This window comes from Ranitomeya variabilis, chromosome 1, assembly GCF_051348905.1.
Source record: "Ranitomeya variabilis isolate aRanVar5 chromosome 1, aRanVar5.hap1, whole genome shotgun sequence".
Classification (NCBI taxonomy): Eukaryota; Metazoa; Chordata; class Amphibia; order Anura; family Dendrobatidae; genus Ranitomeya; species Ranitomeya variabilis.
Window position 1 is genome coordinate 890,225,380 of NC_135232.1, and position 1,024,198 is coordinate 891,249,577.

The 1,024,198-nt window shown below is 44.9% G+C and overlaps 5 protein-coding genes and 4 long non-coding RNA genes across 11 annotated transcripts; 6 read left to right on the plus strand and 3 right to left on the minus strand.

The window, feature by feature from the left end:
* Positions 1–17,619: 17,619 nt before the first annotated feature.
* On the plus strand, positions 17,620–516,155 carry PDE5A (phosphodiesterase 5A). Of its 2 annotated transcripts, none has more exons than XM_077278445.1 (21): positions 17,620–18,009; positions 92,505–93,078; positions 154,305–154,394; positions 230,385–230,456; positions 234,946–235,035; positions 296,995–297,132; positions 308,218–308,285; positions 335,395–335,503; positions 367,533–367,617; positions 370,221–370,396; positions 376,291–376,350; positions 391,677–391,823; positions 425,280–425,405; positions 433,002–433,096; positions 436,139–436,226; positions 441,149–441,249; positions 441,540–441,617; positions 449,904–449,967; positions 507,726–507,800; positions 510,379–510,462; positions 511,738–516,155. In XM_077278445.1, the coding sequence occupies exons 1-21, from the start codon at positions 17,903–17,905 to the stop codon at positions 511,885–511,887; spliced, it is 2,577 nt and encodes an 858-aa protein (XP_077134560.1). In that variant the 5' UTR covers positions 17,620–17,902; the 3' UTR covers positions 511,888–516,155. The 2 variants fall into 2 exon arrangements, with proteins under 2 accessions (XP_077134560.1, XP_077134567.1); XM_077278452.1 differs by having other exon boundaries at positions 376,291–376,341.
* LOC143775685 (uncharacterized) lies at positions 222,974–225,906 on the minus strand. Its single transcript, XR_013215689.1, has 2 exons — positions 225,798–225,906; positions 222,974–223,159 (listed from the first exon to the last, which is right to left on the minus strand). It is a non-coding gene; the product is annotated as an uncharacterized LOC143775685 (long non-coding RNA).
* Positions 516,156–628,069: 111,914 nt separating the features above from the next.
* LOC143788665 (fatty acid-binding protein, intestinal-like) lies at positions 628,070–632,460 on the plus strand. The gene is made up of 4 exons (XM_077278487.1): positions 628,070–628,225; positions 629,170–629,342; positions 631,489–631,596; positions 632,285–632,460. The coding sequence occupies exons 1-4, from the start codon at positions 628,159–628,161 to the stop codon at positions 632,333–632,335; spliced, it is 399 nt and encodes a 132-aa protein (XP_077134602.1). The 5' UTR covers positions 628,070–628,158; the 3' UTR covers positions 632,336–632,460.
* A 42,616-nt stretch (positions 632,461–675,076) lies between these two features.
* Positions 675,077–678,582, plus strand: LOC143788656 (fatty acid-binding protein, intestinal-like). The gene is made up of 4 exons (XM_077278477.1): positions 675,077–675,233; positions 675,454–675,626; positions 677,611–677,718; positions 678,407–678,582. Exons 1-4 carry the CDS (start codon positions 675,167–675,169, stop codon positions 678,455–678,457), a joined length of 399 nt encoding a protein of 132 aa, XP_077134592.1. The 5' UTR covers positions 675,077–675,166; the 3' UTR covers positions 678,458–678,582.
* An 86,965-nt stretch (positions 678,583–765,547) lies between these two features.
* Positions 765,548–778,513, plus strand: LOC143788674 (uncharacterized). Of its 2 annotated transcripts, XR_013218706.1 has the most exons (3): positions 765,918–766,046; positions 766,080–766,290; positions 777,765–778,513. It is a non-coding gene; the product is annotated as an uncharacterized LOC143788674 (long non-coding RNA). The 2 variants fall into 2 exon arrangements; XR_013218703.1 differs by having other exon boundaries at positions 765,548–766,290.
* Positions 778,514–805,786: 27,273 nt separating this feature from the next.
* Positions 805,787–808,347, minus strand: LOC143799417 (uncharacterized). The gene is made up of 2 exons (XM_077281152.1): positions 807,795–808,347; positions 805,787–807,552 (listed from the first exon to the last, which is right to left on the minus strand). Exons 1-2 carry the CDS (start codon positions 808,345–808,347, stop codon positions 805,787–805,789), a joined length of 2,319 nt encoding a protein of 772 aa, XP_077137267.1.
* Positions 808,348–822,475: 14,128 nt separating this feature from the next.
* Positions 822,476–863,002, minus strand: USP53 (ubiquitin specific peptidase 53). Its single transcript, XM_077278506.1, has 15 exons — positions 862,542–863,002; positions 852,928–853,020; positions 850,614–850,748; positions 848,013–848,126; positions 847,848–847,930; positions 841,496–841,601; positions 840,632–840,778; positions 840,313–840,462; positions 840,034–840,202; positions 839,490–839,645; positions 836,977–837,123; positions 835,834–836,551; positions 832,909–832,973; positions 825,125–825,224; positions 822,476–824,544 (listed from the first exon to the last, which is right to left on the minus strand). The coding sequence occupies exons 1-15, from the start codon at positions 862,686–862,688 to the stop codon at positions 823,671–823,673; spliced, it is 3,204 nt and encodes a 1,067-aa protein (XP_077134621.1). The 5' UTR covers positions 862,689–863,002; the 3' UTR covers positions 822,476–823,670.
* A 17,418-nt stretch (positions 863,003–880,420) lies between these two features.
* Positions 880,421–921,446, plus strand: LOC143775718 (uncharacterized). The gene is made up of 3 exons (XR_013215697.1): positions 880,421–880,655; positions 919,662–919,709; positions 920,597–921,446. It is a non-coding gene; the product is annotated as an uncharacterized LOC143775718 (long non-coding RNA).
* A 66,770-nt stretch (positions 921,447–988,216) lies between these two features.
* On the plus strand, positions 988,217–991,763 carry LOC143775762 (uncharacterized). Its single transcript, XR_013215705.1, has 2 exons — positions 988,217–990,049; positions 990,613–991,763. It is a non-coding gene; the product is annotated as an uncharacterized LOC143775762 (long non-coding RNA).
* Positions 991,764–1,024,198: the final 32,435 nt, after the last annotated feature.

The following is a 1,024,198-nucleotide window of genomic DNA, read 5'->3' on the forward strand; positions in this document are numbered from 1 at the left end:
GAAGAATGAAGGATGAATACTAACAAGATATATATATCGACTATTATTCGGCGTCTCTTTCTACAAATATATGTAATATTGGTATATATGAGCTGTTCGGGATTTTTTACATGTTTGTAACCATATATATTTATATTTTTAGGGCAATTGGATAAATATATCACTTTATTTATTATTTAGTCAATTAGATTTTTTCAAAATTTGTATCAATATCTATTAATATATTATATCCACCTCATATAAATCACAAAAAAAAAAAAAAAGGGATTTTATATTATTTCACTAATGTTTATATAGCGGTAAGCTAGTTATGCACTGCAATTCTGTGGCACATGATGTTAATTACATAGTCTTTATAACCATATTGTATCACTTATAGATGTTATTGTATAAATTTGCACCTTAATTAGGTAATTCATGGCGTTAGGTATAAGATCCTTATATATATCTTTAATAATTTTTTCTTTTTAATTTTTTTCTTTTTAATTTAATTAATTTTTTCCTTTTAAATTTTCCCTTTTCTTTTCTTTCTCTTGATTTATGTTGCCTAAATAGTAGGACACGTTCTGCATACATTATCTAAATGCATGGTGTGACAATCGCTATTTCAAAGCACTAGCTTTCATTTATTTTTCTGTCATCGCGGGCTGTCAGGTGGAGCGCGCTGACCCGTATCCACCCGACCGCAGACTCAGAAACCTTCAGTCTCTAGAGTCAGCTGATGGGCACGTGAGCTGTATAGCTCTAGTATGCTGCATCGGCGTCTCACCTGACCGAGGATGATGAATCATCAGATAGCGGCGGGGGAACGTCTCGGCGTGCCGGATCACCTCGGCAACCATCGATCACATGCACCATGCGATAGAATGGCTATTGGTTGCAGGGCGCTATAAGAGACCTCACTTCCCTCTTCCCCGACACGCCCCCTGAAGAAGTTGTGGCACGAAACGCGCGTCGGGGTAAGAGGGACCGGACACTCCCTGCACAGCAATGTAAGCACAATTATTTCTATTGTAAGATTACTTGTAGGATTTTGTCCATGGTACTTCACAAACCCTATGATTGTTTCAAGGGTATTTTGTAGTGGAGACATTGTATCTAGTGGCAAATATGTACAATATAATCAGCGGCTGCAGCACATAGGATCATACCCTCCATTCTGATAGCGAACCATTCATTACTGCAGGGATCTGTTGATTACTGGTGCCTAGCCTAGTTTGTGTATTTAGGGCTAGATATTTTTTGCTTATTTTGAGGAGTATTCTATCGGTCCCTTTTCTATTTGAGATATTCCGGTTTATTATTAATTGTATTGTATTTTAAAGTATCTATATGTGAAATAAAAAGAAAGTTTTAATATAAAAACATGTGTGCTTTCTGTGTCACTGCTCGAGTGAGGTTTTAGTGACACGGACGGAGATTTATTTAGTATCAGTATACACGAATATTGGATCACCCTTATTTGATTATGAACAGAGAACTAGTCTGAACTGGTGCATAACCAAAAACAACTTACATAGCAAATAGATCAATGCTGCTCTCAATTGTACTAAAGCAAGGGAATGTGTGATACATGAAATGTGAATAGCATAATGGCCTGTGAATAGTGTTGAGTGATACCTTCCGATATCCAGAAGTATCGGTATCGGATTGGATCGGCCGATATCCAAAAAATATCGGATATCGCCGATACCGATACCCGATACCAATGCAAGTCAAAGGGACAAAAATATCGGAATTAAAATAAACCCTTTCTTTCCTTGTAGGTTAATTCTACATGAAGGAAAACAACTAAGAATAATGTAGGATGTATTGGGGAGGTGGAGGAGACATTAAAGGCATACAGAGACACAGAGACTGTGCAGACAGCTGTGAACGGCGCTGCAAGGCCAAAAAAAGCTCCTCTATGTAATCCTATATAGTGTTTTTCCACAATCTAGCAGGATACGGATGAAAAGCCACTAAAAGGATAAATTTGAAAAAATGTGCAGCAGGCAGCACTAATTGAAAAAAGAACAATGGAACGGTATGAGGCAGTGACGCACCCTGAGCTGACTACAAGCAGCGGTGGCTGCAGACCAGACTACAGAGTGAGCTGCACTCACACAGAGACCGTGCAGACAGCCATGAACAGCGCTGCAAGGCAAAAACAAGGTTCTCACACAGCGGTGGCTAAATTAGCCTGGGTAAAGCACAATGAAGCAAATCACTATCTTAAAACTGGCCCTCAGTCAGAACACAGCGTCCTGTCCCTAACTGAATTCACATCAGAGTGAACCCAAAATGGCGGCGGCGACTTTTATAGTGCATCATGACATAATTTCAGCAGCCAATCACAGCCATGCCAGTAGTTACATGGCTGACATGCAGGACAGGATGTGCCCACACTTCTAATGATTCCTCATTGGCTGAATTCTGGCTCTTTGAATTATGGGAACTTCTGATTCCGTTATTTGATATACTGAAAGTATCGGAACTCACTATCGGAATTCCGATACCGCGAATATCGGCCGATACCCGATACTTGCGGTATCGGAATGCTCAACACTACTTGTGAAATCTATGAAAAAACACATGACATGCTTAGCACAAAATTTGGCCAAAAAATGTGAGCCCATCCACCAACGTCAAGGTAATCTCATGGATCGCATGGGTCCCTGACCTGACTGCCTAGTGTGAACACTTACCTCTGGCTATTATCATGATAAAGCCTGCATTTATAGGAAGGTCGGAACCAAATGTGTTTAGATGTAATAAGTCTACAAAAATAATGGAAGCAACGGAGAATATCCTCGTAAAGCAAATAGATGGGGATGCGACTCAAGAAGTCATTATCATTGGGGACTTCAACTACCCTGAAATAGATTGGGGAACAGAAACCTGCACTTCCAGCAAAGGAAATTGATTTTTGACAACTATGAGAGACAACTACCTTTCACAACTGGTTCAGGACCCAACAAGAAGGGGGGCACTGCTAGAGCTAATATTAACCAACAGGCCTGACCGAATATCAAATATAAGGGTTGGGGTCACTTGGGTAATAGTGATCACAAAATAATAAGTTTTCATGTATCCTTTAATAATATGTGTAGTAGAGGGGTTACAAGGACACTAAGCTTCAGGAAGGCAAATTTCCAATGGATGAGAGATGATCTTGGTGCAATTAACTGGGACGATATCCTGAGACATAAAAATACACAAAGAAAATGGGAGATGTTTATTAGCATCCTGGATAGGACCTGTGCACAATATATACCGTATGGGAATAAACATACTAGAAATAGGAGGAAACCAATATGGCTAAATAGAGCTGTAAAGGGCGCAATAAGTGACAAAAAGAAAGTATTTAGAGAATTAAAGGAAGTAGGTAGTGATGAGGCATTAAATAAATATAGAAAATTAAATAAATTCTGTGAAAAGCAAATCAAGGCAGCAAAAATTGAGACAGAGAGACTCATTGCCAGAGAGAGTAAAAATAATCCCAAAATATTCTTTAACAACATAAATAGTAAGAAACTAAAAAAATGATAGTGTTGGCCCCCTTAAAAATAGTCTGGGTGAAATGGTAGATGAGGATGAGGAAAAAGCCAATATGCCAAATTACTTTTTTTCAACAGTATTTACACAAGAAAATCCATGTCAGACAATATGATCAGTGACAAAAATTCCCCCTTAAGTGTCTCCTGCTCAACCCAGCAGGAAGTATGGCGGCGTCTAAAAATCACTAAAATTGACAAATCTCCGGGCCCAGATGGGATACATCCCCGAGTACTGCAGGAACTAAGTACTGTCATTGATAGACCATTATTTTTAATCTTTAAAGGCTCCATAATAACAGGGTCTGTACCACAGAACTGGGGTATAGCAAATGTGGTGCCAATATTCAAAAAGGGGACATAAACTGAACTAGGAAATTATAGACCAGTAAGCTTAACCTTTACTGTTGGTAAAATCCTGGAGGATATTCTATGAGATGCTATACTGGAATATCTGAAGAGGAATAACCTCATGACCCAGTATCAGCACGGGTTTACTAGGGACCGTTCCTGTCAGACTAATCTGATCGGCTACTATGAAGAGGTAACTTCTGGACTGCACCAAGAGAACCCAGTGGACGTAGTGTATATGGACTTTTAAAAAGCTTTTGATACGGTGCCACACAAAAGGTTGATACATAAAATGAGAATAATGGGGATAGGGGAAAATATGTGTAAGTGGGTTAAGAGCTGGCTCAGGGATAGGAAACAAAGGGTGGTAATTAATGGAGCACACTCCGACTGGGTCGCGGTTAGCAGTGGGGTACCACATGGGTCAGTATTGGGCCCTCTTCTTTTTAACATATTTATTAATGACCTTATAGGGGGCATACAGAGCAGAATTTCAATATTTGCAGATGACACTAAACTCTGAAGGGTAATCAATACAGAGGAGGACAATTTTATATTACAGGAGGATTTATGTAAACTAGAAGCTTGGGTTGATAAATGGCAAATAAGCTTTAATGGGGATAAATGTAAGGTCATGCACTTGAGCAGAAGTAATAAGATGTATAACTATGTGCTTATTTCTAAAACTCTTGGCAAATCCGTCAATGAAAAAGACCTGGGTGTATGGGTGGATGACAAACTCACATTTAGGTTCCAGTTTCAGGCAGCTGCTACAAAGGCAAATAGAATAATGGGATGCATTAAAAGAGGTATAGATGCTCATGAGGTGAACATAATTGTACCTCTATACAAGTCACTAGTGTGACCACACTTAGAATACTGTGTACAGTTCTGGTCTCCGGTGTATAAGAAAGACATAGCTGAACTAGAGCGGGTGCAGAGAAGGGCGACCAAGGTTATTAGAGGACTGGGGGGTCTGCTATACCAATATCAGTTATTACACTTGGGGCTATATAGTTTGGCTAAGGGGTGATCTTATTTTAATGTATCAATATATGAAGGAACAGTACAAAGACCTTTCTATTGATCTTTTTAATCATAGACCTGAGACAGGGACAAGAGGTCATCCTCTATGTCTGTAGGTAAGAAGGTTTAAGCATAATAACAGACTCAGATTCTTTACTGTAAGAGCAGTGAGACTATGGAACTCTCTGCTGCATAATGTTGTGATTTTAATTACATCTAAACACATTTGGTTCCAACCTTCCTAAAAATGCAAGCTTTATCATAATATTAGTGTCACGGGGAGACTAGGTGAGCGAGAGCTAATAACCCGGGCCCCTGCAGTTTCCCTCAGACTAGGGAAATCCTGACTGACCCTCTACCTGGAGTTTACACTGATGGTGTGTATGTCCAGGCCTCGAACCTCACCCTGTCTCCTGTTTTAACCCTAGGCTGATACCTCTGCCCTCCACCCAGTGAAGAGGTAATATTCCAATACCCACAGTTAGTACAGACAAGAATAAAGGAAAATATACACCACGCCACAGTCACTCAGGAATACACTATAAATGTGCAGGGCAAAATAAATACAAATATAGGAAGGAGTAAATAAGACAGAGCAAAATACACCACCAGCAACGAATCTCCAACAACCAGCTCTCCACTCCAGACCGAGATAACAACGCACAAGACAGAAGCTATAATCGGCGACATCCAATGATCAGGAGAACTATTTAAAGGCAATGGGAATGGCCCAGCTTCCAATCTGAGGATTAGGTAAATTAACCCCGGAACAGCTAAATAAAATCTAGCCGACGCCAATGAGCAAATAGTGGTCAAAAGCGGAATTACCGCTGTCTGTCGGACGACCTGGTCTGAACAGCATCCGACATGACAGTACCCCACCTTCTACGAGGGACCCCAGGGCCCTAACGTCTTATAGGACCCGGCTTGTCTGGATGGCGACGGTGAAAAAACCTGACCAGCCGATCCGCATGAATGTCCGAGGCTGGTACCCAGGACCTCTCCTCAGGCCCATAACCACGCCAGTGTACCAAGTACTGTAAAGTGTGACGCACTACACGAGAGTCAACCACCTTGGAGACTTCAAACTCCAAATTACCATCCACCAAGACTGGAGGTGGCATAGGCGCCGCGTCCACAGAACCTACCACCTTCTTTAGAAGAGACCTGTGGAACACATTGTGTATCTTATACACCATAGGGAGCTCCAATCGGTACGCTACTGGGTTAATGATGGCGGTGACTCTAAATGGACCAATAAACCGTGGACCCAATTTAAGGGACGGTATTTTGAGTCTTATGTTTTTTGTGGATAACCACACCCAGTCATCCACACTCAGGTCCGGACCTGGCACACGCCTACTGTCAGCCACACGTTTGTACCTAGCACCAACACTCAACAGGCGCTATTTAACTCTCCTCCAGACTGATGACAATTGTGTTCCTAACTGGTCCTCCTCCGGAATGCCAGAAGAGCCCCTCTGACTCAAGGTACAAAATTGAGGATGTAGCCCATAAACACAAAAAAACGGAGACTCCCCAGACGACTCCTGGTGGTGATTATTGATAGCAAACTCAGCCAAAGGAAGAAAGGTAGACCACTCCTCCTGGTTATCAGAGACAAAGCAGCGTAAGTACTGTTCCAAATTTTGGTTCATACGCTCAGTCTGACCATTTGACTGAGGATGAAACGCCGAAGAATGAGATAACTTGATCCCCAGTCGTGAGCAAAATGCTCTCCAAAATTTTGCCACAAACTGAGACCCCCTATCAGACACGATGTCAGACGGAACCCCATGAAGTCTGACCACCTCCTGCACAAATACCTGAGCCAGAGTCTTAGCGTTAGGCAACGAAGGCAAAGACACAAAGTGCGACATTTTAGAAAACCGATCAACAATCACCAAGATGACCGTGTTCCCAGCTGATGAGGGCAAATCAGTGATGAAATCCATGGAGATTTCCGTCCAAGGCTTACTAGGTACCTCAAGAGGAAGTAGTGTGCCAACAGGACAGGAGCGAGGCGTCTTAGCCCTAGCGCACGTGGTACAAGCTGACACGTATGAAACCACGTCCTGTCGGATCTTGGGCCACCAAAACCGACGTGACACCAACTCCAAGGTACCTCTAACCCCTGGGTGGCCAGCCAGGACAGCATCATGATGCTCCGCCAAAACCTTTAGGCGGAGATGAAGTGGTACAAAAGATTTGTTGACGGGAAGCTCAGATGGTACCTCCTCCTGAGCCTCGGCAATCTCAGCCTCAACCTCGGTAGTGAGAGCCGAAACCACAACACCCTTTTGGAGGATGGGTACTGGATCCTCCCGAGGTTCTCCCCCCGGAAAACACCTGGACAGAGCATCCGCCTTAGTGTTTTTAGACCCCGGTCTGTAAGTAACCACAAAATTGAACCGCGTGAAAAACAATGCCCAGCGAGCCTGCCTGGGGGACAGACGCTTGGCTGACTCCAAATACTGCAGATTCTTATGATCGGTAATAACAGTTACCTGATGTACCGACCCCTCCAAGAAGTGTCGCCATTCCTCAAAAGCCAACTTAATTGCCAACAACTCCCTGTTGCCGATATCGTAGTTACGTTCGGCCGACGACAGTTTCTTGGAGAAATAGGCACACGGACGTAAACCACTCAAAGATGAGCCTTGAGATAGTACCGCCCCCACACCAACCTCAGACGCATCGACTTCCACAACAAAGGGTTTAGATACGTCTGGCTGCACAAGAATGGGGGCTGAAACAAAACTGTTCTTAAGAAATTCAAATGCGCGCACAGCAGCCTCAGGCCAAACGGAGAAATTGGTACCCTTTTTAGTCATGTCAGTTAGCGGTTTAGCAATGATGGAAAAATCCTTGATAAATTTCCTATAGTAGTTAGAAAACCCAAGGAACCGCTGAAGTGCTTTCAGGTTATCAGGACGTTCCCAATGCAGTACCGCCTGCACCTTAGCGGCGTCCATTTTAAACCCAGAAGCAGACACAATATAACCCAAGAAAGGCAACTCTTGAACAGAAAATACACATTTCTCAAGTTTAGCATACAGCTTATTCTCTCTGAGAAGCTGTAACGCCTGCCTGACATGATCTAAATGAGCATCACGGTCGCAAGAATATATGAGAATGTCATCTAGGTACACGATAACGAATTTCCCCAAAACATGCGAGAACACATCATTGATGAAATGTTGGAACACTGCAGGTGCGTTAGTCAACCCAAACGGCATCACCAAATTTTCAAAATGACCCTCAGGGGTATTAAAAGCCGTCTTCCACTCATCACTTTGACGGACTCTTATGAGGTTGTACGCCCCCCTGAGGTCAAGCTTGGTAAACCACTTAGCACCTGCCACCTGGTTGAACAAATCTGGTATCAGAGGCATAGGGTATGGATCACGAACCGTAATCTGGTTCAACTCCCTGAAATCCAAACACGGGCGTAATCCGCCATCTTTCTTCTTCACGAAGAAGAACCCTGCTGCCGCCGACAAGGATGACGGCCTGATGTGCCCTTTGCTCAAGCTTTCAGCAATGTAATCTTTTAACGCTTGAAGTCACCACAGCCACACATGTGGCCAGGCAATTCTCCTGGCAGAACTCGCTCCACCGAATTATGTCCTGATTTTTCCAGTCAATAACCGGGTTGTGCATAGACAACCAACGAAAACCCAAAACCACCTGAGCAGGAAGATTCCTGAGCACCTTACATGTAACCCGCTCGGAATGTAGAACTCCTATGTGGAGTTTCACCTCAGCCACAAATTCAGTAATCTCCCCCTGAGAGAGAGGAGCAGCATTGATGGTGACCACGCGGAAAGGATGAGACAATTTTTCAATCCTAAAACCTGCTGTGCGCACAAACTCCTCATCAATGAGATTTGTGGCTGAACCACTATCCACAAAAACAGTAATTGGCAGCTCACTTCCAGCAATAAAAACCTTAGCAGGGAGCATGCATTGAGAAACCACCGTGGAGGATATAAATAAGCTCAGATTGGTCTCCTCCACACCCTCTGAGCTTAGAAGTTTTCTGCCGTTGCGTTTTTCTTAGACAGCAGAGGACAGATGTTAATAAAATGACCAGTTTTACCACAGTAAAAAACAGGCTCCCTGCTTCCTGAGCTCAGGGGCTTGACGCTTGACATGTGACACCCCTGCGATTTGCATAGGCTCCGTGGGCTCACCTGCAGCAACCTCACGTGAACCTAAACCCTCTCCCATAGGCGGTGTCTCATGCTCCCCCTGATGTAAACGGCGATCTATGCGGACAACCAGACTCATGGCGGAATCTAGAGAAGCTGGAGTCTCGTACATCAGAAGGGCTTTTTTAACCCTTCCAGAAATCCCATGTACAGTCATGGCCAAAAGTATTGACACCCCTGCAATTCTGTCAGATAATACTCAGTTTCTTCCTAAAAATGATTGCAAACACAAATTATTTGGTATTATTATCTTCATTTAATTTGTCTTAAATGAAAAAACACAAAAACAATTGTCCTAAAGCCAAATTGGATATAATTCCACACCAAACATAAAAAAGGGGGTGGGCAAAGGAATTGGCACTGTTAGAAAAATCATGTGATGCTTCTCTAATTTGTGTAATTAACAGCACCTGTAACTTACCTGTGGCACCTAACAGGTGTTGGCAATAACTAAATCACACTTGCAGCCAGTTGACATGGATTAAAGTTGACTCAACCTCTGTCCTGTGTCCTTGTGTGTACCACATTGAGCATGGAGAAAAGAAAGAAGACCAAAGAACTGTCTGAGGACTTGAGAAACCAAATTGTGAGGAAGCATGAGCAATCTCAAGGCTACAAGTCCATCTCCAAAGACTTGAATGTTCCTGTGTCTACCGTTCGCAGTGTCATCAAGAAGTTTAAAGCCCATGGCACTGTGGCTAACCTCCCGAGATGTGGAAGGAAAAGAAAAATTGACAAGAGATTTCAACACAAGATTGTGCGGATGTTGGATAAAGAACCTCGACTAACATCCAAACAAGTTCAAGCTGCCCTGCAGTCCGAGGGTACAACAGTGTCAACCCGTACTATCTGTCGGCGTCTGAATGAAAAGGGACTGTATGGTAGGAGACCCAGGAAGACCCCACTTCTTACCCCGAGACATAAAAAAGCCAGGCTGGAGTTTGCCAAAACTTACCTGAAAAGCCTAAAACATTTTGGAAGAATGTTCTCTGGTCAGATGAGACAAAAGTAGAGCTTTTTGGGCAAAGGCATCAACATAGAGTTTACATGAGAAAAAAAGAGGCATTCAAAGAAAAGAACACGGTCCCTACAGTCAAACATGGCGGAGGTTCACTGATGTTTTGGGGTTGCTTTGCTGCCTCTGGCACTGGACTGCTTGACCGTGTGCATGGCATTATGAAGTCTGAAGACTACCAACAAATTTTGCAGCATAATGTAGGGCCCAATGTGAGAAAGCTGAGTCTCCCTCAGAGGTCATGGGTCTTCCAGCAGGACAATGACCCAAAACACACTTCAAAAAGCACTAGAAAATGGTTTGAGAGAAAGCACTGGAGACTTCTAAGGTGGCCAGCAATGAGCCAAGACCTGAATCCCATAGAACACCTGTGGAGAGATCTAAAAATGGTAGTTTGGAGAAGGCACCCTTCAAATATCAGGGACCTGGAGCAGTTTGCCAAAGAAGAATGGTCTAAAATTCCAGCAGAGCATTGTAAGAAACTCATTGATGGTTACCGGAAGCGGTTGGTCGCAGTTACTTTGGCTAAAGGTTGTGCAACCAAGTATTAGGCTGAGGGTGCCAATACTTTTGTCTGGCCCATTTTTGGAGTTTTGTGTGAAATGATCAATGTTTTGCTTTTTGCTTTATTCTCTTTTGTGTTTTTTCATTTAAGACAAATTAAATGAAGATAATAATACCAAAGAATTTGTGATTGCAATCATTTTCAGGAAGAAACTGAGTATTATCTGACAGAATTGCAGGGGTGTCAATACTTTTGGCCATGACTGTATAAACTGACTCCGCAATGCTGGATCATTCCATTGTGTATCGATCGCCCAGCAACGAAATTCAGAACAGTAATCCTCTGCCACTCGCTCCCCCTGGTGAATAGTGCGTATCTTAGATTCTGCTAGAGCCATTCTGTAAGGTTCATCGTAGATTTTCCCAAGAGAAGAAAAAAAACTCTCCACAGAGTCAAATGCAACAGAATCAGATGGCAAAGAAAATGCCCATGCTTGGGGATCCCTGCTTAACAATGTCAACACCAGGCCCACACGCTGAGCCTCATTACCCGAGGAGATCGGGCGCATGCGGAAATATAGTTTGCAAGCTTCACGAAAAGAAACAAATTTACTGCGTTCCCCAGTAAATCTTTCAGGCAAAGGAAATTTAGGCTCAGCAACTCTTCCTGTCGCTCCAGCCTGCACATTAGATACTGCTAGTCCCTGTTGCTGCACTGCCCCCCTCAGCTCAGTGACCTGTAGGGACAGCGCCCTCAACTGGCGGGTTATGGAAGTCATGGGATCCATGACAAAACACAAAAAAAAGAACCCCCTTTTTTTTTTCTTTTTTTTTGTTGGGCCGATTATAATGTCACGGGGAGACTAGGTGAGCGAGAGCTAATAACCCGGGCCCCTGCAGTTTCCCTCAGACTAGGGAAATCCTGACTGACCCTCTACCTGGAGTTTACACTGATGGTGTGCATGTCCAGGCCTCGAACCTCACCCTGTCTCCTGTTTTAACCATAGGCTGATACCGTCGCCCTCCACCCAGTGAAGAGGTAATATTCCAATACCCACAGTTAGTACAGACAAGGATAAAGGAAAATATACACCACGCCGCAGTCACTCAGGAATACACTATAAATGTGCAGGGCAAAATAAATGCAAATATAGGAAGGAGTAAATAAGACAGAGGAAAATACACCACCAGCAACGAATCTCCAACAACCAGCTCTCCACTCCAGACCGAGATAACAACTCACAAGACAGAAGCTATAATCGGCGACACCCAATGATCAGGAGAACTATTTAAAGGCAATGGGAATGGCCCAGCTTCCAATCCGAGGATTAGGTAAATTAACCCCGGAACAGCTAGATAAAATCTAGCAGACGCCAATGAGCAAATAGTGGTCAAAAGCGGAATTACCGCTGTCTGTCGGACGACCTGGTCTGAACAGCGTCCGACATGACAATTAGCCAGAGGTAAGTGTTCACACTAGGCAGTCAGGTCAGGGACCCATCCGATCCATGAGATTACCTTGACGTTGGTGGATGGACTCACATTTTTTGGCCATATTTTGTGCTAAGCATCTCGTGTTTTTTCATAGATTTCACAAACCATTATGGTATTCACATTTCATGTATCACACATTCCCTTGCTTTAGCACAATTGAGTGCAGCCATTGATCTATTTAATGTAGGTACTGTGTTCCTTTCTCATTCCATTTAGAATGATGTGTTTTAACAAAAAGCTCTATCTTTGTCTCATCCTTTCCCAGAAGGATTTTGGTTTATGTACATTTTGGCAAACTGGAGTCTGGATTTTCTATGTCTCTGTTTCAGCAGTGGGGTCCTTCTGGCTCTCCTGCCATAGAGTTTAATTTCATTCAAATGTCGATGGATAGTTCGTGCTGACACTGATGCACCTTGAGCCTGCAGGATAGCTTGAACTTTTTTGGAACTTGTTTGGGGCTATTTATCCACCATCCAGATTATCCTGTGTTACAACCTTTCATCAATGATTCTACAGTGCCATTGGTTGTAAACTTTTTGATTATGTTGCGCACCATAGACAAAGGAACATCGAGATCTCTAATCTCTGGAGATGGACCTGTCACCTTGAGATTGCTGATATTGCTCAACAATTTTGGTTCTCAAGTGATCAGACAGTTGTTTTCTCCTCTTTCTTGTCACAATCCATTTTTGGATTTGTGACAGCTCTGGTTCCACTATGTTTTTTTCCTTTCAGGCCAGTGGGGGTTAATGTCAGTTTCCCCTGCTGGCAGCCTGCTGGAACTGCAGAGTTGCTAGGTCACTTGATGTGGGTGGTGACCACTCCCGCCATGCTTTAAATGGTCACCTGATGCATCAGCTGACTGTTGGTGATTGAGTTTATCTATGGAGACCAGCCTTGCAGTTGCAGCTCTCTGGTGTCAGCTACTTCTGGAGTTTGGAGTCCTGTTTCTGTGTCATCTGCAGTGTGGAGCTTGGCTGCGGAGTCTGGTAGCTAAGTGTTGCATTTATACCTTGTCTGTCTCGTGTTTGTCACCACCCCCTGTTTTGTACCATCTGCAGTGGTAAGGCTTGCCAGCCAGTGTGCTAGCCAGGACAGTGCGAGGTGACAGCGAGGGACGAGGTTCATGACAGCAGCGAGGGGAAGGACCCACTTAGGGCATTAGGGGAGTGCAGGAACAGACTCAGGTTGGAGCTCAGGAATTGTCCCATCCATCATTCCCTATTGGTAAGGCCTTCCTCTACCCTATACCATCCCGTTGTGTGTGTGTCATGCTGTCTGCTGACCGACCCCCTGGTGGGATCGTGACATTATCACCAACCCATATTTTTTCCGGTGAATGTATGGCGCAAGCAGAGGGTTTGGCTCACCTGATCCAGACTCTCACAGATCAGTTAACGGAGCTGCGATCTCAGGTGGTGCAGCAGCTCTAGCAGTTGTCTGGGTTCCTGGTCTCGGCCCATGTCTTGGCTCAACCGGAACCCAAGATAACTGTTCCTGATAGGTTCTCTGGAGGGAGAGATAAATTTGTTGTATTTAAAGAGGCATGTAAGCTATTTTTCAGGCTTTGCCCTCGTTCTTCAGGGAGTGAGGAACAGCATGTGGGGATTATAGTCTCCCTTCTCAAGGGTGATCCCCGATCCTGGGCCTTCTCCCTTCCGACCAATTCACCATCTTTGCGGTCGGTGGCCTAGTTTATTGTGGCATTGGTGCTTGTGTATGGTGATCCTTATGGTGGCTCCCTGGCTGAGTCAAGCAGGGTGGCCTGCCAGCTGAGGAGTACTGCTCAGAGTTTAGGAGATGGGCCACTTACACACAGTGGAACGACCCTGCTCTGAGGAGTAATTTCTATCAGGGTCTGTCAGTTAGGCTACAGAACACTATGGTGCAGTATGCTACTCCTGGGTCATTGGAAGCCACCATGGCCCTTGCTATCCGGGTGGATAGAAACCTCAGGGAGAGAAATACACCGAATCTGCCCCCTGTTGTTCATTCTAGGGAGGAGGACACAATGGTGCAGATGGACGAACCTATGCAGGTGGGAGGAGTCTATACTCAAACAGGGTTGCCTGTGGTTTGCCATTGGATTTGGGCATGTTTCTACTGGGGTCTTACGGGTCATTACATTAATGTCTGCCCATCTCGCGCCAAAGTTGATTCTTCATCTCGAAAGCTGCGTTTCCCTGGTGGTGTGGAGGGAGGAAACCTGGGTGTGTATATTTCCTACATCTTTTCATTTCAGTGTACCTTTCCTCCTGAAGTGGTGGTTGACAGGTTACTGAGACTATACCGGTGCTTGTGGATAGTGGACCTGGAGTCAATTTGGTGGACCCTCACTTTGTTCAGATCCATGGTCTGATGGGTAGGACGCTGGCGAGACCCATTAGTGTTCAGGCAATTGACTCTGTCTCACTCAGCCAAGGGAGGGTGACCCAAGTCATAGATAATATTAACCTGCGTATAGGGTCTCTTCATGAAGAGTCGCTTTTGTGATATGTCTTGGAGGGTATGCCAACTCCCATTGTCTTAGGCCTTCCTTGATTGAAGAGACACAACCTGGTCATAAATTGGCGGTCCAGGGAAGTAGTCACCTGTGACCAGTCATGTAAGGACTACTGCCTGGGAGCTACAATCACAACCGTCCTTCTCCAACCTACCCCTTCTTCTCCGGTGGGGGCAGCTGAGGTGCTGCCAGGGAGTAGGGACAAGACTCAGCCCTCACCACAAGTAAACCCTGATTCTCGGAGTCCTCTTAGGATGAGGGGTCAGGGGAGGGTGGTGGTTCCCTCTGTATGTAGTGAGAATATGAGTTTGGTGACACAGGGGGACGCCTCTGCTGTCGGCTCCTCAAAGAGTTCACCATCCTATGGCAAACACATGCATAGAAATAAACGTGCAGGTCCGGACCTGTGTGTGAATGAGTACATGTGGGTGTCCACCAAAAACATCAGGTGGAAGTATGCTTCTGGGACCTGGAGTTCTAGGGTGATCAGGCCATATCGGGTATTGGTCATTCTCAGCCCAGGGACTTTCCAGCTGGAGTTACCCCCAGTAATGCACATTCACAATGTATGACACAGGTCGGCGCTCTGGAGATTTGTTGCTCCTCCGGAGCCTACGTTATTGCCATCTCGATTGGGCTGTGTTTGCCGTAAACCTGAGGATCAGGTGACTGCAGAGGTGAATCTTTGTGGATCGAGGCTTCCTCACCATGCTTCATTTCTGGTGTGGTCCAGTGTTAAGGTTCCAGAGGCCCCTCATTGAAAGGGGGGTACTATCACGATCTATTTTTGGATTCATGGGAGGAGGGGGGGTGAGACGAGCCATGCATACAGGACCAGAGTGTGCTGCTGCATGTATTTTTATTCAGCTGAACGCTTTGGTCTGAGTGCCGGTGGCAGTGCCGGGTATTGAGGTGCGAGACTCGTGTGAGTTTCTCGCACGTGTGACTAGGCCTAAGGCAGATTTTGTGTGTCTTTATTTAACTCTTTAAGTACTATTTTATTATGTTTATTACTAAACATTGGGCTTGGTATTATCAATAGATCTATCTATCAATATATCTTTCCAGCTATCTATAGATATATCTATAGATAGATCTATAGATATATCTATAGATATATCTATCTATCCATCTATCTATAGATATATCTATCTATTAATGGCCACACATGAAGCTCCATACTGTATAATGACCCCGCATGATGCTCAATACTGTATAATGACCCCACATGATGCTCCATACTGTATAATGGCCACACATGATGCTCCATACTGTATAATGGCCACACATGATGCTCCATACTGTATAATGCCCCCCCTCCCATCCTGTATGCATGGCTCATCTCCCCCCCATCCTGTGTGCATGGCTCATCTCACCCCCCTCCCATCCTGTGTGCATGACTCATCTCACCCTCCCTCCCATCCTGTATGCATGGCTCATCTCCCCCCATCCTGTATGCATGGCTCATCTCACCCCCATCCTGTATGCATGGCTCATCTCACCCCCCTCCCTCCCATCTTGTATGCATGGCTCATCTCACCCCCCTCCCTCCCATCTTGTGTGCATGGCTCATCTCCCCTCCCCTCCCATCCTGTATGCATGGCTCATCTCACCCCCCCTCCTCCCATCCTGTATGCATGGCTCATCTCCCCTCCCCTCCTGTATGCATGGCTCATCTCACTCCCCCTCCCATCCTGTATGCATGGCTCATCTCCCCTCCCCTCCTGTATGCATGGCTCATCTCCCCTCCATCCTGTATGCATAGCTCATCTAACCCCCCCTCCCATCCTGTATGCATGGCTCATCTCATCCCCGAACATCCCTCCATCTCTGTCCCGGTGCAGCACCTTCTTCCTGCGTGAGCGGTCACGTGGTAATGCTCATTAAGGTCATGAATATGCATCCATATTCATCACCTTAATGAGCGGTACCACGTGACCGCTCACACAGGACGAGCTGCCTTCGCTGAGACCAGGCATCGCTGGAGTATGGTGAGTATGACGTCTTCAAGGAGGCAGGCGGGCAGGCGGGCGGCCGGGGGCGGGGGTATGTGGTCGTGAGGTGACCCCGGACTTTAATAAAAAAAAGACAAAAAACTTGCTCAGGTGCCGCCCCAGCTCATCATCCCGCCCTAGATACATGCCCTTAAGTGCCTAGTGGCAAATACAGCCCTGTATAGATCTATCTATCGATCTATCGATAGATATATCTAATCTATCTATCTGTGTGTGTAAACATTATTCTTCAATGGAGCATGTAATAGAAAAGGTTGGACAAGGAAATTACATCACAATTCTTTTTTTTTTGTTAAATAGTAGATCTTACAAAAATGCATACAAATCCGCTTGGAAAAAAAAGCGTGAAAATCCACATAAAAAATGCATCAAAAACGCATCAAATCTGCATGGACTTTCAAGTACGTTTTCTGACAAGAGAGGAAGAATCTGCGCAGAAAATTCCACAGGCAAATCTGCAATGTGTGCACATACCCTTATACATCAGCCATGAGAAAATACCAAGAAAGTACAATTGTAAGCCTCTACAAGTAAGGGGATACATTTGGCATCTAAGAATAAGAATAAGGGCAGCACGGTGGCGCAGTGGTTAGCACAGCAGCCTTGCAGCGCTGGAGTCCTGGGTTCAAGCCCCACTAAGGACAACATCTGCAAAGAGTTTGTATGTTCTCTCCGTGTTTGCGTGGGTTTCCTCCGGGCACTCCGGTTTCCTCCCACATTCCAAAGACATACTGATAGGGAATTTAGATTGTGAGCCCCAACGGGGACAGCGACAATAATGTGTGCAACCTGTAAAGCGCTGCGGAATATGTTAGCGCTATATAAAAATAAAGATTATTATCATTCTCCTAGAGGCAGTGCTGTAGTGTGGCCAGCAGTGGGCGCAGTGAGGTTGGTCTGAAACCTTGAGTTCTCACCTGGACGTCCCTGTCCTGACTATTAGCATCATTAGTGAAGGTACAGAGAGAACAGTGGAGGAGGAGGAGGGAGACCCACAAAGACAGCTGTCTCACTTCCAGCAGGCTGCTCCTGCCTGTCACTTGCCTTATGGAGATAAATGAAGCTCATCCCTGACATTGTGCTCTGAGGGGCTCATTCATTAGGTGCCAGTCCCAGAATTCTCCCAGCAGAGAACCCCAGAGCACTTCCTTTATAAAGACAGTGGCTTGGAGTGAGTTTTGCTCCTTGTGTGCACTGTATCCTCCTCCCACCTCCTCCTCCTCTTCAGGGATCAGCCACACACCATGGAGGACAGCTGCAGCCCGCAACCTCAGGATCATGAGGGCGTAGAGTCTTGGCTGGATGATCACTGGGACTTCACTCATTCCTACTTTGTTAGGAAAGCTACCAGGTAAGGAGGGGCAGGGGGCATCATTTGGGTGGCACTAAAGTAGAGGCGCATGGGCATGATTCATCCATAGGGGGCAACATTCACACTGCACATTGGACAGCACCACTAGTGTGTACTAAAACAAAGGTAATGAGGGGCGCCGCGCACATTGAAAGAAGGATTGTGATGCCAGGTGGGCGCAGAAACTTTACCTGACACAACAGGTGAGATGGGGAGGTATATGCGTAGCATGTGACATACATGCCCTATAATGTGCCTGAGTAATGATGGATGATGCCCAGAAGACATGTCAGTGCAGTGGGTAGTGGGGGACATATGAGCGCAGGACAGTGGGGGGCAGACAGCTCAGTGTAGTTACTTCCGTCTGTCTGGGTGGATGCCTTTAGGAAGTTGAGGGAAGCTTCAGCTGATACCAGAATTTTTCCATAAGAGATAACAGTTGTTGGTCTCACAAACTGTACTATCAAATTAAAAAAATTGGGAGAAAGGGTTAAGTAAGTGTAGAGAAAACCGTGATTTCACACCAAAAAATAACTTTCATTGATATATGTGTACGATATAGCTTCTGTAGAATTATTTACAAAACACCTCCTTTCCTGGGGTCTAGATGGGTGTGTCGAACCTGGGAAAATTGGCAGATGTGTCTCTATGACTTATATAAGACTCCTGCAACTTCTAGTTATTATTAGCTATTATATGACTTTTATTAAGAGTACTGTTATGTGGACGGGCGTATGTGTGCTTTATTATTTGCTCTTCATTAGGAGTAGTACACACATCCATGTCATGTGTCCGTGTGCTGTCCCATTTTGCATCGGACAGTACACGGACCCACTGAACAGAATGGATCTGTTCAGACATTCGTTAAAGTGACGTCTCGGAGAACAAGATCAGTGAAACTCTGAGCAAGTTCTATTCTGATCCCATTTTGAAGACCACAATAGGACATACTCAGTTGTGTGTGTTTGCTTTCCTATAAAAAAAATCAGCACACCGATACTTCACAGGGATGTGTGACTGCAGCCTTAATACAAGTTGTCCTGATTTCTTTATGTCAATGTTGTTGTGTGATATGTGGCAAATTTTGGCATCTTTCCTCCATTCATAACCATTGATGAGCGGCTCCCAACTTCAGTGTTTCTTCCTTCAGCTCATAGCGGAGCCCATTGTGCCGAGCACAGCAGAGAGGACTTTGTAACAATGTTATCGCGTAGCCTCACGTGTGTTAAGAGAACACCATGTGCCTGTGGCTGCTCTATAGCGAGCGAACAGCTCGCTCACAATCATTAACAGTACAGGCTGCAGGCACGCGGGGTGCCAAGTTCCCTTACACACCGAGCCATCCGCTGCGCTGTGCTCGTTGGTAGCACAGTGCTATAGATATTGTTGGACAATCTCTATTTCTGAGACTCTGTCTCTCCCTCAATAGAACTTTTCTTAATCTAGCAGTGTCCCAAAGCGAGTTTCACGCTCTGCTTCTTCTGGGGGGGCGAAGGGATTTTGAAGTCATGTGATTGACAGTTTCATTAGCCAATTACATTGATTCTGCATCCTGGCCTCTATTTACAGTTTTACCCACATAAATTGTAACCGTTTGGTTCATTAAGTGACAGAAAGAATAGTTTTTGGTCATTCAATGCCGATATTTGCAGCATTTATCACTCATTACGGTAATTCATATTGATAAATTTGATGATTGGGAGAGAAAGTTATTTTCATATGTATCAGAGATTGGATTTTATCACCTTTATTACTGGCTGCTGGGTAATGCATGAACTTGCAAAATAAATTGTAATAACAAAAACTAGGACTTTAGGGCATTTTATTTTCATATTTGTTATTGAGGCATGAAAATGCGATATTGACTAGTCCCTATGATAAATGTTACACAGAATGCACTCTAATTAGAAAATATCATAAATTGCATGTAAAGATGAAGTAAATAGTCTCATTCAATTCATTCAGTGACACATACGTTCACCTTTATGTAAGTTTTATGCCACTTTGTACCTTTTAATGTGATTACCACTTTATCATAAGAGACAGCCAAAATGAAAGGATTTGTTCAGCCTCTTTAGTGCAACTGAATCCATTTTAAAAATCCATTTGCTTCCTGGCATTTATAAAAGTTGCCCCCTAGTATCTGAGGATTAAGATGACGTATGGCCCACCCTTTTATGGCGTTTGGACCAGTTATGTCTGATTTCATATTGATTTACTACCTGAGATTGTTGAGATGTCTTAAGAAGTCTTTCACTGCCATTTTGTCATAATTCCTAATATACAGTATCTCACATGTTTGCCCATTCAGAGTACAAGTTCTCCGCATGTTTAACCCACATAAGACAGGCGACAGGTATATTCCACTCTACTCTTTTTGTGGAGCCTGTAATATGCTGTTCTTTCTATATACAGAATGGGCTCCACAGAGACCACATGGAAAGAAACCAGCAAATTAATTTTTTTTTCTTTCTTTCCCATTAATTCATCACAGCGCTGTTAATACCATACATTATGGTTTAAATTCTTATAAATGGTTTCTTTAAAGATGGAACATTTTTCCCGCCATGCTTAAAATAAATTTGCAAAGGTAGGCATGCAGGGAGAGCCCATCGCTGTTCCTTGTATTTGAAGGCAGAATCAGATGTCAAAAGTGAAATAATTCCTTATCAAGATCAATTCTTTGGCCTTAATTACAAAATAATTTCTAATGGAATTATAATTCTAGCTTTTTTAGTTAGTAAAATAAAATTCAACAGCCATGCAACTGTTCTTATGATCATTACTTGTATACAAGCTTTCCAAATCACAGAGAATTTCATTCTGGTCCAGACTCATACCATTCATTTCCTTCAAGATTCTCTCACATAACAATGCAGATCATACACATAATGTTGTAGATCGTGGTCTATTCAGTGACTACATCTCTCAGTCAGACTCCTTTTGCCTGACAAAATTGCCTATTGGTTGTGGTTTTGTGCACTTTGGGCAGGGTTTAAAATGTGGCAATTTTTAGGTGCCTGATTAAGGCTATGTTCACATGGTCAGTAATCATCCGGTGAAACGGATCCAGCAGCTATCTGCTGACAAAAAAGTTGTGCAGACACAACTTAATTGTCTGACTAGAAAAAAACGGATTTTAACTGATTCCTTATTTTGTAACATTGCAGTCTATGGAAAACAAATTCGTTAAATAGCCATCTGTTTTTCTTTCATTTGAAAAGAATCCATTTTTTGCTTATTGGATCAGTTTCAAATGGATGATTGCTTGAAGGGTCACATGTTCACTGGTATATGTTAAATACTTATTTTTCCACATCCAGCAAAAAATGAATCCTTTTCAAATGGCTATAACTTTTTTGAAGTCCCTCCATGTAGATATGTAGTGTACTAGTGTCTGTCCTGGCCCTGTAACTTTGACTCTGTGTGTACTTTCCGGCACATCTCTTTATCGGACTGAGCAGTTACTCCGGGGATAGTAGTGGTGGTGACTCATTTCCATCACCCAATTTCCCCCAGTATATGCCACCCTTACATGTCATCCCAGCAGTGTGGCAGGTCAGAGAACTCCTCGTAACACACTGATAATAAACCGATTATGGATCCCACACGCTCCTCGGGTATATTTGTATCATTCTCCTTTCATCAATGGAGATCTGCAGCTAAGAACAACAGTACAAGTTATAGGGTGGGGGATGGGAAGTAGAGACAGGAAGAATCACAGGCTGCTTTATACTATGTTCTGCAATCCTCAGATTATTGCTAGCTTTCTGTGAGGACAGTCTGCTTGTCTTTCCTAGGAAACAGTGGTAGTGGGGACAATGATCCTATTTGGGAGGGGGATGATTCTCCCCAGTACTTTCCCTAAACTGAGAGCTGCAGTAATTCTTTCCCACAGTGCTGGGGTGCAGTCATCACAATGCGGAGGTGGGTGGGGATGTCAGGGTGACCTGTGGAGCAGGAGGATGTGGCAATGATGCCTAGGACTGGCATGACTGAGGGGTGCTGTGTAGCCTCCGGCTATTTCTATGATCTGCACATGTTTTATAGACAACCACTACAAAAGCATGAATGACAAAGAGATATATAAAAAGCTAGTAGAAGGTGAAGAACATAACTAGCATCATTCAAGGCATGAAAATGACACATGAATTTAGACAAAATCAGCATAAGTCGTACTATAATAAAATAAATATATTCAAAACTTCAATATAATGCAAAAAAGACAGTGAACACTGACACCTGATAAGACTGAGTCACCGTAAATGTGACTAAACCAGCCCCATGCTAAATACTATGTCGGGATTCAAACATTCCCCCTTACATATCCATTGACCGTAATGAAGAGACTTTGGAATGTATTTGACCTATCTTCTGGCATTGTCTACCATGCTATTGTTTTTTAGTTTAAAAATGTGATTTTGATGGAATAGTTGTTCTTGAGTATTTTTCTACTGTGGATCCATCTTTACTTCGTGCGGTTTGTACGGTCATCTAGCTCCTTATCTTGGAAGCCATTCACATTGCTCCTTTTTGTCACTATCATCAGGTGTTATGCCTGAATCCATGAAATACGGGATTTAGACAGGACTTCTGATGGAGCCAAAGAGTACTATGAGACAAAGTGAATTTAAATGGACTCCGCTTGCGCTTTTTTTCCAGACATGCAGATGAAGCTATATAATTGGGGACAAAAAAATGTTTAAATTGGAGTCCAATTAAAAGGGTTGTCCACTACAGGACAACCACAGCTTAATTCATTCAGTTCTAAATAGAAAATAAAAACAATATATACTGGCAGAGGGTGACTTGAATTTGTTATGTACAAAGACCCAGAACCAAACTGGACGTCAAAACATTGCATCAGGAACAGTACAGGAGGTAAGTATAAGATTTTCTAAGTTTACTCAGGTGAATCTGTCAATTAAGAAGGGGTTATCCAAGTTGTGAACAACCCCTTTAAACTCTATTTGTCTCAGTGAAGTCTATGGCTCCATCTGAATCATGGCTGAATCCCTGAAAAATGGGATTTAGACATAATCTCTGATGGAGTAATAAACTAAAATGAGACAAAAAAATGTCAAGGAGAATACCCGGTGGAAGGGGCAAAATGCTTTGAGAATGACCCCTTTTCCAGATTTTGTAATAGGGATTAAGTAAAATAATATATTGATAACTAAGATAGTGCTCACAAATATTAGAGCGGACACCATATTGTACCCTATATTGTGTACACATAGAGCTCAGGTACACAAGTTACCTAAGTTTTAGAGGAGGAAAATAGAAAAAAAATGAAGAAAAAAATGTGGTCAATTCTGTACTAATATCCCCCATCCTGGTAAATATATGTCCCCAATTCAGGTACACATGGCCCCCTGATCACCATCCTGGTATGCATGGCCCTCTTATCCCCATCCTGGTATACATGGTCCCCTCATCCTCATTCTGGTATACATGGTCCCCTCATTCCTATCCTGGTATGCATGACCCCTCAAACCTATCCTGGTATGCATTGTCCCCTCATCCCCATCCTGGTATGCATAGCCCCCTCATCCCCATCCTGGTATGCATGACCCCCTCATCCCTAGCCTGGTATACATGGCCCCTCATTCCTATCCTGGTATGCATTGTTCCCTCATCCCTATCCTGGTATGCATGACCCCATCATTCCTAGCCTGGTATGCATGACCCCTCAAACCTATCTTGGTATGCATTGTTCCCTCGTCCCTATCCCGGTATGCACAGCCCCCTCATTCCTATCCTGGTATGCATTGTTCCCTCATCCCTATCCTGGTGTGCATGACCTCCTCATCCCTAGCCTGGTATGCACGGCCCCCTCATCCCTAGCCTGGTATGCACGGCCCCCTCATCCCTATCCTGGTATGCATGAGCCTCTCATCATCCACAGCCACAACAAGTACATCCAGACTATAAGACACGCCCCCCCATTTTTCTCGAAATTTTTGGAAGAAAAAAGTGTGTCTTATAGTCCGAAAAATACAGTACTTGCAAAAGATGCAACAGTGCAGACTTTGAGAAGACATTGGTAATCAACCAACACTATTTATTTGACTAATAAAGAAAGAAAATCTTTCTGTAAGTGTATAGAAGTAAGCACTAGATTATGGATAACAGTGACAAGGTCAATTCAATATGTTATAAGATGCTCAGAAAGCAGCACTGCGACTAAATATAATATGTATTCAAAGTTCTATTTATGTACACTGTCTTTATCTAGTAAGTAAACGACAGTTGATCAGTAATACTCACCCTTTCTGTTTCAGCTTAACAGGCGTCACTCTCACTACTAGGCCTGTCATCGACTTATTCTCTTTAAGCGACTTTGATCGCTATACTAACCCTGATGGGGGGGTCAATGGTATTTCCCGCTAGGCTGCAAGTCCTAGATGTGTGAGTCACTTGGTGCATACTGTGCTCGTCACAATGGCCATATTCTTTCCGTGAAGAAAGGGCACGGCCTACACCCTGTACCATACATCCACATTGGAAGTAAATGCCAACATGAAAAGTCCTCTGCTACAGCCGGATTGCCTCTCAAACCTGGTTTGACTCTGGTTACGGTCTTCTACTGGTGCAGGTCACGGTCTTCTACTGGAGCTCGTCACAGTCTTCTAGTTAGCTAAAGCCTTCTCCAGGATCTGACCACTCTTGGACTTTTGTGACGATGGTGGCTGTAAGCCAAATTAAATGGCCACACGATCTGCCTGATACAGGCTCTGGCACCAACTGCCCCCTTCTCTGCCTGTCCAGGCCTTTCATATTAAGTATCTGCGACACAACTGTAACCAGCGCCGTCTTCAAATTCTTCCCTGGTGGACCAGGTTTTCCACTCTGGGGTTCCTACTGCTGTAATCCTTTTTGCTTTCACTGTCTTTATAGCCCTCGACCAGCAGATTGTGGTGTTCGCTTGCAATTACTCCGGTAGGCACTAACTGTACTCATCTTTTATCTACCTCCTTACACTCCGACAAAGTGTGAATACTGCAGCAAATCAGCAACTGCTGGGGGATGAGGTTTGTGACCACCGGGGTATGCTGACTACAGTATCTTTTTCCACTGTATCAGATTTCTGTTAAAGCTGTGTTCCAAGTAATATGGTCGTACAGTTCAGAGGCCACATTCACACGTTGAATATTTGATTAATTTTAACGTCAGTATATGCCAAAATCAGAAGTGAAACAATCACAAGAAAAGTATAATAGAAACACGTCATCACTTCTGTATTTTTTACCCTCTCCTTGTTTTGGCTTACAAATACTGAGGTAAAAAACTCACCAAATACTGATGTAAAATATTGAATGTGTGCACGTGGCCTAACAGGCCAATTACCCAGCTTTGTCAGGTGACTGAAACTCTCTAGTTATTCTACTATACATCCTTTGTATCAAGTAGGCCTGCCATTCAGGACTCTAGGAAATCTGCGTGCCATGCAGCATTCTTAGCAAGGCCTATTTCACACATTCATGTATCATGGTCTGAGTAAGGAGAAATGTATTTATTGGTCACAGGTCTTATATCACCTGAACTCCACTCCCTCATAGACATATATGAGGCTGTTAATTTGGAATTAGGAGAGATGTGGCCAGTCTGTGCAATATAGTCTATACTCCTATGATGATACAGTGGGTACGGAAAGTATTCATACCCCTTTACATTTTTCACTCTTTGTTTCATTGCAGCCATTTGGTAAATTCAAAAAGTTCATTATTTTCACATTAATGTACACTCTACACCCCATCTTGACAGAAAAAAACAGAACTGTGGAATTTTTTGCAAATTTAATAAAAAAGAAAAACTGAAATATCACATGGTCATCATCAGTATTCAGACCCTTTGCTCAGACACTCATATTTAAGTCACATGCTGTCCATTTACTTGTGATCCTCATTGAGATGGTTCTACTCCTTCATTGGAGTCCAACTGTGTTTAATTAATCTGATAGGACTTGATTTGGGAAGGCACACACCTGTCTATATAAGACCTCACAGCTCACAGTGCATGTCAGACCAAATGAGAATCATAATGTCAAAGGAACTGGGCAAGGATCTCAAAGACAGAATGGTGGCAAGGCACAGGCCCGGCCAAGGTTACAACAGAATTTCTTCAGTACTCAAGGTTCCTAAGAGCAGAGTGGCCTCAATAATCCTTAAATGGAAGAAGTTTGGGACCAGCAGAAGTCTTCCTAGACCTGGCCGTCCAGCCAAACTGAGCAATCATGGGAGAAGAACCTTGGTGAGAGAGGTAAAGAATAACCCCAAGATCACTGTAGCTGAGCTCCAGAGATGTAGTAGGGAGATGGGAGAAAGTTGCACAAAGTCAACTATCACTTCAGCCCTCCACCAGTCAGGCCTTTATGGGAGAGTGGCCCGATGGAAGCCTCTCCTCAGTGCAAGACATATGAAAGCCCACATAGAATATGCTGAAAACACATGAAGGACTCCCAGACTATGAGAAATAAAATTCTCTGGTCTGATAAGATGAAGATAAGCCTTTTTGGTGATAATTCTAAGCGTTATGTGTGGAGAAAACCAGGTACAGCTCATCACCTGCCCAATACAATCCCAACAGTGAAAAATAGTGGTGGCAGCATCATGCTATGGGGGTGTTTTTCAGCTGCAGGTACAGGATGACTGGTTGTCATTGAAGGAAACATGAATGTGGCCAAGTACAGAGATATGTTGGATGAAAACCTCTTCCAAAGTGCTCTGGACCTCAGACTTGGCTGAAGGTTCACCTTCCAACAAGACAATGACCCTAAGCACACAGCTAAAATAACAAAGGAGTGGCTTCAGAACAACTCCGTGAGCATTCTTGACTGACTCAGCTAGAGCCCTGACCTAAACCCAATTGAGCATCTCTGGAGAGACCTGAAAATGGCTGCTCACTAACGTTCACCATCCAACATGACGGAACAGGAGAGGATCTGCAAGGAAGAATGGCAGAGGATCCCCAAATCCAGGTGTGAAAAACTTGTATCATTCTCAAGAAGACTCATGGCTGTAATAGCTTAAAAGGGGTCTTCTACTCAATACTGAGCAAAGGGTCTGAATACTTATGACTAGTGTTGAGCGATACCTTCCGCTACTTGAAAGTATCGGTATCGGATAGTATCGGCCGATACCCGAAAAATATCGGATATCGCCGATACCGATACCCAATACCAATACAAGTCAAGGGGACACAAGTATCGGAAGCTATCCTGGATGGTTCCCAGGGTCTGAAGGAGAGGAAACTCTCCTTCAGGCCCTGGGATCCATATTCATGTAAAAAATAAAGAATAAAAATAAAAAAATATGGATATACTCACCCCTCCGACGGACCCTGGCTCTCACAGGTGCACTGTACAATGGATGTCTGAAGTGGCCCAACATCATGGCTACATAGAAAAGTAACAGCTGCTGAGCTGCGGTTCACGGTAACGGCCACTGCACAGTAGAAGGAGCTGTGCTACTCCACTTCTTACATGATTTACACCCCCCAAAGGTCAGCTGATTGGTGGATGTGCCAGGTGTAAGACCCCCACCAATGTAATATTTTAGACCTATCCAGGGATCAATACCCTATGGCTACGTTCACACGATCAGGATTTACATCCTTTTTTTTTCCTGCCCGTTTTTGGAAAACGGCAGCTAAATTCCGCAGTGAATTTGAGCTGCGTTTTCTGATCCTTTTTCTTCAGCGTTTTCCACTGCGGGTTTCCAATAGCAGTTTCCTATTGGAGCTGCTGGAAAACCAGTGCGGAATCCGCTGAAAGAATTGACATGCTACTTCTTTTTTCCGCTGGAAAATCCGCGCGGATTTTCCAGCGGAAAAACGGATCGTTAGCACAGCGGTTTTGGTTTTCCATTGGGTTACATTGTACTGTAACCAACATGGAAAACTGATCCGGATCCGCAGCTGAAAATCCGCTACGGATCCGGATCAAAATCCGGATCGTGTGAACGTAGCCTAATAGTGAACAACGTCTTTAACAACGTTGAAATAAACTTGCCAGGGTAACTTGTGTGTAACTCAACTCAACATATAGTTTTCCTGGAGTGACACAATATATATAGGGCACCCATGTAGATGCCAGGAAAAGAGGTATTTAAAAAAAAATACATTACGTAGAAACAATATTTTGAAAATAAAGCAATGTTATTTTTAATGTGAAATCACACCCTAAGATTTCTCTACACTTATTTTTATACCTTTCTTCCCCTTTTTCTAATAGGAAGCTTCAGCTGAGCGCTGTCCTCCCCTATAGACACTGATATCACTGCATTGTATAGCTGTCTCCTGCCGGGTGCGGTGTCTGTCATGCGGCGGCGGGGGAAACTTGTGCATGAAGCTTCAGCTGCTGCTTTTACAGCCTCTCCTGCCCACGAACCAGGGGCTCAGGCTAAGAAAGTGGGCTCAGCTTTGGTTCCGCGTGGTACCTCCAGCGACAGCTCTGCACGTGTGCACTGCACCCTACAGTAAGTGCTCGGCCACTGTGACTCTGAGGGCTAAGGCAGGAAAACAAAGAGTGAGTGCAGTCTGTTCCACTCCTGTGGTGCGTCGCCTCATCATCCCGTCTTCTTCATCTCCTACTACAATACATATACATATATATATGTAATTTGGAAATTAGCTGTGTACTGGGAGTTCATGAGTGAAGTTCACTTACTTTCTCTATGGTGACACTGGAGTTTACATGATTGTGTCCTAATAAGGAGAGGAAAGAAGGAGCCTGGCTGCGCCTTGTCTCCGGGTTCCTCACATGAAGAGAGCTTGTGAGGAACTATGCAGAACATTAACCCATTCATGCAAGTGCTTTCTGCAGCGTAGTCTGAAGTAAAGCCGAAGCTTGGCATCTAGGTTCACTTTCTTCTCAAAAAAATGAAAGATCCAAACATATTTAGGCGTAATGGAATGACAAGGTTCAGTTGTTGAAAACTATTGTCTAACTACACAATGGTTGAAACCGTCGTTTAGGACATCAAAGGAACTTGTTTTCTGAAATGATTATTGCTTCATGTGCTTAAAACTTATATAGAGGAGAAAACTTGTCTGAGAATCCCCACTGTGGAACATCCATGCAGAAGTACCATAGTCACAGATCTTAGGCCTCATTCATACATATGTTTTTCACATACTTGTCCTATCCATGTTTTTCACAGATAGTAAACGTATTCATTGAAGTCTATGGTGCTTTTCACATGTCTGTTTTTTTGCAGACAAGCATCCTCAGAAAAATCACAGAGATGTGACTGTTTTCGATCAGAGTCAAGGATAAGAACTACGTAAACAAGTTTATGGCAATAGACGACAATACATACATGTGCTTTCTGTGATTAACATTGCAATGTTTGGATGTTTGGCAATTTGTTTATTTTTTATGTGTGAAATCACTGATGAAACACTGAAGGTAAAACCTGAAACATGGGGCAAGCATTGATGAGACTCAGATCCAGATCACTGTTGACGCTCGGACTGTTTATTTTGCGTAAAATATCAGGAATGTCTGAATGAGGCCTAACCGAGAGTCTCGTTCACACTGTAATGGTTAACGGTTAATGGTTTGTCTTTTTTGATCATAGACCAGATGCAAATTTAGTAGTACTTTCTTATCAAGTCTCCCCGAAAGCTTTTTTGTAACTTTTTCACAGGCGCTCCTCTTTGCGCTACACTGAAGTGATGCTGTTTTTTATTTATTTTAGACCTGTACATTATGTTACTGTTATGTGCTCTTGTCAGCACGCTTTCTTTTTGAGCACTCAGATTTCAGAGCAATCGATGAGGTACTAGGAGGCAGTGACAGGTTTGGGATAATGGTTTTTAAATTGTTTCCCTTGCACATCTGCAGCCATTGAGCATGCCCGGATCGGTTTGCATGCCTCCGTAGCATGCAGCCTGAAAGCACAGATGATCCAGAGAGATTGTTACAACAGATTAATTATTGACTAACATTAGTAAAGCAGTGCTCTTAACCACCTGCTTCCCTAAAACCATCTGTACCAGGCCACTGAGCTACCTCTAAAACATATGGAAAAACTCTTCTTGTGCATCACGGAGCTCAATCTTCTCTTGGAAAGAGTTGATTGTATTTGGAAATCCTGGTTTTATAGATAGAGCTAATAATATCAATCATATTTTATATAGTGCCTTATCTTCCTGTGCTGCAGTTCATAAACTGGGATAATACTTGAAAACATTTGGATAAGGCTGTGTTCACATGACCATTTAGCATCCATTCAGAACGTATCCAGTAGAGAAAAAAATGATTGTCATGTAGAAAATAAAAAGAAATGCAAATGGGTACCAAACTAAACTCAAAGTTCAGATAAAAAATATTGTGATTTCCATATTATAACCATTTTTTGTTCCATTTTGGAAAGATCTGTTTTTCAAAGTGGTTCTTCTGAATAACTAGTTTTCAGGTCATACTTAGTGCTTAGAAATGGATCCATTAACGGATGATCATGAGTTATGATACGTTTCTGATAGACTTTCATGTAAAGGAAGAAAATGGAAGTGTCTGATCCAACTGCTATCGGTTTTTAGATGAAAAAGAAAAGATGGCACTGATGAAAACTTAAGACAATTTTTGGAAAAATAAAACACATTCAAATGAATGGGTCCTTTCACTGAAAATGTTATTTTTATTTTTTTTAGCTCCCTAAATGGATCATAAAACTGGAAATATAAATGAATATGTGAGCATAGTCTAAATCTTCATTTAAAAAAGCAGCTGCGTAGTATTACTCTATGGTAGGAGAGATCTTTGGCTACGTTCACATTTGCGTTGTGCGCCGCAGCGTCGGCGCCGCAGCGCACAACGCAAACAAAAACGCGGCAAAACGCACGCTAAAACGCTGCGTTTTGCGCCGCATGCGTCGTTTTTGCCCGCAAGTTGGTTGCAAAAAAAATGCAACTTGAAGCGTTTCTTGCGTCCAACGCTTGCGGCCATGCGGCGCAAAACGCAGCACAACGCATGTCCATGCGCCCCCATGTTAAGTATAGGGGCGCATGACGCATGCGGCGCCGCTGCGGCGCCCGACGCTGCGGCGCTGACCGCAAATGTGAACGTAGCCTTACTCTGTCATGGAAGAACATACGGCCTCTACTGTACCTCTGCAAGCCTCCAATTTCATATAGAGACAAATGGCGCTTTTTTCCAAGTTAAAAAAAAATTGTGCCAAGTTGTAGTGCAGTCTGTATTTTTCCATAGAAGCACCTAGGGGAGAATATATCTCTGTACATACAGAGCCTGAACGCTAGCGCATGAAGGCTCCATACTTCATGCCCTTATTATGATCTCATGATATATAGAATTGCCGAAAAATTACTGTACATTTCTGGATTCATTTTGAATAAATGTACAAAATTCTAAAACATAGTGTCTTAAAAAGAAATACGTAAATCATTTTCAGAGTAGCAGTTTAATAATTGCTGATGTAAATTGGGGCTGACTGGAACGTTAATTTAATTTTGAGAGAAGAAAATTGCTGTTTTTCTATCAGGATTTCTGCATTTGTAAAGAATGTTGTAATGACGCTTATGTAATGCTATCATTGATTTCACAAGTTGGGTGTTTTGTCATGTAGGAATTCTATCCATGCTAGATGAAATGCATTTGCATCATTTTAGGTAAATGAATTAATATTTAAACTACTTGCATTGCATTGTTAGGCTCAGATGATAAGATGTGTAATCTGAAGTTTTCTAACTTTCCAATAATCTCTGTCATGTCCCATAATTTAGGAATCATACAGACAGTATTGCATTATCATTCTGTTGTTATATTGTGCTGTTTTGTTGCTACGCAATAAGGTTTGCACTCTTTAGAAGTTTGTCCTTCCTCTCTCCCTGTCGCTCTCAGATGTACCTCTGATACCATCTTAGAAGTCCGTGTGTTTGCAGCTCTGGTCAGAAACTTTTTTTTTACCTATTGTATATGTGCATATCTATAAGAATTCAAGTGGAAATAAACCTTCTGGAATCTTCATACGTGCCTCCTACAGTTGAGTTCAAGCTATCCGATGATATATCTACTTAATGAGTACTGGTACAAAGAGATAGCCTAGAAACAGTATCTCAAGCACCCTACTGTCTTGCGGGTACTGGGTAGACTACAGCTGATTACCCAGGCCCCTGCGATATCCCTCAGACTAGGGAAAACCCTGTCTGTCCCTCTCCCAGAATTTACACTAATGGTGTGCTTGTCTGGGCCGCCAGGCCTGACCCTGACTCCTGTTTCAGTCCTATGCTGAAACCTCCACCCGCCACCCAGTGATTGACCACACACCAACCCCTACAGAAAGCACAGACAGGGAAAACTAAAAACGCACCACGCCACAGACACACAGGAAAATACTATAAAGTGCAGAGGGCAAAACAAATACAAATATAGGAAGGAGAAATATGACAAAACGCGTTAACTAATAAATCGCTATATTGGATATTGTTCTTCTTTTCCAGCTTTTATACTGGCAACACAGAGTTAACCCTTTTATTCCTATTTTGATTTTTATTTTGGCATAGCTGTACATCATATGTTGAGGAAAAAAACAACGTACTCTATATCTCCTATGGCCAGTTGTTTAGACCAATAGTGTAATTTACTGAAAACAGAAGGGTCCTAGTTTTAGAAAACTAGGACATTTCCCATATTTTTATTTGGTGTTGGGGGGAGACCACCCCTCTGGAAGAATAATTTTCACTGCTCCTTGAGCTGTCATCTAAAAGAGGGATCATATTAGAAAATAGCTGAATTGTTAATTTTACATAGGCATCAATGGAAATAACGCTTTAAGCTTTCATGGCTGAGATGATAATAATTCCATAAAGTTCCAGCTACAGTAGGTAAAGTAATGACATCAGTCAAAAGCTTTTGTGCTACATTATCTCAGTAATTCTTAGTCATTTCTATGGCATTTCTATTTATTTCATATCTCCATCTCCAGTGATCAGTTAGATGGAATTATCCTAGTTTCAGCTATGAAAGTTTGCAATGGGAATAACACTCAACCTGTAAGCTTTGTTTGTAGGAAACTCGAACAGAGATCTGATAATAAATAAACAAATTTAAAGGTTTTTTCAGGCACGCAGATATAATATATATTTAAGCTTTGTAAAGCCTGTCAGACATGATAACATTTCTTAGCTGGATATTAAAATTTTGCTCTGTACCTGAGCTGAGACATCAGGTGATGAGACTCTCACCTTCTTACTTAGGGCTCATACCCATATTTTGGAAAAAAAAAAACGGTCGATAATCTGGACCAAAAAAATGGACAAGTGCCATGCGAGTGTCATGCGAGTACACTGTGATTTTTACACCTAGCATCTGATTTACATCTGAGTGCATTGTGATTGGTATCTGATTGCAATGCAATTTTCTCATGGTCCAGAGTTCACTGCAGTTCAGGCTGTGAGGGAGCGCAGCTTCACTGACATCGCCGCTAGTCACTGAAGCTCCGCTCCCAGCAGCACATTCACCAGTGGTTTCAGCCGGGATGGTCACATCTTGGCACCGTCCAGGTTGAAAACTGTATATCCCCCAGATATGGATTACTGCATGGGACGCAATGACGGACAGGTATGGGGATATTGTTGGTTTGTTATTTTACTTTTGTTACAGGAGATCAAGGGCTTCGTAGGAATTAGGTGTGATTGTAAGTATAATAGAAAAAATTGGAGTCTGGCTCAACAGGTGTGAGGCAGTGACCCCTGTTACAGCTACATGGAGACATGTGAAGTCCATAGGTGTGCATGGCAGTCACGGGCGCAGCGGTGACTGCAATGCACTTTAACAATGAAAATAAGTGTTAGCCTGGGATATGTTATTATCCAAGACATATTTAGGGAAAACCTTCTCTGGGTTTTGTGTTATGAAACTGACTGCAGTATGTTAATGATGCAGTCCGTTTCATTTCTGGTCCAGGTTTTCCATGTGGCAGGAAGCCACAGGTTTGTTTGTTAAAAACTCTGCCGTAAAGGGTATGGGTGTATCAGGATCAGAGTCAGGCCGGAGTCACACTACAGCAAGATATGGCCGAGTCTCGCAGGTTAAATAAAAGCTCTGGCACCGTCACTCCAGAGCGGAGCTTGCAGCTCCATGTATTGCTATGCGGCTGCACACTCCGCTCTGGAGTGCCAGTGCCAGAGCTTGCTTTTAACCTGCGAGACTCAGCCGTATCCCGCTGTGTGTGATCCCGGCCTTAGTGTCCGGCTGGTGTTTGGAGGAGGACAGAGCAAGAGGCTCTGCGGAGCTTTGTCAGTGTGCAGTGACGCAGGACAGAGCAAAGCCGAGCAGCCAGGGGAGCTGAGACGCCTGGCATCCACAGCTAACACAACTGGTCAGAGGAGGACCAGCGTGTTTAGTGGCCACAAACCAATTGAGTTGTGAGTAAAAGCTGTGTGAGTAAAGAGACTGTGATACAGCGGTGCAGGACACCCACGAGAACTAGTCAGAGGAGGACTGGCGTGTGCAGTGTTATGAAGCTGTGTGTGTAAGTGACTTGGTCACAACCTGCAGTTGCCCCACGGAAACTGGGCAAAGAGAAGTCCGGCGTGTGTAGGGACTGTGACTTGGAAGATAACGTGTATTATGTAGTGCAATGTTTATGTGAACTAAATATGAATTCTATGCCCTTGGAAGGAGTGGATTGTGTGAAGTAACACATTAAAGGAACGTTTTGTGTTTTAACTTTGTGGGTCACTGCCTCTTCACTGCGTACGGTGCTTGCAGTACACTACAAGGATCTGGATTTTCCTTTTCTTTTTCTTTTCTAAAAGAAAACATGGTGCTTACAAAAGAAAAATTTACATGGTCGACATGACCCAGTCGACGCATTTTGACTGCACTAGGCAGTCTTACTCATGATTCATTGTAAGTATGGTTTAATTAAGAATATTAAAGGAGTTGTGTCTTTATTTCAATTGAAGGACTTTTTACTGGGTGTCTGTGTTTTCTTAACAATTTGACTATGGGGTTAGTAATAGGGGAGTCTTATTGACTCCTCTCCATTACTAACATCGGGGCTTGATGTCACCTGATGTTGACATCAACCCCCACAATTATTACCCCACTTGCCACTGCTACAGGGCAAGTGGGAAGATCAAGGCTAAGTGCCAGAATTGGAGCATCTTAGAGATGAGCCTTTCCTGGGGCGGCTGAGTGCTGATGTTTTTATCTGGGGGGGGGCTAATATCCATGGCCCCTTCCTAGGCTATTAATATCAGCCTGCAGCTTTCTGCATAGCCTTTGCTGGTTATTAACTATGGGGGGACCCCACATAATTTTTTTGGGGGGTCCCCCATTTTAATAGCCAGTATTAATAGTCCGGAAAGCTCCATGGGTATTACTCCCTTCCCAGCCTATAAACATCTGCCCCAATTGTTTGCTTTCCCTCTGCTGGCTGCGAAAATTGCGTGGGAGCCCATGCCCTTTTTTCCATAAAAATAATATTTTATTAATTAAATACATGTCCAGTAATTTGCACACACACTATACTAATTGCATTTGTCACTGACATCACCATATATACCTATTCTATTTGTATTTACTGTATGTAATCCATCTCTTCTATTCTGTCGGCTCCTGCAGTGATTTTACAGAAGCCGGCAGATGAATTACCGACTTTTCCTCTACCTTTCTGTGCAATATAAATACACATATATATATGTGTGTGTTACTGATGTATATATGTATATGTATATATATATATATATATATATATATATATATATACATATATATAGAGAAAAAACTTTTTGTTTCTCCAGCGATCAGTCCAATGGTAGCGTAAAATATACCTTTTATTTATCCATTAAAAAGTTCCAGATTTCTTCAGTAACAATATTGCATACATTCAATCCCTTATGGACGACATGTTTCGACATCACATGTGAATTCCTCCAGGTCCACACCTGGAGGAAAGACACATTTGGTGTCGAAAAAGGTATATTTTACTCTACCATTGGACTGATCGCTGGAGAAACAAAAAGTTTTTTCTCTACATGTGTGGATTTATCCCAATCCGTTTTCCATGCGAACTGTAACCACAGGTTGGATGTATTCCTGTTTCTTCAAAGCGGTGAGCTGGCTTTGCCAAAAACTCTTTTTATTATTTATTTATATATATATATATATATATATATATATATATATATATATATATATATATATGTGTGTTCTCTGTGTATATTAACCTGTCAGTGTGATTTTACTGTACACCGCACATGAATTACCGGCTTTTCAAAGGACACCAGTGCGTACAAAACGGACATCACTCGCATGGTGCGAGAGCTGTGCGTTTTTTCTTGCATCCGTTGACTTGCATTGGCGAGTCTCATCCGAGATACGCAGCAAATCGCAGCATGCTGCACTTTTTTTCTCAGTCCGATTTCAGCTGAGAAAAAAAATCACAGATGAGATATAACCCATTGCATAACATTGGTCAGAGTGCAATCCGAATTTTTGAGAGGCATGGTCAGTCATCCTCAGTAAGTTGTGAGAGACTGGGGATGTGTACAGGGGTGGAGGGAGAGCAGGATGGGCACAGAGACATTGAAAGCTCCAAGTAGAACATGTAATTTGATCAACTTGTGACGAGAAAGGATGATGCTGGGTAATACAGAGTGCTAGATTACATTATAGTACATGAATACATGATATGACTCATTTCTCCCCTATCGTGTCATTACCTGTGTGGGACCTGTGGCAGCATCTGAAGCATTATTTCATGTAACATTATTTATTGCAAGAGTATTCAGAAAGAAAATTTATGTGGGCAGCAATTTATCCAGCTGGAGACTGTATAGGAGTCTCTAGATGGTGCTTTTTGGGTGCAGCTGGAGGGCACATAAGGTGTGACTGTGTGAGCTATGGGACAGGTACAGTTCTACCTCTTGTGAAATGTTATCTAGATGCACAGAAGTAGAGCTGGAATGAAATTCAATATGTAAGCATTAGCACACCACTGATGGCTGCAGGGGGCTGAAGGGGAGCTAAAAATTAAAGTAAAGGTAATGGGTGTGGGAAGGAGCAGGGGAGGGGTTTAGTGATTCATTACAGGGCCAGACAAATAGTTTTTATTTCTTTTTTGTGCCTTGAAAACCAATTTAAATCTATATTCAGCATTGCTACATCTGTATTGCAAGGATTTTAGACAACAGGGGCATAATTATTTTACATTACGGATCTCCTATCTCTAGTGTATATTCTAGGATCCCAATGGCAGTCACCAGATATGACATTAGGGTTAAAAGAATATTAAACTATCCTGTTCTCACAATTTGCTTGAAAATAGTGTGTTCTAGACCATACTTGCAGTTTTTTAATAGTACTTGTTAGCTTATTATTAAAACATCTAATGGCTTTTAAAATTCATGTAGTAGTGTATCTCGGTTTTTAATCTTAGATCTAATAATTAGTTAAAAAATGCTTTAAACTATTTTAGCCTAAACTTGTATTGTAAATTAAGTAATATGAAACAGATTTTCATAGTAATCCTACCAGTTTATATAAACAGCGAACAGCTTATCAGAGGTTTATTTAACAGAAGTAAAGTGTTCATCCAACATACAACGTTCTTCCTGTCAGTAATCCCACTAAAGGGCACTGCTATTAACAAAATGTGCTACAATAATACACTTCACCTTCATGTATTATACTTTGCTGAAGCTACAATAACGATGTAAGGTAGAATTATTGTAAAAATGTGTGTGTATGCATGGAAGGATTGAAGCAGGGTAGTGGATATCTATGGAGAGCCTATATGTGAACATGTTGGCCTTGATGCTTTGAAGTCACAACATTTTGGCGCAACTCGAGTTGCACAAAACTTTTATACCTTTTCGTGTTTTCACACCAGTTTCTCCCAACTCTGATAAAATGGGTGGTGTTAGGGCATAACAGGGGTGTGATGCCATAATTTGTCTAATTCATGATGAACTGTGGCATTTCTCATACCAGAAATATTACTCCAGTATGAGGCTGGAGTAAAATTTGTGGCGAGGCGCATGCCACTTGTCAGATGTTCCAAATTCATAAAGAAGCTTGTGAGTCGCCCTCCAGGGCCGTGGGGTACCCAGTACCGGGTCCAGGGTTCACAGGGAGATGTCACGGTGGCAACCCGGTCTGTGGCCCTGGGTGCTCATGTAAAAGGGGAAAGTCTTTAAAGGGATTTAGTGAATAGAGTTTGTGTTCGTGACGCCACCTGTGGTATTCAGTCAGTGTGGAACGACGCTGCTTTAAGGGGTCCTCTGGGGTGATGTTATGGCAGCCAGATGGTATAACTTCCCACAGGTGAAGTGTATCCCCAGGGCTCCCGGTGTGTAGATGGAAGATGGTGAATGGCACAGTAAAGAATGAGGACACAGGTTTGCAGTCTCTTTACCTGGTTTACTGAAGACTTCAGACAGCCACAGTCCAGGGTACCAGATAATAGGGTAGGCAGCTAAAAGACTTCCTCAAAGCTCAGTGGTGTTGTAGTCCCTTACTGCCTATGGCTTCACATAAGGTCCTCACAGGTGTTCTCTCTGTTCCCCATATAGGATAGGACATAACTCGTATGACTGGTGACTTGAGCCTTTTTACAGGGACTCTAGCACGCCCCGGGCTCTATAGGTGTCACTGTGTCTCCTGGGTATAAAGGCGGACAGGTAACTTGCAGTTCAGCTGTCCTGCCAGTCTCTGATGTAAGTCGTAGAGCCCTTACAACCTTGGTGGTCCGGCTACCGGTTATCTGCGCCTCAGAGGGAGGCAGCCTGTTCGTAGCTGGTCTCCTCTGATATTTTCTCTCCTGTGCTTTGCTCTCCTGCACGCTCACTGAACAATGTTCGGCTTCCTGTGTGTCTCTTTCTAGGAGCTGTGGTGCTTCAGACCACACGGCACCTTCAGACGTTCTAACCCTCTAGGTCCGTCTGCTCTCTTCTGTCTCTCTGACAACTCTCTTTCCCTCTTAACCACAATGTATATAGGGGAGTCACCTAGTAAATAGGATCAAAAGCTCCCCCTTGTGGCCTGGAGTGTGAACATGTTGTGTGTATGGTGGTTACTTGATAACAGTTGTCCTTCATCGCTTCCAAACGTAACATCACTCTCCCCGTGAGGAAAGCAATGCTACTGTGACGACTAGGGCGCCACACTTCCCCCTGTTAAATCCAGTACTCCCAGACTGGGAAAAGAAGAACAACAATACAGATTAGCAAAAAGACATACAAATTTTTGGAATGCTATAAACATGTAAAACAAGTTAATAACGGTAAACTGGAGCTTCCCTTTATGGGAGGTATATTTGGCTTGAACATTACAAGAACATATTTACATTTTAGGCCTACTTTTAACAATAGAGAACAGTATAATAACTAACTAACTAGGAAAGGCTATTACCCGCTATGGTTATACTACTTTAAGGCTTCATAGTGCAAAACTAACATTATATTACTTTATTTTATTCAAAGTGCAGAACTCTCCTTACAAACGGAAACTACCTCTACGGGTATACTGCTTCAGGTCTGTTTAATTCAAAAGTGCAACATTAGATATCTTCAATACTTCTTTCCATCCAATCCACAATGTATATAGGGCAGTCACCTAGTAAATAGGATCAAAAGCTCCCCCTTATGGCCCGGAGTGTGAACATGTTGTGTGTATGGTGGTTAACTGATAAGAGTTGTCCTTCATCGCTTCCAAACGTTACATCACTCTCCCTGTGAGGAAACCAATGCCACTGTGACGACCAGGACCCTGGGGCGCCACACATGCACTGCTTAATGAATCAGAAGTATTTGAAACCTCTTAAAATTGCTGATCTTGATGATCGAGGCCTGTGTAAATGTATTTGGAATAACAGTTTTTTATTTTGAAGGAGGGGGTCAATTTTGGGAACGGAAATGTTTTACATTTTTCAATATTTTTTTTAAATAAAGTAATCTTATATTGGAAATTATTTAGGTTATTTTGACATTCATTATGTGGATAAAAGTATTGGGATACAAGTCTTAACCATTAATCTTTGAATTCATGTTTTTAATTCAGCCCAATTACTACAGGGATATAAAATCCAGCTCCTAGTCATGCTATATGTCTTTTCAAACATTTGTGAAAAACTCTGTAATGCTGCAGACAAACAACAGAGACTAGGGCACCAGCAAGAGCTCTCTCTGGACTCGAGGAGGGCAAGTTTTTTTTAACAATTACTGCAACATATAGAAGAAAATTTTCCAAAACATGTCAACCTCTTTAAATTATTACCAGCTGGGACTACTTGAAAACTGGAGATAAGAAACCCCTCTAGAGGTCTTTAAGTCAGTGCTGTGAGGTCTCATTACTGTGACGCTTTATATGGTGGAGGGGGGTTGTTGTGAGAGCTGTGCTGGCTATGGTGAGGACCACTCATCTGGAAATTTGGATCCGAGCAGTTTGGGGAATTGGTTATTTGTATATTGTTCCTGACACATATAAAATAAGTTATATACATTTTAGTTAAAAAGAGGTATTTAAAACAGTTTTTGTTGGAGGGTTAGGAGTGGGGGGAGGCATCAGACTTAAAATTAAGCAGGTAGGATAATGTTGATAATAGATTCAATTTAAATAATATTTAAATAAGACAACATGTCAAAGAATTTATATCATTGATTATTTTGGACTCTCATGTTTTGGGGATTTTGAAATGGATTTAAGCCACTTGTACATGTTCAGTATTTGGTGATATTTTTTACATCAGTATTTGTAAGCCAAATCCACAAGTGGAACAATCAAAAGGAAAGTGTAATAGAAACACGTCACCACTTCTGGATTTATCACCCACTCCTGGTTTTGGCTTACAAATTCTGATGTAAAAAATACTCAACGTGTGCACGTGGCATTAGAGATTTCTTTATTAGTTTTTTCAATTAGTTTTATTTTGTTGCTACTCGCATTTACCCCTAAAAAACAATGGCATCATTATCAACAATAGCAATCTTAGCATTGATGTTTTAATACTTAATTAGCTGTAATATATTCAGTTTTTTTGCATTATAATATTTACTCTTTTACGCACGAAGGTGGTTTGCACGTTAATGACCAGGCCAATTTTTACAATTCTCACCACTGTCACTTTATGAGGTAATAACTCTGGAACGCTTCAATGGATCCCGGTGATTCTGAGATTGTTTTTTGTGACATATTGTACTTCATGCTAGTGGTAACATTTTGTTGATATGACTTGCGTTTAATTGTGAAAAAAACCTGAATTTTTGCAAAAACTTTTGAAAATTTCGCAATTTTCCAACTTTGAATTTTCATGCCCTTAAAATCACAGAGAAATGTCACAAAAAATGCTAAATAAGTAATATTTCCCACATGTCTACTTTACATCAGCGCAATTTTAGAATCAACATTTTTTTTTGTTAAGAAGTTATAAAGGTTGAAAGTTGACCAGTGATTTCTTATTTTTACAGCAAAATTTACAAAACCATATTTTTAGGTTCACATTTGAAGTCACTTTGAGGGATCTATATGATAGAAAATGCGAAAAGTGACCCCATTCTGAAAAACACAGCCCTCAAGGTGCTCAAAACCACATTCAAGAAGTTTATTAACTCTTCGGGTGCTTCACAGGATTTTTTGGAATGTGGAAAAAAAACATTTAACTTTTTTCACCAAAAATTTACTTCAGATCCAATTTTTTTTATTTTGACAAGGGTAACAGGAAAAAATTGGCCCCCAAAATTTGTTGTGAAATTTCTCCTGAGCATGCCGATAACCCAAATGAGGGAGAGAACTACTGCTTGGTAGCATGGCAGAGCTCAGAAGGGAAGGAGCGCTTTTGACTTTTCAAATGCAAAATTTTGCTGGAACAATTGGCGGACACCATGCTGTGTTTGGAGAGCCTCTGATGTGCCTAAACAGTGAAAATCCCCCACAAGTGACACTATTTTGGAAAATAGACCCCTCAAGGAACGTATTTAGATGCCTTATGAGCACCTTGAACCCCCAGGTGCTTTGCAGACATTTATAACATTAAGCCGTGAAAATAATAAAATCACATTTACCCCACAAAAATGTTATTTTGGCCCCAGATTTTGCATTTTCATAAGAGTGCAAATTTCTCCTGAGAATGCTGATATTACATATGTTGGAGAATACTACTTTTTACGAACAGTGCAAAGCTCAGAAGGGAAGAGTCGGCTATATTGGAGTTCAGATTTTGCTGGACTGGTTTGAGGGTGCCATGTCACATTGGCAGAGCCCCTGAGGTGCCAGAACAACAGAAACTCCCTATGTCTGAACTAATTTTACAAACTACACCCCCAATGAATTAAAGGGAACCTGTCACCCCCAAAATCGAGGGTGAAGTAAGGCCACGAGCATCAGGGGCTTATCTACAGCATTCTGGAATGCAAAGTACTGCAGTGTGCAGGCGCCGGGCCTCTCTGACCTCTCCCTTCACCTGTGCATTGCAGTACTTTGCTCTGCCCTCAACAGGGTAGACAAAGTACGCCTGCACCGGAGCCGCAGCGTGAAGACCAGAAGAGGACATCATCCTATGAAGATGGGAGGCACCGGACCGCGACGCCCATCGGATCAGACCGCCCGCCCAGTTGAGTATAATCTAACCTCTTTTTCTCATCTTTTAGGATACATCAGGAGCTTATCTACAGCATTACAGAATGCTGTAGATAAGCCCCTGATGCCGGTGGGCTTAGCTCATTGTCGATTTTGGGGGTGACAGATTCCCTTTAATCTGGGGATGCAGTGATGATATTGACACCACATGTGCCACACAGAATTTTATACCACTGAACGGGGAAGAAAGAATAAATTATATTGTTAGTACTAAAATGTTGTTTTAGCCCCATGTTTTTAATTTTTCTAAGGGCTAATAGGAATTTTTTTTTACAACAAACTGTCAGTCCTCTGCCTGCTCCCAGAATACTACGATCACAGCATTTCGGGGGTTGAACTGCCGTGAGTAGTGCGTGGCTGCTCTTGGCACTTAGTACCGGGTGTCAGCTGTCAGAATCAGCTGACAACTGATGGCGATCGCCCACTCAACCCCCAAGTGTAATAATCCCTCCCTGTTCAAATAGGCCTAGGGCACATGGACAGATTATTACATCTAATGTCAGAAAGGGGTAAAAGATCTAGAAGACATACATTGCATTTTTCTGTCATGATAAGGACTAGTGCACACGACCGTATTTTCGGGTGGAATGCTATCTGTCAAAAAACTGGATCGCATTCGGTTCAATTCGATGAGGCAGGGAAGATTAACTTTTTTTTTCACTGAACCTACATGTGAAGAAAAATCACAGCATGCACAATTTTCCTACAAAAATCGAATGAGACTCACCAACTCAAGTCTAAGGAACTGCAAGAAAAAAAAAGCAGATTCCATACAGAGTCACAGTCCAGCATCCGATTTTTACAGATACATTGTAATTAGTGTTGAGCGATACCTTCCGATACTTGAAAGTATCGGTATCGGATAGTATCGGTCGATACCCGAAAAATATCGGATATCGCCGATACCGATACCCGATACCAATACAAGTCAATGGGACACAAATATCGGAAGTGATCCTGGATGGTTCCCAGGGTCTGAAGGAGAGGAAACTCTCCTTCAGGCCCTGGGATCCATATTCATGTAAAAAATAAAGAATTAAAATAAAAAATATGGATATACTCACCCGTCCGGCGGCCCCTGGACCTTACCGATTGTAATTGTAATTGTAATTCTTTAACATAGGAAACAGTAAATGGTCTTGTAAATTATTAATAGCTGACTCTGTAAAGAAAACTGCTTGCATACCGACTATACACGAATGACGAAAGTCAGAAAAAAATGTTCTCACTTTTCTGGATGAAGCTGACTGATGTTTTATACACTTGTGTGAACCTAGCCTAAGGGTTACCTATACAGTTATTTATTTTCTGTAGCTACCGCTATCAAAATTTTCACCTTAGAGGAATTCAGTTTTGATGCTTGACTACACTATATCACAAAGGTCTTGAATTAGGTTTACTAAGGTTTTGGGTATGTGCCCAAGTTGTGTTTTTGCCTCCACAGTGTTTTAATGTCCCAGTAAAGAGAATGAGATTTCTGAAATCTCATGGACTGGGGTCCAAGGGGCAAAGTTTCTCCTAATGGAGAGTGACATACCAGCGCTGGCTTGTCAAGGTAAGGAGGCTTATTTGCCGTGCAATGCTCCTCTGGGAAATATAATATTGAGATACTGATTTGGCTTTTATCCTAAGTCATATTGCACGACTCGTTAAAGGGTTGATTGTGACTTGTAGGATCGCTATTTCCAACAGGTGGCGCTATAGAGTTTAAGTCCTCTTTTTCTCTGAAGAGGCAATTTGCATATGAAATCTCATGCACACTTTGATTATTTTCTTCCTTGCAGATTAGAAGCAGTTTCAAATCTGCACCATGTCAAATATTTCAAGTGTTTATGCAGCATTTTTCACCGATAATAATGAATGGTAGAGAACAACCGCAGCCACACAAATATGGCAAAATGCACTTTTTTAGTATGTTTTATGCCAAGAGAGACACTTTTGATGCAGAAATGTTAGTACAAATATTTAACATGTGCATACCCTTATACATACTTAATTCTACATACATTTTAAGGGTTTTTTTAGCTAAATATTATTGTTTCTTATTCTTTAGATATACATTTATATTTTCACATCACTATTTTTACTTGTTAAAGCTAAATAATTGTAAATTAAATTTTTTGTACTTCTGTAAGGATACACTGGGGTGCGGGTGTTCTGATAAATTTGCCCATATGTTCACTAACCAAGTCGTGTCTACAGAAGCCTGAAAACTGTACAATCTGTTTAAAAAGACTGCCAATGGGCTTCCTCGTTAGGAAAATATATATATTTTTAGAGTACAAGGATGTTCCTGGTGACACGGTTGCTTTTCCCTGTAACCAAAATGTGCTAACACCACTCATCCCAACATTTAAAAACAAAGGAACTTGGTTTTTTTAGTGATTGTAGGGATTGGATACTCTAAGGCTATGTGCACACGTTGCGGATTGGTGTACGGATTTTTCTGCACTGTTTTTGCAAAATCCGCAGGTAAATCGCACTGCGGATTACCTGTGGATTTACCGCATTTTTGTGCGGATTCCACCTGCGGTTTTACACCTGCGGATTCCTATTATGGAGCAGGTGTAAACCGCTGCAGAATCCGCACAAAGAATTGACATGCTGTGGAAAAACACCACTGCGTTTCCACACGTTTTTTTCCGCAGCATGTGCACTGCGGATTTTGTTTTCCATATGTTTACATGGTACTGTACAATGCATGGAAAACAGCTGCCGATCCACAGCATCAAATCCGCAACGTGTGCACATAGCCTAATAAATTTCTGCAAGAGATTGGACGCATAGCCATATGAAGTATTTAATCCATCAGTTGTTTGAACATGGCCCCTTATAGCTGGTGTAGCTCAGTAGTTGAGGATGCAGTTGCATTTATATACTCTGAGAACACGCCACATGCGTAGAAATCAATCTTTGTCCTGAGACTTTAATAGTGATAACAGTCTAGATGAAGAACATATGGAATCTCCCATATGCCTTTTGAGAAACTTGCCAAGTTGTTTGATACATGTCCACGATGACAAACTTTCCTAAAGCTTTGATGGGTGGAGCACCAGCATTTCAAGTGTTTATTTTTTTTTTACTTGTGCTAACCTCCTGTCAATGTATGGACAGATTGTAACACCGAAAAGTTGTCAGAAACCTCCCAAACTTTCCCTCAACCTTTACAGATTACCTGCTCTAGTCAAATTTATAGCTGCTCTATAATTGTGTAATTCTGATTTACCTGTATTCTGTACTTGACTGATATCTATTTAAAGGGTTTAATCTGGGACTTAGGGAATATCTCTCCCTGCTCAGGCAGCGATTCGCCTGCTTCTTTTGACCTCACATCCACAGAGCAGCTCTTTCTCTTCTGGTCTGCTCTGTCATTGGGACATCATTGTCAATGCTGTCCTGATTTACATCCTGCTCACAGAAATTAAGCAGCGGGGAACAAGCTGTCAATCAGTGTGACATCGGCAGTGATGACCTGTCACCAGAGCAGAGGGGGAGTAAAGGCGCTGCTCTGTTGATGTGACATCACCAGAAGTAGTATCATCAGCAGGAGTGGTCCATGACTGCTGTCACTGTGAAACAGGACAAATCATCAGACAGAATAGGGAGGTAGTTAAGTACTACCTGCTATTAAGTTCTTAGCCCTATAGGGGAAAAAAAGTACTAGATAACCCCTTTAAATGCGACTCCCACGTAGCTCATCAGACACAAATATAAATGTACTAGAGATCAATGAACATCCACTGGGATAGAGACCATGCTATCTTGTCACATGAAAGAATGCAAAAACTGCCTATCACTACTTTTTTAAATTTCTGTTTCACTCCATTTCATACGTCCCTTTCAAACTTCTGCAGAAATATTTTGCAAAGATGTGAATGATTTTCTCATGCAAAATAATTTACATTTAATGAAAATTCAGTTTACTTGATTGATTGTATTTTCAGACCCTTGTAGTACTCTAAGGCTGCGTTCACACTTGCGGCCAAGATTCAGTTTCTACTGTAATATTTTTTTCAAAAATCGCGGCACAGCGGAGCGTTTCTTGCCATGGTTAAGGCAAAAAAAAATAAATGCACCGTGGGCACAGTCTGTACACGCAGCATAAGCGTTATGTAAATTTAAGTTCCTAATGGGCTTTTGAGGATCGTGAATGTGGGGCTTCTGTATTGGTTTATGTATTGGTAGCTATAAGTATGATATCCAATGATTGTTTACTGGTTGTGTGTGGCATTGCAGCCCAGTCACATTCACTCCAATGGAGCATTGATGCAATATCTGAATGAACCTGTAGACAGGTGTGGTGTGTTTCTTTAAAAATACCTTTGATAGTGTAAGGCTGCCTTCACACTATCAGTATTTGGTCAGTATTTTACATCAGTATTTGTAAGCCAAAACCAGGAGTGGAACAATTAGAGGAAAAGTATAATAGAAACATATGCACCACTTCTGCATTTATCACCCACTCCTGGTTTTGGCTTACAAATACTGATGTAAAATACTGACCAAATACTGCTAGTGTGATGGCAGCCTAAGGAGAAGAACCCAGCTAGGCGTGCTTCATCTGTGATGGGTCCGGAACCGTTGGAGCTGTCACCTATGTTGCAGGGGGGAAAGCTTACGACCCTGGACTATTCCCAGCAGTTGAGAAAAGTGGGCTAAGCTAAGGGAATTGCAGCGTGCGAGTAATCTGACAGTTATAGCGAGTATGTGCAGTGCGCAAGAGGTCAGTGTAGGTGCTCCTAACACAGAGTATCGTGAGAGAGCAGGCCTAAGACTTGAAGGCTAGAGGGCGAGAAATGGAGACTGTCGTCAGAGCCATGTACCGATATCGCTGACACCGTTGACACCGCTGACTGTGAGACAAAGGGCCCGTGTATGGGACATAGCCTCGCACCCACGCAGACTGGAGAGTCGTACCACCCATTGTGAACTTTATCCTGTTAAGCTTCTAAACAGACCCCACATAGGGGAAACCACCGTGCAGGACAGAGACATTGCCTTGTATATTCCTTCTCCTTCCGGACCCAAAGCCGGCATCAGGGCCACAAGGAAACATCACCCACAACAGGACCCAAGATGCCATCCTCTCCAGGACAACGCCAAATTTCCACAGCGCCATTGCCTTGGCGCCACCGTTTGCACCCAGGCAATACACTGAGGACTGTGGATTTATAAGTCTGTTTCCTCTGAACGTATTGTCTCAGTTACTTGTTTTACTACCATGTCCCAAGTTGCAGTAATTTGTATTCAGAAAATTTCCCTCTACTTCTCCCTGTGTGGAGTATCCCCTGATAACCCTTGTCTGACTACGTTCCGTTACTGCATCCTACGTGCCTGCTGTATCCTTACAATAGCTTTGAAAATATGTTCCATTTCTTATTCTGAGTGACATCCTGTGTTATTCTCCAGAGCTGCACTCACTGTTCTGCTGGTGCAGTCACTGTGTACATACACTGCATACTTATCCTTTACTGATATTGAGTTGCATCGTAACACTTCTTTACAGTGTATTTGTCATTTAATGCCCAGGTCATGCAGACAGTGGGTGTCTGGGTCCTGAGACTCTCACCGCTCATTTATAAAACTGTTGAGAAGCACACAGCTCAGCAAGTAGAAGCGTTTACACAAGGCACTGTATGGGCCTGGTCATTGCTTCATAATTAGAGGTAGTTATTTTTTACCTGAAATTGGGGATCACTTGAAGGCAGAATATATAAAGCCTTAATATGTATTTTTTCTTACTTTAAAGTGGGTTTCCCAACATGGATATTTATCATGTATTCACAGGTAGGTGATTATTGCCTGATCTTTGCAGACCCCGCTATTGGAAGTTAAACTGATCACAAGATCAGAGGTCCTGCAGTGGAGCAGGGTCTGAAAGGATCAACAGCTGAGTACACCACCTGCCACTCCATTCCATTTTATGGGACTGATAGAAGCAATGGAGCACACTGTACTTGACTTTCAGACAAATAGACAGCACTTTACATGCTTGACTTCATTAAACATTCTTCTTACTTTGGTTAGGCAGTGGGGAGAAAGGGCTCAGGATCCAAATTCTGATAATATGTGGATAGGTGACTAATGTCCATATTGGCCAAACCTGTTTAAATTGGTTGTCTGATTTAGAAAATCCATTTTGGAAGTAGCCACTACAGTAAAGTCATTGTAGGTTAATAGAGGGAAGTCCCTCATTCATAGTGTCCATTAATTAGAGAACATCTACAAGATGTTCATCCCAAGAACAGCCTAATTATTTTAATTAATTGTTGCCAGGTTTCCTGCACATTACAGTGTACTGCTTGGGAGGACCCTCCTAAGAAAGAGGGATTTTCAACTGGACAATTCTTTTAAACTTCAATCCCCTGCTACTGGTTAAAGAATATACGTAAAACTTCAGAAAAGTGTGAACAGAGCCTAATGAAATTTGGATGTTTCTGAATAGTACCGTGTTATATATCGCCAGTCTGGTAATGGCACATTTTGCTATAGAAAAGCCTTTTTATTTTTTGTCATTTTTGTTGACAGCTAGAGGAAGTCACTTCACATGTACCATATATTCTTTTATCTGTGCCGACCTCCATGGAAATATTATTCCATTTTTAAATCCATCGTCCCACGGGTCCTTTTTTAATGCCTAATGTGCATGATAAAAGCTCCCTTGTTTGTGGACTAAACATTTATTGCCATGTTCATATTTTTTTTTCTATGTGTAAATAACTTTAAATAACCTTCTTCTATGTGTAACCACAGGGAACGTATTCTAAAAAAAGCTGACAAGCACAAACAACATATTATCGCAGCTTTAGCAAATGATCATTTATTTCCTGTCTTAGACAAATGTGACTTTTTATTTTGGTAGTTGGACAGAACAAAAAATGACAGTGACTGAACAGCTGTTACACAAATGGCTTCAACAAATAAACCAGCCGAAAATGATTCTCCAATGAAGCTTTGTTGTACTTGGAACAATTTTTTTTTTGCAATATTGGATTATGATTTGGTGTAAATATTTCCTCTGTTAATTATTTTAGACACATTTATAATAATAAAACTATTGTAATAAACACAACATACAATAGTGGAGATAGTGGAGATACGGAATATTGTAGCAAAATGAAAATTCTTGATATTCCTGCAGATTATTATTACACTTGTAGGTGTGATTTCATATAATTGTATTGTCTACTGTATAATTGTCTAAGGGGTACATCCGTCTTTCTGTCTGTCTGCAACTTCCGTCACGGAAATCCCGCGTCGCTGATTGGTCTCGCCAGCTGCCTGTCCTGGCTGCAGCGACAAATCAGCGACGGGCACATGAGAATTAGTCTCTCCCTACTCCCGTCCAGTCAGTGCCCGGCGCCTGCTCTATACTCCCCTCCAGTCAGAGCTGACAAAGGGTTAATGACAGCATTAACGGACCACGTTATGCCGCGGGTAACGCACTCCGTTAACGCTGCTATTAACCCTGTGTGACCAACTTTTTACTATTGATGCTGCCTATGCAGCATCAATAGTAAAAAGATCTAATGTTAAAAATAATAAAAAAAACAAAAAACCTGCTATTCTCACCTTCCGTCAAGGCGCGCGCGGCTGCCGCCAGCTTCCGTTCTCAGAGATGCATTGCGAAATTACCCAGAAGGACGTAGATCTGGGGATTTATTATGATGGAATATAGGAATATAGGCTGAACTGGATGGACAAATGTCTTTTTTCGGCCTTACTAACTATGTTACTATGTTACAATGTTACTATATACTGCGTGGCCACTGTTATATACTGCGTGGCCTGTATTTACGCATCGGGTATTCTACAATATGTCGTGGCCTGTGCTATATACTATGTGGCTGCTATATACATACATACATACATATTCTAGAATACCCGATGCGTTAGAATCAGGCCACCATCTAGTATTTTATAACTGTTATATATTGCAACTAGCCCAGCTTCAGGAGCCTCCTAAAATTGCTATTTTCCCGGGAAATGTAGAATTTCATATCAATTATTTAAATGAAAAAATGTCTATGTAATGAATTGAAAAGCCGTAGCAAAGTGAAGGCCTTGTTCACACATCACTATTGTTCATAAGTATTTGGAAGACAAAACCAGCAGTGGTCAACCTTTTTCCCTCCAAAACATTATGCAGCACTATTGTTTTAATACCCAGTTTTAGTTTTTTTCCAATTACTGCTAGGCAAAATCCATACATTATATTCCTTGTCTGGAGTGGGGAGCAGAGAGGCTGATACAGGGAAATTACTGGACACAGACTATTTAAATATAGTATATGGATCTCGCTGAGCAGCAGATAAAAGGAGTTTCAAAAGGTGCATGAACTTGGCAATGAAAAGTTTAGTTGCTCATTAAAACTAAAAGTCTGATTATCTTAAACTGCCTGTGTCTCTGTAGAGGTAACTTTCTATCATTAAAATAAGCCCTGTGAAGACAGCAGCATTGACACTGGTCAAACCATGCTATTTACCGTATTTTCCTGACTATAAGGTTATGGTCACACTAGCAGTATTTGGTCAGTATTTTACCTCAGGATTTGGAAGCCTAAATCAGGATTGGGTGATAAATACAGAATTGGTGATGTGTTTCCATTATACTTTTCCTCTGATTGTTCCACTCCTGGTTTTGGCTTACAAATACTGATGTAAAATACTGAACAAATACTGAATGTGTGACCACAGCCTAAGACTCACCGGACCAAAAGATGTACCATATATACTCGAGTATAAGCTGACCCGAATATAAGCCGAGGCACCTACTTTTGCCATGGAAAACTTGGTAAGCTTATTGACTTGAGTATAAGCCGGGTATGCATTGTCCCCTCATCCCTGTCCTGCTATGCATGGCTCCCCCTTCTTTGGCCTGGCATGAATGCCTCCCCATCCCTGTCCCTGTCTGCATGCCTCCCCTGTCCCTGTCATTGTATGCATGCCTCCCCCTTCCCAGTCCTGGTATGAATGCCTCCCTATCCCTGTCCCTGTCTGCATGCCCCCCGTCCCTGTCATTGTATGCATGCCTCCCTCTTCCCTGTCCTGGTATGAATGCCTCCCCCGTTCCTTCCCTGTATGCATGTCTCCACCATTCAGTCCCTGTATGCATGCCTCCCAGTTCCATCGCTGTATGCATGCCTCCTTATTACCTACCCCTGTGTACATGTTTCCTATTGAAAAAAAAAAACCATCATACTCACCTACCTGCTCGCCCTGGGTGCTGGCACTGCATCTTGTTCCGGCCGCCGGCGCCTGCCTGCAGCTCTTCCTGTGCTCAGCGCTAACGTGGTACCACTTATTAAGGTGATGAATATGCGCTCCACGCCTATGGGAGTGGAGACACGTCCATATTCATCACCTTAATTTGCGGTACCACGTGACCGCTGAGCACAGGAAGAGCTGCAGGCAGGCGCCAGCAGCCGGAACAAGATGCAGTGCCAGCACCGAGGGCGCACAGGTAGGTGAGTATGATGTGTGCACCGGCTCCTGGCACCCGCTGCTCCATCGCCCCCCCTCCCCCCACCGGCTTTCTGGATCGTGACTCGTGTATAAGCCAAGGGGCACAAAAAAATGTGTATATATATATATATATGAGTATAGGAGGAAAATAGAAACCAGAAATTGAAACAAAAAATGTGATCATGACACACTGTTATGGGTGGAGGATCTGCTGCTGACACTGTTATATTCATAATGTCCCCTAATTCTGTACTAATATCCCCCCATCCTGGTATATACAATGGAGTAAAAAAGTATTTAGTCAGCCACCAATTGTGCAAGTTCTCCCACTTAAAAAGATGGTATAGGCCTGTAATTGACATCATAGGTAGACCACAATTTTGAGAGTCAAAATGAGAAAATAAATCCAGAAAATCACCTTGTCTGATTTGGCAAGATTTATTATGGTGGAAAATAAGTATTTGGTCACCTAAAAACATTTAAGATTTCTGGCTCTCACAGACCTGTAACTTCTTCTTTAAGAGGCAGGCTTCTCTGTCGTCCACTCATTACTTGTAGTAATGGCACCTATTTGAACTTGTTATCTGTATAAAAGACACCTGTCCACAACCTGAAACAGTCACACTCCAAACTCCACTATGGTGAAGACCAAAGAGCTGTCAAAGGACACCAGAAACAAAATTGTAGCCCTGCACCAGGCTGGGAAGACTGAATCTGCAATAGGCGAGCAGCTTGGTGTGATAATATCATCTGTGGGAGCAATAATAAGAAAATGGAAGACATACAATACCACTGATAATCTCCCTCAATCTGAGGCTCCACGCAAGATCTCACCCCATGGGGTCAAAATGATCACAAGAATGGTGAGCAAAAATCTGAGAACCACACAGGGGGACCTAGTAAATGACCTGCATAGAGCTGGTACCATGTAACAAAGGCTACCATCAGTGACACACTATGCCGCCAGGGACTCAGTTCCTGCAGTGCCAGACGTGTGCCCCTGCTTAAGCCAGTACATGCCCCAGCACATCTGAAGTTTGTTAGAGAGCATTTGGATTATCCAGAAGAGTATTGGGAGAATGTCATATGGTCTGATGAAATCAAAGTAGAACTGTTTGGTAGAAACAAAACTCGTCGTGTTTGGAGGAGACAGAATGCTGAGTTGCATCCAAAGAACACCATACCTACTGTGAAGCATGGGGGTGGTAACATCATGCTTTGGGGCTGTTTCTCTGCAAATGGACCAGGACGACGTGTACATGAAAGAATGAATGGGGTCATGTATTGTGAGATTTTGAGTGCAAACCTCCTTCCATCAGCAAGGGCATTGAAGATGAAACGCAGATGGGTCTTTCAGCATGATAATGATCCCAAGCACACCGCCAGGGCAACGAAGGAGTGGCTTTGTAAGAAGCATATGAAAGTCCTGCAGTGTCCAGATCTCAACCCCATAGAAAACCTTTGGAGGGAGTTGAAAGTCTGTATTGCCCAGCAACAGGCCCAAAACATCACTGCTCTAGAGGAGATCTGCATGGAGGAATGGGCCAACATACCACCAACAGTGTGTGCCAACCTTGTGAAGACGTACAGAAAACGTTTGACCTCTGTCATTGCCAAAAAAGGATATATAACAAAATATTGAGATGAACTTTTGTTAATGACCAAATACTTATTTTCCACCATAATTTGCAAAATAAATCTTGCCAAATTAGATAAAGTGATTTTCTGGATTTGTTTTCTTATTTTCACTCTCATAGTAGTTCTACCTATGATATCAATTACAGGCCTCTCTCATCTTTTTAAGTGGGAGAACTTGCACAATTGGTGGCTGACTAATAACTTTTTTTCCACACTGTATATGTCCCCATACAGGTATATATGTCCACCCCCATCCTGATAAATATGATCTCCATCCTGGTATACATAGCCCCCAATCCAGGTATACATGGCCCTCAATCCAGGTATGTATACATGGCCCCCAATCCACACACACACGGCCCGACATCCAGTTATACGGCCCCCATCCTCGTATACATTCCCTCCATCTTGGTATATATGGCCCCCCATTCTGGTATACGTGGCCCCTCTTCCTTCTATGCATGGCACCCCATCCTGGTATACATTCCACCCATCCTGGTATATATGACCCCCCATTCTGGTATACAATGCTCCTCTTCCTGGGATATGTCACCCCATCCTGGTATACATTGCTGCCATTTCCATCCTGGTATATATGGTCCCCCATCCTGGTATACATGCCCCATATCCTGATATGCATGCCCCCATCCACATCATGGTATTCATTGCCCCATCCCCATCATGGTATACAGTGGGGGAAATAAGTATTTGATCCCTTGCTGATTTTGTGTGTTTGCCCACTGACAAAGACATGAAAAGTCTATAATTTTAAGGGTAGTTTAATTTTAACATTGAGAGATAGAATATCAAAAATAAAATCCAGAAAATCGCATTGTATAAATTATATAAATTTATTTGCATTTTGCAGTGAGAAATAAGTATTTGATCCCCTACCAACCATTAAGAGTTCTGTCTCCTACAGACCAGTTAGATGTTCCTAATCAACTCATTACCTGCATTAAAGACAGCTGTCTTACATAGTCACCTTTATAAAAGACTCCTGTCCACAGACTCAATTAATCAGTCAGACTCTAACCTCTACAACATGGGAAAGACCAAAGAGCTTTACAAGGATGTCAGGGTCAAGATCATAGACCTGCACAAAGCTGGAATGGGCTACAAAACCATAAATAAGATGCTGGGTGAGAAGGAGACAACTGTTGGTGCAATAGTAAGAAAATGGAAAAAATAAAAAATGACTGTCAATCAACATCGATCTGGGGCACCATGCAAAACCTCACCTCGTGGGGTATCCTTGATCATGAGGAAAGTGAGAGATCAGTCTAAAAATACACAGGGGGAACTTGTTAATGATCTCTAGGAAGCTGGGACCACAGTCACCAAGAAAACATTGGTAACACATTATGCCGTAAAGGTTTAAAATCCTACAGTGCCGCAAGATCCCACTGCTCAAGAAGGCACATGTGCAGGCCCATCTGAACTTTGCCAATGAACACCTGGATGATTCTGTGAGTGAGTGGGAGAACGTGCTGTGGTCAGATTAGACAAAAATTGAGCTTTTTGGCATTATCTCAATTCGTCATGTTTGGAGTAGGAGAAATGCTGCCTATGATCGAAAAAACACCATCCCCACTGTCAAGCATGGAGGTGGAAACATATTTTGGGGGTGTTTCTCTGCTAAGGGCACAGGACTATGTCACCGCATCAATAGGAGAATGGATGGAGCCATGTACGGTAAAATTCTGAGTGACAACCTCTTTCCCTTCACCAGGACATTAAAAATGAGTCATGGCTGGATCTTCCAGCAAGACAACGGCCCAAAGCATACAGCCAAGGCAATAAAGGAATGGCTCAAAAAGAAGCACATTAAGGACATGGAGTGGCCTAGCCAGTCTCCAAACCTTAATCTGATATAAAACTTGTTGAGGGAGTTGAAGCTCCCATTTGCCAAGTGACAGCATAAAAATCTTAATGATTTAGAGATGATCTGCATGGAGGAGTGGGCTAATATTCCTCCTGACATGTACGCAAACCTCATCATCAACTACAAAAAACATCTGACTGCTGTGCTTGTCAACAATGGTTTTGCATCCAAGTAGTTAAGTCTTGTTTGCCAGTGATATCAAATTCTTATTTCTCACTGCAGAATGCAAATAAATTTATATAATTTATACAATGTGATTTTCTGGATTTTATTTTTGATATTCTATCTCTCAATGTTAAAATTAACCTACCCTTAAAATTATAGACTGTTAATGTCTTTGTCAGGGGGCAAACTTACAAAATCAGCAAGGCATCAAATAATTATTTCCCCCACTGTATATTGCCCCCATCCCCATCATGGTATGCATTGCACACATTATTATGATTATTATTATTATTATTATACATTTTTATAGCGCCATTTATTCCATGGCGCTTTACATGTGAAAAAGGGGGCAAATATAGACATTTACAATAAACATGAGCAAAAAACAAGGCACACAGGTACATAAGGAGGGAGGACCCTGCCCGCGAGGGCTCACAATCTGCAGGGGATGGGTGAGGATACACTAGGAGAGGGTAGAGCTGGTTGTGTGGCGGTTCAGTAGGTTGAGGATCACTGCAGGCTGTAGGCTTGTCGGAAGAGGTGAGTCTTCAGGTTCTTCATCCCCTTCATGGTATACATGGTCCTCCATCCCTATCAATGTATACATGGCCCCCATTCCCCATCCAGGTACACATGGCCCACATCATTCTACACACACGAAAAATAAATGACACTACTCACCTTCCCTCAGTGTGGTATCCTGTTATGTTGCCAGCAGCTGATTTCAGCATGTAATCAGCACATGATATTACTGCCATGCACCTCCACATGCCAAAGTCAGCTGCTGGAATATTCACTGCTCCCCACACCTGGGACAATTGGAATGGAGAGCAGTGAATATTCATTTTCTTTAATAGCAGGCTCACATGATTGCCCAGCTACTTCAGGAAGCCAGTGGCTGCAGCTAACAGTGTGCGCACTATTAAAGAAAATGAATATTCACTGCTTTGCACTTTCATAGTCCCTCCCACCTCTCAGTGGTGGCTTCAGTGTATAGAGGTGGTAGGGACTATGGGCGAGGGAAGCAGTGAATAATCATCCTCTATAACAGCTGGCACACATGTTATCTGAAGCAGCTGGCTCTTGCCTCATGTGACCCGCTCCTCTGCTGCTCCCCCAATTCACAGCCATAGCCGAACTAAGGTGCATTCGAACTATAAGACGCCCCCCCCCCCACTTTCCTCCAACATTTTGGAGGAAAAAAGTGCTTCTTATAATCCGAAAAATACGGTACCTCTTTGAAGAGTGAGACTGGAAAAAAGGTAATATAAGAAAATGTAATGTTAGAAGGCATTTACCAGAGTGACTGGCATTTGTTTGTGTATGGAGCTTTGATTGGAGAGGCTTTACAAAAAAATATCATCTGATCTTAATACCACTGGAAATTTTTTCTGAAAGTGTATTTAAAATAAAGAGCAGTGATTAAGAAGATAGAAAAAAATGACTTTCTGTGCTCATGAAAGGGCAATTTTTGTCATAAAAAAGGTTCTTACAATATTTGTAACATTAAGGCCATGTGCACACGTTGCGGATTTCTTGCAGAAATTTCCTGAAGAAAACCGGAAATTTTCTGCAAGAAATCCGCATTTTTTTTTTTGCGTTTTTTTTCCGTTTTTTTCGCGTTTTTTTAGCATTCTGCAAGCGTAATTAGCTTGCAGAATGCTAAAGTTTTCCAAGCGTTCTGTAGCATCGCTTGGAAAACTGACTGACAAGTTGGTCACACTTGTCAAACATACTGTTTGACAAGTGTGACCAACTTTTTACTATAGATGCAGCTTATGCAGCATCTATAGTAAAAGATAGAATGTTTAAAAATAATAAAAAAAATAAAAAAATGCTTATACTCACCCAGACATCTCATAAGCGGCGTCCGTTCGTCTTCCAATAGCTGGTCTGTGCGCACAGGGCCTTCCGTGACGTCACGGTCACGTGAGCGGTCACATGACCGCTCACGACCAATCACAGGACAGTGACGTCATCGGCAAGGTCCTTCGCCGCACACCAGCTACAGGAACCGAACGGCAGCGTGCAGCGGTGAGGCGGGAACACTGCGCGGGACATCGAGGGTGAGTATAGGACTATTTTTTATTTTATTTCTTATTTTTTGACCAGTTATATGGTGCCCAGTGCGTGGAGGAGAGTCTCCTCTCCTCCACCCTGGGTACCAACCGCACATAATCTGCTTACTTCCCGCATGGTGTGCACAGCCCCGTGCGGGAAGTAAGCAGATCAATGGACTCCTAGGTGTGCGGAATCCCTGCAATTCCGCATTTTTAATGAACATGTTGCTTTTTTTTCCGCTATGCGATTTTTTCGCGGAAAAAATCGCAACATTTGCACAAAAAATGCGGAATACCTTGTAAATAATAGGAGGCATATGTTAGCGTTTTTTTCGCGTTTTTATCACGTTTTTATAGCGAAAAAACGCGAAAAAAACGCTAAAAATCCTGAACGTGTGCACATGGCCTTAGGCTATGTGCACACGTTCAGGATTTCTTGCAGAAAATTCTGGAGAATTCCGGACATTTTCTGCAAGAAATCCGCAAGAAAACCGCGTGCGTTTTTGCCGCGATTTTGCCGCGGTTTTGACGCGTTTTTGCTGCGGTTTTTTCCGGACACTTCCCAATGCATTTTAAGTGGGAAATCCGCAAAAAAACCGCAAAATTAATGAACATGCTGCGTTTTTTACCGCGATGCGTTTTTACCGCGGAAAAAAACGCATCATGTGTACAAAAAGTGCAGAATTCATTAAAAATGATAGGATGCATAATATAAGCAGATTATTTGCGGTTTTATAGCGTTTTTATAGGGAAAAAACGCTAAAAAACCGCGAATAATCTGCAACGTGTGAACACAGCCTAAAGGGAACCTGTCACCTGAATTTGGCGGGACCAGTTTTGGGTCATATGCGCTGGGTTTTCGGGTGTTTGATTCACCCTTTCCTTACCCGCTGGCTGCATGCTGGCCGCAATATTGGACTGAAGTTCATTCTCTGTCCTCCGGAGAACACGCCTGCGCAAGGCAACATTGAATCAAACACCCGAAAACCCCACCCATATGACCCAAAACTGGTCCCACCAAATTCAGATGACAGGTTCCCTTTAAAACCCTTTTGTCTGATTTGCCTGAAAGGGAAATAACAATTAACTTTATAAATGTCTTAGCCACTGTGAAGCAGTTACTCAACCAGTCAATGCGAGACACAGTGTTACATACAGCATTTCCTTAATTGTGGTCTGATTAGGAGTTATTTGCCAAATTAGCCAAAGCAATAGCTCCCACTAACTTACTGTGAATAAGTCCGAATTCTCATTACAGAGAACCTCCTTTTAGAACTGTGTAGGTTTACACAAGACCTATGAATACATGGCTTGTACATAAAGATAGATGACTTGATTCAAACCTTCTGAAGTTTTGGATTAAAATAATAAAATAATTCTTATACAACCTAAGATAATAAATAATGACTATTTATGATACTTATACTTTTTTCCTATTTATAATTTGCTTTTTTCTAAAACATAAATAAGCATAATACTGTATTTCACAGATGAAGAAGCCACAGTTTGCAAAGCCAACAAATTAAATGATGTCACTTTATCTCTGCACGTAATTTTCCTTCCACATAAACAGGCTGTACAGGATGAAATCATCTTTTAGGGAGAAGTCCAGATTTTTTATGATTACTGCATTTGTCCTTTCATATCCCCATGAGAAGTGGACAACCTGAAATAACACTGTCATTATGTAATCTAATTTGGACGCAATGGCCCTGGACACCAATGCAAGTCTCAGCAGTGCAGAGGAAAAAAATCAAATAAACTCAATAGAGTTTCTATATTTTGGTAAATATATTGATTAAATAAACTAGGTAAATGAGTTCATACACCACATTAAAGAAGTTGTCCAGTACTTGTCATACCCCATGCTTGGCCCCAATAAAATAAAAACGCTTGTTCTCTCCTCCAGTGCCAGCGCCGCTCCTTCGGTGTTGTCATTTGCTCTCCTCGGGGCTCGAATGTGGTTTTTGTGACATGTGACCCCGGCGCCCAGTCAGCACTGACATCACTGTCCCCACCTTCTGTCAAATTGAACATGAAGAGGATGTCAGAGATCAGCTGCTGCCTGCACATCCTTTTCATGTTCAATTTGTCCACAGGTAGGTACAGTGACAGTAACACTGATTGGGTGCCAGGGTCATGTGCCACAACACCCGCACGAGAGCCCCTGGGAGAATGAGTGCCGACACCATGGGAACGGTAGTGGCCAACTCCTTTTAAGATCGTCCAGTTAATTCTTGTTAAATCTATATATATAATTGTCTAAGGGGTACTTCCGTCTTTCTGTCTGCAACTTCCGTCACGGAAATCCGGCGTCGCTGATTGGTCTCGCCAGCTGCCTGTCATGGCTGCCGCGACCAATCAGCGACGGGCACAGTCCGACTAGTCCCTCCCTACTCCCCTGCAGTCAGTGCCCGGCGCCCGCTTCATACTCCCCACAGTCAGTGCCCGGCGCCCACTCCATACTCCCACAGTCAGTGCCCGGCGCCCACTCCATACTCCCCTCACCTCTCACACAGGGTTCATCCCAGCGATAGTGCTATCAACCCTGTGTGTCCCCAACTTTTTAATATTGATGCTGCCTATGCAGCATCAATAGTAAAAAAATCTAATGTTAAAAATAATAATAAAAAAGAAAACCTGCTATACTCACACTCCGTAGTCTGACGATGCACTCGCGCCTTCCACCAGCTTCTGGTCCCAGAGATGCATTGCAAAATTACCCAGATGACTTCTGGGTAATTTCGTAATGCAACCTGGGAACGGAAGATGGCGGCAGCCGCGCGCACATCGCCAGAGCGCCGTTGGATCCCAGTGGGTGAGTATGTAACTATTTTTTATTTTCATTCTTTTTTTTAACAGGGATATGGTGCCCACACTGCTAAATACTGCATGGGCTGCGTTATATACTACATGGCTGCTATATACTACGTGGGCAGTACTATATACTACATGGCTGCTATATACTACGTGGACAGTACTATATACAGTACTACATGGCTGCTATATACTACGTGAATAGTACTATATACTACATGGCTGCTATATACTACGTGGCCAGTGTTACATACTATGTGGCCTGTGTTTTGTAATGCGTGGGCTGTGCTATATATTGCGTGGCCTGTGTTATATACTACTTTGCCTGTGTTATATACTACGTGGCTGCTATATACTGCGTGGCCTGTGTTATATAGTACGTGGGCTGTGTTATATACTGTTTGGGCTGTGTTATATATTGCGTGGCCTGTATTAACGCATCGGGTATTCTACAATATGTATGTACAGTGGGGCAAAAAAGTATTTAGTCAGTCAGCAATAGTGCAAGTTCCATCACTTAAAAAGATGAGAGGCGTCTGTAATTTACATCATAGGTAGACCTCAACTATGGGAGACAAACTGAGAAAAAAAAATCCAGAAAATCACATTGTCTGTTTTTTTATCATTTTATTTGCATTTTATGGTGGAAAATAAGTATTTGGTCAGAAACAAAATTTCATCTCAATACTTTGTAATATAGCCTTTGTTGGCAATGACAGAGATCAAACGTTTTCTGTAAGTCTTCACAAGGTTGCCACACACTGTTGTTGGTATTTTGGCCCATTCCTCCATGCAGATCTCCTCTAGAGCAGTGATGTTTTTGGCTTTTCGCTTGGCAACACGGACTTTCAACTCCCTCCAAAGGTTTTCGATAAGGTTGAGATCTGGAGACTGGCTAGGCCACTCCAGGACCTTGAAATGCTTCTTACGAAGCCACTCCTTCGTTGCCCTGGCGGTGTGCTTTGGATCATTGTCATGTTGAAAGACCCAGCCACGTTTCAACTTCAATGCCCTTGCTGATAGAAGGAGGTTTGCACTCAAAATCTCACGATACATGGCCCCATTCATTCTTTCATGTACCCGGATCAGTCGTCCTGGCCCCTTTGCAGAGAAACAGCCCCAAAGCATGATGTTTCCACCACCATGCTTTACAGTAGGTATGGTGTTTGATGGATGCAACTCAGTATTCTTTTTTCTCCAAACACGACAAGTTGTGTTTCTACCAAACAGTTCCAGTTTGGTTTCATCAGACCATAGGACATTCTCCCAAAACTCCTCTGGATCATCCAAATGCTCTCTAGCAAACTTCAGACGGGCCCGGACATGTACTGGCTTAAGCAGTGGGACACGTCTGGCACTGCAGGATCTGAGTCCATGGTGGCGTAGTGTGTTACTTATGGTAGGCCTTGTTACATTGGTCCCAGCTCTCTGCAGTTCATTCACTAGGTCCCCCCGCGTGGTTCTGGGATTTTTGCTCACCGTTCTTGTGATCATTCTGACCCCACGGGGTGGGATTTTGCGTGGAGCCCCAGATCGAGGGAGATTATCAGTGGTCTTGTATGTCTTCCATTTTCTAATTATTGCTCCCACTGTTGATTTCTTCACTCCAAGCTGGTTGGCTATTGCAGATTCAGTCTTCCCAGCCTGGTGCAGGGCTACAATTTTGTTTCTGGTGTCCTTTGACAGCTCTTTGGTCTTCACCATAGTGGAGTTTGGAGTCAGACTGTTTGAGGGTGTGCACAGGTGTCTTTTTATACTGATAACAAGTTTAAACAGGTGCCATTACTACAGGTAATGAGTGGAGGAAAGAGGAGACTCTTAAAGAAGAAGTTACAGGTCTGTGAGAGCCAGAAATCTTGATTGTTTGTTTCTGACCAAATACTTATTTTCCACCATAAAATGCAAATAAAATGATAAAAAAAACAGACAATGTGATTTTCTGGATTTTTTTTCTCAGTTTGTCTCCCATAGTTGAGGTCTACCTATGATGTAAATTACAGACGCCTCTCATCTTTTTAAGTGGTGGAACTTGCACTATTGCTGACTGACTAAATACTTTTTTGCCCCACTGTATATATATAGCAGCCACATAGTATACAGCACAGGCCACGTACTATTTGTCTGCTATATACTACATGGCTCCTATATATTATGTGGCCTGTGCTATATACTATGTGGCTGCTATATACATATATATTCTAGAATACCCGATGCGTTAGAATCGGGCCACCATCTAGTCTACTATAATGGGCAAAAGATCTCAGAAGCAAAAAGTTTTTAGTTTCATTGTTTTTAGATCTTTTTAGATCTTTTAGTAAGATATTTCCTTGGTTACTTAAGTACAAGTATCAGCATTACATAAGTTTTTAACTTTTATTGACAAATACATCAAGTTTATTACAGTATTGACTTTAAAAAAAAAAAAAGTTTGCAATTCATTGTGGTATTCTGGATATCAATTTCTGAGCCAAATTCTGACTGATGGCAATCCATTCTTGCCAAATCAGTGCTTGGAGTTTATCACAATTTCTCTATTTGTGTTTGTCCACCCACTTTTGGAGGATTGAACACAGGTTTTCAGTGAGAATGAGATCTGAGGAATTTCTTGGACATGAAACAAAAATGTCAATGATTTGTTCAATGAATCACTTAGTTATTACCTTTGCCTTGTCACATGGTGCTCCAGCATGCTAGAAAAAGCATTGTCTTAACCAAAATACTCCCAGATTGTAGGGATAATTTGCTCTTGGAGGATGTTCAGATGCCATTCTTTATTTATGGCAGTGTTCTTTGTGAAGAAGCCTATTTTTTGGATGAAAAGAAGTTCTGTACATGCATGGTCTCAGGATGATTTACTGTTGGCATGATACAAGATCCAGGGTAGTGCTCTCATTTTCTATTCAGGACCATCATTCAGCTATTGTAAACAGTCTGAAAGAGGTTTCATCTAAGAAAATTACTACCGTATAGACTCGAGTATAAGCCGACCCGAGTATAAGCCGAAGCACCTACGTTTGCCACGAAAAACTGGGTAAGCTTATTGACTCAAGTATAAGCCGGGTATGTAATGTCCCCTTATCCCTATCGTGGTATACATGGCTCCCTCTTCCCTGTTTTTGTATGCATGGCTCCCCGTCCCTGTCATTGTATGCATGGCTCCCCAGTCCCTGTCCTGATATGCATGGCTCCCCAGTACCTGTCCTGATATGCATGGCTCCTCAGTCCCTGTCCTGATATGCATGGCTCCCCAGTCCTTGTCCTGATATTCATAGCTCCCCAGTCGTTGTCTTGGTGTGCATGGCTCCCCAGTCCCTGTCCTGATATGGATGGCTCCCCAGTCCATGTCCTGATATGCATGGCTTTGGATGAAAAGAAGTTCTGCACATGCATGGTCTCAGGATGATTTACTGTTGGCATGATACAAGATCCATGGTAGTGCTCTCATTTTCTACTCAGGACCATCATTCAGCTATTGTAAAACAGTCTGAAAGAGGCTTCATCTAAGAAAATAACTACCGTATATACTCGAGTATAAGCCGACCCAAGTATAAGCAGAAGCACCTACGTTTGCCACGAAAAACTGGGTAAGCTTATTGACTCAAGTATAAGCCGGGTATGCATTGTCCCCTTATCCCTATCGTGGTATACATGGCTCCCCCTTCCCTGTCCTTGTATGCATGGCTCCCCAGTCCCTTTCCTTGTATGCATGGCTCCCCAGACCTTGTCCTTGTATGCATGGCTCCCCAGTCCTTGTCCTGGTATTCATGGGTTCCCAGACCCTGTTCTGGTAGGCATGGCTCCCCAGTCCCTGTCATTGTATGCATGGCTCCCCAGTCCCTGTCATTGTATGCATGGCTCCCCAGTCCCTGTCATTGTATGCATGGCTCCCTAGTCCCTGTCCTGGTATGCATGGCTCCCCAGACCCTGTCCTGGTATGCATAGCTCCCCAGTCCCTGTCCTGGTGTGCATGGCTCCCCAGTCCCTGTCCTGGTATTCATGGCTCCCCGGTCCCTGTACTGGTGTGCTTGGCTCCCCAGTCCCTGTCATTGTATGCATGGCTCCCCAGTCCCTGTCCTGGTATGCATGGTTCCCCAGTCCTTGTCCTGGTGTGCATGGCTCCTCATTCCCTGTTAATGTATGCATGGCTCCCCAGTCCTTTTCCTAGTATGCATGGCTCCCCAGTCCCTGTCCTAGTATGCATGGCTACCCAGTCCCTGTCCTGGTATGTATGGCTCTCCAGTCCCTATCTTTGTATGCATGTCTCCCCAGTCCCTGTCCTAGTGTGAATGGTTCCCCAGTCCCTGCCCTGGTGTGCTTGGCTCCCCAGTCCCTGTCCTGATATGCATGGCTCCCCAGTCCCTGTCCTGATGAGCATGCTCCCCAGTCCCTGTCATGATATGCATGGCTCCCCAGTCCTTGTCCTGATATGCATAGTTCCCCAGTCCCTGTCTTGGTGTGCATGTCTCCCCAGTCCCTGTCCTGATATGGATGGCTCCCCAGTCCGTGTCCTGATATACATGGCTCCCCAGTCCCTGTCCTTATATGCATGGCTCCCCAGTCCCTGTCCTGATATGCATGGTTCCCCAGACCCTGTCCTGGTGTGCATGGCTCCCCAGTCCCTGTCCTGATATACATGGTTCCCCAGTCCTTGTCCTGGTATGCATGGCTTTATCCCCTCATCCCTATGTATGATTCCTGTTAAAAAAAACCCTCATCTTATTTACCTGCCTCTGCTCCCTCGTTGACATTGCAGCTTGTTCCGGCTTGCAGAGACTCTTCCTGCAGAGTGATCATGTGGCCCCACACATTAAGGTAATGAATATGCGTGCCGTGCCTATTGGAGTGGAGAGGCATGCATATTCATTACCTTAATGAGCGGGGCTGTGTGATCGCTCAGCTGGAAAAGCTGCAGGAGCCTGCGGCCAGAACAGAGATGCAGTGCCAGCACCGAGGGCACGCCGGTAGGTGAGAATGAGGAGTGCTGGAACACTATGAGCTATTACAGCAGTGTCACAGGCTTTAGCCACAGCCGCCAGCTCCGGCCTCTGTGACCCACCGCTCGCGAACCCCCAACGGCTTTCTGTGACAGTGACTCATGCATAGGCCGAGGAGGGCATTTTCAGCTTAAAAAAAGTGCTGAAAAACTCGAGTTATACATGAGTATATACGGTATATCTTGTTTCTATGCTGTCAAATCCCTATACATTGTGCTAAGATTTTTTTCTCTTATGAAGCCCCTTTGAGACTGTTTGGGACATCTGCAAGAATGGGCTAGGCTGACTTTCTCACTGTGGTTGCATAACTACAAAACATCTAATTGCCAGGAAAATCAGTACAGCACTCAGAATTCTCCTTGGAGTCTTCTGAACATATGTGTAAAATACGCAAAGTTCACCGATGGAGTCTGTTGTACCTGTTTTGAGCTCTGTAATGCAAACTGCCTTTTTAATATCCAATAACATCCTATCTGTCTAAATGGATGCCATGCAGTGGTAACCTGCAACCTATTTGACCACACACAGCAAGTTAAGGCTTTGTAAGCTACTTATATTGTATAAAAGATCAAAATTGATCCGTTTTTAGAGGTAGATGCCTGCCTTATTCGAGGATTTGACTGCCAATGCAAAAGTAAGAAGCTTAGGTATTTGCACACAGTTGGGTTGAGAAATTAGCTATGTTTCAGAAACAAAGAGTTTAGCATTTTCTAAATTAAGAAATTATCATTTCACAGGCCTACAAAAATTATTTTTTGTAATCATCGTAGGTGACTTTGTACTTTTCGAAATAATTTTTTTGTCCTGATTTCAAAAATGTATATAGTTTTTCTATAGCACGTATAGTTTCCATGGAGCATTCATCATTATTATAAGGTATAGGAAATATACTGGCGACATTAAGAAAACAGTAATCTACATATCAGAAAAAAATGCTTCTCCTTACAAAACAGTTTTTATTGAACCAAAATAATTTCACATGCAAAACAGAAACCAAAATATGAGCAGAAATTAAAAGTGCTTGACATTAGACTGTCACTGATACTATTTTTCAGGGTTGTTCCTATATAACATCCAACAGTAATTTGCCATTGAGTCATTCCTAAAAACCCTGGTAGCGGTGTTCTATTACTTTAATGTCTTGGTCAATCCGCTCGCCTTGTTCATCGCTTACATCCCCAAGAGTTTGAGGGAAGAAATCTAAATGTGAATGCAAAAAGTGCATTTTTAGAGACATGTGACATCCAAGACACTGGTATGTATTTAGCAGTTCCTCAACACCTTCAACATATTCTGGAGATTTTTTGTTTTCCTAAGAAGTTTTCACAGATCCACTTGAAGCTTTTCCAAGATCTCAATTCCTTATCATTTAGAGTTCCTTGAAACACATCATCTCTCATAAGCTCTCTGATCTGAGGACCAACAAATACCCCTTTCTTCGGTTTTGCCGTTAAAATGCTGGAGAATTTCTGCGAAATGTACTGGAACCCTTGTGAATTTGTCTTTGCCATGGCTTTCAAAAAGTTTTTAATCAATCCCAACTTCATATGAAGTGGAGGAAAAAAGATTTTTGTTGGAGCAACTAAAGGATTATGCTGAACATTGTCTCTACCTGGAGCATAGATGTTTCTCTGTCCCCAATAACGGCGAACATAGTGCTCTGCTGTATTTCTGCTGCCCCATAAACACAAGAAGCAACAATATTTTGTGAAACCTCCTTACATTCCCATTAGCAGACCAATTACTTTCAAATCTCCATAGATATTCTATTGATGATGCTAATATTGTATAGCATCCAAAACAACTGACAGATTTTCATAACTTTCCTTTAGATGGCATGAGTGAGCAATAGGGATTGTTGTTTTCATATTTTGATTGTGAAGCAACACTGCTTTCAAACTTCTCTGGGCTGAGTAAATAAACAATCACCAATCTGCAACAAAATACTCTTGATTCAGTTCTTCAAAGAGGCCATTCACATTGTTACAGTACACCATTAGTCCATCAACTGTGAAACATTGTGTTAAAGGGAATCTGTCACCTCAATACTTCGTATGCCACGAAGCCACCGCCACCGCCATCAGGGGCTTACCTACAGCATTCTGTAACCTGAAAGATAAGAAAAACAAGTTAGATTATACTCACCCAGGGGCGGTCCCGATCCGGTCCGATGGGCGTCACAGGTCCGGGTCCGGTGACTCCCATCTTCATATGATGACGTCCTCTTCTTTGATTCCTGCTGCGGCTCCTGCGCTGGCATACTTTATCTGCCCTGTTGAGGGCAGAGCAAAGTACTGCTGTGCGGTATTTGCCGGGAAAGGTTAGAGAGGCCCAGCATCTGCGCACTGCAGTACTTTACGCTGCCCTCAACAGGGCAGATAAGGTACCCCTGCGCAGGAGCTGCCGCAGGAAGCAAAGAAGAGGACGTCATCGTATGAAGATGGGTGGTGCCGGACCCGGACCTGCAACGCCCATCGGACCAGACAGAATGCTGTAGATAAGCCCCTGATGGCAGTGGCCACAGTTTATATGCGAAATAGGTGACCGTGTCATGATCTCCATGGCCAGAGAACTAGCATAAGCCTCAATAGGAACAAGCTCTTGGAAGATGTAACTGTACTGACCATGAACTAAACCTACCGCATCATCTAGAAGTAGCCAGGTAGCATGTCCTACTTTTTATCCCTATATGCCCAGCGCCGGCCGGAGAACTAAATAATGCTAGCAGAGGGAAATATAAGACCTGACTCACCTCTAGAGAAATGCCCAAAAAGGAGACAGAAGCCCCCCACATATATTGGCGGTGATATGAGATGAAACAACAAACGCAGCAGGAAAATAGTTTTAGCAAATTTGAGGTCCGCTTTCTAGATAGCAGAAGACAGAAAGCATACTTTCATGGTCAGTAGAAAACCCTAACAAAACACATCCAGAAATTACTTTAGGACTCTGGCATTAACTCATAATACCAGAGTGGCAATTCCTGATCAACAAGAGCTTTCCAGACACAGTAACGAAACTGCAGCTGTGAACTGGAACCAAAATACAAAAACAAAACATGGACGAATGTCCAACTTATCTAGTAGATGTCTGGGAGCAGGAACAAGCACAGAGAGGCTTCTGATAACATTGTTGACCGGCAAGCATCTAACAGAGAAGCCAGGTTATATAGCGACACCCAGATCTAATCAGAACAGGTGAACAGGGAAGATGATGTCACAAGTTCAATTCCACCAGTAGCCACCGGGGGAGCCCAGAATCCAAATTCACAACAGTACCCCCCCCTCAAGGAGGGGGCACCGAACCCTCACCAGAACCACCAGGGCGATCAGGATGGGCCCTATGAAAGGCACGAACCAGATCAGAGGCATGAACATCAGATGCAGTGACCCAAGAATTATCCTCCTGGCCGTATCCCTTCCACTTGACCAGATACTGGAGTCTCCGTCTGGAAACACGGGAGTCTAGGATTTTTTCCACAACGTACTCCAACTCACCCTCAACCAACACCGGAGCAGGAGGCTCAACGGAAGGCACAACCGGTGCCTCATACCTGCGCAATAACGACCGATGAAAAACGTTATGAATAGAAAAGGATGCAGGGAGGTCCAAACGGAAGGAAACAGGGTTAAGAATCTCCAATATTTTATACGGACCGATGAACCGAGGCTTAAACTTAGGAGATGAGACCCTCATAGGGACAAAACGAGAAGACAACCACACCAAATCTCCAACACAAAGCCGAGGACCAACACGACGGTGACGGTTGGCAAAAAGCTGAGTCTTCTCCTGGGACAACTTTAAATTGTCCATCACCTGCCCCCAGATATGATGCAATCTCTCCACCACCGCATCCACTCCAGGACAATCCGAGGATTCCATCTGACCGGAGGAAAATCGAGGGTGGAACCCCGAATTACAGAAAAACGGGGACACCAAAGTGGCAGAGCTGGCCCGATTATTGAGGGCGAACTCCGCCAATGGCAAAAAAGCAACCCAATCATCCTGGTCAGCAGACACAAAACACCTCAGATATGTCTCCAGGGTCTGATTAGTCCGCTCGGTCTGGCCATTAGTCTGAGGGTGAAAAGCAGACGAAAAAGACAAATCTATGCCCATCCTAGCACAGAATGCCCGCCAAAATCTAGACACAAATTGGGTTCCTCTGTCAGAAACGATATTCTCAGGAATACCATGCAAACGAACAACATTTTGAAAAAACAGGGGCACCAACTCAGAAGAAGAAGGCAATTTGGGCAGGGGAACCAAATGGACCATCTTAGAAAAACGGTCACACACCACCCAGATGACAGACATCTTCTGAGAAACAGGCAGATCTGAAATAAAATCCATCGAGATGTGTGTCCAAGGCCTCTTAGGAATAGGCAAGGGCAACAATAATCCACTAGCCCGAGAACAACAAGGCTTGGCCCGAGCACAAACGTCACAAGACTGCACAAAGCCTCGCACATCTCGTGACAGGGAAGGCCACCAGAAGGATCTTGCCACCAAATCCCTGGTACCAAAAATTCCAGGATGACCTGCCAATGCAGAAGAATGTACCTCAGAGATGACTCTACTGGTCCAATCATCAGGAACAAACAACCTATCAGGCGGACAACGATCCGGTCTATCCGCCTGAAACTCCTGCAAGGCCCGCCGCAGGTCTGGAGAAACGGCTGACAAGATAACTCCCTCCTTAAGAATACCTGTGGGGTCAGAGTTGCCGGGTGAATCAGGCTCAAAACTCCTAGAAAGGGCATCCGCCTTAACATTCTTAGAACCCGGTAGGTACGATACCACAAAATTAAACCGAGAGAAAAATAATGACCAGCGCGCCTGTCTAGGATTCAGGCGCCTGGCGGTCTCAAGATAGATCAAATTTTTGTGGTCAGTCAATACCACCACCTGATGTCTGGCCCCCTCGAGCCAATGGCGCCACTCCTCAAACGCCCACTTCATGGCCAAAAGCTCCCGATTCCCAACATCATAATTCCGCTCAGCGGGCGAAAATTTACGGGAAAAGAAGGCACAAGGCCTCATCACGGCGCAGTCAGAACTTTTCTGCGACAACACTGCCCCAGCCCCGATCTCAGAAGCGTCGACCTCAACCTGAAAAGGAAGAGTCACATCAGGCTGACGCAACACAGGGGCAGAAGAAAAACGGCACTTAAGCTCCTGAAAGGCCTCCACAGCATCAGGGGACCAATTAGCAACATCAGCACCCTGTCTAGTCAAATCGGTCAATGGCTTAACGACATCCGAAAAACCAGAAATAAATCGACGATAAAAGTTGGCAAAGCCCAAAAATTTCTGAAGACTTTTAAGAGAAGAGGGCTGCGTCCAATCACAAATAGCTTGAACCTTGACAGGATCCATCTCAATGGAAGAGGGAGAAAAAATATATCCCAAAAAGGAAATTCTCTGAACCCCAAAAACGCACTTAGAACCCTTGACACACAGAGAATTAGACCGCAAAACCTGAAAAACCCTCTTAACTTGCCGGACATGAGAGTCCCAATCATCCGAAAAAATCAGAATATCATCCAGATACACTATCATAAATTTATCCAAAAAATCGCGGAAAATATCATGCATAAAGGACTGGAAGACTGAAGGGGCATTAGAAAGACCAAAAGGCATCACCAAATACTCAAAGTGGCCCTCGGGCGTATTAAATGCGGTTTTCCACTCATCCCCCTGCCTGATCCGCACCAAATTATACGCCCCACGGAGATCAATCTTAGAGAACCACTTGGCCCCCTTTATGCGAGCAAACAAATCAGTCAGCAACGGCAATGGGTATTGATATTTAACCGTGATTTTATTCAAAAGCCGATAATCAATACATGGTCTCAAAGAGCCGTCTTTTTTTGACACAAAGAAAAAACCGGCTCCTAAGGGAGATGACGATGGACGAATATGTCCCTTTTCCAAGGACTCCTTTATATATTCTCGCATAGCAGTATGTTCAGGCACAGACAGATTAAATAAACGACCCTTTGGGTATTTACTACCCGGAATTAAATCTATAGCACAATCGCACTCACGGTGCGGAGGTAGCGAACCCAGCTTGGGTTCTTCAAAGACGTCACGATAATCAGACAGGAACTCAGGGATTTCAGAGGGAATAGATGATGAAATGGACACCAAAGGTACGTCCCCATGAGTCCCCTTACATCCCCAGCTCAACACAGACATAGCTCTCCAGTCAAGGACTGGGTTGTGAGACTGCAGCCATGGCAATCCTAGCACCAAATCATCATGTAGATTATACAGCACCAGAAAACGAATAGTCTCCTGGTGATCCGGATTAATACACATAGTCACTTGTGTCCAGTATTGTGGTTTATTATTAGCCAATGGGGTGGAGTCAATCCCCTTCAGAGGAATAAGAGTCTCCAAAGGCTCTAAATCATACCCACAACGATTGGCAAAGGACCAATCCATAAGACTCAAAGCGGCGCCAGAGTCGATATAGGCGTCCGTAGTAATAGATGACAAAGAGCAAATCAGGGTCACAGACAAAATAAATTTAGACTGTAAAGTGCCAATGGGAACGGATTTATCAAGCTTTTTAGTACGCTTAGAGCATGCTGATATAACATGAGTAGAATCCCCACAATAGAAACACAACCCATTTTTCCGTCTAAAATTCTGCCGCTCGCTTCTGGACAGAATTCTATCACACTGCATGTTTTCTGGCGTCTTCTCAGTGGACACCGCCAGATGGTGCACTGGTTTGCGCTCCCGCAGACGCCTATCGATCTGAATGGCCATTGTCATGGACTCATTCAGACTTGCAGGCACAGGGAACCCCACCATAACATCCTTAATGGCATCAGAAAGACCCTCTCTGAAAGTAGCCGCCAAGGCGCACTCATTCCACTGAGTAAGCACAGACCATTTACGGAATCTTTGGCAGTAAATTTCAGCTTCATCTTGCCCCTGCGATAGGGACATCAAAGTTTTTTCTGCCTGAAGTTCCAAATGAGGTTCCTCATAAAGCAAGCCCAAGGCCAGAAAAAACGCATCCACATTGCGCAACGCAGGATCCCCTGGTGCCAATGCAAAAGCCCAATCTTGAGGGTCGCCGCGGAGCAAGGAAATCACAATCCCAACCTGCTGTGCAGGGTCTCCAGCAGAACGAGATTTCAGGGACAAAAATAACTTACAATTATTTCTAAAATTCTGAAAGCTAGATCTATTCCCTGAGAAGAATTCCGGCAAAGGAATTCTCGGCTCTGATACCGGAGCATGAACAACAAAATCTTGCAAACTTTGTACTTTCGTGGCGAGATTATTCAAACCTGCAGTTACACTCTGTAGATCCATTATAGACAGGTGAACATAGAGCCATTCAAAGATTAGAAGGAGAGAGAAAAAAAAGAAAGACTGCAGCATAGACAGACTGGCAAGTGATCCAATTAAGAGCACACTAACTACTAGAGAAAAAAAAAAAAAAAAAAAATTTTCAGCAGACTTCTTATTTCTCTCCTTTCTCAGCCAAGGATTTTAACCCTTTAGTTGGCCGGTCAAACTGTCATGATCTCCATGGCCAGAGAACTAGCATAAGCCTCAATAGGAACAAGCTCTTGGAAGATGTAACTGTACTGACCATGAACTAAACCTACCGCATCATCTAGAAGTAGCCAGGTAGCATGTCCTACTTTTTATCCCTATATGCCCAGCGCCGGCCGGAGAACTAAATAATGCTAGCAGAGGGAAATATAAGACCTGACTCACCTCTAGAGAAATGCCCAAAAAGGAGACAGAAGCCCCCCACATATATTGGCGGTGATATGAGATGAAACAACAAACGCAGCAGGAAAATAGTTTTAGCAAATTTGAGGTCCGCTTTCTAGATAGCAGAAGACAGAAAGCATACTTTCATGGTCAGTAGAAAACCCTAACAAAACACATCCAGAAATTACTTTAGGACTCTGGCATTAACTCATAATACCAGAGTGGCAATTCCTGATCAACAAGAGCTTTCCAGACACAGTAACGAAACTGCAGCTGTGAACTGGAACCAAAATACAAAAACAAAACATGGACGAATGTCCAACTTATCTAGTAGATGTCTGGGAGCAGGAACAAGCACAGAGAGGCTTCTGATAACATTGTTGACCGGCAAGCATCTAACAGAGAAGCCAGGTTATATAGCGACACCCAGATCTAATCAGAACAGGTGAACAGGGAAGATGATGTCACAAGTTCAATTCCACCAGTAGCCACCGGGGGAGCCCAGAATCCAAATTCACAACATGACCGATTCCCTTTAAAGTGTTACTTTCTGTTTCAGTAATAACACACTTTGACATCATCATGAAGAAGATTCTTCTGTTTCAACCTAGATTCAAGAAGTTCAGCTTTATCTTTTGACAATGAAAGGTCTCTGATGAGATCATTTAATTTATGTTTAGTGAAGCATTCTGGGTGCTCAGCTGCTCCATCAGTTACATTCTGATCTTCACTTGAGGTCTCCATATCTTCGCCAATAGCTTCAGCTCCATAGTCTTCATATTCTACTTCATTTTCATCCAATCCAGGTGGTACAGGAACTGGCACGGTACCATCATGTGGAACTGGCCTAATCGCAGATTCAAGTTCAGGGTAATTAATGAATATAGCTAACACGTAATTGAATCAGAGGGATTATTAGTATTTGTCTCACAGAAATCCTCCCCTATTATTAAAAAATACTTATCTTTATTTAATCTCAATAAAACACCTTAATATATAAATAAATTATCAAAACACCAACACCACAGAAAGAAAAACAACCGGGGGGGGGCCTACCCCTAAACTGGCCTGTCTCAACCTGCCTACTTGCGGAGGTTGGCACCCTAAACCTGCGCAGTGGCGCCCCCGCTCCTCGATGGCTCGCCCTGCTCACCCTATTAGGCCCTGTAGTGGCAGGGGGTGAGGAAGATAATGAATAGGCAGGTGAGAAAGAAAGGTGTATATGTGCAATATTATATAAGTACTAAAAAGATTTCTCCTTGGCTCCGTTAGTTAGACAAATATTATGGTCTGCCAATAGAGATAATGATTCAAAATGTCCTCAATTGTATGGATATTACTAGTATATCTCTGTAAATTAGATATGTCTGTGATTTAGACTAAATATGATAAATAACGTTTTTCAATTTTTCTTCTCTATGCCCTCACAGATCTAGGCCTAGATAGAGCAACAGAGAGATTACACTGCACATATAGCTATTCCTCTATGTAGAGAAGCTATAGAGATGTGGCTTCCATTAATATGTATAGTATATGTATGTAGGCCCATGCAAGATAAAATGCCACATGTTTACTATCCTAGATTGTACATATATAAATGGCTGCGATATAAACAGACCAACAATTGAGGCCACAAGAGAACAATTGCACAAACATCGGCCAGAAAATTATAAACAACCAACCAAAAAAAAAACAAAAAAAACAAAAACAAAAAAAACACCACCTTAAAAGCAGTCAGACATATCATGAATCAAATGGCAACTCATAATGTAGATAGCCAATTGGCCATGTATTAGTAGTGTTGAGCGATACCTTCCCATATGCAAAGGTATTGGTATCGGATTGGATCGGCCGATATCCAAAAAATGACCGCTCACGTGACCAATCACAAGCCGCGACGTCATCAAAGGTCTTTCACTCCCTGCATTCTTAGGAACGGAGGCTGGCGGTTACACTGCTAAGGTCCAGGGTCCGCCGGACGGGTGAGTATATCCATATTTTTTATTTTTATTCTTTATTTTTTACATGAATATGGATCCCAGGGCCTGAAGGAGAGTCTCCTCTCCTCCAGACCCTGGGAACCATACGCACCGCACACTTCCGATTCCGATTTCCGATATCGCAAAAATATCGGAACTCGGTATCGGAATTCCGATACAGCAAATATCGGCCGATACCCGATATTTGCAGTATCGGAATGCTCAACACTAGTAATTAATCTTATGTTTGTTCTTTGTAGAAAAGCCCTTCAGTTTGACAAAACAAAAGTAGCAGTCATCACTATGATTTTTGGGCTCTTTCCAAATCATGGCAACAGCAAATGGCATAGCCACTTTCCTCATATTCAACCAGTCACGAAGACCATTTGAACAACTTGAGCATATCACATGAGGAGCCCAGCTTTTATCTTAATCACCAAGTGGACACTTAAGATACATCTGATACATCTTTTTAATATCATGAGTGATTGAACATACTTGGCCTTTTGGTTTAAAAGAACCACACACATAGCAGAATCTGTTCGGATGATTGATACACTGTCAGGGCATTTTTCTCTTTTAAATCAGATCAAACAGTAGAGTATAGCTCATTGCTATCTAATTAACGCTGCTGGTGATTAAGCTAAAGTAAATAATGACAACATTCAATAGCGCTTACGCAGGTGGTAAATTAACTTAAAATGAAGTTAATAACAATAATAATCATTAAAAATCTGAATAATACTAAAAATACATTTTATTCACAGTGTAAAATCAAAAACAAACTGGATTCAGTAAGATGTGCGTTTTTTATTCATTCCAGCATCTAAACAAATTTCATAACGAAACATAAATTGGTGGGGGGTGGGATTATGTGTGGTAATGGGGTGGGGGGTGGGATTATGTGTGGTAATGGGGTGGGGGGTGGGATTATGTGTGGTAATGGTATGGGGGCGGGATTATGTGTGGTAATGGGGTGGGGGGTGGGATTATGTGTGGTAATGGGGTGGGGGGGCAGGATTATGTGTGGTGATGTGGTGGGGGGCGGTATTATGTGTGATAATGTGCTGGGGGCGGGATTATGTGTGGTGATGTGGTGGGGGGCGGGATTATGTGAGGTAATGGGGTGGGGGGGTGGGATTATGTGTGGTAATGGGGTGGGAGGGGGGATTATGTGTGGTAATGGGGTGGGGGGGCGGGATTATGTGTGGTAATGTGGTGGGGGAGCAGCATCTAAACAAATTTCATAACGAAACATAAATTGGTGGGGAGCAGGATTATGTGTGGTAATGTGGTGGGGGATGGGATTATGTGTGGTAATGGGGTGGGGGGGCAGGATTATGTGTGGTGATGTGGTGGGGGGCGGGATTATGTGTGATAATGTGCTGGGGGCGGGATTATGTGTGGTGATGTGGTGGGGAGCGGGATTATGTGAGGTAATTCCGGTGCCCGGCGTCCGCTTCCCTGCACTCCTCCTGCATCCTGTGTCAGCGCCGAAGATCTCCGGCATCTGCTTTATGGCCGGCACTTACACAGAATGCAGGAGGAGTGCAGGGAAGCGGACGCCGGGCACCGGAATGTGAGTATGTGGGTTTTTTTTTTACGTTTACGCTGGTAACCAGGGTAAACATCGGGTTACTAAGCGCGGCCCTGCGCTTAGTAACCCGATGTTTACCCTGGTTACCAGTGAAGACATCGCTGGATCAGTGTCACACACACCAATCCAGCGATGTCTACGGGAGATCCAGCGACGAAATAAAGTTCTGGCCTTTCTTCTCCGACCAACGATGTCACAGCAGGATCCTGATCGCTGCTGCGTGTCAAACACAACGATATCGCTAGCCAGGACGCTGCAACATCACACATCGCTAGCGATATCGTTTAGTGTGAAGGTACCTTTAGAGTCTCACATACCAGTCCTTGCTGCCATCACCATCCTTTTCTGACTGACTCAAATCTTACCGCCTCATACTAGTTAGCTCTTCCCCATAACGTGACTTTCTGAGAAGCAGTCATTGGTTGATTGCACTGTCAATACTCCTTCCCATAAAACTCACTAAAACCTTTACTGATGTTGTCCCTGTAAGAAAATTCACAAGTAAGACAAGCAAAGAAATGGGAATAACATAGGAAAAACAACATACATTGAAATGCTGAAATACCGTAATAACAAAAATACTTCTATCTCAGAAACTTTATGTGATAGAGCAAAACTACGCATATTTTTGCAATCAGCACATCAAACTCCATAAAATAGACATATTACCTTTGCTGATGATTTTTTGTGTTGACCAGTGAGACGGCTTGAGAACAAAAAGTGTCTTGGGAGACAAAGAATGTACAGTGAAGAGCAAAAGGGTAACAATGTCTTGAACTTTTGAATTCCAGGCTCCATATCTCATCCACTTCTGCTTTGAACTTGAGACTGCCATAATTTTATGGACAATCATCTTGGATATATCATACTTAAATTTGACTTGCAACTATTTAGCTTATGATTAGTGTTGAGCGATACCGTCCGATACTTGAAAGTATCGGTATCGGAAAGTATCGGCCGATACCGGCAAAGTATCGGATCTAATCCGATACCGATACCCGATACCAATACAAGTCAATGGGACTCAAGTATCGGACGGTATCCCTGATGGTTCCCAGGGTCTGAAGGAGAGGAAACTCTCCTTCAGGCCCTGGGATCCATATTAATGTGTAAAAGAAAGAATTAAAATAAAAAATATTGCTATACTCACCTCTCCGACGCAGCCTGGACCTTACCGAGGGAACCGGCAGCGTTCTTTGCTTAAAATGCGCGCGTTTACTGCCTTCCGTGATGTCACGGCTTGTGATTGGTCGCGTGCCGCCCATGTGGCCGCGACGCGACCAATCACAGCAAGCCGTGACGTAATTTTCAGGTCCTGAATGCAGAATTAGGCATGCTGTGATTGGTCGCGTCGCGGTCACATGGGCGGCACGCAACCAATCACAAGCCGTGACGTAATTTTAAAATGCGCATGTTTCCTGCCTCCCGTGACGTCACGGCTTGTGATTGGTCGCGTCGCCCATGTGACCGCGACGCGACCAATCACAAGCCGTAACGTAATTTTCAAATCCTGAATGCCTAGAATTAGGCATTCAGGACCTGAAAATTACGTCACGGCTTGCTGTGATTGGTCGCGTCGCGGCCACATGGGCGGCACACGACCAATCACAAGCCGTGACATCACGGAAGGCAGTAAACGCGCGCATTTTAAGCAAAGAACGCTGCCGGTTCCCTCGGTAAGGTCCAGGCTGCGTCGGAGAGGTGAGTATAGCAATATTTTTTATTTTAATTCTTTCTTTTACACATTAATGTTGTTTCGATACCGATACCCGATACCACAAAAGTATCGGATCTCGGTATCGGAATTCCGATACCCGCAAGTATCGGCCGATACCCGATACTTGCGGTATCGGAATGCTCAACACTACTTATGATTAGTTATGCAGATTTGTGTCATGTCACTGCATCGTAGATAAACAGTTATATTTAGGTTTCAGAAGTATGGATATTTCTCTTTAACCCCTTAATCCCATATGACGTACTATACCGTCGAGGTGGGGTGGGCCTTAATTCCCACCGACGGTATAGTACGTCATAGCGATCGGCCGCGCTCACGGGGGGAGCGCGGCCGATCGCGGCCGGGTGTCGGCTGCATATCGCAGCTGACATCCGGCACTATGTGCCAGGAGCGGTCACGGACCGCCCCCGGCACATTAACCCCCGGCACACCGCGATCAAACATGATCGCGGTGTACCGGCGGTACAGGGAAGCATCGCGCAGGGAGGGGGCTCCCTGCGGGCTTCCCTGAGACGATCGATACAAGGTGATGTACTCACCTCGTACCGAACGTCTTCTCCCTGCAGGCCCCGGATCCAAAATGGCCGAGGGGCTGTATCCGGGTCCTGCAGGGAGCACTTCCGGGTCGGAGCAGGCTGCAGATGAAAGCTGCAGCCTGCTCCGATGAAAGTATGATCGCAGATATGATAGAGTGCTGTGCACACTATCAGATCTGCGATCTGTGATGTCCCCCCCTGGGACAAAGTAAAAAAGTAAAAAAAAAAATTTCCACATGTGTAAAAATAAATAAAAAAAATTCCTAAATAAATAATAATAAAAAAAAAAATATTATTCCCATAAATACATTTCTTTATCTAAAAAAACCAAACAAAAACAATAAAAGTACACATATTTAGTATCGCCGCGTCCGTAACGACCCAACCTATAAAACTGGCCCACTAGTTAACCCCTTCAGTAAACACCGTAAGAAAAAAAAAAAAAAAACGAGGCAAAAAACAACGCTTTATTACCATACCGCCGAACAAAAAGTGGAATAACACGCGATCAAAAAGACGGATATAAATAACCATGTTACCGCTGAAAACGTCATCTTGTCCCGCAAAAAACGAGCCGCCATACAGCATCATCAGCAAAAAAATAAAAAAGTTATAGTCCTCAGAATAAAGCGATGCCAAAATAATTATTTTTTCTATAAAATAGTTTTTATCGTATAAAAGCGTCAAAACATAAAAAAATGATATAAATGAGGTATCGCTGTAATCGTACTGACCCGACGAATAAAACTGCTTTATCAATTTTACCAAGCGCAGAACGGTATAAACGCCTCTCCCAAAAGAAATTCATGAATAGCTGGTTTTTGGTTATTCTGCCTCACAAAAATCGGAATAAAAAGTGATAAAAAATGGTCACGTGTCCGAAAATGTTACCAATAAAAACGTCAACTCGTCCCGCAAAAAACAAGACCTCACATGACTCTGTGGACCAAAATGTGGAAAAATTATAGGTCTCAAAATGTGGAGACGCAAAAACTTTTTTGCTATAAAAAGCGTCTTTTAGTCTGGTTTCACACTTGCGTTTTTATCTGCATGCGTTTTTTTAAAAAACCGCATGTGTGAAAAAATGCATGTAAACGCGGTAAAACGCATGCGTTTTTATAGAAAAACACAAGAAAACAAGAAAAAAACAAAAAACCCTAACCCTACCCCTAACCTGAAATACGTGGCACGGAAATACGTGGCACTGAAATATACGTTTATATACGTATATACGTATATAAGTGCCACGATATTTCAGTGGCCACGTATATAAGTGCCACGTATTTAAGTGCCACGTATTTAAGTGCCACGTATTTAAGTGCCACGTATTTAAGTGCCACGTATTTACGTGCCACGTATTTTTCAGTGCCTAAAATACGTGGCACTGAAATACGTGGCACTGAAATATCGTGGCACTGAAATATCGTGGCACTGAAGTATTTACGTGCCACGTATTTTTCAGTGCCTGAAATACGTGGCACTGAAATACGTGGCACTGAAATACGTGGCACTGAAATATCGTGGCACTGAAATATCGTGGCACTTAAATACGTGGCACTTAAATACGTGGCACTTAAATACGTGGCACTTAAATACGTGGCACTTAAATACGTGGCACTTATATACGTGGCACTTATATACGTGGCACTTATATACGTGGCACTTATGACTGTCAGAAAATGTTCAGTAAACGGTTAGGGGTGAGGTTAGGGGTAGGGTTTCAGGTAGAATTGGGCAGTTTCCACTGTTCAGGCACATCAGGGGCTCTCCAAACGCAACATGGCGTCCAATCTCAATTCCAGCCAATTCTGCGTTGAAAAAGTAAAACAGTGCTCCTTCCCTTCCGAGCTCTCCCGTGCGTCCAAAAAGGGGTTTACCCCAACATATGGGGTATCAGCGTACTAGGGACAAATTGAACAACAACTTCTGGGGTCCAAGTTCTCTTGTTATCCTTGGGAAAATAAAAATTTTGGGGGCTAAAAATCATTTTTGTGGGAAAAAAAATATGTTTTATTTTCACGGCTCTGCGTTGTAAACTGTAGTGAAACACTTGGGGGTTCAAAGTTCTCACAACACATCTAGATAAGTTCCTTGGGAGGTCTAGTTTCCAATATGGGGTCACTTGTGGGGGGTTTGTACTATTTGGGTACATCAGGGGCTCTGCAAATGCAACGTGACGCCTGCAGACCAATCCATTTAAGTCTGCATTCCAAATGGCGCTCCTTCCCTTCCGAGCTCTGTCATGCGCCCAAACAGTGGTTCCCCCCCACATAGGGGGTATCAGCGTACTCAGGACAAATTGGACAACAACTTTTAGGGTCCAATTTATCCTGATACCCTTGTGAAAATACAAAACTGGGGGCTAAAAAATCATTTTTGTGAAAAAGAAAAATAATTTTTATTTTCACGGCTCTGCGTTATAAACTGTAGTGAAACACTTGGGGGTTCAAAGTTCTCACAACACATCTAGATAAGTTCCTTGGGGGGTCTAGTTTCCAATATGGGGTCACTTGTGGGGGGTTTGTACTGTTTGGGTACATCAGGGGCTCTGCAAATGCAACGTGACGCCTGCAGACCAATCCATTTAAGTCTGAATTCCAAATGGCGCTCCTTCCCTTCCGAGCTCTGTCATGCGCCCAAACAGTGGTTCCCCCCCACATAGGGGGTATCAGCGTACTCAGGACAAATTGGACAACAACTTTTAGGGTCCAATTTATCCTGATACCCTTGTGAAAATACAAAACTGGGGGCTAAAAAATCATTTTTGTGAAAAAGAAAAATAATTTTTATTTTCACGGCTCTGCGTTATAAACTGTAGTGAAACACTTGGGGGTTCAAAGTTCTCACAACACATCTAGATAAGTTCCTTGGGGGGTCTAGTTTCCAATATGGGGTCACTTGTGGGGGGTTTGTACTGTTTGGGTACATCAGGGGCTCTGCAAATGCAACGTGACGCCTGCAGACCAATCCATTTAAGTCTGCATTCCAAATGGCGCTCCTTCCCTTCCGAGCTCTGTCATGCGCCCAAACAGTGGTTCCCCCCCACATAGGGGGTATCAGCGTACTCCAGACAAATTGGACAACAACTTTTGGGGTCCAATTTATCCTGATACCCTTGTGAAAATACAAAACTGGGGGCTAAAAAATCATTTTTGTGAAAAAAAAAATAATTTTTATTTTCACGGCTCTGCGTTATAAACTGTAGTGAAACACTTGGGGGTTCAAAGCTCTCAAAACACATCTAGATAAGTTCCTTAGGGGGTCTACTTTCCAAAATGGTGTCACTTGTGGGGGGGTTTAATGTTTAGGCACATCAGGGGCTCTCCAAACGCAACATGGCATCCCATCTTAATTCCAGTCAATTTTGCATTGAAAAGTAAAATAGCGCTTCTTCCCTTCTGAGCTCTGCTATGCGCCCAAACAATGGTTTACACCCACATATGGGGTATCGTCGTACTCAGGACAAATTGCACAACAACTTTTGTGGTCTAATTTCTTCTCTTACCCTTGGGGAAATAAAAAAATGGGGGTGAAAAGATCATTTTTGTGAAAAAATATGATTTTTTATTTTTACGGCTCTGCATTATAAACTTCTGTGAAGCACTTGTTGGGTCAAAGTGCTCAACACACATCTAGATAAGTTCCTTAAGGGGTCTACTTTCCAAAATGGTGTCACTCGTGGGGGGTTTCAATGTTTAGGCACATTAGGGGCTCTCCAAACGCAACATGGCGTCCCATCTCAATTCCAGTCAATTTTGCATTGAAAAGTCAAATGGCGCTCCTTCCCTTCTGAGCTCTGCCCTGCGCCCAAACAATGGTTTACACCCACATATGGGGTATCAGTGTACTCAGGACAAATTGCACAACAATTTTTGGGGTCCAATTTCTTCTCTTACCCTTGGGAAAATAAAAAATTGGGGGTGAAAAGATCATTTTTGTGAAAAAATATGATTTTTTATTTTTACGGCTCTGCATTATAAACTTCTGTAAAGCACTTGTTGGGTCAAAGTGCTCACCACACATCTAGATAAGTTCCTTAGGGGGTCTACTTTCCAAAATGGTGTCACTTGTTAGGGGTTTCAATGTTTAGGCACATCAAGGGCTCTCTAAATGCAACATGGCGTCCCATCTCAATTCCAGTCAATTTTGCATTGAAAAGTCAAATGGCGCTCCTTCCCTTCCGAGCTCTGCCATGCGCCCAAACTGTGGTTTACCCCCACATATGGGGTATCAGCGTACTCAGGACAAATTGTACAACAACTTTTGGGGTCTATTTTCTCCTGTTACCCTTGGTAAAATAAAACAAATTGGAGCTGAAATAAATTTTGTGTGAAAAAAAGTTAAATGTTCATTTTTATTTAAACATTCCAAAAATTCCTGTGAAACACCTGAAGGGTTAATAAACTTCTTGAAAGTGGTTTTGAGTACCTTGAGGGGTGCAGTTTTTAGAATGGTGTCACACTTGGGTATTTTCTATCATATAGACCCGTCAAAATGACTTCAAATGAGATGTGGTCCCTAAAAAAAAATGGTGTTGTAAAAATGAGAAATTGCTGGTCAACTTTTAACCCTTATAACTCCGTCACAAAAAAAAATTTTGGTTCCAAAATTGTGCTGATGTAAAGTAGACATGTGGGAAATGTTATTTATTAAGTATTTTGTGTGACATATGTCTGTGATTTAAGGGCATAAAAATTCAAAGTTGGAAAATTGCGAAATTTTCAAAATTTTCGCCAAATATTCGTTTTTTTCACAAATAAACGCAAGTTATATCGAAGAAATTTTACCACTAACATGAAGTACAATATGTCACGAGAAAACAATGTCAGAATCGCCAAGATCCGTTGAAGCGTTCCAGAGTTATAACCTCATAAAGGGACAGTGGTCAGAATTGTAAAAATTGGCCCGGTCATTAACGTGCAAACCACCCTCGGGGCTTAAGGGGTTAAAAAAATAAAAATAAATACAAAATTTGACCTGTACGTCTAAAAATACAGAAATCACACTTTCAGTGACATGCAGGATTTGACTTCAGATTTTGGTATTAGCTGCACATTTAGCAATGGGGGGCTTACTACAGATTGTCCTTGCTTTCACTTTGTGAAAAAAGTGAATCTTAGCCGCTATTACTGCTGAATATCACAGATCAATCACAGTGACACTGAGTGACTATTCAACTACGGTGATTACAGTGATATATACTTGAACCTTTTGGATTAGTGTTCACAGACTGAGACTATTATTCCCATTGTCAATCTGGTACATCAGCACTGAAAGACTATGTGCCCACGTTGCTGAAATGCTGCGAAATGTCTACAGCATTTCTGCAACTCCCTGCCGCGGGTAAAATGCATGCGGAACTCGCATGCGTTTTCCTGCAAAACACAAGCGTTTTGCAAGCGTTTTTAGCTTGCAGAATGCTTGCGTTTTCCAAGTGATTTGAATAGTGCATAGTGCATAGTGCTTGACAAATGTGACCAACTTTTTACTATTGATGCTGCCTATACAGCATCAATAGTAAAAGATAGAATTATTATTAAGAATAATAAAAACAATTAAATATATGGTTATTCTCACCTTCCGACGGCCCCCGATCTCCTCAGCGGCGCTCCCGATACATTCCGTTCCCAGGGATGCTTCGCGCGAAGGACTTTTGTGACATCACGGTCGCGTGACCATGACGTCATCTCAGGTGATTTGTGCAATGGATCCCTGGGAACGGAAGCGTTCACTGCTGAGAGTCGGGAGGACTCCGGGGGCCATCAGAAGGTAAGTATATCCCTATTTTTTATTTTAATTCTTTTTTTTTACAGGAATATTGTACCCAGGGCCTGAAGGAGAGTCTCCTCTCCTCCAAACCCTGGGTACCATCCGCACATGAAGCGCTCACTTTACGCATGGTGGGCATAGCCACATGTGTAAAGTGAGAGTTTCAATGCAATCCTATGGCTGAGGAATCGCCACAATTCCGCAGAAATAATGAACATGTTGCGGATTTTACCGCTCTGCGATTCCGCAGCGGGAAAATCTGCAGCATGGGCACAACAACTGTGGAATCCCATGGGATTGCATGGGAATGCATTTTTTAAGCGTTTCCGCTGAGGCAAAAAACGCGGCAGAAACGCATAAAAAACGCAATGTGGGCACACAGCCAAATAGTGCACAAGAACCACATTTGGCTTTTTTCTATCCCTATCCTGTCTGCTATTAGCTCCTACCCATACACAGTTCATGCATAAAATAATGCTTCTTCGCTGGCCCCTGTCTTTTATGCTTGATCGTATATTTCCTGTGATTTGCCAGGCAAGTCCATGTAAACTGATTTCTGAAGGGCATTGTTGTGTAGAAGCCCATGGGGCTGCACCTGATTCCAATAGCACCCCTACGGAGTCTTCAGCAGTGTGGGAAATGGCGCTGACCACATTTATTCTTTTAATTTTTTTTTACGATAATCACGAATCGAATTGTAGAGTGTTCAAAATCATGTTAAACCACAAATTTAAGGAAATTCAACTCAAACCAGATCCTCTGCGGATTGATCCTCTCATGTATTGTCCTGTGTCTTTCAAACAGTAAAGAATCCTGAGACCATTCATGTATGGGGTTGCCTTTCTTTCAAAGTAGTGGGGTCACTCACAATTTTTCCTAAGAACACTGCCATGGATAATTTGAGGATGAACAAAGCTTTTTCCAACATGATGGAGACCATGTCACAAGGCAAAAATGCTCACTAAGTAGCTTGGTGAACAAAACATTGAAATTTTCAGTGCATGACCAGGACACTCCTCAGATCTCAATCTTATTAAAAATCTGTGGTCAGTAGTGTTGAGCATTCCGATACCGCAAGTATCGGGTATCGGCCGATACTTGCGGTATCGGAATTCCGATACCGAGATCCGATACTTTTGTGGTATTGGGAATCGGAATCGGAAGTTCCCAGTGTATGGTTCCCAGGGTCTGAAGGAGAGGAAACTCTCCTTCAGGCCCTGGGATCCATATCCATGTAAAAAATAAAGAATTAAAATAAAAAAATAGGGATATACTCACCCTCTGACGCGCCCTGGTAGTAACCGGCAGCCTGCTTTGCTTAAAATGAGCGCGTTCAGCACCTTCCATTACGTCACGGCTTCTGATTGGTCGCGTGCCACTCATGTGACCGCCACGCGACCAATCACAAGCCGCGACGTCATCCCTCAGGTCCTAAATTCCCTTCTAGGAATTTAGGACCTGAGGGATGACGTCACGGCTTCTGATTGGTCGCGTGGCGGTCACATGAGCGGCACGCGACCAATCAGAAGCCGTGACGTCATGGAAGGTACTGAACGCGCTCATTTTAAGCAAAGAAGGCTGCCGGTTCACAGCGGTAAGGTCCAGGCTGCGTCGGAGAGGTGAGTATATCACTATTTTTTATTTTAATTCTTTATTTTACACATTCATATGGATCCCAGGGCCTGAAGGAGAGTTTCCTCTCCTTCAGACCCTGGGAACCATCAGGATACCTTCCGATACTTGAGTCCCATTGACTTGTATTGGTATCGGGTATCGGTATCGGCGAGATCCGATACTTTGCCGGTATCGGCCGATACTTTCCGATACCGATACTTTCAAGTATCGGACGGTATCGCTCAACACTAGTGGTCAGTCCTCAAAAAGCAATTGGACAAACAAAAACACTAAAATCCAAGCACAGATTAGATAAGCATGTGTTGTCATCAGACAGAATGTGGCCCAAGAGCTCATATCCAGCATGTCAGGGCAAATTGCAGAAGTCTTGATAAATATGGAACTGGAATATCAGAATTTTGGACACAGCGCACCTGCACTGCATCTAAAATGCTGCATTCTACAATACAAAATAATTCAAAAATTTAGTCCAAAAAGCATAATTTTAGGTGCTAGACACTCCAAATTTAGAACCCACACTTTCTAAAGTAGCGGTATTTTACCGCCTAAGGATACAAAGTGATTCCATAAATTGTTTTAAAATTAAAGCTTTATTAATATATACCGTATTTTTCACACCTGATTATAAGACGCACCCCCAAATTTGGCGAAGAAGAATAGAAAAAAATATTTTTTTATGTTAAATGGGGGGCTGTTTTATAATGTCAGAGTCCATCTTACAAATCATATATATGTCCCTTATCCTGGTATCTATATAACTCTCATCCTGGCACATGGCCCCCCTGTGCTTGCACATTGCCCTCACTGTGCTGCTGGCACTTTGCCCCCTGTGATGCTGGCACACTGCCCCTTGTGCTGGCACACTGCCCCCTTGTGCTTGCACATTGGCACATTGCCCCTTCTGGCACAATGCCTCCTTGTGCTGGTAAATTCCCCTCCTGTGCTGGTACATTGCCACCCTGTGCTGCTGGTACATTGGCACATTGCCCCCTTGTGCTGGCACATACCCCCCACCCCATCCTGTATATGGCACCCTGGCATGCACATGGCCCCCTCTATATGCCCCCCTGCTGGCACGCACATGATAAAATAACAAACACTTCACTCACCTTCTGATGATGGAAGGTTGCGCTTCCTGTTTCCTGGGCATCCAATCATGTGACCTTCGTTCACAGTGATGACATCACTGTGCTGTGCCGATCGGATGTCGGCACAGACACAGGAAGAGCCACAGGCCAGCTGGGAGCACGGAGCCATCATCGGGAGGTGTTTGTTACTTTATTATGTGCGTGCCAGCAGGGGGGCATATAGTGACTGGGGAGGCATGTGCATGCCAGCAGGGGGCATATAGAATGATGTGGGGGCATATTCATGATGGGAGGGGGGTAACAGCACTTTCAATATGCGCCGCTCCCCTGTCATCCAACTCAATGCGACTTCAGCACCGAGGTGATGGACAGCGAGTGGAGTGAATATTACATGAGGTTAATGATCGGGAGCACGTGACCTTCTGCTGTCTCTGCAGCCCACAGTAAGCCCACCCCAGCCCCTTGACACATCTCTAGAGCCGCCCCCCCTCCTCTGCAGCACAGCACACATTCGGATTGTAAGACGCACCCCCACTTTCCCCCAAAATTTAGGGGAACAAAAGTGCGTCTTATAATCCAAAAAAAAACGGTAATTAAAAATGCACAAAAAAGAAAAGAAAAAATTCCAAATAAAAAACGGTGGGAATAAACCTCCAAACAGGGTAAACAAACAAAGTAAGTCTAGGCCAGCCATGCAATTCCAAATCTCAAAACATAAAGCTCATGACATAAAGCTATGGTCTGATGCACAATTCATTAAAATGTATGTCAATGCATTCAGTTCTGTCTTACTGAAAAAAAGAATGTTAAAGTATAGAAATATATTGAAGGTTCCAAAAAAGTGCTTAGTGCAAAAAGGGAGATTAAACGTTACTCAAGGACAGACTGTAGCACCAGCATACATGAGGATACATTTTCACAGAAATAAATCAGCAATGTTCAATGCATATAATAAGTAACTTAATGCCATGAAAAAAGTAAATAGATTACTGAAGCAAAACAATACATCACCTGAATAGACTAGAAATGTCAGAATGCAGAAGGGGACCAGGACAGCCGCACATCCCCAACCCCTACGCCATTTCGCAATAGCTTCTTCCGGGGGTGTACTCATACCCCTCCCTGGAAGAATCCCAGCACTGACCTTACCACCAAAAAATACTTGCAATCTTATCTGGACCCCAGAATGCGAGTCAAGATTCCTCAAGTTGAAAACCCAGCTAGCCCAAAGCCCAGTCCTGAGTGCTCCTGACTTCCGCCGCTAGTTTATTGTCTATCTGCATCAGATAGCCAACCAAAAACAGAAAAACAGGTCCGCGCATTCCTAGGGACTGCAAACTATTATTGAAAGTTTATCCTCAATTACAGCACAGTAGCAAAGCCCCTCACTGACCTTACCACCAAAAGATATGCTCGCTATCTTATCTGGACCCCAGAATGCAAGTCCGCATTTCTCCAGTTGAGAACCCAGCTAACTCAAAGCCCTTTTTCCAAACAGACGAATCGAACACTGGATTGGGAGCTGTACTCATTCAAGTGGGGGATGATGGTCAGGAACACCCGATAGCCTATGTCTCCCTGAAGCTGTTGGACCTGGAAAGGGCATATGCCACAATAGAAAAAATAATGCTTGGCTATAGTTCCAATAGGTCCTTAAGAAAAATTGCCCTAAGTCCATGGCAAGGAATTAACGGTAATTACTTACCACAATTTTTTAAGTTGGCTAAATCAGACTGCTGAGGACAATGAACGTTTACTCAGATGAAGCCTGGCCTTACAGTCCTTTAATTTTTCGGTCTGCCATAGAAAGGGCAAAGATCATGGAAATGCCGATGGACTGTCCCGACAAGTGGATTAGGATGATCGGAAGCCTATCTCATCTGGCAGCCCCACTACAGGATCCAGCAGTCTTCGAGGCTAATTAAGAAGGAGGAATAATGTGACGACACAGCATTTCTTCTTAATTATGCCAGACGTAAATTCCATAGGCCCAAAATTATAGACTGTTGTCTGAATTATTGACTCTTCTTGTAGGTTGAATTGATATTTGTAAATTCATAAATGGTTGTTATTTACCTCCTACATCAGCTCCTACAGTTTATTGCACTGTTATCTTTGAAAAACAGGACCATAAGGTTACTGAACAATGTGTTTACTGATATGTTGATTACACATCATACAAGGCCATGCACTTCGTTGACTTGCAAACATTGAAGGATAAACTCTAAATAATCAAACATTACAGATTAACATCATCACCCCTTCCCCCTGTGAATGATGGCTTGAAGGACAGTTGTGAACTATATATGGAGACTTTGCCTCTGTTCAAAGTGACTCTACAGGATGTCAGCTTAGGGGACCTGTGTCCCCAGCTGGAAGAACATAGATCTGCTCCTTTCACCATCGCTGAACCCTCAGAGACATCTTGAAGAATCAAGGTTGGGACAATCAGGTCACCTGGCCACATACCTCACTGCTCTAGGTTAATTTCCTAAGATTATCGTTACCACCTCTCTGTGCATGCCACAGGTGGGGGTAGTTAGCCCTTGAAGCTCTGAAGTCACAGATGCTCTTATCCCGGCAAGTCGGTGGAAGGGTGAGACTCTGTAATTTGCGCCATCTTGGGTATTTTCCAGGGACTGTTCTATGTGTTATTTGCCTGTTTTGTGGTTTAATAAAGTATTGCCACACTGTTTTACCCTATCCCTGTGTTGTCTGAGTAGTATAGTATTATGCCTGCGATAAAACGAGAGTGGGCTTTCAGTGGGATGATTATTGTAGATTATAAGCTCTCATGAGCAGGGTCATTTATGTGGCTTTAATAATTGTTTTATTAACATTGTTACTTATGACTGTTGTGTTTGAAACTGTTAAACTGTAAAGCGCTGCGGAATATGTTGGCGCTATATAAATAAAGATTATTATTATTATTATTCCTGATCCTTGCGGTCTCAAGCCAGCAGACTAGCGCACCCGCAGGTTTTTTTAAGTTGTTGAGACCACAAAATCAAGTAGTAAGAAGTCTAGCAGATTTGGACTTCTAGTGATTAAAGTGTCATAAATGCATCGTGACCACATTTCCCATCCTTATGTTGTGTTCTAGCATTGCTATATTGCGATCTTCTGTGCTTTATCTGTTGCAGTGATAGTCGCCATATAGCTCCAACCAAGATCTAGATACTTGAGTTATTAGAAGCTGCAGTTTTATTTACTTTTTAAAAGTTATAAAGCATAAAACAAATTACATATAGGACATCGCATCATCATAATCTCATTGATCTGCAGAATTAACCACTATTAATAGGTCAAACCACTGCACTTGTAAACTGCCTGTGTTGTATGGAGTGTTTTGCTCTTCCTGTGCTGAACCCCTAGCTATTGCTCTCATAGTGATTTTATCTCTGATTCACCAAAACAATTTCGGTGGAATTCTGGCAACTCCAAGTTGTGCAAAAATGTCCCAACTTTTGGCATTTTTCAGGTACTGGAATAAGATTTCTGGCATGGCGTATGGTGGTGGACGCCACTCTTCTGGCACACCTGATTCATGAAGAGGTATGCACCTCTTAATGAATCAGGAGTGTCTGGCACCAACACTCGCTAGATTTTCTCGCTGGTCTTGAAAAATCAGGGCAATAGGGTATGGACTGAAGTTATGGGTACTGAATATGATTTTTTGTCCCCTTCTAAACATACAGTTGGTGTTATAATTTGGTATTTGTGTTTTCAATTTAATTTTTCCATTGTAGCCCAAAAACACATGTGACATTTACCAGTGACATATTTAGCTTGCAGTATTCAACATCAAGACAATAATCTAAGTACACAGCATGTAATAATATTTAATTGTATGAAAACAAAGGTCTGATGTAAAGCAATAAACAAGACAGAGGTTAAATGAAAGGAATCATTCACTTCCTTCTAATTTGGCTAAAACTATGTAAACAGAAAAGCAGCAGGCTAGGACATTCAATTTATACTAATGATAATTCCCTTAAATTAATCCTGATTCCTGAAATAACCGGTCTTTTTAAAGGGAACCTGTCAGCAGTTTTTTGCACTCCAAAATGATATAATCTATGTTAAGTTGCTGTAATGCAGAATAAATTCATACCTGTGGTTTATCAATCCCATGATTGTGTTGCAGAGAAATCAGTTGTCCTATTTTTATAATAATGAGCCACAATTGCAGTGCATGGCACTAAACTTACAGCACTTCGACCTCTCTTGCTTTCCATCCGCCACTTCCCCTGCCTTCCATTTCTCACTGACAGACCATTCTTAGACTTACTCCTTCTCCAAAGATCTTGTACAAGTGCCGTCATCTTGTACGCAGTAAGGACCTGATGGCAGTGTGAGAGCTGGACTCTCAATCTAAGCATGTGCTGCCCCTGAGAGTGACACTACTTGTGTGAGACCTAATGTGGGGGAACAGGTCACAGAGAAAAGTTACTTGTCGGTCATTGTAGAAGGCTAACTACGGATGGGGAATTTTCAGCAATGGAATGGAGGCTTGCTAAAACAAAGATATGGATTTATTCTGTTTTATAGCGACGTAAGATATTAGTTTGGGGTACAAAAAAAAAACATTGACAGGTTCCCTTAAATACAATACATTGGAAAAGAATGATTACAAGTATAAAAAGGTTAAGAAGGACATGGCCAGTGACCGTTGTAAATATTTAATGCTGCTCTCCTGCTGACACATTTCAGTGTTCATTTGTCATCACTCATCTGCTTTCCTTACTAAAATATTTATAACTTTATTTCCACTTTTTAGAGAAATGGTCAATGCATGGTTTGCTGAAAGAGTGCACACGATACCAGCAACAAAGGAAGGAGCGAAAAGCAATACAGAAAATAACCAGCAGGCCTCTTCTTCTGAGAACGCCATCCAAGGGGCACCAGTGAGAAAGATCTCTGCTTCCGAGTTTGATAGGCCTCTCAGGCCACTCGTAGTCAAGGATTCTGTGGGAACAGTGACATTTCTTGCAGATTCTGAAAAGAAGGAACAGATGCCTCTACAAGCTCCCAGTTTAAATAGTGCAAGTGATCAGTGTTCACGGCTTCTGGAACTGGTGAAAGATATTTCAAGCCATTTAGACGTTGCTGCCCTGTGTCATAAAATTTTTCTACACATCCACGAATTGATATCGGCTGACCGCTACTCACTTTTTTTAGTCTGTGAGGACAGTTCCAATGAGAAATTTTTGGTTAGTAGACTTTTTGATGTAGCAGAAGGCACAACATTGGAGCAGGCTTCAAATAATTGCATCCGTTTGGAATGGAACAAAGGAATTGTGGGCTACGTGGCAGAATATGGGCAACCCTTAAACATAAAGGATGCTTATAAGGTAATTAAAGAGAAGTCAACTACAAGTTACTATGCAGTATATGGTTTGGAATTTTGTATAATTATTACTATGTGTAAGAAATGTGAAGTGGAATTAGTCTGTGTATACTGTGAGGGGTTGACTCCCTCAGTTGCTTCTAAAAGTAGACACAGGAACGCTTCTTGTGGTAAATAACCTACTAGTTTATTATGGAACAGCATAAACTATAGCAGTGTTCAGCAAAGTAAATATGGCTTTTCTGGCATAACGGCAAAACAAAAAGATAACGTATAGCAAAGTCCATATGTCTGAAAGGTTCGACTGCTCAGACCACCATGTGTCTTCAGCTCCACCTGGAACCAAGTCTAGAGTCTCTCCTCTCCAAACCACAACACAGAGAAAAAAAACCAGTGGCTGTACATTTAACATCCCAGTCACACCCTTGAGGTGGAGACATGGTAAGTAGGCATCCCGTCCATCTCTTACCTACTTACCTGCAAATCATGGCTGATTAACTCCTTCAGCATATGACATGATGAAGAGAAACTTATGGGTTTCTAGATCACATAAAAAAGCAATCTCTCTGAACAAATCTCCCCTCACATGCAGCAGTGCCAGTGACCCTGTCACAGTGTATATATATATATATATATATATATATATATATATATACACTCACTGGCCACTTTATTAGGTACACCTGTCCAACTTCTTGTTAACACTTAATTTCTAATCAGCCAATCACATGGCGGCAACTCAGTGCATTTAGGCATGTAGACATGGTCAAGACAATCTCCTGCAGTTCAAACCGAGCATCAGTATGGGGAAGAAAGGTGATTTGAGTGCCTTTGAATGTGGCATGGTTGTTGGTGCCAGAAGGGCTGGTCTGAGTATTTCAGAAACTGCTCATCTACTGGGATTTTCACGCACAACCATCTCTAGGGTTTACAGAGAATGGTCCGAAAAAGAAAAAAAATCCAGTGAGCGGCAGTTCTGTGGGCGGAAATGCCTTGTTGATGCCAGAGGTCAGAGGAGAATGGGCAGACTGGTTCGAGCTGATAGAAAGGCAACAGTGACTCAAATCGCCACCCGTTACAACCAAGGTAAGCCTAAGAGCATCTCTGAACGCACAGTGCGTCGAACTTTGAGGCAGATGGGCTACAGCAGCAGAAGACCACACCGGGTACCACTCCTTTCAGCTAAGAACAGGAAACAGGCTACAATTTGTACAAGCTCATCGAAATTGGACAGTAGAAGATTGGATAAACGTTGCTTGGTCTGATGAGTCTCGATTTCTGCTGCGACATTCGGATGGTAGGGTCAGAATTTGGCGTAAACAATATGAAAGCATGGATCCATCCTGCCTTGTATGGAGCATCTTTGGGATGTGCAGCCGACAAATCTGCGGCAACTGTGTGATGCCATCATGTCAATATGGACCAAAATCTCTGAGGAATGCCTCCAGCACCTTGTTGAATCTATGCCACGAAGAATTGAGGCAGTTCTGAAGGCAAAAGGGGGTCCAACCCGTTACTAGCATGGTGTACCTAATAAAGTGGCCGGTGAGTGTATATACAGTATATATATATATATATATATATATATATATATATATATATATAAAATCAATTCCATTTCACATATTTCATATCCTCAATCTTAATTTAGTGGCATATATATACAGTCTGGTGTTGGCACATTTTAAATTGATCCAGAAAATGAAGTATTTCTCCCACAAGATTATTGAAATTACACTTTGTTTTGTTATACACATGTTTGTTTCCTTTGTATGTATTGGACAACACAAAAAAAACAGAAAAAAGACAAACTGGAAATAATTTTACACAAAACACCCAAAATGGGCAGGGCAAAATTGTCGGCATCCTCAACTTAACATTTGGTTCGAGACCCTTTGGAATAAATAACTGCAATCAATCGCTACCTATAACCATCAAAAAGCTTCTTACACCTCTCAACTGGAATTTTGGACAATTCTTCTTTTTGCAAACTGCTCCAGGTCTCTCATATTTGAAGGGTGCCTTTTCTCAATAGCAATTTTAAGATGTATCCATAATTTTTCAATGGGATTTAAATCCGGCCACTTCACAGCTCTCCAGCACTTTGTTGATATTTATTTCTTGGTGCTTCTTGAAGTGTGTTTGGGGTAATTATCCTGCTGTAAGACCCATGACCTAGAACATAAATGCAGCTTTCTGTCTCTGGGCACTACATTGCGACCCAAAATCCTTTAAATTTCATGATGCCTTACACATAGTCAAGGCAACAAGTGCCAGAGGCAGCAACACAATCCCAAAGCATCTTTGAACCTTCACCATATTTGACTGTAGGTACTGTGTTCTCTTTTTTGTAGGCCTCATTCCATTTTCCATAAACAGTAGAATGATGTGCTTTAACAGAAAGCTCCACAAGACGATTTCCGATAAGGATTTTGGCTTACTCATGTACATTTTGGCAAACTGCAGTCTAGGTCTTTTATGTCTCTGTATCAGCAGCCCTCCTGGATCTCCTGCCATAGCATTTTATTTAATTCAAATGTCAACAGATAGTTTTCACCAACACTGATGCACCCTGAAAACCTACAAAAGAGTGTCCCCACGGCCATAAGAGGACATACCCCTGAGCCAAAGCAATGAATACCGAAGAAAACCAAAAAGTATAAAAAACCGAAAGGGTATTTGATAGCTAATTAAATCCTATATAAAAGATCCATACAAGAAACAGGGGTTTGGTGCAAAAACTGATGCACCCTGAGCCTGCATGACAGCTTGAATTTCTTTGGAACTTGATTAGTTTGCTTGTCCACCATCCAGACTATCCTACATTGCAACCGGTCATCAATTTTTCTCTGTCCGTCCATGTCCAGGGAGATTAGCTACGGTGCCATGGTTTGTAAACTTCTTGAATACAATGAAGAACAAATGTAACAATGTTTTGAACTTTTGATTTTCAGGCTCCATATCTCACCATCCACTGCTTTGATTGTGAGACTACCATTATTTTATAGATAATCATCTTGGCTAATCCATACATAAATTTGACTTGCGACTATTTAGCATATGATTAGTTATTCAGATTCTTGTATGTCACTGCATTGTTACTGTTTTACTCCTGGGGGTGGAAAAATATTTTTCTTCCTTAATATTACAAAATACACCTTGTTCTCACATTCCCTAATAGCTCAGTGTATTACTAGGTTGATTCCCAAGTAAAAGGTCATTGGAGCAGCCATAAAGACGATTTCACAAGAAAAGAGAAACAGCATCATCCAGCCCATCGATAGCGGTCTCTTGGCCAAGAAAATTGCCAAACTGTATCATGTAAGTGCCATGACAGTTGGAAGAATACGAAATGAAGTCCATCCATCCATTCAGAAGCCAAAAGGTGGACATCCAGGCAAAATATTAGAGTCAATAAGTCGGCCCACCTCAAGACCTATAAGTTCTGGCTCGACAAACACGGCAGTGGAGGTTGCTCGTATGCTTCATAATATTGAGATCACAGACGTTGATGCAAACACCGTGTGATGCATATTACACAAGTCAGGAATGGTGGCCCGAAAAAAGGATGAAGAATCCTCAACCGTAATATTGTCATAAGAAGCGTTTTTTTCGAGTTTGCAAACAAGTATGAAAAATGCACATTTAAAGATTTGAAATCAGTGATTTGGAGGGATGACGCAAAAGTCAATATATTAGGCTTTGATAGGTGGATATGGGTCTGAAAGAAACAATGCACAAGGGGCTAATGGATTGAGAAATTGAAGGAAATGTCAAGTTTAACGTAGGAAGCCTGATGATATGGGGTTGTTTCATAGCATTGGATACTTGACCAGGATCGATGGTGGTCTCAATGCTGAGCTATATGTGAGTATCCTACAAGATGAGTTACTTCATACACTCAAGTACTATGGGTATGACGAGAACGACATAGTGTTCCAACAGGACAACAACATGAAGCATATGCTTAGACTGGAGAAGAAATGGTTCAAAGACAATGAATTAGAAGGACTGGAATGGCTCCCACAGTCCACAGACCTCAATGCAATCAAACACTTGTGGGTAGAATTGAAGAAAAAATGTATAGCTACCCAAGTGAGTTAACCAGTAGGCACCAACTTTGGGTCCGTGTAGAAGAGATCTGAGATCAAATTTCGGTCAACACATTTTGAATCTGATCGAGGGCATGTCCAGAAGGATTCAGACAGTGTTGAAAGTCAAAGGTGGATTTACAAAAGACTACTAAAATAAAATTTAGATCTTTAGGAGCAAAACAGGAACAATGCAGTGACATGACAAGAATCTGCATAACTAATCATTTGCTAAATAGTTGCAAGTCAAATTTAAGTATGAGATATCCAATATGATTGGCTATAAAATTATGGCAGTCTCAAGTTCAAATCAGAAGTGGATAATGAGATATGGAGACTAGGGTTGAGCGACTTTTATTTTTATAGGATCGGGTCGGGTTTCACGAAACCCGACTTTCTCAAAAGTCGGGTCGAGTGAAATCGGCCGATCCTATGAAAAAGTCGGGGTCGGGGTCGGCCGAAACACGAAACCCAATGCAGTGCAATGGGATACTATGTGTTACGATTCCACCCGCTGCGCCGCATTTATCTCATACTTACCTCGCTGCAGCATCCCGGCGCGTCCCTGCCTCCTTCCGGTCTTCTCTCCATGCGCGCTCTGCTCCCGCTCCTCCTCGGGTGCGCGCGCGCTCCAGAGTCCTCGGCGCAAGCGCATATTGAAACCTGGTCCGTGCCCTCTGCGCCGTCCCTCTGCTCCCTGACCCGGAAGGTATGCCTAGACCTTCCTTATCAGGCCGCCTCTTCCTATTGGCGGTGCCTGATTGTCATTTGTCTTTTCAAGTGCTTCTGGCCCCCCGGTGTATCTCCCTGTCTGGTTGCTCTCCGTTCTCTACCGTGCTTAATCTGGTTTCTCTCCTTATCCTCTTGCAGTGTCCTGTGTTCCTGGGTTTCCTGCCTTCAGTCCTCCTGTGCCTTCCTTCCTACCTACATTCCTGTTTTCCCAGCCTGCCAACCAGTTTGTCTTCCTGCTTGTTCCAGTCTCCAGCCTGTCCTCCGTGTTACCTCCTCCTGTCCTTGCTCTCGTGGTTAGTCCTCTTGTTGTCCTCCTCCGTTTACCTACTTCCTCCGGTTTTCCTTCTGCCCGTCCTTTTCCCTTCTACCAGCTTCCGTGGCGATAGTCTCCCTCGGGCCTGCCCCTAACGCTCCCTGTATAGGGGGTGGTATACTTGGTCAGCTCGCCCGTGGGGGGTTCGTCGTCACGGTCCAGTGGGTCCACTCCATAGTCCTCGTCTAGTCCTCACAGTACAATCAGGCCATGGACCTCGCTGGTACTCCTTTTTCCGCGCAGAAAGAACTTGGGGTTCTTCGTGAAAATCAGAATAGGATCATGGCCTTTTTAAAGACCATGGAGTCCCGCTTGTCCGCTTTGCAGCCCTCCGATCCTGGGAGCGCGTCCCAAATGGCGAGTCTCCAGCAGGAACTCGTTCAGCAACGCGACACCCAGGGTCATATTCTCAATTATATTGCTTCACTGGATAATCGACTACTTTCCATGCAGTCGACACCTGCTCCCGTCCCTCATCCACCTCCTCGCCTGGCCAAATCTCCACGTTATAGTGGGGATCCTAAATTGTGCCGGGGTTTTTTAAACCAGTGCCAATTACACTTTGAGCTCTTGCCGCAACTCTACCCCACGGATCGGGCCAAGGTGGCTTTTCTCGTGTCTCACTTGGAGGGAGAGGCTTTGGCCTGGATTAATCCACTTTGGGAGCGGGATGATCCCCTGGTCTCTCATCTCGCTAATTTTTTGGAGACGTTTTGCAAGGTCTTCGATGAACCTGGGCGCCTGGCCTCCACTACCGAGTCCCTCTTTAGTCTCCGCCAAGGTTCTCTTTCTGTCGGCCAGTACGCCATTCAGTTTCGTACTCTGTCATCAGAGTTAGGCTGGAATAATGAGGCCTTGGTGGGAGCTTTTTGGCGAGGTTTGTCGTCTCGAATTAAGGACGAGCTGGCAGGCCGAGATACTCCTACTACCTTGGAGGATCTCATATCCTTGGCTACCCGCATCGACCTTCGTTTCCAGGAACGGCTCCGCGAAACTACTAGAGAAAGAAGGCCTTCTCATCCATCTTCGATTTCTTTCAGCTCCTCATCTCGTTTGCCTTCCTCTCCTCCGGTGTCGTCTCCCGAACCCATGCAGGTGGACCGTCTTCACCCAGCCGAACTACGCCGCAAGGAGAGAATTGCCCAAGGTCTTTGTTTTTACTGCGGCAGTTCGTCTCACCTTCTGCGTTCCTGTCCTGTGAGACCGGGAAACGCCTCCGCCTAGGCCAGGTAAGAGAGGCCTCCCTAGGTATTTCTGAACCCTCTCTACCTTTAACTCTTTCTGTTTTAGTTTGTCTTGGTTCTACCCGTTCCTCTGAAGTGGCTTATATTGATTCTGGTGCTGCAGGAAACTTTATTCAGTTAGAGGCGGTCAAGAGACTTCTCATTCCTGTCAAATCTTTGGAGACTCCCCGGCACTTAGCTTCGGTCGATGGTAGGCCCTTGCTGGAAACTGTGACCCTCATCACCCATGAAGTGGAGTTACAGATCGGAGCCCTACATCGGGAGAAAATTGCCTTCTACGTGTTGCCCTCACTATCCCATACATTCTTATTGGGGCTTCCTTGGCTTAGGACTCATGAACCAGTCCTGGATTGGCGATCAGGGGACGTTCTTCGCTGGGGTCACGCCTGTCATTCCAGGTGTCTTCTTTCCGTGCAACCTGTTAGGTCTCTTCAGTCTAATCGGGCACCTACTGGTTTACCTTCTGCCTACTGGTCCTTCTCAGATGTCTTCGACAAAAAAGAGGCTGAGGTCTTGCCTCCACATCGTCCGTTTGATTGCCCGATCGACCTGATACCAGGAACAACTCCACCCAGGGGACGAATTTATCCTTTGAATCCTCTAGAGTCTCAAGCTATGACTGAGTATGTCCAGGAAAATCTTGCCAGAGGCTTTATCCGGAAGTCGTCCTCACCCGCAGGCGCGGGTTTCTTTTTCGTCAAGAAGAAGGACGGCTCTCTCCGTCCCTGCATCGATTACCGGGGTCTTAACAATATCACCGTTAAGAACAAATACCCCCTTCCTCTTATTCCGGAACTCTTTGATTGTCTTCGAGGAGCACGCATTTTCACTAAATTAGACCTTCGAGGGGCCTACAATTTGGTCCGTATTCGTTCAGGCGACGAATGGAAGACCGCCTTTAACACCAGAGACGGACACTACGAGTATTTAGTCATGCCCTTTGGTCTGTGCAATGCTCCTGCTGTGTTCCAGGAATTTGTAAACGAGATCTTCCGGGATCTTCTGTACACCTGCGTGGTAATTTACTTGGACGATATTCTGATTTTTTCTTCAGATTTGGTCGCCCACAGAAAGCATATTCGTCTGGTACTACTACGTTTGAGAGAGAATCACCTTTATGCCAAACTGGAGAAATGCGCCTTTGAACAGCCGTCTCTTCCCTTCTTAGGTTACATTATCTCTGATTCAGGTCTTCGCATGGATCCGGAGAAGGTGTCTGCCGTACTCAATTGGCCACAACCTAATGGTGTCAAGGCCATCCAGCGATTCCTTGGTTTCGCAAATTACTATCGTCAATTCATCCCTCATTTCTCCTCTTTGTCCGGTCCTATCACCGCTCTGATTCGAAAGGGATCCAATCCTCACATCTGGTCGTCTGAAGCCTTAGATACCTTCTCGTCTCTGAAACAAGCCTTTGCCTCTGCTCCAGTACTACATCGTCCTGAGTTGAACAAACCTTTTGTTCTAGAGGTTGATGCATCTGCCGCTGGAGCCGGAGCCGTACTCTCTCAAAGGTCCTCCTCCGGAAAGCTGGTTCCTTGCGGTTTTTTCTCCAAGACTTTCTCTTCTTCTGAACGAAACTATTCTATTGGCGACAGGGAACTCTTAGCCATCAAGTTGGCTTTTGAGGAGTGGAGGTACCTTTTGGAGGGAGCTGTTCATCCATTTAAAGTCTTCACGGATCACAAGAACCTGGCATACCTTCGCTCTGCTCAGAGACTTAATCCCCGGCAAGCTAGATGGTCTTTGTTTTTTGCCCGCTTTGATTTTGAGTTGCATTTTTGCCCAGGTAACAAGAATTTCAAGGCCGACGCTTTGTCCAGGTCCTTTTTGTCTTCTGATTCCGAGGAGGAGCCCTCCCTTATCTTGGATCCATCTAAGGTCATCATGGTGGCTCCTGTTACCTTTTCTTCTTTACCGCCCGGTAAGACTTTTGTTCCTGTGTGCAACAGAAAACGAGTTCTTCGGTGGGGTCATGCTTCCAAGCTGGCAGGCCATGTCGGCTTCAAGAAGACTCTCTCCCTTGTGTCCCGCTTTTATTGGTGGCCGACACTTCTGCAGGATATCCGAAGCTTCATTGTTTCCTGTCCTTCGTGTGCCAAGAATAAATCTCCAAGGCATTTACCCTCTGGTTTGCTTCATCCGCTTCCTGTTCCTTCCGCTCCTTGGCAACACATTGCAATGGATTTTATCACCGATCTACCTCGATCCTCCGGTTGCACCGTCATCCTCGTCATCGTAGACAGGTTCTCCAAGATGGCTCACTTCATATCTCTCCCTGGATTACCGTCTGCACCCGAATTGGCGAGAGTTTTTATTCGTCATATTTTTCGCATTTACGGCCTTCCCCAGCATATTGTTTCCGACAGAGGGGTACAGTTCACCTCCCGTTTTTGGAGGTCTCTCTGCAAGTCCATGGACATCTCACTAGATTTTTCTTCTGCCTACCATCCACAGACCAATGGACAAGTAGAACGTACCAATCAGACTCTGGTGTCTTATCTTCGTCACTTTTCTAATTCTCATCAGAATGACTGGGTAGATTTGCTTCCTTGGGCAGAATTTACTTACAACAATCATATCAGTGAATCTACTTCCAAGTCTCCTTTTTTCATCGTCTACGGGCAGCATCCTGGTGTTCCACTTCCGGTTCCCCCAGTCTCAGGTGTCCCAGCGGCCGATCTTTTGTCCGGGGAGTTCTCTAGGATTTGGCAGGAGACCAGGACGGCTCTTGAACTGGCCTGCGCCAGTATGAAGAAGCATGCGGACAAAAGACGCTTGGATTCTCCCCTCTTTCAGCCCGGTGATAAAGTGTGGTTATCTTCCAAGTTTGTCCGCTTAAAAATTCCTTCACACAAACTGGGTCCCCGCTATATTGGTCCCTTCGAGGTCTTGTCTCGTATCAATAATGTCTCTTATAAGTTAAAGCTTCCTGCTTCCCTCCGCATCCCCAATTCTTTCCATGTTTCCCTCCTGAAGCCTGTGGTCCTCAATCAGTTCCATTCCACATTCTATCATTCTCCTCAACCGAGTTTTTGTAATGATGTCTTTGAGGTTAAAGATATTCTTGCTATGAAAAGGGTTCGTGGGAGGCCCTTCTTTCTGGTGGATTGGAAGGGTTTTGGGCCCGAGGAGAGATCTTGGGAGCCTCGGGAGAACATTCAGGCTCCTCAAATTTTGGCTAAGTTCCTCTCGACTCTTAGGAGTGAGGGGCTTAAGGGGGGGGTACTGTTACGATTCCGCCCGCTGCGCCGCATTTATCTCATACTTACCTCGCTGCAGCATCCCGGCGCGTCCCTGCCTCCTTCCGGTCTTCTCTCCATGCGCGCTCTGCTCCCTAGTCCTCGGCGCAAGCGCATATTGAAACCTGGTCCGTGCCCTCTGCGCCGTCCCTCTGCTCCCTGACCCGGAAGGTATGCCTAGACCTTCCTTATCAGGCCGCCTCTTCCTATCGGCGGTGCCTGATTGTCATTTGTCTTTTCAAGTGCTTCTGGCCCCCCGGTGTATCTCCCTGTCTGGTTGCTCTCCGTTCTCTACCGTGCTTAATCTGGTTTCTCTCCTTATCCTCTTGCAGTGTCCTGTGTTCCTGGGTTTCCTGCCTTCAGTCCTCCTGTGCCTTCCTTCCTGCCTACGTTCCTGTTTTCCCAGCCTGCCAACCAGTTTGTCTTCCTGCTTGTTCCAGTCTCCAGCCTGTCCTCCGTGTTACCTCCTCCGGTCCTTGCTCTCGTGGTTAGTCCTCTTGTTGTCCTCCTCCGTTTACCTACTTCCTCCGGTTTTCCTTCTGCCCGTCCTTTTCCCTTCTACCAGCTTCCGTGGCGATAGTCTCCCTCGGGCCTGCCCCTAACGCTCCCTGTATAGGGGGTGGTATACTTGGTCAGCTCGCCCGTGGGGGGTTCGTCGTCACGGTCCAGTGGGTCCACTCCATAGTCCTCGTCTAGTCCTCACACTATGGTTCCCAGGGTCTGAAGGAGAGGAAACTCTCCTTCAGGCCCTGGGATCCATATTAATGTGTAAAATAAAGAATCAAAATAAAAAATATTGATATACTCACCCTCGGACGCACCCTGGTACTAACCGGCAGCCTTCCTTCCTAAGAATGAGCGCGTGAATGACCTGCGGTGACGTCGCGGCTTGTGATTGGTCGTGTGAGCGGTCACATGGGCGGTCACGCGACCAATCACAAGCCGCGACGTCATCTAAGGTCCTTAACGCGCTCATTCTTAGGAAGGAAGGCTGCCGGAAAGAAGCAGGGCGCGTCCGAGGGTGAGTATATTCCTATTAGGTATATACTCACCCTCGGACGCGCCCTGCTTCTTTCCGGCAGCCTTCCTTCCTAAGAATGAGCGAGTGAAGGACCTTAGATGATGTCGCGGCTTGTGATTGGTCGCGTGACCGCCCATGTGACCGCTCACGCGACCAATCACAAGCCGCTACGTCACCGCAGGTCATTCATGCGCTCATTCTTAGGAAGGAAGGCTGCCGGTTAGTACCAGGGCACGTCCGAGGGTGAGTATATCAATATTTTTTTTTTTTATTCTTTATTTTACACTTAAATATGGATTCCGATACCGATTCCCGATATCGCAAACATATCGGAACTCGGTATCGGAATTCCGATACCAGATTCAGAAGATCGCCAACCTCATGGCCGACCCCACACAGGGGTCGGGTCGAGTTTCATGAAACCCGACTTTGCCAAAAGTCGGCGACTTCTGAAAATGGCCGACCCATTTCGCTCAACCCTAATGGAGACTGAAAGTCAAAAGTTTAAAACATTGTTGCCCTTCTGCTCTTCACAGTATGTTGATCATCGTGGACTAAAGAACATGAATTTTGGTTCTCAAGTACTCAGACAGTTCTCTTTCCCCTTTTTCTGTTCTCGATGGTTAGTGTGGCATACATCAACATTGAAAGCAAATTTGCCCTTTTTTCTCTTTTCTTGTGTTGTTCCAGCACACACAAAGGAAACAAACATGTGTTTAGCAAAACATGTGTAATTACAATAATTTTCTAGGAGAAATACTTCATTTTCTGGAACAATTTCAAGGATGCCAACACTTTCTCCATGACTGTAAGTGACACAAAGGCTATATAATTATACATTTCTTATGGGGCTATTTGAGAGTTCATATAGTAGCATGTTAATGTTTGGGCACTCCTGGTCAAAATTACTGATATTGTGAACAGTTAAGCAAGTTGAAGTCAAAATTACCTCTGAAAGGCCTACCGTTAAAGATGACACATTTCCTTTATATTTTAAGCAAAAATATAGATATGTTTTCATGTTTTACATTTTACATTATAAAAATTATATAACGGAAAATGGGCCGAAGTTTGGGCATCCTGCATGGTTCGTAGCTAGCAGCATCCCGTTTTGAAGGTATCACAGCTTGTAAATGCTTTTTGTAGCCAGCTGAGAGTCTTTTAATTCTTGTTTGAAGGATTTACTTCCATTCTTACTAGGAAAATTCTTCCAGTTCTGTGAGATTCCTGAGTAGTCTTGCATCCATTGCTATTTTGAGGTCTAGCCACAGATTTTAAATGTGCAGATCAGGGGATTGTGAGGGTCATTGTAAAACCTTCAGCTTGCTCTTTTTGAGCTAGTTTATTGTGGATTTTGACTTGTTTTTATGATCATTATCCATTTGTAGAAGCCATCCTCTTTTCAACTTCAGCTTTTTTTACAGATGTTGTTATGTTTGCATCAATAATTTGTTGAAATTTCATTGAATCCATTCTTCCCTCTACCCGTGAAATGTTCCCTGTGCCATTGGCTGAAACACAACCCCAAAGCATGATTGATCCAACCCCATGCTTAGGGGTTGGCGAGATGTTCTTTTCCTAAAATTCTATGCCATTTTTTCTCCACACAAACATGATCAATGTGACCCATGAGTTTAATTTTAATCCCATCGGTCCACAGGACTACTTTTCAAAATGCATCAGGCTTGTTTAGATATTCTTTTGCATACTTCTGAAACTGAATTTTATGATGATAATGAAGAAGAGGTTTTCTTCTGATGACTCTTCCATGTAGGCCATATTTGTGCAGGTGTCTCTGAACACTAGAACAACGTATCACAACTTCAGAGTCTGCTAAATTTTTTGGAAAGTCTTTTGTAGTCGAGTAGAGTTCTGATTTGCCTCTCTAGCAATCTAACGAGCAGCTCGCACTGAAATTTTGCTTGATCTTCCAAACTTTATCTTGACCTCCACTGTTTCTGTTAATTCACATTTCTTAATTACATTTCAAACTAAGGAAAGGGCAACTTCAAAATACTTTGCTATCTTCTTATAGCTTTCTTCTGCTTTATAGGCCTCCACCATTTTCATTTTCAGAGTTCTAGGCAGCTGCTTAGAAGAACCCATGGCTGCTATTTTTTGGCAAAAGGTTAGACGAGGCTGGGGTTTTATAAAGCTGGGAAATTTGCATCAGCTGGCCTTTCCACATGCCCCTTTCTAAATGTAATGGTGGGTACTGGTGAGATGGCGTTTTTCAGATCTGGGTCAGAAAGTAGAATGCCCCTGTGTCTTCTCAGAATGTTATATACTTTTTAATTCTGTGTGATATCATCCAAGTCCTGTCTTCTTGTTTGTGTACTCATGAGTGATTATCTATTTTGTCTCTCCGCATGAGAATAGGCAGAGTATGAAACATGGTGTGGATACCCCATTTTCCTGAATCTGTTGGTCATAGCCAATTCTTGGGTTCTAATATCAGAGATTTTGAAGAAATTTCTCCTAAGCCACAGGAACTGGCTTTGTGCCTTTTTTTTAACCCCTTCACAACCTTGGCATTTTCCATTTTTGCGTTTTCTTTTTTTGCTCCCCTACTTCCCATAGCCAAAACTTTTTTTTCCCCCATCAATATGGCCGTATGAGGGCTTGTTTTGTGGCACGAGTTGTGCTTTTGAACAATTCCATTGATTTTGCCATATATTTTACTAGAAAATGGAAAAAAAAAATCCAAGTGTGGTGAAATTGCAGAAAAAGTGCAATTCGCTTCTGCAGAATGGAGATGAAGTAGCGTCTCCATGCTGCAAAAACTGTCAGCTCTGCACTGACAGAGAGACTTGCTGATCATGCACTGCGCATGATCCTCAAGTTTCCTAGCTGTAGTGACCCACATGTCGTCATCACCATGGCAGCGATTGGGACCCCGCGTCACACCGTGGGGTCTCCAATCCAAAGGCATAGGGGCTGTCAGTCCTCAGCCTGCTCCAAGAATGCTGCGATCGTGTTCAATTTCAGCATTTCAAGGGTTAAAGTGCCAGGAGCAGTCTGTGTCAGAATCAGCTGACACACGGTGGAGATCAGCTGCACACCCCCCATGTGCACAGGCGATCGCTCAGGTCAAATAGGGCCAGGACACATGGACGGATCATTACCATCCATTATGAGTCTCCAGAGCATTATGAGTTTTAGATACCAAACAGGTATAGTTTCTTTTTTATATAAAAGGTGAAAAAAAAATCCAAAGTTTGTAAGAAAAAAAAAATGCTGCCATTTTCTGAGACCCGTAGTGTCTCCATTTTTTAGGATCTGGGGTTGGGTGAGGGTTATTTTTTCTGTGCCAAGGTAATGTTTTTATTGATACTATTTTTGGGCATATATTATGTTTTGATCGCCTGTTATTGAATTTTATTGCAATGTTGTGGCAACTAAAAACCGTATTTCCGTCATTTTCATTTTTTTTCCTTCTAACGTCGTTCACCAATGTGATTAATTTAGTTTATATTTGATAGATCGAGCTTTTCTGAAGTCAGTGGTACAAAATATGAGTATTTTTTGTTGTTTTATTTTGAATTGGGCAAAAGGGGGTTGATTTGAACTTTTAGATTTTTTTAATATTTTTTTAAACATTTTTTTCTACTTTTTACTTGCTTCAATAGTCAATAGCTTCAGCCCTGCAATATGTAGCAACAATCATCTTCTCCTATGAACACCAGCCACAGCCACAGCAGTTAATCAGAGCCAGAAGGTGGAAGCTCAGCTTTATTCAGTTGAGGACAACACCAGGCAGGGGCAGACACCGTTAGTAGGCCGGAACAGCCAATTTAAAAAAAAACAGCAGTTAATCAGAGCCAGAAGGTGGAAGCTCAGCTTTATTCAGTTGAGGACAACACCAGGCAGGGGCAGACACCGTTAGTAGGCCGGAACAGCCAATTTTTTAAAAAACAGCAGTTAATCAGAGCCAGAAGGTGGAAGCTCAGCTTTATTCAGTTGAGGACAACACTAGGCAGGGGCAGACACCGTTAGTAGGCCGGAACAGCCAATTTTTAAAAAAACAGCAGTTAATAAGAGCCAGAAGGTGGAAGCTCAGCTTTATTCAGTTGAGGACAACACTAGGCAGGGGCAGACACCGTTAGTAGGCCGGAACAGCCAATTTTTAAAAAAACAGCAGTTAATAAGAGCCAGAAGGTGGAAGCTCAGCTTTATTCAGTTGAGGACAACACCAGGCAGGGGCAGACACCGTTAGTAGGCCGGAACAGCCAATTTCTTTTTTAAAAATCTTAATTTGGAACAGAAGGTTGAAGCACAGCTTTATTCAGTTGAGGACAACACCAGGCAGGGGCAGACACCGTTAGTAGGCCGGAACCAAAGTTGAAGGCCAAATGCAGTTTAATATCTGATACTATAGGCCGAAAGCCATAAGGTTGAAGCACAGCTTTATTCAGTTGCAGCTTCTTGGCAATAATATAAAGAAGACGCGACAGGACAACACTCGGTGGATGCCATATCTGTGTTTTCAACTGAAAAAAACCTTTCAGTTAACTACTTGCAGGAGAAAGTTTTTGTAGCTGGTGGCCAATTTTTGTACTGTACCAGTTTTTTGTTGTATGTGTTTTTGTTTTTAATGTTAAAATGTCTGCATTTGATATCTCTCCAGTATTTTCTTTTTTATAAGCAAAATACTTATTTTTATATTTTCTGATGTCTTATACCGGTGTAACAGGCCAGATTATACCCCCAGGCCAGACTATACCCGGGGTTAAAGTGGCCTAGGCTAGATTATACCCCGGGTATACTTTGGCCTAGGCCAAACTATACCCCGGGGTATAAAATAGCCTAGGCCAAAGTATACCCCTCCAGGCCAGATTATACCCCCCAGGGTAAGCTGAGGGAAAGCTGCTCATTCTTCTAGGTCACAGCTCCCCCTCCCATCGGGCACTGCTCCTTTTCAAGCTCCTCCACCTCTGGTGACGCCAGGGATCTCCCTTTCTAAGCCCCACCCCCTCCCTATAGTCACATGTGACATGAAATCTTCAGCCCTGCTCGTGCCAGCTCGTTGTCTTGGCGCCTTGGATATGCTTGGAAAAGGGCTTTGTATACCTAGGGGGCACTGACGAGCACTGAGGGGTGGGTGGGGAACCCCTTTACTGGTTGCTATGGGATATAGCATGATCACTCTATCCTAGCAACACCTTGGATACGCTTGGAAAAGGGGTTTATCTATCTTGGGGGCACCATTGCAGCACTGCGGGTGGGTGGGGAACCCTTTTACTGGTTGCTATGGGATTTTACATGATCACTCTATCCTAGCAACGCCTTGAATACGCTTGAAAAAGGGGTTTATCTACCTTGGGGGCACTCTCGCAGCACTTAAGGATAGGTGGTTAACCCCTTAGGTGGTTGCTATGGGATTTTACATGACCACTTTATCCTAGCAACGGCTTGTATACGCTTGGAAAAGGGGTTTATCTACCTTGGGGGCACCCTTGCAGCACTGTGGGGAAGCCGGGGAACCCTTTTACTGGTTGCTATGGGATTTTACATGACCAATTTATCCTAGCAACGCCTTGTATACGCTTGGAAAAGGGGTTAATCTACCTTGGGGGCACCCTCACAGCACTGCGGGGTGGGTGGGGAACCCTTTTACTGGTTGCTATGGGATTTTACATGGCCATTCTATCCTAGCAACGCCTTGGATACGCTTAAAAAATGGGTTTATCTACCATGGGGGCACCCTCGCAGCACTGCGGGGAAGCCGGGGAACCCTTTTACTGAGGAAGGAAACAGCACAAAAATTCAAAAGCTGACTTAGGCCATAGTATACCCCCGGGGGATAAACTTTATACCAGGGGGTATAAAATAGTTTTTATAGTATTTCTCTAGGCCATAATGTTATCACTTCACTGTTTTTCTCACCCTATTGCTTATTTGTTGAAAAGTGTGCAGATCTGAACTGACAGTAGATGGCGCTGTCCTGTCAGTGCATAGTTAATGATAACTTGTTTTGTATGTTCTCTATGACACCTCTCTGCTCTCTATGACACCAAATCTTTTCCAATTTTGACAACCATGGAAGATCAATTGTATGACCAGCTTTTGAGATTCTACACTGCAACAGAACAAAGGTACCCTCAGTATACCTACGATCTACCTCCTGAGAAACGTGCAAATGCCAAGTCCCAGTTTAGACAAACAGCAAAGCCATATCGAGCCCAAGGAGGAATTGTTTATCATAGGGAAAAGGAGGTTCTTACTAAAAGTCGACTGCCAAATATCCTGAAGGCCTGTCATGACAACCCAATATCTGGGGGCCATTTTGGCAGAGATAAAACTTTAGCCAAAATCTCTGACCGGTTTTACTGGAAGGGAATGAAAAATGACGTTCACCAGTATGTGAAAGCCTGTCAAAAATGTTTTGTTATAAATCCCAAAATCACAAAGGAAGCTCCACCACTCAACAGTATATCAGTGCCTGGAAAAGTATGGAGCTTAGTTGGGATTGATATGATTGGCCCTCTTCAGGAAACATCAAATGGCAACAAATATATAGTTGCTGCCACTGATCATTTCTCCAAATGGACTGAAGCAACAGCTGTCCCAGATAAGAGTGCCAAGTCAGTGGCAAATTTTTTGTACTCCGTTATCTGTCGCCTTGGCTGTATGGAGACTCTGATTAGCGACCAGGGACGAGAGTTTGTAAACTCGATCATTGACAACCTGATGGAACATTTTCAAACAGATCACCGTATTTCATCTGCATACCACCCACAAACAAATGGCCAGCGGGAACGTGATAATCGGACACTTAAAGAAGCTCTTAGTAAGCTTGTCAATGACCAAGGAAACAACTGGGATCAATTCATCCCTGGTGTTCTGTTTGCCTATCACACATCTGTGCATGCTTCAACCAAGGTTACTCCATTTGAGGTCATGTATGGACGGAAGGCCAAGCTTCCCATGGACCTTAATCCCTCAAAAGATGATACGGTGGATCCCATGCCCATTTCAGATCATGCCACCCCTGATGTGCTAAATACACTGTCAAGCATTCTTAAAAAGCTGCACTCAGACGTCAGTACCAACATCCAGTCTGCTCAAGAACACCAGAAGTGTGCCTTTGATCGCCGACACAAAAGCAACAAAGAAATCACTGCTGGTACCATAGTTTATATCAAGAATCAGCGCCGTATTCAACGCATAGGTTCAAAGATGGAACCACGCTGGATTGGACCTTATTTAGTTGTGGAATCCTTGACCAAGGGACGAGTAAAACTTAAGAACAACAAAACTGGCAAGATATTAAGCAACACATACCACACCAGCAACCTAAAGATTTACCAGGATAAAGAGGCTTCTCCACCATCCGATGATGATTATTCCAGTGACTCTGCCACACAGAAAAATAAGCAAACTAAGGCTTTCAACCTACTACCAAGTTCAAGAAGGAAGTATCTTAGCACCACTCTTGGCCTTACGTTTAGTAAGGTTGTATACTGTGGATGCAGACGAGACCTTGAACAACCACGGCGTACATATAAAACCAAAGGTGATGGAAACTGCTTCTTCCGGGCCATCAGCTACATCTTGACAGGAACAGAGGACAACCATTCCCTTCTCAGAGATAAAGTCATCCACCATATGAAAACTGACTTGACAAAAAAACTACAGGACTACTTGAACCAAAATGTGAATGAATATGTGAACATCTCTGGAATCTCTCGTGATGGAGTCTGGGCAACTGATGCAGAGATCATGACCACGGCGAATCTGTTGAGTTGCGACATAATAATCTACACAAACGTCGGTGACTCCATGGATTGGTTGACATATCCTGCAAGCTTCAATCTGCAGTCAACAACTGAACATGCACTGTATCTTGAAAATAAGCACGATCATTTCAATGTTGTTATCAGTGTTTAGCTTTAAACGTTAATTTGGTAGCAAGGACATGCTAGACTAAATGTCATAATACACAGAATGACTGTTGGGCGATTTGTTGCCCCAGATAATTGCATTGCATGATAAGTGACTTATAGCTAATGAGAAATTATTGCCCCCCCCTCCCACCGCTAGGTGGTGCTGGCTCTGCTTCTACAAGCTCCAACGGCACTAGCCAGGTGCCGCTCTCCTCTATGGCGCCTGGCTGTGACGTCGGCGCATGGAGAGGCAGCGCCACCTAGCGGCAGGAGGGGGACCCCGTCTACCAGGAGACGGGCAGCGGCGGTTAGCGAGGGGGGGTAATCGGGCAGCCCCCCTAAGGTAACTATAAAATGGGGGGGTATTTGTAATGCATATGCATTACAAATACCCCTCTTTACAACTACTTTTGCCATGGGCAAAAGTTTTGTATAGTGGGAGGTACTCTTTAAGAATTGTCAGTTTGGTTTCTCAATAAAATGTTGAAGCATTAAGTAATTCTTGTGTATATCACTCAATGCAAATGATTTCATTGGGGTATAATATGAGCTGAGAGGTATAAATTGGGCTAGGCAACTTTAACCCCAGATTAGTTACATAATCTGGCCTGGAGGGGTATAGTTTGGCCTAGGCTATTTTACACCCCGGGGTATAGTTTGGCCTAGGCCAGTTTATGCCCGGGTATACTCTGGCATAGACCAAATTATACCCGGGGTTAATCTGGGACAGGGTTACTTTGGCCTGTTACACCGAGGAACCCTTTTACTGGTTGCTATGGGATTTTACATGACCACTTTATCCTAGCAATGCCTTGTATATGCTTGGAAAAGGGGTTTATCTACCTTGGGGGCACCCTGCTTGCTATAGGGTTTTACATGGTGTAAGTACCTTAGATTGATCATTTGAAATCGCTTAGCAACCAGGAAAAGAGTTCCCCAGCCTCCATGCAATGCTGCGACAGTGCCCCCAAGGTAGATAAGCCCCTTTTCCAAGCGTATCCAAGGCGTTGCTAGGATAAAGTGGCCATGTAAAATCCCATAGCAACCAGTAAAAGGGTTCCCCGGCTTCCCCGCAGTGCTGTGAGGGTGCCCCCAAGGTAGATAAACCCCTTTTCCAACCGTATCCAGGGCGTTGCTAGGATAAAGTGGCCATGTAAAATCCCATAGCAACCAGTAAAAGGGATCCCCACCCACCCCGCAGTGCTGTGAGGGTGTCCTCCAAGGTAGATTAACCCCTTTTCCAAGCGTATACAAGGCGTTGCTAGGATAAATTGGTCATGTAAAATCCCATAGCAACCAGTAAAAGGGTTCCCCGGCTTCCCCGCAGTGCTGTGAGGGTGCCCCCAAGGTAGATAAACCCCTTTTCCAACCGTATCCAGGGCGTTGCTAGGATAAAGTGGCCATGTAAAATCCCATAGCAACCAGTAAAAGGGATCCCCACCCACCCCGCAGTGCTGTGAGGGTGTCCTCCAAGGTAGATTAACCCCTTTTCCAAGCGTATACAAGGCGTTGCTAGGATAAATTGGTCATGTAAAATCCCATAGCAACCAGTAAAAGGGTTCCCCGGCTTCCCCGCAGTGCTGTGAGGGTGCCCCCAAGGTAGATAAACCCCTTTTCCAACCGTATCCAGGGCGTTGCTAGGATAAAGTGGCCATGTAAAATCCCATAGCAACCAGTAAAAGGGATCCCCACCCACCCCGCAGTGCTGTGAGGGTGTCCTCCAAGGTAGATTAACCCCTTTTCCAAGCGTATACAAGGCGTTGCTAGGATAAATTGGTCATGTAAAATCCCATAGCAACCAGTAAAAGGGTTCCCCGGCTTCCCCGCAGTGCTGTGAGGGTGCCCCCAAGGTAGATAAACCCCTTTTCCAACCGTATCCAGGGCGTTGCTAGGATAAAGTGGCCATGTAAAATCCCATAGCAACCAGTAAAAGGGATCCCCACCCACCCCGCAGTGCTGTGAGGGTGTCCTCCAAGGTAGATTAACCCCTTTTCCAAGCGTATACAAGGCGTTGCTAGGATAAATTGGTCATGTAAAATCCCATAGCAACCAGTAAAAGGGTTCCCCGGCTTCCCCGCAGTGCTGTGAGGGTGCCCCCAAGGTAGATAAACCCCTTTTCCAACCGTATCCAGGGCGTTGCTAGGATAAAGTGGCCATGTAAAATCCCATAGCAACCAGTAAAAGGGATCCCCACCCACCCCGCAGTGCTGTGAGGGTGTCCTCCAAGGTAGATTAACCCCTTTTCCAAGCGTATACAAGGCGTTGCTAGGATAAATTGGTCATGTAAAATCCCATAGCAACCAGTAAAAGGGTTCCCCGGCTTCCCCGCAGTGCTGTGAGGGTGCCCCCAAGGTAGATAAACCCCTTTTCCAACCGTATCCAGGGCGTTGCTAGGATAAAGTGGCCATGTAAAATCCCATAGCAACCAGTAAAAGGGATCCCCACCCACCCCGCAGTGCTGTGAGGGTGTCCTCCAAGGTAGATTAACCCCTTTTCCAAGCGTATACAAGGCGTTGCTAGGATAAATTGGTCATGTAAAATCCCATAGCAACCAGTAAAAGGGTTCCCCGGCTTCCCCGCAGTGCTGTGAGGGTGCCCCCAAGGTAGATAAACCCCTTTTCCAACCGTATCCAGGGCGTTGCTAGGATAAAGTGGCCATGTAAAATCCCATAGCAACCAGTAAAAGGCTATAGTCTGGCCTGAGGGTATAGTGTGGCCTGTTATAGTTTGGCCTAGGCTGTTTTACATCCTTAGGTATAGTTTGGCCTAGGCCAAAATATACCCAGGGTTAAATGTAGCCTAGGCCACTTTAACCCTGGGGGGTATAATGTGGCCTGGAGGGGTATAGTTTGGCCTAGGCTATTTTACACCCCGGGGTATAGTTTGGCCTAGGCCATTTTATGCCTGGGTATAGTTTGGCCTAGGCCAGTTTATACCCCGGGGTATACTCTGGCCTAGGCCAAATTATACCCGGGGTTAATCTGGGACGGGGTTACTTTGGCCTGTTACACCGGGGTTAATCTGGGACAGGGTTACTTTGGCCTGTTACACCGAGGAACCCTTTTACTGGTTGCTATGGGATTTTACATGACCACTTTATCCTAGCAATGCCTTGTATATGCTTGGAAAAGGGGTTTATCTACCTTGGGGGCACCCTGCTTGCTATAGGGTTTTACATGGTGTAAGTACCTTAGATTGATCATTTGAAATCGCTTAGCAACCAGGAAAAGAGTTCCCCAGCCTCCATGCAATGCTGCGACAGTGCCCCCAAGGTAGATAAGCCCCTTTTCCAAGCGTATCCAAGGCGTTGCTAGGATAAAGTGGCCATGTAAAATCCCATAGCAACCAGTAAAAGGGTTCCCCGGCTTCCCCGCAGTGCTGTGAGGGTGCCCCCAAGGTAGATAAACCCCTTTTCCAACCGTATCCAGGGCGTTGCTAGGATAAAGTGGCCATGTAAAATCCCATAGCAACCAGTAAAAGGGATCCCCACCCACCCCGCAGTGCTGTGAGGGTGTCCTCCAAGGTAGATTAACCCCTTTTCCAAGCGTATACAAGGCGTTGCTAGGATAAATTGGTCATGTAAAATCCCATAGCAACCAGTAAAAGGGTTCCCCGGCTTCCCCGCAGTGCTGTGAGGGTGCCCCCAAGGTAGATAAACCCCTTTTCCAACCGTATCCAGGGCGTTGCTAGGATAAAGTGGCCATGTAAAATCCCATAGCAACCAGTAAAAGGGATCCCCACCCACCCCGCAGTGCTGTGAGGGTGTCCTCCAAGGTAGATTAACCCCTTTTCCAAGCGTATACAAGGCGTTGCTAGGATAAATTGGTCATGTAAAATCCCATAGCAACCAGTAAAAGGGTTCCCCGGCTTCCCCGCAGTGCTGTGAGGGTGCCCCCAAGGTAGATAAACCCCTTTTCCAACCGTATCCAGGGCGTTGCTAGGATAAAGTGGCCATGTAAAATCCCATAGCAACCAGTAAAAGGGATCCCCACCCACCCCGCAGTGCTGTGAGGGTGTCCTCCAAGGTAGATTAACCCCTTTTCCAAGCGTATACAAGGCGTTGCTAGGATAAATTGGTCATGTAAAATCCCATAGCAACCAGTAAAAGGGTTCCCCGGCTTCCCCGCAGTGCTGTGAGGGTGCCCCCAAGGTAGATAAACCCCTTTTCCAACCGTATCCAGGGCGTTGCTAGGATAAAGTGGCCATGTAAAATCCCATAGCAACCAGTAAAAGGCTATAGTCTGGCCTGAGGGTATAGTGTGGCCTGTTATAGTTTGGCCTAGGCTGTTTTACATCCTTAGGTATAGTTTGGCCTAGGCCAAAATATACCCAGGGTTAAATGTAGCCTAGGCCACTTTAACCCTGGGGGGTATAATGTGGCCTGGAGGGGTATAGTTTGGCCTAGGCTATTTTACACCCCGGGGTATAGTTTGGCCTAGGCCATTTTATGCCTGGGTATAGTTTGGCCTAGGCCAGTTTATACCCCGGGGTATACTCTGGCCTAGGCCAAATTATACCCGGGGTTAATCTGGGACGGGGTTACTTTGGCCTGTTACACCGGAGTGTTCCTCGGAACACGCTTATAAAGTGTCTTATATATGTGTTTCTAATGAGTCACATTATATATTTTTTGTAATTGTGGCTCTAAGAGATCTCAAAGATTTCATGGTTTGGAAATGATTGTTATGCCTTTACTGTTATATATAATAAAAACTGAATGGACACTTGTCAGCTCTTCTCAGGTGAAATGTTATCAAGTTCCGTCTGTTGGGCCATTATTCTAGGTCATACCCCCAGATCTGTGAACTGAGCAGTAAGGAAAATTAGCTGGTCTAAGAAGCATATCCATCTTTCCTACTTAAACACTTTCTTCATTGCTACTTAATGTGTTATATTTTAAAGCCATTGCAAGATTTTATAGAAGGAACTGATTGTAATTATCACCATAGGTATCATCACCTTTTAAGGACAGTGGGCAATCATTCAGCACTTTTTTGTAGGCATACATCCTCTCCCCAGCAACCTGTATGCATTTGACATGACATTATTTGTTCCTTTTATTGCATTACTTTCTTCATTGATTCCTTTTGTATAATTTATATGTAGTTTTAGTGCTGGTTTTGTACTCTGAGCTTGTTGCCCTGTGCACAATATTTTAAGACAGACTTAAATGTCAAGTTTGTTCTGTCAAAAGCAGTAGTGTTTCAAAATAGATAAAAAACAACATAAAGACAACATTCTAGAGCTGCTGTTATACTTATAAAGACAGTAAAATGTGATAACAACTATTAGCAGGTCATCTTTAGTATGTAGGTTTGATGAATCGGTGAGTGGTTGTATTGTATTGTGTGTGGTATTGTTATTAGTATTGTGAATTTTATTAAAATGTTTGCCTTCTGATTCAGTGTTTACTTTTCTTAATTTCCAAAATGCATGATTTCTTTGAAGGTTGTGTCTTCTGTCTTTACACACTTCTTTCTTAACCCCTTCCCAACATGCGCCATATATGTACAGTGCTGTGGGATCATATGAGCTCACACAAAGCACCGTCACGATCAAATATGGGTGTCAACTCAATATGAGAGGTGACGCCCTGCTAGCATTGATCGTGGGCGTTTAGCCCCTCTGATGCTGCTGTCAATATGGGGAGAACTACGTCCATGCATAGACTACTGGGGCATTAACGCCATCACTTAAGAATAAGTATCCTTTGCCCTTGATATCTGAGCTCTTTGATAGACTCTGTAATGCCCCAGCCGTTTTCCAAGACTTTGTGAACGACATCTTCCGGGTGATGCTCACCACCTCGGTCGTAGTCTATCTGGATGAAATTCTCATCTACTCTCCAGATATTGACTCCAATCAGAGAGAGGTTTGCAAAGTTTTTGACCTCTTACGGGCAAACTGAAGTGTGTGTTTGAGCAGGAGTCTTTGCCTTTCCTTGGCTATATCATCTCTGACCAGGGATTGGCTATGGATCCTGCCAAGCTACAGGCTGTAATGGACTGGCAAGAACCCCATTCTCTTAAAGCAGTGCAGCGCTTTATGGGGTTCATTAATTACTATTGCCAGTTCATCCCACACTTCTCATCTTTGGTAGCTCCCTTGGTTGCCCTCACCAAGAAGGGAGCAAATCCCAAGTTGTGGTCGGAGGAGGTCTCCAAGGCCCTACTCACTATTAAGTCACACTTCGCTAGCGCTCCCATCCTACATCGCCCCGATGTAGATAAGGCATTTATAATAGAGGTGGATGCCTCATCTGTTGGTGCTGGAGCAGTCCTCTTCCAAAAGGATGCTCAAGGTCGGAAGCATCCTTGCTTCTTCTCCAAGACCTTCTCACCAGCGGAGAGGAATTATTCCATCGTGGACAGGGAGTTGCTAGCCATGAAGTTGGCTTTCTCAGAGTGGAGACACCTCCTAAAGTTTTTACAGACCAAAAAAATTTTTTGTACTAACAGACAGCCCAGCGGCAAAATTCTCGCCAGGCCAGATGGTCCCTGTTCTTCTCCCGGTTCCATTTCACCCTAACTTTTTTCTCCAGGTTGAAGAACATTCGTGCCGACGCTCTCTCCCGCTCCGTAGTGTCATCAGAGGAGGAGGAGCCTTGGCTTATTGTCCCTTCTGAGAGCCTGAGAACCGTGGCTCCGGATTCACTAGAGTCTGTTCCCCCGGGTGTTATGACCCCAATGGCAGAGGGTCTCAAAAGTACATACCAAGTCTGCAAACACAAAAAAACAGCTCTTAGGGCAGTGGTAACTGGGCTGACCATATATCTAATCCTAGCACCCCAAATAGCAGCAGCCGGGGAACGTGCCTACGTTGGTTCTAGACGTCTCGCGCCAGCCGGAGAACTAACTAACCCTAGAAGGGAAAAGATAGACCTTTCTTGCCTCCAGAGAAAAGACCCCAAAAGTTAGATACAAGCCCCCAACAAATAATAACGGTGAGGTAAGGAGAAAAGACAAACGTAAGAATGAACTAGATATTTAGCAAAGAGAGGCCCACTGACTAATAGCAGAATATAGTAAGATGACTTATACGGTCAGCAAAAACCCTATCAAAATTTCCACGCTGGATATTCAAGAACCCCCGAACCGTCTAACGGCCCGGGGGGAGAACACCAGCCCCCTAGAGCTTCCAGCAAAATCAGGAATCACATTTAGTACAAGCTGGACAAAAAATAAGAGCTATGCAAATAACCAAAAAACAAGGAAGCAGGACTTAGCTTAATTTTACAAGATCCAGGACCAGCAGACAGGAGCAAACAGAAAGGAACTGATTACAACGATGCCAGGCACAGGACTGAGAATCCAGGAAGTTTATATAGCAACACCCCTGGACTAACGACCCAGGTGGGTGCCAAACTGAGGAAAGACAATCCCAGAGTCATATCACTAGTGACCACAAGAGGGAGCCAAAAAAGTCTAATTCACAACAGTACCCCCCCTTTAAGGAGGGGTAACCGAACCCTCACCAAGACCACCAGGGCGATCAGGATGAGCAGCGTGAAAGGCACGAACTAAATCGGCCGCATGCACATCAGAGGCAACCACCCAGGAATTATCCTCCTGACCATAGCCCTTCCACTTGACCAGATACTGAAGCCTCCGCCTGGAGAGACGAGAATCCAAGATCTTCTCCACCACGTACTCCAACTCGCCCTCAACCAACACCGGAGCAGGAGGCTCAACAGAAGGAACCACAGGTACAACGTACCGCCGCAACAAAGACCTATGGAACACGTTGTGAATGGCAAACGACACCGGAAGATCCAAGCGAAAGGACACAGGATTAAGGATTTCCAATATCTTGTAAGGACCGATGAAGCGAGGCTTAAATTTAGGAGAGGAGACCTTCATAGGAACAAATCGAGAAGACAGCCATACCAAATCCCCAACACGAAGTCGGGGACCCACACCGCGGCGGCGGTTGGCAAAACGCTGAGCCTTCTCCTGTGACAACTTTAAGTTGTCCACCACATGATTCCAGATCTGCTGCAACCTATCCACCACGGAATCTACCCCAGGACAGTCAGAAGGCTCCACATGTCCCGAGGAAAAACGAGGATGGAAACCAGAGTTGCAAACAAATGGCGAAACCAAAGTAGCGGAACTAGCCTGATTATTAAGGGCAAACTCAGCCAACGGCAAGAAGGTCACCCAATCATCCTGATCTGCAGAAACAAAACACCTCAAATAAGCCTCCAGAGTCTGATTAGTTCGCTCCGTTTGTCCATTAGTCTGAGGATGAAAGGCAGACGAAAATGACAAATCAATGCCCATCTTAGCACAAAAGGATCGCCAGAACCTGGAAACAAACTGGGATCCTCTGTCAGACACAATATTCTCAGGAATGCCGTGTAAACGAACCACATTCTGAAAGAACAAAGGAACCAGATCGGAAGAGGAAGGCAGCTTAGGCAAAGATACCAAATGGACCATCTTGGAAAAGCGATCACATACCACCCAGATGACAGACATGCCCTGAGACACCGGAAGATCTGAAATGAAATCCATGGAAATGTGTGTCCAAGGCCTCTTCAGGACAGGCAAGGGCAAGAGCAACCCGCTGGCACGAGAACAGCAAGGCTTAGCTCGAGCACAAGTCCCACAGGACTGCACAAATGACCGCACATCCCGTGACAAGGAAGGCCACCAAAAGGACCTAGCCACCAGATCTCTGGTGCCAAAAATTCCCGGATGCCCTGCCAACACCGAGGAATGAACCTCGGAAATGACTCTGCTGGTCCACTTATCAGGAACAAACAGTCTGTCAGGTGGACAAGAGTCAGGTCTACCAGCCTGAAATCTCTGCAACACACGTCGCAAATCCGGAGAAATGGCTGACAGGATAACTCCCTCTTTGAGAATACCAACTGGTTCTGCGACTCCAGGAGAGTCAGGCACAAAGCTCCTTGAAAGAGCATCAGCCTTCACATTCTTTGAACATGGTAAATACGAGACCACAAAGTCAAAACGGGAGAAAAACAATGACCAGCGGGCCTGTCTAGGATTCAGGCGTTTAGCAGACTCGAGATACATCAGATTTTTGTGATCAGTCAAGACCACCACACGATGCTTAGCACCCTCGAGCCAATGACGCCACTCCTCAAATGCCCACTTCATGGCTAACAACTCCCGATTGCCAACATCATAATTCCGCTCAGCAGGCGAAAACTTCCTAGAGAAAAAAGCACATGGTCTCATTACAGAGCAACCAGGGCCTCTCTGCGACAAAACGGCCCCTGCCCCAATCTCAGAAGCATCCACTTCAACCTGAAAGGGAAGTGAGACATCAGGCTGGCACAAAACAGGCGCCGAAGTAAACCGGCGCTTCAACTCTTGAAAAGCTTCCACGGCTGCAGGAGCCCAGTTAGCAACATCAGAACCTTTCTTGGTCATATCCGTCAAAGGTTTAACAACGCTAGAAAAATTAGCGATAAAACGACGGTAGAAGTTAGCAAAACCCAAGAACTTCTGAAGACTCTTAACTGACGTGGGTTGAGTCCAATCATGAATAGCTCGGACCTTGACTGGGTCCATCTCCACCGCAGAAGGGGAAAAAATAAAACCCAAAAAGGGAACCTTCTGTACTCCAAAGAGACACTTTGAGCCCTTAACAAACAAAGCATTCTCACGCAAAACCTGAAACACCATCCTGACCTGCTCTACATGCGAGTCCCAATCATCAGAAAAAAACAGAATATCATCCAGATAAACAATCATAAATTTATCCAGATACTTCCGGAAAATATCATGCATAAAGGACTGAAACACTGAAGGAGCATTAGAGAGCCCGGAAGGCATCACCAAGTACTCAAAATGACCTTCGGGCGTATTAAATGCAGTTTTCCATTCATCTCCCTGCTTAATGCGCACAAGATTGTACGCACCACGAAGATCTATCTTGGTGAACCACTTGGCACCTTTAATCCGGGCAAACAAGTCCGACAACAGAGGCAAAGGATACTGAAATTTAACAGTGATTTTATTCAGAAGCCGATAGTCAATACAAGGTCTCAAAGATCCGTCCTTCTTGGCCACAAAAAAAAATCCCGCACCAAGAGGGGAAGAGGATGGACGGATATGCCCCTTCTCCAGAGATTCCTTGATATACGAACGCATTGCGGTATGCTCAGGTACAGACAGATTAAATAATCTTCCCTTAGGAAATTTACTACCTGGAATCAAATCTATAGCGCAGTCACAGTCCCTATGAGGAGGAAGAGCACTGGACCTGGACTCGCTGAATACATCCTGGTAATCAGACAAATACTCAGGAACTTCTGAAGGAGTAGAGGAAGCAATAGGCACCGGCGGGGAATCACCATGAATTCCCCGACAGCCCCAACTTGACACAGACATTGCCTTCCAATCCAAGACTGGATTATGGGTCTGTAACCATGGCAGACCCAAAACGACCAAATCATGCATTTTATGCCGAACAAGAAAACGAATCACATCCCGATGTTCAGGAGTCATGCACATGGTTACCTGTGTCCAAAACTGCGGTTTATTTTCCGCCAATGGCGTAGCATCAATACCTCTAAGAGGGATAGGATTTACCAACGGCTCAAGAACAAAACCACAGCGCTTGGCAAACGACAGATCCATAAGACTCAGGGCAGCACCTGAATCCACAAACGCCATAACAGGGTAGGAGGACAATGAGCAAATTAAAGTCACAGACAAAATAAATTTAGGTTGCAAATTACCAATGGCGACAGGACTAACAACCCTAGTTAGGCGTTTAGAGCATGCTGATATAACATGTGTAGAATCACCACAGTAAAAACACAACCCATTCTGTCGTCTATGATTTTTCCGTTCATTTCTAGTCTGAATTCTACCACATTGCATTAAATCAGGTGTTTGTTCAGACAACACCACCAGAGGATTCGCGGCTTTGCGCTCCCGCAAACGCCGGTCAATTTGAATAGCCAGCGCCATGGAATCATTCAGACCTGTAGGAATGGAGAAACCCACCATCACATTCTTAATGGCTTCAGAAAGGCCATTTCTGAAATTTGCGGCCAGAGCACACTCATTCCACTGAGTAAGCACGGACCATTTCCGAAATTTTTGGCAATACACTTCAGCTTCATCCTGACCCTGAGAAATAGCCAGCAAGGCTTTTTCTGCCTGAATTTCAAGATTGGGTTCCTCGTAAAGCAATCCGAGCGCCAGAAAAAACGCATCAATATTTGCTAATGCCGGATCTCCTGGTGCTAGCGAGAAGGCCCAATCCTGAGGGTCGCCCCGTAAGAAAGAGATAACAATTTTTACTTGCTGAGCTGAGTCTCCAGATGAACGGGGTCTCAGAGATAGAAACAATTTACAATTATTCCTGAAATTCCTAAACTTAAATCGGTCTCCAGAGAACAGTTCAGGAATAGGTATTTTAGGTTCAGACATTGGACTACTGGTAACAAAATCTTGTATGCCCTGCACACGAGCAGCAAGCTGATCCACACTTGTAATCAAAGTCTGGACATTCATGTCTGCAGCAAGCACAAGCCACTCAGAGGTAAAGGGGAGGAAAAAAGAGAGGAAAGAAAAAAAAAAAAAACTCAGACTTTCCTTTCTTGTAATGCCACTTCTGCAATGCATTAAGCATTCAACCTTGGCCTGGCATACTATTATGACCCCAATGGCAGAGGGTCTCAAAAGTACATACCAAGTCTGCAAACACAAAAAACCAGCTCTTAGGGCAGTGGTAACTGGGCTGACCATATATCTAATGCTAGCACCCCAAATAGCAGCAGCCGGGGAACGTGCCTACGTTGGTTCTAGACGTCTCGCGCCAGCCGGAGAACTAACTAACCCTAGAAGGGAAAAGATAGACCTTTCTTGCCTCCAGAGAAAAGACCCCAAAAGTTAGATACAAGCCCCCAACAAATAATAACGGTGAGGTAAGGAGAAAAGACAAACGTAAGAATGAACTAGATATTTAGCAAAGAGAGGCCCACTGACTAATAGCAGAATATAGTAAGATGACTTATACGGTCAGCAAAAACCCTATCAAAATTTCCACGCTGGATATTCAAGAACCCCCGAACCGTCTAACGGCCCGGGGGGAGAACACCAGCCCCCTAGAGCTTCCAGCAAAATCAGGAATCACATTTAGTACAAGCTGGACAAAAAATAAGAGCTATGCAAATAACCAAAAAACAAGGAAGCAGGACTTAGCTTAATTTTACAAGATCCAGGACCAGCAGACAGGAGCAAATAGATAGGAACTGATTACAACGATGCCAGGCACAGGACTGAGAATCCAGGAAGTTTATATAGCAACACCCCTGGACTAACGACCCAGGTGGGTGCCAAACTGAGGAAAGACAATCCCAGAGTCATATCACTAGTGACCACAAGAGGGAGCCAAAAAAGTCTAATTCACAACACCCGGGCAAGCCTTTTGTACCATCAAATTTGCGACCGGAGTTTCTCTGTTGGGCTCCTTTGTCCAAGGAGGGTACACATTTCGGGATCAAGAGGACATTTGAGCTTCTGGCGAGAACATACTGGTGGCCGCATATGGCTCGTGACGTCGGGGATAATATTCGGGCATGTGTCTCCTGCGCCAAGAATCGGTCTACTCGGCAACGGCCTGCTGGGCTACTTTACCCCCTGCCAGTGGCAGACAGGCCCTGGGAGATGGTCGGGATGGACTTCGTGGTGGGCTTACTTAAGTGTCGTAGCTGCACCGTTATCTGGGTAGTCACCGATCAAAGTACAGCGGTGTGTTTGCACGGCGGGGGCGCCTCCCACCGGTAGCAACACTTTTGCGTACTATGAGGGGCCCTGTGGCAGTGACGTCGCCAACGAGTATTCCTCCCCCCACCTGATGAAGGAACCTGCACCTTCATCTGCACCTTCCTCTTTGTCCCCGTGTAAGGTGGTATTTTATGCGGGAAGGGGGACCTGACTTTCAGCAGGGTCACAATCTTGCAGTGTAGCGTGCACGGGGAATGTTGCATTATGGGTCAATGTACCAGCAGACTCATCTATCACTGGCTGGGCAATGGGCAGGATGAGGGGGAAACAGATATGGGCCCAAAGAATAAAGTGGGCTAAATGCAGTTCAAAATTGGTAACAGGACTAAACAGGCAGCATTGCTTTGTTCAGTGGAGTAGCAAACCCAGGAGCAGCAGACACTGTTTTAAGGGCCCAACCACACTAGTAGGCCACATGCAGTTTAATATCTGCTACTGTAGGCCAAAAGCCTAAAGACTGAAGCTCAGCTTTATACAGTTGAGGACAACACCAGGGAGCGGCAGAAACCGTTAGTAGGCCCTAACCACCATTTTGTTTTTTAAAAAACACTTAATGAGAGCCAGAAGGTTGAAGCTCAGCTGTATTCAGTTGAGGACAACACCAGGGAGGGGCAGAAACCGTTAGTAGGCCCTAACCACCATTTTGTTTTTTAAAAAACACTTAATGAGAGCCAGAAGGTTGAAGCTCAGCTGTATTCAGTTGAGGACAGCACCAGGGAGGGGCAGAAACCGTTAGTAGGCCCTAAACACCATTTTTTTTAAAAAAAAACAGCAGTTAATGAGAGGCAGAAGGTAGAAGCTCAGCTTTATTCATTTGAGGACAACTTGAATTAGGGACTGCAGACAGGCTTCCTAGGCCTAAAATACCTAAAAATAGGCTCAAGGCAGTTTTACATCGGTTACATGGATACACAGGCAGCTTGGTGGTCAGTGGAGGAGTATTTAAAGTAGGGACCGCAGACAGGCTATCAAAGGCCTAAAATAGCAAACAATAGGGTCATGGCAGTTTTACATCGGTTACATGGATACACAGGCAGCTTGGTGGTCAGTGGAGGAGTATTTAAAGTAGGGACCGCAGACAGGCTATCAAAGGCCTAAAATAACAAAACATAGGCACATGGCAGTTTTACGTCGGTTACATGGATACACAGGCAGCATTGTTGTCAATGGAGGAGTATTTAAAGTAGGGACCACAGACAGGCTATCAAAGGCCTAAAATAGCAAACAATAGGGTCATGGCAGTTTTACATCGGTTACATGAATACAGAGGCAGCTTGGTGGTCAGTGGAGGAGTATTTAAAGTAGGGACCGCAGACAGGCTATCAAAGGCCTAAAATAACAAAACATAGGCTCAAGGCAGTTTTACATCGGTTACATGGATACACAGGCAGCTTGGTGGTCAGTGGAGGAGTATTTAAAGTAGGGACCGCAGACAGGCTATCAAAGGCCTAAAATAACAAAACATAGGCTCATGGCAGTTTTACATCGGTTACATGGATACACAGGCAGCTTGGTGGTCAGTGGAGGAGTATTTAAAGTAGGGACCGCAGACAGGCTATCAAAGGCCTAAAATAGCAAACAATAGGGTCATGGCAGTTTTACATCGGTTACATGGATACACAGGCAGCTTGGTGGTCAGTGGAGGAGTATTTAAAGTAGGGACCGCAGACAGGCTATCAAAGGCCTAAAATAACAAAACATAGGCTCATGGCAGTTTTACGTCGGTTACATGGATACACAGGCAGCATTGTTGTCAATGGAGGAGTATTTAAAGTAGGGACCGCAGACAGGCTATCAAAGGCCTAAAATAGCAAACAATAGGGTCATGGCAGTTTTACATCGGTTACATGGATACACAGGCAGCTTGGTGGTCAGTGGAGGAGTATTTAAAGTAGGGACCGCAGACAGGCTATCAAAGGCCTAAAATAACAAAACGTAGGCTCAAGGCAGTTTTACATCGGTTACATGGATACACAGGCAGCTTGGTGGTCAGTGGAGGAGTATTTAAAGTAGGGACCGCAGACAGGCTATCAAAGGCCTAAAATGACAAAACATAGGCTCAAGGCAGTTTTATATCGGTTACATGGATACACAGGCAGCTTGGTGGTCAGTGGAGGAGTATTTAAAGTAGGGGCCGCAGACAGGCTATCAAAGGCCTAAAATAACAAAACATAGGCTCAAGGCAGTTTTACATCGGTTACATGGATACACAGGCAGCTTGATGGTCAGTGGAGGAGTATTTAAAGTAGGGACCGCAGACAGGCTATCAAAGGCCTAAAATAACAAAACATAGGCTCATGGCAGTTTTACGTCGGTTACATGGATACACAGGCAGCATTGTTGTCAATGGAGGAGTATTTAAAGTAGGGACCGCAGACAGGCTATCAAAGGCCTAAAATAGCAAACAATAGGGTCATGGCAGTTTTACATCGGTTACATGGATACACAGGCAGCTTGGTGGTCAGTGGAGGAGTATTTAAAGTAGGGACCGCAGACAGGCTATCAAAGGCCTAAAATAACAAAACATAGGCTCATGGCAGTTTTACATCGGTTACATGGATACACAGGCAGCTTGGTGGTCAGTGGAGGAGTATTTAAAGTAGGGACCGCAGACAGGCTATCAAAGGCCTAAAATAGCAAACAATAGGGTCATGGCAGTTTTACATCGGTTACATGGATACACAGGCAGCTTGGTGGTCAGTGGAGGAGTATTTAAAGTAGGGACCGCAGACAGGCTATCAAAGGCCTAAAATAACAAAACATAGGCTCATGGCAGTTTTACGTCGGTTACATGGATACACAGGCAGCATTGTTGTCAATGGAGGAGTATTTAAAGTAGGGACCGCAGACAGGCTATCAAAGGCCTAAAATAGCAAACAATAGGGTCATGGCAGTTTTACATCGGTTACATGGATACACAGGCAGCTTGGTGGTCAGTGGAGGAGTATTTAAAGTAGGGACCGCAGACAGGCTATCAAAGGCCTAAAATAACAAAACGTAGGCTCAAGGCAGTTTTACATCGGTTACATGGATACACAGGCAGCTTGGTGGTCAGTGGAGGAGTATTTAAAGTAGGGACCGCAGACAGGCTATCAAAGGCCTAAAATGACAAAACATAGGCTCAAGGCAGTTTTATATCGGTTACATGGATACACAGGCAGCTTGGTGGTCAGTGGAGGAGTATTTAAAGTAGGGGCCGCAGACAGGCTATCAAAGGCCTAAAATAACAAAACATAGGCTCAAGGCAGTTTTACATCGGTTACATGGATACACAGGCAGCTTGATGGTCAGTGGAGGAGTATTTAAAGTAGGGACCGCAGACAGGCTATCAAAGGCCTAAAATAACAAAACATAGGCTCATGGCAGTTTTACGTCGGTTACATGGATACACAGGCAGCATTGTTGTCAATGGAGGAGTATTTAAAGTAGGGACCGCAGACAGGCTATCAAAGGCCTAAAATAGCAAACAATAGGGTCATGGCAGTTTTACATCGGTTACATGGATACACAGGCAGCTTGGTGGTCAGTGGAGGAGTATTTAAAGTAGGGACCGCAGACAGGCTATCAAAGGCCTAAAATAACAAAACATAGGCTCAAGGCAGTTTTACATCGGTTACATGGATACACAGGCAGCTTGGTGGTCAGTGGAGGAGTATTTAAAGTAGGGACCGCAGACAGGCTATCAAAGGCCTAAAATAACAAAACATAGGCTCAAGGCAGTTTTGCATCAGTTACATGGATACACAGGCAGCTTGGTGGTCAGTGGAGGAGTATTTAAAGTAGGGACCGCAGACAGGCTATCAAAGGCCTAAAATAACAAAACATAGGCTCATGGCAGTTTTACGTCGGTTACATGGATACACAGGCAGCATTGTTGTCAATGGAGGAGTATTTAAAGTAGGGACCGCAGACAGGCTATCAAAGGCCTAAAATAGCAAACAATAGGGTCATGGCAGTTTTACATCGGTTACATGGATACACAGGCAGCTTGGTGGTCAGTGGAGGAGTATTTAAAGTAGGGACCGCAGACAGGCTATCAAAGGCCTAAAATAACAAAACGTAGGCTCAAGGCAGTTTTACATCGGTTACATGGATACACAGGCAGCTTGGTGGTCAGTGGAGGAGTATTTAAAGTAGGGACCGCAGACAGGCTATCAAAGGCCTAAAATAACAAAACATAGGCTCAAGGCAGTTTAAAATCGGTTACATGGATAGACAGGCAGGCAGCATTGTTGTCAGTGGAGGAGTATTGCAAGTAGGGACCGCAGACAGGCTATCAAAGGCCTAAGATAACAAAACATAGGCTCAAGGCAGTTTTACATCAGTTACATGGATACACAGGCAGGCAGCATTGTGGTCAGTGGAGGAGTATTGCAAGGAGTGTCTGTCCCAGTACTCCCAAAATATAAATAGATGTTAATGTCTCGCAAAACAACCCAAAAAAAAAAAAAAAAAAAGGTGGCATACTTAGGTACAGGGGTGGGCTCATCTGCTGAGTTTCTGACATAGTAATTTGGCAGTAACTATTTAATGGTGCCAATATAGGACACTGACACAGACTACTTTAAGTAGCATCATAGATGTCTACAAATTTGTATTGTCAGTGCCAGACATTGAATGATGTCAGCGAATAGACTAAACATTGGTGGAGCTGTGCGACATAATTTTGCACGTGGTAGAGCACAGTTTGAGCTGGGGGAGGGGGGAACTCTCTTGTGGCCGGCGGGACCGCCCCAGGGCCCCTCATGTTACAACGGTGTGTCTGACGTTGGGTGCGCACCACCACCGCCAGAGACACTACATTGTACTATGAGGGACCCAGTAACAATGCCGTCAACCAAAAGCGAGCACACCCACCTCTTCAGACAAACAGCAGTCTCACGGGTGCTTGCGCCAAGTCGCGATACCACGGCCCCGTGTGGTGAGTTTGGCCATTTATGAAGGTGTAAACATGTCGTATGCTGGACAATCAGCTGCAGCAAATTAGACATTAGAAAAGTAATTCACAGGCAAGAGCTTTTCATAGGAAAGCTAGGTGTCGGCCGGGCAAGGTGGGGCAAAAGATTTTGAAATCCAGTTGTGGTTCATTTTAATGAATGTTAGATCGTCAACATTTTGGGTAGCCAGACGAGTCCTTTTTTCGGTTAATATTGAACCTGCAGCACTGAATACTCTTTCTGATAGGGCACTTGCTGCCGGGCAAGCAAGCTCCTGCAATGCATATTCTGCCAATTCTGGCCAGGTGTCTAATTTTGATGCCCAGTAATCAAATGGGAATGACGGTTGAGGGAGAACATCGATAAGGGATGAAAAATAGTTAGTAACCATACTGGACAAATGTTGTCTCCTGTCACTTTCAATTGATGCAGCAGTACCTGTCCTGTCTGCGGTCATAGCAAAATCACTCCACAACCTGGTCAGAAAACCCCTCTGTCCAACGCCACTTCTGATGTGTGCACCCCTAACACTCCTAGTCTGCTGCCCCCTGGAGCTCGTGTGAGAACGATCAAGTGCGCTGTGTGCTGGGAATGCCTGAAGCAAACGGTCAACAAGAGTTGATTGTTTGGTTGCTAATATTAGTTCCAAGTTCTCATGTGGCATTATATTTTGCAATTTGCCTTTATAGCGTGGATCAAGGAGGCAGGCCAACCAGTAATCGTCATCGTTCATCATTTTCGTAATGCGTGTGTCCCTTTTTAGGATACGTAAGGCATAATCCGCCATGTGGGCCAAAGTTCCAGTTGCCAAATCTCCGGTTGTGATTGGTTGAGGGGCAGTTTCAGGCAAATCTACGTCACTTGTGTCCCTCAAAAAACCAGAACCCGGCCTTGCCACGCAACCAATTTCCAGTGCCCCCGGGAAAGCTTCCGCATTAAAAATATACTCATCCCCATCATCCTCCTCGTCCTCCACCTCCTCTTCGCCCGCTACCTCGTCCTGTACACTGCCCTGACCAGACAATGGCTGACTGTCATCAAGGCTTTCCTCTTCCTCTGGTGCAGACACCTGATCCTTTATGTGCGTCAAACTTTGCATCAGCAGACGCATTAGGGGGATGCTCATGCTTATTACGGCATTGTCTGCACTAACCAGCCGTGTGCATTCCTCAAAACACTCAAGGACTTGACACATGTCTTGTATCTTGGACCACTGCACACCTGACAACTCCATGTCTGCCATCCTACTGCCTGCCCGTGTATGTGTATCCTCCCACAAAAACATAACAGCCCGCCTCTGTTGGCACAGTCTCTGAAGCATGTGCAGTGTTGAGTTCCACCTTGTTGCAACGTCTATGATTAGGCGATGCTGGGGAAGGTTCAAAGACCGCTGATAGGTCTGCATTCGGCTGGAGTGTACAGGCGAACGTCGGATATGTGAGCAAAGTCCACGCACTTTGAGGAGCAGGTCGGAGAACCCAGGATAAGTTTTCAATAAGCACTGCACCACCAGGTTTAAGGTGTGAGCCAGGCAAGGAATGTGTTTCAGTTGGGAAAGGGAGATGGCAGCCATGAAATTCCTTCCGTTATCACTCACTACCTTGCCTGCCTCAAGATCTACTGTGCCCAGCCACGACTGCGTTTCTTGTTGCAAGAACTCGGACAGAACTTCCGCGGTGTGTCTGTTGTCGCCCAAACACTTCATAGCCAATACAGCCTGCTGACGCTTGCCAGTAGCTGGCCCATAATGGGACAACTGGTGTGCAACAGTGTCATCTGCCGATGGAGTGGTTGGCCGACTGCGGTCTGTGGAAGAGCTGTAGCTTCAGCAGGAGGACGAGGAGGAGGAGGGGGTGCGAACGCCTACAGCCAACTGTTTCCTAGACCGTGGGCTAGGCACAACTGTCCCGAAATTGATGTCCCCTGTGGACCCTGCATCCACCACATTCACCCAGTGTGCCGTGATGGACACATAACGTCCCTGGCCATGCCTACTGGTCCATGCATCTGTAGTCAGGTGCACCTTTGTACTCACAGATTGCCTGAGTGCATGGACGATGCGCTGTTTAACATGCTGGTGCAGGGCTGGGATGGCTTTTCTTGAAAAAAAGTGTCAACTGGGTAGCTCGTATCATGGTTCAGCGTACTCCATCAGGGCTTTGAAAGCTTCGCTTTCAACTAACCGGTAGGGCATCATCTCTAACGAGATTAGTCTTGCTATGTGGGCGTTAAAACCCTGTGTACGCGGATGCGAGGATAAGTACTTCCTTTTCCTAACCAGAGTCTCATGTAGTGTGAGCTGAACTGGAGAGATGGAGCACGTGGAACTTGCGGGTGTGCCGCTGGACATGGCAGACTGAGAGACGGTTGGAGACGGTATTGTTTCCGCCGGTGCCCTAGATGCAATATTTCCTCCTACAAAACTGGTGATTCCCTGACCCTGACTGCTTTTGGCTGGCAAAGAAACCTGCACAGATACTGCCGGTGGTGCGGAAAATGGTGGCCTTACAGTGACGGAAGGGATGTTGCGTTGCTGACTAGCTTCATTGGCCGAGGGTGCTACAACCTTAAGGGACGTTTGGTAGTTAGTCCAGGCTTGAAAATGCATGGTGGTTAAGTGTCTATGCATGCAACTAGTATTGAGACTTTTCAGATTCTGACCTCTGCTTAAGCTAGTTGAACATTTTTGACAGATGACTTTGCGCTGATCAATTGGATGTTGTTTAAAAAAATGCCAGACTGCACTCTTCCTAGCATCGGATCCCTTTTCAGGGATTGCAGACTGAGCTTTAACCGGATGGCCACGCTGTCCTCCAACAGGTTTTGGCTTTGACACGCGTTTTGGGCCAGATACGGGCCCGGCAGATGGAACCTGTTGCGATGTTGATGCCTGCTGCGGCCCCTCCTCCACCTCCACTTCTGAACTACTGCCGCCTGCACTCTGTTCCCCCAATGGCTGCCAATCGGGGTCAACAACTGGGTCATCTATTACCTCCTCTTCAAGCTCGTGTGCAACTTCGTCTGTGTCACCGTGTCGGTCGGTGGTATAGCGTTCGTGGCGGGGCAACATAGTCTCATCAGGGTCTGATTGCGGATCAGTACCCTGAGAGGGCAATGTTGTGGTCTGAGTCAAAGGAGCAGCATAGTACTCTGGCTGTGGCTGTGCATCAGTGCACTCCATGTCAGAATCTACTTGTAATGGGCATGGCCTGTTAAGTGTTTCACTTTCTAAGCCAGGGACGGTATGTGTAAAGAGCTCCATGGAGTAACCCGTTGTGTCGCCTGCTGCATCCTTCTCTCTTGTTGTTGTTTTTGCTGAAGAGGACAAGGAAGCGACTTGTCCCTGACCGTGAACATCCACAAGCGACGCGCTGCTTTTACATTTACCAGTTTCAGAAGAGGAGGCAAAAGAGCTAGAGGCTGAGTCTGCAATGTAAGCCAAAACTTGCTGTTGCTGCTCCGGCTTTAAAAGCGGTTTTCCTACTCCCAGAAAAGAGAGCTTTCGAGGCCTTGTGTAGCCAGACGACGAAACTGGCTCCACAGCTCCAGACTTAGGTGGAATATTTTTATCCCCACGCCCACCTGATGCTCCACTACCACTATCATCATTACCAGCTGACAATGAACGCCCACGGCCACGACCTCTTGCACCAGACTTCCTCATTGTTTTAAAAACGTAACCAAAGTAACTTTATTTGTTGCTGTCAAACAACTTACACGGTGAGCTATAACTTCAGTATGATTTCAATATCCCTTAACAGGTTGTTGAGACCACAAGGAAAATCAGGCACAATGTTACACACACTGTTTTCTGTGGCACAAAATCACAGAGATGCCACACACGCAGGACTGTCACTCAAGCCCAAATGTCAATATTAATCTCCCACCTATTTTTTTTTTTTTCTCAGGGAGACTTTAGAAACCAAATAAGATAAAAGGTTTTTTTCAGGGACAATTTAGAAACCAAATAATAAAAAAACAAACAAACGCTTTCTATGGCCCAGTGCCCACTGAGTGAGAGATGGCACACACAGGAGTCAAGACTGGCACACAAGCAGAAAGGGCAATATTAATCTCCCACTGTTTTTTTTATTTATTTTTTTTTTTCAGGGAGACTTTAGAAACCAAATAATAAAAAAAAAAAAAAAAAAAAAAAAAAAAAAAGGCTTTCTATGGCCCACTGAGTGAGAGATGGCACACACAGGAGTCAGGAGTGGCACACAAGCCCTGACTGAGGCCAATATTTTTCTACCACTGATTGATGTAGTGTTTTTTTTAAGGTAGATTTTAGAACCCAAATCAAGGAAAAAAATAAATAGGCTTTCTATGGCCCACAATTTGAGAGAGAGAGAGGTGGCACACCCAGGAGTCAAGACTGGCACACAAGCTGAAAGGGCAATATTAATCTCCCACTGTTTTTTTTTTTTTTTTTTTTTTTTCAGGGAGACTTTAGAAACCAAATAATAATAAAATAAAAAAAAGGCTTTCTATGGCCCACTGAGTGAGAGATGGCACACACAGGAGTCAGGAGTGGCACACAAGCCCTGACTGAGGCCAATATTTTTCTACCACTGATTGATGTAGTGTTTTTTTTTCAGGTAGATTTTAGAACCCAAATCATGGAAAAAAATAAATAGGCTTTCTATGGCCCACTCAGTGAGAGATGGCACACGCATGGATGGCACTCTAGCAGAAATGCCAATCTTAATCTCCAACAAAAAAAAAAAACAGGGACTGTCCTACAATTACTATCTCCCTGCAGTAATCTCAGCCAGGTATGGCAGGCAGCAATAGGAGTGGACTGATGCACAAATTAAATAAAAAGTGTGGACAAACAAAAAAGATAGCTGTGCAGAAAGGAAGGAACAAGAGGATATGTGCTTTGAAAAAAGCAGTTGGTTTCCACAGTGGCGTACACACAGCAATACAGCTATCAGGGAGCCTTCTAAGGCAGCCCAATGAGCTACAGCGCTGAGAGAAAAAATAAAAAAATGTAGCTTCCACTGTCCCTGCACACCGAAGGTGGTGTTGGACAGTGGAAATCGCTACAGCACAAGCGGTTTGGTGGTTTATGGACCCTGCCTAACGCTCTCCCTGCTTCTGACGAAGCGGCAGCAACCTCTCCCTAAGCTCAGATCAGCAGCAGTGAGATGGCGGTCGGCGGGAACGCCCTTTTATAGCCCCTGTGACGCCGCAGACAGCAAGCCAATCACTGCAATGCCCTTCTCTAAGATGGTGGGGACCAGGCACTATGTCATCACGCTGCCCACACTCTGCGTTCACCTTCATTGGCTGAGAAATGGCGCTTTTCGCGTCATTGAAACGCGACTTTGGCGCGAAAGTCGCGTACCGCATGGCCGATGCAACGCTGGGATCGGCTCAGTTTCATGAGACGCCGACTTTGCCAAAAGTCGGCGACTTTTGAAAATGAACGACCCGTTTCGCTCAACCCTACCAGCCATCATTCAACAGGGGCGCGGAGGGACAGGGTTTATGACTCACTTCTGGCACACTCGTGTTGAATGCCGCTTTCAGGGATTGACAGCGGCATTTAACATATTATTGCAATTTAACCTCCAGCTGTTAGGTGCTCATGACAGCTGATCAAATCAATGATAAAAGTTATGGCACTGGGAAGAAGGGTAGGAAAAAATGAAAACGTAAAACTCCAAGGTCATGAAGAGGTTAAATACCAGCCTCATGCAGTATACTGCTCTAGAGAGCCTCTACAGTAGTAGAGGAGAGCAGTCATCCACAGATATACCATCCAATTTTGTCAACAGGTCTGAAGTATCCCTGGTATAAGAGGGGAGGTATAAGAGAGGAGAGAGTTGCAGATGCAACTATTTTGTGTGACCGAATTGATTCCTGAGAAGATAGGGCATCCCTTCAGGGGTTCCCTTATGGATTTTCAGGATAGTATAGAATGTTAGCATGAGGGGAAAAATATCTAGGAGAAAATTATACTCATTAGTGGAGATGAGATGATCATCCCGATTCCTCACTAGCACTGTATATCATGCAAAATCTCAATGTATCTGATTGTAGGATCCAATGGTAAAATGTCTTAAATATCCCTATCCTTCAGGAATGAGTAGCACATTGTCAGATATTTGCAGTGATCCATCAGAACAAGATTGCTCGCTTTGTCAGAAGGCTTGATACTCAAATACTCATTTTTATCTAGACCTTCCAGAGCCATACTTTCACTTCTAGACAGATTAGACCCCATGGTTTGAATCAACTGGAGGATTCTAAGTAAACCTTTCTCTACTAGTGTAACAAAAATGTCTAATTTGAAGAGGTCATTGTATGGGGACATTTTCTTACTAATAATTTTGAGGTTTGTAAATGGGCCTGATCTTCTCTCTGTCTCATTTACTATTAGCAATCCCATCATTGTATGACAACCTTCCAAATCCTCATCAGTGCGACCTAATTTTTGGCATTGTTACTTGTCATTGTTTTTAAATAATTTTCTCCATTTCAATTTCCTCTCAAACAAAATGATATCTTTTACCCAGTTGAAGCAATTGAAACTATTAGTGGGATCGAAAGTGAGACCTTTTCTTAGAACATCATCTTCAATTATAGAGAGTGAATGACTGGAGAGGTTTATGATCTGTCCTCTATTCAATGGATTTGGGTTCCTTAGGGGATACCCTACGGGGGACTTGTTGTTCTAACAAAGAGGAAGTAGAGTATAGAGATGAAGAAGAGGGTGGGGACAGAGAGGTCATACCCATACCCTGTGATGTATTTAGATTTCTTAGCCCCGTTTGCAACCCTGTCATTTCTGTCTATAAGGTCTACCTCTATTCCTGAATTTCCCATTTCACTCCAGATTCAGATCTGAGCTATCAATGTCCGAGGAAGAGATAATGAACTGTTTTTCAGTGAGAAAATAATAAGCTTGGTTCTCCTTAAATTCCTTCAAGTCTCTGTGAAATTGAATATGCTTTCTTTCTATCATAAAGGATTGGTACCTTTTTACTGATCTAAAAGATGTTCACGTCTATTGAAATCGGGGAGTTAAGCTATGTAGTAATAGTCATTAAAGCACATTGTTGTAATCAAGACAGTAAAGATAAGATTAAATAACTTTTTCACGAATATTTAGAATCTTTATGTTTTTTACTCTGAATAAATTCTTTGGGTTTACATTTTCCTAAGCATTGTAAGGTAATTAATATAGAGAAAGGTCACTTTGTATATGTCAGCAACTTCAGTGTTACATAAGGAGGCTTATGGATAAATGCAAGCTTATTTGAAGACATATCGCTGTATGTTGCCCGGCATGTATGCAATGCAGAGATCAGCTCGTTAACTCAAGATTTTTGATTCAGACGTACTGTATCTAATTGGTCCATCAGGATTTACATCAAGCAGATTTCAGAGTGATTATGCCAGGTATTCTTCTTAGCGGCCTCAACCCCTAGGGTGCAGAAAGAGAGGAATGCTCCACACCTGGGCAGCGGGAGCTGAATCAGGTTTTCCACCTAAACAGTAAAGAAAATAATACTGAATTAATCTCAGTTGTCAAATATTTAACCTCTGTTCTCGGTTTGTTTTCCTCTTATTTCACTTATATGTTGTTCGTACATCTCCTCATTTAAAGTGGATTTCCCACAAAGTTCATTTTAATCAATAGATCTTGGAGTAAAAATAAATTTCTCAATTAGATGTGTGTTATGATCCTTAGTGGCTGAGGATCACAGAATGAACTAGCTAAGTTACTGAACATAGAACGAGCTCTAGGGAGGTGGTAACTGAACTGACGGCAAAACCTGATCATAACAAACACACTAAAGGTAGCCGGTGAACGTGCCTAAATTCCTGGACATCTCGACGCAGCCTGAGAAACTTGCTACCCCTATAGAGAAAGTAAGACCTCACTTGCCTCAGAGAAATGACCCCAAAGATATAGGAAGCCCCCAACAAATAATAACGGTGAGGTAAGGGGAAAATACAATACATAGAAATGAAAACAGATTCAGCAAATGAGGCCCACTAATACTAGATAGCAGAAGACAGGCAGGGAACTGTGCGGTCAGTAAAAAACCCTATACAAAATATCCACGCTGAGAATACAAGAACCCCCACACCAACTAACGGTGTGAGGGGAGAAACTCAGCCCCCTAGAGCTACCAGCAAGCAAGGAAATCACATATTAGCAAGCTGGACAAGGACAAATAAATAACCAAGAAACATATTGAACACTGATGAGCAAAAAATAACCAAACAGAAACTTAGCTTCTCTTGGCGAGACTGAAAACGAAGGGATTCAGGAGAGATCAAAATAGCACTGAATACATCGACAGCAGGCAACTACTGAAAGTCCAGGTGAGCTAAATAGGAAACCAGCTAACAGATAACGAGACAGCTGAACCAGCCTCAGACCTGCAGAATGACACAAAGAGCCACCAGAGGGAGCCCAAAGACAGCACTCACACAGTGCCACTTGTGACCACAAAAGGGAGCCCAAAAACAGAGTTCACAACAGTACCCCCACCTTGAGGAGGGGTCACCGAACCCTCATCAAAACCCCCAGGGCGATCAAGATGAGCCACATGGAAGGCACGAACCAAATCGGCCGCATGAACATCAGAGGCGACAACCCAGGAATTATCCTCCTGACCATAGCCCTTCCACTTAACCAAATACTGAAGCCTCCGTCTAGAAACACGAGAATCCAAGATCTTCTCCACCACGTACTCCAATTCGCCCTCAACCAGCACCGGGGCAGGGGGCTCAACAGAAGGAACCACAGGCACCACATACCTCCGCAACAAAGATCTATGGAACACGTTATGAATGGCAAACGACGCTGGGAGGTCCAAACGAAATGACACCGGGTTAAGGATTTCCAAAATCTTATAAGGACCGATGAAGCGAGGCTTGAATTTAGGAGAGGAGACCTTCATAGGAGCATACCGAGAAGACAGCCATACCAAATCCCCAACACGAAGTCGGGGACCCACACCGCAACGGCGGTTGGCAAAGCGCTGAGCCTTCTCCTGTGACAACTTCAAATTGTCCACCACATGGTTCCAAATCTGCTGCAACCTATCCACCACAGAATCCACCCCAGGACAGTCAGAAGGCTCGACCTGACCCGAGGAGAAACGAGGATGAAAACCAGAATTGCAGAAAAAAGGCGAAACCAAAGTAGCAGAACTAGCCCGATTATTAAGGGCAAACTCGGCCAATGGCAAAAAAGTCACCCAATCATCCTGATCAGCAGAAACAAAACATCTTAAATAAGTTTCCAAGGTCTGATTAGTTCGCTCGCTTTGGCCATTCGTCTGAGGATGGAAGGCCGACGAAAAAGACAAATCAATGCCCATCTTAGCACAAAAAATCCGCCAAAATCTGGACACAAACTGGGATCCTCTGTCAGACACAATATTTTCAGGGATGCCATGCAAGTGAACCACATTCTGAAAAAATAGAGGAACCAGATCAGAGGAGGAAGGCAACTTAGGCAAGGGCACCAAATGGACCATTTTGGAAAAACGATCACACACCACCCAAATGACAGACATTCTCTGAGAGACTGGAAGATCCGAAATAAAATCCATGGAAATGTGCGTCCAAGGCCTCTTCGGGACAGGCAAAGGCAAAAGCAAACCGCTGGCATGAGAACAGCAAGGCTTAGCCCGAGCACAAATCCCACAGGACTGCACAAAGGAACGCACATCCCGCGACAAGGAAGGCCACCAGAAGGACCTAGCCACCAAATCTCTGGTACCAAAAATCCCAGGATGGCCTGCCAACACCGAAGAATGAACCTCAGAAATAACTCTGCTGGTCCATCTATCTGGGACAAACAGTCTCTCTGGTGGGCAACGGTCAGGTCTATCCACCTGAAATTTCTGCAGCACTCGTCGCAAATCTGGGGAAATGGCAGACAAAATCACTCCCTCTCTGAGGATACCAGCCGGCTCTGGAACTCCCGGAGAGTCAGGCACAAAACTCTTAGAAAGAGCATCAGCCTTCACGTTCTTCGAACCAGGCAGGTACGAGACCACGAAATCGAAACGGGAGAAAAACAACGACCAACGAGCCTGTCTAGGATTCAGCCGCTTGGCAGACTCGAGATAAATCAGATTTTTGTGATCAGTCAAGACCACCACACGATGCTTAGCTCCCTCGAGCCAATGTCGCCACTCCTCAAATGCCCACTTCATAGCCAACAACTCCCGATTACCAACATCATAATTCCGCTCGGCAGGCGAAAACTTTCTTGAAAAGAAAGCACAAGGTTTCATCACAGAGCAATCAGAGCTTCTCTGCGACAAAACAGCCCCTGCTCCAATCTCAGAAGCATCAACCTCGACCTGAAAAGGAAGAGAGACATCAGGCTGACACAAAACTGGAGCCGAAGAAAACCGGCGCTTCAGCTCCCGAAAGGCTTCCACGGCCGCAGGAGACCAATTAGTCACATCAGAACCCTTCTTGGTCAAATCCGTCAAGGTTTTAACCACGCCAGAAAAATTAGCAATGAAGCGACGGTAAAAATTAGCAAAACCCAAGAACTTCTGAAGACTCTTAACAGATGTAGGCTGAGTCCAGTCATGAATAGCCTGGACCTTGACTGGGTCCATCTCAATAGTAGAAGGAGAAAAAATAAAACCCAAAAAGGAAACCTTCTGTACTCCGAAGAGACATTTTGAGCCCTTCACAAATAAGGCATTAGCATGCAGGACCTGAAATACCATCCTGACCTGCTTCACATGGGACTCCCAGTCCTCAGAAAAGACCAAAATGTCATCCAGATACACAATCATAAATTTATCCAGATATTCTCGGAAGATGTCATGCATGAAGGACTGGAACACAGAAGGAGCATTAGAGAGTCCAAAAGGCATCACCAAGTACTCAAAATGGCCTTCGGGCGTATTAAATGCTGTTTCCCATTCATCCCCCTGCTTAATACGCACAAGGTTATACGCACCACGAAGATCTATCTTGGTGAACCAACTGGACCCCTTAATCCGAGCAAACAGATCAGATAATAATGGCAAAGGATACTGAAATTTGACCGTGATTTTATTTAGAAGACTATAATCTATACAAGGTCTCAGAGAACCATCCTTCTTGGCCACAAAAAAGAATCCTGCACCAAGAGGGGAGGAGGACGGGCGAATATGTCCCTTCTCTAAAGACTCCTTTATATAACTCCGCATTGCGGCATGTTCTGGTACAGACAAATTAAAAAGTCGTCCCTTAGGGAACTTACTACCAGGAATCAAATTTATAGCACAATCACAATCCCTGTGAGGAGGCAGGGCACCGGATCTGGGCTCATCAAATACATTCTGGTAGTCCAACAAAAACTCAGGGACCTCAGAAGGAGTGGAAGAAGCAATTGACACCAAAGGAGCATCGCCATGAATCCCCTGGCAACCCCAACTTGAAACAGACATAGCTTTCCAATCCAAAACTGGATTATGAGCCTGCAGCACAAGAAAGCGAATCACCTCCTGATGTACAGGAGTCATGCACATGGTCACTTGAGTCCAATACTGAGGCTTATTCTCAGCCAATGGTGTAGCATCAATTCCCCTCAGTGGAATAGGGAATTCCAAAGGCTCCAGGACCAAACCACAGCGCCTGGCAACCGACAAATCCATCAGGTTCAGGGCAGCACCTGAATCTACAAAAGCCATAACCGAATAGGAAGACAAATAACAAATTAAAGTAACAGACAAAATGAATTTAGGCTGTATAGTACCAACGGTGACAGATTTAGCAATTTTTTTACGCGCTTAGAGCATGCTGAGATAACATGAGTTGAATCACCACAGTAAAAGCACAACCCATTTTGACGTCTATGATCTTGCCGCTCAATTCTGGTCAGAATTCGGTCACATTGCATAGACTCAGGTCTCTGTTCAGAAAACACCGCCAGATGGTGCGCAGATTTGAGCTCCCGCAAACGCCGATCAATCTGAATGGCCAAAGCCATTGAGTTATTCAGACTTGCAGGCGTGGGGAACCCCACCATAACATTCTTAATGGCTTCAGAAAGACCTTCTCTGAAATTTGCAGCCAGGGCACACTCATTCCATTGAGTAAGCACCGACCATTTCCGAAATTTTTGACAATACACCTCAGCTTCATCCTGGCCCTGAGAGAGAGCCAGCAAGGCCTTTTCTGCCTGGTTCTCAAGATTAGGTTCCTCATAAAGCAATCCAAGCGCCAGAAAAAACGCATCCACATTCAGCAATACAGGATCTCCTGGCGCCAGGGAGAAAGCCCAATCTTGAGGGTCGCCACGTAACAGGGAGATAACAATTCTAACTTGCTGAGTGGAATCACCAGAGGAATGAGGTCTCAAAGAAAGAAATAATTTACAATTATTCTTAAAATTCAGAAACCTAGATCTATCTCCAGAAAACAACTCAGGAATAGGTACTTTTGGCTCAGACATAGGACTGTGAACAACAAAATCCTGAATGCTTTGCACCCTTGCAGCAAGATGATCCACACTAGAAGTCAGACTCTGAATATCCATGTCTGCAGCTGAACTCAAAGCCACCCAGAGATTAAGGGGATGAGAGAAGCTGGACAGACTGCAGCAAAGGGAGAGGGTAAAAAAAAATTGTACTCAGGACTTCTCTTATCCCACTTCTGCGATGCATTAAACACTTTTTTGGCCTGCTGTACTGTTATGATCCTTAGTGGCTGAGGATCACAGAATGAACTAGCTAAGTTACTGAACATAGAACGAGCTCTAGGGAGGTGGTAACTGAACTGACCGCAAAACCTGATCCTAACAAACACACTAAAGGTAGCCGGTGAACGTGCCTAAATTCCTGGACGTCTCGACGCAGCCTGAGAAACTTGCTACCCCTATAGAGAAAGTAAGACCTCACTTGCCTCAGAGAAATGACCCCAAAGATATAGGAAGCCCCCAACAAATAATAACGGTGAGGTAAGGGGAAAATACAATACGTAGAAATGAAAACAGATTCAGCAAATGAGGCCCACTAATACTAGATAGCAGAAGACAGGCAGGGAACTGTGCGGTCAGTAAAAAACCCTATACAAAATATCCACGCTGAGAATACAAGAACCCCCACACCAACTAACGGTGTGAGGGGAGAAACTCAGCCCCCTAGAGCTACCAGCAAGCAAGGAAATCACATATTAGCAAGCTGGACAAGGACAAATAAATAACCAAGAAACATATTGAACACTGATGAGCAAAAAATAACCAAACAGAAACTTAGCTTCTCTTGGCGAGACTGAAAACGAAGGGATTCAGGAGAGATCAAAATAGCACTGAATACATCGACAGCAGGCAACTACTGAAAGTCCAGGTGAGCTAAATAGGAAACCAGCTAACAGATAACGAGACAGCTGAACCAGCCTCAGACCTGCAGAATGACACAAAGAGCCACCAGAGGGAGCCCAAAGACAGCACTCACACAGTGCCACTTGTGACCACAAGAGGGAGTCTAAAAACAGAGTTCACAACAGATGTGTTAAAAAATGTTTTCCTGTGCTGAGATAATCTTATAAATGTGCCCCTGCTGTGTACTGTGTAATGGCTGTGTCTGACCATGCAGGAATATGGTCTGCTCATACCACAGCTCCTGGGCAGGGGGGGATGCAAAAGAGAGTATACAGATAGCACCGCACACTCTCTTATGATCCTACATGCTTTGGAGAATCCCAGGAGCACTGAAGCCAGCACTGAATCCTGTGATATAGCTAGCTTCAGAGCAGCACTTGCAAGCTCTGAAAAGAGCTTGCCAGAACATGTTCCTTGTCAATTTATTCAACCACCTCTGATATCTACAGAGGTAGACAGTAAACTATAACATTAAAAAAAATATTTTGTTCTTTACAATGGGGAGTAATTTTAATAAGTCCAGTGCAAAGATGCTTGGTTTTACTTATGTATGATAATGAGAAAACACATTTTAAAGAAAAAGATTCAATGGATTAGTCTCCTCCATTTGCCGCCACTCTAACCCACCTCCCCTTTGTTACCATGGGTTTTTTCTGGGTAGTCCGGTTTCCTCTCACACTCTAAAGACATAAGAATAGGGAGTTTAGATTGTGGGGACAGTGATGTTAAAGGGACTCTGTCACCTGAATATGTAAATGCCCTCTGTCCGGTCCGATGGGCGGTGTTTTCTCTTACATACTGCGCGTGCACAAGGCAAGATTGTATTGCACACGCGTGAACTACGGAGGAAACCTACTCAAATTCAAGAAAATATTGCGGCCAGCGGGAAAGGAAGGGGTGAATGAAAGAAGAGAAAACACTGCCCATCGGACCAGACACAGGGCATTTACATAGCCCGCCAAATTCAGGTGACAGAGTCCCTTTAATGTCTATAGAGAACTGTGTAGTAAGAAGGTTCCATGTAAGTTAAGAATCAAATAATTTTTTCATCCTCGCAGTCATAGAGACAAAGAGACAACTGTTTTATTTTTCCATTGCTATTGATTTTTGGACTACATACAAGTTATTGGTTAGCTTTTGTTCATATTTTGAGGACTGAAAAAATAGCAGTGTCACCAACTACAGCATTTTATACAATACATAGTTTTAATAATTATAGTGGTACCAAATATGTATATTTTTATATTGTCTACTCCCACCAGTGATTTCCCATTCAGATGTGAATATTACGTAGTCTCTGTTTCTTGTCTTTGAGCTAGCATGTGTTTATCCAAAGGAATATAAATTATTTATGCCCTGATCTTTAAGCTAAGTAAGCTGTAAAAGTGTCACGATTTCATGGCTTCTCCCTGTATAAGCAACTGTAGCAGACTATTTCTCCCTGTAATTTCACTTTCATTATCTTTATATAAACTATCACAATTTGCTGCAATGCCAATTTCTAAAATGTGTTACTTTCCAAGCACAGAATCATACTTATGTCACTGTCTTTCGGAAAAATAAATAATGAAAAACTTGAACCCTAATCATTCTGCATCTTCTTTATAATATTTTAAATAATCTGTTGCTTTTGTATATTTCTTGGATTTATACATTAGTTTTTGTCTAAATAAAGATAGAAGACACAGCATTTATTCTTAATTAGGCCAGACACAGGGTGAAGAGACACAGGCCATTGTTCATATGAGCCTGAATGTTGACTCTTGAATTGATGTTTGTTGCAGCTTAATGTGTTGCTTTTCAAGATGGGCAGATCCCTGGATGTTCAGGTACCAGAAAAGTACCCGGTCTCGAATCCAAACTCGGACCTCATTCACTTGAATAGTGGGACCGAATATTCAGTGTTTGCCACGCTGCCATGTGCATGGCAAACACTGTTTCTGATTTGCGGTAAAATCATTATCACTGGTCAGACAGCTATGGTTACCACACTGTCAAACAAATTACATTGTGAGCCCGCAGCTGTGATCATAGGCATAAAGTTTACATCTGGTCACTGCGTCGGCTGATAGGACTTCTGCTCCCTTCAGCTGGCGCATGCTGCCACTAATAACACTGAGAGCAGGAGCGGCTGCTGGGAGTATTCGTCTGCTGGCGTCTGTGCTCTAACTAATAATTTAAAAACAGAACGGCGAGGGTTCCCCTGTATTTTTAATAACCAGCCAGGCAAAACCAACAGCTGGGGGCTGCAATCCTCAGCAAGGTTGGTTATCACAAATAGAGGGGTCCCCACGCTGTTTTTTAAAATTATTTAAATAATTTTAAAAACTACATGGGGTCTCCCCCATGTTTGGAAACCAGCCTTGCAAAAGTGGACAGCTGGGGGCTGGTATTCTCAGGCTGGTAAGGGGCCATTCATATTGCTCCTCCCCAATCCTAAAAACAGCAGCTAACAGACACCAAGAAAAACACATCTATTATTAGTTAACCGATGCACAATGACACCATCTGCAGCAAGTTGATGCTGCAGATCTCTGGAGGTGGCCTGAGGATTGTCCTTGACTGATCTCACCATTCTTCTTCTCTGCCTTTCTGATGTTTTTCTTGGCCTGCCACTTCTGACCTTAACAAGAACTGTACCTGTGTTCTTCCATTTCCTTACTATGTTCCTCACAGTGTAAATTGACAGGTTAAACCTCTGAGACAGCTTTTTGTATCCTTCCCCTGAACAACTATGTTGGATAATCTTTGTTTTCAGATCATTTGACAGTTGTTTTGAGGAGCCCATGATGCCACTCTTCGGAGGAGATTCAAACAGGAGAACAACTTGCAAGTGGCCACTTTAAGTAGCTTTTCTCATGATTGCATACACCTAGCTATGAAGTTCAAGGCTCAATGAGGTTACAAAACAAAAAAAAATACTTTAGTAAGTCAGTAAAAAGTAGGTAGGAGCATTTAAAACAAGAAAATGATAAGGGTGCCCATACTTATGCACCTGTCAAATATTGTTTGAATGCAGATTGCACATTTTCTGTTAGTACAATAAACCTCATTTCAAGGCAGAAACATTACTGTGTCCAACAGTTATTAGATATATGAAACTGAAATAGCTGTTGCAAAAAAAACAATTTTTATAAAACATTAAGCTTAAGATTAATAGGGGTGCCCAAACTTTTTCATATGACTGTACATGGCTAAGCTAATCCCAACATGGTCAAGCAAAACAGCAATCGTCTATATCAACCACTCGTGCTTGCAGTTCTCAGCACATGGCCAGTGCAGACTGTTCTCAGAGAGGGATTTTGGCCTGTCTTTAGCTCCAAGACTGTGTGTGTGCACACAGAGGCTGATGTTGTGGCCCAGTTGAAACTGCCTGCTGCAGGAGCACAACAAACATTCTCATCCACGAGACCTAGCTTCCTGTCCCACTTTGCAGGGGAGCGCAAGACACCTCTCTGGAAGACAGAACAGCGCAAACAGGTGGTCGGATGGATGGCAGATAATGATTCCATTCTGTTTCCCAGCACCACACCACACTTATTTCCACATGGTCCAGTCTTACTAGCCAAGAGTCTGGACCACATTATCATCAACCTGATCTTACTCTCACCATGGCTAGTGCCAGGAGACAAGTGTTCCTACATTTGGACACTCTGAGGAACTCTTTACATTTCCATTAATTGATTCTGAACTATCCCCATGCACGTTTCAAGAGGGACAAAAGTGATGCCCAAATATTTGAACAGAAATTAGTCAAGGCATCTTCTCTATGCTGTTCCCATTCCTTTTGAGAGCTGCTTCCATCCATTTCAGTGATTTTTCCTTCGTCTCCAGCCCTCCTGTTAGGGTCTTTACGTGTTCATAAACATGTTACTTGGTAGTTGACAACCTTATAGATATCCTAGAAACATCAGAATTTAGGTATAATTGTTTATTATGATATTTACTGGTCAATTGTTTGACCATTATGTAGACTAGAAGTTCACAGAGGTTAGTTGATCACAGGTCCTCTTTGGAGCCTACGTGACCATTCACATAAGTAGTGCAGATTTACTCTTTCTTTTCGTATGAAAGTGGTTAAAAGTCCTTGTTTTCAGTATGCTGAGATTCCATCTGGCTTTGGTCTCAGCTGCTGCTTATTGGTGCATCCCCCTTCACTATTTAAACTCACTTCTGGCTTCCTCCCATGTCAGCAATAGGTTTTACTATTCTGTGTCTTCTTTACCTGGAATAGCTGTTGTGTTCCTGGAGAAGCCAAAGTGTTCTTGGAGAAGTTGTTTGTGTTCCTTTTGATTCCTGTGAATATCCTTTGTCATGTATTTCCCCTGTCTATTCCTTTCCCTGTGTTGTCTTATTGTAGAAGTATGACTAGTGTCTTGCTGCCCAGCTCACTATCTAGGGCTAAGACCCAGGGTCAGCCAGGGCTTAAGCACGTGACGGCACACAGGGCAAAGACCGATCTAGGGTGATAGGGAGCACAGGTGTCAACAGTCATTATCTTACCTTTCTTCCTACTGTCAGGGCTCCCCTTTATCAGTTCTCTCACCCCCTCCCTTTGTGTCACCCGCCAGGCATCTCCCTGCCCTGGTGTCATATTAATATTATTGCTGGCCACTTTTTTTGCAAGATCCCAGCATCGATACAGTTGCGAGTCTTGCAAAATAAATGTAGACTCTGTCTTTGGAGGTGACAGTTAGTGATGCAACGCATGCCCTCCGTTCTACAAATGACCTAAGACTAACTTGTATTGAATTTGTCTGTACATGTCCCCTCTTAATTGTAAAGTGCTGCGGAATATGTTGGCGCTATATAAATAAAAAAATATTATTATTATTCCCAGTAGAATTCTCTAAGGGTAAAAGCTCTACCGAGTGTCTTAATGAACGCATGCATCTGGGGAGAGTCTATCTTTGGTCTGAGCCTCCTGCAGTTCGCCATAAAATGGGGATTTGTTTCTTTTGTGGTCAAAGGGGTTATTACATTGTGGTCTGTCCTTCCACACATAAGCTTAAATAAATAGGCAGAAAATTTCTGACCCCAAACTTGTGTGTAGGATTACAATCTGGGCGTGTATATTTCCTCCATACGTATATCTCAGTTTGTCATACCTGCATAGGTTGAGGTAGATTTGAAAATTGAGGCCGTTTCTATACTTTTCCAACATTTTGTTAATATCTTTCATCATCTGGTGGGTAAATTTGTGGTTGTATATCTCAATGGGAGACACATATAAATGTGTGGCTGATAAAAAGCGTATGCCAGATCTGGACCTTTGTGTGAATGACTATGTGTGGTTGTCCACCTAAAACATTAAGTTGAAAGTTCCTTCCTGGAATTTGGATCCCAGGTTCATTGGTCCATATAATGTGGTCGCTGTTATTAATCCTGTAACTTTTTGCCTTGAGTTACCACAAGCACTTAAGAATTACAATATTTTTCACAGATCATTGCTTAAAAAGTATGTTACATAGTCTGATCCTTCACCCTTGCCGTCGCCTCCAGTCATGGTGGACAGTAATCTAGAATTTCAAATGACAAGAATTGTTGATTCTCATTTTCTCCATTGTTCCATACAGTACCTGGTGCATTGAAAAGGTTATGGACCAGAAGAGACAATGTTGATGCCGGCGTCTGTAGTTAACGTCGATAGATTGGTTCATTGTTTTCATGTAGCTCATCCGGACAAACCTGGCCCTGAGTGTAGCCTCTCGTATGAAATAAGCATTGCCTTGTGTATGCACTAGGTTATTGCAAGGCTCACTTGGCAGTCTCCACGTACAGCTAATAGTGTAACACCGGACTGGAGAGAAGAGAAATGTTGTGTACTATGTTACTATAGCAATGGTATTTATTATTAGGTAATGCCTTTGCATAAAAGTAAATGGTCCCATAACTGAAAATGGCAACAATGAGAAAGGAATTTATCATGGCAGTGTAGGGTCACATAAGGTTCATATTCTTATTACATATTGATCTCTTCTCTGGGAAGCATGTACCTTGTGAATGAAAGACAACATCATCTTACTGCTATCATAATAACATTAGGTTTATTGTCATTTACTGTTTGTTCTTTCTACTGCAACAGAAATTAGTTAAGGGCCGAAACTTTTTTTAATATTTTTTAATTTTCATTATTTTATTTTTAAGGTGGTTGGGGGTGAAACCTGTGTCATTCTCTAGTTTTTATTGTAGACTTCACAGTAACTGTTATGCCAGATATTTGCTGTATAAAAGAAATACATTTATCAGATACAGCCAAGATGATAGTTAGTTAAACTCATCATTTACGTCACATCGCCACCAGGACCTGCTCCAGTGATGTCTGCTTCTGTCAACAAGCACCGCTGTATTTATTCTACAGTCAACGCTAGTGATAGAATAAATTATTGAACCAGAAGCTCTGGATGGTGCATACTCTGTGTAGCCAATAAGATTAGGGTGGCTGAGACTAGCAGTGCCATCTAGTCTGACTGTATTGGTGTATGTCCTCTGCAGCTGGACTTACCAGCTCCATGCTCCAGCCAATTAGGGAGCACCACAACCTACTTAAGATTCCATCTTCCTGATGGAAGCTGACAGATATAGCCTTGTGATCCTTTGATTTAAGCCTGTGTAGTAACATTGTTTCCTGTTATGGCATCGCCTTGTTGCACTGACTATCCTTGCACATTCTGATTTCCTGCCCTCATGGTTCTGACCCAGTTACCTGACCACTCGTGCCAGGCTGCAACATCGAATAGCAGCCCTAGCCAATGGGCCCCTGTTTAAGTCCAGATTCCTGTACAGGGGTTAAAATGTGAAGGCAAGGGCAACCCCTGGGATCTGGTAAGATTAGTGGCTTGTGCTAAGCCTGTCTGTGGTAGCCATTTTAGAGCTACCAGGCAACCACAGCCTCATTACAATTTATCTGTTGTCTTACATATGACTACCTGTAGATTTGCTCTACTCGTAAGTAACAAAGATTTCCACTTAAATTTTGAATACATTTTAAAATGTTAAAGCAGCAGCCAAATGTACAAAAATTATGATTTTATACTTACAGAGACATGGCAACTTAAAAGGAATCTGTGACCCCCTGGATGCTTTTAAGCTATTACTATGGGCATACAGGTAATAGAATGGCTAAAATATTATGACCTTTTATTACCTTTTATGCCTCATTGCTGCTGTCTAGTTGTGGAGAAGTAGAGTTTTAATGTTTTATGTTAATGATTTCATCCAGGCTCTGGGGCATGCGGTGCCTGGAAGAAAATCCCTGCCTCCCGACTTCAATATAATACCGTGCACTGTGCAGTAGCAGTGACATGCCTGCACAGAAGCAGGATGAAGACAGTGACAGTTCAGTGCCGACAGCTGTCAGTGACAGTTGAGCAGCACAGAAAGAGGTTTGGGGACCCATGCCATTGGCCCCCGCACTCAAATCATTATGATCGGTCAGTCAATCTAACTGACCTATCACAGCATACAGTGGGGCAAAAAAGTATTTAGTCAGTCAGCAATAGTGCAAGTTCCACCACTTAAAAAGATGAGAGGCGTCTGTAATTTACATCATAGGTAGACCTCAACTATGGGAGACAAACTGAGAAAAAAAATCCAGAAAATCACATTGTCTGTTTTTTTATCATTTTATTTGCATATTATGGTGGAAAATAAGTATTTGGTCAGAAACAAAATTTAATCTCAATACTTTGTAATATATCCTTTGTTGGCAATGACAGAGGTCAAACGTTTTCTGTAAGTCTTCACAAGGTTGCCACACACTGTTGTTGGTATGTTGGCCCATTCCTCCATGCAGATCTCCTCTAGAGCAGTGATGTTTTTGGCTTTTCACTTGGCAACACGGACTTTCAACTCCCTCCAAAGGTTTTCTATAGGGTTGAGATCTGGAGACTGGCTAGGCCACTCCAGGACCTTGAAATGCTTCTTCCGAAGCCACTCCTTCATTGCCCTGGCGGTGTGCTTTGGATCATTGTCATGTTGAAAGACCCAGCCACGTTTCATCTTCAATGCCCTTGCTGATGGAAGGAGGTTTGCACTCAAAATCTCACGATACATGGCCCCATTCATTCTTTCATGTACCCGGATCAGTCGTCCTGGCCCCTTTGCAGAGAAACAGCCCCAAAGCATGATGTTTCCACCACCATGCTTTACAGTAGGTATGGTGTTTGATGGATGCAACTCAGTATTCTTTTTCCTCCAAACACGACAAGTTGTGTTTCTACCAAACAGTTCCAGTTTGGTTTCATCAGACCATAGGACATTCTCCCAAAACTCCTCTGGATCATCCAAATGCTCTCTAGCAAACTTCAGATGGGCCCGGACATGTACTGGCTTAAGCAGTGGGACACGTCTGGCACTGCAGGATCTGAGTCCATGGTGGCGTAGTGTGTTACTTATGGTAGGCCTTGTTACATTGGTCCCAGCTCTCTGCAGTTCATTCACTAGGTCCCCCCGCGTGGTTCTGGGATTTTTGCTCACCGTTCTTGTGATCATTCTGACCCCACGGGGTGGGATTTTGCGTGGAGCCCCAGATCGAGGGAGATTATCAGTGGTCTTGAATGTCTTCCATTTTCTAATTATTGCTCCCACTGTTGATTTCTTCACTCCAAGCTGGTTGGCTATTGCAGATTCAGTCTTCCCAGCCTGGTGCAGGGCTACAATTTTGTTTCTGGTGTCCTTTGACAGCTCTTTGGTCTTCACCATAGTGGAGTTTGGAGTCAGACTGTTTGAGGGTGTGCACAGGTGTCTTTTTATACTGATAACAAGTTTAAACAGGTGCCATTACTACAGGTAATGGGTGGAGGAAAGAGGAGACTCTTAAAGAAGAAGTTACAGGTCTGTGAGAGCCGGAAATCTTGATTGTTTGTTTCTGACCAAATACTTATTTTCCACCATAATATGCAAATAAAATGATAAAAAAACAGACAATGTGATTTTCTGGATTTTTTTTCCTCAGTTTGTCTCCCATAGTTGAGGTCTAGCTATGATGTAAATTACAGACGCCTCTCATCTTTTTAAGTGGTGGAACTTGCACTTTTGCTGACTGACTAAATACTTTTTTGCCCCACTGTAAGCGCGCAGGACGTGCAGAAATATCAGCACCTCCTGCCTGATCAAAGCAGGAGCTCGGCGCTGCTAGTGGCCAAGCTCCTGCACTTACAGGCAGGGATGGTGTCAACACCACCCCTGGCTGTTTTACCTCCTAATTGGAGGGGAGCTCACTCTGGCTTCAGATTGGTGCCCCCAAGTCGTCATCGCTGGGGCACAATCGTTGTCATGGTGACCCGGGATCATCATGATGACCCCCCGGGTCACCAAGCTGCGGAAAGCTTCTGAGACCAAGCTCAAAGCATCGTAAGAAGCTTTGTGTACAGATATAATGAATTGCAATGCCCTCCCAAAAACGTTCTGGCCCTCCCAAGTCTCGCCATGTGGCTAAGCAGTACTGTACAGCCACATATGGGGTATTGCTACATTAAGCAGAAAATGTGTGACAATTTTTTTTTGCTTTTTTTATCCATCTCCCCATGTAAAAATGTGAAATCTGGAGCTAAAACTATTTTTTGTGATAAAAATGTAATTATTTCTTCTTCACTGCCCAACAACAGTGTAAAATTATGTGACATATTCGAGGTGTCAATATGATCACTGCACCCTTAGATGAATTCATTAAGAGGTTCTACTATTCTGGCACCGTCCCTCAGTGGGTCATGACACACGCAATCCATAACATTTTAGTTTGCACTATAATATTGCGCTCCTTCCTTTCTTAGCTTTGCAGTGTGCCTCAAAGGTTGTTCCCAAATTACATGCAGGGCATTGGTGCAATCAGGAGAAATTGCACAACCAACTGTGAGGTCCATTTTTTCCTATTAGCCCTTATAAAAATTAAAAATTTGGCGCTAAAACCTAATTTTAGCGGTAAAAGTGTAATTATTCTTTCTTCACCCCCAAATGGTATACATTTTTTGTGATTCACATGTGGTGTCAACCTTCTTACTACCCTCCTAGATGAATTAATTGAGAGATGTAGTTTGTAAAATTATGTCACTTACGGAGGGTTTCTGCTGCTCTGGCAACTCAGGGGCTCCGCCAATGTGACATGGCACCCTGAAACCATTCCAGTAAGATCTGAACTCCAATATGGCACTTTTTCCATTATGATCTTTGTACTGTGCCTCAAAAGTAGTTTGAGACTACATATGGAGTATTGGCACACACAATTTTGAGGTCCATTTTCTCCTGTTACCCTTGTGAAAATAAAAAAAAATTAGTCTAAAAGAAAATTTTTGTGGGACAAAGTTTCTACTTTAGAAACCTCATTGAAGAACCTGGGTGTTCAAGATGCTCACCACACCTCTAGATACATTTCTTACGGGGTCTAGTTTTCAAAATATGGTTATCTGTGGGGGGTTTCCACTGTTTAGGCACATCAGGAGCTCTCCAAACGCATATGGCATCCGCTCTCGATTTCAACCATTTTTGCGTTCAAAAAGTCAAACGGTGCTCCTTTTCTTCCAAGCCCTGCCATGTGCCCAAAGAGTAGTTTTCACTGACCTATGGGGTATCAATGTACTCAGAAGAAATCGCAAAATTGCATAACAAGTTTTCTGGTCTATTTTCTCCTGTTACACTTGTGAAAATAAAAAATTTGGAGCAAAAATTTTTGTGAAAAAAAGTTAAATGTTCATTTTTTCCTTCCACATTCCATTAATTTCCGTGAAGCACCTGAAGGGTAAATAAACTTCTTAAATATGTATTTGAGGAGTTTCAGTGGTGCAGTTTTTAGAATGGTTTCACATTTTGATATTCTCTGTCATATAGGCCAAACGTTGGGTATGAGAAGGAATTGTCCAAGTAGTGGACAACCTATTTAATAAAATAAAATAAATAAACATTTCAAATGCATCTTTGATCACTCGATCAAATCTATTCTTGGTTAAAAGCAACCAGATTGATTATCTTCATGAACAGCAAAACACATCACAATACGACATAAGCACCTTGCACATCTAGCCAATAGCTAAATATTATGTATAAAGACCAAGATAACACTCAGTCCACATAATTTCCTCATCTCCCTCTGCTACAATATACACAAAAGGGTTTTCCAGACACACAGATTATTATTTTTTTTGTACATTTTTTTTACAAGGATGCTTTTAGAAAACCAGTAAAATAATAATAATAAAAAAGTTAGCAGCAATATAAACAAACCTGCAAAATGAAGCTTCCTTGGCTCCATCAAACAAAAAGAAATGCCTCTAACAACATGGCTCTGTGAAAGGTATACATACTAGCTCTCTCTGTTTTAGCTACCAGAGCTTTAATGATTGGGGTTTGTTATACAGTATGGTATATTTAATTCTTTTTTATTTGCTTTTGATATATAATTTCTAATGTTTGTGCCTGATTCAGTCTTCCCTCTCTGGTGTGTCCACCTGTTGATGGGATTGACAAGTCGTTGTATAGCAGAGAGGATGTTCGTTTTCTGCAGTGCTTCTTTAATTAGCTGCTGCCATTAAGTATTTAGGCTGGAATGTCGGTCGTCTCATCAGATTTTCCAAATGATAAATCACTTCTAATCATTTATCTAATTAGACAATGTTGTTTTCTCTTTCTTTTCAGGATTCCAGATTCAATGCGGAAGTTGACCAAATTACTGGTTACAAAACACAAAGTATTCTTTGTATGCCAATAAAGAACCACAGAGAAGAGGTAAGCCAAGCATTTTTTCCTTTAAATCTTCCCATTTTCTGAGCACATAGGCTAAGAAGACTGACTTACACTACCCTCTGTTATATAGGATATAAAGAGTGTCTTTCACCAATGAATACATTTGAAGAGGAATTTTATTGTAGAAGTCCTTAAAGTACCAGAATTATTTGGAACACTGTCCTCCAAGTATGACGCAAAAATTACTGAATAACATTCCTCACTGTAATAGATAAAGCACCATAACACTGTCCTCTATGTGCGTATGGCACACATACACTGACGAGCAAAATGGTAATTCCGGACAATCTGTGGCATACCTTACCCCAGAAATCTTACTCCAGTCTCTGACTGGCTTAAGATTCATGGCAAAGCACACATAAGCATATGCCACTTTTCAAACGCACAGGATTTATTAAGAGAAATGCGCCCCTTAATGAATCAGACGGTTGACTCCAGCATGCTCCCTCATTAAGATAGTCACAAAGAACGCCAGTCTTGATAAATTGGGACTTAAATATTCATTAAATCAGACAAATAAAATAAAAAAACATGTTTAAAATAGGAAAACATAGCACAGGATTAAACATCTAACTGTCCAACATGCTGATATGTAAGAATAACACCTGCTATGGAGGAATTATATATTAGATCAATCAAAATGTAATATCCTGGGACACCTGTCAGCTTCTCTTGTCTTTTGTGTAGATAAATTAGTGAGTAGCTGACAATTGCCGAAAGGGCAAACTTTTACTGTGTACATCCTCGTTAAGAAAGAGATGCTAATTAATGTAAAGGGAGATAATTACCCCTGAGGCAGATGGTGCACCTCCAGTCCAGACCTCACATTGCACAAATGGAAATGGAACAAGATGCATCGAGGTCGCGCAGGGAAGGTAAGTAGGATGTGTGCTGCATGCCAGCGACTGCGGCTGTAACTGTGTGTGCTGTAAGAGAAATGAATATTCACTGCTAGCGCAGTGAATATTCATTTCTCTTTCTTTAGCAGCGGGAACAGGCTTTAGCCGCAGCCGCCGGCTCCATCCTCTGTGACCCGCTGCTCCGCCGCTCCCTTTCCCTCGCCGTCTTTCTAGGACAATGACTCGTGTATAAGCCAAGGGGGGCGTTTTCAGCATTCATCTTTTATAATAGTGGAGAATAAACTTTCTCTGCAATATCTATGAGAAATCATATTCTTAAAAATATGCTTTGTGTTATATAACTAGAAATAAATATATAAATTCTAATTTGTCACCCTTATACCGTTGCTGTCTGCTATGAGTTATTAAATGTTTACATATGGATTCTGAAAACCTGTACAGAATTATAACTTCCAAGAGCTTAGACTTTTCTTCAGTTAGGTCCAGTCTCCTCTCCTTGAGCTAAACAGATTAAAATAATACATCTTTCTCAGATAATATGGCAAAATCTGTATTTAGAATGTATCACTTTCAAGCTTCGGCTTTTAAAGCTCTTTACCCTCCAAGCTTGTTCTCGCCTTCATGACCAGGCCAAATTTTACCGTTCTGACCAGTGTCATATTGTGGTAATAACTCAGGAACACTTCAATGGATTCTGAGATTGTTTTCTCAAGACATATTGTACATCATGAGGTGGACGTGGCGGTACTGGTGGAAGAGGCTGGGTAGCACAGTGGCTCAGTGGTTAGCACTGTAACCTTGCAGTGCTGGGATCCTCTGTTCAAATCCCACCAAGGAGTTTGTATGCTCTCCCTTTGTTTGCGTGAGTTTCCTCCAGGTACTCCAGATTTCTCTCACATTCCAAAGACATACTGTACAAATAGAGAATCTAGATTGTGAGTCCCAATGGGGACATCGATGATAATGTATGTAAAGCACTGTGGAATATGATAGCCCTATATAAGCAAAACATAAAACTAAATAAATCAAGGGAGTGGTAAAATTTGTTCTATATGACTTGTATTTATTTGTGAAAATATTGTAAATTTGGTGAAAATTTTGAGCATTTTACAATTTTCAAACTTTGAATTTTTATGCCCTTAAACCAGAGACTTATATCACACAAATTAGTTAATAAATAACATTTACCACATAACTACTTCACAACTGCATCATTTTTGAGACATGATTTTTTTTGTTAGGAAGTGAGAAGGGGTAAAAGTTGATCAGCAATTTCTCATTTTTACAACAACATTTACAAAACCATTTTTTGGGGGACCACATCACATTTGAGATAACTTTTAGCGGTCTATATGACAGAAAATACCCAAAAGTTACACCATTATAAAAATGGCACGCTTCAAAGTCCTCAAACACATTCAAGAAGTTTTTTAACTCTTCAAGTGCTTTACAGGAATTAATGCAATGTGAAAGATAAAAATGAACATGTTATTTTTTTCATAAAAATTTTACTGCAGCCCCCATTTTTTTATTTTCACAAGCATAACAAAAGAAAATGGACCCCCAAAATCTGTTACCCAATTTCTTCTAAATACATCAATACCCTATATTTGGGGGAAAAGCCTTCCCAGCCTGGTGCAGGGCTACAATTTTGTTTCTGGTGTCCTTCGACAGCTCTTTGGTCTTCACCATAGTGGAGTTTGGAGTGTGACTGTTTGCCCATACAAGGTGATTTTCTGGATTTATTTTCTCATATTGACTCTCATAATTGTTGTCTACCTATGAGGTAAATTATAGGCCTCTCTCATCTTATTAAGTGGGAGAACTTGCACAATTGGTGGCTGACTAAATACTTTTTTTCCCCACTGTATTGCTCCATACAGTATAATGGGCTCCATATATTGTTCCATACAGTATAATGAGCCCCACATAGTGCTCCTTACAGTATATTGGCCCCCATTTATTGCTCTATACAATATAATGACCCCATATAATGCTCCATACAGTAAGATGGGCCCTACATAGTGCTCCATTCAGCATAATGGGCCCCATATATTGCTCTATACTGTATAATGAGCCCCATATAATGCTCCATTCATAAAAAAATTAATATTCAAATATTTACCTCTCCTCGCTGCTCTGTTCTCCGCTGCTTTGGTCACTGACTCTCTTCTGTAGTGAAAATCAGTGCACCTTTTGAATTGAGACGTCACAGAGAGTCAGAAGGCACTGAGGAGAACGGAGCAGCGGAGCAGGAGGCGCGGGGAGTGGGAAGTACTTAAAACAGTTTAAGGGACAGGCCTGACCCCAGCGCTGTCCCTGGGACCCCCCATCTCACAAGTCCCATAGTGTGCTGGTGTCCCCAATGGCGAATGGGTCCCCCATCTGTCGAGAGCCATGGCACTTGCCCAGGTGCACCGTGTGGTGACCTCGGCCCTGCCACCCTCCCAGCACATTCATTAGCTGTCTACGGGTTTTAACCACATCAGCTAAGATTTTACTTTAAACATGTGTTCACCTTATGAGTGAACATATGTTTAATAAGGATCCAGTTGGATCCAAAAGAAACAGTTCTTTTTGGTGATCGCAGCCAAATGATTGTGATCAACAATAAGAGATGATTTAGACATTCATTCTTAGTTTATTTCTCCACCCCCAAGGCCAGTATATGTGCCTCAAAATCTACTCTTATGTCTAAGGCTACTCACAAAAGTCACCATCTAGAGACCTGCTCTTCATAGCTGGTTGCTAAACCTAGTGCTAATGCATCTAAATGTAAGCCCGCAGCGAGCCATGCATCATGGGTTCACGAGCCACATGAGGCTTCTGAGCCACATGTTGGGGTCCTCTGCTCTAAAAACCAATGATCACAGTAATGATGGCTGTTCTCATAACCATGTGAAAAAATTCCATTAGAATATGGAAGCATATTAGAAAATAGTATGCATCACAAGTGATGTATTCCCTTTGACAGATTACTTTCTAGTTGGAAAAATGTAACAAGCACTGTGCTGTGAGAAGTAACTGATCTTTATTCAGGAGTTTCATGATGTAATAGTTTACCACTACTCATTGTTTTCCTAACATTGATTTATGAACGCTCAGGATAGTGATTCCATTTGTGTCTGACAGTTTATTTATGTCTTTACCCTTAGATGCACCATTATGGAGACCTTCACTCCTACCTTTTCTAACACAATTATGTGTTTCTCTTTTAAGTATGTCCTCTTCCTTTTGTCATATTCTTTGTTCCTGTATTTTTATCAGTGTATATTTGCTTTATGCTCCTGTGTATACACTATGGAAAGTGATAACCCTTTATAAATAAAAGATAAGGACAATCTTTGAATACATATTTATGTAAGCAGCAATAACATATGAGTTGTATGCCTCCCAATGGAGGATATTATTTATCTGACATAATGATTACTCAGTATTGTTCTTTAACAAGGAGTAGTCATAGATGTGATTATTTGCTGCTGATCATCTGAGCCAATCAATATCTTCAATATCAGAATATTTTTCTGATTACTCCACACATATGATTTACTACAGTCAAAATAGCTTATTTTCTCTTGCTTTATATTATTAGAGTAGAAGATAAAATTGCTAACAACAAGCAATTTGAAGCATTTCTGATAAATGCTGTAGAGCCAGGCGGATTGTGGCCCTTCACTCAAATATTGTGATTTATCTGATTAACTGAGCTATTACATATATATTATGCCGTAGTGCACTACAATGCAATTTTAACCTCTTTCTGCCATCGGACAGAATATTACCTCTGATGGCAGAACCCCCACTTTGATGCAGGCTCCAGCGGTGAGCCCACATCAAAGCTGGGACATGTCAGCTGTTTTGAACAGCTGACATATGCCTGCAACAGGCGCGGGTGGAATTGCGATCCACCCGCACCTATTAACTAGTTAAATGCCGCTGTCAAACTCTGACAGCGGCATTTAACAATCGCTTCCGTCCATTCAGCCGGAAATGCGCGCACCGGTGACCCCCGTCACGTCATCGGGGGTTATCGGCGCGTTGGCATGACAACCAGAGGTCTCCTCTATGGTTGTTGATGCTGTATTGCTATAAGCTCCACCCTGTGGACAGCGTACATAGCAATGCTGTAATTCTACTACATAGAGGTGATCTGAGCACCGCCTCTATGTAGCAGAGCCAATCGAGTAGTTCCAGTTTCTAGCCTCCCATGGAGGCTATTGAAGCATGGCAAAAGTAAAAAAAATGTTTTTAAAAATTTGAAAAAAATATGAAAAATATAAAAGTTCAAATCACCACCCTTTCGCCCCATTTAAAATAAAACAATTAAAAAAAATCAATCCTACACATATTTGGTATTGCCTCATTTAGAATCGCCCGATCTATCAATATAAAAAAAGGATTAACCTGATTGCTAAACAGCGTAACGATAAAAAAATTCAGAACGCCAGAATTAAGTTTTTTTGGTCACGCGGCATTGCATTAATATGCAATAATGGGCGATCTAAAGAACGCATCTGCACCAAAATGGTATCATTAAAAATATCAGCTCGGCACTCAAAAAATAAGCCTCATCCAACCCCAGATCACGAAAAAATGGAGACTCTGCGGGTATGGGAAAATTGTGCAATTTTGTTTCCTTTTTAGCAAAGTTTGGAATTTTTTTTCACCCCTTAGATAAAAAAGAACCTAGACATGTTTGGTGTCTATGAACTCGAATGACCTGGAGAATCAGGCCAGTTTTAGCATTTAGTGAACCTAGCAAAAAAGCCAAACAAAAAACAAGTGTGGGATTGCACTTTTTTTTGCAATTTCACCGCACTAGGAATTTTTTTCCCTCTTGCTAGTACACGACATGGTATAACCAATGGGGTCATTCAAAAGTACAATTTGTCCCACAAAAAATAAGCCATCACCTGCCATATTGACAGAAAAATATAAAAGTTATAGCTCTGTGAAGGAGGAGAGCAAAAAACAAAAACGCAAAAACAAAAATACCCCGGGTCATGAAGGGGGTAGGAATGGATTTTCATCTGCACCAGTTATACCTCTTAATGCCATGTTCTTGTAACACAATTTCTCTGTATTTTGGTAAAATCACCACTAGAGATGGGCGAACCCGAACAGTAAAGTTCAGTGCTCGTACCGAACACCTACTGTTCGGGCACGGATGCCGAACAAGGACCTCTTTAGGAAGTCCGTGTTACTGTTTGGATTCAGCCCCTCAAACACCAGGTGTTTCTTGTGCTGTCATCTGCATGACAGCTCGAGAAACACCGGCGGTTTTGATCAGCAGTAAGATTAATACCACCAGTCACATCACTGCGGTTCCCATTCTGCAGCTATTGTATGACCGGGGGTAAAAAGTTTACCTCCGATCATAGGCATTCGCTACTAGTCCCATTAGCCTACAGCTGGTGCTGCTAATAACAGTAAGAGCAGGCGGCAGCGGCGCTATAAATAAATAATTTTAAAAAACGACAATGGGTTCCCCCCATTTTTGACAACTAGCCAAGCTAAAGCTGGAGGCTGGTATTCTCAGGTTTGTAATTGACCATGGATATTGGCCCCCCAAGCCTAAAAATAGAAGCCCGCTACCACCCCAGAAAAGGTGTATCTATTAGATGAAGAGCTTTGCCTGGCTCTTCCCACTTGCCCTATGGCGGTGTCAAGTGGGGTTCATATTTCTGGGGTTCATATTTGTGGGGTTGATGTCACCTTTGTATTGTCAGGAAACCTCAAGCCCATGGGTTAGTAATAGAGAGGCATCTATAAGACACCTATCCATTACTAATTCTATAGCCATATTGTAAATAAACACACAGCCAGAATAAAGTCCTTTATTTAAAATAAAAAAACTTCTTTTTTAGTTTAAAAATAACAAACAGTTATACTCACTTAAAGCCCATTCCATTGAAGCCTTCGTTTCGTGTCAAAAAACAAAAATACAAAACAAGCCTATACCTCGCCTGTCCATCGTTCTGTTCCACACCGGATTCCATGTCTGGGATAAATAGTTTTCAACCTGGACAGTGCCAAGATCCATCCATGCAGTTTGAAAGCCACTGGAGAATGAACTGCTGCGAGTGCAGCCTCAGTGACTTTCATTGATGTCATCGAGTAAACTTTTTACCTCCCGTCACAGCTGTTGGTTCACACTGTCTTCTGACAGCGAGGAATCCACGGCTTTCTGACTGGCGGTAATGATCTTATTGCCAATTAGAGGCAGTGTTTGCCACTAATGACAGCATCACATCACAAACACTGGATGTTCGGAGCTATCATTCAAGTGAATGGGGTCCGAGATCAGGTACTGATCTGGTACCCAAACCAAACTTTTATGTAAGTGTTTGGCACCATCCACGGGTTCTGCCATTACTAATCATCACATTTTTCTTTAGGAAAATCACAGCAAACATACTTGTCAGGGTCACATGTGAACCTAGCCTAAATGTTGATACAGAGCAAATGAGCTGTTAGAACCGGGATTCTCCCGCTACACAAGGTAGATCCCAAGCCTTGCCTGTATCTGCAATCTCCCATTCAGCTTTGGCCACTGTGGGTGCTGCTGAGCATAGACATCGGTCCCAGCGTCTTGCTCAGGCTTTTGCTATTCATCTGGTTACTGCTGGCTCTTCAGCCAAGCCTATGGTAGCCAGCGGTAGGCAGCGACGAGCAAACGCTCTGGAGTCTAAGTCCAGAAATCACCCTCCTGAGCATGCTAGTGATGTGGCGACGTTTCATTGGTCAATCGTCAGCTGCTCTAGTGATGTGGCAGCTCCGGACTGGTCCACGGGCAAGGTCCTGTCCAACTGGCTCGAGATGCAAATGCCAGTGTGCTAGTATCAACCATTTTACATCTGTATTTGCGACATTGCAACAGTGTGGTCTATGTTAGCATGTGCTCAGGGTCGGCGGTAAGCCATTAGAATTCCAGCACCTCTGGAGAGGAGTTTGTCTGAGTGAATTCAGGGCTGGCGTTTAGCCATTAGAATTCCGGCACCTCCGGATAGGAATTGACTGAGTGTTGTTTGCTGGTTGTGTGACCACTGTTTGCTATCTACCCCTAGTGCGGGTTTCAATCTCCTGTGAGATTAACATGGATAATATCTAGCATCTTTTCTATTCCATTACTGTGTGCGACTGACACAGCTCTATAGCAGAGCATCTTTTCAATTACTGTGTGCAAGTGACACTGCTCTATAGTAGAGCAACTTTTCCGTTACTGTGTGCGAGTGACACAGCTTCGTGTGCTGATCACTTAGTGACGTATAACTCAGTGCGAGCTAGAAATCGCTCGTTGTGTGTTTTGCCATTGTTCACACTAGCTGCAGTTTAACATCTCTGCATGGTGGACCCCGTGTTGCGATTGCACTTCTCTATTACATTTATTTAGTGCAATCTGCCAACCCTAGCATGGGCTAAACCAGATTATTACAATATTATTCTCAAAAAAGTGTGAAACACAGAAACTACCTAATGGAAAAACATTTTGGTGAATAATAAAAATCAATGCCAGAAAAGACCAGTATCGTGCCTTGCAAAGCTTCTGAATATCCAACCATCAGCGATTTGTGGACCAGCTTAATCTATAGATAAAAAGAGAAAATGTATACACAAGAACAAAATTGTTGGTACCCTTCCGTCAAAAAAAAAGGAAAAACCACAATGATCACTAAAATAACTAGAAACTGACAAAAGTAATTTTCAATTTAAATTGACAAAATATCAATTAATGAATAACAGACCTTGCTTTTGAATTGTGGTTCAACAGAAAAATCAAAAGCAAACTACTGAAAATGGGCTGGACAAAATGATGGAACCCCTAGAAAAAAATTTAAAATAATTTCTCCTTAGGGACATGTTAAACTAAGGTGTGTCCTGTAATTAGCATGAAAGGTGTCTACAAACTTGTAATCAGGTAGTCTGCCTATTTAAGGGGTGAAAAGTAGTCATTGTGCTGCTTGGTATCAGGGTCTGTGTTGCATAATTTGGTTGCAGAAGAAACTTGTGAGACTAGGTTATATGGGGTAATTCAACTTTTATCTACACAGATCATGAGGTACATGCATCAGCTTCTTAATACAGCATAACAGGAAGTCTAAAGGACCTTTTAACCAGAGAGAAAGTGAAACCAACAACAAGTATATGCATCACATTCAACTAAACATATAACAGTAACAACATCGCCATCTACAGTCAGAAAGGTGTAAACTCCTCCTGCACACAAATAAGTCCGTATGTCTTGCATATCTGCCAACAGTCTGTACCACACTGAACATGGACCAAAGAAAGCTGAGGAGAGGGTTGTCTCAGGAGATTAGAAAGATTATTATAGACAAACATATTAAAGGTAAAGACTGTGTGACCATCTCCAAACAGCCTGATGCTCCTGTTACTACAGTTGCACGTATTATTTGGACTTTTTACGGTCTATGGGACTGTCAGGGCCTTGGACGAAATTCAAAGTGGGGCCCCCAATCATGAAATATTCTACCAAAAACACTGTAAGAGCCAAATAATAGTTTTTTTGTACATCTTACCTCACAAACAACAGAATAAAAGAAAAAGATCATATGTCCCCCTGACTACCCTGCTATTTCTCCTCTGGCTTAAGTGCTACTTTGCAGCTATAATATAAGGAACACCCATTAGATCACTGCAGCAAAGTGCCAAGACTGACATAGACTACAGCAGTGCTGGAACCTTGGGGGATTTACTATTTGTATGCTAATTTTTTCCGCATTCTCAGAAAACCTCTTTAGGGTATGTTCACATGCACCGTTTTGTCTGTGGATTGTTCTGCATCAAAAACCAGAGTGTTGGCAAGAAAAATACTGAGCGCAGTCTGCATATTTTTAATGTGTTTTTGTATATGTTTGTAGATGCATTTTTTGCAGAGTTTTTGTTTTTGAAAAGTGAAAAAATGGGACGTGGCCTGCCTGGGCATGTGGTAGGACGCACGCTTTGAATAGCTCCACCGGTATCCTGACTTTTATCCTGCTTACCGAGGGTTTTTCTTCTCCTGTACCAAGTGCAACATCAAAGGGAGTCTTCTGTTTATCCGGAGCCGGAGAGGACCTTATTCCGGCATGACGAGACAGGACAGGAAGCAGATGCAAGCAGCGGCCTAGGCGGGAACTGTGAGCCAAGATGGCACCGCAGCGGGCCCTGCCACAATGATGGAATACGCTGAGCAGGGTAAGCTACTGAACATCTTGGCACGACTGGAGCAGTATGCCAAGATGCCTAAGACCAGGAAAAGCCATGTGAATCCTGGTGCGACTTCCAGCCCTACCAGATGGCTGCACACTGAGGCTGCTCCACCACAAGATAGGAGCAGCACCATACTGATGGAGATCCCCTCCCCCGACACTACTATTGATTTTTCTAGTGAGATTGTGTGCATGGGGGCCTCTGATAAAGTGGGAGAAGCTGCAGAACTAACATTGAAAGATGTGTTTAAAGCTGTATGCTGCTTTGCCTTGACTGACATGAGTTGACATATGGGCTCCCTGAAGATGGATACGTCATGCATCAGACAAGATATGCAAAAAATGAGGGACTGCATGGCCGTGTGGGAGAGGTGGAGGAAATTTTGCTGCCCCTGTCTAATGAAGTTAAAATTGCTTCTGCTAACATTATTACTCTGCCAAATAAAACAGATGACCTGGAGAACACGCGCAACAATATAAGCTTTGTTGGTGTTCCAGAGAGAGCAGAGGGGAACGTTCCAGTAGAATTTTTTTGAGAATTTGCTGACTTCCACATTTGAAAAGGATAATTTATCTCATCTCTTTGCGCTAGAGAAAGAACAAAAGGGATCCCTCTTGACCTCTGCCATCGGGAGCGCCACCAAGGTCGACCTTAATTAAACTTCTACTTAAACTTTAAGGACAGAGAAAAGATTCTGAGTCTTGCTCATGCTTCCCAGGATCTCCATATTGCTGGATCAAAGGTGTCCATCTTCCCAGATTTCTCCTCTGAGATTCAGAAGAGGCATGTGGAGCACCCAGCCAGGGCCTAGGGATACTCAGTACCGGGTCCAGTGGTCATTAATGGGGAAGACACAGTGGCAGCGGCCTGGTCTGTGGCCCTGGGCATCCAAGTAAAAGGGACGGTCTTTAAAGGGGTTTGTAAAATAATAAATGTCCGTGACGCCACCTGTGGTATTCGGTCAGAGGTGACCGACGCTGCTAAAAGGAGTCCTCTGGGGAGTGATGGTACTGCAGCAAAGATGGTATGGCTTCCTACAGGTGAAGCTGGGGTCCCCAGGGCTCCTAGTATGTTTGGCAAAGATGGTGTGGTGCCAGAAATAATCAGAGGACACAAGTTGCAGCCTCTTTACCTGGTTTACTGATGGTGGACAGCTAGAGTCCAGGGTACCAGCAATGGGTGACGATGGAGTCCAGGCAGCCTGAGAATGAGTAGAATTCCCTTTGCCAGGTCAGATTGGGAGCCTTCCACTATGCATTGAATAATAGTCCCTTGCTGCCTATGGCTTCCTTCAAGGTCCTCTCTGTCCCTGCCCTCAGACAGTACCTGCATGGTAGGCAACGCGAGTCGTTTCATAGGGGTCTCTATCCACGGTGACTCCAGGCTCTGGATGTTGCTGTAGCTCAGGGTGTATATGTGGGCAAGTCCCTTTCCTCCCCTCCGGTTCTGCCATGGGACATGCAGTTCCACACAGCCTCAGGCTCCCGGTGCCCGGTATTCTGTGCTTCAGCTTGGAGGGAGCCCAATTGAAGCTCTCCTCCAGACTAACTAACTCCTCCTCCAGACCAGAATGTATACTTAACTAGGGAAGCTCCCCTGAAACCGGGTTCAGAGCTCCCCCTTCTGGCCTGGAGTCAGAACATGTTGCATGTACAGGTTACCTGTCAAAGGGATCCTCCTTGTCTCCAGGCATGGCATCACCCTCCCCGAGAGGAGGCAATACCATTGTGGTACCTGAACTCCTGGGGTGCCACACATGCACATTTTCAAGATATTAAGCTTCAAGTTCAGTATGCCATGTTATACCCTGCAAGATTAAGAGTTGCTGCACTTAATGAAACTCATTTCTTTGATGATCCTAAAGAAGCATTGAGATGGCTGGACCTTCATGAATGCCAACTGAGATCTCGTTGATGCTGGTGTATGATTCATTCTCATTAGCTCTAGGACATTATTGTTCCATACTAGATGGTGGCCCGATTCTAACGCATCGGGTATTCTAGAATATGTATGCGTAGTGTATAGCACAGCCCACATAGTATATTGCACAGCCACGCAGTACATTGCGCAGCCCACGCAGTGCATTGCGCAGCCCGTGCAGTACATTGCGCAGCCCACGCAGTACATTGGGCAGCCCACGTAGTACATTGCGCAGCCTACGTAGCATATTGCGCAGCCCACATAGTACATTGCGCAGCCTACGTAGTAAATTTGCAGCCCCTGTAGTACATTGCGCAGCCCACGTTGTACATTGCGCAGCCCACGTAGTATATTGCGCAGCCCACGTAGTAAATTGTGCAGCCCACGTAGTATATTGTGCAGCCCACGTTATATATTGCGCAGCCCACATAGTATATTGCGCAGCCCACGTTGTATATTGCGCAGCCCACGTACTATATTGCGCAGTCCACGTACTATATTGCGCAGCCCACGTAGTATATTGCGCAGCCCACATTGTACATTGCGCAGCCCACGTTGTATATTGCGCAGTCCACGTTGTATATTGCGCAGCCCACGTTGTATATTGTGCAGCCCACGTAGTATATTGCGCAGCCCACGTTGTATATTGCGCAGCCCACGTAGTATATTGCGCAGCCCACACTGTATATTGCGCAGCCCACGTATATAGCAATGTGGGCATGATATCCCTGTTAAAAAGAAAGAATTAAAATAAAAAATAGTTATATACTCACCTTCCGTTGGCGCCTGGATCCAGGTTACCGACGCTTGGGATCCACCGAAGCGAGACCGCTAAGTCTTCTGGGTAATTTTGCAATGCATCACCGGGAACGGAAGATGGCAGCCGGCGCGAGCGGCTCGGCGGACTACAGAGGGTGAGTATAGCAGGTTATTTGTTTTTTTTATTATTTTGAACATTACATTTTTTTACTATTGATGCCGCATAGGCAGCATCAATAGTAAAAAATTGGGGACACACAGGGTTAATAGCAGCGGTTACGGAGTGCGTTACCCGCCGCATAATGCAGTCCGTTACCGCCGGCATTAACCCTGTGTGAGCGGTGACCGGAGGGGAGTATGCGGGCGCCGGGAGTAAGGAGCAGCCATTTTCTTCTGAACTGTGCGTGTCGCTGATTGGTCGTGGCAATGGTCGTGGGCGTTTTGCCACGACCAATCAGCGACTTGGATTCCATGACAGACAGAGGACGTGACCAATGAATATCTGTGACAGACAGACAGACAGAAGGACAGAAGGACAGAAAGACGGAAGTGACCCTTAGACAATTATATAGTAGATTGCTGCACTTTCATGCTTTTTCCTTTCCCTCTATGACAGCCATGTTACATAGTTACATAGTTATTAAGGTTGAAGGAAGACTGTAAGTCCATCTAGTTCAACCCATAGCCTAACCTAACATGCCCTAACATGTTGATCCAGGGGAAGGCAAAAAAACCCCATGTGGCAAAGAGTAACTCCACCATGGGGAAAAAAATTCCTTCCCGACTCCACATACGGCAATCAGACTAGTTCCCTGGATCAACGCCTTATCAAGGAATCTAGTGTATATACCCTGTAACATTATACTTTTCCAGAAAGGTATCCAGTCCCCTCTTAAATTTAATTAATGAATCACTCATTACAACATCATACGGCAGAGAGTTCCATAGTCTCACTGCTCTTACAGTAAAGAATCCGCGTCTGTTATTATGCTTAAACCTTCTTTCCTCCAGACGTAGAGGATGCCCCCTTGTCCCTGTCTCAGGTCTATGATTAAAAAGATCATCAGAAAGGTCTTTGTACTGTCCCCTCATATATTTATACATTAAAATAAGATCACCCCTTAGTCTTCATTTTTCCAAACTAAATAGCCCCAAGTGTAATAACCTATCTTGGTATTGCAGACCCCCCAGTCCTCTAATAACCTTGGTCGCTCTTCTCTGCACCCGCTCCAGTTCAGCTATGTCTTTTTTATACACCGGAGACCAGAACTGTGCACAGTATTCTAAGTGTGGTCGAACTAGTGACTTGTATAGAGGTAAAATTATGTTCTCCTCATGAGCATCTATGCCTCTTTTGATACATCCCATTATTTTATTTGCCTTTGTAGCAGCTGCCTGACACTGGCCACTGAATATGAGTTTGTCATCCACCCATACACCCAGGTCTTTTTCATTGACGGTTTTGCCCAGAGTTTTAGAATTAAGCACATAGTTATACATCTTATTACTTCTACCCAAGTGCATGACCTTACATTTATCCCCATTAAAGCTCATTTGCCATTTATCAGCCCAAGCTTCTAGTTTACATAAATCATCCTGTAATATAAAATTGTCCTCCCCTGTATTGATTACCCTGCAGAGTTTAGTGTCATCTGCAAATATTGAAATTCTACTCTGAATGCCCCCTACAAGGTCATTAATAAATATGTTAAAAAGAAGAGGGCCCAATACTGACCCCTGTGGTACCCCACTGCTAACCGTGACCCAGTCCGAGTGTGCTCCATTAATAACCACCCTTTGTTTCCTATCCCTGAGCCAGCTCTCAACCCACTTACACATATTTTCCCCTATCCCCATTACTCTCATTTTATGTAACAACCTTTTGTGTGGCACCGTATCAAAAGCTTTGGAAAAGTCCATATATACTACGTCCACTGGGTTCCCTTGGTCCAGTCCGGAACTTACCTCTTCATAGAAGCTGATCAAATTAGTCTGACATGAACGGTCCCTAGTAAACCCGTGCTGATACTGGGTCATGAGGTTATTCCTCTTCAGATACTCCAGCATAGCATCCCTTAGAATGCCCTCCAGGATTTTACCCACAGTAGAGGTTAAGCTTACTGGCCTATAATTACCGAGTTCAGTTTTTGCCCCTTTTTTGAATATTGGCACCACATTTGCTATACGCCAGTCCTGTGGTACAGACCCTGTTATTATGGAGTCTTTAAAGATTAAAAATAATGGTCTATCAATGACTGTACTTAGTTCCTGCAGTACTCGGGGGTGTATCCCATCCGGGCCCGGAGATTTGTCAATTTTAGTTATTTTTAGACGCCGCTGTACTTCCTGCTGGGTTAAGCAGGTGACATTTAATGGGGAATTTTTATCACTAGTCATTTTGTCTGCCATGGGATTTTCTTTTGTAAATACTGATGAAAAAAAGTCATTTAGCATATTGGCTTTTTCCTCATCCTCATCCACCATTTCACCCAGACTATTTTTAAGGGGGCCAACACTGTCATTTTTTAGTTTCTTACTATTTATATAGTTAAAGAATATTTTGGGATTATTTTTACTCTCTCTGGCAATGAGTCTCTCTGTCTCAATCTTTGCTGCCTTGATTTGCTTTTTACAGAATTTATTTAATTTTCTGTATTTATTTAATGCCTCCTCATTACCTACTTCCTTTAATTCTCTAAATGCTTTCTTTTTGTCCCTTATTGCGCCCCTTACAGCTCTATTTAGCCATATTGGTTTCCTCCTATTTCTAGTATGTTTATTCCCATACGGTATATACTGTGCACAGGTCCTATCCAGGATGCTAATAAATGTCTCCCATTTTCTTTGTGTACTTTTATGTCTCAGGATATCGTCCCAGTTAATTGCACCAAGATCCTCTCTCATCCGTTGGAAATTTGCCCTCCTGAAGTTTAGTGTCCTTGTCACCCCCCCCCCTACTACCCATCTTATTAAAGGTTACATGAAAACTTATTATTTTGTGATCACTATTCCCCAAGTGACCCCCAACCCTTATATTTGATATGCTGTCTGGCCTGTTGGTTAATATTAGGTCTAGCAGTGCCCCCCTCCTTGTTGGGTCCTGAACCAGTTGTGAAAGGTAATTGTCTCTCATAGTTGTCAAAAACCGATTACCTTTGCTGGAACTGCAGGTTTCTGTTCCCCAATCTATTTCAGGGTAGTTGAAGTCCCCCATAATAATGACTTCTCCTTGAGTCGCAGCTTCATCTATTTGCTTTACGAGGATATTCTCCATTGCTTCCATTAGTTTTGGAGATTTATAACAAACCCCTATCAGTAATTTATTATTTTTTCCCCCTCCCCTTATCTCCACCCACAGGGACTCTACATTTTCATTAGATTCACCTATATTATCACGCAGGATGGGTTTTAAGGTCGATTTTACATACAGACACACCCCTCCCCCTCGCTTATCTGTACGGTCATTTCTGAACAGGCTATAGCCCTGCAAGTTAACAGCCCAGTCATGGCTCTCATCCAGCCACGTCTCAGATATCCCCACCATGTCATAATTATGCTCCAACAACATTAGTTCTAATTCATCCATTTTGTTGGCGAGGCTTCTGGCATTAGTATACATGCACTTGATGTTACTCTCTGTACCTCTATTCTTTCTTAAATTACTAACTGTTCTAACCCCACCCCCCATGCCACCGCCACCCCCAACTTCCTCATTTGTGCCCAGGTCTCTATCTGCACTATCTTCCCCTCCTATAAAATGAATACCCTCCCCCCCAATCCCTAGTTTAAACACTCCTCCAACCTTCTAACCATTTTCTCCCCCAGCACAGCTGCACCTTCCCCATTGAGGTGCAGCCCGTCCCTAGCGTAGAGCCTGTAGCCAACTGAGAAGTCGGCCCAGTTCTGCAGGAACCCAAACCCCTCCTTCCTACACCAATTCTTGAGCCACTTATTAACCTCCCTAATCTCCCGTTGCCTCTCTGGCGTGGCACGTGGTACAGGCAGTATTTCGGAAAATACCACGTTGGAGTTCCTTGCTTTCAGCTTGCAGCTTAATTCCCTGAAATCATCTTTAAGGACCTTCCACCTACCTCTGACTTTGTCATTTGTGCCAATGTGCACCATGACCGCTGGGTCCTCACCAGCCCCTCCCAGTAATCTGTCCACCCGATCAGCGATGTGTCGGACTCGAGCGCCAGGTAGGCAGCACACCGTCCGACGATCCCTGTCTTTGTGACAGATTGCCCTATCTGTTCCCCTAATAATTGAGTCCCCCACTACCAGCACCTGTCTGGCCTGCCCTGCTCTCCTTTTTCCCTCCTTACTGGAGCAGTCACTCCTCCGGCCTTCAGAGGACATGCCTGGCTGCAGCAGTGCTACCCCTGTACTGGCACCCCCCTCATCTGCCAACTTAGCAAACTTATTGGGGTGTGCCAGATCAGGACTAGCCTCCCTGGCACTCTTCCCTCTACCCCGCCTTCTATCTGTCACCCAGCTAACTGCCACACTGTCCTGCAGCTCCATCCTACCATCCCCCTCCTCATCTATCCCATTGAGCGTCTGCTCTGTGAGCAGAAGACTCCTCTCCATATTGTCTATGGATCTCAGTGTTGCCAGCTGCACATTTAGATCCAGTATCTGGGTTTCCAAATGCACAATGTGCTCACATCTCGCACAGCAGTATGCACCCTCGACCGGCTGGTCAAGGACTGCATACATGTGGCAAGATGTACACTGGATGGCATTAACAATTGTGGAGCACATTTCCTAATGGGGATTGCAGCACACAGAAACGTTAATTAAAAATAAATACAAAGTATTATTTAAACCAAAAAAAAAAATGTGTTCCATCGGTTTGCCTTTGTATAGATAGTTAGGAAAGGATATTATTATTATTATCATTATGATTAACATATGTTCCTACCTGAGTAAGCCTGACCATTATTTGTCTTAGGAGCTTCAAATCTCCTTGGTTGGGATCAGACCCACGCATCATGTTTGGTGCGGAGGGACTGAAGTTTATGTGGTGACTGCTGCTAGCCCTGATTACAGGTACTATTATTGCTCTAGTTATTTATTGCGGGGTAGAAGTTGTGGGGAGGTGGGCCAGGGAAAGTTGTTAATTGTTCAATGGGGAATCTCTGGAATTATATATAGTTGGCAAAATGTTGTGGGTTGAGATATACAATTGAACCCAACAAGTAAATCTGGTATCATGGAATGTACTGGGGTTGGGAGAGCCCAATAAGAGGCATGCTATCTTTAAAGCCTTTAAAGACTATTAGAATGTGATAATTTGTTTTCAGGAAACATATGCAACACCTGAAAATACTCAATTCCCAAGTAAATTTTGAGGAGGTTCGTCTTTCCACGCTACCTATACTTTCCACTCCATAGGCGTCAGCACATTTATTCACTGAAATATTTCCTTTACATGTGAAAAATCCTGGATAGTCCCAGAAGGTAGATTTGTCTGTTTGATGTGCTTACTATTTGGGGTCTGGGTGAGTATTGGTGAAATATAGTCCCACCGTCATTCCCAGTGAAAATTTTACAAACGTTCCTCCCATTTCTTATCAAGTTCCAATCTATTCTGATTGTTATGATGGGAGATTTCATTACCTATTTTAATCCGGCACTAGATAAATATCAGACTAAGTGAGTGGGGAGGGGAGAGAGGCAACCCTGTCTAAAATATTGGGGGAATTGCAATGGTATGATATTTGGCGCATTCAATTTCCATTATCTTGCCAATATTCATGTTTTTCATCCTCTCTCTCCTCCTTTTGAGAATAGGCTTGGCTATAGAGAATCAGTTCTTGCTGCCGTTAGTGGAAAGCATAGAATACCTTACAAGACAGCTCTTGGACCACTCCCCTTTGCAGTTAGGCCTTAATGTCCTTCCTGCAGCTAATAAACATAGGACAATGTGGAAGCTCAATCCTTACTGGTTGGCGGTATTCAGAGATAAGGCAGGTCTACCGGAAAAGCTAAACAACTTTTTCCAAGATAATAATGGCACAGCTTCCCCACTAATAGTCTGGGACACGATGAAAGCTTTTCTAAGGGGTATTTTTTATTAAGGAAATTTTTTGTATCAAATCAGCAGAACAAGCAGAATCAGAATCAGCACAAGCAGAAAATAAGAGGTTCTTTTTTAAACAAAATTATTAGACAGAAGGGAAAAGTGCGGGACATCTCCTTGCTATGGTGGCTGGGGCTCAGCAGGGTTCCAGGGTTATATACGCAATTAAAACGGTGGACGGGTCCTTGGTCACTGTCTAGGATGATATCGTGGGTGAATCCTTCCAATCCTGTAACCATCTACAGTATTCTCCTCTAAGCTTTTTAAGACACTAGAGGCTATTGATAGCCATATTGGCCATGTATCATTGCCACAGTTAGCAGCAGAACAAAGAGAGGCCCTGGATGCCTCACTTTTGGTGGAAGAACTAGAAGAGGCTCTGAGTACTTTTCAATCAGATAAGGCTCCAGGTACTGATGGCCTCCCAGTGGAACTATATAAGGATCTGAACTCAGTATTATTGACTGTTTGCTGTAGGTCTTCTGAATATCCTTGGAGATGGGTAGACTACCTAGCTCAATGTATGAAGCTGCAATAGTACTGATTCCAAAACAGGGGAAGGACCCACTCTATACTGATTCCAATAGGCTTATCTCATTGTTACAGGTTGATGTTCAGATTTTAGCTAAAGTACTGGCACTGAGGCTCATTAAAGTTATTGCATCTCTGGTTCATGAGGATCAGATGGGCTTTATGCCTGACAAGTCTACCTCTATAAATGTAAGACATATTTTTCTTAAATTACAGACACAGTCATTGAATGTTGGGGAGCGTGAAGTGCTCTTGCTTGATGCGGCAAAGGCGTTCGACAGTGTCGAGTGGAAATACCTCTGGACAGTAATGAGGTGCATGGGGTTTGGGGAAAACTTTCTGTCCTGGGCCAAGTTATTATATGCTAATCCGTGTGCACAGATTATAGCTAATGACTAATGAGGCTGTATCAAGTTCCTTTAAATTAGGAAAGGGAACATTGCGGGGTGTCCTTTGCCCCCTCTGTTATTTGTATTGACTATGGAGCCACTGGCTATTAGACTCCGAGCTAGCAGGGATATTGTGGGTTTTGTCTACCTGTCTTTTTATTGAAAAGTTTAAATACAATAACAATGAACAGAGATATGCTCTATGACATTAGTAAGAGCTATTAACATTTATAATAACAGTAAACAAGTGTATTTATTTTAGACATGTTTGAATTAAACTAGTGTAAAAGGGGGAAAAGAGACTTAGATACTTTAAGTCAAAAGAGCAATAACTCGCTCTAAAGAGAGAGTATCCTTGAACTATCAAAGAGGAAGGGGAAAGATTGGTAGGAAAGGAGAGGAGGGAGGTGGAGTGATTGTAGGTGAAAGAAGAATGAGGTTGTGGAGGTAGGGGTATGGGGGGGAAGAAAGATAGCACCCTGGGATCTGCATTTAATATTGAGTTATGACATTATTTTTGAATAAAAGGTCGGCTGAGTTCTGAAGCGGATCCAATGCTTCCAGAATTCTTGAATGGTATTGTGATTTACTTTTGCTGCTAGTTCTTCTATGTGGTAGATTTGATCAATTTTAGAATAAAGTTGTTGAGTACTGGGAATTTTTGATGATTTCCAGCAGGTGGGAATCAAGGATTTGCCTGCTGCAAGAATATATTGTGTTAGTTTAATAGAATCTTTATCATACTGCTCTAATGGGAAGTTTATTAGCACATTCGCTGGTTTTAAAATGATACGTTTGCCTAATATTTCTTTTATAGTTGTGGATACTTCCTCCCAAAAAGGTTGAAGGGATTGGCAGGACCACCACATATGGATGTAACTGCCTTCAGTTTTCCCACATCTCCGGCAAATATTTGTGTTGCCACCTTTGGATCTGGTTGGGAGTAATATACCATCTAGAGATAATTTTGAATGAATTCTCTTGAATTTGTACACAGTGTGAGGGGCCATTAGTGTTCCTATAGATATGTTTAATTTGAGTTTCAGATAAGGAGATTCCAATGTTTTTTTCCCAGTTAGATAAATATGCTCTTTTTAACGGAACATCGAACTTGAGTAAGGATTGGTATATTGTTGATAGAATTTTGGTGGGTGCTTTAGTCTTAGCACACAGAGTTTCATGGGGTGTTAGAGGTCTATTTAAATCTATTTGGTGTTTTTGTTGGCGGAAAAGGTAGGACAATCTTCCATGTTGTAAGAATGTGAGACTTGATAGCCCTTGTTTTTTTACGCAGGTCTTGTAGTGGAAGGAGGGTTCCCTCTTCAATGAGTTGTTTGATATGAATTTTATCAACTTGCTGTGAAGAAATTTCTAATAAGTCAGTGATTTTTGTTAGTGGGGAAAAGGGGGGTGCTAAAGCTTTATGTGTCTTTCCCAGATGTTAATAGTGGCACTTGTGTGGATATTATTACAACTAGATGATATTGGGTCATTGATTTGGCCCAACAAAATAGTTCGAAGAGGGATTGGAGACATTGCTTCTTCTATTTTCAACCAGTGTTTATCTGTTGAACCCCTGATCCAGGCTACTGTTCTGGCGATGTGTGCCACCTGATAATATTTTATAATATCTGGTGATCCCATCCCACCCATGTCTTTCGGTAAGGTAAGAGTTTTAGAATTTATACGAGGTTTACTTTTTTGCCAAATATATTTGAAAAATAGGGAGTGGACTTTTGCTAGATAAGATTTCGGAATTGTAATGGGGAGCATATTAACAGTATAAAGAAATTTTGGTAGAATTTGACTTTTTAAGATATTTTTCCTTCCTATCCAGGATATAAATGTGTCTTTCCATGATTGAATGCAGGCATTGGTAGAGATTAATAATGGCTTAAAATTAAGATCGAAGAGATCCCTTCAGTGGATTTGATAATACTAATAAAAGGTCATCAGCGAAAGCTGCTGTTTTATATTGAGTGTCTTGTATTTGTATACCTTCTGCCTCGGGGCACTGCTGAATAGCTTGTAAGAGAGTTTCCATTGCCATAACAAAGAGCAATGGATACAGTGGGCAGCCTTGTCTTGTACCGTTATAAATTTGAAACGAATCTGTAAGGGAACCATTTAATCTAATTTTTGCTGTGGGTATTGAATACATTGCCATAATTGCGGTTATTATTGAAGGGGGAAAATTGAATTTTGTTAATCTTTCTCTTAGGAACAGCCAGTCTACCCTGTCAAATGTTTTTTCTGCATCAACACTCATTAACATTAATGGGGTTTTACGAATTTTTGCATATTGTATTAAAGGCAATATTTTGTATGTATTATCCTTTCCCTCTCTCCCTTTTATGAGTCCAGATTGATTTTGAGAGATTATTAGTGGCAACACTTTCGCAATTCTGTTGGCCAATATCTTTTCATACAATTTTAGGTCCATATTAAGCAATGAAATTGGCCTATAACTGCCACACTGCTCTGGATCTTTTCCTTCTTTATATATCAATGAGATCCTGGCCTCCCGAAACTGACGTGGAGCCTCTTCACCCATTTGAAGAGAATTACAGATATTAAGAAGGTGAGGGAGTAGTGTTGTAGGGAAGGATTTGTAGTAATGAGTAGTAAGTCCATCTGGTCCAGGGGCTTTTCCTTTAGGGCAACTAGACAAGGCAGACTGGAGCTCCTCAAGAGAGAATGGTCTAGTGAGTTGTTGATATTGGGAATCATTTAAATTAGGGAGATTTAGACTGTTTAGAAAAGTTTTGATATCTTGGCTCATTTGTGTTTTTTGTTGTTTTGTTTCATTTGGGCGCAAGTGATAGAGGGATTTGTAGTATTCCAGAAATTCTGTTTCTCTCTGGGACTAATTCTGAGTTATGGAACCAGTTCTAGTTTTAATGGCATGGACAAAGTTACGTGCTTGTCTCTTCTTTATTAATGACATGGTCAATTTGAAGGCTTTGTCGCCATGAACGTATATACGGTTTCTCCATGATGCGTAAAATTTAGCCTATTGTGCTCTAAGTAGATCTTTTAGCTTTTGTCTTTTAGCTGTGAGTTCTAGAAGCGTTCGCGACAATAGAGATTTTTTGGGTGGAGATTCTAAATTCTTTATTTCTTGATGTAAGGTATTTAACTCTTGGTTTTTTATTTTATTTAAGTGAGATGCTACAGTTATATGAAAAAGTTTGGGCACCCCTATTAATCTTAAGCTTAGTGTTTTATAAAAATTGTTTTTTTTTGCAACAGCTATTTCAGTTTCATATATCTAATAACTGTTGGACACAGTAATGTTTCTGCCTTGAAATGAGGTTTATTGTACTAACAGAAAATGTGCAATCTGCATTCAAACAAAATTTGACAGGTGCATAGAGATGAATTCACCTCAAATTACAGCTTTGTGTGGCTCCCATATAATCGGGCATGAGGTACCCTTAATATAATTGATTTCAAAGTATGAAAAGATGGCTTTTCCAATGCGTGTCTTGATTTTAGAATTATCTAATAAAGATTCATTTAGTTGCCATGAGTTTCGGGGGGGAAAATTGTTTGGATAGAATTAGGTCGACTGATACAAGGGAGTGGTGAGAAAAAGGGGAGGGGGCGATTTCTGAATGTTGAATATTATGTAGTAGTGATCTGGGGGCAAATAGATAATCAATTTGATGGTACGAACTATGTGGGTGCGAATAGTATGTACTGTATAGTCTCTTTTGGTTGGGTGTAAATATCGCCATAAGTCTACTAGGTTCAAAGAGTGAAGTGCTGTTTTTATCCTTGACAAATCTTTTAATGATATTGCACTTTTTTTTTTGTTGTGTCAATGGTTGATTCTAAAGCTATATTAAGATCACCTCCTATGATTAATGCGCCTTCCCTAAATGCTTGGATTTTCTTCAGTACAGCAAATAACCATTTTAAGTGATTTTTGTTTGGTGCATAGACGCTACAGATGGTAACCATGACACCAGCCATCAATCCCTTAATCATTATGAAGCGTTCATTTGGATCCGCCTGCATATCATGTAAAAGAAAGGGGATACTCTTAGCTATGGCTATTGAGACTCCCCTTGACTTCACCTGAGGGGAGGTGGCGTGGAACTGTAGCGCCCCCACTGCCGCAGGGCCGAGGGGTACCGGGCCTCTGAGTCTCTGCTCTGGGGTTGTCACGGTGGCTAGACCCGGTCCGTGACCCTGCTGAGGGGCGCACAATGAAAGGTGGTGGTATGGGATGATAACGTTATGGTGCGGTGTAGTGCGGGTCGCAGTAAATAACGAGGACACCAAGTTGCAGTCTCTTTACCTCTTTACTGAAGGTTTTTAAAGTCCTCAGTCCAGAGCGCTGTTACCAGGGCTGTCAGAGACCGGCCGGTCTAAAGACACATCAGGAGTTCTCTTTACAGGTGGGAATCAGTATCTACCTTCTAGCGCTGGGTGTTGTAGTTCTTCCCTGCTGAGCTCCCGGGATAGTCCTCACAACTGGTTCTGTCTATCTCTGATGTTCGTTCTCTCCGTCCTCCAGGTGATATGGTAGGATGCACCCGTATGACGGGGTAGGCCTGGAGTTCTTCCGGGACCCTAGAGTCGCCCCTCTCCCACAGCTGCCTCCGTTGTCTGCTTAGGTGTTAAGTAAGACAGCCAACCTGTAATTGGCTGTCCTGACGTGGTTTGCAGTAGTACTTAAAGTCTCTTACTTGCTCGGCGTTCCGGCCACCGACTGTTTGCGCCTCAGAAGGATGTTGCCTCGGTCTAACAGCACGACTCCTTCTGGTCCCAATTCCTCTTTACTGTATTCCCGTTGTGCACTGGTTAGTTCTGCTCCGAGGAGTCTGTCAGGATCCCATCCCTGACAGGTCCTCTCACTAGCTCTTCCCAGCTACTTCTCTCCGTCTTCCTGTCCAACCCCCAGTTTTACCAGAGTGTGAGGAGTGGCCTACTAGATAGGACCACCCCCCCTGGTGGCCGGAGTGTGAGTGTAGTGAGGTGTTACCTGATCAGAGAAACTCCTTTAGTGCAATCAGACGTACCATAGCTCCCCATAGTGGCGGAGCCACAGTACTGCAACGACCAGGACTCTGGGGCGCTGCACTCCCCCCCGGTTAAATCCAGTACTCCGGGACTGGGAAAACAAGAACAACAATACATGTTAACAGGGAACACACAAAAATTTTTTAAATAGCATAAACAATTTAAACATAACAGTGCTTCCCTTTATGGGAGGTGAGAACTCTTGAACGTTGCGAAAATTAGGTCATGCACAGTTTATGACTCTCAGTTCAGTGGTTGAAACAGCGGGGACCCCGGGTAAACAAAGGGGTCCCCCCTTTTTGAAAGTTTTTGAGCAATTCACCGTCCATTACTCTATTGTCCATTTAAAACCTGTAACAAAAGATATGCACACAAACAATTTCAACTGAATAGCAGCCCTTATTAATACCTCCAAGTTTTGTAGTGGAGGGGAGTTTGATTTTGAATGCTGCGTGTGGACCTTCGCAGCGCAGGGGTTGCTATTGGCCTAACAGGGCCCGCTATGCTTGCTACCGCTGGTGTAGTGCACTGTCTTCTAGCTACACTTCTAGTGAGTCTGGGTAGCACTGGCAGGTTGGGGCTCTCAGAGCTGCTGCTATCAACAGTGGGTACAGCAGGTTCACCGACAGCAGAGGGAGGATTTGCCGGTTCAACGGTCGGCATGGCATCTTCAGGTAAGGCTTGTTGAGGTTGCGGGACCGGATGATCTGGTACCACCATTGTTTCAGGTGGGTCCGGCTGTTGAAACATTAGAACAGGTACCACGATGGCTTGATTTATCTGAGTCCAGGACTGGGGAAAGTCACCAAGGACGGTATGGATCATCTTCTCCTTTTCCACTGGCGGGGAGATTTCCGGGGCCATGTCCTTCTCTCTCAACTTATCGGGGCAGATCTTAAGGTGATCCCTGGATACCGCTGTCGAAGTCTCCCCTCTGTCCTTGCTGATGAGACAGACCTTCGTGTTATCGAAGTCGGATGGCAGGATGGTATACGGTTCCGCTTCCCATTGGTCATCGAGCTTGTGTAATCTCCTCTTTCGTTTAAGTACTTGTTCACCAGGGGACAGGGGAATCGCAGGAGTGTGTTGGTTGTAGTCCCTTTCTTGTTTTTGCCTAGCCTGGGCGAGACTTCTTTCTACACACTCCTGTACCTCGCGGTACCTTCGCTGCCTTTCTGCATCCCAGTCGGCATCCGGCGAGGTATCTTCGGGTACTAGGACCCCCATGTCCAAATCAACGGGTAACCGACTAGATCTTCCTCGCATCAGGTACGCTGGGGTACAGTTGGTGGAACTTACTGGGATGTGATTGTACATATCCACCAAGTCAGGCAACTTTATTGGCCACAGGTTCCGTTCCTCCACAGGCAAGGTCTTCAATAAATCGATTACCACTTGGTTCATCTTCTCACACATCCCGTTGGTTTGAGGATGGTACGGTGTGGTTCTGATCTTCTTACACCCGTACAGTTGACAGAATTCTTGGAACACTTCCGCTTCGAATGCAGGTCCCTGATCAGTCAGTACCTTCTCTGGGTAGCCATGGGGCCTACAAAAGTGCTGCTGGAAGGCCCTGGCTGCAGTCCTGGCCGTTAGATCCTTGACAGGTACAACCACCAAAAACCTGGAGTAGTGGTCCACGATGGTAAGGGCGTAGATATAGCCCGACCGGCTAGGTGTCAGCTTCACATGATCCAGCGCGACCAGTTCGAGCGGCCGTTTGGTGATGATAGGCCGCAGGGGAGCCCGTTGACTGTCACGGTCCTTCCTGCGCAGACTACATGGACCACACTCCCGACACCACTTCTCAATGGTTCTCTTCATGCCAATCCAATAGAACCTCCCTCGGAGTAGCCTTTCTAGCTTCCTCCATCCGAAGTGTCCGGCTCCATCATGGTAGGCTCCCAGAACCATGGGCGCATCCCGCCTTGGCACCACTATCTGCCACACCAATTCATGAGTACGTGGGTCGATGCTCCTCCTGCACAACTTGCCATCATGGATAAACAGTTTGCTTCTCCCCTTCCACAGCTGTTGGGTCTCTTGTGGGTCATCTGGGCCAGGGTGCGACCCTGCCTGCGTCAAGAGCTCTTTCACCCAACGGACCGCGGGGTCACCATCCTGGGTTTCCTCCCACCCGTGATGGGGCAGGGGATTCAGCGTGTCATCCGGTTGGTTCTTGTGCCTGTTCTTCACACGATGAGAGCTCTGAGTGGCTTTGGGGCGATGGAATGCAGGCAGCTCCACCTCTTCAAGTGCCTCCGGGTCTTCTCCCGCTTCTGGCAAATTGGGCATTCGGGACAAGGCATCGGCATTGGCATTCTCACGCCCTGCCCGGTACTTGATGGTGTAATCGTAGTTGGACAGCCGGGCCATCCATCGCTGTTCCAAAGCCCCGAGTTTGGCAGTATCCAGATGCGTTAGCGGATTGTTGTCCGTGAAGATGGTGAATTTCGCGGAGGCCAGGTAGTGTTTGAACCTCTCTGTCACTGCCCAGACAATGGCAAGGAATTCCAGCTTAAAGGAACTGTAGTTGTCGGGGTTCCTTTCCGTGGGACGGAGTTTCCTGCTGGCGTAAGCGATCACCCTTTCTTTGCCTTTCTGAACCTGAGACAGCACGGCCCCTAATCCCACATTACTGGCATCTGTGTACAGCACAAACGGTTGGTCGTATTCAGGGTAAGCCAGTACTTCTTCTCCCGTCAGTGCCGACTTCAAACAGGTGAAGGATTCCTCCAGCTCCTTGTTCCAATCAAAGGGGGTGTTTCTCCCCTTGGTCTTCTTTGGTTGGCCCACCAACAGGTTTTGCAAGGGTGCGGCCTTCTTGGTGAAGTCCTTAATGAACCTTCGGTAATAGCCTACCAGCCCGAGGAACTGCCGGACTTCGTGGAGGTCACTGGGCTTTGGCCAGTCCTTGATCACTGTGACCTTTTCGGGGTCTGGGGCCACTCCTTCAGCGCTCACCACATGGCCCAGGTACTGCACTTTAGGTTTCAGTAGATGACACTTGGACGGTTTCACCTTTAAGCCGAAGTTGGACAGGGCTTCAAACACCTTGGCCAGGTGCTTCAGATGGTCTTCGTAGGTCTTAGAGAAGACAATGACATCATCCAAATACAGCAGCACAGTTTCAAAGTTCATGTGTCCTAGGCAGCACTCCATCATCCTCTGGAACGTCCCGGGAGCATTGCACAATCCGAAGGGCATGTAGTTGAACTCGCAGAGACCCATTGGTGTCGTGAAGGCCGTCTTCTCTTTGTCCGCCTCCGCTACAGGAACCTGCCAGTACCCACTGGTGAGATCTAAGGTAGAGAAGTAGTTAGCAGATTTTAAGGCAGCCAGAGACTCCTCTATCCTGGGCAGTGGGTATGCGTCTTTATGTGTAATGCGATTCAACTGCCTATAATCAACACACATCCTCATTGTACCATCTTTTTTTTTAACAAGGACTAACGGAGCTGCCCAGGGGCTACAGCTGTCTCTCACCACCCCAGCCTCCTTCATTTCCTGCAACATGTCCTTGGCACACTGATAATGAGCTGGGGGTACAGGGCGATATCTCTCTTTTATGGGTCGGTGATCTCCCGTGGGGCTATGATGTTTGATCCCTTTCACCTGCCCAAAATCTAAGGGGTGTTTGCTGAATACCTGCTCGTACTCGTGTACCACCCTGTAGGCCCCCTGTTTTTGATGGGATGGGGTAGAGTCAGTGCCCACATGCAATTCCCGACACCAGTCTTTCGAGTGCTCCGCAGAACCTTTGTTCTCCGCCACGTTTGACGGGACCAAGGGTTCAGGTGTCTGTATCACACTATTATTGACAGTGAACAGTTTGGCGAGTGTGGTATACTTGGTGAGGTGAACCTCTTCCTCCCCACAATTGAGGACACGTACGGGCACTCTCCCCTGGCGGACGTCGACCACCCCCCGGGCTGTCAGAACAGTAGGCCTATTGTCTGAATATACGGGTTCTACCAAGGCCTGGTAGTCCTTACCCCTGAGGCCTATGGCTGCCCGACACCATATCAACATCTCACTCCTGGGGGGTATCGCGATGGGGTTTGAATCACTCACAGTGACACGACCAATCTCACCACCAGTCAGCTCTACCTGCTGTCTCTGCATCAGAGCTCTGATTTCCTTCTGCAGGGCACGTTGCTCGCTGTGGCCAGCGGTTTCTGCCACCTGTTGCAACAAAACAATAACTTCTGCAAGACAATTTTCTATAACATTAGTACCAAGAGTCATCATGGGATTACATTCTCGACGATCAATATCAACAATCACAATCCCTTGGGCTTTCAATTCCACCCGCCCCACCTTGATGGTGACCTCCTTATACCCCACTTGTGGCAACGGCTGACCATTACTGGCTATTATGGTGAAATCATCGTCAGGGCCACGAGTAATATCAGTGTCCTCCCAATACCGTTTATAAAGCACGTAAGGTATAGTCGTCACCTGAGAACCGGTGTCCAGCAGAGCGTTCAAGGGAATCCCATCAACCACTACAGGGAGAACTGGTCGTCCTCCAATATACTTGGTTCTCCAATGCTGCGGGCCTGACCGTCCTACTCCTGGGGGTTGGCCCTTTGCCCCAGGGGTTGCTCGTTTAAAGGACAGTACCTTGCAAGGTGGCCCACCTGGTGACAGCGGCGGCAGATGGGTCGTCCGTCCTGATGGAAGCGATCGCTGTCCCGGCCTCTGGTCGGTGGGGTCCTCTTCTGTCGCGTCCAGGGGACATCTTCTGGTCCGGAGGCTAGCTGGATCTTTTCCTTGGGGGCCTCCTGTAGGGACTGCACCGTCCGGGCTAGGGCAGCAACGCTCTTGGTTAGCTCTTGCATCTGGAGGCGAAGTCCTGCAGGTGAGTCATCCTCGAAGCTCTGGGCGTCGGCCTCCGCGGCAACTGGGGTATCCGATGCCACCTCCTGGTGGTATGTGAGAGCGGGGCGCCTGGGTGGTATTGCGCGGCTGGGCTGTCGCTCCTACAATGCCTGGATAGCTTTATCTTTGAATTGCGCAAAAGTCAAGTCTGGATTTTGCATGGCCAGGAAGTGCAATTGGCCCCGCTGGTGACTGCACAGGAGCCCCTCAATGAACCGCTCCTTCAGGAGTTTATCCTCATCCTGCATGCTGCCGGGGTCACTCTGCTTAATGGCCCGCATCGCCTCCTGGAGATTAAGGGCATAGTCCCGTAAGCTATCCTGCGGTCTCTGTTTGCATCCATAGAAAGTCAGTTTAATTTCTGTAGCAGTGCGAGTATCGAAGGTGGCTTTAAGCTTTGCAAAAATCTGTTGTGCAGTTCCCTTATCCTCGGCGGGCCAGGACTTCAATTCTCTCAGAGCCGCCCCAAAGAGTTGGCCGGTTATCATATGAACCTTCTGAGGCTCTGTCAGGGGATAGAACTCGAGCAGGCTGCAGAGTCCTTCTTTAAAGTCAGTGAATGTATGCGGCTCCCCAGAGTATCGTGGGAGCCAGGCCGCTCCGGGCAGGTACGGCATAGAGAAGGGCATTATGGCTTTTGTGTTAGCGGCAGCGTCCGACTGGCTGAGGGGGACAGCGGGTTCTGCGGCAACCGGTGGTGGTATTAGGGCCGCGGCTTCACTCGCTGCGGGGACCGGAGCTGCCCCTGCGTCCGCGGCTGCGGCCGCCACCTCCTCTCCTCCCGACTCGGACATGGCTGTCCCTTCCTCCCACTAACCTGCTGGAGGTCGTAGTTCCTCTTCCGGGATTGGCGCCTTACTGCGCTTTCCGTTCCGCGCTTCTTTTGGCTGGTTCCGCCCGCGAAGCTAAGGCTCCTCCCTCCGTGTGCGGCAATGGCGAATTTTTGGCGGTAAATGACAATACACAGTCCAAGCACAATAAATCACAGTTCCAAGGCACACATGACCTGATTCTTCAGGCTTAAGTAGATCCTGTTCGTGACGCCAAGTTGTAGCGCCCCCACTGCCGCAGGGCCGAGGGGTACCCGGTACCGGGCCTCTGAGTCTCTGCTCTGGGGTTGTCACGGTGGCTAGACCCGGTCCGTGACCCTGCTGAGGGGCGCACAATGAAAGGTGGTGGTATGGGATGATAACGTTATGGTGCGGTGTAGTGCGGGTCGCAGTAAATAACGAGGACACCAAGTTGCAGTCTCTTTACCTCTTTACTGAAGGTTTTTAAAGTCCTCAGTCCAGAGCGCTGTTACCAGGGCTGTCAGAGACCGGCCGGTCTAAAGACACATCAGGAGTTCTCTTTACAGGTGGGAATCAGTATCTACCTTCTAGCGCTGGGTGTTGTAGTCCTTCCCTGCTGAGCTCCCGGGATAGTCCTCACAACTGGTTCTGTCTATCTCTGATGTTCGTTCTCTCCGTCCTCCAGGTGATATGGTAGGATGCACCCGTATGACGGGGTAGGCCTGGAGTTCTTCCGGGACCCTAGAGTCGCCCCTCTCCCACAGCTGCCTCCGTTGTCTGCTTAGGTGTTAAGTAAGACAGCCAACCTGTAATTGGCTGTCCTGACGTGGTTTGCAGTAGTACTTAAAGTCTCTTACTTGCTCGGCGTTCCGGCCACCGACTGTTTGCGCCTCAGAAGGATGTTGCCTCGGTCTAACAGCACGACTCCTTCTGGTCCCAATTCCTCTTTACTGTATTCCCGTTGTGCACTGGTTAGTTCTGCTCCGAGGAGTCTGTCAGGATCCCATCCCTGACAGGTCCTCTCACTAGCTCTTCCCAGCTACTTCTCTCCGTCTTCCTGTCCAACCCCCAGTTTTACCAGAGTGTGAGGAGTGGCCTACTAGATAGGACCACCCCCCCTGGTGGCCGGAGTGTGAGTGTAGTGAGGTGTTACCTGATCAGAGAAACTCCTTTAGTGCAATCAGACGTACCATAGCTCCCCATAGTGGCGGAGCCACAGTACTGCAACGACCAGGACTCTGGGGCGCTGCAGAACCACCTGTCATAATATGTTATCCCAAAAGATGGTAGTTTGTTTGCATTAAAATGTGTTTCTTGAAGAAGTAGCAAATCTGTTCTTTTTTTTTTTTTTAAATGCGAAAGTGTTTGATTTCTGGGGGCGGGAGAGTTTAATCCATTAGTGTTTAATGTAGCTACTTTAAATACCTTTGGTGTGTCAGCCATTTGGAAATGTAGGTCTTTTTAGTCTTGTCCATTGGCAAAGCCTATCCCAAGGTGCTTGAGGGAAGAGGAGGAGGGGTGAGAGGAGAGATACAGATGGCGGTGTGGTAAGTGAAAAGGGACTAAAGAGAAAAAGCAAATAAACATTAGTCATTTTAACATGTTGCCTATTAATGCGTATCAGAGCAATAATTATTAAATTGGGAGGAGCCCATTACTGCCAGTCGGCAGGAGGGTAATTCTTATTTCAGGTTATCACCATAATAAGTAACTAAAACTTTAATAAGTAACTAAAACTATAAACAATCAATCTACATGTAATGTCCCAGTTAAGGGAGTAGGGTGCGCTACTTAGCAGTCCCACATGAGAGTTTCTGGATAAAAGTTGGTGTTCTGTTTCCGGCTCAAGTACAGTCTAATAGGATTTTTAATAGTTTTCAACAAATTGGAGATAAGTTTCCTCTTTCTAATAAATACTTTTGTCAATATCTCCAATTGCGTCATGTTTGGTCTGCACAGGAGGCTGTCTCTCCTCTCAGAATTAATATCACTTGGTGTTTTCTGTGGTCTCTAACCAGAACTCCATAGTTGGTGCCATCTCTTGACTATAAAAAATTGCTCCTGTCACAAGTTCTTTCTAATCATCCTCTAAAAATTAATGAGACATGGGAACAAGATATTGGGATAACTGATGCTGATCAATGGGAGGATATTATGTCATCGGTCTCACAGTTGTGCACTTGTGAGGCCCATAGGTTATCACAACTGTATTTATTACATTGGGTTTATAGAACCCTAAATTCCTGCTTAAAATAGGGATGAGACCGGACGACTTGTGTCCAAGATGTGGAGCGGGCCCAGTGGATGCTATGCATGTTCTGGAATTGTGGTGTAATTGGGGACTTTTGGAACCGGACTTTGAGCTATGTTGATAATGTGTTTAAACTTAGGTTTCCTAAACAACCTGTAGTGTGCATTCTGGGCTCAGTAGATGGTATAACGGAGGATGTGAATGTAAGGGTGGCACTTTAGAGGATTCTGTAGCTAATTAGAAAGATTATTGCGTCTCATTGGCTGTGTAACGCACCACCAAAATTCAGAGAATTCATGGATAAAATGTTTTTGCTTCTACGTTTGAAAGAAGGGGTTTTACAGAAATTGGAGAGCTATGCATAAATATCATAAAATAGGGGAGGCTTGGAGGAATTGCCATGGAATTTTTATATTATCCTTGTTGGGCTGAACTGTATGTATATTTCAATGTCTGTTTCTCCTCCTGTTGAGCCACATGGGTGTGCAAAAATACTTCACTATATACAATATATCTCTCTACAGATATGTATAATGGCATAATGAGGTTGACTTGACATAATTTGCTGTTGATCTCTAGTTCTCTATTCCTCGTATCTGCTGATTGTATTGATAGTCTGATTCATGTATGGTGGGATTGTATAATATCCAGAGAAGTGTAAGGAGGGGGTTACCTGTTTGTTTTTTTTGTATTGTAAAATCAAAATGTTTAATAAAACTGTATCTGATTTTTTTAAAAAAGTGAAAAAACACATTGATAAGCTGGGGATTTTTTTATTTTCTTTAAGTGTCATCTGGCCTGAGTTTGGCTCGTATACTGGGATAGTTTGATAGAGTAAGGTAGACTGTACTATTCCATACAATAGTATGTAAATACCTGTTCACACTGTTTCTGCAGTGCGTCCGGGGGTTTTGCTTGAATTCCCCTTAACCCCTTTACCCCCAAAGGTGGTTTGCACGAAAATGACCAGGCCAATTTTCACAATTCTGACCACTGTTACTTTATGAGGTAATAACTCTGGAACACTTCATTGGATCCTGGTGATTCTGAGATTGTTTTTTTCATGACATATTGTACTTCATGATAGTGGTAAAAAAAAGTTTAGATAAGACTTGCATTTATTTATTTATAAAATGGAATTTTGGCGAAAATTTTTAAAATTTTGCAATTTTCCAACTTTGGATTTTGATGCCCTTAAATCACACAGATATGTCACACAAAATTCTTAACCCCTTTCTGACATCCGACATACTATCCAGTCCATGTGGGCTAGACCCGTCTGACCATGGATGGGATAGTACGTCCTAGCCGATCGGCCGTGCCCACGGGTGGTGTGCGGCCAATTGGGGCTGGGTGTCAGCTGATTGTCTCAGCTGACACCTGGCACTAAGTGCCAGGAGCAGTCATGGACCGCTCCCAGCACTTTAACCACCAGAACACTGTGATCAAACATGATCGTAGAGTTCCGGAGCCGGCATGGGCTGACGGCCCCTTTGCCTTTGGATCGGAACGGAGACCCGTCCCAATCGCTGCCATGGAGACCCGATGTCATCTGTCTTCAGAGCTGAGAGACTTCCTGTCATGCGCAGTGCATGTCAGGAAGTCTCTCAGGTTAGTGTACAAAAGCTGCAGCGCTGACAGCTTCTATAGCAAGCAGATCTGCATGCTAAAGAAGCGATCAGCCTGCACAAAATGAGCGTCCCATAGTGGGACAAAGTGTAGAAGTTAGAATGAAATAAACATTTTTTTTAAATAATTGTACTTTTTTTTTAAATAATAAAAAACAATAATTAAAAAATCAATATTTATTCCATCAATAAATATTTGAATAAAAAAATCTAAACAATAAAAGTACACATATTTGGTATCACCACGTCCATAACGACCTGACCTATAAAACTGTCCCACTGGTTAACCCCTTTAGTGAACACCATTAAAAAAAGAACAAGACAAAAAAAATGCTTTATCATCATAACGCCAAACAAAAAGTGGAATAACACACTATCAAAATGATGAATATAAAAAAATGAAAAATGAAAACATCATCTTTTCCCCAAAAAAGTAAGCCACAATATAGCTCTATCACCAGAAAAATAAAAAAAGTTATAGCTCTTAGAATAAAGGGATGCAAAAATAATTATTTTTTATATAAAATAGTTTTTATTGTATAAAAGCGCCAAAACATAAGCAAATGATATAATTTAGGTATTGCTGTCATCGTACTGACCCGAATAATAAAATTGCTTTATCAATTTTAACACGAGCAGATCGGTGTAAACACTGCCAAAAAAGAAATTCATGAATTGCCGGTTTTTGTTCATTCTGACTCCCAAAAATCGGAATAAAAAGCGATGAAAAATTTCATGTGTCCAAAAATGGTACCAATAAAGACATCAACTCTTCCCACAAAAAACAAGACCTAATATGACTCTGTGGGCGAAAATATAGAAAAATAATCTCAAAATATGGTGATGCAAAAACTATTTTTTTGCAATAAAAAGCGTCTTTTAGTGTGTGACAGCTGCCAAATATTAAAACCCGCTATAAAAACTCGCTATAAATAGTAAATCAAACCCTCCTTTATCACCCCCTAACTTAGGGAAAAATTATCAAATAAAAAAATGTTTTTATTTTAATTTTCTCATTAGAGTTAGGGTTAGGGTTGGGGTTAGGGTTAGGGTTGGGGCTGGGGTTAGGGCTGGGGTTAGGGATAGGGTTGGGGATAGGATTAGGGTTGTGGCTAAAGTTAGGGTTAGGGTTGGGGCTAAAGTTAGGGTTAGGATTGGGGCTAATGTTAGGGTTAGGATTGAGTTTAGAGTTAGGATTGGGATTACGATTAGGGTTGGGATTAGGGTTAAGGGTGTGTTAGGGTTCAGTTTGTGGTTATTGTTATGGTTGAGATTAGGGTTAGGGGTGTGTTGGAGTTAGAGTTGGAGTTAGAATTGAGGTTTTTTCACTGTTTAGGCACATCAGGGGCTCTCCAAATGTGACATGGCATCTGATCTTAATTCCAGCCAATTTTGCATTGAAAAGTCAAAAGGCGCACTGTTTAGGCACATCAAGGGCTCTCCAAATAAGACATGGTGTCCGATCTCAATTCCAGCCAATTTTGCGTTGAAAAAGTCAAAAGGCGCTCCTTCCCTTCCGAGCTCTGCCATGCGCCCAAACAGTGGTTTACCCCCATATATGGGGTATCAGCATACTCAGAACAAATTACTCAATAACCTTTTGGGTCCTTCCTTTTACCCTTGGGAAAATTAATATTGGGGCAAAAAGATCATTTTTGTGGAAAAAATATGATTTTTTAATTTTACGGCACTACGTTATAAACTTCTGTGAAGCCCTTGGGGGTTCAAAGTTCTCACCACATATCCAGATAAGTTTCTTGGGGGGTCTAGTTTCTAAAATGGTGTCAATTTTCAGGGGTTTCCTCTGTTTAGGCACATCAGGGGCTCTCCAAACGCGTCATGGCGTCCGATCTCAATTCCAACCAATTTTGCATTGAAAAAGGCAAACGGCGCTCTTTCCCTTCTGAGCTCTGCCATGCACCCATACAGTGGTTCCCCCCCACATATAGGGTATCACCGTACTCAGGACCAATTTCTCCTGTTACACTTGGGAAAATAAAAAAATTGGGATCTGAAGTAATTTGTTGGTGAAAAAAAGTTATATGTTCATTTTTTTTAAACATTCCAAAAATTCCTGTGAAGCACCTGAAGGGTTAATAAACTTCTTGAATGTGGTTTTGCGCACCTTGAGGGGTGTAGTTTTTAGAATGGTGTCACTTTGGGGTATTTTCTATCATATAGAACCCTCAAAGTGACTTCAAATGTGATGTGGTCCCTAAAAAAAAATGGTGTTGTAAAAATGAGAAATCGCTGGTCAACTTTTAACCCTTATAACCCCCTAACAAAAAAAACAATTTGGTTACAAAATTGTGCTGTTGTAAAGCAGACATGTGGGAAATGTTACTTATTAAGTATTTTGTGTGACATATCTGTGTGATTTAAGGGCATGAAAATTCAAAGTTGGAAAATTGCGAAATTTTCTAAATCTTCACCATATGAGGGAGGGAAGGAGTGCCATTTGACTTTTTGAATGCAAAATTTGCTGGAACAATTAGCGAACGCCATGTCACGTTTGGAGAGCCTCTTTTGTGCCTAAATAGTAAAAATTCCCCACAAGTGACACCATTTTGGAAACTAGACCCCTCAGGAAACTGATCTAGATATGTGGGGAGTACATTGAACCCTCAGGTGCTACACAGAAGTTTATAACGTTGACTCGTAAAAATAACAAAAAATTTTAATTTTCCTCACAAATTAGTTATTAGCACAAAACATTGAATTTTCATAAAGGTAACAGGAGAAATTGCACATACAATTTACGTTGCTACCCAATATGAAGGAGAAATCTACTGTATGGGGGAACGGTAAGACTCGGAAGCGAAGGACTTTTTGAATGTAAAATTTTCTGGAATCATTAGCAGACGTCATGTCCCATTTGGAGAGGCCCTGATGTCCCTAAATAGTGGAAACCACCCACAAGTGACCTCATTTTGGAAACTAGACCCCTCAGGAAATGTATTTAGATGTGTGGTGAGCACCTTGAACCCCCAGGTGCTTCACAGAAGTTTATAACGTTGAGCCGTGAAAATAATAAAATCAAATGTTTTTCCCAAAAATGTTATTTTAGCAACAAAATTTAGCATTTTCATAAGGGTAAAATCAGAAATTGCACCATACAATTTGTACCGCAATTTCTCCTGAGTACGCTGATACCCCATATATGAAGGAATACTACTTTTGAGTCACAGTGAAAAGTTCGGAAGAGGAGCCATATTGGAGTTCAGATTTTAATGGAATGGTTTGAGGGTGCCATGTCACATTGGCCCCTGAGGTGCCAGAACAGAAACCCCCTATATATGAACTAATTTACAAACTACACTCCCTATTTAATTCATCTAGTTGTGCAGTGATCATATGGACATCACATGTGCCTGACAGAATTTTATACCACTAAGGGGTGAAGAAAGAATACAATTTTTACCACTAAAATGTTGTTTTAGCTTCAAGTTTTTAATTTTTCCAAGGGCTGATAGGAATTTTTTTTACAACAAACTGAGGTCCATTTTTCCTGTGTGCACCAATACCCTGCATGTAATCAGGAAATATTGTTCAGGCACGGAAGGCAAAGAGCGCCAAATTTTACTGTTATGGTTTGCACGTGCCATAACCCACTGGAGAGCCCCTGAGTTGCAAGAACAGCAGAACCCCCCATAAGGGACCCCATTTTACAAACTACACCTCTCAATAAATTCATCTATGGGTGCTGTGATCATATTGACACTACAGTGTCTTGGGGTCTTGGGGTCATATTCGACACCGAACTTTCCTTTACTCCCTATATCCGATCACTCACTCGCTCTTGTCACCTGCATCTTAAAAAATCTCTAAAATCCGACCTTTTCTCACCTTTGAAACTGCTAAGACTCTTACTGTCACTCTTATTCATTCTCGTCTGGACTACTGCAACTGTCTTCTGATCGGTCTCCCTATTACCAAACTTTTTCCTTTCCAGTCCATCTTGAATGCGGCAGCCAGGGTCATATTTTTGTCCAGCCACTTCACCGATGCCTCCATCTTGTGCCAATCATTACACTGGCTACCCATTCGCTAGAGGGTCCAGTATAAACTCATCTCTCTCACCCACAAAGCTCTCAACAGTTCTGCACCGCCTTATATTTCCTCTCGCTTCCTCTCTGTCTATCGCCCTACACGTGCCCTCCGTTCTACAAATGACCTAAGACCAACATCCCCCGTAATCCGAACCTCGCACCTCCGTCTCCAAGACTTCTCTCGTGCTGCGCCAGCTCTCTGGAATGCACTTCCCCAGACGATCAGACTGATACCTAGCCCCGACCTATTCAAGCGCGCTTTAAAAACCCATCTCTTCAAACAATCCTACCACATCAACCACTCAGTAAACTAACTTTGCCCTGTTTTCTCCTTCCAAATATTACTCTGAATCTGCACCCTACTATTCATCTGTCTCCACACCCTCCATGCACATGATAACTGCCCTCGATATTTGACTATTGCACTTAAACACACGGGCTGATGACCGGATCAAGCAGCTTTATATGAAAATCCCTATTTATTATAATTGCCAGACCTGAAATAACAAGCACTTTTCACCTATTGTGTCCCCCCAATTCCTTGTAGATTGTAAGCTTGCGAGCAGGGACCTCACTCCTAATGTCACTGTTTAAATTGTCTTAACTTGTATTGAATTTATTGTCTGTACATGTCCCCGCTTAATTGTAAAGTGCTGCGGAATATGTTGGCGCTATATAAATAAAAATTATTATTATTATTACAGTGTGTCACAGAATTTTATACCATGGGTAGTGTTGAGCGATACCGTCCGATACTTGAAAGTATCGGTATCGGAAAGTATCGGCCGATACCGGCAAAATATCGGATCCAATCCGATACCGATACCCGATACCAATACAAGTCAATGGGACTCAAGTATCGGACGGTATCCCTGATGGTTCCCAGGGTCTGAAGGAGAGGAAACTCTCCTTCAGGCCCTGGGAACCATATAAATGTGTAAAAGAAAGAATTAAAATAAAAAATATTGCTATACTCACCTGTCCGACGCAGCCGGGACTTCAGCGAGGGAACCGGCAGCGTTGTTTGTTTAAAAATCGCGCTATTACTTGGTTACGTGAATTCCCGGCTTGTGATTGGTCAGGTCGGCCATGTTGCCGGGACGCGGACCAATCACAGCAAGCCGTGACGAAATTACGTCACGGCTTGCTGTGATTGGTCCGCGTCCCGGCAATATGGCCGCCCTGACCAATCACAAGCCGGGACGTCACGGGAGGCTGGACACGCGCTCATTTTGAAATGGGCGCGTGTCCAGCCTCCCGTGACGTCACGGCTTGTGATTGGTTGCGCCGCGATCAACCAATCACAAGCCGGGAGGCTGGACGCGCTCATTTTGAAATGGGCGCGTGTCCAGCCTCCCGGCTTGTGATTGGTTGACCGCGACGCAACCAATCACAAGCCGTGACGTCACGGGAGGCTGGACACGCGCCCTTTTTAAAATGAGCGCGTTTCCAGCCTCCCGTGACGTCACGGCTTGTGATTGGTTAATGGCGGCCATGTTGCCGGGACGCGGACCAATCACAGCAAGCCGTGACGTATTTTCGTCACGGCTTGCTGTGATTGGTCCGCGGCCCGGCAACATGGCCGCCCTGACCAATCACAAGCCGGGACTTCGCGTAACCATGTAAAAGCGGGAATTTTAAACAAACAACGCTGCCGGTTCCTGCGCTGAGGTCCCGGCTGCGTCGGACAGGTGAGTATAGCGATATTTTTTATTTTAATTCTCTATTTTACACATTTTAACATTAATGTTGTTCCGATACCCGATACCCGATACCACAAGAGTATCGGAATCCCGGTATCGGAATTCCGATACAGCAAGTATCGGCCGATACCCGATACTTGCAGCATCGGAATGCTCAACACTAACCATGGGTAGTGAAGAAAAAATAACATTTTTACCAACAAAATTTTGTTTTAACCCCAGATTTTACATTTTTACACAAGAAGTGGGTAAAAATAGCAGCAAAATTTGTCCTCCAATTTCTATTGAATGTGGCAATACCCCATATGTGGCTGTACAGTACTACTTAGCCAATACGGACAGACTCAGGAGGAAAGGAGCGCTATTTGCCTCCTGGAGTGAAGATTTTCTTAGAACAGTTTGTGGATTCCATATACAGAGCCCCTACTTGCTAGAAGAGCAGAATCCTACCTCAATTGACCCCATTTTGGAAACTATATCCCTTTGGGAATTTATCTACAGATGTAGTGATTATTTTGACTCCATGGGTATTTTCCAGAAACTAGCAGCAATGAATGTTGCCAAGTGAAAATTGCAAACTGCCGTTGTAGTGACCAGTATGCAGTAGTGACCAGTACGTTAAGCCCAGCCCGTGCTTCTGGAGGCATGCACCCATAAGTTAGGTGAGCTCTCATCACTTCAGAAATGCCAAACATGGACACCATATGTGGTTTAGCTACACTGTGGGGCTCAGAAGGGAGGAGGGCTTTTGGATTTGAGAGCAGAGAAATTGCTGACTTTCTTTTGGTGGGTGAGGAGCCATTTCGCTTTTCCAAAGCCTTTGTGCTACCAGTAACGTGGGAGCCCCTACATTTTCATTAACAGATGACGGACTTGTGTGGGGACTTGCTTTTTTTTGTGGATTCAGTTGAAGCTTTTATTGGGAACATTTTACATAACATTTGGGATCACATTTATCAGGCGCTCTAAGCTGAGCACTTACTTTGGGGTTTCCATCTAAATCTCTGAATGACGTGATTCAGATGAAACCTCCGAGGGATCCATTCACTATAATGAGGCAGCAGAGTTACTCTGGACTCTGTCTGGCCTCTCTTCAGCATTGTCCTTCTTTTGAGAAGTGCACAAAACTGTGGCCAACAGCACTTTTATGCAATCCTGAAAAGATGGACACCACTGGATCACAGGTCAGACGGTGTCCACAGTGCCTCCATTTGCCTCATTATAGGGAATCTTCTACCAGAGGTTCTGTTTGAATCACGTATTTCAGAGATTTACACGGAATCCCCTATGCAAGCACTCAGCGCAGAGCGCGAGATAAATATGCGCCGAGCCTTTCTGAGATCTTTGGGAGGCAGAATGAAAAAATCTAGAGCAGGTGAAGAATTGGTTTTATTTATTTTTTACGCTGTTCCTTGTGCAGAATAAGTGATTAGGTGACATTATTCTTTGGATCAGTGCGATTACAGCAATACCAGATTTATATCAGGCTTTTATGCTTGGCTGCTGTCACACACTAAAAGATGCTTTGTATTGCAAAAAATAAAAAATAGTTTTTGCACCACATTTGGAGAGCTATAATTTTTTACATGTTTTGGCTGACAGAGTCATGTGAGTGCTTGTTTTTTGCGGGGTGAGTTGACGTTTTTATTGGTACCATTTTCGGGCACATGACATTTTTTGATCTCTTTCTATTCTGATTTTGGGGAGACAGAATGAACAAAAACTAGCAATTCAGGAATTTATTTTGGGGGGGTTTATGTCGTTCCGTGTGTGGTAAAATTGATAGTGCAATTTTACTCTACGGATCAGTGTGATTACAGCAATACCTCATTTATATCTTTGGTTATGTTTTGTCGCTTTTACACAATAAAAACTATTTAATAAAATAAATAATTATTTTTGCATCTGTTTATTCTGAGAGCTATAACTTTTTTATTTTTTCACTGATAGAGCTGTTTTGTGGCTTGTTTTTTGTGGGACAAGATGAGGTTTTCAATGGTACCTTATATCCGTCTTTTTGATCGCGTTTTATTCCACTTTTTATTCAGCGGTATGATGATAAAGCATTGTTTTTTGTCTTGTTTTTTATTTTTTGTGGTATTCACTAAAGGGGTTTGCTACTGGGACACTTTTATAGCTCAAGTTGTTGCGGACTTGGCGATACCAAATATGTGTACTTTTATTGTTTTTTTTTTCATAGAAATATTTATTTTATATACAATATCTTTTGATTTTTTTATTATTTTAATTTTTTAAAATATTTTTACAATTTTTTTTAAAAAAAGTTGTACTTTTTTTTACTTCTTTACTTTGTCCCACTATGGAGTAATCATTTTTTGCAGGCTGATTGCTTGTATAGTATGGGGATGCAGCAGCATCCCCATGCTGTGTAAACTGTCAGCTCTGCACTGACAGAGAAAGTTGCTGATCATACGCTGCACATGATCAGCAAGTTTCCTAGCTTTTGTGACCCGGATGTCGTCATGACAACATTGGGTCATCATGGCAACAATTGGGACCCCGCATCAAGCTGCGGGGTCTCCGATCCAAAGGCAGAGGGGCTGTCAGCCCTCTGCCAGCTCCCGGAATGCTTCAATCGCATTTGATTGCAGCATTTCGGGGGATTAATATTCCGGGAGTGGTGCGTGGCTGCTCCTGGCACTTAGTGGCGGGTGTCAGCTGTCAGAATGCGAACGATCCGTCAACATTTGAATGAAATGAAACGCTGTGGTAGGAGACCCAGGAGGACACCTTTGCTGAAACAGACACATAAAAAAGCTAAACTGGAGCTTGCTAACATGTATGTAAGTAAACCAAAATCCTTCTGGGAAAGTGTCTTGTGGACTTTTGGTAAAGCACATCATTTTACTGTTTACCGAAAATGGAATGAGTCCTACAGAGAACAGAACACAGTACCTAAAGTCAAATATGGTGAAGGTTCAAAGATGTTTTGGGGTTGTTTTGCTGCCTCTGGCACTGGGGGCCTTGACTGTGTGCAAGGCATCATGAAATCTGAAGATTACCAAAGTATTTTGGGTTGCAATGTAGTACCCAGTGTCAGAAAGCTGGGTAGGCGTCCTAGGTCAAAGGTCTTCCAGCAGGACCATGATCTCAACCATACTTAAGGAAACACCCAGAAATAAGTAGAAACAAAGTGCTGGAGAATTCTGAAGTGGTCAGCAATGAGTCCGGATCTAAATCCCATTGAACACCTGTGGAAAGATCTTTAAATTGTTGTTCAGAGAAGACACCCTAAGAATATGAGAGTGCATAGTGCTATATTGATTTATAATTAATATCATGTATTTTTGACTCACCCACTTAATATTAAACATTCTGTTGTGTGCAAGTGCCGAAAGTCGGCGTCTGGAACTGCGCTACTGCGCATGTCCGTTATGTCATAATCGTCTAGCCAATCCCTGCTTCCAGAGCTCCCAAAAGGATTCATGTATGCACAGAAGGCGCACTATCACCATATTTCTTCAGGAAAACCATTCCCACATGTTTATTTCAGTGATCCTCCAGCATTTTCGAGGCTAATTAGCCAAAATATGAGCCATAAAAATGGGTTTCCCCCGGGTACGCCGATTTCCTCCCACATTCCAAAGACATACCGATAGGGAATTTAGATTGTGAGCCCCATTGTCAACAGCAATGATAATGTATGCAAAGTGCTGCGGAATATGATTGCGCTATATAAGAAAAAGCATAATAATGAAAAATAAGATGACAATTTTCATTTAGCTTTAATAAAAAATCTGTGGTATATTTTAGGCTATGTGCATACGTTGCGGATTTGCCTGTGGAATTTTCTGTGCGGATTCTGCATCTCTTGGCAGAAAACGCAGGTCAAAATCTGCTCATTTTTTATGCGGATTTTGTGTGTTTTTACTGTGGATTTACTGCGGATTCTGTGCGGATTTCATGCGTTTTAACCCCTGCGTTTTCCTATAATGGAATGGGTGCAGAATCGCACAAAGAATTGACATAGTCCTTTTTTTAATCCACTGCGGATTCCATGCGGAATTTTCCACACCATTAGAACAGCATTTTTGATTTTCCCATTGATTTACTTTGTACTGTAAATCACTTGCGGTTCTGCAGCGTTTCTGCATGGAAAAAACATTGCAGATCCGCAGTAAATCCACAACGTGTGCAGATACCCTAATATAGGATTTAGATTCCATTGTTAAAGGATTAATTATTTTATCCAAAAAGATTCCCATTTTGCTGAAAGCTTAGTCTACCCCTGAGACAATTAGTCATCCTCTTGGGTTTTCGAACGATTTATGGATCTTTAGTAGAACATGCAGCACTGGCGTTATCGGATGCTCCATGAAAAGATAATCATAAAGATCCTGGTCAATAATTCCACCATATCATATCTAGAATCTGTTTAATTTATTTCTGTATATGAAATTTGGGCTCTCTTTTCAGTTTCTGATACACATCCATATCACTAAGTTGTCTTTTGATTTCATAAATATATGCTTCCTTGTCCATGATGAAGACAGCACCCCTCTTATCAGCTGGCTTTATTATGATGTCGTCTTCATGGACAAGTTCATAAAGGGCTTTAAATTCCTGAGTTGACAAATTTGTGTATTTAACCCCTTAGTGACGGAGCCAATTTGCAGCTTAATGACCAGGCCAATTTTTACAATTCTGACCGCTGTCAATTTATGAGGTTATAACTCTGGAACTCTTTAACGGATCCCGCTGATTCTGAAAATGTTTTTTCGAGATATATTGTACTTCATGATAGTGGCAAAATTTCTTTGATATTACTTGCGTTTATTTATGAAAAAAATGGAAATATGGCGAAAAGTTTTAAAATTTTGCAATTTTTATGCCATTAAATCAAAGAGATATGTCACACAAAATAGTTAACAAATAACATTTCCCACATGTCTACTTTACATCAGCACAATTTTGGAAACAAAAGTTTTTTTTTTTTAGGAAGTTGTAAGGGTTAAAAGTTGACCATCGATTTCTCATTTTTACAACAAAATTTACAAAACCATTTTTTGGGACCATCTCAAGTCACTTTGAGGGGTGTACATGTCATAAAATACCCAAAAAGGACATCATTCTAAAAACTACACCCCTCAAGGTGCTCAAAACCACATTCAAGAAGTTTATTAACCCTTTATGTGCTTCACAGGAACTGAAGCAATGTGGAAGGAAAAAATTAACATTGAACTTTTTTTTACAAACATTTTAATTCAGAGCCAATTTTTTTTTTCACAAGTGTAAAAGAAAAAATTAACCACAAAATTTGTTGTGCAATTTCTCCTGAATACGTGGATACCCCATATGTGGGGGTAAACCACTGTTTGGGCGCATGGCAGAGCTCAGAAGGGAAAGAGCGCCATTTGACTTTTTCAATGGAGAATTGGCTGGAATTGAGATCAGACGCCATGTCGCGTTTGGAGAGCCCCTGATGTGCCTAAACAGTGGAAACCCCCAACAAGTGACACCATTTTGGAAACTAGACCCCTTAAGGAACTTATCTAGATGTGTGGTGAGCACTTTGAACACCCAAATACTTCACAGAAGTTTATAACATAGAGCCATGAAAATAAAAAATCATATTTTTTCCACGAAAATGATTTTTCACCCCCAACTGTTTATTTTCACAAGGGTAACAGGAGAAATTAGACAACAAAAGTTGTTGTGCAATTTGTCCTGAGTACACCGATACCTGATATGTGGGGTAAACCGCTGTTTGGGCGCACGGCAGAGCTCGGAAGGGAAGGAGCGCCATTTGACTTTTTTTAATGAAGATTTGGCTGGAATTGAGATCGAATGCCATGTTGCGTTTGGAGAGCCCCTGATGTGCCTAAACAGTGGAAACCCCTAACAAGTGACACCATTTTGTAAACTAGACCCCTTAAGGAACTTATCTAGATATGTGGTGAGCACTTTGAACCCCCAAGTGCTTCACAGAAGTTTATAACGCAGAGCCATGAAAATAAAAAATCTTTTTTTTTCCTCAAAAATTACTTCTTAGCCCACAATTTTTTATTTTCACAAGGGTATAAGGAGAAATTGGACTCCAAAAGTTGTTGTCCAGTTTGTTCTCAGTACTCCAGTACCCCATATGTAGGGGGGGGACATTGTTTGGGCACACATCGGTTCTCGGAAGGGAAGTAGTGACGTTTTAAAATACAGCCTTTGATGGAATGGTCTGAGGGAATCATATTGCATTTGCAGAGCCGCTGATGTACCTAAACAGTAGAAAACCCCAACAAGTGGCCCCATTTTGGAAACTAGACCCCCAAAGGAACTTATCTAGCAGTGTGGTGAGCACTATGAACCTCCAAGTGCTTCACAAAAGTTTATAACGTAGAGCTGTGAAAATAGAAAATCATATTTTTTCCACAAAAATTATCTTTTCACCCCCAAATTTTTACTTTCACAAAGGAACAGGAGAAATTGGACCATGGAAGTTGTACAATTTGTCCTGAGTATGCTAATACCCCATATATGGGGGGGACCACTGTTTGGGTGCATGGCAGAGCTCAGAAGGGAAGGAGCGCCATTTTGGAATGCAGACTTTCAAAGAATAGTCTGCGGGCGTCATGTTGTGTTTGCAGAGCCCCTGATGTGCCTAAACTGTAGAAACCCCCCAGAAGTGACCCCATTTTGGAAACTAGACTCCGCAAGGAACTTATCTAGATGTGTGGTGAGCACCCTGAATGCCCAAGTGCTTCACAGACGTTTATAATGCAGAGCTGTGAAAATAAAAAAATCATTTTTTTCCACAAAAATGTTTTTTAGCCCCCAATTTTTTTATTTTCCCAAGGGTAACAGAAGAAATTGGACCACAAAAGTTGTCCAATTTGTCCTGAGTATGCTGATATATGTGGGAGAAAACTACTATTTGGGCACACGTAGGGGCTCGGAAGGGAAGTAGTGATGTTTTGGAATGCAGACTTTGATGGAATGGTCTGCCGGCGTCATGTTGCATTTGAAGAGCCCTTAATGTGTCTAAATTGAGAAAAAACCCCACAAGTGTCCCGAGTACGCTGATGCCCCATATGTGGGGGTAAACCACTGTTTGGGCGCATGGCACAGCTCAGAAGGGATGGAGCACCATTTGACTTTTTGATCTCAAAATTGGCTGGAATCAATGGTGGAGCCATGTCGTGTTTGGAGACCCCCTGATGTACCTAAACAGTGGAATCCCCCCAATTCTAACTCTAACCCTAACCCCAGCACACCCCAGCACACCCCTAACCCTAATCCCAACCCTAAACATAACATTTACAATACCCCTAACCCCAACACACCCCTAACACTAATCCCAACCCTATCCATAATCCTAATCACAACCCTAACCCAACACACCCATTACCCTAATCCCAACCTTAACCATAATCCTAATCACAACCCTAACCCCAACACACCCCTAACCCTAATCCCAACCCTAACCATAAACCTAACCACAAACCTAACCCTAATCCCAACCCTAATCTGAATACACCCCTAACCCCAATCCTAACCATAACCCTAATCCCAAGCCTAACCCTAATCTCAAACCTAACCCTGATCTCAACCTTAACCTCAACCCTAACCCTTATCCAAATCCTAATCCAAACCCTATCCCTAATCCCAACTCTAACCTTAACTTTAGCCCCAACCCTAACTTTAGCCCTAACCCTAACTTTAGCCCAACTCACTTTAGTCCAACTGTAACCCTAATTGGAAAATGGAAATAAAAACATTTTCTTTATTTTATTATTTTTTCCTAACTAAGGGGGTGATAAAGGGGAGGTTTATTTAATATTTTTTTATTTTGATCACTGTGATAGGGTCTATCACAGTGACCAAAATGAACCAATAGGAAAAATCTTCCTATTGTTGCTGGGTGCCTGCCGGCAGATCTCGGCAGGTGCACTGCACATGCACCCATCATTTTCTTCCCAGGAGAAGATGGTAGCACCCATGGGGGAAGCATGAGGGCCGTGGAGCCCCGGGATGTATCGGGGAGGGATCAGGGACCCTATTTCTCTCTCCTCTGATGTGCGATCACAAAGGCCAGGTGATGCAAATTCCCCAGCTTTATAAAAACCTAGTCTCCTCTCACCATGTGTCAAAAAACTGCCGCTATGGGTTCTTCTAAACCTCGGCCTAGAATACTGAAAATGAAAGTGGTGGAGGCCTACAAAGCAGGAGAAGGCTATTAGAAGATAGCAAAGTGTTTTCAAGTTGCCCTTTCCTCAGTTTGAAAATAATTAAGAAATTATAGGTAACAGGAACAGTGGAGGTCAAGATAAGGTCTGGAAGACCAAGCAACATTTCGGTGAAAGCTGTTCATAGGATTGCTAGAGACAAATCAGAACACCCGCTTGACTGCAAAAGACCATCAGAAAGATTTAGCAGACTCTGGAGTTGTGGTACATTGATCAACTGTTCAGAGACACCTGCACAAATATGTCCTTCATGGAAGAGTAATCAGAAGAAAACCTCTCTTGTATCCTCACCATAACATTCAGCATCATAAATATGCAAAAGAACATCAAAACAAGCCTGATGCACTTTGGAAACAAATCCTGTGGACCGATTAAGTTAAAAATAGAACTCTTTTCTTTGGCCACAATGATCAAAGGTATGTGTGAAGAAAAAAGGGCACTGAATTTGAAGAAAAGAACATCTCATTTCACTAACCATTAAGCATGGGGGTGAATCAATTGTGCTTTGGATGTTGTTTGCAGCAAATGGCACAGGAAACATTTCACGGATAGAGAAAAGAAGGGATTCAATGAAATTTCAACAAATTCTTGACTTCATCTGTTAAAAAGCTGAAGTTGAAAAGAGGATGGCTTTTACAAATGGATAATAATCCTAAATACAGGTCAAAAGCCACAATACACTACCTGAAAAGGTGCAAGATGAAGGTTTTACAATGGCCCTCACAGTCCCCTGATCTGAACATAATTGAACTTTAACTTTTAGAGGTTATTTAATCTTCAACTTGCTTGCCTGTTCGCAATAACAGTAGTTTTGACGAGGGGTGCCCAAACTATTACATGCCATTGTACCATGTTTGCAAACTGTAGCTTCTTTAAAATTGCATAACAGATATATAGTGCAATAAAAATCTTCAATGTGTTTCCTATAAGGTCTCAACAAATAACTTTATTTAAGCTTATGTAAGAGCGGTGAGAGGTTGTAAATTTATGATTAACAATGTTTGCTATGTTCGAAACATGTTGAAGATTTTTATTGCACTATAAATCTGATATGCAAGTTTAAAGCAACTACTGTAAAGGTTTCTTTTTATTTCTAGCTACAGATTGATAAGATCCTCAAATTGTTGATGTTTAAACAGTTTTAGTAGTCCAATTATCTATTCAACTTGTTTTGAAATGAATACCAGGTTGAAAACATTTTTTAAAAATACTATAGGATTTGTACATGAAGCCATATTTTTTTTGTTCTGTAAAACATGTGAAAGCAGGTGGCTCAATGAAAGTGGGGAAAATATACAACAGCTTTATTTCCAGGAATGGAACTGTAAAAAGTGACATCTCTTTTTTTATTCTATATGAAAATAGAATATACAGTGCCTTGTGAAAGTATTCGACAGTTGCAAGTCGCTTGTGGTATGTCTCTATCAGTTTTATACATCGACAAACTGAAATTCTTGCCCATTATTCCTTGGCAAACAGCTCAAGCTAAGTGAGGTTTGATGGCCATCGTTTGTGAACAGCAGGTTTCAGCTCTTTCCACAGATTCTCGATTGGATTGAGGTCTGGACTTTGACTTGGCCATTCTAACACCTGGATACGTTTATTTGTGAACCATTCCATTGTAGATTTTGCTTTATGTTTGGGATCATTGTCTTGTTGGAAGACAAATCTCCGTCCCAATCTCAGGTCTTTTGCAGACTCCAACATGTTTTCTTCAAAACTGGTCCTGTATTTGGCTCCATCCATCTTCCCATCAACTTTAACCATCTTCCCTGTCCCTGCTAAAGAAAAGCAGGCCCAAACCATGATGCTGTCACCACCATGTTTGACAGTGGGGATGGTGTGTTCAGGGTGATGAGCTGTGCTGCCTTTACGCCAATCATATTGTTTGGCATTGTTGCAAAAAAAAAAAGTGGTATTCACCTGCGCTGTCTACAAAAACGAACAATAAAATGAAAAATACATGAATAAATGAATAAGAGAGCACTTACTTAATGTGTAATCATTGGTTATGCAGTGGATGTTGTAATAGGTCCTTAAAGTACTACCCGAATCTTAGGGGAATGAGAAGAGAAAAAAAAAAAAGGGTAAATGTTTGTATTGGTGAATATAGTGAGACTAAATAAATTTATAATATATACTCACTCAGATACTAAATGGAAATGTGCAATGAAGAGACGTGATCCCTGTGTATCTGCAATTGCGGGTATTGTGATGTCCACGGTTGCTTAATCTTCAGAGGTTTATAGTAGATGCCCCTGCTTAAATAAATGTACAACCTTTATAGGTATGGTTTTAAATAAATGCGGTCTAGTTTTCCCAGTACACAATAAACTTACTGCTGGTGGGAGTAGCGCAGGATTCCGTTAGGTAAAGGTACTAAGATGACCGTCAGGTGCTGGCTGACAAGGATTACTGTGATTAGAATTGATTGCCCATATGTTGAGATGAGGAGAAATGCTCCCCTAGTATGTTGGAGCACTAATATGCCACAGTTGCTATGTGCACACAAAATATCAGGGGCGGACATACCGCCGGTTCAACCGGTGCAGCCGCACCGGGGCCCAGAGCGGGGAGGGGGCCCGACCCGACGGACATGCACGGCACGTCGGCAATCGACAATTGTTGTGACTCGTGAGTCGTGACTGTGCTGCTGCACTGCAGCCTGCCTGCCGCTGCGACGCGTGGATCATCATTCCTGAATTTCCTGCTGTAATGAGCGCCGGGCCGGCGAGTGACATGACCGCTGGAGCAGCCTCAGAAGCTGCCGTGCCCGGCGCCCGCCACTGCCCGGAGTCTGCGGAGACCATGATCTGTCCACAGTCCGGGTCTGGGAGAAGGAGCCAGGAGCAGGAGGTGAGTATATTTACCTGTCCATGATCCACGCGCCGCTCCATCTTCCCGCCCCGTCTCTGCGCTCTGACTGTTCAGGTCAGAGGGCACGCGGTGACGCGGATGACGTATAGTGTGCGCGCCGCCCTCTGCCTGATCAGTCAGTGCGGAGAGACGGGACGGTGAGGACCAGCGGGCGGGCAGAGACGAGAGTCGAGCCGAGGTGAGTATGCATTTATATGTGGCGGCACAGGCGTTATATATGGACGGAGCAGCATCACTCAGCATCTATCTATGGGGCCCTGGGGGCCGGGCCCGGGGCCATAATGAATTGGAGCGGCACAGGCGTTATATATGGACGGAGCATCAGACACTCAGCATCTATCTATGTGGGCCATAATGAATTGGAGCATTTATTATATCTGGCGGCACAGCTTTATAGGGAGGGAGTCCATATAAAGCTGTGCCGCCACATATAATGCTCCATTACTCATTATGGCCCCATAGATGCTCCATATTATGGATGGAGCATCTATGTGGTAATAATGAATTGTATGGAGCATTATATGTGGCGGCACAGCATTATATGGAGCATCTGGGCCATAATGAATTGTATGGACTATGGAGCATTATATGTGGCGGCACAGCGTTATGTGGAGCATCTATGGGGCCATAATGAATTGTATGGAGCATTATATGTGGCGGCACAGGCACAGCGTTATATGGAGCATCTATGGGGCCATAATGAATTGTATGGAGCATTATATGTGGCGGCACAGGCACAGCGTTATATGGAGCATCTATGGGGCCATAATGAATTGTATGGAGCATTATATGTGGCGGCACAGGCACAGCGTTATATGGAGCATCTATGGGGCCATAATGAATTGTATGGAGCATTATATGTGGCGGCACAGCGTTATATGGAGCATCTATGGGGCCATAATGAATTGTATGGAGCATTATATGTGGCGGCACAGGCACAGCGTTATATGGAGCATCTATGGGGCCATAATGAATTGTATGGAGCATTATATGTGGCGGCACAGCATTATATGGAGCATCTGGGCCATAATGAATTGTATGGACTATGGAGCATTATATGTGGCGGCACAGCGTTATATGGAGCATCTATGGGGCCATAATGAATTGTATGGAGCATTATAAGTGGCGGCACAGGCACAGCGTTATATGGAGCATCTATGGGGCCATAATGAATTGTATGGAGCATTATATGTGGCGGCACAGCATTATATGCAGCATCTGGGCCATAATGAATTGTATGGACTATGGAGCATTATATGTGGCGGCACAGCGTTATATGGAGCATCTATGGGGCCATAATGAATTGTATGGAGCATTATATGTGGCGGCACAGCTTTATAGATGACTGCTTTGTGTTATATTCAGTTGTGTAATATTGAACGTGAATTTATTATTTAGATTTGATAGTTGTGTTCTAAACAGATAATAAATATTACAACCTATATGTTTACATAACTTTGTTGCAGTATGGGGGGGGGGGCCCAGGAAAATTTCTTGCACAGGGGCCCTCTGCAGTCTGTGTCCGCCCCTGCAAAATATGCTGTACTCACTGTGGTGCTGAGTGCGGAGGGAAGCGGTTCCGGAAAATCTGAGCCACCGCTAGGTGTACCGCTATGGCAGAGCGGTGGGTTAAGGAGAGAGTGGCGGCAGAAGCCATGCGACAGCAAGTCCTCGCGTGCCCCGGCCGGATGAAGCGCTGAGGTAGCGGTCGGAGAGGATGGGCGGAGCTACTGGTGACGTCACCACGCTACGGGGCTAAAAAGGACAGGTGTGTGTTGTGAAATTGGATTTTGGGCTCCCCTGGTGGCCACTGGTGGAATTGAACTGGTGTGCATCATCCTCTCTGTTCACCTGTTTCCATCAGGATGTGGGAGTCGCTATTTAGCCTTGCTCCTCTGTCACTTCCATGCCGGTCAACATTGTAATCAGAAGCCTTTCTGTGCATGTTCCTGCTGCTAGACAACTCCCAGCTAAGTTGGACTTAGTCCTTGTTTGTTTTTGCATTTTGTTCCAGTTCACAGCTGTAGTTTCGTTTCTGTGTCTGGAAAGCTCTTGTGATCTGAAATTGCCACTCTGATGTTATGAGTTAATACTAGAGTCTTAAAGTAATTTCAGGATGGTATTTTGATAGGGTTTTCAGCTGACCATGAAAGTGCCCTTTCTGTCTTCCTGCTATCTAGTAAGCGGACCTCAATTTTGCTAAACCTATTTTCATACTACGTTTGTCATTTCATCTAAAATCACCGCCAATATTTGTGGGGGCCTCTGTCTGCCTTTCGGGGAAATTTCTCTAGAGGTGAGCCAGGACTATATTTTCCTCTGCCAGGATTAGTTAGTCCTCCGGCCGGCGCTGGGCGTCTAGGGATAAAACGCAGGCTACGCTACCCGGCTACTGTTAGTTGTGCGGCAGGTTTAGTTCATGGTCAGTTTAGTTTCCATCCTTCCAAGAGCTAGTTCGTATGTTTGCTGGGCTATGTTCTCTTGCCATTGAGAACCATAACAGTTTGACCGGCCATAAAAGGGTTAAATTAATTGACAGAGAAAGGAGAGAAAAGAGAAGTCTGCTGAAGATTTTTTATTTTTTTTTTCTCAGTTCTGAGTGTGCTTGTAATTGAATCTCTTGCAAGTCTGCCTATATTGCAGCCTTTCTCTCTCTCTCTCCTTCTAATCCTGGAATGGCTCTGTGTTCACCTGTTTAAAATGGATATTCAGAGTTTAGCTGCAGGTTTGAATAATCTCACCACGAAAGTTCAAAACTTACAAGATTTTGTTGTTCATGTTCCTATATCTGAACCTAGAATTCCTTTGCCTGAATTTTTCTCGGGGAATAGATCTTGCTTTCAAAATTTCAAAAATAATTGCAAGTTGTTTTTGTCCCTGAAATCTCGCTCTGCTGGAGATCCTGCTCAGCAGGTCAGGATTGTGATTTCTTTGCTCCGGGGCGACCCTCAGGATTGGGCTTTTGCATTGGCTCCAGGGGATCCTGCGTTGCTCAATGTGGATGCGTTTTTTCTGGCCTTGGGGTTGCTTTATGAGGAACCTCAGTTAGAACTTCAGGCGGAAAAGGCCTTGATGTCCCTATCTCAGGGGCAAGACGAAGCTGAAATATACTGCCAGAAATTCCGTAAATGGGCTGTGCTTACTCAGTGGAATGAGTGCACCCTGGCGGCGAATTTCAGAGAGGGTCTCTCTGATGCCATTAAGGATGTTATGGTGGGGTTCCCTGTGCCTGCGGGTCTGAATGAGTCCATGACAATGGCTATCCAGATCGATAGGCGTCTGCGGGAGCGCAAACCTGTGCACCATTTGGCGGTGTCTACTGAGAAGACGCCAGAGAATATGCAATGTGATAGAATTCTGTCCAGAAGTGAACGGCAGAATTTTAGACGAAAAAATGGGTTGTGCTTCTATTGCGGTGATTCAACTCATGTTATATCAGCATGCTCTAAGCGTACTAAGAAGCTTGATAAGTCTGTTTCAATTGGCACTTTACAGTCTAAGTTTATTCTATCTGTGACCCTGATTTGTTCTTTATCATCTATTACCGCGGATGCCTATGTCGACTCTGGCGCCGCTTTGAGTCTTATGGATTGGTCCTTTGCCAAACGCTGTGGGTATGATTTGGAGCCTCTTGAAACTCCTATACCCCTGAAGGGGATTGACTCCACCCCATTGGCTAGCAATAAACCACAATACTGGACACAAGTAACTATGCGGATTAATCCGGATCACCAGGAGATTATTCGCTTTCTTGTGCTGTATAACCTACATGATGTGTTGGTGCTTGGATTGCCATGGCTGCAATCTCATAACCCAGTCCTTGACTGGAAAGCTATGTCTGTGTTAAGCTGGGGATGTAAGGGGACGCATGGGGACGTACCTGTGGTTTCCATTTTATCATCTATTCCCTCTGAGATTCCTGAATTCTTGACTGAATATCGTGACGTTTTTGAAGAACCTAAGCTTGGTTCATTACCTCCGCACCGGGAGTGCGATTGTGCCATAGATTTGATTCCGGGTAGTAAATACCCTAAGGGTCGTTTATTTAATCTGTCTGTGCCTGAACATGCTGCTATGCGAGAATATATAAAGGAGTCCTTGGAAAAGGGACATATTCGTCCTTCGTCATCTCCCTTAGGAGCCGGTTTTTTCTTTGTGGCTAAGAAAGATGGCTCTTTGAGGCCGTGCATTGATTATCGGCTTTTGAATAAAATCACGGTCAAATATCAATATCCGTTGCCACTGCTGACTGATTTGTTTGCTCGCATAAAGGGGGCCAAGTGGTTCTCTAAGATAGATCTTCGTGGGGCGTATAATTTGGTGCGAATTAAGCAGGGGGATGAGTGGAAAACCACATTTAATACGCCCGAGGGCCACTTTGAGTATTTGGTGATGCCTTTTGGTCTTTCAAATGCCCCTTCAGTCTTTCAGTCCTTTATGCATGACATTTTCCGTGATTATTTGGATAAATTTATGATTGTGTATCTGGATGATATTTTGATTTTTTCGGATGACTGGGACTCTCATGTCCAGCAGGTCAGGAGGGTTTTTCAGGTTTTGCGGTCTAATTCCTTGTGTGTGAAGGGTTCTAAGTGCGTTTTTGGGGTTCAAAAGATTTCCTTTTTGGGATATATTTTTTCCCCCTCTTCCATCGAGATGGATCCTGTCAAGGTTCAGGCTATTTGTGATTGGACGCAACCCTCTTCTCTTAAGAGTCTTCAGAAATTTTTGGGCTTTGCTAACTTTTATCGTCGATTTATTGCTGGTTTTTCTGATGTTGTTAAACCATTGACTGATTTGACTAAGAAGGGTGCTGATGTTGCTGATTGGTCCCCTGCTGCTGTGGAGGCCTTTCGGGAGCTTAAGCGCCGCTTTTCTTCCGCCCCTGTGTTGCGTCAGCCTGATGTTGCTCTTCCTTTTCAGGTTGAGGTCGACGCTTCTGAAATCGGAGCTGGGGCGGTTTTGTCGCAGAGAAGTTCCGATTGCTCCGTGATGAGACCTTGTGCTTTTTTCTCGCGTAAATTTTCGCCCGCCGAGCGGAATTATGATGTTGGGAATCGGGAGCTTTTGGCCATGAAGTGGGCTTTTGAGGAGTGGCGTCATTGGCTTGAGGGGGCTAGACATCAGGTGGTGGTATTGACTGACCACAAAAATCTAATTTATCTTGAGTCCGCCAGACGCCTGAATCCTAGACAGGCGCGCTGGTCGTTGTTTTTCTCTCGGTTTAATTTTGTGGTGTCCTACCTGCCGGGTTCTAAGAATGTTAAGGCGGATGCCCTTTCTAGGAGTTTTGAGCCTGACTCCCCTGGTAATTCTGAACCTACAGGTATCCTTAAGGATGGAGTGATATTGTCTGCCGTTTCTCCAGACCTGCGGCGGGCCTTGCAGGAGTTTCAGGCGGATAGACCTGATCGTTGCCCACCTGGTAGACTGTTTGTTCCTGATGATTGGACCAGTAAAGTCATTTCTGAGGTTCATTCTTCTGCGTTGGCAGGTCATCCTGGAATCTTTGGTACCAGGGATTTGGTGGCAAGGTCCTTCTGGTGGCCTTCCCTGTCTCGAGATGTGCGAGGCTTCGTGCAGTCTTGTGACGTTTGTGCTCGGGCCAAGCCTTGTTGTTCTCGGGCTAGTGGATTGTTGTTGCCCTTGCCTATCCCGAAGAGGCCCTGGACGCACATCTCGATGGATTTTATTTCGGATCTTCCTGTTTCTAAGAAGATGTCTGTCATCTGGGTGGTGTGTGATCGTTTCTCTAAGATGGTCCATTTGGTTCCCCTGCCTAAGTTGCCTTCTTCTTCCGAGTTGGTTCCTCTGTTTTTTCAAAATGTGGTCCGTTTGCATGGTATTCCGGAGAATATCGTTTCTGACAGAGGTACCCAATTCGTGTCTAGATTTTGGCGAGCATTCTGTGCTAGGATGGGCATAGATTTGTCTTTCTCGTCTGCTTTCCATCCTCAGACTAATGGCCAGACCGAGCGGACGAATCAGACCTTGGAGACATATTTGAGGTGTTTTGTGTCTGCAGATCAGGATGATTGGGTTGCTTTTTTGCCTTTAGCGGAGTTTGCCCTCAATAATCGGGCCAGTTCTGCCACCTTGGTGTCTCCCTTTTTCTGTAATTCGGGGTTTCATCCTCGATTTTCTTCTGGTCAGGTGGAATCTTCGGATTGTCCTGGAGTGGATGCTGTGGTGGAGAGGTTGCATCAGATTTGGGGGCAGGTAGTGGACAATTTGAAGTTGTCCCAGGAGAAGACTCAGCTTTTTGCCAACCGCCGGCGTCGGGTTGGTCCTCGGCTTTGTGTTGGGGACTTGGTGTGGTTGTCTTCTCATTTTGTCCCTATGAGGGTTTCTTCTCCCAAGTTTAAGCCTCGGTTCATCGGCCCGTACAAGATATTGGAGATTCTTAACCCTGTGTCCTTCCGTTTGGACCTCCCTGCATCTTTTTCTATTCATAATGTTTTTCATCGGTCATTATTGCGCAGGTATGAGGTACCGGTTGTGCCTTCCGTTGAGCCTCCTGCTCCGGTGTTGGTTGAGGGCGAGTTGGAGTACGTTGTGGAAAAAATCTTGGACTCCCGTGTTTCCAGACGGAAACTCCAGTATCTGGTCAAATGGAAGGGATACGGTCAGGAGGATAATTCTTGGGTGACTGCCTCTGATGTTCATGCCTCCAATTTGGTCCGTGCCTTTCATAGAGCTCATCCTGATCGCCCTGGTGGTTCTGGTGAGGGTTCGGTGCCCCCTCCTTGAGGGGGGGGTACTGTTGTGAAATTGGATTTTGGGCTCCCCCGGTGGCCACTGGTGGAATTGAACTGGTGTGCATCATCCTCTCTGTTCACCTGTTTCCATCAGGATGTGGGAGTCGCTATTTAGCCTTGCTCCTCTGTCACTTCCATGCCGGTCAACATTGTAATCAGAAGCCTTTCTGTGCATGTTCCTGCTGCTAGACAACTCCCAGCTAAGTTGGACTTAGTCCTTGTTTGTTTTTGCATTTTGTTCCAGTTCACAGCTGTAGTTTCGTTTCTGTGTCTGGAAAGCTCTTGTGATCTGAAATTGCCACTCTGATGTTATGAGTTAATACTAGAGTCTTAAAGTAATTTCAGGATGGTATTTTGATAGGGTTTTCAGCTGACCATGAAAGTGCCCTTTCTGTCTTCCTGCTATCTAGTAAGCGGACCTCAATTTTGCTAAACCTATTTTCATACTACGTTTGTCATTTCATCTAAAATCACCGCCAATATTTGTGGGGGCCTCTGTCTGCCTTTCGGGGAAATTTCTCTAGAGGTGAGCCAGGACTATATTTTCCTCTGCCAGGATTAGTTAGTCCTCCGGCCGGCGCTGGGCGTCTAGGGATAAAACGCAGGCTACGCTACCCGGCTACTGTTAGTTGTGCGGCAGGTTTAGTTCATGGTCAGTTTAGTTTCCATCCTTCCAAGAGCTAGTTCGTATGTTTGCTGGGCTATGTTCTCTTGCCATTGAGAACCATAACAGGTGTGCTAGTATAGCTAGTCAGCCAACCAATGCATTTCAAGGGCTCTGGCCCTCTTCATCAGGGTTAACCCTGATCCACGTGTCAGTGGTTAGGTGAACTTTCACAGTAACTGCATTGTTGTGGGCACAGCTAATTTCCACAAGTCTAAACGGCAACATTTAAAGTGCAAGCAGTTGTGAAATGTGGCCTGTGGGGCATTGGCTGCGTATTTGCGCTTGCATTCCAAGGACTGGGGTATGGACAACTGAATGCTGTGCTGGGACAAGGACGTGGCTAGTTGAGTGTGTGCAATGACAGATGCAGGGGAGGAGTTGAAGTGCCCCCACTGCCGCAGGGCCGAGGGGTACCCGGTACCGGGCCTCTGAGTCTCTGTTCTGGGGTTGTCACGGTGGCTAGACCCGGTCCGTGACCCTGCTGAGGGGCATCCAATGAAAGGTGTGGATGGTGATGATGTTGTGGTGGTGCGGTGCAGGTCGCAGTAAATAACAAGGACACCAGGTTGCAGTCTCTTTACCTCTTTACTGAAGGCTTCAGGATCCTCAATCCGGAATACGGCTAACCGGGCTGCGTAAGTCCGGCCGGTCCGATGGCACCTCCAGGGTTCCCTTTGCAGGTGGAAATCTGTGCCTACCTTCTAGCGCTTGTGTGTTGTGGTCCTCCCCTGCTGTGCTTACGGGATAGTCCCCACAACTGTTGTGTCTGTTTCTGAAGTTCCCTCACAACTCGATTATGATGTTCTGCTTCGTCCCCCAGATGATATGGCTAGGATGCATCCATATGACGGGTAGGCTCGGAGGTCTTCCGGGACCCTAGAGTCGCCCCTCTCCAAATGTTGCCCCCTATGTCTTCTTAGGTGATTTGAGTGAGACAGCCCGCCTATAACTGTTATGATCTGGTGACCTTGGAGCCGCATGGGACTTTCTCAGGAGTAGGTGGAACCTGTACTGACCGCAAACCCTAAACTGACACCGCAACTAGAAGTAGCCGTGGGGTGTACCTAACACATCCTAGACACCTCGACACAGCCGGAGGACTAAATACCCCTATAGATGGAAATGGGAATTCTATCTTGCCTCAGAGCAGAACCCCAAAAGATAGGCAGCCCCCCACAAATATTGACTGTGAGTATTAGAGGAAAAGACACACGCAGGCAGAAATCAGGATTTAGCAAATGAGGCCACGCTACCTAAATAGGAAAGGATAGGACAGAATACTAAGCGGTCAGTATTAAAAACCTAAAATATCCACAGCAGATAATACAAAAATTCCACCATCTAACTAAAGACATGGAATGTATATCTGCTTCTCCTGAGAATCCAACTTGACTGAAATATCCAAACACAGTCTAAGCTGGACAAGAAAAAACCATGAATAGCACTGAATTGTAATAGCAAAAGAAGCCGGAAGGGCCAATCGAAAAGACACCGCATTAATAATCTCAGAAATCCTATAAGGACCAATAAAGCGAGGCTTAAACTTAGGGGAAGAAACCTTCATAGGAACATGACGGGAAGACAACCAGACCAAATCCCCAACCCGAAGCCAGGAACCAACACACTGACGACGGTTAGCAAAACGTTGAACCTCCTCCTGAGACAATACCAAATTGTCCACCACATGAGCCCAAATCTGCTGCAACCTGTCAACCACAGAATCCACACCAGGACAGTCAGAAGGCTCAACCTGCCCCGAAGAAAAACGAGGATGAATACCAAAATTACAAAAGAAGGGCGAAACCAAGGTAGCCGAACTAACCCGATTATTAAGGGCAAACTCGGCCAATGGCAAGAAAGCCACCCAATCATCCTGATCAGCAGACACAAAGCATCTCAAATAAGTTTCTAAAGTCTGATTAGTTCGCTCGGTCTGGCCATTTGTCAGAGGATGAAATGCGGAAGAAAAAGACTAATCAATGCCCAGCCTAGCACAAAAGGCCCGCCAAAACCTAGAAACAAACTGGGAACCTCTGTCGGACACAATATTCTCCGGAATACCATGCAAACGAACCACATGCTGAAAAAACAATGGAACCAAATCAGAAGAGGAAGGCAATTTAGGCAAAGGCACCAAATGGACCATCTTAGAGAACCGGTCACAAACAACCCAGATGACCGACATCTTCTGGGAAACCGGAAGATCAGAAATAAAATCCATAGAAATATGCGTCCAGGGCCTCTCAGGGAATGGCAAAGGCAAAAGCAACCCACCAGCACGGGAACAACAAGGCTTGGCCCGCGCACAAGTCCCACAGGACTGCACAAAAGAACGCACATCACGTGACAAAGAAGGCCACCAAAAGGACCTACCAACCAATTCTCTGGTACCAAAAATACCAGGATGGCCAGGCAACACTGAACAATGAACCTCAGAAATCACTCTACTAGTCCATCTATCAGGAACAAACAGTTTCCCCATTGGACAGCGATCAGGTTTGTCAGCCTGAAAATCCTGAAGAACCCGTCGTAAATCAGGGGAAATGGCAGAAAGGACCACCCCTTCTTTCAGAATGCCGACCGGTTCAAGGACCTCAGGAGAATCAGGCAAAAAACTCCTAGAGAGGGCATCAGCCTTAATATTCTTAGAACCCGGAAGATACGAGACCACGAAATCAAAACGGGAAAAAACAAGGACCATCGAGCCTGTCTAGGATTCAGCCATCTGGCAGACTCGAGGTAAATCAGATTTTTATGATCGGTCAAGACCACAATACGGTGCTTAGCTCCCTCAAGCCAATGGCGCCACTCCTCAAACGCCCACTTCATAGCGAACAACTCCTGATTGCCGACATCATAATTGCATTCAGCAGGTGAAAACTTACGGGAAAAGAAGGCACACGGTTTCATCAAGGAACCAACAGAATCCCTCTGAGACAAAATGGCCCCTGCCCCAATCTCAGAAGCGTCAACCTCAACCTGAAACGGAAGAGAAACATCCGGTTGACGCAACACCGGGGCAGAAGTAAATCGGCGTTTAAGCTCCTGAAAGGCAGAGACAGCCGCAGAGGACCAATTCATCACATCAGCGCCTTTCTTCATCAAATCGGTCAAGGGTTTAACCACACTGGAGAAGTTAGCAATGAAACGGCGATAAAAATTAGCAAAGCCCAAAAATTTCTGAAGGCTCTTCACGGATGTGGGTTGAATCCAATCATGAATGGCGTGAACCTTAACCGGATCCATCTCTATAGATGAGGGAGAAAAAATGAAGCCCAAAAATGAAACCTGCACTCCAAAGAGACACTTAGACCCCTTCACAAACAGAGCATTATCACGAAGGATCTGAAATACCATCCTGACCTGTTTCACATGAGACTCCCAATCATCTGAAAAAATTAAGATGTCATCCAAATATACAATCATGAATTTATCAAGGTAAGTCCGGAAGATATCGTGCATGAAGGACTGAAAAACAGATTGAGCATTAGAGAGCCCGAATGGCATCACAAGGTATTCAAAATGGCCTTCGGGCGTATTAAACGCAGTTTTCCATTCATCACCCTGCTTAATACGAACAAGATAATATGCCCCCCGAAGGTCAATCTTCGTAAACCAACTAGCCCCCTTAATCCTAGCAAACAAATCGGAAAGCAGAGGTAAAGGGTATTGAAACCGTGATCTTATTCAAGAGGCGATAATCAATACAGGGTCTCAAGGAACCATCCTTCTTAGCAACAAAACAAAATCCTGCTCCCAACGGTGAAGAAGATGGCCGAATATGCCCTTTCTCCAAAGACTCCTTAACATAACTCCGCATGGCGGTATGTTCAGGCACAGACAGGTTGAAAAGTCGGCCCTTAGGAAACTTACAGCCAGGAATCAAGTCAATAGCACAATCACAGTCCCTATGCGGTGGAAGGGAACTGGACTTGGGCTCATCAAATACATTCTGAAAATCAGACAAAAACTCTGGAATTTCAGAAGAGGAAGAAAAGGAGATTGACATCAAAGGAACGTCATTATGAACCCCCTGACATCCCCAACTAGTCACAGACATAGACTTCCAATCCAACACAGGATTATGTACCTGCAACCACGGAAAACCCAGCACGATAGCATCATGCAAATTATGCAACACCAGAAATCGACAATCTTCCTGATGGGCTGGCGCCATGCACATGGTCACCTGTGTCCAGAACTGGGGCTTATTTTTAGCCAAAGGTGTAGCATCGATGCCCCTTAAAGGAATAGGGTTCTGCAAAGACTGTAAGGGAAAACCACAACGCCTGGCAAACTCAAAGTCCATTAAGTTCAAAGCGGCGCCTGAATCCACAAACGCCATGACAGAAAATGATGACAATGAGCAAATCAAGGACACAGATAACAGAAATTTAGGTTGTACAGTACTGATGGTAAATGAGCTAGCGATCCTCTTGGTACGCTTAGGGCAGACTGAAATGACATGAGAAACATCGCCACAATAAAAACACAACCTATTCTGAAGTCTGAATCCCCGTTGTTCCATTCTAGACAGAATCCTATCACACTACATTGGCTCAGGCATCTGCTCTGAGGACAACATCACAGCGCACACAGTTCTGCACTCCCGCAAGCGCCGATCAATCTGAATGGCCAGAGACATAGAATCACTCAGACCGAAAGGCGTGGGAAACCCCACCATAACATCTTTAACGGATTCAGAAAGACCCTTCTGAAAATTGCCGCCAAAGCATCATCATTCCATTTGGTCAACTCAGACCATTTTCTAAATTTCTGACAATACAATTCTGCCGCTTCTTGACCCTGAGACAGGGCCAACAAGGTCTTCTCCGCTTGATCCACAGAATTTGGTTCATCATATAATAATCCTAAAGCCTGAAAAAAGCGTCTACATTAAGCAAGGCAAAATTCCCCGATTCCAGGGAAAATGCCCAATCCTGAGGATCGCCACGCAGCAGGGAGATGACAATTTTAGCCTGCTGAATGGAATCACCAGAGGATCAAGGTGTCAGAGCAAAAAAACAGTTTACAGTTGTTTTTAAAACTCAAAAATTTAGACCTGTCCCCAAAAAACAAATCAGGAGTAGGAATCTTAGGCTCTAAAACTGGAGTCTGAACAATATAATCAGAAATACTCTGTACCCTAGCAGCAAGCTGGTCTACACGAGAAGCTAATCCCTGAACATCCATGCTAGCACAAGACTCCTCAGTCACCCAGAGAAAAAGAGGGAAGAAAAGACAAAGCAGGCTACAGAAAAAAAAATGGCTCAACACCTTTCTTCCCTTCCGCTGAGATGCATTTAACTCATTGTTGGCCAGTTGTACTGTTATGATCTGGTGACCTTGGAGCCGCATGGGACTTTCTCAGGAGTAGGTGGAACCTGTACTGACCGCAAACCCTAAACTGACACTGCAACTAGAAGTAGCCGTGGGGTGTACCTAACACATCCTAGACACCTCGACACAGCCGGAGGACTAAATACCCCTATAGATGGAAATGGGAATTCTATCTTGCCTCAGAGCAGAACCCCAAAAGATAGGCAGCCCCCACAAATATTGACTGTGAGTATTAGAGGAAAAGACACACGCAGGCAGAAATCAGGATTTAGCAAAAGAGGCCACGCTAGCTAAATAGGAAAGGATAGGACAGAATGCTAAGCGGTCAGTATTAAAACCCTAAAAATATCCACAGCAGATAATACAAAAATTCCACCATCTAACTAAAGACATGGAATGTATATCTGCTTCTCCTGAGAATCCAACTTGACTGAAATATCCAAACACAGTCTAAGCTGGACAAGAAAAAACCATGAATAGCACTGAATTGTAAAGCACACAGCATGTGTGCTGTAGAAACAAAAACCAGACACTTATCTTTGCTGATTTGGCAGCAGGGCAGGAGGAACCAGACAGAGATGCAAAACCTCCAAGAACAATGGACAACTGGCAAGGGCTAATGAATCCTGCACACCTAAATATCCCAGTCAGAGCTGCAATCAGCAGGGACACCTGCCCAGGATTGCAACCCAGGGACAACTGCATTACTATCAACAACCACCGGAGGGAACCCAAGAGCAGAATTCACAACAATAACTGACTGTCCTGCCTTAGGTTTGAAGTAAGGCCTGGAGCTCAATACTTCCTCGGCGTTCCGGCCACCGGCTGCGCGCCTCAGTAGGATGTTGCCTCGACTTACAGCACGACTCCTACTGGTGTTTTTCCTTGTTGCGTTGATCTCATTTCTCACTCAGCACAATAAACCTCGCTTCTTGTCCTTTCTTGGGGTACCGCCGCGATGAAGTGCAGGCGCGGTCCCGTAACGTTCTTTCTGTTCACTAGGCCGCTGTCAGGATCCCACCCCTGACAGGGACCCCCCTGAATCTTCCCCTGCAACACCCTCTGCCACAGGATGTTGCCTGGTTCCAACCCAGTCAGCTTTCTGACTAACTTCCTACCTAACCCCCAGTTTTACCAGATTGTGAGGAGTGGCCTAATACATAGCACCCTTAGCTCCCCCTGGAGGCCAGACTGTGAAGTGTATTGGTGTCTGTGATACCTGGTCAGGTGAACTCCTTCAGTGCCATCAGACATACCATAGCCCCCCTTAGCGGCGGAGCATCAGTACTGCAACGACCAGGACTCTGGGGCGCTGCAGAGGCATCTTAGCATGCACCATGGACAAGGGATTGGCTTGCATGCACAACAGCAGAAGAAGCAGTGGTGTCACCCACAGACATTGTTCCTGGAACCTGGGTTCGGCCCACAAAGTCGGGTGCTTTGCTGCCATGTGCCTGACCATGCTGGTGGTGGTCAGGTTAGTAGTTTTGCTACCCCTGCTGATGCTGGCATGGCAGGTGGTGCAAATAGCCTTTTTGGGGTTATTGGCATAGTCTTTAAAAAACAACCAGACTCAGGAAGACCTAACAGTTGTACTGGCAACTTTTGTCATGCTGGTGTTATGGGGAACGGTTGCCCGCCTTCCGTCTACAGCCACCACACTGCTTCTTCCTGCCTGTTAGGGTGCTACACCTCCCTCCCCCTGTGTGCTGCTGTCCTCGCTCTGCATGTCATCCTGCCACCTTGGGTCATTTACTATATCATCCACCACCTCATCTTCCACTTCCGCACCCTGGTCCTCCTCCTGACTTTCTGGCAATTGTGTCTCATCATCGTCCACCTCTTGTGACACTTTCCCACCGTCGCCTTCGTGTGACCATGGCTGCTCAAATATTTGGGCATCGCTACATGCGATTTCCTCTTGCCCCACTTCAAGTGGACCGGGTGAGAGGCCTGAATCTATAAATGGAAAAGTGAACAGCTCTTTTGAGTGTCCAAGTGTGGGATCAGTTGTCTTAAGGCTCTTGGCACGGTGGGAGGAAGGAGGATCAGGGTGATGAATATGCGGTCCAGACTCATGGCTACTGAGATTTGACCGTGTGGAAGACAGGATGGTGGTGATGGTGGCTGTTATGAACCTGGTTGTTAGAACACATGAACTGACCTGATAAGTAAACCCAAAAATACAGACAAGCTCTGGGAATGTGGGAACTTTACTGACCGCAATTCTGATCCTATCAAACCACACTAAAGGCAGCCGTGGAGCGTTCCTAACTCGGCCTAGACGCCTCGTTCACAGCCTGAGAAACTAGCTACCCCTAGAGAGAAACAAAGCCTCACTTGCCTCAGAGAAATTTTCCCCAAAGTGTAAGAAGCCCCCCACAAATAATAACGGTGAGTTTAAGGGGAAAACACAAACATAGAAATGAAAATAGGTTTTAGCAAATGAGGCCCGCTAATAACTAAAAAGTCAGAAGATAGCAAGGAATCTGTGCGGTCAGTATAAAATACTACAAAAGTATCCACGCAGAGAATACAAAAAGACCCCCACACCGACTCACGATGTGAGGGGCGCAACTCCGCACCCCAGAGCTTCCAGCTAGCAATCAAATACCATATAAGCAAGCTGGACTGAACTCATAACATACTGAGAAACATTTTCAAATAGAAATGAGCAAAAAAGGACTAGCATGAACTTAGCTTCTCACGAGGAGACAGGTCACAAGGGAAGTCCCAGAGAGATCTGAACCAGTACTGAATACAACGACAGCAGGCAACAAGTAAAGGTCCAGATGGAGTTAAATAGGCAGCAGGCCTAGCAGGAAACGAGGCAGCTGGAGTCCAGCTACAGACCAGCCGTAACACTAAAAGCCACCAGAGGGAGCCCATGAACAGAACTCACAAAGTACCACTCATGACCACAGGAGGGAGCCCGAGAACGGAATTCACAACAGGTGGCAAAGTGACTGGAAGCATTATCCGCTATCCAACCAGCAACCTTTTGACACTGCTCTGGGTTCAATAGTGGTGTGCTGCGGTCCCCTAGTAATTGGGACAGGAAGGTGGGTGTTTGTTGTATCACAAATTCAGTTTGCCCACAGCCTCGGCCTCTGCGTGCACCATCACCATCACATCTAGTTCTCCGTCCCTTGCCACGCTCCTTGCCCATTTTAAATGGAGTACAATTTTTTCCACGTTCACTACAAATGGCTGAATTTGGAGCAAACCTATATGTGATCCGTGTGACGGAAAACCACAGTTTTAAATAGCTGGTCTGTAGGTAACTATTTTTAACAGGAAACTGGTGTCAGTTTTTATTGCCCCAGCTGAATGTTTTACATCTGTTAGCCAGCATAAGTACATGTGGGGATTCCCTAGCAACCAGGCAACCCCCACATGTACTTATGCTGGCTAACAGATGTAAAACATTCAGCTGCGGCAATAAAAACTAAATCTCTGAGCACTAAAAAATACTCGGAGGACACCTGAGCGTGCTCAGTAAATCTCGAGTAACGAGTATATTCACTCATCACTATTAATTATGATACTTTTTTTCAGAATTTAATGAAATGTATCAATCAAAGGTAGGGCATCTCAAGATTCTGCTCTTGCTGTTTCACCAACAAGAACAAGATGATGCATGAACCTTAATAATAGTTGACGCTCAGGCTAAAAATTAACAATTCTATTTTGCCTAAATCTAGCGTAGCATAAAAATAGGCACAAAAGTAGTCCATAAAGTAGCGAAGCCAAAGATTGGTTTAGCTAAAGAAAGGCATGTGCAGCAAATGATTATTTTTGTTTAAAGTGTCCATCTCCCCATGTCCATCTCAGGGACAACTAAAAGAGAACCTATGATGTCCCCAAATGCTACACACCTGCTGATATTGGGTTAATCTACAATTCAATAGCATTCTAACGCTGCCCGGCCACTGCACTGAAAACATGGCTACAGGGAAGAAATTAACTTTACTCCTCCTAACAGCTTCGGGCTTTCAGTCATAGAGGCATAGCGGCACACCTTCACTCACAGCTCAGTATGCAGTGAGTGGTAGCTGTATGCCTTCCCTGGAATATTGATTGACAGCCATCTCCGCACATATATATTCTACAGCAAGACAGCTGTCAGTCCATTACCAGGGCATGCTTACATCCGTTGCTCACTATGTACTGAGCAGTAACTGAAACCCCGCAGAGCTATGTTTTATCTCCTATTTTTACAGTTGGGATGATGTAATTTGGGAACTCACTACATCCAATCAACACATTTATCCCCAGTGATTTTAATTTGTAAAGAGTTCCAAGCTTGTTTTTTCTAAAAGCTGGGATAGTCAAAATATTATATAGAACATGAGCCAAGATTAATGAACATGTACCATGCTGTCTAAATAATGTCTGAAGCAGAGCAGAGCAGTGTGTTCCATCCTGTTCCGACCCCTCTAATGTGCCTCCGTGTAAGATTATGGTGTGTTATCAACCTTCATCTACAAATAGGACTGACAGATATGAGGCATGAGCTTTGCTAAAGCAAACATAACAAGCTACAGGAAGTGTAGAAAGTATGTCACATGCAAAAATATGTAATTGCGCAGGAAGTCCATGTGATTTTATGTGCACGACAATAAGGAACAGCCATTCAAAATTTATTTTGGAAAAAGAGACAATCACAACGTCTAAGAAGATTTAATTTGACCATAAGGTTTTCATCAACTTCACTACAGTGTTCAGCTGACACATTTCTGTATTTGGACTTTAATTCAAGGAACCAGCCACTAATTTATCATCTGCCTTCTACGGCTCACAACTGCATCTCCTCAAAAAGGAAAAGAAAAATTATTTACAAAAATAAAATTTGAACTGAATTAACCCAAGTGGCGTAATGAGTGAGGGAATCTGCGACTCTGCAGAGCTCATAACAACCGAAAAGCCTGTAATTGTTTATAATGCATTGTGTTATAGCAAGAAATTAGAACCTATTATGAAACTTAAGTTATTCCTTGCTTCTTTTTTCATACAGTCTGCACTGTTTAAAGCCACATGACAAATAACATTTTAGTAAATTTGCTGAAGCATACCTCTTGCCAAAAGTACTTGGCTTAGATTTTTAACTATTTTAATAACTGTGCACGGTATTTTCCTTGTGAGTTCAGCTGTCCTCCTGCCTTCAGTTTCAGACAAAGAAATAGCTGTTTCACACCTACTATTGTTGACTATATTAACCCTTGTAGGGCTTACTTCTGGTTCTCCTCTTTTTGTTTTAATTAGATCATTTTTATTCAATGCTTACATTTTCTACCTCTCATATACACACAGAAACAAGAACAAACCCAACCCTCCCCACCCACCTACCTCCAAAAGAAAAGGGTCCATTGTTACTCTTGTCTTGTGAATAGTGTTGAGCATTCCGATGCTGCAAGTATCGGGTATCGGCCGATACTTGCTGTATCGGAATTTCCGATACCGAGATCCGATATTTTTGTAATATCGGATATCGGTATCGAAACAACATTAATGTAAAAAGGTGTAAAAGAAAGAATTAAAATAAAAAAAATCGCTATACTCACCTGTCCGACGCAGCCGGGACCTCGGCGATTGTAAGCGGCAGCGTTGTTTCTTTAAAATTCGCGCTTTTACTTGCTTACGTGAATTCCCGGCTTCTGATTGGTCAGGGCGGCCATGTTGCCGGGACTCGGACCAATCACAGCAAGCCGTGACGAAATTACGTCACGGCTTGCTGTGATTGGTCCGCGTCCCGGCAACATGGCCGCCATTAACCAATCACAAGCCGTGACGTCACGGGAGGCTGGACACGCGCTTATTTTGAAAAGCGCGCGTGTCCAGCCTCCCGTGACGTCACGGCTTGTGATTGGTCACGGCGCCATATTGCCGGGATGCGGACCAATCACAGCAAGCCGTGACGAAATTACGTCACGGCTTGCTGTGATTGGTCCGCGTCCCAGGAACATGGCCGCCATTAACCAATCACAAGCCGTGACGTCACGGGAGGCTGGACACGCGCTTATTTTGAAAAGCGCGCGTGTCCAGCCTCCCGTGACGTCACGGCTTGTGATTGGTCACGGCGCCATATTGCCGGGATGCGGACCAATCACAGCAAGCCGTGACGAAATTACGTCACGGCTTGCTGTGATTGGTCCGCGTCCCAGGAACATGGCCGCCATTAACCAATCACAAGCCGTGACGTCACGGGAGGCTGGACACGCGCTTATTTTGAAAAGCGCGCGTGTCCAGCCTCCCGTGACGTCACGGCTTGTGATTGGTCACGGCGCCATATTGCCGGGACGCGGACCAATCACAGCAAGCCGTGACGTAATTTCGTCACGGCTTGCTGTGATTGGTCCGAGTCCCGGCAACATGGCCGCCCTGACCAATCAGAAGCCGGGAATTCACGTAAGCAAGTAAAAGCGCGAATTTTAAAGAAACAACGCTGCCGCTTACAATCGCCGAGGTCCCGGCTGCGTCGGACAGGTGAGTATAGCGATATTTTTTATTTTAATTCTTTATTTTACACATTTATATGGTTCCCAGGGCCTGAAGGAGAGTTTCCTCTCCTTCAGACCCTGGGAACCATCAGGAATACCGTCCGATACCTGAGTCCCATTGACTTGTATTGGTATCGGGTATCGGTATCGGATTGGATCCGATATTTTGCCGGTATCGGCCGATACTTTCCGATACCGATACTTTCAAGTATCGGACGGTATCGCTCAACACTACTTGTGAACACAGTTCAGTTCTTCTGTATAACAGAATCCACATACTTTTGTCATCTAGCCCCTCCACCTCTAACATTTTCCAAATTTTTCACAAAGATACATTACAGATACAAACTATATCAAATAGTATCAAATAGCTACACATTAGAAATATTTTTGCATTTACTAATAACATGCTACATCATAGAGGTTACATTTTCTATCAAATCAAATATCCTCTCATTTAGAAATATTTTAGAGGGCATACTAAGGATACTGAGCCAGGCACTCGATATATTTTGAAATACAGTGTGTCCGTAAAGTCATGGTGCACTTTTGACCAGTCACTGGAAAGCAACAAAAACTATAGAAATGTGAAATGTGCTCCAAATAAAAGAAAAACTCTCCCAGTTTCATACCTATTCAGTGCAGTTCGATGTGGGCTCCATTTGTGGCCCTACGCACATCCAAACGGTAGCATAAGCTTGTGGTTGCATGATGTCACAGACCTGGCAGTGTATTAATCAGAGTTCGGTTTATCAGGGGTTAATCTGACTGCGGGCTTAGTTAGCAACAGCTTAAATGACTTTGTGTTGTTTGATTGGTTCTTGTTATCTCTCCTCATGAACAGGTCTGATATCATTGGGCCAAAGAAAGGGCGCCAAAATGTAAACTATAAAAGTGCACCATGACTTTACGGACACGCTGTATATGAAATGCATTGGGCTTCTTACGTACCATCTTTGTCTTCCTCCTCTTTTACTTCTCTTTGGCAATCGATCATATTAAGAGAATTCTCCTATGTAAAGTGCAGGATAGTTTACACCCTCGGTCTTGTGCAGAACCGTGTATGTTCAAACCACTATATGAAAATACATGGATAATTAGCAACCACCTATCATCATCTACTGAGAAAACATGAAGCAACAGTCAGGAAATTCAATATCAGAATAACAGTGATGAAAAAGAATTGCAGTTGTTAGCCAGCGCATTGGCTGTAGCTTTTGCAAAGACACATTCTATCCCTATTTTATCATTCAGATTTCTAAGAGACAGAATTAAAATCAGAAATGATGACTGTATGTGTGAATTCCTATGCAAAACTTTGGTTTTCACTTCAGTTTTCGTTTAGCTCAATAACGCAAAGACACTTTATTGAGCCCTAACTTTAAAATATATTTTTTTGAGCAAATTTAACATGGAATTGTCATGCTATTAATTAATTTATCTGGTATCTACTGCTTGTATTAGTTAAAAAGTGTATGTAAGGAATCACAAGCAAAGCATGCTTGTTAGCCTGGGAAGAAAACAAAAGAGAGAATTGTAGAACTCACATTTTTCTGGGATGAACTTTATCATGCAGCTGTGTCTCGTACTGTTATTAGGCAAGTTCTAAATTCTCCTGAGGGAAAAGCTTAAGACTGCTGAGAAAATAGTTGCAAAAATTAGGCTAATCAAATGTGTGAATATGATGAGAAATGTGCCCTCTTATCACACATGTAGCAGCAAATCACATTCAAATAATTCAGAAATAATTAGAGATAAAGATAAGTTAAAGAAGTGCTCATTATCGCCAGTGGTTTTGCACAGCTTCACTTCTTAAGTGGATGTTATCTGGTTAACACCTTTAAGGTTGTGAGGATGATTTAAAGGGCTGTTGCTTTGGAAAACCATGCAAAACACATTGAGTTCTATAACTAAATTTAATCAGACAAGATTTTCTTATGCAAATTCTAAATTTGCCATCAACAACTTTTTTTTAGACATTAACAATAAGTTAGAAAACTTGTCTTTAAATTTCTTCTTTTTTTTTTAATTTCTGTTCACGTTATTCCTCTTTATGTCTTCTTTCTATCAGCAGCACGGAAACCAGGCATAAGGTCATAACGTGGACAGGTGACTGTAGCAGCTAATTATTATTATTATTTATTTATATAGCACCGTTGATTCCATGGTGCTGTACATGAAAAGGGGTTACATACAAATTACAGATATCACTTATAATAGACAAGCTAACAAAGGTAGACTGGTACAGAGAGAAGAGGACCCTGCCCTTTCGGGCTTACATTCTACAGGATGATGAGGAAGGAGACAGTAGGTCAGGGGTTGCAGCAGCTCCGATGGTGTTGAGGTGGCAGCAGGATCTTGGTATTCCAATTTTAATGTTGAGGACTGTATGTTGTTATATTCATACACTGTAGTTTCATAGGCATCACTTATTTTGAGATATGCAATTTATTTCCATATATGTAGGGGTCTGTGATGTCCAACTTAGTCATGTTGTATGGATTCAGTTTTTAGCTCACTTTGTATATTTGTCTTTTGAATACTTATTTTGTTTCATTTGTGCTTTCTAGTAAAGATTATATATTTTATTGTTCTTTGTTGGTAACGTTCATGCCTTTTTCTTGATAGATAACTAAACAAACTCATACTATTATGTGGTCAACTATTGGAATGGCCAATATGTAATACTGCATGAGTGGGTAGCCACAGTCTTCGATTCTTATTTCACTGTAAGCTGAAGTATGATTGGATTAAGTTGTAAAACAACATACAAACAGCAAGGAACTGCTCCACACCATGGCGCACATTTATCTACCACCAAAGATCAAAATGACTTCAAAGACATGACTTGATCAGATTGAGATTCAAGGAATTTGGAGGCCAAGTTAACACTTTAAACTCTGTCATGTTCTGCAAATTCTTCCTCAATAAATGTTTTCAATATGGCAGGACACAATTATCTACATAAAGAGGTCATTGTAATTCAAGAATACTGTTATGAAGTGATGAACTTGGACTATAATGTTTTTCCAGCAGACTATTGCCAGACCATCATATTGTCTCATTTAGCAAATAGTGACTCCTGGTGCTATCTCTTCCTTATATAAGTGACCTACATGCATCCAGTCCAGTCAATATAAGTGAAAATGTGATCCATCAGACTTAGTCACTTTCTTCCATTATGATCTAGTTCTGATGAGGCTGTTCCTTTTTGGACCACTTTTGATATGCAATAGTCACTGCTTACAGTTGAAGACTTGTGGTTTTCTGATCCTGTTCTCTAGGCATCACAATTTGGACCCTGTCAAAGACTCTTTGATTCTCATGCTTGACAAACTTTCTGCTTCCAACACATCAACTTGAAGAACTGGTCATTCACTTGCTGTCTAATATTTTTGTATCAACCCTTGACAAGTATCTTTGTCTCAAGATAATAATTCAAGTCACTTGTCAGTGGGTTTTAATGTTAAGCGTGATTATCAAAGATAAGTTGTAAGAATTATGCCATGATTTATAAACACATCATACACTTCATAACATGCCAAATCAAAGGCTGAATCCAGAGGTCCATGAAATTTATTGACTACTGTATCTGTGGGTCTCCTAATGAACTAAACCCATCCATTCTAATATTTAAGACTGTTGAGTGTGTGTTGAGAGATCCGCAGCCAGTCTTTACATCATGAGACGTATAGGGACATACACTGACATCTGAATTTGTCCTAAACCTTAGAATTTGTTTACTTCGCTGTATTGTTGTCATGGCTCAATCCGGAGGCCTGTTGCAGCGTGGCCCGTTTCCCCTGTCTGGTGAGCTATTGCCATTTCTTACCTGTCCAAATGCTGATGGTTTTGATTGTCTTTGTTTTCCTTTCTTGGTTTGTTCCTCTTCGGGTGTTTCTTATTTTCCTGCTTTGGTTTGCCCTGTCATATTCTGCATTTTGTATGTTCACCATTCACTGCACTTCCATTCTGGGTACACTTCTAAGTGGTTTTGTCCTAAGAAGTTCCAGCCCTTCAGTTACAGGATTTTCTCTGCTAGGCAAACATCTTTTGTATTCCTGCTGTCTGTTTGTCGACCTTCCCAGCACCTTTTCCTTTGACCACAGTTAGGGTTCTAAAGGTACCGTCACACTAAACGATATCGCTAGCGATCCGTGACGTTGCAGCGTCCTGGATAGCGATATCGTTGTGTTTGACACGCAGCAGCGATCAGGATCCTGCTGTGATATCGCTGGTCGTTGATTAAAGTTCAGAACTTTATTTGGTCGTCAGATCGCCGTGCATCGTTGTGTTTGACAGCAAAAGCAACGATACCAGCGATGTTTTACAGTGGTAACCAGGGTAAATATCGGGTTACTAAGCGCAGGGCCGCACTTAGTAACCCGATGTTTACCCCGGTTACCAGTGTAAAATGTAAAAAAACAAACAGTACATACTCACCCTTGCGTCCACCGCCGTCCGCTTCCTGCACTGACTGAGCGCTGGCCGTAAAGTGAAAGCACAGCACAGCAGTGACGTCACTGCTCTGCTGTTAGGGCCGGCACTCAGTCAGTGCAGGAAGCGGATGCCGGGGGACGCGAAGGTGAGTATGTAGTGTTTGTTTTTTTACATTTTACACTGGTAACCAGGGTAAACATCGGGTTACTAAGCGCGGCCCTGCACTTAGCAACCCGATGTTTACCCTGGTTACCCAGGGACCTCGGCATCGTTGGTCCCTGGAGAGCGGTCTGTGTGACAGCTCTCCTGCGACCAAACAGCGACGCTGCAGCGATCGGCATCATTGTCTGTATCGCTGCAGCGTCGCTTAGTGTGACGGTACCTTAAGAGCTTATTATTGATTAATTTATTTTTGATTCTCATAGTTTTCCCTCTCTCCCCTTTATGAACTTCCTTTAAATTTTCTCACCCTGGGTCTTAGTGTCTATCTGCACATTTTCCTCTCCTCTTGTTAGCAGTGTGCAGCGGCCTCCCCTTTGGTTCCACAGGAAGTATGAAAAACTCCTCAACCGCCTTTTAGGGAGTCAAGTCTGAGGTTGTGTTGTTAGTTGCGTGGCTAGGGATTGTCTAGTCTGTAAAGAAACCAGTGAATCACCATGTGGGTGAAGCTTCTATTAGTAATAGGTCTTCCTTATTCCTGTTACCCATGTGTGAGTGTATCACGTTCTTAACAATTGTTAGTGCTAATGTTTGGAACATATTTCATCTTGTTAGATTTTACCAGTGCTCACGTGACTGTTACATGCATGTGCACTTGAACCCATGCAATTGATCACAATTGATTATTGCTTTGTGCTAATAAACCTTACATAGAATGGGGATAGACTGAATTCTGTTTTGATTTGTAACCTGTTTATTCATATGTAATGCAGATTAAAGTACAATTGTCAGAGATGAACAGTATGCGTGCATTTGAAATGTAAATCATGAAGCTTTCATGTTTCCAGTGCTATGTATTTCTGTGTAATTTATTACCTACTGTTCATATTCATGTAGTTATACATTTTCTAATATTTCTTTGTTTAATGATTTAATCAGGTGGTTGGAGTAGCACAGGCAATCAATAAGAAGTCTGACAGCAATGGGACATTTACTGAACAAGATGAGAAGGTAATGTTTATAATGCAAAGAAATCTTCTATGTGTGAATACACGACTTTACAAAAACTGAAAAGAGAGGTATGTTGCAGCAGTTCAAATGGTGCACTAGTGTTTTAAAACAATACATTTGCAAGAAAAAGTAACCCTTTGAAATTACCCAGATTTCTGCATTGATTATATTTAGAGATGAGCAAATTTGTTATAGCAGTATAAAAATCTCCTCGTATATTACAAAAATAAAAAAAATAACACATCTCACCAATCACCTGTCCTTCTGCCCACCATCTAATGACCTGAACCTCTCCATTCCACCATTGTACAGATCTTCTTTGGCTTGTTTCACATTGTGTTTGGGCTTCCGGCACTGCCATGTATGGCCTTGATTGGACTGCAACACTTGACATTGCAGCTCCTGTTGTGAAATCACAATGTGCATCACCTGAGGTGCTGACTAGACCTTGTGTGATGTCCGTTAGAATGTCATGACACCATGACAAGTGCTGCGATGGCAAAATAGATAGTGACGATAGAGGCCTAGTGAGAGTGATGCAGGCTGAAGAAGATGCGCGAGATGAGGCAAGGCAAAAAGGAGGATGGGATACCTAGCTGCAGGGGTGGTGGGATAAGTGAGTAGTGAGGTGAGTACTAATTGAGCTTTGCGCTCCATAGAATCCCCAGGGCATAATAAGAAATGTTCAATTCACATCAAATAACTTTGATGCAAACTAAATTTCACTGTCTAAGTCATCTCCAGTACTGTCTAACTTTTAGACAGTGCAAACTTAATCTAGACAGTCTTAAAATACACCAAATATATCAAAGTGGTTCATAACATTTGATATATATAGTGCATCATGAGATTATCTTGTCTAACTGTACTTTTTGGAGAACAGTGGCACACAATAAGCCACAACCCAATGTGGCTTCACCCAACCACTAACCATGAGTGGAGAAAAAGTTTTGGTGCTATAGTTCATGTTCTCTGAAAAAAGGCAGAGAAAGCAAAAATTCTACCAGGGTATGTAAACTTTTGAGCACAACTGTATATCATGCCCCTTTTTTAGCAAAGTCACAGCTCTTTGTTGGCAAGGCCCTCAAAGTGACTAAAACACGTAACAAATACAGTGGTAGTTATAAAATACATTTTTGGTGTAAAATAGCACATTTAGTTTGGGAAATGTTGACCATTGAGCAAACATTTATAGACCAATGAGAAAAGGCAAGCAAACCTTTATGTTATTGATTTTTATGGTGATTGATAAATCTGTTCTCCTTAGCAAAGATTTGTTAGTGTGAACCATGCATTGAGGCAAACATTTTTCAGATGACCTTCAAAGATGAATGGAAATGCATAAAGATGTATGAAGCTGGGAAGTCTACAAAGTGTTGCTAAAGACCTTGGTCTAGAGCAATCCACAGACAAACTATATAAAAATGGAGAAAACGCAGGACAAATGCTACTCTCCTTATGTGTAGGGGTCCTATCCTAAAGACTCTGCAAACTACAAAAACCTCTGTTCATGTGTCTTCTACTAGAAAAACATTGATCAGGACTGGGGTTCATTAAACCACATTGCAAAGCAAGAGGTGTCTATAATAAAAAACATTGCAAACCATTACAAGTATGCCCTAGACCACATACATGTTTCACAATACTTCTTGAAAAAGTAAGTTGGGATAAAGTTATGGTTAGGGTTAGGGGGCTTAGGGATAGGGGTGTTTTAGGGTTAGGTTTGTGGTTAGGGTTAGGGTTGGGGTTGGGATTAGGGTTAGGGGTGTGTTGGGGTTAGGTTTGTGGTTAGGGTTATGGTTAGGGTTGGGATTAGGGTTAGGGATGTGTTGTGGTTAGGATTGTGGTTAGGGTTGGGATTAGGGTTAGGGGTGTGTTGGGGTTAGGGTTGGAGTTAGAATTGGGGGGGGTTACACTGTTTAGGTACATCAGAGGTTCTCCAAATGTGACATGGCAACTCCCTCCCTTTTGAGCCCTGCCATGCGCCCAAACAGTGGCATTCCCCCGAATACGGGGTATCAGCGTACTCAGGAGAAATTGCACAACAAATTTTGTGGTCCATTTTCTCCTGATACCCTTGTGAAAATAAATAAGTTTGGTTCCAAATACATTTTTTGTGAAAAAAGTAAAATGTTCATTTTTTCCTTCCACATTACTTTAGTTCTCGAGAAACACCCGAAGGGTTAATAAACGTTTTAAATGTGTTTTTTCACACCTTGAGGGGTGTAGTTTTTAGAATGGTGTCACTTTGGGGTATTTTTATATTTTTGGGGTTATATTGATGCCCTACACTCACTTCAAATGTGAGGTGGTCCCTAAAAAAATGGTTTGTAAATTTTGTTGTAAAAATGAGAAATAGCTGGTCAACTTTTAACACTTATAAGGTCCTAACAAAAAAAATTATGTTTCCAAAATTGTACTGCTGTAAAGTAGACATGTGGGAAATGTTATTTATTAACTATTTTGGGCAATATGACTTTCTGATTTAAGGGCACAAAAATAATAATTTTGAAAATGGCAAAATTTTCAAAATTTTAGCCAAATTTCTGTTTTTTTCAGAAATAAACGCAAGTCATATTGAAGAAATTTTACCACTTTCATGAAGTACAATATGTCACAAATAAACAGTCTCAGAATCAGTGGGATCCGGTGAAGAGTTACAGAGCTATAACCTCACTCAAAAGTGACAGTGGTCAGAATTGTAAAAATTGGCTCGGTCATTAAGTACCAAATTGGCTCTGTCACTAATGGGTTATATCTGACAAAAATAGGTAAACACATTTTATTGGTTTATTATCACTGATTTATATCAGTATAGAACTGGAGGGTAGCATATTAATTATGTTTGTCATGGATCCTGTAAACGTGGATGCCATGATGATAATGTGAACTGAACTTAAAGTTTGCAGAATTTTAGGATTTGTCAAAATCTTTTTACAACTAACCAAAGATACCAACTGTGTGGACTACAAATTGCTTGCCAATTCATCTAAAACTTAATTTTAATTGGAGATTTGATGAACTGAATCAAGACTTTCTCTTCTCTTATGTGGTAATTAAATTGATATTGCATAATGAGAACCTGTAGCTTTAAACAATGGCTGCCTAGACATGTTAAGTGAATAGCTGTCTTACAGACATGGATTTCCATATGTTTATTGTATGGGCTATTAACAGAGGCCAATATCCTGGCCATGTTATGTTATTTCTTAATAATCTATTCAGCTTACTCTTTTTCTTTATGTGCTTCTTTATTTATATGCTATAAATAATTCAGAAAAAAGTATGTGGCACTCACCATGGCAGCTTGAATGAAAAGTCCTTTATTTCATGACTTTCATCTTAGATGGTAAGGTGCAACTAGGTGAGGGGAGAGAGGAGAAAGGACGATATATGTTGATATATGCTGAGCACCTCCAATTTGGACATTTATGCTGATAAAGGCTCTATAATCTGGCTCAACTCATCCATACAAAGGATTACATGTTTCAACACTGGTGCCGCTATTCACCTTCCTCTGCGATTTAGAGATTATTTATATGTTAGTCGAAGGAGCATTTCATTTCACAAAAAACATTGAGTACACAATAAGCATGGATAGGCACGTAGGGTGCAATTCATTAAAATGTGTGTTGTTGATGCTGATCTTGATGAGGGGATGTGTTGGAGTTAGACGCTCCTGATTCACGAAGAGGTGCATTGTCTGACAAGTGGTGTCCACTTGCTTGCACTGTGGCAGAAATCGCACTCCAGTCCCTCCGGCACTCCATCACCTCTGTTAGAGAAACTGTGGTGTCACACTCCTTCACGCCCCTGCTCCTCCCATTTTGGTGGAACTGGGAGAAACTGGCGTGAGAGCACCAAAAGTAACAAAATTCATGCACAACTCAGAGTAGCACCGAGATTTTGCAACTTTTCAAATCTTTTATGACAGAATTGTGCAGTGAAAGCTTTGATGAATCGGGTCCATACTTTACATATTCAAAGAGGAATTGGGAGCATAATAGTGAGATTATTTCATTCATGTTTCTATATTTTGTCTGGTAAAATGTCAGACACAATTAATATTTAGAATTGAGTCCTCAGTGGTTGATACCTTTTAATGGCTAACTGAAAAGATGGTAACAAATTGCAAGCTTTCGAGACTACTCAGGTCCCTTCATCAGGTACCAAGATATATATCTTTCCTGTAGACACCATTAAGAAATCCTGGTACCAGCATATTATAGTCAGTAGGGTCTGCCTGGCACTTAAGGTATCTGATTTCTTGGGAGTCAAGCACTTCCTTGTTTTCTTCTAGAAAATGTACAGATGTAACAACACAGATATTAACAGGGTCCAGCAGGTTTTTGTGTTATTTTTCTCCATGTACCACATATGTAATGTCAATATTGTCAGTGAGGTAAAATAGTTCTAGGCAGTAAAAATGATCAGCGTCACATGTTTTTCAAATTCTAAATATTTTTTATACCTTTGTTGTGTGTTTTAGGACTTTGCGGCTTATCTGGCATTTTGTGGGATAGTACTACACAATGCACAGCTGTACGAGACATCACTACTTGAGAACAGAAGGAACCAGGTAACACTTTATTTACACCTTTTGGAGTTTTCCAACAGAAAGAAACTCTTCAACAATCAATAAATCATGTGAAAATAAATGTGTGTGTGTGTGTGTGTGTGTGTGTGTGTGTGTGTACATTCATTAACCCCTTCATGGCATGGTGATTTTTTTTTTCGTGCCCCCTTCTTCCAAGACCCACAACTTTTTGTTTTTCTGTCATATAGCCGTATGAGGCTTTGTTTTTTACAAGACAAGTTGTACTTTTGAATGACACTATTCATTCTACCAGTACAGTATACTGGAAAATGGGAAAAATATTCCAAATGCATTAACCCCTTAACGACCGCCGATATTCATTAACACAGCGGGCATTAAGGGTACTTATTCCCTCATTGCCGTGCTAAAATGGTGATGGAGAATAAGGGAATAGCACTGCCTGGCGGCAATGATTTCCGCGGGTGTCAGCCGTACATGACAGCTGACACTCTACAGTATTGTCTTTGGCTGGTTTTTGTGACCGATCGCAGGCAATTAACTCCTTAAATACTGCTGTCAATTGCGACAGCAGTATTTAAGTTGTTACAAGAGGGTCACAAGCCCGCCTAGTAACCATCGGACCCCCGCGATGAGAATCGTGGCTCCCGATGGTTACCATGGTATCCTGAGGTCATGTGATGACTTCAGAGTACAGTGACCTGTGAGATCCAGCTCTAAGCTGAGTCTCACAGGCACAGTAATGGTGGGTGGTTACATTGTGTGTTTCATCTGAATCGCATTTTTGTGGGATTTTACGCGGACGCGCCGAGGTAAGTGCTGAGCGTAGAACATAAGAATGTGATCCCGGCCTTTTTCTGGATGCGATTAAAAAATATTATGTATTCCAAAATGTTACCAATTATAACCCTAATTTATCCTGCACAAAACCAGCCACCACTCAGTACCATCATCTGTCACTGCAACTATGGGGGTTTCCCACGTTACTGCTAGAACAGAGACTTTGGAAAATGGCTTCCATTCCCTCGAATAAAATCCAGTGAATTCTGCACTCCCAAATCCAAATGCCCCCTCCTTTTGAGCCTCACTGTGCCTAAACCACAGTGAGCGGCCACATGTTTGGCATTATTTTAGTGGGGAGAGAGTAATTAACAATTAACAGGGTGTGTGTTGCCAGAAGCACAAGCTGGGCACAATGTATGGGGGCACCACAATATATGAGGGCACTACACTGTATGGGTACTAAACTGGCAATTCTCTGCAGCCGTAGATGAATTCATTGAGAGATGTAGTTTGTACAGGGGGGCTACTTTTTTTTCTGCTGTTCTGGCACCTTTGGAGATCTGCATATGTCTCCCACAAACTATTCTAGCAAAATCTGTGCTCCAAAAGCCACATAACGCTCCTTCCTTCTCAGCCCTGATGTGTGGCCTAACAGTAATTTCTGACATCATATTGGACAGCACCTCGTTCGGGAGAAATTGCGCAATAAATTGTGGGGTCTAACCTTTTGTGTACCTGACAAATTTGTATCATATACAAAAATTAAATTTTTACCACTAAAATGTCATATTTCCACATCAGGGGGCGTCCCCTGAGGAAGTGGATTTGAAGTGCATGTCAGGGTGGGGAACGCCTGACAAGCCCGTTACCACTGCATCACAATAGGTAAACTTATTTTACCTCTACTTATTTGGCTCGTCTATTTTTTCCTCTAGCAATGTCACTGTATTAGGACCAAGATTGCTGCCATTACACACAGGCACTTTACCTTGTATCTAGGGTTGAGCGAAACGGGTCGTTCATTTTCAAAAGTCGCCGACTTTTGGCTAAGTCGGCGTCTCATGAAACCCGATCCGACCCCTGTGCTTGTCGGCCATGCGGTACGCGACTTTCGCGCCAAAGTCGCATTTCAATGATGCGAAAAGCGCCATTTCTCAGCCAATGAAGGTGAACGCAGAGTGTGGGCAGCGTGATGACATAGGTCCTGGTCCCCACCATCTTAGAGAAGGGCATTGCAGTGATTGGCTTGCTGTCTGCGGCGTCACAGGGGCTATAAAGGGGCGTTCCCGCCGACCGCCATGTTACTGCTGCTGCTCTGAGCTTAGGGAGAGGTTGCTGCCGCTTCGTCAGAAGCAGGGAGAGCGTTAGGCAGGGTCCACTAACCACCAAACCGCTTGTGCTGTAGCGATTTCCACTGTCCAACACCACCTTCGGTGTGCAGGGACAGTGAAAGCAATTTTTTTTTTTTTTTTCCCCTCAGCGCTGTAGCTCATTGGGCTGCCCTAGAAGGCTCCCTGATAGCTGTATTGCTGTGTGTACGCCACTGTGGAAACCAACTGCTTTTTTCAAAGCACATATCCTCTTGTTCCTTCCTTTCTGCACAGCTATCTTTTTTGTTTGTCCACACTTTTTATTTAATTTGTGCATCAGTCCACTCCTATTGCTGCCTGCCATACCTGGCTGAGATTACTGCAGGGAGATAGTAATTGTAGGACAGTCCCTGTTTTTTTTTGTTTTTTTTTGTGGGAGATTAAGATTGGCATTTCTGCTACAGTGCCATCCCTGTGTGTGCCATCTCTCACTGAGTGGGCCATAGAAAGCCTATTTATTTTTGTCCTTGATTTGTGTTATAAAATCTACCTCAACACAAAAACACTACATCAATCAGTGGGAGAAAAATATTGGCCTCAGTCAGGGCTTGTGTGCCACTCCTGTGCGTGCCATCTCTCATTCAGTGGGCCATAGAAAGCCTTTTTTTTTGTTTTTTTTTAATATTATTTGGTTTCTAAAGTCTCCCTGAAAATAAAAAAAAAAAAACTTAAAAAAACAGTGGTAGAGTAATATTGCCCTTTCAGCTTGTGCGCCAGTCTTGACTCCTGGGTGTGCCACCTCTCTCTCTCTAATTGTGGGCCATAGAAAGCCTATTTATTTTTTTCCTTCATTTGTGTTTTAAAATCTACCTCAACACAAAAACACTACATCAATCAGTGGGAGAAAAATATTGGCCTCAGTCAGGGCTTGTGTGCCACTCCTGTGCGTGTCATCTCTCATTCAGTGGGCCTTAGAAGGCTTTTTTTTTTTGTTTTTTTTTTAATATTATTTGGTTTCTAAAGTCTCCCTGAAAATAAAAAAAAAAAAACTTAAAAAAACAGTGGGAGAGTAATATTGCCCTTTCAGCTTGTGCGCCAGTCTTGACTCCTGGGTGTGCCACCTCTCTCTCTCTAATTGTGGGCCATAGAAAGCCTATTTATTTTTTTCCTTGATTTGGGTTTTAAAATCTACCTTAATAAAAAAACACTACATCAATCAGTGGGAGAAAAATATTGGCCTCAGTCAGGGCTTGTGTGCCACTCCTGTGCGTGTCATCTCTCATTCAGTGGGCCATAGAAAGCCTTTTTTTTTATTTTATTTAATTATTTGGTTTCTAAAGTCTCCCTGAAAAAATAAAACATAAAAAAAAACAGTGGGAGATTAATATTGCCCTTTCAGCTTGTGCGCCAGTCTTGACTCCTGGGTGTGCCACCTCTCTCTCTCTAATTGTGGGCCATAGAAAGCCTATTTATTTTTTTCCTTGATTTGGGTTTTAAAATCTACCTTAATAAAAAAAACACTACATCAATCAGTGGGAGAAAAATATTGGCCTCAGTCAGGGCTTGTGTGCCACTCCTGTGCGTGTCATCTCTCATTCAGTGGGCCATAGAAAGCCTTTTTTTTATTTTATTTAATTATTTGGTTTCTAAAGTCTCCCTGAAAAAATAAAACATAAAAAAAAACAGTGGGAGATTAATATTGCCCTTTTAGCTTGTGCGCCAGTCTTGACTCCTGGGTGTGCCACCTCTCTCTCTCTAATTGTGGGCCATAGAAAGCCTATTTATTTTTTTCCTTGATTTGGGTTTTAAAATCTACCTTAATAAAAAAACACTACATCAGTCAGTGGGAGAAAAATATTGGCCTCAGTCAGGGCTTGTGTGCCACTCCTGTGCGTGTCATCTCTCATTCAGTGGGCCATAGAAAGCCTTTTTTTTTTTTTTTTTTTTAATATTATTTGGTTTCTAAAGTCTCCCTGAAAAAAAAAAAAAAAACATAAAAAAACAGTGGGAGAGTAATATTGCCCTTTCAGCTTGTGCGCCAGTCTTGACTCCTGGGTGTGCCACCTCTCTCTCTGTAATTGTGGGCCATAGAAAGCCTATTTATTTTTTTCCTTCATTTGTGTTTTAAAATCTACCTCAACACAAAAACACTACATCAATCAGTGGGAGAAAAATATTGGCCTCAGTCAGGGCTTGTGTGCCACTCCTGTGCGTGTCATCTCTCATTCAGTGGGCCTTAGAAGGCTTTTTTTTTTGTTTTTTTTTTAATATTATTTGGTTTCTAAAGTCTCCCTGAAAATAAAAAAAAAAAAACTTAAAAAAACAGTGGGAGAGTAATATTGCCCTTTCAGCTTGTGCGCCAGTCTTGACTCCTGGGTGTGCCACCTCTCTCTCTCTAATTGTGGGCCATAGAAAGCCTATTTATTTTTTTCCTTGATTTGGGTTTTAAAATCTACCTTAATAAAAAAAAACTACATCAATCAGTGGGAGAAAAATATTGGCCTCAGTCAGGGCTTGTGTGCCACTCCTGTGCGTGTCATCTCTCATTCAGTGGGCCATAGAAAGCCTTTTTTTTTATTTTATTTAATTATTTGGTTTCTAAAGTCTCCCTGAAAAAATAAAACATAAAAAAAAACAGTGGGAGATTAATATTGCCCTTTCAGCTTGTGCGCCAGTCTTGACTCCTGGGTGTGCCACCTCTCTCTCTCTAATTGTGGGCCATAGAAAGCCTATTTATTTTTTTCCTTGATTTGGGTTTTAAAATCTACCTTAATAAAAAAACACTACATCAATCAGTGGGAGAAAAATATTGGCCTCAGTCAGGGCTTGTGTGCCACTCCTGTGCGTGTCATCTCTCATTCAGTGGGCCATAGAAAGCCTTTTTTTTATTTTATTTAATTATTTGGTTTCTAAAGTCTCCCTGAAAAAATAAAACATAAAAAAAAAACAGTGGGAGATTAATATTGCCCTTTCAGCTTGTGCGCCAGTCTTGACTCCTGGGTGTGCCACCTCTCTCTCTCTAATTGTGGGCCATAGAAAGCCTATTTATTTTTTTCCTTGATTTGGGTTTTAAAATCTACCTTAATAAAAAAACACTACATCAATCAGTGGGAGAAAAATATTGGCCTCAGTCAGGGCTTGTGTGCCACTCCTGTGCGTGTCATCTCTCATTCAGTGGGCCATAGAAAGCCTTTTTTTTTATTTTATTTAATTATTTGGTTTCTAAAGTCTCCCTGAAAAAATAAAACATAAAAAAAAAACAGTGGGAGATTAATATTGCCCTTTCAGCTTGTGCGCCAGTCTTGACTCCTGGGTGTGCCACCTCTCTCTCTCTAATTGTGGGCCATAGAAAGCCTATTTATTTTTTTCCTTGATTTGGGTTTTAAAATCTACCTTAATAAAAAAACACTACATCAATCAGTGGGAGAAAAATATTGGCCTCAGTCAGGGCTTGTGTGCCACTCCTGTGCGTGTCATCTCTCATTCAGTGGGCCATAGAAAGCCTTTTTTTTATTTTATTTAATTATTTGGTTTCTAAAGTCTCCCTGAAAAAATAAAACATAAAAAAAAACAGTGGGAGATTAATATTGCCCTTTCAGCTTGTGCGCCAGTCTTGACTCCTGGGTGTGCCACCTCTCTCTCTCTAATTGTGGGCCATAGAAAGCCTATTTATTTTTTTCCTTGATTTGGGTTTTAAAATCTACCTTAATAAAAAAACACTACATCACTCAGTGGGAGAAAAATATTGGCCTCAGTCAGGGCTTGTGTGCCACTCCTGTGCGTGTCATCTCTCATTCAGTGGGCCATAGAAAGCCTTTTTTTTTTGTTTTTTTTTAATATTATTTGGTTTCTAAAGTCTCCCTGAAAAAAAAAAAAAAACATAAAAAAACAGTGGGAGAGTAATATTGCCCTTTCAGCTTGTGCGCCAGTCTTGACTCCTGGGTGTGCCACCTCTCTCTCTGTAATTGTGGGCCATAGAAAGCCTATTTATTTTTTTCCTTCATTTGTGTTTTAAAATCTACCTCAACACAAAAACACTACATCAATCAGTGGGAGAAAAATATTGGCCTCAGTCAGGGCTTGTGTGCCACTCCTGTGCGTGTCATCTCTCATTCAGTGGGCCTTAGAAGGCTTTTTTTTTTGTTTTTTTTTAATATTATTTGGTTTCTAAAGTCTCCCTGAAAATAAAAAAACAAAAACTTAAAAAAACAGTGGGAGAGTAATATTGCCCTTTCAGCTTGTGCGCCAGTCTTGACTCCTGGGTGTGCCACCTCTCTCTCTCTAATTGTGGGCCATAGAAAGCCTATTTATTTTTTTCCTTCATTTGTGTTTTAAAATCTACCTCAACACAAAAACACTACATCAATCAGTGGGAGAAAAATATTGGCCTCAGTCAGGGCTTGTGTGCCACTCCTGTGCGTGTTATCTCTCATTCAGTGGGCCTTAGAAGGCTTTTTTTTTTTGTTTTTTTTTAATATTATTTGGTTTCTAAAGTCTCCCTGAAAATAAAAAAAAAAAAACTTAAAAAAACAGTGGGAGAGTAATATTGCCCTTTCAGCTTGTGCGCCAGTCTTGACTCCTGGGTGTGCCACCTCTCTCTCTCTAATTGTGGGCCATAGAAAGCCTATTTATTTTTTTCCTTGATTTGGGTTTTAAAATCTACCTTAACAAAAAAACACTACATCAATCAGTGGGAGAAAAATATTGGCCTCAGTCAGGGCTTGTGTGCCACTCCTGTGCGTGTCATCTCTCATTCAGTGGGCCATAGAAAGCCTTTTTTTTTGTTTTTTTTTAATATTATTTGGTTTCTAAAGTCTCCCTGAAAAAAAAAAAAAAAAAACATAAAAAAACAGTGGGAGAGTAATATTGCCCTTTCAGCTTGTGCGCCAGTCTTGACTCCTGGGTGTGCCACCTCTCTCTCTGTAATTGTGGGCCATAGAAAGCCTAATTTTTTTTTTCCTTCATTTGGGTTTTAAAATCTACCTCAACACAAAAACACTACATCAATCAGTGGGAGAAAAATATTGGCCTCAGTCAGGGCTTGTGTGCCACTCCTGTGCGTGTCATCTCTCATTCAGTGGGCCATAGAAAGCCTTTTTTTTTTTTTTTTTTTTTTAAATATTATTTGGTTTCTAAAGTCTCCCTGAAAAAAAAAAAAAATAAATTAGGTGGGAGATTAATATTGACATTAGTGCTTGAGTGACAGTCCTGCTTGTGTGTCATCTCTGTGATTTGGTGCCACAGAAAACAGAGTGTGTAACATTGTGCCTGATTTTCCTTGTGGTCTCACCAACCTGTTAAGGGATATTGAAATCATACTGAAGTTATAGCTCACCGTGTAAGTTGTTTGACAGCAACAAATAAAGTTACTTTGGTTAAGATTTTAAAACAATGAGGAAGTCTGGTGCAAGAGGTCGTCGTGGGCGTTCATTGTCAGCTGGTAATGATGGTAGTGGTAGTGGAGCATCAGGTGGTCGTGGGGATAAAAATATTCCACCTAAGTCTGGAGCTGTGGAGCCAGTTTCGTCGTCAGGCTACACAAGGCCACGAACGCTCTCTTTTCTGGGAGTAGGAAAACCGCTTTTAAAGGCGGAGCAGCAACAGCAAGTTTTGGCTTACATTGCAGACTCAGCCTCTAGCTCTTTTGCCTCCTCTTCAGAAACTGGTAAATGTAAAAGCAGCGCGTCACTTGTGGATGTTCACGGTCAGGGACAAGTCGCTTCCTTGTCCTCCTCAGCAAAAACTACAACAAGAGAGAAGGATGCAGCAGGCGACACAACGGGTCACTCCATGGAGCTCTTTACACATACCGTCCCTGGCTTAGAAAGTGAAACATTTAACAGGCCATGCCCATTACAAGTACATTCTGACATGGAGTGCACTGATGCACAGCCACAGCCAGAGTACTATGCTGCTCCTTTGACTCAGACCACCACATTGCCCTCTCAGGGTACAGATCCACAATCAGACCCTGATGAGACTATGTTGCCCCGCCACGAACGCTATACCACCGACCGACACAGTGACACAGACGAAGTTGCACACGAGCTCGAAGAGGAGGTAATAGATGACCCAGTTATTGACCCCGATTGGCAGCCATTGGGGGAACAGGGTGCAGGCGGCAGTAGTTCAGAAGCGGAGGTGGAGGAGGGGCCGCAGCAGGCATCAACATCGCAACAGGTTCCATCAGCCGGGCCCGTATCTGGCCCAAAACGCGTGTCAAAGCCAAAACCTGTTGGAGGACAGCGTGGCCATCCGGTTAAAGCTCAGTCTGCAATCCCTGAAAAGGGACCCGATGCTAGGAAGAGTGCAGTCTGGCATTTTTTTAAACAACATCCAACTGATCAGCGCAAAGTCATCTGTCAAAAATGTTCAACTAGCTTAAGCAGAGGTCAGAATCTGAAAAGTCTAAATACTAGTTGCATGCATAGACACTTAACCACCATGCATTTTCAAGCCTGGACTAACTACCAAACGTCCCGTAAGGTTGTAGCACCCTCGGCCAATGAAGCTAGTCAGCAACGCAACATCCCTTCCGTCACTGTAAGGCCACCATTTTCCGCACCACCGGCAGATTCTGTGCAGGTTTCTTTGCCAGCCAAAAGCAGTCAGGGTCAGGGAATCACCAGTTTTGTAGGAGGAAATATTGCATCTAGGGCACCGGCGGAAACAATACCGTCTCCAACCGTCTCTCAGTCTGCCATGTACACCGGCACACCCGAAAGTTCCACGATCTCCAGCTCTCCAGTCCAGCTCACCCTACATGAGACTCTGGTTAGAAAAAGGAAGTACTTATCCTCGCATCCGCGTACACAGGGTTTTAACGCCCACATAGCTAGACTAATCTCGTTAGAGATGATGCCCTACCGGTTAGTTGAAAGCGAAGCTTTCAAAGCCCTGATGGAGTACGCTGAACCACGATACGAGCTACCCAGTCGACACTTTTTTTCAAGAAAAGCCATCCCAGCCCTGCACCAGCATGTTAAACAGCGCATCGTCCATGCACTCAGGCAATCTGTGAGTACAAAGGTGCACCTGACTACAGATGCATGGACCAGTAGGCATGGCCAGGGACGTTATGTGTCCATCACGGCACACTGGGTGAATGTGGTGGATGCAGGGTCCACAGGCGACATCAATTTAGGGACAGTTGTGCCTAGCCCACGGTCTAGGAAACAGTTGGCTGTAGGCGTTCGCACCCCCTCCTCCTCGTCCTCCTGCAGAAGCTACAGCTCTTCCACAGAACGCAGTCGGCCAACCACTCCATCGGCAGATGACACTGTTGCACACCAGTTGTCCCATTATGGGCCAGCTACTGGCAAGCGTCAGCAGGCTGTATTGGCTATGAAGTGTTTGGGCGACAACAGACACACCGCGGAAGTTCTGTCCGAGTTCTTGCAACAAGAAACGCAGTCGTGGCTGGGCACAGTAGATCTTGAGGCAGGCAAGGTAGTGAGTGATAACGGAAGGAATTTCATGGCTGCCATCTCCCTTTCCCAACTGAAACACATTCCTTGCCTGGCACACACCTTAAACCTGGTGGTGCAGTGCTTATTGAAAACTTATCCTGGGTTCTCCGACCTGCTCCTCAAAGTGCGTGCACTTTGCTCACATATCCGACGTTCGCCTGTACACGCCAGCCATATGCAGACCTATCAGCGGTCTTTGAACCTTCCCCAGCATCGCCTAATCATAGACGTTGCAACAAGGTGGAACTCAACACTGCACATGCTTCAGAGACTGTGCGAACAGAGGCGTGCTGTTATTTATTTGTGGGAGGATACACGGGCAGGCAGTAGGATGGCAGACATGGAGTTGTCAGGTGTGCAGTGGTCTAAGATACAAGACATGTGTCAAGTCTTTCAGTGTTTTGAGGAATGCACACGGCTGGTTAGTGCAGACAACGCCGTAATAAGCATGAGCATCCCCCTAATGCGTCTGCTGATGCAAAGTTTGACGCACATAAAGGAGCAGGCGTCTGCACCAGAGGAAGAGGAAAGCCTTGATGACAGTCAGCCATTGTCTGGTCAGGGCAGTGTACAGGACGAGGTAGCGGGCGAAGAGGAGGTGGAGGACGAGGAGGATGATGGGGATGAGTATATTTTTAATGCGGAACCTTTCCCGGGGGCACTGGAAATTGGTTGCGTGTCACGGCCGGGTTCTGGTTTTTTGAGGGACACAAGTGACGTAGATTTGCCTGCAACTGCCCCTCAACCAATCACAACCGGAGATTTGACAACTGGAACTTTGGCCCACATGGCGGATTATGCCTTACGTATCCTAAAAAGGGACACACGCATTACGAAAATGATGAACGATGACGATTACTGGTTGGCCTGCCTCCTTGATCCACGCTATAAAGGCAAATTGCAAAATATTATGCCACATGAGAACTTGGAACTAATATTAGCAACCAAACAATCAACTCTTGTTGACCGTTTGCTTCAGGCATTCCCAGCACACAGCGCACGTGATCGTTCTCACACGAGCTCCAGGGGGCAGCAGACTAGGAGTGTTAGGGGTGCACACATCAGAAGTGGCGTTGGACAGAGGGGTTTTCTGACCAGGTTGTGGAGTGATTTTGCTATGACCGCAGACAGGACAGGTACTGCTGCATCAATTGAAAGTGACAGGAGACAACATTTGTCCAGTATGGTTACTAACTATTTTTCATTCCTTATCGATGTTCTCCCTCAACCGTCATTCCCATTTGATTACTGGGCCTCCAAATTAGACACCTGGCCAGAATTGGCAGAATATGCATTGCAGGAGCTTGCTTGCCCGGCAGCAAGTGTCCTATCAGAAAGAGTATTCAGTGCTGCAGGTTCAATATTAACCGAAAAAAGGACTCGTCTGGCTACCCAAAATGTTGATGATCTAACATTCATTAAAATGAACCACAACTGGATTTCAAAATCTTTTGCCCCACCTTGCCCGGCCGACACCTAGCTTTCCTATGAAAAGCTCTTGCCTGTGAATTACTTTTCTAATGTCTAATTTGCTGCAGCTGATTGTACAGCATACGACATGTTTACACCTCCCTAAATGGCCAAACTCCCCACACGGGGCCGTGGTATCGCGACTTGGCGCAAGCACCCGTGAGACTGCTGTTTGTCTGAAGAGGTGGGTGTGCTCGCTTTTGGTTGACGGCATTGCTACTGGGTCCCTCATAGTACAATGTAGTGTCTCTGGCGGTGGTGGTGCGCACCCAACGTCAGACACACCGTTGTAACATGAGGGGCCCTGGGGCGGTCCCGCCGGCCTCAAGAGAGTTCCCCCCTCCCCCAGCTCAAAATGTGCTGTACCACGTGCAAAATTATGTCGCACAGCTCCACCAATCTTTAGTCTATTCGCTGACATCATTCAATGTCTGGCACTGACAATACAAATTTGTAGACATCTATGATGCAACTTAAAGTAGTCTGTGTCTGTGTCCTATATTGGCACCATTAAATAGTTACCGCCAAATTACTATGTCAGAAACTCAGCAGATGAGCCCACCCCTGTACCTAAGTATGCCACCTGTTTTTTTGTTTTGGTTGTTTTGCGAGACATTAACATCTATTTATATTTTGGGAGTACTGGGACAGACACTCCTTGCAATACTCCTCTACTGACCACCAAGCTGCCTGTGTATCCATGTAACCGATGTAAAACTGCCATGAGCCTATTGTTTGTTATTTTAGGCCTTTGATAGCCTGTCTGCGGTCCCTACTTTCAATACTCCACCACTGACCACCAAGCTGCCTGCCGTGTATCCATGTAACCGCTGTAAAACTGCCATGAGCCTATTGTTTGTTATTTTAGGCCTTCGAAGCCTGTCTGCGGTCCCTCCTTCCACTAGGCCTCCACTGACCTGACCACTGCTGCCCGTGTACCCCTGGAACCAATTTTAAAGTGCCTACAGCCAGCCCATTTTATTGTGTTAGGCCTTCGAAGCCTGTCTGCGGTCCCTCCTTCCACTAGGCCTCCACTGATCTGACCACTGCTGCCCGTGTACCCCTGGAACCAATTATAAAGTGCCTACAGCCAGCCTATTTTATTATGTTAGGCCTTCGAAGCCTGTCTGCGGTCCCTCCTTCCACTAGGCCTCCACTGACCTGACCACTGCTGCCCGTGTACCCCTGGAACCAATTTTAAAGTGCCTACAGCCAGCCCATTTTATTGTGTTAGGCCTTCGAAGCCTGTCTGCGGTCCCTCCTTCCACTAGGCCTCCACTGACCTGACCACTGCTGCCCGTGTACCCCTGGAACCAATTTTAAAGTGCCTACAGCCAGCCCATTTTATTGTGTTAGGCCTTCGAAGCCTGTCTGCGGTCCCTCCTTCCACTAGGCCTACACTGACCAGACCACTGCTGCCCGTGTACCCCTGGAACCAATTTTAAAGTGCCTACAGCCAGCACATTTTATTATGTTAGGCCTTCGAAGCCTGTCTGCGGTCCCTCCTTCCACTAGGCCTACACTGACAAAGGTACACCTGACAACAGACACATGGACCTGTAGGCATGGCCACGGAAGGTTACGTGTCCTTTGTGGCTCAATGGGTTAATGTATTGGATGCATGGTCCACACAGGGGACAGCCTGCTAAGTCTGTCTGCAGTCCCTAATTCAAGTTGTCCTCAACTGAATAAAGCTGAGCTTCTACCTTCCGGCTCTGATTAACTGCTGTTTTTAAACACATTGGTGGTTCCGGCCTACTAACGGTGTCTGCCCCTGCCTGGTGTTGTCCTCAACTGAATACAGCTGAGCTTCAACCTTCTGCCTCTCATTAACTGCTGTTTTTTTTTTTTTTTTTTTAAATGGTGTTTAGGGCCTACTAACGGTGTCTGCCCCTCCCTGGTGTTGCCCTCAACTGAATAAAGCTGAGCTTCAACCTTCTGGCTCTCATTAAGTGTTTTTTAAAAAACAAAATCGTGTTTAGGGCCTACTAACGGTGTCTGCCCCTCCCTGGTGTTGCCCTCAACTGAATAAAGCTGGGCTTCAACCTTCTGGCTCTCATTAAGTGTTTTTTAAAAAACAAAATGGTGTTTAGGGCCTACTAACGGCTTCTGCCCCTCCCTGGTGTTGTCCTCAACTGAATAAAGCTGAGCTTCAACCTTCTGGCTCTCATTAAGTGTTTTTTAAAAAACAAAATGGTGGTTAGGGCCTACTAACGGTGTCTGCCCCTCCCTGGTGTTGCCCTCAACTGAATAAAGCTGTGCTTCAACCTTCTGGCTCTCATTAAGTGTTTTTTAAAAAACGAAATGGTGTTTAGGGCCTACTAACGGCTTCTGCCCCTCCCTGGTGTTGCCCTCAACTGAATAAAGCTGTGCTTCAACCTTCTGGCTTTCAGCCTATAGTATCAGATATTAAACTGCATTTGGCCTTCAACTTTGGTTACGGCCTACTAACGGTGTCTGCCCCTCCCTGGTGTTGCCTGTTATGACCCCAATGGCGAGGGTCTCAGAGGAACGTGGAAATCTGCAGAATACAAAAATCCAGCTCATAGGGCAGTGGTAACTGGGTTGACCATATATCTACTCCTAACGCCAACACTAGAAGTAGCCGGGGATCATTCCTACGTTGATTCTAGATGACACGCGCCAGCCGGAGAATCTAGCTACCCCTAGTAGAGGAAACCAAAGACCTTTCTTGCCTCCAGAGAAGGGGACCCCAAAGCTGGATAGAAGCCCCCCACAAATAATGACGGTGAGGTAAGAGGAAATGACAAACACAGAAATGAACCAGGTTTAGCACAGAGAGGCCCGCTTACTGATAGCAGAATAAAGAAAGGTAACTTATATGGTCAACAAAAACCCTATCAAAATCCACACTGGAAATTCAAGAACCCCCGAACCGTCTAACGGTCCGGGGGGAGAACACCAGCCCCCTAGAGCTTCCAGCAAAGGTCAGGATATAGATTTGGAACAAGCTGGACAAAAATACAAAACCAAAACAAATAGCAAAAAGCAAAAGGCAGACTTAGCTGATATAACTGGAACCAGGATCAGTAGACAAGAGCACAGCAGACTAGCTCTGATAACTACGTTGCCAGGCATTGAACTGAAGGTCCAGGGAGCTTATATAGCAACACCCCTAACTAACGACCCAGGTGCGGATAAAAGGAATGACAGAAAAACCAGAGTCAAAAAACTAGTAACCACTAGAGGGAGCAAAAAGCAAATTCACAACAGTACCCCCCCCTTAGTGAGGGGTCACCGAACCCTCACCACGACCACCAGGGCGATCAGGATGAGCGGCATGAAAGGCACGAACTAAATCGGCCGCATGAACATCAGAGGCGACCACCCAGGAATTATCCTCCTGACCATAGCCCTTCCACTTGACCAGGTACTGAAGCCTCCGCCTGGAGAGGCGAGAATCCAAGATCTTCTCCACCACGTACTCCAACTCGCCCTCAACCAACACCGGAGCAGGAGGCTCAGCAGAAGGAACTACAGGCACAATGTACCGCCGCAACAAGGACCTATGAAATACATTGTGAATAGCAAACGACACAGGAAGATCCAGACGAAAAGATACAGGATTAAGGATTTCCAATATCTTGTAAGGCCCAATAAAACGAGGTTTAAATTTGGGAGAGGAGACCTTCATAGGAACAAAGCGGGAAGAAAGCCATACCAAATCCCCAACGCGTAGTCGGGGACCCACACCGCGGCGGCGGTTGGCAAAGCGCTGAGCCTTCTCCTGTGACAACTTCAAGTTGTCCACCACATGTTTCCAGATCTGCTGCAACCTATCCACCACAGAATCCACCCCAGGACAGTCAGAAGGCTCCACATGACCCGAAGAAAAGCGAGGATGGAAACCAGAGTTGCAGAAAAAAGGCGAAACCAAGGTGGCGGAACTAGCCCGATTATTAAGGGCAAACTCAGCCAACGGCAAGAATGTCACCCAATCGTCCTGATCAGCAGAGACAAAACACCTCAAATAAGCCTCCAAAGTCTGATTGGTTCGCTCCGTCTGTCCATTACTCTGAGGATGGAAAGCAGACGAAAACGACAAATCAATGCCCATCCTACTACAAAAGGATCGCCAGAACCTGGAAATGAACTGGGATCCTCTGTCTGACACAATATTCTCAGGGATGCCGTGCAAACGAACCACGTTCTGGAAAAACACAGGAACCAGATCGGAAGAGGAAGGCAGCTTAGGCAAAGGAACCAAATGGACCATCTTGGAGAAGCGATCACATATCACCCAGATAACGGACATGCCCTGAGATAGCGGAAGATCAGAAATGAAATCCATGGAGATATGTGTCCAAGGTCTCTTCGGGACAGGCAAGGGCAAGAGCAAACCGCTGGCACGAGAACAGCAAGGCTTAGCTCGAGCACAAGTCCCACAGGACTGCACAAATGACCGCACATCCCTTGACAAGGAAGGCCACCAAAAGGACCTGGCCACCAGATCCCTGGTGCCAAAAATTCCCGGGTGACCTGCCAACACCGAGGAATGAACCTCGGAAATGACTCTGCTGGTCCACTTATCCGGGACAAACAGTCTGTCAGGTGGACAAGACTCAGGCCTATCAGCCTGAAATCTCTGCAACACACGTCGCAGATCCGGAGAAATAGCTGACAAGATAACTCCATCTTTAAGAATACCAACAGGATCAGCGACTCCAGGAGCATCAGGCACAAAGCTCCTAGAAAGAGCATCGGCCTTCACATTCTTTGAACCTGGTAAATACGAGACAACAAAATCAAAGCGGGAGAAAAACAATGACCAGCGGGCCTGTCTCGGATTAAGGCGTTTAGCAGACTCGAGATACATCAGATTTTTGTGATCAGTCAAGACCACCACACGATGCTTAGCACCCTCGAGCCAATGACGCCACTCCTCAAATGCCCATTTCATGGCCAACAACTCCCGATTGCCCACATCATAATTTCGCTCGGCAGGCGAAAACTTCCTAGAGAAAAAGGCACAAGGTTTCATAACAGAGCAACCAGGGCCTCTCTGCGACAAAACGGCCCCTGCCCCAATCTCCGAAGCATCCACCTCAACCTGAAAGGGAAGTGAGACGTCAGGCTGGCACAAAACAGGCGCCGAAGTAAACCGGCGTTTCAACTCCTGGAAAGCCTCCACGGCAGCAGGAGCCCAGTTAGCTACATCGGAGCCCTTCTTGGTCATATCCGTCAAAGGTTTCACAATGCTAGAAAAATTAGCGATAAAACGACGGTAGAAGTTAGCGAAGCCCAAGAACTTCTGAAGACTCTTAACTGACGAGGGCTGAGTCCAATCAAGAATAGCTCGGACCTTGACTGGGTCCATCTCCACAGCAGAAGGGGAAAAAATGAACCCCAAAAAGGGAACCTTCTGTACACCAAAGAGACACTTTGAGCCCTTGACAAACAAAGAATTTTCACGCAAAATTTTAAAGACCAACCTGACCTGCTCCACATGCGAATCCCAATTATCAGAAAAAACCAAAATATCATCCAGATAAACAATCAAAAATTTATCCAGATACTTCCGGAAAATGTCATGCATAAAGGACTGAAAAACTGAAGGCGCATTGGAGAGTCCAAAAGGCATCACCAAGTACTCAAAATGACCTTCGGGCGTATTGAATGCGGTTTTCCATTCATCACCTTGCTTAATGCGCACAAGGTTGTACGCACCACGAAGGTCTATCTTGGTGAACCACTTGGCACCCTTAATCCGGGCAAACAAGTCAGACAACAGCGGTAAAGGATACTGAAATTTGACAGTGATCTTATTTAAAAGCCGATAATCAATACAAGGTCTCAAAGATCCGTCCTTTTTAGCCACAAAAAAGAATCCCGCACCAAGAGGGGAAGAAGACGGACGAATATGTCCTTTCTCCAGAGACTCCTTGATATATGAACGCATAGCGGTATGTTCAGGTACCGACAGATTAAACAGTCTTCCCTTAGGAAATTTACTGCCTGGGATCAAATCTATAGCACAGTCACAGTCCCTATGAGGAGGCAGTGCACTGGACTCAGACTCACTGAAGACATCCTGATAATCAGACAAATACTCCGGAACTTCCGAAGGCGTAGAAGAAGCAATAGACACAGGCAGGGAATCCCCATGAATACCACGACAGCCCCAACTTGAGACTGACATAGCCTTCCAGTCCAGGACTGGATTATGGGTCTGTAACCATGGCAGCCCTAAAACAACCAAATCATGCATTTTATGTAAAACCAGGAAACGTATCACCTCGCGGTGTTCAGGAGTCATGCACATGGTAACCTGTGTCCAATACTGCGGTTTATTTGCTGCCAATGGTGTAGCATCAATACCCCTAAGAGGAATAGGATTTTCTAATGGTTCAAGAGTAAAACCACAGCGCTTAGCAAATGAGAGATCCATGAGACTCAGGGCAGCACCTGAATCTACAAACGCCATGACAGGATAAGATGACAGTGAGCAAATCAAAGTTACAGACAGAATAAATTTAGGTTGCAAATTACCAACGGTGACAGGACTAACAACCTTAGCTATACGTTTAGAGCATGCTGAGATAACATGTGTAGAATCACCACAGTAGTAGCACAAGCCATTCCGGCGTCTATGAATTTTCCGCTCATTTCTAGTCAGGATTCTATCACATTGCATTAAATCAGGTGTCTGTTCAGACAACACCATGAGGGAATTTGCGGTTTTTCTATCACATTGCACCGAATTAGGTGTCTGTTCAGACAACACCATGAGGGAATTTGCGGTTTTGCGCTCCCGCAACCGCCGGTCAATTTGAATAGCCAGTGCCATAGTATCATTCAGACCTGTGGGAATGGGAAAACCCACCATAACATTCTTAATGGCTTCAGAAAGGCCATTTCTAAAATTAGCGGCCAGTGCACACTCGTTCCAATGTGTCAGCACGGACCATTTCCGAAATTTTTGGCAATACACTTCAGCCTCGTCCTGCCCCTGAGACATAGCCAGCAAGGCCTTTTCTGCCTGAATCTCAAGATTGGGTTCCTCATAAAGTAAACCGAGCGCCAGAAAAAACGCATCAAGATCAGCCAATGCCGGATCTCCTGGCGCCAGCGAAAAAGCCCAATCCTGAGGGTCGCCCCGTAAGAACGAAATAACAATTTTAACTTGCTGAGCAGAATCTCCAGATGAACAGGGTCTCAGGGACAAAAACAATTTACAATTATTCACGAAATTCCTAAACTTAAACCTGTCTCCGGAAAACAGTTCAGGAATCGGTATTTTAGGTTCTGACCTAGGATTTCTGATAACATAGTCTTGTATGCCCTGCACACGAGTAGCCAGCTGGTCCACACTTGTAATCAAGGTCTGGACATTCATGTCTGCAGCAAGCATAGCCACTCTGAGGTAAAGGGGAAGAAGAAAAAAAAAAAAAACTCAGAATCTTCTTTCTTATAATCCCTCTTCTGCAATGCATTAAACATTTAATACTGGCCTGGCAAACTGTTATGACCCCAATGGCGAGGGTCTCAGAGGAACGTGGAAGTCTGCAGAATACAAAAATCCAGCTCATAGGGCAGTGGTAACTGGGTTGACCATATATCTACTCCTAACGCCAACACTAGAAGTAGCCGGGGATCATTCCTACGTTGATTCTAGATGACACGCGCCAGCCGGAGAATCTAGCTACCCCTAGTAGAGGAAACCAAAGACCTTTCTTGCCTCCAGAGAAGGGGACCCCAAAGCTGGATAGAAGCCCCCCACAAATAATGACGGTGAGGTAAGAGGAAATGACAAACACAGAAATGAACCAGGTTTAGCACAGAGAGGCCCGCTTACTGATAGCAGAATAAAGAAAGGTAACTTATATGGTCAACAAAAACCCTATCAAAATCCACACTGGAAATTCAAGAACCCCCGAACCGTCTAACGGTCCGGGGGGAGAACACCAGCCCCCTAGAGCTTCCAGCAAAGGTCAGGATATAGATTTGGAACAAGCTGGACAAAAATACAAAACCAAAACAAATAGCAAAAAGCAAAAGGCAGACTTAGCTGATATAACTGGAACCAGGATCAGTAGACAAGAGCACAGCAGACTAGCTCTGATAACTACGTTGCCAGGCATTGAACTGAAGGTCCAGGGAGCTTATATAGCAACACCCCTAACTAACAACCCAGGTGCGGATAAAAGGAATGACAGAAAAACCAGAGTCAAAAAACTAGTAACCACTAGAGGGAGCAAAAAGCAAATTCACAACAGTTGCCCTCAACTGAATAAAGCTGAGCTTCAACCTTCTGGCTCTCATTAAGTGTTTTTTAAAAAACATAATGGTGTTTAGGGCCTACTAACGGTGTCTGCCCCTCCCTGGTGTTGCCCTCAACTGAATAAAGCTGGGCTTCAACCTTCTGGCTCTCATTAAGTGTTTTTTAAAAAACAAAATGGTGTTTAGGGCCTACTAACGGCTTCTGCCCCTCCCTGGTGTTGTCCTCAACTGAATAAAGCTGAGCTTCAACCTTCTGGCTCTCATTAAGTGTTTTTTAAAAAACAAAATGGTGGTTAGGGCCTACTAACGGTGTCTGCCCCTCCCTGGTGTTGCCCTCAACTGAATAAAGCTGTGCTTCAACCTTCTGGCTCTCATTAAGTGTTTTTTAAAAAACAAAATGGTGTTTAGGGGCTACTAACGGCTTCTGCCCCTCCCTGGTGTTGCCCTCAACTGAATAAAGCTGTGCTTCAACCTTCTGGCTTTCAGCCTATAGTATCAGATATTAAACTGCATTTGGCCTTCAACTTTGGTTACGGCCTACTAACGGTGTCTGCCCCTCCCTGGTGTTGCCCTCAACTGAATAAAGCTGAGCTTCAACCTTCTGGCTCTCATTAAGTGTTTTTTAAAAAACAAAATGGTGTTTAGGGCCTACTAACGGTGTCTGCCCCTCCCTGGTGTTGCCCTCAACTGAATAAAGCTGGGCTTCAACCTTCTGGCTCTCATTAAGTGTTTTTTAAAAAACAAAATGGTGGTTAGGGCCTACTAACGGTGTCTGCCCCTCCCTGGTGTTGTCCTCAACTGAATAAAGCTGAGCTTCAACCTTCTGGCTCTCATTAAGTGTTTTTTAAAAAACAAAATGGTGTTTAGGGCCTACTAACGGTGTCTGCCCCTCCCTGGTGTTGCCCTCAACTGAATAAAGCTGTGCTTCAACCTTCTGGCTTTCAGCCTATAGTATCAGATATTAAACTGCATTTGGCCTTCAACTTTGGTTACGGCCTACTAACGGTGTCTGCCCCTCCCTGGTGTTGCCCTCAACTGAATAAAGCTGAGCTTCAACCTTCTGGCTCTCATTAAGTGTTTTTTAAAAAACAAAATGGTGTTTAGGGCCTACTAACGGTGTCTGCCCCTCCCTGGTGTTGCCCTCAACTGAATAAAGCTGGGCTTCAACCTTCTGGCTCTCATTAAGTGTTTTTTAAAAAACAAAATGGTGTTTAGGGCCTACTAACGGCTTCTGCCCCTCCCTGGTGTTGTCCTCAACTGAATAAAGCTGAGCTTCAACCTTCTGGCTCTCATTAAGTGTTTTTTAAAAAACAAAATGGTGGTTAGGGCCTACTAACGGTGTCTGCCCCTCCCTGGTGTTGCCCTCAACTGAATAAAGCTGTGCTTCAACCTTCTGGCTCTCATTAAGTGTTTTTTAAAAAACAAAATGGTGTTAGGGCCTACAAACGGCTTCTGCCCCTCCCTGGTGTTGCCCTCAACTGAATAAAGCTGTGCTTCAACCTTCTGGCTTTCAGCCTATAGTATCAGATATTAAACTGCATTTGGCCTTCAACTTTGGTTACGGCCTACTAACGGTGTCTGCCCCTCCCTGGTGTTGCCCTCAACTGAATAAAGCTGGGCTTCAACCTTCTGGCTCTCATTAAGTGTTTTTTAAAAAACAAAATGGTGTTTAGGGCCTACTAACGGTTTCTGCCCCTCCCTGGTGTTGGCCTCAACTGAATAAAGCTGAGCTTCAACCTTCTGCCTCTCAGTAAGTGTTTTTTAAAAAACAAAATGGTGTTTAGGGCCTACTAACGGTGTCTGCCCCTCCCTGGTGTTGCCCTCAACTGAATAAAGCTGCGCTTCAACCTTCTGGCTTTCAGCCTATAGTATCAGATATTAAACTGCATTTGGCCTTCAACTTTGGTTACGGCCTACTAACGGTGTCTGCCCCTCCCTGGTGTTGCCCTCAACTGAATAAAGCTGAGCTTCAACCTTCTGGCTCTCATTAAGTGTTTTTTAAAAAACAAAATGGTGTTTAGGGCCTACTAACGGTGTCTGCCCCTCCCTGGTGTTGCCCTCAACTGAATAAAGCTGAGCCTCAACCTTCTGGCTCTCATTAAGTGTTTTTTAAAAAACAAAATGGTGTTTAGGGCCTACTAACGGCTTCTGCCCCTCCCTGGTGTTGTCCTCAACTGAATAAAGCTGAGCTTCAACCTTCTGGCTCTCATTAAGTGTTTTTTAAAAAACAAAATGGTGGTTAGGGCCTACTAACGGTTTCTGCCCCTCCCTGGTGTTGTCCTCAACTGAACAAAGCTGAGCTTCCACATTCTGGCTTTCGGCCTATACTATCAGATATTAAACTGCATTTGGCCTACTAGTGTGGTTAGGCCCTTGAAACAGTGTCTGCTGCTCTTGGGTTTGCTACTCCACTGAACAAAGCAATGCCGCCTGTTTAGTCCTGTTACCAATTTTGATCTGCATTTAGCCTACTTTATTCTTTGGCCCTATATCTGTTTCCTCCTCATCCTGCCCATTGCCCAGCCACTGCTAGATGAGTCTGCTGGTACATTGACCTAGACCACTACATTCCCCTTGTACTCTACACAGCCAGAATCTGACCCTGCTGAAAGTAAGGTTCCCCTTCCCGCATATTATACCACCTTACACAGGGACAAAGAGGAAGGTGCAGATGAAAGTGCAGGTTCCTTCATCAGGTGGGGGGGGCATACTCGTTGGCGACGTCACTGGCACAGGGCCACTCAGAGTACGCAAAAGTGTCGCTGCTGGTGGGAGGCGCCCCCGCCATGCAAACACACCGCCGTACTTTGAGGGGCCCTGTGCCAGTGCCAATGCGAACGAGTGGGCCCCCCCTGCTTGCTCAGGATCACAGCACTTGCAACGTTGAAATACTTACCTCTCCCTGCTCCACCGCCATGACGTAGTCCACGTTTCCTGGGCCCACTAAAACCTTGAACCAGCCCTACCCCCCACAACTTTTGCCAAATGACCCCCAATTTCCAGTGCCCAACTATTATTATAAAGTTAATTAAGATTGACAAGCTTCAGAAAACAAGAATGGATGTTTTTGGCAGTAAAATGGGCACTGTAGGTGTTTTCCTGGCCTCCACTCACTGCCGGCTATGCTTCCCCATTGACTTGCATTGGGTTTCGTGTTTCGGTCGATCCCCGACTTTTAGCGATAATCGGCCGACTTCACTCGACTCGACTCTGGACTAAATCGGGTTTCACAAAACCAGACTCGATCTTAAAAAAATGAAAGTCGCTCAACCCTACTTGTATCCACTTTCTCTTTCCAGTCCAGAATTTATGCTTCTAATAACTGCATTTCTGCTACTTTTGCACTTTGTTTATTTAGTTCCTGAACTATATGTATTGAGGGATTATACAGGGCCTCTACTTACCCCATTTGTTTGTACCACTCTTTTTTCATGCTGGTATGTATGGGCTATATTGTCAGTCCTTCCCCCATTTTTGTGAGGCACCTTTGCTTTTGGGATTTTATTATTGCACTGTTATCATAGTTACTTAAATAAATATTTTTGCTTTATATTACCTTAGTGTTTTTTGCTTACCTTCCATTATTGTTCACATGGGTATGGTTTGCTTCATTACAATTAAAAGTTTGAAAATTGCAAAAATTTTCAACATTTTTGCCAAATTTCCCTTATTTTCACAAATAAATGCAAGTCATATCAAACAAATATTACCACTGTTATGAAGTACAATATGTCATTAAAAAACATTCTTAGAATCGGTTGGATCCATTGAAGCGTTCTCTATTTATTACCACATAAATTGAAACTGGTCAGATTTCACAAATTTGGTCTGGTCATTAAGGTCAAAATTGGCTAGTCACTAAGGTGTTCAAATTGAAAAACAAAAGTGCAATTTCACAATATTTGTTTTTTTCAATTATTTACCTTGTTCTCTATATGGTAAAACTGACCTGGGAATATGATTCTCTAGGTTATAATGAGTACACATATACTAAACATGTATTGTTTTTTTTACTTAAGTGATGAAAAAAATTAGGAAATTTGTAAAAAAAATAGTTTTTGTCGCCATTTTTGGAGATCCGCAACATTTTTATTTTTCGGATATGAGGTGGGTGAGGGCTTATTTATTGCGCACTAAGCTGATGGTTTTAATGAAACCATTATGGGGTAGATATGATTTTTTGATCGCCTCATATTGCATTTTAATGCAATGTTGCAGCAGCCAAAAAAAATCTAAATTTTGTGGTTTTAATTTTTTTTCTCATAACGCCACTATCCAATTGGACTAATTTACTTAATATTTTGATAAATTGAACTATAAAGAATGCACCAATACTACATATGTGTATTTTTCATTTATTTTTAATTCTTTTACTTTTAATGGGGCAAAAGGTAGGTGATTTGAACTTTTGTGTTTTGTTTATATTTTTCATATTTTTCAAAACATTTTTCACTTTTTCATGTATTTGTTATTCCCCTTAAGTCGCTAAGTCTCCATTCAATCGCTTATGCTATACATAGCAGTGCATCAACACTGCTATGCAGAGCAAAAATAAATGTCTCCTATTAAAGCCAGCTAAATGCTGTCTTTCACAGGAGGATCGTAATGACAAGTTCGAGTGTCTTTAGCAGACCCCCGGCTGTTATAACAACCCATCGGCACTCTGTCATCATGTCACGTGTGCTCCGCTCTGCCCGCAACTGTTTAAGGCACATGATGGCTGATTACAGTAGATCAGCCATCATGTGCAGTGAAAGATGAGTGCTGTGTGGTGTGAGCTCGCATCAAAGGCAGTGACACGACAACATGTACGTTACATGCTGTGAAGGGATTAAAAATTTAAATGCATTACTGCTTCATCTGTAAGCTGCACTCCATGCTATTTCTCCTGTGGTTGGAGTAGCCTCTCTTCTCTGTCCCTAGCCGATGCTGCACTGTGATCTGACAGTGAAGAAGCTGGCACTATATGTTAATGAGAACTACATTATGTGTAGCTACATAAACATTTGTAGCAGGGATAGACAGACAGATGGATAGACAGACAAGCAGATGGATAGTTTAAAATTTCCATTCAATACAGAAAAGTGGCACTTACCATCCATTAATCAATACTTTTACTAAACCACCGTTAAGAAGCATATTGCTGAGGAGCTAGCTGGATATGTGTAGAAGACGGCTTTTTCATGTATAACAACTTTTTTACGGGTGTGAAATGGGTTTTGGGACCCATAGAAATGTTGTTACACACGCAACAGCCGTTTTCCACAAGTCTCCTGCTAGCCCCAAATTGTATGGTGCAATTTCTCCTGCCACCCTTGTGAAAATAAAAATTTGGGGGCTAAAAGAACATTTTTTATTTTTTTTATTTTCACAACTCAGCATTATAAATTGGGAGAGATACAGATAAAAAGCCAGCAATCCATCTGCCGCGTACATTACAATCACAGCGTGACAGGTTAGAGTAGAATAGATAGAATAGATATAAACACATAGAATAGGTAGTGTGTGTATATATCGTATTTTTTGGAATATAAAACGCACTTTTATGATCCCCAAAATTAGGGGGAAAATGAGGGTGTGTCTTATAAACCGATCACTGTTCTTACCAATGCTGCGGGCCCGGTGCTGCGGGTGTTGCAGTGGTGGTGCGGTGGTCCTGCGGTGTGCAGTGGTGGTAAATCGGCGAGCGGTGGTCCTGTGGTGGTGGTACAACGGCGAGCAGTAGCCCTGCGGCGGCATATGGCGGCCGCCATTCTTCGTCCGGGGGTCGGTGTCCGACTTCTTACTCAGCGCAGATTAAAGAAAGGCGAGATCTCCATTCGCACCTGCCTCTACGCGATGTCTCTAGGAAAATGGCCGCTAATGCGGCGCAGGCGCAGATGGAGATCTCGACACAAAGATCTTGGGAGATGAGATCTCAGCGCCAAAATCTCCATCTGCGCAGTTGTTGCCTCAGCAGCTATTTTCCCGGAGCCATTTTCTCGGAGTCCACCACATAGGAAACAGTCTGGGGGCTCTGGGTTTCAACAAAATGTCGGAGGAGCCCCTGCACCACCGAACACCCGCAGCCGCACTCTTGCCTCCTCCAGCAGCAACCCTGGGACCATGCTCCACTGCGGCCTGCACCACCGAACACAAGCAGTGACCCTGGAAACCAACTTCACTGCAGCCACCACCCCCAGTAAGCAATAAGACACCTGGATTGTAAGAAGCACCACTATTTTATTTAAAAAAAAAAGGTTTTTTTACCTATTTTTCTCCTCAAAATTTGGGGTGCATCTTATAATCCGGTGTGTCTTATTAACCAGAAAATACGGTATATGTATAGATATTGCATCTATCTATCTAAGAAAAGCTGGCAATTCAGCAGCCACATAGTGTAAAATCACAGCAGGAGCAGACAGGATAGAATAGATGGATTGCACACAGTAAATACACATAGTATAGGTAGATATATAGATGTCAGTGACAAATACAATTAGTACAGTGTGTGTGCGGCTTACTGTACATACAGTATATTTAATTATTAAAAGATTATTTTTCTGAAAAAAATGGCATGGGCTCCCGCCTAATTTTCTTAACCAGCAGAGGGAAAGCCAACGGCTTGGGGGCAGATTATAGCCTGGGAAGGGGGTAACACCCATGGAGCTTCCCAGGCTTTTAATATCAGATCATAGCTGTATACTTAGCCTTTACTGGCTATTAAAATAGGGGACCCTACAAAAAATGACCTAGGGTCCACCAATAATTAATAACTAGCAAAGGCTATGCAGGTAGCTGTGGTCTGATATTAATAGCCTAGGAAGAGACTATGGATACAAGTTCCCCCCATGCTAAAAAATCAGCTCTCAGCCACCCCTGAATAGGAACATCTATAAGATGTGCCAATTCTGGCACTTAGCTTTGCTCATCCCACTTGCCCTGTAGTGGTGGCAAGTTGGGTGATAGTTGGGGGTTTGATGTCACCTTTGTATTGTCAGGTGACATCAAGCCCTGAGGTTAGTAATGGAGAGGTGTCAATAAGACATTCCCATTACTAACCTCATAGTCATATAGTTTAAAAACACACACACACACACACACACAGAAAATAGTCCTTTAATTGAAAGAATGACAGACTCATTTAGTAATTCTTAGTTAAACCATAGTTACGACCTCGCTCATTCCACTGACACCATTGTTTTTTTAAACTCTTTTGCAGAAGACAAACAACAATATTCCTCACCTTTCCGCAGACAAGAAGATAATCTATTTGTCCCACGACGGGTCTGCCATTCAGCAAAGACACTGAGCAGCATCTGCTACAGCTCAAGGTCTCGAGGTGAACTCGCAGGACCTGTCTGATGTCACCACGAGCATGAGGGTGCCTTCACAGAGGTCCTGGGAGTTCACAGCCAATGAACTCACTTCACCTTTCTGACGTTAGCGCAAGCACCGTTAGATATTTTCCTATGGTGTTCGCGCTAGCGTCAAAACGGTGCTAGAGATGTCTGTGTGTGTAGTACGTGTAGCACACATATGGCAACAATGTGCTGCCCATCTGCCACATTAGTGCCACAAGGCGGATGCCAGGGAAGCAGCGGTGCAGTAAGCACTATTCCACAGCGCCTGGTGCTGAAGACGACTCTCAGAATTCTCCGCTGCTCTGCCAGTGATCAGCACAAGCAGGGGAGAATCATGACATGGTGGTAGCGGGGATCTCATCAAGGTCACCGCAGTTCAGCCTGGCTGGAAATGCAATCTCAGTGACCGGAGGTAGCCTCGATGATGTCACTACCGGTCACTGAGGCTGCACTCGCAGCAGTTCAGTCAACAGTGGTTCTCAGCCTGTCTCAGCATCTTGACACCGTCCAGGTTGAAAACTATCCCCCAGACATGGATTACGGCATGGGACAGAACAATGGCTAGGTGAAGGATATTGTTGTTTTTTATTTTTGTTTTATTACAGGAGACGAGGGATTCAGTGGAATTAGGAGTTAGGTGAGTATAACTGTGTTTCTTATTTTTAAATAAAAATGGAACACTGTGTTTTGTTTTATTTCTACTAAAAGACTTTATTCTGGCTTTATCTGTATTTACAATATAACTATAGGGTTAGTAATGGATAGCTGTTCTATAGACGCCTCTCCAGTAATCCGTTAGCTTGATGTCACCTGACACTACAAAGGTGACATCAACCCCACAAATATGAACCCCACTTGCCACCAGTACAGGGCAAGTGGGAAAAGTCGAGCATAGTGCTAGGATTAATAGATGTGCCATTTCTGGGCGGCTGCGGGCTGCTACTTTTAGGCTGAGGGGGCATTATACATGGCCTCTTACCAGCCTGAGAATGCCAGCCCCCAGCTGCCTGCTTTATCAAGGCAGGTTACTAAAAAATTAGGAGGGCCCCCACGCCATTTTTTTTACAATTATTTATTTAAATAACTAAAAAATACGGCATGGGGACCCCTCTATTCTTGATAACAAGACTTGCTGAAGCTGACAGCAGAGGGTTGCAGTCCCCAGCTGTGAGTTTTGCCTGGCTAGTTATCAAAATTCGGGGAAACCCATGCCATTTTTTTTAAACTTATTTATTTACATCTCAGGTGCTGGCTGATGAATACTCCCATCAGCCGCTCCTGCTCTCACTGTTATTAGTGGCAGCAGGTGTGGGCTGATGGGAGCTGTAGTCCCATCAGCTGACACCAGTGAGTGAAGGTGAACTTTATACCTCCGATTACAGCTGTGGGCTCACGCTGTCTTTTGACAGCGTGGGAACTGCGGCTCTCTCACCAGCGGAGATGATTTCACGGCCAATAAGAAGCTGTGTTTGCCACGCTGCCCGGTGTTCGGGCAGCCAATCACAGTAATGCCACACCAAAGATTGAACCGGCATTACTGTGATTGGCTGCAAATAGCAAATTACTCACCGAGTAATGAATAGTGCCGAATATATTCGCTCATCACTGATAAAAATACAAATTTAGGCTGGTTTCACATTTGCGTTTTTTGCCGCTGCGTTTCACCGCAAAAAAACGCATGCGTTTTTTTTCCTATACTTAACATTAAAAACGCATGCGTTTTTTTGCATGCGTTTTGTCGCGTTTGACAATGCATGCGTTTTTTCCATGCTTCCATTTTGTTGCGGAAATGCAACATGTAGTAATTTCTAGAGGCGTTTTTTTGCCACAAAAAAAGCATGCTTTTTTTGCGGCAAAAAAACGTATTGCTGTCTATGTAAACGCATGCGTTTTTAAGCACATGCGTTTGTTTGCATTAAAAACGCATGCGTTTTTATAGAAAAAAACAAGAATACACACTGATAAGCCACCCCCCACCATCAAGGTGATAAAGGGATCCAAACCCTAACCCTATCCCTAACCCTACCCCTAACCCTAAAGCCAGTAATTCAATTGCCGGCTTTTCATTTCTTCTGCCTAAACCCGACATGATATGAGACATGGTTTACATACAGTAAACCATGTCATACCCCCTTTTTTTTGCATATTCCACACTACTAATGTTAGTAGTGTGTATGTGCAAAATTTCGGCGCTGTAGCTATTAATTTTAAGGGTTAAATCGCTGAAAGAATTGGCGTGGGCTCCCGCGCAAATTTTCTCCGCCAGGGTGGTAAAGCCAGTGAATGAGGGCAGATATTAATAGCCTGGAGAGGGTCCACGGTTATTGGCCCCCCGGCTAAAAACATCTGCCCCCAGCCACCCCAGAAAAGGCACATCTGTAAGATGCGCCTATTCTGGCACTTGGCCACTCTCTTCCCATTCCCGTGTAGCGGTGGGATATGGGGTAATGAAGGGTTAATGTCACCTTGCTATTGTAAGGTGACATTAAGCCAGATTAATAATGGAGAGGCGTCAATTATGACACCTATCCATTATTAACCCCTTCATGACCCAGCCTATTTTGACCTTAATGACCTCGCCATTTTTTGCAATTCTGACCAGTGTCCCTTTATGAGGTAATAACTCAGGAACGCTTCAACGGATCGTGGCGATTCTGAGATTCTGAGATTGTTTTTTCGTGACATATTGGGCTTCATGGTAGTGGTAAATTTAGGTCGATAATTTCTGCGTTTATTTGTGAAAAAAACAGAAATTTTGAGAAAATTTTGAAAATTTTGCAATTTTCACATTTTGAATTTTTATTCTGTTAAACCAGAGAGTTATGTGACACAAAATAGTTAATAAATAACATTTTCCACATGTCTACTTTACATCAGCACAATTTTGGAAACAAAATTTTTTTTTGCTAGGAAGTTATAAGGGTTAAAATTTGATCAGTGATTTCTCATTTTTACAACAAAATTTACAAAACCATTTTTTTTAGGGACCACCTCACATTTGAAGTCAGTTTGAGGGTTCTATATGGCTAAAAATACCCAAAAGTGACACCATTCTAAAAATTGCACCCCTCAAGGTGCTCAAAACCACATTCAAGAAGTTTATAAACCCTTCAGGTGTTTCACAGCAGCAGAAGCAACATGGAAGGAAAAAATGAACATTTAACTTTTTAGTCACAAAAATGATAATTTTCTTATTTTCCCAAGGGTAAAAGGAGAAACTGGACCACGAAAGTTGTTGTCCAATTTGTTCTGAGTACGCTGATACCTCACATGTTTGGGCACACAGCAGAACTCGGAAGGGAACTTTTTGAATGAAAAATTGGCTCCAATCTTTAGCGGACACCATGTCGCGTTTGGAGAGCCCCCGTGTGCTTAAACATTGGAGCTCCCCCACAAGTGACCCCATTTTGGAAACTAGACCTCCCAAGGAACTAATCTAGATGCATAGTGAGCACTTTAAACCAACAAGTGCTTCACAGAAGTTTATAGCGCAGAGCCGTGAAAATAAAAAATAATTTTTCTTTCCTCAAAAATGATTTTTAGCCCAGAATTTTTTATTTTCCCAAGGGTAACAGGAGAAATTGGACCCCAAATGTTGTTGTCCAGTTTGTCCTGAGTATGCTGATACCCTATATGTGGGGGTAAACCACTGTTTGGGTGCACGGCAGGGCTCGGAAGGGAAGGCACGCCATTTGGCTTTTTGAAGGGAAAATTAGCTCCAATCGTTAGCGGACACCATGTCGCGTTTGGAGAGCTCCTGTGTGCCTAAACATTGGAGTTCCCTCATAAGTGACCCCATTTTGGAAACTAGACCTCCCAAGGAACTAATCTAGATGTGTGGTGAGCACTTTGAACCCCCAAATGCTTCACAGAAGTTTATAACGCAGAGCCATGAAAATAAAAAAAAAAATTTCTTTTCTCAAAAATGATATTTTAGCCCACAATTTTTTATTTTCCCAAGGGTAACAGGAGAAATTTGACCCCAAAATTTGTTGTGCAGTTTCTCCTGAGTACGCTGATATGTGGGGGTAAACCACCGTTTGGGCACACGTTGGGGTTCGGAAGGGAAGTAGTGACGTTTTGAAATGCAGACTTTGATGGAACACTCTGCAGGCGTCACGTTGCGTTTGCAGAGCCCCTGATGAGCCTAAACAGTAGAAACCCCCCACAAGTGACCCCATTTCGGAAATTAGACCCCCAAAGGAACTTATCTAGATGTGTGGTGAGCACTTTGAACCCCCAAGTGCTTCACAGAAGTTTATAACGTAGAGCCGTGAAAATAATAAATACGTTTTCTTTCCTCAAAAATAATTTTTTAGCCCGCAATTTTTTATTTTTCCAAGGGTTACAGGAGAAATTGGACCCCAAAATTTGTTGTCCAGTTTCTCCTGAGTATGCTGGTACCCCATATATGGGGGTAAACCACTGTTTGGGCACCTGCCGGGGCTCGGAAGGGAGAGAGCACCATTTGACTTTTTCAACGCAAGATTGGCTGGAATCAATGGTGGCGCCATGTCGCGTTTGGAGACCCCCTGATGTGCCTAAACAGTGGAAACCCCTCAATTCTAACTCCAACACTAACCCCAACATACCCCAAACCCTAATCCCAACCTTAACCACAATCCTAACCCAACACACCCCTAACCCTAGTCTTAACCCTAATTCCAACCCTAACTCTAACTCCAACCCTAACCGTAAGGCTATGTGCTCACGTTGCGGATTTGTGTGTGGATTTTTCCGCACTGTTTTTGAAAAATCTTCAGGTAAAACGCACTGCACTTTACCTGTGGATTTACCGCGGATTTCCAGTGTTTTTTGTGTGGATTTCACCTGCGGATTCCTATTATGGAGCAGGTGTAAAACGCTGCGGAATCCGCACAAAGAATTGACATGCTGCGGAAAATACAAAGCAGCGTTTCCGTGCTGTATTTTCTACACCATGGGCACAGTGGATTTGGTTTTCCATAGGTTTACGTGGTACTGTAAATGTGATGGAAAACTGCTACAAATCCGCAGCGACCAATCCGCTGCGGATCCGCAGCCAAATCCGCACCATGTGCACATAGCCTAATTCTAACCCAAATTCCAACCCTAGCCCTAATTCTAACCCTAATTGTAACCCTAACCCTAATTGCAACCCTAACCCTAATTCTAACCCTAATTCTAACCCTAACCCTAATTCTAACCCTAGCCCTAAGTGCAACCCTAGCCCTAAGTGCAACCCTAGCCCTAAGTGGAACACTAACCCTAAGTGCAACCCTAACCCTAAGTGCAACCCTAAGTGCAACCCTAACCCTAAGTGCAACCCTAACCCTAAGTGCAACCCTAACCCTAAGTGCAACCCTAGCCCTAAGTGCAACCCTAAGTGCAACACCAAGTGCAACCCTAAGTGCAACCCTATCCCTAAGTGCAACCCTAACCCTAAGTGCAACCCTAACCCAAAATGCAACCCTAACCCAAAGTGCAACCCTAACCCAAAGTGCAACCCTAACCCTACCCCTAACCCTACCCCTACCCCTAACCCTAACCCTAACCCTACCCCTACCCCTACCCCTAACCCTAACCCTAATGGAAAAACAAAAATAATTATATTTTCTGTGTTTTATTATTGTCCCTACCTATGGGGGTGATAAAGGGGGGGTTATTTACTATTTTTTTTATTTTGATCGCTGTGATAGAACCTATCACAGTGACCAAAATGTACAGGGAACGAATCTGCCAGCCGGCAGATTCGGTGGGCGCACTACGCATGCGCCCACCATTTTCCAAGATGGCGGCGCCCATGGAGAAGTCGAACAGACACCGGGAGGGACATCGGAGCTCGGTAAGTATGGGGGGGTGGGATCGGAACACGGGGGGGATCGGAGCACGGGGGAGCGGACAGGAGGACGGGGGAGCAGACAGGAGGACGGAGGGGAGCGGACAGGAGGACGGGGCAAAAAGGACGACTGGGGAGGCGATCGTGGCAGTGGGGGGGGCAGATCGGGGTCTCCAGCCATGGCAGATGCTATTGCAGCATCGGCCATGGCTGGATTGTAATATTTCACCATTTTTATAGGTGAAATATTACAAATCGCTCTGATTGGCTGTTTCACTTTCAACAGCCAATCAGAGCGATCGTAGCCATGGAGGGGTGAAGCCACCCCCCCTGGGCTGATGTACCACTCCCCCTGTCCCTGCAGATCGGGTGAAATTGGAGTTAACCCTTTCACCCGATCTGCAGGGACGCGATCATTCCATGATGCCACATAGGCATCACAGGTCGGATTGGCACCGACTTTCATGACGCCTACGTGGCGTCAAAGGTCGGGAAGGGGTTAATCCAATTGTATGAAATGGTTAAAAAAAACACACACACAATATTGCAAAGTATTTTAATGAAATAAACACACAGGTTGTTGTAATATTTTATTGCTCTCTCAATCCACCTGAAGACCATCGTTCTGTAACAAATTAAAAATAATAAACCAACAATATACATACCTTCCATAGATCTGTAACGTCCCACGATGTAAATCCATCTGAAGGGGTTAAAATATTTTACAGGCAGGAGCTCTGCTATAATGCAGCTTGCTCCTGCCTGTAAACCCCAGGGAATGAAGGTAATGTAGGTCAATGACCTATATTTACCTTCAGTCGCGGTGATGCGCCCTCTGCTGGATGTCCTCATATGACCTCGAGCCTGGGAACTTTTTCCCACGCTCGACGTCATATGAGGACATCCAGCAGAGGGCGCAGCACCGCGACTGAAGGTAAGTATAGGTCATTGACCTACATTACCTTCATTCCCCGGGGTTTACAGGCAGGAGCACAGCTGCATTATAGCAGAGCTCCTGCCTGTAAAATATTTTAACCCCTTCAGATGGATTTACATCGTGGGACGTTACAGATCTACGGAAGGTATGTATATTGCTGGTTTATTATTTTTAATTTGTTACAGAATGAGGGTCTTCAGGTGGATTGAGAGAGCAATAAAATATTACAACAACCTGTGTGTTTATTTCATTAAAATACTTTGCAATATTGTGTGTGTGTTTTTTTTTGCATATTCCACACTACTAATGTTAGTAGTGTATATGTGCAAAATTTTGGCGCTGTAGCTATTAAATTTAAGGGTTGAATCGCGGAAAAAAATGGCTTGGGCACCCGCGCAATTTTCTCCGCCAGAGTGGTAATGCCAGTGACTGAGGGCAGATATTAATAGCCTGGAGAGGGTCTACGGTTATTGCCCCCCCCCCCTGGCTAAAAACATCTGCCCCCAGCCACCCCAGAAAAGGCACATCTGTAAGATGCGCCTATTCTGGCACATGGCCACTCTCTTCCCACTCCCGTGTAGCGGTGGGATATGGGGTAATGAAGGGTTAATGTCACCTTGCTATTGTAAGGTGACGTTAAGCCAGATTAATAATGGAGAGGCGTCAATTATGACACCTATCCATTATTAATCCAATTGTATGAAATGGTTAAAAAAAGGGGGATATGACATGGTTTACTGTATGTAAACCATGTCTCATATCATGTCGGGATTAGGCAGGAGAAATGAAAAGCCGGCAATCGGCTTTTCTGCTATATCGCGCTGAAGTAAATATATATATATATATATATATATATATATATATATATGTGTGTGTGTCTCAATGATATATATATATATATATATATATATATATATATATATATATATTCAAAAAAAGGCAGGCAGCACTCCGTTTTCAAGTAAATATGTAGGACTTTAATGGACCCACATGTCTCAGCGACGTTTCGGCTCAACTGAGCCTTTCTCAAGCCTATATATATATATATATAAAACGAAACCCGACTTTGCCAAAAGTCGGCGACTTTTGAAATTGGCCGATCTGTTTCGCTCAACCCTAAGTTTGATGATTGGCAGCTGTCACACACTTCTCAGCATGCATTTCAAAAACGCAAACGCAGGAAAAAACGCATGTAAACGCGGCAAAACGCTGCGTTTATTTTACCCCATGCAAAAACGCATGCGTCTAAAAAACGCAGCGTTTGCACGCGTTTACATGCGTTTTTTCACCACCTGCGTTTGCGTTAAAAACGCTGCGTTTTTAAACGCAAATGTGAAACTAGCCTTAGAAAAATTGCAACATTTTCTAGTTTTTTTGCCAAATTTCCAATTTTTTCACAATTAAATGCAATTCATATCTACAACTTTTACCACTATCATGAAGTACACTATGTCCAAAAAAATCAGTGGGATCCGTTGAAGCATTCTAGAGTCATTACAACATAAAGTGACACTGAACAACAGAATCAAAAAATTTTGCCTGGTTATGAAGGCAAAAAAAACCCAAACAGACTTGGGGGGTGAAGGCCTCCCTCCATAGAGTTAACAAGAAAGGCTAGTTATCAAAGTGTTGCATTCATGAGAATGTGTAATAGATCCCTTTAAGTGATGGCTATATACAGTACAGTTGTGTCCATCTTAATATACACTTACTATATTTATTTATCTTACTTATATAGCATCATTAATTCCACAGCCCTTTACAGACATTATTGGCACTTTTCCCATTTGGGCTCACAATCTAGATCAGTTTGTCTTTGGAGAGTGCAAGGAAACTGGAGTACATGGAGGAAACTCATGCAAACACGGGGAGAACATATAAACTCCTTATATCACCAAGAATTGCCCATTTAGCTGTATGCTATACAGATACACTATCACTATTGCGCTTTTTAATACTGTTTCATAGTAAGAGTTAGGAAAATTACTTTTTGGTATTTTAACTGAATAAAATATATCAAGTGTTACTCTATCAGATTTCAAGTGTTACTCTATCAGATTTCAAGGCCAATATGTTAATTCAGAGAGACAGAGCTAATAACATTGAACATTAAAAGTCATGGGAGGATTGTGAACTTGAGGGGCCGATATCTTGTTACAGCCAACACTATGACAGCATTTTCTCCATTTATTGCCTGATGTTTGTCTGCTGTGATCACAACTACATAGACGACATTTAGAAATACAGTATTAGGTCATTTAAAAAAACTATTTACAAGACAACTGAAAACTGCTACATTTTGCCAAACAATTTGTTTTTTTACGAGACTGACGAGGCAAGAAGTATTTAGCAAATTTAGAAATTAAATTAAATCAATCTCCACACACTGAGAAAAAAAATGAACCCCTTCACGACCTGTTAGTTTCCGTTTTTGGGTTTTCGATTGCTCTCCTTCCCAAAGCCATAACTTTTTTAATTTTTCCATCAATGTGGCCATGTGAGGGCTTGTTTTTGTGCAAGACAATTTGTACTTTTGTACAACATCATTGATTTTACCATATAGTGTACTGTAAAAAAAGTGCAGTGAAATTGCAAAAAAGTGCAGTTGCATAATTGCTTTTTTTACCACGTTCACTAAATGCTAAAACTCACATGCCGCTATGATTCTTCAGGTTATTGTGAGTTTACTGATACCAAAAATGTATATGGATTGCCCCCACGTTAAGGGCAAAGGGGTACTCGGTACCGGGTCCTTCGGTTCGGGGGATGTCACGGTGGCCCGACCCGGTCCGTGGCCCTTTGAGGGGCGCCCAATTAAAGGTGTAGTTTGTACGGTGTTCGTGACGCCACCTGTGGTACTCGGTCAGGGTGACTGACGCTGCTTAGTGGTCCCCTGTGGTGATGGAATGGCAGCTAGATGGTATACCTTCCCACAGGTGAAGTATGTCCCCAGGGCTTCCCAGATGTGTAGGTGGTGATGGTGGACGATGTAAGGCGCAATGAATAACCAGGACACAAAGGTTGCAGCAGTCTCTTTACCTTTACTGAAGGCTTCAGCATCCACAGTCCAGAGCACTGATCACAGGGCAGGCAGAGTCCAGCCAGTCCGAAGGCACATCCAGAGTTCCCTTATCCAGGTGGAAATCAGTAGCCTTCCTACTAGCGCCTGTGTGTTGTAGTACCTCCCTGCTGAGCACCACGGGATAGTCCTCACAACTCTCGTAATTGTTCTTGATGTTATTTCTTCCTCTCTGTCCCTCAGATGGTATGGATAGGACAACCCGTATGACTGGGATAGCCTGGGGCTTGTTTGTGGGGACCCTAGAGACGCCCCGACCCCCACAATTTGCCACCGTGTCTTCTTAGGTATTAAGGTCGGGCAGCCAACTTGGAATTGACTGTCCTGCCGGTCTCTGAAGTAAAGCGTAGAGTCTATTACTCCCTCGGTGTTCCGGCCACCAGCTACGCGCCTCAGAAGGAGGCTGCCGATCTCGGGGCAGAACTCCTCCCGGTGTTATCTCCTTGTGCTGTGACTTCGTTTCTCACTCTCCACAATACAATTCCTTTCTTCTCCTTTCTTAGGATGCTGCCGCACGTGGGGCAGGCGCAGCTCCGTAAATTTCTGTCTTGTGCTAGACCTCTGTCAGGATCCCACCCCTGACAGGGACCCTCTGTCTGCAGCTTAGATGTTCCTCCTTTTCCCCCTGTCTGCCTGACAGGAACTTTCTGAGTCAAGACCCAGGCAGCGTCTGACTAAAGGCTGGTTTCACATTTGCGTTTTTTGCCGCTGCGTTTTACCGCAAAAAACGCATGCGTTTTTTTTCCTATACTTAACATTAAAAACGCATGCGTTTTTTTGCATGCGTTTTGCCGCGTTTGACAACGCATGCGTTTTTTCCATGCTTGCGTTTTGTTGCAGAAATGCAACATGTAGTAATTTCTAGAGGCGTTTTTTTGCCGCAAAAAAGCATGCGTTTTTTGCGGCAAAAAAACGTATTGCTGTCTATGTAAACGCATGCGTTTTTAAGCACATGCGTTTGTTTGCGTTAAAAACGCATGCGTTTTTATAGAAATAAACAAGAATACACACTGATAAGCCACCCCCCACCATCAAGGTGATAAAGGGATCCAAACCCTAACCCTACCTCTAACCCTACCCCTAACCCTAAAGCCGGTAATTCAATTGCCGGCTTTCCATTTCTCCTGCCTAAACCCGACATGATATGAGACATGGTTTACATACAGTAAACCATGTCATATCCCCCTTTTTTTTGCATATTCCACACTACTAATGTTAGTAGTGTGTATGTGCAAAATTTCGGCGCTGTAGCTATTAATTTTAAGGGTTTAATCGCGGAAAAAATTGGCATGGGCTCCCGCGCAATTTTCTCCGCCAGAGTGGTAAAGCCAGTGACTGAGGGCAGATATTAATAGCCTAGAGAGGGTCCACGGTTATTGGCCCCCCCTGGCTAAAAACATCTGCCCCCAGCCACCCCAGAAAAGGCACATCTGTAAGATGCGCCTATTCTGGCACTTGGCCACTCTCTTCCCATTCCCGTGTAGCGGTGGGATATGGGGTAATGAAGGGTTAATATCACCTTGCTATTGTAAGGTGACATTAAGCCTGATTAATAATGGAGAGGTGTCAATTATGACACCTATCCATTATTAATCCAATTGTATGAAATGGTTAAAAAAAACACACACACAATATTGCAAAGTATTTTAATTAAATAAACACACAGGTTGTTGTAATATTTTATTGCTCTCTCAATCCACCTGAAGACCATCGTTCTGTAACAAATTAAAAATAATAAACCAACAATATACATACCTTCCGTAGATCTGTAACGTCCCACGATGTAAATCCATCTGAAGGGGTTAAAATATTTTACAGGCAGGAGCTCTGCTATAATGCAGCTGTGCTCCTGCCTGTAAACCCCAGGGAATGAAGGTAATGTAGGTCAATGACCTATAGTTACCTTCAGTCGCGGTGATGCGCCCTCTGCTGGATGTCCTCATATGACCTCGAGCCTGGGAACTTTTTTTACCGCATGCAAAAATCTAAAAAACGCAGCGTTTGCACGCGTTTACATGCGTTTTTTCACCACCTGCGTTTGCGTTAAAAACGCTGCGTTTTTAAATGCAAATGTGAAACTAGCCTAACTTTCTATCCAACCCACCAGTTTTACCCTGTTGTGAGGAGTGCCCTAATAGATAGGAGCAAGGCTCCCCCTGGTGGACTGGAGTGTGAAGTGTAGTGTGTGACTTGTGATACCTGGCAAGGTGAACTCCTTTAGTACCATCAGACCTAATATCACTCCCCCTGGTGGAAAAGCGACATTACTGCAATGACCAGGACTCTGGGGCACTGCATATAGGTTCTTTTTTATTTCCGTGATGAAAAAAAATCCAAAGTTTGTAAAAGAAACCCAAAAACATTGCCGCTGAAGCGTCTCCATTTTTCAGTATCTGGGGCTGAGTGAGGACTTATTTTTTGCATGCTGAATTGACTGTTTTATTGATGCCATTTTGGGGTACATACGATGTTTTGATCGGCTGTTATTGCATTTTATTGCAATGTTGCAGTGACCAAAAACCATAATGATTGCTATTTTTTTCTATCCTCGTTTGTATTACCTTTTAGTCTGGTTGGTGTATTACGGTGCACTACTACTCCCCTCTTCCCTGGGTGGGGGAGGGATACAGATTGAGGACAGATTCAGGAGCTAAGGCAAGGTATGTGGCCCTGGCATCTTCACAATCAGAGGTAATCCAGGGTACAGGGTGAGCTAGGGCACCCTTAACGTTAGGGACAGGGAAGAAGCTCTTGGTCCCGGGACACAAAACATCGTTGTGACATTAAGTTAATTGAAAAGGAGGACTGCATGTTAAACATGAAGAGGATAAAGAAACCGAAATGCGATTGAGCTCTGGCTTCTTTATTGGGGTATAGATCAGGCCACGGCCCCATTACGGTTGCACTCACTGGGGTCCTTATGTTCCGGTTGACTGGGAGGTTTAGTTGGCAATTTTGTTGTTAGGCTGGAGCACTTGGTTGCTTTATGGGGCCCTCCACAAGTGGAACACTGTTTGTATTTGCAGAGCCTGCAAACATGGCAGTGAACCTTGTTGAACAACAGGCACATTCCAGGTCTGCTGACGGCCACTGACCCAGTGCTGGTAGTAGAAGCAGAGACCACTATACGAAAGGGGGTTGCAGCCTTTTGTGACAACATGAGGTGGAGCCATGTGTCAGTGTCTTTGATCCCCCAACCTAAATGGGGTTAAAGAGCCAAACACCGGCGAAATTCTTCATCATAACGCCACCAAGCGGTGCCGCCATGGGCTTTGTATAAAATGTAGATAGGATCCAGGTAAATTAACTTTTTAAAGCAGCGCTACGGTTGTTTCTGACCCATAACACACCCACGACGAAAAAGGCCAACAAGCTGTTAATAATAATCTTAGCAACTTTCGGTTTGCGCTCAAAAGACCTATCTGCGACACAACGTTCCTTATTGACTCGATCCTGATCAGTGGAAATCAGTGACCAAATATCCACAAAATCATTTGACAAAATCTTATTAATGGTATCTTCATCTAAGGGAGATCATAGGGGGTTGATACCACAGAAAAAGGCCTCTTTGTGTAAGCTAGCATGAACGTGGGGTTCTTCTTGGTTCATAGTGTCATGCCGTAAGCGGCGATAAAGAGGCAGGACGGCGTACTGGGACCCGCACCTGACCCTGCCACAATAATGGGGTCCTGGCTTTCCATTATCTCAGGGGTACATATGATGGTTAGGAGGTCTGAACCGCCAGCGTATCCCTGTCTCCTGAGTTGACCCTATCAGGGGCCCCCTCTCCCCCCAAAGGAGGTGGACTGCACCAGTGTAACTATAACAAACAACAGGGTAAACAGACAAGGTAACTAAAAGTCTCAAACTCACCAAATGCTTACACAACCACAGAGGAAACACAGAGAAGGGAAGACAAGGAATAAACTAGGAAGGAAAACAGGTTTTACATGCAACCAAAACAGCAGACACCAATCTCTGTAAATAAACCTCCAACTCCAACACTATGCTCCTTCAACCTCCAAGCCAGCCAGTTCTACTAACTGATCACTGACAATAGCTGAAGTCAGGACTAAGTCTACAGGTCCTTCTCAAAAAATTAGCATATAGTGTTAAATTTCATTATTTACCATAATGTAATGATTACAATTAAACTTTCATATATTATAGATTCATTATCCACCAACTGAAATTTGTCAGGTCTTTTATTGTTTTAATACTGATGATTTTGGCCTACAACTCCTGATAACCCAAAAAACCTGTCTCAATAAATTAGCATATTTCACCTGTCCAATCAAATAAAAGTGTTTTTTAATAACAAACAAAAAAACCATCAAATAATAATGTTCAGTTATGCACTCAATACTTTGTCGGGAATCCTTTGGCAGAAATGACTGCTTCAATGCGGCGTGGCATGGAGGCAATCAGCCTGTGACACTGCTGAGATGTTATGGAGGCCCAGGATGCTTCAATAGCGGCCTTAAGCTCATCCAGAGTGTTGGGTCTTGCGTCTCTCAACTTTCTCTTCACAATATCCCACAGATTCTCTAAGGGGTTCAGGTCAGGAGAGTTGGCTGGCCAATTGAGCACAGTAATACCATGGTCAGTAAACCATTTACCAGTGGTTTTGGCACTGTGAGCAGGTGCCAGGTCGTGCTGAAAAATGAAATCTTCATCTCCATAAAGCATTTCAGCCGATGGAAGCATGAAGTGCTCCAAAATCTCCTGATAGCTAGCTGCATTGACCCTGCCCTTGATGAAACACAGTGGACCAACACCAGCAGCTGACATGGCACCCCACACCATCACTGACTGTGGGTACTTGACACTGGACTTCAGGCATTTTGGCATTTCCTTCTCCCCAGTCTTCCTCCAGACTCTGGCACCTTGATTTCCGAATGACATGCAAAATTTGCTTTCATCAGAAAAAAGTACTTGGGACCACTTAGCAACAGTCCAGTGCTGCTTCTCTGTAGCCCAGGTCAGGCGCTTCTGCCGCTGTTTATGGTTCAAAAGTGGCTTTACCTGGGGAATGCGGCACCTGTAGCCCATTTCCTGCACACGCCTTTCCACACCAGACTCAGTCCACTGCTTCCTCAGGTTCCCCAAGGTCTGGAATCGGTCCTTCTCCACAATCTTCCTCAGGGTCCGGTCACCTCTTCTCGTTGTACAGCGTTTTCTGCCACATTGTTTCCTTCCAACAGACTTACCATTGAGGTGCCTTGATACAGCACTCTGGGAACAGCCTATTTGTTGAGAAATTTCTTTCTGGGTCTTACCCTCTTGCTTGAGGGTGTCAATGATGGCCTTCTTGACATCTGTCAGGTCGCTAGTCTTACCCATGATGGGGGTTTTGAGTAATGAACCAGGCAGGGAGTTTTTAAAAGCCTCAGGTATCTTTTGCATGTGTTTAGAGTTAATTAGTTGATTCAGAAGATTAGGGTAATAGGTCATTTAGAGAACCTTTTCTTGATATGCTAATTTATTGAGACAGGTTTTTTGGGTTATCAGGAGTTGTAGGCCAAAATCATCAGTATTAAAACAATAAAAGACCTGACAAATTTCAGTTGGTGGATAATGAATCTATAATATATGAAAGTTTAATTGTAATCATTACATTATGGTAAATAATGAAATTTAACACTATATGCTAATTTTTTGAGAAGGACCTGTATATAGAGGATCAGATTACAAGATCCACTTCAGCTGAGAGACCCAGCTCTCAGCAACACAGCAATAAGGTTAACTCCTGCACTGCTGGCACAAAGCAGCCAGGTCAGAATACAGGTGAAGAGCTTCTGTTCACTGTGTGTGAACGAGGCCCAGAGCGCTGCGGTTCTCTGGAACCTCTCTGTAGCGGAAGCCCGTGACAATACCCCCCCTCTACAAGGGACCTCCGGAACCTCAGGACCAGGTTTCTCAGGATGAGCTGCATGAAATGCCCGAACCAACCTAACCGCATGGACATTGGCAGCAGGTACCCACGTCCTTTCCTCAGGACCGTACCCTCTCCAGTGTACCAGGTATTGTAAGGATCGATGAACTAAACGAGAATCCATAATCCTGGAAATCTGGAACTCGAGATTTCCATCAACAAGGACCGGAGATAGAGGTGAAGGGGACTGATTGGATGGTGCCACTACCTTTTTGAGTAAAGAGCGATGAAAAACATTATGGATCTTGAATGACTGAGGCAAAGCCAACCGAAAAGCAACAGAATTCACGACGGCCACAATCCTATAAGGGCCAATGAACCTAGGGCCCAATTTCCATGAGGGAACTCTCAGCTTAATATTTTTCGAGGACAACCAAACCTAATCACCCACACACAGGTCCGGACCTTCCACACGTCTCCGATCAGCCGCATTCTTATACCTGGAACCCATCCTCTTCAATTTATCAAGAACCCCTTGGCATACGGACGTGATGGATGAAGAAAACCTCTCCTCTTCAGGAACACCTGAGGAATCCCTCCTATTAAATAAACTAGATTGAGGATGAAAACCATATGCCCCGAAAAATGGGGACTTACCAGTAGACTCATGAGTACGATTGTTTATAGCAAATTCTGCTAACGGTAAGTACTTAACCCAGTCCTCCTGATTCTCTGAGATGAAACACCTGAGATAAGTCTCAAGATTTTGATTTACACGTTCAGTCTGACCATTGGATTGAGGATGAAAAGCTGAAGAAAACGACAAATGAGTCCCCTGCCGGCTGCAGAAAGCCCTCCAAAACTTAGAAATAAACTGCACCCCACGGTCTGAGACAATGTCTGAAGGAATACCATGCAGTCTCACAACCTCCTTAATAAAGACCTGTGCCAGAGTCTTAGCATTTGGTAATGTGGGGAGTGGAATGAAATGAGACATCTGGCTAAATCTATCAACTACGACTAAGATAACTGTATTACCCTCCGAAACCGGTAAGTCAGTGATGAAATCTATTGACAAATGAGTCCAAGGTTTTCTGGGAATCTCCAAAGGTTGGAGAGACCCAGACGGGCGAGAACGAGAGGACTTGGAACGCGCACACACACTGCAGGCAGCGACATATTCTTGTACATCATGTCTTACCCCAGACCACCAAAAACGCAGAGTGAGTATGTCCACGGTAACCTTACTTCCAGGGTGTCTGGCCAGAACCGAGATGGAGATTAGTAGGAACAAAAAGTTTACCTGACGGACAGGCTGCTGGGGCGTCCCCTTGTGCCTCTACCACCTTTTTCTCAAGATCAGAATTAATTGAGGCGACAACTACACACCTCCACTACGAAAACCTGTGGAGGATAAGAAATAACCCAGAAACGGAATCTCTTTGACCATGAACATGCATTTCTCCAGTTTGGCAAACAGTTTATTGTCCCTGAGTACCTGAAGGACCTGCCGTACATGATCCTGATGAGACTGGAGGTCAGGGGAATAAATTAAGATGTCATCGAGATATACCACCACAAACCTACCTATTAAGTGACTAAATATATAATTGACAAAATGTTGAAACACGGCAGGAGCATTGCTTAACCCAAAAGGCATAACCAAGTTCTCGTAATGTCCCTTTGGAGTATTAAACGCCGTCTTCCATTCATCCCCCTCCTTCATCCGAATGAGATTATATGCCCCCCTGAGATCTAATTTGGAGAACCATTTAGCCCCCACAATTTGGTTAAAGAGGTCCGAAATAAGAGGAAGCGGGAAAGAATCCCGGACCGTAATCTGATTCAATTCACGGAAGTCTAAGCATGGGCGCAAACCCCCGTCTTTCTTCTTAACAAAGAAGAACCCGGCAGCAATGGGTGATGACGAGGGTCTGATATGACCCTTGGCCAGACTTTCCGTGATATAATCCTTCATGGCCTGTCTCTCTGGGGCAGAGATGTTGTATAGCCTACTTTTAGGCAGTTTAGCACCAGGAATGAGACGTACGGCGCAATCATAAGGACGGTGTGGAGGTAGCTCTCGACTCCCCTCCTCAGAGAATACATCCTCAAAATGTGAGATGAATTCAGGCAAAACCTGAGAACTCAATCCGGCCAGCTGAGTACCCAGGCAATGTTCCTGACAAAGCTCACTCCATTTAGTAATCTCCCAAGTCTGCCAGTCTAACATCGGGTTGTGTAACGTGAGCCATGGTAACCCAAGAACTACAGGTGACGGCAAACCCCCCAACACATAACAATCTAAAGACTCAGAGTGTAACGCCCCTATATGTAGGCTCACCCCACGGACGATCTGAGTGAAAGACCCCTGACTCAAAGGTGCAGAATCAATGGCAATTATAGGTATGGGTCTAGACAACTCTTGAGTCTTAAGCCCATGTGCCTGAACAAACCCAGCATCAATTAAATTAAACCCTGCCCCAGAATCCAGAAAGGCAGAGATATTGAACCTACCTTTACCAAGACGAATCTCGGCTGGTAGGAAAAATTGAGGTTTACCTAAGGAGGAAATTAGTACACCCGAATTGCCAACCTCCCCACAACCCGGGCTCAATAGTTTTCCGGCGATTGTTTTCTAGATGGACACACATTCACATAATGACCTCTTCTGCCACAAAAAAACATGCACCCTCCTTATGCCGTACTACTGCAGCCACCTTAGAACGAGAAGCGCCACCCAACTGCATAGGTTCTCCTAGAGACTCAGATTCTGGTGAGTCCAAATCTGAATTGCCCTTGAATAGCGGCGATTCCTTAAGTCTCTGGCGCAGGCGGCGGTCCACACGGATCGCAAGAGACATAGCTGCCTCCAGTGTGGTTGGTGTCTCCTGTAGGGCGAAAACATCTTTTACTTTATCAGATAGACCCTGATAGAATTGACTGCGGAGTGCTGGGTCATTCCACATTGTGTCAGTAGCCCATCTCCGAAACTCAGAGCAGTATTCCTCTACTGTCCGGTCTCCCTGCGTAAGATGGCGTATAGTGGACTCAGCGAGGGAGACGCGGTCAGGATCATCATACACTTGACCTAAGGCTCGAAAAAACTCCTACACAGTCCGTAACGGCAAAGCGTCAGTGGAAAGTGAAAATTCCCAGGCCTGAGGGTCGCGTTGTAAGTAGTGTTGAGCGATACCGTCCGATACTTGAAAGTATCGGTATCGGAAAGTATCGGCCGATACCGGCAAAGTATCGGATCTAATCCGATACCGATACCCGATACCAATACAAGTCAATGGGACTCAAGTATCGGATGGTATCCCTGATGGTTCCCAGGGTCTGAAGGAGAGGAAACTCTCCTTCAGGCCCTGGGATCCATATTAATGTGTAAAAGAAAGAATTAAAATAAAAAATATTGCTATACTCACCTCTCCGACGCAGCCTGGACCTCACCGAGGGAACCGGCAGCGTTGTTTGCTTAAAATTCGCGCGTTTACTTCCTTACGTGAAGTCCCGGCTTGTGATTGGTCGCGTGCCGCCCATGTGGCCGCGACGCGACCAATCACAGCAAGTCGTGACGTAATTTCAGGTCCTTCAGGATTTTAAAATTACGTTCTGTCTTATGATTGGTCGCGTCGCGGTCACATGGGCGACGCGACCAATCACAAGCCGTGACGTCACGGAAGGCTGGACACGCGCGCATTTTAAAATGCGCGCGTGTCCTGCCTCCCGTGACGTCCCGGCTTATGATTGGTCGCGTCACCCATGTGGCCGCGACGCGACCAATCACAGCAAGCCGTGACGTAATTTTAGGTCCTTCAGGATTTTAAAATTACGTTCTGGCTTGTGATTGGTCGCGTCGCGGTCACATGGGCGACGCGACCAATCACAAGCCGTGACGTCACGGGAGGCTGGACACGCGCGCATTTTAAAATGCGCGCGTGTCCAGCCTCCCGTGACGTCACGGCTTGTGATTGGTCGCGTCGCGTCGCGACCAATCATAAGCCAGAACGTAATTTTAAAATCCTGAAGGACCTAAAATTACGTCACGGCTTGCTGTGATTGGTCGCGTCGCGGCCACATGGGCGACGCGACCAATCACAAGCCGGGACGTCACGGGAGGCAGGACACGCGCGCATTTTAAAATGCGCACGTGTCCAGCCTCCCGTGACGTCACGGCTTGTGATTGGTCGCGTCGCCCCTGTGACCGCGACGCGACCAATCATAAGCCAGAACGTAATTTTAAAATCCTGAAGGACCTAAAATTACGTCACGGCTTTCTGTGATTGGTCGCGTCGCGGCCACATGGGCGACGCGACCAATCACAAGCCGGGACGTCATGGGAGGCAGGACACGCGCGCATTTTAAAATGCGCGCGTGTCCAGCCTCCCGTGACGTCACGGCTTGTGATTGGTCGCGTCACCCATGTGACCGCGACGCGACCAATCATAAGCCAGAACGTAATTTTAAAATCCTGAAGGACCTGAAATTACGTCACGGCTTGCTGTGATTGGTCGCGTCGCGGCCACATGGGCGGCACGCGACCAATCACAAGCCGGGACTTCACGTAAGGAAGTAAACGCGCGAATTTTAAGCAAACAACGCTGCCGGTTCCCTCGGTGAGGTCCAGGCTGCGTCGGAGAGGTGAGTATAGCAATATTTTTTTATTTTAATTCTCTCTTTTACACATTTTTACATTAATGTTGTTTCGATACCGATACCCGATACCACAAAAGTATCGGATCTCGGTATCGGAATTCCGATACCCGCAAGTATCGGCCGATACCCTATACTTGCGGTATCGGAATGCTCAACAAAATAATTCCAACCCTCTGCTCCTCAGAACCTGAAGTGTGAGGACACAACCTAAAATACAATTTACAGGCTTCCCTGAATGTAACAAATTTGTCACGCCCCCCCAGAGAACCTGTCAGGTAACGCAATTTTAGGCTCCAGCGAAGCCTGTGGAGGTGTAGCAACCTCTGCAGTGGCCACTGGAGTGCACTTCACAACCGCCGAGCGGAGGTCAGCCACCTCTAGGCTGAGTTGCTGCATTTGTCCAGCTAAAGCAACAATGGGGTCCATATTGGACCAAGAAAATTTTTATGGTACAGTGATACTGTCACGCCGTAAGCGGCGATAAAGGGGCAGGACGGCGTACTGGGACCCGCACCTGACCCTGCCACAATAATGGGGCCCTGGATTTCCCTTATCTCAGGGGTACCTATGATGGTTAGGAGGCCTGAGCTGCCAGCGTATCCCTGTCTCCTGAGTTGCCCCTATCAGGGGCCCCCTCTCCCCCCAAAGGAGGTGGACTGCACCAGTGTAACTATAACAAACAACAGGGTGAACAGACAAGGTAACTAAAAGTCTCAAACTCACCAAATGCTTACACAACCACAGAGGAAACACAGAGAAGGGAAGACAAGGAATAAACTAGGAAGGAAAACAGGTTTTACATGCAACCAAAACAGCAGACACCAATCTCTGTAAATAAACCTCCAATTCCAACACTACGCTCCTTCAACCTCCAAGCCAGGCAGTAGAAATGATCACTGACAATAGCTGAAGTCAGGACTGGGTCTGTATAGAGGATCAGATTACAAGATCCACTTCAGCTGAGAGACCCAGCTCTCAGCAACACAGCAATAAGGTTAACTCCTGCACTGCTGGCACAAAGCAGCCAGGTCAGAATACATGTGAAGAGCTTCTGTTCACTGTGTGTGAACGAGCCCCAGAGCGCTGCGGTTCTCTGGAACCTCTCTGTCGCGGAAGCCCCGTGACACATAGGGTTTACATTTGACCTAATAACAAGGGGTTCACTAAGATTTTATTGCTGTCAGAGGGTTAGAATTAGATGACCTAAAATCTTATTAAGAGCTGACGCTATTACTGTGTAATCACCGCAAGCACCCGAATATTGGTACTCACTATTAACTTGACTCTTGTGTGTCTGGGCCAGAACTGTCGGGGTTGTCACCATTGTTGCCGGGGAAAAGACTTCATGACTGGAGGAGACCATTGCACCTGACTGATGACGGCGGATCAGGTACAAAAGGGACTGAGCGTGGGAAGACGGGTTATTGGTGGGTATCCAGCGTGTGCGACAAGAGAAGTTTGACTCCCTCTCCACTGACCGATGCCAATTGACAGGGCCATGTGATCTGACTATGGTCCCCTCTCAGACAGACCTTGTTTCTGAAAGGGACATTTACACACCACCCTCTGACCCCAAGAGTGCTTACCGGACTGTGCCTCTGACAGCTGTAGACGTACCGTGCAGTACCAATCCCATGGTGCATGCTGAGTACAGGAGTGAGATTGCGGCCTACTCTCCTAACTGTGCACTTCAACAGCGGTGCTGTGGATTTGCTCGCGGACAGCTCCCCGTTCCAAGATCAGGAGACCACGTGCAGAAGAAGCCGGATCCTTCACCGCCGTGCAGAGACAGTGCTTCACTTATCTCCAGGACCGGATCAGAGACTTCTTGCGCCACCTACGGCGCCATCGTGGGATTTTCCAGCCTTCATCGTCCAGGAACCAGAGACTGATAAGTTAACTTGTTTACTTGACCCTCAGCTATTACCCTGTTGCCGGAATCATTTGTGTATTATTTACATATTGTTACCCCATTCTCCCTGTGTGGAGAGTAACTGCTGAATTGGTTAATTATAAAGAACCCATTAACTCTTGCTCTGTCTCCTGCCTGTCACTGCATCCCTCGGTCCTGCTAGTACCTTACATAGTGGCAGGATCCTCAGAGAAAGAGTTGCAGCTTACCTGGCCTCCCATATTTATTGCAGCCAGTCATAGAGGCTGAAGCAGAGGGGCTGGAGTGCAAGATGGCAGCATCATATTAACCCTGGGACAGGGAAGGTGTGTGGCAGCCTGCGTGAAAGCGTTGATGGTGAGGGGCATGGCTGGGTCCAGAGCGTACTCATGCACCGTGATGTCACAATGCAGGAACTCAAGCGCTCTGGCAGGCGGATTTGCCATGTGGGCCACTGGCCAGGAGATTATGCTTGAACCTCAGGTGGATTGGAATTCTGCTCACCCAGAATGCAGGTAAGCTATGAGTCTATTTCCCTTCTGATCCTGTCCCTAACCACCACAGCAAGAGGGTTGGCCATTAGTGATGAGCGAGTATACTCGTTGCTCAGGTTTTCCTGAGCACGCTCGGGTGGTCTCCGAGTATTTATGACTGCTCGGAGATTTGGTTTTCCTTGCTGCAGCTGGATGATTTACGGCTACTAGTCAGCCTGAATACATGTGGGGGTTGCCTGGTTGCTAGGGAATCCCCACATGTAATCAAGCTGTCTAGTAGCTGCAAATCATCCAGCTGCGGCAAGGAAAACTAAATCTCCGAGCAGTCATAAATACTCGGAGATTACCCGAGCATGCTCAGGAAAATCCGAGCAACGAATATACTCACTCATCACTATTGGCAATATCTCTCACCAGCAGGACAAGTGCCTCCAAGTTCTAGTAAGTGAGGAGAGACCAGAAAATAATAATTCTATATATCTCTTGTTTATTATGTTCTGGTCATAATAAAGGACATTCAATCAAATTTCACGGTGAATTAAATTTTTTTTCAGATCCTCTTATCTACAGTATACCTTCTAGGCTGTGGTTGCAGATGCCACTCAGAGGTAGATCACTTTTAAAGATGATTTATCAGCCTTCCTTTACTGGATGTCTTAGTAAATACTTTTTTCACCTTGATATAACAGTTCTGGAGCATCTTTTCTTAGATCTCTGAGGTGTCCCAATTCCTGGGGTTTCTCTCTTAGAAATGTGTAAATTCACAACTGGGTGTTAACCATTCCCCTTGTTAATGAGATGTGAGTGCTGATGGTGACATGTTACGCAGAGCTGTATGCTATTCATGTTGGTGCATATTTTTTAATTCTGAAACTGAATTCACACTTCAATTTTTTTCTCATACATGAAAAACTTTTTTTTTTTCATTGTGTTGGATCCATTTTTGGGCCATGTATCAAATTTCACAATCCGTCATCTGTTTCTATCTTATGAAAGTGAAAAATGCATAGAACTCAAATGACACATGGATTTTATCGGAGGGCTATTCACCTTTCTCATGGACACATTAACTTGAATGAGCTACAGTGGCATGTAAAGTTTGGACGCCCCTGGTCAAAATTACTGCAATAAAGCTAGTCGAAGATGAAATGATCTCTAAAAGGCCTAACCCATTCACCCCCCTGGCCATTTTCCATTTTTGTGTTTCTGTTTTTTGCTCCCCTTCTTCCCAGAGGCATAACTTTTTTATTTTTCCGTCAATATGGCCATGTGAGGTCTTGTTTTTTGCAGGTCAATTTGTACTTTTGAACGATACAATTGATTTTACCATATAATGTACTGGAAAATGGCAAAAAAAATCCAGGTGCAGTGAAATTGCAAAAAAAAGTGCAATTCCACAATTCTTTTTTTTTCACTATATTCATCAAATGCTAAAAGTGACCTACCATTTATTTTGATTCTCCATTACGAGTTTGTGAATATCAAACACGTCAACGTTCTTTTTTATTTAAGTGGTGAAAAAAATCCAAAGTTTTTAAAAAAAAATTAAAAAAGAGTTATTTTCTGAGACCTGTAGCGTCTCCATTTTTCATGATCTGTGGCTGGGTGTGGCTGGGTTATTTTTATGCGTACCGAGCTGACTTTTTTTATCCATACCATATTGTGATAGATGCAAAGTTTTGATCGCCTGTTATTGCATTTTATTACAATGTTGTGGCAACCAAAAAAAATAATTCTTTTTGAATTTTTGAATTTTGAATTTTTTTCTCGTTACGCCATTTACCAATCTGATTATTTTTATTTTTATTTTGACAGAACAGGCGTTTCTGAACGCGGCAATACCAAATATGTGTATTTTTAATATTATTTAATTGTTGAACACTATTTCCCGATCCATGAGTGGCTTAACCTTGATCTTGAGTTCTAGACCGGTATGTCTGAACTAAGCTCTAAAGTGTCAGCATATCTGACCCCAGCTGCAGTACCAGGTTCTGCCCAGGAGTGGTACCTGGCGACTACCTGCCACACAAGCCTGACCTCACCACTAGAAGCTCCATTAACCACTTAATGACCGCCGATATGCCTTTTAACGGCGGTAGTTAAGGGTATTTAAACCACAGCGCCGTTGATTAATAGCGCTGGGGAAAAAGTGTATAGCACCCCCCAGAGTTGGATTTTCTCTGGGGTCTCGGTTGCCAGGGTTAGTTAGGGGAACAAGATTCGGGTCGTTTTTTACAGATCCCCAGGTTGCGATTGCCGGTAATTGATCGTTTATCGGCTGCCGCAAAAAAACCTGCTCTTTACCATTTAATTTCTCTGTCCTCTGATGTGATCGCACATCAGAGGACAGAGAAATGGGGTCCCCGATCACCCCCTGATACTTACCCGTGTCCCCCAGTGCTCCTCGTGGTTCCCTATGGGTGCCGCCATCTTCTTCCGGCAAAAAAATGGTGCCCGCCGGCCGGCACCCAGCAGATCTTTGGGGTCAGTTTTTACCGACCCCTGTTTTGCGATCACCGGTAATTAACCGTTTACCAGCGACCGCAAAAAAAAATGTGATGTGTCTGTCATTCTCTGTCCTCTGATGTGATTTCATTTTGGTCACTGTGGTAGATCCTATCACAGTGATCAAAATAAAAACAATAGTAATTACCCCCCCCTTATCACCCCCTTAGTTAGGAAAAAATAATAAAATAATAAATAATAAAAAAATGTATGTATTTCCATTTTACAATTAGGGTTACAGTTGGGCTAAACTGAGTTTGGCTAAAGTTAGGGTTGGAGCTAGGGTTGGGGCTAAAGTTAGGGTTAGGATTGCGGCTAAAGTTAGGGTTAGAGTTGGGGCTAAAGTTAGGGTTAGGGTTGGGGCAAAAGATAGGTTTAGGGTTGGGGCTAAAGTTAGGGTTGGGGCTTAAGTTAGGGTTAGAGTTGAGATTAGGGTTAGGGATTAGGGTTTAGATTAGGGTTAGGGTTGGCATTAGGGTTAGGAGTGGCATTAGGGTTAGGTTTGAGATTAGGGTTAGGTTTGGGATTAGGGTTAGGTTTGAAATTAGGGTTGAGATTAGGATAAGGGGTGTGTTGGGCTTAGGGTTTTGATTAGGGTTATGGTTAGGGTTGGGATTAGGGTTAGGGGTCTTTTAGGGTTAGGGTGTGATTACGGTTATTTTTAGGGTTGTGATTAGGATTTCGATCGGGTTGGGATTAGGGTTAGGGGGGTGTTGTGGTTAGGGTTGGAATTGGGGGTTTTCCTCTGTTTAGGTACATCAGGTGGTCTCCAAACGCGACAGCCAATTTTGCGCTCAAAAAGTCAAATGGTGCTCCCTTGTTTCTGAGCTCTGCCATGCGCCCAAACATTGGTTTACCCCCACAAATGGGGCATCAGCGTACTTAGGACTGATTGGACAACAACTTTTGGGGTCGTTTCTCCTGTTACCCTTGCAAAAATAAAAAAAATTGGGGGCTAAAAAATCATTTTTGTGGAAAAAATTTTATTTTTATTTTCACGACTCTGCATCATAAACTTCTGTGAAGCACTTGGGGGTTTAAAGTGCTCACCACACATCTAGGTAAGTTCCTTGGGGGTCTAGTTTTCAAAATGGGGTCACATGTAGGGGGTTTCTACTGTTTAGGTACATCAGGGGCTCTGCAAACGCAATATAATGCCGGCAGACCATTCCATCAAAGTCTGCATTTTAAAAAGTCACTACTTCCTTTCCGAGCCCCGATGTGTGCCCAAACAGTGGTCCCTCCCCACATATGGGGTATCAGCGTACTCAGGACAAACTGGATAACAAATTTTGGGGTCCAATTTCTCCTGTTACCCTTGAGAAAATAGAAAATTGGGGGCGAAAAAATATCATTTTTGAGGAAAAAAAACAGATTTTTTTCTTTTCACGGCTCTACGTTATAAATTTCTGTGAATCACTTGGGGGTTCAAGTTGCTCAACACACATCTAGATAAGTTCCTTAATGGTTCTAGTTTCCAAAATGGGGTCACTTATGGGGGGTTTCCACTGTTTAGGCATATCAGGGGCTCTCCAAACGCGACATGGCGTTTGATCTCAATTCCAGCCAATTCTGCATTGAAAAAGTCAAACGGAACTCCTTCTCTTCCAAGCTCTGCCATGCGCCCAAACAATGGTCTACCCCCACATATGGGGTATCAGCGTACTCAGGATAAATTGCACAACAACTTTCATGGTCTAATTTCTCCTGTTACCCTTGTGAAAATAAAAAATTTGTGGGAGAAAATTCATTTTTGTGTAAAAAATACGATATTTTTTATTTTCACGGTTCTACGTTATAAACTTCTGTGAAGCACTTGGGGGTTCAAAGTTCTCACCACACATCTAGATAAGTTCCTTAAGGGGTATAGTTTCCAATATGGTGTCACTTGTGGGGGGTTTCCACTGTTTAGGCACATCAGGGGCTCTCCAAACGCGACATGGCGTCTGATCTCAATTCCAGCCAATTCTGCATTGAAAAAGTCAAATGGTGCTCTTTCTCTTCCAAGTCTTGCTGTGCGCCCAAACAGTGGTTTATCCCCACATATGGGGTATCGGCGTATTCAGGGGAAATTGCACAACAAACTTCATGGTTCATTTTCTCTTTTTACACTTGTGAAAATAAAAAAATGTGTTATGAAGTAAAAAAAAGTTAAATGTTAATTTTTTCCTTCCACATTGCTTCAGTTCCTGTGAAGCACGTATAGGGTTGATAAACTTCTTGAATGTGGTTTTGAGCACCTTGAGGGGTGTAGTTTTTAGAATTGTGTCAAATTTGGGTATTTTCTGTCATGTACAAACCTCAAAGTGACTTTAAATATGAGATGGTCCCTAAAAAATATGGTTTTGTAAATTTTGTTGTAATAATGAGAAATCACTGGTCAACTTTTAACCCTTATAACGTCCTCTAACAAAAAAAAAATTGCTTCCAAAATTGTGCTGATGTAAAGTAGACATGTGGTAAATGTTATTTATTAACTATTTTGTGCGACATATCTCTCTGAGGGCATAAAAATTAAAAGTTTAAAAATTGCAAAATTTTAAACATTTTCACCATATTTCCGTTGTTTTCATAAATAATCGGAAGTAATATCGAAGAAATGATACCACTAACATGAAGTACAATATGTCACAAAAAAAACATCTCCGAATCAGTGGGATCCGTTAAAGTGTTCCAGAGTTATAACCTCATAAAGTGACAGTGGTCAGAATTGAAAAATTGGCTCGGTCATTAAGTACCAAATTGACTCTGTCACTAAGGGGTTAAACACCAAGGTAGACGCTTAGTTACACCCCTTCCTGGGTAGGCCCCGTCTTGTGGCACAGTGGGTTCCCAAATCCATGTGCGCCATGGCTGGGTGTAACAGTCTGCTCGGCCCAGCCATGACCACAAAATAAGGTCTGAAACCTTGATAAAAGCTATCTGATCTAGGGTTGAGCGACTTTTATTTTTATAAAATCGGGTCGGGTTTCACGAAACCCGACTTTCTCAAAAGTCGGGTCGAGTGAAATCGGCCGATCCTATAAAAAAGTCGGGGTCGGGGTCGGCCGAAACGCGAAACCCAATGCAGTGCAATGGGATACTATGGTTCCCAGGGTCTGAAGGAGAGGAAACTCTCCTTCAGGCCCTGGGATCCATATTTAAGTGTAAAATAAAGAATTAAAATAAAAAATATTGATATACTCACCCTCTGACGCGCCCTGGTAGTAATTGGCATCTTCCGTTCCTAAGAATGGCGCTTGAAAGACCTTTCGATGACGTCACGGCTTGTGATTGGTCGCGGCGGCCCACGTGACCGCTGAGCGACCAATCACAACAAGCCGTGACGTAATTCTCAGGTCCTAAATTCCTCATTCTAGGAATTTAGGCCATGAGAATTACGTCACGGCTTGTGATTGGTCGCTGAGCGGTCACGTGGGCCGCCGCGACCAATCACAAGCCGTGACGTCATCGAAAGGTCCTTCACGCGCTCATTCTTAAGAAGGAAGGCTGCCGGAAAGAAGCCGAGGGTGAGTATATTCCTATTAGGTATATACTCACCCTCGGACGCACCCTGCTTCTTTCCGGCAGCCTTCCTTCTTAAGAATCAGCGCGTGAAGGACCTTTCGATGACGTCACGGCTTGTGATTGGTCGCGGCGGCTCACGTGACCGCTCAGCGACCAATCACAAGCCGTGACGTAATTCTCATGGCCTAAATTCCTAGAATGAGGAATTTAGGACCTGAGAATTACGTCACGGCTTGTTGTGATTGGTCGCTCAGCGGTCACGTGGGCCGCCGCGACCAATCACAAGCCGTGACGTCATCGAAAGGTCTTTCAAGCGCTATTCTTAGGAACGGAAGATGCCGGTTATCAGCGGCGATGTCCAGGCTGCGTCGGAGAGGTGAGTATATCAATATTTTTTATTTTAATTCTTTATTTTACACTTAAATGTGGATTCCGATTTCCGATATCGCAAACATATCGGAACTCGGTATTGGAATTCCGATACCAGATTCAGAAGATCGCCGACCTCATGGCCGACCCCACACAGGGGTCGGGTCGGGTTTCATGAAACCCGACTTTGCCAAAAGTCGGCGACTTCTGAAAATGGCCGACCCGTTTCGCTCAACCCTAATCTGATCACACACATTGTAATAATTATAGGGGATAACTCAGGAGACTCTTTGCGTGGAACAAGACAACTACAGGACACAGTTTTATAAGTGGTAAAGTCTATATTATCACACGGTGATTCAAACAGGTGCAGAGAGAAACTCAAGTCCACAACACTTGGTGCAAATATCAAATGCAGCTCAGCAGTCTATAGGAAACTTCAGAGGAAAATGCAATCATGCAGAAAGTCTATGAAGCACAATTATTCTTGAGGATACTTGAGACGAATAAGTCCTTGCTTAGTCCTAAACATAGATAGATATGCTTATAAGGCAGTTCAAATAATATCTTAGCTCAACCAGGAAGGTCTGGGTAATAGTCTCAGGTTCTTGCAGAGCAGCAAACAGCTTACATGTCCAGAAAATGCAGATGGAAGTAAACACGAGCAGCAGATGAAGGAGGATTACTGGAACTGGTGTATGCAGCAGGAACTCAGAGCAGAGTAGCAGGATAACCCCACAGGTTCACAGGAGCAGGTATATAGCCAGGGAGTCACCAGAGGTCAGGAGCTGGATGCAAGGCAGAATACTCTAGCACAGACTGAAGGCTGGGGTGGAGTTTTATAGCAGGAAGACACAGTGCACATGAGACCAAAGACGCCATCTTGGAAAAGGGCAGTAATGCACAAAAAGGTAATAAAAAATGTCCAGACTCCTGACATACATCTCAAAGGGTTGCCAAACTTTTGCATTGGCGCATTTTCCTTTTTTGTAATTTTTAAAATGTAAAAAATTACAATATATATTTGTTTGCCTTAAATTCAAAGGAAATGTGTCATCTTTAACTTAAGGCCTTTTAGAGATCATTTCATCTTCAACTTGCTTAACCGTTCAAAATATCATTCATTTTGACCAGGGGTGCCCAAGAAGTATCGTTTCTCCTTGAGGAGAATGATATGCTAAGCAAATCAGAATCTCAATTTGCAGACACTGTGTTTCAGGGTACTGCCCCTTCTCAGTGCAAAGTGGAGATCTGGTTTGTCTCTTCAGAGAGGAAGTGAACTAGAACTCTAGTGCTACCTATTGGAAGTAGCAATCCTACAAGTCAATGTCGACCCTTTAACGAGCCTTGTCACATGACTTAGAATAATAGCCAAACCAGAATCTCAATTTGCAGATACTGTGCTTCGGGGTACAGCCCCTCGTCAGTGAAAAGTTGAGATCTGGTTTGGCTGTGTGAGAGGCGTCCGACCGATATCCAAGAAGTACTGTTTCTCCTTGCCGACATTGACATGCTAAGCATGCTGAGAAATATGCTAATTATGCAAATTGTATCTTCAGAGAGGACTAGAACTCTAGTGCCACCTATTGGAAGTAGCATTCCTAGAGCCCAAACTTTTACATACCACTGTGCATTGATCTGGAAATTCGATCAAAATAACACATGTTGCCATTGCATTTTTGGGTACAATGTATTTGTAAAATTCATGGATGTATGAAAATGCCAATTTCAATTTAAGGGGTTGATTCATGTGAATTACCTACCATATATAATCTCTTTTGTAAATACTTAGTGTTTCCAAATATTTTTGTAATCTGGGATGCTCTCCTGGTCACATGATCTCTGGCTGAGAATCCTCTAAGGCTGGATTCACACTACCATATAATAGGGCTGAGTGCTATAAGATAAAACTGTCATGATTCCCAATGGCAGGGAAACATCAGAACACAAAAATAACGGACGAGCTCTGGGTGATGGAATCTCGAGCTGACCGTGAGCTAAATCTACCACACAACTAATAGTAGCCAGGGAGCATACCTACGACTTCCTAGATGCCACGCGCCAGCCGGAGGACTAACTACGCCTGGTAGAGGAAGGAACAGACCTGGCTTACCTCTAGGGAAATACCCCAAAAGATGATAGCAGCCCCCCACATGTAATAATGGTGAGTTAAGAGGAAAAGACATACACAGTATGAAAGTAGATTTAGCAAAGAGAGGTCCACTTACTAGATAGCAGAAGGATACAAAAGAGGACTTCACGGTCAACTGAAAACCCTTTCAAAAAACCATCCTGAAATTACTTTAAGACTCCTGTGTCAACTCATGACACAGGAGTGGCAATTTCAGCCCGCAAGAGCTTCCAGCTACAGAGAATAACAAAAACTGCAAACTGGACAAAAGATACAAAACAAAAGGACAAAGTCCACTTAGCTGATCAGCAGACTAGTAGCAGGAACATGCAACCGAAGGCTCTGGTTACAATGATGACCGGCAAGGAAATGACTGGAGAGCAAGGCTAAATAGGAAACTCCCAAACACTGATGGGAGCAGGTGAACTGAGACAGCAAAGCACACACAAGTCACCAGTACCACCAGCAACCACCAGGGGAGCCCAAAAAGCGGATTCACAACATAAAACATCGCATAGCACTCGGCCCAGTGTTATACTATGGGGCAGCTCAGATCTGTGATTACTTTCTCATGCCTACTCGCATGAGAGAACAATAGCAGCATCCTGTGATTGGCAGCGAGACACGTCTCACTTGCACCCATACAAGTCTATGGGTGAGAGTGAATCATCGCACTGCACTTGGATATCACCCGAGTGATGTGCGATGTACGCCGACGCTGGCAGCAGAGGAGATGGAGAAATTACTTTCTCTGTCTTCTCCGCAGCTGTACTCTGCTGATCCAGTCATGCGAGAGGATCGGAGCACAGTAGCATGACGCTCGGCTCACACTGGCTGCAGAGCAGGACCCGAGGGTCATTAGCATATTGCATCGAATACTATACACTGGTGTGACTCTAGCCTTATGAAATGTCACATCATCCCTTGCTTTTGAGCAAGGAATAGAAAGTACCTAAACTATAATAAATATTGGTCAAGTCATGTGAGACAGTTTTTTTTAGCAAATTCTGGCATATTCTCCAAATTTCTTTGATTCTTTTCTTTTGTGAAAATGTGTAGACCATAAACAGCACCAAATACATCAATGTGACTGTACTGATAAATCTTTTCAGTTTGAGAATTTCCTTTAACTCAATACATAAGAATTAGTGGATAACATGACATTTGCAAACAGCAACACAATATTTGCATAAAGTAAAGTTTGCATATCCCTGGACTTCTTGTTTATCTTCCTCATTTGGCCTGTTATCGGTTAATTGAGTGATTTCTGATCTAGGCTCAGTTTAACTGCATATGTACTGGGTCTGTTTTCGATTTTCAACCAAGAGGACCAGCTTCAGATTTTCATGGGCCCCGAGCGAAAGAGTCTCAATGGGCCCCTTTAACACATACCACTCACTAGTACAGGCTGAGTACATGTGGGGGTTGCTTGGTTGCTAGAGAATCCCCACATGTAATCAAGCTGACTAGTAGCTGTAAATCATTCAGCTGCGGCGATGAAAACTAAATCTCCAAACACTAACAAATACTCAGAGACCACCCGAGCGTGCTCGGGAAAACCCGAGCAACGAGTATATTCACTCATCACTACATACCACAATTCATGATGCACAGATACAGCAGAGAACTATAGGTATAGTACAATGCCAAAGATTTCACTTACATTACATGAGAGATATCTATTGTGAATACTACAATACCATACATATAGTATGTATAGTACTGTATCTGTATAGTATAATGTACAGCCCATAATCCTTCATATAGTATAATACGCAGACCATAGCCTTCATATAATATAATGCACTGCCCATAGTCCTTCATATACTGTAACACACTGCTCATTTTCCTTTATATAGTATAATGCACCTCCATATATAATGCACAGCCCATAGTCATCTAAGTAGCATAATGCACAGACTATAGTCACACATGTAATATAATGCACAGCCCATAGTCATCCATATATTATAATCCACAGCCTATAGTCATACATGTAGTTTAGTGCACAACCCATAATCATCCATGTAGTATAATGCACATCCCATAGTCATTCATGTAGTATAATGCACAGCCCATAGTCATCCATGTAGTATGGCCACCGTGTACTCACTGATTTAAAAAAAATAATAATGATAATAATACTCACCACCCATTTGCTCCCCCACCAAGCAGTGTCCTCTTCTGAAGCTGGCTGCTGACTTCAGAGTGCAAGTGACATGAGCATATGATGGAACTGCTATGTGCTCCCGGTCATGTGCACGCCGACTACAGCTGCCGGTCTCTGATTGTTCATCAGCGTGTTTTCCCGCGCATGGACCCGAATGGGTCTGTGCCTTGCAATACATTTCAACTGAATGTGCGTCCAAGGACACACATCCAGCTGACCTAGTTGCTGGCGTCAATGGGCCCCTCAGTCGCCGGGCCCAGGCGGTCGCAGAGGCAACTGCTGTGACCATTGTAGTTACACCCGTGACAATGGTGAGTGGCCCCCCTTTTGCCCAGGGCCCTGGCACTTGCTTTTTCTAGTGATGGGCGAGTGTACTCGTTCCTCGGGTTTTCCTGAGCACGCTCGGGTGGTCTCTGAGTATTTATGACTGCTCAGAGATTTAGTTTTCATTGTGGCAGCTGAATGATTTACAGCTACCAGCCAGGCTGAGTACATGTGGGGGTTGCCTGGTTGCTAGGGAATCCACACATGTAATCAAGCAGGCTGGTAGCTGTAAATCATTTAGCTGACGCGATGAAAACTAAGTCTCCGAGCAGTCACAAATACTTGGAGGTCACCCAAGCATGCTCGGGAAAACCCGAGCAAGGAGTACACTTAAAAGTACACTTAAAACATAACATACCAAAAAGAGACAAAAATCACAGCATCAAAAAGCAGTAAAAACTAGTGAGTTTTTACTGCTTTTTGATGCTGTGATTTTTGTCTCTTTTTGGTATGTTATGTTTTAAATAAAGCTGCTTTCTTTTTGATACTTCCTGGTATTTGACTTTAACAAAACTTTATTGATACAGTCAGGTGTGGATTACACATGTTTAAAGCGTTTAAGCAGTGGAAAGCAATACAGGTATAAAAAGGTGGGTGATCCTGGAAGCCAAATTAGGTCACAACATATTGTATAAGGTAACAGGAATATTACAGAGTAGCGAATCAATCAAATGTATAAAGGAAAGTAACAGCATATAATTTGTAGAGATACAGTCCATATTACAGCAACAAAATAGTTGTAAACAAACACATGTGCAAGTGCATTGAGAAAGGTAAGTATCCATAGTGTTAATTAAACATCATAAATAGATAGCTGCATATGTGTCACGCCATATGATAGAGCTAAGTAATATTACCTGCAGGTAAGAGAGGTTATCCAGGCAACCACCACACCTGATGCGCGTTTCACAATAAAACGAACAGGCGAAGCATTTCATTGCGAAACGCGCGTCAGGTGTGGTGAGTTCCTGGATAAGTAATATTACGTGCAGGTAAGAGGTTAGCTGCATATGTGGCAGACCACCTTTTTAAATCTGTGGTGCTTTACCTTTTTAAACATTTTTAGTATTTTTTTTGTGAATAAAGTTTATGTTTTGCTATCACAAATATTGTTTTAGTATTTTTGGTGTGCTATATCTATTAAAATAATCATATAGTTTAATTTATAGATTAAGGGCATGGTCAGACAGCCGTATAACACGGACGACGATCACATTGTAAAGCATGGACTGGCTAGTGGTCCTCCTGACCCGAGCGTGACAGCCCGTATTTTTATGCAACTGTCACATTCGGGTCAGCAGAGCTAATGTTCAGTCCATGCCCTGCGATGCAATCGTCATCCGTGCTATACGGCTTTCTGACTGCATACTCAGGACCGCACTGCAGTATTACATGTATCTTTGTATGAAATGGAACTCGCATTTAAATCTTTTCAAAATAAGCGAAATGTTGGTGGCATGATGTACAGTGAATCTATGAAGAACAGAGTTTAAAAATGTACAAACTGTTCTACCCTCAAAAAAATACCTTGTACATCGAAGTGACCAAATAAGTAGAAATTTAGAGATGGGTCTTTTAAGCTAAGACATTTTTCATTTGAAATCGTAGGTTCTACTTGACCTTGCAACATTGATTTTTGAAGAACAACAGTCACTGGAGGTTATCCTAAAGAAGATTGCAGCAACTATTCTGTCCTTCATGCAGTCTCAGAGATGTACCATCTTCATTGTGGATGAGGACTGTCCCGTGAGTAAACAGTATGGAATTACTATTTTATATTCTAATACTCCTCCCAGAAATATGTCATGGTGCGTGTCATGGCACACTACACTTTAGGCTGTGTGCACACATTCCGGATTTTTCGCGTCTTTTCACTATAAAAACGTGATAAAACCGCGAAAAAAAAACACATCCATTAAGCATCCTATTAATAGAATGCAATCTGCAATTTTTGTGCATATATTGCATTTTTTTCCGTGATAAAAACGCATTGCGGAAAAAAACGCAGCATGTTCATTAATTTAGCGGATTTTTCACAGATTTCCCACTATTTAATGCATTGGGAAGCTCCGGCAAAAAAAACGTGAAAAATCCGCATAAAAAACGCACAAAAAACACGATAAAAACGTGCAAAAAACGCATGCGGATTTCCTGCGGAAAAAGTCCGGTTTTATTCAGGAAATTTCTGCAAATAATCCTGACGTGTGCACATAGCCTTAGGCTATATTCAATCGGCAGTAGTTTTGATCAGTACTTCTATGCCAAAACCAGAAGTTTCTTCAAAACACAGAACAGGTGTTTCTCTGTAAGTTCAAATCCTAGTTTTAGCAGACAAACTCTGCTGAAAAATACTGACTAAATATTGACATGTGAATAAGCTCTGATGTTGCATCCCATTGGGTTGGCCCTACAGTATGGTCTATTTCAACAAAGAGCTGTCCCCATATTACCCCAAGCTATCTATGCCTGATACAGTACTCTAATTTACCTTACCCATTCGATACTCCTGCCTAGTATAGGAATATACCCACCCACTGCACAGCAACTAGAAGAAGTACCAGACTGAAAGTATTCAGTATCCATTCCAACCCACTACTATATGCACAGTATGTATAGGTGTACACAAGTTTTTCTCTCCAGCAAAGAAAAACGGTCCAACTATTCTGATCAGACTCTGATCAGAGTTTGACCAGAGTGGTATCAGTTTTTCTCGGAGGTGGAGAAAATAAAAATGTTTTTCCACCCCTTCCATGAAAATCGGACCGCACTTGGATGTCATTTGAGTACGGTGTGTTGTTTTTCACAAAGCCATAGACTTGCATTGCAAATTTTGATCCGACACTCGGAAAACTAAAGATAGCACTCATCTGATATAATCAGTTTTCTCACTAAATATAATTGAGTTCCATCAAGAGAACAATACAACATATATTAAAGGGAACCTGTCACCCCCAAAATCGATGATGAGCTAAGCCCATCATCATTAGGGGCTTATCTACAGCATTCTGTAATGCTGTAGATAAGCCCCTGATGTTACTTGAAAGAGGAGAAAAAGAGGTTAGATTATACTCACCCAGGGGCATTCCCGCTGCGGTCCGGTCCGATGGGCGTCTCAGGTCCACTCCGGCGCCTCCTATCTTCGTTCTATGACGTCCTCTTCTGGTCTTCACGCTGCGGCTCTGACGCAGGCGTACTTTGTCTGTCCTGTTGAGGGCAGAGCAAAGTACTGAAGTGCGCAGGCGCCGGGCCTCTCTGACCTTTCCGGCGCCTGCGCACTGCAGTACTTTGCTCTGCCCTCAACAGGGCAAACAAAGTATGCCTGCGCCGGAGCCACGGCGTGAAGACCAGAAGAGGACATCATGGAATGAAGATGGGAGGCACTGTAACGGACCTGAGACGCCCATCGGAGCTATTTAAATTTAGCACGGCAAAAAAAGGGGAACAGCACAACACTTCTACTTATCTTCGGGTGCAAGGCCTCCGGCAACCAGTCCAACGATTGCACCAGGTTTATGAAAGCTCAAAAAAAAAGGCAGCACTCCATTTCATCTGTGAAAATGTGGAAGGTTTAATCAACCCACTTGACTGGGCGACATTTCAGCTCCATCTGAGCCTTTCTCAAGCCTTGAGAAAGGCTCAGATGGAGCTGAAACGTCGCCCAGTCAAGTGGGTTGATTAAACCTTCCACATTTTCACAGATGAAATGGAGTGCTGCCTATATTTATATTTATATATACAGTTGTGCTGAAAAGTTTACATACCCCAGCAGAATTTTTGCTTTCTTGGCCTTTATGCGGAAAATATGAAGGATAACACCAAAACTTTTTCTCCACTCATGGCTAGTGATTGGGTGAAGCCATTTATTGTCAAACTACTGTGTTTTCTCTTTTTAAATCATAATGGCAACCCAAAACATCCAAATTACTCTGATCAAAAATTCACATACCCCATTTCTTAATGCCGGGTATTGCCCCCTCTAACATCAATGACAGCTTGAAGTCTTTTGTGGTAGTTGTGGATGATGCTCTTTATTTTCTCAGATGGTAAAGCTGCCCACACTTCTTGGCAAAAAGCCTCCAGTTCCTGTAAATTCCTGGGCTGTCTAACATGAACTGCATGCTTGAGATCTCCCGAAAGTGGCTCAATGATATTGAGATCAGGAGACTGAGATGGCCACTCCAGAACTTCATTTTCTTCTGCTGTAACCAATGACAGGTCGACTTGGCCTTGTATTTTGGATTCACAACATGTTGGAACATCCAAGTACATCCCATGAGCGGCTTCCGGGCTGATGAGTGCAAATTTACCTCCAGTATTTGGTGATAACATGCTGCATTCATCTTTCCTTCAACTTTGACCAAGTTTCCTGTGCCTTTGTAGCTCACACATCCCCAAAACATCAGCGATCTGCCTCCATGCTTTACAGTAGGAATGGTGTTCCTTTCATCATAGTCCTTGTGGACCTCTCTCAAAATGTAACGTTTATGGTTGTGGCCAAAAAGTTCAATTTTGGTCTCATCACTCCAAATTACCTTGTTACAGACTTTTGAGGCTTGTCTCTGTGCTGTTTTGCATATTCTAGGCGAGATACTTTGTGGCATTTGAGCAGTAATGGCTTTCTTCTGGCAACTTGACCATGCAGCCCATTTTTCTTCAAGTGCCTCCTTATTGTGAATCTTGAAACGGCCACACCACTCGTTTTCAGAGAGTCCTGTATTTCAGCTGATGTTATTTGTGGGTTTTTCTTTACATCCCGAACCATTTTCCTGGCAGTTGTAAACAACATTTTTGTCGGTCTACCTGACTGTGGTTTGGTTTTTAAAGAGCCCCTGATTTTCCATTTGTTATTCACAGTTTGAACACTGCTGACTGGCATTATCAATTCCTTGGATATCTTTTTGTATTCCTTTCCTGTTTTATACAGTTCAACTACCTTTTCACGTATATCCGATGGCAATTCTTTTGCTTTTCCCATGACTGACAATCCAGAAACATCAGTGACTGGATGAAAGATGCAAGAGTCTGTCTAGATCCCAGTAGCTCACTAAGCTTTTATGCACACACACTGATTACAAGCAAACAGGTCACAGGCGACGATGTTACCTTTAGTAGCCATTAAAACTCATTTGTGTCAACTTCTGTGCATGTTATCAGGCCAAAATCACCAGGGTATGTGAACTTTTGATCAGGGTCATTTGGATGTTTTGGGTTGTCATTATGATTTAAAAAGAGAAAACACAGTAGTTTGACAATAAATGGCTTCACCCAACCATTAACCATGAGTGGAGAAAAAGTTTTGGTGTTATCATTCATATGCTCTGAAAAAAAAGGCCAAGAAAGCAAAAATTCTGCTGGGGTATGTAAACTTTCGACAACAACTGTATATGCATATACTGTAATTTCAGCAAAAATACATAGTAAGACACAAATAGTACATAAAAAATGTTATGTGTTTGTCACAGTATGATATTTCAGACCATGGCTTCTGGGGATTCGGTAATCACATTTGGTGCATTATTTGATTGTTTACTTTACAAATGATCAAGACACATACTTTTAATACAGGCTACTTCGGAAAATAAATCATTGCACTCCGTTTTATTAGCAGAATGCCGGACATTCATAGACACTTTGTCTCTTCAGCAACACTCCTCATAAAAACTTGCCTTTTTGTGCCATTACAGACCACAGTTTTGTCATTTTCATGTTAAAAAATATGGAATATACTACCTTTAGAATGTGTTGCCTGCCAAAGTGTATCTGCTGATTGCCAGAGGGAAGGGGAGTGTGCTGTCATTTAAAGAAAGGAAATTCTCATGGGACAATTTTTAACCCTGTCAAGAACCTTCAGGGAAGTCAGGGAAGGGGCCAGTTATCATGGAGCTTCCCAGCCTATTAACATCAGCTCACAGCTGTCTGTTTTTTTTAAAAGGGGAACCCTAAGAGAAATGTTGGGTCCCCCTAGTTTTAATAAACAGCAAAGGGTAGGCTGACAGTTGCAAGTTGATATTAATAGGCTGGGAAGGTCCATGGATATTGGCCCCTTCCCAGCCTAATAAGACCAGCCCTCAGCCATCCCAGAAATGGCGCATCCATTAGATGCGTTAATTCTGGTGCTTATCCTCCACTCTTCCCGAATGCCCTGGTGCATTGGAAAATGGAATAATGGTTTGGGGGTTGATGTCACCTGTGTAATGTCTGTTGAAATCTAGCCCAGGGGTTAGTAATGGAGAGGTGTCTGTCCAACATCCCCATTACTAACCCCGAAGTCAAAAGAAAAGCCACACACACACACAAACACGCACACTTTATTTGTAAAAAGTGCTCCCCGGTAATTCCCCTCTTTTACCTATTTATTAGCATAAAAAATAATCTACAGGGTCCACCATAATCCAAATGTACTTGACTGATGAAATGTCGGGTTTCCTTTAAGAAATATGCATAAAAATCGGACGGCACACGCATGGTCCATGCGCTGTGTGATTTTTTTTGACGAGTGCAATTTTTGTAGACAATCGCAGCATATTGTGATTTTTTTTTCCTCAGTCCAATTCGAGCTGAGAGAAAACCTCGCAGTTGAACACTGAATGATTGTATAATATTGCAGCAGAATGTGGAGTAGGTAGATGAGGAGAAACAGCAGAAGGATGATGTGCAGAGAATACTGAGTTACCCCAGCTCAGACAGGGAATGAGGATGATAGTCAGTGTGAAATTGATGATTATGATGACCACCTATCGCACAGGGATCAGGAAAGTGAACAGCTCAGTTGTTCTGTCGAGCACAGCATGCTACCTGCTCAATTTGTTGTGGGATGACAGGCGTATCATTAACCTCATGTAAAGGGATGACTTTTGGATAGCCATGCTTTTAGACTTTTGCTATTAAAGCAACCAAGATAACCTGGGCTGTTCAGAGAACCTTTTGCTGAGCAGATGCCTTCTGACTGCATATATGACCAGGAGAGCCCTCTTTGCTCTCTACAGAGCTAAGACTCACTCACTTGAATCATTCCTACAGAAACAACAAATAGTCAAAGCAACAGTAGCAAATAAAATATATATAGTTGTGCTCAAAAGTTTACATACCCCGGCAGAATTTTTGCTTTTTTGGCCTTTTTTTCAGAGAATATGAATAATAACACCAAAACTTTTTCTCCACTCATGTTTAGTGGTTGGGTGAAGCCATTTATTGTCAAACTACTGTGTTTTCTCTTTTTAAATCATAAAGACAACCAAAAACATCCAAATGACATTGATCAAAGGTTCACATACCCAGGTGATTTTGGCCTGGTAACATGCACAGAAGGTGAGATAAATGAGTTTGAATGGCTACAAAAGGTAACATCGTCACCTGTGACTTGTCTGCTTGTAATCAGTGTGTGCATAAAAGCTGAGTGAGTTTCTGGGATCCAGTCAGACTCTTGCATCTTTCATCCAGCCACTGACATTTCTAGATGTGAGTCATGGGGAAAGCAAAAGAATTCTCAATGGATCTACAGGAAAAGGTAATTGAACTGTATAAAACAGGAAAGGGACACAAAAAGATATCCAAGGAATTGATAATCCCAGTCAGCAGCGTTCAAACTGTGATTAACAAGTGGAAAATCAGGGGCTCTGTAAAAACAAAACCACGGTCAGGTAGACTAATAATAATAATCTTTAATAATCTTTATTTCTATATAGCGCTAACATATTCCGCAGTGCTTTACAGTTTGCACACATTATCATCGCTGTCCCCGATGGGGCTCACAATCTAAATTCCCTATCAGTATGTCTTTGGAGTGTGGGATGAAACCAGAGTACCCAGTGGAAATCCACGCAAACACGGGGAGAACATACAAACTCCTTGCAGATGTTGTCCTTGGTGGGATTTAAACCCAGGACTCCAGCGCTGCAAGGCTGCAGTGCTAACCTCTGAGCCACCGTGCTGCCATAAAAATGTCATCCACAACTGCCAGGAAAATTGTTTGGGATGCAAAGAAAAACCCACAAATAACATCAGCTGAAATACAGGACTCTCTGAAAACTAGTGGTGTGGCTGTTTCAAGATGCACGATAAGGAGGCACTTGAAAAAAAATGGGCTGCATGGTCAAGTCGCCAGAAGAAAGCCACTGCTGCGCAAATGCCACAAAGAATTTAGCCCACAATACGCAAAAAAGCACAGAGAAAAGCCTCAAACTTCTGGAACAAGGTAGTTGGAGCGCCCATTAGGGCCCTGGGGTACTCAGGCCAGGTCAGGTTGTCATTAAAGGGGTAGTCACGATGGCAGTGACCCAGTACGTGGCCTGGGGCTTCCAAGTTAAAGGGAAGGTCTTTAAAGGGGTTGTTTAGAATAAAGTATGTTCTTGACGCCACTTCAGGGATGACCGACGTTGCTTAAAGGGGTCCACTGGGGATGATGGTAATGCAGCAGGGATGGTATGGCTTCCCACAGGTGAAGCTTAGTCCTCAGGGCTCCCGGTGTAGTGGGTAAAGATGACAGAAGGTGTAGTTCTGGAAATAATTGGAGGACACAAGATTGCAGTCTCTTTACCTTTTACTGGTAGTATGCAGCCACAGTCTAGGGTATGGATCACAGGTGATGGAGGTCCAGCCAGCGTGGAAGCTATTTGGAGCCTCTTTAGCCAAGTGGGGGTTGGAAGCCTTCCTTACTGCACTTTGTTGTAGTCCCTTGCTGCCTAAGGCTTCACACAAGGTACTCACCTCACTCTGTCCTATTAGCAGGACAATAATCCATATGGCAGGCAACTCGAGCCTTTTTACAGGTGTCCCTACTTGCGGCGACTCCAGGCTCTATATGCTGCTGTGCCTTCGGATGTAATGGTGGACAGGCGACTTGAATTCTCCTGCCTGCCAGTTTCTGCTGTGGAGCATACGGTTCCCCACAACCTCGGAATTTCAGCCTCCGGTTTCTGCGCTGATTCTGGAGTGAGCCCTCTCACAGCTCCACTGCCAGTATCTTTCCTCTCCTTTGCCTCCGCTCCCCTCACAGGCTCCTCTGTCTCTCTCTTCTCTTTCCAGGAACTGCAAAACCTCGTGTCTGCACGGTCTCAGCTTTCCTCAAGACTCCTCTCTCAGGAGCTGCAGAACCTAATGTCTGCACTGCTCCAGCTCTCTTCTTCACTCACTCTCCACTCCTCATTCAAACTCCCTCTGACCGACTAACTCCTCCTCCACCCAGAATATATAGGGAAGCTACCCTTAAACCGGGTTTAGAGCTCCCTCTTCTGGCCTGGAGTCAGAACAGTGTTGTGTGTACACGTTACCTGTTAAAGGGATCCTCGTCGCTTCCAAGTATGGCATCACCGTCCCCGTGAGGAAGGCAATACCACTGTGACAACCGAACTCTTGGTGTGTCACATAATTTGTAGTGATGAGACCAAAATTGAACTTTTTGGCCACAACCATAAACTTTACATTTTGAGAGAGGTCAACAAGGCCTATGATGAAAGGAGCACCATTCCTACTGTAAAGCACAGAGGTGGATCTCTGATTTTTTGGGATGTATGAGCTACAGAGGCACAGGAAACTTGGTCAAAGCTGAAGGAAAGATGAATGCAGCACATTATCAGCAAATACTGGGACATACTTGGACGTTTCAACATGACAATGATTCAAAACACAAGGCCAAGTCGACCTGTCATTGGCTACAGCAGAATAAAGTGAAGGTTCTGGAGTGGCCATCTCAGTCTCCTGACCTCAATATCATTGGGCCACTCTGGGGAGATCTCAAGCATGCAGTTCATGAACTGGAGGCTTTTTGCAAGAAGAATGGGCAACTTTACCATATGAGAAAATAAGAACCTCATCCACAACTACCACAAAAGACTTTAAGCTGTCATTGATGTTAGAGGGGGCAATACACTGTATTAAGAAATGGAGTATGTAAACTTTTGATTAGGGTCATTTGGATGTTTTGTGTTGTCATTATAATTTAAAAAGAGAAAACACAGTAGTTTGACAATAAATGGCTTTACCCCAACCATGAACCATGAGTGAAGAAAAAGTTTTGGTGTTATCATTCATATTCTCTGAAAAAAGGCGAAGAAAGCAAAAATTCTGCCAGTGTATGTAAACTTTTGAGCACAACTGTATAACATTTAGGACTAGATGTTTTACCAGCTGCTGCACTAACCTAATGAACATCCGCAGAAAGAAGCACACTGAATATCCAGGGTCAGTCCTTTCTCCAGCATATATCCTAAACCCCGGCCCCCTGGACAGTGTCAAGAACTGGCCCAGTTTTCTATAGGCATTCTGTCATGGCCAGTATCCAGTGTACTGTAAGGGTGGGTATTCAGCTGAGCACGGTGGCTTTGTCACAGCCAAGTGTAAAAGGTTATCTTCTGCAATTGTGAACAACCTTACATTTGTCAAAATGATTCAGACATAGATCAGTGAAGATTTTCGTTCGACTATGGCTGATGCCAATTATTAGATTGGCCATAGTGCCTGTCAGCCTGTCCCTTGTGTTATAAACTGTTCTGCTGCTTCCAGTAATGTCTCCATACAGCCAGACATCTGCTGTCTGTCCACTATTTTATATCTATACTGTGCTGCTGCCAGGGCTGTCAGTGCCTAACTTACAAAGTTGGACATCTCCTTGCCTGTCCTATCATATTGTATTTGTGCAGTTGCTGCCGCTGCCACAACCACAGCCAATAGAAAGCCTTTGTATCTTGTTGCCATATTATACTACTGCTAGGAACCCTACGTTGAACAGGTTAAATAAACCAGTTGCTGATCCCAAAAAAGGATAATTTTTGGACAGCTAAAATAGAATCATTGCTTCTTCACTTTCCAAACAGCAAAACTATTCCAGAAAAGGAATAATTTTTTGACCACCTTATGTCAAAAAGCCGTATAAGAACCATCTGCCCCTACGATAGGATATTTGGATTGTTTTTATATGTTAAAAAGCATAAAAGCCTGTGTGTGCAGTGTGCTATTAAACAGGCTTTCATCAGTTACCAGCCGTTTACTCCTAGCCAGATATGTGAAACAGTTCAAGACCGGGCCAATTACCCATATTCTTGACCTGGCGCATTTTTGTTTTTTTTAGTACATACAGTTTAAAGAATGTAAAAAAAAATTCTGATTCTGATATTCAATGAATGAATGCTAGATCGGTAGAGACTCAAAACAGCTGACTGCTGGGCTTGCAATCATTGGGAGGACAGTATTTGAGTTGTAGAAGCCCTGACAGTCTACAATTTATCACCAATCTAGTGGATAGCTGATACATGCTACTAGTCAACACATTACGGTGCCACACAAAAGGTTGATACATAAAATGAGAATAATGGGGATAGGGGAAAATATGTGTAAGTGGGTTAAGAGCTGGCTCAGGGATAGGAAACAAAGGGTGGTTATTAATGGAGCACACTTGGACTGGGGTACCACAGGGGTCAGTATTGGGCCCTCTTCTTTTTAACATATTTATTAATGACCTTGTAAGGGTCATACAGAGCAGAATTTCAATATTTGCAGATGACACTAAACTCTGCAGGGTAATCAATACAGAGGAGGACAATTTTATATTACAGGATGATCTATGTAAACTAGAAGCTTGGGCTGATAAATGGCAAATGAGCTTTAATGGGGATAAATGTAAGGTCATGCACTTGGGTAGAAGTAATAAGATGTATAACTATGTGCTTAATTCTAAAACTCTGGGCAAAACTGTCAATGAAAAAGACCTGGGTGTATGGGTGGATGACAAACTCACAATTAGTGGCCAGTGTCAGGCAGCTGCTACAAAGGCAAATAGAATAATGGGATGCATTAAAAGAGGCATATATGCTCATGAGGAGAACATAATTTTGCCTCTATACAAGTCACTAGATCGACCACACTTAGAATACTGTGTACAGTTCTGGTCTCCGGTGTATAAGAAAGACATAGCTGAACTAGAGCGGGTGCAGAGAAGAGCGACCAAGGTTATTAGAGGACTGGGGGGTCTGCAATACTAAGATAGATTATTACACTTGGGGCTATTTAGTTTGGAAAAATGAAGGCTAAGGGGTGATCTTATTATAATGTATAAATATATGAGGGGACAGTACAGAGACCTTTCTAATGACCTTTTTACTCATAGACCTGAGATGGGGACAAGGGGGCATCCTCTACGTCTGGAGGAAAGAAGGTTTAAGCATAATGACAGACGCGGATTCTTTACTGTAAGAGCAGTGAGACTATGGAACTCTCTGCCGTATGATGTTGTAATGAGTGATTCATTACTTAAATTTAAGAGGGGACTGGATACCTTTCTTGAAAAGTATAATGTTACAGGGTATATACACTAGATTACTTGTTAGGGCATTGATCCAGGGAACTAGTCTGATTGCCGTATGTGGAATCGGGAAGGAATTTTTTTCCCCAATGTGGAGCTTACTGTTTGCCACATGGGTTTTTTTTTGCCTTCCTCTGGATCAACATGTTAGGGCATGTTAGGTTAGGCTATGGGCTGAACTAGATGGACTTAAAGTCTTCCTTCAACCTTAATAACTATGTTACTATGTTACACTTACTACATATTACCGCAACTATGCAAATTCCATACTTGCAGTCACATGACCACCCATTTGCATGGGGAATACAGGTGAATTGTACAGTGCCACGATTCGGCTGTTTGCAGTTAAACTGAGTGACTGCATACTTTTATTGTTAGCCTGGAAGGCGCCTGTAATGCTGAATCTTAACTGCAGATATTGATGACATTCCCCTTCATTTGTTTCTCCAATTTATAGTTTGTCTTTTTTTAAGCAATAAATCAATAAAGTAAATCATGGTGTAATGTATAATTTTGAATATAATTTTTTTTCGTAGGAAACCTTTTCCAGTATTTTTCATATGGAATCTGATGAACTACAAGAATCTCTAGATGTCATAAAAAGGTAATTATGAAACAAGTCATAATAATTAAATTGTGATACAACATTTAAAGTTGTAACAATTTTCAGTAAAAAATATGATTCAGAAAACTTTAGGCTAAAGGAACCTCTGATAGCTGTGAGCCAACAGGTGTTTATCCTCACAATAGAGATGCACACTCATATTGGAGGAGTATGCATTTGTTCTGCATGGAGTGAGTGGAGCAAGTCATACCTTTCTGCCAGTGACTTTTCTGGCTGCAGAATAAAAGGATCATGTGTTGTAGTTCACTGTGCCTGTGAGATGGAAAGCCCTTATGGGCATTAATTGCTGGTCTGGTCTTGATCATTTACTCTACTGTATGGGACCCTTAATGTTATAGTGTCTGGCCCACAAACAACCTTGGGAGCCACATCTGTTGTGAGAAAAGAAATATTGTGTTTGGGTGCACACTACCACTTCATTCAAAGTCTATAAGAATAAATGGGGATAGTGTGGCTGTGGTGTGCCATGGGGGAGTAGCAACGATATTGTAGAGGGGCTAGCTGAGACAAGTAGTTCACTTGCAGAAGATGATATTGTCACGGTAGCAGAAGTGGAGTGCTGGATCCTTAAACTCTTCCTTTGCATCCGCAACCATTGTCAATAGTGAGAGGCTGCTCTTACGGAGAACGGATGTGACCCACAGGGCACTCCTGTAGAGGTGATGTTTGGGAGCAGGAGTTGGAGTGTTCCTGGTGTTAGTGCAATTGTAAGCAACCATACGCATGTGTAAACTTGCAAACCTAAATGTCCCAGCGTGCGACGCAACATGAGGGGAACACCAGGAAATATGCACAAGGAAGACGCTGGCGATATGGAGCAGGGAGAGAGGTCACCTCCTAACATAGACCTGAGTCTAATCCCTGCACTCCCTATCGTCCCTAGACGGGTCCACCCCCCGTGTGTGATTACGTGCTTAGGTCCTTGCTGGCCCTGAACTTACCCTGTCTAGTGCGTAGGCCACCGAGACACTATTTCCACTACTACAAAAAGACAACACGAGGAAGACACAACAAAACAATGGGAAAAGACACAACAAATAGCACTCGTCTACTTCACCAACAGGAAACTTCACTGCTGCAGCAGAAATAAATGCCACATCTTCTCCATAGACAGACTCATTCAAATAGGTCAGCATAGATTAATTATAACTGGCAAGGAATGAAGCTAGCAGTGGGTTTGTGTAGTGGAAGGGAGTGGTCACAAGGTGCACGAGATCGCAGAGGATACATTTTGTGAGGTGAAATATTTTTTAAAAAGAGTCAGTGAATGAAATATTTTACCTCACAAAATGTGATCAGGAGATGTGGTATGCTCTGTACACGGTCAATTTTTAAATTTTTAAAATGAACTTTCGTTCATGGGAAACCCATTTAATGTGACCGGCTTTACTCTGCCTGTAGACACATCGTGCATCTGCTGCCGGGATCAGCCGAATGATTCACTGCACCTGCGTGTAATTCACGCAGACGCAGTAAATCAGACCGACGCACCTCCTGTACAAAGATGTCGGCGGTCAGGGAATCATTTGGCTGATCCTGGTGGTGGCGTGTTCACGACGCTATTCCACTGGTGGTACCACGCAAGAGGCTGCGTGAGTGTGTGAATGTGAGTGTGAGTGTGAGAGTGTGAAACTATGAGTGTGAGTTTGAATGTGAGTGTGAATGTGAGTGTATGTGAGTGTGTGTGTGCGTGTGTGTGTGGTGCGTACGGCATATAGAGTGTGAGTGTGTGTGTGGTGCGACGGTGTTCCGCTGGTGGTACCGCTCAATAGGTTGGTACCAGCAGCAGTTTCTATATTGAGACACCCATCACTTGAGTGTCTCAATATGGCAGTCGGTGAACTTCATCCACTTGGAATTCTGGGATCCGGACAAATCTGGATGGAACAGGAAATGAAAACATTACAAGGCAATTATACAAATAGAATTAGATTCTGAAGGTTTCTGGCTAAGCCATGACTAGACTGAAATGGCTTGTTCCAGCCCTCAGTGTGCCAGAATTGAGCTGGGAAACTCATCCCAACCATTTGTATGGTAACTTTAGGCGTGAAGATTGATTATCTAATTTTCATCAGTCAGTAGATTGCAGCAAAATACAAAGCACATTTGCACATTAAAGGAGTTATCTGAGTCTTTTTTTCCCAATGGGGCTAAGAACAAACCAACAGTTGCTAACTACCTTCCTGTTGTGCCCTGAGATGATCTCTTTCGGCTCAGAACAGTCACAGACCACTCCTGCTGGTGATTCTCATATACATTTCTTAATTCAAAGTGTCAAAAGTAATTCTGGCACACTGGGACAGATCTACTGCCAGATGTGAACGGGTAGGGCGATTCCACAATAGTTATGGACAGTGCTATCTTTGCCAGTCCCATAGAAGATGAATGGATTATAATGATCGCTGTTTCATTCAAACTGAACTTTGGAGCCCCATTTTTGTGCATGTGGGGGTCCTAGCGGTTATAATTGACAAATGGGTATAATTGCTCCCTTTATCACTTGTGCGAGTCTATAGACTGTGTGAATTTATGCAGAGCAGCCTGTGAATACACAAAATGTGATCTGCAGAAAGTGGTTTGCCTTCCTTGTAGAGATTTTAAGTCTCTGCAGAATTCCTTTTGGTTTAATAGAGTGACATTCCCTGGAGTCACTGTTAGAGATGAGTGGTGGGATAATGACTGGAGATCTGGGGTCCAGATGCTACTATGTGGTGTATTGTTACATTTAGTAGTGTTCAAGCGAAGGGTTTAATTATATGTTAAACATTTCTTTCAAGAAGATACAACTTTTTAATTCATCATGACTATTATCTGCTGCTGCTTGTGTTGCTGTTTTTTTTATTAGTTTGCAGAAATAGTGTCTATGCTATTTGAAATAAAATAAGATCTTGGAAGAGAGGAGGATTTGTCTGTTGGAAATGACCTTTAGCGTCATGCAGTGTGTGATTTCACTAACCTTTGCACTCTGGTTGACTGACATAGTTTATGTTGTACTGAATGTGTGTAACAGTGACACCTGCTGGTGAACTATGTGTATTAAACAGGATGTCAAACAAAATTAATAACATCATTATCAGGAGATAGAAGTGATCATTTGCGAGATAGTATATCTATGCAACCTAATGTACACTCACTGAGTAAAACCACCAATTTTGTTTGAAGGGTTATCCACCCCCCCCCCAAAAAAAAAAAAAGCAAGTTATTCCCTATCTGAAGAGGACCTCCATTAATCCGAAAACTAGGGCTCTGGGACACTAGGAATGCAGCTGCAGCCATATCTTGAATGGAAATATCTGAGAGCGCTGCACTCGACTTTGTTCTGAAGTGTCATTGACAATGACTGGAGCAATGCGCACCTCTAATTCAATCAAAACAAGGCAGCAGGGCCCCATTTTCAGGTTTCCAGAGCCCTGATCTTGGAATGGCTGGGGATCCGACTATTGGAATAAATTATATGGATACGGATAATATATATTTATATTTTTTTAGGAATAACCCTTTAAGTGCAGAATATAAATATTAATATGCAGAATATACCCAATGAATTTCATAAACTGATCAGTGTAATGATCGTATGCCCAACACTCATTTTGCCATGCTTTTTCAGGGCCTACAACAGGTTAGAGCATCTCTAAAACAGCGGGTCACATGGGTTATTTCCAGTATCCAGTGGTTAATACCTGGGAAGAATGGTCCAAGGAAGGACAACCATTCAATAAGATACAAAGCTATGGGTACATAGAGCAAAAGTTAGCTGTCTTGTCCAATTCCACATAAGAGCTGCTGGAACACATTGATGAAACAGTAATATTTCTGATGGCTATGAGCTATGTTACAAAGGTGTCAGAACACATATTGCATGACAGTGTTTTGCAAAGCTGCCAATCAGATTGTGTGCCTGTGCTGGGCTGTCTGCTAGGGAAGAGATAGCATCAGGATGCACTATGGCAGAGGAAAGGTGATACTTGGGGCAATCCTCTGCTGGTAAGCCAGAGTTATTGCCAGTCATTGGTGCAGACTTAGGGTAAGTTCACACAGGGCGTTTTTGCTGATTTTTTTTCTGCAGCAAAACCTGATCTTCTTGGCAGGAAAAAAGCTGGTCAAAAACATAGGTTTAGGTGCATTTTTGGTGCTTTTTTGTTGCGTATGTGGTGCGTTTTTTTTTTGGTACGTTTTTTTTTCTCTTTGTCCATGCTGATGTCCTTGAATTTTCAGCAGCAAAAACGCAGCAAATAATGTTACCTGCGTTTTTGCTGCATTTTTTTCAACACCCATTCAAGTCAATGGGTGAAAAAACGCAGCAAAAACGCTGAAAGAAGTGACATGCTCTATGTCCAAAAAACGCAGCAAAGCACAAAATACTGATCAATCAAAGAAACAATGTGTGTGCATGAGATTTCTGAAATCTCATAGGCTTTGCTGGTATTGTAAAAAGCAGCTGAAAATTAGAATAAAAAAGCAGCAAAAAAAAAAACGCAGCAAAAAAAAACGCAGCAAAAACGCCCTGTGTGAACTTACCCTAAATGCATTCCTTCATGGCAATAGAAAATTATTTAGAATTGAGAGTCCTCAGTGGTTGATACCTTTTAATGGCTAACTGAAAAGATGGCAACAAATTGCAAGCTTTCGAGACTACACAGGTCTCTTCATCAGGCATAGACTAATACAAATTCTGAAGAATCACATATTTATGCACAATACAGCCCAGAAATAATGTCATAGATAAGACAGGTGAAGTGAAGCAGAACTACCATTATGTGAGAGTGATAAACAGTTGTGTCCATAAATATTGGAACAGTTCATAGATAAGAAGTATGAATGTTTTATTGTCCTCTGATTGGGGTCTGGTTCTGTGTTGTGATGCCCCCACACGGTCTGAGGAGAAAATTCCTTAATTGATTTAAATAGACATAAATCCATGCAACACATTCATTCCTGCACTGAGAGTGTCAAAGGTCGTCATCAGTTTATATGAAATGTACCGCACCTTCATGGCAATAGTATTGCTAGTGACAATGGGTCTTTCAGCAGGAGAGTGTGACCATCACACTGCAAAAATTGTACATTGGAACACAAAAAAAACTTCAAGTAATGAAAGATCTGCTGCTTTCATTTTGCTCTAGATACTTAGGCTGCGTGTCCACGTTCAGGATGGCCGGCGGTATCGCCGGAGCAGCGAAGCCGCTCGGCACTAAGCCCCGCCCCCTTCTGGGACGCGATGATGCCGGATGTGTTAACTGTACACATCCGGGATCCTCGCCCCCCTCCCATAGGGCCCTGTGTTATGCCTTGCGGGGACGCTGCGTCCCCGCAAGGTGTACGGACATGCTGCGATCTGAAAAGACGCGCAGCATGTCCGGAGTCGCAGGCCCGCCGCGTGCGGGTTTCCACGCATAGTGGACACGGGATTTCAAAAAATCCCCTCCACTATGCTGGAGCATCTGGACGCTGCGTGTTTGACGCTGCAGCGTCAAACACGCAGCGTTTACTGACCGTGGACACATACCCTAAGAGATGTTTTGATGTTCAAGGGCAACTACACAACATTAAGGGCCCAATTCATCAATGCTTTCGTGCCAGAATTAGCATGTTCACGCCAGTTTCTCCCATTGGGAAGGGGACATGTAGGGGGTAGGTCGACACAGCTTATCTAATTTATGTGCCTGACTGTAGTGAGATTACTCGCGCAGTACAAGGAAGTGCACGCCACTCGTCAGATGCTCCAGATACATGAAGAGGCATCTGGCTCCAGCACGACCCCTCCTCAAGACTAGAGATGAGTGAATAATTCAATGTTTGGTTCAGAAATACAATCGCCGAATTTGCAATATCCGAAGATTTATTTGTCGAATATTCACCGAACATAACCGAAGGTCACTATAGTCAATTGGAGGCAAAAACAAATGCATGCACAACACCTTCAAATGGCCCTGAAAGCTGCCAGAACACATCAAATTAGGGGAAGGCACCAGGAAAGTGGCCTCAATTCACCCACAGTACAAATTGTAGCATGGTACGGCAGCAATCAGCCATACATGAGGTATCGGGGTCTGGGCCAGCATTTACAACTTTCAATTAAACTTCAAAGTAAGACGAGGTGTGTGATGGATCAGTGTAGGCGGCTGTGCTGGGAGCCCTGATACCACATGCAACAGCTCACCCTGCTTTCATGCTCAGCCACACTCAGGTGGCAGAAATATCAGATTCGTAGACTACTATAGTCAGAAAAATCGAAGGATAGTAGTAACACGGGTAGTTGACTCAAAGGAAGTGGAGGCCTGACGGTCTCGGAGGCCTACTGCTACAGGCAACACACATGAAGGAGACCCAACCAGGAGTCTACACATTTAACAAAATTATTGGCAGACACCACTGAAGTGGCATCAATTTCATAAGTGTAGAAATAGTATCATAGAGATTGACACTTCTTCCACTACATCCTACCCAGCAGATGTAGACCCTATCAGGAGTCTGCACATTTCAAAAAATGAGGGCTTGATAACACTGAAGTGGTGTAAATTTCACATGTGTAGAAATAGTATAATAGCGACCGACACGTCTTCCGCTACAGCCAACCCAGCAGATGTATACCAACCATGACTGTTCACATTTCCACAAATTAGTGTTAACATCTGCAGCAGTAGCAACAACAGCAGGCACAGACGCCACACTAAAGATATCACAGAGTGCAGTTACGCAAGGATAATGCAGCACGCTCTAAAATGCAGTATCGCCTAGTCTGTACAGTCTGTGATTGAGGTGCCAAAGTCCTTTGAGATTCATGACTTGTTCATCTTGATGAAAGTTAGACGGTCTGCACTTTCAAGGGACAGCTGGCTGCTCTTATCCTTCATGTTATCACCTCCAGCGCTGAAGACACATTCTGAAAGAACGCTGACTGTCGGACATGATAAAACCTCCAAGGCGTGTGAGGTGAGCTCAGGCCACTCATCCATTTTGGAAGACCAAAATGTGAAAGGGTCCAAACCCTCCCTGATGGTATTGATATTCAGTTCTAGCTACTCCTGCACCATCCTCTCCTTTCGTTCACCAACTGTTAGACTTGGACTCTGTTATGCTGGTGCACAAGCTGGTCTAAAAAAAAGTGTCAAAGGACTCACAGAAATTGCTTCCTCCACTTACACTACTGCAGCTGCTTCTGTTGCTAATGATTTGACGTTTACAAATTGACGTGGCAGAGGCTGGAAGTCTAGAGCTGTGATTTTCACTGTGTGCCTCACTGCTGTCTTGGGGAAAACCTGTCTTAAGGTTGTGTAAAAGTGTGTTTTGATACTCCAGCATTTGCGGGTCCCTTTCCAAGGTGGGTAGCATCTGGCAAAATTTGGTCTTATAACGTAGATTTAACAGAGTGGCAACCTCGTATTCAGCACTATTTCAAATCATAACTATGCAGGGATCATGTGATAGTGCAGCAAGAAGGCACTCATATGTCGGGCTCTTCCATGAGGTCCAAACTGTGTTGGTGGCTGGGTAACACTAATGCTTGTTTACTCCATCCCCTCCCACCAACCAAGAACAACAGAGAGGGGATGATTACCCTCTTGATCTCCTGACAGTTGCTTGCCCATCCCCTCCATTTGTTCCTCATCTCTTGCACCTTCACCAACAGTTTGTCTGTTATCACCACCCCCCACCCCGATCACAGTAATCCACTCTGCTTTTGCACCCTCCTATGTGATGACACTCTTGAATTTTGAGACAATGTTATCCCTTCTTCATCCTCCTCTGCTTCCTCCTCTTCCTCTGGGACCACCACCTCCTCCCTCAGGCTATTCAAAGTCTGCTCCAGCATATAGATGACCGGAATAGTGATGTTGGTGACGGCGGCGGCAGCACTAACCATCTTAGTAGCTATTTTGAAACTGTGCAGAAGAGTGCAGAGGTCCTTAACCTGTGCCCCCTCCATAAACGTGATATGTGCCACATCCGTACTGCGCTGGCCCAGGCTATAGGTGGGATAACAGTTTCATACCCATACAGGGAATTTCCACACAGTACCCCTTACACAGACAACTTGATAACCGCCACAGCCCCTATACACACAGTTTGATGCCACCCCATACAGTATGATGCAACCACAGCTTTCCCAACAGTATGATGTATAGCATGCCTCTAACACATAGTATGATGGCCCTACAGACCACTTCCCCCACATACAGTAAGATGCTCCCAAAGTCTGCCCTGCATACATCGTATATGATATCTTGCAGCCCACCAACACACAGAATGAAAGCCACACAGCTTTCTGCAAAGGATGATGCCTTCCTCAGACCCTTCACACGCCATGTGTCAGGACTATGTTGTCTTTCTGTGTATTGACCACCAGTGGCTGCTATTATTGACATAGAAAAATTATGCTGCATGTCCACTCCTTACCACTGGAGGGTGCTATTGTGTATCTTTAATTGACCTTTACTAAGATAGCTAATGTTGAAATTGTGGAAGCCGTCTTGTTTCCTACTTGGGTCTACTTAAGACTAAAGTTGAGCGAATTTGTTCGGGTTTCCTCTTATTCGGCAAGCTATAGCGCTTGCCGAATAAGCTGCAGAGGCAACAAACAGGCTCTCCATGCATGCACTGTGACAGTGACACCGCCACAACACATGCAGCTGCGGCGCCGATCATCTGATCAGCCGGCGCAATCCAGGAATCCAGGTTCCCTCTGCAGCTTATAGCTTGCCGAATAAGAGGGAACCCAAACAAATTCTCTCAACTCTACTTAAGACCCCATGGAACTTTGACTCATTGCTTTAGTATTAGGTCTAAACTTTAGTTTAGCTTTAGTCTCCAGCTCCTGCAAACTCTGTTACCCAGGTTGTTCTCACTCTTCTATGAATGGTTCTTTCTATTCCAAGTTCTACTTTCAAGAACCTTTACTTCTACTTGCTGTGTTCCGCTTGTGCCCCTCTGGCCACTGGATTGCAGCAGTGGTCCACCAGTATCATAACAGTATTATGCTGCTACCACAGCCCTCCACACACACAGTATGATGGACTTGGAGCCCTCCCTCACATTATGATTGCCCCCAAAGTCCACACTGTTTACATAGTATGATCACCTTCAGAGCAGCAGATATAAAATAGAAAAAATGGCAAATTTAGATGTGCTGACAGGTCCTCTCTAAATACTTCCTGAAATAATGCACATTCCCAGATATATCAAACACCATTTAAAAAAAATAGCTATCGTTTAGTTCAGTGCAGTTCAGATATTTGAGGACAGGATTTGTAAGACAAAACCAGGAGCGGGTAAAAAATGCTTAACTACTTAATTTTTGGATCGCTTAATACGATTTATTCCTTTTAGCTAGCTGCCTTGGTGGTGTTTATACACAGGCAGCACAAACAGAAGACGCTGTCGCATTTTCACAAGGTGGGACAAAAACTATATTTGTTTAGGAAGCTTCAAGGATGTTTTATTTTTTTTTTCTTTTGCTAAATAAAGAAGCAAGATTTTTCCCCAAACCATCCAAAAATTATCCCTTTTACTATTTTCAAAATTATTAAACACTTACATATGCTTTTTAACAAGCTGTGAAAAAATTGTCCCTTTTTTTTTTTATATGTGCATGTGTGGGCATCTAGCAGAAATGACCGCGGTATGATAGATAAATATCAAGGGCCAAGCAAATAAAAGGCAAAAATGATTGCAAAAAATATATAGCTAATGTCTTGTAGCTCTCTCAAGCCAGAAAGCACGCTTTCTTTCACACACAAGCATTGGTTTAAGGATTTTTATTCACTAATCAAACAATGGCCTCCAGGTTTGTAGCATGTGAAGAATAAAAAAGGCTATTCTTATATTGAACCTGTCACCGGGTTTGTCCGATACGAGTTACAGCCACCCCCTCTCAGGGCTTATATACAGCATTCTATACTGCTGTACATAAGCCCCCGATCCGATCTGTAAGAGAAGAAAAATAACTTTTATTATACTCACCTGAGGGGCGGTCCGGTCCGATGGGCGTCACTGGTCTTCACTTAGTAAAATAGCAACATGAAGTTTATAAGGCTAAAATAGACATAAGTCAATTCAGTTTAGCCTGTTATCCTACAATGCTGCATTTGTCCTCAATATATTTATGACACTCTTATTTTTTGGATGCTTCACTGTGAAGAGCGCTCCTGTATTCAAGCATTTCATCAATTTTTCTGATTGGAAATATGAACAACGAATGGAAACAGATGGCAAATAGTTAATATAACTGGGATTGCATGTGTTTTAAAAAGTCTTTTAATGCATCTCTCCATTAACGTTATGATATTGCTTGGGTCTTTATATTGTGGCATCATGGTTTTTGTTTTTTTTAAAAATCCAGATAGGATTTAGGTCAGGGCTCATAGAAGGCCACTTCAGAATAGTCCAATGTTTTCCTCTTAGCCATTCTTGGCTGTTTTTAGCTGTGTGTTTTGGGTCATTATCCTGTTGCAAGACCCATGACCTGCTACTGAGAACAAGCTTTCTTACACTGGGCAGCACATTTCTCTCTAGAATCCTTTGCTAGTGTTTAGATTTAATTGTATCCTGCACAGATTCTAGACACTTTGTGCCAGATGCAGCAAAGTAGCCCCAGAACATAACAGAACCTCCTCCATGTTTCACAGTAGGGACAGTGTTCTTTTCTTGATATGCTTCATTTTTACATCTGTGAACATAGAGCTGAGGTGCCTTGCCAAAAAGTTCCATTTTTGTCTCATCTGTCGATAGGACATTCTCCCAGAAGCTTTGTGGCTTGTCAGCACGTAGTTTGGCAAATTCCAGTCTGACTTTTTTATGATTCTTTTCAACAATGGTGTCCTCCCTGGTCGTCTCCCATGAAGTCCACTTTAGCTCATACAACGACGGATGGTGACGTTCATGTTCCTTGAGCTTTAATCTGTTTAGAAGTTTTTCTGGGCTCTTTTGTTATCATTTGTTTTATCCATCTCTTTGATTTGTCATCAATTTTCCTCCTGTTGCCACGTCCAGGGAGGTTGGCTACAGTCCCATGGATCTTAAATTTCTGAATAATACGTGCAACTGTAGTCACAGGAACATCAAGCTGCTTGGAGATGGTCTTATAACTTTTACCTTTAACATGTTTGTCTATAATTGTCTTTCAAATCTCCTGAGACAACTCTTTCCTTCGCTTCCTCTGGTCCATGTTGAGTGTGATCCAAACCATGTCACCAAACATAGTGAGTATCTGTAGCCCTATATACAGGCCCACTCACTGATTCCAAGATTGTAGACACCTGTGAAGCTTGTGAAGCTAGATAGTGGACACACGTTGATTTAACATGTCCCTTTTGTCACATTATTTTCAGGGGTATCATCATTTCTGTTCAGGCCTATTTCATGAGTTTTATTTTTTTTTTGTATTCTGTGGAAGCATGGTTGAAAAGCAATGTCTGACTTTCATTTGTTCATTTTCATAGATCTTTTATTTATTATTACTTTTGTCAGATTCAAGTTATTTCTGTGACGATTGTGGGTTTTTCTGTCTTAAGGCTATGTGCACACGTTGCCGAATGGGGTGCAGAATTTTCTGCACAAAATCCGCTTCTCCTGGCAGAAACCGCAGGTGCAGATTTGCTGTGGATTTTATGCGGATTTTGTGCAGTTTTTATGCGGAATTGATGCGGATTTTGTGCAGATTTTCTGCGGTTTTTACCACTGCGGATTTCTATAATGGAAGGGTATAGAAACGGTGCAGATCCACACAAAAGAAGTGACATGCACTTCTTTTAAATCCGCGTTTCCGCGCTGATTTTTCCGCACCATCTGCACAGCTTTTTTTTTCCCCATTGATTTACATTGTACTATAAATCACAGTGCGGGATCTGCAGCGATTCTGGGCGGAAAAATCACCTGCGGATCCGCACTAAATCCGCATCGTGTGCACATAGCCTAAACGAGGGATACCAATAATTTTGACCATGTGTGAAAAATGGGAAACTCTCATTTTTGCTGCCCCCTGTTCACCCCTGAGGTATAGCGGGGTCTAACAATTATTGAAATCAATCGAAACAGTGCTGAAATGGCATGGAAACAGTATGGGGAAAACTCCTGGAAGCATCTCTGAATCCCAGGTTGCTGATGGGAACAATGTTGTCAGAGTATTGCGTCACTTTTATGTTTAAATTACGTTGTATAAAACATACAAAACAGAAGATAAAATGGATTTTAGGCTAAGTGCACACGTCGCAGAATTGCCGCGGAAATTTCCACGGCAATTCTGCAACTCCTGCCGCGGGTATATCGCATGCGGAATTGGCATGCATATTCCCGCTAAACACTAGCGTTTTGCAAGCGTAATTAGCTTGCAGAATGCTAGCGTTTTCCAAGCGATCTGTAGCATCGCTTGGAAAACTGATTGACAGGTTGGTCACACTTGTCAAACATAGTGTTTGACAAGTGTGACCAACTTTTTACTATTGATCCTGCCTATGCAGCATCAATAGTAAAAGATATAATGTTAAAAATAATAAAAAAAATTTAAAAAAATGGTTATACTCACCTTCTGATGGCCCCCGATCTCCTCAGCGGCTTCCATTCCTATAAATGCTTTTTGTGCAGGACCTGCGATGACGTCAGGGTCACGTGACCGCGATGTCATCACCGTCATGTGACCGCGACATCATCGCAGGTCGTTCACACACAGCATCCCTGGGAACGGAAGCGGTAGCGTGCACCGCTGAGAGGCGGGAAGACTCCGGGGCCATCAGAGGGTGAGTATATCAATATTTTATATTTTAATTATTTTTTTAACAATTATGGATCGCCCCCAGGTGCAGGGCAATGGGGTACTCAGCACCGGGTCCCTCGGTCTCGGTTCTGGGGATGTCACGGTGGCCCAACCCGGTCCGTGGCCCTGCTGAGGGGCGCCCAATTAAAGGTGTTAGTTTGTACGGTGTTCGTGACGCCACCTGTGGTATTCGGTCAGGATGACCGACGCTGCTGGGGGTCCTCTGGGGTGATGGAATGGCAGCCAGATGGTATACCTTCCCACAGGTGAAGTATGTCCCCAGGGCTTCCCAAAGTGTGTGGATGATGATAGTGGTCGTTGTAAGGCGCGATGATTAACGAGGACACAAAGGTGGCAGTCTCTTTACCTTTTACTGAAGACTTCAGTGTCTGCAGTCCAGAGTACTGCTCACAGGGCTGGCTGAGTCCGGCCGGTCCGAAGGCACATCCAGAGTTCCCTTAGCCAGGAGGAAATCAGTAGCCTTCATACTAGCGCCTGTGTGTTGTAGTACCTCCCTGCTGAGCCCCACGGGAAACCCCTCACAACCTTTGTAGATACTTCTGATGTTCTCTCTCTCTCTGTCCCCCAGATGATATGGATAGGACCACCAGTATGACGGGGTAGGCCTGGAGTTAATTTATAGGGACCCTAGAGATGCCCCTCTCCCACAATTGCCTCCGTGTCTTCTTAGGTATTTAGGTTGAGCAGCCAACTTGGAATTGACTGTCCTGCCATTGTTTGGAGTAATGCGTAGAGTCAGTACTCCCTCTGTGTTCCGGCCACCGGCTACGCGCCTCGGAAGGAGGCCGCCGATCTCGGGGCAGGACTCCTCCCGGTATTATCTCCTTGTGCTGTGACTTCGGTTCTCACTCTCCACAATATACTTTGCTTCATGTCCTTTCTTAGGATGCTGCCGCAATGATGTGAAGGTGCAGCTCCGTAACGTTCTATCTCTTGCCAGGCCTCTGTCAGGATCCCACCCCTGACAGGACCTCTCTGGGTCAAACCCAGGATGCTTCTCCCTCGGTGTTATCTGGTCGAAGCCCAGTCTGCTTCTCTTCTAACTTCCTATCCAACCCACCAGTTTTACCCGTGTGTGAGGAGTGCCCTAGTAGATAGAAGCTTTGCTCCCCCTGGTGGACTGGAGTGTAAAGTGTAGTGTGTGACTGTGATACCTGGCAAGGTGAACTCCTTTAGTACCATCAGACGTAACATCACTCCCCCTGGTGGAAGAACGACATTACTGCAACGACCAGGACTCTGGGGCGCTGCACTCGCCCCCGTTAAATCCAGTACTCCCGGACTGGGAAAAGAAGAACAACAATACATGTTAGCAAAAGACATACAAAATTTTTGGAATGCTGTTAACAAGTAAATATAACAATGCTTCCCTTTATGGGAGGTGAGGACACTTGAACATTACAAACAAGAACATATATACATTGTGCTTATGATTTTAAATAACACCTATTAATTAACTATGAATAACCGTTATTACCCATACGGGTATGCTACCTACTAAATACAAAACAGAATCTCTCCTTTAAGGGTGTGTACCCACTAAAGGTATACTATAAAACTTCAAAAGTGCAAATCAACATTCTCTTAATTTCTCTTTCACTTTCACGTATGCAGGACTTTCTGTCTACCCCTACGGGCCTACTGCATTCTTCTTTAGCTTTCTCTCATCAATTCTAATAATCACTTTAACTTCAATTTTATTCAAAGAACATCATTAGGCCATGTTCACACAGTGCGTTTTTTACTGCAGAACCGCAGCGGTTTTGCCGCTGCGGTTCCGCAGCTGTTTTCCATGCAGGGTACAGTACATTGTACCCTATGGAAAACAGGAACCGCTGTGCACATGATCCTGAATTTAAAAAAAAAGCCGCGCTGAATAGCTGCGGGAAAAAAGAAGGAGCATGTCACTTCTTTGCCCGAAACAGCAGCGGTTCTGCACCCATAGACCTCCATTGTGAGGTCAAACCCGCAGTAAAACCCGCAGATCAAAAATATATCTGCGGGTTTTATTGCGGTTTGTGGTGCAGAACCGCTGCAGCCGGAAGTGCGGGGAAGCGGCCGGAAGTGCGTGGGCGGAAGTGCTTGGGCGGAGAGACATGGAGGCATACCGTCGCATGGGGATCGTGATTGATTTGGTATGTGTGTGTGTGTGTGTGCGTGTGTGTGCGTGTGTGTGTGCGTGTCCCCATGCGACGCTAGTGCCACCATTGTGCTAAGTCGCCGTATGGGACTACTACTCCCATCCGGTATTAGGATGGGAGAGTTGTCCCTGTGTCCGGCGACTTAGCACAATTGTAAAGTTACACAAAACACCTACACACAATACACATACATGACACACAGTACAGTACATACAACACATAACACAGAGTATATACTCACCAACAGCACACTTGTAGGCGAAGCCCTCGATCCTCCAGGAAAAAATCACAAAATAAAAAATCAAATTCATACTCCCTGTCCGCAGAATCCATAAAATGAGTGTCCCACGCCGATCGGCTGCTCTCCGGCGATACACTGCCAGGAGCGAAGCTCCTAGCAGTGTATCGCGTACTGTCCCGGAGTTCAATGACTCCGGCGTCTCGGTTAACAGCAGTACAGCTGCGTTGAACTTTCCCACGCAGCACTGCCGTTAAGCGAGAGTGCCGGGGTCAATGACCGCTGGTAAACTCGCTCGCGCATGCGCAGTGACACACCGACAGGAACTATGGCTCCTGTCAGTCTGTTGCTGCAGCCGTGGAGAGCAGACATATCTCTGGATGTGTCTGTTCTCCATGGAAAATCTTCGTGGGATACGTGGCACTTAAATACGTGGCAATTAAATACGTGACACGTGGCACTTATACGTGATACGTGTCACTTAAATACGTGGCACTGAAATACGTGATACGTGGCACTTTGATACGTGGCACTTAAATACGTGGCACGTGGCACTTAAATATGTGGCACTGAAATATGTGATACGTGGCACTGAAATACGTGGCACTGAACTACATGATACGTGGCACTTTGATACGTGGCACTTAAATACGTGGCACGTGGCACTTAAATACGTGGCACTGAAATACGTGGCACGTGGCACTGAAATACGTGATACGTGGCACTTTGATACGTGGCACGTGGCACTGAAATACGTGGCACTGAAATACGTGGCACTGAAATACGTGGCACTGAAATATGTGGCACTGAAATACGTGGCACTGAAATACATGATACGTGGCACTTTGATACGTGGCACGTGGCACTTTGATACGTGGCACGTGGCACTTAAATACGTGGCACGTGGCACGTGGCGCTGAAATACGTGGCACGTGGCACTGAAATACGTGATACGTGGCACTTTGATACGTGGCACGTGGCACTGAAATACGTGGCACTGAAATATGTGGCACTGAAATACGTGGCACTGAAATACGTGATACGTGGCACTTAAATACGTGGCACTTAAATACGTGGCACTTAAATACGTGGCACTTAAATATGTGGCACTGAAATACGTGGCACTGAAATACGTGATACGTGGCACTTAAATACGTGGCACTTAGGCTATGTTCACATTTGCGTTGTGCGCCGCATGCGTCCTTTTTTTGATTGATTTTGGACGCAGCAAAAATGCAACTTGCTGCGTCCTCTGCGCCCGGATGCGTGCGCTGCAGTGACGCATGCGGCGCAAAACGCAAGTGCGACGCATGTCCATGCGCCCCCATGTTAAATATAGGGGCGCATGATGCATGCGGCGCCCGACGCTGCGGCGCAGACCGCAAATGTGAACGTAGACTTAAATAGCTGGATAGAGCTGGATCCGCGGGCTGTGATCTGGCCTACGCTCAGCACTCTGCGGAGCGCTGTCATTCAAAACACGTCCACTCATTTTGGTGTTTAGTCCCAAAATGGAGGATGGAAGAAGAAAAGGGTTGGACAAGGAAATGACATCATTTCTTTTTTTTTCCCCCCACTGCAGTTAAAGCTTTATTTGTGTCAAACACAGACAATCTGCAGAGAAAACTGCATAAAAAACCGCACTAAAAACCGCACTAAAAACCGCATCAAAAACGCACCAAAAACGCACCTGCGTTTTCTGCCAAGAGCTGCGGTTTTTGTCCTGAAAAAAAAGGATTGAAATCAGGATCGTGTGAACATACCCTTAACATTTCTACTTCTAACTATATACTATCACTATGTAAGAACATTATTACTATCTAACTATTTAAGGCAACATTATCACTTTTAGGCAAAGTGCAACAACTAACATTCCCTTTAAGAGGAAACCAAGTCTTTTCTGAGGTAGTGCAAACAATCAGTTTGCAAGTCAGTTTAAAGCAAGAACTTTCACGCTGTAATCAGGAACAGTCTCTTCAAAAAGCTCTTCTTTGTAAAACCAGTAGAGAGCACCTTTAAGAAGGTGCAAACTATGTATAAGCAGTTTGTAATCATGCGCAGTTCATGATTCCAATGTTCTTTTGAAGAAAAATAGCAAAACTTGAAACAATAGGGATCCCGGGTAAATGAAGGGATCCCTTTAAGAATAAACCCTAGATGGGTTTAAAGCAGCAAAACAGGAAAGCAAACAGTTAACTATTTACAGTTTTCGGTTCTCCGAGGTTTATTCTGGCGGTGGTCTCCACCAGGGCTTTACCTGACAGGTAGCCCTCTGCGGCTTGGGAAAGCTCAAATATAAGTCCACTCCTGGCGCCAGGTGCACTCCATGTGTTTGTTCCCCCTGCACAGTCAGGTCGTGCGCTGCAATGAAAGTCTGTGTGGTCCAGTGGATGATGCCAGGGACGGTAGGGGTTGCCATGGCTGCGTCAGTGGCAAGTTCTTCCTCCAGGGTCCTGGAGACCGCCAATAGGGCTGTGCATCTCTGTATATCCCGGGCCCACCAGCTGTTCCCCTTTTGGTACCGGCGGTAGGTTACCGTGTCTCCAGGCTTCAGGGCGGGGCCTTCACCATTTCCACACAAGCAGGACTCTACCTCCTCCCGGGTGAAGTGGACCCTCACTGACGACCCGTTCTCCTGGACAAAGCCCTTCCCTCTCTGGGGTTGGTAAACGATCACAACACCCCACTTCGGCAAAGAGCCATCCAACAACTCGCCGCGAGCCTCCCGCTCCACTTCTCTCGTGTACTCAGCAATCAGGTGCCTCCGATACTCTCCCCATGGGAAGGGCCCAAGATCATGAACCCCCGGTGGTCTGGGGTCAGGTGGTGGGAACCCCGGGGCTCCAGTAGTCATAGTGGCGAGCGGACCAGGTGCGTAGGGAAGGCGATCTCCCTGGGAGTCGCGGCATCGGATACCTGCACTTGAGGTGACTCCTTCATTGCCACTCCAGTCCCCTAAGGCAGGTGCCAGGGTTGGTGATGGCGCAGGCAGCGGACTCCCCATAGGAAGCTCCCAGGGGTCCAGGCTCTCCAGCGGTGGCATGTTGGAGTAGTCCTCCGGTGACGGGAGTCTGTGTGGGGCCATTCTTTTTTGGAGATCCCCTCTGGTCTCCAGCTCCATTCCATCTGAGTCATGGTTTCGTTTCTTGGGTCTCCGCCCGCCATAGAGAATTAGGAGGCGGACCTCGGCTGCTGAATGACACGTCCTCAGGATACAGAAATATTTAGACTGGGCGGCCATTATTTTTCACGCCCACAGCTTCACGCCCTTCTTCTTCTCCTGCGCTCCTCGTGGTGCTGCAATGGCGGCGGTTTTGGTGGGAGTTTTGGTGGAGTTTTGGTGGTAAATGGCAATACACAGTCTTTGCAATAAATCACAGTTCAAGCACGATTTTGGCACAGTTCTAAGGCACACATGACCCAATTCTCGGGCTTAAGTAGATCATGTTCGTGACGCCAAAGTTGGATCGCCCCCAGGAGCAGGGCAATAGGGTACTCAGCACCGGGTCCCTCGGTCTCGGTTCTGGGGATGTCACGGTGGCCCGACCTGGTCCGTGGCCCTGCTGAGGGGCGCCCAATTAAGGGTGTAAGATTGTACGGTGTTCGTGACGCCACCTGTGGTATTCGGTCAGGGTGACCGACGCTACTGGGGGTCCGCTGGGGTGATGGAACGACAGCCAGATGGTATACCTTCCCACAGGTGAAGTATGTCCCCAGGGCTTCCCAAAGTGTGTGGATGATGACAGTGGTTGTTGTAAGGCGCGATGAACAACGAGGGCAAAAAGGTTGCAGTCTCTTTACCTTTTACTGAAGACTTCAGCATCCGCAGTCCAGAGTACCGCTCACAGGGCTGGCTGAGTCCGACCGGTCCGAAGGCACATCCAGAGTTCCCTTAGCCAGGAGGAAATCAGTAGCCTTCCTACTAGCGCCTGTGTGTTGTAGTACCTCCCTGCTGAGCACCACGGGAAAGTCCTCACAACCTTTGTAGATACTTCTGATGTTCTCTCTCTCTCTCTGTCCCCCAGATGATATGGATAGGACAACCCGTATGATGGGGTAGGCCTGGAGTTAATTTATAGGGACCCTAGAGACACCCCTCTCCCACAATTGCCTCCGTGTCTTCTTAGGTATTTAGGTTGGGCAGCCAACTTGGAATTGACGGTCCTGCTGTTGTTTGGAGTAATGCGTAGAGTCAGCACTCCCTCGGTGTTCCGGCCACCGGCTATGCGCCTCGGAAGGAGTCCGCCGATCTCGGGGCAGGACTCCTCCCAGGATTATCTCCTTGTGCTGTGACTTCGGTTCTCACTCTCCACAATATACTTTGCTTCGTGTCCTTTCTTAGGATGCTGCCGCAATGATGTGCAGGCGCAGCTCCGTAACGTTCTATCTCTTGCCAGGCCTCTGTCATGATCCCACTCCTGACAGGACCTCTCTGGGTCAAACCCAGGCTGCTTCTCCCTCGGTGTTATCTGGTCGAAGCCCAGTCTGCTTCTCTTCTAACTTCCTATCCAACCCACCAGTTTTACCCATGTGTGAGGAGTGCCCTAGTAGATAGAAGCTTTGCTCCCCCTGGTAGACTGGAGTGTAAAGTGTAGTGTGTGACTGTGATACCTGGCAAGGTGAACTCCTTTAGTACCATCAGACGTAACATCACTCCCCCTGGTGGACGAGCGACATTACTGCAACGACCAGGACTCTGGGGCGCTGCAATTATATGGTGCCCAGTCCGTGGAGGAAAGTCTCCTCTCCTCCACCCTGGGTACCAACCGCACATGATCTGCTTACTTCCCGCATGGTGGGCATAGCCCCATGCGCGAAGTAAGCAGATCAATGCATGCCTAGGTGTGCGGAATCCCCGCGATTCCGCAAATTTAATGAACATGCTGCATTTTTTTCCGGAATGCGATTCCGCTCAGGAAAACAGCGCAGCATGTGCACAAAAAATGCGGATTGCATTCTATTAAGTAGGATGCTTAATGTATGTGTTTTTTTTGCGGTTTTATAGCGTAAAACCGTGAAAAAAACCTAAAAAACTGCTACGTGTGCACGCAGCCTAGCTGGAAAAAATGTTAGGAAACATTCTTTCTAGGATAATAATGACTTGTATATAAATAAATAATAATAATAATAATAATAATAATAATATAAGGCAAAATAAATAAGAGAAAAAAATGCTGCTCCACATCTTGTGCTATGTTCACACATAGTGTTTTTGCACTTTTGCATTGCTTTCAATGGTGAAAAATAACATTCACCAGGAATTGTAATTTTAACATCTTACTACCTTATCTGGGATTGTATTGTGTGAGACATAATCAGACACATCCTGTTTAATTTATGTAGGAGGGAATCTGAAAGTCACAACTTTTTTTTTTTTTTTTTTTTTTTAGGGCCATCAGACAACCCTCACTATTGATGAAGGGCCAGCAGTCGGCCTTTACTGTTGCTAGAGGGCCAGCAGGCATCATGTGGACAGCTGAGACCAAGATAGATGATAGATAAAATAAAATAACACAGTCATTACAGTCAAATATGGAGATTCAAAGATATTTTGGGGTTATTCTGCTGCCTCTGGCACTGGGTGATTTGATAGTGTGAAAGGCATCATGAAATGTAAAGATCCCCAAAGGATTTTGTGTCGAAATGTAGTGCCCATTGTCAGAAAGCTGGGTTTTCATCTTAGGTCATGGGTCTTCCACCAGGACAATGACCCCAAACATACTTCAACAACCACCCAGAATTGAATGGAAACAAAGCACTGCAGGGTTCAGAAGTGGTAATTCAAGCTACAGTAGCATAAAGTCTCCCACCACTATCTCTTACATACACATGCTATAGAGAAACTTTGATGAATTTCTGAGTACAGATCACCATAAAAAACACGATTATGTCAATGAGTTGGAGAAAAGCAGTCACGTTATGGACTGTGGAAGACATATAGGTGACCAGAATGAACACTCATTTCCAGCAGATGATACCTAGCACCTATCCCTACACTAAACACAACTAACAGCGGTATTAATAGGGAATAGAATAGAAGTTACCTTGATTTTTTTTTGGTTAGGTTGCAGCAGCAAGGACTATAAGGCAATAATCCCTGACTACTTGTACATGCCTGTAATACGTTACCCCCTATTGTGACAGCTAACCCTACACGAATTGCAGATAAAAGCAGTATTATTAAAGAACTAGCTGTACTACCCGACTTCGCCCGGGGTAATAACTGCTGTTAGCAAAATAGAATGTGTTAACAAAAATTTATTCTGCACAAAAAAACCACAAAACAAATAGATAGAAATGTAATTATTAAAAGGCAAAAACTAAGCTAATAGAAGCATTTTACAACATATATTTCAACACCAGAGATATTCCACACAGATTTAACTAAATTGGCCAAGTAATGTGAAGTAATCTTCTACTACTTATTCGAGAGCCCTTTGATAAACGACATTCTTAGTTTTTCCTTCAGGTGCAAAGACAAACAGATTTTTGGCTGTTCCAACTCTTGAACAGGCCACACAAAGTTGACCATGAGAAAAGCATGGAGATTGTAAATCTAAGCTAGCTGAAGAGCCCGGCGTTGCCTGGGCATAGTAAATATCTGTGGTTAGTTATAGCACCTCACTTCTCTTACTTTCCCATCACGCCTCTCATTTTCCCCATCACATCTTTCATTTTCCCCCTCACATCTCTCATTTTCTCCCTCACACCTCTCATTTTACCCCTCACTCCTCTTATTTTCCCCCTCACTCCTCTCATTCCCCCCTAACACTTGTCATTTCGACCTCACATCTGTCATTTTCCGATCACTCCACTATTTTCCCTCACTCCTCTCATTTTGCACTCACACCTTTTCATTTTCACCTCACACCTCTCATTTTCACCTCAGTATATACATGTTTGTCATCTCCCTTATATATAGTATACACCTGTATGTCATCTCCTGTATATAGTATATACCTGTATGTCATCTCCCCTGTATATAGTATATACCTGCTGTGTCATCTCCCCTGTATATAGTATATACCTGTATGTCATCTCCTCCTATATATAGTATATACCTGTATGTAATCTCCTCCTGTATATAGTATATACCTGTGTGTCATCTCACCTATATATAGTATATATCTGTGTGTCATCTCCTCCTGTATATAGTATATACCTGTATGTCATCTCCTCCTATACATAGCATATACCTGTATGTCATCTCCTCCTGCATATACTTTATACCTGTAGGTAATCTGCTCCTGTATATAGTATATACCTGTGTGTCATCTCCTTCTGTATATAGTATATACCTGTATGTCATGTCCTGCTGTATGTAGTATGTACCTGTATGTCATCTCCTCCTCTATATAGTATATACCTGTGTGTCATCTCTCCTGTATATAGTATATATCTGTGTGTCATCTCCTCCTGCATATAGTATATACCTGTGTGTCATCTCTCCTGTATATAGTATATATCTGTGTGTCATCTCCCCTGTAAATAGTATATACCTGTGTGTCATCTCCTCCTGTATATAGTATATATCTGTATGTCATCTCCTCCTGTGTTAGACCTCATTCACACGTTATTTGGTCAGTATTTTTACCTCAGTATTTGTAAGCTAAATTGGCAGCCTGATAAATCCCCAGCCAACAGTAAGCCCACCCCTTGGCAGTATATATTAGCTCACACATACACATAATAGACTGATCATGTGACTGACAGCTGCCGGATTCCTATATGGTACATTTGTTGCTCTTGTAGTTTTTCAGCTTATTAATCAGATTTTTATTTTTGAAGGATAATACCAGACTTGTGTGTGTTTTAGGGCGAGTTTCGTGTGTCATTTTGTGTGTGTTGAGTTGCGTGTGGCGACATGCATGTAGCGACTTTTGTGAGATGAGTTTTGTGTGGCGACATGCGTGTAGCAACTTTTTGTGTGTCGAGTTGCATGTGACAGGTTAGTGTAGCAAGTTGTGTGCAGCAAGTTTTGCGCATGGCGAGTTTTGCGCGTGGCGAGTTTTATGTGTGGTGCCTTTTGAGTATGTGCAAGTTTTGTGTGAGGCAACTTTTGCATGTGTTGCAACTTTTGTGCATGTGGCAATTTTTCCGCGTGTGCAAGTTTTGCGTGTGGCGAGTTTTCCATGAGGTGAGTTTTGCACGTGTGGCGAGTTTTGCATGTGGAGAGTTTTGCGTGTGGCGAGTTTTGAGCGGCGACTTTTGTGTTTCAACTTTTATGTGGCGAGGTTGGTGTATGTGTGGTGAAATGTGCGCTGAGGGTGGATATATGTGTTCGAGCACGTGGTAGTGTGTGGCGCATTTTGTGTGTGTGTTCATATCCCCGTGGTGGTGTGGTGATTATCCCATGTTGGGGCCCCACCTTAGTAACTGTACAGTATATACTCTTTGGCGCCATCGCTCTCATTCTTTAAGTCCCTTGTTCACATCTGGCAGCTGTTAATTTGCCTCCAACACTTTTCCTTTCATTTTTTCCCCATTATGTAGGTAGGGGCAAAATTGTTTGGTGAATTGGAACGCGCGGGGTTAAAATTTCACCTCACAACATAGCCTATGACGCTCTCGGGGTCCAGACGTGTGACTGCAAAATTTTGTGGCTGTAGCTGCGACGGTTCAGATGCCAATCCCGGACATACATACACACACACATACATACACACATTCAGCTTTATATATTAGATAGAATCTATTTGAATTAACTCTGAAAAAAGCTATTAGTTTAACGTAGCCGCATCAAGGACTGTTATTTCATCAACCCTGCTGGGGAATATAATGGAGTGTTTCACATCTACTGTTATGGAGGAGACCAGGATCTTCTGCACTAACTATACAAAGTCTCCTGTCCTGGCTGTGAAATCCTGTATGCAGTGTGAGAACTCCCTATGTGAATATAACAAGTCAGCACGGGGAGTTAGTCAGGGGCGAGTCTACTGAGCACCCCGGCACCTTGCACATGAAAAGACAGGTGGAGTCCCAGTCCTGTGGTACAGTCGGTTACCTTCAGCACACAGTCACTCTGGTTGCAGGAGACGAGGTCTCAGGAAACACCACAATTCACAGTTCTGCTCCAACGGTAAAACCTTACTGAACAAAATAAGACAATATTTCCTGTACTTACCTGAAGCCTCTGTGTGTTGCATGGCACCAGTTCCTAGCCTGGTCCCGAACCCCGTAGTACTCCTGGGGACGATCCTGATGAGCCAGTGTCCGTCCACCCTGCCTGTCAAGCTAGGGCAGCTTTTATTCTCCCCGACCAGTGAATCCTCTGCCCGCACTATGGTATAGGTCTCGCCCTGGGCAAGCATGGTCGGGCTCTACTCAAGAGCAGGAAATGCCTTCCCTAAGTCCCTGAGGCTTTGCACCGTCCCCTTTTTAACTCCTCCCAACGGTTTAACCCTTATGTACCCCATTCTGTCCCTGAGCTAAAGCACATACAATAGGTACAAATACATTTACATTTTGGTAATAAGACATTAAGAGAACATAACATTATTAAACCGCACATTACATTAGTAAAACGTTAGGCAGCCACAAGTAACACTTGTGCTTGCTGTTCAGGAGAGGGAAGGCAATTGAGGGTCCCTGCCACCTCCTTACACTCCTCTTTCCTAAAACATGGTCATCTCCGACCATGATAACCACTTGACAGCCCACAAAAAGGCACTGGTTCATATATTACCTAAACAATAACGCCCTCTCGGCCAACAAGGGGCATACCTCTAGGCCAAACCATATAAACCTAAAAAACCAAACACTCCAGATCTATGGAATTGTGGCTGATAACACTAGATCCAGGAAATCATAATTTGTAATAAAATGGTCATTAACCAAAGGTCCATGCCAGAAGATAGAGGTATCAAAGAAAGTAATGAATATGCAAAAATACGTTTATTAAGATATTAAATATACATTACCATAATATAAATAAACTCAATATATGGACAAGGAGGTGAAAGGGAAAAGCAACAGCTAAAAAAGCAGCATGCATAGATGGCAAAAGCAATGCTGAAGATAACATGAGAAATCCGAGCACCCTTACGCTAACAGCGTACCAGCATGTGCTAAATGATCTTACTAGGGTTAACAAACCTGAATGTAACAAGTCCTGAATTGGATAGTCCCTAAGGGTTAAACCCTTTTAAAGTGAAAGACAAGAAGCACATAGTGTAGTCCGGGCAACAAGATTGTACATATATATCACTATAGTTGTGTAAAGTTACCTTGGGACATGTTGATTATGAATACCGGCGTGCTGTGAGCAGGGAGGGTGGCCTCAACGCGCGTTTCACCTGTCGTGGCTCCTGAAGAAGCGGGGACAAAAGCTACCCTAGCTTGACGGGCAGTGTGGACGGACACTGGCTCTGTGGGATTGGATCGTCCCCAATATGGGGGTCAGGACCAGGATAGGAGCTGGTGGCATGCAGCATACTGAGGCTGCAGGGAAAGGATAGGAAACATTGCCCTGTTTGTACCGTGTCATAAGTGTGACTGTTCAGTAAAGTTTAACCATTGGAACCGAACTGTGGCTTGTGGTGTTTCCTGAGATCTGGTCCCTTGCAACCGAAGTGAATGTGTGAGGAAGGTAACTGTACCGCAGGACTTCACTTGTCTTCTCATGTGCAAGGTGCTGGGGTGCCCATTGACTGTTGCTTAAGGGACTTGCCCACGACTACCACCCCATGCTGCCATGTTACAGATGCGCCTATTGGTTATAATACCCCGGTGGCACTAAAAACCCGCTCTGACAAAAAGCTGGAAACAGGGCAGGCCAGGACCTCCAAAATGTAGAGGGACAGTTCATGCCATGTGTCTAGCTTGGATACCCAATAGTTGTAATGCACAGAGGAATCACGGAGGATAATGGTATGGTCGGCAAAGTACTCTTTCAACACCTTCCAAAACTTTTCACTCTTTGTCAGAGTACCCTGCGCATCAGGGCTTGGGTGCTGGGAGGATCTGAGAAAACTGTCCAAGACTTTTGATACTGTGCCCTTGCCTCTGCTGCATCTGGTGTGTGTCTCCTTTATCTCTACTCCTTGGTTATTCAAGGAACTTTGACCTCTGCCACCAGTGTTGTCAGATGAGAATTTTTCTAATAATTCTTCAACTAGGGCCTTTTGGTACTATATCATCTTTTTAGACCTCTCCACCTTGAGAAGGAGCGATGGAAAGTTCTCGTTTTGTAGCATGGGTCTAGATGGGTGATGAACCAGTAGTGTTGGCCAAAATTTTCTGCTAGCCCTAAAGCTCCACTTACTTGTGCCACTCGCAAACATGTTTGCCATTTTTTGAATGAGAAAAATGATCAAGTTTATTATTTTTGACTCATTATTTTTTATTTGGTTCTCTGTCTAAGTTTAGAAATTGTATGAAAATCTAACCTAGTATTAAGTCATACTTATGCCAAAATATGGAAAATTCTGAAGGGTTTGTAAAGGTTCAAGCAGCGTCGTAAATCTCTTAAACTTGATAAAGGATGCTGCATGTACTTTGAAAATTCATGTTAGAATGGCTGTAAATTGACAGCTAAGATGATTGACAGCTCCTCTGAGTCATCTTCTCTGCTGCTGAGCTTTAACACTGCTCAGTACAAGCTGCAGCTTTCAGTCAGGCAGGGTGGGCAGAGGTTGAATACACTCATGAGCTATTTCATTCCACACTAGACTCATGAAATTCTCCTCTTAATATCGGAATTATAGAGGCATTCTGACATAGACTTTTCTAAGTATACCAGCCTCATCAGATCTGTGAGATCAGTTTAATAATGTATACAGTTTGGATTTTAAAATATGGTGATGGATCTTGCTTTAAAATAAAGAATTAGATTTGACTGTATCAAAGTTTTGGGAGTTTAATCTTTTATTTTCTATATCTTTTATTCTCTATATAAGTGTTTAATTTACTAATATCAATTATTGTTTTTTTTTTTTACAGAGAATATGATGTAAGCAAAATTAATTACATGTATGCCCAGTATGTGGCAAACACCATGGAACCACTCAACATACCGTATGTGAGTAAAGACAAAAGATTTTTATTGACAGTAAGTAAAACTAACATTCAAGATTTACTGCATCAGCAAAATATTAATTTGAAGAGGCAATTAAAGGAAATGAACAAGATGTTTGGGTGTTTACATTTTACAAGGGTTAATACTATCCCCACAAAGGAGTGAATAAGAAAAAGGAAAATATAATATAAAAGTAGTTTTGATGTTGATTTTCTTCATAAACCAATGTTTTGTGCATGCATGAAAATAATTAATGTTTTAATAGTTTGTTAAATTGTGTTTTTTATTTTTATTTTGTCAGTGATAACTACAAATTTGCAAATATTGACCTAAGTTTTACAGTTTGCATAATGGAGAAGGGAAACGTAACTGAAAAATAATGTAAATATTAACTGAGCCTTTTAGGGGACTTGCCAGATCACCTAACTCCTGACTTGTATTCCCCATAATGTAACAATTCTGGAGAATTTTTTCTTAGATAACTGCATGGTCCCATTACTCTGTTATTCCTTCTAAAAATGCATAAATAAATTGATAACTAGTTGGAGTTTTACCTCTGACACTGTCCATTAAATTTTTATTTAATCGTATGAACATATGTTTTAACATCATATAAGAATGAATAACGAACAATAAACAGTGATTGAAAAGGAACAAAGGAACAGAGAACAGAGTCGAATTTTAAGATTTTCTATGCATATAACAACATTGTCATTTCCAGTACAGAAATCATTCTGGTCACCAGTGTAAGATCTGAGGGGACATTCCTCAACAATGTGCTGAATTGTTTGATGGTCAGCTCCACAGTCACAGGCAGGAGAGTCAGATTTTCCCCACTTATGCATAAGATCTGCGCAGACACCAAAGTTTGTTCTGATACGATTCAGAGTAACCCAGGTTTTCCTTGGTAGGTTGAAGCCTTGTGGTTAGTGTTGAGCATTCCGATACCGCAAGTATCGGGTATCGGCCGATACTTGCGGGTATCGGAATTCCGATACCGAGATCCAATACTTTTGTGGTATCGGGAATCGGTATCAGGATTAATATCAATGTGTAAAAGAAAGAATTAAAATAAAAAATAGGGATATACTCACCTCTCCGACGCAGCCTGGACTTTACCGCCATAACCGGGAGCCGTTGTACCTAAAAATGCGCACTTGAATTGCCTTAGATGACGTCACGGCGCTCTGATTGGTCCGTAGCGGTCGCCTGACCGCTACGCGTCCAATCACAAAGCAGTGACGTCACCTAAGGTCTTTCAAACGCTTGAAAGACCTTAGGTGACGTCACTGCTTTGTGATTGGTCGCGTAGCAGTCACGCGACCGCTACGGACCAATCAGAGCGCCGTGACGTCATCTAAGGCCCTTCAAGCGCGCATTCTTAGGTACAACGGCTCCCGGTTACGGCGGTAAAGTCCAGGCTGCGTCGGAGAGGTGAGTATATCCCTATTTTTTATTTTAATTCTTTCTTTTACACATTGATATGGATCCCAGGGCCTGAAGGAGAGTTTCCTCTCCTTCAGACCCTGGGAACCATACAGGATACCGTCCGATACTTGGTGTCCCATTGACTTGTATTGGTATCGGGTATCGGTATCGGATTAGATCCGATACTTTGCCGGTATCGGCCGATACTTTCCGATACCGATACTTTCAAGTATCGGACGGTATCGCTCAACACTACTTGTGGTGGATTTTGAAAGTGAGGAAACGTTTGAAGCTCACAGTCTACTGCACTGACCCAAAGTTCTCGCCTTTTCTCTTCTAAATAAAAATCATGTTCATACAAAGTAATTGCAGTTCGAAAGGGTGGATGTGTTGATTTCAGTCGCTGTATTTGAACATCTTGGATATTTTGATGTATTGGGAGATTTTCATTATTCACTACTTTGGTGTATTCTTTAAGTAGGAGCTTTTGTCTTCTCAGGTTTGCAGGTGCGATATGGCTCAAGACAGGTAACCAGTGGATGGGTGTAGGTCTGATGACACCAGATAATAAGCGCATACAGTTGTTCAGCTGAGTGTCGATTGCATTCACGTGACTACTATTCACCATACTGGAGCACAATATTCTGCAGCAGAATACACCAAGGCAAGGGTAGATGTTCTCAAGACAGATGTTGAAGAATCCCCAAGAGGATCCGCAGAGTTTCTGAATAATATAATTGCGTGCTTTCAGTTTCTGTGCTGTCTTATCCAAGTGAGATTTGAAGGTTAGGATTCTATCAAGGGTTACACCTAAATACTTAGGATTGAAATTGTGTTTGACAAGTTGACCTTCAAAATATACTTTAAGTTCAGTCTTAGCGCTTGCGTTGTGTAAATGAAAGCAACATACTTCTGTTTTTGATGGATTGGGCTTTAGCCTCCATTGTTGAAAATACTTTCCCATTTCACTAAGATCTTCTATTAAAACCTCCTCTGCTTCCTCCATTGTTTTTTTCACTGTAGCAAGTGCTCAGTGATCGGTGTACACAAATTTCCGTAATATCGTGTCATGAATGTCCATTAAATGTTGTCAGCTAACTCTATGCAAGGACACATCCCTTCCACTAGTTGAATGGTAACCGTTACAGCTTTCCAAGTAGAATAACAGAACAGCACAATGCAAGGTTCTTCAAAATGTGATAAAATATATTAATTTGTTTCTGGAGAATATAGGTATTTAACCCCTTACCAACATATGACATATAGTTATTATGCTTTCCTTATATATTATTATCGTTGTCCCTGTTGAGGCTCACAATCTAAATTACCTATGAGTATGTCTTTGTAGTGAGGGAGGAGACCAGGGAACCTGGGGGAACTCACAAAAACACAAGGAGAACATACAAACTCTTTCCAGATATTGTCCTTGGTGAGATTTGAACCACTGAGCCACAGTGCTTCCAGTTGCATCATATGTCTGGTCCCTGACTTTGCAGGCAGATGATGGCTGTGATAATTAGCCATCATCTGCCTCTAACAGCAGAGTGTGGAGCAGAGTGGCTATTAACTTGTAAAATGCTGTTGCCATCTCATTTTACAGTGCGCCGGCAGGGGAGTGCATCCCTCCATGCACCTCCGTGATGCAATCACGTGGCACCAATGAGTTTCCATGACGTCCTGGGATCTGCTAAAAACTCTATTGTCTATCATCAATACCCCTGTGAACACTAGCTTCTGGTTGGCTGTTTATAAGAGACATGATTTTTGCTACAGTATTCTGTATTTTGCTATATTACTATAAGACAAACTGGACCATAGGAACCTCAAATTTGGGGGAGGAAAATAAGAAAATAATTATTTTACTAAAATGGTGTTGCGTCTTATAGTGTACTTTCATGATAAGTTACCAGGGGGGGCCATTGTGGTGGAGCAGGGGCCCAGGAGGCAGGGTTACTGCTGCAGGAAGCTGGCGGCAGCAGGAGTGGGGCAATACTGTGGGATCAGGGATCGGAGGAGAGAGTGTTTGGTGGCGCAAGGCTCCAGGCTTTCAGAAAATGTTGCGAGTTCCCGTACTTCCCATTCTTTTTACTGTGGAGGGTCTCAGGAAATTGGTCACCAGAGGCAGAGCATTCAGAGATTGAGATTGAGATGGGGAACACCATTTAACACACTTAGATTTTGCAGAGTACCTTCTAGCGGTTTAAGTCTCTGAGCTGGGCAGTCCCAAAGTTGTCCTGGGACTCCTCCAGGTCAGGGATATTGGCTTCAAAAGATGTTGCCTCATGATCATTTGTAGCCAGTATAATGAAAGAAAATTCCTCCGTTTACATTATATGACCTTGTTACTATAGCCGACTCGTGGCAACATACTGGACTACCGGGTGCTACATCTTTAGCCTATAATGATGAGAAATAACACAGGGAAAAAGTATTGAACGCATAAAGAAAGAGAGGTGAAAAAAGCTATGGAAAGTCATGACAACAGCTGAAATCTATCAGTAATTAGAAAACATTCCTGCCACTTTGTGAAAAATAATATCAGGTATGTTCAACAGATGGCCTACAAAAAGGTGTCTCATCACCAAGATGCCACATGAGAAACATCTCACGATGAGTAAAACCAGTGAGCTGTCTCACGACTTTTGAAACCTTATTGGTGCAAAACATACTGATGGCACCGGTTACAGAATTTCTAAACTACTGAAAGACCCAGAGAGCTTTGTAAGGACCAAAATCTGGAAGTGAAAAGAACATCATTTAGCCATAAACCGGCCTAGGCAAGGTGTTCCCCTCTGTATTTCAGACAGAGGAATGAAAGGAATTATCAGAATAGTTGTCCAAAAGCCGAGGACAACCAAAAAGACTTGGAATCAGCAGGTACAATTGTTTCAAAGAAAATTATAAGTAATGCACTCAACCTCCAAGGTCTGTTTGCACACTCATCATGCAAGACTCCATTGCTGAACTAAAAGCATGTTCAAGCATGGTTAAAGTTTGCTCAACAACATTTGCTCTTTACTGTAAGAGCAGTGAGGCTATGGATCTCTCTGCCGTATGATGTTGTAATGAGTGATTCATTACCTAAATTTAAGAGGGGACTGGATGCCTTTCTTGAAAAGTATAATGTTACAGGGTATATATACTAGATTCATTGTTAGGGTGTTGATCCAGGGAACTAGTCTGATTGCCGTATGTGGAGTCGGGAAGGAATTTTTTTCCCCAGTGTGGAGCTTGCTCTTTGCCACATGGGTTTTTTTTTGCCTTCCTCTGGATCAACATGTTAGGGCATGTTAGGTTAGGCTATGGGTTGAACTAGATGGACTTAAAATCTTCCTTCAACCTTAATAACTATGTTACTATGTTATTTAGACAAGCCTGTGAAATATTGGAAGAATATGGTCTGGTCAGATGAGACCAAAATTTAATTATTTGAGTGTCATATTGCACACCATTTTTGGAGGCCAAAAGGCATTGCCTATTATGCCAAACACACCATAACAACAGCGAAGTTTGGAGGTGGAAACATCCTGTGTGGGACTGTTTTTTTTAGCATACAGCACTGGCAAACTTGATATACAGTATTTTTCGGTCTATAAGACGCACTTTTTTTCTCAAAAAATTTTGGGGGAAAATGGGGTTGCATCTTATAGTCGGAATATACTTACCAGTAGTGTGGCGGCAGCAGGAGTCAGGTGATTCTGTGGTGGTCTGACACTGCAGGGCAATGATCTCACTTCCATCCCAGCAGTATTCGGCATTGCTCAGTGGTGTGGGGGCTCCGCCAACATTTTGCGAAGGCCCAGAGCCCCCGAACTTCTATTATTGCGATGCAGTGGCCTCCAGGAAAATGGCCGCTGGAGGCGGCGCATGCACAGATTGAGATCTCTGTCCCGAGATCTCAATCTGCGCATGCAGCGCCTCCGGCAGCCATTTTCCTGGAGGCCTCTGCATCACAGCAATGGAAGTGCAGGGGCTCTGGGCTTTCACAAAATGTCAGTGGAACCCCCGAACCACCGAGCGCTGCTGAACCTGCCACAGCAGCTTGGGATGGGATTTCCCGGAGGCCACTGCATCTCAGCAATGGATGTGTGTGTGGAGTTATAACAACGCCGAACCACCGAACAACCCCTGTGACCCGCTCTGCCAGCGCTGCCAATCCGCCCCCCAGTATACTGAATTTGGACTGTAAGACGGACCCCCCTTTGACACATTTTTTTCTCTATCTTCCTTCTTAAAATTTGGGTGCCTCTTATGTTCAGGTGCATTTTGTAGTCCGAAAAATATGTTAATTGAAGGAAGGATGAACGGACAAATGTACCTGGACATTTTTGATATAACTCTGCTGCCATCTACCAGGATGATGAAGATGAAACGAGAGTGGACATTTCGGTAAGACAATGATCCCAAAAATACAGCCAAGGAAACTCTCAATTGAGAAGTAAAATAAAACTGCTAGAAATGCCAAGCCAATCACCTGACCTGAATTCAATAGAACTTTTATGGAAGGAACTAAAGCTCAGAGTTCATAAAAGGAGCCCACGGACCCTTCAGGATTTGAAGAGTGTTTGTGTGGAGGAATTGGCCAAAATCACACTCGAGCAATGCATGCAACTAGTTTGTCCATCCAGGAGTTGTCTTGAAGCTGTAATCACCAATAAGCTTTTGTATGAAGTATTAAGTCACTTTCAGTAAGCGTGCTCAATACTTTTTCCCTGTGTCATTTTCTTGTCACCAATATCTAGCGAGAACTTCATGTCAATAGCACCTTTAGAAATATATTTACTTAGAAAATTGGTGAAGTGTATAATACTTATTTTACCCGCTGTGTGAAAAAAAAAAAATACCGTATATACTCGAGTATAAGCCGAGATTTTCAGCCCAAATTTTTGGGCTGAAAGTGCCCCTCTCGGCTTATACTCGAGTCATGATCGGTGGTGGGGTCGGCGGGTGAGCACTGTCATATACTTACCTAGTCCCGGCGATCCTGGCGCTCCCCCTGCCTGTCACACTGTCTTCGGTGCCGCAGCCTCTTCCCCTGAGAGGTCACATGGGACCGCTCATTAGAGAAATGAATAGGCGGCTCCACCTCCCATAGGGGCGGAGCCGCCTATTCATTTCTCTAATGAAGCGGTGCCGGTGACCGCTGATAGAGAAAGAGGCTGCGGCACCGAAGACAGGCAGGGGGAAGGAGCGGGACGCCGGGAGCAGGTAAGTATGACATATTCACCTGTCCTCGTTCCACACGCCGGGCGTCGCGCCATCTTCCCGGCATCTCTCCTCACTGACTGTTCAGGCAGAGGGCGCGATGACGCATATAGTGTGCGCGCCGCCCTCTGCCTGATCAGTCAGTGCAGAGAGACGCCGGGAAGATGGCGCCGAGGAGCTGCAAGCAAGACAGGTGAGTATGTTTTTTTTTTTTTTTATTGCAGCAGCAGCAACAGCTATGGGGCAATAATGGACGGTGCAGAGCACTATATGGCACAGCTATGGGGCAATGGTGCAGAGCACTATATGGCACAGCTATGGGGCAACGGTACAGAGCACTATATGGCACAGCTATGAGGCAACGGTGCAGAGCACTATATGGCACAGCTATCTATGGGGCAACGGTGCAGAGCACTATATGGCACAGCTATGAGGCAACGGTGCAGAGCACTATATGGCACAGCTATCTATGGGGCAACGGTGCAGAGCACTATATGGCACAGCTATGAGGCAACGGTGCAGAGCACTATATGGCACAGCTATGGGGCAACGGTGCAGAGCACTATATGGCACAGCTATGGGGCAATGGTGCAGAGCACTATATGGCACAGCTATGGGGCAACGGTGCAGAGCACTATATGGCACAGCTATGGGGCAATGGTGCAGAGCACTATATGGCACAGCTATGGGGCAACGTTGCAGAACACTATATGGCACAGCTATGGGGCAACGGTGCAGAGCACTATATGGCACAGCTATGGGGCAACGGTGCAGAGCATTATATATATGGCACAGCTATGGGGAAACGGTGCAGAGCATTATATATATGGCACAGCTATGGGGCAACGGTGCAGAGCATTGTATATATGGCACAGCTTTATGTGGAGTATCTATGGGGCAACGGTGCAGAGCATTGTATATATGGCACAGCTTTATGTGGAGCATCTATGGGGCCATAATGAACGGTGCAGAGCATTATATGTGGCACAGCTTTATGTGGAGCATCTATGGGGCCATAATGAACGGTATGGAGTATCTATTTTTAATTTTGAAATTCACCGGTACCTGCTGCATTTTCCACCCTAGGCTTATACTCGAGTCAATAAGTTTTCCCAGTTTTTTGTGGCAAAATTAGGGGGGTCGGCTTATACTCGGGTCGGCTTATACTCGAGTATATACGGTATATATATAGTGGTATATCGGCTCACTACTCTGCCCTCAGAGGTAGACACTTTCTCTTTAAATCTTCTGTTGCTTTATTATACATGTGGCATAAACCAACATGAAGTGAAAAAAAAAACACAGCCCTTCAGACACAACAAAAAAAACAAATTGAAATGGTATCCAGTCTCTGCACCCAGCTCTGGATAATAACAACTCACTGGTTCAGTTTTTCCTTCTCAGGACACAAAGCGCTGGAGTTCCTCTCTCCAGCCCTACTGACCACTGAATGCCTACTGACCACTGAGGCTGACTATTTAAGCTCTAGACCACACCCTGGGGTGTAGATAAGGTGGATCACCTCACACCTGTAAAATGGCCAATTAACCCCTCTCAGCAAATAGTGTGCTGGAGGAATCTTCTGAGTTTCAAATCACTGAAGCTAATAGCCCCTGTGAAACGTATCTCCCCTCCATCACTTTAGCAATGACTTTGTCACAATATATACACTGCTCAATAAAATAAAGGGAACACTTAAACAACACAATGTCACTCCAAGTCAATCACACTTCTGTGAAATCATCCTGTCCAGTTATGATGCAACTTCCACCTGAGCAACGAGGCCAATGTAAGTCTATGGGAAACTCAAGCATTTTTCCTGCGCCCCCCCTGGCTTTCTTCACAGGGACTTGAAATTGCAGATGTTGATGGGACAGTGCTCAAATGACATGGGAACATCATGGGGAAGAGGCCTGGAAGCATTTCTGACTCCCAGGTCACTGCTGTGAACAATGTTGTTAGAGTCTTACGCCACTTTTACAGACTCACAATAAAACATACAAAAGCGAAACCTTTCCAGTGTAATGACTTGTATATAAGGCAAAATAAATAACCAAAAGCAGAAATGCTCCTCCACACCTTGGGCTATGTTCACACGTAGCGTTTTTGATGCATTTTTGAACTTTAGTACTGCTTTCAACCATGAAAAATGCATTCACTGGGAAATGTCATTTTAACATTTTACAACCTTATCTGGCCATGTAGTGTGTGACACATCATCAGACACATCCTGTTTCATTTATGAAGAAGGGACTCTGAAAGTCACAAAGCCTATTTTTATAGAGCCATCAGGCGTCCTTTACTATTCTTAAAGGGCCAGCAGTCAGCCCTCACTATTCTTAGAGAGCCATCAGCTGGCTATGCTTTGTTGATTCCATTATTAAACATTGGGTCTCCTATACTATTATTGCAAAAGCAGTGAGTGGCAGTGCTGCCAAAAATTTGGACGCGTAACACTACCCCTTTGACGAAATGTACAGGAGGGCATCCTGAAAACAATGTTCCCATTATTAGGAAGTGGTTCTCCCATACTATTTGCCTATGCAGTGAATGCAAGGCCTGCCCAAAATTTAGAGGCACCTCAATACCCCTTTGAAGAGAAGTACAGGAGGGCCTCCTGAAAACAATGTTCCCATTATTAGTGTCATGATCCATTCCGGAGTTTGTTTTCTGTTATTCCCTCTCTGGACTGGTCATGCGGGGGTTAACACCCTCTGCCTCGTTTTGGATCTGGCTGGGCTTTTTCAGTCCTTTGCAGTCTTCTGGCCAGCGTCAGTGATAGTTCATGCTTTCAGGCTAGAGCAACTGACCCGTATACCCTACTGATCGTTCTGCCTCTGACTTCCCATTTTTTTTGTGAGACCCATTCCCTATCTCTAACTTAGTGTTTGTCTGGTGGTTTTCCTTACAGTGTATGACTCGGCCTGATCTCTGAACCCCGCCTCTTGCTTTCCATCTATGATACCTCGCTCCTCAACCGGCTTTGACTTCTGGCTTTTTCCCCGACTTAGTCTTACGTTTCACATTTTGTATATTGCACTCCTGTTTGGCTCTGACTTCTGGCTTGTCTCTGTCTTCGTGCATGCTGTGACCTCTGGTGCTTCTGCTCCTGACAGTTTCTGACTCTGCTCATCTGACCACTCTTTTGTTACCTGTGATACCTGGGCACCTGTTTAGTGTTGCTATGCTATGAGTGTGTAACCTCTGTTCCCTCACCAGCACCCCCTGGTGGAGGTTGCGCTAAACTGCACTGCAGCCATGTCACATTTAGGAAGTGGAACTCCCATACTGTTTGCCTATGCAGTGAATGCAGGGGTGGATTAAGGGTAGCCAGGGCCCCGGGCTGTTCAGACACTGTGGGCCCCCCCGGTCATGTGACGGGGGGTCATGTGATGGGGGGGTCATGTGACGGGGGGGGGTCATGTGACGGGGGGGGGGGTCATGTGACAGGGGGGTCATATTATACCCGAACCAGATTATTCCAGAAAAATGGCCGGGCCCTACTCTACTGTAACCTATTAAATATTTGTTAAAATCTGCAATATAATTTAGGTATATTTTGACCAATAATATCACATACAAGGAACAAATACCACCGTGCCATGACCAGACCACAAATTACAAACACAGTGATCGAATAATATCACATACAAGGAACAAATACCACTGCACCATGTCAAGACCACATATTACCACCACTTGGTGACCAAATAGCACATTCAAAGGACAAATACCACAACACCATTTCCAGACCATATATTACCACCACATAGTGACTGAATACTACAATACTGATCAGTAATAATAAAAAAAAAAAACACAATGCTATCACCATAAGTGCCAGTATTCACAGGAGATCTATACTTAGTATGCAGTGTCTGTGTAGAGGTAATACAGAGATCACTGGTGACATTATACACAGGAGCTCTGTATATAGTATAGTGTATAGTGTCAATGTGTAGGTAACACTGACTCACCAATGACGTCTCTAGGTGAAGTCCTTCATCTTTCATCCAGCACAGACCGCCATCATTTCTTCCAGCCAGGACTCGTTTCTGCAGGAAATAACACAGTTATCTCGAGCTCTGCTTGCAGAACACATTACTTAATTTTTCACAACTTCTACATTACACATGTAGAAAAAAAGGCGACATAGACATAGTATCACTCTGCACAGTAACAGGACCGCCCCCCCCATTTAAAACAGTATACTCAAAAAATAAAATAAATACATCACTGCAGTAATAATATCCCTTAATTAGCCTCTATGGTAATAATGTTCCCCACCCTGGCCCCGTGTGTCTCATTCCTGGCTCCAGCCATATGTTCTCCCATCCTGCACCCATGAGTATCCATTCTACACCATATGATCTCCCCATCCTGCCCCATCTGTCTCCATCGTATTCTCCTGCCCCATGATCCAATCCTGCCCCATGTCTTTCATTCTGCCCCATCTCTACATTCTGCCCATGCCTCCAGTCCTGCCCCCAGTGTGTCCAGCAATCTGCCCCAGTGTGTCCAGCATATTACCCCCAGTGTGTCCAGCAATCTGCCCCAGTATGTCCAGCATATTGCCCCAGTAACCAGCAATCTGCCCCAGTGTGTCCAGCATTGCCCCAGACAGTGTCTCCAGCAATCTGCCCCAGTGTCTGACTCCAGCATATTGCCCCCAGACAGTGTGTTCAACAATCTGCCCCAGTATGTCCAGCATATTGCCCCAGTGTGTCCAGCATATTACCACCAGTGTGTCCTGCAATCTGCCCCAGTATGTCCAATTGTCCAGCATTGCCCCCAGTGTGTCCAGCAATCTGCCCCATTGTCTCCAGCATATTACCCCCAGTGTGTCCAGCAATCTGCCCCAGTATGTCCAGCAATCTGCCCCAGTGTCTCTAGCATTGCCCCAGTGTCTCCAGCAATCTGCCCCAGTGTCTCCAGCAATCTGCCCCAGTGTGTCCTCCAGCATTGCCCCAGTGTGTCCAGCAATCTGCCCCAGTGTGTCCTCGATCATTGCCCCAGTGTGTCCTCGAGCATTGCCCCAGTGTGTCCAGCAATCTGCCGCAGTGTCCCCAGCATTGCCCCAGTGTCTCCAGCATTGCCCCAGTGTCTCCAGCAATCTGCCCCAGTGTCTCCAGCATTGCCCCCAGTGTGTCCAGCAATCTGCCCGTGTCTACAGCATTGCCCCAGTGTCTCCAGCATTGCCCTAGTGTCTCCAGCAATCTGCCCCAGTGTCTCCAGCAATCTGCCCCAGTGTCTCCAGCATTGCCCCCAGTGTGTCCAGCAATCTGCCCGTGTCTAGAGCATTGCCCCAGTGTCTCCAGCATTGCCCCAGTGTCTCCAGCAATCTGCCCCAGTGTCTCCAGCATTGCCCCCAGTGTGTCCAGCAATCTGCCCCAGTGTCTCCAGCATTGCCCCAGTGTCTCCAGCAATCTGCCCCAGTGTCTCCAGCAATCTGCCCCAGTGTCTCCAGCAATCTGCCCCAGTGTCTCCAGCAATCTGCCCCCAGTGTGTCCAGCAATCTGCCCGTGTCTACAGCATTGCCCCAGTGTCTCCAGCATTGCCCCAGTGTCTCCAGCAATCTGCCCCAGTGTCTCCAGCAATCTGCCCCAGTGTCTCCAGCATTGCCCCCAGTGTGTCCAGCAATCTGCCCCAGTGTCTTCAGCATTGCCCCAGTGTCTCCAGCAATCTGCCCCAGTGTCTACAGCAATCTGCCCCAGTGTCTCCAGCAATCTGCCCCAGTGTCTCCAGCAATCTGCCCCAGTGTCTCCAGCATTGCCCCCAGTGTGTCCAGCAATCTGCCCGTGTCTACAGCATTGCCCCAGTGTCTCCAGCATTGCCCCAGTGTCTCCAGCAATCTGCCCCAGTGTCTCCAGCATTGCCCCCAGTGTGTCCAGCAATCTGCCCCAGTGTCTCCAGCATTGCCCCAGTGTCTCCAGCAATCTGCCCCAGTGTCTACAGCAATCTGCCCCAGTGTCTACAGCAATCTGCCCCAGTGTCTACAGCAATCTGCCCCAGTGACTCCAGCAATCTGCCCCAGTGACTCCAGCAATCTGCCCCAGTGTCTCCAGCAATCTGCCCCAGTGTCTCCAGCATTGCCACCAATGTGTCCACAGTCCACCGTTAGCTTATAAAAAAAAAAAGAAAAAAGAAAAACAAACAGTCTCCTCACCTTACCAGCGCTCCATGCGGCGAGCTCCCTCCAGCCGCGCACACTCGCCGGCGACTGACAATGACGTCAGACGCCGGCGACGTGTGAGCTGCGGCCGACTTCAGCTGCCAGCCTCCAATTGGCTGGCTGGCGGCTGTTGTTAACTATTGAGGTGCGGGCGAGCGCCCGCACCTCAATAGGAAAGCGCCGCAGCGCCGGAAGGGGCCCAGTGAGCAGATGAGAAGGGGCCCGATGCGGACCCCCTCTCTCTGCCCACCGGGTCCGGGGGGCGGGGCACATAAATGCCGGCGGGCCGGGCATTCAGTCACACTCCGGCGGATTATCAGAGGGTCAATCTGCAGTGGCCCAGGGCCCCCCCAAGCCACTGGGCCCTGGGCTACCGCCCATATTGACCCTCTGATAATCCACCCCTGAGTGAATGCAAGAGCTGCAAAAAATTGTATGCACCATAATACCCCTTTGAAGAGACGTACAGCAGATCCTCCTGAAAACAATGTTCCCATTATTAGGAAGTGGTTCTCCCATACTGTTTGGCTATGCAGTGAATGCAAGGACTGCCAAAAATTTGAAGGCACTCCAATGCCCCTTGGAAGAGACGTGGAGGAGAGCCTCATAAAAAAGTTCTCATTAGAAAGGAGCGGGTCTCCTATACTTGTATACCCATGCATTAAGTGTATGGGCTAGCAAACATTTACCTCTGGGGGGTATACATGAACATACTGTATAACCATTTTTTTTCACGGGCATCATAAACACCCTTTAAAAAAATGATGTGGGTGTTGCATCACGGACCACGGTTACCCTGGTGATATGGTGGTTGAGGATGAGGAGAAGGAGGAGGACAACAGCAAATAGCCAAAATCAGGAAGCGTATACCCATGCATGGATGTGAAGTTGACAGACAGACCACCAGCGGCACTAAAAACCCACTCTGACAAAACGCTAGCAGCAGGGCAGTCCAGGACCTCCAAGGCATAGAGAGCCAGTTCATGCTACGTGTCCAGCTTGGATACCCAATAATTATAAGGCACAGAGGAATCATGGAGGACGATAGTACAGTCAGTAAGGTGCTCCCTCAGCATCTTCCCAAACTTTGCACTCCTTGTGAGAGTACCCCGCGCTTCATTGCCTGTGCGATGAGTGGGTCTGAGAAAACTCTCCCAGAACTTTGCCAGTGTTCCCCTGCCTCTGTTGGATTGGAGTGGTGTCTCTCTCACCTGTACTCCTTGGTTGTCCAACGAACTGTGACCTCTGCTGCCAGTGTTTTCAGATGGGAATTTTTTTATAAATCCGCAACAAGGGCATTCTGGTACTGCCCCATTTTTGTAGACCTGTCCGCCTCCAGAATAAGAGATAGAAAGTTCTCATTGTAGAGTGGGTCTAAACGGGTCACCAACCAGTAATGACTGTCACCCATAATTTTGAGAACACGAGGGTCACGGGAAAGGCAGCGTAACATAAACTCAGCCATGCGTGCCAGACTGCTAAAAGGCAAGACTTCCGTGTCCTCACCAAGAGGACAACTGACCATGCTCTCCTCCTCCTCACCCCTGTCCTCAGGCCATCCACGCTGAACAGGCGGTATGACAGTTGTGCAGGGAGTACCGTCTATAGCGCATGAAACTAGTTCCTGTTTTGCCTCCTCCTGCTCTTCCTCATTGTCACCGAGTCCACGTTGGGATGAGATGAGGCTGAGCTGTGTGTAATCACCCTGCATGGTTCCTTGCTTCATCTCATCGTGCTCCACCTGCAATGCATCCTCTTTAATTGTGTGCAGAGAGCATTTCAGAACACAGAGAAGTGGGATGATGATGCTGATGCTAATTATGGCATCATCGCCGCTCACCATCTTGGTGGAGTCTTCAAAGTTTTGGAAAATGGTATGTATGTCTGACATCCATGTCCACTCCTGAGTTTTTATTTGTGGAGTCTGAACTGAATACCGATGGCCTTGTTGATGCTGGTAGTCAACAACTGCCCTTTTCTGCTCACATATCCTTTCCAACATCTGCAGTGTCGAGTTCCAACACGTGGGGACATGACACACCAGTTGGTGAGCCGAAAGTTGCAAATGCTGCTGAAGCATGGCAAGGGTGGTGAAGTTGTAGCTGACTTTCTAAAATAGGCACACAGGTGGCATACTTTGACAAGCAGATCCGGCAGCTCCAGGTAGGTTTTGAGAAACTGCTGAAACACGAGGTTAAGCACATGGGCCTGGCATGGTACGTGTGTGAGCTCGCCTTGCCTCAGAGCCATCACTAGGTTCTGGCCATTGTCACACATGACCATGCCTGGCTGAAGGCTCATTGGTGTCAGCCACAGATCTGCCTGCTCTTTCAGAGCTGTCCACAACTCTTCAGCATTGTGCGGTTTGTCAACTAAGCATGCTGTTGCCGCTTGGCTGAGGCAGTGCTGCAGTGCTTCCAGCTTGTGACTGATGTGCTCATTTCGGAGATGGAGGCTGAAGAGGAGGAGGAGGAGGATGAGGTGCAGGAGCTGTAGACTGTGGGGGCAACCCTGATTGACCTAGGGCCCGCAATCCTCGGCATCTGGAGGACGTGTTCCATCCCAAGGTACGAATGGGTCCTGGTTTCCACTATGTTAACCACAAACACTTGTCCACGTGTCCGTGATTAGGTGGACATTCACAGTAACTGCATTGTTGAGGAGACAGGTAATGTTGTGGGACACGTGCTTGTGTAATGCGAGGATGGCACACCGGGAGAAATAGTGGTGGCTGGGGACCGAGGAATGACCACCGCCATCAGGTTGCAGAAAGCTTCCATCTCCAGGAGCCTAAAAGGTAACATTTCGAGCACAAGCTGCTGCGAAATGTGTGAATTTAGTAGTGTAGCCTGTGGGGCGTTAGATGCGTATTTGCACTTGTGTTCCAAGGACTGGGGTATGGACAACTGAACGTTGCGCTGGGACAAGAATGTGGACATGCTTGATGATGGTACTAGTTGAGTGTGTGCAATGACAGGTGCAGGGCAGGAGGTATCTTCGGACAGGGTATTGGCTTGCACGCGCAACAGCGGAAGAAGCAGTGGTGTCACCCGCAGACACTGTTCCTAGACCCTGGGGTTCGTCCCACAAAGTCGGGTGCTTTGCTGCCATGTGCCTGATCATGCTGGTGATAGTCAGGCTGGTAAGAAGTTTCCTCTGCTGATGCTGGCCTGGCAGGTGGTGCAAATGGCCTTTTTGGGGTTATCGACATAATCTTTAAAAAACAACCAGACTCGGGAAGACCTAACACTTGTACTAAAAAAAGAAAAAATGTCCAGCTCCACTGAATCCGTGAAGATAAAATTATTATGTCATGATTAAGGGAGCTTAGTCTCCGGAAACGCGTTGAGATTCACACCCATATGGTTTGTGCTGAAGTTTGTATCCTCTATGCTACAAGTTTGTGAATAAAGAAATTTTATCTTCGGTGGAGCTGGACATTTTTCTTTTTTGGACTTTACACATTTGGACACAGCGGGTCTGTGCTCCGGAATTTCAACTAATGCATCACGGGTGAGCTGGTTTATTTCTCTTTTCCTAACACTTGTACTGGCAACTTCTGCCGTGTTGGTGTTACGGGGAACGGTTGCCCGCCTTCTGTCTGCAGACACCACACTGCTTCTTCCTACCTGTTGGGATGCTGCACCTCCCTCCCACTGTGTGCTGCTGTCCTTGCTCTGCATGTCCTCCTGCCAGCTTGGGTCAGTTACTATATGATTCACCACATCATCTTCCACTTTCGCACTCTGGTCCTCCTCCTGACTTTCTGGCTATTGTGTCTCATCATTGTGAACCTCTGGTGACACTTTCCCACCGTCACCTTCGTGTGACCATGGCATTGCTACATACGATCTCCTCTTGCCCCGCTTCAAGTGGACCAGGCGAGAGGCCCGAATCTATAAATGTAAAAGTGAACAGCTCTTCAGAGTGTCCAAGTATGGGATCAGTTGTCTCCGGGCACTTGGCACGGTGGTATGAAGGAGGATCAGGATGAGGAATATGCGGTCCAGACTCACAGCTACTCACACTTGACCATATGGAAGACAGGGTGGTGGTGGTGGCAAAGTGACTGGAAGCATTATCTGCTATCCAGCCAACAACCTTTTGACGCTGCTCTGGGTTCAATAGTGGTATGCTGCTGCGGTCCCCTAGTAATTGGGACAGGAAGGTCGGGCGAGAAGTTGTGGGTGTTTGTTGTGGCACAATTTCAGCTTGCCAATGGCCTCGGCGTTTGCATGCACATCACCATCACCGGCATATCCAGTTCCTCGTCCCTTGCCACGCGCCTTGCCCATTTTAAATGGAGGACAATATTTTCCACGTTCACTACAAATGGCAGAATTTGGAGCGAATTTATTTGTGATCCGTGTGACAGACAAACCACAGTTTAAAATATCTGGACTTTAGGTAACTATTTTTTTTCCAGCAAACTGGTGTCAATAACTTGGCTAAGACCCTGCAAAAACTTGTAAATGGAGGCCTGAAATAGCACAGTTTTGAGCGCACTGATATGTGATCCGTGTGATGGACAAACCGCAGTTTAAAATATCTGGCCTGCAGGTAACTTTTTTTTTCAGCAAACCGGTTCAATAACTTGGTCAAGACACTGCAAAAAAATGTAAATGGAGGCCTGAAATGGCACAATTTTGTGTGCACTGATATGTGATCCTTGTGACTGACAAAACAACAGTTTGAAATATCTGGCCTGTAGGTAAAATCAAAAAGGGCCATTAAAGAGCACCTTTTTTCAACTTTAATATGGTGTGCTGCCTCTATCTTTTTTTATTTTATTCATAAGGACTGGTATGTACCTGTGAGGCTTTGCACCCTACCCTAACTGTACTGTTCTTCTCTTCTTTTTGGCCTGTAGGTAGCTATTTTTTTTAGCAAACTGGTGTCAATAACTTGGCTAAGACACTGCAAAAAATTTAAATAGAGGCCTGAAATAGCAAAATTTTGAGCACACTGCTATGTGATCCATGTGTCGGACAAACCCCAGTTTAAAATAGCTGGATTTTTAGCGCTGTAATATGGAAAGGATCTGGCTGTATTCTGCAGTGCCAACAAGCAAATGGAGCACAAAAACAATGTTCTCTAGATTGCTTTTAAAGCAAATAATCAGGATTTAGATCCCCAAAAAAACTCCTGTCCCCTGATACCAGGGTCTATGTCTAGAAATATCTGTGATAGGCAGCAGCAGACAGAACTGGAATGGACCCTCTTGCTATATGCACTGAAGTCTGCCACATACACAGCTGTTGTGAACTCTGTTTTTGGGCTCCCTCTTGTGGTCACAAGTGGTACTGTGTGAGTGCTGTCTTTGGGCTCCCTCTGGTGGCTCTTTGTGTCTTTCTGCAGGTCTGAGGCGGATCAGCTGTCTCGTTATCTGTTAGCTGGTTTCCTATTTAGCTCACCTGGACTTTCAGTGTTTGCCTGCTGTCGATGTATTCAGTGCTATCTTGATCCTCCTGAATTCCTTCGCTATCAGTCTCTTCAAGAGAAGCTAAGTTTTCTGTTTGGTTATTTTTTGCTCATTAGTGTTCAATGTGTTTCTTGGTTATTTACTTGTCATTGTCAAGCTTGCTAATATGTGATTTCCTTGCTCGCTGGTAGCTCTAGGGGGCTGAGTTTCTCCCCTCACACCGTTAGTTGGTGTGGGGGTTCTTGTATTCTCAGCGTGGATATTTTGTATAGGGTTTTTTACTGACCGCACAGTTCCCTGCCTGTCTTCTGCTATCTAGTATTAGTGGGCCTCATTTGCTGAATCTGTTTTCATTTCTACGTTTTGTATTTTCCCCTTACCTCACCGTTAATATTTGTTGGGGGCTTACTATATCTTTGGGGTCATTTCTCTGAGGCAAGTGAGGTCTTACTTTCTCTATAGGGGTAGCAAGTTTCTCAGGCTGCGTCGAGACGTCCAGGAATTTAGGCACGTTCACCGGCTACCTTCAGTGTGTTTGGTTAGGATCAGGTTTTGCGGTCAGTCCAGTTACCACCTCCCTAGAGCTCGTTCTATGTTCAGTAACTTAGCTAGTTCATTCTGTGATCCTCAGCCACTAAGGATCATAACACACAGCCTTCCTGCCTAGCACTGATATCTGTGCAGCTTTATTAGTCCTCAGAAGCCCTGTTAGTTGAGATGGATATGTGTATTATATATGGTATACCCACACTAAGTACGAAACAAACAAATCTCTCCCTAGCCAAGCAGCAACTCTCCCTACACTGCCTGATTCCATAGCAGACTGTGACGAGCATGGCGGTGCCAGGTCTGATACAGACCTGATGATGCTGTACGGCCAGCCAATCAGTGTAATGCCTGTCATGAATCCCCAATGGCTAGGGATAGCACAGGATAAGCAAAATATCGGACGAGCTCTAGGGTGATGGAACCTGGGCTGACCGCTGCCCTACGCCTGACAAACGCAACTAGAGATAGCCAGGGAGCGTGCCTACGTTGGTTCTAGACGCCACGCACCAGCCTAAGAGCTAACTAGTACTGCAGAGAAAACAAAGACCTCACTTGCCTCCAGAGGAATTAACCCCAAAGATATAGTTGCCCCCCACATGTATTGACGGTGAAATGAGAGGAAGGCACATACATAGAGATGATGTATATAGCTTTAGCAAATAGAGGCCCGCTGAAAACTAGAAAGCAGAATGACACAAAAGGGGACTGAGCGGTCAGCAAAAAACCCTAATAAAAAAAAAACCATCCTGAGATTACAAGAACCCTTGTGCCAACTCATGGCACATGGGGAGAACCTCAGTCCACTAGAGCAACCAGCTAACAAAGAGACATTCTAAGCAAGCTGGACAAAAAACCAAACAACTGAAAATCAGCACTTAGCTTATCCTGAAAGATCTGGGAGCAGGTAGGCAGGAACCAAACAGAGCACATCTGAACACATTGATAGCCGGCAAGGGAAATGACAGAGAGGCCAGGTAAAATAGGAAACACCTAGCCTCTGATGGACAGATAGAAACCAAAGGCCGCAACCCACCAAAGTCACCCAGTACCAGCAGTAACCACCAGAGGGAGCCCACAAACAGAATCCACAACAAATGCCACAACCAACATGGCTGCGGCATTACAGTGTGTGGCAGACAATCCGTGCATGTTCTTTGGCTCTCTAAAGAGCGCCAAACATGCAGGGCAGGGACCTGAGCCATGACCTTAATGTGCTTTTTTTTAACCACTCCACAAGGTGAGTTTTTGCATGTTGCCCCAGATCGATGTCGATTGACAGACATTTTGTATTTCTTCCATTTCCTTACTATTGCACAACAGACAACAGTTGTCTACTTTTCACCCAGCGTCTAAGGCCTCTTTCACACGTCAGTGTCTCCGGTACATGTACTGACAGTTTTCTCACGTACCGGAGACACTGAGACAATGAATGGGTCTATGCACATGTCTCCGTGTTTTCACGGACCTGTGTCCGTGTTGAGAACACGGAGACATGTCCGTTTTTCTCCGGCAGCACGTACAGCAATACGTCCTGCACACGTGCACACGGAGAACAGTGTGCACTCTCCTCCGTGTGCACGTACCGCTCGCAGGAGAGACAGCGCTACAGTAAGCGCTGTCCCCCCTGTGTGGTGCTGAAGCCGGCATTCATCTCTTCTCCCCCACAGGAGAGAAGAGATGAAAGATCAAGTTTTTTTTCTTTTTTGTTAAAAAGAAAGTTTGCAGGTGACCTCCCGCCTCCCATCCCCAGTGCGCCGCCCGGCCCCTTGCATATTCATCACTGTAATGAGTGGTCCCACGTGACCGCTCACACAGGACAAGCGGCCAGCGCTGAGAGGAGAGTGGAGACATCGCGGGAGCTGGGTGAGTATTTCTATGCAAGGGACTGGGTGGCGCACTGGGGATGGGAGGCGGAAGCTCACCAGCAAACTTTATTTTTCACAAAAAATAACAAAAACTTGATCTTTCATCTCTTCTCTCCTGCGGGGAGAAGAGATGAATGCCGCCTTCAGCACCACACGTAGGGGGGACAGCGCTTAGTGTAGCGCTGTCTCTCCTGCACGGTCCGTGTGGTCCTCAGGCAGCACATAGGCGGCACACGGATGCCACACGTGTGCCACACTGATGTGCCACGTGAGCACACGGACACACAGATTTCTCCGGTACCGGAATTATCTGGACGTGTGAAAGAGGCCTAAGGCTGGTTTCACATTTGCATTTGAGTCTGCAGCGTATCAACCGCAAACGCATGCAAAAACGCATGCAAATGCATGATAATGCAGCGGTTTTTTATCCACATCAGCTTACGCATGACGGTAAAAAAAACGCAGCGTTTGTATGCATTTTTACATGCGTTTGCGCTTTTTATGTTTATGTTGTCTTTTTGTGTTTGATATTTTCCAGGAGGGCGTGTCTCAATGGGCGTGTCTAAATCAGTTCCTGGACATGCGCAGTCCAAAGCGCATCGAACGCATGCGTACGCAAAGATATGCATACGCATGTGTTCCCATAGACAGTAATCCAGGGGTTTTTTTAACGCACTCATCCGCATGCGCGTGCCTGGGCATATTTAACAGAAATTTGCCGCCTCAAAAATTCCAACATGGTGCATTAGCCGTGCCCCGCCGCACACTACGAAAAAAACACATGCTAAGCAAACGCGGGCGAACGCATGCACCTGTGTCTACAATGTTAAAGATAGGAAATCAAGACACATGTGGATGTATGCATCAGAAATGCTGCGGACACACCCACAAATGTAAAACCAGCCTTACTTATGGTTGTGTAGCGCATTCCAGCTTTTTGCAGGTCTACGATCTTATCCCTGACATCCTTATAAAGCTCTTTGGTCTTGCCCATGTTGTAGAGGTTAGAGTCTGACTGATTAATTGAGCCTGTAGACAGGAGTCTTTTATAAAGGCGACTATGTAAGACAGCTGTCTTTAATGCAGATAACGAATTGATTGGGAGCGTCTATCTGGTCTGTATGAGCCAGAACTCTTAATGGTTGGTAGGGGATCAAATATTTACATCTCACTGCAAAATGCAAATAAATTGATATTATTTATACAATGTGATTTTCTGGATTTTATTTTTGATATTCTATCTCTCAGTGTTAACCCCTTAATGATGTCAATACGTCTTTTAACTGACCTGAGATATAAGAGACTAGCATTCCCATACAGGTGACAATCCAGCATTAGTCAGCTATACATTATAGCTGAAAACTTTCTGCATCAGCCACGTTCAGTCCATATCTCTTTAACCCCTTTCATGCTGCTGTCAATAGTGACTACATCATATAAGTGTTTAAAAGAGTGTGGCTTCTCCCTCTTTATCCCCATCGGCACCCTGAGATCATGATTGTGTGGCCCTGATGTTTGCCATCGCAATTCACGACCAAATAGCGGTCCTAGAGTCTGTCAAAAAATGAGCAGCAGAAATTCCATATAGTACTCAAAGTGCATCGTGCTCAAGTGCAAAAATCAAATAAACAATGGAGGTCTGTATCTTTAGGTGCCACCAGATCCTAATGACGTGCACACCCCGACTCGCGTTTCAGAAATGAATTCCTTCGTCCCCCTAAAAGGTACAGATTAACTTTATGGAGTTTCTGCTGCTCATTTTTTGACACTGCTGCACTTTAACTGTTCCTACAAGGGTTTTTTTTCTCTTATACTTATTGATTTAATGATAATCATTATTAATTAATTTCCCTATTTTTTCAATATATATTTTTTCAGATTTTTTTACTTAATCATTGGAGATTTTTAAATACCTTTACTAGGAGTCCATATATTTCCATTGTATATGGCTTAATATATTGCTGTGGTTTCTTTCTATCCTTGGGTCACCATTCGTAATATCGCTTATATTTGCAATTTCCATTTTTATACATTTTTAGGTTGTATAATTTGTCCTAATACATGCACACATTTTATCTATAATATAACGCTGGGAGCGTCACTCTGTCCGAAGCCTCTATAGACTGCGCAAGCGCAAGCGCCGGCGCAGTCTGGACCGCACAGAGCGACGCTCCCAGGAGATCGCGGTATGCGTAAGCGCTGAACGCACACCGCGATCTCCACCGGACAAGCAGGGACGAGCCAGGAGGCGGAGGGTGAGTATACTTACCCGACCCGTTCCACCGACGCGCTTCCGGGCCGTGACTGTCCCCCTGTTCCCGGAATCGGCGCCTGCGCAGTCCGCGCTTTCCGGCGCCATTTTCTTGAAGACACATTGCAGTGTCTTCAAGAAAATGGCGCCGGAAAGCGCGGACTGCGCAGGCGCCGACTCCGGGAGCAGGACCAAGAAAATGGCCGCACCCAGCACCGCCGCCGCGCCCAGCACAGCCACGCACAGCACAGCCGCCCACAGCAACGCACAGCCGCCGCACCCAGCACAGCCGACCATAGCCGCCCACAGCCACGCACAGCCGCCCGCTGCACCCAGCACAGCTGCCCACAGCCACCCATAGCCACGCACAGCCGCCGCACCCAGCACAGCCGACCACAGCCACGCACAGCCGCCGCACCCAGCACAGCCACGCACAGGCGCCCACAGCCACGCACAGGCGCCCACAGCCACGCACAGCCGCCGCACCCAGCACAGCCGACCATAGCCGCCCACAGCCACGCACAGGCGCCCACAGCCACGCACAGCCGCCCGCTGCACCCAGCACAGCCGCCGCACCCAGCACAGCTGCCCACAGCCACCCATAGCCACGCACAGCCGCCGCACCCAGCACAGCCGACCACAGCCACGCACAGCCGCCGCACCCAGCACAGCCGACCATAGCCGCCCACAGCCACGCACAGCCGCCCACAGCCACGCACAGCCGCCGCACCCAGCACAGCTGCCCACAGCCAGCACAGCTGCCCACAGCCACGCACAGCCACCCATAGCCACGCACAGCCGCCGCACCCAGCACAGCCGACCACAGCCACGCACAGCCGCCGCACCCAGCACAGCCGCCCACAGCCACGCACAGCCGCCCACAGCCACGCACAGCCGCCGCACCCAGCACAGCCACCCACAGCCGCCGCACCCAGCACAGCCGCCGCATCCAGCACATCCGCCGCACCCAGCACAGCCATGCACAGCCGCCACAGCCACGCACAGCCGCCTACAGCCACGCACAGCCGCCGCACCCAGCACAGCCGCCCACAGCCACGCACAGCCGCCCACAGCAACGGACAGCCGCCGCACCCAGCACAGCCGCCGCACCCAGCACAGCCGCCCACAGCCACGCACAGCCGCCCACAGCCACGCACAGCCGCCGCACCCAGCACAGCCACGCACAACCGCTGCACCCAGCACAGCCACCCACAGCCGCCGCACCCAGCACAGCCGCCGCACCCAGCACAGCCGCCGCACCCAGCACATCCGCCGCACCCAGCACAGCCGCTGCACCCAGCACAGCCGCCACAGCCACGCACAGCCTCCGCACCCAGCACAGCCACGCACAGCCGCCTACAGCCACGGACAGCTGCCGCACCCAGCACAGCCACCGCACCCAGCACAGCCGCCGCACCCAGCACAGCCGCCCACAGCCACGCACAGCCGCCTACAGCCACGCACAGCCGCCGCACCCAGCACAGCCTCCCACAGCCGCCCACAGCCACGCACAGCCGCCCACAGCAACGGACAGCCGCCGCACCCAGCACAGCCGCCGCACCCAGCACAGCCGCCGCACCCAGCACAGCCGCCGCACCCAGCACAGCCGCCCACAGCCACGCACAGCCGCCGCACCCAGCACAGCCACGCACAACCGCTGCACCCAGCACAGCCACCCACATCCGCCGCACCCAGCACATCCGCCGCACCCAGCACATCCGCCGCACCCAGCACAGCCGCTGCACCCAGCACAGCCGCCACAGCCACGCACAGCCTCCGCACCCAGCACAGCCACGCACAGCCGCCTACAGCCACGGACAGCCGCCGCACCCAGCACAGCCACCGCACCCAGCACAGCCGCTGCACCCAGCACAGCCGCCCACAGCCACGCACAGCCGCCACACCCAGCACAGCCACGCACAGCCTCCCACAGCCACGCACAGCCGCTGCACCCAGCACAGCCACCGCACCCAGCACAGCCGTCCACAGCTGCCGCACCCAGCACAGCCGCCCGCACCCAGCACAGCCACGTCACATACAGCCGCCCGCACTCAGCACAGCCACATACAGCCGCCCGCACTCAGCACAGCCGCCCGCACTCAGCACAGCCGCCCGCACTGATGGGGGCGCAGGATGGAGCAGCACGTGATAGGATGGGGGCGCAGGATAGGAGCACATGACAGGATGGGGATGAGGATGGAGCAGCACATGACACGGTGGAGTGGCACATGACAGGATGGGGGCGCAGGATGGAGCAGCACATGACACGGTGGAGCAGCACATGACAGGATGGGCGCGCAGGATGGAGCAGCACATGACAGGATGGGGATGCAGGATGGAGCAGCACATGACACGGTGGAGCAGCACATGACAGGATGGGGGCGCAGGATGGAGCAGCACATGACAGGATGGGAGCAGCACATGACAGGATGGGGGCGCAGGATGGAGCAGCATATGACAGGATGGGAGCAGCACATACCAGGATGGAGACCATATTCCAATATAAATGCTCGCCACCCGGGCGTAGAACGGGTTCAATAGCTAGTTTTAGTATAATGGTTGCTATCATTATCTAAATAAAGACATATATTTTATCTATATAATCTTGTCTGGACTTTTATGGTTTTCCATAGTTTTGGTGGCTGGTTTCTTTCCCTCATTCTGAGTGGTCACCACTCTTGATCGGAGATATTTACTTTATTTTTGTATATAACTTAACTTTTTAAGCTAATTGCTATATGAACATTGATCCCTAAGGTGTTATTATTGTGCTGTTCTAATTATATATATATATATATATTGTGGCATAGCGACTGGTCATGTGATTAATGGGCGGTATGTATCGCAGAGGTGGGTGGCCCTGTGATGGAAGCCTGGGTATGTTTTGCTCAGCAGATGTACTGCTGTGGGACTTGTTTTACATAGGGAAGGCTTCCAGGTGATTGGAGAGATGGGTGGGTCCAGTCACCTACAAAGCCACCCAAAGGGATGTGTCTGAATACCCAAGATGAAGCCTGTATGTGATTGTGTGTTTGAGGACCAGCAGTGATGTCACTATCACCTGACTAGCCATGTGATAGGTACCTGGGGGTGGTTACACTTATGTAATGGAGGTGTGTTTGGCACATGGGAGCAAGTGCTGGCTAGTCTGAGCAAGAGCAAGGAGTCCTGTGAGATACCTCCGGAGTGGAACCATCTGATAACCATGAGTGATATTGTCTGGGGTCAGTGAGAAACGTCTGTGGGATACCTCTGAGGATAAAAGGTATCCGGGAACCTGTGTGGCCGGCACCAACAGGTAACGGAAAGGGATCCGTGTTATACTGACCGGGGTCAGAGAGAGAAAAGAGAGACCGTGTTTACTCTATGGGATACCTCTGAGGATAAGAGGCTTCCGGAACCTGTGTGATGGTCGCCAACAGGAAATGGACTGTAATCCGTGTTATGCTGACCGGGGTCAGTGAGGAACTGTGGTTCCACTGTAAAGCCTGAATGAGTACAGACGGTGTTCAGGCTGTAGCTTACTACCAAGTTCCTGATGTTGCGGTTTATGCTGATGTGGAAATAAACCTAAGAGACTGCTTTTGTATTTTCATGACTATGAAAATTGTACATTCACACTGAAGGCATCAAAACTATGAATTAACACATGTGGAATTATATACTTAACAAAAAAGTGTGAAACAACTGAAATTATGTCTTATATTCTAGGTTCTTCAAAGTAGCCACTAGGGTTGAGTGAAACGGGTCGGCCATTTTCAGAAGTCGCCGACTTTTGGCAAAGTCGGGTTTCATGAAACCCGACCCGACCCCTGTGTGGGGTCGGCCATGAGGTCGGCGATCTTCTGAATCTGGTATCGGAATTCCGATACCGAGTTCCGATATGTTTGTGATATCAGAAATCGGTATCGGAATCCACATTTAAGTGTAAAATAAAGAATTAAAATAAAAAATATTGATATACTCACCTCTCCGGCGGCCCCTGGACATCGCCGCTGGTAACTGGCAGCCTTCTTTGCTTAAAATGAGCGCGTTTAAGGCCTTCCATGATGTCACGGCTTCTGATTGGTCGCGTGCCGCTCATGTGACCGCCACGCGACCAATCACAAGCCGTGATGTAATTCTCAGGTCCTAAATTCCTAATTCTAGGAATTTAGGACCTGAGAATTACGTCACGGCTTGTGATTGGTCGCGTGGCGGTCACATGGGCGGCCGTGACCAATCACAAGCCGTGACGTCATCTAAGGCCCTGAACGCGCTCATTCTTAAGAAGTAAGGCTGCCGGAAAGAAGCAGGGTGCGTCCGAGGGCGAGTATATACCTAATACGAATATACTCACCCTCGGCTTCTTTCCGGCAGCCTTCCTTCCTAAGAATGAGCGCGTTCAGGGCCTTAGATGACGTCACGGCTTGTGATTGGTCGCGTGCCGCTCATGTGACCGCCACGCGACCAATCACAAGCCATGACGTAATTCTCAGGTCCTAAATTCCTAGAATTAGGAATTTAGGACCTGAGAATTACGTCACGGCTTGTGATTGGTCGCGTGGCGGTCACATGAGCGGCACGCGACCAATCAGAAGCCGTGACGTCATGGAAGGCCCTGAACGCGCTCATTTTAAGCAAAGAAGGCTGCCGGTTACAAGCGGTAAGGTCCAGGCTGCGTCGGAGACGTGAGTATATCAAGATTTTTTATTTTAATTCCTTATTTTACACATTAATATGGATCCCAGGGCCTGAAGGAGAGTTTCCTCTCCTTCAGACCCTGGGAACCATATTATCCCATTGCACTGCATTGGGTTTCGTGTTTCGGCCGACCCCGACCCCGACTTTTTTATAGGAGCGGCCGATTTCACTCGACCCGACTTTTGAGAAAGTCGGGTTTCGTGAAACCCGACCCGATCCTATAAAAATAAAAGTCGCTCAACCCTAGTAGCCACCTTTTGCTTTGATGACTGCTTTGCACACTTTTGGCATTCTCTTGATGAACTTCAAGAGGTAGTCACCGGGAATGGTTTTCAATTCACAGGTGTGCCCTGTCAGGTTTAATAAGTGGGATTTCTTGCTTATAAATGGGGTTGGGACCTTCTGTTGTGGCGTGCAGAAGTCTGGTGGATACACAGCTGATAGTCCTACTGAATAGACTGTTAGAATTTGTATTATGGCAAGAAAAAAGCAGCTAAGTAAAGAAAAACGAGTGGCCATCATTTAAGAAATGAAGGTCAATCAGTGCGAAAAATTGGGCAAACTTTGAAAGTGTCCCCAAGTGCAGTGGCAAAAACCATCAAGCGCTACAAAAAAACTGGCTCACATCAGGACCGCCCCAGGAAAGGAAGACCAAGAGTCACGTCTGCCTCTGAGGATTAGTTCATCCGACTCACCAGCCTCAGAAATTGCAGGTTAACAGCAGCTAAGATTGGAGACCAGGTCAATGCCACACAGAGTTCTAGCAGCAGACACATCTCTACAACAACTGTTAAGAGGAGACTTTGTGCAGCAGGCCTTCATGATAAAATAACTTGTTTGGGCTAAATAACACAAGGAATGGACATTAGACCAGTGGAAATCTGTGCTTTGGTCTGATGAGTCCAAATTTGAGATCTTTGGTTCCAACCACTGTGTCTTTGTGCGACGCAGAAAAGGTGAATGGATGAACTCTACATGCCTGGTTCCCACCGTGAAGCATGGAGGAGGAGGTGTGATGGTGTGGGGGTGCTTTGCTGGTGACACTGTTGGGGATTTATTCAAAACTGAAGGCATACTGAACCAGCATTGCTACCACAGCATATTGCAGCGGCATGCTATTCCATCCGGTTTGCGTTTAGTTGGACCATCATTTATTTTTCAACAGGACAATGACCCTAAACACACCTCCAGGCTGTGTAAGGGCGTTGAAGAGGGAAATGATAAATGCAGAGACAAGAGACTTCTTGTTTCTACATAGAGCAGAGAAAAGAGCAGAATTAACTGGGTAGAAAGTCAAAATGAGCATTTATAAGTCCAGAGTGTTATATACAGTAATATGATGATTGATACACCGTATATTAACAGGATAAAAACATTGATGCTTTTATAAGCATTACAAGGACTTTTAATAGTTTGTATAAAGTTAGAGTTCATAGGTTTGGTGAGCTGCTATTCTTTATCACATTGGGTACGTGTTCAGGAATTGGCAGGGCTTTGAACGAAGCACATGTCCACACTGCCAGCTATTGAATGCAGGTGAAACCGCACGTGTTCACTGAACCATGCAGATTCACTGACTCCAATACATTGTACAGGTGAAACTTATCTCCGCAAGATAAATAGACATGCTGCGGTCTGGAAAGACGCGCTGCATGTCTGTCTCCGCAGGTGAGCAGTGGGCATCTCTGGATGCATAGTGGGCATGGGATTTCTTGAAATCCCATCCACTATGCTGTAACATCTGGACGCTGCGGGTTGGAGACTGTGGAAGTACGTAGCTTCCAACCTGCAACAATTACTGATCGTGTGCACCTACCCTAAGTCCTTCTACCAGATAGCTTGTTTAGTTTTTAATTTGTACTGTATTTTGCACATGGACAAAGATAGCATTCTGATTTAAAAGACAATTGTCACACTGTGACAGTCTTGTATAAGGAAGGGGGGGGGGCTTCAAACTGTCCCTGGAACTGGGACCCTAACAATTACTGTCCCGGGGGTACTCTTAAAGGTAGAGAGTAGGGTTGAGCGAAACGGGTCGGCAATTTTCAGAAGTCGCCGACTTTTGGCAAAGTCGGGTTTCATGAAACCCGACCCGACCCCTCTGTGGGGTCGGCCATGAAGTCGGCGATCTTCTGAATCTGGAATCGGAATTCCGATACCGATTCCCGATATGTTTAAGATATTGGGAATTGGTATCGGAATTCAGATTTAAGTGTAAAATAAAGAATTAAAATAAAAAATATCGCTATACTTACCCTCTGATGCGCCCTGGTACTAAGCGGGAACCTTCCTTCCTTAGAATCAGCCTTCCAGGACCTTGCGGTGACGTCGCGGTGACGTCGCGGCTTGTGATTGGTCGCGGGCCGCCCATGTGACCGCTCGCGCGACCAATCACAAGCCACGACGTCACCGTGACATCACCGAAGGTCCTGGAAGGGCTGATTCTTAGGAAGGAAGGCTGCCGGAAAGAAGCAGGGCGCGTCCGAGGGTGAGTATATACCTAATAGGAATATACTCACCCTCGGCTTCTTTCCGGCAGCCTTCCTTCCTAAGAATCAGCCCTTCCAGGACCTTCGGTGACGTCACGGTGACGTCGCGGCTTGTGATTGGTCGCGCGAGCGGTCACATGGGCGGCCGCGCGACCAATCACAAGCCGCGACGTCACCGCGACGTCACCGCAAGGTCCTGGAAGGCTGATTCTAAGGAAGGAAGGTTCCCGCTTAGTACCAGGGCGCATCAGAGGGTAAGTATAGCGATATTTTTTATTTTAATTCTTTATTATACACTTAAATATGGATCCCAGGGCCTGAAGGAGAGTTTCCGCTCCTTCAGACCCTGGGAACCATTGGAAACCCAATGCACTGCATTGGGTTTCGAGTTTCGGCCGACCCCGACTTTTTTATAGGATCGGCCGATTTCACTCGACCCGACTTTTGAAAAAGTCGCGTTTCGTGAAACCCGACCCGATCCTATAAATGTAAAGGTTGCTCAACCCTAGTAGAGAGAACTAAGTCTCCAACTTTACTATGCTATATTAATGTCTTAAGCTCTCCCCTCCCCCAAGAGGCTTAGGACCAATATGTTAGTGTATATACACGTAAGAAAAACAGGGATAACAAAAAACAACTTACCGTACATACAAAAATGCTCACCAAGGGTAGAGATGAATAAAGGGAAGGTACAATCCAAATGGGAATAGTATAATGGAGATAGCATACACCCAAAAACTGTAGACAACAATCTCCAGCAGCAACTACAAACTCCAACTCCAGCACACCAACTCCAGCTACCCAGGAAGTAAACTTTGACAGCCTGGGATGAGAAGGTCTGGCCAGGTTTTATAGAGAGAGAAAACAAGGAGGTCAGGAGCAGCTGTGAGATGAAACTGAATGTCTCTAACCAGCATACAAAGAGTTGTTAACCTCTTCAGCGCTAAAGGAAATTGAGTCCATTTAATATGACAAACAAAACACACAGGCTAAATGGAAAACCAGCGATTTAGAGTACGCAAAGATCACCTAACCCCAGATCACCCAGGAGAATGTGACACACTAGTGACAATAATAAGTCATTTTTTATCATCATTTTCTATTTCTGCAGAATTACACTATCACTGACCGCACTGTGGGCCTACATTTGGTCTGACAGCCGTGTGCTATTGCTGTTCATCTAGCCATATCTCTGGGGGTCTTTAAGATCAAAAGATGTTATTGTAGTACATGTGGTCACTATACACATTAAACATAATAGATAGAAGAGGAAAGTTTCAATATATTTAGATTGATATATTGCCCAGGCAAGGCTGCAGCATGCATGTGTCATTTATTTTGAATGTAAGAGTTTGTCGTCCCTTTTGCTATTTGTGGTTAGCGAGCGGTAAGGAATATTTGATAGAGTGATGAATTGTTTAGGGTTCATGCATTTAAACAGCTAATGTACAATGCATTTACCGCCTTGGACAATTACAATTATTACTACTATACTGGGAAAAGTCATTTTTGGACAAACACAAATCCCTAGTAGGTTATTCTTGTTTTAAATCCAAGCAGCCTTTGAAATTAAACAGCAAGTGTCAAATGTAGCATAAAAGTAGGAACATTAAATAAAGTTTATATTGAAACATTTGGTCTGGCTGTGAGCATCCGCTTTAGTCAGTTATGCTAGCTGAATAAATGTTTACAACCCTTAGACACCTTGCCCAGGAACAGATGGAGGTTTAATTTATCTAAGTGAGAGCAATCTCCAAAATGCTGCAATAAAAGCATACACTCACAGACACATCATCAGTTTGTATTGATGAAAACAAAAGTGAAGATTGCTTCTTTTATTTGCCAATAAATACCCCTACTTTGCCAAGGGAGGAAACAGTAATAGAATGAATAACATTACAATAATAATAATGATAATAATAATAATAATAGCACAAGGATATTTTGTGTGATTCTGGATGATGGGTATCCTATTGTTTGAACATTTAATCTTAACAGAATGAAAATGAAGAGAACAACAGCAAGCAAATTCAAAGTCTGCTCTGTACACCAATCAAGAATGGAAAAAAGAACAAAGTTATAGGTACCTCTTTCGTATCAATGTTGTTTTCATTGATATATTTTAGATAAATATTTTTGTTCGATATGAAAACATGACATCTTCCCTCCCACTTAATCAGTGGGTTCAGACGTCTTTAGTTCAATATTGAACTAAAACTAAAATCTATCAGATGGCCCGCAGGGGAACAGGTTAATCCGCCGGTGGGCCTCTCTGTAGGAGTCTGTCCCCCATGCCACTATGTGAGTATTAGTTGGCACAATACACCTGATTTTACAGTACAGAGCTAGCCAGCATCTCACCATTAGGGCTCATACTCACCTGCGAGAAACTCGGATGAGTCTCGCATGTTAATACCCGGCACTGCTCCTGGTACTCAAATCGGAGCGTGCGGCCGTATAGGAATACATGCGCTGAACGCTCTTCTCCTGAGTGCCGGCAACAGTGCCGGGTATTAACATGCGAGACTCATCCGAGTTTCTCGCAGGTGAGTATGAGCCCTTAGTACAACAATAAATCATATTAAATTATTTTAGAACCATAGCTAAATTGTGAATGAGGGCAATGTAATATTAGCATGTGCTGAACAGTGGGCCCCCAAAATCAATGTTGCTGTGGTTTGCATCCGTGCCTTACCCGAGTAGAGTTGAAGGACTGAAGCTGATCTGCAATATTTCTAATATTCTTGTTAGTACACACAATGCGATACTTACACTAGTCTGTAATCTAACCATTATAATCTATAGGGCTGTTCACATGTCCATTTTTTTTTTAAGAGCCGAGAGTTACAGATCATACTTTTGAGTACAAGTCTATGGTTACAGATGGTTTCCTAATCGACCTCTAAGGCCACGTTCACACATTCAGAATTCGGTCAGTATTTTACATCAGTATTTCTAAGCCAAAACCAGGAGTGGGTGATAAATACAGAAGTTGACACGTTTCTATTATACTTTTCCTCCGATTGTTCCACTCCTTGTTTTGGCTTACAGATACTGAGGTAAAATACTGAACATGTGATCATGGCCTAATGCTGTCTGTTTTTCCCCTCACTGTGTGATAGGAGAAGCTTGTGAAACCGCCACTACTTTTGTTTGCATGCAAGAAAAACTGACACGCTGACTGACTCTAATCCAAAACATTGACTATAAACAGTCTGTTTTTTTCTTCAATGGGAAAAAAAAATAGATTTCAGAATGAGGCCTAATAAGAGAAAACTTAAATACTCCTTATTCACTAGGATTCCTTATTCATCCCAAATAGTTGCATGTTATACACTTGTACATTCTCTTGGAAGGTCAGTGGTTTACAAGAGACAGTGATTTATGGCTTGGGATACAGAACATATTCTTGTGTTAGATTATCTTAGCTCAGTGTACAATGGAATAAATTAGTTGTGTGCTGGTGTCATGTACTGATCATGGTCTTGGCTAGCAATACATTAGCTAATGGTAAGTGAACTATTTTTTTTTTGTTTGTCAGGTGGCATTCTTCATGGAATACTTCTGACTTTCACCTCTAACAAAAACTGACATACAGTATAAAGTATGTCAAAATATGTTCCATGTAGTATTTATTTTACTGTATCCCTCTATGTAGAAAAGCACAGCAGACTACACTTTCATATACAATAAAACAAAATGTTATGCATATTACCCAGAATATGCCAGAATGACACTTTTCTGGCATTTGCTGGGTGCTTACAGACTAGTTAAATGAGTATGTTGGGAGTTTTCCGACACACACGCTAAATGTAGCATAGAAACTAGGGCCCCAATTCGTTAAAGCTTTTACTCCAAAAAGATGGTGTAAAAGCCTTAACAAGTTGAAAATTTTTTGTGCAACTCGTAGTTGCAGCAAAAACTTTGTGTATTTTAGCATTTTCAAGACATTTTTACCAGTTCCACCGAAACAAGAGGCACTGGGGTGTGACTGGGATGCAGTGGGTATGTGACACCACAGGTCGCCTAATTCATGACCAGCTGCGGCATTGCATACGCCAGAAATCTCACTCCATTACCTGACTAGGGTAAGATTTTGGTGTGGTGCATGGATTTCCAAGTGTGCCACTCGTCAGACACCCCAGACATGCACCTCTTCATGAATCAGGAGAGTGTGGCTCTGACGCGAGAAAATCACCGGTCTTGATGAACAAGGAACTACGTGTGGACAGAAACAAGGGGCTAAGCGTGGACAGATTATGAAAAAGGATTCCAGCGTGGAGTGAGTAGAAAAGGTCCAATATTTATTGAAGAATCAAATCCATAAAAACATGGTAAAATGCAGCTCTTACCAATGTGGATACAATCCGACGCGTTTCAGCACTGAGATATCTGATTCATGGTTGTTGGACAGTGCGAACTTGCGTCGGTTGTATCCACATTGGCAAGAGTCACATTTTTCCATGTTTTTATGGATTTGATTTTTCAATAAGTATTGGATGTTTTATTGCTCTTTTCTGTATATTTGGAAAACTTCACATGACAAAACCCAGTGCCAGATTAATTAACTAATGCATATTCATTCATATCTGTTCTGCTTTACTGACCCATGGTTTTATTCATTTTCTCTATTTCAAAGCTGCATTATTGAATTTATTAATATCCTCAGTGATATATTTATCATAGGTGTTTGCCAACTTGTAAACAAGGTGGACGAAAACTCTGGCAAAATCAAGACCTTTAACAGAAACGATGAACAATTTCTGGAAGCATTTGCAATTTTCTGTGGCTTGGGGATCCAGAACACCCAGATGTATGAAGTTGTGGAGAGAGCCATGGCCAAACAGATGGTGACATTAGAGGTGAGTCCACAAGAAAAGGATTGTTTCTTGGCAGACCACTGCAGTTCTAACATCTTGTTCAAGCATTAAATAATTATTGTCAAATGCGAGCGTTCAAACACCCTCCACAAGGATTTACACTTCTCTTGCTCTGCTCAATAGAATGTTGGCTGTAATAAATATTCCAGATACCCATCTGTTGTTTGCCACAGAAACTACTGTCTCTGATGCCTGAGATTACACTTGTAAGTTCAGCATTTCCTAATTAGGATCCTGGTAAGGAATCCCCAGCAGGAATAATAAATGGCGCAATACTGTTTTAAAGAAAAATATGCAAATTGTATTATTTTAAGCTTACGCAAAGATTTCATATCCCAGTGATATACAGAGGCACATCTCTTTATAATTGCTCCCATTCCCTCTAATAGGAGCAAAACTGTTGTGGTCTTCCATCTCTAAATGCTGTGTACTTCTCAGGGCTGTGGCACCTGCTAATGTTTGATGTGTGAGGGTCCCAGGTGTTGGACCCTTACCAATCTGATATTGATTACCTATCCTAGGGATACATTATCAATATCATATAGCTGCTTAATCTATGGAAGATCCAGCCAATCAGCATGGACATTTCACTGGTAAATCCCCTGTACTACTGAAGTTGAAGTGTATGCCCAGATTGGCTGGAGAGTAGCGCCTCTCTGCAATGCAGTGCAGTACAAAATGTTCTGGGGCAAGATGCATTGCTCCTTTACACACCTGGTCACAGGGGCCTGACCATAGTAGGTGCATAGGTTGCAATCGTACCCCACCCTTTGTAGCCTAGGGTGAGCCAAAAGGTCCCTTTGCACCATATAAAAAGACAATATTAAATATCTGTGATCGTTGGGGGCCATGTTGGAGATATTGTATTGGAACCCACAAGTTTCAAGTTAAGCCACTGACGGCTCCATTTTACATGTTGATTGTTTGTACTGTACAGGACCCAAAAAAGTTCCTTTACAGAAAAAAAAAAGTGATTTACTGTTTCCATCTATTCCTCATCAGTTTTATATGTATGGGCTTGCTTTATTTGTATTAAATTTCGACTTATTTGTTTCTCATTTAAATTTTTTCTTATTTGGAATTACTAACTTGTTTTTCATAGCATTAAGGCTTTAAGCTACACAGTTTTTAATTTACAATTGACCATGTGATGTTGTAACTTGAAGGACCACAGTGTTATTGTAGCTAGAAAATGTTATTTAAAGGAGATCTCACTTATTGTTTACCTCAGTGTCTGTAAGCCAAAACCAGGAGTGGAACAGTCCGAGGAAAAGAATAATAGAAACACGTAACCACTTCTGCATTTATCACCTACTCCTGGATTTGGTTTACAGATACTAATCTAAAAGACTGACCAAATACTGACTGTGTGAACGTGGCTTCACCATCAGAGTGGCATACCCATCAATCAGCCACATTTGGTTCCGAAAGCCAAATAGAACCAATGTACGGAGATGGAATAGCACAGCGCCGTACACTGTGTAGTGGCCGTTCCTGAGTACTGCAGCAGAACACTAATGCCATTCAATAAGGGCTGAGCTGCAGTATCCAGTACCAGCCACCACACATAGCTCCCAGGGCCGGCGTCAGCACCCGGCGCACCTGGGCAAGTGCCGGGGCCCTGGCGAGACAGGGAGGCCCACTCATGCTGTCTGAGATACAGCCAGGGCCGGCTTTAGGGGCCCCCCAGCCACTACAGCAGAAGCTCCACTGATAATCATAATCAGTGAAGCTTCCGATGTAGAGACTGGTTGAGGACCTGTAGTGACATCACGATCATGTGACCGTGATGTCACCACAGGCCATGTATTCATAGGCCAGTGCACCTCCTGTCCTCCAGCACGGAGCTTCTGAGGGGAGGGAGAGCTAAGACCTGGGCCGGCACCTACATACCTGAGCTGTGATGTGAGGTACCATAAGTCGTGCAGCACCCTTTGTGTGTGCTGCTCCTGTGATGATGACTCCTGTCAGCTCCTCCAGCTCTTGTGGGCAGTCCCAGCAGAGGAGAGGGCAGGGAGGTGTCTGCTGGGATAGTGCTGCTGGGAGCAGGAGGGCTGCAGCTGATAGTGTGGGACATCTCATTCCCTACAGCATAAAGCAGTGTATGTGAGGTGTGTGTAATTGATGTGTGTATAGTGTGAGGTATGTGTAGTGTGTGCTGCCTGTGAGCTATGTGTATGTGTTTATATGAATCACATGTATCAAATGAGCATTTGTTGTGCAGCATGTGTCTGCCATGTATGTGTTTCGTGTGTGCCATGTATGTATGTGTTTCGTGTGTGCCATGTATGTATGTGTGTGTGCCATGTATGTATGTGTATGCCATGTATGTATGTGTGTGCCATGTACATGTGTGTTCCATATACGTATGTTCCATGTACTGTATGTACGTGTGTGCCATGTACATGTACTGTATGTATGTGTGTCATGTACATGTACTGTATGTATGTGTGTGCCATGTACATGTACTGTATGTATGTGTGTGTCATGTACATGTACTGTATATATGTGTGCACCATGTACGTGTGTGTGCCATGTACATGTACTGTATGTATATACCATGTATATGTGTGTACCATGTACATGTGTGCAATATGTACATATACTGTATGTATGTGTGTGCGCCGTGTATATGTACTGTATGTATGTGTGTGCCATGTACGTGTGTGTGTCATGTACGTGTGTGCCATGTACATGTACTGTATGTATACATTTTTGCACATGTCAACCCATTTTGTCCTTTTACAAATGTTCCACGTTAATAATTTCTAATGTTTACTTTAAGGCTGTGTGCACACATTCAGGATTTTTTGCTTTTTTTTCCTGCGTTTTTTCTCTATAAAAACGCAAAAAAGCGCATACATTAAGCATCCTATTATTAGAATGCAATCTGCAATTTTTGTGCACATGCTGCGGTTTTTTTCCGCGGCGGAATCACATTCTGGAAAAAAACGCAGCATGTTCATTCTTTGTGCGTAATCGCAGGATTCCGCACACATAGGAAAGCATTGATCCGCTTACTTTCCACATGTGGATATGCCCACCATGCGGGAAGTAAGCGGATCATGTGCGGTTGGTACCCAGGGTGGAGGAGAGGAGACTTTCCTCCAGGCCCTGGGAACCATATAATTGTTAGAAAAAAAAGAATTAAAATAAAAAATCATGATATTCTCACCTTCCAGCGTCCCCGACAGCCTTCCCGCTCCTCGCGATGCTTCCATTCCCAATAATGCATTGCGAAAATGACCTGTGATGACGTCAGTCTCGCGAGACTGCTACTTCATCTGGGGTCATTGTTGCAATGCATTATTGGGACCGGAGCATCGCGAGGAGCAGGAAGACTGCCGGGGATAGGCAGCATAGGCAGCATCAATAGTAAAAAGTTGGTCACACTTGTCAAACAATGTTTGACAAGTGTGACCAACCTGTCAATCAGTTTACCAAGCGATGCTACAGATCGCTTGGAAAACGCTAGCATTCTGCAAGCTAATTATGCTTGTAAAACGCTAGTGTTTAGCGGGAAAACGCATGCCAATTCCACATGCGATATACCCGCAGCAGGAGTTACGAATTGCCGTGGAAATTTCCGCAGCAATTCTGCAACATGTGCACATAGCCTAAAAAGTTTTCCACAAAAATTGGCATACAAGGGGTTGCCTTATATAAAGCCCCTTTGCTGTATGGTATTGTAGAATGTACAATAGCTATCACTCATGTAAGAAGTGAATTCTGGCATTGGACTATACCTATATTTCTCTGCTGTATCTGTGATTCATGAATTGAGGTATGTGATAAAGGGGGGGCCCAGTGAGACTCTTTTGCCCGGGGCCCTCAAAAACCTGGAGCCGGCCCTGATAGCTCCATTACCATACACTGATTACATGAGGCTGCTGCAGGAGCTGATGACAGCTGATTAGTGGTGGCGCCACCAATCTGATATAAGTATAGTTACAGTACATAGGAAAACAAGGAACAAAACCAATAAAAGAATCTGCACAGATGCCTGCAGAAACAAGAGGGAGCAGTATCCTTGAGACATGTACATATACACCATGTTTCAAATTATTATGCAAATGACATTTTTCTCGGATTTTCCTAAATGGTCGGTGAAAATTACAGTCAGTCTAATAAAAGTCATCACCCGTTAGAGAATACATCGAATTTTATTGAAGAAACCTCCCAATGATATAACAGTATAATCTCCACAATGAATAAAACCTCAAAATGCACTGTTCCAAATTATTAGGCACAGTAGAATTTCTAAACATTTGATATGTTTTAAAGAACTGAAAATGCTCATTTGTGGAATTTGCAGCATTAGGAGGTCACATTCACTGAACAAAAAGCTATTTAACTCCAAAACATCCTAACAGGCCAAGTTACATGTTAACATAGGACCATTCTTTGATATCACCTTCACAATTCTTGCATCCATTGAACTTGGGGGTTATGGAGAGTTTCTGCTTGTATTTCTTTGCATGAAGTCAGAATAGCCTCCCAGAGCTGCTGTTTTGATGTGAACTGCCTCCCACCCTCATAGATCTTTTGCTTGATGATACTCCAAAGGTTCTCTGTAGGGTTGAGATCAGGGGAAGATGGTGGCCACACCATCAATTTATCTCCTTTTATGCCCATAGCAGCCAATGACTCAGAGGTATTCTTTGCAGCATGAGATGATGCATTGTCATGCATGAAGATGATTTTGCTCCTGAAGGCACGTTTCTGCTTTTTATACTATGGAAGAAAGTTGTCAGTCAGAAACTCTATATACTTTGCAGAGGTCATTTTCACACCTTCAGGAACCTTAAAGGGCCCTACCAGCTGTTTCACCATGATTCCGGCCCAAAATATGACTCCTCCACCTCCTTGCTGTTGTTGCAGTCTTGTTGGGACATGGTGGCCATCCGCCAACCATCCACTACTCCATGCATCTGGTCCATCCAGGGTTGCTCGACACTCATCAGTATACAAGACTGTTTGAAAATTAGTCTTCATGTATGTCTGGGCCCACTGCAACCGTTTCTGCTTGTGAACACTGTTTAGGAGTGGCCGAATAGTAGGTTTATGCACCACAGCAAGCCCTTGAAGGATCCTACACCTTGAGGTTCGAGGGACTCCAGAGGCACCAGCTGCTTCAAATAAATGTTTGTTGCTTTGTAATGGTATTTTGGCAGCTGCTCTCTTAATCCAATGAATTTGTCTGGCAGAAACCTTCCTCATTATGCCTTTATGTGTGTGAACTCTGTCTGTGCTCTGTTTCAGTCACAAATCTCTTCACAGTACGATGATCACTCTTAAGTTTTCATGAAATATCTAATGTTTTCATACCTTGTCCAAGGCATTGCACTATTTAACGCTTTTCTGCAGCAGAGAGATCCTTTCTATTTCCCATATTGCTTGAAACTTGTGGCCTGCTTAATAATGTGGAACATCATTTTTAAGTAGTCTTCCTTTAATTAGAATCACCTGGAAAACTAAGTATCACATGTGTTTAAAATTGATTTCAGTGATCCATTGAGCCCTGAGACACAATACCATCCACGAGTTTAATTGAAAAACAAAACAATTAAATCTTTATGACACTTACATCCAATTTGCATAATAATTTGGAACAAGGTGTATATGAGCAGAAGTTTTCTTTGTGAAGAAGTCTTCACAGTAAAAATTGTTGGTTTTTCTGGTCATCAGGAGACTTGCAGATTCAACGTAAGTTTGGTAAAGTTTGATTTCTCAGTAATTGTCCATCTTCAAAAGTGAAGCTTATTAGCTATAAGTTGGACTTGCACCTATTCCCAGCTTTAGCGATTGACACTTTATAAGACGAACATTTTTAAAGCTTGTTAAACTTTGGATTAACTTTCACATTTGTATTGTAGATTCTTTCGTATCATGCGTCTGCTGCTGAAGAGGAAACCATGGAGCTGCAGGTAACAGCGGTAAAAACACTTTAATTTATCTTTTTAATTACAATAAGTATTTTTTTAATGTTTTTCACAAGGTTTTTAATTGCTTCTTCCAAGGCTACCTTTTTTGGGTGCTACTGGCCCCACTTTTGCCCTAAGGTCCACTTTATACATCTGATATTTACGGTGCAAAGCTGTCCGCAGATCTCCTGACCCGAACTCGACAGCCTCATATAGGCTTTGACTCTGAACCACGGTAGTACTGACGCTTACCAGGATCAGGAGTAATGCATTCAATAGATATGGCGTAGTGAAAGCTCAGCCACTGCTGCTTAAAGGAAACTTGTCAGAAAAAAGTACTATCAACCAACAGATATGTGGTTAGTCTGCAGGTAAATCACATTATTAACCCGCACTTAGCCAAACGCTTTAACTTTATCCCCCCCTCAGCGTTCCGATGTCAGTCATGGGGGTGGCGCCGGCGCTGCTTCAGTCACCACAGCAGTGACTGTAACTGCGCCCCCCGGTCCTGACTGACAGCCGGCTCCAGCGCTATTAGGCTGAATTCACACGATGCGGATTTAGTGCGGATCCGCAGCGGATTTTTCCACGCAGAAGCGCTGCAGTTCCGCACAGTGATTTACAGTACAATGTAAATCAATAGTAAAAAAAAAAGCTGTGCTAATGGTGCGGAAACATGCTACTACTTCTGTGCGGAACTGCAGCGTTTCTGACCCCTTCCATAATAGAAATCCGCAGGGGTAAAATCTGCAGAAAATTTGCATCAATTCCGCATCAAAACTGCACAAAATCCTCGGCAAATCCACACCTGCGGTTTCTGCCAAGAGATGCGGATTTTGTGCGGAAAATTCTGCACCCCAATCCGCAACGTGTGCACATAGCCTTAACCTGCAAATTAAACCCATATTTGCAGAAAATCCGCTGCGGATCCGCACCAAATCTGCATCGTGTGAATTCAGCCTAATAGCATTTTTTCTGATGACAGGTTTTCTTTAACTGCAGTGATGTCAGTTCCCTTGATGACAAGTTGTTAACAAATTAAAAAATAGTGATAATTGGTGGCGGGGGGGGGGGGGGGGGTAAATATAAACTAAATTGGAAAGTTACTGTAACAGTATTTGTAAGACACATATTACATATCCAGGATGGCAAGGAACTTGAGTACAAAGTCCCCCGTATTAAATGTTAGAACCGTATGTTGCTACATGGAGGAGTACTCCATTAATAATGGACACAAATAAAACCAACTGAGTAGCCACAAACCGCCAATAAAGTATTAAAAATAACAGTTTATGTAGAACAGCATATGCCATTTTCAGTTTCACTATAGCTTATTGACTCTTTGATGCTACTGTACATCAGAAAGATTGTCTACTGTATAAGGACTGTTTATGTGATGTATGCTGGTATTTGTGTACAATCTGGGATATTGATGTTTTCCCACCATTTCCTCATTTTTAGACCTGCATGCATATAATCAGGGCTGCCACTAGAAATTTCGGGGCCCCATACTGGCAAAATTTCCGGGGCCCCCTTGAGACTCCACTCCAGCCCCGCCTCCACGATCCACCCCTCAAACTGTCCACAGTCCCACCGCTCTCTCTTGGAAAATCTCCACTTCTCACCTATCACACATTGACAGTTCCCATCACCAGATCACACATGTAGCCGGCAGCTTTTGTTTTGGCCAATAGATTTTTTTAAGCCACCAAAATGACAAGGTAGACACTTTTGGCCGGGCCCTACTCTACTGTAACCTATTAAATATTTGTTAAAATATGCAGTACAATTTAGGTATATTTTTATTTTTCAATTTTTAAAATGACCTATAATACCACATACAAGGAACAAATACCACAGCACCATGACCAGACACCATATTATCACCACAGTGACCTATAATACTATCTACAAGGCACAAATACCGCCACACCATGACCAGATGACATATTACCACCACAGTGATCGAATAATATCAAATACAAGGAACAAATACCACAACATCATGACCAGACCACATATTACCACCACATAGTGACTGAATACTACAATACTGATCAATAATAAAAAAAAACCACAATACTATCACCATAAGTGCCATTATACACAGGAGATCTGTACTTAGTATGCAGTGTCTGTGTACAGGTAATACAGTGATCACCAGTGACATTATACACAGGAGCTCTGTATATAGTCTATAGGTAATCCAGTGATCACTGGTGATATTATACACAGGACCTCTGTATATAGTATACAGTGTATAGTGTCAATGTATAGGTAACACTGACTTACCAGTGACGTCTCTAGGTGAAGTCCTTCATCTTTCATCCCGCACAGACCACCATCACTTCATGCAGCCAAGACTCGTTTCTGCAGGAAATAACAGTTATCTCGAGTTCCACTTGCAGAACACATTACTTAATTTTCCCAACTTCTACATTACACCACATGAAGAAGGCGACATAGTGTCAATCTACACAGTAATAGGACCGCCCCTCCATTTAAAACAGTGTACTCAAAAAATAAAATAAATACATCACTGCAGTAATAATATCCCTTAATTAGCCCCTATGGTAATAATATTCGCCATCCTAGCCCCCGTGTGTCTCATTACTGGGGTCAGCCATATGTTCTCCCATCCTGCCCTAATGAGTATCCATCCTTCCCCATATGATCTCCCCATCCTGCCCCATCTGTCTCCATCGTATCCATCCTGCCCCATGATCCTGCCCCATCTGTCTCCAATCCTGCCTCCAGTGTCTCCAATCATGCCCGTATCACCATTCTGCCCCGTCTCCAATCAGGCCCCCATTTCTCAATTCTGCCCCATCTGTTTCCATTCCTGCCCCAGTGTCTCCAGTCATGCCCCAGTGTCTCCAGTCATGCCCCAGTGTCTCCAGTCATGCCCCAGTGTCTGTCATCCTGCCCCGTGTCTCCAATCATGCCGTTTCTCCTTTCTGCCCCCCCTGTGTCCAGCTTTCTGCCCCTGTGTCCAGCTTTCTGCCCCTGTGTCCAGCTTTCTGCCCGTGTCCAGCTTTCTGCCCCTGTGTCCAGCTTTCTGCCCCTGTGTCCAGCTTTCTGCCCCTGTGTCCAGCTTTCTGCCCCCTGTGTCCAGCTTTCTGCCCCGTGTCCAGCTTTCTGCCCCTATTTCCAGCTTTCTGCCCCTGTGTCCAGCGCTCTGCCCGTGTCCAGCGCTCTGCCCATGTCCAGCGCTCTGCCCGCCCGTGTCCAGCGCTCTGCCCCCCTGTGTCCAGCGCTCTGCCCCCGTGTCCAGCGCTCTGCCCCCCGTGTCCAGTGCTCTGTCCCCCGTGTCCAGCGTTCTGCCCCCCCTGTGTCCAGCGTTCTGCCCCCCCTGTGTCCAGCGTTCTGCCCCCTCTGTGTCCAGCGTTCTGCCCCCTCCTGTGTCCAGCGCTCTGCCCCCCCTGTGTCCAGCGTTCTGCCCCCCCTGTGTCCAGCGTTCTGCCCCCTCCTGTGTCCAGTGCTCTGCCCCCTCCTGTGTCCAGCGCTCTGCCCCCCCTGTGTCCAGCGTTCTGCCCCCTCCTGTGTCCAGCGTTCTGCCCCCCCCTGTGTCCAGCGTTCTGCCCCCTCCTGTGTCCAGCGTTCTGCCCCCTCCTGTGTCCAGCGCTCTACCCCCCCTGTGTCCAGCGCTCTGCCCCCTCCTGTGTCCAGCGCTCTGCCCCCTCCTGTGTCCAGCGCTCTGCCCCCTCCTGTGTCCAGCGTTCTGCCCCCTCCTGTGTCCAGCGCTCTGCCCCCTCCTGTGTCCAGCGTTCTGCCCCCTCCTGTGTCCAGCGTTCTGCCCCCCCTGTGTCCAGCGTTCTGCCCCCTCCTGTGTCCAGCGTTCTGCCCCCTCCTGTGTCCAGCGTTCTGCCCCCTCCTGTGTCCAGCGTTCTGCCCCCTCCTGTGTCCAGCGTTCTGCCCCCCCTGTGTCCAGCGTTCTGCCCCCTCCTGTGTCCAGCGTTCTGCCCCCTCCTGTGTCCAGCGTTCTGCCCCCCCCTGTGTCCAGCGTTCTGCCCTGGGCCCCCCCCCCCCCCCCCCCCGGATCGCCGCTCTCAATTAAAAAAAAAAAAAAAAAAAAGTTCTACTTACCTCCCGTCCCGCGCTCCTGCTCTCTGCACGCAGCTGCAGCGTGCACTCGCCGGCGACTGACAATGAAGTCAGACGCCGGCGACATGCACGCTGCGGCTGACGTCAGCTGCCAGCCTCAGATTGGCTGGCGGTTGTTAACTATTGACATGCGGGCTCGGGCCCGGACTTCAATAGCGCTGCAGCGCCGGCCGCAGCTAAGGGCCCGGTTCAGCCTGCGGCTGCCGGTAGGGGCCCGATGGGCAGATGAGACGGGGCCCGATGCGGGCCCCTCTGCCCACCGGGCCCCATACGCCAGTCACGGCTGTAATGCCCTGATGGCGGCCCTGTATATAATGGTTATTTTTTATATATATTTCTAAATAAACTGTTATTAATTTGCATATATACTCGAGTATAAGCCAACCTAAGTATAACCCAAGGCACCTTATTTTACCACTAAAAACTGAAAAAACGTATTGGCTCGAGTATTCATTGTCCCCTCATCCCCATCCTGGTATGCATTGTCCCCTCATCCCCATCCTGGTATGCATTGTCCCCTCATCCCCATCCTGGTATGCATGGTCTCCTCTTCCCTATCCTGGTATGCATGGCCCCCTCATCCCTATTCTGGTATGCATGGCCTTTTCATCCCCATCCTTGCATGCATTGTCTCCTCATCCCCATCCTGGTATGCATGTCCCCTCATCCCCATCTTGGTATGCCTGTCTCCTCATTCCTATCCTGGTATGCATGGCTTCTTCATTGTCATCCTGGTATGCATGACTCCTCATCCCTTTCCTTGTATGCATGGCTCCTCATCCCTATCCTGGTATGCATGGCTCCTCATCCCTATCCTGGTATGCATGGCTCCTCATCCCTATCCTGGTATGCATGCTCCCCTCATCCCCATCCTTGTATTCATGTCCTTTCATCCCTATCCTGGTATGCATGGCTCCCTCATCCCTATCCTGGTATGCATGGCTCCTCATCCCTATCCTGGTATGCATGGCTCCTCATCCCTATCCTGGTATGCATGGCTCCTCATCCCTATCCTGGTATGCATGCTCCCCTCATCCCCATCCTTGTATTCATGTCCTTTCATCCCTATCCTGGTATGCATGGCTCCCTCATCCCTATCCTGGTATGCATGGCTCCTCATCCCTATCCTGGTATGCATGGCTCCTCATCCCTATCCTGGTATGCATGCTCCCCTCATCCCCATCCTTGTATTCATGTCCCTTCATCCCTATCCTGGTATGCATGGCTCCCTCATCCCTATCCTGGTATGCATGGCTCCTCATCCCTATCCTGGTATGCATGGCTCCCTCATCCCTATCCTGGTATGCATGGCCCCTCATCCCTATCCTGGTAGGCATGCCCCCCCTCGTCCCCATACTTGTATGGATGGCTCCCTTGCAGCGTTTTGTTTTGTCATAAGCTCTGCATAACCCCTTCCCAATCACTGATTGGTAGCTTTTTGCCTATGCACAGGGAACAGAGAAAGCTGCCACTCAATGGCATAGGTGGGATTATACAGAGCTCAGCATTCACAGAAATGGTTGCTTTGCAGCAGCAAAAACAGTACATTTATAAATATGACAGCAAGCAGCCCAGTAAGTGATACATCGTTGGAATCAGAGTTACTGCCCCTTCATTATGCTGCTCTCAGATGGGATAGTGAAAGCCTGGTGAAAGGTTCTCTTTAACGGTTCTTTTACATTTGCCGTGTTTTTTGCAGCCCGTTTTTGCGTGCCTTTTTTGCGGGCCATATTGCCGCAATTTTCACAGTCTGCCGCAATAATGGACCGCAAAAAAACTTGCTTATCGCCGTTTTTCTGGTTTCCAATACTATTGAAAAAGTATTGGAAAAAAAAAACGGCGTTCCGCAAAAATAGTATTCACGGTGCACTGCAAAAACAAGCTTCTGTTGTTTTTGAGGCCCCATTGATTTTCAATGGAGCTGTGTCCGTAAGCCGTGAAAAATATTGAGCAGGCTCGATATTTATTCATGGCCGTAAATACGGCCCTCGTGGCTATACGGCATACGGCGCTCAGTGGAATTATCGCGGCCCGTTTTTCCCGCCCCATAGAAATCTATTGGGGACGCAAAAGCGGGACGCAAAACCACGGCAAGTGTAAAAGAAGCCTTAGGCTATGTTCACATTAAGTTTCTGCCACACACTTATTCCTCCATCAGAGCTCTAACTACCTTGTTATAGTAAATGGCTCTGTTTGAATCTCACATATCAGGGCTTAAGATGGAAAGGAGTCCTAGATATGAGGCAGTATGGTATATACAGTATGGTAATAATTTGTAGAAATACAGGGGCTATATTGCTATATAGGCAGTATAAATGTTATCACAGCGGAGTGAGATTCTAGTGTATTAAAAATCCTCGGATAATTCAAGCCCAATTTTTAGTAAATCGGAAGTCCTGTAATGTGTTAGATTAACTGGGTGTCTGACTGTAATTCTGTAGTATATAGATCTAAAATTAGATAAATCACATTGCATAATTGTGCAGCATACTTCCCACAGTAATTACTCCTAGATAGTTCCTGAAAAGGAATTGCCTGTGGATTTACAGAGCTAACTCCTAGCAAGTCTGTGACAGCTGTAAGGGATATATGTACTGTCTGTCTGAGCCGAAAGTGAGCTGAGACCCCTGTCACAGCACCAAGAATAGATCTTTTTCCAAACAAACTCCAAATACTTTCCCTTTCTTTAATTATTTAGCTTAGGAAAATCTGAAAAAGTGATGTGGGGGTACAAGAGGGCTAGAATTAGAGAGCAAACTCCTTGGTATACACAAGTAAAGGAGAATTCACTGTGTGATATCTTGGAGAAATCCATGTAGAATAAGAACATGCCGTGTCCAGCCGAGCATACATATATCCCTGAGCACGAAGCTGCCCAGCCAGCTGCTTGTTAGTCCTCTTCAGAGAGGAAGAGGACTAGCATGCTTATCATGTCAATTTGCATATTTCCCAGAGGAGCATTGCGGCTTTAAGTCTCCTCATCTCGACATGCTTATCATGTCACTCTCCGCAAGGAGAAACGATACTTCTTGGATCCCGGTCAGACGCCTCTCAATCAGCCAAACCAGATCTCCACTTTGCACTGACGAGGGGCAGTACCCCGAAACACAGTGTCTGCAAATTGAGATTCTGGTTTGGCTATTATCCTAAGTCATGTGACAAGGCTCGTTAAAGGGTCGACATTGACTGTTAGGATTGCTACCTCCAATAGGTGGCACTAGAGTTCTAGTCCTCTTCCTCTCTGAAGAAACAATTTGCATATTTCCATTTTCCAAAACACTGTATGGTAAAATCAATGGTGTCGTTCAAAGGCACAACTTGTCCTGTAAAAAAAAGCCATCTCATGGCCATATTGATGGAAAAATAAAAAAGTTGTAGCTCTGGAAAGAAGGGGAGCAACAAAGGAAAACCCAATATGGTAAAGGTGTTAACAGACGTGTGACATAAATCACTCAATATATTCCTAAAAGACATTTCCTATTCACTGCTATTGTAAATACACTTTGCTCTTCATATGTTCCTCTGGTACAGTTTTTAAATAAAAAAAAAAAAACCTAATGGGGAAACAAATGAAGTTCACATCACTCCCTTAATGCGTCTCTTGATGGAAAAGCTTTAAACTAGGCACTATCCTATACTTTATACTTTATTATACTATACTATTCTATATTAGAAGGCTGCAAAAAATACTTCAGGAAAAAATAACTCTTCCAAAACACTTCAAAAGCTTTTCAAAACTGCGGTATATACTCGAGTATTAGCCGACTCGAGTGTAAGCCAAGACCCCTAATTTTGCCACAAAAAAAACAGGAAAACTTAATGACTCGAGTATAAGCCTAGGGTGGAAAATGCAGCAGCTACCGGTAAATGTCAAAAATAAAAATAGATACCAATAAAAGTAAAATTAATTGAGACGTCAGTACTAGGTTAAGTGTTTTTGAATATCCATATTGAATCATGAGCCCCATATAATGCTCCATACAGTTCATGATGGGCCCTGTTATGGACCTGGTGGTTAGGAGCACCCGGAATGACCTAATGAGTAAACTAGTAATCGGAACAAGCTCTGGGAAAGTGGGAACTCTGCTGACAGCAACCCCTACTCCTATCACACACACTAGAAATAGCCGTGGAGCATACCTAACTCTACCTAGACGCCTCTTCACAGCCTAAGAGCTAACTACCCCTAAAGATAGAAATAGAAGCCTAACCTTGCCTCAGAGAAATTCCCCAAAGGCAAAGGCAGCCCCCCACATATATTGACTGTGAGTTAAGAGGAAAGTCACAAACACAGGAATGAAACAGGTTTTAGCAAAGGAGGCCAGACTTCACTAAATAGTCAGAGGATAGAAAAGGGAACTATGCGGTCAGCACAAAAGACTACAAAAAACCACGCAGAGTAAGCAAAAAGACTCCCCACACTGACTCACGGTGTGGAGGTGCCACTCTGCACCCCAGAGCTTCCAGCTAGCAAGGGAATATCATGATAGCAAGCTGGACTAGAAATTAGCAGTACTAAGAAATATATTCAGGAAGCAGTAACAACAAATGAACTAGCAAAGACTTAGCTTCTGCTGGAGTAGACAGGTCCTCAGAGAAGTCCAAGTGAGATCTGAACCAATACTGAAACATTGACAGCTGGCATGAAGTAACGATCTGAGTGGAGTTAAATAGGGAAGCCAGCATAGCAATAAATGAGAGCAGCTGACAAAGCCAACCTCAGTGACCAGCAGTTCCGCTCAAAGCCACCAGAGGGAGTCCAAGAGCAGAACTAACCAAAGTACCATTCATGACCACAGGAGGGAGTCCGAGAACGGAATTCACAACAGTACCCCCCCCCTTGAGGAGGGGTCACCGAACCCTCACCAGGGCCCCCAGGCTGATCAGGACGAGCCAAATGAAAGGCACGAACTAAATCGGCAGCGTGGACATCGGAGGCAACAACCCAGGAATTATCCTCCTGACCATAGCCCTTCCACTTAACCAGGTACTGAAGCTTCCGTCTCGAAACACGAGAATCCAAAATTTTTTCCACCACATACTTCAACTCCCCCTCAACCAACACTGGGGCAGGAGGATCAACGGAGGGAACCATAGGCGCCACGTACCTCCGCAACAACGACCTATGAAACACATTATGGATGGCAAAAGAAGCTGGAAGGACCAAACGAAATGACACAGGGTTGAGAATTTCAGAAATCTTATAAGGACCAATGAAACGAGGCTTAAACTTAGGAGAAGAAACCTTCATAGGAACATAACGAGAAGACAACCAAACCAAATCCCCAACACGAAGTCGGGGACCAACACAACGACGGCGGTTAGCGAAACGTTGAGCCTTCTCCTGGGACAACGTCAGATTGTCCACTACGTGAGTCCAAATTTGCTGCAACCTGTCCACCACAGAATCCACACCAGGACAGTCAGAAGGCTCAACCTGCCTCGAAGAAAAACGAGGATGAAAACCAGAATTGCAAAAAAAGGTGAAACCAAAGTAGCCGAACTAGCCCGATTATTAAGGGCGAACTCAGCCAATGGCAAGAAGGTCACCCAATCATCCTGATCAGCAGAAACAAAGCATCTCAGATAGGTTTCCAAAGTCTGGTTGGTTCGTTCGGTTTGGCCATTTGTTTGAGGATGGAAAGCCGAAGAAAAAGACAAATCAATGCCCATCTTAGCACAAAAGGACCGCCAAAACCTAGAGACAAACTGGGAACCTCTGTCCGACACAATGTTCTCCGGAATGACATGCAAACGAACCACATGTTGAAAAAATAATGGCACCAAATCAGAGGAGGAAGGTAATTTAGGCAAGGGTACCAAATGGACCATCTTAGAAAAGCGATCACAAACCACCCAGATGACAAAAAATCCTTTGAGAGACAGGAAGATCTGAAATAAAATCCATGGAAACATGCGTCCAAGGCCTTTTCAGGACTGGCAAGGGCAAAAGCAACCCACTGGCACGAGAACCGCAGGGCTTAGCCCGAGCACAAGTCCCACAGGACTGCACAAAAGAACGCACATCCCGAGACAAGGAAGGCCACCAAAAGGACCTATTCACCAAATCTCTGGTCCCAAAAATCCCAGGATGACCAGCCAACACTGAGCAATGAACCTCAGAAATAACTCTGCTAGTCCATCTATCAGGGACAAATAGTTTCTCCGCTGGACAACGGTCAGGTCTATCAGCCTGAAACTCCTGCAGCACCCGCCGCAAATCAGGGGAGATGGCAGACAGAATTACCCCCTCTTTGAGAATACCAGCCGGCTCAGGGACTCCCGGAGAATCAGGCACAAAACTCCTAGAAAGGGCATCCGCCTTCACATTCTTAGAACCTGGAAGGTATGAGACCACAAAATCGAAACGGGAGAAAAACAGCGACCATCGAGCCTGTCTAGGATTCAACCGCTTGGCAGACTCGAGATAAGTCAGATTTTTGTGATCTGTCAAGAGTCAAGACCACCACGCGGTGCTTGGCTCCCTCAAGCCAATGTCGCCACTCCTCGAATGCCCACTTCATAGCTAGCAGCTCCCGATTGCCAACATCATAATTACGCTCAGCAGGCGAAAACTTTCTAGAAAAGAAGGCACATGGCTTCATCACAGAGCCATCAGAACTTCTTTGAGACAAAACAGCCCCTGCTCCAATCTCAGAAGCATCAACCTCGACCTGAAAAGGGAGCGAAACATTTGGCTGATGCAACACAGGGGCCGAAGAAAAACGACATTTCAGCTCCTGAAAAGCCTCAACGGCCGCAGAGGACCAATTCACCACATCAGCACCTTTCTTTGTCAAATCAGTCAAAGGTTTAACCACACTAGAAAAATTAGCGATGAAGCGACGGTAAAAATTAGCAAAGCCCAGGAATTTCTGGAGGCTCTTCACAGATGTAGGTTGAGTCCAATCATAAATGGCCTGAACTTTAACAGGGTCCATCTCGATAGTAGAAGGGGAAAAAATGAAGCCCAAAAAGGAAACCTTCTGAACTCCGAAGAGACATTTAGACCCCTTCACAAACAAGGAATTAGCACGAAGGACCTGGAATACCATTCTGACCTGTTTCACATGAGACTCCCAATCATCCGAAAAGACCAAAATATCATCCAAATACACAATCATGAATCTATCCAGATACTTTCGGAAGATGTCATGCATAAAGGACTGAAACACAGATGGAGCATTTGAAAGCCCGAATGGCATTACCAGGTACTGAAAATGGCCCTCAGGCGTATTAAATGCTGTTTTCCATTCATCGCCCTGTTTAATACGCACAAGGTTATACGCCCCTTGAAGATCTATCTTGGTGAACCAACTAGCCCCCTTAATCCGAGCAAACAAATCAGACAGCAGAGGCAAAGGGTACTGAAATTTGACCGTGATCTTATTGAGAAGGCGGTAATCTATACAGAGTCTCAGAGAACCATCCTTCTTGGCCACAAAAAAGAACCCTGCTCCCAACGGTGATGAAGACGGGCGAATATGCCCTTTCTCCAAGGACTTCTTTATATAACTCCGCATAGCGGCGTGCTCTGGCACAGATAAATTGAAAAGTCGGCCCTTAGGAAACTTACTACCAGGAATCAAATTTATAGCACAATCACAATCCCTATGAGGGGGTAGGACACTGGATTTGGGCTCATCAAATACATCCTGGTAATCCGACAGAAACTCAGGGACTTCAGAAGGAGTGGAAGCAGAAATTGACACCAACGGAACATCGCCATGTACCCCTTGACAACCCCAACTAGACACAGACATTGATTTCCAATCCAATACTGGATTATGAACCTGTAACCATGGCAAACCCAACACGACAACATCATGCAAATTATGCAACACCAAAAAGCGAATATCTTCCTGATGTGCTGGAGCCATGCACATGGTCAACTGAGTCCAGTACTGAGGTTTATTCTTGGCCAACGGCGTGGCATCAATTCCCCTTAATGGAATAGGATACTGCAAAGGCTCCAAGAAAAAACCACAGCGCCTGGCAAACTCCAAGTCCATCAAATTCAGGGCAGCGCCTGAATCCATAAATGCCATAACCGAGTAGGATGACAAAGAGCAAATCAAAGTAACAGACAAAAGAAATTTAGGCTGTACAGTACCAATGGTGACAGACCTAGCGAACCGCTTAGTGCGCTTAGGACAATCAGAGATAGCATGAGTGGGGTCACCACAGTAAAAACACAGCCTATTCTGACATCTGTGTTCTTGCCGTTCAGTTCTGGTCAAAGTTCTATCACATTGCATAAGCTCAGGCCTCTGCTCAGAGGACACCGCCAAATGGTGCACAATTTTGCGCTCACGCAAACGCCGATCAATTTGGATGGCCAAGGACATTGATTCATTCAGACCAGCAGGCGTGGGGAATCCCACCATAACATCCTTAAGGGCTTCAGAAAGACCCTTTCTAAAAATTGCTGCCAGGGCACACTCATTCCATTGAGTAAGCACAGACCATTTTCTAAACTTCTGACAATATATCTCCGCTTCATCCTGACCCTGACACAAAGCTAGCAAGATTTTCTCTGCCTGATCCACTGAATTCGGTTCGTCATAAAGCAATCCAAGCGCCAGAAAAAACATCTACATTAAGCAATGCAGGATCTCCTGGCGCAAGGGAGAATGCCCAGTCTTGAAGGTCGCCACGCAACAAAGAAATAATAATTTTTACTTGCTGAATGGGGTCACCAGAGGAGCGGGGTTTCAAGGCAAGAAACAGTTTACAATTATTTTTGAAATTCAGAAACTTAGATCTATCCCCAGAAAACAAATCAGGAATTGGAATTCTAGGCTCTAACATCGGATTCTGAACTACATAATCTTGAATGCTTTGTACTCTTGCAGTGAGATGATCCACACAAGAGGACAGACCTTGAATATCCATATCTACACCTGAGTCCTGAACCACCCAGAGATTAAGGGGAAAAGAGAAAGAAAACACACTGCAAAGAAAAAAAAATGGGTTCAGAACTTCTCTTATCCCTCTTTTGAGATGCATTAACACTTTGTTGGCCAGCTGTACTGTTATGGACCTGGTGGTTAGGAGCACCCGGAATGACCTGATGAGTAAACTAGTAATCGGAACAAGCTCTGGGAAAGTGGGAACTCTGCTGACCGAAACCCCTACTCCTATCACACACACTAGAAATAGCCGTGGACCGTACCTAACTCTCCCTAGATGCCTCTTCACAGCCTAAGAGCTAACTACCCCTAAAGATAGAAATAGAAGCCTAACCTTGCCTCAGAGAAATTCCCCAAAGGCAAAGGCAGCCCCCCACATATATTGACTGTGAGTTAAGAGGAAAGTCACAAACACAGGAATGAAACAGGTTTTAGCAAAGGAGGCCAGACTTCACTAAATAGTCAGAGGATAGAAAAGGGAACTATGCGGTCAGCACAAAAGACTACAAAAAACCACGCAGAGTAAGCAAAAAGACTCCCCACACCGACTCACGGTGTGGAGGTGCCACTCTGCACCCCAGAGCTTCCAGCTAGCAAGGGAATATCATGATAGCAAGCTGGACTAGAAATTAGCAGTGCTAAGAAATATATTCAGGAAGCAGTAACAACAAATGAACTAGCAAAGTCTTAGCTTCTGCTGGAGTAGACAGGTCCTCAGAGAAGTCCAAGAGAGATCTGAACCAATACTGAAACATTGACAGCTGGCATGAAGTAACGATCTGAGTGGAGTTAAATAGGGAAGCCAGCATAGCAATAAACGAGAGCAGCTGACAAAGCCAACCTCAGTGACCGGCAGTTCCGCTCAAAGCCACCAGAGGGAGTCCAAGAGCAGAACTAACCAAAGTACCATTCACGACCACAGGAGGGAGTCCGAGAACGGAATTCACAACAGGGCCCCATAAGATGCTCCATATTAAAATATGCCCCATATAATGCTGCACAAATGTTGATCATGACCCCATAAGATGCTCCATAGAGATATTTGCCCCATATAATGCTGCACAAATGCTGATTATGGCCCCATAAGATGCTCCATAAAGACATTTGCCCCTTATAATGCTGCACAATTTCTGATTATGGCCCCATAAGATGCTCCATAGAGATATTTGCCCCATATAATGCTGCACAAATGCTGATTATGGCCCCATAAGATGCTCTATAGACACATTTGCCCAATATAAAGCTTCACAAATGCTGATTATGGCCCCATAAGATGCTCCATATACACATTTACCCCGTGTAATGCTCCACAAATGCTGATTATGGCCCTATAAGATGCTCCATAGACACATTTGCCCCATATGCTGTTGCTGCGATTAAAAAAAAATCACATACTCACCTCTCGTCACTCAGGCCCCCGGCACTTGCTATAGTCACCTTTCCCTGTTTCACCGCCGGGCACCGCTGTGTCTTTGCACTGATGTTCAGGCAGAGGGCGCACACTAACCACGTCATCGTGCCCTCTGACCTGAACGTCACAGCAGAGGACGCGGAAGACAGAGCGGTGATGGAACGCGGACAGGTGAATATCGCGCAATGCCCCCGTTATACTTACCTGCTCCTGACGCGGTCCCTGCACCTCCCTGGTTCTCCGGGCGCCGTCAGCTTCTTCCAGCATTGAGCGGTCACATGGTACCACTCATTACAGTAATGAATATGCGGCTCCACCCCTATGGGAGTGGAGTCGGGTCCATATTCATTACTGTAATGAGCGGTACCATGTGACTGCTCAACGCTGGAAGACACTGACGGTGCCCGAGAACCAGGGAGGTGCAGGGACTGCGACAGGAGCAGGTGAGCATGATTAGACAGCTGCCGCTCCCCCTCCCCTACCGACCCCTGGGAATGACTTGATTATAAGCCGAGAGGGGCAATTTCAGCCTAAAAAAATGGGCTGAAATTCTTGGCTTGTACTCGAGTATATACGGTATTTAATTAAATGAAAAGCACCTACAAAAGTGTCCTAAAGAAGAAGTGCTACCTAAAGCAGTTTCTGCTAAACAACTAAAGTGTAGTTTTTGACTGACTTAAAAAAAATAAACCCTGTCTACATATGCTCTCGAACAGCAATAATAAATTGGATGTGTGTGAAACATAACATTATAACTGATGCCGATAATTACCTTGTCTTATCCCTAGCTTAACTGAGAAGAGTAACAAAGGGTCTAGGTTATTTACCTGTAACCTCTCACATGGTGCTCACCTGTGAGATTTGTGTTGTGAGTCTGACTTCAACTAATTCATGTTTCTTGTCATTCACAGGGATCAGTCGTGCCATCTGCACAAGCACTTAAATTAACAGACTTCTACTTCAGTGATTTTGAGCTTACTGACATGGAAACCACATTAGCTACAAGTCGAATGTTCACAGACCTCAACCTTGTGCAGACCTTCCAAATGAAATACGAGGTAAGACACACTGTTCTAGAGCCAAATTGGTTTGGAGACTAAAACAGTTGATCTTAACTAATTTTGTGGTGCTGAGAACTAATATGAGGCTTAAATTTGCTGTTTGGCTCTAATTTTCAAGATCCAAAGGAGGTTGTATTTACTTATGACACCTTTCATGCAGGATTATAGAAAAATTGTGTCTTTTATTTCATCATCATTATTGCATTGAAGGTAGCTAGTCTATTACATAATTATTATAGATTATAATCTATTTAGTCTTTTGAACCTTCAGTATTCTATCATCTTAGAGTGACCAATAGGGTTGAGTGAAACGGATCGGACAAATTAAAAAATCGCCGACTTTCGGCAAAGACGGGTTTCGTGAAACCCGACCCGATCCCACTGTGGGATCGGCCATGAGGTCGGCGATCTACGCTCCAAAGTCGCGTTTCGCATGACGCTTTCAGTGCCATTTTTCAGCCAATGAAGGAGGACGCAGAGTGTGGGCAGCGTGATGACATAGGTCTCGGTCCCCACCATCTTAGAGAAGGGCATGACAGTGATTGGCTTGCTTTCTGCGGCGTCACAGGGGCTATAAAGGGGCATGCACACCGACCGCCATCTTACTTCTGCCGATCTCAGCATAGGGAGAGGTTGCTGCAGCTTCATCAGAAGCAGGGATATAGTTAGGGAGGGAAGATTAACCCCCAAACCGCTTGTGCTGTAGCGATTTCCACTGTCCAACACCACCTTTGTTTTGCAGGGACAGTGGAGGCTATATCTTTGTGCATCAGCTCTGTAGCTTATTAGGCTGCCTTATAAGGCTCACTGATAGCTGCATTGCTGTTTGCACCGCTGCTGTGCAAACCAACTGCTTTATTAAAAGCAAAAATCCTGTTGCTCCTTTCTGCAGTTATCTTGTTTAGTTGTCCACACTTTTGTGTGCAGCAGTCCTTTTTATTGCTGCCATACTTGTCCTGAGATCATTGTAGGGAGATTGAAATTGTACTACAGTCCTTGCATTTTTCAGATATCTTCCAGCCACTTGCTGCCACTTACATTGCGTTGTGTTACACACTGGGCCTGAGTTGTGGTGCTGTCTCCCCCCAAAAAAAGTGAGATTGAAATTCTCAGTCCTCTTAGTTTGTGGTGTATCAGCCAGCCACTTGCTACCACTCACATTGCGTTGTAAAATACACAGGGCCTGAGTTTGGGTTCTGTGTCCCAAAAAAAAAAAGTGAGATTGAAATTCTCACAAAGTGGATATACCTCAGTCCTCTTAGTTTGTGGTGTATCAGCCAGCCACTTGCTGCCACTCACATTGCATTGTAAAATACACTGGGCCTGAGTTTGGGTTCTGTGTCCAAAAAAAAAAAGTGAGATTGAAATTCTCACAAAGTGGATATACCTCAGTCCTCTTAGTTTGTGGTGTATCAGCCAGCCACTTGCTGCCACTCACATTGCATTGTAAAATACACTGGGCCCGAGTTTGGATTCTGTGTCCCAAAAAAAGTGAGATTGAAATTCTCACAAAGTGGATATACCTCAGTCCTCTTAGTTTGTGGTGTATCAGCAAGCCACTTGCTGCCTCTCACATTGCGTTGTAAAATACACTGGGCCTGAGTTTGGGTTCTGTGTCCCCCCCAAAAAAGTGAGATTGAAACTCTCACAAAGTGGATATAGCTCAGTCCTCTTAGTTTGTGGTGTATCAGCCAGTCACTTGCTGCCACTTACATTGTGTTGTGTTATACACTGGGCCTGAGTTGTGGTGCAGTTTTCCCCTCCAAAAAAAGGGAGAACTAAATTCTCAACAAGTTTATATACACCTTCTACCTTGTTTTACAGTACCATATAATGGTTGTTATTTTGGTTAGATTTTTCCCAAAAATGAGGAAGTCTGGTGGAAGAGGCCGTGGGAGGTCATTGCCAGCTGGTACTGATGGTGGTGGTAGTGGTGGTGGAGCATCTGGTGGTAGTGGGAAAAGCAAAATAGTAGCTAAGGCTGGAGGTGTTGAGCCAGCGTCATCGTCTGGCTACACAAGGCCTCAAAGGCTCCCTTATCTGGGACTAGGAAAACCGCTTTTAAAGCCGGAGCAGCAGGAAAAAGTTTTGGCTTTCCTTGCTGACTCAGCCTCTAGCTCTTTCGCCTCCTCTTCAGAAAGTTCCAAATTTAAAAGCAGCGAGTCGTCAGTGGATGCTCCCGGTCAGGAACAAGTCGCTTCCTTGTGTCCTTCACCCAAACCAATAGTGAAGGATGCGTCAGGCGACACAACAGGTTATTCCATGGAGCTCTTTACACATACCGTGCCTGGGTTAGAAAGGGAAATTGTTAACAGCCCATTACAAGATGAATCGGACATGGAGTGCACTGATGCACACCCACAGCTAGATTATTATGCTGTTCCATTGACTCAGATCACTACATTGTCCTCGCAGTGTACTGGGCCAGAAACTGACCCTAATGAGACTATGGTGCCTCGTCCCGAACGCTATAGCACCTTACACGGTGACACAGAGAAAGGTGCACATGACATTGAAGAGGAGGTGATAGATGACCCAGTTGTTGACCCAGATTGGCAGCCATTGGGGAAAGAGGGTGCCTCTGACAGTAGCTCAGTCAGAAGCGGAGGAGGATGATCCGCAGCAGCCATCAACATCACAGCAGCTTTCATCTGGCAGGCCCGTCTCAGGCCAAAAACGTTTGTCAACCAAAAAAACAGTTATAGGACAGCGTGGCCTTCCGGTGAAAGTAGCGCAGCGTGCAATGCCTGAAAAGGTATTGCATAGTAGGAAGAGTGGAGTGTAGCAATTTTTTAACCAAGATCCGAATGATCAGTGCAAAGTTATCTGTGAGAAATGCTCAAAGACCTTTAGCAGAGGGACGAATCCCCTAAATTTAAATACAACGTGCATGTGTAGACATTTAACAAGCATGCACTTGCAAGCCTGGAATAACTACCAAACGTCCCGTACCGTTGGTGCACCTGATCAGAATGAAGGTAGTCAGCAACGCTACATTGCTTCCCTCACTGTAAGCCCACCAGTTAGGACACCACCAGCAGCAAATGTGGAGGTATCGTCGCAAGGCCAAAGCAGTCAGGGAATCACAAGGTTTTTGGTAGGAAACACTGTATGTAGGTCAACATCAAGAATAGCATCACCAACCCTCTCTCAATCCGCCATGTCCACGTCCACCACCACCGCTAGTTCCACCATATGCACCTCTCCAGTCCAGCTCACCCTACAAGAGACTCTCGTCCACCACCTCGTCCAGGAGAGTTCCCTGAGCAGACAATGGCTGACTGTCATAAAGGCTTCCCTCCTCCTCGGCTGCAGACGCCTGCTCGTTAATGTGCGTCAAGCTTTGCATCAGCAGACCCATTAGCGGGATGCTTATGATGGCGTCGTCTGCACTTACCAGCCATGTGCGTTCCTCAAAACACTGAAGGACTTGACAGAGGTCTTGTAGCTTTGACCACTGCACACCTGACAACTGCATGTCTGCCATTCAACTGCCTGCCCGTGTATCTGTATCCTCCCACAAATACATTACAGCACGCCTCTGTTCCCAAAGCCTCTGAAGCATGTGCAGTGTGGAGTTCCACCTTGTTGCAGCGTCGATTATTAGGCGGTGCTAGTGTGCTATCAGAAAGAGTCTTCAGTGCTGCTGGTTCAATACTGACCGAAAAAAGGACTCATCTGGCTACCCAAAATGTTGATGATCTAACCTTCATTAAAATGAACCAATCATGGATTTCTGATTATTTTGCCCCACCTTCCCCTGCTGACACGTAGCTTGTCTGAAAAATGTCTTGCTTTTGGCCTCCTCTTACTGACTGCTCCAATTCCTTCATTTGCAGCTGCTGAATGTCCACCATAGGCCATTTTTATACCTCCCTAAATGGGCTGACTCCCCCCACAGGGCTGTGGTCACCACTTGGCGCAAGTAGCCGTGCGAGTGCCGTTTGCCTGGACAGGTGGGTGTGCCCACTCTTGTGCGACGGCACTGGCACAGGGTCCCTCAAAGTACAAAGAAGTGTCTCTGACGGTGGTGGTGCACAATCAACGTCAGACACACCATCATAATATGAGGGGCCCTGTGCCAGTACCGCAACCCACGAGAGAGTGTTCCCCCCAGCTCGACCAGTGCTCTACCACTTACAATACTTACCTCTCCCTGCTCCCTGTGTAGTTTGTGCTGTTAAATCCTTCAATGGCACTGCCAATACAAATTTGTTGAAATGATATATGAAAGTTAAAATACACAGGGGCCCTGGCCTCCATTTAATACTTTGCGCCTACTACCACTGTCTTTATTATTTGGGCCTATTAATGGTGTCTGCCGCTGCTTGTTGTTCTCTTCCACTGAACAAAGCTGCGCCGCCACTTTACTCCTGTTTTGAATATTAAACTGCATTTGGTCTACTTGTTTGGTTGGGCCTACTAACGGTGTCTGCCGCTCCTTGCTTTTCTCCTCTTCTGAACAAAGGTGAGCCACCACTATACTCCTGTTTCGAATATTAAACTGCATTTGGCCTACTTGTTTGGTTGGGCCTATTAACTGTGTCTGTCACTCATTACAGTTTTCCTCCACTGAACAAAGCAATGCCGCCTGTTTAGTCCTGTAACCAATTTTGAACTGCATTGAGCCTACTTTTTTATTTTAGGCCTACTACCTGTGTCTGTCTGCACCACTCCTTACAATTGTCCTCCGCTGAACAAAGCTATGCCGCCTGTGTACTCCTGTAACCAATATTGAACTGCATTGAGCCTACTTTTTTATTTTAGGCCTACTACATGTGTCTGTCTGCGCCACTCCTTACAATTGTCCTCCGCTGAACAAAGCTATGCCGCCTATGTACTCCTGTAACCAATTTTGAACTGCATTGAGCCTACTTTTTTATTTTAGGCCTACTACCTGTGTGTCTGCGCCACTCCTTACAATTGTCCTCCGCTGAACAAAGCTATGCCACCTGTGTACTCCTGTAACCAATTTTGAACTGCATGGAGCCTACTTTTTTATTTTAGGCCTACTACCTGTGTCTGTCTGCTCCACTCCTTACAATTTTCCTCCGCTGAACAAAGCTATGCCGCCTCTGTACTCCTGTTACCAGTTTTGAACAGCATTTAGCCTACTTACGTTATTGGGCCTACTAATTGTCAGCCTCTCATTACAGTTGTCCTCCGCTGAACAAAGCGATGCCGCCTGTTTAGTCCTGTTTCCAGTTTTGAACTGCATTTAGCCTACTTTATTATTTGGGCATATATCTGTGTTTCCTTGTCATCCTGCCCGTTGCCCAGCCACTGCTAGACGAGTCTGCTGGTACATTGACCCAGACCACTACATTCCCCTTGCACTACACAGCCAGAATCTGACCCTGCTGAATGTCAGGTTCCCCTTCCCGCATATTATACCACCTTATATGGGGACAAAGAGGAAGGTGCAGATGAAAGTGCAGGTTCCTTCATCAGGTGGGGGGGCATACTCGTTGGCAACGTCACTGGCACAGGGCCCCTCATAATACGCAAAAGTGTCTCTGCCGGTGGGAGGCGCCCCCGCCGTCAAACACACCGCCGTACTTTGAGGGGCCCTGTGCCAGTGCCAATGCGAATGAGTGGGCCCCCCTGCTTGCTCAAGATCACAGCACTTGCAAAGTTTAAATACTTACCTCTCCCTGCTCCACCACCATGACGTAGTCCGCGTTTCCTGGGCCCACGAAAAACTTGAGCCAGCCCTACCCCCCACAACTTTAGCCAAACAACCCCCAATTTTCAATGCCTAACTATTACTATAAGGTAAATTAAGATTGACAAGCTTAAGTAACAAGAATTGATGTTTTTGGCATTAAAATGTGCACTGTAGGTGTTTTCCTGTCCTCCACTCACTGCCGACTTTGATTCCCCATTGACTTGCATTGGGTTTCGTGTTTCAGTCGGCCCCCGACTTTTCGCAATAATCGGGCGATTTCACCCGACCCGACTTTTGAGAAAGTCGGGTTTCGCAAAACCCGATGCGATCCTAAAAAAGTAAAAGTCCCTCAACTCTAGTGACCAATCAAAAAATGCAAACTCGGTAATCCTATTTACAGTTGTATTACCTACGTTTATAAATGCCCTCTGTGTAAGGGATACAGTTTTAGGATTTCTTAGCTTCGTTACTTAGCATAGTAACATGTTTTTTTCAGCTATGCCTCATTCTTCCATTAACAAAGTGGATAGTTTTTGGTATATATGCGGAGGAGTCACTTTTGCGTCACAAAGGTGAAACTTGACTACCATGATAAGGAAAGCCTGCAACCTGTATTTTGGCTGCAGAATAGAGATCAAGACAAAAGTTGGGCTCCACATATACGCTGCAGTCGATGTTCATCACATCTTCCCCAGTGGTTGCATGGGAAGAGGCGATCTATGCCTTTTGCAGTCCAAACGATCTGGAGGGAGTCAACTAATCACATTATCAACTGCTATTTCTGCATGGTGCCCCCCATTAGGAAAGGAATTTCAAAGAAGAAAAAGTGGACTTTATAGAGCGCAGCATCATTCACCAGTGGTGACATCATTGCCAACTTTTTACCACGGTCGATGATGTCACCGCTGGTGAATGATGCTGCTGCTCTCAGCAGCATCTTGGCACCGTCCTGGTTGAAAACTATTTAGCCCCCCAGACATGGATTACAGCATGGGACACATCGACGGACAGGTATGGTATATTGCTGGTTTATTATTTTACTTTTATTACAGGAGATCGAGGGCATCAGGGAATTAGGTGTTGCAGTAAGTATGGTTTAATTTAGAACATTAAAGGAGTCTGTGTAATTTTTTTAAATAAAGGATTTTATTCTGGCTGTCTTTAACATAAAACAATAGGATTAGTAATGGAGAGGTGTCTTATAGACACCTCTCCATTACTAAGCCATTGGCTTGATGTCACCTGAACAGAGCAAGTGGGAAGAGCAGGGCAAAGCACCAGAATAGGTGCATCTAATAAATGCATCTTTTCTGGGCAGCTACGGGCTGCTGTTTTTAGGCTGGGGGCCTATATCAATGGCCCCTTACCAGTCTGAGAATAGCAGCCCCCAGCTGTGAATTTTAGCAAGGCTGGTTGACAAAAATGAGGGATCCCAATAATTAGAAAAACAGCGTGGGGACCCCTCTATTCTTGATAACCAACCTTGCAGAAGCTGACAGCTGTGAGTTTTGTCTGGTTGGTTAAAGAACATTGAGGGGAACCCATGTTGGATTTTTCATTCATTTACTTCCTTAGATCGCAGGTGGCGGCTGTGGTATACCCCAATCATCCGCCCCTACTGTCACTGTTATTAGCGGCAGCAGGTGTCGGATGTTGGCGGTAAGAGTCCCAAAAGCCCCCACCTGTTGTCATTCGGACTTTAATACATCGCTCATCATTCTGCTCTGCTCTCCGGCAGAGCAGGGGAGAATGACAGCCAGTTCAGCACCTGCTACCGGGGAACAGCGCTTACTGTAGTGCTTCATCCACGGTGGCCGTCTGTGTGATACTGATACATCACACGGATGGCATCCGTGTGAGGTACTTGTTTACACGGACCCATTGACTTGAATGCGTCCGTGTGATCCATGCAGCTTCACAAAAACGGTCATGTCTACGTGTGTGTCACTCGGACACACGGTCTGTGAGAAAACACAGATATGTGCACACACCCATTGATTTGAATGGGTCTACATATGTCAGTGTCTCCGGTATGTGTGAAAGCTGTCACCACTAGGGTTGAGCGAAACGGATTGGTCATTTTCATAAATCGGCAACTTTTAGGCAAAGTCGGGTTTCATGAAACCCGAACCGATCCTAGTGTGGGATCGGCCATGCGGTACACTATCAGAGCGCCAAAGTCGCGTTTAATATGACGCTGTCACCGCCGTTTTTCATCCAATGAAGGAGGACGCAGAGTGTGGGCAGCGAGATAACATAGGTCTCGGTCCCCACCATCTTAGAGAAGGGCATGGCAGTGATTGGCTTGCTGTCTGCGGCGTCACAGGGGGTATAAAGGGGCGTGCACGCCGACCGCCATCTTACTTCTGCCGATCTGAGCATAGGGAGAGGTGTTGCTGCAGTTAGTCAGAAGCAGGGACAGAGTTAGGGAGGAAATATAAACCCCCAAACCGCTTGTGCTGGAGCGATTTTCACTGTCCCACACCACCTTTTTGTGCAGGGACAGTGGAGGTCGTATTTTAGTGCACAGTTACCTATCTTGTTTATTTGTCCACATTTTTGTGTTCAGCAGTCCTTTTTATTGCTGCCATACTTGTCCTGAGCTCATTGTAGGGAGCTTGTTATATATATATATATATATATATATATATATATATATATATATATATATATATATTTTAAATAATAATTCCAGCCACTTTCTGGCACGTTCATAGTGTTGTGTTATACCACTGGGCCAGAGTTGTGGTTCTGTGTCTCCCCCCCAAAAAAAGGGAGATTAAAATTCGCACACAGTGTATATTCTGCTTTACTGCTAGTGTGTCGTATATATCAGGCAGCCACTTTCTGCCACATTCATAGTTTACTGTTATACCACTGGGCCAGAGTTGTGGTTCTGTGTCTCCCCCCCCCAAAAAAAAAGGGAGATTAAAATTCGCACACAGTGTATATTCAGCTGTACTGCTAGTGCGTCGTATATCAGGCAGACACTTTCTTTCACGTTCATAGTGTTGTGTTATCCCACAGGGCCAGAGTTACGGTTCAGTGTCTCCCCCCAAAAAATGGAGATTCAAATTCTCACACAGTGTATATTCAGCTGTACTGCTAGTGCGTCGTATATCAGGCAGACACTTTCTTCCACGTTCATAGTGTTGTGTTATCCCACAGGGCCAGAGTTAGGGTTCAATGTCTCCCCCCAAAAGCAAGTCATCTTTCAGGCAAGCTACGTGTCAGCAGGGGAAGGTGGGGCAAAAGAATGTAAAATCCATGATTGGTTAATTTAAATGAAGGTTAGCTAATCAACATTTTTGGTAGGCAGACGTGTAATTTTTTCGGTCAGTATTGAACAAGCAGCACTGAACACTCTTTCTGAAAGCACACTGACAGCAGGGCAATCGAGGTTCTGTAATCCATATTCTGGCAATTCAGGCCAGGTGTCTAGTTTAGATGCCCAGTAATCAAAGGGGAATGACCTGAGAGGGAGAACATCGATAAGGGCAGAAAAGTAGTTTGTAACCATACTGGACAAATGGTGTCTCCTGTCACTTTGAATCGATGCAGCTGTCCCTGTCGTGTCAGCGGTCATTGCAAAATCATTCCACAACCTTGCCATAAAACCCCTCTGTCCAACGCCACTTTGGCTTTCTGCACCTCTAGCACCTCTGCCATGTTGACCCCTGCAGCTCGTGTGAGAACCATCACCGGCGCTGTGTGCTGGGAATGCCTGAACCAAACGGTCTACAAGAGTTGCTTGTTTGGTAGCCAATATTTGACCTAGGTTCTCATGTGGCATGATATTTTGCAGTTTTCCTTTATATCTTGTAGCCAGGAGGCAGGCCAACCGGTTGTCGTCATCGGTCATCATTTTAAAAATGCGGGGGTCCCTTTTTAGGATACGCAAGGCATACTCAGCCATGTGGGCCAATGTTCCAGGTGTGAATTAACTGTTTCTGCTGGGTTGAGGCCCACTTTCTTGCAAATCAACATCACAAGTGTCCCTCAATAAACCTGTACCAGACCTTGCAATGCCACCAGTTTCTATTGCCACCTGAGAATCATCCTCCTCCCATACATATTCATCCCCATCATCCTCCTCCTCATCCTCTTTGTCCGCCAATTCGTCCTGGACAGTTCCCTGAGCAGACAATGGCTGACTGTCATCAAGGCTTCCCTCCTCCTCGGCTGTAGACGCCTGCTCCTTAATGTGCGTCAAACTTTGCATCAGCAGACGCATAAGTGGGATGTTAATGCTTATGATGGCGTCGACCACTGCACACCAGACAACTCCATGTCTGCCATCCAAGTGCCTGCCTGTGTATCCTCCCACAAATTTATAACAGCACGCCTCTGTTCGCACAGCCTCTGAATCATGTGCAGTGTGGAGTTCCACCTTGTTGCAACGTCGATTATTAGGCGGTGCTGGGGAAGATTCAGCGATCGCTGATGGTTCAGCATACGGCTGGAGTGTATGGGCATCTGGCGGATGTGCGAGCAAAGTCTTCGCACCTTCAGGAGCAGGGCTGGTAACTTTGGATAATTTTTGAGGAAGCCCTGCACCACCAGGTTAAAGGTGTTAGCCAGGCAAGGTATGTGTTTCAGTTCTGAAAGGGCTATGGCAGCCATAAAATTCCTTTTGTTATCACTGAATACCTTGCCTGCCTCAAGATGTACACTGCCCAGCCATGACTGAGTTTGTTGCTGCAAGCACTCCACCAGTACTTCCGCGGTGTGTCTGTTGTCGCCCAAACACTTCATTTGAAACACAGCCTGCTGACGCTTACCACTAGCTGTTCGATAATGGGACACCCCGTGTGCAACACTGGCAGCTGCGGATGGAGTGGTAAGGCGACTGCGCTCTGTGCATGAGCTTTCGCTTCTGGAGGAGGAGGAGGAGTGGTGGCGAACGCCGTATGCCAACTTTTTCCTGAGACTGTGGGATAGGCTGAACTGTCGCACTATGGCTGCCCCCTGTGGACCCTGCATCCTACACATTAACCCAGTGCGCCGTGATGGACACATAACGTCCCCGGCCATGCCTACTGGTCCATGCATCTGTTGTGAGGTGCACCTTTCCACTGACTGATTGCCTCAAGGCATGGATAATGCGGTCTTTGACATGCTGGTGGAGGGCTGGGATGGCTTTTCTCGCAAAGAAGTGTCGACTGGGTAGGTCATAGCGTGGTACTGCGTGGGCCATCAGGTCTTTGACAGCTTCGCTTTCAACCAAACGGTAGGGCATCATCTGTAATGAGATTAGTATAGCAATGTGGGTGTTCAAATCCTGTGTACGCGGATGAGAGGATGAGTACTTTCTTTTCCTTACGAGAGTCTCTTGTAGGGTGAGCTGGACTGGAGAGCTGCATATGGTGGAACTAGCGGTGGTGGTGGACATGGCGGATTGAGAGAGAGTTTGTTATGGTATTCTTGTTGTTGGCCAACATAGAGTCTTTCCTACCAATAACCTTGTGATTCCCTGACTGCTTTGGCCTTACGACGATACCTCCACATTTGCTGCTGGTGGTGTCCTAACCGGTGGGCTTACAGTGAGGGAAGCAATGTAGCATTGCTGACTACCTTCACTCCGAGCAGGTGCACCAAGGGTACGGGACATTTTGTAGTTAGTCCAGGCTTGCAAGTGCATGGTGGTTAAATTTCTAAGCATGCACGTTGTATTTAAATTTTGAAGATTCTTCTCTCTGCTAATGGTCTTGGAGCATTTCTTACAGATAACTTTTGACTGATCATTCTGATCTTGGTTAAAAAATTGCTACACTACACTCTTCCTACTATCGAAAACCTTTTCAGGTATTGTGCGCTGTGCTACTTTCACTGAATGGCCACGCTCTCCTAAAACTGTTTTTGTTTTTCGCAAACATTTTTGGCCTGATACGGGCCTGCCAGATGACAGCTGTTGCAATGTAGATGGCTGATGCGGATCATCCTCCTCCGCTTCTGAGCTAGTGGCAGCGGCACCCTCTTCCCCCAATGGCTGCCAATCTGGGTCAACAACTGGGTCATCTATCACCTCCTCCTCAATGTCATGGGCACCTTCCTCAGTGTCACCGTGTAAGGTGCTATAGCGTTCGGGACAGGGCACCATAGTCTCATCAGGGTCACATTCTGGCTCAGTAAACTGCGAGGGCAATGTAGTGATCAGAGTCAATGGAACAGCATCACAATCTAGCTGTGGCTGTGCATCAGTGCACTCCATGTCCTATTCTTCTTGTAATTGGCAGTGTACAATTTCCCTTTGGAACCCAGGCACGGTATGTGTAAAGAGCTCCATGGAGTAACCTGTAGTGTCGCCTGCTGCATCCTTCACTTTTGGTTTGGGAGAAGGACACAAGGAAACGTCTTTTTCCTGACCGGGAGCATCCACTGACGACTGGCTGCTCTTACATTTAGAACTTTGGGAAGAGGAGGCGAAAGAGCTAGAGGGTGAGTCAGCAAGGAAAGACAACACTTTTTCCTGCTTCTCCGGCTTTAAAAGCTGTTTTCCTACTCCCAGGTAAGGGAGCCTTCGAGGCCTTGTGTAGCCAGACGATGACGCAGGCTGAACACCTCCTGCCTTAGGTGCTACTGTGCTTTTGCCACTACCACGAGATGCAGCACCACCAGCACCATCAGTACCAGCTGGCAACCCCCGCCCACGGCCTCTTCCACCAGACTTCCTTATTTTTGGGGGGGAGACACTGAACCACAACTCATATTACACCGTCGTTATATGAGGGGCCCTGTGCCAGTACCACCGCCCATGAGAGAGTGTTCCCCCCCCAGATTGAACTGTGCTCTACCACTTGCAATACTACCTCTCCCAGCTCCACCACTGTGTAGTCTGTGCAGGTATAACCTGAAATGGCACTGCCAATACGAATTATTTGAAATGATAGATGATAGTTAAAATATACAGGGGCCCTGGACTCCATTTAATACTTTACGCCTACTACCACTGTCTTTATTATTTGGGCGTAATAACGGTGTCTGCCGCTGCATCTTTTTTTTCCTTCACTGAACAAAGCTGAACTTCAACTGTTGTCCCGTTTCAAATATTAAACTGCATTTGGCCTACTTGTTGGGTTGGGGCCTACTAACGTTGTCTGCCGCTCCTTGGTTTTCTCCTGGTTTATTTTTCTTGTGCTTCAATCTTCAGGCTTTCGTTTAAATATTTTTTATATTAAACTGCATTTGGCCTACTTGTTGGGTTGGGCCTAGTAACATTGTCTGCTGCCGCCTCTTGTTTTCCTCTACTAAACAAAGCTGAGCTTGAAGCTTCAGGCTTTTGGCCTGTAACAACAATATGAAACTACATTTGGCCTAGTTCTTGGTTTGGGCCTAGTAACGTTGTCTGCTGCAGCCTCTTGTTTTCCTCTACTACACAAAGCTGAGCTTCAATCTTCAGGCTTTCGGCCTATATTTAGAATATGAAACTGCATTTGGCCTACTTGTTTGGTTGGGCCTACTAACGGTGTCTGCCGCTGATTGTTGTTCTCCTCCACTGAACAAACCAATGCCGCCTGTTTACTCCTGTTACCAATTTTTAACAGCTTTTAGCCTACTTTTTTTATTTTTGGCCTATATCTGTGTTTCCTCCTCATTCCTGCCCATTGCCCAGCCACTGCTAGATGAGTCTGCTGGTACATTGACACAGACCACTACATTCCCCTTGCACTCTACACAGCCTGAATCTGACCCTGCTGAAACTCAGGTTCCCCTTCCCGCATACTATACCACCTTACATGGGGACAAAGTGGAAGGTGAAGATGAAAGTGCAGGTTCCTTCAACAGGTGGGGGGGGCATACTCATTGACGACGTCACTGGCACAGGGCCCCTCATAGTACGCAAAAGTGTCTCTGCCGGTGGGAGGCGCCCCCGCCATCAATCACAACGCCGTACTTTGAGGGGCCCTGTGCCAGTGGCAATGCGAACGAGTGTGCCCCCCCTGCTTGCTCAGGATCACAGCACTTGCAAAGTTGAAATACTTACCTCTCCCTGCTCCACCGCCGTGACGTATTCCACATTTCCTGGGCCCAAGAAGAAATTGAGCCAGCCCTCCCCCCCCACAACTTTAACCAAATGACCCCCAATTTTCAGTACCTAACTATTATTATAAGGTTAATTAAGATTGACAAGCTTAAGTAACAATAATTGATGTTTTTGACATTAAAATGGGCTCTGTAGGTGTTTTCCTGTCCTCCACTCACTGCCGACTTTTATTCCCCATTGACTTGCATTGGGTTTCGTGTTTCAGTCGGCCCCCGACTTTTCGCAGTGATCGGCCGATTTCACCCGACCCGACTTTTGACAAAGTCGGGTTTCGCGAAACCCGACTCGATCCTGAAAAAGTAAAAGTCGCTCAACCCTAGTCACCACAAGTACCGGACACACTGATGTGTGAAACCAGCCTAAAAGAGACTGGCCTCTCCAACATTCACTTCAGCCAGGGAGTATAAATGTCCTGCTTCCAGCACTTGCTGACCTGCATAACATTTTTCTACCACCATTGCACACCAAGTTGGGCCTAATGAAGAACTTTGTAAAGGCAATGGATAAAAATGCAAAAGCATTCAAGTATCTCAGATAAGTTTCCAAGGTTGAGTCCAGCAAACATACAGGAAGGAGTCTTTATTGGACCTCAAATTCGTAAGCTTCTTGAAGATGAGGGGTTTCTTTGTTTGTTGTAGGGTAAGGAAAAGGCTGCATGGGTAGAATTCTTATTAGTGGTAACACATATTTTGGGGAAACTCAAGAGCAGATAACTTTGAAGATTTGGTGTAAAATCTCTGCAAAACATATAAGGATCTTTGTTGTAGTGTGTCCTTAAAGATACATTTCTGACATTTGCATCTAGACTTTTCTCCCCCAAACTGTGGAGCAGTCAGCGATGAGCACGATGAGAGATTTCATCAAGATATTGTGGCCATGGAAAAAAGATATTATGGAACATAGAACCCATCAATGCTTGCAGATTGTTGCTGGATAATTGTAAGAGATGATCAGATGCAAGAGTACAAGAGACAAGCAAAACAGAGTTTTCACTGAATGAGGACCAAATGTTGTAGTGCAATTTTTGTAACTGTTTATAATTTGCAATGGTGTTTAGTCATGTTTTAGTTATTTGAATTGTTACAAAGATTCCTCTAAATAAATATTTGAAAATTGGCATAACATATTCTGCATCTTTATATTTGCAAAACTAATAATCTTTCAAAATACTGAAACTTTTATGCATTATTTACAGTTATATGCAAAAGTTTGGGCACCCCTATTAATCTAAAGCTTAATGTTTTATAAAAATTGTTTTTTTTGCAACAGCTATTTCAGTTTCATATATCTAATAACTCTTGGACGCAATAATGTTTCTGCCTTGAAATTAGATTTATTGTACTAACAGAAAATGTGCAATCTGCATTCAAACAAAATTTGACAGGTGCATAAGTATGGGCACCTCACCAGAAAAGTGACATTAATATTTAGTAGATCCTCCTTTTGCAAAAATAACAGCCTCTAGTTGCTTCCTGTAGCTTTTAATGAGTTCCTGGATCCTGGATGAAGTTATTTTTGACAATTCCTCTTTACAAAACAATTCCAGTTCAGTTAAGTTTGATGGTCGCCGAGCATGGACAGCCCTCTTCAGATGATCCCACAGATGTTCAATGATATTCAGGTCTGGAGACTGGGATGGCCATTCCAGAACAGTGTAGTTGTTCCTCTGCATGAATGCCTGAGTAGATTTGGAGCAGTGTTTTGGATCATTGTCTTGCTGAAAGATCCATCCCCTGCGTAACTTCAACTTTGTCACTGATTCATGAACATTATTGTCAAGAATCTGCTGATACTGAGAGGAATCCATGCGTCCCTCAACTTTAACAAGATTCCCAGTGCCGGCATTGGCCACACAGCCCCAAAGCATGATGGAACCTCCACCAAATTTTACTGTGGGTAGCAAGTGTTTTTCTTGGAATCCTGTGCTTTTTTGCTGCCATGCATAACGCCTTTTTGTATGACCAAACAACTCAATCTTGGTTTCATCAGTCCACAGGACCTTCTTCCAAAAGGAAATTGGCTTCTCCAAATGTGCTTTTGCATACCTCAGCCGACTCTGTTTGTGGCGTGCTTGCAGAAATGGCTTCTTTCGCATCACTCTCCCATACAGCTTCTCCTTGTGCAAAGTACGTTGTGTAGTTGACCGATGCACAGTGACACCATCTGCAGCAAGTTGATGCTGCAGCTCTCTGGAGGTGGTCTGAGGAGTGTCCTTGACTGATCTCACCATTCTTCTTCTCTGCCTTTCTGATGTTTTTCTTGGCCTGCCACTTCTGGCCTTAACAAGAACTGTACCTGTGTTCTTCCATTTCCTTACTATGTTCCTCACAGTGGAAATTGACAGGTTAAATCTCTGAGATAGCTTTTTGTATCCTTCCCCTGAACAACTATATTGAATTGTTTTCAGATCATTTGACAGTTGTTTTGAGGAGCCCATGATGCAACTCTTCAGAGGAGATTCAAACAGGAGAACAACTTGCAAGTGGCCACTTTAAGTAGCTTTTCTCATGATTGCATACACCTGGCTATGAAGTTCAAAGCTCAATGAGGTTGCAAAACCAAAAAAAGTGCTTTAGTAAGTCAGTAAAAAGTAGGTAGGAGTATTTAAAACAAGAAAATGATAAGGGTGCCCATACTTATGCACCTGTCAAATTTTATTTGAATGCAGATTGCACATTTTCTGTTAGTACAATAAACCCCATTTCAAGGCAGAAACATTACTGTGTCCAACAGTTATTAGATATATGAAACTGAAATAGCTGTTGCAAAAAAAACAATTTTTATAAAACATTAAGCTTAAGATTAATAGGGGTGCCCAAACTTTTTCATATAACTGTATATGTAACAGTAAAAGGAAAACTTTCAAATCATAGAAACAAGAACCAACTAAAAATTTTCATTGTCAGATTTGACTTAAGGAGGTCAAAATTCTTAAGAAATGGCTCATCTCATAACTGAACCTGACAACTTTTGAAATTACTATATGTAGAACAGTGACATCTAAGAAAACCATTCACAACCAGACCCATGTAGGACCATTTAAGATATTTAATTGCAGTTGTCTGTTTATTCTGCTCACCTGGCTTAGAAATGTACCAACTGATGTGACAATTAGTTGTAGCCATAGAAAAACCTGTATGTACACACCAAATTATATTTTGCACCCATCCCTCTGATACTCGGAGGAATGCAGAACAGAACTTAAGCATTCTGGTCCCCAACTGCTCCATGGAGGTCCCTTGAGCTCTGGAGCTACTTTTGTTATTTTTGGTACTTAGTTTTACAACTTTGTATGGTAGGATGAATTGTATTACAAATATCAACTGAATGCTTTTGTTACTGGTTACATTTGGGTTATTTTCAGATTTTTTTAAAAATTTTAGTGCTAGCCAGAGATGAGCGAACTTGTTTGGAAAACGTTCGCCAGTCTCAAATTGAGCATGAACATTGCTCATTCAGATTCGTGTTTGGACTCCCTACCTCTTTTCCTAAAAATCAACAAAATTTGGCTAAAGTTCAGTAAATGAGTGCGTTCACTAAGGGCTCTTTCAGAGGTCAATTTTTCCGGTAGCAGCATGGGCTGCAAAACCTCCCACACACGTGCACACTGTTACACAGATGACATCTATGTCTCATCAGTGTGACGCGTACCGCCACCTGGGAATCAGGGGTACTGTTCGCGCTGTTCTCCGGCACTGGATGCTGAAGTGAAGACAGCATATATCACTGTCCCCTGCTCGTGCTGCGATCAGTGCTAGCAGGGGACAATGTTGAGAGTTGTATTCAACTGTTAACAGCGAGAGCAGGCGTTGGTGCAACCCTCAGCTGTCAGTTTCAGCAAGGCTCCCCAACCTATATTTTTTAATTATTTAAATAAATAATAAAAAATAAATGGTATGGGGCCCCCCATTTTTGACAACTAGCCATGCTAAAGCAGACAGCTGGGAGTTGGTATTCTCAGACTGGTAAAGCCACTGTCACGGCTCCCGGGTAATACTGATGTGGGAAACACTGTACACAGCAGCAAGAGAGCTGAGTAAAGCGCCGGGTTACTAACCAGGTGCAAACCATTTGACAGAGTGGGAGGTGATCGGGGCAGAGCCAGAAGCCAGTTAACAGAGAAAGGATAAACACAAGAGAGTAGTCGAACAAGCTAAGATCTGAGCCAATAGATCACAAAGTACCAAAGGGGTGAGACAGGGGATTGTCAGAAGCAAAGCCAGAGGTCAGGAATCCAGAAGGACAAACTAAGTAACACACGGAGAGCAAAGAAAACAACTGCAAACTGGGCACACACTCCAAAGGTCAGGCACACAGACTAGAGCAGAAAGTATAGCTGACAGCACATCCTAGTCTGGAGTGAGTATAAATACCCTCTCAGATCGAAAGAGAGGCCAGCAAAATTAACGCTGAGAGAACAGGACATAAACCATGTCCTAACATGACAGTACCCCCCTCTTAACGGGGTGCCACTGGACCCCCAGGCTTCTCAGGGTACCTGGCATGAAAAGCCCGCACCAGTCGATCAGCATGCACAGAACTGGCCAGAACCCATGAACGATCCTCAATGGAATATCCCTTCCAGTGGATTAGGTACTGAAGCCTCCGGCGCACCCACCGTGAATCAGTGATGCACCCTACCTTGTACTCCAGCTGACCCTCTACCAACACTGGCGGAACATTGGATGACGAATCTTCTCTAACCGTCCCCACAGGTTTTAATAGGGACCTGTGGAAGACATTAGATATTTTGAAGGAAGTGGACAACTGTAATCTATAGGCCTATAGATATCATCTCTCTAATCTTATATGGACCTATTAACCTGGGGCCCAACTTCATAGAGGGTATCTTAAGTTTGATGTTACGGGTAGAAAACTACACCTTCCCCCTCACAGCCAACGCAGGAGCTGAACCCTCCTCCTGTCTGCAAAATGTTTGTACCTCTATTGGGCTTTGGAGATATTCCCCTGAACCTCCCTCCAAAGGGTTCTTAACGGTTGCACCAAACAATCGGCACCAGGGCAACCAGAATCCATGTGGGAAAATTCTCTAAACTGCAGAACAAACCCATAATTGACCTAAAAGGGAGGTTTGCCAGTAGACTGATTAATACGACAGTTGAAGGCAAATTCTGCCATGGGCAGTACCTCACTCCTGTCTGGAAGAGGCCAGGCATCTGAAAATTTGTTCCAACGACTGGTTAGTGCATTCAGTCTGTCCGTTAGATTCCAGGTGATAAGCAGAGGAGAATGACAACGTAACCTGTTGTGAATTAGACTTTTTGGCTCCCTCTTGTGGTCACTAGTGATATGACTCTGGGATTGTCTTTCTTCAGTTTGGCACTCACCTGGGTCGTTAGTCCAGGGGTGTCGCTATATAAACTTCCTGGATCCTTAGTCCAGTGCCTGGCATCGTTGTAATCAGATCCTTCTGTTGCTCCTGTCTGCTGGTCCTGGTTCTTGCAAAATTAAGCTAAGTCTTGCTTCTTTGTTTTTTGGGTTATTTGCTTTGCTTCTATTTTTGTCCAGCTTGTACTAAATGTGAGTTCTGACCTTGCTGGAAGCTCTAGGGGGCTGGTGTTCTCCCCCCGGCCGTTAGTCGGTTCGGGGGTTCTTGAATATCCAGCGTGGATATTTTAATAGGGTTTTTTGCTGACCATATAAGTCATCTTACTATATTCTGCTATTAGCTAGTGGGCCTCTCTTTGCTAAATACCTAGCTCATTCTTATGTTTGTCTTTTCCTCTTACCTCACCGTTATTATTTGTTGGGGGCTTGTATCCAACTTTTGGGGTCTTTTCTCTGGAGGCAAGAAAGGTCTTTCTTTTCCCTTCTAGGGTTAGTTAGTTCTCCGGCTGGCGCGAGACTTCTAGAACCAACGTAGGCACGTTCCCCGGCTACTGCTATTTGTGGTGCTAGGATTAGATATATGGTCAGCCCAGTTACCACTGCCCTATGAGCTGGTTTTTTGTGTTTGCAGACTTGGTATTTATTCCTGAGACCCTCTGCCATTGGGGTCATATCAGTATGCCAGGCCAACATTGAATGTTTAATGCATTGCAGAAGTGGGATAATAAGAAAGGAAATTCTGAGGTTTTTTTTTTTTCCTCTCTTCCTCCCCTTTACCTCTGAGTGGCTTGAGCTTGCTGCAGACATGAATGTCCAGACCTTGATTACAAGTGTGGACCAGCTTGCTGCTCGTGTGCAAAGCATACAAGATTTTGTTACCAGTAGTTCTATGTCTGAACCTAAAATACCTATTCCTGAACTGTTTTTTGGAGACCGATTTAAGTTTAGGAATTTCAGGGATAATTGTAAATTGTTTCTATCTCTGAGACCCCGTTCATCTGGAGACTCAGCTCAGCAAGTTAAAATTGTTATCTCTTTTTTACGGGGCGACCCTCAGGATTGGGCTTTCTCGCTAGCGCCAGGAGATCCGGCATTGGCAAATATTGATGCGTTTTTTCTGGCGCTCAGATTGCTTTACGAGGAACCCAATCTTGAGGTTCAGGCAGAAAAAGCCTTGCTGGCTATTTCTCAGGGCCAGGATGAAGCTGAAGTGTATTGCCAAAAATTTCGGAAATGGTCCGTGCTTACTCAGTGGAATGAGTGTGCTCTGGCCGCAAATTTCAGAAATGGCCTTTCTGAAGCCATTAAGAATGTGATGGTGGGTTTCTCCATTCCTACAAGTCTGAATGATTCCATGGCGCTGGCTATTCAAATTGACCGGCGTTTGCGGGAGCGCAAAACCGCTAATCCTCTGGTAGTGTTGTCTAAACAAGCACCTGATTTGATGCAATGTGATAGAATTCAGACCAGAAATGAGCGGAAAAATCATAGACGTCAGAATGGGTTGTGTTTTTACTGTGGAGATTCTACACATGTTATATCAGCATGCTCTAAACGCCTAACAAGGGTTGTTAGTCCTGTCGCCATTGGTAATTTGCAACCTAAATTTATTTTGTCTGTGACTTTAATTTGCTCATTGTCCTCTTACCCTGTTATGGCGTTTGTGGATTCAGGTGCTGCCCTGAGTCTTATGGATCTGTCATTTGCCAAGCGCTGTGGTTTTGTTCTTGAGCCATTGGTTAATCCTATCCCTCTGAGGGGTATTGATGCTACGCCATTGGCGGAAAATAAACCGCAGTTTTGGACACAGGTAACCATGTGCATGACTCCTGAACATCGGGAGGTGATTCGTTTTCTTGTTCTGCATAAAATGCATGACTTGGTCGTTTTGGGTTTGCCATGGTTACAGACTCATAATCCAGTCTTGGATTGGAAGGCAATGTCTGTGTCAAGTTGGGGCTGTCAGGGTATTCATGGTGATTCCCCGCCGGTGTCTATTGCTTCCTCTACTCCTTCGGAAGTTCCTGAGTATTTGTCTGATTATCAGGATGTGTTCAGCGAGTCCAGGTCCAGTGCTCTGCCTCCTCATAGGGACTGTGACTGTGCCATAGATTTGATTCCAGGTAGCAAATTTCCTAAGGGAAGACTATTTAATCTGTCTGTACCTGAGCATACCGCAATGCGTTCGTATATCAAGGAATCTCTGGAGAAGGGGCATATCCGTCCTTCCTCTTCCCCTCTTGGTGTGGGATTCTTTTTTGTGGCCAAGAAGGACGGATCTTTGAGACCTTGTATTGACTATCGGCTTTTGAATAAAATCACAGTTAAATTTCAGTATCCTTTGCCTCTGTTGTCAGACTTGTTTGCCCGAATTAAAGGTGCCAAGTGGTTCACCAAGATAGATCTTCGTGGTGCGTACAACCTTGTGCGCATTAAGCGAGGAGATGAATGGAAAACCGCATTTAATACGCCCGAAGGTCATTTTGAGTACTTGGTGATGCCTTTTGGGCTCCCTAATGCTCCTTCAGTGTTTCAGTCCTTTATGCATGATATTTTCCGGAAGTATCTGGATAAATTTATGATCGTTTATCTGGATGATATTCTGTTTTTTTCTGATGACTGGGACTCGCATGTAGAGCAGGTCAGGATGGTGTTTCAGGTTTTGCGTGAGAATGCTTTATTTGTTAAGGGCTCAAAGTGTCTCTTTGGAGTACAGAAGGTTCCCTTTTTGGGGTTTATTTTTTCCCCTTCTGCGGTGGAGATGGACCCAGTCAAGGTCCGAGCTATTCATGATTGGACTCAACCCACGTCAGTTAAGAGTCTTCAGAAGTTCTTGGGTTTTGCTAACTTCTATCGTCGTTTTATTGCTAATTTTTCTAGCATTGTTAAACCTTTGACGGATATGACCAAGAAAGGTTCTGATGTTGCTAACTGGGCTCCTGCAGCCGTGGAGGCTTTCCAGGAGTTGAAGCGCCGGTTTACTTCGGCGCCTGTTTTGTGCCAGCCTGATGTCTCACTTCCCTTTCAGGTTGAAGTGGATGCTTCTGAGATTGGGGCAGGGGCCGTTTTGTCGCAGAGAGGCCCTGGTTGCTCTGTGATGAGACCTTGTGCCTTTTTCTCGAGGAAGTTTTCGCCTGCTGAGCGGAATTATGATGTTGGCAATCGGGAGTTGTTGGCCATGAAGTGGGCATTTGAGGAGTGGCGTCATTGGCTCGAGGGTGCTAAGCATCGTGTGGTGGTCTTGACTGATCACAAAAATTTGATGTATCTCGAGTCTGCTAAACGCCTGAATCCTAGACAGGCCCGCTGGTCATTGTTTTTCTCCCGTTTTGACTTTGTGGTCTCGTATTTACCAGGTTCAAAGAATGTGAAGGCTGATGCTCTTTCAAGGAGCTTTGTGCCTGACTCTCCGGGAGTCGCAGAACCGGTTGGTATTCTTAAAGAGGGAGTTATCTTGTCAGCCATTTCTCCGGATTTGCGACGTGTGTTGCAGAGATTTCAGGCTGGTAGACCTGACTCTTGTCCACCTGACAGACTGTTTGTTCCTGATAAGTGGACCAGCAGAGTCATTTCCGAGGTTCATTCCTCGGTGTTGGCAGGGCATCCGGGAATTTTTGGCACCAGAGATCTGGTGGCTAGGTCCTTTTGGTGGCCTTCCTTGTCACGGGATGTGCGGTCGTTTGTGCAGTCCTGTGGGACTTGTTCTCGTGCCAGCGGGTTGCTCTTGCCCTTGCCTGTCCCGAAGAGGCCTTGGACACACATTTCCATGGATTTCATTTCAGATCTCCCGGTGTCTCAGGGCATGTCTGTCATCTGGGTGGTATGTGATCGCTTTTCTAAGATGGTCCATTTGGTGCCTTTGCCTAAGCTGCCTTCCTCTTCCGATCTGGTTCCTGTGTTCTTTCAGAATGTGGTTCATTTACACGGCATTCCTGAGAATATTGTGTCTGACAGAGGATCCCAGTTTGTTTCCAGGTTCTGGCGATCCTTTTGTGCTAAGATGGGCATTGAGTTGTCGTTTTCGTCTGCCTTTCATCCTCAGACTAATGGACAAACGGAGCGAACTAATCAGACTCTGGAGGCTTATTTGAGGTGTTTTGTTTCTGCGGATCAGGATGATTGGGTGACCTTCTTGCCGTTGGCTGAGTTTGCCCTTAATAATCGGGCTAGTTCCGCTACATTGGTTTACCCATTTTTCTGCAACTCTGGTTTCCATCCTCGTTTTTCCTCGGGACATGTGGAGCCTTCTGACTGTCCTGGGGTAGATTCTGTGGTGGATAGGTTGCAGCAGATCTGGAATCATGTGGTGGACAACTTAAAGTTGTCACAAGAGAAGGCTCAGCGTTTTGCCAACCGCCGCCGCGGTGTGGGTCCCCGACTTCGTGTTGGGGATTTGGTATGGCTGTCTTCTCGATTTGTTCCTATGAAGGTCTCCTCTCCTAAATTTAAGCCTCGCTTCATCGGTCCTTACAAGATATTGGAAATCCTTAATCCTGTGTCCTTTCGCTTGGATCTTCCGGTGTCGTTTGCCATTCACAACGTGTTCCATAGGTCTTTGTTGCGGCGGTACGTTGTACCTGTGGTTCCTTCTGTTGAGCCTCCTGCTCCGCTGTTGTTTGAGGGCGAGTTGGAGTACGTGGTGTGTTGTGAATTTGGTTTTTGGGCTCCCCCGGTGGTCACTGGTGGTACTGGACTTGTGTGCTTCACTTTCTCTGTTCACCTGTTTCCATCAGGATATGGGTGTATCCTATTTAGCCTTGCTGCTCAGTTATTCTAGTGCCGGCCATCAATGTAACCAGAGCCTTTCTGTTGCATGTTCCTGCTCCTAGACTACTATCAGCTAAGTTGGACTCTTAGTCCTAAGTTTGTTTTGCATTTTTGTTCCAGTTCACAGTTATGTTATTTTTCTGTAGCTGGAAGCTCTTGTGGGCCGAAATTGCCACTCCGGTGTCATGAGTTGACACATGAGTCTTAAAGTAATTTCGGGATGGTATTTTAATAGGGTTTTCAGCTGACCGTGAAGTTCCCTATTGTATCTTCTTGCTATCTAGTAAGCGGACCTCGCTTTGCTGAACCTACCTTCATACTGCGTATGTCTTTTCCTCTGAACTCACCATCAATATATGTGGGGGGCTTCTGTCTCCTTTTTGGGGGAATTTCCCTAGCGGTAAGCCAGGTCTGTCTTTTCCTCTATTAGGGTTAGTTAGTCCTCCGGCTGGCGCTAGGCGTCTAGGGATAAAACGTAGGTACGCCACCCGGCCACTGCTAGTTGTGTGGTAGGTTTAGCTCACGGTCAGCTCGAGATTCCATCACCCAAGAGCTAGTCTGTTGTTTAAGTTCTCTGACGTTCCCTTGCCATTGGGAACCATGACAGTATGGCCGGCCAAGGGTTAAAACCGTTGGCAGAAGAAAGGAGAGAAAAAGAAGTCTGCAGATTTTTTTTTTTTTTTTTTCCTTCTGAGTTTGCTTTTTAGTTGACTCAGTTGCATTTTTGCTCTAATTGCAGCCTTTGTCTCTCTCTCTCCTTCTAATCCTTGAATGGCTCTGATCTCACCTGATTAAAATGGATCCTCAGAGTTTGGTTACAGGTTTGAATAATCTTGCTACGAAGGTTCAAAATTTACAGGATTTTGTTATTCATGCTCCTATATCTGAACCTAGAATTCCTATACCAGAATTTTTCTCCGGGGATAGATCTCGTTTCCTGAATTTCAAAAATAATTGTAAATTATTTCTTTCCCTGAGATCTCGCTCCGCTGGAGATCCCGCACAGCAGGTTAAGATAGTAATTTCCTTGCTGCGGGGTGACCCTCAAAACTGGGCATTTGCATTGGCACCCGGGGATCCTGCGTTGCTCAATGTGGCTGCGTTTTTTCTGGCTTTGGGGTTGCTTTATGAGGAACCTAATTTAGAGATTCAGGCTGAAAAAGCCTTGATGGCCCTATCTCAAGGGCAAGATGAAGCTGAAATATACTGCCAAAAATTTCGTAAATGGTCTGTGCTTACTCAGTGGAATGAGTGCGCCCTGGCGGCGAATTTCAGAGAGGGTCTCTCTGATGCCATTAAAGATGTTATGGTGGGGTTCCCTGCACCTACAGGTCTGAATGAGTCCATGACAATGGCTATTCAGATTGATCGGCATTTGCGGGAGCGCAAACCTGTGCACCATTTGGCGGTGTCTTCTGAGAAGGCTCCAGAAAATATGCAATGTGATAGAATTCTGTCCAGAAGCGAACGGCAGAATTTTAGGCGAAAAAATGGGTTGTGCTTCTATTGTGGTGATTCAACTCATGTTATATCAGCATGCTCTAAACGTACAAAAAAGGTTGATAAGTCTATTTCAATTGGCACTTTACAGTCTAAGTTTATTCTGTCTGTGACCTTGATTTGTTCATTATCGTCAATTACCGCGGATGCCTATGTCGACTCTGGCGCCGCTTTGAGTCTAATGGATTGGTCCTTTGCCAGGCGCTGTGGGTTTGATCTAGAGCCTCTGGAAGTTCCTATACCTCTGAAGGGTATTGACTCTACACCATTGGCTAGTAATAAACCACAATACTGGACACAAGTGACTATGCGTATGAATCCAGACCATCAGGAGATGATTCGCTTCCTTGTGTTGTACAATCTACATGACGTTTTGGTGCTCGGATTACCATGGTTACAATCTCATAACCCAGTCCTTGACTGGAAAGCTAGCTATGTCTGTGTTAAGCTGGGGATGTCAGGGGGCTCATGGGGACGTACCTTTGGTTTCCATTTCGTCATCTATTCCCTCTGAGATTCCGGAATTTTTGTCTGATTATCGTGATGTTTTTGAGGAGCCTAAGCTTGGTTCACTACCTCCTCACAGAGATTGCGATTGTACCATAGATCTGATTCCGGGCAGTAAATTTCCAAAGGGTCGTTTATTTAATCTATCTGTACCTGAACATGCTGCTATGCGAGAATATATTAAGGAGTCCCTGGAAAAGGGACATATTCATCCTTCTTCATCTCCCTTAGGAGCCGGTTTTTTCTTTGTATCTAAAAAAGATGGCTCTTTGAGGCCGTGTATTGATTATCGACTCTTGAATAAAATTACAGTCAAATATCAGTATCCTCTGCCACTGCTGACTGATTTGTTTGCTCGAATAAAGGGGGCTAAGTGGTTCTCTAAGATTGATCTCCGTGGGGCGTATAATTTGGTGCGAATTAAGCAGGGGGATGAGTGGAAAACCGCATTTAATACGCCCGAGGGCCATTTTGAGTATTTAGTAATGCCTTTTGGTCTTTCAAATGCCCCTTCAGTCTTTCAGTCCTTTATGCATGACATTTTCCGTGAATATTTGGATAAATTTATGATCGTGTATCTGGATGATATTTTGATTTTTTCGGATGACTGGGATTCTCATGTCCAACAGGTCAGGAGGGTTTTTCAGGTTTTGCGGGCTAATTCCTTGTGTGTGAAGGGTTCTAAGTGTATTTTTGGGGTTCAAAAGATTTCTTTTTTGGGGTACATTTTTTCCCCCTCTTCCATTGAGATGGATCCTGTCAAGGTTCGGGCTATTTGTGATTGGACGCAGCCTTCTTCTCTTAAGAGCCTTCAGAAATTTTTGGGCTTTGCTAATTTTTATCGTCGATTTATAACTGGTTTTTCTGATGTTGCTAAACCTTTGACTGATTTGACCAAAAAGGGTGCTGATGTTGCTGATTGGTCCCCTGCTGCTGTGGAGGCCTTTCGGGAGCTTAAGCGCCGCTTTTCTTCCGCCCCTGTGTTGCGTCAGCCTGATGTTACTCTTCCTTTTCAGCTTGAGGTCGATGCTTCCGAGATCGGAGCTGGGGCGGTCTTCTCGCAGAAAAGTTCCGACTGCTCCGTGATGAGACCTTGTGCGTTCTTTTCACGAAAATTTTCGCCCGCCGAGCGAAATTATGATATTGGTAATCGGGAGCTTTTGGCTATGAAGTGGGCTTTTGAGGAGTGGCGTCATTGGCTTGAGGGGGCTAGACATCAGGTGGTGGTATTGACCGATCACAAGAATTTGATTTATCTTGAGTCTGCCAGGCGCCTGAATCCTAGACAGGCGCGCTGGTCGTTGTTTTTCTCTCGGTTTAATTTTGTGGTCTCATACTTACCAGGTTCTAAAAATGTGAAGGCGGATGCCCTTTCTAGGAGTTTTGAGCCTGATTCCCCTGGTGATTCTGAACCTACAGGTATCCTTAAGGATGGGGTGATATTATCTGCTGTTTCCCCAGACCTGCGATGGGCTTTCCAGGAGTTTCAGGCGGATAGACCTGATCGTTGCCCGCCTGGTAGACTGTTTGTTCCTGATGATTGGACCAGTAGAGTCATCTCGGAGGTTCATTCTTCTGTGTTGGCAGGTCATCCCGGGATCTTTGGTACCAGGGATTTGGTGGCTAGGTCCTTCTGGTGGCCTTCCCTGTCTCGAGATGTACGAGTTTTTGTGCAGTCTTGTGATGTTTGTGCTCGGGCCAAACCTTGTTGTTCTCGGGCCAGCGGATTGTTGTTATCTTTGCCTATTCCGAAGAGGCCTTGGACTCACATCTCTATGGATTTTATTTCTGATCTCCCTGTTTCTCAGAAAATGTCTGTCATCTGGGTGGTGTGTGACCGTTTTTCAAAGATGGTCCATTTGGTGCCCTTGCCTAAGTTGCCTTCCTCATCCGAGTTGGTTCCTCTGTTTTTTCAAAATGTGGTTCGCTTGCATGGTATTCCAGAGAATATCGTTTCTGACAGGGGGACCCAGTTCGTGTCTAGATTTTGGCGGGCGTTCTGTGCTAGGATGGGCATTGATTTGTCTTTTTCGTCTGCGTTCCATCCTCTGACTAATGGCCAGACCGAGCGAGCTAATCAGACCTTGGAGACTTATTTGAGGTGTTTTGTGTCTGCGGATCAGGATGACTGGGTTGCCTTTTTGCCGTTGGCGGAGTTTGCCCTCAATAATCGGGCTAGTTCTGCCACTTTGGTTTCTCCTTTCTTTTGCAATTCGGGGTTTCATCCTCGTTTTTCTTCCGGTCAGGTGGAGTCTTCGGATTGTCCTGGAGTGGATACTGTGGTGGATAGGTTGCATCGGATTTGGGGACAGGTGGTGGACAATTTGGAGTTGTCCCAGGAGAAGACTCGGCATTTTGCTAACCGCCGTCGTCGTGTTGGTCCTCGTCTTCGTGTTGGGGACTTGGTGTGGTTGTCTTCTCGTTTTGTCCCTATGAGGGTTTCTTCTCCTAAGTTTAAGCCTCGGTTCATCGGCCCGTATAAGATTTTGGAGATTCTTAACCCCGTGTCCTTTCGATTGGACCTCCCAGCATCTTTTTCTATCCATAATGTCTTCCATCGGTCATTATTGCGCAGGTATGAGGTACCGGTTGTGCCTTCCGTTGAGCCTCCCGCTCCGGTGTTGGTTGAGGGTGAATTGGAGTACGTTGTGGAGAAGATCTTGGACTCCCATGTTTCCAGACGGAGACTTCAGTATCTGGTCAAGTGGAAGGGCTACGGTCAAGAGGATAATTCTTGGGTGACAGCCTCTGATGTTCATGCCTCTGATTTGGTCCGTGCCTTTCATAGGGCTCATCCTGATCGCCCTGGTGGTTCTTGTGAGGGTTCGGTGCCCCCTCCTTGAGGGGGGGGTACTGTTGTGAATTTGGTTTTTGGGCTCCCCCGGTGGTCACTGGTGGTACTGGACTTGTGTGCTTCACCTTCTCTGTTCACCTGTTTCCATCAGGATATGGGTGTATCCTATTTAGCCTTGCTGCTCAGTTATTCTAGTGCCGGCCATCAATGTAACCAGAGCCTTTCTGTTGCATGTTCCTGCTCCTAGACTACTATCAGCTAAGTTGGACTCTTAGTCCTAAGTTTGTTTTGCATTTTTGTTCCAGTTCACAGTTATGTTATTTTTCTGTAGCTGGAAGCTCTTGTGGGCCGAAATTGCCACTCCGGTGTCATGAGTTGACACATGAGTCTTAAAGTAATTTCGGGATGGTATTTTAATAGGGTTTTCAGCTGACCGTGAAGTTCCCTATTGTATCTTCTTGCTATCTAGTAAGCGGACCTCGCTTTGCTGAACCTACCTTCATACTGCGTATGTCTTTTCCTCTGAACTCACCGTCAATATATGTGGGGGGCTTCTGTCTCCTTTTTGGGGGAATTTCCCTAGAGGTAAGCCAGGTCTGTCTTTTCCTCTATTAGGGTTAGTTAGTCCTCCGGCTGGCGCTAGGCGTCTAGGGATAAAACGTAGGTACGCCACCCGGCCACTGCTAGTTGTGTGGTAGGTTTAGCTCACGGTCAGCTCGAGATTCCATCACCCAAGAGCTAGTCTGTTGTTTAAGTTCTCTGACGTTCCCTTGCCATTGGGAACCATGACAGTGGTGGAGAAGATCTTGGATTCTCGTCTCTCCAGGCGGAGGCTTCGGTATCTGGTCAAGTGGAAGGGCTATGGTCAGGAGGATAATTCCTGGGTGGTTGCCTCTGATGTGCATGCGGCCGATTTAGTTCGTGCCTTTCACGCTGCTCATCCTGATCGTCCTGGTGGTCTTGGTGAGGGTTCGGTGACCCCTCCTTAAGGGGGGGGTACTGTTGTGAATTAGACTTTTTGGCTCCCTCTTGTGGTCACTAGTGATATGACTCTGGGATTGTCTTTCTTCAGTTTGGCACTCACCTGGGTCGTTAGTCCAGGGGTGTTGCTATATAAACTTCCTGGATCCTTAGTCCAGTGCCTGGCATCGTTGTAATCAGATCCTTCTGTTGCTCCTGTCTGCTGGTCCTGGTTCTTGCAAAATTAAGCTAAGTCTTGCTTCTTTGTTTTTTGGGTTATTTGCTTTGCTTCTATTTTTGTCCAGCTTGTACTAAATGTGAGTTCTGACCTTGCTGGAAGCTCTAGGGGGCTGGTGTTCTCCCCCCGGCCGTTAGTCGGTTCGGGGGTTCTTGAATATCCAGCGTGGATATTTTAATAGGGTTTTTTGCTGACCATATAAGTCATCTTACTATATTCTGCTATTAGCTAGTGGGCCTCTCTTTGCTAAATACCTAGCTCATTCTTATGTTTGTCTTTTCCTCTTACCTCACCGTTATTATTTGTTGGGGGCTTGTATCCAACTTTTGGGGTCTTTTCTCTGGAGGCAAGAAAGGTCTTTCTTTTCCCTTCTAGGGTTAGTTAGTTCTCCGGCTGGCGCGAGACGTCTAGAACCAACGTAGGCACGTTCTCCGGCTACTGCTATTTGTGGTGCTAGGATTAGATATATGGTCAGCCCAGTTACCACTGCCCTATGAGCTGGTTTTTTGTGTTTGCAGACTTGGTATTTATTCCTGAGACCCTCTGCCATTGGGGTCATAACAGTAACCCCCAACTTCTTTCAAAAAGCCCTCCAAAACCTGGCCACAAATTGCACACCCCTGTCAGACACCATATTTACAGATATCACATGCAACCAAACTATGTGCTGAATAAACAAGCGAGCCAAGGTTTCATCAGAAGGTAACGCAGGTAATGGCACAAAGTGGGCTTGCTTCGAAGGGCATGAAATCCTGTTCATGATGCCAAAAGATGAGTCGCCCACCAGGGCAGCGGGGTACTTGGCACGGGTCTGGTCGCTGTCAAAGGGGATGTCACGGTGACTGCAACCCGGTCCTTGGCCCTGGGACTCACTGTAAAAGGGGAATGGTCTTTAAAGGGAATTATGATAAAGTCTGTTGTGACACCATCTGTGGAGTTCGATGAATAGAGGGACCGACACTGCCTTAAAGGGGTCCTCTGGGGGATGTTGTTGCAGCAAGGGTGGTGACGCTTCCCACAGGTAAAGCGAGGTCCCCAGGGCTCCCAAGGTGTATGGCGATGATGGTGTTTGCCAGTCAATGAGTAAAGGACACAGCGTTCCAGTCTTTACCTGGATTACTAAAGTTGTCACAGGCCTCAGTCCAGGGTACTGGCAACAGGTACATAAGGAGTCCAGGCAGCCCGGAAACAAGTAAAATCCCCTTGGCAAGTCAGGTTGGGAGCCTTCCACTTTGCGCTCACTATAAGTCCCTTGCTGCCTGAAGTGTCCTAACAAGGTCCAGGTTCTTTTCCCTGTCCTGGGACAATTACCCGGATGGTAGGTAGCTTGAGCCGTTTCCTCTGGGGTCTCTGCACGGCGACTCCAGGATCCAGAATTCTTCTGTACCACAGGCTTAATTTGGGCAATGTACATGCAGTTCTGTGCCCTCCGATTCTGCTATGGGGCTTACAGCTCCGCACAGCCTCGGGCTCCCAGTTCCCGGTCTCTGTGCTCTGGCTCCTCGGAGGCCCACTCGCAGCATCCTTGAGCTCTCAAATCTCTCTTCTACTCCTTTCATGTCTGCTCACCAGACTAAACTCAACAGTCTCTGCCTCCAGACCAGGATCTTTATTCAGGGAAGCTGCCCTAAAACCCGGGTTTTGAGCTCCCCCTCCTGGTCTGGATTCAGAAGGTGTTGTGTGTGTGTGTGTGTGAATTACCTGCCAAAGAGATCCCTCTTGTTTCCAGGCATATCACTACTCTCCCCGAGAGGAAGGCAGCACTGCTGTGGTACCCGAACTCTTGGGGTGCCACACCTCCCATTGAAGTCAATGGGGTTCAGGCATGTTCATAGAACTTCAGCGAACATCAGGACATTCGCTGATCCGAACCGAAGCTTGAAAGGTTTGCTCATCTCTAGTGCTAGCATTCAACCTTGTTTATGACTAGGGACTGTAAGATTACATTACCACAATAAGTATAGGTGATATTTGTGTGCATTTCTGTGCCTATAAGGTAAATTAGGTTAGTAGCACTTTTTTGTTGCATTTTTGAGTGAGTTTTTCTAAAATGTGTTTTTATTACATTTTTGGGACTGCGGTTTTGTTTCTTTTTTGTGTGTAATGTTTTAAATAAAACTGCTTTATTTTTGATACTTCCTCATATTTTGGCTATGGCAAAACTTTATTGATACAGTCATGTGCAGATTTCCTGTGTTTTTAGTGCGTTCCTGCAGCTGAGACACACTGCGGATTTTCCACATCTAATGCAATTCTATGGGGAAAAACCTCACATAAATCTAAGTGTAGTCAGAAGAGAAATTGACATGTTGCAGATTTCAAACAAGCACTGGAGGTCAGTTTACATAGTGTAAAAAATCACAGTGGTTTGATATCTAGAAATCCATAACCCATACGACTTTATTTCATCATGATTAACAAAAGGTGTAAAAATACACAAAAGCCCATGAACTTCCCTACGTGGTTTGGTAGGTTGTTCCTTATTCATGACCAACAACAAGCTTCTGTCCGTCCTCCGCAGTTTTCTTAGGATACATTCAGGCGAAAGTATTTTTATTCCATATGATGTCCTCATGGGTAACGGATAGCACACAGGCCCAATATTAGCCTTTGCCCTAGTTTACATGGGCTTATGTAAGGAGGAAGACCGGGCTGTGGGTACCTGTACTGCGCCGGAACTGCCAAGGCTGCGTCCCGTGTTGTCCGGGGGAGAGAAGAGAGAACCGGACAGACCTCATCACCCAGAAGCAGGGGAGTGGCAGACAAAAAGCATGCGCAGTGACAGCCAGTTTTCCCGCCAGCAGCGCCAGAGCAGATGTGTGTGTAGCGTGCTCTGCTTCGTGTGCAGCAGCACCGCAATGTACCGCAGTCGGCTACACATGAGCATGCCACTGAGCCCAGCAGCAGAGGAACGACCATGAGCTCCGTTAAGCTGAGTGCTGCACTCATGGGGGCCGTGATCAGGACTGTTCGTTGTGTCCCTCTTTGCCAGACAGCACGCCGCAGATCTTCCTCGACAAAAGACTGTATGCAGCTCCCTTGACTTTGGATGCACAAGTTTATGGACTAATTGGCTCAACGGGTAACAACCGGAGACAGCCTGTTGCTGCCAGAAGATATACCGTGAGCTATGGAATCTCCTCTGAGGACATTGTACCAGCCATTGCCAAGACTACAACCCTCATCGGATCATCCGTGGCAGAGGAAGCCACGAACATAAGTTGATTGCGTGGACTGTTCTTACATTGTTGTTGTCTCTTTCTCCATCGTTTGCCCTTTAACTGTTCTACTCCCTGCGAGGAGTATCTTTACTGTTAAATTAAATTGCTAATCCTTACTCTGCCTTTCTTGTGTTACTGCATCCCACAACCTGCTTACACTTATTTTCGTGCAGACCTCCAAATTCAGCAGAACATCTAAGTCTTGATTCAGACAAGTGTTTTTCACAGTCCGAGTTCAGGTTGCAATGCCCGGACTGAATTTTGATAGGTTCTATTACCTGTATCTGTAATGACATATAGAAATTTCCAACCTTATTACCTTACAACAACCGTGAGATCTGCAAACAGGCACCATACTTCCTGTGTCTATAGTGTTGTCAGTCATTGCTTTCACTTTAATTACAGACTCTGTGCAGATGGATTCTAAGCGTAAAGAAAAACTATCGGAAGAATGTAGCCTATCACAACTGGAGACATGCCTTCAACACAGCACAATGCATGTTTGCTGCCCTGAGGACTGGCAAAATTCAGGTATTTGACTAAACCCAGATTAAGACAACTGATACCGTATTTAGGCCGGGATCATACTTGCGAGAAACTCGCAAGAGTCTTGCATCTCAATACCCGGCATTGCCGCAGGCACTCGGGACCGGAGCGCTCAGCTGCATAGAAATACATGCAGCCGCACACTCCAGTCCCAAGTGCCGGCGTCAGTGCCGTGTATTGAAATGCAAGACTCGTGTGAGTTTGTCGCAAGTGTGATCCCGGCCTTAGAGTGAATAAATAAACAAACGAGCTATAGAAATGTAACTCCAGATCTATGGCCTCAAGACTCGCTAATCAAGGACTGTGATGTGGCCTCCTATTTACTTCTATGCAACAGTCAGTGTAAGGATTTGCTCACACTGGCATATGTCACGTCTGAATGCAATCCGATGTTTTATCAGATAGCATTCGGCCCAAGGTTATATTGTGGGGCAATGCAGATCTGCGATTAATTTGTCATGCCGATGGAAAAACAATTTCAGCGTGCTGTGACTGCCTCCGATATTTGTATCACTCACACCCATACAAGTTTACGGGTGCGTGTTAAACATCGGACTGCACTGGGCTGCACTGCACCTGTTCTGCGATTCTCTCCTGCGGGTGTATCAGATCACACTCAGATGACACTCCAAGTGCCATTAGTATAATCAGCCTCATTCTCTCGCATGTGAGCATACCCTAATTGGAAAAGCATTAGTGACCTCTTCAGTTTACAATTATTCAGACATGGGTATGTTCACACAGAGTTCTTTGTGGTGTAAACATCTAACGTGGTTTTCCCCAAAAAAATCAGCTTTAGGGCTTGTTCACACGTTCCTTTTTTTGCTGCGGATTTTTCAGCTGCAGATTTGGAAAACCCGCAGTTGAAAACCGCGGTGGTTTTCCCTGCGGTTTTTTGTGCAGTTTCTACTGCGGATTCCACTGCGGGTTTCCAACTGCAGTTTCCTATTGGTGCAGGTGGAAAACCGTTGCGGAATCCGCAGAAAGAAGTGACATGCTACTTTTTTTTTTCCGCAGAAAATCCGCGCTGATTTTCAAGCGGAAAAACGCAAAGTGGGCACAGCGGTTTTTGTTTTCCATAGGGTAACATTGTACTGTACCCTGCATGGAAAACGGCTGCGGATCCGCAGCTGCAAATCCGCTGCGGATCCGCAGCAAAAACCGCAGCGTGTGAACATAGCCTTAGGAATCCTCTCATTTTTCCAAAATGTTTTCAGATCTGACATGGATTTTGAAGAGCCTTTTAAATTGTTTTGGGTTTTTTTCACAGCTTTTTGTTGCCTTTAAACCTGACAGTGTCAAGTGTGGGGCAGATTTTATTATAAATGCACATCAAAGATGTGACAGGAAACTTTTTTTTTCAGCGGCAAGATTTTCGAAACCTTGTAAAAACTCACAAAGAATTGGAAGGGGACTTTGACGTGGATTTTTAAGCAGATCTGCTTTAAAATACATGTCAAAAACCTCTGTGTGAACGTAACCTTAGACTTATTTGTTCCAAAATAACAATTTTTTATAACAGTTCAACAGGACACCAAAATGAATATGATATAATTTATTGTATGATGGACAAGGGACTTTGTTCTAGCATTTGATGGATTTAAAGAGTTTGGATTTCCTTACCGATCTAACCTTTATCACCAACCCTGTGATAGGTATTAAATCATGCAATTAGGAGAAAACCACTTTAAATAGAACTTTTTGGGGGTTTTATATTAGCACATAAACATATGAATTATTGAATGTGACAAATATTCTGTCACATCTGGGTAAACACTTTACTTAAAAAATTTGAATAGTTTTCAATAATGTATTTTTATTGAAAGGGTTGGTCTCAAGTACATTTTAATACTTTCCAGCCAGCTGCACTTTCAGCTCTCTAGATAGTCTCCAAAGACTAGGAAACAGAAAAAACTGCCTGAGGGGCATGATTTGGCAAAAATAAATCTTTTTTTTTTCATGATTAAAGGGAATCTGTCATCAGAAAAATGACACACGTTTCAAAAGCAAGTTTTTATATTGAACATATTTTTAAGAATGTTTGTTCATTTGTTTAATTAATTTTCCATTTCATTATGTATATTTAACATCCTGAAGTCTGGAAGTTTCTACTTCAGTCATTGAGTCAGACACTTCTTTTTTTGTAGAAATCACTTTCCATTAGTTATTTGATCATCATTAGTGATGAGCGAATATACTCGTTACTCGAGATTTCCCGAGCACGCTTGGGTGTCCTCCGAGTATTTTTAAGTGCTCTGAGATTTAGTTTTCCTCCCCACAGCTGAATGATTTACATCTCTTACCCAGCTTGATTACATGTGGGGATTCCCTAGCAACCAGGCAACCCCCACATTTACTTGTGCTGGCTAACAGATGTAAATCATTCAGCTGAGGCGATGAAAACTAAATCTCCGAGTACTAAAAAATACTCGGAGGACGCCCGAATGTGCTTGGGAAATCTCGAGTAATGAGTATATTCGCTCATCACTAATCATCATCACAGTCAGGATTTAAATGAAAAGTAACACCTTTATATACAGCTCTGACTGCCATTCCATTCCAGTGTCAGTTGAATTACAACCAAAGTACACCTCATTCTACTTAATGTGCTTCTTATTAGGTGATCACCTGAACCAAGTCTTATTTAACGAAGGAAAGTATAAAAAACCCTGCTGTGGTGTTCACAATTCTCTTGCAATAGGACAAGCTGGATGACAAAACAAGTGCTAGTAATATCCCAAAAGTACCATATTTTTCAGACTATAAGACGCACTTTTTTCCTCCCAAAATGTGGAGGAAAATGGGAGTGCATCTCAGAGTCCAGATATATTGGCTCTGGATAAGGTGGGGGAGCAGTATCAGAGGAGCAGCGGGTCACAGAGACAGGAGCCGGCGGATCCGGCTAACTCCTGTGCCCACTGCTAAAGAGAAATAAATATGCACTGCATTCCATGCCCATGGGCGTGGAGGGCAATGAATATTCATTTCTTCCTGGCATTCTGGTATAATTGATTGGCCCCATCCAGTTTCTGGTATGATTGATTAGCCTCATCCCCTTGCTGGTGGAGCAGCCCCCAGACGCAGGACGACGGGGTACTCGGTACCGGGTCTATCGGTTCTGAGGATGTCACAGTGGCCCGACCCGGTCCGTGGTCCTGCTAAGGGGCGCCCAATGAAAGGTGTAGGTGGTGGTGTAGGTCGCGGTAAATAACGAGGACACAGGGTTGCAGTCTCTTTACCTTTTTACTGAAGGCTTCGGCATCCGCAATCCAGAGCACTGCTAACAGGGCTGGCTGAGACCGGCCGGTCCGAAGGCACATCCAGAGTTCCCTTTGCAGGTGGAAATCAGTGCCTACCTACTAGCGCCTGGGTGTTGTAGTACTTCCCTGCTGAGCACCACGGGATAGTCCTCACAACTGTCGTGTATGTTTCTGTTCTTTCTCTCCGCCCCCCAGATGATATGGATAGGACGCACCCGTATGACGGGGTAGGCCTGGAGTTATTTTATAGGGACCCTAGAGACGCCCCTCTCCCACAATTGCCTCCGTTGTCTTCATTAGGTGATTTAGGTGAGGCAGCCAACCTAAAATTAACTGCCCTGCCGTTGCTTTGAAGTAATTCGTAGAGCCCAATACTTCCTCGGCGTTCCGGCCACCGGCTACGCGCCTCAGTAGGATGTTGCCGATCTCGGGGCGCGACTCCTACTGGTTCTATCGCCTTTTTGCTGTGATCTCGTTTCTCACTTCTCCACAGTATACTTTGCTTCGTGTCCTTTCTTAAGATGCCGCAGCAATGAAGTGCAGGCGCAGCTCCGTAACCATCTGTCCTTTCGCTAGGCCTCTGTCAGGATCCCACCCCTGACAGGGACCCCCCTGGATCTTCCCAAGCAACGCTCTTCTCTCACTAGATGTTACCTGGGCAAAACCCAGTCAGCTTCTGCCTAACTTCCTATCCAACCCCCAGTTTTACAAAAGTGTGAGGAGTGGCCTAATACATAGAACCCTTTGCTCCCCCTGGTAGCCGGAGTGTGAAGTGTAATGTGTGACTGTGATACCTGGTCAGGTGAACGCTTTTAGTGCCATCAGACGTACCATCACTCCCCTTAGTGGCGGAGCGACAGTACTGCAACGACCAGGACTCTGGGGCACTGCACTGGTATGATTGCTTGGCCCCATCCAGTTTCTGGTATGATTGATTGGCCCCATCCCAGTCCTGGTATCCATGGCCCCATCAGAAAAGATTAAAAAAAACAAAAACATTACTCTTACCTTTCTCCGCTCCCTCGCAGTCGCAGCGTCATGCTCTGGTGCCAGCAGCTGCTTAACGCTTGTAAGCAGCACATGGCAGGGACATCATGCGCTGCTCACAAGCAGAGCACAGCTGCCGGAATACTCACCGGGTGTTCATCAGAGATCGCGGTGAGTATCCATTACTCTTCAGTAGGGTTGAGCGACCTTTACTTTTATAGGATCGGGTCGGGTTTCACGAAACCCGACTTTTTCAAAAGTCGGGTCGAGTGAAATCGGCCGATCCTATAAAAAAGTCGGGGTCGGGGTCGGCCGAAACTCGAAACCCAATGCAGTGCATTGGGTTTCCAATGGTTCCCAGGGTCTGAAGGAGCGGAAACTCTCCTTCAGGCCCTGGGATCCATATTTAAGTGTAAAATAAAGAATTAAAATAAAAAATATCGCTATACTTACCCTCTGACGGGCCCTGGTACTAACCGGGAACCTTCCTTCCTTAGAATCAGCCTTCCAGGACCTAGCGGTGACGTCGCGGTGACGTCACGGCTTGTGATTGGTCGCGCGGCCGCCCATGTGACCGCTCGCGCGACCAATCACAACCCGCGACGTCACCGTGACGTCACCGACGGTCCTGGAAGGGCTGATTCTTAGGAAGGAAGGCTGCCGGAAAGAAGCAGGGCGTGTCCGAGGGTGAGTATATACCTAATAGGAATATACTCACCCTCGGCTTCGTTCCGGCAGCCTTCCTTCCTAAGAATCAGCCCTTCCAGGACCTTCGGTGACGTCACGGTGACGTCGCGGCTTGTGATTGGTCGCGCGAGCGGTCACACGGGCGGCCGCGCGACCAATCACAAGCCGCGACGTCACCGCGACGTCACCACAAGGTCCTGGAAGGCTGATTCTAAGGAAGGAAGGTTCCCGGTTAGTACCAGGGCCCGTCAGAGGGTAAGTATGGCGATATTTTTTATTTTAATTCTTTATTTTACACTTAAATCTGAATTCCGATACCAATTCCCGATATCTTAAACATATCGGGAATCGGTATCGGAATTCCGATTCCAGATTCAGAAGATCACCGACTTCATGGCCGACCCCACACAGGGGTCGGGTCGGGTTTCATGAAACCCGACTTTGCCAAAAGTCGGCGACTTCTGAAAATTGCCGACCCGTTTCGCTCAACCCTACTCTTCAGCAGTGCGCACTGTCAGCCGCCTGATTCCTGCTGGGGCTGGCAGTCACGTGTGCCGATACTTAAGAGAAATGAATATTCAGAATATTATTATGGATACTCACCATTAGTATTGTTGTTTCTAAATGATTATGAACTTGTTTTTTTGCATTATTTAAGGTCTGCAAGCAATGTATTTTTTTGTTATTTTGACCATTTCTCATTTTCAGAAAATAAATGCAAAATTTATTGCTTGAAACTTTGGAGACCTGTTGTTAGTAGTTTATAGAATAAAAGTACAATTTAAATTTTACTTTTATACCTATAAAGAGAAAAATCAGACAAACTGAAAATTTTGCAGTGGTCTCTTAATTTTTGCCAGAGATGTAGATACTACAGGATAACTGTACTTGCAATAGATGGTCACTCACTAGTGATGGGCGAGTATGCTCGTTACTCGAGATTTCCCAAGCATGCTCTGGTGTTCCCTAACAAACAGGCAATCCCTACATATATTCAGGTTATCTAGCAACCACAAATCATGCAACTGTGGTGATACAAACTAAATCTCCGAGCACGGCAAAATACTCAGAGAACACCCGAGCATGCTCAGGAAATCTTGAGGAATGAGCATACTCGCCCAACACTAGCCACAGCTCACCTGCTCCCCGTCCTGCACAATGACCTCTGCAAAGTTCACAGAGCATTCCCAAAACATTCACCAACAGAAGTTAATAAACATATCAATAAATAAAAATAAATATATAACTATGCTCAATAAAGCTGATTTAAAGCATATCTCTAAATGCAAACAAATGTAAACCACTCAGGCAACATGTCCACTCCATAGTCATGTACCAAGTATAGTATAAAAAAATGTGTGAACAGAAAATAAACCACAGAAGAAGGTACACAGTCAAGTGCCCGCTAGGACCCTGGGGTGCTCGGGCCGGGTCCAGTGGTCATTAAAGGGTTAGTCACGGTGGGAGCCACCCGGTCAGTGGTCCAGGATGTCCAAGTTAAAGGGAAAGTCTTTAAAGGTGTTGTTTTGAATAAAGAATGTTCGTGAAGCCATCTGTGGTATTCAGAGATGACCAACGCTGCTTAAAGGGATCCACTGGGAATGATGGTACTGCATCAGGGATGGTATGGCTTCCCACAGGTGAAGCTTAGTCCCCAGGGCTCCTGGTGTAGTGGATAAAGATGACAGGCGGTGTAGTGCCGGAAAGAATTGGAGAACACAAGGTTGCAGTCTCTTTACCTTTTACTGGTGGTATGCAGCCACAGTCCAGGGTTCGGATCACAGGTGATGGTGGGTCCAGGCAGCCTGGAAATGAATGAGAGTCCCTTTAACCAGGTGGGGTTCGAGCCTCCCTTACTGCACTGTACTATGCATCCCTTGCTGCCTGAGGCTTCTCACAAGGTCTTCTCTCTTTTTGTCCTAGGACAGTACCCGCATGGCAGGCAATGCGAGCCTTTTCACAGGTGTCTCCACAGCGGCGACTCCGGGCTCTATATGTTGCTGTGCCTTTGGGTGTAGTTGTGGACAGGCAACTTTAAATCTCCTGCCAGTTCCTGCTGTGGGGCACACAATCCCACACAGCTTCGGACTCCCGGTGTCCGGATCCTGCGCTTCAGTCACAGCTCCCCTCCAGCTGCTCACTTCTCCTGTGCTCCTTCTCCCTCACACTTTCCTACAGACTGAACTAACTCCTCCTTCAAGCCAGAACATATATAGGGAAGTTCCCCTCAAACCGGGTCTAGAGCTCCCCCTTCTGGCCTGGAGTCAGAACATGTTGCATGTATGTGTTACCTGTTAAAGGGATCCTCCTCACCTCAGGCATTGCATCACCCTCCCCGAGAAGAAGGCAATACCACTCTGGTACCCGGACTCCTGGGGTGCCACAACAGTACTTTAGGTAGGGATGTAGAATCCTCCTAAATCTATGATAAAGACAGTAAGGTATTTTATTACTGCACGGAAAAAGGAAAGGCCTCACTTTCTTTCACTTGGGATTTTCGAAAATAAATAGATGTTAGAAAAAAATATTTATTGTTACCTGGTTTAGGGTACTTTAATTAAAGCATCCTAAAACTAAAGGCATAAAAGAAAGTATTACTCCAAAAGCTGCTGTTAATGCCATTCTATACATGTATTTCTTCCTATAGAATAAGCTCAGTGATCTAGAGATTTTATCCTTGATGATTGCCACATTAAGCCATGACTTGGATCACAGAGGAGTTAACAACTCATTTATACAAAGGTGAGAGCAAATCTGACCATTTTTATTATGATAATGATTGATTATACTAATCCTTTACGTGCGAAGGTTGCAGCTTTGTGAATGCAGTCTCTGTGCAGACCCAGTCTAGGTAGACTGCCATAAATCAGAGGTCCACTTCTTCCTGCTTAATAAAGGTTTCTGATTTACATGACAATTAATATAACTATTACTATTGGAATTTTGCCTCCTTTTTTCTTTAGGTTGACCTTCTTCACAGTTTGCTTAGCCTTTCAGTCCCCACATGACAATTAATAATATAACTATAAGGCCGGGGTCACACTTAACGTATGAAAAATCGGTTCGGGTCTCCCTGCCGAGAGTCGCACAAGTGTTCTCCATATGGTCATCCGTGTGTAATACGTTTGCAATGCGATGATGAGATTTTCTCGCACCTATGTATCCGTATGACATCCGTATGACTTGCGTATGGCTTTACATTTCTCACTGCTTTTCCCCATTGAATTTAATGGCTCAATGGGCTGAAATGAAGAAAATGTGTGCGTATTTCTCACAAGTTACATGGATGGTCCATGTGGTGTCTGATTTTTTTCTCGCATCCATAGACTTGCATTGGCGAAACTCAGACGATATACGCATACAATCACAGAAAGCTGCGATTTTACACGCACGTCAAATATGCCTGAGAAAAATACGGTGATGTGAGCTGCCCCATAGATTAACAGTGGTCCGAGTGCTATGCGATGTTTTCTCACATAGCACTCATCCGTATTCTACGGTAGTGTGACCCCGGCCTTACTATTAGAGTTTTGCCTCCTTTTTTTCTTTAGTGTGACCTTCTTCACAGAGTTCTCAGCCTGTCAGTCCTCACAAGGCTATTCAGGACATAACTATTAGGCCATGTTCACATGTTCAGTGTTTGGTCAGTATTTTACATCAGTATTTGTAAGCCAAAATCAGGAGTGGGTGATAAATCCAGAAGTGGTGACGTGTTTCTAATATACTCTTCCTCTGATTGTTCCTCTCCTGGTTTTGGCTTACAAATACTGAGGTAAAATACTGACCAAATACTAACCGTGTGAACGCGGCCTTTGTTTCGCCTTCTTTTTTTCTTCACAGAAGGTCCACAAAATTGCTGTTGGTGAATGAGCATATGATAAGACCTGTCCAATTCTAAACAGCTTTCCTATGTGAAGTGTTTTTCAATCAGTGGAGACTGATGGACAGGTCTGGCTTCATGCTCCTTATGGTAAACAGCATAATGTCTCAAAAGTCGCAAGACATTGTATTCACAATGGGGAAACTGAGAGTTTTTGACATATGCATTTAAGTGTTTAAGAAACAAGTGCGAAGAAGAGAAATTAGAAAGTCTCTATTAAATTGTGACACTATTTTATACTTCAACGCTGGTGTTCCCTTAATTTTAAGCTTACGGATAAATATGATGCATTGCTATTTATTGAACATGACAGGTGTTTCTTCTTTTAGAGGTTTTATAGGTAACGGGTGTGTTTTGTGGCTCAATTGTGCCTTGTTAACATACGTATTTTAGGTTCCTTTTCTGTGTTGGAATATGGGCTACGAATAAGAGCGTGACTAGCGCTCCAAACTTATAAGTTGTACTCATTTGTCTATTGTCCTCCACTCTGGTTTTGTAATCAATCATCAAATATAAAGATCACATTTGTTTTTACTTCCCAATTCTGGGCTTATTGTGGCTTTTTCCATGCTGGTCCACCAGCAGCCTGTGTGAAGACAATAAAGCTGTGAAGTCTGTGCGGAAGGCTGCTCTATCAAGAGAAAGAAAGTGAACTTGTAATACTACTATAATAGTAGGTGCCACAAAATCATGTCCTCAGAACATTGGCTAAATGGAACTTGACAGCAGGATCTACATATATAAACTAATTACATGGCTGCATTTATTTTTTAAATCTGATGACAGGTATCTCCATTATATGAGACAAGTTCTCAGTATGTAGCGATTCTCACCTGCATTGATCTGGGAAATCATTACCTGCACAGGTCAACTTGTGACATTTTATATAATTTGTGCTTATGGGCTCATATTGCTTATATATTCTTTGATTCATATATCAAATATGTAATATATACTGTCCTGATACGTACACTGTTGTTTATTTTAAAGATATTTTTTATATATTTTTTCTGTATTGCTACTATGAATGAATAAAGATATTACTTTGAATTATATGACCAAATTTTGCGATCCTGGTATATCTATAGCTCTGGTGGTTGGGTTGTTTCTTTAGAAGGACGTAGATCTGGAGATATATTCTGACGGAATATAGACTGAACTGGATGGACAAATGTCTTTTTTCAGCCTTGCTAACTATGTTACTATGTGGTGCTCTGATTAGCTATTCATCTGTATGGCATATGACAGGTCATTGATCCAAAAACGACGGCATCTGCGCTGTAGCATGATACGGGGGTTAATATGCATAATTCGTTTAATTTACACATACAGTTTTGTTTAACAAAATATATATTTTTTTTACAAGCAAAATGGCGCTGGCGGCCACGCCTGTGCAATAGTATCTATCGCATTGGGAATCTATCACTTGATTCATGCTGCTTGAACCATGGGCAGTATGAATGAGAGCCTAGCTGTACAATCACACGTGAGAGTCCTGTCAGTCACCAGGTGTGGGCCTGGGAGAATCCAAGAGTTGCTCCAGAATATTCTCTCCTTCTGGTCCCTATTTAGATTTTCTCACTCAAAGCCTAGTCTATCTTTCTCTGAAATACTGCAGCCTTTTAGAAATAAGCTTCTGATTCATGCTGACCGTGGTTTTGACAACATGAATCTAATGACAGGTTACCATTTAATATTGTACTTGATGGACTTAGATTTTTTTTAGAGCCCGCTACCGTGAAACTATCCAATGTCTGTTAGCTTTGATATTAGATGGAAACTATATGACTGGCATTTCAATGTAAACCTCCATATTTTTATTTTATATACCCTTATTCCTATATTTTGTAAGATAAAATGAATGTGTACTGTCAATAATAATATTTTTTTTTCACGTATTCTAGGAGTGAGCATCCATTAGCCCAACTCTACTGCCATTCTATTATGGAGAATCACCACTTTGACCAGTGCCTCATGATTCTAAATAGTCAGGTTAGTGAAAAGAGCATGTTTTAACGGAGGCATCAAAGCTGTATTCAATCACTTCTGTCCCAGGAGGTGAGCGAGGCTGGTGACATCCAGGCATTTTGGCACATCATATTGTTTGAGGAAACCACAAACCGCATACTGCTATATGGGCTGTGTTGGGACATTATTATACATTTTTTATTATTATACATTTTTATAGTGCCATTTATTCCATGGCGCTTTACATGTGAATATGGGGCAAATACTGACAAATACATTAAACATGAGCAAAAAACAAGGCACACAGGTACATAAGGAGGGAGGACCCTGCCCGCAAGGGCTCACAGTCTGTAGGGGATGGGTGAGGATACACTAGGAGAGGGTAGAGCCTGTTGTGCGGCGGTTCAGTAGGTTGAGGATAACTGCAGGCTGTAGGCTTGTTGGAAGAGGTGAGTCTTCAGGTTCTTTTTGATGGTTTCTATGGTAGGCGAGAGTCTGATGTGTTGGGGTAGAGAGTCCCAGAGTATGGGGGAAGCACGGGAGAAGTCTTGGATGCGGTTGTAGGAAGAAGAGATGAGAGGGGAGTAGAGAAGGAGGTCTTGAGAGGATCGGAGGTTGCGTGTAGGTAGGTACCGGGAGACTATTTCACAGATGTATGGAGGAGATAGGTTGTGGACGGCTTTGTATGTCATTGTGAGGGCGATAGGAAGCCAATGAAGGGCTTGGCATAGGGGAGAGGCTGGGGAATAGCGGGGAGACAGGTAGATTAGTTGGGGAGCAGAGTGTAGGATGGATTGGAGTGGTGCTAGAGGGGAGTCCAGAGAGTAGGAGGTTGCAGTAGTCAAGGCGGGAGATGATAAGGGCATGCACTAGTGTTTTTGTGGTGTCGCGGTCAAGGAATGCGCGTATCCGGGAAATACACATCATACAATGTGGAGAGCTGAGTGGGGACTGTGGGAGCATCATGTTGGGAGCTGTTGATCAAGGTACAGGCTGTATAACAGAAGAATATGATTTATAAACTTAGTAGTAAATTATATGGTTTTGATTAGCTGCTACAGGTAAAATGCATGTTACTATAAGCCCTATTGTAACATGTATTAACAGTAACAGTGAGTCAACATACGCAATTCTGCTTAATATTAAGTTATAAAATTAATATAAAACAATAATTATGAGGAAGAAGGAACGTGTCCTTCAAAATATGTTTTTTTACCTAAGAGCCTGTCACATAGGGCTGGTGACGTCATCACTACCACACCCCCGCTAACCTCACTCCCACTGCACACTGCCCGCTTCACTAGGACTGCACTGGTATCTGAGGAAAGCCACACTCATCTACTCGAGTAAGTGCCGTATTCACAGTAGTGTCACTTGTCAGTAACTGTAGTGCGGTATTTATTTGATATTCATATATATAGCGCATGTGCAGGACTCAGGATTGCACACAGAGCCTGTCAAACTCCAAGCAGCTTCAGCCCTCATACAGTCTGTGAGCGCCAGTGTGTCCTATTACGTTTTTAATAATAATGAGTAGAATTAAGTTTGTCTGGTTGGTTTGGCCCTAAACAACAGTTACATAATCTCATGTGGCCCACCTCCGATTAAAAATGATTCTGATTGACCTCATATAAAGTTTAGCTATCAGAAAGACAGAAACTCCTAGTGTAGATACACAAGACCAGTAATTTGGTAAGTGTTTGTTGAATCACTCCTCTAGACAAGTTATGCAAAGCAGGCACAACACTGTATAGCATATGGGTGGCTCCTCCGTGTAGCTACAGCTACGCTTGATGGTTCTTGGACTCGTGAGCACCGGAACTGAAGATATGGAAAAAATGCAAACTTTGTGAGCGCTGCCAGGAGTATGAGAGATTCAAAGGTCGTAACGAGTAAGGATTCATTGATACTACACATTTCTGAGACGATCGGACTCCTTCATCAGGTAACAGTGACAGGATGTTACTCCTGACCTTTATATCTGTATAAAAGTCAGGGGTAAAATCTATACTACTAGTTTAGACATACCATGGAACACTATAAAGTAGGCAACCAAGAAGTGGCTTAAATTTGGTACCACAGCGACATTACCTAGAACTGGACATACCTCAAAAATTGATGAAAAACAAGAAGAAAATTTACACTGAAGCTGCCAAGAGGCCTACAGCAACGTTAAAGGAGCTGTAGGAATGTCTGGCAAGTACATGTTAGGGCTAGCAGAACTCACTGAGTATAGATAGGTAGCTACAAGGTGCATTTGCAGCCCGGGATCCACCGTGCAGAGATAACTGCTGCGAAGTAACGGCGGATAAGCTCTGAGCTCACATGTGGTTTAAGCTTCACCCCGTGTGAACTGGAAGCGATCTCTGTTGACTCACAGAGTCGCACTGTACACAAAACTATTACCCTAAGGGTTGTGCTTGCTCTGGAACTCTTCTGTGCTAACCGCACACATGAAGGAACCAAATGCTAAGCCAAGGCTAATTGCCCCCACTGATGCTAGCTGCCTGCCTGAGTGTACAGTCCCAAAGCTACAGCCTCACATCACATATGTATAGCGTGGCATAGTATCCACTGGCATAAGCCAAACACATTTGATACTAGCGCATGGCCGTGCAGCCATGCAAACCTTTTATAGTTGCAGCTCTGCAGGACCTTCCTGGTGGACCAATAGGAGCTGCAACAGGGCCTGAGCGAATGACCCCCGACCTCCAATGAGAGGTCCTCCCGTGGGCATGCTCAGTGCGTGAAAAGCAGGACTTAGTCCCAGAAAAGCCTGGTCGCCACTGACCAGTGCTGGCTACAAGTGCAGAGCCTGGAAAGGCAACAGTAACCATTCGCACAGTATCAGGCTGGGACCGACGTCTCCGCTGAGCAGGCTCCACTGCGGCTGGAGATGAATGGGAGACCGCAGCGGACATGGCTCGAGATTCCCCCTGTGCAGCTGCAGGAACCCGACGCCTAACACATGTGACAACAATTTTTCACATTTTTCATATGTCTGGTTTGTGAGGTAGGGTTGCAAGACAGAAGCCTTTCATTACAAACAACAACATCCAAGCCTGTCTGTTTTGGCAAAGCTTACATCAAGTCTCAGATCATGTAAGAAAACGTGTTATCGTCAAATGAGACAGAGGTTGAACTTTTTGGCCATAATTTAAAAGTGTGTTTGGTGCAAAGCATACACTGCACATCACTAAAATAAACCTATACCCAGAGTGAAGCATGATGGAGGAATTAGTAGGCTTTATGTTGTTTATTTGGCAGATGGATGTGGAGGAATTTACAAACATTTCCAAGTATAAGTCAATTTTTCTAAAAAGATGAAGAGAAATTAAACCTTTCATGAAGACAATGACCCCAAGCACACCTCCAAATTAACAAAAGAATGGCTTCACCATAACAAGTTCAAGGTTTTCAAATGGCCCAGCAAAAGATCAGACCTGAATATAATAGAAAAATGGTGGGTTGACCCGTAGATGACTATACAGAGAAGAGTGGATAAAGATTGTCAATTTTAGATGTTCCATGCTGATAAGACTTCTGCCCAAAAAGACTGAATGGTGTCATAAATTCAAAGGCTGCATCAACAAACTCAGAAACCCAAAGAAGCTTAAATGCCCCTAAAATATAACTTTTAATTATAATGTCAAAACAAACGTCAAAAACATGGGTGACTATACCACATACAAAGTGACTATCCCATGAATCGAGGAAGGGGTGGCAATAAGTGTTAAAATTATCCCTCTATTTTTTTTCATATTGCTACATACACCTCATGCATTGGCTATGTGATAGGATGCCATTAATCTCTTTTTAGTGGAACTCGGTCTTGATCACGTAAAGCATTTAAATTAACAAACTGTATATGTAATCAGGATGGTATCTGGGTTTACACCTCTAATACACTTTGTTAGGGGTGTACTAGGGTCAGAATGGAGAGCCACCGATGAGTGAGGGCGCCATACCATGGAAACTTAGTGTGTCAACCTGCACTGATAGGCAGGTAATACATTAGGGAACTTCTAAGGTCATTCAGTCCATAACACACAGTGATTTAACCTCTCCCTCAATAAGACCCTCACAGTGTTTGTCTTTTGCTGCTTGTTTTTATTTTTGTATATATATATATCACAATACATGGACTTGCGAGTTCATTTGTTTAAACTTTATAATTAAAAGTTATATTTTAGAGGTCTATAAATTTCTTTGGGTTTGTGTGTTTGGTTTCGACCCCCACTTAGCTTTCTTGATCTAACCTTGCTTCAACAAACTGTTAGATTAAGGATATGCATATCAAATAGTTTATATACTGTTTGTGCATTATATTAGTTTTTTATTTTTATTTTTCCACCCGAAGATATTTCATTTTGTTTTTCAATTGAATTGTACAGATTATGGGTAACGTTAAAGGCATGAAAAGTTCTGAAATGATTCTTTTGAGTGTGATTTTTCTTACGTGACAAAAAAACAGCATTTTAATGAGGGTGTGTAGAATTTTTATATCCAGTCTATATGAGAACCTAGCCTTAAAAGAAAACAAAGCTCAGAAGACGAGGCATTTATATGAAAAAAATATACTGAACCTATATAGTCCTGGTCTATACTATATCGCCGGCAAATTAGGATTCATTTTTAAGGTGATAGTTTCCTTTTAAGGAGTTAAGCAAGATAATACAATATAAAACAAAACTAATTTAACATTTAGTTTGTTTAAATTAATGTAAAATATTTTGGTGATGTCACCTTTTATAATTCACATATAAAGCTGAGTATCCGCTGTTCAGCGCATTTACTGCATATCCTGTAGAGATAACTGCCAGTTATGAAAGTGTAAAAATATTTTGATCTGACCTTAACGTTGGTGTATCTATGGAGTAAGCATGGAGTCTGGTGAATGGACCTATGATTTAAAGAGTAAAGTTTGGATGTCTTTTTTTTCTCAGGGTAATCAGATCCTAAGCGGTCTTTCTGTTCAGGACTACAAGTCTGCATTGAAGATGATAAAGCAGGCTATCCTTGCTACAGATTTGGCTCTTTATATAAAGTAAGTCCAGATGATCATCCAAGGATTGTCTTGCATATTTGATTTATTCATATTCAGTTCTCTAACTGACCAAAAAAGGAATGGCTGAGATATTTTCCTTGGCAGTGCCTAGTACTTGCGTGCGTCATAAGCAATCTGTCTTACAGCCTTCAGCTTCAAGTTTCATATTGGGATCCACCATGATGTTACTGGATGCACTTGCCCTGCTTGTATAATATCAGTATCATTCAGGCTTGGCTGTAAATTAATATTTAAAGGTATGAAAATGAGACTCTTTTCTATCTTTACAGGAGAAGAGGAGATTTTTTTGACCTAGTTAAAAATAGGAATTTCAGGTGGGACCATTCAGCACAAAAAGAATTGTTTTTGTAAGTATTTTTCTCAGGAGCTGTTTTCTAATTTGACTAAGGGCAGAGACAGACTGCCCTATTTCTCGTGCGAGAATCGCATCGCACTGCACGGACTGGCATGGCACCTCTCCTGACCTGAGCAAGACAGTATGATATATTTCGATGCAGCTGTCAAGCTCAGGTGAGGAGAGCCAACAGCCAGTATGAGGATTACGATGCGATTCTCGCACGAGAAATACGGTAGTCTGTCTCCGCCCTAAAAGCTGAAGTATACTAAATAATGCTACTTTAACAAGTCTGACATTCTGGATCCAAGTCTGGGCTACCAAGCGTGGACCAGCTGCAGATCTTTTGACCCTAAAGGTATGTATGAAAAATTGCCTGATTTTCTCCCAGAAAACTCAGATGATTTTCATCCATATTGTCATCCATATTTTATGCTTGTCCTCTGTTTGTGCATTTTTACATCCATGTGACATCCATGTTTATCCATTAACATTTCAAAATGTACATTATCAACCCAAACCCTAACTAACAACCTCATAGGCATATATGAGGCTGTTGAGTTTGGTTCAGGAGACCGGCACCTTGGATCGTGAAAGTCGAACATGTGAAACTTGACTTAGTGTGTTAATGACATATATTGCTACAGGAAAATGTGATCCCTTAATGACCAGGCTAATGTATAGCTTTGGAACCAAAGAATTTTCATGGTTTTATTATGCATTTATTTTATGGAGTATAACTTTGCAAATATTTCCACATCCCATTTCCGTTTGTACTGGCAGATATGGCTACTATATACATTTTTAAGCAACAAAAATTGGGACAAACAGATGTTTTATAATTAAATGGACATATAATCCAGGCATTTTAATAGGGTAAATAACCACCAATTATGTGAATACATGTGTTTTTTTATGCATTATAGAAATGTGAATTTTTGCATAAAGACTATAACATACAGTAATATTCAAAAATTTTATGCAGATGTAAAAAATAATGCTGCAAAGAATGCTTTAAAAAATAAGTGTTAATAGTTTTTTTTAATTATTAACAAAATGCAAAAGTTAGTGTAAGAAAGAGAAATCTAAATCAAATCAATATTTCATTTGACCACCCAATGCTTTGAAAACAACATAAAAGCATATTTTTTTTCTAGATAGAATTGCAGAATTTGGCAGGGGGGTTGTTCCAAACATCTTGAAGAACTCACCACCGATCTTCTGTGGATGTAGGCTTGTAAAAATCCTTCTTTCTCTTCATGTAAACTCAGACAGACTTGATGATTTTGAGATCAAGGCTCTGTGGGGGCCATATGATCACTTCCAGGACTCCTTGTTTATCTTTCCACTGAAGATAGTTCGTACTGGCAGATATTTATGCGTCATGCAATACCATTTACACTGAAGATAGTTCTTAATGACATTGGCTGCATATGTAAAGTCGTTGTACTGCTGCAGTAAAAAAATGTAGCCAATCTGATGTCTCTGTGATGGTATTGCATGTATTTTAAAATACCCTAAACATTGATATAAGCATCCAGATTACCACTTCTAATTTAAGGCTTCCACAGTATGATGGCCCTTCAGTAGTATGATAAACTCTCATTAGTTTCCACATAGTATGATATCCCCCTCAGTAGTTATCACACAGTTTAATGACTCCACAGTAGTTTTGACACAGTATAATGACCCCTCAGTAGTCCCAACACAGTATGGTGGCCCCTAATTGTTCCCACACAGTATGATGGCCTCTCAATTTTTCCTCTCAATATGTTGGCCACATGCATTGTATGATCACCACACAGTATAATGCCTCAACATTCCCCTACAAGAACTAACTATTAAAATTAAAAATGACATCATATTATCACCTAAAACTGGATCCTGGTGAGTCAGAAACAGACAGCATCATGGCATGAGCAGAACAAGGAGATTTTGCCTTTGGAGCAAGAAAATCTGCCTCGCATGGTGTGGAGACACATCGTTGTATCTTAATTAACCAGACAACTATTTTTAGCAAGCCAGCAAGAATAGACTGTTATCTCTATGTTGACTTTTGAATTTAAGTGTTTCTTTCTGATTGGTCAAAAAACAGACTTTTGCTTAGGTAAGCCCGTAATATTGACATATAAGTTGACATTTGATATAACATATTGTGCTCTTATCCTTAATGACTAGTGATGTTTACTGATATGCTAATTATGCATTGTCTAGGTCAGATAGTTTGTTAACTTTGAAAACAGAGGAGGAAAAACTATGCAAATAGATTAAGTAATCAAGTAATGCTACTTGATCTCATCTCAATACTTACCCTTTATGTAAATTCTGAATGAAGGACACTTATTAATTATACAAAGAGGTTACATGCCTCTCTATAGAGCCACAGATTCAGTCAAGACATCCAAACATCCAGGGACTCTACAGGACTGCAGCCTAGGCAACATGGCTCCTTCACGAAGGACGCAGATTTATTATTCTACAGGATACCGCCTTAAAGGACTTCGACCCCTGTTGGACGAATACATATCTGCTCCATTGACCATCATTGAACCGTGGATACATTTGGAGAAAGCAAGGATTGGGAACTGCCGCTCGCCTAGCTCCGTGGAGACGTTCGGAGAATCCATGTTGTGACCCCCCGGTCAACTGCCCTTGTACCTCAATGGACTATCATCTTCCTAAGCTTGTAGTTACCTTCTCTCTGTGCTTGCCAAAGGTGGGGTAATCTATCCTGGAAGATGAAGACAGGTTGTGACCCTCCGATCAACTCACCCTTGTACCTAAATGGGCTGTCATCTTCCTACGCTTGTCACTATTTCCTGTCTGTGTGCATGCCAAAGGTGGGGTAGTCGACCCTGGAACCTCTGAAGTAACAGGTGCCATTATCCGTTGAAGGGTGAGAGAAAGCAAGAAGAATTGGTATGGGTAGCAAGAAGAATTTGCTCAGGTAGCAAGAAGAATTTGCTCTGCGAGCAAGAAAATTTTTCCCTGGTTCAAGAGGAATTTGTCCTGGTAACAAGAAGAATTTGCTCAGGGAGCAAGGAAAATTTGCATGGGGACCAAGAAGAATTTAACCAGTCATCAAAAAGCATTTTCCCAGTGAGTAAAAACAATTTTTGGGGGAATTTGCCTGAGAGGAAGAAAATTTTGTTCTGAGATCAAGAAAAATTTGCACTGAGAGCAAGAAGAATTTTCCTCTGGAGCAAGAAGAACTTTCTTGGGGAGAAAAATGAACTTGCCTGGGGAGCAAGAAGAATATGCCCAGGGAGCGAAGAGGTATTTATCCTGGTAACAAGAATTTGCCCTGAGTGCAGCAAAATTTTCCAAGTGAGCTAGAAGAATTTTTCCAAGGAGCAAGAAGAATTCGTCCAAGGAGCAAGAAGAATTTTTCTGGGGAACAGGAAGAATTTTCCCTGAAAGCAAGAAAACTTTACCCAAATAGAATTTTCCCAGGGATTAAACAGAATTTGCCAGGGGAGCAACACAAACTTGAGCACTGCTGTGAGCAGTGACTGTAATCGCTCCCTGCATGCCTCCATGACTAAAAGCCAGCAGTTCCAGAAAGGAATTTTTTTAATTTTCTTACAGTAGCCACACTTTCATTAAGGAGGCCAGACAGCATTGTAACACTACCTGCAAATTAACCTTATGACTACAGGTAAATATCATTTTCTAAAGTGACATGTTCCCTTCAATTTCATTTTGGTAAGCTTAAGGCCCCGTCACACACAGCAACGCTGCAGCGATACAGACAACGATGCTGATCGCTGCAGCGTCGCTGTTTTGTCGCTGTGTGGTCGCTGGGGAGCTGTCACACAGACAGCTCTCTCCAGCGACCAACGATCAGGGGAACGACTTCGGTATCGTTGAAACTGTCTTCAACGATGCCGAAGTCCCCCTGCAGCACCCGGGTAACCAGGGTAAACATCGGGTTACTAAGCGCAGGGCCGCGCTTAGTAACCCGATGTTTACCCTGGTTACCAAAAAAAACAAACAGTACGTACTCACCATCTGATGTCCGTCAGGTCCCTCGCGTCTGCTTCCTGCTCTGACTGAGTGCCGCCGTACAGTGAGAGCAGAGCGCAGCGGTGACGTCACTGCTGTGCTGTACTTTCACTTTCAATTTGCGGCGCTCAGTCAGTGTGGGAAGCAGACGGCAAGGGACCTGACGGACATCAGATGGTGTGTATGTACTGTTTGTTTTTTTACATTTACGCTGGTAACCAGGGTAAACATCGGGGTACTAAGCGCGGCCCTGCGCTTAGTAACCCGATGTTTACCCTGGTTACCAGTGAAGACATCGCTGGATCGGTGTCACACACACCGATTCAGCGATGTCAGCGGGACCTCAACGATCAAAAAACGGCCCAGGCCGTTCCGACACGACCAGCGATCTCGCAGCAGGGGCCTGATCGCTGGTACGTGTCACACATAGCGAGATCGCTACTGAGGTCGCTGTTGCGTCACAAAACTTGTGACTCAGCAGCGATCTCGCTAGCGATCTCGCTATGTGAGACGGGGCCTTTAGACTCCTTATCCCTTCTGCCTTTAAGCCTTTGTCAGGAGGGTCTGTCACAGATTCCATCGTTAGTACCATATGTAGCACAGCATGCATCGCGTTTATTAGGTGTCAGGCGACGGATGGGTTCCCTGCAAGAAATCACATCCAGGAAGTAGAGAATTATAACCGCTGCAGTAATTTCCAGTATAGAACATTATTTTACTAATTCTGGATTTGAAACGTGTATTTATATTCTGGAACGTTTATTCTTACAGGCCATCACTAGAGGTATAATTTAACAACTTCTATACTTCACTGTACACATACAACTTTTTAAAACAAGGGCTGGAACAAATTATGCAAACAATTTCCCTGGCCACACCCAATCCACACCCATTTACCATTTCTTTCTAGTCTGGCAGCAGGAGATGTCAGAGAGGGTGGTGGCAGTGATGGATATTCAGCAGACACCTGAGACTGCTGGGCATAGACCCAAATCCAGGTCTGTCTGCTCTATGCGGGACAGTTGAGACTAGATATGAGCACAGAGGCAGACACAGACAAATATTTAAAAAAAGTAATAATAAAAAATCAAAAGATAATGTATCTCTAAATAAACATATGAATGAAAAAAGATGTAAACAATAAAAGTGCACATATCTGCTTACGCCGCGTCCACAAGGACCCGATGTCGCAGTGGGTCATGTCACCTCCAAACCATAACAGTAAAATCTGGCGCTCCTTGCATTCTGAGCTTTGCACTGTGCCTGAAAAATATTTCCCGATTACATGTAAGGTATTAGCATACTCAGGAAAAATGGAACACAGTTTGTTTTAAAAAAAATTCCCTCTTAGTCCTTAGAAAAATTAAAAACTTGGGGCTAAAACAACATTTTAGTGGTAAAATGTTAATTTATTTTTTCTTCACTGCTCAGTGGTATAAAATTCTGTGAGCATATGTGGTGTCAATATGATCACTGCACTCCTAAATGAATTCATTGGGGAGTGTAGTTTGTAAAATGAGTTCACATATAGGGGGGTTTCTGTCGTTCTGGCACCTCAGGGTCTCTGCCAATGTGACATGCCACCCTCAAAACCATTCCAGCAAAATCTGAACTCCAATATGGCTGCCTCTTCCCTTCTGAGCTTTGCACTGTGCCTAAAAAATAGTATTCCCCCACAAATGGGGTACCGGCATACTCAGGAGAAATTACACAACAAATTGTATGGTGCAATTTCTCCTGTTACCCTTATGAAAATGTAAAATTTGGGGCTATAATAACATTTTTGTGAGGAAAAGGTGATTTTATTATTTTCACAGCTCAATGTTATAAACTTCTGTGAAGCACCTGGTTGTTTAAGGTGCTCACCATGCATCTAAATACATTATCTGAGGGGTCTAGTTTACAAAATGGGGTCACTTGTGGGGGCTTTCCACTGTTTAGGCACATCAGGGGCCCTCCAAATGGAACGACGTCCACTAATGATTCCAGGAAATTTTACATTCAAAAAGTCAAATGACGCTCCTTCCCTTTCAAGCCATGCCGTGCCCCCATACAATAGTTTTCTCCCTCATATTGGGTAAAGGTGTACTCAGGAGAAATTGCACAACAAATTGTGTGGTGCCATTTCTCCTGTTACCATTCTCAAAATGAAATATTTTGTGCTAAAGACATTTGTGGGGAAAATTTGATTTTTTGTTTATTTTTACTGCTCAACGTTATAAACTTATGTGACGCACCTGAGAGTTCAATGTGCTCACCAGACATCTAGATAAGTTTCCTGAGGGGGTCTAATTACCAATACGGTTTCACTTGTGGGCACATCAGAGGCTCTCCAAATGCGACATGGCGTCCACCAATTGTTCCTAAAACATTTTGCGTTCAAAAAGTCAAATGGCGCTCCTTCCCTTCCGAGCCCTGCCGTGCGCCTAAACATTGGTCTTCTCCCTCATATGGGGTATCAGAATGCTCAGGAGAAATTACACAACAAATTTTGGGGTCTATTGTTTCCTGTTACCCTTGTCAAAATAAAAAAAATTGGATCTGAAGTAAATTTTTTGTGAAAAAAGTTAAATGTTCATTTTTTTCCACATTACAAAATTCCTGTGAAGCACCTGAAGGGTTAATAAACTTCTTGAATGTGGTTTTGAGCACCTTCATTGGTGCAGTTTTTAGAATGGTTTTTTTTGGGGGGGTATCTTCTATCATTTAGGGTATGTGCACACGTTGCGGATTTGGTTGTGGATCCGCAGCGGATTGGTCGTTGCATATTCGCATCAGTTTTCCATGCGGTTTACAGTACCATGTAAAGTTATGGAAAACCAAATCAGCAGTGCCCATGCTGCAGAAAAAAAGCGCGGAAACACCAGCTCCTCAATAAGAATCCGCAGATGTAAAACCGCAGGTGAAATCCACACAAAAAAAGGCAGGAAATCCGCTGTAAATCCGCAGTTAATCCGCAGGTAAAATCCAGTGAGTTTTACCTGTGGATGTTTCAAAAACAGTGCGGAAAAAACCGCACACGAATCCGCAACGTGGGCACATAGCCTTAGACCCCTCAAAGTGATTTCAAATGTGATGTGGTGTTGTAAAAATGAAAAATCGTTAGTCAACTTTTAACCCATATAACGTCCTAACAAAAAAAAAAGGGGTTCCAAAATTGAGCTGATGTAAAGTAGACATGTGGGAAATGTTACTTATTAAGCATTTTGTGTGACATATCTCTGTGATTTAAGGGCATGAAAATTTGAAGTTGGAAAATTCTGAGACTTTTGCCAAATTTCAGTTTTTTTTACAAATAAATGCAAGTCATATCAAAGAAATGGATCCAAACAAACGAAGAAATAGAAGTGGCACTCATCCCAATGTTGCTGTTTAGTGATGTCCTTTATTCAAAATATGAAGGCACAAACATGATATGGAGAGGCGGCTGGTGGAGGAAGGGGTGCAAGAGGAGGCAAAAGGACGACGGCCGTTTCGCGCCGGTGCGCTTCCACGGGTCCAGGCGCACCGGCACCCCTTCCTCCACCAGCCGCCTCTCCATATCATGTTTGTGCCTTCATATTTTGAATAAAGGACATCACTAAACAGCAACATTGGGGTGAGTGCCACTCCTATTTCATATCTTCATTGTTGTTGAGCACCACCCGTACGTCGCTGAGTATTGCGTGCTAAAAAGGTTCCTGATAGAATCCTATGCTTCTACGTTCTATTGTCGGCTTGGAATGCCAGATTTCAACGCTTCAACGTTGTATCAATTGTCTATAGTCACCACCTAGTGCCATTCTAACTCTACATTTTTGCTCATATCAAAGAAATGTTACCACTATCATGAAGTGCAATATGTCACAAGAAAAGAATCACCAGGATCCATTGAAGCGTTCCATAGTTATTACCTCATAAAGGGACAGTGGTCAGAATTGTAAAAATTTGTCCGGTCATTAATGTGCAAACCACACTCAGGGGTCACGGGGTTAAATATCCCCTACATTGTTGAGAACAGAGGGATTTTTCATTGTATTGCTTACTACTGGTTACCAGCCTATCAGTGGTGGCCATACGCAGTGCTTAAAAGCTCTTTCCAACAGAACTTGCACTCACTGTGGTGAAGCTGGCCAGGATTGCTGGGGCACACTGTTTGGGGCATGGTGATAGGTTCCCTGTAACATCCTTATACAATTAATATTACATTTATTTGATTTGATTATTTTTCTCCTTAGGATAATTCCAAATTATCACTGAATATTACAAACTCTTTAATACTTGATCTTAAATAATATTTTTGTCTCTCCTGCAGAGCTATGTTAATGACTGCCTGTGATCTGTCTGCAATAACAAAGCCCTGGCCAGTTCAACAGCGGGTCTGTATCTCTTGCAGTAAAATTCCTGCATGTTAATTTGTGTTAATAATGACTAACATCAGTGAGGTCTCATTCATACATCATTTTTTTATGTACGTTAAAAAAGGGTTAACGTTTCATCTAATTTTCATCAGAATGTCATCAGAGTTTGGTCAGGGTTTCATCAGTTTTTTTTTCACTGATGAGAAGGAGGAAAAAAGTTTTTCTCCACTTTCTCCAATTGATTTGGTCTTATTCACAGGTCAGTGTTTGGTCAATATTTTGTATTCCAAAAAACTATAATTGAAAGATTGACATCTGTTCTGTGTTTTTGTGACACTTCTGGTTTTGGCATATAAATGCTGATTAAATACCAGACTGTGAGAAATAAGATTCTCTGGTCTGATGACATGAAGATAGACCTTTTTGGTGATAATTCTGAGCGATATATGTGGAGAAAACCAGGTACTGCTCATCACCTGCTCAATACAATCCCAACAGTGAAACATGGTGGTGGCAGCATCATGCTATGGGGGTGTCTTTCAGCTGCAGGGACAGGATGACTGGTTGTCATTAAAGGAAACATGAATGAAAACCTCTTACAGGGTCCTCTGGACCTCAGACTTGGCTGAAGGTTCACCTTTTTTAAACAAGACAATGACCCTAAGCACACAGCTAAAATAACAAAGGAGTGGCTTCAGAACAACTCTGTGAACATTCTTGACTGGCCCAGCCAGAGCCCTGATGTAAACCAAATTGAGCATCTCTGAAGAGACCTCAAAATGGCTGTCCCCCAATGTTCACCATCCAACCTGACGGAATTGGAGAGGATCTGCAAGGAAGAATGGCAGAGGATCCCCAAATCCAGGTGTGAAAAACTTGTTGCGTCATTCCCAAGAAGACTCATGGCTGTACCAGCTTAAAAGGGTGCTTCTGCTCAATGCTGAGCAAAGGGTCTGAATACTTATGACCATGTGATATTTCCGTTTTTTTTATTACTAAATTTGCAAAAAATTCTACATATCAGTTGCATAATGTACATTAATGTGAAAAAAATGAACTTTTTTGAATTTACCAAATGGCTGCAATGAAACAAAGAGTGAAAAATTTAAAGTGGTATGAATACATTCCGTACCCACTGTATATATAAATGATAGATAGATAGATAGATAGATAGATAGATAGATAGATAGATAGATAGATAGATAGATAGATAAAATAAAAGCCGGCAATTTATGTGCCGCATAAAGTATAATCAAAGCGTGACAGGTTAGAATAGAATAGCTAGAATACATATACTGTACTGTATACACATAGAATACATAGATATATAGATGTCAGTGACACACACATACACTGCTCAAAAAAATAAAGGGAACACTCAAATAACACATCCTAGATCTGAATGAATTAAATATTCTCATTGAATGCTTTGTTCTGTATAAAGTTGAATGTGCTGACAACAAAATCACACAAAAATCATCAATGGAAATCAAATTTATTAACCAATGGAGGCCTGGATTTGGAGTCACACACAAAATTAAAGTGGAATGTAATGTCCTTAAAACAAGTCAAAATGATGCTCAGTATTGTGTGTGGCCTCCACGTGCCTGTATGACCTCCCTACCGTAAACCGCCTGGGCATGCTCCTGATGAGGCGGCGGATGGTGCCCTGAGGGATCTCCTCCCAGACCTGAACCAAAGCATCCGCCAACTCCTGGACAGTCTCTGGTGCAACATGACATTGGTGGATGGTACGAGACATGAGGTCCCAGATGTGTTCAATCGGATTCAGGTCTGGGGAACGGGTGGGCCACTCCATAGCTTTAATGCCTTCATCTTGCAGGAACTGCTGACACACTCTAGCCACATGAGGTCTGGCATTGTCCTGCATTAGGAGGAACCCAGGGTTAACTGCAACAGCATATGGTCTCACAAGGGGTCTGAGGATCTCATCTCGGTACCTAATGGCAGTCAGGCTACCTCTGGCGAGCACATGGAGGTCTGTGCGGCCCTCCAAAGAAATGCCACCCCACACCATTACTGACCCACTGCCAAACTGGTCATGCTGAAGGATGTTGCAGACAGAACGCTCTCCATGGTGTCTCCAGACTCTGTCACGTCTGTCACATGTGCTCAGTGTGAACCTGCTTTCATTTGTGAAGAGCACAGGGTGCCAGTGGCGAATTTGCCAATCCTGGTATTCTGTGGCAAATGCCCAACCCCCATCTGTGGATGTCGGGCACTCAAGCCATCCTCATGGAGTCAGTTTGTTACCGTTTGTGCAGACACATGCACATTTGTGCCCTGCTGGAGGTCATTTTGCAGGGCTCTGGCAGTGCTACTCCTGTTCCTCCTTGCACAAAGGCTCATGTAGCGGTCCTGCTGCTGGGTTGTTGCCCTCCTACAGCCCCCTCCACTTCTCCTGGTGTACTGGCCTGTCTCCTGGTAGCGCCTCCAGCCTCTGGACACTACGCTGACAGACACAGCCAACCTTCTTGCCACAGCTCGCATTGATGTGCCATCCTGGATGAGCTGCACTAGCTGAGCCACTTGTGTGGGTTGTAGAGTCCCAAAAGTGACCAAAACATCAGCCAGAAAGCATTGGTACTGAGATATGGTCTGTGGTTCCCACCTGCACAACCACTCCTTTATTGAGTGTGTCTTGATAACTGCCAATAATTTCCATCTGTTGTCTAATCCATTTGCACAACAGCATGTGAAATTGATTGTCAAACAGTGTTGCTTCCTAAGTAGACAGTTTAATTTCACAGAAGTTTGATTTACTTGGAGTTATATTCTGTTGTTTAAGTGTTCCCTTTATTTTTTTGAGCAGTGTATATTACATAGATGGATAAAAGAAAAGCCGGCAATTCATCTTCCATGTACTGTAAAATCACAGCAGGAGCCAACAGGATAGAAGAGATGGATTACATACAGTTAATACATATAGAATAGATAGATATATAGCTGATAGTGACAAATACAATTAGTGCGGTGTGTGTGAAAATTACTGTACATGTATTGAATTAATAAAAGATTAATTTTCCAAAAAAAATGGTGTGGGCTCCCGCTTAATTTTTGTAACCAGCAGAGGGAAAGCAGATGGCTGGAGAAAGATGTTTATAGCCTGGGAAAGGGATAATACCCATGGAGCTTCCCATGGTTTTAATATCATCTCACAACTGTATACTTAGCATTAATAACCAGCAAAGGCTATGCAGACAGCTGCAGGCTCATAATAATAGTCTAGGAAGGGGCCATGGATACTGCTCCCCAGGCTAAAAACATCAGTTCTCGGCCATATCAGAAAAAGTGCATCTCTAAGATGTACAAATTCTGGCACTTAGCCTCATTCTTCCCACTTGCTCTGTAGCGGTGGCAAGTGGGGTGATAGTTTGGGTGGTTAATGTCACCCTTGTATTGTCAGATGACATGAAGCCTCGAGGATAGTAATGGAGAGGTATCAATAAGACGCCCCCATTACTAACCCCATAGTCAAATTGTAAGAAAACACAGACACCCAGAAAAAAGTCCTTTAATTCAAAGGATGACACAGACTCCTTTAATAATCTTAATTAAATCATACTTACGACCTCGCCCATTCCCCATCATTTTTTCAGGGTTCCCCATTTTAATAGCCAATAAAGGCCAAGTATAAAGTTGGGAGCTGATATTAATAGACTGGGAAGCTCCATGGATATTACCCCCATTCCAGGCTATAAACCTATGCACCCAGCCATCGGCTTTCCCTCTCCTAGTTACGAAAACAGCGCTGGAGCCCACACGATTTTTTTCCGAAAATTAATCTTTTATTAATTAAATACATGTACAGTAATTTGCAAACACACTGCACTACGTATTTGTCACAGTCATCTATATATCTTTCTATTCTATTTGTGTTTACTGTATATAATCCATCTCCTCTATCCTGTCAGCTCCTGCTGTGATTTTACAGTACACGGCAGAAAAATTGCCGGCATTTCTTCTATCTATCTATGCAAAATACACGTGTGTGTATATATATATATATATATATATATATATATATATATATATATATATATATATATATATATATATATATATATAGTACAGACCAAAAGTTCGGACGCACCTTCTCATTTAAAGATTTTTCTGTATTTTCATGACTATGAAAATTGTAAATTCACACTGAAGGCATCAAAACTATGAATTAACACATGTGGAATTATGTACTTAACAAAAAAGTGTGAAACAACTGAAATTACGTCTTATATTCTAGGTTCTTCAAAGTAGCCACCTTTTTCTTTGATGACTGCTTTGCACACTCTTGGCATTCTCTTGATGAGCTTCAAGAGGTAGTCACCAGAAATGGTCTTCCAACAATCTTGAAGGAGTTCCCAGAGATGCTTAGCACTTGTTGGCCCTTTTGCCTTCACTCTGCGGTCCAGCTCACCCCAAACCATCTCGATTGGGTTCAGGTCTGGTGACTGTGGAGGCCAGGTCATCTGGCGTAGCATCCCATCACTCTCCTTCTTGGTCAAATAGCCCTACACAGCCTGGAGGTGTGTTTGGGGTCATTATCCTGTTGAAAAATAAATGATGGTCCAACTAAACGCAACCGGATGGATTAGCCATGCTGGTTCAGTATGCCTTCAATTTTGAATAAATCCCCAACAGTGTCACCAGCAAAGCACCCCCACATCATCACACCTCCTCATCCATGCTTCATGGTGGAAACCAGGCATGTAGAGTCCATCCGTTCACCTTTTCTGCGTCACACAAAGACATGGTGGTTGGAACCAAAGATCTCAAATTTGGACTCATCAGACCAAAGCACAGATTTCCACTGGTCTAATGTCCATTCCTTGTGTTCTTTAGCCCAAACAAGTCTCTTCTGCTTGTTGCCTGTCCTTAGCAGTGGTTTCCTAGCAGCTATTTTACCATGAAGGCCTGCTGCACAAAGTCTCCTCTTAACAGTTGTTGTAGACATGTGTCTGCTGCTAGAACTCTGTGTGGTATTGACCTGGTCTCTAATCTGAGCTGCTGTTAACCTGCGATTTCTGAGGCTGGTGACTCGGATAAACTTATCTTCAGAAGCAGAGGTGACTCTTGGTCTTCCTTTCCTGGGGCGGTCCTCATGTGAGCCAGTTTCTTTGTAGCGCTTGATGGTTTTTGCCACTGCACTTGGGGACACTTTCAAAGTTTTCCCAATTTTTCGGACTGACTGACCTTCGTTTCTTAAAGTAATGGCCACTCATTTTTCTTTACTTAGCTGCTTTTTTCTTGCCATAATACAAATTCTAACAGTCTATTCAGTAGGACTATCAGCTGTGTACCCACCAAACTTCTGCTCAACACAACTGATGGTCCCAACCCCATTAATAAGGCAAGAACTCCCACTTATTAAGCCTGACAGGGCACACCTGTGAAGTGAAAACCATTCCCGGTGACTACCTCTTGAAGCTCATCAAAAGAATGCCAAGAGTGTGCAAAGCAGTCATCAAAGCAAAAGGTGGCTACTTTGAAGAACCTAGAATATAATACATGTTTTCAGTTGTTTCAGACTTTTTTGTGAAGTATATAATTCCACATGTGTTAATTCATAGTTTTGATGCCTTCAGTGTGAATTTACAATTTTCACAGTCATGAAAATAGAGGTGAAATTTTAACCCCGCGGTTTCATATTCACCAAACAATTTTGCCCCTATCTACATAATGGGGGAAAAAGGGAAAGGAAAAGTGTTGGAGGCAAATTGACAGCTGCCAGATGTGAACAAGGGGGACTTAAAGAATGAGAGCGATGGCGCCAAAGAGTATATACCGTACAGTTGCTAACGTGGGGCCCCGACATGGGATACTCACCACACACGGGGATATGAACACACACACAAAATGCGCCACACACTACCACGTGCTTGAACACATATACCACCCTCAGCACTCATTTCACCACACATACACCAACCTCACCACATAAAAGTCAAAACACAAAAGTCACCGCTCAAAACTCGCCACGCGCAAAATTCGCCACATGCAAAACTAGGCTCACGCAAAACTAGCCACACGTGCAAAACTCACCTCATGGAAAACTCGCCACACGCAAAACTTGCACACGCGGAAAAATTGCCACATGCACAAAAGTTGCAACACATGCAAAAGTTGCCTCACACAAAACTTGCACATACTCAAAACTCACCACGCGCTAAACTCGCGACGCGCAAAACTCGCCATGTGCAAAACTTGCTGCACACAACTAGCTACACTAACCTGTCACATGCAACTTGACACACAAAAAGTTGCTACACGCATGTCGCCACACAAAACTCATCTCACAAAAGTCGCTACATGCATGTCGCCACACGCAACTCAACACACACAACTTGACACTGACACATGAAACTCACCCTAAAACACACAAGTCTGGTATTATCCTTCAAAAATAAAAATCTGATTAATAAGCAGACAAACTACAAGAGCAACAAAATTATGACAGGACTCTGACACTGTCTCCCCTGCTGCCATTTCCCATGGTGGCTTACAATTCTCCCATTCCCCAAGACCCACTAACAGACCTGGTGGTGGAGTCGGCATACTCTTGTCCCCCCAATGCACGTTCCAGGTTATACCCCCAGTTCCATCACTCTCATTCCCTTCTTTTGAGGTCCACACCATCAGGCTCTTCCGTCCCCTCTCCCTCAGAGCAGCGGTCATATACCGGCCCCCAGGCTCACCCACCCACTTCCTGGACCACTTCTCAGCCTGGCTGCCACACTTCATGTCCTCAGAACTACCAACCCTTATACTGGGAGACTTCAACATTCCCATCAACAGCCCCACTTCCACATCTGTATCCCAGCTTCTATCACTAACCACTTCTCTCGGCCTCTCACAGCTCTCAACCTCTGAAACACACAAAGACGGTAACACCCTGGACCTGGTCTTTGTCCGGCTCTGTTCAATCTCCCACCTAGATAACTCACCACTTCCCCTCTCTGACCACAACATTCTCTCTTTCACACTCACAATTCCTCGCCCACCCCAGCACTCTCCTACCTACCACACACTCAGAAATCTACAAGCCATTAACCCTCATACACTTTCAGACTCCTTACACTCATCACTGTCCCCAATCTCCTCTTTTTCCTGTCCTGATCTGGCAGTACATCACTACAATGACACTCTTAGAAGCACCCTAGACCAAGTAGCACCCCTCACCATCAGAAGCTCCAAACACAGAGTGAAACAGCCCTGGCTCACATCGCAAACCCGATTTCTCCAGCGATGCTCTAGGTGTGCTGAACGCTTATGGAGGAAAACTCGCACACCAGGAGACTTCATACACTTCAAATTTATGTTAAGGACCTATAACTCTGCCCTTCACCTTGCCAAACAGTCCTACTACACCACCCTGATCTCCTCACTATCCAACAACCCCAAGAAACTTTTTAACACCTTTCACTCCCTCCTCAGGCCAAAAGCACAAGACCCTATCACAGACATTTGTGCTGATGACCTGGCCTCCCACTTTATAGAGAAAATAGACAATATCCGTCAGGAAATCCGCTCCCAGACACCAAGTGCAATGACTCCCATCCCTCCCAGCATCTCCCCTGGCTCACTCTCCACATTCGATCCCATCACAGAAGAAGAAGTCTCCAAGCTCCTCTCCTCTTCTCATCCGACTACATGCACCACCGACCCCATTCCCTCACACCTCCTCCAGTCTCTCTCTCCAGTCGTCACAACTCACCTAACTACAATTTTTAATCTCTCCCTTACCTCTGGCATTTTTCCCTCCTCCTTCAAACACTCTATCATTACTCCATTACTAAAAAAAACCACCCTTGACCCATCATGCACAAATAACTACAGACCAGTCTCCAATCTCCCCTTCATCTCAAAACTCCTGGAGCGCCTAGTCTACTCCCGCCTTACCCGTTACCTCTCCACCCATTCCCTTCTAGACCCTTCACAGTCTGGTTTCCACGCCCTACATTCGACAGAAACTGCACTCATCAAGGTGACCAATGACCTTCTGACAGCAAAATGTAACGGTGACCACTCTCTGCTCATTCTCCTCGATCTTTCTGCAGCTTTCGACACTGTTGACCACCCTCTCCTACTCTCTAGGCTCCAGTCACTAGGCATTAAGGACACTGCTCTCTCCTGGTTCTCCTCCTATCTTTCTGAACGCTCCTTCAGTGTTCTGTTCTCTGGCTCCACTTCATCTCCTCTTCCTCTCACTGTCGGGGTACCCCAGGGCTCAGTCCTTGGCCCCCTTCTCTTCTCCCTCTACACGGCCCCAATTGGACAGACCATCAGCAGATTTGGTTTTCAGTACCATCTTTATGCTGATGACACACAACTATACATGTCATCCCCTGACCTTACCCCCGCTGTACTACAGAACGCCACCGACTGTCTGTCTGCAGTCTCCAACATCATGTCCGCTCTCTATCTGAAACTCAACCTCTCCAAAACTGAACTTCTTCTGCTCCCGCCTTCTACTAACCTCCCTAAATCTGACATTTCCCTCTCCGTGGGTGGCACCATCATAACACCCCGGCAGCAGGCACGCTGTCTGGGTGTTATGTTTGACTCCGATCTCTCCTTCACCTCCCACATACAATGTCTTGCCCGCTCGTGCCGCTTACACCTAAAGAACATCTCTAGAATCCGCCCTTTTCTCACCATGGAGACAACAAAAACTCTCACTGTCGCCCTAATCCACTCCCGTCTGGACTACTGTAACGCTCTATTAATTGGCCTCCCCCTCACTCGACTTTCCCCTCTCCAGTCTATCCTTAATGCAGCAGCCAGGGTCGTCCATCTGGCTAATCGTTACTCGGACGTGTCCGCTCTTCGCCAGTCGTTACACTGGCTGCCCATTTATTACAGGATACAATTCAAAGTACTTGTTCTCACCCACAAAGCTCTCCATAGTGCGGCACCCCCTTACATCTCCTCCCTCATTTCTGTCTATCGGCCTAACCGACCTCTGCGCTCTGCAAATGACTTTCGACTAACCTCTGCAACCTCTCCCGTGCTGCGCAAATCCTCTGGTATGCTCTACCCCAAGACATTAGGACCATCCACAACTTGCATAGCTTTAGGCGCTCGCTCAAAACACATTTGTTCAGAGCGGCCTATCACGTTCCCTAATCAAACTACATTCGACAGAAACTGCACTCATCAAGGTGACCAATGACCTTCTGACAGCAAAATGTAACGGTGACCACTCTCTGCTCATTCTCCTCGATCTTTCTGCAGCTTTCGACACTGTTGACCACCCTCTCCTACTCTCTAGGCTCCAGTCACTAGGCATTAAGGACACTGCTCTCTCCTGGTTCTCCTCCTATCTTTCTGAACGCTCCTTCAGTGTTCTGTTCTCTGGCTCCACTTCATCTCCTCTTCCTCTCACTGTCGGGGTACCCCAGGGCTCAGTCCTTGGCCCCCTTCTCTTCTCCCTCTACACGGCCCCAATTGGACAGACCATCAGCAGATTTGGTTTTCAGTACCATCTTTATGCTGATGACACACAACTATACATGTCATCCCCTGACCTTACCCCCGCTGTACTACAGAACGCCACCGACTGTCTGTCTGCAGTCTCCAACATCATGTCCGCTCTCTATCTGAAACTCAACCTCTCCAAAACTGAACTTCTTCTGCTCCCGCCTTCTACTAACCTCCCTAAATCTGACATTTCCCTCTCCGTGGGTGGCACCATCATAACACCCCGGCAGCAGGCACGCTGTCTGGGTGTTATGTTTGACTCCGATCTCTCCTTCACCTCCCACATACAATGTCTTGCCCGCTCGTGCCGCTTACACCTAAAGAACATCTCTAGAATCCGCCCTTTTCTCACCATGGAGACAACAAAAACTCTCACTGTCGCCCTAATCCACTCCCGTCTGGACTACTGTAACGCTCTATTAATTGGCCTCCCCCTCACTCGACTTTCCCCTCTCCAGTCTATCCTTAATGCAGCAGCCAGGGTCGTCCATCTGGCTAATCGTTACTCGGACGTGTCCGCTCTTCGCCAGTCGTTACACTGGCTGCCCATTTATTACAGGATACAATTCAAAGTACTTGTTCTCACCCACAAAGCTCTCCATAGTGCGGCACCCCCTTACATCTCCTCCCTCATTTCTGTCTATCGGCCTAACCGACCTCTGCGCTCTGCAAATGACTTTCGACTAACCTCTGCAACCTCTCCCGTGCTGCGCAAATCCTCTGGTATGCTCTACCCCAAGACATTAGGACCATCCACAACTTGCATAGCTTTAGGCGCTCGCTCAAAACACATTTGTTCAGAGCGGCCTATCACGTTCCCTAATCAAACTCATTTTATGTTTTTGTGCGTGTGTAACCCATTCACTACTTCCATCTACCCCCACCCCCGGAAGATGGCTGGACCATCACTGCAAATACACCATTGTAAATACACACCTGTGCTTTGTATCTCCCCACCTCATTGTAGATTGTAAGCTCTCACGAGCAGGGTCGTCTTATTTTGTCTTATTTTTGCTTTATTACTGTATTGTTAACGTTGTTACCTATGATTGTTGTGTTTGAAACTGTTAAACTGTAAAGCGCTGCGGAAAATGTTGGCGCTATATAAATAAAGATTATTATTATTATTATTAAATACGACATCTGTCAGTCACATGACCTGTCTATTATGTGTATGTGTGAGCTAATATATACTGCCAGGGGGAGGGCTTCCTGTTGGCTGGGATTTATCTGGCTGCCAATAGCAACCAATCACAGCTCAGCTTCTATTTTGCTACAGTTAATTAATCTGAGCTCTGATTGGTTAATATAGGCAACAAAGGACATTCTCAGTATAACAAAGCTTTTGTGAGGTAATAGCATGTCAGTGAGGGTGTGTTGGTGGAAAGGCTGATGTCAGCCACATTACCTCTATGTGAGAGGATATAGAAACTTCCAGTTACAGACTATTTGTACCACAGTAATGCCTCATAAGAAAGAGAATTCCATGGCACGCAATGTCAGCTGATGCGAAAATAAAAGCTGCATTACGGGCCAATGAAAAACGCGAAGGTCGAGAAACAAGGCTGACACACATGAGAAAAGCAGCTGCTTCCTCAAGAGCCAATGAACTTTCTGAGCAGAGGGAAGCGAGGCTTGCAGACAAGAGAACAAGAGCTGCTTCCTCAAGGGCTAATGAACTTTCTGAGGAGAGGGAAGCGAGGCTTGCAGACATGAAAACAAGAGCTGCTCCCTCAAGAGCTAATGAACTTTCTGAGGAGAGGGAAGCGAGGCTTGCAGAGATGAAAACAAGAGCTGCTTCCTCAAGGGCCAATAAACTTTCTGAGGAGAGAGAAGTGAGGCTTGCAGACAAGAGAACAAGAGCTGCTTCCTCAAGAGCCAATTAACTTTCTGAGGAGAGGGAAGCGAGGCTGCAGACAAGAAAACAATAACTGCTTCCTCAAGAGCCAATGAACTTTCTGAGTAGCAGGCAGCGAGGTTTGCAGATAAGAGAAGAAGAGCTGCTTCCTCAAGAGCCAATAAACTTTCTGAAGAAAGGGAAGCGAGGCTTGCAGATAAGAGAACAAGAGCTGCTTCCTCAAGAGCCAATGAACTTTCTGAAGAAAGGGAAGCGAGGCTTGCAGATAAGAGAACAAGAGCTGCTTCCTCAAGAGCCAATGAACTTTCTGAAGAAAGGGAAGCGAGGCTTGCAGATAAGAGAAGAAGAGCTGCTTCCTCAAGGGCCAATGAGTCATCTCAGCAGAGAGAAGGCCGACTTGCCATTAAGAGAATTGCTATTTCTTCCACCAGGGCACAGGAAATGGTTGGAGATTTGAAACATGCTGCCTTTTGTTACCAGTCAGACATAAACTATCAGGATAATCCTAAAGTTCAGATAGGAAAAATGGATGTGGTCTGCATGCACCACCTCTCCTGTCACCACCAGATCCCCTAAAGTCTCTGATGACAGGTACCAGTACAATATCAAAGCATTTCTTGGACAACATCAGGAAGTATAGCTCCTGCTTCCAAATGACATCATTTGGTGCAACAAAAGAAATGTTTACAACAGGATTTATGCCAACATTTAAAGTTCAATGACAGGTTTACCACTCAATTGGCTCACTGCTTCCATTACAAGGAGAAGAACCTCAATTTCTTCAACTCTTCTTCATGGGAAATGCAGAAGCAGAGGCTCAGCGGAGATGCTCTTTAATTCCTAACACTCGCCTTGATATTGTCACTATTTTGCAGCAGTTCCTTCACTCCAACAATCCATATGTTCAACTTTTCAAGACTGCACTTGAATGCATGCCAAATGATGATTACAAGGTTGTCATTCGAGCTGACAAAACACCACAAGGAGAACATCAGCGACGTTTCAATGCTCCCACATTTCATGAGGTAGCCATCTTGATTGTAGGTAATGATTTTCAAAGCCGTAACATTGTGCTTCAGAAAAGGAACAATAGTTTGCAACGAGTAGCAGAAACTCACAGGTCCTATTATGCACTGCAATATCCAATCATCTTTTGGCAGGGACAGGATGGCTATCACTTTGGAATACCTCAGACAGATCCTACAACAGGCAACCATTCAGGAATATAAGTGTCTGCCATGGACTTCTATGCATATAGGATCATGACAAGATTTGCAGAGGAAAATCACATCTTGAAATGCAAACACCTCTTCCACCAATTTATTGTTGACATGTATGCAAAGATTGAGAGTGAACGTCTTTTATATATCCGACTAAATCAAAAGAAGCTCAGGGCAGAAGAATATATTCACCTTAGAGATTCTGTTGCAAATGATGCTGATCCAAAAGAGTTGGGGAAAATGGTCATTCTTCCATCAACTGTCACTGGAAGCCCACGACACATGCATGAATACACACAGGATGCAATGACTTATGTGAGAAAGTATGGCCGTCCAGATCTCTTCATCACCTTTACTTGCAATCCTGCCTGGGAGGAAATTGGAGGGCACCTGTTGCCGGCCCAAAAAACAGTGAATCGCCATGACCTTATTGCTCGGGTTTTCAAACAGAAACTTTCAAAAATGACTAATCTCATCACAAAATCACATATTTATGGTGAGACGCAGTGCTGGATGTATTCAGTTGAATGGCAAAAAAGAGGCCTTCCTCACGCCCACATCTTGATCTGGCTGAAGCAAAAAATACAGCCTACCGAAATTGACAATATCATCAGTGCCGAATTGCCAGACCTTCAGATTGACCCATTGCTGTTTGACACCATCACAAAAAATATGATCCATGGCCGTGTGGGAGTCTCAACAAAAATTCTCCCTGTATGATTGATGGCAGGTGTTCAAAGCATTACCCACAATCCCTGGTCCAAGAAACCCAAACAGGACAAGATGGATATCTAGTCTACCGAAGACGAAAGCCAGGGGATGCTGGTTTCACAGCAAAGCTCAAAATGCGTGTTGGATCATCACTCCAAGAGATAGAAATTGACAACAGGTGGGTAGTGCCTTACAACCCTTTGCTCTCAAAAATCTTCCAGGCCCACATAAATGTCGAATCTTGACACTCTGTGAAATCAATCAAGTATATCTGCTAATATGTCCACAAAGGAAGTGATCAAGCAGTTTTTGAACTCCAGAAAAATGGACCTATTATTGATGAAGAAGTGGAGGCATTCCAGATGGGCAGGTACATAAGCAGCAATGAAGCTGTTTGGAGAATAGGATTCTCCATTCATGAGCGCTACCCACCAGTTGTGCATCTGAGTGTGCACTTGGACAATGGACAGAGAATTTATTTTAACCCAGCAAACTTGCAGTAGCAGCTCCTAACACCACCTAAGACCACCCTCTTGGCATTTTTTGAGCTGTGTCAACAAGACCCTTTTGCAAAAACAATTCTCTACTGTGATATACCAAAGTACTACACTTTGGAATGCCTCCAGAAAAACACTGGAACAGAGGAAACGGGGGCTTGATATTGAAGGCTATCCAGGGGTGAAAGCACCTGATACTCTTGGTCGCGTCTACACTGTTCATCCGTCAAATGCAGAGTGCTTCTACCTGCGCATGTTACTTCATGTTGTCAAAGGCCCTACATCATTTTCTGACCTGAAGACCGTCGGAGGCCATGCGTGTGAAACAATCAGGGAAGCTTGCCAAAGAAAAGGACTTCTGGAAAATGATGGACACTGGAACGTGACCCTCAGTGAAGCAGCAGCCACACAAACCCCAAAGCGACTAAGACACCTCTTTGCTATTATTCTAACAACCTGTAGCATTTCAAATCCTCATGAGATTTGGACAAAGTACAAAACTTATCTCAGTGAGGACATCCTCATGCAGATTAGAAGGGAAAATCCTCAGCAACTCATCAACTTCACTGAGGAAATGTTCAATGAAACTTTAATGCTCCTTGAAGATCAGTGCATAGCAATGTCAGGAAAAGCCTTACAGTTGCTTGGTTTGCCTGCTCCAATAAGATAATCCTGAAGGCATCCAAATGTGTAGGGAGATTTTCATAGAAACAAACTACAATATTGATGAACTGACAGCTGTTATGGTTCTCAATGGCAAGAGAACATAGCCCAGCATACATAGGAACTAGCTCTTGGAAGGATGGAAACTTAAACTGACCATGAACTAAACCTGCCGCACAACTAACAGTAGCCGGGTAGCGTAGCCTGCGTTTTATCCCTAGACGCCCAGCGCCGGCCGGAGGACTAACTAATCCTGGCAGAGGAAAATATAGTCCTGGCTCACCTCTAGAGAAATTTCCCCGAAAGGCAGACAGAGGCCCCCACATATATTGGCGGTGATTTAAGATGAAAATGACAAACGTAGTATGAAAATAGGTTTAGCAAAATCGAGGTCCGCTTACTAGATAGCAGGAAGACAGAAAGGGTACTTTCATGGTCAGCTGAAAACCCTATCAATACACCATCCTGAAATTACTTTAAGACTCTAGTATTAACTCATAACATCAGAGTGGCAATTTCAGATCACAAGAGCTTTCCAGACACAGAAACGAAACTGCAGCTGTGAACTGGAACAAAATGCAAAAAACAAACAAGGACAAAAGTCCGACTTAGCTGGAAGTTGTCTGGTAGCAGGAACATGCACAGAAAGGCTTCTGATTACAATGTTGACCGGCATGGAAGTGACAGAGGAGCAAGGTTAAATAGCGACTCCCACATCCTGATGGGAACAGGTGAACAGAGGGGATGATGCACACAAGTTCAATTCCACCAGTGGCCACCGGGGGAGCCCAAAATCCAATTTCACAACAGTACCCCCCCCTCAAGGAGGGGGCACCGAACCCTCACCAGAACCACCAGGGCGATCAGGATGAGCCCTATGAAAGGCACGGACCAGATCGGAGGCATGAACATCAGAGGCAGTCACCCAAGAATTATCCTCCTGACCGTATCCCTTCCATTTGACCAGATACTGGAGTTTCCGTCTGGAAACACGGGAGTCCAAGATTTTTTCCACAACGTACTCCAACTCGCCCTCAACCAACACCGGAGCAGGAGGCTCAACGGAAGGCACAACCGGTACCTCATACCTGCGCAACAATGACCGATGAAAAACATTATGAATAGAAAAAGATGCAGGGAGGTCCAAACGGAAGGACACAGGGTTAAGAATCTCCAATATCTTGTACGGGCCGATGAACCGAGGCTTAAACTTAGGAGAAGAAACCCTCATAGGGACAAAACGAGAAGACAACCACACCAAGTCCCCGACACAAAGCCGAGGACCAACCCGACGCCGGCGGTTGGCAAAAAGCTGAGTCTTCTCCTGGGACAACTTCAAATTGTCCACCACCTGCCCCCAAATCTGATGCAACCTCTCCACCACAGCATCCACTCCAGGACAATCCGAAGATTCCACCTGACCGGAGGAAAATCGAGGATGAAACCCCGAATTACAGAAAAAAGGAGACACCAAGGTGGCAGAGCTGGCCCGATTATTGAGGGCAAACTCCGCTAAAGGCAAAAAAGCAACCCAATCATCCTGATCTGCAGACACAAAACACCTCAAATATGTCTCCAAAGTCTGATTCGTCCGCTCGGTCTGGCCATTAGTCTGAGGATGGAAAGCAGACGAGAAAGACAAATCTATGCCCATCCTAGCACAGAATGCCCGCCAAAATCTAGACACGAATTGGGTTCCTCTGTCAGAAACGATATTCTCCGGAATACCATGCAAACGAACCACATTTTGAAAAAACAGAGGAACCAACTCGGAAGAAGAAGGCAACTTAGGCAGGGGAACCAAATGGACCATCTTAGAGAAACGGTCACACACCACCCAGATGACAGACATCTTCTGAGAAACAGGAAGATCCGAAATAAAATCCATCGAGATGTGCGTCCAAGGCCTCTTCGGGATAGGCAAGGGCAACAACAATCCACTAGCCCGAGAACAACAAGGCTTGGCCCGAGCACAAACGTCACAAGACTGCACAAAGCCTCGTACATCTCGTGACAGGGAAGGCCACCAGAAGGACCTTGCCACCAAATCCCTGGTACCAAAGATTCCAGGATGACCTGCCAACGCAGAAGAATGAACCTCAGAAATGACTTTACTGGTCCAATCATCAGGAACAAACAGTCTACCAGGTGGGCAACGATCAGGTCTATCCGCCTGAAAATCCTGCAAGGCCCGCCGCAGGTCTGGAGAAACGGCAGACAATATCACTCCATCCTTAAGGATACCTGTAGGTTCAGAATTACCAGGGGAGTCAGGCTCAAAACTCCTAGAAAGGGCATCCGCCTTAACATTCTTAGAACCCGGTAGGTATGACACCACAAAATTAAACCGAGAGAAAAACAACGACCAGCGCGCCTGTCTAGGATTCAGGCGTCTGGCGGACTCAAGATAAATTAAATTTTTGTGGTCGGTCAATACCACCACCTGATGTCTAGCCCCCTCAAGCCAATGACGCCACTCCTCAAAAGCCCACTTCATGGCCAAAAGCTCCCGATTCCCAATATCATAATTCCGCTCGGCGGGCGAAAATTTACGAGAAAAAAAAGCACAAGGTTTCATCACGGAGCAGTCGGAACCTCTCTGCGACAAAACCGCCCCAGCTCCGATTTCAGAAGCGTCGACCTCAACCTGAAAAGGAAGAGCAACATCAGGCTGACGCAACACAGGGGCGGAAGAAAAGCGGCGCTTAAGCTCCCGAAAGGCCTCCACAGCAGCAGGGGACCAATCAGCAACATCAGCACCCTTCTTAGTCAAATCAGTCAATGGTTTAACAACATCAGAAAAACCAGCAATAAATCGACGATAAAAGTTAGCAAAGCCCAAAAATTTCTGAAGACTCTTAAGAGAAGAGGGTTGCGTCCAATCACAAATAGCCCGAACCTTGACAGGATCCATCTCGATGGAAGAGGGGGAAAAAATGTATCCCAAGAAGGAAATCTTTTGAACCCCAAAAACGCACTTAGAACCCTTCACACACAAGGAATTAGACCGCAAAACCTGAAAAACCCTCCTGACCTGCTGGACATGAGAGTCCCAGTCATCCGAAAAAATCAGAATATCATCCAGATACACGATCATAAATTTATCCAAATAATCACGGAAAATGTCATGCATAAAGGACTGAAAGACTGAAGGGGCATTTGAAAGGCCAAAAGGCATCACCAAATACTCAAAGTGGCCCTCGGGCGTATTAAATGCGGTTTTCCACTCATCCCCCTGCTTAATTCGCACCAAATTATACGCCCCACGGAGATCTATCTTAGAGAACCACTTGGCCCCCTTTATGCGAGCAAACAAATCAGTCAGCAGTGGCAACGGATATTGATATTTAACCGTGATTTTATTCAAAAGCCGATAATCAATACACGGCCTCAAAGAGCCATCTTTCTTAGACACAAAGAAAAAACCGGCTCCTAAGGGAGATGACGAAGGACGAATATGTCCCTTTTCCAAGGACTCCTTTATATATTCTCGCATAGCAGCATGTTCAGGCACAGACAGATTAAATAAACGACCCTTAGGGTATTTACTACCCGGAATCAAATCTATGGCACAATCGCACTCCCGGTGCGGAGGTAATGAACCAAGCTTAGGTTCTTCAAAAACGTCACGATAGTCAGACAAGAATTCAGGAATCTCAGAGGGAATAGATGACGAAATGGAAACCAAAGGTACGTCCCCATGCATCCCCTTACATCCCCAGCTTAACACAGACATAGCGTTCCAGTCGAGGACTGGGTTATGAGATTGCAGCCATGGCAATCCAAGCACCAATACATCATGTAGATTATACAGCACAAGAAAGCGAACAATCTCCTGATGATCCGGATTAATTCGCATAGTTACTTGTGTCCAGTATTGTGGTTTATTACTAGCCAATGGGGTGGAGTCAATCCCCTTCAGAGGTATAGGAGTTTCAAGAGGCTCTAAATCATACCCACAGCGTTTGGCAAAGGACCAATCCATAAGACTCAAAGCGGCGCCAGAGTCGACATAGGCATCCGCGGTAATAGATGATAAAGAACAAATCAGGGTCACAGATAGAATAAACTTAGACTGAAAAGTGCCAATTGAAACTGACTTATCAAGCTTCTTAGTACGCTTAGAGCATGCTGATATAACATGAGTTGAATCACCACAATAAAAGCACAACCCATTTTTTCGTCTAAAATTCTGCCGTTCGCTTCTGGACAGAATTCTATCACATTGCATATTCTCTGGCGTCTTCTCAGTAGACACCGCCAAATGGTGCACAGGTTTGCGCTCCCGCAGACGTCTATCGATCTGGATAGCCATTGTCATGGACTCATTCAGACCCGCAGGCACAGGGAACCCCACCATAACATCCTTAACGGCATCAGAGAGACCCTCTCTGAAATTCGCCGCCAGGGCGCACTCATTCCACTGAGTAAGCACAGACCATTTACGGAATTTTTGGCAGTATATTTCAACTTCATCTTGCCCCTGAGATAGGGACATCAAGGCTTTTTCCGCCTGAAGCTCTAAATGAGGTTCCTCATAAAGCAACCCCAAGGCCAGAAAAAACGCATCCACATTGAGCAACACAGGATCCCCTGGAGCCAATGCAAAAGCCCAATCTTGAGGGTCGCCCCGGAGCAAGGAAATCACAATCCTGACCTGCTGAGCAGGATCTCCAGCAGAGCGAGATTTCAGGGACAAAAACAACTTGCAATTATTTTTGAAATTTTGAAAGCAAGATCTATTCCCCGAGAAAAATTCAGGCAAAGGAATTCTAGGTTCAGATATAGGAACATGAACAACAAAATCTTGTAAATTTTGAACTTTCGTGGTGAGATTATTCAAACCTGCAGCTAAACTCTGAATATCCATTTTAAACAGGTGAACACAGAGCCATTCCAGGATTAGAAGGAGAGAGAGAGGAAGGCTGCAATATAGGCAGACTTGCAAGTGATTCAATTGAAAGCACACTCAGAACTGAAGGAAAAAAAAAAAAAAAAATTTTTCAGCAGACTTCTTTTTTCTCTCCTTTCTCTGCCAATTAATTTAACCCTTTGTGGGCCGGTCAAACTGTTATGGTTCTCAATGGCAAGAGAACATAGCCCAGCATACATAGGAACTAGCTCTTGGAAGGATGGAAACTTAAACTGACCATGAACTAAACCTGCCGCACAACTAACAGTAGCCGGGTAGCGTAGCCTGCGTTTTATCCCTAGACGCCCAGCGCCGGCCGGAGGACTAACTAATCCTGGCAGAGGAAAATATAGTCCTGGCTCACCTCTAGAGAAATTTCCCCGAAAGGCAGACAGAGGCCCCAACATATATTGGCGGTGATTTAAGATGAAAATGACAAACGTAGTATGAAAATAGGTTTAGCAAAATCGAGGTCCGCTTACTAGATAGCAGGAAGACAGAAAGGGTACTTTCATGGTCAGCTGAAAACCCTATCAATACACCATCCTGAAATTACTTTAAGACTCTAGTATTAACTCATAACATCAGAGTGGCAATTTCAGATCACAAGAGCTTTCCAGACACAGAAATGAAACTGCAGCTGTGAACTGGGACAAAATGCAAAAAACATACAAGGACAAAAGTCCGACTTAGCTGGAAGTTGTCTGGTAGCAGGAACATGCACAGAAAGGCTTCTGATTACAATGTTGACCGGCATGGAAGTGACAGAGGAGCAAGGTTAAATAGCGACCCACATCCTGATGGGAACAGGTGAACAGAGGGGATGATGCACACAAGTTCAATTCCACCAGTGGCCACCGGGGGAGCCCAAAATCCAATTTCACAACAGACAGCATTTGTGTCTCAGAACGAGCCAATATTGGTACCAGATCAAAGGGACGCCTATAACTACATTTTAAGTTTCAGTTAAACCAACAAAGGTGGGATTGCCTTCCTTGATGCTCCAGGTGGAACAGGAAAGACATTTGTAATCAACTTGCTCCTGGCAAAATTTCATCAACAAAAAAAGATTGCACTTGCAGTGGCATCTTCTGGAATTGCAGCTACGCTTTTAAAAGGTGGCAGGACAGCACATTCGACATTCAAACTACCACTTAACCTGTCTCATAATGACAGCCTCATGTGTAATATTGCCAAGGGATCAGGACTGGCCAAATTGCTTCAAAAATGCAGTGCCATCATTTGGGATGAATGCACCATGTCACACAAAAGGGCTCTGCAAGCAGTGGACAGACTACCTCAAGACCTGCAACAAATATATCATGGGAGGAGTAGTTGTTGTTTTGGCAGGTGACTTCTGCCAAACACTACCTGTTATTCCAAGATCAACCCCTGCAGACGAACTCAATGCCTGTCTCAAAGCATCGTACCTTTGGAGAAAAGTAAAGAAAATGTCACTGAACACAAACATGAGGGTCTATATGACAGGCAATGTTTCTGCTGGAATGTTTTCAAGCCAGCTGTTGACTATTGGAGATGGCAAGGCACCAGTAAACCCAACCACTGGACAGATCACCTTCCCAAGCAACTTTTGTTGCATTGTGACTTCCATTGAGGAGTTGAAAGCAAAGGTTTTTCAACTCCACTTCAAAAATTCTGGCTGGCTGCGTGAAAGGGCTATTCTAGCTCCCAAAAATGACAGCGTCAACAAGATTAATCTTCAAATTCTAAATCTCCTTCCAGGTGTGTGCACAACCTACAAGTCAGTGGATATAGTAATAGACTCTGCTCAAGCATTATTTTATCCAACTGAGTTCCTCAATTCCTTGGAGCAACAAGAACTTCCTCCTCACAACCTCTTTCTAAAACATGGAGCACCTATTCTGCTATTGAGAAATTTGGATCCACCAAAGCTGTGTAATGGAACAAGACTCTTGATTAAGAACCTCTTTCCACATGTAATTGAGGCAACCATTTTGACAGGATGTGCCACAGGAGAAGATGTTTTCATTCCAACAATTCCTCTCATTCCATCTGATTTGCCTTTTGATTTTAAATGCCTCCAGTTTCCTGTTCAACTGGCATTTGCTATGTCCATCAACAAGGCTCAGGGACAGTCCTTGAAAGTAGTTGGAATCGATTTACAATCTCATTTTCTCATGGTCAACTTTATGTGGCCTGTTCAAGAGTTGGAACAGCCAAAAATCTGTTTGTCTTTGCACCTGAAGGAAAAACTAAGAATGTCGTTCATCAAAAGGCTCTCGAATAAGTAGTAGAAGATTACTTCACATTGCTTGGCCAATTTAGTTAAATCTGTGTGGAATATCTCTGGTGTTGAAATATATGTTGTGAAATGCTTCCATTAGCTTAGTTTTTGCCTTTTAATAATTACATTTCTATCTATTTGTTTTGTGTTTTTTGTGTGCAGAATAAATTTTTGTGAACACATTCTATTTTGGCAACAGCAGTTATTAACCTGGGCGAAGCCGGGTAGTACAGCTAGTGTGTGTGTATGTGTATGTATATATATATATATATATATATATATATATATATATATATATAAATTGTCTACGGGTCACTTCCGTCTGTCTGTCTGTCCCGGAAATCCCGCATCGCTGATTCGTCTCGCCAGCTGCCTGTCCTGGCTGCCTCGACCAAACAGCGACGGGCACAGTCCAGCTGAGAATTAGTCCCTCCCTACTTCCGTCCAGTCAGTGCCCGGCGCCCGCTCCATACTCCCCTTCAGTCAGCACTCACACAGGGTTAATGACAGCGTTAATGGACTGCGTTATGCCGTGGGTAACGCACTCCGCTAGCGCTGCTATTAACCCTGTGTGACTAACTTTTTACTATTGATGCTGCAGCATCAGTAGCACAAAGATCAAATGTTAAAAATAATAAAAAAAACAAAAAACCTGCTATACTCACCTTCCGTCGTCCGCCGATGAGCTCGCGGCTGCCGCCAGCTTCCGTTACCAGAGATGCATTGCGAAACTACCCAGAAAACTTAGCGGTCTCGCGAGACCACTATGTCATCTGGGTGATTTCGCAATGCATCCTGGGAACGGAAGCTGGCGGCAGCCGCGCGCGCATCGACACAGCTTCGCTGGACCCCGATGGGTGAGTATAAAACTATTTTTTATTTTAATTATTTTTTTAAACAGGGATATGGTGCCCACACTGCTGTATACTACGTGGGCTGTTATATACTGCGTGGGCTGCGCTATATGCTACTTGGCTGCTATATACTGCGTGGACTGTGTTATATACTATTTGGGCTGTGTTATATACTGCGTGGCTGCTTGTCAGGACTCTGAACATTTTTTATTACCTTTTTGTGCATTACTGCCCTTTTCCAAGATGGCGTCTTTGGTCTCATGTGCACTGTGTCTTCCTGCTATAAAACTCCACCCCAGCCTTCAGTCTGTGCTAGAGTATTCTGCCTTGCATCCAGCTCCTGACCTCTGGTGACTCCCTGGCTATATACCTGCTCCTGTGAACTTGTGTGGTGATCCTGCTACTCTGCTCTGAGTTCCTGCTGCATACACCAGTTCCAGTAATCCTCCTTCATCTGCTGCTCGTGTTTACTTCCATCTGCATTTGCTGGACATGTAAGCTGTTTCTGCTTTGCAAGAACCTGAGACTATTACCCAGACCTCCCTGGTTGAGCTAAGATATTATTTGAACTGCCTTATAAGCATATCTATCTGTGTTTTGGACTAAGCAAGTGTTAGGGCTAGCGGAACGCACCGAGTAAATAGAGATGTTTTTATTGATATTGGTATGTTCACAGTCTGGGGTCCACCGTGCAGCAGGACCTGCTGCTAGCAAACGGCGGTACTATATGGCGGTATGGACTAACTCAGTTAATTCACCGAGTAGCCGTGAAAGCAAAGCACTGTGCCCTGTTAGACTTCACAGAGGCACAGGCTAACTGCCCAAACAGAGAGCAGTCAGTGGTCACGCATGCACACAAAACTCCTCGCCGGAGGTGCCAGCATTCTAGGGGCTTATTTCAGCCAGGTCCCTGAATACATACAAACACAAACTCCTCGCCGGAGGTGCCAACATTCTAGGGGCTTATTTCAGCCGGGTCCCTGAACACACTCTTACGTGACCACACTGGCGCAAAGCACATAACAAAGAACAATACTAGCGCATGGCCGTGCAGCCATGCGAGCCTTAAATAGTTGCAGCACATACAGGACCTTCCTAGAAGGACCAATGAGAGGCTGCCACAGAGCGCAAGCACCTACAGGACCTTCCTGAAGGACCAGTGGCCTTAGCTGCAGTATCTGATCATGTGACCCTCGATCTCCACTGAGAGATCTTACTCTGGGCATGCTCAGAACGAGAAAAGCAGGACTTAGTCCCAGAAGCGTCTGCTCGCCGCTGCCCAGCACTGACTTCAATGGCAGAAGCAGGAAAGGCAGCAGTAACTCTTTGTACAGAGTCAGACTGAGCGAGACGCTGGGACCGACGTCTCCGCTGAGCAGGCTCCACTGCGGCAGGAGAAGAATGGGAGACCGCAGTGGAGATAGCCCGAGATTCCCCTGTGCAGAGGCGGGAACTCGACCCTTAACAGCAAGGACTTATTCATGTCAAGTATCCTCAAGAATAATTGTGCTTCATAGACTTTCTACATGATTGCATTTTCCTCTGAAGTTTCCTATAGACTGCTGAGCTGCATTTGATATTTGCACCAAGTGTTGTGGACTTGAGATTCTCTCTGCACCTGTTTGAATCACCGTGTGATAATATGGACTTTACCACTTATAAAACTGTGTCCTGTAGTTGTCTTGTTCCACGCAAAGAGTCTCCTGACTTATCCCCTATAATTATTACACTGCTATATACTACGTGGGCAGTGTTATATACTGTTTGGGCTGTGTTATATACTACGTGTGCTGTGTTATATACTGCGTGGCTGCTATATACGGCATGGGCTGCGTTATATACTATTTGGCTGCTATATACTGCGTGGGCTGTGTTATATACTGTTTGGGCTGTGTTATATACTGCGTGGCTGCTATATACTACGTGGGCAGTGTTATATACTATGTGGGCAATGTTATATACTGCGTGGGCTGTGTTATATACTGTTTGGGCTGTGTTATATACTGCGTGGCCACTGTTATATACTGCGTGGCCTGTCTTAACGCATCGGGTATTGTAGAATATGTCGTGGCCTGTGCTATATACTATGTGGCCGCTATATACATACATACTTATTCTAGAATACCTGATGCATTAGAATCGGGCCACCATCTAGTGTGTGTATATATATATATATACATATATATATATATATATATATATATATGTATGTATGTATATGCGTGTGTCACTGACATCTATATATCTATGTATTCTATGTATATACACTGCTCAAAAACATAAAGGGAACACTTAAACAACAGAATATAACTCCAAGTAAATCATGCTTCTGTGAAATCAAACTGTCAACTTAGGATGTAACACTGTTTGACAATCAATTTCACATGCTGTTGTGCAAAAGGAATAGATAACACATGGAAATTATTGGCAATTATCAAGACACACTCAAAATGCTGGTTTCACATTTGCGGTAGTGTCCGCAGCATTTCTGACACATACATCCGCATGCGTCTTGATTTCCTATCTTTAACATTGTAGATGCAGGTGCATGCGTTTGCATGCGTTTGCATGCGTTCGCCTGCATTTGCTTACGCATGCGTATTTTGGCGGTGTGCGGCTGAGCGCGGCTGACATACCATGTTAGAATTTTTTGGCGTTAAATTTCCGCCACCATACCCATGCAGACACTTGGGGAAGGCGTGCATCAAAAAAACATATTACTGTCTATGGGAATGCATAGAATCGCAAGGACATGCGTTCGCTTGCGTTTGCACAAGGGTCTAAATGCAGAAATCCCATAAGCCATGCCCCTTGGGCTTGTGTCAAGGAAATTCTCCTTAAAAAGAAATTTTCTAAAAAAAAAGTATGCGCATAAAAAACGCGAACGTATGCAAAAACGCATACAAACGCGTGCAAACGTTGAATTTTTTTTATCCGTCATGCGTAAGTTGATTCGGATAAAAAACACAGCGTTATCATGCGTTTGCATGCATTTTGCCATGTGTTTTCGGTTGCGTACAAAACACTGCGGACTCAACCGCAAATACGAACTTAGCCTAAAGGAGGTTCTGCAGGTGGAGACCACAGACCACATCTCAGTACCAATGCTTTCTGGTTGATGTTTTGGTCACTTTTGAATGTTGATTGTGATTTCACACTCGTGGTAGCATGAGACAGACTTTACAACCCACACAAGTGGCTCAGGTAGTGCAGCTCATCCAGGATGGCACATCAATGCGAGCTGTGGCAAGAAGGTTTGCTGTGTCTGTCAGTGTAGTGTCCAGAGGCTGGAGTCACTACCAGGAGACAGGCCAGTACACCAGGAGACGTGGAGGGAGACGTAGGAGGGCAACAACCCAGCAGCAGGACCACTACCTCAGCCTTTATGCAAGGAGGAACAGGAGGAGCACTGCCAGAGCCCTGCAAGATGACCTCCAGCAGGCCCAAATGTGCATGTGTCTGCACAAACGGTTAGAAACCGACTCCATGAGGATGGTCTGAGTGACCGACGTCCACAGGTGGGGGTTGTGCTCACAGCCCAACACCGTGCAGGACGATTGACATTTGCCACAGAACACCAGGATTGGCAAATTCGCCACTGGCGCTCTGTGCTCTTCACAGATGAAAGCAGGTTCACACTGAGCACATGTGACATAGTCTGGAGACACCGTGGAGAGCGATCTGCTGCCTGTAACATCCTTCAGCATGACTGGTTTGGCAGTGGGTCAGTAATAGTGTGGGGTGGCATTTCTTTGGAGGGCTGCACAGCCCTCCATGTGCTCACCAGAGGTAGCCTGACTGCCATTAGGTACCGAGATGAGATCCACAGACCCCTTGTGAGACCATATGCTGGTGCGGATGGCCCTGGCTTCCTCCTAATGCAGAGGACAATGCCAGACCTCATGTGGCTGGAGTGTCAGAAGTTCCTGCAAGATGAAGGCATTGAAGCTATGGAGTGGCCCGCCTGTTCCCCAGACCTGTATCCAATTGAACACATCTGGGACATCATGTCTTGCACCATCCACCAACCACCAGTCTGTTGCACCACAGACTGTCCAGGAGTTGGAGGATGCTTTAGTCCAGGTCTGGGAGGAGATCCCTCAGGACAACATCTGCTGCCTCATCAGGAGCATGCCCAGGCATTGTAGGGAGGTCATACAGGCACTTGGTTGCCACACACACTACTGAGCATCATTTCCTTCTCTTGAGGCATTTCCACTGAAGTTGGATCAGCCTGTAATTTGATTTTCCACTTTGATTTTGAGTATCATTCCAAATTCAGACCTCCATGGGATATTAATTTTGATTTACAATTATCATTTTTATGTTTTATTCTTCTCAACACATTCCACTATGTAATGAATAAAGATTTGGAATATTTAATTCAGTGATATCTAGGATGTGGGATTTTAGTGTTCCCTTTATTTTTTTGAGCAGTGTATATTTATTCTATCTATTCTATTCTATCCTGTCAGTGTGATTTTACTGTACGCGGCACATGAATTGCCGGCTTTTGAGAGGACACTGGTGAGTAAAAATTGGACAGCACGGTCCGAGTGCTTTGCGATTTTTAATTTTTATTTTTTCTCGCACCCATAGGCTTGCATTGGCGAGTCTCGGCCGAGTCTCGGTGACAATCACACGCACGCTGAATATGCCCGAGAAAATAAATGGTAATGTGAGCTTACCCATAGATTAACACTAGGCCAAGTGCTATGTGATGTTTTCTCGCATAGCACTCGCCCATATTCTACGGTAGTGTGACGCCGGCCTTTAAGAGGTTTTCTCATGAAAAAAGTTGATTTTAATTAACCCTTGGGCTATTTTCCATTTTTGTGTTTTCATTTATTGCTCTCCTTCTTCCCAGAGCCATAACTTTTTTATTTTTAGATCAATATGAGAGGGCTTGTTTTTTGCGGGACAAGTTGTACTTTTGAATGACACCATTGGTTTTAACATATTGTGCATTGGAAAATGGGGAAAAAATTCCAAGTGCGGTGAAATTGCAAAAAGTGCAATTCCACAGTTGTTTTTTTTTTTTACCATGTTCACTAAATGCTAAAACTGACCTAACCTTATGATTCTCCAAGTCATTACGAGTTCACAATCAAATAACTAAGGCAGCACTCTGTAGCACCAAAACATGCAAACAAGAAATATGAAAATTGAATTGCATTACTGCATTAGAAATATGAAAATTGAGAAAGTTTAGTGCATAAATTGGCCAAATCATCTGTACCCGGTAGCCACGATAAGGCATTTCTCATTTACCAGGACCTAACAATGCCAATCCTTGTTTAGAATAAAATCTTCATTTTTTGAAATTACAAGTTCACAGACACCAAACATGTATAGGTTCTTATTTTTTTAAGTGGTGAAAAAAAAAATCCAAAATTTGTTAAAAAAAAAAAAAAAGTCCCCATTTTCCAAGACCTGTAGTGTTTCCATTTTTCAGGATCTGGGGCTGGGTGGGGGCTTGTTTTTTGCGCGCCAAATTGACGTTTTAAATAATACAATTTTGGTGTACATATAATGTTTTCATCGCCTGTTATTGCATTTTATTGCATTGTAGGGTCAACCAAAAAAAAATAATTCTGGTGTTTTAAATTTTTTTCTCGTTACGCCGTTTAGCAATCGTTTTAATTCTTTTTTTAATATTGATAGATCGGGCAATTCTGAATGCGGCAATACCAAATATGCGTATATTTGATTTTTTTATTGTTTTATTTTGAATAGGGCGAAAAGGGGTTGATTTTAACTTTTATATTCCGTTTTATTTTGTTAATATTTTTAAAAACTTTTTTTTTACTTTTTGCATGCTTGAACAGTCTTCATGGGAGACTAGAAGCTGCAACACTTTGATCGCCTCTGCTACACAGTCAATGATCAGATCGCCTGTGTATTGCAGAAATGCTCACTTGCTATGAGCGCCAACCACGGGGCGGCGCTCATAGCAATCTGGCAATGACAACCACAGAGGTCTTCTGCAGACCTCTAGTTGTCATGCCGACCCATCAATGACTAGTGATCATGTGATGGTGTCACCATTGGGTGGGATTAGTGACACGCTTCCTGTAAGCGTGAGTTAAATGCCACTGTCAGAGATTGACAGCGGCATTTAACTAGTTAATAATGGATCACCATTCCACCTGCAGCTGTTGCGGGTACATGTCAGCTGTATAGATCAGTTGTCATGTGCCCGGAAATGTGCGAGCTTTGGCGCTGAGGGGGATTCCGTCATGTGCGTACTATTACGCCACATGTCAGGAAGGTTAATAGATCTTGGAATCATAATCTCCACAATTGGATGTGTTTAAAAAAATGTTCATGTGCTGAGATAATATTATAAATGTGCCCCAGCTGTGTGCAGGTAATTTCAGCTGATTGTTTCTGTAAGGCTGGGTTCATACTGCGTTTTAGGCGTCCGTTAGATGGACTACGTTACACCGTGGCATAACACGGTGTAACGCAGTCTGTTAACGCTGCCATTAAGTCCAATGTCGGACACAATGTCGGACGCATGTGCCCTCATTGAGTGACGGACCCTGGGACGCGGGCTGCAGCGTTTCCGGGTCTGTCACTGCTAGTGCAGATAGAGCTAGCAGATGCTCTATCTGCGCTAGCGCGATGTCATGTCGGCACTTGCGTTAACAGCGGCCCGTATATGTTGAACGGGCTGCTGTTAACGCAATGTGAACCTAATGCCTGGCACTGTCGTTGGCACTCGGGACTGGAGCGTGCGGCTGCATGTATTTCTCTGCAGCTGAACGCTCCAGTCCGAGTGCCGGCAGCAGTGGCGGGTATTGAGACGCGGGACTCGTGCGAGTTTCTCGCACGTGTGACCCCGGCCTAAGGTAAAATATTTCACTTGCTGTTTTTAACCAATCCTTTACCTTATAGAATCAACTGGGATCCAATTCTGTGATGTCAATATTCTTTTATTTCCTCCCCTGCCCAGTAGATGTGGTATGATCAGACCACATCCCTGCACAATCAGACACAGCCATCACACCGTACACAGCAGGGGCACATTTATTTAACTTTGGTCATGGGAAAAACACCTTTGAGGATTTGTCTCACTGACCGTTTTACGTTATGCCAAAAATGTATGTACAGTTAAAACCAGAAGTTTACATACACAGTATAAAAAGACATATGCATGTTTTTCTCAATATGTGACATGAAATCAAAATAAACCTTTCCTGTTTTAGGTCAATTAGGATTACCATAATTATTAATATTTGCCAAATGCCAGAATAATGAGAGAGAGAATGTTTTAAGGCATTTTTATTACTTACTGCAAAGTCAAAAGTTTACATTCACTAAGATTAGTATGCCTTTAATCAATTCTGGACTGCCCATATGATGATGTCATGTGTTTGGAAGCTCCTGATAGGTTTTTTGGCAACATCTGAGTTAATTAGAGACACCCTGTGGATGTATTTTAATGCACACCTGAAACACACTGCTTCTTTGTGTAGCGTCAGACACAAAGTGTATTTGTATGTACTTGATGTTAAGAGGATCAAATCAGATTTATTATATATGGACACCATATCTGTGGCAAAGTGCATGCTACTTGTAGAGACTGTAAATCACATGAATGCATAAAAGAACAGTTTTCTAATGATATGGATGACATGGTAGCAGATGGAGTGCTGGGCCTCTGGCCAAGAAGACAGAATTCCTGGAAAAAGATAATGATGCTTTCCCTTGACCTTATAAAACTGAGCTGTATAATTTGGATAATTGCAACCATTTTAGCTCTCCTCTATTATTATCTCTCATGTGCCCTTAGTTTACAAGTCAGAGTACTTATACACAGATTGGTCACTACTAGGGTTGAGCGAAACGGGTCGATCATTTTCAAAAGTCGCCGACTTTTGGCTAAGTCGGCGTCTCATGAAACCCGATCCGACCCCTGTGCTTGTCGGCCATGCGGTACGCGACTTTCGCGCCAAAGTCGCGTTTCAATGACGCGAAAAGCGCCATTTCTCAGCCAATGAAGGTGAACGCAGAGTGTGGGCAGCGTGATGACATAGATCCTGGTCCCCACCATCTTAGAGAAGGGCATTGCAGTGATTGGCTTGCTGTCTGCGGCGTCACAGGGGCTATAAAGGGGCGTTCCCGCCGACCGCCATCTTACTGCTGCTGATCTGAGCTTAGGGAGAGGTTGCTGCCGCTTCGTCAGAAGCAGGGAGAGCGTTAGGCAGGGTCCACTAACCACCAAACCGCTTGTGCTGCAGCGATTTCCACTGTCCAACACCACCTTCGGTGTGCAGGGACTGTGGAAGCTATTTTTTTTTTTTTTTCCCCTCAGCGCTGTAGCTCATTGGGCTGCCCTAGAAGGCTCCGTGATAGCTGTATTGCTGTGTGTACGCCACTGTGGAAACCAACTGCTTTTTTCAAAGCACATATCCTCTTGTTCCTTCCTTTCTGCACAGCTATCTTTTTTGTTTGTCCACACTTTTTATTTAATTTGTGCATCAGTCCACTCCTATTGCTGCCTGCCATACCTGGCTTACATTACTGCAGGGAGATAGTAATTATAGTAATTGTAGGACAGTTTTTTTTTTTTTTTTTTTTTTTTTTTGTGGGAGATTAAGATTGGCATTTCTGCTACAGTGCCATCCCTGTGTGTGCCATCTCTCACTGAGTGGGCCATAGAAAGCCTATTTATTTTTTCCGTGATTTGTGTTCTAAAATCTACCTCAACACAAAAACACTACATCAATCAGTGGGAGAAAAATATTGGCCTCAGTCAGGGCTTGTGTGCCACTGCTGTGTGTGCTATCTCTCATTCAGTGGGCTATAGCAAGCCTATTTTTTTTTTTTTTTTTTAATATTATTTGGTTTCTAAAGTCTCCCTGAAAAAAAAAAAAAACCTAAAAAAACAGTGGGAGAGTAATATTGCCCTTTCAGCTTGTGTGCCAGTCTTGACTCCTGGGTGTGCCACCTCTCTCCCTCTCATTCAGTGGGCCATAGAAAGCCTATTTATTTTTTTTAAAAAATATTATTGGGTTTCTAAAGTCTCCCTGAAAAAACAAAAAATACATAAAAAAACAGTGGGAGAGTAATATTGCCCTTTCAGCTTGTGTGCCAGTCTTGACTCCTGGGTGTGCCACCTCTCTCCCTTTCATTCAGTGGGCCATAGAAAGCCTATTTATTTTTTCCGTGATTTGTGTTCTAAATTCTACCTCAACACAAAAACACTACATCAATCAGTGGGAGAAAAATATTGGCCTCAGTCAGGGCTTGTGTGCCACTGCTGTGTGTGCTATCTCTCATTCAGTGGGCTATAGCAAGCCTATTTTTTTTTTTTTTTTTTTTTTTTTTTAATATTATTTGGTTTCTAAAGTCTCCCTGAAAAAAAAAAAAAAACCTAAAAAAACAGTGGGAGAGTAATATTGCCCTTTCAGCTTGTGTGCCAGTCTTGACTCCTGGGTGTGCCACCTCTCTCCCTCTCATTCAGTGGGCCATAGAAAGCCTATTTATTTTTTTTTTTTAATATTATTTGGTTTCTAATTCTCCCTGAAAAAAAAAAAAAAACCTAAAAAAACAGTGGGAGAATAATATTGCCCTTTCAGCTTGTGTGCCAGTCTTGACTCCTGGGTGTGCCACCTCTCTCCCTCTCATTCAGCGGGCCATAGAAAGCCTATTTATTTTTTTTTAAAAATATTATTGGGTTTCTAAAGTCTCCCTGAAAAAACAAAAAATACATAAAAAAACAGTGGGAGAGTAATATTGCCCTTTCAGCTTGTGTGCCAGTCTTGACTCCTGGGTGTGCCACCTCTCTCCCTTTCATTCAGTGGGCCATAGAAAGCCTATTTATTTTTTTTTTTAAATATTATTGGGTTTCTAAAGTCTCCCTGAAAAAAAAAAAAAAACCTAAAAAAACAGTGGGAGAGTAATATTGCCCTTTCAGCTTGTGTGCCAGTCTTGACTCCTGGGTGTGCCACCTCTCTCCCTCTCATTCAGTGGGCCATAGAAAGCCTATTTATTTTTTTTTTAAAATATTATTGGGTTTCTAAAGTCTCCCTGAAAAAAAAAAAAAAAACCTAAAAAAACAGTGGGAGAGTAATATTGCCCTTTCAGCTTGTGTGCCAGTCTTGACTCCTGGGTGTGCCACCTCTCTCCCTCTCATTCAGTGGGCCATAGAAAGCCTATTTATTTTTTTTTTTAAATATTATTGGGTTTCTAAAGTCTCCCTGAAAAAACAAAAAATACATAAAAAAACAGTGGGAGAGTAATATTGCCCTTTCAGCTTGTGTGCCAGTCTTGACTCCTGGGTGTGCCACCTCTCTCCCTTTCATTCAGTGGGCCATAGAAAGCCTATTTATTTTTTCCGTGATTTGTGTTCTAAATTCTACCTCAACACAAAAACACTACATCAATCAGTGGGAGAAAAATATTGGCCTCAGTCAGGGCTTGTGTGCCACTGCTGTGTGTGCTATCTCTCATTCAGTGGGCTATAGCAAGCCTATTTTTTTTTTTTTTTTTTATATTATTTGGTTTCTAAAGTCTCCCTGAAAAAAAAAAAAAAACCTAAAAAAACAGTGGGAGAGTAATATTGCCCTTTCAGCTTGTGTGCCAGTCTTGACTCCTGGGTGTGCCACCTCTCTCCCTCTCATTCAGTGGGCCATAGAAAGCCTATTTATTTTTTTTTTTAAATATTATTGGGTTTCTAAAGTCTCCCTGAAAAAACAAAAAATACATAAAAAAACAGTGGGAGAGTAATATTGCCCTTTCAGCTTGTGTGCCAGTCTTGACTCCTGGGTGTGCCACCTCTCTCCCTTTCATTCAGTGGGCCATAGAAAGCCTATTTATTTTTTCCGTGATTTGTGTTCTAAATTCTACCTCAACACAAAAACACTACATCAATCAGTGGGAGAAAAATATTGGCCTCAGTCAGGGCTTGTGTGCCACTGCTGTGTGTGCTATCTCTCATTCAGTGGGCTATAGCAAGCCTATTTTTTTTTTTTTTTTTTATATTATTTGGTTTCTAAAGTCTCCCTGAAAAAAAAAAAAAAACCTAAAAAAACAGTGGGAGAGTAATATTGCCCTTTCAGCTTGTGTGCCAGTCTTGACTCCTGGGTGTGCCACCTCTCTCCCTCTCATTCAGTGGGCCATAGAAAGCCTATTTATTTTTTTTTTTAAATATTATTGGGTTTCTAAAGTCTCCCTGAAAAAACAAAAAATACATAAAAAAACAGTGGGAGAGTAATATTGCCCTTTCAGCTTGTGTGCCAGTCTTGACTCCTGGGTGTGCCACCTCTCTCCCTCTCATTCAGTGGGCCATAGAAAGCCTATTTATTTTTTTTTTTTAATATTATTTGGTTTCTAATTCTCCCTGAAAAAAAAAAAAAAACCTAAAAAAACAGTGGGAGAATAATATTGCCCTTTCAGCTTGTGTGCCAGTCTTGACTCCTGGGTGTGCCACCTCTCTCCCTCTCATTCAGCGGGCCATAGAAAGCCTATTTATTTTTTTTTAAAAATATTATTGGGTTTCTAAAGTCTCCCTGAAAAAACAAAAAATACATAAAAAAACAGTGGGAGAGTAATATTGCCCTTTCAGCTTGTGTGCCAGTCTTGACTCCTGGGTGTGCCACCTCTCTCCCTCTCATTCAGTGGGCCATAGAAAGCCTATTTATTTTTTTTTTAAAATATTATTGGGTTTCTAAAGTCTCCCTGAAAAAACAAAAAATACATAAAAAAACAGTGGGAGAGTAATATTGCCCTCTCAGCTTGTGTGCCAGTCTTGACTCCTGGGTGTGCCACCTCTCTCTCTCTAATTGTGGGCCATAGAAAGCCTTTTTTTTTTTTTTTTTTAATATTATTTGGTTTCTAAAGTCTCCCTGAGAAAAAAAAAAAAATAAATTAGGTGGGAGATTAATATTGACATTAGTGCTTGAGTGACAGTCCTGCGTGTGTGTCATCTCTGTGATTTTGTGCCACAGAAAACAGAGTGTGTAACATTGTGCCTGATTTTCCTTGTGGTCTCACCAACCTGTTAAGGGATATTGAAATCATACTGAAGTTATAGCTCACCGTGTAAGTTGTTTGACAGCAACAAATAAAGTTACTTTGGTTAAGATTTTAAAACAATGAGGAAGTCTGGTGCAAGAGGTCGTCGTGGGCGTTCATTGTCAGCTGGTAATGATGGTAGTGGTAGAGGAGCATCAGGTGGTCGTGGGGATAAAAATATTCCACCTAAGTCTGGAGCTGTGGAGCCAGTTTCGTCGTCAGGCTACACAAGGCCTCGAACGCTCTCTTTTCTGGGAGTAGGAAAACCGCTTTTAAAGGCGGAGCAGCAACAGCAAGTTTTGGCTTACATTGCAGACTCAGCCTCTAGCTCTTTTGCCTCCTCTTCCGAAACTGGTAAATGTAAAAGCAGCGCGTCGCTTGTGGATGTTCACGGTCAGGGACAAGTCGCTTCCTTGTCCTCCTCAGCAAAAACTACAACAAGAGAGAAGGATGCAGCAGGCGACACAACGGGTCACTCCATGGAGCTCTTTACACATACCGTCCCTGGCTTAGAAAGTGAAACATTTAACAGGCCATGCCCATTACAAGTATATTCTGACATGGAGTGCACTGATGCACAGCCACAGCCAGAGTACTATGCTGCTCCTTTGACTCAGACCACCACATTGCCCTCTCAGGGTACAGATCCACAATCAGACCCTGATGAGACTATGTTGCCCCGCCACGAACGCTATACCACCGACCGACACAGTGACACAGACGAAGTTGCACACGAGCTCGAAGAGGAGGTAATAGATGACCCAGTTATTGACCCCGATTGGCAGCCATTGGGGGAACAGGGTGCAGGCGGCAGTAGTTCAGAAGCGGAGGTGGAGGAGGGGCCGCAGCAGGCATCAACATCGCAACAGGTTACATCTGCCGGGCCCGTATCTGGCCCAAAACGCGTGTCAAAGCCAAAACCTGTTGGAGCACAGCGTTGCCATCCGGTTAAAGCTCAGTCTGCAATCCCTGAAAAGGGATCCGAGTCTAGGAAGAGTGCAGTCTGGCATTTTTTTAAACAACATCCAACTGATCAGCGCAAAGTCATCTGTCAAAAATGTTCAACTAGCTTAAGCAGAGGTCAGAATCTGAAAAGTCTAAATACTAGTTGCATGCATAGACACTTAACCACCATGCATTTTCAAGCCTGGACTAACTACCAAACGTCCCTCAAGGTTGTAGCACCCTCGGCCAATGAAGCTAGTCAGCAACGCAACATCCCTTCCGTCACTGTAAGGCCACCATTTTCCGCACCACAGGCAGTATCTGTGCAGGTTTCTTTGCCAGCCAAAAGCAGTCAGGGTCAGGGAATCACCAGTTTTGTAGGAGGAAATATTGCATCTAGGGCACCGGCGGAAACAATACCGTCTCCAACCGTCTCTCAGTCTGCCATGTACACCGGCACACCCGAAAGTTCCACGATCTCCAGCTCTCCAGTCCAGCTCACCCTACATGAGACTCTGGTTAGAAAAAGGAAGTACTTATCCTCGCATCCGCGTACACAGGGTTTTAACGCCCACATAGCTAGACTAATCTCGTTAGAGATGATGCCCTACCGGTTAGTTGAAAGCGAAGCTTTCAAAGCCCTGATGGAGTACGCTGAACCACGATACGAGCTACCCAGTCGACACTTTTTTTCCAGAAAAGCCATCCCAGCCCTGCACCAGCATGTTAAACAGCGCATCGTCCATGCACTCAGGCAATCTGTGAGTACAAAGGTGCACCTGACTACAGATGCATGGACCAGTAGGCATGGCCAGGGACGTTATGTGTCCATCACGGCACACTGGGTGAATGTGGTGGATGCAGGGTCCACAGGCGACATCAATTTAGGGACAGTTGTGCCTAGCCCACGGTCTAGGAAACAGTTGGCTGTAGGCGTTCGCACCCCCTCCTCCTCCTCCTCCTCGTCCTCCTGCAGAAGCTACAGCTCTTCCACAGAACGCAGTCTGCCAACCACTCCATCGGCAGATGACACTGTTGCACACCAGTTGTCCCATTATGGGCCAGCTACTGCCAAGCGTCAGCAGGCTGTATTGGCTATGAAGTGCTTGGGCGACAATAGACACACCGCGGAAGTTCTGTCCGAGTTCTTGCAACAAGAAACGCAGTCGTGGCTGGGCACAGTAGATCTTGAGGCAGGCAAGGTAGTGAGTGATAACGGAAGGAATTTCATGGCTGCCATCTCCCTTTCCCAACTGAAACACATTCCTTGCCTGGCTCACACCTTAAACCTGGTGGTGCAGTGCTTATTGAAAACTTATCCTGGGTTCTCCGACCTGCTCCTCAAAGTGCGTGCACTTTGCTCACATATCCGACGTTCGCCTGTACACGCCAGCCGTATGCAGACCTATCAGCGGTCTTTGAACCTTCCCCAGCATCGCCTAATCATAGACGTTGCAACAAGGTGGAACTCAACACTGCACATGCTTCAGAGACTGTGCGAACAGAGGCGTGCTGTTATTTATTTGTGGGAGGATACACGGGCAGGCAGTAGGATGGCAGACATGGAGTTGTCAGGTGTGCAGTGGTCTAAGATACAAGACATGTGTCAAGTCCTTCAGTGCTTTGAGGAATGCACACGGCTGGTTAGTGCAGACAACGCCGTAATAAGCATGAGCATCCCCCTAATGCGTCTGCTGATGCAAAGTTTGACGCACATAAAGGAGCAGGCGTCTGCACCAGAGGAAGAGGAAAGCCTTGATGACAGTCAGCCATTGTCTGGTCAGGGCAGTGTACAGGACGAGGTAGCGGGCGAAGAGGAGGTGGAGGACGAGGAGGATGATGGGGATGAGTATATTTTTAATGCCGAACCTTTCCCGGGGGCACAGGAATTTGGTTGCGTGTCACGGCCGGGTTCTGGTTTTTTGAGGGACACAAGTGACGTAGATTTGCCTGCAACTGCCCCTCAACCAATCACAACCGGAGATTTGACAACTGGAACTTTGGCCCACATGGCGGATTATGCCTTACGTATCCTAAAAAGGGACACACGCATTACGAAAATGATGAACGATGACGATTACTGGTTGGCCTGCCTCCTTGATCCACGCTATAAAGGCAAATTGCAAAATATTATGCCACATGAGAACTTGGAACTAATATTAGCAACCAAACAATCAACTCTTGTTGACCGTTTGCTTCAGGCATTCCCAGCACACAGCGCACGTGATCGTTCTCACACGAGCTCCAGGGGGCAGCAGACTAGGAGTGTTAGGGGTGCACACATCAGAAGTGGCATTGGACAGAGGGGTTTTCTGACCAGGTTGTGGAGTGATTTTGCTATGACCGCAGACAGGACAGGTACTGCTGCATCAATTGAAAGTGACAGGAGACAACATTTGTCCAGTATGGTTACTAACTATTTTTCATCCCTTATCGATGTTCTCCCTCAACCGTCATTCCCATTTGATTACTGGGCCTCCAAATTAGACACCTGGCCAGAATTGGCAGAATATGCATTGCAGGAGCTTGCTTGCCCGGCAGCAAGTGTCCTATCAGAAAGAGTATTCAGTGCTGCAGGTTCAATATTAACCGAAAAAAGGACTCGTCTGGCTACCCAAAATGTTGACGATCTAACATTCATTAAAATGAACCACAACTGGATTTCGAAATCTTTTGCCCCACCTTGCCCGGCCGACACCTAGCTTTCCTATGAAAAGCTCTTGCCTGTGAATTACTTTTCTAATGTCTAATTTGCTGCAGCTGATTGTACAGCATACGACATGTTTACACCTCCCTAAATGGCAAAACTCCCCACACGGGGCCGTGGTATCGCGACTTGGCGCAAGCACCCGTGAGACTGCTGTTTGTCTGAAGAGGTGGGTGTGCTCGCTTTTGGTTGACGGCATTGCTACTGGGTCCCTCATAGTACAATGTAGTGTCTCTGGCGGTGGTGGTGCGCACCCAACGTCAGACACACCGTTGTAACATGAGGGGCCCTGGGGCGGTCCCGCCGGCCTCAAGAGAGTTCCCCCCTACCCCAGCTCAAAATGTGCTCTACCACGTGCAAAATTATGTCGCACAGCTCCACCAATCTTTAGTCTATTCGCTGACATCATTCAATGTCTGGCACTGACAATACAAATTTGTAGACATCTATGATGCAACTTAAAGTAGTCTGTGTCTGTGTCCTATATTGGCACCATTAAATAGTTACTGCCAAATTACTATGTCAGAAACTCAGTAGATGAGCCCACCCCTGTACCTAAGTATGCCACCTTTTTTTTTTGTTTTGGTTGTTTTGCGAGACATTAACATCTATTTATATTTTGGGAGTACTGGGACAGACACTCCTTGCACTACTCCTCCACTCACCACCAAGCTGCCTGTGTATCCATGTAACCGCTGTAAAACTGCCATGAGCCTATTGTTTGTTATTTTAGGCCTTTGATAGCCTGTCTGCGGCCCCTACTTGCAATACTCCTCCACTGACCACCAAGCTGCCTGCCCGTGTATCCATGTAACCGCTGTGAAACTGCCATGAGCCTATTGTTTGTTATGTTAGGCCTTTGATAGCCTGTCTGCGGTCCCTACTTTAAATACTCCTCCACTGACCAGACCACTGCTGCCCGTGTACCCCTGGAACCAATTATAAAGTGCCTACAGCCAGCCCATTTTCTTATGTTAGGCCTTTGAAGCCTGTCTGCGGTCCCTACTTTAAATACTCCTCCACTGACCACCAAGCTGCCTGCCCGTGTATCCATGTAACCGCTGTAAAACTGCCATGAGCCTATTGTTTGTTATTTTAGGCCTTTGATAGCCTGTCTGCGGCCCCTACTTGCAATACTCCTCCACTGACCACAATGCTGCCTGGAGTGCCTGCCTGTGTATCCATGTAACCGATGTAAAACTGCCATGACTGCCTACTGTTTGTTATTTTAGGCCTTTGATAGCCTGTCTGCAGCCCCTACTTGCAATACTCCTCCACTGACCACCAAGCTGCCTGCCCGTGTATCCATGTAACCGCTGTGAAACTGCCATGAGCCTATTGTTTGTTATGTTAGGCCTTTGATAGCCTGTCTGCGGTCCCTACTTTAAATACTCCTCCACTGACCAGACCACTGCTGCCCGTGTACCCCTGGAACCAATTATAAAGTGCCTACAGCCAGCCCATTTTCTTATGTTAGGCCTTTGAAGCCTGTCTGCGGTCCCTACTTTAAATACTCCTCCACTGACCACCAAGCTGCCTGCCCGTGTATCCATGTAACCGCTGTAAAACTGCCATGAGCCTATTGTTTGTTATTTTAGGCCTTTGATAGCCTGTCTGCGGCCCCTACTTGCAATACTCCTCCACTGACCACAATGCTGCCTGGAGTGCCTGCCTGTGTATCCATGTAACCGATGTAAAACTGCCATGACTGCCTACTGTTTGTTATTTTAGGCCTTTGATAGCCTGTCTGCAGCCCCTACTTGCAATACTCCTCCACTGACCACACCAATGCTGCCCGTGTACCCCTGGAACCTATTTAAAAGTTCATAGAGCCTAGTTATATATTTTATTTACTATTAATAAGGCCATGATGGACTACGCTGTACCACGCTACAAGCTAACCAGTCGACACTTCTTTTGCGAGAAAAGCCATCCCAACCCTCCACCAGCATGTAGAAGACCGCATTGTCCATGCACTCTGGCAATCTGTGAGTACAAAGGTGCACCTGACAACAGACGCATGGACCTGTAGGCATGGCCACGGAAGATTACGTGTCCATTACGGCGCAATGGGTTAATGTGGTGGATGCATGGTCCACAGGGGACAGCCTACTAAGTCTGTCTGCAGTCCCTAATTCAAATTGTCCTCCACTGTCTAAATCGGAACTTCCACCTTCTGGCTTTCGGCCTATAGTATCAGAAATTAAACTGCATTTGGCCTTCAACTTTGGTTAGGGCCTACTAACGGCTTCTGCCCCTCCCTGGTGTTGCCCTCAACTAAATAAAGCTGAGCTTCAACCTTCTGCTCCAAATTACCATTTTGAAAAATGCAATAGGCTTTTCAGGCCTACAAAAGGTGTCTGTCTGTGTGCCCCTCCCTGGTGTTGTCCTCAACTAAATAAAGCTGAGCTTCAACCTTCCGGCTCTCATTATGTGGTTTTAAAAAAAAAAATGGTGGTTAGGGCCTACTAACGGCTTCTGCCCCTCCCTGGTGTTGTCCTCAACTAAATAAAGCTGAGCTTCAACCTTCCGGCTCTCATTATGTGGTTTTAAAAAAAAAATGGTGGTTAGGGCCTACTAACGGCTTCTGCCCCTCCCTGGTGTTGTCCTCAACTAAATAAAGCTGAGCTTCAACCTTCCGGCTCTCATTATGTGGTTTTAAAAAAAAAATGGTGGTTAGGGCCTACTAACGGCTTCTGCCCCTCCCTGGTGTTGCCCTCAACTAAATAAAGCTGAGCTTCAACCTTCTGCTCCAAATTACCATTTTGAAAAATGCAATAGGCTTTTCAGGCCTACTAAAGGTGTCTGTCTGTGTGCCCCTCCCTGGTGTTGTCCTCAACTAAATAAAGCTGAGCTTCAACCTTCCGGCTCTCATTATGTGGTTTTAAAAAAAAAAATGGTGGTTAGGGCCTACTAACGGCTTCTGCCCCTCCCTGGTGTTGTCCTCAACTAAATAAAGCTGAGCTTCAACCTTCCGGCTCTCATTATGTGGTTTTAAAAAAAAAAATGGTGGTTAGGGCCTACTAACGGCTTCTGCCCCTCCCTGGTGTTGTCCTCAACTAAATAAAGCTGAGCTTCAACCTTCCGGCTCTCATTATGTGGTTTTAAAAAAAAAATGGTGGTTAGGGCCTACTAACGGCTTCTGCCCCTCCCTGGTGTTGCCCTCAACTAAATAAAGCTGAGCTTCAACCTTCTGCTCCAAATTACCATTTTGAAAAATGCAATAGGCTTTTCAGGCCTACAAAAGGTGTCTGTCTGTGTGCCCCTCCCTGGTGTTGTCCTCAACTAAATAAAGCTGAGCTTCAACCTTCCGGCTCTCATTATGTGGTTTTAAAAAAAAAAATGGTGGTTAGGGCCTACTAACGGCTTCTGCCCCTCCCTGGTGTTGTCCTCAACTAAATAAAGCTGAGCTTCAACCTTCCGGCTCTCATTATGTGGTTTTAAAAAAAAAATGGTGGTTAGGGCCTACTAACGGCTTCTGCCCCTCCCTGGTGTTGTCCTCAACTAAATAAAGCTGAGCTTCAACCTTCCGGCTCTCATTATGTGGTTTTAAAAAAAAAATGGTGGTTAGGGCCTACTAACGGCTTCTGCCCCTCCCTGGTGTTGCCCTCAACTAAATAAAGCTGAGCTTCAACCTTCTGCTCCAAATTACCATTTTGAAAAATGCAATAGGCTTTTCAGGCCTACTAAAGGTGTCTGTCTGTGTGCCCCTCCCTGGTGTTGTCCTCAACTAAATAAAGCTGAGCTTCAACCTTCCGGCTCTCATTATGTGGTTTTAAAAAAAAAAATGGTGGTTAGGGCCTACTAACGGCTTCTGCCCCTCCCTGGTGTTGTCCTCAACTAAATAAAGCTGAGCTTCAACCTTCCGGCTCTCATTATGTGGTTTTAAAAAAAAAATGGTGGTTAGGGCCTACTAACGGCTTCTGCCCCTCCCTGGTGTTGCCCTCAACTAAATAAAGCTGAGCTTCAACCTTCTGCTCCAAATTACCATTTTGAAAAATGCAATAGGCTTTTCAGGCCTACTAAAGGTGTCTGTCTGTGTGCCCCTCCCTGGTGTTGTCCTCAACTAAATAAAGCTGAGCTTCAACCTTCCGGCTCTCATTATGTGGTTTAAAAAAAAAAAATGGTGGTTAGGGCCTACTAACGGCTTCTGCCCCTCCCTGGTGTTGCCCTCAAGTAAATAAAGCTGAGCTTCAACCTTCTGCTCCAAATTACCATTTTAAAAAATGCAATAGGCTTTTCAGGCCTACTAAAGGTGTCTGTCTGTGTGCCCCTCCCTGGTGTTGTCCTCAACTAAATAAAGCTGAGCTTCAACCTTCCGGCTCTCATTATGTGGTTTTAAAAAAAAAAATGGTGGTTAGGGCCTACTAACGGCTTCTGCCCCTCCCTGGTGTTGCCCTCAACTAAATAAAGCTGAGCTTCAACCTTCTGCTCCAAATTACCATTTTAAAAAATGCAATAGGCTTTTCAGGCCTACTAAAGGTGTCTGTCTGTGTGCCCCTCCCTGGTGTTGTCCTCAACTAAATAAAGCTGAGCTTCAACCTTCCGGCTCTCATTATGTGGTTTAAAAAAAAAAAATGGTGGTTAGGGCCTACTAACGGCTTCTGCCCCTCCCTGGTGTTGCCCTCAACTAAATAAAGCTGAGCTTCAACCTTCTGCTCCAAATTACCATTTTAAAAAATGCAATAGGCTTTTCAGGCCTACTAAAGGTGTCTGTCTGTGTGCCCCTCCCTGGTGTTGTCCTCAACTAAATAAAGCTGAGCTTCAACCTTCCGGCTCTCATTATGTGGTTTTAAAAAAAAAAATGGTGGTTAGGGCCTACTAACGGCTTCTGCCCCTCCCTGGTGTTGTCCTCAACTAAATAAAGCTGAGCTTCAACCTTCCGGCTCTCATTATGTGGTTTTAAAAAAAAAATGGTGGTTAGGGCCTACTAACGGCTTCTGCCCCTCCCTGGTGTTGCCCTCAACTAAATAAAGCTGAGCTTCAACCTTCTGCTCCAAATTACCATTTTAAAAAATGCAATAGGCTTTTCCGGCCTACTAAAGGTGTCTGCCCCTCCCTGGTGTTGTCCTCAACTGAACAAAGCTGAGCTTCAACCTTCCGGCTCTCATTATGTGGTTTTAAAAAAAAAATGGTGGTTAGGGCCTACTAACGGCTTCTGCCCCTCCCTGGTGTTGCCCTCAACTAAATAAAGCTGAGCTTCAACCTTCTGCTCCAAATTACCATTTTGAAAAATGCAATAGGCTTTTCAGGCCTACTAAAGGTGTCTGTCTGTGTGCCCCTCCCTGGTGTTGTCCTCAACTAAATAAAGCTGAGCTTCAACCTTCCGGCTCTCATTATGTGGTTTAAAAAAAAAAAATGGTGGTTAGGGCCTACTAACGGCTTCTGCCCCTCCCTGGTGTTGCCCTCAAGTAAATAAAGCTGAGCTTCAACCTTCTGCTCCAAATTACCATTTTAAAAAATGCAATAGGCTTTTCAGGCCTACTAAAGGTGTCTGTCTGTGTGCCCCTCCCTGGTGTTGTCCTCAACTAAATAAAGCTGAGCTTCAACCTTCCGGCTCTCATTATGTGGTTTTAAAAAAAAAAATGGTGGTTAGGGCCTACTAACGGCTTCTGCCCCTCCCTGGTGTTGCCCTCAACTAAATAAAGCTGAGCTTCAACCTTCTGCTCCAAATTACCATTTTAAAAAATGCAATAGGCTTTTCAGGCCTACTAAAGGTGTCTGTCTGTGTGCCCCTCCCTGGTGTTGTCCTCAACTAAATAAAGCTGAGCTTCAACCTTCCGGCTCTCATTATGTGGTTTAAAAAAAAAAAATGGTGGTTAGGGCCTACTAACGGCTTCTGCCCCTCCCTGGTGTTGCCCTCAACTAAATAAAGCTGAGCTTCAACCTTCTGCTCCAAATTACCATTTTGAAAAATGCAATAGGCTTTTCAGGCCTACTAAAGGTGTCTGTCTGTGTGCCCCTCCCTGGTGTTGTCCTCAACTAAATAAAGCTGAGCTTCAACCTTCCGGCTCTCATTATGTGGTTTAAAAAAAAAAAATGGTGGTTAGGGCCTACTAACGGCTTCTGCCCCTCCCTGGTGTTGCCCTCAAGTAAATAAAGCTGAGCTTCAACCTTCTGCTCCAAATTACCATTTTAAAAAATGCAATAGGCTTTTCAGGCCTACTAAAGGTGTCTGTCTGTGTGCCCCTCCCTGGTGTTGTCCTCAACTAAATAAAGCTGAGCTTCAACCTTCCGGCTCTCATTATGTGGTTTTAAAAAAAAAAATGGTGGTTAGGGCCTACTAACGGCTTCTGCCCCTCCCTGGTGTTGCCCTCAACTAAATAAAGCTGAGCTTCAACCTTCTGCTCCAAATTACCATTTTAAAAAATGCAATAGGCTTTTCAGGCCTACTAAAGGTGTCTGTCTGTGTGCCCCTCCCTGGTGTTGTCCTCAACTAAATAAAGCTGAGCTTCAACCTTCCGGCTCTCATTATGTGGTTTAAAAAAAAAAAATGGTGGTTAGGGCCTACTAACGGCTTCTGCCCCTCCCTGGTGTTGCCCTCAACTAAATAAAGCTGAGCTTCAACCTTCTGCTCCAAATTACCATTTTGAAAAATGCAATAGGCTTTTCCGGCCTACTAAAGGTGTCTGCCCCTCCCTGGTGTTGTCCTCAACTGAACAAAGCTGAGCTTCAACCTTCCGGCTCTCATTATGTGGTTTTAAAAAAAAAATGGTGGTTAGGGCCTACTAACGGCTTCTGCCCCTCCCTGGTGTTGCCCTCAACTAAATAAAGCTGAGCTTCAACCTTCTGCTCCAAATTACCATTTTGAAAAATGCAATAGGCTTTTCAGGCCTACTAAAGGTGTCTGTCTGTGTGCCCCTCCCTGGTGTTGTCCTCAACTAAATAAAGCTGAGCTTCAACCTTCCGGCTCTCATTATGTGGTTTAAAAAAAAAAAATGGTGGTTAGGGCCTACTAACGGCTTCTGCCCCTCCCTGGTGTTGCCCTCAAGTAAATAAAGCTGAGCTTCAACCTTCTGCTCCAAATTACCATTTTAAAAAATGCAATAGGCTTTTCCGGCCTACTAAAGGTGTCTGCCCCTCCCTGGTGTTGTCCTCAACTGAACAAAGCTGAGCTTCCACATTCTGGCTTTCGCCCTATACTATCAGATATTAAACTGCATTTGGCCTACTAGTGTGGTTAGGCCCTTGAAACAGTGTCTGCTGCTCTTGGGTTTGCTACTCCACTGAACAAAGCAATGCCGCCTGTTTAGTCCTGTTACCAATTTTGAACTGCATGTAGCCTACTTTATTCTTTGGCCCTATATCTGTTTCCTCCTCATCCTGCCCATTGCCCAGCCACTGCTAAATGAGTCTGCTGGTACATTGACCTAGACCACTACATTCCCCTTGTACTCTACACAGCCAGAATCTGTCCCTGCTGAAAGTAAGGTTCCCCTTCCCGCATGTTATACCACCTTACACAGGGACAAAGAGGAAGGTGCAGATGAAAGTGCAGGTTCCTTCATCAGGTGGGGGGGCATACTCGTTGGCGACGTCACTGGCACAGGGCCCCTCAGAGTACGCAAAAGTGTCGCTGCTGGTGGGAGGCGCCCCCGCCATGCAAACACACCGCCGTACTTTGAGGGGCCCTGTGCCAGTGGCAATGCGAACGAGTGGGCCCCCCCTGCTTGCTCAGGATCACAGCACTTGCAACTTTTAAATACTTACCTTTCCCTGCAACACCGCCGTGACGTAGTCCGCATTTCCTGGGCCCACGAAAAACTTGAGCCAGCCCTACTCCCCCCACAACTTTCCCCCAATTCCCTATGCCCAACTATTATTATACAGTTAATTAAGATTGGCAAGCTTCAGAAACAAGAATGGATGTTTTTGGCATTAAAATGGGCACTGTAGGTGTTTTCCTGGCCTCCACTCACTGCCGACTATGCTTCCCCATTGACTTGCATTGGGTTTCGTGTTTCGGTCGATCCCCGACTTTTAGCGATAATCGGCCGACTGCACTCGACTCGACTCTGGACAAAATCGGGTTTCCCAAAACCCTACTCGATCTTAAAAAAATGAAAGTCGCTCAACCCTAGTCACTACATGTAAACAGTGTAAATACTTGTGTGATAGTATGGATGTGGATGTGGATAGTTTTACGGAGCATTGCTCCTAAAAGTAAAAAACAAACAAAACATCTTTAAAAAAAAATTATTTTTAACCTGTCCTCATGCATGATATACCGTACATTTTTGTCAAAGATTGATAAAAGGTTTACATAGCGAGCTCAGGAGCTGAGCGTGCTCCATTCTGAGTAGATCCTGGCTGCGTTACACAACCAGAATCTGCCTTTAACAACAGCAACCAGCGCTATCTCCCATTGCTGTTGTTTAACCCTTGAAATGCCAGTGTCAGTCCCTTACAATGACATTTAAACTGCTAGCTGGGCTTCACATGAGAATGTCAATAGCACTATATACTACAATACTATTGCATTGCAGTATACAGTATAAGCAGTCAAACAATCACAGGTTCAAGTCCCTTAGGGGAGGAAACAAAGAAACTATTAAAAAAAAAAAGTTTTGAAAAAATAAATTAAATTTCCACTTCTCTTTTCCACATTAAAAAATAAAATAAATTAGGAATTGTCATAGTTGGCATTGGATTATCCAAACAAGATCGATCTATCAAAATATAAAATTATTAAATAATTTGTTAACCTTGAAAAAAGAAAAAATAGGAAACACCGAACTTACCGTTTTCATTCACTGTAAAACTATAGCGCAACACATAAAAACAAGGTTCTGAATTTTTAACAAGTAAAATATATTGCTGAAATTGTACTAACTTGTATTGCCAGGTCATTTTCTTACTACTCAATGAATTATGTAAAAATCTAAAAAACAATTGTTTTTTTTCACAATTTCACCCTTCTTTGGGGTCATGAAATGGTTAAAGAGGACCTGGTGAAAAAAGTGACCAGTTTTTGTTCTTATTTTAGTCTTGTTACTAGTGTTGAGCGATACCGTCCGATACTTGAAAGTATCGGTATCGGAAAGTATCGGCCGATACCGGCAAAGTATCGGATCTAATCCGATACCGATACCCGATACCAATACAAGTCAATGGGACTCATGTATCGGACGGTATTCCTGATGGTTCCCAGGGTCTGAAGGAGAGGAAACTCTCCTTCAGGCCCTGGGAACCATATTAATGTGTAAAATAAAGAATTAAAATAAAAAATATTGCTATACTCACCTCTCCGACGCAGCCTGGACTTCAGCGAGGGAACCGGCAGCGTTGTTTGCTTAAAATTCGCTCTTTAACTTCCTTACTTGAAGTCCCGGCTTGTGATTGGTCGCGCGCCGCCCATGTGACTGCGACGCGACCAATCACAGCAAGCCGTGACGTAATTTTAGGTCCTTCAGGATTTTAAAATTACGTTCCGGCGTTGTGATTGGTCGCGTCGCGGTCACATGGGCGACGCGACCAATCACAAGCCGTGACGTCACGGGAGGCAGGAGACGCGCGCATTTTAAAATGCGCGCGTGTCCTGCCTCCCGTGACGTCACGGCTTGTGATTGGTCGCGTCGCCCATGTGACCGCGACGCGACCAATCACAACGCTGGAACGTAATTTTAAAATCCTGAAGGACCTAAAATTACGTCACGGCTTGCTGTGATTGGTCGCGTCGCGGTCACATGGGCGACGCGACCAATCAGAAGCCGTGACATCACGGGAGGGAGGACACGCGCGCATTTTAAAATGCGCGCGTCTCCTGCCTCCCGTGACGTCACGGCTTGTGATTGGTCGCGTCGCCCATGTGACCGCGACGCAACCAATCACAACGCCGGAACGTAATTTTAAAATCCTGAAGGACCTAAAATTACGTCACGGCTTGCTGTGATTGGTCGCGTCGCGGTCACATGGGCGGCGCGCGACCAATCACAAGCCGGGACTTCAAGTAAGGAAGTTAAAGCGCGAATTTTAAGCAAACAACGCTGCCGGTTCCCTCGGTAAGGTGCAGGCTGCGTCGGAGAGGTGAGTATAGCAATATTTTTTATTTTAATTCTTTATTTTACACATTAATGTTGTTTCGATACCGATACCCGATACCACAAAAGTATCGGATCTCGGTATCGGAATTCCGATACAGCAAATATCGGCCGATACCCAATACTTGCGGTATCGGAATGCTCAACACTACTTGTTACTAGTGATGAGCGAGTATACTCATTACTCGGGTGGTCTCCGAGAATTTTGGCGTGCTCGGAGATTGTCTTCCTCACCGCAGCTGCATGATTTGTGGCTGCTAGACAGGCTGAATACATGTGGGAATTCCCTAACAAACAGGCGACCCCACACGTATTCAGGCTGTTTAGCAGTCGCAAATTATGCAGCTGTGGCAGCGAAAACTAAATCTCCGAGCATGCCAAAATACTGGGAGACCACCTGAGCATGCTCGAGGAAACCCGAGTAACGAGTACACTCGCTCATCACTACTTGCTACTCCCCAAAATATTCCAATTTTTTTAAAATCTGCTATATGGCTACAGAGACAAGGACATTGTATTTAGAGTCAGTTATTATTATAAATAAAAAGCCCATATCTCTGAATCCGTACAGTGAATTTTAAAAACTGAAAAAAACAAAATACTCAGGGGAGCAGAGAGAATAAAGACTGCCCACTTTTGGCTCGGCGACAAGTTATCTTTAAATGTCTGATGCTGCCAACCTAGTGGACTTTTGGCTATCTGTAGCACTAGTATTGGCAGCATTTGCATCTTCACAATTAGCTGTGGACGCACGCCCATTAGACACACTGCGGGCAGATCTGATTTTCTAAGAGATACCGTAAATCATGAACGCTCTCACTGAATGAGATTAATGTCCTCACATATTAACAACGGGAAATTTTCCAGAAAACTAGATAATGATTTGATTATAGTCACATGACATTAGAGAGGTCATTGTAAATGGCATTCAAGGGCAATGACATTCCTAGCACTTTGTAAACTCATTGAAATTCTGGGACTTTCCAGACTCTGGGACATTCCTGATATAATCTATATAAAAAGTCTACGACCCCAAGGGCCATGTCACATATTTAAAGACATCACAGATGCCGCCCCTTCTTTAACTGCAGAGTATAGAAGAAACCTTGGAGGTCTCCTGCTTGATATCATAGTGGTACCTTTAGTCATGGTCATGCTATGCCCAACAGCATTGCAGCACCTCATGGATTTCATTTTCTGAAGTCTTTTCGAGTGATGACAGCCTGAATAAAGTTTATATTGGCACTAGACTGTAGATTTTCAGGATGAACCGTGGCAGAAATAAAAAGCTAAAAATATATATTTTTTTTATCATAAAATGCTATAAATAAAGTACTGTACATTTTTGATGATCAATTATAGTCAAGACTGTTTCAATTGTCTTACCACTGCCGGGTCAGTGTACCTCTGCTTTATGGTCACTAAACAATTTACACATTAAGATATTCAAGAATTTAGAACAATTTTAACCTTTTACTATTGCAGGAAGTTTTGGGGTTTATGTTGTGGCATCCTCGCTATCTAAGAGTGAGCTTTTGTATTTTTACTTCTTCATCGTCATATGAGGGATTGTGTTTTGTAGGATAAGTCATATTTTCTTATGGCACCGTTTTGAAAAGGAAACAAAAAGTATTCCGCAATCGTTTCTTACAGTGTACATGCTGTGGTATAAATGACACGTTAATTTAATATTTCAGATTAATATGATTATGGTGACACCAAATTTATATATATATTGTAAGGCTGCAATCGGACACATAGCTGATGGGATGAATGTATCACAGAGATGGTTGTCATCTGTGATGTAATCCGGGAGTATTGCTGTTGTGCACATAGCACTAAAAAGATTTTTTGATGCATCTGGGCCAGGTTTTACAGGCAGCCTGAGAGATGGGCTGGTCTGGCTTCCCACATATCCCACCTATGGTGTGGTTAACCTGTTAAGATAGAGTCCCTTGTTTGACACATGGTCTGTGTGTGGAGGGAGAAGGCCTCCTGTGTGTTACTGGATGCTATTCAGACTTTGTGGCCAGGCTCTCATGAGACTTTGCCAAAGAACTGTTTATTTTGTTTTGCCTCCACTGAAGGTTGTTTATTCTTTCCTTTGCTTAAGGCTGGTTTACAAAACAATAATAAACCAGTATGGACTTTTAAATTGAAACGCTTCATGTTTTGACTCCCAATGCACCTATGTGAGAAGCATTCACACGTGTGACTGCTACAGAGTTATTGCATGTCCTGGGTGAAGACGGCCATAAGCCAAAAAGTGACATCAGACAAAATGGAGCACCTGATTAAACATCTGGTGTAAGCCCATATGCAGCAGAACCAGCAACAGCTGGCACAACAAGAGATAAGTAAGCTGCTTATGCAGCAGCTCTAGCCACAGCAGCACAAGAAACAGCTTAACCAGCAGAAGTAGGACCAGCACAGACAACAGTAGCAGCAATTTGATTTGCTCACTGAGGCGGTTCGTGGCACGCAAAAGCTCCATTTATAAGGTCTAAGGATGATTTTTCCACACAGAAGGTGGTAAGGAAAGTCCTGCAGAAAATTACCCCAGGTGATTACATAGAAGCCTTTTTGACGGTCTTTGAGGGTCGCTGAGAGGAATAAACTTCTTTCAGAGCAGAGTGCAGTGTTACTGGTTCCATATCTGATGGGGGATCCCCAGGAGACTCATTATGACTTGGCCTTGGAAGACGCCAAGGAATAAGAAAATCAAAAAAGCAACTTTGGGGGTGACGGTGACTGTCAGGGCGCAGCGGGTCCACCGCTGGCCGTATCACTATGACAAACTCACTTTCTCCCAAATGTTTAACCTACTACACCTGGTCCAAAAATGATTGCAGCCAGAGTCCTCTACCACTCCACAGATGGTAGAGCAAATGATGATGAATCGTGCATTCCCTTTCGGGGCCAATACAGTACTTGAGTTGCCTGGGGTGATCCCTGAAATGCACATGAACTGGTCGGACTGGTCAAGAGGCATCAGAGGGTCAGGCGTTTCTTGGGAAAGCAGCCTACTCTTTCCTGGGGAGGCAATGGCGAACATCCTTGTTGGCGACATTATATGCTGGAAATGTCACGGCCCAGGCCATATAACCACTGATTGTCCCCTGAGCTCCAAACAAATGACTGTATCCTGGGATGCAGCTTTTCATGCCATGCATATCCAGCCTGCAGTGTGAACTGTCCATCCAGCGAGGGGCCACCAGCTTGTCCCACAAAGGTAAATGATTGAACAGTGACTGGTCTGCTAGACTCAGGGAGTTTTGTGACCCTTGTGAGGCCAAACAGCTGATCTCTGGGAAGAAGGTTGGTGTCCGCTCTATTTATGGGGATTCTAAAGATTATCCAGTGGCAGAGTGGACATTGAAACAGCCCAAGGTACTGAGTCCCATAAGGTCAGCATCTTCCAAGACTTATTGCCCGCCATTATCACAGGCTGGGACTTTTGTTTGTTTTGGGACCTGTGGGGGAAGGGGACAGTGCTTGGTTGCTTGGATAAGAAAGGAGTTTGCACTAAAGAAGTATCACCACACCCAGAGTCTGACGAGTGTCCCTTTTGTGTCATTGTGGGGGATGAGGAGGTAGTGTCCCATGAGGCTGAGATTCATGCTCTAGAGGTGACCGGCAAAAACTTTGGATCCTCCCAACATCGGGACCGAAACGTTCAGTAATATAACTGTCATAAATGGTATGCTGGCTGGCTGACACCGGGTTTCCCTATTTTATGTTTAGTGAGGATGTATTGTACCGGGTTATGAAAGTGAGATAGGGAACAGTTATTGGTACCTAGGCCCTATTGACGGAGGGTGTTGGACATGGCCTTTTCACATGTCTTGGGGGGGCCATCTGGGAATGGACAAAACTTAAGAACAGGTCATGCGGAGAGGTTCTATTGGCCGTGAAATCTTAAAGTATTGCAGATACTGTCCCCTTGTGCCTTTACCCATCATAGAAGTTCCGTTTGAGAGAATTGCCATTTACTTGTTTGGTCCACTGGTTAAATCTGCTCCTGGGCATCAATATATATTGGTCATTATAGACCACCCTGAAGCAGTTCCCCTGAGAGACTTCACAGCAAATAGTATAGCCCCCAAGTAGGTCCATGGTTTTTCCCAAACAGGGTTACCAAGGGAAATCCTGACCTATCAAGGAACACTCTTTATGAGTAAGGTGATAAGGGAACTATGTAAGGCCCTGCAATCTACACAACTGAAGACATCCATATACCATCCCCAGATGGACAGCCTTGTGGAAAAATTTAATAAAACATTGCAGAGTATGCTTAGGAAGGCCATAGAAAAGGACGGAAGAGGCTGGGACTGTCTCCTACCGTATCTGCTGTTCTCTGTCCGAGAGGTTCCACGGGCCTCTACTGGGTTCTCTCAATTTGAAACTCTGTATGGCTCATATCTGCGGGGTCTCCTTGATATGGTAAAGGAAACTTGGGAAGACGAAGTCATGCCCCACTCGAGCATCATTGAGCACGTCAGTGAGATGCAGGAGAAGATTGTGAAGGTGATGCTCATCGTAAATGTACATCTCCTCTAGGCACAAGAAGCTCAAGCTAGGGTCTACAACTGGTCAGCCAGAGGAAAGCAGTTCAACCCCGGCGACTGAGTCCTAGTACTAATTCTTACAATGGAGAGTAAGTTATTTGCCAAGTGACAAGGGGCCTTATGAGGTGGTGGAAAAGCTTGGTGATTTGTATTACAAGATTCATCAACCGGGAAGATGTAAGCCACACCAGGTCTACCACATCAATTTCATCACATTGTGGCAAGACAGAGAGCCCTTGAAACTCCATGTTTGCTGGTCAAGCCAGAAGCCGAGATTGAAGGAGTGACGATAGCAGAGATGCTGTTAAAAATCCAAAAACAGCAGTGTCGGGAATTGCTGCAGCAGAACAGGGACTTTTTCTCCGAATTATCGGGCTGTACAAAGGTCATAGAACATGCGGTTTTCACTGCGCCCCATGTACTGGTGAGCTTGAAGCTTTATCGAATGCCCGAGGCCTGACTAGAGCTGATCTCCAAGGAAATTAGATGTATGTTGCAACTCTGAGTCATTGAGGAATCCAAGAGCAGATAATCTTGCCCGATTGTCCTGGCTCCAAAACCCGATAGCGAGTGGAGATTCTGCAACAATTATCAGAAACTGAATGAAGTCTCCAAGTTTGACCCATATCTGATGTCATGTCGATGAGCTGATCGGGAGACTTGGACCAGTCAGCTACATAACCACCTTGGAATTAACTAATGGATATTGGCAAACCCCATGTCACAGGAAGCAAAGGAGAAGATGCCTTTTTCTACGCCCGATGGATGCTTCCATAATCTTTCCAGATGCAGTTGGGACTGCAGGGAGCCCCAGCCACCTTCCAGAGGGTCATGGACTAGATCCTTGTATCCCATAAGAATTACACCGTGGCATACCTGGATGATATGGTATTCTTCAGCGGGGTCCAGGCAGTGTTTGAAAAAGGTCCAGGCGGTGTTTGATGCTCTTCGGAAGGCGAGGTTTTCGATAAATCCCCCAAAAAGTGCCATGGGGCAAGAAGAGGCAAAATACCTTGTATATGTACTAGGTAGTGGCAAGATTAAACCCCAAATCAGTAAAGTGGACACGATCCAAAACTGTCTGAGACCGCTCTCACAGAAGCAAGTTAGAGCCTTTCTAGAGATTGTGTGATAGTACAGGAGATTCATCTCAAACTTTGCCATGATGGCCGCACCCCTGACTGACCTCCTTAAGAGGACTAAATCAGCTATCGCCAAATGGACTGCATAGATGGCCTTTGAAGAATTGAAAGTGACTCTGTGTAAGCAACCGATCCTGGTTGCCCTTGACTTCAAGAGGGAATTTGTACTCCAGACAAATTTCTCAGAAGTCTGTTTAGGAGCAGTCCTTTCTCAGAAAATCTACCTCAGTAGGAAGCTCTCCGTATGGGAAAATAATTATTCCATTGCAGAAAAGGAATGCTTGTCCATGAAGTGGGCAGTGCAAACATACAAAATTGCTGTCTACCCAGTCAGCATAGGGCATTAACATTAATTACAATTTGCCAATGAAGACAACTGAATTCTAACTAAAGATGGTTAAAAATTAACTTTACTGAACTATTTAAAGAATAAGATTAAAAGATATGACAGTCAGTGTGCATGAGGGGACATCGGGATATTTAGAGTGGGCTGTGGGCACATCACGGTAATATCTTTTAGAGCAAAAATTTAAATTAGTATCAGACCATGCCCCACTCAGGTGGATGAGGGAGAAAAGGGAAAAAATGTTACGGTTACCCCTAGTTTTTAGCCATACAGGATTTCAGCTTCCATGTAGAACATAGAGCCGAGAAGCTACAGGGTAATTCCGATGCCCTCTTGAGTCCCCTGTCTAGTAGTAGAAATTGCCAAGCCCTACAGTTTTAGGCAGAGAGAAGAGGTATGTAAGACATCTACAGGACACATAGTTGATCAGAAGTATGTATCACAGATGGATGTCATCTGTGATGTAATCCTGGAGTATTGCTCCTGTGCACATAGCACTAGGAAGATTGTTTGGTTCATCTGGGCTGTTTTATGGGCAGGACTGGCTGTCCACATATCCCACCTCTGTGTGTGCTTAGCCTGTAAGATGGTGTTCATTGTTTGACACATGGCCTGTGTGTGGAGGGAAAAGGTCTCGTATGTGTTATTTCCAGACTGAGCCAGTATACTGGATGCTATCCAGCCTGTGTGGCCAGGACTGGCTCTCACAAGACTTTGCCAAAGAATTGTTTATTTTTGTTTTGCCTGCATTAAAGGCTGTTTATTTATCCCTTTGCTTAAGGCTGGTTTGTGAAGTAGCAATAAACCAGCATAGACTTTTAAATGGAAACTCTTCCTGTTTTGCCTCTTGACACGCCCAAATGGGTAACATTCCCACAACTTTTTATGTTTTTCTACTCTCATAGTAAAAAAATATGCTCAGCATTTTGACCGGAGCAGAGAAAACATGTCTCTACAATATGCTGCTCTCATATTACCTAGAAAAACCTGCCGACAGATTCGCTTTAGAAAAAAATCAAGGGATATAGATCACTCACCACCCCCTCGCAATTCAATGGTAAATAAGTTCAGCGTAAAAAAAAAGTCTGTTTTCCATTCAGCTGATCTTCTATGTGGTTGGAGTTCTTTTTCAAATAGTATTACTGACAGAGGTCATGGACTAGTTCTCAATCTGTCACAAACCTCCAGTCCCAAATGCCTGCTTAACAATAAAGGACATGCAGATCCAGATTACTATTCTGATTAAAACCAGAGTAGATTATTAGATACACTCACAAAACCATAAAATGAGCCATCAACAATGGCACTTTAAGCCCAATAATTTGGAATCAACAACCTCTTGGCACACTGACCTGGAAGGTCATACAGATCAGCATTAATGAGGTGCTCATTTTTGAAATATTGAGCTGAAAATGCCACTTACAGTTTTTAATATTTAACTCTGATTTTATTTATTTTCTTGATAAATCTAATAAACTGCTCTGGTTTTACTCAAAATGCTGGTCGATTTCCACCACAGAATGTCCTTTATCTTTAAACTTGTAACTTAAAAATGGAGGTGTGTGACTAAGGGAGAACTCGCTGTTCCAGGACCACAGTCAGTGATACTACTTGGAGAAGATCTCAAACAAGATAGTATCGTCAAAGCAGAACATTGACTTTTTTACGTTAAAGGGAACCTGTCACCTGTTTTGGCTGATATAAGATGCGGCCACTGCCTTTCAGGGCTCATACACAGCATTCTATAATGCTGTAGATAAGCCTCTGGTCTGACCTGAAAGATAAGAAAAATAATTTTTATTATACTCACTTGGGGAGGCGGTCCTGTGCGGTCCAGTCTGATGGGTGTTGCAGGTCCAGGTCCGGCACCTCCCATCTTCTTGCGATGCCGCCCTCCTGTTGCTTCATGGCTCCCCTGCATCACGCTCCTGCACATGCGTACTTCTCTGGCCTGTTGAGGGCAGATCAAAGTACTGCAGTGCGCAGGCGCTGGGAAAGGTCAGAGAGGCCCTGCGCACTGCAGTACTTTACTCTGCCCTCAACAGGCCAGAGAAGTACGCATGTGCAGGAGCGCAATTTTGGGGAGCCATGAAGCAACAGGAGCGCAGCATCGCAAGAAGATGGGAGGTGCTGGACCTGGACCTGTGACACCCATCGGACTGGACCGCGCCTGACCGCCCCCCTGGGTAAGTATAGTAAAACTTTTCTTACCTTTCAGGTCGGACCGGGGGCTTATCTGCAGCATTATAGAATGCTGTGTATGAGCCCTGAAAGGCAGTGGCCTCATCTTATATCGGCCAAAACAGGTGACAGGTTCCCTTTAACCTTACTTCCCCCTGGACTGTATATGAGCAATGAGATCCCATCACCTCTGATTTTTCCATTGCATCCTTATGTTGTAGCATTACTTCCCTTCCCATTCCGTTTAGTGTCCTTTTAGGCCTTACTCCACATGAAACAGATTAATGCAGTATCGTATTTACAACTATAATATTGTTTTTCATTTTGCTTATTTATTTTTTTAACAACCTTCTCCATGCTATAAATGATATGTTAACTTTATTCTATTAGTCAGTGCAATTGTGACAATTTCAAATTTATATATTTTTTAATATGCTTGAACAATTAAAATGAAGAACACATTGATGTTTCCAAATTCAAAGGCTCTTAACATTTTTATTTTTGTGATGATTGAGCTATATAAGGGATTGTGTATATTTTTTTACTTTAATCGCTGTTATTAATAACTGGCATAAACAAAAACAGTAATTCTACCCAATGCAGCAGGAAGCAATGTTACCTGAATACCCTGAATGATAAGCTTCTGCTGTTGCACAAGGAAACCCTTAGTAGCATTATTTAAGTGGATGTTAAGAATAGGTTAATTAACAAAAAAACTGCATAAAATTAATGCAATTAGAAAGCCATATTCATATTTTGGGCTTGTGCACATGACCAGTTTTCTCATGAGCGCTATCGATAGTTTTCATGGATAGCACTCAAACCTATGATATTCTATGAGGCTCGGCACATGTCCCGAATTTTTTCCTCGGACCCAGTGGTCCCCAGGATAAAAGGAGACTTTTCCAATTTTCAACCCAGTCATGGATCAAAATTCGCAATGCTATTCTGTTGGTCTGTGAAAAAAAAATCAGGTAAGATTTTCGTGGACCGATATAATGGAGTAAGTGGAGAAACTTTTTTTATCACTTCACATCTGAGAAAAATTTATGCCAGCCTGAACAGATCATTTTTCTCAGATGTGGAGAAATCGGTAGTGTGAGTTTACCCTTTCAATGAAAGTACAACGTGTGCCTGGGTATGCCCACATACTGCTTTATAGAAATCAAGAGAGGCCATCACCAAAAAAAATCAAAAGGGCAAAGGTAGATATTTTTTTCCAACTTTATGTTTTTAGAATGTTACTATCAACAGTTTAAAAAAACATTATTTTGCTGGTATAATGTATTCTTTATGAGACAAAAACTTTGCATAATATTGTCTAAATACATGTGTTGCTTTCAGATAGCTGAACTTGTTGCTTCAGAATTTTATGACCAAGGAGATAAAGAAAGACGGGAACTGAAAATTGAGCCAATTGTAAGTATAATGTTCATTGTGTTGGGCATGCTGCTATTTGGGACATATGAATTACAAAACTGTGAAGTAACTTTATTACATATTGGTCATGTCTACCTGCTTAGTGTCAGACTGGGGTGCCAAAGGCCCAACAGTAACATTGACTCTAAGGAGTCCTTAGTAAGGACCCAATGTTCAGCTGCGTGCAAATATTGTCTGACCCTTTTTGCACTTTTACCTATGCTTTTATTCAAAGAACTAATTAGTTTGTTAAATGAATTATGAGATGCTGTCATTGTCTGTACATAGTGAATTAAGTGTGTTGTGACACCTGCTTATGTATGGGAGTGAGGCCTACTCCTGCATGGGGGCATACTGTCACAATGTGACAATCTCCGGTAAGGGAGAGAGGCCTCAAACAGTCCCTGGAACTGGGAACCTAAGTATCCCTGTCCCAAGAGTACTCTTGAAGGTACAGAGGCCTGGGTCTCTGACCTTGCTATGCTTCTATTAAACCCTAATCTGTCCCCTCTCCCACCCCATGAGGCCTGGGACAGAAATGTAAGGAAATCAAGACACAAAGACAAAACAGGGATAACAGAAAACCTCTATCATACAAAAGCACAAACCAACAATTGGGTGGAGGATAGGGGCAGGGAGGAATAAACTAAATGGGAATAGGGATCAGGAGATAAACACACGTACTACTGCAAACTAAAGATACCATATTTTTCGGACTATAAGACGCACCAGACCATAAGGCGCACCCCAAATTTGGGGTGAAAATTGCAGAAAAAAAGATTTTTTATAAGATGGGGGTCCGTCTTATTGTCCGAATTTACAGTATCTTACCTGAGGGCTGGCGGTGGCAGCGCTCCATTACTGACTGGGCAGTGACACACATGACCACAAGCTAGCAGTGACAGCGCTCCATTACTGACTGGGCAGTGACACACATGACCACAGGCTGGCAGTGACAGCGCTCCAGTACTGGCTGGGCAGTGACACATGAGCACAGGCTGGCAGTGACAGCGCTCCAGTACTGGCTGGGCAGTGACACGCATGACTACAGGCTGGCAGTGACAGCGCTCCATTACTGACTGGGCCGCTGTTTACCATCTCGACCGAAAAGCATTGCGGCCTCCTGCCGAGCGCCTCACACGCAGCCTCCATGTTGGCCGTGCCGCCTGTGTGTATGCGCGGCTGCGGTGTGCGGCGTATATCCAGGCAGCAGCGAAATAAAAGCTCAGAGCAACAGTAACTGTGTATTGCATCAAGGCTCGGCCATTGCTCTCCACATGAGGGTGCAGAAGCCCTGCCATACCATACGCGTCCAGCACAACCGCTCTCCGCACAGGCACATGACAGCTCACATTGTACTCACTTTTTCCACTGCTTTTTCCACTGCCGCGGCCCGGTGACCCACCCCCGCATTGTGCCCCCCACGCCACTGCATGAGAGGGGTCCCTTTCCCCGGTGAGGTGATGCAGCAGCCCGGTAAGCAGCAGAGCCGGGTGAATCCTGTAGTAATCGGTGGCGGCGGCCATCTTCCTGAGGCCGCGCGTGCGCAGATGGAGCGCTCTGCTTCCCAGGGTTTCAGGAAAATGGCCACCGCGATCTCCATCTGCGCACGCGCGGCCTCCCGCAGCCATTTTCCTGAAGCCCCGGAAAACAGAGCGCTCCATCTGCGCACGCGCGGCCTCAGGAAGATGGAAGATGGCCACCACAGATACCTACAGGATTCACCCGGCTCTGCTGCTTACCGGGCTGCTGCATCACCTCACCAGTGAAAGGGACCCCGCTCACTGCGCCTCCTCAACCCAGCACCTCTGCCGCCACACCTCTGCCGCCACACTTCTGCCACCGCACCTCTGCCGCCACGGTAAGCCTGCATTGCGACTATTAGACGCACCCCCCATTTTCCCCCCTTTTTGGGGGGGGAAAAGTGCGTCTTGTAGTCTGAAAAATACGGTACTTACTACAACTCCATTTCAACCACTTAGCTTTAGCGCTCAGCACAGGAAGACAAATCTTTCATCAGCAGGGACTAAACGCCCAGAGCCAGTATATATAGAGGGAGTAAATGATAAGCAGATGCAGTTGAGAACAACCTGGTTGTATGGTCTCAGCCAGCATGGAAAGAGTTCTTAACCATCTCAGCAGCGGCAATCCAAAGGCACCAAAGGCAATCCATTTGAAATAGGACATGAATCACACCATCTCTAAAGAAGAGTGCGATTCATTACCCAACGTCATGGTCTGTCTCCAGGTCTCCCAGGGGGACATGACACCTACAGGGGGGATTCACCTGTTCCCCTGTGAGCCAGTCCAAGACTGCTTATAATCAAGGGTGAAAATAGATGGATATATAATAAAGGAAGAGGTTTCTTAGTTGGTGGTCATTGCAAGGAGCTTATTTAGCATTGGATGTCTGGCGGAACCATCGTGAAAGTCAATTGAATTTAAAAGCCACACTGTAATATTATAACATTTCCTTTCAATACCAGCTTAAAGTTCCTTGCGTCCACCATCAGGTGGCAGCCATAACAAAGGCTTTTCAGTGGAACCATATCATTTAATGCATTTTGTGTGATTTCAGGATCTGATGAACAGAGAGAAGAAAGATAAAATACCCAGCATGCAGGTTGGATTTATTGATGCAATTTGCTTGGAGCTCTATCAGGTGCGTACATGTAAAAATATTTCTCTTTAAGTGCAACGTTTCAAATTCATATACATTGAGGAAACTAATCATCATGCATGTTAAACATCTACTGCCAGTGTATGCAAATTTGGGTCTTATAGTTGAATATGTTACCTATCATCACCCTATGTAAAACTAACATTTCTGGTGCAGGTTAAAAAAAATTTTAAGGATCTCTATTTATTGGTCAGCATAATTGTTTAGTGTTATTGATTCCGCCACATGGAGATATACCAAGATAAAACAAAGACACATGTCAGAAAGATATTCTTCGGCATATATAGACCCATTATAGCCCTCTGTATAAGGCTGACATACAACACACTGTCATGAATGCAGTTGAATTCATTTTTTAGCCTTTTCCTTCCCTTTGCATAATTTCTGTAAATGCTTCAGAGAGCTTTACAGACCCCAATCGTAGGAAGTAACATATCACTCATTGGTAGTCTCTAAAGGTGTGTTCACACAATGTCTTTTTCAAGCAGACAAGTTGGGTTTCTATCACTTAAAACCTGCACTGAGTGCTTTGGTTTGTGTATGAGTTTGGTTAATTGGTACCATAGTTTTCAGTCACATGCACAGAACCTGGAGTACATATGGGTATGGTATATTACAGGATCTAGGAGTCTGTTTTCTTATTGCCAATGTGACTTCATCATTCCAATGGTAGATAGTTGAGCTCTGTGAATCTGGCTCTGGCTTTTTGGACTTTCCTGGGCATAGACCTGTTTCTAAGAGAACATGCTCTAAAATTTGATAAGGAGTTAAATAACCGTGGAAATCACCATTCAACAATGTAGATTGCCTTTAGGCTGGAATTACATGGCAAATATGCCCACAACACAGGTTGTTTGGCCAAAGATCACTGTATACCATAGCATAGTGCATGAGAGTAAGGTCACATCCACGTGGTCCCTCAACCATGACAGGTAAGTAGCAAAAAAATCATAATAATTTGGATTTTTTGCTACTTTTGGTATCAAAGTTGTGTTACTTTGGGGGGTTCACAATGTCACCTCATTCACTTACACTATGCTGTGATGCAGCAACGGCATAAGGTGAGCTCAACCATGGCCAAAGTCACCATGTAGGCCTATCCCTAAAATGCCAAGTAGGAATAGAGCCATAATTTACTTGATTTTATGTCATTAAAAGGGTACATTTTACCCATTGAACTACGTCTGAATACTCTTCAGCTTTACTATTTTTATAACTATGGATCTGTTGACCTTTGTGGCTTATTTATTGTTGTAGGCCTTGGCAGAGGTGTCTGAATCTTGCTACCCATTACTGGAGGGCTGCATGAGGAACAAACAGATGTGGAAATTACTAGCAGAACAGCAGGAAAGAAGTCTGCTGAACGGAGACAGCAGCCAGCCAAAAACGAACTGTGACATAGAATAAGCAACACTTACAGCATCGTAGAGTCTCGTGGTACAAAATAGTATTACACTGTTTGGAAACCAAAATATATTTTTTGCCACTGTTATATTTATTAATTTCACATTTTCGTTTAAGGAACTAAGAACATGTAAATGGAATATTTTCTAGAGAAGCAATATATTTTCTGATGTGCGTGACATTACGTTTACCCACTGGAGGCTCTTGGGCTCGATTCCTTTTTATATTGACCAGTGCCTTAATACGTAAGACACCTGCCTAGTGTAACTCAGCACAGTAAAGAATAACTATAGCATTTTGCTGTATACCTTTTTCACATAGCAAATCGACTTGGGCTAATATAAAAAATAATGTAACACAATGTGATTTGTTGCAGATCTCACCGGCTAAGTAGAGTCTACGAGCTATTCTCACAACTCGCACCGTCATTTTCAATTTGTCTTTGAAGAACCTAGTTTTAAATTTCCTGTTTTCTAATGTAACAATATAGCACGGAAGGGTTTACATGGCTACTAACTAATTTTAATAGCATTAATATAACCCTTCAACTGTAGGATATAAAATCGAAGGAATTCATATTGGAGCTTGGTGACCGAACAAAGCAAAAGGTTCTGTAAATGTAGTGATACACTTTACAGAATCTTAATTCAAAGTACATATTTTTATCTGAAAAGAAGCTGGTTATTTTCTGTAATAGATAACTTTAATGATTTTTATTTTGGCCATTATGATATATTATGACATCTCTGCTCACAAGAAACATTCATGATTACTATGTGATAAAAACAGTAATATTAGTACTTTACTGCACTTATAGTCTTACTTGTGTATATTGCCACTATTAGACTTAAAAGGGTTTTTTGATCTTATTTGCAAATGGTTTACATGCAGCAAAATAAGTCACTTACTAATGTAATGACTGTAGTTTATAGACGTCTAATTATGCTCAGTCTAACTTTCACTCATGACCAGGCTCCTGAATCGTATATCCTGCTCCTGTCATGTCCTATACTCTGAACATGTGAGGACATTCCCCTGTTGTACATTATGTCACACTTCACTTGCCTCTTATGTCCAATGCTTCCTTACTATCTCTTCTCCTTCTCTGTTTTTGGCCTGAATGTGTTTCTCATGCTAGGCAGCAGCAGAAGAACGTCAGAGAGGTGTGTCAATAGAAAATGTATATCTGGTAGAAGATGTATGTGAGGACAGGACGTAATTACAGCATTACTTTACACTTTGAGGTAGAAGGGTATGCAGATAACTGTAAACGGGCAGTGTCTGTAAGGGAAAAAAGTATTAACAGGAAATGGCGGTTATCTCATCTTCTTAAATAGGTAAAGTTGCAAAGTGCTCATAAAAACAAGTAACTTTACAATTACCTCTTTTAATGATATTGTTTACTGCTTCTTGCCTGCCACCTCTGCAGCCTATCAGCATCAAAGAAAGCAGAGCTTACTAGCTTTATAACAAAAAGATTGTAACTAAGTGCTGCTCTGAAGCTGGCCATTCTGATGCTCCAGAGGCAGAGCCCACAGTATAGGGGTAGCAGCACAACCAGACCACTGGTCTGAACCATCAATCTATCAGGAGGAATGCATTAATCCCCTAGCAGCAGGAAACTGTGAGGCTAGGGTATTATGTTCACCTATACTCACAGAAAGCTCTTTCAGCATCAAAACAAAGGTGCAGCTCCCTTATCATTTAATGATAACAACTTCTGATCTACTTAAAGTCTTCCTGCAACCTTAATAACTATGTTACTATGTTACAGGGTCATCACCTGGTGAGCATTTAGACCTGTACAGCTACTTTTAGATATTCTTTACGAGCTAAGAAACATCTTTAAGTTGATAAGATATGCATAAGATTTGTTTTACAGTGTTATAGTAGTCGGTCATATGTAACATCACCCAATTGTTTTTTATTACAACGTTTATAGTGGTCACTGGGACAATGCTGCCCTTATGGTTAGGTTCCAGCAGAGATTTAGGGTTTAGACATGTTAGAGTGAACTCTAAGGTGGCTCAGCTCACTTGTCCATGCAGTTATTCCATTTGTCTGTCCCGTTCTAGGAACAGACAAACAGAATGAGTGATTCGTTGCATCAGTTGTGCAAAAGGAAGCAGTGGGGGACCCTTTGGTTGTGACATCCATTTGGGTTTCAGTTTTTTAGAATGGAAGAAAAAATTAGGCATTTCCACTCTAAAAAATAAACATCAAATTGACCCCATAATTGGGTCCCTCGGCTTCCATTATGTGTGCCATTAGTTGTTGCGTATCTGATACAAATGATCACTTATTCTGTTTTTCTGTTCCGGAAACAGAACAGATAAGGCATGTGAGTGGAGCCTGATTACATTTCTAATAATTTCCAATCATTTGAAATATGTCCATATTATTCTTATGTGGCCACTTGCCGAATATTGCTTGTAATGTTACAGAACGCAGAAAGTATTACAGTACCAGGTCTATTGTTGCTGTTAAATTGTGACCATGCTGTTTTTTTGCTGAGAGCATCCAATTGGATTAATATCTGTTTCATATTTATGTTAATTGTGGCATAGAACTGAAAGTATATGCTTTCATTTGCTATAATAGCCAAGATAGACTTCATATACCAGTAGGATTCGACAAGGAATTTTTTTACTGGTAAGACGGTTCTCATCATATTGGTCTTGACCCATACTCGAGATTGTGACTCACTTATAGATACTTTGGTTCATATCAGATTCCACAAAACCAGTTGTCACCCTAAATATGTGATTAGGTTTGGATTTCAATTAGGCTGCATTTACATGTTGAGTCGCAGTGCATTTTTCTGCAGCAAAAATGCATCATCCTGCCACTATATTCCAAAATTGTGGCAAAAAAGCTAGTTTTACCGTGATTTCGGCAACAAAGCTGCAACATGTGAACACTGCCTTATACATTTTGTAACTGCAAATAGATTAAAGGGTTTATTTTGAGATTAAAATAATTAGTGCATTTGCTGTTTCAAGCAGTCAAATGAGAGGCTGACCAGCAACAGCAACCACAGTCCATGGACTATTTATTATTTATTTATTTTGTTCGACTTATTTTTTTAGCATTTTCATATTCACAGTGGTTTACAAACCATGTTGCTAAACAAAAAGCAGACCTATCTTCTCATCTTAAACAACTCAACTCGTTTGGCTAAAAATCCTACGAATTAGAGATGAGCCTACTTCTTTCAGGCTATTGGAATTTGCCTCAAATTTTGCATTCTCCCCAATCCAAACCTTTTGTGATTCAAATACAACAAAATGGCAGCTTGCAGGACACAATTTTTCTGATTTGTGGAGGGCTTGAAAAGTGGTGAAAAAATATTACCTTTCTTGTTCTGCCTCCGAAGAGCTCTGTCAGCTCATCCACGCAACTCCCTTTGGTCTCTTCTTCATTTCTCCACGGCACTTGATGTCCTCTTCCTCCATCTTCATTGTGTGTGGTTTTTGCATGTTGCCTAAGGCCTAATCAACTGCTTTGGTGAAGTGCTTCATGATGTTCAAGGCCTTCTTGACACTGGAAGCCATGCACAAGTGAAGATGGAGGAAGAGGATATTGTGTGCCATAGAGAAATGAAGAAGAGGTCAAGGGGAGCTGGCCAAATTAGAGCAAACTACAGTACATAATCTGAATTTAGGCTATCAGTACTGCACATTCAAGTTGAGATGGTTTCTCAAACAACAGAATTGATGAAAATGTCCTCCAGAAACTGTGTCCATATTGTTAGCTGTATGGGGTTCCTTTAAGCACTATTACTCTACATTGCAAAAAGAGAAGACTACTGCCGTTGTCCAGATTGTAAATTGATGTAGCTGAGCAGAAGTTAGATATAACCAAAGACTCAACACATAACCACCAGCACTAAGATTGAGTCAGTTAGGAAAAAAGCTTTGATTTATTTTTGTAGCAATGCTAAGAGAAATTCTGTTTTAATTTTTTATACTTGTATGTATTTCATTAATCTATTAATTGTATAAAATGTTTTATAATATTGGTGTTATTTAAAATTGTACTTTTTAAATTAAAATCATTACAGAATGGACATTACAGAATGAAGATGTTTAAAAAGGCAGACACATTTAATTGTAGAATAAAATATGCTGTCATTTTAGTACAGGAAAAAAACAATCGTGTTTACATTTACAAAATCGAGTTGTTTAATGTCATGTATTCTAGTCTCGAGCATCACCATATATAATCTTTTAAGTTACTATTACCAATAAATACATTTAGATAAAAATAAATTTAATACCATTATTTTTGTTATAAGGTTGGGGTACAAGGTAACGTGCTGTGTACCATGGAAGATCTTTGTGTGGCATGAGACATTGTATCTATAAGGGTATATGCCCACGATCTGGAATTGCTGCGCTTTTGACGCTGTGTACTTATGCAGCGTCCCACCCACAGCAGACAGATGTTACAGCATAGTGGATGGCATATCACATCCACTTTGTATCCACAGATGCCTGTGGATCACCCGCGGAGACAGACATGTGGCACATCTCTTCAGACTGCAGCATGTCTATTTATCTTGCATTGAACGCAGTGAATTGGCACAGTTCAGTGAGCACATGGGGATTTACCTGAGTTCAATAGACAGAAGCATTTTGGATGCAGCGAACATGCGCTACGTCCAAAGCGCTGCTAGTTCCGGATCATGTGAACCCATCCAAAGGAGTGAATGAGGCTGTGTTGCAAACTGCAGTCTACCATTATTGCACAGCAAGTGCTATAAAAAAAAGTTTTGGATTTTGGGTGTAATTTACTCACAAAAACCCAAATGCAAGTAAAAAGCCAATGCAACTTGCATCTGACCTGTCTGACAGGTTTAACAAAGTAGTCACCCAACAGCCAGATGCAGACTAGCTACATAAATGATTTTGGCTACATGACTTGTATTAGAATTGCTCTTGCGATACACATCATTGTGTAGCCCTAGCCTAAAGCTATACAAGATACAAAAATGTTGAGCCAATCCATTGCATCACACACCTTGTACTGGTCTTGAATCACAGCCTGTATTATGCTCCAAAGCTGTAATCATAATTCTGCACATTAGGTTTGATGCTAAGAGGGCTCATTCAATACTAGCATTCATATGTATGATAGTCTGTGGTGCCATTCACATGACCGTGATTTTTGTGTGCCGTGCAATCTGCAAAAGATCACGGAGACATGTCTAATTTTGCATCCAAGGTTCGGATCAAAGCCGGGAATGCGAGCCTATAGATCCGTAAAAAAAATTGGATGACATCTGAGTGCAATCCAATTATCACAGACTATCAGACTGGAGAAGGTGGATAAACTTTTTTCTTTCCGCCACATATGAGAATAGTTGACGATACTCGGACAAGACTGTGATCAAAGTGTCATCCAAAATTGGACGTCTGATGGAACCCTTGGGGGTTTTTTCATCTCTTTTACTGTATAGGTCGAAATGGTCAGATATTCACAGAATGAAGTTCAATAAGCAAAAGATGCAGCATTCTAGAAAATGGGAGCGTGAATATCTATTGATCTTGTGTTATTAGCAGAGATATATTTGTCAGGATAACCAATGTATCGTGTAGTTACTGCAGTCAACCTCAAGGTGGTGTGCTAATATATAATAGATGGTCGAGAATTTCTATTTTTAAAACAGGAATTGCCTCCATATAAACGTCACATATAAAATGGTTAATGAAATGGTGTTGATTTTTTTCTGTTCTACACGTAAAATAATTTTAGCCACTAGAATAGGCAAAATACATGGTTGCCACTAAATAATTTATTTGAATCTATTGGTGGTCAAAAGTAATGAAAAATTATATTACTGTAGCAAATGCAACAAGAAAAAGAAAGCTAGAGTGATCGCTGTCTAAAATAACCCATGAAGCAAAACAGACACCTAAAAAAAGGATGTAAAGCTGACAATAGACATTGAAGTCAACTGAACCTGTGGATTTTGCTTAGACCAGCCAGCACTCTGCTTCCTGATCCTGAGGACAGTTGTGAAAGGGGTAAAAATGGCCAACTATATTGTTGTGGGTGGAAGTAAAATATCAGAACTGTGACTTATTTCCATTTCCCCTTTCCAACTGAATTAAACATTATTTATTGCATGAAATTAGTATTTGATACAATAGAAAAACAAAACTTAATATTTTTGGTACAGAAACCTTTGTTTGCAATTACAGAGGTCAGAGGTGTCCTGTAATTCTTGACCAAGTTTGCACACACTGCAGCAGGGATTTTGGCTCCCTTCTCCATACAGATCTTTTCCATATCTTTCAGGTTTTGAGACTGTCGCTGGGCAACATTGTGTTTCGGCTCCCCCCAAAGATTTTCTATTGGTTTAGGTCTGGAAACTGGCTAGACCACTCCAGGACCCAGAAATGCTTCTTATGTAGCTACTCCTTAGTTGCCCTGGCTGCGTGTTTCGGGTCATTGTCATGCTAGAAGACCCAGCCTGACCGATCTTCAATGCTTTTACTGAGGGTAGGAGGTTGTTGGCCAAAATCTTGCGATACATGACTGCATCCATCCTGCCTTCAATACAGTACAGTCATCCTGTCTCCTTTACAGAAAAGAACCCCCAAAGTCTGATGTTTCCACCACCATGCTTCTGCTTCATGTCTGGGATGTGTTCTTGGGCTTGTACTTATCCTTCTTCCTCCTCCAAACACATTGAGTGGAGTTCATACCAAAAAGTTCTATTTAGGCCTCATCTGACTGCATAATCTTCTCCCATACCTCATCTGTATAATCCAGATGGTCATTGGCAAACTTCAAATGGGTCTGGACATGTGCTGGTGTGGGAAGGGTGACCTTGCATGCCATGCTGGATTTTAATCCATGATGGTGCAGTATGCTATTAACGGTAATGCTTGAGACTGTGGTTAAAGCTCTCTTCAGGTCATTGACCATGTCTTCTTGTGTAATTCTGGGCTGATTTCTGACCTTTCTCAGAATCATCCTTACCCCATGAAGCGAGAGCTTGCATGGAGCCCTAGACCGAGGAAGATTGACAGTCATCTTGTGTTTCTGCCATTTTCTAATAATTGTGCCAACAGTTGTTGCCTTCTCACCAAGCTGCTTCTCTATTGTCCAGTAGCCTATACTAGCCTTGTGCAAGTCTACAATTTTGTCCCTGGTGTCCTTAGAGAGATTTTTAGTCTTGGCCATGGTGGAGAGGTTGGGGTGTGATTGAGTGTGTGGACAGGTGTCTTTATACAGATAACAAGTTCAAACAGGTGCAATTAGTACAGGTAATGAGTGCAGAATAGGAGGTCTTCTTAAAAAAAAACTAACAGGTCTGTGAGAGGCAGAACTCTTGCTGGTTGGTATGTGATCAAATACTTATTTCATGCAATAAAATACAATTTCATTATTTAAAAATCATACAATGGGATCTTCTGGTTTTAGATCGTGTATCCCACAGTTTAAGTGTACCTGCAATAAAAATTACAGATCTCTCCATTCTTTGTAGGTAGGAAAACTTGCAAAATAGTCAGTGTGTGAAATACGTACTCTCTCCACTGTGTGTATGTACTGCGTATATATATATATATATATATATATATATATATATATTTATATAGAGATATATATATATATTTATATAGATATATATATATATATATATATATATATATATATATAATATATATATATATATATATATATATATATATATATATATATATATATATATATATATAGTCAGCTCACTTAATTCTTCCTCATGTGCATAACTAAAGCACTTACATCTACTGTAGTGGCTATTCTAGGCAACTATGTTATGTCTTCAGATATTGTACTACATTACAATAACAAGTAAAGGGTTAAATCAAGTAGTGGATAACAGGCCGAGCATACAATACTTAAAAAAGACCTATCACCAGGTAAAAAGTAAAAAGTGTCCGGTCTTATTTTATTCCCACAGCTCTCCTGAGTATTCTGTGTTTTGTTTTATACAGTTTCAGAGATATGGGCACTTTTTATTTAGTGCTACTATTTATGGTCTTTACAAGAGGGCAGTGATCACAAAGTAATGATGTATTGAGGCCTAAAGATTCGCCCCCAGAGAATATTGTGAGCAGTGTTCCCTTGCTAGAGACCATACAAATTAGTACTAAATAAAATGGCCCATATCTCTGAAACTGTATTTAAGATTAAAAAAAACCTGGAATACTCAGGACAGCAGCGAGAATAAAATAAAAGCAAAAACTGATCAATATTGACCTAATAGCAGGACCTCTTTAAGTTTGAAGTTAAGCCTGTATGTCTGTATATAGGCTTTAGTTGTGCAGATTTTTTCTTTTTGTTGTAAATTACACAGCTTTACACCAAGTTACCAATCTTACCAGTATTCTAAGGCATGGACTACTAAGATGTATTTATATCAATGGAAATCAAAAGGAGGCAAACACTTGAGTATATATATTCATTTTATTTTATACATTTGGACCTTTGTGAAGAAATAAAAAAAGAAAAGAAAAAAAAAACACTTTCGAATAATAAGGAAATAAAGGTGTTATGGCTATGTTGCGTTTTGTTTTTGTTTTCAATACATATACTCCATCATCCATCAAATTGCAACAGTAAGAAGGAAAGGTCGTGAAACTATGAAAATTACAGGGTCAATAGACATGTTAATAATATGCAAATGGTGGAAAACTGGAAACCAAATTTTCAGATCATTTTGATTTATTCAGTATTAAGTATCAGCACCATGTGTAGAGATGTACGCACTTAAGGCCCCGTCTCACTAAGCGATTTACCAACGATCACGACCAGCGATACGACCTGGCCGTGATCGTTGGTAAGTCGCTGTGTGGTCGCTGGGGAGCTGTCACACAGACCGCTCTCCAGCGACCAACGATCAGGGGAACGACTTCGGCATCGTTGAAACTGTCTTCAACGATGCCGAAGTCCCCCTGCAGCACCCGGGTAACCAGGGTAAACATCGGGTTACTAAGTGCAGGGCCGCGCTTAGTAACCCAATGTTTACCCTGGTTACCAGCGTAAATATAAAAAAAAAAACACTACATACTCGCCTTTCGGTGTCCAGGTCCCTTGCCGTCTGCTTCCTGCTCTGACTGAGATCCGGCCGTACAGTGAGAAGTGAGAGCAGCGGTGACGTCACCGCTGTGCTCTCACTTCTCACTGTACGGCGGCTCAGTCAGAGCAGGAAGCAGACGGCAAGGGACCTGGACACCGAAAGGCGAGTATGTACTGTTTGTTTTTTTTGGTAACCAGGGTAAACATCGGGTTACTAAGCGCGGCCCTGCGCTTAGTAACCCGATGTTTACCCTGGTTACCAGTGAAGACATCGCTGGATCGGTGTCACACACACCGATTCAGCGATGTCAGCGGGGCCTCAACGACCAAAAAAAGGTCCAGGCCATTCCGACACGACCAGCGATCTCGCAGCAGGGGCCTGATCGCTGGTACGTGTCACACATAGCGAGATCGCTATGGAGGTCGCTGTTGTGTCACAAAACTAGTGACTCAGCAGCGATCTCGCTAGCGATCTCGCTATGTGAGACGGGGCCTTTACACATCTCGGCTTGTTATCAATAAGGTTATCAATGGTTGTCTAAAGATTGTTCTGCCACGCTGAAAGCACTTGGGCACACAAATCATCAAGATCCGCTGCTGGCAGTTCCCTTTGCAGTCCCTTTGTTCCAGGAGCCACTTTACCACATGCTGCTATGAGCAGTCTGTATGACCTAAACATGCTACCAGGCCCTGCAGCTTCTCTGTACTTGTCACTCACTAAGGACATCTGGGACATAATCGATTAGCAGTTGCAAAGGGAGCTACCAGCAGCAGATCTTGATAATTTGTGTGCCCAAGTGCATTCAGAACAGTCCGCAAACAACCATTAATAGCATCATTGATAGAATGCCATGGCATTTAAGCACGTTTATTTCTGCCAGTGGGACTGAATAAATCAGCAGTTGTTTCCATTTTTTCATCATTTGTGTATATATATATATATACACTCACCGGCCACTTTATTAGGTACACCATGCTAGTAACGGGTTGGACCCCCTTTTGCCTTCAGAACTGCCTCAATTCTTCGTGGCATAGATTCAACAAGGTGCTGGAAGCATTCCTCAGAGATTTTGGTCCATATTGACATGATGGCATCACACAGTTGCCGCAGATTTGTCGGCTGCACATCCCAAAGATGCTCCATACAAGGCAGGATGGATCTGGAGCGCCCCCACACCGCCGCAGGGCCGAGGGGTACCCGGAGCCGGGCCTCGGGGATCTCAGTCCTGGGGTTGTCACGGTGGCTAGACCCGGTCCGTGGCCCTGTCTGTCAGTGGGGGACGTCCGTTGCAAATAGGTACTGTTAACGGTGGTATAGCGGTGCAGTTGTGGGGTGCAGGTCGCGGTAAATAACGAGGACACCAGGTTGCAGTCTCTTTACCTCTTTACTGGAGATCTCTCGGTCCTCAGTCCAGAATCCGGTCCACCAGGCTGCGCAAGTCCGGCCGGTTCAATGGCACCTCCAGAGTTCTCCTCACAGGTGGAAATCAGTGCCTTCCTTCTTAGCGCTTTGTGTTGTAGTCCTTCCCTGCTGTGCTTACGGAAAGTACCCCACAACTGTTGTGTCTGTTTCTTAAGTTCCCTCACAACTCGATTAACTGATCTTCTGCTAATCTTCCGTCCCTTCCTGATGTTACAGTAAGAACGGCACCCGTTTGTCAGGTAGGCCTGGAGTTCTTCCGGGACCCTAGAGACGCCCCTCTCCCGCAATTGCCCCCCAAGACTTCATAGGTGATATGTGGTAGACAGCCCGCCTGAGACTGACTGTCCTGCCGCTGTTTGGAGTATGGCTTAAAGCTGTATCTTATTCCACTCCCTCGGCGTTCCGGCCACCGGTAATGCGCCTCAGCAAGGTGCTGCCTCTTTCAACAAAACCCCTGCTGGTATTCTCCTTCTGCTTGATTTCGTTTCTCACTCAGCACAATCTATCTCGCTTCTAATCCTTTCTTAGGGCACCGCCGCTATTCTGAGCAGGCACGGTCCCGTTACGTTCTTTTCAATGCCAAGCCTCTGCCAGGATCCCACCCCTGGCAGAGACCCTACTGTCTCTTCCTCCACAACACCCTCTCTCACTAGGTGTTGCTTCGTTCGATCCAGTCAGCTTTCTCTACTAACTTCCTGCCTGACCCCCAGTTTACCCACTATGGTGGGGAGTGGCCTAATGAATAGCACCCTTAGCTCCCCCCGGAGGCCCAGCTGTGAAACATATTGGTGTCTGTGATACCTGATTGGAGGAACTCCTTCAGTGCCATCGAACGCACCGTGGCTCCCCTTAGTGGCGGAGCCACAGTACTGCAACGACCAGGACTCTGGGGCGCTGCAGATCCATGCTTTCATGTTGTTTACGCCAAATTCTGACCCTACCATCCGAATGTCGCAGCAGAAATCGAGACTCATCAGACCAAGCAACGTTTTTCCAATCTTCTACTGTCCAATTTCGATGAGCTTGTACAAATTGTAGCCTCAGTTTCCTGTTCTTAGCTGAAAGGAGTGGTACCCGGTGTGGTCTTCTGCTGCTGTAGCCCATCTGCCTCAAAGTTCGAGGCACTGTGCGTTCAGAGATGCTCTTAGGCCTACCTTGGTTGTAACGGGTGGCGATTTGAGTCACTGTTGCCTTTCTATCAGCTCGAACCAGTCTGCCCATTCTCCTCTGACCTCTGGCATCAACAAGGCATTTCCGCCCACAGAACTGCCGCTCACTGGATTTTTTTTCTTTTTCGGACCATTCTCTGTAAACCCTAGAGATGGTTGTGTGTGAAAATCCCAGTAGATCAGCAGTTTCTGAAATACTCAGACCAGCCCTTCTGGCACCAACAACCATGCCACGTTCAAAGGCACTCAAATCACCTTTCTTCCCCATACTGATGCTCGGTTTGAACTGCAGGAGATTGTCTTGACCATGTCTACATGCCTAAATGCACTGAGTTGCCGCCATGTGATTGGCTGATTAGTAATTAAGTGTTAACAAGAAGTTGGACAGGTGTACCTAATAAAGTGGCCGGTGAGTGTATATATATATATATATATATATATATATATATATATATATATATATATATATATTTATTTTTTATTTTTATTTTTTTTAACATGTCTGTTGATCCTGTGATTTCCACAACTCCTTGACTTTAACTTTTTGGTATAGTAATTTAAATGGTGAATAATATATAATACTCTTATTCTGGCACAGGGAAGGTCAAACAAAACAATGTTTGGCCTTCTGGTTTAATATATGCACCAAGAGCAGTTGCATATTGTAAATGGACCTAAAAATCACACACTGCGAGGATTGTTTCCTCAGATCCGTTGTCTGTAACACATTGCAAACCTATATATTTTTCTAGCATAGCACAACGTGTATTAAGGACTATCCACTAAATGGAAGTGTTGTCATGATAATAGCACTAGTAGTAACTTGTATTAAGTATAGTACTCCAGGTCATACTACCCCATAAAAGTTTGCGACTCATTAATGATACTGTCTCTAGAATTATTTGTGATCTGCTTGCATATGATTTGTTGTAGCTATGGCCTATAATTACTGCTCTTCCAAGAGTCTTCTGCACAAACCCATTATGAAATAATTTTATGGATTTTGTCAGCAAGCAATAAATATAATCAGTGTGGTGCAATGCTTCTGTTATAAAAAATCCAAGATAACAATATCAGAAGAGGAGATTTTAGACAATGCCGGCCTTTGGAACTTTGGATTGTATGTAATGACATATTTGATTTGCATACGGTATATATTGCATTTAGCAATCATTTATTAGGAAGATGTTTCCTTACCTTCTATATTTCCCACTATTTGGTTACATGCAGACTGTATTATGGGGCAACTGACAGCTCTAAGACGGGTTACGATGTGCACAGTATTGCAGATTATTAGAAGCGTACTTATATTTTAAAGATATGGCGTCAGTGGCACAAATGCATTAGACACACACGGGCAACAAACAAAAGGTGGTTCTCTAGGACTACATTATTATTTTTTTTTACGATGCCTAAAAACTAGCAACTACAACCCCTGGCAAAAATTATGGAATCACCGGCCTTGGAGGATGTTCATTCAGTTGTTTTATTTTGTAGAAAAAAAGAAGATCACATTACTACCACATTTTTTGTTCTTGATTTTCTTTAGTGCTTCTTAAAGCCAGAAAGTTGACATTTGAAATGACTTTAGTTTTGTGCCATGTCTGTGATCTGCTTTTTTTCTACAAAATTAAACAACTGAATGAACATCCTCCAAGGCCGGTGATTCCATAATTTTTGCCAGGGGTTGTAACAACTAACCCCCTATTCTACCCAGTGCCAACTCAGAGCGGTCACTGTCCCCTCATGCCACCGATTCACCCTCTCCACATCGACAGAGCAGATCTTCTTCTCCCGAGCTGCCCTGTCAATGGTGTGTATGGCCAATGTCATGCTGATTGACCTCCAGGTACTCGCAGTTAGGCAGCAGGGAGCCGACTGTCAATCATCATGACATTGGCAGTCACGCCCCATCAACAGAGGAGAGTGGATAAGAAGTCGCTGCTCTGCTGATGTGACGTTAGTGGAATCTGCTGAATCGCCAGGAGCGGACTGTGACTGCTCTGTGCCACCAGAGATCGATGCCAAGCACATCAGGCAGGTAGTTAGTTCTTAGGTCTATAGTATAAAAAATGTAATAGTTCTGGATAACCCTTTTAACAGAATCAAGCAAATCTATTTGATTTTAGTGGAAATTTAGATTTCCATAGTTTTTACATGGTAAAGTTGCCGAATTGATCACACTAAAAAAATGTGAAAAGAGTAAAAGCAAGCTGAGTGTTAAAAGTTGGTTGGCCAGTAGTTATCTTCTCTAAGTCCCACCAACATTCTGTATGTTCACCTTTGCTGTTCTTGTTGTGTCTATAGAGGGGTGAGACGCTGCCGGACATTCATAATCTTCCTAATGAATTGTAATGGACTGTGAATTCAAAAATATCTCTGATTTTTTGTGCACAGTATCATCGAAGCTAAGAAATACACCACTCCAAAGATGCAATCTAAACATGAGAAGAGGCACCAATATACAGCAGTGTAAAATTCACTGTCCCAATCGCAGACTGATGTCTATAGCTAACGTGGGACAACTGCTGAGAATGCGACATTTCTCCTGCTGGTCACGTTCTGAATGACTCCTGCTACTTAGCAGAGTATAAAATGAATCATGCTGTTTACTAATTCCCCAATGGCTCCTGTAATCTACAATGCTTCCAGGTTGAATTATCACCAGGTTTTTTCCATCTACGGTAATCTTTTATCTAGTGTACAAACCCTTTAACAGCAGTTCTGCTACAGTACGCAGACCAATTTTTACAAGTGCGGATTAGAAATTTTCCATTGCAAAATGCTCTCATTATACTCACTTTTCCAACTTTGATGATTTAAGCATTAGTGAAAATATTTTTTTGAGGTCCATAATAATCTAAAGGACCTCAAACATAAAAAAGTTGTCCAAATCCACAGATTTTGATAGGAATGGCATCAAATGCATATGGGGGCATCCTGACTCTCTCCCAATAGCTGATGTGGGTGGATGGAAGTATCGATCCAGTAGAGAACACACGAACGTTTGGCCAGGCCTAGCGTTCATGTTTATCAAGGTATCCGGAGAGATAGCTGATTTAGCCAACAGTTATCCAAGGTATATGGCCACCTTAAGTGATTTTGTGTTAGCAGTACCTATTATCTCTTTTTGGTCTGTTTTGTTAATGGAGTTATCAATATCATCAATTGTACTAAATGATGGACTTGACACCAAATATTCCTTGTAAATACTTTTATGCCACAAAAGTATTCTTCAGGCAGGGCTTGAAGAAGGAGCCCCTGTGCTCTCAAAGCTTGCAAATATATTTTTTCAGGACAGCCAATAAAGATATCACTCTGAGAATACTTTTGGGCATAAAAGTATTTGCATCCATTTTTCTGTCTAACATGGTATGACAATATAATTTTTATTGTAATCACCTGATTTTCCAAAAGGTGTACAGTTAATCATTGATTAAGATCGAATGTGCCTAGTGGCTTAGGATAGTGAAGGGGTAACTTTATTATATGCAGGGGTGCAGAACCGCCAAAGTTCTGTCGTTCAATTCCATAATCTACAAATTCATTATCGACCCGTGAACGAGCCTTTCCATATGACTTGGGATAAAAGCCGAACCAGAATCTCAATTGGCAAATTGTTCGGAATGTTGTCCCTCGTAAGTACAAAGCATAAGATCTTATTTGGCTGTATGAGAGGCGCCTGACTGGAGTCTGAGGGGTAACATCTCTCCTTGTGGAGATTGACATGCCTGATTTACTAACGTAAGGAAACTTATAGGCCATGCAATACTACTCTGCAAAATTAATATATGCAAATTGCCTCTTTAGATAGGAAGACACAATCAGGAGGAGAAGGTGGTGTCTAAGGCTTCTTTCACACTTCCGTCTTCCAAATCTGCACAGGATCCGTCAAGACTAGGGTTGAGCGAAACGGGTCGATCATTTTCAAAAGTCGCCGACTTTTGGCTAAGTCGGCGTCTCATGAAACCCGATCCGACCCCTGTGCTTGTCGGCCATGCGGTACGCGACTTTCGCGCCAAAGTCGCGTTTCAATGACGCGAAAAGCGCCATTTCTCAGCCAATGAAGGTGAACGCAGAGTGTGGGCAGCGTGATGACATAGATCCTGGTCCCCACCATCTTAGAGAAGGGCATTGCAGTGATTGGCTTGCTGTCTGCGGCGTCACAGGGGCTATAAAGGGGCGTTCCCGCCGACCGCCATCTTACTGCTGCTGATCTGAGCTTAGGGAGAGGTTGCTGCCGCTTCGTCAGAAGCAGGGAGAGCGTTAGGCAGGGTCCACTAACCACCAAACCGCTTGTGCTGTAGCGATTTCCACTGTCCAACACCACCTTCGGTGTGCAGGAACAGTGGAAGCTATTTTTTTTTTTTTTCCTCAGCGCTGTAGCTCATTGGGCTGCCCTAGAAGGCTCCGTGATAGCTGTATTGCTGTGTGTACGCCACTGTGGAAACCAGCTGCTTTTTTCAAAGCACATATCCTCTTGTTCCTTTCTGCACAGCTATCTTTTTTGTTTGTCCACACTTTTTATTTAATTTGTGCATCAGTCCACTCCTATTGCTGCCTGCCATACCTGGCTTAGATTACTGCAGGGAGATAGTAATTGTAGGACAGTCCCTGTTTTTTTTTTTGTTTTTTTTTTTGTGGGAGATTAAGATTGGCATTTCTGCTACAGTGCCATCCCTGTGTGTGCCATCTCTCACTGAGTGGGCCATAGAAAGCCTATTTATTTTTTCCGTGATTTGTGTTCTAAATTCTACCTCAACACAAAAACACTACATCAATCAGTGGTAGAAAAATATTGGCCTCAGTCAGGGCTTGTGTGCCACTGCTGTGTGTGCTATCTCTTATTCAGTGGGCTATAGAAAGCCTATTTATTTATTTATTTTTTTTCTTATTATTTGGTTTCTAAAGTCTCCCTGAAAAAAAAAAAAAAAAATAAAAAAACAGTGGGAGAGTAATATTGCCCTTTCAGCTTGTGTGCCAGTCTTGACTCCTGGGTGTGCCACCTCTCTCTCTAATTGTGGGCCATAGAAAGCCTTTTTTTTTTTTTTTTTTTAAATATTATTGGGTTTCTAAAGTCTCCCTTAAAAAACAAAAAATACATAAAAAAACAGTGGGAGAGTAATATTGCCCTTTCAGCTTGTGTGCCAGTCTTGACTCCTGGGTGTGCCACCTCTCTCTCTCATTCAGTGGGCCATAGAAAGCCTTTTTTTTTTTTTTTTTTAAATATTATTGGGTTTCTAAAGTCTCCCTTAAAAAACAAAAAATACATAAAAAAACAGTGGGAGAGTAATATTGCCCTTTCAGCTTGTGTGCCAGTCTTGACTCCTGGGTGTGCCACCTCTCTCTCTCATTCAGTGGGCCATAGAAAGGCTATTTATTTTTTTGGTTTTTTTAATATTATTTGGTTTCTAAAGTCTCCCTGAAAATAAAAAAAAAAAACTTAAAAAAACAGTGGGAGAGTAATATTGCCCTTTCAGCTTGTGCGCCAGTCTTGACTCCTGGGTGTGCCACCTCTCTCTCTCATTCAGTGGGCCATAGAAAGCCTTTTTTTTTTTTTTTTTTTTTAAATGTTATTGGGTTTCTAAAGTCTCCCTTAAAAAACAAAAAATACATAAAAAAACAGTGGGAGAGTAATATTGCCCTTTCAGCTTGTGTGCCAGTCTTGACTCCTGGGTGTGCCACCTCTCTCTCTCATTCAGTGGGCCATAGAAAGCCTTTTTTTTTTTTTTTTTTTTAAATATTATTGGGTTTCTAAAGTCTCCCTTAAAAAACAAAAAATACATAAAAAAACAGTGGGAGAGTAATATTGCCCTTTCAGCTTGTGTGCCAGTCTTGACTCCTGGGTGTGCCACCTCTCTCTCTCATTCAGTGGGCCATAGAAAGGCTATTTATTTTTTTGGTTTTTTTAATATTATTTGGTTTCTAAAGTCTCCCTGAAAATAAAAATAAAAAAACTTAAAAAAACAGTGGGAGAGTAATATTGCCCTTTCAGCTTGTGTGCCAGTCTTGACTCCTGGGTGTGCCACCTCTCTCTCTCATTCAGTGGGCCATAGAAAGGCTATTTATTTTTTTGGTTTTTTTAATATTATTTGGTTTCTAAAGTCTCCCTGAAAATAATAAAAAAAAAACTTAAAAAAACAGTGGGAGAGTAATATTGCCCTTTCAGCTTGTGCGCCAGTCTTGACTCCTGGGTGTGCCACCTCTCTCTCTCATTCAGTGGGCCATAGAAAGCCTTTTTTTTTTTTTTTTTTTAAATATTATTGGGTTTCTAAAGTCTCCCTTAAAAAACAAAAAATACATAAAAAAACAGTGGGAGAGTAATATTGCCCTTTCAGCTTGTGTGCCAGTCTTGACTCCTGGGTGTGCCACCTCTCTCTCTCATTCAGTGGGCCATAGAAAGGCTATTTATTTTTTTGGTTTTTTTAATATTATTTGGTTTCTAAAGTCTCCCTGAAAATAAAAAAAAAAAAACTTAAAAAAACAGTGGGAGAGTAATATTGCCCTTTCAGCTTGTGTGCCAGTCTTGACTCCTGGGTGTGCCACCTCTCTCTCTCATTCAGTGGGCCATAGAAAGGCTATTTATTTTTTTGGTTTTTTTAATATTATTTGGTTTCTAAAGTCTCCCTGAAAATAATTTAAAAAAAACTTAAAAAAACAGTGGGAGAGTAATATTGCCCTTTCAGCTTGTGCGCCAGTCTTGACTCCTGGGTGTGCCACCTCTCTCTCTCTAATTGTGGGCCATAGAAAGCCTTTTTTTTGTTGTTTTTTTTTTTGTTTTTTTTTTAATATTATTTGGTTTCTAAAGTCTCCCTGAGAAAAAAAAAAAAATAAATTAGGTGGGAGATTAATATTGACATTAGTGCTTGAGTGACAGTCCTGCGTGTGTGTCATCTCTGTGATTTTGTGCCACAGAAAACAGAGTGTGTAACATTGTGCCTGATTTTCCTTGTGGTCTCACCAACCTGTTAAGGGATATTGAAATCATACTGAAGTTATAGCTCACTGTGTAAGTTGTTTGACAGCAACAAATAAAGTTACTTTGGTTAAGATTTTAAAACAATGAGGAAGTCTGGTGCAAGAGGTCGTCGTGGGCGTTCATTGTCAGCTGGTAATGATGGTAGTGGTAGTGGAGCATCAGGTGGTCGTGGGGATAAAAATATTCCACCTAAGTCTGGAGCTGTGGAGCCAGTTTCGTCGTCAGGCTACACAAGGCCTCGAACGCTCTCTTTTCTGGGAGTAGGAAAACCGCTTTTAAAGGCGGAGCAGCAACAGCAAGTTTTGGCTTACATTGCAGACTCAGCCTCTAGCTCTTTTGCCTCCTCTTCCGAAACTGGTAAATGTAAAAGCAGCGCGTCGCTTGTGGATGTTCACGGTCAGGGACAAGTCGCTTCCTTGTCCTCCTCAGCAAAAACTACAACAAAAGAGAAGGATGCAGCAGGCGACACAACGGGTCACTCCATGGAGCTCTTTACACATACCGTCCCTGGCTTAGAAAGTGAAACATTTAACAGGCCATGCCCATTACAAGTATATTCTGACATGGAGTGCACTGATGCACAGCCACAGCCAGAGTACTATGCTGCTCCTTTGACTCAGACCACCACATTGCCCTCTCAGGGTACAGATCCACAATCAGACCCTGATGAGACTATGTTGCCCCGCCACGAACGCTATACCACCGACCGACACAGTGACACAGACGAAGTTGCACACGAGCTCGAAGAGGAGGTAATAGATGACCCAGTTATTGACCCCGATTGGCAGCCATTGGGGGAACAGGGTGCAGGCGGCAGTAGTTCAGAAGCGGAGGTGGAGGAGGGGCCGCAGCAGGCATCAACATCGCAACAGGTTCCATCTGCCGGGCCCGTATCTGGCCCAAAACGCGTGTCAAAGCCAAAACCTGTTGGAGGACAGCGTGGCCATCCGGTTAAAGCTCAGTCTGCAATCCCTGAAAAGGGATCCGAGTCTAGGAAGAGTGCAGTCTGGCATTTTTTTAAACAACATCCAACTGATCAGCGCAAAGTCATCTGTCAAAAATGTTCAACTAGCTTAAGCAGAGGTCAGAATCTGAAAAGTCTAAATACTAGTTGCATGCATAGACACTTAACCACCATGCATTTTCAAGCCTGGACTAACTACCAAACGTCCCTTAAGGTTGTAGCACCCTCGGCCAATGAAGCTAGTCAGCAACGCAACATCCCTTCCGTCACTGTAAGGCCACCATTTTCCGCACCACCGGCAGTATCTGTGCAGGTTTCTTTGCCAGCCAAAAGCAGTCACGGTCAGGGAACCACCAGTTTTGTAGGAGGAAATATTGCATCTAGGGCACCGGCGGAAACAATACCGTCTCCAACCGTCTCTCAGTCTGCCATGTACACCGGCACACCTGAAAGTTCCACGATCTCCAGCTCTCCAGTCCAGCTCACCCTACATGAGACTCTGGTTAGAAAAAGGAAGTACTTATCCTCGCATCCGCGTACACAGGGTTTTAACGCCCACATAGCTAGACTAATCTCGTTAGAGATGATGCCCTACCGGTTAGTTGAAAGCGAAGCTTTCAAAGCCCTGATGGAGTACGCTGAACCACGATACGAGCTACCCAGTCGACACTTTTTTTCCAGAAAAGCCATCCCAGCCCTGCACCAGCATGTTAAACAGCGCATCGTCCATGCACTCAGGCAATCTGTGAGTACAAAGGTGCACCTGACTACAGATGCATGGACCAGTAGGCATGGCCAGGGACGTTATGTGTCCATCACGGCACACTGGGTGAATGTGGTGGATGCAGGGTCCACAGGCGACATCAATTTAGGGACAGTTGTGCCTAGCCCACGGTCTAGGAAACAGTTGGCTGTAGGCGTTCGCACCCCCTCCTCCTCCTCCTCCTCGTCCTCCTGCAGAAGCTACAGCTCTTCCACAGAACGCAGTCTGCCAACCACTCCATCGGCAGATGACACTGTTGCACACCAGTTGTCCCATTATGGGCCAGCTACTGCCAAGCGTAAGCAGGCTGTATTGGCTATGGAGTGTTTGGTCGACAACAGACACACCGCGGAAGTTCTGTCCGAGTTCTTGCAACAAGAAACGCAGTCGTGGCTGGGCACAGTAGATCTTGAGGCAGGCAAGGTAGTGAGTGATAACGGAAGGAATTTCATGGCTGCCATCTCCCTTTCCCAACTGAAACACATTCCTTGCCTGGCTCACACCTTAAACCTGGTGGTGCAGTGCTTATTGAAAACTTATCCTGGGTTCTCCGACCTGCTCCTCAAAGTGCGTGCACTTTGCTCACATATCCGACGTTCGCCTGTACACGCCAGCCGTATGCAGACCTATCAGCGGTCTTTGAACCTTCCCCAGCATCGCCTCATCATAGACGTTGCAACAAGGTGGAACTCAACACTGCACATGCTTCAGAGACTGTGCGAACAGAGGCGTGCTGTTATTTATTTGTGGGAGGATACACGGGCAGGCAGTAGGATGGCAGACATGGAGTTGTCAGGTGTGCAGTGGTCTAAGATACAAGACATGTGTCAAGTCCTTCAGTGTTTTGAGGAATGCACACGGCTGGTTAGTGCAGACAACGCCGTAATAAGCATGAGCATCCCCCTAATGCGTCTGCTGATGCAAAGTTTGACGCACATAAAGGAGCAGGCGTCTGCACCAGAGGAAGAGGAAAGCCTTGATGACAGTCAGCCATTGTCTGGTCAGGGCAGTGTACAGGACGAGGTAGCGGGCGAAGAGGAGGTGGAGGACGAGGAGGATGATGGGGATGAGTATATTTTTAATGCCGAACCTTTCCCGGGGGCACAGGAAATTGGTTGCGTGTCACGGCCGGGTTCTGGTTTTTTGAGGGACACAAGTGACGTAGATTTGCCTGCAACTGCCCCTCAACCAATCACAACCGGAGATTTGACAACTGGAACTTTGGCCCACATGGCGGATTATGCCTTACGTATCCTAAAAAGGGACACACGCATTACGAAAATGATGAACGATGACGATTACTGGTTGGCCTGCCTCCTTGATCCACGCTATAAAGGCAAATTGCAAAATATTATGCCACATGAGAACTTGGAACTAATATTAGCAACCAAACAATCAACTCTTGTTGACCGTTTGCTTCAGGCATTCCCAGCACACAGCGCACGTGATCGTTCTCACACGAGCTCCAGGGGGCAGCAGACTAGGAGTGTTAGGGGTGCACACATCAGAAGTGGCGTTGGACAGAGGGGTTTTCTGACCAGGTTGTGGAGTGATTTTGCTATGACCGCAGACAGGACAGGTACTGCTGCATCAATTGAAAGTGACAGGAGACAACATTTGTCCAGTATGGTTACTAACTATTTTTCATCCCTTATCGATGTTCTCCCTCAACCGTCATTCCCATTTGATTACTGGGCCTCCAAATTAGACACCTGGCCAGAATTGGCAGAATATGCATTGCAGGAGCTTGCTTGCCCGGCAGCAAGTGTCCTATCAGAAAGAGTATTCAGTGCTGCAGGTTCAATATTAACCGAAAAAAGGACTCGTCTGGCTACCCAAAATGTTGACGATCTAACATTCATTAAAATGAACCACAACTGGATTTCGAAATCTTTTGCCCCACCTTGCCCGGCCGACACCTAGCTTTCCTATGAAAAGCTCTTGCCTGTGAATTACTTTTCTAATGTCTAATTTGCTGCAGCTGATTGTACAGCATACGACATGTTTACACCTCCCTAAATGGCAAAACTCCCCACACGGGGCCGTGGTATCGCGACTTGGCGCAAGCACCCGTGAGACTGCTGTTTGTCTGAAGAGGTGGGTGTGCTCGCTTTTGGTTGACGGCATTGCTACTGGGTCCCTCATAGTACAATGTAGTGTCTCTGGCGGTGGCGGTGCGCACCCAACGTCAGACACACCGTTGTAACATGAGGGGCCCTGGGGCGGTCCCGCCGGCCTCAAGAGAGTTCCCCCCTACCCCAGCTCAAAATGTGCTCTACCACGTGCAAAATTATGTCGCACAGCTCCACCAATCTTTAGTCTATTCGCTGACATCATTCAATGTCTGGCACTGACAATACAAATTTGTAGACATCTATGATGCAACTTAAAGTAGTCTGTGTCTGTGTCCTATATTGGCACCATTAAATAGTTACTGCCAAATTACTATGTCAGAAACTCAGTAGATGAGCCCACCCCTGTACCTAAGTATGCCACCTTTTTTTTTGTTTTGGTTGTTTTGCGAGACATTAACATCTATTTATATTTTGGGAGTACTGGGACAGACACTCCTTGCACTACTCCTCCACTCACCACCAAGCTGCCTGTGTATCCATGTAAGCGCTGTAAAGCTGCCATGAGCCTATTGTTTGTTATTTTAGGCCTTTGATAGCCTGTCTGCGGTCCCTACTTTAAATACTCCTCCACTCATCACCAGCTGCCTGCCCGTGTATCCATGTAACCGCTGTAAAACTGCCATGAGCTTATTGTTTGTTATTTTAGGCCTTTGATAGCCTGTCTGCGGTCCCTACTTTAAATACTCCTCCACTCATCACCAGCTGCCTGCCCGTGTATCCATGTAACCGCTGTAAAACTGCCATGAGCCTATTGTTTGTTATTTTAGGCCTTTGATAGCCTGTCTGCGGTCCCTACTTTAAATACTCCTCCACTCACCACCAAGCTGCCTGTGTATCCATGTAACCGCTGTAAAACTGCCATGAGCCTATTGTTTGTTATTTTAGGCCTTTGATAGCCTGTCTGCGGTCCCTACTTTAAATACTCCTCCACTCATCACCAGCTGCCTGCCCGTGTATCCATGTAACCGCTGTAAAACTGCCATGAGCCTATTGTTTGTTATTTTAGGCCTTTGATAGCCTGTCTGCGGTCCCTACTTTAAATACTCCTCCACTCATCACCAGCTGCCTGCCCGTGTATCCATGTAACCGCTGTAAAACTGCCATGAGCCTATTGTTTGTTATTTTAGGCCTTTGATAGCCTGTCTGCGGTCCCTACTTTAAATACTCCTCCACTCACCACCAAGCTGCCTGTGTATCCATGTAACCGCTGTAAAACTGCCATGAGCCTATTGTTTGTTATTTTAGGCCTTTGATAGCCTGTCTGCGGTCCCTACTTTAAATACTCCTCCACTCATCACCAGCTGCCTGCCCGTGTATCCATGTAACCGCTGTAAAACTGCCATGAGCCTATTGTTTGTTATTTTAGGCCTTTGATAGCCTGTCTGCGGTCCCTACTTTAAATACTCCTCCACTCACCACCAGCTGCCTGCCCGTGTATCCATGTAACCGCTGTAAAACTGCCATGAGCCTATTGTTTGTTATTTTAGGCCTTTGATAGCCTGTCTGCGGTCCCTACTTTAAATACTCCTCCACTCATCACCAGCTGCCTGCCCGTGTATCCATGTAACCGCTGTAAAACTGCCATGAGCCTATTGTTTGTTATTTTAGGCCTTTGATAGCCTGTCTGCGGTCCCTACTTTAAATACTCCTCCACTCACCACCAAGCTGCCTGTGTATCCATGTAACCGCTGTAAAACTGCCATGAGCCTATTGTTTGTTATTTTAGGCCTTTGATAGCCTGTCTGCGGTCCCTACTTTAAATACTCCTCCACTCATCACCAGCTGCCTGTGTATCCATGTAACCACTGTAAAACTGCCATGAGCCTATTGTTTGTTATTTTAGGCCTTTGATAGCCTGTCTGCGGTCCCTACTTTAAATACTCCTCCACTCATCACCAGCTGCCTGCCCGTGTATCCATGTAACCGCTGTAAAACTGCCATGAGCCTATTGTTTGTTATTTTAGGCCTTTGATAGCCTGTCTGCGGTCCCTACTTTAAATACTCCTCCACTCATCACCAGCTGCCTGCCCGTGTATCCATGTAACCGCTGTAAAACTGCCATGAGCCTATTGTTTGTTATTTTAGGCCTTTGATAGCCTGTCTGCGGTCCCTACTTTAAATACTCCTCCACTCATCACCAGCTGCCTGCCCGTGTATCCATGTAACCGCTGTAAAACTGCCATGAGCCTATTGTTTGTTATTTTAGGCCTTTGATAGCCTGTCTGCGGTCCCTCCTTCCACTAGGCCTCCACTGACCAGACCACTGCTGCCCGTGTACCCCTGGAACCAATTTTAAAGTGCCTACAGCCAGCCCATTTTATTGTGTTAGGCCTTCGAAGCCTGTCTGCGGTCCCTCCTTCCACTAGGCCTCCACTGACCAGACCACTGCTGCCCGTGTACCCCTGGAACCAATTTTAAAGTGCCTACAGCCAGCCCATTTTATTGTGTTAGGCCTTCGAAGCCTGTCTGCGGTCCCTCCTTCCACTAGGCCTCCACTGACCAGACCACTGCTGCCCGTGTACCCCTGGAACCAATTTTAAAGTGCCTACAGCCAGCCCATTTTATTGTGTTAGGCCTTTGAAGCCTGTCTGCGGTCCCTCCTTCCAATAGGCCTACACTGACAAAGGTACACCTGACAACAGACACATGGACCTGTAGGCATGGCCACGGAAGGTTACGTGTCCTTTGTGGCTCAATGGGTTAATGTATTGGATGCATGGTCCACACAGGGGACAGCCTGCTAAGTCTGTATGCAGTCCCTAATTCAAGTTGTCCTCAACTGAATAAAGCTGAGCTTCTACCTTCTGGCTCTCATTAAGTGTTTTTTAAAAAACAAAATGGTGGTTCCGGCCTACTAACGGTGTCTGCCCCTGCCTGGTGTTGCCCTCAACTGAATAAAGCTGAGCTTCAACCTTCTGGCTCTCATTAAGTGTTTTTTAAAAAACAAAATGGTGGTTAGGGCCTACTAACGGCTTCTGCCCCTCCCTGGTGTTGCCCTCAACTGAATAAAGCTGAGCTTCAACCTTCTGGCTCTCATTAAGTGTTTTTTAAAAAACAAAATGGTGGTTAGGGCCTACTAACGGCTTCTGTCCCTCCCTGGTGTTGCCCTCAACTGAATAAAGCTGAGCTTCTACCTTCCGGCTCTGATTAACTGCTGTTTTTAAACACATTGCTGGTTCCGGCCTACTAACGGTGTCTGCCCCTGCCTGGTGTTGCCCTCAACTGAATAAAGCTGAGCTTCAACCTTCTGGCTCTCATTAAGTGTTTTTTAAAAAACAAAATGGTGGTTAGGGCCTACTAACGGCTTCTGTCCCTCCCTGGTGTTGCCCTCAACTGAATAAAGCTGAGCTTCTACCTTCCGGCTCTGATTAACTGCTGTTTTTAAACACATTGCTGGTTCCGGCCTACTAACGGTGTCTGCCCCTGCCTGGTGTTGCCCTCAACTGAATAAAGCTGAGCTTCAACCTTCTGGCTCTCATTAAGTGTTTTTTAAAAAACAAAATGGTGGTTAGGGCCTACTAACGGCTTCTGCCCCTCCCTGGTGTTGCCCTCAACTGAATAAAGCTGAGCTTCTACCTTCCGGCTCTGATTAACTGCTGTTTTTAAACAAAATGGTGGTTCCGGCCTACTAACGGTGTCTGCCCCTGCCTGGTGTTGCCCTCAACTGAATAAAGCTGAGCTTCAACCTTCTGGCTCTCATTAAGTGTTTTTTAAAAAACAAAATGGTGGTTAGGGCCTACTAACGGCTTCTGTCCCTCCCTGGTGTTGCCCTCAACTGAATAAAGCTGAGCTTCTACCTTCCGGCTCTGATTAACTGCTGTTTTTAAACACATTGCTGGTTCCGGCCTACTAACGGTGTCTGCCCCTGCCTGGTGTTGCCCTCAACTGAATAAAGCTGAGCTTCAACCTTCTGGCTCTCATTAAGTGTTTTTTAAAAAACAAAATGGTGGTTCCGGCCTACTAACGGTGTCTGCCCCTGCCTGGTGTTGCCCTCAACTGAATAAAGCTGAGCTTCAACCTTCTGGCTCTCATTAAGTGTTTTTTAAAAAACAAAATGGTGTTTAGGGCCTACTAACGGTGTCTGCCCCTCCCTGGTGTTGCCCTCAACTGAATAAAGCTGAGCTTCAACCTTCTGGCTCTCATTAAGTGTTTTTTAAAAAACAAAATGGTGGTTAGGGCCTACTAACGGCTTCTGCCCCTCCCTGGTGTTGCCCTCAACTGAATAAAGCTGAGCTTCTACCTTCCGGCTCTGATTAACTGCTGTTTTTAAACAAAATGGTGGTTCCGGCCTACTAACGGTGTCTGCCCCTGCCTGGTGTTGCCCTCAACTGAATAAAGCTGAGCTTCAACCTTCTGGCTCTCATTAAGTGTTTTTTAAAAAACAAAATGGTGGTTAGGGCCTACTAACGGCTTCTGTCCCTCCCTGGTGTTGCCCTCAACTGAATAAAGCTGAGCTTCTACCTTCCGGCTCTGATTAACTGCTGTTTTTAAACACATTGCTGGTTCCGGCCTACTAACGGTGTCTGCCCCTGCCTGGTGTTGCCCTCAACTGAATAAAGCTGAGCTTCAACCTTCTGGCTCTCATTAAGTGTTTTTTAAAAAACAAAATGGTGGTTCCGGCCTACTAACGGTGTCTGCCCCTGCCTGGTGTTGCCCTCAACTGAATAAAGCTGAGCTTCAACCTTCTGGCTCTCATTAAGTGTTTTTTAAAAAACAAAATGGTGTTTAGGGCCTACTAACGGTGTCTTCCCCTCCCTGGTGTTGCCCTCAACTGAATAAAGCTGAGCTTCAACCTTCTGGCTCTCATTAAGTGTTTTTTAAAAAACAAAATGGTGGTTAGGGCCTACTAACGGTGTCTGCCCCTCCCTGGTGTTGTCCTCAACTGAACAAAGCTGAGCTTCCACATTCTGGCTTTCGGCCTATACTATCAGATATTAAACTGCATTTGGCCTACTAGTGTGGTTAGGCCCTTGAAACAGTGTCTGCTGCTCTTGGGTTTGCTACTCCACTGAACAAAGCAATGCCGCCTGTTTAGTCCTGTTACCAATTTTGATCTGCATTTAGCCTACTTTATTCTTTGGCCCTATATCTGTTTCCTCATCATCCTGCCCATTGCCCAGCCACTGCTAGATGAGTCTGCTGGTACATTGACCTAGACCACTACATTCCCCTTGTACTCTACACAGCCAGAATCTGACCCTGCTGAAAGTAAGGTTCCCCTTCCCGCATATTATACCACCTTACACAGGGACAAAGAGGAAGGTGCAGATGAAAGTGCAGGTTCCTTCATCAGGTGGGGGGGCATACTCGTTGGCGACGTCACTGGCACAGGGCCACTCAGAGTACGCAAAAGTGTCGCTGCTGGTGGGAGGCGCCCCCGCCATGCAAACACACCGCCGTACTTTGAGGGGCCCTGTGCCAGTGCCAATGCGAACGAGTGGGCCCCCCCTGCTTGCTCAGGATCACAGCACTTGCAACGTTGAAATACTTACCTCTCCCTGCTCCACCGCCATGACGTAGTCCATGTTTCCTGGGCCCACTAAAACCTTGAACCAGCCCTACCCCCACAACTTTTGCCAAATGACCCCCAATTTCCAGTGCCCAACTATTATTATAAAGTTAATTAAGATTGACAAGCTTCAGAAAACAAGAATGGATGTTTTTGGCAGTAAAATGTGCACTGTAGGTGTTTTCCTGGCCTCCACTCACTGCCGGCTATGCTTCCCCATTGACTTGCATTGGGTTTCGTGTTTCGGTCGATCCCCGACTTTTAGCGATAATCGGCCGACTTCACTCGACTCGACTCTGGACTAAATCGGGTTTCACAAAACCAGACTCGATCTTAAAAAAATGAAAGTCGCTCAACCCTAGTCAAGACGTTGAAATGACGGATCCTGTGCAGATTGTGGAAAACGTGTGCACTGGGCCCGTCTTTCTGACGGACCCGTCGAGCCTAGGTGCACCTGTTGTGTATGCGTGTTCGCAGCGGTTTACCGGCAGCTAGCGTTCCTAGTAATACACGCTAGCTGCCGGGAACATTGGTGACGCTGCGCGGGAACACCGGTAGGTGAGAATATTGCGATTTTTTATTTTTTTTAATTTTTTTTTATTATTTTTAACATTCTATCTTGTTACTATTGATGCTGCATAGGCAGCAACAATAGTAAAAAGAGAAAGAGAGCGAGCGAGAGAGAATTTCCCTGATGGGAAATTCTTCCACGCATGCTCTCTTTGAAAAGGTGGGCCCCGTCACTGGATTCCTGCTTTTCACAGGCAGTAGCCAGTAGCCAGTGATGGGCAGCGCAGGATGCGTCGCAGACCGATTTTCTGACGTGCAGAAAAAATGTTCCTCTGAACGTTTTCTCTGCCCAACGGACTTTTTTTATGCAGGATCCAGTGAAAGATGGATGAAACGGATGGCCATCCGTCACAATCCGTCGCTAATACAAGTCTATGGGAAAATGCAGGATCCTGCATTCTCAAAAAACGACGGATTGTGACGGGAGCTGAAAGACGGAAGTGTGAAATAACATGATATCTTGAGATTCTCTGGATACATCAGAGTGATGACACTTTGTCGTGACTGGAATATGCAGTTGTGCTACAAACATTGCATAAGTGATATTTGTCACGTTGATTATAGAGAAAATTGAATGACAATTTCCCTGTTTCATTTTTTAGAGACAAACTCTAGAGACCATGCAACAACTTGTTTTGCACAATTAATGCAACAAGATAGTTTCTTAGGGCACATTTCCAACTTTACTTTCCATTCCATGTTTGCTGAGTGGGTGGCTCTTAGTGGTGTGATGAAATAGCTGTAATGTGCGCTCATTAGATGTCTTTGATCCAATGCTCCTCATTCCCTCGCCCTCATTTAGTTGCATTGAAGCACTGAGGCATGAAGATTGCGGATACATCATTCTCCTACACTAACACACTGAGGCACTGTATCTGCAGCCTCCTCCTCCCCGACTAATATTTTTTGTTCCACAGTTTTTGTTTTTAGATGAGTGGCATTGATGAGGTTTCGGAACAAAAACAGAGAGCGGTTAAACATGTTGTAACATATGGAGAATGCCACTTCCTCTCCAAAGGCTATATTACATTGGTTTACAGACACTATTGCTGTAAAAAATAAATATATAGATATAGTAACATTTTCACTGCCAAGGAGATACAGTGCTGTGACAAAGTATCCATACCTCATGAACTTTCTCACATTTTTCTCATGTTACGCCCAGTCAAAGTCCAGACCTAAATTGCGTTGAGAATCTGTGGCAAGACTTGAAAATTGCTGTTCTCAGACTCCTCCATCCAATCTCACTGAGCTCGAGCTGGTTTACAAAAAAGAATGGGCAAAACTGTCAGCCTATAGATGTACAAAGACCCCAAAAGACTTGCAGCAGAAATTGCAGATAAAGGTGGTTCCCCAAAGTAATGACTCGGGGTCTGAATACAAATGCACGTCGCAATTTTCAGATCTATATTTTTTAAATATTTAGAAAACCATGTATAATTTCCTATACACTGACAAATGTTGTTTTGTTTTTTTCATGTCAAAAGTGTGACCCGGCAGCAAAGGGTAAATTTTGGTATTATCCGCTTAAAAAGTTACCGTAATTAGAATTCTACCTATGTGGTAAGAAACTAATTTTCATCATAGCAGTGCTCTAAGGCTATTTTCACATGCAGTAATTTTTTATGCAGATCAAAAGCTGATTTTTATAGTACCAGCAGAGGCTAAGAGATTTTCGATGCCTCGCGCACACGCTTGTCTTTTTCCTGACTGAATTTGAGTTTGAATTTTTGCAGCATTTTCTCAACTGTAGAAAACAATGAGAAAGTGAAAAACAGCGGGGAAAAACACAACAAACGTTTTTGCAGAAGTTTTACTGTGTTTTTGGTGGATAAAGCCAACTTTATTTAACTTTTACCATAGACAACGCACACATAATCCGCACCCAAAAAATGGAACAAAAAGCCACGAAAAATACCGCATGTTTGGGCATTTTGAACGCATTGCTTTTACTGCTGAGAGAGCAGGTTTTGGCCGCAGACGTAGTCTAATTAATTTACATTACTTATTTTCACCTTTTCGTAATGGGAATTCTGTAAAATCTGAAGTTGTTTTCTTTTTGCACGAGCTTTATGTGCTTAGGGTTAGGACCGGTAGACACATTGCACTGTAGGCCTCATTCTGGTTCCTAATTTCTGTGTATAGTTATTAAAGGGCCACAAGGTTAGGGGAGAACAATTTATTTCATTTTATTGCTCCTGTGTTATCAGAGCTTTTAAACCTATGGAGCATATGGCACTTGAGGAAGCTGTAAAGTGTGCTGACATATACATTCTTTTATTCCTTAAAGTGGACACTTCTTTTTTAAGTATATCATGCTGATTTTGCACAATATTCCCAGAAATTGCACAGAACTTTAGGAGTGTTGAGTTATTATTTTGTCTATTCATTTCTATGAATAATAAGAAAATGTAAATATTTAAAAATGATGAGACCTAAAAAAAAGTGATATATAAAGCCTGATGGGAGTTGTAATTTTGTAAGCTGGCAAGCCACAGATCAGATGCGTTGTTATAAATAATGGTATTAGATGGATTTCCTCCAACTATGTATCAACACTAGCTATTTTCTCCCCCATTTTGAATAGTGGGTGTGTTGGAGTCAGACAAGCCTCTTAGTAAACCAGGAGTTTCTAACGAATGGCGTGTGGGCTAGAGACTCCAGTCTCTGACTGGAGTAAGATCTCTGGTGTAAGGCATCATGAATAAGACAAGCTATGGCATCATGCCCCCGGCGTGCCCATATCTCACTACAACTCTGACAATCTTTTCAGAGCTGGGAAAAACTCTCGAGTTCCTCAGAAATTTTGAGACTTTTCAAAGCAATTTACCCCAAAATTCTGACGAAATTGTGTTGATGAACCGTGTACAAAGATGCTTGAGTCCTGATTCTAAGGACTGTGGTGACAGAAGTTGCTGTAAGATGCAGACACATAAATGACTATGAAAGTTTTCTAGATGAAAATTGGGCAGTTTTTCATACGCTCGTCTGCACCCAGTCTTATACATGTAGACCACACTCTCCGGGCTGTGTTCACTATACCTTTCTTACACATCCCCGGAGGAGCAGTGTGATGTGCCAGAAGACAGGCTTTTTTATGTCATTATTTATATTAAATAAACGAAAAACAATTTGTCATTCAGAAATTAATTTTGTTTATTGTGGAATTTGCTTCTTTGTGTCAAACATAATAAGACATTCCCTATTTACCTATGATCCATATAGTAAATGCACACAATGGGGACGATTCAGTGCATGTGAAAAGCGGAGGTTTTATTTTCCAGAAAACCACTAGTAAATGAGAGAATGTTGAATTTTGATTGGTTGCTGCGGTTCCACTGTTCTCGCACACTCGTTTCTCATATGTATATATTGTTAGATGGTGATTTATTTAATGATTTGTTATAATGATGGTCACTTTAATGTTTCTCCAGTTTGTACCATACATTACTCCTGAAATTATTTGCACAATCACTTATTTTTCTCACTTTTCTTTTTAGTTTCTTGAGTGTTAGGGTGAATTTTAGAGGCTAGATCTGTGAACTCACGAATACATTAGTAATGTTGTTATAGCATTCTACTTATAACCAGTTGTGTATATTTTATTTGTACTCTTTTCTGACTGTGTAAATAAAGAAATTAATATTTTAAGCATCGACTTTGTCTATTTTAAGTGCATCTCCAATTATTATGTTTAAAAACTCCAAAAAGAAACTTATTGATCGATTTATTTGGAATTTAGATTGAACCCTGATGAAGACAAGGGCAGATGTGAGAAGTGAAAATTTCAATATATCTGCGCTATATAAATGAAGAAATAAAATTGTATCAGCCACCTCTATCAAAACCCTTGATTGTATCAAACAAAACATCAGCATGGCACACAAAAAACAAGCTCTCACACAACTCCATCAACAGAAAACTTAATATTTTACAGGTCTCAGAAAATGGTGACAAACCAATTTTGGAAAGAAAAATGTTCTCAATTTTCATATTGTCATTACTTAAACGGGTTATTTGGTACTTTTAAAGGGAACCTGTCATCAGTTTTTTCATTTCTGAACTAAGACTAGCACCTTAATTAGTACCTGTGCTGCATTCCATATATAACCCCCTGAACCCACCTGTATATACGGTAACCCTCTGACCCAACCCCTGTATAACCCTCAAAAACATTTTAAAACTCTACCATGCTCTATGTAAATCTTTCCGGTCAGGGCCAATAGGCATCCTTGCTGAGGTGTCTTACCTATCCAACCCCCCGACTTCTGATCGCCGTTCTCCTGCTCTGATTGACGTGGCTGATGCCTCCTGCATCATCCACGTTGCCAGACGAGGTCTCGTACTTGCGCATAGACATCGTCGGCTCATGCCTGCGCACTTTGCTTTGCCCTTCTGCGGGCAGAACCTAAAACATAAGTGCACATGCACAGTAGGGCAGGACAAAGTGCATGGGCATGAGCTGGCAATGTCTCTGCGCAGGCACAAAAATTCACCTGGCTCTGTGGATGACGCAGGAGGCGTCATCCAAATCAATCAGAGCACAAAGACAGTGATCAGCAAAAATGCCTACCGGACGAGCACAAGAGTTTTAAGTTTTTTGGGTGGTGTACAGGGGGTGTCATGGAGTTATTACTTTAATATTTTTGCATATGGGCCTAATAACTAAGGGTACCGTCTCACAGTGGCACTTTGATCGCTACGACGGCACGATCCGTGACGTTCAAGCGATATACATACAATATCGCTGTGTCTGACACGCTACTGCGATCAGGGACCCCGCTGAGAATCGTACGTCGTAGCAGATCGTTTCTTTCGTCGCTGGATCTCCCGCTGTCATCGCTGGATCGGTGTGTGTGACGTCACCGCTGTGCTGTGCTTTACGGCCGGCACTGACACAGTCAGTGCGGGAAGCAGACGGCGCTGGACGTGACGGACACCAGAAGGTGAGTATGTAGTGTTTTTTTTTTTATACATTTACATGGTAACCAGGGTAAACATCGGGTTACTAAGCGCGGCCCTGGGCTTAGTAACCCAATGGTTACCCGGGGACTTCGGCATCGTTGGTCGCTGGAGAGCTGTCTGTGTGACAGCTCCCCAGCGACCACACAACGACTTACCAACGATCACGGCCAGGTCATATCGCTGGTCGTGATCGTTGGTAAATCGTTTAGTGTAACGGTACCCTAACACGCAGGTAGTTGATAACTACATGTTTATTCTAAATCCTACAGATAACTCACGGAGCAGACAGTCCAAAACTCATGTGAGTAAAGTATACAAAGAATTTTATTTTCTAAATATACAAATACATTAGTAGACAGACTAAAAAAGACAAAGTACATCCAGAACTCATGTGTGAAGGACATACAGCACTACGAGTAGCAGAAATGGGTTAACCTGCACACAAATGTACAGAGAAGATCACCCTGCAAACCTATAAAGATGAAATCTATTTTAGACATGCATAGTGCAGGTAACAGGAGCAGGGGATAATAAGCTCTATATTCCCAATAGAAGTGTTTTTAAAGTACTGGTATATACATATGTATCAAAGTGAACCTCCTATAGTGAAATGCAGGTCTTACCCATAAAGTCTCTGCCAGTGCGTGTCCTAAATGCAGCCCGACGCGCGTTTCGCGTGGGCTTCCTCGGGGGGCTGTACATGTTTATTCTGCCCAGTGCCAATCTCTGCCGGCACAGAGTGATCACGGACCACTCCTGCTGGTAAATCGGCAACTTACACTGACATCAGGTCAATAGAGTGGCCTGTTGCCTAACTGTGGGGAAGAGGCTGTCAATCAGCAAGTAGTGATGCCGTGTTGACACTGTAGTCCAGAAGAGAAGATGCAGCTCTGTTGACAAGGTATGAAGTGAAGTGGGTGAGTCGCCGGCTGAGATCGTCCTAGTACAGAACAGGTAGGTAGTTAGTAACTATGTTGTTGTTTATTTCTTAGCCCCATATTCAAAAAATATTAAAAGGCTAAGATAATCACTTTAACCCCTTAACGACCGCCGATACGCCTTTTAACGGCGGCAGTTAAGGGTACTTAAACCACAGCCCCGTTAATTATGACGCTGTGGAAAAAGTGCATAGCGCCCCCCAGAGTCGGATTTTCTATGGGGTCTCGGTTGCTGGGGGTAGCCGAGACCCCAGAGAACATGATTTGGGTTGGTTTTTACCGACCCCCGGGTTGCGACCGCCGGTAAATAACCGTTTACTGGCGGCTGCAAAAAAAAAATGTGATTTTCCATTTAATTTCTCTGTCCTCCGATGTGATCGCACATCAGAGGACAGAGAAATGGGGTCCCTGATAGCCCCCTGATACTCACCCGTCTCCCCCGATGCTCCTCGTGGCTCCCGATGGGCGCTGCCATCTTGTTCTGGGAAATAAATGGCGGGCGCATGCGCAGTGCGCCCGCCGGCTGGCACCCGGCAGATCTTTGGGGTCTCAGCTGTCGGGCGTAGCCGAGACCCCAAAGAACATGATGGGGGTCGGTTTTTACCGACCCCTGTTTTGCGATCGCCGGTAATTAACCATTTACCGGCGAACGCAAAAATAAAAAAAAAGCGGCGTGTCATTCTCTGTCCTCTGATGTGATCGCACATCAGAGGACAGAGAAATAGGGGGATTCGGGACCCTGTCATACTTACCAGTGTCCCTGGGTCCTCCTGCGTCCCCTCCTCGCCGCTGGCTTCTTCTTCCGGGAAGAAAATGGTGGGCGGATGCGCAGAGCGCCGGCCGTGATGTGCCAGCCGGCAGAAGATTCTTCCTCTTGTTTTATTTTGGTCACTGTGAGATCCTATCACAGTGATTAAAATAAAAAAAATAGTAAATAACCCCCCCTTTATCACCCCCTTAGTTAGGAAAAATGATAAAATAAAAAAAGTATGTATTTCTATTTTCCAATTAGGGTTAGGGTTAGGGCTAGGGTTGGGGCTAAAGTAAGGGTTAGGGTTGGGGCTAAAGTTAGGGTTAGGGCTAGGGTTAGGGTTGGTGCTAAAGTTAGGGTTAGGGCTAGGGTTAGGGTTGGGGCTAAAGTTAGGGTTGGGGCTAAAGTTAGGGTTGGGGCTAAAGTTAGGGTTGGTGCTAAAGTTAGGGTTAGGGTTGGTGCTAAAGTTAGGGCTAGGATTAGGGCTAGGGTTGGGGCTAAAGATAGGGTTAGAGTTGGGGCTAAAGTTAGGGTTGGGGCTAAAGTTAGGGTTAGGATTGGGGCTAAAGTTAGGGTTAGAGTTGGGATTAGGATTAGGGTTAGGGTTGGTATTAGGGTCAAGGTTGGCATTAGGGTTACGTTTGGTATTAGGGTTAGGTTTGGATTAGGGTTAAGGTTAGGGTTGGGGTTAGGGGTAGGTTTGAGGTTAGGGTTGAGATTATGATTAGGGGTGTGTTGGGCTTAGGGATTTGGTTAGGGTTAGGGTTGTGATTAGGGTTATGGGTAGGGTTGGAATTAGTGTTAGGGGTGTGTTGGGGTTACGGTTGGAGTTAGAATTGGGGGGTTTCCACTGTTTAGGTACATCAGGGGGTCTCCAAACGCGACAGCCAATTTTGCGTTCAAAAAGTCAATTGGTGCTCCTTCCCTTCTGAGCTCTGCCGTGCACCCAAACAGTGGTTTACCCCCACATATGGGGTATCAGCGTACTCAGGACTGATTGTACAACAACTTTTGGGGTCCAGTTTCTCCTGTTACCCTTGAAAAATAAAAAAAATTGGGGGCTAAAAAATCAATTTTGTGGGGAAAAAAATGATTTTTTTATTTTCATGGCTCTGCGTCAAACTTCTGTGAAGCACTTGGGCATTCAAAATGCTCACCACATATCTAGAAAAGTTCCTTGGTCTAGTTTCGAAAATATGGTCACTTGTGGGGGGTTTCTACTGTTTAGGTACATCAGGGGCTCTGAAAATGCAACATACCATTCCATCAAAGTCTACATTTTAAAACGTCACTACTTCCCTTCCAAGCCCTGATGTGTGCCCAAACAGTGGTCCCCCCAATATATGAGGTATCAGCGTACTCAGAATAAATTGCACAATAAATTTTGGGGTCCAATTTCTCCTTGTGAAAGTAAAAATCTGGGGGTGAAAAGATCACTTTTGCGGAAAAAATATGATTTTTTTATTTTCATGGCTCTACGTTATAAACTTCTGTGAAGCAGTTGGGGGTTCATAGTGCTCACCACACATCTAGATAAGCTCTTTGGGGGGTATAGTTTCCAAAATGGGGTCACTTGTGGGGGGTCTCCAAACGCGAAATGGCGTCCAATCTCAATTCCAGCCAATTCTGCATTCAAAAAGTCAAACAGCGCTCCTTCTCTTCCAAGCCCTGCCGTGCGCCCAAACAGTGGTTTGCCCCCACATATGGGGTATCGTCGTATTCAGGAGAAATTGCACAACAAATTTTGTGGTTCATTTTCTCTTTTTACCCTTGTGAAAATAAAAAACATTGGTTCTGAAGTAAAATGTTTGCAAAAAAAAGTTAAATGTTCATTTTTTCCTTTCTCATTGTTTCAGTTGCTGTGAAGCACGTCAAGGGTTAATAAAATTCTTGAATGTGGTTTTGAGCACCTTGAGGGGTGTAGTTTTTAGAATGGTGCCAAGTTTGGGTATTTTCTGTCATGTTCACCCCTCAAAGTGATTTAAATGTGAGATGGTCCCTGAAAAAAATGGTTTTGTAAATTTTGTTGCAAGAATGAGAAATCGCTGGTCAACTCTTAACCCTTATAACTTCCTAAAAAAAAGGGTGAAACTACAGTATAAGATGCAATAACAGGAGCATTTCAGAATATATAACTGTACATTGCAGAGTCTGCAATACACAGTGACATGAGGTACTACAAGTTGATGATTACCTATTTGATACAGCAAACATTCTTACAAACACAGGACTGTAACATAGATAGTGACACACCAACTGTGCTTAGAGCAGGCTGCTTACAAGGACCATATAGAAAAACAAGTGATCTGGTTTCTCATCAGGAGCATACAGGAACAATGGCTGCTGCTCCTTTCACAGTGTCATAATAAGACCACAATGCAATAGGAATAATCCCACAATGCCCTGGGAACTTCCCATAATACATTGCAAACTAAACTAGAATGTATATATTAAACCACCAGCAGATGGTGATGTTACCTTTCAATATAAAAATAAAGGAAGGATAAATATGCACAGAAAATACAATGTCTGTGATAACTGAGACACAAAAATGACTAAACTTTTTTAGGCAGCAATTATATTGCTAGACAGAACAGCTTGTGATCAGTAAAAGATTAGGACCTGAGATCAGGGCCGCCATTAGGGCATTACTGCCCTTACTGGCGTATGGGGCCTGGTGAGCAGAGGAGGCCTGTTCAGTAATTGAACGTGCCTCCTTGTACTTTCATCCATGCAGCTTCCTAGAATTTGACTCTTGTCTTCATCTGAATGGGAACCTACTGTGAATCCTCTTCTTAGACTATAATCTCTCTCTTTCTGTGGAGGGGTAATGGTCCTGCTGCGATTAAAACACCTGTGGCTAAAAGGTGGAGAGAGATTATAGTCTAAGAAGAGGATTCACAGTAGGTACCCATTCAGATGAAGACGTTTATTCTCAGTGAGGAAACGAATGTCTAGGTCCTGGTATACCAGAGATGCCTTAATATGGCTAACAGGTACACATGAATTGGCCAATTTATGCGCTAATGCAATAAAATGTTCATGTTTCATGTTTGCATGTTTTAGCGCCGCAGTGTGCTGCCTTATTTATTTGACTGTATACGAGTTGGTGACTCTAGATTCAGCACCTGTTCACACTTATTCTATGTTTGGATGTGACTGTCAGTTTTTTGAAATTTGTATTCATTAGCCTTCTGACTGAGCACTCCGCCTTTTAGCCACAGGTGTTTTAATCGCAGCAGGACCATTACCCCTCCACAGAGAGAGAAATTATAGTCTAAGAAGAGGATTCACAGTAGGTTCCCATTCAGATGAAGACGTTTATTCTCAGTGAGGAAAGGAATGTCTAGGTCCTGGTATACGAGAGATGCCTTAATGTGGCTACCAGGTACACATGAATTGGCCAATTTTTGCGCTAAAAGCTCTCATTTTTTCATATTTCTAATGCAGTAATGCAATTTAATTTTCATGTTTCATGTTTGCATGTTTTAGCGCCGCAGTGTGCTGCCTTATTTATTTATATGAAAATTGTACATTCACACTGAAGGCATCAAAACTATGAATTAAGACATGTGGAATTACATACTTAACAAAAAAGTGTGAAACAACTGAAATTCTGTCTTATATTCTAGGTTCTTCAAAGTAGCCACCTTTTGCTTTGATGACTGCTTTGCACACTCTTGACATTCTCTTGATGAGATTCAAGAGGTAGTCACCGGGAATGGTCTTCCAACAATCTTGAAGGAGTTCCCAGAGATGCTTAGCATTTGTTGGCCCTTTTGCCTTCACTCAGCATTCCAGCTCACCCCAAACCATCTCGATTGGGTTCAGGTCTGGTGACTGTGGAGGCCAGGTCATCTGGCGTAGCACCCCATCACTCTCCTCCTTGGTCAAATAGCCCTTACACAGCCTGGAAGTGTGTTTGCGGTAATTGTCCTGTTGAAAAATAAATGATGGTCCAACTAAACGCAAACCGGATGGACTAGCATGCCGCTGCAAGATGCTGTGGTAGCCATGCTGGTTCAGTATGCCTTCAATTTTGAATAAATCCCCAACAGTGTCACCAGCAAAGTGCCCCCACACCATCACACCTCCTCCTCCATGCTTCACGGTGGGAACCAGGCATGTAGAGTCCATCCGTTCACCTTTTCTGCGTCGCACAAACATACGGTGGTTGGAACCAAAGATCTCAAATTTGGACTCATCAGACCAAAGCACAGATTTCCACTGGTCTAATGTCCATTCCTTGTGTTATTTAGCCCAAACAAGTCTCTTCTGCTTGTTGCCTGTCCTTAGCAGTGGCTTCCTAGCAGCTATTTTATGATGAAAGCCTGCTGCACAAAGTCTCCTCTTAACAGTTGTTGTAGAGATGTGTCTGCTGCTAGAACTCTGTGTGGCATTGACCTGGTCTCTAATCTGAGCTGCTGTTAACCTGCGATTTCTGAGGCTGGTGACTCGGATAAACTTATCCTCAGAAGCAGAGGTGACTCTTGGTCTTCCTTTCCTGGGGCGGTCTTCATGTGAGCCAGTTTCTTTGTAGCGCTTGATGGTTTTTGCCACTGCACTTGGGGACACTTTCAAAGTTTTCCCAATTTTTCAGACTGACTGACCTTCATTTCTTAAAGTAATGATGGCCACTCGTTTTTCTTTACTTAGCTGCTTTTTTCTTGCCATAATATAAATTCTAACAGTCTGTTCCATAGGACTATCAGCTGTGTATCCACCAGACTTCTGCACAACACAACTGATGGTCCCAACCCCATTTATAAGGCAAGAAATCCCACTTGTTAAACCTGACAGGGCACGCCTGTGAAGTGAAAACCATTCCCGGTGACTACCTCTTGAAGCTCATCAAGACAATGCCAAGAGTGTGCAAAGCAGTCATCAAAGCAAAAGGTGGCTACTTTGAAGAACCTAGAATATAAGACATAATTTCAGTTGCTTCACACTTTGTTTATTAAGTATATAATTCCACATGTGTTAATTCATAGTTTTCATGCCTTCAGTGTGAATGTCCAATTTTCATAGTCATGAAAATACAGAAAAACCTTTAAATGAGATGTGTCCAAACTTTTGGTCTGTACTGTGTATATATATATATATATATATATATATATATATATATATATATATATATATATATATATATATATATATATATATATATATATACCTGTTGATATGAATTTTTGTATATACAGTTGAAACCAGAAATTTGCACACACTATATAAAAATATAGATACACATATGCATGGTTTCTCAATATCTGACATGAAATCAGAATAAACTTTTCTTGTTTTAGATCAATTAGGATTACCATAATTATTAATATTTGCTAAATGCTAGAATAACGAGAGGGAGATAGAGAATGTTTTAAGGCATTTTTATTACTTACTGCAAAGTCAAAAGTTTACATACATTTCAATAGGGTATGTTCCCACGATCAGTAAACGCTGCAGATTGGACGCTGCATACATCCGTAGCGTCCATCCCACAGTGGCCAGATGTTACAGCATAGTGGATGAGATTTCAAGAAATCCCATATCCACTGTGCCTTCAGAGACACCCGTGGCCTCCCTGCATAAATGGACATGCGGCATGTCTTTCCAGTCCGCAGCATACCAATTTATATTGCAGAGACGCTCAGTATCCGCAGTGTAAATTTCCCATAGGATTTAATTAGATGCAGTAAAACTGCATTATCTTTATAGTGTGTAATAAGTGCGGAAACGCAGATTACTACGCATGTGAAATAATTTAAATAAAGGTGTACCTTGTGCCACAGTCGGAAGTTCATGTCCACTGCAGTTCTCGCGATGAGCTGAGCTGAACGCAAGAACTGCCGTGCATGTGACTGCCGGGGACAAGGTTATCTCCTGTCACTTGTCAAGTTCTCATGATCAGCTGATCATGAGAACTGCAGTGCACGTCACCGCCGGGGACCGAGTTATCTCCGGTGGTCATCTATAAGCTCCACTGTGTCTGGATGTCAGGCTATGTGGTGGCATAATGCCACCGCTCAGCCTGACATCCAGATGTAGCAGAGCTACAGAGTCTTTATTTCATATAAAATACTTTTTCTGGCTGTGTCTTTATTTACCATGCAACTATAGTATTAGTATTGGATAGGTTACTAAGCTGTGGACTTGTTGTCACCTGACAAGACACAGGTGACATCAACCCCACGAATACAGGGCAAGTGGGTAAAATGCCACAATTGGCGCATCTTTGGATGTGCCAGTTGTGGGGTGGCTGCGGGCTGCTATTTTTAGGCTGATGAGGGCCAAAATCCATGGGCCTCACCAGCCTGAGAATACCAGGCTGCAGCTGTCTGCTTTTTCCTTGGCTAGTTAACAAAAATAGGGGGACCCTATGCTATTTTTTTTTTGGAGGGGATCCCAGAATTTGTGCTAGCCATAAAAGGTAAGCAGACTGCTGTGGCCTGGTATTAAGCTGGTAAGGTTCATGGATATTGGTTCCTTGCCAGTCTGAAATACCAGTCCCAGTAGTCTGCTTTACTCTGGCTGGTTAACAAATATAGGGGGACCCCACACCATTTTTTTGGAGGAGATCCCACTATTTTTGCTAATCATCCAAGGTAAGCAGACTGCTGCAGTCTGGTGTTATCAGGCTGGTAAGGTTCATGGATATTGGTTCCTTACCAACATGAAATACCAGTCCCAGTATCCTGCTTTACTCTGGCTGGTTAACAAATATAGGGGGACCCAAGCCATTTTTTTTAATTATTATTTATTTACTAGAAAAGAGGGGACCTCTCTCTGTGCTTGAAATTGAAGCATATTATCAGCCCCATACAAAAAACATTCAAGTTTGAAAAGAAAAATAATTGTTGCATTTGGCAGCACTTTTTTGTTTCATGTATTGCACCTAGTGATGAGCGAGTATACTCGTTCCTCGGGTGGTCTCTGAGTATTTGTGACTGCTCGGAGATTTAGTTTTCCTTGCCACAGCTGCATGATTTGCGGCTACTAGACAGCTTGATTACATGTGGGGATTCCCTAGCAACCAGGCAACCCCCACATGTACTCAGCCTGTCTAGCAGCCGTAAATCATGCAGCTGCATCAAAAACCCGAGCAACGAGTATACTCGCTCATCACTAATTGCACCCCATCTCTTTGAATTCTTCATCATTTTCAAGATGTCTGATGTTAGTGCACATTACTTACACTGATATAGTGTAGCAACCTGTGTAATCAAGACAGGTTTTAACTAGAGATGAGCGGATATTTTGAAATTCAAATTCAATATCTTCGCTGAATCTCAATACTGGAAATCTTGTTATTGCACATGAATATACACTTTGGGAGACAATAGGGAGAGAGAACCCCACTCACCATAAGAGCTTACACTCTACAGAATAGAGAGAGAGAAAAAGAACCTTGCTGGTCATAAGAGCTAACACTTTACAGAGGAGAGAGAAAGAGAGAGGACACTGCTGACCACAAGAGCTTACACTCTACAGGGAATAGAGAGAGAGGACCCTGCTCACCATAAGAGCTTACAATCTACAGGGAATAGAGAGAGAGGACCCTGCTGACATAAGAGCTTACACTTTACAGGAAAGAGAGAGAACCCCACTGGCCATAGGAGCAGATGATGTTTTCCTAACCTCATGCATTCCTGTTAAAGGGATTGTCATCTACAAGCATATTGATAGCCTGTCCTTAAAATAGGTAATCAAAATGAGATTGTTGAGAGTCCATCACCCAGCACCAACTCCAATCAGCTGTTACCAGCTCATTCAGTGGCCAGATGTAAACAGTGCACAGAGTTTATCAGCATAGCCATTACTGCATTACAGTCCTTACTGCTGTATGTCTGCCCCCTCCTCTTTTGCGTCTGCTCACCAGGCCCCAGGATGTAATAAAGTATTGTTTACCGGCATGCCGCTGTAAGGAGGTGACGGGTCCCTCATATGCTACTCTCCTCTTGTTGGTTCACTAGTTGTGTGCGGTTCCGTAATGTTCACTACTGTGAATGTAATTGATGAGTGTCATGTACTGTAATGTAAATGTACTGCAGTTGTGCTCAAAAGTTTACATACCCAGACAGAAGTTTTGCTTTCTTGGCCTTTTTTCAGAGAATATGAATGCTAACACCAAAACTTTTTCTCCACTCATGGTTAGTGGTTGGGTGAAGCCATTTATTGTCAAACTAGATGGAGGCCCAATGCTATTGCATCGGGAGGGCGGTAATGTCACGATGGGCCAGGCTTTGCAGCATTGAGAATCTCTGCCCCCCCATGTGATCACTCACCTATCCACTCTCTCTCTTTCCTCATGTGCTGACTTCTCCCGTCTGTGCTCTCTTCTTTGACCTGTCTACCCCATGTGCTATCCCCCTTGTCTGCTGTCTCTCCTTCCTGTGCTGTGTTCTCTCCTCAAAGACAATACTGACATTACAGCACGAGATTGCAGAGGATACATTTTGTGAGGTAAAATATTGTTTAAAAACAGTCAGTGAAATATTTTACCTAACAAAAGAAATCCACTGTGATCCCCTGCTGTAATGTAATTTAAAATAAACTTTCCTTCATGGGAAAACCCCTTTAATGTAATCAGCCTCCTCTGCCTGTAGACATGTTGCGCATCTGCCATAAGGATCAGCCGAATGATTCACTGCGCCTGTGCAGAACTCGCGCAGGTGAAGTAAATCAGACTGCCACCATCTTTGTGCAGACAGATAGCGATGGTCACATTAAAACTGTACATGCGCTCCTCCTGTACAAAGATGGCAGCGGTCAGTGAATCATTCGGCTGATCCCGGCGGCTGTGTATGGTGTATACATTGTGTGTGTGTGTGTGCTCGTGTGGTGTGTACGGCGTATACAGTGTGTGTGTGTGTGTGTGGTGTGTATGGCATATACAGTGTCTGTTTGTGTGTGTGTTGTGTGTACGGCATATACAGTGTGTGTGTGTGGTGCGATGGTGTTCTGCTGGTGCTACCGCGCAAGAGGCTGGTACCACCAGCAGTTTCCACATTGAGACACCCATTACTTGGGTATCCCAATATGGAGGTCGGTGAACTTCCGCCGCTTGGAATTCTGGGATCCGGACACATCTAGACGGAACAGGATGTGAAGATATTACAAGGTAAGTATATATTAAGACTACTGTGTTTTCTCTTTTTCAATCATAATGGCAACCCAAAACATCCAAATTACCCTGATCAAACGTTTACATACCCTGGTGATTTTGGCCTGATAAAATGCACAGAAGTTGACACAAATGGGTTTGAATGGCTACTAAAGGTAACATCCTCACCTGTGACCTGTTTGCTTGTAATCAGTGTGTGTGCATAAAAGCTGAGTTTCTGGGATCCAGACAGACTCTTGCATCTTTCAGCCAGCCACTGACATTTCTGGATTGTGAGTCATGGTGAAATCAAAAGAATTGTCAACGGATCTACGGCAACATATAGTTGAACTATATAAAACAGCAAAGGGATACAAAAAGATATCCAAGGAATTGATAATGCCAGTCAGCAGCGTTCAAACTGTGATTAACAAATGGAAAATTAGGGGCTCTGTAAAAACAAAACCACGATCAGGTAAACCAACAGAAATGTCATCCACAACTGCCAGGAAATTGTTCGGAATGCAAAGAAAAACCCACGAATAACATCAGCTGAAATACAGGACTCTCTGAAAACTAGCGGTGTGGCTGGTTCAAGATGCACAATAAGGAGGCTGTCGTGATTCTCAATGGCGAGAGAACATAGCCCAGCATATATGAGAACTAGCTCTTGGAAGATGGAAACTATACTGACCATGAACTAAACCTGCCGCACAACTAGAAGTGGCCGGGTAGCATGCCTACGTTTTTTATCCCTAGATGCCCAGCGCCAGCCGGAGAACTACCTAATCCTAGCAGAGGAAAAGACAGTCCTGGCTCACCTCTAGAGAAATTTTCCCAAAAGGCAGACAGAGGCCCCCACATATATTGGCGGTGATTTTAGATGAAATGACAAACGTAGTATGAAAATAGGTTTAGCAAAATCGAGGTCCGCTTACTAGATAGCATGAAGACAGAAAGGGCACTTTCATGGTCAGCAGAAAACCCTATCAAAACACCATCCAGAAATTACTTTAAGACTCTAGCATTAACTCATAACACCAGAGTGGCAATTTCCGCTCACAAGAGCTTTCCAGACACAGTAACGAAACAGCAGCTGTGAACAGGAACAAAATGCAAAAACACACAAGGACAAAAGTCCAACTTAGCTAGGAGTTGTCTAGTAGCAGGAACATGCACAGAAGGCTTCTGATTACATTGTTGACCGGCATGAAACTGACAGAGGAGCAAGGTTATATAGCGACTCCCACATCCTGATAGGAGCAGGTGAACAGAGGGGATGATGCACACAAGTACAATTCCACAAGTGGCCACCGGGGGAGCCCAGAATCCAATTTACAACAGTACCCCCCCCTCAAGGAGGGGGCACCGAACCCTCACCAGAACCACCAGAGCGATCAGGATGAGCCCTATGAAAGGCACGGACAAGATCGGAGGCATGAACATCAGAGGCAGTGACCCAAGAATTATCCTCCTGACCGTATCCCTTCCATTTGACCAGATACTGGAGCTTCCGTCTGGAAACACGAGAGTCTAAGATCTTTTCCACAACGTACTCCAACTCACCCTCAACCAACACCGGAGCAGGAGGCTCAACGGAAGGCACAGCCGGTACCTCATACCTGCGCAACAATGACCGATGAAAAACATTATGAATCGAAAAGGATGCAGGGAGGTCCAAACGGAAGGACACAGGGTTAAGAATCTCCAATATCTTGTACGGGCCGATGAACCGAGACTTAAACTTAGGAGAAGAAACCCTCATAGGGACAAAACGAGAAGACAACCACACCAAGTCCCCAACACAAAGCCGAGGACCAACACGACGACGGCGGTTGGCAAAAAGCTGAGTCTTCTCCTGGGACAACTTCAAATTGTCCACCACCTGCCCCCAAATCTGATGCAACCTCTCCACCACAGCATCCACTCCAGGACAATCCGAAGATTCCACTTGACCGGAGGAAAATCGAGGATGAAACCCCGAATTACAGAAAAACGGGGACACCAAGGTGGCAGAGCTGGCCCGATTATTGAGGGCGAACTCCGCCAAAGGCAAAAAAGCAACCCAATCATCCTGATCCGCAGACACAAAACACCTCAAATATGTCTCCAAGGTCTGATTAGTCCGCTCGGTCTGGCCATTAGTCTGAGGATGGAAAGCAGACGAAAAAGACAAATCTATGCCCATCCTAGCACAGAATGCCCGCCAAAATCTAGACACGAATTGGGTCCCTCTGTCAGAAACGATATTCTCCGGAATACCATGCAAACGAACAACATTTTGAAAAAACAGAGGAACCAACTCGGAAGAAGAAGGCAACTTAGGCAAGGGAACCAGATGGACCATCTTAGAGAAACGGTCACACACCACCCAGATGACAGACATCTTCTGAGAAACAGGCAGATCCGAAATAAAATCCATCGAGATGTGCGTCCAAGGCCTCTTCGGGATAGGCAAGGGTAACAACAATCCACTAGCCCGAGAACAACAAGGCTTGGCCCGAGCACAAACGTCACAAGACTGCACAAAGCCTCGCACATCTCGTGACAGGGAAGGCCACCAGAAGGACCTTGCCACCAAATCCCTGGTACCAAAGATTCCAGGATGACCTGCCAACGCAGAAGAATGAACCTCAGAGATGACTCTACTGGTCCAATCATCAGGAACAAACAGTCTACCAGGTGGGCAACGATCAGGTCTATCAGCCTGAAACTCCTGCAAGGCCCGCCGCAGGTCTGGAGAAACGGCAGACAATATCACTCCATCTTTAAGGATACCTGTGGGCTCAGAATTACCAGGGGAGTCAGGCTCAAAACTCCTAGAAAGGGCATCCGCCTTAACATTCTTAGAACCCGGTAGGTAAGACACCACAAAATTAAACCGAGAGAAAAACAACGACCAGCGCGCCTGTCTAGGATTCAGGCGCCTGGCAGACTCAAGGTAAATTAAATTTTTGTGGTCAGTCAATACCACCACCTGATGTCTGGCCCCCTCAAGCCAGTGACGCCACTCCTCAAAAGCCCACTTCATGGCCAAAAGCTCCCGATTCCCAATATCATAATTCCGCTCGGCGGGCGAAAATTTACGGGAAAAAAAGGCACAAGGTCTCATCACGGAGCAGTCGGAACTTCTCTGCGACAACACCGCCCCAGCTCCGATTTCAGAAGCGTCGACCTCAACCTGAAAAGGAAGAGCAACATCAGGCTGACGCAACACTGGGGCGGAAGAAAAGCGGCGCTTGAGCTCCCGAAAGGCCTCCACAGCATCAGGGGACCAATCAGCAACATCAGCACCCTTCTTAGTCAAATCAGTCAATGGTTTTACAACATCAGAAAAACCAGCAATAAATCGACGATAAAAGTTAGCAAAGCCCAAAAATTTCTGAAGACTCTTAAGAGAAGAGGGTTGCGTCCAATCACCAATAGCCTGAACCTTGACAGGATCCATCTCGATGGAAGAGGGGGAAAAAATGTATCCCAAGAAGGAAATCTTTTGAACCCCAAAAACACACTTAGAACCCTTCACACACAAGGAATTAGACCGCAAAACCTGAAAAACCCTCCTGACCTGCTGGACATGAGAGTCCCAGTCATCCGAAAAAATCAGATCATCCAGATACACAATCATAAATTTATCCAAATAATCGCGGAAAATGTCATGCATAAAGGACTGGAAGACTGAAGGGGCATTAGAAAGACCAAAAGGCATCACCAAATACTCAAAATGGCCCTCGGGCGTATTAAATGCGGTTTTCCACTCATCCCCCTGCTTGATTCGCACCAAATTATACGCCCCACGGAGATCAATCTTAGAGAACCACTTGGCCCCCTTTATACGAGCAAACAAATCAGTAAGCAGTGGTAACGGATATTGATATTTAACCGTGATTTTATTCAAAAGACGATAATCAATACACGGCCTCAAAGAGCCGTCTTTCTTAGACACAAAGAAAAAACCGGCTCCTAAGGGAGATGACGAAGGACGAATATGTCCCTTTTCCAAGGACTCCTTTATATATTCTCGCATAGCCACGTGTTCAGGCACAGACAGATTAAATAAACGACCCTTAGGGTATTTACTACCCGGAATCAAGTCTATGGCACAATCGCACTCCCGGTGCGGAGGTAGTGAACCAACCTTGGGTTCTTCAAAAACGTCACGAAAGTCAGACAAGAATTCAGGAATCTCAGAGGGAATAGATGATGAAATGGAAACCAAAGGTACGTCCCCATGAGTTCCTTTACATCCCCAGCTTAACACAGACATAGCTCTCCAGTCGAGGACTGGGTTATGAGATTGCAGCCATGGCAATCCCAGCACCAAAACATCATGTAGATTATACAGCACCAGAAAGCGAATAACCTCCTGGTGATCCGGATTAACACGCATAGTCACTTGTGTCCAGTATTGTGGTTTATTACTAGCCAATGGGGTGGAGTCAATCCCTTTCAGAGGTATCGGAGCCTCCAATGGCTCCAAATCATACCCACAGCGTTTGGCAAAGGACCAATCCATAAGACTCAAAGCAGCGCCAGAGTCGACATAGGCGTCCGCGGTAATAGAGGACAAAGAACAAATCAGGGTCACAGATAGAATAAACTTAGACTGTAAAGTGCTAATTGAAACAGACTTGTCAGGCTTCTTAGTACGCTTAAAGCATGCTGATATAACATGAGTTGAATCACCACAATAGAAGCACAACCCATTTTTTCGTCTAAAATTCTGCCGCTCGCTTCTGGACAGAATTCTATCACATTGCATATTTTCTGGCGTTTTCTCAGTAGACACCGCCAAATGGTGCACAGGTTTGCGCTCCCGCAGACGCCTATCGATCTGAATAGCCATCGTCATGGACTCATTCAGACTCGCAGGCACAGGGAACCCCACCATAACATCCTTAATGGCATCAGAGAGACCTTCTCTGAAAATCGCCGCCAGGGCGCACTCATTCCACTGAGTAAGCACAGACCATTTGCGGAATTTTTGGCAGTATATTTCAGCTTCATCTTGCCCCTGAGACAAGGACATCAAGGCCTTTTCCGCCTGAAGCTCTAAATGAGGTTCCTCATAAAGCAACCCCAAGGCCAGAAAAAACGCATCCACATTGAGCAACGCAGGATCCCCTGGTGCCAATGCAAAAGCCCAGTCCTGAGGGTCGCCCCGGAGCAAGGAAATTACAATCCTGACCTGCTGTGCAGGGTCTCCGGCAGAGCGAGACTTCAGGGACAAAAACAATTTGCAATTATTTTTAAAATTTTGAAAGTGAGATCTATTCCCCGAGAAGAATTCAGGCAAAGGAATTCTAGGCTCAGACATAGGTGCATGAACAACAAAATCTTGCAAATTTTGTACCTTTGTGGCGAGATTATTCAAACCTGTAGCTACACTCTGAAGATCCATTTGAAACAGGTGAACACAGAGCCATTCAAGGATTAGAAGGAGAGAAAGAGAGGAAGGCTGCAGCATAGGCAAACTAGCAAGTGATTCAATTAAGAGCACACTCAGAACTAGAGGAAAAAAAAAAAAAAATTGTAGCAGACTTCTTTTTTCTCTCCTTTCTCAGCCAGTAATTTAACCCTTTTTTTCGGCTGGTCAAACTGTCGTGATTCTCAATGGCGAGAGAACATAGCCCAGCATATATGAGAACTAGCTCTTGGAAGATGGAAACTATACTGACCATGAACTAAACCTGCCGCACAACTAGAAGTGGCCGGGTAGCATGCCTACGTTTTTTATCCCTAGATGCCCAGCGCCAGCCGGAGAACTACCTAATCCTAGCAGAGGAAAAGACAGTCCTGGCTCACCTCTAGAGAAATTTTCCCAAAAGGCAGACAGAGGCCCCCACATATATTGGCGGTGATTTTAGATGAAATGACAAACGTAGTATGAAAATAGGTTTAGCAAAATCGAGGTCCGCTTACTAGATAGCATGAAGACAGAAAGGGCACTTTCATGGTCAGCAGAAAACCCTATCAAAACACCATCCAGAAATTACTTTAAGACTCTAGCATTAACTCATAACACCAGAGTGGCAATTTCCGCTCACAAGAGCTTTCCAGACACAGTAACGAAACAGCAGCTGTGAACAGGAACAAAATGCAAAAACACACAAGGACAAAAGTCCAACTTAGCTAGGAGTTGTCTAGTAGCAGGAACATGCACAGAAGGCTTCTGATTACATTGTTGACCGGCATGAAACTGACAGAGGAGCAAGGTTATATAGCGACTCCCACATCCTGATAGGAGCAGGTGAACAGAGGGGATGATGCACACAAGTACAATTCCACAAGTGGCCACCGGGGGAGCCCAGAATCCAATTTACAACAGGAGGCACTTGAAGAAAAATGGGCTGCATGGTTGAGTCACCAGAAGAAAGCCATTGCTGCGCAAATGCCACAAATTGTATCACCTACAATACACAAAACAGCACAGAGACAAGCCTCAAAACTTCTGGAACTGTAATGCAACTGCAAGGCAGTTGAACGCAACCTCCACCAGGGGGCACAAGTAAGGGGAGAAAGGTAGCACTCACTGTGTAGCACCACAGTGCAAAGCGAGGAGCGCCACCAGGAGGCGGCAGAGTAGTTAGACAGGCCGGTCAGCAAAAAACAGGAAGACGAAGTACCAGAGGTCACAGCAATGCACGAGGTCAGAGACAAGCCAGAAATCGGAACCAGATGGGAGTGCGGGATCCAAAATGTGAGACACAAGACGTTGTCGGGGTACGAGCCAAAGAGTCAAAGCCAGACGGGAAATGTAGTAACAGAGACGGAAAGCAGGAGGCAGGGTTCAGAATTCAAGCCAAGTCATACACTGTAGGAAACCACCAAACACACACTAAGTCAGGGATGGGGAACGGGTCAGGCACAGACACGGGTAATCAGAGGCAGAAGGATCACTGGGTATATGGGTCAGCTGCTCAAGCCAGGGACTGGAACTATCGCTGACAAATGCTACAAGGAGTGGCTATAAATAGCCACCCATGAATCAAAGAGAGGCAGGAAAGGTTAACCCCACCATAACCAGGCCCGGGAAGGAACAGCAAGAAGCAAACTCTGACCTGGATCATGACAGGAACAATGTAACTTGGAGTGATGAGACTAAAATTTAACTTTTTGGCCACAACCATAACCACAACCTGTATGAAGAAGCCGTATACTATATTGACTGTGTGAAGTAACACAATAAAAGAACGTTTTGTTTGAACTTGTTTGGGGTCACTGCCGTTTCACTGTGTATGGTCATACTGCTGCATCACACATGGTGGAAAGAATGCGAGGCCAGTGAACTAAGGCATACCCCCAGAGAGTGCTGCAGATTGTTGTGCGAGTCTGTTGGAAAAATGGAGGAACTTTTGGAGCAGGTTGTGCTCAGTCAGCAAAGGCTTCAACAAGAGACGCTGCAGTTTCAACATTCCCAGCAAGAGATTTTTCAGCAGCAGCAGCAGCAGGGGACACTGCAGAGGGAGCTAGCAGAGTTTCAACAATATAAAGTGGAGATTTCTAATGTGAGGAGTGAACAGCAGAGTCCTGAAGAGACCCCAAAGGTAAGGGGCGATCATTGGGTGTACCAGTGGTCCTATGTAGAGACTCGGTCTGCCAGGTCTCAAGCAAGTGACTTGTTGCAATTGGTGGAGGAGTGGCTCCAGCCTGAGTTCTGTTCTCTGTATGAGATGATGGAGAGAATCGTGGCTGATCGGATGGCGAGGGCTCTGCCGGCCGCCATGCAGCGTTGGGTCGGGATGAGGGACCTTGGCCACCTGGAACTGCTGATAGAATTGATTAAGCGGTATAAGTCCACTCAGGACATTGCACCAGAACCCGGGCACGGGGCTAGTAACTGTTCGGTAACATCTAAGCCTCATGGACTGTGGGAACACTGGTCAGGAGTCTATGTGTGTCCAGCCTGTCTGTATCACCACTACGGGCACAGCTGGCGGCGAACCAGAATTGTGCCAGGTACTTGTGAATGGGTGCCGAACAGAGGCTCTCCTGGACACGGGGAGTAAAGTGACTCTGGTCCATCATTCCCTTGTTGCTGGGGACAACACCAACGGACAGAAAGTGGAGGTGATGGGTATCCACGGGGAAATCCGGGAGTACCCGACCGCGGAGGTAAATGTTTCTACACCGTGTGGGGACATTAGACATGTGGTGGGAGTGGCAAAGACCATTCCCTATGGGACTGTGTTGGGAAGAGATTTTCCCCTGTTTTGGTCACTGTGGGAGACCAGGGTAAACCCTCACATGGAAAAAGTTATACCAGGTGCAGAACCCAAAGATATTGAAATACCTGCCATAGGGGTCGCCAACCTAGGGACAGAGTGTAATCCCGATAGGCTCCCCCTAGAGGTAGCGGCAGGAGAAGCTAAAGATGTTGTTTCGGGCGTAGAACTCGAAGATCCTAAGATGTATGTCACAGGGGTCGCCAATTTAGGATTAGAGTGTAATCCCGATAGGCTCACGCTAGAGGTTGTGGCAGTAGAGGTTGTGGAGACCCCATTGAACCCTGAGCTGGAAGTGTTCCCTGGTAAGGTTGGGACAGCTCAGATCCAGGGTCCCATTCGGAGACACAGATATAAAAGACGCAGGTATGAGAAGAGCCGAGAGTGTATGGTCGCAGAGGTGACTGGGGACGTGCCCGCAAGGAACCCTCTGGCACCGGTCAAGGATGGGTCCGGGGGTCATGGTAAATTAGATAGAGCGCTCACTAGACAGCAGTGTTGGGAGGCTCAGGTTCGGGTGCGGCATAGTACAGATATATGCTCAGAGTTGCCAGCACGGTCCGTGGCATTTCAGCGTGATGTAGTCACTAAGGCACGGGTAAGGGTACAGAGGAATCGGCACCAGGGGCCCGAAAGCAGATACTTAGGTGACAGAATGACCCGTGGGGTTACTGAACCTGGAGTAAACAAAGTAACGACCACCCAAAACTGGCCCAAATGTGCGGTTAATCAGAAAAGAGGGTTTGGCTTCTGCAATGGAGATCGGGGTGGGTGGTCCCGTAATGAAATATGGAGGAGAAACGCAAAGGGGAGGGATGCGTGCGTTGATCGATGGTTCCGTTCCCTACTTTGGTTTCTTAATATAGTGAGCAAGGATGTCAGGGGGGCATACCGATGCCCTGTTTTTCGCCCTTACGCTTACGGGGTAACAAATGTTCTACCCCACAGGTATGAACGGGGGGGAGGATATGTGAGGCAGTGACCTGTTACAGCTAGGGGGCGCTGTATGTGCTCTGCAGAATGAGCATGGAAGCGTAGTGAGGCCATGAGGGCATACTACAGACACAGGTGTGGCTGTAACTAGAATAATGAAGCAGTGACTGATTAAAAAGCCCTGTATTAGTGGGGGAGGTGTGTCAGTGTGTTCTTGGAAGCAGACAGGGCAGTTGTCTGCAGAGCTCTCTCTGTGTGGAGCAACTTGGGCTGTCTTATGTGTACCCGGCTGCACTCCAGAGGATGAAGAGTGCAGTTCGCTGAGTGAGTACAGAGACTTTGTTACCGGCGTGTGGTCACCCAGGGAAACTGAACAGAGGGAAGTTCGGCCACTGTATTGACTGCATCATATAGCCATGCATTATTAATGGACTGTATGAACAAGCCGTATACTATATTGACTATGTGAAGTAACACAATAAAAGAACGTTTTTTTGAACTTGTTTGGGGTCACTGCCGTTTCACTGTGTATGGTCATACCGCTGCATCACAAAAGCCACTCTGGGGAGATCTCAAGCACGTAGTTTGTGCTAGACAGCCCAGGAATTTACTCAAACTGGAGTCTTTTTGCCAAGAAGTGTGGGCAGCTTTACCATCTGAGAAAATAAAGAACCTCATCCACAACTACTACAAAAGACTTCAAGCTGTCATTAATGTTAGAGGGGGCAATACATGGTATTAAGAAATGGGGTATGTAAACTTCTGATCATGGTCACTTGGATGTTATGGGTTGGATTAAGAGGGTGGAAGGTAAATACAATATTATGGTCGGGGATTAGTTGCACAACTCTAATGCTAAAATTAAAAAAAAAAACACTGGAGTGGAGCTTTAAAGAATGATCCAGTGAAGACAATTTCACATATTTCATAATAATTGTATGAGACGATCATATTTCTTTCTGCTACACATGACCTCTAGGCAGTTTTATCAAACTTCAAAGTTCACTGTCCTTCTAGAATAATATCACACTTCATAACATTTATAATACCTGATAAAACTAAAGGTTGTAATGTTATGGCCTTCAAAGAGAGACAGTCTCATTCTGATAAAGATAACTAATTATCAGAAGGATCAATGTTCAATAGGTTCACTATGTTGGATACCAGTGGTGAGATAATACCAGTTAGTTCCATGTAGCACATCATTTTTATTATTTGTGTCTTATCATGCAGCACTAATCTTATAATCTCGGAATATTTCAAGTGAACTGTAATTGATACAAGTTAAAGCTACATATTGTTTTTCCATGTTAACTACTGACCATATACAGGGTGGGTCATTTATATGGATACACTTAAATAAAATGGGAATGGTTGGTGATATCAAATTCCTGTTTGTGGCACGTTAGTATATGGGAGGAGAAAAACTTTTCAAGATGGGTGGTGACCATGACGGCTATTTTGAAGTTGGCCATTTTGGATCCATCTTTATTTTTTTCAATGGGAAGAGGGTCATGTGACACATCAAACTAATTGAGAATTTCACAAGAAAAACAATGGTGTGCTTGGTTTTAACATAACTTTATTTTTTTCATGAGTTATTTACAAGTTTCTCTTTGTTTACAGCCATTGACATGTCGCAGAGCTTAGTACATGAGGAGCGGATAGAAATTGTATTGATGTCTGGTGAACGCAGTACCTGGGTCATTGCAGCAGATTTCAATGCAAGGCACCCTACCAGACCACCCATCTTCCTTGCTACAGTTAGCAAACTGCTTGCCAAATTTCATGAAACAGGTTCAGTGTTGGATTTGCCAAAATATAAACGCAAGAAAACTGTCACTAATGAAGAAACATCAGTGGCTGTCCTAGCGTCTTTAATCCCACAGCGTAGCACTAGCCCCATGTCACTGGAGAGTAGCATCAGTCGAACATCCCTTCAGCAGGTATTAGCTACTCACAAATGGCACCCTTGCAAAATCCAGCTGCTGCAGCATCTCAACAAGGATGACTCAGATCGGCGCGCTGAATTTGCAGAATGGACAAAGCAAAAATTGGAACAGGACACTCAGTTTACACAGAACATTATGTTCAGTGATGAGGCAAACTTTTTTTTGAATGGTGAAGTCAACAAACAAAACCGCCGCTATTGGTCTGACACTAAAACACAGTGGATAGATCCCTCCAAGACTGTTGGAACACAAAAATTGATAAAAATTGATGGCATGGTTTGGTATATGAGGTACAAAGATAGTGGGGCCATTCTTCATCAATGGAAAGCTCAATGCCACAGGTACAGCTTGCATGTTATGGTAATGTTATTTAATGTGGTCTTTCCTTTTTTTTTTTTTTTTCTCACTCTTAATACATTTAGGAGGCCGTAATGGCACAATGTAAATAAAATACATAGAGTAGGACTGCCCCATTATGAGAATGCCGTGAAGTGGCGGGGTAGCTCAAAGAATTGATCAATTGTTTGCTAAATGTCTCATATTTGAAATACAGATAGAATTTAGTATGTGCATGTGCACCTTATGTATTGTGTCCTGACCTTAAGCAGTGCTGGCTTCTCTTTTTTTTTTGTCTTTACATTGGTAAGTGGCTGACCACCACTGTTGCCGCGCACGCTGGGTTAGGTACGCCTTTCTTTCTGTGTTCATTGTGATTGATAGGCTGCTGTTCACACACACACACAGCAGCCCTGCCCTGCCTCAGGCTTTAGTTAATTGTGCACCTGTGTCTCAGCCTGTCTCAGCCTGTCTCACCCTTTAACTTTGGTGCTGGTTTGGCAGTGTGGAAGCCAGATCTGAAATGTCCACACAGGACCTGATCGGCTTTTACCTGCGCTTGCCTTTTCCGGCACCAAGGGAGTGATTCTGAAATGCTCCAGGTACAGCTTGCATGTTATGGTAATGTTATTTAATGTGGTCTTTCCTTTTTTTTTCTCACTCTTAATACATTTAGGAGGCCGTAATGGCACAATGTAAATAAAATATGTAGAGTAGGACTGCCCCATTATGAGAATGCCGTGAAGTGGCGGGGTAGCTCAAAGAATTGATCAATTGTTTGCTAAATGTCTCATATTTGAAATACAGATAGAATTTAGTATGTGCATGTGCACCTTATGTATTGTGTCCTGATCTTAAGCAGTGCTGGCTTCTCCTTTTTTTTATCTGAAATTACTACATGATGATGTGTTGCCCTCTTTATGCACTGAAGATGGCACGTTCCCTGAGTTTTTCCAGCAAGATGGTGCACCACCACATTATGGGTGTCAGGTCTGAGCATTCCTACATGAACAGTTTCCTGGAAAGTGGATTGGTCATTGTGGGCCAGTTGAATGGCCACCAAGGTCTCCTGATCTGACCCCCTTAGACTTTTATCTTTGGGGTCATCTGAAGGCAATTGTCTATGCTGCAAAGATACGAGATGTGCAGCATCTAAAACAATGGATATTGGAAGGTTGTGCTAGCATTTCTTCTGCGGTGTTGCTATCAGTGTGTCAAGAGTGGGAGAAGAGGGTTGCATTGGCAATCCAACACAATGGGCAGCACTTTGAACACATTTTATAAGTGGTCATAAACTTGTAAATAACTTATAAAAGAATAAAGTTATGTTAAAACCAAGCACACCATTGTTTTTCTTGGGAGATTCTCAATAGGTTTGATGTGTCACATGACCTTCTTCCCATTAAAAAAAATAAAGTTGGGTCCAAAATGGCCGACTTCAAAATGGCCGCCATGGTCACCACCCATCTTTAAAAGTTTTCCCCCTCCCATATACTAATGTGCCACAAACAGGAAGTTGATATCACCAACCATTCCCATTTTATTTAGGTGTATCCATATAAATGGCCCACCCCGTACTTAGAATTAGGCTGGGTCCATAGAGTGCATGAACATCTATTCAAAGTTCCAGTTAAGTGTCACACTGGGTTACCCAGCCTTTACCACAATGCCCACTAAAAAACAGGCTCAGGTACTGATTTCTGCAGAACGATTAATGACAAGGGGATCAAACCACTGTACTTAAGGTAAAGTATGGCAGAGGCCAGAAAAATTAAAATATACCGTAAATATATCCTTTAGTTATTCTAGCAAGGGCTGTGGTCACCAAGAACTCAATACTAATAACATTTTCTGTCACAACATTGCCAATGCCAGAAATGTTTTTTCTTTTTCAACCAACTCTTTGAGCTCAATCAGTACATATACAATTGTGCTCAAAAGTTTACACACCCTGGCAGAATTTTTGCTTTCTTGGCCTTTTCTCACAGAATATGAATGATAACACCAAAACTTTTTCTCCACTCATGGTTAGTGGTTGGGTGAAGCCATTTATTCTCAAACTAGTCTGCAAAGTCTTTAGTCTGCTGTGTGTATCCTATAAGTGTGTCCTAGAAGTGGGACGATTAATGTAGAATTAAAATCAGAATTGAACCAGAAGGGAACTGAAGGTAACTGGACAGTCACTGTAAACAATGTTTCTGTTTGTTTTCATTTTCACCCCTATAATCCTTCACTTTCTGCTAACTCCCCTAATCCCTACACCTAGTAAGGAACTGTTCATCTCTTCTTCAATCCTCCCCATCCATCTCACCTCCTCCTCAGAACTGTTCCACAACATACAATCCTCTATCTCCAAGCACAGACAGCCACCACATGTCCTCTCCTGCTCCCACCTGCTAACACTTTCTCTGCTCTTTCTCACTGCTGGTGATATCTCTCCAAATCCTGGTCCTCCTCACCACATCCCCACAGTAAGTTCTACCTCCCATCCACGCTCCATCACAAATTTCCGTAACCTCTCTAACCTTATACCCGTCTGCCCAGCCCCCGCTTCCCCAGTCCCACTAACATGAGCTCTGTGGAACACTCACTCTGTCCGCAACAAGCTTTCCTACATGCACAATCTTTTTGTTACTACCAAACTTTCCTTCCTCGCCATCACCGAAACCTGGCTCACCCCCTCGGACACAGCCTCTCCTGCTGCACTTTCATATGGTGGCTTCCACCTTTCTCACACACCCCGCCCCAGCAGCAAGCATGTTGGAGGAGTTGGTTTTCTCCTGACAGATAACTGCTCATTCACCCCAATCCCAACGCCACCCTCTGTTAACCTCCCCTCCTTTCAGGTGCACTCTGTGCGCATCTACTCCCCCTCCAACCTCCAACTAGCTGTCATTTACCACCCCCCAGGGCTAGCTACCACCTTCTTTGACCACTCTACCACCTGGCTATATCATTACTTTCTGCGGACATCCCCACTATCATCATGGGCGACTTCAACATACCCATTGACACTTCCCTCTCAGCTGCCACTAAACTTCTATCTCTCACTTCCTCCTTTGGCCTCACTCAATGGTCTTCTGCAGCCACTCACAAACATTGTCACACACTGGACCTCATCTTCACCCACCTCTGCTCCCTATCTAACCTCTCTAACTCACCTGTTCCTCTTTCTGCCCACAATCTACTTACATTCTCTTCCCTCTCCACTCCTTGTCTACAATCCCCACCCCACAAACTTGCACACTCTCGCAGAAATCTTAAACACCTTGATCTACACTCTCTCTCTGAATCCCTCCTTCCTCTCACAGACATAAGTTCCCTACACAATGCGGATGACGCTGCTGCTCTATATAACACCACAATAGCTGTAGCTTTGGAATCTCTTGCCCCTCTCACACATACCTAAGCTCGCAAAATCAACAGACAGCCCTGACACACCAGCCTGACCAAAGAACTGAGGCGAGCCTCCAGGGCTGCTGAGCGAAGATGGAAAAGATCCCACTCCAATGAGCACTTCATCGCATTCAAACAGTCCCTCACTACTTTCAAGACCACACTCGCCACAGCGAAACAAACCTACTTCTCATCTCTCATATCGTCCCTGTCTCACAACCCTAAACAGTTATTCAACACCTTCAATTCTCTCCTCTGTCCTCTAGCATCTCCTCCCTCCCCACTTATCTCAGCTGAAGACTTTGTCTCATTTTTCAAGCAGAAGATTGATAACATCAGAGACAGTTTTAGTCGACAACCCCCAGAGCCCTTCCTCCCAACTGCCCAGCCCTCCACCTCCAAAATCAACTTCTCCACCATTACAGAAGATCGACTCTCCACTCTACTCTCAAGATCGCATTACAGACCCGATCCCATCCCACTTCATCCCAAACCTTGCCACAGTCTTCATCCCAACCCTAACCCATCTCTTCAACCTATCACTAACAACTGGTGTTTTCTCCTCAACCTTTAAACACACCTCAATCACACCTATCCTCAAAAAGCCCTCTCTTGACCCATCCTCTGTATCTAGCTATCAACCTATATCACTTCTCCTCTATGCCTCAAAACTACTGGAACAACACGTCCATCTTGAACTGTCCTCCCATCTCTCTTCCTGCTCCCTCTTCGACTGCTTACAATCTGGCTTCCGGTCACACCACTCCACTGAAACTGCCCTAACTAAGGTCACCAATGACCTATTAACCGCCAAGTAAGGGACACTACTCTGTCCTCCTCCTCCTGGACCTGTCCTCTGCCTTTGATACAGTGGACCATTCCCTATTACTACAGACCCTCTCATCCCTTGGCATCACAGACTTGGCTCTATCCTGGATCTCATCATACCTAACAGACCGGACATTCAGCGTCTCCCACTCACACACCACCTCCTCACCTCGCCCCCTATCTGTTGGAGTACCGCAAGGTTCAGTTCCAAGGCCCCTGCTCTTCTCCATTTACACCATTGGCCTGGGGCAGCTCATAGATTCTCGTGGTTTTCAGTATGATCTCTATGCTGACGACATGCAAATCTACATCTCTGGACCAGATATCACCACCCTACTAACCAGAATCGCTCGTTGTCTGTCCATTATTTCATCCTTCTTCTCCGCTAGATTTCTAAAACTTAACATGGACAAAAAATAATTCATCGTCTTTCCCCCATCTCACGCGACTCCCCCAACAAACCTATCCATTACAGTAAACGGCTGCCCACTTTCCCCAGTCCCACAAGCTCGCTGTCTTGCGGTAATCCTTGACACTGCTCTCTCCTTCAAACCACATAACCAAGCCCTTTCCACTTCCTGCCACCTTCAACTCAAAAATATTTCACGGATCTATACATTCCTAAACCAAGAATCTGCAAAAACCCTAGTTCATGCCCTCATCATCTCCTTCCTCGACTACTGTAACCTCCTGCTCTGTGGCCTCCCCTCTAACACTCTCACACCCCTCCAATCTATTCTAAACTCTGCTGCCTGACTAATCCACCTGTCCACCCATTATTCCCCGGCCTCTCCCCTCTGTCAATCACTTCACTGGCTCCCCATTACCCAGAGACTCTAGTACAAAACCCTAACCATGACATACAAAGCTGTCATGATTCTCAATGGCGAGAGAACATAGCCCAGCATATATGAGAACTAGCTCTTGGAAGATGGAAACTATACTGACCATGAACTAAACCTGCCGCACAACTAGAAGTGGCCGGGTAGCATGCCTACGTTTTTTATCCCTAGATGCCCAGCGCCAGCCGGAGAACTACCTAATCCTAGCAGAGGAAAAGACAGTCCTGGCTCACCTCTAGAGAAATTTCCCCAAAAGGCAGACAGAGGCCCCCACATATATTGGCGGTGATTTTAGATGAAATGACAAACGTAGTATGAAACTAGGTTTAGCAAAATCGAGGTCCGCTTACTAGATAGCAGGAAGACAGAAAGGGCACTTTCATGGTCAGCAGAAAACCCTATCAAAACACCATCCAGAAATTACTTTAAGACTCTAGCATTAACTCATAACACCAGAGTGGCAATTTCCGATCACAAGAGCTTTCCAGACACAGTAACGAAACAGCAGCTGTGAACAGGAACAAAATGCAAAAACACACAAGGACAAAAGTCCAACTTAGCTGGGAGTTGTCTGGTAGCAGGAACATGCACAGAAAGGCTTCTGATTACATTGTTGACCGGCATGAAACTGACAGAGGAGCAAGGTTATATAGCGACTCCCACATCCTGATAGGAGCAGGTGAACAGAGGGGATGATGCACACAAGTTAATTCCACAAGTGGCCACCGGGGGAGCCCAGAATCCAATTTCACAACAGTACCCCCCCCTCAAGGAGGGGGCACCGAACCCTCACCAGAACCACCAGGGCGATCAGGATGAGCCCTATGAAAGGCACGGACAAGATCGGAGGCATGAACATCAGAGGCAATGACCCAAGAATTATCCTCCTGACCGTATCCCTTCCATTTGACCAGATACTGGAGTTTCCGTCTGGAAACACGAGAGTCTAAGATCTTTTCCACAACGTACTCCAACTCACCCTCAACCAACACCGGAGCAGGAGGCTCAACGGAAGGCAGAACCGGTACCTCATACCTGCGCAACAATGACCGATGAAAAACATTATGAATCGAAAAGGATGCAGGGAGGTCCAAACGGAAGGACACAGGGTTAAGAATCTCCAATATCTTGTACGGGCCGATGAACCGAGGCTTAAACTTAGGAGAAGAAACCCTCATAGGGACAAAACGAGAAGACAACCACACCAAGTCCCCAACACAAAGCCGAGGACCAACACGACGACGGCGGTTGGCAAAAAGCTGAGTCTTCTCCTGGGACAACTTCAAATTGTCCACCACCTGCCCCCAAATCTGATGCAACCTCTCCACCACAGCATCCACTCCAGGACAATCCGAAGATTCCACTTGACCGGAGGAAAATCGAGGATGAAACCCCGAATTACAGAAAAACGGGGACACCAAGGTGGCAGAGCTGGCCCGATTATTGAGGGCGAACTCCGCCAAAGGCAAAAAAGCAACCCGATCATCCTGATCCGCAGACACAAAACACCTCAAATATGTCTCCAAGGTCTGATTAGTCCGCTCGGTCTGGCCATTAGTCTGAGGATGGAAAGCAGACGAAAAAGACAAATCTATGCCCATCCTAGCACAGAATGCCCGCCAAAATCTAGACACGAATTGGGTCCCTCTGTCAGAAACGATATTCTCCGGAATACCATGCAAACGAACAACATTTTGAAAAAACAGAGGAACCAACTCGGAAGAAGAAGGCAACTTAGGCAAGGGAACCAGATGGACCATCTTAGAGAAACGGTCACACACCACCCAGATGACAGACATCTTCTGAGAAACAGGCAGATCCGAAATAAAATCCATCGAGATGTGCGTTGCGTCCAAGGCCTCTTCGGGATAGGCAAGGGTAACAACAATCCACTAGCCCGAGAACAACAAGGCTTGGCCCGAGCACAAACGTCACAAGACTGCACAAAGCCTCGCACATCTCGTGACAGGGAAGGCCACCAGAAGGACCTTGCCACCAAATCCCTGGTACCAAAGATTCCAGGATGACCTGCCAACGCAGAAGAATGAACCTCAGAGATGACTCTACTGGTCCAATCATCAGGAACAAACAGTCTACCAGGTGGGCAACGATCAGGTCTATCCGCCTGAAACTCCTGCAAGGCCCGCCGCAGGTCTGGAGAAACGGCAGACAATATCACTCCATCTTTAAGGATACCTGTGGGCTCAGAATTACCAGGGGAGTCAGGCTCAAAACTCCTAGAAAGGGCATCCGCCTTAACATTCTTAGAACCCGGTAGGTACGACACCACAAAATTAAACCGAGAGAAAAACAACGACCAGCGCGCCTGTCTAGGATTCAGGCGCCTGGCAGACTCAAGGTAAATTAAATTTTTGTGGTCAGTCAATACCACCACCTGATGTCTGGCCCCCTCAAGCCAGTGACGCCACTCCTCAAAAGCCCACTTCATGGCCAAAAGCTCCCGATTCCCAATATCATAATTCCGCTCGGCGGGCGAAAATTTACGGGAAAAAAAAGCACAAGGTCTCATCACGGAGCAGTCGGAACTTCTCTGCGACAACACCGCCCCAGCTCCGATTTCAGAAGCGTCGACCTCAACCTGAAAAGGAAGAGCAACATCAGGCTGATGCAACACTGGGGCGGAAGAAAAGCGGCGCTTGAGCTCCCGAAAGGCCTCCACAGCATCAGGGGACCAATCAGCAACATCAGCACCCTTCTTAGTCAAATCAGTCAATGGTTTTACAACATCAGAAAAACCAGCAATAAATCGACGATAAAAGTTAGCAAAGCCCAAAAATTTCTGAAGACTCTTAAGAGAAGAGGGTTGCGTCCAATCACCAATAGCCTGAACCTTGACAGGATCCATCTCGATGGAAGAGGGGGAAAAAATGTATCCCAAGAAGGAAATCTTTTGAACCCCAAAAACGCACTTAGAACCCTTCACACACAAGGAATTAGACCGCAAAACCTGAAAAACCCTCCTGACCTGCTGGACATGAGAGTCCCAGTCATCCGAAAAAATCAGAATATCATCCAGATACACAATCATAAATTTATCCAAATAATCGCGGAAAATGTCATGCATAAAGGACTGGAAGACTGAAGGGGCATTTGAAAGACCAAAAGGCATCACCAAATACTCAAAATGGCCCTCGGGCGTATTAAATGCGGTTTTCCACTCATCCCCCTGCTTGATTCGCACCAAATTATACGCCCCACGGAGATCAATCTTAGAGAACCACTTGGCCCCCTTTATACGAGCAAACAAATCAGTAAGCAGTGGTAACGGATATTGATATTTAACCGTGATTTTATTCAAAAGTCGATAATCAATACACGGCCTCAAAGAGCCGTCTTTCTTAGACACAAAGAAAAAACCGGCTCCTAAGGGAGATGACGAAGGACGAATATGTCCCTTTTCCAAGGACTCCTTTATATATTCTCGCATAGCAGCGTGTTCAGGCACAGACAGATTAAATAAACAACCCTTAGGGTATTTACTACCCGGGATCAAGTCTATGGCACAATCGCACTCCTGGTGCGGAGGTAGTGAACCAACCTTGGGTTCTTCAAAAACGTCACGAAAGTCAGACAAGAATTCAGGAATCTCAGAGGGAATAGATGATGAAATGGAAACCAAAGGTACGTCCCCATGAGTTCCTTTACATCCCCAGCTTAACACAGACATAGCTCTCCAGTCGAGGACTGGGTTATGAGATTGCAGCCATGGCAATCCCAGCACCAAAACATCATGCAGATTATACAGCACCAGAAAGCGAATAACCTCCTGGTGATCCGGATTAACACGCATAGTCACTTGTGTCCAGTATTGTGGTTTATTACTAGCCAATGGGGTGGAGTCAATCCCTTTCAGAGGTATCGGAGCCTCCAATGGCTCCAAATCATACCCACAGCGTTTGGCAAAGGACCAATCCATAAGACTCAAAGCAGCGCCAGAGTCGACATAGGCGTCCGCGGTAATAGATGACAAAGAACAAATCAGGGTCACAGATAGAATAAACTTAGACTGTAAAGTGCTAATTGAAACAGACTTGTCAGGCTTCTTAGTACGCTTAAAGCATGCTGATATAACATGAGTAGAATCACCACAATAGAAGCACAACCCATTTTTACGTCTAAAATTCTGCCGCTCGCTTCTGGACAGAATTCTATCACATTGCATATTTTCTGGCGTTTTCTCAGTAGACACCGCCAAATGGTGCACAGGTTTGCGCTCCCGCAGACGCCTATCGATCTGAATAGCCATCGTCATGGACTCATTCAGACCCGCAGGCACAGGGAACCCCACCATAACATCCTTAATGGCATCAGAGAGACCTTCTCTGAAAATCGCCGCCAGGGCGCACTCATTCCACTGAGTAAGCACAGACCATTTGCGGAATTTTTGGCAGTATATTTCAGCTTCATCTTGCCCCTGAGACAAGGACATCAAGGCCTTTTCCGCCTGAAGCTCTAAATGAGGTTCCTCATAAAGCAACCCCAAGGCCAGAAAAAACGCATCCACATTGAGCAACGCAGGATCCCCTGGTGCCAATGCAAAAGCCCAGTCTTGAGGGTCGCCCCGGAGCAAGGAAATTACAATCCTGACCTGCTGTGCAGGGTCTCCGGCAGAGCGAGACTTCAGGGACAAAAACAATTTGCAATTATTTTTAAAATTTTGAAAGTGAGATCTATTCCCCGAGAAGAATTCAGGCAAAGGAATTCTAGGCTCAGACATAGGTGCATGAACAACAAAATCTTGCAAATTTTGTACCTTTGTGGCGAGATTATTCAAACCTGTAGCTACACTCTGAAGATCCATTTGAAACAGGTGAACACAGAGCCATTCAAGGATTAGAAGGAGAGAAATAGAGGAAGGCTGCAGTATAGGCAGACTAGCAAGTGATTCAATTAAGAGCACACTCAGAACTAGAGGGAAAAAAAAAAAAAAAAATTGTAGCAGACTTCTTTTTTCTCTCCTTTCTCAGCCAGTAATTTAACCCTTTTTTTGGGCCGGTCAAACTGTCATGATTCTCAATGGCGAGAGAACATAGCCCAGCATATATGAGAACTAGCTCTTGGAAGATGGAAACTATACTGACCATGAACTAAACCTGCCGCACAACTAGAAGTGGCCGGGTAGCATGCCTACGTTTTTTATCCCTAGATGCCCAGCGCCAGCCGGAGAACTACCTAATCCTAGCAGAGGAAAAGACAGTCCTGGCTCACCTCTAGAGAAATTTCCCCAAAAGGCAGACAGAGGCCCCCACATATATTGGCGGTGATTTTAGATGAAATGGCAAACGTAGTATGAAACTAGGTTTAGCAAAATCGAGGTCCGCTTACTAGATAGCAGGAAGACAGAAAGGGCACTTTCATGGTCAGCAGAAAACCCTATCAAAACACCATCCAGAAATTACTTTAAGACTCTAGCATTAACTCATAACACCAGAGTGGCAATTTCCGATCACAAGAGCTTTCCAGACACAGTAACGAAACAGCAGCTGTGAACAGGAACAAAATGCAAAAACACACAAGGACAAAAGTCCAACTTAGCTGGGAGTTGTCTGGTAGCAGGAACATGCACAGAAAGGCTTCTGATTACATTGTTGACCGGCATGAAACTGACAGAGGAGCAAGGTTATATAGCGACTCCCACATCCTGATAGGAGCAGGTGAACAGAGGGGATGATGCACACAAGTTAATTCCACAAGTGGCCACCGGGGGAGCCCAGAATCCAATTTCACAACACAAAGCCATCCACAAACTGTCTCCTCCATACATCTGTGACCTCGTCTCCCGCTACTTTCCTGCACACAACCTTCGGTCCTCACAAGATCTCTTTCTCTACTCTCCTCTTATCACAATCGCATACAAGATTTCTCTCGCGCATCACCCCTACTCTGGAACTCTCTACCACAATATATCAGACTCTCGCCTACCATCGAAACCTTCAAAAAGAACCTGAAGACCTACCTCTTCTGACAAGCCTACAACCTGCAGTAACCACCGATCGACCAAACCACTGCACGACCAGCTCTACCCTCGCCTACTGTATCCTCACTAGTGTTGAGCGATACCTTCCAATATTCAAAAGTATCGGTATCGGATTGGATCGGCCGATATCTAAAAAATATCGGATATCGCCGATACCGATACCCGATACCAATGCAAGTCAATGGGACACAAATATCGGAACGTAAATAAGCCCTTTCTGTCCTTCTATATGCTGTTTCGGAGGGGGGAAGAGTGTGGGCGGTGCGTGGGCGGACACTGTGAGTGTCTGTGTGTGCGGGCGGGGTCTGTGCGGGCCTGCCAGGGATCTAATTCTATGCGGGGCTGTATACGGGCTGCCCAGGCTCTATGCGGCGTGCCGGGGCTCGATGCGGCGTGCCAGGGCTGTATGTGGGCTGCCCCGGCTCTATGCGGCGTGTGGGGGGTCTCTGTGCGGCGTAGGGGGGTCTCTGTGTGGCATGGGGGGGTCTGTGCGGTGTGGGGGGTCTCTGTGTGGCATGGGGGGTCTCTGTGTGGCGTGGGGTGTCTGTGTGGCATGGGGGGTCTCTGTGTGGCGTGGGGGGTCTCTGTGCAGCGTGCTGGGGCTCTGTGCGTGTGTGCAGGCATCGTCCGATGGGACTACAAGTCCCATCGGACGATGCCTGCTACACTGACAGTGATTGACACATTAGCCAATGATGGGACAGTAGTAGTCCCATCATCCAGCTAATGTGTTGAATGAAGAAAAAAAAACTCCATACATACATGCTACATACATACTACATGCTACATACATGTTACATACATGCTACATACATGCTACATACATACATACAACATACATGCTACATACATACGCTACACTTGTAGATTGTGAGCCTTCGCGGGCAGGGTCCTCACTCCTCCTGTACCAGTTATGACTTGTATTGTTTGGGATTGTTGTGCTTGTTTATATTGTGTATACCCCTCCTCACATGTAAATAATACATGCTACATACATGCTACATACATACATACAACATACTACATACATGCTGCATACATACTACATGCTACATACATGCTACACACATGCTACACACATGCTACATACATGCTACATACATACTACATGCTACATACATGCTACATACATGCTACATACATACATACAACATACATGCTACAATGCCTACAAGTAGTATTCAACCCCCTGCAGATTTAGCAGGTTTAATAAGATGCAAATAAGTTAGAGCCTTCAAACTTCAAACAAGAGCAGGATTTATTAACAGATGCATAAATCTTACAAACCAAAAAGTTTTGTTGCTCAGTTAAATTTTTATAAATTTTAAACATAAAAGTGTGGGTCAATTATTATTCAACCCCTAGGTTTAATATTTTGTGGAATAACCTTTGTTTGCAATTACAGCTAATAATCGTCTTTTATAAGACCTGATCAGGCCGGCACAGGTCTCTGGAGTTATCTTGGCCCACTCCTCCATTCAGATCTTCTCCAAGGTATCTAGGTTCTTTGGGTGTCTCATGTGGACTTTAATCTTGAGCTCCTTCCACAAGTTTTCAATTGGGTTAAGGTCAGGAGACTGACTAGGCCACTGCAACACCTTGATTTTTTGCCTCTTGAACCAGGCCTTGGTTTTCTTGGCTGTGTGCTTTGGGTCGTTGTCTTGTTGGAAGATGAAATGACGACCCATCTTAAGATCCTTGATGGAGGAGCGGAGGTTCTTGGCCAAAATCTCCAGGTAGGCCGTGCTATCCATCTTCCCATGGATGCGGACCAGATGGCCAGGTCCCTTGGCTGAGAAACAGCCCCACAGCATGATCCTGCCACCACCATGCTTGACTGTAGGGATGGTATTCTTGGGGTCATATGCAGTGCCATCCAGTCTCCAAACATCACGTGTGTGGTTGGCACCAAAGATCTCGATCTTGGTCTCATCAGACCAGAGAACCTTGAACCAGTCAGTCTCAGAGTTCTCCAAGTGATCATGAGCAAACTGTAGACGAGCCTTGACATGACGCTTTGAAAGTAAAGGTACCTTACGGGCTCGTCTGGAACGGAGACCATTGCGGTGGAGTACGTTACTTATGGTATTGACTGAAACCAATGTCCCCACTGCCATGAGATCTTCCCGGAGCTCCTTCCTTGTTGTCCTTGGGTTAGCCTTGACTCTTCGGACAAGCTTGGCCTCGGCACGGGAGGAAACTTTCAAAGGCTGTCCAGGCCGTGGAAGGCTAACAGTAGTTCCATAAGCCTTCCACTTCCAGATGATGCTCCCAACAGTGGAGACAGGTAGGCCCAACTCCTTGGAAAGGGTTTTGTACCCCTTGCCAGCCTTGTGACCCTCCATGATCTTGTCTCTGATGGACTTGGAATGCTCCTTTGTCTTTCCCATGTTGACCATGTATGAGTGCTGTTCACAAGTTTGGGGAGGGTCTTAAATAGTCAGAAAAGGCTGGAAAAAGAGATAATTAATCCAAACATGTGAAGCTCATTGTTCTTTGTGCCTGAACTACTTCTTAATACTTTAGGGGAACCAAACAGAATTCTGGTGGGTTGAGGGGTTGAATAATAAATACTTTTCACAATTTAAAAAAATAAATAAACAAAGAAATAACATTCTTTTTTGCTGCAGTGCATTTCACACTTCCAGGCTGATCTACAGTCCAAATGTCACAATGCCAAGTTAATTCCAAATGTGTAAACCTGCTAAATCTGCAGGGGGTTGAATACTACTTGTAGGCACTGTACATACATACTACATACATACAAAATATAAAAAAATATGAAAAAAACAAACAACCAATATACTCCCTGTCCACAGAAATCCACGAGTGTCCCACGACGATCTACTGTGGAGAACGGCAGCAACAGCTGTTGCGACCGCTCTCTAGGGGCCTCTGGAACACAATGACAGGAGGAAGGTATTCCTCTGCCGCTGTAAAAAAAAAAGTCCCTAGTCTCACTTTATGGCATTGCCGTATGAGAAATTTTCCCAGGCAGCAATTGTCATAAAGTGAGACTTTCAACTCAGGTAACCTCAGTGATGCACTGCAGGAGCCATTGTCTCCTGTCAGTGTGTCACTGAGGGTCCTATAGAGCAGTGACATCACCCGATGTCACTGTTCTATAGGGGAGATCGTCGTGGGACACTCGTTATTAATTGGACTACGGTGGACAGGTAGTATATGGTTTATTTTACATTTTTGCAGGCGCTGAAGTATGGTAAGTATGGTGAAATGAAGAATATTAAAATACTTTTTCCTAATGTGTGCGTGTTTTATTAACCCTTTCTTACTATTGGATTAATAACGGATAAGCGTCTTATTGACAAAAAAAAAATAAATAAACCGTATACTACCTGTCCGCCGTAGTCCAATTAATAACGAGTGCCCCACGACGATCTCCCCTATAGAACAGTGACATCGGGTGATGTCACTGCTCTATAGGATCCTCAGTGTCACACTGACAGGAGACAATGGCTCTTGCAGTTCATCACTGAGGTTGAGTTCAAAGTCTCACTTTATGGCAATTGCTGCCTGGGAAAATTTCTCATACAGCAATGCCATAAAGTGAGACTAGGGACTTTTTTTTTTACAGCGGTGGAGGAATACCTTCCTCCCATCATTGTGTTCCTGGGGCCCCTGGAGAGCGGTTGCAACAGCTGTTGCTGTCGTTCTCCACGGGAGATCGTCATGGGACACTCATGGATTTCTGCGGACAGGGAGTATATTGGTTGTTTGTTTCATATTTTTTACAGATGACACGGCTTCGGGGATCAAAATGACAAGTAATGCTGAGTATGTACTCTATGTTTAATGTACTGTATGTCTATATGTATGTAATGTATGTAGTATGTATGTATGTAGTATGTATGTATGTATGTAGTATGTATGTATGTATGCAGTATGTACAGTACAGACCAAAAGTTTGGACACACCTTCTCATTTAAAGATTTTTCTGTATTTTCATGACTATGAAAATTGTACATTCACACTGAAGGCATCAAAACTATGAATTAACACATGTGGAATTATATACTTAACAAAAAAGTATGAAAAAACAGAAATTATGTATTATATTCTAGGTTCTTCAAAGTAGCCACCTTTTGCTTTGATGACTGCTTTCCACACTCTTGGCATTCTCTTGATGAGCTTCAAGAGGTAGTCACCGGGAATGGTTTTCACTTCACAGGTGTGCCCTGCCAGGTTTAATAAGTGGGATTTCTTGCCTTATAAATGTTGTTGGGACCATCAGTTGTGTTGTGCAGAAGTCTGGTGGATACACAGTTGATAGTCCTACTGAATAGACTGTTAGCTGCTTTTTTCTTGCCATAAAACAAATTCTAAGTAAAGAAAAACGAGTGCCCATCATTACTTTAAGAAATGAAGGTCAGTCAGTCTGAAAAACTGGGAAAACTTTGAAAGTGTCCCAAAGTGCAGTAGCAAAAACCATCAAGCTCTACAAGAAAACTGGCTCACATGAGGACCGCCCCAGGAAAGGAAGACCAAGAGTCACCTCTGCTTCTGAGGATAAGTTTAACGGTATCTGAGTCACCAGCCTCAGAAATCACAGGTTAACAGCAGCTCAGATTAGAGACCAGGTCAATGCCACACAGAGTTCTAGCAGCAGACACATCTCTACAACAACTGTTAAAAGGAGACTTGTGCAGCAGGCCTTCAGGGTAAAATAGCTGCTAGGAAACCACTGCTAAAGACAGGCAACAAGCAGAAGAGACTTGTTTGGGCTAAAGTACACAAGGAATGGACATTAGACCAGTGGATATCTGTGCTTTGGTCTGATGAGTCCAAATTTGAGATCTTTGGTTCCAACCACCGTGTCTTTGTGCGATGTAGAAAAGGTGAACGGATGGACTCTACATGCCTGGTTCCCACCGTGAAGCATGGAGGAGGAGGTGTGATGGTGTGGGGGTGCTTTGCTGGTGACACTGTTGGGGATTTATTAAAAATTGAAGGCATACTGAACCAGCATGGCTAATCCAAAGCATCTTGCAGCTGCATGCTATTCCATCCGGTTTGCGTTTAGTTGGACGATCATTTATTTTTCAACAGGACGCCAGATGACCTGGCCAGATGATGGTTTGGGGCGAGCTGGACCTCACAGAGTGAAGGCAAAAGGGCCAACAAGTGCTAAGCATCTCTGGGAACTCCTTCAAGATTGTTGGAAGACCATTTCCGGTGACTACCTCTTGAAACTCATCAAGAGAATGCCAAGAGTGTGCAAAGCAGTCATCAAAGCAAAAGTTGGCTACTTTGAAGAACCTAGAATATAAGACATATTTTCAGTTGTTTCACACTTTTTTGTTAAGTATATAATTCTATATGTGTTAATTCATAGTTTTGATTCCTTCAGTGTGAATGCACAGTTTTCATAGTCATGAAAATACAGAAAAATCTTTAAATGAGAATTTGTGTCCAAACTTTTGGTCTGTACTGTATGTAGTATGTATGTATGTATGTATGTAGTATGTATGTAGCATGTATTGTGGTGCAGTAACCAATGTTACATCCAGGGGTTGCTGTGTGTGCACTTCAAGATGCACTTGGAGGCAGAGTTGTGATGAAACAGTGACTAGCAGGGTTGTGAAGGGCCGATATGTGTCGCAGAGGGAGTCTGCGTGGTAAGTCTGATGTAACGTGGTTGTTCTGGGACCTGTAGTCCCTCAAGTGTTTGTGTAATGTTGTATAATAGACAAGGGAGATTTACTAGGCTAGTTGTGTGAGATGGGCAGGACAAACTAGCCACACAGCCACACTCCAAACCAAGGGAATGGTTAAAAGGTATATACCGTGACCAGGGTGTGGGTCACATGTTCCTGTGAGGTTCCTGTGTATGGAACTGTTTGTTCCTGTGCAAGGTCCTGGACGGTCAGTGTTGGAGACTCCTGGGAGTGGAGTCGTCCTGGAAGCACCTGGAGACCGTAGACCTGGACGGTCTGTGTTGAGGACCTGGGACTGACATGAAGTCAGCATGAGGAGTGGAACTCCTGAGAGGTAACTCCGGACAAGGGGATTATAATATACAGCAGAGAAGCCTATCTGCTACATGAACTGTCTGATGTCCTATAATGTTTCGTGGCGGTAATGAAACGGACTGTGCCCTATCTGGTTTATCCGGAGTTTAAATAAACCCTATGGACAGATTTGTGTGAGGTACTGTGCCTGAGTACGTTAATCCGCTGCCAAGCGAGTGTTCCCCAAGACCTGTAGTGGGTGAAATGCTACAGTATGTATGCATGTAGTATGTATGTTGTATGTAGCATGTATGTAGCATGTATGTATGTAGTATGTATGTATGTAGCGTGTGTGTGTGTGGCATGTATGTATGTAGCATGTATGGAGCATGTATGGAATATTTTTTTATTTATTTTTATTTTTTTTACATTCAACACATTAGCTGGATGATGGGACTACTACTGTCCCATCATTGGCTAATGTGTCAATCACTGTCATTGTAGCAGGCATCGTCCGATGGGACTTGTAGTCCCATCGGACGATGCCTGCACAGACACAAAGACCCCCGGCAGGCCGCACAGACCCCCCGGCAAGCCGCACAGACCCCGGAGAGGCCGCACAGACCCCGGAGAGGCCATACAGACCCCCCGGCAGGCCGTACAGACCCCCTGGCAGACCGTACAGACCCCAGAGAGTCCGCACAGACCCCCCGGCAGGCTGTACAGACCCCCCCGGCAAGCCGCACAGACCCCGGAGAGGCTGCACAGACCCCCCCGGCAGGCCGTACAGACCCCGGAGAGGCCGCACAGACCCCCCGGCAGGCCGTACAGACCCCGGAGAGGCCGCACAGACCCCCCGGCAGGCCGTACAGACCCCCCGGCAGGCCGTACAGACCCCCCGGCAGGCACGCACAGACCATCCACGGTCCCGCACAGGCCCCGCCCACACAGACATGCAGTCGTCGCCCACGCACCGCCCACACTCCATTATACTGCAATTTTGCACTGTGGGAACTTCCAATTCCGATTTCTGATATCGCAGAAATATCGGAACTCGGTATCGGAATTCCGATACAGCGAATATCGGCCGATACCCGATATTTTTATTATCGGAATGCTCAAAACTAATCCTCACCCATCCCTTGTAGATTGTGAGCCCTCATGGGCAGGGTCCTCTCTCCTCCTGTACCAGTTGTGACCTGTATTGTTTAAGATTATTGTACTTGTTTTTATTATGTATACCCCTCCTCACATGTAAAGCACCATGGAATAAATGGCGCTATAATAATAAATAATAATAATAATAATAAACTATTGTGTTTTCTCTTTTTAAATCATAATGACAACCCAGACCATCCAAATGACCCTGATCTAAAGTTCACATACCCCATTTCTTAATATATGTATTGCCCCTCTAACATCAATGATAGCTTGAAGTCTTTTGTGGTAGTTGTGGATGAGGTTCGTTATTTTCTCAGATGGTAAAGCTGCCTACTCTTCTTGGCAAAAAGCCTCCAGTTCCTGTAAATTTCTGGGCTGTCCAGCATAACTGCGTGCTTGAGATCTCCCCTGAGTGGCTCAATGACATTGAGGTCAAAAGACTGAGATGGCCACTCTAGAACCTTCACTTTGTTCTGCTGTCGCCAATGACAGGTCAACTTGGCCTTTGGATCATTATGTTGGAACGTCCAAGTATGTCCCATGTGCAGCTTCCGGGCTGATGAGTGCAAATTTGACTCCAGTATTTGCTGATAATGTGCTGCATTTATCTTTCCTTCAACCTTGACCAAGTTTCCTGTGCCTTTGTAGCTCACACATCCCCAAAACATTACAGTAGGAATGGTTAAATTTTGGTCTCATCACTCCAAATTACCTTGCTCCAGAAGTTTTGAGGCTCATCTCTGTGCTGTTTTGCATATTGTAGGTGAGATACTTTGTGACATTTGTGCAGTAATGGCTTTCTTCTGGCAACTCAACCATGCAGACCATTTTTTTTCAAGTGCCTCCTTATTGTGCATCTTGAAATAGCCACACCGCTAGTTTTCAGAGAGTCCTGTATTTCAGCTGATGTTGTTTGTGGATTTTTCTTTGCATCCCGAACAATTTTCCTGGCAGTTATGGACAACATTTTTGTTGGTCTACCTGACTGTGGTTTTGTTTTTACAGAGCCCCTGTGTTAGGGCTGGCGGAATGCATGGAGTAAATATTGAGATAATATAGGTGCGTTCGCAGCCCGGGGTCCACCGTGCAGGAGTGGAACCTGCTGCTAGTAAATGGCGGCACTATATGGCGGTACAACGCCTGAATAGACATGGATTCTGTCACCCGGGCTTTATAGGAGTGAACTCTGTTGCTTCACAGAGTCGCCGAGATTAAGATAACACTGTGCCCTATTAACTTCACAGAGGATCACAGCTCACTAACAGAGCAGTTAGCATACAGTGGTCATACAGTCAGCATAAGCACACAAAACAACACCTCTCCGGAGGTGCCGGGATTCTAGTGGCTATACGCCAGCCCTAAATTCACACACGCAAACTCCTCTCCGGAGGTGCCGGAATTCTAGTGGCTATACAGCCGACCCAGAACACATGCAGACACTGACCACAAGGTAGCTAAGCTCATAAACATAAGTTGATACTAGCACATGGGTGCAGCCATGCAAACCTTTTATAGAGAAAGCTCTCCAGGACCTTCCTAGTGGTCCAAAGGAACTGCTTCAGGACCTGAGCATGTGCCCCCCAACCTCCAATGAGACGTCATCCCTTGGGCATGCTCAGTAGCGGAAAAGCAGGACTTAGTCCCAGGAGCATCTGCTCGTCGCAGAACAGTGCTAGTTACAATGGCTGAGCCTGGAAGATCAGCTGTAGCCAAGCGCACAGTATCTGCCTGAGCCAGATGCTGGGACCGACGTCTCTGCTGAGCAGGCTCCACTGCAGCCAAAGAAGAATGGGAGACTGCAGGGGAGGTGGTTCAAGATTCCCCCTGTGCAGCGGCAGGAACTCGACACCTAACATTACCCCCCTCCTTGGGCCTCACGGCGATCAAAGGCAGCAATGAGCTGCGGAGCCTGAATGTGCTCAGCAGGCTCCCAGGACCTGTCCTCTGGGTCATAGTCTTTCCAATCCACCAAATAAAATTTTTTGCCACATAGTACCTAACACCCCAAGATAGCGTTCACTTCATAATCATATGTAGATGAACCCAATATCCCGGCAGATGACTCAGAAAACCGGGACATGTGAACGGACTTTAGAAGAGACACATGAAAGGTGTCGGTGATACCTAGGCGTGGAGGAAGGGCCAGACGGTAGACCACAGGGTTAACCTGTTCCAGGACCTTGAAGGGACCCAAGTAGCGAGGTGCAAACTTAGTGGACTCAACTCGCAGCCTGATGTTACGGGCAGAGTGCCACACTAAGTCGCCAGGAGCAAAGGTCGGAGTGGGGCGCCGATGTGCATTGGCAGAGGACCACATTCTCTCCTTGGAAGCCCGGATGGCATCCTGAGTGTGGTCCCAAATATCACGTGCCTCCATAGCCCAGTCTGCTACCCTGGAATCAGCGGAAGACACAGCATAGGCACAGGAACCGGCGGATGCTGGCCGTAATTAAGGAGGAATGGGGTCTGTCCAGTGGAGTCAATCTCCGCCCACGGTAGCAAGGATGCCCAGTCATCCTGTCTAGCAGAGATAAAATGTCGCAGATATGTGACCAAGATCTGGTTGGCCCTCGCTACCAACCCATTCATCTCGGGATGGTATGCTGAAGAGAGATTCAACTCGATGCTGAGTAGACGACAAAGCTCTCTCCAGAACCGAGACGCAAACTGGGGACCCCGGTCACTGACAATTTTGTCTGGCATACCGTGTAGGCAGAAACTATGGAACTTCTATCTCTCACTTCCTCCTTTGGCCTTGCTCAATGGTCTTCTACAGCCACTCACAAAGATGGTCACACACTGGATCTCATCTTCACCCGCCTCTGCTCCCTATCTAAGCTCTCCAACTCACCTCTTCCTCTTTCTGACCACAACCTGCTCACATTCTCTTCCCTCTCCACTCCTTGTCTACAATCCCCACCCCACAAACTTGCACACCCTCGCAGAAATCTTAAACACCTTGATCTTCACTCACTTTCTGAATTCCTCCTCCCTCTCACAGACATAAGCTCCCTACACAATGCCGATGACGCCGCCGCTCTATACAACACCACAATAGCTATAGCTTTGGAACCTGTTGCCCCTCTCACACATACCAAAGCTCGGAAAATCAACAGACAGCCCTGGCACACCCGCCTGACCAAAGAACTGACGCGAGCTTCCAGGGCTGCAGAGCGGAGATGGAAAAGATCCCACTCCAACGAGCACTTCATCGCATTCAAACAGTCCCTCACTACTTTCAAGACCACACTCGCCACAGCAAAACAAACCTACTTCTCATCTCTTATTTCCTCCCTGTCTCACAACCCCAAACAGTTATTCAACACCTTCAATTCTCTCCTCCGCCCCCCAGCGCCTCCTCCCTCCCCACTCATCTCTGCTGAAGACTTTGCCTCATTTTTCAAGCAGAAGATTGAGAACATCAGAGACAGTTTTAGTCGACAACCCCCAGAACCCTTCCTCCCAACTACCCAGCCCTCCACCTCCAAAACCAACTTCTCCACCATTACAGAAGACAGACTCTCCACTCTACTCTCAAGATCGCACATCACCACCTGTGCACTTGATCCGATCCCATCCCACCTCATCCCAAGCCTCGCCACAGTCTTCATCCCAACCCTAACCCATCTCATCAACCTATCACTAACAACTGGTGTTTTCCCCTCAACCTTTAAACATGCCTCAATCACACCTATCCTCAAAAAGCCCTCTCTTGACCCATCCTCTGTATCTAGCTATCGCCCTATATCACTTCTCCCCTATGCCTCAAAACTACTGGAACAACACGTCCATCTTGAACTGTCCTCCTATCTATCTTCCTGCTCCCTCTTCGACCGCTTTCAATCTGGCTTCCGGTCACACCACTCCACTGAAACTGCCTTAACTAAGGTCACCAATGACCTATTAACCGCTAAGAGCAAGCGACACTACTCTATCCTCCTCCTCCTGGACCTGTCCTCTGCCTTTGACACAGTGGACCATTCCCTGTTGCTGCAGACCCTCTAAACCCTTGGCATCACAGACTTGGCCCTATCCTGGATCTCGTCATACCTAACTGACCGGACATTCAGCATCTCCCACTCACACACCACCTCCTCACCTCGCCCCCTATCTGTTGGAGTCCCGCAAGGCTCAGTTCTAGGGCCCCTGCTCTTCTCCATTTACACCTTTGGCCTGGGACAGCTCATAGAATCTCACGGCTTTCAGTATCACCTCTATGCTGATGACACACAGATATACAGTGGGGCAAAAAAGTATTTAGTCAGTCAGCAATAGTGCAAGTTCCACCACTTAAAAAGATGAGAGGCGTCTGTAATTTACATCATAGGTAGACCTCAACTATGGGAGACAAACTGAGAAACAAAAATCCAGAAAATCACATTGTCTGTTTTTTTATCATTTTATTTGCATATTATGGTGGAAAATAAGTATTTGGTCAGAAACAAACAATCAAGATTTCTGGCTTTCACAGACCTGTAACTTCTTCTTTAAGAGTCTCCTCTTTCCTCCACTCATTACCTGTAGTAATGGCACCTGTTTAAACTTGTTATCAGTATAAAAAGACACCTGTGCACACCCTCAAACAGTCTGACTCCAAACTCCACTATGGTGAAGACCAAAGAGCTGTCAAAGGACACCAGAAACAAAATTGTAGCCCTGCACCAGGTTGGGAAGACTGAATCTGCAATAGCCAACCAGCTTGGAGTGAAGAAATCAACAGTGGGAGCAATAATTAGAAAATGGAAGACATTCAAGACCACTGATAATCTCCCTCGATCTGGGGCTCCACGCAAAATCCCACCCCGTGGGGTCAGAATGATCACAAGAACGGTGAGCAAAAATCCCAGAACCACGCGGGGGGACCTAGTGAATGAACTGCAGAGAGCTGGGACCAATGTAACAAGGCCTACCATAAGTAACACACTACGCCACCATGGACTCAGATCCTGCAGTGCCAGACGTGTCCCACTGCTTAAGCCAGTACATGTCCGGGCCCGTCTGAAGTTTGCTAGAGAGCATTTGGATGATCCAGAGGAGTTTTGGGAGAATGTCCTATGGTCTGATGAAACCAAACTGGAACTGTTTGGTAGAAACACAACTTGTCGTGTTTGGAGGAAAAAGAATACTGAGTTGCATCCATCAAACACCATACCTACTGTAAAGCATGGTGGTGGAAACATCATGCTTTGGGGCTGTTTCTCTGCAAAGGGGCCAGGACGACTGATCCGGGTACATGAAAGATTGAATGGGGCCATGTATCGTGAGATTTTGAGTGCAAACCTCCTTCCATCAGCAAGGGCATTGAAGATGAAACGTGGCTGGGTCTTTCAACATGACAATGATCCAAAGCACACCGCCAGGGCAATGAAGGAGTGGCTTTGTAAGAAGCATTTCAAGGTCCTGGAGTGGCCTAGCCAGTCTCCAGATCTCAACCCTATAGAAAACCTTTGGAGGGAGTTGAAAGTCCGTGTTGCCAAGCGAAAAGCCAAAAACATCACTGCTCTAGAGGAGATCTGCATGGAGGAATGGGCCAACATACCAACAACAGTGTGTGGCAACCTTGTGAAGACTTACAGAAAACGTTTGACCTCTGTCATTGCCAACAAAGGATGTATTACAAATAGTGTTGAGCGATACTTTCCGATATCGGAAAGTATCGGTATCGGAAAGTATCGGCCGATACCGTCAAAATATCGGATCTAATCCGATACCGATACCCGATCCCAATGCAAGTCAATGGGACGAAAATATCGGAATTAAAATAAACCCTTTATAAACTTGTAGGTTCATTCTACATGAAGGAAAACAACTAAGAATAATGTAGGATGTATTGGGGGACGTGGCGGAGACATTAAAGGCACAGAGGTTTAGCCCAATGTAATAGAATAGCAGGATTTTGTTTTTTTTTATGACGTTCGGCGGTAGAAAGATTTTGACTATGTTAATTTTTTTTTTATTTTGTCAGATATTGATGTTTCACTACTTCCACGCCCTTCACCTTCTTTTTTACTTCTCCCACACTTTCTTCTTCATTATCCTCATCATCAGCTTCTTTGACATCAACTTCTTCACCTTATTCATCTTCTTCTTCATCTTCTACCTATTATTTTTTTTGGTTACATTGTTCATATTCTTTTTATTTTACTATTATCTTCATCATATTCTACTTCTTCATCATATTCTTATTTGTGACAGGCATTCCCGTAGTTGTTATCTATAAAAGTTTGAAGATTACACCTTCCGTTCTGCCTGTCACAAAAGAGTTACATTTGTCCGCGTTCAGTTTGGCCTGCAGCATCAGGCTTTATCCAGGGGCACCACGAGGAGGAACGGACTCACCCCCATACACTGCTTAGTCTTCTTCTGCTTATAATTTAGATAATATTTTTTGCTCTGATATTTAGTGTTATGCTTAATGTTCTTCTGCTCTTTGTTCTGCAGCCTCTTGTTCTTCTGCTTCTCGGTCTTCCAGGTCGTCGTCGTCTCCAGGGTCGTCGTCATCGGGGTGGTCTTCAGGGTCGTCGTCTCCGGGGTCGTCGTCATCGGGGTGGTCTTCAGGGTCATCGTCTCCAGGGTCGTCGTCATCACGGTGGTTGTCGTCTCTGGTGTCGTCGTCATCTTAGGGGTGGTCTTCCGGGTCATCGTGTTTAGTCTCTTGAACTTGGAAATGTAGCAGAAGGTACAAGAAGGCTGAGAAAATGCCGAGAACCAGCTGATGGAACTGGAACTCGGATGGCTACCCGAAGGTCCAAGAGCCAATGGAACTACCGAGGACCAGCTGACGTTACTGGAACCCGGTTACTAAGCAGGAGGTACCCGTGCCTGAAAGCACTACCAAGGACCACCTGACGTTGGTGGAACTCGGATACCCAGAGGGAGGCACCTAAGCCAAAGGCTCTGCCCGGAACCAGCTGACGGTACTGGAACCAGGATGGGGAGCAGAAGGTACAAGAGCAAAAGACACTGCCGAGAACCAGCTGACGGTGCTGGAACCCGGATGGGTAGCCGAAGGTCCAAGAGCCAATGGAACTACCGAGGACCAGCTGACGTTACTGGAACCCGGTTACTAAGCAGGAGGTACCCGTGCCTGAAAGCACTACCAAGGACCACCTGACGTTGGTGGAACTCGGATACCCAGAGGGAGGCACCTAAGCCAAAGGCTCTGCCCAGAACCAGCTGACGGTACTGGAACCAGGATGGGGAGCAGAAGGTACAAGAGCAAGTGTCACGATGTGCAGGACACGATGCCGGCTGCACAGCAGGGGAACAGCTGGCGGTGCTGAACCCCACTGACACATTGGCTGGTGTTTTTCTCTGTGCAGCTAGCAGTACCGGGCCCCAACTGGCGGTGTTAGAGCCCGGGGTCAGCAGGAGGAGGAGATGGAGCAGAGTGTAGGCCGAAGCCTGCACTGGCGGCAGCTTTGGGTCTGTTGTGCCTGCGTGGCAGTTGCAGGACACGTTGCCGGCTGCACAGCAGGGGAACAGCTGGCGGTGCTGAACCCCACTGACACATTGGCTGGTGTTTGGCTCTGTGCAGCTAGCAGTACCGGGCCCCAACTGGCGGTGTTGGAGCCCGGGCTCTGCAGGGGGAGCAGAGTGTAGGCCGAAGCCTACTTGAACCAATTTCAAAGGTAACCTTTAACCCCCCCTCAGGGGTTACAAAGTAGAAGAGCCACAGCTTATGCAGCAGTAGTGCTGCACAAGTCAAAGGTTGCTCTTTTAATTTTGCTCCTTGCACACGCTGAATGAAACACATATAACATTTAGCCCTTTATACAGTCAAACTGTGTTGGAGGCGCGAGTTCCCTTTGTAATGAGACGCAGCACAGATGTCAAGAATCCCACCTTGGTGCTGGGTGCAGCCTCCTGAGCGTTGTTATTTGCTGTACAGGAGTCTGCGCTGTCGTGTTATCCCCTGGCCTAGCGCTGTTAGCGCTGCCCATCTTCTGACCTCATTTAATGTCGGCCGGTGCGGTTCGCGATGACCATGAATCCCAGCCCCGCAGTGTCTTAACATTGTTAAAACACTGCGGGGCTGGGATTCATGGCCTGGCGCAGCACATATGTTCGCCTCTCGCACTCGGGTCCTTACACCCGCTTCAGACTGTGCGGCGTCAGCTGATCCCTTATCGCATGCCGCGGCCATGAAGCCGCACAGTCTGAAGAAGGCGGAAGGAGATGAGGGACAGGCGAAGTGATGCACCGCTCATGCCCATCAATCACACCCTCGCAGTCCCAAGAAATAAGACACCGAGGGGCGTTGTGTGGGTCAGGGCGGCCGCAGAGGCGCAGGCAGCCAAACAATGATGCCAGAAGACGGGCAGCGCTACCAAGGGGGTTGCAGCGTGTCATTACAAAGGAAAGTCACACCACCGGGATGGTTAAATGGTCACACAGAGGACACATTTTAGACGTGTTTTCAGTTCCACATGTGCGAGGAGAATACGTTTATGAGCCACCTTGCACACATGCAGCATTACCGCTGTACAAGGTGGCCTTAAAAACGTACAAACGCCTGGGGGAGGGGGGACAGGTTCCCTTCAATTTCAGTTCTTGTGTCTGCGTGGCTTTTGCAGGACACGATGCCGGCTGCACAGCAGGGGAACAGCTGGCGGTGCTGAACCCCACTGACACATTGGCTGGTGTTTTTCTCTGTGCAGCTAGCAGTACCGGGCCCCAACTGGCGGTGTTAGAGCCCGGGGTCAGCAGGAGGAGGAGATGGAGCAGAGTGTAGGCCGAAGCCTGCACTGGCGGCAGCTTTGGGTCTGTTGTGCCTGCGTGGCAGTTGCAGGACACGTTGCCGGCTGCACAGCAGGGGAACAGCTGGCGGTGCTGAACCCCACTGACACATTGGCTGGTGTTTGGCTCTGTGCAGCTAGCAGTACCGGGCCCCAACTGGCGGTGTTGGAGCCCGGGCTCTGCAGGGGGAGCAGAGTGTAGGCCGAAGCCTACTTGAACCAATTTCAAAGGTAACCTTTAACCCCCCCTCAGGGGTTACAAAGTAGAAGAGCCACAGCTTATGCAGCAGTAGTGCTGCACAAGTCAAAGGTTGCTCTTTTAATTTTGCTCCTTGCACACGCTGAATGAAACACGTATAACATTTAGCCCTTTATACAGTCAAACTGTGTTGGAGGCGCGAGTTCCCTTTGTAATGAGACGCAGCACAGATGTCAAGATTCCCACCTTGGTGCTGGGTGCAGCCTCCTGAGCGTTGTTATTTGCTGTACAGGAGTCTGCGCTGTCGTGTTATCCCCTGGCCTAGCGCTGTTAGCGCTGCCCATCTTCTGACCTCATTTAATGTCGGCCGGTGCGGTTCGCGATGACCATGAATCCCAGCCCCGCAGTGTCTTAACATTGTTAAAACACTGCGGGGCTGGGATTCATGGCCTGGCGCAGCACATATGTTCACCTCTCGCACTCGGGTCCTTACACCCGCTTCAGACTGTGCGGCGTCAGCTGATCCCTTATCGCATGCCGCGGCCATGAAGCCGCACAGTCTGAAGAAGGCGGAAGGAGATCAGGGACAGGTGAAGTGATGCACCGCTCATGCCCATCAATCACACCCTCACAGTCCCAAGAAATAAGACACCGAGGGGCGTTGTGTGGGTCAGGGCGGCCGCAGAGGCGCAGGCAGCCAAACAATGATGCCAGAAGACGGGCAGCGCTACCAAGGGGGTTGCAGCGTGTCATTACAAAGGAAAGTCACACCACCGGGACGGTTAAATGGTCACACAGAGGACACATTTTAGACGTGTTTTCAGTTCCACATGTGCGAGGAGAATACGTTTATGAGCCACCTTGCACACATGCAGCATTACCGCTGTACAAGGTGGCCTTAAAAACGTACAAACGCCTGGGGGAGGGGGGACAGGTTCCCTTCAATTTCAGTTCTTGTGTCTGCGTGGCTTTTGCAGGACACGATGCCGGCTGCACAGCAGGGGAACAGCTGGCGGTGCTGAACCCCACTGACACATTGGCTGGTGTTTTCCTCTGTGCAGCTAGCAGTACCGGGCCCCAACTGGCGGTGTTAGAGCCCGGGGTCAGCAGGAGGAGGAGATGGAGCAGAGTGTAGGCCGAAGCCTGCACTGGCGGCAGCTTTGGGTCTGTTGTGCCTGCGTGGCAGTTGCAGGACACGTTGCCGGCTGCAAAGCAGGGGAACAGCTGGCGGTGCTGAACCCCACTGACACATTGGCTGGTGTTTGGCTCTGTGCAGCTAGCAGTACCGGGCCCCAACTGGCGGTGTTGGAGCCCGGGCTCTGCAGGGGGAGCAGAGTGTAGGCCGAAGCCTACTTGAACCAATTTCAAAGGTAACCTTTAACCCCCCCTCAGGGGTTACAAAGTAGAAGAGCCACAGCTTATGCAGCAGTAGTGCTGCACAAGTCAAAGGTTGCTCTTTTAATTTTGCTCCTTGCACACGCTGAATGAAACACGTATAACATTTAGCCCTTTATACAGTCAAACTGTGTTGGAGGCGCGAGTTCCCTTTGTAATGAGACGCAGCACAGATGTCAAGAATCCCACCTTGGTGCTGGGTGCAGCCTCCTGAGCGTTGTTATTTGCTGTACAGGAGTCTGCGCTGTCGTGTTATCCCCTGGCCTAGCGCTGTTAGCGCTGCCCATCTTCTGACCTCATTTAATGTCGGCCGTTGCGGTTTGCGATGACCATGAATCCCAGCCCCGCAGTGTCTTAACATTGTTAAAACACTGCGGGGCTGGGATTCATGGCCTGGCGCAGCACATATGTTCGCCTCTCGCTTGGGTTCTTACACCCGCTTCAGACTATGCGGCGTCAGCTGATCCCTTATCGCATGCCACGGCCATGAAGCCGCACAGTCCGAAGAAGGCGGAAGGAGATGAGGGACAGGCGAAGAAATGCACCGTTCATGCCCATCAATCACACCCTCGCAGTCCAAATAAATAAGACACCGAGGGGCGTTGTGTGGGGCAAGGCGGCCGCAGAGGCGCAGGCAGCCAAACAATGATGCCAGAAGACGGGCAGCGCTACCAAGGAGCTTGTTGCGTGTCAATACAAAGGAAAATCACACCTGAGGGACGTTTTAATGGTCGCAGAGGACTCATTTTAGACGTGTTCAGTTCAACATGGGCAAGGAGAATAAGTTTCTGAGCCACCTTGCACACATGCAGCATTACTGTCGTACAAGGTGGCTGTAAAACGTAGAAACACCTGGGGGAGGGGGGACAGGTTTCCTTCAATTCCAGTTCTTGTGTCTGCGTGGCTGTTGCAGGACACGTTGCTGGCTGCACAGCAGGGGAACAGCTGGCGGTGCTGAACCCCACTGACACATTGGCTGGTGTTTTTCTCTGTGCAGCTAGCACATCTGGGCCCCAACTGGCGGTGTTAGAGCCCAGGGTCAGCAGGAGGAGGAGAGGGAGCAGAGTGTAGGCCGAAGCCTGCACTGGAGCAAGTTGAAAGGGAAACTTTAACCCCCCCCCAGGCATTTGTAGCTGAAAGAGCTATCGTGTACAGCACTAATGCTGGAAAAGGTAAACTTAGCTCTTTTAATTATGGTCCTTGCACATGCTGAACCTAACACTTATGAAAAGTGTCCCCTCCTACCGTGATACCGTCCGGTAGGTGGAACTTTCCTTTGTGATGTGACGCAGCACAGCCGTCATTTTTACCCCCTTGGCGCCATGCGCCGCCTCCTCAGCGTTGTTTGAATCAGTCCCGGAGCCTGCGCTGTTAGGTTAGCCCTTGGCCATGCACACATTTTGCGCTGCCCGTCTTCTGACATCATTTGGTGTCAGGCTGGCTGCGCCTGTGCGGCCGCGCTGGCCGAGATCCCGCCTCGTACTGTCTTCTGATTTAATCCCACTGGGGGCCTGAGATCCGTGGCCATGCGCAGTGCATATCCTCGCCTCTCACTCCCCTCCCTACGGCTTCTTCAGACTGTGCGGTGTCACGGCCGTGGCATGCTATTAGGGACCAGCTGACACCGCACAGTTTGAAGAAGCCGTAGGGAGATGAGTGAGAGGTGGAGGTTCAGATATGCACTGCGCATGTCCATGGATCTCAGGCCCCCAGTGGGATGAAATCAGAAGACAGTACGAGGCGGGATCTCGGCCAGCGCGGCCGCACAGGCGCAGCCAGCCTGACACCAAATGATGTCAGAAGACGGGCAGCGCAAAATGTGTGCATGGCCAAGGGCTAACCTAACAGCGCAGGCTCCGGGACTGATTCAAACAACGCTGAGGAGGCGGCGCACGGCTCCAAGGGGGTAAGAATGACGGCTGTGCTGCGTCACATCACAAAGGAAAGTTCCATCAACCGTACGGTATCACGGTAGGAGGGGACACTTTTCATAAGTGTTAGGATCAGCATGTGCAAGGAACACCACGAAAAGAGGCACTTTTTCCCTTTGCATCATTACTGCTGCACAAGGTGGCTCCTTCAGTAACAAGTGCCTGGGGGGGGGGGGGACAGGTTCCCTTAAATTTAACTTGTTGTGCCTGCGTGGCGGTCGCAGTACACGTTGCCGGCTGCACAACAGGGGAACAGCTGGCGGTGCTGAACCCCACTAACACATTGGCGAGGTGTTTGGCTCTGCGGACAGCACTTCTGGACGGCAACTAGCGGTGTTGGAGCCCAGGGACAGGTGGAGGAGGAGGAGGTGGAGGAGGTGGAGGAGGTAGGAGGAGGTAGGAGGGATTGCCACACACACAGCAGGGGAACAGCTGACGTTACTGAACCCCAATAACAGAGGAGGGACTGTCGGGACTGCGCGTACAGCACTACCAGGCAACAACTAGCGGTGTTGGAGCCCAGGGACAGGTGGAGGAGGAGGAGGTGGAGGAGGTAGGAGGGATTGCCACACACACAGCAGGGGAACAGCTGACGTTACTGAACCCCAATAACAGAGGAGGGACTGTTGGGACTGTGCGTACAGCACTACCAGGCAACAACTAGCGGTGTTGGAGCCCAGGGACAGGTGGAGGAGGTGGAGGAGGTAGGAGGGATTGCCACACACACAGCAGGGGAACAGCTGACGTTACTGAACCCCAATAACAGAGGAGGGACTGTCGGGACTGCGCGTACAGCACTACCAGGCAACAACTAGCGGTGTTGGAGCCCAGGGACAGGTGGAGGAGGAGGAGGTGGAGGAGGTAGGAGGGATTGCCACACACACAGCAGGGGAACAGCTGACGTTACTGAACCCCAATAACAGAGGAGGGACTGTTGGGACTGTGCGTACAGCACTACCAGGCAACAACTAGCGGTGTTGGAGCCCAGGGACAGGTGGAGGAGGTGGAGGAGGTAGGAGGAGGTAGGAGGGATTGCCACACACACAGCAGGGGAACAGCTGACGTTACTGAACCCTAATAACAGAGGAGGGACTGTCGGGACTGCGCGTACAGCACTACCAGGCAACAACTAGCGGTGTTGGAGCCCAGGGACAGGTGGAGGAGGAGGAGGTGGAGGAGGTAGGAGGGATTGCCACACACACAGCAGGGGAACAGCTGACATTACTGAACCCCAATAACAGAGGAGGGACTGTTGACTGTGCGTACAGCACTACCAGGCAACAACTAGCGGTGTTGGAGCCCAGGGACAGGTGGAGGAGGAGGAGGTGGAGGAGGTAGGAGGGATTGCCACACACACAGCAGGGGAACAGCTGATGTTACTGAACCCCAATAACGGAGGAGGGACTGTTGGGACTGTGCGTACAGCACTGCCAGGCAACAACTAGCGGTGTTGGAGCCCAGGGACAGGTGGAGGAGGTGGAGGAGGTAGGAGGAGGTAGGAGGGATTGCCACACACACAGCAGGGGAACAGCTGACGTTACTGAACCCCAATAACAGAGGAGGGACTGTCGGGACTGCGCGTACAGCACTACCAGGCAACAACTGGCGGTGTTGGAGCCCAGGGACAGGTGGAGGAGGAGGAGGTGGAGGAGGTAGGAGGGATTGCCACACACACAGCAGGGGAACAGCTGACGTTACTGAACCCCAATAACAGAGGAGGGACTGTTGGGACTGTGCGTACAGCACTACCAGGCAACAACTAGCGGTGTTGGAGCCCAGGGACAGGTGGAGGAGGTGGAGGAGGTAGGAGGAGGTAGGAGGGATTGCCACACACACAGCAGGTGAACAGCTGACGTTACTGAACCCCAATAACAGAGGAGGGACTGTCGGGACTGCGCGTACAGCACTACCAGGCAACAACTAGCGGTGTTGGAGCCCAGGGACAGGTGGAGGAGGAGGAGGTGGAGGAGGTAGGAGGGATTGCCACACACACAGCAGGGGAACAGCTGATGTTACTGAACCCCAATAACAGAGGAGGGACTGTTGGGACTGTGCGTACAGCACTACCAGGCAACAACTAGCGGTGTTGGAGCCCAGGGACAGGTGGAGGAGGTGGAGGAGGTAGGAGGAGGTAGGAGGGATTGCCACACACACAGCAGGGGAACAGCTGACGTTACTGAACCCCAATAACAGAGGAGGGACTGTCGGGACTGCGCGTACAGCACTACCAGGCAACAACTAGCGGTGTTGGAGCCCAGGGACAGGTGGAGGAGGAGGAGGTGGAGGAGGTAGGAGGGATTGCCACACACACAGCAGGGGAACAGCTGACATTACTGAACCCCAATAACAGAGGAGGGACTGTTGACTGTGCGTACAGCACTACCAGGCAACAACTAGCGGTGTTGGAGCCCAGGGACAGGTGGAGGAGGAGGTGGAGGAGATAGGAGGGATTGCCACACACACAGCAGGGGAACAGCTGACGTTACTGAACCCCAATAACAGAGGAGGGACTGTCGGGACTGCGCGTACAGCACTACCAGGCAACAACTAGCGGTGTTGGAGCCCAGGGACAGGTGGAGGAGGAGGAGGTGGAGGAGGTAGGAGGGATTGCCACACACACAGCAGGGGAACAGCTGACGTTACTGAACCCCAATAACAGAGGAGGGACTGTTGGGACTGTGCGTACAGCACTACCAGGCAACAACTAGCGGTGTTGGAGCCCAGGGACAGGTGGAGGAGGTGGAGGAGGTAGGAGGAGGTAGGAGGGATTGCCACACACACAGCAGGGGAACAGCTGACGTTACTGAACCCCAATAACAGAGGAGGGACTGTCGGGACTGCGCGTACAGCACTACCAGGCAACAACTAGTGGTGTTGGAGCCCAGGGACAGGTGGAGGAGGAGGAGGTGGAGGAGGTAGGAGGGATTGCCACACACACAGCAGGGGAACAGCTGACGTTACTGAATACCAATAACAGAGGAGGGACTGTTGGGACTGTGCGTACAGCACTACCAGGCAACAACTAGCGGTGTTGGAGCCCAGGGACAGGTGGAGGAGGTGGAGGAGGTAGGAGGAGGTAGGAGGGATTGCCACACACACAGCAGGTGAACAGCTGACGTTACTGAACCCCAATAACAGAGGAGGGACTGTCGGGACTGCGCGTACAGCACTACCAGGCAACAACTAGCGGTGTTGGAGCCCAGGGACAGGTGGAGGAGGAGGAGGTGGAGGAGGTAGGAGGGATTGCCACAAACACAGCAGGGGAACAGCTGATGTTACTGAACCCCAATAACAGAGGAGGGACTGTTGGGACTGTGCGTACAGCACTACCAGGCAACAACTAGCGGTGTTGGAGCCCAGGGACAGGTGGAGGAGGTGGAGGAGGTAGGAGGAGGTAGGAGGGATTGCCACACACACAGCAGGGGAACAGCTGACGTTACTGAACCCCAATAACAGAGGAGGGACTGTCGGGACTGCGCGTACAGCACTACCAGGCAACAACTAGCGGTGTTGGAGCCCAGGGACAGGTGGAGGAGGAGGAGGTGGAGGAGGTAGGAGGGATTGCCACACACACAGCAGGGGAACAGCTGACATTACTGAACCCCAATAACAGAGGAGGGACTGTTGACTGTGCGTACAGCACTACCAGGCAACAACTAGCGGTGTTGGAGCCCAGGGACAGGTGGAGGAGGAGGTGGAGGAGATAGGAGGGATTGCCACACACACAGCAGGGGAACAGCTGACGTTACTGAACCCCAATAACAGAGGAGGGACTGTCGGGACTGCGCGTACAGCACTACCAGGCAACAACTAGCGGTGTTGGAGCCCAGGGACAGGTGGAGGAGGAGGAGGTGGAGGAGGTAGGAGGGATTGCCACACACACAGCAGGGGAACAGCTGACATTACTGAACCCCAATAACAGAGGAGGGACTGTTGGGACTGTGCATACAGCACTACCAGGCAACAACTAGCGGTGTTGGAGCCCAGGGACAGGTGGAGGAGGTGGAGGAGGTAGGAGGAGGTAGGAGGGATTGCCACACACACAGCAGGGGAACAGCTGACGTTACTGAACCCCAATAACAGAGGAGGGACTGTCGGGACTGCGCGTACAGCACTACCAGGCAACAACTAGCGGTGTTGGAGCCCAGGGACAGGTGGAGGAGGAGGAGGTGGAGGAGGTAGGAGGGATTGCCACACACACAGCAGGGGAACAGCTGACATTACTGAACCCCAATAACAGAGGAGGGACTGTTGGGACTGTGCGTACAGCACTACCAGGCAACAACTAGCGGTGTTGGAGCCCAGGGACAGGTGGAGGAGGTGGAGGAGGTAGGAGGGATTGCCACACACACAGCAGGGGAACAGCTGACGTTACTGAACCCCAATAACAGAGGAGGGACTGTCGGGACTGCGCGTACAGCACTACCAGGCAACAACTAGCGGTGTTGGAGCCCAGGGACAGGTGGAGGAGGAGGAGGTGGAGGAGGTAGGAGGGATTGCCACACACACAGCAGGGGAACAGCTGACGTTACTGAACCCCAATAACAGAGGAGGGACTGTTGGGACTGTGCGTACAGCACTACCAGGCAACAACTAGCGGTGTTGGAGCCCAGGGACAGGTGGAGGAGGTGGAGGAGGTAGGAGGAGGTAGGAGGGATTGCCACACACACAGCAGGGGAACAGCTGACGTTACTGAACCCCAATAACAGAGGAGGGACTGTCGGGACTGCGCGTACAGCACTACCAGGCAACAACTAGCGGTGTTGGAGCCCAGGGACAGGTGGAGGAGGAGGAGGTGGAGGAGGTAGGAGGGATTGCCACACACACAGCAGGGGAACAGCTGACATTACTGAACCCCAATAACAGAGGAGGGACTGTTGACTGTGCGTACAGCACTACCAGGCAACAACTAGCGGTGTTGGAGCCCAGGGACAGGTGGAGGAGGAGGAGGTGGAGGAGGTAGGAGGGATTGCCACACACACAGCAGGGGAACAGCTGATGTTACTGAACCCCAATAACGGAGGAGGGACTGTTGGGACTGTGCGTACAGCACTGCCAGGCAACAACTAGCGGTGTTGGAGCCCAGGGACAGGTGGAGGAGGTGGAGGAGGTAGGAGGAGGTAGGAGGGATTGCCACACACACAGCAGGGGAACAGCTGACGTTACTGAACCCCAATAACAGAGGAGGGACTGTCGGGACTGCGCGTACAGCACTACCAGGCAACAACTGGCGGTGTTGGAGCCCAGGGACAGGTGGAGGAGGAGGAGGTGGAGGAGGTAGGAGGGATTGCCACACACACAGCAGGGGAACAGCTGACGTTACTGAACCCCAATAACAGAGGAGGGACTGTTGGGACTGTGCGTACAGCACTACCAGGCAACAACTAGCGGTGTTGGAGCCCAGGGACAGGTGGAGGAGGTGGAGGAGGTAGGAGGAGGTAGGAGGGATTGCCACACACACAGCAGGTGAACAGCTGACGTTACTGAACCCCAATAACAGAGGAGGGACTGTCGGGACTGCGCGTACAGCACTACCAGGCAACAACTAGCGGTGTTGGAGCCCAGGGACAGGTGGAGGAGGAGGAGGTGGAGGAGGTAGGAGGGATTGCCACACACACAGCAGGGGAACAGCTGATGTTACTGAACCCCAATAACAGAGGAGGGACTGTTGGGACTGTGCGTACAGCACTACCAGGCAACAACTAGCGGTGTTGGAGCCCAGGGACAGGTGGAGGAGGTGGAGGAGGTAGGAGGAGGTAGGAGGGATTGCCACACACACAGCAGGGGAACAGCTGACGTTACTGAACCCCAATAACAGAGGAGGGACTGTCGGGACTGCGCGTACAGCACTACCAGGCAACAACTAGCGGTGTTGGAGCCCAGGGACAGGTGGAGGAGGAGGAGGTGGAGGAGGTAGGAGGGATTGCCACACACACAGCAGGGGAACAGCTGACATTACTGAACCCCAATAACAGAGGAGGGACTGTTGACTGTGCGTACAGCACTACCAGGCAACAACTAGCGGTGTTGGAGCCCAGGGACAGGTGGAGGAGGAGGTGGAGGAGATAGGAGGGATTGCCACACACACAGCAGGGGAACAGCTGACGTTACTGAACCCCAATAACAGAGGAGGGACTGTCGGGACTGCGCGTACAGCACTACCAGGCAACAACTAGCGGTGTTGGAGCCCAGGGACAGGTGGAGGAGGAGGAGGTGGAGGAGGTAGGAGGGATTGCCACACACACAGCAGGGGAACAGCTGACGTTACTGAACCCCAATAACAGAGGAGGGACTGTTGGGACTGTGCGTACAGCACTACCAGGCAACAACTAGCGGTGTTGGAGCCCAGGGACAGGTGGAGGAGGTGGAGGAGGTAGGAGGAGGTAGGAGGGATTGCCACACACACAGCAGGGGAACAGCTGACGTTACTGAACCCCAATAACAGAGGATGGACTGTCGGGACTGCGCGTACAGCACTACCAGGCAACAACTAGTGGTGTTGGAGCCCAGGGACAGGTGGAGGAGGAGGAGGTGGAGGAGGTAGGAGGGATTGCCACACACACAGCAGGGGAACAGCTGACGTTACTGAATACCAATAACAGAGGAGGGACTGTTGGGACTGTGCGTACAGCACTACCAGGCAACAACTAGCGGTGTTGGAGCCCAGGGACAGGTGGAGGAGGTGGAGGAGGTAGGAGGAGGTAGGAGGGATTGCCACACACACAGCAGGTGAACAGCTGACGTTACTGAACCCCAATAACAGAGGAGGGACTGTCGGGACTGCGCGTACAGCACTACCAGGCAACAACTAGCGGTGTTGGAGCCCAGGGACAGGTGGAGGAGGAGGAGGTGGAGGAGGTAGGAGGGATTGCCACAAACACAGCAGGGGAACAGCTGATGTTACTGAACCCCAATAACAGAGGAGGGACTGTTGGGACTGTGCGTACAGCACTACCAGGCAACAACTAGCGGTGTTGGAGCCCAGGGACAGGTGGAGGAGGTGGAGGAGGTAGGAGGAGGTAGGAGGGATTGCCACACACACAGCAGGGGAACAGCTGACGTTACTGAACCCCAATAACAGAGGAGGGACTGTCGGGACTGCGCGTACAGCACTACCAGGCAACAACTAGCGGTGTTGGAGCCCAGGGACAGGTGGAGGAGGAGGAGGTGGAGGAGGTAGGAGGGATTGCCACACACACAGCAGGGGAACAGCTGACATTACTGAACCCCAATAACAGAGGAGGGACTGTTGACTGTGCGTACAGCACTACCAGGCAACAACTAGCGGTGTTGGAGCCCAGGGACAGGTGGAGGAGGAGGTGGAGGAGATAGGAGGGATTGCCACACACACAGCAGGGGAACAGCTGACGTTACTGAACCCCAATAACAGAGGAGGGACTGTCGGGACTGCGCGTACAGCACTACCAGGCAACAACTAGCGGTGTTGGAGCCCAGGGACAGGTGGAGGAGGAGGAGGTGGAGGAGGTAGGAGGGATTGCCACACACACAGCAGGGGAACAGCTGACATTACTGAACCCCAATAACAGAGGAGGGACTGTTGGGACTGTGCATACAGCACTACCAGGCAACAACTAGCGGTGTTGGAGCCCAGGGACAGGTGGAGGAGGTGGAGGAGGTAGGAGGAGGTAGGAGGGATTGCCACACACACAGCAGGGGAACAGCTGACGTTACTGAACCCCAATAACAGAGGAGGGACTGTCGGGACTGCGCGTACAGCACTACCAGGCAACAACTAGCGGTGTTGGAGCCCAGGGACAGGTGGAGGAGGAGGAGGTGGAGGAGGTAGGAGGGATTGCCACACACACAGCAGGGGAACAGCTGACATTACTGAACCCCAATAACAGAGGAGGGACTGTTGACTGTGCGTACAGCACTACCAGGCAACAACTGGCGGTGTTGGAGCCCAGGGACAGGTGGAGGAGGAGGTGGAGGAGATAGGAGGGATTGCCACACACACAGCAGGGGAACAGCTGACGTTACTGAACCCCAATAACAGAGGAGGGACTGTCGGGACTGCGCGTACAGCACTACCAGGCAACAACTAGCGGTGTTGGAGCCCAGGGACAGGTGGAGGAGGAGGAGGTGGAGGAGGTAGGAGGGATTGCCACACACACAGCAGGGGAACAGCTGACATTACTGAACCCCAATAACAGAGGAGGGACTGTTGGGACTGTGCGTACAGCACTACCAGGCAACAACTAGCGGTGTTGGAGCCCACGGACAGGTGGAGGAGGTGGAGGAGGTAGGAGGAGGTAGGAGGGATTGCCACACACACAGCAGGGGAACAGCTGACGTTACTGAACCCCAATAACAGAGGAGGGACTGTCGGGACTGTGCGTACAGCACTACCAGGCAACAACTAGCGGTGTTGGAGCCCAGGGACAGGTGGAGGAGGTGGAGGAGGTAGGAGGAGGTAGGAGGGATTGCCACACACACAGCAGGGGAACAGCTGACGTTATTGAACCCCAATAACAGAGGAGGGACTGTCGGGACTGCGCGTACAGCACTACCAGGCAACAACTAGCGGTGTTGGAGCCCAGGGACAGGTGGAGGAGGAGGAGGTGGAGGAGGTAGGAGGGATTGCCACACACACAGCAGGGGAACAGCTGACATTACTGAACCCCAATAACAGAGGAGGGACTGTTGACTGTGCGTACAGCACTACCAGGCAACAACTAGCGGTGTTGGAGCCCAGGGACAGGTGGAGGAGGAGGAGGTGGAGGAGGTAGGAGGGATTGCCACACACACAGCAGGGGAACAGCTGACGTTACTGAACCCCAATAACAGAGGAGCGACTGTTGGGACTGCGCGTACAGCACTACCAGGCAACAACTAGCGGTGTTGGAGCCCAGGGACAGGTGGAGGAGGAGGAGGTGGAGGAGGTAGGAGGGATTGCCACACACACAGCAGGGGAACAGCTGACGTTACTGAACCCCAATAACAGAGGAGGGACTGTCGGGACTGCGCGTACAGCACTACCAGGCAACAACTAGCGGTGTTGGAGCCCAGGGACAGGTGGAGGAGGAGGAGGTGGAGGAGGTAGGAGGGATTGCCACACACACAGCAGGGGAACAGCTGACGTTACTGAACCCCAATAACAGAGGAGGAACTGTTGGGACTGTGCGTACAGCACTACCAGGCAACAACTAGCGGTGTTGGAGCCCAGGGACAGGTGGAGGAGGTGGAGGAGGTAGGAGGAGGTAGGAGGGATTGCCACACACACAGCAGGGGAACAGCTGACGTTACTGAACCCCAATAACAGAGGAGGGACTGTCGGGACTGCGCGTACAGCACTACCAGGCAACAACTAGCGGTGTTGGAGCCCAGGGACAGGTGGAGGAGGAGGAGGTGGAGGAGGTAGGAGGGATTGCCACACACACAGCAGGGGAACAGCTGACATTACTGAACCCCAATAACAGAGGAGGGACTGTTGACTGTGCGTACAGCACTACCAGGCAACAACTAGCGGTGTTGGAGCCCAGGGACAGGTGGAGGAGGAGGTGGAGGAGATAGGAGGGATTGCCACACACACAGCAGGGGAACAGCTGACGTTACTGAACCCCAATAACAGAGGAGGGACTGTCGGGACTGCGCGTACAGCACTACCAGGCAACAACTAGCGGTGTTGGAGCCCAGGGACAGGTGGAGGAGGAGGAGGTGGAGGAGGTAGGAGGGATTGCCACACACACAGCAGGGGAACAGCTGACATTACTGAACCCCAATAACAGAGGAGCGACTGTTGACTGTGCGTACAGCACTACCAGGCAACAACTAGCGGTGTTGGAGCCCAGGGACAGGTGGAGGAGGTGGAGGAGATAGGAGGGATTGCCACACACACAGCAGGGGAACAGCTGACGTTACTGAACCCCAATAACAGAGGAGGGACTGTTGGGACTGTGCGTACAGCACTACCAGGCAACAACTAGCGGTGTTGGAGCCCAGGGACAGGTGGAGGAGGAGGAGGTGGGGGAGGTAGGAGGGATTGCCACACACACAGCAGGGGAACAGCTGACGTTACTGAACCCCAATAACAGAGGAGCGACTGTTGGGACTGTGCGGACAGCACTTCTGGACGGCAACTAGCGGTGTTGGAGCCCAGGGACAGGTGGAAAAGCAGAGGAACACAATGTAGGCCGAAGCCTGAGAAAGTCGAAAGGGAACCTTTAACCCCCCCCCCCAAGGCATTTGTAGCTGAAAGAGCCAGCTTGTGCAGCACAAAAGATGCAAAAGGAAAAGGTGGCTCTTTTCATCATGCTCCTTGCAAACACAGAACTAAACACTTATAAAATGTGTCCCCTGAAACCGTGAAACCGTCCCGGAGGTGGGACTTTCCTTCGTAATATGACGCAGCACAGCCGTCATTCCTCCCCCCCGGGCGCCGCGCCCCGGCTCCTCAGCGTAGTTTGATTCCGTCCCGGAGCCTGCTCTGTTATGTTATCCCTTGGCCAGGCACACTTAGCGCTGCCCATCTTCTGACATCATTTGGTGTCAGGCTGGCTGCGCCTGTGCGGCCGCGCTGGCCGAGAGCCCGCCTCGCAGTGTCTTCTGATTTTATCCCACTGGGGGCCTGGGATCCATGGCCATGCGCAGTGCATATCCTCGCCTCTCACTCCCCTCCCTACGGCTTCTTAAGACTGTGCGGTGTCACGGCCGTGGCATGCTATTAGGGACCAGCTGACACCGAACAGTCTGAAGAAGCCATAGGGAGATGAGTGAGAGGTGGAGGTTCAGATATGCACTGCGCATGTCCATGGATCCCAGGCCCCCAGTGGGATTAAATCAGAAGACACTGCGAGGCGGGCTCTCGGCCAGCGCGGCCGCACAGGCGCAGCCATCCTGACACCAAATGATGCCAGAAGACGGGCAGCGCTAAGTGTGCCTGGCCACGGGATAACATAACAGCGCAGGCTCCAGGACGGAATCAAACAACGCTGAGGAGCCGGGGCGCGGCGCCGGGGGGGGGAGGAATGACGGCTGTGCTGCGTCATATTACGAAGGAAAGTCCCACCTCCGGGACGGTTTTACGGTATCAGTGGACACATTTTATAAGTGTTAAGTTCTGCGTGTGCAAGGAGCTAAACCAAAATAGCTACCTTTTCCTTGTGCAGCATTACTGCTGCACAAGGAGGCTCTTTCAGTAACAAACGCCTTGGGGGGGGGACAGATTCCCTTACATTTCAGTTGTTGTGTCAGCGTGGCGGTCGCATGACACATTGCCGGCTACACAGCTGGGGATCAGCTGACGTTACTGAAATCCAGTAACACTGGGTTGTATGTTTTGACTGTGCAGACGGCACTTCTGAGCCTCAACTGGCGGTGTTGGAGCCCAGGAATTTAAGTTCAGGTGGTAGAAAGATGAACACAACAGGAGACCTGGATAACGTATACAGTGACCTAATTATTTAATCAGGAGGAGGAGTGGCAAATTCCTGCGAGATCCAGGCCTTGTTCATTTTCAGGAAAGTAAGCCGGTCAACGTTATCGGAGGATAGTCGCATGCGACGGTCAGTTAGTACACCACCTGCAGCACTAAAGACACGTTCCGATAATACACTGGTCGCAGGGCAAGACAGCACCTCCAATGCATACTGGCTTAGCTCTAGCCATGTATCCAGCTTTGAGACCCAAAACTTGAAAGGGGAAGAGCCGTCTGGGAGTACAGCAAGAGGGCAAGACATGTAGTCTGTCACCATCTGACGGAACCGTTGCCTCCTGCTGACTGGAGCCGTCTGTGATGGTGTAGACTTTTGTGGGGGGCACAGAAAACTGTGCCACAGTTGGGCCATACTGGTCTTGCCTTGGGTAGAGGCACTGCTTCTGCTCCCTCTTTGTGCAGAGCCTCCACCACTGCCTGGACGCACTGAGCTGCTTTGGAATGCAGTAGCAGCACTTCTCTCAGTTGGAATGGAGAAGATGATGGAATTGACCAGTGTGTCTTGGTACTCCCGCATTTTTCGCTCCCGGTTCAACGGTGTGATGAGGCTTTCTACGTTGTCCCGGTAGCGAGGATCGAGGAGGGTGAACACCCAATAATCAGACATGTTGAGAATGTGGGCGATGCGGCGGTCGTTTCTCAGGCACTGCAGCATGTAATCCACCATGTGCTGCAGACTGCCAACTGCCCAAGAAACGCTGTCCCCTGCTGGAGGCGTGATATCTGCCCGCTCGTCATCACCCCACCCTCGCTGTACACACTGAGTACTGGACAATTCGGTAACTCCCTCCTCTGGACGGATGTCTTCCTCCTCCATTGACTCCTCCTCATCCTCCTCACAAACTGTCCCCTGCCTACGCGTTTGTGAGGAACCACGTGGCGCTGACTGTCCAGAAGATGATGGAAATGGTGAATCCTCATCCTCCACCTCTTCCACAACATCATCCCTTAGCGCTTGCAGTGATTTTTCAAGCAGGCAGATAAGGGGGACAGTCATGCTGACTAGTGCATCATCTGCACTCGCCATCCGCGTGGAATAATCAAAGGGACGCAAAACCTGGCAGACATCATTCATAGTGGCCCACTCTGTGGTTGTGAAGTCTGTACGGCGCTGAGTACGACTTCTTTGCGCCTGAAGCAGCTGGTACTCCATTACAGCTTGCTGCTGCTCACACAACCGCTCCAACATATGTAACGTGGAATTCCACCTGGTAGGTAGGTCACATATGATGCGATGTTCCGGCAGGCGGTGTCGGCGCTGCAGAGCCGCAATGCGCGCTTTTGCCGTGCTGGAACGCCGCAAGTGAGCACACTCTAGGCGGACCTTGTGCAGCAGTGCATCAAGATCCGGATAGTCCCTCAAAAAGCTCTGCACGACCAAATTGAGCACATGTGCCAGACATGGGATGTGAGTGAGGTTGCCGAGGCCCAGAGCTGCCACCAGATTTCGGCCATTATCACACACTACCATGCCTGGCTGGAGATTCGCTGGCACAAACCACACATCGCTCTCCTGCTTGATGGCATTCCAGAGCTCCTGCGCTGTGTGGCTACGATTCCCCAAAAAAATTAATTTCAACACGGCCTGTTGACGTTTGGCCACGGCTGTGCTCATGTCGGTCGTAACAGGTACACGTTCATCACGGGTCCATGTGGAGGTGGACTGTGACGGCTCCTGCAGCGATGATTCTGAGGAACTGGTGTAAGAGGAGGAGTCAATGCGTACAGAATGGATTCCTGCAATCCTTGGAGTGGGCAGGACACGTCCTGCGCCACTCGCACGGTCTGTACCCGGCTCAACGACATTAACCCAATGGGCAGTGAGGGAAAGGTATCGCCCCTGTCCATGTTGACTGGTCCACGCATCGGTGGTGAGGTGGACCTTGCTACTGACGGCGTTCAGTAGCGCGTGTTTTATGTGTCCCTCCACATGCTTGTGCAGGGCAGGGACGGCTTGCCTGCTGAAGTAAAAGCGGCTGGGCACATTGTACTGTGGGACTGCCAATGACATCAAGTCACGGAAGCTGTCAGTCTCCACCAGCCTGAATGACAGCATTTCCAGTGACAGAAGTTTGGCAATGCCTGCAGTCAGAGCCTGTGCTCGTGGGTGGTTTGACGAGAAAGGCCGCCTTTTCTCCCATGCCTGTACTACCGATGACTGTAGACTGGGCTGGGAGTGTGTGGATGACTGGGAAAGTGGTGCTGCGGGTGGAATTACAGCGGGTCTCTGGACAACAGGGCCAGAGGTTCTTCCACGGCGATCCTGGGAGGAAGCCGAACCAGCTGCGTGTGAGCTAGAGGAAGAGGCAACACGAGCTGAAGAGGTGGTAGCTGCCGCTGTTGGTTGGCCTAGCTCTTCAGTGTGTTTTTCTAACTCCGCCGGGTGCCTGTTGCGCACATGTTTCCACATGTTGGAGGTATTGAGGTTGCTGACATTTCGACCTCTTTTGACTTTTTGATGACACACCTTGCATCTGACATAGCAAATGTCATCTGCAACTGTGTCAAAAAAGGACCAGGCACTGCAAGTCTTGGGAGCGCCCTTTTTGGCTTTTGGAAGAGACATGCTCCTAACGGGTGCCAAAGCGGAGGCTGCAAGATCCGCAGTCTTCCCCCTCCCTCTCCCTCTTTGGGCCGTACGGGGAATCTCTTCCTCAGAGCTGCTCCCACCACCTTCCTGTCCCTCACGCCAAGATGGGTCAAGGACCTCATCATCTACACTACCCTCTGCCCCCAACTGCTCCTCCTGGGTAGTCTCAGCAGCAGAGCACGCACCAGTAAGTGGCACCTGAGTGTCATCATCAGCTGATGCGGCCTGCGATGTGGTGACCGGAGCCACTGGCCCACCCGCCTCTTCAGAGGAAGAGAGAAAAAGCTGTTGGGCATCACTGCACCCTGCCTCTTCTTCCATTTCTCCAATGCTGCTTGGCTGGCCCCCTGTTTCCAAGCCAAGAGATTCAGAGAACAGAAGTAGAGACGGCTCCTGTCCTGGGCTCTCTGTCTGCCTGGGCAATTTGGCAGGTGGTGAAGAGACAGATGGCTGCTCTCCAGTGCTCTGTGTCTGAGAGGATGTGGCACTAATTGAAGTTGATGCATTAGCTGCCATCCATCCGACAACGGCTTCAATTTGTTCTTCACGCAGCAGCGGTGTACGGCGCTCTGACACAAAGCTGCGCATGAATGACTGTTGCCTGGTGAAAGTGGGTGCTGATGAGTCACCGGTGCCCGCAGCAGGCACAGAATCCCCACGTCCCCTCCCTGCTCCGCGCCCACGCCCACGTGCCTTACTCACTGCCTTCTTCATCTTGGTTGACTGATAAAGATAAGCAGAAAAGTACTAACGGCTTTGTGTGCTTATTCCTGAGCAACTCCTCCTAACAGGTATAAGAAACACTAATTTTCTAAAGTGTGGACTAGACTTTAATATGAGCTAATGTGGCCTACACAAATGTAAAGTGGTGTAACTGGTGTGTTTGGTGAACTTTATTATTTATTTATTTTTTGGGGGCTGAACTGACAACGGATAGAGCTGCAGTCACACGGAGACCGTGCAGACAGACGTAAACGGTGCTGCAAGGCCCAAAAACCCTCCTCTACGTTATCCTATGTAGTGTTTTTCCACAAATTAGCTGGAGACGGGTGGAAAGACACTAATAGGATTTTTTTGAAAAAATGTGCAGCAGCCTGCACTACTTAAAACAAAATGAAAATTGATTTGGCGGTATGACGCAGTGAACAACCCTGAGCTGGAGACGACCAGGCTATGGCTGCTCACAGACTACAGGGCCAGCTGCAGTCACACGGAGACCGTGCAGACAGCCGTAAATGGCGCTGCAAGGCCCAAAAACCCTCCTCTACGTTATCCTATGTAGTGTTTTTCCACAAATTAGCTGGAGACGGGTGGAAAGACACTAATAGGAATTTTTTGGAAAAATGTGCAGCAGCCTGCACTACTTAAAACAAAATGAAAATTGATTTGGCGGTATGACGCAGTGAACAACCCTGAGCTGGAGACAACCAGGCTATGGCTGCTCACAGACTACAGGGCGAGCTGCAATCACACGGAGACCGTGCAGACAGCCGTAAACGGCGCTGCAAGGCCCAAAAACCCTCCTCTACGTTATCCTATGTAGTGTTTTTCCACAAATTAGCTGGAGATGGGTGGAAAGACACTAATAGGATTTTTTTGAATAAATTAGCAGCAGACTACACTACTTGAAAAAAAAAAAAAAAAAGAACAGTATGAGGCAATGAACCACCCTCCCTGAACTGAATACAACCAGCTATGGATGGCCTATGTGGCTGCACTCAGACTAGAGAGTGGGCTGCACTCACACACACACACACACAGACCTTGCAGATCGCTGTGAAAACAGCGCTACAAGGCAAAAGCAAGGTGAATAGTAGGTGAACACAGCGGTTGCTAAATTAGCCTTTGGAAAGCACAAAGAAGCAAATCGCTATCTCTAAACTGTCCCTCAGTCAGCAAACAGCGTCCTGTCACTAACTGAATTCACAGCAGAGTGATCGCAAAATGGCGCCAGCGACTTTTAAACTGCATCATGACATCATTTCAGCAGCCAATCACAGCCTTGCCAGTAGTTTCATGCCCTCCATGCTAAACAGGATGTGCCCACACTTGGAATCATTCTCATTGGCTGAATTTCTGCATTTTGAATCTTGGAACTTCCGATTCCGGTATCCGATACGCGGCAAGTATCGGAATCCCGGTATCGGAATTCCGATACCGCAAGTATCGGCCGATACCCGATACTTGCGGTATCGGAATGCTCAACACTAATTACAAAGTATTGAGATGAAATTTTGTTTCTGACCAAATACTTATTTTCCACCATAATATGCAAAGAAAATGATAAAAAAACAGACAATGTGATTTTCTGGATTTTTGTTTCTCAGTTTGTCTCCCATAGTTGAGGTCTACCTATGATGTAAATTACAGACGCCTCTCATCTTTTTAAGTGGTGGAACTTGCACTATTGCTGACTGACTAAATACTTTTTTGCCCCACTGTACATCTCTGGACCAGATATCACCACCCTTCTAACCAGAATCCCTCAATGTCTATCTGCTATTTCATCCTTCTTCTCCGCTAGATTTCTAAAACTTAACATGGACAAAACAGAATTCATCATCTTTCCCCCATCTCACACGACCTCCCAAACGAACCTATCCATTACAGTAAACGGCTGCCCACTCTCCCCAGTCCCACAAGCCCGGTGTCTTGGGGTAATCCTTGACACTGATCTCTCCTTCAAACCACATATCCAAACCCTTTCCACTTCCTGCCGCCTCCAACTCAAAAATATTTCACGTATCCGCACTGTCCTAAACCAAGAATCTGCAAAAACCCTAGTCCATGCCCTCATCATCTCCCGCCTCGACTACTGTAACCTCCTCTGTGGCCTCCCCTCTAACACTCTCGCACCCCTCCAATCTATTCTAAACTCTGCTGCCCGACTAATCCACCTGTCCCCCCGCTATTCCCCGGCCTCTCCCCTCTGTCAATCCCTTCACTGGCTCCCCATTACCCAGAGACTCCAGTACAAAAGCCTAACCATGACATACAAAGCCATCCACAACCTGTCTCCTCCATACATCTGTGACCTCGTCTCCCGGTACTTTCCTGCATGCAACCTCCGATCCTCACAAGATCTCCTTCTCTACTCCCCTCTTATCTCCTCTTCACACAATCGCATACAAGATTTCTCTCGTGCATCCCCCCTACTCTGGAACTCTCTACCACAACATATCAGACTCTCGCCTACCATCGAAACCTTCAAAAAGAACCTGAAGACCCACCTCTTCCGACAAGCCTACAACGTGCAGTAACCACCGATCGACCAAACCACTGCACGACCAGCTCTATCTTCACCTACTGTATCCTCACCCATCCCTTGTAGATGTGAGCTGTTATGACCCCAATGGCGAGGGTCTCAGAGGAACGTGGAAGTCTGCAGAATACAAAAATCCAGCTCATAGGGCAGTGGTAACTGGGTTGACCATATATCTACTCCTAACGCCAACACTAGAAGTAGCCGGGGATCATTCCTACGTTGATTCTAGATGACACGCTCCAGCCGGAGAATCTAGCTACCCCTAGTAGAGGAAAACAAAAGACCTTTCTTGCCTCCAGAGAAGGGGACCCCAAAGCTGGATAGAAGCCCCCCACAAATAATAACGGTGAGGTAAGAGGAAATGACAAACACAGAAATGAACCAGGTTTAGCACAGAGAGGCCCGCTAACTGATAGCAGAATAAAGAAAGGTAACTTATATGGTCAACAAAAACCCTATCAAAATCCACACTGGAAATTCAAGAACCCCCGAACCGTCTAACGGTCCGGGGGGAGAACACCAGCCCCCTAGAGCTTCCAGCAAAGGTCAGGATATAGATATGGAACAAGCTGGACAAAAAAATACAAAACCAAAACAAATAGCAAAAAGCAAAAGGCAGACTTAGCTGATAAAACTGGAACCAGGATCAGTAGACAAGAGCACAGCAGACTAGCTCTGATAACTACGTTGCCAGGCATTGAACTGAAGGTCCAGGGAGCTTATATAGCAACACCCCTAACTAACGACCCAGGTGCGGATAAAAGGAATGACAGAAAAACCAGAGTCAAAAAACTAGTAACCACTAGAGGGAGCAAAAAGCAAATTCACAACAGTACCCCCCCCTTAGTGAGGGGTCACCGAACCCTCACCACGACCACCAGGGCGATCAGGATGAGCGGCATGAAAGGCACGAACTAAATCGGCCGCATGAACATCAGAGGCGACCACCCAGGAATTATCCTCCTGACCATAGCCCTTCCACTTGACCAGGTACTGAAGCCTCCGCCTGGAGAGGCGAGAATCCAAGATCTTCTCCACCACGTACTCCAACTCGCCCTCAACCAACACCGGAGCAGGAGGCTCAGCAGAAGGAACTACAGGCACAATGTACCGCCGCAACAAGGACCTATGAAATACATTGTGAATAGCAAACGACACAGGAAGATCCAGACGAAAAGATACAGGATTAAGGATTTCCAATATCTTGTAAGGCCCAATAAAACGAGGTTTAAATTTGGGAGAGGAGACCTTCATAGGAACAAAGCGGGAAGAAAGCCATACCAAATCCCCAACGCGTAGTCGGGGACCCACACCGCGGCGGCGGTTGGCAAAGCGCTGAGCCCTCTCCTGTGACAACTTCAAGTTGTCCACCACATGATCCCAGATCCGCTGCAACCTATCCACCACAGAATCCACCCCAGGACAGTCAGAAGACTCCACATGACCCGAAGAAAAGCGAGGATGGAAACCAGAGTTGCAGAAAAAAGGCGAAACCAAGGTGGCGGAACTAGCCCGATTATTAAGGGCAAACTCAGCCAACAGCAAGAATGTCACCCAATCGTCCTGATCAGCAGAGACAAAACACCTCAAATAAGCCTCCAAAGTCTGATTGGTTCGCTCCATCTGTCCATTAGTCTGAGGATGGAAAGCAGACGAAAACGACAAATCAATGCCCATCCTACTACAAAAGGATCGCCAGAACCTGGAAACGAACTGGGATCCTCTGTCTGACACAATATTCTCAGGGATGCCGTGCAAACGAACCACGTTCTGGAAAAACACAGGAACCAGATCGGAAGAGGAAGGCAGCTTAGGCAAAGGAACCAAATGGACCATCTTTGAGAAGCGATCACATATCACCCAGATAACGGACATGCCCTGAGATAGCGGAAGATCAGAAATGAAATCCATGGAGATATGTGTCCAAGGTCTCTTCGGGACAGGCAAGGGCAAGAGCAAACCGCTGGCACGAGAACAGCAAGGCTTAGCTCGAGCACAAGTCCCACAGGACTGCACAAATGACCGCACATCCCTTGACAAGGAAGGCCACCAAAAGGACCTGGCCACCAGATCTCTGGTGCCAAAAATTCCCGGGTGACCTGCCAACACCGAGGAATGAACCTCGGAAATGACTCTGCTGGTCCACTTATCCGGGACAAACAATCTGTCAGGTGGACAAGACTCAGGCCTATCAGCCTGAAATCTCTGCAACACACGTCGCAGATCCGGAGAAATAGCTGACAAGATAACTCCATCTTTAAGACTACCAACAGGATCAGCGACTCCAGGAGCATCAGGCACAAAGCTCCTAGAAAGAGCATCGGCCTTCACATTCTTTGAACCTGGTAAATACGAGACAACAAAATCAAAGCGGGAGAAAAACAATGACCAGCGGGCCTGTCTCGGATTAAGGCGTTTAGCAGACTCGAGATACATCAGATTTTTGTGATCAGTCAAGACCATCACACGATGCTTAGCACCCTCGAGCCAATGACGCCACTCCTCAAATGCCCATTTCATGGCCAACAACTCCCGATTGCCCACATCATAATTTCGCTCGGCAGGCGAAAACTTCCTAGAGAAAAAGGCACAAGGTTTCATAACCGAGCAACCAGGGCCTCTCTGCGACAAAACGGCCCCTGCTCCAATCTCTGAAGCATCCACCTCAACCTGAAAGGGAAGTGAGACATCGGGTTGGCACAAAACAGGCGCCGAAGTAAACCGGCGTTTCAACTCCTGGAAAGCCTCCACGGCAGCAGGAGCCCAGTTAGCTACATCGGAGCCCTTCTTGGTCATATCCGTCAAAGGTTTCACAATGCTAGAAAAATTAGCGATAAAACGACGGTAGAAGTTAGCGAAACCCAAGAACTTCTGAAGACTCTTAACTGACGAGGGCTGAGTCCAATCAAGAATAGCTCGGACCTTGACTGGGTCCATCTCCACAGCAGAAGGGGAAAAAATGAACCCCAAAAAGGGAACCTTCTGTACACCAAAGAGACACTTTGAGCCCTTGACAAACAAAGAATTTTCACGCAAAATTTTAAAGACCAACCTGACCTGCTCCACATGCGAATCCCAATTATCAGAAAAAACCAAAATATCATCCAGATAAACAATCAAAAATTTATCCAGATACTTCCGAAAAATGTCATGCATAAAGGACTGAAAAACTGAAGGCGCATTGGAGAGCCCAAAAGGCATCACCAAGTACTCAAAATGACCTTCGGGCGTATTGAATGCGGTTTTCCATTCATCACCTTGCTTAATGCGCACAAGGTTGTACGCACCACGAAGGTCTATCTTGGTGAACCACTTGGCACCTTTAATCCGGGCAAACAAGTCAGACAACAGCGGTAAAGGATACTGAAATTTGACAGTGATCTTATTTAAAAGCCGATAATCAATACAAGGTCTCAAAGATCCGTCCTTTTTTGCCACAAAAAAGAATCCCGCACCAAGAGGGGAAGAAGACGGACGAATATGTCCTTTCTCCAGAGACTCCTTGATATATGAACGCATAGCGGTATGTTCAGGTACCGACAGATTAAACAGTCTTCCCTTAGGAAATTTACTGCCTGGGATCAAATCTATAGCACAGTCACAGTCCCTATGAGGAGGCAGTGCACTGGACTCAGACTCACTGAAGACATCCTGATAATCAGACAAATACTCCGGAACTTCCGAAGGCGTAGGAGAAGCAATAGACACAGGCAGGGAATCCCCATGAATACCCCGACAGCCCCAACTTGAGACTGACATAGCCTTCCAGTCCAGGACTGGATTATGGGTCTGTAACCATGGCAGCCCTAAAACAACCAAATCATGCATTTTATGTAAAACCAGGAAACGTATCACCTCGCGGTGTTCAGGAGTCATGCACATGGTAACCTGTGTCCAATACTGCGGTTTATTTGCTGCCAATGGCGTAGCATCAATACCCCTAAGAGGAATAGGATTTTCTAATGGTTCAAGAGTAAAACCACAGTGCTTAGCAAAAGACAGATCCATAAGACTCAGGGCAGCACCTGAATCTACAAACGCCATGACAGGATAAGATGACAGTGAGCAAATCAAAGTTACAGACAGAATAAATTTAGGTTGCAAATTACCAACGGTGACAGGACTAACAACCTTAGCTATACGTTTAGAGCATGCTGAGATAACATGTGTAGAATCACCACAGTAGTAGCACAAGCCATTCCGGCGTCTATGAATTTTCCGCTCATTTCTAGTCAGGATTCTATCACATTGCATTAAATCAGGTGTCTGTTCAGACAACACCATGAGGGAATTTGCGGTTTTTCTATCACATTGCACCGAATCAGGTGTCTGTTCAGACAACACCATGAGGGAATTTGCGGTTTTGCGCTCCCGCAACCGCCGGTCAATTTGAATAGCCAGTGCCATAGTATCATTCAGACCTGTGGGAATGGGAAAACCCACCATAACATTCTTAATGGCTTCAGAAAGGCCATTTCTAAAGTTAGCGGCCAGTGCACACTCGTTCCAATGTGTCAGCACGGACCATTTCCGAAATTTTTGGCAATACACTTCAGCCTCGTCCTGCCCCTGAGACATAGCCAGCAAGGCCTTTTCTGCCTGAATCTCAAGATTGGGTTCCTCATAAAGTAAACCGAGCGCCAGAAAAAACGCATTAATATCAGCCAATGCCGGATCTCCTGGCGCCAGCGAAAAAGCCCAATCCTGAGGGTCGCCCCGTAAGAACGAAATAACAATTTTTACTTGCTGAGCAGAGTCTCCAGATGAACAGGGTCTCAGAGACAAAAACAACTTACAATTATTCATGAAATTCCTAAACTTAAACCTGTCTCCGGAAAACAGTTCAGGAATCGGTATTTTAGGTTCTGACCTAGGATTTCTGATAACATAGTCTTGTATGCCCTGCACACGAGTAGCCAGCTGGTCCACACTTGTAATCAAGGTCTGGACATTCATGTCTGCAGCAAGCATAGCCACTCTGAGGTAAAGGGGAAGAAGAAAAAAAAAAAAACTCAGAATCTTCTTTCTTATAATCCCTCTTCTGCAATGCATTAAACATTTAATACTGGCCTGGCAAACTGTTATGACCCCAATGGCGAGGGTCTCAGAGGAACGTGGAAGTCTGCAGAATACAAAAATCCAGCTCATAGGGCAGTGGTAACTGGGTTGACCATATATCTACTCCTAACGCCAACACTAGAAGTAGCCGGGGATCATTCCTACGTTGATTCTAGATGACACGCTCCAGCCGGAGAATCTAGCTACCCCTAGTAGAGGAAAACAAAAGACCTTTCTTGCCTCCAGAGAAGGGGACCCCAAAGCTGGATAGAAGCCCCCCACAAATAATAACGGTGAGGTAAGAGGAAATGACAAACACAGAAATGAACCAGGTTTAGCACAGAGAGGCCCGCTAACTGATAGCAGAATAAAGAAAGGTAACTTATATGGTCAACAAAAACCCTATCAAAATCCACACTGGAAATTCAAGAACCCCCGAACCGTCTAACGGTCCGGGGGGAGAACACCAGCCCCCTAGAGCTTCCAGCAAAGGTCAGGATATAGATATGGAACAAGCTGGACAAAAAAATACAAAACCAAAACAAATAGCAAAAAGCAAAAGGCAGACTTAGCTGATAAAACTGGAACCAGGATCAGTAGACAAGAGCACAGCAGACTAGCTCTGATAACTACGTTGCCAGGCATTGAACTGAAGGTCCAGGGAGCTTATATAGCAACACCCCTAACTAACGACCCAGGTGCGGATAAAAGGAATGACAGAAAAACCAGAGTCAAAAAACTAGTAACCACTAGAGGGAGCAAAAAGCAAATTCACAACAGTGAGCCCTCGCAGGCAGGGTCCTCTCTCCTCCTGTTCCAGTTGTGATTTGTATTGTTCAAGGTTATTGTACTTGTTTTTATTATGTACACCCCTCCTCACATGTAAAGCGCCATGGAAAAAATGGCGCTAAAATAATAAATAATAATAATAATAGCTTGATAGACCAGGCGATTCTGAATGTGGAGAACTGGAGATACCAAATATTTGCATTTTTTTTATTTCTTTTATTTTGAATGGGGAGAATGGAGGTGATTTGAACTTTCATATTTGTTTTATTTTTTTTTTAATATATATTTTTTTAAATTATTAATTTTTTTGCATGCTTCAATAGTCTCCATGGTAGACTAGAAGCGGCGATAACCCGATAGCCTGTGCTACACACAGGCGATGATCAGATCACCTGTATGTAGCAGAAATGGTCACTTGCTATGAGCGCCGACCACCGGGCAGCGCTCATAGCAATCCAGCAATGACAACCATAGAGGTTTGCTGGAGACCTCTGGTTATCATGCTGACCCATTGGTGACCCGCGATCATGTGACGGGGTCACCGATGGGCAGGATTAGTCACGTGCTTCCGGCGCAATCACATTAAATGTCGCTGTCAGCAATTGACAGCAGCATTTAATGGGTTAACAGCTGCGGGCGGATCGCGATTCCACCCGCGGCTGTTACCGGCACATGTCAGCTGTTCAAAACAGCTGACATGTGCAGGGAAAGATTTGGGCTCAGCACCGGGGGGACACTAGTATGGTGAATTTCGTGAAGGAATTAACATTTATAATTTTCAGGTAGCACAAGTCAATCCACATAATCAACTTTTTTTGGTGGAAAACCATTTTAAGGGATGGTTTACACATTATGACTATGCAATTGATGTGACTTTTTCAACTTACAATTGTGCTCAAAGTTTACATATCCCGGCAGAATTTTAGCTTTCTTGGCCTTTTTTCAGAGAATAGGAATGATAACACCAAAACTTTTTCTCCACTCATGGTTAGTGGTTGGGTGAAGCCATTTATTGTCAAACTACTGTGTTTTCTCTTTTTAAATCATAATGACAACCCAAAACATCCAATATCTTTTAATTTTGTTGACAGTAGCTTAGGTGAGAGGGAGACCCCCAAGAACACGTACAGAAAATAAAGAAACTAAATTTAGAAAATTAAAACAGAATAAAGAGGAATTTTAATTTATGATGACTTTAATTGGTAAAAATAAAAATATTGGTGATAAATTCCATAATTACCTTTATGCACATTAGAGAAAAGTGATCCAACCCCCTACTCCTTGAGTACCTATACAGAAGTGTCCTAATGCTCCACCAACAGATGATTTCAGAGGCGAGTAAGGATGATGCTGAACTTCAACGTCAAATCCTTTGATTCCTGTAAGAGATAATCTGTCATCAGAAGTGTATGATGAGGTCTTACCATTAAAAAGACATACAGCTCTGGCATAAATTAATAATCCACTGCAAAGTTTTCAGTTTCTCTGATTTTTCTCTTTTTAGCTATTTTTTTGAGTAAAATGTACATTGTTATTTTATTCTATAAACTAGTGACAACATGTCTCCAAAATTTAAAGCTAAAAATGCTGGATATATTTGCAGCAAATGAGAAATCGACAAAATAATAAAAAAGAAACAATGCTTTCAGAACTCAAATAATGCATGCTTTCCACCAGTCTTTCACACTGCTTTTGGGTGACCTTATGCCACTCCCGGCACAAAAATGTAAGCAGTTCTTCTTTGTTTGATGGCTTGTGACTAGTTTTGAGCGATACCTTCCGATATGCATTGGTATCGGATAGTATCGGCCGATACCGGCAAAATATCGGATCTCGCCGATACCGATACCCGATACCAATGCATTTCAATGGGACGCAAAGTATCGGAATGGTTCCCAGGGTCTGAAGGAGAGGAAACTCTCCTTCAGGCCCTGGGATCCATATTCATGTGTAAAATAAAGAATTAAAATAAAAAAATATGGATATACTCACCTCTCCGGCGGCCCCTGGACTTTACCGATGTAACCGGGAGCCTCCGTTCCTAAGAATGAGCGCGTGAAGGGCCTTCGATGACGTCACGGCGTCTGATTGGTCGCGTGAGCGCTCATGTGACCGCTCACGCGACCAATCACAAGCCGCAACGTAATCGCAGGTCCTTCACGCGCTCATTCTTAGGAACGGAGGCTTCCGGTTACGGCGGTAAGGTCCAGGGGCCGCTGAAGAGGTGAGTATATGGAGATATATATATATATATATGATATATATATGGATATACTCACCTCTCCGGCGGCCCCTGGACCTTACCGCCGTAACCGGGAGCCTCTGTTCCTAAGAATGAGTGCGTGAAGGACCAGCGATGACGTCGCGGCTTGTGATTGGTCGCGTGAGCGGTCACATGAGCGCTCACGCAACCAATCAGAAGCCGCGACGTCATCGAAGGCCCTTCACGCGCTCATTCTTAGGAACGGAGGCTGCCGGTTACAGCGGTAAGATCCAGGGGCCGCCGGAGAGGTGAGTATATCCATATTTTTAATTTTAATTCTTTATTTTACACATGAATATGGTTCCGATACCGATTCCCGATATCACAAAAGTATCGGAACTCGGTATCGGAATTCCGATACCGCAAGTATCGGCCGATACCCGATACTTGCGGTATCGGAATGCTCAACACTACTTGTGACTATCCATCTTCCTCTTAATTACATGCCAGAGGTTTTCAATGGGGTTCAGGTCTGGAAATTGGGCTGGCCATGACAAGGTCTTGATGTGGTGCTCCTTCATCCATGGGGCATTGGTGCATTGTCCTGCTGGAAAAACCAGTCCACAGAGTTGGGGAAATTGCCTGAGAAGAAGGAAGCAAGTGTTTTTCAAGGATAACCTTGTGTGTGGCTTGATTCATACGTCCTTCGTAAAGATTAACCTGCCCAATTCCAGCCTTGCTGAAGCATCCCCAGATCGTCACCGATCCTCCACGAAATTTCACAGTGGGTGCAATACACTGTGGTTTGTACTCCTCTCCAGGTCTCCATCTAACCATTAGATGACCAGGTGTTGGGCATAGCTGAAAATTAGACTCATCAGAGAAGATTACCTTACTCCAGTTCTCTATGGTTCAATTCTTATGGTCTGGTCAACCTGGCTCTCCTTTGCTTCTTATTGATGAAAGGTTTTTTACTAGATTTACAAGACTTGAGGCCTGCCTCTAGGAGCCTGTTATGAACTGTTCTTGCACATAAATGCATGTTCACATTGGCCATAAAACATATAAAGCCTACAAGAGAACAAAAAATGAGTAAAAACCCTGCTGTAAATAAGTAAAAAGCAAAAAGTGCATCTAAATAACAGAGTTTTAATAATTACTTAGTTTATTACCAAAAACTCTGTTATTTAGATGCACGCCATGTCGCGTTTCGAAAGCCCCTGATGTGCCTAAACAGTGAAAATCCCCCACAAGTGACATTATTTTAGAAACTAGACCCCTCAGGGAACTGATCTAGATGTTTATTGAGCACATTGATCCCTCAGTTGCTTCACAGAAGTTTATAATGTTGAACCGTAAAAATAAATAAAATAAAATTTTTCCCCAAAATATGTTTTCAGCACAAAATATTGCATTTTCATAAGGGTAACATGAGAAATTGCACCATACAATTTGTTGTGCAATTTCTTCTGAGTACACCGATACCCTATATGAGAGTGAAAACTACTGATTGGACGCATGGCAGGGCTCGGAATGGAAGAAGCGTATTTGAATTTTTGAATGTAACATTTCCTGGAATCATTAGCGGACGTCATGACCCATTTGGAGAGCCCCTGATGCGCCTAAACAGTGGAAACCTCCCCACAAGTGACCCCATTTTAGAAAATAGACCCATCAAGGAATGTATTTAGATGCATGGTAAGCACCTTGAACCCCAGATGCTTCACAGAAGTTTATAACATTGAGCAGTGAAAATAATAAAATCACATTTTCCTCACAAAAATGCTGTTATAGCCACAAGTTTTTTAATTTTTATAAGGGCTAATAGGATTTTTTTTTACAACAAACTAAGGTCCATTTTTCCTGAGTGTGCCAATATCCTACATGTAATTGATAAATATTTTTCAGGCACAGTGCAAATCTCAGAAGACAAGGAGAGCCAGATTTTACTGTTATGGTTTGCAGGTACCATGAGCCACTGGAAGAGCCCATGAGGTTCCAGAACAGCAGAAAACCCCCATAAGTGACCCCATTTTACAAACCACACCTCTCAATGAATTAATTTAGGTATGCAGTGATCATATTGACACCACAGAATTTTAAACCATTGAGCAATGCGGAAAAAATAAGTTTTTACCCTCAAAATTTAGTTTTAGACCCAGATTTTACATTTTCACACAGGAAGTGGGTAAAGATTGCCATAAAATTTGTCCCACAATTTTCACTGAACGTGGCAATACCCCATATGTGGCTGTACAGTACTATGTAGCCATACGGAGAGACCCAGGAGGAATGGAGCGCTATTTGCCTCCTCGACCGCAGATTTTCCCTAAAGAGTTTGCGGACTCCATATATAAAGCCCCTAATTGCTAGAAGAGCAGAATCCCCCCTCAAGTGACCCCATTTTGGAAATTATACCCCTTTGGGAATTTATTTACAGGTGTAGTGCTGATTTTGACTCCATGGGTATTTTCCAGAAACAAGCAGCAATGAATGTTGCCAAGTGAAAATTGCAAATTGCCGTTGTAGTGACCAGTATGCTGTAGTCACCAGTGTGTTGCAGTCACCAGTACATTATGCGCAGTCCGTGCTTCTGGAGGCATGCACCCATTAAGTTAGGCGGGCTCTCATCATTTGAGAAATGCCAAACGTGGAAACTATACGTCAGTTAGGTACACTGTTTTCAGTAGGGAGGGGGGCATTTGGATTTGGGAGAACAGAATTTACTGAATTTCTTTTGGCGGTTGAGGAGCCATTTTGCTTTTCCAGAACCTTTGTACTACCAGTAACGTGGAAGCCTCCTATATTTTCATCAACAGATAACAGACCTGAGTGAGGACTTGCTTTTTTGTGGATTGAGTTGAAGCTTTTATTGGGAACATTTTACATAACGTTTGGGATCAAATTTATCTGGCGCTCTAAGCTGATCATTTACTTAGGGATTTCCATCTAAATCTCTGAGTTATGTGATTCAGATGAACCCCTGAGAGATCCATTCACAATAATGAGGCAGCTGAGTTACTCTGGACTAAGTCTGGCCTCTGTTCAGAAGTGCACAAAACTGTAGCCGACAGCACTTTTATGCAATCTTAAAAAAGACGGACACTGCCGGATCACAGGTCAGACGGCATCCATAGTGCCTCCATCTGCCTCATTATAGGGAATCTTCCGCTAGAGGTTCCATCTGAATCACACATTTCAGAAGTTTACACAGAAACCCCAATGTAAGAGCTTAACGCAGAGCGCAGGATAAATGTGTGCCAAGCCTTACTGCGATCTTTGCAAGACAGAATGAAAAAAATGTACAGTAGGTGAAGAATTGGTCTTATTTATTTTTTACGCTGTTCCTCGTGTGGTATAAGTTTTTAGGTGACTTTATTTTTCGGATTGGTGCAATTACAGCGATAACAGATTTATATCGGGTTTTTATGTTTGGCTGCTGTCACACATTAAAATATGCTTTATACAGTATATATATTGCTTTATATATATATATATATTTATATATATATATATATATATAATAGTTTTTGCATCACCACATTTTGAGAGCTATAATTTTTCCATATTTTGGCCGTCAGAGTTCTGTGAGATCTTGCTTTTGCGGAACGAGTTGACGTTTTTATTGGTACCATTTACAAGCACATGACATTTTTTGATCGCTTTCTATTCTGATTTTTTGGAGGCAGAATGAAAAAAAAAACAGCAATTCAGGAATTTCTTTCTTGGGGGTTTTATGGCGCAACGGAAAGTACTTGAATGTTCCAACATAACAACAATCCAAAACACAAGGCCAAGTCGACCTGTCATTATCGACAGCAGAACAAAGTGAAAGTTCTGGAGTGGCCATCTCAGTCTCCTGCCCTCAATATCATTGAGCCACTCTGGGGAGATCTCAGGCCTGCAGTTCATGCTAGACAGCCCAGGAATTTACAGGAACTGGAGGCTTTATGCCAAGAAGAGCGGGCAGCTTTACCATCTGAGAAAATAACGAACCTTATCCACAACTACCACAAAAGACTTCAAGCTGTCATTGATGTTAGAGGGGGCAATACACGGTATTAAGAAATGGGGTATGTAAACTTCTGATCAGGGTCATTTGGATGTTTTGGGTTGTCGTTATGATTTAAAAAGAGAAAACACAGTAGTTTGACAATAAATGGCTTCATCCAACCTCTAAACATGGGTTGGAGAAAAAGTTTTGTGTTATCATTCATATTCTCCGATAAAAGGCCAAGAAAGCAAAAATTCTGCCAGTGTATGTAACCTTTTGAGCAGTACTGTAACTGTATCTTAAATACACAGTAAAAATACCAAAACTTGTGTCAAAAAGTTAAAAGCTCTTGGCGTATTATTTTACACAGGGAAACATGAGAAAGCTTCTTGTCTGCATTAATAGCTTTGCACCGTCATAAAGTTTGGCATATTGTGAACTACGTACTGTGCAATCAATACGCAGAAAATCAGGGCAAAGTTTAGCACTAATGAGGAGAGTCCTTCAGGAGGAGGAGAATATCTATTAATTAACATCTTGACTTCAATCAGACTTTAGTCAGCCACATCACATGGTGATCAGCCTATAGATAACAGGAGGATATAAATTGGATGGAGACACACAGATCTGCATCTCAGGTTGATCATTCTGTGCATCCTCGATCTCACCCACAGCCGTCATCATGACCTTTAATGGAACCTGGAAAGTTGACAGGAGTGAAAACTATGAAAAATTTATGGAGGAAATGGGTAAGTTACTGACTCTCTTCCATTTCTTCACTTAAGATCAAGGATTAAAAGGTCTCTCTAACAGCAAATTCCAAAGGGTTACACAAAGCTCAATGGAAGAAAAATACAGAAAGGCTTAATTTAGACAAATGCTAAGTTTTGCCAGTTAGGCTGGTTTCACATTTGCGTTTTTTGCAACTGCGTTTTAGCGCTAAAAAACGCATGTGTTTTTTTTTCTATACTTAACATTAAAAACGCATGCGTTTTTTTGCATGTGTTTTGACGCGTTTTTGGCAACGTAAGTGTTTTTTAATGTGTGCGTTTTGTTGCGGAAATGCAACCTGTAGTAATTTCTAGCGGGGTTTTTTGTATTGCTGTCTATGTAAACGCATGCGTTTTTAAGCACATGCGTTTGCATGCATTTTTAAACGCACGTTTCTATAGAAAAATACAAGAAAACACAAGAAAAAACAAGAAAACCCTAACCCTAACCCTTGGTTTACTAGGGATCCTAACCCTAACCCTAACCCTAAGGTTAGGATCCCTAGTAACCCTAGGGATCCTAACCCTAACCCTAAGGTTAGGATCCCTAGTAACCATAGGGATCCTAACCCTAACCCTAATCCTAACCCTAGCTATTTCTGTTTATAGTGGGCTTTCTAGTTGATTTTGATGATTGGCAGCTGTCACACACTTCTCATCATGCGTTTCAAAAACACAAACGCTGGAAAAAATGCTTGTAAACGCGTCAAAACGCAGCGTTTTTTTACCACATGCAAAAACGCATGCGTCTAAAAAACGCAGCGTTTAAACACGTTTACATGCGTTTTTGCACCAAATGCGTTTGCGGTAAAAACGCTGCGTTTTTAAACGCAAGTGTGAAACCAGCCTTAGAGGTCTAGAGGTGCCGAATAATTAATTTCAGTCTTCTATTCTCTTCTAAAATTGACTATGTTTTCTCATAGGTGTTAATGTAATGAAAAGAAAACTCGCTGCACATGATAACCTGAAGATCACAATCCAGCAAGATGGGGACAAGTTTAATGTGAAGGAGTCTAGCACTTTCAGAAGCATCGAGATCAACTTCACCCTTGGGGTCACATTTGAGTACTCTCTTGCAGATGGCACAGAGCTCTCAGTAAGTGAAAATATAATCTTTGATGTAAAATCTCAATATGGCATGGGTAGCATGGTTTGGTTATTGTTACAATACAATCTTTGAACTGTGACTAGAATATGATTTGGGGTGTAATCTACGGAACATGCAAAAATTATAAAAAAAATAAATTCAACCCGTAAGTTTTGAATACCATCATAAAGCCCCTGGGATGTTACGGTATTTAGCCATCAGGACATAAAGAGAATCATTTACAAACTATAGATGCACATACACATTTCATGAACGTTGGCTGCACCCGCCAAGTATGTAATGTGTGTAGATGGTGTCCCAACCCTCTGCAATGGCAGATGTCAGGGGAAAAGGAGGATTGGGTTTGTAGGATTTGTTCCCACAACATATAACCCTGCTTTTCTCGCTCTACCAATTATGGCTCATGCAGACAGCAGTCAATCTGGATCCGATCGTGGACCACAATGCATGGTCTAGCTTCGGGCCTCCAGACCCAAGCCTCAAAAAAACATGAAGCTGGCATGCTCTAGTCAGGAGAGTTGTGGGCCGTCTAGGCAATTCGGTCTGTTCTCGGACCAATTTGCACAAATGTCTCCATGAGCCCTTAAGAACACATGCATACTTAGTTTGGAACTAAACATAAAAGTGTATGGGGGCGGGAGGTATAGCGATCAATAGCTGAACAAGCATTCATCTGAGAGCTACCTAAAGGTGTATGACTAGCTAAAAGAGGTTGACCCACTACTATGTATCACATCCACTGTATTGATCATATAAAAGTATACTATTTGCAATTTACTTACTGCTACAGGAAACCTGTCTGGTACCTCATACTCGCTCATTGCATGTTTAACTGTCATATGCCTCTCTCTATACACAAATAGTGAGAGACCTGCCAATTTTGCTAAGCCGGAAGGCGAGAATCTGGCAATTAGATGCTGGCAATGAAGGAACCTCTATTTGGGCAGTATGAGTCTCCTGATTAACTCCCCTGATTTAAAAAAATATATATTTAGTGAACGATAACAATTTTTATTTAGTATGGCACCACCTGGTGGTCAAGCTGCGTAACAATGTGCATGTCCATTTAATAGAGGGCAGGGTAGAAAGCTAATTCTATTGGCTGCTCTGCTGTACACAGTGAAGCACTGTAGATATTAGGCTGTGGGGGGGGGCACTAAGCAGAAATGTCCACCAGCACACAGCCCATTACCGGGACCCGAACATTCTATACACTTTGAACACCAGGAGACGCCACACTAAGTAAAGGAAATGCCAAAAACTTTAACTTGATTGTGTTTTTAAAAACATGAGAATTCCAAATGTTATTCATGTTTTATGGTCTATACACTGGATGTTATATATAACGGTGGGCTAACCTCATTAATGGTAAATTCCAATTGTTACATTTGTAGCACTAATACTATAGATTTACATTCTTAGCCCTCGCTCACACGGTCGAGTGCTATCTGATGTTTTAGTAGATAGCACTCGGCCCAATGTTATTATACTATGGGGCAGCGAAGATCAGTGATTTATTTCATGCTGATTCGGCAAGGGAAAATAATTGCAACAGCCCACACCTATACAAGTCTATGGGTGCAGGAAAAACATTGGATGTCACCCATGTGCAGTCCAATGTAGGCGCGCAGAGACAATGGAGAAGATGGAGAAATTACGTTTTCCATCTTCTCTGCACCTGTGCTGCAATTTTCTCACTCGAGTGAATTGTATCACACTCACAATGTGACGGAGTTTGAGCCGAGTGACATTTGCAAAAATTGGCCCAATTCCTTCCCATGAGAGAACATACGCCAGTGTGAGGGAGTCCTTAGGTTGGAATACGCCCTTATTTTTTAGTCACTAGTGAAATTAATAAATTAGACATTAATAAATTACACAAAAAATACCAGAGCAAAACAACAACTAGGATGCTATAATTAGAATGTGACATACCAACCGGGGCCAGAGTCACATTTGTCTTTGCATTCCTCTATAGCTAGATCCCTGTAGTATACATAATATATACATCACTGATATAAAGAGTCATTATACGTTATCTGACATCTTACTATACCTCATAGTGTGATGAATGGGATGTTAGCTATTATTCACAGCTGTATCACCAAATTCTGCACTTTCTTCCCACCACCAGGGCGCCTGGGTAACAGAGGGAGATAAGCTTGTAGGAACATTTGCCAGGAAAGACAACGGAAAACAACTGAGGACAAACAGAGTAATTATTGGAGATGAACTTGTACAGGTGAGTTTTAAGTATTTAGTATTTTCTTTTGTGTACTTTTAGTTCAGTTTGGGCATATATTTGCCCACTTTAGAGATTTGAATACCAAGATGGTGGTGATGGAGTTAAAGAAACTGTAGCAGACTATAAAACTGCAAAGTAGATTTCTGTTATGTTTGCAAAAAGATCCCTGACTGGAGTGGCATTTATGGCAAGGCGCAAGGTGTGCCAACACACCACTCGGAAAAGGCACCAAAACCATTAAGAACCATTTGAGCATCTTAATGCATTCGGTGCCTTCTACTCCAAAAAAGCTGGGGAGTGTTTCGGGGTGTTTGCTCCTCATCAGTGCAAAGCAGAAGGTATGATTTAGCTGTGTGAGAAACCTCTGACAAGGGGTTTAATAGATAATGGATTCCTTGTGGGCAGTGCCATCTAGGGTTAAATTGACTAACAGGCCATGCAATGCTTTTCAGGAAATGTAAAAGATATATATGGCCTGTAATTCTCATCACACCAACATAGCACTCTTCACAAGGAGAAAAATTCCTGCTTAGAACATTTTCATTACATGAGTAAAACGCAACGTTCCTCTGTATATTCATCAGAGATATGGTAGTGGTGCTTAGGAAACCTTGCCTTGATGTAATCATTGTACATAAGTTCATGTTTATGTCATTTCATCTCATACATCTCGATTGTCTTTCAGACCTACGTCTATGAGGGAGTTGAAGCCAAGCGAATCTTCAAGAGAGCCTAAGCTATATCTGAAGCAACTGGAAAAGTTACAGACACTGACACCAATACTGCCCGCTATAAAAGAGCAAAAGACTACATCATTAAGTCATCCATTGTATATATTAAAGATAAACTTTATCTACTTGACATCAGAGTCACGTTTTCATTTTCAGTAATAAAAAAACAACTATTGCTTCAGTACTGTACAGCTCATTCAATGTACAGTGATGAACATCCTGGAACAATCACAGATGTGCCTTTAAAGGGAACCTGTCCTAATGCTCCACCAACATATGATTTCAGAGGCGAGTAAGGTTGATGCTGAACTTCAACGTCAAATCCTTTGATTCCTGTAAGAGATAATCTGTCAAAAGAAGTGTATGATGAGGTATTCCCATTAAAAAGACATACAGCTCTGGCATAAATTAATAATCCACTGCAAAGTTTTCAGTTTCTCTGATTTTTCTCTTTTTAGCTATTTTTTGAGTAAAATGTACATTGTTATTTTATTCTATAAACTAGTGACAACATGTCTCCAAAATTTAAGGCTCAAAATGTTGGATATATTTGCAACAAATGAGAAATCGACAAAATAATAAAAAAGAAACAGTGCTTTCAGAACTCAAATAATGCATGCTTTCCACCAGTCTTTCACACTGCTTTTGGATGACCTTATGTCACTCCCGGCACAAAAATGTAAGCAGTTCTTCTTTGTTTGATGGCTTGTGAGTATCCATCTTCCTCTTAATTACATTAATTATATACCATAGGTTTTCAATGGGGTTCAGGTCTGGAGATTGTATAAATCACCAAGAAACAACAATACCACATATTGAGGGGGAATAGTAAGAAATATTCAATATATCCACTCTGTTTTATATTAGATTACCCCATGTGGAAACCTTATAATAAGGACACATCCATCTAACTAGAGCTTAATTCCCATAGGGAAAAATGATGTACCAGTCCATTAATAAAATATAACTTCTTTATTAGAAATATTAAAATAAATGAAAAAGACAAAACCAGGTGTGTGGAAGTTACAAAAATGAAACAATAACCACCAAGGGCACCCACCCCCACCAGTTACCCCATTGGAGGTCTGAGCTACTTTATATAATAACCTATAGTCAGCCTGAATAGCGGTGCATGTGCACCTATGACCTGTCACATACTGAACTAACTGAGCGTTGTCTCTTTATCAAGGGTACCATATAGATGTCCACCCGATCATGTAAGCTCACGACTATGTGAAATAGTTGGCCCTAAGGGGATACCATAAGTATCCACTAACAAAGTTCAATCACCTATCAGGCTAGTTGTAGCCTCACCCCCCCTGGTTTCCCAAATTCACTGTGCACTTTCTAATAGTAAGTATTTGGTAACCGCTCTCAATATGTGGCTTGATAAGGAGGGAAGGAGCTACAACTAGCCTGATAGGTGATTGAACTTTGTTAGTGGAGACAACGCTCAGTTAGTTCAGTATGTGACAGGTCGTAGGTGCACATGCTTGTACTCCTCTCCAGATCTCCGTCTAACCATTAGATGACCAGGTGTTGGGCAAAGCTGAAAATTAGACTCATCAGAGAAGATTACCTTACTCCAGTTCTCTATGGCTCAATTCTTATGGTCTGGTCAGCCTGCCTCTCCTTTGCTTCTCATTAATGAAAGGCTTTTTACTAGCTTTACAAGACTTGAGGCCTGCCTCTAGGAGCCTGTTACGAACTGTTCTTGCAGTGCACTTCACCTCAGCTGCCATTTGCTATTCCTTTTGTAGGTCACTTGATGTCATCCTGCGGTTGCTGAGTGACATTCGAATATTCGAATAAGATGACAGTCATCCCGGTCAGTGGAGAGTCGCTTTCGCCCTATGACGGTCTTTAGCTTAGTTGTCCTCAATATAAAACCTACAAGAGAAAAAAATGAGCAAAAACCCTGCTGTAAATAAGTTAAAAGTGCATCTAAATAACAGAGTTTTTAGTAATACTGCTTTTGATCAAAAATAGCATAAAAGTGATCCCACCACGTCAAGGTAACTCTGATCGGGACAGTCATACACTGTCTACTATTAAAAACCTTACCATGTGTCAATGTTGACCTCAGTGTGAATAAGCACAGACAACAAGACTGGGCCCAACCAGTAGAACACCAGCCTGGGGGAGCTTTATATATAGACTCCAGCTCAGAAAAGGGTGGCCACACCTCAGCTTGCACAGAATGCAATAATACAATGAAAAAAAAAAATTGAGCTTGACTTGTTGGTACACATGCAGCACATAAACGCATGTTCACATTGGCCATAAAGCATATAAAGCCTACAAGAGAAAAAAAATGAGCAAAAACCCTGCTGTAAATAAGTAAAACGCAAAAAGTGCATCTAAATAACACAGAGTTTTAATAATTACTTAGTTTATTACCAAAAACTCTGTGTCATTTAGATGCACGCCATGTCACCATGTTTCGAAAGCCCCTGATGTGCCTAAACAGTGAAAATCCCCCACAAGTGACATTATTTTGGAAACTAGACCCCTCAGGGAACTGATCTAGATGTGTATTGAGCACATTGAACCCTCAGTTGCTTCACAGAAGTTTATAATGTTGAGCCGTAAAAATAAATAAAATAATGCAGCGCCCCAGAGTCCTGGTCGTTGCAGTACTGTGGATCCGCCACTATGGGGAGCCATGGTGCGTTCGATGGCACTGAAGGAGTTCATCTGACCAGGTATCACAGACACCAATATGTTTCACAGCAGGGCCTCCGGGGGGAGCTAAGGGTTCTATTCATTAGGCCACTCCCCACCATAGTGGGTAAACTGGGGGTCAGGCAGGAAGTTAGAGGAGAAAGCTGACTGGATTGAACGAAGCAACACCTTGTGGCAGAGGGTGTTGTGGAGGAAGAGACAGTAGGGTCTCTGTCAGGGGTGGGATCCTGACAGAGGCTTGGCATTAGAAAGAACGTAACGGGACCGTGCCTGCTCAGCATAGCGGCGGTGCCCAAGAAAGGACTAGAAGCGAGATAGATTGTGCTGAGTGAGAAACGAGATCAAGCAAAAAGGAGAATACCAGTAGGGGTCATGCTGTAGGACCGGAGCAACATCCTACTGAGGCGCATTACCGGTGGCCGGAACGCCGAGGGAGTGGAATAGCATACAGCTTCAAGCCATACTCCAAACAGCGGCAGGGCAGTCAGTTTAAGGCGGGCTGTCTACCACATATCACCTATGAAGTCTTGGGGGGCAATTGCGGGAGAGGGGCGTCTCTAGGGTCCCGGAAGAACTCCAGGCCTACCTGACAAACGGGTGCCGTTCCAACCTGAATAACAGGGAGGGATGGAATACGAGAAGAACATCAGTGAATCGAGTTGTGAGGGAACTTAAGAAACAGACACAACAGTTGTGGGGTACTTTCCGTGAGCACAGCAGGGAAGGACTACAACACATAGCGCTAAGAAGGAGGGCACTGATTTCCACCTGTGAGGAGAACTCTGGAAGTGCCATCGGACCGACCGGACTTGCGCAGCCTGGTGAACCGTATTCTGGACTGCGGACTGAGAGATCTCCAGTAAAGAGGTAAAGAGACTGCAACCTGGTGTCCTCGTTATTTACCGCGACCTGCACCCCACAACTGCACCGCTACACCACCGTTACTGCACCATCATCATCACTTATTCTACCGGACGTCCCCCACTGACAGACAGGGCCACGGACCGGGTCTAGCCACCGTGACAACCCCAGGACTGAGACCAGAGGCCCGGCTCCGGGTACCCCTAGGCCCTGCGGCGGTGTGGGGGCGCTCCAATAATATTTTTCCCCAAAATATGTTTTCAGCACAAAATATTGCATTTTCATAAGGGTAACAGGAGAAATTGCACCATACAATTTGTTGTGCAATTTCTCCTGAGTACACCGATACTCAATATGAGAGCGAAAACTACTAATTGGACGCATGGCAGGGCTCGGAATGGAAGGAGCGTATTTGACTTTTTGAATGTAAAATCTCCTGGAATCATTAGTGCAGCGCCCCAGAGTCCTGGTCGTTGCAGTAATGTCGCTCTGCCACTAAGGGGAGTGATGTTACGTCTGACTGCATTAAAGAAGTTCGCCTGACCAGTTAACACACACACTACACTTCACACTCCGGCCACCAGGGGGGGTGGTTCTATCTACTAGGCCACTCCTCACACTCTGGTAAAACTGGGGGTTGGACAGGAAGACAGTGAGAAGTAACTGGGAAGAGCTAGGGAGAGGACCTGTCAGGGATGGGATCCTGGCAGACTCCTAAGAATAGCACAAACCAGTGAGCAATGGGGATACAGCAAAGGGGTGATAGAACCAGAAGGAGTCGTGCTGTAAGATCGAGGCAACATCCTTCTGAGGAGCAGACAGTCGGTGGCCGGAACGCCGAGCAAGTAAGAGACTACAAGCATTACTTCAAACCACGGCCGGACAGCCAATTATAGGTTGGCTGTCTCACTAAAACACCTAAGCAGACAACGGAGTCAGCTGTGGGAGAGGGGCAACTCTAGGGTCCCGGAAGAACTCCAGGCCTACCCCGTCATACGGGTGCGTCCTCGCCATATTATCTGGGGGACGGAGAGAACGAACATCAGAGACAGACACAGCAGTTGTGAGGACTATCCCGGGGTGCTCAGCAGGGAGGGACTACAACACACAAGCGCAGGAAGGTAGACACTGATCCCCACCTGGAAAGGGAATTCCGGATGTGCTTTCGGACCGGCCAGTCTCGGACAGCCCGGTTAACAGTGCCCTGGATTGGACCCCTTGAAACCTTCAGTAAAGAGGTAAAGAGACTTCAACCTGGTGTCCTCATCATTTACTACGACCGGCACTTCACCGCACCATACCATCCACATCTATCATTGTGCGCCCCTCAGCAGGGTCACGGACCGGGTCTAACCACCGTGACAACCCCAGAGCAGAGACTCAGAGGCCCGGTACCGGGTACCCCTCGGCCCTGCGACAGTGGGGGCGCTGCAAGCTTGGCGTCACGAACAGGATCTACTTAAGCCTGAAGGATCAGGTCATGTGTGCCTTGGAACTGTGATTTATTGTGCTTGGACTGTGACTTATCGCAAAGACTGTGTGTTGCCAATTGCCGCCAAGAGTTCCCGCCACGATTCGCCATTGCCGTGCGCGGAGGGAGGAGCCTGAGCTCCGTGGGCAGAACCGGCCAAAAGAAGCGCGGAACGAGAAAGCGCGATAAAGTGCCAATCCCGGAAGAGGAACTCCGACCTCCAGCAGGTTAGTGAAAAGAAAAAAAAGGACGGCCATGTCCGAGTCAGGAGGAGAGGAGGTGGCGGTCGCAGCCGTGGACGCAGGGACACCTCCGGTCCCCGCAGCGGGTGAAGCCGCGGCCCTAATACCACCACTGGCGGCCCTGGAGCCCGCTGCCCCCATCGGCCAGCCGGATGCTGCTGCTACCACAAAAGCCATAATGCCCTTCTCTATGCCGTACCTGCCCGGAGCGGCCTGGCTCCCACGATACTCCGGGGAGTCGCATACATTCACTGACTTTAAAGAAGGGCTCTGCAGCCTGCTCGAGTTCTATCCCCTGACAGAACCTCAGAAGGTTCATATGATAACCGGCCAACTCTTTGGGGCGGCTCTGAGAGAAATGAAGTCCTGGCCCGCCGCGGATAAGGGAACGGCACAACAGGTTTTTTGCAAAGCTTAAAGCCACCTTCGATACCCGTACAGCTACAGAGATTAAATTGACTTTCTATGGATGCAAACAGAGACCGCAGGATAGCTTACGGGACTATGCCCTTAATCTCCAGGAGGCGATGCGGGCCATTAAGCAGAGTGACCCTGACAGCATGCAGGATGAGGATAAACTCCTGAAAGAGCGGTTCATCGAGGGGCTCCTGTGTAGTCACCAACGGGGCCAATTGCATTTCCTGGCCATGCAAAATCCAGACTTGACTTTTGCGCAATTCAAGGATAAAGCTATCCAGGCATTGCAGGAGCGACAGCCCATCCGTGCTGCGCCCCCCAGGCGCCCCGCTCTCACATACTACCAGGAGGTGACGTCGGATACCCCAGTCGCCGCCGAAGCCGATGCCCAGAGCCTAGAGGACGACTCCCCTGCAGGACTCCGCCTCCAGATGCAGGAGCTGACCAAGAGCGTTGCTGCCCTGGCCCGGACGGTGCAGTCCCTACAGGAGACCCCCAAGGAGAAGATCCAGCTGGCCTCCAGACCAGAGGACGTCCCGTGGATGCGACAGAGGAGGACTCCGCTGACCAGAGGCCGGGACAACGATCGCTTCCATCAGGACGGACGACCCATCTGCCGCCGCTGTCACCAGGTGGGCCACCTTGCAAGGTACTGTCCTTTAAACGAGCAACCCCTGGGGCAAAGGGCCAACCCCCAGGAGTAGGACGATCAGGCCCACAGCATTGGAGAGCCAAATACATTGGAGGGCGACCAATTCTCCCTGTAGTGGTTGACGGTATCCCCCTGAACGCTTTGCTGGACACCGGTTCTCAGGTGACAACTATGCCTTACGTGCTCTATAAACGGTATTGGGAGGACGCCGATATTACTCGTGGCCCTGATGACGATTTCACCATAATAGCCAGTAATGGTCAGCCGCTGCCACAGGTGGGGTATAAAGAGGCCACCATCAAGGTGGGGCGGGTGGAATTGAAAGCCCAAGGGATTGTAATTGTTGACATTGACCGCCGAGAATGTAATCCCATGATGACTATCGGTACTAATGTTATAGAAAATTGTCTTGCAGAAGTTATTGTTTTGTTGCAACAGGTAGCCGAAACCGCTGGCCACAGTGAACAGCGTGCCCTGCAAAAAGAAATCAGAGCTCTAATGCAGAGACAACAGGTAGAGCTGACTGGTGGTGAGATTGGTCGTGTCACTGTGAGTGATTCAAAACCCATCGCGATACCCCCCAGGAGTGAAATGTTAATATGGTGTTGGGCAGCCATAGGCCTCAGGGGAAAGGACTACCAGGCCTTGGTAGAACCCGTGTATTCAGACAATAGGCCTACTATTCTGACAGCCCGGGGGGTGGTCGACGTTCGCCAGGGGAGGGTGCCTGTACGTGTCCTCAATTGTGGGGAGGAAGAAGTTCACCTCACCAAGTATGCCACGCTCGCCAAATTGTTCACTGTTAATAATAGTGTGATACAGACACCTGAACCCTTGGTCCTGTCAAACGTGGCGGAGGACAACGGTTCTGCACAGCACTCGAAAGACTGGTGTCGGGAATTGCATGTGGGCACTGACTCTACCCCACCCCATCAAAAACAGGGGGCCTACAGGGTGGTACACGAGTACGAGCAGGTATTCAGTAAACACCCCTTAGATTTTGGGCAGGTGAAAGGGATCCAACATCATATCCCCACAGGAGATCACCGACCCATAAAAGAGAGATATCGTCCCGTACCCCCAGCTCATTACCAGTGTGCCAAAGACATGTTGCGAGAGATGAAGGAGGCTGGGGTGGTGAGAGACAGCTGTAGCCCCTGGGCAGCTCCGTTAGTCCTTGTTAAAAAGAAAGATGGTACAATGAGGATGTGTGTAGACTACAGGCAGTTGAATCGCATTACACATAAGGACGCATACCCACTGCCCAGGATAGAGGAGTCTCTGGCTGCTTTAAAATCTGCTAACTATTTCTCTACCTTAGATCTCACCAGTGGGTACTGGCAGGTTCCTGTGGCGGAGGCGGACAAAGAGAAGACGGCCTTCACGACACCAATGGGCCTCTGCGAATTCAATTACATGCCCTTCGGATTGTGCAATGCTCCAGGGACGTTCCAGAGGATGATGGAGTGCTGCCTGGGACACAAGAACTTTGAAACCATACTGCTGTATTTGGATGATGTCATTGTCTTCTCTAAGACCTACGAAGACCATCTGAAACACCTGGCTGAGGTGTCTGAAGCCCTATCCAACTTTGGCTTAAAAGTGAAACCATCCAAGTGTCATCTGCTGAAACCAAAAGTGCAGTACCTGGGCCATGTGGTGAGCGCTGAAGAAGTGGCCCCAGACCCCGACAAGGTCACGGTGATCCAGGACTGGCCAAAGCCCAGCAACATCCACGAAGTCCGGCAGTTCCTCGGACTGGTAGGCTATTACCGAAGGTTCATTAAGGACTTCACCAAGAAGGCCGCACCCTTGCAAAACTTGTTGGTGGGCCAGCCAAAGAAGACCAAGGGAATAAACACCCCATTTGATTGGAACGAGGGGCTGGAAGAATCCTTCACCTGCTTGAAGTCAGCACTGACGGGAGAAGAGGTACTGGCCTACCCCGAATACGACCAACCATTTGTGCTGTACACGGATGCCAGCAATGTAGGATTGGGAGCCGTGCTGTCCCAGGTCCAAAAAGGCAAGGAGAGGGTAATCGCTTATGCCAGCAGGAAACTCCGTCCCACAGAAAGGAACCCTGACAACTACAGTTCCTTTAAGCTGGAATTCCTTGCCATCGTCTGAGCCATGACAGAGAGGTTCAAACACTACCTGGCCTCAGCGAAATTCACCGTCTTCACGGATAACAATCTGTTAACACATCTGGACACCGCCAAGATCGGGGCCCTGGAACAGCGGTGGATGGCCCGGCTGTCCAACTACAACTTCACCATCAAGTACCGGGCAGGACACAAGAATGCAAATGCCGATGCCTTGTCTCGAATGCCCAATTTGCCGGAAGCAGGGGAAGACCCGGAGGCACTTGAAGAGGTGGAGCTGCCTGCATTCCACCGCCCTAAAGCCACTCAAAACTCCCATCATGTGAGGAGCAAGCATAAGAACCAACCGGATGCCACGCTGAACCCCCTGCCCCATCACGGGTGGGCAAAAACTCAGGATGATGACCCCGCGGTCCGTCGGGTGAAAGAGCTCTTGACGCAGGCAGGGATGCATCCCGGCCCAGATGATCCACAAGAAACCCAACAACTGTGGAAGGGAAGAAGCAAATTGTTTATCCATGATGGCAAGCTGTGCAGGAGAAGCATCGACCCACGTACTCATGAATTGGTGTGGCAGATAGTGGTGCCAAGGCGAGATGCGCCCATGGTTCTGGGAGCCTACCATGATGGAGCCGGACACTTCGGTTGGAGGAAGCTAGAGAGGCTACTCCGAGGGAGGTTCTATTGGATTGGCATGAAGAGAACCATTGAGAAGTGGTGTCGGGAGTGTGGTCCATGTAGCCTACGCAGGAAGGACCGTGACAGTCAACGGGCTCCCCTGCGGCCTATCATCACCAAACGGCCGCTCGAACTGGTCGCGTTGGATCATGTAAAGCTGACACCTAGCCGGTCAGGCTATATCTACGCCCTTACCATCGTGGACCACTACTCCAGATTTTTGGTGGTTGTACCTGTTAAGGATCTAACGGCCAGGACTGCCACCAGGGCCTTCCAGCAGTACTTTTGTAGGCCCCATGGCTACCCAGAGAAGGTACTGACCGATCAGGGGCCAGCATTCGAAGCAGAGGTGTTCCAAGAATTCTGCCAACTGTACGGGTGTAAGAAGATCAGAACCACACTGTACCATCCTCAAACCAACGGGATGTGCGAAAAGATGAACCAAGTGGTAATCGACTTATTGAAGACCTTGCCTGTGGAGGAACGGAACCTGTGGCCGACAAAGTTGCCTGACTTGGTGGATATGTACAATCACATCCCAGTAAATTCCACCAACTGTACTCCAGCGTACCTGATGCAAGGAAGATCCAGTCAGTTACCCGTTGATCTGGACATGGGGGTCCTAGTCCCCGAAGATACCTCGCCGGATGCAGATTGGGATGCAGAAAGGCAGCGAAGGTACCGCGAAGTACAGGAGTGCGTAGAAAGAAGTCTCGCCCAGGCTAGGCAAAAACAAGAAAGGGACTACAACCAGCATGCTCCTGCGATTCCCCTGTCACCTGGTGAGCAGGTACTCAAACGAAAGAGAAGACTACACAAGCTCGATGACCAATGGGAAGCGGAACCGTATACCATCCTGCCATCTGATTTCGACAACACAAAGGTCTGCCTCGTCAGAAAGGACGGAGGGAAGACCTCAACAGCGATATCTAGGGATCACCTTAAGATCTGCCCTGATAAATTGAGAGAGAGGGAAATGGCTCCAGGAATCTCCCCGCCGGTGGAAAAGGAGAAGATGATCCACACTGTCCTTGGTGATTTTCCCCAGTACTGGACTCAGATAAATCAGGCCATCGTGGTACCTGTTCTAACGTTCTACCAGCCAGACCCACCAGAAACAATGGTGGTACCAGATCATCCGGCCCCGCAACCTCAACAAGCCCTACCTGAAGATGCTGTGCCGACCGTTGAACTGGCAGATCCTCCCTCTGCTATCGGCGAGCCTGCCGTACCCACTGTTGCTAGCAGCAGCCCTGAGAGCCCTAGCTTGCCAGTGCTACCCAGACTCACTAGAAGTGTAGCTAGAAGGCAGTGCACTACACCAGCGGTAGCAAGCATAGTGGGCCCTGTTAGGCCAGTAGCAACCCCTGTGCTGCGAAGGTCCACACGCAGCACTCAGAATCAAACGCCCCTCCGCTACAAAACTTGGAGGTATTAATGAGGGCTGCTATTTAGTTGAAAATGTTTGTATGCATATCTTTTGTTACAGGGTTTAAAATGGACAACAGAGTAATGGACAGTGAATTGCTCTAAAAACTTCTAAAAGGGGACCCCTTTGTTTACCTGGTGTCCCCACTGTTTCAACCACTGAACTGAGAGTCATAAACTGTGCATGACCTAACTTTCGTAACGTTCAAGAAGTCCTCACCTCCCATAAAGGGAAGCACTGTTATGTTTAATTGTTTCTGATATTTTAAATTGTTGTGTGTTTCCTGTTAACATGTATTGTTGTTCTTGTTTTCCCAGTCCGGGAGTACTGGATTTAACCGGGGGGGGAGTGCAGCGCCCCAGAGTCCTGGTCGTTGCAGTAATGTCGCTCTGCCACTAAGGGGAGTGATGTTACGTCTGACTGCATTAAAGGAGTTCGCCTGACCAGGTAACACACACACTACACTTCACACTCCGGCCACCAGGGGGGGTGGTTCTATCTACTAGGCCACTCCTCACACTCTGGTAACACTGGGGGTTGGACAGGAAGACAGTGAGAAGTAACTGGGAAGAGCTAGGGAGAGGACCTGTCAGGGATGGGATCCTGGCAGACTCCTAAGAATAGCACAAACCAGTGAGCAACGGGGATACAGCAAAGGGGTGATAGAACCAGAAGGAGTCGTGCTGTAAGATCGAGGCAACATCCTTCTGAGGAGCAGACAGTCGGTGGCTGGAACGCCGAGCAAGTAAGAGACTACAAGCATTACTTCAAACCACGGCCGGACAGCCAATTATAGGTTGGCTGTCTCACTAAAACACCTAAGCAGACAACGGAGGCAGCTGTGGGAGAGGGGCAACTCTAGGGTCCCGGAAGAACTCCAGGCCTACCCTGTCATACGGGTGCGTCCTCGCCATATTATCTGGGGGACGGAGAGAACGAACATCAGAGACAGACACAGCAGTTGTGAGGACTATCCCGGGGTGCTCAGCAGGGAAGGACTACAACACACAAGCGCAGGAAGGTAGACACTGATCCCCACCTGGAAAGGGAATTCCGGATGTGCTTTCGGACCAGCCGGTCTCGGACAGCCCGGTTAACTGTGCCCTGGATTGGACCCCTTGAAACCTTCAGTAAAGAGGTAAAGAGACTTCAACCTGGTGTCCTCATCATTTACTACGACCGGCACTTCACCGCACCATACCATCCACATCTATCATTGTGCGCCCCTCAGCAGGGTCACGGACTGGGTCTAACCACTGTGACAACCCCAGAGCAGAGACTCAGAGGCCCGATACCGGGTACCCCTCGGCCCTGCGACAGTGGGGGCGCTGCATTAGCGGACGTCATGACCCATTTGGAGAGCCCCTGATGCACCTAAACAGTGGAAACCTCCCCACAAGTGACCCCATTTTGGAAAATAGACCCATCAAGGAATGTATTTAGATGCATGGTGAGCACCTTGAACCCCCAGATGCTTCACAGAAGTTTATAACATTGAGCAGTGAAAATAATAAAATCACACTTTCCTCACAAAAATGCTGTTACATAGTTACATAGTTATTAAGGTTGAAGGAAGACTGTAAGTCCATCTAGTTCAACCCATAGCCTAACCTAACATGCCCTAACATGTTGATCCAGAGGAAGGCAAAAAACCCCATGCGGCAAAGAGTAACTCCACCATTCCTTCCCGACTCCACATACGGCAATCAGACTAGTTCCCTGAATCAACGCCTCATCAAGGAATCTAGTGTATATACTGTTATGATCCTTAGTAGGTGAGGATCACGAATTACTCCAGCTAAGTAACAAACATAGGACAAGCTCTAGGGAGGTGGCAAACTGGACTGACCGCAAATCTGAACCTATCCAAACACACTAGAAGTAGCCGGTGAACGTGCCTAAAAATCCTAGACGTCTCGAGCCAGCCTGAGGAACTAACTACCCCTACAGAGAAAGAAAGACCTCTCTTGCCTCCAGAGAAATAATCCCCAAAGATATAGAAGCCCCCAACAAATATTAACGGTGAGGTAAGAGGAAGGCACATACACAGGGGTGAAAACAGATTCAGCAAATGAGGCCCACTAATACTAGATAGCAGAAAATAGTAAAGGGGTCTGTGTGGTCAGTAAAAAAAACCCTTACAAAATATCCACACTGAGATTCAAGAACCCCCGCACCAACTAACAGTGTGGGGGGAGAAACTCAGTCCCCTAGAGCAACCAGCAAGCGAGGAGATCACATCTTAGCAAGCTGGACAAGAAACATGATGAATGCTGATAATCAAAAAATGAACGGACAAAAACTTAGCTTGTCTTGGAGAGGCTGGGAGCAAGGTAATCACAAGGAATCTGAAGAGCACTGAATACATTGATAGCAGGCAAGGAACTGAGTATCCAGGTGAGTTAAATAGGAAACCAACCAAGGATAACGAACCAGCTGATGCAGCCAACCTGCAGAAAGACAACACTACACAGTACCGCTTGTGACCACTAGAGGGAGCCTAAAAATAGAGTTCACAACAATATACCCTGTAACATTATACTTTTCCAGAAAGGTATCCAGTCCCCTCTTAAATTGAATTAATGAATCACTCATTACAACATCATACGGCAGAGAGTTCCACAGTCTCACTGCTCTTACAGTAAAGAATCCGCATCTGTTATTATGCTTAAACCTTCTTTCCTCCAGACATAGAGGATGCCCCCTTGTCCCTGTCTCAGGTCTATGATTAAAAAGATCATCAGAAAGGTCTTTGTAATGTCCCCTCATATATTTATACATTAAAATAAGATCACCCCTGTTATAGCCACAAGTTTTTTAATTTTTATAAGGGCTAATAGGATTTTTTTTTTACAACAAACTAAGGTCCATTTTTCCTGAGTGTGCCAATATCCTACATGTAATTGATAAATATTTTTCAGGCACAGTGCAAATCTCAGAAGACAAGGAGAGCCAGATTTTACTGTTATGGTTTGCAGGTACCATGAGCCACTGGAAGAGCCCATGAGGTGCCAGAACAGCAGAAAACCCCCATAAGTGACCCCATTTTACAAACCACACCTATCAATGAATTCATTTAGGGATGCAGTGATCATATTGGCACCACAGAATTTTAAACCATTGAGTAATGCGGAAAAAATGAGTTAATTTTTACCCTCAACATTTAGTTTTAGACCCAGATTTTACATTTTCACACAGGAAGTGAGTAAAGATTGCCCTAAAATTTGTCCCACAATTTCCACTGAACGTGGCAATACCCCATATGTGGCTGTACAGTACTATTTAGCCATACGGAGAGACTCAGGAGGAATGGAGCACTATTTGCCTGCTCGACCGCAGATTTTCCCTAAAGACTTTGCAGACTCCATATATAGAGCCCCTAATTGCTAGAAGAGCAGAATCCCCCCTCAAGTGACCCCATTTTGGAAATTATACCCCTTTGGCAATTTATTTACAGGTGTAGTGCTGATTTTGACTCCATGGGTATTTTCCAGAAACAAGCAGCAATGAATGTTGCCAAGTGAAAATTGCAAATTGCCATTGTAGTGACCAGTATGCTGTAGTCACCAGTGTGTTGCAGTCACCAGTACATTATGCGCAGTCCGTGCTTCTGGAGGCATGCACCCATTAAGTTAGGCGGGCTCTCATCATTTCAGAAATGCCAAACGAGGACGCTATACGTGGTTTAGGTACACTGTTTTCAGTAAGGAGGGGGACATTTGGATTTGGGAGCACAGAATTTACTGAATTTCTTTTGGCGGTTGAGGAGCCATTTTGCTTTTCCAGAACCTTTGTACTACCAGTAACGTGGAAGCCTTCTATATTTTCGTCAACAGATGACAGACCTGAGTGAGGACTTGCTTTTTTGTGGATTGAGTTGAAGCGTTTACATAACGTTTGTGATCAAATTTATCTGGCGCTCTAAGCTGATCATTTACTTAGGTGTTTCCATCTAAATCTCTGAGTTATGTGATTCAGATGAACCCCTGAGAGATCTATTCACTATAATGAGGCAAATGAGTTACTCTGGACTAAGTCTGGCCTCTGTTCAGAAGTGCACAAAACTGTGGCCGACAGCACTTTTATTCAATCCTAAAAAAGACGGACACTGCCGGAACAAAGGTCAGACGGCATCCACAGTGCCTCCATCTGCCTCATTATAGGGAATCTTCCGCTAGAGGTTCCATCTGAATCACACATTTCAGAAGTTTACACAGAAATCCCAATGTAAGAGCTTAACGCAGAGCGCAGGATAAATGTGTGCCAAGTAGTGTTGAGCATTCCGATGCTGCAAGTATCGGGTATCGGCCGATACTTGCTGTATCGGAATTCCGATACCGGGATTCCGATACTCTTGTGGTATCGGGTATCGGGTATCGGAACAACATTAATGTTAAAATGTGTAAAATAGAGAATTAAAATAAAAAATATCGCTATACTCACCTGTCCGACGCAGCCGGGACCTCAGCGCAGGAACCGGCAGCGTTGTTTGTTTAAAATTCCCGCTTTTACATGGTTACGCGAAGTCCCGGCTTGTGATTGGTCAGGGCGGCCATGTTGCCGGGCCGCGGACCAATCACAGCAAGCCGTGACGAAATTACGTCACGGCTTGCTGTGATTGGTCCGCGTCCCGGCAACATGGCCGCCATTAACCAATCACAAGCCGTGACGTCACGGGAGGCTGGAAACGCGCTCATTTTAAAAAGGGCGCGTGTCCAGCCTCCCGTGACGTCACGGCTTGTGATTGGTTGCGTCGCGGTCAACCAATCACAAGCCGGGAGGCTGGACACGCGCCCATTTCAAAATGAGCGCGTCCAGCCTCCCGGCTTGTGATTGGTTGATCGCGGCGCAACCAATCACAAGCCGTGACGTCACGGGAGGCTGGACACGCGCCCATTTCAAAATGAGCGCGTCCAGCCTCCCGGCTTGTGATTGGTTGATCGCGGCGCAACCAATCACAAGCCGTGACGTCACGGGAGGCTGGACACGCGCCCATTTCAAAATGAGCGCGTCCAGCCTCCCGGCTTGTGATTGGTTGATCGCGGCGCAACCAATCACAAGCCGTGACGTCACGGGAGGCTGGACACGCGCCCATTTTAAAATGAGCGCGTGTCCAGCCTCCCGTGACGTCCCGGCTTGTGATTGGTCAGGGCGGCCATATTGCCGGGACGCGGACCAATCACAGCAAGCCGTGACGTAATTTCGTCACGGCTTGCTGTGATTGGTCCGCGTCCCGGCAACATGGCCGACCTGACCAATCACAAGCCGGGAATTCACGTAACCAAGTAATAGCGCGATTTTTAAACAAACAACGCTGCCGGTTCCCTCGCTGAAGTCCCGGCTGCGTCGGACAGGTGAGTATAGCGATATTTTTTATTTTAATTCTTTCTTTTACACATTTATATGGTTCCCAGGGCCTGAAGGAGAGTTTCCTCTCCTTCAGACCCTGGGAACCATCAGGGATACCGTCCGATACTTGAGTCCCATTGACTTGTATTGGTATCGGGTATCGGTATCGGATTGGATTCCGATACTGTGACGGTATCGGCCGATACTTTCCGATACCGATACTTTCAAGTATCGGACGGTATCGCTCAACACTAGTGCCAAGCCTTACTGCGATCTTTGCAAGACAGAATGAAAAAATGAACAGTAGGTGAAGAATTGGTTTTATTTATTTTTTACGCTGTTCCTCGTGTGGTATAAGTGATTAGGTGACTTTATTCTTCGGATTAGTGCAATTACAGCGATAACAGATTTATATCGGGTTTTTATGTTTGGCTGCTGTCACACACTAAAATATGCTTTATACAGTATATATATTGATTTATATATATATATATATATATATATATATATATATATATTGTAGCGTGGCTAAAGGTCGTATAGTCGACGGGAGGTATGTATCACAGAGAAGGCTTGTCGCTGTGATGTAACCCGGAGTGTTTTCTGTAATGCACATAAAGTAATAAGGATTTATTTAGTATGTTTGGGTCCAGGTTACGGGTAGCTATGAGAGATATGAGGGGCTGGCAACCCATATACCTCACCACTGGGTAAGGGGCATAACCATGCCTATCTATGTTTGTTTCAGGACCTGTGGTGATGTCAGAACCACATGTCTAATCATGTGATGGGTTCCTGGGTGTGATTTCAGGCTACATAATGGAGGTGTGTGTAGCACATGGTGTGAGTGTGTGGGTGTGTGTCAGGGTGGACACACTTCCAGGTGTCCTGGCTGGACACTGCAGAGTGGCCTGTGTGTTGGATGGTTCCGCGTGGGGACAGACATCCTGAACAACACACAGAGACCATCTTTAGGCTGGAGAGCCTACGTGCTGGACATAGCATGGTCTGTGAGCCCACAGACGTGAGAGAGCGGAGCTCTACTATGGACATTGGGGAATCACCTGTCTGACTGTTGTTCCTGTTGCAATATGGTTTATGGAGCAATAAACCCGGTGAACTTTTTAGGAAACGTGTCTCCTGAGTGTCATCCGCCGCACCTAAGCGAGTGTCCCCTAGACCCGTAGCGGGTGAAATGCTACAATTGGTGGAGAATGCGGGCAGAAATCCAAGGAGCACATGTTGCAGCGCTGGCTGGTCTGAGCCGGAAGAGTGGACGGTCTTGAAAACTGTGAGTAAATACTGACCGGGGTCAGTGAGGAACTGCTGTTTATGGGATACCACTGAGGAGAAGAGGGATCCGAGAACCTGTGTGGCAATGACAGGTAACGGTCTTGAAAACCGTGAGTAAATACTGACCGGGGTCAGTGAGAAAACTGTTGTGTCTGGGCACCTCTGAGGCCGAGGGGTGTCCAGGAACCCGCGAAGTTGCCAATGGGTGACGGTCTGAAAACCGTGTATTATGCTGATCGGGATCAGTGAGAAACTATATTTGGGCTGTGTTAAAGCCGGGTGTGTAACAGACTGAAATCTGTGTTGTTCTGACCGGGGTCAGTGAGAGACTGAGTTTTTTTTCCTGAGAGTCAGCTTGCTGTGGCTCAGTGAGGTCACGAAGTTTGCTGTGGCTCAGTGAGGTCCACGAAGGTGACAAGCGGCTTGCTGTGGATCGGCGGGTCCACGAAGGTGACAAGCGGCTTGCTGTGGATCGGCGGGTCCACGAAGTCTGCGGTGCAGAGCCTTGTAAAGTGTAGCTGCTGTTGCAGCAAAGAGAGGAAAAAAAAAAGAGACATTGCTGGTTTAGAGTGTGCAGACTCTTAAAGGGCCAGAGTCACATTGGTGTGCTGTGCGAACTGGGGCCCGAGAGTGCTGTGGGAAGTCCACGGGGTGTACCCCATAGTGGGGTGGTGTCCATAAAAGTGGGCAGTGACCCAAACGGGGATGGTTGCCCAAAAGGTGGCGGAGTCCCAAAAAGGGGTGGTAACCCGAACAGGGGTAGTAGCCCAAAAAGGGGTGGAATCCCAAAAGGGGGCTGTATTTCGAACAGGGGTGGTGTCAAAAAGCGGAGCACTTGCCCAAAAGGGGGCGGAGCCAAAAAAGGTGCGGCAATCAGTGAGGAGTCACGACTGTGTCCTTTTTGGCTGGATGGAGAGTCTGTGCGGGGGTTGATAGACCCGGGGAGAGAAGTGTCTTTGCTGAGAACCCTTCCAGGAAGTTCTGTGTCACCTGGGGACACTAAACGTCTTCAGGTAGCCACTCTCTACATTGTCGCAGCTAATGTTTCCACATACCATGAGGTGGCTGTAGTCCCGAACTTGCCGTGTCCTATGGTAATTGGACAGGATTTGGAAGCACTGTGGGACTGGTGGAAAAAGGGTGAAGTGTTTGTGGAAATGATGTGTATGAAAATTAATGCAGAGAATGCACCCCCTATAGTTGACAGTCCTAAGTCAGGCGTGACCAAGGAAAATGGTGGATGGTCCCAAATTACGGACATGACATCACCTGATGTGTGCCACAATATGACTGTTAGTGATGTGGTAGATAAAACATGTGGAGCTGACACCCGGAAAGAGTGTGACTTGGGGGTTCATCATACTGTGGGGTATGACACAGACTATGCTGGTGACTGTGACACTGAGGAAGTAAGGGAGTACAGTAAAGAAGAGCCCCACCAGAAGGAAAAGTCCTCCCATCGCCGGAGACGTAAAGGATGCAAAGAAGTGGTACCAGTTGCACCTTGTGAAGAGCTGGAAGAGACCACCAAAGGAGTGGGGCCTGAAGTAGATACCACCTCGCGTGATGAAAGCTCAGCCAATACAGAGGATGGAGGGAGCGAACTAAGCATGGTCCAATAGGCTGTGGATACCCGTTTGAAGCAAGAGGAGCTTCGGAGACTGGCCGCTGAGTGTCGTGTGAGTGCCTTAGAGAAAGAGGTGGCAGAGCTCAGAGGTCGCCTGAAAGAAAGCCAGTCAATGTATAAAGCAGCCTGGGAGAAGGTGGAGCAGCAGGTGTCTATCCTGGCCAAACGTCTGGAGGCTGGTGATGTTCAGAGGAAGTTGGCTCTGAAAGCTGAACAAGGTGGGTGTCTGACAGCTGAAGAGAAGGAGAGTTCCTTGTTTAAATGCATGATAGACGTACCTGAAGACCTGAGAGAGGCCTGTGCCAGGAAGTCTATGCATGAAGAGTTCAAGAAGGCTGTGGGGGCGTGTAAGGTGAACTGGACCCCAGAAACTAATCAGTTAGTGATACTATCCACAACTGATGTCACAGATAAGAGGGTAGCTACCCTGAGTGACATGCACCTGAGATATGTGCGTACGAAATGGATGGCCCAATTGCGGAATGAAGAAGCTGCTAGACAGCTGGAGCATGTGAGGAAAGCTCGGAGTCTTCGAGAAGATGTAATACAGGTACCCGTCTCTAGGGTGAATAAAGTCATTGGAAGGAATGGTCAAGCCATGCAAGAGATGGTGGATAAGTCTGGAGTGGTAAGGTTGAGAATACCTGGTGTCCATGAAGACCAAATACCCCGAGAAAAGGGTATGGTTCCCTTCTTTGTTGTAGGAACAGTGGAGAGTCTTAGCAAAATACGGACTCTGCTGGAGTATCGCATGGTATATCTAAGCGTTGAAGGACAGCCCCTTACAGGACTGCTGCGCCCATTTGATGGAAGATGGCGGCCACTTTCGACCCGAAATGTGGACAAACAAAGGGGTGGAAGTACCCAGCCTGAAGGAAGAGTTAGAGGCAGTGACTCCTCCGTTAGCTCAGGGCTGAGTGACTTACGTGGGAGACCCAGTAGCGGACGTGTTGGCAAAGAGTCAGTCCGGACAGGTTGTATGGGTGCAAGGGGATTGCGACGCCAGATTGACCATGTTGCCCAGATCCGACTGAGACGAGATGACAAGGGGTCGTCTTTATTAAAGGGTGTGACAGAAATGGTTGACGAATGCCGACGAAAGGGTTCAATAACAGGCCCTGACTTAGACAGACGGTTTGACTGTCAGGGCCGACAGAGAGGGGTCTCTAGTCGGTTTAGGACAAGTGCCAAGCTTTAGGCAGAGGGGGGAGGTATGTAGCGTGGCTAAAGGACGTATAGTCGACGGGAGGTATGTATCACAGAGCAGGCTTGTCGCTGTGATGTAACCCGGAGTGTTTTCTGTAATGCACATAAAGTAATATGGTTTCAGGCTACATAATGGAGGTGTGTGTAGCACATGGTGTGAGTTTGTGGGAGTGTGTCAGGGTGGACACACTTCCAGGTGTCCTGGCTGGACAGTGCAGAGTGGCCTGTGTGTTGGATGGTTCCACGTGGGGACAGACGTCCTGAACAACACACAGAGACCATCTTTAGGCTGGAGAGCCTACGTGCTGGACATAGCACGGTCTGTGAGCCCACAGAGGTGAGAGAGCAGAACTCTACTATGGACATTGGGGAATCACCTGTCTGACGTAAGACTGTTAACCTGTTGTTCCTGTTGCAATATGGTTTATGGAGCAATAAACCCGGTAAACTTTTAAGGAAACTTGTCTCCTGAGTGTCATCCGCCGCACCTAAGCGAGTGTTCCCTAGACCCGTAGCGGGTGAAATGCTACTATATATATATATATATATATATAATAGTTTTTGCATCACCACATATTGAGAGCTATAATTTTTCCATATTTTGGCCCACAGAGTTCTGTGAGGTCTTGCTTTTGCGGAACGAGTTGACGTTTTTATTGTTACCATTTTCGGGCACATGACATTTTTTGATTGCTTTCTTTTCTGATTTTTTGGAGGCAGAATGAAAAAAAACAGCAATTCAGGAATTTCTTTCTTGGGGGGTTTATGGCACATGGGACGTATTTGGATGTTCCAACATGACAACAATCCAAAACACAAGGCCAAGTCGACTTGTCATTGTCGACAGCAGAACAAAGTGAAAGTTCTGGAGTGGCCATCTCAGTCTCCTGCCCTCAATATCATTGAGCCACTCTGGGGAGATCTCAGGCGTGCAGTTCATGCTAGACAGCCCAGGAATTTACAGGAACTGGAGGCTTTTTGCCAAGAAGAGCGGGCAGCTTTACCATCTGAGAAAATAACAAACCTTATCCACAACTAGCACAAGACTTCAAGCTGTCATTGATGTTAGAGGGGGCAATACATGGGAATTAAGAAATGGGGTATGTAAACTTCTGATCAGGGTCATTTGGATGTTTTGGGTTGTCGTTATGATTTAAAAGGAGAAAACACAGTAGTTTGACAATAAATGTCTTCACTCAACCACTAAACATGGGTGGAGAAAAAGTTTTGTGTTATCATTAGTGTTGAGCATTCCGATACCGCAAGTATCGGGTATCGGCCGATACTTGCGGTATCGGAATTCCGATACCGGGATTCCGATACTTGCCGCGTATCGGATACCGGAATCGGAAGTTCCCAGATTCAAAATGCCCAAATTCAGCCAATAAGAATGATTTCAAGTGTGGGCACATCCTGTTTAGCATGGAGGGCATGAAACTACTGGCAAGGCTGTGATTGGCTGCTGAAATGATGTCATGATGCAGTTTAAAAGTCGCTGGCGCCATTTTGTGATCACTCTGCTGTGAATTCAGTTAGTGACAGGACGCTGTTTGCTGACTGAGGGCCAGTTTAGAGATAGCGATTTGCTTCTTTGTGCTTTCCAAAGGCTAATTTAGCAACCGCTGTGTTCACCTACTAATCACCTTGCTTTTGCCTTGTAGCGCTGTTTTCACAGCGATCTGCAAGGTCTGTGTGTGTGTGTGTGTGTGAGTGCAGCCCACTCTCTAGTCTGAGTGCAGCCACATAGGCCATCCATAGCTGGTTGTATTCAGTTCAGGGAGGGTGGTTCATTGCCTCATACTGTTCTTTTTTTTTTTTTTTTTCCAAGTAGTGTAGTCTGCTGCTAATTTATTCAAAAAAATCCTATTAGTGTCTTTCCACCCGTCTCCAGCTAATTTGTGGAAAAACACTACATAGGATAATGTAGAGGAGGGTTTTTGGGCCTTGCAGAGCCGTTTACGGCTGTCTGCACGGTCTCCGTGTGACTGCAGCTCGCCCTGTAGTCTGTGAGCAGCCATAGCCTGGTTGTCTCCAGCTCTGGGTTGTTCACTGCGTCATACCGCCAAATCAATTTTCATTTTGTTTTAAGTAGTGCAGGCTGCTGCACATTTTTTCAAAAAATTCCTATTAGTGTCTTTCCACCCGTCTCCAGCTAATTTGTGGAAAAACACTACATAGGATAACATAGAGGAGGGTTTTTGGGCCTTGCAGCGCCGTTTACGGCTGTCTGCACGGTCTCCGTGTGACTGCAGCTCGCCCTGTAGTCTGTGAGCAGCCATAGCCTGGTTGTCTCCAGCTCAGGGTTCTTCACTGCGTCATACCGCCAAATCAATTTTCATTTTGTTTTAAGTAGTGCAGGCTGCTGCACATTTTTTCAAAAAATTCCTATTAGTGTCTTTCCACCCGTCTCCAGCTAACTTGTGGAAAAACACTACATAGGATAACGTAGAGGAGGGTTTTTGGGCCTTGCAGCGCCGTTTACGGCTGTCTGCACGGTCTCCGTGTGACTGCAGCTCTATCTGTTGTCAGTTCAGCCCCCAAAAAATAAATAAATAATAAAGTTCACCAAACACACCAGTTACACCACTTTACATTTGTGTAGGCCACATTAGCTCATATTAAAGTCTAGTCCACACTTTAGAAAATTAGTGTTTCTTATACCTGTTAGGAGGAGTTGTTCAGGAATAAGCACACAAAGCCGTTAGTACTTTTCTGCTTATCTTTATCAGTCAACCAAGATGAAGAAGGCAGTGAGTAAGGCACGTGGGCGTGGGCGTGGGCGCGGAGCAGGGAGGGGACGTGGGGATACTGTGCCTGCTGCGGGCACCGGTGACTCATCAGCACCCACTTTCACCAGGCAACAGTCATTCATGCGCAGCTTTGTGTCAGAGCGCCGTACACCGCTGCTGCGTGAAGAACAAATTGAAGCCGTTGTCGGATGGATGGCAGCTAATGCATCAACTTCAATTAGTGCCACATCCTCTCAGACACAGAGCACTGGAGAGCAGCCATCTGTCTCTTCACCACCTGCCAAATTGCCCAGGCAGACAGAGAGCCCAGGACAGGAGCCGTCTCTACCTCTGTTCTCTGAATCTCTTGACTTGGAAACAGGGGGCCAGCCAAGCAGCATTGGAGAAATGGAAGAAGAGGCAGGGTGCAGTGATGCCCAACAGCTTTTTCTCTCTTCCTCTGAAGAGGCGGGTGGGCCAGTGGCTCCAGTCACCACATCGCAGGCCGCATCAGCTGATGATGACACTCAGGTGCCACTTACTGGTGCGTGCTCTGCTGCTGAGACTACCCAGGAGGAGCAGTTGGGGGCAGAGGGTAGTGTAGATGATGAGGTCCTTGACCCATCTTGGCGTGAGGGACAGGAAGGTGGTGGGAGCAGCTCTGAGGAAGAGATTCCCCGTACGGCCCAAAGAGGGAGAGGGAGGGGGAAGACTGCGGATCCTGCAGCCTCCGCTTTGGCACCCGTTAGGAGCATGTCTCTTCCAAAAGCCAAAAAGGGCGCTCCCAAGACTTGCAGTGCCTGGTCCTTTTTTGACACAGTTGCAGCTGACATTTGCTATGTCAAATGCAAGGTGTGTCATCACAAAGTCAAAAGAGGTCGAAATGTCAGCAACCTCAATACCTCCAATATGTGGAAACATGTGCGCACCAGGCACCCGGCGGAGTTAGAAAAACACACTGAAGAGCTAGGCCAACCAACAGCGGCAGCTACCACCTCTTCAGCTCGTGTTGCCTCTTCCTCCAGCTCACACGCAGCTGGTTCGGCTTCCTCCCAGGATCGCCGTGGAAGAACCTCTGGCCCTGTTGTCCAGAGACCCGCTGTAATTCCACCCGCAGCACCACTTTCCCAGTCATCCACACACTCCCAGCCCAGTCTACAGCCATCGGTAGTACAGGCATGGGAGAAAAGGCGGCCTTTCTCGTCAAACCACCCACGAGCACAGGCTCTGACTGCAGGCATTGCCAAACTTCTGTCACTGGAAATGCTGTCATTCAGGCTGGTGGAGACTGACAGCTTCCGTGACTTGATGTCATTGGCAGTCCCACAGTACAATGTGCCCAGCCGCTTTTACTTCAGCAGGCAAGCCGTCCCTGCCCTGCACAAGCATGTGGAGGGACACATAAAACACGCGCTACTGAACGCCGTCAGTAGCAAGGTCCACCTCACCACCGATGCGTGGACCAGTCAACATGGACAGGGGTGATACCTTTCCCTCACTGCCCATTGGGTTAATGTCGTTGAGCCGGGTACAGACCGTGCGAGTGGCGCAGGACGTGTCCTGCCCACTCCAAGGATTGCAGGAATCCATTCTGTACGCATTGACTCCTCCTCTTACACGAGTTCCTCAGAATCATCGCTGCAGGAGCCGTCACAGTCCACCTCCACATGGACCCGTGATGAACGTTTACCTGTTACGACCGACATGAGCACAGCCGTGGCCAAACGTCAACAGGCCGTCTTGAAATTAATTTTTTTGGGGAATCGTAGCCACACAGCGCAGGAGCTCTGGAATGCCATCAAGCAGGAGAGCGATGTGTGGTTTGTGCCAGCGAATCTCCAGCCAGGCATGGTAGTGTGTGATAATGGCCGAAATCTGGTGGCAGCTCTGGGCCTCGGCAACCTCACTCACATCCCATGTCTGGCACATGTGCTCAATTTGGTCGTGCAGAGCTTTTTGAGGGACTATCCGGATCTTGATGCACTGCTGCACAAGGTCCGCCTAGAGTGTGCTCGCTTGCGGCGTTCCAGCACGGCAAAACCGCCTGCCGGAACATCGCATCATATGTGACCTACCTACCAGGTGGAATTCCACGTTACATATGTTGGAGCGGTTGTGTGAGCAGCAGCAAGCTGTAATGGAGTACCAGCTGCTTCAGGCGCAAAGAAGTCGCACTCAGCGCCGTACAGACTTCACAACCACAGAGTGGGCCACTATGAATGACGTCTGCCAGGTTTTGCGTCCCTTTGATTATTCCACGCGGATGGCAAGTGCAGATGATGCACTAGTCAGCATGACTGTCCCCCTTATCTGCCTGCTTGAAAAATCACTGCAAGCGCTAAGGGATGATGTTGTGGAAGAGGTGGAGGATGAGGATTCACCATTTCCATCATCTTCTGGACAGTCAGCGCCACGTGGTTCCTCACAAACGCGTAGGCAGGGGACAGTTTGTGAGGAGGATGAGGAGGAGTCAATGGAGGAGGAAGACATCCGTCCAGAGGAGGGAGTTTCACAATTGTCCAGTACTCAGTGTGTACAGCGAGGGTGGGGTGATGACGAGCGGGCAGAGATCACGCCTCCAGCAGGGGACAGCGTTTCTTGGGCAGTTGGCAGTCTGCAGCACATGGTGGATTACATGCTGCAGTGCCTGAGAAACGACCGCCGCATCGCCCACATTCTCAACATGTCTGATTATTGGGTGTTCACCCTCCTCGATCCTCGCTACCGGGACAACGTAGAAAGCCTCATCACACCGTTGAACCGGGAGTGAAAAATGCGGGAGTACCAAGACACACTGGTGAATTCCATCATCTTCTCCATTCCAACTGAGAGAAGTGCTGCTAGTGCATTCCAAAGCAGCTCAGTGCGTCCAGGCAGTGGTGGAGGCTCTGCACAAAGAGGGAGCAGAAGCAGTGCCTCTGCCCAAGGCAAGACCAGTATGGCCCAACTGTGGCACAGTTTTCTGTGCCCCCCACAAAAGTCTACACCATCACAGACGGCTCCATCATTTGGTGTCAGGATGGCTGCGCCTGCGGCCGCGCTGGCCGAGAGCCCGCCTCGCAGTGTCTTCTGATTTAATCCCACTGGGGGCCTGGGATCCATGGACATGCGCAGTGCATATCTGAACCTCCACCTCTCACTCATCTCCCTATGGCTTCTTCAGACTGTTCGGTGTCAGCTGGTCCCTAATAGCATGCCACGGCCGTGACACCGCACAGTCTTAAGAAGCCGTAGGGAGGGGAGTGAGAGGCGAGGATATGCACTGCGCATGGCCATGGATCCCAGGCCCCCAGTGGGATTAAATCAGAAGACACTGCGAGGCGGGCTCTCGGCCAGCGCGGCCGCACAGGCACAGCCAGCCTGACACCAAATGATGTCAGAAGATGGGCAGCGCTAAGTGTGCCTGGCCACGGGATAACATAACAGCGCATGCTCCGGGACGGAATCAAACAACGCTGAGGAGCCGGGGCGCGGCGCCGGGGGGGTAGGAATGACGGCTGTGCTGCGTCATATTACGAAGGAAAGTCCAACCTCCGGGACGGTTTCACGGTTTCAGGGGACACATTTTATAAGTGTTTAGTTCTGTGTTTGCAAGGAGCATGATGAAAAGAGCCACCTTTTCCTTTTGCATCTTTTGTGCTGCACAAGCTGGCTCTTTCAGCTACAAACGCCTTGGGGGGGGGTTACAGGTTCCCTTTCGACTTTCTCAGGCTTCGGCCTACATTGTGTTCCTCTGCTTTTCCACCTGTCCCTGGGCTCCAACACCGCTAGTTGCCGTCCAGAAGTGCTGTACGCACAGTCCCAACAGTCGCTCCTCTGTTATTGGGGTTCAGTAACGTCAGCTGTTCCCCAGCTGTGTGTGTGGCAATCCCTCCTACCTCCTCCACCTCCTCCTCCTCCACCTGTACCTGGGCTCCAACACCGCTAGTTGCCGTCCAGATGTGCTGTCCGCACAGTCCCAACAGTCCCTCCTCTGTTATTGGGGTTCAGTAACGTCAGCTGTTCCCCTGCTGTGTGTGTGGCAATCCCTCCTACCTCCTCCTACCTCCTCCTCCTCCACCTGTCCCTGGGCTCCAACACCGCTAGTTGCCATCCAGATGTGCTGTCCGCACAGTCCCAACAGTCCCTCCTCTGTTATTGGGGTTCAGTAACGTCAGCTGTTCCCCTGCTGTGTGTGTGGCAATCCCTCCTACCTCCTCCTACCTCCTCCTCCTCCACCTGTCCCTGGGCTCCAACACCGCTAGTTGCCGTCCAGAAGTGCTGTACGCACAGTCCCAACAGTCCCTCCTCTGTTATTGGGGTTCAGTAACGTCAGCTGTTCCCCTGCTGTGTGTGTGGCAATCCCTCCTACCTCCTCCTACCTCCTCCTCCTCCACCTGTCCCTGGGCTCCAACACCGCTAGTTGCCGTCCAGATGTGCTGTCCGCACAGTCCCAACAGTCCCTCCTCTGTTATTGGGGTTCAGTAACGTCAGCTGTTCCCCTGCTGTGTGTGTGGCAATCCCTCCTACCTCCTCCTCCTCCACCTGTCCCTGGGCTCCAACACCGCTAGTTGCCGTCCAGAAGTGCTGTACGCACAGTCCCAACAGTCCCTCCTCTGTTATTGGGGTTCAGTAACGTCAGCTGTTCCCCTGCTGTGTGTGTGGCAATCCCTCTGTCACGATATGGTATGAAATATCATAAGTTAGTTTTCTTGCTAGCATGCGGGGGCTAAACCCCCCCCTCTCTCTTTTTCTCTTCCCTTCCCTGTGTTTCTATCTGTGTAGAAGAGCTTGCCTTGTGGGGGAGTTTTATTGACGAAAGGTATTTACGACTGGCATAGCTGCAAGGGAAATTTGTACTAGCAGGAACTGTTAGAGAAACTTCTAGAACCATGCGGTCCTTTGTTCTGTTATTGTGAGATATTAGACAAACTATTTAGGATAGTAGAATGATAAATACATATTCTTGATCTCCATCGAAGCATCTACCCATCACTCTAAACACAGTCGTCTAACTCCATCGGGGGAAGAAGTAGGGATTGCTCTGTAAATAATAGGACATATTTGATCTCATAAGAAAGCTCATGTTAATACAAGCTGAATGCTGGGTGTGATATGATTCTGATATGTACTGGAACGGAGTTATAAGCATTAGACCAAGGATAGTAGAATGATAAATACATATTCTTGATCTCCATCGAAGCATCTACCCATCACTCTAAACACAGTCGTCTAACTCCATCGGGGGAAGAAGTAGGGATTGCTCTGTAAATAATAGGACATATTTGATCTCATAAGAAAGCTCATGTTAATACAAGCTGAATGCTGGGTGTGATATGATTCTGATATGTACTGGAACGGAGTTATAAGCATTAGACCAATTTGTATTCAAAGTACTCAGACTGAAAGGTAGGAGGATCTGGAAAAGCCAGCCCTTTCTGTGATGTCACTAGCTGTAGGTCTTAAGTTTGTGGCCAGATCCCCAGCTCCTTCTTCTTGTCTTTTCCTGTGAGGCCTGAGCAGCACGACCAATGAGCTGGGATGTCTGGTTGCCTGCAATGCAATGATCTGAGAATATGTGAGTGTTATCTTTTCTTCATTTAATCCTTTTATTTTCATAATTACCTTGTACATATTTGCAATTGTCTCATTTGTAACATCTTTGTAAAATATTTTATAAACACTGCCTAAAAATCATTTATGGGGTATAATATTTAATACTAGTTCGTTCTTCCTGCCCTAAACCGTACCCTGTCTCTGAAGGGAATTACGCTACTGTTGTGGGGTTAGCTCCAGACCCGTTCAATTGGAGCTGGTGGCAGCGACCGTGTGCAGGCTTTTGGGGGTCCCTGTAGCGACTGCGGCTTGATAATTATTGTTCCTGCCTGAGTGGGAGTAGTTATCGCATCGCTGCAGTGTACCCAATAGCCAGTACATAGCAGGCAGCGTTTCTGGCGACTAATCACCCTAGGTGCAGTACCTAATCTGACCTGAGAGGAAGGGGGGCGCCAGAGAGCTGCAAGGTTTAAGTGGAACTGTAAGCGGGATATACACAAATCCCTGCAGTTCATGGTATACTGAAGAGCAGTGGGATACCTAAAATAAGCCCCTGCTGTAAACAAGAGGTCAGTAACCTCGTGTGTGTTTTTTTTTCATCACATTGTGGCAGTGGAGGGATAACTAGGATAACCCCCCTGCACATGTGATAGCCGTCTGTTGGTCTAAAGTCACCCCAATCCGTGACATATTGTGGGCAGCGGCTAAGGGACCTTGACAATTGGTGACAGTCACGGTGTGAATCGTGACATATTGGTGGCAAGGCGGTGGGATATTAGAGCATTAGTGATTTGGTTTGAGCAATCATTCCTCTCACTAAAAACTTGCAGAAAGTTCTTGCGAGAACTCTGCGCAAATAAGTTTGGAGAACGAACTCAGTGTTTATTAGTTGTGAGACAATTGTGTACTGGTAATTATCCCTTCCCTTTTTCTTCGTTTTTCTATCCTATCTTTTATTTGGCAACCATGGTTGTGCTGGGAGAAACCTTTTATGAGCAGCAGACCAAAGACACCCTTGTGGCCTTGTGCAAGTCACAGCACATTGACTATGCAAACAAAAACAAAAGCCAACTGGTCGCAGTCCTGATGCAATGGGAAGCCGCTCTAGACCACTCACAGAGCCCAGAAGCCGCAGATGCCAGCACCAGCGAACATGGTGCTGCAGCAGAGGTCCAACCACTGAATGCTCGCCCCGTTAGCAATCCGGGCGAATTGGACCCCCACCTGCAGGCAGCATTGAAAGAATTCCCCGCTGACGACCATGAGGGACGGCGACAGCTGATCCAGCAATACCAGGAGCGAGCCGAGGCCCGAGCCGAGCGGGAGGCCCAAGCGGAGCGGGAGTACCGGCTGCAGATGGCCCAACTGCAAATGCAGAGGTCGTCCCAGTCCAGCCGTGAGCCCAGCAGCACTCCGACACCAAAACCCCGGCCCGACCACTTTCCTGTTATGGAAAAGGATGGGGACTTGGACACTTTTCTGCGGGCCTTTGAGAAAGCCTGCAGACAGTACCAGCTGCCTACACAAGAATGGGCACGATACCTGACACCAGGGCTGAGAGGAAAAGCTCTGGAGGCGTGTGCTGCACTCCCTCAAGAACAAGATGGTGACTATGAGGCCATCAAGCAGGCTCTGATAGCCAAGTACCAGCTTACACCCGAGGTGTACCGTAAAAAGTTCCGGACCCTCCAACGTGGCCCACACGACAGTTACAGTGATGTGGTGCATGGACTGGGGACCCACTTTGACCAGTGGACCCAAGGACTGTCAGTGACCACCTTTGCACAGCTGCGAGACCTGATGATCAAAGACCAGTTCTTCCGTCTTTGCCCAACTGAGGTGCGACAGTTCGTGATGGACAGAGAACCCAAAGACGTGACGAAAGCAGCGCAGATTGCCGATGCCTATGAGGCCAACCGTAGATCGGAAGTGCGGAAGCCAGTCACCTCCAGCTGGAGAGGGGGTAAGCCTGCATCCAACGCCAGTACCCCGGCCAGCCAACACACCAGAGGTCCTGTCCCCGTGGCCAACAGCATCAGACCTACCACCGAACTTCGCCAGTGTTACCACTGCAGGCAGACTGGACACCTCAGTCACCAATGTCCAGCCAAGCAGAAGAACCCCTCATCCCAGGCCCCAGGGCCTAATGCAGCTGTTCTTTTGGTGGGTTGTGTGGTTGGGAGGGTGTGTGACAACGTACAGCCCGTCACTGTGGGAGGTCGTGTTGCTACCGGCCTCAAGGACACCGGGGCTGAACGAACCCTCATCCGACCCGAACTGGCGGCCCCTGAAGAAATCATTCCGGGGAAAACCCTAACTGTCACTGGGATTGGGGGCATCAGCTGTCCCTTACCGATGGCCCGGGTTTTTATTGATTGGGGTGCCGGGAGCGGGGTGAAAGAAGTGGGGCTGTCTGATAATTTGCCCACTGATGTTTTGTTGGGGACTGATTTGGGGAGGTTGTTTGCATACTACGTCCCTGACACCCCTCCCCAATCTGCTAATAAGGGTAACGTTAACCCTGATGATGATGATGATGATGATGGGAAATCGCATGTGTTACCTGACCATGCTTTATCTTGTAATGATGCATCTGTTAACCATTTTTTCCCTAGGATTGATGGTGAAAATGTTGTACCTGTGCCAACTGTACCTGATAACGCTGTTGCTATGAAAGTTGATGTGTCCGTAGGTACAGGAGTGCTCAGCCACGTCGCTCTGCGGAGTGAGACGGCTGAGGAACCCCTAGCAGGGGCAAGTGTCGGTGCTACCGGAAATGGGGAAATACATGGGAACCGTGAGGAAGGTGATGCCATGCAATTGACCAGTGCCACCGAGGAAGGTAACTGGCCCATAAGTAGCAATGCTCCTGAGGTAATGGGGGTGGATGGGGAGGTAGAGCCCATAGCAGCATCGGCTGATGGGTCTGTAGAAACCCCCGGGGAGACAGCCTACATAGCTGCTGTCACCCGCAGTCAGAGTGCCCGGAACGCAGATAACTGTCTGCCTCCCGGACCCTCCTCAGTCATCAGTATGACTGAACCAGAGGTGGACCCAGAGCAGGTCCCAGAGGGCTCCCGTGGGGAAGGGACCCTGACGTCGCTTCTGGCTTCCCCTAGCCAGGAGTTTCAGGCCGCTCTGCACACAGATGCGAGCCTAGAGAGTTTGAGACAACTCGCCGGGACGCGCTTCTCCGAGACTGATAAGGAGAAGGTGTTTTGGGAAGGAGGAAGGTTGTACCGGGAGACAGTACCCGGAGAATCACAAAAGGAGTGGTAGAGGGAAAGACAGCTGGTCATCCCGCAGCAATTCCGGGGTGAGTTGTTGCGGATTGCCCATGAGATCCCGCTAGCTGGACACTTGGGGATCAGCAAAACCAAGGCCCGGCTGTCTCAACACTTCTATTGGCCTAAGATGGGGACAGATGTGTCAAACTACTGCCGCTCCTGTGTCACCTGTCAAAGAGTGGGGAAGGCGGGGCCTGCTCTTAAGGCTCCCCTGATCCCTTTGCCAGTGATAGAGGAGCCTTTCCAGAGGATCGCGGTGGACATTGTGGGCCCGCTGGCCGTCCCCAGCAGCTCTGGAAAGCGATATATTCTTACTGTGGTAGACTACGCTACCCGGTACCCAGAGGCAGTAGCTCTGTCGTCAACTAGGGCAGATAAGGTGGCGGATGCCCTGTTGGCCATCTTTTCACGTGTAGGATTTCCCAGGGAAATGCTTACTGATCGAGGGACCCAATTTATGTCTCACCTAATGGAGGCTCTCTGTAAGAAAATGCAGGTGAAGCACCTGGTATCGAGTGCGTATCACCCCCAGACCAATGGCTTGTGTGAACGCTTCAATGGTACCCTCAAACAGATGCTACGCATGCTGGTTGAGACACAAGGGCGCGACTGGGAGCAGTACCTCCCACACCTGCTATTCGCTTACAGAGAGGTTCCGCAGGCCTCGACGGGGTTCTCCCCCTTCGAGCTCCTGTACGGCAGGCGAGTCCGGGGACCCCTTGGGTTGGTAAGAGAATCCTGGGAAGAGGAGCCGAACCCTTCTGAAGTGTCCATAGTGGAGTATGTCATGCGCTTCCGTGACAAGATGCAGACCTTGACGCAGTTGGTGCATGACAACATGACGCAGGCTCAGGCTGATCAGAAGCACTGGTACGACCAGAACGCCCGGGAGCGGACCTACCACGTGGGTCAAAAGGTGTGGGTGCTGGTTCCTGTACCAACGGATAAGCTTCAGGCAGCCTGGGAGGGCCCGTACGTCGTCCACCAACAGCTCAACCCGGTCACCTATGTGGTCACGCTTGACCACACTCGGGGTAGGCGAAAGGCCTTTCACGTCAACATGATGAAGGCTCATCACGAACGTGAACCTTTCGTCCTACCGGTCTGCAGCGCACCCGAAGAAGGGGAGGAAGACACCCTCCTGGACATGCTGGCCCAAGCCAAGGCCCGTGGGTCCATTGAGGACGTGGAGGTAAGCGCCTCGCTAGATGAACCACAGCGGTTGCAGTTGCAAAGCATGCTGGAACCCTTCCGGGTCGTGTTCTCCAACCGGCCTGGAAGGACTGAGTTAGCCGTCCACGAGGTGGACACCGGGAATCACGCCCCACTACGGCGAACACCCTATCGAATCTCTGACCAGGTGCAGCAGATTATGCGCCAGGAGATCGATGAGATGTTACAGCTGGGGGTGATTCGACGGTCAAAGAGCGCGTGGGCCTCACCTGTAGTTCTCGTGCCAAAGAAGGACCGGACCACCCGGTTCTGCGTGGACTACAGGGGGCTCAACGCCATTACAGCCTCTGACGCGCACCCAATGCCGCGCATCGAAGAACTGCTTGAGAAGTTAGCGGGCGCAAAATACCTGACAATAATGGATCTGAGTCGCGGATACTGGCAGATTCCCCTGAGCCCCGAGGCGCAGGAGAAGTCCGCCTTTATCACGCCCTTTGGACTGTACGAGTCCACGGTCATGCCCTTCGGCATGAAGAATGCCCCTGCCACTTTCCAGCGGATGGTCAATCTCCTGCTTCAGGGACTGGAGAAGTACGCCGTGGCGTACTTAGATGACATTGCCATCTTCAGTCCCTCCTGGGATGAACACCTGCAGCATCTCGAGCAGGTGCTCGGGCGAATTCACCGAGCAGGACTGACTATCAAGCCGGGAAAGTGCCAGATGGGCATGAGGGAGGTTCACTACCTGGGGCACCGGGTAGGCGGAAACACCCTAAAACCAGAGCCTGACAAAGTGGGCGTGATCGTGAACTGGCCCACTCCCAGGACCAAGAAACATGTGATGTCCTTCCTGGGCACTGCAGGGTACTATAGGCGCTTCGTGCAGCACTATAGTAGCCTGGCAAAACCTTTGACGGACCTCACCAGGAAGAAGCTACCCCACATCGTCAACTGGACAGATGGCTGTGAGGGGGCCTTCCAGGCGTTGAAAACAGCACTGTGCAACGCCCCTGTGTTGAAAGCAGTCGACAGCAGTCGACCGTTCTTGGTACAGACCGACGCCAGTGAGTTTGGCCTTGGTGCTGTGCTCAGCCAGGTTGACTCGGAGGACCAAGAGCACCCCGTGTTGTACCTGAGCCGGAAACTTTTGCCGAGGGAAGTGGCCTACTCCACCATTGAGAAGGAGTGCCTGGCCATAGTCTGGGCCCTGCAGCACTTGCAGCCCTACTTGTACGGTCGCACCTTCACCGTGGTGACCGACCACAACCCTCTGCGCTGGCTAAGCACCATGTGTGGAACCAATGGCAGGTTGCTACGCTGGAGCCTTGCCCTTCAGCAATTTGACTTCACCATTAAACACAAAGCGGGCAAAGAGCATGGGAATGCAGATGGACTCTCCCGCCAGGGTGAACCCACGGAGGTGCGCATGGAGGCATACCGAGAGGTTCTGCCGCCGTAGCGCACGCCAAAAGGGGGAGGTGTCACGATATGGTATGAAATATCATAAGTTTGTTTTCTTGCTAGCATGCGGGGGCTAAACCCCCCCTCTCTCTTTTTCTCTTCCCTTCCCTGTGTTTCTATCTGTGTAGAAGAGCTTGCCTTGTGGGGGAGTTTTATTGACGAAAGGTATTTACGACTGGCATAGCTGCAAGGGAAATTTGTACTAGCAGGAACTGTTAGAGAAACTTCTAGAACCATGCGGTCCTTTGTTCTGTTATTGTGAGATATTAGACAAACTATTTAGGATAGTAGAATGATAAATACATATTCTTGATCTCCATCGAAGCATCTACCCATCACTCTAAACACAGTCGTCTAACTCCATCGGGGGAAGAAGTAGGGATTGCTCTGTAAATAATAGGACATATTTGATCTCATAAGAAAGCTCATGTTAACACAAGCTGAATGCTGGGTGTGATATGATTCTGATATGTACTGGAACGGAGTTATAAGCATTAGACCAATTTGTATTCAAAGTACTCAGACTGAAAGGTAGGAGGATCTGGAAAAGCCAGCCCTTTCTGTGATGTCACTAGCTGTAGGTCTTAAGTTTGTGGCCAGATCCCCAGCTCCTTCTTCTTGTCTTTTCCTGTGAGGCCTGAGCAGCACGACCAATGAGCTGGGATGTCTGGTTGCCTGCAATGCAATGATCTGAGAATATGTGAGTGTTATCTTTTCTTCATTTAATCCTTTTATTTTCATAATTACCTTGTACATATTTGCAATTGTCTCATTTGTAACATCTTTGTAAAATATTTTATAAACACTGCCTAAAAATCATTTATGGGGTATAATATTTAATACTAGTTCGTTCTTCCTGCCCTAAACCGTACCCTGTCTCTGAAGGGAATTACGCTACTGTTGTGGGGTTAGCTCCAGACCCGTTCAATTGGTGCTGGTGGCAGCGACCGTGTGCAGGCTTTTGGGGGTCCCTGTAGCGACTGCGGCTTGATAATTATTGTTCCTGCCTGAGTGGGAGTAGTTATCGCATCGCTGCAGTGTACCCAATAGCCAGTACATAGCAGGCAGCGTTTCTGGCGACTAATCACCCTAGGTGCAGTACCTAATCTGACCTGAGAGGAAGGGGGGCGCCAGAGAGCTGCAAGGTTTAAGTGGAACTGTAAGCGGGATATACACAAATCCCTGCAGTTCATGGTATACTGAAGAGCAGTGGGATACCTAAAATAAGCCCCTGCTGTAAACAAGAGGTCAGTAACCTCGTGTGTGTTTTTTTTCATCACATTGTGGCAGTGGAGGGATAACTAGGATAACCCCCCTGCACATGTGATAGCCGTCTGTTGGTCTAAAGTCACCCCAATCCGTGACATATTGTGGGCAGCGGCTAAGGGACCTTGACAATTGGTGACAGTCACGGTGTGAATCGTGACACCCTCCTACCTCCTCCTACCTCCTCCTCCTCCACCTGTCCCTGGGCTCCAACACCGCTAGTTGCCGTCCAGATGTGCTGTCCGCACAGTCCCAACAGTCCCTCCTCTGTTATTGGGGTTCAGTAACGTCAGCTGTTCCCCTGCTGTGTGTGTGGCAATCCCTCCTACCTCCTCCTACCTCCTCCTCCTCCACCTGTCCCTGGGCTCCAACACCACTAGTTGCCGTCCAGATGTGCTGTCCGCACAGTCCCAACAGTCCCTCCTCTGTTATTTGGGTTCAGTAACGTCAGCTGTTCCCCTGCTGTGTGTGTGGCAATCCCTCCTACCTCCTCCACCTCCTCCTCCTCCACCTGTCCCTGGGCTCCAATACCGCTAGTTGCCATCCAGATGTGCTGTCCGCACAGTCCCAACAGTCCCTCCTCTGTTATTGGGGTTCAGTAACGTCAGCTGTTCCCCTGCTGTGTGTGTGGCAATCCCTCCTACCTCCTCCTACCTCCTCCTCCTCCACCTGTCCCTGGGCTCCAACACCGCTAGTTGCCGTCCAGAAGTGCTGTACGCACAGTCCCAACAGTCCCTCCTCTGTTATTGGGGTTCAGTAACGTCAGCTGTTCCCCTGCTGTGTGTGTGGCAATCCCTCCTACCTCCTCCACCTCCTCCTCCTCCACCTGTCCCTGGGCTCCAACACCGCTAGTTGCCGTCCAGATGTGCTGTCCGCACAGTCCCAACAGTTCCTCCTCTGTTATTGGGGTTCAGTAACGTCAGCTGTTCCCCTGCTGTGTGTGTGGCAATCCCTCCTACCTCCTCCACCTCCTCCTCCTCCACCTGTCCCTGGGCTCCAACACCGCTAGTTGCCGTCCACATGTGCTGTCCGCACAGTCCCAACAGTCCCTCCTCTGTTATTGGGGTTCAGTAACGTCAGCTGTTCCCCTGCTGTGTGTGTGGCAATCCCTCCTACCTCCTCCACCTCCTCCTCCTCCACCTGTCCCTGGGCTCCAACACCGCTAGTTGCCATCCAGATGTGCTGTCCGCACAGTCCCAACAGTCCCTCCTCTGTTATTGGGGTTCAGTAACGTCAGCTGTTCCCCTGCTGTGTGTGTGGCAATCCCTCCTACCTCCTCCTACCTACTCCTCCTCCACCTGTCCCTGGGCTCCAACACCGCTAGTTGCCGTCCAGATGTGCTGTCCGCACAGTCCCAACAGTCCCTCCTCTGTTATTGGGGTTCAGTAACGTCAGCTGTTCCCCTGCTGTGTGTGTGGCAATCCCTCCTGCCTCCTCCTACCTACTCCTCCTCCACCTGTCCCTGGGCTCCAACACCGCTAGTTGCCGTCCAGAAGTGCTGTACGCACAGAGCCAAACACCTCGCCAATGTGTTAGTGGGGTTCAGCACCGCCAGCTGTTCCCCTGCTGTGTATACGGCAACGTGTACTGCGACCGCCACGCAGGCACAACAAGTTAAATTTAAGGGAACCTGTCCCCCCCCCCCAGGCGTTTGTTACTGAAGGAGCCACCTTGTGCAGCAGTAATGATGCAAAGGGAAAAAGTGCCTCTTTTCGTGGTGCTCCTTGCACATGCTGAACCTAACACTTATGAAATGTGTCCCCACACACCGTTAAACCGTCCGGTAGGTGGAACTTTCCTTTGTCGTGTGACGCAGCACAGCCATCATTTTAACCCCCTTGGCGCCGTGCGCCGCCTCCTCAGCGTTGTTTGAATCTGTCCCGGAGCCTGCGCTGTTAGGTTAGCCCTTGGCCATGCACACATGTTGCGCTGCCCGTCTTCTGACATCATTTGGTGTCAGGCTGGCTGCGCCTGTGCGGGTGCGCTGGCCGAGATCCTGCCTCGCAGTGTCGTCTAATGTAATCCCACCGCGGGCCTGTGATCCGTGGCCATGTGCAGTGCATATCCTCGCCTCTCACTCCCCTCCCTACGGCTTCTTCAGACTGTGCGGTGTCAGCTGATCCCTAATAGCATGCCACGGCCGTGACACCGCACTGTCTGAAGAAGCCGTAGGGAGGGGAGTGAGAGGCGAGGATATGCACTGCACATGGCCACGGATCACAGGCCCGCGGTGGGATTACATTAGACGACACTGCGAGGCGGGATCTCGGCCAGCGCACCCGCACAGGCGCAGCCAGCCTGACACCAAATGATGTCAGAAGACGGGCAGCGCAACATGTGTGCATGGCCAAGGGCTAACCTAACAGCGCAGGCTCCGGGACAGATTCAAACAACGCTGAGGAGGCGGCGCACGGCGCCAAGGGGGTAAAAATGATGGCTGTGCTGCGTCACACGACAAAGGAAAGTTCCACCTACCAGACGGTTTAACGCTGTGAGGGGACACATTTCATAATTGTTAGGTTCAGCATGTGCAAGGACCATAATTAAAAGAGCTAAGTTTACCTTTTCCAGCAATAGTGCTGTACACAATGGCTCTTTCAGCTACAAACGCCTGGGGGGGGGGTTAAAGGTTTCCTTTCAACTTGCTCGAGTGCAGGCTTCGGCCTACACTCCGCTCCCCCTGCTCCTCCTGCTGACCCTGGGCTCTAACACTGCCAGTTTTGGCCCAGATGTGCTAGCTGCACAGAGAAAAACACCAGCCAATGTGTCAGTGGGGTTCAGCACCGCCAGCGGTTCCCCTGCTGTGTAGCCGGCAACGTGTCCTGCGACCGCCACGCAGACACAAGAACTGAAATTGAAGGGAACCTGTCCCCCCTCCCCCAGGTGTTTCTATGTTTTACAGCCACCTTGTACAGCAGTAATGCTGCATGTGTGCAAGGTGGCTCAGAAACTTATTCTCCTTGCACTCGTGGAACTGAACACGTCTAAAATGTGTCCTCTGTGACCATTAAAACGTCCCTCAGGTGTGATTTTCCTTTGTATTGACACGCAACAAGCTCCTTGGTAACGCTGCCCGTCTTCTGGCATCATTGTTTGGCTGGGTGCGCCTCTGCGGCCGCCTTGCCCCACACAACGCCCCTCGGTGTCTTATTTATTTTGACTGCGAGGGTGTGATTGACGGGCATGAATGGTGCATTTCTTCGCCTGTCTCTCATCTCCTTCCGCCTTCTTCGGACTGTGCGGCTTCATGGCCGTGGCATGCGATAAGGGATCAGCTGACACCGCACAGTCGGAAGCGGGTGTAAGGACCCGAGTGTGAGAGGCGAACATATGTGCTGCGCCAGGCCATGAATCCCAGCCCCGCAGTGTTTTAACAATGTTAAGACACTGCGGGGCTGGGATTCATGGTCATCGCGAACCGCACCGGCCGACATTAAATGATGTCAGAAGATGGGCAGCGCTAACAGCGCTAGGCCAGGGGATAACACGACAGCGCAGACTCCTGTACAGCAAATAACAACGCTCAGGAGGCTGCACCCAGCACCAAGGTGGGATTCTTGACATCTGTGCTGCGTCTCATTACAAAGGGAACTCGCGCCTCCAACACAGTTTGACTGTATAAAGGGCTAAATGTTATACGTGTTTCATTCAGCGTGTGCAAGGAGAAACATTAAAAGAGCAACCTTTGACTTGTGCAGCACTACTGCTGCATAAGCTGTGGCTCTTCTACTTTGTAACCCCTGAGGGGGGGTTAAAGGTTACCTTTGAAATTGGTTCAAGTAGGCTTCGGCCTACACTCTGCTCCCCCTGCAGAGCCCGGGCTCCAACACCGCCAGTTGGGGCCCGGTACTGCTAGCTGCACAGAGAAAAACACCAGCCAATGTGTCAGTGGGGTTCAGCACCGCCAGCTGTTCCCCTGCTGTGCAGCCGGCAACGTGTCCTGCAACTGCCACGCAGGCACAACAGACCCAAAGCTGCCGCCAGTGCAGGCTTCGGCCTACACTCTGCTCCCTCTCCTCCTCCTGCTGACCCCGGGCTCTAACACCGCCAGTTGGGGCCCGGTACTGCTAGCTGCACAGAGAAAAACACCAGCCAATGTGTCAGTGGGGTTCAGCACCGCCAGCTGTTCCCCTGCTGTGCAGCCGGCATCGTGTCCTGCAAAAGCCACGCAGACACCAGAACTGAAATTGAAGGGAACCTGTCCCCCCTCCCCCAGGCGTTTGTACGTTTTACAGCCACCTTGTACAGCGGTAATGCTGCATGTGTGCAAGGTGGCTCATAAACGTATTCTCCTCGCACATGTGGAACTGAAAACACGTCTAAAATGTGTCCTCTGTGTGACCATTTCACCGTCCCGGTGGTGTGACTTTCCTTTGTAATGACACGCTGCAACCCCCTTGGTAGCGCTGCCCGTCTTCTGGCATCATTGTTTGGCTGCCTGCGCCTCTGCGGCCGCCCTGACCCACACAACGCCCCTCAGTGTCTTATTTATTGGGACTGCGAGGGTGTGATTGATGGGCATGAGCAGTGCATCAGTTCGCCTGTCCCTCATCTCCTTCCGCCTTCTTCAGACTGTGCGGCTTCATGGCCGTGGCATGCGATAAGGGATCAGCTGACGCCGCACAGTCGGAAGCGAGTGTGAGAGGCGAACATATGTGCTGCGCCAGGCCATGAATCCCAGCCCCGCAGTGTTTTAACAATGTTAAGACACTGCGGGGCTGGGATTCATGGTCATCGCGAACCGCACCGGCCGACATTAAATGATGTCAGAAGATGGGCAGCGCTAACAGCGCTAGGCCAGGGGATAACACGACAGCGCAGACTCCTGTACAGCAAATAACAACGCTCAGGAGGCTGCACCCAGCACCAAGGTGGGATTCTTGACATCTGTGCTGCGTCTCATTACAAAGGGAACTCGCGCCTCCAACACAGTTTGACTGTATAAAGGGCTAAATGTTATACGTGTTTCATTCAGCGTGTGCAAGGAGAAACATTAAAAGAGCAACCTTTGACTTGTGCAGCACTACTGCTGCATAAGCTGTGGCTCTTCTACTTTGTAACCCCTGAGGGGGGGTTAAAGGTTACCTTTGAAATTGGTTCAATTAGGCTTCGGCCTACACTCTGCTCCCCCTGCAGAGCCCGGGCTCTAACACCGCCAGTTGGGGCCCGGTACTGCTAGCTGCACAGAGAAAAACACCAGCCAATGTGTCAGTGGGGTTCAGCACCGCCAGCTGTTCCCCTGCTGTGCAGCCGGCATCGTGTCCTGCAAAAGCCACGCAGACACTTGCTCTTGTACCTTCTGCTCCCCATCCTGGTTCCAGTACCGTCAGCTGGTTCCGGGCAGAGCCTTTGGCTTAGGTGCCTCCCTCTGGGTATCCGAGTTCCACCAACGTCAGGTGGTCCTTGGTAGTGCTTTCAGGCACGGGTACCTCCTGCTTAGTAACCGGGTTCCAGTAACGTCAGCTGGTCCTCGGTAGTTCCATTGGCTCTTGGACCTTCGGCTACCCATCCGGGTTCCAGCACCGTCAGCTGGTTCTCGGCAGTGTCTTTTGCTCTTGTACCTTCTGCTCCCCATCCTGGTTCCAGTACCGTCAGCTGGTTCCGGGCAGAGCCTTTGGCTTAGGTGCCTCCCTCTGGGTATCCGAGTTCCACCAACGTCAGGTGGTCCTTGGTAGTGCTTTCAGGCACGGGTACCTCCTGCTTAGTAACCGGGTTCCAGTAACGTCAGCTGGTCCTCGGTAGTTCCATTGGCTCTTGGACCTTCGGGTAGCCATCCGAGTTCCAGTTCCATCAGCTAGTTCTCGGCATTTTCTCAGCCTTCTTGTACCTTCTGCTACATTTCCAAGTTCAAGAGACTAAACACGATGACCCGGAAGACCACCCCTAAGATGACGACGACACCAGAGACGACAACCACCGTGATGACGACGACCCTGGAGACGATGACCCTGAAGACCACCCCGATGACGACGACCTCGGAGACGACGACCCTGAAGACCACCCCGATGACGACGACCCCAGAGACGACGACCCTGGAGACGACGACGACCTGGAAGACCGAGAAGCAGAAGAACAAGAGGCTGCAGAACAAAGAGCAGAAGAACATTAAGCATAACACTAAATATCAGAGCAAAAAATATTATCTAAATTATAAGCAGAAGAAGACTAAGCAGTGTATGGGGGTGAGTCCGTTCCTCCTCGTGGTGCCCCTGGATAAAGCCTGATGCTGCAGGCCAAACTGAACGCGGACAAATGTAACTCTTTTGTGACAGGCAGAACGGAAGGTGTAATCTTCAAACTTTTATAGATAACAACTACGGGAATGCCTGTCACAAATAAGAATATGATGAAGAAGTAGAATATGATGAAGATAATAGTAAAATAAAAAGAATATGAACAATGTAACCAAAAAAATAATAGGTAGAAGATGAAGAAGAAGATGAATAAGGTGAAGAAGTTGATGTCAAAGAAGCTGATGATGAGGATAATGAAGAAGAAAGTGTGGGAGAAGTAAAAAAGAAGGTGAAGGGCGTGGAAGTAGTGAAACATCAATATCTGACAAAATTAAAAAAAATTAACATAGTCAAAATCTTTCTAACGCCGAACGTCATAAAAAAAAAAAAAAAATCCTGCTATTCTATTACATTGGGCTAAACCTCTGTGCCTTTAATGTCTCCGCCACCTCCCCCAATACATCCTACATTATTCTTAGTTGTTTTCCTTCATGTAGAATGAACCTACAAGTTTATAAAGGGTTTATTTTAATTCCGATATTTTCGTCCCATTGACTTGCATTGGGATCGGGTATCGGTATCGGATTAGATCCGATATTTTGACGGTATCGGCCGATACTTTCCGATACCGATACTTTCCGATATCGGAAGGTATCGCTCAACACTAGTTATCATTCATATTCTCCGATAAAAGGCCAAGAAAGCAAAAATTCTGCCAGTGTATGTAACGTTTTGACAGAACTGTAACTGTATCTTAAATACACAGTAAAAATACCAAAACTTGTGTCAAAAAGTTAAAAGCTCTTGGCGGATTATTTTACACAGGGAAACATGAGAAAGCTTCTTGTCTGCATTAATAGCTTTGTGCCGTCATAAAGTTTGGCATATTGTGAACTACGTACTGTGCAATCAATACGCAGAAAATCAGGGCAAAGTTTAGAACTAATGAGGAGAGTCCTTCAGGAGGAGGAGAATATCTATTAATTAACATCTTGACTTCAATCAGACTTTAGTCAGCCACATCACATGGTGATCAGCCTATAGATAACAGGAGGATATAAATTGGATGGAGACACACAGATCTGCATCTCAGGTTGATCATTCTGTGCATCCTAGATTTCACTCACAGCCGTCATCATGACCTTTAATGGAACCTGGAAAGTTGACAGGAGTGAAAACTATGATAAATTTATGGAAGAAATGGGTAAGTTACTGACTCTCTTCCATTTCTTCACTTAAGATCATGGATTAAAAGGTCTCTCTAACAGCAAATTCCAACGGGTTACACAAAGTTCAATGGAAGAAAAATACAGAAAGGCTTAATTTAGACAAATGCTAAGTTTTGCCAGTTAGAGGTCTAGAGGTGCCGAAGAATTAATTTCAGTCTTCTATTCTCTTCTAAAATTGACTATGTTTTCTCATAGGTGTTAATGTAATGAAAAGAAAACTCGCTGCACATGATAACCTGAAGATCACAATCCAGCAAGATGAGGACAAGTTTAATGTGAAGGAGTCTAGCACTTTCAGAAGCATCGAGATCAACTTCACCCTTGGGGTCACATATGAGTACTCTCTTGCAGATGGCACAGAGCTCTCAGTAAGTGAAAATATAATCTTTGATGTAAAATCTCAATATGGCATGGGTAGCATGGTTTGGTTATTGTTACAATACAATCTTTGAACTGTGACTAGAATATAATTTGGGGAACATGCAAAAATTATTAAAAAAATAAATTCAACCCGTAAGTTCTGAATACCATCATAAAGCCCCTGGGATGTTACGGTGTTTAGCCATCAGGACATAAAGAGAATCATTTACAAACTATAGATGCACATACACATTTCATGAACGTTGGCTGCACCCGCCAAGTATGTAATGTGTGTAGATGGTGTCCCAACCCTCTGCAATGGCAGATGTCAGGGGAAAAGGAGGATTGGGTTTGTAGGATTTGTTCCCACAACATATAACCCTGCTTTTCTCGCTCTACCAATTATGGCTCATGCAGACAGCAATCAATCTGGATCCGATCGTGGACCACAATGCATGGTCTAGCTTCGGGCATCCAGACCCAAGCGTGATGGTCTCAAAAAAACATGAAGCTGGCATGCTCTAGTCAGGAGAGTTGTGGGCCGTCTAGGCAATTCGGTCTGTTCTCGGACCAATTTGCACGAATGTCTCCATAAGCCCTTAAGGACACATGCATACTTAGTTTGGAACTAAACATAAAAGTGTATGGGGGAGGGAGGTATAGCGATCAATAGCTGAACAAGCATTAGCTGATCAATAGCTGAACAAGCATTCATCTGAGAGCTACCTAAACGTGTATGACTAGCTAAAAGAGGTTTACCCACTACTATGCATCACATCCACTGTATTTATCATATAAAAGTATATTATTTGCAATTTACTTACTGCTACAGGAAACCTGACTGGTACCTCATACTCGCTCATTGCATGTTTAACTGTCATATGCCTCTCTCTATACACAAATAGTGAGAGACCTGCCAATTTTGCTGAGCCGGATGGCGAGAATCTGGCAATTAGATGCTGGCAATGAAGGAACCTCTATTTGGGCAGTATGAGTCACCTGATTAACTCCCCTGATTTACAAAAATATATTTTATGAAAGATAACAACAATTTTTATTTAGTATGGCACCACCTGGTGGTCAAGCTGCGTAACAATGTGCATGTCCATATAATAGAGAGCAGGGTAGAAAGCGAATTCTATTGGCTGCTCTGCTGTACACAGACAAGCACTGTAGATATTAGGCTGTGGGGGGGGTGGGGGGCACTAAGCAGAAATGTCCACCAGCACACAGCCCATTACCAGGACCCGAACATTCTATACACTTTGAACACCAGGAGACGGCATACTAAGTAAAGGAAATGCCAAAAACTTTAACTTGATTGTGTTTTTAAAAACGTGAAAATTCCATATGTTGTTCATGTTTTATGGTCTATACACTGGATGTTATATATAACGGTGGGCTAACCTCATTAATGGTAAATTCCAATTGTTACATTTGTAGCACTAATACTATAGATTTACATTCTTAGCCCTCGCTCACACGGTCGAGTAGTAGATAGCACTCAGCCCAATGTTATTATACTATGGGGCAGCGAAGATCAGCGATTTATTTCATGCTGATTCGGCAAGGGAAAATAATTGCAACAGCCCACACCTATACAAGTCTATGGGTGCAGGAAAAACATTGGAAGTCATCCATGTGCAGTCCAATGTAGGAGTCCTTAGGTTGGAATACGCCCTTATTTTTTAGTCACTAGTGAAATTAATAAATTAGACATTAATAAATTAGACAAAAAATACCAGAGCAAAACAACAACTAGGATGCTATAATTAGAATGTGACATACCGACCGGGGCCAGAGTCATATTTGTCTTTGCATTCCTCTATAGCTAGATCCCTGTAGTATACATAATATATACATCACTGATATAAAGAATCATTATTATACGTTATCTTACGTCTTACTACAACTCATAGTGTGATGAATGGGATGTTAGCTATTATTCACACAGCTGTATCACTGAATTCTGCACTTTCTTCCCACCACCAGGGCTCCTGGGTAGAAGAGGGAGATAAGCTTGTAGGAACATTTACCAGGAAAGACAACGGAAAACAACTGAGGACAAACAGAGTAATTATTGGAGATGAACTTGTACAGGTGAGTTTTAAGTATTTAGTATTTTCTTTTGTGTACTTTTAGTTCAGTTTTGGCATATATTTGCCCACTTTAGAGATTTGAATACCAAGATGGTGGTGATGGAGTTAAAGAAACTGTAGCAGACTATAAAACTGCAAAGTAGATTTCTGTTATGTTTGCAGAAAGATCCCTGACTAGAGTGGCATTTATGGCAAGGCGCAAGGTGTGCCAACACACCACTCGGAAAAGGCACCAAAACCATTAAGAACCATTTGAGTATCTTAATGCATTCGGTGCCTTCTACTCCAAAAAAGCTGGGGAGTGTTTCGGGGTGTTTGCTCCTCATCAGTGCAAAGCAGAAGGTATGATTTAGCTGGGTGAGAAACCTCTGACAAGGGGTCTAATGGATAATGGATTCCTTGTGGGCAGTGCCATCTAGGGTTAAATTGACTAACAGGCCATGCAATGCTTTTCAGGAAATGTAAAAGATATATATGGCCTGTAATTCTCATCACACCAACATAGCACTCTTCACAAGGAGAAATGTTCCTGCTTAGAACGTTTTCATTAAATGAGTAAAACACAACGTTCCTCTGTATATTCATCAGAGATATGGTAGTGGTGCTTAGGAAACCTTGCCTTGATGTAATCATTGTACATAAGTTCATGTTTATGTCATTTCATCTCATACATCTCGATTGTCTTTCAGACCTACGTCTATGAGGGAGTTGAAGCCAAGAGAACCTTCAAGAGAGCCTAAGCTATATCTGAAGCAACTGGAAAAGTTACAGACACTGACACCAATACTGCCCACTATAAAAGAGCAAAGGACTACATCATTAAGTCATCCATTGTACATATTAAAGATAAACTTTATCTACTTGACATCAGAGTCACGTTTTCATTTTCAGTAATAAAAACCAACTATTACTTCAGTACTGTACAGCTCATTCAATGTACAGTGATGAACATCCTGGAACAATCACAGATGTGTCTCCTTCAGCCCCGCAGCTTCCCAGAGCCATAAATTTTTTATTTTTCCGTCAATTTGGCCATGTGAGGGCTTATATTTTGCGGGACGAGTTGTACTTTTGAACGACATCATTGGTTTTACCATGTCGTGTACTAGAAAACAGGAAAAAAATTCCAAGTGCAGTGAAATTGCAAAAAAAGTGCTAGGTTCACTAAATGCTAAAACTGACCTGCCATTATGATTAACCAGGTCATTACGAGTTCATAGACACCTAACATGACTAGGTTGTTTTTTACCTAAGTGGTGAAAAAAAATTCCAAACTTTGCTAAAAAAAAAAAAAATAAATTGTGCCATTTTCCGATACTCGTAGCGTCTCCATTTTTCATGATCTGGGGTTGGTTGAGGGCTTATTTTTTGCATGCCGATCTGGCGTTTTTAATGATTCCAATTCGGTGCAGATACGTTCTTTTGATCGCCCGTTATTGCATTTTAATGCAATGTCGCGGCGACCAAAAAAACGTAATTCTGGCGTTTCAATTTTTTTCTCGTTAAGCCGTTTAGCGATCAGGTTAATGCTTTTTTTTTTATAGATCGGGCGATTCTGAACGCGGCGATACCAAATATGTGTAGGTTTGATTTTTTTTTAATTGATTTATTTTGATTGAGGCGAAAGGGGGGTGATTTAACCCCTTCCCGACATTTGACGTACTATCCCGTCGAGGTGGGGTGGGCCCGTATGACCGCCGACGGGATAGTACGTCATCACCGATCAGCGGCGCTCACGGGGGGAGCGCGGCCGATCGCGGCCGGGTGTCAGCTGCATATCGCAGCTGACATCCGGCACTATGTGCCAGGAGCGGTCACGGACCGCCCCCGGCACATTAACCCCCGGCACACCGCGATCAAACATGATCGCAGTGTACCGGCGGTATAGGGAAGCATCGCGCAGGGAGGGGGCTCCCTGCGGGCTTCCCTGAGACCCCCGGAGCAACGCGATGTGATCGCGTTGCTGCGAGGGTCTCCTACCTCCTTCCTGGCTGCAGGTCCCGGATCCAAGATGGCCGCGGCATCCGGGTCCTGCAGGGAAGGAGGTGGCTTACCGAGTGTCTGCTCAGAGCAGACACTTGGTAAGCCTGCAGCCCTGCACAGCAGATCGTCGATCTGGCAGAGTGCTGTGCACACTGCCAGATCAATGATCTGTGATGTCCCCCCCTGGGACAAAGTAAAAAAGTTAAAAAAAAATTTTTCCACATGTGTAAAAAAAAAAAAAAAAAAAATCCTAAATAAATAATAAAAAAAATATATATATTATTCCCATAAATACATTTCTTTATCTAAATAAAAAAAACAAAACAATAAAAGTACACATATTTAGTATCGCCGCGTCCGTAACGACCCAACCTATAAAACTGCCCCACTAGTTAACCCCTTCAGTAAACACCGTAAGAAAAAAAAAAAAAAAACGAGGCAAAAAACAACGCTTTATTACCATACTGCCGAACAAAAAGTGGAATAACACGCGATCAAAAAGACTGATATAAATATCCATGGTACCGCTGAAAACGTCATCTTGTCCCGCAAAAAACAAGCCGCCATACAACATTATCAGCAAAAAAATAAAAAAGTTATAGTCCTGAGAATAAAGCGATACGAAAATAATTATTTTTTCTATATTTTAGTTTTTATCGTATAAAAGCGCCAAAACATAAAAAAATGATATAAATGAGATATCGCTGTAATCGTACTGACCCGAAGAATAAAACTGCTTTATCAATTTTACCAAACGCGGAACGGTATAAACGCCTCCCCCAAAAGAAATTCATGAATAGCTGGTTTTTGGTCATTCTGCCTCACAAAAATCGGAATAAAAAGCGATCAAAAACGGTCACGTGTCCGAAAATGTTACCAATAAAAACGTCAACTCGTCCCGCAAAAAACAAGACCTCACATGACTCTGTGGAGCAAAATGTGGAAAAATTATAGGTCTCAAAATGTGGAGACGCAAAAACTTTTTTGCTATAAAAAGCGTCGCTGGTTTCACACTTGCGTTTTTGTCTGCAGCGTTTTTTGCACAAAAAAACGCATGCGTTTTTTCCCTATATTTAACATTGAAAACGCATGCGGTTTTTTTGTACGCGTTTGGTCGCGTTTTCAAACGCATGCGTTTTTTTTCTGCATGCGTTCATTTTCAGAAATACAACCTGCAGTATTTTCTTGCGTTTTTAAGCACATGCGTTTGTTTGCGTTAAAAACGCATGCATTTAAACACACTGAAAAGCCACCCATCACCATCAAGGTGATAAAGGGATCCAAACCCTAACCCTAACTCTACCCCTAACCTCACCCCTAACCGTTTAATGAACATTTTCTGACAGTCATAGTGCCACGTATTTCAGTGCCACGTATTTCAGTGCCACGTATTTCAGTGCCACGTGTTTCAGTGCCACGTATTTCAGTGCCACGTATCACATATTTCAGTGCCACGTATCACGTATTTCAGTGCCACGTATCACGTATTTCAGTGCCACATATTTTAGTACCACGTATTTCAGTGCCACGTATTTCAGTGCCACGTATTTCAGTGCCACGTATTTCAGTGCCACGTATTTCAGTGCCACGTATCACGTATTTCAGTGCCACGTATTTCAGTGCCACGTATTTCAGTGCCACGTATTTCAGTGCCACGTATTTCAGTGCCACGTATCACGTATTTCAGTGCCACGTGTTTCAGTGCCACGTATTTAAGTGCCACGTATCACGTATTTCAGTGCCACGTATTTCAGTGCCACGTATTTCAGTGCCACGTATCACGTATTTCAGTGCCACGTATTTCAGTGCCACGTATTTCAGTGCCACGTATTTCAGTGCCACGTATTTCAGTGCCACATATTTCAGTGCCACGTATTTCAGTGCCACGTATTTCAGTGCCACGTATTTCAGTGCCACGTATTTCAGTGCCACGTATTTCAGTGCCACGTATTTCAGTGCCACGTATTTCAGTGCCACGTATTTCAGTGCCACGTATCACGTATTTCAGTGCCACGTGTTTCAGTGCCACGTATTTAAGTGCCACGTATCACGTATTTCAGTGCCACGTATTTCAGTGCCACGTATTTCAGTGCCACGTATTTCAGTGCCACGTATTTCAGTGCCACGTATTTCAGTCACGTTTAGGGTTAGGGTTAGGGGTAGGGTTAGGGTTAGGGTTAGGGCTAGGGTTGGAGGTAAAGTTAGGGTTGGGGCTAAAGTTAGGGTTGGGGCTAAAGTTAGGGTTAGGGTTTGGATTACATTTACGTTTGGATTAGGGTTGGGATTAGAATTATGGGTGTGTCAGGGCTAGGGGTGTGGTTAGGGTTACCGTTGGGATTAGGGTTAGGGGTGTGTTTGGGTTAGGGTTTCAGGTAGAATTGGGGAGTTTCCACTGTCCAGGCACATCAGGGGCTCTACAAGCGCGACATGGCGTCCAATCTCAATTCCAGCCAATTCTGCGTTGAAAAAGTAAAACAGTGCTCCTTCCCTTCCGAGCTCTCCCGTGCGCCCAAAAAGGGGTTTACCCCAACATATGTGTTATCAGCGTACTCGGGACAAATTGAACAACAACTTCTGGGATCCAAGTTCTCTTGTTATCCTTAGGAAAATAAAAATTTGGGGGGCTAAAAATCATTTTTGTGGGAAAAAAAAGATGTTTTATTTTCACGGCTCTGCGTTATAAACTGTAGTGAAACACTTGGGGGTTCAAAGTTCTCACAACACATCTAGATAAGTTCCTTGGGAGGTCTAGTTTCCAATATGGGGTCACTTGTGGGGGGTTTGTACTGTTTGGGTACATCAGGGGCTCTGCAAATGCAACGTGACGCCTGCAGACCAATCCATTTAAGGCTGCATTCCAAATGGCGCTCCTTCCCTTCCGAGCTCTGTCATGCACCCAAACAGTGGTTCCCCCCCACATATGGGGTATCAGCGTACTCAGGACAAATTGGACAACAACTTTTGGGGTCTAATTTATCCTGTTACCCTTGTGAAAATACAAAACTGGGGGCTAAAAAATCATTTTTGTGAAAAAAAAAAAGAATTTTTATTTTCACGGCTTTGCGCTATAAACTTTAGTGAAACACTTGGGGGTTCAAAGTTCTCAAAACACATCTAGATAAGTTCTTTGGGAGGTCTAGTTTCCAATATGGGGTCACTTGTGGGGGGTTTGTACTGTTTGGGTACATCAGGGGCTCTGCAAATGCAACGTGACGGCTGCTGACCAATCCATTTAAGTCTGCATTCCAAATGGCGCTCCTTCCCTTCCGAGCTCTGTCATGCGCCCAAACAGTGGTTCCCCCCCACATATGGGGTATCAGCGTACTCAGGACAAATTGGAAAACAAATTTTGGGGTCCAATTTATTCTGTTACCCTTGTAAAAATACAAAGCTGGGTGCTAAAAAATCATTTTTGAGAAAAAAAATAAAAATTATTTTCACGGCTCTGCGTTATAATCTGTAGTGAAACACTTGGGGGTTCAAAGCTCTCAAAACACATCTAGATAAGTTCCTTAGGGGGTCTACTTTCCAAAATGGTGTCACTTGTAGGGAGTTTCAATGTTTAGGCACATCAGGGGCTCTCCAAACACAACATGGCGTCCCATCTCAATTCCAGTCAATTTTGCATTGAAAAGTCAAATGGCGCTCCTTCCCTTCCAAGCTCTGCCATGCGCCCAAACAATGGTTTACACCCACATATGGGGTATCAGCGTACTCAGGACAAATTGCACAACATTTTTTGGGGTCCAATTTCTTCTCTTACCCTTGGGAAAATAAAAAATTGGGGGCGAAAAGATCATTTTTGTGAAAAAATATGATTTTTTATTTTTACGGCTCTGCATTATAAACTTCTGTGAAGCACTTGGTGGGTCAAAGTGCTCACCACACATCAAGATAAGTTCCTTAGGGGGTCTACTTTCCAAAATGGTGTCACTTGTAGGGAGTTTCAATGTTTAGGCACATCAGGGGCTCTCCAAACGCAACATGGCGTCCCATCTCAATTCCAGTCAATTTTGCATTGAAAAGTCAAATGGCGCTCCTTCCCTTCCAAGCTCTGCCATGCGCCCAAACAATGGTTTACACCCACATATGGGGTATCAGCGTACTCAGGACAAATTGCACAACATTTTTTGGGGTCCAATTTCTTCTCTTACCCTTGGGAAAATAAAAAATTGGGGGCGAAAAGATCATTTTTGTGAAAAAATATGATTTTTTATTTTTACGGCTCTGCATTATAAACTTCTGTGAAGCACTTGGTGGGTCAAAGTGCTCACCACACATCAAGATAAGTTCCTTAGGGGGTCTACTTTCCAAAATGGTGTCACTTGTAGGGGGTTTCAGTGTTTAGGCACATCAGGGGCTCTCCAAACGCAACATGGCGTCCCATCTCAATTCCAGTCAATTTTGCATTGAAAAGTCAAATGGCGCTCCTTCCCTTCCAAGCTCTGCCATGCGCCCAAACAATGGTTTACACCCACATATGGGGTATCAGCGTACTCAGGACAAATTGCACAACATTTTTTGGGGTCCAATTTCTTCTCTTACCCTTGGGAAAATAAAAAATTGGGGGCAAAAAGATCATTTTTGTGAAAAAATATGATTTTTTATTTTTACGGCTCTGCATTATAAACTTCTGTGAAGCACTTGGTGGGTCAAAGTGCTCACCACACATCTAGATAAGTTCCTTAGGGGGTCTACTTTCCAAAATGGTGTCACTTGTAGGGAGTTTCAATGTTTAGGCACATCAGGGGCTCTCCAAACGCAACATGGCGTCCCATCTCAATTCCAGTCAATTTTGCATTGAAAAGTCAAATGGCGCTCCTTCCCTTCCAAGCTCTGCCATGCGCCCAAACAATGGTTTACACCCACATATGGGGTATCATCGTACTCAGGACAAATTGCACAACATTTTTTGGGGTCCAATTTCTTCTCTTACCCTTGGGAAAATAAAAAATTGGGGGCAAAAAGATCATTTTTGTGAAAAAATATGATTTTTTATTTTTACGGCTCTGCATTATAAACTTCTGTGAAGCACTTGGTGGGTCAAAGTGCTCACCACACATCAAGATAAGTTCCTTAGGGGGTCTACTTTCCAAAATGGTGTCACTTGTAGGGGGTTTCAGTGTTTAGGCACATCAGGGGCTCTCCAAACGCAACATGGCGTCCCATCTCAATTCCAGTCAATTTTGCATTGAAAAGTCAAATGGCGCTCCTTCCCTTCCAAGCTCTGCCATGCGCCCAAACAATGGTTTACACCCACATATGGGGTATCAGCGTACTCAGGACAAATTGCACAACATTTTTTGGGGTCCAATTTCTTCTCTTACCCTTGGGAAAATAAAAAATTGGGGGCAAAAAGATCATTTTTGTGAAAAAATATGATTTTTTATTTTTACGGCTCTGCATTATAAACTTCTGTGAAGCACTTGGTGGGTCAAAGTGCTCACCACACATCTAGATAAGTTCCTTAGGGGGTCTACTTTCCAAAATGGTGTCACTTGTAGGGAGTTTCAATGTTTAGGCACATCAGGGGCTCTCCAAACGCAACATGGCGTCCCATCTCAATTCCAGTCAATTTTGCATTGAAAAGTCAAATGGCGCTCCTTCCCTTCCAAGCTCTGCCATGCGCCCAAACAATGGTTTACACCCACATATGGGGTATCATCGTACTCAGGACAAATTGCACAACATTTTTTGGGGTCCAATTTCTTCTCTTACCCTTGGGAAAATAAAAAATTGGGGGCAAAAAGATCATTTTTGTGAAAAAATATGATTTTTTATTTTTACGGCTCTGCATTATAAACTTCTGTGAAGCACTTGGTGGGTCAAAGTGCTCACCACACATCAAGATAAGTTCCTTAGGGGGTCTACTTTCCAAAATGGTGTCACTTGTAGGGGGTTTCAGTGTTTAGGCACATCAGGGGCTCTCCAAACGCAACATGGCGTCCCATCTCAATTCCAGTCAATTTTGCATTGAAAAGTCAAATGGCGCTCCTTTCCTTCCGAGCTCTGCCATACGCCCAAACAGTGGTTTACCCTCACATATGGGGTATCAGCGTACTCAGGACAAATTGTACAACAACTTTGGGGGTCCATTTTCTCCTGTTACCCTTGGTAAAATAAAACAAATTGGAGCTGAAATAAATTGTGTGTGAAAAAAAGTTAAATGCTCATTTTTATTTAAACATTCAAAAAATTCCTGTGAAACACCTGAAGGGTTAATAAACTTCTTGAATGTGGTTTTGAGCACCTTGAGGGGTGCAGTTTTTAGAATGGTGTCACACTTGAGTATTTTCTATCATATAGACCCCTCAAAATGACTTCAAATGAGATGTGGTCCCTAAAAAAAAATGGTGTTGTAAAAATGAGAAATTGCTGGTCAACTTTTAACCCTTATAACTCCGTCACAAAAAAAAATTTTGGTTCCAAAATTGTACTGATGTAAAGTAGACATGTGGGAAATGTTACTTATTAAGTATTTTGCGTGACATATGTCTGTGATTTAAGGGCATAAAAATTCAAAGTTGGAAAATTGCGAAATTTTCAACATTTTCGCCAAATATTCGTTTTTTTCACAAATAAATGCAAGTTATATCGAATAAATTTTACCACTAACATGAAGTACAATATGTCACGAGAAAACAATGTCAGAATCGCCAAGATCCGTCAAAGCGTTCCAGAGTTATAGCCTCATAAAGGGACAGTGGTCAGAATTGTAAAAATTGGCCCGGTCATTAACGTGCAAACCACCCTTGGGGGTGAAGGGGTTAAACTTTTATGTTTTTTTATATTTTTCACATTTTTTTAAACTTTTTTTTTTACTTTTGCCATGCTTCAATAGCCTCCATGGGAGGCTAGAAGCAGGCACAACCCGATCGGCTCTGCTATGTAGCAGCGATCATAAGATCGCTGCTATACAGCAGAAATGCAGGTGTGCTGTGAGCGCCGACCACAGGGGGGCGCTCACAGCACGCCGGCATCAGTAACCATAGAGGTCTCAAGGACCTCTATGGTTTACCTTCCTGATGCATCGCCGACCCCCGATCATGTGACGGGGGTCGGCGATGACGTCATTTCCGGCCGCCCGGCCGGATGCGGTAGTTAAATGCCGCTGTCTGCGTTTGACATTTAACTAGTTAATAGCGGCGGGTGAATCGCGATTTCACCCGCCGCTATTGCGGGCACATGTCAGCTGTTCAAAACAGCTGACATGTCCCGGCTTTGATGCGGGCTCACCGCGGAGCCCTGCATCGAAGCAGGGGAGCCGACATCGGACGGAATAGTACGTCCGATGTTGGTAAGGGGTTAAAGGGAACCTGTCACCCCCCCACCCAGTCGTTTCAAACTAAAAGAGCCACCTTGTGCAGCAGTAATGCTGCATTCTGACAAGGTGGCTCTTTTAGTTCTGGGTGCTGTAACTTGAGAAATAATCAGTTTTATAATTTGTCTGAAATACCTGGTCCTCAGTCAAGTGGGCCGACGTTTCCCCCCTGCTTCAGACAGCACACAGCTGTCACTCACATCTTCTTGGCGCCGGGCGCCGCCTCCTCAGCGCTGTTTTCAAAATAGCCGGCGCCTGCGTTCTTTTCCCCTGCCTGGTGCTGGCGCAGTGAGCGCTGCCCGTCTGTCCTCATATGCAGCCCAGCTGACTGCACCTGCGCTGCCGCCCTGCCTGTGAATCTCAGCCCCGCAATGTGAATAAATCATAAGTCACTGCGGGGCTGGGAATCACAAGCAGGGCATCCGCACAGGTGCAGTCAGCTGGGCTGCATATGAGGAAAGACAGGCAGCGCTCACTGCGCCAGCACCAGGCAGGGGAAAAGTGCGCAGGCTATTATGAAAACAGCGGTGAGGAGAAGGCGGCGCCCAGCGCCAAGAAGATGTGAGTGACAGCTGTGTGCTGTCTGAAGCAGGGGGGAAACGTCGGCCTCCTTGACTGAGGACCAGGTATTTATGACAAATTAAAAAACAGATTATTTCTCTAGTTACAGCACCCAGAACTAAAAGAGCCACCTTGTCAGAATGCAGCATTACTGCCGCACAAGGTGGCTCTTTCAGTTTGAAACGCCTTGGGGGGAAGGTGACAGGTTCCCTTTAAGTTCTAGTATCTCAGGGATCAAAATGTTTAACTTTAGTTTCTTCCTTCAAGTCAATGAGTGATTCATGTTCTACATGCTAAAAGCATCATGATAAATCTGCATGCACTGATGCTATATATTGGTCCTTGTGAAACGTTAGGCATCCTATTTATCCCTGCCTTAAAAGTCAGTTACGGCTTTATATATGCCCCTTAAAGAAGGCTCTCACATTGGGAAATAGCCTGTCACCTAGTATGTATTCTTCCCCTAAATCAATCAATCCCTCATGGCTTTTCACAAAAGGTTTTTACAAGTGTGAATGCCCTGTGGGCGTGATAACATACAGTGGGGCAAAAAAGTATTTAGTCAGTCAGCAATAGTGCAAGTTCCACCACTTAAAAAGATGAGAGGCGTCTGTAATTTACATCATAGGTAGACCTCAACTATGGGAGACAAACTGAGAAAAAAAAATCCAGAAAATCACATTGTCTGTTTTTTTAAATTTAATTTGCATATTATGGTGGAAAATAAGTATTTGGTCAGAAACAAAATTTCATCTCAATACTTTGTAAAATATCCTTTGTTGGCAATGACAGAGGTCAAACGTTTTCTGTAAGTCTTCACAAGGTTGCCACACACTGTTGTTGGTATGTTGGCCCATTCCTCCATGCAGATCTCCTCTAGAGCAGTGATGTTTTTGGCTTTTCGCTTGGCAACACGGACTTTCAACTCCCTCCAAAGGTTTTCTATAGGGTTGAGATCTGGAGACTGGCTAGGCCACTCCAGGACCTTGAAATGCTTCTTACGAAGCCACTCCTTCGTTGCCCTGGCGGTGTGCTTTGGATCATTGTCATGTTGAAAGACCCAGCCACGTTTCATCTTCAATGCCCTTGCTGATGGAAGGAGGTTTGCATTCTTTCATGTACCCGGATCAGTCGTCCTGGCCCCTTTGCAGAGAATCAGCCCCAAAGCATGATGTTTCCACCACCATGCTTTACAGTAGGTATGGTGTTTGATGGATGCAACTCAGTATTCTTTTTCCTCCAAACACGACAAGTTGTGTTTCTACCAAACAGTTCCAGTTTGGTTTCATCAGACCATAGGACATTCTCCCAAAACTCCTCTGGATCATCCAAATGCTCTCTAGCAAACTTCAGACGGGCCCGGACATGTACTGGCTTAAGCAGTGGGACACGTCTGGCACTGCAGGATCTGAGTCCATGGTGGCGTAGTGTGTTACTTATGGTAGGCCTTGTTACATTGGTCCCAGCTCTCTGCAGTTCATTCACTAGGTCCCCCCGCGTGGTTCTGGGATTTTTGCTCACCGTTCTTGTGATCATTCTGACCCCACGGGGTGAGATTTTGCGTGGAGCCCCAGATCGAGGGAGATTATCAGTGGTCTTGTATGTCTTCCATTTTCTAATTATTGCTCCCACTGTTGATTTCTTCACTCCAAGTTGGTTGGCTATTGCAGATTCAGTCTTCCCAGCCTGGTGCAGGGCTACAATTTTGTTTCTGGTGTCCTTTGACAGCTCTTTGGTCTTCACCATAGTGGAGTTTGGAGTCAGACTGTTTGAGGGTGTGCACAGGTGTCTTTTTATACTGATAACAAGTTTAAACAGGTGCCATTACTACAGGTAATGAGGGGAGGAAAGAGAAGACTCTTAAAGAAGAAGTTACAGGTCTGTGAGAGCCAGAAATCTTGATTGTTTGTTTCTGACCAAATACTTATTTTCCACCATAATATGCAAATTAAATGTTAAAAAAACAGACAATGTGATTTTCTGGATTTTTTTTACTCAGTTTGTCTCCCATAGTTGAGGTCTACCTATGATGTAAATTACAGACGCCTCTCATCTTTTTAAGTGGTGGAAATTGCACTATTGCTGACTGACTAAACACTTTTTTGCCCCACTGTAACTTACAAGTGCCAGCGTCATCATTAAGGCTATACTTACCTCATGCATGCACATAGCTTCTTTCCCTCACTCCAGTCATGACCTGAAGAAGGGTGCTTCAGAAGTGTGTGTATAAGTATAGAGCTAGCGATGACACAGCGCTTGTAAGTTATGTTATCACACCCATAGGGGCGTGAAAACATGCTTAGTGGGCCAACTAGACTGTGGACACGAACGCCCCCTAGACTAGTCAAAACCCTCAGTTACACATCATAAACGGCCAGGAAGGGTTAGTAAGGGTGAAGACACTCCATATTGCCTTAAGGTTTACACTGGTTATCCGGGGACTTCGGCATCGTTGGTCGCTGGAGAGCGGTCTGTGTGACAGCTCTCCAGCGACCAAACAGCGACGCTGCAGCGATCAGCATCGTTGTCTGTATCGCTGCAGCTTCGCTAAGTGTGAAGGTACCTTAAGTCTATTTCATGTATTTGCCAAACTGCATTGGGCATATTTACCTGGTGGTTATACTTTATTGACTCTCTTTTCTCTGTGAATATTTTAAACTAATATCAATAAAAGTATTTTTTTAAGCATCTTTCCATCTTGGTTTCCAATACACAATATACCCTTTGTTCATATTAATTACTTAGGTTTTCTTTTAATTCATGATAGTGGTAAAATGTGTTAGATAAGACTTGTGTTTATGTGTGAAAAATTGGAAATTTTGCGAAAATTTTGAAAATTTTGCAATTTTCAAACTTTTAATTTGTATGCCCTTAAACCAGAGAGTTATGTGACACAAAATAGTTAATAAATAAAATTTCCCACATGTCTACATCAGTATAATTTATATTTTTTTTGTTAGGCGGTATAAAAGTTGACCAGCGATTTCTCATTTTTACAAAACCAATTTTTTTAGGGACCACACACTTGATGTTACTTTACTTAACAGAAAATACCCCAAATTGATATTCTAAAAACTGCACCCCTCAAGGTGCTCAAAATCACATTCAATAAGTTTATTAACCCTTCAGGTGCTTCACAGGAACTGAAGCAATGTGGAAGGAAAAAAAATAATAACTTTTTTCACCAAAATTTTACTTTAGACGCCCATATTTTTTTATTTTCAAAAGAGTCAAATTAATCATGCTTTGGGGTTGTGTTGCAGCCAATGGCATGGAGAACATTTCACAGGCAGAGGGAAGAATGGATTCAATTACATTTTAACAAATTCTTGATGCAAACATAACAACATCTGTTAAAAAGCTGAAGTTGAAAAGAGAATGGCTTCTACAAATGGATAATGATCCTAAACCCATGTCAAAATCCACAACAGACTACCTCAAAAGGTGCAAGCTGAAGGTTTTACAATGGCCCTCACAGTCCACTGATCTGGACATCATTGAAATTCTGTGGCTGGTTCTTAAAATAGCAGCGCTTGCAAGACAACCCAGGAATCTCACAGAACTGGTAGAATTTTCCAAGGAAGAATGAATGAAAATCCCTCAAACAAGAATTGAAAGACTCTTGACTGGCTACAAAAAAGCATTTACAAGCTACTTTCAAAAGAGGATATTACCAGGTACTAATCATGAAGGGGGTCCAAACATCATCGGCCCATTTTCCTTTTTGCAATTTTTAACATGAAAAGTTGAAATATACAGTTAGGTCCAGAAATATTTGGACAGAGACAACATTTTTCTCATTTTGGTTATAGACATTACCACAATTTAATTTTAAACAAAACAATTCAGATGCAGTTGAAGTTCAGACTTTCAGCTTTCATTTGAGGGTATCCATATTAAATTTGGATGAAGAGTTTAGCAGTTTCAGCTCCTTAACCTGTGCCACCCTGTTTTTTCAAGGGACCAAAAGTAATTGGACAATTGACTCCAAGGCTGTTTCATGGACAGGTGTGGGCAATCCCTTCATTATGTCATTCTCAACTAAGCAGATAAAAGGCCTGGAGTTGATTTGAGGTGTGGTGCTTGCATTTGGAAGGTTTTCCTATGAAGTAAACATGCGGTCAAAAGTGCTCTCCATGAAGGTGAAACAAGCCATTCTTAAGCTGTGAAAACAGAGAAAAAACCCATCCGAGAAATTGCTACAATATTCGGAGTGGCAAAATGTACAGTTTGGTACATCCTGAGAAGGAAAGAAAGCACTGGTGAACTCATGAATGCCAAAAGACCTGGGCGCCCACGGAAGACAACAGTGGTGGGTGATCGCAGAATAACCTCCATGGTGAAGAGAAACCCCTTCACAACAGCCAACCAAGTGAAGAACACTCTCCAGGAGGTAGGCGCATCAATATCCAAATCTACTATAAAGAGAAGACGGCATGAAAGTAAATACAGAGGGTTCACTGCACGGTGCAAGACACTCATAAGTGTCAAGAATAAAAAGGCTAGACTGGACTTGGCTAAAAAACATCTAAAAAAGCCAGCACAGTTCAGGAAGAACATTCTTTGGACAGATGAAACCAAGATCAACCTCTACCAGAATGATGGAAAGAGAAAAGTATGGCGAAGGCTTGGTACAGCTCATGATCCAAAGCATACCACATCATCTGTAAAACACGGTGGAGGCAGTGTGATGGCTTGGCCATGCATGGCTGCCAGTGGCACTGGGTCACTAGTGTTTATTGATGATGTGACACAGGACAGAAGCAGCCAAATGAATTCTGAGGTATTCAGAGCCATAATGTGTGCTCAGATCCAGCCAAATGCAGCAAAACTGATTGGTCGTCGTTTCATACTACAGATGGACAATGACCAAAACATGAAGCCAAAGCAACCCAGGAGTCTATTAAAGCAAAGAAGTGGAATATTCTTGAATGGCCAAGTCAGTCACCTGATCTCAACCCAATTGAGCATGCATTTCACTTGTTAAAGACTAAACTTCAGACAGAAAGGCCCACAAACAAACAGCAACTGAAAACCACCGCAGTGAAGGCCTGGCAGAGCATCAAAAAGGAGGAAACAGAGCGTCTGGTGATGTCCATGAGTTCAAGACTTCAGGCAGTCATTGCCAACAAAGGGTTTTCAACCAAGTACTAGAAATGAACATTTTATTTAAAATTATTGAATCTGTCCAATTACTTTTGGTCCCTTAAAAAAACAGGGTGGCACATGTTAAGGAGCTGAAACTCCTAAACCCTTCATCCAATTTTAATGTGGATACCCTCAAATGAAAGCTGAAAGTCTGAACTTCAACTGCATCTGAATTGTTTTGTTTAAAATTAAATTGTGGTAATGTCTATAACCAAAATGAGAAAAATGTTGTCTCTGTCCAAATATTTCTGGACCTAACTGTATATATATATGCCTAAAAAATAAAGTAAATGTGTCATCGCTAACGTTAGGCCTTTTAGAGATCATTACATCTTTGACTTGCTTAAAGGTACCTTCACACTAAACGATATCGCTAGCGATTCGTGACGTTGCAGCGTCCTGGCTAGCGATATCGTTGAGTTTGACAGGCAGCAGCGATCAGGATCCTGCTGTGATATCGCTGGTCGTTGCTGAAAGTTCAGAACTTTATTTGGTCGTCAGATCGCCGTGTATCGTTGTGTTTGACAGCAAAAGCAACGATGCCAGCGATGTTTTACAATGGTAACCAGGGTAAATATCGGGTTACTAAGCGCAGCGCCGCGCTTAGTAACCCGATGTTTACCCTGGTTACCATCGTAAATGTAAAAAAACCAAACAGTACATACTCACCTTCTGATGTCTGTCACTCGTCCCTCGCCATCCGCTTCCCGCACTGACTGAGCGCCAGCCGTAAAGTAAAAGCAGAGCACAGCGGTGATGTCACCGCTCTGCTGTTAGGGCCGGCGCTCACACAGTGCAGGGAAGCGGACGCTGGGGGACGCGAATGTAAGTATGTAGTGTTTGTTTTTTAACATTTTACACTGGTAACCAGGGTAAACATCAGGCTACTAAGCGCGGCCCTGCGCTTAGTAACCCGATGTTTACCCTGGTTACCCGGGGACTTCGGCATCGCTGGTCGCTGGAGAGCTGTCTGTGTGACAGCTCTCCAGCGACCAAACAGCGACGCTGCAGCGATCGGCATCGTTGTCTGTATCGCTGCAGCGTCGCTTAGTGTGAAGGTACCTTAACTGTTCACAATACCAGTAATTTTGACCAGGGCTGCCCAAACCTTTACATAGCACTGTATTAATCCATCTTCAGTAGGGTACAATTAACCAGACAGTAAACATAGGAAGGATAATAAATATACAATTCTTAGAGATCGATCACTTGTAAGATAACTGTATCTGGATAAACAGAGGAATGAATTGGAGGCATTGAACAATCCTATTAGTTAGTTTTAATCGCACACAACACTATAATAGTATAGGTTAACCTCTCTCTCTGAGAGTATATTCCTGCTGAGATGCAATTGTTCAGATTGATACTAATACTTTGTAATTCACACCTCTCTATCTGGCTATCTCTTCCGTATTGCTGTTACTCAAGATATCATCAAAGTACTCATCTGAGGTGTTTTCCACCTGTCCTCAATTGCCTCAATGCTTTTCGCCTTCATCAGGCTCATCAGGAAGTTGTGCGTCTTGATAGAAAGTGATGTGCCTACTTTGATATCTTAGGCTAGGGTCACATTGCGTTAGGGCAATCCGTTTAGCGCTAAGCGCTAGCGGATTGCGCTAACGCAATGTCTTTTTCGGGGTCGCGTTAAACGTCCCCGCTAGCGCAGATCCCCGATCTGCGAGAGCGGGGGAACAGACCTCGGGCGCGCCGTGGACGCTGCAAGCAGCGTCCGAGGCGCGCTACAGAAGAACGGTACATCGCTAGCGCCCGTCCAATGTGGGCGGGCGCTAGCGACGCGTTCACCATTAGAGGCAATGGCGGCGTTAACGGACTACGTTAACCCGCGTTATGCCGCGGTGTAACGTAGTCCATTTAACGCGGTCACATTAACGCAATGTGACCCTAGCTTTAGAATAGACCCATGTAGGGTTGAGCGACCTTTACTTTTATAGGATCGGGTCGGGTTTCACGAAACCCGACTTTTTCAAAAGTCGGGTCGAGTGAAATCGGCCGATCCTATAAAAAAGTTGGGGTCGCGGTCGGCCGAAACTCGAAACCCAATGCAGTGCATTGGGTTTCCAATGGTTCCCAGGGTCTGAAGGAGTGGAAACTCTCCTTCAGGCCCTGGGATCCATATTTAAGTGTAAAATAAAGAATTAAAATAAAAAATATCGCTATACTTACCCTCTGACGGGCCCTGGTACTAACCGGGAACCTTCCTTCCTTAGAATCAGCCTTCCAGGACCTAGCGGTGACGTCGCGGTGACGTCGCGGCTTGTGATTGGTCGCGCGGCTGCCCATGTGACCGCTCGCGCGACCAATCACAAGCAGCTGCCGGAAAGAAGCAGGGCGTGTCCGAGGGTGAGTATATATCTAATAGGAATATACTCACCCTCGGCTTCGTTCCGGCAGCCTTCCTTCCTAAGAATCAGCCCTTCCAGGACCTTCGGTGACGTCACGGTGACGTCGCGGCTTGTGATTGGTCGCGCGAGCGGTCACATGGGCGGCCGCGCGACCAATCACAAGCTGCGACGTCACCGCAAGGTCCTGGAAGGCTGATTCTAAGGAAGGAAGGTTCCCGCTTAGTACCAGGGTGCATCAGAGGGTAAGTATGGCGATATTTTTTATTTTAATTCTTTATTTTACACTTAAATATGGATCCCAGGGCCTGAAGGAGAGTTTCCGCTCCTTCAGACCCTGGGAACCATTGGAAACCCAATGCACTGCATTGGGTTTCGTGTTTCGGCCGACCCCGACCCCGACTTTTTTATAGGATCGGCCAATTTCACTCGACCCAACTTTTGAAAAAGTCGCGTTTCGTGAAACCCGACCCGATCCTATAAATGTAAAGGTCGCTCAACCCTAGTCCCATGTACTCCTATTAAGGAATATGGGCTCAAATGAACTGCTTTATTCTGGCAAGTGGTATATACATGTGGCAGAAAAGATTGTATTTTTGTTGGTATCTGTATGAATTGTACACGGGACATTGATCGATGTGCCCGGTTGCTGGAATAAATATGTCATCTTTGGCCAATGATATTCTTTAAGACCATGAGTCATGGTTTTTGATGATATCTAATTATAGTATATTATCCCCTTCATGACCTTGGGATTTTCCGTTTTTTCGTGTTCGTTTTTCGCTACCCTCCTTCCCAGAGCCATAACTTTTTTATTTTTCTGTCAATTTGGCGATGTGAGGGCTTATTGTTTGCGGGACGAGTTGTACTTTTGAACGACATCATTGGTTTTACCATGTCATGTACTAGAAAATGGGAAAAAAATTCCAAGTGCAGTGAAATTGCAAAAAAAGTGCAGTCCCACACTTGTTTTTTGTTTGGCTTTTTTGCTAGGTTCACTAAATGCTAAAACTGACCTAACATTATTATTCTCCAGGTCAGTACGAGTTCATAGACACCTAACATGACTAGGTTATTTTTTATCTAAGTGGTGAAAAAAAATTCTAAACTTTGCTAAAAAAATTGCGCCATTTTCCGATACTCGTAGCGTCTCCATTTTTCATGATCTGGGGTCGGTTGAGGGCTTATTTTTTGCGTGCCGAGCTGGCGTTTTTAATGATTCCAATTTGGTGCAGATACGTTCTTTTGATCGCCCGTTATTGCATTTTAATGCAATGTCGCGGCGACCAAAAAAACGTAATTCTGGCGTTTCGAATTTTTTTCTCGTTACGCCGTTTAGCGATCAGGTTAATGCTTTTTTTTTTATAGATCGGGCGATTCTGAATGCGGCGATACCAAATATGTGTAGGTTTGATTTTTTTTTAATTGATTTATTTTGATTGGGGCGAAAGGGGGGTGATTTAAACTTTTATGTTTTTTTTTTTTTTCACATTTTTTTTAACTTTTTTTTTTTACTTTTGCCATGCTTCAATAGCCTCCATGGGAGGCTAGAAGCAGGCACAGCACGATTGGCTCTGCTACATAGCAGCGATCATAAGATCGCTGCTATGCAGCAGAAATGCAGGTGTGCTGTGAGCGCCAACCACAGGGTGGCGCTCACAGCTGCCGAGGATCAGTAATTATAGAGGTCTCAAGGACCTCTATGGTTACCATTCAGAAGCATCGCCGACCTCCGATCATGTGACGGGGGTCGGCGATGCCATCATTTCCGGCCGCCCGGCCGGATGCGGTAGTTAAATGCCGCTGTCTGCGTTTGACAGCGGCATTTAACTAGTTAATAGGCGCGGGCAGATTGCAATTCTGCCCGCGCCTATTGTGGGCACATGTTAGCTGTTCAAAACAGCTGACATGTCCCGGCTTTGATGCGGGCTCACCGCGGAGCCCTGCATCAAAGCAGGGGAGCTGACCTCGGACGTACTATCCCGTCCGAGGTCAGTAAGGGGTTATATTGTTATAAGCAGGGGAAATATTGTTGATCTATATTTACTTGGCCAGTGTGAATTGTATGTATATTTGTACACCTGAATGTGGATAATCACTGAGAATGGGACACTGAATCATGTGACCTGATTCATAAGCTACATTATCTTATTTTGATCAGAAAAGCATTAATTGATATATCTGTACTCTCTATGAGCCACCCAGCTATGTGTACTTGAATGTTTTTAAACTTTACCTTGGGCTGTAGGGTCCCTTTATCTGCAGGTGTGACCTATGTCTTGAGTCAGTGGTTCCATATTGAGGGTGTGGGGGCTACATCAGACATAGGGTGCATCTATGGAATTACAGGGGCAGCCGTCGGTGAGCGGCTTACTGACTGAGCACTCCTCCCTTCACCATGTGCTGTTTAATTACATCTAATCACATTTGGTTCTGGTCAACCCATATTTGTAGGCTTTACTGAGAGAGGTGTCCACATTCACCCATGCATACAGACTTTAGCCTTAGGTAAGTGTTCACATTTGGACAGGGAGGTCAGGGACCCATCAGATTAATGAGGCCACCTTGACGATGGTTGATGGGTAGTGTTGAGCGATACCGTCCCATACTTGAAAGTATCGGTATCGGATAGTATCGGCCGATACCCGAAAAGTATCGGATATCGCCGATACCGATACCCGATACCAATACAAGTCAATGGGACACCAATTATCGGAAGGTATCCTGTATGGTGCCCAGGGTCTGAAGGAGAGGAAACTCTCTTTCAGGCCCTGGGATCCATATTAATGTGTAAAATAAAGAATAAAAATAAAAAATATTAATATACTCACCTCTCCGACGCAGCCTGGATGTTACCGATGTAACCGGCAGCCTCCGTTCCTAAGAATGAGCGCTTTAAAGACCTTAGATGACGTCGCGGCTTGTGATTGGTCGCGTGAGCGGTCACGTGACCGCCACGCGACCAATCACAAGCCGTGACGTCATCTAAGGTCTTTCAAGCGCTCATTCTTGATGATGAAGGTGTCTTATGTTACTTCCGTTTAAGGAAGGATCCCAATGCGATTGGACATAATTCAATGTAGGTTTATTAGCCACAATTACAACACATTAAAAGCGTTTTTTGTTTTTTTAAAACAACAAAAAAGCAAAAAAAGAATAGAAAGTAAATAAAAAACTTAACACAACGCGTTTCAACTCTTATAAGAGTCTTCATTAGGTGTATATCGGACATATCACATGGAAGCATTTTCTTTATATATATCCTATCCTCCTTTTTAGTAGGTGCGGTTCATACTCACACAGGACCCAGTCACCTTGATATGTACTATTACCAATCACAGAGTGGGTGTTTTACTAAAAATTAGCACACAAAAAATCCCTAGCAGGTTAGATATTTACATGCGTATAAACGAATAAAACATATTTTATCAAAAATTGGATCTAAATGGAATCTATTTCATTAAAATGTACAATTCATTATTAATATCCTTTTGCAATATATAATAGAAATCTCAAGTCATTTATTTGTATAACAGCAATCCCAACACAGACAAGCCATGTAGTTTGATGTAACATTTTCTATCTTTTATATACTTGTCTCTGCTCACAGGAGACTTCGTCTCATCTACAGTTCCTATACTAGAGGTAATGAAGCATTGATAGTTTTATAGAGATTTTTCTAAACGGATTCCAATACTTCATTGAGCCCATCCAGATACAGGCTACCCAGCCTGTATATCCAGTAGGACTGTTTCTTATTTAGGACTGATTAACTGTTTCTGGTTAATGGATGAATTGCTCCAATGACTGTTACGGATCCAAAAATTTTATCGTGTTTTAAAGTGATATGTTTGGACAGACTTTGTTTGAGGTATCCAATTTTGACATTGTGCCTGTGGCCATTCATGCTGCGTTGTAGCATTTGTGTGGTCTGGCCTACATAATTGAGCCCACAGTCACATGTCACCACATAAACAATAAAATCAGAGCTGCATGTGAGTTCCTGAGTGAAATTGCGAGTTGTCCCAGAATTCTTGATTTTTAGTGTTTTTATCCCATGATTTACGATAACGCTTATTTCACATCTATGAACTGTATGATGCTTTCCAAATTGTATGCTGTTACTTGATGTGGGTAATGGGATAATCTCTCTTCAGGTGCTTGCAGTCCTAATTTAACACCAACGTATCCACCAATTGGAATGATACAGCTGTGTGGCCTGACAAACTTTTATTCTCAGAGCCTTGCTTGTTCACGCTGTCTAAATGAATAAGGCTGAAATGAGTCGGTTGAATCCACTGTGACCAGAACCGCACTTACCATGTTTTTATGGATGTGATTTATTTCTTCAATAACATTTAACATTTTACTTACCTTCTTCCATGCTGGATTTTTCCTTTTCATTCAATTGATAACGGGATCCACTAATGGAATTTTTACATTTTAATTTTTATTATTATTGTTCCATCTGGGTGTACTGTAGTGATATTGACCACCGCCATTCGGTCTCAAACCATTTTGGGACATACTACCTTTGTTCTTTACAGGAAACGGTTGATCACGTTTACATTTTTATGCTTTTCCTTCAATTTGAGTTTTTTCACATTTTTTAAGTCTTGAATCAACTTCAGGGTTAATCGGATTTATATAAAGAAAATCCTTCCATGTGGTATATCCTATATCGACCTGATGAAGACTCATAAGAGATGAAACGCATTGGAGTTAATGGCGGTCGTGGGCAAAGGAGGGAATTAAAGGTTTTGAATTATAAAGCTGATATGAGGGTTGCGAGGTAGTCATGCTTAGCAGTGATGAGGGTCATCTTGAATGTGAAGGTTGCTTGTTTGAAAGTGTTGAAGACTTCGTGTGATTGTGTTTTCTTCCAGTGCCGCTCAGCAACCGAGTTGCCGAAGCCTTTTGAAGATAAGGTCTAATGCATGTCCATCAGTGTGGGTGGCTATTCAGGACCATTGCATAAGACAAAAGCCAGTAACAGAAGTTTAGAGGCTGCCGACTGGCGGGTATCAGTGATGTTGAAATCACACATGAAGATAGTGGGAATGTCAGCAGAGAAAAAGAGTAGAAGGCAGTGGTGGACCCTGGTATATGACCGTTACTTGGAGGTCGGAGGGAGAGTGGATATGGACAGAGTGCACTTCAAAAGGGAGAATATGGGAGAGTACAGGTGGGATTGGGTTGAAAAAACAGTTGTTAGAAATGAAAATACCAACAACTTTACTATGTCTATTGCCAGGATGGCGATATGTGTGGGTGAAGTAAACATAACCGTAACACATTCTGAGAATGTTTTTTCGCGACATATTGTACTTTGTGATAGTGGTAAAATTTATTTGACATGACTTACGTTTATTTGTGAAAAAATAAAAAAAATTTGCCACAAATTTAGAAAATTTTGCAATTTTCAAACTTTTAATTTTTGTGCTCTTAAATCAGAGAGTCATGTCACACAAAACAGTTAATAAACAACATTTCCCACATGTCTACTTTATATCAGCACAATTATTAAAACTTTTTTTTGTTAGGAAGTAATAAGGGCTAAAAAAAAAACAGCGATTTCTGATTTTTACCACAAAATTTACAGAACCATATTTTTCGTGACCACCTCACATTTGAAGTGACTTTGGGGGGCATGTATGACAGAAAATACCCTAAAGTTTCACAATTCTAAAAACTACACCCTACATGGTGCTCAAAACCCATTCAAGAAGTTTATTAACCCTTCAGGTGCCTCACAGAAATTAATGGAATTTGGAAGAAAAAAATAAACATCTAACTTTTTTCACATAAATTTTCAATTAGACCCATTTCTTTTTACTTTTGCAAGGGTAACAGGAGAAAATTTACCTCATAGTTTGTTGTACAATTTCTCCTGAGCATGCCGATACCCCATATGTGGGTAAAAACCACTGTGTGATCACACAGCAGGGCTCGGAAGGGAAAGAGTGCTATTTCACTTTTTGAATGAAAAATTTGGTGGTATTATTATTATTTATTATTATAGCGCCATTTTTCCATGGCGCTTTACATGTGAGGAGGGGTGTACATAATAAAAACAAGTACAATAATCTTGAACAATACAAGTTACAACTGGAACAGGAGGAGAGAGGACCCTGCCCGCGAGGGCTCACAATCTACAAGGGATGGGTGAGAATACAGTAGGTGAGGATAGAGCTGGTCATGCAGCGGTTTGGTTGATCAGTGGTTACTGCAGGTTGTAGGCTTGTCGGAAGAGGTGGGTCTTCAGGTTCTTTTTGAAGGTTTCGATGGTAGGCGAGAGTCTGATGTGTTGTGGTAGAGAGTTCCAGAGTAGGGGGGATGCACGAGAGAAATCTTGTATGCGATTGTGTGAAGAGGAGACAAGAGGGGAGTAGAGAAGGAGATCTTGTGAGGATCGGAGGTTGCGTGCAGGAAAGTACTGGGAGACGAGGTCACAGATGTATGGAGGAGACAGGGTGTGGATGGCTTTGTATGTCATGGTTAGGCTTTTGTACTGGAGTCTCTGGGTAATGGGGAGCCAGTGAAGGGATTGACAGAGGGGAGAGGCAGGGGAATAGCGGGGGGACAGGTGGATTAGTCGGGCAGCAGAGTTTGGAATAGATTGGAGGGGTGCGAGAGTGTTAGAGGGGAGGCCACAGAGCAGGAGGTTACAGTAGTCGAGGCGGGAGATGATGAGGGCATGGACTGTTATGATCCTTAGTGGTTGAGGATCACAAATTACTCCAGCAAGGTAACTAAAATAGGACAAGCTCTAGGGAGGTGGAAAACTGGACTGACCGCAAATCTGAACCTATCCAAACACACTAGAGGTAGCCGGTGAACGTGCCTAAAATTCCTAGACGTCTCGAGCCAGCCTGAGGAACTAACTACCCCTAGAGAGAAAGAAAGACCTCTCTTGCCTCCAGAGAAATAATCCCCAAAGATATAGAAGCCCCCAACAGATAATAACGGTTAGGTAAGAGGAAGGCACATACACAGGGGTGAAAGCAGATTCAGCAAATGAGGCCCACTAATACTAGATAGCAGAAAATAGTAAAGGGATCTATGCGGTCAGTAAAAAACCCTTACAAAATATCCACACTGAGATTTCAAGAACCCCCGCACCAACTAACGGTGTGGGGGGAGAAACTCAGTCCCCTTAGAGCAACCAGCAAGCACAGAAACCACATTTTAGCAAGCTGGGCAAAAAACAAGATGAACGCTGATAAACAGAAAAATGAACAAACAAGAACTTAGCTTGACTTGGAGAGACTGGGAGCAAGGTAGTCACAAGGAATCTGAAGAGCACTGAATACATTGATAGCAGGCAAGGAACTGAGTATCCAGGTGAGTTAAATAGGAAACCAACCAAGGATAACGAACCAGCTGATGCAGCCAACCTGCAGAAAGACAACACTACACAGTACCGCTTGTGACCACCAGAGGGAGCCCAAAAATAGAGTTCACAACAGTACCCCCCCCTTGAGGAGGGGTCACCGAACCCTCATCAAAACCCCCAGGGCGATCAGGATGAGCCGCGTGGAAGGCACGAACCAAATCGGCCGCATGAACATCAGAGGCGACAACCCAGGAATTATCCTCCTGACCATAGCCCTTCCACTTTACCAAATACTGAAGTCTCCGTCTAGAGACACGAGAATCCAAAATCTTCTCCACCACGTACTCCAATTCGCCCTCGACCAGCACCGGAGCAGGAGGCTCAACAGAAGGAACCACAGGTACCACATACCTCCACAACAAAGACCTATGGAACACATTATGGATGGCAAACGATGCAGGGAGATCCAAACGAAAAGACACCGGGTTAAGGATTTCCAAGATCTTATAAGGACCGATGAAGCGAGGCTTGAATTTAGGAGAGGAGACCTTCATAGGAACATACCGAGAAGACAGCCACACCAAATCCCCAACACGAAGTCGGGGACCCACACGGCAGCGGCGGTTGGCAAAGCGCTGAGCCTTCTCCTGAGACAACTTCAGATTGTCCACCACATGGTTCCAAATCTGCTGCAACCTATCCACCACAGAATCCACCCCAGGACAGTCAGAAGACTCAACCTGACCCGAGGAAAAACGAGGATGGAAACCAGAATTGCAGAAAAAAGGCGAAACCAAGGTAGCAGAACTAGCCCGATTATTAAGGGCAAACTCGGCCAATGGCAAAAAAGTCACCCAATCATCCTGATCAGCAGAAACAAAACATCTCAAATAAGTTTCCAACGTCTGATTAGTTCGCTCGGTTTGGCCATTAGTCTGAGGATGGAAGGCCGATGAAAAAGACAAATCAATGCCCATCTTAGCACAAAAAGTTCGCCAAAACCTGGACACAAACTGGGATCCTCTATCAGACACAATATTTTCAGGAATGCCGTGCAAGCGAACCACATTCTGAAAAAATAGAGGAACCAAATCGGAGGAGGAAGGCAACTTAGGCAAGGGCACCAAATGGACCATCTTGGAAAAACGATCACACACCACCCAGATGCCAGACATTTTCTGAGACACTGGAAGATCCGAAATAAAATCCATAGAAATGTGCGTCCAAGGCCTTTTCGGGACAGGCAAAGGCAAAAGCAAACCGCTGGCACGAGAACAGCAAGGCTTAGCCCGAGCACAAATCCCACAAGACTGCACAAAGGAACGCACATCCCGCGACAAGGAAGGCCACCAGAAGGACCTAGCCACCAAATCTCTGGTACCAAAAATCCCAGGATGACCCGCCAACACCGAAGAATGAACCTCGGAAATAACTCTGTTGGTCCATCTATCCGGGACAAACAGTCTCTCTGGTGGACAACGGTCAGGTCTATCCGACTGAAATTTCTGCAGCACTCGTCGCAAATCTGGAGAAATGGCAGACAAAATCACTCCCTCTCTGAGAATACCAGCCAGCTCAGAAACTCCCGGAGAGTCAGGCACAAAGCTCCTAGAAAGTGCTTCAGCCTTCACGTTCTTCGAACCAGGCAGGTATGAGACCACAAAGTTGAAACGGGAGAAAAACAACGACCAACGGGCCTGTCTAGGATTCAGGCGCTTGGCAGATTCGAGGTAAATCAGATTTTTGTGATCAGTCAGGACCACCACACGATGTTTAGCTCCTTCGAGCCAATGTCGCAACTCCTCAAATGCCCACTTCATAGCCAACAACTCCCGATTACCAACATCATAATTTCGCTCGGCAGGTGAAAATTTTCTAGAAAAGAAAGCACATGGCTTCATCACAGAGCCATCAGAGCTTCTCTGTGACAAAACAGCCCCTGCTCCAATCTCAGAAGCATCAACCTCGATCTGCAAGGGGAGAGAGACATCTGGCTGACATAAGACTGGAGCTGAAGAAAACCGGTGCTTCAGCTCCCGAAAGGCCTCCACGGCCACAGGAGACCAATTAGTCACATCAGAACCCTTCTTGGTCAAATCCGTCAAAGGTTTAACCACGCTAGAAAAATTAGCGATGAAACGACGGTAAAAATTAGCAAAACCCAAGAACTTCTGAAGACTCTTAACAGACGTGGGCTGAGTCCAGTCATGAATAGCCTGGACCTTGACTGGGTCCATCTCCACAGTAGAAGGAGAAAAAATAAAACCCAAAAAGGAGACCTTCTGTACTCCGAAGAGGCATTTTGAGCCCTTCACAAATAAAGCATTAGCACGCAGGACCTGAAACACCATCCTGACCTGCTTCACATGGGACTCCCAATCATCAGAAAAGACCAAAATGTCATCCAGATAAACAATCATAAATTTATCTAGATATTCTCGGAAAATGTCATGCATGAAGGACTGAAACACAGAAGGAGCATTAGAGAGTCCAAAAGGCATCACCAAGTACTCAAAATGGCCTTCGGGCGTATTAAATGCTGTTTTCCATTCATCTCCCTGCTTAATGCGCACAAGGTTATACGCACCACGAAGATCTATCTTGGTGAACCAACTGGCACCCTTAATCCGAGCAAACAAATCAGACAATAGTGGCAAAGGATACTGAAATTTGACTGTGATTTTATTCAGAAGACGATAATCTATACAAGGTCTCAAAGAACCGTCCTTCTTGGCCACAAAAAAGAATCCTGCACCAAGAGGGGAAGAGGATGGGCGAATATGTCCCTTCTCCAAAGACTCCTTTATATAACTCCGCATTGCGGCATGCTCTGGTATAGACAAATTAAAAAGTCGTCCCTTAGGGAATTTACTACCAGGAATTAAATTTATAGCATAGTCACAATCCCTATGAGGGGGCAGGGCACTGGACCTGGGCTCATCAAATACATCCTGGTAGTCAGACAAAAACTCAGGGACCTCAGAAGGAATGGAAGAAGCAATAGACACCAACGGAGTATCGCCATGAATTCCCTGACAACCCCAACTTGACACAGACATAGCTTTCCAATCTAAAACTGGATTATGAGCCTGCAGCCATGGCAGACCCAAAACGACAACATCATGTAAATTATGCAGAACAAGAAAGCGAATCACCTCCTGATGTACGGGAGTCATGCACATGGTCATTTGCGTCCAATACTGAGGCTTATTCTCAGCCAATGGCGTAGCATCAATTCCCCTCAGAGGAATAGGAAATTCCAAAGGCTCCAGGACAAAACCACAGCGCCTGGCAAACGACAAATCCATCAGATTCAGGGCAGCACCTGAATCCACAAAAGCCATAACCGAGTAGGACGACAAAGAACAAATCAAAGTAACAGACAAAATAAATTTAGGCTGTATAGTGCCAATGGTGACAGGTTTAGCGATCTTTTTTAAGCGTTTAGAGCATGCTGAGATAACAAGAGTAGAATCACCACAGTAAAAGCACAACCCATTTTGACGTCTATGACTTTGTCGCTCAATTCTGGTCAGAGTTCGGTCACATTGCATAGACTCAGGTCTCTGTTCAGAAAATACAGCCAAAGGATGAGCAGATTTGCGCTCCCGCAAACGCCGATCAACCTGAATGGCTAAAGCCATAGAATCACTCAGACTAGTAGGGGTGGGAAACCCCACCATAACATTCTTAATGGCTTCAGAAAGACCTTCTCTGAAATTTGCAGCCAGGGCACACTCATTCCATTGAGTAAGCACTGACCATTTTCGAAATTTTTGACAATACACCTCTGCTTCATCCTGACCTTGAGATAGAGCCAGCAACGCTTTTTCTGCCTGATTCTCAAGATTAGGCTCCTCATAAAGCAGACCAAGAGCCCGAAAAAATGCATCTACATTAAGCAATGCAGGATCTCCTGGCGCCAGAGAGAAAGCCCAATCCTGAGGGTCGCCACGCAACAAGGAGATAACAATTTTAACTTGCTGAGCGGAATCACCAGAGGAACGAGGTCTCAGAGATAGAAATAACAGACAATTATTCTTAAAATTTAGAAACCTAGATCTATCTCCAGAAAACAACTCAGGAATGGGTATCTTTGGTTCTGACATAGGGCTATGAATAACAAAATCCTGAATACTTTGCACCCGTGCAGTAAGATGATCCACACTAGAAGTCAGAATCTGAATATTCATGTCTGCAGCTGAGCTCAAAACCACCCAGAGTTCAAGGGGATGAAAGAAGCTAAACAGACTGCAGCAAAGGAAAAGCGGGAGAAAAAAAAAATGTACTCAGGTCTTCTTTTAATCCCACTTCTGCGATGCATTAAACACTTTTTGGCCTGCTATACTGTTATGATCCTTAGTGGTTGAGGATCACAAATTACTCCAGCAAGGTAACTAAAATAGGACAAGCTCTAGGGAGGTGGAAAACTGGACTGACCGCAAATCTGAACCTATCCAAACACACTAGAGGTAGCCGGTGAACGTGCCTAAAATTCCTAGACGTCTCGAGCCAGCCTGAGGAACTAACTACCCCTAGAGAGAAAGAAAGACCTCTCTTGCCTCCAGAGAAATAATCCCCAAAGATATAGAAGCCCCCAACAGATAATAACGGTTAGGTAAGAGGAAGGCACATACACAGGGGTGAAAGCAGATTCAGCAAATGAGGCCCACTAATACTAGATAGCAGAAAATAGTAAACGGATCTATGCGGTCAGTAAAAAACCCTTACAAAATATCCACACTGAGATTTCAAGAACCCCCGCACCAACTAACGGTGTGGGGGGAGAAACTCAGTCCCCTTAGAGCAACCAGCAAGCACAGAAATCACATTTTAGCAAGCTGGGCAAAAAACAAGATGAACGCTGATAAACAGAAAAATGAACAAACAAGAACTTAGCTTGACTTGGAGAGACTGGGAGCAAGGTAGTCACAAGGAATCTGAAGAGCACTGAATACATTGATAGCAGGCAAGGAACTGAGTATCCAGGTGAGTTAAATAGGAAACCAACCAAGGATAACGAACCAGCTGATGCAGCCAACCTGCAGAAAGACAACACTACACAGTACCGCTTGTGACCACCAGAGGGAGCCCAAAAATAGAGTTCACAACAATGGACTAGGGTTTTTGCAGATTCTTGGTTTAGGAATGTACGGATCCGTGAAATATTTTTGAGTTGGAGGCGGCAGGACGTGGAAAGGGTTTGGATATGTGGTTTGAAGGAGAGATCAGTGTCAAGGATTACCCTAAGACAGCGGGCTTGTGGGACTGGGGAGAGTGGGAAGCTGTTTACTGTAATGGATAGGTTCGTTGGGGAGGTCGTGTGAGATGGGGGAAAGACGATGAATTCTGTTTTGTCCATGTTAAGTTTTAGAAATCTAGCGGAGAAGAAGGATGAAATAGCGGATAGACATTGAGGGATTCTGGCTAAAAGGGTGGTGATATCTGGTCCAGAGATATAATTATTATAATGGTATAATTATCCATGTTGTGTTTGGAGAGCCCCTGATGTGCCTAAACAGTGGAACCCCCCATAATTGACAACATTTAGGAAACTAGAGTGGAGCGCCCCCACTGTCGCAGGGCCGAGGGGTACCCGGTACCGGGCCTCTCGGTCTCAGTTGCCCCCTATGTTGTGAATTCTGCTCTTGGGCTCCCTTCGGTGGTTGTTAGTGGTAGTGCAGTGGTCTCTGGATTGTAAGCCAGGGCAGGTGTTTCTTCTTATTGCAGATCTATTAGGTATTTAGGTGTGTAGGAGCCTTCTATCCCTGCTAGTTGTCCATTGTATCTTGGAGGGATTGCATCTCTGTCTGGCTCCTCTTGCCCTGCTGTCATTTCAGCTAAGATAAGTGTCTGGTTTTTGTTTCTCTGTAGCACACATGCAGTGTGCTTTTATGTGCAGTGCAATCTATTGTGTTTTTGTCCAGCTTTGACTGTGTTTGGATTTTTCTGTCATGCTTGTTTCTCTGGAAATGCAGATATACACTCTATGTCTTTAGTTAGATGTAGTTTGTAGTATATTCTGCTGTGGATTTTTCTAGAGTTTAATACTGACCGCTTAGAACTCTGTCCTATCCTGCTCTATTTAGCTAGAAGTGCCTCTTTTGCTAAATTCTGTCTTTTCTGCCTGTGTACGTATTTCCTCTTAGACTCACCGTCAATATTTGTGGAGGGCTGCCTTTCCTTTGGGAATCTGCTCTGAGGCAAGATAGTATTTCCCTTTTCCATCTTTAGGGGTATTTAGTCCTCCGGCTGTGTCAAGGTGTCTAGGCCATGTTAGGAACATCCCACGGCTACTTCTAGTTGCGGTGTCAGTATTAGGATTGCGGTCAGTACAGGTACCACCCACTCCAGAGATAGTCTCATGCGGCTTCAGGGTCACCGGATCATAACACCGCTATGTCTGCTTAGGTGATTTTAGGTGAGACAGCCCGCCTATAACTGACTGTCCTGCCATTGGTTTGAAGTATTGCTTGGAGCCTGATACTTCCTTGGCGTTTCCGGCCACCGGCTATGCGCCTCAGTAGGATGTTGCCTCGGTCTTACAGCACGACTGCTACTGGCGTTTCTCCTTGTTGCTTTGATCTCCTTTCTTACTCTTCACAATAAACCTCTCTTCTTGTCCTTTCTTAGGGTACCGCCGTGATGAAGTGCAGGCGCGGTCCTGTAACATTCTCTCTGTTCGCTAGGCCTCTGTCAGGATCCCACCCCTGCCATTACAGCAAGGCGCAGGAGCGCCGCTTACACCCCAGCATCACCAGAGGTCCCCAACCTATGGCCCCTTTGCAACTTATGCGACCTATTCCCTGTTGCCGCCAGAGAAATCTCATGTGGAGCCTTTTATTAACTGCATCATAAGAGGTCCTCCATCTACAGCCCTATTGTAGCTAATGCTACCTACCTACTGATATTACCAGAGGAACTTCATAAATAGCCCTATATTACCAGCAGTTCAAGGTTGTACCTGTGATACGACAGACCTACCTGCTGTTAACATACCATACGAGGCTAATCCTCTCACTACCTACAGAGCCTGCCAGGTTCCTTTTTGCGGCACAACAGGACAATCGCAATTTTTGGGCCACTAACATACTATTTAGTACTCTTATCAGCTCTGACAGATTATATTTGCGGTACCACAAGGAAAGGCTACCTGCCTATTATTAACAATATTATGTAAGATATTCTATATGCTACAAGGATACTATTCATGCTATACTACTATTCACCTTGCTAAGTGACCACTTGATAAAGACTCGGGAGGAGTCAAAACGTTGTCAGTTTGACTTCTGGTCGCATTCTGCATTGTTGAATAATATATTTATAGCACTTCAATAAATTCTAAGTTTTCCACAAATGATACCCCAAGAGTGTGCGGTGTATTAAATTTAGTCTTAGGATCCCACCCCTGACAGGGACCCCCTGAATCTTCCCCTGCAACACCCTCTGCCACAGGATGTTGCCTGGTTCCAACCCAGTCAGCTTTCTAACTAACTTCCTATCTAACCCCCAGTTTTACCAGACTGTGAGGAGTGGCCTAATGCATAGTGTCCTTTGCTCCCCCTGGAGGCCAGACTGTGAAGTGTATTGGTGTCTGTGATACCTGGTCAGGTGAACTCCTTGAGTGCCATCAGACGTACCATCACTCCCCTTAGCGGCAGAGCATCAGTACTGCAGCGACCAGGACTCTGGGGCGCTGCAAGAGCCCTAAGAGAAACTATCTAGATGTGTGGTGAGCACCATGAAACCCCAAATGCTTCACAGAAGTTTATAATGTTGAGCCTTAAAAAAAAAAAAAAAAATCAAATTTTTCCCACAAAAATGATTTTTATCACCACATTTTGCATTTTCATAAGGGTAAGAGGAGAAATTGTACCATAAAATTTGTTGTGCAAATTCTGCCGAGTACGCCGAAACCCAATATGTGGAGGAAAACTACTGTTTGGGCACACGGCAGAACTTGGAAGGGAAGGAGAGCCATTTGACTTTTTGAATGCAAAATTTGCTGGAATAATTAGAGGATGCCATGTCCCATTTGGAGAGCCCTTGATGTGCCCGAACAGTGGAGACCCCACACAAGTGACATCATTTTGGAAACTAAACCTCTGAGGGAACTTATGTAGATGTGTGGTGAGCACCTAGTAACCCCAGGTGCTTCACGGAAGTTTATAGCGTTGAAAATTTAAAAAATCTAATTTTTCCCACAAAAAATGTTTTTTAGCCCCAAATTTTGCATTTTCACAAGGGTAACAGGAGAAAATGGACCCCAAAATGTGTTGTGCAATTTCTCCCGAGTACACCGATACTCCATATGCGGTCGAAATCTACTTTTGAGGCACAGTGCAAAGCTCAGATTGAAACAAAAGCCATATTGCAATGTAGATTTTGCTGCACTGGTTTGATGGTGCCGTGTCACATTGGCAGAGCCCCTGTGGTGCCAGAACATGAGAACCCTTTATAAGTGACCCCATTTTACAAAGTACACATCTCAATGAAGTCATTTATGGGTGCAGTGATCATATTGACACCGCAGGTTAGTCACATTTTGCAGTGAATAAAAAATAATTTACACTTTTACCACCAAGATTGTGTGTTAGCCCCAAATTTTACATTTGCATACTGGGAAATGGGTGAAAATGGCACCAAAATGTGTCCCATAATTTCTGCTGACTGTAGAAATAGTTAACAACAACTGACATTGCGGATACACATCAATGTAAACCTATTACTAGTAGTGTTGAGCGATACCTTCCGATATCGGAAAGTATCGGTATCGGAAAGTATCGGCCGATACCGTCAAAGTATCGGATCTAATCCGATACCGATACCCGATCCCAATGCAAGTCAATGGGACGAAAATATCGGAATTAAACTAAACCCTTTATTTCCTTGTAGGTTAATTCTACATGAAGGAAAACAACTAAGAATAATGTAGGATGTATTGGGGGAGGTGGCGGAGACATTAAAGGCACAGAGGTTTAGCCCAATCAAATAGAATAGCAGGATTTTTATTTTTTTTTATGACGTTCGGCGTTAGAAAGATTTTGACTATGTTAATTTTTTATTTATTTTGTCAGATATTGATGTTTCACTACTTCCACGCCCTTCACCTTCTTTTTTACTTCTCCCACACTTTCTTCTTCATTATCCTCATCATCAGCTTCTTTGACATCAACTTCTTCACCTTATTCATCTTCTTCTTCATCTTCTACCTATTATTTTTTTTGTTACATTGTTCATATTCTTTTTATTTAACTATTATCTTCTTCATATTCAACTTCTTCATCATATTCATATTTGTGACAGGCATTCCCGTAGTTGTTATCTATAAAAGTTTGAAGATTACACCTTCCGTTCTGCCTGTCACAAAAGAGTTACATTTGTCCGCGTTCAGTTTGGCCTGCAGCATCAGGCTTTATCCAGGGGCACCACGAGGAGGAACGGACTCACCCACATACACTGCTTAGTCTTCTTCTGCTTATAATTTAGATAATATCTTTTGCTCTGATATTTAGTCTTATGCTTAATGTTCTTCTGCTCTTTGTTCTGCAGCCTCTTGTTCTTCTGCTTCTCGGTCTTCCGGGTTGTCGTCTTTAGGGTCTTGAACTTGGAAATGTAGCAGAAGGTACAAGAAGGCTGAGAAAATGCCGAGAACCAGCAGACGGTACTGGAACCCGGATGGGTAGCCGAAGGTCCAAGAGCCAATGGAACTACCGAGGACCAGCTGACGTTACTGGAACCCGGTTACTAAGCAGGAGGTACCCGTGCCTGAAAGCACTACCAAGGACCACCTGACGTTGGTGGAACTCGGATACCCAGAGGGAGGCACCTAAGCCAAAGGCTCTGCCCGGAACCAGCTGACGGTACTGGAACCAGGATGGGGAGCAGAAGGTACAAGAGCAAAAGACACTGCCGAGAACCAGCAGACGGCACTGGAACCCGGATGGGTAGCCGAAGGTCCAAGAGCCAATGGAACTACCGAGGACCAGCTGACGTTACTGGAACCCGGTTACTAAGCAGGAGGTACCCGTGCCTGAAAGCACTACCAAGGATCACCTGACGTTGGTGGAACTCGGATACCCAGAGGGAGGCACCTAAGCCAAAGGCACTGCCCGGAACCAGCTGACGGTACTGGAACCAGGATGGGGACCTATTCAAGCTTGTCTTCCTAGAGCCCCAACTAGCGGTGTTGGAGCAAAGAGTCAGCAGGGGGAGCAGAGTGTAGGCCGAAGCCTGCACTGGAGGCATTTGTAGGTCTGTTGTGTCTGCGTGGCGTTTGCAGGACACGTTGCCGGCTATACAGCAGGGGAACAGCTGGCGGTGCTGAACCCCACTGACACATTGGCTGGTGTTTTTCTCTGTGCAGCTAGCAGTACCGGGCACAAACTGGCGGTGTTAGAGCCCAGGGTCAGCAGGAGGAGAGGGAGTAGAGCGTAGGCCGAAGCCTAATTGAACCAATTTTAAAGGTAACCTTTAACCCCCCCTCAGGTGTTACAAACTAGAAGAGCCACACCTTATGCAGCAGTAGTGCTGCACAAGTCAAAGGTTGCTCTTTTAATTTTGTTCCTTGCACAAGCTGAATGAAACACGTACAACATTTTGCCCCTTATACAGTCAATCTGTCTTGGAGGCGGGAGTTCCCTTCGTAATGAGACGCAGCACAGCTGGCAAAAATACCACCTTGGTGCTTGGCGCGGCCTCCTGAGCATTGCATTTTGCTGTACAGGAGTCTGCGTTGTTGCGTTATCCCTTGGCCATGCGCTGCCCGTCTTCTGACATCATTTCATGTCGGCTGGAGCGGTTCGCGATGCCCATGAATCCCAGCCCCGCAGTGTCTTTACAGTGTTTCACACTGCGGGGCTGGGATTCATGGCCTGGCGCAGTACATATGTTCGCCTCTCGCTCGTGTCCTTACACCTGCTACAGACTGTGCGGCGTCAGATGATCCCTTATCGCATGCCACGGCCATGAAGCCGCACAGTCTGAAGAAGGCGGAAGGAGATGAAGGACGGACAGGCGGAGATATGCACTGCTCATGCCCGTCAATCACACCCGTCAATCACACCCTCGCAGTCCAAATAAATAAGACACCGAGGGGCGTTGTGTGGGGCAGGGTGGCCACAGAGGCGCAGCCAGCCAAACAATGATGCCAGAAGACGGGCAGCGCTACCAAGGGGGTTGCAGCGTGTCATTACAAAGGAAAGTCACACCTCAGGGACGGTTTAATGGTCACAGAGGACACATTTTAGACGTGTTCAGTTCCACGTGTGCAAGGAGAATAAGTTTATGAGCCACCTTGCACACATGCAGCATTACTGCTGTACAAGGTGGCTGTAAAACATACAAACACCTGGGGGAGGGGGGACAGGTTCCCTTCAATTTCAGTTCTTGTGTCTGCGTGGCTGTTGCAGGACACGTTGCCGGCTACACAGCAGGGGAACAGCTGGCGGTGCTGAACCCCACTGACACATTGGCTGGTGTTTTTCTCTGTGCAGCTAGCACATCTGGGCCCCAACTGACGTTGTTAGAGCCCAGGGTCAACAGGAGGAGGAGAGGGAGCAGAGTGTAGGCTGAAGCCTGCACTGGTGGCAGCTTTGGGTCTGTTGTGTCTGCGTGGCTGTTGCAGGACACGTTGCCGGCTACACAGCAGGGGAACAGCTGGCGGTGCTGAACCCCACTGACACATTGGCTGGTGTTTTTCTCTGTGCAGCTAGCACATCTGGGCCCCAACTGGCGTTGTTAGAGCCCAGGGTCAACAGGAGGAGGAGAGGGAGCAGAGTGTAGGCCGAAGCCTGCACTGGCGGCAGCTTTGGGTCTGTTGTGTCTGCGTGGCTGTTGCAGGACACGTTGCCGGCTACACAGCAGGGGAACAGCTGGCGGTGCTGAACCCCACTGACACATTGGCTGGTGTTTTTCTCTGTGCAGCTAGCACATCTGGGCCCCAACTGGCGTTGTTAGAGCCCAGGGTCAACAGGAGGAGGAGAGGGAGCAGAGTGTAGGCCGAAGCCTGCACTGGCGGCAGCTTTGGGTCTGTTGTGTCTGCGTGGCTGTTGCAGGACACGTTGCCGGCTACACAGCAGGGGAACAGCTGGTGGTGCTGAACCCCACTGACACATTGGCTGGTGTTTTTCTCTGTGCAGCTAGCACATCTGGGCCCCAACTGGCGTTGTTAGAGCCCAGGGTCAGCAGGAGGAGGAGAGGGAGCAGAGTGTAGGCCGAAGCCTAATTGAACCAATTTCAAAGGTAACCTTTAACCCCCCCTCAGGTGTTACAAACTAGAAGAGCCACAGCTTATGCAGCAGTAGTGCTGCACAAGTTAAAGGTTGCTCTTTTAATTTTTCTCCTTGCACACGCTGAATGAAACACGTATAACATTTAGCCCTTTATACAGTCAAACTGTGTTGGAGGCGAGAGTTCCCTTCGTAATGAGACGCAGCACAGATGTCAAGAATCCCACCTTAGTGCTGGGCGCAGCCTCCTGAGCGTTGTTATTTGCTGTACAGGAGTCTGCGCTGTCGTTTTATCCCTTGGCCTTGCGCTGTTAGCGCTGCCCATCTTCTGACATCATTTCATGTCGGCCGGTGCGGTTCGCGATGCCCATGAATCCCAGCCCCGCAGTGTCTTTACATTGTTAAAACACTGCGGGGCTGGGATTCATGGCCTGGCGCAGTACATATGTTCGCCTCTCACACTCGGGTCCTTACACCTGCTTCAGACTGTGCGGCGTCAGCTGATCCCTTATCGCATGCCACGGCCATGAAGCCGCACAGTCTGAAGAAGGCGGAAGGAGATGAGGGACAGGCGAACATATGCACTGCTCATGCCCATCAATCACACCCTCGCAGTCCAAATAAATAAGACACCGAGGGGCGTTGTATGGGGCAGGGCGGCCGCAGAGGCGCAGCCAGCCAAACAATGATGCCAGAAGACGGGCAGCGCTACCAAGGGGGTGGCAGCGTGTCATTACAAAGGAAAGTCACACCTCAGGGACGGTTTAATGGTCACAGAGGACACATTTTAGACGTGTTCAGTTCCACGTGTGCAAGGAGAATAAGTTTATGAGCCACCTTGCACACATGCAGCATTACTGCTGTACAAGGTGGCTGTAAAACATACAAACACCTGGGGGAGGGGGGACAGGTTCCCTTCAATTTCAGTTCTTGTGTCTGCGTGGCTGTTGCAGGACACGTTGCCGGCTACACAGCAGGGGAACAGCTGGCGGTGCTGAACCCCACTGACACATTGGCTGGTGTTTTTCTCTGTGCAGCTAGCACATCTGGGCCCCAACTGGCGTTGCTAGAGCCCAGGGTCAGCAGGAGGAGGAGAGGGAGCAGAGTGTAGGCCGAAGCCTGCACTGGCGGCAGCTTTGGGTCTGTTGTGTCTGCGTGGCTGTTGCAGGACACGTTGCCGGCTACACAGCAGGGGAACAGCTGGCGGTGCTGAACCCCACTGACACATTGGCTGGTGTTTTTCTCTATGCAGCTAGCACATCTGGGCCCCAACTGGCGTTGTTAGAGCCCAGGGTCAGCAGGAGGAGGAGAGGGAGCAGAGTGTAGGCCGAAGCCTAATTGAACCAATTTCAAAGGTAACCTTTAACCCCCTGTGACAAAACACTCCCGGATCGCCTTTGCTGGGGTCAAAGGTCACGTGGTTTGTGCATTAAACTCTAAGGCGTACAGCAGGGTTCTGAGTAGACTGATCGTAGGTCAGGTTTATTAACGTGAAAGCAATCATAAAACAAAACATAAACATAAATCCTTGCCTGTCCGGCACTAACTAAACAAACACGTTCCTAACTAACCACTGGGGGGGCTTCTCCCACCCAGCTAACATTACATAGATCATGAGCATAGCTCTCACTCACGTTTGTCTCACACAGACAGGCATTCTGTGTGCCCCAGGCTGACACCTGACACCTCCAGCTGGTCAGCCTTTATTCCTGCACTTATTAACCCCTGAGTATCCTGAAAATACTGAGCGGCCTAATTCACATAGGACAAGTATCTGGGCGAGATATACCTGCCCCCGACTACCAGACCGACATGACTCTTACATATACTCTTACACCCCCCTCAGGTGTTACAAACTAGAAGAGCCACAGCTTATGCAGCAGTAGTGCTGCACAAGTCAAAGGTTGCTCTTTTAATTTTTCTCCTTGCACACGCTGAATGAAACACGTATAACATTTAGCCCTTTATACAGTCAAACTGTGTTGGAGGCGAGAGTTCCCTTCGTAATGAGACGCAGCACAGATGTCAAGAATCCCACCTTGGTGCTGGGCGCAGCCTCCTGAGCGTTGTTATTTGCTGTACAGGAGTCTGCGCTGTCGTTTTATCCCTTAGCCTTGCGCTGTTAGCGCTGCCCATCTTCTGACATCATTTCATCTTTACATTGTTAAAACACTGCGGGGCTGGGATTCATGGCCTGGCGCAGTACATATGTTCGCCTCTCACACTCGGGTCCTTACACCTGCTTCAGACTGTGCGGCGTCAGCTGATCCCTTATCGCATGCCATGGCCATGAAGCCGCACAGTCTGAAGAAGGCGGAAGGAGATGAAGGACGGACAGGCGGAGATATGCACTGCTCATGCCCGTCAATCACACCCGTCAATCACACCCTCGCAGTCCAAATAAATAAGACACCGAGGGGCGTTGTGTGGGGCAGGGTGGCCACAGAGGCGCAGCCAGCCAAACAATGATGCCAGAAGACGGGCAGCGCTACCAAGGGGGTTGCAGCGTGTCATTACAAAGGAAAGTCACACCTCAGGGACGGTTTAATGGTCACAGAGGACACATTTTAGACGTGTTCAGTTCCACGTGTGCAAGGAGAATAAGTTTATGAGCCACCTTGCACACATGCAGCATTACTGCTGTACAAGGTGGCTGTAAAACATACAAACACCTGGGGGAGGGGGGACAGGTTCCCTTCAATTTCAGTTCTTGTGTCTGCGTGGCTTTTGCAGGACACGATGCCGGCTACACAGCAGGGGAACAGCTGGCAGGCTGAACCCCACTGACACATTGGCGAGGTGTTTGGCTTTGTGCAGCCAGCACTTCCGGGCCCCAACTGGCGGTGTTAGAGCCCAGGGTCAGCAGCAGGAACAGAGTGTAGGCCGAAGCCTGCACTGGAACAAGTTGAAAGGGAACCTTTAACCCCCCCCCCCCCCAGGCGTTTGTAGCTGAAAGAGCCATCTTGTACAGCACTAATGCTGGAAAAGGTAAACTTAGCTCTTTTAATTACGGTCCTTGCACATGCTGAACCTAACACTTATGAAATGTGTCCCCTCACACCGTTAAACCGTCCGGTCGGTGGAACTTTCCTTTGTCATGTGACGCAGCACAGCCGTCATTCTTACCCCCTTGGTGCCGTGCGCCGCCTCCTCAGCGTTGTTTGAATCTGTCCCGGAGCCTGCGCTGTTAGGTTAGCCCTTGGCCAAGCACACATTTTGCGCTGCCCGTCTTCTGACATCATTTGGTGTCAGGCTGGCTGCGCTTGTGCGGCCGCGCTGGCCGAGAGCCCGCCTCGCAGTGTCGTCTAATGTAATCCCACCGCGGGCCTGGGATCCGTGGCCATTCGCAGTGCATATCCTCGCCTCTCACTCCCCTCCCTACGGCTTCTTCAGACTGTGCGGTGTCACGGCCGTGGCATGCTATTAGGGATCAGCTGACACCGCACAGTCTGAAGAAGCCGTAGGGAGATGAGTGAGAGGTGGAGGTTCAGATATGCACTGCGCATGTCCATGCATCACAGGCCCCCAGTGGGATTAAATCAGAAGACACTGTGAGGTGGGATCTCGGCCAGCGCGGCTGCACAGGCGCAGCCAGCCTGACACCAAATGATGTCAGAAGACGGGCAGCGCAAAATGTGTGCTTGGCCAAGGGCTAACCTAACAGCGCAGGCTCCGGGACAGATTCAAACAACGCTGAGGAGGCGGCGCACGGCGCCAAGGGGGTAAGAATGACGGCTGTGCTGCGTCACATGACAAAGGAAAGTTCCACCGACCGGATGGTTTAACGGTGTGAGGGGACACATTTCATAAGTGTTAGGTTCAGCATGTGCAGGGAGCACCACGAAAAGAGGCACTTTTTCCTTTTGCATCATTACTGCTGCACAAGGTGGCTCTTTCAGTAACAAACGCCTTGGGGGGGGGAGAAGTTCACTTAAATTTAAGTTGTTGTGCCTGCGTGGCGGTCGCATGACACGTTGCCGTATACACAGCAGGGGAGCAGCAGGCATTACTGAACCCCACTAACACATTGGCGCAGTGTTTGGCTCTGTGCGGACAGCACTTCTGGACAACAACTTGCGGTGTTGGAGCCCAGGGACAGGAGGAGGAGGAGGTGTAGGAGATAGGAGGGATTGCCACACACACAGCTGGGGAACAGCTGACGTTACTGAACCCCAATAACAGAGGAGCGACTGTTGACTGTGCGTACAGCACTACCAGGCAACAACTAGCGGTGTTGGAGCCCAGGGACAGCAGGAGGAGGAGGTGTAGGAGATAGGAGGGATTGCCACACACACAGCTGGGGAACAGCTGACGTTACTGAACCCCAATAACAGAGGAGCGACTGTTGACTGTGCGTACAGCACTACCAGGCAACAACTAGCGGTGTTGGAGCCCAGGGACAGCAGGAGGAGGAGGTGTAGGAGATAGGAGGGATTGCCACACACACAGCTGGGGAACAGCTGACGTTACTGAACCCCAATAACAGAGGAGCGACTGTTGACTGTGCGTACAACACTACCAGGCAACAACTAGCGGTGTTGGAGCCCAGGGACAGCAGGAGGAGCAGAGGAACACAGTGTAGGCCGAAGCCTGATTGGAGAAAGTCGAAAGGGAACCTTTAACCCCCCCACAAGGCGTTTGTAGCTGAAAGAGCCAGCTTGTGCAGCACAAAGGATGCAAAAGGAAAAGGTGGCTCTTTTCATTGTGCTCCTTGCAAACACAGAACTAAACACTTATAAAATGTGTCCCCTGAAACTGTGAGACCGTCCCGGAGGTGGGACTTTCCTTCGTAATATGACGCAGCACAGCTGTCATTCCTACCCCCTTGGCGCCGTGCCCCGGCTCCTCAGCGTTGTTTGATTCCGTCCCGGAGCCTGCGCTGTTATGTTATCCCTTGGCCAGGCACACTTAGCACTGCCCATCTTCTGACATCATTTGGTGTCAGGCTGGCTGCGCCTGTGCTCGTATCTACACTACCCTCTGCCACCAACTGCTCCTCCTGGGTAGTCTCAGCAGCAGAGCACGCACCAGAAAGTGGCACCTGAGTGTCATCATCAGCGGATGCGGCCTGCGATGCGGTGACCGGAGGCACTGGCCCACCCGCCTCTTCAGAGGAAGAGAGAAAAAGCTGTTGGGCATCACTGCACCCTGCCTTTTCTTCCATTTCTCCAATGCTGCTTGGCTGGCCCCCTGTTTCCAAGCCAAGAGATTCAGAGAACAGAAGTAGAGACGGCTCCTGTCCTGGGCTCTCTGTCTGCCTGGCCAATTTGGCAGGTGGTGAAGAGACAGATGGCTGCTCTCCAGTGCTCTGTGTCTGAGAGGATGTGGCACTAATTGAAGTCGATGCGTTAGCTGCCATCCATCCGACAACGGCTTCAATTTGGTCTTCACGCAGCAGCGGTGTACGGCGCTCTGCGACAAAGCTGCGCATGAAGGACTGTTCCCTGGTGAAACTGGGTGCTGAGGAATCACCGGTGCCCGAAACAGGCACAGAATCCCCACGTCCTCTCCCTGCTCCGCGCCCATGCCCACGTGCCTTACTCCCTGCCTTCTTCATCTTGGTTGACTGATAAAGATAAGCAGAAAAGTACTAACGGCTTTGTGTGCTTATTCCTGAACAGCTCCTAACAGGTATAAGAAACACTAATTTTCTAAAGTGTGGACTAGACTTTAATATGAGCTAATGTGGCCTACACAAATGTAAAGTGGTGTGTTTGGTGAACTTTATTATTTATTTATTTTTTGGGGGCTGAACTGACAACAGAGAGAGCTGCAGTCACACGGAGACCGTGCAGACAGCCGTAAACGGCGCTGCAAGGCCCAAAAAACCTCCTCTACTTTATCCTATGTAGTGTTTTTCCACAAGTTAGCTGGAGACGGGTGGGAAGACACTAATAGGAATTTTTTGAAAAAATGTGCAGCAGCCTGCACTACTTAAAACAAAAGGAAAATTGATTTTACGGTATGGCGCAGTGAACAACCCTGAGCTGGATACAACCAGGCTATGGCTGCTCACAGACTACAGGGCGAGCTGCAGTCACACGGAGACCGTGCAGACAGCCGTAAACGGCGCTGCAGGGCCCAAAAACCCTCCTCTTTGTTATCCTATGTAGTGTTTTTCCACAAGTTAGCTGGAGACGGGTGGAAAGACACTAATAGGAATTTTTTGAAAAAATGTGCAGCAGCCTGCACTACTTAAAAGAAAAGGAAAATTGATTTTACGGTATGACGCAGTGAAGAACCCTGAGCTGGAGACAACCAGGCTATGGCTGCTCACAGACTACAGGGCGAGCTGCAGTCACACGGAGACCGTGCAGACAGCCGTAAACGGCGCTGCAAGGCCCAAAAACCCTCCTCTACATTATCCTATGTAGTGTTTTTCCACAAGTTAGCTGGATACGGGTGGAAAGACACTAATAGGATTTTTTTTTTAAAAAATGAGCAGCAGACTACACTACTTGAAAAAAAAAAAAAAAAGAACAGTATGAGGCAATGAACCACCCTCCCTGAACTGAATACAACCAGCTATGGATGGCCTATGGCTGCACTCAGACTAGAGAGTGGGCTGCACTCACACACACACACACACAGACCTTGCAGATCGCTGTGAAAACAGCGCTACAAGGCAAAAGCAAGGTGATTAGTAGGTGAACACAGCGGTTGCTAAATTAGCCTTTGAAAAGCACAAAGAAGCAAATCGCTATCTCTAAACTGGCCCTCAGTCAGCAAACAGCGTCCTGTAGCTAACTGAATTCACAGCAGAGTGAGCGCAAAATGGCGCCAGCGACTTTTAAACTGCATCATGACATCATTTCAGCAGCCAATCACAGCCTTGCCAGTAGTTTCAGGCCCTCCATGCTGAACAGGATGTGCCCACACTTGGAATCATTCTCATTGGCTGATTTCGTACAAATTTGTGCAGTTTGAATCCTGGGAACTTCCGATTCCGGTATCCGATACGCGGCAAGTATCGGATCTCGGTATCGGAATTCCGATACCGCTAAGTATCGGCCGATACCCGATACTTGTGGTATCGGAATGCTCAACACTAATTACTAGTACTGCTTCCAAACATTAATTAATCCTACAAGGAACAGTGGAGCAAACTTGCTCTCAAATAAATTGTAGTAAGGCCAATGTATATCAAAAGTATACATTTTATTAAATAGCCTACTTACAAATATCAAGGCAAAAATTTTCCGATGTACGCAAAAAAAGGTTTCTATGTGCGTTGTCTCTGCCCGACGGACAGCAATTTTACGATGGATCCAGCGCACAACGGATGAAAGTGAAGGCCATCCGTCACAATCCGTCGCTAATACAAGTCTATGAGAGAAAAACAGATCCAGCAGAAACATTTGCTGGATCCGTTTTTTTTCACAAAACGACGGATTTTAACGGAAACAAAAAGACGGAAGTGTGAAAGAGGCCTAATCTGACAGGGGGTGGTCTGATCAGATGAATACAGTCCAAGAACACACTTCCCTGTCTACAGAGGTGGATATACCAACAATAGATTAGTGCTTCAGCTCAAATGTCAACTATACCTAACCTAATAAATAGGCCTAAGTAAGGGACACATACTAGTCGGCGACAGCCCTAATAAAAATGCCTCAACTGGGAAGATAATATTCACAAAGGAATGTACAACATAGATTCAGCAGGACTGATAAAATAAGGAGTACAATGATACCACATTTATAGCTTTTTTTGTTTTTGGCACTTTAAAAAAAATAAAAACTATTTTATAGAAAAAAAACTATTTTTGCATTGCTGTATTCTGATAACTATAACTTTTTTATTTTTCCTCTGACAGAGCTTTATGTCAGCTTGCTTTTTGTGGGACAAGATGATGATTTCTACGGTACCTTTTTTTATTGCGTTTTATTGCATATTTTGTTCGGCGGTATGATAGTAAAGTTTTTTGCCTATTTTTTTTTTTTAGGTGTACACTGAAGGGATTAGCTATGGTGACAGTTTTATAGGAGGGTGTTGTGAATTCCGTTCTCGGGCTCCCTCCTGTGGTCATGAATGGTACTTTGGTGAGTTCTGTTCTTGGACCCCCTCTGGTGGCTATGAGTGGAACTGCTGGTCCTTGAGGTTGGCTTTCCCAGCTGCCCTCGTTTATTGCTCTCCTGGCTTCCCTATTTAACTCCACTCAGATTGTTACTTCATGCCAGCTGTCAATGTCTCAGTACTGGTTCAGATCTCTCTTGGATTTCTCTGATGACCTGTCTACTCCAGCGGAAGCTAGGTCCCTGCTAGTTCATTTGTTATTCATTGCTTTCTGAATATATTTCTCAGTACATTCTAAGTTTTAGTCCAGCTTGCTATCATGATATTTCCTTGCTAGCTGGAAGCTCTGGGGGTGCAGAGTTGCACCTCCACACTGTGAGTCGGTGTGGAGGTCTTTTTGCACACTCTGCGTGTTTTTTTGTAGATTTTGTACTGACCGCACAGTTCCCTTTTCTATCCTCTGACTATTTAGTGAAGATTGGGCCTCCTTTGCTAAAACCTGTTTCATTCCTGTGTTTGTGACTTTCCTCTTAACTCACTGTCAATATTTGTGGGGGGCTGCCTTTTCCTTTGGGGAATTTCTCTGAGGCAAGGTAAGGCTTCTATTTCTATCTTTAGGGGTAGTTAGCTCTTAGGCTGTGAAGAGGCATCTAGGGAGAGTTAGGAACGCTCCACGGCTATTTCTAGTGTGTGTGATAGGAGTAGGGTTTGCGGTCAGTAGAGTTCCCACTTCCCCAGAGCTTGTCCGTGATTTCTAGTTTAACCATCAGGTCATTCCGGGTGCTCCTACCCACCAGGTCCATAACAGTACAGCTGGCCAACAAAGTGTTAATGCATCTCAGAAGAGGGATAAGAAAAGTTCTGAGTCAATTTTTTTTTTCTTTGCAGCGTGTTTTGTCTTTCTTTTCCCCTTAACCTCTGGGTGATTCAGGATCCAGGTGTAGAGATGGATATTCAAGGTCTGTCCTCTTGTGTGGATCAACTCACTGCAAGGGTACAAAGTATTCAAAATTATGTAGTTCAGAATCCGATGTTAGAGCCTAGAATTCCAATTCCTGATTTGTTTTCTGGGGATAGATCTAAGTTTCTGAATTTCAAAAATAATTGTAGATTGTTTCTTGCTCTGAAACCCCGCACCTCTGGTGACCCCAATCAGCAAGTAAAGATTATTATTTCTTTGTTGCGTGGCGACCCTCAAGACTGGGCATTCTCCCTTGCGCCAGGAGATCCTGCATTGCTTAATGTAGATGCGTTTTTTCTGGCGCTTGGATTGCTATATGATGAACCAAATTCAGTGGATCAGGCAGAGAAAATCTTGCTGGCTCTGTGCCAGGGTCAGGATGAAGCGGAGGTATATTGCCAGAAGTTTAGAAAGTGGTCTGTGCTTACTCAATGGAATGAGTGTGCCCTGGCAGCAATTTTCAGAAAGGGTCTTTCTGAAGCCCTTAAGGATGTTATGGTGGGGTTCCCCACGCCTGCTGGTCTGAATGAATCACTGTCTTTGGCTATTCAGATTGATCGGCGTTTGCGTGAGCGTAAAGTTGTGCACCATTTGGCAGTGTCCTCTGAGCAGAGGCCTGAACTTATGCAATGTGATAGGACTTTGACCAGAACTGAACGGAAAGAATACAGACCTCAGAATGGGCTGTGTTTTTACTGTGGTGACTCCATTCATGCTATCTCTGATTGTCCTAAGCGCACTAAGCGGTTCGCTAGGTCGGTCACCATTAGTACTGTACAGCCTAAATTTCTCTTGTCTGTTACTCTGATTTGCTCTTTATCGTCCTATTCTGTTATGGCATTTGTGGATTCGGGCGCTGCCCTGAACTTGATGGACTTGGAGTTTGCCAGGCGCTGTGGTTTTTCCTTGGAGCCTTTGCAGTATCCTATTCCATTAAGGGGAATTGATGCTACGCCATTGGCCAAGAATAAACCTCAGTACTGGACTCAGTTGACCATGTGCATGGCTCCTGCACATCAGGAAGATATTCGCTTTTTGGTGTTGCATAATTTGCATGATGTTGTCGTGTTGGGTTTGCCATGGCTACAGGTTCATAATCCAGTATTGGATTGGAAATCAATGTCTGTGTCTAGTTGGGGTTGTCAAGGGGTACATGGTGATGTTCCTTTGATGTCAATTTCTTCTTCCACTCCTTCTGAAGTCCCTGAGTTTTTGTCGGATTACCGGGATGTATTTGATGAGCCCAAATCCAGTGCCCTACCTCCTTATAGGGATTGTGATTGTGCTATTAATTTGATTCCTGGTAGTAAGTTCCCTAAGGGCCGACTTTTCATTGTATCTGTGCCAGAACATGCCGCTATGCGGAGTTATATAAAGGAGTCCTTGGAGAAAGGGCATATTCGCCCGTCTTCCTCACCGTTGGGAGCAGGGTTCTTTTTTGTGGCCAAGAAGGATGGCTCTCTGAGACCCTGTATAGATTACCTCCTTCTCAATAAAATCACGGTCAAATTTCAGTACCCTTTGCCTCTACTGTCTGATTTGTTTGCTCGGATTAAGGGGGCTAGTTGGTTCACCAAGATTGACCTTCGAGGGGCGTATAATCTTGTGCGTATTAAACAGGGCGATGAATGGAAAACAGCATTTAATACGCCCGAGGGCAATTTTGAGTACCTGGTGATGCCATTCGGGCTTTCTAATGCTCCATCTGTGTTTCAGTCCTTTATGCACGACATCTTCTGAAAGTATCTGGATAGATTCATGATTGTATATTTGGATGATATTTTGGTCTTTTCGGATGATTGGGAGTCTCATGTGAAGCAGGTCAGGATGGTATTCCAGGTCCTTCGTGCTAATTCCTTGTTTGTGAAGGGGTCTAAATGTCTCTTCGGAGTTCAGAAGGTTTCCTTTTTGGGCTTCATTTTTTCCCCTTCTACTATCGAGATGGACCCTGTTAAAGTTCAGGCCATTTATGATTGGACTCAACCTACATCTGTGAAGAGTCTTCAGAAATTCCTGGGCTTTGCTAATTTTTATCGTCGCTTCATCGCTAATTTTTCTAGTGTGGTTAAGCCTTTGACTGATTTGACCAAGAAAGGTGCTGATGTGGTGAATTGGTCCTCTGCGGCCGTTGAGGCTTTTCAGGAGCTGAAACGTTGTTTTTCTTCGGCCCCTGTGTTGCGTCAGCCAGATGTTTCGCTCCCTTTTCAGGTCGAGGTTGATGCATCTGAGATTGGAGCAGGGGCTGTTTTGTCTCAAAGAAGTTCTGATGGCTCTGTGATGAAGCCTTGTGCTTTCTTTTCTAGAAAGTTTTCGCCTGCTGAGCGTAATTATGATGTTGGCAATCGGGAGTTGTTGGCTATGAAGTGGGCATTCGAGGAGTGGCGACATTGGCTTGAGGGAGCCAATCATCGCGTGGTGGTCTTGACGGATCACAAGAATCTGACTTATCTCGAGTCTGCCAAGCGGTTGAATCCTAGACAGGCTCGATGGTCGCTGTTTTTCTCCCGTTTCGATTTTGTGGTCTCATACCTTCCGGGTTCTAAGAATGTGAAGGCTGATGCCCTTTCTAGGAGTTTTGTGCCTGATTCTCCGGGAGTCCCTGAGCCAGCTGGTATTCTCAAAGAGGGGGTGATTCTGTCTGCCATCTCCCCTAATTTGCGGCGGGCGCTGCAGGAGTTTCAGGCTGATAGACCTGACCGTTGTCCAGCGGAGAAACTGTTTGTCCCTGATAGATGGACTAGTAGAGTCATTTCTGAGGTTCATTGTTCGGTGTTGGCTGGTCATCCTGGGATTTTTGGTACCAGAGATTTGGTGGCTAGGTCCTTTTGGTGGCCTTCCTTGTCACGGGATGTGCGTTCTTTTGTGCAGTCCTGTGGGACTTGTGCTCGGGCCAAACCTTGCTGTTCTCGTGCCAGTGGGTTACTTTTGCCTTTGCCGGTCCCGAAGAGGCCCTGGACGCATATTTCCATGGATTTTATTTCTGATCTTCCTGTCTCTCAAAGGATGTCTGTCATCTGGGTGGTTTGTGATCGCTTTTCTAAGATGGTCCATTTGGTCCCTTGCCTAAATTACCTTCCTCCTCTGATTTGGTTCCATTATTTTTTCAGCATGTGGTTCGTTTGCATGGCATTCTGGAGAACATTGTGTCGGACAGAGGTTCCCAGTTTGTTTCTAGGTTTTGGCGGTCCTTTTGTGCTAAGATGGGCATTGATTTGTCTTTTTCTTCAGCATTCCATCCTCAGACAAATGGCCAAACCGAACGAACCAATCAGACCTTGGAAACCTATCTGAGATGCTTTGTTACTGCTGATCAGGATGATTGGGTGACCTTCTTGCCATTGGCTGAGTTCGCCCTTAATAATCGGGCTAGTTCGGCTACTTTGGTTTCGCCTTTTTTTCGTAATTCTGGTTTTCATCCTCGTTTTTCTTCAGGGCAGGTTGAGCCTTCTGACTGTCCTGGTGTGGATTCTGTGGTGGGCAGGTTGCAGCAAATTTGGACTCACGTAGTGGACAATTTGACGTTGTCCCAGGAGAAGGCTCAAAGTTTCGCTAACCGCCGTCGCTGTGTTGGTCCCCAACTTCGTGTTGGGGATTTGGTTTGGTTGTCTTCTTGTCATGTTCCTATGATGGTTTCTTCTCCTAAGTTTAAGCCTCGTTTCATTGGTCCTTATAAGATTTCTGACATTCTCAATCCTGTGTCATTTCGTTTGGTCCTTCCAGCTTCTTTTGCCATCCATAATGTGTTCCATAGGTCGTTGTTGCGGAGATATGTGGAGCCTATGGTTCCGTCCGTTGATCCTCCTGCTCCGGTGTTGGTCGAGGGAGAGTTGGAGTATGTGGTGGAGAAGATTTTGGATTCTCGTATTTCGAGACGGAAGCTTCAGTACCTAGTTAAATGGAAGGGCTATGGTCAGGAGGATAATTCCTGGGTTGTTGCCTCTGATATCCATGCCGCCGATTAAGTTCGTGCCTTTCATTTGGCTTGTCCTGATCGGCCTGGGGGCTCTGGTGAGGGATCGGTGACCCCTCCTCAAGGGGGGGGTACTGTTGTGAGTTCTGTCCTTGGACCCCCTCTGGTGGCTATGAGTGGAACTGCTGGTCCTTGAGGTTGGCTTTCCCAGCTGCCCTCGTTTATTGCTCTCCTGGCTTCCCTATTTAACTCCACTCAGATCGTTACTTCATGCCAGCTGTCAATGTCTCAGTACTGGTTCAGATCTCTCTTGGATTTCTCTGATGACCTGTCTACTCCAGCGGAAGCTAGGTCCCTGCTAGTTCATTTGTTGTTCATTGCTTTCTGAATATATTTCTCAGTACATTCTAAGTTTTATTCCAGCTTGCTATCATGATATTTCCTTGCTAGCTGGAAGCTCTGGGGGTGCAGAGTTGCACCTCCACACTGTGAGTCGGTGTGGAGGTCTTTTTGCACACTCTGCGTGGTTTTTTGTAGATTTTGTACTGACCGCACAGTTCCCTTTTCTATCCTCTGACTATTTAGTGAAGATTGGGCCTCCTTTGCTAAAACCTGTTTCATTCCTGTGTTTGTGACTTTCCTCTTAACTCACCGTCAATATTTGTGGGGGGCTGCCTTTTCCTTTGGGGAATTTCTCTGAGGCAAGGTAAGGCTTCTATTTCTATCTTTAGGGGTAGTTAGCTCTTAGGCTGTGAAGAGGCGTCTAGGGAGAGTTAGGAACGCTCCACGGCTATTTCTAGTGTGTGTGATAGGAGTAGGGTTTGCGGTCAGTAGAGTTCCCACTTCCCCAGAGCTTGTCCGTGATTTCTAGTTTAACCATCAGGTCATTCCGGGTGCTCCTAACCACCAGGTCCATAACAGGTGGGGTTGTCCTGGAAGTGGTGATACTAAATATGTGTACTTTTATTTATTCATTTTACATAAATAAATGTAGTTATTGAATCAATTGAATTGAATGGGCAGCATGCTGGCGCAGTGGGTAGCACTGCAGCCTTGCAGCGCTGGAGTCCTGGGTTCAAGCCCACTAAGGACAACATCTGCAAAGAGTTTGTATGTTCTCTCCATATTTGCGTTGGGGTACTCCGGTTTCCTCCCACAATCCAAAGACATACTGACAGGGAATTTAGATTGTGAGCCCCATCGGGGACAGCGACGATAATGTGTGCAACCTGTAAAGCGCTGCGTAATATGTTAGCGCTATATAAAAATAAAGATTATTATTAATTAATATTTTTTCTTTTTTGGGGGATTTTTTAAAATATTTTTACACTTTTTAATAACTTTTTTTTTAACTTTTTTACATACAGGATTGGACATCACTGAACTGTAACTTTTCAGTGACCTGATACACTGCAACGCTTCTGCACTATAGAGCATCAGTGCAGCGTCTGACAGGCATGGGAGAAGGCGTGTCAACTCCTGCTCTTAGAAGTCACTAACAAGACACCCACTCTGCAGGACCGTGAAGGACCCCGTGGCCATCTTGCGTCCAAAGGTCAACATAAAGACCATCAGCACAACGCGATCGCATCACGCTGTGCTGATGGAAGCACACAGGGAGCTCACTCCCCGTGCGATACTCCTCGATCTTGCTGTCACTATTGAGAACAACATCAGAGGGGTTAAACGGCTGCGATGGGTGCTAGTATAGAGCTGACATAGAGCTGACATTCGGACCCAATCGCGGCAGCGCTCAGCATGAGCCAGCACCTTCGCGCCACCGTACATGTATTGCGCTTTGCAGGAATGTATTTCTCGCAGTGCTTGTCAGGAAGGGGTTAATAGCCTTGGAACCTTTTGAAGCAGTGTCCCTTTTCCCAAATTATTAACATCAGCCATGGGCTTTCCCTCTGCTGGTTATGAAAATTATGCGTGAGCCCACACCATTTGAGACCAAGTGACAATGATGAGAGCTGACTTCAACAGCCGGGGCCTGGGATCAGAGCAATCTGTACTGCTTTTCCCAGGTGCCAGTACGTGTCACACAGACTGCACGCAGATGTCACATGGATGTGACACATAGACATTGGCAGTAAACAGACAAGTGGATGTCACACGGAAGTAACATACGTACATGGACAAGGACCAAGGATCTCACCAGTACTATTTTTTCCTGTACAAGAATCACCAGGACATGTGAAGGGGGCCTTATCATCTGAAAGGCACATTTTATAACTATTTAGAATGAAGAGGCAGTGCACATACTTGAAAGCCGCTCCATTCATTCCCATTTGGGCTGCTGAGCACTTCTCTTGGCTTTTTCTGACACTACCACAGAGAATGAATGGAGAGGCGTTTGGGTGTCTGGCCTATCATTTTGCAAATGGTGATAAAAAAATTCTGTTTGGTATAAATTTTCACCAATCTACCACTTGGTGCATATTCCAGGTGTGGAACACTCACCGATCAGTAAAGAAAGTTATCACCTATTCCATGGATAGGTGATAATAACTTGTCTTCACTGGATAACCACTTTAATACTACACCAAGCTGCTTTTTCAGTGCATCAGTTTCACTTCATACATAGAAACGAGAACAATACTGACCTCTAGTGGATGTGTAGAAAATTGTAGGTATTTCGCTATAGATAAAAAAAAAAATTATGTTTTGCATTATTTTAAGACTTAAAGGGAATCTGTCACCGCCTGGATGCTCTTAAGCTATTACTATAGGCATACAGGTACAGTGCCTTGCGAAAGTATTCGGCCCCCTTGAACTTTTCAACCTTTTCCCACAAATCATGCTTCAAACATAAAGATACCAAATGTACATTTTTGGTGAAGAATCAACAACAAGTGGAACACAATTGTGAAGTTGAACGAAATTTATTGGTTATTTTAAATTTTTGTGGAAATTCAAAAACTGAAAAGTGGGGCGTGCAATATTATTCGTCCCCTTTACTTTCAGTGCAGCAAACTCACTCCAGGTCATTGTGGATCTCTGAAAGTACTGCAGTGCTCAGGCGCTGGGCCTCTCTGACCTTTCCCGGCACCTTAGCACTGCAGTACTTTGCTCTGCCCTCAACAGGACAAAGTACGGCTGCCTTTGAGCCGCAGCATGAATACAAGAAGAGGACGCCATATTAAGAAGATGGGAGGCCCCAAACACGGACCGTGACACCCATCGGACCTGGACCGCAGCAGGACCGCCCCTGGGTGAGTATAATCTAACCTTTATTTCTCATCTTTCAGGTTACATCGGGCGCTTATCTACAGCATTACAGAATATAATCACAAGGAGGAACAAGAGTTCTTTTGGGTATATAGCAATAAAAGACAAAAGTTTATTGAGAATTCATTTTACATGTAACCATAATAATATAAAAACAGGGACAACCCAATAAAGTGACACATGTGCAGACAGGATAACAGGGCAACCAGAAGCCCCCAACAAAAAGCGCCCCTTAGTGCTTACTAGTATGTAGTATAAAGTGCACGTGCAACGCAGTATAGCACAGGTAGGCTGGCACAGCCCCAAAAAGGGAATAAGCAGTAATAAGATATCAAACCACTATCATATGGGGCCAGCCGGCACTTACCGCGGGCAAAGGTTGGAGGGATTCTGGGGCCGGGTGTGCAGAAAGCCCCCCGACGCGCGTTTCGCGTCCACCACAGACCGCTTTCTCAAGGGAGGTGAAGCTCAAAAGGTCCTTCTGCATTGATTTCTTCACCTCCCTTGAGAAAGCGGTCTACGCTGCAATCTGCGACCCACCCTCTTTGCCGATAACGAAAAGTTTTGTACCACATTCCAGAAGATCCTGAATAAATGTTCCTTCGACATCATTTTACTAACCATTGAGTATCTCCAGGAAGCTATAAAGACTACTGAAGAAAAGATTGTATCTATTGAAACCCAGCTGACTACAACTTTGAGCAACACCGAATTTTCCACACTAAAGGCCAAAGTAGACTCTATAGTATCTACCCACCAGAAAACCCTTGAAGAAAGAAAACGAACCAAATTCCAAAGAGACACTGAGGATTACCTCACCAATAAAGTCTACAGATGGGAGGACCCATTTCCCCGGCAACCACGACAGAGATATCGCCGAACACCAAGAGGGAACTATCGTTCAGGGGGCTCCTCACCGGCCGAGGGTTCCTCAGCAGGATCCGGCAGCGAGACTGGAAGAGTTCCATCACCAGGACCCCGTTTTTTAGGACAAAACGGACGCCAACCAGGAGGTCAAGAAGGAAGAGCTCCAGATCGCCACATGACCCTCAGATCACAGGTAGGAGTCCAAACTCGGTAGTCAATATCTCTGATTATTCTCTGTCTCCACTTGAGTTGAAAGTCCTCAATATGGGCCTATCTTTTTGCCCTACACCAAGGTGGGATTCGTTTCAATTAGAGAAGGACCTTCAGCGGTTCTACAGGAACATTAGATTGAAGGTGCATTTTAATGTCAATACCACCCCGGTAGGTAACACTTTGGGCACTATACCCGATCAGGATAGACCTAAAATTTCCATTGATTCCCTAGGTTTAAGGAATCCCAGTACTTTTATGCCCCCTAAATCCCACCACGCAGTGGAAACTTTTATTAATCTACTCGATCGAGACATTAAAAGTACCATTCACAACCAACACCTGGGTTTTTTACCGGTCCGACATAACCTCAGTGCCCCTGAGAAACAAGCGCTAGACTCACTTGGTAGGAACAACAATATTGTCATAAAGCCGGCAGACAAGGGAGGGGCCACGGTGGTTATGAACAAAACTCAATACGTTGCGGAAATTAAACGTCAACTCTCCGACCCTACCACCTATAAGAAACTGCATGCTGATCCCACATATGGAGTACGCCAGAAAATCAATACTGTTTTAGATAAGCACGTACAGCTTAGAACTATTGACACCAAAACTAGGACGTACCTCATCAACCATCACCCGGTAACCCCGGTCCTGTACATCCTCCCTAAAATACACAAAGACCTGCACAACCCTCCCGGACGCCCTATAGTGGCATCGACTGACTCTATATTGAACCCCCTATCAATTTTCCTTGAGAAAATCCTTACCCCGTATGCTCGCTCAACAAGATCATATATCCTGGATACAGGAGATTTCCTGAACAGGATCCATAATATCCATAAAATTCCCCCCGATAGCACCCTGTGTACCCTTGATGTAAACAGCTTGTACACATCCATCACACACGACAGAGGTATCGAAGCTGTGTCACTCACCCTCCAGGAGGCCAACATTGATAAAAACACCCAGGACCTTTGCCTGGATCTCCTCAATTTAGTCCTTAGGGAGAACTTCTTTATGTTTGAGGATAATTTCTTCCTACAGACCTGTGGTACTGCCATGGGGTCCAATGTGGCCCCGGCATATGCGAATCTCTACATGGACCACTTTGAACGCACATATGTATATCCAAACCCGGTCTTTCAACACAACGCCCTGACATGGTTTCGATACATAGACGATATTTTCTGCATTTGGAAAGGTGATCTTACCAGTCTCTGGGATTTCTTCAACACCATTAATACCATCAGACCCGAACTTTCATTCACTCTGGTACACCATAATGAGGCAATATCGTTCCTTGACACCAAAATTATGAAAGATACATTCGGTCACCTCAGTACTGACTTATATACGAAACCAACAGACTGTAATAGCCTACTACTCTACAATAGCTGCCACCCTAATTCCACCAAGGAGAGCCTCCCTAGATCACAATTCAAAAGGGTCACTAGGATTGTTTCCAACCCGGTGACCAGGGAGACCAGAGTACGAGAAATGGCCGACAAATTTAGGGCACGCAAATACCCGACTAAACTCCTAGAAGTAGAGTCTAACAAAGCCCTTAGTGAAACTGTCGAGACAGCCATAACTAAACACAAGAATCCCAGACTTCCGTTTGTACATAACCATCATCCCACCATGCGTAGGATTCACAACCTCATACGGGGACATTGGCCTCTTCTTACTAAAGCTTACCCCCAGATCCAAATTTTCAAGGATCCACCCCTCATGTGCATGCGACGCCCACAAAATGTAAAGGACAGAGTGGTTAGGGCCGATTTGGGGACATCAAAACCGTCTCCACCCAGGACATTGACGGGCCAAAAAAGGACAGGCACATTCCCTTGCCTAAGCTGTATGAGCTGCTCTAACGTGATTAAGGGTAGCGAGGTACTGCACCCCCGCACTGGCAAATCCTTCCCTATCAAAGAATATCACACTTGTGATTCTAAGTTTGAGGTATATGTCATCAAATGCCCATGTGGACTACTATACGTAGGCGAGACCACCCAAACCATTAGAGACAGGATCTCCAGCCACAAGTCAACCATCAGATGCGGGAAAACATGGCTACCTCTTCCTTTACATTTCAAAGAAGCTCAACACACGGTCGCTCAATTAAGATACCAAGTTATTGAGAAAGTTCAACGCCCCAGAAGGGGTGGCAATCATGTTCAATTGCTAAAACAGCGAGAAACTTTTTGGATCTATACGTTAGATACCCTCCACCCTCGGGGCCTAAATAGGGAAATGGATTGGCTAATCTAACCAGGTTTTTGTGTCTCCCTCCAGGCGAGTTGACCCATCGTGCTTGTAGACTCGATACCCCTTTACGCAGGATGGTAAGACCCTCTACCCCTTAGGAGCTATTCAAGTTTCATTTTTTTCCCCATCATTTTTTTAATTTTTATTTTTTATCTTTTATTTTACTTTTTATTTATTTTTGAGTATTTTTTATTTTTTATCTTTATTTTTATTTTTATTTTTATATTTTTTTATTTTATTTATTTTTTTATATTTTTTATATTTTATTTTTATTTTATATTCATTTGTATTTTTATTTTTCATATATTTTTTCATATATTTTTTCATTTATTTTTCATTTATTTTTCATTTTTTATTTATTTTTTATTTTTATTTTTCTTTTTCTCTTTCTTTTTCTTATTTATCTCAACTCAGTGACTGCCCTATGAATAATCATTCTAGTTTGGACTCCTACTGTTTACTCTATGTATATTGTTTATCTGGATATTTGTCTGCTGCCATATAAATCATACATTATACCTGTTTTTTAGCATTTTATCCCCCTCTGCTTATTATATGTGGTGGATCAGGCTTCAGTATTACAGCCTTCTACATATTTGCTGTTCCTTTTTTCTTTGACTATATTAGTATTACCTTCAGCTATCCCTATTTCCCAACATATAATTGTTGCCAGATTGTCACTTTTGGCACCTTTCTCTGCGGTTTCTTTAACCACATATACCGGTTATCTCCTCCGGATAGGATGCGCCCCTTGTGGTCACCCCGGGAGCCGCTGTCCTAGCGGTCTTCTACTGCGCATGCGCGGAGCCTTGTCCAACCACACAGGCTCTGTCGATTCCCCTTAGTTACCGGCGCCGCTGCATTCTGCGCAGGCGCCGGCGTGTTCAGTACATTTCCGGTCACATGACCGGGTTATCCGGATATAGAACGGCGCGAAGCAGCAAAGTCCCTGCCGCCTCCACCTGCCAGGACACGGACCGTGTCGGCACCTCCCACTGGACCACCAACGCTGGTCACCGGATATTTCACTCTCCCCTCCGCGCAGCATATATGTATGGAGCTACCCGGATCTCAGATAAGTCACTCTCCTTGTGTTCTTCAAGCTATAACTTGCCTTTCACCCCTCTCTTCCAGGAGCTAATTACCTTATCCATCCTGGGTGATTGTGACACTCTTTGCTGTCAGCTCATATTTGTATTAACAGCACAAACCTACATGGGCAAGCAGGATTGAAGTATGTGCATTTCTATGCCCTGACATTTCATCAATCATTTGGCAATATTCCATATCCAACACACGCTTCTGTCTATTTTTTACAGCCAAGCGTATGCGCAAATTGAAGGTTTTGGGCGTATATTCTCCTTTCCAGGCGCTCTTGATTTTTTTGCTTCCCTAAAATATTGTGGTAATTACCTTTTCTATATTTAGCCCAGATTACTCACATGTACAGATTTCTCTGCATATGACGGCATACGTAGGGGTTGTTTACATGTACACACACTGGGACGTCCGTTATCATTAGTCATTTTCTTATTCTCTCTTATTACTTCTAACAGGCTTGCAACTTTCCTATCTCCTTCTGTGTTTATACACGAATGATGCAACATATTATACTTGAAACGAATAACCTATAAGGGTATGTGTATTGGTTTTACCTCCTATGTAGTCTCTTATATAATTAGATTCCTTGTGACGCCAGACTCTAGTTTAAATGTTCTTTCCCAATATAGGTCTCAGGACCATCAGTAGTCCTACTGGTTGTGCTTACCATTTATGGATTTCTGACATTTGTTCCTTAGTCTCCAATTTTGTACATAGTAGTTTGTTATAACTTGTAAATAGTAAATTTACCACTGTATATAATCTTGTTCTTTATTTCTTGTTACAGCACTGTATTGTGATCAAGACCACTGTGTGGTCGAAACGTTAAACTGCCATAACCACTTTCCGTTTCATCTGCATCACCATATTGTAAAAATAAATTTTTCACTTCAGCAAAGAACTTTTGTTTTTTTCTCTCAACTGGATGAGTGCAGTGATTCTTATATACCGTGTAGTATAAAGTGCACGTGCAACGCAGTATAGCACAGGTAGGCTGGCACAGCCCCAAAAAGGGAATAAGCAGTAATAAGATATCAAACCACTATCATATGGGGCCAGCCGGCACTTACCGCGGGCAAAGGTTGGAGGGATTCTGGGGCCGGGTGTGCAGAAAGCCCCCCGACGCGCGTTTCGCGTCCACCACAGACCGCTTTCTCAAGGGAGGTGAAGCTCAAAAGGTCCTTCTGCATTGATTTCTTCACCTCCCTTGAGAAAGCGATCTGTGGTGGACGCGAAACGCGCGTCGGGGGGCTTTCTGCACACCCGGCCCCAGAATCCCTCCAACCTTTGCCCGCGGTAAGTGCCGGCTGGCCCCACATGATAGTGGTTTGATATCTTATTACTGCTTATTCCCTTTTTGGGGCTGTGCCAGCCTACCTGTGCTATACTGCGTTGCACGTGCACTTTATACTACATACTAGTAAGCACTAAGGGGCGCTTTTTGTTGGGGGCTTCTGGTTGCCCTGTTATCCTGTCTGCACATGTGTCACTTTATTGGGTTGTCCCTGTTTTTATATTATTATGGTTACATGTAAAATGAATTCTCAATAAACTTTTGTCTTTTATTGCTATATACCCAAAAGAACTCTTGTTCCTCCTTGTGATTATGTTGCTGTGAGTGGGTAGTTTGCTTCCACATATGGGCTAAATAGAACCTATTATGTGGAGAATAAGCATGTTAAAGAGGTTTTTCTGGCTACTAGCATTACAGAATGCTGTAGATAAGCCCCTGATGCCGGTGGCCGCAGCTCATATACGATTTTGGGGGTGACAGATTCCCTTTAATCATCACCATCATATTGTATAAAATGGCTGTAACCAATACATTTGTTATACATTTTGGCTGAAGAAGGAGCAGGCACTGCTTCGAAATGTGTAGCAAATAAATAATTTTTTTAAAAAATATACATTGTTCCATTCTGGATTGGACATCTGTGGGCAGCACAGGATCACCCCAACAAAAATCTTTTTCCTACAGTTCTGGACCCTGTGGGGGATCCAGCGGGTGGATCAGCAGCCCCACTAATTCACATGCAAACTACAGGGTTGTGCCTAGTCACATAACCAACAAAGGTGAGCCCCTGACTTACCCTTTCCCATTGGTGGTCTTGGTTGATTTGCACATAGTGTGCTTTCTCTTTTCTTATAAAGCAATTTTAAGCTAAATTTCTTGACAAATATATGAAGCATGAATCTCGCTTTATACTTTTCACTGTTGGCAAATGGCAATACACCTAGTATTGCTGTATAGTTGCAAAAAAATAACATAATATGTCCACAACATGTGGCTACAGCCGAAGTGTCGAACAGGTAGAATAGATAGAATAATTATTGCCCGCACCCCAGGTATTCTTTTTGAGGGATATGCCTAATCATGACTTATTGGGGCTACATGAAGATGAGTTGAGAAATTGCTCCAGGCCACAGGGAATATGCCATTCACTCATTTAGACCACTATTCAAATAACATGAAAGTGCACTATGATCATACACTGTGTGTTAGAGCAGCGCCGGGGCCCCTGCATATGTCTACTTCCTCTTCTCAGCAGAGATGCCGGCATGTTCACTCACCTCCCCGCTGTCTCTTCCTCCTCTCAGGGCCTGCCCACAGCACACAGGTCTCCTGAGAGAATGGTTAGGGCATGTGAGCGTGAGCTCTATGCTTCTTAAAGTGACCACACACGCTTCAGCAAATGTTCCCAATTGGGAGGTGCCTTAGCAATATTAGTATCAGAGTTTAGCCCTGCAACCTAATTTTAAGGTCCCTGTACCTGTGTTAACTGAATTTGACCCTGTCCGTCCTGTCTGCACTCGTTCCCATCCATTCTGCTTTAACCCGTTCCTGAGTCCATTCTTTCTTTGCATAGCTTTCAGCCTGACCTGCCTTGTCCATGCCTGGTCCATCCTGTGTTCCTGTACCTTTCCTGCTTGAACATGATCAAGCATCTGTCTAGCAGCCGCATCCCTCCTGTCAACCAGTTCCTGGTCGGTCCTGTTTCCCTGCCCCTATGGAGGTGAACTGCTGTGGCTCCAAGGTCTGTCCTGAAGTAGCACCTGGCATTTACCTGACTTCAAGTTTAACCACACTATCAGGGGCTCTACACTGTGTTCCAAATTATTATGCAAATTGGATTTAAGTGTCATAAAGATTTAATTGTTTTGTTTTTCAAATAAACTCGTGGATGGTATTGTGTCTCAGGGCTCAATGGATCACTGAAATCAATCTTAAACACATGTGATAATTGGTTTTCCAGGTGATTCTAATTAAAGGAAAACTACTTAAAAATGATGTTCCACATTATTAAGCAGGTCACAGTTTTCAAGTAACATGGGAAAGAAAAAGGATCTCTCTGCTGCTGAAAAGCATCAAATAGTGCAATGCCTTCGTGAAGGGATGAAAACATTAGAAATTTTCCAAAAACATAAGCGTGATCATCGTACTGTTAAGAGTTTTGTGGCTGTATCTGAGCACAAATCTGTTTGTGCTGATAAAGGCATAATGAGGAAGATTTCTGCTAGGCAAGTTCATTGGATTAAGAGAGCAGCTGCTAAAAAGCCATTACAAAGCAGCAAACAGATATTTGAAGCTGCTGGTGCCTCTGGAGTCCCTCGAACCTCAAGGTGTAGGCTCCTTCAAAGGCTTGCTGTGGTGCATAAACCTACTATTCGGCCACCCTGAAACAGTGTTCACAAGCAGGAATGGTTGTATTGGGCCCACACATACATGAAGACTAATTTCCAAACAGTCTTGTTTACTGATAAGTGTTGAGCAACCCTGGATGGTCCAGATGGATGGAGTAGTGGATGGTTGGTGGATGGCCACCATGTCCCAACAAGGCTGCAACGTCAGCGAGGAGGTGGAGTCATGTTTTGGGCCAGAATCATGGGAAACAGCAGGCAAGGCCCTTTAAGGTTCCGGAAGGTGTGAAAATGACCTCTGCAAAGTATATAGAGTTTCTGACTGACAACTTTCTTCTATGGTCTAAAAAGCAGAAACGTGCCTTCAGGAGCAAAATCATCTTCATGCATGACAATGCACCATCTCATGCTGCAAAGAATACCTCTGAGTCATTGGCTGCTATGGGCATAAAAGGAGATAAACTCATGGTGTGGCCACCATCTTCCCCTGACCTCAACCCTATAGAGAACCTTTAGAGGATCATCAAGCAAAAGATCTATGAGGGAGGGAGGCAGTTCACATCCAAACAGCAGCTCTGGGAGGCTATTCCAACTTCATGCAAAGAAATACAAGCAGAAACTCTCCAAAAACTCACAAGTTCAATGGATGCAAGAATTGTGAAGGTGACATCAAAGAAGGGTCCTATGTTAACATGTAACTTGGCCTGTTGGGATGTTTTGGCGTTAAATAGCTTTTTTGTTCAGTGAATGTGACCTCCTAGTGCTGTAAATTCCACAAATGAGCATTTTCAGTTCTTTAAAACATATCAAATGTTTAGAAATTCTACCGTGCATAATAATTTGGAACAGTGCATTTTGAGTTTTTATTCATTTTGGAGATTATACTGTTATCATTGGGAGGTTTCTTCAATAAAAATCGATGTATAATCTAATGGGTGATGACTTTTATTAGACTGACTGTCATTTGCACCGACTATTTAGGAAAATCTGATAAAAATGTAATTTGCATAATAATTTGGAACATAGTGTAGTGAAGAACCAGGTGGTCGCTTTCACAACCATGTGCGTTATAGTTTGCTAAGGCCATGGTCATGCTGACTCTCATACCCCTCCAGTCACGGCGCTGTACCTGGAGATGTCCGTCAGAGAGACCAGCAAGACAAGATCATGTCCTATCTGCTCACAGTGACCACCCAACTGGACGCTCTGAAATCTGTAGAAGCATACGCTTCAGCCCAAGTTGTGGCAACCTCTGTAGTGAATATTCAGTCCACTAGTGACATTCCAGGACCCCGTGTGTCTACATCACATTTTGCTAGGGATCCCAAATACTGCCAAAGTTTCATTAACCAATGCTCTTTGCATTTTGAATTATTGTCCCACCAACATCAGACAAAGGTGACATTGCTTATGTCCCATCTCCGAGGAGAGGCCCTAGTATGGCTCAACCCCCTGTGGGATAGAGACCCTATCATCTTGGCTTTGTGGGCTTTCCTCTAGGCGTTTTGCAAGGCATTTGATGAGCCAGACTGTTAGGTCTGCTGCTTCATCCCTCCTCAGACTGAACCAGGCCAGTCTGTCCGTAGGCCAATATGCTGTCCAATTCCACACCCTGGCTTCTGATCTCGGCTGGAACAATGAGGCACTGGTAGCTGCCTTCTGGAAAGGATTGTCTCAAAGGACCAAGGATGAGCAAGTAGTTCAAGACATTTCCACTACACTGGACGATCTAGTTTCCCTGTCCATCCAAATCGACCTCCTGTTCCAGTAGCGCTCCCGAGTTTCAAAGAAAACTGCCTCGTTTGGCTCCCTCCTTCCAAAGGCGATTCATTCCTCAGCCTTCCACAGCCACAACCCTTTTTACTATGCAGGTTTGGACTGGCAGAGCAATTGCAGGAGATCTGGCAAGCCAAGGGCTTGTGCTTCTGTTGCGGAGGTACAGGACACCTCATTCGCTCTTGTCCCATGAAGTGGGAAGCTCCCAAGCTAAGGGATGGTCAGAAGGCAACCCTGGGTGAGAATAATTCCTCTCCACCATTGATCCTAACCATATCTGTGACCTGTGGAGGTTCCTAGTATGTTGAGACGGCATACATGGATTCTGGAGCGTTAATGACTTTTATCAAACAAGTAGTGGTAGATTCTTACCAGATACCAGTTTGATGACTCCAGAATCCATTGTTGGTGTCATCTGTTGATGGAAGGACCCTGTCCAAAGCCATCTGGGTGGTCACCGAGCAAGTAGAGCTTCAGATGGGAAAGCTGCACACTGAGAAGATTGCATTCTACATGCTTCCTAGTCTCATCAACTTCTCCTGGGTCTTTGCAGCTCTGTGTGCATAAATCCATCCTTGAGTGGGGAGATACAGAGAGTTGCTTCATTGGGGACAGTGTTGACATAAGAAATGTCTCCTGCTGGTACGACCTGTTTAGCCACCGATAGCACCATCTTCGATCTCATTATCATCCACCTACTGGTCGTATGCTGATGTCTTTGACAAGAAGGAAGCTGAGACGCTACCTCAACATAGGCTGTATGACTGGCCTATAGACCTGATACCGGGATCCTCTCCTCCTTGAGGCCATATCTACCACCTGTCTCAGGCAGTGACCCTAACCATATCTGAACATGTAAATGAGAACCTGGCAAGGGGATTCATTCAGAAGTCCTCTATATCAGAAGGAGTCGGCTTGTTCTTTGTCAAGAAAAAGGATGGAATCCTCTGGCCTTCCATAGATTATTGAGGTCTTAATCAGATCACGATTAAGAATGAGTATGTGTTGTCTTTGATCCTGGAGCTGCTCGATCGGCTCAGGGATGTCAGGATTTTCACTAAGCTTGATCTGAGATGAGCCTACAATCTATTCCAGATACGCTGAGGAGATGAATGGAAGATGGCTTTCAACACCCGGCACGGTCATTATGAGTACAGAGTCATGCCATTTGGCCTCAGCAATGCCCCAGCTGTCTTCCAAGAATTTGTGAAAGACATTTTTTCAAGATCTCCTTTATACTTGTGTCATGGTTTATCTGGACGATATCCTGGTCTTCTCTCCAGACCTGCCCTTTCATAGGTGGAACATTTTCCAAGTGCTGCAGAAGCTTAGGGAGAACACTAAATTGAAAAATGCATTTTTGAGCAATCCTCTCAGCCTTTCCTAGGGTGTATCATCCTGGACACAGGCTTGAAGATGGACCCATGGAAAGTGTCTTCCAACATTGAGTGGGCACACCCTGTGGAGTTAAGGTAACCCATCAATTCCTTTGCTCGCCAATTACTACCAACAATTCATTCCACATTTCTCGTTTTGCACAGCTCTCATCTCTGCTATGTAAGGGTGCTGATCCAAAGATATAGACTCCAGAGGCTTAAAACGCTTTTCTCTCCCTGAAACAGGCCTATTCCTATGCTCCATTATTACATGGACCGTAAATGCACAAACAATTCTTTATGGAGGTAGATGCTTCATCTTCTGAGGTGGGAGCAGTTCTCATCCAAAAGTCTTCTTCTGGCCATATTGTGACTGGCGTTTTTTCTCCAAGGCCCTCTCTCTCCAAGGCTTACTCGATTGGTGACCAAGAGTTATTGGCAATTAAGAAGGATCTAGAGGAGTGGTGATACCTTCTCGATAGAGCAGTTCATCCGGTCATCATTTATACAGTCCATAAGAACCTGGCCTATCTGCAGTCCGCACAAAGACCGAATCCATGCCAGGCTAGGTAGTCACTATTTTCTGGACCGATGTGTGTTTTTTAGTTCTTTAGCACTTTTTGAGAATAAATAATTGCCATCAACCATCTGTTTGCCATTTGTAGGCCAAAGAAATACATTTTTGGTACCGGTGTGTGTTTTCTAGTAGTCTGGGAAATAAATAATTGGCATCAACCGTCTTGTTGCCATTTGTAGGCCAAATAAATAATTTTCTGGACCGGTATGTGTTTTCTAGTACTTTTGAAAATAAAATAATTGGCATCAGCCGCTCCGGTGCCATTAAGAGGCCAAAGAAATACATTTTCTGAACCAGAGTGTGTTTTTTAGTAGTCTGGGAAATAAATAATTGGCATCAGCTGTCTCGTTGCCATTTGTAGGCCAAAAAAAAATACATTTGCAAATAAATAAATCTACTCCTCCACCACCTCTTTGCAAGTAGTATGCAGAAAAAACACTTCCAAAAATGAGGAGAGCATCAAATAAAGGATGTGGTTATACATCCTTGTGTAGGCCCGGATACTACTGCTTGACTGATAAAGTCACCATATTTGTTGAAAAGGTGTCTTAGCCAAGAGTGGCTCTAGTTTCTTCGCATTATCTTCCACCAGGTCCACTGCAGAAAATACACAACTGGCGCCTGAGGATCATGGCCATCTGGCTTCCACCTCACCCCCTTGCATATCAGCCAAGCAGTTTGAGCCCCAAGTCATGCAGTAGTCTCTTCTGCTTTTTCATGAGACCACTGGCTGACCCAGAAGTGGAGGAGACTGAGTGCATTGACGCTCAACCACTTGTTATCTTGGAGGATGAGTACTTCGGAGGGCTAGTGCACATGGTCAGTGGACCACCGCAGCACATGTCAGATTGTGACGAAACTCAGTTGTCAACTACAGTGTCTTTCTGCATTCTGCAGACAAGCAAGGAGGTTGAGGAATCGGTGGAAGATGATGCTGTGGATGATGAGGTCCTAGACCTCACAAGGAACAGAAGCCATCCTAGTGACATGCCTAGTTCAGAGGAAGAGGAGGTGCCACGCTGACCAGCAGCCCAGCAAAAGAGGGAGCAGGGTGCAAAAGCAAAGTGGGCTGCCCTTAGCAAGTATATTGGCTTCTACTTCCCACCACGCCGCTGAAATCAGCACACCAAAAGCAGTTCCAAAGAGCTCCATGGCATGGCATTTCTTCAAGGAATGTGCTGACAAGCGATGGGTAGTTTGCATGCTGTGCTGTCAGACCCTGAAGCAAGGCATAAATCTTCTGAACCTGAGCACCAACTGTATGACGAGGCATCTGAATTCCAAAACGCGGTGCAGTGGAGTATATACCTTAAAAAGCATGACAGACCTGAGCCTCCTCCTGCACCGTTTTCTGCTGCAGTGTTGGTCTCTTTCTCCAGATCATGATCAATAGGGCCATCTGCCTCCCTACAAAGGAGGATGTGAAAGCATCACCGCTAGCGGTGTCACCGAGCATCTCCACGCTATCCCATGGAAGTGTTCAGCTTTCCAATTCCCCTAACCCTCGAGAGAAAGAAGAGATATCCCTCTAGCTATGGTCCTGAAAGACAGCATTTCCAATTTACTGGCCTTTGAAATGCTGCCATTCCGGCTGATGGAGATAGGTTAAAAAATTATGGCAGTGGCTGTCCCACAGCATGTAGTTTCCAGCTGCCACTATCTTTTCACGTGTGCCATCCCTGCCCTGCACGCATTTCTGACAAAATAAGGTTTGCACTACACAAAACCATCAGTGGTAAGGTCCACATACCCACTGATATGTGGACCAGTAAGCACTGCCACGGATGTTACATCTCCCTAACTGCCCACTGGGTAATGTAGTGGTGGCTGGGACAGAGTCAGAAGGCATTGTAGCTCATGTCCCACCACAACCTTGGATTGCTGGAAATTTATTGTCCAGGTTGCTTCCTCCTACTTCTCCACTTCCTCCACCACCTCATCTGGTCATAGAAATATCTGCACCACCAATATCAGCACAGTCACAGGGAAATGACAGCAGGCTGTTCTTAAACTCCAGTGACTGGGGGACAAATCCCACAAGCTAGAGGAGCTGTTGCTTGGTATCACACAGCACACAGATGAGTGGTTGGTGCCAGTGAACCTCAAGCCCGGCACACGGTGATATGCTATAACTAGTAGCAGCTCTGGGCCTAGCCGATTTGATGCACATCCCTTGCCTGGGGCATGTGCTGAACTTGGTGGTGCAGAGCTTCCTGAAAAACTACCCACACATGTCGGAGCTGCTGCTGAAAGTGCGGGCAGTGTATGTCAGCTGCAGAATGCAGGGGTGAGTCCCTCAGCAGAACACCACTTCACCACGAATGAGTGGGCCTCCATGCGGGATGTGTGCGGTGTTGCACTGATTTGAATATTCCACCAATATGGCTAGCCCTAATGACACCATCATCACCATTACTTTACCAATTATATGAATGCTGAAAAAAACTATCCAGGCCATGATGGATGAGGTCGTGGCACAGGAGGAAGATAAGCAGGGTCAATTCACACTCTTATCAGGCCTGTTGTCCACACATCGCTCAGAGAGTGGGATACTGTCCCAATAATAGCCAGATACCAAACTGTACAGCCTGGAGACTGTTTGGAAGGATGATGAGGAGGAACAACAGTGTTCACAGCAGGGTGGCACTCAGATCAGCTCACACACATCACTACAGCATGGCTAAGAGGATACAGAGTACCCAGATGACACGTCTCTCACCAAGGACAGCTTTTTGAAACCTCTGGGCAGCCTGGCACACATGAGCCAATACAGTGCTTGTGCACATGACTGTTGGCTTTGCCGTATTGTTACTAGTGCAGATTACTAGGTGGCCACCCTGCTTGATCCCCGCTACAAGTACAACAAACCATCATTACTTCCGTCACTGGAGAGGGATCACAAAATGCATGAATACAAGCACACACTGGTAGAGATACTACGTCTTTCCCACCTGACAGCAGGGTCTTAGTAGAACGAGGCGGATAATGAAGTCACCAACACAGCTGGGGCACCATCAGCACCTCAGAAGGCTGGGTTGACATGGCTGAAATGTGGCAAAACTTTATGAGCAAGCCAAAACATCCAGGACCACCATGTAATAGGGTCCGTATTAACAGTTGCCAGAGTTAAACCAACATGGTGGAAGTGTTCCTGTCCACACTTCTCCATCTACTAACTGATGAGTCTGTCCATTTATCTTCGGGGTCTCCAAATTGGACACATGCCCTTTATGCCTTGGGGGTGCTGGCCTGTTCCATGCCAATATATTGTTGGAACATGTATCTAGCATGGCAGGGTGTGTCATCTCAGACAGGCGCGTCCAACTGTCCACATCAAATGTGGGGAAGCTAACATTCCTTAAAATGAAATAGGTGTGACTCCCATAGGACTTGTCCATATCTTTGGATGACTAGACAAGTATAACAGCCACACCCAGCCAGTCTTCAACTCTATTCGTCATTTGGGCGTCTTCTCCCCAAATAAAAATCCCTAAAAATTGTGTTGGCTACCTTCTCCTGTCCACCTTCTCCTCCTCCACCCCCTGGTTGTAGCTTGTTAGTTTATTTTGGGATCATTTTATCTTTTTTAAGTCAGTTCCCTTAAAAAAGAAAAACATTGTTGGAATACTCCTCCCTTGCCTCTTCCACCCATACCACCACGTCCAACCCTTTCTCAACTTGGACCTACGCCTCGTGCTTCTAGATTCCTAGTTTTAGTTTTGCTAAATCTAGGTTGTTTTAAATCAGTTCCATAAAAAAATGAAAAAAGACAAAAAATACAAAAACAACAAAAAAAAATGTTGGATTGCTTCTACATTGCATCTTCTACCCATACTGCCACATCCACCTCTCCATCCACTTGGACCTATGCCTTGTAGTTCTAGATAGCTAGTTTTCGTTTTCTTAAGTCTAGGTTATTTTAAGTAAGTTCAATTAAAAAAAATGTAAACATTTTTTAAACAATGTTAAAAAATCAGAACCCCCCCCCCAAAAAAAAATACTCCTCCATTAGCATCTTCCACCTACCACACCTAATCCAAACCCATCTCTTCAAGGTCCTTCACATGGACATCTTCCTCTTGGTTCCAGATTATCTTTCATTTCTGCTCTGCATAGCGCAGGAAGCAGCCGTAGTGAGGGACAATATTAGGTTTTGTGTGTGCACACTACCTATGTGTGCTCTGCACTCTTGTCTGTGATAGTATCGTGTACAACCAAAAGTTTTTCTAATCTGTAACTGTGTCTGTGGGAGTCATGTACATTTAAACAAATTTTCTACTCTTATGCACCCATGTCTAATAGTACTGTGCATATAAACAAATTTTCTACTCTTATGCGTCCATGTCCGTGATAGTACTGTGCGTAAAAACACATTTTTGTAATCTGCAACCATGTTTGTGGGAGTATTTTGCCTAAAAAACACTTACAATTATGAGGACAACATCAACAAAGGGACGTGGATGTTGCCATCAAGGTCTTGATTTTTGCTATCTTGTTGCCTTTCTTGTTGTTTCATATCGGTATCATCTGCTGGAAATGAGTGTTCATATTTGTCACATACATCTCTTCCACAGTCCATAACTTGAAACCATGTTTCCATGACAGATTCATATTTTTTACAGTAATGTGTATTTAGTTTAAATTAATCAAAGCAGGCAAAATTAACCCATGTAATGACCATCTGCAGTTTCATTGTACCATCCGTGTGTGTGTGGTAGTGGTAGGAGACTTTAGAGTACGCTACTGGAGCTGACACTCTTTTTATTATAAAAACATACAAGCAAAATAAATATTACGGTTTTCAAAGCCAGAAACCACAAATCCCTCAAGCCCATAAAACAATCCAAGAAAAGTCAAAAAACTCCCAGCAAGAAACTCTTCATGCTTTAGCTTCTTACTCTTTCCATTTCTTTTTTCCATTGTCTTCAAAAACCTTCTAACACCCAAAAGCCCCATTCAACCGCTACCACACACACTCCTTTAATAATAACAAAAACAAAAAGATTTTGGCCCATCACCCAGAAAAAAAAGCAGGCCCTCCCCGGCCACAACGCAACCGTCACCTACAGAAGTGGTCAAAATTGTTGGTATTCCTCGTTTAATGACAGAAAAACCCACAATGGTCACAGAATAACTTGAATCTGTCAAAAGTAATAATAAAAAACTATGAAAATGAACAAATGGAAGTCAGTTATTGCTTTTCAACCATGCTTCCACAGAATGAAAAAATAAAATAAAACTCATGAAATAGGCCTCGACAGAAATGATGGTACCCTTAACTTAATATTTTGTTGCACAACTTTTTGAGGCAATCACTGCAATCAAACGATTCCTGTAACTGTCAATGAGGCTGGAGTCACACACAACATATAAAAATATGGTCTGTTTTTTACAGACCAAATACGCAGAAATGTTCCCTGAACAGTGATCCATTTGTCATCCATAGGCAAGGTGTGGCTGCGTATTTTGCGCATGTAAACCTCCGTATGGCATCCGTACGGCGATCTCGCCGGCTAGCAAAATGGACATAGAATGGATCCATGGGCTCAAATATTTGTGAAAATTTGCGCTGATGCGCCCCCTGGTGGCATGAACTCATATGAACTCTAGCATGGGAAAATATTCAGAAAAATCCCATGCTAGAGTTCATATGAGTTTATGCCACCAGGGAGCGCATCACCGCAGGTCTAGGAAGCTGCATTCCATTCATTCCCCAGTTTTAACAGCCAGGGGCGGCTGCATTAGCAGGCTCCTGGTTGAAAAATTATTTAACCGCTTCAGATGGATTTACATCATGGGACATGACTGTACGGTGGACAGGTATGGGATATTGTTTTTATATTTTCCCTTTTTTTCAGAGGACAAGGGTCGTCATTTGGATTGAGAGTACAATAAAGATATTAAAACCTCATGTGTATTTATTTTATTAAAATACTTTATTCATAATGTGCGTGTGTTATTTTAACCCTTTATTACTGTTGGATTAATAATGATAGGTGTCTTATTGACATCTCTCCAGTATTAACCAGGCTTAATGTCACCTTACATTTGCAACGTGACATTAACCCTTTATTACCATATATCCCACTGCTACAGGGGAGTGGGAAGAGAGAGGCTAAGTGCCAGAATAGGCGCATCTTACAGATGTGCCTTTTCTGGGGTGGCTGGGGGCAGATGTTTTTAGCCGGGGGGGGCAATAACCATGGTCTCTCTCTAGGCTATTAATATCTGCCCTCAGTCACTGGCTTTCCCGCTCTGGCGGAGCGCACACCAGTTTTTTCCATGATTTAACCCTTTATTTTAACACTTAGAGCTCCCAAATGTTGCACACAGCCACTTCTAACATTAGTAGTGAAGGATATGTAAAAAAAATAAGGGATATGAAATGGTTTACTGTATGTAAACCATGTCTCATATCCTGTCGGGTTTGATAAGGAGATAGCAGAAAAGCTGGCTTTTGCCATCTAGCTCTGTATTAAATTGAAATTATATATATATAAATATATATATATATATATATATACGTGTGTGTGTGTGTGTGTGTGTGTGTGTGTGTGTGTCAATGACATACAGTACAGACCAAAAGTTTGGACACACCTTCTCATTTAAAGATTTTTCTGTATTTTCATGACTATGAAAATCGTAAATTCACATTGAAGGCATCAAAACTATTAATTAACACATGTGGAATTATATACTTAACAAAAAAGTGTGAAACAACTGAAAATATGTCTTATATTCTAGGTTCTTCAAAGTAGCCACCTTTTGCTTTGATGACTGCTTTGCACACTCTTGGCATTCTCTTGATGAGCTTCAAGAGGGAGACCTATTAGTAGAAAGTTACAATAGTCCAGGTGAGAATGAAAAGAGAAACAGTAAGAGTTTGATAGTTTTGAGATTTCATTGTACCCTGCACAGATTCTAGACACCCTGTGCCAGATGCAGCAAAGTAGACCCAGAACATAACAGAGCCTCCTTCATGTTTCACAGTAGGGACAGTGTTTTTTTCATGATATGCTTCATTTTTCCGCCTGAACATACAGCTGATGTGCATTGCCAAAAAGTTCAATTTTTGTCTCATCTGTCCATGGGACATTCTCCCAGAAGCTTTGTGGCTTGTCAACATGTAGTTCGGCAAATTCCAGTCTGGCTTTTTTATGATTTTTAGTCAACAATGGTGTCCTCCTTGGTCATCTCCCATGAAGTCCACTTTGGCTCATACAACGGTGGATGGTGCGATCTGACACGGATGTTCCTTGAGCTTGAAGTTCACTTTTAATCTGTTTAGAAGTTTTTCTTAGCTCTTTTGTTACCATTCGTATTATCCGTCTCTTTTATTTGTCATCAATTTTCCCCCTGCAGCCATGACCAGAGAGGTTGGTTACAGTCCCATGGATCTAAATTTCTCAATAATATGTGCAACTGTAGTCACAGGAACATCAAGCTACTTGGAGATGGTCTTATAAGTTTTACCTTTAACATGTTTATCTTTATTTTCTTTCTAATCTCCTGAGACAACTCTTTCCTTCGCTTCCTCTGGTCCATGTTGAGTGTGATACACACCATGTCAGCAAATAGCCCAGAGAGTATCTGTGGCCTTATATACAGGCCCACTCACTGATGCCAAGATTGTAGACACCTGTGATGCTAATTAGATTGCGGTGTGTAGCTAAATACAGGGCAATTCTGGAAGAAAACCTTTTAGGGGGCTGCAAAAGACTTGAGACTGGGGGTCAACCTTCCAGCAGAACAACAAACCCAAACTTACTGCCAGTGCTAAAATAGAATCATTTAGATCAAAGCATATCCATGTGTGTGAATGGCCCAGTCACAGTCCAGATCTAAATCCCATTGATAATCGGTGACAAATCTTGAAAATTGTTGTTGGCTGATGCTCTCCATTCAATCTCAGTGAGCTAGAGCTATTTTTGAAAGAATGGGAAAATATTTCAGCCTCCCGACATGCAAAGCAGGTAGACAAATACCCAAAAGATGTGCTGCAGTAATTGCAGAAAAAGGTGGTCTTAAAAAGCCATACAATAAGCACCCCCAGGAGCCCATACAATAAGGACCTATCAGGAGCCAATACAATAAGAACCTATCAGGAGCCCATACAATAAGGACCTATTAGGAGCCCATACATTAAGAACGTATCAAGAGCCCATACAATAATGCCCTATCAGGAGCCCAAACAATAAGGATCTATCAGGAGCCCATATAATATGGCCGTAACAGGAGCCCATACAGTAAAGACCTATACAGGAAACTATACAATAAAGCCCTATCAGGAGCCCATACAATAGGGACCTATTAGGAGCCCATACAATAAGGAAATATCAGGAGCCAATACAATAAGGATATACAGTGGGGCAAAAAAGTATTTAGTCAGTCAGCAATAGTGCAAGTTCCAGCACTTAAAAAGATGAGAGGCGTCTGTAATTTACATCATAGGTAGACCTCAACTATGGGAGACAAACTGAGAACAAAAAATCCAGAAAATCACATTGTCTGTTTTTTTATCATTTTATTTGCATATTATGGTGGAAAATAAGTATTTGGTCAGAAACAAACAATCAAGATTTCTGGCTCTCACAGACCTGTAACTTCTTCTTTAAGAGTCTCCTCTTTCCTCCACTCATTACCTGTAGTAATGGCACCTGTTTAAACTTGTTATCAGTATAAAAAGACACCTGTGCACACCCTCAAACAGTCTGACTCCAAACTCCACTATGGTGAAGATCAAAGAGCTGTCAAAGGACACCAGAAACAAAATTGTAGCCCTGCACCAGGCTGGGAAGACTGAATCTGCAATAGCCAACCAGCTTGGAGTGAAGAAATCAACAGTGGGAGCAATAATTAGAAAATGGAAGACATTCAAGACCACTGATAATCTCCCTCGATCTGGGGCTCCACGCAAAATCCCACCCCGTGGGGTCAGAATGATCACAAGAACGGTGAGCAAAAATCCCAGAACCACGCGGGGGGACCTAGTGAATGAACTGCAGAGAGCTGGGACCAATGTAACAAGGCCTACCATAAGTAACACACTACACCACCATGGACTCAGATCCTGCAGTGCCAGACGTGTCCCACTGCTTAAGCCAGTACATGTCCGGGCCCGTCTGAAGTTTGCTAGAGAGCATTTGGATGATCCAGAGGAGTTTTGGGAGAATGTCCTATGGTCTGATGAAACCAAACTGGAACTGTTTGGTAGAAACACAACTTGTCGTGTTTGGAGGAAAAAGAATACTGAGTTGCATCCATCCAACACCATACCTACTGTAAAGCATGGTGGTGGAAACATCATGCTTTGGGGCTGTTTCTCTGCAAAGGGGCCAGGACGACTGATCCGGGTACATGAAAGAATGAATGGGGCCATGTATCGTGAGATTTTGAGTGCAAACCTCCTTCCATCAGCAAGGGCATTGAAGATGAAACGTGGCTGGGTCTTTCAACATGACAATGATCCAAAGCACACTGCCAGGGCAACGAAGGAGTGGCTTCGTAAGAAGCATTTCAAGGTTCTGGAGTGGCCTAGCCAGTCTCCAGATCTCAACCCTATAGAAAACCTTTGGAGGGAGTTGAAAGTCCGTGTTGCCAAGCGAAAAGCCAAAAACATCACTGCTCTAGAGGAGATCTGCATGGAGGAATGGGCCAACATACCAACAACAGTGTGTGGCAACCTTGTGAATACTTACAGAAAACATTTGACCTCTGTCATTGCCAACAAAGGATATATTACAAAGTATTGAGATGAAATTTTGTTTCTGACCAAATACTTATTTTCCACCATAATATGCAAATAAAATGATAAAAAAACAGACAATGTGATTTTCTGGATTTTTTGTTCTCAGTTTGTCTCCCATAATTGAGGTCTACCTATGATGTAAATTACAGACGCCTCTCATCTTTTTAAGTGGTGGAACTTGCACTATTGCTGACTGACTAAATACTTTTTTGCCCCACTGTATCAGGTGCCCATACAAAAAGGACCTACGAGGACCCCATACAATAAGAACCTATCAGGAGCCCATACAATAAGGCCCCATCAGGAGCCCATACAATAAGGCCCTATCAGGAGCCCATACAATAAGGCCCTATCAGGAGCCCATACAGTAAGGACCTATCAGGAGCTCATACAATAAGGACCTATCAGGAGCCCATACAATAAGGACCTATCAGGAGCCCAAACAATAAGGATCTATCAGGAGCCCATATAATATGGCCGTAAAAGGAGCCCATACAGTAAGGACCGATACAGGAACCCATACAATAAGGCCCTGTCAGGAGCCCTTACAATAAGGACCTATCAAGAGCCCATACATTAAGAACATATCAGGAACCCATACAATAGGGCAGTACCAGGAGCTCATACAGTAAGGACCGATACAGGAACCCATACAATAAGGCCCTATCAGGAGCCCATACAATAAGGACCTATCAAGAGCCCATACATTAAGAACGTATCAGGAACCCATACAATAGGGCCCTATCAGAAGCCCATACAATAAGGACCTATCAAGAGCCCATATATTAAGAACGTATCAGGAACCCATACAATAGGGCCCTATCAGGAGCCCATACAATAAGGACCTATCAAGAGCCCATACATTAAGAACGTATCAGGGACCCATACAATAGGGCCCTATCAGGAGCCCATACAGTAAGGCCCTATCAGGAGCCCATACAATAGGGCAGTACCAGGAGCTCATACAGTAAGGACCGATACAGGAACCCATACAATAAGGCCCTATCAGGAGCCCATACAATAAGGACCTATCGGGAGCCCATACAATAAGGACCTATCAGGAGCCCACACAATAGGGCAGTACAAGGAGACCATACAGTAAGGACTGTGTAAAGATTATAAGGGATAACTCAGGAGACACTTTGCATGGAATAAGACAACTACAGGACACAGTTTTATAAGTGGTAAAGTCTATATTATCACACGGTGATTCAAACAGGTGCAGAGAGAAACTCAAGTCCACAACACTTGGTATAAATATTAAACGCAGCTTAAGGGTATGTGCACATGATGCAGATTTAGTGCAGAATTGGTGCAGATCTGCAGCAGATTTTTCTGCAGCAGAAACGCTGCAGAACTGCACTGTGATTTACAGTACAATGTAAATCAATGTGAAAAAAAAAATGCTGTGCACATGGTGCAGAAAAATCTGCGCAGCAACGCTGCAGATCTCAAAGAAGTGCATGTCACTTCTTTTGTGCAGTTCTGCAGCGTTTCTGCACCCCTCCATTATAGAAATAAAATCTGCACAAAAAAACACACTAAAACACACAAAAAACGCACAAAAAATGCACCTGCGGATTCTGCCAGGAGATGCAGATTTTGTGCACAAAATTCTGCACCTCTTTTCTTACGTGTGCACATAGCCTTACAGTCTATAGGAAACTTCAGAGGAAAATGCAATCATGCAGAAAGTCTATGAAGCACAATTATTCTTGAGGATACTTGACACGAATAAGTCCTTGGTAGTCCAAACACAGATAGATATGCTTATAAGGCAGTTCAAATAATATCTTAGCACAACCAGGGAGGCCTGAATAAAAGTCTCAGGTTTAAGCAGAGCAGCTACAGCTTACATGTCCAGCAAATGCAGATGGAAACAAACACAAGAAGCCAGATGGAGGATTACTGGAAACCAATGTATGCAGCAGAAACTCAGAGCTGAGTAGCAGGATCTCCACACAGGTTCACAGGAGCAGGTGCAGGTGCAAAGCCAGGGAGTAGTCAGGAGCTGGATGCAAGGCAGAATACTCTAGCACAGACTAAAGGCTGGGGTGGAATTATATAGCAGGAAGACACAGTGCACATGAGATCAAAGACGTCATCTTGGAAAAGGGCAGTAATGCACAAAATGTAATCAAAATGTTCAGAGTCCTGACATTACTCCCTCCTTAGAATTGGCCTCAGGACGATCCTGGACCTGGTTTCTCAGGGAATCTTTGATGAAAACGAGAGATCTTCTGTTGGGCATTGATGTTTTCCACAGGTTCCCAAGAGTCTTCCTCAGGGGGATATCCCTGCCATCTTATCAGATATTGGAGCTGATTCCTGCGAATCCTGGAATCAATAATTTCCTCCACCACAAATTGTTCTTGCCCATCAATCACCACAGGCTGCGGAGGTGGCACAACACGTCCCTGGAAGGTATTATGAGATACAGGCTTTAGTAAAGATACATGAAAAACTGGGTGTACCTTCATAGTCCTAGGCAGCTTCAGACGGCAGGCCACAGAGCTCACAATACCGCTGATCTTGAAAGGGCCAAAGAATTTCTGTCCAAGTTTTTGTGAAGGAACGTTTAACTTCAGATTCTTAGTTGATAACCACACGGAATCTCCTACCTTGAACATGGGTGCAGGTTTATGGAATCTATCAGCCGATCTCTTATAACGTTCTTGAGCCATGGTCAGGGATTCCTTCAGAACCTCCAAATTTTGCCTCATCTCAGTCAGCCTTTCCTCAACTGCTGGAACTGGAGAATTAATCGGAGACCTAGGTAAGATACATGGATGATAACCCAGATTGGCAAAGAAAGGAGTGAACTTAGTGGAGGCGCTCTGAGAATTGTTGTATGAAAATTTTGCTAACGGCAGTAATTCCAACAAATCATCTTGGAGATGGCTAACATAGCATCTTAGATAATGTTCCAACGTCTGGTTGGTACGCTCAGTCTGACCATTTGTCTGGGGATGGTAAGCGGAAGAGAAACAGACATTAATATTGAGTGCAGAGCAAAACCCCTTCCAGAATCTTGAAGTGAACTGTACGCCACGGTCAGAGATGATCTCATCCGGGACCCCATGCAGCCGGAAGACATTCTGAATAACCAAGTTCACTGCATCCTTAGCTGAGGGGAGGCCGGTGCATGGAACAAAATGAGCGGCTTTAGTCAGGCGATCAACTACTACCATGATCGTATTCATGCCCCCCGATGTAGGCAGCTCCACAATAAAGTCCATTGATATAGACCCCCAAGGTCGGGACGGAACAGGTAACGGTTGCAGGAGACCCGTAGGTGCCACACGAGGAGTCTTGTATTGAGCACATACCTCGCAAGAGAGAACATAGTCCTTAGTATTCTTCAGGCAAGTTGGCCACCAGAAAAATCGGCTTAGGAACCCGTGTCTTCTGTACCCCCCTGTGACCAGCCAACTTGGAGTCATGTACCAATTTGAGGATCTGCAGACGGCCAGCCTCAGGGACGTAGATACGTCGATCTCTGAACCACATGCCACCCTTAAAGACAAGATAAATATCAACAGGTGGGTTGGCCAGAAATACATCACCATCATAAGCCTCCCTGCACTTCTTCCACAAGTCCTGATCGTGGATAACTCCGATGGCATCAGATAGAATGGTCTTGGACGGGGCTCCAGGTACGGAATCTGCAGCATGAATTCGGGATAAAGCATCAGCCTTCCCATTAGGAGAACCTGGACGGTACGAGATAACAAAATTAAATTGATTTAAAAAGAGATTCCAACGAGCCTGACGAGGAGAAAGACATCTAGCGGATCTGAGGAACTCTAAATTGCGAAGGTCGGTAAGCACTACGATCTGTTGTGCATCTCCTTGCAGATGATGCCTCCATTCCTTGAAAGCCGCAATAATAGCCAGCAATTCCTTGTCTCCCACATTGTAATTCTTCTCTGCTGAGGTTAGTCTACGGGAAAAGAAAGCACATGGATGTAGCAGACCCTTCTCTCCAGTTCTTTGGGAGAGAATAGCCCCCAAAGGATTATCAGAAGCGTCCACCTCCACAATGAAAGAAAGTGTTGGATCTGGGTGTATCAACAGCAGTGCTGAGGTAAAACAGATCTTAAGCCGATCAAAAGCTTCTTGAGCTTGTGATGACCACTTAAAGGGCTTTGCCTTCTTTGTCAAGGAAGTAATGGGACGGACAATATCAGAAAAATTTAGAATAAAACGTCTGCAGAAATCTGCAAAACCAATAAAACGTTGCACCTCCTTAACGTTCTTGGGTACCGGCCAGTCAAGGATAGCCTGAATCTTACCAGATTCCATGTTCAGCCCCTGGGGAGAGATGATATAACCTAAGAACTGTGTCTCAGAACGATGGAACTCGCATTTCTCCGGCTTGATATACAGACGGTTCTCTTTCAGACGTCTTAAAACAGTTTTGACATGTTCTTCATGTTCCTGTAGAGAGTCAGAAAAGATTAGAATATCGTCCAAATAGATCACCACAAACTGGTCCAACAAACCTCTGAAAACGCCATTAGCAAGGTGTTGAAATGTTGCAGGGGCATTACAAAGCCCGAAGGGCATCACGAGATATTCAAAGTGTCCATACCGGCATCGGAATGCTGTCTTCCACTCATCCCCTGGATGAATACGCACCAAATTATAAGCCCCACGAAGATCCAGTTTAGAGAACACCTTAGCATGGTGGACTCTTTCCAGTAATTCGGGAATCAGAGGCAACGATTCCGTACGGTTACCTTATTGAGCTCTCGATAGTCCACACAGGATCTCAGGGACCCATCCTTCTTTACAAAAAATATAGGTGCCCCTGCTGGTGAAGTAGAAGGACGTATGAAGCCTTTGGTCAGATTTTTATCATTATACTCCTTTAAGGCTTGAAGCTCAGGTGCCGCCAAAGGATATACGTTACCAAAAGGAATAGCTGCCCCAGGAAGCAACTCAATGGGACAGTCATAATGCCTGTATGGAGGAAGCTGATCTGCATTCTTCTTGTCACAGATGTCAGAGAACTCTTTATATGCTGAAGGTAATCAAATACCTGCACCGGTGGTTCCGTAGCTGTGGACTCGGGGACAGCTTTAGTTAATGCTGAGTTGCTCCTTTTTGGAAAGATAATCTCCTTGGTCTCCCAGTTGATAGTTGGATTCTGAGAACGCAGCCAAGGGATGCCTAAAATCACAGGAAAATGAAAAGAAATTAACAAGAAGGAGAGTTGCTCTTGATGATTAGGCTCCAACAAAATCTCAAAGGGTGCGGTCTCCTGATCCACAGGCCCAGAGATTAAAGGTGACCCATCCATTGTTTCCATGGTAATTGGAGAGGCTCTTTGCTGAATTTCAATACCATGTTCCTTGGCAAATGTGATATCCATAAAATTGCCACCTGCACCAGAGTCAATCATAGCTGCACTGGAAATCCACTGTCCTGTACACAGGATCCAAATTGGGAGAGAACAGTGAGAGTACTTTTCATTTAGCTCCTTGGGGGTGAAGTCATAGAAAGTGAATGGAATACAGCGTTTAAAGGCAGGCTACATTCAGAGATGTCAGATTCATCATCATAGTTGTCATACTCCCCTACTGCTGCTAGCACCTTGTTAGGCCGCTTGGGACACTTGGGACAGTTGATTAGAAAGTGGTCACACTGGCCACAGTAGAAACATAGACTTTCTCGAAGGCGATGCTCCCGGCGCTCATTACTCTCGCACCTCTGAACAGAATCAATTTGCATGGGCACCTCCTCTACCTCTCGAGATGTTTTACCTGCAGGCTCTTTGGAAGGAAGGGAAAAGTTAGAAATACGGTTATATGCAGCAAACTTCTCCTGCCTATGCTCAGTAAGGCGAATGTCAATGCGCACACAATGCTGTATAAATGTTTCTAGCTCTTGTGGTGATTCAGAGCGAGCTAATTCATCCTTTACAATGCTAGACAGACCCCTTTTTAAAAATAGGTAATTGTGCATAACTGTCCCAATTAGTATCTACCGCCAATCTCCTAAATTCAGTAGCATACTCAATAACAGAACGTTTAGCCTGGAGTAAAGACAATAAAGCAGATTCAGCGGTTGCACGGCGATTAGGGTCATCAAACATTAATGCCATAGCGGGCAAAAAAATTGTCCAAATTATTTAACCGTGGGTCACGAGACTCAATCATCTCAGACTCATAGGAGCCCATACAATAAGGACCTATCAGAAGTCCATACAATAGGGCGGTACCAGGAGCCCATACAGTAAGGACCGATACAGGAACCCATACAATAAGGCCCAATCAGGAGCCCATACAATAAGAACCTATTATGAGCCCTTACAATAAGGAAATATCAGGAGCCCACACAATAAGGATATATCAGGTGCCCATACAATAAGGACCTACCAAGACCCCATACAATAAGGCCCTATCAGGAGCCCCTACAATAAGGACTTTACTAGTTTAGGAATAGTATAGGACAGTAGTGGGATTAGAATAGAGGGGGCATACTAGAGATAGGGAATAGGAGTATTGGCTTAGGTATAATCAGCATAGGGGTTTTCCGGACTTGGAGGAGTTACAGATGAGTGCAGCATAGAGCAGTGGGATATAGGGAGGTACCGGTACTTCCTGGTTAGTAGGGGGTTGAGAGATGCAGCAGTAAGCGAGGACAGTCTGACAGCCGTGGGGATAAGGTTGCTTCGGCAAGAAAGGGCCCCAGGCTGGGTGTCATGCAGGTGGTCACCACCTTAGACAGAACTGTTCCGAGGATGATCTGAAGCTTACAGCAGGGACTTACAAGCAGCTGAGACAGGGAGCCTGTTACCCTATAACTTGAAGCCGGACCAGGGGAATGGCAGGAAGCTGGTGGGCCGAAAGGCACGGACGGGACAGAGATTGTCCAGAAGCGAGGCAGGGATTGCCAGAATCGAGGAAGGAATTGCCAGGAGCGAGGCTGGGATTGCCAGAAGCGAGGCTGGGATTGCCAGAAGCGAGGCTGGGATTGCCAGAAGCGAGGCAAGGATTGCCAGAAGCGAGGCAGGGATTGCCAGACGCGAGGAAGGAAATGCCAGAAGCGAGGCAGGGATTGCCAGGAGCGAGGCAGGGATTGCCAGAAGGAACAGAGGTTGCCGGGAAGGCAGGGAAAGCTTGAGAGATGCCACTCTGTATACACTGTGTAAAAGCTCACAGACACAAAAAGAGGACTTAAAAATCCTCCAGAAAATTGAAAAAAATCACTGAGAAAAAAGCAGAGAGGATTACCTGCTGGAGCCTCCAAACAAATGCACCAGCAGGGCACATCGGACCCGATTAACGATGGCAAAAACACAGGTGCAAAAAATACCGATGAAACAACCACTTTCAATCATTGATTGAAAGTGGTTGTTTCATTGGTATTTTTTGCACCTGTGTGTAGGAGTGAGTAGGAGCCCTAAACGTGAGTGTAGTGCTGCGCACCCTGCACATGCAGCAGAAGGGACATTGCATCTCATCTGTGGGGCGCCAGGGTGTGGGAACGCTGCAGCTCGCTGCCACGACTACCGCCCTTACATACTCACCTCCCGTTCCAGCGGTATCGGCACTCGCTCTCCCGATGCTCTCGTGCGGATATCACACCGGAGCCTGGCGGCCAATCAGCGCTGGCGTCACTGTCTCCACCTTCGCACAAATCGATCAAGATTAAGTCCGGGCTGCGTCTGCAAGAAGGGGTCACCGTCATCCTAGTAGTGGACAACCCCTTTAACCCCTTCCCGACCCATGACGCCACGTAGGCGTCATGAAAACCCGTGCCAATCCGACCCATGACGCCTATGTGGCGTCATGGAATGATCGCGTCCCTGCAGATCGGGTGAAAGGGTTAACTCCTATTTTACCCGATCTGCAGGGAGAGGGGGAGTGGTGCTTCAGCCCAGGGGGGGTGGCTTCACCCCCCCGTGGCTACGATCGCTCTGATTGGCTGTTGAAAGTGAAACTGCCAATCAGAGCGATTTGTAATATTTCACCTAAAAAACTGGTGAAATATTACAATCCAGCCATGGCCGATGCTGCAATATCATCGGCCATGGCTGGAAAACCTGAAGTCACCCCCCCCACACCCACCGATCGCCCCCCCAGTCCTCCGTTAGTCCTCCGGTCCCCTCCGTCCCCCTGCCGGCTCCCCCGTCCTGCTGTCCGCTCCCCCCTGTGGTCCGATCACCCCCCCTGTGCTCCAATCACCCCCCCTGTGCTCCAATCCACCCCCCCACCACCCCTTCATACTTATCGATCCTCCCGGTGTCCGTACGCCTCCTCGCTGGGCGCCGCCATCTTCCAAAATGGCGGGCGCATGCGCAGTGCGCCCGCCGCATCTGCCGGCCGGCAAAGTACATTTTGATCGCTGTGGTAGGTTCTATCACAGCGATCAAAATAAAAAAATAATAAATAAACCCCCCCCCTTTATCACCCCCATAGGTAGGGACAATAATAAAATAAAGAAAATATATTTTTTTCTTTTTCCACTAGGGTTAGGGTTAGAACTAGGGTTAGAACTAGGGGTAGGGTTAGGGGTAGGGTTAGGGTTACGGGTAGGGTTAGGGGTAGGGTTATGGCATGTGCACACAGAGCGGATCGGCCGCGGATCCGCAGCGGATCGGCAGCGGATCGGCAGCTGATCGGCCGCGGATCCGCAGCGGATCGGCCGCGGATCCGCAGCGGATCGGCCGCGGATCCGCAGAGGATCGGCCGCGGATCCGCAGCGGATCGGCAGCTGATCGGCAGCGGATCGGCCGCGGATCCGCAGCGGATCTGCCGCGGATCGGCCGCGGATCCGCAGCGGATCGGCCGCGGATCCGCAGCGGATCGGCCGCGGATCCGCAGCGGATCGGCCGCGGATCGGCAGCGGATCGTCCGCGGATCGGCAGCGGATCGGCAGCGGATTGGCCGCGGATCCGCAGCGGATTGGCCGCGGATCCGCAGCGGATTGGCCGCGGATCCGCAGCGGATTGGCCGCTGCGAATTCGAAGCAGTTTTCCATCAGGTTTACAGTACCATGTACACCTAAGGAAAACCAAATCCGCTGTGCCCATGGTGCGGAAAATTCCGTGCAGAAACGCTGCGTTGTATTTTCCGCAGCATGTCAATTCTTTGTGCGGATTCCGCAGCGTTTTACACCTGTTCCTCAATAGGAATCCGCAGGTGAAATCCGCACAAAAAAACACTGGAAATCTGCTGTAAATCCGCAGGTAAAACGCAGTGCCTTTTACCTGCAGATTTTTCAAAAATCGTGCGGAAAAATCTCACACGAATCCGCAACGTGGGCACATAGCCTTAGAGTTAGGGTTGGAATTAGAGTTAGGGTTGGAATTAGGGCTAGGGTTTGAAATAGGGTTAAGATTAGGCTTGTGGTTAGGGTTACGGATAGGGTTAGGGGTGTGTTGGGGTTACAGTTGTGGTTAGGGTTGGGATTAGGGTTACGGTTGGGATTAGGGTTAGGATTAGGGTTGGAATTAGGGTTACGGGTGTGTTGCGGTTAGGGTTGTGGTTAGGGGTTTGTTGGGGTTAGGGTTGTGATTAGGGTTATGGCTACAGTTGGGATTAGGATTAGGGGTGTGTTGGGGTTAGTGTTGAAGTTAGAATTGAGGGGTTTCCACTGTTTAGGCACATCAGGGGTCTCCAAACGCAACATGGCGCCACCATTGATTCCAGCCAATCTTGCGTTCAAAAAGTCAAATGGTGCTCCCGCCCTTCCAAGCCCCGACGTGCGCCCAAACAGTGGTTTACCCCCACATTTGGGGTACCAGCGTACTCAGGACAAACTGGGCAACAACTGTTGGGGTCCAATTTCTCCTGTTACCCTTGCAAAAATAAAAAATTACTTGCTAAAACATAATTTTTGAGGAAAGAACAATTATTTTTTATTTTCACGGCTCTGCGTTATAAACTTCTGTGAAGCACTTGGGGGTTGAAAGTGCTCACCACACATCTAGATAAGTTCCTTCGGGGGTCTAGTTTCCAAAATGGGGTCACTTGTGGGGTGTTTCTACTGTTTAGGCACATCAGGGGCTCTGCAAATGCAATGTGACGCCCGCAGACCATTCCATCAAAGTCTGCATTTCAAATGTCACTACTTCCCTTCCGAGCCCTGACGTGTGCCCAAACAGTGGTTTACCCCCACATATGGGGTATCAGCGTACTAACAACAAACTGGGCAACAAATATTGGGGTCCAAATTCTCAATTTACCCTTGTGAAAATAAAAAATTGCTTGCTAAAACATCTTTTTTGAGGAAAGAAAAATGATTTTTTATTTTCACGGCTCTGCGTTGTAAACTTCTGTGAAGCACTTGGGGGTTCAACGTGCTCACCACACATCTAGATAAGTTCCTTGGGGGGTCTAGTTTCCAAAATGGGGTCACTTGTGGGGGGTTTCTACTGTTTAGGCATATCAGGGGCTCTGCAAACGTAACATGATGCCCGCAGACCATTCCATCAAAGTCTGCATTCCAAAACGTCACTACTTCCCTTCCGAGCCCCGGCATGTGCCCAAACAGTGGTTTACCCCCACATATGGGGTATCAGCGTACTCAGGAGAAACTGGACAACAACTTTTGGGGTCCAATTTCTCCTGTTACTCTTGCAAAAATAAAAAATTCTGGGCTAAAAAAATATTTTTGAGGAAAGGAAACACATTTATTATTTTCACGGCTCTGCGTTATAAACTTCTGTGAAGCACTTGGGGGTTCAAAGTGCTCACCACACATCTAGATAAGTTCCCTTGGGGGTCTAGTTTCTAAAATGGAGTCACTTGTGGGGAGTTCCTACTGTTTAGGCACATCAGGGGCTCTGCAAACGCAACCTGATGCCCGCAGAGCATTCCATCAAAGTCTGCATTTCAAAACGTCACTACTTCCCTTCCGAACCCCAACGTGTGCCAAAACAGTGGTTTACCCCCACATATGGGGTATCAGCGTACTCAGGAGAAACTGGACAACAACTTTTGGGGTCCAATTTCTCCTGTTACTCTTGCAAAAATAAAAAAATTCTGGGCTAAAAAAATATTTTTGAGGAAAGGAAACACATTTTTTATTTTCACGGCTCTGCGTTATAAACTTCTGTGAAGCACTTGGGGGTTCAAAGTGCTCACTACACATCTAGATAAGTTCCCTTGGGGAACTTGGGGGTCTAGTTTCCAAAATGGAGTCAATTGTGGGGAGTTCCTACTGTTTAGGCACATCAGGGGCTCTGCAAACGCAACCTGACGCCCGCAGAGCATTCCATCAAAGTCTGCATTTCAAAACGTCACTACTTCCCTTCCGAACCCCGACGTGTGCCAAAACAGTGGTTTACCCCCACATATGGGGTATCATCGTACTCAGGACAAACTGGACAACAACATTTGGGGTCCAATTTCTCCGATTACCCTTGGGAAAATAATAAATTCTGGGCTAAAAATCATTTTTGAGGAAAGAAAAATTATTTTTTTATTTTCACGGCTCTGCGTTATAAACTTCTGTGAAGCACCTGGGGGTTATAAGTGCTCACTATGCATCTAGATAAGTTCCTTGGGGGGTCTAGTTTCCAAAATGGGGTCACTTGTAGGGGAGCTCCAATGTTTAGGCACACAGGGGCTCTCCAAATGCGACATGGTGTCCGCTAACGATTGGAGCTAATTTTCCATTCAAAAAGTCAAATGGCACGCCTCCCCTTCCGAGCCTTGCCGTGCACCCAAACAGTGGTTTACCCCCACATATGAGGTATCGGCATACTCAGGAGAAATTGCCCAACAAATTTTAGGATCCATTTTATCCTGTTGCCCATGTGAAAATGAAAAAATTGAGGCTAAAAGAAATTTTGTGTGAAAAAAAAGTACTTTTTCATTTTTGCGGATCAATTTGTGAAGCACCTGGGGGTTTAAAGTGCTCACTATGCCTCTAGATGAGTTCCTTGGGGGGTCTAGTTTCCAAAATGGGGTCACTTGTGGAGGAGCTCCAATGTTTAGGCACACAGGGGCTTTCCAAACGCGACATGGTGTCCGCTAACGATGGAGATAATTTTTCATTCAAAAAGTCAAATGGCGCTCCTTCCCTTCCGAGCCTTACCATGTGCCCAAACAGTGGTTTACCCCCACATGTGAGGTATTGGTGTACTCAGGAGAAATTGCCCAACAAAATTTAGGATCCATTTTATCCTGTTGCCCATGTGAAAATGAAAAAATTGAGGCTAAAATAATTTTTTTGTGAAAAAAAAGTACTTTTTCATTTTTACGGATCAATTTGTGAAGCACCTGGGGGTTTAAAGTGCTCACTATGCTTCTAGATAAGTTCCTTGGGGGGTCTAGTTTCCAAAATGGGGTCACTTGTGGGGGAGCTCCAATGTTTAGGCACACGGGGGCTCTCCAAACGCGACATGGTGTCCGCTAAAGATCGGAGCCAATTTTTCATTGAAAAAGTCATATGGCGCTCCTTCCCTTCCGAGCCCTGCCGTGCGCCCAAACAGTGGTTTACCCCCACATATGAGGTATCAGCGTACTCAGGACAAATTGGACAACAACGTCCGTGGTCCAGTTTCTCCTTTTACCCTTGGGAAAATAAAAAAATTGTTGCTAAAAGATCATTTTTGTGACTAAAAAGTTAAATGTTCATTTTTTACTTCCATGTTGCTTCTGCTGCTGTGAAACACCTGAAGGGTTAATAAACTTCTTGAATGTGGTTTTGAGCACCTTGAGGGGTGCAGTTTTTAGAATGGTGTCACTTTTGGGTATTTTCAGCCATATAGAACCCTCAAAATGACTTCAAATGTGAGGTGGTCCCGAAAAAAAATGGTTTTGTAAATTTTGTTGTAAAAATGAGAAATCACTGGTCAAATTTTAACCCTTATAACTTCCTAGCAAAAAAAAAAATTGTTTCCAAAATTGTGCTGATGTAAAGTAGACATGCGGGAAATGTTATTTATTAACTATCTTGTGTCACATAACTCTCTGGTTTAACAGAATAAAAATTCAAAATGTGAAAATTGCGAAATTTTCAAAATTTTCGCCAAATTTCCGTTTTTTTCACAAATAAACTCAGAAATTATCGACCTAAATTTACCACTAACATGAAGCCCAATATGTCACGAAAAAACAATCTCAGAATCGCTAGGATCCGTTGAAGCGTTCCTGAGTTATTACCTCATAAAGGGACACTGGTCAGAATTGCAAAAAACGGCAAGGTCATTAAGGCCAAAATAGGCTGGGTCATGAAGGGGTTAATGTGTGCACGTTATACATGGCTGTGTTCTCCTGCTATCACTGCCCTTCCGTCACTCTAGCTACCAGTGATCTTGCAGCATGTCACTTTACAGCTCTAGGCTTTATTGCACATACTACCATGGCTGCCTGATTATCACTCTAGGTACATTGATAATGGCTGCTTATCATTGCTTTCTGGTAGCAGCACCTCATGTCAGAACTTCTTCATGTCTATTACTTCCGCCCCAGCTGAGCTCTTGGTTTCCATGGTGACACCACACACGGTCGCCTCGCTACCTGAGGTGACGCCGCGCACAACACGTGCCCCGCTCTCTGTACTTACCATAGAGGTGACGTCACAGCTTCCTGTCATGTGACCACTCCCTTTGCTTCCTGTCACATGACCAGCGCTCCCACATACTTCTGTACTGTCACTGTGTGACTGTGAGACGCCGGCCCTGTGCGCAGCATGGAGACTCGGCAGCGGGCACAGCCGGAGGGGGACGCAGGAGCGGGGAAGGTGCCGGCAGAGCTGGCCGCAGGAGCGGGGAAGGTGCCGGCAGAGCTGGCCGCAGGAGCGGGGAAGGTGCCGGCAGAGCTGGCCGCAGGAGCGGGGAAGGTGCCGGCAGAGCTGGCCGCACGGCGGAGGGAGGCGCACGGCTGCCTGCAGACCCTGTCTCACCACTCCTACTGGTTCGACCTCTGGATCTTTTTCCTGTTTGACCTGGTGTTACTGGTGTTCATCTACCTGCTGCCCTGAGCCAGTGAGTATCGGCCAGCACACAGCAGAGGGGTCTCCCATAGGGGAGGCTGGGGATGGGGTTGTTACTAGGACCACCCATAAGCTGAGGTGATCTGTGGCGCCGCCCTGGTGGTCTTGTGTGGAGATGCCCCATCTATCCCCCACGCCTGGGTTCTCTCTGAGTCCATGTGGCTATAGCGGGGGTCATTCCTGGTCCTCTTCATTGTGACTCCATTTATCATCAGTTACTGAGGGCATCTGGATGTTTGATAGGAGCGGAGCCCCCTCCAGTCGCTGCTTCTCCCCCAATTAGTTCTCTTCTGCGCCCTCCATTCTAATGTCCCCGGTGAGGCAGGTGCACTGAGTTCGGTGGTTCACGCCTAGTTGGCTGGAGGGAAAGTTTGGGTCTTATCTTTGGAACAGAGGGGCACAGAAAAATAACACTTCCAGAATCCGTGGAGCATCACCAATTGGAGAGGGGCTCAGTTTATCCCCCTCACCCCAAGGGTAAGTTCACACAGGGCGTTTTTGTTGCTTTTTCTTCTGCAGCAAAAGCTGATCTTGGCAGGAAAGAAGGATCTGCGGCAAAAATGCAGGTTTAGGTGCTTTTTTTTTTTTTTTGTGTGCGTTTTTTTGTCTTTGTCCATGCTAGTGTCCATTGACTTTCTGCAGTAAAAACGCTGCAAATAATGGTACCTGCGTATTTACAGTGTTTTTTTCAACACCCATTCAAGCCAATAGGTGAAAAACGCTGAAAGAAGTGACATGCCCTATGTCCAAAAAAAGCAGCAAAGCACAAAATCCTGATCACACAAATCCCAATGTGTGTGTGCATGAGATTTCTGAAATCTCATAGGCTTTGGTGGTACTGTAAAATTAGCATAAAAAGTAGCAAAAACACCCTGTGTGAACAAACCCCAAGCTTGTTTTCACCTTCATGACCACTGTGACTTTATATGAGGCCATAACTCTGGAATGGGTCCCGGTGACTGAGACTGTCGTCTTGTGACATATTGTACTTCATTGTAGTGGTAACATTTGTTCGATATGAATTGCGTTTATTTTTTATTAAAAAAAAAAAAAAAATTGTGAAAATGTTGCTATTTTCCAAACTTTCAATTTTTATGCCCTTAAATCAGAAACTTATGTCACAACATTTCCCACATGTCTGCTTTAAATCGGCACAATTTTTAAAACATAACATTTTTGTTGGGAAGTTATAAGGGTTAAGGCTAAGTGCACACGTTGCAGAATTGCCGCTGAAATTTCCGCTGAAATTCCGCAACTCCTGCTGCGGGTATATCACATGCGGATTGGCATGCATATTCCCGCTAAACACTAGCGTTTTACAAGCGTAATTAGGTTGCAGAATGCTAGCGTTTTCCAAGCGATCTGTAGCATCACTTGGAAAACTGATTGACAGGTTGGTCACACTTGTCAAACAGTGTTTGACAAGTGTGACCAACTTTTTACTATAGATGCTGCCTACGCAGCATCAATAGTAAAAGATAGAATGTTAAAAAAAAATAAAAAATCATGATATTCTCACCTTCCAGCGTTCCCGCTCGTCGCCATGCTCCGGTCCCAATAATGCATTGCAACAATGACCTCAAATGACGTAGCGGTCTCGAGAGACCGCACGTCACCACAGGTAATTTTCGCAATGCATTACTGGGACCGGAGCATCGCGACGAGCGGGAACGCTGGAAGGTGAGAATATCATGATTTTTTATTTTAATTCTCTTTTTTCTTTTTCTTTTTTTTAACAATTATATGGTTCCCAGGGCCTGGAGGAGAGTCTCCTCTCCTCCACCCTGGGTACCATCCGCAGATGATCCGCTTACTTCCCGCAAGGTGGGCATAGCCACATGCGGAAAGTAAGCGGATCAATGCAGTCCTATGTGTGCTTAATTCCCGCGATTCCGCACAAAGAATGAACATGCTTAGTTTTTTTCCGGAATGCGATTCCGCCATGGAAGAAAATGCAGCATGTACACAAAAATTGCGCAATGCATTCTAAAAATAGGATGCTTGTTAATGTGAGTGTGTTTTTTCACGTTTTTATCATGAAAAAACGCGAAAAAACATGAACGTGTGCACATAGCCTAGAAGTTGACCAGCGATTTCTCATTTTTCCAACAAAATTTACAAAACCATTTTTTAGGGGCCACCTCACGTTTGAAGTGACTTTAGGGGCCTATATGACAGAAAATACCCCAAAGTGACACCATTCTGAAAACAGAGTATTATTTAGTGTGCACACTGTCAGAGTGCGGTGCACTCTAGACAATCAGAATTCACCACACACTCCTGGTTTATGGTGATTAAGTTTTTTATTCAAGTCCGTGAACAAAGAATACAAAAATTGGGGCAGGTCAAATGGTGGTACAGAAAGGCGACTAAAAATGATAATAGACGTTTTGACCCATCCCGGGTCTTAGCCATTAGTCATTTTCTGAAGGTAGCAGAGCAAGGTATCACATTAATGTTAGGAGAAGAGAAGGATTTCCCTGTGGGATCCACAATGAGGTTGCAGGGCGACCTGGTCTGGAGGGCTTGGATAGCGGCACTCTCGCGCCTTGCTGACACAAGTCTCCAACGCATTGGAAAGTCACACGGCACTGTGTTAGGTGGACTTTGGAATTAAGATCAATGTTTTATGATCAAGTCATAGATTCTGGATTTTGTTTCCTGTGTGGAAATAAGGTTTGAAGGCACTTGGATTCTGTCAGTTCACCTTGTCCTTTACTTGTGATCATTCTCCTGGGGGGTGAATGGTGATTTATTTTTTTAAGCATTACTGCCCTGGTCTCATCTGGGGAGAGCTGTAAAATAGGCAGATGTTAATGGGTAGAGAGAAAAGGGAGGGCCTTTGTCAGAAGCTATTGAATTACATAATGGTATTGTCTTGATGAGTCCTGTAACTGTCATTTGTTCTTTGTAATCGGTGCAGAAATTCTATTTCCACAGCTATATGGATGGCATGTCTAGTAATTCTGATGTAGATTGCTGGAAGCCAGTAGGATCCCAGATACTGAATTCCTAAAAGTCAGGCTGTCTTCTTGGATATTAAGAATGCATATTGGGCCAGCATATTCTGCAGCATTTTATGCTTTAAAGGATACACGTATAATGTCAATCGGACATTACAGAATAACGCACTTAAAAGGTTTTCAGCCACTTTGATCTTGATGACACATCGATAGGATAATAATTTTATTTATACAGTGCCAACATATTCCGCAGCGCTTTACAAATTATAGAGGGCATTTGTACAGACAATAGACATTACAGCATAACAATAATCACAGTTCAAAATAGATACCAAGAGGAGTGAGAGCCCTGCTCGCAAGCTTACAAACTGAGGGAAAAAAGGAGACATGAGGTGGATGGTAACAATTGCTTTCGTTGTTCAGACCAGCCATAGTGTAAGAATCGGGTGTTCATGTGAAGCTGCATGAACCAGTTAACAGCCTAAATATGTAGCAGTACAGACACAGAGGGCTATTAACTGTATAAAGTGTATGAGAACATGATGCAAGGAACCTGATTATGGTTTAAGTTTTTTGAATGGGCCACACAGGGATAGTTAGGTTAATGCGTTGAGGCGGTAGGCCAGTCTGAACAAATGCGTTTTTAGGGCGCGCTTAAAACTGTGGGGATTAATCGTATTAACCTGGGTAGTGCATTCCAAAGAATTGGTGAAGCACGTGAAAAGTCTTGGAGATGGGAGTCATTAGCAGAACGGAGAGCACGGGTAGGGTGGTAGACTGAGACCAGGGAGGAGATGTAGGGTGGTGCTGAGCCATGGAGTGCTTTGTGGATGAAGGTAATAGTTTTGTACTGGATTCTGGAGTGGATGGGTAACCAGTGTAATGACTGGCACAAGGTACAGGCATCGGTATAACGATTGGTGAGGAATATGATCCTGGCTGCAGCATTCAGGACAGATTGGAGAGGGGAGAGTTTAGTAGAGAGTTACAGTAGTCCAGACAAGAATTAATGAGTGAAAGTTTTTGCAGAGTCGAAAGTAGGGAGAGAACACAAGGAGTTCAGTTTTTGACAGGTTCAGTTTCAGATAGAGGGAGGACATGATGTTAGAGATAGCTGTAAGACAATCACTGGTGTTTTCTAAAAAGGTAGGCGTGATATCAGGAGAACTGTATAATTGGGTGTCATCCGCTTAGAGATGGTACTGGAAACCAAATCTACTGATTGTTTGTCTAATAGGGGCAGTATACAAAGAGAAGAGGAAGGGGCCTAGGACTGATCCTTGAGAAACCACAACAGTAAGGGGAAGGTGAGAGGAGGCGGAGGAGGAACCAGCAAAAGATACAGTGAAAGAGTGGTCAGAGAGATGGGAGGAGAACCAGGAGAGAACGGTGTCCTTGAGGCCGATGGAGTGGAGCATAGTGAGGAGGAGCTGATGATCCACAGTAGGGTTGAGCGACTTTTATTTTTATAGGATCGGGTCGGGTTTCACGAAACCCGACTTTCTCAAAAGTCGGGTCGAGTGAAATCGGCCGATCCTATAAAAAAGTCGGGGTCGGCCGAAACACGAAACCCAATGCAGTGCAATGGGATACTATGGTTCCCAGGGGGGTCTAAAGGAGAGGAAACTCTCCTTCAGGCCCTGGGATCCATATTAATGTGTAAAATAAAGAATCAAAATAAAAAATATTGATATACTCACCCTCGGACGCGCCCTGGTACTAACCGGCAGGCTTCCTTCCTAAGAATGAGCGCGTGAATGACCTGCGGTGACGTCGCGGCTTGTGATTGGTCGCGAGCGGTCACATGGACAAGCCGCGACGTCATCTAAGGTCCTTCACGCGCTCATTCTTAGGAAGGAAGGCTGCCGGAAAGAAGCAGGGCGCGTCAGAGGGTGAGTATATTCCTATTAGGTATATACTCACCCTTGGACGCGCCGTGCTTCTTTCCGGCAGCCTTCCTTCCTAAGAATGAGCGCGTGAAGGACCTTATATGACGTCGCGGCTTGTCCATGTGACCGCTCGCGACCAATCACAAGCCGCGACGTCACCGCAGGTCATTCACGCGCTCATTCTTAGGAAGGAAGCCTGCCGGTTAGTACCAGGGCGCGTCCGAGGGTGAGTATATCAATATTTTTTATTTTGATTCTTTATTTTACACTTAAATATGGATTCCAATACCGATTCCCGATACCGCAAACATATCGGAACTCGGTATCGGAATTCCGATACCAGATTCAGAAGATCGCCGACCTCATGGCCGACCCCACACAGGGGTCGGGTCGGGTTTCATGAAACCCGACTTTGCCAAAAGTCGGCGACTTCTGAAAATGGCCGACCCGTTTCGCTCAACCCTAATCCACAGTATTGAATGCTGTGGAGAGATCCCAGAGAATTAGCATGGAGTAGTGACCATTAGATTTAGCTGTCAGTAGGTCATTAGAGACTTTGGTGAGGACAGTTTCAGTAGAGTGTTAAGAGCGGAAACCAGATTGAAAAGGGTCGAGAAGAGAGTTATGTGAGAGATAGCGGATAAGATGGGAGTGGACCTGGCATTCAAGGATTTTTGAGATGAAGGGAAGATTAGAGACAGGTCTATAGTTAGTGGCACAGTTTTGGTTGAGGGATGGTTTTTTAAGTAGTGGATGTATGATGGCATGATAAAATGAGGAGGGAAAGATACCGGAAGAGAGGTTGAATATTTGTTAGGTGAGAGGTGACAGCTGGGGAAAGGGACTGCAGGAGATGTGACAGAATGGGGTCACTGGTGCAAGTGGTCGGGTGATAAGATGCAAGGAGCCTGATTACTTCTTCTGTAACTGGTTCAAAGTCAGACAGTGAACTAAATGCAGTGGGGGAGGGAGGACTGTGCATGGTATGAAGGGATTGAGAGATAACTTCCTGTCGGATTTGGTCAATTTTTTTTCTTTGAAGTAATTGGCCAGATCGTCAGCGCGGAGATCTGTGGTTGGGGCCTGCACTCTTGGGCTGAGTAGGGAATGAAAAGTGTCAAAGAGATGTTTAGGGTTATTTGACAGTGAGGTGATGAGGGTGTTAAAATAGGTTTGTTTGGAGAGGTGAAGGGCAAAGTTGTATGTTTTAAGCATGAACTTAAAATGGATCAAATCTTTGGGTAGATTAGATTTTCTCCACAGACGTTCGGCGCACCTGGGGCACCGCTGCAGGAAACGTGTTTACAGCATGTGCCACAGTTGTCACCATCTGTGCCGAGTTGTTCTAAGTATAGGAGGTGCAATTTGATCCTGGGCACTTTGCAGGGTTTCATTATAATTCTTCAGTGCAGAATCAGGATATGAGATGGAGGAGATGGGGGGGCCAATGAGGACTGCAAGTTCTTCATATGTTTCTGGGTGTTAATGGCCTGTATGTTTCTATAAATGTGGAAAGTGGGGGTGATCTGAGTGGAATGGCAGTTCTTGATAGAACGAAAGAAGGTTGTGGTCAGAGCGGTAGAGGGGGAGTTTGTGAAATCGTCCACTGAGCAAAGCCGGGAGAAGACCAAGTCGAGGGAGTTTCCATCTTCATGCGTTGGAGAGTTAGTATGCTGTGAGAGGCCGAAAGAGGAGGTTATTGATAAAAGGTGAGAATCAGATGGGGAGAGGGGAAAAGCAATGGGGATGTTGATATCACCCATGATGAGGGTGGGGATGTCACAGGAGAGAAAATGTGGAAGCCAGGTGGCAAAGTGATCCAGGAACTTATGAGAGGGAGGACGATACACCACCGCCACTCACATGGAGAAGGGGATGTAGAGTCTGACAGCATGGACTTCAAAGGAAGGGTAGACAAGTGACGGTACTTGGGGGGGATAACTTGGAAGGTACATTTGGGTGATAGGAGCAGACCAACACCTCCACCTGCTCTGTTGTCCAATTGTCCGATCTTGGGGTATGAGAAAAGTGTAGTCCACCATATGAAAGAGCAGCAGCAGCGGTGGTGTCTGACTGCTGGATCCAGGTTTCAGTAAGAGCCAGGAGGTTAAGAGAATTATAAAGGAAGAAGTCATGGATGAAATGGAGTTTATTACACACAGAGCGAAAATTCCAAAGGGCACAATTGAAAGAGACAGAAGGCATGCAGGGAATATTAATAAGGTTAGAGGGGTTTCTGAGTGTAGCAGTTGGAGGTTTGACTGGCTATACCATGGGGGGCCGGGGTTGGGAGAGATGTCTCCAGCGACTAGGAGAAGGATGGTAGAAAGAGTGAGCAGACTGTTAAGTGATTTGTGAGATCGTCTCTTGTGTTGGATGGTGGGACTGAATGGATCTGCGCTGTTAAGCAAGTTTTTTTTTTTTTATCTTGCTAGCAATGAATCAAACTAAGTTGAGACAGCGAGCAGGACACAGTAAATGTAGTAAACAGATAAATACCGTATATACTCGAGTATAAGCCGACCCCCCCCCCTAATTTTACCACAAAAAACTGGGAAAACTTAATGACTTGAGTATAAGCCTAGGGTGGAAAATGCAGCAGCTACCGGTAAATGTCAAAAGTAAGCATAGATACCAATAAAAGAAAAATTAATTGAGACATCAGTAGGTTAAGTGTTTCTGAATATCCATATTGAATCAGGAGCCCCATATAATGCTCCATACAGTTCATGATGGGCCCCATAAGATGCTCCATATTAAAATACGCCCCATATAATGCTCCATATACAAATGTGCCACAAATAATGCTCCATGCAGTTCATTATGGCCCCATAACAAGCTCCATATACAAATATGCCCCATATAATGCTCCATGCAGTTCATTATGGCCCCATAAGATTCTCCATATACAAATATGCCCCATAAGATGCTCCATATACAAATATGCCGCATATAATGCTCCATACAGTTTAGTATGGCCCCATATACGCTCCATATAACAATGTGCCACATATAATGCTGCTGCTGCAATAAAAAAAGACATACCACTCATCGCTGCCTGCTGCTCCTCAGTGTCCCGTCTCTCCGCACTGACTGTTCAGGCACACACTAATACGTCATCGTGCCCTCTGACCTGAACAGTCACTGCAGAGGACACGGAAGACGGAGCGGCGCCGACGCTGGAACGAGGGACATGTGAATATTAAATACTCACCTGCTCCGGCGTGGTCCCTGGCAGCTTCTCCTGGACACATGGTATCCGGCACCCGCAGCTTTTTCCTGTATTGAGCGGTCACTGGTATTACTTTAATGAGCGGTACCACGTGACCGCTGAACAGAGGAATAAGGCGCCGGGGACCATGGGACACGCAGGGACCGCGTCAGGAGCAGGTGAGTATGTGACCGTCGTTGCTCCCCCCTCACCCGACGACCCCGCCCGCCTTCCATGACTCGAGTATAAGCCGAGAGGGGCACTCTCAGCCCATTTTTTGGGGCAGAAAACCTCGGCTTATACTCGAGTATATACGGTAAATGTCCAGGCCAACGTAGATCAGAAACCACTTTGAAAACAGTTATATGACCTCTCTGCATAAGGAACAAGCAGAAGTAAGTTCAATAGCTATATACCAAAACAAATGCTTGCTAAGATGGCTAACAAATCTAGATACATGCAGGATTCAATGCCGGAGATAGAATGAGTTAGATACCATTCAGGTTGCTTGCTGACATTGAATGGAGTAAAAATACATGCAAGGTAGTTGTTCAGAGGTTGAATGATATGATTACCTGTATGAAGAGAATAGAGATGCGTGTTAGATTCATCCATGTTGTACCTGCCAGTACTTTGATAATTGAACTTCGATTAAATGTGCACGAATGCTCCCTTGAATAGTTAAGAATTATTAAGATAGGTCATCAGTATCCGAACAATGAGGTTTTGAGGCCACCTCTGGCGCACAGTTTAGTGGCCGCTGCTGGGTTCTGCAGATCTGCACCTGTTCATATAGAAGCAGATCTGCAGTACCCACGAGTGGCCACTAAACAATGTGGCACAGTGGTGGTGGCCAGCTGCCTACACTGATTACATTCAGCTTACAACTTATTCACACATCAGTATTTTGTATGCCAAAACCTGGAGTGGAACTTGGAGAAAAAACAATAGAAACATTTACACCTGTTCTGTGTTTTGGAGACACTTCTGGTTTTGGCATACAAATACTGATGAAATACTGATTAAGTTCTGATGTGTGAATAAAGCCTTATACTGTTTACTGTCTTATCCATGGAGCCATAATGGAATCACACATGATTTATGGTTGTTTCGGTGTTGCATAGCTGGAGTAGGCGAACACTATTTATAACCTTTTTAGGCCTTGTTCACAATAGTGTCATCCTGACTAGTGATGGGATCAGACTCTGTGGTTTCCACATAGTCAGATGACAGCATGTGAGCCAGCTGCTTTGACCGGATGTAAAAAGTTACCCGTCTGTCACAGGTGTCAGCTGATGAGTACTACTTTCATCATCCTACATCTGATAACCAGTGCAGGTAAAGCTGACAGCTGCAGCGCCCAGCTGTCCGCTAAGTGTGCCCCGCCCCCACATCATTTTTGACAAGCAGCCAAGCTAGAGCAGACAGCAGGGGGCTGGTATTCTCAGACTAGGAAGGAGCCATGGATATTGGCCCTACCCAGCATAAAAATGGCAGCCTTCAGACACCCTAGAAAAGGCGCATCTGTTAGGTAAGTCAATTCTGGCGCTTTGCCAGGCTCTTCCAACTTGCCTTGGTGCGTTGGCAAGTGAAATACTTTTGCCCTCATGTTAGTAAATGAGAGGTGGCGCCCATATTACTGACCCCATAGTCATATTGTAAAAAATACACAGCCAGAATAGTCATTTTTAATTAAAATAGACACAAACACCTTTTATTTGAAATAAAAACTCCCCACCCCTTTACCCACTTATCCATAAAAAAGCAAAGTTATACTCTCCTTTCCACCAATAATCCATTGATGCCCATATCCCACTGTCACAGCCAAAAAATAATAAAACACCATATTCCTCACTTGTCCAATGATAACCTGTCAAAAAAATAGTCTGTGTCTTTCTATCAGTTTAAAGAACTTTATTCTGGCTATGTATTTTTCACAATGACTATGGGGTTAGTAATGGGGGCGTCTTACTGAGGCCTCTCCATTACTAATCTGTGGACTTAATGTCAGCTAACATTACAAAGCTAACATCAACCCCATAAATATTACCCCACTTGCCACCGCACCAGGGCAAGTGGGAAGAGCTGGGCAAAGTGCCAGAACTGGCGCATCTAATAATTGCTCCTTTTCTGGGGTGGTTGCAGACTACTTTTAAGCTGAGGAGAGCAAATATTCATTGCCCTTTCCAGTTTCAGAAGAGCTGTCTGCTTTTTGTCTAGTTGTCAAAATTGGGGGGGGCCGGACCGCACACCATTATTTAATTTAAATTAAAAAAAACAAACAGCTTGGGGACCCCTGTATTTTTTTTTTTTTTTTTATAACAAGCCCATATAAATTTGACAGCTGGGGTTTGCAGCCCACAGCTGTCAGCTTTACCTGCTCTGGTTATCAAAAATAGATGGAACCAATGCCTGTTTATTTCTTTACTAGATGGTGACCCGATTCTAACGCATCGGGTATTCTAGAATATGCTATTGCCCAGCCACGTAGTATAGTTCCCAGCCACGTAGTATAGTGCCCAGCCATGTAGTATGCATCATATCCCTGTTAAAAAAAAAAAAAAAAAAAGAAATAAAATAAAAAATAGTTATATACTCACCTTCCGGAGCCTCAGGATTGAAGCAGCCGGTTACCGCTCCTTGCGCGCTCCGGTCTGAAGATTGCATTGCGGTCTCGCGAGATGATGACGTAGCGGTCTCGCGAGATCGCAGCATGGACCGGTTACCGGAGCGTCGCGAGCAGGGAAGACCTGTTGTGGATCCGAGGGGCCGACGGACGGTGAGTATATAATGATGTTTTTTTATTATTATTATTATTTTTAACATTAGATATGTTTACTATTGACGCCGCATAGGCAGCATCAATAGTAAAACGTTGGTCACACAGGGTTAATAACAGCGTTAACCGACCGCGGCATAGCGCGGTCGGTTAACGCTGCCATTAACCCTGTGTGAGCGCTGACTGGAGGGGAGTACGGAGCGGGCGCTGACTGCGGGGAGGAAGGAGCGGCCATTTTCTTCCGGACTGTGCCCGTCGCTGATTGGTCGCGGCAGCCATGACAGGCAGCTGGCGAGACCAATCAGCGAACGAATAACCGCGACAGACAGACAGAAGGACAGACAGACGGAAGTGACCCTTAGACAATTATATAGTAGATTGCACAGGCATTGGCCGGTGAATACTCCCATCAGCCTTGCCTGCTCTTGCTGCTATCAGCGAGCACAGGTGTTTGATGAGGAGAGTACTACTCTCATCAGCTGACGCCTGAGTACTGAGAAACAAGCTAACAAGTTTTGCAGCTGAAAATTGAAGTTCTTTTAGGTTAGCTCCTTCATTCGGATTCCTAATGTGGAGATAAAGAGAATTTCTTACTGAAATGTTTGTATTATTGTGTTTCTACAGGACACTCCAGAACTCTCCGAGATGGGTGGTCTTCTGCTTTCCTGCCGCTCTGAGAAGATCATGAACTGTCAGAAGTTACCATAATCCTGATTTCTACAAGACTCGCATAACTGAAAATGCAGGCTTTACAAAACTGTCTTCTCCATCCAAGAATTGCTTATTTTTCCAATTTTTTTATGTATTTATTTTCTTAAGTCATATTTTGTAATCTAATTGTACTAAATCACAAGATCAAGAAATCTTCATGTTTCACACTTCCCTTCAAATCCTATCTGTCATAATTTTTCTTGAAATCTTGTGGTTGTGAAGAGCGTGAATTCACAAGTGATGCTGAAGGCAAAAGAATCAAGTGTAGAGAGGCTCCTGATCCTGGGCCGTTCTCAGTAAAATGGACAGGTTTCTTATCTCTTAGTTCAGTGTGTTACAGGTTGAGGTGACATGACTTAAGGATTGTTCGAGCAACCAGGACCAAATTACCACATGATGCAAACCAAAACCTGGCACAACTTATTGTAAGCGCAACAGACTAAAACACTTGCACGGCATAATATAGGCCATTTCCTAAGTCAAGTGTTACACAATGTACTTTTACTATAAGTTAATTAGCCTCAAAAATTATATGCCCACCTGACTAATGGCTTGTATTTGTTTTTTAGCCTTCCTTGCACTGTTAAATGACCAAAGAGGTTTGAATCTGAAATCTGATGTATGGATGGCTCTCTTTATGAAAATATAGCAATATTCTGTTACATGGCGTGTCAGTGACTGTCTTCAAAAATGTAAAGGTTTACTTTGAAGACCAAGGCCACACATGCACACCATATTACACCTCTCCCATCCTAGAAGTTGTACCGAAGTCTGTAGACCTGATTCTTTAAGGTGTTTACATCACAATTCTGGCATAAAACAGCTGAATAATTTTGGTGTTTTCACTTTAGTACCGATCTGTTTTGCCTAAATGGGTGGAGCACAGGCAGGACAAGTCCTCGCTAAGCCTGCTCATCAAATTCATCAATGGAGTACATTTCTGGCGGAGGCACACTGCACTTGTAAGATGCACTTAACTCACTACGTGAATTAGATACATTACTCCTGCATGTCCCTTCACCAACACTGACATGCACAATGCCGGTTTTAATGAATCTGCCCCTATGGGTATTTTCACTCAAATTTGTGCCATGCCGCATTACAGATCTATGCTCCAGTGATGCTAGAGAAAATTATCTGTACTACGTAGGGACCATACAGTGACACATGGAGCACATACACTCACCGGCCACTTTATTAGGTACACCTGTCCAACTTCTTGTTAACACTTAATTTCTAATCAGCCAATCACATGGCGGCAACTCAGTGCATTTAGGCATGTAGACATGGTCAAGACAATCTCCTGCAGTTCAAACCGAGCATCAGTATGGGGAAGAAAGGTGATTTGAGTGCCTTTGAACGTGGCATGGTTGTTGGTGCCAGAAGGGCTGGTCTGAGTATTTCAGAAACTGCTGATCTACTGGGATTTTCACGCACAACCATCTCTAGGGTTTACAGAGAATGGTCCGAAAAAGAAAAAAAATCCAGTGAGCGGCAGTTCTGTGGGCGGAAATGCCTTGTTGATGCCAGAGGTCAGAGGAGAATGGGCAGACTGGTTCGAGCTGATAGAAAGGCAACAGTGACTCAAATCGCCACCCGTTACAACCAAGGTAGGCCTAAGAGCATCTCTGAACGCACAGTGCGTCGAACTTTGAGGCAGATGGGCTACAGCAGCAGAAGACCACACCGGGTACCACTCCTTTCAGCTAAGAACAGGAAACTGAGGCTACAATTTGTACAAGCTCATCGAAATTGGACAGTAGAAGATTGGAAAAACGTTGCTTGGTCTGATGAGTCTCGATTTCTGCTGCGACATTCGGATGGTAGGGTCAGAATTTGGCGTAAACAACATGAAAGCATGGATCCATCCTGCCTTGTATGGAGCATCTTTGGGATGTGCAGCCGACAAATCTGCGGCAACTGTGTGATGCCATCATGTCACTATGGACCAAAATCTCTGAGGAATGCTTCCAGCACCTTGTTGAATCTATGCCACGAAGAATTGAGGCAGTTCTGAAGGCAAAAGGGGGTCCAACCCGTTACTAGCATGGTGTACCTAATAAAGTGGCCGGTGAGTGTATATCTCTGTACTGTTGGAACACCAGGGATCTTATATGCCTCAGTATTTGAAAGTATTGGGGAAAAAAATCCATGTACTGCAACAAAGAGGTTTACTTTCCATCATCACCACATTTTGCCTGCAGGTTCATTCACACTAGCATGTTTGCAACCAGCTTATTTTTTTTTTTTTTTTTTTTAAGATCTCTGGGTTTGCTGTCTCTTTTGTACAAAAATTGCTGCTGATGGTGTTAAAGAAGGAGCCCCCACCCTCTAATAACCATCTAGATGCCATAGCCACTGACAGCAATGTTTTGTTCACCATTGAAATTACTTGTATTAACCCCTTTCTGACATTAGACGTACTATCCCGTCGAGGTGGGGTGGGCCCGTATGACCACCGACGGGATAGTACGTCATGCGCGATGGGGAGCGCGGCCGGGTGTCGGCTGCATATCGCAGCTGACATCCGGCACTATGTGCCAGGAGCGGTCACGGACCGCCCCCGGCACATTAACCCCCGGCACACCGCGATCAAGCATGATCGCGGTGTACCGGCGGTATAGGGAAGCATCGCGCAGGGAGGGGGCTCCCTGCGGGCTTCCCTGAGACCCCCGCAGCAACGCGATGTGATCGCGTTGCTCTGAGGGTCTCCTACCTCCCTCCTCGCCGCAGGTCCCGGATCCAAGATGGCCGCGGCATCCGGGTCCTGCAGGGAAGGAGGTGGCTTACCGAGTGCCTGCTCAGAGCAGGCGCTGGTAAGCCTGCAGCCCTGCACAGCAGATCGCAGATCTGACAGAGTGCTGTGCACACTGTCAGATCACCGATCTGTAATGTCCCCCCCCCCCCTGGGACAAAGTAAAAAAGTTAAAAAAAAATTCTCCACATGTGTGTGTGTTAAAAAAAAAAAAAAAAAAAAAAATTATTCCCATAAATACATTTCTTTAGCTAAATAAAATAATACAAACAATAAAAGTACACATATTTAGTATCGCCGCGTCCGTAACGACCCAACCTATAAAACTGCCCCACTAGTTAACCCCTTCAGTGAACACTGTAAGAAAAAAAAAAAACGAGGCAAAAAACAACGCTTTATTATCATACCGCCGAACAAAAAGTGGAATAACACGCGATCAAAAGGACTGATATAAATAACCATGGTACCGCTGAAAATGTCATCTTGTCCCGCAAAAAACGAGCTGCCATACAGCATCATCAGCAAAAAAAATAAAAAAGTTATAGTCCTGAGAATAAAGCGATACCAAAATAATTATTTTTTCTATAAAATAGTTTTTATCGTATAAAAGCGCCAAAACATAAAAAAAAATATAAATGAGATATCGCTGTAATCGTACTGACCCGACGAATATAACTGCTTTATCAATTTTACCAAACGCGGAACGGTATAAACGCCTCCCCCAAAAGAAAGTCATGAATAGCTGGTTTTTGATCACTCTGCCTCACAAAAATCGGAATAAAAGCGATCAAAAAGTGTCACGTGCCCGAAATTGTTACCAATAAAAACGTCAACTCGTCCCGCAAAAAGCAAGATCTCACATGACTCTGTGGACCAAAATATGGAAAAATTATAGCTCTCAAAATGTGGTAACGCAAAAAATATTTTTTGCAATAAAAGGCGTCTTTCAGTGTGTGACGGCTGCCAATCATAAAAATCCGCTAAAAAACCCGCTATAAAAGTAAATCAAACCCCCCTTCATCACCCCCTTAGTTAAGGAAAAATAAAATGTATTTATTTCCATTTTCCCATTAGGGCTTGGGTTAGGGCTAGGGTTGGGGCTACAGTTAAGGTTGGGGCTAAAGATAGGGTTAGGGTTTGGATTACATTTACGGTTGGGAATAGGGTTGGGTGTGTCTGGGTTAGAGGTGTGGTTAGGGTAACTGTTGGGATTAGGGTAAGGGGTGTGTTTGGATTAGGGTATCAGTTATAATTGGGGGGTTTCCATTGTTTAGGCACATCAGGGGCTCTCCAAACGGGACATGGCATTCGATCTGAATTCCAGCCAATTCTGCGTTGAAAAAGGAAAACAGTGCTCCTTCCCTTCAGAGCTCTCCCGTGTGCCCAAACAGGGGTTTACCCCAACATATGGGGTATCGGCGTACTCGGGACAAATTGGACATCATCTTTTGGGGTCCAATTTCTCCTGCTACCCTTGGGAAATACAAAACTGGGGGCCAAAAAATAAGTTTTGTGGGAAAAAAAAGATTTTTTATTTTCACGGCTCTGCGTTATAAACTGTAGTGAAACACTTGGGGGTTCAAAGCTCTCAAAACACATCTAGATAAGTTCCTTAGGGGGTCTACTTTCCAAAATGGTGTCACTTGTGGAGGTTTTTAATGTTTAGGCACATCAGGGGCTCTCCAAACGCAACATGGCATCCCATCTTAATTCCAGTCAATTTTGCATTGAAAAGTCAAATGGCGCTCCTTCCCTTCCGAGCTCTGCCATGCGCCCAAACAATGGTTTACACCCACATATGGGGTATCAGCGTACTCAGGACAAATTGTACAACAACTTTTGGGGTCTATTTTCTCCTGTTACCCTTGGTAAAATAAAACAAATTGGAGCTGAAATAAATTTTGTGTGAAAAAAAGTTAAATGTTCATTTTTATTTAACCCCTTCACCCCCGGAGCTTTTTCCGTTTTCGTTTTTCGCTCCCCTCCTTCCCAGAGCCATAACTTTTTATTTTTCCGTCAATTTGGCCATGTGAGGGCTTATTTTTTGCGGGACGAGTTGTACTTTTGAACGACATCATTGGTTTTAGCATGTCGTGTACTAGAAAACGGGAAAAAAATTCCAAGTGCAGTGAAATTGCAAAAAAAGTGCAATCCCACGCTTGTTTTTTGCTTGCCTATTTTGCTAGGTTCACTAAATGCTAAAACTGACCTGCCACTATGATTCTCCAGGTCACTACGAGTTCATAGACACCTAACATGACTAGGTTATTTTTCACCTAAGTGGTGAAAAAAAATTCCAAACTTTGCAAAAAACAAAACAAAATTGCGCCATTTTCCGATACTCGTAGCGTCTCCATTTTTCGTGATCTGGGGTCAGGTGAGGGCTTATTTTTTGCGTGCCGAGCTGGCGTTTTTAATGATAGCATTTTGGTGTAGATACGTTCTTTTGATCGCCCGTTATTGCATTTTAATGCAATGTCGTGGCGACCAAAAAAACGTAAATCTGGCGTTTCGAATTTTTTTCTCATTACGCCATTTAGCGATCAGGTTAATGCTTTTTTTTTTATTGATAGATCGGGCGATTCTGAACGCGGCGATACCAAATATGTGTAGGTTGGGGGTTTTTTTTATTGATTTATTTTGATTGGGGCGAAAGGGGGGTGATTTAAACTTTTATATTTTTTTTATTTTTTTCACATTTTTAAAAACTTTTTTTTTTTTTTCACATTTTTAAAAACTTTTTTTTTTTTTTACTTTTGCCATGCTTCTATAGCCTCCATGGGAGGCTAGAAGCAGGCACAGCCCGATCGGCTCTGCTACATAACAGCGATCATCAGATCGCTGTTATGTAGCTAAAATGCAGGTGTGCTGTGAGCGCCGACCACAGGGGGGCGCTCACAGCCACCGGCAATCAGTAACCATAGAGGTCTCAAGGACCTCTATGGTTACAATGGAGGAGCATCGCCGACCCCCGATCATGTGACGGGGGTCGGCGATGCGCTCATATCCGGCCGCACGGCCGGATGCGGTAGTTAAATGCCGCTGTCTGCGTTTGACAGCGGCATTTAACTAGTTAATAGCGGGGGGTGATCGCGATTTCACCCGCCGCTATTGCGCGCACATGTCAGCTGTAAAAAACAGCTGACATGTCGCGACTTTGATGTGCGCTCACCGCCGGAGCGCACATCAAAGCGGGGGTCCCGACGTGTGACGTACTATTCCGTCACATGTCGGGAAGGGGTTAAACATTCCAAAAATTTCTGTGAAACACCTGAAGGGTTAATAAACTTCTTGAAAGTGGTTTTGAGTACCTTGAGGGGTGCAGTTTTTAGAATGGTGTCACACTTGGGTATTTTCTATCATATAGACCCCTCAAAATGACTTCAAATGTGATGTGGTCCCTAAAAAAAAAATGGTGTTGTAAAAATGAGAAATTGCTGGTCAACTTTTAACCCTTATAACTCCGTCCCCAAAAAAAATTTTGGTTCCAAAATTGTGCTGATGTCAAGTACACATGTGGGAAATGTTACTTATTAAGTATTTTGCGTGACATATGTCTGTGATTTAAGGGCATAAAAATTCAAAGTTGGAAAATTGCGAAATTTTCAAAATTTTCGCCAAATATTCGTTTGTTTCACAAATCGCAAGTTATATCGAAGAAATTTTACCACTAACTTGAAGTACAATATGTCTCGAGAAAATAATGTCAGAATCGCCAAGATTTGTTGAAGCGTTCCAGAGTTATAACCTCATAAAGGGACAGTGGTCAGAATTGTAAAAATTGGCCCGGTCATTAACGTGCAAACCACCCTTGGGGGTGAAGGGGTTAAAAGGTAACTTCAAATCTCAGAAAGACAGAATAGTCTGTGAGTATAAACTCATGATGACCTTTGACACTCTCAGTGCAGGAATGAATGTGTCGCATGGATTTATGTCTTTATACATCAACTAAGGAATTTGCTCCTCAGACCCTGTGGGGTCATCATAACACAGTACCAGACCCCAATCAGAGGACAATAAAATATTCACTCTCCTTATCTATGAACTGTTCCAATATTTATGGACGTAACTGTTTATCACTCACATAATGGTAATTCTGCTTCACGTCCCCTGTCTTATCTATGGCATTTTTCTGTGCTGTGTTGTGCATAAATGTGATTCCTCAGAATTTCTATTAGTCTATGCCTGATGAAGAGACCGGAGTAGTCTCGAAAGCTTGAACTTTACCATCTTTTCAGTTAGCCATTAAAAGGTATCAACCACTGAGGACTCTCAATTCTAAATATTTTTCTATCCACTGGCTAAGGCTACGTTCACACAAGCGTTGTGCGCCACTGCGTCGGCGACGCAACGCACGCAAAAACGCGTCAAAACGCACGCAAAAACGCTACGTTTTGCGACGCATGCGTCGGTTTTTGCCGAAAATCGGACGCAAGAAAAATGCAACTTGTTGCGTTTTCTTGGTCCGACGCTTGCGGCAAAAAAGACGCATGTGTCGCACAACGCAACAAAAAAAACCGCATGCGTCCCCCATGTTAAGTATAGGGGCGCATGACGCATGCGTCGCCGACGCAAACCCGACGCACATTAGCTTAACGCTAATGTGAACGTAGCCTAACACGGTACCAAGAAATATATCTTCCTTGTTCACCATCACTTTTGCCTTGTGAGATGGTCTCCATCAAGCTAGAAAAACATTGTTCATGTCCAAATTGCTCCTAGATCATTGGGTGCTCTTGGCGGATGTATAAAGTAGATATTATTCATAGCAATGTTCTTAGGCAAAATCATTAGTGAGCTCACATATGAATGGTCTCGGGATGCATTACTTATGACATAACACAGAACTCATGGTAGAGGTCTAATTTTTTTTTTCCCCTCTGTACAATCACTCTTACATTGATGTTATATGTCTGTATATGCAGTGCATTGTATGTACAGTGGGTGAAATCAGTATTGAACATATCACCAATGTCACATATTTCTAAAGGTGCTATTGACCTGAAATTCTCAGCCAATATTGGTAATAACCTATCCAATCCATACAGGCAAAGAAATCAAACCATAGATGTCCATAAATTAAGTTGTGTAATAATGAGAAATGACACTGGGAAAAAGTATTTAACACGCTTACTTAATTGTATTTAATGCTTCGTACAAAAGCCTTTGTTGGTGATGACAGCTTCAAGACATCTATAAAGAGAAACTAGTTGCATGCATTGCTTAGGTGTGATTTTGGCCCGTTCTTCCAAATTAACATTCTTCGATTCCTGAAGCTTCAATGGGCTCCTTCTATAAACTCTGAGCTGTGGTGCTTTTGTAAGAAGAGGGACCATGCCTCAGATACCTGTTCTGTGTCGGTTCCAGAACTGTTGGGGCTGTCTCCTCTGTTGTCCAGGGGAAAGCTTAAGGGACTGTACCAATCCTTGCAGGGGGTGTGGATAAGGGTACGCACATGGAAACAGGCAGATTTGTCAGGAACAGGCACCGCTGACAGAGACTGAGGAGAGGTGTGCGGTGTGCCTGTTGGCCACCACAAAGCGAGGTGCCAAACGCTCCGGGCTTGTGAATACTGTGCGTGCGCTGCCTAAGAGAGACCGGGTGCAGGACCGCCATCTGCGCCCTGCTTCCCCAGTGTATATCTACCGGACTACGGTGAGCTTGAACAGTGCAGTGGGCCAAGCTTCCCCGGCCACATCAGTATATGGGACTAGGGGCTCAGCGGAAGGTACCCGAGACAAAGCGCTGCCGCCAGAAGATAAGTTGACCCAACAAGAACTGTTAATACATTTTCTACTGTTCTTTAACCCTGCATGCTATCTACATTTTGAGGGTATGTGCACATGTAGAATGGTCCAGTGTGGAAAAATCCGCAGGGCAAAAACGCGTTTTTGCTGCAGATTTACCGCGGATTTCTATTGGAGCAGGTGTAAAACCGCTGCGGAATCCGCAGAAAGAAGTGACATGTTGCGGAATGTAAACCGCTGCATTTCCGCACAGTTGTTTCTGCAGCATGTGCACAGCGTTTTCTGTTTCCATAGGTTTACATTGTAATGTAAACTCATGAGAAACTGCTGTGGATCCGCAGCATGTGCACATACCTGAACTGTCTACCCCCCTTTAACAGTTTATCTCCCTACAGGGAGTATTCCATTGTTAATTAAAATTTTTAACCCTTGCTCTGCCTCCTGTCTGTTACTGCATCCTGCAACCTGCTCACACTTTCCATACATTTTCAATTGGATCCAGGTCTGGTGATTGGCTGGGCCATTCTAGCAGCTTTATTTTCTTTCCCTGAATCCAGTTGAGACTTTCGATAGCTGTGTGTTTGGAATCATTGTCTTGCTGAAATGTCTTGGTAGACGGCAGCAGATTTTTATAAAAAAATGTCTCGGACCATTCTACCTACAATCATCTGAAGTTGGCCAGTGTTATTTGTTGAAAAACAACCCTGTATCATGATGTTCCTACCCCAAGCTTCACTGTTGGTATTGTGTTTTTTGGGGTGATATGCCTTTTGGTCCCCAACCATGGTGTGTATTATGTATCCCAAATAGTTCAATTTTGGTCTCATTTGACCAAACTATATTCTCCAAGTGGAAGTAGAAAGCACTGGCACTCCTGATAGTTCCTAGTGGGGGAACAAAATTGCTGAATGTAGAGTGCTGCTGGTGATTGTGACAGGTTCTGTGTAGACCTGTAAAGTATATCAAATGAAAAAAAGTGGTTTTCACCTGCGCTGTCTACAAAAACGAACAATAAAATGAAAAATAGATGAATAAATGAATAAGAGAGCACTTACTTAATGAGTAATCATTGGTTATGCAGTGGATGTTGTAAGGCTATGTTCACATTTGCGTTCGGCGCCGCAGCGTCGCCGCATGCGTCATGCACCCCTATATTTAACATGGGGGCGCATGGACATGCGTTGCATTTGCGTTTTGTGACGCATGCGTCGCTGTGGTGCATGCATCAGGGCGCAGAGAACGCAGCAAGTTGCAGTTTTTTCTGCGCCCAAAACCATGCAAAAGTGGACGCATGTGTCAAAAAACGCTGCGTTGTGCATGCGTTCACATTTGCGTTGTGCGTTGCGTCGCCGACGCTGCTGCGCACAACGCAAATGTGAACGTAGCCTTATAGGTCCTTAAAGTACTACCAGAATCTTAGGGGAATGAGAAAAAAAAAAGTGTAAATGTTTGTATTGGTGAATATAGTGAGACTAAATAGATTTATAATATATACTCAGTCAGATATTAAATGGAAATGTGCAATGAAGAGACGTGATCCCTGTGTATCTGCAATTGATGCGGGTATTGTGATGACCACGGTTGCTTAATCTTCAGAGGTTTATAGTAGATGCCCCTGCTTAAGTAAATGTACAACCTTTAGGCTATGTGCACACTTTGCGGTTTTTGCTGCGGATCCGCAGCAGTTTTCCATGTGGTGTACAGTACAATGTTAACCAATGGAAAACAAAAAACGCTGTGCACATGCTGCGGAAAACGCAGCGGTTTTCATTCCGCAGCATGTCAATTCTTTGTGCGGAATCCGCAGCGGTTTTGCACCTGCTCCATGTTAAAAACCCGCAGGTGTTCAAAACCACAGTGGAAACCGCACAAAAAAACGCGATAAATCCGCAGTACTTTTTGCACTGTGGATTTCATAAAATCCGCTGCGGAAAAATCCGCAGCAGAATCTGCAAAGTGTGCACATAGCCTTATAGGTATGGTTTTAAATAAATGCGGTCTAGTTTTCCCAGTACACAATGAACTTACTGCTGGTGGGAGTAGCGCAGGATTCCTGTTAGGTTAAGGTACTAAGATGACCGTCAGGTGCTGGCTGTCAAGGATTACTGTGATTAGAATTGATTGCCCATATGTTGAGATGAGGAGAAATGCTCCCCTAGTATGTTGGAGCACTAATATGCCACAATAGCTATGTGCACATAAAATATGCTGTACTCACTGTGGTGCTGAGTGCGGAGGGAAGCGGTTCGGGAAAGTCTGAGCCACCGCTAGGTTTACCGCTATGGCAGAGCGGTGGGTTAAGGAGAGAGTGGCGGCAGAAGCCGCGCGACCGCAAGACCTCGCGTGCCCTGGCTGGATACAGCGTTGAGGTAGCAGTCGGAGAGGGTGGGCGAAGCTACTGGTGACGTCACCACGCTACGGGGCTAAAGAGGACAGGTGTGCTAGTATAGCTAGTCAGCCAACCAACGCGTTTCAAGGGCTCTGGCCCTCTTCATCAGGGTTATTTTCTCCAAGTATTTCACAGACTTGTCAATGTTGTTGATCAAACTTTAAACACACTTGAATGTGCTTTTTGTTCAGCAATGCGGTCTCGTGTGGTGAGCGTGCATATAGGCCATGGAGGTTGAGTGCATTACTTACTGTTTTTTTTTGTTTGTTTGTTTTTAAACAATTGTACGTGGTGTTTCTGTAGTTCTCCACAGTAGGTCGTTCACTCTTTGACAACTCTTCTGATAATTCTTTTCACTCCTTTGTCTGAAATCTTGCTGGGAGCACCTGGTCATGGGCGGTTTATAGTAAAGTATAAATATAACTATCTGCGCTGTAGATCACAAGATAAATGGTTAATAAAGTTATCTGTATGTGTTGTCCACCAAAGCGTAAGTACACCACTGCCTGTTCCAATATAGATCAGTACATTTTTAGTGCTTTATATATAGTCTAAAAAAGTCTGCTGTTTTACCGGTTGTTCCACTCTGAAGTTCTCCTGGATCTGCCCAGCCCTCAGGTGTAGTGCCGTAGTAATCCTCTGGGTGAATACAGGCGATGAAATAAAAGGTGATTCCTTTTCAAGATATGTATGAGGATAAGGCGGAGAACTGTCCCGGCCGGTGACAGTCCCCCCTTACCTCACCGATGCTGTTCCTGGATTCACAGCGTGAGCCTCTGCTCATATATGCTCCTAGCACGAAATTCAACAAATTTGAAGCCTTTGTAGGCATAAAATTGTTTATGAGGAAGTTGTCTATTAAAAAATATTACATGAAGAAGAAAGTTGCTAGTGAGCAACCGAATGGGGATATGGTGACATTTGACCCATATCAACACACCTCCCTGAGAAACAAATCGAATTTCCATCCGATTCAGGAATATTCGGAGGCCTTTAATGCTTTCCAGAAGAACGTTATAAATGACATTAGGAGGATATCAAACAAAAAGTGTTCTAAATATCAATATAATCTACCTCATTGCGAACGAATGGCAATTAAGCAACTTCAAAATAATAAAGAAATCACAATAAGGCCAGCAGATAAAGGGGGTGGAATAGTGATCCTGGATACCGAGGACTATAATAGAGAATCATTACGCTTGTTGGGCGATATACGTACTTATAAAAAACTTAAGGCGGATCCGACCGAAAGCTATATGTGTGAGATGCAAAATTTAATTAAATCAGGACTACATAGAGGTTTTTTAAATAAATCTGAATATAATTTTGTTAACATCACACACCCTAGGATTCCGTATTTTTATTATTTGCCCAAGATACACAAGGATTCACTTCACCCACCAGGGAGGCCAATAATTTCAGCCATAGGCGGACTTACAACCAATTTGTCGAGATATGTCGACTGCCATTTACAGAAATTATGTCCATCACTTCCATCCTATTTAAAAGACAGTGCACATATTCTACGGATATTACAAACTGTCCAATGGCAGGACCATTATATCATCGGCACTCTCGACATTACATCTCTCTACACAGTTATCCAACATCAGAAAGGCTGTGAAACAGCTAAACATTTTCTACTTAAGGATGCAAACTTACCGGGGGATCAAATTTCTTTTATTATCGAGTGTATAGATTTTATACTTACCCACAATTACTTCTGTTTTGGGAAGGACTACTACTCCCAGCAGTGGGGCACTGCCATGGGTACCAGGTTTGCCCCAAGTTATGCTAATTTATATGTTGGTAAGTGGGAGGAAGATCACATTTATGTGGACGGACTCCTACGGGCAAACCTGGTCCTATGGCAGCGTTTTATAGACGATATAGTTTTTATATGGTCAGGGGGGCCGGTTTTATTATCAAATTTTATTAATGATCTCAATAAAAATAATTATTTTTTAAATTTTACAGCTAACAGTAGTAATAAAGTAATAAATTTTTTAGATTTGAAAATTTTCATAGAGGGAAATAGGATCCAAACTACCTTATATCATAAGCCAACAGATTCAAATAATTATATTTCACTCAATAGCTGTCATCTGCCCAGCTGGCTTCTGAACGTACCTAAGAGTCAGTTTATAAGGGCCCACAGAAATTGTTCTAAATTAGAAGATTTTAATAAAGAAACAAATGTTCTGATAGAGAGGTTTTGCAAAAAAGGATATGATAAAGAGACCCTACTAAGGGTTAAAGAAAAGGTAGGGAATCAATCAAGACAAAATTTGCTTAAATTGAAAAAGAAAAAAAGTCCTAATATGGAAAATGATGGGATACCTATAATAACGCCATATAACTCTAATAGCCATTTTTTGAGGAAAATTGTCAACAAGCATTGGAACATACTTAAAGAAGACAAGGTAATTGGAGAGACATTAACCAAATGCCCAAGGTTCGTCTACAGGAGGGCGAATAATCTGGGCAACATCATAGCTCCATCCGTGTATAAGCCCGGAAGGTCAAAACCATCATTTATATCACAAATTCCATCTGGTTTTTTTCCCTGCAAAAAATGTCTACCATGTAGGGAACTAAATATAAAAAAACAATTTAACATCAGCCATAAAGGCAATGAAGCCGATATTAAAGAACATATTACCTGTCTTACCCGCGGAGTAATCTATGGGATTAAATGCCCATGTAACAAATTATACATAGGGCGCACTATACGACCTCTACACGTACGTATAGGGGAGCACCTACGGAACATCAAGAAAAAATTCGCGGGTCACCCTCTATCATTACATTTTAGAGAACACCATGGGGGCTCTATAAGGGACATTGGAATAACCGGGATTAAAACTGTTAAAAAAAGTTGGCGGAGAGGTAATTTTATTAACCAGATGTCAAAAGAGGAAAGCAAATGGATTTTTGAACTAGATACACTGATTCCGAACGGGTTAAATAGCGAAATTGAACTTTTTGCATTTAACCAATGAGATCCGAAGCTTCCACTAGCTAGACAATATAAATATCAGCTCTGACTAGCACCATACCATCCCTGAAGAAGAAGTCCGTGGACTTTGAAACGCGTTGGATAGACTTGTTATGGTATTGAGTGCAATTTGCTGGCCGTTCACGTGCCACATCACGTGCAAGTGACGTCACACGAGGTCCTGCGGCTGTGCTGCGCCTCGTCGGCAACAAGTGAGTGGAAGCAGAGGCTCACGCTGTGAATCCAGGAACAGCATCGGTGAGGTAAGGGGGGACTGTCACCGGCCGGGACAGTTCTCCGCCTTATCCTCATACATATCTTGAAAAGGAATCACCTTTTATTTCATCGCCTGTATTCACCCAGAGGATTACTACGGCACTACACCTGAGGGCTGGGCAGATCCAGGAGAACTTCAGAGTGGAACAACCGGTAAAACAGCAGACTTTTTTAGACTATATATAAAGCACTAAAAATGTACTGATCTATATTGGAACAGGCAGTGGTGTACTTACGCTTTGGTGGACAACACATACAGATAACTTTATTAACCATTTATCTTGTGATCTACAGCGCAGATAGTTATATTTATACATTTCATGGCTGGTATTTTTCCATCCTATATCGGACAGGTTTGGTAGTTAGGTCCGTTTTATCAGCAGCAGTAGAATCACTCACGTAAAAATACATTGTGTGCAGCGCCTATAGTTGTTTTTAGACTTTAGGTTTATAGTAAAGTGATGTTCTTTCCCTTTCCGAATTATGGCCCCAACATCGCTCACTGGAAATTTCAGTAGTTTAGAGTTCTGTAACCAACGGCATCAGTATGTTTTGCAACAATAAGGTGGTGAAGGTCTTGAGATAGCCCTCTGGTTTTGCCCACAGTGAGATGTTTGTTGAGAACTGAAGCATCTTGGTAATGAGACACTTTTTTTTTTTTTTTTTTAATATATATATACCATCAGTTGTGGAGTCGGTAAGCTAAACCTCCGACAACTCCAGTTCTGACTCATGTGAGTGATACATTTACTGTAGTAAAATGGTAACATCAGACATTTAATCACCATTATGATAGAATAATCCAGCTAAATAGTTGTGATGCGACCATACAGTCTGTCATTCAGCAGAGATACTGAGCAGTGTGTGCTCAGTGTCTCCCTGAGAACTTCTATTACCTATATTATGGCACCGTGAAGGTGAGAAAGTTCTGCTTGCAGTGCCATCAGACAGGTCCTGGGAGTTGACAGACAATGAACTCGCTTCACCTATGTGATGTCAGCATGAGCTCAATGTCTCTACTGGATGACAGGCTGTATGTTCGCATCATGCAGCCTAACATTTAGATGTAGCAGAGCTAGACCCTTCGTGGGACAGATAGATTATCTCTGCGGAAAGGTGAGGAATATGGTGGTTGTTTTGTTTTGTTTTTTTAACTCCAGACCAAGGTGACGATAGAATGGGCGATGTAAGTATGGTGTAATTAAAATTTATTAAAGGAGTCTGTTATTTCAATCAAAGAACTTTTTTTCTGGGTGTGTGTGTTTTTATGATATAACTATGGGGTTAGTAATGGGGGTGTCTTTTTGACGCCTCTCCATTAGTTACCTCTGGGCTTGATGTCACCTGACAATACAAAGGTGACATCAACCTCCCCAGCTATCACCCCACTTGCCACCACTACAGGGCAAGTGGGAAGAGCGAGGTTAAGTGCCAGAATTAGCACATCTTGGAGATGTGCCTTTTCTGGGGCGGCTGAGAGCTGATGTTTTTAGTCTGTGAAAGGGGTAGTATCCATGGCCCCTTCCTAGGCTATTAATATTAGCCCGCAGCTGTATGCATAGCTTTTGCTGAATATAAATTAGGGGGACCTTACGTCTTTTTTTAGGGTCCCCCATTTTAATAGCTTGTAAAGGCTAAATATATAGCTGTGAGCTGATATTAATAGTCTGGGAAGCTCCATGGGTATTACCCCTTCCCAGGCTATAAACAGCTGCCCCCAGTCATCGGCTTTCCCTCAGCTGGGTAAGAAAATTACACAAGAGCCACAACATTTTTTCAGAAAAATATTTTAAGTAGAAATGTGTACAGTAAGCTGCACACACTGTACTAATTGTATTTGTCACATACCTCTATATTTTTTTCCTATTCTATTTGTATTTACTGTATGTAATCCATCTTTTCAATCCTGTCAGCTTCTGCTGGGATTTTACACTACATGGTTGCTGAATTGCCAGCTTTTCTTCTATCTATGTAATATATATATAATATATGTGTGTCCAGGGTCAGACTGGCCCACTAGAGAACTGGAGGATTCTCCGGTAGGCCCAGGTACTGACACCTGCTGGCAAACAGCCAGCAGTTGCCTACAGCCCTGGGGCTCCAGGAGCCCCAGCCAGTGGCGTGTCGCTAATAGTGGCACACCACGCAGCTGGCATGGGGGCCCCTGGTCCCAGCGGAGAAGCAGCGGGTGACAGGAGGCAGAAGCCTGTCCCTGCTGCTAAAGAGAAATTAATATTCACTCTTCTCCACACCCACATCGGTGTGGAGAGGAGTGAATATTCATTTTACTTTAATAGCGGGCAGTGTTAGCCGCAGGCTATCAGGGCTGGCAGACCAGGGCCTCCAGCCCACGCGGCCGCTATGGGGCCATAAGTCAGAGGGCGCCAGTGCCACCCCCAGTGCGCTATATTAAATCTGCAGAAAATCCACAGCAATTCCGCACAAAATCAGCGGCTGCGGATTCTGCCAGGAGCTGTGGATTTTGTGCAGAAAATTCTGCACCTCTTTTCTTACGTGTGCACATAGCCTAAGAAGTACTTGCCTAAGGCCTCTTTCACATTTCTGTCGGTACAGGCCCGTTGCAATACGTCGGGCTGATGTACCGACAGACGTGAATTCTCTGCACGTGGGCAGCGGATGGACGCATCCGCTGCCCATTCTGCAGTCCGGGGAGGAGGGGGCGGAGTTTCGGCCTCGAAAATGGCGGACCTGTCGCACAAAAAAAGTTACATTGACCTTTTTTTTGTGACGACGGTCCGCCAATTACCGACACATCCAGTGCAGGATGTATGGAACGTGTGTCCATACGTCGCGATGCGTCGGTAATACAAGTCTATGTGCTAAAAAATGCATCCTGCGGGCAACTTTGCAGGATGCGTTTTTTTGTACAGAACGACGCATTACAATGTCTTCAAAAAGACGAAGTGTGAAAGCACCCTTAATCATGTCTTCCTGTTCTTGCGATCAATGCAGGGCTGCAGGCAATCCTTATCAGTGCCTTTTTACTCTGATCTGCAGAGCAGGAGCTTTACTGCTGAGCATGTACAGAAAGTGCAGCACAGATTCATCTCCACTGAAAGCCGATATCCTTAGATTGGAAGAAGAACAGACATTTATAGGACATTTCACAACTTTCCCAAATTCTTATGAAAAATAATCAGCACATACTGCATTTAAATACTGTACCCAATTTATTATATATTTTAGGAGTCAGTCGGTCCATTTTATTCCGACTCCACCAAAATGGACACCGACTCCATAATTCAGACTCCACAGCCCTGAGTTGAACGAGCTAATATTTTTCACTACGTAGCAGGATTGTTTTCTAATTACTGATAGATTTCAGGTGGTGTCATTACTTTCCATGGCTTTTTGCACCTCCCTCTCCATGTATTTAATACTTTTTCCTCTGTCATTTCTCATTATTTCACACAATTTAGGACATCTGTAGTTTGATTTCTTTGCCTTTGTGGATTAGATTGATTGTTACCATCATCTGGTGAGACTTTCATTAATAGAGATGGGCATACCCAAACAGTAAAGTTCGACATCTGTACCAAACACCTACTGTTCAGGCATGGACAACAAACACTGACTTCACCAGGAAGTCCATGTTACTGTTTGGGTTTGGTCTCCGAACACCGAGTGTTTCGAGCAGGGCAAATGGAGCGCCCCCAAGGGCTAGGGGTACTCGGAACCGGGTCCTTCGGTTCTCAAGGGGGATGTCACGGTGGCTGACCCGGTCCGTGGACCTTGGGAGGTCCGTTGAAATAAGTGAAAGGTCTTTAAAGGGGAAATGTTCGTGACGCCACCTGTGGTATTCGGTCAGGGTGACCGACGCTGCCTAGGGGTCCGCTGGGGTGATGTTATGGCAGCTAGATGGTATACCTTCCCACAGGTGAAGTATGTCCCCAGGGCTTCCCAGTGTGTAGGTGGTGTGAGGTGCAGTGAAGAACGAGGACACAAGGTTGCAGTCTCTTTACCTTTTACTGAAGGCTTCAACATCCACAGTCCAGAGCACCAGATCACAGGGCAGGCAGAGTCCGGTCGGTTTGGAGGCAAATCCAGAGTCCCCTTATCCAGTTGGAAATCAGTAGCCTTCCTCTAGCGCCTGGGTGTTGTAGTACCTTACTGCTGAGCCTCTTATAAGGTCCTCACAACTGTTGTAGATGTTCTAGATGTTGTGTCTCTCTCTGTCCCCCAGATGGCTAGGACAAACCCGTATGACCAGTGGCGTGAGGCTTTTTACAGGGACTCTATCATGCCCCAGCCTCTCGTGGGTGCCACCTTGCCTCCTGGGTATAGGGCGGGCAGGTAACGTGGAATTAGCTGTCCTGCCAGTCTCTGGAGCAAGGCATAAAGGACTGTTGCTCCCTCGGTGTTCTGGCTACCGGGATGCTGCGCCTCAGAAGGAGGCAGCCTGTGTAGGGCAGACGGCGCCCTAACAGGTAGAGCAGATGGCAGCTGATGAGAGTATTCATCAGCTGGTGCCTGTGCTCTAAATAATTTTTTTAAAAAAACAGCGTGCGTTCCTCCTGCATTTTTGATAACCAGCCAGGCAAAACTGACAGCTGCAGGCTGCAACCCTCAGCTGTAAGCTTTGCCAAGGTTGGTTATCAAGAATAGAAGAGTCCCCACACTGTTTTAAAAAAAACGATGTGGATCACATCCATTTTTGACAGCCAGCCAAGCTAAAGCAGACAACCGGGGGCTGGTATTCTCAGGCTGGTAAGGGGTCATGGATATCCTCCCCCCAAGCCTAAAAATAGTAGCCACCCAGAAAAGGCACAATTCTGGTGCTTTGCCCAGCTCTTCCAACTTGCCCTGTGGAGGTAGCAAGTGGGGTTCATATTTGTGGGGTTGATGTCCTTTATTTAAATATAACAAACACAGGTGAGTATAACGCCCAATCCATTGAATCCCTCTTCTCCTGTAATGAAACAAAGATAAAAAACAACCCTATCCCTCACCTCTCCATCTTTCTGTCCCACACCGTAATCCATATCTCATTCACTGATGAATAAGCTGCTGCAAACGCAACGTCAGTGAGCAGCAGTGACATCATCGAGGTTAACGCAGTTCACTGAGCCTGCGTTCCCAGCTGGGGCCCTAAACTGCGGTGACCTCCCTCCGATGAGATCACCGCTAGCACAGTGACAAAAAGTCTCACGGTGCAGAGGTGAGTTCACCGCAGTACACCAGGAGAAATGAGAAACAGTCCCATCAGCCGCCGCCTACTCTCACTGTTAATAGCATCAGCAGATGTAAGGCTGATAGGAACAGTAGTCCCATTTGACAGCGTGGGAACCACGGATGTCTGACCGGCGGTAATAATTTTACCGCCGATCAGAGCCAGTGTTTGCCACGCTGTCATGCACATGACAGCGTGGCAAATACTGGTTGCTTAGTCCCCCCATTTAAGTGAATGGGGTCCGGGTACTGTTCTGGTACTCAAATTTTTTTTTTTAACTGTTCTGCCGGACTCAAACGTCTCTTTAGAAATTTTTCACATGGGAAATTAATGATATGTTCAATACTTATTTTACCCGCTGTATGTACAAGTGCTGACATCTAGAGGCCATTATAGAAGTCAGGTATAGTTGCTTCAGAATGAATCTCCATACCATACATAGTACTAAGAGTGGTAACAACCGCCACCAAGGTGTCGGATACAGAAGAGCTAAAGGAAAGACCCACGCAATGGGAAAGGCATCTCCTTATACCCAGGCCGCAGGGGTCCCCACAGGGACTATTAAGAAAATCAACTGGTGATAGTAGGGAGAGCCGCTGGGACATCAAATCCTCCAACAACAAACAGCCTACCTGGTCCGTGGGTTGCTAAGGTATGAGAGTGGTGAGACCCAGACAGGATTGGGACCGAGGCATGCATGGAGTGAGCAAAGGAGCAATGGGGGAAGAACCATCCTAGGGGAATACCTAAGGAAAATGGCGCCCCATCACAGGAAGGAAGAGGAAGGGACAGGCCCCCCTGGCAGCATGTGGGCAGCCACATGATGAACCCAGTGATTGTCCAGCAGGAGAGCCCCATCAGCTGTGCTGATAGGCCAGGGATGTGTGCAACACTGTTTTGAAGATCCTATGGCTAGAAGTTGGGCATTCCAGATTATCTTCTCCATTCAAACACACGTGGGTGGGCAGGAGACCACGAGACTAAAAGACCATCATCGCAGTACCTGATTGCTGACTGCGTCAAGTTACATGGACAAGCCATACAAGTGTGGGAGGATGCGAACTGAGCAATTACAGCCTGTAGTATCACGCCTATATGGGGGAAATAGAGTGCACAATTGCACCCCGTAACCCCAAAAGCAATCCTTCAGGCATAGAAAAGGTAAAAGGTTAACGCCTACCCTGGCCTCTAAAGGCCTACAATAGGTCTGAGACTCAGAACTCGGTTTCCTCCAACTGACACTGAAAAAACTAAGGAGCCTGGTGCTAACAGGCAAAGTACAGTATAGTCTGCTGCTGAAAAGCCAATAATTAATTAGTTGCAATAATAGTGTCAGCCACCAGGTGGCAGGAGACATGGTTACTGTGTACCCAAATAAGACTAACGAGAAATGGCGATTTTTATTATTTGAAAAAAACTGGATTGAACAAATAAATGAGGCCTAAGAGTCACAGAATGTAATGGACCTCAGTAAACTGAACAAGTAAATGAAAAGTGCTGTGCTCTTTGTATTGGTTTGTGAAAGGATTGTTGCAAATTAAGGCAATTGTTATTATTTAAAGAGTATTTCACAAATTAATAGTACACATGAAAATGAGTAACTTTGTAATATCTCAGAGAAATCTGCTTCCTTCTCCTCCTGGACTTATATGTCACTCTCAATTCATGGTTTACATCTAGTCAGTGAATACAGATTTTCCAATTACGAAGATAGATGACATTTGGTGCTTTTAAGGGTAGAGGAGCTGGAGATGGACACACACATCCATCTGTAAGTTCTCCTGAAACGGTCACAGTTCTCCACAGAACTTTATGAGCACTAATGGCCATCTCGACTCTCAGATTTTTCCTGTGAATCGAGACATTTGAGAATGAATGATCAGTCCAGGATAAGAGACAATGGTTTGGCTAAGAAGAGGTTTCATCATCTTAAACGAGTACTACTGCACAGTGCTTGAAACTTCTACGTTTACGCCTTGTTAAAAACCCATCTCCTTACTCAAGAATGGAGGGATTGTCAGTTCTATAGCTTACTGTGTTATCTAGGTTACCAGCCACCGCTGCAGACTATCAGAGGTAGAAGGTCTCCTAAGCAAGGAGAAACGTGATTGCAAGCTCCTTTGCTGGATGCAGCCAGATTTAGTGCCCCTGTCTCCTCCATGCCAGTGCTGCAGAGGAAAATGATTAAAGAGTACAGCAAACCATGCATCTGGTACAAGCTGTCAATCAGCAAGCAGAAAGGCAGGAAATAGGGGAGGGATGCGCTCCTGAAGACAACTGCAAGGAGTTTGTATGCTCTTCCTGTGTTTGCTTGGGTTTCCTCTGGTTTACTCCAAAAGTCCAAAGACATACTGATAGAGAATTTAGATTGTGAGCCCCTATGGGGACAGTGATGATGTCTGTACAGTGCTGTGAAATATGATTGCGCTATATAAGCAAAGCGTAATAAAAATGAGACATGTAGAGAAAACCATTTAACCCTGCCACCCCCTGGCGATTTTCCATTTTTTCCTCCCTTTCTTCCAAGAGTCCATTTTTTTTCCCCATCAATATGTCTTTTTGGGAGCTTGTTTTTTTGGAAGACGAGAAGTTGTTTTGAATGACATAATTGATTTTACCATATAGTGTACTTAAAAAAAATTCCAATTGCGGTGAAATTGCCAAAAAAGCGCTACTCCACAATTTTTTTTTCTCATGTTCAATATAAATTAAAAGTGACCTACCAATATGATTCTCCAAGGCAGTATGAGTACGCAGATCCCAACAATGTATAGTTTACTATTTAAGTGGTGAAAAATTCTGAAAATTTGTATGAAAAAAAAGGTTTTTCCATTTGTTGCCATTTTTCATCATCTGGGGCTGGGTGGGGGCTTTTTTTTGCATCCTGAGCTGATGTTTTTATTGATACAATTTTGGGGTACATACAATGTTTTGATCTCTGCTATTGCAATGTTGTGGCAGCCAAAAACCGCAATTCTGTTGGCTTGATTTTTTTTTTCTCATTACACATTTTACCGAATGGATTAATTTACTTTAGATTTTGATAGATTGGAGGTTTCTGAACACAGCGATATTTTATTTTTAATGACGGCAAAAAGGGGAAGCTGTGATTTTTAAAAAAAATTTTTTTCAGCTTTTACTTTACTTAACCCCTTTCTGACATCGGGCATAATACTACGCCAATTTCGTACACCCTCCCTTTGATGTGGGCTCCAGCGGTGCGCACACATCTTGCTCGGCATATATCAGCTATTTTGAACAGCTGACATGTGCCAGGAACAGCAGCGGGTGGAATCGCGATCCACCCACAGCTATTAACTCATTAAATGCGGCTGTCAAACTCTGATCGCTGATCATCAATGGGTTGACATGACAACCAGAGGTCTCCAGCAGTAATTCTGATCATCGCCTGTATGTAGCAGAGCCCATCAGGTTATGGCGGCTTCTAGTCTCCTATGGAGACGATTGAAGCATGCCAAAAGTAAAAAAAAAAAAATGTTTTTAAAAATATAAAAACAAATTTTAAAAATATAAATGTTCAAATCACCCCCCCTTTACCCCATTCAAAATAATACAATAATAAAAAATACACATATTTGGTATCTCCGCGTTCAGAATTGCCCGATCTGTCAATAAAAAAAGGATTAACCTGATCGCTAAACGGCGTAGCGAGACAAAAAGTCAAAAGGCCAGAATTACTTTTTTTTGTCGCCACAACATTACATTAAAATGCAATAATGGGAGATCAAAAGATCGTATCTGCACCAAATTAGTATCATTAAAAACATCAGGGCGGCGCACAAAAAATAAACCCTCACCCAACCCGAGATCACAAAAAGGGAGACGCTACGGGTATCGGAAAATGGCACAATTTTTTATTTTTTAAAACAAAGTTTGGAATTTTTTTTCAACATTTAGATAAAAAAGAACCTATACATGTTTGGTGTCGTAATGACCTGGAGAATCATAATGGCAGGTCAGTGTTAGCATTTAGTGAACATAGTAAAAAAGCAAAACAAAAAACAACTGTTGGATTGCACTTTTTTTGCAATTTCACCACACTTTAAATTTTTTTCCCATTTTCCAGTACACAAAATACCAAAACCAATGGTGGCGTTCAAAAGTACAACTCACCCTGCAAAAAACAAGCCCTCACATGGCCATATTGACCAAACAATAAAAAAGTTATGGCTCTGGGAAGAAGGGGAGCAAAAAACAAAAATGAAAATACCTCCCGTCATGAAGGGTTTAATAGTCTCCTTAGGAGACATGAAGCTGCGATCATTTGATTGCCTGTGCTACACATAGCAGGGCTTCAGCCCTGATATGTTTACCAAAAATCATGATCTCCTATGAACACCGGCCAGCTTAGGGGACCAATGGCTCCGACTGAAAGAATGCAGATCGGCTACATTGACCATCACTGAGTCATTTATATGTTTGTGAAAGCCAGGAATGGGGCCCTCCGGTCACCTGGCTCCATGGAGCTGTTTGGAGAAGCCAGGTTGTGACCCTCCAGTCAACTGGCCTTGTACCTGAATGGACTGTCATCTTCCTAAACTTGTTGTTACCTTCTCTCTGTGTGCTTGACACAGGTGGAGCAGTCGGCTCTGGAAGCTCTGAAGTCACAACTGCTTTTATCTCGGTGAGTCAGCAGAGGATTTGACTCTGTAATGTGCACCATCTTGGGTATTTTCTGGACTTTTCTATGTGTTATCTGCCTGCTTTGTGGTTCAATAAAGTATTGCCACACTGTTATAACCTTAGCCTGTGTTGCCTGAGTAGCGATATGCCCATGGTAAAAGGAGAGCAGGTGTTTGGTGGGATGATCCCTGGTCAGTGCGCCCACTGACCACCTCTGTGTCTCTATAATGAGTGACAGGTATAGGCCTGGTGCTCTGAGAGCCCTGCCAAATTCAGGCAACACACATCAAGGAGACCCAACCTGAAATCCAAACATTTCCAAAAATTAGGGGCAGACAACAGGAAAGGTGGCATCAATTGACCCACAGTAGAAATTTGATAATAGCACAGCAGCAGTTAGCCATTGGCCCTGCATGACTTATCAGGATCTAGGCCAGGATTTAGAGCTTTGAATTGAAGTTTCAATGAAGATGTGGTGGGTGAGGGACCGGAGTAAGCCTTCTTTGCTGGTAGTCCTGATACCTCATGCAACAGTTGAAACTGGATTTTTGCTTAGACACACTCAGGTGGCACAAATGTCAGCTTTGAAGACCATAAAAATTTAAGTATAGAAACACAGGTAGTTGACTGATCAATTCACAGTAGAAACTAGATAATGGCACGGAAGCAGTCAGAAATGGGCCATGCATGAGGTATCAGGGTATGGGCCAGCATTGAATTGAAGTTTCTATTAAGATGAGGTGCGTGAGAGACCAGCTTAAGTCTGCTGTGGTGGGAGCCCTGATACCTCATGCAACTGCTCAAACTGCTTTCCTGCACAGCCACACTCAGGAGACACAAATATCAGCTTGGTAGATCACTAATGTTATAAAATTGTAAGGATAGTAACACAGGTAATTGGCTGAAAGTAAGTGCTCGCCTGCCGGTCTGGGAGCCCTAATGCTACAGGCAACACACGTGAAGGAGACCCAACGTGGAGTCCAAACATTTACAAAAATTATTGCCACACACCACTAAAGTGGCATCAATTTTCCCAGAGTATAAACAGTATAATAGGCCTCTGACACCCCTTCCACTACAGGCAACCCACCAGATGGAAACCCAAGTATGAGTCTTCACATTTCCAAAAAATTGTTTGTAACATCAGCAGCAGTACCAACAGCAGGCATAAAAGCCACGACAAAGGTGTCACAGACTGCAAAAACGCAAGATGAATGCATCACACTAAAAATGACACCTTTGCCTTGTCTGCCCAGTCTGCAACTGGGGTGCAAAAGTCACTGGAGATCCATGACTTGTTCATCTTGATGAAAGTTAGGCGGTCTAGACTTTCAAGGGACAGCCGGATGCGCTTATCCATCAGGACACCACCAGCAGTGCTGAATACATCTTCTGAGAGAACGGGGACTGGCTGCCGGGCATTACAAAACCTCCAAGGAGTGACAGGCAAGCTCAGGCCACTCTTTCATTTTTGCAGACAAAAATGCAAACTGGTCTAAATTCCCCCTGATGGCATTGATATTGAAGTCGAAATACACCTGCACTATCCTCTCCAGTTGTTCACAATGTGTCAGACTTGTACTGTGTTTTGCACAGGCTGGTCCAAAAAACGTGTGAAACTACTCACAGAAATTTCTTCTGTCACTTACACTGCTGCTGCTAATGTTTTTGTGTTGACGAATCAATGTTCCTGGGGTTGGAAGTCTAGAACTGCAATGCACTCTGTGTGCCTCACTGCGGTTTTGGGAAAAACCACCCATAAGATTGTCTACAAGTGTGTTTCAATACTCCAGCATGCGCACATCCCTTTGAAGTGGGGAAAGCATCTGGAAAAACGTACCTTGTACCTTGGACCTAACGGTAATCAGCACTATTTCCAATCCTAACAATACAGGCATCATGTTGCAGATAGTGTAGCAACAAGGTCAAGAGTCAGGAGCTTCCATGAGGTCCAAGTCCATGGTGTGCTGGTGGCGGGATAACACTCAAGCTTGCTTCCTCCGTCCCCTCCCACCAACCACGGACAACAGAGAAGGGATCATTATCCTCTCCATCTCCAGAATGATAAGCCCATCACCTCATCATCCTCCATTTACTCCTCGGCTCCTGCACCTTCACTAACAGTTTGTCTGGTACTATGAGCCTTCCCCCCAATCACTGTAATCTACCCTCCCATGTCACCTGCGTATGCGATGAGAGTCCAGAACTTAGATATACTGTTATCCCTTCCGCATTCATCTGTGCCCACTCTGCAGGCATGATTTGCGCCATGTTCGTACTACTTCACCAGGGCTTGTTGCTGCTGCAGCATGTGCAGAGTGGAATTCCAATGTGTCGGCACATCACATATCAAATGGCTAAAAGGTAGACAAAGACCGCTGTAGCGAAGCATTCCAAAGCTTGTGGACATCCCCTTGCCCACCTGCCTGCAAAGCCACTAGAGTCACCCAGTGCCCAGTCAGTGAGATATAATGTTCCTGCCCATGTTTGCTTGGCCAGGTGTCAGTGGTGAAATGCACCCTGGCAGATTTTTGCAGGGAAAGGGTGATGTCTGCAACATGCTGGTGTAGCACAGGCACAGCTTTCTTAGAGAAGTAATGGTGACTGGTCAACTGGTACTGAAGGACTGCATTGGCCATCAGATTTCGGACACAGTCTGCATCCACCAGGCAGAAAGGCAGCATTTCCATGGCCAACAAATTGGACATGGTGGAGTTTAAGCTTCAGCTTGTGTAGGAGGAAACATTCTTTTACGTGACCACAACTGCGAGACAGAGGGCTGGCTGATGTGCTGAGAGAGGTTGGAGTAGGTTAAACACGACAAACTGCTGGACTGTGAGAGAGGTGCAGGCGGAGATGTTATGATGGATTGAGAAAGATGTGATGTGCTCAGTGTTTGAGATCGATCAAAAACAGCACCCATGTCCACTTCTGTAACAGCTGATGGGCTTTCACTCACCCCGACTTTAGCTAGTAAACAAGGGGAGGTTCTGTGGCAAGAGACCTGTGTGAGAACACTTGCCATGGTGACAGAAGAGGAAGATGCAGTTGATGAGACGAGCAGTGGTTGGCGAGGCTTGATAGTCCTAGTTTTAGCACAGCGAGATTCCCAAACTAAGGCATGTTGATCGTGCATGTGTCGGTTCATGTACGTAGTAGCCAAATTATTGCAATTTTTGCCTCTTCTGAGTTGTTTTTTCTAAAGTTGTTAGCGTGAGTTGGGGCATCGAAAAAGGCCCAGATGAGGCAACTTATACCACCCCTGCAAACTGCAGACTCACAACTGCTGTCATGGTTCCATGACATATTTATCTCCTATAAACATAAGGATGAATGACCTCGGGGAGATCAAAACATCCAACACTGCGGAGTAGGGTGACCACAAAAAATCGATGTTGGAATTTTGTCCGTCTGGACCCCACAAAACGATTCCCCTTTCCGGATATTGAGATAGCCAAAATTTGAGCTCGATCAAACGACGTTAACCCGTGCCGCTCGTCGCTCAAAGTTTGAAAAAATCCGAATTTTTGCCCAAAAAGCTGACATATGAAGCCATAACTCCAGAATGGTAAATAATAAAAACACGCTTAATATCTCAAAAGAAAGCTAATGTTGTTCTTCAAAATTTATATTTTATACATAATTGTTATTTTAAGTCAAACTGAGTTAAAACATCTTTTAGCCCCAAGAACGTGACCTGGTACCACTAGGAGCATACTTCGTATATTTTGTTATTAAGTGATACATTTTTTTTTTTTTTGGTATATTTTTGAGTTTAAAGTAGAAATATAATAAAAAAACAAGTAATACTGATAAGTCTAATGACTTTTTTTATTTTAAAATATAAAAATGAGGTATTTAATACATACAAAACAGACAGAAAAGATACAGACGTAGTACCTACATGAGCTGATAATTTTACATAGTTATCTAATCTATTCTAGAGGTTTTGTTAAAGTAGTTTTTGAAACGTCAGAATATAATGCTCGGCATTTGCTTACAACTTGCTGGACATATTGCTTTTGTTCTTCATTTTTTGTCAGAAGGTCGTTAAAGTCGGTTATTAATTTAACACCACGCTCAGCCATATCATTAACTACTTTTAATGTTTTGACAATTTTCAATCCTTCTTGGAAGTCATTATTTTGAGGCCAGGTGTTTGGATTTTGTCTTAGGAAATCCGTTTTTATATTAAATCGGTCAAAGAATGTAAATGTTTCTTTGGTAAGTAAATTTAACAATCCTCCATCAACGACCTCTTTTACTTTTTCTTTCTTAACTTTTGGATTTACAACCCTAGCGTGCTCTGATGGTTCATCTGTGCTACTGAGCAATTTATTAGCCATTAACAACTTTTCATCGTCTGTAATGTTGGGATCAAAAAACGATAATCCCACCAACTCTGCATTCAAATACCACAAATGGTTCGAAAATTTGGTCAGGGCTATTTCTGCAATGTCGTTGTCACATTCTTTATAGTCTAACAGACTATGCAAAATACCTAAATCTTGCTTTGGCGCAAGATGAGCTTTTGGAGCATTGAACCAAGCTTTACAATAAATTTTAACTAGGAAAACAGAAATGGCACGCACAGAACTTTCTTCTTCTTTAGACATCTTAAATTGACGACGAAAAATGAACATTTTTAAGCAGTAAATAGCCTTTGCCATCCACCTAGCGTGATGAATGGCTCCTGGAGTTCTAAAACCCACAACATTGCCGTCTAGTGATCCAACAAATACGAGAACCAACTGCAACAGCTCCTTGTAGTCATCTCTGGGGTGGCTCTCAGTTAATTTGGTCTCGAATTCAGCAGTAACATTTGCAATTACTTCTGTAGTTAGCTGCTTTTGTATTAGCTTGTCACTGATACCTGTGTCGTATTTTCCTTTGTCTATCTTGGGCCACGCAGTGAGGAATCTTTTGAAAATGTCTGCATGAGGTCCAGTGGTTGATCCCATTTTTGTGTCGAATACGCCTCTTAACACAATTTCCAAGATATGGTGACGGCAAGCTAGGTGTAGCAATTCTCTTCCTAACATTTGCTCCAATAGGACGCATGCTCCTTTGAGTCTTCCCGTGTTCGATGCTGTAGTGTCGAAGCACATCGCCTTGACGGTGTTGGGAAGACCCCATTCCTGTAGGCATTCATATACGGCTACGGCTTGCTCCTCTCCAGAGCTGCTTGCTGTTACAGGAACTCCCATCAGCTGTTCCTTTTCGCCATATGAAATAGCAATAGCTATTCGCTCACATTGCTCATTTTTTAAAACACCCGGTAAAAGTTTACCGTCCCAATGGACAACCACGGGCTCTTTTTCAGGAATGTTTACTTTATCTAACATGTTTTTAGTATATTGTTCTCTGAACGTTTGCCTTCTAGAATGTAATAAAGTTTTCGAGACTTTGTACTCAAGAGGGTCAAGGTTTAGTGCTTCTAGAGTAGCTATTAAAATTCTCGTGGCATTTCTGTCGGATAACTTACATCGATCTAACACAATGGATAATTTCATGTTTAAAATCTCTTTAACGCCCCTTGCAAATGAAAGTTTCATCCTCTTGCTCTCAGATGGTCCTGGATCTTCTGCAGCTTCTTCAGGGATGTTGTCCATTTCCTCCAAGCTCTCAAGTTCCTGGTAGATGTTGTCCTCTTCAGTATCTTCTTCTTTTCCTTCTTCGAGCTTGTCTTCATCATCCGTCTCTAAGAAGTAACAAAAGAAAGAGAAAAAAAAGACTATAAAAACTTGTCGTTTTAGCAGAATAGTAATAATACATAGGTACTAAATTACCTACTTCTAATTATCAATAGGTATTATTTTAAGAATATAAACTCAATCATAAAGATGCCAAATGATGCTTTCATGTACAATTTTCTTTCAATTATATTGAAACTACTTATTTGTTTATCTACTTTTTAGAATAATAATAATAAAATAAACTCACCAATATCAAAAGTTTCTTCTTGGATTTGTCGGTTCATTTTTGCAAGTTCCTTTTGCGCCTTGATTTCTTCAGCTTGACACAACTTGATGTTCACTCCAGCCATGGAACCTGGGTGGCCCTTCTGCCTCTGTTTCACGAGAAACGCCTTATCTTCTTCCGATTTCAACAGAGCCAAGGCATCTTGTTGAGCAATATCAAAGAGATCATCCAACCTTTCAACAAACTGTTTAAATTTGTTCTTGGCCGTTTCCGATGTTTTCTTCCGGTCTTTTTGAAGACTTCTCCACGCGGCGTGAACTTTTTCCAGCTTAGTAATTGCATCTTGCTCATGTTTAGTCGGGATTCGAGCTTTCCCCCAAAAAATGAATACTTCTCGTATGGTCAGTTTTGCTGATTCTCTTAAAGTCAATTTCACAGTACGTAAATTATAAAATAAAGCACATAAGACTTGACGATTTGAGGGTAGTTTACAACCGGTGATCTGGTGAATGGGATAGCCCACAAGAAATAATTTATCATTGTTCCGGCTTTGTACACCTGATGTGAATGCCATTTCAGAGTCCAATAGGTAAATAACAGTTAACTAGAAAAACGAAAAAAAATATATTAACTTAAATTTCAATAAAATATTTTCAAATATCTTTTAAAATAATACTATAATAGCTATAAAAACAATAACACACACTTGGAAAATTTTAAGCAGCATGTGCTTGTTTTTATGAGGAGCGCAGTCAGATTAGATTAGATAACTATGTAAAATTATCAACTCATGTAGGTACTACGTCTGTATCTTTTCTGTCTGTTTTGTATGTATTAAATACCTCATTTTTATATTTTAAAATAAAAAAAGTCATTAGACTTATCAGTATTACTTGTTTTTTTATTATATTTCTACTTTAAACTCAAAAATATACCAAAAAAAAAAAAAATGTATCACTTAATAACAAAATATACGAAGTATGCTCCTAGTGGTACCAGGTCACGTTCTTGGGGCTAAAAGATGTTTTAACTCAGTTTGACTTAAAATAACAATTATGTATAAAATATAAATTTTGAAGAACAACATTAGCTTTCTTTTGAGATATTAAGCGTGTTTTTATTATTTACCATTCTGGAGTTATGGCTTCATATGTCAGCTTTTTGGGCAAAAATTCGGATTTTTTCAAACTTTGAGCGACGAGCGGCACGGGTTAACGTCGTTTGATCGAGCTCAGATTTTGGCTATCTCAATATCCGGAAAGGGGAATCGTTTTGTGGGGTCCAGACGGACAAGATTCCCACATTTTTTCAAACCCATATAAGATCCGGTCACCCTACTGCGGAGACACCATCACGTGTTTCTCAACGCAGTGATCCAGAACACTGCCCCCATCCCTAAAGGGAAATATGCAAATGCATGTAGAAAAGCCACGGAGACACCATCACGTATTTCTCAACGCAAGCAATGAATAGCCAGGTCTTTCACCGGGAAGGAACAACCACGGGAAGGGCAGCATCCAATAAAGGAAAACCACCTATGCCAAAACATGGTATCCATCCACAGACAGCTGTTTCGGGAAACTGGCTATTAGGAGCAGTGCCTAGTGAAAAGACTATAAACATAAGGATGAATGACCTCGGGGAGATCAAAACATCCAACACCGCGGAGACACCATCACGTGTTTCTCAACGCAGTGATCCAGAACACTGCCCCCATCCCTAAAGGGAAATATGCAAATACATGTAGAAAAGCCGTGGAGACACCATCACGTGTTTCTCAACGCAAGCAATGAATAGCCAGGTCTTTCACCGGGAAGGAACAACCACGGGAAGGGCAGCATCCAATAAAGGAAAACCACCTATGCCAAAACATGGTATCCATCCACAGACAGCTGTTTCGGGGTATTTGCCCCTCATCAGTGTGGAGTAGGAAACTGGCTATTAGGAGCAGTGACTAGTGAAAAGACTTTTCACTAGGACTCCAGAGGCACCAGCAGCTTCAAATATCTGTTTGCTGCTTTGTAATGGCTTTTTAGCAGCTGCTCTCTTAATCCGATGAACTTGCCTGGCAGAAATCTTCCTCATTATGCCTTTATCAGCACAAACACATTTGTGCTCAGATACAGCCACAAATCTCTAAGGCTAGGTTCCCATTGCGTTTAAGTGTGAGCGCTAACGGACAGCGTTACACAGCGAAATTAACGCCGTGCAACACGTCCGTAGCGCTCCCATTGCCAGCAATGTTAAAGCGCATTGCTAGCGCGTGTCATTTTCGGCACGCGCTAGCGATGTGCCGTTCTTTTGTAGCGAGCCTCGGACGCTGCTTGCAGCGTCCACGGTGTGCCCGAGGTCCGTTCCCCGCTCTCGCAGACAGGGACGTTTAACGCGACCCCTTAAAAGACATTGCGCTAGCGCTTAGCGCTAAACGGATTGCCCTAACGCAATCTGAACCTAGCCTTAACTGTTAACGTTGATCACGCTTAAGTTTTCGGGAAATTTCTAATGTTTTCATCCCTTCACCAAGGCATTGCACTATTTGATGCTTTTCAGCAGCAGAGAGATCCTTTTTCTTTCCCATGTTACTTCAAAACTGTGACCTGCTTAATAATGTGGAACATCATTTTTAAGTAGTTTTCCTTTAATTAGAATCACCTGGAAAACAATTATCACATGTGTTTAAGATTGATTTCAGTGATCCATTGAGCCCTGAGACAATACCATCCACGAGTTTATCTGAAAAACAAAACAATTAAATCTTTATGACACTTAAATCCAATTAGCATAATAATTTGGAACACAGTGTATATTAATAAAATTTACATTCTTTATAATTTTTGACGTTATGTCTATTTATGGGGCAGCATGCTCTTGTTAAGTGTATAGGATAATACCCTGTGCCAGATGCAGCAAAGCAGCCCCAGAACATAACAGAGCCTCCTCCATGTTTCACAGTAGGGACAGTGTTCTTTTATTGATATGCTTCATTTTTCTGTCTGAACATAGCGCTGATGTGCCTTGCCAAAAAGTTCAATTTTTGTCTCATCTGTCCATAGGACATGCTCCCAGAAACTTTGTGGCTTGTCAACATGTAGTTTGGCAAATTCTTTAGTCGTTTCCCATGAAGTCCACTTTGGCTCATACAATGACAGATGGTGCGATCTGACACTGATGTTCCTTGACCTTGAAGTTCACCTTTAATCTGTGTAGAAGTTTTTCTGGGCTCTTTTGTTTCCATTCGTATTATCAGTCTCTTTGATTTGTCATCAATTTTCCTCCTGCGGCCACGTCCAGGGAGGTTGGCTACAGTCCCATTGATCTTAATTTCTGAATAATACGTGCAACTGTTCTCACAGGAACATGAAGCTGCTTGGTCTTATAACTTTTACCTTTAACATGTTTGGCTATAATTTTCTTTCTAATGTCCTGAGACAAATATTTCCTTCACTTCTTCTGGTCCATGTTGAGTGTGATACACACCATGTCACCAAACCACACACTGAGTATTTGCAGTCCTATATACAGTTGTGGCCAAAAGTATTGACACCCCTGCAATTCTGTCAGATAATACTCAGTTTCTTCCTAAAAAAAATGATTGCAAACACAAATTCTTTGATATTATTATCTTCATTTAATTTGTCTTAAATGAAAAAACACAAAAGAGAATGAAGCAAAAAGCAAAACATTGATCATTTCACACAAAACTCCAAAAATGGGCCAGACAAAAGTATTGGCACCCTCAGCCTAATACTTGGTTGCACAACCTTTATCCAAAATAACTGCGACCAACCGCTTCCGGTAACCATCAATGAGTTTCTTACAATGCTCTGCTGGAATTTTAGACCATTCTTCTATGGCAAACTGCTCCAGGTCCCTGATATTTGAAGGGTGCCTTCTCCAAACTGCCATTTTTAGATCTCTCCACAGGTGTTCTATGGGATTCAGGTTTGGACTCATTGCTGGCCCCCTTAGAAGTGTCCAGTGCTTTCTCTCAAACCATTTTCTAGTGCTTTTTGAAGTGTGTTTTGGGTCATTGTCCTGCTGGAAGACCCATGACCTCTGAGGGAGACCCAGCTTTCTCACACTGGGCCCTACATTATGCTGCAAAATTTGTTGGTAGTCTTCAGACTTCATAATGCCATGCACACGGTCAAGTAGTCTAGTGCCAGAGGCAGCAAAGCAACCCCAAAACATCAGGGAACCTCCGCCATGTTTGACTGTAGGGACCGTGTTCTTTTCTTTGAATGCCTCTTTTTCTCCTGTAAACTCTATGTTGATGCCTTTGCCCAAAAAGCTCTACTTTTGTCTCATCTGACCAGAGAACATTCTTCCAAAACATTTTAGGCTTTTTCAGGTAAATTTTGGCAAACTCCAGCCTGGCTTTTTTATGTCTCGGGGTAAGAAGTGGGGTCTTCCTGGGTCTCCTTCCATACAGTCCCTTTTCATTCAGACGCCGACTGATAGTACGGGTTGACAATGTTGTACCCTCGGACTGCAGGGCAGCTTGAACTTGATTGGATGTTAGTCGAGGTTCTTTATCCAATATCCGCACAATCTTGCGTTGAAATCTCTTGTCAATTTTTCTTTTCCATCCACATCTAGGGAGGTTAGCCACAGTGCCATGGGCTTTAAACATCTTGATGACACCGCGCACGGTGGACACAGGAACATTCAGGTCTTTGGAGATGGACTTGTAGCCTTGAGATTGCTCATGCTTCCTCACAATTTGGTTTCTCAAGTCCTCAGACAGTTCTTTGGTCTTCTTTCTTTTCTCCATGTTCAATGTGGTACACACAAGGACACAGGACAGAGGTTGAGTCAACTTTAATCCATGTCAACTGGCTGCAAGTGTGATTTAGTTATTGCCAACACCTGTTAGGTGCCACAGGTAAGTTACAGGTGCTGTTAATTACACAAATTAGAGAAGCATCACATGATTTTTCGAACAGTGCCAATACTTTTGTCCACTTCCTTTTTTATGTTTGGTGTGGAATTATATCCAATTTGGCTTTAGGACAATTCTTTTTGTGTTTTTTCATTTAAGACAAATTAAATGAAGATAATACCAAAGAATTTGTGTTTGCAATCATTTTCAGGAAGAAACTGAGTATTATTTGACAGAATTGCAGGGGTGTCAATACTTTTGGCCACAGATGTACAGACTCACTCACTTCCAATGTTGTATACACCTGTGAAGCTAGTTAGTGGAGACATGTTGATTTAACGTGTTCCTTTTGTCACATTATTTTCAGCGGTATCATCATTTCTGTCCAGGCCTATTTCATGAGTTTTATTTTTATTTTTTTAATTCTGTGGAAGCATGGTTGAAAAGCAATGTCTGACTTTCATTTGTTCATTTTCATAGATTTTATTTATTATTACTTTTGTCAGATTCAAGTTATTTCTGTGATCATTGTGGATTTTTCTGTCATTAATCCCTTCCCGACCTGAGACACCACGTAGGAGTCATGAAAGTCGGGGCCAATCCTACCTGTGACGCCTATCTGGCGTCATGGCGAGATCGCGTTCCTGCAGGTCAGGTGAAAGGGTTACCTCAAATGTCACCCGACCTGCAGGTACAGGAGTTGTACTTGAGCCCAGGGGGGTGGCTTTGTCCCCCTGTGGCTACAGTCGCTCTGATTGGCTGTTGAAAGTGAAACAGTCAATCAGAGCAATTGTAATATTTCATCAATGAAACTTGGTGAAATATTACAATGCAGCCATGGCCGATGCTACAATATCATCGGCCACGGCTGGAAACCCAGATCTGACCCTGCCACCGACTGATGGCGGCGATCTGCCGCCGCTGTCAGTCTTTCCACCCCTCCATCCTGTCCTCCGCTGCTCTCCTCTCCCTCCTGTCCTCCGTGCTCCGATCCCACCCCCCCATACCGGTGTCCGTCCGTCTTCTCTCATAGGCGCCATCTTCCAAAATGGCGGGCGCATGCCAGATTCCTTCCTTCATCCCAGGTACATTTTGATCACTGTGATAGGGAAAATAATGAAATAAAGAAAATATATAGTATTTTTCGGACTATAGGACGCACCGGACTATAAGGCGCACCCAGGTTTTAGAGGTGGAAAATAGGGAAAAAATATTTGAAGCAAAAAAAATGTGGTAAAATATTTAATAACATAAATAACATACTATTATATGTGGTGTTATTATATATAATAGTACGTTATTATGTTGGAAGCTGCGGGACCAGTGTGGTGTCTGTGAAGTACTATATGAAGACACTGGAGGGTGAGTATAAGAATGGGGGCACAGGGCTTATAGTGAAAGCACCACTCCAGCACTGCAAAATAACACTGGAGTGCTGCTTTAAAATCCCATGGGAGAACTATAACTCCCAGCATGTCCAGCAGATCCTATGACATGCTGGGAGTTATAGTTCACCAAAGGAGTGGCAGAGTGCTTTATTGTGTTTTGTAAAGACTAACCTCTTAATTGTGGGAGCCAGCCTGTGGTGAGGTAAAAGCTGGAGCATCACACACAGAGCCCTCTCTCTTGTAGCCTTTCCACAGCGCACGCGCAGGACATAAGAGGAAGCTGCAGATTCTAGGTGGGAGTCTGAAGGACCTATGATGATGTCAGAAGAGGGAGGGCTCAGAGCTGCCATGTGATGCTCCAGCCCACCCACTTCTGACATCACACAGGTCCTCCTTGTGCACCACAGACAGCTCAGCGTCCAGCACAGGCAGGTATGCAGCGATCTCCTGGACCCTGCTGCTGCTGCCTCCTTCTCCGGACACACAGATTCTCCCCAGAATCAGTGCTGGGGAAACTGTGTCCCTGCTTAAGTGCAGTATTAATTTGCTGCTAGCCGCTCACCGCTCAGCTGATCAGTGGGCGGGGAGCCGCTAATGAATATTCACTGCACTTAATCAGCGGGGCCATGTGGTTTCCCCAGCAGCTGATTCCGGCAGCGGGGACATCCTGAAGTGGGATATCATTGCGATCCCACTTGCTGCTGCCCCCCTCCCCACATGCTATATCCGTACTATAAGACGCACCCACACTTTCCTCCCAAATTTGGAGGAAAAAAAGTGCGTCTTATAGTCGGAACAATACGGTAATTTTTCCACTATGATTAGGCTTGGAATTAGGGTTAGGCTATGTGCACACGGTGCAGATTTGGCTGTGGATCCATTCGCAGCAGTTTTCCTATCAGGTTTACAGTACCATGTAAACCTATGGAAAACCAAATCCGCTGTGCCCATGGTGCGGAAAATACCGCACGGAAACGCTGCGTTGTATTTTCCACAGCATATCAATTCTTTGTGCGGATTCCGCAGCGTTTTACACCTGCTCCTCAATAGGAAACCGCAGGTGAAATCCGCAGGTAAAACACAGTGCATTTTACCTGCGGATTTTTTAAAAATAGTGCGGAAAAATACGCACACGAATCCGCAACATGGGCACATAGCCTTAGGGTTAGGATTGGAATTAGAGTTAGGGTTGGGATTAGTGTTGGGGTTAGAATTAGGGTTAAGATTAGGGGTGTGTTAGAGTTAGGCTTTTGGTTAGGGTTATGGTTGGGATTAGGGTTAGGGTTAGGGTTGTGGTTAGGGGTGTGTTGGGGTTAGTGTCTGAGTTAGAATTGAGGGGTTTCCATTGTTTAGGAACATCAGGGGTCTCCAAACGCGACATGGCGCCACCTGTGATTCCAGCCAATCTTGCGTTCAAAAAGTCAAATGGTGCTCCGAGCCCCGAATTGCGCCCAAACAGTGGTTTACCCAAACATGCCCAGGGGGGCATCAGCGTACTCAGGAAAAATTGCACAACTTTGGGGGTCTACTTTCTCCTGTTACCCTTGGGAAAATAAAAAATTGGGGCTAAAAAATTATTTTTGTGGGAAAAAATGATTTTTTATTTTCACGGCTCTGCGTTATAAACTTCTGTGAAGCACTAGGGGGTTCAGTGTTCACCACACATCTAGATAAGTTCCTTGGGGGATCTAGTTCCCAAAATGGGGTCACTTGTGGGGGTTTCTAATGTTTAGGCACATCAGGGGCTCTCCAAACGTAACGTGACGCCCGCAGACCATTCCAAAACATCACTACTTCCCTTCCGAGCCCCGACGTGTGCCCAAACAGTGGTTCCCCCCCGCATATAGAGTACCATCGTACCCAGGACAAACTGGACAACAACTTTTGGCTTTCAATTTCTCCTGTTACCCTTGTGAAAATAAACTGCGGGCTAAAAAAATAATTTTTTAAGGCAAAAAAAGGATTTTTTATTTTCACGTCTCTGCATTATAAACTTCTTTGAAGCACTTGGGGTTTCAAAGTGCTCACCAAGCATCTAGATTAGTTCCTTGGGAGGTCTAGTTTCCAAAATGGGGTCACTTGTGGGGGAGCTCCAATGTTTAGGCACACAGGGGCTCTCCAAACGCGACATTGTGTCCGCTAAAGATTGGAGCCAATTTTTCATTCAAAAAGTCAAATGGCGCTCCTTCCCTTCCGAGCCCTGCCATGTGCCCAAACAGTCGTTCTCTCTCACATATGGGGTTTCAGCATACTCAGGACAAATTGGACAACAACTTTCGGGGTCCAGTTTCTCCTTTTACCCTTGAGAAAAAAAAATAAAAATTGTTGCTAAAAGATCATTTTTGTGACTAAAATGTTAAATGTTCATTTTTTCCTTCCATGTTGCGTCTGCTGCTGTGAAACACCTGAAGGGTTAATAAACTTCTTGAATGTGGTTTTGAGCACCTTGAGGGGTGCAGTTTTTAGAATGGTGTCACTTTTGGGTATTTTCAGCCATATAGACCCCTCAAAGTGACTTCAAATGTGAGGTGGTCCCTAAAAAAAATGTTTTATAAATTTTATTGTATAAATGAGAAATCGCTGGTCAAATTTTAACCCTTATAACTTCCTAGCAAAAAAAAAAAATTGTGTTTCCAAAATTGTGCTGATGTAAAGTAGACATGTGGGAAATGTTATTCATTAACTATTTTGCGTCACATAACTCTCTGGTTTAACAGAATAAAAATTAAAAATTGCGAAATTTTTAAAATTGTCGCCAAATTTCCAATTTTTTCACAAATAAATGCAAAAATTATCGATCTAAATTTACCACTAACATGAAGCCCAATATGTCACGAAAAAAACAATTTCAGAATCACTAGGATCCATTGAAGTGTTCCTGAGTTATTACCTCATAAAGGGACACTGGTCAGAATTGCAAAAAATGGCCAGGTCATTAAGGTCAAAATAGGCTGGGTCATGAAGGGGTTAAACGAGTGGTACCAACAATTTTGACCACATGTGTATGTACACATCGAACACCAAACCTATTCTCCCTTCCACCACAACCTCACTTTTTCCCCACTCATGTTGGAAGTACCCTTACCCAGGTCTGGGCCTATGGTTATAAAACACCTGGCTAAAAGAGCAGACGATCATGAATTCTAAGCGCTTGTCTGCTGCGTCCAAAGTGCTGCCGGCTATTAAACACAGGTGAATCCAGATTTTTTTTTCTTTTTTATATATTGTCTAATACAATACATTTTACTAGTGAAATTTATGTTGGGGAAGCTTGCGTCTCCGCAAGATAAATTAGACATGCTGCAGTCTGGAAAGACGCGCCGTACGTCTGTCTCCGCAGGTGAGCCACCGGCATATCTATGCATAGTAGACATGGGATTTATTGAAATGCCATCCACTATACTGTAACATCTGGACGCTGCAGGTTGGACTCTGTACAAGTACACAGCGTCCAACCCGCAGCGTTTACTGATCGTCTGCACCTACCCTCAGTCACCTGTCACTAAAATCACTATTTATTTTCTGAGATAGTGTACCTGCACAACAATATTAGCCCAAACAATTTTGATTAGGAACTGTGGACTTCTGCCTGCACAACACTAATAGAACAAACTAGCTTGATGCTGGAAGGTTGATTTCACACAGGACAGGATCCTAACTATAGGAAAACTTGCAACAGCTTCTCTGCGCTGTTACACTTCACAAAATGGCATCAACAATACATGTCTTTTTATATGGAGAGGGACATGTGACTTCAGTAGCCAATGACAGAAGCCCTTGCATCTGGACAATGTGGCATGGTTTTGTCCCCTGATAGTGTGTACATTCCGGCAGCCAAAGTCATTTAAAAAAATAAATAAATAAATTTGGACACACCTTCTCATTTAAAGATTTTTCTGTATTTTCATGACTGAAAGTTGTAAATTCACACTGAAGGCATTAAAAGTATGAATTAACACATGTGGAATTATATACTTAAAGTGAACCTGTCACCTGAATTTGGCGGGACCAGTTTTGGGTCATATGGGCGGGGTTTTCGGGTGTTTGATTCACCCTTTCCTTACCCGCTGGCTGCATGCTGGCCGCAGTATTGGATTGAAGTTCATTCTCTGTCCTCCGGAGTACACGCCTGCGCAAGGCAATATTGCCTTGTGCAGGCATGTACTACGGAGGACAGAGAATGAAATTCAATCCAATATTGCGGCCAGCATGCAGCCAGCGGGTAAGGAAAGGGTGAATCAAACACCCGAAAACCCCGCCCATATGACCCAAAACTGGTCCCGACAAATTCAGGTGACAGGTTCCCTTTAACAAAAAAGTGAGAAACAACTGAAAATATGTCATATTCTAGGTTCTTCAAAGTAGCCACCTTTTGCTTTGATGACTGCCTTGCACACTCTTGGCATTCTCTTGATGAGCTTCAAGAGGTAGTCACCGAGAATGGTTTTGAATTCACAGATGTGCCCTGTCAGGTTTAATAAGTGGGATTTCTTGCCTTATAAATGGGGCTGGGACCATCAGTTGTGTTGGGCAGAAGTCTGGTGGATACACAGTTGATAGTCCTACTTAAGACTGTTAGAATTTGTATTATGGCAAGAAAAAAGGCAGCTAAGTAAAGAAAAACGAGTGGCCATCATTACTTTAAGAAATGAAGGTCAGAAAAATTGGGAAAACATTGAAAGTGTCCCCAAGTGCAGTTGCAAAAACCATCAAGCGCTACAAAGAAACTGGCTCACATGAGGACCGCTCCAGGAAAGGAAGACCAAGAGTCACCTCTGCTTCTGAGGATAAGTTTATTCGAGTCACCAGCCTCAGAAATCGCAGGTTAACAGCAGCTCAGATTAGAGACCAGGTCAATGCCACACAGAGTTCTAGCAGCAGACACATCTCTACAATAACTGTTAAGAGGAGATTTTGTGCAGCAGGCCTTCATGGTAAAATAGCTGATCATTGATCATTCACCGAACTGTGACCGAATGTTGCCGACTTTGAAGGAAAATGTTTGGGAATCCGAATACTAATCTGAATGAGCTACTTTCGTGCCCAATTTGAGATTGGCAAAGGTTTTCCATACAATTTCGTTCATCTCCAGTCATGACAACCCAGCGGCGCCCCGCCATCACGTGACACTGATTGTCAATGTTCGGGACCAGTGACACGCTTCCAACCAGTGTGTGTTGAATGCCGCTGTCAGTGACAGTGGCGTTTAACTTGTTAACAGCTGCGGGTGGACCTCTGATCCACCTGAAGCTGCTAGAAGCACTTTGTGACTGATTAAATCAGAAATTATGTGCAGGGAAAGATGCAGACTCACTGCCGGAGCCCACTTCAAAGGCAGGGACACGAAACATGTCGTATACATACGTCATCCATAGTGAAGGGGGTTGAAGAAAAGGTCTGTTTTCATTCTTGTCCATACATCAGCATAATGTAGTAAGAGAAAAGTACAAGTCTTGGAAAAAAATACAATTTATTACTGAAACATTTGATCTTTGATTGTCTTCACATAAGGACATATTCATAGAGGCTTTTTACAGAGAATATCAAACGATCAGTACACAGATGTCAAAAATTGTAACAATATAATGCCTACCTTCCAATGATGGACACTATTGACTGCCTTTACTACAGAGAATGCTGTCCTGCATCCTTGCAAGTCAAGTTCAGCTGTGCTATGCAGCTTGGGAACAGCAGCAGAAACTAACCCACTGAGCTTCATATGTGGAAGTCGGCGGCACAATCTTCCTCTGTGCCAAGGTTGCTTAAATAGTGCTTAATGAGTTTGATGGTTTTAGTGCAAATTTTGCCCTTAAAATATAAAAAATACCCCCTATTTTTTGCAATTTAAAGCTCTCAAGTCCTAATGATAAACCATACTACTACTATATCAGATTCAATCGCTGCCCTCATTTTATACATAAAGGCAAAGGAGATCTTTGTACCTTAGTTTAGTGAAAAAAGTAGTGTGCTTGTCTGTTTTTTTTTTTAGAATAAATGGGTTAACATTGACCCTATATCCCCGATAATGCTTTATCGGCATTAAATGCTAAAAAAAAAAGCATTCAGTTAAATTCACAAGAAAATTCTTTGCATTGAACTTATATAAAATGTGGACGTATCCCTTCAAGATTTGTAGCTCATCTGCTAGGAAAAGGAGTAAAAATCCTCTGGGGGCCATACAATCTATATGTTTTGACTTCTCATAATTCTATGAGGTTGATAAATATGATCCTGGTAATTCAGATTACTCTCTCTAACAAAATTAGTTAGGCTTATACAATTAGTAAAATCAACCAGAAAACTTTTTTTCCACTAAATATTGCACATTAAAGTTCCTTTGATAACCACAATATCAATGGTCTAGCTCTCAAAATATACAAAAATTTACAAAAATATGTAACATTTAAAAAAAACAAAAAAAAAAAAAACACATTGCAAGTCAACATAAAATAAAAAAAAGTCAAACCCAACACATAAAAGAAATGTTACGACATTTATATATATTGTTCTAATATTACAAGCCATTTCAAAATAGAATTTCCTGTAGTACAAATCTAGATTTTCATGTCAGGACACAAAATATATATGTATAAATAGGCACAGAAGCAAAGCCATACAAAGGTAAGAGGTCACATTCTACAAATAAGAGGTTGTCACTTGTACTCAAGACACATTTCATTGAAATTATAAAACCAGTAAAATAAAGAGCGCTTGCTCAGATCCAATAAAACCGCTTCCAGTGGAGTGTATCTGAAGAAAGGCTTTACCCGGGTAGAAACGATACTACATGTACACAGCAGTCAGCGGAATCAAGGCCTCTGTTCCAGACAGGGTTGGACAAGATAGTGTGTGCTGCCGACTGCGCCACAAAATGGACTGGAAAATAGTGTTAAAACCAAAACATTCACAAGAAATAAGTTAATATGCTTTTGAGGCTTTTTTGGAACTATAAAACCATAAGTGTAGTTTACGAGTCTGAAGGATTCAATGTGACAATTATACCAAGTCATGTCAAAAGAAAAAAAAAGCAATCATACCGCCACTTAAGGCATATAAATGGTAGTGTCCGTATTAGGCACCGTCACACTCGGGATAATCCTTTTGAGAAATTTCTGTGACATTCTATACATATAAATGTTTTTGTTTTTTTCTGAAGCCTGTGCAAGAAATCTTCCAGCCTTCCCCCCCTGATAATTGGGGAAGTCATTGAAATTTTGGTAATCTGTCACATGTAAATATAAGTTTTGGTCAATTTAGACACTGATGAATTAATCCTCAAATCCAAGCCAAAATCTGCAGGTATTACGCTGCACAGAATTAAGAGTGTTCGCTGTATGTTAACCCTTGTAATGCAGATTATTTGCACTAGATTTGGATGCAGCTTTGAGAACCCCATTCTTACATATTATACTGTAACGCATCTCAAAAAAGCCTAACAACCAAAACCAACATAGGATCCTATAGTGATTTCAGTTTTGTTAATGAGACATGCATGGGGTCCAGATATGGCGCCCATACTGCATCTATCTAAAGACTATCTTAAAGGGAATCTGTTCCCAAGTTTTGCTAATCTGAAGACAGCAGGAGACAGAGGCTGAAACACAGAATTCAGGGATGGGTCACTTGTCAAAGTGAGTGCTGTAGTTCACTAACTGTGAAGGATCACCAAGAGCTTAACATTGCTGGACTAGTCTGGCAACACCCACTCCTGTGATAAGCAGCTCACTGTTTATGGACTTTATATGCACACAGAGCCTGGCATTGGCGGGGTTAGCTTTCTCAGCTCTGCTTTATTCTAAATCTGAAAGCTGTGATTGTGTCAGAACGGCTGCACCGAGTAATCTAAGTGATACCTCGCTGGATTCAGCTTCTTTTTGTCTACATCTGGTTGCTCGCAGATGAAGTAACAAAAACCTGCTGAGAGATTCCCTTTAAATGCTTGTTCCACACTTTGAAATGGTCTGATCTCAGGGGTGCCAGCAATCGCAAGTATAGGGATCTCCATTCAAATGGTAGGAACAGCCCACCTGTCCTCATGATTGATGAAATGCCCAGTCATTGGATACTTATGTGGACAGGCTATAGGTTGTAATTGTGGGAAACATGTTCAAATTTGGATCATGAGGAAAAATGTACGTGCTAAAAAAGGACAGCCCAGACACGTTATTAATTCTTCCTGAGCTCCAAGTGAAACTCCACCTTTGACCAAGACTCACTACATAGTCAGCAAATGATTCATCATTACCTGCTCTTCCTGTTATTTTACCTTTAGCTCTCCATGTAGACAAAAAAAAAAGAAGTTTTGTTACAAACTGGAAACAAGCTGCCACTAGTAGCACACAACTGCTCAAACACCTCCCCCAATAGGGTTGTATTTTGACAGATTTGGAATTGGCCCCATCTACAGAAATTATTTATATATATATATATATACACACACACATTAAATAATATATTCTCAGATGCTGGATTTTCCATTTGCCAACTGTACAGTCAATGTATTAAAGATGGAGCTTCACTTAATCGTCACAAAATGTTGCAATATTAATTATACAATATTTCCACAGTATTTTGGCAATTTCGGAATTCTTACAAATGTTTAGTCTTTGGATACCATAAAAATTAAAAGTGTGCATATATAAAACATTCAAGGCCAGTATTTAAACCTCTGACGTTCCAGACTCTGTGGGTGTCATGGGCACAATGGGCATAAATGTATCACAATGCACCAATTAGTCAATGTGTCCCCTTTGCCGGTAGTAGCCACACGTGTAATTCATTTTGGGCTTAATGAAGACAGCAGTTGAGACAGAAGTAGAACAGTAAAAAAAAAAATTAAAAATTATGTCGCAACCAGTCAACTAATATTATACTACATATTTAAAAAAAAAAAAAAAAAAATTCACTTCTGGGAAAACAGAAAAAGGCAAATTCCCCCTTCCATAAAATTCCACCTATGTTTATATACATCTGTTTAATGACTGTGTGCAAATTCCAATGAACTGGTTTACATGACCTATAAAAACTAGTGATGAGCGAACGTGCTCGGATAAGAGGTTATCTGAGCATGTCCAGGTGCTAACAGAGTGTGCTCGAATAATAGTCCCCGCGGCTGCGAGTCTAACAGACAATCCCTGCATGTGTCGCAGCTGATGAACAGCCATGAAACATGCAGTCGCACGGACTTGAAGATTTTATTCAAGCTCACCAAAAACACTCTTAGCACCCAAGCATGCTCAGATAACACCTTATCCAAGCAGGTTCGCTCATCACTGATAAAAACTTATTAAGTTAGCACTTCGTTATTAACTGGAGAGAAATCCTGGCTTTATCATGATCCAATCCAGACTTTCGAGACCTATCCCTGGGGCAATAGATTTGAGGTCCTTAAATAGATGACTATAGATAGACGTGGTGCAAATTCAGCAATATTCATTTTCTGCAATGCATTATGCCCCCTGGTGTTAAGGACAGGGGTTGCCACATTCAGGGGCAGTTGGATTTTCAACTCAATTGTGCATGCAGGATTTGGAAGAATTTCTAGCAACATGAATGCCATTGAAGCTAAACCGACCAGTTAGAAATGGAGCCTCTAGGAAAGGCGTCTCGCTCTGTTGGGGGCTCAGCCTACCTATTACAAGGTACACCTCCAAAAGCTTTTGATCTGGAAAGCGAATGATGGGCGTTCTCAATGCTTCTATGGTAAGAAGGTTCAGTAACGGTCTCAGGGACTTGTAAGTGCCCGGGATCCCTGTGAAAGGCTGTGCTTTCAGTCACATAGACCTTGGGCTTCTGATGGTATTTTAACCTATAAGTGTCAGTCATACAGTTGTCCACAGAGAAGTATGTAGTGAGGGCGACTGTATCATTTACATGGGAAATGGGATCCATCTCCAGAGTGGGGTGAAGCATATTGGGCCGGCAGTCATACACTGAAGATCCAGACACATTTGGCATAGTAAATTGTAGATCGCTGCTGTGATACGGGTCCTTCTTTGGATAGTAGTCTATATCAGCGTCTGCTCTGAGGAAATCACCAGGAGAATGCCTCTCGGCACTGACTGCCGGTATATGAGGCAAGGTGTCTAGATGCGCAACAGAGGCGGCCGGTGCAAAGCTCTGCTCCATTCTCGACACAGCACTTCGTGTATACTTCTTGGGGGGAAGAGGAGGAGGTATATCATTAGAGTCCCGGTGATTTACACCGCAGCCGTCCTCTCGAATGTAGGACAGCTCTTCATCAGATGCAAAATATGGAGTGTTCATGTACTGCACCCTATTGCACTGTGCGGACGGGCTGCCAGGAGAGTTCGCTTGTCCATTCATCAAAGGGGAATGCTCAATGTGCAAACAGCAATTCTCTGGAGTGTAGGGCGACAGATGATAAGACCTTTCTCGGGAGTCTTCCGCTTTGTTCACCTGCACCTCTTTGATGTTGTACTCTTTACGTAACGACAGGGTGGGGGAACGGATGTCCTTTTTACGGTCACCAATTTGTTTCCTTTAGGAGAAAGAAAAAGTTAATTAAACTTGAAACTGTACTAAGGACAAGTTCCAAAATGAAACCATAACTTTAAAGGAAAAAGTGACTTATGCTAAATTTCTAATGGAAAAAAAAAAGCCAGCGCAGATGTTCCCAAAGCTTTCCTGCAGCGGACAGATGTCCCCTTGTAATAAAGGGGATATTCTACAATATTCTGTCCTCATAATGGATAACCCCATTTTTACAACTACATGGTAATTTAAGACCCGATTTGTTTCTGTGGCCAGAGATTATGAGTGTGAACTCTAGTTAATGATATTTTAACATTTTTCAAGTCGTTGGTCATTTTATAGGTGAACCTTCAGCTTGGTCATTGTGCGAACACAGCTTCTAAGCCCCATGCAAACATTATGTATTGTGATTGCTGCTGACCCTGTTGAGGCTGTGCTGTGGTTCTGAATTTTCTCTAAAAAAAAAAAAAAAAAAAAAAAAAAAAGCCTTCTAAAAAGTATTGTGTATACAAATGAGCAAAACCCATACTATGGTACAGTAAGAACCCCATTCCTGTATCAATGCAGGAAACAAGATTCACCCCTACCTTTGACCAGATGGACTATGCACATGCAAGGCCTCACGTGGAACCGGGGATAACCGATCTTCATATCTACTACGCTCCAAGCCATTATAGTCGAAGTAGCCTTAAATATAAAATAATTGGCATTAGTTTATAGAACTATAATAACCACAATCACTATCATCCCCCACACTCCAAAAGGAGAAAAAAATAAATGTAAAAGTAGATGTGTCCTTTAAAAAATGTGTGTGTGTTATCTACATAGTAGAACATGGGATTAATAGTGTGAAAATCTCCAGCTGCAATTCCATAAGCTGCACAGCAGATGGCAGCAGTGGCCCACCAGAACCGCACACACCACCAGGGAGGCATGCTGGGAGTGAGTAATGCTCACTGACAGCAGCAGGGTTGGTCTCCAGGATTCCAGTCCATGTAAAAATAGAAGCGTTATTTTTCTCTTCTGCTGACACAGAGAACCATGCATGGCTAAAACCAGCTAGTGATTCGGCTGAGGAGCTCGGCCCAGGGCTCTTTACAAAACTAAATATGGCAGATGTTCGCATTCTGGCCTGACGAATCAATGCTGCATTACCTGAACAAGGGAGGTGGAGCGGCTGGACATCACGTGGAAAGTTATTCTTTTTACATTGTATAAACGTTTCATTAAGTTCACACGTTAGACTTCGGCTACATGCACACTTCCATGTGACATCCCAGTGCGGCCCCCTCAGACAGCACACTGACCCACGGGGCTTCATTAAAAAGGATGGCCACTGCTTTCATATCGATACCTTATCCTTAAGGTAGGGCATCAATGTCTGATCGGTGCGGCATCCCGCTGATCAGCTGTTATCGGTGCCAGTGGGGGCAGCCGCCAGCTGGAAACACTTGTAGGGGCCACCATGGGATACTACACATCCGCCTCACATCGGTCCGGCATCCCACTGATCAGCTGTTATCAGTGCCAGTGGGGGCAGCCGCCAGCTGGAAATACTTGTAGGGGCCGCCATGGGATACTACACATCCACCTCACATCGGTCCGGCATCCCACTGATCAGCTGTTATCGGTGCCAGTGGGGGCAGCCGCCAGCTGGAAACACTTGTAGGGGCCGCCATGGGATACTACACATCCGCCTCACATCGGTCCGGCATCCCACTGATCAGCTGTTATCGGTGCCAGTGGGGGCAGCCGCCAGCTGGAAACACTTGTAGGGGCCGCCATGGGATACTACACATCCGCCTCACATCGGTCCGGCATCCCACTGATCAGCTGTTATCGGTGCCAGTGGGGGCAGCCGCCAGCTGGAAACACTTGTAGGGGCCGCCATGGGATACTACACATCCGCCTCACATCGGTCCGGCATCCCACTGATCAGCTGTTATCAGTGCCAGTGGGGGCAGCCGCCAGCTGGAAATACTTGTAGGGGCCGCCATGGGATACTACACATCCACCTCACATCGGTCCGGCATCCCACTGATCAGCTGTTATCGGTGCCAGTGGGGGCAGCCGCCAGCTGGAAATACTTGTAGGGGCCGCCATGGGATACTACACATCCGCCTCCAATTCAATAGTGCAGTAACAAGCCCCGGTCACAAGTAGACGGCCATGCTCCGCAAGTACTTCCGGCCGGCGGGATGCAGAGTGCCGGCCTATCGGATGGGAAAGTAGTGGACAACCTCTAATCCACAGACACCAGTTTTAGAAACAGATCAGCATCTCCACTCTGTGAGACTCCAGAAAGGTCCGATCCCTGCATCATTTGCTTTTCACTGATCCATTGTGAAGAGTTGATCAATAAATGAAAGTTCAGGCAGTCTACCTCCTTCACAAGGGGACCAATTTCAGGTTTTAGAGTTTTCGTTTTTTTCCGCTGCTTCCTCCCAGAGCCATAACTTTTTATGTTTCTGTTCATGGCCATATGAGGGCTTGTGTTTTGCGGGGCGAGTTGTATTTTTGAATGACACCATTCATTTTACCATATAGTGTACTGGAAAACAGGAGAAAAATTCAAAGTGGGGAGAAAATTGCAAAAAAACGCAATTCTGGCAAGGTTTTTTTCTTTTTCATAGGGATTGTTTTCACAGTGTATATTTTGTTGTAAAAATCTCACAATATGATTCTCCTCATCAGTAGGATTACAGCAATACCAAACATGTCCAGTCTTTTTTATTATTTTAGGGGTGGGGAAAAAACTTCTGGTTGTGTCGCCATTTTCAGAGACCCGTCACATTTTCATTTTTCAATGTCAATGTGTGAGGTCTTTTTTTTGGGGGGGGGGGGGGATGATATTTTCATTGATCCAATTTTGGGATAGATCAGATGTTTTGATGGTTTCAAAGAAGCTCCGTAATGACAAGTATGGAGGTCTTCAACAGACCTGTTTGAATAGCACCTATTGATGCACTGCGATCACGTCACAGGTGCACCGACGGGCACATAAAATAGTACACCTTTAACCCCTTCACCCCCAAGGGTGGTTTGCACGTTAATGACCGGGCCAATTTTTACAATTCTGACCACTGTCCCTTTATGAGGCTATAACTCTGGAACGCTTTGACGGATCTTGGCGATTCTGACATTGTTTTCTCGTGACATATTGTACTTCATGTTAGTGGTAAAATTTATTTGATATAACTTGCGTTTATTTGTGAAAAAAATGGAAATTTGGCGAAAATTTTGAAAATTTTGCAATTTTCCAACTTTGAATTTTTATGCCCTTAAATCACAGACATATGTCACGCAAAATACTTAATAAGTAACATTTCCCACATGTCTACTTTACATCAGTACAATTTTGGAACCAAATTTTTTTTTTTGTGACGGAGTTATAAGGGTTAAAAGTTGACCAGCAATTTCTCATTTTTACAACACCATTTTTTTTTAGGGACCACATCTCATTTGAAGTCATTTTGAGGGGTCTATATGATAGAAAATACTCAAGTGTGACACCATTCTAAAAACTGCACCCCTCAAGGTGCTCAAAACCACATTCAAGAAGTTTATTAACCCTTCAGGTGTTTCACAGGAATTTTTGGAATGTTTAAATAAAAATGAACATTTAACTTTTTTTCACACAAAATTTATTTCAGCTCCAATTTGTTTTATTTTACCAAGGGTAACAGGAGAAAATGGACCCCCAAAGTTGTTGTACAATTTGTCCTGAGTACGCTGATACCCCATATGTGGGGGTAAACCACTGTTTGGGCGTATGGCAGAGCTCGGAAGGAAAGGAGCGCCATTTGACTTTTCAATGCAAAATTGACTGGAATTGAGATGGGACGCCATGTTGCGTTTGGAGAGCCCCTGATGTGCCTAAACACTGAAACCCCCTACAAGTGACACCATTTTGGAAAGTAGACCCCCTAATGAACTTATCTTGATGTGTGGAGAGCACTTTGACCCACCAAGTGCTTCACAGAAGTTTATAATGCAGAGCCGTAAAAATAAAAAATCATATTTTTTCACAAAAATGATCTTTTTGCCCCCAATTTTTTATTTTCCCAAGGGTAAGAGAAGAAATTGGACCCCAAAAAATGTTGTGCAATTTGTCCTGTGTACGATGATACCCCATATGTGGGTGTAAACCATTGTTTGGGCGCATGGCAGAGCTTGGAAGGGAAGGAGCGCCATTTGACTTTTCAATGCAAAATTGACTGGAATTGAGATGGGACGCCATGTTGCGTTTGGAGAGCCCCTGATGTGCCTAAACATTGAAACTCCCTACAAGTGACACCATTTTGGAAAGTAGACCCCCTAAGGAACTTATCTAGATGTGTGGTGAGCACTTTGACCCACCAAGTGCTTCACAGAAGTTTATAATGCAGAGCCGTGAAAATAATTTTTAGTTTTTTTCTCAAAAATGATTTTTTAGCACCCAGCTTTGTATTTTTACAAGGGTAACAGAATAAATTGGACCCCAAAATTTGTTTTCCAATTTGTCCTGAGTACGCTGATACCCCATATGTGGGGGGGAACCACTGTTTGGGCGCATGACAGAGCTCGGAAGGGAAGGAGCGCCATTTGGAATGCAGACTTAAATGGATTGGTCAGCAGCCGTCACGTTGCATTTGCAGAGCCCCTGATGTACCCAAACAGTACAAACCCCCCACAAGTGACCCCATATTGGAAACTAGACCTCCCAAGGAACTTATCTAGATGTGTTGTGAGAACTTTGAACCCCCAAGTGTTTCACTACAGTTTATAACGCAGAGCCGTGAAAATAAAACATCTTTTTTTTCCCACAAAAATGATTTTTAGCCCCCCAAATTTTTATTTTCCTAAGGATAACAAGAGAACTTGGACCCCAGAAGTTGTTGTTCAATTTGTCCCGAGTACGCTGATAACACATATGTTGGGGTAAACCCCTTTTTGGGCGCACGGGAGAGCTCGGAAGGGAAGGAGCACTGTTTTACTTTTTCAACGCAGAATTGGCTGGAATTGAGATTGGACGCCATGTCGCGCTTGGAGAGCCCCTGATGTGCCTGGACAGTGGAAACTCCCCAATTCTACCTGAAACCCTAACCCAAACACACCCCTAACCCTAATCCCAACGGTAACCCTAACCACACCCCTAGCCCTGACACACCCATAATTCTAATCCCAACCCTAATCCAAACGTAAATGTAATCCAAACCCTAACCCTAACTTTAGCCCCAACCCTAACTTTAGCCCCAACCCTAGCCCTACCCCTAACCCTACCCCTAACCCTAAACGTGACTGAAATATGTGGCACTGAAATACGTGGCACTGAAATATGTGACACGTGGCACTGAAACACGTGGCACTGAAATACGTAATACGTGGCACATAAATACGTGGCACATAAATACGTGGCACATAAATACGTGGCACATAAATACGTGGCACATAAATACGTGGCACATAAATACGTGGCACTGAAATACGTGGCACTGAAATACGTGGCACTGAAATACGTGGCACTGAAATACGTGGCACTGAAATACGTGGCACTGAAATACGTGGCACTGAAATACGTGATACGTGGCACTGAAATACGTGATACGTGGCACTGAAATACGTGGCACTATGACTGTCAGAAAATGTTCATTAAACGGTTAGGGGTGAGGTTAGGGGTAGAGTTAGGGTTAGGGTTTGGATCCCTTTATCACCTTGATGGTGGTGGGTGGCTTTTCAGTGTGTTTTCTGTTTTTTTTTCGATAAAAATGCATGCGTTTTTAACGCAAACAAACGCATGTGCTTAAAAACGCAAGAAAATACTGCAGGTTGTATTTCTGAAAATGAACGCATGCAGAAAAAAACCGCATGCGTTTGAAAACGCGACCAAACGCGTACAAAAAAACCGCATGCGTTTTCAATGTTAAATATAGGGAAAAAACGCTGCAGACAAAAACGCAAGTGTGAAACCAGCGACGCTTTTTATAGCAAAAAAGTTTTTGCGTCTCCACATTTTGAGACCTATAATTTTTCCACATTTTGCTCCACAGAGTCATGTGAGGTCTTGTTTTTTGCGGGACGAGTTGACGTTTTTATTGGTAACATTTTCGGACACGTGACCATTTTTGATCGCTTTTTATTCCGATTTTTGTGAGGCAGAATGACCAAAAACCTGCTATTCATGAATTTCTTTTGGGAGAGGCGTTTATACCGTTCCGCGTTTGGTAAAATTGATAAAGCAGTTTTATTCGTCGGGTCAGTACGATTACAGCGATACCTCATTTATATCATTTTTTTATGTTTTGGCGCTTTTATACGATAAAAACTAAAATATAGAAAAAATAATTATTTTGGTATCGCTTTATTCTCAGGACTATAACTTTTTTATTTTTTTGCTGATGATGCTGTATGGCGGCTTGCTTTTTGCGGGACAAGATGACGTTTTCAGCGGTACCATGGATATTTATATCAGTCTTTTTGATCGCGTGTTATTCCACTTTTTGTTCGGCGGTATGGTAATAAAGCGTTGTTTTTTGCCTCGTTTTTTTTTTTTTTTTCTTACGGTGTTTACTGAAGGGGTTAACTAGTGGGGCAGTTTTATAGGTTGGGTCGTTACGGACGCGGCGATACTAAATATGTGTACTTTTATTGTTTGTATTATTTTATTTAGCTAAAGAAATGTATTTATGGGAATAATTTTTTTTTTTTTTTTTTTTTTTTAACACACACACATGTGGAGAATTTTTTTTTAACTTTTTTACTTTGTCCCAGGGGGGGGGGGGACATTACAGATCGGTGATCTGACAGTGTGCACAGCACTCTGTCAGATCTGCGATCTGCTGTGCAGGGCTGCAGGCTTACCAGCGCCTGCTCTGAGCAGGCACTCGGTAAGCCACCTCCTTCCCTGCAGGACCCGGATGCCGCGGCCATCTTGGATCCGGGACCTGCGGCGAGGAGGGAGGTAGGAGACCCTCAGAGCAACGCGATCACATCGCGTTGCTGCGGGGGTCTCAGGGAAGCCCGCAGGGAGCCCCCTCCCTGCGCGATGCTTCCCTATACCGCCGGTACACCGCGATCATGCTTGATCGCGGTGTGCCGGGGGTTAATGTGCCGGGGGCGGTCCGTGACCGCTCCTGGCACATAGTGCCGGATGTCAGCTGCGATATGCAGCCGACACCCGGCCGCGCTCCCCATCGCGCATGACGTACTATCCCGTCGGTGGTCATACGGGCCCACCCCACCTCGACGGGATAGTACGTCTAATGTCAGAAAGGGGTTAATACAAGTAATTTCAATGGTGAACAAAACATTGCTGTCAGTGGCTATGGCATCTAGATGGTTATTAGAGGGTGGGGGCTCCTTCTTTAACACCATCAGCAGCAATTTTTGTACAAAAGAGACAGCAAACCCAGAGATCTTAAAAATAAAAAAAAAAAAAATACTAAATATGTGTACTTTTATTGTTTTGTTTTTTTTTATTTAGATAAAGAAATGTATTTATGGGAATAATATATATTTTTTTTTTATTATTATTTATTTAGGAATTTTTTTTTTTACACATGTGGAAATTTTTTTTTTTACTTTTTTACTTTGTCCCAGGGGGGGACATCACAGATCATTGATCTGGCAGTGTGCACAGCACTCTGCCAGATCGACGATCTGCTGTGCAGGGCTGCAGGCTTACCAAGTGTCTGCTCTGAGCAGACACTCGGTAAGCCACCTCCTTCCCTGCAGGACCCGGATGCCGCGGCCATCTTGGATCCGGGACCTGCAGCCAGGAAGGAGGTAGGAGACCCTCGCAGCAACGCGATCACATCGCGTTGCTGCGGGGGGCTCAGGGAAGCCCGCAGGGAGCCCCCTCCCTGCGCGATGCTTCCCTATACCGCCGGTACACTGCGATCATGTTTGATCGCGGTGTGCCGGGGGTTAATGTGCCGGGGGCGGTCCATGACCGCTCCTGGCACATAGTGCCGGATGTCAGCTGCGATATGCAGCTGACACCCGGCCGCGATCGGCCGCGCTCCCCCCGTGAGCGCGGCCGATCGCGTATGACGTACTATCCCGTCGGTGGTCATACGGGCCCACCCCACCTCGACGGGATAGTACGTCTGATGTCAGGAAGGGGTTAATGCCGGCGTCAGGGTTCGACAGCAGATTTAACAATCGATTTGTGGAGGCAGGACCTGGCAGTAACACCAGGCCATTACCTGCTGGACATGGAGTGAACTCGCCCTGTGAGCACTCTCCATACACCCGCTTTACATGCATGACGCATGTCGTGAAGGAGTTAAGAACAGAGGAGATAAAGAAACCTCACGGAATGCACCTCCTTACAATGCTATTCTATGAACAATTACAGCGATTGCAGTTCGGATCCATTCCAACAACTTACCATTTACTTGGCCTCTACTGTGCGGAGAAGTAGAAAGAAGTCCATTTCCTGGCTGCTGATGGTCACTGAAATACAGACGCACCAATGAAGACGTGTGAGCATACCCAGTGCCATAACCTCAGTCTTACAGATATTACACAGTTTGTAGTGCAGATTGTTTTAGGAGGAATAGTTACAAAAAGGTAAGAAAAGTATGAAAGGAAACACGGATACTTCTTCACTTGGCTTAAAGCGCCACAATGGGATTCCAGCCCAAATTCCGCTATTGTGGCAGCTTGTTCTTGGCAAAAACACTGCAGCCAGACGTCTTTTCCTAGCTTAAAAAATGCTAATAACTAACACCAAGTAAAATATCTTATCTTAAGATGCGACTATGAAAGATGCTCTAAGGGGAAAGGAGGAAGTTTGGACAACCCCTCTAATCTAGTGAATCCTCACAGTAAGCACACTGCAGTGTCTGTGTCGTGACCGGGTCAGTCACGTGACTGCAAGTATGAGATTTACATGCGTACGGTCATCTGCCAACTAGACATGCTTGGCCCCACACAATACAAGTGAATGGAGAGAGGCCATGCACGGCTAGTTGGACTGTGGCCGGAATATGCAAGTCACATTCTTGTGGTCACATATCCTGAGAACCGTGATCCCATAAAGAATGAATGGAGCAGAGGTGCGCATGCTCGTCCTTGGCTACATTCAGTTACTGGGCTCGGCGGAGGTCCCAGCAATCAATAGGCGATTCCTTATCCCATTACTAACACGGTACAAACTCTCTTTCCTGCTTGATGCCACTTGTGGCTAGACAATAGTGCCATCCAATGCCTAGAAACGAGTTACAGTGGGGCAAAAAAGTATTTAGTCAGTCAGCAATAGTGCAAGTTCCACCACTTAAAAAGATGAGAGGCGTCTGTAATTTACATCATAGGTAGACCTCAACTATGGGAGACAAACTGAGAAAAAAAAATCCAGAAAATCACATTGTCTGTTTTTTTATCATTTTATTTGCATATTATGGTGGAAAATAAGTATTTGGTCAGAAACAAAATTTCATCTCAATACTTTGTAATATATCCTTTGTTGGCAATGACAGAGGTCAAACGTTTTCTGTAAGTCTTCACAAGGTTGCCACACACTGTTGTTGGTATGTTGGCCCATTCCTCCATGCAGATCTCCTCTAGAGCAGTGATGTTTTTGGCTTTTCGCTTGGCAACACGGACTTTCAACTCCCTCCAAAGGTTTTCTATAGGGTTGAGATCTGGAGACTGGCTAGGCCACTCCAGGACCTTGAAATGCTTCTTACGAAGCCACTCCTTCGTTGCCCTGGCGGTGTGCTTTGGATCATTGTCATGTTGAAAGACCCAGCCACGTTTCATCTTCAATGCCCTTGCTGATGGAAGGAGGTTTGCACGCAAAATCTCACGATACATGGCCCCATTCATTCTTTCATGTACCTGGATCAGTCGTCCTGGCCCCTTTGCAGAGAAACAGCCCCAAAGCATGATGTTTCCACCACCATGCTTTACAGTAGGTATGGTGTTTGATGGATGCAACTCAGTATTCTTTTTCCTCCAAATACGACAAGTTGTGTTTCTACCAAACAGTTCCAGTTTGGTTTCATCAGACCATAGGACATTCTCCCAAAACTCCTCTGGATCATCCAAATGCTCTCTAGCAAACTTCAGACGGGCCCGGACATGTACTGGCTTAAGCAGTGGGACACGTCTGGCACTGCAGGATCTCAGTCCATGGTGGCGTAGTGTGTTACTTATGGTAGGCCTTGTTACATTGGTCCCAGCTCTCTGCAGTTCATTCACTAGGTCCCCCCGTGTGGTTCTGGGATTTTTGCTCACCGTTCCTGTGATCATTCTGACCCCACGGGGTGGGATTTTGCGTGGAGCCCCAGATTGAGGGAGATTATCAGTGGTCTTGAATGTCTTCCATTTTCTAATTATTGCTCCCACTGCTGATTTCTTCACTCCAAGCTGGTTGGCTATTGCAGATTCAGTCTTCCCAGCCTGGTGCAGGGCTACAATTTTGTTTCTGGTGTCCTTTGACAGCTCTTTGGTCTTCACCATAGTGGAGTTTGGAGTCACACTGTTTGAGGGTGTGCACAGGTGTCTTTTTATACTGATAACAAGTTTAAACAGGTGCCATTACTACAGGTAATGAGGGGAGGAAAGAGGAGACTCTTAAAGAAGTTACAGGTCTGTGAGAGCCAGAAATCTTGATTGTTTGTTTCTGACCAAATACTTATTTTCCACCATAATATGCAAATAAAATGATAAAAAAACAGACAAAGTGATTTTCTGGATTTTTTTTTTTTCAGTTTGTCTCCCATAGTTGAGGTCTACCTATGATGTAAATTACAGACGCCTCTCATCTTTTTAAGTGGTGGAACTTGCACTATTGCTGACTGACTAAATACTTTTTTGCCCCACTGTATGTACAGGTCTAATAAATTACTAGGACAGGGGCTCAATGCTCACTAGGCATTGGGCTGCTGTACATTGTATCAGTCCACACCAAATGTCAGATTACCCCAGAAAGTAAACCAGAACAACCCCCTTAATTGTATCCTCAGTATAGTTCAGAATCACATATTATGGGCTTCAGGGGGAAAAAAAAAAAAAAAAAAAAAATCAAAACATTCACCGTGCATGACAAAGGTTTCTGAAACGTTTAAAAATGTTTTCCAAACCCATCAAAAAGGTAGAACTTGGCGTTAATAATAAGGTTATATGAAGGTTAGACTAATAGGTTGCAGCAATATGAAAGCGTAAAAAAATAAAACAAATACAAAGCACAGGAGTTTGGAAACTTATTCCGACCTAACAAAGGATGCAAAAAATGTTATGCAGCAAATTGAGCCAAGATTCTAGGGCTTCTCTCTTAGGAAATGGCCCCATTGCATACATTCGGATTTACCTGCAGAGACTTTCTTGCAGCCCCTTCATATCAGCGAAGCTCGTCCCTTCAATTATAGGAGAGTCCAGGTTACTGGAGCCACTGCTGATGTGATCGCTGCTCTCATACCCAGACTCTGCCCTCTGCCAGCAGTCAAGATGGTACAGCTTGGAATCTGCAGAAAGTTTGTTCGGACCTTTCCCCAGAGATTCAAGAGAACTCCGGCTGCCGGACTCCTGTTTTATTTCATCCTCGTAGATGGTCATCAGGACTTTCTTCTTAGGACTCTCCTTTGAAGGGTGGCTCGTATTTTGATCCTTGACGGGCTGGTGTTTGCCATTGGACTGCGCTATGTGCCGAGGGCTTGACGGACTTTTCTCATTCTCATTAAAGATGCTGTCCACATTTAGAGTCTCTCGCATGGGTCTCCAGGGCTTTCTGGTCTTGCCAGTTGTCTTTTCTCGGCATTCCTGACTGCTGTCTGTATCACAGCCAGAAGAAGCAGTGTTTTTCACTCTACTTAGTTGCTTGGCTTCGGGAACGGAGGATTGCCCTGTAGTGGAGGAAGAAATGTGCCTGGGCTGCGGGTCAGACCTCTGCTGCTTGTATGGACCTCTTCCTTGACTGCTGAAGAAGTGAGGGTCGGGATACTGCCTAAAGCCATTTCTAGTAGGAGAAGATGCAGATCTCAGTTTGGTTCCAGAGAAGGATTTGGAGGGATAAATCTGAGATGATTGATCTGAAACAGAAAAATGGAAAATCAGTAACATTTTCATCACCAATCTCAAGGCCTTCAATAATGCAAAACATTGCAATCAAAGATTTGTAGGCCGTTTTCACACGCAGATTTTTTTCTTTTTTTTACTGCAGAGATAAGAAGTTAAACTGGACCAAAATCTGTTTTAATTAGGAGAGAGAGCCAAGTGGCTGCATATGTCAGGGCGATACAACTAATGCTACCTGATACGAACAGGGTCGCACCATGGCCAGATAGGCAAGAAGGTGGATGCACAAACAATTATCTAGCATATGGTGAGTTTGCATGCATTTATGGTAAAGTCCACCATGTAACACGATCAAGAAATAAATTAGCATTTCAAAAAAAAAAAAAATGATAATGACAATCTTTATGATAATTCAATTGCATTAAAGGAGTCGGAATACCTTTAGGCCTGGCAGGTTCTTTCTTGAGCGTTTTATCCAAAGGTTTTCTTTGAGCAGATGACGTACTTTTTAGGTTATTCACTCTTTGGGCACATTCTCGGGACAAGTCTTTTAACTTTTCCTGAGGATCATTACGGCCCAATTTAACTAGAAAGAAAAAGTAAAAATAGTCAAACAATGAGTCCAATTATGAGACACATCCTGCGCTTTACAGAAGTAAAGTCTTCCTCTGTAGCATTTTAACAAGTCATTCATATTGTGCTATTTTATATAGAAGCAACGGAGCTGAATGTACAGATGGCTCATACCCAATGTGAAGCCATCACCGGCATCAAGAAAAGAAGATTGCAATGGTTAAATTACAATAGATATGGAAAGGGGATATCTCATTAAATATTTTTTTCACCAAGTCAAAGGGCAGACGCTAAAAATATGATTGCTAGGGGTCTGCCTGCTGGAACCCCCTAGAAAACCCGAGAACATGGAAAAGTGGTGAAAATGTGCAAACTACTGCTCTACTCACCATTACTGTTCTCAGGAACACTGGAGGTAGCAGAGGTAGACCCCAAAGATCATGCATAAATTATCTGTCCAATGGATAGGTGATAAGTTATCACTGAGATAACCCATTTAGGCAGATCGGCGTCTAGCTACAAATATTTTCCATTATATTGACCTATTACTGAGGGAGTTTGTGAATTTCGGCTAAGTTTACAGAAAATGACCGCAGTTTTGCACAAAACACAAATGATACAAAGAAAAATCACGTCCTTGTTTGTCCTTGAAGTGAAACCCCAGAGCTGAAATTAAATTCAAGCTATTACTGAGGCCCAGCCTCACGGCGTGCCCTCTAGGAAGACAAAAATACTATAACATATGTTTTGTAGCACATGCTTAAAGGGAATCTGTCACCCCCAAAATCGAAGTTGAGCTAAGCCCACCAGCATCAGGGGCTTATCTACAGCATTCTGGAACGTTGTAGATAAGCCCCCGATGTATCCTGAAAGAGGAGAAAAAGAGGTTAGATTATACTCACCCAGGGGCGGTCCGATCCGATGGGCATCGCGGTCCGGTGGCCTCCCATCTTCTTACGATGACGTCCTCTTCTTGTCTTCACGCTGCGGCTCCGGCGCAGGCGTACTTTGTCCTGTTGAGGGCAGAGTAAAGTACTGCAGTGCGCAGGCGCCGGGAAAGGTCAGAGAGGCCCATCACCTGCGCACTGCAGTACTTTTGCTCTGCCCTCAACAGGACAAAGTATGCCTGCACCGGAGCCGCAGCGTGAAGACAAAAAGAGGACGTCATCGTAAGAAGATGGCAGGCGCCGGACCGGACCGCGACGCTCACCGGACCCGGACCGCCCATGGGTGAGTATAATCTAACCTCTTTTTCTCATCTTTCAGGATACATCGGGGGCTTATCTACAGCATTACAGAATGCTGTAGATAAGCCCCTGATGCCGGTGGGCTTAGCTCACCTTCGATTTTGGGGGTGACAGGTTCCCTTTAAAAGAGCTGGCCAGTAGTAGAAAAAAGGGCCTTTTTTTTTTTCTTTTTCATCCCCTTTCATTGCAGCATTCTTCCAGGTATACACAGTCTATGTACTATTGAGCAACAGGTGCAGTCTAGTGAAGAGCGAGCGTGCTCGGATACAGCCTTATCCGAGCATGTTATCCGAGTATCGCGGATGCTCGAGTAATATGGATGATTCGCGGCTGTTAGGTAATAACCTCAGGTCATGACTGTCTACCAAAACAGGCCTTCCCTGCATGTGTCATAGCTGTCAAATCGGGGGTCCGTCTTACAGTCTGAATTCAGCTTACCCTGGGGGAAAATAAAATCGGCAGCGCTGGTGGAGCGGGGTCACAGGGCGTTTGGTGGTCCGGCGATGATATGACCCAGACTAGTGTGGCAAGTTCGGAGGTGGTCGGTGGTGCGAGGGCTCCGCTGACATTTTGTGAAAGCCTGGAGCCCAAGCACTTCCATTGCCTCGATGCTGTGGCCTCTGGGTAAATGAAATGGCAGCTGGAGGCGGCGCATACACAGACTGATATCTCGGCACAGAGATCTCATCTCCCGAGATCTCAATCTGAACATTTTTGCAGAGGCTACAGCAACGAGACAATGGAAGTGCGGTGGCTCTGGGCTTTCACAAAATGTCGCCAGAGCCCCCGCACCACCGAACCAGCCTGGTATGGGAGGTAATCGCTCTGCAGCATCGGACCACTGCAAGAATTGCCCGACTCCTACTGCCTCCACACTAATTGCAAGTACACTCTGACTATAAGACGCACCCCCCCCCCCCATTTTCCCCAAAAAGTGTTTGGGAAAAAAGTGTGTCTTATAGTCCGAAAAATACGGTACTCAAATAACACTATCTTAGCACACTTGCTCATCGCTACTGCACTCCTATTGAATACATCGAGTTGTAAGCCCCTAAATTGTTAAAAATCAAATTGGTAGAACTAAAAAGGTCTCTGTACTACAGATCGAGCCTAAAGTGGTGGTTGTACATACCAGGTCCTCTGCCAGCACTTGACTGAATGACACCACGATTTAACCCTGTATCGTCATTCTGATGCTTGTAACCACTGTTCTGATAAATATGTTCTTCAAAATCACGATCTCGATTGTAGTCTGACTTTTTTGATGTTGAGGACATTCGATCATTGGCTTTGATGAAAGAAGAGAAAGGTAGGAGAGTTACAATCAGCATTTCATACATACAATTATTAGACATCAGGGTGGACTGGCTAGGAACCGAGCATTTTATATGTTTTTAGATTGATTACTGGCCAGTAGAGAACATATGCTGGCCTTGCTCTCTCACACATCCATTCCTCTGGGAATAGAAATGTGAACAGAGCATTACATAGTGTTCAGTATCTATTAGTCTTCAGTTTCATAATAAACTTGTGAAGATGCAGATATATCTGTAATATACGGCAATCTCCTAAAGATCTGATCTCAGAAGAAGTTGTCAATTCAGACACAACCCCATTCAAAAGGCTTACAAATCAAGTAAAACACATTTACCCCCTTGGATATCTTCCATACACACCTGTATCCTCATTGCTGAAGAGTCTTTTATAAGGTGTCCAGTGCATGACCTGCCTGAGAGCATCATCGGTAGTCACAGCGGTACCATCAGGATTTGCATAAAAGAGTAGCAAAGGCTGGTAATGGCACCGAATGCACTTGGTGACCACATCTTTCCATTTGGTTCCAACCTGAAAAATAAGAGTTAGGGAACTTTACCAGGAAAAAATGCGCTTTGAAGTTTGGTGATGGGGGGGGGAGGGGTTAGAGGGGAGTACACAGTCATTTGACTTAGGATTACCTCTTTTACTGAAGCATCATCAAATAATACCCATCTGGCACTCTTTGTGTGATAGGCAAAGGCACAGTAGTGTCGGCTTGTGTAGCAGATCATACCCACAAGGTAAAGTCTACTTTCTTTTGCTTGTTCATCTGTAACTCTAAAAAACAACTATGCAAAGAAAGGCAAAGCATTAGCCCCGTACAACGGAAATTACAGAGGCATCAAAACAAGGTTTAGCTTGTATTTGTATAGAAGGATTTAGAGAAATTATAAATTGGCACAAAAACACACTGACGTTTTACTACTCATCAGTATAAAGAGTACAAAAGAAAGGTACCCCAGGTAAGTAGAGCTGTGTAGCCAAGTTCCGAACCACATCTTCGGTCAAGTCGGAGTTCTCAGAATCCCACACCAGACCTATGGTTACAATCTCTGGACAGTTCATTAGGACCCGGCGAATCTTGATCTTCTGCCCACAATTGCTCTAAATAAAGCCAGACATTAAACATGACTTGTGAGTATTATTGAAGTTTATCATCTTAAACCAGGCCTGCACAACATACGACCGACGGGGAGACTGCAGCCCACCAGTTGATTTCTTCTGGTCCTCGGAGAGCTTGTAGATGCTGGTGACCTTCTACCTGTATTTGACTGTGTTCACGTCTAGCAAAGGTGAACACATTTGAACACTTTGGCGCTGGGATAGAGGAAGAGGTGCGCTAAGTAGATCGCCACCCGATGTGCAGCAGCACTAAGCTTGGAGTTGCTGACCCGGCACACACACCATGGGCGGTGCCAACCCTGTGCACTCACGCACTGAAGGTGGTTCTGAACCTGTAAACTTCTAGCAATCCATAACTGCTCAGATCATGTGCTACATGGCTATGTTAAAACTCTAAACTAAAGTATTGAGGTGGCGCTTTCTGTTCAGTTTCCAGCAGAAACTCTCTAAATTCTCTTTAAAAACTTAAAACTTTGTTTTAGTCATGTATCCACGCACAGGCGGTGGTTCTAGTGACCGGTTTACATTTTTTTTTTCAGCACTTGAAACTGGTTCAATATGGCAATGTGACACTTTGTCCAAAAAAATTCTTCTACACAGTTTTAGACCAACTCATATTTCCAGAATGAAAGTGTTTCTACTACACACAATTGATATTAGTCCTGCACAGTCATGTAAATCGGATGGGATCATACTTACAGGACACTTTCTATAGTCATCCGCAGTGTTTGCAGCCTGTAGTAACTCCGCAAACATCTCTGGCTTCAGGCGCTCATGTCTCTCCAGCATTCGATCAACTTCATTACTAGAATGGAAAGCACACAGGTGTGAAGAACGTCCCACGAGAGATGCAGTCATTGTCTCCAACAGGTCATTATATGCTCAGCTTCTCATTAATATCTTTTGACACAGTAATTACGGATCTCTAGAGCACCATCATCCTCATTCTGGTTTACCTTTACGCAAATTAAAATTCCAGAGTAACAAAAGGGAAATGTAAATGTATCTAGCAAAGTCTTATATAATTACTGACTAACAACAGTATTATAGCTTGCTAGATAAAGAAAAAGCAAATGTCATGTAGATTTGCTTTAGTTTACGGACATCCATATTTTCTCCAGTTTCACATTCAATTGAAAAAACTGAAATTTTTAAGTGAAATAAGAAAAATAAAAGCAGTAAAAATATGTGGTTGCATATATGTGCACACCCTTAAACTAATACTTTGTTGAAGTAGCATTTGAATTTATGACAGCAGTCTTTTTGGGACATCTACAATTGGCAATCTTTGCCCAAACTCCCTTGCAATAGCGCTCAAAATCTGTCTGACGAGGACATCTTCTGTATACAGTGCTCTTCAGGTCAACCTTCAGAATATGAATTTGATTCAGGTCTGGGCCATTCCAAAAAACTTCATTTTTTGTTGATTTGGAGGTAAGCTTTGGGTCACTGTTGTGCTAAAAAATGAAATTCCTCTTAGCAGGGACCTGAAGGTTTTGATGCAAAATTAACTGATATTTGGAACGGTTCACGATTCCCTCCACCTTGAATAAAGCTCTAGTTCCAGCTGACAAAAAGACAGCTCCAAAGCACAGTGCTGCCTCCACCATACTTCACTGTGGGTATGGTGTTCTTTTGATGCGGTCCATAGTAGGCTTTGCTCAAAACATACCTTTTGGAATTACGGCTAAAAAACAAACAAAAAAACCCCTCAAACACTTGTTATGGTCTGATGAGACCAAGGATGAACCTTCCCACATGCTTTCAGCAGACTGATGTAGGCCTTAGCAAAACAGTTTGACTAGGATGTTTTTCTTTGAAATAAAAGGATTCCATCTTGCCACCCTACCCTACAGGCCAGACGTATGAGGAATATTGGCCATTTTTATCACATGAAGTACACAGAGTACTTGCAAGAAATTCCTGCAAACCTTTTATGTTGCTGTAGGCCTCTTAACAGCCTCCCACACCAATTTTGTCTTTTCATCAATATTTGAGGGACATCCAGCTCTAGGTAAGGTCACTGTCAAATGTAAGCAACTTCTTGATGACCATTTTCATAATTTTTTATGGTATGGCTAATGTCTTGGAAACATATTTGTTTTTAAAACTTTTAACAATGAGATCCCTTTGCTGTGTTGTAAGCAGTTTATGGACCATGGCTTTTGGTGTAAAATACAACTATCAACTTCTCAGTAAAATCCTCCTTGAAAAGCTAAATTTGATCACTATAAAATGATGGCAGCCGAATGTTGACTACTATTTAACATGAGTTTAACTGCAATTGGCCAAATTCTGAACACAAATTCTGGAAAAAGGTTTTAATCAATTCTTCTTGCTATGTTTTTTTCAACATGACAAAAATCTGGTATTTTAACAGGGATGTGCAGTTTTCATTTCCACTGTACACTTTAAACAAAGTTGTATAAATTAATGTAGTTTATAGTAGCATATGTTACTATGTAGTTTATGCCAGGTGCACAGATCACTGAGCTTCTGCTCCAGCATCTCCACTTTTGTTTCTGTGCTTGACAATGTATTTGAAGAGTCAGCTGCCTGGTAAACCAGCTACCTTCTGCGATAGCTGATGTATAGGCAGAAAAGGGGGCTGGGCTTGTATATTAAAATAAGCAGTCGCTCCTGTATTGAACACCAGACTTGCAGTACAGATTATGAACCTGGGACCAGAGCAGATACCAACTGACTGAGCCACCTATCGTAAATTAACTACTGTATACTAGTGTGGGTTATAGGATTACCACTTTATTAGTAGTCGATTTCTAAGAGGTGCCCCAATCCACAGCTATACGTCCTGGTCCCAGCTTCAGCATCGCCACTGCCAGTCCGGTCCTTCACACAAGGCTGCCATTTTCAAAAGCTGAGCCAGCCCCCTTCTCTGCCTATGCATCACCTGCCACAGAGAACTGAGCACAGAAACTAAAGGGGATATGCTGAAACCTGCCATTATTAAACTTTATTAGAAAGATAGGTTTTTTTTTTTGGTTTTTTTTAAGCAGGACAAGTTTTTCTTAATTACTGTTTAGAGTACTGCACATTTGGATCAAGTGCAGCAGCAACTAACTCAGTCAAAATGCCCCCAAGGCGTTAGGCTGACTTTAGACAGCGTTTCACAAGCGTAGGCTTAGGTGCAATTACTACTACACCACAGTAGTGCCACAGAACTGCTGCCTTCACCCAGCATTGGGTACATATGAAGAATTAGGACCACTGGTGTAAATGCCTTTGCATCAATTTGTCAGCTTTTCCTACAAAGGGTCAGCCCAGCAAAAGTAAAAGCATACATAATCCCAACAGATAACACCATGTTTCTTTCCTTACATCCTTGTGATATAACCCATCTTCAGCACACTGCTGATGGCAAGAAAAGTAAAAATGTGATGTGAATGGGGGACCAGCTTGAGAGCGACTTGACACGGCATTTATATGCTCTCACCATACAAATATAATTGTATGTGCTCACTCGCACATTAGCAGCGCCGTGCTGTAGCTAAATTGCAGGGAGCTTATCCATTAGGGCATGATGCAAGGAGTTTTCTTGTTTTTCTTAAACTTTGACAGTAAAAGCGATTTTCACTTGGAAAGTCAGAATTTCTTCGCTAACTGCTTGCGGTGGCTCATACAATGAGGCAGCACAGCAGCCAAAAGAAAGAACATCTGCTTGTGTCTGGAACCCCGGGCCCAAATAACATGGTGCGCTTACAGCCTGAGTCACTGTTCAAAAAGGCTGCAATTTAAAGAAAACATTAACATGCTAAAATCCTCCCACGCCTCGGTAACTGCGCATTATTTATCGGAAGATTGGAAAAACTTTCCCCAACGACGCTTCTAATGCCTCTGACTCACTTACAATGAGAACGGAGTGAAGCAATTTCCTGCCACTCGTGTCGAAAACACAAAACAAAATGAGTTTTTGACGGGATTAATTTGAAAATACTAGAAGCTGGAGAAGCGCTCCTCGCCTTCCGAAAGGGTCTCCGTAATAACATGTCACATTCCCAAAAGCTGTTCAGACCGTCAGCTCCCGATTCCCTTAGATTTCAGATCTGCAGAGATCATTGCGGTGTAAAAACTTTTAGTCTAAAGAACCAAGACTGGAGGAAAAGCAGAGTGAAAAGCAGAGTGACAGGCAGCGCAGTGATACCGATTGCGTCCGATCGCTGGAAGCCCCACATAAGGCAGAGATCAGAGGCAGCGCTCGCATACGGACTGATGTATTCTAGCCTCACTGCGATGGACACCTGCTGGTGAAGCATTACACACGAGGCTCCCCAGGATACTATGGCACACATATGGGATGGGCTGCTCTGGAATTCATCTTTAAGTTCTTTCATCGCCTGACTCTTAAAGCCAGTGATTGGCGGAAGCGGTAAGTTGCATCATTGGATACGCTTGTGAGCACGCGCCATTCCTCACACTTGCCCGCTGCAGACAGTCACACGACTGAACAACGGGATGCACTTACTTCCTGTCCCGGTGAGGACTACTGAAATTTCCTGCTCTTGATTCATGGGTTAGAGTGAAGCATGATTGATTTTATTACTAGGTTTAAAAAGGTTGTATCACACTATAAAGGGGTACAAATTGGAAAGGGCTTGTTAAAAAAAGCAAATTTGCACCTTACTTCTTATTAAAAAATCTTCTCCTTTCTCAAACATTCGGTATTTCTAATTCTATAGTTTACCACTTGTTTCCAAGGTGACTGGCTACCTCTGCAGTTGATGGAGGTGTCCGTTTTCCTAGGCAAGGTGTGTGTGCTTGCAAGTTCTTTGCTATAGAAAACTCAAGTTTTCTCAGCGCCCCCAACAGATCATGTATTCCGGATTTCCCTAGTATTGCACAGATGAGAGAACCTGGGGCAATCTCTGATGTCCTGATAATTTCATCCCCTGTGCAATACTAAGGAAATCCTGATCTGTTGGGGGCCCCAAGGGCGGGAGTTTGGGAAACACCGCTATGGAGTATGCAAGCACTGCTGTGAAGTTGGCCGGTTAATTGCCAACCTGACTGCTTGATCCAGCCAACCTCAGTGTCCCTGTGACCTCTGATGCAGCAGAGCCAAAGCTGCCACTAACAGCAGCATTGGAGATCACAGTGTGGCCCGGGAAGCCGGCGGGCAGTGGAGGGGTGAGCACCCCCTGAAGACAGGAGACCAAGCAAACCCTTAAAGCCATCTGTGACACTTGTACATTTTGCTTAGAGACTGGACAAACCCTTTAAGATAAAAGGGCCATATTTAAAAGTGACCTGTTGTATAGATTATACACAGATTTCTACAACTCATGCTTTCCTAACTTTTAATACTAGCCAATTTTATTAAAAATTTGATACAAATGATTGAAGGGGGAATTTCATTCATTTTATAGTTAAATTACACACACCGCGTGAATTAAGTATTGAACACATCACCAATTTTCTAAGTAAATATATTTAGAAAGGTACTATTGACAAGAAACTCTCACCAGATATCAGTAACAACCCACCCAACCAACACAGGCAAAGAAATCCAACCACTGAGGTCCATAAATTAAGTTTTGTGCAATGATGACAAATGACACAGGGAAAAAGTATTTAAAACTTCGTACAAAAGCCTTTGTTGGTGAAGACAGCTACAAGATGCCTCTCCTGTATGGAGAAACTAGTCGCATGCATTGCTCAGGTGATTGACTCATTCTTCCACATATACACTTTCCAAAACCTGAAGATCTCGTGGGCTCCTTCTGTGAACTCTGAGCTTTAGTTCCTTCCATACAGTTTCTATTGGATTCCGGTCAGGTGATTGGATGGGCCATTATCAGCTTTTTTTTCTCTCTGAAACCAATTGAGAGCTACCTTGGCTGTGTGTTTTGGATCATTGCCTTGCCGAAATGTCCACCCTTATTTCATCATTCTGGTGGATTGCAGATTTTTTTTTTCCCCAAGAATGTCTTGGCACATTCATCCATATGAAGTTTGCCTGAGTCGTATGCTGAAAAACAGCCCCGAATCGTGATCTTCCCACCACCAAACTGCATGATGGTGTTTTTGGGGTGATAAGCAGTGCTTTTTGCCTCCAAACATGTTGTGTATTATGGCATCCAAAGAGTTCAATTTTGGTGTCATCTCACCAGACTATATTCTCCCAGTATTTCACAGACTTGTCCAAATGTTGTTGAGCGAATTTTAAATGCACTTGAACATGCTTATTGTACAGCAATGGAGTCTTGCGTGGAGAACTTACATATAGGCCATGCAGGATGAGTGCACTACTTATAGTTTTACTTGAAACAACTGTACCTGCTGACTCTAGGTCTTTCTGTAGCTCTCCACAGATGGTCCTTGGCTCTTGGGCAACTCTTCTGATTATTCATTTCACTCCTCTGCCTGACAACGTGTGGGGAGCACCTGGTGATGGCCAGTTTATGGTGAAATTATGTTCTTTCCATTTCCAGATTATGGCCCCAACGGTGCTCATTGGAGCCTTCAGTAGGTTAGAAATTATTTTTATAAGCCATCAGTTGAACCAGCTGATATTTTCAAGTGGCATGTTTGCCTTCTGATTATTGAAAGTCTCATGACTTTCCACACCTCTTTCATCATGTGTTCAATACTTTTAGCTTGTGTTATCTTTCAAGATTACATATAACTTACATTTATGGACATCTATGGTTTGATATCTTTTACTGTGTGGGTTGGATGGGTTGTTACAGACATCTGGTGAGAATTTCATGTCAATAGCACCTTTCGAAATATAAATACTTAGAAAATTGGTGATGTGTTCAATACTTATTTCAATTACTGTATATGCATGTAGGATATAGATAGCGAATATATATCCATCTACATATATATCTATATATCTCTATCGATATCTACATACACAAACCTTTTGACATGCAAAAAATTAGAGAATGATATTTCAGCATGAACGACTTCCTACAAGACTAATAGATTAACGAAGACCAATGCAGAGCACAGAATTTTGGCTAAGTGGAGTAAGATACTGTAGGCCAAACGGTCTGTAATAACACATTATTTAGGGGTGAATGCTTACCAAAGTGCAGTAGTAGAAATGTAACGTACAAACTCTGTAAAAGGCAATGGATCAGATGATGCTCCACAGCTCCGACACACACTCTGTGGAAACACACATTATAAGAAACAGAAGATAAGGAGGGGTAGTTATTGGCAATTCGGGAACTCCGCGCACGCATCATACCTGCTCATACAGAGTCATGGCGAACTTCTGATGGGTAATGCAAGATTTGGAAGTGCACATATCACCTTCACTATTTGGCACAATATGGAAATGAATTCGCTGTAGTATATTTTCCTGTAAATAGCACACAATAAGAAGAAAAATAAACATTTATTGAGAACACTGAAGATGAGCAGATGAAGATTTTCCTTTATGAATGAATCACAAGCAGCCATAACAGAGCGCACGTACAGAATATGGGGCCGGTTCTGCAGCCATGAACATACAATCTGTACTATAAGCTTTGACCAAGATTTACAGACAGTGCATAAACCATTTATCACACGTAGCTTTTACTAGTATGGGGCAGTGTTGGACACATAATCAAGGTGTCGATCGATACAAGTATCCGAAGCAACAAGACCCAAGCTTTAGAAACGTACACAAGTTCAAAGTTTTCCTATTCCAAGGTTATTTGCACCTTTTCTCCCCACAGAGAGTTGACTACAAGTCACCTTAAGGTAGCCATTTCATCCCAAATTACAGCGGCTCTGGGTCACTCTAGGCTAAACCTTGCCTAGAATGGGTAACGGAAATTTATTATGGAAAATACACCACAATCCACATGCAAATTGTGGTAAAAACAAAACAAAAAAAAAAAACTGGTGTATATCTTGGTGTGACAATTCATTAGGCATTTTAGGTGCTTTTGGCTCCCATATAGACAGTTTTCTAAGGTATCCAGAAAATAGAGCATGAGAGGTTCTAAAATTCACCAGATATATAGTTGGCGGGCGCGCAATATATGGCCCTAATGACTCAATCCAGCATTTTTATTTTTTTTTCCTATCCGTTAACTATCAGTAATTTATTATCAGGTTTCCAGAGCTGCTCCCGGCCCTCTTCTGCACCATATGAACTCACCAGTTACTTTTCAGCTCACACTGCGGACCATTTCCTTTTTTATGCCATGTTCACATGTTCAGTATTGAGTAATGAGCCCTTATTTGAGATTGAGGCTGTCATAGATTTACAGTAAGACCACGTTCACATGTTCAGCATTCGGTCAGTATTTTACCTCAGCATGTGTAAGCCAAAACCAAGAGTGGGTGATAAATGCAGAAGTGGTGACGTGTTCCTAATATCCTCTTCCTCTGATTGTTCCACTCCTGACTTTGGCTTACAGATACTGAGGTAAAATACTGATTGTATGAATGTGGCCGTCATGGATTTACAGTAAGGCCACGTTCACATGTTCAGCATTCTGTCAGTATTTTACCTCAGCATGTGTAAGCCAAAACCAAGAGTGGGTGATAAATGCAGAAGTGGTGACGTGTTCCGAATATCCTCTTCCTCTGATTGTTCCACTCCTGGCTTTGGCTTACAGATACTGAGGTAAAATACTGATTGTATGAATGTGGCCTTAATGTAAATCCATGACAGCCTCAATCTCAAATAAGGGCTCATTCAGAAGTTCAGTTCTCGTGAACGAGTGCGATCTGTGTTTTTCACAGATAGTCTATGGAGCCATGCACATGTCCACTTTTTTCCTCAGACTGAATGGTCCACAGAAAATATCAGAAACATGTCAGATTTGATCTGAGGGTCGGATCAAAATCAGCAATACAAATCACAGGGTTCGTGAAAAAAAAAAAATTGGACTGCACTTGTATAACATCCAACTGCGATCCGATTTTCACGAACTGTCAGAAGGAGGAAAGTGAAGAATATTTTCACTCTGAACACAGATTCAACTCTGATCAGAATGATCAGTCCGATTTTCTCGTACCCATACACTGAAGACGCTCTATGTGCATCTAGTAATGTTGATCTATTATTCCCATGTGAAGCAGCCGCTGCCGGGTTACGTAGGACAGCTCCAATTCATTGGAATAGGCGGCGATCTGCAGTAATCAGTAGCGACCGCTACACATTGAATGGAGCAGGTCAGTGCAGTTCCGTTCAATGGGTCTGATCCTTTAACTCACCATTCTTAATGAAGTCAGTGAAGGAGTAAGATACGCCATTTAATGAATTGGACACATTAAAACTGCCGAGCGCCTCCCCCAGAAGTGTTACTCCAATCAGGGTCTAGAGAACATTTCCTGTGCAATCAATATCATGATGCATTTGCTGTGCGGACATCACCATGCCATCTCTCACCCAAACTCTACCCGCTTTGGCAGAGCTGTCAAAGACTGGCATAAAAGCACCAAAAGCCAAAAAATTTGTGTGTAACTGAGTAGACATTGCAAGAAAACACCTTGATGAATCGGGAACAAAGTGTTTATAGCTCTGATAGCGGCTGGATATAAACACCTGATTGATGGCGGTGGTCAGAGTCAGGCGCCACCAAGCCGAAATTGATAACCTGTCCTGCGTCATCAATATTAGATGCTTGGACATTCACTTTAAGCAAGTAAATAAACAGTTGGTGTAAAGAATAGAAAAGTATAACCTGTCTATCGAGATGCATCAAACTTGTCGTAATGGCTCATGTGGAGCCAACTGTGGTGGATCTTCTTCCTGCAGCTGATGCCCATTAAGTTAGAACTGCAGAAATTCTGACTTGTGTGTTAAATGTGAATATAGTCAAAGATCATCAGGAAAGACAATACTCACAAAACATTCAGCAGCATCATCCATCAGGCCAAGCTGGAAGCGGTGCTCATCTTTAAAGCTCTCGGCAAGGGCAAGCCTCATGGCGTCGGAGGGGAGCACCTTCTCTCTACTAGTCTGAAACTGGGAAAATATGGACTGAGGGAAAGAGAAGCAAAACAGCAACATTACAATCACAATTGTCCCATGAGCTCCACCATCACAAACAAGCTATTGTAGATATATTGACTGCAGTTTTAGAGATCAACCAGATAACAATTGGACAAGTGAACAGGACAAGTTAGATGGAAAATTCCAAAATGTCGTCTGCTGTCCATCCCGTTAGGCTACATGCCCACAATCAGCGTTTTGGACGCAGCACAACATCCAAAACTCTGCCTTCTACATCAGAAGAACGGAGGATGGGATTTACAGAAATCCCATGCCCACTGTGTTTCTATTTACCAGCGGTGCCAGTTACGAGCCGCAGCATGGAAATTTCTGTAACGGATTTTGACCAATAGAACTACATTACATGCGCTAAATCTACATGGATTAACAAACAGGTGCGGTAATTGGAAAAAGTGAATGCCGGCTCACCTGCTTGTAGTTCAATTCAATTGAGGAGCACGAAAAACGTCCTGACCCAGACGTAAGGCATGCAATAGAAAAATGATGAATTCCAGCTTCATTAATACATGAATTCATTAAAAAATATCTGAAAATGACAGTCACAAATGGAAAGGAGAGATGGCGATTTGATAAACAAGAGATGATGTGAAAGCTTTGAGAAAACCACCATCTCTCCTTCCCGTTTGTGGCCACGTCATTTTAAGATTTGTTTTTCAATAAATTCATGTTTTAAGTGGAGCTGGAATTCATCGTTTTACTATTGCGGTAATTAGAACGAAGTGGTTTGGACACAGCAAGAATACACTGCATCCAAAATGTTGATATTAATGATCGTACGGTCGTAGCCTTACAGACACCTGGAAGCGCTGTTCTGTAGCTTGCAACCGGCAAACATGCCTGGGGCTACCGATGTAGGCGGTATGTAGTGGGTGGTGCATGGATTGCCAGGAGCAGTTTTACGTGGCACAGTTGCTACCTTCAGAACAATAAGGCACCTCCGTTATGTTTAGATGCATTAATAATTAGTGATGAGCGAGTGTGCGAATAGGTGTTATGCGAGCATGCTTGTGTGTTCGGCGTGCTCGAATACTATGTTCCAGTCCCGCAGCTGCATGTCTCGTGGCTGTTTGACAGGCACAAAACATGTAGTGGTTAGGTAATCAATGCAAGTGTTGCAGCTGTCCAACAACAGTGAGACATGCAGCTGCGGGGACTGGAATATAGTATTCGAGCACGCCAAAGACGCTCTATTGGCGTAACACTTATCTGAGCACGGTTGCTCATCACTAATTGATATTCAATAAATTTCAGAGTATATAAGTGGATGAACTAAAGGGAAGAAGTTGAGGATACTCATTCAACCACACTGCTGGGACTAAATTGTAAAGAGGATTTCCACCTAAATTTTACATAGACCAACATACAACCGTTTTGTCACTTCTGCCCTTGGCACCAATGTAACTGCAGGCTACAGGAGTAACTTGTGACACGCTGGCTGCTAGGGACAAGATGTCTGACAACAACATGAGTCATCTGCTCAGCTGAAAACTTGACTGGCATGGTGGGGACAGCAGAGCAGGCAGCCGCAGAGACACGTCAGTGCTCGTCTCAGACTAATAAAGTCAGAGAACTGCTGTTACATAGACGCCTACTATAATCTACAGGCTGCAATGGTAGTAACATTCACCACCACAGTTTGTAAACAAGCCCAGGCGCTGACACTATCCAGTGTTTCCATGTAAATGCAAATAAACCTGTTTAACTGGAAAGCAATGCAAAGGAAAGGTGAAGGGATAAAAAAATACTGTTAAGTAGGATGGAAATGACTCCTTTAAAAGACTGTCTTAGTGGTGGGTGGTCATCATTAAAAATGGCGCCAAGATATGTGCAGATCAACTTCCGGCGGCCTTCAGGAAATGTCGGAGGTGGCGCATGTGCAGAATGATGAGCCAAGATCTCAATGTGCCACCTTCAGCACCATTTTTCCAAAAAACGCCTTAGGTCGATCTGCCCATGTGACAGCACCATTTTCATGAAGATCGCCACCAGCGAGAGCACCGCCCACAGCTAAGACGGCACCAGCCCAACATTTAAATGAATGTATGATGATGAATGCAAAAGAGGCAGCAGAGGGGCCGTGGCTGAGCCCTCTAAGCCGAAGACCCCAATCACAGTCCCGCACCAAAACTTAAAACTGGTTACTTACCTTTAAAGCACAAAATATGCACGCTTCTCCTAAACAAACGTGTCCAGTTAGCCCACGTAAACTGCGTCGAAAGATGTCCAACTGCCACAAAACCTGCAAGGCAAGCAGAATGGCAAATTAAGTCAACACAAACACTTAATGGGGGTCCCGTAGTGCAGATTCCTCAGTCACATGGAACAATCGCATGAGAATGGCTGGACTTCATAGACATGTGTATTCTCAACCTACGCACCCATGTACTCAGCTGAAAGCAGTAACATTTCTCCTTGTGGAGAGTGACATGTCAAGCCTGGCATGTCAGAGTGGGGAGTCTTATGCGCCATGCACGCTCCTCTAGGAAATTAGGTATGCAACTTGCCTCTTCAGGGAGGACAACGATGAATTGAACTCTAGCGCCACCTACTGGAAGCAACGATCTTAAAAGCCAATATGGAACCTTTAACGAGGCTTGCTTAAAAGTTAATTCTAGTGCCAAATCTGCTTTGAGATCAGAAGATATGGAATAATTACATAGACAATCACTATTAAAGGGGTTGTCCCCATTCATCAGCCTCCCATAGGTTCAGTTCTGAATAAACAAACAAAAAAAACCCTTAAGCGTTACATATCCTCACTGGGTCCAACGCTGCCTCTCTGCTTCTGCCCCAGCCTTTCTTCATTGGCTGCTCAGAGATGACAATCGATGGAGTTAGCTGTCATGTCAACAGCGCTGCAGCCAATCAACAGAGGCAACAGATACTGTATTGGACCCAGTGTGGTTAAGTAAAGCTCATGGGTTAAATAAAATCTAAATCATCTTAATGAGCCTAGGGGGGCAAGCCTTTCAATCTACATTATGTAATATTTCATATGGAAATTCACAGCTACAGAAAAGTAGATCATGACAACAACCAGATGTCATAGGGAACAACCAAAAAGGAAGGACCCCCAATACTCAAACAGTTAAAATACAGCCAATGGGAATGCAAGAAATGGTCTTGTGGCAAAGGGCCGCCCCCCATACCTGAAGATTCAGTACTCAGATATTTCACCATGAATTTACACTTCTGAAAAGTCTTCGTAGAACTCCTCATATGCCATTTTTCTGTTACTTCTCCTAGAAACGTACGAGTAACGACATCGAGGTGTCACCATTTCTCTTGTCACAGAGGCTCGGCCAATGTCAGACTGTACAACCGACACCTCCCAGTGACAAATTCATTCACACATGTCCATGAAGAATAACAGAAACAGCAGCTAATCATTCAAAAAGAGGCTTCCTCCAGAATGACTATTTCACAAGAAATACAGTTCCAAAGTTTCAGGACGACCTTAAAGGAAGGGGACTAAGAAAGAAAAGTCCACATAAGCGGTAAGGCCATACCATCAGGCGGCACAGATACCGATACTATGTACAGTGTTACTTCCCCTCCAGGCTTCACAGAACATGGCTTCCAAAATAACCAAATTCCTTGGGTTGTCTCATTTTAGGAACGTTACATTTTCCTCTTGTTCATTCTAAATGTAGCTGCTGATGAAAAGATTTCTTATAGTTGAAGGCTGCCTAAAATGTTACACTCAGGGATTGTGCACACGTTGTTTATTTGCAGTATACTTTTCTGCTGCAAAAAATGACATTGGCAGGAAAAAAAAAAAAGACTAAATTATGCACTTTTTTAGTGTGCATTTTTTCCCTCCATTCATTTAAATGGCTGAAAAATGCTGCAAAATTATTGAAAGACCCGACATGCTGCAGATTGGAAGAAAAAAAAAAAAAATAACGCTTTGAAGATTCAAATCTGCAAGCAAAAAATAAGCAGCTCGTGCCAGAGCTTCCAGAAACCGTATTCATTTGGACGGTACGGTGGGATGCTATGGGGTTTCTGTACATCTCTCACACTGTTCTGGAGAGATTGCCCTTTTTATGTAGAGCAATTTCTATGATCTATACAAGAGGATCTGACTTGCAGGATTATCTGGGGGGGGGTTATGCTTTAGGCAGCTCCACATAATCAGCCTGTAAGCACCACCCAATTGGTAAAGACAATAGAGGAGCAGAACTAGATAAAAAGTTCCAACATTACTAGAACTGGGCAGCGGATATATATATATCAGGGGTAAAAATGGAAAACCGACACTTGACCTCACACACCATTTTATATCATCTCATCATGTTTCACATTTGACCTGCTGCATACATGTAAAATATAGGAGAAGATTTTGGCAAACTACAGATTCCCAAATATAAGGTGGTAGGATGCTTCTACAGTGCATGATTGATGTGGACCTTAAGAAGGAAAAAGCAGAATATTTACATTTTCCTAAACAATTTCCTAAAAACAACATGTAACAAGCGCTTTCATTAAGACAAGCATTTTCTTCTTTAATCTCATAAAGGAAATGTATTTCTGAGTCAATCGGAGCTCAAACGAATTTCCTTCCTCCCATTAAAAGGTCCCTTGGAGACTTATCTACAGCTTGGAGGAAAAGTAACCCTTCAATCAGGAGGCAGACACTTTCTGTGTGAAAGTGGAGAAATATCTTTTCCAAGCACAGGGTGGGATCAGACCCTCTCACACTCTCAGCCCCGGGCCTGAGGTGTCAGTAAAGGGCCCCATCATGCCATCAAGGACCGCACAGCTTCAGGTTACGCCACCACGTGTGATGCCGCCCAGCCACGCACCCTGGCACCGGCTAATGAAACATCTTGGCATACTTAATGCTTGCATCAGATCATTTTAATATTGAGGTCAATGGATGCAAACGCTGTTCAAATATCCTGCTGCCTCCCACGCCGGACTGACACACATGAAGGACGGACTAGTGTTAGAAGGAGTCCCACAAATATTAACAGAAAGCTAGCCAAAAATGGAAGCGTACACAAGAAAAAGGTTATTTTCTCTGGCAGACTCCTGAGATTTGTCAGTGTATAATTAGTGACCACCACTCCTTAAAGGGAAGGTTCACCGACCCAGCACAATACAAGTTAACAGTATGTAAAAGCTAAAATCACCCATGGTTTTCTATCGGCAGGGACAAAAGCCCAGTCTGTCCACGGTTCCAGGCCAGAATCAGGGTGTCTCGCACGTCTTTATCACACCTCATCCGTGCGCGGTCAGATATGATCACTGGCAGCACACACATTCTATGTCTAGGTTTTTTTGCTGACTGATGGTCCACAAGAAAATAAATAAATAAAAAGCAAAATATAAAGCCCCGTTCCTCAGCAGGTCTCATTTCTGGACCAATCTCGCCTAGTCAAGCGAATGGGTCTACAAAGAAAATGGACAACACACAAATTCACACGGTGTCTGTCTGACTTTCGAAACCTGAGAATATTTTTTTTTTGCATACAAGAAAAATGCAAGACACATGGACTTCTGAATAAGGCCATGTTCACACAGTGCGTTTTTTACCGCGGAATCGCGGCGGTTTTGCCGCTGCGGTTCCGCAGCTGTTTTCCATGCAGGGTACAGTACACTGTACCCTATGGAAAACAGGACACACTGTGCACATGGTCCGGAAATTTAAAAAAAAAAGCCGTGCTGAATAGCTCCCGGAAAAAAGAAGGAGCATGTCAATTCTTCTTCCTGAACCGCAGCGGTTCTGCACCCATAGACCTCCATTGTGAGGTCAAAATCGCAGTAAAACCCGCAGATCAAAAATATATCTGCGGGTTTTACTGCGGTTTGTTGTGCAGAACCGCTGCAGCCGGAAGTGCGGGGAAGCCGGCGGAAGTGCGGGGCCGGAAGTGCGTGGGCGGAGAGACATGGAGGCATACCGGCGCATGGGGATCGTGTCGGCCGTTTGATTGATTTGGTATGTGTGTGTGTGTATGTGTGTGTGTGTGTGTGTGTGTGTGTGTGTGTGTGTGTGTGTGTATGTGTATGTGTATGTGTGTGTGTATGCGTGTGTGTGTGCGTGTCCCCATGCGACGCTAGTGCCTCCATTGTGCTAAGTCGCCGTATGGACTACTACTCCCATCCGGTATTAGGATGGGAGAGTTGTCCCTGTGTCCGGCGACTTAGCACAATGGTAAAGTTACACCAAACACCTACACACAGTACACATACATGACACACAGTACAGTACATACAACACATAACACAGAGTATATACTCACCAACAGCACACTTGTAGGCGAAGCCCTCGATCCTCCAGGAAAAAATCCCAAAATAATAAACCAAATCCATACTCCCTGTCCGCAGAATCCATAAAACGAGTGTCCCACGCCGATCGGCTGCTCTCCGGCGATACACTGCCAGAAGCGAAGCTCCTAGCAGTGTATCGCGTACTGTCCCGGAGCTCAATGACTCCGGCGTCTCGGTTAACAGCAGTACAGCTGCGTTGAACTTTCCCACGCAGCACTGCCGTTAAGCGAGAGTGCCGGGGTCAATGACCGCCGGTAAACTCGCTCGCGCATGCGCAGTGACACACCGACAGGAACTATGGCTCCTGTCAGTGTGTTGCTGCATCCGTGGAGAGCAGACATATCTCTGGATGTGTCTGTTCTCCATGGAAAATCTTCGTGGGATACATGGCACTTAAATACGTGGCACTTAAATACGTGACACGTGTCACTTATACGTGATACGTGTCACTTAAATACGTGACACGTGTCACTTATACGTGATACGTGTCACTTAAATACATGATACGTGTCACTTAAATACGTGGCACGTGGCACTTAAATACGTGGCACGTGGCACTAAAATACGTGGCACTGAAATACGTGGCACGTGGCACTGAAATACGTGGCACGTGGCACTTAAATATGTGGCACGTGGCACGTGGCACTAAAATACGTGGCACGTGGCACTTAAATACGTGGCACGTGGCACTACAATACGTGGCACGTGGCACTTAAATACGTGGCACGTGGCACTGAGATACGTGGCACGTGGCACTTAAATACGTGGCACGTGGCACTAAAATACGTGGCACTGAAATACGTGGCACGTGGCACTGAAATACGTGGCACGTGGCACTTAAATATGTGGCACGTGGCACGTGGCACTAAAATACGTGGCACGTGGCACTTAAATACGTGGCACGTGGCACTACAATACGTGGCACGTGGCACTTAAATACGTGGCACGTGGCACTGAGATACGTGGCACGTGGCACTAAAATACGTGGCACTGAAATATGTGGCACGTGGCACTTAAATACGTGGCACGTGGCACTGAAATACGTGGCACTTAGGCTATGTTCACATTTGCGTTGTGCGCCGCAGCGTCGGCGCCGCAACACACAACGCAAAGTAAAACGCAGCAAAACGCATGCACAACGCTGCGTTTTGCGCCGCATGCGTCCTTTTTTTGATTGATTTTGGACGCAGCAAAAATGCAACTTGCTGCGTCCTCTGCGCCCGGATGCGTGCGCTGCAGTGACGCATGCGGCGCAAAACGCGGAGCGCTGTCATTCAAAACACGTCCACTCATTTTGGTGTTTAGTCCCAAAATGGAGGATGGAAGAAGAAAAGGGTTGGACAAGGAAATGACATCATTTCTTTTTTTTTTTTCCCCCACTGCAGTTAAAGCTTTATTTGTGTCAAACACAGACAATTTGCAGAGAAAACTGCATAAAAAAACGCACAAAAAACCGCGCTAAAAAACGCACCAAAAACGCACCAAAAACGCACCAAAAACGCACAAAAAACGCACCTGCGTTTTCTGCAGAGACCTGCAGATTCAGTCAGGAAAAAAAAAGGATGGAAATCCTGAACGTGTGAACATAGCCTAAGGCTTCTGCTGTGGTGTAAAGTATAGTAGAGAAATGCGGTTCTTATAGAAGAACAAAAAACTACCTGGACCTAAATCACCTCTGCCCCCTTCATAACCAAAACCTCCTTTGACCCGACTGGTGAGAATGGATTGCCTGCAGCGTCAAACAACTGGTCCCAGGGCAGTCATCACTACTGGTAGGTATTGTAGGTCAGCAACTATTGAAATGAATAGGATCAGAGCACCATTTATAGTTGGCCACCACAGGAGCTGAATACAGCCGATCACAGGGGTGCCAGGCATCGCATCCCCACAGATGGCTAATGCAAAGGATAAATCATCAATACCTTAAAGGGAATCTGTCAGAAGGATTTTGCTATAATCTGAGGACAGCATGAGATAGGGGCCGAGACACTGATTTCAGCTTTAGGACACATTAGGTGTGTTGTCTCCATACAATGACTGTTTTATCACCAGGAGATTATCACTGCCTGGACTACAGATTGCATGAGCCCTGGTCCAGCCAGGCCCCCTCCGATAAGCATTGATGGTACCAGAAGTTATGATATCCCATTCATTAATAACTTGCCCACTGCAGCCACAGGCCATGGCAGCCACAGGCCATGGCAGCCATGTGCTGTACATGTAGGAGCCACCAGTGAGCAATGGATAGGATGTCATCATTGCAGGATTTTATAACATTCTACTATAAGATTATAGTTATGTAAGGAATACAAAAGTTCATTATTATAAATGAGATATCATCACTCATTCTTACCATTATCAACTGTGACTCCTTACAGATCGCAGGACTCTGAACCGATGCACCACATCCGTTCCCACTGCCATTGGTTTGTAGCAATACATTTACTATTAGCAAATAATTGGGTGCCTCTGCTCTGCAAACTTGTAGGTGGAAGCGCCTTGTCCTTTCAGGGGGGTCATTTCTGAATGACTGCCTCTGACCAGAAGAGTACATGCTAGACACCAATGGGGCACTTGTCGGTATGTCATCCGTGACCAGCAGTCAGGACCAAAAACCACAGAGTAAACACTGCACACCAGCAGGAGGCTTAGGGTATGTTTCCACGGTCAGGAAACGCTGCTTTTTTGACGCTGCGCAGAGCTGCAGCGTCAAACAAGCAGCGTCCAGATGTTCCAGCATAGTGGAGGGGATTTTATGAAATCCTGTCTCCACTATGCGTGGAAACCCGCACGCGGCGGCCCTGCGACTCCGGACGTGCTGCGTGTCTTTTCAGATCGCAGCATGTCCGTACACCTTGCGGGGACGCAGCGTCCCTGCAAGGCATATCACAGGGCCCTATGGGACAGAGCGATCATCCCGGATGTGAAGAGTTAACACATCCGGCATGATCGAGTCCCAGAAAGGGGGCGGGGCTTAGCGCCGAGCGGCTTCGCCGCTGCGGCAGTACCGCCGGCCATCCTGAACGTGGAGACATAGCCTTAGGGTGTGTGTCCACGTTCAGGATTGCTTCAGGATTTGGTCAGGATTTTATGCAGGTAAAATCCTGACCAAATCTGCACCTGAGGTCACTGGCAGGTCACCTGCGTTGTTCTTGAGTTTTTTCTGCAATGTAAGGACATGCTGCGTTCTTAAAAGACGCGCCGCATGTGAGTTTTCTCGGGTCTGCCGCATGCGTCTTTTACTGCATAGTGGAGTCGGGATTTCATGAAATCCCCTCCACTGTGCTGTAACATCTGGACGCTGCGTTTTTTATGCATGCTGCTCAATGCTGCGTCAAAAACGCAGGGTTTCCTGAACGTGGACACATACCCTTACTGTCACCAAGTCTTGTCCTACAGCACTTGTGCTTCTGCTAAACCCTTCATACACTTTAATCAGCCATGGTATGGTGCCAACTCAGAATGGCACCTGGGGAGGGTCAAATGGCTCCAAAGGTCACCTAGTCATCTATCTACGCTGAGCAGGAATGCTACAGCCATGGAAAGGACACAAGGGACAGAAAGTACAGAGTTTCAGGGTTCATTGTTTTGCCACAGCCATAAAGCCACAGGCCAGTAATTTATTCATTAGCAAGTCAATCCAGGGGATGAACTATCAGGGCCTTAGTGCAATGCCAGATCAATAGGGTGAGAAAACATGCTGTGCCCATATCAATTATTCACATGATAACTGACACTTGGTACAAGCACCCCTAGTCAAGTGCCACCTCGGAGCACGCCTTCTATGCCGCACACACGGGCACGCTTGTTCTTCTACGACAATGCCAATGGATCCCAAATAAAAGAAGAAAAAAAACAACTAAAAGGACGCAAGTTGTAAAAACGTGGAACACGCACAATAAACCATATGATCCAGCACATAAATAGCATCAGTGTGTACATGGTATTTATTAAAACAGATGTCCAATGCGAAGAAAAATGAATGCTTGGATCTGAGGTTACACATGACCGTAGAATAAACAGACACGGCATCCAAAACTGGTATCTGCCCATGTACAGAGCCAACAGCCAGCTCAGAGGGCATATACACAGACAGCTCCCAGGGCTCACACTGACAAACCCCACACAGGGGTAAACCTGGCGATAGCAGAACACGGAGGGCACAAGTGACACCGGCAAAGAGGACTGGGGATCATAGGCTACACACGGGGTAAACCTGGCGACAGCAGAACACAGACAGCACAGGTGACACCGGCAAAGAGGAGGACTGGGGATCATAGGCTACACACGGGGTAAACCTGGCGACAGCAGAACACGGACAGCACAGGTGACACCGGCAAAGAAGCAAAACTTGTAGTTTTATAGAGAGTGAAGCAATACCTGTGTACACAGATGGGGAATAGTCCTCTAACTCAGCTGTGTATACCACATCCACTTGCATCGTACACCTGGACAAACATACAACATAATGTCCTCTAGCATCCTGTACCTGATCCACCGTCGTCGTGTCTCCGGTCACCAGGTGCGCACCGTCGTCGTGTCTCCGGTCACCAGGTGCGCACCGTCGTCGTGTCTCCGGTCACCAGGTGCGCACCGTCGTCGTGTCTCCGGTCACCAGGTGCGCACCGTCGTCGTGTCTCCGGTCACCAGGTGCGCACCGTCGTCGTGTCTCCGGTCACCAGGTGCGCACCGTCGTCGTGTCTCCGGTCACCAGGTGCGCACCGTCGTCGTGTCTCCGGTCACCAGGTGCGCACCGTCGTCGTGTCTCCGGTCACCAGGTGCGCACCGTCGTCGTGTCTCCGGTCACCAGGTGCGCACCGTCGTCGTGTCTCCGGTCACCAGGTGCGCACCGTCGTCGTGTCTCCGGTCACCAGGTGCGCACCGTCGTCGTGTCTCCGGTCACCAGGTGCGCACCGTCGTCGTGTCTCCGGTCACCAGGTGCGCACCGTCGTCGTGTCTCCGGTCACCAGGTGCGCACCGTCGTCGTGTCTCCGGTCACCAGGTGCGCACCGTCGTCGTGTCTCCGGTCACCAGGTACGCACCGTCGTGTCTCCGGTCACCAGGTACGCACCGTCGTGTCTCCGGTCACCAGGTACGCACCGTCGTGTCTCCGGTCACCAGGTACGCACCGTCGTGTCTCCGGTCACCAGGTACGCACCGTCGTGTCTCCGGTCACCAGGTACGCACCGTCGTGTCTCCGGTCACCAGGTACGCACCGTCGTGTCTCCGGTCACCAGGTACGCACCGTCGTGTCTCCGGTCACCAGGTACGCACCGTCGTGTCTCCGGTCACCAGGTACACACCGTCGTGTCTCCGGTCACCAGGTACACACCGTCGTGTCTCCGGTCACCAGGTACGCACCGTCGTGTCTCCGGTCACCAGGTACGCACCGTCGTGTCTCCGGTCACCAGGTACGCACCGTACGACCACCACCTCACTACAGGTACTAGCAGATCACGTACACAGACAGGTATGGCCGCTCACCTGCACGGCGCTGTTCAGGAAGCAGCTGTTCTGGCCGGGCTCATTGAACAGGCCTTTAGTGGGGGCTAAGGAGAGCATACTGCCCGGCTGGTAGACCTTCCCCAGGTTCCCCCCCGCCTGCCGGCGGAATAGTTTCACCCAGGCCATGTCCCTCCGCCGCACGTTCCACAAGGCACAGCAGGTAGTCCGGGCACAGCGCTGCTCACACCGGTGTCGCTCCTGCCCCTAGTGGCCGGGAAGGCTCCATCTTCTCCCGGTGGCCGCACACGTGTTATCCAGTCCCGGAGCCGCTCAGCTCTGTGCAGCTATGAGAGGGAGCACGGAGACGTGTGGGAGGAGGAGGAGCCGCCGGGCGGGGGAGGAGCCGCTCTCTGGTGTCAGGAAAGGAGGAGCGCGCAGATTTTCCGAGCAGTCAGATCCCGTCCGTGACCCGCAGCTGCCGCCAGCGGTGACCGTCCCGTGCCCGCTACTGCCAGGCGCTCGGCGGACGGTGGGGGCGATGCGCGCAACCAGGACTCCGCCCCCTTGTTTTTTGTTTTCTTTTCCGGGAGCTCACCTGTACGTGACGTGCGGGGGCGGGGCATCACCTGATTGGTCACCTGGCGTTCAGGGCAGGTGGTGGGCGTGGCGTGTGACAGTGCGCGTGAGTGGCCCGGGGAGGCTGAGTGTGGCCTGAGCTCCGGCTGCAGCTAGTTCTACCTGTCATGCGGAGTCGAGGCGGGGGGATGGGGTTATGGCTCCACTCTATGGGGCGCTGTGCGGACAGTGCCGCCTCAGAGCGGGGGCATTACCGGCCCGTGTGACGCGTGTATTACTGTCGGTGTTCACAGGAAGGCGCTTCAGGGAACCGCCGGCCTCTTTTGTGCCGGGAGCTTGGCCGCCAGCGGTTTTTCTTGTGTATACAGTAGCGAGTCTACTCTGACGGCCGGACATGCGCACTGCAGGGCGTGCTTACATTGCTGCACATAGGCTCAGGCTTTACATTCTAGTATTTGGCTTTAACAAAACTTTATTGATCCTGTAATGTGCAGCCGGAGGCTTTCGGGATAAAATAGGCTAATTTTGGGTGCAATGGTCATGTGACGTAATGTAGCGTCACCAGCGGGGGGAGGTAGCTTTATTTTTTGTTTTCTGCCCCAGACAGAGGCTATACGTTGGGGTTTTCCCGTATTTGTTTCTTTTTCTTTGCCGCATTCCAAAAGCCATAATTATAAAAAAAAATTGTATCTGTATGCGCTCATGTATTTATGCAGGTCAGGATGAGTTGTATTTCTAAGTGACACCATTTTGGTAGACATACAACCTTTTCACTAAGGTTTATTAAGGCCTCGTTCAGACTGCCGTGCTGAAAGACGGAGCGGTCACATCCACGATTCCTGTTCCTGTGCGCATCCCCCCCATGTGCTTGTCTGCATTATAGAGGAGCTGCCTTCCATTGTCTGTAAAACGGACTTAAAGGGGCTGTCCGGCCTTGGGCACAAGTCTGCCGTCACGCTACATATCTATATATATAATTGTCTAAGGGTCTGTTTGTAACCAAAATCCCGCGTCGCTGATTGTTCGCGTCCGGCCGGCCTCGACCAATCAGCGTTCATAAATAAACTACATACATATACTAGAACGAGAATAACATGAAGGACAGTCTGTGAGGGAGAGAATAACATGGAGGACAGTCTGTGAGGGAGAGAATAACATGGAGGACAGTCTGTGAGGGAGAGAATAACATGGAGAACAGTCTGTGAGGGAGAGAATAACATGGAGAACAGTCTGTGAGGGAGAGAATAACATGGAGGACAGTCTGTGGAGGAGAGAATAACATGGAGGACAGTCTGTGAGGGAGAGAATAAGGCTGCCGTCACACTAGCAGTAGTTAGTCAGTATTTTACATCAGTATTTGTAAGCCAAAACCAGCAGTGGGTGATAAATGCAGAAGTGGTGCATATGTTTCTGTTATACTTTTCCTCTATTTGTTCCACTCCTGGTTTTGGCTTGCAAAATACTGATCAAATACTGCTAGTGTGACGGCAGCCTACATGGAGGACAGTCTTTGAGAGAGAGGATGACATGGAGGACAGTCTGTGAGGGAGAGAATAACATGGAGGACAGTCTGAGAGAGAGCATAACATGGAGGACAGTTTGTGAGGGAGAGAATAACATAAAGGACTGTCTGTGAGGGAGAGAATAACATGGAGGACTGTGTGAGGGAGAGAATAACATGGATGACAGTCTGTGAGGGCAAGAATAACATGAAGGACAGTCTGTGAGGGAGAGAATAACATGGAGGACAGTCTGTGAGGGAGAGAATAACATGGAGGACAGTCTGTGAGGGAGAAAATACCATGGAGGACAGTCTGTGAGGGAGAGAATAACATGGAGAACAGTCTGTGAGGGAGAAAATAACATGGAGGACAGTCTGTGAAGGAGAGAATAACATGGAGGACAGTCTGTGAGGGAGAGAATAACATGGAGGACAGTCTGTGAGGGAGAGAATAACATGGAGGGCAGTCTGTGAGGGAGAGAATAACATGGAGGACAGTGTGAGGGAGAGAATAACATGGACTAAAGTCTGTGAGGGAGAGAATAAAAATGTTCCCCGTTTTTAAGTTTATCATATGGTAAAATAAATGGTGTCTTTGAAAACTATAATTCATGCTGTAGAAAACAAGCTGTCATACAGCGACAGATGACTAATAAAGTTTGACTCTTAAAATAAAGACAGGAGAAAAACAATGGCAGTGTGTCCAATGGGTTAAAACATAAATGTAAGCACCAATGTTTATATGAATACTAGATGGTGGCCCGATTCTAACGCATCGGGTATCTACTGTATCTACTATATAATTGTCTAAGGGTCTGTTTGTCTGTAACCCAAATCCCGCGTCGCTGATTGGTCGAGGCTGGGCGCGACCAATCAGCGGTCATAAATATACTACATACATATACTGGAAGGAGAATAACAAGAAGGACAGTCTGTGAGGGAGAGAATAACATGGAGGACAGTCTGTGAGGGAGAGAATAACATAGAGAACAGTCTGTGAGGGAGAGAATAACAAGGAGGACAGTCTGTGAGGGAGAGAATAACATGGAGGACAGTCTGTGAGGGAGAGAATAACAGAGAACAGTCTGTGAGGGAGAGAATAACATGGAGGACAGTCTGTGGAGGAGAGAATAACATGGAGGACAGTCTGTGAGGGAGAGAATAGCATGGAGGACAGTCTGTGAGGGAGAGAATAACATGGAGGACAGTGTGTGAGGGAGAGAATAACATGAAGGACAGTCTGTGAGGGAGAGAATAACATGGAGAACAGTCTGTGAGGGAGAGAATAACGAGGACAGTCTGTGAGGGAGAGAATAACATGGAGGACAGTCTGTGAGGGAAAGAATAACATGAAGGACAGTCTGTGAGGGAGAGAATAACATGGAGGACAGTGTGTGAGGGAGAGAATAACATGGGGGACAATCTGTGAGGGCGAGAATAACATGGAGGACAGTCTGAGGGAGAGAATAACATGAAGGACAGTCTGTGAGGGAGAGAATAACATGGAGGAAAGTGTGTGAGGGAGAGAATAACATGGAGGACAGTCTGTGAGGACGAGAATAACATGAAGGACAGTATGTGAGGGAGAGAATAACATGGAGGACAGTCTGTGAGGGAGAGAATAACATGGAGGACAGTCTGTGAGGGAGAAAATAACAGGGAGGACAGTGTGAGGGGGAGGACAGTGTGAGGGAGAGAACAACATCGAGGACAGTGTGTAAGGGAGAGAATAAAAATGTTCCCCGTTTTTAAGTTTATCATTCACTGTGTGCAGAATTATTAGGCAAGTTGTATTTTGATCACCTGATACTTTTTATACATGATGTCCTGCTCCAAGCTGTTCAGGCTTGAGAGCCAACTACCAATTAAGTTAATCAGGTGATGTGCATCTCTGTAATGAGGAGGGGTGTTGCCTAATGACATCAAAACCCTATATAAGGTGTGCTTAATTATTAGGCAACTTCCTTTCCTTTGGCAAAATGGGTCAGAAGAGAGATTTGACAGGCTCTGAAAAGTCCAAAATTGTGAGATGTCTTGCACAGGGATGCAGCAGTCTTGAAATTGCCAAACGTTTGAAGCGTGATCACCGAACAATCAAGCGTTTCATGGCAAATAGCCAACAGGGTCGCAAGAAGTGTGTTGGGCAAAAAAGGCGCAAAATAACTGCCCATGAATTGAGGAAAATCAAGCATGAAGCTGCCAAGATGCCATTTGCCACCAGTTTTGCCATATTTCAGAGCTGCAACGTTACTGGAGTAACAAAAAGCACAAGGTGTGCGATACTCAGGGACATGGCCAAGGTAACGAAGGCTAAAAAAACGACCACCTTTGAACAAGAAGCATAAGATAAAACGTCAAGACTGGGCCAAGAAATATCTTAAGACTGACTTTTCAAAGGTTTTATGGACTGATGAAATGAGAGTGACTTTGGATGGGCCAGAGGCTGGATCAGTAAAGGGCAGAGAGCTCCACTCCGACTCAGACGCCAGCAAGGTGGAGGTGGGGTACTGGTATGGGCTGGTATCATCAAAGATGAACTTGTGGGACGGTTTTGGGTTAAGGATGGAGTGAAGCTCAACTCCCAGACCTACTGCCCGTTTCTGGAAGACAACTTCTTCAAGCAGTGGTGCAGGAAGAAGTCGGTATCGTTCAAGAAAAACATGATTTTCATGCAGGACAATGCTCCATCACATGCCTCCAACTACTCCACAGCGTGGCTGGCCAGTAAAGGTCTCTAAGAAGAAAAAATAATGACATGGCCCCCTTGTTCACCTGATCTGAACCCCATAGAGAACCTGTGGTCCCTCATAAAATGTGAGATCTACAGGGAGGGACAACAGTCCACTTCTCGGAACAGTGGGAGGCTGTGGTGGCTGCTGCACGCAATGTTGATCGTAAACAGATCAAGCAACTGACAGAATCTATGGATGGAAGGCTGGTGAGTGTCATCATAAAGAAAGGTGGCTATATTGGTTACTCACTAATTTTTTGGGGTTTTGTTTTTGCATGTCAGAAATGTTTATTTCTAAATTGTGTGCAGTTATATTGGTTTACCTGGTGAAAATAAACAAGTGAGATATACTGTAGATAGCAAGAGTAAGTGAGAAAAGATACTGATGCATCCATGTATCAGAGCCTCCTGATGATCCGTACAGGTGAAATGCGTTGAGCAGAGGCGTAGCTAGGGTTTCAACTTAGGGGGGGCGAAACATCTGAGTGGGCCCCTAACCAGCTAACCCTGATTACAGTTACGGTTGCGCACTCTAATTGTGAATATAGGGGAACCTCAGAATATGACCCTACTGTTATTGAAAATAAATCTATATACAAAAACGAACATTGACTTTACCGCCATATTGTGACCATATGCAACTTCGATGGTCACAATACTCTGAGTGCCCCTATAACAATAATGCTTAAGTGCCCACTTAACATTTCATAATGTCCCTTAAGTTCCCCCATGTACTGCTCCATTATACACAGTATGGTGAGCTTAAAGCTTCCTTATACACAGTCTAAGGCCCCCACAGCTCCCCTATACACAGTATGATGATTCTATAACTCCCCTATACACCGTATGATGTTCCCACTGCTCCCCTTTACACAGTATGATGTTCCCACTGCTCCCCTATAGATAGTATGAGCCCAGTGCTCCCCTATACACAGTATAATGCTGACAGAACTCCACTATAGAAAGTATAATGGCCCCCAGAGCTCCCTTATATACAGTGTAATGGGCCAACAGCTCCCATATGCACAATATGCCTTCACCGTTCCCTATACACAGTATGATGGGCATGCAGCACCCATCAAACAGTATGATGTCCCTCACAGTTCCCCTGTACACAGTATCATGGGCCCACAGCTTCCTTATATACAGTATGATGGGCCCGCAGCTCCCTTTATATACAGTATGATGGGCCCGCAGCTCCCTTATACACAGTATGATGGGCCCGCAGCTCCCTTATACACAGAATGATGGGCCCACAGCTCCCTTATCACAGTATGATGGGCCCGCAGCTCCCTGATATACAGTATGATGGGTTCGTAGCTCCCTTATACACAGTATGATGGGCTCGTAGCTCCCTTATACACAGTATGATGGGCCCGCAGTTCCCTTATACAGAGTATGATGGGCTCACAGCTCCCGTATACAAAGTATGATGGGCCCGCAGCTCCCTTATATACAGTATGATGGGCTCGTAGCTCCCTTATACACAGTATGATGGACTCACAGCTACCTTATACACAGTATGATGGGCCAGCAGCTCCCTTATACACAGTATGATGTGTGCACAGCTCCCTTATACACAGTATGATGGGCCAGCAGCTCCCTTATACACAGTATGATGGACTCACAGCTTCCTTATACACAGTATGATGGGCCTGCAGCTCCCGTATACAGTATGATGGGCCCACAGTTTCCTTGTACACAGTATGATGGGCCCGCAGCTCCCGTATACACAGTATGATGGGCCCGCAGCTCCCGTATACACAGTATGATGGGCCCGCAGCTCCCGTATACACAGTATGATGGACTCACAGCTTCCTTATACACAGTATGATGGACTCACAGCTTCCTTATACACAGTATGGTTGGCCAGCAGCTCCCGTATACACAGTATGATGTTCCCGCAGCTCCCTTATATACAGTATGATGGGCCCGCAGCTCCCGTATACAGTATGATGGGCCCACAGTTTCCTTATACACAGTATAATGGGCCTGCAGCTCCCATAAGCACAGTATGATGGGCCCACAGCTCCCGTATACACAGTATGATGGGCCCGCAGCTCCCGTATACACAGTATGATGGGCCCGCAGCTCCCGTATACACAGTATGATGGGCCCGCAGCTCCCGTATACACAGTATGATGGACTCACAGCTTCCTTATACACCGTATGATGGACTCACAGCTTCCTTATACACAGTATGGTTGGCCAGCAGCTCCCATATACACAGTATGATGTTCCCGCAGCTCCCTTATACACAGTATGATGGGCCCGCAGCTCCCGTATACAGTATGATGGGCCCACAGTTTCCTTATACACAGTATAATGGGCCTGCAGCTCCCATAAACACAGTATGATGGGCCCACAGCTCCCGTATACACAGTATGATGGGCCCGCAGCTCCCTTATACACAGTATGATGGACCCGCAGCTCCCTTATACACAGTATGATGGACTCACAGCTCCCTGTCATGGTTTTGGATGCCCTGGTCATTTACTCATCCTCCGGCGTAATCACTATTTTGTGGCACTGCTGCAGTGCCGCTGCTCAAACTTGTGAGTGCAGCTTCTGACTGGCCAGAAGTTAGAAGCTATGTCAAAAGCGCGCAATGTAAGACTATGAGGCTATGTGCACTTGTTGTGGATTCACAGCGGATTTCCTGTGTTTTTTGTGCAGATTTCACATGCATTTTTACACCTGCGGAATCCTATACAGGAGCAGGTGTAAAACGCTGCGGAATCCGCAAAAAGAATTGACATGCTGTGGAAAATACAACGCAGCGTTTCCGCGTGGTATTTTCCGCATCATGTGCACTGCGGATTTGGTTTTCCATAGGTTTACATGGTACTGTAAACCAGATGGAATACTGCTGCGAATCCGCAGTGGCCAATCCGCAACGTGTGCACATAGCCTCAGAGTGAGAAAGAGGCCAGAACGAGGCTCCCACAGACTCACACTGATTAGTGACCCATGCGCTGCTCCATAAAACACTGGAGCCTCGGACAGGTCACAAACTGCAGGAGACGGAGCCGAGCGGAGACTAAAACAGATGAAAACGCCAGAACGTGAGTATCAGGCAGGGGGCAGGGGACGGGGATTTTCAGCACCGCTCCAGCAATGAAATAAAAAATACTGCTGGAGTGGTGCTGTAAATGTGATGCAGCTACTGGTTACTGTATGCGGCTCCTTATACTAATACTCATAAAAGGCCCAGGTGGTACGTACCAAAAGCCCCCTGCCCTCCCCCCCATCTCCAGCCTCCCCAGACAACAAATATTACATGATGGATCACATATAATATCAGAACAAAACATTATAATATTCAGCCCCCAGTGACCTGCCCCCCCTCCCCCACTTCAGCCCCAATACCCCCATCATCTCACATCCACCCCCTCAGTGCCCTGTCCCACCTCACCCACCTTCTGCTCTCAGAACACCCAAATGGTCTCACATCCACCCCCCAGTGTCCTGTCTCCCCTCCCCTACAATACCCCCATGGTCTCACATTCACCCCCCAGTACCCTGTCTCCCCTCACTCACTTTCAGCCCCCCAATACCCCAACGGTCTCACACTGGCATACCTGAATTGAATAAACCTAAAATGTCCCATCCCCAGCACTTACTGATAAAGTTTGCACTAGTGATGTGTCGTTGGTGAACGAGCCGACACAAAGAGCCGGCTCCCTGCTGTGAACGATGGGAGCCGGCTCTGCAGCGTGAGTGAACCGAATCTTTTTTTTTTTTTTTTTTTTTCCTTGTCTGGCGCCTGCAGCCTATCAGATTCAGCAGCTCAGTGAAGTGTGACTGTGACTCATGTGGGAGGAGCAGACAGGAGAGAGGGAGATGTGAGTTGTGGAGTGTAAAGAAATGCCGGTGAGTCCAGTGAAAATCAGTCCCCAGGAAGGCATTCACCTCACACAAGTACCGCAGCTGTGCAGCCTGTAGCCTCCCATCAGGCCAGGCTTGTGCTGGAGAGGTGGCCATGCTGTTATTATCTGCTCCCTCTAATAACGGCTGCAGTTCTGTGCCATCTCCAATTATCTGACACTCTGCAGCTCTTCTTGTCTTTACACTTTTGCAACCTTTTTAATGCACCCAAAATATCTGCAAATCATGGTGATTAACCCCTTCATGTTGCAGCTATTGTTCTTTTTCTGCCACACCTTTCAGGAGCCTTTGTAAGGGCTTGTTCACACGATCCTTTTTTCGCTGCGGATTTTTCAGGTCCTGATTTGTGAAAACCACAGTGCAAAACCTGCGGTGGTTTTCACTGCGGTTTTCAGTCCTTTTTCTACTGAGGATTCCACTGCGGGTTTCCACCTGCATTTTCCTATTGGTGCAGGTGGAAACCCGCTGCGGAATCCGCAGAAAGAATTGACATGGTACTTCTTTTTTTCCACTGAAAATCCACGCTGATTTTCAAGCCGAAAAAAGGATAGTGGGCACAGCGGATTTCGTTTTCCATAGGGTAACATTGTACTGTACCCTGCATGGAAAACATCTACGGATCCGCAGCTGCAAATCCGCTGCGGATCCGCAGCGAAAACCGCATCGTGTGAACATAGCCTAAGGGCTTGGGGTTTTGTGTTTCTTTTTTTGCAGGACAAGTTTTAGTTCTGAATGAGCCCATTTTACCATATAATGTCCTGAAAAACCAGGAAAAAAAAAGTTCACAGTGAGGTAAAATGAAGGTGGGGAAGCAATTCCACCGTATAGTTTGGGGGATTTGTTTTGCGTAGTTCAGAGTGCACGGTTTCATTTGAGGTGGTCTCACACGTGGCATCACAGGAGGCTGGGGCTGCACTCGCTTCTCTGCAGCGTCTCGCCACATTGATCACCTACAGTAAGGGTACCGTCACACAGTGGCACTTTGATCGCTACGACGGTACGATCCGTGACGTTCCAGCGATATCCATACGATATCGCTGTGTCTGACACGCAGCAGCGATCAGGGACCCTGCTGAGAATCGTACGTCTTAGCAGATCGTTTGAAACTTTCTTTCGTCGCTGGATCTCCCGCTGACATCGCTGGATCGTTGTGTGTGACAGCGATCCAGCGATGTGTTCGCTTGTAACCAGGGTAAACATCGGGTTCTAAGCGCAGGGCCGCGCTTAGTAACCCGATGTTTACCGTGGTTACCATTGTAAATGTAAAAAACAAACAAACACTACATACTCACCTTCTGATATCTGTCACGTCCCCCGGCGTCTGCTTCCCGCACTGACTGTGAGCGCCGGCCGTAAAGTAAAAGCAGAGCACAGCGGTGACGTCACCGCTGTGCTGTGCTTTACGGCCGGCACTGACACAGTCAGTGCGGGAAGCAGACGCCGGGGGACGTGACAGATATCAAAATGTGAGTATGTAGTATTTGGTTTTTTTACATTTACAATGGTAACCACGGTAAATATCGGGTTACTAAGCGCGGCCCTGCGCTTAGTAACCCGATGTTTACCCTGGTTACCCGGGGACCTCGGCATCGTTGAAGACAGTTTCATCGATGCCGAAGTCGTTCCCCTGATCGTTGGTCGCTGGAGAGCAGTCTGTGTGACAGCTCCCCAGCGACCACACAACGACTTACCAACGATCACGGCCAGGTCGTATCGCTGGTCGTGATCGTTGGTAAATCGTTTAGTGTAACGGTACCCTAAGGCCAGGCCATCAATGTTAGTCATGGACAATCTCTTTAAACTTGTTCTATCTGTAATACTACCTCAATCATATTTACTGTAACTTAACTGTTAATAAAGTTGGTATGTAACTAGGGTTGCAGTGCCATATTCTGTTTGACTTGCTGGGATTTGTAGTGCTGTGCACCACCAGCAGGAGAAGTTGATACCATGGTATAGTAGCATTTATACATTTCTGTTCCACGTTGTGTTGAAATAAACTGAGTTTACTATTCCGTATGCTTTGCACAGTGTGTGTGTGTGTGTGTACAGTGTATACATTGTGTATGTATACAGTGTGTGTACAGTGTGCGTATACAGTGTGCGTGTAAGGCTACTTTCACACTAGCGTTGTTTGGTGTACGTCGCAATGCATTGTTTTGGAGAAAAAACGCATCCTGCAGAATTATCTGCATGATGCTTTTTTTCTCCATAGACTTTCATTAGCGACGCATTGCGATGTATGGCCACACGTCGCATCCGTCGTGCGACGGATGCGTTGTGTTTTGGTGGACCGTCGGCACAAAAAAAGTTCCATGTAACTTTTTTTGTGCGTCACGTCCGCCATTTTCGACCGTGCCCCCTCCTCCCCGGACCTTACAATGGGGCAGCGGATGCGTTGAAAAACTGCATGCGCTGCCCCCGTTGTTCATTTCTTTCACAACGTGCGTCGGTACATCGGGCTGACGCATGGCGACGGCCCCGTACCGACGCTAGTGTGAAAGTAGCCTTAGCACAGTGCTTGCAGCATGCCTTTATTTGTATGAATTACAATCTTATACAGCACCAACATATAGCACAGCACTTACTAATTCAGAAAGGACGTGTACAAAAAACAGCACATATTACAAAGTAATACAGGTTAGGCTGGGTTCACATTGCGTTAGTGGCGTCTGTTAGACGGACTATGTTACACAGCAGCATAAACGCGGTGTAACGCAGTCCGTTACGGCCGCCATTGACTCCAATGTCGGACGCATCACTAGCGCCCACCCACAATGGGCGTGCACTAGGGATATGCCATCATTGAGTGACGGACCCTGAGATGCGGGCTGCAGCGTTTCCGGGTCCGTCAATGCTAGCGCAGATAGAGCTAGAAGATGCTCTATCTGCGCTAGCGCAATGTAAACGTCGGCACTTGCATTAACAGCAGCCCGTTACCGTATGTGCTGAGCGGGCTGCTGCTAACGCAGTGTGAACCCAACTTAGGACTACAGCCGAGTAGCGCGGGCTCTGTTCACAAGAGCCAACAATCTGCGGAAACAGCAATGCTAAAAACCAGTCTTTACTGCTTCACTAGATACTTATACAGGTGTATCATGAGGCTGTCACTTTACAGGCAAAGACTGGGAACGATGACAGTGTAAAATCTAGTTTTATTTAAAAAAAGAGCCGGTTCACGAGCCGAAAGAGCCGGCTCTTTATAGTGAGCGGAGCCGAAAGAGCCGGATCACCAAAAAGAGCCGGACTGCCCATCACTAGTTTGCACTGCAGGCAGGACCAGGAAGTGTGAGTGAAATGCAAGCTGTGGGCACTAGGACCCAGCGTGCCTGAGCCAATCCCAGCGTGCACAGAGTGAAGAAAACTGCAGCCAGGAAAAGCTCCATGATCAGGTCAGTGGGGCGAAACCATTCACTGCAGGGGGGAGACTGTGCAGCCGGCCACTGTGCTAGCAGCGTGCAGCTTGTCAGACGGGAGCAGACATTATACTGCTCTGCTCCTATGCTGTGTTCTGCCTCGTCACAGTAGTGGCCCTGGCTCCCAGTGGGCCCCTTCATGTGACAGGGCCCGGGGCGATGGCCCCCTCTGCCCCCCCAGTAGCTACGCTACTGGCGTTGAGGCGTGCAGAATCATCATATACGATGGGTATCTTTCCTCACTTACTGTTACTATCTATATACATGTAATGCCAGCTAATAATCAGGGCTGCTTTTTACTTGTGTCCTTTCCTGCCTTACATCTATGACATGGCTACTAGATTGGAGCCTATCATTTAAATACATGCTCCGGGAGAATAGCTAGATATAGGGCTCCCAAGGGTCAGTCACCGTGTTGTGGGGGCGCCATATCCGCTGAACAGTAGGGTGCCAACCCTCACAGCTAGGCAGGTATTGTTACTAGCAGGGAACAGTAATAGTGAGGCTGTTTTTATTCACGAGCACTTTTGTACTTTTTTGCTGTCCGTGTCTCCCACAAGAAATATTTATTGTACATCAGTCAATGTCAGCTTTTATAAATCCCTATCTCCTTTTAATTTTCCTGTCATTTAAACATGATGGCCCAAATGACACACTGAATTAGGGCACATATAGGAGATTTAGGGTAAGCCGACGTTGAGCGGGGGCGCCAATCTCGTGTTTGTTTATAGGGTGCCAACCTCCGCTGGTAGGTAGTGGGTATTAGGCTAAGTGCACACGCCGCAGAATTGCCGCGGAAATTTCTGCAACTCCTGCCGCAGGTATATCGCATGCGGAATTGGCATGCATATTCCTGCTAAAAACTAGCATTTTGCAAGCATAATTAGCTTGCGGAATGCTAGCGTTTTCCAAGCGATCTGTAGCATCGCTTGGAAAACTGATTGACAGGTTGGTCACACTTGTCAAACAGTGTTTGACAAGTGTGACCAACCTTTTACTATTGATGCTGCCTATGCAGCATCAATAGTAAAAGATATAATGTTAAAAATAATTAAAAAAATGGTTATTCTCACCTTCCGAAGGCAGCTGATCTCCTCAGCGGCTTCCGTTCCTATAGATGCTTTGTGTGCAGGACCTGCAATGACGTCACGCGACGTCATCGCAGGTCCTTCACACAAAGCATCCATGGGAACAGAAGCGGTAGCATGCACCGCTGAGAGGCAGGAAGACTCCGGGGCCATCAGAAGGTGAGTATATCACTATTTTTTTATTTTAATTCTTTTTTTTAACAATTATATGGTGCCCAGTCAGTGGAGGAGAGTCTCCTTTCCTCCACCCTGGGTACCAACCTCACATGATGTGCTTACTTCCCGCATGGTGGGCATAGCCCCATGCGGGAAGTAAGCAGATCAATGCATTCCTAGGTGTGCGGAATCCCAACGCAGCCTGTGCACAAAAAATGCGGATTGCATTCTATTAAATAGGATGCTTAATGTGAGCGTTGTTTTCGCGGTTTTATAGCGTTTGTATAGCGAAAAACCGCGAAAAAAACGCGAAAAATCTGCTACGTGTGCACACAGCCTTAGGCTATTGTGGTAGGGAGAATCTAGGTTGCACGGTTGCTTGTTTTGTTGTCTGTGGTTGTTATATGGTCTTAAAGTATACATAAATTAAAGGTATGTTTTAATCTAGATTATCATGAGGATATAAGGTTATTTGTGTTTTTTCTGATTGATATTTTTGACCTTAGTTTCAAATTTTCTTCTGTTTTTTGAACAGGTGCACAGGTGCACACCGTCGTGTTTCCGGTCACCAGGTATACACCATCATGTCATGTCTCCGGTCACCAGGTATACACCATCATGTCATGTCTCTGGTCAACAGGAGACAAAAAGGAAAACAAACTATTTTTCTTTTATTTGCAATATACAACTTGAACATGCAATGCTTTGACCACTAAATAATACACTCACTGGTGATGTACAACCCTTGGCAAAAATTATTGAATCACCGGCCTTGGAGGAAGTTCATTCAGTTGTTTAATTTTGTAGAAAAAAAGCAGATCACAGACATGGCACAAAACTAAAGTCATTTCAAATGGCAACTTTCTGGAATCAAGAAACACTAAAAGAAATCAAGCACAAAAAATGTGGTAGTCAGTCATGTTTACTTTTTTTAACCAAGTATAGGGGAAAAATTATGGAATCACTCAATTCTGAGGAAAAAAATATGGAATATCTGTAAGTTTTCATACCCAAAAATAACACCTGCATCAAATTAGATCTGCTTGTTAGTCTGCATCTAAAAAGGAGTGATCACACCTTGGAGAGCTGTTGCACCAAGTGGACTGACATGAATCATGGCTCCAACACGAGAGAGGAACAAAGGAGAGGATTATCAAACTCTTAGGGTACCGTCACACAGTACCATTTTAATCGCTACGACGGCACGATCCGTGACGTCGCAGCGATCGTATGAATATCGCTCCAGCGTCGTAGACTGCGGTCACACGGTGCAATCACGGCGCTGGAGCGATGCCGAAGTCCCCGGTAACCAGGGTAAACATCGGGTAACTAAGCGCAGGGCCGCGCTTAGTAACCCGATGTTTACCCTGGTTACCAGCGTAAACGTAAAAAAAACAAACAGTACATACTTACATTCTGGTGTCTGTCCCCGGCGTTCTGCTTCTCTCCACTGTGTAAGCGCCATAGCCGGAAAGCAGAGCGGTGACGTCACCGCGTCACCGCTGTGCTCGCTTTCCGGCCGGCGCTCACACTGCAGAGAAGCTGAGACGCCGGGGACAGACACCGGAATGTGAGTATGTACTGTTTGTTTTTTTTACGTTTACGCTGGTAACCACGGTAAACATCGGGTTACTAAGCGCGGCCCTGCGCTTAGTTACCCGATGTTTACCCTGGTTACAAGCGAACACATCGCTGGATCGCTGTCACACACAACGATCCAGCGATGTCAGCGGGTGATCAAGCGACGAAAGAAAGTTCCATACGATCTGCTACGACGTACGATTCTCAGCAGGATCCCTGATCGCTGCTGCGTGTCAGACACTGCGATATCGTAACGATATCGCTAGAACGTCACGAATCGTACCGTCGTAGCGATCAAAATGGTACTGTGTGACGGTACCCTTAAAAGAGGGTAAATCATCACGCAATGTTGCAAAAGATGTTGGTTGTTCACAGCTGTGTCTAAAATCGGGACCAAATGCAAACAACATTGGAAGGTTGTTAAAGGCAAACATACTGCTAGACCAAGGAAGACATCAAAGCATCAAGACCGAAAACTTAAAGCAATATGTCTCCAAAACAGGAAATGCACAACAAAACAAATGAGGAACGAATGGGTGGAAGCTGGAGTCAACGTCTGTGACCAAACTGTAAGAAACCGCCTAAAGGAAATGAGATTTACATACAGAAAAGCTAAATCAAAGCCATCATTAACACCTAAACAGAAAAAAACAAGGTTACAATGTGCTAAGGAAAAGCAATCGTGGACTGTGGATGACTGGATGAAAGTCATATTCAGTGATGAATCCCGAACCTGCATTGGGCAAGTGGATGATGCTGGAACTTTTGTTTGGTGCCATTCCAATGAGATTTATAAAGATGACGGCCTGAAGAGAACATGCCAATTTCCACAGTCATTGATGATATGGGGCTGCATGTCAGGTAAAGGCACTGAGGAGATGGCTGTCATTACATCTTCAATAAATGCACAAGTTTATGTTGATATTTTGGACACTTTTCTTATCCCATCAATTGAAAGGATGTTTGGGGATGATGAAATCATTTTTCAAGATGATAATGCATCCTGCCATAGAGCAAAAATTGTGAAAACATTCCTTGAAAAAATACACAATGTCAATGTCATGGCCTGCAAATAGTCCGGATCTCAATCCAATTGAAATCTTTGGTGGAAGTTGAAGAAAGTGGTCCATGACAAGGCTCCAACCTGCAAAGCTGATCTGGCAACAGCAATCAGAGAAAGTTGGAGCCAGATTGATGAAGAGTACTGTTTGACACTCATTAAGTCCATGCCTCAGAGACTGCAAGCTGTTATAAAAGGGTGGTGCAACAAAATACTAGTGATGTTTTGGAGTGTTTTTTTGTTTGTTTTTCATGATTCCATAATTTTTTCCTCAGAATTGAGTGATTCCATAATTTTTTCCCTATGCTTGGTTAAAAAAAGTAACCATTACAGACTACCACATTTTTTGTTCTTGATTTCTTTCAGTGTTTCTTAAAGCCAGAAAGTTGCCATTTGAAATGACTTTAGTTTTGGGCCATGTCTGTGATCTGCTTTTTTTCTACATAAACAACTGAATGAACATCCTCCAAGGCCGGTGATTCCATAATTTTTGTCAGGGGTTGTAGTACAGTGGTTTTCTCATTATGTTTCAACCTTTCTGTACTATAATCACGGGAAGCCTATTAGATCCTGCCTCTAGAACGATCTAATAATCCGTGGCAAACCTTTCGGCCATTGTTAGGCCTCTGGTTGCAGTAGCAACCCATCAGCACCATGCAATCACACTGTGGGGGTGACAGAGGGTGCACTCTCCGTTTGTCAAACTCCTCAGATGACGCTGGTTGTAGCAGCATCTCTGGTGTTAAATGAATGGGATTGGGGCTAGCTTCAGTCCCAGAAGATACAGCAGGAGCTCAGCTGTACGCCACAGCTTTATCGGTACTGGCACACCTCCTGTGCCCTCGCCATCCTGATCACCTAAACTGTATGTAGGTATCCTGATGCAGCAAGCAAGATGGCATTAGGACATACTTGTACATGATTTTGCATTAAGGGGTTAACATAGATTGGTTAAAAGGAATCAGTGTGTTTCACACCATGGAACTAATTATAGAGTTGGATATTTGTGTGAAACATATTTGTGAAAATGCATTTATGGATGTTGAGCTTGATCTAATTACAAGCTCAACGTATGCAATTGAGGCTGCAAGTGCTAGGCGGCTGATTCTAATAGGGGCTGGTGCCCAGGATCTTTCCCGTTAACCCTGCGTCTTGATTGGCGGCTCCAGTTAAGTAAAGGAGATTCCAGGAAATGTCCTGACGCATATCTCCAACAACAGATTCAGACCCATTGGGAATGGAGCGTTAGTAACTTCATCCTTTGGATCAGGGACTGACCCTTTGTTGACTTGTAAAGCATGGCAATAGTTTAAAGCAGCGGAATCACAAAGCAGCACGCCAGTGACTTAATGCTGCTTAGTAAGATGTTATTCCTGTCCACTTATGTCATTTCCATACATAATACAGAGTCAACAAAGTGCAGACGCTTTATGTAATCAGAGCACAACTGAAAGGCGAGGAAAGAAATGAATACAAATATTGCTGCACGGTGTAAACACATAACCTGCTGGCAATCTACCCAATTGGAATCGTAATACTGGTACATACCAGGTCAAAAATGATCTTCATGGTAAAACCTTCCTGTTCTTTGCATTTGGGGTGACTTAAGAGACGGGACTGGGCCTGGTGATTGAGAGTGAAGAGTCCTGCATCTCAGATTATGAATAAAAGTATAAAGAGAAGGAAAGAAACATGCAAAATTGCAGGGATCAAGATGCAAAAATTACAAATTTACAAATAAATTTGTAATTTTTGCATCTTGATCCCTGCAATTTTGCATGTTTCTTTCTTCTCTTTAAACTCGTCTTCTTTTGACAAGCTGCAGGTTGAACACATGAGCTATAATACTTGATGGTGCCCTCCTTTTTGAATTTCTGAGATTATGAATAAAAATCATTTCTTTCTTATTTTCAATGTCCAGGATTGGGTTCTGAGCTAGGACCGTGATACAGTAAAGGAAGACACATAATATAAGCTTTTTTATTGTAAAAACGGAAACACTGGCGCTCCTAGCCAAAATGAGAGATTTAGAGAAGAAAGAAGAAATGCTTTGTGTACAATGCTGCTGGTGAATGCCACAGGTTCTGTGTGCACCTGTCAAGATAAAGAGTGGATTACTAGTAGCAATAATGTTCACCTGCGCTGTCTACAATAGGGTAAGAATGTAGTGATAGATATGGGTTCAAAAGACACTTACAGTTTGATATCGTTGGTAAGATGGTGTTTAGATTATTAGTGCCAATGTGGGTTCCGTGCTATCTGCAAATACCCAGGTGCTTTGCAATAGCCTTTCCCGTGTAGTCTTACGGTTCCCCCTGAGGGATGAATTTACACCTTTTTACTAGTCCATGTAACCTCTAGATCTATGGATTTTAGGTGTACTCACTCTTGGTTTTGATGCGATATAGTGGAGGGCCTTGGCATCCTTTTACCCGGCAATGTTAATATTTGATCATGATCTGCTGGTTGTGGGTAGCTAAAGTGCTGACAATTGTCAGCTGGCAAAGGTGCTTACAGCAGGGTTGATGTCCTGTGCAATTGAATATGGGAGGGTCGTCTCCCTGATAAAGTGTGAGTGCCGATTTACCATACAAGTCAACATGCACACATAGTTTAAAGTGCCGTATAATTAATAGTACTCACTGACTCCCTGGGCTGCAGGGTGTGGAAATCGTGCAGATGGCGAGTGTGTCACTGCTGTGATTTGTGCGGCGGACTGCGAGGGAGGCTGCGGCAGGAGCCGCAGGACCGCGAAAGCCTCGCATGCCCCGGCCGGAATCAACGCCAAGGTAGCGGTCGAGGGGGTGGGCGGAGCTGGGAGTGACGTCACCGAGCTGCGTAGGACAGGTGTACTGTGGACAGCCAACCAACCAACGCGTTTCAAGGGCTCTAGCCCTCTTCGTCAGGGTAATGGCTGCCTGCGTCCAGACCTGCCCTTATATAGTAATGTGCCATTCCCCCCCTATTTTTGTGCAGCCTCTGTTGGCTCAATTCAATTAGAGAACATCATTAGATCACTAAAGTGATTAATTGCGATCCAATTAACCTGAAATTAGGCAGTATACTGAACATATGAGCTGGTTAATAGTGTGCTACTCAGCCTGAAATAAACAGTGTGCTGGACATACTGTATATTCTGTTTTAATCACCTGCTAATTGGGGCTATAATGTGTGTTTTGCATAATCAATGAACTAAGGATATGGTTAAAAAATAAACTTTATTAATAAATATAAAATAAAATATAAATATATATATGGACAGGGTTAAAATGAGTTTTGTACCCTTATTCTTGTTGTTTAAGAACTTATCTATCTATCTAAGGTGGCTGAGAGATATAATAAATATTATTATTTAATTAACGCCGCATATTCTGCGTGTATTCAATCGTGAGGTACATGACTTATAAAAAATAGAGTTAAAAATGAAATTCCAATATAGATAAAATGAACATTTAAAATTGGAATTGAAAAAATGTTTGGAGCTTACTAGGGCTCATGAATAGTTTGCCCACATATTTAATAGATTCATAGTGTGGTTTGCAGTCAATCGCTTTGCAATTATTGATTTTATTTGATTTGTTCATGTTAGGTTATTGCTATTAAGACCCATCATGGTGGATTCAGCAACCACCTTAGGCAAAAAATGACTGTGGAAGGCCTCACTGGAATGTAAAGAGTTCTATTTCCTGATTTAACCCTTTGGGTACCAGGCTGTCCAGTGAGAATATCCATTTTGATTCTTCCCGTGACATGATTTTGTTGTAATCCCCACCCCTTGAATTTTTTGGTACCGTTTGAATACCATAAAATGTGATTCCTGTACAGGATTTGTTATGTTTCTTACAAAAATGCCGGGATAGGGGATGTCCCTTAAATCCCTTATTAATGTTGACCAGATGTTCCTTAATGCGGACTTTTAAGGGTCTTTTAGTGCGACCCACATAGATTTTTTCGCATGGGCATCTAAGGATATAAATGACTCCTGTTGAGTCACACGTGATCATAGATTTAATGGGATATTTATTGATGTTGTCTACATCTGTGAAAGAGCAGATGATTTTTTTACCACATTTTGTATGTTTACAGCAAAAACAAATGGCGCACGATTTGAAGCCCATTTTTTGTGGATAATGGCTGTTTATTGGAATTAGGCAGTATTGACTTTGTGGTGGAGGCAAGTAGTAGGCCCAGATTTGAAGCTTTTTTGTATACAAACTTCGGGTTTTTTGGTAACAGATCCCCAATGTGTTTGTCTTCCTGTAGTATGGGCCAATATTTGCTAACTATGTTGTTAAACTTTTTATACCCAAAATGAAATTGGGTGATAATAGGCAGTTGGAAAATTTGATCCTGGAGTGTGGACAAACTGGGACTGTTATGGGTTCTGTCAGGGCCGTATTTAGAGTTTCTGCTGCCCTAGGCACTTTTCGTGCTGCCTCCCCCACTGGTGAGTATGACTCAGGCTACGTTCACATTAGCGTTGTGCGGTGCAGCATCGGGCGCAGCCGCGGCGACGCATGCGTCATGCGCCCCTATATTTAACATGGGGGGCGCATGGACATGCGTTGTCTTGCGTTTTGTGATGCATGCGTCATTTTGGAGCAACTGTCAGGGCGCAGAGGACGCTGCATGATGCAGTTTTTTCTGCGCCAAAAATCATACAAAAAATGAACGCATGCGTCACAAAACGCTGCGTTTTGCATGCGTTGTGCATTGCGTCGCCGACGAAGCGCCGCACAACGCAAATGTGAACGTAGCCTAATGCAGACACTGTCGGCAGTGACTTGGGCTACTTTCACATCAGCGATTTTTACCATTTGTGGCAGATCCGCCAGTTTTTCTGCATCTGCCACGTAACGCATCACTTACTGCAACACTGCGTTCGGTCTCATTTATTCCCTGTGGGACTTGCGGACATGTGCTGCACTTGCAGTTTTGCAGCGATCCGGTAAATGCGGTACTTGCAGCAACAGAAAAAAAACGCTGCTAGCAGTGTTTTTTTGTCTCATCGTAAGTGTAAAACAGCAAGTGCTGCACATGTTCGCAAGTCCCATAGGGAATCAGTAAGGGGTCCAAATCTATGTATATGCCCATGTAGCTCTTTCAAAGACAATTCCAGCAATATTTTTACATGCTCAGTCCACTCATCTGAAATCGGTTTGCATACATATGCAAATGAGGGAGTAGATCTGTTACTCCAGCTCTATACCCCCTCAGTGCTGTATTATATAGTATATAACACAGCCACGTAGTATATAGGAGCCACGTAGTATATAGCAGCCACGTAGTATATAGCACAGCCCACGCAGTATATAACACAGCCCACGTAATATATAGCACAGCCCACGCAGTATATAACACAGCCCACGCAGTATATAACACAGCCCACGCAGTATATAGCACAGCCCACGCAGTATATAGCACAGCCCACGCAGTATATAGCACAGCCCACGCAGTATATAGCACAGCCCACGTAGTATATAGCACAGCCCACGCAGTATATATCACTGCCCACGCAGCATATAACACAGCCCACGCAGTATATAACACAGCCCACGCAGTATATAACACAGCCCACGCAGTATATAACACAGCCCATGCAGTATATAACACAGCCCACGCAGTGTATAACACAGCCCACGTCGTATATAGCACAGCCAGGCAGTATATAACACAGCCCACGTAGTATATAACACAGCCCACGCAGTATTTAACACAGCCCACGTAGACTATAACACAGCCCACGTAATATATAGCAGTATGGGCACCATATCCCTGTTAAAAAAAGAATTAAAATAAAAAATAGTTATATACTCACCCTCCGGCGTCCACCGAAGCTGTCCCGATGCGCGCAATGCTGCCGCCAGCTTCTGTGCATCACTGGGAACGGAAGCTGGCGGCAGCATCACGCGTATCAGTGGACGGCGGAAGGTGAGAATAGCACAATTTTTAATTTTTTTAATTATTTTTAACATTATATCTTTTTACTATTGATGCTGCATAGGCAGCATCAATAGTAAAAAGTTGGTCCGGGATGGAGCGACACACTGGCACTCACAGATCCGCACACACATACAGCTCCACACACACACATACATACAGCTCCACACACATACAGCGCCGCACACACACACACATACAGCTCCACAAGCATACAGCGCCACACACACAGCTCTGCACAAGCACACATACAGCTCTGCACACACATACAGCACCGCAGACACACACATGCATACAGCTCCACGCACACACACACATACAGCTCCGCACACAAACACACACAGCTCCGCACACACACATACAGCTCTGCGCACACACACATACAGCTCCGCTGCCCGCACACACACACACACAGCCCCACACACATACAGCACCGCACAGACACACACATACAGCTCCGCTGCCCGCGCACACACACATACAGCCCCACACACATACAGCTCCGCACACACACATACAGCACCGCAGACACACACATACAGCTCCGCACAGACACACATACATACAGCTCCACACACAGAGCTCCGCACACACACAGACACACATACGAGTAGCGCGCGCACACACACACACAGCTCCGCTGCCCGCACACACACAAACACATACAGCCCCACACAGATATAGCTCCGCACACAAACACATACAGCACCACACAGACACACACATACATTCAGCTCCGCACACACACAGAGCTCCGCACACACACACATACAGCACCACACAGACACACACATACAGCTCCGCTCCGCACACACAGAGGTCCGCACACACACAGACACACACATACATACAGCTCCGCACACACACATACAGCTCCGCTGCCCGTGCACACATGCCCATACAGCTCCGCTGCCCGCACACACGCACATACAGCCCCACACACATACAGCTCCGCTGCCCGCACACACGCACATACAGCCCCACACACATACAGCTCCGCTGCCCGCACACACGCACATACAGCCCCACACACATACAGCTCCGCTGCCCGCACACACAGCCCCACACACATACAGCTCCGCTGCCCGCACACACGCACATACAGCCCCACACACATACAGCTTCGCTGCCCGCACACACGCACATACAGCCCCACACACATACAGCTTTACACACACACACACAGCACCGCACAGACACACACATACATACAGCTCTGCACACACACACACACACAGCTCTGCACACCAGCACTGGCAATGTTTGCTCCCAGGACCCAGATAGAGTGAGTGGGGGTGTATTATACCCCACCCCCACCACTCACTCTCTGGGTCCGTCTGCCGGGAGCAAAGATCAAACAGACATTAAACATTCAAGGGCTGCTGTGTTTGCACGGCTCCTCCAGCCTGAGACTACAGGCAGAAACGAGGCTGAGGAATGTGAGGGAAGGGAAGGGGTGAGGACCGTGAGGTGAGTCACAGACTGCCGTGCAGCAGGCAGCGCGCGGGCAGGAGCAAGGAGGAAGATCATTACAGACAGAGACAGTACACTACTTACTGTGTATGTACTGCTCTACTGCGATTCCTCCAGGCAGGCAATGTGAGTCCAGGACAGGACCCAGGGTCGGGACACAGGGCGCCGCCCCTCCACTTAGCAGTCACATTCCGGCCGGGCACCAGTTAGGCTGTGAGCAGGGGTCACTGTGTCTCAGCAGGGGGAGTAGGGAGAGTCGGCACCAGCACCACGCGTTCTGGCTGCCGCTCTGCCGCCCCCTGTCTTCAGGAAGGGACGCACAAGACTAGTATTTAAAAAAAAAAAAAGAGAGAGGAAAAAAAAAAACTTGCTCAGGTGCCGCCCCCCCGCCTGTCCCCGCCCTAGGCACGTGCCCTCAAGTGCCTAGTGGCAAATACGGCCCTGGGTTCTGTATATCATTGTTCTTCTAGGCATATTTACTATTTCATTTTTAGATTTTTAGACTAATGGGTTATAGCCCTTTTCCACAAATTCTGTCATTAATCTTTCACTTTTTTATGTGATAATCTTTAATGTTAGTACAGTTGCGCCTAATGCGCATGTATTGCCCCCTTGGGATGTTTGTTAACCAAATAGGGAGGTGACAACTGGTCATGTGGATAAAGCTATTAGAATCTACGTCCTTACGGAAACATTTTGTGATTAATTTGTTGCTTTCCACATATATGGTCAGATCTAGGAAGGTTACACTGTTTTTACTGATAGTTGGTGTAAATTCTAAGCCGTATTCATTAATATTTAAGCTTAAGATGAATGATTGAAGGGTTGCAGGTGGGCCATTCCAAATAAATATGTCATCAATGGAGTGGCGCCATAATGTGAGTTCTTCCCGTAATGTTCCATTTTTGTATATGTGATCATGCTCCCATTTACCTACATACAGATTTGCATACCCGGGCGCGAACCGAGTACCCATCGCGGTCCCGTGCGTTTGGAGATAGTGTTGTTTTTCATACCTGAAATAGTTGTGTTTAAGAATGAATTCAATGCTATCCGTAATGAATCCAATTTGTGGTTCTTTGTATGAACCAAGTAACTGAAGGTAAAACTTAGCCGCTTGGCAGCCCTTTTCAGGGTCAATTGTGGTGTAGAGAGACTTTATATCCAGGGTCCCTAAGATAAAGTTTTCTTGCCACTCTAATTGGTCTAGAATTTGCAGTGTGTGATTTGTGTCTTTTAAATATGCTGGTATTAGTGGCATGCATCTTTGTAGGCGAGAATCTACGTAGCGTGATAAATTGGCTGTTAGGCAATTAATGCCAGAAATGATTGGCCTGCCAGGAGGGTGTGTTTTATTTTTATGAATTTTAGGGATTTGGTAAAAAATTGCAACGCTGGGGGTTTTATTATTAATGAATTGGTGTTGTTTTTTGGTTAGGATTCCAAAGGTTTTGCCTTTGAAAGCTAATGTACTTAGTTTCTTAGTGAACTGTATGGTAGGGTCCGACTGAATTTTTCTGTATGTGATAGTGTCACCTAGGAGTTTCAATGACTCGTTGTGGTACATGGACCATACTACATAATATAAGCTGCTTGTAGCCTAGTTTTCTGCATGAAAGACCCCAATGGTACTCATAAGGATGTGTAGTCAGCGTTGCAGCCAGCTTTGGATGAGATTAGAAATGTACCGTGTCAAGGTTTAATAGATTACATGACTAAACATCCATCAAAGGCAGTGCTCCTCAGGAAGTTTCTAAAAATTAAAAATCTTTTTATTTCTCCAAACATGTAAAATACAGTGATGTTTCAACTTCTATGTTTTTTTTTTCAAGCTAAAAGACTAAAGGTTGAAACATCACTGCATTTAACATTTTAGAGAAATAAAAAGATTTTACATTTTTAGAAACTTCCTGGAGAACGCCTTCTTTGATGGATGTATTTGATTAGCACTGAGTGGATTTCTCAAGGTGTTTGGAATCTGACGCTCCTTTGGTATTTGAGGGTGCTGCAGAAAAACTACCCTTTTAATAATATTTATTTAAACTGTGGTGGCCAAAAGTTTTAAGACTGATACAAATTTTTTTTTTTTCACAAGGCTTGTTGCTGCAATGCTTTTAGATGTCTATTTATTGTAATAATCTAATCTCTTGTCTAATATCAATTCAATTAAAAAGTCCCTACCGTTTCCTCTACTCTAACTTTTATTTATTTTTTGTCAGTGCATATTGTAAGAAGATAACCCAGTGGGCAGGAAAAACAGAGACTAGCACCTTCCCCCAAAAGTGACAGTGTGCTCTTTTGCAGTCTCCTCAGTGGCGGCTAGGGAAGGCACTGTCACTGCATTAGAATAAATATTGCACAGTGATCAGATCCTACTGAGCATATGAAACGTTGAAGAGGGACAGCCACAGGACGAGAGGTACAGCAACAATAAGCAGACGCGCACAAAGATTAGATAATATAATATGAATATTTACTAGCCAGTTTATAAAACAAAGGAAAGGATGACGGGTAAACAGTGTATAAATAACAAATACAATGCCAACAGTTAGGCCATGTGCACACGTTGCGGTTTTTGCTGCGGATCCGCAGCGTTTCTGCAGCTGCGGGTCCGCAGCATTTTCCCATGAGTTTACAGTTAAATGTAAACCTATGGAAAACCGAAAACGCTGTTCACATGCTGCGGAAAAAAACGCGTGGGAACGCAGCGGATTACAATCCGCAGTATGTCACTTCTTTGTGCGAAATCGCGGCGATTCTGCACACATAGGAATGCATTGATCTGCTTACTTCCCGCATGGGGCTATGCCCACCATGCGGGAAGTAAGCGGATCATGTGCGGATGGTACCCGGGGTGGAGGAGAGGAGACTCTCCTCCAGGCCCTGGGAACCATATTTGTGTAAAAAAAAGAATTAAAATAAAAAATAATGATACACTCACCTTCTGATGGCCCCTGAAGTCCGCATGCGGCCGTCCGGTCGCAGGGTTGCTATGCGAGCAGGACCTGCGATGACGTTGCGGTCACATGACCGTGATGTCACGAAGGTCCTTCTCGCATAGCATCTTTGGAACCAGACCGCCGTGTGCATCGCCGAGGAGATCGGGACGTCGGAGGGTGAGTATACCATTTTTTATTATTTTTAACATAGATCTTTGCAGCATCAATAGTAAAACAAGTGCAGGAGTAAACCTGCAGCGGAAACCGCAAGACAAACCGCAATAAATCTGCAGGGATAACCGCAGCGGTTTTGCCCTGCAGATTTATCAAATCCGCTGCGGGAGAACCTGCAGAGGACCCTTCCTACGTGTGCACATAGCCTTACTCTCAATAACACTAAGAGTATACGCAGGTGTACTTAAACAGAATTAACAGTTATATGCAAGCAAAATACAACACGATTACCCCTTTCTATGCATAAATTAACCCCTTCCCGACCTTTGACGCCACGTAGGCGTCATGAAAGTCGGTGCCAATCCGACCTGTGACGCCTATGTGGCGTCATGGAACGATCGCGTCCCTGCAGATCGGGTGAAAGGGTTAACTCCAATTTCACCCGATCTGCAGGGACAGGGGGAGTGGTACTTCAGCCCAGGGGGGGTGGCTTCACCCCCCCGTGGCTACGATCGCTCTGATTGGCTGTTGAAAGTGAAACAGCCAATCAGAGCGATTTGTAATATTTCACTATGAAAACTGGTGAAATATTACAATCCAGCCATGGCCAATGCTGCAATATCATCGGCCATGGCTGGAAACACTGGTCTGCACCCCCCCACCGCCACCGATCTTCTCCCCAGTCCTCCATCCTGTGCTCCGCTCCCCTCCGTCGTCCTGTCCTCTCCCCCGTCCTCCTGTCCACTCCCCCCGTGCTCCGATCCCACCCCCCTGCTCCGATCACCCCCCCCCCGTGCTCCGATCCCCCCTCATACTTACCGAGCTTCCCGGTGTCCGTCCGTCTTCTCCACGGGCGCCGCCATCTTCCAAAATGACGGGCGCATGCGCAGTGCGCCCGCTGAATCTGCCGGCCGGCAGATTCGTTCCAGCTACATTTTGATCACTGTGATAAAACCTATCACAGTGATCAAAATAAAAAGAAATAGTAAATGACCCCCCCCCCTTTATCACCCCCATACGTAGGGACAATAATAAAATAAAGAAAATATATATTTTTTTTTCCACTAGGGTTAGAACTAGGGTTAGAACTAGGGGTAGGGGTAGGGTTAGGGGTAGGGGTAGGGTTAGGGGTAGGGTTAGGGTTAGAACTGTTGTGCATTCCGTTCTCGAACTCCCTCCTGTGGTCATGAATGGTACTTCGGCGAGTTCTGTCCGTGGACTCCCTCTGGTGGCTGTGAGTGGAACTGCTGGTTCTGAAGTTGTTTCCTCAGCTGCCCTCGTTTGCGGCTAGGCTGGCTTTTCTATTTAACTCCACTCAAATCGTTACTTCATGCCAGCTGTCAATGTAACGGTACTGGTTCAGATCTCTCTCGGATCTTTCTGATGACCTGTCTACTCCAGCAGAAGCTAAGTCCCTGCTAGTTCATTTGTTTTTCATTGTGTACTGAATATATTTATTAGTACTTGCTAAGTTCTAGTCCAGCTTGCTAACATGATATTTCCTTGCTAGCTGGTAGCTCTGGGGTGCAGAGTGGCACCTCCGCACCGTGAGTCGGTGCGGGGGTCTTTTTGCACACTCTGCGTGGCTTTTTGTAGTTTTTTGTGCTGACCGCATAGATTCCTTTCCTATCCTCAGTCTATTTAGTAAGTCTGGCCTCCTTTGCTGAAAACCTGTTTCATTCCTGTGTTTGTGACTTTCTTCTTAACTCACAGTCAATATTTGTGGGGGGCTGCCTTTTCCTTTGGGGAATTTCTCTGAGGCAAGGTAAGGCTTTATTTTCTATCTTTAGGGGTAGTTAGCTCTTAGGCTGTGAAGAGGCGTCTAGGGATAGTTAGGTACGCTCCACGGCTATTTCTAGTGTGTGCGATAGAATTAGAGTTTGCGGTCAGCAGAGATCCCACTCCCCAGAGCTTGTCCTGTTTTCTAGTTTAACCATCAGGTCATTCCAGGTGCTCCTAACCACCAGGTCATAACATAGAACTAGGGTTAGCGTTAGAATTAGGCTATTTGCACACGGTGCGGATTTGGCTGCGGATCCGCAGCGGATTGGCCGCTGCGGATTCGTAGCAGTGTTCCATCAGGTTTACAGTACCATCCGCTGTGCCCATGGTGCGGGAAATACTGCGCGGAAATGCTGCGTTGTATTTTCCGCAGCATGTTAATTCTTTGTGCGGATTCAGCAGCGTTTTACACCTGTTCCTCAATAGGAATCTGCAGGTGAAATCCGCATAAAAAGCACTGGAAATCCGCGGTAAATCCACAGGTAAAACGCAGTGCCTTTTACCTGCGGATTTTTCAAAAATGGTGCGGAAAAATCTCACATGAATCATCAACGTGGGCACATAGCCTTAGGGTTGGAATTAGAGTTATGGTTGGAATTAGGGCTAGGGTTGGAAATAGGGTTAAGAATAGGCTTGTCGTTAGGGTTATGGTTAGGGTTGTGTTGGGGTTAAAGTTATGGTTAGGGTTGGGGTTAAGGTTAGGGTTGGGATTAGGGTTAGGATTAGGGTTGGGATTAGGGTTAGGGTTGTGGTTAGGAGTGTGTTGGGGTTAGGGTTGTGATTAGGGTTATGGCTAGAGTTGGGATTAGGGTTAGGGGTGTGTTGGGGTTAGTGTTAGAGTTAGAATTGAGGGGTTTCCACTGTTTAGGCACATCAGGGGTCTCCAAACGCAACATGGTGCCACAATTGATTCCAGCCAATCTTGTGTTCAAAAAGTCAAATGGTGCTCCCTCCCTTCTGAGCTCTGACGTGCGCCCAAACAGTGGTTTACCCCCACATATGGGGTACCAGCATACTCAGGACAAACTGGGCAACAACTATTGGGGTCCAATTTCTCCTGTTACCCTTGCAAAAATAAAAAAATTGCTTGCTAATGCATAATTTTTGAGGAAAGAAAAATTATTTTTTATTTTCACGGCTCTGCGTTATAAACTTCTGTGAAGCACTTGCGTGTTCAAAGTGCTCACCACACATCTAGATAAGTTCCTTGTGGGGTCTAGTTTCCAAAATGGGGTCACTTGTGGGGGGTTTCTACTGTTTAGGCACATCAGGGGCTCCGCAAACGCAACGTGGCGCCCGCAGACCATTCCATCAAAGTCTGCATTTCAAAACGTCACTACTTCCTTTCCGACCCCGGACGTTTGCCCAAGCAGTGGTTTACCCCCACATATGGGGTATCAGTGTACTCAGGACAAACTAGGCAACAATTATTGGGGTCCAATTTCTCCTGTTACCCTTGTGAAAATAAAAAATTGTTTGCTAAAACATCATTTTTGAGGAAAGAAAAATGATTTTTTTTATTTTCATGGCTCTGCGTTGTAAACTTCTGTGAAGCACTTGGGGGTTCAAAGTGCTCACCACATATCTAGATAAGTTCCTTGGGGGGTCTAGTTTCCAAAATGGGGTCACTTTTGGGGGGTTTCTACTGTTTAGGCACATCAGGGGCTCCGCAAACGCAACGTGACGCCCGCAGACCATTCCATCAAAGTCTGCATTTCAAAACGTCACTACTTCCTTTCCGAGCCCTGACGTGTGCCCAAGCAGTGGTTTACCCCCACACATGGGGTATCAGTATACTCAGTACAAACTGGGCAACAACTATTGGGGTCAAATTTTTCCTGTTACCCTTGGGAAAATTAAAAAATTCTAGGCTAAAAAAATATTTTTGAGGAAAGAAAACACATTTATTATTTTCACGGCTCTGCGTTATAAACTTCTGTGAAGCACTTGGGGGTTCAAAGTGCTCACCACACATCTAGATAAGTTCCCTTGGTCTAGTTTCCAAAATGGGGTCACTTGTGCGGAGTTTCTACTGTTTAGGCACATCAGGGGCTCTGCAAATGCAACGTGACGCACGCTGAGCATTCCATCAAAGTCTGCATTTCAAAACATCACTACTTCTCTTCCAAACCCCGACGTGTGCCCAAACAGTGGTTTACCCCCACATATGGGGTATCAGCGTACTCAGCAGAATCTGGACAACAACTTTTGGGGTCCAATTTCTCCTGTTACCCTTGGTAAAATAAAAAATTGTGGGCTAAAAAATCATTTTTGAGAAAAGAAAAATTATTTTTTATTTTCATGGCTCTGCGTTATAAACTTCTGTGAAGCACTTGGGGGTTCAAAGCGCTCACCACACATCTAGATTAGTTCCTTGGGAGGTCTAGTTTCCAAAATGGGGTCACTTGTGGGGGAGCTCCAATGTTTAGGCACACAGGGGCTCTCCAAACATGACATGGTGTCCGCTAATGATTGGAGCTAATTTTCCATTCAAAAAGCCAAATGGCGTGCCTTCCCTTCCGAGCCCTGCCGTGCGCCCAAACAGTGGTTTACCTCCACATATGGGGTATCATCGTACTCAGGACAAACTGGACAACAACATTTGGGGTCCAATTTCTCCTGTTACCCTTGGAAAAATAAAAAAATGTTGGCTAAAAATAATTTTTGAGGAAAGAAAAATTATTTTTTATTTTCACGGCTCTGCGTTATAAACTTCTGTGAAGCACCTGGGGGTTTAAAGTGCTCACTATGCATCTAGATGAGTTCCTTGGGGGGTCTAGTTTCCAAAATGGGGTCACTTGTAGGGGAGCTCCAATGTTTAGGCACACAGGGGCTCTCCAAACCCGACATGGTGTCCGCTAACGATTGGAGCTAATTTTCCATTCAAAAAGTCAAATGGCGCGCCTTCCCTTCCGAGCCTTGCCGTGCACCCAAACAGTGGTTTACCCCCACATATGAGGTATCGGCGTACTCAGGAGAAATTGCCAATAAATTTTAGGATCCATTTTATCCTGTTGCCCATGTGAAAATAAAAAAATTGAGGCTAAAAGAATTTTTGTGTGAAAAAAAAGTACTTTTTCATTTTTACGGATCAATTTGTGAAGCACCTGAGGGTTTAAAGAGCTCACTATGCTTCTAGATAAGTTCCTTGGGGGGTCTAGTTTCCAAAATGGAGTCACTTGTGGGGAAGCTCCAATGTTTAGGCACACGGGGGCTCTCCAAACGCGATATGGTGTCCGCTAAAGATTGGAGCCAATTTTTCATTCAAAAAGTCAAATGGCGCTCCTTCCCTTCCGAGCCCTGCCGTGCGCCCAAACAGTGGTTTACCCCCACATATGAGGTATCAGCGTACTCAGGACAAATTGGACAACAACGTTCGTGGTCCAGTTTCTCCTTTTACCCTTGGGAAAATAAAAAATTGTTCCTAAAAGATCATTTTTGTGACTAAAAAGTTAAATGTTCATTTTTTCCTTCCATGTTGCTTCTGCTGCTGTGAAACACCTGAAGGGTTAATAAACTTCTTGAATGTGGTTTTGAGCACCTTGAGGGGTGCAGTTTTTAGAATGGTGTCACTTTTGGGTATTTTCAGCCATATAGAACCCTCAAACTGACTTCAAATGTGAGGTGGTCCCTAAAAAAAATGGTTTTGTAAATTTCGTTGTAAAAATGAGAAATCACTGGTCAAATTTTAACCCTTGTAACTTCCTAGCAAAAAAAAATTTTGTTTCCAAAATTGTGCTGATGTAAAGTAGACATGTGGGAAATGTTATTTATTAACTATTTTGTGTCACATAACTCTCTGGTTTAACAGAATAAAAATTAAAAATGTGAAAATTGCGAAATTTCCGTTTTTTTCACAAATAAACTCAGAAATTATCGACCTAAATTTACCACTAACATGAAGCCCAATATGTCACGAAAAAACAATCTCAGAACCGCTAGGATCCGTTGAAGCGTTCCTGAGTTATTACTTCATAAAGGGACACTGGTCAGAATTGCAAAAAACGGCCAGGTCATTAAGGTCAAAATAGGCTGGGTCATGAAGAGGTTAATGAAACAACAGTATTTTGCCAGTACTTTAATAATTGCCTACTCGGAGCAGTTTTCAAAGTGTCTCATACAGAAAAGGCCTTTTCTCCTAACTAACTAGACCTTTATAAGGCTATTTATACATGCGCATATATATATTCAGATGTAGGATCCTACTGGTATTTTCTGAAACTGATTAGAAGGGTCCTTGTTGGACTGAGTCCTGAATAATCAGAAACGGCATCTTGAAGCTTTTGGGGAATAACAATTTCTCCAATGCAGGGCTTTCCTAAGTCCTTAGTGATAGAAAAGCCATCTTACAGCTCCTAGGGGATGTCGATCTCCCCACTGCAGGGCTTCCCTAAGTTTTTAGAGATAAGGCCTCACATGGCCTAGCCCAAGATGCTGTCTACTAGGTTGTCCTCACCAAGTCAGCTCATGTCAAGACAAACAACCCGCCCCAGAGTCACCAACAATAGATCCAGATTTGCACCGCTCTATCCAGACTTTCTCCAAGGATCTGCAGCTTCTCTTCCACCCGGACTTTCCTTCAATTCTTCCCAACCGCCAACTCCAGCCTCTCGCCGCTGCCCTCTACTGGCCAGATCAAAACTCCTATCACAAATCTCCAACACTATAGTAAACAGTGATTAACTCTTACACATACATCAGAATTGACAATGCATGCTCAGTTGAGTAGGGTCTAGCTCAGCCGCTTAAATGGACATTACTGATGACGCTTCGTTTCAGGGTAGTGACAGCAACCAATGACACCGGATGACGTCTCGTTTGAGTATCCCAGTGTGTACTGAAAGTTTTCAAACTAAGCTTCATCAAACAGGAAGTTGGTAAAATAGAATAAAGCAGATAGACTAGAGAGGGAACAGTAGGGACTTTTTAATTAAAGTATATTAAAAAAGAGGCTAGATTATTACATTAGTTAGAAACGTAGTATTAAATCATTGCTAGTTTTGGACTACCCCTTTAAACTCCAAACTTAAGACCTGTCTGACTTGCACTCTAGCAAGGTGGCTCACTTCCCTTTTCCTTCATTGAAAAGCCAAACCAAGCATGATAGGGGAGGGAGTGGATAAGATTAGAAAAGCTGTGTATGCGCACCTGCAATCCTATGAACTAGAAATTAAGTGTGAGTGAAATTTTATGGATAATAAATATGAATGGAGACATCAATCTTTGTACGTATATGCAACTAACACAGATACTGTATTTATTGCACAATTCAGATAAATTAATAATCTTATATAATAATCGCCAGTTGGGACTTCTGGCCGCTGTCCCCGAATCCCAAAAGGCACCATGGGAGTGTCACTTGCGCAAGTGACATACAGGGTGTCCGACGGTTGCTGGCCGGTGCTGCGGGTGTAACTGGTGCCCAGCGGTGCTGCGTGGGTGTCTGGCGCTGCCTGGGGCTCTGCCGACATTTTTCGACAGGCCAGAGCCCTGGCACTTGCACGGTTCCATGTGCGGTGGTCTCTGGGAATATGGCCGTCGCCGGGGGCGGTGCATGCGCAGACGGTGATCTCGGGACCAAGATCTCGAGAGATGAGATTTCAGTGCTGAGATCTCATCTCTCGAGATCTTGGTCCTGAGATCACTATCTGCACGTGTGCCGCCCCCGGCGACGGCCATATTCCCAGAGACCACCACACATGGAACCGTGCAAGTGCCAGGGCTCTGGTCTGTCGAAAAATGTCGGCAGAGCCCCAGGCAGCGCCAGACACCCACGCAGCACTGCTGGGCACCGGATACACCCGCAGCACCGGCCAGCAACCGCCGGACACCCTGTATGTCACTAGCCTGGGTCATTATAAGTGTATGGAGCAAGGCCACACACACTAGACAGGCCCTGGCTGGGAGTATGTATAATGCATACATACCCTCTGGTCCCAGGTCAGAAACTAGCTAATTCCTCCGCAGCGCACAGTGTGTGTGCTGAGGGAATACATAAGTCTGCAATCACACAGAGTGATTGCATACTTATTGATTTGGACTGGAAAAATCCTTTAAGTACAACCTGAATGCCCAAAAGGTGATTGCAGAAAAAATTACAAGATTAGAAAATGGAATACAAGCTAGTTGCACATGGAAAAATATGGCTAAATAAATCAAAAGAATAGTAAATGGCTTGGTGTCTGTATTACTCAGATCAAATGACAGTAATGGCACTGAATTAAGTATCCCAAATACCATGTGAAGTGCAAAAACAACAGACCTCGAGTAATAAGAAATATTATTAGAAGAGACCCACCCTCAACCAACACTCATTTTGTGTTTACAGCTTTAACTATGGGACCACAAGATGAAGTGGTGACTGAAAAATGCATATTGGGTATAATGGGTCCTCTAAATGGAAGGTTAGATGTGAAACGAGAGTGTGATGAGGTGACCCAAGATGGAGCGTGAAACAGGAATTGCATGAAGATGGTTGTCTGCATATTAGGGTCTCTTGGATTATTGTTTCTTATTAGCTGATATCTTCTATATACCGTATACATTTCTCATGGCGTTAGGGACACCCATGTGAGTGCCATTATTATCATGTGATTTATGTTATGCAGGTACCAAGACTTTTACCTTTTTGACCTTACACATAATTTTCCCTAATCTTGTACTCCCTCTTCTTTTCTTATATTTTTTCGTGCTATCACCTTTTATGCATTTAATGTACTTTTCTTTATCATTTTTTAACATTCATTTTAATCTGATTGATATAGTCATGATTTTATTGCAATAGGTCTTACAGCTCTTTGGTGTCAAGTGCTGTAAACATTTGTCATTTACTGTCTGACTGTACAGTAGACTATAAACCTAGCTGACTATCAATGCAGATACTTGGTAAACAGTGATGTCCGTGTCTCGAGGCGTTGACAGCAGTCTTGAGTCTAGTAAATATCATGTTTCTTGCAATCTGACTATAGGCTATCTGTAATGACAAATAATACATTCCCTTCTGTATTATCGCTGCACCTTTTTAGTATGAAATATTTCTGATAAACCATACAGCATATACTAGATTTGTGCACATACAGCAGTGCCAACCATTAGTGTCCATATATGTGACCCACAGTAATGTCAGCACATTACATATGCATTAATGCCAGGCTCTGACAACATGGTAACGATACTATGCATCTTAAAAAGCCCAATAATGAATTCTAAAAGTGCTTACCATAGTGTACTGCACTAACACCAACCACTATGCCGTTAAGCTGGCCATAGACATAATATATCTGTCGGCCTTTGACAGACTCTTCTGGCAGCAGTTTATTTCCCCTGAAAATCAAAGTATTCACTGTTGAAATTTCAGTTTTCTGATCTTTCTCTCCCCTAACACCATCTGGCAGGGGAGAGTCGGGAGGCCACATACACATAAAATAAAAAACAATAAGGGTTGCACCATAATTTACCAAGAATGATTACTCTAGAACATTGAAAATTCATCACTGCCATAAAAAATAGGAAAAAAGCGCTATATAATGTACACATGAAATATTTATCTGCAAAAATTGCTATGAAAAAAGGAAGGTACTTCATGCATGAACTGGCCAATGTATGTGAACCCAATTGCCACGTCAAGGCGTCTTTCGTAAATTGGGTCCCTATCCTGTTTTGTCACCTATCCTGGGCAAAAAAGTCTACAATTTATGGGTCAGGAGTGGACCAGCTAACTACTTAAAATCACCTGTGGCTACTGGGAGTGGGAGTGCACATGTCCAAAAAGGCTTAATACAAATAGAGAAAAAGACCAACACAACCAAACTAGTAAATTATGGTGCAGCCTTTTTAGTTTTTCAACTTCCATGCTTTTTTTGGTTGGCACCTGTAAACTCTAGCTTGGATGTGCTGGTCTTTTTGGACATGTGCACTCCCATTAGCCACAGGTGATTTTAAGTAGTTAGCTGGTCCACTCCTGATCCATAAATTGTAAGCTTTTTTGCCCAGGAGAGGTGACAAAACAAGACAGGGACCCAATTACGAAGGACTCCTTGCCGCGGCAATTGGTCTCACATATATTGGCCAATTTATACGCGAAGTACCTTCCCTTTTTCATAGCAATTGTTACGGATAAACATTTCATGTGTACATTATATAAAGCTTTTTTCCCATTTTCTATGGCAGTAATGCATTTTCAATGTTCTAGAGTAATTATTCTTGGTAAATCATGGTGCAACCTTTATCGTTTTTCAACTTATATGCTTTTTTTGGTTGGCACCTGTTCACACTAGCTTGGATGTGCTGGTCTTGTTCTTTATTTATACACTAAATGGTCGGCTGATTCTGTCGAAATCATTGTGTTTGGCTGACTTTCAACCAATGTAAATGAGGGGGTTACGTTTCTCCACTCTCCTACTTGGCTTCAATTGAGTTGAAACATCCTATTTCAGCTTAACTGGTAAACTCGCCCACATAAAAACATTCATTACTGGCTGCATTCAGAGAACAGGAAAGTCATGTACGGTCGTGGCCAAAAGATTTACACTGATACAAATTTAGATTTTAATAAAGTTTGCTGCTTCAGTGTTTTTAGAGCTTTTAGTCAGATGTTTTATGATATACTGATGTACAGTCCAGTTTCAGTTCCCAAACAATCTGAAGGGTGTTTAATCTGAGAAAATAACTTTCTAGGAAGTACAAGGATTGGACTGCATAGGACTGGAGTACAGTTATTTTCTCTATTGACAACACCTTCAGACTGTTGTGGAAGAATGATTGCCGAAGGAAAAAAAAGGATGAGGGCTACAATGAGTCCTGTGTCATGTCAACAGTAAAGCATCCTAAGACCATTCATGTGTAGGGCTGCTTTTCATCCATGGGAGTGGACTCCCTTGCAAATTTGCTTAAGGACACTGCTATGAATAAAAAACAGTATCTAAACATCCTCCAATAGCATCTACACTCACTATTTCAAGAGCAATATGGTGAGGTACTATGATTATACCAAAAAGATGGAGCACCATGTCACAAGAGAAAAATTATAATTAAGTGTTGGGTGAAGGAATCATTGAAATTTTGGGTTCATGGCCAAGAAACTCCCCGATCTCCATCTAAAGTGAGAACATGTAGTCTATCGTGAAAAAGCAAGTGGACAAACAAAAACACAGACATTTTAATTAACTATAACCACTGATTAGACATGTATGGGTGGTCATCAGTCAGTATTTGGCCAGGGCAAATTGCAGTTTTGAAAAATAGGTGTCAACGTTTTGCCAATAAAAGTGTAAAAACTTAAGAATTGTTGAGAATTGTTCTCAACTAAACATAGAAATGTGAATAAAGGATCTAAAAACACTGACGCAACAAATCAGGTGTAAACCAAACTTTGAGTCTGTCTCAAAAACTATTGGTTGTGACTATAATCATAAATAATACATAATGAAACTTTTTTTTTTTTACAAAGAAATTATTTTTACTTCACAACTCAATTCCTGCTTGAATATAATGGAACCACATTGATCTTTGAGAGTTGCTTAAGGTTTGTCTAAGAATTTGGGATTTGTTTATTCTGAAAGGTTGTTAAGCTCCTTGTCATGTCAAAACCATGCTTAAACTTAATTAACTCATATAAAACCTAAGATAAAAACAAAGTGAACAAATATCATGCAGTAAATAAATAAATAGAAACAGTGCATGAAAATAACATAAAAAAAACATAAAGGCCGTCCCACCACATCAAGGTGACCCTATTTGTTACAGTCCTAACCTCTAGTATTAAAACCTTACCATATGTCAAATGACGTAAATGTGAATAAAGGTCGAGTAGGACCAAGACCAGGACTAATGGCACAAAGCCATGAGAAGCTATATAAGCATAATGTCCAGCTAAAAAAAAGGGAGTCCACACCCTTATTTGCACAGAGTATAAAAACCTGAAACAAAACCCTAAGGCCGGGATCACACATGCGAGAAATACGTCCGAGTCTCGCATGGTAATACCCGGCATTGCCACCGGCACTCAGGAGCGGAGAGTGTGGCCGCATAGCAATACATGCAGCCGCACGCTCCGCTCCAGAGAGACGGCGGCAATGCCGGGTATTACCATGCGAGACTCGGACTTATTTCTCGCATGTGCGATCCTGGCCTAAAGAGATGAACTGGAATATAAGGTGGTATGCATGCAGCGAGTTAGCGCCATGAATTGCCATTTAACACGTGCTTCCGGCAAGCGAGATGGAAATCCCGACCATCTTGTCACATGACCGTGGGTTGCCAATGAGTTGACATGACAACCAGAGGTCTACAGCAGACCTCTGTGGTTGTCACTGCCGGATTACTATGAGCACTGCCTGGTGGTCGGCACTCATAGCAAGTCAGCAATTCTGCTACATACAGGCGATCTGATCATCGCCTGTATGTAGCAGAGCCGATTGGATTATGGCATCTTCCAGTTCAAATCACCCCCCATTTGCCCAATCGATAATAAAACAATAAAAAAATCAAGCATACACATATTTGGTATCGCCATGTTCAGAATCGCCCGATCTATCAATATAAAAAAAGAATTAACCCAATTGCTAAACAGTATAGTGAGAAAAATTAAAATACAATAACAGGCGATCAAAAGATCGTATCTGCAACAAAATTGTATCATTAGAAATATCAGCTCGGCATGTAAAAAAATAAGCCCTCACCCAACCTGAGATCACGTAAAATGGAGACGCTACGGGTATCGGAAAATGGCACAATTTATTTTTTTTTAACAAACTTTGGAATTTTTCATCGCTTACAGAAAAAAAAGAACCTAGCCATGTTTGATGTCTATGAACTTCAACAAAAATATATCATTGAGACATAAGGTTATTTTTGTTGGTTTTCCTTATTTTTTGATCTTATTAGTTTATTTTTGATACGCTTTCCCATGTCTATGAACTCGTAATGACCTGGAGAATCATAATGGCAGGTCAGTTTTGGTATTTAGTGAACCTAGCAAAAAACAAAACAAGTGTGGGATTGCGCTTTTTTTTCAATTTCACTTGGAATTTTTTTCCCGTTTTGTACTACTCGATATGTTTAAACCAATGGTGTCGTTTAAAAGTACAACTTGTCCTGCAAAAAGCAATCCCTCACATGGCCATATTGACCAAAAAAAAAAAGTTATGTCTCTCGGAAGGAGGGGAGTAAATAACGATAACGAAAAAACGAAAATACCTCTGGTCATGAAGGGGTTCAGAGATCTGTATAGTATTGTATTTAGTTTGCGTTGTGAAATCTGGTGACAAATCTGCTTAATGCAGTTTATTTTTCCGTTTTTAAGAACTCCAGTCTATCAGCAGGGAGTTGCTGTGAGCTCTGCAGAATACGAGCTGCTCGCACAGCGGTAGGGGTCAGTAAATGTAGCGGAGCCACGCACCTGTAATGCTGCACATGCTTACAACAGGATTTCAGCCTTGGAATATATACAGCAATGTTCCCAGTTACCTAGAACAAGCAGATGTTCTTCTATAAATGTGGATCACCTTTTTCCACACATAATGAAATCCAATTCTATTTTAGATACCATACCAGCAATGACAGTTTACACTGCAGAATGAGTCCCAGCTCTAAACCTTGTATTATCCGATGTGACAGGAAATAGGCCAGTAATGTCCGCACCCGATGTTCTGTGTCATCTGCAATTGTATCATTCTGTATTGTGTTATGCAATGTACAATGCTGCACAATGTTGTGCACATGTCTACAGGCAGATGGTCGTCTACAGTGTGATGGATCAGATATTTGGCACTGTTGGAAAGACACTTTTTGAGCCAAGCTTGTTTTTTTTTTCTTTTAAAGTTCTGATACATTTTAGCTATGTAAAATAACAGTGCATTCCTATTTAACACAGAGAAGAGAGTATGCTGAATACATAACTCTTCTATCAACACCATAAGCTGCGCTCTATAAACATGTCAGATAAACAACAACTGTCTGTCTGCGCCTCAGCCACAGAAACAATAGTCACGTAACGAGTGCCATCCTCCATAGTGCTGATCCCAGCCTGTGACAAAATAACCCGTATTATCAGCAATATATTCATATTATGGTTTAGTGGTTTTGTAAAATCTTACATCCACTTGTGTCCAGTTTGTTAGCCCCTAGGAAATAGTTATTTCAGATAGCCTGCTATATTGAATGAAGTATTAGGGAATGGCTCAAGGCTAAATCAGAAGGCAGAGGCTAAGACCCCATTCACACAGATATATTTCCCATACTTAATCAATGTGTTATCATGGAGAGAATACATACCATTTATATACTAAGATGTATAAAAACATTGAATATATGAAATTTGAACTGCATTACTGCTATATAGAATATACTTATAAAAATAAAGGTGCTAAGTGCATAAATTGACCAATTCATGAGACCACCTTGACCAATATCAAGGTGGTCTCAAAACTGATGGGTTCCTACATATCTAAAATGAATACCTCTCTCAGGCTGACGTCTGAATTTCTGGGTAAATGTGGATACCTCTCTCAGATACCTGTGTTTATGGGTAGGTAGGATCCTGCTGTAATTAAAACCACCACATGGTGAAGTGCTCGGTCAGAGAGCTAACATAGAAATAACAAAAGACTGACTGGCACATCCAAACTAGGAGCAGCCACCTCCATGTAAAATATACAAAAGGTATTCATATTAGATATGTAGGGACAACTCAGTTTTGAGACCACCTTGACTTTGGTTGATGGGCAGGCATGAATTGGCCAAGTTATGTGCTAAGTGTCTCATTTTTTCATAGAGTTCAGAAGCAGTATTGCTATTCATATTTCATATATTACACATTGACATGATTTAGCACGATAGAGTGCAACTTTTTTGTATATTTTATAAGCAGGGTTGTAAGAGGCTGTAACTAAGTATTAATGTCATACAGACCTACCGTAAGACCCATTTACAGCAATTTCGCATATAGTCAAAGAGTAAAATATAATGTAAGATTCAAAGCCCCTTGATGTTAGAGTGGTTTCCCCACATAGAGATGGTGGAAGGGTTGAACACTTTCACCTGAGAGTAACATCAACATTGGATTTTCATTTGTGACACTTTACACACTTTGCCTAGAATGATGGTGACCGTTCAGCAGCTTCACCTCTGGCATAGTCTGTGTCACTCTCAGTACGTCACAGCACACTCTCAGTGTTTAGGTCAGCCCCCTCTCCTGGTCGCTTCTCTTGACAGCAATGCACATTAAGGAATCTGGACATTTCTGTTGCCTACTCACACAGAGACCGTTTATCAGCCCCCCACCTTCACTCACCAGTCTCCTTTCATAGCTGTGGTATCATCACAAGAATTAGGCACAGCACAGGCAGTCTGTACTGTCTCTTCAGCCCCTGTGGGCAGCTAATCTTTGCCTATCTGGTGCTTGCAAATTTCACTCAGAAGCATATAGTCCTCTGTGCTGACAATTCTTGTCCTCTCCTGGCAATGTCAGTATTCCCCATTGCAAATGTGCTGGTCTCCCTCACTTTGAAAAACCGCATGGATGACAATATAAGCTAAAGTATTCTGCTTTGCTCTTTTGTATATAGGTGTATAGTCCTAGGATAGCACACCATTTATAGCAAGTGCTTCTCACACCTACTTCGTAGCTAGCTGTGATGCACGCTATCTGCTGGACACACCTAGCCCTCACTCCCAATGAGTAACACCTCAGACCTCAAACACCAGTGGCATCCTGTTGGGTATTATCTGACCAGGGACAATTCTCCCAATAGCCATGTCATCCACTTGCATCACTCATTTTGCTCATCTAAACTTGTAATACAACATATCACATAGTTGCACTTTATTTGCAGCACCCACACGACATTGGCAGTAAGAGACATTTTCAACATGTCCAATGTATCAGGCTTTACAAGTATATCTATCTGTACTTTAGTATAATATCACCTAATAGTACAGCTCAGCAGAGGATATCCAGCAATGGCATACGCAACATAAATCAGAATATAAACACATTATGACATTGGCATAATAACTCAGTTTAGTAACCAAGTTGTATCTCCACCTGAACAGGGTCAACTTTAAGCCATGGCAACAACAAGATATATATTTGTGGCAGATACATTTTCAGCCTTCTTACATACTGGCCATAATCTTTGAATGGACCTCCTCATTAGAAGAACAAATGTTTCTTGCGATTTTTGGTGTTCCTTTTTTAAAAGGTTCCACTATATTTTTCGGACTATAAGAAGCAATTTTTTCCTCCAAAAATGGGGGGTGCGTCTTATAGTCTGGATGTACCTGCTCTGGCTGTGGTGGGGAGGTGGGGGAGCGGCAGCGGGTCACAGGAGGCAGGAGCTGGTGGCTGCGGCTAACTCCGTTGCCCACTGCTAAAGAGAAATGAATATTCACTGCATTCCATGCCCATGGGTGTGGAGGGCAGTGAATATTCATTGCTCTTTAAGAGTACACATGCTGTTAACCTCAGCAGCTGGCTTCCTGCAGCTGCCAGGCGTTCGCGTATTCACTCTGAGTAGGCGTGGAATGCAGTGAATATTCATTCCATTAGCAGCGAGTGAACGACCGGCAGCTGCAGGAACCCAGCTGCTGCGGCTAAAAATATGCTCGCTAGTAAAGAGCAATAAATATTCTCTCCCCTCCACGCACATAGTCCCGGCGTGGAGAGCAGTGAGTATTCCGGCAGCTGTCCTCGGCTTGTAGGCAGCACATGACATCCTTGCCATGTGCTGCTTACAAGCATAAAACAGCTGCTGACATGGGAAAAAGATGCTGCGAGGGAGCGCAGGGAAGATAAGTATAATGGTTTATGGGGTTTTTTAAATGTTTTTCTGATGAGGGCCATGCATACCAGGATAAGGATGGGGCCATGCATACCAGGATAAAGATGTCCCTGCATACCAGGATAGGGATGAGGGGGCCATGCATACCAGGATAAGGGCCGATCATACCAGGATAAGGATGGGGCCATGCATACGAGGACAGAGATTGGGGCCATGCACACCAGGATAGGGATGAGGGGGACCATGCCTACCAGGATAGGGATGAGGAAGCCATGCATACCAGGATAGGGATGAGGGGGCCATTCATACCAAGATAAGGATGGGACCATGCATACCAGGACGGATATGAGGGCCCTGCCTACCAGGCTAGGGATAAGGGGGACATGCCTACCAGGATAGGGATCAGGGGGCAATGCATACCAGGATTTTGATGAGGGTGCCATACATACCAGCATGCTGATGAGGGAGCCTTGAATAGCAGGATGGGGATGAGGGGGCCATGCATACCAGGATGGGGATGAGAGGGGCCATGCATTCCAGGATAGGGATGAGAGGGCCATGCATACCAGGATAGGGATGAGAGGGCCATGCATACCAGGATAGGGATGAATGGCCATGCACACCAGGATGGGGATGAGGGGGCCATGCATACCAGGGTAGGAATGAGGAGGCCTTGCATACCAAAATGGGGATGGGCGTGTATATCAGGATGGGGATGAGAGGGCTATGTATACCAGGATGGGGATGAGGGGACCATATATACCAGGGTAGGGGATATTAAGTACATAATTGACCACATTTTTTGCTTCAATTTCTTTTCTAATTTCCTCCTCTAAAACCTACTTGCATCTTATGGTCTGGTGCATCTTATAGTCTGAAAAATACAAATCCAATCACACAGTTTTCTACTAGAAAAATCAATTTTTAAGCTGCAAATCTTGAATATACAGTGGCATGTAAAAGTTTTGGCACACTTGGTCAAAATGACTGTTATTGTGAACAGTTAAACAAGTTGAAGATGAAATGATCTCTAAAAGGTCTAAAATTAAAGATGACACATTTACTGTGCATGTTAGGGGAAAATTATATATACAGTTGTGCTCAAAAGTTTAGATTCCCCAGCAGAATTTTTGCTTTCTTGGCCTTTTTTCAGAAAATATGAATGATAACACAAAACCGTTTTCTCCACTCATGGTTAGTGGTTGGATGAAGCCATTTATGGTCAATATTAGGTCTAGAGAAGTGAACCCTCTGGGTCACGGCTTCAGAGCCCCCGAGGACGAGTGGACCAGATGATGCCTCCCCCTGTACAGGGAGAGTTAGGGACAAGCCCAAGGAGGATGAAGCCGCAACTGCTGGAGCCAAAGGGACGACTGTAGTTAGAGCACAGAGAGAACGACAGGCAGCGGGGAGACGGGACTAGTGGAGAAACTAAAATGGCGGAGGCAGCAAAGACAAGGTACTAACCGATAAGATGCTGGTACTCGAGAGATGGAGACAACGGAGCCTTTGGACTGGCCGGGAATGGCAGGAACACAGGACTGGCAGAACAAGGCAGGAGCACAGGACTTGGCAGGATACAGCACGAGCACAGGACTTGGCAGGACACGGCAGGAACACAGGACTTGGCAGGACACGGCAGGAACACAGGACTAGGCAGGATACGGCAGGAACACAGGACTTGGCTGGATACGGCAGGAACACAGGACTTGGCAGGATACGGCAGGAACACAGGACTGGGTTGGATACGGCAGGAACAAAGGACTGGGCTGGATACGGCAGGAACACAGGACTTGGCTGGATACGGCAGGAACACAGGACTAGGCAGGATACGGCAGGAACACAGGACTGGGCAGGAGACGGCAGGAACACAGGACTGGGCAGGAGACAGCAAACTATGGACGTAAGAGACACTGCGGAGATAACACGGATCAGAGCCAAGGAGCCTAAGAGATTGCTGGCGATTAACCAGCAAACGCAATAGACGCAAAGGCGTCTAAGCAGGGCAGGCGCTGGGAAGAAGTACCCGACGGGCGCCGCCATATTGGAAGCGGAGCCGCCGGGTCGCGACCTCCCAGCAGCCCCAGCGACGAAAGGAGCGCGTCTGCGCATGCACGAAGCACAGGAGGGACGAGCGCCGGAAAAGCAAGAAGACAGAGAAGAGGAGGGAGCATCGGGAGCGCGCCGGCCGGACAGGTAAGTATGACAAGGCGGCGTAACAGTCAAACTACTGTGTTTTCTCTTTTTAAATCATAATGACAACCAAAAACATCCAAATGACCCTGATCAAAAGTTCACATACCCCATTTCTTAATACCGTGTATTGCCCCATCTAACACCAATGACATCTTGAAGTCTTTTGTGATAGTGGTGGATGAAGCTCTTTATTTTCTCAGATGGTAAAGGTGCCAACTCTTCTTGGCAAAAAGCCTCCAGTTCCTGTAAATTCCTGGGCTGTCTAGCATGAACTGCGCATTTGAGATCTCCACAGAGAAGCTCAATGATATTGAGGTCAAGAGACTGAGATGGCCACTCCAGAACCTTCACTTTGTTCTGCTGTAGCCAATGACAAGTCGACTTGGCCTTGTATATGTATTATTCTAAAATGTTCATAAATAAACTACATACATATTCTAGAATACCCGACGCGTCAGAATCGGGCTACCATCTAGTATATATATATATATATATATATATATATATATATATATATATATATATATATATATATATATATATATATATATATATAAAGCCATTTATTGTCAAACTACTTTGTTTTCTCTTTTTAAATCATAATGACAACCCAAAATATCCAAGTGTCCCTGATCAAAAGTTCACATACCCTGGTGATTGACACAAATGGGTTTGAATGGCTAACATCCTCACCTGTGACCTGTTTGCTTGGATCAGTGTGTGCATAAAAGCCAAGTGAGTTTCTGGGATCCAGACAGACTCTTGGATCTTTTATCCAGCCACTGACGTTTCTGGATTGTGAGTCATGGGTGAAGCAAAATAATAGATCTACAGGAAAAGGTAGTTGAACTGTATAAAACAGGAAAGGGATACAAAAAGATATCCAAAGAATTGATAATGCCCGTCAGCAGCATTCAAACTGTGATTAACAAATGGAAAATCAGGGGCTCTGTAAAAACAAAGCCACGGTCAGGTAGACTAACAAAAATTTAGTCCACAACTGCCAGGAAAACTGTTCGGGATGCAACCCCACAAATAACATCAGATGAAATACAGGACTCTCTGAAAACTAGCGGTGTGGCTGTTTCAAGATGCACAATAAGGAGGCACATCAAGAAAAATGGGCTGCATGGTCGAGTCGCCAGAAGAAAGCCATTGCTATGCAAATGCCACAAAGTACAATACGCAAAACAGCACAGAGATAAGCCTCAAAACTTCTGGAACAAGGTAATTTGGAGTGATGAGACCAAGATTGAACTTTTTGGCCACAACCATAAACATTACATTTGGAGAGAGGTCTACAAGGCCTATGATGAAAGAAACACCATTCCTACTGTAAAGCACCGAGGTGGATTGCTGATGTTTTGGGGATGTGTGAGCTACAAAGGCACAGGAAACTTGGTCAAAGCTGAAGGAAAGATGAATGCAGCACGTTTTCAGCAAATACTGGAGGAAAATTTGCACTCATCAGCTCAGAATCTGCGCATGGGATGTACTTGGACGTTCCAACATGACAAAGATCCAAAACACAAGGCCAAGTCGACTTGTCATTGGCTACAGCAGAACAAAGTGTAGGTTCTGGAGTGGCCATCTCAGTCTCTTGACCTCAATATCATTGAGCTTCTCTGTGGAGATCCCAAGTGCGCAGTTCATGCTAGACAGCCCAGGAATTTACAGGAACTGGAGGCTTTTTGCCAAGAAGAGTTGGCACCTTTACCATCTGAGAAAATAAGGAACGTCATCCACCACTACCACAAAAGACTTCAAGATGTCATTGATGTTAGATGGGGCAATGCACGGTATTAAGAAATGGGGTATGTGAGCTTTTGATCAGGGTCATTTGGATGTTTTTTGTTGTCATTATGATTTAAAAAGAGAAAACACAGTAGTTTGACCATAAATGGCTTCATCCAACCACTAACCATGAGTGGAGAAAACGGTTTTGTGTTATCATTCATATTTTCTGAAAAAAGGCCAAGAAAGCAAAAATTCTGCTGGGGAATCTAAACTTTTGAGCACAACTGTATATATAATTTTCCCCTAACATGCACAGTAAATGTGTCATCTTTAACTTTAGGCCTTTTAGAGATCATTTCATCTTCAACTTACTTAACTGTTGATTTTAATAACAGTCATTTTGACCAGAGGTGCCCAAACTTCTACATGCCAATTTATTACTCTGGATTTAAAATTGAATGAACGATGGAGTGTCAATTTATAAGTTGATTCCAGAGACATTAAAATTCAGATTTGCTACTCACTTATTGAGTGCTATGTTCTTCCTGTATTAAGTATTCAGAATCTCAGACTTGGTTCATGCAATAAGTTTGGTGTAAATATTTGTCTATCCTGAAACCCTAAGCACCCTGGACGCATTCTTATAAGAGGCGTATTGACTGGAGAGCTCCTGGTGCACAGATTTCAGCAGCTGGTAAGGATGTGGTTTTAACTATACTCCAAACAAAACTCACTGACAACATGAAGGACACAGACACACGTCTGCTCAATGTCATCGAGTTCTTTTTCTATTCTAGGGAGTTGATATGTAAACATGTTATTGATAAAATTAAGATGTAACAAATGTAATAATTTCAGTGCTGTAGTCAGATTGGTTACGGAATCATTTTGAATATATATATTTTTTACTTTAGAGCCATTTATAAGCCAGTTGACTAAGATATCACAATCTACTATTGTCATGAGTAAGCAATACTTAATTGTTGCTGTGCTATCTCAGATTAACCCCTTCACCCCAAAGCCTGTTTTCACCTTCCTGACCAGGCCAATTTTTTCAATTCTGACCACTGTCACTTTATGTGGTAATAACTCTGGAACTCTTAAACCGATCCCACGCATTCTGAGACTGTTATCACGTGACATATTGTACTTCATAGTAGTGGTAAAATTTGTTCAATGTGACTTGCATTTATTTGTGAAAATATCAGGAATTTGGCTGAAAATTTAGCAGTTTGCAAACGTTTCATTTTTATGCCCTTAAACTGGAGTTATGTCACACAACATAGTTAATAAATAACATTTCCCACATGTCTCTTTATAGCAGAACATTTTTTGAAACAGAAATATTTTTTGTTATGAAGTTATAAGGGTTAAAATTTGACCAGCGATTTCTCATTTTTCCAACAAAATTTACATAACCATTTTTTTAGGAACCACCTCACATTTTAAGTGACATTGAGGGGTTTCTATGACAGAAAATACCGAAAACGGACACCATTCTAAAAACTACACGCCATAAGGTCCTTAAAACCACATTTAAGAAGTTTATTAACCTTTCAGGTGCTTTACAGGAATTAATGGAACGTGGAAGGACAAAATGAACATTTAACTTTTTTTCGCAAAAATTTTACTTTAGACCCAATTTCTTCATTTTCATAAGGGTTACAGGAGCAAATGCACCATAACATTTGCTGTGCAATTTCTCCTGAGTACGCCCATATGTCAGGGGAAACCACTGTTTGGGTACACACCAGACCTCGGAAGGGAAGGAGCACCGTTTGATTTTTTGAACGCAAAATTCTCTGGATTCGAGAGCAGATGCCATGTCGCTTTTGGAGAGCCCCTGATGTGTCTAAACAGTGGAAACCCCTCCCAAGTGAGCCCATTTTGGAAACTAGATTCCTCAAGGAGCTCCGCTGTTCGGGGAATCTCTTTGGAATGTGTTGACCTAGGACGATACGGGCACTATCAGATTCAGAAGTACTGGGACCCTCACCTTCCTGAGTGCCAAACATTAGGGCCTTAATGACTCCTGAAACTGAAGGAAGTCATCAAATTGCCTGCAGATTGAAACCGCACAAAAGCATTGTACAGTGCCATCTGTACAATGTACCCAGACAATTTTTTTGTACCATACTTAAGCTTTTCGCATGGCATTGTATGGTTTGAGGACCTGATCTGAGAGATCTACACCCCCATGTACTTATTATAATCCAGGATACAATCTGGCTTTGGGTCTTCTGTTGTGGTACCTCAGACAGTGACAAGGGAGCTGTTGTCACGATATATGGTGGCTAAGATAAGGACTTCGCTTTTGTCCTTATACTTGACCACCAGCATGTTGTCTGTCCTTGCATTGGGCTCTGCTTTCACCCTTTCTCAGCAGTTACCCAATTAGTGGCTTAGGCAGGCCTTTCTTTTTCGCACAGTGCCCCATGCAGTTGTTTCTCTGATAAAGAGGGTCTTGAAGAGTGAGATGCTGGAGTAAAAGTTATGCATGTACAGCCTTATCCAGCAGTGGGTTCAATAATTCCCAAATAATTTTTCCACTCAACCCCAAGGGCAGGGGGACATTCAGGGTGGTCAGTCTGGGTGTCCTTCCCTTCGTAGACCCTAAATCTGTGAGTGCACTCTAAGGTACTCTCACACACAGGGCCGGACTGGCCATCGGGCATTTCTGGCAAATGCCAGAAGGGCCGGTGGCAGTTGTGGGCCACTCACCAGCTCAGACTCCCCCGCATTGTCTATAACGCTGGTACAGTTGAATGCAATGATGGAGGAGAGAGCGTCCGCTGTCGCTCCCTCTCCCATCATTCCCCGCCCTGCCTCTTGACACTGCGGGTGCGCGATCACGTCATATCATCACGCACCAGCTGTGTGGCCAGGCAGACAGCAGCTGCTGAGACCTGAGCCGGGAGCAGCGCGGGGCACGAGGAGAGGTAAGGAGAGTGTTTTTGTTTTTTTAAATATATCAGTGAGTGATAACTGGATTGTGGGGCTATGTGGGAGGGCTGTATTACATTCTATGGGGGGCTGTATTACATTCTATGGGGCAGCTGTATTAGATTCTCTGGGGGCTACATTATATTCTATGGGGGCTGTATTATATTCTATGGGGAGGTGGGCTGTATTACATTCTATGGGTAGGTGGGCTGTATTACATTCTATGGGGTGCTGTATTATATTCTATGGAGGGGCTGCATTATATTCTCTGGGGGGTTACATTATACTCAGGGGGGCTACAATATATTTTGTGGGGTGGCTGCATTATACTATATGTGGGCTGCATTATACTGTATCGAGGACTATGGGGAATACATTATACTATATGAAGAACTATGGGGTGCATTATACTATGGGAAGTGAATTGTACTACATGGATGACAATGGTGGGGCATTATACTATGTGGAGCACTATGAGGAATGTATTATACTATTTGGAGGACTGAGGAGTGTATTATACTATATGGAGGACTGTGGCAGTACATTATACTATATGGAGGACTGAGGAGTGTATTATACTATATGGAGGAATTGCAGTGTATTTTAATATATGGAGGACTATGAGGAGTGTATTATACTATATGGAGAACTATGGGGAGTGTATTATACTATATGGAGGACTGAGGAGTGTATTATACTATATGGAGGACTGAGGAGTGTATTATACTATATGGAGGACTGAGGAGTGTATTATATTATAGGGAGGACTGAGGAGTGTATTATACTATATGGAGGACTGAGGTGCACATTATAATATATGGAGGACTATGGGGTGTATTATACTAAACAAGCAAAATGCTGCCTATTCATCGAGTGATTGGATTGTTTATGTGGGAACAGAAATCCTTGTTCTCAGCAGCACATCACCGGTGTAAACTGTAGATGTGCTGCTGATAACATGATACTGTGTGGGGACAGATTGATCTAATTGTGATTGTTCTGTTCCCTTCATTGTTTCTCAGTTGGTGTAAAGAGGCCGGGAAACAAGCGAACGACTTCAGTATTGTCATCACACTCGTTTAGCGGCCTGAGATCAGCGCATGGAAATACAGCAGAAATGCTTTGCAGGGATACCAGGCAAGGATGATGACAGTTGTAGTTAGCACCCGACGCCTGGGAATAGCGCTAACTCTACTTGTTTTCCCAGCTGCCAAAGCATTTAATTCTGGTATGTGTAATGATTTTTAGGGTTGATGTCAGCTGCGTAATGTCAGCTGCTATCAATCCTTGGTGTAAGTAATGGAGAGGTGTTTATCAGACACCCCCACTACTAGCCCAGACCTGGCAAGACCCAACGACTCTGAAGAGCGGTGACGGTAGTAACAATACCGCTCTTCACAGTCTCTGAGCTCAGCGCAAAACCCAGAATATCTGAAGAGCAGTGACATTACTGATGTCACCGCTCTTCAGAGTTACCGTGTCTCGTGCTGCGCAGCGGAACCAAAAGTGGCTGTAGGCAAAGTTTATGGAGCATCAGAATGAGGTTCCATAGCCTTTGGTCGTCACATCCCTTCATTATCTATGTGATCCAGTTATGTAGGTAAAGTAGCGGCTTTTCTTGGTACTGCAACTAAAAGCAATAAATAGGACTGAGCTGTAATGCTGGATACAGCTGTGATCATTTGTTATATAGTCGTGTTACACTCCCCTCCGGCCCTGCTCACACAGCTTGTAAAGTTTAATTCCATACCTGGCCCTCTTACTGGGCAGGTATTGTGGAATTTTTGCCTCCGTTTGAAATGAACCAAGGATTCATCTATAGAGATGTCACTTTGGGAGTTGCACACCTCAGCAAATTTTCTGCTGAAGTGTTCAACTACTGGCCAAATTTTATATAGACAGTCAAAGTTAGGATCATCTCAGGAAGGATGCTGCGCATTATCACTATAATGCAAAATTGTTTGGATCACTTCAAATCGTATACTTGTCATAGCCTTATGGAATACCAGTGTGTGTAGAGTATATCAGTATTCCAGTATTGTCGAAGCTCTTGTTTTCTGACTATACCCATATGCAGCACAATGCCCCAAAATGTCATAAATTCGGCGCATTTACAGTGGTCCACCTGGCACATGAGGACATGGGATTTTGTGTAAAAAATTGATAGGGATACAAATTTGTCTGGGCCACCATAAGATTTATTATTTCCTCTCTGAAAAAGAATTTGAATAAATTAATTTCAGTGAGGCCTGTAACGTCAAATTGGATTTCTGAGCTGCCAATGAAATTTGTAATAATAGACTGATAATTTCTTGGGGGGGTGGAGTGCATATGGGATCGATTGCTGGGCTGGCGTTAGAGGCAGGCAGCTGCCTAGGGCCCCCGCTCCTCCAGGTGCCCCCAGCCAGTGGCGTGCCATCAATAGGGTCACACCACACAGCCGCTATGGAGCCCGAGAGTAAGAGGTGCCTGGCACCGCCCCCCACATCGCACATTCAACTTATCGGCATCATTGATACCGATACAGTTGAAAGCAGTGATGGAGGAGTGAGATTGTCAGATGACACTCCATCTCCCATCACTCCCCCTCTGCCTCTGACTCAGCATGTGCCAGCAGTGGAGCTGATGAGAAGCACTGCAGAAGCCAGAGCAGCGTGGGAATGAGGAGGAGAGGTAAGTATTATCTGTATGGCTGCACTATACTGTGAGTGGGGGGCTGCATTGTATTGTGTGTGTGAGGCTGTATTATACTGTGTGTGGAGGGCTGCATTATACTGTGGGGGCTGCACTATCTGTGTGTGGGGGACTGCACTATACTGTGTGCGGGGGACTGCACTATACTTTGTGGGGGCTGCATTATACTGTGTGGGGGCTGCATTATACTGTGTGGGGGCTATATTATACTGTGAGTATGGGGCAGCTTTATACTGTGTGTGGGGGCTACACTATACTGTGTGTGGGAGGATTGCACTATACTGTGTTTGTGGGGGCAGCATTATACTGTGTGTGGGGGCTGTACTATACTCTTTGTGGGGGCTGCACTATACTGTGTTTGTGAGGGCTGAATTACACTGTGAGGGGCTGCATTATAGTGTGTGTGTGGGGGCTGCATTATACTGTGTGTGGGCTATATTATACTGTGTGTGTGGGGCTGCATTATACTGTGTGGGGGGCTGCTTTATACTGTGTGTATGAGGGGCAGCATTATACTCTGTGGGGGCTGCATTATACTGTGTGTGTGTGAGGGCTGCATTATACTGTGTGTGGGGCTGCATTATACTGTGTGTGGGGGGCTGCACTATATTGTGTGTGTGTTTGTGGGGGTGGCTTAATTATACTGTGTGTGGGGGGCTACATTATACTCTGAGGGGGCTGCATTATACTGTGTGTGTGGGGCTGCATTATATTCTGGGGGCTGCATTATTCTCTGAAGGGGCTGAAATATGCTCTATGAGGGGGCTACATTATACTATGTGTGGGGCTGCATTATACTCTGAGCGGGGCTGCAGCATACTCTGAGGGGGTTGCATTATACTCTGAAGGGGCTGCATTATACTCTGAAGGGGCTGCATTATACTCTGAGGTTGGCTGCATTATACTCTGAGGGGGGCAACATTATACTATATGAGACCTGCGTTATACTGTATCAAGGACTATCTGTCCCCATCATTCTTCCTCAGTCAGAGTAAAGAGGCTGGGAAACAAGCGTCAAACGACTTCAGTATTGTCAATCACGCTCGTTTAATGGCCTGAACTCAGCGCAGGTAAATACAATCGAAATGTTTCTGTGTGATGGTGTAATATGTGAGCGTTTGGGACCACATTTTAATCTTTTGCCCAGGGCCCCACTTTGTCTAAAACTGGCCCTGCTTCTAGGGCACCTTGCTGGGGTCCTTTCTCACTAGATGAGGAGGAAGAAGAGACATAGAGGAATGTGGTATCTTCCTCACTGCCTGAATCCGTGTTGGAGGCAAGGAAAGCATATGCCTCCTCTGGTGAATAGTGTCTTTTTGACGCATTGGCCAGTTTTATTTTATTTTTCAAAACACGGGGGATGTGTGTGTAAGTGGTGCTTTAACATGTGTATGTTGTGGGGCTTGTGTAAAGGGTATTATTTATTATAAAAATTAGAGAGAAAAAAGTAGAGAAAAAAGTTAAAAGGACATTTTTTAAAGAAACACTTAAAAATGAAAAATAAAAATCTGTACATGTAAAGAAAAGTTTGTATAAAAAAATAACAATGAAGTTCACTAATGATCTACCTATAAAATTACTCGGTGCAATTTTTTTTTGTGCAAAAGAAAAAACGACGTCACTAACACTGCGACGTATGCTCCTCTAAAGCGTTAGCTAAAAATTTACCCAGCAATAACAATTTTTTTTTGCAAAAGAAAATACTACCTCCCTTCTCTCTGCTAATTATTTTTTTTGTAAAAGAAAATCAGATGTCACTAACACTGTGACGTCTGCTACTCTGATACTTCCTCCCTACCTATAAGACTACACTATACTAACTGGGATTATTATTTTTTTTTTTCTAAAAGAAAATCGGACGTTCCATACACAGCTTCATCTGCTACTCTAACTAAAGCATGAAAAAGTCCCTTGGCGCAGTCTCTGATCAGCAGCGATACTGATCAGAGCGCTGCGGCCACGGGAAGAGCACATATGCTCAGCGCAGGATAATGCACACACGAAAAAAGCGCAAAATAAAGTGCTCCAAAAATACAATTGGGAGTGGGGGGGTTGGGAAGGATTTATGGAGAGCTGAAGCAGAGATTGGGGAACTACTGCTGCTGTGATCACAGCTCAATCACATAGCACAGATTGCAGGAGGATTGCACTGGCCACCAATGAATTTCCCTCAGGATTACACAGAGGATATTCAACTGCTCGGCACACCAACTCTAAGGTAAATATGGCGTGCAGAGGGATGATCGCTATGTCAGATTAACCTCTTTGGTGCTGACTGGTTAGTAACTTGTTCAGCCAATCAGCTGTCTCAGATAGCACCAATCACAGCATGTCACATGGATTTTTATTTTTTGGAAAAAGACAGTGCAGCCCATCGGGCCGGGCGATGTGCAGGGATGGCCTTCTTAATTTGCTCACCGCGCGATGACCAGAAATACCGCCACCGTATATACACTTTGTGGGAACGCAGCTTCTGCAGGGCAGTATACATATGGAGCATGTTGGAAAGGGGTTAAGAAGAAAATATATATACTTATTGAGAGAATAAGAATTTTCTAAGTTCAAACTTTACTTCTCCGTTGAGGCTGTCATTTGATTCCAAAATGGGAATTAAGACTGATCCAGATGTTCTTGGAAATATCATTGTTATTTTACCGCTTAGGAAATCTAGCCTAGTTAGTCAAAGAATCCTAAACGGAAACTTTTTAATCCTGTCTTTTAATAATATCTGTCCATACTGAAGAAAAACCATCAAACATTTAGCCAAGTTTTAAAATGAACTTTTACTAAGTACCATAGGAGAAATCACTGTGACTGCAACATGATTTATAGCACAAATTGTCCTTAAAAGGGGTTTTCCCACTAAATACATATACGATCCTTTGGGGTCCAACCAATGGGTTACCCACAGATTACAAAAATGTGGGTTCCAAAGTTGAAATGGAGCTGTAATGAAGATGCATGGCCAGCACTCCAATTACTTCTAAGGGACTGATGGAGGGTACTCTTGTGGATCACAGTATCAGAGTTGGTGGGGCTCCCAGCCAGGGGTGGACACAGACAGAGGAGAGACATTCTGCAAGAACAGTATATGGGTCCTTTGCAGTCCAATATGTGCCTCAGTTAAAAATTATTTACTTGGCTACAAGCTGTTTACTGCAGTGATTATCCCTTAGGCCCTAGTGCGACTGCACATGTTGCACAAATGGTATGTCTGCCCCTTATCCTAGCAAATGGATCCCTAGTGACATACAGCTGAAACCAGAAGTTTACATACACTATATAAAAAGACACATATACATGTTTTTCTCAATATCTGACATGAAATCAGAATAAACCTTTCCCGTTTTAGGTCAATTAGGATTACCATAATCTATATATAATTGTCTAAGGGTCTGTTTGTCTGTAACCGAAATCCCGCGTCGCTGATTGGTTGCGCCCGGCCGGCCTCGACCAATCAGCATTCATAAATAAACTGCATATATATACTAGAACGAGAATAACATGAAGGACAGTCTGTGGGGCAGAGAATAACATGGAGGACAGTCTGTGAGGGAGAGAATAACATGAAGGACAGTCTGTGAGGGAGAGAATAACATGGAGGACAGTCTGTGAGGGCAAGAAAAACATAAAGGACAGTCTGTGGGGCAGAGAATAACATGGAGGACAGTCTGTGAGGGAGAGAATAACATGAAGGACAGTCTGTGAGGGAGAGAATAACATGGAGGACAGTCTGTGAGGGAGAGAATAACATGGAGGTCAGTCTGTGAGGGCGAGAATAGCATGGAGGACAGTGTTTGAGAAAGAGAATAACATGGCATGGAGGACAGTCTGTGAGAGAGAGAATAACATGGAGGACAGTGAGTGAGGGAGAGAATAACATGGAGGACAGTTGCATTATTTGTAAATCTTCATAATTAAACTATATACTGTACATATTCTAGAATACCCCATGCGTTAAAATCGGGCCACCATCTAGTTATTAATATTTGCCAAATGACAAAATAATGAGAGTGAGTGAGAGAATGTTTTAAGGCATTTTATTACGTACTGCAAAGTCAAAAGTTTACATACACGAAGATTACTATGCCTTTAAACAATTCTGGACTGCCCATATGATGATGTCATGTGTTTCAAAGCTTCTAATAGTTTTTTTTAACCACATCTGAGTTAACTGGAAATACAATGGTGTTAATGCAATGGTGGCTACGGCAAGGTACTGAACATCCGCCTCTATTGATTTTAATAGGAGGTAGTCAGCTGCAGGCACTGTACAGTTTACAGTGTTCTGTAGTGCAGCTCCGTAACTAAGCAGTTCCGCCTGGGAACAGCCGAGTTTTGCACCCCCCACGATCAGACATTGATGACATATCCTATTGACTGGGCATCAATGTTAAAGTTCTGGACAACCCCTTTAAGTGGTAAAAACACTTTAATCCTTCTTAATGTTAGCATTAGCAGACAAGAAATGACCTAAAGACCATCCTATGCTTTTCTTGTACAGGTGAGGATGATGGAGAAGTGCAAGGTCTGGACCTTCTATCTTAAGATGGTGAGTACCAGCAGTTAGTGGTGGATTCCATTTTGAGTTTTGCTATGGGGTCTGTCCACATTTTAGTACATGTACCTCTGCTTAAGCACTTTACCTTTATAGGTAGATTATTTATTTTATTGAGTGATAGAAGAAATTGACACACTGGCGCTCACCACGCCTGGAGACAAAAGGATGGTGACAGGGAGAATGGGTAGTGATTGGAAAACCCTAGCTGCTGGGCTCACTGACAGGATCTGTGCCTATCCTGAGATATAGATATATAGAAAAAATGCCACAAACGGACAGAGTGATGCCGCACTTAGGGGTAAATGCTATATGCTACTGGGTTGCAAGTCGTCGATATACAAATACAATGCGCAATTGTTCCGTGGTGAGAGGGTGCTTACCCTATGTATAAATGCGCTGATCGTTCCGCTGCGAAGCCCCGAGGAGTAGTCTGATCCGGTCCCCGCTGCTGGTTGTTGCGGTGTCGGAGGGAAACAGAAGGGGAGAGCGGGAGGTCGTGTAGCAGCTAGCGCGATACCTGGGAGCCCCGGCCAAAGGCGTCCCTGGTAACTGCGAGGAGAGAGATGGCTGCTGGCGCCGGCTCGCAAGTGCCTGAACTGTGACGTCACACAAGGTACGGAGCGGCGTTGGGGCCAAAAAAGAATGACTAAACCAACGCGTTTCGAAGGTGCACGGCCTTCTTCATCAGGGTCTTTATTTTATTGTTACAAGACATATCATGGAATAGCTGAACACAAAGCAAACACCAATACAATAATACTAGAAAGTTACTTGCATGGTAAAAGTTTCTCATCATGGTTTAATAAAATGGTTGGTTGGTTATTCCATTCAGATTATATTCTGTATTATCGTAATTCTGTTCTTATTTTCTACACTAGCTGTTGCAAGGTGGCAAGACTCCCAAAGAACAAACAGTTTGTATTGGACATGCTCTTCTGATAATATGGCATGAAAGCAGCACTGTGTCAACTCCTTGTTTCTACAGATCCTTTCAGGCTAAAGTAAAACATTAACATTGCCTTAGTAAATGTGTGAAAACTACAAATGCCAATATTAAATGGTTGAAGAAGTGTAAGTATGATTTAATGTTTAGTACATTGACCCAGGTTCCTGCGAGTGAGGAACGCGTTTTGTTTTCAGATGGACTGCACAATAATTGTTTGGAAGATATAGTTAAAGGGGTATTCACATCTGCAAGATCCTATCGCAATATGTAGTAGGTGTATTAATAATAATATTATCAAATATCTCCAATTAGAAATGTAGCATAGTTCTCCTGATTCGCTTGTGTCACTTACCCCATGTACAGGGCATTTCAGTAGCTTAGGTATCCATGGTTACAACCACTCATATAGTGACAATTAGCTACTAGTGGTCGTAACCATGAATACCTAAGCTACTGCAATGCCTGCACATGGGGTAAGCGACATAGCGACTCTTAAAAGCTATACTATATTCCTAATTGTAGGTATTTGCTAATATTATTATTATTACTACTTCTACTACATATTGGTATAGGATTTTGGAGGGGCGAATACCCCTCTAACTTTTCAGAAGTTATTATGTATGTATTTTTAGCTTCAACAAACACTTCATATTTGGTGTCGCTATGTTTGTAAAAATTCAAATGATCCTGTACGAAGAGCATCTAAAAAAAAAAGCAGAAATGGTGTAATTTAATCACTTTGTTTGCCTTTCTTAAAAAAATGGAATAAAAATCAGTGCATTTAAAAAAATGTATGTACCCCAGAATTATATCAACAAAATTTACAGCTCCCCCCAACAAAAGAACAAGCACATACACAGCTCCATCAATGTAAAAATAAAACGTTATGGCGATACAAACTAACATTTTTAATTTATTTAAAAAAAAGGTGTAAAAACGAAAGAAAACTATATCAGTTTGGTATCCCTGTAATAACTGACCAGAAAATTAAAGAACACCATGGTGGTTTTACTGCATCGTGAACACCATAAAAGCAAAAGCTCAACAGCAGTGGTAAAATTGCAGTTTTCACCATCCCTTCCTACAAAGGTCTTTTCCCCATTCTTTGTGCATTATATGGTAAATCAAATTAAGGCATTATTTGTTTCTCTCATGCTGTGATAAACAAGCTCTCTTATGGCTAAGGACAAATTAAAACATGGCTCTTGGAAAAAGAGGATTTAAAAAAGGTGAAAAACTAACAATGGCTGTTGCTGAAAAACTGTGACGTGATGTTAATAGGTGGTGGCAGAGGCACAAAGTAACTAAGTGTGTGGTGAAGCCATATGGCGTATGAGTGAGACTTGCTCTGTGAGTGAGCATAGTAAGGGCCTGAGTCCAGCCCATCAGAAATGACCATGAGTGATGGACTTCCTGAGAGAAGCTGTTAGCATTTTAGGTCCAGATTAGCTGATATGAGAACGTTGGTGCAGGTTAGGAGTGGGATTCATGGATCCAGAGAAACAGTGAGACTACACACTAATGCCTTTGAGATGTCACTGAAAGAAGCCAAAGAACTTTTGAGTCTGATAGAAAGACGTTTATGTGTGGGAACCAAAACTGAGCTACTGGGATCCGAGAAGTACTCAGCTCAGAGACAGGAACAGCACGTAATAAGGATTTGTGCCCAGAAGCCCTAGTAAATGCCTGAGGCAAACTACACGGACCAGCATTAGGGGATGGCTAAAATATAAGCCTTGTATTTGCCAGTGCACTCTCCTCCTGCAAACTGGGAAGTTACAAGGATTACTAAGTAATCTTATGTGACACAGGCTGAGTTGTGAAGAGAAATGCAATTTCCATGCCAAGGTTAAGCTAATCAGGGTTACTGAAGTGTTGCTGTTCCAATTTGTGTGTGTGTAAACACTTCTCTTAAAGAGATGGTGCCCTTATACAGGAGACTTACATTCACCTGCTAGTCAGAGACCTTGTTCCAGAGGCGCCAAGTGTTGTTTGACATGAACGTTTGTACACTACTTGACCGCTAAAATGTCAGTTGGGTCCATGAGACACAGGACCCTTGCACCATCTCAGCTGTTCAGTGGGGCCAGGATGGGGCAAAGATCAAATTAAAAAGGCCTCCACTGGTAACAGGTCCTGTCTGATGATCAATATTTCAGTTTTTTAGTGCACCAATATGTTGTGTCTCATGTATTATAATATCGAACACTTTCCTTACTGTTTATTGCGTGTACTATGGGTTAGGTGGTCCCACATTGAGAAGTGAAGCCTTAGCACTGCAGTCGGTCTGCCACTGACTAAAGTAAGGTGGTAAGCCGAAAGGATCTTCCTTTTCTTTAGCAAACTTCTCTTTTTTCCCTTCTTTGCCATTCCTGATTTACCTTCCGGTTCCAATCTTCGTTTCTGAGCCCTTCTGACAACCAGTTCTTTGTGAACTGCAAGCTGAGGATTTTGACCGGTTACATGCAAGCTAGTCTGCGAGGTCCTTGGAGAGACACGAAGGAGCGCCGATGCTTGATCATGGGGAGGGGGGAGGTATGTATAACATGTATTGTTTTAAACAATATGGAATTTACTTTATTCAAATTGTTAAAGATAGATTGAAGAAAATTAAGAAAAAAAACCCCAAAAGAATATTACCGGTATATAAGAGAGAAACTACAATATATGTTAATCCTACTCTGTATTTTGATGCTATAAGCTTCAGTCATTTTGTTCTTGCCAACAGCTTGTCAGGTCGGGTTAAAACAGCAGTAGATGGCCGAAAGGACAGATTGAATGGGAGCCAGGTATGAGCTTGCATCAGCCTGAAACAGCCAGGAACTCAGCAAAGTGCTGACCTAGTTTAATAACATGCTTAATTCTGTGTCACGGAGATCTAACTGGAGTTCAGAAGTGTTTGCATTAATCAAATACAGAATAATCATGTCGTGTGCAGCCCGTATGATATACCCTGCCATAACAGATAGCCGTAGACCTAACTAACACTGCACACTGACGCTGAAAGGTAAAATGCAGCAGTCATACAAGGGATAGAACGTGGCAGATGTTTTATTTTTAGCAGGGGCACATATTTACTCTGCAAATGAGGACTTTACGCTCAAAACATAAAGGTCATGTATTATAAGAAGTATCTGTTGCATTTTGTTTTATAAAAAAATATTGATTGCCCCTTCGTAACTTTGTATCAATGGCTCATGGAGAAAAATGTCACGATTTTTTGGTGTATTGAAGACATTGCAGATATGGACATATGCTCATATGTCCGTGAAAATAATCGAACCTCACTCGGACATCATATTGCGGTCTGATTTTCACAAACTGTTGGAAAGGAAAAGGTGGAGGAACGTTTCTTTCCCACGTACAAGAAAAACTGATGGCACTGGGACCACACTCTGAAGAAAAAAGTAAGAAAGTCTGATCAAAATAATTGGTCCATTGTGCAAAATACTAACTTCTTAAAGAACCCTAGAACTTTTCCACTGCATTTGAGATTTTTTTTTTAAGCTGGTGATTACTTTAAGATAAATTTCCCCACTGACTTTAACCCCTTCACAACATCCGCCATACATATATGGCGCTGCAGGAGATGGAAACCGCTGTGCATGTAAGGCGTGTTGAATGAGCGAGTTCACTCCAATCACCTTCGCAATCAAAAGCTATACGAGAGCTGACACCCTGTGACAATGCCCACAGGGCGTTTAACCCTTCTGATGCCACTGTCGATAGTTTCAGCGACATCGAGCGGTATAGCAGAGGGAGAGAGCTCCCTCTCTGCTCCAATTAGCACAACACGATTGGAATCACTTTGTGCCGATGGTCTCCGTGGTGACCCTGGGTCAAAAGATGGCCCTGGAGTCACCCAGTTAAGTTGGCAATCAGGGCAGGGAAAGTTGATGTCCCATCCTGGGACAAGGTGAAAGAGGACAAAAAAAAAGTTTTAAAAATATTTTTAAAAAATCACAAAATAAATAACAGATAAAAATGAGAAAATATTTCAATAAATACATATACTTATATAAAAATAAAAATTAACAAATAAAGTAAACATATTCAGCATTTCCAAGTTCGTAACGACCTGACCTATTAAACTATCCCACTAGTTAAAACCTTCATGGAACACCGTAAAAAAAAAAAGTGGCAAAAAACTATGCTTTTTCACCATACTGCTGAACAAAAAGTGGAATAATACGTGATCATAAAGTCAAATGTAATTAAAAATGATATCGCTGAAAACGTCATCTTATTCCCCCCCAAAAAAGGCGCCATACAGCTCCATCAGTGGAAAAACAGAATAAAGCTATTATTTTGTGCCCGAAAAAGACGACAAGATCATTAAAACATACCTTAAAAACAATGCACATAGTACCAAGAAATATTTGATTAATACATGATTAATATAACCTTCATACGACCATGCGTAGTTTGTCCTTTTGGAAATATTTCTTGGTACTATGTGCATTGTTTTTAAGGTATGTTTTAATGATCTTGTCTCATGGTGGGGTGTGATCGGCTTCACGGAGGGAGGAAGTAGATGGGTGGCGCTTTGCCCTCACCTGTTTCTATTTCATCCGGCGTTTCTGTGCACACTTTCATTGACCTGTTGAAGCGCCAGCCAGGCGCGAAACAGCTGTTGTCTAGCATCGCCGCACTCCTTGTACAGCACCCCCGGCTGTGAAGATGTGTCTTTTACTACAATAAAGTTACCTGCATCGGACATCCTGTTGAGTGCGTGCCTTCTTCTCCCATCGGAATCTATTGATGCATCTCTTTCACGGAGCTTCGCACCCAGGATTGGAGGCTTTGGCTATCAGCACGCAGGTGAGCGGTTCCCATCACGTCTTCTACACAGGCTGTTGGTGCGGTCCGATTTTCTTCTCATTTTGTGGATATATATATATATATATATAATATTTGGTTGGTCATCTTTCATGCTACATAAGCATACACAGTATTATAACAACTGTCCGCTCTTCTCCTTCAAGACTTGTCATGCACATAAGATATCAGTCTGGGCATTAATTATATCAAATTCAGAGCCATATAACTGGAATTTAAAAATATTCATTCATACACATTGCTGCTTCTTGTCTTTTAACATAAATTTAGCATTTTTTCTTGACATCCAGTTTTATACACATGAATAGAATGACAGTGTCATGCAGTCGCAGTTTACATGCAGTTGCAGCTTAGATGAGCCCTATTTCATTCAGCACCATTGGATGGCATAATAAATTTATAGGGTCTGTCTAAAAGAAATTGAACACAAATGTAAGGCAATATTCTAAGATTAGACTGTACAGAAATTATTTATAACCTGCGTGGAGACACGGGGGTCAGTGGGTACTCGAGTCCGCAGGTTCGAGACAGCATGGACCAGGAAACATCCCACTGAACGCCCATTCTCTTTTTACCATGGGCATAATACTACTCAGACAATACAGGGTGAGGGTAAAACAATGTGGCAATACTTTATTTAACCACAAAACAGGCAAATAACACAGCTAATAGTCCCAGCAAAATTTCCAAGATGGTGCAAAATTACAAAGTCTCATCCTGACTCGCCCGGATAAGAGCAGCTGTGACTTCAGAGCATTCAGGGTCCACTATCCCCACCTGTAGCAGTCACAGAGAAGAGGTATTGACAAGCTTAGGAAGCTGACAGTCCATTGAGGTACAAGACCAGGTGACCGGTGGGTCCCAATCCTGGCTTTCTCAAACATATCTATGAGGCTCAGGTGACTGATGGGTCCAAATCCTGACCAACTCAAACGTACCCATTAAGACAAAGAAGAGAGAAGGACAAGGTACAACGTGGACGGCCGTCCTCTTGGTGGGGACAGGGAAGTCTTGGCTGTTAGAAGTTTGGCATACATGGCTGAGTTTATGTTCTGCAGCCTTTCCCGGCACCCTTGTGTTGTACGCATTTTAGCCAACACTAATTACTGGCTGGTCACCCTTCTGGACAAGGGTATATACAAGGAGAACTTTCCATCTCTCCTTCCCATGGTGGAAATGTCTCATAAAATATTGCAGTACCAGAAGGCCCTAGTTGAAGAATTATTTTAAAAAATTCCTATCTGACAATGCCGGCGGCATAAGTCACAGTTCCTTGGACAACCAAGGAGTGGAGATGAGGAAGACACACACCAGATGCAACAGAGGCAGGGAAACACTTTCAAAGGCCAGGGACAGATTTCTCAGACCCTTCCAGAGCCCAGGCCTTGATGCGCATGGTACTCTGAAAAGGAGGGAAAAGTTTTGGAAGATGATGGAGTACTTTGCCGACCGTGCCAATGTCCTCCATAATTCCTCTGTGCCTTACAACTATTTGGTCTCCAAGTTAGATACGTGGCATGAACTGTCTCTCTTCTCCCTTGAGTTCCTGGCCTGGCCTGTCACTAGCATTTTGTCAGAGCGAGTTTTTAGTGCCACCGGAGGTATTATAACAGATAGGCGCATCCGCTTGTCAACTGAAAATGCCGACAGGTTGACTCTTATCAAAATGAACAAGTGCTAGATTGGGCCAGACTTCTCTACACAACCGGATGACAGCAATGGATCATAAACTCAAATCCAGTGGTTTCTGGTCTATTCCCATGCACCCCTTCCCACCCAAACTTGGGTATACGCTTCAGGATGTCCTCTTTTTTTGTCATCCTCCTCCTTCTCCAGCACCATATCAACAGGGTGATCATGCTACCCTCGTTATACATTTTTTAAGGGTGTTTATGATGCTCGCATTAACATCTTTCAGACACCTACCTTGAACATTATTTGATATATATGTATACCCCCCCAGGGGCAAATGTTTTTCAGCACTTAGTCCATGGGCATTACCAGTCTAGGATACCCACTTCTTTCTAATGGGAAAAAAATGTTTTCTGAGGCCCTCCAATACGTTTCTTCAAAGTGGAATTGAAGTGCCTCCTTCTAATTTTTAGTAGTTTTAGAATTATACCGCACTCACAAGTGGAATATCATGCAACAAATAGACAATTTATTGTGTACAACAATAGTATAGCATCACTTGTACAGAATATAAATATAAAGCGTTACAACTAAATGACGTTTCGGACCCTCCGGGTCCTTAATCATATATCGCTTTGGTAGAGTGATGTGTGGTATATGAATATACGCACAGCTATCCACAGCAGGGCGCGGGAGCGCTGCTTTTCCAGGCGGGCATTTAAGGTGCATCTCGTGTCATATTCCCTACACAAACGCTGCTATCCACTTACCTAGCATACGGACTAAATACGTTGATTTGAGACCCCTTTTGGGTATATTCATATACCACACATCACTCTACCAAAGCGATATATGATTAAGGACCCGGAGGGTCCGAAACGTCATTTAGTTGTAACGCTTTATATTTATATTCTGTACAAGTGATGCTATACTATTGTTGTACTCAATAAATTGTCTATTTGTTGCATGATATTCCACTTGTGAGTGCGGTATAATTCTAAAACTACTAGTATTTAGGACAATTGTCCACTATACCAGCACCACCATTTACGTTTACCGAAAGAGTGCAGGCCAATCATACCTAAATTTCCTTCTAATTTTTGACATCCCTTTTACTTAGTGCATATACTTTATTAGTGTAGTAGACCCACTACTTAGTAATGGGAAAAAAATGCTTTTCTGAGGCTCCACCTTCTAGTGGAGGAAACATTTTTGGAAACAAAAAGAGTCGGAGAGTTCTATTAGTATATGATCCAGTGCCTTGTTGTGGACTGTCAGGTGGTTATCACATAGGGAGTTCTCACACTGCATACAGTATTTGCTAGCTGGGACAGGAGAGTTTGTACTGTAAGAACAGAAGATACTGGTCTCCTCCATATCAGGCTGACTAGATACCTGTCATGTGCTATACCTAGTGGCACACCTCAACATAGACGACTTGTAGATAAGAGTGGTATTGTAGAATATAGAAGGGATTTTATCAGGCCCTGAAAAGATATTTTTCCTAGCACCCATGACCGCACCAACGAGAGAGGGGATCCGCCCCACAAGGACAGGGAACCTTTAAGATAAAAAGGATGGCTCTTCTCAGCATCTGTGGTTTCCTGTCCTTGTTGGGCAGAGCCTTTACCTGATGGCGGCAACGAGCAAGATGGAACCCGGGCAGCGGCAGGGCACCGACCCTGCTTCGGCCGACACCGGTGTTTCTGGAGGCGCCGTGGGGTGGCCCGATGGGGTCTCAGCCGCGAGCTGGCAGGAGTCGGTAGCGCCAGCACTGCATGGTGGCCAGCAGCCCTGCGTTCTGGCGCGTGGTCAGAGCGCGGCTGGAAACAGGAAGTCGCGCTCTGATGACGTGGCCTGGACCTTTGCACCCGGAGGATGCCGGGGGCAGTACCGGAAGCTGCAGGAGGCGCTCACCGACGGATCCCCTGTAAGTGTTGCCTCTTAAGGCAAGTCCGCCAGCCAGGCAGGGGCACTGATGCAAAATGGATGTACAGCAGCTCCCTCCACAGCGGCAGCAGCGGTATGGAGGATCAACAAAGGAGCAGCCACAACCCGCCCGGCGCCAGGATGGACTTTCTAAAAGATCCAGTGGGGAATGCAGAGCCAAGGATTCCAGGCGACACAGCTCCTCCGGGATGAAAGGTTCCAGGGTCCCTAAAGGAGACCCTTTGGACGACGTCCGGCCTCCTGTTCCGGTACCCTTTGACTGTTTGGTGGGGTGGGTGAGCTATGATAATGCCATGTATTAATGCAGGCCTCTCTCTCTTTTTTTCTCTCTCTCCCCCCTCCATTGCTTTCCCTTTTTCTGTATGGCTTTATGGTAGGCCCATCCTAGAAAATGTACTGGGATGTCAAATCATAGACATTGTGCTTTATGTGGGCAGGATCTGGACAGTACATGGCCCAAAAGATTATGGCAGCTGTTGTGAATTTGGATTCTGGGCTCCCCCGGTGGCTACTGGTGGAATTGAACTGGTGTCTTCATCTTCTCTGTTCACCTGTTCCCATCAAGATGTGGGAGTCGCTATATAACCTTGCTGCTCTGTTAGTTGCTTGCCGGTCAACAATGTTATCAGAAGCCTCTCTGTGCTTGTTCCTGCTCCTAGACAACTACTAGATAAGTTGGACTCTTGTCCATGTTTGTTTTTGCATTTTGTTCCAGTTCACAGCTGTAGTTTCGTTACTGTGTCTGGAAAGCTCTTGTGAACGGGAATTGCCACTCTGGTGTTATGAGTTAATGCCAGAGTTTTAAAGTAATTTCTGGATGGTATTTTTGATAGGGTTTTCAGCTGACCATGAAAGTGTCCTTTCTGTCTTCTGCTATGTAGTAAGTGGACCTCAGGTTTGCTAAACCTATTTTCATACTACGTTTGTTATTTCATCTCAACTCACCGCCAATACATGTGGGGGGCCTCTGTCTCCTTTCGGGGTATTTCTCTAGAGGTGAGCTAGGACTAATATTTCCTTCTGCTAGCTTTATTTAGTCCTCCGGCTGGGCTGGGCATCTAGAATCAACGTAGGCATGCTACCCGGCCACTGCTAGTTGTGCGTTAGGTTTAGTTCATGGTCAGCTCAGTTCCCATCTTCCAAGAGCTAGTTCCTATATATGCTTATGCTATGTTCTCTTGCCATTGAGATCATGACAGTTTGACCGGCCCACAAAGTGTTAATTGTTTGGGCTGAAGCAGGAGAAAAAGAAGTGTTGAAGGGAAATTTTTTTTTTTTTTTCCCCTCAGAGTTTTGCTGCCTAGCCCTTAATTGCTGTCTAGCTGCTTCTTACCTCCTCTTAACCCTTGAATGGCTCTGTGTCCATCTGTTTGTAATGGATCTTCAGAGTGTAATTGCAGGTTTGAATAATCTCGCCACGAAGGTACAAAATTTGCAAGATTTTGTTTGTCATGCACCTGTATCTGAGCCGAGAATTCCTTTGCCGGAATTTTTCTCGGGGAATAGATCCGGGTTTCAGAATTTTTGAAATAATTGCAAATTATTTTTGTCTTTGAAATCTCGCTCTGCCGGAGACCCTGCACAGCAGGTCAGGATTGTGATTTCCTTGCTCCGGGGCGACCCTCAAGACTGGGCTTTTTCATTGACACCAGGGGATCCTGCGTTGCTCAATGTGGATGCGTTTTTTCTGGCCTTGGGGTTGCTTTATGACGAACCTCATTTGGAGCTTCAGGCAGAAAAAACTTTGATGTCCCTATCTCAAGGGCAAGATGAAGCGGAAATTTACTGCCAAAGATTCCGTAAATGGTCTGTGCTTACTCAGTGGAATGAGTGCGCCCTGGCGGCGACTTTCAGAGAGGGTCTCTCTGATGCCATTAAGGATGTTATGGTGGGGTTCCCTGTGCCTGCGGGTCTGAATGAGTCCATGACAATGGCTATTCAGATCGATAGGCGTTTGCGGGAGCGCAAACCAGTGCACCATCTGGCGGTGTCCACTGAGAAGTCGCCAGAGAGTATGCAGTGTGATAGAATTCTGTCCCGAAGCGAGCGGCAGAATTTTAGACGGAAAAATGGGTTGTGTTTCTATTGTGGTGATTCTACTCATGTTATATCAGCATGCTCTAAGCGCACTAAAAAGCTTGGTAAATCTGTTTCCATTTGCACCTTACCGTCTAAATTTATTCTATCTGTGACCCTGATTTGCTCTTTGTCATCTATTACCACGGACGCCTATGTCGACTCTGGCGCCGCTTTGAGTCTTATGGATTGGTCCTTTGCCAAACGCTGTGGGTATGATTTAGAGCCTTTGGAGACTCCTATTCCTCTGAAGGGGATTGACTCCACCCCATTGGCTAATAATAAACCACAATACTGGACACAAGTAACTATGCGTATTAATCCGGATCACCAGGAGATTATTCGCTTTCTGGTGCTGTATAATCTACATGATGATTTGGTGCTAGGATTGCCTTGGCTGCAATCTCACAACCCAGTCCTTGACTGGAGAGCTATGTCTGTGTTGAGCTGGGGATGTAAGGGGGCTCATGGGGATGTACCTGTGGTTTCCATTTCATCATCCATTCCCTCTGAAATTCCTGAGTTCCTGTCTGACTATCGTGACGTCTTTGAAGAATCCAAGCTTGGTTCGTTACCTCCGCACCGAGAGTGCGATTGTGCCATAGATTTAATCCCGGGTAGTAAATACCCAAAGGGTCGTTTATTTAATCTGTCTGTGCCTGAACATGCTGCTATGCGAGAATATATAAAGGAGTCCTTGGAAAAGGGACATATTCGTCCATCGTCATCTCCCTTAGGAGCCGGTTTTTTCTTTGTGTCAAAAAAAGACGGCTCTTTGAGACCATGTATTGATTATCGGCTTTTGAATAAAATCACTGTTAAATATCAATACCCATTGCCGTTGCTGACTGATTTGTTTGCTCGCATAAAGGGGGCCAAGTGGTTCTCTAAGATTGACCTTCGTGGGGCGTATAATTTGGTGCGAATCAGGCAGGGGGATGAGTGGAAAACCGCATTTAATACGCCCGAGGGCCACTTTGAGTATTTAGTGATGCCTTTTGGTCTTTCTAATGCTCCGTCAGTTTTCCAGTCCTTTATGCATGATATTTTTCGCGATTATTTGGATAAATTTATGATTGTGTATCTGGATGATATTCTGATTTTTTCGGATGACTGGGACTCTCATGTCCAGCAAGTCAGGAGGGTTTTTCAGGTTTTGCGGTCTAATTCTTTGTGTGTGAAGGGTTCTAAGTGTGTTTTTGGGGTACAGAGGATTTCCTTTTTGGGATATATTTTTTCCCCCTCTTCCATTGAAATGGATCCTGTCAAGGTTCAAGCTATTTGTGATTGGACGCAGCCCTCTTCTCTTAAGAGTCTTCAGAAATTTTTGGGCTTTGCTAACTTTTATCGTCGATTTATTGCTGGTTTTTCGGATATTGCTAAGCCATTGACCGATTTGACTAAGAAGGGTGCTGATGTTGCTGATTGGTCCCCTGATGCTGTGGAGGCCTTTCGGGAGCTTAAGCGCCGTTTTTCCTCTGCCCCTGTGTTGCGTCAGCCTGATGTTGCTCTACCTTTTCAGGTTGAGGTCGACGCTTCTGAGATCGGAGCTGGGGCAGTGTTGTCGCAGAAAAGTTCTGACTGCTCCGTGATGAGGCCTTGTGCCTTCTTTTCCCGTAAATTTTCGCCCGCTGAGCGGAATTATGATGTTGGGAATCGGGAGCTTTTGGCCATGAAGTGGGCTTTTGAGGAGTGGCGCCATTGGCTTGAGGGGGCCAGACATCAGGTGGTGGTATTGACTGACCACAAAAATTTGATTTATCTTGAGACCGCCAGGCGCCTGAATCCTAGACAGGCGCGCTGGTCATTATTTTTCTCTCGGTTTAATTTTGTGGTGTCATACCTACCGGGTTCTAAGAATGTTAAGGCGGATGCCCTTTCTAGGAGTTTTGAGCCTGACTCGCCTGGTAACTCTGAGCCCACAGGTATCCTTAAGGATGGAGTGGTATTGTCAGCCGTTTCTCCAGACCTGCGGCGGGCCTTGCAGGAGTTTCAGGCGGAGAGACCTGATCGTTGCCCACCTGATAAACTGTTTGTTCCTGATGATTGGACCAGTAGAGTCATCTCTGAGGTTCATTCTTCTGCGTTGGCAGGTCATCCTGGCATTTTTGGTACCAGGGATTTGGTGGCAAGGTCCTTCTGGTGGCCTTCCCTGTCACGAGATGTGCGAGGCTTTGTGCAGTCTTGTGACGTTTGTGCTCGGGCCAAGCCTTGTTGTTCTCGGGCTAGTGGATTATTGTTGCCCTTGCCTGTTCCTAAGAGGCCTTGGACGCACATCTCGATGGATTTTATTTCAGATCTGCCTGTTTCTCAGAAGATGTCTGTCATCTGGGTGGTGTGTGACCGTTTTTCTAAGATGGTCCATTTGGTTCCTCTGCCCAAGTTACCTTCTTCTTCCGAGTTGGTTCCTCTGTTTTTTCAAAATGTTGTTCGTTTGCATGGTATTCCTGAGAATATCGTTTCTGACAGAGGGACCCAATTCGTGTCTAGATTTTGGCGGGCATTCTGTGCTAGGATGGGCATAGAGTTGTCTTTTTCGTCCGCTTTCCATCCTCAGACGAATGGCCAGACCGAGCGGATTAATCAGACCCTGGAGACATATCTGAGGTGTTTTGTGTCTGCTGACCAGGATGATTGGGTTGCCTTTTTGCCATTGGCGGAGTTCGCTCTCAATAATCGGGCCAGCTCTGCCACTTTGGTGTCCCCGTTTTTCTGTAATTCGGGGTTTCATCCTCGATTTTCCTCTGGTCAGGTGGAATCTTCGGATTGTCCTGGAGTGGATGCTGTGGTGGAGAGATTGCATCAGATCTGGGGGCAGGTGGTGGACAATTTGAGGTTGTCCCAGGAGAAGACTCAGCTTTTTGCCAACCGCCACCGTCGTGTTGGTCCTCGGCTTTCTGTTGGGGATTTGGTGTGGTTGTCTTCTCGTTTTGTCCCTATGAGGGTCTCTTCTCCTAAGTTTAAGCCTCGGTTTATCGGCCCGTATAAGATATTGGAGATTCTTAACCCTGTTTCCTTCCGTTTGGACCTCCCTGCATCCTTTTCTATTCATAACGTTTTTCATCGGTCATTATTGCGCAGGTATGAGGTACCGGTTGTGCCTTCCGTTGAGCCTCCTGCTCCGGTGTTGGTTGAGGGTGAGTTGGAGTACGTTGTGGAGAAAATCTTGGACTCTCGTGTTTCCAGACGGAGACTCCAGTATCTGGTCAAGTGGAAGGGATACGGCCAGGAGGATAATTCTTGGGTGAATGCATCTGATGTTCATGCCTCCGATCTGGTTCGTGCCTTTCATAGGGCCCATCCTGATCGCCCTGGTGGTTCTGGTGAGGTTTCGGTGCCCCCCTCCTTGAGGGGGGGGTACTGTTGTGAATTTGGATTCTGGGCTCCCCCGGTGGCTACTGGTGGAATTGAACTGGTGTCTTCATCTTCTCTGTTCACCTGTTCCCATCAAGATGTGGGAGTCGCTATATAACCTTGCTGCTCTGTTAGTTGCTTGCCGGTCAACAATGTTATCAGAAGCCTCTCTGTGCTTGTTCCTGCTCCTAGACAACTACTAGATAAGTTGGACTCTTGTCCATGTTTGTTTTTGCATTTTGTTCCAGTTCACAGCTGTAGTTTCGTTACTGTGTCTGGAAAGCTCTTGTGAACGGGAATTGCCACTCTGGTGTTATGAGTTAATGCCAGAGTTTTAAAGTAATTTCTGGATGGTATTTTTGATAGGGTTTTCAGCTGACCATGAAAGTGTCCTTTCTGTCTTCTGCTATGTAGTAAGTGGACCTCAGGTTTGCTAAACCTATTTTCATACTACGTTTGTTATTTCATCTCAACTCACCGCCAATACATGTGGGGGGCCTCTGTCTCCTTTCGGGGTATTTCTCTAGAGGTGAGCTAGGACTAATATTTCCTTCTGCTAGCTTTATTTAGTCCTCCGGCTGGGCTGGGCATCTAGAATCAACGTAGGCATGCTACCCGGCCACTGCTAGTTGTGCGTTAGGTTTAGTTCATGGTCAGCTCAGTTCCCATCTTCCAAGAGCTAGTTCCTATATATGCTTATGCTATGTTCTCTTGCCATTGAGATCATGACAGGCAGCCGTGTATTAATGTCACAGTGGATAATGAAGCCCCTGAATTTTCCGATACCCTGAGAACTCTCATTAGAGCCGAGGTGGAAAATTCTGCTTCACCATCGGTATCTTCAGACCAAGGTGGTCTACAGGATACTTCAGGCTCTTCCTCATCAGAAAGTGACTCAGGTTCGGGTTACTGCTTACCCCTGGAAGAAGTAGACAAATTGGTCAAGGCGGTGAGATCCACGTTGGGTCTAGTGGACCAAAAGATCTATCCAGGATATTATGTTTGGTACCCTGGATAAAAGGAAACGTAAAAACTTTCCCATGAATGACCAGCTACAAGGTCTCATCACTAGGGAATGGGAAAAACCAGAGAGGAAAGGTTCCCTTTCATCTTCTTTTAAAGAAAATATCCCTTTGAGGAAGAGGCATCTTTGTCCTGGGGCAAGGCTCCCAGATTGGATGTGGCCATATATAAAGCTTCTAAGAATTCATTTCTTCCCTTTGAGGACTTGGGGTTGTTAAAAGACCCTCTGGATAGGAAGATGGATACCTTCCTCAAAGCTACATGGGAATCGTCAGCAGGTGCATTGAGACCGGCCATCGCAGCAACATGCACGGCAAGGTCTCTTATAGTATGGCTGTACGTTGGAAGAACAGCTGGGTGAAAATTTCTGTCAACCCCTCACTGTCCAATATCAAGGGAGCAGCAGCTTTCCTGGCAGATGCATCGGCGGACTCGGCTAGGCTGGCTGCAAGGTCAGCTGCGCTATCTAATGCGGGCCATAGGGCGGTCTGGTTGAAGAGCTGCCCCGGCGATGTTCAGGCAAAAGGGAAGTTATGCTCTTCCCTGTGAAGGACAATATTTGTTTGGCCCAGCTTTGGATGACCTTTTGGAGAAGGCGTCCGACATGAAAAAGGGATTCCCTAAGCCTCCCTTCTCTTCCTTTAAACAGCCCTTTCAGAGGAAAAGGTATGATAGAAGGAAAGGGTCCACTGATCAAAGGAGATGAGATGATGGTCATAAAAGATCTAAAGGGTTCCCGTTCGGTTCCTCCTCCCGAAGGGATTGGAAGCCCTCCAAATGACTTTTTTTTACCAGGTGGGAGGAAGGCTGTCACGATATGGTATGAAATATCATAAGTTAGTCTTCTTGCTAGCATGCGGGGGCTAAACCCCCCCTCTCTCTGGTTCTCTTTCCTTCCCTGTGTTTCTATCTGTCTGTGTAGAAGAGCTTGCCTTGTGGGGGAGTTTTATTGACGGAAGGTATTTACGACGGTCATAGCTGCAAGGGAAATTTGTGTTAGCAGGAACTGTTAGAGAAACTTCTAGAATCATGAAAGTCTTTTGTTCCATTTTTGTAAGATATTACGCAAACCGTTTACGTTAAAAACACGAAAATAGATGTTCTTATTCTCTCTCGGTGGATCTATCAATGACTCTAATCACAGGCTTGTAGCTCCCTCTGGTGAAGAAGTAGGGATTGCTCTGTAAATAATAGGACATATTTGATCTCATAAGAAAGCTCATGTTAATACAAGCTGAATGCTGGGTGTGCTATGATTCTGATATGTACTGGAACGGAGTTATAAGCATTAGACCAATTTGTATTCAAAGTACTCAGACTGAAAGGTAGGAGGATCTGGAAAAGCCAGCCCTTTCTGTGATGTCACTAGCTGTAGGTCTTAAGTTTGTGGCCAGATCCCCAGCTCCTTCTTCTTGTCTTTTCCTGTGAGGCCTGAGCAGCACGACAAATGAGCTGGGATGTCTGGTTGCCTGCAATGCAATGATCTGAGAATATGTGAGTGTTATCTTTTCTTCATTTAATCCTTTTATTTTCATAATTACCTTGTACATATTTGCAATTGTCTCATTTGTAACATCTTTGTGAAATATTTTATAAACACTGCCTAAAAATCATTTATGGGGTATCATATTTATTACTAGTTCGTTCTCCATGCTCTAAAAACGTACCCTGTCTTTGAAGGGAATTTACGCTACTATTTTGGGGGGTTAGCAGCCGAACCCGTTTAATCGGCGCTGGTGGCAGCTTACCGTGTGCCGGCTGTTGAAGGGTCACTGTAGCGACTGCGGCTTGATAATTATTGTTCCTGCCTGAGTGGGAGTAGTTATCGCGTTGCTGTAGTGCGCCCAATAGCCAGTACATAGCAGGCAGCCTTTCTGGCGACTAATTACCCCAGGTGCAGTACCTAATCTGACCTGAGAGTAAGGGGGGCGCCAGAGAGCTGCAAGTGTTAAGTGGAACTGTAAGCGGGATAGACACAAATCCCTGCAGTTCATGGTATATTGAAGAGCAGTGGGATACCTAAAATAAGCCCCTGCTGTAAACAAGAGGTCAATAGCCTCGTGTGTGTTTGTTCATCACATTGTGGCAGTGGAGGGATAACTAGGATAAGCCCCCCTGCACATGTGATAGCCGTCTGCTGGTCTAAAGTCACCCCAATCCGTGACATATTGTGGGCAGCGGCTACGGGATCTTGACAGTCACGGTGTGAATCGTGACAAATTGGTGGCAAGGCGGTGGGATATTAGAGCATTAGTGATTTGGTTTGAGCAATCATTCCTCTCACTAAAAACTTGCAGAAAGTTCTTGCGAGAACTCTGCGCAAATAAGTTTGGAGAACGAACTCAGTGTTTATTAGTTGTGAGACAATTGTGTACTGGTAATTATCCCTTCCCTTTTTCTTCGTTTTTCTATCCTTTCTTTTATTTGGCAACCATGGTTGTGCTGGGAGAAACCTTTTATGAGCAGCAGACCAAAGACACCCTTGTGGCCTTGTGCAAGTCACAGCACATTGACTATGCAAACAAAAACAAAAGCCAACTGGTCGCAGTCCTGATGCAATGGGAAGCCGCTCTAGACCACTCACAGAGCCCAGAAGCCGCAGATGCCAGCACCAGCGAACATGGTGCTGCAGCAGAGGTCCAACCACTGAATGCTCGCCCCGTTAACAATCCGGGCGAATTGGACCCCCACCTGCAGGCAGCCTTGAAAGAATTCCCCACTGACGACCATGAGGGACGTCGGCAGCTGATTCAGCAATACCGGCAGGAGGCTGAGGCCCGAGCCGAGCGAGAGGCCCAGCGAGAGGCCGAGAGAGCTGAGCGAGAGGCCCAGCGAGCCGAGCGAGAGGCCCAAGCGGAGCGGGAGTACCAGCTGCAGATGGCCCAACTGCAAATGCAGGGGTCGTCCCAGTCCAGCCGTGAGCCCAGCAGCGCTCAGACGCCAAAGCCCCGGCCCGACCACTTTCCTGTTATGGAAAAGGATGGGGACTTGGACACTTTTCTGCGGGCCTTTGAGAAAGCCTGCAGGCAGTACCAGCTGCCTACACAAGAATGGGCACGGTACCTGACACCAGGGCTGAGAGGAAAAGCTCTGGAAGCGTTTGCTGCACTCCCTCAAGAACAAGATGGTGACTATGAGGTCATCAAGCAGGCTCTGATAGCCAAGTACCAGCTTACACCCGAGGTGTACCGTAAAAAGTTCCGGACCCTCCAACGTGGCCCACACGACAGTTACAGTGATGTGGTGCATGGACTGGGGACCCACTTTGACAAGTGGACCCAAGGACTGTCAGTGACCACCTTTGCACAGCTGCGAGACCTGATGATCAAAGACCAGTTCTTCCGTCTTTGCCCAACTGAGGTGCGACAGTTCGTGATGGACAGAGAACCCAAAGACGTGACGAAAGCAGCGCAGATTGCCGATGCCTATGAGGCCAACCGTAGATCGGAAGTGCGGAAGCCAGTCACCTCCAGCTGGAGAGGGGGTAAGCCTGCATCCAACGCCAGTACCCCTGCCAGCCAACACACCAGAGGTCCTGTCCCCGTGGCCAACAGCACCAGACCTACCACCGAACTTCGCCAGTGTTACCACTGCAGGCAGACTGGACACCTCAGTCACCAATGTCCAGCCAAGCAGAAGAACCCCTCATCCCAGGGCCTAACGCAGCAGTTCTTTTGGTGGGTGGTGTGGTTGGGAGGGTGTGTGACAACGTACAGCCCGTCACTGTGGGAGGTCGTGTTGCTACAGGCCTCAAGGACACCGGGGCTGAACGAACCCTCATCCGACCCGAACTGGCGGCCCCTGAAGAAATCATTCCGGGGAAAACCCTAACTGTCACTGGGATTGGGGGCATCAGCTGTCCCTTACCGATGGCCCGGGTTTTTATTAATTGGGGTGCCGGGAGCGGGGTGAAGGAAGTGGGGCTGTCTGATAATTTGCCCACTGATGTTTTGTTGGGGACTGATTTGGGGAGGTTGGTTGCATACTTCGTGGATGACCCTCCTCCCCAATCTACTAATGAGGGTAAAGTTAACCCTGATGATGATGATGATGATGATGATGGGAAATCGCATGTGTTACCTGACCATGCTTTATCTTGTAATGATGCATCTGTTAACCATTTTTTCCCTAGGATTGATGGTGAAAATGTTGTACCTGTGCCAACTGTATCTGATAATAATGTTTCTGTGAAAGTTGATGTGTCCATAGGTACAGGAGTGCTCAGCCACGTCGCTCTGCGGAGTGAGACGGCTGAGGAACCCCTAGCAGGGGCAAGTGTCGGTGCTACAAGAAATGGGGAGATACATGGGAACCGTGAGCAAGGTGATGCCATGCAATTGACCAGTGCCACCGAGGAAGGTAACTGGCCCATAAGTAGCAATGCTCCTGAGGTAATGGGGGTGGATGGGGAGGTAGAGCCCATAGCAGCGTCGGCTGGTGGGTCTGTAGAAATCCCCGGGGAGACAGCCTACGTAGCTGCTGTCACCCGCAGTCAGAGTGCCCGGAACGCAGATAGCTGTCTGCCTTCCGGACCCTCCTCAGTCATCAGTGTGACTGAACCAGAGGTGGACCCAGTGCAGGTCCCAGAGGGCTCCCGTGGGGAAGGGACCCTGACATCGCTTTTGGCTTCCCCTAGCCAGGAGTTTAAGGCCGCTCTGCACACAGATGCAAGCCTAGAGAGTTTGAGACAACTCGCCGGGACGCGCTTCTCCGAGACTGATAAGGAGAAGGTGTTCTGGGAAGGAGGAAGGTTGTACCGGGAGACAGTACCCGGAGAATCACAAAAGGAGTGGTTGAGGGAAAGACAGCTGGTCGTCCCACAGCAATTCCGGGGTGAGTTATTGCTGATTGCCCATGAGATCCCGCTAGCTGGACACTTGGGGATCAGCAAAACTAAGGCCCGGCTGTCTCAACACCTCTATTGGCCTAAGATGGGGACAGATGTGTCAAACTACTGCCGCTCCTGTGTCACCTGTCAAAGAGTGGGGAAGGCGGGGCCTGCTCTTAAGGCTCCCCTGATCCCTTTGCCAGTGATAGAGGAGCCTTTCCAGAGGATTGCGGTGGACATTGTGGGCCCGCTGGCCGTCTCCAGCAGCTCTGGAAAGCGATTTATTCTTACTGTGGTAGACTACGCTACCCGGTACCCAGAGGCAGTAGCTCTGTCGTCAACTAGGGCAGATAAGGTGGCGGATGCCCTGTTGGCCATCTTTTCACGTGTAGGATTTCCCAGGGAAATGCTTACTGATCGAGGGACCCAATTTATGTCTCACCTAATGGAGGCTCTCTGTAAGAAAATGCAGGTGAAGCACCTGGTATCGAGTGCGTATCACCCACAGACCAATGGCTTGTGTGAACGTTTCAATGGTACCCTCAAACAGATGCTACGCATGCTGGTTGAGACACAAGGGCGCGACTGGGAGCGGTACCTCCCACACCTGCTATTCGCTTACCGAGAGGTTCCGCAGGCCTCGACGGGGTTCTCCCCCTTCGAGCTCCTATACGGCAGGCGAGTCCGGGGACCCCTTGGGTTGGTAAGAGAATCCTGGGAAGAGGAGCCGAACCCTTCTGAAGTGTCCATAGTGGAGTATGTCATGCGCTTCCGTGACAAGATGCAGACCTTGACGCAGTTGGTGCATGACAACATGACGCAGGCTCAGGCTGATCAGAAGCACTGGTACGACCAGAACGCCCGGGAGCGGACCTACCACGTGGGTCAAAAAATGTGGGTGCTGGTTCCTGTACCAACGGATAAGCTTCAGGCAGCCTGGGAGGGCCCGTACGTCGTCCACCAACAGCTCAACCCGGTCACCTACGTGGTCACGCTTGACCACGCTCGGGGTAGGCGAAAGGCCTTTCACGTCAACATGATGAAGGCTCATCACGAACGTGAACCTTTCGTCCTACCGGTCTGCAGCTTACCCGAAGACGGGGAGGAAGACACCCTCCTGGACATGCTGGCCCAAGCCAAGGCCCGTGGGTCCATTGAGGACGTGGAGGTGAGCGCCTCGCTAGATGAACCACAGCGGTTGCAGTTGCAAACCACACTGGAACCCTTCCGGGTCGTGTTCTCCAACCGGCCTGGAAGGACTGAGTTAGCGGTCCATGAGGTGGACACCGGGAATCACGCCCCACTACGGCGAACACCCTATCGAATCTCTGACCAGGTGCAGCAGATTATGCGCCAGGAGATCGATGAGATGTTACAGCTGGGGGTGATTCGACGGTCAAAGAGCGCGTGGGCCTCACCTGTAGTTCTCGTGCCAAAGAAGGACCGGACCACCCGGTTCTGCGTGGACTACAGGGGGCTCAACGCCATTACAGCCTCTGACGCGCACCCAATGCCGCGCATCGAGGAGCTGCTTGAGAAGTTAGCTGGCGCAGAATACCTGACAATAATGGATCTGAGTCGCGGATACTGGCAGATTCCCCTGAGCCCCGAGGCGCAGGAGAAGTCCGCCTTTATCACACCCTTTGGACTGTACGAGTCCACGGTCATGCCCTTCGGCATGAAGAATGCCCCTGCCACTTTCCAGCGGATGGTCAATCTCCTGCTTCAGGGACTGGAGAAGTACGCTGTGGCGTACTTAGATGACATTGCCATCTTCAGTCCCTCCTGGGAGGAACACCTGCAGCATCTCGAGGAGGTGCTCGGGCGAATTCACCGAGCAGGACTGACTATCAAGCCGGGAAAGTGCCAGATGGGCATGAGGGAGGTTCACTACCTGGGGCACCGGGTAGGTGGAAACACCCTAAAGCCAGAGCCTGACAAAGTGGGCGTGATCGTGAACTGGCCCACTCCCAGGAACAAGAAACAGGTGATGTCCTTCCTGGGCACTGCAGGGTACTATAGGCGCTTCGTGCAGCACTATAGTAGCCTGGCAAAACCTTTGACGGACCTCACCAGGAAGAAGCTACCCCACATCGTCAACTGGACAGATGGCTGTGAGGGGGCCTTCCAGGCGTTGAAAACCGCACTGTGCAACGCCCCTGTGTTGAAAGCAGTCGACAGCAGTCGACCATTCTTGGTACAGACCGACGCCAGCGAGTTTGGCCTTGGTGCTGTGCTCAGCCAGGTGGACTCGGAGGACCAAGAGCACCCCGTGTTGTACCTGAGCCGGAAACTTTTGCCGAGGGAAGTGGCCTACTCCACCATTGAGAAGGAGTGCCTGGCCATAGTCTGGGCCCTGCAGCGCTTGCAGCCCTACTTGTACGGGCGCACCTTCACTGTGGTGACCGACCACGACCCTCTGCGCTGGCTAAGCACCATGTGTGGAACCAATGGCAGGTTGCTACGCTGGAGCCTTGCCCTTCAGCAATTTGACTTCACCATTAAACACAAAGCGGGCAAAGAGCATGGGAATGCAGATGGACTCTCCCGCCAGGGTGAACCCACGGAGGTGCGCATGGAGGCATACCGAGAGGTCCTGCCGCCGTAGCGCACGCCAAAAGGGGGAGGTGTCACGATATGGTATGAAATATCATAAGTTAGTCTTCTTGCTAGCATGCGGGGGCTAAACCCCCCCTCTCTCTGGTTCTCTTTCCTTCCCTGTGTTTCTATCTGTCTGTGTAGAAGAGCTTGCCTTGTGGGGGAGTTTTATTGACGGAAGGTATTTACGACGGTCATAGCTGCAAGGGAAATTTGTGTTAGCAGGAACTGTTAGAGAAACTTCTAGAATCATGAAAGTCTTTTGTTCCATTTTTGTAAGATATTACGCAAACCGTTTACGTTAAAAACACGAAAATAGATGTTCTTATTCTCTCTCGGTGGATCTATCAATGACTCTAATCACAGGCTTGTAGCTCCCTCTGGTGAAGAAGTAGGGATTGCTCTGTAAATAATAGGACATATTTGATCTCATAAGAAAGCTCATGTTAATACAAGCTGAATGCTGGGTGTGCTATGATTCTGATATGTACTGGAACGGAGTTATAAGCATTAGACCAATTTGTATTCAAAGTACTCAGACTGAAAGGTAGGAGGATCTGGAAAAGCCAGCCCTTTCTGTGATGTCACTAGCTGTAGGTCTTAAGTTTGTGGCCAGATCCCCAGCTCCTTCTTCTTGTCTTTTCCTGTGAGGCCTGAGCAGCACGACAAATGAGCTGGGATGTCTGGTTGCCTGCAATGCAATGATCTGAGAATATGTGAGTGTTATCTTTTCTTCATTTAATCCTTTTATTTTCATAATTACCTTGTACATATTTGCAATTGTCTCATTTGTAACATCTTTGTGAAATATTTTATAAACACTGCCTAAAAATCATTTATGGGGTATCATATTTATTACTAGTTCGTTCTCCATGCTCTAAAAACGTACCCTGTCTTTGAAGGGAATTTACGCTACTATTTTGGGGGGTTAGCAGCCGAACCCGTTTAATCGGCGCTGGTGGCAGCTTACCGTGTGCCGGCTGTTGAAGGGTCACTGTAGCGACTGCGGCTTGATAATTATTGTTCCTGCCTGAGTGGGAGTAGTTATCGCGTTGCTGTAGTGCGCCCAATAGCCAGTACATAGCAGGCAGCCTTTCTGGCGACTAATTACCCCAGGTGCAGTACCTAATCTGACCTGAGAGTAAGGGGGGCGCCAGAGAGCTGCAAGTGTTAAGTGGAACTGTAAGCGGGATAGACACAAATCCCTGCAGTTCATGGTATATTGAAGAGCAGTGGGATACCTAAAATAAGCCCCTGCTGTAAACAAGAGGTCAATAGCCTCGTGTGTGTTTGTTCATCACATTGTGGCAGTGGAGGGATAACTAGGATAAGCCCCCCTGCACATGTGATAGCCGTCTGCTGGTCTAAAGTCACCCCAATCCGTGACATATTGTGGGCAGCGGCTACGGGATCTTGACAGTCACGGTGTGAATCGTGACAAAGGCTCTCTCTTCCTTCCAGCAAGTGAAAAAATATCATCCAGTCCCTGGATTCTCAACCTGGTGGGGACAGGGTTGAGGCTAGAATTCGGGAGATATCCCCCAAACATGTTTACCATTATGGCCCCACGGGCATCCATGTTAGAGCAAAAAGCTCTAGAGACGGAAGTTCTATGCCTCTTAGGAAAGAATGTCCTGCAGTTTGTACCAGCGGTGGTAGAAGAGGAAGGGTTCTATTCTCCGTTCCTAATAAAGAAACCAAACAGTTCTTACAGAACCATCTTCAACTTAAGAGGCCTGAACAAGTATTTAAAAATCCAAAATGGAATCGATAAGGTTGGCGATTCAGCTGCTTTTTCCGGATTGCTATATGGCCGTCCAGGACTTAAAGGACATGTATTATCATGTGCCAATTCATGCAGCGTTCAGAAAATTCCTCAGGATGGCGGTATCGGTGGAAGGTGTTGTAAAGCACCTCCAGTACAGGGCGCTTCCATTTGGCCTGGCAGTGGCCCCTCGAGTTTTTACGAAATTAATAGCGGAAGTTACGGCCCACCTGAGGGAGAGTAACAGATTAGTCATTCCATACTTGGACGATTTCCTTATAGTAGGCCGTTCCTTTACTCACTGCCGCAGTCAAGAGGAGGATATAGTTGTCATCTTGGGAAACTTAAGTTGGTGTTTAAACCTGGAAAAATCAAGGTTGCGGCCGCAGAGGATACAGGTCTTTTTAGAACTCTTGCTCAACTCCCACCAGCAGGAATGTCGGCTGCCGGAGCAGAAGAAAGAAAAGTTGTTCAATCTCATTTCCAGGGCAATAAAAAATCCGGTAATGACTCTCAGGAGTGCGATGTCACTCCTGGGTTCCTTAACTTCGTGTACCCCAGCTGTGAGGTGGGCCCAGATCCATGCAAGAGACTTACAGGGGTTTGTTCTCAAAAACCAACGCGTGTTGCAGGGGCATCTAGACAGTACGCTAACTCTACCACAAGAAGTTGTAGATTCTCTCTACTGGTGATTGAGGATAAAATCCCTTTGGGAGGGGTCCCATGGTTTCCCCACATCTCCAGAATAATCACCATAGATGCCAGCCCCAGGGGATGGGGGGCACATCTGGACAGCCACTTTGTTAAGGGAACATGGTCACTGTTAGAGAAGGAAGCCTCCTCGAATATGTTAGAACTTCGAGAATGCATTGCAGAGCCTTCTGCCGTTTCTGCAGGGCCGTCATGTAAGAATACTGTCGGACAACCAAGTCACGGTGGCATATTTAAATCATCCAGGTGGGTATGCGGTCCCAGACCCTATTGCAGATATCCAGACGAATTTTCGATCTAGCAGAAAGCAACATCCTTTCACTATCAGCCCTCCATATCAAAGGGCGAGACAATGTAACAGCAGACTTTCTGAGCCGCAGGCTGCTGCAACAAGGTGAATGGTCCCTCAAGACGGCAGTATTCAGACATAGAGATGTGGGGAGAACCGGAGATCGACCTTTTCGCCACTAGACAAAACACCAAGGTAGAGAAATTCTGCTCCTTGAGCCCAAGAGAAAACCCCCATGAGGTAGATGCCTTCCGGATCAGATGGAAGTTTTCGCTGGCATATGCTTTTCCCCTGGTCTGTCTCATACCAGTGGTCCTCAGGAAGATCAGGCAAGATAGGGTGAGGGTAATACTCATAGCCCCCTTTTGGCCCAAGAGGCCCTGGTTCTTATGGCTGAGGAGTATGTCAATCTCGGATCCCTGGATCCTTCCGGAGATCCTGAACCTTCTGGCTCAAGGGCCTGTACTTCATCCTCCAGTGACTGGGCTGCACTTAACAGCCTGGAACTTGAGAGGTCGTGCTAGAGGTTAAGGGATTCTCGGCTAGCCTGATTTATACTTTGCTTGCTTGTAGGAAACTGGTCACTACAAGAATATATGGTAGAACATGGAAAAGATTTCTGTCATCTACGGGGTGTTCTCCAGAAAGGAAAGTGCCTATGAAAGAGATTCTGGAATTCCTTCAGAAAGGGAGAGATCAGGGTCTGTCGCTAAGCACGCTAAAGGTTCAGGTGTCAGCGTTGGGGGCAGTTTATAATTACAATTTAGAGGGCAATCGGTGGGTGATTAGATTCTTTAAGGCCTGCACTAGATCCAGACCAGCCCCGATAGCCAGGGTCCCTCCATGGGACTTGAACTTGGTCCAAAATGCCTTGACTGAACCCCCCATTTGAGCCTTTAGAAGATGCGTCCATAAAACTGATTACTTTTAAGACCATACTCCTAGTAGCCCTTACGTCAATACGTAGAATTGGAGACAAACAGGCCCTTTTAGCAGACCCTCCCTTCACGGTAGGAATGAGTGATAGAGTAGTCCTGAAGCCTGATCTAGCCTATTTGCCCAAAAGTAGTGTCGAGATCCCATAGATCACAAGAGATATCCTTACCTTCCTTTTGTCCTGACCCAAAAATGATAGGTAAAATAAATTTCATACCCTAGATGTCAGGAGGTGCCTTCTTCACTATTTGCAGGCAACAAAGTCTTGTAGGAAGGATATGGCTTTGTTTATCTCCTTCCAGGGTTTTAGGAAGGGGATTAAAGTCTCGAAGGGTTCCTTGTCCAGATGGATAAGTGAAGCGATCAAGTTGGCCTATATGTGTGTGAGAACACTGGTCCCGGACGATCTGAGGGCCCACTCCACAAGGGCGATGGCAACTTCTTGGGCAGAAAGGGCAGATGTGTCTATCGAACAAATCTGTAAGGCGGCTACGTGGTCATCACCTTCCACTTTCTATAGTCACTATAGACTGGATCTTCTTCTGATTTAACTTTTGGGAAAAGGGTTCTACAAGCTGCGATCCCTCCCTGATAGAGTAATTCTCTGTAATTCTCTCATTGGTGCTGTCATGGGTGCTAGGAAAACACGTATATTACTTACCGGTAATGTGTTTTTACGAAGCCCATGACAGCACCCTTATATTCCCTCCCCTTACTAAACTTTCACCCTTTGGTTGGTGGAATTAAGAATAGTTGATATAGTCAATTAAATTGTATAAATGTATATATGTGTGTGTACACTAACCAGGAGGTCCTCTCGAGCTCTGTAAACCACTGATGCGGAGAGAGGAGCCGCCCTTTTTATCTTAAGTTTCCTTGTCGTTGTGGGGCGGATCCCCTCTCTCGTTGGTGCTGTCATGGGCTTCGTAAAAATACATTACTAGTAAGTAATATACGTGTTTTTCTTGTACGTGGCAGCAACAAACTCTGGAGGAACGCAAGTAACACTGCCAGCTTTGCTGAATGTCTGAGTACAGATCACTGTAAAAAACATGAATTGGTCAATGAGTGCATGGAAAAAAGCAGCAGCAAGAATGTCATACACTATAACTAGTGTCACACCTCACCGTAAACGAATTGCCTCTAAAAGTGGTATTATTGTAGAATATAGAAGGGTTTCTCAACTGGCCCTGAAAAGACACTGCCAGCTTTGATGAAGTTCTGAGTACAGATCACGGTAAAAAACATGAATCATCTTTTACGGTGATTTGTACTCAGAAATTCATCAAAACTGGCAGGGCCACTTGCGACCCTCCAGAGTTTGTTGCTGCCACATACAAGAAAATATTTTTTGGGGAATCTTGACATTTCATGATGCCTTACACACAGTCAAGGCACCCAGGGCCTGAGTCAGTAAAACAACCCCAAAATATCTTTGAAACTCCATTATATTTGACTGTAACTACTGTGTTCTTTTATTTATAGGCCTCATTCCATTTACAGTAGAATGACGTGCTTTACCAAAAAACTCTGTCTTGGTCTCATCTGTCCATAAGATACCAACTGGTCCTCTAAAAATAGCAGCGGCCGCCTGCTGCCCCTCTATAAATTGTGATGGTCACCTGCTGGCCCTCCAAGTTTCAAACTTTACAGTATTAATATGAAAAAGACAATTTGCCCACCTCGGATGGATAAATTATATTGAAGTAGCAATATTTTTGACTATGTTAAGCATAGCCATCGGCTGGACATCCAAAAATGCTTAGTGAGAGCTGGCTGGTGGCCTCCTAAAATTAGAGTGTGGGCTGCCTGCTGGCCCTTTGACAATATTGGGGGCCTACTGCTGGCCCTTTAAGAATAGTAAGGGCTTGATGGCTCTCTACAAATAGTGATGGCCACCTGATGGCACTGAAAAAAAAATTGTGACTTTCAGAGTCCCTCCTTCACACATTAATCCAAAAAGTTAAACTCATATATTATGTAGAGTCATTACAAGCAGCACTATATGTGCTGGTGCTTGCTTCCTGGCTTACATCACTGAGGATAACCATCTCTGGGATTTGTATCTCTTTTCAATGATGTGTCCGGAAGCCAACTTACAATATACAGTTGTGTGAAAAAGTGTTTGTCTCCTTCCTGATTTCCTATTCTTTTGCATGTTTGTCACACTTAAATGTTTCAGAACACCAAACAAATTTAAATATTAGAGCCTTAATGTTCTTATTGCTTAGCACTGGTTTTCGTCTTGGAACTCTGCCATGCAGGCCATACTTACCCAGTGTCTTTCTTATGTTGTAGTCGTAAACACTAACCTTTACTGAGGCTTGCAGTTCTTTGGATGTTGTTGTGGGGTCTTTTGTGACCTCTTGGATGAGTCATCACTGCGCTCCTGGGGTACGGTAATTTTGGTCAGCCGGACACTCCTGGGAAGGAACTTCACTGTTCCATGTTTTCGCCTTTTGTGAATAATGTCTCTCACTGTGGTTCCCAAAACTTTAGAAATGGCTTTATAACCTTTGCCAAACTGATAGATCTCAATTACTTTGTTTCTCATTCTGAAACAAATTTCTTTGGATCACGGCATGATGTCTAGATTAATGCCAGGACTGTACTTTATAATCCTGATTTCTACAGCTTATTAGAGAATGATTGAAATAACATGTATTATGTCAATTCCTATTATAGAATAAAAATGCTTCAAAGGTGCTAATTCATATATTTTTGACATATACTATAAAAAGAAAATATTGGGACAGTTGCACATTACACCTACTGAAGTTTTTATGACATCACATTCTAAATCCAGATACATTAATATGGAGTTGATCCCTTCCTTCCTCAGTTCCATAGTAGATTCATATGCTCCATTGAACAAACTTGTGCTTAGCTCAGCAGGGCCTTCCACCAGGACGAAAAACAATGTAGACAATTCAGAGACACTGAGGCACCAAGATAATGCCTGTGTGGACTTTGCTTTGTTCCTTGGGCACAGTCATACTGGAACATAAAAGAGCCTTCCTGAAACTGTTTCCACAATTTGGTGCAATGGAAGTGTTGGAATCACTGTACCTTGTGTCTGAGGAGAACCTGGAGGGACGTAACTAGGTGAATACTGGACTCTTCAATGGAGCCCCTGATGATGGGGTTAGACTTGGCTCCAGATGGACAACAGGTGCTACACCAGGATGGACCTCGGGTGCACAGCGGCTGACCCCCAAGGGGCAGGAAGCTGGAACGGCCCAGAAGGTAAGTTCAGTTGGTAAAGGCAGACATTGCAGGAACACTCCTGTGTGAACAGGAGGTGCAGACAGGTATGGCTGGTATACAGGCAGGCACTGGCAGGTACAGACTGACAATGCTGGTATACAGGCAGGCACTGGCAGGTGCAGGCTGGTACAGCTAATATATAGGCAAGGACTGGTGGTTCAGGCTGATATGGTGGAATACAGAAAGGCAAGTGATGGCAAGCATGGCTTGAATACAATAACACAGCAGGTACAGGAATACTGGCAGGTACTTAGCAGGTACTGGCAGATACAGGGGACCTGGGAACTAGTAAGCAAGCAATATGGCACAGTGAACATGTTGCTCAGGTACCTACCAACAGGTGGAGGTGCCTTAAATAATAAGTGTCTACCAGCCATTAGCTGGGGACACTTTAGGATGGCACGCGCTGTCCCTTTAAGAGGCCAGAAGCACAGAGGACAGGCATCTACTAGCTGCGTGTAGACCCTGAGCAGCAGGAGAAGGAGGATGTGCGTGAAGGTGGTGGGGATAGTGAGTGAGTTGGCGTCCCTGCTGGGGGAGAAGGGAAGTGTGCAGGGATGCTGGTGCTACAGTTGGAAGCATACAATTGTCCAACCTGTCTTGGTATGCTGAAGAATTAGGATTTATCTTCACTAGAACTAAGGGGTCTAAACCGACCTCTGAAAACCACTCCATATCATTATGCCTCCAAACTTTATAGATGGCACAATGCAGAGCACAGAACACTCAGAGCATGTTTTCACTGCTCTAGAGTCCAGTTACAGCATTCTTTACAGTACAGTATCCAGCATTAAGCATTCTGCTACGTGATATACGGCTTTCATGTGGCTGCTTGACTATGAAAACCATACCCCAAAACCTCAGGAGCACAGTTTTTGTGCTTATGGTTTTGTCAGATGAGGTTTGGAACTCTGCAGCTGTTGAGTTTGCAGAGTTTTCGACTTTTATGCCCTATGCACCTCAGTACTTCGCAACCCAAATCTGGAAATCATAGTGGTCTGCCACTTTGTGACCGGGTTGCTGCGGTTCATAAATGCTTCCACTTTTACCACTAACAGACAATGGTGAAATATTCATGATCCGACTTATTACAATGCTGGCATCCTGTTACAGGACCACCCTGGTATCAGTGAGGTCTTTAGAATGATGCATACATTCACAAACTATAGTAAAAGCAGACTGCGTGGCTTGGGGCTGGATTTTATACCTGAATTCCCTGATTAAGAACTGTGTCTCAATACTTTGGTCCATACAGTGTTTCTGGTGTTATTGTTTACCATGTGGTCTAATTGCTGCTTGATGACTGTCTTGAATTTTATTGAGCTGGGAAAATATTTGACCACACAAATATTCTATGACCCCTTGTACATATTCATGTGAACACACGCCGTGCCCACATACTTTCACATCTGGTTCATACTAGAATCTATCTAGGAATGTACTCCTTTCAAGCTTTCAATAAGGATACTTACACCGTACCAGCAAGGGTGTTGATTTGCAGACATTAAAATATTTCTGTGCTGTGAGGGTGGGGCTCAAACTACTCAAGTACACTGTGTTCTTTTTCCTGATTTTCCTGATACTAGAACAGACTTCTGAAGAGGCATGCTAAGCCACTCCATTATCATTATCTGCAAAAATAATGTAAGTCCAGGCAAACAATTGTGGTAGTCATTAGTATGTGACATACCGTTGTTATACCGCACATCCATCTACTCTGCATTCCATTCTGAATATCATATTTAGCAGATATTCCATTGTTATATTATCACTAAACATTACGAAATCTGTACATTACCACTTGTTGACACTATTGTTAATCACACAGTTACATAATTGTACTGATCTACCATGACACCGTGATATCATCTTTATTGCATTAGGACGTGTTTAGTAAAAAAATAAATACATGTAGAGTCCCTTGTTACTCAGATGTAAAGTGGAGCTCTTCTCTTGAAGTACACTCATTTCTATACAAGGAACAGCATATGAATTTTTCAGTGTACACATACAAGCAAAATACAAAAATACCACTACTGTCCTACACTCGCTGCCTAAAATGATTGTGTAATAGCTTTTCATTTGTGCTCCAGCCTTTACTTATTTGAGAAAAAGACTTGAATAGCAACCCACAGGGCCATCATTACAGTGTGCTTATGGGTTGTCAACACAGGCATAGCTAGGGGTTCCTCCCTGAGGAAGCAAGACGTGTGAAACGCGCGTTGGAGTGTGAGGTGGCAGTGTCAGCACGTTTACTATGAGTACTGGTTAGTATACATATCTTTATGCACTAGCACTATGCACTTTCCAACTACTTTTGAAGTTGATTGTTTCTGCATTATTTGAAATGCTACTAAAAAACCTTTTTTTGGTATATATATTGAATTGCACTTTTTTTTCATTTTTTCCCACTGGGGATATATACCAATTTGGTATTATAGCTGAAAACTTTCTCTTCTTACTACCAGTCCTTAATGTCATAAAAGAAACATTTTTTATGGATTTATATATACTGCTTTTGAGTGCCATCAACTGCCCCTCTTGTTTTTAAATATTTTGTGTATTGTTCTATTGGTGTCAAATAAAACATTTAAAATTTTATATGATTCTCCTTTAATTATTTCAAGTAGCTTTTTGGTTGTATAATAGCTAGGGGTTCAGCCCAACGAGGGGCGTAACACATGTGAGTGGATGTCCAACTAAACCATGTTAATGTTGGCACACCATAATCGTGGGCATACGTGAACCTCACCAGGAGACAATGCTGTTGCTGAAAATAAATCTGTATAATGACCAACACCAATATTACCATCCAATGACCATATAGTCATAAATCCCAGTCCAGCAGAAGACATAAGAGATTGTAATTGTAATTCCTGCTGCAGCGCAGTAGTACACAGCCTCCACCAGGGGGTGCGGGTGAAGGAAGACAGGTACACTCACAGTGAAATCACAGAGCAGCAGAAAGAAGCCACTAGGTGGTGAAAGAGTAGTCAGACAGGCCGGTCAGCAACAAACAGGAAGACGAAGTACCAGAAGTCACAGCAATGCAAGTGATCAGAGATAAGCCAGAAATCAGAACCAGATGGCACCGCGGGATCCAAAATGTCAGACAGAAGACAAAGTCAGGGTACGAGCCAAAGAGTCAAAGCCAAACGGGAGACGTAGTAGAAGAGACGGAAAGCAGGAGGCAGGGTTCAAAATTCAAGCCGAGTCATGCACTGTAGGAAACCACCAAAACACACTAAGTCAGGGATGGGAAATGGGTCAGGCACAAATATGGGTAATCAGAGGCAGAAGGATCACTAGGGTATACGAGTCAGCTGCTCAAGCCAGGGACTGGAACTATCATTGACAAATGCTACCAGGAGTGGCACCAATAAATAGCCACCCACGAATCAAGGAGAGGCAGGAAAGGTTAACCCCACCATAACCAGGCCAGGGAAAGAAAAGCAAGAAGCAAACCCCGACCTGAATCATGACAGTAGTACAGTTATAGATAGTGACTTACAAATAAAGTTTTTTCTGATGGAGTCATTCACTTTTCCATCTGACCCAGACCGCCACAACAACTTCTTCCAGCCATGATTGATCTGCAGAGTTTATAACAAGGACACATTTAACTTCTCACATTCCGAGCACCGTCCTATCTATTTCCATCCTACACAAATTTCCCATTACATTGTGACCCCAATGCTGAGCCTAATGCTAATGCTAATTTGTCCCTGTTACTAGATCTGCTGTGTTGGAAAAACAGTGCCCTACATAATAATGCCCACTAATGTGCCTTTTACAAATTAAAATGCACCCTTTGTACCTTCTAGATGGTATAACTGCACCCTAGAAACAATTAATAATTGAGCATGTGTCCTCTGAAAGCGTTCCCCTATTCACAGTACCATGACCACACAGCCCCTTTTACATCATATGACGGCCCCCACAGTTCCTCTATACAAAGTATGATGTCACTACAACTCCCCTATGTACAGTCTAATAGGCCCACAGCTCAACTATACACAGTATAATGGCCCCCAAAGTAGTTTTCACACAGTATAATGCTCCCAAAGCCTCCTAATACACAGTATAATTTCCCACACTATATGATGCTGCACATAGCTTCCTATATACAATATAATACCCGCCACTGTGTGATAGTCATCTATATGAGTTTTCACACTGTATAATGCCCCAGTGTGGGCGGTCAACGCAGGGGGGTGATAGCACCAGGGCACGCACAGGATGTAATCATGCCATTCCTCCCCCCATTGCACTCGTTGCTACACACATCGATACAGTTAAGTGTGTCTTGGTCTGGGTAGACCCCTCATAGTAAGGTGCTTGGGAAACCACCCCCTCTGTTCCCCAGTAGCTACGCCAGTGGTTGTCACTGTCAACTATCTTGCCAATACTAGTGGGGTTTAAGGCATATAACTGCATAAGTATAAATTTGGCATTCTGACATTAAAGGGAACCTGACAGCAGTTAGTTAGACGCAGATTTTCACAGATTAGTGAACCTCTGACCATCTTTGCGTCAGAGACGCTGTCTCTTTAACATGCTCTTTTACACAGTACATATACAGTCATGTGACGTAGATGAAAATTGACTATTAATACTACTTACTTTACCAGCCTTTTGGTAACCCTATCTCAATTTTTTTGAAATATGCTGTCATCAATTTCTAATTTAGTTACTTTTTTCAAATGAAATTGAAAAATGGCCAACTTTTAACTTATGACGTGTGTTATATGTTCTGTTGTGAATAAAATATGGCTGCAAAAGATTTCCAAATCATTTCATTGTTATTTTCTTTACATTTTATACAGCATCCAAACTTTTTGGGAATTATAGTTGTATAAATATGTGTTTATGTATTTTATGCACAATTGTAGTTTAATCTTGGTGCTTCTCTCCATGGACTATTTTGGGAGCGCCGTCACTCATGTCAGCAACTCACTTGCGTTACCCCTGCAGTACCACTGACAAACTAGTGTGTGTAGAGGGAATGAAGAGAAGAAGAACAAGTTTTCCTTTTCTTCTACTTGTTCTCTCTGCACACGGTGGTTTCTCCGTTATGCTGTGAATGTGTGTTGACTGTGACATGAAGATATAAGTGATGGTTCTCCTAGATAGGACATAAGCCCTGAGATTAAACTTCAATTTTGCAGCAACGGCATAAACATTTATAATTGGTACATCATTACAAACATCATTAGGAAGCTAATTTATGGGATGCATTCTGCTGTCAAGTTCTCTTTAACCCCTTCACCCCCGGAGCTTTTTCCGTTTTTCCATTTTCGTTTTTCGCTACCCTCCTTCCCAGAGCCATAACTTTTTTATTTTTCCGTCAATTTGGCCATGTGAGGGCTTATTTTTTGCGGGACGAGTTGTACTTTTGAACGACATCATTGGTTTTAGCATGTCGTGTACTAGAAAACGGGAAAAAAATTCCAAGTGCAGTGAAATTGCAAAAAAAGTGCAATCCCACACTTGTTTTTTGCTTGCCTATTTTGCTAGGTTCACTAAATGCTAAAACTGACCTGCCATTATGATTCTCCAGGTCACTACGAGTTTATAGACACCTAACATGACTAGGTTATTTTTCACCTAAGTGGTGAAAAAAAATTCCAAACTTTGCAAAAAACAAAACAAAACAAAATTGCGCCATTTTCCGATACTCGTAGCGTCTCCATTTTTCGTGATCTGGGGTCAGGTGAGGGCTTATTTTTTGCGTGCCGAGCTGGCGTTTTTAATGATAGCATTTTGGTGTAGATACGTTCTTTTGATCGCCCGTTATTGCATTTTAATGCAATGTCGTGGCGACCAAAAAAACGTAAATCTGGCGTTTCGAATTTTTTTCTCATTACGCCATTTAGCGATCAGGTTAATGCTTTTTTTTTATTGATAGATCGGGCGATTCTGAACGCGGCGATACCAAATATGTGTAGGTTGGGTTTTTTTTTTATTGATTTATTTTGATTGGGGCGAAAGGGGGGTGATTTAAACTTTTATATTTTTTTTATTTTTTTCACATTTTTAAAAACTTTTTTTTTTTACTTTTGCCATGCTTCAATAGCCTCCATGGGAGGCTAGAAGCAGGCACAGCCCGATCGGCTCTGCTATGCAGCAGTGATCATAAGATCGCTGCTACACAGCAGATTTGCAGGTGTGCTGTGAGCGCCGACCACAGGGTGGCGCTCACAGCCACCGGCAATCAGTAACCATAGAGGTCTCAAGGACCTCTATGGTTACCTTCCTGACACATCGCCGACCCCCGATCATGTGACGGGGGTCGGCGATGCGCTCATATCCGGCCGCACGGCCGGATGCGGTAGTTAAATGCCGCTGTCTGCGCTTGACAGCGGCATTTAACTAGTTAATAGCGGCGGGTGATCGCGATTTCACCCGCCGCTATTGCGCGCACATGTCAGCTGTAAAAAACAGCTGACATGTCGCGACTTTGATGTGCGCTCACCGCCGGAGCGCACATCAAAGCGGGGGTCCCGACATGTGACGTACTATACCGTCACATGTCGGGAAGGGGTTAAGGATAGCTGGCTGACAATAACCTCTTTGAGAGGTGTAATGGTAATAATGTTTACATTTATCAAGCAATTTTCTCACATCCTCGTTTTTATTCCTACAACTTCTTTTGATCCTATGCAAATTTTGATTTCTAGGCACTTTTTGGAAGACAGGTCTCTATGATTACTCCTCTGTTTGCAAGCAAAACTTTGTTGCAATCTTTATTTTTCTTGCTGCATCAGTACCTGCTATTCCTAAAACTTTCCATAGGAAGAGATGGAATTCAGGTCAACAAACTGAATCACCTAGCGTTAATATTAATTTTCTGCTATTTATATACAGCTGATATCGTCCATGATCACATTGTTAGTAAAAGAAGGACACAACTGTATTTCTACACACATAGTGACAAATTATTAAATCGCAAGAAAAACTAGTGGTAAGAAACTTAGAAGAAGAAGGAGATGTAGACCTCTGGAGATGTATGTAAAGTGGTAAGATATGACTGTTCCTGCACCTGCATGCAGTTAATCCTATAGATGGTCACATTTTTTTAACCTCTTTTTTAAACTTTTTTCAATAATTCAATATGTGGCTAATAAATTCAGGTACTTCAACTGCCCTGAAATAACATGTGTAACTCTCTGAGGCCTTCTATGACTGTATCCAACACCTTTCAAACTCTTTAGCGCAAACATAGCCTTGGTAATATCAAAGTGACCTCCATATGTATGTTGCATATGGTTGCTGCATTTCCTTCCTCGGCTTCATAGACAGTGCTAGACCATGTTTTGTGCTAAACTATGCTATATTATTTGATGGCTGTGTAGGGGACAGGGACCTGGTGAGCTGTGCAGACGGGTGGAACCATTGTTGCCGGGAGTCGGGGTTCCGGGGGACGGATTTGAGGGGCGCATGGGTAGCCAGGCTCATGTGACAGGAGGCAGAGTGACGCAGGGAGAGGAGAGGATAAAAAGAAAAACGCGCGAAAGCAGGGGCGGAGAAGCGCGGGAAATCTCTGAGGAGAGGAAACTGCAGCGCATTTGTCGTGTGTGTGCAGGCTGCAGTGAGACTTGCTGGAAGCAGGGGGAAAACGTGCAACAGACACTGCGGGCAATCACCAGAGCCCCCAAAAAGAGGCGCATTCGTCGTCAGCGACCCCCCAGGCAGAGGGGTAGTGCTGATCAGCTCAGGGACAGTATTACCGCGCTCCCCGGGAGCATCTTGCCACAGAGTGCTCCGGACCCTCCTGGGTTTTTCTTAGCTGTGACGGATACTGATTATTCTGCTAATTCTCCTCAAAAAGACTCCTCTCTGGACGTGGAAACTGTTACCCCGGATCAACGTCCGCCTGCGGGAGGTAACGCAGCACCGCAAAAGACATTCTGGACTCGAATCTACACCTGGGCTCGACGTCGGAGGACACCGCCTTCCCTCACCACTAGGACTACGTCGCTGACGGAGCCTCACCACCGGGACTACATCGCTGAAACAGCACCGATAAGTGAACGTTGTTGACTTTAACTTAGTAGGGGAGGTACTAGTGAGGCGCTGCCGCGTTCTACGGGTATAGCTCAGGCCTCCTATATAGTAGTTAGGATTTACTGTGATATTGTAGACTTGTACTCAAGTTCCCTGTGTGGAAAACCGTTGTTATCTTTTTGGTTGGAAGTTAAAAGAAAAGTTAAAAACACTGTTTGCTTTCTGGCTCCCATTTGTCCCTGCATCCTTCTTTACCTGCGGTCTCTACATTTGGCGTAGTCGGCAGGATGCAGGATCCAAAGAGGGAGCCAGAAGATACGGAGAATGGGGCTGGTCCGAGAGCGTCTCTCTCATTGGGGGCCATGTTGAATAACCTGCCCAAGTTTAATGGGAGCAACATGTTGTTGTGGAGTTGGACTGAAAGGATGCGGGGGTTGCTGAGGATGCATCCTATGACCCCGGCCCTGGAAGCAGAGGTGGCCATTATGGCCTTAGACGGAGAGGCCCGAGATTCAGTGATGTTGAGACCCCCCACAGAGCGGAATACTTTTACCGGGGTGTTAAATGTGTTAGAGGGGACGCACGGGGATCCCACCGACGTGGGAGAGCTGCGGGCCCGGTTGTTTGGACGGCGACAAAAAGAGGGCGAGACTGTCACTCAGTACATGAATGCTCTGCAAGAGCTAAACATTGCAATCGTGCGGAAAGATGGTATGGGGATGTGTTATGAATTTGGATTCTGGGCTCCCCCGGTGGCTACTGGTGGAATTGAACTGGTGTTGTCATCTTCTCTGTTCACCTGTTCCCATCAAGATGTGGGAGTCGCTATATAACCTTGCTGCTCTGTTAGTAGCTTGCCGGTCAACAATGTTATCAGAAGCCTCTCTGTGCTTGTTCCTGCTCCTAGACAACTACTAGATAAGTTGGACTCTTGTCCATGTTTGTTTTTGCATTTTTGTTCCAGTTCACAGCTGTAGTTTCGTTACTGTGTCTGGAAAGCTCTTGTGAACAGGAATTGCCACTCTGGTGTTATGAGTTAATGCCAGAGTTTTAAAGTAATTTCTGGATGGTGTTTTGATAGGGTTTTCAGTTGACCATGAAAGTGCCCTTTCTGTCTTCTGCTATGTAGTAAGTGGACCTCAAATTTGCTAAACCTATTTTCATACTACGTTTGTTATTTCATCTTGATTCACCGCCATTACATGTGGGGGGCCTCTGTCTCCTTTCGGGGTATTTCTCTAGAGGTGAGCTAGGACTAATATTTCCCTCTGCTAGCATTAGTTAGTCCTCCGGCTGGTGCTGGGCATCTAGAATCAACGTAGGCATGCTACCCGGCCACTGCTAGTTGTGTGTTAGGTTTAGTTCATGGTCAGCTCAGTTCCCATCTTCCAAGAGCTAGTTCCTATATATGCTGATGCTATGTTCTCTTGCCATTGAGAACATGACAGTTTGACCGGCCATTTGACCGGCCCACTAAAGGGTTAAAATCCTTGGCTGAGAAAGGAGAGAAATAAGAAGTCTGCTGAGAATTTTTTTTTTTTTTTTTTCTCTCCTTCTAATCTTTGAATGGCTCTGTGTCCACCTGTTTGTAATGGATCTTCAGAGTGTAACTGCAGGTTTGAATAATCTCGCCACGAAGGTACAAAATTTGCAAGACTTGGTTTGTCATGCACCTATATCTGAGCCGAGAATTCCTTTGCCGGAATTTTTCTCGGGGAATAGATCTGGGTTTCAGAATTTTCGAAATAATTGCAAATTATTTTTGTCCCTGAAATTTCGCTCTGCCGGAGACCCTGCACAGCAGGTCAGGATTGTGATTTCCTTGCTCCGGGGCGACCCTCAAGACTGGGCTTTTTCATTGACACCAGGGGATCCTGCGTTGCTCAATGTGGATGCGTTTTTTCTGGCCTTGGGGTTGCTTTATGACGAACCTCATTTGGAGCTTCAGGCAGAAAAAACTTTGATGTCCCTATCTCAGGGGCAAGATGAAGCGGAAATTTACTGTCAAAGATTCCGTAAATGGTCTGTGCTTACTCAGTGGAATGAGTGCGCCCTGGCGGCGACTTTCAGAGAGGGTCTCTCTGATGCCATTAAGGATGTTATGGTGGGGTTCCCTGTGCCTGCGGGTCTGAATGAGTCCATGACAATGGCTATTCAGATCGATAGGCGTTTGCGGGAGCGCAAACCAGTGCACCATCTGGCGGTGTCCACTGAGAAGTCGCCAGAGAGTATGCAGTGTGATAGAATTCTGTCCCGAAGCGAGCGGCAGAATTTTAGACGGAAAAATGGGTTGTGTTTCTATTGTGGTGATTCTACTCATGTTATATCAGCATGCTCTAAGCGCACTAAAAAGCTTGATAAATCTGTTTCCATTTGCACCTTACCGTCTAAGTTTATTCTATCTGTGACCCTGATTTGCTCTTTGTCATCTATTACCACGGACGCATATGTCGACTCTGGCGCCGCTTTGAGTCTTATGGATTGGTCCTTTGCCAAACGCTGTGGGTATGATTTAGAGCCTTTGGAGACTCCTATTCCTCTGAAGGGGATTGACTCCACCCCATTGGCTAATAATAAACCACAATACTGGACACAAGTAACTATGCGTATTAATCCGGATCACCAGGAGATTATTCGCTTTCTGGTGCTGTATAATCTACATGATGATTTGGTGCTAGGATTGCCTTGGCTGCAATCTCACAACCCAGTCCTCGACTGGAGAGCTATGTCTGTGTTGAGCTGGGGATGTAAGGGGGCTCATGGGGATGTACCTGTGGTTTCCATTTCATCATCTATTCCCTCTGAAATTCCTGAGTTCCTGTCTGACTATCGTGACGTCTTTGAAGAATCCAAGCTTGGTTCATTACCTCCGCACCGAGAGTGCGATTGTGCCATAGATTTAATCCCGGGTAGTAAATACCCAAAGGGTCGTTTATTTAATCTGTCTGTGCCTGAACATGCTGCTATGCGAGAATATATAAAGGAGTCCTTGGAAAAGGGACATATTCGTCCATCGTCATCTCCCTTAGGAGCCGGTTTTTTCTTTGTGTCAAAAAAAGACGGCTCTTTGAGACCATGTATCGATTATCGGCTTTTGAATAAAATCACTGTAAAATATCAATACCCATTGCCGTTGCTGACTGATTTGTTTGCTCGCATAAAGGGGGCCAAGTGGTTCTCTAAGATTGACCTTCGTGGGGCGTATAATTTGGTGCGAATCAGGCAGGGGGATGAGTGGAAAACCGCATTTAATACGCCCGAGGGCCACTTTGAGTATTTAGTGATGCCTTTTGGTCTTTCTAATGCTCCGTCAGTTTTCCAGTCCTTTATGCATGATATTTTTCGCGATTATTTGGATAAATTTATGATTGTGTATCTGGATGATATTCTGATTTTTTCGGATGACTGGGACTCTCATGTCCAGCAAGTCAGGAGGGTTTTCCAGGTTTTGCGGTCTAATTCTTTGTGTGTGAAGGGTTCTAAGTGTGTTTTTGGGGTACAGAGGATTTCCTTTTTGGGATATATTTTTTCTCCCTCTTCCATTGAAATGGATCCTGTCAAGGTTCAAGCTATTTGTGATTGGACGCAGCCCTCTTCTCTTAAGAGTCTTCAGAAATTTTTGGGCTTTGCTAACTTTTATCGTCGATTTATTGCTGGTTTTTCGGATATTGCTAAGCCATTGACCGATTTGACTAAGAAGGGTGCTGATGTTGCTGATTGGTCCCCTGACGCTGTGGAGGCCTTTCGGGAGCTTAAGCGCCGTTTTTCCTCTGCCCCTGTGTTGCGTCAGCCTGATGTTGCTCTACCTTTCCAGGTTGAGGTCGACGCTTCTGAGATCGGAGCTGGGGCAGTGTTGTCGCAGAAAAGTTCTGACTGCTCCGTGATGAGGCCTTGTGCCTTCTTTTCCCGTAAATTTTCGCCCGCTGAGCGGAATTATGATGTTGGGAATCGGGAGCTTTTGGCCATGAAGTGGGCTTTTGAGGAGTGGCGCCATTGGCTTGAGGGGGCCAGACATCAGGTGGTGGTATTGACTGAGCACAAAAACTTGATTTATCTTGAGACCGCCAGGCGCCTGAATCCTAGACAGGCGCGCTGGTCATTATTTTTCTCTCGGTTTAATTTTGTGGTGTCATACCTACCGGGTTCTAAGAATGTTAAGGCGGATGCCCTTTCTAGGAGTTTTGAGCCTGACTCGCCTGGTAACTCTGAGCCCACAGGTATCCTTAAGGATGGAGTGGTATTGTCAGCCGTTTCTCCAGACCTGCGGCGGGCCTTGCAGGAGTTTCAGGCGGATAGACCGGATCGTTGCCCACCTGATAAACTGTTTGTTCCTGATGATTGGACCAGTAGAGTCATCTCTGAGGTTCATTCTTCTGCGTTGGCAGGTCATCCTGGCATTTTTGGTACCAGGGATTTGGTGGCAAGGTCCTTCTGGTGGCCTTCCCTGTCACGAGATGTGCGAGGCTTTGTGCAGTCTTGTGACGTTTGTGCTCGGGCCAAGCCTTGTTGCTCTCGGGCTAGTGGATTATTGTTGCCCTTGCCTATTCCTAAGAGGCCTTGGACGCACATCTCGATGGATTTTATTTCAGATCTGCCTGTTTCTCAGAAGATGTCTGTCATCTGGGTGGTGTGTGACCGTTTCTCTAAGATGGTCCATTTGGTTCCTCTACCCAAGTTGCCTTCTTCTTCCGAGTTGGTTCCTCTGTTTTTTCAAAATGTTGTTCGTTTGCATGGTATTCCTGAGAATATCATTTCTGACAGAGGGACCCAATTCGTGTCTAGATTTTGGCGGGCATTCTGTGCTAGGATGGGCATAGATTTGTCTTTTTCGTCCGCTTTCCATCCTCAGACGAATGGCCAGACCGAGCGGACTAATCAGACCCTGGAGACATATCTGAGGTGTTTTGTGTCTGCTGACCAGGATGATTGGGTTGCTTTTTTGCCATTGGCAGAGTTCGCTCTCAATAATCGGGCCAGCTCTGCCACTTTGGTGTCCCCATTTTTCTGTAATTCGGGGTTTCATCCTCGATTTTCCTCTGGTCAGGTGGAATCTTCGGATTGTCCTGGAGTGGATGCTGTGGTGGAGAGATTGCATCAGATCTGGGGGCAGGTGGTGGACAATTTGAGGTTGTCCCAGGAGAAGACTCAGCTTTTTGCCAACCGCCACCGTCGTGTTGGTCCTCGGCTTTGTGTTGGGGATTTGGTGTGGTTGTCTTCTCGTTTTGTCCCTATGAGGGTCTCTTCTCCTAAGTTTAAGCCTCGGTTCATCGGCCCGTATAAGATATTGGAGATTCTTAACCCTGTTTCCTTCCGTTTGGACCTCCCTGCATCCTTTTCTATTCATAACGTTTTTCATCGGTCATTATTGCGCAGGTATGAGGTACCGGTTGTGCCTTCCGTTGAGCCTCCTGCTCCGGTGTTGGTTGAGGGTGAGTTGGAGTACGTTGTGGAGAAAATCTTAGACTCTCGTGTTTCCAGACGGAGACTCCAGTATCTGGTCAAGTGGAAGGGATACGGCCAGGAGGATAATTCTTGGGTGAATGCATCTGATGTTCATGCCTCTGATCTTGTTCGTGCCTTTCATAGGGCCCATCCTGATCGCCCTGGTGGTTCTGGTGAGGGTTCGGTGCCCCCTCCTTGAGGGGGGGGTACTGTTATGAATTTGGATTCTGGGCTCCCCCGGTGGCTACTGGTGGAATTGAACTGGTGTTGTCATCTTCTCTGTTCACCTGTTCCCATCAAGATGTGGGAGTCGCTATATAACCTTGCTGCTCTGTTAGTAGCTTGCCGGTCAACAATGTTATCAGAAGCCTCTCTGTGCTTGTTCCTGCTCCTAGACAACTACTAGATAAGTTGGACTCTTGTCCATGTTTGTTTTTGCATTTTTGTTCCAGTTCACAGCTGTAGTTTCGTTACTGTGTCTGGAAAGCTCTTGTGAACAGGAATTGCCACTCTGGTGTTATGAGTTAATGCCAGAGTTTTAAAGTAATTTCTGGATGGTGTTTTGATAGGGTTTTCAGTTGACCATGAAAGTGCCCTTTCTGTCTTCTGCTATGTAGTAAGTGGACCTCAAATTTGCTAAACCTATTTTCATACTACGTTTGTTATTTCATCTTGATTCACCGCCATTACATGTGGGGGGCCTCTGTCTCCTTTCGGGGTATTTCTCTAGAGGTGAGCTAGGACTAATATTTCCCTCTGCTAGCATTAGTTAGTCCTCCGGCTGGTGCTGGGCATCTAGAATCAACGTAGGCATGCTACCCGGCCACTGCTAGTTGTGTGTTAGGTTTAGTTCATGGTCAGCTCAGTTCCCATCTTCCAAGAGCTAGTTCCTATATATGCTGATGCTATGTTCTCTTGCCATTGAGAACATGACAGGGATGGGACATGTTGACGTGACCCTGCGCGACCAACTGGTGACGGGACTGCGAGATGAGTTGACCAAACAGGCTCTATGTGAACGAGTGCGGGTCGACCCACGCCTGACTTTCTCCGACATAGGCAATGAGGCCCGCACCCGGGAGCAAGAGAGGGGGGTGACGGTCCTGACAGGAGAGACTCGGGTTATCCAGACCACTGCACCAGGAGGGGGTGAGCCGTCGTGGGTTCAGGAGATGCGGCAGGAGCTCAAACAAATCAGAGACGAACTGGCTGAAGTTAAAAAGAATGCGCGAAGCCCAAGGGAGCTACCCCGGGGGACAGGGTCTGGGAGTCCAGCTCGTGGCGCTCGTCCAGGATATTATCCGGTCCCCGGTGCTTGCTATGGTTGCGGGGAGGCAGGACATTTCGCACGGGAGTGCCCCCGGAGAGGGAGGGCCTCGTCCCGTCAGGCGTTAAACTAGAGGGCTCCGAGCTAAGGGGACGACGCTCGGACCCAGAGTCCCTGCGGATGGGTGGTGAAAGTCCCGGAAATTTGGTTGCCAGCTGCCCCCTGGTTTGGGCAGAGTTTGAAGGGCGGGCTGTCCGTTGTCTGGTGGACACCGGGTCCCAAGTCACGACTATGCCCGAGGCTTATTTTAGAAAACACTTTCCTTTGACAGTCAGACCCCAATGGGGTCCCGTAATTCGGTTACAGGCCGCCAATCAGCTGCCCATCCCAGTGGAAGGGGTCACCTGGATGCAAATATCTTTATGTGGGAAGGACCTGGGCCGCCGGGGGGTTGTGTTAACACGGGGAGATCCCGGCCCACAACATACTGTGACCTTGGGGATGAACGTATTGAAAGATTTTGGCAGTTTTCTGTTAGGGGAGACTACGCAAGAGACACTCAATCAGTGGGGGACCAGTACACCTCAGGGCTCCGTGTTCAGACAGTTAATGAGGGAAGTCCGGGTACAAGAGACCTGTCAGGAGGGAGACATACTAGGGAGAGTAATTACTTCCCCGACAGCGAAGGTGACGTTCCCCCCAGGACAGACTGTTATATCCCTGCCCATACGAGCTCGCATCCCTCTAGAAGGAGTACAAGTACAGATTGAGCCCACCTTTACATCCCCTTTGCCCACAGGACTGCTGGTGGCCCGATCCCTGGCTACTGTTAAAAATGGGGCCGTACCAGTGCGATGTGTGAATGTGGACGAACACGATGTCGTGCTACGGGCCCGAAGTGAGATGGCCAAAGTGTTACGACCTTTAGAAGTGATGCCCCCTCCAGATACTTTGCAGTTAACGGTGGATTCCCCTGATCCCTGGATGGTCAGTGTCCGGTCTACGCAGGATCCTGAGCCAATAGCGTTTCGAAAGGGTCAAACTATTCTGGAGCACATGCGGACGGAATTGTCGGGCCTGGATCCATCACAGATCTCACAAGTGCAGCGACTCCTTGGACATTATGCTAAAGTGTTCGCACAACATGAAGATGATTTTGGCTGTATAACGGCCATCGAACATGGAATTCCGACCGGAGATACAGTGCCCATCAGGGAGCGGTACAGACAGATTCCCCCGCAGATGTACCAGGAAGTAAAGACGTTGTTAGGCCAGGTGCTACAAAAGGGAGTGATCCGCGAGAGTCAGAGCCCGTGGGCTGCCCCGATCGTGCTGGTGCGGAAAAAGGACGGCACGCTCCGGTTCTGTGTGGACTATCGTAAGCTAAATGCATGCACCGTCCGAGACTCTTATCCACTTCCCCGTATCGAGGAGTCTCTCTCCGTGCTGGGTCGGGCCAAATATTTTTCCACCTTAGACCTAGCCAGCGGATACTGGCAGGTCCCGATGACAGAAGCAGATCGTCCTAAGACAGCGTTTATCCTTCCCATGGGACTATTCGAGTTCAATCGGATGCCGTTTGGGCTGGCCAACGCTCCAGGCACCTTCCAACGATTAATGGAGCGGTGTCTGGGGGATTTGAACTTCGAGGCCACTCTCATTTATCTGAATGACATCATCATCTATGCTCCAACATTCGAGGAACATCTGTGCCGACTGGAGCAGGTACTAGACCGGTTGCTGAAATACGGGCTTAAGGTGAAGCCCCAGAAGTGTCACTTGTTCCGGGAACAGATCGAGTACCTGGGGCATGTGGTGTCCGCCGAAGGAGTCCGGCCATCGCAGGAGAAGATTGCCGCAATCCAGGAGTGGCCCACACCGGAGACCGCCAAGGATGTACGGGCGTTCTTGGGCCTCGCTGGGTACTACCGGCGCTTCGTGAAGAACTTTGCTCGCCGTTCTCACAATCTACAAGTCCTGCTGAAAGGAAGCTCCCCCAAGGAACGGGGAAAGAAGATACAATGGCAGGAGCCACAAGAAGCAGCGTTCCGGGACTTGAAGACAGCTCTCATGGAGCTGCCGGTGTTGGCTTATGCGGACTTTTCGCAACCGTTCATCCTACACACCGACGGCAGCTCTCAGGGATTGGGGGCTGTGTTGTCTCAGGTTCAGGATGGGCGGGAGAGAGTGATCGCCTATGCGAGTCGGTCTCTTCATGACTCTGAGTTGAACCCGGACAATTACAGTTCTTTCAAGGTGGAGCTGCTGGCCGTGGTGTGGGCTATGACGGAGCGGTTCGCTGAGTACCTGGCCGGTTCCGAGGTGCTGATACGCACGGATAACAACCCATTGGCACATCTGGAAAATGCGAAATTGGGTGCCCTGGAACAGCGCTGGGTAGCCCGGATGGCCAAGTACAGATACCGTATCCTCTACAAGCGAGGAGCGGAGAATGTTCATGCTGACACATTATCTCGTCTGCGGAAGGACCCCCCAAGAACTAACCGAGATGAGGAGCTGGAGGGAGAAGAAATCCCCTACGCCATCGGGGGCGCTGCTCGGACGGCTGTGAGCCGGGAACAGACCAGGAACGGAACGATTACAGGACTGTTGGTTCAGAGTCGGGACGAATGGATACGGCTGCAACAGGAAGACCAGGAACTAGCTCCATTGCGACAGTGGATAACGAATGGTCTATTGCCCGTGAGAACCCCTGGACAAACTCTCCCGTCAGACCTGAACCTTCTTCTGCGGCAGTGGGAGCGCCTAACTCTTCAGGACGGGCTATTATGCCACTTAACCATGGCTCAGGCAGATTCCGAGCCGACCTGGCAGATGGTCTTACCAGGGCCCGTGGTGGCCGCAGTTGCTAAAGAAGCTCATGAGTCCGGGGCACACTTCGGAGTGAAGAGGACGTTTAAGTGGCTGCAAACTCGGTTCTATCATCCTCGGCTGCTTGCGGAAGTACAAACTGCCTGTAGACAATGTCGACAATGTGAGCTAACCAAGTCACCGGAGGAAAGGGCGCCTGTGCAGAGCATCACGACGTCTGCCCCTTTTGAAGTATTAATGATAGACTACATTACCATTGGAGCAGCGCATCAAGGCTACGAACACTGCCTCGTTATGGTAGATCATTTTTCAAAATTCGCGGTAGTCACCCCTACCCGTGATCAGACAGCTGAGTCGGCGGCGAGCGCTATCTGTAAGAACTTTATTCAAGTTTACGGCTGTCCGAGGCGAATACATTCGGATCAAGGCGCCTGTTTCTTGGGCAAAGTCATGGAAGAGCTGCATCGCCTCTACGGCATTGATAAGTCGCGCACCACACCGTATCATCCCCAGGGAAATGGGGCTTGTGAGCGGTTTAACCGGACTTTGCTTCAAATGCTGCGTGCGTTAGAACAAGATCAGAAGGCCCGCTGGCCGGAGTATGTGTCTGACCTAGTGTGGGTCTACAACAATAGAGTTCATCAAGTCACAGGACGCACCCCGTATGAAGTGGTCTTTGGGCGCCCAGGAAAAGGCATGACAGGTCTGGAACTGTCTTCGGAGGAAGAAGGCCCTCGAACAGGGATGGCTTCGTGGGTGCGTGATCATCGGCATCGGCTGCAGACCTTACACCGACTGGTACACACTCGAATTCGGGAAGTGGAGCATCGGAGCACCCCTACAGCAAAACCCCCAGAGTTCCGGCCAGGTGATTGAGTACTCGTTCGAGAGCAAAGACCGCAAAACAAGTTAGACCATCGTTGGGAAAAAACACCCTATCGGGTGCTTCGCCGTATAGACCCGCATGGACCTGTATATGAAGTGCAGTCTGAGGCCCTCGGAAGTACAGGTACTCGCATTCTTCATCGCAACATGCTCCGGTTGTGTCGCTCTGTTGACTCGGACACCCCGGAATCCGCAATCAGGGAAGAGCCACCTACGACTGAGTCCCCCAACAACCATTGGTGGGATGAAGAAGAAGATGAAGAAGAAGAACGGCGTCAAAATACTCCCCCTATCTCGACTACTACACTACCCCTGACCAGTCACCCTTCCGCTGACGACATTCCCCCAACACCCCCTACACAAGGACCCGAGCCACGACGTTCTGAACGTTCTACTGCCGGTAGACCCCCAACTCGCTACAGTCCTGACTTACACACTAGACAGACCCAAGTGTGGAACAACCCGTCAGGTGGGCGACCTGTCAGTGCGAAGGCCTCGCCCAGAGACTGGCGAGCATACAGGGTGGGGGAATGTAGGGGACAGGGACCTGGTGAGCTGTGCAGACGGGTGGAACCATTGTTGCCGGGAGTCGGGGTTCCGGGGGACGGATTTGAGGGGCGCATGGGAAGCCAGGCTCATGTGACAGGAGGCAGAGTGACGCAGGGAGAGGAGAGGATAAAAAGAAAAACGCGCGAAAGCAGGGGCGGAGAAGCGCGGGAAATCTCTGAGGAGAGGAAACTGCAGCGCAGTTGTCGTGTGTGTGCAGGCTGCAGTGAGACTTGCTGGAAGCAGGGGGAAAACGTGCAACAGACACTGCGGGCAATCACCAGAGCCCCCAAAAAGAGGCGCATTCGTCGTCAGCGACCCCCCAGGCAGAGGGGTAGTGCTGATCAGCTCAGGGACAGTATTACCGCGCTCCCCGGGAGCATCTTGCCACAGAGTGCTCCGGACCCTCCTGGGTTTTTCTTAGCTGTGACGGATACTGATTATTCTGCTAATTCTCCTCAAAAAGACTCCTCTCTGGACGTGGAAACTGTTACCCCGGATCAACGTCCGCCTGCGGGAGGTAACGCAGCACCGCAAAAGACATTCTGGACTCGAATCTACACCTGGGCTCGACGTCGGAGGACACCGCCTTCCCTCACCACTAGGACTACGTCGCTGACGGAGCCTCACCACCGGGACTACATCGCTGAAACAGCACCGATAAGTGAACGTTGTTGACTTTAACTTAGTAGGGGAGGTACTAGTGAGGCGCTGCCGCGTTCTACGGGTATAGCTCAGGCCTCCTATATAGTAGTTAGGATTTACTGTGATATTGTAGACTTGTACTCAAGTTCCCTGCGTGGAAAACCGTTGTTATCTTTTTGGTTGGAAGTTAAAAGAAAAGTTAAAAACACTGTTTGCTTTCTGGCTCCCATTTGTCCCTGCATCCTTCTTTACCTGCGGTCTCTACAGCTGTGTTATACTATGTAATGTGATAGCTGCAAGTCATTATTAGAAAGCCTGCCTGGTTACTCTCATGGCAATACAAGTCTTCTCTGGCTCATGCAATTTTCTGCATTGTGTAAATTAGCGATGGGCATTTTTGGCATGTTACACAATTCAAATCACTAATTGTTGGAATTCACTGGCTCCACCAAATTTCAAACATTCACATCGAATCAATTCACTCATCAACTTACAGTTGTGGCCAAAAGTATTGACACCCCTGCAATTCTGTCAGATAATACTCAGTTTCTTCCTGAAAATGATTGCAATCACAAATTCTTTGGTATTATTATCTTCATTTAATTTGTCTTAAATGAAAAAACACAAAAGAGAATGAAGCAAAAAGCAAAACATTGATCATTTCACACAAAGCTCCAAAAATGGGCCAGACAAAAGTATTGGCACCCTCAGCCTAATACTTGGTTGCACAACCTTTAGCCAAAATAACTGCGACCAAACGCTTCCGGTAACTATCAATGAGTTTCTTACAATGCTCTGCTGGAATTTTAGACCATTCTTCTTTGGCAAACTGCTCCAGGTCCCTGTTATTTGAAGGATGACTTCTCCAAACTGCCATTTTTAGATCTCTCCAAAGGTGTTCTATGGGATTCAGGTCTGGACTCATTGCTGGCCACCTTAGAAGTCTCCATTGCTTTCTCTCAAACCATTTTCTAGTGCTTTTTGAAGTGTGTTCTGGGTTATTGTCCTGCTGGAAAACCCGTGACCTCTGAGGGAGACCCAGCTTTCTCACACTGGGCTCTACATTATGCTGCAAAATTTGTTGGTAGTCTTCAGACTTCATAATGCCATGCACACGGTCAAGCAGTCCAGTGCCAGAGGCAGCAAAGCAACCCCAAAACATCAGGGAACCTCCGCCATGTTTAACTGTAGGGACCGTGTTCTTTTCTTTGAATGCCTTTTTTCTCCTGTAAACTCTATGTTGATGCCTTTGCCCAAAAAGCTCTACTTTTGTCTCATCTGACCAGAGAACATTCTTCCAAAACGTTTTAGGCTTTTTCAGGTAAGTTTTGGCAAACTCCAGCCTTGCTTTTTTATGTCTCGGGGTAAGAAGTGGGGTCTTCCTGGGTCTCCTACCATACAGTCCTTTTCATTCAGATGCTGACGGATAGTACGGGTTGACACTGTTGTACCCTCAGACTGCAGGGCAGCTTGAACTTGTTAGGATGTTAGTCGAGGTTCTTTATCCAACATCCGCACAATCTTGTGTTGAAATCTCTTGTCAATTTTTCTTTTCCGTCCACATCTAGGGAGGTTAGCCACAGTGCCATGGGCTTTAAACTTCTTGATGACACTGCGCACGGTAGACACAGGAACATTCAGGTCTTTGGAGATGGACTTGTAGCCTTGAGATTGCTTATGCTTCCTCACAATTTGGTTTCTCAAGTCCTCAGACAGTTCTTTGGTCTTCTTTCTTTTCTCCATGCTCAATGTGGTACACATAAGGACACAGGACAGAGGTTGAGTCAATTTTAATCCATGTCAACTGGCTGCAAGTGTGATTTAGTTATTGCCAACACCTGTTAGGTGCCACAGGTAAGTTACAGGTGCTGTTAACCCCTTCATGACCCAGCCTATTTTGGCCTTAATGACCTGGCCGTTTTTTGCAATTCTGACCAGTGTCCCTTTATGAGGTAATAACTCAGGAACGCTTCAACGGATCCTAGCGATTCTGAGATTGTTTTTTCGTGACATATTGGGCTTCATGTTAGTGGTAAATTTAGGTCGATAATTTCTGAGTTTATTTGTGAAAAAAATGGAAATTTGGCGAAAATTTTGAAAATTTCCAAATTTCACATTTTGAATTTTTATTCTGTTAAACCAGAGAGTTATGTGACACAAAATAGTTAATAAATAACATGTCTACTTTACATCAGCACAATTTTGGAAACAAATTTTTTTTTTGCTAGGAAGTTATAAGGGTTAAAATTTGACCAGTGATTTCTCATTTTTACAACAAAATTTACAAAACCATTTTTTTAGGGACCACCTCACATTTGAAGTCAGTTTGAGGGTTCTATATGGCTGAAAATACCCAAAAGTGACACCATTCTAAAAACTGCACCCCTCAAGGTGCTCAAAACCACATTCAAGAAGTTTATTAACCCTTCAGGTGTTTCACAGCAGCAAAAGCAACATGGAAGTAAAAAATTAACATTTAACTTTTTAGTCACAAAAATGATATTTTAGCAACAATTTTTTTATTTTCCCAAGGGTAAAAGGAGAAACTGGACCACGAACGTTGTTGTCCAATTTGTCCTGAGTACGCTGATACCTCATATGTGGGGGAAAACCACTATTTGGGTGCACGGCAGAGCTCGGAAAGGGAAGGAGCGCCATTTGACTTTTTGAATGAAAAATTGGCTCCAATCCTTAGCGGACCCCATGTCGCATTTGGAGAGCCCCTGTGTGCCTAAACATTGGAGCTCCCCCACAAGTGACCCCATTTTGGAAACTAGACCCCCCAAGGAACTTATCTAGAAGCATAGTGAGCTTTTTAAACCCCCAGGTGCTTCACAAATTGATCCGTAAAAATGAAAAAGTACTTTTTTTCACACAAATATTCTTTTAGCCTCAATTTTTTCATTTTCACATGGGCAACAGGATAAAATGGATCCTAAAATTTGTTGGACAATTTCTCCTGAGTACACCGATACCTCACATGTGGGGGTAAACCACTGTTTGGGCACATGGTAAGGCTCGGAAGGGAAGGAGCGCCATTTGACTTTTTGAATGAAAAATTATCTCCATCGCTAGCGGACACCATGTCACGTTTGGAGAGCCCCTGTGTGCCTAAACATTGGAGCTCCCCCACAAGTGACCCCATTTTGGAAACTGGACCCCCCAAGGAACTTATCTAGATGCATAGTGAGCACTTAAAACCCCCAGGTGCTTCACAGAAGTATATAACGCAGAGCCGTGAAAATAAAAAATAATTTTTCTTTCCTCAAAAATGATTTTTAGCCTGGAATTTTTTATTTTCCCAAGGGTAATAGGAGAAATTGGACCCCAAATGTTGTTGTCCAGTTTGTCCTGAGTACGATGATACCCCATATGTGAGGGTAAACCACTGTTTGGGCGCACGGCAGGGCTCGGAAGGGAAGGCACGCCATTTGGCTTTTTGAATGGAAAATTAGCTCCAATCATTAGCGGACACCATGTCGCGTTTGGAGAGCCCCTGTGTGCCTAAACATTGGAGCTCCCCCACAAGTGACCCCATTTTGGAAACTAGACCTCCCAAGGAACTAATCTAGATGTGTTGAGCACTTTGAACCCCCAAGTGCTTCACAGAAGTTTATAACGCAGAGCCATGAAAATAAAAAATAATTTTTCTTTTCTCAAAAATGATTTTTTAGCCCACAATTTTTTATTTTCCCAAGGGTAACAGGAGAAATTTGACCCCAAAAGTTGTTGTCCAGTTTCTCCTGAGTACGCTGATACCCCATATGTGGGGGTAAACCACTGTTTTGGCACACGTCGGGGTTCGGAAGGGAAGTAGTGATGTTTTGAAATGCAGACTTTGATGGAATGCTCTGCGGGCGTCATGTTGCGTTTGCAGAGCCCCTGATGTGCCTAAACAGTAGGAACTCCCCACAAGTGACCCCATTTTGGAAACTAGACCCCCAAGGGAACTTATCTAGATGTGTGGTGAGCACTTTGAACCCCCAAGTGCTTCACAGAAGTTTATAACGCAGAGCCTTGAAAATAATAAATGTGTTTTCTTTCCTCAAAAATATTTTTTTAGCCCAGAATTTTTTAATTTTCCCAAGGGTAACAGGAGAAATTTGACCCCAAAAGTTGTTGTCCAGTTTCTCCTGAGTACGATGATACCCCATATGTGGGGGTAAACCACTGTTTGGGCACATGCCGGGGCTCGGAAGGGAAGTAGTGACGTTTTGGAATGCAGACTTTGATGGAATGGTCTGTGGGCATCATGTTACGTTTGCAGAGCCCCTGATGTGCCTAAACAGTAGAAACCCCCCACAAGTGACCCCATTTTGGAAACTAGACCCCCCAAGGAACTTATCTAGATGTGTGGTGAGCACGTTCAACCCCCAAGTGCTTCACAGAAGTTTACAACGCAGAGCCATGAAAATAAAAAATCATTTTTCTTTCCTCAAAAAAGATGTTTTAGCAAGCAATTTTTTATTTTCACAAGGATAACAGGAGAAATTGGACCCCAATATTTGTTGCCCAGTTTGTTGTGAGTACGCTGATACCCCATATGTGGGGGTAAACCACTGTTTGGGTGCACGTCAGGGCTCGGAAGGGAAGTAGTGACATTTGAAATGCAGACTTTGATGGAATGGTCTGCAGGCGTCACTTTGCATTTGCAGAGCCCCTGATGTGCCTAATCAGTAGAAACACCCCACAAGTGACCCCATTTTGGAAACTAGACCCTCCAAGGAACTTATCTAGATGTGTGGTGAGCACTTTCAACCCCCAAGTGCTTCACAGAAGTTTTTAACGCAGAGCCGTGAAAATAAAAAATAATTGTTCTTTCCTCAAAAATTATGTTTTAGCAAGTAATTTTTTATTTTTGCAAGGGTAACAGGAGAAATTGGACCCCAATAGTTGTTGCCCAGTTTGTCCTGAGTACGCTGGTACCCCATATGTGGGGGTAAACCACTGTTTGTGCGCACGTCGGGGCTTGGAAGGGAGGGAGCACCATTTGACTTTTTGAACGCAAGATTGGCTGGAATCAATGGTGGCGCCATGTTGCGTTTGGAGACCCCTGATGTGCCTAAACAGTGGAAACCCCTCAATTCTAACTTCAACACTAACCCCAACACACCCCTAATCCTAATCCCAACTGTAGCCATAACCCTAATCACAACCCTAACCACAACACACCCCTAACCACAACCCTAACCCCAACACATCCGTAACCCTAGTCCCAACCCTAACCCTAATCCCAACCCTAACCCTAATCCTAACCCTAATCCCAACCCTAACCCTAATCCCAACCCTAACCACAACTGTAACCCCAACACACCCCTAACCCTATCCGTAACCCTAACCACAAGCCTAATCTTAACCCTATTTCCAACCCTAGCCCTAATTCCAACCCTAACTCTAATTCCAACCCTAACCCTAAGGCTATGTGCCCACGTTGCGGATTCGTGTGAGATTTTTCCGCACAATTTTTGAAAAATCCGCAGGTGAAAGGCACTGCGTTTTATGTTATGGTTCTCAATGGCAAGAGAACATAGCCCAGCAAACATAGGGACTAGCTCTTGGAAGGATGGAAACTAAACTGACCATGAACTAAACCTGCCACACAACTAACAGTAGCCGGGTAGCGTTGCCTACGTTTTTATCCCTAGACGCCCAGCGCCGGCCGGAGGACTAACTAATCCTGGCAGAGGAAAATATAGTCCTGGCTCACCTCTAGAGAAATTTCCCCGATAGGCAGACAGAGGCCCCCACATATATTGGCGGTGATTTTAGATGAAATGACAAACGTAGTATGAAAATAGGTTTAGCAAAATTGAGGTCCGCTTACTAGATAGCAGGAAGACAGAAAGGGCACTTTCATGGTCAGCTGAAAACCCTATCAAAATACCATCCTGAAATTACTTTAAGACTCTAGTATTAACTCATAACATCAGAGTGGCAATTTCAGATCACAAGAGCTTTCCAGACACAGAAACGAAACTACAGCTGTGAACTGGAACAAAATGCAAAAACAAACGAGGACTAAAGTCCAACTTAGCTGGGAGTTGTCTAGCAGCAGGAACATGCACAGAAAGGCTTCTGATTACAATGTTGACCGGCATGGAAGTGACAGAGGAGCAAGGTTAAATAGCGACTCCCACATCCTGATGGAAACAGGTGAACAGAGGGGATGATGCACACCAGTTCAATTCCACCAGTGGCCACCGGGGGAGCCCAAAATCCAATTTCACAACAGTACCCCCCCCTCAAGGAGGGGGCACCGAACCCTCACCAGAACCACCAGGGCGATCAGGATGAGCCCTATGAAAGGCACGGACCAGATCGGAGGCATGAACATCAGAGGCAATCACCCAAGAATTATCCTCCTGACCGTATCCCTTCCATTTGACCAGATACTGGAGTTTCCGTCTGGAAACACGGGAGTCCAAGATTTTTTCCACAACGTACTCCAACTCGCCCTCAACCAACACCGGAGCAGGAGGCTCAACGGAAGGCACAACAGGTACCTCATACCTGCGCAACAATGACCGATGAAAAACATTATGAATAGAAAAAGATGCAGGGAGGTCCAAACGGAAGGACACAGGGTTAAGAATCTCCAATATCTTGTACGGGCCGATGAACCGAGGCTTAAACTTAGGAGAAGAAACCCTCATAGGGACAAAACGAGAAGACAACCACACCAAGTCCCCAACACAAAGCCGAGGACCAACCCGACGCCGGCGGTTGGCAAAAAGCTGAGTCTTCTCCTGGGACAACTTCAAATTGTCCACTACCTGCCCCCAAATCTGATGCAACCTCTCCACCACAGCATCCACTCCAGGACAATCCGAAGATTCCACCTGACCAGAAGAAAATCGAGGATGAAACCCCGAATTACAGAAAAAAGGAGACACCAAGGTGGCAGAGCTGGCCCGATTATTGAGGGCAAACTCCGCTAAAGGCAAAAAAGCAACCCAATCATCCAGATCTGCAGACACAAAACACCTCAAATATGTCTCCAAGGTCTGATTCGTCCGCTCGGTCTGGCCATTTGTCTGAGGATGGAAAGCAGACGAGAAAGACAAATCTATGCCCATCCTAGCACAGAATGCTCGCCAAAATCTAGACACGAATTGGGTTCCTCTGTCAGAAACGATATTCTCCGGAATACCATGCAAACGGACCACATTTTGAAAAAACAGAGGAACCAACTCGGAAGAAGAAGGCAACTTAGGCAGGGGAACCAAATGGACCATCTTAGAGAAACGGTCACACACCACCCAGATGACAGACATCTTCTGAGAAACAGGAAGATCCGAAATAAAATCCATCGAGATGTGCGTCCAGGGCCTCTTCGGGATAGGCAAGGGCAACAACAATCCACTAGCCCGAGAACAACAAGGCTTGGCCCGAGCACAAACGTCACAAGACTGCACAAAGCCTCGCACATCTCGAGACAGGGAAGGCCACCAGAAGGACCTTGCCACCAAATCCCTGGTACCAAAGATTCCAGGATGACCTGTCAACGCAGAAGAATGAACCTCAGAAATGACTTTACTGGTCCAATCATCAGGAACAAACAGTCTACCAGGTGGGCAACGATCAGGTCTATCCGCCTGAAACTCCTGCAAGGCCCGCCGCAGGTCTGGAGAAACGGCAGACAATATCACTCCATCCTTAAGGATACCTGTAGGTTCAGAGTTACCAGGGGAGTCAGGCTCAAAACTCCTAGAAAGGGCATCCGCCTTAACATTCTTAGAACCCGGCAGGTAGGACACCACAAAATTAAACCGAGAGAAAAACAACGACCAGCGCGCCTGTCTAGGATTCAGGCGTCTGGCGGACTCAAGATAAATTAGATTTTTGTGGTCAGTCAATACCACCACCTGATGTCTAGCCCCCTCAAGCCAATGACGCCACTCCTCAAAAGCCCACTTCATGGCCAAAAGCTCCCGATTCCCAACATCATAATTCCGCTCGGCGGGCGAAAATTTACGCGAGAAAAAGGCACAAGGTCTCATCACGGAACAATCGGAACTTCTCTGCGACAAAACTGCCCCAGCTCCGATTTCAGAAGCGTCGACCTCAACCTGAAAAGGAAGAGCAACATCAGGCTGACGCAACACAGGGGCGGAAGAAAAGCGGCGCTTAAGCTCCCGAAAGGCCTCCACAGCAGCAGGGGACCAATCAGCAACATCAGCACCCTTCTTAGTCAAATCAGTCAATGGTTTAACAACATCAGAAAAACCAGCAATAAATCGACGATAAAAGTTAGCAAAGCCCAAACATTTCTGAAGACTCTTAAGAGAAGAGGGTTGCGTCCAATCACAAATAGCCTGAACCTTGACAGGATCCATCTCGATGGAAGAGGGGGAAAAAATATATCCCAAAAAGGAAATCTTTTGAACCCCAAAAACGCACTTAGAACCCTTCACACACAAGGAATTAGACCGCAAAACCTGAAAAACCCTCCTGACCTGCTGGACATGAGAGTCCCAGTCATCCGAAAAAATCAAAATATCATCCAGATACACAATCATAAATTTATCCAAATAATCACGGAAAATGTCATGCATAAAGGACTGAAAGACTGAAGGGGCATTTGAAAGACCAAAAGGCATCACCAAATACTCAAAGTGGCCCTCGGGCGTATTAAATGCGGTCTTCCACTCATCCCCCTGCTTAATTCGCACCAAATTATACGCCCCACGGAGATCTATCTTAGAGAACCACTTGGCCCCCTTTATGCGAGCAAACAAATCAGTCAGCAGTGGCAACGGATATTGATATTTAACCGTGATTTTATTCAAAAGCCGATAATCAATACACGGTCTCAAAGAGCCATCTTTCTTAGCCACAAAGAAAAAACCGGCTCCTAAGGGAGATGACGAAGGACGAATATGTCCCTTTTCCAAGGACTCCTTTATATATTCTCGCATAGCAGCATGTTCAGGCACAGACAGATTAAATAAACGACCCTTAGGGTATTTACTACCCGGAATCAAATCTATGGCACAATCGCACTCCCGGTGCGGAGGTAATGAACCAAGCTTAGGCTCTTCAAAAACGTCACGATATTCAGTCAAGAATTCAGGAATCTCAGAGGGAATAGATGATGAAATGGAAACCACAGGTACGTCCCCATGCGTCCCCTTACAACCCCAGCTTAACACAGACATAGCTTTCCAGTCAAGGACTGGGTTATGAGATTGCAGCCATGGCAATCCAAGCACCAACACATCATGTAGGTTATACAGCACAAGAAAGCGAATAATCTCCTGATGATCCGGATTAATCCGCATAGTTACTTGTGTCCAGTATTGTGGTTTATTACTAGCCAATGGGGTGGAGTCAATCCCCTTCAGGGGTATAGGAGTTTCAAGAGGCTCCAAATCATACCCACAGCGTTTGGCAAAGGACCAATCCATAAGACTCAAAGCGGCGCCAGAGTCGACATAGGCATCCGCGGTAATAGATGATAAAGAACAAATCAGGGTCACAGACAGAATAAACTTAGACTGTAAAGTGCCAATTGAAACAGACTTATCAAGCTTCTTAGTACGCTTAGAGCATGCTGATATAACATGAGTTGAATCACCGCAATAGAAGCACAACCCATTTTTTCGTCTTAAATTCTGCCGTTCACTTCTGGACAGAATTCTATCACATTGCATATTCTCTGGCGTCTTCTCAGTAGACACCGCCAAATGGTGCACAGGTTTGCGCTCCCGCAGACGCCTATCGATCTGGATAGCCATTGTCATGGACTCATTCAGACCCGCAGGCACAGGGAACCCCACCATAACATCCTTAATGGCATCAGAGAGACCCTCTCTGAAATTCGCCGCCAGGGCGCACTCATTCCACTGAGTAAGCACAGCCCATTTACGGAATTTCTGGCAGTATATTTCAGCTTCGTCTTGCCCCTGAGATAGGGACATCAAGGCCTTTTCCGCCTGAAGCTCTAACTGAGGTTCCTCATAAAGCAACCCCAAGGCCAGAAAAAACGCATCCACATTGAGCAACGCAGGATCCCCTGGAGCCAATGCAAAAGCCCAATCCTGAGGGTCGCCCCGGAGCAAGGAAATCACAATCCTGACCTGCTGAGCAGGATCTCCAGCAGAGCGAGATTTCAGGGACAAAAACAACTTGCAATTATTTTTGAAATTTTGAAAGCAAGATCTATTCCCCGAGAAAAATTCAGGCAAAGGAATTCTAGGTTCAGATATAGGAACATGAACAACAAAATCTTGTAAATTTTGAACTTTCGTGGTGAGATTATTCAAACCTGCAGCTAAACTCTGAATATCCATTTTAAACAGGTGAACACAGAGCCATTCCAGGATTAGAAGGAGAGAGAGAGAGAGAAAGGCTGCAATATAGGCAGACTTGCAAGAGATTCAATTACAAGCACACTCAGAACTGAAGGGAAGGAAAAAAAAAAAAAAAAAAAAAAATCTTCAGCAGACTTCTCTTTTCTCTCCTTTCTCTGTCAATTAATTTAACCCTTTTTTTTGGCCGGTCAAACTGTTATGGTTCTCAATGGCAAGAGAACATAGCCCAGCAAACATAGGGACTAGCTCTTGGAAGGATGGAAACTAAACTGACCATGAACTAAACCTGCCACACAACTAACAGTAGCCGGGTAGCGTTGCCTACGTTTTTATCCCTAGACGCCCAGCGCCGGCCGGAGGACTAACTAATCCTGGCAGAGGAAAATATAGTCCTGGCTCACCTCTAGAGAAATTTCCCCGATAGGCAGACAGAGGCCCCCACATATATTGGCGGTGATTTTAGATGAAATGACAAACGTAGTATGAAAATAGGTTTAGCAAAATTGAGGTCCGCTTACTAGATAGCAGGAAGACAGAAAGGGCACTTTCATGGTCAGCTGAAAACCCTATCAAAATAACATCCTGAAATTACTTTAAGACTCTAGTATTAACTCATAACATCAGAGTGGCAATTTCAGATCACAAGAGCTTTCCAGACACAGAAACGAAACTACAGCTGTGAACTGGAACAAAATGCAAAAACAAACGAGGACTAAAGTCCAACTTAGCTGGGAGTTGTCTAGCAGCAGGAACATGCACAGAAAGGCTTCTGATTACAATGTTGACCGGCATGGAAGTGACAGAGGAGCAAGGTTAAATAGCGACTCCCACATCCTGATGGAAACAGGTGAACAGAGGGGATGATGCACACCAGTTCAATTCCACCAGTGGCCACCGGGGGAGCCCAAAATCCAATTTCACAACAGTTTTACCTGCGGATTTACAGCGGATTTCCAGTGTTTTTTTGTGCGGATTTCACCTTCGGATTCCTATTGAGGAAGAGGTGTAAAACGCTGCGGAATCTGCACAAAATTGACATGCTGCGGAAAATACAACGCAGCGTTTCCGTACGGTATTTTCCGCACCATGGGCACAGCGGATTTGGTTTTCCATAGGTGTACATGGTACTGTAAACCTTATAGAAAACTGCTACGAATTCGCAGCTGCCAATCCGCTGCGGATCCGCGGCCAATCCGCTGCGGATCCGCAGCCAAATCCGCACTGTGTGCACATGCCCTAACCCTACCCCTAACCCTACCCCTAACCCTACCCCTAGCCCTAACCCTAGTTCTAACCCTAACCCTAGTGGAAAAAGAAAAAAATATATTTTCTTTTTTTTTATTATTGTCCCTACCTATGGGGGTGATAAGGGGGGGGGGGTCATTTACTATTTTTTTTATTTTGATCACTGTGATAGGTTATATCTCAGTGATCAAAATATACCTGGAACGAATCTGCCGGCCGGCAGAATCGGCGGGCGCACTGCGCATGCGCCCACCATTTTGGAAGATGGCGGCGCCCATGGAGAAGACGGACGGACACCGGGAGGCCCGGTAAGTATGAGGGGGGGGATCTGAGCATGTGGGGTGGATCGGAGGACGGGGGGTGGCATCGGAGCACGGGGGGAGCGGGCAGGAGGACGGGGGAGCGGACAGGACGACGGAGGAGAGCGGAGCACCGGACGGAGGACCGGGGAGGAGATCGGTGGTGGTGGGGGGGGGTACATAAGTGTTTCCAGCCATGGCCGATGATATTGCAGCATCGGCCATGGCTGGATTGTAATATTTCACCAGTTTTTTAGGTGAAATATTACAAATCGCTCTGATTGGCAGTTTCACTTTCAACAGCCAATCAGAGCGATCGTAGCCCCCCTGGGCTGAAGTACCACTCACCCTGTCCCTGCAGATCGGGTGAAATTGGAGTTAACCCTTTCACCCAATCTGCAGGGACGCAATCATTCCATGACGCCACATAGGCGTCCTGGGTCGGATTGGCACCGACTTTCATGACGCCTACGTGGCGTCATGGGTCGGGAAGGGGTTAATTACACAAATTAGAGAAGCATCACATGAGTTTTCGAACAGTGACAATACTTTTGTCCACCCCCTTTTTATGTTTGGTGTGGAATTATATCCAATTTGGCTTTAGGACAATTCTTTCTGTGTTTTTTCTTTTGTCTGGCCCATTTTTGGAGCTTTGTGTGAAATGATCAATGTTTTGCTTTTTGCTTCATTCTCTTTTGTGTTTTTTCATTTAAGACAAATTATATGAAGATAATAATAACAAAGAATTTGTGTTTGCAATTATTTTCAGGAAGAAACTGAGTATTATCTGACAGAATTGCAGGGGTGTCAATACTTTTGGCCACAACTGTATACCCATTTCCACTACCATGGGCTACTTTCGTTAGTGTCATACTTCTTCTGCATTTGCCAAAAGAAAAAAATGTATATTATATATTGTATATTTCAACCTTAGAATCTTCAAAGTACACTATTTATAATCTGATAACAGCTTTACACACCTTTGGCATTTTCTCAATCAGCCACATCAGGTATTCACCTGGAATTGCTTCCAAATGAGCATAATATGCCTGACCAATGTGGAATCTTTGTCCTTCAGAATGTTTTTGCAATCATCAGTTGTGTTTTGCAGAAGCAGTGTTGGTATACAGCCCTTTACATTGTTGATCTCGATTCCACAACTGTTCTGTCAGAATATGGCAAGAAACAGCTGAGAAAAGAGAATTGGCAATCAACAAAGTTCATTATAATCAATAGATCTTGGAATAATCATAAGTTCCATAATTGGATATGTTTTAAAACATGTTTTTATGCTGAAATAATCTTCTAAATATGCCCCTGCTGTGTACTGTGTAATGGCTGTGTCTGACCGTACAGGAACATGGCCTGAACATACCACATCTCCTGGACAGGGGAGGACGAGTATATAGATATTACAGCATGGGACTTGAAATGATTCTTTGAGGCAAAATATTGCCTAAAAATAGACAGAGAATTACCTTACAAAAAGAATGAGCTGAAATCCCATTCTGTAATGTCTATATACTCTATTTTGCTTCCACCCCTGCCCAGGAGCTGTGATATGATAAGAACATTTTTTCAACACGTCCAATAGTGGAATTTATTGTTATTCCAAGATCTAGTGTTTAAAATGAACTTTAGTTTTGGAACAACCGCTTTAGGGCAGGAAGATCAGTTAATCCAGAAAATTGCTAGAACCTTAAAGTTGTCCTCAAGTGCAATCATAAAAACCATCAATCATTTTGAAGAACTTGGTTTTCACGAGGAACGCTCCAAGAAAAGAAGATCAAGAATTACCTGTGCTACAGAAGAGTTCCAGCCTCAAAAAACACAAATTGACAGCTCCTCAGATAACATACCTCATAAATGAAGGACATACATCTAATAGCAAACACATTTTAACACCATTTGACCAGTCAGTGGGAGACTGTGAGGGGCACGCCTTTATGGTCAAATTGCTGCATAGAAGCCACTACTGTGGACTACAAACAAGAAGGCCTGGACATTAGATCAGTGGAAATCTGTACTTTGGTCTGATGAATCTATATTTTACATTATTGGTAACAATCTTCATGTCTTTATAGGATGAAGAAAAGGTGAGTGGATATTTTCGACATGTGGTGCCCACCGTGAAGCCATGCGTGAGAGGTGTGATATTGTGGGGATAATTTACTGTTGACCATGTTGCAGATTTATTCAATGTTCAAGGTACACTTGCCCAGTACGGCTATCACAGCATTCTGCAACAACATGCCATCCCCTCTGTTATGCACTTAGTGGGACCATATTTGTGTAATAATAGGTCAATGACCGTAAGCACAATTCTTGGCTATGTAAGGGCTATGTGACCAAGAATGAGTGGGATTACGTGCTGTGTCAGATGACATGGCCTTCACAATCACCTGATTTCAACCCAATTGCGACAGTTTGGGATGAGTTTAACCACAGCGTGAAGGCAAACGACAAACATTTGCTCAGTACCTTTCGGTGCTCCTTCAAGACTGTTGGGAAGCCATACCATGTTACTTCTAAAGCAACTTAAGACAATGGCAAGAGGGTGAAAGCTGCCATCAGAGTTAAAGAAAATTAAATCAAAGGTTTAAATCATATTCTGGTTTGATTCACATGTTTCATTACTCCTTTGTTCCATATGTGGTCCTTCGTGGGTTTGCTGCCTTCAGTCTAAATTTGCGATATGCATATTTTAATAAAGAGAAAGGAAAACAATTGCATAAACAGGTGTGGTCATATGTATTCTGACCCTTTGCTCAGACACTTATATTTAAGTCATATGCTGTCCTTTTCTTTGTGATCCTTCTTGAGATGGTTCTACTCCTTCATTGGAGTCCAGCTGTGTTTAATTAAACTGATAGGACATGATTTGGAAAGGCACACACTTGTTTATATAAGGCTTTACAGCTCACAGTGGCCTCCATAATCCTTAAATGGAAGAAGTTTGGGACCACCAGAAGTCTTCCTAGACCTGGACGTACAGCCAAATTGAGCAATTGTGGGAGAAGAGCCTCGGGGAGAGAGGTAAAGAAGAACCCCAAGAGCACTGTGGCTGAGCTCCAGAGATGCAGTAGGGAGATGGGAGAAAGTTCCACAAAGTCAACTATCACTGCAGCCCTCCACCAGTCGGGCCTTTATAGCAGAGTGGCCAGATGGAAGCCTCTCCTCAGTGCAAGTCATATGAAAGCCTGCATAGAGTTTGCTAAAAACACATGAAGGACTCCCATACTATGATAAATAAGATTCTCTGGTCTGATGAGACAAAGATAGATCTTTTTGGTGATAATTCTAAGCGGTATGTGTGGAGAAAACCAGGCACTGCTCATCACCTGCCCAATACAATCCCAACAGTGAAACATGGTGGTGGCAGCATAATACCATGGGGGTGTTTTTCAGCTGCAGAGACAGGACGACTAGTTGTCATTGAAGGAAACATGAATGCAGCCAAGTACAAATATCCTGGTTAAAAACCTATTGCAGAGTGCTCTGGACCTCAGACCTGGCAGAAGGTTCACCTTCCAACAAGACAATGACCCTAAGCACACAGATAAAATAACAAAGACGTGGCTTCAGAACAACTATATGACCATTCTTGACTGGCCCAGCCAGAGCACTGACCTAAACCCAATTGAGCATCTCTGGAGAGACCTGAAAATGGCTGTTCACCAACGTTCACCATCCAACCTGATGGAACTGGAGATGATCTGCAAGGAAGAAGGGCAGAGGATCCCCAAATCCAGGTGTGAAAAACTTGTTGCATCATTCCCAAGAAGACATGTCATGGCTGTACTAGCACAAAAGGGTGCTTCTACTCAATACTGAGCAAAGGGTCTGAATACTTATGACCATGTGATATTTCAGTTTTTCTTTTTTAATAAATTTACAAAAATGTCTACATTTCTGTTTTTTTTCAGTCAAGATGGGGTGCAGAGTGTACAATAATGAGAAAAAAATGAACTTTTTTGAATTTACCAAATGGCTGCAATGAAACAAAGAGTGAAAAATTGAAAGAGGTCTGAATACTTCCTGTACCCACTGTATGGGCTATGTGAGGGCTCGCACTGTATATAGATTGCTTATGTGGGAGGTTCATACTGTATATAGGGAGTTATGTGGGGGGTCATATAGTATATAGGGGCTATGTGCGGGCTCATATTGTATATAGGAGGCTATGTAGTGGCTCATACTGTATATACTGGATATAGGCAGCTATCTGGGTTTTCATACTGTATATAGGAAGCTATATGGGTCTCATACTCTACATAAGCAGCTGTGTGCGTGCTCATACTATATATAGGAGGCTAAATGAGGGCTCATACTGTATATATTAGGCTGTGTGGGGCTTATACTGTATATAGGCTGCTATATAGTGCCTCATACTGTATATAGGAGGCTATATGGGGGCTCATACTGTATTTAGGAGGCGATATGGGGGCTCATACTATATATATATATAAATATATATATATATATATATATATATATATATATATATATATATGAGGCTATATGGAAGCTCATACTGTATCTAGGGATCTGTATATGGGCTCATACTGTATATAGGGAGCTAGGTGTGGGATCATACTTTATATAGGTAGCTATGTGCGGCTCATACTGTATATAGGAGGCTATATGGGGGCTCATACTGTATTTAGGTAGCTATGTGAGGTCTCATACTGTATATTGGTCTGTGTGTGGACTCATACTGTATGTAGAAGTATATGTAAGGATACTGTATGTAGGGGGTTGTATGTTGGCTCATACTGTATAAAAGGGGGCTGTTAGGGGCTCATATTGTATGTATGGACTATGTGGTGGCATATTGCCTGAGCTTATGAGCTGCTATCTTCATTGCAGTATGGCTTATGGTCTCCTTTCATTGTTCTGATTGAAGGAATTCCATGATGAACCCCTGAATGCCCAAAACAGGAGGGAGCGCATCAAAAGAAGATTCCATAAAGCTAAGTACATAACTGTTAAGGCCATATAGGGTTTATATACAGTATATATAAGTAGTCCATGTCCATGGAAACATGACTATGAGGTATATGGGTTTTTAAACTAACTAAATAAAGTTTTTAAGGTTTTTTTGTTATGATTTACATTTATAAGGGCCGCATTGGTTGATCACTTTGATTGTTGATTGAGGGGGCTATGTGGCGTCTCATATTGTACAGGTCCTTCTCAAAAAATTAGCATATAGTGTTAAATTTCATTATTTACCATAATGTAATGATTACAATTAAACTTTCATATATTATAGATTCATTATCCACCAACTGAAATTTGTCAGGTCTTTTATTGTTTTAATACTGATGATTTTGGCATACAACTCCTGATAACCCAAAAAACCTGTCTCAATAAATTAGCATATTTCACCCGTCCAATCAAATAAAAGTGGTTTTTAATAACAAACAAAAAAAAACATCAAATAATAATGTTCAGTTATGCACTCAATACTTGGTCGGGAATCCTTTGGCAGAAATGACTGCTTCAATGCGGCGTGGCATGGAGGCAATCAGCCTGTGACACTGCTGAGATGTTATGGAGGCCCAGGATGCTTCAATAGCGGCCTTAAGCTCATCCAGAGTGTTGGGTCTTGCGTCTCTCAACTTTCTCTTCACAATATCCCACAGATTCTCTATGGGGTTCAGGTCAGGAGAGTTGGCAGGCCAATTGAGCACAGTAATACCATGGTCAGTAAACCATTTACCAGTGGTTTTGGCACTGTGAGCAGGTGCCAGGTCGTGCTGAAAAATGAAATCTTCATCTCCATAAAGCATTTCAGCCGATGGAAGCATGAAGTGCTCCAAAATCTCCTGATAGCTAGCTGCATTGACCCTGCCCTTGATGAAACACAGTGGACCAACACCAGCAGCTGACATGGCACCCCACACCATCACTGACTGTGGGTACTTGACACTGGACTTCAGGCATTTTGGCATTTCCTTCTCCCCAGTCTTCCTCCAGACTCTGGCACCTTGATTTCCGAATGACATGCAAAATTTGCTTTCATCAGAAAAAAGTACTTGGGACCACTTAGCAACAGTCCAGTGCTGCTTCTCTGTAGCCCAGGTCAGGCGCTTCTGCCGCTGTTTATGGTTCAAAAGTGGCTTTACCTGGGGAATGCGGCACCTGTAGCCCATTTCCTGCACACGCCTGTGCACGGTGGCTCTGGATGTTTCCACACCAGACTCAGTCCACTGCTTCCTCAGGTTCCCCAAGGTCTGGAATCGGTCCTTCTCCACAATCTTCCTCAGGGTCCGGTCACCTCTTCTCGTTGTACAGCGTTTTCTGCCACATTGTTTCCTTCCAACAGACTTACCATTGAGGTGCCTTGATACAGCACTCTGGGAACAGCCTATTTGTTGAGAAATTTCTTTCTGGGTCTTACCCTCTTGCTTGAGGGTGTCAATGATGGCCTTCTTGACATCTGTCAGGTCGCTAGTCTTACCCATGATGGGGGTTTTGAGTAATGAACCAGGCAGGGAGTTTTTAAAAGCCTCAGGTATCTTTTGCATGTGTTTAGAGTTAATTAGTTGATTCAGAAGATTAGGGTAATAGGTCGTTTAGAGGACCTTTTCTTGATATGCTAATTTATTGAGACAGGTTTTTTGGGTTATCAGGAGTTGTATGCCAAAATCATCAGTATTAAAACAATAAAAGACCTGACAAATTTCAGTTGGTGGATAATGAATCTATAATATATGAAAGTTTAATTGTAATCATTACATTATGGTAAATAATGAAATTTAACACTATATGCTAATTTTTTGAGAAGGACCTGTATTTAGGGCGCTATGTGAAGGTTCATACTATATATAGAGGGATGTCAGCATACTTAATTCTGCTCAATATTGCATACAATTAGTATAATAATTATTAATATGTTAATATTAATATTGAGCTAAATTAATTTCAGCCTATTGATTCAGCACTCCACAGCAGTTACAGTCTCTCATGTGGCCCCTTTTGAAAATTAATCTCCTACCCCTGCTCTATTATGTAATGTGTAGTGCTATATTATATATAGTGCTGTACATAAGGGAGAAAATTGTCATTTTTTTCCATCTACAGATGTGCACCAGAGCACCTGTGTGTTGCTCACATGACCTATCACATGATCTAGCAAAGGGAATCATGTGATATGTCACGTGATACATCGGGTGCCTGGTGGGGGCCCAAGTCTTCTAAACTGCCCAGGGCCCTGGCTACTCTTAATCCGCCCCTGCTATTGATTTTGGCATTTTAATAATTCCTCAACTTTTCTTTCTTGATGTTACATTTTCAAAGTTTAGGTGTAAATAAATACCCGTTAGGCCGGCGTCACACTGGCGAGTTTTACGGACGTATGAGCGCAGAAAATACACCCGTAAAATACGCATAACACACGGCCCAATGATTCTCTATGGCCCAGCTCCTATCAGCCGTATTTTACGGATCCGTATTATACGGTCTTCTACGGCCATACAAAATCGCAGCATGCTGCGTTTGTCACCGTATTGCGCAAAAAAATCACCAATGAAAATCTATGGGGGCGAGAAAAAGATGGATTACACACGGACCAGCAGTGTGACTTGCGAGAAATATGCCAGACATCTCCAGACATCGCCAGGTGCAAGGAATTGTGACAAACACTCAATCATGAAGCTCAGACATACTAATTAGCTGAAAACGCGCCACACACATCCCGGAAGTCTGGTTCTCGCCTCCACAGAGTTGCAAGCAGCATGTCCACCTTCATAAATGTTGATATGCTCCTCATCCTGGTCCAAGAAAGGCCAGAAGTCTGGGACCAGCGAGATGCCAATTATTCCAACAGGGCCAGGAAAGAGGCAGCATGGCGGGCGATATGTGGGATCTTATTCCCTGATTATGCACAAAGGCCACATGCGGAGCAGACCCAACTTTGTATGTACAATAATGTCTTTTCATTATGTATCATTAAAAAAGGCTTGACCGACCTTTTTTTGGACAAAAAATAACTTTTTAACTTTTTATTATGATATTATGTCAACTTTTTGTCACAAAGCAAAGATGATTAACATGATATAATAATAACGGACATAGCTAATCTTGATGTTGTGTTGTGTCCTATTTTTGTAAGCACAAAACTAGTACAGAGGGTTGTGGACCATGTTCTTTTATTCTCTCCAAATTGAGGTCTTAGTTTAGGCTAATAATTTCATAATGCTTTTGAAGTATCGTCTTGAAATTATCCACAAATGTAACTCCGCAAGGACAGGGCATTCTCCCCTCAGTACCAGTCTGTTACTGTAAACTTGTTTACTGTAAAGGATATCTAGAACCCTGTATGCAACCCCTTTCACATGTACAGCACCATGGAATTAATGGTGTGATCTTAACAAATAATAATCCGATTATTTATCTAGCAATGTCAACTGTTTTAAGCAATGTGCAGAATGAGGGATTGGTAATAACAAAATGTTTGACCATGTCATTGCAGTGGATGATGTTATGAGAAGATGGCGCAGCATCCGGGACCAGTACCGGCGGGAACGTCAGATGCGTGCTAGAAGTGGGTCAGCAGCTCCACTAAAAAAACGAAAATATATCTATTATGACCGGCTTTCGTTTTTTGATGGCAGCATGGATTTAAGGCAGTAAGTGAAAACCACACAACACTTTTTTCTCAAAAAATGAAATTTAGTTTATTTGTTTTTTATGGTTATTCCATGCCACTTTGGATGTAAGTAGTGTTAAACCTATGCCAAATCAAAATGGCTAACAAATGTTAAAAAATATGGGCCAGGATGATAAAGGACCCTGGCCGCCAAGCCTCACAAGCTCCAACAAGGGATGGGTGACAATACAGTAGGCATGGGTCCAGCTGTTCATTTTTTATTTTTTGTCATATGTGGTTACTGCAGGTTATGTGATTGGTGGAAGAGGTGGGTCTTCACTCTGTGTATATTTTGAATGGTAGGCGACAGTATGATGTGTTGTGGTAGTCGTTTCCTCAGTTTGGGTGATTCACGGGATAAATCTTGGATCCCATTGTGTGAATAGGAGATAAGATGGGTTTTTTGGAATGAGATCTATTGAGGATCTGATGTATTCTGGACATATTTTTTATGAGATGAGGTCACAGATGTGTGAGAAAATAATGTACCAAAAATATTAACCTATTTACTGTTTTCTTTTTGTCTTTATTGTTTAATGACAGAACACAGTCCAACCTCACAGAGAGGGAGACCGGGTCGAATTCAGAAGCAGTAATAGATCCGGTTGGTGTGGATGAAGAGGTGGCAGGCCCATCTTCTTCATCTTGTCCCTCCATCATTCCCAGAGCAACTGCTACAGCATCACAAGACACAGCACCAAGTGTGGAAGATCCAGCACCACCACCCTCAGCAGCACATGAACCTGGAAGCCCACAGCAGCAGTCCTACTGGCCCACCGGTGGCCTCCCCACAGGCAGCTGTGCCTTTACCCAGAGGGCGCCGAAGGAGAGAGGTGCAAGCCACAAGGAGGGATGTGGACGCAGGCGTCCTCAATTATTTGTCCAGGGCAGCTACGGATGATGGAGAGGAGGCCTTTTCTCGCAGCCTTGCCCGTTACCATCGCCCCCTTCCCCGTGAGGTGAGGCTACGTGTGAGAGGGTGCATGCAAATCCTGATTGATTTAAGCACCCCTCCAAATAACCCCTATGAGGTATTTGAATTCATTGAGAGAAGGCAGCTTTCACAAACAAACATCTTGCGCCTTCAATTTCCTCAACAGGTGCAGGATCAATCAGGATTTGCACCACCTACTCCACGTATGCCTCCAACTCAGCCCATCCCACCCCAAAATCTGCAAAGGCCAGCACTGCAGCAAATGGCAGCGTACAACCCCCATTCCCAATATGGCCACTTTTCCAGACCCAGTGATGTAGGCTGGTCCCAACCTGGGTTTGGACAACATGGCCATTTTGGGATGGGGTATGACTACACCCAATATCTGCGTCAGCAGGAGTTGCAGAGAGAATTTATTTATGGCCAACAACCAAATGCCCAATATTGACAAGGGCAGAGTTTCGCTCCGCAACCAACAGCATCCTCACAGGATCAAGGACAATTGGGCCAACAAAGGCCCCCTGAACAGGACCCAGAGCTTCCGCTATCTCCCCCGCCTACTTACAGGGATCTGTAATGGTTTTTTTGGGGGGAGGTCCATATATGTTTAGCCAAACCATGGCTGTTGTTGATTTGTAGTGTCTGGTTTGTTTATTTTGTTTGTTGTTTAACCCAAACAAAAAAAATAACAAGAATATTGTGGCAAGTTTTGCCCAAAATTTTTGGTCAGTTTGACAAAAAAAACATATCAAAAACAAAATGATGTTTGTGGACTAATCATTTAAACAACATACACATATGGTCTGCTCAAAATCTGGTAATTAAGGAAATCAAACACACACGTTACCGTATAAAATGGCATAGTAAATTGTATTTAACAAATATAAGTGGCAAAAAATGACATCACAACTGAGACACAGCATACTCTTGCCAGGGAGTGGCACCAGGAGGAGAGACAAAATAATTGCTGAAAACATCCCTAACTTTTATGCCAGAAAGGGGACGGCGCGGAGGAGGGCCATGTGGTGTAGGCCTAATCACATTGCTCAACATGTGTTCACCAATAGCATCTGATGAGCAATCATGTATGCGGGTGTAATTGTGTAAAATTACACACGCTTTGATCACTTCGTTCACAGAAGTTTCACTGAGCTGAATGGCAGACTGGAGAACATGCCATTTGGCCACCAGAATTCCAAAGGCACACTCCACCAGTCTCCGCGCCCTAGAAAGCCGTAAATTAAAAATGTTCCTCCGGTGGTCGAGGTTGCGCCGTGGATAAGGCCTCATGACATGTCTGGTCAGTTGAAACGCCTCATCTCCAACAAAAACAAAAGGCACTGCTTCCGCACTGGAGCCTGGGAGTTGTTGTGGCGGTGGGAGATCTAATAGGATGTCACGTAGCCGCCGACCCATAATGGACGAATTGAAGACCATAGAGTCTCCAGTTCGCCCATAGGCCCCAATGTCTACAATTATAAACCTGTAGTTACTGTCAACTACAGCTAACAGAACTACAGAGAAAAACTGCTTATAATTATAGAACTCAACTCAAGGTGAAGTCCCGCATATGACAATCCAGTTGTCAGAAAGCTGAAAATTAAAAAAATATATATTAGCTAGGTTAAAACAGTACACACAAAACATGAATAGGCACAATTTTTATGAGTTTCCTGAAAAACAGGATAAGGTCTTTAAAACCAAATATTTACTTAGGCAACTTCACTAGTAAATTTCGACAAATATTATATATATGTTTGTGACCTACTGTACACATATTCCTGTAAAGAACTGATAAATAACAACTGTTTTTAAAAATAAAAACCAGTATGTGAGGATGGTGAATACATACCGTAAGGTTAGCAGAAGACGCTCCTCTGCGGATATGGCTTTGCGCAGCCTTTTGTCCTGATAGGTTATACCGGGATGTAAAATCTCCAACAATCTATCAAATGTTGTGATGGTCATGCGACAGTATAGATAGAATTTGTCGGGATGTGCCCGCAGAGCTGTATAGAGCCTCTTGAAATGGCCTTTAGTGAGGCGTTTCGTGAGAAGAGGATGCACCCACATTCTGGTTCTCCTCATTCGCGGATCAGCAATAATTGGATATGGCTGGCCAAAGCAACGCGACAAGAGCCAGTTATACAAAACCAGCTGCGTTGGGGTGAAGTGAAGGAGGTCAGACATGGTGCAAATGTTTCCACAACACACCAACAAATGCACAAGCACCAAATGGCCATATGGGAGGGTGGCACCTGTTGTCGAGGCCTTAAATAGGGTTTCTGATGGTGATTTAAATCAATTACAGCCTCAAAAAACGTTAAATATCCATTTTGTCATGTTGCGTGAAAAATACGCATTACGGTTGTCATACGGATTACATACGCAACATTACATGCGCAAAATACGCTGCCACACCCTGCCTAAGGATCACATACGGATCACTATTTTTTGGACTTTTCTGCGTATTACGGCCGTAAAATACGGACCGTATTTACATACGCTGAGTGTGATGCTGGCCTTATACTGATGTATGTAGTTATGTATATATGCTTTTATCCTAATTATTTCCAGCAGAACAAGATCTGAGGAATAAAGCTTCACATTACATATGGATACAGAATGTCCATAAAATCTGCAATGAGAAGGAAATGGATTGTGTTGCAGCAAGTAAAGCAATCTGTCCTGCTTTCAATCCTGTTACATAATTGGCCTTGGCAGGTCTCCTAAAGGTGCCATGTCTCCATCTGATCACTCAATTGTCAGAACAACACATTCTCCAGAAATGTCTTTGACAAGTAAGTGATGGCTGCAGCAGGACATATAATATCATGTCAGAGGAACATAATCTCCACCCAATATTCCTTAAGCCTTATCCCAAAATTAACAATAATGTGACTTATTAATTGTTATTATTATAAAGGGATATATCCATTTAATTACATTACTCTTCTTGCATTTTCTGCTTAGGACTGCAATCACACCCCTTTCTGACTGACAACATTGTCAGGTTATATCTATTGAGAGGCAATATTGGATATCTATTCAGAACAGTACAATAGGTTCAAATGGATTAACTTTGGTGGAAAATATGACATGAATATACTGTCATTTTTCTCGAGCAATTATTACACTGCAGGTAAATAGGAGTCACATTTGCACCCATTAATGGCCCATGGAGTGCTGATGGAGGAGAATGGAAGGAAAGATACATGACGGTTCTTCTCCACTTGCCTGTATCTCAGTATTGCCCATGGAGCTCATGTATTGGGGCATCGCCAGAAGTTGAAGTTAATGCCATAACATCGAAACCAAAATGCGTCTCCACTACCAAGTACATTAAGGCTGTGTGCACACGTAGCAGATTTTTTGCGTTTTTTTCGCTATAAAACCGCGAAAAAAACGCTAACATTAAGCATCCTATGTAACAGAATGCAATCCGCATTTTTTGTGCCCATGCTGCATTTTTTTCCTGAGCGGAATCGCAATCCAGAAAAAAACGCAGCATGTTCATTAAAATTGCGGAATCGCGGCGATTCTGCACACATAGGAGTGCATTGATCTGCTTACTTCCCGCACGGGACTGTGCACACCATGCGGGAAGCAAGCAGATCATGTGCGGTTGGTACCCAGGGTGGAGGAGAGGAGACTCTCCTCCACGGACTGGGCACCATATAAGTGGTAAAAAAAAAAGAATTAAAATAAAAAACAGCGATATACTCACCCTCTGGCGGCCCGACCTTCTTCAGCGGCTTCCGAGGTGTGTGTGTGTGAAGGACCTGCGATGACGTCGCGGTCACATGACCGCTACGTCAATGGAAGGTCCTGAACACACAGCATTAGGAACGGACGCCGCTGAGGTGAGTATAACCTTTTTTTTTAATTTTTTTTATTATTTTTAACATTCTATCTTTTACTATAGATGCTGCATAGGCAGCATCTATAGTAAAAAGTTGGTCACACTTGTCAAACACTATGTTTGACAAGTGTGACCAACCTGTCAGTCAGTTTTCCAAGCAATGCTACAGATCACTTGGAAAACGCTATCATTCTGCAAGCTAATTATGCTTGCAAAACGCTAGTTTTCTGCGGGTATATGCATGCAAATTCTGCATGCGATATACCCGCGGCAGGAGGCGCAGAATTGCCGCGGAAATTTCCGCGGCAATTCTGCAACGTGTGAACTTAGCCTAAGGCCGGTTTCACACGTCAGTGGCTCCGGTACGTGAGGTGACAGTTTCCTCCCGTACCGGAGACACTGACACACGTAGACCCATAAAAATCAATGCATCTGTTCAGATGTCATTGATTTTGTGCGGACCGTGTGCGGACCGTGTCTCCGTGTGCCAAACACGGAGACATGTCAGTGTTCGTGGGAGCGCACGGATTACACGGACCCAATAGAGTCAATGGGTCCGTGTAAAACACGCACCTCACACGGACATTCTCCGTCTGGGGTCCGTGTGGCGTGCCGGAGACAGCGCTACAGTAAGCGCTGTCCCCCCCACATGGTGCTGAAGCCGCCATTCATATCTTCCCTGTAGCACCGTTTGCTACAGAGAAAATATGAATGATAGTGTTTAAAATAAAGATCCATGTGTCCGCCGCCCCCCCACCCCCTGTGCGCCCCCCCCGCTGGTCAGAAAATACTTATCCGGGTCCCCCGTCGGCAGTCGCTCCTTCCTGGTCTGGCCGCGCCTCCTACTGTATGCGGCCGATTACACTCATGAATATGTGGCTCCACCTCCAATAGGGGCGGAGCCGCCTATTCATGAGTGTAAATGAGCGGCCCCACGTGACCGCATACAGTAAGCCGCGGCCAGACCAGGAAGGAGCGACTGCCGACGGGGGATCCGGGTGAGTATTTTCTGACCAGCGGGGGGGGCGCACAGGGGGTGGGGGGGCGGCGGACACATGGATCTTTATTTTAAACACTATTCTTCATATTTTCCCTGCAGCAAACGTTGCTGCAGGGATGATATGAATCGCAGCTTCAGCACCATGCAGAGTGGGTACCACACGCTCCGTGTGGTACCCACTCGCCATACGGGCGGCACACGTGTGCCGCAGGTATGGCCTCCGTGAGTTCCCAGGCACACGGACACGGATAACTCCGGTACCGATTTATTCCGGTACCGGAATTATCTGGACGTGTGGGACAGCCCTAAAAGAGCACAAAAAAGAGTCAATTAGGTTTCAAAACTTGACATTGGTGCATCCAAAGAAAAACCTGTGAAAAATGGAGGGGCATCTCACTAGTGAGACCCACCTGTTAGTTGGTGTTATGCTTCTGAAGGTTGGTTATGGGACACATTTATATTCTCTAGATTAGTTTGTGTCATTTCTGGTCAACTACTGAAAATATTTCTAATAATTGACAAATCTCAATAAAGAATGATTTCCATAGATTGCTTCTGAAAAAAATTCTGCCCCTTTTCATGCAAGAGATTATATTTTTTTCTGTAGATATATTTCTAGTAATGTGCCAAAAAATGAATTGCTTGTGGACCGCTTTTAGACTCTAATAGTCCGGGCTGTCATATTGTAATCTGCAATTAATTTCTAAAACATCACTGCATAGTAGAGCAGCTGTACGGGATTGTGCTGATGCAGGAGCAGGCAGCCGGCTGTCAAACACAGCCGAGTTCCTCATAGAGAAGGCAGGAACGATATATTGCCGTCTCTGCCTTCCCTAGTGCTCTGTGTACACAGTAATAACAAGTACTGACAGTTCTCCCTGTGATTGGGTCTACGGGCTGACCAGCAGCTGCTGGACTCTAGAAGACCCAATCAGCTTTGCTATGCAGCCACTTGACTGAAGTTCCACTGTAGAGGAAAGTTCACACTGGGCATTTTTTCAACGTTTATTTTCTGCAGAAAAACCTGATCTCTTGGCAGGAAAGAAGATGTAGAAAAATAGCATATTTTCCTTGTTTGTTTTTTTTTGCATTTTTGATGTGTTCTTTGAACGTTTTTGCAGCAGTTTTGGCATGCCAAATTTGACTCTTGTGCATGCTAATAAGGTTTAGTGTTGAAAAAAAAAGTCCTATTCCATAAAATCGGGTTTTGGCAGCAAAACATGATACCCGTGTTTTTTATGCATTTTTAATGCGTTTTTTCACAACCCTTTTAAGTCAATGGATGAAAAAATACTGAAAAAACGCTGAAAGAAATGACATGTTCTATGTCTAAAAAAGCATGCAAAGCACGAAATACTGATGACAAAAAAAACCAATGTGTGTTGCATGAGGTTTCTGAAATCTTTGCCGGTACTGTAAAAAAACGCAGCAAAAAGGCCTAGTGTGAACTTAGCCTAACTGGGGTTACCTTTGCAACCTGCATTACAGGAAGAAATTAGATAAAAAATATTTATAATGAAATGACCCCGAAAGGACTTTATGTCAATGTGGAGGGGGTGCACAGTATGTGAAGTAAATGAAAAATAAAGAAATAAAAAGTAGGAAAAATAAGAAATAAAAAGCCACTGCCTAGCCAAATCGTCGTTACTAGCCTCGCCCCCAGCAAAAAAAATATGTGACTGATTTATTAAAATAATTGTTACAGAAAGGGGAGCAAATTTTATAATGTAGTTCAGTGGTTCTTTGTGGTCATAGAAAATGCTCCCACTAATATTGCCTGGCAAAAAAAAAATAAAATAGAGAATATGAAAATGCCATAAATATTAAGCCCCATGTAACAGGATCCAGAGGTAGTTAATACAATTTTTTTTAAAAAAATTGGTATGTTTATAAGATTTATATTTATTCGCTGGCATGATTCACAAAATATGTAAGAAACTGAAATTTCAGATGATTTTTTTGCACAGACCTTACATTCTTTAACAACATTCTTGGGCGTATTATCTGTTATATCAGCTTACTTGTGGCTAAAATGAACCCAGCATGAACGAGGTGCAGTAGCTCACTTCACTTCCAAATCTAAAATTAATATTTATTGGAAATGTAATGTGGGTGTTAGTTTCCATTTGACTCATGACTGCCGATGTAAATAGGAGAATAGAATGTGGGACGGTCAGTATGATCTTATTACATAATCAGAAATACCTGTCACTCATCATTGTGTTTCCCAATAACAAGGTAATGGGAAGTTATACCATGTTGTATTATGTGTCTTTTGTTTATGGGCTAGCTGTTTTCTACTCTTTTCCATGTTTACTGTCTGTCAGTACATATAGTCCATGATAATATTAGGAACTTTATTACTAAATGAATCACAATGAACTTATGATAATGGAAATTCCAGAGTTATGTCGTGTTAATGGAAATGATATGATAAATAATTAGAATCATTGTCAGTGATGAATTCTGCAACCTCATCATTGATTCGCAGCTTTTTGCCTATTCACAGTATAGGCAAAATGTTTTTCACAAATGGCGCAAGTGCGGTTAAACAGAACTCATTATTGAGAGGACTAGTAGATCTGCAGCAGATAAGACAGTCATTTTATCATAACTGCTAGAGATGAGCCACCTCCCTAGTGTTCGGGTTCAGTTCAGTTCGTCGAAAAGGGACGTGTTCGATGAACATCGTCGAACCCCATTAAAACCAGTGGCAGGCAAACACAAACACATACAAACACATGGAAAACACATAGAAAACACCTTAAAAGGTATCCAAGAGCTGACAAACTGCTCAGAAGACACAACAAACACATGGAAAAGTCACAACTACATATACTCATGCGAAAAGAAAAGAGGTGGAGGAGTAAAAGGAGGAGGAGACACAGATATAGGCATGTCATGCCCTTCTAAAATCAAGAAAGGCTGGAGTAAAAATCTAAACTCACTCTACCAACACCCAGACATCTTGACAAAAAAAGAAATATCTTTAGGTAGAATGGCGGCAGGTTCATTCAGAACACTTTCCTTAGAAGATGTAGTGATACCCCCGTTGGGAGTTGTGCCAAAAAATGAACCCAATACATTCAGACTAATCCACCATTTGTCATATCCAAGGGGCAGGTCAGTAAATGACAACATCGACGCGGAACCAAGTACAGTACTATGTACTGTACCTCCTTTGACGAGGCAATCAGGCGGGTCAAGAAGTTGGTAAGGGGCACCCTAATGGCCAAAACAGACATTGAGGGGGCGTTCCGGTGACTACCTGTGCCTCCGAATAGTGTCCTCTCATTGGGCTGTTTCTGTGAAGGAGCATACTACATAGATCGCTGTTTGCCCATGGGGTGCTCCATATCCTACTCACTATTTGAGGCGTTTAGTTGCTTCCTCGAATGGGTTGTCTTGGACGTTTCTAAGGCAGCACATATTATCCATTACCTCGACAACTTCTTATGCCTGGGGCCAAAAGATTTGCAACAGTGTGAAAACACGCGGTAGTCCACCTGTGAGAAGGAGAGAGCTGGAGGTAGAGTGGACACCCCAGAGCCGAGGGGTTAGATTAAGAAAGAAAGAAGGCGGTGTAGCTTGCTTCATGGGTGGGGTACTCTGCTGAGTAGCAGAAATCTCTACTAGGCCCAAAAGGATTTCCTGGGCCAGATACCGTTACAAAATAGTAGTTAGGTAAACAGGCGGTGTAGCTTGCTTCATGGGTGGGGTACGCTGCTGAGTAGCACCAAATTCTACTAGGCCCAAAAGGATTTCCTGGGCCAGATGCTGTTACAAAATAGTAGTTAGGTAAACAGGCAGTGTAGCTTGCTTCATGGGTGGGGTACGCTGCTGAGTAGCACTAAATTCTACTAGGCCCAAAAGGATTTCCTGGGCCAGATGCCATTAAAAATAGTACTTAGGTAAACAGGCGGTGGGTGGTTGGGCCATACCTCCCAACTTTTTAAGATGGGAAAGAGGGACAAAGTTAGCGGCGCGCAACGCGCGCCGCGGCAAATTTTAGGCCACGCCTCTGACCACACCCATTCATAACTAGTCACACCCATATCCACGTCCCAACCACACCCATTTAGCACTGCTGATCACACTGTTTCATATACAATAATTATAAACAAAAAAATATGGCCACACAGTGCTCCATACTGTATAATGGCCACACATGATGCTCCATACTGTATAATGACCGCACATGATGCTCCATACTGTATAATGACCCCAAATGATGCTCCATACTGTAAAATGACCGCACATAATGCTCCATACTGTATAATGACCGCACATGATGCTCCATACTGTATAATGACCGCACATGATGCTCCATACTGTATAATGACCGCACATGATGCTCCATACTGTATAATGACCGCACATGATGCTCCATACTGTAAAATGACCGCACATGATGCTCCATACTGTATATTGGCTGCACATGATGCTCCATACTGTATAATGGCTGCACATGATGCTCCATACTGTATATTGTCTGCACATGATACTTCGTACCATATAATGGCCACACATAGCTACTCCTACACACGCGGCTGCGCTCCTTACACTTTGCACACACGGCTCCTCTCCATACACCTCGCACAGACATGGCTCCTCTCCATACACCTCACACACACATGGCTCCGCTAAATACACCTCGCACACACGGCTCCGCTCCATACACCTCGCACACACGGCTCCGCTCCATACACCTCGCACACACGGCTCCGCTCCATACACCTAGTACACACACGGCTCCGCTCCGTACACCTCGTACACACGCGGCTCCGCTCCGTACACCTCGTACACACACGGCTCCGCTCCATACATCTCGTACACACACGGCTCCACATCGTACACCTCGTACACACACGGCTCCACACCGTACACCTCGTACACACACGGCTCCACACCGTACACCTCGTACACACAGGACTCCACTCCATACACCTCATACACACACGGCTCCACTCCGTACACATCGTAGACACACGGCTCCGCTCCATACACCTCATACACACACGGCTCCTCTCCGTACACCTCGTACACACACGGCTCCGCTCTGTACACCTCGCACACACACGGCTCCGCTCCGTACACCTCGTACACACACGGCTCCGCTCCGTACACCTCGTACACACATGGCTCCGCTCCGTAAACCTCGCACACACACGGCTCCGCTCCGTACACCTCGCACACACACGGCTCCGCTCCGTACACCTCGCACACACACGGCTCCGCTCCGTACACCTCGTACACACACGGCTCCATTCTGTACACCTCACACACACGGCTCCGCTAAATACACCTCGCACACACACCTTAATTGTGCCATGATTTGCTGTCTCATTATAGCACATGATGATAGTGTCAGACTGTCACAGGGGCTTTGGCTTTGCCCTTTTTTGCGTGGGGAAAAAAGCAGCCACAATAGCGACGTCACCCTCTCCTCCTCTGAAATGCACTGACTGGAGTGTCAGTGAGTCATCGATCTGTGATCTCTGAGCAGCCGAGGCAAACAGGGAGGCTGTGAGTGTCCATCCCTCCCTGCTAAGCCCCAGACTCATTCCACGCACGATTTATACTAGCAGGCATTATCAGCAGTCCACACTGGTCTGCTGGCAGCTGCTTACATTGCACCCAGGCTCTGCTGTTACATACCTCAAACTACAAGTGTCCCCGGCTCTCTCTCCCCCTCTCTGAACGGTGACGCTGGGAGACTCAGGAACATACAGGGGAAGGGGCGTGGCCTAACAAAAGGGGGCGTGGTGGAGTTTCTCCTGCTCTGTGTCCGGGACCACAGCGTCCTGCGCTGGACAGCGGGGCACAGCATGAAATCCGGGACAATCCCGCACAATGAGGGACGGTTGGGAGCTATGGGTTGGGCTACTCTGCTGACTAGCAGACACTGAAGCTTTGGAGCAGACCTCTGAATCCCAGGCCATAGTATGAGTAAACAACTCTGCAGACGACCCCATCCACCTGGAATTGACGATGGCAACGTCATGTAAAACTCAGCAAGGGGACTAAATAAAAGAGTCTCCATTTTTTCCAAAAATTCGGCCACAGACACCACTTAAGTGGCATCAATTTCGCCAGAGTTTTTTTAAAATGGTTGGTGAGGTGATTTTCAAAAATCATCAAGCTTTTAGTTTCCCCAGGATGACACAGGGGTAGAAAAGTCCTTGCGGATCCAGGATTTGTTCATCTTGATGAACTTTAGTCTGCCTACATTGTCACCGGACAGCCGCGTGCGCTTATCTGTCAGCACACCACCAGCAGCGCTGAACAAACGTTCAGAGAGAACGTTGGCTGCGGGACATGACAAGATCTCCAAGGCGTGAGTGGAGAGCTCAGGCCATTTTTCAAGATTGGAAGCCCAAAATGAGCAAGGGTCCAGTTCCACAGTCATGGCATCGATGTTAACTTGGAGATACTCTTGTACCATCCTCTCTAGGTGTTGGCTGTGCGTCAGACTTCTTGTCTCCTGTGGCCTTGCAAAGGATGGTCTAAAAAAATCTTGAAACGATTGGAAAAAATTGCTGTTACCACCAGATACGATGTTACTGTTACGGTAAGAGTGATGACTCGAAAGTCCCACGGTTGGCAAGTTAGAACTCAGAGATTGACTACGTGCACCACTGGTGTTTTGTGGAAAAGCAGATGTTAGATTCTGTAACAGTCTCTGCTGATACTCCTGTATGCGTGAATCCCTTTCTATGGCAGGAATTATTTCGCCAAATTTGCTTTTGTACTGAGGATCTAAGAGTATGGCAATCCAGTAGTCGGCATTACTTCGGATTCTGACAATCCGAGGGTCATGTTGCAGGTAGTGCAGCAAGAAGGCACTCATGTTTCTTGCGCATCCAGGAGGACCAAGTCCTTGTTGTCTTGGTGGTGGCGAGGTGAGAATCATGCTTCCTTCGTCTGCCCTCTCCCCCCAACCTCGCACAACAGATATTTGATCAAGGTCTCCCTTATCTGATGAGTCTTCCATGACCAGCGCCAGTTCGTCCTCCACTTCTTCCTCGCCTCCTGCACTTTCCTCAACAGTTTGGCTGCTACCATGCGCCCTCAGTAATCACTCTCCCCCAGCCTCCAATGCCAGCCACCTTGGTGCTGCCAACCTTCTGGACCTTGGAGATATGATCCCTTCCGCATACGACTCCTCCTGTTCCTCCTCCTCCTCTTGTTCCACCACCTGACTCCTAACACTGTGTAAGGTGTGCTCCAGCATGTAAATAACCGGAATGGTCATGCTGATAATGGCATCTTCAGCACTAAACATCTTCGTTGCTATTTCAAAACTGTGCAGAAGGGTGCATAGGTCCCAGATCTGAGACCACTCCTGCAGCGTGATTTGCCCCAGCTCTTGAGCTCATTGGCCCAGGCTATACGTCATAACATATTGCACCAGGGCTCGTCGCACAGTGCAGACACTGCTCCTAGTCCCAAAACTATTAACTGGATTAGATGCAGTAAAAATTGAGATACACAGGCAGTATAGTTAGTTTCACAGGCGGGCTACTCTGCTAACGTGCAGACACTGCTCCTAGGCCCTAAACTATTAACTGGATTAGATGCAGTGAAAATAGAGATACACAGGCAGTATAGTTAGTTTCACAGGCGGGCTACTCTGCTAACGTGCAGACACTGCTCCTAGGCCCTAAACTATTAACTGGATTAGATGCAGTAAAAATTTAGATACACAGGTGGTATAGTTTGTTTCACAGGCGGGCTACTCTGCTGATGTGCAGACACTGCTACTAAGCCCAAAATTATCAACTGGATTAGATGCAGTGAAAATAGAGATACACAGGCGGTGTAGTTAGTTTCACAGGCGGGCTACTCTGCTGACGTGCAGACACTGCTACTAAGCCCAAAACCCCAAAACGATTTACTGGGTTAGATGCAGTAAAAATTGAGATACACAGGCGGTGTAGCTAGCTTCACAGGCGGGCTACTCAGATGACTATCAGACAATGCTACTAGCCCAAAAGGATTGGCTGAGCTAGATTACACCAAATGCAGTGACTAACATTTGCACAGCACTGGCTCAGACCTGCCTGGCAAACAGTGCTATGAGCTGCTGTAACCTACCCTGAAAAGGGCTGATATTACAACTAGTCCCGACTCCTCCCGACTCCCTAAACCTATCTCTCTGACAATTCACTCCAAAAAAACACTCTTAGTCTGTATAGTGCCCACAGCAGCAGCGGTGCTGTCTAAAACTAAGCTGCAGCAGTGAGGAAATGGTGGCGACGGGGCAAATGGCTGGTTCTTATAGGGCAAGGACATGTGACATACACAGCCAATGACACATGCCCTTCCTTGTGTGCATCACATGCACATTGCTGTGTGTGTGTGCACTGCTGATAGGCTGAGAGACTGCACCGCCCCTCTGTAAATGCGGGAAAGAAAAAAAAATGGAGATCGGCGTTATTTCAGCACAGATCTATCCCCCGCCCACTATACACTGAAACAGTCCATTAACAATGATAAACAGTTTTAATGTGCAAATCAAGCTAGGCTTTTGGTGAACAAACAGTTATCGAACAGAAACTCGAACAGCTGAATTTTAACCCCTTAAGCCCCGAGGGTGGTTTGCATGTTAAAGACGGGCCAATTTTTACAATTTTGACGACTGTCCCTTTATGAGGTTATAACTCTGGAACGCTTCAACAGATCTTAGCGATTCTGATATTGTTTTCTTGTGACATATTGTACTTCATAATAGTGGTAAAATTTCTTCGATATAACTTGCGTTTATTTGTGAAAAAAACGGAAATTTGGCAAAAATTTTGAAAATTTAGCAATTTTCCAACTTTGAATTTTTATGCCCTTAAATCACAGAGATATGTCATGCAAAATACTTAATAAGTAACATTTCCCACATGTCTACTTTACATCAGCACAATTTTGGAACCAACATTTTTTTTGTTAGGGAGTTATAAGGGTTAAAAGTTGACCAGAAATTTCTCATTTTTACAACACCATTTTTTTTTAGGGACCACATCTCATTTGAAGTCATTTTGAGGGGTCTATATGATAGAAAATACCCAAGTGTGACACCATTCTAAAAACTGCACCCCTCAAGGTGCTCAAAACCACATTCAAGAAGTTTATTAACCCTTCAGGTGTTTCACAGGAATTTTTGGAATGTTTAAATAAAAATTAACATTTAACTTTTTTTCACACAAAATTTATTTCAGCTCCAATTTGTTTTATTTTACCAAGGGTAACAGGAGAAAATGGACCACAAAAGTTGTTGTTTAATTTGTCCTGAGTACGCTGATACCCCATATGTGGGGGTAAACCACTGTTTGGGCGCATGGCAGAGCTCGGAAGGAAAGGAGCGCCATTTGACTTTTCAATGCAAAATTGACTGGAATTGAGATGGGACGCCATGTTGCGTTTGGAGAGCCCCTGATGTGCGGAAACATTGAAACCCCGAACAAGTGACACCATTTTGGAAAGTAGACCCCTTAAGGAACTTATCTAGATGTGTGGTGAGCACCTTGACCCAACAAGTGCTTCACAGAAGTTTATAATGCAGAGCCGTAAAAATACAAAAATCATATTTTTTCACAAAAATGATCTTTCTGCCTCCAATTTTTTATTTTCCCAAGGGTAAGAGAAGAAATTAGACCACAAAAGTTGTTGTGCAATTTGTCCTGAGTACGATGATACCCCATATGTGGGGGTAAACCACTGTTTCGGCACATAGCAGAGCTCGTAAGGGAAGGAGCGCCATTTTACTTTTCAATGCAAAATTGACTGGAATTAAGATGGGACGCCATGTTGCGTTTGGAGAGCCCCTGATGTGCCTAAACATTGAAACCCCCCACATGTGACACCATTTTGGAAAGTAGACCCCTTAAGGAACTTATTTAGATGTGTTTTGAGAGCTTTGAACCCCCAAGTGTTCACTACAGTTTATAATGCAGAGCCGTGAAAATAATTTTTTTTTTCACAAAAATGATTTTTTAGCCCCCAGTTTTATATTTTCACAAGGGTAACAGGATAAATTGGACCCCAATAGTTGTTGTCCAATTTGTCCTGAGTATGCTGATACCCCATATGTGGGGGGGAACCACTGTTTGGGCGCATGGCAGAGCTCGGAAGGGAAGGAGCGCCATTTGGAATGCAGACTTAGATGGATTGGGCTGCAGGCGTCACGTTGCATTTGCAGAGCCCCTGATGTACCCAAACAGTAGAAACCCCCCACAAGTGACCCCATATTGGAAATTTGACCTCCTGTTGTGAATTTGCTTTTTGCTCCCTCTAGTGGTTACTAGTTTTTTGACTCTGGTTTTTCTGTCATTCCTTTTATCCGCACCTGGGTCGTTAGTTAGGGGTGTTGCTATATAAGCTCCCTGGACCTTCAGTTCAATGCCTGGCAACGTAGTTATCAGAGCTAGTCTGCTGTGCTCTTGTCTACTGATCCTGGTTCCAGTTATATCAGCTAAGTCTGCCTTTTGCTTTTTGCTATTTGTTTTGGTTTTGTATTTTTGTCCAGCTTGTTCCAAATCTATATCCTGACCTTTGCTGGAAGCTCTAGGGGGCTGGTGTTCTCCCCCCGGACCGTTAGACGGTTCGGGGGTTCTTGAATTTCCAGTGTGGATTTTGATAGGGTTTTTGTTGACCATATAAGTTACCTTTCTTTATTCTGCTATCAGTAAGCGGGCCTCTCTGTGCTAAACCTGGTTCATTTCTGTGTTTGTCATTTCCTCTTACCTAACCGTCATTATTTGTGGGGGGCTTCTGTCCAGCTTTGGGGTCCCCTTCTCTGGAGGCAAGAAAGGTCTTTGTTTTCCTCTACTAGGGGTAGCTAGATTCTCCGGCTGGCGCGTGTCATCTAGAATCAACGTAGGAATGATCCCCGGCTACTTCTAGTGTTGGCGTTAGGAGTAGATATATGGTCAACCCAGTTACCACTGCCCTATGAGCTGGATTTTTGTATTCTGCAGACTTCCACGTTCCTCTGAGACCCTCGCCATTGGGGTCATAACAGTTTGCCAGGCCAGTATTAAATGTTTAATGCATTGCAGAAGAGGGATTATAAGAAAGAAGATTCTGAGTTTTTTTTTTTCTCCTTCCCCTTTACCTCAGAGTGGCTATGCTTGCTGCAGACATGAATGTCCAGACCTTGATTACAAGTGTGGACCAGCTGGCTACTCGTGTGCAGGGCATACAAGACTATGTTATCAGAAATCCTAGGTCAGAACCTAAAATACCGATTCCTGAACTGTTTTCCGGAGACAGGTTTAAGTTTAGGAATTTCGTGAATAATTGTAAATTGTTTTTGTCCCTGAGACCCTGTTCATCAGGAGATTCTGCTCAGCAAGTAAAAATTGTTATTTCGTTCTTACGGGGCGACCCTCAGGATTGGGCTTTTTCGCTGGCGCCAGGAGATCCGGCATTGGCTGATCTTGATGCGTTTTTTCTGGCGCTCGGTTTACTTTATGAGGAACCCAATCTTGAGATTCAGGCAGAAAAGGCCTTGCTGTCTATGTCTCAGGGGCAGGACGAGGCTGAAGTGTATTGCCAAAAATTTCGGAAATGGTCCGTGCTGACACATTGGAACGAGTGTGCACTGGCCGCTAATTTTAGAAATGGCCTTTCTGAAGCCATTAAGAATGTTATGGTGGGTTTTCCCATTCCCACAGGTCTGAATGATACTATGGCACTGGCTATTCAAATTGACCGGCGGTTGCGGGAGCGCAAAACCGCAAATTCCCTCATGGTGTTGTCTGAACAGACACCTAATTCGGTGCAATGTGATAGAAAAACCGCAAATTCCCTCATGGTGTTGTCTGAACAGACACCTGATTTAATGCAATGTGATAGAATCCTGACTAGAAATGAGCGGAAAATTCATAGACGCCGGAATGGCTTGTGCTACTACTGTGGTGATTCTACACATGTTATCTCAGCATGCTCTAAACGTATAGCTAAGGTTGTTAGTCCTGTCACCGTTGGTAATTTGCAACCTAAATTTATTCTGTCTGTAACTTTGATTTGCTCACTGTCATCTTATCCTGTCATGGCGTTTGTAGATTCAGGTGCTGCCCTGAGTCTCATGGATCTCTCATTTGCTAAGCGCTGTGGATTTACTCTTGAACCATTAGAAAATCCTATTCCTCTTAGGGGTATTGATGCTACACCATTGGCAGCAAATAAACCGCAGTATTGGACTCAGGTTACCATGTGCATGACTCCTGAACACCGCGAGGTGATACGTTTCCTGGTTTTACATAAAATGCATGATTTGGTCGTTTTAGGGCTGCCATGGTTACAGACCCATAATCCAGTCCTGGACTGGAAGGCTATGTCAGTCTCAAGTTGGGGCTGTCGTGGTATTCATGAGGATTCCCTGCCTGTGTCTATTGCTTCTTCTACGCCTTCGGAAGTTCCGGAGTATTTGTCTGATTATCAGGATGTCTTCAGTGAGTCTGAGTCCAGTGCACTGCCTCCTCATAGGGACTGTGACTGTGCTATAGATTTGATCCCAGGCAGTAAATTTCCTAAGGGAAGACTGTTTAATCTGTCGGTACCTGAACATACCGCTATGCGTTCATATATCAAGGAGTCTCTGGAAAAAGGACATATTCGTCCGTCTTCTTCCCCTCTTGGTGCGGGATTCTTTTTTGTGGCAAAAAAGGACGGATCTTTGAGACCTTGTATTGATTATCGGCTTTTAAATAAGATCACTGTCAAATTTCAGTATCCTTTACCGCTGTTGTCTGACTTGTTTGCCCGGATTAAGGGTGCCAAGTGGTTCACCAAGATAGACCTTCGTGGTGCGTACAACCTTGTGCGCATTAAGCAAGGTGATGAATGGAAAACCGCATTCAATACGCCCGAAGGTCATTTTGAGTACTTGGTGATGCCTTTTGGGCTCTCCAATGCGCCTTCAGTTTTTCAGTCCTTTATGCATGACATTTTCCGGAAGTATCTGGATAAATTTTTGATTGTTTATCTGGATGATATTTTGGTTTTTTCTGATAATTGGGATTCGCATGTGGAGCAGGTCAGGTTGGTCTTTAAAATTTTGCGTGAAAATTCTTTGTTTGTCAAGGGCTCAAAGTGTCTCTTTGGTGTACAGAAGGTTCCCTTTTTGGGGTTCATTTTTTCCCCTTCTGCTGTGGAGATGGACCCAGTCAAGGTCCGAGCTATTCTTGATTGGACTCAGCCCTCGTCAGTTAAGAGTCTTCAGAAGTTCTTGGGCTTCGCTAACTTCTACCGTCGTTTTATCGCTAATTTTTCTAGCATTGTGAAACCTTTGACGGATATGACCAAGAAGGGCTCCGATGTAGCTAACTGGGCTCCTGCTGCCGTGGAGGCTTTCCAGGAGTTGAAACGCCGGTTTACTTCGGCGCCTGTTTTGTGCCAGCCTGACGTCTCACTTCCCTTTCAGGTTGAGGTGGATGCTTCGGAGATTGGGGCAGGGGCCGTTTTGTCGCAGAGAGGCCCTGGTTGCTCTGTTATGAAGCCTTGTGCCTTTTTCTCTAGGAAATTTTCGCCTGCCGAGCGAAATTATGATGTGGGCAATCGGGAGTTGTTGGCCATGAAATGGGCATTTGAGGAGTGGCGTCATTGGCTCGAGGGTGCTAAGCATCGTGTGGTGGTCTTGACTGATCACAAAAATCTGATGTATCTCGAGTCTGCTAAACGCCTTAATCCGAGACAGGCCCGCTGGTCATTGTTTTTCTCCCGCTTTGATTTTGTTGTCTCGTATTTACCAGGTTCAAAGAATGTGAAGGCCGATGCTCTTTCTAGGAGCTTTGTGCCTGATGCTCCTGGAGTCGCTGATCCTGTTGGTATTCTTAAAGATGGAGTTATCTTGTCAGCTATTTCTCCGGATCTGCGACGTGTGTTGCAGAGATTTCAGGCTGATAGGCCTGAGTCTTGTCCACCTGACAGACTGTTTGTCCCGGATAAGTGGACCAGCAGAGTCATTTCCGAGGTTCATTCCTCGGTGTTGGCAGGTCACCCGGGAATTTTTGGCACCAGAGATCTGGTGGCCAGGTCCTTTTGGTGGCCTTCCTTGTCAAGGGATGTGCGGTCATTTGTGCAGTCCTGTGGGACTTGTGCTCGAGCTAAGCCTTGCTGTTCTCGTGCCAGCGGTTTGCTCTTGCCCTTGCCTGTCCCGAAGAGACCTTGGACACATATCTCCATGGATTTCATTTCTGATCTTCCGCTATCTCAGGGCATGTCCGTTATCTGGGTGATATGTGATCGCTTCTCCAAGATGGTCCATTTGGTTCCTTTGCCTAAGCTGCCTTCCTCTTCCGATCTGGTTCCTGTGTTTTTCCAGAACGTGGTTCGTTTGCACGGCATCCCTGAGAATATTGTGTCAGACAGAGGATCCCAGTTCGTTTCCAGGTTCTGGCGATCCTTTTGTAGTAGGATGGGCATTGATTTGTCGTTTTCGTCTGCTTTCCATCCTCAGACTAATGGACAGACGGAGCGAACCAATCAGACTTTGGAGGCTTATTTGAGGTGTTTTGTCTCTGCTGATCAGGACGATTGGGTGACATTCTTGCCGTTGGCTGAGTTTGCCCTTAATAATCGGGCTAGTTCCGCCACCTTGGTTTCGCCTTTTTTCTGCAACTCTGGTTTCCATCCTCGCTTTTCTTCGGGTCATGTGGAGCCTTCTGACTGTCCTGGGGTGGATTCTGTGGTGGATAGGTTGCAGCAGATCTGGAATCATGTGGTGGACAACTTGAAGTTGTCACAGGAGAAGGCTCAGCGCTTTGCCAACCGCCGCCGCGGTGTGGGTCCCCGACTACGAGTTGGGGATTTGGTGTGGCTTTCTTCCCGCTTTGTTCCTATGAAGGTCTCCTCTCCCAAATTTAAACCTCGTTTTATTGGGCCTTACAAGATATTGGAAATCCTTAATCCTGTATCTTTTCGTCTGGATCTTCCTGTGTCGTTTGCTATTCACAATGTATTTCATAGGTCCTTGTTGCTGCGGTACATTGTGCCTGTAGTTCCTTCTGCTGAGCCTCCTGCTCCGGTGTTGGTTGAGGGCGAGTTGGAGTACGTGGTGGAGAAGATCTTGGATTCTCGCCTCTCCAGGCGGAGGCTTCAGTACCTGGTCAAGTGGAAGGGCTATGGTCAGGAGGATAATTCCTGGGTGGTCGCCTCTGATGTTCATGCGGCCGATTTAGTTCGTGCCTTTCATGCCGCTCATCCTGATCGCCCTGGTGGTCGTGGTGAGGGTTCGGTGACCCCTCACTAAGGGGGGGGTACTGTTGTGAATTTGCTTTTTGCTCCCTCTAGTGGTTACTAGTTTTTTGACTCTGGTTTTTCTGTCATTCCTTTTATCCGCACCTGGGTCGTTAGTTAGGGGTGTTGCTATATAAGCTCCCTGGACCTTCAGTTCAATGCCTGGCAACGTAGTTATCAGAGCTAGTCTGCTGTGCTCTGGTCTACTGATCCTGGTTCCAGTTATATCAGCTAAGTCTGCCTTTTGCTTTTTGCTATTTGTTTTGGTTTTGTATTTTTGTCCAGCTTGTTCCAAATCTATATCCTGACCTTTGCTGGAAGCTCTAGGGGGCTGGTGTTCTCCCCCCGGACCGTTAGACGGTTAGGGGGTTCTTGAATTTCCAGTGTGGATTTTGATAGGGTTTTTGTTGACCATATAAGTTACCTTTCTTTATTCTGCTATCAGTAAGCGGGCCTCTCTGTGCTAAACCTGGTTCATTTCTGTGTTTGTCATTTCCTCTTACCTAACCGTCATTATTTGTGGGGGGCTTCTGTCCAGCTTTGGGGTCCCCTTCTCTGGAGGCAAGAAAGGTCTTTGTTTTCCTCTACTAGGGGTAGCTAGATTCTCCGGCTGGCGCGTGTCATCTAGAATCAACGTAGGAATGATCCCCGGCTACTTCTAGTGTTGGCGTTAGGAGTAGATATATGGTCAACCCAGTTACCACTGCCCTATGAGCTGGATTTTTGTATTCTGCAGACTTCCACGTTCCTCTGAGACCCTCGCCATTGGGGTCATAACAACCTCCCAAGGAACTTATCTAGATGTGTTGTGAGAACTTTGAACCCCCAAGTGTTTCACTACAGTTTACAATGCAGAGCTGTGAAAATAAAAAATATTTTTTTCCCACAAAAATGATTTTTAGCCCCCCAAATTTTTATTTTCCCAAGGATAACAAGAGAACTTGGACCCCAAAAGTTGTTGTCCAATTTGTCCCGAGTACGCTGACACCCCATATGTTGGGGTAAACCCCTGTTTGGGCACACGGGAGAGCTCGGAAGGGAAGGAGCACTGTTTTATTTTTACAACGCAGAATTGGCTGGAATTGAGATCAGACGCCATGTCACATTTGGAGTGCCCCTGATGTGCCTGAACAGTGGAAACTCCCCAATTCTACCTGAAACCCTAATCCAAACACACCCCTAACCCTAATCCCAACGGTAACCCTAACCACACCCCTGACCCTGAGACACCCCTAACTCTAATCCCAACCCTAGTCCCAACCGTAAATGTAATCCAAACCCTAACCCTAACTTTAGCCCCAACCCTAATCCTAACTTTAGCCCCAACCCTAACCCTAACTTTAGCTCCAACCCTAGCCCCAACCCTAGCCCCAACCCTAACCCCAGCCCTAACCCTAGCCCTAACCCTAGCCCTAGCCCTAGCCCTAACCTTAACCCTAATGGGAAAATGGAAATAAATACATTTTTTAAATTTTTTAATTTTTCGCTAACTAAGGGGGTGATGAAGGGGGTTTGATTTACTTTTATAGCGGGTCTTTTAGCGGATTTTTATGATTGGCAGCCTTCACACAATGAAAGACGCTTTTTATTCCAAAAAATATTTTTTGCGTTACCACTAGTGTTGAGCGATACCGTCCGATACTTGAAAGTATCGGTATCGGAAAGTATCGGCCGATACCGGCAAAGTATCGGATCCAATCCGATACCGATACCCGATACCAATACAAGTCAATGGGACTCAAGTATCGGACGGTATTCCTGATGGTTCCCAGGGTCTGAAGGAGAGGAAACTCTCCTTCAGACCCTGGGATCCATATAAATGTGTAAAATAAAGAATTAAAATAAAAAATATTGCTATACTCACCTGTCCGACGCAGCCTGGACCTCAGCGAGGGAACCGGCAGCGTTGTTTGTTTAAAATTCGCGCTTTTACTTGGTTACGTGAAGTCCCGGCTTGTGATTGGTCAGGGCGGCCATGTTGCCGGGACGCGGACCAATCACAGCAAGCCGTGACGAAATTACGTCACGGCTTGCTGTGATTGGTCCGCGTCCCGGCAACATGGCCGCCATTAACCAATCACAAGCCGTGACGTCATGGGAGGCTGGACACGCGCGCATTTTAAAATGGGCGCGTGTCCAGCCTCCCGTGACGTCCCGGCTTGTGATTGGTTGCGGCGCGGTCAACCAATCACAAGCCGGGAGGCTGGACATGCGCGCATTTTAAAATGCGTTTTAAAATGCGCGCGTGTCCAAATTGTACACTTATTTATATGTATACAGAAGTATGATGTTTTCAACCCTGTAGTTTGGCTTAGCTTGGCACTTTTTGATGTATTGCGAGGCTCAGGTCTTGATTGTGAGCTTGGTACACACTTGTGATTGGTTGACCGCGCCGCAACCAATCACAAGCCGGGACGTCACGGGAGGCTGGACACGCGCCCATTTTAAAATGCGCGCGTGTCCAGCCTCCCGGCTTGTGATTGGTTGCGGCGCGGTCAACCAATCACAAGCCGGGAGGCTGGACACGCGCGCATTTTAAAATGGGCGCGTGTCCAGCCTCCCGTGACGTCCCGGCTTGTGATTGGTTGCGGCGCGGTCAACCAATCACAAGCCGGGAGGCTGGACACGCGCGCATTTTAAAATGGGCGCGTGTCCAGCCTCCCGTGACGTCCCGGCTTGTGATTGGTTGCGGCGCGGTCAACCAATCACAAGCCGGGACGTCACGGGAGGCTGGACACGCGCCCATTTTAAAATGCGCGCGTGTCCAGCCTCCCGGCTTGTGATTGGTTGACCGCGCCGCAACCAATCACAAGCCGGGACGTCACGGGAGGCTGGACACGCGCCCATTTTAAAATGCGCGCGTGTCCAGCCTCCCGTGACGTCCCGGCTTGTGATTGGTTGCATCGCGGTCAACCAATCACAAGCCGGGAGGCTGGACGCGCGCATTTTAAAATGTGCGCGTGTCCAGCCTCCCGTGACGTCACGGCTTGTGATTGGTCGCGGCGGCCATGTTGCCGGGACGCGGACCAATCACAGCAAGCCGTGACGTAATTTCAGGTCCTGCAGGATTTTAAAATTACGTTCCGGCGTTGTGATTGGTCCGCGTCCCGGCAACATGGCCGCCGCGACCAATCGCAAGCCGGGACGTCACGGGAGGCTGGACACGCGCGCATTTTAAAATGTGCACGTGTCCAGCCTCCCGTGACGTCCCGGCTTGTGATTGGTTACGTCGCCCATGTGACCACGACGCGCCCAATCACAACGCCGGAACGTAATTTTAAAATCCTGCAAGGACCTGAAATTACGTCACGGCTTGCTGTGATTGGTCCGCGTCCCGGCAACATGGCCGCCGCGACCAATCACAAGCCGGGACTTCACGTAACCAAGTAAACGCGCGAATTTTAAACAAACAACGCTGCCGGTTCCCTCGCTGAGGTCCGGGCTGCGTCGGAGAGGTGAGTATAGCAATATTTTTTATTTTAATTCTCTCTTTTACACATTATTACATTAATGTTGTTTCGATACCCGATACCCGATACCACAAAAGTATCGGATCTCGGTATCGGAATTCCGATACAGCAAGTATCGGCCGATACCCGATACTTGCAGTATCGGAATGCTCAACACTAGTTACCACATTTTGAGAGCTATAATATTTCCATATTTGGGTCCACAGAGTCATGTGAGGTCTTGTTTTTTGCGGGACAAGTTGACATTTTTATTTGTAACATTTTCGGGCACGTGACATTTTTTGATCGCTTTTTATTCCGATTTTTGTGAGGCAGAATGACCAAAAACCAGCTATTCATGAATTTCTCTTGGGGGAGGCGTTTATACCGTTCCGCGTTTGGTAAAATGGATAAAGCAGTTTTATTCTTCGGGTCAGTACGATTACAGCGATACTTCATTTATATCTTTTTTTATGTTTTGGTGCTTTTATACGATAACTATTTTATAGAAAAAATAATTATTTTTGCATCGCTTTATTCTGAGGACTATAACTTTTTTATTTTTTCTTTGATGATGCTGTATGGTGGCTCGTTTTTTGCAGGACAAGATGACGTTTTCAGCGGTACCATGGTTATTTAGATCTGTTTTTTTGATTGCGCGTTTTTCCACTTTTTATTTGGCGGTATGATAATAAAGCGTTGTTTTTTGCCTCTTTTTTTTTTTACGGTGTTCACTGAAGGGGTTAACTAGTAGGACAGTTTTATAGGTCGGGTTGCTACGGACGCGGCGATACTAAATATGTGTACTTTTATTGTTTTTTATTATTATTTAGATAAAGAAATGTATTTATAGGAACAATATTTTTATTTTTTTTTTGAATTTTTTTTTGAATTTTTATTTTTAATTTTTTACACATGTGATTTTTTTTTTTTTCACTATAACATTGCCCCAGGGGGGCATGATGTTATAGTGTAAGATCACCAATCTGACACTTTGCTGTGCACTGTGTCAGATCGGCGATCTGACGTGCACTGCTCCTGGAGGCTTCACGGCGCCTGCTCTGAGCAGGCGCAGTGAAGCCACCTCCCGGATGCCGTGGCCATCTTGGATCCAGGCCTGCTGCAGGGAGGAGGAGGTAAGAGACCCTCGGAGCAACGCGATTACATCGCCTTGCTCCGGGGGTCTCAGGGAAGCCCGCAGGGAGCCCCGTCCCTGCGCGATGCTTCCCTATACCGCCAGAACGCTGCGATCATGTTTGATCGCAGTGTGCCAGGGGTTAATGTGCCGGGGCGGTCCGTGACCGCTCCTGGCACATAGTGCCGAATGTCAGCTGTGATAATCAGCTGACACCCGGCCGCGATCGGCCGCGCTCCCCCCGTGAGCGTGGCCGATCGCTATGATGTACTATCCCGTCGGTGGGAATTAAGGCCCACCCCACCTCGACGGGATGGTATGTCATATGGGATTAAGGGGTTAAGCAAATTGTTCGGGTTCGTTGAACGACTTGAACACCGCCCAAAACAGCTCGAATTTGAAATTGGCGAACAGTTCGACTCGAACACCGCTCATCTCTAATAACTACAGCAGGAAAACCAGTAAGAGATACAGTTGAAACCAGAAGTTTACATACACCATATATAAAGACACATATGTATGCTTTTCTTAATATCTGACATGAAATTACAATAAACCTTTCCCGTTTTAGGTCAATTAGGATTACCATAATTATTAATATTTGCCACATTCCAGAATAATGAGAGAGAGAATGTTTTAAGGCATTTTTATTACTTACTGCAAAGTCAAAAGTTTACATCCATTTCATTAGTATTTGGTACCATTGCAGTTAAACTGAATGACTTGGGTCAAACGTTTGGATATCCTTCCACAAGCTTCTCACAATAGTTGGTCGGAATCACGGCCGGTTTTAGACAAAGTGGGGCCCTGGGCAAAAGCTTAAAGTGGGGCCCCAAATGCTCACATATTGCACTATCACACAGAAACATTTCTGTTGTATTTACCTGCGTTGAGTTCAGGCCGTTAAACGAGTGCGATCGACAATGTTGAAGTCATTTGATGCTTGTTTCCTGGCCTCGCTAGGGTATGTGCACACGTTCAATAATTGGCAGCGCTTTTGATGCAGCACATGTCCGCTGCGTCTAAAGCACTGATGGCTATTGAACACAGGGGAATCCGCATGTGTTCATTGCACATGTCACATCTTCAATGATGATCCATGGGCGTCTGTGCATAGTGGGCAAGGGATTTCTTGAAATCCCATCCACTGTCCTGTAACCTTCTGGATGCTGCAGGAGTATGCAGCATCCAACGCGCATCATCATTGTGCACCTACTCTTACTCTGGCTGAGGAAGAATGATGGGTACAGATAGTCCTCGATACAGTATAATGCAGGTCCCAAATAGTACATATAGTATAATGCACTCCCCATGGTCCTTAATAGCGTATAATGCAGCCCCCCTCAGAGTATTCTGCAGCCCCCCTCAGAGTATCATGTGGCCCCCCCTCAGTGTATACTGCAGCCCCTCTCATAGAGTATAATGTAGCCCCCCTCAGGGTAAACTGCAGCCCCTCTCATAGAGTATAATGCAGCCCACTCAGAATACAAAGCAGCCCCCTGAGAGTATAATTAATCTCCCTCAGCGTATAATGCAGCCCCTCACACACAGTATAATGTAGCCCCCCAGAGTATGATGCAGCCCCCTCAGAGTATAATGCACCCCCTACACACAGTATAATGCTGCCCCCTCAGAGTATAATGCAGCCCCTTCAGAGTATAATGTAGTCCTCTCAGAGTATAATGCAGCCCCCTCAGAGTATAATGCAGCCCCCACACACAGTATAATGCAGCCCCCTCAGAGTATAATGCAGTCCCCTGAGTATAATGCAGCCCCCCAGAGTATAATGCAGCCCCATCAGAGTATAATGCAGCCCCACATACAGTATAATGCAGCCCCACACACAGTATAATGCAGCCCCCCCCCCACACAGTATAGTGGGGCCCCCTCATACACACAGTGTAATGCAGCACCCCTCCACACACACAGTATAATGCAGCCCATTCAGAGTATAATGCATCCCCTCACACAGTATAATGCAGCCCCCAGAGTATAAAGCAGCCCCCTCAGAGTATAATGCAGCCCCCTAAGAGTATAATGCGCTCCCTACACACAGTATAATGCAGCCCCCTCAGAGTATAATGCAGTCCGAGTATAATGCGGCCCCCAGAGTATAATGCAGCCCCCTCGGAGCATAATGCGGCCTCTTCAGAGTATAATGCAGCCCCACACACAGTATAATGCAGCCCCCCAGAGTATAAAGCAGCCCCTTCACAGTATAATGCAGCCCCCTCAGAGTATATTACAGCCCCCTCAGAGTATAATGCAGCCCCACACACTCAGTATAATTCATCCCCCCAAAAAAAACACAGAGTATAGTACAGCCACCTCATACACACAGTATAATGCAGCCCCCCTCCACACACACAGTATAATGCAGCCCCCCACATACACAGTATGATGCAGCACCCACACACAGAATAATTCAGCCCCCCACAAACACACAGTATAGTGTAGCCCCCCACATACAGTATAATGCAGGCCCCCCACAGTATAATGCAGCCCCCAGACACACAGTATAGTGCAGTCCCCACACACACAGTGTAGTGCAGCCCCCCACACAGTATAGTGCAGCCCCCACACACAGTATAATGCAGCCCCCAGAGTATAAAGCAGCCCCCTCACAGTATAATGCAGCCCCCTCAGAGTATAATGCAACCCCAACACACAGTATAATTAATTCCCCCCACAAATATATATATACACACACACAGTATAGTGCAGCCCCCTCATACACCCAGTATAATGCAGCCCTTCTCCACACATTATAATGCAGCCCCCCACACACAGTATAATGCAGCCCCTTCAGAGTATAATGCAGCCCCCTCAGAGTATAATGCCGTGCCCTCAGAGTATAATGCAGCACTCTCAGAGTCCAGACTGTTGGCTAGCGAGACTGAATCATGTGGAAGACAGGATAGTACTGGGAAACAGACTGAAAGCATTATCTACCATCCAACCAGTCACCTTTTCACACTATTCTGGTTTGAAGAGCAGTGTACTATGCCCTCATGTAAAGTGGGATGGTAAACTAGGTCTCATGGATGACTGTATTTGTTGTGCATCAGCCTGCAACTGTATGGTGTTATTTTTTTAAATAAAATATGTACCCCTGAAAATTGATTTAGTGTGGGGGCCGCCTGCTGTCTCTCCAAAATGTTTGTTCGAGGGCCACCTGCTGGTCCTCCAAAAATTAAGTGAAGGCAGCCTGTTGGCCCTCCAAAATTTATGACTGTGATTGCAGTGCCTCCTTCTAATTTTTGTCAGCCCTTGCAAATCGTGCATACACTTTACCAGTCTAGGAGTCACACTCCTTCCAAATGGTAAATAAATGTTTTCTGAGGCCCTCCTCTAAGTCTCTTCCAGGTTGTAGTGCAATCCCTCCTTTAAATTTTTGCCAGTCTTTGCACTAAGTGCATAGGCTTTAGCAGTGTAGGAGTCCCATTGATTTTAAAATTCACTCTTTGGACATGAGTCTCTGAGAAAATGGCCATGGTAGAGTGACTCACCATGCACTTGCTGCAGGCGTAGGTCCACCTCTCTCGGGTGCCAGTCGACTCACACACTGCCAGTTACTCTCTTTAACTGAACTGCTGGGACCCTCTACTCTTCACTAGTTACAGTGAATGCGGCCTTCTCTACCCCATCAATGTTTTGTGTTGTTTCTTCAATTTTTAATACAGCAATGGTTATAAGATCTTTACTATCCACATAGTTTTCACTAGCCACGTCTACAGTTTTAGTTTCATTCAAGTTCTTGCTTTTTCCAACTTGTTTTGTTCCTTGTTGTCTCATGAGTAATATCTGATGGAAATTAGTGTTCCTACTGCTCACATAAATCTCTTCTGCAGTCCACAACATGATACAGGTGCTTCTCACAAAACTAGAATATCATCAAAAAGTTTATTTATTTCAGTTCTACAATACAAAAAGTGAATCTCATATATTATAGTCATTACAAACAGATTGATCTATTTCAAGTGTTTATTTCTGTTCATGTTGATGATTATGTCTCACAGCCAATGAAAACCCAAAAGTCATTATCTCAGTAAATTAGAATACTTTATAACACCAGCTTGAAAAATTATTTTAAAATCTGAAATGTTGGCATACTGAAATGTATGTTGAGTGAATGCGCTAAATACTTGGTCGGGGCTCCTTTTGCATCAATTACTGCATTGATGCGGTGTGGCATGGTGGTGATCAGCCTGTGGCACTGCTGAGGTGTCATGGAAGCCCAGGCTGCTTTGATAGCAGCCTTCAGCTCGTCTGCATTGCTGGGTCTGGTGTCTCTCATCTTCCTCTTGACAAAACCCTATACAGTAGATTCTCAATGGGGTTAAGGTCAGGCAAGTTTGCTGGCCAATCATGCACAGTGATACTGTTGTTTTTAAACCAGGTATTGGTACTTTTGGCAGTGTGGACAGGTGAAAAGTCCTGCTGGAAAGTGAAATTTCTATCTCCAAAAAGCTTGTCGGCAGAGGGAAGCATAAAGTGCTCTAAAATTTCCTGGTAGACGGCTGCACTGACTTTGGTCTTGATAAAACTCAGTGGACCTACACCAGCAGATAAAATGGCTCCCCAAACCATCACTGATTGTGAAAACTTCACACTACACCTCAAGCAGCTTGGATTGTGGCCTCTCCACTCTTCCTCAAGACTCTAGGGACCTTAATTTCCAAATGAAATGCAAAATGTACTTGATCTGAAAACAACACCTTGGACCACTGAGCAATAGTCCAGGTCTTTTCCTCATTAGCCTCATTATTTTCCTCATTATTTATTATTTATTTATTATTAGCCCAGGTAAGACGCTTCTGGAGTTGTCTTGGTCATCAATGGCTTGACAGAAGGAATGCAACACTTGTAGCCCATGTCCTGGATGCAACTGTCTGTGCTGGCTCTTGAAACAATAACTCCAGCAGCAGTCCACTCCTTGTGAATCTCCCCCAAATGTTTGAATGGCCTTTTCTTAACAATCCTTTCAAGGCTGCCGTTATCCCGGTTGCTTGTGCAACTTTTTCTACCACTCTTTTTCCTTCCACTCAACTTTCCTTTAATATGCTTAGATACAGCATTCTGTGAACAGCCAGCTTCTTTAGCAATGACCTTTTGTTTCTTACCCTCCTTGTGGAGTGTGTCAATGACTGCCTTCTGGACATCTGTCAAGTCAGCAGTCTTCCCCTTGATTGTGGAGCCTACTGAAACAGACTAAGGGACCTTTTTAAATGCTTAGGAAGCCTTTGCAGGTGTTTTTTGTTATTCTAATTTACTGAGATAATGACTTTTGGGTTTTCATTGGCTGTAAGCCATAATCATCAACATTACCAGAAATAAACACTTGAAATATATTACTCTGTTTGTAATGACTCTGTATAATATGTGAGTTTCACTTTTAGTATTGAAGAACTGAAATAAATTAACTTTTTAGTGTTATTCTAATTTCGTGAGAAGCATCTGTAGCTTCTTTCCATGCCATTCATTGACAGATTCAGGCTGTTTATGTTCATCTGTAGACAAATTCGCAAAAGAAGGCAAAATGTACTGATTTAATGAGCCATTCACAGTTTCACTGTACAATCCGTGTGTATGCGGTAGTCATAGAAGAGGGCCTCATCTTCCAACCCTTTCCAATCCAATCCAATCCAATTCACAAGCTTTTAAAAAATGTATTCTGAGGCCAAGTTAAAGCTTCTTTCCATGCATTCATTGACCCCTTAGAAACAAAAAACCCAGTACTATAATGGTTAATGGGACCATGCAGCAAGTGGGTGTCAACTAGTCACATTTAAAGAACCACTCCAATGCATAGCATTTGAAATAGGAGAAAATACAGAGTATATAGGTTTAAAAAGTTGTATTTTTATTATTTAGACAAAAAGTGACCAAAGCATTTAAAGCGCCAGTGCTTTCTACTTCCTTTTTTAGCATTTAAAAAGCAGTTACAAAAGGACAGACAGACACAATACACAGTGAACTAATTAGTTCCAACAGGCAGATGTTCACAAAATAAGTGAACATAAATAAATTAGTATAGATGTTAGGTATATACAGCACAGTATGCAAACATCACAAAACGCTAAGTGCTAATCGGGTCATAGTGACCAGTTATATGTATTAGTATTAGCTAACCACAGCGCTGTGTTCAAGAGTCAAATGCTCAAAGGGGAATAAAGTCATTTTACCCTGTGGGAGGAGAAAGTGCAGTGCACAACACCGTGTGGTTTTTTGTAACTGCTTTTTCGGTGATTTTTGTCTAAATAATAAAAATACAACTTTTTAAACCTACCGTATCTACTCTGTATTTTCTCCTGTTTCAAATTCACTGACACATTCTGTCTCTTTGTACAATCTTTTTGACACTTAAAAGTCACAATCTTTTAGCAATTGTCAAATAATTTATTCTGAGGCCCTACTCTACGTGTCTTCCATAGTGTATTTTAGTCCCTCCTTCTAATTTTTGACAGCCCTTGTACCTAGTGCATAGGTTTTATGAGCCTAGGTGTCCCACTACCTAACCATTTTAACAGAATGTGTATGAGGAGGCCCTCGTTAATGTCTAATACAGGGTGTATCAGAGTCCCTCTTCCTTCTAATTTTTGGCAGTTCTTGCATTGTCCGCATAGGCTTTGTGAGTTTCAGAGTCCCGTCTTCTTAAGTTAAACAGGATATGACTAACAATTTCACACACACCACATGCTCAGATAAGTTAGTTAATTGTTAAAATTACACTTACTGGTGGATGTTTATCACTTAAAGAAATGAGAAAGTGCAAAACGCAGCAAAAATGCTATGTATGAATATTAGCCTAAGGGGTGGAGAAGGTGTTTTTTTCTCTCTTTTTTAATTTCCCTTAAATACAAGTCAATATACTGGAAACAATATTTCCTAAAAAAAAAATTCCTGTAAAATCTAATTTATCCTTTTTTAGGTATGTTTTATTGCCAGACTGTAAAAGTGATGTAATATTCTGACAACATTGCTCCCAGCAGCAATCCGCAAGCAACCCATTCCACGTGAGCACTTTTTTTTTTATCATAAATGTTACTGCCCCCAGTCCTTTTGGGATGCTCTGCCAGAAAACTGCTTGCGTTTCCCCTTGACTTCCTGTTATGACCCCAATGGCAGAGGGTCTCAGAAGTAAATACCAAGTCTGCAAACACAAAAAAACAGCTCATAGGGCAGTGGTAACTGGGCTGACCATATATCTAATCCTAGCACCACAAATAGCAGCAGCCGGGGAACGTGCCTACGTTGGTTCTAGACGTCTCGCGCCAGCCGGAGAACTAACTAACCCTAGAAGGGAAAAGATAGACCTTTCTTGCCTCCAGAGAAAAGACCCCAAAAGTTGGATACAAGCCCCCAACAAATAATAACGGTGAGGTAAGAAGAAAAGACAAACGTAAGAATGAACTAGATATTTAGCAAAGAGAGGCCCACTGACTAATAGCAGAATATAGTAAGATGACTTATACGGTCAGCAAAAAACCCTATCAAAATTTCCACGCTGGATATTCAAGAACCCCCAAACCGTCTAACGGCCCGGGGGGAGAATACCAGCCCCCTAGAGCTTCCAGCAAAATCAGGAATCACATTTAGTACAAGCTGGACAAAAAATAAGAGCAATGCAAATAACCAAAAAACAAGAAAGCAGGACTTAGCTTAATTTTGCAAGAACCAGGACCAGCAGACAGGAGCAAACAGAAAGGACTGATTACAACGATGCCAGGCACCAGACTGAGGATTCAGGAAGTTCATATAGCAACACCCCTGGACTAACGACCCAGGTGGGTGCCAAACTGAGGAAAGACAATCCCAGAGTCATATCACTAGTGACCACAAGAGGGAGCCAAAAAAGTCTAATTCACAACAGTACCCCCCCTTTAAGGAGGGGTCACCGAACCCTCACCAAGACCACCAGGGCGATCAGGATGAGCAGCGTGAAAGGCACGAACTAAATCGGCCGCATGCACATCAGAGGCAACCACCCAGGAATTATCCTCCTGACCATAGCCCTTCCACTTGACCAGATACTGAAGCCTCCGCCTGGAGAGACGAGAATCCAAGATCTTCTCCACCACGTACTCCAACTCGCCCTCAACCAACACCGGAGCAGGAGGCTCAACAGAAGGAACCACAGGTACAACGTACCGCCGCAACAAAGACCTATGGAACACGTTGTGAGTGGCAAACGACACCGGAAGATCCAAGCGAAAGGACACAGGATTAAGGATTTCCAATATCTTGTAAGGACCGATAAAGCGAGCCTTAAATTTAGGAGAGGAGACCTTCATAGGAACAAATCGAGAAGACAGCCATACCAAATCCCCAACACGAAGTCTGGGACCCACACCGCGGCGGCGGTTGGCAAAACGCTGAGCCTTCTCCTGTGACAATTTTAAGTTGTCCACCACATGATTCCAAATCTGCTGCAACCTATCCACCACAGAATCTACCCCAGGACAGTCAGAAGGTTCCACATGTCCCGAGGAAAAACGAGGATGGAAACCAGAGTTGC

Bases quoted from the DNA above. Each gene is read 5' to 3' on its own strand.
- LOC143788665 (XM_077278487.1), top strand. From the start codon at position 628,159: ATGACCTTTAATGGAACCTGGAAAGTTGACAGGAGTGAAAACTATGAA. The intron at 628,226-629,169 runs GTAAGTTACTGA...GTTTTCTCATAG, and splicing joins AAAATTTATGGAGGAAATGG to GTGTTAATGTAATGAAAAGA. The intron at 631,597-632,284 runs GTGAGTTTTAAG...ATTGTCTTTCAG, and splicing joins TTGGAGATGAACTTGTACAG to ACCTACGTCTATGAGGGAGT.
- LOC143788656 (XM_077278477.1), top strand. From the start codon at position 675,167: ATGACCTTTAATGGAACCTGGAAAGTTGACAGGAGTGAAAACTATGAT. The intron at 675,627-677,610 runs GTAAGTGAAAAT...TCCCACCACCAG, and splicing joins CAGATGGCACAGAGCTCTCA to GGCTCCTGGGTAGAAGAGGG. The intron at 677,719-678,406 runs GTGAGTTTTAAG...ATTGTCTTTCAG, and splicing joins TTGGAGATGAACTTGTACAG to ACCTACGTCTATGAGGGAGT.
- USP53 (XM_077278506.1), bottom strand. From the start codon at position 862,688: ATGGCCTGGGTGAAACTATTCCGCCGGCAGGCGGGGGGGAACCTGGGG. The intron at 840,779-841,495 runs GTAAGTATGATC...GGCTTTATTTAG, and splicing joins ATGACTATAGAAAGTGTCCT to AGCAATTGTGGGCAGAAGAT. The intron at 832,974-835,833 runs GTAAATCCGAAT...TCTGTATTTCAG, and splicing joins CTGCAAGAAAGTCTCTGCAG to TGACCATCAGCAGCCAGGAA.
- PDE5A (XM_077278445.1), top strand. From the start codon at position 17,903: ATGGAGGACAGCTGCAGCCCGCAACCTCAGGATCATGAGGGCGTAGAG. The intron at 308,286-335,394 runs GTAATTATGAAA...TTTTTTTTACAG, and splicing joins TCTCTAGATGTCATAAAAAG to AGAATATGATGTAAGCAAAA. The intron at 441,250-441,539 runs GTAAGTCCAGAT...CTATCTTTACAG, and splicing joins GATTTGGCTCTTTATATAAA to GAGAAGAGGAGATTTTTTTG.
- LOC143799417 (XM_077281152.1), bottom strand. From the start codon at position 808,347: ATGGCATTCACATCAGGTGTACAAAGCCGGAACAATGATAAATTATTT. The intron at 807,553-807,794 runs GTGAGTTTATTT...GTTACTTCTTAG, and splicing joins AGAAGAAACTTTTGATATTG to AGACGGATGATGAAGACAAG.